The sequence below is a fragment of the Anomaloglossus baeobatrachus genome, chromosome 4 (genome assembly GCF_048569485.1).
Source record: "Anomaloglossus baeobatrachus isolate aAnoBae1 chromosome 4, aAnoBae1.hap1, whole genome shotgun sequence".
Taxonomy (NCBI): Eukaryota; Metazoa; Chordata; class Amphibia; order Anura; family Aromobatidae; genus Anomaloglossus; species Anomaloglossus baeobatrachus.
The window spans coordinates 610,422,196-611,334,695 of NC_134356.1; the positions used below are offsets into that span (position 1 = coordinate 610,422,196).

At 42.6% G+C, this 912,500-nt stretch overlaps 1 protein-coding gene and 900 non-coding genes across 904 annotated transcripts in view; 900 read left to right on the top strand and 1 right to left on the bottom strand.

Annotated features, from left to right (window-relative positions):
- The window catches only part of KANSL3 (KAT8 regulatory NSL complex subunit 3), a 314,370-nt gene extending 43,360 nt beyond the window's left edge, over window positions 1–271,010 (bottom strand). For 2 of the 4 annotated variants that reach the window (XR_012753077.1, XM_075346205.1), the window contains exons 1-20: window positions 270,722–271,010; window positions 190,820–191,077; window positions 150,049–150,312; window positions 147,989–148,159; window positions 140,545–140,635; window positions 140,160–140,345; window positions 139,886–140,017; window positions 133,701–133,817; window positions 115,257–115,358; window positions 114,876–114,947; window positions 114,485–114,559; window positions 105,224–105,381; window positions 104,529–104,592; window positions 96,782–96,982; window positions 42,758–42,908; window positions 42,404–42,481; window positions 40,482–40,655; window positions 33,535–33,610; window positions 31,423–31,571; window positions 30,396–30,517 (exon numbers count right to left, since the gene is read on the bottom strand). Coding sequence is in view for 3 of the 4 variants with exons in the window: in XM_075346205.1 (XP_075202320.1) it covers window positions 30,396–30,517; window positions 31,423–31,571; window positions 33,535–33,610; window positions 40,482–40,655; window positions 42,404–42,481; window positions 42,758–42,908; window positions 96,782–96,982; window positions 104,529–104,592; window positions 105,224–105,381; window positions 114,485–114,559; window positions 114,876–114,947; window positions 115,257–115,358; window positions 133,701–133,817; window positions 139,886–140,017; window positions 140,160–140,345; window positions 140,545–140,635; window positions 147,989–148,159; window positions 150,049–150,263 (2,334 nt within the window). In the remaining variant the exon portion in view is untranslated. Of the gene's footprint in view, window positions 1–30,395; window positions 30,518–31,422; window positions 31,572–33,534; window positions 33,611–40,481; window positions 40,656–42,403; window positions 42,482–42,757; window positions 42,909–96,781; window positions 96,983–104,528; window positions 104,593–105,223; window positions 105,382–114,484; window positions 114,560–114,875; window positions 114,948–115,256; window positions 115,359–133,700; window positions 133,818–139,885; window positions 140,018–140,159; window positions 140,346–140,544; window positions 140,636–147,988; window positions 148,160–150,048; window positions 150,313–168,347; window positions 168,417–190,819; window positions 191,078–270,721 lie in introns of all 4 variants that reach the window. The other 2 variants (XM_075346204.1, XM_075346203.1) reach the window with 2 other exon arrangements.
- TRNAI-UAU (transfer RNA isoleucine (anticodon UAU)) lies at window positions 226,318–226,410 on the top strand. The gene is given in 2 exon segments: window positions 226,318–226,355; window positions 226,375–226,410. It is a non-coding gene; the product is annotated as a tRNA-Ile (tRNA).
- TRNAR-CCU (transfer RNA arginine (anticodon CCU)) lies at window positions 226,870–226,942 on the top strand. The gene has a single exon. It is a non-coding gene; the product is annotated as a tRNA-Arg (tRNA).
- TRNAI-UAU (transfer RNA isoleucine (anticodon UAU)) lies at window positions 241,968–242,060 on the top strand. The gene is given in 2 exon segments: window positions 241,968–242,005; window positions 242,025–242,060. It is a non-coding gene; the product is annotated as a tRNA-Ile (tRNA).
- Window positions 242,520–242,592, top strand: TRNAR-CCU (transfer RNA arginine (anticodon CCU)). The gene has a single exon. It is a non-coding gene; the product is annotated as a tRNA-Arg (tRNA).
- TRNAI-UAU (transfer RNA isoleucine (anticodon UAU)) lies at window positions 243,031–243,123 on the top strand. The gene is given in 2 exon segments: window positions 243,031–243,068; window positions 243,088–243,123. It is a non-coding gene; the product is annotated as a tRNA-Ile (tRNA).
- Window positions 248,643–248,715, top strand: TRNAR-CCU (transfer RNA arginine (anticodon CCU)). The gene has a single exon. It is a non-coding gene; the product is annotated as a tRNA-Arg (tRNA).
- On the top strand, window positions 251,692–251,764 carry TRNAR-CCU (transfer RNA arginine (anticodon CCU)). Its single transcript has one exon. It is a non-coding gene; the product is annotated as a tRNA-Arg (tRNA).
- TRNAI-UAU (transfer RNA isoleucine (anticodon UAU)) lies at window positions 252,207–252,299 on the top strand. Its single transcript is given in 2 exon segments — window positions 252,207–252,244; window positions 252,264–252,299. It is a non-coding gene; the product is annotated as a tRNA-Ile (tRNA).
- TRNAR-CCU (transfer RNA arginine (anticodon CCU)) lies at window positions 256,873–256,945 on the top strand. Its single transcript has one exon. It is a non-coding gene; the product is annotated as a tRNA-Arg (tRNA).
- TRNAI-UAU (transfer RNA isoleucine (anticodon UAU)) lies at window positions 264,137–264,229 on the top strand. Its single transcript is given in 2 exon segments — window positions 264,137–264,174; window positions 264,194–264,229. It is a non-coding gene; the product is annotated as a tRNA-Ile (tRNA).
- Window positions 264,689–264,761, top strand: TRNAR-CCU (transfer RNA arginine (anticodon CCU)). The gene has a single exon. It is a non-coding gene; the product is annotated as a tRNA-Arg (tRNA).
- TRNAI-UAU (transfer RNA isoleucine (anticodon UAU)) lies at window positions 265,201–265,293 on the top strand. Its single transcript is given in 2 exon segments — window positions 265,201–265,238; window positions 265,258–265,293. It is a non-coding gene; the product is annotated as a tRNA-Ile (tRNA).
- Window positions 265,753–265,825, top strand: TRNAR-UCU (transfer RNA arginine (anticodon UCU)). Its single transcript has one exon. It is a non-coding gene; the product is annotated as a tRNA-Arg (tRNA).
- Window positions 266,266–266,358, top strand: TRNAI-UAU (transfer RNA isoleucine (anticodon UAU)). The gene is given in 2 exon segments: window positions 266,266–266,303; window positions 266,323–266,358. It is a non-coding gene; the product is annotated as a tRNA-Ile (tRNA).
- On the top strand, window positions 266,818–266,890 carry TRNAR-UCU (transfer RNA arginine (anticodon UCU)). Its single transcript has one exon. It is a non-coding gene; the product is annotated as a tRNA-Arg (tRNA).
- Window positions 267,331–267,423, top strand: TRNAI-UAU (transfer RNA isoleucine (anticodon UAU)). The gene is given in 2 exon segments: window positions 267,331–267,368; window positions 267,388–267,423. It is a non-coding gene; the product is annotated as a tRNA-Ile (tRNA).
- TRNAR-CCU (transfer RNA arginine (anticodon CCU)) lies at window positions 267,883–267,955 on the top strand. Its single transcript has one exon. It is a non-coding gene; the product is annotated as a tRNA-Arg (tRNA).
- Window positions 268,396–268,488, top strand: TRNAI-UAU (transfer RNA isoleucine (anticodon UAU)). Its single transcript is given in 2 exon segments — window positions 268,396–268,433; window positions 268,453–268,488. It is a non-coding gene; the product is annotated as a tRNA-Ile (tRNA).
- On the top strand, window positions 268,948–269,020 carry TRNAR-CCU (transfer RNA arginine (anticodon CCU)). Its single transcript has one exon. It is a non-coding gene; the product is annotated as a tRNA-Arg (tRNA).
- TRNAI-UAU (transfer RNA isoleucine (anticodon UAU)) lies at window positions 269,458–269,550 on the top strand. Its single transcript is given in 2 exon segments — window positions 269,458–269,495; window positions 269,515–269,550. It is a non-coding gene; the product is annotated as a tRNA-Ile (tRNA).
- A 7,308-nt stretch (window positions 271,011–278,318) lies between the features above and the next one.
- TRNAR-UCU (transfer RNA arginine (anticodon UCU)) lies at window positions 278,319–278,391 on the top strand. Its single transcript has one exon. It is a non-coding gene; the product is annotated as a tRNA-Arg (tRNA).
- A 447-nt stretch (window positions 278,392–278,838) lies between these two features.
- On the top strand, window positions 278,839–278,931 carry TRNAI-UAU (transfer RNA isoleucine (anticodon UAU)). The gene is given in 2 exon segments: window positions 278,839–278,876; window positions 278,896–278,931. It is a non-coding gene; the product is annotated as a tRNA-Ile (tRNA).
- A 459-nt stretch (window positions 278,932–279,390) lies between these two features.
- On the top strand, window positions 279,391–279,463 carry TRNAR-UCG (transfer RNA arginine (anticodon UCG)). Its single transcript has one exon. It is a non-coding gene; the product is annotated as a tRNA-Arg (tRNA).
- A 439-nt stretch (window positions 279,464–279,902) lies between these two features.
- On the top strand, window positions 279,903–279,995 carry TRNAI-UAU (transfer RNA isoleucine (anticodon UAU)). Its single transcript is given in 2 exon segments — window positions 279,903–279,940; window positions 279,960–279,995. It is a non-coding gene; the product is annotated as a tRNA-Ile (tRNA).
- A 971-nt stretch (window positions 279,996–280,966) lies between these two features.
- Window positions 280,967–281,059, top strand: TRNAI-UAU (transfer RNA isoleucine (anticodon UAU)). Its single transcript is given in 2 exon segments — window positions 280,967–281,004; window positions 281,024–281,059. It is a non-coding gene; the product is annotated as a tRNA-Ile (tRNA).
- A 971-nt stretch (window positions 281,060–282,030) lies between these two features.
- TRNAI-UAU (transfer RNA isoleucine (anticodon UAU)) lies at window positions 282,031–282,123 on the top strand. The gene is given in 2 exon segments: window positions 282,031–282,068; window positions 282,088–282,123. It is a non-coding gene; the product is annotated as a tRNA-Ile (tRNA).
- Window positions 282,124–283,093: 970 nt separating this feature from the next.
- Window positions 283,094–283,186, top strand: TRNAI-UAU (transfer RNA isoleucine (anticodon UAU)). Its single transcript is given in 2 exon segments — window positions 283,094–283,131; window positions 283,151–283,186. It is a non-coding gene; the product is annotated as a tRNA-Ile (tRNA).
- A 459-nt stretch (window positions 283,187–283,645) lies between these two features.
- TRNAR-CCG (transfer RNA arginine (anticodon CCG)) lies at window positions 283,646–283,718 on the top strand. Its single transcript has one exon. It is a non-coding gene; the product is annotated as a tRNA-Arg (tRNA).
- Window positions 283,719–284,157: 439 nt separating this feature from the next.
- TRNAI-UAU (transfer RNA isoleucine (anticodon UAU)) lies at window positions 284,158–284,250 on the top strand. The gene is given in 2 exon segments: window positions 284,158–284,195; window positions 284,215–284,250. It is a non-coding gene; the product is annotated as a tRNA-Ile (tRNA).
- A 459-nt stretch (window positions 284,251–284,709) lies between these two features.
- TRNAR-CCU (transfer RNA arginine (anticodon CCU)) lies at window positions 284,710–284,782 on the top strand. The gene has a single exon. It is a non-coding gene; the product is annotated as a tRNA-Arg (tRNA).
- A 439-nt stretch (window positions 284,783–285,221) lies between these two features.
- Window positions 285,222–285,314, top strand: TRNAI-UAU (transfer RNA isoleucine (anticodon UAU)). Its single transcript is given in 2 exon segments — window positions 285,222–285,259; window positions 285,279–285,314. It is a non-coding gene; the product is annotated as a tRNA-Ile (tRNA).
- A 459-nt stretch (window positions 285,315–285,773) lies between these two features.
- Window positions 285,774–285,846, top strand: TRNAR-CCU (transfer RNA arginine (anticodon CCU)). Its single transcript has one exon. It is a non-coding gene; the product is annotated as a tRNA-Arg (tRNA).
- Window positions 285,847–286,285: 439 nt separating this feature from the next.
- On the top strand, window positions 286,286–286,381 carry TRNAI-UAU (transfer RNA isoleucine (anticodon UAU)). The gene is made up of 2 exons: window positions 286,286–286,323; window positions 286,346–286,381. It is a non-coding gene; the product is annotated as a tRNA-Ile (tRNA).
- A 459-nt stretch (window positions 286,382–286,840) lies between these two features.
- TRNAR-CCU (transfer RNA arginine (anticodon CCU)) lies at window positions 286,841–286,913 on the top strand. Its single transcript has one exon. It is a non-coding gene; the product is annotated as a tRNA-Arg (tRNA).
- A 438-nt stretch (window positions 286,914–287,351) lies between these two features.
- TRNAI-UAU (transfer RNA isoleucine (anticodon UAU)) lies at window positions 287,352–287,444 on the top strand. Its single transcript is given in 2 exon segments — window positions 287,352–287,389; window positions 287,409–287,444. It is a non-coding gene; the product is annotated as a tRNA-Ile (tRNA).
- A 459-nt stretch (window positions 287,445–287,903) lies between these two features.
- TRNAR-CCU (transfer RNA arginine (anticodon CCU)) lies at window positions 287,904–287,976 on the top strand. Its single transcript has one exon. It is a non-coding gene; the product is annotated as a tRNA-Arg (tRNA).
- A 439-nt stretch (window positions 287,977–288,415) lies between these two features.
- TRNAI-UAU (transfer RNA isoleucine (anticodon UAU)) lies at window positions 288,416–288,508 on the top strand. The gene is given in 2 exon segments: window positions 288,416–288,453; window positions 288,473–288,508. It is a non-coding gene; the product is annotated as a tRNA-Ile (tRNA).
- A 974-nt stretch (window positions 288,509–289,482) lies between these two features.
- On the top strand, window positions 289,483–289,575 carry TRNAI-UAU (transfer RNA isoleucine (anticodon UAU)). Its single transcript is given in 2 exon segments — window positions 289,483–289,520; window positions 289,540–289,575. It is a non-coding gene; the product is annotated as a tRNA-Ile (tRNA).
- Window positions 289,576–306,568: 16,993 nt separating this feature from the next.
- Window positions 306,569–306,661, top strand: TRNAI-UAU (transfer RNA isoleucine (anticodon UAU)). The gene is given in 2 exon segments: window positions 306,569–306,606; window positions 306,626–306,661. It is a non-coding gene; the product is annotated as a tRNA-Ile (tRNA).
- An 8,831-nt stretch (window positions 306,662–315,492) lies between these two features.
- TRNAI-UAU (transfer RNA isoleucine (anticodon UAU)) lies at window positions 315,493–315,585 on the top strand. The gene is given in 2 exon segments: window positions 315,493–315,530; window positions 315,550–315,585. It is a non-coding gene; the product is annotated as a tRNA-Ile (tRNA).
- Window positions 315,586–316,044: 459 nt separating this feature from the next.
- Window positions 316,045–316,117, top strand: TRNAR-CCU (transfer RNA arginine (anticodon CCU)). The gene has a single exon. It is a non-coding gene; the product is annotated as a tRNA-Arg (tRNA).
- A 991-nt stretch (window positions 316,118–317,108) lies between these two features.
- TRNAR-CCU (transfer RNA arginine (anticodon CCU)) lies at window positions 317,109–317,181 on the top strand. Its single transcript has one exon. It is a non-coding gene; the product is annotated as a tRNA-Arg (tRNA).
- A 439-nt stretch (window positions 317,182–317,620) lies between these two features.
- On the top strand, window positions 317,621–317,713 carry TRNAI-UAU (transfer RNA isoleucine (anticodon UAU)). Its single transcript is given in 2 exon segments — window positions 317,621–317,658; window positions 317,678–317,713. It is a non-coding gene; the product is annotated as a tRNA-Ile (tRNA).
- A 459-nt stretch (window positions 317,714–318,172) lies between these two features.
- On the top strand, window positions 318,173–318,245 carry TRNAR-CCU (transfer RNA arginine (anticodon CCU)). Its single transcript has one exon. It is a non-coding gene; the product is annotated as a tRNA-Arg (tRNA).
- A 439-nt stretch (window positions 318,246–318,684) lies between these two features.
- On the top strand, window positions 318,685–318,777 carry TRNAI-UAU (transfer RNA isoleucine (anticodon UAU)). Its single transcript is given in 2 exon segments — window positions 318,685–318,722; window positions 318,742–318,777. It is a non-coding gene; the product is annotated as a tRNA-Ile (tRNA).
- A 459-nt stretch (window positions 318,778–319,236) lies between these two features.
- Window positions 319,237–319,309, top strand: TRNAR-CCU (transfer RNA arginine (anticodon CCU)). The gene has a single exon. It is a non-coding gene; the product is annotated as a tRNA-Arg (tRNA).
- A 439-nt stretch (window positions 319,310–319,748) lies between these two features.
- Window positions 319,749–319,841, top strand: TRNAI-UAU (transfer RNA isoleucine (anticodon UAU)). Its single transcript is given in 2 exon segments — window positions 319,749–319,786; window positions 319,806–319,841. It is a non-coding gene; the product is annotated as a tRNA-Ile (tRNA).
- Window positions 319,842–320,811: 970 nt separating this feature from the next.
- Window positions 320,812–320,904, top strand: TRNAI-UAU (transfer RNA isoleucine (anticodon UAU)). Its single transcript is given in 2 exon segments — window positions 320,812–320,849; window positions 320,869–320,904. It is a non-coding gene; the product is annotated as a tRNA-Ile (tRNA).
- A 459-nt stretch (window positions 320,905–321,363) lies between these two features.
- Window positions 321,364–321,436, top strand: TRNAR-CCU (transfer RNA arginine (anticodon CCU)). Its single transcript has one exon. It is a non-coding gene; the product is annotated as a tRNA-Arg (tRNA).
- Window positions 321,437–323,999: 2,563 nt separating this feature from the next.
- TRNAI-UAU (transfer RNA isoleucine (anticodon UAU)) lies at window positions 324,000–324,092 on the top strand. Its single transcript is given in 2 exon segments — window positions 324,000–324,037; window positions 324,057–324,092. It is a non-coding gene; the product is annotated as a tRNA-Ile (tRNA).
- A 20,309-nt stretch (window positions 324,093–344,401) lies between these two features.
- TRNAR-CCU (transfer RNA arginine (anticodon CCU)) lies at window positions 344,402–344,475 on the top strand. Its single transcript has one exon. It is a non-coding gene; the product is annotated as a tRNA-Arg (tRNA).
- Window positions 344,476–344,913: 438 nt separating this feature from the next.
- Window positions 344,914–345,006, top strand: TRNAI-UAU (transfer RNA isoleucine (anticodon UAU)). The gene is given in 2 exon segments: window positions 344,914–344,951; window positions 344,971–345,006. It is a non-coding gene; the product is annotated as a tRNA-Ile (tRNA).
- A 459-nt stretch (window positions 345,007–345,465) lies between these two features.
- On the top strand, window positions 345,466–345,538 carry TRNAR-CCU (transfer RNA arginine (anticodon CCU)). The gene has a single exon. It is a non-coding gene; the product is annotated as a tRNA-Arg (tRNA).
- A 2,979-nt stretch (window positions 345,539–348,517) lies between these two features.
- TRNAI-UAU (transfer RNA isoleucine (anticodon UAU)) lies at window positions 348,518–348,610 on the top strand. The gene is given in 2 exon segments: window positions 348,518–348,555; window positions 348,575–348,610. It is a non-coding gene; the product is annotated as a tRNA-Ile (tRNA).
- A 971-nt stretch (window positions 348,611–349,581) lies between these two features.
- On the top strand, window positions 349,582–349,674 carry TRNAI-UAU (transfer RNA isoleucine (anticodon UAU)). Its single transcript is given in 2 exon segments — window positions 349,582–349,619; window positions 349,639–349,674. It is a non-coding gene; the product is annotated as a tRNA-Ile (tRNA).
- Window positions 349,675–350,133: 459 nt separating this feature from the next.
- Window positions 350,134–350,206, top strand: TRNAR-CCU (transfer RNA arginine (anticodon CCU)). Its single transcript has one exon. It is a non-coding gene; the product is annotated as a tRNA-Arg (tRNA).
- A 439-nt stretch (window positions 350,207–350,645) lies between these two features.
- Window positions 350,646–350,738, top strand: TRNAV-UAC (transfer RNA valine (anticodon UAC)). The gene is given in 2 exon segments: window positions 350,646–350,683; window positions 350,703–350,738. It is a non-coding gene; the product is annotated as a tRNA-Val (tRNA).
- Window positions 350,739–351,197: 459 nt separating this feature from the next.
- On the top strand, window positions 351,198–351,270 carry TRNAR-CCU (transfer RNA arginine (anticodon CCU)). Its single transcript has one exon. It is a non-coding gene; the product is annotated as a tRNA-Arg (tRNA).
- A 439-nt stretch (window positions 351,271–351,709) lies between these two features.
- TRNAI-UAU (transfer RNA isoleucine (anticodon UAU)) lies at window positions 351,710–351,802 on the top strand. Its single transcript is given in 2 exon segments — window positions 351,710–351,747; window positions 351,767–351,802. It is a non-coding gene; the product is annotated as a tRNA-Ile (tRNA).
- A 459-nt stretch (window positions 351,803–352,261) lies between these two features.
- Window positions 352,262–352,334, top strand: TRNAR-CCU (transfer RNA arginine (anticodon CCU)). The gene has a single exon. It is a non-coding gene; the product is annotated as a tRNA-Arg (tRNA).
- A 439-nt stretch (window positions 352,335–352,773) lies between these two features.
- TRNAI-UAU (transfer RNA isoleucine (anticodon UAU)) lies at window positions 352,774–352,866 on the top strand. Its single transcript is given in 2 exon segments — window positions 352,774–352,811; window positions 352,831–352,866. It is a non-coding gene; the product is annotated as a tRNA-Ile (tRNA).
- A 459-nt stretch (window positions 352,867–353,325) lies between these two features.
- On the top strand, window positions 353,326–353,398 carry TRNAR-CCU (transfer RNA arginine (anticodon CCU)). Its single transcript has one exon. It is a non-coding gene; the product is annotated as a tRNA-Arg (tRNA).
- A 439-nt stretch (window positions 353,399–353,837) lies between these two features.
- Window positions 353,838–353,930, top strand: TRNAI-UAU (transfer RNA isoleucine (anticodon UAU)). The gene is given in 2 exon segments: window positions 353,838–353,875; window positions 353,895–353,930. It is a non-coding gene; the product is annotated as a tRNA-Ile (tRNA).
- Window positions 353,931–354,389: 459 nt separating this feature from the next.
- Window positions 354,390–354,462, top strand: TRNAR-CCU (transfer RNA arginine (anticodon CCU)). The gene has a single exon. It is a non-coding gene; the product is annotated as a tRNA-Arg (tRNA).
- A 439-nt stretch (window positions 354,463–354,901) lies between these two features.
- Window positions 354,902–354,994, top strand: TRNAI-UAU (transfer RNA isoleucine (anticodon UAU)). Its single transcript is given in 2 exon segments — window positions 354,902–354,939; window positions 354,959–354,994. It is a non-coding gene; the product is annotated as a tRNA-Ile (tRNA).
- Window positions 354,995–355,453: 459 nt separating this feature from the next.
- On the top strand, window positions 355,454–355,526 carry TRNAR-CCU (transfer RNA arginine (anticodon CCU)). The gene has a single exon. It is a non-coding gene; the product is annotated as a tRNA-Arg (tRNA).
- A 439-nt stretch (window positions 355,527–355,965) lies between these two features.
- Window positions 355,966–356,058, top strand: TRNAI-UAU (transfer RNA isoleucine (anticodon UAU)). Its single transcript is given in 2 exon segments — window positions 355,966–356,003; window positions 356,023–356,058. It is a non-coding gene; the product is annotated as a tRNA-Ile (tRNA).
- Window positions 356,059–356,517: 459 nt separating this feature from the next.
- TRNAR-CCU (transfer RNA arginine (anticodon CCU)) lies at window positions 356,518–356,590 on the top strand. The gene has a single exon. It is a non-coding gene; the product is annotated as a tRNA-Arg (tRNA).
- A 439-nt stretch (window positions 356,591–357,029) lies between these two features.
- TRNAI-UAU (transfer RNA isoleucine (anticodon UAU)) lies at window positions 357,030–357,122 on the top strand. The gene is given in 2 exon segments: window positions 357,030–357,067; window positions 357,087–357,122. It is a non-coding gene; the product is annotated as a tRNA-Ile (tRNA).
- A 459-nt stretch (window positions 357,123–357,581) lies between these two features.
- Window positions 357,582–357,654, top strand: TRNAR-CCU (transfer RNA arginine (anticodon CCU)). Its single transcript has one exon. It is a non-coding gene; the product is annotated as a tRNA-Arg (tRNA).
- Window positions 357,655–358,093: 439 nt separating this feature from the next.
- On the top strand, window positions 358,094–358,186 carry TRNAI-UAU (transfer RNA isoleucine (anticodon UAU)). The gene is given in 2 exon segments: window positions 358,094–358,131; window positions 358,151–358,186. It is a non-coding gene; the product is annotated as a tRNA-Ile (tRNA).
- A 459-nt stretch (window positions 358,187–358,645) lies between these two features.
- Window positions 358,646–358,718, top strand: TRNAR-CCU (transfer RNA arginine (anticodon CCU)). The gene has a single exon. It is a non-coding gene; the product is annotated as a tRNA-Arg (tRNA).
- Window positions 358,719–359,157: 439 nt separating this feature from the next.
- On the top strand, window positions 359,158–359,250 carry TRNAI-UAU (transfer RNA isoleucine (anticodon UAU)). The gene is given in 2 exon segments: window positions 359,158–359,195; window positions 359,215–359,250. It is a non-coding gene; the product is annotated as a tRNA-Ile (tRNA).
- A 459-nt stretch (window positions 359,251–359,709) lies between these two features.
- On the top strand, window positions 359,710–359,782 carry TRNAR-CCU (transfer RNA arginine (anticodon CCU)). Its single transcript has one exon. It is a non-coding gene; the product is annotated as a tRNA-Arg (tRNA).
- A 439-nt stretch (window positions 359,783–360,221) lies between these two features.
- On the top strand, window positions 360,222–360,314 carry TRNAI-UAU (transfer RNA isoleucine (anticodon UAU)). The gene is given in 2 exon segments: window positions 360,222–360,259; window positions 360,279–360,314. It is a non-coding gene; the product is annotated as a tRNA-Ile (tRNA).
- Window positions 360,315–360,773: 459 nt separating this feature from the next.
- Window positions 360,774–360,846, top strand: TRNAR-CCU (transfer RNA arginine (anticodon CCU)). The gene has a single exon. It is a non-coding gene; the product is annotated as a tRNA-Arg (tRNA).
- Window positions 360,847–361,285: 439 nt separating this feature from the next.
- On the top strand, window positions 361,286–361,378 carry TRNAI-UAU (transfer RNA isoleucine (anticodon UAU)). Its single transcript is given in 2 exon segments — window positions 361,286–361,323; window positions 361,343–361,378. It is a non-coding gene; the product is annotated as a tRNA-Ile (tRNA).
- A 459-nt stretch (window positions 361,379–361,837) lies between these two features.
- TRNAR-CCU (transfer RNA arginine (anticodon CCU)) lies at window positions 361,838–361,910 on the top strand. Its single transcript has one exon. It is a non-coding gene; the product is annotated as a tRNA-Arg (tRNA).
- Window positions 361,911–362,349: 439 nt separating this feature from the next.
- Window positions 362,350–362,442, top strand: TRNAI-UAU (transfer RNA isoleucine (anticodon UAU)). The gene is given in 2 exon segments: window positions 362,350–362,387; window positions 362,407–362,442. It is a non-coding gene; the product is annotated as a tRNA-Ile (tRNA).
- An 861-nt stretch (window positions 362,443–363,303) lies between these two features.
- On the top strand, window positions 363,304–363,376 carry TRNAR-CCU (transfer RNA arginine (anticodon CCU)). The gene has a single exon. It is a non-coding gene; the product is annotated as a tRNA-Arg (tRNA).
- Window positions 363,377–363,815: 439 nt separating this feature from the next.
- TRNAI-UAU (transfer RNA isoleucine (anticodon UAU)) lies at window positions 363,816–363,908 on the top strand. The gene is given in 2 exon segments: window positions 363,816–363,853; window positions 363,873–363,908. It is a non-coding gene; the product is annotated as a tRNA-Ile (tRNA).
- Window positions 363,909–364,878: 970 nt separating this feature from the next.
- TRNAI-UAU (transfer RNA isoleucine (anticodon UAU)) lies at window positions 364,879–364,971 on the top strand. The gene is given in 2 exon segments: window positions 364,879–364,916; window positions 364,936–364,971. It is a non-coding gene; the product is annotated as a tRNA-Ile (tRNA).
- Window positions 364,972–365,833: 862 nt separating this feature from the next.
- TRNAR-CCU (transfer RNA arginine (anticodon CCU)) lies at window positions 365,834–365,906 on the top strand. The gene has a single exon. It is a non-coding gene; the product is annotated as a tRNA-Arg (tRNA).
- A 439-nt stretch (window positions 365,907–366,345) lies between these two features.
- TRNAI-UAU (transfer RNA isoleucine (anticodon UAU)) lies at window positions 366,346–366,438 on the top strand. The gene is given in 2 exon segments: window positions 366,346–366,383; window positions 366,403–366,438. It is a non-coding gene; the product is annotated as a tRNA-Ile (tRNA).
- Window positions 366,439–367,409: 971 nt separating this feature from the next.
- TRNAI-UAU (transfer RNA isoleucine (anticodon UAU)) lies at window positions 367,410–367,502 on the top strand. Its single transcript is given in 2 exon segments — window positions 367,410–367,447; window positions 367,467–367,502. It is a non-coding gene; the product is annotated as a tRNA-Ile (tRNA).
- Window positions 367,503–367,961: 459 nt separating this feature from the next.
- TRNAR-CCU (transfer RNA arginine (anticodon CCU)) lies at window positions 367,962–368,034 on the top strand. Its single transcript has one exon. It is a non-coding gene; the product is annotated as a tRNA-Arg (tRNA).
- Window positions 368,035–368,473: 439 nt separating this feature from the next.
- On the top strand, window positions 368,474–368,566 carry TRNAI-UAU (transfer RNA isoleucine (anticodon UAU)). Its single transcript is given in 2 exon segments — window positions 368,474–368,511; window positions 368,531–368,566. It is a non-coding gene; the product is annotated as a tRNA-Ile (tRNA).
- A 1,523-nt stretch (window positions 368,567–370,089) lies between these two features.
- TRNAR-CCU (transfer RNA arginine (anticodon CCU)) lies at window positions 370,090–370,162 on the top strand. The gene has a single exon. It is a non-coding gene; the product is annotated as a tRNA-Arg (tRNA).
- Window positions 370,163–371,153: 991 nt separating this feature from the next.
- TRNAR-CCU (transfer RNA arginine (anticodon CCU)) lies at window positions 371,154–371,226 on the top strand. Its single transcript has one exon. It is a non-coding gene; the product is annotated as a tRNA-Arg (tRNA).
- A 439-nt stretch (window positions 371,227–371,665) lies between these two features.
- Window positions 371,666–371,758, top strand: TRNAI-UAU (transfer RNA isoleucine (anticodon UAU)). Its single transcript is given in 2 exon segments — window positions 371,666–371,703; window positions 371,723–371,758. It is a non-coding gene; the product is annotated as a tRNA-Ile (tRNA).
- A 458-nt stretch (window positions 371,759–372,216) lies between these two features.
- TRNAR-UCU (transfer RNA arginine (anticodon UCU)) lies at window positions 372,217–372,289 on the top strand. Its single transcript has one exon. It is a non-coding gene; the product is annotated as a tRNA-Arg (tRNA).
- Window positions 372,290–372,728: 439 nt separating this feature from the next.
- Window positions 372,729–372,821, top strand: TRNAI-UAU (transfer RNA isoleucine (anticodon UAU)). The gene is given in 2 exon segments: window positions 372,729–372,766; window positions 372,786–372,821. It is a non-coding gene; the product is annotated as a tRNA-Ile (tRNA).
- Window positions 372,822–373,280: 459 nt separating this feature from the next.
- Window positions 373,281–373,353, top strand: TRNAR-CCU (transfer RNA arginine (anticodon CCU)). Its single transcript has one exon. It is a non-coding gene; the product is annotated as a tRNA-Arg (tRNA).
- Window positions 373,354–374,312: 959 nt separating this feature from the next.
- Window positions 374,313–374,385, top strand: TRNAR-UCU (transfer RNA arginine (anticodon UCU)). Its single transcript has one exon. It is a non-coding gene; the product is annotated as a tRNA-Arg (tRNA).
- A 439-nt stretch (window positions 374,386–374,824) lies between these two features.
- Window positions 374,825–374,917, top strand: TRNAI-UAU (transfer RNA isoleucine (anticodon UAU)). The gene is given in 2 exon segments: window positions 374,825–374,862; window positions 374,882–374,917. It is a non-coding gene; the product is annotated as a tRNA-Ile (tRNA).
- A 972-nt stretch (window positions 374,918–375,889) lies between these two features.
- TRNAI-UAU (transfer RNA isoleucine (anticodon UAU)) lies at window positions 375,890–375,982 on the top strand. Its single transcript is given in 2 exon segments — window positions 375,890–375,927; window positions 375,947–375,982. It is a non-coding gene; the product is annotated as a tRNA-Ile (tRNA).
- Window positions 375,983–376,441: 459 nt separating this feature from the next.
- Window positions 376,442–376,514, top strand: TRNAR-CCU (transfer RNA arginine (anticodon CCU)). The gene has a single exon. It is a non-coding gene; the product is annotated as a tRNA-Arg (tRNA).
- A 438-nt stretch (window positions 376,515–376,952) lies between these two features.
- TRNAI-UAU (transfer RNA isoleucine (anticodon UAU)) lies at window positions 376,953–377,045 on the top strand. Its single transcript is given in 2 exon segments — window positions 376,953–376,990; window positions 377,010–377,045. It is a non-coding gene; the product is annotated as a tRNA-Ile (tRNA).
- Window positions 377,046–377,504: 459 nt separating this feature from the next.
- On the top strand, window positions 377,505–377,577 carry TRNAR-CCU (transfer RNA arginine (anticodon CCU)). Its single transcript has one exon. It is a non-coding gene; the product is annotated as a tRNA-Arg (tRNA).
- Window positions 377,578–378,568: 991 nt separating this feature from the next.
- TRNAR-CCU (transfer RNA arginine (anticodon CCU)) lies at window positions 378,569–378,641 on the top strand. Its single transcript has one exon. It is a non-coding gene; the product is annotated as a tRNA-Arg (tRNA).
- A 991-nt stretch (window positions 378,642–379,632) lies between these two features.
- Window positions 379,633–379,705, top strand: TRNAR-UCU (transfer RNA arginine (anticodon UCU)). The gene has a single exon. It is a non-coding gene; the product is annotated as a tRNA-Arg (tRNA).
- A 991-nt stretch (window positions 379,706–380,696) lies between these two features.
- TRNAR-CCU (transfer RNA arginine (anticodon CCU)) lies at window positions 380,697–380,769 on the top strand. The gene has a single exon. It is a non-coding gene; the product is annotated as a tRNA-Arg (tRNA).
- Window positions 380,770–381,208: 439 nt separating this feature from the next.
- On the top strand, window positions 381,209–381,301 carry TRNAI-UAU (transfer RNA isoleucine (anticodon UAU)). Its single transcript is given in 2 exon segments — window positions 381,209–381,246; window positions 381,266–381,301. It is a non-coding gene; the product is annotated as a tRNA-Ile (tRNA).
- Window positions 381,302–381,760: 459 nt separating this feature from the next.
- TRNAR-CCU (transfer RNA arginine (anticodon CCU)) lies at window positions 381,761–381,833 on the top strand. The gene has a single exon. It is a non-coding gene; the product is annotated as a tRNA-Arg (tRNA).
- A 439-nt stretch (window positions 381,834–382,272) lies between these two features.
- On the top strand, window positions 382,273–382,365 carry TRNAI-UAU (transfer RNA isoleucine (anticodon UAU)). The gene is given in 2 exon segments: window positions 382,273–382,310; window positions 382,330–382,365. It is a non-coding gene; the product is annotated as a tRNA-Ile (tRNA).
- Window positions 382,366–382,822: 457 nt separating this feature from the next.
- Window positions 382,823–382,895, top strand: TRNAR-UCU (transfer RNA arginine (anticodon UCU)). The gene has a single exon. It is a non-coding gene; the product is annotated as a tRNA-Arg (tRNA).
- Window positions 382,896–383,334: 439 nt separating this feature from the next.
- On the top strand, window positions 383,335–383,427 carry TRNAI-UAU (transfer RNA isoleucine (anticodon UAU)). The gene is given in 2 exon segments: window positions 383,335–383,372; window positions 383,392–383,427. It is a non-coding gene; the product is annotated as a tRNA-Ile (tRNA).
- A 459-nt stretch (window positions 383,428–383,886) lies between these two features.
- Window positions 383,887–383,959, top strand: TRNAR-UCU (transfer RNA arginine (anticodon UCU)). Its single transcript has one exon. It is a non-coding gene; the product is annotated as a tRNA-Arg (tRNA).
- A 439-nt stretch (window positions 383,960–384,398) lies between these two features.
- Window positions 384,399–384,491, top strand: TRNAI-UAU (transfer RNA isoleucine (anticodon UAU)). The gene is given in 2 exon segments: window positions 384,399–384,436; window positions 384,456–384,491. It is a non-coding gene; the product is annotated as a tRNA-Ile (tRNA).
- A 458-nt stretch (window positions 384,492–384,949) lies between these two features.
- Window positions 384,950–385,022, top strand: TRNAR-UCU (transfer RNA arginine (anticodon UCU)). Its single transcript has one exon. It is a non-coding gene; the product is annotated as a tRNA-Arg (tRNA).
- Window positions 385,023–385,462: 440 nt separating this feature from the next.
- On the top strand, window positions 385,463–385,555 carry TRNAI-UAU (transfer RNA isoleucine (anticodon UAU)). The gene is given in 2 exon segments: window positions 385,463–385,500; window positions 385,520–385,555. It is a non-coding gene; the product is annotated as a tRNA-Ile (tRNA).
- Window positions 385,556–386,012: 457 nt separating this feature from the next.
- On the top strand, window positions 386,013–386,085 carry TRNAR-UCU (transfer RNA arginine (anticodon UCU)). Its single transcript has one exon. It is a non-coding gene; the product is annotated as a tRNA-Arg (tRNA).
- Window positions 386,086–386,524: 439 nt separating this feature from the next.
- Window positions 386,525–386,617, top strand: TRNAI-UAU (transfer RNA isoleucine (anticodon UAU)). The gene is given in 2 exon segments: window positions 386,525–386,562; window positions 386,582–386,617. It is a non-coding gene; the product is annotated as a tRNA-Ile (tRNA).
- Window positions 386,618–387,074: 457 nt separating this feature from the next.
- TRNAR-UCU (transfer RNA arginine (anticodon UCU)) lies at window positions 387,075–387,147 on the top strand. Its single transcript has one exon. It is a non-coding gene; the product is annotated as a tRNA-Arg (tRNA).
- A 439-nt stretch (window positions 387,148–387,586) lies between these two features.
- Window positions 387,587–387,679, top strand: TRNAI-UAU (transfer RNA isoleucine (anticodon UAU)). Its single transcript is given in 2 exon segments — window positions 387,587–387,624; window positions 387,644–387,679. It is a non-coding gene; the product is annotated as a tRNA-Ile (tRNA).
- Window positions 387,680–388,138: 459 nt separating this feature from the next.
- TRNAR-CCU (transfer RNA arginine (anticodon CCU)) lies at window positions 388,139–388,211 on the top strand. Its single transcript has one exon. It is a non-coding gene; the product is annotated as a tRNA-Arg (tRNA).
- A 439-nt stretch (window positions 388,212–388,650) lies between these two features.
- Window positions 388,651–388,743, top strand: TRNAI-UAU (transfer RNA isoleucine (anticodon UAU)). Its single transcript is given in 2 exon segments — window positions 388,651–388,688; window positions 388,708–388,743. It is a non-coding gene; the product is annotated as a tRNA-Ile (tRNA).
- A 458-nt stretch (window positions 388,744–389,201) lies between these two features.
- TRNAR-UCU (transfer RNA arginine (anticodon UCU)) lies at window positions 389,202–389,274 on the top strand. The gene has a single exon. It is a non-coding gene; the product is annotated as a tRNA-Arg (tRNA).
- A 439-nt stretch (window positions 389,275–389,713) lies between these two features.
- Window positions 389,714–389,806, top strand: TRNAI-UAU (transfer RNA isoleucine (anticodon UAU)). Its single transcript is given in 2 exon segments — window positions 389,714–389,751; window positions 389,771–389,806. It is a non-coding gene; the product is annotated as a tRNA-Ile (tRNA).
- A 459-nt stretch (window positions 389,807–390,265) lies between these two features.
- TRNAR-UCU (transfer RNA arginine (anticodon UCU)) lies at window positions 390,266–390,338 on the top strand. Its single transcript has one exon. It is a non-coding gene; the product is annotated as a tRNA-Arg (tRNA).
- Window positions 390,339–390,777: 439 nt separating this feature from the next.
- TRNAI-UAU (transfer RNA isoleucine (anticodon UAU)) lies at window positions 390,778–390,870 on the top strand. Its single transcript is given in 2 exon segments — window positions 390,778–390,815; window positions 390,835–390,870. It is a non-coding gene; the product is annotated as a tRNA-Ile (tRNA).
- A 458-nt stretch (window positions 390,871–391,328) lies between these two features.
- TRNAR-UCU (transfer RNA arginine (anticodon UCU)) lies at window positions 391,329–391,401 on the top strand. Its single transcript has one exon. It is a non-coding gene; the product is annotated as a tRNA-Arg (tRNA).
- Window positions 391,402–391,840: 439 nt separating this feature from the next.
- TRNAI-UAU (transfer RNA isoleucine (anticodon UAU)) lies at window positions 391,841–391,933 on the top strand. The gene is given in 2 exon segments: window positions 391,841–391,878; window positions 391,898–391,933. It is a non-coding gene; the product is annotated as a tRNA-Ile (tRNA).
- A 459-nt stretch (window positions 391,934–392,392) lies between these two features.
- Window positions 392,393–392,465, top strand: TRNAR-CCU (transfer RNA arginine (anticodon CCU)). Its single transcript has one exon. It is a non-coding gene; the product is annotated as a tRNA-Arg (tRNA).
- Window positions 392,466–392,904: 439 nt separating this feature from the next.
- Window positions 392,905–392,997, top strand: TRNAI-UAU (transfer RNA isoleucine (anticodon UAU)). The gene is given in 2 exon segments: window positions 392,905–392,942; window positions 392,962–392,997. It is a non-coding gene; the product is annotated as a tRNA-Ile (tRNA).
- Window positions 392,998–393,455: 458 nt separating this feature from the next.
- Window positions 393,456–393,528, top strand: TRNAR-CCU (transfer RNA arginine (anticodon CCU)). The gene has a single exon. It is a non-coding gene; the product is annotated as a tRNA-Arg (tRNA).
- A 538-nt stretch (window positions 393,529–394,066) lies between these two features.
- Window positions 394,067–394,159, top strand: TRNAI-UAU (transfer RNA isoleucine (anticodon UAU)). Its single transcript is given in 2 exon segments — window positions 394,067–394,104; window positions 394,124–394,159. It is a non-coding gene; the product is annotated as a tRNA-Ile (tRNA).
- Window positions 394,160–394,618: 459 nt separating this feature from the next.
- TRNAR-UCU (transfer RNA arginine (anticodon UCU)) lies at window positions 394,619–394,691 on the top strand. Its single transcript has one exon. It is a non-coding gene; the product is annotated as a tRNA-Arg (tRNA).
- A 439-nt stretch (window positions 394,692–395,130) lies between these two features.
- Window positions 395,131–395,223, top strand: TRNAI-UAU (transfer RNA isoleucine (anticodon UAU)). The gene is given in 2 exon segments: window positions 395,131–395,168; window positions 395,188–395,223. It is a non-coding gene; the product is annotated as a tRNA-Ile (tRNA).
- A 458-nt stretch (window positions 395,224–395,681) lies between these two features.
- Window positions 395,682–395,754, top strand: TRNAR-UCU (transfer RNA arginine (anticodon UCU)). The gene has a single exon. It is a non-coding gene; the product is annotated as a tRNA-Arg (tRNA).
- Window positions 395,755–396,193: 439 nt separating this feature from the next.
- TRNAI-UAU (transfer RNA isoleucine (anticodon UAU)) lies at window positions 396,194–396,286 on the top strand. Its single transcript is given in 2 exon segments — window positions 396,194–396,231; window positions 396,251–396,286. It is a non-coding gene; the product is annotated as a tRNA-Ile (tRNA).
- Window positions 396,287–396,745: 459 nt separating this feature from the next.
- Window positions 396,746–396,818, top strand: TRNAR-CCU (transfer RNA arginine (anticodon CCU)). The gene has a single exon. It is a non-coding gene; the product is annotated as a tRNA-Arg (tRNA).
- A 439-nt stretch (window positions 396,819–397,257) lies between these two features.
- TRNAI-UAU (transfer RNA isoleucine (anticodon UAU)) lies at window positions 397,258–397,350 on the top strand. Its single transcript is given in 2 exon segments — window positions 397,258–397,295; window positions 397,315–397,350. It is a non-coding gene; the product is annotated as a tRNA-Ile (tRNA).
- A 459-nt stretch (window positions 397,351–397,809) lies between these two features.
- TRNAR-CCU (transfer RNA arginine (anticodon CCU)) lies at window positions 397,810–397,882 on the top strand. The gene has a single exon. It is a non-coding gene; the product is annotated as a tRNA-Arg (tRNA).
- A 991-nt stretch (window positions 397,883–398,873) lies between these two features.
- On the top strand, window positions 398,874–398,946 carry TRNAR-CCU (transfer RNA arginine (anticodon CCU)). The gene has a single exon. It is a non-coding gene; the product is annotated as a tRNA-Arg (tRNA).
- A 439-nt stretch (window positions 398,947–399,385) lies between these two features.
- Window positions 399,386–399,478, top strand: TRNAI-UAU (transfer RNA isoleucine (anticodon UAU)). Its single transcript is given in 2 exon segments — window positions 399,386–399,423; window positions 399,443–399,478. It is a non-coding gene; the product is annotated as a tRNA-Ile (tRNA).
- Window positions 399,479–399,937: 459 nt separating this feature from the next.
- Window positions 399,938–400,010, top strand: TRNAR-UCU (transfer RNA arginine (anticodon UCU)). The gene has a single exon. It is a non-coding gene; the product is annotated as a tRNA-Arg (tRNA).
- Window positions 400,011–400,449: 439 nt separating this feature from the next.
- On the top strand, window positions 400,450–400,542 carry TRNAI-UAU (transfer RNA isoleucine (anticodon UAU)). Its single transcript is given in 2 exon segments — window positions 400,450–400,487; window positions 400,507–400,542. It is a non-coding gene; the product is annotated as a tRNA-Ile (tRNA).
- Window positions 400,543–401,001: 459 nt separating this feature from the next.
- TRNAR-UCU (transfer RNA arginine (anticodon UCU)) lies at window positions 401,002–401,074 on the top strand. Its single transcript has one exon. It is a non-coding gene; the product is annotated as a tRNA-Arg (tRNA).
- Window positions 401,075–401,513: 439 nt separating this feature from the next.
- On the top strand, window positions 401,514–401,606 carry TRNAI-UAU (transfer RNA isoleucine (anticodon UAU)). The gene is given in 2 exon segments: window positions 401,514–401,551; window positions 401,571–401,606. It is a non-coding gene; the product is annotated as a tRNA-Ile (tRNA).
- Window positions 401,607–402,065: 459 nt separating this feature from the next.
- On the top strand, window positions 402,066–402,138 carry TRNAR-CCU (transfer RNA arginine (anticodon CCU)). Its single transcript has one exon. It is a non-coding gene; the product is annotated as a tRNA-Arg (tRNA).
- Window positions 402,139–402,577: 439 nt separating this feature from the next.
- TRNAI-UAU (transfer RNA isoleucine (anticodon UAU)) lies at window positions 402,578–402,670 on the top strand. The gene is given in 2 exon segments: window positions 402,578–402,615; window positions 402,635–402,670. It is a non-coding gene; the product is annotated as a tRNA-Ile (tRNA).
- Window positions 402,671–403,129: 459 nt separating this feature from the next.
- Window positions 403,130–403,202, top strand: TRNAR-CCU (transfer RNA arginine (anticodon CCU)). The gene has a single exon. It is a non-coding gene; the product is annotated as a tRNA-Arg (tRNA).
- Window positions 403,203–403,641: 439 nt separating this feature from the next.
- TRNAI-UAU (transfer RNA isoleucine (anticodon UAU)) lies at window positions 403,642–403,734 on the top strand. Its single transcript is given in 2 exon segments — window positions 403,642–403,679; window positions 403,699–403,734. It is a non-coding gene; the product is annotated as a tRNA-Ile (tRNA).
- A 459-nt stretch (window positions 403,735–404,193) lies between these two features.
- On the top strand, window positions 404,194–404,266 carry TRNAR-CCU (transfer RNA arginine (anticodon CCU)). The gene has a single exon. It is a non-coding gene; the product is annotated as a tRNA-Arg (tRNA).
- Window positions 404,267–404,705: 439 nt separating this feature from the next.
- Window positions 404,706–404,798, top strand: TRNAI-UAU (transfer RNA isoleucine (anticodon UAU)). Its single transcript is given in 2 exon segments — window positions 404,706–404,743; window positions 404,763–404,798. It is a non-coding gene; the product is annotated as a tRNA-Ile (tRNA).
- A 459-nt stretch (window positions 404,799–405,257) lies between these two features.
- On the top strand, window positions 405,258–405,330 carry TRNAR-UCU (transfer RNA arginine (anticodon UCU)). The gene has a single exon. It is a non-coding gene; the product is annotated as a tRNA-Arg (tRNA).
- Window positions 405,331–405,769: 439 nt separating this feature from the next.
- Window positions 405,770–405,862, top strand: TRNAI-UAU (transfer RNA isoleucine (anticodon UAU)). The gene is given in 2 exon segments: window positions 405,770–405,807; window positions 405,827–405,862. It is a non-coding gene; the product is annotated as a tRNA-Ile (tRNA).
- Window positions 405,863–406,833: 971 nt separating this feature from the next.
- Window positions 406,834–406,926, top strand: TRNAI-UAU (transfer RNA isoleucine (anticodon UAU)). The gene is given in 2 exon segments: window positions 406,834–406,871; window positions 406,891–406,926. It is a non-coding gene; the product is annotated as a tRNA-Ile (tRNA).
- Window positions 406,927–407,385: 459 nt separating this feature from the next.
- TRNAR-CCU (transfer RNA arginine (anticodon CCU)) lies at window positions 407,386–407,458 on the top strand. Its single transcript has one exon. It is a non-coding gene; the product is annotated as a tRNA-Arg (tRNA).
- Window positions 407,459–407,897: 439 nt separating this feature from the next.
- TRNAI-UAU (transfer RNA isoleucine (anticodon UAU)) lies at window positions 407,898–407,990 on the top strand. The gene is given in 2 exon segments: window positions 407,898–407,935; window positions 407,955–407,990. It is a non-coding gene; the product is annotated as a tRNA-Ile (tRNA).
- A 459-nt stretch (window positions 407,991–408,449) lies between these two features.
- TRNAR-UCU (transfer RNA arginine (anticodon UCU)) lies at window positions 408,450–408,522 on the top strand. The gene has a single exon. It is a non-coding gene; the product is annotated as a tRNA-Arg (tRNA).
- A 439-nt stretch (window positions 408,523–408,961) lies between these two features.
- Window positions 408,962–409,054, top strand: TRNAI-UAU (transfer RNA isoleucine (anticodon UAU)). Its single transcript is given in 2 exon segments — window positions 408,962–408,999; window positions 409,019–409,054. It is a non-coding gene; the product is annotated as a tRNA-Ile (tRNA).
- Window positions 409,055–410,025: 971 nt separating this feature from the next.
- Window positions 410,026–410,118, top strand: TRNAI-UAU (transfer RNA isoleucine (anticodon UAU)). The gene is given in 2 exon segments: window positions 410,026–410,063; window positions 410,083–410,118. It is a non-coding gene; the product is annotated as a tRNA-Ile (tRNA).
- A 459-nt stretch (window positions 410,119–410,577) lies between these two features.
- TRNAR-CCU (transfer RNA arginine (anticodon CCU)) lies at window positions 410,578–410,650 on the top strand. The gene has a single exon. It is a non-coding gene; the product is annotated as a tRNA-Arg (tRNA).
- A 438-nt stretch (window positions 410,651–411,088) lies between these two features.
- On the top strand, window positions 411,089–411,181 carry TRNAI-UAU (transfer RNA isoleucine (anticodon UAU)). Its single transcript is given in 2 exon segments — window positions 411,089–411,126; window positions 411,146–411,181. It is a non-coding gene; the product is annotated as a tRNA-Ile (tRNA).
- A 459-nt stretch (window positions 411,182–411,640) lies between these two features.
- On the top strand, window positions 411,641–411,713 carry TRNAR-CCU (transfer RNA arginine (anticodon CCU)). The gene has a single exon. It is a non-coding gene; the product is annotated as a tRNA-Arg (tRNA).
- Window positions 411,714–412,152: 439 nt separating this feature from the next.
- Window positions 412,153–412,245, top strand: TRNAI-UAU (transfer RNA isoleucine (anticodon UAU)). Its single transcript is given in 2 exon segments — window positions 412,153–412,190; window positions 412,210–412,245. It is a non-coding gene; the product is annotated as a tRNA-Ile (tRNA).
- A 459-nt stretch (window positions 412,246–412,704) lies between these two features.
- On the top strand, window positions 412,705–412,777 carry TRNAR-UCU (transfer RNA arginine (anticodon UCU)). Its single transcript has one exon. It is a non-coding gene; the product is annotated as a tRNA-Arg (tRNA).
- A 433-nt stretch (window positions 412,778–413,210) lies between these two features.
- Window positions 413,211–413,303, top strand: TRNAI-UAU (transfer RNA isoleucine (anticodon UAU)). The gene is given in 2 exon segments: window positions 413,211–413,248; window positions 413,268–413,303. It is a non-coding gene; the product is annotated as a tRNA-Ile (tRNA).
- A 458-nt stretch (window positions 413,304–413,761) lies between these two features.
- On the top strand, window positions 413,762–413,834 carry TRNAR-CCU (transfer RNA arginine (anticodon CCU)). Its single transcript has one exon. It is a non-coding gene; the product is annotated as a tRNA-Arg (tRNA).
- Window positions 413,835–414,273: 439 nt separating this feature from the next.
- Window positions 414,274–414,366, top strand: TRNAI-UAU (transfer RNA isoleucine (anticodon UAU)). The gene is given in 2 exon segments: window positions 414,274–414,311; window positions 414,331–414,366. It is a non-coding gene; the product is annotated as a tRNA-Ile (tRNA).
- A 459-nt stretch (window positions 414,367–414,825) lies between these two features.
- Window positions 414,826–414,898, top strand: TRNAR-CCU (transfer RNA arginine (anticodon CCU)). Its single transcript has one exon. It is a non-coding gene; the product is annotated as a tRNA-Arg (tRNA).
- Window positions 414,899–415,337: 439 nt separating this feature from the next.
- TRNAI-UAU (transfer RNA isoleucine (anticodon UAU)) lies at window positions 415,338–415,430 on the top strand. The gene is given in 2 exon segments: window positions 415,338–415,375; window positions 415,395–415,430. It is a non-coding gene; the product is annotated as a tRNA-Ile (tRNA).
- A 459-nt stretch (window positions 415,431–415,889) lies between these two features.
- Window positions 415,890–415,962, top strand: TRNAR-UCU (transfer RNA arginine (anticodon UCU)). Its single transcript has one exon. It is a non-coding gene; the product is annotated as a tRNA-Arg (tRNA).
- A 439-nt stretch (window positions 415,963–416,401) lies between these two features.
- Window positions 416,402–416,494, top strand: TRNAI-UAU (transfer RNA isoleucine (anticodon UAU)). Its single transcript is given in 2 exon segments — window positions 416,402–416,439; window positions 416,459–416,494. It is a non-coding gene; the product is annotated as a tRNA-Ile (tRNA).
- Window positions 416,495–416,953: 459 nt separating this feature from the next.
- Window positions 416,954–417,026, top strand: TRNAR-UCU (transfer RNA arginine (anticodon UCU)). Its single transcript has one exon. It is a non-coding gene; the product is annotated as a tRNA-Arg (tRNA).
- A 439-nt stretch (window positions 417,027–417,465) lies between these two features.
- Window positions 417,466–417,558, top strand: TRNAI-UAU (transfer RNA isoleucine (anticodon UAU)). The gene is given in 2 exon segments: window positions 417,466–417,503; window positions 417,523–417,558. It is a non-coding gene; the product is annotated as a tRNA-Ile (tRNA).
- A 459-nt stretch (window positions 417,559–418,017) lies between these two features.
- TRNAR-UCU (transfer RNA arginine (anticodon UCU)) lies at window positions 418,018–418,090 on the top strand. Its single transcript has one exon. It is a non-coding gene; the product is annotated as a tRNA-Arg (tRNA).
- A 1,502-nt stretch (window positions 418,091–419,592) lies between these two features.
- On the top strand, window positions 419,593–419,685 carry TRNAI-UAU (transfer RNA isoleucine (anticodon UAU)). The gene is given in 2 exon segments: window positions 419,593–419,630; window positions 419,650–419,685. It is a non-coding gene; the product is annotated as a tRNA-Ile (tRNA).
- Window positions 419,686–420,144: 459 nt separating this feature from the next.
- TRNAR-CCU (transfer RNA arginine (anticodon CCU)) lies at window positions 420,145–420,217 on the top strand. The gene has a single exon. It is a non-coding gene; the product is annotated as a tRNA-Arg (tRNA).
- A 439-nt stretch (window positions 420,218–420,656) lies between these two features.
- On the top strand, window positions 420,657–420,749 carry TRNAI-UAU (transfer RNA isoleucine (anticodon UAU)). Its single transcript is given in 2 exon segments — window positions 420,657–420,694; window positions 420,714–420,749. It is a non-coding gene; the product is annotated as a tRNA-Ile (tRNA).
- A 459-nt stretch (window positions 420,750–421,208) lies between these two features.
- Window positions 421,209–421,281, top strand: TRNAR-CCU (transfer RNA arginine (anticodon CCU)). The gene has a single exon. It is a non-coding gene; the product is annotated as a tRNA-Arg (tRNA).
- A 439-nt stretch (window positions 421,282–421,720) lies between these two features.
- TRNAI-UAU (transfer RNA isoleucine (anticodon UAU)) lies at window positions 421,721–421,813 on the top strand. The gene is given in 2 exon segments: window positions 421,721–421,758; window positions 421,778–421,813. It is a non-coding gene; the product is annotated as a tRNA-Ile (tRNA).
- A 459-nt stretch (window positions 421,814–422,272) lies between these two features.
- On the top strand, window positions 422,273–422,345 carry TRNAR-CCU (transfer RNA arginine (anticodon CCU)). The gene has a single exon. It is a non-coding gene; the product is annotated as a tRNA-Arg (tRNA).
- Window positions 422,346–422,783: 438 nt separating this feature from the next.
- Window positions 422,784–422,876, top strand: TRNAI-UAU (transfer RNA isoleucine (anticodon UAU)). The gene is given in 2 exon segments: window positions 422,784–422,821; window positions 422,841–422,876. It is a non-coding gene; the product is annotated as a tRNA-Ile (tRNA).
- Window positions 422,877–423,334: 458 nt separating this feature from the next.
- On the top strand, window positions 423,335–423,407 carry TRNAR-CCU (transfer RNA arginine (anticodon CCU)). Its single transcript has one exon. It is a non-coding gene; the product is annotated as a tRNA-Arg (tRNA).
- A 439-nt stretch (window positions 423,408–423,846) lies between these two features.
- Window positions 423,847–423,939, top strand: TRNAI-UAU (transfer RNA isoleucine (anticodon UAU)). Its single transcript is given in 2 exon segments — window positions 423,847–423,884; window positions 423,904–423,939. It is a non-coding gene; the product is annotated as a tRNA-Ile (tRNA).
- Window positions 423,940–424,398: 459 nt separating this feature from the next.
- On the top strand, window positions 424,399–424,471 carry TRNAR-CCU (transfer RNA arginine (anticodon CCU)). The gene has a single exon. It is a non-coding gene; the product is annotated as a tRNA-Arg (tRNA).
- Window positions 424,472–424,910: 439 nt separating this feature from the next.
- Window positions 424,911–425,003, top strand: TRNAI-UAU (transfer RNA isoleucine (anticodon UAU)). The gene is given in 2 exon segments: window positions 424,911–424,948; window positions 424,968–425,003. It is a non-coding gene; the product is annotated as a tRNA-Ile (tRNA).
- A 459-nt stretch (window positions 425,004–425,462) lies between these two features.
- On the top strand, window positions 425,463–425,535 carry TRNAR-CCU (transfer RNA arginine (anticodon CCU)). The gene has a single exon. It is a non-coding gene; the product is annotated as a tRNA-Arg (tRNA).
- A 439-nt stretch (window positions 425,536–425,974) lies between these two features.
- On the top strand, window positions 425,975–426,067 carry TRNAI-UAU (transfer RNA isoleucine (anticodon UAU)). The gene is given in 2 exon segments: window positions 425,975–426,012; window positions 426,032–426,067. It is a non-coding gene; the product is annotated as a tRNA-Ile (tRNA).
- A 459-nt stretch (window positions 426,068–426,526) lies between these two features.
- TRNAR-CCU (transfer RNA arginine (anticodon CCU)) lies at window positions 426,527–426,599 on the top strand. The gene has a single exon. It is a non-coding gene; the product is annotated as a tRNA-Arg (tRNA).
- Window positions 426,600–427,038: 439 nt separating this feature from the next.
- TRNAI-UAU (transfer RNA isoleucine (anticodon UAU)) lies at window positions 427,039–427,131 on the top strand. Its single transcript is given in 2 exon segments — window positions 427,039–427,076; window positions 427,096–427,131. It is a non-coding gene; the product is annotated as a tRNA-Ile (tRNA).
- A 459-nt stretch (window positions 427,132–427,590) lies between these two features.
- TRNAR-UCU (transfer RNA arginine (anticodon UCU)) lies at window positions 427,591–427,663 on the top strand. The gene has a single exon. It is a non-coding gene; the product is annotated as a tRNA-Arg (tRNA).
- Window positions 427,664–428,099: 436 nt separating this feature from the next.
- On the top strand, window positions 428,100–428,192 carry TRNAI-UAU (transfer RNA isoleucine (anticodon UAU)). The gene is given in 2 exon segments: window positions 428,100–428,137; window positions 428,157–428,192. It is a non-coding gene; the product is annotated as a tRNA-Ile (tRNA).
- A 459-nt stretch (window positions 428,193–428,651) lies between these two features.
- TRNAR-CCU (transfer RNA arginine (anticodon CCU)) lies at window positions 428,652–428,724 on the top strand. Its single transcript has one exon. It is a non-coding gene; the product is annotated as a tRNA-Arg (tRNA).
- Window positions 428,725–429,163: 439 nt separating this feature from the next.
- On the top strand, window positions 429,164–429,256 carry TRNAI-UAU (transfer RNA isoleucine (anticodon UAU)). Its single transcript is given in 2 exon segments — window positions 429,164–429,201; window positions 429,221–429,256. It is a non-coding gene; the product is annotated as a tRNA-Ile (tRNA).
- A 459-nt stretch (window positions 429,257–429,715) lies between these two features.
- Window positions 429,716–429,788, top strand: TRNAR-CCU (transfer RNA arginine (anticodon CCU)). The gene has a single exon. It is a non-coding gene; the product is annotated as a tRNA-Arg (tRNA).
- Window positions 429,789–430,777: 989 nt separating this feature from the next.
- Window positions 430,778–430,850, top strand: TRNAR-CCU (transfer RNA arginine (anticodon CCU)). The gene has a single exon. It is a non-coding gene; the product is annotated as a tRNA-Arg (tRNA).
- A 439-nt stretch (window positions 430,851–431,289) lies between these two features.
- TRNAI-UAU (transfer RNA isoleucine (anticodon UAU)) lies at window positions 431,290–431,382 on the top strand. The gene is given in 2 exon segments: window positions 431,290–431,327; window positions 431,347–431,382. It is a non-coding gene; the product is annotated as a tRNA-Ile (tRNA).
- Window positions 431,383–431,841: 459 nt separating this feature from the next.
- On the top strand, window positions 431,842–431,914 carry TRNAR-CCU (transfer RNA arginine (anticodon CCU)). The gene has a single exon. It is a non-coding gene; the product is annotated as a tRNA-Arg (tRNA).
- Window positions 431,915–432,352: 438 nt separating this feature from the next.
- TRNAI-UAU (transfer RNA isoleucine (anticodon UAU)) lies at window positions 432,353–432,445 on the top strand. The gene is given in 2 exon segments: window positions 432,353–432,390; window positions 432,410–432,445. It is a non-coding gene; the product is annotated as a tRNA-Ile (tRNA).
- A 971-nt stretch (window positions 432,446–433,416) lies between these two features.
- Window positions 433,417–433,509, top strand: TRNAI-UAU (transfer RNA isoleucine (anticodon UAU)). Its single transcript is given in 2 exon segments — window positions 433,417–433,454; window positions 433,474–433,509. It is a non-coding gene; the product is annotated as a tRNA-Ile (tRNA).
- Window positions 433,510–433,968: 459 nt separating this feature from the next.
- TRNAR-UCU (transfer RNA arginine (anticodon UCU)) lies at window positions 433,969–434,041 on the top strand. The gene has a single exon. It is a non-coding gene; the product is annotated as a tRNA-Arg (tRNA).
- Window positions 434,042–434,480: 439 nt separating this feature from the next.
- Window positions 434,481–434,573, top strand: TRNAI-UAU (transfer RNA isoleucine (anticodon UAU)). The gene is given in 2 exon segments: window positions 434,481–434,518; window positions 434,538–434,573. It is a non-coding gene; the product is annotated as a tRNA-Ile (tRNA).
- Window positions 434,574–435,032: 459 nt separating this feature from the next.
- On the top strand, window positions 435,033–435,105 carry TRNAR-UCU (transfer RNA arginine (anticodon UCU)). Its single transcript has one exon. It is a non-coding gene; the product is annotated as a tRNA-Arg (tRNA).
- Window positions 435,106–435,544: 439 nt separating this feature from the next.
- TRNAI-UAU (transfer RNA isoleucine (anticodon UAU)) lies at window positions 435,545–435,637 on the top strand. The gene is given in 2 exon segments: window positions 435,545–435,582; window positions 435,602–435,637. It is a non-coding gene; the product is annotated as a tRNA-Ile (tRNA).
- Window positions 435,638–436,096: 459 nt separating this feature from the next.
- Window positions 436,097–436,169, top strand: TRNAR-CCU (transfer RNA arginine (anticodon CCU)). Its single transcript has one exon. It is a non-coding gene; the product is annotated as a tRNA-Arg (tRNA).
- Window positions 436,170–436,607: 438 nt separating this feature from the next.
- Window positions 436,608–436,700, top strand: TRNAI-UAU (transfer RNA isoleucine (anticodon UAU)). Its single transcript is given in 2 exon segments — window positions 436,608–436,645; window positions 436,665–436,700. It is a non-coding gene; the product is annotated as a tRNA-Ile (tRNA).
- Window positions 436,701–437,159: 459 nt separating this feature from the next.
- Window positions 437,160–437,232, top strand: TRNAR-CCU (transfer RNA arginine (anticodon CCU)). The gene has a single exon. It is a non-coding gene; the product is annotated as a tRNA-Arg (tRNA).
- A 439-nt stretch (window positions 437,233–437,671) lies between these two features.
- TRNAI-UAU (transfer RNA isoleucine (anticodon UAU)) lies at window positions 437,672–437,764 on the top strand. Its single transcript is given in 2 exon segments — window positions 437,672–437,709; window positions 437,729–437,764. It is a non-coding gene; the product is annotated as a tRNA-Ile (tRNA).
- A 459-nt stretch (window positions 437,765–438,223) lies between these two features.
- On the top strand, window positions 438,224–438,296 carry TRNAR-CCU (transfer RNA arginine (anticodon CCU)). The gene has a single exon. It is a non-coding gene; the product is annotated as a tRNA-Arg (tRNA).
- A 439-nt stretch (window positions 438,297–438,735) lies between these two features.
- On the top strand, window positions 438,736–438,828 carry TRNAI-UAU (transfer RNA isoleucine (anticodon UAU)). The gene is given in 2 exon segments: window positions 438,736–438,773; window positions 438,793–438,828. It is a non-coding gene; the product is annotated as a tRNA-Ile (tRNA).
- A 459-nt stretch (window positions 438,829–439,287) lies between these two features.
- On the top strand, window positions 439,288–439,360 carry TRNAR-CCU (transfer RNA arginine (anticodon CCU)). Its single transcript has one exon. It is a non-coding gene; the product is annotated as a tRNA-Arg (tRNA).
- Window positions 439,361–439,799: 439 nt separating this feature from the next.
- TRNAI-UAU (transfer RNA isoleucine (anticodon UAU)) lies at window positions 439,800–439,892 on the top strand. The gene is given in 2 exon segments: window positions 439,800–439,837; window positions 439,857–439,892. It is a non-coding gene; the product is annotated as a tRNA-Ile (tRNA).
- A 459-nt stretch (window positions 439,893–440,351) lies between these two features.
- Window positions 440,352–440,424, top strand: TRNAR-CCU (transfer RNA arginine (anticodon CCU)). Its single transcript has one exon. It is a non-coding gene; the product is annotated as a tRNA-Arg (tRNA).
- A 439-nt stretch (window positions 440,425–440,863) lies between these two features.
- Window positions 440,864–440,956, top strand: TRNAI-UAU (transfer RNA isoleucine (anticodon UAU)). Its single transcript is given in 2 exon segments — window positions 440,864–440,901; window positions 440,921–440,956. It is a non-coding gene; the product is annotated as a tRNA-Ile (tRNA).
- Window positions 440,957–441,415: 459 nt separating this feature from the next.
- Window positions 441,416–441,488, top strand: TRNAR-CCU (transfer RNA arginine (anticodon CCU)). Its single transcript has one exon. It is a non-coding gene; the product is annotated as a tRNA-Arg (tRNA).
- Window positions 441,489–441,927: 439 nt separating this feature from the next.
- On the top strand, window positions 441,928–442,020 carry TRNAI-UAU (transfer RNA isoleucine (anticodon UAU)). Its single transcript is given in 2 exon segments — window positions 441,928–441,965; window positions 441,985–442,020. It is a non-coding gene; the product is annotated as a tRNA-Ile (tRNA).
- Window positions 442,021–442,991: 971 nt separating this feature from the next.
- On the top strand, window positions 442,992–443,084 carry TRNAI-UAU (transfer RNA isoleucine (anticodon UAU)). The gene is given in 2 exon segments: window positions 442,992–443,029; window positions 443,049–443,084. It is a non-coding gene; the product is annotated as a tRNA-Ile (tRNA).
- Window positions 443,085–444,054: 970 nt separating this feature from the next.
- TRNAI-UAU (transfer RNA isoleucine (anticodon UAU)) lies at window positions 444,055–444,147 on the top strand. Its single transcript is given in 2 exon segments — window positions 444,055–444,092; window positions 444,112–444,147. It is a non-coding gene; the product is annotated as a tRNA-Ile (tRNA).
- Window positions 444,148–444,607: 460 nt separating this feature from the next.
- Window positions 444,608–444,680, top strand: TRNAR-UCU (transfer RNA arginine (anticodon UCU)). Its single transcript has one exon. It is a non-coding gene; the product is annotated as a tRNA-Arg (tRNA).
- A 439-nt stretch (window positions 444,681–445,119) lies between these two features.
- Window positions 445,120–445,212, top strand: TRNAI-UAU (transfer RNA isoleucine (anticodon UAU)). Its single transcript is given in 2 exon segments — window positions 445,120–445,157; window positions 445,177–445,212. It is a non-coding gene; the product is annotated as a tRNA-Ile (tRNA).
- Window positions 445,213–445,670: 458 nt separating this feature from the next.
- On the top strand, window positions 445,671–445,743 carry TRNAR-CCU (transfer RNA arginine (anticodon CCU)). The gene has a single exon. It is a non-coding gene; the product is annotated as a tRNA-Arg (tRNA).
- Window positions 445,744–446,182: 439 nt separating this feature from the next.
- On the top strand, window positions 446,183–446,275 carry TRNAI-UAU (transfer RNA isoleucine (anticodon UAU)). Its single transcript is given in 2 exon segments — window positions 446,183–446,220; window positions 446,240–446,275. It is a non-coding gene; the product is annotated as a tRNA-Ile (tRNA).
- A 459-nt stretch (window positions 446,276–446,734) lies between these two features.
- Window positions 446,735–446,807, top strand: TRNAR-UCU (transfer RNA arginine (anticodon UCU)). Its single transcript has one exon. It is a non-coding gene; the product is annotated as a tRNA-Arg (tRNA).
- Window positions 446,808–447,246: 439 nt separating this feature from the next.
- On the top strand, window positions 447,247–447,339 carry TRNAI-UAU (transfer RNA isoleucine (anticodon UAU)). The gene is given in 2 exon segments: window positions 447,247–447,284; window positions 447,304–447,339. It is a non-coding gene; the product is annotated as a tRNA-Ile (tRNA).
- A 459-nt stretch (window positions 447,340–447,798) lies between these two features.
- TRNAR-CCU (transfer RNA arginine (anticodon CCU)) lies at window positions 447,799–447,871 on the top strand. The gene has a single exon. It is a non-coding gene; the product is annotated as a tRNA-Arg (tRNA).
- Window positions 447,872–448,311: 440 nt separating this feature from the next.
- TRNAI-UAU (transfer RNA isoleucine (anticodon UAU)) lies at window positions 448,312–448,404 on the top strand. The gene is given in 2 exon segments: window positions 448,312–448,349; window positions 448,369–448,404. It is a non-coding gene; the product is annotated as a tRNA-Ile (tRNA).
- A 459-nt stretch (window positions 448,405–448,863) lies between these two features.
- Window positions 448,864–448,936, top strand: TRNAR-CCU (transfer RNA arginine (anticodon CCU)). The gene has a single exon. It is a non-coding gene; the product is annotated as a tRNA-Arg (tRNA).
- A 439-nt stretch (window positions 448,937–449,375) lies between these two features.
- On the top strand, window positions 449,376–449,468 carry TRNAI-UAU (transfer RNA isoleucine (anticodon UAU)). The gene is given in 2 exon segments: window positions 449,376–449,413; window positions 449,433–449,468. It is a non-coding gene; the product is annotated as a tRNA-Ile (tRNA).
- Window positions 449,469–449,927: 459 nt separating this feature from the next.
- Window positions 449,928–450,000, top strand: TRNAR-CCU (transfer RNA arginine (anticodon CCU)). Its single transcript has one exon. It is a non-coding gene; the product is annotated as a tRNA-Arg (tRNA).
- A 439-nt stretch (window positions 450,001–450,439) lies between these two features.
- Window positions 450,440–450,532, top strand: TRNAI-UAU (transfer RNA isoleucine (anticodon UAU)). Its single transcript is given in 2 exon segments — window positions 450,440–450,477; window positions 450,497–450,532. It is a non-coding gene; the product is annotated as a tRNA-Ile (tRNA).
- Window positions 450,533–450,991: 459 nt separating this feature from the next.
- On the top strand, window positions 450,992–451,064 carry TRNAR-CCU (transfer RNA arginine (anticodon CCU)). The gene has a single exon. It is a non-coding gene; the product is annotated as a tRNA-Arg (tRNA).
- Window positions 451,065–451,503: 439 nt separating this feature from the next.
- TRNAI-UAU (transfer RNA isoleucine (anticodon UAU)) lies at window positions 451,504–451,596 on the top strand. Its single transcript is given in 2 exon segments — window positions 451,504–451,541; window positions 451,561–451,596. It is a non-coding gene; the product is annotated as a tRNA-Ile (tRNA).
- A 459-nt stretch (window positions 451,597–452,055) lies between these two features.
- Window positions 452,056–452,128, top strand: TRNAR-CCU (transfer RNA arginine (anticodon CCU)). Its single transcript has one exon. It is a non-coding gene; the product is annotated as a tRNA-Arg (tRNA).
- A 439-nt stretch (window positions 452,129–452,567) lies between these two features.
- On the top strand, window positions 452,568–452,660 carry TRNAI-UAU (transfer RNA isoleucine (anticodon UAU)). Its single transcript is given in 2 exon segments — window positions 452,568–452,605; window positions 452,625–452,660. It is a non-coding gene; the product is annotated as a tRNA-Ile (tRNA).
- Window positions 452,661–453,119: 459 nt separating this feature from the next.
- On the top strand, window positions 453,120–453,192 carry TRNAR-CCU (transfer RNA arginine (anticodon CCU)). The gene has a single exon. It is a non-coding gene; the product is annotated as a tRNA-Arg (tRNA).
- A 439-nt stretch (window positions 453,193–453,631) lies between these two features.
- Window positions 453,632–453,724, top strand: TRNAI-UAU (transfer RNA isoleucine (anticodon UAU)). The gene is given in 2 exon segments: window positions 453,632–453,669; window positions 453,689–453,724. It is a non-coding gene; the product is annotated as a tRNA-Ile (tRNA).
- Window positions 453,725–454,183: 459 nt separating this feature from the next.
- Window positions 454,184–454,256, top strand: TRNAR-CCU (transfer RNA arginine (anticodon CCU)). The gene has a single exon. It is a non-coding gene; the product is annotated as a tRNA-Arg (tRNA).
- Window positions 454,257–454,695: 439 nt separating this feature from the next.
- TRNAK-UUU (transfer RNA lysine (anticodon UUU)) lies at window positions 454,696–454,788 on the top strand. Its single transcript is given in 2 exon segments — window positions 454,696–454,733; window positions 454,753–454,788. It is a non-coding gene; the product is annotated as a tRNA-Lys (tRNA).
- Window positions 454,789–455,247: 459 nt separating this feature from the next.
- Window positions 455,248–455,320, top strand: TRNAR-CCU (transfer RNA arginine (anticodon CCU)). The gene has a single exon. It is a non-coding gene; the product is annotated as a tRNA-Arg (tRNA).
- A 439-nt stretch (window positions 455,321–455,759) lies between these two features.
- TRNAI-UAU (transfer RNA isoleucine (anticodon UAU)) lies at window positions 455,760–455,852 on the top strand. The gene is given in 2 exon segments: window positions 455,760–455,797; window positions 455,817–455,852. It is a non-coding gene; the product is annotated as a tRNA-Ile (tRNA).
- Window positions 455,853–456,311: 459 nt separating this feature from the next.
- On the top strand, window positions 456,312–456,384 carry TRNAR-CCU (transfer RNA arginine (anticodon CCU)). The gene has a single exon. It is a non-coding gene; the product is annotated as a tRNA-Arg (tRNA).
- Window positions 456,385–456,823: 439 nt separating this feature from the next.
- On the top strand, window positions 456,824–456,916 carry TRNAI-UAU (transfer RNA isoleucine (anticodon UAU)). Its single transcript is given in 2 exon segments — window positions 456,824–456,861; window positions 456,881–456,916. It is a non-coding gene; the product is annotated as a tRNA-Ile (tRNA).
- Window positions 456,917–457,375: 459 nt separating this feature from the next.
- Window positions 457,376–457,448, top strand: TRNAR-CCU (transfer RNA arginine (anticodon CCU)). The gene has a single exon. It is a non-coding gene; the product is annotated as a tRNA-Arg (tRNA).
- Window positions 457,449–457,887: 439 nt separating this feature from the next.
- Window positions 457,888–457,980, top strand: TRNAI-UAU (transfer RNA isoleucine (anticodon UAU)). The gene is given in 2 exon segments: window positions 457,888–457,925; window positions 457,945–457,980. It is a non-coding gene; the product is annotated as a tRNA-Ile (tRNA).
- A 459-nt stretch (window positions 457,981–458,439) lies between these two features.
- On the top strand, window positions 458,440–458,512 carry TRNAR-CCU (transfer RNA arginine (anticodon CCU)). The gene has a single exon. It is a non-coding gene; the product is annotated as a tRNA-Arg (tRNA).
- A 439-nt stretch (window positions 458,513–458,951) lies between these two features.
- On the top strand, window positions 458,952–459,044 carry TRNAI-UAU (transfer RNA isoleucine (anticodon UAU)). Its single transcript is given in 2 exon segments — window positions 458,952–458,989; window positions 459,009–459,044. It is a non-coding gene; the product is annotated as a tRNA-Ile (tRNA).
- A 459-nt stretch (window positions 459,045–459,503) lies between these two features.
- TRNAR-CCU (transfer RNA arginine (anticodon CCU)) lies at window positions 459,504–459,576 on the top strand. The gene has a single exon. It is a non-coding gene; the product is annotated as a tRNA-Arg (tRNA).
- Window positions 459,577–460,015: 439 nt separating this feature from the next.
- Window positions 460,016–460,108, top strand: TRNAI-UAU (transfer RNA isoleucine (anticodon UAU)). The gene is given in 2 exon segments: window positions 460,016–460,053; window positions 460,073–460,108. It is a non-coding gene; the product is annotated as a tRNA-Ile (tRNA).
- A 459-nt stretch (window positions 460,109–460,567) lies between these two features.
- TRNAR-CCU (transfer RNA arginine (anticodon CCU)) lies at window positions 460,568–460,640 on the top strand. The gene has a single exon. It is a non-coding gene; the product is annotated as a tRNA-Arg (tRNA).
- Window positions 460,641–461,079: 439 nt separating this feature from the next.
- Window positions 461,080–461,172, top strand: TRNAI-UAU (transfer RNA isoleucine (anticodon UAU)). The gene is given in 2 exon segments: window positions 461,080–461,117; window positions 461,137–461,172. It is a non-coding gene; the product is annotated as a tRNA-Ile (tRNA).
- Window positions 461,173–461,631: 459 nt separating this feature from the next.
- TRNAR-CCU (transfer RNA arginine (anticodon CCU)) lies at window positions 461,632–461,704 on the top strand. The gene has a single exon. It is a non-coding gene; the product is annotated as a tRNA-Arg (tRNA).
- A 439-nt stretch (window positions 461,705–462,143) lies between these two features.
- On the top strand, window positions 462,144–462,236 carry TRNAI-UAU (transfer RNA isoleucine (anticodon UAU)). The gene is given in 2 exon segments: window positions 462,144–462,181; window positions 462,201–462,236. It is a non-coding gene; the product is annotated as a tRNA-Ile (tRNA).
- A 459-nt stretch (window positions 462,237–462,695) lies between these two features.
- On the top strand, window positions 462,696–462,768 carry TRNAR-CCU (transfer RNA arginine (anticodon CCU)). Its single transcript has one exon. It is a non-coding gene; the product is annotated as a tRNA-Arg (tRNA).
- Window positions 462,769–463,207: 439 nt separating this feature from the next.
- Window positions 463,208–463,300, top strand: TRNAI-UAU (transfer RNA isoleucine (anticodon UAU)). The gene is given in 2 exon segments: window positions 463,208–463,245; window positions 463,265–463,300. It is a non-coding gene; the product is annotated as a tRNA-Ile (tRNA).
- Window positions 463,301–463,759: 459 nt separating this feature from the next.
- Window positions 463,760–463,832, top strand: TRNAR-CCU (transfer RNA arginine (anticodon CCU)). The gene has a single exon. It is a non-coding gene; the product is annotated as a tRNA-Arg (tRNA).
- A 439-nt stretch (window positions 463,833–464,271) lies between these two features.
- On the top strand, window positions 464,272–464,364 carry TRNAI-UAU (transfer RNA isoleucine (anticodon UAU)). Its single transcript is given in 2 exon segments — window positions 464,272–464,309; window positions 464,329–464,364. It is a non-coding gene; the product is annotated as a tRNA-Ile (tRNA).
- Window positions 464,365–464,823: 459 nt separating this feature from the next.
- TRNAR-CCU (transfer RNA arginine (anticodon CCU)) lies at window positions 464,824–464,896 on the top strand. The gene has a single exon. It is a non-coding gene; the product is annotated as a tRNA-Arg (tRNA).
- Window positions 464,897–465,335: 439 nt separating this feature from the next.
- On the top strand, window positions 465,336–465,428 carry TRNAI-UAU (transfer RNA isoleucine (anticodon UAU)). Its single transcript is given in 2 exon segments — window positions 465,336–465,373; window positions 465,393–465,428. It is a non-coding gene; the product is annotated as a tRNA-Ile (tRNA).
- Window positions 465,429–465,887: 459 nt separating this feature from the next.
- Window positions 465,888–465,960, top strand: TRNAR-CCU (transfer RNA arginine (anticodon CCU)). Its single transcript has one exon. It is a non-coding gene; the product is annotated as a tRNA-Arg (tRNA).
- A 439-nt stretch (window positions 465,961–466,399) lies between these two features.
- Window positions 466,400–466,492, top strand: TRNAI-UAU (transfer RNA isoleucine (anticodon UAU)). The gene is given in 2 exon segments: window positions 466,400–466,437; window positions 466,457–466,492. It is a non-coding gene; the product is annotated as a tRNA-Ile (tRNA).
- A 459-nt stretch (window positions 466,493–466,951) lies between these two features.
- TRNAR-CCU (transfer RNA arginine (anticodon CCU)) lies at window positions 466,952–467,024 on the top strand. The gene has a single exon. It is a non-coding gene; the product is annotated as a tRNA-Arg (tRNA).
- A 439-nt stretch (window positions 467,025–467,463) lies between these two features.
- On the top strand, window positions 467,464–467,556 carry TRNAI-UAU (transfer RNA isoleucine (anticodon UAU)). Its single transcript is given in 2 exon segments — window positions 467,464–467,501; window positions 467,521–467,556. It is a non-coding gene; the product is annotated as a tRNA-Ile (tRNA).
- A 459-nt stretch (window positions 467,557–468,015) lies between these two features.
- Window positions 468,016–468,088, top strand: TRNAR-CCU (transfer RNA arginine (anticodon CCU)). Its single transcript has one exon. It is a non-coding gene; the product is annotated as a tRNA-Arg (tRNA).
- Window positions 468,089–468,527: 439 nt separating this feature from the next.
- Window positions 468,528–468,620, top strand: TRNAI-UAU (transfer RNA isoleucine (anticodon UAU)). Its single transcript is given in 2 exon segments — window positions 468,528–468,565; window positions 468,585–468,620. It is a non-coding gene; the product is annotated as a tRNA-Ile (tRNA).
- A 459-nt stretch (window positions 468,621–469,079) lies between these two features.
- TRNAR-CCU (transfer RNA arginine (anticodon CCU)) lies at window positions 469,080–469,152 on the top strand. The gene has a single exon. It is a non-coding gene; the product is annotated as a tRNA-Arg (tRNA).
- Window positions 469,153–469,591: 439 nt separating this feature from the next.
- Window positions 469,592–469,684, top strand: TRNAI-UAU (transfer RNA isoleucine (anticodon UAU)). The gene is given in 2 exon segments: window positions 469,592–469,629; window positions 469,649–469,684. It is a non-coding gene; the product is annotated as a tRNA-Ile (tRNA).
- A 459-nt stretch (window positions 469,685–470,143) lies between these two features.
- On the top strand, window positions 470,144–470,216 carry TRNAR-CCU (transfer RNA arginine (anticodon CCU)). Its single transcript has one exon. It is a non-coding gene; the product is annotated as a tRNA-Arg (tRNA).
- Window positions 470,217–470,655: 439 nt separating this feature from the next.
- On the top strand, window positions 470,656–470,748 carry TRNAI-UAU (transfer RNA isoleucine (anticodon UAU)). Its single transcript is given in 2 exon segments — window positions 470,656–470,693; window positions 470,713–470,748. It is a non-coding gene; the product is annotated as a tRNA-Ile (tRNA).
- Window positions 470,749–471,207: 459 nt separating this feature from the next.
- On the top strand, window positions 471,208–471,280 carry TRNAR-CCU (transfer RNA arginine (anticodon CCU)). The gene has a single exon. It is a non-coding gene; the product is annotated as a tRNA-Arg (tRNA).
- A 439-nt stretch (window positions 471,281–471,719) lies between these two features.
- On the top strand, window positions 471,720–471,812 carry TRNAI-UAU (transfer RNA isoleucine (anticodon UAU)). The gene is given in 2 exon segments: window positions 471,720–471,757; window positions 471,777–471,812. It is a non-coding gene; the product is annotated as a tRNA-Ile (tRNA).
- A 459-nt stretch (window positions 471,813–472,271) lies between these two features.
- Window positions 472,272–472,344, top strand: TRNAR-CCU (transfer RNA arginine (anticodon CCU)). Its single transcript has one exon. It is a non-coding gene; the product is annotated as a tRNA-Arg (tRNA).
- A 439-nt stretch (window positions 472,345–472,783) lies between these two features.
- Window positions 472,784–472,876, top strand: TRNAI-UAU (transfer RNA isoleucine (anticodon UAU)). Its single transcript is given in 2 exon segments — window positions 472,784–472,821; window positions 472,841–472,876. It is a non-coding gene; the product is annotated as a tRNA-Ile (tRNA).
- A 459-nt stretch (window positions 472,877–473,335) lies between these two features.
- On the top strand, window positions 473,336–473,408 carry TRNAR-CCU (transfer RNA arginine (anticodon CCU)). The gene has a single exon. It is a non-coding gene; the product is annotated as a tRNA-Arg (tRNA).
- Window positions 473,409–473,847: 439 nt separating this feature from the next.
- TRNAI-UAU (transfer RNA isoleucine (anticodon UAU)) lies at window positions 473,848–473,940 on the top strand. Its single transcript is given in 2 exon segments — window positions 473,848–473,885; window positions 473,905–473,940. It is a non-coding gene; the product is annotated as a tRNA-Ile (tRNA).
- Window positions 473,941–474,399: 459 nt separating this feature from the next.
- TRNAR-CCU (transfer RNA arginine (anticodon CCU)) lies at window positions 474,400–474,472 on the top strand. Its single transcript has one exon. It is a non-coding gene; the product is annotated as a tRNA-Arg (tRNA).
- A 439-nt stretch (window positions 474,473–474,911) lies between these two features.
- TRNAI-UAU (transfer RNA isoleucine (anticodon UAU)) lies at window positions 474,912–475,004 on the top strand. The gene is given in 2 exon segments: window positions 474,912–474,949; window positions 474,969–475,004. It is a non-coding gene; the product is annotated as a tRNA-Ile (tRNA).
- A 459-nt stretch (window positions 475,005–475,463) lies between these two features.
- On the top strand, window positions 475,464–475,536 carry TRNAR-CCU (transfer RNA arginine (anticodon CCU)). The gene has a single exon. It is a non-coding gene; the product is annotated as a tRNA-Arg (tRNA).
- A 439-nt stretch (window positions 475,537–475,975) lies between these two features.
- TRNAI-UAU (transfer RNA isoleucine (anticodon UAU)) lies at window positions 475,976–476,068 on the top strand. Its single transcript is given in 2 exon segments — window positions 475,976–476,013; window positions 476,033–476,068. It is a non-coding gene; the product is annotated as a tRNA-Ile (tRNA).
- A 459-nt stretch (window positions 476,069–476,527) lies between these two features.
- Window positions 476,528–476,600, top strand: TRNAR-CCU (transfer RNA arginine (anticodon CCU)). Its single transcript has one exon. It is a non-coding gene; the product is annotated as a tRNA-Arg (tRNA).
- A 439-nt stretch (window positions 476,601–477,039) lies between these two features.
- TRNAI-UAU (transfer RNA isoleucine (anticodon UAU)) lies at window positions 477,040–477,132 on the top strand. The gene is given in 2 exon segments: window positions 477,040–477,077; window positions 477,097–477,132. It is a non-coding gene; the product is annotated as a tRNA-Ile (tRNA).
- A 459-nt stretch (window positions 477,133–477,591) lies between these two features.
- Window positions 477,592–477,664, top strand: TRNAR-CCU (transfer RNA arginine (anticodon CCU)). Its single transcript has one exon. It is a non-coding gene; the product is annotated as a tRNA-Arg (tRNA).
- Window positions 477,665–478,103: 439 nt separating this feature from the next.
- Window positions 478,104–478,196, top strand: TRNAI-UAU (transfer RNA isoleucine (anticodon UAU)). The gene is given in 2 exon segments: window positions 478,104–478,141; window positions 478,161–478,196. It is a non-coding gene; the product is annotated as a tRNA-Ile (tRNA).
- Window positions 478,197–478,655: 459 nt separating this feature from the next.
- Window positions 478,656–478,728, top strand: TRNAR-CCU (transfer RNA arginine (anticodon CCU)). Its single transcript has one exon. It is a non-coding gene; the product is annotated as a tRNA-Arg (tRNA).
- A 439-nt stretch (window positions 478,729–479,167) lies between these two features.
- Window positions 479,168–479,260, top strand: TRNAI-UAU (transfer RNA isoleucine (anticodon UAU)). Its single transcript is given in 2 exon segments — window positions 479,168–479,205; window positions 479,225–479,260. It is a non-coding gene; the product is annotated as a tRNA-Ile (tRNA).
- Window positions 479,261–479,719: 459 nt separating this feature from the next.
- Window positions 479,720–479,792, top strand: TRNAR-CCU (transfer RNA arginine (anticodon CCU)). Its single transcript has one exon. It is a non-coding gene; the product is annotated as a tRNA-Arg (tRNA).
- Window positions 479,793–480,231: 439 nt separating this feature from the next.
- On the top strand, window positions 480,232–480,324 carry TRNAI-UAU (transfer RNA isoleucine (anticodon UAU)). The gene is given in 2 exon segments: window positions 480,232–480,269; window positions 480,289–480,324. It is a non-coding gene; the product is annotated as a tRNA-Ile (tRNA).
- A 459-nt stretch (window positions 480,325–480,783) lies between these two features.
- Window positions 480,784–480,856, top strand: TRNAR-CCU (transfer RNA arginine (anticodon CCU)). The gene has a single exon. It is a non-coding gene; the product is annotated as a tRNA-Arg (tRNA).
- Window positions 480,857–481,295: 439 nt separating this feature from the next.
- Window positions 481,296–481,388, top strand: TRNAI-UAU (transfer RNA isoleucine (anticodon UAU)). Its single transcript is given in 2 exon segments — window positions 481,296–481,333; window positions 481,353–481,388. It is a non-coding gene; the product is annotated as a tRNA-Ile (tRNA).
- A 459-nt stretch (window positions 481,389–481,847) lies between these two features.
- TRNAR-CCU (transfer RNA arginine (anticodon CCU)) lies at window positions 481,848–481,920 on the top strand. Its single transcript has one exon. It is a non-coding gene; the product is annotated as a tRNA-Arg (tRNA).
- Window positions 481,921–482,359: 439 nt separating this feature from the next.
- TRNAI-UAU (transfer RNA isoleucine (anticodon UAU)) lies at window positions 482,360–482,452 on the top strand. The gene is given in 2 exon segments: window positions 482,360–482,397; window positions 482,417–482,452. It is a non-coding gene; the product is annotated as a tRNA-Ile (tRNA).
- A 459-nt stretch (window positions 482,453–482,911) lies between these two features.
- TRNAR-CCU (transfer RNA arginine (anticodon CCU)) lies at window positions 482,912–482,984 on the top strand. The gene has a single exon. It is a non-coding gene; the product is annotated as a tRNA-Arg (tRNA).
- Window positions 482,985–483,423: 439 nt separating this feature from the next.
- Window positions 483,424–483,516, top strand: TRNAI-UAU (transfer RNA isoleucine (anticodon UAU)). Its single transcript is given in 2 exon segments — window positions 483,424–483,461; window positions 483,481–483,516. It is a non-coding gene; the product is annotated as a tRNA-Ile (tRNA).
- A 459-nt stretch (window positions 483,517–483,975) lies between these two features.
- On the top strand, window positions 483,976–484,048 carry TRNAR-CCU (transfer RNA arginine (anticodon CCU)). The gene has a single exon. It is a non-coding gene; the product is annotated as a tRNA-Arg (tRNA).
- A 439-nt stretch (window positions 484,049–484,487) lies between these two features.
- Window positions 484,488–484,580, top strand: TRNAI-UAU (transfer RNA isoleucine (anticodon UAU)). Its single transcript is given in 2 exon segments — window positions 484,488–484,525; window positions 484,545–484,580. It is a non-coding gene; the product is annotated as a tRNA-Ile (tRNA).
- Window positions 484,581–485,039: 459 nt separating this feature from the next.
- TRNAR-CCU (transfer RNA arginine (anticodon CCU)) lies at window positions 485,040–485,112 on the top strand. Its single transcript has one exon. It is a non-coding gene; the product is annotated as a tRNA-Arg (tRNA).
- A 439-nt stretch (window positions 485,113–485,551) lies between these two features.
- On the top strand, window positions 485,552–485,644 carry TRNAI-UAU (transfer RNA isoleucine (anticodon UAU)). Its single transcript is given in 2 exon segments — window positions 485,552–485,589; window positions 485,609–485,644. It is a non-coding gene; the product is annotated as a tRNA-Ile (tRNA).
- A 459-nt stretch (window positions 485,645–486,103) lies between these two features.
- On the top strand, window positions 486,104–486,176 carry TRNAR-CCU (transfer RNA arginine (anticodon CCU)). Its single transcript has one exon. It is a non-coding gene; the product is annotated as a tRNA-Arg (tRNA).
- Window positions 486,177–486,615: 439 nt separating this feature from the next.
- TRNAI-UAU (transfer RNA isoleucine (anticodon UAU)) lies at window positions 486,616–486,708 on the top strand. Its single transcript is given in 2 exon segments — window positions 486,616–486,653; window positions 486,673–486,708. It is a non-coding gene; the product is annotated as a tRNA-Ile (tRNA).
- A 459-nt stretch (window positions 486,709–487,167) lies between these two features.
- On the top strand, window positions 487,168–487,240 carry TRNAR-CCU (transfer RNA arginine (anticodon CCU)). Its single transcript has one exon. It is a non-coding gene; the product is annotated as a tRNA-Arg (tRNA).
- A 439-nt stretch (window positions 487,241–487,679) lies between these two features.
- On the top strand, window positions 487,680–487,772 carry TRNAI-UAU (transfer RNA isoleucine (anticodon UAU)). The gene is given in 2 exon segments: window positions 487,680–487,717; window positions 487,737–487,772. It is a non-coding gene; the product is annotated as a tRNA-Ile (tRNA).
- Window positions 487,773–488,231: 459 nt separating this feature from the next.
- Window positions 488,232–488,304, top strand: TRNAR-CCU (transfer RNA arginine (anticodon CCU)). Its single transcript has one exon. It is a non-coding gene; the product is annotated as a tRNA-Arg (tRNA).
- A 439-nt stretch (window positions 488,305–488,743) lies between these two features.
- TRNAI-UAU (transfer RNA isoleucine (anticodon UAU)) lies at window positions 488,744–488,836 on the top strand. Its single transcript is given in 2 exon segments — window positions 488,744–488,781; window positions 488,801–488,836. It is a non-coding gene; the product is annotated as a tRNA-Ile (tRNA).
- Window positions 488,837–489,295: 459 nt separating this feature from the next.
- Window positions 489,296–489,368, top strand: TRNAR-CCU (transfer RNA arginine (anticodon CCU)). The gene has a single exon. It is a non-coding gene; the product is annotated as a tRNA-Arg (tRNA).
- A 439-nt stretch (window positions 489,369–489,807) lies between these two features.
- Window positions 489,808–489,900, top strand: TRNAI-UAU (transfer RNA isoleucine (anticodon UAU)). Its single transcript is given in 2 exon segments — window positions 489,808–489,845; window positions 489,865–489,900. It is a non-coding gene; the product is annotated as a tRNA-Ile (tRNA).
- Window positions 489,901–490,359: 459 nt separating this feature from the next.
- On the top strand, window positions 490,360–490,432 carry TRNAR-CCU (transfer RNA arginine (anticodon CCU)). Its single transcript has one exon. It is a non-coding gene; the product is annotated as a tRNA-Arg (tRNA).
- A 439-nt stretch (window positions 490,433–490,871) lies between these two features.
- On the top strand, window positions 490,872–490,964 carry TRNAI-UAU (transfer RNA isoleucine (anticodon UAU)). The gene is given in 2 exon segments: window positions 490,872–490,909; window positions 490,929–490,964. It is a non-coding gene; the product is annotated as a tRNA-Ile (tRNA).
- A 459-nt stretch (window positions 490,965–491,423) lies between these two features.
- TRNAR-CCU (transfer RNA arginine (anticodon CCU)) lies at window positions 491,424–491,496 on the top strand. Its single transcript has one exon. It is a non-coding gene; the product is annotated as a tRNA-Arg (tRNA).
- A 439-nt stretch (window positions 491,497–491,935) lies between these two features.
- TRNAI-UAU (transfer RNA isoleucine (anticodon UAU)) lies at window positions 491,936–492,028 on the top strand. The gene is given in 2 exon segments: window positions 491,936–491,973; window positions 491,993–492,028. It is a non-coding gene; the product is annotated as a tRNA-Ile (tRNA).
- Window positions 492,029–492,487: 459 nt separating this feature from the next.
- On the top strand, window positions 492,488–492,560 carry TRNAR-CCU (transfer RNA arginine (anticodon CCU)). The gene has a single exon. It is a non-coding gene; the product is annotated as a tRNA-Arg (tRNA).
- Window positions 492,561–492,999: 439 nt separating this feature from the next.
- TRNAI-UAU (transfer RNA isoleucine (anticodon UAU)) lies at window positions 493,000–493,092 on the top strand. Its single transcript is given in 2 exon segments — window positions 493,000–493,037; window positions 493,057–493,092. It is a non-coding gene; the product is annotated as a tRNA-Ile (tRNA).
- A 459-nt stretch (window positions 493,093–493,551) lies between these two features.
- TRNAS-ACU (transfer RNA serine (anticodon ACU)) lies at window positions 493,552–493,624 on the top strand. Its single transcript has one exon. It is a non-coding gene; the product is annotated as a tRNA-Ser (tRNA).
- A 439-nt stretch (window positions 493,625–494,063) lies between these two features.
- TRNAI-UAU (transfer RNA isoleucine (anticodon UAU)) lies at window positions 494,064–494,156 on the top strand. The gene is given in 2 exon segments: window positions 494,064–494,101; window positions 494,121–494,156. It is a non-coding gene; the product is annotated as a tRNA-Ile (tRNA).
- Window positions 494,157–494,615: 459 nt separating this feature from the next.
- Window positions 494,616–494,688, top strand: TRNAR-CCU (transfer RNA arginine (anticodon CCU)). The gene has a single exon. It is a non-coding gene; the product is annotated as a tRNA-Arg (tRNA).
- A 439-nt stretch (window positions 494,689–495,127) lies between these two features.
- Window positions 495,128–495,220, top strand: TRNAI-UAU (transfer RNA isoleucine (anticodon UAU)). Its single transcript is given in 2 exon segments — window positions 495,128–495,165; window positions 495,185–495,220. It is a non-coding gene; the product is annotated as a tRNA-Ile (tRNA).
- A 459-nt stretch (window positions 495,221–495,679) lies between these two features.
- On the top strand, window positions 495,680–495,752 carry TRNAR-CCU (transfer RNA arginine (anticodon CCU)). Its single transcript has one exon. It is a non-coding gene; the product is annotated as a tRNA-Arg (tRNA).
- A 439-nt stretch (window positions 495,753–496,191) lies between these two features.
- On the top strand, window positions 496,192–496,284 carry TRNAI-UAU (transfer RNA isoleucine (anticodon UAU)). The gene is given in 2 exon segments: window positions 496,192–496,229; window positions 496,249–496,284. It is a non-coding gene; the product is annotated as a tRNA-Ile (tRNA).
- A 459-nt stretch (window positions 496,285–496,743) lies between these two features.
- TRNAR-CCU (transfer RNA arginine (anticodon CCU)) lies at window positions 496,744–496,816 on the top strand. The gene has a single exon. It is a non-coding gene; the product is annotated as a tRNA-Arg (tRNA).
- Window positions 496,817–497,255: 439 nt separating this feature from the next.
- Window positions 497,256–497,348, top strand: TRNAI-UAU (transfer RNA isoleucine (anticodon UAU)). The gene is given in 2 exon segments: window positions 497,256–497,293; window positions 497,313–497,348. It is a non-coding gene; the product is annotated as a tRNA-Ile (tRNA).
- A 459-nt stretch (window positions 497,349–497,807) lies between these two features.
- TRNAR-CCU (transfer RNA arginine (anticodon CCU)) lies at window positions 497,808–497,880 on the top strand. Its single transcript has one exon. It is a non-coding gene; the product is annotated as a tRNA-Arg (tRNA).
- A 439-nt stretch (window positions 497,881–498,319) lies between these two features.
- Window positions 498,320–498,412, top strand: TRNAI-UAU (transfer RNA isoleucine (anticodon UAU)). The gene is given in 2 exon segments: window positions 498,320–498,357; window positions 498,377–498,412. It is a non-coding gene; the product is annotated as a tRNA-Ile (tRNA).
- A 459-nt stretch (window positions 498,413–498,871) lies between these two features.
- On the top strand, window positions 498,872–498,944 carry TRNAR-CCU (transfer RNA arginine (anticodon CCU)). Its single transcript has one exon. It is a non-coding gene; the product is annotated as a tRNA-Arg (tRNA).
- A 439-nt stretch (window positions 498,945–499,383) lies between these two features.
- On the top strand, window positions 499,384–499,476 carry TRNAI-UAU (transfer RNA isoleucine (anticodon UAU)). Its single transcript is given in 2 exon segments — window positions 499,384–499,421; window positions 499,441–499,476. It is a non-coding gene; the product is annotated as a tRNA-Ile (tRNA).
- A 459-nt stretch (window positions 499,477–499,935) lies between these two features.
- TRNAR-CCU (transfer RNA arginine (anticodon CCU)) lies at window positions 499,936–500,008 on the top strand. Its single transcript has one exon. It is a non-coding gene; the product is annotated as a tRNA-Arg (tRNA).
- A 439-nt stretch (window positions 500,009–500,447) lies between these two features.
- On the top strand, window positions 500,448–500,540 carry TRNAI-UAU (transfer RNA isoleucine (anticodon UAU)). The gene is given in 2 exon segments: window positions 500,448–500,485; window positions 500,505–500,540. It is a non-coding gene; the product is annotated as a tRNA-Ile (tRNA).
- Window positions 500,541–500,999: 459 nt separating this feature from the next.
- Window positions 501,000–501,072, top strand: TRNAR-CCU (transfer RNA arginine (anticodon CCU)). Its single transcript has one exon. It is a non-coding gene; the product is annotated as a tRNA-Arg (tRNA).
- Window positions 501,073–501,512: 440 nt separating this feature from the next.
- Window positions 501,513–501,605, top strand: TRNAI-UAU (transfer RNA isoleucine (anticodon UAU)). Its single transcript is given in 2 exon segments — window positions 501,513–501,550; window positions 501,570–501,605. It is a non-coding gene; the product is annotated as a tRNA-Ile (tRNA).
- Window positions 501,606–502,064: 459 nt separating this feature from the next.
- On the top strand, window positions 502,065–502,137 carry TRNAR-CCU (transfer RNA arginine (anticodon CCU)). The gene has a single exon. It is a non-coding gene; the product is annotated as a tRNA-Arg (tRNA).
- A 439-nt stretch (window positions 502,138–502,576) lies between these two features.
- On the top strand, window positions 502,577–502,669 carry TRNAI-UAU (transfer RNA isoleucine (anticodon UAU)). Its single transcript is given in 2 exon segments — window positions 502,577–502,614; window positions 502,634–502,669. It is a non-coding gene; the product is annotated as a tRNA-Ile (tRNA).
- Window positions 502,670–503,128: 459 nt separating this feature from the next.
- On the top strand, window positions 503,129–503,201 carry TRNAR-CCU (transfer RNA arginine (anticodon CCU)). The gene has a single exon. It is a non-coding gene; the product is annotated as a tRNA-Arg (tRNA).
- A 439-nt stretch (window positions 503,202–503,640) lies between these two features.
- Window positions 503,641–503,733, top strand: TRNAI-UAU (transfer RNA isoleucine (anticodon UAU)). The gene is given in 2 exon segments: window positions 503,641–503,678; window positions 503,698–503,733. It is a non-coding gene; the product is annotated as a tRNA-Ile (tRNA).
- Window positions 503,734–504,192: 459 nt separating this feature from the next.
- On the top strand, window positions 504,193–504,265 carry TRNAR-CCU (transfer RNA arginine (anticodon CCU)). Its single transcript has one exon. It is a non-coding gene; the product is annotated as a tRNA-Arg (tRNA).
- Window positions 504,266–504,704: 439 nt separating this feature from the next.
- Window positions 504,705–504,797, top strand: TRNAI-UAU (transfer RNA isoleucine (anticodon UAU)). The gene is given in 2 exon segments: window positions 504,705–504,742; window positions 504,762–504,797. It is a non-coding gene; the product is annotated as a tRNA-Ile (tRNA).
- Window positions 504,798–505,256: 459 nt separating this feature from the next.
- On the top strand, window positions 505,257–505,329 carry TRNAR-CCU (transfer RNA arginine (anticodon CCU)). Its single transcript has one exon. It is a non-coding gene; the product is annotated as a tRNA-Arg (tRNA).
- A 439-nt stretch (window positions 505,330–505,768) lies between these two features.
- On the top strand, window positions 505,769–505,861 carry TRNAI-UAU (transfer RNA isoleucine (anticodon UAU)). Its single transcript is given in 2 exon segments — window positions 505,769–505,806; window positions 505,826–505,861. It is a non-coding gene; the product is annotated as a tRNA-Ile (tRNA).
- Window positions 505,862–506,320: 459 nt separating this feature from the next.
- TRNAR-CCU (transfer RNA arginine (anticodon CCU)) lies at window positions 506,321–506,393 on the top strand. Its single transcript has one exon. It is a non-coding gene; the product is annotated as a tRNA-Arg (tRNA).
- Window positions 506,394–506,832: 439 nt separating this feature from the next.
- On the top strand, window positions 506,833–506,925 carry TRNAI-UAU (transfer RNA isoleucine (anticodon UAU)). The gene is given in 2 exon segments: window positions 506,833–506,870; window positions 506,890–506,925. It is a non-coding gene; the product is annotated as a tRNA-Ile (tRNA).
- Window positions 506,926–507,378: 453 nt separating this feature from the next.
- On the top strand, window positions 507,379–507,451 carry TRNAR-CCU (transfer RNA arginine (anticodon CCU)). Its single transcript has one exon. It is a non-coding gene; the product is annotated as a tRNA-Arg (tRNA).
- Window positions 507,452–507,890: 439 nt separating this feature from the next.
- TRNAI-UAU (transfer RNA isoleucine (anticodon UAU)) lies at window positions 507,891–507,983 on the top strand. The gene is given in 2 exon segments: window positions 507,891–507,928; window positions 507,948–507,983. It is a non-coding gene; the product is annotated as a tRNA-Ile (tRNA).
- A 459-nt stretch (window positions 507,984–508,442) lies between these two features.
- Window positions 508,443–508,515, top strand: TRNAR-CCU (transfer RNA arginine (anticodon CCU)). Its single transcript has one exon. It is a non-coding gene; the product is annotated as a tRNA-Arg (tRNA).
- Window positions 508,516–508,954: 439 nt separating this feature from the next.
- TRNAI-UAU (transfer RNA isoleucine (anticodon UAU)) lies at window positions 508,955–509,047 on the top strand. Its single transcript is given in 2 exon segments — window positions 508,955–508,992; window positions 509,012–509,047. It is a non-coding gene; the product is annotated as a tRNA-Ile (tRNA).
- A 459-nt stretch (window positions 509,048–509,506) lies between these two features.
- Window positions 509,507–509,579, top strand: TRNAR-CCU (transfer RNA arginine (anticodon CCU)). The gene has a single exon. It is a non-coding gene; the product is annotated as a tRNA-Arg (tRNA).
- Window positions 509,580–510,018: 439 nt separating this feature from the next.
- Window positions 510,019–510,111, top strand: TRNAI-UAU (transfer RNA isoleucine (anticodon UAU)). The gene is given in 2 exon segments: window positions 510,019–510,056; window positions 510,076–510,111. It is a non-coding gene; the product is annotated as a tRNA-Ile (tRNA).
- Window positions 510,112–510,570: 459 nt separating this feature from the next.
- Window positions 510,571–510,643, top strand: TRNAR-CCU (transfer RNA arginine (anticodon CCU)). Its single transcript has one exon. It is a non-coding gene; the product is annotated as a tRNA-Arg (tRNA).
- An 11,531-nt stretch (window positions 510,644–522,174) lies between these two features.
- TRNAI-UAU (transfer RNA isoleucine (anticodon UAU)) lies at window positions 522,175–522,267 on the top strand. The gene is given in 2 exon segments: window positions 522,175–522,212; window positions 522,232–522,267. It is a non-coding gene; the product is annotated as a tRNA-Ile (tRNA).
- Window positions 522,268–522,726: 459 nt separating this feature from the next.
- On the top strand, window positions 522,727–522,799 carry TRNAR-CCU (transfer RNA arginine (anticodon CCU)). Its single transcript has one exon. It is a non-coding gene; the product is annotated as a tRNA-Arg (tRNA).
- A 439-nt stretch (window positions 522,800–523,238) lies between these two features.
- Window positions 523,239–523,331, top strand: TRNAI-UAU (transfer RNA isoleucine (anticodon UAU)). Its single transcript is given in 2 exon segments — window positions 523,239–523,276; window positions 523,296–523,331. It is a non-coding gene; the product is annotated as a tRNA-Ile (tRNA).
- Window positions 523,332–523,790: 459 nt separating this feature from the next.
- TRNAR-CCU (transfer RNA arginine (anticodon CCU)) lies at window positions 523,791–523,863 on the top strand. The gene has a single exon. It is a non-coding gene; the product is annotated as a tRNA-Arg (tRNA).
- A 439-nt stretch (window positions 523,864–524,302) lies between these two features.
- TRNAI-UAU (transfer RNA isoleucine (anticodon UAU)) lies at window positions 524,303–524,395 on the top strand. Its single transcript is given in 2 exon segments — window positions 524,303–524,340; window positions 524,360–524,395. It is a non-coding gene; the product is annotated as a tRNA-Ile (tRNA).
- Window positions 524,396–524,854: 459 nt separating this feature from the next.
- Window positions 524,855–524,927, top strand: TRNAR-CCU (transfer RNA arginine (anticodon CCU)). The gene has a single exon. It is a non-coding gene; the product is annotated as a tRNA-Arg (tRNA).
- Window positions 524,928–525,366: 439 nt separating this feature from the next.
- Window positions 525,367–525,459, top strand: TRNAI-UAU (transfer RNA isoleucine (anticodon UAU)). Its single transcript is given in 2 exon segments — window positions 525,367–525,404; window positions 525,424–525,459. It is a non-coding gene; the product is annotated as a tRNA-Ile (tRNA).
- A 459-nt stretch (window positions 525,460–525,918) lies between these two features.
- TRNAR-CCU (transfer RNA arginine (anticodon CCU)) lies at window positions 525,919–525,991 on the top strand. Its single transcript has one exon. It is a non-coding gene; the product is annotated as a tRNA-Arg (tRNA).
- Window positions 525,992–526,430: 439 nt separating this feature from the next.
- Window positions 526,431–526,523, top strand: TRNAI-UAU (transfer RNA isoleucine (anticodon UAU)). Its single transcript is given in 2 exon segments — window positions 526,431–526,468; window positions 526,488–526,523. It is a non-coding gene; the product is annotated as a tRNA-Ile (tRNA).
- Window positions 526,524–526,982: 459 nt separating this feature from the next.
- Window positions 526,983–527,055, top strand: TRNAR-CCU (transfer RNA arginine (anticodon CCU)). Its single transcript has one exon. It is a non-coding gene; the product is annotated as a tRNA-Arg (tRNA).
- Window positions 527,056–527,494: 439 nt separating this feature from the next.
- TRNAI-UAU (transfer RNA isoleucine (anticodon UAU)) lies at window positions 527,495–527,587 on the top strand. The gene is given in 2 exon segments: window positions 527,495–527,532; window positions 527,552–527,587. It is a non-coding gene; the product is annotated as a tRNA-Ile (tRNA).
- Window positions 527,588–528,046: 459 nt separating this feature from the next.
- Window positions 528,047–528,119, top strand: TRNAR-CCU (transfer RNA arginine (anticodon CCU)). The gene has a single exon. It is a non-coding gene; the product is annotated as a tRNA-Arg (tRNA).
- A 439-nt stretch (window positions 528,120–528,558) lies between these two features.
- Window positions 528,559–528,651, top strand: TRNAI-UAU (transfer RNA isoleucine (anticodon UAU)). The gene is given in 2 exon segments: window positions 528,559–528,596; window positions 528,616–528,651. It is a non-coding gene; the product is annotated as a tRNA-Ile (tRNA).
- A 459-nt stretch (window positions 528,652–529,110) lies between these two features.
- On the top strand, window positions 529,111–529,183 carry TRNAR-CCU (transfer RNA arginine (anticodon CCU)). The gene has a single exon. It is a non-coding gene; the product is annotated as a tRNA-Arg (tRNA).
- A 439-nt stretch (window positions 529,184–529,622) lies between these two features.
- TRNAI-UAU (transfer RNA isoleucine (anticodon UAU)) lies at window positions 529,623–529,715 on the top strand. Its single transcript is given in 2 exon segments — window positions 529,623–529,660; window positions 529,680–529,715. It is a non-coding gene; the product is annotated as a tRNA-Ile (tRNA).
- Window positions 529,716–530,174: 459 nt separating this feature from the next.
- On the top strand, window positions 530,175–530,247 carry TRNAR-CCU (transfer RNA arginine (anticodon CCU)). The gene has a single exon. It is a non-coding gene; the product is annotated as a tRNA-Arg (tRNA).
- A 439-nt stretch (window positions 530,248–530,686) lies between these two features.
- On the top strand, window positions 530,687–530,779 carry TRNAI-UAU (transfer RNA isoleucine (anticodon UAU)). The gene is given in 2 exon segments: window positions 530,687–530,724; window positions 530,744–530,779. It is a non-coding gene; the product is annotated as a tRNA-Ile (tRNA).
- A 459-nt stretch (window positions 530,780–531,238) lies between these two features.
- On the top strand, window positions 531,239–531,311 carry TRNAR-CCU (transfer RNA arginine (anticodon CCU)). Its single transcript has one exon. It is a non-coding gene; the product is annotated as a tRNA-Arg (tRNA).
- Window positions 531,312–531,750: 439 nt separating this feature from the next.
- On the top strand, window positions 531,751–531,843 carry TRNAI-UAU (transfer RNA isoleucine (anticodon UAU)). Its single transcript is given in 2 exon segments — window positions 531,751–531,788; window positions 531,808–531,843. It is a non-coding gene; the product is annotated as a tRNA-Ile (tRNA).
- A 459-nt stretch (window positions 531,844–532,302) lies between these two features.
- Window positions 532,303–532,375, top strand: TRNAR-CCU (transfer RNA arginine (anticodon CCU)). The gene has a single exon. It is a non-coding gene; the product is annotated as a tRNA-Arg (tRNA).
- Window positions 532,376–532,814: 439 nt separating this feature from the next.
- On the top strand, window positions 532,815–532,907 carry TRNAI-UAU (transfer RNA isoleucine (anticodon UAU)). Its single transcript is given in 2 exon segments — window positions 532,815–532,852; window positions 532,872–532,907. It is a non-coding gene; the product is annotated as a tRNA-Ile (tRNA).
- A 459-nt stretch (window positions 532,908–533,366) lies between these two features.
- Window positions 533,367–533,439, top strand: TRNAR-CCU (transfer RNA arginine (anticodon CCU)). The gene has a single exon. It is a non-coding gene; the product is annotated as a tRNA-Arg (tRNA).
- A 439-nt stretch (window positions 533,440–533,878) lies between these two features.
- On the top strand, window positions 533,879–533,971 carry TRNAI-UAU (transfer RNA isoleucine (anticodon UAU)). Its single transcript is given in 2 exon segments — window positions 533,879–533,916; window positions 533,936–533,971. It is a non-coding gene; the product is annotated as a tRNA-Ile (tRNA).
- A 459-nt stretch (window positions 533,972–534,430) lies between these two features.
- Window positions 534,431–534,503, top strand: TRNAR-CCU (transfer RNA arginine (anticodon CCU)). The gene has a single exon. It is a non-coding gene; the product is annotated as a tRNA-Arg (tRNA).
- Window positions 534,504–534,942: 439 nt separating this feature from the next.
- On the top strand, window positions 534,943–535,035 carry TRNAI-UAU (transfer RNA isoleucine (anticodon UAU)). Its single transcript is given in 2 exon segments — window positions 534,943–534,980; window positions 535,000–535,035. It is a non-coding gene; the product is annotated as a tRNA-Ile (tRNA).
- A 459-nt stretch (window positions 535,036–535,494) lies between these two features.
- Window positions 535,495–535,567, top strand: TRNAR-CCU (transfer RNA arginine (anticodon CCU)). Its single transcript has one exon. It is a non-coding gene; the product is annotated as a tRNA-Arg (tRNA).
- A 439-nt stretch (window positions 535,568–536,006) lies between these two features.
- Window positions 536,007–536,099, top strand: TRNAI-UAU (transfer RNA isoleucine (anticodon UAU)). Its single transcript is given in 2 exon segments — window positions 536,007–536,044; window positions 536,064–536,099. It is a non-coding gene; the product is annotated as a tRNA-Ile (tRNA).
- Window positions 536,100–536,558: 459 nt separating this feature from the next.
- TRNAR-CCU (transfer RNA arginine (anticodon CCU)) lies at window positions 536,559–536,631 on the top strand. The gene has a single exon. It is a non-coding gene; the product is annotated as a tRNA-Arg (tRNA).
- A 439-nt stretch (window positions 536,632–537,070) lies between these two features.
- Window positions 537,071–537,163, top strand: TRNAI-UAU (transfer RNA isoleucine (anticodon UAU)). Its single transcript is given in 2 exon segments — window positions 537,071–537,108; window positions 537,128–537,163. It is a non-coding gene; the product is annotated as a tRNA-Ile (tRNA).
- A 459-nt stretch (window positions 537,164–537,622) lies between these two features.
- TRNAR-CCU (transfer RNA arginine (anticodon CCU)) lies at window positions 537,623–537,695 on the top strand. The gene has a single exon. It is a non-coding gene; the product is annotated as a tRNA-Arg (tRNA).
- A 439-nt stretch (window positions 537,696–538,134) lies between these two features.
- Window positions 538,135–538,227, top strand: TRNAI-UAU (transfer RNA isoleucine (anticodon UAU)). Its single transcript is given in 2 exon segments — window positions 538,135–538,172; window positions 538,192–538,227. It is a non-coding gene; the product is annotated as a tRNA-Ile (tRNA).
- A 459-nt stretch (window positions 538,228–538,686) lies between these two features.
- Window positions 538,687–538,759, top strand: TRNAR-CCU (transfer RNA arginine (anticodon CCU)). Its single transcript has one exon. It is a non-coding gene; the product is annotated as a tRNA-Arg (tRNA).
- Window positions 538,760–539,198: 439 nt separating this feature from the next.
- Window positions 539,199–539,291, top strand: TRNAI-UAU (transfer RNA isoleucine (anticodon UAU)). Its single transcript is given in 2 exon segments — window positions 539,199–539,236; window positions 539,256–539,291. It is a non-coding gene; the product is annotated as a tRNA-Ile (tRNA).
- A 459-nt stretch (window positions 539,292–539,750) lies between these two features.
- Window positions 539,751–539,823, top strand: TRNAR-CCU (transfer RNA arginine (anticodon CCU)). The gene has a single exon. It is a non-coding gene; the product is annotated as a tRNA-Arg (tRNA).
- Window positions 539,824–540,262: 439 nt separating this feature from the next.
- Window positions 540,263–540,355, top strand: TRNAI-UAU (transfer RNA isoleucine (anticodon UAU)). The gene is given in 2 exon segments: window positions 540,263–540,300; window positions 540,320–540,355. It is a non-coding gene; the product is annotated as a tRNA-Ile (tRNA).
- A 459-nt stretch (window positions 540,356–540,814) lies between these two features.
- Window positions 540,815–540,887, top strand: TRNAR-CCU (transfer RNA arginine (anticodon CCU)). The gene has a single exon. It is a non-coding gene; the product is annotated as a tRNA-Arg (tRNA).
- A 439-nt stretch (window positions 540,888–541,326) lies between these two features.
- Window positions 541,327–541,419, top strand: TRNAI-UAU (transfer RNA isoleucine (anticodon UAU)). Its single transcript is given in 2 exon segments — window positions 541,327–541,364; window positions 541,384–541,419. It is a non-coding gene; the product is annotated as a tRNA-Ile (tRNA).
- Window positions 541,420–541,878: 459 nt separating this feature from the next.
- Window positions 541,879–541,951, top strand: TRNAR-CCU (transfer RNA arginine (anticodon CCU)). The gene has a single exon. It is a non-coding gene; the product is annotated as a tRNA-Arg (tRNA).
- Window positions 541,952–542,390: 439 nt separating this feature from the next.
- TRNAI-UAU (transfer RNA isoleucine (anticodon UAU)) lies at window positions 542,391–542,483 on the top strand. Its single transcript is given in 2 exon segments — window positions 542,391–542,428; window positions 542,448–542,483. It is a non-coding gene; the product is annotated as a tRNA-Ile (tRNA).
- Window positions 542,484–542,942: 459 nt separating this feature from the next.
- On the top strand, window positions 542,943–543,015 carry TRNAR-CCU (transfer RNA arginine (anticodon CCU)). The gene has a single exon. It is a non-coding gene; the product is annotated as a tRNA-Arg (tRNA).
- A 439-nt stretch (window positions 543,016–543,454) lies between these two features.
- TRNAI-UAU (transfer RNA isoleucine (anticodon UAU)) lies at window positions 543,455–543,547 on the top strand. Its single transcript is given in 2 exon segments — window positions 543,455–543,492; window positions 543,512–543,547. It is a non-coding gene; the product is annotated as a tRNA-Ile (tRNA).
- A 459-nt stretch (window positions 543,548–544,006) lies between these two features.
- On the top strand, window positions 544,007–544,079 carry TRNAR-CCU (transfer RNA arginine (anticodon CCU)). Its single transcript has one exon. It is a non-coding gene; the product is annotated as a tRNA-Arg (tRNA).
- Window positions 544,080–544,518: 439 nt separating this feature from the next.
- Window positions 544,519–544,611, top strand: TRNAI-UAU (transfer RNA isoleucine (anticodon UAU)). Its single transcript is given in 2 exon segments — window positions 544,519–544,556; window positions 544,576–544,611. It is a non-coding gene; the product is annotated as a tRNA-Ile (tRNA).
- Window positions 544,612–545,070: 459 nt separating this feature from the next.
- TRNAR-CCU (transfer RNA arginine (anticodon CCU)) lies at window positions 545,071–545,143 on the top strand. The gene has a single exon. It is a non-coding gene; the product is annotated as a tRNA-Arg (tRNA).
- A 439-nt stretch (window positions 545,144–545,582) lies between these two features.
- TRNAI-UAU (transfer RNA isoleucine (anticodon UAU)) lies at window positions 545,583–545,675 on the top strand. Its single transcript is given in 2 exon segments — window positions 545,583–545,620; window positions 545,640–545,675. It is a non-coding gene; the product is annotated as a tRNA-Ile (tRNA).
- A 459-nt stretch (window positions 545,676–546,134) lies between these two features.
- TRNAR-CCU (transfer RNA arginine (anticodon CCU)) lies at window positions 546,135–546,207 on the top strand. The gene has a single exon. It is a non-coding gene; the product is annotated as a tRNA-Arg (tRNA).
- Window positions 546,208–546,646: 439 nt separating this feature from the next.
- Window positions 546,647–546,739, top strand: TRNAI-UAU (transfer RNA isoleucine (anticodon UAU)). Its single transcript is given in 2 exon segments — window positions 546,647–546,684; window positions 546,704–546,739. It is a non-coding gene; the product is annotated as a tRNA-Ile (tRNA).
- Window positions 546,740–547,198: 459 nt separating this feature from the next.
- TRNAR-CCU (transfer RNA arginine (anticodon CCU)) lies at window positions 547,199–547,271 on the top strand. The gene has a single exon. It is a non-coding gene; the product is annotated as a tRNA-Arg (tRNA).
- Window positions 547,272–547,710: 439 nt separating this feature from the next.
- On the top strand, window positions 547,711–547,803 carry TRNAI-UAU (transfer RNA isoleucine (anticodon UAU)). Its single transcript is given in 2 exon segments — window positions 547,711–547,748; window positions 547,768–547,803. It is a non-coding gene; the product is annotated as a tRNA-Ile (tRNA).
- Window positions 547,804–548,262: 459 nt separating this feature from the next.
- On the top strand, window positions 548,263–548,335 carry TRNAR-CCU (transfer RNA arginine (anticodon CCU)). The gene has a single exon. It is a non-coding gene; the product is annotated as a tRNA-Arg (tRNA).
- Window positions 548,336–548,774: 439 nt separating this feature from the next.
- Window positions 548,775–548,867, top strand: TRNAI-UAU (transfer RNA isoleucine (anticodon UAU)). Its single transcript is given in 2 exon segments — window positions 548,775–548,812; window positions 548,832–548,867. It is a non-coding gene; the product is annotated as a tRNA-Ile (tRNA).
- Window positions 548,868–549,326: 459 nt separating this feature from the next.
- Window positions 549,327–549,399, top strand: TRNAR-CCU (transfer RNA arginine (anticodon CCU)). Its single transcript has one exon. It is a non-coding gene; the product is annotated as a tRNA-Arg (tRNA).
- Window positions 549,400–549,838: 439 nt separating this feature from the next.
- TRNAI-UAU (transfer RNA isoleucine (anticodon UAU)) lies at window positions 549,839–549,931 on the top strand. The gene is given in 2 exon segments: window positions 549,839–549,876; window positions 549,896–549,931. It is a non-coding gene; the product is annotated as a tRNA-Ile (tRNA).
- A 459-nt stretch (window positions 549,932–550,390) lies between these two features.
- On the top strand, window positions 550,391–550,463 carry TRNAR-CCU (transfer RNA arginine (anticodon CCU)). Its single transcript has one exon. It is a non-coding gene; the product is annotated as a tRNA-Arg (tRNA).
- Window positions 550,464–550,902: 439 nt separating this feature from the next.
- TRNAI-UAU (transfer RNA isoleucine (anticodon UAU)) lies at window positions 550,903–550,995 on the top strand. Its single transcript is given in 2 exon segments — window positions 550,903–550,940; window positions 550,960–550,995. It is a non-coding gene; the product is annotated as a tRNA-Ile (tRNA).
- A 459-nt stretch (window positions 550,996–551,454) lies between these two features.
- Window positions 551,455–551,527, top strand: TRNAR-CCU (transfer RNA arginine (anticodon CCU)). The gene has a single exon. It is a non-coding gene; the product is annotated as a tRNA-Arg (tRNA).
- A 439-nt stretch (window positions 551,528–551,966) lies between these two features.
- On the top strand, window positions 551,967–552,059 carry TRNAI-UAU (transfer RNA isoleucine (anticodon UAU)). The gene is given in 2 exon segments: window positions 551,967–552,004; window positions 552,024–552,059. It is a non-coding gene; the product is annotated as a tRNA-Ile (tRNA).
- A 459-nt stretch (window positions 552,060–552,518) lies between these two features.
- TRNAR-CCU (transfer RNA arginine (anticodon CCU)) lies at window positions 552,519–552,591 on the top strand. The gene has a single exon. It is a non-coding gene; the product is annotated as a tRNA-Arg (tRNA).
- A 439-nt stretch (window positions 552,592–553,030) lies between these two features.
- Window positions 553,031–553,123, top strand: TRNAI-UAU (transfer RNA isoleucine (anticodon UAU)). Its single transcript is given in 2 exon segments — window positions 553,031–553,068; window positions 553,088–553,123. It is a non-coding gene; the product is annotated as a tRNA-Ile (tRNA).
- Window positions 553,124–553,582: 459 nt separating this feature from the next.
- Window positions 553,583–553,655, top strand: TRNAR-CCU (transfer RNA arginine (anticodon CCU)). The gene has a single exon. It is a non-coding gene; the product is annotated as a tRNA-Arg (tRNA).
- Window positions 553,656–554,094: 439 nt separating this feature from the next.
- TRNAI-UAU (transfer RNA isoleucine (anticodon UAU)) lies at window positions 554,095–554,187 on the top strand. Its single transcript is given in 2 exon segments — window positions 554,095–554,132; window positions 554,152–554,187. It is a non-coding gene; the product is annotated as a tRNA-Ile (tRNA).
- Window positions 554,188–554,646: 459 nt separating this feature from the next.
- TRNAR-CCU (transfer RNA arginine (anticodon CCU)) lies at window positions 554,647–554,719 on the top strand. The gene has a single exon. It is a non-coding gene; the product is annotated as a tRNA-Arg (tRNA).
- A 439-nt stretch (window positions 554,720–555,158) lies between these two features.
- On the top strand, window positions 555,159–555,251 carry TRNAI-UAU (transfer RNA isoleucine (anticodon UAU)). Its single transcript is given in 2 exon segments — window positions 555,159–555,196; window positions 555,216–555,251. It is a non-coding gene; the product is annotated as a tRNA-Ile (tRNA).
- Window positions 555,252–555,710: 459 nt separating this feature from the next.
- On the top strand, window positions 555,711–555,783 carry TRNAR-CCU (transfer RNA arginine (anticodon CCU)). The gene has a single exon. It is a non-coding gene; the product is annotated as a tRNA-Arg (tRNA).
- Window positions 555,784–556,222: 439 nt separating this feature from the next.
- TRNAI-UAU (transfer RNA isoleucine (anticodon UAU)) lies at window positions 556,223–556,315 on the top strand. Its single transcript is given in 2 exon segments — window positions 556,223–556,260; window positions 556,280–556,315. It is a non-coding gene; the product is annotated as a tRNA-Ile (tRNA).
- A 459-nt stretch (window positions 556,316–556,774) lies between these two features.
- TRNAR-CCU (transfer RNA arginine (anticodon CCU)) lies at window positions 556,775–556,847 on the top strand. Its single transcript has one exon. It is a non-coding gene; the product is annotated as a tRNA-Arg (tRNA).
- A 439-nt stretch (window positions 556,848–557,286) lies between these two features.
- TRNAI-UAU (transfer RNA isoleucine (anticodon UAU)) lies at window positions 557,287–557,379 on the top strand. Its single transcript is given in 2 exon segments — window positions 557,287–557,324; window positions 557,344–557,379. It is a non-coding gene; the product is annotated as a tRNA-Ile (tRNA).
- Window positions 557,380–557,838: 459 nt separating this feature from the next.
- On the top strand, window positions 557,839–557,911 carry TRNAR-CCU (transfer RNA arginine (anticodon CCU)). Its single transcript has one exon. It is a non-coding gene; the product is annotated as a tRNA-Arg (tRNA).
- A 439-nt stretch (window positions 557,912–558,350) lies between these two features.
- On the top strand, window positions 558,351–558,443 carry TRNAI-UAU (transfer RNA isoleucine (anticodon UAU)). Its single transcript is given in 2 exon segments — window positions 558,351–558,388; window positions 558,408–558,443. It is a non-coding gene; the product is annotated as a tRNA-Ile (tRNA).
- Window positions 558,444–558,902: 459 nt separating this feature from the next.
- On the top strand, window positions 558,903–558,975 carry TRNAR-CCU (transfer RNA arginine (anticodon CCU)). The gene has a single exon. It is a non-coding gene; the product is annotated as a tRNA-Arg (tRNA).
- A 439-nt stretch (window positions 558,976–559,414) lies between these two features.
- Window positions 559,415–559,507, top strand: TRNAI-UAU (transfer RNA isoleucine (anticodon UAU)). Its single transcript is given in 2 exon segments — window positions 559,415–559,452; window positions 559,472–559,507. It is a non-coding gene; the product is annotated as a tRNA-Ile (tRNA).
- Window positions 559,508–559,966: 459 nt separating this feature from the next.
- On the top strand, window positions 559,967–560,039 carry TRNAR-CCU (transfer RNA arginine (anticodon CCU)). The gene has a single exon. It is a non-coding gene; the product is annotated as a tRNA-Arg (tRNA).
- A 439-nt stretch (window positions 560,040–560,478) lies between these two features.
- TRNAI-UAU (transfer RNA isoleucine (anticodon UAU)) lies at window positions 560,479–560,571 on the top strand. The gene is given in 2 exon segments: window positions 560,479–560,516; window positions 560,536–560,571. It is a non-coding gene; the product is annotated as a tRNA-Ile (tRNA).
- Window positions 560,572–561,030: 459 nt separating this feature from the next.
- TRNAR-CCU (transfer RNA arginine (anticodon CCU)) lies at window positions 561,031–561,103 on the top strand. Its single transcript has one exon. It is a non-coding gene; the product is annotated as a tRNA-Arg (tRNA).
- Window positions 561,104–561,542: 439 nt separating this feature from the next.
- TRNAI-UAU (transfer RNA isoleucine (anticodon UAU)) lies at window positions 561,543–561,635 on the top strand. Its single transcript is given in 2 exon segments — window positions 561,543–561,580; window positions 561,600–561,635. It is a non-coding gene; the product is annotated as a tRNA-Ile (tRNA).
- Window positions 561,636–562,094: 459 nt separating this feature from the next.
- TRNAR-CCU (transfer RNA arginine (anticodon CCU)) lies at window positions 562,095–562,167 on the top strand. The gene has a single exon. It is a non-coding gene; the product is annotated as a tRNA-Arg (tRNA).
- A 439-nt stretch (window positions 562,168–562,606) lies between these two features.
- Window positions 562,607–562,699, top strand: TRNAI-UAU (transfer RNA isoleucine (anticodon UAU)). The gene is given in 2 exon segments: window positions 562,607–562,644; window positions 562,664–562,699. It is a non-coding gene; the product is annotated as a tRNA-Ile (tRNA).
- Window positions 562,700–563,158: 459 nt separating this feature from the next.
- Window positions 563,159–563,231, top strand: TRNAR-CCU (transfer RNA arginine (anticodon CCU)). Its single transcript has one exon. It is a non-coding gene; the product is annotated as a tRNA-Arg (tRNA).
- A 439-nt stretch (window positions 563,232–563,670) lies between these two features.
- Window positions 563,671–563,763, top strand: TRNAI-UAU (transfer RNA isoleucine (anticodon UAU)). Its single transcript is given in 2 exon segments — window positions 563,671–563,708; window positions 563,728–563,763. It is a non-coding gene; the product is annotated as a tRNA-Ile (tRNA).
- Window positions 563,764–564,222: 459 nt separating this feature from the next.
- Window positions 564,223–564,295, top strand: TRNAR-CCU (transfer RNA arginine (anticodon CCU)). Its single transcript has one exon. It is a non-coding gene; the product is annotated as a tRNA-Arg (tRNA).
- A 439-nt stretch (window positions 564,296–564,734) lies between these two features.
- Window positions 564,735–564,827, top strand: TRNAI-UAU (transfer RNA isoleucine (anticodon UAU)). The gene is given in 2 exon segments: window positions 564,735–564,772; window positions 564,792–564,827. It is a non-coding gene; the product is annotated as a tRNA-Ile (tRNA).
- A 459-nt stretch (window positions 564,828–565,286) lies between these two features.
- On the top strand, window positions 565,287–565,359 carry TRNAR-CCU (transfer RNA arginine (anticodon CCU)). The gene has a single exon. It is a non-coding gene; the product is annotated as a tRNA-Arg (tRNA).
- Window positions 565,360–565,798: 439 nt separating this feature from the next.
- TRNAI-UAU (transfer RNA isoleucine (anticodon UAU)) lies at window positions 565,799–565,891 on the top strand. Its single transcript is given in 2 exon segments — window positions 565,799–565,836; window positions 565,856–565,891. It is a non-coding gene; the product is annotated as a tRNA-Ile (tRNA).
- Window positions 565,892–566,350: 459 nt separating this feature from the next.
- TRNAR-CCU (transfer RNA arginine (anticodon CCU)) lies at window positions 566,351–566,423 on the top strand. Its single transcript has one exon. It is a non-coding gene; the product is annotated as a tRNA-Arg (tRNA).
- Window positions 566,424–566,862: 439 nt separating this feature from the next.
- Window positions 566,863–566,955, top strand: TRNAI-UAU (transfer RNA isoleucine (anticodon UAU)). Its single transcript is given in 2 exon segments — window positions 566,863–566,900; window positions 566,920–566,955. It is a non-coding gene; the product is annotated as a tRNA-Ile (tRNA).
- A 459-nt stretch (window positions 566,956–567,414) lies between these two features.
- TRNAR-CCU (transfer RNA arginine (anticodon CCU)) lies at window positions 567,415–567,487 on the top strand. The gene has a single exon. It is a non-coding gene; the product is annotated as a tRNA-Arg (tRNA).
- Window positions 567,488–567,926: 439 nt separating this feature from the next.
- On the top strand, window positions 567,927–568,019 carry TRNAI-UAU (transfer RNA isoleucine (anticodon UAU)). Its single transcript is given in 2 exon segments — window positions 567,927–567,964; window positions 567,984–568,019. It is a non-coding gene; the product is annotated as a tRNA-Ile (tRNA).
- A 459-nt stretch (window positions 568,020–568,478) lies between these two features.
- TRNAR-CCU (transfer RNA arginine (anticodon CCU)) lies at window positions 568,479–568,551 on the top strand. Its single transcript has one exon. It is a non-coding gene; the product is annotated as a tRNA-Arg (tRNA).
- Window positions 568,552–568,990: 439 nt separating this feature from the next.
- On the top strand, window positions 568,991–569,083 carry TRNAI-UAU (transfer RNA isoleucine (anticodon UAU)). The gene is given in 2 exon segments: window positions 568,991–569,028; window positions 569,048–569,083. It is a non-coding gene; the product is annotated as a tRNA-Ile (tRNA).
- A 459-nt stretch (window positions 569,084–569,542) lies between these two features.
- On the top strand, window positions 569,543–569,615 carry TRNAR-CCU (transfer RNA arginine (anticodon CCU)). The gene has a single exon. It is a non-coding gene; the product is annotated as a tRNA-Arg (tRNA).
- Window positions 569,616–570,054: 439 nt separating this feature from the next.
- TRNAI-UAU (transfer RNA isoleucine (anticodon UAU)) lies at window positions 570,055–570,147 on the top strand. The gene is given in 2 exon segments: window positions 570,055–570,092; window positions 570,112–570,147. It is a non-coding gene; the product is annotated as a tRNA-Ile (tRNA).
- Window positions 570,148–570,606: 459 nt separating this feature from the next.
- Window positions 570,607–570,679, top strand: TRNAR-CCU (transfer RNA arginine (anticodon CCU)). The gene has a single exon. It is a non-coding gene; the product is annotated as a tRNA-Arg (tRNA).
- A 439-nt stretch (window positions 570,680–571,118) lies between these two features.
- Window positions 571,119–571,211, top strand: TRNAI-UAU (transfer RNA isoleucine (anticodon UAU)). The gene is given in 2 exon segments: window positions 571,119–571,156; window positions 571,176–571,211. It is a non-coding gene; the product is annotated as a tRNA-Ile (tRNA).
- Window positions 571,212–571,670: 459 nt separating this feature from the next.
- Window positions 571,671–571,743, top strand: TRNAR-CCU (transfer RNA arginine (anticodon CCU)). Its single transcript has one exon. It is a non-coding gene; the product is annotated as a tRNA-Arg (tRNA).
- A 439-nt stretch (window positions 571,744–572,182) lies between these two features.
- On the top strand, window positions 572,183–572,275 carry TRNAI-UAU (transfer RNA isoleucine (anticodon UAU)). Its single transcript is given in 2 exon segments — window positions 572,183–572,220; window positions 572,240–572,275. It is a non-coding gene; the product is annotated as a tRNA-Ile (tRNA).
- Window positions 572,276–572,734: 459 nt separating this feature from the next.
- On the top strand, window positions 572,735–572,807 carry TRNAR-CCU (transfer RNA arginine (anticodon CCU)). Its single transcript has one exon. It is a non-coding gene; the product is annotated as a tRNA-Arg (tRNA).
- Window positions 572,808–573,246: 439 nt separating this feature from the next.
- Window positions 573,247–573,339, top strand: TRNAI-UAU (transfer RNA isoleucine (anticodon UAU)). Its single transcript is given in 2 exon segments — window positions 573,247–573,284; window positions 573,304–573,339. It is a non-coding gene; the product is annotated as a tRNA-Ile (tRNA).
- Window positions 573,340–573,798: 459 nt separating this feature from the next.
- TRNAR-CCU (transfer RNA arginine (anticodon CCU)) lies at window positions 573,799–573,871 on the top strand. Its single transcript has one exon. It is a non-coding gene; the product is annotated as a tRNA-Arg (tRNA).
- A 440-nt stretch (window positions 573,872–574,311) lies between these two features.
- Window positions 574,312–574,404, top strand: TRNAI-UAU (transfer RNA isoleucine (anticodon UAU)). Its single transcript is given in 2 exon segments — window positions 574,312–574,349; window positions 574,369–574,404. It is a non-coding gene; the product is annotated as a tRNA-Ile (tRNA).
- Window positions 574,405–574,863: 459 nt separating this feature from the next.
- Window positions 574,864–574,936, top strand: TRNAR-CCU (transfer RNA arginine (anticodon CCU)). The gene has a single exon. It is a non-coding gene; the product is annotated as a tRNA-Arg (tRNA).
- Window positions 574,937–575,375: 439 nt separating this feature from the next.
- On the top strand, window positions 575,376–575,468 carry TRNAI-UAU (transfer RNA isoleucine (anticodon UAU)). Its single transcript is given in 2 exon segments — window positions 575,376–575,413; window positions 575,433–575,468. It is a non-coding gene; the product is annotated as a tRNA-Ile (tRNA).
- Window positions 575,469–575,927: 459 nt separating this feature from the next.
- Window positions 575,928–576,000, top strand: TRNAR-CCU (transfer RNA arginine (anticodon CCU)). Its single transcript has one exon. It is a non-coding gene; the product is annotated as a tRNA-Arg (tRNA).
- Window positions 576,001–576,439: 439 nt separating this feature from the next.
- On the top strand, window positions 576,440–576,532 carry TRNAI-UAU (transfer RNA isoleucine (anticodon UAU)). The gene is given in 2 exon segments: window positions 576,440–576,477; window positions 576,497–576,532. It is a non-coding gene; the product is annotated as a tRNA-Ile (tRNA).
- A 459-nt stretch (window positions 576,533–576,991) lies between these two features.
- TRNAR-CCU (transfer RNA arginine (anticodon CCU)) lies at window positions 576,992–577,064 on the top strand. Its single transcript has one exon. It is a non-coding gene; the product is annotated as a tRNA-Arg (tRNA).
- Window positions 577,065–577,503: 439 nt separating this feature from the next.
- TRNAI-UAU (transfer RNA isoleucine (anticodon UAU)) lies at window positions 577,504–577,596 on the top strand. Its single transcript is given in 2 exon segments — window positions 577,504–577,541; window positions 577,561–577,596. It is a non-coding gene; the product is annotated as a tRNA-Ile (tRNA).
- A 459-nt stretch (window positions 577,597–578,055) lies between these two features.
- TRNAR-CCU (transfer RNA arginine (anticodon CCU)) lies at window positions 578,056–578,128 on the top strand. Its single transcript has one exon. It is a non-coding gene; the product is annotated as a tRNA-Arg (tRNA).
- Window positions 578,129–578,567: 439 nt separating this feature from the next.
- Window positions 578,568–578,660, top strand: TRNAI-UAU (transfer RNA isoleucine (anticodon UAU)). Its single transcript is given in 2 exon segments — window positions 578,568–578,605; window positions 578,625–578,660. It is a non-coding gene; the product is annotated as a tRNA-Ile (tRNA).
- A 459-nt stretch (window positions 578,661–579,119) lies between these two features.
- On the top strand, window positions 579,120–579,192 carry TRNAR-CCU (transfer RNA arginine (anticodon CCU)). The gene has a single exon. It is a non-coding gene; the product is annotated as a tRNA-Arg (tRNA).
- Window positions 579,193–579,631: 439 nt separating this feature from the next.
- Window positions 579,632–579,724, top strand: TRNAI-UAU (transfer RNA isoleucine (anticodon UAU)). Its single transcript is given in 2 exon segments — window positions 579,632–579,669; window positions 579,689–579,724. It is a non-coding gene; the product is annotated as a tRNA-Ile (tRNA).
- Window positions 579,725–580,183: 459 nt separating this feature from the next.
- TRNAR-CCU (transfer RNA arginine (anticodon CCU)) lies at window positions 580,184–580,256 on the top strand. The gene has a single exon. It is a non-coding gene; the product is annotated as a tRNA-Arg (tRNA).
- A 439-nt stretch (window positions 580,257–580,695) lies between these two features.
- Window positions 580,696–580,788, top strand: TRNAI-UAU (transfer RNA isoleucine (anticodon UAU)). Its single transcript is given in 2 exon segments — window positions 580,696–580,733; window positions 580,753–580,788. It is a non-coding gene; the product is annotated as a tRNA-Ile (tRNA).
- A 459-nt stretch (window positions 580,789–581,247) lies between these two features.
- Window positions 581,248–581,320, top strand: TRNAR-CCU (transfer RNA arginine (anticodon CCU)). Its single transcript has one exon. It is a non-coding gene; the product is annotated as a tRNA-Arg (tRNA).
- Window positions 581,321–581,759: 439 nt separating this feature from the next.
- On the top strand, window positions 581,760–581,852 carry TRNAI-UAU (transfer RNA isoleucine (anticodon UAU)). The gene is given in 2 exon segments: window positions 581,760–581,797; window positions 581,817–581,852. It is a non-coding gene; the product is annotated as a tRNA-Ile (tRNA).
- Window positions 581,853–582,311: 459 nt separating this feature from the next.
- TRNAR-CCU (transfer RNA arginine (anticodon CCU)) lies at window positions 582,312–582,384 on the top strand. The gene has a single exon. It is a non-coding gene; the product is annotated as a tRNA-Arg (tRNA).
- Window positions 582,385–582,823: 439 nt separating this feature from the next.
- TRNAI-UAU (transfer RNA isoleucine (anticodon UAU)) lies at window positions 582,824–582,916 on the top strand. Its single transcript is given in 2 exon segments — window positions 582,824–582,861; window positions 582,881–582,916. It is a non-coding gene; the product is annotated as a tRNA-Ile (tRNA).
- Window positions 582,917–583,375: 459 nt separating this feature from the next.
- Window positions 583,376–583,448, top strand: TRNAR-CCU (transfer RNA arginine (anticodon CCU)). Its single transcript has one exon. It is a non-coding gene; the product is annotated as a tRNA-Arg (tRNA).
- A 439-nt stretch (window positions 583,449–583,887) lies between these two features.
- On the top strand, window positions 583,888–583,980 carry TRNAI-UAU (transfer RNA isoleucine (anticodon UAU)). Its single transcript is given in 2 exon segments — window positions 583,888–583,925; window positions 583,945–583,980. It is a non-coding gene; the product is annotated as a tRNA-Ile (tRNA).
- Window positions 583,981–584,439: 459 nt separating this feature from the next.
- TRNAR-CCU (transfer RNA arginine (anticodon CCU)) lies at window positions 584,440–584,512 on the top strand. Its single transcript has one exon. It is a non-coding gene; the product is annotated as a tRNA-Arg (tRNA).
- A 439-nt stretch (window positions 584,513–584,951) lies between these two features.
- TRNAI-UAU (transfer RNA isoleucine (anticodon UAU)) lies at window positions 584,952–585,044 on the top strand. The gene is given in 2 exon segments: window positions 584,952–584,989; window positions 585,009–585,044. It is a non-coding gene; the product is annotated as a tRNA-Ile (tRNA).
- Window positions 585,045–585,503: 459 nt separating this feature from the next.
- On the top strand, window positions 585,504–585,576 carry TRNAR-CCU (transfer RNA arginine (anticodon CCU)). The gene has a single exon. It is a non-coding gene; the product is annotated as a tRNA-Arg (tRNA).
- Window positions 585,577–586,015: 439 nt separating this feature from the next.
- On the top strand, window positions 586,016–586,108 carry TRNAI-UAU (transfer RNA isoleucine (anticodon UAU)). The gene is given in 2 exon segments: window positions 586,016–586,053; window positions 586,073–586,108. It is a non-coding gene; the product is annotated as a tRNA-Ile (tRNA).
- Window positions 586,109–586,567: 459 nt separating this feature from the next.
- On the top strand, window positions 586,568–586,640 carry TRNAR-CCU (transfer RNA arginine (anticodon CCU)). Its single transcript has one exon. It is a non-coding gene; the product is annotated as a tRNA-Arg (tRNA).
- Window positions 586,641–587,079: 439 nt separating this feature from the next.
- Window positions 587,080–587,172, top strand: TRNAI-UAU (transfer RNA isoleucine (anticodon UAU)). The gene is given in 2 exon segments: window positions 587,080–587,117; window positions 587,137–587,172. It is a non-coding gene; the product is annotated as a tRNA-Ile (tRNA).
- Window positions 587,173–587,631: 459 nt separating this feature from the next.
- Window positions 587,632–587,704, top strand: TRNAR-CCU (transfer RNA arginine (anticodon CCU)). The gene has a single exon. It is a non-coding gene; the product is annotated as a tRNA-Arg (tRNA).
- Window positions 587,705–588,142: 438 nt separating this feature from the next.
- TRNAI-UAU (transfer RNA isoleucine (anticodon UAU)) lies at window positions 588,143–588,235 on the top strand. Its single transcript is given in 2 exon segments — window positions 588,143–588,180; window positions 588,200–588,235. It is a non-coding gene; the product is annotated as a tRNA-Ile (tRNA).
- A 459-nt stretch (window positions 588,236–588,694) lies between these two features.
- On the top strand, window positions 588,695–588,767 carry TRNAR-CCU (transfer RNA arginine (anticodon CCU)). Its single transcript has one exon. It is a non-coding gene; the product is annotated as a tRNA-Arg (tRNA).
- Window positions 588,768–589,206: 439 nt separating this feature from the next.
- TRNAI-UAU (transfer RNA isoleucine (anticodon UAU)) lies at window positions 589,207–589,299 on the top strand. The gene is given in 2 exon segments: window positions 589,207–589,244; window positions 589,264–589,299. It is a non-coding gene; the product is annotated as a tRNA-Ile (tRNA).
- Window positions 589,300–589,758: 459 nt separating this feature from the next.
- TRNAR-CCU (transfer RNA arginine (anticodon CCU)) lies at window positions 589,759–589,831 on the top strand. Its single transcript has one exon. It is a non-coding gene; the product is annotated as a tRNA-Arg (tRNA).
- Window positions 589,832–590,270: 439 nt separating this feature from the next.
- TRNAI-UAU (transfer RNA isoleucine (anticodon UAU)) lies at window positions 590,271–590,363 on the top strand. Its single transcript is given in 2 exon segments — window positions 590,271–590,308; window positions 590,328–590,363. It is a non-coding gene; the product is annotated as a tRNA-Ile (tRNA).
- A 459-nt stretch (window positions 590,364–590,822) lies between these two features.
- Window positions 590,823–590,895, top strand: TRNAR-CCU (transfer RNA arginine (anticodon CCU)). The gene has a single exon. It is a non-coding gene; the product is annotated as a tRNA-Arg (tRNA).
- Window positions 590,896–591,334: 439 nt separating this feature from the next.
- TRNAI-UAU (transfer RNA isoleucine (anticodon UAU)) lies at window positions 591,335–591,427 on the top strand. The gene is given in 2 exon segments: window positions 591,335–591,372; window positions 591,392–591,427. It is a non-coding gene; the product is annotated as a tRNA-Ile (tRNA).
- Window positions 591,428–591,886: 459 nt separating this feature from the next.
- On the top strand, window positions 591,887–591,959 carry TRNAR-CCU (transfer RNA arginine (anticodon CCU)). The gene has a single exon. It is a non-coding gene; the product is annotated as a tRNA-Arg (tRNA).
- A 439-nt stretch (window positions 591,960–592,398) lies between these two features.
- Window positions 592,399–592,491, top strand: TRNAI-UAU (transfer RNA isoleucine (anticodon UAU)). The gene is given in 2 exon segments: window positions 592,399–592,436; window positions 592,456–592,491. It is a non-coding gene; the product is annotated as a tRNA-Ile (tRNA).
- Window positions 592,492–592,950: 459 nt separating this feature from the next.
- Window positions 592,951–593,023, top strand: TRNAR-CCU (transfer RNA arginine (anticodon CCU)). The gene has a single exon. It is a non-coding gene; the product is annotated as a tRNA-Arg (tRNA).
- Window positions 593,024–593,462: 439 nt separating this feature from the next.
- Window positions 593,463–593,555, top strand: TRNAI-UAU (transfer RNA isoleucine (anticodon UAU)). The gene is given in 2 exon segments: window positions 593,463–593,500; window positions 593,520–593,555. It is a non-coding gene; the product is annotated as a tRNA-Ile (tRNA).
- Window positions 593,556–594,014: 459 nt separating this feature from the next.
- On the top strand, window positions 594,015–594,087 carry TRNAR-CCU (transfer RNA arginine (anticodon CCU)). The gene has a single exon. It is a non-coding gene; the product is annotated as a tRNA-Arg (tRNA).
- Window positions 594,088–594,526: 439 nt separating this feature from the next.
- On the top strand, window positions 594,527–594,619 carry TRNAI-UAU (transfer RNA isoleucine (anticodon UAU)). Its single transcript is given in 2 exon segments — window positions 594,527–594,564; window positions 594,584–594,619. It is a non-coding gene; the product is annotated as a tRNA-Ile (tRNA).
- Window positions 594,620–595,078: 459 nt separating this feature from the next.
- TRNAR-CCU (transfer RNA arginine (anticodon CCU)) lies at window positions 595,079–595,151 on the top strand. Its single transcript has one exon. It is a non-coding gene; the product is annotated as a tRNA-Arg (tRNA).
- A 439-nt stretch (window positions 595,152–595,590) lies between these two features.
- Window positions 595,591–595,683, top strand: TRNAI-UAU (transfer RNA isoleucine (anticodon UAU)). Its single transcript is given in 2 exon segments — window positions 595,591–595,628; window positions 595,648–595,683. It is a non-coding gene; the product is annotated as a tRNA-Ile (tRNA).
- Window positions 595,684–596,142: 459 nt separating this feature from the next.
- Window positions 596,143–596,215, top strand: TRNAR-CCU (transfer RNA arginine (anticodon CCU)). The gene has a single exon. It is a non-coding gene; the product is annotated as a tRNA-Arg (tRNA).
- Window positions 596,216–596,654: 439 nt separating this feature from the next.
- On the top strand, window positions 596,655–596,747 carry TRNAI-UAU (transfer RNA isoleucine (anticodon UAU)). Its single transcript is given in 2 exon segments — window positions 596,655–596,692; window positions 596,712–596,747. It is a non-coding gene; the product is annotated as a tRNA-Ile (tRNA).
- A 459-nt stretch (window positions 596,748–597,206) lies between these two features.
- TRNAR-CCU (transfer RNA arginine (anticodon CCU)) lies at window positions 597,207–597,279 on the top strand. The gene has a single exon. It is a non-coding gene; the product is annotated as a tRNA-Arg (tRNA).
- A 439-nt stretch (window positions 597,280–597,718) lies between these two features.
- On the top strand, window positions 597,719–597,811 carry TRNAI-UAU (transfer RNA isoleucine (anticodon UAU)). Its single transcript is given in 2 exon segments — window positions 597,719–597,756; window positions 597,776–597,811. It is a non-coding gene; the product is annotated as a tRNA-Ile (tRNA).
- A 459-nt stretch (window positions 597,812–598,270) lies between these two features.
- Window positions 598,271–598,343, top strand: TRNAR-CCU (transfer RNA arginine (anticodon CCU)). The gene has a single exon. It is a non-coding gene; the product is annotated as a tRNA-Arg (tRNA).
- Window positions 598,344–598,782: 439 nt separating this feature from the next.
- TRNAI-UAU (transfer RNA isoleucine (anticodon UAU)) lies at window positions 598,783–598,875 on the top strand. Its single transcript is given in 2 exon segments — window positions 598,783–598,820; window positions 598,840–598,875. It is a non-coding gene; the product is annotated as a tRNA-Ile (tRNA).
- A 458-nt stretch (window positions 598,876–599,333) lies between these two features.
- Window positions 599,334–599,406, top strand: TRNAR-CCU (transfer RNA arginine (anticodon CCU)). Its single transcript has one exon. It is a non-coding gene; the product is annotated as a tRNA-Arg (tRNA).
- A 439-nt stretch (window positions 599,407–599,845) lies between these two features.
- Window positions 599,846–599,938, top strand: TRNAI-UAU (transfer RNA isoleucine (anticodon UAU)). The gene is given in 2 exon segments: window positions 599,846–599,883; window positions 599,903–599,938. It is a non-coding gene; the product is annotated as a tRNA-Ile (tRNA).
- Window positions 599,939–600,397: 459 nt separating this feature from the next.
- Window positions 600,398–600,470, top strand: TRNAR-CCU (transfer RNA arginine (anticodon CCU)). The gene has a single exon. It is a non-coding gene; the product is annotated as a tRNA-Arg (tRNA).
- A 439-nt stretch (window positions 600,471–600,909) lies between these two features.
- On the top strand, window positions 600,910–601,002 carry TRNAI-UAU (transfer RNA isoleucine (anticodon UAU)). The gene is given in 2 exon segments: window positions 600,910–600,947; window positions 600,967–601,002. It is a non-coding gene; the product is annotated as a tRNA-Ile (tRNA).
- Window positions 601,003–601,461: 459 nt separating this feature from the next.
- On the top strand, window positions 601,462–601,534 carry TRNAR-CCU (transfer RNA arginine (anticodon CCU)). Its single transcript has one exon. It is a non-coding gene; the product is annotated as a tRNA-Arg (tRNA).
- A 439-nt stretch (window positions 601,535–601,973) lies between these two features.
- TRNAI-UAU (transfer RNA isoleucine (anticodon UAU)) lies at window positions 601,974–602,066 on the top strand. The gene is given in 2 exon segments: window positions 601,974–602,011; window positions 602,031–602,066. It is a non-coding gene; the product is annotated as a tRNA-Ile (tRNA).
- Window positions 602,067–602,525: 459 nt separating this feature from the next.
- Window positions 602,526–602,598, top strand: TRNAR-CCU (transfer RNA arginine (anticodon CCU)). The gene has a single exon. It is a non-coding gene; the product is annotated as a tRNA-Arg (tRNA).
- Window positions 602,599–603,037: 439 nt separating this feature from the next.
- TRNAI-UAU (transfer RNA isoleucine (anticodon UAU)) lies at window positions 603,038–603,130 on the top strand. The gene is given in 2 exon segments: window positions 603,038–603,075; window positions 603,095–603,130. It is a non-coding gene; the product is annotated as a tRNA-Ile (tRNA).
- Window positions 603,131–603,589: 459 nt separating this feature from the next.
- Window positions 603,590–603,662, top strand: TRNAR-CCU (transfer RNA arginine (anticodon CCU)). Its single transcript has one exon. It is a non-coding gene; the product is annotated as a tRNA-Arg (tRNA).
- Window positions 603,663–604,101: 439 nt separating this feature from the next.
- TRNAI-UAU (transfer RNA isoleucine (anticodon UAU)) lies at window positions 604,102–604,194 on the top strand. The gene is given in 2 exon segments: window positions 604,102–604,139; window positions 604,159–604,194. It is a non-coding gene; the product is annotated as a tRNA-Ile (tRNA).
- Window positions 604,195–604,653: 459 nt separating this feature from the next.
- Window positions 604,654–604,726, top strand: TRNAR-CCU (transfer RNA arginine (anticodon CCU)). Its single transcript has one exon. It is a non-coding gene; the product is annotated as a tRNA-Arg (tRNA).
- Window positions 604,727–605,165: 439 nt separating this feature from the next.
- Window positions 605,166–605,258, top strand: TRNAI-UAU (transfer RNA isoleucine (anticodon UAU)). Its single transcript is given in 2 exon segments — window positions 605,166–605,203; window positions 605,223–605,258. It is a non-coding gene; the product is annotated as a tRNA-Ile (tRNA).
- Window positions 605,259–605,717: 459 nt separating this feature from the next.
- On the top strand, window positions 605,718–605,790 carry TRNAR-CCU (transfer RNA arginine (anticodon CCU)). The gene has a single exon. It is a non-coding gene; the product is annotated as a tRNA-Arg (tRNA).
- Window positions 605,791–606,229: 439 nt separating this feature from the next.
- Window positions 606,230–606,322, top strand: TRNAI-UAU (transfer RNA isoleucine (anticodon UAU)). Its single transcript is given in 2 exon segments — window positions 606,230–606,267; window positions 606,287–606,322. It is a non-coding gene; the product is annotated as a tRNA-Ile (tRNA).
- A 459-nt stretch (window positions 606,323–606,781) lies between these two features.
- On the top strand, window positions 606,782–606,854 carry TRNAR-CCU (transfer RNA arginine (anticodon CCU)). Its single transcript has one exon. It is a non-coding gene; the product is annotated as a tRNA-Arg (tRNA).
- A 439-nt stretch (window positions 606,855–607,293) lies between these two features.
- On the top strand, window positions 607,294–607,386 carry TRNAI-UAU (transfer RNA isoleucine (anticodon UAU)). Its single transcript is given in 2 exon segments — window positions 607,294–607,331; window positions 607,351–607,386. It is a non-coding gene; the product is annotated as a tRNA-Ile (tRNA).
- A 459-nt stretch (window positions 607,387–607,845) lies between these two features.
- Window positions 607,846–607,918, top strand: TRNAR-CCU (transfer RNA arginine (anticodon CCU)). The gene has a single exon. It is a non-coding gene; the product is annotated as a tRNA-Arg (tRNA).
- Window positions 607,919–608,357: 439 nt separating this feature from the next.
- Window positions 608,358–608,450, top strand: TRNAI-UAU (transfer RNA isoleucine (anticodon UAU)). Its single transcript is given in 2 exon segments — window positions 608,358–608,395; window positions 608,415–608,450. It is a non-coding gene; the product is annotated as a tRNA-Ile (tRNA).
- A 459-nt stretch (window positions 608,451–608,909) lies between these two features.
- Window positions 608,910–608,982, top strand: TRNAR-CCU (transfer RNA arginine (anticodon CCU)). Its single transcript has one exon. It is a non-coding gene; the product is annotated as a tRNA-Arg (tRNA).
- A 439-nt stretch (window positions 608,983–609,421) lies between these two features.
- On the top strand, window positions 609,422–609,514 carry TRNAI-UAU (transfer RNA isoleucine (anticodon UAU)). Its single transcript is given in 2 exon segments — window positions 609,422–609,459; window positions 609,479–609,514. It is a non-coding gene; the product is annotated as a tRNA-Ile (tRNA).
- A 459-nt stretch (window positions 609,515–609,973) lies between these two features.
- TRNAR-CCU (transfer RNA arginine (anticodon CCU)) lies at window positions 609,974–610,046 on the top strand. The gene has a single exon. It is a non-coding gene; the product is annotated as a tRNA-Arg (tRNA).
- Window positions 610,047–610,485: 439 nt separating this feature from the next.
- TRNAI-UAU (transfer RNA isoleucine (anticodon UAU)) lies at window positions 610,486–610,578 on the top strand. The gene is given in 2 exon segments: window positions 610,486–610,523; window positions 610,543–610,578. It is a non-coding gene; the product is annotated as a tRNA-Ile (tRNA).
- Window positions 610,579–611,037: 459 nt separating this feature from the next.
- Window positions 611,038–611,110, top strand: TRNAR-CCU (transfer RNA arginine (anticodon CCU)). The gene has a single exon. It is a non-coding gene; the product is annotated as a tRNA-Arg (tRNA).
- Window positions 611,111–611,549: 439 nt separating this feature from the next.
- Window positions 611,550–611,642, top strand: TRNAI-UAU (transfer RNA isoleucine (anticodon UAU)). Its single transcript is given in 2 exon segments — window positions 611,550–611,587; window positions 611,607–611,642. It is a non-coding gene; the product is annotated as a tRNA-Ile (tRNA).
- A 459-nt stretch (window positions 611,643–612,101) lies between these two features.
- On the top strand, window positions 612,102–612,174 carry TRNAR-CCU (transfer RNA arginine (anticodon CCU)). Its single transcript has one exon. It is a non-coding gene; the product is annotated as a tRNA-Arg (tRNA).
- Window positions 612,175–612,613: 439 nt separating this feature from the next.
- TRNAI-UAU (transfer RNA isoleucine (anticodon UAU)) lies at window positions 612,614–612,706 on the top strand. Its single transcript is given in 2 exon segments — window positions 612,614–612,651; window positions 612,671–612,706. It is a non-coding gene; the product is annotated as a tRNA-Ile (tRNA).
- A 459-nt stretch (window positions 612,707–613,165) lies between these two features.
- Window positions 613,166–613,238, top strand: TRNAR-CCU (transfer RNA arginine (anticodon CCU)). The gene has a single exon. It is a non-coding gene; the product is annotated as a tRNA-Arg (tRNA).
- A 439-nt stretch (window positions 613,239–613,677) lies between these two features.
- Window positions 613,678–613,770, top strand: TRNAI-UAU (transfer RNA isoleucine (anticodon UAU)). Its single transcript is given in 2 exon segments — window positions 613,678–613,715; window positions 613,735–613,770. It is a non-coding gene; the product is annotated as a tRNA-Ile (tRNA).
- A 459-nt stretch (window positions 613,771–614,229) lies between these two features.
- On the top strand, window positions 614,230–614,302 carry TRNAR-CCU (transfer RNA arginine (anticodon CCU)). Its single transcript has one exon. It is a non-coding gene; the product is annotated as a tRNA-Arg (tRNA).
- A 439-nt stretch (window positions 614,303–614,741) lies between these two features.
- Window positions 614,742–614,834, top strand: TRNAI-UAU (transfer RNA isoleucine (anticodon UAU)). The gene is given in 2 exon segments: window positions 614,742–614,779; window positions 614,799–614,834. It is a non-coding gene; the product is annotated as a tRNA-Ile (tRNA).
- Window positions 614,835–615,293: 459 nt separating this feature from the next.
- Window positions 615,294–615,366, top strand: TRNAR-CCU (transfer RNA arginine (anticodon CCU)). The gene has a single exon. It is a non-coding gene; the product is annotated as a tRNA-Arg (tRNA).
- Window positions 615,367–615,805: 439 nt separating this feature from the next.
- On the top strand, window positions 615,806–615,898 carry TRNAI-UAU (transfer RNA isoleucine (anticodon UAU)). Its single transcript is given in 2 exon segments — window positions 615,806–615,843; window positions 615,863–615,898. It is a non-coding gene; the product is annotated as a tRNA-Ile (tRNA).
- Window positions 615,899–616,357: 459 nt separating this feature from the next.
- TRNAR-CCU (transfer RNA arginine (anticodon CCU)) lies at window positions 616,358–616,430 on the top strand. Its single transcript has one exon. It is a non-coding gene; the product is annotated as a tRNA-Arg (tRNA).
- Window positions 616,431–616,869: 439 nt separating this feature from the next.
- On the top strand, window positions 616,870–616,962 carry TRNAI-UAU (transfer RNA isoleucine (anticodon UAU)). The gene is given in 2 exon segments: window positions 616,870–616,907; window positions 616,927–616,962. It is a non-coding gene; the product is annotated as a tRNA-Ile (tRNA).
- A 459-nt stretch (window positions 616,963–617,421) lies between these two features.
- On the top strand, window positions 617,422–617,494 carry TRNAR-CCU (transfer RNA arginine (anticodon CCU)). The gene has a single exon. It is a non-coding gene; the product is annotated as a tRNA-Arg (tRNA).
- A 439-nt stretch (window positions 617,495–617,933) lies between these two features.
- Window positions 617,934–618,026, top strand: TRNAI-UAU (transfer RNA isoleucine (anticodon UAU)). The gene is given in 2 exon segments: window positions 617,934–617,971; window positions 617,991–618,026. It is a non-coding gene; the product is annotated as a tRNA-Ile (tRNA).
- A 459-nt stretch (window positions 618,027–618,485) lies between these two features.
- TRNAR-CCU (transfer RNA arginine (anticodon CCU)) lies at window positions 618,486–618,558 on the top strand. Its single transcript has one exon. It is a non-coding gene; the product is annotated as a tRNA-Arg (tRNA).
- A 439-nt stretch (window positions 618,559–618,997) lies between these two features.
- Window positions 618,998–619,090, top strand: TRNAI-UAU (transfer RNA isoleucine (anticodon UAU)). Its single transcript is given in 2 exon segments — window positions 618,998–619,035; window positions 619,055–619,090. It is a non-coding gene; the product is annotated as a tRNA-Ile (tRNA).
- Window positions 619,091–619,549: 459 nt separating this feature from the next.
- TRNAR-CCU (transfer RNA arginine (anticodon CCU)) lies at window positions 619,550–619,622 on the top strand. Its single transcript has one exon. It is a non-coding gene; the product is annotated as a tRNA-Arg (tRNA).
- A 439-nt stretch (window positions 619,623–620,061) lies between these two features.
- TRNAI-UAU (transfer RNA isoleucine (anticodon UAU)) lies at window positions 620,062–620,154 on the top strand. Its single transcript is given in 2 exon segments — window positions 620,062–620,099; window positions 620,119–620,154. It is a non-coding gene; the product is annotated as a tRNA-Ile (tRNA).
- Window positions 620,155–620,613: 459 nt separating this feature from the next.
- Window positions 620,614–620,686, top strand: TRNAR-CCU (transfer RNA arginine (anticodon CCU)). Its single transcript has one exon. It is a non-coding gene; the product is annotated as a tRNA-Arg (tRNA).
- A 439-nt stretch (window positions 620,687–621,125) lies between these two features.
- Window positions 621,126–621,218, top strand: TRNAI-UAU (transfer RNA isoleucine (anticodon UAU)). The gene is given in 2 exon segments: window positions 621,126–621,163; window positions 621,183–621,218. It is a non-coding gene; the product is annotated as a tRNA-Ile (tRNA).
- Window positions 621,219–621,677: 459 nt separating this feature from the next.
- Window positions 621,678–621,750, top strand: TRNAR-CCU (transfer RNA arginine (anticodon CCU)). Its single transcript has one exon. It is a non-coding gene; the product is annotated as a tRNA-Arg (tRNA).
- Window positions 621,751–622,189: 439 nt separating this feature from the next.
- On the top strand, window positions 622,190–622,282 carry TRNAI-UAU (transfer RNA isoleucine (anticodon UAU)). Its single transcript is given in 2 exon segments — window positions 622,190–622,227; window positions 622,247–622,282. It is a non-coding gene; the product is annotated as a tRNA-Ile (tRNA).
- Window positions 622,283–622,741: 459 nt separating this feature from the next.
- On the top strand, window positions 622,742–622,814 carry TRNAR-CCU (transfer RNA arginine (anticodon CCU)). The gene has a single exon. It is a non-coding gene; the product is annotated as a tRNA-Arg (tRNA).
- A 439-nt stretch (window positions 622,815–623,253) lies between these two features.
- Window positions 623,254–623,346, top strand: TRNAI-UAU (transfer RNA isoleucine (anticodon UAU)). The gene is given in 2 exon segments: window positions 623,254–623,291; window positions 623,311–623,346. It is a non-coding gene; the product is annotated as a tRNA-Ile (tRNA).
- A 459-nt stretch (window positions 623,347–623,805) lies between these two features.
- Window positions 623,806–623,878, top strand: TRNAR-CCU (transfer RNA arginine (anticodon CCU)). Its single transcript has one exon. It is a non-coding gene; the product is annotated as a tRNA-Arg (tRNA).
- Window positions 623,879–624,317: 439 nt separating this feature from the next.
- On the top strand, window positions 624,318–624,410 carry TRNAI-UAU (transfer RNA isoleucine (anticodon UAU)). The gene is given in 2 exon segments: window positions 624,318–624,355; window positions 624,375–624,410. It is a non-coding gene; the product is annotated as a tRNA-Ile (tRNA).
- Window positions 624,411–624,869: 459 nt separating this feature from the next.
- Window positions 624,870–624,942, top strand: TRNAR-CCU (transfer RNA arginine (anticodon CCU)). Its single transcript has one exon. It is a non-coding gene; the product is annotated as a tRNA-Arg (tRNA).
- Window positions 624,943–625,381: 439 nt separating this feature from the next.
- Window positions 625,382–625,474, top strand: TRNAI-UAU (transfer RNA isoleucine (anticodon UAU)). Its single transcript is given in 2 exon segments — window positions 625,382–625,419; window positions 625,439–625,474. It is a non-coding gene; the product is annotated as a tRNA-Ile (tRNA).
- A 459-nt stretch (window positions 625,475–625,933) lies between these two features.
- Window positions 625,934–626,006, top strand: TRNAR-CCU (transfer RNA arginine (anticodon CCU)). The gene has a single exon. It is a non-coding gene; the product is annotated as a tRNA-Arg (tRNA).
- A 439-nt stretch (window positions 626,007–626,445) lies between these two features.
- TRNAI-UAU (transfer RNA isoleucine (anticodon UAU)) lies at window positions 626,446–626,538 on the top strand. The gene is given in 2 exon segments: window positions 626,446–626,483; window positions 626,503–626,538. It is a non-coding gene; the product is annotated as a tRNA-Ile (tRNA).
- Window positions 626,539–626,997: 459 nt separating this feature from the next.
- On the top strand, window positions 626,998–627,070 carry TRNAR-CCU (transfer RNA arginine (anticodon CCU)). Its single transcript has one exon. It is a non-coding gene; the product is annotated as a tRNA-Arg (tRNA).
- Window positions 627,071–627,509: 439 nt separating this feature from the next.
- On the top strand, window positions 627,510–627,602 carry TRNAI-UAU (transfer RNA isoleucine (anticodon UAU)). The gene is given in 2 exon segments: window positions 627,510–627,547; window positions 627,567–627,602. It is a non-coding gene; the product is annotated as a tRNA-Ile (tRNA).
- A 459-nt stretch (window positions 627,603–628,061) lies between these two features.
- On the top strand, window positions 628,062–628,134 carry TRNAR-CCU (transfer RNA arginine (anticodon CCU)). The gene has a single exon. It is a non-coding gene; the product is annotated as a tRNA-Arg (tRNA).
- A 439-nt stretch (window positions 628,135–628,573) lies between these two features.
- TRNAI-UAU (transfer RNA isoleucine (anticodon UAU)) lies at window positions 628,574–628,666 on the top strand. The gene is given in 2 exon segments: window positions 628,574–628,611; window positions 628,631–628,666. It is a non-coding gene; the product is annotated as a tRNA-Ile (tRNA).
- Window positions 628,667–629,125: 459 nt separating this feature from the next.
- On the top strand, window positions 629,126–629,198 carry TRNAR-CCU (transfer RNA arginine (anticodon CCU)). The gene has a single exon. It is a non-coding gene; the product is annotated as a tRNA-Arg (tRNA).
- A 439-nt stretch (window positions 629,199–629,637) lies between these two features.
- Window positions 629,638–629,730, top strand: TRNAI-UAU (transfer RNA isoleucine (anticodon UAU)). Its single transcript is given in 2 exon segments — window positions 629,638–629,675; window positions 629,695–629,730. It is a non-coding gene; the product is annotated as a tRNA-Ile (tRNA).
- A 459-nt stretch (window positions 629,731–630,189) lies between these two features.
- On the top strand, window positions 630,190–630,262 carry TRNAR-CCU (transfer RNA arginine (anticodon CCU)). The gene has a single exon. It is a non-coding gene; the product is annotated as a tRNA-Arg (tRNA).
- A 439-nt stretch (window positions 630,263–630,701) lies between these two features.
- TRNAI-UAU (transfer RNA isoleucine (anticodon UAU)) lies at window positions 630,702–630,794 on the top strand. The gene is given in 2 exon segments: window positions 630,702–630,739; window positions 630,759–630,794. It is a non-coding gene; the product is annotated as a tRNA-Ile (tRNA).
- A 459-nt stretch (window positions 630,795–631,253) lies between these two features.
- Window positions 631,254–631,326, top strand: TRNAR-CCU (transfer RNA arginine (anticodon CCU)). The gene has a single exon. It is a non-coding gene; the product is annotated as a tRNA-Arg (tRNA).
- Window positions 631,327–631,765: 439 nt separating this feature from the next.
- TRNAI-UAU (transfer RNA isoleucine (anticodon UAU)) lies at window positions 631,766–631,858 on the top strand. Its single transcript is given in 2 exon segments — window positions 631,766–631,803; window positions 631,823–631,858. It is a non-coding gene; the product is annotated as a tRNA-Ile (tRNA).
- A 459-nt stretch (window positions 631,859–632,317) lies between these two features.
- On the top strand, window positions 632,318–632,390 carry TRNAR-CCU (transfer RNA arginine (anticodon CCU)). Its single transcript has one exon. It is a non-coding gene; the product is annotated as a tRNA-Arg (tRNA).
- A 439-nt stretch (window positions 632,391–632,829) lies between these two features.
- TRNAI-UAU (transfer RNA isoleucine (anticodon UAU)) lies at window positions 632,830–632,922 on the top strand. The gene is given in 2 exon segments: window positions 632,830–632,867; window positions 632,887–632,922. It is a non-coding gene; the product is annotated as a tRNA-Ile (tRNA).
- Window positions 632,923–633,381: 459 nt separating this feature from the next.
- On the top strand, window positions 633,382–633,454 carry TRNAR-CCU (transfer RNA arginine (anticodon CCU)). The gene has a single exon. It is a non-coding gene; the product is annotated as a tRNA-Arg (tRNA).
- A 439-nt stretch (window positions 633,455–633,893) lies between these two features.
- Window positions 633,894–633,986, top strand: TRNAI-UAU (transfer RNA isoleucine (anticodon UAU)). The gene is given in 2 exon segments: window positions 633,894–633,931; window positions 633,951–633,986. It is a non-coding gene; the product is annotated as a tRNA-Ile (tRNA).
- A 459-nt stretch (window positions 633,987–634,445) lies between these two features.
- On the top strand, window positions 634,446–634,518 carry TRNAR-CCU (transfer RNA arginine (anticodon CCU)). The gene has a single exon. It is a non-coding gene; the product is annotated as a tRNA-Arg (tRNA).
- Window positions 634,519–634,957: 439 nt separating this feature from the next.
- TRNAI-UAU (transfer RNA isoleucine (anticodon UAU)) lies at window positions 634,958–635,050 on the top strand. Its single transcript is given in 2 exon segments — window positions 634,958–634,995; window positions 635,015–635,050. It is a non-coding gene; the product is annotated as a tRNA-Ile (tRNA).
- Window positions 635,051–635,509: 459 nt separating this feature from the next.
- Window positions 635,510–635,582, top strand: TRNAR-CCU (transfer RNA arginine (anticodon CCU)). The gene has a single exon. It is a non-coding gene; the product is annotated as a tRNA-Arg (tRNA).
- Window positions 635,583–636,021: 439 nt separating this feature from the next.
- On the top strand, window positions 636,022–636,114 carry TRNAI-UAU (transfer RNA isoleucine (anticodon UAU)). The gene is given in 2 exon segments: window positions 636,022–636,059; window positions 636,079–636,114. It is a non-coding gene; the product is annotated as a tRNA-Ile (tRNA).
- A 459-nt stretch (window positions 636,115–636,573) lies between these two features.
- Window positions 636,574–636,646, top strand: TRNAR-CCU (transfer RNA arginine (anticodon CCU)). Its single transcript has one exon. It is a non-coding gene; the product is annotated as a tRNA-Arg (tRNA).
- A 439-nt stretch (window positions 636,647–637,085) lies between these two features.
- Window positions 637,086–637,178, top strand: TRNAI-UAU (transfer RNA isoleucine (anticodon UAU)). Its single transcript is given in 2 exon segments — window positions 637,086–637,123; window positions 637,143–637,178. It is a non-coding gene; the product is annotated as a tRNA-Ile (tRNA).
- A 459-nt stretch (window positions 637,179–637,637) lies between these two features.
- Window positions 637,638–637,710, top strand: TRNAR-CCU (transfer RNA arginine (anticodon CCU)). Its single transcript has one exon. It is a non-coding gene; the product is annotated as a tRNA-Arg (tRNA).
- Window positions 637,711–638,701: 991 nt separating this feature from the next.
- TRNAR-CCU (transfer RNA arginine (anticodon CCU)) lies at window positions 638,702–638,774 on the top strand. Its single transcript has one exon. It is a non-coding gene; the product is annotated as a tRNA-Arg (tRNA).
- Window positions 638,775–639,213: 439 nt separating this feature from the next.
- TRNAI-UAU (transfer RNA isoleucine (anticodon UAU)) lies at window positions 639,214–639,306 on the top strand. Its single transcript is given in 2 exon segments — window positions 639,214–639,251; window positions 639,271–639,306. It is a non-coding gene; the product is annotated as a tRNA-Ile (tRNA).
- Window positions 639,307–639,765: 459 nt separating this feature from the next.
- Window positions 639,766–639,838, top strand: TRNAR-CCU (transfer RNA arginine (anticodon CCU)). The gene has a single exon. It is a non-coding gene; the product is annotated as a tRNA-Arg (tRNA).
- Window positions 639,839–640,277: 439 nt separating this feature from the next.
- TRNAI-UAU (transfer RNA isoleucine (anticodon UAU)) lies at window positions 640,278–640,370 on the top strand. The gene is given in 2 exon segments: window positions 640,278–640,315; window positions 640,335–640,370. It is a non-coding gene; the product is annotated as a tRNA-Ile (tRNA).
- A 459-nt stretch (window positions 640,371–640,829) lies between these two features.
- Window positions 640,830–640,902, top strand: TRNAR-CCU (transfer RNA arginine (anticodon CCU)). Its single transcript has one exon. It is a non-coding gene; the product is annotated as a tRNA-Arg (tRNA).
- Window positions 640,903–641,341: 439 nt separating this feature from the next.
- TRNAI-UAU (transfer RNA isoleucine (anticodon UAU)) lies at window positions 641,342–641,434 on the top strand. The gene is given in 2 exon segments: window positions 641,342–641,379; window positions 641,399–641,434. It is a non-coding gene; the product is annotated as a tRNA-Ile (tRNA).
- Window positions 641,435–641,893: 459 nt separating this feature from the next.
- TRNAR-CCU (transfer RNA arginine (anticodon CCU)) lies at window positions 641,894–641,966 on the top strand. The gene has a single exon. It is a non-coding gene; the product is annotated as a tRNA-Arg (tRNA).
- A 439-nt stretch (window positions 641,967–642,405) lies between these two features.
- On the top strand, window positions 642,406–642,498 carry TRNAI-UAU (transfer RNA isoleucine (anticodon UAU)). Its single transcript is given in 2 exon segments — window positions 642,406–642,443; window positions 642,463–642,498. It is a non-coding gene; the product is annotated as a tRNA-Ile (tRNA).
- Window positions 642,499–642,957: 459 nt separating this feature from the next.
- On the top strand, window positions 642,958–643,030 carry TRNAR-CCU (transfer RNA arginine (anticodon CCU)). The gene has a single exon. It is a non-coding gene; the product is annotated as a tRNA-Arg (tRNA).
- Window positions 643,031–643,469: 439 nt separating this feature from the next.
- On the top strand, window positions 643,470–643,562 carry TRNAI-UAU (transfer RNA isoleucine (anticodon UAU)). The gene is given in 2 exon segments: window positions 643,470–643,507; window positions 643,527–643,562. It is a non-coding gene; the product is annotated as a tRNA-Ile (tRNA).
- Window positions 643,563–644,021: 459 nt separating this feature from the next.
- Window positions 644,022–644,094, top strand: TRNAR-CCU (transfer RNA arginine (anticodon CCU)). Its single transcript has one exon. It is a non-coding gene; the product is annotated as a tRNA-Arg (tRNA).
- A 439-nt stretch (window positions 644,095–644,533) lies between these two features.
- Window positions 644,534–644,626, top strand: TRNAI-UAU (transfer RNA isoleucine (anticodon UAU)). The gene is given in 2 exon segments: window positions 644,534–644,571; window positions 644,591–644,626. It is a non-coding gene; the product is annotated as a tRNA-Ile (tRNA).
- Window positions 644,627–645,085: 459 nt separating this feature from the next.
- On the top strand, window positions 645,086–645,158 carry TRNAR-CCU (transfer RNA arginine (anticodon CCU)). Its single transcript has one exon. It is a non-coding gene; the product is annotated as a tRNA-Arg (tRNA).
- Window positions 645,159–645,597: 439 nt separating this feature from the next.
- Window positions 645,598–645,690, top strand: TRNAI-UAU (transfer RNA isoleucine (anticodon UAU)). Its single transcript is given in 2 exon segments — window positions 645,598–645,635; window positions 645,655–645,690. It is a non-coding gene; the product is annotated as a tRNA-Ile (tRNA).
- Window positions 645,691–646,149: 459 nt separating this feature from the next.
- On the top strand, window positions 646,150–646,222 carry TRNAR-CCU (transfer RNA arginine (anticodon CCU)). The gene has a single exon. It is a non-coding gene; the product is annotated as a tRNA-Arg (tRNA).
- Window positions 646,223–646,661: 439 nt separating this feature from the next.
- On the top strand, window positions 646,662–646,754 carry TRNAI-UAU (transfer RNA isoleucine (anticodon UAU)). The gene is given in 2 exon segments: window positions 646,662–646,699; window positions 646,719–646,754. It is a non-coding gene; the product is annotated as a tRNA-Ile (tRNA).
- A 459-nt stretch (window positions 646,755–647,213) lies between these two features.
- TRNAR-CCU (transfer RNA arginine (anticodon CCU)) lies at window positions 647,214–647,286 on the top strand. The gene has a single exon. It is a non-coding gene; the product is annotated as a tRNA-Arg (tRNA).
- Window positions 647,287–647,725: 439 nt separating this feature from the next.
- On the top strand, window positions 647,726–647,818 carry TRNAI-UAU (transfer RNA isoleucine (anticodon UAU)). Its single transcript is given in 2 exon segments — window positions 647,726–647,763; window positions 647,783–647,818. It is a non-coding gene; the product is annotated as a tRNA-Ile (tRNA).
- Window positions 647,819–648,277: 459 nt separating this feature from the next.
- Window positions 648,278–648,350, top strand: TRNAR-CCU (transfer RNA arginine (anticodon CCU)). The gene has a single exon. It is a non-coding gene; the product is annotated as a tRNA-Arg (tRNA).
- A 439-nt stretch (window positions 648,351–648,789) lies between these two features.
- TRNAI-UAU (transfer RNA isoleucine (anticodon UAU)) lies at window positions 648,790–648,882 on the top strand. Its single transcript is given in 2 exon segments — window positions 648,790–648,827; window positions 648,847–648,882. It is a non-coding gene; the product is annotated as a tRNA-Ile (tRNA).
- Window positions 648,883–649,341: 459 nt separating this feature from the next.
- TRNAR-CCU (transfer RNA arginine (anticodon CCU)) lies at window positions 649,342–649,414 on the top strand. The gene has a single exon. It is a non-coding gene; the product is annotated as a tRNA-Arg (tRNA).
- A 439-nt stretch (window positions 649,415–649,853) lies between these two features.
- TRNAI-UAU (transfer RNA isoleucine (anticodon UAU)) lies at window positions 649,854–649,946 on the top strand. The gene is given in 2 exon segments: window positions 649,854–649,891; window positions 649,911–649,946. It is a non-coding gene; the product is annotated as a tRNA-Ile (tRNA).
- Window positions 649,947–650,405: 459 nt separating this feature from the next.
- TRNAR-CCU (transfer RNA arginine (anticodon CCU)) lies at window positions 650,406–650,478 on the top strand. Its single transcript has one exon. It is a non-coding gene; the product is annotated as a tRNA-Arg (tRNA).
- A 439-nt stretch (window positions 650,479–650,917) lies between these two features.
- On the top strand, window positions 650,918–651,010 carry TRNAI-UAU (transfer RNA isoleucine (anticodon UAU)). The gene is given in 2 exon segments: window positions 650,918–650,955; window positions 650,975–651,010. It is a non-coding gene; the product is annotated as a tRNA-Ile (tRNA).
- Window positions 651,011–651,469: 459 nt separating this feature from the next.
- Window positions 651,470–651,542, top strand: TRNAR-CCU (transfer RNA arginine (anticodon CCU)). The gene has a single exon. It is a non-coding gene; the product is annotated as a tRNA-Arg (tRNA).
- Window positions 651,543–651,981: 439 nt separating this feature from the next.
- On the top strand, window positions 651,982–652,074 carry TRNAI-UAU (transfer RNA isoleucine (anticodon UAU)). Its single transcript is given in 2 exon segments — window positions 651,982–652,019; window positions 652,039–652,074. It is a non-coding gene; the product is annotated as a tRNA-Ile (tRNA).
- Window positions 652,075–652,533: 459 nt separating this feature from the next.
- On the top strand, window positions 652,534–652,606 carry TRNAR-CCU (transfer RNA arginine (anticodon CCU)). Its single transcript has one exon. It is a non-coding gene; the product is annotated as a tRNA-Arg (tRNA).
- Window positions 652,607–653,045: 439 nt separating this feature from the next.
- On the top strand, window positions 653,046–653,138 carry TRNAI-UAU (transfer RNA isoleucine (anticodon UAU)). Its single transcript is given in 2 exon segments — window positions 653,046–653,083; window positions 653,103–653,138. It is a non-coding gene; the product is annotated as a tRNA-Ile (tRNA).
- A 459-nt stretch (window positions 653,139–653,597) lies between these two features.
- Window positions 653,598–653,670, top strand: TRNAR-CCU (transfer RNA arginine (anticodon CCU)). The gene has a single exon. It is a non-coding gene; the product is annotated as a tRNA-Arg (tRNA).
- A 991-nt stretch (window positions 653,671–654,661) lies between these two features.
- TRNAR-CCU (transfer RNA arginine (anticodon CCU)) lies at window positions 654,662–654,734 on the top strand. Its single transcript has one exon. It is a non-coding gene; the product is annotated as a tRNA-Arg (tRNA).
- Window positions 654,735–655,173: 439 nt separating this feature from the next.
- TRNAI-UAU (transfer RNA isoleucine (anticodon UAU)) lies at window positions 655,174–655,266 on the top strand. The gene is given in 2 exon segments: window positions 655,174–655,211; window positions 655,231–655,266. It is a non-coding gene; the product is annotated as a tRNA-Ile (tRNA).
- Window positions 655,267–655,725: 459 nt separating this feature from the next.
- On the top strand, window positions 655,726–655,798 carry TRNAR-CCU (transfer RNA arginine (anticodon CCU)). Its single transcript has one exon. It is a non-coding gene; the product is annotated as a tRNA-Arg (tRNA).
- Window positions 655,799–656,237: 439 nt separating this feature from the next.
- TRNAI-UAU (transfer RNA isoleucine (anticodon UAU)) lies at window positions 656,238–656,330 on the top strand. Its single transcript is given in 2 exon segments — window positions 656,238–656,275; window positions 656,295–656,330. It is a non-coding gene; the product is annotated as a tRNA-Ile (tRNA).
- Window positions 656,331–656,789: 459 nt separating this feature from the next.
- Window positions 656,790–656,862, top strand: TRNAR-CCU (transfer RNA arginine (anticodon CCU)). Its single transcript has one exon. It is a non-coding gene; the product is annotated as a tRNA-Arg (tRNA).
- A 439-nt stretch (window positions 656,863–657,301) lies between these two features.
- On the top strand, window positions 657,302–657,394 carry TRNAI-UAU (transfer RNA isoleucine (anticodon UAU)). Its single transcript is given in 2 exon segments — window positions 657,302–657,339; window positions 657,359–657,394. It is a non-coding gene; the product is annotated as a tRNA-Ile (tRNA).
- Window positions 657,395–657,853: 459 nt separating this feature from the next.
- TRNAR-CCU (transfer RNA arginine (anticodon CCU)) lies at window positions 657,854–657,926 on the top strand. The gene has a single exon. It is a non-coding gene; the product is annotated as a tRNA-Arg (tRNA).
- Window positions 657,927–658,365: 439 nt separating this feature from the next.
- On the top strand, window positions 658,366–658,458 carry TRNAI-UAU (transfer RNA isoleucine (anticodon UAU)). The gene is given in 2 exon segments: window positions 658,366–658,403; window positions 658,423–658,458. It is a non-coding gene; the product is annotated as a tRNA-Ile (tRNA).
- Window positions 658,459–658,917: 459 nt separating this feature from the next.
- On the top strand, window positions 658,918–658,990 carry TRNAR-CCU (transfer RNA arginine (anticodon CCU)). The gene has a single exon. It is a non-coding gene; the product is annotated as a tRNA-Arg (tRNA).
- A 439-nt stretch (window positions 658,991–659,429) lies between these two features.
- Window positions 659,430–659,522, top strand: TRNAI-UAU (transfer RNA isoleucine (anticodon UAU)). Its single transcript is given in 2 exon segments — window positions 659,430–659,467; window positions 659,487–659,522. It is a non-coding gene; the product is annotated as a tRNA-Ile (tRNA).
- A 459-nt stretch (window positions 659,523–659,981) lies between these two features.
- On the top strand, window positions 659,982–660,054 carry TRNAR-CCU (transfer RNA arginine (anticodon CCU)). The gene has a single exon. It is a non-coding gene; the product is annotated as a tRNA-Arg (tRNA).
- Window positions 660,055–660,493: 439 nt separating this feature from the next.
- TRNAI-UAU (transfer RNA isoleucine (anticodon UAU)) lies at window positions 660,494–660,586 on the top strand. Its single transcript is given in 2 exon segments — window positions 660,494–660,531; window positions 660,551–660,586. It is a non-coding gene; the product is annotated as a tRNA-Ile (tRNA).
- A 459-nt stretch (window positions 660,587–661,045) lies between these two features.
- On the top strand, window positions 661,046–661,118 carry TRNAR-CCU (transfer RNA arginine (anticodon CCU)). The gene has a single exon. It is a non-coding gene; the product is annotated as a tRNA-Arg (tRNA).
- A 439-nt stretch (window positions 661,119–661,557) lies between these two features.
- On the top strand, window positions 661,558–661,650 carry TRNAI-UAU (transfer RNA isoleucine (anticodon UAU)). Its single transcript is given in 2 exon segments — window positions 661,558–661,595; window positions 661,615–661,650. It is a non-coding gene; the product is annotated as a tRNA-Ile (tRNA).
- Window positions 661,651–662,109: 459 nt separating this feature from the next.
- Window positions 662,110–662,182, top strand: TRNAR-CCU (transfer RNA arginine (anticodon CCU)). The gene has a single exon. It is a non-coding gene; the product is annotated as a tRNA-Arg (tRNA).
- A 439-nt stretch (window positions 662,183–662,621) lies between these two features.
- TRNAI-UAU (transfer RNA isoleucine (anticodon UAU)) lies at window positions 662,622–662,714 on the top strand. Its single transcript is given in 2 exon segments — window positions 662,622–662,659; window positions 662,679–662,714. It is a non-coding gene; the product is annotated as a tRNA-Ile (tRNA).
- Window positions 662,715–663,173: 459 nt separating this feature from the next.
- On the top strand, window positions 663,174–663,246 carry TRNAR-CCU (transfer RNA arginine (anticodon CCU)). The gene has a single exon. It is a non-coding gene; the product is annotated as a tRNA-Arg (tRNA).
- A 439-nt stretch (window positions 663,247–663,685) lies between these two features.
- Window positions 663,686–663,778, top strand: TRNAI-UAU (transfer RNA isoleucine (anticodon UAU)). Its single transcript is given in 2 exon segments — window positions 663,686–663,723; window positions 663,743–663,778. It is a non-coding gene; the product is annotated as a tRNA-Ile (tRNA).
- Window positions 663,779–664,237: 459 nt separating this feature from the next.
- Window positions 664,238–664,310, top strand: TRNAR-CCU (transfer RNA arginine (anticodon CCU)). The gene has a single exon. It is a non-coding gene; the product is annotated as a tRNA-Arg (tRNA).
- Window positions 664,311–664,749: 439 nt separating this feature from the next.
- Window positions 664,750–664,842, top strand: TRNAI-UAU (transfer RNA isoleucine (anticodon UAU)). Its single transcript is given in 2 exon segments — window positions 664,750–664,787; window positions 664,807–664,842. It is a non-coding gene; the product is annotated as a tRNA-Ile (tRNA).
- Window positions 664,843–665,301: 459 nt separating this feature from the next.
- TRNAR-CCU (transfer RNA arginine (anticodon CCU)) lies at window positions 665,302–665,374 on the top strand. The gene has a single exon. It is a non-coding gene; the product is annotated as a tRNA-Arg (tRNA).
- Window positions 665,375–665,813: 439 nt separating this feature from the next.
- TRNAI-UAU (transfer RNA isoleucine (anticodon UAU)) lies at window positions 665,814–665,906 on the top strand. The gene is given in 2 exon segments: window positions 665,814–665,851; window positions 665,871–665,906. It is a non-coding gene; the product is annotated as a tRNA-Ile (tRNA).
- A 459-nt stretch (window positions 665,907–666,365) lies between these two features.
- Window positions 666,366–666,438, top strand: TRNAR-CCU (transfer RNA arginine (anticodon CCU)). Its single transcript has one exon. It is a non-coding gene; the product is annotated as a tRNA-Arg (tRNA).
- Window positions 666,439–666,877: 439 nt separating this feature from the next.
- TRNAI-UAU (transfer RNA isoleucine (anticodon UAU)) lies at window positions 666,878–666,970 on the top strand. The gene is given in 2 exon segments: window positions 666,878–666,915; window positions 666,935–666,970. It is a non-coding gene; the product is annotated as a tRNA-Ile (tRNA).
- Window positions 666,971–667,429: 459 nt separating this feature from the next.
- On the top strand, window positions 667,430–667,502 carry TRNAR-CCU (transfer RNA arginine (anticodon CCU)). Its single transcript has one exon. It is a non-coding gene; the product is annotated as a tRNA-Arg (tRNA).
- A 439-nt stretch (window positions 667,503–667,941) lies between these two features.
- Window positions 667,942–668,034, top strand: TRNAI-UAU (transfer RNA isoleucine (anticodon UAU)). The gene is given in 2 exon segments: window positions 667,942–667,979; window positions 667,999–668,034. It is a non-coding gene; the product is annotated as a tRNA-Ile (tRNA).
- A 459-nt stretch (window positions 668,035–668,493) lies between these two features.
- Window positions 668,494–668,566, top strand: TRNAR-CCU (transfer RNA arginine (anticodon CCU)). The gene has a single exon. It is a non-coding gene; the product is annotated as a tRNA-Arg (tRNA).
- A 439-nt stretch (window positions 668,567–669,005) lies between these two features.
- Window positions 669,006–669,098, top strand: TRNAI-UAU (transfer RNA isoleucine (anticodon UAU)). The gene is given in 2 exon segments: window positions 669,006–669,043; window positions 669,063–669,098. It is a non-coding gene; the product is annotated as a tRNA-Ile (tRNA).
- Window positions 669,099–669,557: 459 nt separating this feature from the next.
- Window positions 669,558–669,630, top strand: TRNAR-CCU (transfer RNA arginine (anticodon CCU)). The gene has a single exon. It is a non-coding gene; the product is annotated as a tRNA-Arg (tRNA).
- Window positions 669,631–670,069: 439 nt separating this feature from the next.
- On the top strand, window positions 670,070–670,162 carry TRNAI-UAU (transfer RNA isoleucine (anticodon UAU)). The gene is given in 2 exon segments: window positions 670,070–670,107; window positions 670,127–670,162. It is a non-coding gene; the product is annotated as a tRNA-Ile (tRNA).
- A 459-nt stretch (window positions 670,163–670,621) lies between these two features.
- TRNAR-CCU (transfer RNA arginine (anticodon CCU)) lies at window positions 670,622–670,694 on the top strand. The gene has a single exon. It is a non-coding gene; the product is annotated as a tRNA-Arg (tRNA).
- A 439-nt stretch (window positions 670,695–671,133) lies between these two features.
- Window positions 671,134–671,226, top strand: TRNAI-UAU (transfer RNA isoleucine (anticodon UAU)). The gene is given in 2 exon segments: window positions 671,134–671,171; window positions 671,191–671,226. It is a non-coding gene; the product is annotated as a tRNA-Ile (tRNA).
- Window positions 671,227–671,685: 459 nt separating this feature from the next.
- TRNAR-CCU (transfer RNA arginine (anticodon CCU)) lies at window positions 671,686–671,758 on the top strand. Its single transcript has one exon. It is a non-coding gene; the product is annotated as a tRNA-Arg (tRNA).
- A 991-nt stretch (window positions 671,759–672,749) lies between these two features.
- TRNAR-CCU (transfer RNA arginine (anticodon CCU)) lies at window positions 672,750–672,822 on the top strand. Its single transcript has one exon. It is a non-coding gene; the product is annotated as a tRNA-Arg (tRNA).
- A 439-nt stretch (window positions 672,823–673,261) lies between these two features.
- TRNAI-UAU (transfer RNA isoleucine (anticodon UAU)) lies at window positions 673,262–673,354 on the top strand. Its single transcript is given in 2 exon segments — window positions 673,262–673,299; window positions 673,319–673,354. It is a non-coding gene; the product is annotated as a tRNA-Ile (tRNA).
- Window positions 673,355–673,813: 459 nt separating this feature from the next.
- Window positions 673,814–673,886, top strand: TRNAR-CCU (transfer RNA arginine (anticodon CCU)). The gene has a single exon. It is a non-coding gene; the product is annotated as a tRNA-Arg (tRNA).
- Window positions 673,887–674,325: 439 nt separating this feature from the next.
- On the top strand, window positions 674,326–674,418 carry TRNAI-UAU (transfer RNA isoleucine (anticodon UAU)). Its single transcript is given in 2 exon segments — window positions 674,326–674,363; window positions 674,383–674,418. It is a non-coding gene; the product is annotated as a tRNA-Ile (tRNA).
- A 459-nt stretch (window positions 674,419–674,877) lies between these two features.
- On the top strand, window positions 674,878–674,950 carry TRNAR-CCU (transfer RNA arginine (anticodon CCU)). Its single transcript has one exon. It is a non-coding gene; the product is annotated as a tRNA-Arg (tRNA).
- Window positions 674,951–675,389: 439 nt separating this feature from the next.
- Window positions 675,390–675,482, top strand: TRNAI-UAU (transfer RNA isoleucine (anticodon UAU)). The gene is given in 2 exon segments: window positions 675,390–675,427; window positions 675,447–675,482. It is a non-coding gene; the product is annotated as a tRNA-Ile (tRNA).
- A 459-nt stretch (window positions 675,483–675,941) lies between these two features.
- TRNAR-CCU (transfer RNA arginine (anticodon CCU)) lies at window positions 675,942–676,014 on the top strand. Its single transcript has one exon. It is a non-coding gene; the product is annotated as a tRNA-Arg (tRNA).
- Window positions 676,015–676,453: 439 nt separating this feature from the next.
- On the top strand, window positions 676,454–676,546 carry TRNAI-UAU (transfer RNA isoleucine (anticodon UAU)). Its single transcript is given in 2 exon segments — window positions 676,454–676,491; window positions 676,511–676,546. It is a non-coding gene; the product is annotated as a tRNA-Ile (tRNA).
- Window positions 676,547–677,005: 459 nt separating this feature from the next.
- TRNAR-CCU (transfer RNA arginine (anticodon CCU)) lies at window positions 677,006–677,078 on the top strand. Its single transcript has one exon. It is a non-coding gene; the product is annotated as a tRNA-Arg (tRNA).
- Window positions 677,079–677,517: 439 nt separating this feature from the next.
- Window positions 677,518–677,610, top strand: TRNAI-UAU (transfer RNA isoleucine (anticodon UAU)). The gene is given in 2 exon segments: window positions 677,518–677,555; window positions 677,575–677,610. It is a non-coding gene; the product is annotated as a tRNA-Ile (tRNA).
- A 459-nt stretch (window positions 677,611–678,069) lies between these two features.
- On the top strand, window positions 678,070–678,142 carry TRNAR-CCU (transfer RNA arginine (anticodon CCU)). Its single transcript has one exon. It is a non-coding gene; the product is annotated as a tRNA-Arg (tRNA).
- A 439-nt stretch (window positions 678,143–678,581) lies between these two features.
- TRNAI-UAU (transfer RNA isoleucine (anticodon UAU)) lies at window positions 678,582–678,674 on the top strand. The gene is given in 2 exon segments: window positions 678,582–678,619; window positions 678,639–678,674. It is a non-coding gene; the product is annotated as a tRNA-Ile (tRNA).
- Window positions 678,675–679,133: 459 nt separating this feature from the next.
- Window positions 679,134–679,206, top strand: TRNAR-CCU (transfer RNA arginine (anticodon CCU)). The gene has a single exon. It is a non-coding gene; the product is annotated as a tRNA-Arg (tRNA).
- A 439-nt stretch (window positions 679,207–679,645) lies between these two features.
- On the top strand, window positions 679,646–679,738 carry TRNAI-UAU (transfer RNA isoleucine (anticodon UAU)). The gene is given in 2 exon segments: window positions 679,646–679,683; window positions 679,703–679,738. It is a non-coding gene; the product is annotated as a tRNA-Ile (tRNA).
- Window positions 679,739–680,707: 969 nt separating this feature from the next.
- TRNAI-UAU (transfer RNA isoleucine (anticodon UAU)) lies at window positions 680,708–680,800 on the top strand. Its single transcript is given in 2 exon segments — window positions 680,708–680,745; window positions 680,765–680,800. It is a non-coding gene; the product is annotated as a tRNA-Ile (tRNA).
- Window positions 680,801–681,259: 459 nt separating this feature from the next.
- On the top strand, window positions 681,260–681,332 carry TRNAR-CCU (transfer RNA arginine (anticodon CCU)). The gene has a single exon. It is a non-coding gene; the product is annotated as a tRNA-Arg (tRNA).
- A 439-nt stretch (window positions 681,333–681,771) lies between these two features.
- On the top strand, window positions 681,772–681,864 carry TRNAI-UAU (transfer RNA isoleucine (anticodon UAU)). The gene is given in 2 exon segments: window positions 681,772–681,809; window positions 681,829–681,864. It is a non-coding gene; the product is annotated as a tRNA-Ile (tRNA).
- Window positions 681,865–682,323: 459 nt separating this feature from the next.
- On the top strand, window positions 682,324–682,396 carry TRNAR-CCU (transfer RNA arginine (anticodon CCU)). Its single transcript has one exon. It is a non-coding gene; the product is annotated as a tRNA-Arg (tRNA).
- A 439-nt stretch (window positions 682,397–682,835) lies between these two features.
- Window positions 682,836–682,928, top strand: TRNAI-UAU (transfer RNA isoleucine (anticodon UAU)). The gene is given in 2 exon segments: window positions 682,836–682,873; window positions 682,893–682,928. It is a non-coding gene; the product is annotated as a tRNA-Ile (tRNA).
- A 459-nt stretch (window positions 682,929–683,387) lies between these two features.
- Window positions 683,388–683,466, top strand: TRNAR-CCU (transfer RNA arginine (anticodon CCU)). The gene has a single exon. It is a non-coding gene; the product is annotated as a tRNA-Arg (tRNA).
- A 433-nt stretch (window positions 683,467–683,899) lies between these two features.
- Window positions 683,900–683,992, top strand: TRNAI-UAU (transfer RNA isoleucine (anticodon UAU)). The gene is given in 2 exon segments: window positions 683,900–683,937; window positions 683,957–683,992. It is a non-coding gene; the product is annotated as a tRNA-Ile (tRNA).
- Window positions 683,993–684,451: 459 nt separating this feature from the next.
- TRNAR-CCU (transfer RNA arginine (anticodon CCU)) lies at window positions 684,452–684,524 on the top strand. The gene has a single exon. It is a non-coding gene; the product is annotated as a tRNA-Arg (tRNA).
- Window positions 684,525–684,963: 439 nt separating this feature from the next.
- Window positions 684,964–685,056, top strand: TRNAI-UAU (transfer RNA isoleucine (anticodon UAU)). The gene is given in 2 exon segments: window positions 684,964–685,001; window positions 685,021–685,056. It is a non-coding gene; the product is annotated as a tRNA-Ile (tRNA).
- A 1,523-nt stretch (window positions 685,057–686,579) lies between these two features.
- TRNAR-CCU (transfer RNA arginine (anticodon CCU)) lies at window positions 686,580–686,652 on the top strand. Its single transcript has one exon. It is a non-coding gene; the product is annotated as a tRNA-Arg (tRNA).
- A 439-nt stretch (window positions 686,653–687,091) lies between these two features.
- Window positions 687,092–687,184, top strand: TRNAI-UAU (transfer RNA isoleucine (anticodon UAU)). The gene is given in 2 exon segments: window positions 687,092–687,129; window positions 687,149–687,184. It is a non-coding gene; the product is annotated as a tRNA-Ile (tRNA).
- A 459-nt stretch (window positions 687,185–687,643) lies between these two features.
- On the top strand, window positions 687,644–687,716 carry TRNAR-CCU (transfer RNA arginine (anticodon CCU)). Its single transcript has one exon. It is a non-coding gene; the product is annotated as a tRNA-Arg (tRNA).
- Window positions 687,717–688,155: 439 nt separating this feature from the next.
- On the top strand, window positions 688,156–688,248 carry TRNAI-UAU (transfer RNA isoleucine (anticodon UAU)). Its single transcript is given in 2 exon segments — window positions 688,156–688,193; window positions 688,213–688,248. It is a non-coding gene; the product is annotated as a tRNA-Ile (tRNA).
- Window positions 688,249–688,707: 459 nt separating this feature from the next.
- Window positions 688,708–688,780, top strand: TRNAR-CCU (transfer RNA arginine (anticodon CCU)). Its single transcript has one exon. It is a non-coding gene; the product is annotated as a tRNA-Arg (tRNA).
- A 439-nt stretch (window positions 688,781–689,219) lies between these two features.
- Window positions 689,220–689,312, top strand: TRNAI-UAU (transfer RNA isoleucine (anticodon UAU)). Its single transcript is given in 2 exon segments — window positions 689,220–689,257; window positions 689,277–689,312. It is a non-coding gene; the product is annotated as a tRNA-Ile (tRNA).
- Window positions 689,313–689,771: 459 nt separating this feature from the next.
- On the top strand, window positions 689,772–689,844 carry TRNAR-CCU (transfer RNA arginine (anticodon CCU)). Its single transcript has one exon. It is a non-coding gene; the product is annotated as a tRNA-Arg (tRNA).
- A 439-nt stretch (window positions 689,845–690,283) lies between these two features.
- On the top strand, window positions 690,284–690,376 carry TRNAI-UAU (transfer RNA isoleucine (anticodon UAU)). Its single transcript is given in 2 exon segments — window positions 690,284–690,321; window positions 690,341–690,376. It is a non-coding gene; the product is annotated as a tRNA-Ile (tRNA).
- A 459-nt stretch (window positions 690,377–690,835) lies between these two features.
- On the top strand, window positions 690,836–690,908 carry TRNAR-CCU (transfer RNA arginine (anticodon CCU)). The gene has a single exon. It is a non-coding gene; the product is annotated as a tRNA-Arg (tRNA).
- A 439-nt stretch (window positions 690,909–691,347) lies between these two features.
- Window positions 691,348–691,440, top strand: TRNAI-UAU (transfer RNA isoleucine (anticodon UAU)). The gene is given in 2 exon segments: window positions 691,348–691,385; window positions 691,405–691,440. It is a non-coding gene; the product is annotated as a tRNA-Ile (tRNA).
- Window positions 691,441–691,899: 459 nt separating this feature from the next.
- Window positions 691,900–691,972, top strand: TRNAR-CCU (transfer RNA arginine (anticodon CCU)). The gene has a single exon. It is a non-coding gene; the product is annotated as a tRNA-Arg (tRNA).
- A 439-nt stretch (window positions 691,973–692,411) lies between these two features.
- On the top strand, window positions 692,412–692,504 carry TRNAI-UAU (transfer RNA isoleucine (anticodon UAU)). Its single transcript is given in 2 exon segments — window positions 692,412–692,449; window positions 692,469–692,504. It is a non-coding gene; the product is annotated as a tRNA-Ile (tRNA).
- A 971-nt stretch (window positions 692,505–693,475) lies between these two features.
- TRNAI-UAU (transfer RNA isoleucine (anticodon UAU)) lies at window positions 693,476–693,568 on the top strand. The gene is given in 2 exon segments: window positions 693,476–693,513; window positions 693,533–693,568. It is a non-coding gene; the product is annotated as a tRNA-Ile (tRNA).
- Window positions 693,569–694,027: 459 nt separating this feature from the next.
- TRNAR-CCU (transfer RNA arginine (anticodon CCU)) lies at window positions 694,028–694,100 on the top strand. The gene has a single exon. It is a non-coding gene; the product is annotated as a tRNA-Arg (tRNA).
- A 439-nt stretch (window positions 694,101–694,539) lies between these two features.
- TRNAI-UAU (transfer RNA isoleucine (anticodon UAU)) lies at window positions 694,540–694,632 on the top strand. Its single transcript is given in 2 exon segments — window positions 694,540–694,577; window positions 694,597–694,632. It is a non-coding gene; the product is annotated as a tRNA-Ile (tRNA).
- Window positions 694,633–695,091: 459 nt separating this feature from the next.
- Window positions 695,092–695,164, top strand: TRNAR-CCU (transfer RNA arginine (anticodon CCU)). Its single transcript has one exon. It is a non-coding gene; the product is annotated as a tRNA-Arg (tRNA).
- A 439-nt stretch (window positions 695,165–695,603) lies between these two features.
- On the top strand, window positions 695,604–695,696 carry TRNAI-UAU (transfer RNA isoleucine (anticodon UAU)). Its single transcript is given in 2 exon segments — window positions 695,604–695,641; window positions 695,661–695,696. It is a non-coding gene; the product is annotated as a tRNA-Ile (tRNA).
- A 459-nt stretch (window positions 695,697–696,155) lies between these two features.
- On the top strand, window positions 696,156–696,228 carry TRNAR-CCU (transfer RNA arginine (anticodon CCU)). Its single transcript has one exon. It is a non-coding gene; the product is annotated as a tRNA-Arg (tRNA).
- A 439-nt stretch (window positions 696,229–696,667) lies between these two features.
- TRNAI-UAU (transfer RNA isoleucine (anticodon UAU)) lies at window positions 696,668–696,760 on the top strand. The gene is given in 2 exon segments: window positions 696,668–696,705; window positions 696,725–696,760. It is a non-coding gene; the product is annotated as a tRNA-Ile (tRNA).
- A 459-nt stretch (window positions 696,761–697,219) lies between these two features.
- TRNAR-CCU (transfer RNA arginine (anticodon CCU)) lies at window positions 697,220–697,292 on the top strand. The gene has a single exon. It is a non-coding gene; the product is annotated as a tRNA-Arg (tRNA).
- Window positions 697,293–697,731: 439 nt separating this feature from the next.
- Window positions 697,732–697,824, top strand: TRNAI-UAU (transfer RNA isoleucine (anticodon UAU)). Its single transcript is given in 2 exon segments — window positions 697,732–697,769; window positions 697,789–697,824. It is a non-coding gene; the product is annotated as a tRNA-Ile (tRNA).
- A 459-nt stretch (window positions 697,825–698,283) lies between these two features.
- Window positions 698,284–698,356, top strand: TRNAR-CCU (transfer RNA arginine (anticodon CCU)). The gene has a single exon. It is a non-coding gene; the product is annotated as a tRNA-Arg (tRNA).
- A 439-nt stretch (window positions 698,357–698,795) lies between these two features.
- On the top strand, window positions 698,796–698,888 carry TRNAI-UAU (transfer RNA isoleucine (anticodon UAU)). Its single transcript is given in 2 exon segments — window positions 698,796–698,833; window positions 698,853–698,888. It is a non-coding gene; the product is annotated as a tRNA-Ile (tRNA).
- A 459-nt stretch (window positions 698,889–699,347) lies between these two features.
- TRNAR-CCU (transfer RNA arginine (anticodon CCU)) lies at window positions 699,348–699,420 on the top strand. Its single transcript has one exon. It is a non-coding gene; the product is annotated as a tRNA-Arg (tRNA).
- A 439-nt stretch (window positions 699,421–699,859) lies between these two features.
- On the top strand, window positions 699,860–699,952 carry TRNAI-UAU (transfer RNA isoleucine (anticodon UAU)). Its single transcript is given in 2 exon segments — window positions 699,860–699,897; window positions 699,917–699,952. It is a non-coding gene; the product is annotated as a tRNA-Ile (tRNA).
- A 459-nt stretch (window positions 699,953–700,411) lies between these two features.
- Window positions 700,412–700,484, top strand: TRNAR-CCU (transfer RNA arginine (anticodon CCU)). The gene has a single exon. It is a non-coding gene; the product is annotated as a tRNA-Arg (tRNA).
- A 439-nt stretch (window positions 700,485–700,923) lies between these two features.
- Window positions 700,924–701,016, top strand: TRNAI-UAU (transfer RNA isoleucine (anticodon UAU)). The gene is given in 2 exon segments: window positions 700,924–700,961; window positions 700,981–701,016. It is a non-coding gene; the product is annotated as a tRNA-Ile (tRNA).
- A 459-nt stretch (window positions 701,017–701,475) lies between these two features.
- TRNAR-CCU (transfer RNA arginine (anticodon CCU)) lies at window positions 701,476–701,548 on the top strand. The gene has a single exon. It is a non-coding gene; the product is annotated as a tRNA-Arg (tRNA).
- Window positions 701,549–701,987: 439 nt separating this feature from the next.
- Window positions 701,988–702,080, top strand: TRNAI-UAU (transfer RNA isoleucine (anticodon UAU)). The gene is given in 2 exon segments: window positions 701,988–702,025; window positions 702,045–702,080. It is a non-coding gene; the product is annotated as a tRNA-Ile (tRNA).
- A 459-nt stretch (window positions 702,081–702,539) lies between these two features.
- On the top strand, window positions 702,540–702,612 carry TRNAR-CCU (transfer RNA arginine (anticodon CCU)). Its single transcript has one exon. It is a non-coding gene; the product is annotated as a tRNA-Arg (tRNA).
- A 439-nt stretch (window positions 702,613–703,051) lies between these two features.
- On the top strand, window positions 703,052–703,144 carry TRNAI-UAU (transfer RNA isoleucine (anticodon UAU)). The gene is given in 2 exon segments: window positions 703,052–703,089; window positions 703,109–703,144. It is a non-coding gene; the product is annotated as a tRNA-Ile (tRNA).
- A 459-nt stretch (window positions 703,145–703,603) lies between these two features.
- On the top strand, window positions 703,604–703,676 carry TRNAR-CCU (transfer RNA arginine (anticodon CCU)). Its single transcript has one exon. It is a non-coding gene; the product is annotated as a tRNA-Arg (tRNA).
- A 439-nt stretch (window positions 703,677–704,115) lies between these two features.
- Window positions 704,116–704,208, top strand: TRNAI-UAU (transfer RNA isoleucine (anticodon UAU)). The gene is given in 2 exon segments: window positions 704,116–704,153; window positions 704,173–704,208. It is a non-coding gene; the product is annotated as a tRNA-Ile (tRNA).
- A 459-nt stretch (window positions 704,209–704,667) lies between these two features.
- Window positions 704,668–704,740, top strand: TRNAR-CCU (transfer RNA arginine (anticodon CCU)). The gene has a single exon. It is a non-coding gene; the product is annotated as a tRNA-Arg (tRNA).
- Window positions 704,741–705,179: 439 nt separating this feature from the next.
- TRNAI-UAU (transfer RNA isoleucine (anticodon UAU)) lies at window positions 705,180–705,272 on the top strand. Its single transcript is given in 2 exon segments — window positions 705,180–705,217; window positions 705,237–705,272. It is a non-coding gene; the product is annotated as a tRNA-Ile (tRNA).
- Window positions 705,273–705,731: 459 nt separating this feature from the next.
- TRNAR-CCU (transfer RNA arginine (anticodon CCU)) lies at window positions 705,732–705,804 on the top strand. Its single transcript has one exon. It is a non-coding gene; the product is annotated as a tRNA-Arg (tRNA).
- A 439-nt stretch (window positions 705,805–706,243) lies between these two features.
- On the top strand, window positions 706,244–706,336 carry TRNAI-UAU (transfer RNA isoleucine (anticodon UAU)). Its single transcript is given in 2 exon segments — window positions 706,244–706,281; window positions 706,301–706,336. It is a non-coding gene; the product is annotated as a tRNA-Ile (tRNA).
- Window positions 706,337–706,795: 459 nt separating this feature from the next.
- On the top strand, window positions 706,796–706,868 carry TRNAR-CCU (transfer RNA arginine (anticodon CCU)). Its single transcript has one exon. It is a non-coding gene; the product is annotated as a tRNA-Arg (tRNA).
- Window positions 706,869–707,307: 439 nt separating this feature from the next.
- On the top strand, window positions 707,308–707,400 carry TRNAI-UAU (transfer RNA isoleucine (anticodon UAU)). The gene is given in 2 exon segments: window positions 707,308–707,345; window positions 707,365–707,400. It is a non-coding gene; the product is annotated as a tRNA-Ile (tRNA).
- A 459-nt stretch (window positions 707,401–707,859) lies between these two features.
- On the top strand, window positions 707,860–707,932 carry TRNAR-CCU (transfer RNA arginine (anticodon CCU)). The gene has a single exon. It is a non-coding gene; the product is annotated as a tRNA-Arg (tRNA).
- Window positions 707,933–708,371: 439 nt separating this feature from the next.
- TRNAI-UAU (transfer RNA isoleucine (anticodon UAU)) lies at window positions 708,372–708,464 on the top strand. Its single transcript is given in 2 exon segments — window positions 708,372–708,409; window positions 708,429–708,464. It is a non-coding gene; the product is annotated as a tRNA-Ile (tRNA).
- A 459-nt stretch (window positions 708,465–708,923) lies between these two features.
- Window positions 708,924–708,996, top strand: TRNAR-CCU (transfer RNA arginine (anticodon CCU)). The gene has a single exon. It is a non-coding gene; the product is annotated as a tRNA-Arg (tRNA).
- A 439-nt stretch (window positions 708,997–709,435) lies between these two features.
- On the top strand, window positions 709,436–709,528 carry TRNAI-UAU (transfer RNA isoleucine (anticodon UAU)). The gene is given in 2 exon segments: window positions 709,436–709,473; window positions 709,493–709,528. It is a non-coding gene; the product is annotated as a tRNA-Ile (tRNA).
- Window positions 709,529–709,987: 459 nt separating this feature from the next.
- Window positions 709,988–710,060, top strand: TRNAR-CCU (transfer RNA arginine (anticodon CCU)). The gene has a single exon. It is a non-coding gene; the product is annotated as a tRNA-Arg (tRNA).
- A 439-nt stretch (window positions 710,061–710,499) lies between these two features.
- TRNAI-UAU (transfer RNA isoleucine (anticodon UAU)) lies at window positions 710,500–710,592 on the top strand. Its single transcript is given in 2 exon segments — window positions 710,500–710,537; window positions 710,557–710,592. It is a non-coding gene; the product is annotated as a tRNA-Ile (tRNA).
- A 459-nt stretch (window positions 710,593–711,051) lies between these two features.
- Window positions 711,052–711,124, top strand: TRNAR-CCU (transfer RNA arginine (anticodon CCU)). Its single transcript has one exon. It is a non-coding gene; the product is annotated as a tRNA-Arg (tRNA).
- Window positions 711,125–711,563: 439 nt separating this feature from the next.
- On the top strand, window positions 711,564–711,656 carry TRNAI-UAU (transfer RNA isoleucine (anticodon UAU)). Its single transcript is given in 2 exon segments — window positions 711,564–711,601; window positions 711,621–711,656. It is a non-coding gene; the product is annotated as a tRNA-Ile (tRNA).
- Window positions 711,657–712,115: 459 nt separating this feature from the next.
- TRNAR-CCU (transfer RNA arginine (anticodon CCU)) lies at window positions 712,116–712,188 on the top strand. Its single transcript has one exon. It is a non-coding gene; the product is annotated as a tRNA-Arg (tRNA).
- Window positions 712,189–712,627: 439 nt separating this feature from the next.
- TRNAI-UAU (transfer RNA isoleucine (anticodon UAU)) lies at window positions 712,628–712,720 on the top strand. The gene is given in 2 exon segments: window positions 712,628–712,665; window positions 712,685–712,720. It is a non-coding gene; the product is annotated as a tRNA-Ile (tRNA).
- A 459-nt stretch (window positions 712,721–713,179) lies between these two features.
- Window positions 713,180–713,252, top strand: TRNAR-CCU (transfer RNA arginine (anticodon CCU)). The gene has a single exon. It is a non-coding gene; the product is annotated as a tRNA-Arg (tRNA).
- Window positions 713,253–713,691: 439 nt separating this feature from the next.
- TRNAI-UAU (transfer RNA isoleucine (anticodon UAU)) lies at window positions 713,692–713,784 on the top strand. Its single transcript is given in 2 exon segments — window positions 713,692–713,729; window positions 713,749–713,784. It is a non-coding gene; the product is annotated as a tRNA-Ile (tRNA).
- A 459-nt stretch (window positions 713,785–714,243) lies between these two features.
- Window positions 714,244–714,316, top strand: TRNAR-CCU (transfer RNA arginine (anticodon CCU)). The gene has a single exon. It is a non-coding gene; the product is annotated as a tRNA-Arg (tRNA).
- A 439-nt stretch (window positions 714,317–714,755) lies between these two features.
- On the top strand, window positions 714,756–714,848 carry TRNAI-UAU (transfer RNA isoleucine (anticodon UAU)). Its single transcript is given in 2 exon segments — window positions 714,756–714,793; window positions 714,813–714,848. It is a non-coding gene; the product is annotated as a tRNA-Ile (tRNA).
- A 459-nt stretch (window positions 714,849–715,307) lies between these two features.
- On the top strand, window positions 715,308–715,380 carry TRNAR-CCU (transfer RNA arginine (anticodon CCU)). The gene has a single exon. It is a non-coding gene; the product is annotated as a tRNA-Arg (tRNA).
- A 439-nt stretch (window positions 715,381–715,819) lies between these two features.
- On the top strand, window positions 715,820–715,912 carry TRNAI-UAU (transfer RNA isoleucine (anticodon UAU)). The gene is given in 2 exon segments: window positions 715,820–715,857; window positions 715,877–715,912. It is a non-coding gene; the product is annotated as a tRNA-Ile (tRNA).
- Window positions 715,913–716,371: 459 nt separating this feature from the next.
- On the top strand, window positions 716,372–716,444 carry TRNAR-CCU (transfer RNA arginine (anticodon CCU)). Its single transcript has one exon. It is a non-coding gene; the product is annotated as a tRNA-Arg (tRNA).
- Window positions 716,445–716,883: 439 nt separating this feature from the next.
- On the top strand, window positions 716,884–716,976 carry TRNAI-UAU (transfer RNA isoleucine (anticodon UAU)). Its single transcript is given in 2 exon segments — window positions 716,884–716,921; window positions 716,941–716,976. It is a non-coding gene; the product is annotated as a tRNA-Ile (tRNA).
- A 459-nt stretch (window positions 716,977–717,435) lies between these two features.
- TRNAR-CCU (transfer RNA arginine (anticodon CCU)) lies at window positions 717,436–717,508 on the top strand. Its single transcript has one exon. It is a non-coding gene; the product is annotated as a tRNA-Arg (tRNA).
- Window positions 717,509–717,947: 439 nt separating this feature from the next.
- Window positions 717,948–718,040, top strand: TRNAI-UAU (transfer RNA isoleucine (anticodon UAU)). The gene is given in 2 exon segments: window positions 717,948–717,985; window positions 718,005–718,040. It is a non-coding gene; the product is annotated as a tRNA-Ile (tRNA).
- A 971-nt stretch (window positions 718,041–719,011) lies between these two features.
- On the top strand, window positions 719,012–719,104 carry TRNAI-UAU (transfer RNA isoleucine (anticodon UAU)). The gene is given in 2 exon segments: window positions 719,012–719,049; window positions 719,069–719,104. It is a non-coding gene; the product is annotated as a tRNA-Ile (tRNA).
- A 459-nt stretch (window positions 719,105–719,563) lies between these two features.
- On the top strand, window positions 719,564–719,636 carry TRNAR-CCU (transfer RNA arginine (anticodon CCU)). Its single transcript has one exon. It is a non-coding gene; the product is annotated as a tRNA-Arg (tRNA).
- A 439-nt stretch (window positions 719,637–720,075) lies between these two features.
- Window positions 720,076–720,168, top strand: TRNAI-UAU (transfer RNA isoleucine (anticodon UAU)). The gene is given in 2 exon segments: window positions 720,076–720,113; window positions 720,133–720,168. It is a non-coding gene; the product is annotated as a tRNA-Ile (tRNA).
- Window positions 720,169–720,627: 459 nt separating this feature from the next.
- TRNAR-CCU (transfer RNA arginine (anticodon CCU)) lies at window positions 720,628–720,700 on the top strand. Its single transcript has one exon. It is a non-coding gene; the product is annotated as a tRNA-Arg (tRNA).
- A 439-nt stretch (window positions 720,701–721,139) lies between these two features.
- On the top strand, window positions 721,140–721,232 carry TRNAI-UAU (transfer RNA isoleucine (anticodon UAU)). Its single transcript is given in 2 exon segments — window positions 721,140–721,177; window positions 721,197–721,232. It is a non-coding gene; the product is annotated as a tRNA-Ile (tRNA).
- A 459-nt stretch (window positions 721,233–721,691) lies between these two features.
- On the top strand, window positions 721,692–721,764 carry TRNAR-CCU (transfer RNA arginine (anticodon CCU)). Its single transcript has one exon. It is a non-coding gene; the product is annotated as a tRNA-Arg (tRNA).
- A 439-nt stretch (window positions 721,765–722,203) lies between these two features.
- On the top strand, window positions 722,204–722,296 carry TRNAI-UAU (transfer RNA isoleucine (anticodon UAU)). Its single transcript is given in 2 exon segments — window positions 722,204–722,241; window positions 722,261–722,296. It is a non-coding gene; the product is annotated as a tRNA-Ile (tRNA).
- Window positions 722,297–722,755: 459 nt separating this feature from the next.
- Window positions 722,756–722,828, top strand: TRNAR-CCU (transfer RNA arginine (anticodon CCU)). Its single transcript has one exon. It is a non-coding gene; the product is annotated as a tRNA-Arg (tRNA).
- A 439-nt stretch (window positions 722,829–723,267) lies between these two features.
- On the top strand, window positions 723,268–723,360 carry TRNAI-UAU (transfer RNA isoleucine (anticodon UAU)). The gene is given in 2 exon segments: window positions 723,268–723,305; window positions 723,325–723,360. It is a non-coding gene; the product is annotated as a tRNA-Ile (tRNA).
- Window positions 723,361–723,819: 459 nt separating this feature from the next.
- TRNAR-CCU (transfer RNA arginine (anticodon CCU)) lies at window positions 723,820–723,892 on the top strand. Its single transcript has one exon. It is a non-coding gene; the product is annotated as a tRNA-Arg (tRNA).
- A 439-nt stretch (window positions 723,893–724,331) lies between these two features.
- Window positions 724,332–724,424, top strand: TRNAI-UAU (transfer RNA isoleucine (anticodon UAU)). Its single transcript is given in 2 exon segments — window positions 724,332–724,369; window positions 724,389–724,424. It is a non-coding gene; the product is annotated as a tRNA-Ile (tRNA).
- A 459-nt stretch (window positions 724,425–724,883) lies between these two features.
- TRNAR-CCU (transfer RNA arginine (anticodon CCU)) lies at window positions 724,884–724,956 on the top strand. Its single transcript has one exon. It is a non-coding gene; the product is annotated as a tRNA-Arg (tRNA).
- Window positions 724,957–725,395: 439 nt separating this feature from the next.
- On the top strand, window positions 725,396–725,488 carry TRNAI-UAU (transfer RNA isoleucine (anticodon UAU)). The gene is given in 2 exon segments: window positions 725,396–725,433; window positions 725,453–725,488. It is a non-coding gene; the product is annotated as a tRNA-Ile (tRNA).
- Window positions 725,489–725,947: 459 nt separating this feature from the next.
- TRNAR-CCU (transfer RNA arginine (anticodon CCU)) lies at window positions 725,948–726,020 on the top strand. Its single transcript has one exon. It is a non-coding gene; the product is annotated as a tRNA-Arg (tRNA).
- Window positions 726,021–726,459: 439 nt separating this feature from the next.
- Window positions 726,460–726,552, top strand: TRNAI-UAU (transfer RNA isoleucine (anticodon UAU)). Its single transcript is given in 2 exon segments — window positions 726,460–726,497; window positions 726,517–726,552. It is a non-coding gene; the product is annotated as a tRNA-Ile (tRNA).
- A 459-nt stretch (window positions 726,553–727,011) lies between these two features.
- TRNAR-CCU (transfer RNA arginine (anticodon CCU)) lies at window positions 727,012–727,084 on the top strand. Its single transcript has one exon. It is a non-coding gene; the product is annotated as a tRNA-Arg (tRNA).
- Window positions 727,085–727,523: 439 nt separating this feature from the next.
- On the top strand, window positions 727,524–727,616 carry TRNAI-UAU (transfer RNA isoleucine (anticodon UAU)). Its single transcript is given in 2 exon segments — window positions 727,524–727,561; window positions 727,581–727,616. It is a non-coding gene; the product is annotated as a tRNA-Ile (tRNA).
- A 459-nt stretch (window positions 727,617–728,075) lies between these two features.
- Window positions 728,076–728,148, top strand: TRNAR-CCU (transfer RNA arginine (anticodon CCU)). Its single transcript has one exon. It is a non-coding gene; the product is annotated as a tRNA-Arg (tRNA).
- Window positions 728,149–728,587: 439 nt separating this feature from the next.
- TRNAI-UAU (transfer RNA isoleucine (anticodon UAU)) lies at window positions 728,588–728,680 on the top strand. Its single transcript is given in 2 exon segments — window positions 728,588–728,625; window positions 728,645–728,680. It is a non-coding gene; the product is annotated as a tRNA-Ile (tRNA).
- A 459-nt stretch (window positions 728,681–729,139) lies between these two features.
- TRNAR-CCU (transfer RNA arginine (anticodon CCU)) lies at window positions 729,140–729,212 on the top strand. Its single transcript has one exon. It is a non-coding gene; the product is annotated as a tRNA-Arg (tRNA).
- A 439-nt stretch (window positions 729,213–729,651) lies between these two features.
- On the top strand, window positions 729,652–729,744 carry TRNAI-UAU (transfer RNA isoleucine (anticodon UAU)). The gene is given in 2 exon segments: window positions 729,652–729,689; window positions 729,709–729,744. It is a non-coding gene; the product is annotated as a tRNA-Ile (tRNA).
- Window positions 729,745–730,203: 459 nt separating this feature from the next.
- TRNAR-CCU (transfer RNA arginine (anticodon CCU)) lies at window positions 730,204–730,276 on the top strand. The gene has a single exon. It is a non-coding gene; the product is annotated as a tRNA-Arg (tRNA).
- A 439-nt stretch (window positions 730,277–730,715) lies between these two features.
- TRNAI-UAU (transfer RNA isoleucine (anticodon UAU)) lies at window positions 730,716–730,808 on the top strand. The gene is given in 2 exon segments: window positions 730,716–730,753; window positions 730,773–730,808. It is a non-coding gene; the product is annotated as a tRNA-Ile (tRNA).
- Window positions 730,809–731,267: 459 nt separating this feature from the next.
- TRNAR-CCU (transfer RNA arginine (anticodon CCU)) lies at window positions 731,268–731,340 on the top strand. The gene has a single exon. It is a non-coding gene; the product is annotated as a tRNA-Arg (tRNA).
- Window positions 731,341–731,779: 439 nt separating this feature from the next.
- Window positions 731,780–731,872, top strand: TRNAI-UAU (transfer RNA isoleucine (anticodon UAU)). The gene is given in 2 exon segments: window positions 731,780–731,817; window positions 731,837–731,872. It is a non-coding gene; the product is annotated as a tRNA-Ile (tRNA).
- Window positions 731,873–732,331: 459 nt separating this feature from the next.
- Window positions 732,332–732,404, top strand: TRNAR-CCU (transfer RNA arginine (anticodon CCU)). The gene has a single exon. It is a non-coding gene; the product is annotated as a tRNA-Arg (tRNA).
- A 439-nt stretch (window positions 732,405–732,843) lies between these two features.
- On the top strand, window positions 732,844–732,936 carry TRNAI-UAU (transfer RNA isoleucine (anticodon UAU)). Its single transcript is given in 2 exon segments — window positions 732,844–732,881; window positions 732,901–732,936. It is a non-coding gene; the product is annotated as a tRNA-Ile (tRNA).
- A 459-nt stretch (window positions 732,937–733,395) lies between these two features.
- TRNAR-CCU (transfer RNA arginine (anticodon CCU)) lies at window positions 733,396–733,468 on the top strand. The gene has a single exon. It is a non-coding gene; the product is annotated as a tRNA-Arg (tRNA).
- A 439-nt stretch (window positions 733,469–733,907) lies between these two features.
- TRNAI-UAU (transfer RNA isoleucine (anticodon UAU)) lies at window positions 733,908–734,000 on the top strand. The gene is given in 2 exon segments: window positions 733,908–733,945; window positions 733,965–734,000. It is a non-coding gene; the product is annotated as a tRNA-Ile (tRNA).
- Window positions 734,001–734,459: 459 nt separating this feature from the next.
- TRNAR-CCU (transfer RNA arginine (anticodon CCU)) lies at window positions 734,460–734,532 on the top strand. The gene has a single exon. It is a non-coding gene; the product is annotated as a tRNA-Arg (tRNA).
- A 439-nt stretch (window positions 734,533–734,971) lies between these two features.
- TRNAI-UAU (transfer RNA isoleucine (anticodon UAU)) lies at window positions 734,972–735,064 on the top strand. Its single transcript is given in 2 exon segments — window positions 734,972–735,009; window positions 735,029–735,064. It is a non-coding gene; the product is annotated as a tRNA-Ile (tRNA).
- A 459-nt stretch (window positions 735,065–735,523) lies between these two features.
- On the top strand, window positions 735,524–735,596 carry TRNAR-CCU (transfer RNA arginine (anticodon CCU)). Its single transcript has one exon. It is a non-coding gene; the product is annotated as a tRNA-Arg (tRNA).
- Window positions 735,597–736,035: 439 nt separating this feature from the next.
- Window positions 736,036–736,128, top strand: TRNAI-UAU (transfer RNA isoleucine (anticodon UAU)). The gene is given in 2 exon segments: window positions 736,036–736,073; window positions 736,093–736,128. It is a non-coding gene; the product is annotated as a tRNA-Ile (tRNA).
- A 459-nt stretch (window positions 736,129–736,587) lies between these two features.
- On the top strand, window positions 736,588–736,660 carry TRNAR-CCU (transfer RNA arginine (anticodon CCU)). The gene has a single exon. It is a non-coding gene; the product is annotated as a tRNA-Arg (tRNA).
- A 439-nt stretch (window positions 736,661–737,099) lies between these two features.
- TRNAI-UAU (transfer RNA isoleucine (anticodon UAU)) lies at window positions 737,100–737,192 on the top strand. The gene is given in 2 exon segments: window positions 737,100–737,137; window positions 737,157–737,192. It is a non-coding gene; the product is annotated as a tRNA-Ile (tRNA).
- Window positions 737,193–737,651: 459 nt separating this feature from the next.
- TRNAR-CCU (transfer RNA arginine (anticodon CCU)) lies at window positions 737,652–737,724 on the top strand. The gene has a single exon. It is a non-coding gene; the product is annotated as a tRNA-Arg (tRNA).
- Window positions 737,725–738,163: 439 nt separating this feature from the next.
- TRNAI-UAU (transfer RNA isoleucine (anticodon UAU)) lies at window positions 738,164–738,256 on the top strand. The gene is given in 2 exon segments: window positions 738,164–738,201; window positions 738,221–738,256. It is a non-coding gene; the product is annotated as a tRNA-Ile (tRNA).
- Window positions 738,257–738,715: 459 nt separating this feature from the next.
- Window positions 738,716–738,788, top strand: TRNAR-CCU (transfer RNA arginine (anticodon CCU)). Its single transcript has one exon. It is a non-coding gene; the product is annotated as a tRNA-Arg (tRNA).
- A 439-nt stretch (window positions 738,789–739,227) lies between these two features.
- Window positions 739,228–739,320, top strand: TRNAI-UAU (transfer RNA isoleucine (anticodon UAU)). The gene is given in 2 exon segments: window positions 739,228–739,265; window positions 739,285–739,320. It is a non-coding gene; the product is annotated as a tRNA-Ile (tRNA).
- Window positions 739,321–739,779: 459 nt separating this feature from the next.
- On the top strand, window positions 739,780–739,852 carry TRNAR-CCU (transfer RNA arginine (anticodon CCU)). The gene has a single exon. It is a non-coding gene; the product is annotated as a tRNA-Arg (tRNA).
- Window positions 739,853–740,291: 439 nt separating this feature from the next.
- TRNAI-UAU (transfer RNA isoleucine (anticodon UAU)) lies at window positions 740,292–740,384 on the top strand. Its single transcript is given in 2 exon segments — window positions 740,292–740,329; window positions 740,349–740,384. It is a non-coding gene; the product is annotated as a tRNA-Ile (tRNA).
- Window positions 740,385–740,843: 459 nt separating this feature from the next.
- TRNAR-CCU (transfer RNA arginine (anticodon CCU)) lies at window positions 740,844–740,916 on the top strand. Its single transcript has one exon. It is a non-coding gene; the product is annotated as a tRNA-Arg (tRNA).
- A 439-nt stretch (window positions 740,917–741,355) lies between these two features.
- Window positions 741,356–741,448, top strand: TRNAI-UAU (transfer RNA isoleucine (anticodon UAU)). Its single transcript is given in 2 exon segments — window positions 741,356–741,393; window positions 741,413–741,448. It is a non-coding gene; the product is annotated as a tRNA-Ile (tRNA).
- Window positions 741,449–741,907: 459 nt separating this feature from the next.
- Window positions 741,908–741,980, top strand: TRNAR-CCU (transfer RNA arginine (anticodon CCU)). Its single transcript has one exon. It is a non-coding gene; the product is annotated as a tRNA-Arg (tRNA).
- Window positions 741,981–742,419: 439 nt separating this feature from the next.
- TRNAI-UAU (transfer RNA isoleucine (anticodon UAU)) lies at window positions 742,420–742,512 on the top strand. Its single transcript is given in 2 exon segments — window positions 742,420–742,457; window positions 742,477–742,512. It is a non-coding gene; the product is annotated as a tRNA-Ile (tRNA).
- A 459-nt stretch (window positions 742,513–742,971) lies between these two features.
- On the top strand, window positions 742,972–743,044 carry TRNAR-CCU (transfer RNA arginine (anticodon CCU)). Its single transcript has one exon. It is a non-coding gene; the product is annotated as a tRNA-Arg (tRNA).
- A 439-nt stretch (window positions 743,045–743,483) lies between these two features.
- On the top strand, window positions 743,484–743,576 carry TRNAI-UAU (transfer RNA isoleucine (anticodon UAU)). Its single transcript is given in 2 exon segments — window positions 743,484–743,521; window positions 743,541–743,576. It is a non-coding gene; the product is annotated as a tRNA-Ile (tRNA).
- A 459-nt stretch (window positions 743,577–744,035) lies between these two features.
- On the top strand, window positions 744,036–744,108 carry TRNAR-CCU (transfer RNA arginine (anticodon CCU)). Its single transcript has one exon. It is a non-coding gene; the product is annotated as a tRNA-Arg (tRNA).
- A 439-nt stretch (window positions 744,109–744,547) lies between these two features.
- TRNAI-UAU (transfer RNA isoleucine (anticodon UAU)) lies at window positions 744,548–744,640 on the top strand. Its single transcript is given in 2 exon segments — window positions 744,548–744,585; window positions 744,605–744,640. It is a non-coding gene; the product is annotated as a tRNA-Ile (tRNA).
- Window positions 744,641–745,099: 459 nt separating this feature from the next.
- On the top strand, window positions 745,100–745,172 carry TRNAR-CCU (transfer RNA arginine (anticodon CCU)). The gene has a single exon. It is a non-coding gene; the product is annotated as a tRNA-Arg (tRNA).
- Window positions 745,173–745,611: 439 nt separating this feature from the next.
- On the top strand, window positions 745,612–745,704 carry TRNAI-UAU (transfer RNA isoleucine (anticodon UAU)). The gene is given in 2 exon segments: window positions 745,612–745,649; window positions 745,669–745,704. It is a non-coding gene; the product is annotated as a tRNA-Ile (tRNA).
- Window positions 745,705–746,163: 459 nt separating this feature from the next.
- TRNAR-CCU (transfer RNA arginine (anticodon CCU)) lies at window positions 746,164–746,236 on the top strand. The gene has a single exon. It is a non-coding gene; the product is annotated as a tRNA-Arg (tRNA).
- A 439-nt stretch (window positions 746,237–746,675) lies between these two features.
- TRNAI-UAU (transfer RNA isoleucine (anticodon UAU)) lies at window positions 746,676–746,768 on the top strand. Its single transcript is given in 2 exon segments — window positions 746,676–746,713; window positions 746,733–746,768. It is a non-coding gene; the product is annotated as a tRNA-Ile (tRNA).
- Window positions 746,769–747,227: 459 nt separating this feature from the next.
- Window positions 747,228–747,300, top strand: TRNAR-CCU (transfer RNA arginine (anticodon CCU)). The gene has a single exon. It is a non-coding gene; the product is annotated as a tRNA-Arg (tRNA).
- Window positions 747,301–747,739: 439 nt separating this feature from the next.
- On the top strand, window positions 747,740–747,832 carry TRNAI-UAU (transfer RNA isoleucine (anticodon UAU)). Its single transcript is given in 2 exon segments — window positions 747,740–747,777; window positions 747,797–747,832. It is a non-coding gene; the product is annotated as a tRNA-Ile (tRNA).
- Window positions 747,833–748,291: 459 nt separating this feature from the next.
- TRNAR-CCU (transfer RNA arginine (anticodon CCU)) lies at window positions 748,292–748,364 on the top strand. The gene has a single exon. It is a non-coding gene; the product is annotated as a tRNA-Arg (tRNA).
- Window positions 748,365–748,803: 439 nt separating this feature from the next.
- On the top strand, window positions 748,804–748,896 carry TRNAI-UAU (transfer RNA isoleucine (anticodon UAU)). Its single transcript is given in 2 exon segments — window positions 748,804–748,841; window positions 748,861–748,896. It is a non-coding gene; the product is annotated as a tRNA-Ile (tRNA).
- A 459-nt stretch (window positions 748,897–749,355) lies between these two features.
- Window positions 749,356–749,428, top strand: TRNAR-CCU (transfer RNA arginine (anticodon CCU)). The gene has a single exon. It is a non-coding gene; the product is annotated as a tRNA-Arg (tRNA).
- A 439-nt stretch (window positions 749,429–749,867) lies between these two features.
- On the top strand, window positions 749,868–749,960 carry TRNAI-UAU (transfer RNA isoleucine (anticodon UAU)). The gene is given in 2 exon segments: window positions 749,868–749,905; window positions 749,925–749,960. It is a non-coding gene; the product is annotated as a tRNA-Ile (tRNA).
- Window positions 749,961–750,419: 459 nt separating this feature from the next.
- Window positions 750,420–750,492, top strand: TRNAR-CCU (transfer RNA arginine (anticodon CCU)). The gene has a single exon. It is a non-coding gene; the product is annotated as a tRNA-Arg (tRNA).
- Window positions 750,493–750,931: 439 nt separating this feature from the next.
- TRNAI-UAU (transfer RNA isoleucine (anticodon UAU)) lies at window positions 750,932–751,024 on the top strand. Its single transcript is given in 2 exon segments — window positions 750,932–750,969; window positions 750,989–751,024. It is a non-coding gene; the product is annotated as a tRNA-Ile (tRNA).
- Window positions 751,025–751,483: 459 nt separating this feature from the next.
- On the top strand, window positions 751,484–751,556 carry TRNAR-CCU (transfer RNA arginine (anticodon CCU)). Its single transcript has one exon. It is a non-coding gene; the product is annotated as a tRNA-Arg (tRNA).
- A 439-nt stretch (window positions 751,557–751,995) lies between these two features.
- On the top strand, window positions 751,996–752,088 carry TRNAI-UAU (transfer RNA isoleucine (anticodon UAU)). The gene is given in 2 exon segments: window positions 751,996–752,033; window positions 752,053–752,088. It is a non-coding gene; the product is annotated as a tRNA-Ile (tRNA).
- Window positions 752,089–752,547: 459 nt separating this feature from the next.
- Window positions 752,548–752,620, top strand: TRNAR-CCU (transfer RNA arginine (anticodon CCU)). The gene has a single exon. It is a non-coding gene; the product is annotated as a tRNA-Arg (tRNA).
- A 439-nt stretch (window positions 752,621–753,059) lies between these two features.
- Window positions 753,060–753,152, top strand: TRNAI-UAU (transfer RNA isoleucine (anticodon UAU)). The gene is given in 2 exon segments: window positions 753,060–753,097; window positions 753,117–753,152. It is a non-coding gene; the product is annotated as a tRNA-Ile (tRNA).
- Window positions 753,153–753,611: 459 nt separating this feature from the next.
- TRNAR-CCU (transfer RNA arginine (anticodon CCU)) lies at window positions 753,612–753,684 on the top strand. The gene has a single exon. It is a non-coding gene; the product is annotated as a tRNA-Arg (tRNA).
- Window positions 753,685–754,123: 439 nt separating this feature from the next.
- TRNAI-UAU (transfer RNA isoleucine (anticodon UAU)) lies at window positions 754,124–754,216 on the top strand. Its single transcript is given in 2 exon segments — window positions 754,124–754,161; window positions 754,181–754,216. It is a non-coding gene; the product is annotated as a tRNA-Ile (tRNA).
- Window positions 754,217–754,675: 459 nt separating this feature from the next.
- Window positions 754,676–754,748, top strand: TRNAR-CCU (transfer RNA arginine (anticodon CCU)). The gene has a single exon. It is a non-coding gene; the product is annotated as a tRNA-Arg (tRNA).
- A 439-nt stretch (window positions 754,749–755,187) lies between these two features.
- Window positions 755,188–755,280, top strand: TRNAI-UAU (transfer RNA isoleucine (anticodon UAU)). The gene is given in 2 exon segments: window positions 755,188–755,225; window positions 755,245–755,280. It is a non-coding gene; the product is annotated as a tRNA-Ile (tRNA).
- A 459-nt stretch (window positions 755,281–755,739) lies between these two features.
- On the top strand, window positions 755,740–755,812 carry TRNAR-CCU (transfer RNA arginine (anticodon CCU)). The gene has a single exon. It is a non-coding gene; the product is annotated as a tRNA-Arg (tRNA).
- Window positions 755,813–756,251: 439 nt separating this feature from the next.
- On the top strand, window positions 756,252–756,344 carry TRNAI-UAU (transfer RNA isoleucine (anticodon UAU)). Its single transcript is given in 2 exon segments — window positions 756,252–756,289; window positions 756,309–756,344. It is a non-coding gene; the product is annotated as a tRNA-Ile (tRNA).
- A 459-nt stretch (window positions 756,345–756,803) lies between these two features.
- Window positions 756,804–756,876, top strand: TRNAR-CCU (transfer RNA arginine (anticodon CCU)). Its single transcript has one exon. It is a non-coding gene; the product is annotated as a tRNA-Arg (tRNA).
- A 439-nt stretch (window positions 756,877–757,315) lies between these two features.
- TRNAI-UAU (transfer RNA isoleucine (anticodon UAU)) lies at window positions 757,316–757,408 on the top strand. The gene is given in 2 exon segments: window positions 757,316–757,353; window positions 757,373–757,408. It is a non-coding gene; the product is annotated as a tRNA-Ile (tRNA).
- A 459-nt stretch (window positions 757,409–757,867) lies between these two features.
- On the top strand, window positions 757,868–757,940 carry TRNAR-CCU (transfer RNA arginine (anticodon CCU)). The gene has a single exon. It is a non-coding gene; the product is annotated as a tRNA-Arg (tRNA).
- Window positions 757,941–758,379: 439 nt separating this feature from the next.
- On the top strand, window positions 758,380–758,472 carry TRNAI-UAU (transfer RNA isoleucine (anticodon UAU)). The gene is given in 2 exon segments: window positions 758,380–758,417; window positions 758,437–758,472. It is a non-coding gene; the product is annotated as a tRNA-Ile (tRNA).
- A 459-nt stretch (window positions 758,473–758,931) lies between these two features.
- TRNAR-CCU (transfer RNA arginine (anticodon CCU)) lies at window positions 758,932–759,004 on the top strand. Its single transcript has one exon. It is a non-coding gene; the product is annotated as a tRNA-Arg (tRNA).
- Window positions 759,005–759,443: 439 nt separating this feature from the next.
- Window positions 759,444–759,536, top strand: TRNAI-UAU (transfer RNA isoleucine (anticodon UAU)). Its single transcript is given in 2 exon segments — window positions 759,444–759,481; window positions 759,501–759,536. It is a non-coding gene; the product is annotated as a tRNA-Ile (tRNA).
- Window positions 759,537–759,995: 459 nt separating this feature from the next.
- On the top strand, window positions 759,996–760,068 carry TRNAR-CCU (transfer RNA arginine (anticodon CCU)). Its single transcript has one exon. It is a non-coding gene; the product is annotated as a tRNA-Arg (tRNA).
- Window positions 760,069–760,507: 439 nt separating this feature from the next.
- TRNAI-UAU (transfer RNA isoleucine (anticodon UAU)) lies at window positions 760,508–760,600 on the top strand. Its single transcript is given in 2 exon segments — window positions 760,508–760,545; window positions 760,565–760,600. It is a non-coding gene; the product is annotated as a tRNA-Ile (tRNA).
- A 459-nt stretch (window positions 760,601–761,059) lies between these two features.
- TRNAR-CCU (transfer RNA arginine (anticodon CCU)) lies at window positions 761,060–761,132 on the top strand. The gene has a single exon. It is a non-coding gene; the product is annotated as a tRNA-Arg (tRNA).
- Window positions 761,133–761,571: 439 nt separating this feature from the next.
- On the top strand, window positions 761,572–761,664 carry TRNAI-UAU (transfer RNA isoleucine (anticodon UAU)). The gene is given in 2 exon segments: window positions 761,572–761,609; window positions 761,629–761,664. It is a non-coding gene; the product is annotated as a tRNA-Ile (tRNA).
- A 459-nt stretch (window positions 761,665–762,123) lies between these two features.
- Window positions 762,124–762,196, top strand: TRNAR-CCU (transfer RNA arginine (anticodon CCU)). The gene has a single exon. It is a non-coding gene; the product is annotated as a tRNA-Arg (tRNA).
- Window positions 762,197–762,635: 439 nt separating this feature from the next.
- On the top strand, window positions 762,636–762,728 carry TRNAI-UAU (transfer RNA isoleucine (anticodon UAU)). The gene is given in 2 exon segments: window positions 762,636–762,673; window positions 762,693–762,728. It is a non-coding gene; the product is annotated as a tRNA-Ile (tRNA).
- A 459-nt stretch (window positions 762,729–763,187) lies between these two features.
- TRNAR-CCU (transfer RNA arginine (anticodon CCU)) lies at window positions 763,188–763,260 on the top strand. The gene has a single exon. It is a non-coding gene; the product is annotated as a tRNA-Arg (tRNA).
- Window positions 763,261–763,699: 439 nt separating this feature from the next.
- Window positions 763,700–763,792, top strand: TRNAI-UAU (transfer RNA isoleucine (anticodon UAU)). Its single transcript is given in 2 exon segments — window positions 763,700–763,737; window positions 763,757–763,792. It is a non-coding gene; the product is annotated as a tRNA-Ile (tRNA).
- A 459-nt stretch (window positions 763,793–764,251) lies between these two features.
- On the top strand, window positions 764,252–764,324 carry TRNAR-CCU (transfer RNA arginine (anticodon CCU)). The gene has a single exon. It is a non-coding gene; the product is annotated as a tRNA-Arg (tRNA).
- Window positions 764,325–764,763: 439 nt separating this feature from the next.
- Window positions 764,764–764,856, top strand: TRNAI-UAU (transfer RNA isoleucine (anticodon UAU)). Its single transcript is given in 2 exon segments — window positions 764,764–764,801; window positions 764,821–764,856. It is a non-coding gene; the product is annotated as a tRNA-Ile (tRNA).
- A 459-nt stretch (window positions 764,857–765,315) lies between these two features.
- Window positions 765,316–765,388, top strand: TRNAR-CCU (transfer RNA arginine (anticodon CCU)). Its single transcript has one exon. It is a non-coding gene; the product is annotated as a tRNA-Arg (tRNA).
- Window positions 765,389–765,827: 439 nt separating this feature from the next.
- Window positions 765,828–765,920, top strand: TRNAL-UAA (transfer RNA leucine (anticodon UAA)). Its single transcript is given in 2 exon segments — window positions 765,828–765,865; window positions 765,885–765,920. It is a non-coding gene; the product is annotated as a tRNA-Leu (tRNA).
- A 459-nt stretch (window positions 765,921–766,379) lies between these two features.
- Window positions 766,380–766,452, top strand: TRNAR-CCU (transfer RNA arginine (anticodon CCU)). The gene has a single exon. It is a non-coding gene; the product is annotated as a tRNA-Arg (tRNA).
- Window positions 766,453–766,891: 439 nt separating this feature from the next.
- TRNAI-UAU (transfer RNA isoleucine (anticodon UAU)) lies at window positions 766,892–766,984 on the top strand. Its single transcript is given in 2 exon segments — window positions 766,892–766,929; window positions 766,949–766,984. It is a non-coding gene; the product is annotated as a tRNA-Ile (tRNA).
- A 459-nt stretch (window positions 766,985–767,443) lies between these two features.
- On the top strand, window positions 767,444–767,516 carry TRNAR-CCU (transfer RNA arginine (anticodon CCU)). The gene has a single exon. It is a non-coding gene; the product is annotated as a tRNA-Arg (tRNA).
- Window positions 767,517–767,955: 439 nt separating this feature from the next.
- TRNAI-UAU (transfer RNA isoleucine (anticodon UAU)) lies at window positions 767,956–768,048 on the top strand. Its single transcript is given in 2 exon segments — window positions 767,956–767,993; window positions 768,013–768,048. It is a non-coding gene; the product is annotated as a tRNA-Ile (tRNA).
- A 459-nt stretch (window positions 768,049–768,507) lies between these two features.
- TRNAR-CCU (transfer RNA arginine (anticodon CCU)) lies at window positions 768,508–768,580 on the top strand. Its single transcript has one exon. It is a non-coding gene; the product is annotated as a tRNA-Arg (tRNA).
- A 439-nt stretch (window positions 768,581–769,019) lies between these two features.
- Window positions 769,020–769,112, top strand: TRNAI-UAU (transfer RNA isoleucine (anticodon UAU)). The gene is given in 2 exon segments: window positions 769,020–769,057; window positions 769,077–769,112. It is a non-coding gene; the product is annotated as a tRNA-Ile (tRNA).
- A 459-nt stretch (window positions 769,113–769,571) lies between these two features.
- On the top strand, window positions 769,572–769,644 carry TRNAR-CCU (transfer RNA arginine (anticodon CCU)). The gene has a single exon. It is a non-coding gene; the product is annotated as a tRNA-Arg (tRNA).
- Window positions 769,645–770,083: 439 nt separating this feature from the next.
- Window positions 770,084–770,176, top strand: TRNAI-UAU (transfer RNA isoleucine (anticodon UAU)). The gene is given in 2 exon segments: window positions 770,084–770,121; window positions 770,141–770,176. It is a non-coding gene; the product is annotated as a tRNA-Ile (tRNA).
- A 459-nt stretch (window positions 770,177–770,635) lies between these two features.
- TRNAR-CCU (transfer RNA arginine (anticodon CCU)) lies at window positions 770,636–770,708 on the top strand. The gene has a single exon. It is a non-coding gene; the product is annotated as a tRNA-Arg (tRNA).
- Window positions 770,709–771,147: 439 nt separating this feature from the next.
- Window positions 771,148–771,240, top strand: TRNAI-UAU (transfer RNA isoleucine (anticodon UAU)). The gene is given in 2 exon segments: window positions 771,148–771,185; window positions 771,205–771,240. It is a non-coding gene; the product is annotated as a tRNA-Ile (tRNA).
- Window positions 771,241–771,699: 459 nt separating this feature from the next.
- On the top strand, window positions 771,700–771,772 carry TRNAR-CCU (transfer RNA arginine (anticodon CCU)). The gene has a single exon. It is a non-coding gene; the product is annotated as a tRNA-Arg (tRNA).
- Window positions 771,773–772,211: 439 nt separating this feature from the next.
- On the top strand, window positions 772,212–772,304 carry TRNAI-UAU (transfer RNA isoleucine (anticodon UAU)). The gene is given in 2 exon segments: window positions 772,212–772,249; window positions 772,269–772,304. It is a non-coding gene; the product is annotated as a tRNA-Ile (tRNA).
- A 459-nt stretch (window positions 772,305–772,763) lies between these two features.
- TRNAR-CCU (transfer RNA arginine (anticodon CCU)) lies at window positions 772,764–772,836 on the top strand. The gene has a single exon. It is a non-coding gene; the product is annotated as a tRNA-Arg (tRNA).
- A 439-nt stretch (window positions 772,837–773,275) lies between these two features.
- TRNAI-UAU (transfer RNA isoleucine (anticodon UAU)) lies at window positions 773,276–773,368 on the top strand. The gene is given in 2 exon segments: window positions 773,276–773,313; window positions 773,333–773,368. It is a non-coding gene; the product is annotated as a tRNA-Ile (tRNA).
- Window positions 773,369–773,827: 459 nt separating this feature from the next.
- TRNAR-CCU (transfer RNA arginine (anticodon CCU)) lies at window positions 773,828–773,900 on the top strand. Its single transcript has one exon. It is a non-coding gene; the product is annotated as a tRNA-Arg (tRNA).
- A 439-nt stretch (window positions 773,901–774,339) lies between these two features.
- Window positions 774,340–774,432, top strand: TRNAI-UAU (transfer RNA isoleucine (anticodon UAU)). The gene is given in 2 exon segments: window positions 774,340–774,377; window positions 774,397–774,432. It is a non-coding gene; the product is annotated as a tRNA-Ile (tRNA).
- A 459-nt stretch (window positions 774,433–774,891) lies between these two features.
- On the top strand, window positions 774,892–774,964 carry TRNAR-CCU (transfer RNA arginine (anticodon CCU)). The gene has a single exon. It is a non-coding gene; the product is annotated as a tRNA-Arg (tRNA).
- Window positions 774,965–775,403: 439 nt separating this feature from the next.
- TRNAI-UAU (transfer RNA isoleucine (anticodon UAU)) lies at window positions 775,404–775,496 on the top strand. The gene is given in 2 exon segments: window positions 775,404–775,441; window positions 775,461–775,496. It is a non-coding gene; the product is annotated as a tRNA-Ile (tRNA).
- Window positions 775,497–775,955: 459 nt separating this feature from the next.
- On the top strand, window positions 775,956–776,028 carry TRNAR-CCU (transfer RNA arginine (anticodon CCU)). The gene has a single exon. It is a non-coding gene; the product is annotated as a tRNA-Arg (tRNA).
- A 439-nt stretch (window positions 776,029–776,467) lies between these two features.
- TRNAI-UAU (transfer RNA isoleucine (anticodon UAU)) lies at window positions 776,468–776,560 on the top strand. Its single transcript is given in 2 exon segments — window positions 776,468–776,505; window positions 776,525–776,560. It is a non-coding gene; the product is annotated as a tRNA-Ile (tRNA).
- A 459-nt stretch (window positions 776,561–777,019) lies between these two features.
- TRNAR-CCU (transfer RNA arginine (anticodon CCU)) lies at window positions 777,020–777,092 on the top strand. The gene has a single exon. It is a non-coding gene; the product is annotated as a tRNA-Arg (tRNA).
- Window positions 777,093–777,531: 439 nt separating this feature from the next.
- Window positions 777,532–777,624, top strand: TRNAI-UAU (transfer RNA isoleucine (anticodon UAU)). Its single transcript is given in 2 exon segments — window positions 777,532–777,569; window positions 777,589–777,624. It is a non-coding gene; the product is annotated as a tRNA-Ile (tRNA).
- Window positions 777,625–778,083: 459 nt separating this feature from the next.
- On the top strand, window positions 778,084–778,156 carry TRNAR-CCU (transfer RNA arginine (anticodon CCU)). The gene has a single exon. It is a non-coding gene; the product is annotated as a tRNA-Arg (tRNA).
- Window positions 778,157–778,595: 439 nt separating this feature from the next.
- On the top strand, window positions 778,596–778,688 carry TRNAI-UAU (transfer RNA isoleucine (anticodon UAU)). The gene is given in 2 exon segments: window positions 778,596–778,633; window positions 778,653–778,688. It is a non-coding gene; the product is annotated as a tRNA-Ile (tRNA).
- Window positions 778,689–779,147: 459 nt separating this feature from the next.
- TRNAR-CCU (transfer RNA arginine (anticodon CCU)) lies at window positions 779,148–779,220 on the top strand. Its single transcript has one exon. It is a non-coding gene; the product is annotated as a tRNA-Arg (tRNA).
- A 439-nt stretch (window positions 779,221–779,659) lies between these two features.
- Window positions 779,660–779,752, top strand: TRNAI-UAU (transfer RNA isoleucine (anticodon UAU)). The gene is given in 2 exon segments: window positions 779,660–779,697; window positions 779,717–779,752. It is a non-coding gene; the product is annotated as a tRNA-Ile (tRNA).
- Window positions 779,753–780,211: 459 nt separating this feature from the next.
- On the top strand, window positions 780,212–780,284 carry TRNAR-CCU (transfer RNA arginine (anticodon CCU)). Its single transcript has one exon. It is a non-coding gene; the product is annotated as a tRNA-Arg (tRNA).
- A 439-nt stretch (window positions 780,285–780,723) lies between these two features.
- Window positions 780,724–780,816, top strand: TRNAI-UAU (transfer RNA isoleucine (anticodon UAU)). Its single transcript is given in 2 exon segments — window positions 780,724–780,761; window positions 780,781–780,816. It is a non-coding gene; the product is annotated as a tRNA-Ile (tRNA).
- A 459-nt stretch (window positions 780,817–781,275) lies between these two features.
- Window positions 781,276–781,348, top strand: TRNAR-CCU (transfer RNA arginine (anticodon CCU)). Its single transcript has one exon. It is a non-coding gene; the product is annotated as a tRNA-Arg (tRNA).
- A 439-nt stretch (window positions 781,349–781,787) lies between these two features.
- Window positions 781,788–781,880, top strand: TRNAI-UAU (transfer RNA isoleucine (anticodon UAU)). The gene is given in 2 exon segments: window positions 781,788–781,825; window positions 781,845–781,880. It is a non-coding gene; the product is annotated as a tRNA-Ile (tRNA).
- A 459-nt stretch (window positions 781,881–782,339) lies between these two features.
- TRNAR-CCU (transfer RNA arginine (anticodon CCU)) lies at window positions 782,340–782,412 on the top strand. The gene has a single exon. It is a non-coding gene; the product is annotated as a tRNA-Arg (tRNA).
- Window positions 782,413–782,851: 439 nt separating this feature from the next.
- Window positions 782,852–782,944, top strand: TRNAI-UAU (transfer RNA isoleucine (anticodon UAU)). The gene is given in 2 exon segments: window positions 782,852–782,889; window positions 782,909–782,944. It is a non-coding gene; the product is annotated as a tRNA-Ile (tRNA).
- A 459-nt stretch (window positions 782,945–783,403) lies between these two features.
- Window positions 783,404–783,476, top strand: TRNAR-CCU (transfer RNA arginine (anticodon CCU)). Its single transcript has one exon. It is a non-coding gene; the product is annotated as a tRNA-Arg (tRNA).
- Window positions 783,477–783,915: 439 nt separating this feature from the next.
- On the top strand, window positions 783,916–784,008 carry TRNAI-UAU (transfer RNA isoleucine (anticodon UAU)). Its single transcript is given in 2 exon segments — window positions 783,916–783,953; window positions 783,973–784,008. It is a non-coding gene; the product is annotated as a tRNA-Ile (tRNA).
- Window positions 784,009–784,467: 459 nt separating this feature from the next.
- On the top strand, window positions 784,468–784,540 carry TRNAR-CCU (transfer RNA arginine (anticodon CCU)). The gene has a single exon. It is a non-coding gene; the product is annotated as a tRNA-Arg (tRNA).
- Window positions 784,541–784,979: 439 nt separating this feature from the next.
- TRNAI-UAU (transfer RNA isoleucine (anticodon UAU)) lies at window positions 784,980–785,072 on the top strand. Its single transcript is given in 2 exon segments — window positions 784,980–785,017; window positions 785,037–785,072. It is a non-coding gene; the product is annotated as a tRNA-Ile (tRNA).
- Window positions 785,073–785,531: 459 nt separating this feature from the next.
- On the top strand, window positions 785,532–785,604 carry TRNAR-CCU (transfer RNA arginine (anticodon CCU)). Its single transcript has one exon. It is a non-coding gene; the product is annotated as a tRNA-Arg (tRNA).
- A 439-nt stretch (window positions 785,605–786,043) lies between these two features.
- Window positions 786,044–786,136, top strand: TRNAI-UAU (transfer RNA isoleucine (anticodon UAU)). Its single transcript is given in 2 exon segments — window positions 786,044–786,081; window positions 786,101–786,136. It is a non-coding gene; the product is annotated as a tRNA-Ile (tRNA).
- A 459-nt stretch (window positions 786,137–786,595) lies between these two features.
- On the top strand, window positions 786,596–786,668 carry TRNAR-CCU (transfer RNA arginine (anticodon CCU)). The gene has a single exon. It is a non-coding gene; the product is annotated as a tRNA-Arg (tRNA).
- Window positions 786,669–787,108: 440 nt separating this feature from the next.
- On the top strand, window positions 787,109–787,201 carry TRNAI-UAU (transfer RNA isoleucine (anticodon UAU)). Its single transcript is given in 2 exon segments — window positions 787,109–787,146; window positions 787,166–787,201. It is a non-coding gene; the product is annotated as a tRNA-Ile (tRNA).
- A 459-nt stretch (window positions 787,202–787,660) lies between these two features.
- On the top strand, window positions 787,661–787,733 carry TRNAR-CCU (transfer RNA arginine (anticodon CCU)). Its single transcript has one exon. It is a non-coding gene; the product is annotated as a tRNA-Arg (tRNA).
- A 439-nt stretch (window positions 787,734–788,172) lies between these two features.
- On the top strand, window positions 788,173–788,265 carry TRNAI-UAU (transfer RNA isoleucine (anticodon UAU)). The gene is given in 2 exon segments: window positions 788,173–788,210; window positions 788,230–788,265. It is a non-coding gene; the product is annotated as a tRNA-Ile (tRNA).
- Window positions 788,266–788,724: 459 nt separating this feature from the next.
- Window positions 788,725–788,797, top strand: TRNAR-CCU (transfer RNA arginine (anticodon CCU)). The gene has a single exon. It is a non-coding gene; the product is annotated as a tRNA-Arg (tRNA).
- A 439-nt stretch (window positions 788,798–789,236) lies between these two features.
- TRNAI-UAU (transfer RNA isoleucine (anticodon UAU)) lies at window positions 789,237–789,329 on the top strand. Its single transcript is given in 2 exon segments — window positions 789,237–789,274; window positions 789,294–789,329. It is a non-coding gene; the product is annotated as a tRNA-Ile (tRNA).
- A 459-nt stretch (window positions 789,330–789,788) lies between these two features.
- Window positions 789,789–789,861, top strand: TRNAR-CCU (transfer RNA arginine (anticodon CCU)). The gene has a single exon. It is a non-coding gene; the product is annotated as a tRNA-Arg (tRNA).
- Window positions 789,862–790,300: 439 nt separating this feature from the next.
- Window positions 790,301–790,393, top strand: TRNAI-UAU (transfer RNA isoleucine (anticodon UAU)). Its single transcript is given in 2 exon segments — window positions 790,301–790,338; window positions 790,358–790,393. It is a non-coding gene; the product is annotated as a tRNA-Ile (tRNA).
- Window positions 790,394–790,852: 459 nt separating this feature from the next.
- TRNAR-CCU (transfer RNA arginine (anticodon CCU)) lies at window positions 790,853–790,925 on the top strand. Its single transcript has one exon. It is a non-coding gene; the product is annotated as a tRNA-Arg (tRNA).
- A 439-nt stretch (window positions 790,926–791,364) lies between these two features.
- On the top strand, window positions 791,365–791,457 carry TRNAI-UAU (transfer RNA isoleucine (anticodon UAU)). The gene is given in 2 exon segments: window positions 791,365–791,402; window positions 791,422–791,457. It is a non-coding gene; the product is annotated as a tRNA-Ile (tRNA).
- Window positions 791,458–791,916: 459 nt separating this feature from the next.
- Window positions 791,917–791,989, top strand: TRNAR-CCU (transfer RNA arginine (anticodon CCU)). Its single transcript has one exon. It is a non-coding gene; the product is annotated as a tRNA-Arg (tRNA).
- A 439-nt stretch (window positions 791,990–792,428) lies between these two features.
- TRNAI-UAU (transfer RNA isoleucine (anticodon UAU)) lies at window positions 792,429–792,521 on the top strand. The gene is given in 2 exon segments: window positions 792,429–792,466; window positions 792,486–792,521. It is a non-coding gene; the product is annotated as a tRNA-Ile (tRNA).
- Window positions 792,522–792,980: 459 nt separating this feature from the next.
- On the top strand, window positions 792,981–793,053 carry TRNAR-CCU (transfer RNA arginine (anticodon CCU)). The gene has a single exon. It is a non-coding gene; the product is annotated as a tRNA-Arg (tRNA).
- A 439-nt stretch (window positions 793,054–793,492) lies between these two features.
- TRNAI-UAU (transfer RNA isoleucine (anticodon UAU)) lies at window positions 793,493–793,585 on the top strand. The gene is given in 2 exon segments: window positions 793,493–793,530; window positions 793,550–793,585. It is a non-coding gene; the product is annotated as a tRNA-Ile (tRNA).
- A 459-nt stretch (window positions 793,586–794,044) lies between these two features.
- Window positions 794,045–794,117, top strand: TRNAR-CCU (transfer RNA arginine (anticodon CCU)). The gene has a single exon. It is a non-coding gene; the product is annotated as a tRNA-Arg (tRNA).
- A 439-nt stretch (window positions 794,118–794,556) lies between these two features.
- Window positions 794,557–794,649, top strand: TRNAI-UAU (transfer RNA isoleucine (anticodon UAU)). Its single transcript is given in 2 exon segments — window positions 794,557–794,594; window positions 794,614–794,649. It is a non-coding gene; the product is annotated as a tRNA-Ile (tRNA).
- A 459-nt stretch (window positions 794,650–795,108) lies between these two features.
- On the top strand, window positions 795,109–795,181 carry TRNAR-CCU (transfer RNA arginine (anticodon CCU)). The gene has a single exon. It is a non-coding gene; the product is annotated as a tRNA-Arg (tRNA).
- A 439-nt stretch (window positions 795,182–795,620) lies between these two features.
- On the top strand, window positions 795,621–795,713 carry TRNAI-UAU (transfer RNA isoleucine (anticodon UAU)). Its single transcript is given in 2 exon segments — window positions 795,621–795,658; window positions 795,678–795,713. It is a non-coding gene; the product is annotated as a tRNA-Ile (tRNA).
- A 459-nt stretch (window positions 795,714–796,172) lies between these two features.
- TRNAR-CCU (transfer RNA arginine (anticodon CCU)) lies at window positions 796,173–796,245 on the top strand. The gene has a single exon. It is a non-coding gene; the product is annotated as a tRNA-Arg (tRNA).
- A 439-nt stretch (window positions 796,246–796,684) lies between these two features.
- Window positions 796,685–796,777, top strand: TRNAI-UAU (transfer RNA isoleucine (anticodon UAU)). Its single transcript is given in 2 exon segments — window positions 796,685–796,722; window positions 796,742–796,777. It is a non-coding gene; the product is annotated as a tRNA-Ile (tRNA).
- A 459-nt stretch (window positions 796,778–797,236) lies between these two features.
- TRNAR-CCU (transfer RNA arginine (anticodon CCU)) lies at window positions 797,237–797,309 on the top strand. Its single transcript has one exon. It is a non-coding gene; the product is annotated as a tRNA-Arg (tRNA).
- Window positions 797,310–797,748: 439 nt separating this feature from the next.
- TRNAI-UAU (transfer RNA isoleucine (anticodon UAU)) lies at window positions 797,749–797,841 on the top strand. The gene is given in 2 exon segments: window positions 797,749–797,786; window positions 797,806–797,841. It is a non-coding gene; the product is annotated as a tRNA-Ile (tRNA).
- Window positions 797,842–798,300: 459 nt separating this feature from the next.
- TRNAR-CCU (transfer RNA arginine (anticodon CCU)) lies at window positions 798,301–798,373 on the top strand. Its single transcript has one exon. It is a non-coding gene; the product is annotated as a tRNA-Arg (tRNA).
- A 439-nt stretch (window positions 798,374–798,812) lies between these two features.
- On the top strand, window positions 798,813–798,905 carry TRNAI-UAU (transfer RNA isoleucine (anticodon UAU)). Its single transcript is given in 2 exon segments — window positions 798,813–798,850; window positions 798,870–798,905. It is a non-coding gene; the product is annotated as a tRNA-Ile (tRNA).
- Window positions 798,906–799,364: 459 nt separating this feature from the next.
- TRNAR-CCU (transfer RNA arginine (anticodon CCU)) lies at window positions 799,365–799,437 on the top strand. The gene has a single exon. It is a non-coding gene; the product is annotated as a tRNA-Arg (tRNA).
- Window positions 799,438–799,876: 439 nt separating this feature from the next.
- On the top strand, window positions 799,877–799,969 carry TRNAI-UAU (transfer RNA isoleucine (anticodon UAU)). Its single transcript is given in 2 exon segments — window positions 799,877–799,914; window positions 799,934–799,969. It is a non-coding gene; the product is annotated as a tRNA-Ile (tRNA).
- Window positions 799,970–800,428: 459 nt separating this feature from the next.
- On the top strand, window positions 800,429–800,501 carry TRNAR-CCU (transfer RNA arginine (anticodon CCU)). Its single transcript has one exon. It is a non-coding gene; the product is annotated as a tRNA-Arg (tRNA).
- Window positions 800,502–800,940: 439 nt separating this feature from the next.
- On the top strand, window positions 800,941–801,033 carry TRNAI-UAU (transfer RNA isoleucine (anticodon UAU)). Its single transcript is given in 2 exon segments — window positions 800,941–800,978; window positions 800,998–801,033. It is a non-coding gene; the product is annotated as a tRNA-Ile (tRNA).
- A 459-nt stretch (window positions 801,034–801,492) lies between these two features.
- TRNAR-CCU (transfer RNA arginine (anticodon CCU)) lies at window positions 801,493–801,565 on the top strand. The gene has a single exon. It is a non-coding gene; the product is annotated as a tRNA-Arg (tRNA).
- A 439-nt stretch (window positions 801,566–802,004) lies between these two features.
- Window positions 802,005–802,097, top strand: TRNAI-UAU (transfer RNA isoleucine (anticodon UAU)). The gene is given in 2 exon segments: window positions 802,005–802,042; window positions 802,062–802,097. It is a non-coding gene; the product is annotated as a tRNA-Ile (tRNA).
- A 459-nt stretch (window positions 802,098–802,556) lies between these two features.
- Window positions 802,557–802,629, top strand: TRNAR-CCU (transfer RNA arginine (anticodon CCU)). Its single transcript has one exon. It is a non-coding gene; the product is annotated as a tRNA-Arg (tRNA).
- A 439-nt stretch (window positions 802,630–803,068) lies between these two features.
- Window positions 803,069–803,161, top strand: TRNAI-UAU (transfer RNA isoleucine (anticodon UAU)). Its single transcript is given in 2 exon segments — window positions 803,069–803,106; window positions 803,126–803,161. It is a non-coding gene; the product is annotated as a tRNA-Ile (tRNA).
- A 459-nt stretch (window positions 803,162–803,620) lies between these two features.
- TRNAR-CCU (transfer RNA arginine (anticodon CCU)) lies at window positions 803,621–803,693 on the top strand. The gene has a single exon. It is a non-coding gene; the product is annotated as a tRNA-Arg (tRNA).
- A 439-nt stretch (window positions 803,694–804,132) lies between these two features.
- TRNAI-UAU (transfer RNA isoleucine (anticodon UAU)) lies at window positions 804,133–804,225 on the top strand. Its single transcript is given in 2 exon segments — window positions 804,133–804,170; window positions 804,190–804,225. It is a non-coding gene; the product is annotated as a tRNA-Ile (tRNA).
- Window positions 804,226–804,684: 459 nt separating this feature from the next.
- TRNAR-CCU (transfer RNA arginine (anticodon CCU)) lies at window positions 804,685–804,757 on the top strand. The gene has a single exon. It is a non-coding gene; the product is annotated as a tRNA-Arg (tRNA).
- A 439-nt stretch (window positions 804,758–805,196) lies between these two features.
- TRNAI-UAU (transfer RNA isoleucine (anticodon UAU)) lies at window positions 805,197–805,289 on the top strand. The gene is given in 2 exon segments: window positions 805,197–805,234; window positions 805,254–805,289. It is a non-coding gene; the product is annotated as a tRNA-Ile (tRNA).
- Window positions 805,290–805,748: 459 nt separating this feature from the next.
- Window positions 805,749–805,821, top strand: TRNAR-CCU (transfer RNA arginine (anticodon CCU)). The gene has a single exon. It is a non-coding gene; the product is annotated as a tRNA-Arg (tRNA).
- Window positions 805,822–806,260: 439 nt separating this feature from the next.
- Window positions 806,261–806,353, top strand: TRNAI-UAU (transfer RNA isoleucine (anticodon UAU)). Its single transcript is given in 2 exon segments — window positions 806,261–806,298; window positions 806,318–806,353. It is a non-coding gene; the product is annotated as a tRNA-Ile (tRNA).
- Window positions 806,354–806,812: 459 nt separating this feature from the next.
- TRNAR-CCU (transfer RNA arginine (anticodon CCU)) lies at window positions 806,813–806,885 on the top strand. Its single transcript has one exon. It is a non-coding gene; the product is annotated as a tRNA-Arg (tRNA).
- Window positions 806,886–807,325: 440 nt separating this feature from the next.
- On the top strand, window positions 807,326–807,418 carry TRNAI-UAU (transfer RNA isoleucine (anticodon UAU)). The gene is given in 2 exon segments: window positions 807,326–807,363; window positions 807,383–807,418. It is a non-coding gene; the product is annotated as a tRNA-Ile (tRNA).
- A 459-nt stretch (window positions 807,419–807,877) lies between these two features.
- TRNAR-CCU (transfer RNA arginine (anticodon CCU)) lies at window positions 807,878–807,950 on the top strand. Its single transcript has one exon. It is a non-coding gene; the product is annotated as a tRNA-Arg (tRNA).
- A 439-nt stretch (window positions 807,951–808,389) lies between these two features.
- Window positions 808,390–808,482, top strand: TRNAI-UAU (transfer RNA isoleucine (anticodon UAU)). The gene is given in 2 exon segments: window positions 808,390–808,427; window positions 808,447–808,482. It is a non-coding gene; the product is annotated as a tRNA-Ile (tRNA).
- Window positions 808,483–808,941: 459 nt separating this feature from the next.
- TRNAR-CCU (transfer RNA arginine (anticodon CCU)) lies at window positions 808,942–809,014 on the top strand. Its single transcript has one exon. It is a non-coding gene; the product is annotated as a tRNA-Arg (tRNA).
- Window positions 809,015–809,453: 439 nt separating this feature from the next.
- Window positions 809,454–809,546, top strand: TRNAI-UAU (transfer RNA isoleucine (anticodon UAU)). The gene is given in 2 exon segments: window positions 809,454–809,491; window positions 809,511–809,546. It is a non-coding gene; the product is annotated as a tRNA-Ile (tRNA).
- Window positions 809,547–810,005: 459 nt separating this feature from the next.
- On the top strand, window positions 810,006–810,078 carry TRNAR-CCU (transfer RNA arginine (anticodon CCU)). The gene has a single exon. It is a non-coding gene; the product is annotated as a tRNA-Arg (tRNA).
- Window positions 810,079–810,517: 439 nt separating this feature from the next.
- Window positions 810,518–810,610, top strand: TRNAI-UAU (transfer RNA isoleucine (anticodon UAU)). The gene is given in 2 exon segments: window positions 810,518–810,555; window positions 810,575–810,610. It is a non-coding gene; the product is annotated as a tRNA-Ile (tRNA).
- A 459-nt stretch (window positions 810,611–811,069) lies between these two features.
- Window positions 811,070–811,142, top strand: TRNAR-CCU (transfer RNA arginine (anticodon CCU)). The gene has a single exon. It is a non-coding gene; the product is annotated as a tRNA-Arg (tRNA).
- Window positions 811,143–811,581: 439 nt separating this feature from the next.
- TRNAI-UAU (transfer RNA isoleucine (anticodon UAU)) lies at window positions 811,582–811,674 on the top strand. Its single transcript is given in 2 exon segments — window positions 811,582–811,619; window positions 811,639–811,674. It is a non-coding gene; the product is annotated as a tRNA-Ile (tRNA).
- A 459-nt stretch (window positions 811,675–812,133) lies between these two features.
- Window positions 812,134–812,206, top strand: TRNAR-CCU (transfer RNA arginine (anticodon CCU)). Its single transcript has one exon. It is a non-coding gene; the product is annotated as a tRNA-Arg (tRNA).
- A 439-nt stretch (window positions 812,207–812,645) lies between these two features.
- TRNAI-UAU (transfer RNA isoleucine (anticodon UAU)) lies at window positions 812,646–812,738 on the top strand. The gene is given in 2 exon segments: window positions 812,646–812,683; window positions 812,703–812,738. It is a non-coding gene; the product is annotated as a tRNA-Ile (tRNA).
- Window positions 812,739–813,197: 459 nt separating this feature from the next.
- Window positions 813,198–813,270, top strand: TRNAR-CCU (transfer RNA arginine (anticodon CCU)). The gene has a single exon. It is a non-coding gene; the product is annotated as a tRNA-Arg (tRNA).
- Window positions 813,271–813,709: 439 nt separating this feature from the next.
- TRNAI-UAU (transfer RNA isoleucine (anticodon UAU)) lies at window positions 813,710–813,802 on the top strand. Its single transcript is given in 2 exon segments — window positions 813,710–813,747; window positions 813,767–813,802. It is a non-coding gene; the product is annotated as a tRNA-Ile (tRNA).
- A 459-nt stretch (window positions 813,803–814,261) lies between these two features.
- Window positions 814,262–814,334, top strand: TRNAR-CCU (transfer RNA arginine (anticodon CCU)). Its single transcript has one exon. It is a non-coding gene; the product is annotated as a tRNA-Arg (tRNA).
- Window positions 814,335–814,773: 439 nt separating this feature from the next.
- On the top strand, window positions 814,774–814,866 carry TRNAI-UAU (transfer RNA isoleucine (anticodon UAU)). The gene is given in 2 exon segments: window positions 814,774–814,811; window positions 814,831–814,866. It is a non-coding gene; the product is annotated as a tRNA-Ile (tRNA).
- A 459-nt stretch (window positions 814,867–815,325) lies between these two features.
- Window positions 815,326–815,398, top strand: TRNAR-CCU (transfer RNA arginine (anticodon CCU)). Its single transcript has one exon. It is a non-coding gene; the product is annotated as a tRNA-Arg (tRNA).
- A 439-nt stretch (window positions 815,399–815,837) lies between these two features.
- Window positions 815,838–815,930, top strand: TRNAI-UAU (transfer RNA isoleucine (anticodon UAU)). Its single transcript is given in 2 exon segments — window positions 815,838–815,875; window positions 815,895–815,930. It is a non-coding gene; the product is annotated as a tRNA-Ile (tRNA).
- A 459-nt stretch (window positions 815,931–816,389) lies between these two features.
- Window positions 816,390–816,462, top strand: TRNAR-CCU (transfer RNA arginine (anticodon CCU)). The gene has a single exon. It is a non-coding gene; the product is annotated as a tRNA-Arg (tRNA).
- Window positions 816,463–816,901: 439 nt separating this feature from the next.
- On the top strand, window positions 816,902–816,994 carry TRNAI-UAU (transfer RNA isoleucine (anticodon UAU)). The gene is given in 2 exon segments: window positions 816,902–816,939; window positions 816,959–816,994. It is a non-coding gene; the product is annotated as a tRNA-Ile (tRNA).
- A 459-nt stretch (window positions 816,995–817,453) lies between these two features.
- TRNAR-CCU (transfer RNA arginine (anticodon CCU)) lies at window positions 817,454–817,526 on the top strand. Its single transcript has one exon. It is a non-coding gene; the product is annotated as a tRNA-Arg (tRNA).
- Window positions 817,527–817,965: 439 nt separating this feature from the next.
- TRNAI-UAU (transfer RNA isoleucine (anticodon UAU)) lies at window positions 817,966–818,058 on the top strand. Its single transcript is given in 2 exon segments — window positions 817,966–818,003; window positions 818,023–818,058. It is a non-coding gene; the product is annotated as a tRNA-Ile (tRNA).
- A 459-nt stretch (window positions 818,059–818,517) lies between these two features.
- Window positions 818,518–818,590, top strand: TRNAR-CCU (transfer RNA arginine (anticodon CCU)). The gene has a single exon. It is a non-coding gene; the product is annotated as a tRNA-Arg (tRNA).
- A 439-nt stretch (window positions 818,591–819,029) lies between these two features.
- On the top strand, window positions 819,030–819,122 carry TRNAI-UAU (transfer RNA isoleucine (anticodon UAU)). The gene is given in 2 exon segments: window positions 819,030–819,067; window positions 819,087–819,122. It is a non-coding gene; the product is annotated as a tRNA-Ile (tRNA).
- A 459-nt stretch (window positions 819,123–819,581) lies between these two features.
- Window positions 819,582–819,654, top strand: TRNAR-CCU (transfer RNA arginine (anticodon CCU)). Its single transcript has one exon. It is a non-coding gene; the product is annotated as a tRNA-Arg (tRNA).
- Window positions 819,655–820,093: 439 nt separating this feature from the next.
- Window positions 820,094–820,186, top strand: TRNAI-UAU (transfer RNA isoleucine (anticodon UAU)). Its single transcript is given in 2 exon segments — window positions 820,094–820,131; window positions 820,151–820,186. It is a non-coding gene; the product is annotated as a tRNA-Ile (tRNA).
- Window positions 820,187–820,645: 459 nt separating this feature from the next.
- On the top strand, window positions 820,646–820,718 carry TRNAR-CCU (transfer RNA arginine (anticodon CCU)). Its single transcript has one exon. It is a non-coding gene; the product is annotated as a tRNA-Arg (tRNA).
- A 439-nt stretch (window positions 820,719–821,157) lies between these two features.
- On the top strand, window positions 821,158–821,250 carry TRNAI-UAU (transfer RNA isoleucine (anticodon UAU)). Its single transcript is given in 2 exon segments — window positions 821,158–821,195; window positions 821,215–821,250. It is a non-coding gene; the product is annotated as a tRNA-Ile (tRNA).
- A 459-nt stretch (window positions 821,251–821,709) lies between these two features.
- Window positions 821,710–821,782, top strand: TRNAR-CCU (transfer RNA arginine (anticodon CCU)). Its single transcript has one exon. It is a non-coding gene; the product is annotated as a tRNA-Arg (tRNA).
- A 439-nt stretch (window positions 821,783–822,221) lies between these two features.
- On the top strand, window positions 822,222–822,314 carry TRNAI-UAU (transfer RNA isoleucine (anticodon UAU)). The gene is given in 2 exon segments: window positions 822,222–822,259; window positions 822,279–822,314. It is a non-coding gene; the product is annotated as a tRNA-Ile (tRNA).
- Window positions 822,315–822,773: 459 nt separating this feature from the next.
- On the top strand, window positions 822,774–822,846 carry TRNAR-CCU (transfer RNA arginine (anticodon CCU)). Its single transcript has one exon. It is a non-coding gene; the product is annotated as a tRNA-Arg (tRNA).
- A 439-nt stretch (window positions 822,847–823,285) lies between these two features.
- Window positions 823,286–823,378, top strand: TRNAI-UAU (transfer RNA isoleucine (anticodon UAU)). Its single transcript is given in 2 exon segments — window positions 823,286–823,323; window positions 823,343–823,378. It is a non-coding gene; the product is annotated as a tRNA-Ile (tRNA).
- Window positions 823,379–823,837: 459 nt separating this feature from the next.
- TRNAR-CCU (transfer RNA arginine (anticodon CCU)) lies at window positions 823,838–823,910 on the top strand. The gene has a single exon. It is a non-coding gene; the product is annotated as a tRNA-Arg (tRNA).
- A 439-nt stretch (window positions 823,911–824,349) lies between these two features.
- TRNAI-UAU (transfer RNA isoleucine (anticodon UAU)) lies at window positions 824,350–824,442 on the top strand. The gene is given in 2 exon segments: window positions 824,350–824,387; window positions 824,407–824,442. It is a non-coding gene; the product is annotated as a tRNA-Ile (tRNA).
- A 459-nt stretch (window positions 824,443–824,901) lies between these two features.
- Window positions 824,902–824,974, top strand: TRNAR-CCU (transfer RNA arginine (anticodon CCU)). The gene has a single exon. It is a non-coding gene; the product is annotated as a tRNA-Arg (tRNA).
- Window positions 824,975–825,413: 439 nt separating this feature from the next.
- On the top strand, window positions 825,414–825,506 carry TRNAI-UAU (transfer RNA isoleucine (anticodon UAU)). The gene is given in 2 exon segments: window positions 825,414–825,451; window positions 825,471–825,506. It is a non-coding gene; the product is annotated as a tRNA-Ile (tRNA).
- The last annotated feature ends 86,994 nt before the right edge of the window (window positions 825,507–912,500 follow it).

The window sequence follows — 912,500 nt, forward strand, 5'->3', positions numbered from 1 at the left end:
CTTGTTGAGCCGTAGCCTGGTGCCTAAAAGCCCAAGAGGCACCGACAGCTTTGGTCGAGTGTGCCTTGATCCCCGGCGGGGGAGGCACCTGAGTACTCTGGTAGGCGTCCGAAATGGTCGATCTAATCCAACGGGCTAAGGTCGGCTTAGAAGCAGGGAGGCCCTTGCGCCGACCTGTGGTTAGCACAAAAAGAGAGGTGCACCGCCTGAGCGCAGCGGTGCGAGACACATAGATCCGGAGAGCACGCACCAGATCTAGAGTATGCAGCGCTTTTTCAAAGCGATGAACAGGGGCCGGACAGAAGGAAGGTAAGGTAATGTCCTGGTTAAGGTGGAAGGGAGAGACCACCTTAGGAAGAAAGTCCGGAGTCGGACGGAGAACCACCTTGTCTTGATGAAAAACTAAAAAAGGTGACTACGAGGAGAGCGCAGCCAAATCAGAGACTCTCCTGAGAGAAGTTATGGCAACCAGAAAGGCCACTTTCTGAGAAAGACTATACAAAGAAACCTCCCTAAGAGGTTCAAAAGGGGGTTTCTGCAATACCGTGAGGACCAAGTTAAGGTCCCAGGGATCCAAGGGCCGCCGATAAGGCGGAATTACGTGAGACGCGCCTTGCATGAAGGTGCAGACCTGAGCCAGCCGAGCGAGACGCCGCTGGAACAGAACTGACAGAGCTGAGACTTGTCCCTTGAGAGAGTTGAGGGACAGTCCTAGCTGCAGACCGGACTGTAGAAAAGACAGAAGGGTCGGCAAAGAGAATGGCCAAGGAGGATGGCCGGTAGAACGACACCAGGACAGGAAAAATTTCCAAGTCCTGTGATAGATCTTAGCGGAGGAAGACTTACAGGCCCGAGTCATAGTGGAGATGACTTCAGGAGGAATACCAGAAGCCGTCAAAATCCAGGACTCAAGAGCCACGCCGTAAATTTGAGGGCCGCAGAATTCGGGCGGAAAAACGGACCTTGCGAGAGTAGGTCTGGACGGTCCGGGAGATGCCACGGCATCTCTACGGACAGTTGGAGCAGGTCCGGATACCAAGCTCGCCTGGGCCAGTCCTGTTTGATTAAGGGCAACTTCACAAGTGCCGGCAAAGTCTCGAACTGCATCCCTAGGTACGTGAGACTCTGGGTCGGAGTCAGAGTGGATTTGGGAAGATTGACAAGCCTCCCGAATTGGGCTAGAGTGGCGAGAGAGAGCGAGACACTCCGCTGACAGTCTGCGCTGGATGGAGCCTTGACTAGAAGGTCGTCCAGGTAAGGGAGCACTGTCAACCCCTGGAGGTGCAGAACCGCAATCACTGCTGCCATGACCTTGGTGAATACCCGAGGGGCCGTGGCTAACCCGAAGGGGAGAGCCACGAATTGGAAATGATCCTCTCCTATTGCAAAACGTAACCAACGCTGGTGTGAAACTGCAATTGGCACATGCAGATAGGCATCTCTGATGTCGATGGACGCCAGGAAATCCCCCTGGGTCATTGAGGCAATGACTGATCGTAGAGACTCCATGCGAAAATGCCGCACCCGAACATGCTTGTTGAGAAGCTTGAGATCCAGGATGGGCCGGAAGGTACCATCCTTTTTGGGAACTAGGAAGAGGTTTGAGTAAAAACCTCTGAACCGTTCCCGGGCGGGAACTGGTACAATTACTCCGTTGGCCTGCAAGGCTGCCACAGCCTGTGAGAAGGCGGCGGTCTTGGAGCAGGGGGGAGTTGAGAGAAAAAATCTGTTTGGCGGGCTGGAAGAGAATTCTATCCTGTAGCCGTGAGATATGATATCTCTCACCCACTGATCGGAGACGTGTTGAAACCAAGCGTCGCCAAAGTGGGAGAGCCTGCCACCGACTAAGGACGTTGTTGGAGCGGGCAGAGAGTCACGAGGAGACTGTCTTAGTGGCAGAACCTCCTGCGGTCTTCTGCGGACGCGCTTTTGGGCGCCAGTTGGATTTCTGGTCCTTAGCTGAGTTAGCGGACGAGGCGGAGGGCTTAGAGGGCGACCAGTTGGAGGAACGAAAGGAACGAAACCTCGACTGATTCCTGCCCTGGGCGGGTTTCCTGGTCTTGGTTTGTGCCATGGAAGTACTCTTCCCGCCAGTAGCTTCCTTAATAATTTCATCCAGCTGTTCACCGAACAGCCGGGAACCAGCAAAAGGGATCCCAGCAAGGTACTTCTTTGAAGAAGAATCTGCCTTCTACTCTCGAAGCCACAAGATCCTGCGGATAACGAGGGAATTAGCCGAAGCCACCGCAGTGCGGTGAGAAGCCTCTAGCATGGCAGACATGGCATAAGATGAAAAAGCTGAAGCTTGAGAAGTTAAGGCAACCATCTCAGGCATAGATTCCTTGCTGAGGGAATGCATCTCCTCTAGAGAAGCAGAGATGGCTTTGAGAGCCCACACTGCTGCAAAAGTCGGGGAAAACGCGGCCCCCGCCGCTTCATACACAGATTTGGCCAGAACACCTCAGGTGGAAAGGGAAAACGGTCATCAGAACCACGCTTTGGGAAGCGTTTGTCAGGACAGGCCCTGGGTTTGGTCACAGCGGTCTGAAAACTGGAGTGGTTAAAGAACACACTCTTTACTCTCTTAGGCGAGGTAAACTGGTGCTTTTCTGCCAGAGAGGGTTGCTCCTCTGATACTGGCGGATTGAGATCCAGCACAGAATTAATAGAAGCAATCAAGTCACTAAGATCTGAGTCACCCTCGGAAAGATCGATGGGGTACATGGAGTTAGCCTCCGAGCCCCCCGTAAGGGCATCCTCCTCATCTTGCGAGTGAGCTCTTGAATCAGAGCCACGGGATGAGGAGGGAGAGGAAACCCTGCGCCTTCTCTTAGGACGACGGGGTCTGGGACCTGATGATAAATCCTCTGTGAGCTCCGATGGACGGAGGTCAGAGGATAGGGATCCTAAAGGACCCTTAGCAAGAGCATTAGAGGCACCCTGTGAGGAGGGCTGATGCATATTCATCAAAGTCCTGGACAAAAGTCCCATGGACTCAGCAAATGACTGGGATATAGACCTAGAGAAGGACTCTACCCAGGCCGGGGGTTCAGCCACAGGTGCAGAGGCAGCCGGAGAGACCACTGGGGGTGAGACTCCAGGCTGTGGCACCGCCAAGTTAGAGCAGACATCACAATGTGGATAGGTGCTCGGCTCAGGCAGCAGGAGCTTACATGCAGCGCATACAGTATAAAGCTTTGGAGCCTTGCTCCTCGTGTGAAACATGCTGCTGGAGTGGGGGCTCTGCAAGAGAATGAACCCCAGGGAGAATATACAGAGGTCCACAACCAGAGACCGGCTGTGGCTTACCAGGCCGCTGGAAGCGGTGTTGTGTGCCCTCCAGATCCCGAAGCCCGGACCCCCAATGCACAGCACGTCAGCAGGGATGCAGAGTGCAGAGAGGCCCAGCGCAGAGTGAACTCTGCCTAAGAAAACGGCCGCCGGAGCGAAGAGAGGGGGCGGGACTTGGGGCGTTCCTGTAGGAGAGCGGGAACTGGAGGGCCATAGAGACCTGCAGGGGAGGAGACACGCCCCAGCAGTGGGGAGTGTCCCTCCCCTGTGCAGGACGGCCGCCGGGAGGAGCCGTGCCTGTCCCTCTGCATGAGTGAAATGCGAGGGTAGTTAACAGAAACTAGGCCTCCGGCAAAGCCGGGGCCTAAATTTAAGCGGCGAGGCCGACGCGCAGGCACCATCGGCGCGGTTCTCGGGCGAAAGCTAGAGAACCCGCCGGAAATGCCAAAATAAATACATTCAGCATACTCTCCCCATACAATAAAGAACAGGGACCCCCAACATATAAACGTCTCAGGTACTTAGCTGCTGAGACGCAGGGCCAGGTCCCTGGGGATGAGTGCTCCGGTCCAGCAGAATCCTCAAGGGGCTGTGGATGGAGACCGGTCTCCTGCCAGGCATGGAGACCGTGCTGGCTCCCACTTCAAGCCAGAGCCCAGGAGGGATGGTGAAGGAGCACGGCATGTAAGGCTCCAGCCTTGGAAATCAACCTTACAACACCGCCGACACAGTGGGGTGAGAAGGGATATGCCGGGGGTCCAGACGTGGACCCGCACTTCTTCAATCTCTTCCAAAAAAAGAAAAAAAATCATGAGAATGCATGTGTGGATGTATGCCTCCTGAACACAAAGCGATAAACTGGCTGGGACTGGCTCACCAGGGGGTGTATAAGCTCAGAGGGAGGAGCTACACTTTTAAGTGTAGTACTTTGTGTGTCCTCCGGAGGCAGAAGCTAAACACCCAAGGTCTGGGTCTCCCAAAGGAACGATAAAGAAAAAGACCTAGGTCCATCTAGTTCAACCTTCCTCCAAAAGAAGGGAATTTTGTTTACTTACCGTAAATTCCTTTTCTTCTAGCTCCTATTGGGAGACCCAGACAATTAGGGTGTATAGCTTCTGCCTCCGGAGGCCACGCAAAGTATTACACTTTAAAAAGTGTAACCCCTCCCCTCTGCCTATACACCCTCCCGTGGACCACGGGCTCCTCAGTTTTGGTGCAAAAGCAGGAAGGAGGAAACTTATAAATTGGTCTAGGGTAAATTCAATCCGAAGGATGTTCAGAGAACTGAAGACCATAACCCAAAAGAACAACCAGCCCAGAGGGCACAGGGGTGGGTGCTGGGTCTCCCAATAGGAGCTAGAAGAAAAGGAATTTACGGTAAGTAAACAAAATTCCCTTCTTTGTCGCTCCATTGGGAGACCCAGACAATTGGGACGTCCAAAAGCAGTCCCTGGGTGGGTAAAAGAATACCTCAATAAAAAGAGCCGAAAATGGCCCCTTCTTACAGGTGGACAACCGCCGTCTGAAGGACTCGCCTACCTAGACTGGCGTCTGCCGAAGCATAGGTATGCACTTGCTAGTGCTTCGTGAAAGTGTGCAGACTAGACCACGTAGCTGCCTGACACACATGCTGAACCGTTGCCCGGTGCCGCAATGCCCAGGACGCACCTACAGCTCTGGTAGAATGGCCTTTCAGCCCTGAAGGGAGCGGAAGCCCAAAAGAACGGTAGGCCTCGAGAATCGGTTCCTTGATCCACCGAGCCAAGGTTGACTTGGAGGCCTGAGAGTCCATACGCTGGCCAGCGACAAGGACAAAAAAACGCATCTGAACGGCGCAGGGGCGCCGTGCGAGACACGTAGAACCGGAGTGCTCTCACTAGATCCAAAGAGTGCAAAACCTTTTCCCACTGGTGAATTGGATTAGGGCAACAGGAAGGCAAGGAGATATCCTGATTTAGATGAAAAGGAGAGAAATTCCGGGACAGGACGAAGAACCACCTTATCCTGGGGGAAAACCAGGAAGGGAGCCTTGCATGACAGCGCTGCCAGCTCAGACACTCTCTGAAGTGATGTGACTGCCACCAGGAAGGCCACCTTCTGCGAAAGACGGGAGAGAGAGACCTCCTGCAGCAGCTCAAAAGGCGGCTTTTGAAGAGCCGTCAGGACTCTGCTAAGATCCCAGGGTTCCAACGGACGTTTGTAAGGTGGGACCATGTGGCAGACCCCCTGCAGGAACGTGCGGACCTGCGGAAGCCTGGCTAGATGCTTTTGAAAGAAAAACACGGAGAGCGTGGATACTTGGCCCTAGAGAGAGAGCCGAGGGACAAACCCTTGTCCATTGCAAATTGTAGGAATGAAAGGAATGTGGGTAAGGCAAACGGCCATGGAGGAAGCCGTTATTAGCGCACCAGGATAGAAAGCCTTGCCAAGACCTGTAATAGATCTTGGCGGACGTTGGCTTCCTGGCTTGTCTCATGGTGGCAATGACATCCTGAGATAACCCTGAAGACTCTAGGAGTCAGGGACCAATGGCCACCTAGTCAAGTTGAGGGCCACCGAATTCAGATGGAAAAAACGGGCCTTGTGACAGCAAGTCTGGGCGGTCTGGAAGTGCCCACGGTTGACCCACCGTGAGATGGCACAGATCCGGATACCAAGACCGTCTCAGCCAGTCTGGAGCGACGAGAATGGCGCGACGGCAGTCAGACCTGATCCTGCGTAGTACCCTGGGCAGCATCGCCAGAGGGGGAAACACATAAGGCAGTCGAAACTGCGACCAATCCTGGACATAAGCGTCCGCTGCCAGAGGTCTGTGATCCTGAGACTGTGCCATGAAAGCCGGGACCTTGAGAGATCGACGTCCTGCGTTCCCCAGCGGCGATGGATCTCTCGAAGCACTTCTGGGTGCAGAGACCATTCCCCCGCGTCCATGCGCTGACGACTGAAAAAATCTGCTTCCCAGTTTTCTACGCCCGGGATGTGAAGTGCGGAGATGGTGGAGCCTGTGGTTTCCACCCACTGCAGAATCCGCCGGACTTCCTGGAAGGCTTGACGACTGCGAGTGCCGCCTTGGTTCGCGAACGGCACTGCCTCCATAGCTGCAGCCATCTTCCCCAGGAAGTAAATGAGGCGCCTTAAGGGGTGTGACTGACTCCGAAGAAGTGATTGCACCCCCGCCTGCAGAGAAAGCTATTTGTCCCTGGAGAGTCGCCAGAGCGACGGCAAGGCTTTGTTGACACGCCACCTGAGAAGGGGCCCAGAGGTTCTGAAGAAACGAGCCGCAGGACGAGAACTGAACTCTATCCTGTAACCATGCGGCTAGGGGAGGCCGAGAGTCATGAGGAGGCCGTTTTGGAGGCAGTGCCCCCTGCGGCCTTTTGGGGTCGTGACGTGGGCCGCCACGCATATGAGTTCCTCTGGCCTTTCTCCGGCCTGTTGGACGAAGAAGAATGTGGCTTGGCGGAGGGACGAAAGGACCGAAACCTCGATTGGACATTTTTCTTTGCTGAGGTCTCTTAGGTTTGGACTGGGGTAAGGAGGAGTCCTTTCCCTTGGATTCCTTAATAATATCATCCAATCGTTCGCCAAATGAACGGTCGCCAGAAAAGGGCAAACCAGTTAAGAACCTTTTTGAAGCCGAGTCTGGTTCCCATTCGCGCAGCCACATGGCCCTGCGAACTGCCACGGAGTTAGTATATGCTACAGCCGTGCGGCTAGTGGAGTCCAGGACGGCGTTCATGGCGTAGGACGAAAAGGCTGATGCCCGAGAGTCGAAGACGGAACATGCGGAGCAAAATTCCATGTGACAGCATTAAACTCCTTCAGACAAGCCGAGATTGCTTGGAGAGCCCACACGGCTGCAAAGGCCGGGGCGAAAGACGCGCCCGTGGCCTCATAGATGGACTTCACCAAGAGCTCTATCTGTCTGTCAGTGGCATCCTTCAGGGATGAGCCATTTGCAACAGACACAACGGACCTAGTAGCCAATTTGGAGACTGGAGGATCCATCTTGGGAGAATGAGCCCAACCCTTAACGACTTCAGATGGAAAGGGGTAACGCGTGTCAGTGTGACGTTTAACCCAGCGCTTGTCCGGGACCGCTTCGGGTTTCTGGACAGCATCCCTGAAGTTAGAGTGATCAAAAAACGTATTGAGTGTACGTTTGGGGAACCGAAACTGGTGTTTCTCCTGCTGAGAAGCCGACTCCTCTACAGGAGGAGGCGGAGGAGAGCGATCCAGCACCTGGTTGATGGACGAGATAAGATCATTTACTAAGGCGTCCCCCTCGGGAGTATCAAGGTTAAGGGTGAAGTCAGGGCCAGAGCCCTGAGCTCCCCCGTCCTCCTCGTCTTCCTGAGAGTCCTCAAGCTGGGATCCCTAGCAGCGTGAGGAAGTCGGGGAAGAGTCCCAGCGAGACCGCTTAGCCGGTCTTGGACTGCGGTCCGGGCAGGAGTCCTCCGCCTGAGACCTAGGGCTTAACCTGGGAGCGCGCTGCGGCGCTAACCAAGCGGGGCCTGGATGAGACAAGCTAACAGGGCCAGGGCCTGTGAAAGGTCTGGTCTGGACTGCAATGCCTCAAGGAGCTTAGAAGACCATTTGTTCATATGAAAATGACTGAGGGCCAACACCGGTGACTCTGTCCCTGCAGCCTGCTCAGGGGGAGCAGGGGGGTCTACATGAGCCGAGGGGCCCACCAGTGCCCGAGGCTCCGGCTGAGCAAGCGAGGCAGGAGTTGAGCATTGCTCACAGTGAGGGTAGGTGGATCCCGCAGGTAACATAGCCCCACAAGAGGTACAGACCGCGAGAAAAACCTGTGCCTCAGTAGCTTAGCTCCTTGGGACGACATGCTGTTGTCTCCTAGGAGAGTGACCACTGAAGGTAAATGTCCGAACAGAAATATATATATAATATATACATGTGTATCCGGCACCCTAGGGGGACCGGCACCGGGTGCTGTGTTCACCCTGAGCTCCCCTGAGAAGCACCCACCGGCAGAATGCCAGAAAATGGCCGCCGGAGCTCTTAGGGGAGGAGTGGGGCCGAGGGCGGCGCCAGCAAAGAGCGGGAGTCTGGGTTTCCCACAGTGGTCAGTGAGGGGGGAGGAAGACATGCAGGATGGTCCAGCCCTCACATCCGACGTCATGTCGGTAATCCCGCCCTTACCCCTGACAGGCAGGCCCAGGGGCGGGATTTTCGCGACTAGGCCGCGGTGAAGTCGGGGACTAAATTTGAGGCCGCGCCCGACCAGCAGGCCCGGTCGGCGCGGAAGTCCACCTGCCTCCTCAGTTTTACAACTACCGCGGCTTCCGGGAAGAAGGTGCGCTCCCTGTACAGTCCCCAATGGGGACACAGAGTACCTTTAAGTAGCAGGGCCCGGTCCCTGGGGTTGAAGAGGCTCCGGCCCGGCAGGTTCCACCAGGGACTGCGGATGGAGCACGGTCCCAGCAAATGGATGACCGCTCAGGATCCCACTTCTCCCAGCCGCATAAGGGATGGTGAAGGAGACGGCCTGTGGCTCCAGCCTCCGTACCCTCAATGGGTACCGTCTGGGGTCTCCACAGTGGTCAGTGAGGGGGGAGGAAGACATGTAGGATGCTCCAGCCGTCACATCCGACATCATGTCGGTAATCCCGTCCTTACCCCTGACAGGCAGGCCCGGGGGCGGGATTTTCGCAACTAGGCCACGGTGAAGCCGGGGACTAAATTTGAGGCCGCGCCCGACCAGCAGGCCCGGTCGGCGCGGAAGTCCACCTGCCTCCTCAGTTTTAAAACTACCGCGGCTTCCGGGAAGAAGGTGCACTCCCTGTACCGTCCCCAATGGGGACACAGAGTACCTTTAAGTAGCAGGGCCCGGTCCCTGGGGTTGAAGAGGCTCCGGTCCGGCAGGTTCAACCAGGGGCTGCGGATGGAGCACGGTCCCAGCAAATGGATGACCGCTCAGGATCCCACTTCTCCCAGAGCCGCTAAGGGATGGTGAAGGAGACGGCATGTGGCTCCAGCCTTTGTACCCGCAATGGGTACCTCAGCCTTAACAACACCGCCGACATAGTGGGGTGAGAAGGGAACATGCCGGGGACCCCGTGGGGGTCCTCTTTTCTTCCAACCGACAACTAAGTTATGAGAATGCATGAGTGGATGTGTGCCTCCTTCCACACAAAGCATAAAACTGAGGAGCCCGTGGTCCACGGGAGGGTGTATAGGCAGAGGGGAGGGGTTACACTTTTTAAAGTGTAATACTTTGTGTGGCCTCCGGAGGCAGAAGCTATACACCCTAATTGTCTGGGTCTCCCAATGGAGCGACAAAGAAATTATACACAATTATAAACAATGAATAGTATATTTTACAGAATGCACAGTAACTTGCTTAAGTACCTATAAATATAAGCATACAATAGCAATGATTCACCGCAGGAATATAGGTTCCATCAGACGGGGATATTAATCTGTACCTATAGGTCTCAGGCCCTGTATTTCAATTCTACCTAGCTGCCGAGTTTTTCACCCTAATGTTAGTGGTGTCCCCTCTCTACGTCGCCTCACCCTATATCCTGTTGACACCATAATAATAAGGGATAGGGTATCATACAGATAGTTTACCATTACTTTATTGCCAACAGATTGCTGCTGGATCCGTTCTACCAGATGATTCCTGGACATGTGAACTCAGCCTTACACAAGTAAAAAACAAACAAACAAAACAAAAAACCCTTTTGGTCTAAATGCATTTAACACATAAGAAAGCAGCACTGAAGAGGTATATAGGTATAACCTATCTACAGGAGACCCAACTGATGAGACCCCCCCCACCAATTACCATAAAGGAGCAATTGTCCCTTATCTGAATGGAGCAGCAGTGAGCATGCTCAACTGGGCTGTGCTAGGATTAGTCCACCAATGTCATACAGAATGGATGGAGAAGTAGTCGAGCATTCGCACAGTCGCACCATTCTGACAGGGGATAGAAGTGGCTATTTATGGCAATCGCCTCGGTGTCGGTAGTTGAACACTCACAGTTCAATCAGTGATCACAGATTGGTTGTAATTTCCTGTAACCGGAATATAAATGTAAACATTTTGCAGTCACTGGAAATGGTTATCCCCTTCACGACCCATGACGGATATATCCGTCATGGATCATGTGAGGTTAATCCCCGCCCCCTGCCGTGGGCAGGTCGCGGCGATCCGCGCACATATCAACTGTTTTTAACAGCTGACATGTTCGCCTGCATGTTACGAGTGGAATCGCTTCCTCCTGCAACTTTTAACCCCTTATATGTCGCTGCCAAAATCTGGCAGCGAGATGTATATGCGCGCGGTCATTACTTTCACTTACCCTCGCCCCCACCGGATGTCACGTGCGTAATCATGTGACTTTTGGTGGTTGCCATGGTAGCACAGGGTCATGTGATGACTCCTGTAGCTGACATGAATTGCTTTCGGTTTCACTCAGCCCGGAACCGAGTGAAGCAGAAAGTGAGCATTATCTGCTGTTTACAGCTGTATAGCTGTGATCAGCAGATAGGGCAGAGTAATCGAATTATTGATCCATATAGCCCCTACGGGGACTAGTAAAATAAAAAAAGTAAAAAAAAAAAAAAGTTTTAAAAAATAAAAAAAAACCTAAAAGTTCAAATCACCCCATTGAAAATTAAAGGGTTAAAAAAATAAAAAATACACATATTTGGTATCGCCGGGTTCAGAATTGCCCGATCTATCAAAATGTAAAAATTAAATCAATCTGATTGGTAAATGGCATAGCGGCAAAAAAAAATTCCAAACGTCAAAATTACGTTTTTTGGTTGCCGCAAGTTTTGCGCAAAATGCAATAACAGGCGATCAAAACGTAGCATCTGCGCAAAAATGGTACCATTAAAAAGATCAGCTCGAGACACAAAAAATAAGCTGTCACTAAGCCATAGATCCAAAAAAAATGAGAACGCTACGGGTTTTGGAAAATGGTACAAAACGTGCGCCACTTTTATTGGACAAGCTTGTGAATTTTTTTAACCCCTTAGATACAAGTAAACCTATACATGTTTGGTGTCTGCAAACTCGCACCGGCCTCAGGCATCACAACAACACATCAGTGTTACCATATAACACGGTGAATAAAATATCACAAAAGAAGGGAATTTTGTTTACTTACCGTAAATTCCTTTTCTTCTAGCTCCAATTGGGAGACCCAGACACTTGGGTGTATAGCTTCTGCCTCCGGAGGCCACACAAAGTATTACACTAAAAGTGTAAAGCCCCTCCCCTTCTGCCTATACACCCCCCGTGCATCACGGGCTCCTCAGTTTTGGTGCAAAAGCAAGAAGGAGGAAAAGTTATAATTGGTTTAAAGTAAATTCAATCCGAAGGAATTTCGGAGAACTGAAACCATTCAACATGAACAACATGTGTACACAAAGAACAACAGCCCGAAGGGAACAGGGGCGGGTGCTGGGTCTCCCAATTGGAGCTAGAAGAAAAGGAATTTACGGTAAGTAAACAAAATTCCCTTCTTCTTTGTCGCTCCATTGGGAGACCCAGACACTTGGGACGTCCAAAAGCAGTCCCTGGGTGGGTAAAATAATACCTCGTAATAGAGCCGTAAAACGGCCCTTTCCTACAGGTGGGCAACCACCGCCTGAAGGACTCGCCTACCTAGGCCGGCATCTGCCGAAGCATAGGTATGCACCTGAAAGTGTTTCGTGAAAGTGTGCAGGCTCGACCAGGTAGCCGCCTGACACACCTGCTGAGCCGTAGCCTGGTGCCGCAAAGCCCAGGACGCACCCACGGCTCTGGTAGAATGGGCTTTCAGCCCTGAGGGAAACGGAAGCCCAGAAGATCGGTAAGCTTCGAGAATTGGTTCCTTGATCCATCGAGCCAGGGTTGATTTGGAAGCTTGTGACCCTTTACGCTGGCCAGCGACAAGGACAAAGAGTGCATCCTAGCGGCGCAGGGGCGCCGTACGGGAAATGTAGAGTCTGAGTGCTCTCACCAGATCTAACAAGTGCAAATCCTTTTCACACTGGTGAACAGGATGAGGACAAAAAGAGGGTAAGGAGATATCCTGATTGAGATGAAAGGGGGATACCACCTTAGGGAGAAATTCCGGGACCGGACGCAGAACCACCTTGTCCTGGTGAAACACCAGGAAAGGGGCTTTGCATGACAGCGCTGCTAGCTCAGACACTCTCCGAAGTGATGTGACTGCTACTAGGAAGACCACTTTCTGTGAAAGGCGTGAGAGAGAAATTTCTTTCATTGGCTCGAAAGGTGGTTTCTGAAGAGCCATCAGCACCCTGTTCAGATCCCAGGGTTCTAACGGCCGCTTGTAAGGAGGGACTATGTGACAAACCCCCTGCAGGAACGTGCGTACCTGTGGAAGTCTGGCCAGGCGCTTCTGAAAGAACACAGAGAGCGCTGAGACTTGTCCCTTAAGCGAGCCGAGCGACAACCCTTTTTCCAATCCGGATTGAAGGAAGGAAAGAAAAGTGGGCAAGGCAAATGGCCAGGGAGAAAACCCCTGATCAGAGCACCAAGATAGGAATATCCTCCACGTCCTGTGGTAGATCTTGGCGGACGTTGGTTTCCTAGCCTGTCTCATAGTGGCAATGACCTCTTGAGATAACCCTGAAGACGCTAGGATCCAGGACTCAATGGCCACACAGTCAGGTTGAGGGCCGCAGAATTCAGATGGAAAAACGGCCCTTGAGACAGCAAGTCTGGTCGGTCTGGTAGTGCCCACGGTTGACCCACCGTGAGATGCCACAGATCTGGGTACCACGACCTCCTCGGCCAGTCTGGAGCGACGAGGATGGCGCGGTGGCAGTCGGACCTGATCTTGCGTAATACTCTGGGCAACAGTGCCAGAGGGGGAAACACATAAGGGAGATGAAACTGCGACCAATCCTGAACTAAGGCGTCTGCCGCCAGAGCTCTGTGATCTTGAGACCGTGCCATGAATGCCGGGACCTTGTTGTTGTGCCGTGACGCCATTAGGTCGACGTCCGGCATCCCCCAGCGGCAACAGATCTCCTGAAACACGTCCGGGTGAAGGGACCATTCCCCTGCGTCCATGCCCTGGCGACTGAGAAAGTCTGCTTCCCAGTTTTCTACGCCCGGGATGTGAACTGCGGAAATGGTGGAGGCCGTGGCTTCCACCCACATCAGAATCCGCCTGACTTCCTGGAAGGCTTGCCGACTGCGTGTTCCTCCTTGGTGGTTGATGTATGCCACCGCTGTGGAGTTGTCCGACTGAATTCGGATCTGCTTGCCTTCCAGCCACGGCTGGAACGCCTTTAGGGCAAGATACACTGCCCTTATCTCCAGAACATTGATCTGAAGGGAGGACTCTGTCGGAGTCCAGGTTCCCTGAGCCCTGTGGTGGAGAAAGACCGCTCCCCAACCTGACAGGCTCGCGTCCGTCGTGACCACAGCCCATGACGGAGGAAGAAAGGATTTCCCCTTTGACAGAGAAGTGGGAAGAAGCCACCACTGCAGGGAGGCCTTGGCTGCCCGTGAAAGGGAGACGTTCCTGTCGAGGGACGTCGACTTCCTGTCCCATTTGCGAAGAATGTCCCATTGAAGTGGACGCAGATGAAACTGCGCAAAAGGAACTGCCTCCATTGCTGCTACCATCTTCCCTAGGAAGTGCATGAGGCGCCTCAGGGGGTGTGACTGGCCTTGAAGGAGAGATTGCACCCCTGTCTGTAGTGAACGCTGTTTGTCCCGAGGAAGCTTCACTATCGCTGAGAGAGTATGAAACTCCATGCCAAGATATGTCAGTGATTGGGCCGGTGTCAGATTTGACTTTGGAAAATTGATGATCCACCCGAAACTCTGGAGAGTCTCCAGAACAATGTTCAGGCTGTGTTGGCATGCCACTTGAGAGAGTGCCTTGACAAGCAGATCGTCTAAGTAAGGGATCACCGAGTGTCCCTGAGAGTGTAGGACTGCTACCACTGCTGCCATGACCTTGGTGAAGACCCGTGGGGCTGTCGCCAGGCCGAAAGGCAGTGCCACGAACTGAAGGTGTTCGTCCCCTATGGCGAAGCGCAGGAAGCGCTGATGCTCTGGTGCAATCGGTACGTGGAGATAAGCATATTTGATGTCGATTGATGCCAGGAAGTCTCCTTGGGACATTGAGGCGATGACGGAGCGGAGCGACTCCATCCGGAACCGCCTGGTTTTTACGTGTTTGTTGAGCAGTTTTAGGTCCAGAACAGGACGGAAGGATCCGTCCTTTATTGGCACCACAAACAGGTTGGAGTAAAAACCGTGACCCTGTTGCTGAAGGGGAACAGGGATCACCACTCCTTCCGCCTTCAGAGTGCACACCGCCTGAAGAAGAGCATCGGCTCTCTCGGGGGGCGGAGATGTTCTGAAAAATCGAGTCGGAGGACGAGAGCTGAACTCTATCCTGTAACCGTGAGACAGAATGTCTCTCACCCAACGGTCTTTTACCTGTGGCAGCCAGGTGTCGCAAAAGCGGGAAAGCCTGCCACCGACCGAGGATGCGGTGTGAGGAGGCCGAAAGTCATGAGGAGGCCGCTTTGGGAGCGGTTCCTCCGGCGGTCTTTTTAGGACGTGACTTAGACCGCCATGAATCGGAGTTCCTCTGATCCTTCTGAGGCCTTTTGGACGAGGAGAACTGAGACCTGCCCGCGGGCCGAAAGGACCGAAACCTCGATTGTACCTTCCGTGGTTGAGGTCTGTTAGGTTTGGACTGGGGTAAGGATGAATCTTTTCCCTTGGATTGTTTAATGATTTCATCCAATCGCTCACCAAACAGTCGATCGCCAGAAAATGGCAAACCGGTTAAGAACTTTTTGGAAGCAGAGTCTGCCTTCCATTCACGTAGCCACATGGCCCTGCGGACTGCCACCGAATTGGCGGATGCTACCGCCGTACGGCTCGCAGAGTCCAGGACAGCATTAATTGCGTAGGATGCAAACGCCGACGCTTGAGAGGTTAGGGACACCACTTGCGGAGCAGATGTACGTGTGAATGCATTAATCTGCGCATGACAAGCTGAGATCGCTTGGAGTGCCCATACGGCTGCAAATGCTGGAGGAAAAGACGCGCCGATAGCCTCATAGATGGATTTCAACCAGAGCTCCATCTGTCTGTCAGTGGCATCTTTGAGTGAAGCCCCATCTTCCACTGCAACTATGGATCTAGCAGCCAGTCTGGAGACAGGAGGATCCACCTTAGGACACTGAGCCCAGCCCTTGACAACGTCAGGGGGGAATGGATAACGTGTATCCTTAAGGCGCTTGGAAAAACGCTTATCTGGACAAGCTCGGTGTTTCTGGACTGCCTCTCTGAAGTCAGAGTGATCTAGAAACATACTCAATGTACGCTTGGGAGACCTGAAACGGAATTTCTCCTGCTGAGAAGCTGACTCCTCAATTGTAGGAGCTGGTGGAGAAAGATCCAACACCTGATTGATGGTCGCTATAAGGTCATTCACTATGGCATCCCCATCAGGTGTATCTAGGTTGAGAGCGGCCTCAGGATCAGAATCCTGATCTGCCACCTCCGCTTCATCCTCCAGAGAGTCCTCCTGCTGAGACCCTGAGCATTGTGATGAAGTCGAGGGAAGCTCCCAGCGAGCCCGCTTAGGCGGCCTGGGACTGCGGTCTGTGTCAGAGACCTCACCCTGGGACCTATGGGTCACTCCAGGAGCACTTTGCTGCTCCAATTGAGGGGGGCCTGGGGTCCATGATTGAACAGTGCCCGGGGCCTGAGTCACCGGTCTGGACTGTAAGGCTTCTAGTATCCTAGCAGACCATTTATCCATACTCTCAGACAGTTTGTCAGCAAATACTGCAAACTCCGTCCCTGTCACCTGGACAGTGGTAGCAGGTGGTTCCACCTGGGCCACCAGTAGCAGAGGCTCCGGCTGAGTAAGTGCCACAGGGGCCGAGCATTGTACACAATGAGGGTCAGTGGAACCTGCCGGTAGTATAGCCGCACATGAGGTACAGGTTGCAAAGTAAGCCTGTGCTTTGGCACCCTTGCTTTTTGCGGACGACATGCTGTTGTCTCCTCTGAGTACAATCCAGGAGGTATATAGCCAAAAATCAACAGTGCGATCGTACAGTGTAAATGTATAGCATATAAGCATATATATATATGTACACTTCGGCACTCAGTGGGGCCAGCACCTCAGGTGCTGCTTACCAACCGCTCAAAGCGGTTGTGTGATCACCAGATTCCCTGCCTGGGCCTCCCAGAGCCTGTTGTCTCTCCTCTCCAGCGTCAGAAGTGCTGACAGGAATGGCTGCCGGCGTTCTGTGGGGAGGAGGGGGCCGTGGGCGTGCCCTAGAAAGTGCGGGAATCTGGAGCCCCACTGTGCTGAATGAGGGGGGAGGAGGATACCAAGTATGCTCCATCCCTCAGCGCTGACGTCCTGTGCAGCGTCCCGCCCTTCCCCTGACTGGCAGGCCTGGGGGCAGGAGTATGCGATACTAGGCCGCAAAAGCCGGGGACTAAAGTTATGAGCGCGGCCGGCATATAAGCGCGGCCAGCGCGGTAGTCCTCGGCGCACTAACACACCCAGCAGCGCTGCAGTGTATATGGCACAAGCGCTCCATGCGCGGTCCCCACGGGGACACAGAGTACCTCTCAGTAGCAGGGCCTTGTCCCTGATGATACCCGGCTCCTGTCCAGCAGATTCCCCAGGGGCTGCGGAGGGAGCACGGTCCCAGTGCCTGGAGACCGATTAGGATCCCACTTCACCCAGAGCCCATTAAGGGATGGGGAAGGAAAGAAGGGAATTTTGTTTACTTACCGTAAATTCCTTTTCTTCTAGCTCCAATTGGGAGACCCAGACAATTGGGTGTATAGCTACTGCCTCCGGAGGCCACACAAAGTATTACACTTAAAAGTGTAAGGCCCCTCCCCTTCTGGCTATACACCCCCCCGTGGGATCACGGGCTCCTCAGTTTTAGTGCAAAAGCAAGAAGGAGGAAAGCCAATAACTGTTTTAAATACAAATTCAACCCGAGAAACAGCCTCGGAGAACTGAACTGTTCAACATGAACAACATGTGCACCCGAAAAAAACAAACTTCCTAAGAAAACAGGGCGGGTGCTGGGTCTCCCAATTGGAGCTAGAAGAAAAGGAATTTACGGTAAGTAAACAAAATTCCCTTCTTCTTTGTCGCTCCTAATTGGGAGACCCAGACAATTGGGACGTCCAAAAGCAGTCCCTGGGTGGGTAAAGAAGGGAATTTTGTTACTTACCGTAAATTCCTTTTCTTCTAGCTCCTATTGGGAGACCCAGACGATTGGGTGTATAGCTACTGCCTCCGGAGGCCACACAAAGCATTACACTAAAAAGTGTAAGGCCCCTCCCCTTCTGGCTATACACCCCCAGTGGGATCACTGGCTCACCAGTTTTAGTGCAAAAGCAAGAAGGAGGAAAGCCAATAACTTGGTTAAACAAATTCACTCCGAGTAACATCGGAGAACTGAAAAACCGTTCAACATGAACAACATGTGTACCCGAAAAAACCCAAAAATCCCGAAGGACAACAGGGCGGGTGCTGGGTCTCCCAATAGGAGCTAGAAGAAAAGGAATTTACGGTAAGTAACAAAATTCCCTTCTTCTTCGGCGCTCCATTGGGAGACCCAGACGATTGGGACGTCCAAAAGCTGTCCCTGGGTGGGTAAAGAAATACCTCATGTTAGAGCTGCGAAGACAGCCCTCCCCTACGGGGAGGCAACTGCCGCCTGCAGGACTCTTCTACCTAGGCTGACGTCCGCCGAAGCATAGGTATGCACCTGATAATGTTTGGTGAAAGTGTGCAGACTCGACCAGGTAGCTGCCTGGCACACCTGTTGAGCCGTAGCCTGGTGTCGCAATGCCCAGGACGCACCCACGGCTCTGGTAGAATGGGCCTTCAGCCCTGATGGAACCGGAAGCCCAGCAGAACGGTAGGCTTCAAGAATTGGTTCTTTGATCCATCGAGCCAGGGTGGCCTTAGAAGCCTGCGACCCTTTGCGCTTACCAGCGACAAGGACAAAGAGTGCATCCGAACGGCGCAGGGGCGCCGTGCGGGAAATGTAGATTCTGAGTGCTCTCACCAGATCTAACAAATGTAAATCCTTCTCATACCGATGAACTGCATGAGGACAAAACGAAGGCAAAGAGATATCCTGATTAAGATGAAAAGAGGATACCACCTTCGGGAGAAACTCCTGAATGGGGCGCAGCACTACCTTGTCCTGGTGGAAGACCAGGAAGGGAGCATTGGAAGACAGCGCTGCTAGCTGAGACACTCTCCGAAGAGATGTGATCGCTACCAGAAAAGCCACTTTCTGTGATAGTCTAGAAATTGAAACCTCCCTCAGAGGCTCGAAGGGCGGCTTCTGGAGGGCAACTAGTACCCTGTTCAGATCCCATGGATCTAACGGCCGCTTGTACGGGGGTGCAATATGACAAACCCCCTGCAGGAACGTGCGCACCTTAGGAAGTCGTGCTAGACGCTTCTGAAAAAAGACGGATAGCGCCGAGACTTGCCCTTTAAGGGAGCCGAGCGACAAACCTTTTTCTAACCCAGATTGCAGGAAAGAAAGAAAGGTAGGCAATGCAAATGGCCAGGGAGACACTCCCTGAGCAGAGCACCAGGATAAGAATATCCTCCACGTTCTGTGGTAGATCTTAGCGGACGTGGGCTTCCTAGCCTGTCTCATGGTGGCAACGACCCCTTGGGATAATCCTGAAGACCCTAGGATCCAGGACTCAATGGCCACACAGTCAGGTTCAGGGCCGCAGAATTCCGATGGAAAAACGGCCCTAGGGACAGTAAGTCTGGTCGGTCTGGTAGTGCCCACGGTTGGCCGACCGTGAGATGCCACAGATCCGGATACCACGCCCTCCTTGGCCAGTCTGGGGCGACGAGTATGACGCGGCTGCAGTCGGATCTGATCTTGCGTAGCACTCTGGGCAAGAGTGCCAGAGGTGGAAAAGCATAAGGGAGCCGGAACTGCGACCAATCTTGCACTAAGGCGTCTGCCGCCAGAGCTCTGTGATCGCGGGACCGTGCTATGAAGGTTGGGACCTTGTTGTTGTGCCTGGACGCCATTAGGTCGACGTCCGGCCTTCCCCAGCGGCTACAGATTTCCTGAAACACGTCCGGGTGAAGGGACCATTCTCCTGCGTCCATGCCCTGGCGGCTGAGGAAGTCTGCTTCCCAGTTTTCTACGCCGGGGATGTGAACTGCGGATACGGTGGAGGCCGTGGCTTCCACCCACATCATAATCCGCCGGACTTCCTGGAAGGCTTGCCGACTGCGTGTCCCCCCTTGGTGATTGATGTATGCCACCGCTGTGGAGTTGTCCGATTGAATTCGGATCTGCTTCCCTTCCAGCCACTGTTGGAAGGCTAGTAGGGCAAGATACACTGCTCTGATTTCCAGAACATTGATCTGAAGGGGTGGACTCCTGCTGAGTCCACGTACCCTGAGCCCTGTGGTGGAGAAACACTGCTCCCCACCCTGACAGACTCGCGTCTGTCGTGACTACCGCCCAAGACGGTGGTAGGAAGGATCTTCCCTGTGATAATGAGGTGGGAAGAAGCCACCATTGCAGAGAGTCCTTGGCCGTCTGTGAAAGGGATACTTTCCTGTTCAGGGATGTTGACTTCCCGTCCCATTGGCGGAGAATGTCCCAATAAAGAGGACGCAGATGAAACTGCGCAAACGGAACCGCCTCCATTGCCGCCACCATCTTCCCAAGGAAGTGCATGAGGCGTCTTAAGGAGTGCGACTGACCGTGACGGAGAGTCTGCACCCCGGTCTGTAGTGACCGCTGCTTGTCCAGCGGAAGCTTCACTAGCGCTGAGAGGGTATGAAACTCCATGCCAAGATACGTTAGTGATTGGGTCGGTGACAGGTTTGACTTTGAGAAGTTGATGATCCACCCGAACGTCTGGAGAGTCTCCAGCGCAACATTCAGGCTGAGTTGGCATGCCTCTTGAGAGGGTGCCTTGACAAGTAGATCGTCCAAGTAAGGGATCACAGAGTGTCCCTGTGAGTGCAAGACTGCTACCACTGCCGCCATGACCTTGGTGAACACCCGTGGGGCTGTCGCCAGACCAAATGGCAGAGCTACGAACTGGAGATGTTCGTCTCCTATCACAAAACGTAGAAAACGTTGGTGCTCTGTAGCAATCGGCACGTGGAGATAAGCATCTTTGATGTCTATTGATGCTAGGAAATTTCCTTGAGACATTGAGGCAATGACGGAGCGGAGGGTTTCATCCGGAACCGCCTGGCCTCCACGTGCTTGTTGAGCAGTTTTGGGTCCAGAACGGAACGGAAAGAGCCGTCCTTTTTTGGCACCACAACCAGATTGGAGGAAAACCGTGTCTTGTTCCTGAAGAGGAACAGGGATTACCACTCCTTCTGCCTGCAGAAGAGCATCGGCTCGGTGGGGAGGTGGGGACGTTCTGAAGAATCGAGTCGGAGGACGAGAACAGAACTCTGTCCTGTGCACGTGGGCACAATGTCCCTCACCCACCGGTCTGTGACCTGTGGCAGCTAAATGTCGCCAAAGGCGAGCGAGTCTGCCATCAACCGCGGATGCGGAGAGATGAGAGAGCTGAGAGTCATGAGGAGACCGCCTTGGTAGCGGTTCCTCCGGCTGCCTTCCTTGGGCGTGATTGAGCCCCCGGAAACTGAGCCCCTCTGAGGCTTTTCAGCTCTTTTGGACGAGGACAATTGGGACCTGCCCGAGCTTGGGAAGGACCGAAACCTCGACTGTCCTTCCAGGACAGCATTAATAGGGTAAGTCGCAATGCAGACATTGCGAGGTTACGAACGCCCCTGCGGCACAAATGTACATATGCTCAAGACCAGCTGTGCAAGAACAGCTGAAAAGCTTAGGGTGCCCATACGGCTGTAAATGCCGGAGCAACCGACACGCCGATAGCCTCATAGACAGATTTCAACCAGAGTCCATCTGTCTAGCATCTTCAAGTGAAGTCCCATCTCCACTGCAACTATGCTCTAGCCGCAAGCCTGGAGATTGGAGAATAATAATAATAATAATAATAATTTTATTCATTTATATAGCGCTATTAATTCCACAGCGCTTTACATACATTGGCAACACTGTCCCCATTGGGGCTCACAATCTAGGTTCCCTATCTGTATGTCTTTGGAGTGTGGGAGGAAACCGGAGTACCCGGAGGAAACCCACGCAAACACGGGGAGAACATACAAACTCCTTGCAGATAGTGTCCTTGGTGGGATTTGAACCCAGGACCCCAGCGCTGCAAGACTGCAGTGCTAACCACTGAGCCACCGTGCCGCCCTCCAGCTTTGGACCCTGGGTCCCGCGCTTGACCACGTCAGGGGGAAAAGGATAACGTGTATCCTTAATACGTTTGGAGAAAACGCTTATCTGGTAAGCGTGGTGTTCCTGGACTGCTTCTCTGAAGTCAGCGTGGCCAGAAAAATACTCAATATACGTTTGAGCTACTGAAATGGGACTTCTCCTGCTGTGAAGCTGACTCCTCCGCTGGGGGAGCTGAGGGAGAAAGATCCAACATTCCATTGATGGACGCTATAGGATCATTCCTTATGGCGTCACCATCCGGTGTATCCGGATTGAGAGCGGTGTCAGGATCAAAGTCCTGATGAGCTACGTCTGCCTCATCATACAGAGAGCCTCCTGGGACCCCCCCGGAGCACCGATTTTATTCCAAATGAGGGTGGCCAGGGAGCAATGATCCAGATTGCCCATGGCCTGTCCGGACTGCAAGTCTCTATCCCATTGCAACTCCATCCCTGTCCTTGGACAGGGTTGACAGGTGGTTCCTTTGGCCACGTCTAATAGAGACCCCGGCTGACCAAGTGCTACAGGGGAGCATTGCACACAATGGGGTTCAGTGCCGTGGAACAGTATCACATGCAGTAAAAACAGCATCGAAAGCCTGTGTTGCATATATGCTGCTGCCGGCTAGCCATCTAGGATATAGAGCCAAGAATGGCGACCGTACAGTGCAATGTATAGCATACAAGCATAAAGTACAAATGAACACCGCAGCACATGCAATACAAGCAGCATAGAAAGCCTGTGCCTTGGCACCCCTGCTTTTCTGCTGCTGTAGACTAGCCATCTAGGGGAATATAGCCCAGAATAGCGACCATACAGTGCAATGTATAGCATACAAGCATAAGTACAAATGAACACTGCAACCCCTGCAATACAAGCAGCATAGAAAAAAACCTGTGCCTCAGCACCCTTGATTTTCTGCTGCTGTAGTCTAGTCATTCTAGGCGAAAATAGCCCAGACTAGCGACCGTACAGTGCAGTGTATAGCATACAAGCATAAATACACATGAACACTTCAGTACATGCAATACAAGCAGCATGGAAAGCCTGTGCCTTAGCACCCCTGCTTTCCTGCTGCTGATGTGTCGCCATCTAAGAGGGCATATAGCCAAAAATAGCGACCTATGCAGTGTAAGCATAAAATACAAATAGACAACTGCGGTATTTAGTGGGGTCAGCACTTCAGGTGCCGCTTACCGCCCGCCTATAAGCGGGTGAGTGGTCGCCCTAGTCCTGTGCCTGGTTGCCCAGAGTCCGATCTCTCAGCTCGGACTGCAGGAATGGCTGCCGGCGTCTTCTCCAGCTCGTGTGGGTAGGGGCGGGCCGTGGGCGTGCCCCCAAGTCAGAGCGGGAAACCGGCGTCCCACAGTGTCCAGTGAGAGGGCTGGAGCATGTAAATAAGGCTCCAGCCCTCGGCGCTGCTGATTGTACAGCGTCTCTCCCCTACCCTGATTGACAGGGTGGGGGCGGGAACGAAGCGGAGCTAGGCCGCAAAAGCCGGGGACTGGATTTATAAGCGCCGCCGCCGTAAAAGCGCGGTCGGCGCTAAGTCCCCGGCGCACTACAAGTCCCAGCCGCGCCGCCGCTCCCGGAGCGTCCGGCGCGGTAGTTCCCCATACATAAAGTCACTCAGCTAGGCTGCAGTGACTGTAACCCTTTACTGTCCCCGGCGCACTAGCACACCCAGCAAGTCTGGAGTGTGCTGTGCCTGTGTGTACGGGGACACAGAGTACCTGAATGGTGCAGGGCCATGTCCCTGAACGGTACCCAGCTCCGTATCCAGCAGGTTCAATGGGTCTGTGGATGGAGCCCGGCCTCAGGGCTTTGGGGCCGGTAAGATCCCTCTTCCTCAGAGCCCCTCAGGGGGATGGGGAAGGAAAAACAGCATGTGGGCTCCAGCCGCCGTACCAGCAATAGGTACCTCAACCTTACAAACCACCAGCGGGGTGAGAAGGGAGCATGCTGGGGGCCCTATATGGGCCCTCTTTTCTTCCATCCGATATAGTCAGCAGCTACTGCTGACTAAACAGTGGAGCTATGCGTGCATGTCTGACCTCCTTCGCACAAAGCAGAAAACTGGTGAGCCAGTGATCCCACTGGGGGTGTATAGCCAGAAGGGGAGGGGCCTTACACTTTTTAGTGTAATGCTTTGTGTGGCCTCCGGAGGCAGTAGCTATACACCCAATCGTCTGGGTCTCCCAATGGAGCGCCGAAGAAAGAATACCTCGTGATAGGGCCGTCAAACAGCCCTTTCCTACAGGTGAGCCACCGCCGCCTGAAGGACTTGTCTACCTAGGCCGGCATCCGCCGAAGCGTAGGTATGCACCTGATAATGCTTGGTAAAAGTGTGCAGACTCGACCAGGTAGCCGCCTGGCACACCTGCTGAGCCGTAGCCTGGTGCCGTAATGCCCAGGACGCACCCACGGCTCTGGTAGAATGGGCCTTCAGCCCTGATGGAATCGGAAGCCCAGCCGAACGGTAGGTGTGAAGAATTGGTTCCTTGATCCACCGCGCAAGGGTGGATTTGGAAGCTTGCGACCCTTTACGCTGACCAGCGACAAGGACAAAGAGTGCATCCGAGCGGCGCAGAGACGCCGTGCGGGAAATGTAGATCCTGAGTGCTCTCACCAGATCCAATAAATGCAAACCCTTTTCAAATTGGTGAACTGGATGCGGACACAAAGACGGTAAAGTGATATCTTGATTGAGATGAAAGGAAGATACCACCTTGGGAAGAAATTCTGGAATTGGACGCAGAACTACCTTGTCCTGGTGAAACACCAGGAATGGAGATCTGCATGATAACGCCGCCAGCTCGGACACTCTCCGAAGAGACGTGACCGCCACTAGAAAGGCCACTTTCTGTGAAAGACGAGAAAGGGAAACCTCCTTCATAGGCTCGAAAGGCGGCTTCTGGAGAGCAATTAGAACCTTGTTCAGGTCCCAGGGCTCCAACGGCCGCTTGTAAGGGGGGACGATATGACAAACCCCTTGCAGGAACGTGCGTACCTGAGGAAGTCGCGCCAGGCGTTTCTGAAAAAATACGGATAGCGCGGAGATTTGACCTTTAAGGGAGCCAAGCGACAAACCTTTTTCCAACCCAGACTGCAGGAAGGAAAGAAAAGTAGGCAATGCAAAAGGCCAGGGAGAAACTCCCTGAGCAGAGCACCAAGATAGGAATATCCTCCACGTCCTGTGGTAGATCTTGGCGGAGGATGGCTTCCTAGCCTGTCTCATGGTGGCAACCACTTCATGAGATAAACCTGAGGCCGCTAGGATCCAGGACTCAATGGCCACACAGTCAGGTTCAGGGCCGCAGAATTCAGATGGAAAAACGGCCCTTGAGACAGCAAGTCTGGACGGTCTGGTAGTGCCCACGGATGGCCTACCGTGAGGTGCCACAGATCCGGGTACCACGACCTCCTTGGCCAGTCTGGAGCGACGAGAATGGCGCGGCGGCAGTCGGACCTGATTTTGCGGAGCACTCTGGGCAACAATGCCAGAGGTGGGAACACATACGGTAGCCGGAACTGCGACCAATCTTGAACTAAGGCGTCTGCCGCCAGAGCTCGGTGATCGTGAGACCGTGCCATGAAAACCGGGACTTTGTTGTTGTGCCGTGACGCCATCAGGTCGACGTCCGGCATCCCCCAGCGGCGACAGATCTCCTGAAACACGTCCGGGTGAAGGGACCATTCCCCTGCGTCCATGCCCTGGCGACTGAGAAAGTCTGCTTCCCAGTTTTCTACGCCTGGGATGTGGACTGCGGATATGGTGGATGCCGTGTCTTCCACCCACGTCAGAATCCGCCGGACTTCCTGGAAGGCTTGCCGACTGCGTGTTCCCCCTTGGTGGTTGATGTATGCCACCGCTGTGGAGTTGTCCGACTGAATTCGGATCTGCTTGCCTTCCAGCCACTGTTGGAAGGCTTGTAGGGCAAGATAGACTGCTCTGATTTCCAGAACATTGATCTGAAGGGTGGACTCTTTCCGAGTCCACGTACCTTGAGCCCTGTGGTGGAGAAACACTGCTCCCCACCCTGATAGACTCGCATCTGTCGTGACCACCGCCCAGGATGGGGGTAGGAACGACTTTCCTTTTGACAATGAGGTGGGAAGAAGCCACCACCGGAGAGATTCCTTGGCTGCCTGAGAGAGGGAGACCTCCCTGTCGAGGGACGTCGACTTCCCGTCCCATTGGCGGAGAATGTCCCATTGTAATGGACGCAGATGAAACTGCGCAAAAGGAACTGCTTCCATTGCTGCTACCATCTTCCCTAGGAAGTGCATGAGGCGCCTCAAGGGGTGCGACTGGCCCTGCAGGAGAGATTGCACCCCTGTCTGTAGCGAGCACTGTTTGTCCAGTGGAAGTTTCACTATCGCTGAGAGAGTATGAAACTCCATGCCAAGATATATTAGTGATTGGGTCGGGGTTAGATTTGACTTTGAAAAGTTGATAATCCACCCGAAACTCTGGAGAGTCTTCAGTGTCACGTTCAGGCTGTGTTGGCATGCCTCTTGAGAGGGTGCCTTGATAAGTAGATCGTCTAAATACGGGATCACAGAGTGACCTTGCGAGTGCAGGACTGCTACTACTGCTGCCATGACCTTGGTGAAGACCCGAGGGGCTGTCGCCAGCCCGAAAGGTAGAGCTACGAACTGCAGGTGTTCGCTTCCTATAACGAAGCGTAGAAAACGCTGATGCTCTGGTGCAATCGGCACGTGGAGATAAGCATCCTTGATGTCTATTGATGCTAGGAAATCTCCTTGAGACATTGAGGCGATAACGGAGCGGAGAGATTCCATCCGGAACCTCCTGGTTTTTACGTGTTTGTTGAGCAGCTTTAGATCCAGGACGGGACGGAACGACCCGTCTTTCTTTGGCACCACAAACAAATTGGAGTAAAAACCGTGGCCTTGTTCCTGAAGAGGAACGGAAGTCACCACTCCTTCCGCCTTTAGAGCGGACACCGCTTGCAGCAGAGCATTGGCTCGGTCGGGCGGTGGAGAAGTTCTGAAGAAACGAGTTGGAGGACGAGAGCTGAACTCTATCCTGTACCCGTGAGACAGAATGTCTCTCACCCAACGGTCTTTGACCTGTGACAGCCAAATGTCGCCAAAGCGGGAGAGCCTGCCACCGACCGAGGATGCGGGGAGAGGAGACTGAAAGTCATGAGGAAGCCGTCTTGGTAACGGTTCTTCCGGCTGGCTTTTTTGGGCGTGATTGAGTCCGCCAAGAATCTGAGCTCCTCTGATCCTTTTGAGTCCTTTTGGACGAGTAGAATTGGGACCTGCCTGAGCCTCGAAAGGACCGAAAACCAGACTGTCCCCTCCTCTGTTGGGGTTTGTTTTGTCTGGGTTGCGGTAAGGCTGAATCCTTACCCTTGGAGTGTTTAATGATTTCATCTAAACGCTCACCAAACAATCGGTCACGAGAAAAAGGCAAACTGGTTAAGCACTTCTTGGAAGAAGAATCTGCCTTCCATTCTCTCAACCACAGGGCTCTGCGTAAAACCACGGAGTTGGCTGACGCCACCGCCGTACGGCTCGTAGAGTCTAGGACAGCATTAATCGCGTAAGACGCGAATGCAGACATTTGAGAGGTCAATGGTGCCACCTGCGGAGCAGATGTACGTGTGACCGTGTCGACCTGTGTAAGGCCAGCTGAAATAGCTTGGAGTGCCCATACGGCTGCGAATGCTGGCGCCAACGACGCTCCAATAGCTTCATAGATGGATTTTAACCAGAGCTCCATCTGTCTGTCAGTGGCATCTTTAAGTGCCGCCCCATCTTCCACTGCAACTAGAGATCTGGCTGCAAGCCTGGAGATTGGAGGGTCCACCTTGGGACACTGTGTCCAGCCCTTGACCACGTCAGGGGGAAAAGGATAGCGCGTATCTTTAAGCCGTTTGGAGAAACGCTTATCTGGATAAGCGTGGTGTTTCTGGATTGCGTCTCTAAAGTCAGAGTGGTCCAGAAAAGTGCTTAATTTACGCTTGGGATACCTGAAATGGAATTTCTCCTGCTGTGAAGCTGCCTCCTCCGCAGGAGGAGCTTGTGGAGAAATATCTAACATCTTATTGATGGACGCTATAAGATCATTCACTATGGCGTCACCATCCGGGGTATCTAGATTGAGAGCGGCCCCAGTATCAGAATCCTGATCAGTTACATCCGCCTCATCACACAGAGAGTCGTCCCGCTGGGACCCTGACCAGTGTGATGAAGTTGAGGGTCGCTCATAGCGAGCCCGCTTAGGTTGTCTGGGACTGTCGTCCGAGTCAGAGCCGTCACCCTGGGGTGCATGTGACCCCCCCGGAGCTAGGAAGTGTTCCAGCTGAGGGGGACCAGGGGGCAATGTACCAACAGTGCCCATGGTCTGAGTTACTGGTCTAGACTGCAATGTTTCAAGAATTTTAGACATAGTCATAGACAATCTGTCAGCAAAAGCTGCAAACTCCGTCCCTGTCACCTGGACAGCATTCACAGGTGGTTCTCCCTGGGTCACCTCTAGCAGAAGCCCCGGCTGAGCAATTGCCACAGGGGCCGAGCACTGCACACAATGGGGGTCAGTGGAACCTGCCGGTAGAGCAGCCCCACATGCGGTACAGGCAGCACATAAAGTCCGTGCCTTGGCACTTTTGCTTTTTGCGGACGACATGCTGTTGTCTCCTTGAGAAATCTAAGGAGGGTATATAGCAGAAAATCACCAGCGACCGTACAGTGTAAAGTATTGCCAGCACAAAATACAAAGTACACTATGGCACAAGTGGGGGAGAGCCCTTGAGGGCTGCTTACCGCCCGCTGAAAAGCGGGTGTGAGGTCGTAGAATCCCTTGTCTGGGTCTCCCAGCCTCCCCTCTGCAGCTCAGCGTGCAGGCAGGAATGGCTGCCGGCGTCCTGTGAAGAGGGGCGGACCGTGGGCGTGCCACAAACAAAAGTGCGGGAAACTGCGTCCCACTGTGCCTAGTGTGAGGGCTGGAGTATGTAAAACAGACTCCAGCTCTTAGCGCTGCTGGTCTGTACAGCGTCCCGCCCTCCTCCTGACTGGCAGGTCTGGGGGCGGGAACGATACGAACTAGGCCGCAAAAGCCGGGGACTGTAGTAATCTAGCGCGGCCGTCATATATGCACGGCCAGCGCGGAAGTCCCCGGCGCACCACAAATCCCAGCCGCGACGCAGTAAACACTGACCCCAGCGGCCGGATCGGCCGATCGTACTAAGTCTCCTCACTCAGCAGAGCTGTAGTGAGTAACGGCACAAGCGCAGCAGCGCTGTTTACCCCGGCGCACTAACACACCCAGCAATGCTGCAGTGTGCGTGCGGTAAGCACGGGGACACGGAGTACCTTAATGAAGCAGGGTCCTGTCCCTGAGGAAACTCCGCTCCGTATCCAGCAGATCCTCCAGGGGCTGTGGATGGAGCATGGTCTCAGTGCCCGGAGACCGGTCAAGTCCCACTTCACCCAGAGCCCTAATGGGGATGGGGAAGGAATCAGCATGTGGGCTCCAGCCTCCGTACCCGCAATGGGTACCTCAACCTTAACAAACACCGCCGACCGCAAGTGGGGTGAGAAGGGAGCATGCTGGGGGCCCCCGTATGGGCCCTCTTTTCTTCCATCCGACATAGTCAGCAGCTGCTGCTGACTAAACAGTGGAGCTATGCGTGCATGTCTGACCTCCTTCGCACAAAGCATAAAACTGAGGAGCCCGTGATCCCACGGGGGGGTGTATAGCCAGAAGGGGAGGGGCCTTACACTTTTAAGTGTAATACTTTGTGTGGCCTCCGGAGGCAGTAGCTATACACCCAATTGTCTGGGTCTCCCAATTAGGAGCGACAAAGAAACAGCATGTGGCTCCTGCCTATGTACCCGCAATGGGTACCTCAACCTTAACAGCACCGCCGACCAGAGTGGGGTGAGAAGGGAGCATGCCGGGGGCCCTGTTATGGGCCCTCTTTTCTTCCATCCGACCTAGTCAGCAGCTGCTGCTGACTAAGATGTGGAGCTATGCGTGGATGTCAGCCTCCTTCGCACAAAGCATGAAAACTGAGGAGCCCGTGATGCACGGGGGGTGTATAGGCAGAAGGGGAGGGGCTTTACACTTTTAGTGTAATACTTTGTGTGGCCTCCGGAGGCAGAAGCTATACACCCAAGTGTCTGGGTCTCCCAATGGAGCGACAAAGAAATTATTGTGCGATCTCACTTTTTTTGCAGTTTTTCCACACTTGGAATTTTTTTTGCTGTTTTTGAGTACACTATATGGTAAAACTAATGGTTTCTTTTAAAAGTATAACTCGTCCCGCAAAAAACAAGCCCTCATGTTGGCAAGATTGGAGGACAAATAAAAAAGTTACGGCTCTCGGAAGAAGGGGAGCAAAAAAACCCCAGAAAAACGGAAAACGCTCCGGGGCTGAAGGGGTTTTAAAGGGACCCTGTCAGCTGGGAATTTCAGTGCAGTAGGAGAGCAGCATGTTATAGGGCAGGAGGAGATGAACAGATTGATATATATTTTTGGGGGGAAAAAACTTTTATTTTATGCAATGAAATCCCAGCTCTTTCTGTGCACTCAGATCTCGTTCAGTTCCTGCTCTATTTAAATGCTACCAAGAGATTATATTTCAAAGCTCCCAGATTCCTATTATATATGACAATATATGACATCACACCAGAATAGGTAGTCACCCCTGCTCTGATCATCTATTTGTACCATGTAGAAAATTAAATACATGATTCATCACTGTATGACAGACAATATTAGGGAATAATTACCTGTGTGGTGGATCCATTGTTGGCGGTAGTACTGGGGAGTGCAGCTGATTTACCTCCTATATCTTGGAGGCTGAAACTCAACCCCTGAAGGAGGCTGCTAGCAGAGGCTCCAGGACTTGTGCCTAAAACACAGGGACCGCTATTCAGTATACAGCCTTAGGAAGATTTGACTAATATGTGTTGAAACCGGATAATGCTAATAATAAGGCAGTCATGTTAATAATGTTTATACAGTGGAACCTTGGATTACGAGCATAATTGGTTCCAGGATTGTGCTCTTAAACCAAGTTACTCTTATATAAAAGCGAATTTTGCCATAGAAACTAACTGAAACGTAGACAATTCGTTCCACAACTCAAAAAAATATTTACTGTATTTATACAAAATTATAGTAATACAAAATAATGTACTGTATTCATATACATTACAGTACACTAATACAAAGTACTGTACAGTAAAATATATAAAACAAATGAAACTGCACTTTAGCTTACAGTAGAATTGTTGGTGTGCGAGAGGTGCACTATAGAGAAAAAAATTACGTATCAATATGACAACCTTTATTCTAGTACAATACACAAGAAAACACACCCCAAATCTGTTCTCCCCCAAATAAGGGGCAGAACTAAGCCAAATGTGGGGTAGGAATACTGCACAGGCAATTAGATTACAGTACAAGTAATGTGCTGTACTAGTTAGCAGAAAGAAAGTACAATACTGTATCCACAAATGCAAATTAATAGACATGCTATATAGTATATACTGTACTGTACTGTACAGTGGTATACTTCATACAGTACATATGTACAGAAAGTTACCTTCAGAACGGGTCAGAGCGCGGTGAAAGGACAGAACCGGAAGTGTGCACGGTGAGTATCTGCTCTTATTGCAAATCATTGCTCTTAAACCAAGTTACACATTTTTAAAAAGCTTTGCTTGTCTTGCAAAACGCTCTTAAACCAAGTTACTTTTAATCCAAGGTTCCACTGTACACTGAACACATGTACAGAAATTTCTTTAGACGTACCTGTTAATGCTCCAGACTGTTGGTGCTGTACGGCGGGAGAAATAGTGGAAGCTAGCCGACTCTGGATGGAGTGAAAAGCGCTAGGGGCGGTTGTACTGGGGATCAGGGCTGAAGAGACTGCGCCTGACGGGGCATTTTCAGATATCAGCCTGCAAGGACAGGAAGAAAATACGGATTGGTAAAATAAAATAATCCCAATACAATGACGATTTGTAGATTATAATGAACAAGTAATGCTCTAAGTGTTTAAGAGAAAAATATCTACATTCCAATCAGAAAAAAAAAGTAAAAAAAAAGGTCCATTTAGAGTGCTCTATAATATAAACACACACACACACACACACACACACACCTCACAAAAATTTAGTAATATTTGGCTTTTGGGTGAAACTTCAAGATGATCCTAAAATGCCCTCTAACCGTTTCAGGTAACTTAATGTGAACTTCTCTAATCTTTTGGATGCACATGTCCAGCTGTCAGCACCAACAAAGGCTTTTGTGCGAAGTAGTAAATAAGTTTCTGTAAGCGTGTTCAATACTTTTTCCCTGTCATTTCTTATTATTACACATCCCTAAATTTATAAACATCTATGGTTTGATTTGTTTGCCTGTGTCTGCCATGTTCAATAACTCATCTGCTCTGTGGTTGTGATTCTTCTCTATGATTAGAAAAGTCAAACAAGTCTTTGAGTAGCTGCTACGGTTAGTATTTTGTTATTGCATGCTATGAGGTTTATGCATGGGCCATGATAGGTATAGCTTTTAAAAAGAGCAGTTGAGGAGCCTCCTTCATTCACAGAATTGATGATATGCCAACTCTTCAACAAACGCTCACCTGTGTTGAGTGCAAGTTGAAAGTGGAGCTGCTGGGATTCTGCTTGCTATCAGGAGGTAATATACCCTGTTTCCCCGAAAATAAGACACGGTCTTATATTTTTTTTTGCCCTGAAAAAAGCGCTGTGTCTTATTTTCAGGGGGTGTCTTATTCTCGAGGAGACATGGTTGGGGGTAAGTTTTTACCCCCCACAAAAAGCAGACCGCCCCCCATCTTAGGATCATCATACTTACCAGCCCCAGAAGTCTGTATGGCTCCCAGATCCTTCTGTGATCTCCCATCAGGTACGCTGCATGCCTCCCCTGCGTCTGGCCGACATCAGATCTCTCATCTCTCACACACACACACACACACACACACACACACACACACAGACACACATCAGATCACACTCACTCCTCACACACAAACACACACCCACCCACCCCACTTCTTCCCACCCACCCCACGATCCCAGCAGCTGTGCTGCACGCCGTGCTCTTCTGCCTCCTGCCGACACTCACAGATCCGATTGCTTACGTTCACACACAGTCACACATCAGACAGTATACATGCACACACCTGATCGCATACACTCACACACACCCCCCACTTCTCCCTGTGCCCTCCGGTGGGCGCTCCCAGCAGCTGTGCTGCACGCCGTGCTCCTCTTCCTGCTGCCGACACTCACAGATCAGATCGCATACACTCACACACGCACACATCCGATCGCATACACTCACACACACTCACGATATCGCACATACGTGCTCACACACTCACAACATCCAAAGATACCACATGCTTCCGGCCATGTGATCCTCCGGCAGGTCCTGGAAGGTCACTGCACGCACAGTATCGCCGCCGAGAAGCAAGTGATATCGCCGGATGTTGTGAGTGTGTAGATGCGATCTGATGTGTGTGTGAGAGTGAGTGAGTGTGATCTGATGTGTGTGTGTCTGTTCTTATGTGTGTGCGTGTGTGTGTGTTCCGCCGCTGCAGGACCTTGATGCGCTCACCTGCCCCCGGTCGGCTTCTGGTAAGTATGATCGGAGGTCTTCTTTCTTCTGTCTTCTCTCTTCTGGGGGTGCCCGCTGCCTATAATGAAGTGTCCTGCAGTATCTTTAACTCTTTCACCGCTGCATCACACTTCATTATTGACCGCAGCTATGTCTTATTTTCAGGGGATGTCTTATATTAAAGCTTCCCTGAAAACTCCTGGGATGTCTTATTTTCGGGGAAACACGGTAAATAGAGGTATACACAACTCATTCTACATTATGACACAAACAACGTACTTGGGTGAGGTTAGTAAACTGGTTATCTCCTTGGAACCCATCGAAGATTGGCCAATCATAGGTGAAGACTTTGAGGCTGCATGAAAGTAATCAAGAGTTAAACACAAGCATGACAATATAAAAAAAAGATCGCTTCTATGTCTAAGCTCCAAAAGTCACAGAATGTCAGGTCCTGTTTGTAACTAAACCATCTTCAATATGTAGCCCCATTAAGATTAAGGCTATGTGCCCACAGGACAACGTACCGGTGGATTTTGCTGCGGAAAACCTGCAAATTTATCTGGATTTTCTAGATAAATCCGCAGGTTTTAACAAGTACAGACACTCCCCATGTTATCCTATGAGATGGGATCAATGGTGCGGAATATGCTGCGGATGTCCCGCAGCCGCACGTAACTGCATGTCAATTATTCATACGGTTCACAGACTAAAAACTCCTTAATTTAAAAATTATTAATTTTATTAACAGAAGCAATTAAAACACACTTCCACATTATATAGAGAATAATCATTGGTGCCATACAACAATTTCAAACATATATCCCCCTTATTTTTATAGTCCTATGTGTTTCCCCAATTTAGAAGCAAGAACAAATGTCAGTAGGGCGCAATACAAAAATATATCCCTAAACAGTCCAATAGTCAAGGGTCCTACAGTCAAGATCCCTAAAGGCAGCACTTTACCCTAAATTAGTTGGTTCTGCACTGAGATATAATTCTGTATATACTGCCACTTCCTATATTAGTGAGGAGGCTGTCAACCTTCTACCCCTAATCGACCCGACGCGTTTCCCCTTCTAATAGAAGGTTCCTCAGGGGTCATCAAAAAGTAGTATAGAAAAATACAAATAATTTATACATTATCCTCCAATCATATAGTGAATACAGACATAGTTTTTGTAATCTCCCCAAACAGAGTACATCAAACAGATGATCTTCAGATTGTAGGACCCTTGACTATTGGACTGTTTAGGGATATATTTTTGTATTGCGCCCTACTGACATTTGTTCTTGCTCCTAAATTGGGGAAACACATAGGACTATAAAAATAAGGGGGATATATGTTTGAAATTGTTGTATGGCACCAATGATTATTTTCTATATAATGTGGAAGTGTGTTCTAATTGCTTCTGTTAATAAAATTAATAATTTTTAAATTAAGGAGTTTTTAGTCTGTGAACCAGTTTTGAGCTCTCCTTGTATTACTTTTTTCGTGATCAATTATTTATACGGCAATATCTGCGGAACTCCCGCTACTCCACTATGGAGATAGAGGCTGGGAATTCCGCAGGTATTTCTGCACTTGTCCCGCAACCAAAATGCTCGAATCCCGCAGCTATGGATTCTGGGCAGCAGCTGCAGTAAACCTGAAGACAAACCTGCGGAAATGTCAGTGGGTACATTGTCCCGTGGGCACATAGCCTAAATGTCACCTATGTGATGTGTGGGAACATCTGTGTTAGGGGCACTTTGCACACTACGGTGGGGTCAAATTGAAAGTGACGCACATCCGGCGTCGCAGGCGATATCGTAGTGTTTAAAGTCTTTTTGATATGATTAACAAGCGCAAAAGCGTTGTAATCGTATCATCGGTGTAGCGTTGGTCATTTCCATAATTTGGAAATGACCGATGTTACGATGTTGTTCCTCGTTCCTGCGGCAGCACACATCGCTGTGTGAGAAGCCGCAGGAGCGAAGAACATCTACCTGCGGCTCACGCCAGCTATGCAGAAGGAAGGAGGTGGGCGGGATGTTTACGTCCCGCTCATCTTCGGCCCTCCGCTGCTATTGGCCGCCTGCCGTGTGACGTCGCAGTGACGCCGCACGACCCGCCCCCTTAATAAGGAGGCGGGTCGCCGGCCAGAGCGCCGTCGCAGGGCAGGTGAGTGCATGTGAAGCTGCCGTAGCGATAATGGTCGCTACGGCAGCTATCAATAGATATCGCAGCTGCGACGGGGGCGGGGACTATCGCGCTCGGCATCGCAAGCATCGGCTTGCGATGTCGTAGTGTGCAAAGTGCCCATTAGGATGTCACGTTGCTACAAACAATGGAGTGTACATAGATCGGTACATCAAATAGCGATTCCTTTTTGTTTTTTCTTTGGATTGGACCCAGGCAATGACTACGATTATGTTACAAAAACACACTGACAGCTCCTATATCATTGAAGACCTTAAACAGTGCTGGACTATCAGGAAATTTTTATGTTAAGGAAATTCAGGATTGGAAAAAAAATTCTCTCCAGACACAGCCATTCCTGGTTTGTTTCTACAATTGCGGCTCAGCTCCACTATAGTGAATGGGGTGAGTTGCAAAACCAAGCACCCCCTATGGATAAGTATGAAATGGTTTTGGTAGAACGCAGCCAAGCCAGGAGTCCGACAGCAGCTTCTTCTCCTTTTCTCACTTGGTCAAGTGTGCAGGTGCATTATTAGGATTTTTAGACAACGGGACGCCAGATAAATAGTTAGATGTACTTCAGTAGAACCATAAGGGGTGAAGTGTCACATTTTTTAAATAGTTAGGCAATAATGGGTAGAATATGTCAGCCGGAATGAGACCTAAAGGCTACTTTACACACTGCGATATCGGTCCCGATATCGCTAGTGTGGGTACCCGCCCCCATCTGTTGCGCGACACGGGCATATCGCTGCCCGTGCCGCACAACATCGCCCAGACCCGTCACACATACTTACCTGTCCGGCGACGTCGCTGTGACCGGCGAACCGCCTCCTTTCTAAGGGGGCGGTCCGTGCGGCGTCACAGCGACGTCACTGAAACGTCACTGAACCGCCGCCCAATAGCAGCGGAGGGGCGGAGAGGAGCGGGACGTAACATCCCGCCCACCTCCTTCCTTCCGCATAGCGGCCGGGAGGCAGGTAAGGGGAGCTTCCTCGTTCCTGCGGCGTCACACGCAGCGATGTGTGCTGCCGCAGGAACGAGGAACAACCTCGTTACTGCTGCAGTAACGAGATTTGAGAATGGACCCCCGTGTCGCCGATTAGCGATTTTGCACGTTTTTGCAACGATGCAAAATCGCTTATCGGTGTCACACGCAACGGCATCGCTAATGCGGCCGGATGTGCGTCACGAATTCCGTGACCCCAACGACTCCGCATTAGCGATGTCGTAGCGTGTAAAGCCCGCTTTACGCAAATCTCTATAAAACTCACGTTTGAAAGGGTTGTTTAACGTTATAAAATAAAAACTCCCTTTGTTTGAGGTGTAGTTCTCAATTGGAAGGAGATTGTCTGTATTATAAAAGGTGGTTACATGTCATATGTGTGCCTTATGATAGTAAGAGAAGAGGTGTTAGTTAGGATGTGGCTTATACTCTTCTCTGTAAGTTGACATGAAGTAATCACGTATTTGAATCTTCTTTTTTTTTTCTTCCTGTAAATTCTCTTGTTTACTTTATTAAAGAAAGATTAAACATAAAATAAAAACTCCGTTCTCAAGTATGAATTTTTTATTTTATGGTTTACTACTTATTTTCTAGGTTACCAGCCACATCTGCAGTCTAGAATCAATAGCCAAACATGGACAGTGCTTATGTTGCGGACAGGGGCCGGGCCGCTGCAAGGGCTGCTCGGATCCAGGTTCGTTACTGCGGCTCGAGTGGTAGTCGGGACCCGGGCTCGTACATCCGTCGGTCCTCACAACCGTAGGAAAGAGGGGTATTTACAGGCGAGAGAGTATTTGTCAGTGACGCCACCCGTGGGTTGCGGTGAGAGTTGGTAGCACCGCCGCTGCCTGGTGATGGGACGCCCGGGGCTGATGGAGCAGGGCAGCAGGATGGAATCCCCTCCACGGCTAGGGGAGGTGTAGTCCTGGGGCCCAGGGATGTACGGGAGCAATGACTGCCGAGAATGACGTGCAGGGTTGGACCGGGGATGAATGGTGTACTCACAGTTCCAAAGAATTGCACACAAAGTCCAGTGGTAAACCAAATTGCAAGTGAACGGTCGCCTCCAGGGGGTGTATTCGGGTTCCACACCCGAATGTAGCAAACAGGGGTCCCTTGCTCCTGCACTCAGTGTTTGTGTCTTCAAATGGGACAATTCCGCTTGGAACGGGGAAGTCCACTCCCGGTACTGTGTATGTTGTGAGCTGTGGCCCGCGAAATCTGACCCTTGGGATCTCTGTGGGTTTTGGCGGACACCCTATCCCCCGCGTTGGGCTTCCGTTTCGCTCTCTGAGCTTCTGTAGAACAAGGCCTGAAACTTCGTCTCCGGCTGCTCAATTGACAAGAGGCTTGCAACCTTCCTCACCCTAGGGTCCAGGTACCCAGTCTGTGCACGGCCTCCGGACCGAATTCCCGCTGTCGGCACCGGCGGGCTACAACCCTGCCCCTGTCCACTTTAGGTCTCCCGCGACCGGATCTCCGTCGCCTGTGGTCCTGCTTGCCGTCTGCCATCTAGTCCGGTAGTCCAGGGGCCCCAACCCCTGACTCCGCTGAAATTTACACTCCTCCACTGTCAACTGTCAGCACTGTTCTCTTGTCTGTCCCAGACTTCACTGTTGTGTTCCCACCCCTGACACCTCAGGACCCCTAGGTGGGCACTCGCATCTGCCTGGTCCTGCCCACTGGTGTGTACCTATTGTCATGGGGGGGTTACTAGGCTTTACTGGCTGGTGTTGTGCATCTGGGTGTGGGTTTTGTGTTGGACTGCCAAGGAGGATGGAGTTTTGTACCTGAGAGATTGTACAACCTCTGTGACTACCTGGTTTAGCCAGGGCGTCACACTTACAGTTCTTTAGATCAGTTTGCAAGCACTGCTCTGATCCTGGTCGGATTACTGTCTCGCAGTATTTGCTCCTGTTAAATACAACTATAGTGCAGTTTCTCTCCCCTGATGCCAGAGATGCTAAGCTACCTTTGCTTGCAGCATCGGCGATTATACAGTTCAGGCCAGTAAGCGATGAGGCTAGTCCAAACTGAGGAACGCACTGCACCCAAACAAGCAGGAAGCCAGTAGTGTGATGCAATGTGATGATGGAGAAGATGATACAACCCCTTCCAGACATATGACATACAGTTACGTCATATGCCAGCTCCCTAACTTTGAAGCAGGATTACACGCAGAGCCCACATCTTTCCCAGGAGATGATGGCTGAAGCCATTCTATACACCCAATAACGTCATGTGTGCGCCGATTGGTTGCCATGACAGCCAGGGTCTGCTGAAGACCCCTGTGGTTCTCTTGAAATAAGCACTTGAAGCTTGTGTCACCCCATTATAGATTGTAAGCTCTTACGAGCAGGATTGTCTTTATTTTTGTATCTTCTATAACGGTTACTTATGATTGTTTTTATAAGAACCTTTGAATTGTAAAGTGCTGCAGAATATGTTGACGCTATAGAAATATAGATTATTATTATTATGGTTCTCCTGTGAAAGCTAGTGTTCAGCTGGAGTTCATAGGAGACTGTGATTTTCGCTATACATATTTGATAGTCCGCTAAGGTCACTTTAACCTGCGAACATTTTATCTCTTGTACTATGTATGGTATAAGCGATCAGATGTTTGCTGGTTAAAGTCACCTAAAAGGACTATCAAATACAGGGAAAAGTGGAAAAGTTGAAAGTAAAAAAATGAATATTTTATATACCATATTCTTTGTTTTATAAGACGCTGGATTATAAGGACGCACCCCAAATTTAGAGGAAAATAGGAAAAAAAAACCTTTTAATGTCAAAATGGGGGTCCATCTTATAATCCTAGTGTGTTTTATAATATCTCACCAGGGGGAAGCGGCAGAGGTGGAACGGCTCAGGAGGGTCACAGGAGGCAGGGTCTGTGATGCTGCGGGCTCAAAGGAGGGGGTGTCGCGGCTCAGAGTCAGTGATACTGTGGGCTCAGGGGTATCACTGCAGCAATGATCTTCCGGTGCACTGTGGGCTCCACTGACCTGCCGGCGGTTCATGCAATGTATTTTAATAAAATGGCCGCGGAGGTGGCGCGTGTGCAGATTGGGCTCTGCAGCCATTTTCTTGAAGTACATTGGGTCAAGCGCTGGCAGTTCAATGGTGCTTGCCGCTGCGATACCCCCAGGTTCGCAGTTATCGCTAACCTTCTGTCCTGTGACCCTCCTACACCGCTCCACTGCAATGACACCCCCTCCACTAAGCCCTCAGTATCGCTGACTCTGTCTCCTGTGACCCGCTCCACCACCGTCGCCCCGGTAAGGCCTATCCGGATTATAAGACGCACCCCTGCTCGGGGCGCAAATATCAAGCCCTCATATGGCTCCATATCTTAAAAGTTGAAACCGTTATGTCTCTCGTGACAAAAATGCAAACTTTTTTTCTTTTTACAAATTTCGTAATTTTTTCTCACCGCTTAAATAAAACAAAAATTATGCAGTAATTGTACTGACCTGGAGAATCATATTGCAAGGTAATTTTTATCATAAAATGAATGAATGCTGTTAAAAACAAACAGGGATTTTTGCTATTTTGACACAATTGGAATTTTTTCCCCACTTTCTCGTACATCACATAAAATGAAAGGTGCCAACTTTTGCCTCAAAAAACAAGCCCTCGCACCGTGACTTCAATGGGAAAAATAAAAAACTTATGGCTCTTGGAATAATGGAAGGAAAAAAACTAAAGCAACAAACAGAAAATTGCCCTATTGAGAAGGGGTTATGCAAAATTTGGTTTTAAAGCTGACCACATCAATGTACTCACTAGACAGTATTCAATTACTGCAAGATTTTCTCAGTGGTAAAGTGACATCTACTAGAAGAGCCGTGATGATAAACCCGGCGTGGACCCACGGACCTGCGCCTCCTTTCGCTAAGTGGTCTGTGGTTTGAAAGGAAAAGCAGTTCTTCCTTTCAGATCGGATCATTTCCTTTACGCTCTTCTAATAGGAAACAGGTGTCTGCAGAAAGCAAGTAAGAAGCATGTCCACACTTGGGATATGCCAACATTACACACCTTCCTGTGAACTGGTGCTCCCTCCTCCTGTGGTGTCTCCATGGGAGACAATAGTCACTTTGATCTTGGCACGCTTGGAAGGCTTCATGCCAGTGGCACTTCCAGGGCTCGGAGGCCTCTTTAGCTGCCCTCTGGCATCATCTTTTTCTTCGGTGGACTCTGAAGTGACAGGAACTGAACAAGGCAAAACATATATTACTGGAGATTATAATCCAATTATTTTTTTATAGCAGTCACTCTATATAATTTAAAAATGTATATAGGGCTCATACTGCATATAGAGGGACTGTGTGTGGACTCATACTGTATATAGGATGGCTATGTGGTGGCTCATACTATATATAGGGGGCTATGTGCGGCCTCAAACTGTATATAGGGGGTTATGTGGGGCTCATACTGTACACAAACTCATACTCTATATAGAAGGGCTATGTGGGGGCTCATACTGTATATAGGGGGCTATGTGGGGGCTCACTATATAGGAAGGTTGTATGGGGGCTTATGCGGTATATCGGAGACATGTATCAGGGCTCATGCTGTATATTGGGGGCCTGTGTCAGAGCTCATATTATATAGGAGGCTTGAGTCAAAACTCATACTGTATATAGGAGGGAAACGTGAGGCCTTATGCTGTATAGAGAGGCTATGTGAGGCCTCATACTGTATATAGGGGGTTATGTGGGGCTCATACTGTATACAGACTCATACTGTATATAGTAGGGCTTTGTGGGGGCTCATACTGTACATAGGGGGCTATGTGAGGCTAATACTGTATATAGGGGGCTATGTGGAGGCTCATACTGTATATAGGAGGACTGTGTGGGGACTCACTATATAGGAAGGTTGTATGGGGGCTTATGCGGTATATCGTAGACATGTGTCAGGGCTCATGCTGTATATTGGGGGCCTATGTCAGAGCTCATTATATAGGGGGCTTGTGTCGGGACTCATAATGTATATAGGAGGGTTACGTGAGGCCTCATGCTGTATATAGGGGTTGTGTGAGGCCTCATACTGTATATGGAAGGGCTATGTGAGGGCTCATCCTGTATATAGAAGAGCTATGTGGGGGCTCATACTGTATATAGAAGGGCTATGTGAGGCTAATACTGTATATAGGGGGATATGTGGTTCTCATACTTTATATAGGAGGGCTATGTGGGGGCTCATACTGTATATAGGGGGACTGTGTGGGGACTCACTATATAGGAAGGTTGTGTGGGGGCTTATGCAGTATATCAGGGACAGGTGTTAGGGCTCATACTGTATAATGGGGGCCTGTGTCAACGCTCATATTATATAGGGGGCTTGTGTCAGGGCTCATACTGTATATATGGGCTCAAACGAAATATAGGTAATGTGTCAGCATACTTAAGTCTGCTCAATATTTGGTAATACAATATTAATATAAAATAATATGCTAATATTGAGAAGAATTAATTTCAGCCTATTGGTTTGACCTTCAACATTAGTCATGGTTTCTTATGTGTCCCTTGGAAAAATTAATTGCCCACCCCTGCACTAGAGATATAAACTTGATAATTATATGGTATAGGATTCGGATGGATCTGCGGCTGTATAAATAAATCCATTCACAGTTAGCGCAATACCATCGCAGAAACTATGGGGAGTTGTAGGTGACTGATCATTTCCCTTAAAGTGAAAATGTATTAAATTGGGGAATATGCTTATACATGTAAGAAGCTTTTGGATCATTCAGTGGACATTTCAAGCAGTGACCCTTTATAAAGGTCCATTACAGGGTTTGCCTGGGTTGACAGGGACCAAGAGACCACCAAACTGTAAAAAAGTAAGGGGAAACAGAAGTATCTGACACTTTCCTGAAAGTAAATGGTATGTTGATGTGTTTGCACGTATGTCTAGTAATTTACATAGGATGAAAGATCTGTAAAAATACTCACCGAACACACACGAGGGAGAGCCTGTCGGGAGAGACTTTCTCACCAGCATATTTTGTTTCAGAAAAGCTGCAAACTGTGCTGGAATACAATAAGAGAACATGTAGAAAAGCCATTATTCCAACCATCGGTGCCATCCTAAAGCAGCTTACAGGAAGTGAAACACGCATTTTGTACAACAGCAATCTTCAAGAAGACCACATCGGTGGAAAACGCTTATCAAGGCAATTTTGGGTGATGGTCTCAGACGCAACTTTTTTTTTTTTAAAGGTATTACAGAAAATGTTCACATTGAACACATCTATACATTGCTGTATTCACACACCATCAATTCTGTCATCTATGGCATAACCTCACCTTGAGCTTGTTTAGGGTTTACGGATGCCCCTGATCTCTGTATCTGATTCTTTAAAGGCACGGTTGTCTGTCCTGGTTTATGAGATGAGGGGATTGCAGTAAATTTGGTTTTAGGACTGGAGGCCGGACTGCTTGACATGCTGGACAGATCCTTAAGAGAATAGAAAAGACAGATTTTAAAAAACGTAAACTAATTTCTGTTCAAAGAACAGAGTAAAGAACAAAAGAGAAAAATCAAATTAAAGAAGCACGTCCATCAAAGTTTTTATACTCATATAATATGAGGACTGCATATATATATATATATATATATATATATATTAAAATACTGTGTACTTACAATTACAATTTTGCCTACTCGTTAACTCTTCTATTTTCCATTAGGTCTATAGCATCATGTGATTAAAACGTACTTGTTGAATCCTTCTAAATTTGTAGTTCTAATGATGACTCGGGCACAGAAAAGATACTTCTGTTTCTACATAGAGCATTGAAGAATTCAACGAGTCTGTTTTTTAATCATGTCTCATAGATCTAATGGAAAATAGAAGAATTAATTGGGTAGAAAGGCAAAATGAGCAATTGTAAATACACAGTGCTATAGAATATGATGACTACAATATATTAAGAGGATAAATATTTTGATGGGAGTGCTTCAAGGAAAGCAACTAACACTCTAGTCGTAAGTAAAATATATAAATATAACTAAGTATAAGGAGCTTTTTTTTTTTTATAAATCTCTTCGAACAGATTACAGTGTTGTTATAAAAAAAAAAAAAAAAGGACAAAAAAAAACCAAATTATTGGTTGATCTCTGAGGATACAACCACTGGGATCATGAGATCAGGGCATCGGAACCTAGAGAATAGTGATCTGCTGCCCTGTCCTGAATGTAACAGAGGTGTGAATGCTCGGCCTCTCCTATCCCTTCATTTTTCCATTGGACTGTCGGAAATAGAGCGCTGTACTCAGAAGTCTGTAGAGACAATTAATGGAGCAGAAATCAAGCACGCACACCTCTGTTATAGTCAGAGCATATGTCTCAGAGTTCCAAAGCTGATGTTGAGATTGGTGGGGTACCCAACTGCAAGACCCCCAAAGATTAGCAAGTTATCACATATTCCTAGATAGGGAATAACTTTTTTTTTTTTTAATTATTCCTTAAATTGATCATGTGGTTAATAATACAAAGCATGAAAAAGTAAAGTGAAATAACAAATTCATCTAATATATAAAGCTCAGTGTACTGTATGTGTGCTTGTATGTCTGCTAAAGAAATCCGCACCGTCGCATTTACAATCACGAAATTTTGCACAGACGCCTCATGTGACCCAGGGAGCGCCGTAGACTATGTTTTGACAAAAAAATTTAACCCCGTGCTTTACAGTTAGTCTCTAAAATCCTGCCGCCATTAAACTGAATGGAGGTGGGAACTATAGGTTATTAATAGCAACTGTCAGTAGTTGCTAAAAGAACAAAATAAACTGTAAGGCTGGAGTCACACTTGCAATTAACTCGCACGAGTGCAATGCGAGAAAATCTCGCATTGCAATCGGACCAATATTAATCAATGAGGCAACTCAGATCTGCTATTTTTTTCTCAGACCAAATCGGACTGAAAAAAAAATTGTAGCATGCTGCGTTTTGGTGAGTTTCTCGCGCAAGTGTCTTCAATACAAGTCTTTGGGTGCGTGAAATAAACGGATGTCACACGGACGGCACATGGACCATCCTAGTGACATCCGTTTTTCTCAATAGATTTCTAGCAAGTAGCAGAGAACACTGTAAATGCTCCTGTACATAACAGTACATGAGTAGCAGCTGCTGAGGAGAAAAAGAGAATTTTGTTACTTACCGTAAATTCTTTTTCTTATAGTTCCGTATTGGGAGACCCAGACCATGGGTGTTTAGCTTCTGCCTCCGGAGGACACACAAAGTACTACACTTAAAAGTGTAGCTCCTCCCTCTGAGCTTATACACCCCCTGGTAGCCAGTCCTAGCCAGTTTAGTGCAAAAGCTGAAGGAGAATAGGCACCCACAAGTAGAACCGAGTAAGAACCGGAACAACCGGAGACTCTGTCCACGACAACAGCCGGTGATAACACACGGAACAAGAAAATTGCCAACAGGCAACAGGGAGGGAGCTGGGTCTCCCAATACGGAACTATAAGAAAAAGAATTTACGGTAAGTAACAAAATTCTCTTTTTCTTTATTGTTCCTTTGGGAGACCCAGACCATGGGAAGTTCCAAAGCTGTCCCTGGGTGGGAATAAACAGAAAAAACTAAGAAGTAGGCGGAGCCTAACTTCACAAGTGGGCGACAGCTGCCTGAAGGATGCGTCTGCCCAAGCTCGCATCTGCCGAAGCATGAGCATGCACTTGGTAGTGCTTCGAAAAGGTATGCAGGCTAGTCCAAGTGGCAGCCTGACAGACTTGTTGAGCCGTAGCCTGGTGCCTAAAAGCCCAAGAGGCACCGACAGCTCTGGTCGAGTGTGCTTTGATCTCCGGCGGGGGAGGCACCTGAGTACTCTGGTAGGCGTCCGAAATGGTCGATCTAATCTAACGGGCCAAGGTCGGCTTAGAAGCAGAGAGAACCTTGCGCCACCCTGTGGTTAGCACAAAAAGAGAGGTGCACCGCCTAAGCGCAGCGGTGCGAGCCACATAAATCCGGAGAGCACGCACCAGATCTAGAGTATGCAGCGCTTTCTCAAAGCGATGAACAGGGGCCGGACAGAAGGAAGGCAAGGAAATATCCTGGTTAAGGTGGAAGGGAGAGACCACCTTAGGAAGAAAGTCCGGGGTCGGACGGAGAACTACCTTGTCTTGGTGAAAACCCAAAAAAGGTGACTCCGAGGAGAGCGCAGCCAAATCAGAGACTCTCCTGAGAGAAGTTATGGCAACTAGAAAGGCCACCTTTTGAGAAAGACGATACAAAGAAACCTCCCTAAGAGGCTCAAAGGGGGGTTCTGCAATACCGTGAGGACCAAGTTAAGGTCCCAGGGATCCAAGGGCCGCCGATAAAACGGAATGATGTGAGACGCACCTTGCATGAAGGTGCGGATCTGAGCCAGCCGGGCGAGACGCCGCTGGAACAGCACTGATAGAGCTGAGACTTGTCCCTTGAGAGAGTTGAGGGACAGCCCTAGCTGCAGACCGGACTGTAGAAAAGACAGAAGGGTCGGCAACGAGAATGGCCAAGGAGAATGGCCGGAAGAGCGACACCAGGACAGGAAAATTTTCCAAGTCCTGTGATAGATCTTGACGGAGGAAGACTTACGGGCCCGAGTCATAGTGGAGATGACTTCAGGAGGAATACCAGAAGCCGTCAAAATCCAGGACTCAAGAGCCACGCCGTCAATTTGAGTGCCGCAGAATTCGGGCGGAAAAACGGACCTTGCGAGAGGAGGTCTGGACGGTCCGGAAGATGCCACGGCATCTCCACGGACAGTTGGAGCAGGTCCGGATACCAAGCTCGCCTGGGCCAGTCCGGTGCAATGAGGATGACTCGACGGCCCTCCATTCTGATCTTGCGCAGGACTCTGGGCAAGAGAGCTAGAGGGGGAAACACGTAGGACAGACGAAACTGGGACCAGTCTTGAACCAGAGCGTCCGCGGCGAAGGCCTGAGGATCGTGGGAGCGAGCCACGTAAACCGGAACCTTGTTGTTGTGACGGGATGCCATTAGGTCCACGTCCGGAGTGCCCCACTTGCGGCAGATTGACTGAAACACTGCCGGGTGCAGGGACCACTCGCCACCGTCCACGGATTGACGGCTGAGATAATCTGCCTCCCAGTTTTCTACGCCAGGGATGTGGACTGCGGATATGGTGGACTTGGAGTCCTCCGCCCATTGAAGAATGCGTTGGACCTCCAACATTGCCAGGCGGCTGCGTGTCCCGCCTTGGTGATTGATGTAGGCAACCGGTGTTGCGTTGTCTGACTGGACTCGAATGTGCCTGCCCGCCAACAGGTGGTGAAAGGCTAGGAGAGCTAGAAGCACAGCTCTGGTTTCCAGCACTTTTCATTGATTGAAAGGGCTGACTCGGACGGAGTCCAAGTGCCCTGAGCTCTGTGGTGGAGATGTACCGCTCCCCAGCCGGATAGGCTGGCATCCGTGGTGAGAATCACCCAGGACGGAGCCAGGAAGGAGCGCCCTTGGGAAAGGGAGAGGGGTCGAAGCCACCACTGAAGAGATCTCCTGGTCCGTGGCGACAGAGCCACTAACCTCTGTAAGGAGGAAGGCCGCTTGTCCCAACAGCGGAGAATGCCCAGCTGCAGAGGACGCAGATGGAACTGGGCAAAGGGAACCGCCTCCATGGAAGCCACCATTTGACCCAGCACCTGCATCAGGCGCCTGAGGGAATAACGGCGGGGCCTCAGGAGAGAGCGCACCGCTAGCCGGAGAGACTGCTGTTTGATTAAGGGCAACTTCACAAGTGCCGGCAAAGTCTCGAACTGCATCCCTAGGTACATGAGACTCTGGGTCGGAGTCAGAGTGGATTTGGGAAGATTGACAATCCACCCGAATTGGGATAGGGTGGCGAGAGTGAGCGAAACACTCCGCTGACAGTCTGTGCTGGATGGACCCTTGACCAGAAGGTCGTCCAGATAAGGAAGCACTGCTAACCCCTGGAGGTGCAGGACCGCAATCACTGCCGCCATGACCTTGGGGAATACCCGAGGGGCCGTGGCTAACCCGAAGGGGAGAGCCACGAATTGGAAATGATCCTCTCCTATCGCAAAACGTAACCAACGCTGATGTGACAATGCGATTGGCACATGTAGATAGGCATCTCTGATGTCGATGGACGCCAGGAACTCCCCTTGGGTCATAGAGGCAATGACTGATCGCAGAGACTCCATGCGAAAATGCCGCACCCGGACATGCTTGTTGAGAAGCTTGAGATCCAGGATGGGCCGGAAGGTACCGTCCTTTTTTGGAACTAGGAAGAGATTTGAGTAAAAACCTCTGAACCGTTCCTGAGCGGGAACTGGGACAATCACTCCGTTTGCCTGCAAGGACGCCACGGTCTGCGAGAAGGCGGCGGCCTTGGAGCAGGGGGGAGTTGAGAGAAAAAATCTGTTTGGAGGGCTGGAAGAGAATTCTATCCTGTAGCCGTGAGATATGATGTCTCTCACCCACTGATCGGAGACTTGCTTTAACCAAGCATCGCCAAAGTGGGAGAGCCTGCCACCGACTAAGGACATGGCTGGAGCGGACGAGGCGGAAGGCTTAGAGGATGACCAGTTGGAGGAACGAAAGGAACGAAACCTCGATTGATTCCTACCCTGGGCGGGTTTCTTTGTCTTGGTTTGTGGCATGGAAGTACTCTTCCCGCCAGTAGCTTCTTTAATGATTTCATCCAGCTGTTCACCAAACAGCCGTGAACCAGCAAAAGGGAGCCCAGCAAGAAACTTCTTGGAAGAAGCATCTGCCTTCCACTCTCGAAGCCACAAAATCCTGCGGAATTAGCTGAAGCCACCGCAGTGCGGTGAGCAGCCTCTAGCATGGCAGACATGGCATAAGATGAAAAGGCTGAAGCCTGAGCAGTTAAGGTAACCATCTCAGGCATAGATTCCTTGGTGAGGGAATGCATCTCCTCTAGAGAAGCAGAGATGGCTTTGAGAGCCCACACTGCTGCAAAAGTCGGGGAAAACGCGGCCCCCGCAGCTTCATACACAGATTTGGCCAGAAGGTCAATCTGACGGTCAGTGGAATCCTTAAGTGAGGTGCCGTCAGCCACCGACACAACGGTCCGGGCTGAGAGCCTAGACACCGGAGGGTCTACCTTTGGGGAGTGAGACCACTCCTTGACCACCTCAGGTGGAAATGGAAACCGGTCATCAGAACCACGCTTTGGAAAGCGTTTGTCAGGGCAGGCCCTGGGTTTCGTCACAGCGGTCTGAAAACTGGAGTGGTTAAAGAACACACTCTTCACTCTCTTAGGCGAGGTAAACTGATGTTTTTCTGTCAAAGAGAGTTGCTCCTCTGACACTGGTGGATTGAGATCCCTCACAGAATTAATAGAAGCAATCAAATCACTAAGATCTGAGTCACCCTCAGAGAAATCGATGGGATACATAGCCTCCGAGCCCCCAGTGAGGGCATCCTCCTCATCTTGAGAGTCAGCTCTTGAGACAGAGCCGTGGGATGGGGAGGGGGAGGAAACCCTGCGCCTTCTCTTAGAAGGACGGGGTCTGGGATCAGATGATGAATCCTCCGTGAGCTCTGATGGACGGAGGTCAGAGGATAGGAGTCCTCTGTCAAGAGTATTAGAGGCACCCTGTGAGGGGGGCTGATGCATATTCATCAAAGTCCTGGACAAAAGTCCCATGGACTCAGCAAATGACTGGGATATGGACCTAGAAAAGGACTCTTCCCAGGCCGGGGGTTCAATCACAGGTGCAGCAGCAGCCTGAGAGACCACTGGGGGTGAGACTCCAGGCTGTGGCACCGCCAAGTTAGAGCAACCATCACAGTGTGGATAAATGCTCGGCTCAGTCTGCAGGAGCTTACATGCAGTGCATGCAGAATAAAGCTTTGGAGCCTTGCTCCTTGTGTGAGACATACTGCTGGAGGTGGGGCTTTGCAGAGAATGAACCCCAGGGAGAATATACAGAGGTCCACAACTGGAGACCGGCTGTGGCTTACCAGACCGCTGAGCGCGGTGTTGTGTGCCCTCCAGATCCCGAAGCCCGGTCCCCCAGAGCGCAGCACCTCAGCAGAGATGCAGAATGCAGGATGTCCCAGAGCAGAGTGAACTCTGCCTGAGAAATGGCCGCCGAAGCGAAGAGAGGGGGCGGGACTAGGGGCGTTCCTATAAAAGAGCGGGAACTGGAGGGCTATAGAGACCTGCCGGGAAGGAGGGACGCCCCAGCAGTGGGGAGTATCCCTCCCCTGTGTAGAACGGCCGCCGGGAGGAGCCGAACCTGTCCCTCTGCATGAGTGACATGCGAGGGCAGGAAAACGACAAGCAGGCACCATCGGCGCGGTTCTCGGGCAAAAGCTGGAGAACCCGCCGGAAAAGTTAAAAACAATCACATACAGCATACTCTCCCCTTACAATAAAGAACCGGGACCCCCAACATAAACGTCTCAGGTACTTAGCTGCTGAGACGCAGGGCCATGTCCCTGGGGATGAGTGCTCCGGTCCAACAGAATCCTCAAGGGGCTGTGGATGGAGACCGGATTCCTGCCAGGCATGGAGACCGCGCTGGCTCCCACTTCAAGCCAGAGCCCAGAAGGGATGGTGAAGGAGCGCGGCATGTAAGGCTTCAGCCTTGTAAATCAACCTTAACAACACCGCCGACACAGTGGGGTGAGAAGGGACATGCCGGGAGTCCAGACATGGACCCGCTTTTCTTCAAACTCTTTCCAAAGGTCAAACAATCAGATGAGAATGCATGTGTGGATGTATGACCTCCTGAACACAAAGCGATAAACTGGCTAGGACTGGCTACCAGGGGGTGTATAAGCTCAGAGGGAGGAGCTACACTTTTAAGTGTAGTACTTTGTGTGTCCTCCGGAGGCAGAAGCTAAACACCCATGGTCTGGGTCTCCCAAAGGAACGATAAAGAAAAACTGATTGCACACTGACAGCATACTGATGAAATGTGAGAAGAAATCGTCCTACTTTCTGGCATGAGAATCAGACCGATTTTACACTTGCAAGTGTGATTCCAGCCTTAGTTGAAGCTTATGCGTGAGGTTATATGATGTCGGTGGAGAGATGGATAGAGAAACAGAAAAAGACAGATTGGGAAAGAGACAGACTGACAGACGGGGAGAGAGACGGCCGGGGGAGAGAGACGGCCGGGGGAGAGAGACGGCCGGGGGAGAGAGACGGAAAAGAGACAGACGGGGAAAGAGACAAACACACACACATAGAGACAGACACAGAGCTAGAGAAAGACAGACAGACACAGAGATGGAGACCGATAGACTGATACAAATACAGAACAGAGATAGAAATAGTCAGACAGAGACATAGACACACTTGATATAGACAAAAAAAAGAGAATTTTGTTTACTTACCGTAGATTCTTTTTCTTATAGTTCCGTCATGGGAGACCCAAACCATGGGTGTATGCTACTGCCCCCGGAGGACACACAAAGTTACTACACTCAAAAACGTGTAGCTCCTCCCTCCTAGCATATACACCCCCTGCTAGCCAGATCTAGCCAGTTTAGTGCAAAAGCTGAAGGAGGACATCCACCCACAAGAAGAGACAGAGTAAAATCCGGAGGAACCGGAACCTCAGTCTACAACAATAACAGCCGGTGAAGACACACGGAACAGGAAACCTGCCAATAGGCAATAGGGAGGGTGCTGGGTCTCCCATGACGGAACTATAAGAAAAAGAATCTACGGTAAGTAAACAAAATTCTCTTTTTCTTTATCGTTCCTTATGGGAGACCCAAACCATGGGACGTTCAAAAGCAGTCCATGGGTGGGAATAAACAGACAATTGAGAAGCAGGCAAACCTAACTTCACAAATGGGCGACAGACGCTGGAAAAATGCGTCTGCCGAGCCCACGTCTGCCAGAGCATGAGCATGCCTTGGGTATGGCTTCGAAAAAGTATGCAGACAAATTCGAGCTGCAGACTGACAGACCTACTGAGCCGTAACCTGGTGCCTGAAGCCCAAGAAAAAAAAAGGCGCCGACAGGTCTGACCAAATGTGCTCTGATCCCCGGTGGGGAAGGCACTTGAGTACACTTGTAAGTCTCAGAAATGGCTGACCTAAGCCAACGATCAGGGTCGGCTTAGATGCCGAGAGACCGCTACGCTGACGAACAGTCAGCACCAGTGAGGTGCACCGCCTAATAACGGCGGTGCGAGACACGTAGATCCGGAGCGCCAGCACCAGATCTAGGATATGCAACGCTTCCTCAAGCGATGAACAGGAGCCGGACAAAAGGAAGGCAGGAAAATTGCCTCGGATAAGGTGGAAGCAGTAACCGCCTTAGGGAAAAAGTCCGGAGTCGGATGAAGACCACCTTGTCTTGATGCAAAAGAGCAAAAAAGGGGGTGACTCCGAGGGAGCGCAGCCAGAACTCTCTGGCGGGAAATTATAGCCACTAGAAAGACTACTTTCTGTGAAAGACACAACAAAGAAACCTCCCGAAGACGGCGCAAAGGGGGGTTTCCGGGAACCGTGAGGACCGGATTAAGGTCCGAGGTCTCCATAGGCCGCCGGAAGGCGGAATGATGTGAGATGCGCCCTTAAAGGAGCGCACCGGAGCCAGCCGGACGATACGCCGCTGGCACATACTGACAGAGCCGAGACCTGTCCCTTAATGAGGGATAGTCCTAGCTGTAGACCGGACTGTGGAAGGGACAGGAGGGTCGGCAAGGCCAAAAAAGGTCAAAGGACACTTTGGAGCTCGAGTCAAAGTGGAGATGACTTCAGGAAGGATATCAGAAGTCGCTAAGATCCAGGACTCAAGAGCTATGCCGTCAATCTGAGAATCCAGAATTCTGACGGGGAAAAAACGGACCTCTTGAGAAAAGGTCTGAACGGTCCGGAAGATGCGAAGGCAACCCAACGGACAGAAGGAGCAGGTCAGAGTACGAAGCCTGCTTAGGTCAGTCTGGAAGAATGACCCGACGGCCCCCTTTACCGATCTTGCGCAGGACTCTGGACAAGAGGTAGAGGGTGAAATTCGTAAAGAGACAAAGCTGGGATCAAACATGAACCAGTGTGTCTACCGCAAAACCTGAGGATTGTGGACCACGGTAGGACAGCTGAAATAGCCTGCCTCGTAGTTTTCACATCTAGGATGTGGACTGCGGATACGGTGGACTAGGAGTCCCTTGTCCACTGAAGGATGTTGAGCCGCTATGATTGTCAGGCGGCTGAGTGTCCCGCCCTGGAAGCTGGTGTAGGAAAACGCTGTCACGTTGTCCGACTGGACTCGAATGCGCCTAGCCGCCCACAGATGGTGAAGGCTTAGAGAGCAAGAAATACAGCCCTGAATTCCAGCACATTGATCCAGAGGGCTGATTCGGACAGAGTCCAAGCGCCCTGCGCTCCACGTGGAGATATACCGCTCCCAAGGCGGATAGGCTATCCTGGTGAGGATCACCCGGAACGGGCCAGAAAAGGAGCGCCCCTGAGACAGAGTGGCCGAAGCCACCACTGAAACGAGCCCCTGGTCAGTGGCGAAGCCACCACCCCGTGGGAGGAGTGAGTTCGCTTGTACAGCGGAAAACATCCAGTCTCAGAGGACGCAGGAAAAACTGGGCAAGGAACCGCTTCCATTGATGCCCTGAGAACCTCTGGTTCGAAGTCAGAGTGGACTTGGACAGAAGACAAGCCACCCGATAGGTCAGAGTGGCGAGAGTGAGCGAAGCACTCTGCTAAGAGTCAGCACTGGATGATACCCCGACAAGAAGGCCGTCCAGGGCTAAAAATCACTGCCAACCCCTTGGGGGCAGGACCCTGATCACAGCTGCCCCAATGAGAATACTCGAGGGGCCTTGGCTAACCCCAAGGGAAGAGCCACGATTGGACCACTCCGATTGTCAAAACGTAGTCAACGCTGGTGTGAAACTGCGATTGACTCCTGCCGATAGGCATCTCTGATGCCGATGGTCGCTAGGGAATCTCCTTGGGGTCTTGATTGATCCGGTGAAAAAAACACACGGAACAAAACCAAGACTCAATGTGAAAACGCCACACCTGGCTATGCTTGAAAAGCTAAAGATCCAGGTCGGAAGGCACCGCCCTCTTCGGGGACTAGGAATAGATTTAAGCAAAAATCTCAGAACCGTTCCCAGACGGGAACCGGTACATTACTCCATTGGCCTGCCAGAAATGCCACGGCCTGTGAGAAGGCGGCGGCCTTGGAGCAGGGAGGAGATGACAGAGAAAATCTGTTTGGCGGGTGGACAGAAGTCCATCCTGTAGCCAAGGGAGATATAATCTCGCCCCCACTGAACGGAGACGTGTTAGAACCCTACGTCGCCACGTGGAGAGAGCCTGCCACCGACCAAGAAGGTTGTTGGCGTGGCTAAATAGCTCGGAGGAAGCTGACTCAGTGACAGCATCTCCTGCGGCCTTCTGAAGACGCAGCTTCGAGCTATTTGGTTCTATGAACCTAGGCTGAGCTAGAGGACGACCAGATGGAGGAACGGAAACCACCGAAACCTCAACTGATTCCGGTCCTGGACAGGTTCCCTGATTTAGGTTTGTGGCAAGGAAGAATACTCCCCGCCAAGAGCTTCCTTAATTTCACTCAGTTGGTTCCGAGGAAACTGGTCCCACCAAGGGGGAGCCCAGCAGGGAACCTCCATAGAGGCATCTGCCTTCCAAATCCGAAGCCACAGGAGCTTGCGGATAGCGAGGAAGGTAGCCCAGATCACCGCCGTGCGGCGTCCAGCATGGCAGATCTGGTATAGGATGAGAGAACTGAGTCTGGAAGTTCAGGCAACCGTTTTGGCATAGTGTCCCTGTGAGAGAATGCATCTCCTCCAGAGAAGCAGAGAAGGTACAAAAAAACCGCACTGCTGTAAGCTGAGGAGAACGAAGCTCCTGCCGTCCCCCTTGGCCCAAAGGACAACCGGGCGGACCGCAGAACCGTAAGTGAGGAGCCATCAGCCAAGAAAAAATGAAAAATCAAAAGAGAATGCATGTGTGTGTGTGATCCTCTTGACACAAAGCAAAAAACTGGCTAGATCTGGCTAGCAGGGGGTGTATATGCTAGGAGGGAGGAGCTACACGTTTTTGAGTGTAGTAACTTTGTGTGTCCTCCGGGGTAGCATTAGCATACACCCATGGTTTGGGTCTCCCATAAGGAACGATAAAGAAAGACTGCCTGCACTCAGCCTCATCGACCTGACGTGTGAACAGGCGCATAACTGAACATGACATAAAATACAAAAAAAGACAGTTTGCGCTCTGATAATGCTAAAGTATGGAAACCATGAATGTGTGAACATGGACCTGCATTACTGCTAAGGAAAATCTAAGAAAAATGAGATATTTAGCATATAGAAATGGCCATTTGTATATCTGCCCAGTTGCCCCTTCACGGCATATCTCGTAACTGGGTACCTAACTCTATTCTGAAGCCTCTCTCTGGGTTAAAAACCTCCTGTGTATGGGCACGTAGTAACCTGCTATATAGAATGAGATTACCTGTGGCAACTGGGGGAGGGGTGCACGGTCAGAAGGTATGACCCTCTTGATATAGACAAAAAAGACTGCCTGCACTCAGCCTCATCGACCCAGAGAGAGGCTTCAGAATAGCGTTAGGTACCCAGTTACGAGATATGCCGTGAATAGGCAACTGGGCAGATATACAAATGGCCATTTCTATATGCTAAATATCTCATTTTTCTTAGATTTTCCTTAGCAGTAATGCAGGTCCATGTTCACATATTCATGGTTTCCATACTTTAGCATTATCAGAGCGCAAACTGTCTTTTTTTGTATTTAGAGACATAGACACAAACAGACAAAGAAAGAGACAGACAGAGAGACAGACAGACAGAGACTGGGAGAGAGACAGAGAGACAGTTACTATCCCGGGCAACGCCCGGGTACTACAGCTAGTATGTTATAAAATGTAACATGCAATTGGTAATCATTTCTTTAAAGCACATACCTACCAGTTATCTAATCTTTTGAGAGGAAAGCGACTTTGATGCTGGTTACTTTGTGGAACTGCAGTCAACTTTTTCAAGTTTGTACCCTTAAAGAGAACCTGTCAGCATGATTTAGCAATATAACGTAAGGGCACATCCACAATGGCGCTGTTATACTGATTAAATTGATAACTTTGTTGTAGGAATCCGCTCTATGGTTCTGGCTTAAACAGTGTCTGAAATTTTCTTACATAGATACATAGGTTGAAAAAAAAGACCTATGTCCATCTAGTTCAAGCTTCGTCCACCAATTATACATTTTTCTTCCAATCATATTTTTGTGCATCAGAGTGGGACCTTGGGTAGGGTCTTCTGCTTCTCCGTTGCACCACTTGACTTGTGTGTTTCTATAATTTACAGTGACCTGTCACCTTTTTGAAATTTTGCGCTACCACCATCCTAGATATGTGCACAGTGTGATTCCACGGATGTTTTTTGGGTCTTCAATAAAATTACTCCAGAAGCCATGTGCAGATCAAGATCTCGGCTTAATGAAAAAGTCAGCGCAATTTTATCGAAGACCAAAAGACAGTTCACAGAATCAAACTGCGCACAAATTGCCAGACAATGCACATTTTCAAAACGAAGGCAGGACACTGAATAATGACCTGTCATGCAAACAGGAGGCAAGCGGTGAGACCCTACCCCTAATCCCGCTCCAATGCACACAAATTTCATTAGAAGTACAGGGCTGATTAAACAAGAACCACAGGTCGGATGCCTTCACCAAAGGTATCAATTTTATCACTAAAACAGCACCATTATGGCTGTGCCTTTACTACAGTATATATTGCTGAATCCTGCTCACAGGTTCTCTTAACTATGTTAGAAGGCTATGCTGACATTTGAATCTATTCCTTTTTAATATATTTAATATAATCCAACTCTACAATAGGTGTTGATGCGTCTATAGCAAGCACACATACAGTCAGGGCCAGAAATATTTGGACAGTGACACAAGTTTTGTTATTTTAGCTGTTTACAAAAACATGTTCAGAAATACAATTATATATATAATATGGGCTGAAAGTGCACACTCCCAGCTGCAATATGAGAGTTTTCACATCCAAATCGGAGAAAGGGTTTAGGAATCATAGCTTTGTAATGCATAGCCTCCTCTTTTTCAAGGGACCAAAAGTAATTGGAAGAGGGACTCTAAGGGCTGCAATTAACTCTGAAGGCGTCTCCCTCGTTAACCTGTAATCAATGAAGTAGTTAAAAGGTCTGGGGTTGATTACAGGTGTGTGGTTTTGCATTTGGAAGCTGTTGCTGTGACCAGACAACATGCGGTCTAAGGAACTCTCAATATAGGTGAAGCAGAACATCCTGAGGCTGAAAAAAAAAGAAAAAATCCATCAGAGAGATAGCAGACATGCTTGGAGTAGCAAAATCAACAGTCGGGTACATTCTGAGAAAAAAGGAATTGACTGGTGAGCTTGGGAACTCAAAAAGGCCTGGGCGTCCACGGATGACAACAGTGGTGGATGATCGCCGCATACTTTCTTTGGTGAAGAAGAACCCGTTCACAACATCAACTGAAGTCCAGAACACTCTCAGTGAAGTAGGTGTATCTGTCTCTAAGTCAACAGTAAAGAGAAGACTCCATGAAAGTAAATACAAAGGGTTCACATCTAGATGCAAACCATTCATCAATTCCAAAAATAGACAGGCCAGAGTTAAATTTGCTGAAAAACACCTCATGAAGCCAGCTCAGTTCTGGAAAAGTATTCTATGGACAGATGAGACAAAGATCAACCTGTACCAGAATAATGGGAAGAAAAAAGTTTGGAGAAGAAAGGGAACGGCACATGATCCAAGGCACACCACATCCTCTGTAAAACATGGTGGAGGCAACGTGATGGCATGGGCATGCATGGCTTTCAATGGCACTGGGTCACTTGTGTTTATTGATGACATAACAGCAGACAAGAGTAGCCGGATGAATTCTGAAGTGTACAGGGATATACTTTCAGCCCAGATTCAGCCAAATGCCGCAAAGTTGATCGGACGGCGCTTCATAGTACAGATGGACAATGACCCCAAGCATACAGCCAAAGCTACCCAGGAGTTCATGAGTGCAAAAAAGAGAATTTTGTTTACTTACCGTAAATTCTTTTTCTTATAGTTCCGTATTGGGAGACCCAGACATTGGGTGTATAGCTTCTGCCTCCGGAGGACACACAAAGTACTACACTAAAAAGTGTAGCTCCTCCCTCTGAGCCTATACACCCCCTGGAGAACCAGATCTAGCCAGTTTAGTGCAAAAGCTGAAGGAGAATAGCCACCCACAAGTAGAACAGAGCAAGAGCCGGAACAACCGGCAGTGACAACAGCCGGTGATAACACGCGGAACAAGAATTTGCCAACAGACAACAGGGAGGGTGCTGGGTCTCCCAATACGGAACTATAAGAAAAAGAATTTACGGTAAGTAAACAAAATTCTCTTTTTCTTTATCGTTCCTTTGGGAGACCCAGACATTGGGACGTCTCAAAGCAGTCCATGGGTGGGAATAAACAGAAAAACTAAGAAGTAGGCGGAGCCTAACTTCACAAATGGGCGACAGCCGCCTGAAGGATGCGTCTGCCCAAGCTCGCATCTGCCGAAGCATGAGCATGCACTTGGTAGTGCTTTGAAAAGGTATGCAGGCTAGTCCAAGTGGCAGCCTGACAGACTTGCTGAGCCGTAGCCTGGTGCCTGAAAGCCCAAGAGGCACCGACAGCTCTGGTCGAGTGTGCCTTGATCCCCGGCGGGGGAGGCACCTGAGAACACTGGTAGGCATCCGAAATGGCCGACCTAATTCAACGGGCTAAGGTCGGCTTAGAAGCAGAGAGGGCCTTACGCTGACCTGTGGTTAGCACAAAAAGAGAGGTGCACCGCCTAAGAGCAGCGGTGCGAGACACATAGATCCGGAGCGCCCGCACTAGATCCAGAGTATGCAACGCTTTTTCAAAGCGATGAACAGGAGCCGGACAAAAGGAAGGTAGGGTAATGTCCTGGTTAAGGTGGAAAGGAGAAACCACCTTAGGGAGAAAGTCCGGAGTCGGACGGAGAACCACCTTGTCTTGATGAAAAACCAAAAAAGGTGACTCCGAAGAGAGCGCAGCCAAATCAGAGACTCTCCTGAGGGAAGTTATGGCCACTAGAAAGACCGCTTTCTGTGAAAGACGAAACAAAGAAACCTCACTAAGAGGCTCAAAGGGGGCTTTCTGCAAAACCGTGAGAACCAAATTGAGGTCCCAGGGATCCAAGGGCCGCCGGTAAGGCGGAATGATGTGAGATGCACCTTGCATGAAGGTACGGACCTGAGCCAGCCGGGCGATACGCCGCTGGAACAGCACTGACAGAGCCGAGACTTGTCCCTTGAGAGAGTTGAGGGACAGTCCCAGCTGCAGACCGGACTGTAGAAAAGACAGAAGGGTCGGCAAGGAAAAAGGCCAAGGAGGATGGCCGGAAGAGCGACACCAGGACAGGAAAATTTTCCAAGTCCTGTGATAGATCTTGGCAGAGGAAGACTTCCGGGCCCGAGTCATAGTGGAGATGACTTCAGGGGGGATACCGGAAGCCGGATCCAGGACTCAAGAGCCACGCCGTCAATCTGAGAGCCGCAGAATTCTGGCGGAAAAACGGACCTTGTGAGAGAAGGTCTGGACGGTCCGGAAGATGCCACGGCACCTCTACGGACAGATGGAGCAGGTCTGGATACCAAGCTGGCCTGGGCCAGTCCGGAGCAATGAGGATGACTCGACGGCCCTCCATTCTGATCTTGCGCAGAAATGTGGGCAAGAGAGCTAGAGGGGGAAACACGTAGGACAGACGAAACTGGGACCAGTCTTTAACCAGAGCGTCCGCGGCGAATGCCTGAGGATCGTGGGAACGAGCCACGTAAACCGGAACCTTGTTGTTGTGACGGGATGCCATTAGGTCCATAATAAAGTACAGGGACCCCCACAATATAAACTTCTCAGGTACTTAGCTTGCTGAGACGCAGGGTTCCAAGTCCCTGGGGATGAGTGCTCCGTCCAGCAGGATCCTGAAGGGCTGCGGATGGAGACCGGTCTCCTGCCAAGCATGGAGAACCGTGCTGGCTCCCACTTCAAACCAGAGCCCAGGAGGGATGGTGAAGGAGCACGGCATGTAAGGCTCCAGCCTTGGAATCAACCTTAACAGCACCGCCGACACAGTGGGGTGAGAAGGGACATGCCGGGGGTTCAGACTTGGACCCGCTTTTCTTCAAACTCTTTCCAAAAATGAAAAATCAGATGAGAATGCATGTGTGGATGTATGCCTCCTGAACACAAAGCGATAAACTGGCTAGATCTGGTTCTCCAGGGGGTGTATAGGCTCAGAGGGAGGAGCTACACTTTTTAGTGTAGTACTTTGTGTGTCCTCCGGAGGCAGAAGCTATACACCCAATGTCTGGGTCTCCCATAGGAACGATAAAGAAAAAGTGGAACATTCTGCAATGGCCAAGTCAATCACCAGATCTTAACCCAATTGAGCATGCATTTCACTTGCTCAAATCCAGACTTAAGACGGAAAGACCCACAAACAAGCAAGACCTGAAGGCTGCGGCTGTAAAGGCCTGGAAAAGCATTAAGAAGGAGGAAACCCAGCGTTTGGTGATGTCCATGGGTTCCAGACTTAAGGCAGTGATTGCCTCCAAAGGATTCGCAACAAAATATTGAAAATAAAAATATTTTGTTTGGGTTTGGTTTATTTGTCCAATTACTTTTGACCGCCTAAAATGTGGAGTGTTTGTAAAGAAATGTGTACAATTCCTACAATTTCTATCAGATATTTTTGTTCAAACCTTCAAATTAAACGTTACAATCTGCACTTGAATTCTGTTGTAGAGGTTTCATTTCAAATCCAATGTGGTGGCATGCAGAGCCCAACTCGCGAAAATTGTGTCACTGTCCAAATATTTCTGGACCTAACTGTACTTTGCTACGGTAAGAAAACAGATGTTGGAGAGTATGATCACAGGATCAAAAAGATATAAAGTAAATAACCAGCTCACTCAAAAAACAACTCAAAAAAATCAATAATAATAGATTTTTATTAAGTAAATAAGGACATAAAAGGAGTAATGACATTGATGGCACACAAGATGGCGCACATCCACAGAAAGGAGAAAACAGGTCAATGAATGACTGTATATCAAACAGGCAAAGCAAATGTGTTTCAAAGTCGCTAAGGAAAGCCTGTAAGGATGAAAATATGTCCACTCAGAAGTTCAAATAATACATAAACAGTGCATCAAAATAAATGAGTCAAGGCAGTGGACAGGCCTGTAGACATAACTCCCTGCTAGGATCCCGTCAACTCCCTACGCGCGTTTCAGCACAGGGCCTTCGTCAGTGTCTCCCCTGCAGACTACATCCACCTGCAGATATTGCACTAAACCAGTTTACCGTGTTATTCCAAAAATAAGACCTCCCCCAAAAAAAGCCCTAGCAGGGATTTTCAGCATTTTCGGAGAAAGGCTTAAAGGGGTTATCCGGCTTCTTTTGACTTTTTTTCATTATTACACTATTGGGCTACATTGGGGCAGGTAAGTAGATAGAGACCACTTACCTGCCCTGCTGTCAGCCCCTCTCCCCCCGGCTCAGAGTGGTCATGTGACCGCTCCTGCCGCGATTTTGCTGCTTCCGGTCATTTCATGTCTACATGGGCAGGGCCATGTTGACATGCAAATCTGGAACAGCATGTCACCTCCCTGCTGGGCTGTATAGTGCGTGGAGTAACCGCCTCCTTCCCTGCACCCTCCCACACATTCCCCTGCACCTCGTACTCTGCCCACAACCTCCCACACACTCCATAGTCTCCCTCCCCCGCCTCCTGTGCCCAGCTACGTGCGCCCTGAATTCCAGCCGATTCAGTGTCCAGTTCAATAAGGCAAGGAACACTTGCTGTCAGATACACTGTCAGCGCTGTGTCCCCAGCGCTTTATCATGTTTACTGCCTGACGCCCTGGGAACTGTCTCCCCCCCCCTCCCCCGTGCGTGCTGTCTGTGTCATCATGGGTCACCTGTGTGTGTGCATCAGTCTGTGTCCCGCGCCAGCCCCGCGGATGCCCGCACTGCAGCGTGTCAGTGTTTGCCCCCCTCTGCTTATAAGCTGCTTCTCACCCTGCAGTGCGTGCAGCCGCGGGGATGACTAGCGCTGCTTGTCATCACTGCCCGTGCAGTCTGTGTCCCGCTCCCTGCCAGCCCCGCAGCTGCCCGCATTGCAATGTCAGTGTCTGCCCGCAGTATCAGCAGCTTCTCACGCCGCGGGGCTGGCAGGGAGCGGGACACTGACTGCTAAAGGTGGTGTCACACACAGCGACAACGACGTCACTGCTACGTTACCATTTTCTGTGACGTCTCGTCGCTGTCGCGGTGTGTGACATCCAGCAACGAGCTGGCCCCTGCTGTGAGGTCGCCGCTCGTTGCTGAATGTCCAGCTTCATTTTTTGGTCGTCGCTCTCCCGCTGTGACGCACAGATCGCTGTGTGTGACAGCGAGAGAGCGACGAAATGAAGCGAGCAGGGAGCAGGAGCCGGCTTCTGGCAGCTGCGGTAAGCTGTAACCAAGATAAACATCGGGTAACCAAGGTGGTTACCCGATATTTACCTTCGTTACCAGCCTCCGCCGCTCTCACGCTGCCAGCGCCGGCTCCTGCTCTGTGCACATGTAGCTGCAGTACACATCGGGTAATTAACCCGATGTGTACTGTAGCTAGGAGAGCAAGGAGCCAGCGCTAAGCAGTGTGCGCGGCTCCCTGCTCTCTGCACTGTGACATGTAGCTGCAGTACACATCGGGTTAATTAACCCGATGTGTACTGTAGCTAGGAGAGCAGGGAGCCAGCGCTCAGTGTGCGCGGCTCCCTGCTCTCTGCACATGTAGCTGCAAATTAGATTAGATGAGATAATTACCTGCTGTGACGATCTCCTGCCGTCACCGCGGTCACTGCCTTCTCTGCCCGTCTCGCGGGCGGCCCGAGACTGTCACTAGCAGTGACGTCACGGGCTCTCGCGATACTGCGTAGAACGCGGCGGGCATAGAAGTCAGTGACAGCGCTGACGTCAGGAGAGCAGGAGATCGTTACTGCAGGTAATGATCTCATCTAACCTCCTGATGGCAGCGCTCGGCATCCCCTGCAGTGACCTGGGCTGACCTATTGATGTTAGCTCAGGTCACTGCACGGCTCTCCCAGCCAATGGGGAACATTTTGTTCTTCATTGACTGGGAGTCTCATTGACTATGGTATGGATCGCCATGCGACCCCCTTATTGGATTACGCCGGACCCGGATTGGATTGTATTGGCAATAAATTGTTGAAAGAGGGAATGTGGGGAGTGTTTTTTCAAATAAAACTTTTTTTGTTGTCTATTTTTTATTTCTTACTGACTGGGTTGGTGATGTCGGGTATCTGATAGACGCCTGACCTCACCAACCCCAGGGCTTGATGCCAGGTGACATTACACATCTGGCATCAACCCCATATAGTACCCCGTTTGCCAACGCACCAGGGCAACGGGATGAGTTGGGGCAAAGCGCCAGGATTGGCACATCCAATGGATGCGCCACTTCTGGGGCAGCTGTAGCCTGCTATTTTTAGGCTGGGGAGTGTCCAATAACGGTGGACCTCCCTAGTCTGAGAATAGCAGACCACAGCTGTCCGCTTTACCTTGGCTGGTGATGCAATTTGGGGGGGACCCCACGTTTTTTGTTTTAAATTATTTATTTAATTTTAAATAGCGTGGGATGCCCTCTGTTTTGGATTACCAGCCAAGGTGAAGCTGCCAGCTGTGGTCTGCAGGCTGCAGCCGTCTGCTTTACCCTAGCTGGCTACAAAAGATAGGGGGGACCTCACGTCGTTTTTTTTTAATTATTTATTTATTTATTGGCTAAATACAAGGCTAAGCACCCTTTAGTGCCACATGAAAGGCATTAAAGGGTGCCAGCTTAGAATATGCGGGGGGGGGGGGGGGGTAGGACATTATATTGGTCTTTCTCATCTATTATCTATCCCTCTATCTATCCCTTGATTCATTCATCCATCCCTCTATCTATCCCTCTAGCTATCTGTTTCTATCTATCCCTCTATCTAGCTGCTTCCATTTTTTTGCAGTATGAAAAAAGAAGGGAATTTTGTTTACTTACCGTAAATTCCTTTTCTTCTAGCTCCTATTGGGAGAGCCAGACAATTGGGTGTATAGCTTCTGCCTCCGGAGGCCACACAAAGTATTACACTTTAAAAAGTGTAACCCCTCCCCTCTGCCTATACACCCTCCCGTGGACCACGGGCTCCTCAGTTTTGGTGCAAAAGCAGGAAGGAGGAAACTTATAAATTGGTCTAGAGTAAATTCAATCCGAAGGATGTTCGGAGAACTGAAGACCATAACCCAAAAGAATAACCAGCCCAAAGGGCACAGGGGTGGGTGCTGGGTCTCCCAATAGGAGCTAGAAGAAAAGGAATTTACGGTAAGTAAACAAAATTTCCTTCTTTGTCGCTCCATTGGGAGACCCAGACAATTGGGACGTCCAAGAGCAGTCCCTGGGTGGGTAAAAGAATACCTTAATAAGAAGAGCCGAAAACGGCCCCCTCTTACAGGTGGACAACCGCCGTCTGAAGGACTCGCCTACCTAGACTGGCGTCTGCCGAAGCATAGGTATGCACTTGATAGTGCTTCGTGAAAGTGTGCAGACTAGACCACGTAGCTGCGTGACACACCTGCTGAACCGTTGCCCGGTGCCGCAAAGCCCAGGACACACCTACAGTTCTGGTAGAATGGCCTTTCAGCCCTGAAGGGAGCGGAAGCCCAGAAGAACGGTAGGCCTCGAGAATCGGTTCCTTGATCCACCGAGCCAAGGTCGACTTGGAGGCCTGAGAGTCCATACGCTGGCCAGCGACAAGGACAAAAAATGCATCTGAACGGCGCAGGGGCGCCGTGCGAGACACGTAGAACCGGAGTGCTCTCACTAGATCCAAAGAGTGCACAACCTTTTCACACTGGTGAATTAGATTAGGGCAACAGGAAGGCCAGGAGATATCCTGATTTAGATGAAAAGGAGATACCACCTTAGAGAGAAATTCCGGGACAGGACGAAGAACCACCTTATCCTGGTGGAAAACCAGGAAGGGAGCCTTGCCTGACAGCGCTGCAAGCTCAGACACTCTCTGAAGAGATGTGACTGTCACCAGGAAGGCCACCTTCTGCGAAAGACGGGAGAGAGAGAGACATCCCGCAGCAGCTCAAAAGGCGGCTTTTGAAGAGCCGTCAGGACCCTGGTAAGATCCCAGGGTTCCAACGGACGGTTGCAAGGTGGGACCATGTGGCAGACCCCCTGCAGGAACGTGCAGACCTGCGGAAGCCTGGCTAGATGCTTTGAAAGAAAAACACGGAGAGCGTGGATACTTGGCCCTAGAGAGAGAGTCTATGGACAAACCCTTGTCCATTCCAGATTGTAGAAATGAAAGGAATGTGGGTAAGGCAAACGGCCATGGAGGAAAGCCGTTATCAGCGCACCAGGATAGAAAGACTTGCCAAGACCTGTCCCTTAAGAGAGCTGAGCGACAAACCCTTTTCCATTCCGGATTGAAGGAAGGACAGAAAAGTGGGTAAGGCAAACGGCCAGGGAGTAAAACCCTGATCAGAGCACCAGGATAAGAAGATCCTCCACGTCCTGTGGTAGATCTTGGCGGACGTTGGCTTCCTGGCTTGTCTCGTGGTGGCAATGACATCCTGAGATAACCCTGAAGACTCTAGGAGTCAGGGACCAATGGCCACCTAGTCAAGTTGAGGGCCACAGAATTCAGATGGAAAAAACGGCCCTTGTGACAGCAAGTCTGGGCGGTCTGGAAGTGCCCACGGTTGACCCAGCGTGAGATGCCACAGATCCGGATACCACGACCGTCTCGGCCAGTCTGGAGCGACGAGAATGGTGCGACGGCAGTCGGACCTGATCCTGCGTAGTACCCTGGGCAGCATCGCCAAAGGGGGAAATACATAAGGCAGTCGAAACTGCGACCAATCCTGGCTAAAGCGTCCGCTGCCAGAGGTCTGTGATCCTGAGACCGTGCCATGAAGGCCGGGACCTTGAGAGATCGACGTCCTGCGTTCCTCAGGGGCGATGGATCTCTCGAAGCACTTCTGGGTGCAGAGACCATTCCCCCGCGTTCATGCCCTGATGACTGAGAAAATCTGCTTCCCAGTTTTCTACGCTCGGGATGTGAACTGCGGAGATGGTGGAGCCTGTGGTTTCCACCCCCTGCAGAATCCGCCGGACTTCCTGGAAGGCTTGACGACTGCAAGTGCCGCCTTGGTTCGCGAACGGCACTGCCTCCATAGCTGCAACCATCTTCCCCAGGAAGTGCATGAGGCGCCTTAAGGGGTGTGACTGACTCCGAAGAAGTGACTGCACCCCCGCTTGCAGAGAAAGCTGTTTGTCCCTGGAGAGTCGCCAGAGCGACGGCAAGGCTTTGTTGACACTCCACCTGAGAAAGGGCAGAAACGAGCCGCAGGACGAGAACTGAACTCTATCCTGTAACCATGAGACAGACTGTCTCTCACCCATCGGTCTTTAACTTGTGGCCACCAGGCGCCGCCAAAGCGGGAGAGCCTGCCACCTACCGGGGATGCGGCTAGGGTAGGCCGAGAGCCATGAGGAGGCCGTTTTGGAGGCAGTGCCCCCTGCGGCCTTTTGGGATAGTGACGTGGGCCGCCTCGCATATGAGTTCCTCTGGCCTTTCTCCGGCCTGTTGGACAAAGAAGGATGTGGCTTGGCGGAGGGACGAAAGGACCGAAACCTCGATTGGATTTTTCTTTGCTAAGGTCTGTTAGGTTTGGACTGGGGTAAGGAGGAGTCCCTTCCCTCGGATTCCTTAATAATATCATCCAATCGTTCGCCAAATAAACGGTCGCCAGAAAAAGGCAAACCAGTTAAGAACCTTTTTGAAGCCGAGTCTGGTTCCCCTTCGCGCAGCCATATGGCCCTGCGAACTGCCACGGAGTTAGCATATGCTACAGCCGTGCGGCTAGTGGAGTCCAGGACGGCGTTCATGGCGCAGGACGAAAAGGCTGATGCCCGAGAGTCAAAGAGGGAACATGCGGAGCAAAATTCCATGTGACAGCATTAAACTCCTTCAGACAAGCCTAGATTGCTTGGAGAGCCCACACGGCTGCAAAGGCCGGGGCGAAAGCTGTGCCCGTGGCCTCATAGATGGACTTCACCAAGAGCTATCTGTCTGTCAGTGGCATCCTTCAGGGATGAGCCATTTGCAACAGACACCACGGACCTAGCAGCCAATATGGAGACTGGAGGATCCATCTTGGGAGAACGAGCCCAACTCTTAACGACTTCAGATGGCAAGGGGTAACGCGTGTCAGTGTGACGTTTAACCCAGCGCTTGTCCGGGACCGCTCCGGGTTTCTGGACAGCATCCCTGAAGTTAGAGTGATCAAAAAACGTATTACGTGTACGTTTGGGGAACCGAAACTGGTGTTTCTCCTGCTGAGAAGCCGACTCCTCTACAGGAGGGGGCGGAGGAGAGAGAACCAGCACCTGGATGATGGAGATCATTTACTAAGGCGTCCCCCTCAGGAGTATCAAGGTTAAGGGTGAAGTCAGGGCCAGAGCCCTGAGCTCCCCCATCCGCGTCGTCTTCCTGAGAGTCCTCAAGCTGGGATCCCTAGCAGCGTGAGGAAGTCGGGGAAGAGTCCCAGCGAGGCCGCTTAGCCGGTCTTGGACTGCGGTCCGGGCAGGAGTCCTCCGCCTGAGACCTAGGGCTCCACCTGGGGGCGCGCTGCGGCGCTAACCAAGCGGGGCCTGGATGAGACAAGCTAACAGGGCCAGGGCCTGTGAAAGGTCCGGTCTGGACTGCAATGCCTCAAGGAGCCTAGAAGACCATTTGATCATATGAAAATGACTGAGGGCCCACACCGGTGACTCTGTCCCTGCAGCCTGCTCAGGGGGAGCAGGGGGGTCTACATGAGCCGAGGGGCCCACCAGTGCCCGAGGCTCCGGCTGACCAAGCGAGGCAGGAGTCGAGCATTGCTCACAGTGAGGGTAGGTGTATCCCGCCGGCAACATAGCCCCACAAGAGGTACAGACCGCGAGAAAAACCCGTGCCTGTTGTCTCCTCGGAGAGTGACCACTGAAGGTTTGTGAACAAAGGGTATACAGTCAGTCCGAACCGAAATATATATAATATATACATATGTATTCGGCACTCTAGGGGGACCAGCACTGGGTGCTGTGTTCACCCTGAGCTCCCCTGAGAAGCACCCACCGGCAGAATGCCAGAAAATGGCCGCCGGAGCTCTCAGGGGAGGAGCGGGACCGAGGGCGGCGCCAGCCAAGAGCGGGAGTCTGGGTTCCCCACAGTGGACAGTGAGGGGGGGGGGAAGACATGCAGGATGTTCCAGCCCTCACATCCGACGTCATGTCGGTAATCCCGCCCTTAGTCCTGACAGGCAGGCCCGGGGGCGGGATTTTCGCGACTAGGCCGCGGTGAAGCCGGGGACTAAATTTGAGTCCGCGCCCGACCAGCAGGCCCGGTCGGCGCGGTAGTCCCCCTGCCTCCTCAGTTTTACAACCAGCACGGCTTCCGGGAAGAAGGTGCGCTCCCTGTACAGTCCCCAATGGGGACACAGAATACCTTCAAGTAGCAGGGCCCGGTCTCTGGGGTTGAAGAGGCTCCGGTCCGGCAGGTTCCACCAGGGGCTGCGGATGGAGCGCGGTCCCAGCAAATGGATGACCGCTCAGGTCCCACTTCTCCCATCCGCATAAGGGATGGTGAAAGAGACGGCCTGTGGCTCCAGCCTCCGTACCCGCAATGGGTACCGTCTGGGGCCTCCACAGTGGCCAGTGAGGGGGGAGGAAGACATGCAGGATGCTCCAGCCGTCACATCCGACATCATGTCGGTTATCCCGCCCTTACCCCTGACAGGCAGGCCCGGGGGCGGGATTTTCACGACTAGGCCGCGGTGAAGCCGGGGACTAAATTTGAGGCCGCGCCCGACCAGCAGGCCCGGTCGGCGCGGAAGTCCACCTGCCTCCTCAGTTTTACAACTACCACGGCTTCCGGGAAGAAGGCGCGCTCCCTGTACAGTCCTCAATGGGGACACAGAGTACCTTTAAGTAGCAGGGCCCGGTCCCTGGGGTTGAAGAGGCTCCGGTCCGGCAGGTTCCACCAGGGGCTGTGGATGGAGCACGGTCCCAGCGAATGGATGACCGCTCAGGTCCCACTTCTCCCAGCCGCATAAGGGATGGTGAAGGAGACGGCCTGTGGCTCCAGCCTCCGTACCCGCAATGGGTACCGTCTGGGGCCTCCACAGTGGCCAGTGAGGGGGGAGGAAGACATGCAGGATGCTCCAGCCGTCACATCCGACATCATGTCGGTAATCCCGCCCTTACCCCTGACAGGCAGGCCCCGGGGCGGGATTTTCGCGACTAGGCCGCGGTGAAGCCGGGGGCTAAAGTTGAGGCCGCGCCCGACAAGCCGGCCCGGTCGGCGCGGAAGTCCATCTGCCTCCTCAGTTACACGACTACCGCGGCTTCCGGGAAGAAGGTGCGCTCCCTGTACAGTCCCCAATGGGGACACAGAGTACCTTTAAGTAGCAGGGCCCGGTCCCTGGGGTTGAAAAGGCTCCGGTCCGGCAGGTTCCACCAGGGGCTGCGGATGGAGCACGGTCCCAGTAAATGGATGACCGTTCAGGATCCCACTTCTCCCAGAGCCGCATAAGGGATGGTGAAGGAGACGGCATGTGGCTCCAGCCTTTGTACCCGCAATGGGTACCTCAACCTTAACAACACCGCCGACATAGTGGGGTGAGAAGGGAGCATGCCGGGGACCCCGTGGGGGTCCTCTTTTCTTCCAACCGACAACTAAGTTATGAGAATGCATGAGTGGATGTGTGCCTCCTTCCACACAAAGCATAAAACTGAGGAGCCCGTGGTCCACGGGAGGGTGTATAGGCAGAGGGGAGGGGTTACACTTTTTAACGTGTAATACTTTGTGTGGCCTCCGGAGGCAGAAGCTATACACCCAATTGTCTGGGTCTCCCAATGGAGCGACAAAGAAATAGGAAGGTACGCAGATGACACACGGACCATATACAGAACGGAACGGATGCCACACAGTTGCATCCGTGAAAAAACATGACCATTTTTTTGCAGACCGCAAAAACGGGCAGTCCTGTGAATGTAGCCTAATCAAGAGGCTTATGAGGGTGATGTATTTAATTACAAAAAACTGTTTTCTCTTGGTGTATGTGTTTATTTACTGTCACTTACAGATTACTTAGGGGGGGGGGTGTCTCATAGACCTTGACGATTAATATCTGGCTTAGAGGCAGCTGTGGGCTGTGATTAACTTCATATTAGCCTGATTGCCACCGCCCCAGAGCAACCAGGAAGAACCAGGTAAAGTGCTGGGATTGTCACATCTAATGGATGTGACAATCCTGAGTGGCTGCAGGCTGCTATTTTTAGGCACGGGGCGGCTCAATAAATAGGGGTCTCCCAAGCCTGACAATACCAGCCCCCAGCTTTTGTGGTTTATCATGCCTGGGTACCAAAATTCGGGGGGACTGAATTTCGTTTATTTTTAAATTATTTTTGCAAATCAAGAAAAAAGCCGCATGCAGTTCCTCTTATTTGGATACACAGCCAAGATAAGCGCACGGCTGGGGGCTGCATACTGTAGCCATATGCTTTTTCTGTTCTTGGTGTCATAATATGGGAGAAAAACACAGTGAAAAATTTTATGAGTTTTATACCACAATAATGATCCGCAGAGTTGAATTGCTTTCCCGCTCATCAACCGTCTTGGCGCCCGTGATTGGTTGTAGGCAGATGCTGTCACATACGCTAAGGGTATGTGAGCAAGGATGGTTGACCTTAGGGAGATCAACATCCACCACTGCGGAGACACCATCACGTGTTTCTCAACGCAGTGATTCTAGAGCAATGCCCCCTGGGAAATATTCAAAGCAAGAAGGCCTGCGGAGACACCATCACATGTTTCTCAACACTGGCAGGAAACTAGCCAGGTCTTTCACCGGGAAGGAACAACCACGGGAAGGGCAGTCTCCAGTCAAGGAGACCACCTATGCCAAACATGGTATCCATCCACAGACAGCCGTTTCAGGGTATTTGCCCCTCATCAGTGTGGAGTACGCTAAGGGTGCGTCTGACTGCAACCAATCACAGGAGACAGGACAGCCGGAGGACGGGGAAAGCAGTGCATATGAATGAGCAGTAATTAGCGGCCCAGCAAGTGAAGGAGAAGCCACGGGAGCAATGTACAGCTGCAACGGAGCCTCGGTCAGTATGAAGCGCTTTCTTCTTTTTTTTTTTTTACTTTACTATTAATTTTTAATTTTATTATTATTATTATTATTATTTATTTATAGAGCACCATTGATTCCATGGTGCTGTACATGAGAAGGGGGTTACATACAAAATACATGTACAAGTTACAGTAGACAGACTAGTACAGAGGGAAGAGGGCCCTGCCCTTGCGGGCTTACATTCTATAGGATTATGGGGAGGAGACAGTAGGTGGGGTGTAGGTGGGGCGGCAGCTCCGCACGGTGGTGGGGCGGCAGCTCCGCACGGTGGTGGGGCGGCAGCTCCGCACGGTGGTGGGGCGGCAGCACATGGTCTCCTTCACACAAACCCCCGCCTTTTCTTTGTTTAAACCATGCATGCCTCGGCCACCATGTGCTTCATCCACCATTTTAAAATCTGCATGCCTCGGCCACCATGTGCTTCATCCACCATTTTAAACCATGCATGCCTCAGCCATGTGCTTCGTCCACCATTTTAAACCATGCATGCCTCAGCCATGTGCTTCGTCCACCATTTTAAAATCTGACCTAAAATGTCTGTCTCCATGACTAGCACATGGTTTATCACAGGATTGCAGCCTAGAGTCCCCCCATCCCAACAAAATCCACTCTCATCCGGATTTTTCCAGCACAACTAGACACAACTTCACCAATTTCTCCATCTTTCTCTCAAGATAAACAACACCAAACAATCTTTCTCTATGCAGACCAAGATAAAAACAACAGACAAACAAAGATGGGGAGATGATTCACAACTGAAACACTAAAGAAAACCTAGGGTTGGCAGCATACACTTCCAAATCCTTCCTTATACTGCCACGTGGTCTCTGTCTGATTTCTGCATTCCGTAATATACAAAAAAATACCTAGTATCACCCCTGACTACAAGGTGTCTATACCGGCCGATTCGCCTCTCTTGGAGGACTTACAACTACACACAACTTGAACACTAAGTAAAGTTTTTAAGTCTGCAGCAGGCGCCTCGTCACGGTGTCCCTGCCCAGTTTCTACATGGTCCATAATTCATAAAGACACCAATGGTGTCACCCCTGGCTACAAGGTGCCCGTACCAGCCGATTCACGTCCAGCGCTTTTTCTAGACCCCAAGACACCTCATACCAATTATATCACCCAAGCTTGCGCTAAGCCCCAATGGTATCCGTACCAGCCATTTCACGTCCAGCGTTAGGCCCCAAGACTACCACGTACCAGCCACAATACGCAACTTAAACGCTATGCCCCAATGGTATCCGTACCAGCCATTCCACGCTACACTGCGCTAGGCCCCAAGATTACCACGTACCAGCAGTCCCACGTATTTCCTTACAGAGCCATAAACTGTACCACAGGCGACAACCGTATACTATACCACAGACAAAATCCTTTACCATATCAACAAATTTGAGAGCCCGTGAAAAACACGTGCCTAACCTGACCAATTAAAACCTGCGCTATATCTCTAGGTCTTGTACCAAACCGTATTAACTACTTAAGTCTCCACTAGAACCACAAACCATATCACAGGCGACAACTAACAGAACTCATAAACCCACATGCTCTCTTCACAAATACACAACAAATTCACAAGTGCCTGATCCTGATCACACATCCGGAATCCAGGTCCTGGTTCTGCCCAACAATAGCCTCTGATACTCTGAAAAGAGGGCTGTTTACCCCTACACTGACTGATAGAACGAGTTTTTTCAGTAGCTACTCTGAAAAGATGACGCAAAGTTTCGTGAACCTCCATTTTCAACAACCCACAAAGTACAGTTTCATCAACACAGTATGATAGCCCCGACACAACCCACCACATTTTATAATGGCTCACACACAGTATAATGCGCTTCACATAGACATCCAAATACTATAATGTCCTTCTCATACAGCCCAGCAAAGTATATTTTGGCCCCTACACAGATCAAAACAGTATAATGGCTGCCCCACCTAATGATTAAAAAGAAGGGAATTTTGTTACTTACCGTAAATTCCTTTTCTTCTAGCTCCTATTGGGAGACCCAGACGATTGGGTGTATAGCACTGCCTCCGGAGGCCACACAAAGCAATTACACTAAAAAGTGTAAGGCCCCTCCCCTTCTGGCTATACACCCCCAGTGGGATCACTGGCTCACCAGTTTTAGTGCAAAAGCAAGAAGGAGGAAAGCCAATAACTGGTTTAAACAAATTCACTCCGAAGATACGTCGGAGAACTGAAAACCATTCAACATGAACAACATGTGTACCCGAAAAACAACCAAAAATCCCGAAGGACAACAGGGCGGGTGCTGGGTCTCCCAATAGGAGCTAGAAGAAAAGGAATTTACGGTAAGTAACAAAATTCCCTTCTTCTTCGGCGCTCCATTGGGAGACCCAGACGATTGGGACGTCCAAAAGCTGTCCCTGGGTGGGTAAAGAAATACCTAATGTTAGAGCTGCAAAGACAGCCCTCCCCTACGGGGAGGCAACTGCCGCCTGCAGGACTCTTCTACCTAGGCTGGCGTCCGCCGAAGCATAGGTATGCACCTGATAATGTTTGGTGAAAGTGTGCAGACTCGACCAGGTGGCTGCCTGGCACACCTGTTGAGCCGTAGCCTGGTGTCGTAATGCCCAGGACGCACCCACGGCTCTGGTAGAATGGGCCTTCAGCCCTGATGGAACCGGAAGCCCAGCAGAACGGTAGGCTTCAAGAATTGGTTCTTTGATCCATCGAGCCAGGGTGGCTTTGGAAGCCTGCGACCCTTTGCGCTTACCAGCGACAAGGACAAAGAGTGCATCCGAGCGGCGCAGGGGCGCCGTGCGGGAAATGTAGATTCTGAGTGCTCTCACCAGATCCAACAAATGTAAATCCTTTTCATACCGATGAACTGCATGCGGATAAAAGGAAGGCAAGGAGATATCCTGATTAAGATGAAAAGAGGATACCACCTTAGGGAGAAACTCCTGAATGGGGCGCAGCACTACCTTGTCCTGGTGGAACACCAGGAAAGGAGCTTTGGATGACAGCGCTGCTAGTTCAGACACTCTCCGAAGAGACGTGACCGCTACCAGAAAGGCCACTTTCTGTGAGAGTCGAGAAAGTGACACATCCCTCAGAGGCTCGAAGGGCGGCTTCTGGAGAGTAACAAGGACCTTGTTTAGATCCCACGGATCTAACGGCCGCCTGTACGGAGGTACGATATGACAAACCCCCTGCAGGAACGTGCGCACCTGAGAAAGGCGTGCTAGACGCTTCTGAAAAAACACGGATAGTGCCGAGACTTGCCCTTTAAGGGAGCCGAGCGACAAGCCCTTTTGCAACCCAGATTGCAGGAAGGAAAGAAAAACAGGTAACGCGAATGGCCAGGGAGATACTCCTTGTGCAGAGCACCAGGATAAGAAAATCTTCCACGTTCTGTGGTAGATCTTAGCAGAAGTGGACTTCCTAGCCTGTCTCATGGTGGCAACGACCCCTTGGGATAATCCTGAGGACGCTAGGATCCAGGACTCAATGGCCACACAGTCAGGTTCAGGGCCGCAGAATTCCGATGGAAAAACGGCCCTTGGGACAGTAAGTCTGGACGGTCTGGTAGTGCCCACGGTTGGCCGACCGTGAGATGCCACAGATCCGGGTACCACGACCTCCTCGGCCAGTCTGGGGCGACGAGTATGACGCGGCCGCAATCGGATCTGATCTTGCGTAACACTCTGGGCAAGAGTGCCAGAGGTGGAAACACATAAGGGAGCCGGAACTGCGACCAATCTTGCACTAAGGCGTCTGCCGCTAGAGCTCTTTGATCGCGAGACCGCGCTATGAAGGTCGGGACTTTGTTGTTGTGCCGAGACGCCATTAGGTCGACGTCCGGCACCCCCCAGCGGCGGCAGATTTCCTGAAACACGTCCGGGTGAAGGGACCATTCCCCTGCGTCCATGCCCTGGCGACTGAGGAAGTCTGCTTCCCAGTTTTCTACGCCCGGGATGTGAACTGCGGATATGGTGGATGCTCTTTCCTCCACCCACATCAGAATCCGCCTGACTTCCTGGAAGGCTTGCCGACTGCGTGTCCCTCCTTGGTGGTTGATGTATGCCACCGCTGTGGAGTTGTCCGACTGAATTCGGATCTGCTTTCCTTCCAGCCACTGCTGGAAGGCTAATAGGGCAAGATACACTGCCCTGATTTCCAGAACATTGATCTGAAGGGTGGACTCCTGCTGAGTCCACGTCCCTTGAGCCCTGTGGTGGAGAAAAACTGCTCCCCACCCTGACAGACTCGCGTCTGTCGTGACCACTGCCCAGGATGGGGGCAGGAATGATCTTCCCTGTGATAATGAGGTGGGAAGAAGCCACCATTGCAGAGAGTCCTTGGTCATCTGAGAAAGGGAGACTGTCCTGTCTAGGGAAGTTGTCTTCCCGTCCCACTGGCGGAGAATGTCCCATTGAAGTGGACGCAGATGAAACTGCGCGAACGGGACTGCCTCCATTGCTGCCACCATCTTCCCTAGGAAGTGCATGAGGCGCCTTAAGGGGTGCGACTGACCCTGAAGGAGAGACTGCACCCCTGTCTGTAGTGACCGCTGCTTGTCCAGCGGAAGCTTCACTATCGCTGAGAGAGTATGAAAACTCCATGCCAAGATACGTTAGTGATTGAGTCGGTGCCAGGTTTGACTTTGAAAAGTTGATGATCCACCCGAAAGTCTGGAGAGTCTCCAGCGCAACATTCAGGCTGTGTTGGCATGCCTCTTGAGAGGGTGCTTTGACAAGTAGATCGTCTAAGTAAGGAATCACCGAATGTCCCTGAGAATGCAAGACTGCTACCACTGCCGCCATGACCTTGGTGAAAACCCGTGGGGCTGTCGCCAGACCAAATGGCAGAGCTACGAACTGGAGATGGTCGTCTCCTATCACGAAACGTAAAAAACGTTGGTGCTCTGTAGCAATCGGCACGTGGAGATAAGCATCTTTGATGTCTATTGATGCAAGGAAATCTCCTTGAGACATTGAGGCAATGACGGAGCGGAGGGATTCCATCCGGAACCGCCTGGCGTTCACATGCTTGTTGAGCAGCTTTAGGTCCAGAACAGGACGGAACGAGCCGTCCTTTTTTGGAACCACGAAGAGATTGGAGTAAAAACCTTGTCCTTGTTCCTGCAGAGGAACAGGGATCACCACTCCTTCTGCTCTTAGTGAGCACACCGCCTGCAGAAGGGCATTTGCTCGGTCGGGATGTGGGGAGGTTCTGAAGAACCGAGTCGGAGGATGAGAACTGAATTCTATCCTGTACCCGTGAGACAAAATGTCTGCTACCCACCGGTCTTTGACCTGTGGCAGCCAAATGTCGCAAAAGCGGGAGAGCCTGCCACCGACCGAGGATGCGGAGGGATGAGGCCGAAAGTCATGAGGCAGCCGCCTTGGAAGCGGTTCCTCCGGTTGCTTTCTTGGGGCGTGAATGAGCCCGCCAGGAATCTGAGCTCCTTTGCTCCTTCTGAGTCCCTTTGGACGAGGAGAATTGGGTCTTGCTGGAGCCTCGAAAGGACCGAAACCTCGACTGCCACTTCCTCTGTTGAGGTTTGCTCGATCTGGGCTGGGGTAAGGAGGAGTCCTTACCCTTGGACTGTTTAATGATCTCAGCCAATTGCTCACCAAACAGTCTGTCTCCAGATAGTGGCAAGCTGGTTAAACATTTCTTGGAAGCAGAATCTGCTTTCCATTCCTTTAACCACAAGGCTCTGCGCAAAACGACAGAGTTGGCAGACGCCATTGAGGTACGGCTCGTAGAGTCTAGGACAGCGTTGATAGCGTAAGTCGCAAACGCAGACATTTGCGAGGTTAGGGACGCTACTCGCGGCACTGCTGGACGTATGATAGAGTCCACCTGTGCCAGGCCAGCTGAAATAGCTTGGAGTGCCCACACGGCCGCGAATGCTGGAGCAAACGACGCGCCGATAGCTTCATAGACAGACTTTAACCAAAGGTCCATCTGTCTGTCATTGGCATCTTTAAGTGAAGCCCCATCTTCCACTGCAACTATGGATCTAGCCGCAAGCCTGGAGATTGGGGGGTCCACCTTTGGACACTGGGTCCAGCGTTTGACCACGTCAGGGGGAAAGGGATAACGTGTATCCTTAAGACGTTTGGAGAAACGCTTATCTGGATAAGCATGATGTTTCTGGACTGATTCTCTGAAGTCAGAGTGGTCCAGAAAAGTACTCAATTTACGCTTAGGATACCGGAAATGGAACTTCTCCTGCTGTGCAGCTGCCTCCTCTGCTGAAGGGGCTGGGGGAGAAATATCCAACAGTCTATTGATGGCCGCTATAAGGTCATTTACCATAGCGTCACCATCAGGGGTATCTAGATTGAGAGCGGTGTCAGGATTAGATTCCTGATCACCCACCTCTGTCTCCTCATACAGAGCCTCGTCTCGCTGAGACCCTGACCAGTGTGATGACGGCGAGGGTCTTTCCCAGCGAGCCCGCTTAGGCTGCCTGGGACTGTCATCCGAGTCAGAGTCTTCAGCCTGTGATGCCTGGGACCCCCTTGAAGTACGGATTAGTTCCAACTGAGGGGGACCGGGGAGCATAGACACAGCAGTGTCCATGGTCTGAGAAACTGGCCTGGACTGCAAGGTTTCCAGGATTTTTGTCATAGTCACAGACATCTTATCAGCAAAAACTGCAAATTCTGTCCCCGTCACCGGGGCAGGGTTCACAGGCGTCTCTGCCTGGGCCACTACTACCATAGACTCTGGCTGCCGAAGTGGCACAGGGATTGAACATTGCACACAATGGGGGTCATTGGAACCTGCCGGTAGATTAGCCCCACATGCGGCACAAGCAGTGCATACCGCCTGTGCCTTGGCACCCTTGCGTTTTGCGGATGACATGTTGTTGTCTCCTCAGAGCAATGTAGGGTATAAGCCAAGAAGCGACTGTACAGTGCAATATAAATATATATATGGTACAGGGAAAAAATGCACCAAATAACACTGTGGCACTAGTGGGGCCAGCACTTATGTGCAGCTTACCGCCCGCATAAACGCGGGTGTGTGGTCGCCAGAGTCCCTTGTCTGAGTCCCCCAGAGCCTGTGTCCGTTCTCCAGCCAGACTGCATGCAGGAATGGCTGCCGGCGTCCTGTGGAGAGGGGCGGGCCCTGGGCGTGTTGAGACCAAGAGCGGGAAACTTGCGTCCCCACTGTGCCCAGTGAGAGGGCTGGAGCATGTAAATAAGGCTCCAGCCCTCGGCGCTGGCTATAGAACAGCGTCTCTCCCTTTCCCTGATTGACAGGGTGGGGGCGGGAACGAAGCAGAGCTAGGCCGCAAAAGCCGGGGACTAGATTTATGAGCGCTGCCGCCGTAAAAGCGCGGGCAGCGCGAGTCCCCGGCGCACTACAAGTCCCAGCGGCGCCGCCGCTCCCGGAGCGGCCGGCGCGGTAGTTCCCAAGACATAAAATCACTCAGCTAAGCTGCAGTGACTCTAACCCGAGCGCGCAGCGCTAGTGCCCCCGGCGCACTAGCACACCCAGCAAGCCTGGAGTGTGCGTGGCCTGTCTGTGCGGGGACACAGAGTACCTGAACGTTGCAGGGCCTTGTCCCTGACTGTACTCAGCTCCTCCAGCAGGGTCTCTGGGTCTGTGGATGGAGCTCGGCCTCAGGGTTTGGGGGCCGGTAAGATCCCACTTCCACAGAGCCCCTCAGGGGGATGGGGAAGGAAAGCAGCATGTGGGCTCCAGCCTCCGTACCCGCAATGGGTACCTCAACCTTACAAACCGCAAGTGGGGTGAGAAGGGAGCATGCTGGGGGCCCTATCTGGGCCCTCTTTTCTTCCATCCGATAGAGTCAGCAGCTACTGCTGACTAAACAGTGGAGCTATGCGTGGATGTCTGACCTCCTTCGCACAAAGCAGAAAACTGGTGAGCCAGTGATCCCACTGGGGGTGTATAGCCAGAAGGGGAGGGGCCTTACACTTTTTAGTGTAATGCTTTGTGTGGCCTCCGGAGGCAGTGCTATACACCCAATCGTCTGGGTCTCCCAATGGAGCGCCGAAGAAATCACTGACGTGTGAGCAGACCCATTGATTATAATGGGTCTGCGTATGTCAGTGATTCTGGTACGTTTAAAAAAAAAGCACAAACGTACCAGAATCACTGACGTGTGAAAGGGGCCTTACACAGTATTCATTTATCTATAAGGGGTGAGGAACATGTAACAACTCTTTCTGTTACCATTGTTGATGGGATGTGAGCTGATTGTTGTGTCACAGATGAAAGAAGCTGGATCTCTGCTCTGTCACATGCTGAGAGGTCAGGTGCTGGGCAGAATACTGACAGCCATTGAATGTGCAGAGGGAGGGCAGGGGGCGTTTCTGGACAGTGAGGCTGGGCGGTGCCAGCTCTGACTGAGGTTTGGCAACCAAGAATACAGGAAATTGTCATGTTTGTTGGAGCTGAATGTAAACAAGGTGCTGCAGAGAATAAAGGGTGAATTCAAGAGGAACAAAAGTTAGAAAACTAAAAATAACAATGTAGGCGTGATTTATATGACAATACAGCACAGATTAGCTTACAATTTTTTTTGGAGTGTATGTCGGATAACTCCTTTAAATATAAGCCCTCCCCCGAAAATAAGCACTAGTCCCGGTTCAATAATGAAGTGTCCATGCAGCTAAAAAAGTTACAGATACTACAGGACACTTCATTATACACAGCGGCACCCGGCAATTACACTCACCCGACACTGAGCAGCAGGACCTGCAGTGATCACACACCCGCACACATCAGCTCTCACACACATACACACACACACACACAAACATCGGATCGCACACACAGTCAGATCGCACACATACTCAGATCGCACACACAAACATCGGATCACACGCAAACATCAAATCACACACACACACACAAACATATCGGATCGCACACACATCGGATCGCATACACACTCACCTCATCCAGTGACACCGATCTCTTCTCACCGGGAGAATCCTGAGAGGCAGTGCGGTGCAGCGCGACGAACAGGACCTGCGGCCGGACACGTGACTTGCTTCATTCCCTGGTGCCGTAAGTGCTGGATGTGATGTGATGTGTGTGTGTGTGTCTGCGATCTGCTGTGTGTGTCTGCAATCGGCTGTGTGTGTGTCTGCAATCGGCTGTGTTTTTCTGTGATCGGCTGTGTGTGTATCTGTGATCGGCTGTGTATATCTGTGATCGGCTGTGTATATCTGTGATCGGCTGTGTGTATCGGTGATCGGCTGTGTGTATCTGTGATCGGCTGTGTGTATCTGTGATCGGCTGTGTGTATCTGTGATCGGCTGTGTGTATCTGTGATCGGCTGTGTGTATCTGTGATCGGCTGTGTGTGCCTGTGATCGGCTGTGTGTGCCTGTGATCGGCTGTGTGTGTATCTGTGATCGGCTGTGTGTGTATCTGCGATCGGCTGTGTGTGCCTGCGATCGGCTGTGTGTGCCTGCGATCGGCTGTGTGTGCCTGCGATCGGCTGTGTGTGTGCCTGCGATCGGCTGTGTGTGCCTGCGATCGGCTGTGTGTGTGCCTGCGATCGGCTGTGTGTGCCTGCGATCGGCTGTGTGTGCCTGCGATCGGCTGTGTGTGCCTGCGATCGGCTGTGTGTGCCTGCGATCGGCTGTGTGTGCCTGCGATCGGCTGTGTGTGCCTGCGATCGGCTGTGTGTGCCTGCGATCGGCTGTGTGTGCCTGCGATCGGCTGTGTGTGCCTGCGATCGGCTGTGTGTGCCTGCGATCGGCTGTGTGTGCCTGCGATCGGCTGTGTGTGCCTGCGATCGGCTGTGTGTGCCTGCGATCGGCTGTGTGTATCTGTGATCGGCTGTGTGCCTGCGATCGGATGTGTGTATCTGTGATCGGCTGTGTGTGCCTGCGATCGGATGTGTGTATCTGTGATGGCTGTGTGTGCCTGCGATCTGCTGTGTGTGATCTGCTGTGTATATCTGTGATCTGCTGTGTGTGTGTGTGTGTGTATGAGAGATCTGCTGTGTGTGCCTGCGATCCGCTGTGTGTGTCATCTAGCAGCAGGGGAGGACGGCGTGCAGCACCGACCGGAGATCACAGGAGGACCTGGGAACCACGCAGACGTCCTGGTCTGGTGAGTATGAGTCTCCTGGGAAGTGGCGGGGTCTGCTTTTTTGGGGGGTAAACTTACCCCCAACCGTGTTTCTCCAAGAATAAGACCTCCTCCAAAAGAAGGGAATTTTGTTACTTACCGTAAATTCCTTTTCTTCTAGCTCTTATTGGGAGACCCAGACGATTGGGTGTATAGCACTGCCTCCGGAGGCCACACAAAGCAATTACACTAAAAAGTGTAAGGCCCCTCCCCTTCTGGCTATACACCCCCAGTGGGATCACTGGCTCACCAGTTTTAGTGCAAAAGCAAGAAGGAGGAAAGCCAATAACTGGTTTAAACAAATTCTCTCCGAGTAACATCGGAGAACTGAAAACCGTTCAACATGAACAACATGTGTACCCGCAAACAAACCAACAATCCCGAAGGACAACAGGGCGGGTGCTGGGTCTCCCAATAAGAGCTAGAAGAAAAGGAATTTACGGTAAGTAACAAAATTCCCTTCTTCTTCGTCGCTCTATTGGGAGACCCAGACGATTGGGACGTCCAAAAGCTGTCCCTGGGTGGGTAAAGAAATACCTCATGTTAGAGCTGCAAGACAGCCCTCCCCTACGGGGAGGCAACTGCCGCCTGCAGGACTCTTCTACCTAGGCTGGCGTCCGCCGAAGCATAGGTATGCACCTGATAATGTTTGGTGAAAGTGTGCAGACTCGACCAGGTAGCTGCCTGGCACACCTGTTGAGCCGTAGCCTGGTGTCGTAATGCCCAGGATGCACCCACGGCTCTGGTAGAATGGGCCTTCAGCCCTGATGGAACCGGAAGCCCAGCAGAACGGTAGGCTTCAAGAATTGGTTCTTTGATCCATCGAGCCAGGGTGGCTTTAGAAGCCTGCGACCCTTTGCACTTACCAGCGACAAGGACAAAGAGTGCATCCGAACGGCGCAAGGGCGCCATGCGGGAAATGTAGATTCTGAGTGCTCTCACCAGATCTAACAAATGTAAATCCTTCTCATACCGATGAACTGCATGAGGACAAAACGAAGGCAAAGAGATCTCCTGATTAAGATGAAAAGAGGATACCACCTTCGGGAGAAACTCCTGAATAGGACGCAGCACAACCTTGTCCTGGTGGAAGACCAGGAAGGGAGCCTTGGATGATAGTGCTGCCAGCTCAGACACTCTCCGAAGAGATGTGATCGCTACCAGAAAAGCCACTTTCTGTGATAGTCTAGAAAGTGAAACCTCCTTCAGAGGCTCGAAAGGCGGCTTCTGGAGGGCAACTAGTACCCTGTTCAGATCCCATGGATCTAACGGCCGCTTGTACGGGGGTACGATATGGCAAACCCCCTGTAGGAACGTGCGCACCTTAGGAAGGCGTGCCAAACGCCTCTGAAAAAAGACGGATAGCGCCGAGACCTGACCTTTAAGGGAGCCGAGCGACAAACCTTTTTCTAACCCAGATTGCAGGAAAGAAAGAAAGGTAGGCAATGCAAATGGCCAGGGAGACACTCCCTGAGCAGAGCACCAGGATAAAAATATCCTCCACGTTCTGTGGTAGATCTTAGCAGACGTGGGCTTCCTAGCCTGTCTCATGGTGGCAACGACCCCTTGGGACAATCCTGAAGACGTTAGGATCCAGGACTCAATGGCCACACAGTCAGGTTCAGGGCCGCAGAATTCCGATGGAAAAACGGCCCTTGGGACAGTAAGTCTGGTCGGTCTGGGAGTGCCCACGGTTGGCCGACCGTGAGCTGCCACAGATCCGGGTACCACGCCCTCCTCGGCCAGTCTGGGGCGACAAGTATGACGCGGCTGCAATCGGATCTGATTTTGCGTAGCACTCTGGGCAGGAGTGCCAGAGGTGGAAACACATAAGGGAGCCGGAACTGCGACCAATCTTGCACTAGGGCGTCTGCCGCCAGCGCTCTTTGATCGCGAGACCGTGCCATGAAGGTTGGGACCTTGTTGTTGTGCCGTGACGCCATTAGGTCGACGTCCGGCACCCCCCAGCGGCGACAGATTTCCTGAAACACGTCTGGGTGAAGGGACCATTCCCCTGCGTCCATGCCCTGGCGACTGAGGAAGTCTGCTTCCCAGTTTTCTACGCCGGGGATGTGAACCGCGGATATGGTGGAGGCTGTGGCTTCCACCCACATCAGAATCCTCCGGACTTCCTGGAAGGCTTGCCGACTGCGTGTCCCCCCTTGGTGGTTGATGTATGCCACCGCTGTGGAGTTGTCCGACTGAATTCGGATCTGCCTTCCTTCCAGCCACTGCTGGAAGGCTAGTAGGGCAAGATACGCTGCTCTGATTTCCAGAACATTGATCTGAAGGGTGGACTCCTGCTGAGACCACGTACCCTGAGCCCTGTGGTGGAGAAAGACTGCTCCCCACCCTGACAGACTCGCATCTGTCGTGACCACCGCCCAAGACGGTGGTAGGAAGGATCTTCCCTGTGATAATGAGGTGGGAAGAAGCCACCACTGCAGAGAGTCTTTGGCTGTCTGGGAAAGGGAGACCTTCCTGTCCAGGGATGTTGACTTCCCGTCCCATTGGCGGAGAATGTCCCATTGAAGTGGACGCAGATGAAACTGCGCAAACGGAACCGCCTCTATTGCCGCCACCATCTTCCCGAGGAAGTGCATGAGGCGTCTTAAGGAGTGCGGCTGACTTTGAAGGAGAGCCTGCACCCCAGTCTGTAGAGACCGCTGCTTGTCCAGCGGAAGTTTCACTATCGCTGAGAGAGTATGAAACTCCATGCCAAGATACGTTAGTGATTGGGCCGGTGACAGATTTGACTTTGGGAAGTTGATGATCCACCCGAACGCCTGGAGAGTCTCCAGTGCAACATTCAGGCTGAGTCGGCATACCTCTTGAGAGGGTGCCTTGACCAGTAGATCGTCCAAGTAAGGGATCACAGAGTGTCCCTGAGAGTGCAAGACTGCTACCACTGCCGCCATGACCTTGGTGAACACCCGAGGGGCTGTCGCCAGACCAAATGGCAGAGCTACGAACTGAAGATGGTCGTCTCCTATCACGAAGCGTAGGAAGCATTGGTGCTCTGTAGCAATCGGCACGTGGAGATAAGCATCCTTGATGTCTATTGATGCTAGGAAATCTCCTTGAGACATAGAGGCAATGACTGAGCGGAGGGATTCCATCCGGAACCGCCTGGCGTTCACATGCTTGTTGAGTAGTTTTAGGTCCAGAACAGGACGGAAGGAGCCGTCCTTTTTTGGAACCACAAAGAGATTGGAGTAAAATCCTCGCCCCCGTTCGAGAGGGGGGACAGGGATCACGACTCCTTCTGCTCTTAGAGAGTCCACCGCCTGCAGCAGGGCATCTGCTCGGTTGGGGTGTGGGGAGGTTCTGAAGAACCGAAGTGGAGGCCGAGAACTGAACTCGATTCTGTACCCGCGAGACAGAATGTCTGTTACCCACCGGTCTTTGACCTGAGACAGCCAAATGTCGCAAAAGCGGGAGAGCCTGCCACCGACCGAGGATGCGGAGGGAGGAGGCCGAAAGTCATGAGGTAGCCGCTTTGGAAGCGGTTCCTCCATTTGCTTTCCTGGGGCGTGAGTGAGCCCGCCAGGAATCTGAGTTCCCTTGTTCTTTCTGAGTCCTTTTGGACGAGGAGAATTGGGCCTTGCCCGAGCCACGAAAGGACCGAAACCTCGACTGCCACTTTTTCTGTTGAGGTTTACTTGCTCTGGGCTGTGGTAAGGAAGAGTCCTTACCCTTAGACTGTTTTATGATTTCAGCCAATGGCTCACCAAACAGTCTGTCTCTAGATAATGGCAAGCTGGTTAAGCATTTTTTGGAACCAGCATCTGCTTTCCAGTCCTTTAACCACAAGGCTCTGCGCAAAACCACAGAATTGGCGGACGCCATAGCGGTACGGCTCGTAGATTCTAGGACAGCATTGATAGCATAGGTCGCAAACGCAGACATTTGCGAAGTTAGGGACGCCACTTGCGGCACTGCTGGATGTATGAAAGCATCCACCTGTGCTAAACCAGCTGAAATAGCTTGGAGTGCCCACACGGCCGCGAATGCTGGAGCAAACGACGCGCCGATAGATTCATAGACAGATTTCAACCAAAGGTCCATCTGTCTGTCGTTGGCATCTTTAAGTGAAGCGCCATCCTCTACTGCGACTATGGATCTAGCCGCAAGCTTGGAAGAAGGGAATTTTGTTTACTTACCGTAAATTCCTTTTCTTCTAGCTCCAATTGGGAGACCCAGACAGTGGGTGTATAGCTACTGCCTCTGGAGGCCGCACAAAGAACTATACTTAAAAGTGTAAGGCCCCTCCCCTTCTGGCTATACACCCTCCCGTAGGAGTACGGATTCCTCAGTTTTAGTACCAAAGCAAGAAGGAGGAAAGCCAATAACAGTTTCAAAACCAAATTCAATCCGATAACTAGATCGGAGAACTTAAGAAACAACGTGAACAACATGTGCACCCGAAAAAACGAAACCCTAAAAACAGATAGGGCGGGTGCTGGGTCTCCCAATTGGAGCTAGAAGAAAAGGAATTTACGGTAAGTAAACAAAATTCCCTTCTTCTTTTTCGCTCCTAATTGGGAGACCCAGACAGTGGGACGTCCAAAAGCAGTCCCTGGGTGGGTAAAAAGATACCACATGAACGGGCTGTCATACAGCCTCTTCCTACAGGTGGGCCACCGCCGCCTGAAGGACCCGTCTACCTAGGCTGGCGTCTGCCGAAGCGTAGGTATGCACTTGATAGTGTTTGGTAAATGTGTGCAGACTCGACCAGGTAGCCGCCTGGCACACTTGCTGAGCCGTAGCCTGATGCCTCAACGCCCAGGACGCACCAACGGCTCTGGTAGAATGGGCCTTCAGTCCAGATGGAATCTGAAGCCCAGCAGAACGGTATGCGTGAAGAATTGGTTCCTTGATCCACCGCGCCAGGGTGGATTTGGAAGCTTGCGATCCCTTATGCTGACCAGCGACTAGGACAAAGAGCGCATCCGAACGGCGTAGAGGCGCCGTGCGAGAAATGTAAATCCTGAGTGCTCTCACCAGGTCCAACAGATGTAAACCCTTTTCAAATTGGTGAACTGGATGCGGACACAAAGATGGCAAAGTGATATCCTGATTGAGATGAAAGGAAGAAACCACCTTGGGAGAAAACTCTGGAATTGGACGCAGTACTACCTTGTCTTGGTGAAACACCAGGAAGGGAGATTTGCAAGATAACGCCGCCAGCTCGGACACTCTTCGAAGAGATGTGACCGCTACAAGAAAAACTACCTTTTGTGAAAGCCGAGAAAGGGGAACCTCTTTCAAGGGCTCGAAAGGCGGCTTTTGAAGAGCAAGGAGAACCTTGTTCAGATCCCAGGGTTCCAATGGCCGTCTGTAAGGAGGAACGATATGACAAACTCCTTGGAGAAACGTGCGTACTTTAGAAAGCTGTGCCAAGCGCTTCTGAAAGAATACGGATAACGCGGAGACTTGACCCTTAAGCGAGCTAAGGGACAAACCTTTTTCCAACCCAGACTGCAGGAAGGAAAGAAAAATTGGCAATGCAAATGGCCAGGGAGAAAACCCTTGAGCCAAGCACCACGCTAAGAATATCTTCCACGTCCTGTGATAGATCTTAGCTGAGGATGGTTTTCTAGCCTGTCTCATTGTGGCAACAACTCCCTGAGATAAACCTGAGGCCGCTAGGATCCAGGACTCAATGGCCACACAGTCAGGTTCAGGGCCGCAGAATTCAGATGGAAAAACGGCCCTTGAGACAGCAGATCTGGACGGTCTGGTAGTGCCCACGGTTGGCCTACCGTGAGATGCCACAGATCCGGGTACCACGACCTTCTTGGCCAATTTGGAGCGACGAGTATGGCTCGCTGGCAGTCGGACTTGATTTTCCGGAGAACTCTGGGTAACAATGCTAGAGGTGGGAACACATAGGGGAGTCGGAATTGCGACCAATCCTGAACCAAGGCGTCTGCCGCCAGCGCTCGGTGATCGTGAGACCGTGCCATGAAAACTGGGACCTTGTTGTTGTGCCGTGACGCCATCAGATCGACGTCCGGCGACCCCCAGCGGTAACAGATCTGTTGAAACACGTCCGGGTGAAGGGACCATTCTCCTGCGTCCATGCCCTGGCGACTGAGAAAGTCCGCTTCCCAGTTTTCCACGCCTGGGATGTGAACTGCAGATATGGTGGACGCTCTGCTTTCCACCCACGTCAAAATCCGCTGGACTTCTTGAAAAGCTTGGCGACTGCGTGTTCCCCCTTGGTGGTTGATGTACGCCACCGCCGTGGAATTGTCCGACTGAATCCGAATCTGCTTGCCTTCCAGCCATTGTTGGAAGGCTCGCAGGGCAAGATAGATTGCTCTGATTTCCAGAACATTGATCTGCAAGGTGGACTCTTCCTGAGTCCACGTCCCCTGAGCCCTGTGGTGGAGAAACACCGCTCCCCACCCTGATAGGCTCGCATCTGTCGTGACCACTGCCCAGGACGGGGGAAGGAACGACTTTCCCTGTGACAATGAGTTGGGGAGAAGCCACCAACGTAGAGAGTCCTTGGCAGTCTGAGAGAGGGAGACAGTCCTGTCGAGGGACGTCGATTTCCCATCCCATTGGCGCAGAATGTCCCATTGGAGAGGGCGCAGATGAAACTGCGCGAACGGGACTGCCTCCATTGCTGCTACCATCTTTCCTAGGAAATGCATGAGGCGCCTCAGTGAGTGCGACTGGCTCTGAAGGAGAGATTGCACTCCAGTCCGTAGCGAGCACTGCTTGTCCAGTGGAAGCCTCACTATCGCTGATAGAGTATGAAACTCCATGCCAAGATAAGTCAGAGATTGGGTCGGGGTTAGATGAGACTTTGGAAAGTTGATAATCCACCCGAAAGTCTGGAGGGTGTCTAGCGCCACCTTCAGACTGTGTTGGCATGCTTCTTGAGAGGATGCCTTTATAAGCAGGTCGTCTAGATACGGGATGACCGAGTGACCCTGCGAGTGCAGAACAGCTACTACTGCTGCCATGACTTTGGTGAAGACCCGGGGGGCTGTTGCCAGACCGAAGGGTAACGCTACGAACTGTAGGTGCTCGTCGTGTATGACGAAACGTAGGAAACGCTGATGCTCTGGTGCAATCGGCACGTGGAGATACGCATCTTTGATGTCTATTGATGCTAGAAAATCTCCCTGAGACATTGAGGCTATGACGGAGCGTAGGGATTCCATCCGGAACCTCCTGACTTTTACGTGTCTGTTGAGCAACTTCAGATCCAGGACGGGACGATACGATCCGTCCTTTTTTGGGACCACAAACAGATTGGAGTAAAAACCGTGACCCTGTTCCTGAAGAGGGACGGAGGTCACCACTCCTTCCGCCTTTAGAGCGGCCACCGCCTGCAACAGAGCATCGGCTCGGTCTGGTGGTGGAGAAGTTCGGAAGAAACGAGTTGGCGGACGAGAACTGAACTCTATCCTGTACCCGTGAGATAGAATATCTCTCACCCAACGGTCCTTGACGCTTGCTAGCCAAATGTCGCCAAAGTGGGACAGCCTCCCACCGACCGCGGGTGTGGGCATCGAAGACCGCAAGTCAGGAGGACGTCGTTTTGGCAACGGTTCCTCCGGCTGGTCTTTTTGGACGTGACTGAGACCTCCAAGAATTTGAACGTCTCTGGTCCTTTTGAGTCTTTTTTGACGAGGCGAATTGGGACCTGCCCTGTCCTCGAAAGGACCGATAACCAGACTGACCCCTCCTCTGTTGGGGCTTGTTTTGTCTGTGTTGTGGCAAGGAAGAGTCCTTACCCTTGGAGTGTTTGATGATTTCATCCAAACGCTCTCCAAACAATCGGTCACGAGAAAAAGGCAAATTGGTTAAGCACTTCTTGGAATGAGAATCTGCTTTCCAATGTCTCAACCACAGAGCCCTACGCAAAACAACTGAGTTGGCTGACGCCACTGCCGTGCGGCTTGTAGCGTCCAGAACAGCATTAATCGCGTACGACGCGAATGCCGCCATTTGCGAGGTCAATGGTGCTACCTGCGGGGCAAATGCACGTGTGACTGAGTCGACTCGCGCAAGCCCGGCCGTGATAGCTTGGAGTGCCCATACGGCCGCAAAAGAAGGCGCTAATGACGCTCCAATCGCTTCATAGATGGATTTCAGCCAGAGCTCCATCTGCCTGTCAGTGGCATCTTTAAGTGCCGCTCCATCTTCAACAGCAACCAAGGATCTAGCTGCAAGCCTGGAAATTGGAGGATCCACTTTTGGACACTGGGTCCAACCCTTGACCACTTCAGAGGGAAAAGGGTAGCGTGTATCTTTAAGTCGTTTAGGAAAACGCCTTTCAGGATAAGCGTGGGGTTTCTGGATTGCGTCTCTGAAGTCAGCGTGGTCCAGAAAAGTGCTTAATGTACGCTTAGGGTATCTGAAATGGATTCTCTCGTGCTGCGAAGCTGACTCCTCTACAGGAGGAGCTGGTGGGGAAATATTCAACATCTTATTGATGTTAAATATAAGATCATTAACTATGGCGTCACCATCTGGTGTATCTAGATTGAGAGCGGTCCCAGGATCAGAATCCTGATCAGTTACGTCCGCCTCATCACCCATAGATTCATCCCGCTGGGATCCAGACCATTGAGATGAATGTGAAGGCCCGTCATAACGAGCCCGCTTAGGCTGCCCGGGGCCATCGTCCGAGTCAGAGTCTTCACCCTGAGGTGTAGATGCCCGTCCCGGAGCTAGGAGCTGAGGGGGACCAGGGGGCAATACATGCACAGTGTCCGTGGTCTGAAGTACAGGCCTAGCTCGCAATGTGTCAAGAATTTGTGACATAGTGAGAGACATTCTGTCAGCAAAAGCTGCAAACTCAGTTCCTGTCACCTGGACAGCATTCACAGGTGGTACACCCTGGGTCACGTCCAGCAGAGGCCCCGGCTGTGCAAGCGCCGCAGGGGCCGAGCACTGCACACAATGGGGGTCCGTGGAGCCTGCCGGTAGAAAAGTCCCACATGCGGTGCAGGAAGCATATAATGTCTGTGCCTTGGCACCCTTGCGTTTTACGGGCGACATGCTGCTGGCTCTCTGCATGTGAGAGAGTCTATAGCCAAAGGGCGACCAGCGCTATGTAATACCAAGTATTTGTAGCAACAAAATACTAAGAATACTACGAGCACAAGAGGGGGTGAGCCCTGAGGGCTGCTTACCGCCCGCTGAACAGCGGGTAAGAGGCTGCAGAATGCCTTGTCTGGGTCTCCCCGGCTCCCCTCTGCAGCTCAGCGTGTCAGCAAGAATGGCTGCCGGCGTCTGTGGAGAGGGGCGGTCCGTGGGAGTTCCCAAACAAAAGTGCGGGAACAGTGTCCCCTCTGTGCTGACTGTGAGGGCTGGAGTATGTAAAAACGACTCCAGCCCTCAGCGCTGATGCACTGGCCAGCGTCCCGCCCCTCTCCTGACTGGCAGGTCTGGGGGCGGGAACGAACGAAAGCAGGCCGCAAAAGCCGGGGACTCGAGTTATCAGCGCGGCCGCCGTAAAAGCGCGGGCCGCGCTGAAGTCCCCGGCGCACTACAAGTGCCAGCCGCGCCGCTGTTCCAGCGGCCGGCGCGACCGAGTCCTAGACGTGGGCAGCGTCCCGCCCCTCTCCTGACTGGCAGGTCTGGGGGCGGGAACGAACGGAAGCAGGCCGCAAAAGCCGGGGACTGTAGTTATCAGCGCGGCCGCCGTAAAAGCGCAGGCCGCGCTGAAGTCCCCGGCGCACTACAAGTGCCAGCCGTGCCGCAGTCCCAGCGGCCGGCGCGGCCGATTCCCATAAGTGTGCCTGCTTCAGCTAAGCTGAATGAGGCCATGGCACAGGCGCCGCAGCGCTGATGTCCCCCGGCGCACTACAACACCCAGCATGCTGCGGTGTGAGCGCCAAATGCACGGGGACACAGAGTACCTTAAGGAAGCAGGGCCATGTCCCTGATGTACTCCGCTCCATCCAGCATCTTCTCCAGGGGCTGTAGATGGAGCACGGTCTCAGTGCCTGGAGACCGGTAAATCCCACTTCACCCAGAGCCCTGTAAAAAGGGATGGGGAAGGAATCAGCATGTGGGCTCCTGCCGCCGTACCCGCAATGGGTACCTCAACCTTACAAACACCTCCGACATAAGTGGGGTGAGAAGGGAGCATGCTGGGAGTCTGTATAGACCCTCTTTTCTTCCATCCGACATAGTCAGCAGCTGCTGCTGACTAAAAACAATGGAGCTATGCGTGCGTGTCTGACCTCCTTGCGCACAAAGCTAAAACTGAGGAATCCGTACTCCTACGGGAGGGTGTATAGCCAGAAGGGGAGGGGCCTTACACTTTTAAGTGTAGTTCTTTGTGCGGCCTCCAGAGGCAGTAGCTATACACCCACTGTCTGGGTCTCCCAATTAGGAGCGAAAAAGAAATTGGGGGATCCACCTTTGGACACTGGGTCCAGCGTTTGGCTACCTCAGAGGGAAAAGGATAACGGGTATCCTTAGAACGTTTAGAGAAACGCTTGTCTGGATGAGCGTCGTGTTTCTGGATCGATTCTCTGAAATCAGAGTGGTCCAAAAAAGCACTTAATTTACGCTTGGGATATAGGAAATGGAACTTCTCCTGCTGTGCAGCTGCCTCCTCTGCAGAAGGGGCTGGGGGAGAAATATCCAACAGCCTATTAATTGCCGATATAAGGTCATTAACCATGGCGTCACCATCAGGGGCATCCAGATTGAGAGGGGCCTCAGGATTAGAATCCTGGTCACCTTCCTCAGTCTCATCACAGAGAGACTCTTGTCGCTGAGACCCTGAACAGTGTGAGGACGTGGAGGGTCTTTCCCAGCGAGCTTGCTTAGGCTGCCTGGGACTGTCATCTGAGTCAGAGACTTCAGCCTGTGATGCTTGAGAGCCCCCTGAAGTACGGATTAGTTCCAACTGAGGGGGACCGGGGAGCATAGACACAGCAGTGTCCATGGCCTGAGCAACTGGCCTGGACTGCAAGGTCTCCAGGATTTTTGCCATAGTCACAGACATTTTATCAGCAAAAACTGCAAAGTCTGTCCCCGTCACCGGGGCAGGGTTCACAGGCGCCTCAGCCTGGGCTACCACCACATTAGGCTCTGGCTGACGAAGTGCCACTGGGATTGAACATTGAACACAATGTGAGTCTTTGGAGCCTGCCAGTAGATCAGCCCCACATGCAGTACAAACAGTGTACACAGCCTGTGCCTTGGCACCCTTGCGTTTTGCGGATGACATGTTGCTGCCTCCTCAGAGCAGTACAGGGTGTCCAGCCAAGAAGCGACCTTACAGTGCACTATATAAATATATATATATATATATATATATATATGGTACCAAGAAAAAAGTACACTAATATAACACTGAGGCACTAGAGGGGCCAGCACTACTGTGCTGCTTACCACCCGCTTAGGAGCGGTGTGTGGACGCCAGAAATCCCTCTAGTCTGGGTCTCCCAGAGCCTGCTGCCTTTCCCCAGCCAGCCGCATGTGTAATGGCTGCCGGCGTCCTTGTGGAGAGGGGGGGCGGGCCCTGGGCGTACACCGACGAAGAGCGGGAAGTCTGCTTCCCCCTGTGCCTAGTGAGAGGGCTGGAGCATGTAAATAAAGCTCCAGCCCTCGGCGCTGTTAATTGAGCAGCGTCTCTCCCCTACCCTGATTGACAGGGTGGGGGCGGGAACGAAGCGGCACTAGGCCGCAGAAGCCGGGGGCTAAAGTTAGAAGCGCCGCCGCCGTAAAAGCGCGGTCGGCGCAAAGTCCCCGGCGCACTACAAGTCGCAGCTGCGCCGCCGCTCCAGGAGCGGTCGGCGCAGTAGTTCCCAACATGAAACGTCACTCAGCAAAGCTGCAGTGACCTAACCCCGGCGCACAGCGCTACTGTCCCCGGCGCACTATAACGCTCAGCAAGCCTGAGAGTGTCCGTGCCTGCCGGGGACACAGAGTACCTGAAAGTTGCAGGGCCTTGTCCCTGAACGGCACTCCCGCTCCAAATCCAGCAGGTTCTATGGGTCTGTGGATGGAGCCCGGCCCCAGGGCTTGGGGGCCGGCAAGATCCCACTTCCACAGAGCCCCAGGGGATGTGGAAGGAAAACAGCATGTGGGCTCCAGCCTCTGTACCAGCAATAGGTACCTCAACCTTACAAGCACCACCGCGGGTGAGAAGGGAGCATGCTGGGGGCCCCATATGGGCCCTCTCTTCTTCCATCCGATATAGCCAGCAGCTACTGCTGACTACAAACAGTGGAGCTATGCGTGGATGTCTGACCTCCTTCGCACAAAGCAGAAAACTGGTGAGCCAGTGATCCCACTGGGGGTGTATAGCCAGAAGGGGAGGGGCCTTACACTTTTTAGTGTAATTGCTTTGTGTGGCCTCCGGAGGCAGTGCTATACACCCAATCGTCTGGGTCTCCCAATAGAGCGACGAAGAAATAAGCCCTAGTGCTTTTTTGGGGGGCAAAAAAAATATAAGACAGTGTCTTATTTTTGGAAAAACACGGTAGTATCACATAGGAGACAGACAGAGACCTGATTCCCAGACCTGTTTCTATGTATTTGTTTGTTTTTTCTACTTTGTTCTAATATTCTTCTATTGTAGCTAAGGAAACACAGTGGAATGGCCTCTCTTTAATCCCAATATAGGTTGAAAAGAAGTTTTTCAGGGGTCAGACTGTTCTCTCGAACATCTGAATGGCAGGACCTTCAAACCTTCATAGAGATGGTGACAATATACCACAGCAGTTGGTTCTTGTCTATTGTCTCCTATGTGGTATGATGGAAGATGCAAAAATGGATTAGAGATCACATAACCAAACTTCTTCAAGACAGGCGAGTATAAACACTCTTTTCCATACCCCTGTGTTTCGCTAACTCCCTCATGGCCCGCATTCCATCTTGTGGCATCCTGCACTCTCCCTTCTTGCAATCGGTTTTCCTCCCTCTGTCGGTGCTTCTCTAGGACCTGTGACTCATGTGCCACTGGTTCTCATAGCACGACCCGTGGATCTCCTAGGTTCCCTTTTGGAGCTGAGGCTTGAATTTATTCTTCTATTGTGGCCTATCTGGCTCCACAAGGCCACATCCACATTTCCACTGCCAACTAGGTCGGTTTCAGACGTCCGTGTTTAATCAGGTACCAGTCACATGCATGGTTATGGTCACACGTGTGTCATACGTGCGTCATACATGTGTTACACGTATGACATCAGTGTTTGCATACGTGTGACACGTACCAGGTAAAACACGTGTCTCTGAAATGAAAAGATGTTCTATATTTACCTGTATCCAGCGATGCTGTCTTCTGCTCTGCTGCCTCCCGCTCCTAACCCCCGCTCATTATTTTCATTGATTATTGACCACCCGAGGATCTGGAAGCCGGAGCATTGCGGAGACAGCGCTGGACAGCACAGCCGAGGACAGCACCGCCGGGGACAGGTTAGTTATACAGCTATATTTGCTTTATACTAACTGTAACCTGTATAACAGTTATACAGGTCACAGTTAGTATACAGCAGTGACATCCAGGGGATCATCGGAGTTCACAATGAACTCTCATGAACCCCTGGAAGTCACCATCGTGACACTCGCTGTAGCGCAGTTATCGCAGTGGTGTCATCGGGAGGTCAGAGTTCATTGGGAAATCCGATGACCTCCTCGACGTCCCTGCACACACACTGCTGGCAGGATACTCACCTGTCACTAGCGATGTTCCCAGCGATGCTGTCCTCGGCGGTGCTGTCTCCAGCACTGTCACCGCGATGCCCCTGCTCCCAGCTGCTCACTGCAGTGAATAATCAATGAAAATAATGAGCGGGGGTCATTGGCAGGAGGCAGCACTGCTGGATACAGGTAAATATAGAAAATCTTTTTATTTAAAAACCCGTGTTTTCTCTGGTCCGTGTTAACACCGATGTCATACGGATCACATCACTGTGCGGTCCGTGTCACACCCGTGCTGCCGGAGAAAAAACGGACAAGTCTCCATGTGAAATAGCGGGGCCACACGGTCCGTGTGAAAACACGGCTGTGTGAGTACACAATAGGGCAACATAGGTACGTGTGACATCTGTGTTAACAACGGATGTCACAGGTACCTAAAACATGGATACGCTCTAGCTTGTGCCCACCTCTCTCTCTCCATCTTAGCGCTAACTTCCCTCCAGCATGATCCATGGACAGAGGAAGCATCCTGTGACCCACGCTCCACATTCCTCAGTAGAAAGCTCAGTGTCTCTGCCTGCTCAGGGATCAAGATGCAGTAGTTGCGGTATCTCAGTTTTCTCTTCTATTTCTGTCATTCATTCTAACATGTCATACCCTCAAGTGGGCAACACACACAAGCCTGCCCAGTGTCTTCGCCCACTCAGTTTGCTTGTGCCTTATGTAGGTAAAAATCTGTGTAGTGCAAACTTATAGAGACCTTCGCTGCTTGCAGTCATCCACGCCAGCACAGGAGTACCCTACAGCCCACGACAAAAGCATGCCCTCCAACCCCCCAGTATGGATCAAAGCTCAATCTCAAATAGCGGCTGTAAGAATAGAAGTGTCCCAGATTTAAGCAGATGTTCAATTATTGTGACCAATCTCCTCTACTGTCCTTGGTACTATGATAACTCCTGTCAGACCCACCAGCAGAGACCTCAGAGTGAGTGAAGTACCGAAAATGAACGTACAAAATCAGATGCCCCTTTGACCACCTCGTAGAGTGAGTCAGTCACTCCAACAGAAACCTCTTTATATTGCAAATCTCACAGTGAATCAGTGTTCTGACCACCTTATAAGAGGAGTCAGTTCCACCAGTTTCCCCACTATAGTGTATTGTGTATGTGGCCCACATGGTACTCTAACCTCTTTCAACAGTGAGTCAGACCAATAAGCAGTGACACCTCACTGTGGTGTAATGAGCAAGTGCTATATATGTACTTTTAAATGGAGGAAAAAGGTGTTTTGTTTTTTTCAAAGATATATATTTTTCCATGTTTTTTTTTGTGTATTTTGTAATCTCCTTTAGGACATCATGAACTGAGGGAACTTGAACCTGCGCTCTTCTGATGTTTTGTGCTATTATACATAACAATCCCACAGTTGTGCTGAGTATAGCAAAAGTCCCGATCTCTTATGAACGACAGTCTTCAGCAGACCCCCACTTGTTAAGACAACTCAGATTGGTGATTAGAACAGTGCGTCCCCAGGCCGCACACTGGAAATGCTGCTGTCACAGATTGATAGAGTCATTTAACAAATTATCATCAGTGGGCAAAGCTCCACTCATCACTATTAGAGGCAGATGACGGCTGAATAACCCAGCCATCATCTGCCGGAAAAGATGCAAATTCAGTTCCTGAGCCTTCATCAAAGTCAGGGAGCAGACATATGACATCAGAAAGTCATAGGTCAGTAAAGGTTTAAGCCACATTTTTCACGGCAAAAACAAGAGACAAAAAATTATTTGACTATCTAAACCAAAAGTTTTAGAGGAAAGCATATGTACGATAAAACCAGAAAATGTGGCTGGTCATAAACAGAGGAAAACTGGACCGGTCTTGAACTGGCTAAACTTCTGATCAGATGGATTACAATAGTCAGAACGGACCTAACATTGATAAGATAAGCTATCAATTTTAGAATACTGGATGACCCCCCCCTTAACACTAGAAGTCCCAGAGAGGGGTCATTTAACATTTCTACCTTTGAAAACCCTGAGACGGGTCGAATGACCAGAAGGATTTTAGCTAACTTCCTATAATCACCGTCTTTTGTTCTGTAATTAAGGCCATTACTGTCGCACCACAGGAGGTTGTTGTTTTCCATTGAGTTTAGCCATTTAGTTTCTAGTTAGTTCTATTCAGTTTATTGTATGTCATTTGACCCTCTTTCGGGACTTCAGGGGGAGAGCTCGAAATTTCTGTGACTTCTAGTGTTAAGATACATTACAAATCTTACCTCAGAGCCAGACGGGGAAGCAGGGAAACGTGCTGCGGGGGAGGCTGGCCTGCTGTTCCTGTCTGACAAATCAAGTGACAAGTCTCTCCTCAGGAACTCTCTTGGTTTTTTTTTCTTCTCTGCGTCAAGGTCACGTGGATCAGAGCCAGAATGTCCGTCTGCTCGTGTTAAAACCCCCGTTAGAAAGTCGGCAATCTCATCCTATTTTGAAAAGTAATCAATGGTTGTTATTTGATTTACACAAGAATGGGGCAAATTTATTAAACATTTAAATACCCTGGTACAGACTGGCACTTCGTAAATGGATGCAATATAGCAATGTGTAGGGGAGTCGTATAGTGACATACTAAGGTGATCAGTGGAGCATCTGTCACCAAAATTCTCTTTTTCTAATCTGTGAAGCAATTCTTTTAGAATCATATGGTTTACATATCATGTGGCCTTAAAGGGAATCTGTGAAAAGGTTTTGGCTACCTTATCTGAGAGCAGCATGATGTAAGCAAAGAGATCCTGAATCCAACAATGTATCACTTAGATTAGTGGCTGCAGCCGTTCCAACACAGGGAAAGATTTGAGATGTTGCATGTAGAAGAGCTCTGAGAGCTGTCCCCGCCCACACCAGGCTTTCAGTGAGAGCTGTCCCCGACCACACCAGGCTTTCAGTGAGAGCTGCCTCCGCCAAAACCAGGCTTTCACTGAGAGCTGCCTCCGCCCACACCAGGCTTTCAGTGAGAGCTGCCTCCGCCCACACCAGGCTTTCAGTGAGAGCTGCCTCCGCCCACACCAGGCTTTCAGTGAGAGCTGCCTCCGCCCACACCAGGCTTACAGTGAGAGCTGCCTCCGCCCACACCAGGCTTTCATTGAGAGCTGCCTCCCCCCACACCAGGCTTTCAGTGAGAGCTGCCTCCGCCCACACCAGGCTTTCAGTGAGAGCTGCCTCCGCCCACACCAGGCTTTCAGTGAGAGCTGCCTCCGCCCACACCAGGCTTTCAGTGAGAGCTGCCTCCGCCCACACCAGGCTTTCAGTGAGAGCTGCCTCCGCCCACACCAGGCTTTCAGTGAGAGCTGCCTCCGCCCACACCAGGCTTTCAGTGAGAGCTGCCTCCGCCCACACCAGGCTTTCAGTGAGAGCTGCCTCCGCCCACACCAGGCTTTCAGTGAGAGCTGCTTCCGCCAACACCAGGCTTTCAGTGAGAGCTGCTTCCGCCAACACCAGGCTTTCAGAGAGCTGCCTCCGCCCACACTAGTCTTTCAGTGAGAGCTGCCTTCGCCCACACCCGGCTTTCAGTGCACATTTTTACAGACAGAAGCTGATAATCACAGCGGAGTCATACTAGAGCTCAGAGCCCCTGAGACCCACTAATGATAAAGATAAAAGGCTTAAGCTAATATTGCAGGTAAACAAAGCAGACTATGAAATATGACCGTCAAGGCTGAAACTTCTGTTTTAACTCTTCCAGAATGCTGTCTTCAGATTACATTGCAGAAACCTGCTGACAGAGTCACTTAAACGTACACTAACTGTAGGTTACGCAAATCCTGATTTATGCAATGATTTAGCTATGGTCACAGGTACAATACCACCTTACCAGGTGTACGTGTAAAAAAAAAAAAAAAAAAAAAGGACAGACTGAGAAAGAAGGGAATTTTGTTACTTACCGTAAATTCCTTTTCTTCTAGCTCTTATTGGGAGACCCAGACGATTGGGGTATAGCTACTGCCCTCCGGAGGCCACACAAAGCACTACACCAAAAGTGCAAGGCCCCTCCCCTTCTGGCTATACCCCCCCGTGGTATCACGGGTACTCCAGTTTTAGTGCCAAAGCAAGAAGGAGGAAGCCAACAACTGGTTTAAACAAATTAACTCCGAGTAACATCGGAGAACTGAAAAACCGTTCAACATGAACAACATGTGTACCCGCAAACAGCAAAAACAATCCCGAAGGACAACAGGGCGGGTGCTGGGTCTCCCAATAAGAGCTAGAAGAAAAGGAATTTACGGTAAGTAACAAAATTCCCTTCTTCTTCAGCGCTCTATTGGGAGACCCAGACGATTGGGACGTCCAAAAGCTGTCCCTGGGTGGGTAAAGAAATACCTCATGTTAGAGCTGCAAAACAGCCCCCCCCTACGGGGATGTCACTGCCGCCTGCAGGACTCTTCTACCTAAGCTGGCATCCGCCGAAGCATAGGTATGCACCTGATAATGCTTGGTGAAAGTGTGCAGACTCGACCAGGTAGCTGCCTGACACACCTGTTGAGCCGAAGCCTGGTGCCGTAATGCCCAGGACGCACCCACGGCTCTGGTTGAGTGGGCTTTTAGCCCTGAAGGAACCGGAAGCCCAGCAGAACGGTAGGCCTCTATAATTGGTTCTTTGATCCATCGAGCCAAGGTGGCTTTAGAAGCCTGCAACCCCTTGCGCGGACCGGCGACAAGGACAAAAAGTGCATCGGAACGGCGCATGGGCGCCGTGCGGGAAATGTAGATCCTGAGTGCTCTCACCAGATCTAGCAAACGCAAGTCCTTTTCATACCGGTGAACCGGATGAGGATAAAAGGAAGGCAAGGATATATCCTGATTAAGATGAAACGAGGATACGACCTTAGGGAGAAACTCCGGAATGGGGCGCAGCACTACCTTGTCCTGGTGGAACACCAAGAAGGGAGCCTTGGATGACAGAGCTGCCAGCTCAGACACTCGCCGAAGCGATGTGATCGCAACAAGAAACGCCACTTTCTGTGACAGGCGAGAAAAAGAAACTTCTTTGAGAGGCTCGAAAGGCGGCTTCTGGAGAGCCACTAGTACTCTGTTCAGATCCCATGGATCCAACGGCCGCTTGTACGGGGGCACAATATGACAGACCCCCTGCAGGAACGTGCGCACCTTAGGAAGACGTGCTAGACGCTTCTGAAAAAACACGGATAGTGCCGAGACTTGCCCTTTAAGGGAGCTGAGCGACAAGCCCTTTTCCAACCCTGATTGCAGGAAAGACAGAAAAGTGGGCAATGCAAATGGCCAGGGAGACACTCCCTGAGCAGAGCACCAGGTTAAGAAAATCTTCCACGTTCTGTGGTAGATCTTAGCAGAAGTTGACTTCCTAGCTTGTCTCATTGTGGCTACCACTCCCTGGGATAAGCCTGTTGACGATAGGATCCAGGACTCAATGGCCACACAGTCAGGTTCAGGGCCGCAGAATTCTGATGGAAAAACGGCCCTTGAGACAGCAGGTCTGGACGGTCTGGAAGTGACCATGGTCGGCCGACCGTGAGATGCCACAGATCCGGATACCACGATCTCCTCGGCCAGTCTGGGGCGACGAGTATGATGCGGCTGCAATCGGATCTGATCTTGCGTAGTACTCTGGGCAAGAGTGCCAGAGGCGGGAATACATATGGGAGGCGGAACTGCGACCAATCTTGCACCAAGGCGTCTGCCGCCAGAGCTCTTTGATCGCGCGACCGCGCCATGAATGCCGGGACCTTGTTGTTGTGCCGAGACGCCATTAGGTCGACGTCCGGCACCCCCCAGCGGCGACAGATTTCTTGAAACACGTCCGGGTGAAGGGACCATTCCCCTGCGTCCATACCCTGGCGACTGAGGAAGTCTGCTTCCCAGTTTTCTACGCCTGGGATGTGAACCGCGGAGATGGTGGATGCTGTGTCCTCCACCCAATTCAGAATGCGCCGGACTTCCTGAAAGGCTTGCCGGCTGCGCGTCCCTCCTTGGTGGTTTATGTATGCCACCGCTGTGGAGTTGTCCGACTGGATTCGGATCTGCTTTCCTTCCAGCCACTGTTGAAAGGCTAGTAGGGCAAGATACACTGCCCTGATTTCCAGAACATTGATCTGAAGGGTGGACTCTTGCGGAGTCCACGTCCCCTGAGCCCTGTGGTGTAGAAACACTGCTCCCCACCCTGACAGACTCGCATCTGTCGTGACCACTGCCCAGGATGGGGGCAGGAAGGATCGTCCCTGAGACAATGAGGTGGGAAGGAGCCACCATTGTAGAGAGTCCTTGGCCGTCTGGGAAAGAGAGACTTTCCTGTCTAGGGAAGTCGTCTTCCCGTCCCATTGGCGGAGAATGTCCCATTGAAGTGGACGCAGATGAAACTGCGCAAAGGGAACTGCTTCCATGGCTGCCACCATCTTCCCTAGGAAGTGCATGAGGCGCCGTAAGGGGTGCGACTGGCCCTGAAGGAGAGATTGCACCCCTGTCTGTAGGGACCGCTGCTTGTTTAGCGGAAGCTTCACTCTCGCTGCTCGAGTATGGAACTCCATGCCAAGATACGTTAGTGACTGTGTCGGTGACAGATTTGACTTTGGAAAGTTGATGATCCATCCAAAAGTCTGGAGAGTCTCCAGCGTAGCCTGTAGACTGAGTTGGCATGCCTCTTGAGAGGGTGCCTTGACAAGTAGATCGTCTAGGTAAGGGATCACCGAGTGTCCCTGAGAGTGCAAGACTGCTACCACCGCCGCCATGACCTTGGTGAAGACCCGGGGGGCTGTCGCCAGACCGAATGGCAGAGCTGCGAACTGAAGATGGTCGTCTCCTATCACAAAACGTAGAAAACGTTGATGTTCTATAGCAATTGGCACGTGGAGATAAGCATCTTTGATGTCTATTGAGGCAAGGAAGTCTCCTTGAGACATTGAGGCAATGACAGAACGGAGGGTTTCCATCCGGAACCGTCTGGCGTGCACATGTTTGTTGAGCAGTTTTAGGTCCAGAACAGGACGGAACGAGCCGTCCTTTTTTGGCACCACAAAGAGATTGGAGTAAAACCCTCTCCCTTGTTCCTGAGACGGTACAGGAACCACTACTCCTTCCGCTCTTAGGGAGTCCACCGCCTGCCGCAGGACATCTACACGGTCTGGATGTGGGGAGGTTCTGAAGAACCGAGCTGGAGGACGAGAACTGAACTCGATTCTGTACCCGCGCGACAAAATGTCTGTCACCCACCGGTCTTTGACCTGTGACATCCAAGTGTCGTAAAAGCGGGAGAGCCTGCCCCCGACCGGAGATGCGGAGGGAGGGGACTGGAAGTCATGAGGTAGCCGCTTTGGAAGCGGTTCCTCCATTTGCTTTCTTGGGGCGTGAATGAGCCCGCCAGGAATCTGAGTTTCTTTGCGTCCTCTGAGTCCCTTTGGACGAGGAGAATTGTGTTTTGCCCGAACCTCGAAAGGACTGAAACTTCTGCTGCCACTTTCTCTGCTGAGGTTTGCTTGATCTGGGCTGGGGTAAAGAGGAGTCTTTACCCTTGGACTGTTTAATGATGTCAGCCAATGGCTCGCCAAACAGTCTTTCTCTAGACAAAGGCAAGCTGGTTAAACATTTTTTGGAACCAGCATCTGCTTTCCAGTCCTTTAACCACAATGCCCTGCGCAAAACTACCGAATTGGCAGACGCCATTGAGGTGCGGCTGGTAGATTCTAGGACCGCATTGATAGCGTAAGACGCAAACGCGGACATCTGCGAGGTAAGGGACGCCACTTGCGGCACCGCTGGATGTAAGATAGCATCCACTTTTGCTAAACCAGCTGAAATAGCTTGGAGTGCCCATACGGCTGCGAATGCTGGAGCAAACGACGCGCCGATAGCTTCATAGACAGATTTTAACCAAAGGTCCATCTGTCTGTCATTGGCATCCTTAAGTGAAGCGCCATCCTCCACTGCAACTATGGATCTAGCTGCAAGCTTGGAAATCGGGGGGTCCACCTTTGGACACTGGGTCCAGCGCTTGACCACATCAGGGGGGAAAGGATAACGTGTATCCTTAGAACGTTTAGAGAAACGCTTTTCTGGATGAGCGTCGTGTTTCTGGATTGATTCTCTGAAGTCAGAGTGATCCAACAGAGCACTTAATTTACGCTTGGGATAGAGGAAACGAAATTTCTCCTGCTCTGCCGCTGCCTCTTCTGCTGAAGGGGCTGGGGGAGAAATATCCAACAGCCTATTGATGGCTGAGATAAGATCGTTTACCATGGCGTCCCCATCCGGGGTATCCAGATTGAGAGGGGTTCCAGGATTAGACTCCTGATCACTCTCTTCAGACACATCACAGGGAGACTGATTGCGCTGAGACCCTGAGCAGTGTGATGACGTTGAGGGTCTTTCCCAGCGAGCCCGCTTGGGGTGGCTGGGGCAATCATCTGAGTCATTATACTCATCCTGAGAAGCCGGGGACCCCCTCGCAGTCTGGATTAAATCCAACTGCGGAGGATTAGAGGACATAGACCTCGCCGTGTCCATAGACTGAGCCCCAGGCATGGATTGCAAAGTTTCCAGGATTTTTGCCATAGTCACAGACATATTAACCGCAAAAACTGCAAAGTCTGTCCCTGACACCGGGGCAGGACTTACAGGCGTCTCAGCCTGGGTCACTACCCCTCCGGACTCCGGCTGGCGAAGCAGCACCGGATCTGAGCATTGCACACAATGGGGGTCCTTGGAGCCTGCTGGTAGAGCAGCCCCACATGCAGCACACGCAGTGCACACAGCCCTAGCCTTGGCAGCTTTGCGTCTTGTGGATGACATGTTGCTGCCTCCTCAGAGCGATCTGGGGTATTCAGCCAGGAAGCGACCTCACAGTGCAAGAAATCAATAAATATCTATGTCCAGTGACACAATACACTAACATACACTGAGGCACTAGAGGGGCCAGCTGAAAAGCCGCTTACCGCCCGCTTAAGAGCGGGTGTGTGGTCTTCCAAAGCCCCTCAGTCTAGGTCTCCCAGAGCCTTGCGTCCTTCCTCCAGCCAGACATGCATGTAATGGCTGCCGGCGTCCTGAGAGAAGAAGGGGGGCGGGCCCTGGGCGTTCCTGACCAAGAGCGGGAAGCCTGCTTCCCTCTGTGCCTAGTGAGAGGGCTGGAGCATGTAAATCAGGCTCCAGCCCTCCTCGCTGCCGTGAAACAGCGTCTCTCCCCTACCCTGATTGACAGGGTGGGGGCGGGAACGATCGGAGCTGCCGGCGTCCTAGGCCCAAAAGCCGGGGACTAGAGTTATAAACGCCGCCGCCGTAAAAGCGCGGTCGGCGTATCCCCGGCGCACCACAAGTCACAGCAGCGCCGCCCGGTCCAGTGAGGGTCGGCGCTGCGTTCCCAGAACACAAAGTCCCCCAGATAACTGTAGGAACACCAGCTCAGTGTACGGTCCCCGGCGCACTACAACACCCAGCCAGCCCGGAGTGTGTCTGTGCCTGCCGGGGACACAGAGTACCTGTATGATGCAGGGCCCGGTCCCTGATGGTACTCCTGCTCCGTATCCATCAGGTTCTAATGGGTCTGTGGATGGAGCCCGGCGTCAGAGCTTTGAGGCCGGCAGGATCCCACTTCCACAGAGCCCCCAAGGGGATGTGGAAGGAAAACAGCATGTGGGGCTCCAGCCCTGTACCAGCAATAGGTACCTCAACCTTACAACACCATCCAGGGGTGAGAAGGGAGCATGCTGGGGACACTATATGTGTCCTCTTTTCTTCCATCCGAACTAGTCAGCAGCTACTGCTGACTAAAATCTGTGGAGCTATGCATGGAATGTCTGACCTCCTTCGCACACAAAGCTAAAACTGGAGTACCCGTGATACCACGGGGGGGTATAGCCAGAAGGGGAGGGGCCTTGCACTTTTGGTGTAGTGCTTTGTGTGGCCTCCGGAGGGCAGTAGCTATACCCCAATCGTCTGGGTCTCCCAATAGAGCGCTGAAGAAACAGATATTTTAGCTTGGCTAAACATATGAATTGGGAAATAATTTACCTGAATGCATCGGTCCACCATACTTTGTGTTAGACTTTCCGTTTTCTTCTTGATTTTGCTAATTCTGTCAGTATAAAAATCATAAATAAAAATTTAACAGGGACAATAAATACAAAAGCAGACTGGTGGATTCTGATGACTGCATGCAACAACATTCTCCCTGCTACTTAGGAGCTATTAAAAGAATAATAGAAATCGTGTTGACTGACCATGAGTCAATGGGATCCATTAGGTTCCATTTAAAAAGTATAATGGTCCCAGATGTGGAAGTAGTGAAAAGTGTAAACCGAGAAATTCAGAGTAAACCATAATTGTATGCATCATGTGACTGCACAGTAAAGGGTAATGTAGTAAAAAAGTTATAATTTTCTCATTTTAACTACTGGATTAATGGGGATCTGACCATTCAGACGCCCAACGATTGCCAAAATGGGGCACAAGGCTTGGCCATTATAAGATCACTTATTACCTGAAACCTTTTTAAGCGGCTTAAGATTTTTTTTTAGTAAAAAAAAATCTGTTTCATTTTATAAGTTCACAGAACTATTTAGTTTTCACAGCAAATATCAGCATACAAAATGCAATGTGCTTATTTATTATAAATGGCCTTCAGTGTGCAGGACACAGTGCCAATCTCTGTCGTCACACGTTTCATTGTTTAGTGATCTTATTTTTTATGTTCTATTAACTCTTACCGAAGATTATCATCAGCCCCTCCAACAATGACCAAACTGTTATCAGCTCGGAGCTTCTCTCGAAAATCCTCCATTGCCTCTGGGTGGCACTGAAGAGAGTTCTGGCCAATCACAAAAAGTACTGGTGTCTTCAAGTCCAGTAGAGGGTCATCAACATCCTAAAACGGCACAGATGCATATTCAAGCACATAAGACATTGTGCGCACAATGGGGCGAATTCATCAAAGCTTTCATGCCAGAAAACTGGTGTAAGGGTCTGTGCGCACTGGGAAAATGTGTTTCTTAAGTAAAGTCCGCAGAATTCCGCACCTGCGGAAAAAAACGCACCCAAAATCCGCATGCGGTTTTACTGCGGTTTGTTGCATTTTTGGTGCGGATTTGCCGTGGTTTTTAATCATTATTCAATAGCAAAACCACAAGTACCTGTGGAAAAGAAGTGACATGCTACTTCTTTTTGCTGTAGAAATTCTGCAGAAAAACCTATAGGGAAAGAAAATGTAGTGTGCCCACAGCATTTTCATTTTCTCATAGACTTTGCTGGGGAAGGAAGGTTATGACCAAAAAACTGCACCTTTTCTGCAGCAAAAACCGCGGCAAAAAAAACCGCAGTGTGTGCACAGGGCCTAAAAGCGTTGAAAAGTTGCAAATTGTTTGCGCGATCACGAGTTCCATAGAAATGTTGTGACTTTTGGAGTCTGCACACTAGTTTGAATCAACTCTGCTAAAATGGGAAGAAGTGGGGAACAGTCAGGGCAGGGAGTGACCACACAAGCCAATTTAAATCACTAAACGTGACGGCATTTTGTATGGCTTCGGTGTCTTGTATTCAAGCAAAACTGAAATAGCATGTGCCAGCCTTAATCGGCCTCAACAGCTAAAAATCAGTCTTCCGATCTTTTCTCTAAAATTGCATTTTAACCCCTTCACCCCCAGGCAATTTTCCGTTATTCGCTTCCCTTCCGCCGAGAGCTGTAACACCTTTTTTTCCGTCAATCTTCCCATATGAGGGCTTTTTTTTTGTAGGATGAGCTGTAATTTTAAATAAACCATGAGTTTTACCATATAGTGTACTGTAAAACGGCAAAAAAAAAATCCAAGTGTGGAAAAATTGCAAAAAAAGTGCATGAATGTTTTTGGGGTATTTTATGCGCCGTGTTCACTAGCTGGTAAAAATGATGTGCTGGTTAGATGCCTCGGGTTGGTATGAGTTTGTAGGTACCAAACATGTATAGGTTTACTTTTTTCTAGGGGGTTACAAAAATTCAGACGTTTGTCCAAAAAAAGTGGCACACTTTTTGCGCCAATTTCTACGACCTGTAGAGTTCCCATTTTTCCGGATATGGGGCTCAGGGATGGCTTATTCTTTGAGTCTCGAGCTGACATTTTTAATTTTTGCGCAGATGCTACGTTTTGATCACCTGTTATTACATTTTGTGTAAAATTTGCGACAACAAAAAAAACTTAATTTCGTGGTTTGTAATTTTTTTGCCGCTATGCCGTTTACCGATCAGATTGATTGATTTTTTTAGATCGGGCATTTCTGAACGCGGCAATACCAAATATGTGTATTTTTTAACCCTTTACATTTCAATAGGGCGAATGGGGGGGAGGTAATTTGAACTTTTAGTTTTTTTGATTTTGTTAATTTTTAATTTTTTTTTTTACATTTTTTATATAGATTTTAGTAGTCCCCCTAGGGAACTATAAGTATCAGCAGTCTGATCGCTGATTAATTTCTGTTGATTATAGCTGCACAGCTCTGATCAGCAGAAATGCTGCATTTCTGTTAGAGCCACTGTTCTGCCGGCTGTAATAGGAAATATGTCATGATAGCGACAGGAGTCATCACGTTAACCCTCACTACCATGGCAACCATCGGCTCCCCATGATCGCGTCACGGGGCCTCCGTTGGCGGCGGGGAAAGCCGATCTCCCTGCCGCAGCAATTTAAATCGCATCACATTTTGACAATCTTCGGGTTAACAGATGCGGATGGATCACAGATAGCTGCACACGTCTGCTGTTCAAATGAGCAGACATGTGCAGGTATCGCCGCCGGCTCACTCATTCATGATTTAGGACATAACGGTTAAAGCTTTGAACAAATGCTTTTTATAAACATTGCAAGTGCAGCTAAGTTTCACTAAAATGAACTAAGAAACTGGGGGGTGGAGGGGGAGAAAAACGGATTTTTGTGTACTCACCGTAAAATAGTTTTCTCTTAGCCATCATTGGGGGACACAGGACCATGGGTGTTATGCTGCTTATCTATAGGACACTAAGTAGATGCAAAGATGTTAGCTCCTCCCCTGCAGTATACACCCCCTGGCCCAGCCAGGCTACTTCAGTTTTAGTACACAAGCAGTAGGAGAACAAGTAACAAAAAACGTGAGTGAATACTCATAACAAAAAAAGTACTGAGACAGAAAAAAGCTAAGGCCCAACAGGGCAAAAGGGAGGGTGCTGTGTCCTCCAATGATGGCTAAGAGAAAACGATTTTACGGTGAGTACACAAAAATCCGTTTTTCTCTGATGCCTCATTGGGGGGGACACAGGACCATGGGACGTCCTAAAGCAGTCCATGGGTGGGTAAACAATAAACAACGCAACCCAAGGACTAGGAACCAGTCCCAGATAGCCAGGAGCGCCTACTGAGATAGGTACTCCACTATCGTTTGCAGAATTTTCCTACCTAGGTTCGCCTCAGCCGAAGCCTCGGTATGGACTCAGTAATGCTTTGAAACAGTATGTAGGCAAGACCAGGTCGCAGCCTTACACCTCTGTTCCACTGAAGCCTGATGCCTAATGGCCCAAGAGGCGCCAACTGCTCGCGTGGAATGAGTCCACAGCCCACTAGGAATGGGCTTGAGTTGCAAGCGGTAGACCTCCTGGATCACAGAGCAAATCCAGCGAGCCAGCGTTGCCTATGAAGCTGCCTCTCCTTTCTTAGGCCTTTCAAGAATGACGAACAAGGAGTCTATGTTCCTAAAGGGGCTGTCCTAGGTACGTAATATCTGAGAGCCCTCACAAGCTCTAGCGAATATAGAACCCTTTCCACCCTATGGACTGGGTGTGGACAAAAGGAAGGCAGAACAATGTCCTTGTTCATATGAAACGGGAAAGTAACCTTCGGAAAAAAATCCGGAAGGGGGCGTAGAACCACCTTGTCCTGATGAAAAACCAGAAAGGGTTCGTGGCAAGAGAGTGCTGCCAGTTCCGAAACTTGTCTGATGGACGTAATCGCCACCAAGAATGTTACCTTTCAGGAGAGAAGAGCAAGAGAAGATTCCTTAAGAGGTTCAAATGGGGACCTCTGGATACCGTCCAAAACGAGATTGAGGTCCCATGGGTCCAGCGACCGTTTATACAGGGAAACTAGATGGGAAACACCCTTGAGGACAGTCTTGACTTGCGGATTGCAAGCTAGGCGGTATTGATAGAATATCGAGAGAGATGAAACCTACCCCTTAAGGGAGCTGAGGGCCAACCCCTTGTGCAACCTGACTGCAAAAAAAAAAAATAAAAAAAAATATCAAGAATTCTGGGGATCGCCAGAGGCATAGGTTGGACATTAGATTCCCTGCACTGGGAAAGTTTTTCACGTACGGTGGTAAAAACGGGATGAAGGCCAGCTTTCGGGCACTGTACATGGTGGAGATGACCGCAGGAGAGAATCTCGCTCTTGTTAAAGTCCAGGTCTCAATGGCCAGGCCGTCAGCTTCAGGGCTCTGGAGTTCTGATGGGAAATGGGCCCTTGGGTCAGCAGGTCTGGGATGCTTACGAGGCGCCGTGAGCAATTGTACTAATTCAGCATACCAGGCGCACCTGGGCTAGTCCGGTGTTATTCGTATCACCGGGACTCCTTCTGGCTTGATCTTCCTGATTTCTCGCGGCAGCAGGGGCAGAGGCGAAAAACATGTAAGGCAGACTGAAACGACTTCAGGAGACTAGAGCATCCGCGCCAATGGACTGTGAATCACGTGACCTGGCTAAGAACGCGGGTACCTTTGCGTTCAACCTTGAGGCCATTAGATCGACGTCTGGTGTACTCCAGTGAGTGCAGATGTGTGGGAACACTTCTGGGTGAAGAAACCACTCTCCAGCAGCCAGGCCTTGGCGACTTAGAAGGTCCGCCGCCCAGTTCTCTACTCCCGGTATGTGTAACGCTGAAAACACAGACCCCTGTCGATTCGGCCCAGGTGAGGATCCTGAGGACCTCGAGATAAGCTGTCATGCTGCTGGTACCTCCCTGCCGATTGACCTACACCACAGCTGTTGCATTGTCCAATTGGACCCGGTTCAAACTACCTGCTAGCAGAAGGGGGAATGACCTGAGCGCGAGAAGATCGCGCTGATTTTCAGGATGATTTCTGGGAAGGGAAGACTCCTGGGGTGTCCAACGTCCCGAAGCAGTGTGGAGCCAGTACGCTGCTCCCCAGACTAAGAGGCTGACGTCCGTGGTCAGGAGTAGCCAGTCCACTTGGGGGAGAAAAACTCCTTCTCGATATGGAAGAGGACTGAAGCCACCAGCAAAGCGGATACCTGACTGAAGGTGTCAGGTGAAAAGTTCGTCCAAGGAAAAGGGGCTCTTGTCCCAGGCAGCTAGAAGCGCAAGCTGCAGTGGGCGGTGGTGTGGCTAAGCGAGCAGCACTGCCTCTATAGCCGCCGCTATCCTACCTAGCACTCTCATACTGAATCGTATGGAGCGAGAGGAGTACGTAGAGGGCAGTGTACCGCTTGTTGTAGAGCAGTCGCCTTGTCTTGAGGGGAAAATATCAAGCCCCGAAGAGTGTCCAGGGACATGGCCAGGGAGGTGACGGATTTTGACGGGACCGGGGATAATTTGACTGGAGTCAGAAGCCGCCCCAAGCGGAATAGGGTTCCCACAGAGATCTGCACGCTGGTTGAGCCCTTGATGAGGTCATCCAAGCAAGGCAAAACAGCCACTCTCCTGGCGTGAAGGGCACTCATGGCAGCCGCCATGACCTTAGTTAAGACCCTTGGTGCTGTGGCAGAGCCGAGGGTAGGGCCACAAATGAAAAAAAAAAAAAAAAAAAAAAGAAGTCCTGAACCGCGAAGCAAAGGAACTTTTGGTGAGCTGGAGCGATGGGTATGTGCAGGTACGCGTCCCTGATAGCTAGGGAGGCAAGGAATTCTCCTTCGACCATAAAAGGTAATAATGGACCCTAGGAAGTCCATTCTGAATCTCCTTACGTGCACATGTTTGCTCAGGTGCTAGAGGTCCAGGATGGAATGAACTGACCCGTCCTTTTTTGAGGACCACAAGAGGTTGGAATAGAAGGCCTTGAACCTCTCGCCGTCCGGAACAGGTACCATCACCTCCGCCGTTTGGAGGGAGTGGATTGCTGAGGAGAAGGCCTCGTGGTGTTTTGGAGCCTTTAGGGGTGGTTTGAGAGAAAAGACTGACCAGGGGATCGGGTCTAGAATTCAATGTAGTAACCGGAAGACACAAGGTATCACACCCATTTGTGGTCTGAGGCGGCGGCCCAGATGGAGGAGGACGAGACTCCTCGGTCTTTGTCTAGACTGCCAGGACGAGGTGGACTCGAGGAGGGCTGAGAAGGTCGGGTCCTGTGTGTCTAGTAAAAAACATCTTGGGCTAGAGTTGGGGGAGGGAGGTACTCTTTTCCTCCCGTGGTGTCAGACAAAAAAAGAGCCTGTCCAGATGATCGGCAAACCATCGGTCTGGAAAGGAGTACTGTGAGAGGCTTCTTAGAGACCGAGTCTGCTCTCCATTATCGGAACCAGAGGGCCTTACGGATGGCTATGGTATTTGAGGCGGCAATAACTGCGCAGGTAGCAGCGCCGAGGGAGGCCTGCATGAGGTACTCTGCTGCCGCTGCAGCAATGTGAACTGTTACATCTGTGAGGGTCTGAGGGAAACTGCTAGTCCTGGTGCCTGTGCGACCCACACGGAAGGGGAGAGGGACCCGCGACCTCAAGGCAGAGCGATCAAGCTGCTCCACTTGTCTGTCTGTCGGGTCCTTGAAGGAGGATCCATCAAGTAAAAGCCAGGAGTGGTCCTTCAGGCAGGTGGAAGCCGGGTGAGGGTCCACCGAGGCCGGATCAGCCCAGCCCTTAGAGACAGCTAAGCCAAAGGAGTACCGGGACTCCATGAGTTACTTTGCGGATACCGAAGCGGCGTTAAAATCCTTTTTTTTTTTTAAGGTTTCTTCACCCTTTTAAAGGAGACCGCTGGGTCAGTAATAGTGGATGGGAGATCTTCCACATGCAGAGTTTTGGTTGATTGCTGCAATAAGTCCATCGCAGCTTGATCGCTCGGGGAGATTGAAACCAAGGAATCATCTCGGTACAAACATCATTCCCCTTCCTCCAGCTCCTCAGAGACCGCGGAACATGTGGGAGAGCCCAATCTGTGTACCCCAGAGGGAGAACCATGGGGGTCATGCCCTTTTTCTGATCTGGTGTCATCAGGCTGCGTTCTGTCCAGGGGCCCCGAGGGGTGTGAGGACGATGTTGCATAGCCAGCACCAGGTTCTGGGAACTGTGCCCATTCCGGGGAACTGGGAGCCGTAGGCCGTAGGCTCTGGGCTGGCAGCGGTTGCTGCGGTGGTGGCGGGGGGGGGGGGGGGTAAGCTACAGGGGCACCGGACTCACAGAAGGAAGAGGTGCTATCATCCCCTAGCAGCGTCTTCTAGTTGTTGCTGTAGTTGTGCAGGGCATAAAACATGTGACTGCAGCCCCTGGCTGATGAGCCACAAACTCTGATTGTAATGAGGGAGCAATGCTCTGCATAGCTAATATGCAAGTGAGGCTATAACTCACCCAGAACACTGAAGGCCCTTCCCCCCCCTCCTCCTGTGCCACAGTTCCTGTGGGAAGGAGGAAGCCAGCTCTGAGAGACGCCCACAGTCTCTGATCACAACAAGAGGGAGCAATGCTATGAAGATCCTGTGTGAGGGGGGCGTGGCTTATCGAGTGTCGGAGGGGACGGGGCTTAGCTCTGACAAGAAGGCATGAGAAAATATAATAAACAAAAAAAACAAAAAATGGTGGGAAGGGACTCCCCTTCCCTCCTCCAGCCCTGCACAACAATGGTGGACAGAAAAACCTCTATAAGTGTACCACAGCTGCGACTGCACTGAGTCCTGGGGGCTCTCCCCTCCCCCCGCCACAGGTGGAATGCTATGCAGGAGTCTGCAATCACAGCCCATGTGCATCCAGTCAGTGTGACCTTTGCTCCAATTTCCTGTCAGGGAGCCAGTGTGCAGATTCTGATGCCTGCTGTGCCCAGTCACAGAACGTGTATCAACTCAGACCCTGCCAGAGGGAGTGAGGAAGTTTTCATCTGCTCTGGGGCTCTGGAAAATCAGTGCTATGAGACCTGTCGTCCAGTGAGTAACAGCCCAGGATCCAGCGTCGCAGGAGGGGGTACGGGGGGGCGATACTCCGCGTTCCAGCCTGTTGATGGTTTTGGGAAATCGGTCCCCGAAGGAACCGTCGCCCTCTAAAAACAAAACATTCTTGCTGCAGTAGTCTGCAGAGATGTGCCTCCTATAGACACTAAGCTAAAACTGGAGTAGCCTGGCCCGGCCAGGGGGTGTATACTGCAGGGGAGGAGCTAACATCTTTGCATCTACTTAGTGTCCTCCTATGGATAAGCAGCATAACACCCATGGTCCTGTGTCCCCCAATGAGGCGTCAGAGAAATATATACCGTATATATAGTAGACCTGTTTCTCTATTCACATCCATCCAACAAATGTATCTCTGACTTACTGATTTTCTTGCCTTTGATATTTTTAATGAATTCTGTCTTTGAATTAAAGGGAAGCTGCCATCCCCAAAAAAACAGTTTTCAACAATTGAAGATTTTTAAAGTATTAATAGTTCAATTTTAAAAATATATTATTTTGTTTTTAATGAACTAATAAAAGAAAAATAATTCAAAAAGTTTTGATATTTTGCATTTTTAAACATTAAGGGGCAGCAGCTGGAATCTGTCATGAGTAAAACTAGTCTGCATTACGCCTGCATAAATGTGGTCTGGATCTGCTCACGTGTGTGTCATCTTTCCATCACAGTACGGAGCCATTTTTTTGGTGGACTGCAAAGTGATATTGATATGTGGAAAGTGTGACCAAGGAAGCTTGGCAGAGTGGATTCTGTTAGTTGGTGCTGCTCGCAGTAGGTGAAGCAGGAAATACAATGGAGGATAACCAAAAATAAATGGTCAAATAAGAATCCAGAGAACCTTAAGTGGGCTTTACACGCTGCGACATCGCTAGCGATAGCACCCGCCCACGCCAGTGGCACGTCACGGGGGTGATCGCTGTCGTAGCGAACAATATCGCTACGGCAGCGTCACATGCAATTACCTGTTCACTGACGTCGCTGTGGCTGCCGAACAATCTCTCCTTTAAGGGGGAGGTTCGTTCGGCGTCACAGCGGCGTCACCAAGCGGCCGCCCTATAGAAGCGGAGGGGCGGAGATGAGCGGTCGGAACATCCCGCTCACCTCCTTCATTTTTCATTGCCGACGCCCACAGGTACGATGTTGTTCCTCGTTCCTGCGGTGTCACATGTAGCGATGTGAGCTGCTGCAGGAACGACAAAGTGCGTTCCAAACGAGGAACGATTTTTTAAAAATGATCGACGTGTACACGACGAACGATTTGACACCTTTTTGCGATTGTTACCGATCGCAAAAAGGTATCACACACAACGACATCGCTAACGAGGCCGAATGTGCGTCACCAACACCATGACTCCGGCGATATCTCGTTAGCGATATCGTTGTGTGTAAATGGGCCTTTAGAGGCGGCGATACCTTGACGAGGATATTCAGGGATGCAAGAGTCTGAAAGTCTGACGGAAGCAGTCACTGACAATTAAGTGACCCCCAGCTCTGACTAAATTCAATTAGTGTAAGGATCGCTACATGATATGAGACAGAGAAGAACAGAACTATCTCCTCATTAAGGTGGAAAGAATAAAACTACCTTTGGAAAAAAGAAAGATAGCGGATGCAAGTGCAGAGTCGGGGGGTACTTATAGCTGCTGGTGTTAGTAAACGTGAGCAATGAAATCACCTGGGTCGGCACACTTGCACATGGCCTAAGATTTCTCAGACCTTTTTTCTAAAGATGATACTATAGACCCAAGAAATATAGTAAGCAGTGGGAATGTAACTCTTATTTTTCCTGAACTTAAGTATATCACATCAAACTAAGTTTTCCAAGGAGTAACTTATTATGCTGTATGACTTCACCATGACTTACCCCCCTGGGTCCATCAATAGTGAGCAGAGGGAATCCCAAACATACCACGGCTGTGACATATTCCATGAGAGAAACCTGAGCAAAACAAAATGGTAAATATATGTAATTCTAAGGTTTATACAGAGAAGGTTTAAAAAAAATAGAAAAATAAATAAAATTGAGAGAAGTACACACCAGGGCAGAATTTTAACAAGTATGGCGTTGAATCAATGTCAGAAGCAGCAGAACAGACAGCTATGCGACAAGTTACACAGACGCTACATCAGAAAGGTATAATTTTTTTCAAATATTTAGAAAGTTACTTAGGTTTTGCTTTATGAAAATTAATGGACAATAAAAACGTCAGTGACTAGGTGTCCACAGCCTAAAAGTGTAAATAATTCATACTCACATGACAGGCAACTAAAGCGCCAGTATTCCACCCAATCAAAATGACAGGCTTGTGAGGAAAATGATTGTGGACCTGTACGGAGACCAGAAAAGTGATAAATATACAACTGCTGCTATAGCCAATAGAAAAAAAAATGAAGCTTAGGTCATAAGTTGTACTATCCTTTTTTTTTCAGAAACAATGACAGATTCTCACTTATTCACAACTTTCATAGTTTAACATCCTGCTGTCACATCTATGCTCGGTCACCAGCCTTCCACATGGAATCCATGGACCCACATTAGAAACCAGTTTAGTAAAAATTCCAAGACAGACTGTCCACAAAGGCATGAAAACGACTTGATGGACAGAGGAGATTTAGTTGTATATGAAATGATATACCTCAATAACCTTTCCTCGTAGTCCAGCAATCATATTTTCGAGGCACTGCAATGAGGTTAGACCTGTACCACTGTTTAACAGTTGGGAGCCAACAGGAATGACCTAAAAAATATAGAAAGAAATCATGTAATCACCGACTCTTGTTATTATATGGTGTGAATAAAAGAAAAGTGAAAAATTCGACCTATTGTACAAGATTACACAAGAACACCTTACATAACAATAGGTGATAATTTGCTTATCTCTGGAGATGCCAGCATTTACCTAGTTCCATAGGTTGAAAAAAAGTCCTCGGCCCATCTAGTTAATCCTTCCTCCACCAATTCTACATTTTGTCACTAAATCATTTATAACCGACAATGTTGTGTGTATTGAGGAAATCATCCAGCCCTTTTTTAAAAGCTGTTATAGTATCTGCCATTACTACCTCTTGTGGTAGTGTATTCCACAGTCTGACTGCTCTAACTGTAAAGAACCCTTTCCTATTTAGCTGCCAGAATAGCTTTTCTTCCATTCACAGTGTATGCCCCCTGGTCCTTAGTGTTGTCTTTGGAAGGAATAAGTCATGTGCCAGTCCTTTATATTGATCACACATGTATTTATAAATATAAATTAGATCTCTTCTGAGACGTCTTTTTTTTCTACGCTAAACATATCTAACTTTTCTAGCCTCTCATCATATCGCAGGCCTTCCTTCCATTCCTTGTAGTAATCTAGTTGCCGCCTTTGAACTGACTAACGTCTGAATGTCCTTTTTAAAATGTGGAGCCCAAAACTGAATCCCATATTCCAGATGTGGCCTTACAAGTGATTTATAGAGGGGTAACAATACGTTGGGATCACGGGATCTAATCTCACTTTTTATTCACCCTAAAATCTTGTTTGCTTTAGCAGCTGCTACTTGACATTGAGTGCTGCTGCTCAGCTTATTTGTAACCAGAATACTCAAATCCTTCTCCTGTTCTGTAGTCCCGAGTTTACTTACATTTAATGTATATGCATAAGAACGAGTGTGAAAAGCCCACAGGTTATATGGAGCAGAGGTACAGTATGGGCCAAGTGTCTGCTAGAGATAGATCACTGGGCACCAGTAAATAGGTGATGACTTGTTACACTGCTCTTTCTATAGACTTGAAATTTCCAAGGGAGTAGTTGAATCTATAATATAATGTATAGCAAAATAGAAGAAAAGTCCAGCACTACCAACTAGTATCCAGTTGACAGCTCCACTTCAAGACCTTGATTTAAGTACGCGAGACCGGGACAATGCTGGTGCTCAACACAAAAAAAGCAAGACTAAAGCGGGCTTTACACGCAGTGATATCGCTAGAGAACCTAGCAAGATGGGGGAATTACACGGCTAGTCTTATACTGGCACTGTGAAATTCCTTACGTTCCCTTTATCCCCTCCGCCTCAGGAGGAGAAATTGAACATTTTCTGTCACGTTCCCACACATACAGCATATCACAAAAGTGAGTACCTGTGGAAAGCATCACAGAGGATAGCTGGCAGCGACAATTCTGTTAGTTGGTGCTGCTCGCTGGGGTTGGATAAACGGACTGTATAATGTGCTGCGATTAGATAAGCGTAGTATAACATAGGCTGTGATTATATATCAGGTTAATTGAAGTGTATCACATAGGAAGGCATTAGATATACTGTACATTAGATACTGTGTACCACAAAAGTGAATACACACTTCACATTTTTGTAAATATTTTATTTTATCTTTTCTTAGGACAACACAACATTTGACACTCTGATACAATGTACAGTAGTCAGTGTACAGCTTGTATAACAGGGTAAATGTGGTGTGCCCTATAAATAACTCCACACACAGCCATTAATGTCTAAACTCCTGCAACAAAAGTGAGTACACCCCTATGTGAAAAAAGAGAATTTTGTTACTTACCGTAAATTCTTTTTCTTATAGTTCTGTATTGGGAGACCCAGACCATGGGTGTTTAGCTTCTGCCTCCGGAGGACACACAAAGTACTACACTTAAAAGTGTAGCTCCTCCCTCTGAGCTTATACACCCCCTGGTAGCCAGTCCTAGCGAGTTTATTGGTTTGTGTCAGGAGGCATACATCCACACATGCATTCTCATCTGATTTGTTTGACTTTTGGAAAGAGTTTGAAGAAAAGCCAGTTTAGTGCAAAAGCTGAAGGAGAATAGCCACCCACAAGTAGAACCGAGTAAGAACCGGAACAACCGGAGACTCTGTCCACGACAACAGCCGGTGATAACACACGGAACAAGAAAATTGGCAACAGGGAGGGAGCTGGGTCCCCCAATACGGAACTATAAGAAAAAGAATTTACAGTAAGTAACAAAATTCTCTTTTTCTTTATCGTTCCTTTGGGAGACCCAGACCATGGGACGTTCCAAAGCTGTCCCTGGGTGGGAATAAACAGAAAAACTAAGAAGTAGGCGGAGCCTAACTTCACAAGTGGGCGACAGCCGCCTGAAGGATGCGTCTGCCCAAGCTCGCATCTGCCGAAGCATGAGCATGCACTTGGTAGTGCTTCGAAAAGGTATGCAGGCTAGTCCAAGTGGCAGCCTGACAGACTTGTTGAGCCATAGCCTGGTGCCTAAAAACCCAAGAGGCACCAACAGCTCTGGTCGAGTGTGCTTTAATCCCCGGCGGGGGAGGCACCTGAGTACTCTTGTAGGCGTCCGAAATGGTCGATCTAATCCAACGGGCCAAGGTCGGCTTAGAAGCAGAGAGACCCTTGCGCCGCCCTGTGGTTAGCACAAAAAAAGAGGTGCATCGCCTAAGCGCAGCGGTGCGAGACACATACATCCGGAGAGCACGCACCAGATCTAGAGTATGCAGCGCTTTCTCAAAGCGATGAACAGGGGCCGGACAGAAGTAAGGCAAGGAAATATCCTGGTTAAGGTGGAAGGGAGAGACCACCTTAGGAAGAAAGTCCGGGGTCGGACGGAGAACTACCTTGTCTTGGTGAAAAACCAAAAAAGGTGACTCCGAGGAGAGCGCAGCCAAATCAGAGACTCTCCTGAGAGAAGTTATGGCAACTAGAAAGGCCACCTTTTGAGAAAGACGATACAAAGAAACCTCCCTAAGGGGCTCGAAAGGGGGTTTCTGCAATACCGTGAGGACCAAGTTAAGGTCCCAGGGATCCAAGGGCCGCCGATAAGGAGGAATGATGTGAGACGCACCTTGCATGAAGGTGCGGACCTGAGCCAGCCGGGCGAGATGCCGCTGGAACAGCACTGATAGAGCTGAGACTTGTCCCTTGAGAGAGTTGAGGGACAGTCCTAGCTGCAGACCGGACTGTAAAAAAGACAGAAGGGTCGGCAACGAGAATGGCCAAGGAGAATGGCCGGAAGAGCAACACCAGGACAGGAAAATTTTCCAAGTCCTGTGATAGATCTTGACGGAGGAAGACTTACGGGCCCGAGTCATAGTGGAGATGACTTCAGGAGGAATACCAGAAGCCGTCAAAATCCAGGACTCAAGAGCCACGCCGTCAATTTGAGTGCCGCAGAATTCGGGCGGAAAAACGGACCTTGCGAGAGGAGGTCTGGACGGTCCGGAAGATGCCACAGCATCTCCACGGACAGTTGGAGCAGGTCCGGATACCAAACTCGCCTGGGCCAGTCCGGTGCAATGAGGATGACTCGACAGCCCTCCATTCTGATCTTGCGCAGGACTCTGGGCAAGAGAGCTAGAGGGGGAAACACGTAGGACAGACGAAACTGGGACCAGTCTTGAACCAGAGCGTCCGCGGCGAAGGCCTGAGGATCGTGGGAGCGAGCCACGTAAACCGGAACCTTGTTGTTGTGACGGGATGCCATTAGGTCCACGTCCGGAGTGCCCCACTTGCGGCAGATTGACTGAAACACTGCCGGGTGCAGGGACCACTCGCCACCGTCCACGGATTGACGGCTGAGATAATCTGCCTCCCAGTTTTCTACGCCAGGGATGTGGACTGCGGATATGGTGGACTTGGAGTCCTCCGCCCATTGAAGAATACGTTGGACCTCCAACATTGCCAGGCGGCTGCGTGTCCCGCCTTGGTGATTGATGTAGGCAACCGCTGTCGCGTTGTCTGACTGGACTCGAATGTGCCTGCCCGCCAACAGGTGGTGAAAGGCTAGGAGAGCTAGAAGCACAGCTCTGGTTTCCAGCACATTGATTGAAAAGGCTGACTCGGACAGAGTCCAAGTGCCCTGTGCTCTGTGGTGGAGATGTACCGCTCCCCAGCCGGATAGGCTAGCATCCGTGGTGAGAATCACCCAGGACGGAGTCAGGAAGGAGCGCCCTTGGGACAGGGAGAGGGGTCGAAGCCACCACTGAAGAGAGCTCCTGGTCCGTGGCGACAGAGCCACTAACCTCTGTAAGGAGGAAGGCCGCTTGTCCCAACAGCGGAGAATGTCCAGCTGCAGAGGACGCAGATGGAACTGGGCAAAGGGAACCGTCTCCATGGAGGCCACCATTTGACCTAGCACCTGCATCAGACGCCTGAGGGTATAACAACGGGGCCTCAGGAGAGAGCGCACCGCCAACCGGAGTGACAGCTGTTTGTCTAAGGGCAACTTCACAAGTGCCGGCAAAGTCTCGAACTGCATCCCTAGGTACGTGAGACTCTGGGTCAGAGTCAGAGTGGATTTGGGAAGATTGACAATCCACCCGAATTGGGCTAGGGTGGCGAGAGTGAGCGAAACACTCCGCTGACAGTCTGCGCTGGATGGACCCTTGACCAGAAGGTCGTCCAGATAAGGAAGCACTGCTAACCCCTGGAGGTGCTGGACCGCAATCACTGCCGCCATGACCTTGGTGAATACCCGAGGGGCCGTGGCTAACCCGAAGGGGAGAGCCACGAATTGGAAATGATCCTCTCCTATCGCAAAACGTAACCAACGCTGATGTGACACTGCGATTGGCACATGTAGATAGGCATCTCTGATGTCGATGGACGCCAGGAACTCCCCTTGGGTCATAGAGGCAATGACTGATCGCAGAGACTCCATGCGAAAATGCCGCACCCGGACATGCTTGTTGAGAAGCTTGAGATCCAGGATGGGCCGGAAGGTACCGTCCTTTTTTGGAACTAGGAAGAGATTTGAGTTAAAACCTCTGAACCGTTCCTGAGCGGGAACTGGGACAATCACTCCGTTTGCCTGCAAGGACGCCACGGCCTGCGAGAAGGCGGCGGCCTTGGAGCAGGGGGTAGTTGAGAGAAAAAATCTGTTTGGAGGGCTGGAAGAGAATTCTATCCTGTAGCCGTGAGATATGATGTCTCTCACCCACTGATCGAAGACTTGCTTTAACCAAGCGTCGCCAAAGTGGGAGAGCCTGCCACCGACTAAGGATGTGGCTGGAGCTAGCCGAGAGTCATGAGGAAGCTGCCTTCGTGGCAGAACCTCCTGCGGTCTTCTGCGGACGCGCTTTTGGGCGCCAGTTGGATTTCTGATCCTTGGCTGAGTTAGCGGACGAGGCGGAAGGCTTAGAGGATGACCAGTTGGAGGAACGAAAGGAACGAAACCTTGATTGATTCCTACTCTGGGCGGGTTTCCTGGTCTTGGTTTGTGGCATGGAAGTACTCTTCTTGCTAGTAGCTAGTAGCTTCTTTAATGATTTCATCCAGCTGTTCACCAAACAGCCGTGAACCAGCAAAAGGGAGCCCAGCAAGAAACTTCTTGGAAGAAGCATCTGCCTTCCACTCTCGAAGCCACATAATCCTGCGGATAACAAGAGAATTAGCTGAAGCCACCGCAGTGCGGTGAGCAGCCTCTAGCATGGCAGACATGGCATAGGATGAAAAAGCTGAAGCCTGAGCAGTTAAGGTAACCATCTCAGGCATAGATTCCTTGGTGAGGGAATGCATCTCCTCCAGAGAAGCAGAGATGGCTTTGAGAGCCCACACTGCTGCAAAAGTCGGGGAAAATGCGGCCCCCGCAGCTTCATACACAGATTTGGCCAGAAGGTCAATCTGACGGTCAGTGGAATCCTTAAGTGAGGTGCCGTCAGCCACCGACACAACGGTCCGGGCTGAGAGCCTAGACACCGGAGGGTCTACCTTTGGGGAGTGAGACCACTCCTTGACCACCTCAGGTGGAAATGGAAACCGGTCATCAGAACCACGCTTTGGAAAGCGTTTGTCAGGGCAGGCCCTGGGTTTCGTCACAGCGGTCTGAAAACTGGAGTGGTTAGAGAACACACTCTTCACTCTCTTAGGCGAGGTAAACTGATGTTTTTCTGCCAAAGAGAGTTGTTCCTCTGACACTGGCGGATTGAGATCCAGCACAGAATTAATAGAAGCAATCAAATCACTAAGATCTGAGTCACCCTCAGAGAAATCGATGGGATACATAGCCTCCGAGCCCCCAGTGAGGGCATCCTCCTCATCTTGAGAGTCAGCTCTTGAGACAGAGCCGTGGGATGGGGAGGGGGAGGAAACCTTGCGCCTTCTCTTAGAAGGACGGGGTCTGGGATCAGATGATGAATCCTCCGTGAGCTCCGATGGACGGAGGTCAGAGGATAGGAGTCCTCTGTCAAGAGTATTAGAGGCACCCTGTGAGGGGGGCTGATGCATATTCATCAAAGTCCTGGACAAAAGCCCCATGGACTCAGCAAATGACTGGGATATGGACCTAGAAAAGGACTCTACCCAGGCCGGGGGTTCAATCACAGGTGCAGCAGCAGCCTGAGAGACCACTGGGGATGAGACTCCAGGCTGTGGCACCGCCAAGTTAGAGCAGACATCACAATGTGGATAGGTGCTCGGCTCAGGCAGCAGGAGCTTACATGCAGTGCATGCAGAATAAAGCTTTGGAGCCTTGCTCCTTGTGTGAGACATGCTGCTGGAGTGGGGGCTTTGCAGAGAATGAACCCCAGGGAGAATATACAGAGGTCCACAACCGGAGACCGGCTGTGGCTTACCAGACCGCTGAGCGCGGTGTTGTGTGCCCTCCAGATCCCGAAGCCCGGTCCCCCAGTCGCAGCACCTCAGCAGAGATGCAGAATGCAGGATGTCCCAGAGCAGAGTGAACTCTGCCTGAGAAGAGGGCGTTCCTATAAAAGAGCGGGAACTGGAGGGCTATAGAGACCTGCAGGGAAGGAGGGACGCCCCAGCAGTGGGGAGTGTCCCTCCCCTGTGTAGAACGTCCGCCGGGAGGAGCCGAACCTGTACCTCTACATGAGTGACATGCGAGGGCAGAAAAATGAAACTAGGCCTCCGGCGAAGCCGGGACCTAAATTTAAGCGGCGAGGCCGACAAGCAGGCACCATCGGCGCGGTTCTCATGCAAAAGCTAGAGAACCCGCCGGAAAGGTTAAAACAATCACATACAGCATACTCTCCCCTTACAATAAAGAACCGGGACCCCCAACATAAACGTCTCAGGTACTTAGCTGCTGAGACGCAGGGCCATGTCCCTGGGGATGAGTGCTCCGGTCCAACAGAATCCTCAAGGGGCTGTGGATGGAGACCGTGCTGGCTCCCACTTCAAGCCAGAGCCCAGAAGGGATGGTGAAGGAGCGCGGCATGTAAGGCTGCAGCCTTGTAAATCAACCTTAACAACACCGCCGACACAGTGGGGTGAGAAGGGACATGCCGGGAGTCCAGACATGGACCCGCTTTTCTTCAAACTCTTTCCAAAAGTCAAACAAATCAGATGAGAATGCATGTGTGGATGTATGCCTCCTGACACAAACCAATAAACTGGCTAGGACTGGCTACCAGGGGGTGTATAAGCTCAGAGGGAGGAGCTACACTTTTAAGTGTAGTACTTTGTGTGTCCTCCGGAGGCAGAAGCTAAACACCCATGGTCTGGGTCTCCCAAAGGAATGATAAAGAAATGGACAAAATGTGCCCAAGTAGCCATTTTCCCTTTCCATAGTCATGACCATGAATCAGTGTTAAAAGGTCTTATGTGTTAAATTTGGTGTTTTTGCTCACACACTCTCTTATTCTAGTCACTGGAAGAATTGTTGCTCTACATAGAGATTGCAAACATCCGGAAACTGAGCTGCAGCACGGTGGCCAAGACCATACAGCAGTTTAACAAGGCATGCTCCACTCAGAACAGGCCTCGCCATGGTCGACCAAAGAAGTTGAGTGCACAGTCTCATTCTCGTCAAATCCAGAGGTTGTCTTTTCAAAATTGTCGTATGAGTGCTATGCTCATTGAAGCAGAGGTTACAAGGTTACTTCAGGGCAGGGCAGTATTCCAACATGATAACGAACCCCACTGCCTTGTGAAAGAAACTGAGGGCAAAGGACCTGGACTGGCCAAGCGGGTCTCTAAACCTAAACCCAATTGAGCATTTGTGAGACATCCTCAAACAGAAGGTGGAGGAGCGCAAGTTCCACCTTAGCATCAACTTTTCATCCAGGAAATCATCTACTAAACATGTAGTTTTAGGTTGAACATACAATTTGGTCTTCATATCAGAGCAAAAAAGCTGAGCAGATTGGTTAGTAGATTTATGGAAAAAAATTCTGCATGACTTGGAGATTTTTTAATTTCTAAATCCCTGTGCATTCTGGGCTTAGGGGTCCAGTCAGCAGTCTCAGTCAACGATTGACAGATTTTCTTAAATAAAGGTTTATGCAGTGTGAGACAGGGGATATACAGTGCTGGCCAAAAGTATGGGCACCCCTGCAATTCTGGCAGATAATACTTAGTTTCGTCTTGAAAATGATTGCAATCACAAATTCTTTGGTATTATTATCTTCATTTATTTTGCTTGCAATGAAAAAACACAAAAGAGAATGAAACAAAAATCAAATCATTGATCATTTCACACAAAACTCCAAAAATGGGACAGACAAAAGTATTGGCACCCTTAGCCTAATACTTGGTTGCACAACCTTTAGCCAAAATAACTGCGAACAACCGCTTCCGGTAACCATCAATGAGTTTCTTACAATGCTCTGCTGGAATTTTAGACCATTCTTCTTTGGCAAACTGCTCCATGTCCCTGAGATTTGAAGGGTGCCTTCTCCAAACTGCCATTTTGAGATCTCTCCACAGGTGTTCTATGGGATTCAGGTCTGGACTCATTGCTGGCCACTGTAGTAATCTCCAGTGCATTCTATCAAACCATTTTCTAGTGCTTTTTGAAGTGTGTTTTGGGTCATTATCCTGCTGGAAGACCCATGACCTCTGAGGAAGACCCAGCTTTCTCACACTGGGCCCTACATTATGCTGCAAAATTTGTTGGTAGTCTTCAGACTTCATAATGCCATGCACATGGTCAAGCGGTCCAGTGCCAGAGTCAGCAAAGCAACCCCAAAACATCAGGGAACCTCCGCCATGTTTGACTGTAGGGACCGTGTTCTTTTCTTTGAATGCCTCTTTTTTTTCCCTGTAAACTCTATGTTGATGGATTTTCCCAAAAAGCTTTACTTTTGTCTCATCTGACCAGAGAACATTCTTCCAAAACGTTTTAGGCTATCTCAGGTGAGTTTTGGCAAACTCCAGCCTGGCTTTTTTATGTCTCGGGGTAAGAAGTGGTGTCTTCCTGGGTATCCTACCATACAGTCCCTTTTCATTCAGACGCCGATGGATAGTACGGGTTGACACTGTTGTACCCCCGGACTGCAGGGCAGCTTGAACTTGTTTGGATGTTAGTCGAGGTTCTTTATCCACCATCCGCACAATCTTGCGTTGAAATCTCTCGTCAATTTTTCTTTTCCTTCCACATCTAGGGAGGTTAGCCACAGTGCCATGGGCTTTAAACTTGAGATTGCTCATGCTTCCTCACAATTTGGATTCTCAAGTCCTCAGACAGTTCTTCGGTCTTCTTTCTTTTCTCCATGTAGTTTTAGCAGGACTTTCAGGCGATTTCCTAGAACCCCAGCAAGGCGAAAGCGTCCCCTGGAGTAGGCTTTCAGAAGCGCTGTAACGCTCGACCATATTCACCAACTGGTCAGCGCTAGTTGGGTCACCCTGTCTGACCCACCTCTGGATCTTAGCCGGTAAGGATCGCAGGTACTTGTCTAGCACAACACGTTCCACCATCTGTGCGGGCGTCAAAGTTTCTGGTTGCAGCCATTTTTCCACCAGATGGATGAGGTCATGCATTTGTGAACGAGCTGGCTGATGTGCCACAAAAGTCCATAGATGTACCCTCTGTGCCTGTACATATGTGTTTACTCCCAGCCTTGCCAGGATTTCGCCTTTTAGTTTAATATAGTCCATAGCATCAGCTCCACTTAGATCATAATATGCCTTTTGCGGATCTCCGATCAGGAATGGAGCGACAACTTCAGCCCATTTGTCCACCGGTAAGAACTCACGTTCTGCAATCCATTCAGACACTGCCAGATATGCTTCCACATCATCATCACCAGTCATTTTAAGTAAAGTCTTTTGTACGGCTTTCTGCACACTGGCAGAGCTTTGTGCACGGTCCTCAGTGTCTCGCGGCTGCCGAACCAAGGCCTCCTTTATTGCATTTAACTGCTCTTGTTGCATTTGGTGATGCTGCTCCAGCGCCTTCTGGAGGTAAGTATTGGTCTGTTGTTGCTGGACATTGGCCTGTTGTTGGTTAATGTTGGCCTACACCAACTGTTTCAGCAGCTCCTCCATATTGCTGGTCTCTTCAGCAGCACAGGAGCTTTCAGCCAGGACATTAACAAGAGACAATGCCCAAAGAACGGTTTATCTGCAGTCACAGTCCAATAGCCACTAATGCCCGCATTCGAGACACCATTTGTGAGACAGGGGATATAGCTCAGCTGGGATCTTTGCTTTGGTCCAAGCGAGTGGCTATGGATTCACAGATGACAACGGCAGACTGGCAGGTTCCACACAGATACGGCCACTGCCGTGTTTATTGTGTACACTTATCTCTCAGTGTTACACATCCAAAAACCAGGAAAAAAGAGAATTTTGTTTACTTACCGTAAATTCTTTTTCTTATAATTCTGTCTTGGGAGACCCAAACCTTGGGTGTATAGCTTCTGCCTCCGGAGGACACACAAAGTACTACACCTAAAAGGTGTAGCTCCTCCCTCTGAGCCTATACACCCCCTGGCCAACCAGTCATAACCAGTTTAGTGCAAAAGCTGAAGGAGAATAGCCACCCAAAAGTAGAACAGAGCAAGAGCCGGAACAACCGGAGACTCTGTTCACGACAACAGCATGTGAAAACACACGGAACAAGGAAATTGCCAACAGGCAACAGGGAGGGTGCTGGGTCTCCTAAGACGGAACTATAAGAAAAAGAATTTACGGTAAGTAAACAAAATTCTCTTTTTCTTTATCGTTCCTTTGGGAGACCCAAACCTTGGGACGTTCCAAAGCTGTCCCTGGGTGGGAAATAAACATAAAACTAAGAAGTAGGCAGGACCTAACTTCACAAATGGGCGACCGCCGCCTGAAGGATGCGTCTGCCCAAGCTCTCATCTGCCGAAGCATGAGCATGCACTTGATAGTGCTTCGAGAAGGTATGCAGGCTAGCAGAAGTGGCAGCCTGACAGACTTGCTGAGCCGTAGCCTGGTGCCGAAAAGCCCAACAGGCACCGACAGCCCTGGTCGAGTGCGCTTTGATCAACGGCGGGAGAGGAGCCTGCGAAATTTGGTAGGCGTCCGAAATGGCCGACCGAATCCAACGGGCTAAGGTCGGCTTAGAAGCAGGGAGGCCCTTGCGCCGACCTGTGGTTAGCACAAAAAGAGAGGTGCACCGCCTAAGCGCAGCGGTGCGAGACACACAGATCCGGAGAGCACGCACCAGATCTAGAGTATGTAGAGCTTTTTCAAAGCGATGAACAGGGGCCGGACAGAAGGAAGGTAAGGTAATGTCCTGGTTAAGGTGGAAGGGGGGGACCACCTTAGGAAGAAAGTCCGGAGTCGGACGGAGAACCACCTTGTCTTGATGAAAGACCAAAAAAGGTGACTCCGAGGAGAGCGCCGCCAAATCAGAAACTCTCCTGAGAGAAGTTATAGCAACCAGAAAGGCCACTTTCTGTGAGAGACGGTACAAAGAAACCTCCCGAAGGGGCTCAAAGGGGGGTTTCTGCAAGACCGTGAGAACCAAGTTAAGGTCCCAGGGGTCCAAGGGCCGCCGGTAAGGCGGGATGATGTGAGACGCGCCCTGCATGAAGGTGCGGACCTGAGCCAGCCGAGCGAGACGCCGAAGTAACAGGACTGACAGGGCCGAGACCTGTCCCTTGAGAGAGTTGAGGGACAGTCCTAGCTGCAGACCGGACTGTAGAAAAGACAGAAGGGTCGGCAAGGAGAACAGCCAAGGAGGATGGCCGGTAGAACGACACCAGGACAGGAAAATTTTCCAAGTCCTGTGGTAGATCTTAGCGGACGAAGACTTACGGGCCAGAGTCATAGTGGAGATGACTTCAGGAGGAATACCAGAAGCCGTCAAAATCCAGGACTCAAGAGCCACGCCGTCAATTTGAGGGCCGCAGAATTCGGGCGGAAGAACGGACCTTGCGAGAGTAGGTCTGGACGGTCCGGGAGAGGCCACGGCATCTCTACGGATAGTTGGAGCAGATCCGGATACCAAGCTCGCCTGGGCCAGTCCGGTGCAATGAGGATGACTTGACGACCCTCCATCCTGATCTTTCGCAGGACTCTGGGCAAGAGGGCTAGAGGGGGAAACACGTAGGACAGACGAAACTGGGACCAGTCCTGAACCAGAGCGTCCGCGGCGAATGCCTGAGGATCGTGGAAGCGAGCCACGTAGACAGGAACTTTGTTGTTGTGACGGGATGCCATTAGGTCCACGTCCGGAGTGCCCCATTTGCGGCAGATTGACTGAAACACTGCCGGGTGCAGGGACCACTCGCCACCGTCCACGCTTTGACGGCTGAGATAATCTGCCTCCCAGTTTTCCACGCCTGGGATGTGGACTGCGGATATGGTGGACTTGGAGTCCTCCGTCCATTGGAGGATGCATTGTACCTCCATCATTGCCAGGCGGCTGCGTGTCCCGCCTTGGTGATTGATGTAGGCAACCGCTGTTGCGTTGTCTGACTGGACTCGAATGTGCCTGCCTGCCAACAAGTGGTGAAATGCTAAGAGAGCCAGAAGTACGGCTCTGATTTCCAACACATTGATTGAAAGGGTTGACTCGGACGGAGTCCAAGTGCCCTGTGCTCTGTGGTGGAGACATACCGCTCCCCAGCCGGATAGACTGGCATCCGTGGTGAGAATCATCCAGGACGGGGCCAGGAAGGAGCGCCCTTGGGACAGGGAGAGGGGCCGAAGCCACCACTGAAGAGAGCTCTTGGTCCGTGGCGACAGAGCCACTGACTTGTTTAAGGAGGAAGGCCGCTTGTCCCAACAGCGGAGAATGTCCAGCTGCAGGGGGCGCAGATGGAACTGGGCAAAGGGAACAGCCTCCATGGACGCCCCCATTTGACCCAGCACCTGCATCAGACGCCTGAGAGTATGACGGCGGAGCCTCAGGAGAGAGCGCACCGCCAACTGGAGTGACAGCTGCTTGTCTAAGGGCAACTTCACAAGTGCCGGCAAATTCTCGAACTGCATCCCTAGGTACGTGAGACTCTGGGTCGGAGTCAGAGTGGACTTGGGAAGATTGACAAGCCACCCAAATTGGGCTAGAGTGCTGAGAGTGAGCGAGACACTCCGCTGACAGTCTGCGCTGGATTGAGCCTTGACTAGAAGGTCGTCCAGGTAAGGGAGCACTGCCAACCCCTGAAGGTGCAGAACCGCAATCACGGCGGCCATGACCTTGGTGAAAACCCGAGGGGCCGTGGCTAACCCGAAGGGGAGAGCCACGAATTGGAAATGATCGTCTCCTATTGCAAAGCGTAGCCAACGCTGGTGAGAAACTGCAATGGGCACATGCAGATAGGCATCTCTGATGTCGATGGACGCCAGGAAATCCCCTTGGGACATCGAGGCAATGACTGAACGCAGGGACTCCATGCGAAAGTGCCGCACCCGAACATGCTTGTTGAGAAGCTTGAGATCCAGGATGGGCCTGAAGGTACCGTTCTTTTTGGGAACTAGGAAGAGGTTTGAGTAAAAACCTCTGAACCGTTCCCGGGCGGGAACTGGCACAATTACTCCGTTGGCCTGCAAGGCTGCCACTGCCTGTGAAAAGGCGGCGGCCCTGGAGCAGGGGGGAGTTGAGAGAAAAAATCTGTTTGGCGGACTGGAAGAAAATTCTATCCTGTAGCCATGGGAGATGATATCTCTCACCCACTGATCGGAGACATGTTGAAACCAAGCGTCACCAAAGTGGGAGAGCCTGCCACCGACTAAGGATGTGGCTGGATCGGACAGAGAGTCACGAGGAGGCTGCCTTAGTTGCAGAACCTCCTGCTGTCTTCTGCGGACGCGCCCTGGAGCGCCAGCTGGATTTCTGGTCCTTGGCTGAGGTAGCGGACGAGGCGGAGGGCTTAGAGGACGACCAGTTGGAGGAACGAACCCTCGACTGAAACCTACCCTGGGCAGGTTTCCTGGTCTTGGTTTTTGGCATGGAAGTACTCTTCCCGCCAGTAGCCTCTTTAATAATTTCATCCAGCTGTTCACCGAACAGCCGGCAACCAGCAAAAGGGAGCCCAGCAAGGTACTTCTTTGAAGAAGCATCCGCCTTCCACTCTCGAAGCCACAAGATCCTGCGGATAACGAGTGAATTAGCCGAAGCCACCGCAGTGCGGTGAGAAGCCTCTAGCATGGCAGACATGGCATAAGAAGAAAAAGCTGAAGCTTGAGAGGTTAAGGCAACCATCTCGGGCATAGAGTCCTTGGTGAGGGAACGCATCTCCTCCAGACTAGCAGAGATTGCTTTGAGGGCCCACACTGCTGCAAAAGCTGGGGAAAACGCGGCCCCCGCCGCTTCATACACGGATTTGGCTAGAAGGTCAATCTGACGATCAGCGGCATCCTTAAGGGAAGTGCCATCAGCCACCGACACAACGGTCCGGGCTGAGAGCCTAGACACCGGGGGGTCTACCTTTGGGGAGTGAGCCCACTCCTTGACCACCTCAGGTGGAAAAGGAAAACGGTCATCAGAACCACGCTTTGGGAAGCGTTTGTCAGGACAGGCCCTGGGTTTGGTCACAGCGGCCTGAAAACTGGAGTGGTTAAAGAACACACTCTTTACTCTCTTCGGCGAGGTAAACTGGTGCTTTTCTGCCAGAGAGGGCTGCTCTTCTGATACTGGCGGATTGAGATCCAGTACAGAATTAATGGAAGCAATCAAGTCACTAATGTCTGAGTCACCCTCGGAAGGGTCAATGGGGCACATGGAGTTAGCCTCCGAGCCCCCTGTATAGGCATCCTCCTCGTCCTGCGAGTCCTCAGCCCTTGAATCAGAGCCACGGGATGAGGAGGGAGAGGGAAACCCACGGCGCCTCTTAGACGGACAGGGTCCGTGCCCTGATGATGAATCCTCTGTGAGCTCCAGTCCTAAAGGCCCCTTATCAAGAGCATTAGAGGCACCCTGTGAAGGGGGCTGATGCATATTCATCAAAGTCCTGGACAAAAGTCCCATGGACTCAGCAAATGACTGGGAGATAGACCTAGAAAAAGACTCTACCCAGGCCGGGGGTTCAGTCACAGGTGCAGGAGCAGCCTGAGAGACCACTGGAGCCGAGACCCCAGGCCGTGGCACCTCCAAGTTAGAGCAAACCTCACAATGTGGATAGGTGCTTGCTTCAGGCAGCGGAAGCTTACATGCAGCACATACAGCATAAAGCTTTGGAGCCTTGCTCCTTGTGTGAGACATGCTGCCTGAGTGGAGGAAAAACGGCTTCTATAAAGGGAGTGATTCCCAGGGAGAACATAGCAGAGGTCCACAACCGGAGACCGGCTGTGGCTTACCAGACCGCTGGAGCGGTGTTGTGTGCCCTCCAGATACTGAAGCCCGGACCCCCAATGCACAGCACCTCGGCAGGGGTGCAGAGTGCCGGACACCAGAACAGAGTGAAGAAAATGGCCGCCAGAGCGAAGAGAGGGGGCGGGACAGAGGCGTCCCTGTATGAAAGGGCGGATCTGGAAAGCTATAGAGGCCTGCAGAGGGGGAGTCGCACCCAAGCAGTGGGGAGAGTCCCTCCCCTGTGCAGGACGGCCGCCGGGAGGGGCCATGCCTGTCCCTCTGCATGAGTGACATGCGAGGGCAGGAAATCGAAACTAGGCCTCCGGCGAAGCCGGGGCCTAAATTTGAGCAGCGCGGCCGACGCGCAGGAACCATCGGCGCGGTTCTCGGGCGAAAAACCAGAGGACCCGCCGGAAATGTCAAAAAGCACAGTAAAGACACAGTAAACACACTCTACCCACACATAAAGAACAGGGACCCCCAAAATATAAACGTCTCAAGGTAAGCTGAGACGCAGGGCCCGGTCCCTGGGGGTGAGTGCTCCGGTCCAACAGGGTCCTCAAGGGGCTGTGGATGGAGACCGGTCTCCTGCCAGGCATGGAGACCGTGCTGGCTCCCACTTCAATCCAGAGCCCAGAGGGGATGGTGAAGGAGCACGGCATGTAAGGCTCCAGCCTTGGATAATCAACCTTACAACACCGCCGACACAGTGGGGTGAGAAGGGACATGCCGGGGGTCCAGACGTGGACCCGCATTTCTTCAATCTTCTTCCAAAAAAAGGGAAAAAAAGAAAAAATCATATGAACGCATGTGTGCATGTATGCCTCCTGAACACAAAGCGAACTGGTTATGACTGGTTGGCCAGGGGGTGTATAGGCTCAGAGGGAGGAGCTACACCTTTTAGGTGTAGTACTTTGTGTATCCTCCGGAGGCAGAAGCTATACACCCAAGGTTTGGGTCTCCCAAAGGAACGATAAAGAAATAAACGGCTAAGGCCGTGTGGCCACTAACTAACAACAGAATGCTAACTACAAAATAAACCTATGTAACAAACAAAACAGTATTCTCTTACTGTGTCGGTTCCTCAGCACAGCAAGCGGAGGTATGGACTCTCAGCACCAGCAGCCATGAGCCTGTACTGCTCTCCTCAGCAGTCTCCTTGTACTGAATGCCTCCTGATTATTTCAGCTGATCCAGTGAGGAATCAAAACCTGGATTGAATGTGGAGAAGGGAGCAACCAGTCCCACTGCCATTCCTACTGATTGCTCCAGGAAAAACCAAGCCCAAAATTACACTGAAATAAATAGGCTTCAGTGACTAACTTATTGCTTGCATGGGCAGACTGCTCCACAGTCAGTACATGGAGGCATATGAAATAACTGAGGGGAAACATACCTGTTCTCTAGTACTTCTGCCCTCGGCATCTCACAGCAGAGATAGCGATCACTCATTGACATAATCTTTCAATTTAAATGCACCTTATTGTGAAAGGGTTTTTAAGCAGGGTTGAAAATCATTGCTCTCTGTTACAAATCAGCCTGCTTAAACAGACTCGCTCTGCTGAGAACAATGGCAGCCTACTATATGTATTACACATCTTTCATTGCCCATTGTTGCCGCCTGTGTAAATAGGCTTTTAAAATGACCACTGATCTGTAAGTAGTACCAATTGTTCACTGTTTAAGCTGGGTTCACACTAAGCGACAGCGACAACGACGTCGCTGTTACGTCACCATTTTCTGTGACGTAACAGCGACCTTGTAAGTCGCTGTTATGATCGCTGCTTAGCTGTCAAACACAGCGACGCAGCAGCGATCATAACGTCACTGTGCTACATGTGCAGAGAGCAGGGAGCCGCGCACACTGCTTAGCGCTGGCTCTTTGCTCTCCTAGGTACAGTACACATCGGGTTAATTAACCCGATGTGTACTGCAGCTACATGTCACAGTGCAGAGAGCACGGAGCCGCGCACACTGCTTAGCGCTGGCTCCTTGCTCTCCTTGCTACAATATACATCGGGTTAATTACCCGATGTGTACTGCAGCCACATGTGCACAGAGCAGGAGCCGGCACTGGCAGCAAGGGCGGAGGCTGGTAACGAAGGTAAATATCGGGTAACCAGGGAAAGGTCTTCCCTTGGTTACCCGATGTTTACGCTGGTTACAGCTTACCGCAGCTGCCAGATGCTGGCTCCTGCTGCCTGCTCGCTTCATTTCGTCGCTCTCTCGCTGTCACACACAGCGATGTGTGTGTCACAGCGGGAGAGTGACGACCAAAAAATGAAGCTGGACATTCAGCAACGACCGGCGACCTCACAGCAGGGGCCAGGTCGTTGCTGGATGTCACACACAGCGACAGCGACGTCGCTGCAACGTCACAGAAAATGGTGACGTAGCAGCGACGTCGTTGTCGTTGTGTGTGACACCAGCTTTAGTGCAACTGGTCGGTTCATTTAAACAGATCAGCTCCCATGACAAAGAAAATAGAGAGCAAAGATTTAAAAAAAAAAAAAAAATGAATAAAACACAAAATCATACATTTTCTTGTTTGTATCATTGGGAAATAAAGCAAAGGGATTTTTGTTGAGTACAAAAATGCAATTATCATTTAAAATTATCCTAAACAAGATAGTGTAGAGCAAAACATTATACAAAACGAACCTTGGCCAGGCAAGAGAGCTGGGACTGCCAGAATCTGTGTCTCCGTGATGTGGGAAATATGGAATTTGTGGGTCCTGATGGAGCAATAAGAATGAGTGGAGAACCTGGAAGCTTGCTCTATGGAGGCAAAAAAAAAGAAGGGAATTTTGTTTACTTACCGTAAATTCCTTTTCTTCTAGCTCCAATTGGGAGACCCAGACAATTGGGTGTATAGCTTCTGCCTCCGGAGGCCACACAAAAGTATTACACTTAAAAGTGTAAAGCCCTCCCCTCTGCCTATACACCCCCCCGTGCATCACGGGCTCCTCAGTTTTGGTGCAAAAGCAGTAAGGAGGAAGCTTATAAATTGGTCTAAGGTAAATTCAATCCGAAGGATGTTCGGAGAACTGAAACCATGAACCAAAAGAACAATTCAACATGAACAACATGTGTACACAAAGAACAACAGCCCGAAGGGAACAGGGGCGGGTGCTGGGTCTCCCAATTGGAGCTAGAAGAAAAGGAATTTTCGGTAAGTAAACAAAATTCCCTTCTTCTTTGTCGCTCCATTGGGAGACCCAGACAATTGGGACGTCCAAAAGCAGTCCCTGGGTGGGTAAAAGAATACCTCGTTAAAAGAGCCGTAAAACGGCCCCATTCCTACAGGTGGGCAACCGCCGCCTGAAGGACTCGCCTACCTAGGCTGGCATCTGCCGAAGCGTAGGTATGCACCTGATAGTGTTTCGTGAAAGTGTGCAGACTCGACCAGGTAGCTGCCTGACACACCTGCTGAGCCGTAGCCTGGTGCCGCAAAGCCCAGGACGCACCCACGGCTCTGGTGGAATGGGCTTTCAGCCCTGAAGGAACCTGAAGCCCAGAAGAGCGATAGGCTTCATGAATTGGTTCCTTGATCCATCGGGCCAAGGTTGACTTGGAAGCCTGCGACCCTTTACGCTGGCCAGCGACAAGGACAAAGAGCGAATCCGAGCGGCGCAGGGGCGCCGTGCGGGAAATGTAGAGCCGGAGTGCTCTCACTAGATCTAACAAGTGCAAATCCTTTTCACATTGGTGAACTGGATGAGGGCAAAAAGAAGGTAAGGAGATATCCTGATTGAGATGAAAAGGGGATACCACCTTAGGGAGAAACTCCGGAACCGGACGCAGAACCACCTTGTCCTGGTGAAACACCAGGAAGGGGGCTTTGCATGACAGAGCAGCTAGCTCAGACACTCTCCGAAGTGATGTGACTGCCACTAGGAAGACCACCTTCTGCGAAAGGCGTGAAAGAGAAATATCTTTCATTGGCTCGAAAGGTGGTTTCTGAAGAGCCGTTAGCACCCTGTTCAGATCCCAGGGTTCTAGCGGACGCTTGTAAGGAGGGACTATGTGGCAAACCCCCTGCAGGAACGTGCGTACCTGCGGAAGCCTGGCTAGACGCTTTTGAAAAAACACAGAGAGCGCCGAGACTTGTCCCTTAAGAGAGCTGAGCGACAAACCCTTTTCCAGTCCAGATTGAAGGAAGGACAGAAAAGTGGGTAAGGCAAACGGCCAGGGAGTAAAACCCTGATCAGAGCACCAGGATAAGAAGATCCTCCACGTCCTGTGGTAGATCTTGGCGGACGTTGGTTTCCTGGCCTGTCTCATAGTGGCAATGACCTCTTGAGATAACCCTGAAGACGCTAGGATCCAGGACTCAATGGCCACACAGTCAGGTTGAGGGCCGCAGAATTCAGATGGAAAAATGGCCCTTGAGACAGCAAGTCTGGTCGGTCTGGTAGTGCCCACGGTTGACCCACCGTGAGATGCCACAGATCCGGGTACCACGACCTCCTCGGCCAGTCTGGGGCGATGAGGATGGCGCGGCGGCAGTCGGACCTGATCTTGCGTAACACTCTGGGCAGCAGTGCCAGAGGAGGAAATACATAAGGCAGTCGAAACTGCGACCAATCCTGGACTAATGCGTCTGCCGCCAGAGCTCTGTGATCTTGAGACCGTGCCATGAATGCCGGGACCTTGTTGTTGTGCCGGGACGCCATGAGGTCGACATCCGGCTTCCCCCAGCGGCAACAGATCTCTTGAAACACGTCCGGGTGAAGAGACCATTCCCCTGCGTCCATGCCCTGACGACTGAGAAAGTCTGCTTCCCAGTTTTCTACGCCCGGGATGTGAACTGCGGAGATGGTGGAGGCTGTGGCTTCCACCCACAGCAGAATCCGCCGAACTTCCTGGAAGGCTTGCCGACTGCGTGTGCCACCTTGGTGGTTGATGTATGCCACCGCCGTGGCGTTGTCCGACTGAATTCGGATCTGCCTGCCCTCCAGCCACGGCTGGAACGCCTTTAGGGCTAGATACACTGCCCTTATCTCCAGAACATTGATCTGAAGGGAGGACTCTGGCTGAGTCCAGGTACCCTGAGCCCTGTGGTGGAGGAAGACCGCTCCCCACCCTGACAGACTCGCGTCCGTCGTGACCACAGCCCAGGATGGGGGCAGGAATGATTTCCCCTTCGACAAGGAAGTGGGAAGAAGCCACCACTGAAGGGAGGCCTTGGTCGCCCGAGAAAGGGAGACGTTCCTGTCGAGGGACCTCGACTTCCTGTCCCACTTGCGGAGAATGTCCCATTGGAGTGGACGCAGATGAAACTGCGCAAATGGAACTGCCTCCATTGCTGCCACCATCTTCCCTAGGAAGTGCATGAGGCGCCTCAAGGGGTGCGACTGGTCTCGAAGGAGAGATTGCACCCCTGTTTGTAGTGAACGCTGTTTGTCCAGCGGAAGTTTCACTATCGCTGAGAGAGTATGAAACTCCATCTCGAGATATGACAGCGATTGAGTCGGTGTCAATGTTGACTTTGGGAAATTGATGATCCACCCAAATCTCTGGAGAGTTTCCAGAGCAATGTTCAGGCTGTGTTGGCATGCCACCCGAGAGGGGGCCTTGACAAGAAGATCGTCTAAGTAAGGGATCACCGAGTGTCCCTGAGAGTGTAGGACTGCTACCACTGTTGCCATGATCTTGGTGAATACCCGTGGGGCTGTCGCCAGGCCGAAAGGCAGTGCCACGAACTGAAGATGTTCGTCCCCAATGGCGAAACGCAGGAAGCGCTGATGCTCTGGTGCAATCGGCACGTGGAGATAAGCATCCCTGATGTCGATTGATGCTAGGAAGTCTCCTTGGGACATCGAGGCGATGACGGAGCGGAGGGATTCCATCCGGAACCGCCTGGTTTTCACGTGTCTGTTGAGCAGTTTGAGGTCCAGAACGGGACGGAATGATCCGTCCTTTTTTGGTACCACAAACAAGTTGGAGTAAAAACCGTGACCCCGTTGCTGAAGGGGAACCGGGATCACCACTCCTTCTGCCTTCAGAGTGCTCACCGCCTGAAGAAGAGCATCGGCTCGCTCGGGGGGCGGAGATGTTCTGAAGAAACGAGTCGGAGGACGAGAGCTGAACTCTATCCTGTAACCGTGAGACAGAATGTCTCTCACCCATCGGTCTTGGACATGTGGCAACCAGGCGTCGCAAAAGCGGGAGAGCCTGCCACCGACCGAGGATGCGGTTTGGGGAGGCCGAAAGTCATGAGGAGGCCGCTTTGGGAGCGGTTCCTCCGGCGGTCTTTTTAGGACGTGACTTAGACCGCCATGAATCAGAGTTCCTCTGACCTTTCTGTGGCCTGTTGGACGAGGAGAATTGAGACCTGGCTGAGGGCCGAAAGGACCGAAACCTCGATTGTACCTTCCGTTGTTGAGGTCTGTTTGGTTTGGACTGGGGTAAGGACGAGTCCTTTCCCTTGGATTGTTTAATGATTTTATCCAATCGCTCGCCAAACAGGCGGTCGCCAGAAAATGGCAAACCGGTTAAGAACTTTTTGGAAGCAGTGTCTGCCTTCGATTCACGTAGCCACATGGCCCTGCGGACTGCCACTGAATTGGCGGATGCTACCGCCGTACGGCTCGCAGAGTCCAGGACAGCATTCATGGCGTAGGACGCAAACGCCGACGCCTGAGAGGTTAGGGACAGAACCTGCGGAGTAGAGGCACGTGTGACTTTATTAATCTCAGACTGACAAGCTGAGATAGCTTGGAGTGCCCAGACGGCTGCGAATGCCGGAGCAAAGGACGCGCCTATAGCTTCATAGATGGATTTCATCCAGAGCTCTATCTGCCTGTCAGTGGCATCCTTGAGAGATGCACCATCTTCCACTGCAACTATGGATCTAGCCGCCAGTCTAGAGACTGGAGGATCCACCTTGGGACACTGAGCCCAACCCTTGACTACGTCAGGGGGGAAGGGGTAACGTGTGTCATTAAGGCGCTTAGTAAAGCGCTTATCCGGAAAAGCTCGGTGTTTCTCGACTGTATCCCTGAAGTCGGAGTGATCAAGAAACGCACTCCGTGTACGTTTGGGAAACCTAAAGCGGAATTTCTCCTGCTGGGAAACTGGCTCCTCAATCGGAAGAGCTGGAGGAGAAAGTTCTAACACCTGATTGATGGACGCTATAAGGTCGTTTACTATGGCGTCCCCCTCAGGCGTATCAAGGTTGAGAGCCGTGTCAGGATCAGAGTCCTGATCTGCCACATCCGCTTCATCCTCTAGAGAGTCCTCATGCTGAGACCCTGAACAGTGAGATGAAGTCGAGGGAAGCTCCCAGCGAGCCCGCTTAGCCGGTCTGGGACTGCGGTCCGTGTCGGAGTCCTCACCGTGGGACCTATGAGTCGCCCCAGGAGCACTTTGCTGCTCCAACCGAGGGGGGCCTGGGGGCAATGATTGAACAGTGCCCGGGGCCGGTGTTACCTGTCTGGACTGCAAAGCTTCTAGTATCTTAGCAGACCATCTATCCATAGACTCAGAAAGTTTGTCAGCAAATACTCCAAACTCTGTCCCTGTCACCTGGACAGTAGCAGCAGGTGGTTCCAACTGGGCTGAGGGTCCCACCAGTGGCTGAGGCTCCTGCTGAGTGTCACCGGGGCCGAGCATTGCACACAGAGGGTAGGTGGAACCTGCAGGTAGCATAGCCGCACATGAGGTACAGGTTGCAAAGTAAGCCTGTGCCTTGGCACCCTTGCTTTTTGCGGACGACATGCTGTTGTCTCCTCAGAGCAATCAGTGAGGGTATATAGCCAAGAGCAATAGTGCGGCCGTACAAAGTAAATGTATACAATATAGCATATAAATATACACTTCGGCACCCAGGGGGGCCAGCACCTTAAGCGGTTGTGTGACCACCAGATTCCCTGCCTGGGTCTCCCAGAGCTGTTGGAGCTCGTCTCTGAAGTTCTCCAGCGTCAGAAGTGCTTATAGGAATGGCTGCCAGCGTTCTGAGAGGAGGAGGGAGCCGTGGGCGTGCCTCAGAAAGTGCGGGAATCTGGTGCCCCACGGTGCTCAGTGAGGGGGGAGGAGGATACTAAGTATGCTCCAGCCCTCAGCGCTGACGTCCAGTGCAGCGTCCCGCCCTTACCCCTGACTGGCAGGCTTGGGGGCGGGAGTATGCGGTACTAGGCCGCAAAAGCCGGGGACTAAAGTTATAAGCGCAGCCGGCAAACAAGCGCGGTCAGCGCGGTAGTCCCGGTGCACCAACACACCCAGCAGCTGCTGCAGCGTCCATTACACAGGCGCTCTATGCGCCGTCCCCAAGGGGACACAGAGTACCTCAGAGTAGCAGGGCCCTGTCCCTGATGATACCCGGCTCCTGTCCAGCAGATTCCCCCAGGGGCTGCGGAGGGAGCACGGTCCCAGTGCCTGGTGACCGGTTAGGATCCCACTTCACCCAGAGCCCCTAAGGGATGGGGAAGGAAAACAGCATGTGGGCTCCAGCCTCTGTACCCGCAATGGGTACCTCAACCTTAACAGCACCGCCGACCAGAGTGGGGTGAGAAGGGAGCATGCCGGGGGCCCTGTTAGGGGCCCTCTTTTCTTCCATCCGATAAAGTCAGCAGCTGCTGCTGACTAAATTGTGGAGCTTGCGTGCATGTGTGCCTCCTTCGCACAAAGCATAAAAACTGAGGAACCCGTGATGTATAGGCAGAGGGGAGGGGTTTACACTTTTAAGTGTAATACTTTGTGTGGCCTCCGGAGGCAGAAGCTATACACCCAATTGTCTGGGTCTCCCAATGGAGCGACAAAGAAAAAAGAAAACACAATATATAAAATACTGATGACACAGGATCCAACAATAGAAGAGGCAAATCCGCAGAAAACAAACTTACAGGTTTGTTATGAGACAATACTCCAACTGCAGGGTCCCATGGTCTCTTCAACAGCAAAGATAATGCTTCTGCGCTAGCGCCTCCAGCCCTTACGGTGGAGGCCAGGAGCATGCGGTCAATAAGTGCAGGAATCTGAAGAGGGTACAGAGGATAAATACAAAGCACATACCCCTAAACCACCATTATTTTACAAATGTCCCACTACATAGGAAAATGTAACAATGGAAAGTTTTTTAATTTACACACAAGTCTAAAGAGCCAACAAATCAGTTACCTTTCCTTTCAATGTCTGCAATGCATCAAGATAAGCAGCTAGTAAGGGCAAGCTAAGAGTTTCCACGAGGGTAGTATGCAGCCACTGAACCAACTTTGTGTCCCAAGCTACTGACGCTAAAGCTTGTCGTACACGGCGAGCACACTTATCTACGGAGATCCTCCGAAGTACTGGCTCATTAACGGCCTGTAAAATGTGAGTACAAGATTATTATTCCATCCTCATTAAAAGGAACGGTTTACAATGTAGTATTATCTGAGGACATGTTTAACACTAGAACTACTGAGGTAGTCATTTTGACTACTTTGCACTATGTATTTCTATATAGGTGTCACAAGTCCAGTAGTTCTAGTGTTAAGGGAACAATAAAAAACATTACACTTACACCATCGTTAGCAAGTCGAGCCAGACGATCAGCTTGTAGAGCTTTCAAAATCTTATTGAAAAGTTTATTCTGAGGAGTGGTCCAGCCAGTTCTAAAAACACAACAAGAGAGAAGGGTATTAAATAAAGTGATTTTCCATGCATTATCCAATTTAATTGCTTAAAATCTCTGTAAGAATGTGATGAATGAAGAATGTGATGAAATGGCCCATGTCACATAAACAAATGGCATTTTGTCCCAGTCAGCATAGAAGGGCTGAGTCTGAAGAAACACAGCTCCTAACTTCCTGTGTCTCAACTGACAGAAGCTGTCTGCGCTCAATCAGCCGAGGATAGAGAAGATAGATTTCTTCTCCTGTCACACACTTCTTAGCTCATAGAGATAAGAATACTTACAATCCTGCTCCTGACAGTTGAGGCACAGATCTGGCGGCTGTGTTTCTTCAGACAGCAGCACGTCCTGACATGTACATAGAATAAGCTGCTGCTTGAATTACATAACGGGGGCAATTTTATTACATTCTTGAAGAACCTCTTTAACCTCTTCCCGACCGCGGACGGTATATAAACGTCGGCGCTTGCTGGGCTTTGTGCAGCGCCAACGTTTATGAACGGTCCGCGGTTTTGCAGCGATCGTGACCGTATGGTACCTGTAAGCGCCGGCATTCCGGTGCAGGACGCTAGCTGCGACCCCTGACCTCACCAGGATCTGATTGGTTCAGGTCCTGGTGACGTCAGCGCCGCGCTAACCAATGAAAACGATCGCTGGGAAAGTTTGTTGTAGTTACAAACTTGCCTGGGCGATCTGCCGGTATAAAACACTGCTTCACCTCAGATCCTCCGTGTGTGACTGATCTGAGGAGAAACAGTGTGACAAGTGCTGCTGACAGGAGCTCTGTCAGTCAGCGATTTTTCACACAGTAAAAAAACCCACATATTACATCTATAGAAATCAATTCCCCCTTTTCCCAGTTAGGCAGCATATAGGGTTAGATAGGGTAGATGTTCAGTATAGTATAGCATAGAATACAGTATAGTGTAGTATAGTATAGAATAGAATACAGTATAGTATAGAATACAGTATAGTGTAGTATAGTATAGAATACAGTATAGTGTAGTATATAATACAGTATATAATACAGTATAGTATAGAATACAGTATAGATTACAGTATAGTATAGAATACAGTATAGTGTAGTATAGAATACAGTATATAATACAGTATAGTATAGAATACATTATAGAATACAGTATAGTATAGTAAGAATACAGTATAGTATAGAATATAGTATAGTGTAGTATATAATACAGTATAGAATACAGTATAGTATAGAATACAGTATAGTGTAGTATAGAATAAAGTATAGTTTAGTATAATATAAGTTGATTAGATAAGTTAGATAAATAATTTAGTAATATATAAAGATTAAAAATTGATCAAAAATAAATTTTTATCAATCAGTAGTGTTAATCTGTCAGTAGCGTCAATCAGTTAGTAGCGTACTGTTGAGTACATTATATATATATAAAAATCTAAAAAGTAATAAAATGGCTCGTCTGTTTTATACTGCAGAGCAGGTGTATGCCCTTTTATGCTCTGACAGTGAGGAAAGTGTTCAGTCAGGTAGTGATGAGGATTTTGAGGGCTTTAGTGGCAGCGCCAGTGATGGCTCAGAAATGAGCAGTCAGTCTGGTCCATCCTCAAAAACGACCAGAACCAGTACAAGAGAGGCAAATAGCGCTACTGGAGAAACGGCTCCAAATCAGGGAACGATGGCCAGTACAAGCGAGGTCCCTAGTACGAGTGAATTGGCGGATGCCAATGTACAAAATGCTTTGCCTTTTGATGTAGCATTTCCCAGATGGGAAGCTCCAGATTCAGCTACCCCTTTCATCCCTGATTTTACTGCTAACCCTGGTATAAATGTGGAGGTGGAAGGTTTTGGGCCAGTTAATTTTTTTAATTTGTTTGTGACAGATAGGTTGCTAGAGCATATTGTCCTGCAAACAAACTTATACGCTTCCCAATTTATCACCAAGAATCCTCAATCCTATTATGCCAGATCAAATTCATGGAGGCCAACAAATTGTGCTGAAATGAGAACATTTTTAGGGCTTACATTTGCCATGGGACTTGTTAAAAAACCAAGTATTCGGTCTTACTGGTCCAACAGCCCTGTTTACGCCACCCCAATGTTTCCTGCCGTTATTCCTAGGAGTCGCTATGAAATTCTGATGAGATTTTGGCATTTTAATGACAATAGTCAATGTCTGCCTAGAAATGCCCCAGAACATGACCGACTATATAAACTCAGACCCATCATCGAAGAGTTCACAGAAACCTTCTTACGGATCTACACCCCAACACAAAACATTTCCATCGATGAGTCCCTTGTAAAATTCAAAGGAAGACTGCACCTCAAACAATTTATTCCATCTAAGAGGGCAAGGTTTGGAATAAAGCTATATAAAATGTGCGAGAGCTCAACTGGATACACATCAGCTTTTCGCATTTATGAGGGGAAAGACAGCCAGCTAAACCCACAAGGATGCCCTACTTATTTGGGGACATCTGGAAAAATTGTTTGGGAACTGATTAGTCCATTTTTACAAAAAGGCTATAATCTATATGTGGACAATTACTACTCCAGCATACCACTATTTAAAAGCCTGGTTGAATGCAACATAGGGGCTTGTGGGACCATTCGTAAAAACCGTCAGGGGTTTCCGCAATCTTTGGTGAACGAAAAGTTCCAAAAGGGGCAGTCAGGAGCTGTTCGCAGTGGAAAGCTGCTTGCCCTCAAGTATAGGGATAAAAAAGATATTTATATCCTCAGCTCAATCCACACAGATGCCACAACGGCTGTTGAAGAATTAAGGTCCACTACTCCAAAGCTAAAGCCAGTGTCAATCATTGAATACAGCAAATACATGGGGGGTGTGGACCTTGCAGACCAGGTTCTACAGCCATACCAGGTATCAAGAAAATCCTACACCTGGTACAAAAAGTTAGTCATTCACTTGTTTCAGGTTGCCACATACAATTCTTTTGTGTTATATAAAAAAGCAGGACATTCAGAAACTTTCATTGATTATCAAGAAAAGGTAATCGAAAATTTACTTTTTGCAAATTTTGGCCCCACTTATCCATTAGAATCTGAAAATGCCAAAAGACTGACTGAGCGACATTTTATAGCACTCATTCCACCATCAGCAACCAAAAGGAATCCCCAGAGAAGATGTCGTGTATGTACCAAGAGAGGAGTGAGACATGATACCCGCTATTATTGCCCACAATGCCCTTCATTACCAGCCTTATGCCTCACTGAATGCTTTAAAATCTTCCACACAGAAGCACGTTTTTAAATAGTATAAAAGTATCCCCTTTTATCATTCAAATACATGGAAATAGTAAATTATACACGGTACAATATATTGAGCACTACTATGGCATATTTGCAAATTTTGCACTAAAAACATCCACTGCGTGCTTGTTTCTGGAAATAATTGATGGAGTGAAACTTGTCATTAAACCTAAATATGAATTTCCAGTGGGGTGTAATTTCCACAAAGGGGTCACTTCAGGGGGGATTCTGCTGTTATTGCAATTAGTAGCTCTGCAAATGGAGTCCTCAAACTAGTCTAGGAATACACATGCTCCAAAAGTCAAATGGCGCTCCTTGCCTTCCGAGCCCTGCCATGCATCCATAGAGTAGTTTTCCAGCACATATAGGGTATCAACGCATTCAGGAGAAATTGTACAACAAACTATATGGTTCAATTTTTCCTTTTACCCTTGTAAAAATTAAAGATTTGTGGCTAAAGTTACATTTTTATGGGAAAATTTCATTTTTTAATTTTCACGGTTTAGTGTTATTACATTCTGTGAAGCACCTGTAGGTTTAAAGTGCTCATTATACATCAATATACATTCCTTAAGGGGTCTAGTTTACAAAATGGGGTGACATGTGGGGGAGCTCCACTGTTTAGGCACATCAGGGGGACTCCAAATGAGACATGGCGTCCGCAATCCATTCCAGACAGTTTTGCATTCCAAAAACCAAATGACGCTCCTTGCCTTCTGAGCCCTGCCATGCATCCATAGAGTAGTTTTCCAGCACATATAGGGTATCAACGAATTCAGGAGAAATTGTACAACAAACTATATGGTTCAATTTTTCCTTTTACCCTTGTAAAAATTAAAGATTTGTGGCTAAAGTTACATTTTTGTGGGAAAAAGTAAAATTTTCATTTTTCCCTTCCATATTGCTTTAGTTCCTGTTAAGAACTGGAAGGGTTAATAAACTTCTTGGATATGATTTTGACCAGTGTGAGGGGTGTAGTTTTCAGAATGGTGTCACTTTTGGGTATTTTCTGTCACTTAGGCCCCTCAAAGTCACTAAAAATAGGGTATGGTCCCTAAAAAAATTATTTGGGAAATTTTGTTGGAAAAATGAGAAATTGCTGATGAACTTTGACCCCTTATAACTTCCTAACAAAAAAAAGTTATGTTTCCAAAATTGCGCGGATGTAAAGTAGGCATGTGGGAAATGTTTTTTATTAACTATTTTGTGGGACATAACCCTCTGGATTAAGGGCATAAAAATAAAAAAATTGAAAATTGCAAAATTTTCTAACTTTTTACCAAATTTTCGATATTGTCACAAAAAAACACAAAATATATCGTCTTAATTTTTCCACTATCTTGAAGTACAATATGTCATAAAAAAACAATCTCAGAATTGACGGGATCCATTGAAGCGTTTTAGAGTTATAACCTGTCAAAGTGACACTGGTCAGAAATAAAAAAATTGGTCCGGTCACGAAGGCAAAAACAGGCTCTGGTGCGAAAAGGTTAAAAAGGAAATCTGTCAGGTGGTTTTTACTACCTCATCTGGGAGCAGCATGATATAGGCAAAGAAACCCTGAATCCAACGATGTATCACTTAGTTTACTGGGTGATACTTTACAATCAGTTTTTCTATGTAGCATTTCTCAGAAAGCTGCCACCGATCACACCAGGCTCTCTATATACAAAGTCTATAAAGTGATCTGCTAATCACACCAAGGGTGTGCCAGACTAGCTGAACGCTAGCAGACTTAGGGGTACTTCTCACATAGCGAGATCGCTGCTGAGTCACATATTTGGTGATGTACCAGAGACCTCATCAGCGATCTCGCTGTGTTGGACACTAAGCAGCGACCTGGCCCCTGTTGAGAAATCGCTGATTGTTACACACTCTTCTGGTTCATTTTTTGCTCGTTGGCTTACCGCTGTGCAGCCCACATCGGCGTGTTTGACGGTGGGAGACCAACGAGCACCAACTCTGTGTAAGCAGCATACGCTGGTAACCAGGATAAATATCGGGTAACTAAGCAAAGCGCTTTGCTTAGTAACCCGATGTGTACCCTAGCTACGTATACAGGGAGCCAGCGCTGGCAGTCTGTAAGCGGTGTACGCTGGTAACCAGGGTAAATATCGGGTAACCAAGCAAAGCGCTTTGCTTAGTCACCCAATATTTACCCTGGTTACCAAGCACAGCATCGTTACACGAGTCGCTGGCGACTGGTCGTTGGGAAGATCTGACTGTTTGACAGCTCACCAGCGACCCTGTAGCGACGTAGCAGCGATCCTGACCAGGTCGTATTGTGGTTGGAATCGCGAGACATAGTGAGACAGTACCCTTAGGGCTGGTTCACAATTAAGCGACAGCGACAACGAGGTCGCTGTTACGTCACCATTTTCTGTGACGTAACAGCGACCTTGTAAGTCGCTGTTATGATCGCTGCTTAGCTGTCAAACACAGCAGCCGAAGCAGCAATCATAACCGCGAGAGCAGGGAGCCGCGCACACTGCTTAGCGCTGGCTCCTTGCTCTCCTAGCTACAGTACACATCGGGTTAATTAACCCGATGTGTACTGCAGCTACATGTGCAGAGAGCAGGGAGCCGCGCACACTGCTTAGCGCTGGCTCCTTGCTCTCCTAGCTACAGTACACATCGGGTTAATTAACCCGATGTGTACTGCAGCTACATGTGCAGAGAGCAGGGAGCCGCGCACACTGCTTAGCGTTGTCTCCTTGCTCTCCTAGCTACAGTACACATAGGGTTAATTAACCCGATGTGTACTGCAGCTACATGTGCAGAGAGCCGGAGCCGGCAGCACAGGCAGCGTGAGAGCTGCGGAGGCTGGTAACTAAGGTAAATATCGGGTAACCCCCTTGGTTACCCGATGTTTACCCTGGTTACAGCTTACCACAGCTGCCAGATGCCGGCTCCTGCTCCCTGCTCGCTTCATTTCGTCGCTCTCTCGCTGTCACACACAGCGATCTGTGTGTCACAGCGGGAGAGCGGCTTTGAAGAAAACGAACCAGGGCTGTGTGTAACGAGCAGCGATCTCGCAGCAGGGGCCAGATCGCTGCTCAGTGTCACACACAGCGAGATCACTAATGAGGTCACTGTTGCGTCACCAAAACCGTGCCGTAGCAGCGATTTCGGTAGCGATCTCGCTATGTGTGAAGCACCCCTTAGTCTGGCAATGATAATCTACTGAAGCTAAAATAAACCTTGCTACTAAGCAACTTCACACAGTGTGATAAGACACAGTGTTGAAATCTCGGTTAATCCCTGCAGCATGCTGTCTTCAGATTACAAAGATAAAACTGCTGACATTCCTTTTAGAGGACCAGGCCTATTTTGGTTAAGACCAAACATTTGCTTTCATTTTTTTCATCCTCACATTCCAGGAGCTGTATGAGGTTTTTCTGTAGGACATCTTGTGTTTGTCAGTGCCATTATTTTAAACACAATCTGGGTATAAGTGCCTGACAATGCATCATATTTTTTATGTTTTATATCTTTTTCTTTGAATTAAACAGTTTGTTAAACTTGCATTTTTTAACACTAACTTTTTTTTCTCTTTTAAATTAAAAAAGATAAAAGGGAATCTGAGTATATCATCATTTGATGGCAATTGATTATCTCAGCCTACCTGTGTTAAACAGACAGGCAACCTTTTACAGTATGTTTCTGAGAGGATAACATGTTTTTGTATATGGTTAGATGGAGGGGCCAAACTATTCTGATCTGTTACACCGACGGATCACAGTACATTTCAGCAAACTCCCAATTCAGAAGACATAGGAACAAATGTGCCCTTGCTATGCCAGGGTTGAATATATTCACGAGGTATTAATCAGGACGTACATTATATATACACGTTTCTTTACGTTAAGGGATTAAATTCAAGACAAAGTGTGCATTTTAAATTTAATGTTTTAATGTTAAACATTTGCATTAAATGGAATTTATTAGCTGCCTGGAATAAAAATAAGTAACGCTTGAAGCAAAGTATCAAAATCTGGAGAATTGTAGCTTTGATAAACACTAAAAGGTATTCTAGTTAGACCCGTTGAATACACTTAATAGATCATGGGAAAATCTTACCTGTTCACATGATCTTCCCAGTCATCAGGCGGTGGAGGAGCTTCAGTGTCCGTTCGTACAAAAATGACATGACGTTCGCATTCATTCATAACACTTCTTGCCTTCTGGTTGTCATACAATGGCATAGGGGATGGCGGGACCGTCTCAATATCAATAGGGACATCTGCCTCACTGGAAATTAATTTATTACTTACATTACAGTTGAAAAAGTATTTGACTAGTGATGTTACATTGCAATATTGAATAAGTACAAAAAGGATTAAAAAGGGGTTGTCTTCTCACAAAAGAGGTGATAACTTGCTGAACTCCATCTGTCAAAATGGATTCCCTACGATCCCAAAAAATGGGGCTATAAAATGTTTCTCTAGAAAGCAGTGGTCACTGTGCTCCAGCGCCATTTCCCCATTTGTTTATGGGACCGCATAGTTTCTTACAGCACTCCGCTGTCTTTACCAGATCCTTAGATGATTTACAAAATGATGGTTCGCACGCACGGTCACAGCTCCATTGCAAAGAGGCATTTTAGAGCCTAGTACTTGACTTGCGACAATCCCCTTACTTTGCATGCACACGATGCAGACTTTTTTTTCTCCCGCAATTGTAAAAAAAAAGAAGCAACGTTTACAGTTGTAAAAACTGTTCAGTTTTACTGTGATTGCCAAAAGAAGGCGTTAAAGCAGCCTAAGGCTATGTGCCCACGGGAGCTTGCATCTGCGGATTTTTCCGCGGAAAACATGCGGATTTATCTGGATTTTCCAGATAAATCCGCAGGTTTTAGCATGTACAGTCACTCCCCATGTTATCCTATGGGACATGGGGAGTGCTGTGTCCACGCTGCGGAAAGTGCGGCTGCTGAACATGCTGCGGATGTCCCGCATCCGCACATATAATTGCATGTCAATTATTCATGCGGAATTACCTGCGGATGTCCCGGCTCTCCGCTATGGAGATAGAGGCCGGGACGTCCGCAGGTGATTCGCATGAATGTCCGCAGGTTTACCGCAGCTATTCCGCTGTAATCTCGCAGCTAAAAATAGCTGCGGACGCCGGCGAGCAGCTGCGGGAAACATGCGCTCGTACCTGCGGATACATTCGCAGGTACGAGCGCCCGTGGGCACATAGCCTTAAAGGTTCTGAGCACATTTCAAGAGAACCAACCATCAGTATTTTCATAATGTATATAAAGTAAAGCCAGTGCTATACTGGCGCTAGGATGCTGAATGTAACCATACTTTTTGTTCTGAATTTCAATGTTTTAGTTCAGAAGTATGTGCAAGTAAAGTTACAGCAATGTGCTGTTATTTGATTGACAGGTGCAATAGGAGCATGGAAATATGGGGGTGGGGCTTTGCGATCTATTCCCACCCCTGTGTCTGCCTGCCTAGCCTTGGTAGATGCTAGACTGTATGGGCTCCTTCCAGGTATGAGTCATTTCTGTGACATGAGAGGGGCATGTTGGAAATTCTGCCCATACAGTTTAGCATCTACCAAGGCCAGGCAGACACGTGGGAATAGGTAGCAAAACCCGACCGACATATTCCCATCCCTGTTAAACCTGTCAATCAAATAGTAGTGCATTGCTGGAACTTTACTTGCACACATTTCGGAGGAAAACATCCAATCTCAGAAAAAAAGGTATGGTTACATTCCGAACCCTAGCACCAGTATAGCACTGGCTTTAATTTATACATGAAAATCCTGATGGTTGGTTCCCTTTAAATGATCATGACCTATACTCTGAAGATATGGACCCTGTATAAAAAAAAAGCTATGCCCATTGGCTTGCATAATAAAAGTAATAAATTGCATGATATGCTTTATTTACTTCTTGCTTTAAAAAAAAAATAAAAAAAAAATAAAAAACCACCAACAAAACCCACGTGTTGGGTTCATTATATTCTTTCCTGATGTATTAATTGGATGTGGAGAAAACTGAAAGGCTCTTTTGTACTATGAAATGTATGGAGAATTGTGTAGAAGTCCAACTTTTATTATTGGCGACTATAACAATTTTCACATAATCAGAAATCCCAGAGCTTGGAAAGGAAATTGTAACTTACACTGCAGTTTCTTGTTGTCTCCGTGGAGTAATGAAAAGTGTTCGAGTGGGGCGGGCATTACTGGCATCTGGGTGGGCCGTCCATGGTTTTGCATAACTGTGGTCAAGAAATACCAAGTCCAACTCTCGCTCGTGTACAGACAACTGAAACAGGAGAGACGTGCCCATTCTTCTAACAGAAGATTGTAAGTCTCGATCACTTGTCCTATGTGTCATCTTTATTGCTCCACAGACCCAGGGTCTGCAGAAAGCAAAATTCTAAATCCTGTTAAAAAAAAAAAAGAAATAAAAAAAAATAAGTTTTAGCTATACAATTTCAAGCAGATTGTCAGATTGCAAATTGCCGGCATTAAAAATACCTTCTAAAAATTCCTAAACGTCACTGATTTTGAAGCTTTTTTTAGTTTCGTACTGGGTCTCTCTGTTGCAGAGATATTTTTGTTGCTTGTGGAGCGCAGTATGTGAAATCTCTGCTTGCACTACAACTGGGGGTTTCTTTACTTTTATTTGGGTGGGGTGCGCTTTCACCCCCTCCCTCCCAGATGCGGCCAATCACAGCTCAGCAACATCAGACAGTGAGATGAGCTGCGATTAGCATCGTCTGGGAAGGAGAAGTAAAGCACAAGCTACCAGACGATAACAATTTAGCTAGCAGATGGGTGCTTTAGAAAGAAAAGAAGTCTTTTAATATATAAGAAGTATACAGTATAAGTATACTTAGTCATAATAATGGCTCCCTGGAAACTTTTTACATATCGCAAATGTGGCTATAATAACAGTGCCAACATATTTCGCAGCGCTTTACAAACATCAGCAACACTGTCCCCATTGGGGCTCACAATCTAAATTCCCTATCTGTATGTCTTTGGAGTGTGGGAGGAAACCGGAGTACCCAGAGGAAATCCACGCAAACACGGGGAGAACATACAAGGTCCTTCCACATTGAAAAAGACCTATTCACAAATGATGTACAGTCATGAGTACATTTTAAAAGTATATCTTTATTACATATATAAACAGAAGTTCCAGGCGGCACACAATCCTTCAAGGTACACGTGTCCAAGGAAGGCATCCACAGTATAATTAATACAAAGGACCGGCACTCCAAATCTTCTGAAATTACGCGTTTCGGCTAATAGTGAGCCTAGATGTGAAAAAGGCTCACTATTAGCCGAAACGCGTAATTTACGCCTGTATATTATGATGGAATAAACTACAAAAATATTTCAGAAGATTTGGAGTGCCGGTCCTTTGTATTAATTTTATTACATGTATCAAATATTAAAAAAGTTAAAAACCAAGAGCACTTCTCTTGCTTTTATCCTTTTGTGATATTTGATACAAGTACTTTTAAAATATATTAATAAGGCTATGTTCACACGTGGCATCTTTTTGCCAGTGCATCAAAAATGCACCAAAAACACAACAAAAACGCACTGAGTTTTTACGTTTTGCCCAATTGCTTTTTTAAGTTAAATCTATTGCATGGAAGGGCTCCAAAACGCTTCAAAAACGCAGAAATAATTGTCATGCTGCATCTTGGATGCACCTTCAAAAATGCACTAAAAACGCAACAAAAACGCACTGCGTTTTTACTGCGTTCTTACCGTGTTTTTCCCAATGCATTTTTAAGTCAAACCTATTGACTGGAAGGGCGCCAAAACGCTGCAAAAACACAGAAATAATTGACATGCTGCATCTTCAAAAAATCAGCCAAGATGCAGCCAACAAAAGATGCCCAGTGTGGACAGCAAAATAGAAATCTCAGACTTTGCTGGGAGGAGGAAATGCATGCATCTTGGTGATGTCAAAAATGCACCAAAGATGCACAAAAGATGCCCTGTGTGAACTTAGTCTAACTGTACATCATTTGTGAATAGGTCTTTTTTAGGCTACGTTCACACAGGGCAACTTTTGATGCATCTTTGGTGCGTATTGGACATCACAAAGATGCATGCATTTCCTTTCACCAGCAAAGTCTATGAGATTTCTATTTTGCTGTTCACACTGCATCTTTTGGAGAGGCATCCATTTATTCTGTTTTTACCATCATCACTAGTAGATATCCATTGCCTGATATTGTCTGTATGTTATACTAACGTATGTGGGATCCTGAGGGGATACGTCAACTATGAGCACTGTCCAATATGGAATATATTATAATAACAAATCATTGCCTTAATTTAAATGTTTTGTATATCCTGAATCCCTAGCGATTTATAAGGCCTGGTCCAGGTACATTTTCTGTGCTTTTAAAGGATATTCACCTAATGTCTTAATAAACTTTTTGTACTATTTTTTTGCACTATAAAAACTCTATGTTCCTTCTTTTCATATACAATTTTTTTCTCATGCAGAATCAGCAGGAGAAAAAGAAAGCTGGTCGGCATGCTCCATAGTATAAGGGTACCGTCACACTTTAGCGACGCTCCAGCGATCCCACCAGCGACCTGACCTGGTCAGGATCACTGGTGCGTCGCTACATGGTCGCTGGTGAGCTGTCAATCAGGCAGATCTCACCAGCGACCAGCCCCAAACCAGCAGCGACATGTGGCAGCGATGCTGTGCTTGGTAACTAAGGTAAGTATCGGGTAACCAAGAGCTTGGTTACCCGATATTTACCTTGGTTACCAGAGCACACCGCTTAGCGCTGGCTCCCTGCACTCTTAGCCAGAGTAAACATCGGGTTAATAAGCAAACCGCTTTGCTTATTTACCCGATGTGTACTCCGGCTACGTGTGCAGGGAGCCGGCACTGGCAGCGTGAGAGCAGCGGACACTAGTAACCAAGGTAAATATCGGGTAACCAAGCAAAGGGCTTCGCTTGGTTACCCGATATTTACCTTGGTTACAGCTTGGCGCAGGCTGCCAGAAGCTGGCTCCCTGCACATTCAGATTGTTGCTCTCTCGCTGTCAAACACAGCAATGCGTGCTTCACAGCGGAGAGCAACGTCCAAAAAATGAACCAGCGCTGTGTGTAACGAGCAGCGATCTCACAGCAGGGGCCAGATCACTGCTCAATGTAACACAGCGAGATCGCTAATGAGGTCACTGGTGTGTCGCAAAAAACGTGACTCAGCAGCGATCTCGCTATGTGAGAAGTACCCCTAAGACTGAGCAGAGTGGCATCTGGTAAAACATCAGATAAAATGCATTTGATTTATACACAAATGTGAACAAGCCCCTTATAAACAGAAACGCTGTTTGTACTCTCAATAAAGAGTTCATTCTTATGTGACTTCATCGGTTAAGGTAGGGAGTGGGAATAGGACTCCTGACTTTACCCGACAGATGATGGTAAAAGGTGGGGAATGGATCTGGAATGTTGAGTTTCCGTGCCTGATCAGGCAGTAGCTTCTTCCTTTCTCCCTTTACAAAATACAGTCCACACCAAGCATGCATATGTATAGGCGCTGGCAGGGATTGCTTGTGCCCAGTGAGCATCCGGATGAAAACCATCTAATACTAATGGCCAGCGCTAGCTGAATCTGCCGTAGGTTTACAGATAAATAAATGAAATATGGAAGATCTGCTGCGTATCAAACGCTATGTGAATATATCCTTAGACCATGTTCATAAGGTGTGTTTTTGCTGTGTTTTTTTAACGCAAATTAAAAGCTGCTTTTTAGGCTGCGTGCCCGCGATCAGGGTAGACAGCGTTTTGAACGCAGCATGTTATCGCTGCATCCAAAACACTGTGATGAACAGTACAAGCACAGTGAATGGGATTTATAGAAATCTCCTGCACCCTGTACTTGTTTAGCCCACAGCGTATAATGATATGCGTTGCGGCTTATCGGGCAGCAGCATGTCAATTATTGCGGTGCCACGAGTCTTCTCCGCAGGGAGAACAGAGAGGAAGACAGCAGTGGCCCAAACCATGATCATGGGCAAGTACAACTACGGTCTCCTGCAGTGAGCACTTGCGGCCCCGAATGAGAGGACATGCTGCGCCTAAGACACGGTATATCCGGATCGTGGGCACTTTGCCTTACAGTACTTGCAAAAGGTTTGAGATTTCAGAAATCTCATGCACACAGCTTTTTTTTTTCCTGACTGAAATGGAAAACTGCTGCATTTTTTAAAGAAACAGCATGTCAATTATTTCATCATTTGAAAGTGCAGTAACGGTACAAAAGAGCAATCGCCACGTTTTTGCTGCTTTTGTGGTATATGAAACTTACTTTATTAAAATGACATATCAAAAACTCTGGTATTAAAAAATGCAACAAAAAACACAGCAAAAACGCAACATGTGAACATAGCCTAAAGCTTGCAAATACACAGTAAGGTGTCCTCCAACAGCCATCTTGAAACTCCCATACATAAGTCCCACTAGGCTGATCTAATGTGTATGGCCAACTTACAAAAGTATGTATACCTAACAAGCAATTGCTTGAGTATGAGGTGCAAAACCTGGTGCAATCACAAAGCAAAGCAGCCTTTGGCTATGTGCGCATGTTGCCTTTTTTTGTGACCATAAAGATTCAGCGTTTTTGGCAGCAAAAAAAAGCACAAAAACGCACCTGCAGTAAAAACGCATCCAAAAATCGCATGTGTTTTGCGCGTTTTTTTGCTGCGTCTTGCTGCGTTTTTTCCTATGCATTGCATGGGTGAAAAAAAATGACATTTTTGTGTACTCACCGTAAAATGTCTTCCTTGGAGCCTTTCATTGGGGGACACAGACAGTGGGTATTATGGTGTCTCCAGGGGAGGCGTGACTAGATTTGCAAAAGTGTTAGCGCCTCCCCCCACAGCATATACCCCAACTAGGCAGGAAACTAGCTCAGTTTGGTGTAAAAGCAGTAGGAGAAAGACAACCAAAACCACAAGGGCGGGAGCTGTGTCCCCCAATGAAAGGCTCCAAGGAAAACATTTTACGGTGAGTACACAAAAATGTAATTTCCTTTCTCGCCTTTTCATTGGGGGACACAGACAGTGGGACTTCCCAAAGTAGTCCCTGGGTGGGAACTGAACTATTAACAGTGTATAACATCAGACTAAGAGCTGACTAACGACTGCAACTGCAGTCAACATATATCAAAACACTGTAAAAAAAACGAGCAGTGGCCACTTATAAATGGGCCACTGCCGCCTGAAGGACTTGTCTTCCAAGAGCAGCATCCGCGGAAGCATGCGTATGCACTCTGTAGAATTTTGAAAACGTGTGCACACTGGACCAGGTAGAGGCCTTGCAAAGTTGGGCCGCCGAAGCCTGATGGCGGATAGCCCAGGAAGCACCCACTGCTCGCGTAGAGTGGTCCCGCACATATTGAGGAGGAATAACACCTCGTGCTTTGTATGCCTCACAGATGGGAGACCTGATCCATCGAGAAATCGTGGATTTAAAAGCCGGATTGCCCTTTTTGTGTCCTTGTGAGAGGACGAAGAGGGCATCGGACTTGCGCAACGGCGCTGTTCTGGAGCTGTAGATCTGCAGAGCCCTGACGAAATCTAGAGTGTGAAGGGCTTTTTCAAAAGAGTGGACCGGGACCGTGCAGAATGACAACAACACAATGTCCTCGTTTAAGTGGAAAGAAGATCCGACCTTCGGGAGAAAAGCGGGGGAAGGCCGAAGGACCACCTTATCATGATGGAAAATCAGGTAAGGTGAGCGACAGGAAAGAGCCGCTAGTTCGGACACTCGACTGATAGAGGTAGTGGCGACTAAAAAGGCAACCTTTCAGGACAGTCGTTGAAGAGAGATTTCTCTCAGAGGTTCGAAGGGAGGAAGCTGAAGAGCTCCGAGAACCAGATTGAGATTCCAGGGATCTAAGGGGTGGCGATAAGGAGGGACCAAATGCGCCACCCCCTGAAGAAAGGTATGGACCTGAGGGCGAGAAGCCAGTCGCTTCTGGAAAAATAGTGACAAGGCAGAAACTTGTCCTTAAAGGGTACTGAGAGCTAGTCCCGAGTCCAGACCGTCTTGCAGAAAGGCAAGAACATTAGGGATTGAAAGGGTAAGGGGCAACCGATTATGACGGTCACACCAGGAAAGATAGGTCTTCCAGGTCCTGTGGTAGATACTGGCGGAGGAGGGCTTCCGAGCATTAAGCATGGTATGAACTACCTTAGAAGAAAGACCTGATTTTGCTAGAATCAAGGATTCAAGCGCCACACCGTCAAATGCAGCTGTGCTGTATTCTGGTGGAATATTGGACCTTGCGACAGAAGATCCGGGCGGTCGGAAAGACGCCAGGGAGTGTCGCCGAGCAGTTGGAGAAGGTCTGGGTACCAGGCTCTCCTGGGCCAGTCCGGGGCCACGAGGATCACCGGGATTCCCTACGCTTTGATTTTCTTGATTACTCTCGGAATGAGAGGAAACGGAGGGAAGATGTAGGGTATGCAGAACTGCGCCCACAGAAAGACTAGGGCGTCTGAGCCGATCGCTAGCGGGTCTCTCGACCGGGATATGAAGGGACGTATTTTGGCATTCATTCGAGACGCCATGAGGTCCACATCCGGGAGTCCCCAACGAAGAGTAATCTGATGGAACACTTCGTTGTGGAGGGACCATTCCCCTGCCGCTAGACCTTGCCTGCTGAGAAAGTCTGCGGCCCAGTTGTCTACCCCTGGGATATGGACAGCTGAAATAATGGAGATGTGCTTCTCTGCCCAAAGAAGAATCCTGGATACTTCCTTCATCGCTGCCTTGCTGCGAGTTCCTCCCTGACGGTTGATGTAAGCCACGGCCGTGGCATTGTCTGACTGGATCCGAACAGGGAGGCCCAATAGTAAGGGTTGAAAATTCTGAAGGGCCATAAATATGGCTCTGATCTCCAGAACATTGATGTGCAGGGAGTGCTCGGAAGGAGACCAGCGTCCGTGAACAGTGTGGTGGAGAAACACCGCCCCCCAGCCTATCAGGCTGGCATCCGTCGTGACTACTTGCCAGTGGACCGGGCGGAAGGACTTCCCTTGAGATAGGGATGAGGCTTGAGTCCACCAGACGAGGGAGCTGAGCGCAGACAGAGATAGGCGGACTGACTGGTCTAGGGAAGCTGGACTCTTGTCCCAGGAGGATAGAAAATCCAGTTGTAGAGGGCGCAGATGGAATTGGGCAAAGGACACGGCTTCTATGACCGCCACCATCTTGCCTAACACTCTCATTCCATTCCGAAGGGATGTGTGACGGCGAGAGCGGAAAGATTGGGCGGCCCGGATCAGGGAAGACCTCTTGTCCTGTGGAAGAAAAACTCGGGACTGAGCCGTGTCTATCAGCATACCTAAAAAGGTGATGCGCTGATGAGGAATGAGGGATGGACTTGTTGAAGTTGATAAGCCATCCTAGCCTTGACAGCATGTCTAGGCAAATCTGCACGCTTTCTGAGCAAACTTGAAGAGAGCTCCCTTTGACAGGAAGGTCGTCCAAATAGGGAACGACCAGGATGCCTCTGGGCGTAAAAGGACATAACGGCTGCCATGACCTTTGTGAAGACCCGAGGCGCAGTGGCCAGCCCAAAGGGGAGGGCCCTGAATTGCAAATGACGGTGTCCTACGGCAAAGCGAAGGAACCGTTGATGAGAGACACATATGGGAATGTGTAAATAAGCATCTTGAACGTCTATGGAAGCTAGGAATTCTCCAGGTTCCATGGCGGCTAGCACTGCTCTCAATGATTCCATTCGGAAAGTTCGAATGCGTACGAATTTGTTCAGCCGTTTGAGGTCCAAGATAGGGAGGACAAGGCATCTTTTTTGGGAACGACAAAAAGGTTTGAATAGAAACCTTTGCCGCGCTGTTCCAGGGGCACTGGAATGATGACGTTTGCTTTCTGTAAAGAGGCTATGGCCTGAAATAAGGCCTGTCTTTGCGTTTTGGACTTTGGAAGAGGAGAACGCAGAAACCTGTTGGCCGTCAGGGAATGGAAATCGATCTTGTAACCTGAGGTGACGATTTCTCGAACCCAAGCATTGTGAGTGTGATCTAGCCAGATATCCCGAAAAAGCAGAAGCCACCCTCCAACAGGAGTCGGATCTGAGGGATACCTGGCGTCATGCTGAGGGGGCCTATACAGAGCGAGGTCCTTTGGGTTTAAGTTGCTTGGAGTGGGAACGCCAAGAAGAGCCCCTTGAGGGACCGGATCCTCGATCTGAGCATTGGGATGATCCTTGGGCTGATGGTTTTTGGGGGGCAGGCCGAAAGGACTGCCTGCGCTAAGGAGATTTTTTTTTTTTTTTTTTTTAAATTCCTGGATACAGGCCGCTTTTGAGGTAGAATGGTACTTTTACCACCCGTCGTCTCAGATATGAGTTTGTCCAGGGATTCTCCAAACAGCCGCAGGCCATGGAAGGGGAGTGTGGACAGGGATTTCTTGGAGGCACTGTCCGCATTCCATATTTTTAGCCAAAGGACTCTGCGGGCAAAGACAGCATTGGCCGCCGATAGGGCTGACAAACTAGCTGCATCTAGGGAGCCATGAAGAAAATAATTAGAGGCTAGAGAGAAGAAATCAAGGATCTCAAAAGCCGCCGGGGGAATATTACAAGAGCGAAGCATCCTGCGTAGGTTCTTGCTCCACCCCCCCATAGCTCTCGCGACCCATGTTAAGGCAAACAGGGGGCGAAAAGAGGAGCCCGAAGCCTGGAAAATAGATTTGACCGCAGCATCAACTGCGCGGTCGGACGAGTCCTTGAGAGACGCGTTGTCTGAAACAGACATGACCGTGTGTTTAGCCAGTCTGGATACTGGCGGATCCACAACGTGGGGTACTGACCAGGGCTTAACCATTTCAGAGGGAAAGGGATAAGCAAATGAAGAGAAGGGTTTTTTATTAAACCTTCTATCAGGGTGATCCCACCGTTTAGATATAATTTGCCGAAAAACTGGATCCTGAGCAAAGGATTTAGGAGGCTTCTTGGCCCGCTTGATTCCCGACTGAGAAGTTGGGTCAGGAGGCTGATCAGAGATCGACAGAGAGTGATTGACAGCCGAAATTAGTGTGTCTTCTATATGCCTAGACTCAGAAAGGACATCTGAATCAGAGTCAGAGTCTTGAGAATCGTGACTACTAAAGATCATGGAACCTCGGTCAGACTGACTACCGTCCGAGTCGGATGAGGTGTAGAGATCGCAATGGCGCCTTTTGGAAACAGCCTTTTTACGTTCTGGAGAAGAGACACCAGACGCAGCAGGCAGGCTTCTCTGAGGGAGCTGAGCCGGGGGAAGGCTGTGGGAGCCGGAGGACGGCTGGGATATCTGAGCGGCAAGGTAATCTAACCTTTTAGACATTAGAAGAGCCCATGCCCCGGCATCGTGGATAGCTTCGGCCATTAGAAAACGAGCGTCCACAGGTGGTACAGGCATAGTACAGGTCCGCAGAGGACGCCCGGGAAGGTTTATCACCCTTCCGGTTACGCATGTCAGCAATAGAGTCCTACAGCCCTATAGGGGTAGAGTTATATGAGTGAGGAGCCACTAGCAGTATTATAAAGTGACTGCTATGCAGAGCCGGTATATACCACAGCAAAATGGCATATACTGTCAACAACCGGCATATACCTGCAGGCAGAGCCAGTATATACCGCTAATAGCTGATATACACCGCTAGCCAGCAGGCACACACCGCTAGAGAGACAGCGATATACCGCTGAGCAGAGCGGTATATAGTGCTGCAGAAGTGCAGAGCCAAGTCTGCTCCCCACATGGAAAATGGCGTCCAGTGTTCCTGGCAGCCTGGAGGAGAGAGACGGGCCCCAGAGGCTGAGTGGTCTCAGGGCTGGGACTAAGTGTGACGGCCAATCGGAAAGGAGCTGCTCCTGAGTGAGGGAGCGGCTTCCAGAGTAGTGAGAGGGGGCGTTGCTAGAATGCAGGCCGAAGCCAGTGGCTAAATTAATGATGCTCCCCGGGATCACGGCCTGCATTGACCCACCGGCGCCATTCCAGGCGGCGGTTTGGATGCAGGGGACAGATGACTCGTCGTTTCCCTACCTGCTCCTGGCTCCGTCTGAAGACGCGTCGGTGATGGATGCGGGGATCTCAGGGACGCATCTTCGGCTCAAGGCTCAAGCAGGTCCTCAGCTCTGCTAGCCCTCTGGAGCTACCTTGGTGTGAGGTGCTTCCAGGGAGCCTGGAGGGGTACGCAGACCCGACCACTTGGGTGCGAGGGAAGACTGACTGCTTGTGCACACCAGGTTTCCTCTGCCCGTACACGGGGGGAACGGGGGTGGCAAGGCACCCTGGTATTGTCCCTATCAAAAATAGAATGAATAAGAAAAAGAAAACAAAATAAAAAGTAAAAATAAAAACAAAATAAGCTGGCCTGAGGCACCTCTGGTGGAGCTCAGTCCAGACATGTCAGCCTCCCTGCTGACACTAGAAAAAAACTGAGCTAGTTTCCTGCCTAGCTGGGGTATATTCTGTGGGGGGAGGAGCTAACACTTTTGCAAATCTAGTGTCACGCCTCCCCTGGAGACACCATAATACCCACTGTCTGTGTCCCCAATGAAAAGGCGAGAAAGGAATGCTGTCAAAAACGCAGAAATAATTGACATGGTTGCTTGCATCTTTGTAGTCACCACAAAAACGCACCTAAAACAAAACTGCACTGTGCGGACAGAAAAAATGAAAAATCAGACTTTGCTGGGGAGGCAAAGTCATGCAGTTTTTAAACCAAAAACGCAGCCGAAAAACGCGCAAAAACGCTGTGAAAAACGCACTGTGCGCACATAGCCTTAATTAATGGCCGGTAAAATGAAATAGTTGTTTCTCCGGAAAATCAAATAACTAACGAGCGATGTGTCAGCCAATCTTTCTGGCTTTACTCTTGATTGTTCCACATAGTGAAATATAAAAAAAACCAAAACGACTCATCTGATCAGACTTTTATCAACATGTGGTCTGAGTGTCATTTGGTTTTCTCTTAAAGGCAGAAATAAAAAATAGTTTCTTCACCTTCTCCATTCTGACAGTCTTTGAAAATTGGTCGCATTCTGTCATTCGAGTGTGGTTCGATTTTTTTTTTCACGGGTCGTTGGCCTTCATTGCTAATTTTGATCAGACTCTAGGATCAAAAATCGGACATGTCTCTGCAATTTTCCAAGCTAGCCTCATAAATTATTACAAGTAGCACTTGTACATGAAAATTGAAATTATGAATGAGTCCTTAGGTGGACTACACACATCCAACATTCACAGTCCGAGCATGGACATGCCATGAATCTCCTGACCTAAGCTCAATAGCCTCATACAGTTGTGCTCAAAGTTTACATACCCCGGCAGATTTTTTGCTTTCTTGGCCTTTTTTCAGAGAATATGAATGGTAACACAAAATCTTTTTTTCCCACTCATAGTTAGTGGTTGGGTGAAGCAATTTATTGTCAAACTACTATGTTTTCTCTTTTTAAATCATAATGACAACCAAAACCATCCAAATGACCCTGTTCAAGTAGGCTGGTTTCACATCAGCGTTTTTCTGCCGGGCGGCACAAAAACGCAAAACGCATGTTGCCGGATCCTGTTGAATTGGACTTGAACGCATGCAAACGCAAGTATAAATTTACTGGATCCTGTGGTAGAGATTCACAGCAACTGTGAAAACCGGATCCGGCGCCCATTGAAATACATTGCAGCTACTGCCGCAATGTACAGGATCCGGTGAGATGCAGTTTTTGAACGGAGGCGAAAAACGCAACATGTTGCGTTTTTGCTACAAGGTAAAAAAACTGCAACTCACCGGATCCTGACATAGCCGCATGCAAACGCATGTTGCCGCAAGTCCGCTGTCATTGCATTGAGCTGACAACAGATCCGGCAACATGCGTTTTTCTGCCGCCCGGCATAAAAACGCTGATGTGAAACCAGCCTTACCCTGCTAATTTTGGCCTCATAACATGCACAGAAGTTGACACAAATGGGTTTGAATGGCTAATAAAGGTAACATGCTCACCTGTGACCTGTTTGCTTGTAAGCAGTGTGTGTGCATAAAAGGTGAGCGAGTTTCTGCAATCAAGACAGACTCTTGCATCTTTCATTCAGCCACTGACGTTTCTGGATTGTGAGTCATGGGAAAAGCAAAAGAATTGTTCTACGGATCTACGGGAAAATATAGTTGAACTGTAAAAACGGGAAAGGGATACAAAAAGATATCCAAGGAATTGATAATGCCAGTCAGCGATGTTCAAACTGTAGCAAATGGAAAATCAGGGGCTCTGTAAGAACCAAACCAAGATCAGATAGTCCAACAAAAATTTTGGCCACAACTGCCAGGAGAATTGTTCAGGATGCAAAGAAAAACCCACAAATAACATCAGCTGAAATACACGACTCACTGAAAACTAGCGGTGTGGCTGTTTCAATATGCACAATAAGAAGGCACTTGAAGAAAAATGGGCTGCATTATCGAGTTGCCAGAAGAAAGCCATTACTGTGCAAATGCCACAAAGTATCTCGCCTACAATATGCCAAATAGCACAGAGACTAGGATCAAAACTTCTGGAACAAGGTACCGTATTTTTCGGAATATAAGATGCACTTTTTTCCCTCAAATGTTGGGGGAAAGTGGAGGGTGCGTCTTATAGTATGAATGTAGGGTTGCAGGCAATGAGGGTGGAGCGGGTCATCGGCGGCACAAGCAGGATGTAGCAGCACTTGACGTGACCACGTGGGCCTGCTCATTTCATATGCACGCCCATCCTCCCACCCATCATCTCTCAGCACTGAAGCCGGCGCTGACAGGTGGGCGGGGGGGGGTGCGTGCATAGTAAACAGCCGTTCCGCATGATCACCCCTGGCAACTACAGCCTGCAGTGATCATGTGCTGCTGTATTCACTGCCACCCACGTATTAGCATCAGCACGGGGGGCAGTGAATATTACGGTATACTCACCGTTCCCTGCAGCATCGCGATGTCCTCCTGTCTGCCGGCCAGCTAATCTGTTTAGAGAGCGGTGAGCACAGCGATGACGTCATCCCTGTGCTCACCGCTCTCCACACACATCAGCGGGCGACAAACCAGAGGACATCGCGATGCTGCAGGGGAACAGCTCCACACAGGTCAGCGGTGCTGACACAGAGAGGAAGATGATCAATGCTGCAGGAAGTGAGGAAAGAAGAGTATAAATGTTTATTTTTTTTCTGTGCCATAGGAAACAGGCCATATAGCAGGATGGGGTATATGGTAGGATGGGGTATATAGCAGGATGGGGATACATATAAGGATGGGGATAGATATAAGAATGGGGGTATTTAGCAGGATGGGGGTATTTAGCAGGATGGGGGTATTTAGCAGGATGGGGGTATTTAGCAGGATGGGGATCATATACAAGGCAGGAGGATCATTACCAGGATGGGTTACCTTAGTAGAAAATTTGGGGACATTACTCCATAACAGTGTCAGCAGCAGATCTTCGCCCCATAACAGTGTGTCATGACCACATTTTTTGCTTAAAATTTTATTTTCCTCCTCTAAAACCAGGGTGCGTCTTATGGTCCGGTGCGTCTTAAAGTCCAAAAAATACGGTAGTTTGGAGTGATGAGACCAAAATCAAACTTTTTGGCCAGAACCATAAACGTTACATTTGGAGAGGTGTCCACAAAGCCTATGATGAAAGGAACATCATTCCAACTGTAAAGCATGGAAGTGGATCGTTGATGATGTGGGGGATGTGTGAGCTACAAAGGCATAGGAAACTTGGTCAAAGTTGAAGAAAAGATGAATGCAGCACGTTATCAGCAAATACTGGTGGCAAATTTACATTCATCAGCCTGGAAGCTGCACATGAGACGTACTTGGATATTTCAACATGACAACGATACAAATTAAAAGGCCAAGTCGACCTGTCATTGGCTACAGCAGAACAAAGTGAAGGTTCTGGAGTGGCCATCTCAGTCTCCTGACCTCAAGATCATTCAGCCACTCTGGGGAGAACTCAAGCATGCAGTTCATGCAAGAAAGGCCAGGAATTTACAGGAACTGGAGGCTTTTTGCCAAGAAGAATAAGCAGCTTTACCATCTCATAAAATAAAGAGCCTCATCTACAACTACCACAAAAGGCTTCAAGCTGTCATTGATGTTAGAGGGGGCAATACACAGTATTAAGAACTGGGGTATATGAACTTTCGATAAGGGTAATTTGGATGGTTTTGGTTGTGATTAAGATATAAACAGAGAAAACATAGTAGTTTGACAATAAAAGGCTTCACCCAACCACTAGCCATGAGTGGAAAAAACGTTTTTGTGTTATCATTCATATTGTCTGAAAAAAGGCCAAGAAAGCAAAAAAATCTGCCAAGGTATGTAAACTTTTGAGCACAACTGTATGTAACTATCAGGCTGTTGAGTTCATGTCATAAGAATTCTTAACCGGGTCTTTGCTTGTCGGCTTTAGACGCGCTCTGCGCATGGTCGGGAGTGCAGGAACCCTAAGATCATGCGCAGTGCGCTTGTGAAGCCGATAAGCATACACCCGACTAGAAGGCTACGCAAATGAGAAGCGCGCAGGATCCCCAGGAGCTGACGGTGACGTCACTCATGTAAATCCATGGTATAACACCCACAGGGGTGTGATACCACGGAAAGAAGGCAAACTAGACGAGGCGAAGCAACACCCTGGGGACTAGTCTCTCTGCTCATTTACATAGGGAACAAGTGAGTTAGGCTGGTTTCACATCCTCGTTTTTTTGAAGGACATAAAAAAAAAAACCGCAAACCGCATGTGACTGGATCCTGTTGATTAACTGTTGTGGCATTGGAGTCATGTGACCAGGAGTCAGTGGAAGTGGACAATGAGAGAGATAGAGAGAGGCTGTACAACTGGCTGCTTTCTGGGCATACTCAGTACAGCAAACAGGATCCTTTCTATTAGGATAACATTGTTCACATGCGTTTCTGTGCAGTTCACTCAGGATCCAGTAACATGCAGTGTTTGGACGCAGGACAAAAACGCTACAAGTAGGCCTCTTTCACACATTTTTTGCATCAGGCACAATACGGCGAAATGCGTATAAATCTGATCTGTCGCCGGATCCGCTTTATTCCCCATTGACTTGTATTGGCGCCGAATGGCCATGCGTTGCATGCGGTGTCCGCCAGATCCGGCAAAATTTCTTCGTCCAGCTGCCGGAAAGGACGCAGCATGGAATGTTTTTGTCTCTGGTGCCGTCAGGCATGTTGTATAATGGAAGCCTATAGGCTGCTTTACACCTTACAATTTCTCGTGCAATCACATTTGCGATCGCACCCGCCCCCATCGTTTGTGCGGCACGGGCAATTTCTTGCCCGTGTCGCACAATGTTTCAACCCCCCGTCACATGTACTTACCTTCCAAACGACCTCGCTGTGGGTGGCGAACATCCACTTCCTGAAGGAGGAGGGACGTTCGGCGTCACAGCGACGTCACACAACGGCCTGCCAATAGAAGCGGAGGGGCGGAGATAAGCGAGACGTAAACAGCCCACCTCCTTCCTTCAGCATTGCCGGCGGCCCCAAGTAAGCTGTGTTCATCATTCCCGGGGTGTCACACGGAGCGATGTGTGCTGCCCCGGGTACGATGAACAACAGGACGTGCGATTTTTAGAAAATGAGCGACGTGTCAGCGATGAACAAGAAGGTGAGTATTTCTGCTCGTTCATAGCTGTCACACGCTACGATATCACTAACGAGGCCGGATGTGCGTCACTTACGACGTGACCCCGCCAACATCTCGTTAGATATATCGTAGTGTGTAAAGCCCACTTATGGGCGACTGATCCGTCGTCATCTGGCATATGACAGAATCCAATGACGGATCCGATTTTTTGAACTGAGAATGCTCAGTATCACAACGGATCCATCATAAAACAGAAGGAACGCATGGAAAAAACTGATGTGACGGATCAGTTTTTCGCCAGATCCGTCGCATCAGTTTTTTCGCCGGATTGTGCCTGACAGCAAAAACCGGATGTGTGAAAGCAGCCGTAGCGTTTTTGAAACAAGGTAAAAAAATGCAAAACAACGGATCCAGTATATGACGCATGTAAATGCATACAAACGCATCTTAATGTGATTCCATTGAAAATGCATTGAAATGACAACGCATTTGTCAAGGATCAAGTCACATGCGTTTTGCGGGTTTTTTTTGCAGTCAGTCAAAAAAACGCTGATGTGAAAGCAGCCCTAGAAAACTTTTTTAATAAATTCATTTTACACAATATTACAACACAGGGATGGGTAGGAAGTGGTTTTTAGGAAACACATCACCCTGCTTGTAGCTTACAAGGCATATGTGACCTGACAGGTTCCCTTTAACCTTTTTTCCAGCAGTGTGTTTTTTACTCAAGACACAATACTGGCAGTCCCCAGGTTATTAACTAGATAGGGTCAGTAGGTTTGGTCAGAATCTGATTTTTTTTATGCAAGTTGGGAAAAGTATTCGCCCCTCATTGCAGACCACTCTGGCTGCCTCGCTACATGGTATTTTTTTTCCATGCTTCGGTGCCTCATCTCCAGACTCTACATTACAGTCCAGGACGTATGGGCAAGTCCTGGCCATGTAGGTCACTGCATGTTGTAAGGTTGCGATGTCAGGACATGTGCTGTGGCTTTATACGTAAATTGACCTCTGAGGCATGTCTAGCGCCTAAAGCCTTGGCTTATATAGCAGCCGGAGATACGAAGTACAACAGTGGAAAGAAGACCAGGACTGAGCTACAGGGCAGCCAGAGAGATACTTTTTACTTATCATTCACCTCTCTGGCAACCTCGCCCTCTTCTTCGCCGTCAAGCACGAAATCTATGGCCTCTTCTCTATAGGTGAGAACTTCTGGCCACATCCAGGCCTTAGAGGTGACTGCGCATTATTTGGTCGTGGCACACATTTTGACATGCTGCAACCTTACAATACACAATGACCTCCGACGACTAATCGCGTCCCAAAGTCCTGGCCTGTAGTGAAGAGGCTAGTGATGAATGATGAGGTATTAATTTTGTCTGCATCTTACAAATATCCGACTTATGGTTACGAATGTAAATCGGTGACTGCCTGTAGTATATAATCTATTGCTCTACTGTGTCTGGCATGAATGAAAGACTGTCAGAAAAAGGTCAAGTTGAGTTCATAGTTTTAAACTTTGAACTCCATTTGCCTCATTGTATTTAAAGGAAACCTGTCATCAGAAATGTAGCTATAAACCTAAAAGTTTCCCCCTCTGCAGCTCCTGGGCTGCATTCTAGCAAGGTTCCTGTACTTTTTGTGGCCCCTTTTAAACCAAATTAAATACTTTATAAACTTGTACCTTTTGCTATGTAAATTTTGTAAATTGTCCATGGGGGCGGGCTCTCTGCTGACCGTTGCTGTTCCTCCAGCACATTGACGCCGTCAACCCACGCTGCATTTCATCCATCAGGACACCGCCCACTGCGCCCGAGGTGCAGGTGTGGCCAAGGGGCCACAAAAAGTACAGGAACCTTGCTAGAATGCAGCCCAGGAGCTGCACAGGGGGAAACTTTTAGGTTTATAGCTAAATTTCTGATGACAGGTTCCCTTTAATGGCTCCTCTGAGGTTTTGGCAGAATACTTTTATTCTCCTCCATGGAATCTAAAATGTATTGTGAAACTCACATAAAAGAATTGGACATTAAAGGGTTAGATATAACCATACTGGCACTATCAGGTTGATTCTATGCATAACTTTAGGTGTCAGCTGGGATGTTTACTTTCTTGGATTTCAAAACCTAAAGTTTATAAAATCATCAGATTTTTGAGTGACAGCAGCTGAGGATCAGATTAACAGCTGGGAAGGTATTCATACTTATCCCCTCCCCCTGTTAGAATTAGCATAATTATTATAAAAATCGATTTAATTTTTCACTTGCAGGACCTGTACTGAGGTCATACCCATGTGACCAGAATGGGCGGGGCCTCAGCCAACAAAGCTTATACCACAAGCCCCATATTTCTGATGGCTGAGGCCCAGCCCCTTCTGGTCACATGGGTATGACTTCACATAGGTCCTGCAAGTGAAAAATTAAATTGATTGTATAATACTTATGCTAATTCTAACAGGGGATAACTCTGAATACCCCCCCCAGATATTATCTGATCTTCAGCTGCTGTCACTCAAGAAGCTGACGATTTAATAAACCTTACTTTCTTGGATTTCAAAACCTTAATATCAAAGCTAACCACTAAAGGTATGTAGAGAATCAGCCTGATAGTGCCAGTACAGCACTTGCTTTAGGTTATATACGAAAATCCTGGTGATTGGTTCCCTTTAAAGTTTTGTACACACATTCTACAAGCAGCCAGGCATGTTTGACTGTGAAATGATGTGGCTTTTCAGAGAAAAACACTCTAAGGCCCTGTGTGCACGCTGCGTTTTTTACCGAGGTTTTGCTGTATCAATTGCCGCAGAAAATGTTCTTAACCTTGATGCAGTCCTTCCCCAGCAAAACCTATGGTGAAAAAAATATGCTGTGAGCACACTGCGTTTTTTTTCACTTACAGTTTTTGCTGCATGTTTTCTGCAGCAAAAGGAATTACCGTATTTTTCGCTTTATAAGACGCACCGGATTATAAGACGCACCCCCAAATTTGGTGAAGGAATAGAGAATTTTTTTTTTTAATAAATGGGGTCCGTCTTATAATGCTAGTGTCCGTCTAACAAATCATATAGGGTATATGTCCCTCATAGCCCCCCATCCTAAAATTAGCCCCCTTCATCTGGATATGGCCATCTTATATTGAATATAGCCCCCTGTGGCTGACACACACGGCCCCCCCTGTGGCTGACACACACGGCCCCCCCTGTGGCTGACACACACGGCCCCCCCTGTGGCTGACACACACGGCCCCCCCTGTGGCTGACACACACGGCCCCCCCTGTGGCTGACACACACGGCCCCCCCCTGTAGCTGACACACATGGGCCCCCCTGTGGCTGACACACACGGGCCCCCCTGTGTTAGATATCGCCCCCAGGCTGCTGCTTTTAGTAAAATAAACTCTTTCCTTACCTTCTCCAGCACTGTGCTCCCTCGTGTCCCCCTCCTCAGGGTTGAGCTCCGGCCTCCTGCCTGCATTTCCTGGTTCAAGGTCTGGTCATGTGATCGGCACAGCAGAGTGAAATCTCTGCGTGCCTGATCACAGCACCAGGAGGGAGACACGCTGGAGGGGGTAAGTAAAGAGTTTTTTTATTTTACTATGGGCAGCAGCATGGGGGCCATAGCTAACACAGGGGTGCATGTGCGATCAAAGGGGCGCAGGCAGGTATAATATGCGCCGCTCCCACAGCCCATCGCCGCGGTGCGATTTCAGCACCACAGCTATGAACAGCGGCTTTGCATATTATATGAGCCGGAGCAGGAGATCAAAGATTCCCTCCCTCAGCTTCACCAGCCCCCCCAGCAGCCCCCAGCACCGCTCCAGAGCGGCCCCCACCTCCCCTGGACCCTGCAGTATATAATCCGTATATTCGGTTTATAAGACGCACCCCCTACTTTCCCCCAAAATTTGGGGGAACAAAAGTGCGTCTTATAAAGCGAAAAATACGGTACATGTCACTTTTCATAGATAATGGTCAAAAACCACAGGGAACAACCCGTGGAAAAGCCGCAGCAAAACCGCGGTAAAACTGCATGCGGTTTTCGGGTGCAATAATCTTTCAGAGGGTATGGAATTTTCTTAAGAAAATTCAATTTTCTAGTGCACGCAGGGACTTAAGGCCCAGTCACACTAACAACTTACCAGCGATCCCAACAACGATACAACCGGATAGGGATCGCTGGTGTGTTGCTAGGAGGTCGCTGGTCAGATGTCACACTAAGCGACGCTCCAGCGATCCCACCAGCAACCTGACCTGGGGATAGGGATCGCTGGAGCGTCGCTACACGTGGAAGCATGCTGCGCTTGGTAACTAAGGTAAATATCGGGTAACCAACCCGATATTTACCTTGGTTACCAGCGCACACCTAGCCACAGTACACATGGGGTTAATTACCCGATGTGTACTGCAGCTACATGTGCAGAGAGCAGGGAGCCGCGCACATTGCTTAGCGCTGGCTCCCTGCTCTCCTAGCTACAGTACACATGGGGTTAATTACCCGATGTGTACTGCAGCTACATGTGCACAGAGCAGGGAGCCGCGCACACTCCTTAGCGCTGGCTCCCTGCTCTCCTAGCTACAGTACACATGGGGTTAATTACCCGATGTGTACTGCAGCTACATGTGCACAGAGCAGGGAGCCACGCACACTGCTTAGCGCTGGCTCCCTGCTCTCCTAGCTACAGTACACATGGGGTTAATTACCCGATGTGTACTGCAGCTACATGTGCACAGAGCAGGGAGCCACGCACACTGCTTAGCACTGGGTCCCTGCTCTCCTAGCTACAGTACACATGGGGTTAATTACCCGATGTGTATTGCAGCTACATGTGCACAGAGCAGGAGCCGGCACTGACAGCTGAGAGCGGCGGAGGCTGGTAACAAAGGTAAATATCGGGTAACCAAGGTAAGAGCTTCTTGGTTACCCGATATTTACATTGGTTACCAGCGTCCTCAGAAGCCGGCTCCTGCTGCCTGCACATTTAGTTGTTGCTCTGTCGCTGTTAAGGCCCCGTCACACTAAGCAACATCGCTAGCAACATCGCTGGTAACGAACAACTTTTGTGACGTTGCTAGCGATGTTGCTGTGTGTGACATCCAGCAACAACCTGGCCCCTGCTGTGAGGTCGTTGGTTGTTGCTGAATGTCCTGGGCCATTTTTTAGTTGTTGCTGTCCTGCTGTGAAGCACAGATCGCTGTGTGTGACAGCGAGACAGCAACAACTAATGTGCAGTGAGCAGGGAGCCAGCTTCTGCTGAGGCTGGTAACCAATGTAAACATCGGGTAACCAAGAAGCCCTGTCCTTGGTTACCCGATATTTACCTTTGATACCAGCCTCCTCCGCTCTCACTGTCAGTGCCGGCTCCTGCTCTGTGCACATGTAGCTGCAGCACACATCAGGTAATTAACCCGATGTGTGCTGTAACTAGGAGAGCAAGGAGCCAGCACTAAGCATTGTGCGCTGCTCCCTGCTCTGTGCACATGTAGCTGCAGCACACATCAGGTAATTAACCCGATGTGTGCTGTAACTAGGAGAGCAAGGAGCCAGCGCTAAGCATTGTGCGCTGCTCCCTGCTCTGTGCACATTTAGTTGCAGCACACATCGGGTTAATTAACCTGATGTGTGCTGTAACTAGGAGACTGGGGGCTGGTCACTGGTTGCTGGTGAGCTCACCAGCAACTCGTGTAGCCACGCTCCAGCGATCCCTGCCAGGTCAGGTTGCTGGTGGGATCGCTGGAGCGTCGCAGTGTGACAGCTCACCAGCAACCTCCTAGCAACTTACCAGCGATCCCTATCGTTGTTGGGATCGCTGGTAAGTTGCTTAGTGTGACTGGACCTTTACACACAGCGATGTGTGCTTCACAGCGGGAGAGCAACAACTAAAAAATGGCCCAGGACATTCAGCAACAACCAACGACCTCACAGCAGGGGCCAGGTTGTTGCTGGATGTCACACTAAGCAACATTGCTAGCAAGTTGTGCATCAGCAGCGATGTTGCTTAGTGTGACGGTACCTTTAGGGGATCCTGTCAGGTGCAATATGCACCCAGAACCACAAGCAGTCCTGGGTGCATATTGCTAATCTGTCTATCTGTCCCTGTATACACTAGCATAGATAAAGAGATCTTTAGAAAAAGTATTTCTAAAGATCATTTATGTGCTAATGAGGCCAGGGATAGTCACAAGGGCATTGAGACCCCTTTAAGCTGGGTTTACACACTGCAACATCGCATGCCAATTTCAGATCGTGCTGGCTCCCCTCTCTCTCGGTTTGGTCGTAGTTATGCTACAAATTCTGGTGGCCGGTCACCACCATGCCATGCACGCCTGATTTTGGTTTGCTTTGTATTCCCCCTGTTGGTAGCTGTTCAGATTCAGTTACCTCACCCCTTTCCACAGGCAATGCTAATTAAGCACCATCTTGGATCTGGTCTGCCTTTATCAATGGTTGCTGTTTGGCACTGGGAGGATCAGTTCTGATATAGTCCTGGTAGGGACATACTAAAAAGAATGATGAAAAGGAATAAATAAAAAGAATGAAGATAATAACATATTAGGTGTATATTATGTAGATGTAGTAAAGGTTTCTTAGGCAAGTTAGACATGGAATGATCATGAAATATCTGTAGATAATAGGAGAATGAATGCATATGGCATATAACCAGATGTATATTATGTTACCTGAGCATTATAGGTGTGGAATGATTATGAAATGTCTGTAGATAATAGGAGAATGAATGCATATGGCATATAACCAGGTGTATATTATGTTACCTGAGCATTATAGGTGTGGAATGATTATGAAATGTCTGTAGATAATAGGAGAATGAATGCATATGGCATATAACCAGATGTATATTATGTTACCTGAGCATTATAGGTGTGGAATGATTATGAAATGTCTGTAGATAATAGGAGAATGAATGCATATGGCATATAACCAGATGTATATTATGTTACCTGAGCATTATAGGTGTGGAATGAACATGAAATATCTGTACATAATAGGAGAATGAACGCATATGGCATATAACCAGGCGTATATTATGTTACCTGAGCATTATAGGTGTGGAATGATTATGAAATGTCTGTAGATAATAGGAGAATGAATGCATATGGCATATAACCAGGTGTATATTATGTTACCTGAGCATTATAGGTGTGGAATGAACATGAAATATCTGTACATAATAGGAGAATGAACGCATATGGCATATAACCAGGTGTATATTATGTTACCTGAGCATTATAGGTGTGGAATGATCATGAAATATCTGTAGATAATAGGAGAATGAACGCATACGGCATATAACCAGGTGTATATTATGTTACCTGAGCATTATAGGTGTGGAATGATCATGAAATATCTGTAGATAATAGGAGAATGAACACATATGCCATATAACCAGGTGTATATTATGTTACCTGAGCATTATAGGTCTGGAATGAACATGAAATATCTGTAGATAATAGGAGAATGAATGCATATGGCATATAACCAGGTGTATATTATGTTACCTGAGCATTATAGGTGTGGAATGAACATGAAATATCTGTAGATAATAGGAGAATGAACGCATATGGCATATAACCAGGTGTATATTATGTTACCTGAGCATTATAGGTGTGGAATGATCATAAAATATCTGTAGATAATAGGAGAATGAACGCATATGGCATATAACCAGGTGTATATTATGTTACCTGAGCATTATAGGTGTGGAATGAACATGAAATATCTGTAGATAATAGGAGAATGAATGCATATGGCATATAACCAGGTGTATATTATGTTACCTGAGCATTATAGGTGTGGAATGATCATAAAATATCTGTAGATAATAGGAGAATGAATGCATATGACATATAACCAGGTGTATATTATGTTACCTGAGCATTATAGCTGTGGAATGATTATGAAATGTCTGTAGATAATAGGAGAATGAATGCATATGGCATATAACCAGGTGTATATTATGTTACCTGAGCATTATAGGTGTGGAATGATCATAAAATATCTGTAGATAATAGGAGAATGAATGCATATGACATATAACCAGGTGTATATTATGTTACCTGAGCATTATAGCTGTGGAATGATTATGAAATGTCTGTAGATAATAGGAGAATGAATGCATATGGCATATAACCAGGTGTATATTATGTTACCTGAGCATTATAGGTGTGGAATGATTATGAAATGTCTGTAGATAATAGGAGAATGAATGCATATGGCATATAACCAGGTGTATATTATGTTACCTGAGCATTATAGGTGTGGAATGAACATGAAATATCTGTACATAATAGGAGAATGAACGCATATGGCATATAACCAGGTGTATATTATGTTACCTGAGCATTATAGGTGTGGAATGAACATGAAATATCTGTAGATAATAGGAGAATGAATGCATATGGCATATAACCAGGTGTATATTATGTTACCTGAGCATTATAGGTGTGGAATGATCATAAAATATCTGTAGATAATAGGAGAATGAATGCATATGACATATAACCAGGTGTATATTATGTTACCTGAGCATTATAGCTGTGGAATGATTATGAAATGTCTGTAGATAATAGGAGAATGAATGCATGTGGCATATAACCAGGTGTATATTATGTTACCTGAGCATTATAGGTGTGGAATGATCATAAAATATCTGTAGATAATAGGAGAATGAATGCATATGGCATATAACCAGGTGTATATTATGTTACCTGAGCATTATAGGTGTGGAATGAACATGAAATATCTGTAGATAATAGGAGAATGAATGCATATGGCATATAACCAGGTGTATATTATGTTACCTGAGCATTATAGGTGTGGAATGATCATAAAATATCTGTAGATAATAGGAGAATGAATGCATATGACATATAACCAGGTGTATATTATGTTACCTGAGCATTATAGCTGTGGAATGATTATGAAATGTCTGTAGATAATAGGAGAATGAATGCATATGGCATATAACCAGGTGTATATTATGTTACCTGAGCATTATAGGTGTGGAATGATCATGAAATGTCTGTAGATAATAGGAGAATGAATGCATATTGCATATAACCAGGTGTATATTATGTTACCTGAGCATTATAGGTGTGGAATGATCATAAAATATCTGTAGATAATAGGAGAATGAATGCATATGGCATATAACCAGGTGTATATTATGTTACCTGAGCATTATAGGTGTGGAATGATCATAAAATATCTGTAGATAATAGCAGAATGAATGCATATGGCATATAACCAGGTGTATATTATGTTACCTGAGCATTATAGGTGTGGAATGATCATAAAATATCTGTAGATAATAGGAGAATGAATGCATATGGCATATAACCAGGTGTATATTATGTTACCTGAGCATTATAGGTGTGGAATGATTATGAAATGTCTGTAGATAATAGGAGAATGAATGCATATGGCATATAACCTGGTGTAAATTATGTTACCTGAGCATTATAGGTGTGGAATGAACATGAAATATCTGTACATAATAGGAGAATGAACGCATATGGCATATAACCAGGTGTATATCATGTTACCTGAGCATTATAGGTGTGGAATGAACATGAAATATCTGTAGATAATAGGAGAATGAACGCATATGGCATATAACCAGGTGTATATTATGTTACCTGAGCATTATAGGTGTGGAATGATCATAAAATATCTGTAGATAATAGGAGAATGAATGCATATGGCATATAACCAGGTGTATATTATGTTACCTGAGCATTATAGGTGTGGAATGATCATAAAATATCTGTAGATAATAGGAGAATGAATGCATATGACATATAACCAGGTGTATATTATGTTACCTGAGCATTATAGCTGTGGAATGATTATGAAATGTCTGTAGATAATAGGAGAATGAATGCATATGGCATATAACCAGGTGTATATTATGTTACCTGAGCATTATAGGTGTGGAATGATCATAAAATATCTGTAGATAATAGGAGAATGAATGCATATGGCATATAACCAGGTGTATATTATGTTACCTGAGAATTATAGGTGTGGAATGAACATGAAATATCTGTAGATAATAGGAGAATGAATGCATATGGCATATAACCAGGTGTATATTATGTTACCTGAGCATTATAGGTGTGGAATGATCATAAAATATCTGTAGATAATAGGAGAATGAATGCATATGGCATATAACCAGGTGTATATTATGTTACCTGAGCATTATAGGTGTGGAATGATCATGAAATGTCTGTAGATAATAGGAGAATGAATGCATATGGCATATAACCTGGTGTAAATTATGTTACCTGAGCATTATAGGTGTGGAATGAACATGAAATATCTGTAGATAATAGGAGAATGAACGCATATGGCATATAACCAGGTGTATATTATGTTACCTGAGCATTATAGGTGTGGAATGATTATGAAATGTCTGTAGATAATAGGAGAATGAATGCATATGGCATATAACCAGGTGTATATTATGTTACCTGAGCATTATAGGTGTGGAATGAACATGAAATATCTGTACATAATAGGAGAATGAACGCATATGGCATATAACCAGGTGTATATTATGTTACCTGAGCATTATAGGTGTGGAATGAACATGAAATATCTGTAGATAATAGGAGAATGAATGCATATGGCATATAACCAGGTGTATATTATGTTACCTGAGCATTATAGGTGTGGAATGATCATAAAATATCTGTAGATAATAGGAGAATGAATGCATATGGCATATAACCAGGTGTATATTATGTTACCTGAGCATTATAGGTGTGGAATGATCATAAAATATCTGTAGATAATAGGAGAATGAATGCATATGGCATATAACCAGGTGTATATTATGTTACCTGAGCATTATAGGTGTGGAATGATCATAAAATATCTGTAGATAATAGGAGAATGAATGCATATGGCATATAACCAGGTGTATATTATGTTACCTGAGCATTATAGGTGTGGAATGATCATAAAATATCTGTAGATAATAGGAGAATGAATGCATATGCCATATAACCAGGTGTATATTATGTTACCTGAGCATTATAGGTGTGGAATGATCATAAAATATCTGTAGATAATAGGAGAATGAATGCATATGACATATAACCAGGTGTATATTATGTTACCTGAGCATTATAGGTGTGGAATGATTATGAAATATCTAAAGATAATAGGAGAATGAATGCATATGGCATATAACCAGGTGTATATTCTGTTACCTGAGCATTATAGGTGTGGAATGATCATAAAATATCTGTAGATAATAGGAGAATGAATGCATATGACATATAACCAGGTGTATATTATGTTACCTGAGCATTATAGGTGTGGAATGATCATGAAATATCTAAAGATAATAGGAGAATGAATGCATATAGCATATAACCAGGTGTATATTATGTTACCTGAGCATTATAGGTGTGGAATGATTATGAAATATATGTAGATAATAGGAGAATGAATGCATATGGCATATAACCAGGTGTATAATATGTCACTTGAGCATTATAGGTGTGGAATGATCATGAAATATCTGTAGATAATAGGAAAATGAATGCATATGGCATATAACCAGGTGTATATTATGTTACCTGAGCATTATAGGTGTGGAATGATCATAAAATATCTGTAGATAATAGGAGAATGAATGCATATGGCATATAACCAGATGTATATTATGTTACGTGAGCATTATAGGTGTGGAATGATTATGAAATATCTGTAGATAATAGGAAAATGAATGCATATGGCATATAACCAGGTGTATATTATGTTACCTGAGCATTATAGGTGTGGAATGATCATGAAATATCTGTAGATAATAGGAGAATGAATGCATATGGCATATAACCATGTGTATATTATGTTACCTGAGCATTATAGGTGTGGAATGATCATGAAATATCTGTAGATAATAATAGAATGAACGCATATGCCATATAACCAGGTGTATATTATGTTACCTGAGCATTATAGGTGTGGAATGATTATGAAATATCTGTAGATAATAGGAAAATGAATGCATATGGCATATAACCAGGTGTATATTATGTTACCTGAGCATTATAGGTGTGGAATGATCATGAAATATCTGTAGATAATAGGAGAATGAACGCATATGGCATATAACCAGGTGTATATTATGTTACCTGAGCATTATAGGTGTGGAATGATCATGAAATATCTGTAGATAATAGGAAAATGAACACATATGGCATATAACCAGGTGTATATTAGGTTACCTGAGCATTATAGGTGTGGAATGATTATGAAATATCTGTAGATAATAGGAAAATGAATGCATATGGCATATAACCAGGTGTATATTATGTTACCTGAGCATTATAGGTGTGGAATGATCATGAAATATCTGTAGATAATAGGAGAATGAACGCATATGGCATATAACCAGGTGTATATTATGTTACCTGAGCATTATAGGTGTGGAATGATCATGAAATATCTGTAGATAATAGGAGAATGAATGCATATGGTATATAACCAGGTGTATATTATGTTACCTGAGCATTATAGGTGTGGAATAATCATGAAATATCTGTAGATAATAGGAAAATGAACACATATGGCATATAACCATGTGTATATTAGGTTACTTGAGCATTAAAAAACTGAAAAGCGATAGTGTTGGCCCCCTTAAAAATAGTCTTGGTGAAATGGTGGAAGGGGATGAGGGTAAAGCCAACCTGCTGAATGACTTTTTTCTACGGTTTTTATACAAGAAAATGCCATGGCAGATGACAAGACCAGTGATACCATAAATTCACCCTTGAATATTACCTGCTTATCCCAGCAGGAAGTACGCCGCCGCCTCGAAATCACTAAGGTTGACAAATCTCCGGGCCCGGATGGCTACACCCCAGAGTACTACAGGAATTGAGTTCTGTGATAGATAGACCATTATTTTTAATCTTCTCAGATTCCTTAATAACAGGGTCGGTACCGCAGGACTGGCACATAGCAAATGTGGTGCCAATATTCAAAAAGGGGACAAAAACTGAGCCGGGAAATTATAGGCCGGTAAGTTTAACCTCTACGGTTGGTAAAATCCTTGAGGGTTTCTTGAGAGATGCTATACTAGAGTATTTCAAGAAAAATACCCTTATGACAGAGTATCAACATGGGTTTATGAGGGATCGATCCTGTCAAACTAATTTGATCGGCTTCTATGAAGAGGTAAGTTCAAGCCTGGACCAGGGAAATGCAGTGGATGTTGTGTATATGGACTTTTCAAAAGCTTTTGATACGGTGCCACACAAAAGGTTGGTACATAAAATGAGAATAATGGGGATAGGGGAAAATATCTGTAACTGGGTTAAAAACTGGCTCAGTGATAGGAAACAAAGGGTGGTTATTAATGGTACGTACTCGGACTGGGTCTCAGTTCATAGTGGGGTACCACAGGGGTCAGTATTGGGCCCACTTCTTTTCAACATACTTATTAATGACCTTGTTGGGGGCATGCGGAGTAGAATCTCAATATTTGCAGGATTCTTTACTGTACGAGCAGTGAGACTATGGAACTCTCTGCCGCATGATGTTGTAATGAGTGATTCACTACTAACATTTAAGCAGAGCCTGGATGCCTTTCTTGAAAAATTTAATATTACCAGTTATGTATATTAGATTTTATGACAGGGTATTGATCCAGGGAACTAGTCTGATTGCCGGATGTGGAGTCAGGAAGGAAATTTTTTCCCCATTGGAACTTGTTTGCCACATTGGGTTTTTTTTTGCCTTCCTCTGGATCAACATGTTAGGCTACGGGTTGAACTAGATGGAGTTAGAGTCTCCCTTCAACCTTAAAAACTATGATACTATGATGATACTATGATACTAAACTCTGCAGGGTAATCAATACAGAGGAGGATAATTTTATATTACAGGGAGATTTATGTAAATTGGAGGATTGGGCTGAGAAGTGGCAATTGAAGTTTAATGTAGATAAATGTAAGGTCATGCACTTGGGTAGAGGAAATATAATTTAGAATTATGTACTTAATTGTAGAACACTGGGTAAAACAGACACAGAAAAAGACTTGTGTGTATGGGTGGATGGTAAACTTCACTTTAGTGGACAGTGTCAGGCAGCTGCTGCCAGGGCTAATAAAGTAATGGGATGTATTAAAAGAGGTAGAAGTGTTCATGAAAAAAATATAGTTCTACCTCTGTACAAGTCACTAGTGCGACCGCACTTATATACTGTGTACAATTCTGGTCACCGATATATAAGAATGACATAGCTGAACTGGAGAGGGTGCAGAGAAGAGCCACCAAGATTATTAGAGGAATGGGGGGGGCTGCAATACCAAGACAGGAAAAACGAAGGCTTAGGGGGGATCTAATCACAATGTATAAACATATGAGGGGACAGTACAGAGACCTTTCCAAAGATCTCTCTACACCTAGGCCTGCGACTGGAACACGGGGGCATCCGCTACGTCTCGAGGAAAGAAGGTTTAATCATAATCACAGACGAGGATTCTTTACTGTACGAGCAGTGAGACTATGGAACTCTCTGCCGCATGATGTTGTAATGAGTGATTCACTACTAACATTTAAGCAGAGCCTGGACGCCTTTCTTGTAATGTAATATTACCAGTTATGTATATTAGATTTTATGACAGGGTATTGATCCAGGGAACTAGTCTGATTGCCGGATGTGGACGAAGGAAGGAATTTGTTTCCCCATTGGAGCTTGTTTGACACATTGGGGTTTTTTTTGCCTTCCTCTGGATCAACATGTTAGGCAACGGGTTGAACTAGATGGACTTAGGGCGGCTTTGCACGTTACGATATCGCAGGTGCGATGTCGATGGGGTCAAATCGAAAGTGACGCACATCCGGCATCGCAGTCGATATCGCAGTGTGCAAATCCTTTTGGATACGATTAACGAGCGCAAAAGCATCGTTATCGTATCATCGGTGCAGTGTCCGACATTTCCATAATGCCGGTGCAGCGACAGGTACGATGCTGTTCCTCGTTCCTGCAGCAGCACACATCGCTGTGTATGACGTCGCAGGAGCGAGGAACATCTCCTACCTGCGTCCCGGCTGCAATGCAGAAGGAAGGAGGTGGGGGGATGTTTACATCCTGCTCATTTCCGCCCCTCCGCTTCTATTGGTCGCCTGCCGTGTGACGTCGCTGTGACGCCGCACGACCCACCCCCTTAGGAAGGAGGCGGGTCGCCGGCCAGAGCGAAGTCGCAGGGCAGGTGAGTACATGTGACGCTGCCGTAGCGATAATATTCACTACGGCAGCTATCACTAGATATCGCACCTGCGATGGGGGCGGGACTATCGCTGCTGCATCGGTAACACATTGCTACCGATGTCACAGCGTGCAAAGCCCGCCTTAGGCGGGCTTTCCACGTTGCGTCATCGCAAGCCGATGCTGCGATGTCTCACGCGATAGTCCCCGCCCCCATCGCAGGTGCGATATCTTGTGATAGCTGGTGTAGCGAACATTATCGCTATGCCAGCTTCACATGCACTCACCTGCCCTGCGACCGTCGCTCTGGCCAGCGATCCGCCTCCTTCCTAATGGGGCGGGTCGTGCAGCGTCATAGCGACGTCACACGGCCAATAGCGGCAGAGGGGCGGAGATGAGCAGGATGTAAACATCCCAACCACCTCCTTCCTTCCGCATAGCCGCCGGCGGCAGGTAAGGAGATGTTCCTCGCTCCTGAGGCTTCACACACAGCGATGTCTGCTGCCACAGGAATGAGGAACTACATCTGTCGCGGCACCGGCATTAAGGAAATATCGGACCCTGCACCGATGATACGATAACAACGCTTTTGCGCTCGTTCATCGTATCATCTAGCATTTACACACTACGATGTCGAAAGTGACGCCGGATGTGCGTCACTTTCGATTTGACCCCACTGACATCGCACCTGCGATATCGCAACGTGCAAAGCCGCCCTTAGAGTCCCCCTTCAACCTTAAAACTATGATACTATGATACTATTATAGGTGTGGAATGATCACAAAATGCGTTCATGTGACCGATCAGCTGATTGGGTAGCCCCGCCAGGTCCTTAAGCTCGGAATAGATGTAGCGCATCGCGGGGCACACGCCGAAGAGGTGAGGATTTCTTTTTTTTATTTTTATCACTTGGTTCACTCCTGCAATGTATGTATATAATGTATGTATATAGTGTATGTATGTACATTGCGGGAGTGAAAGTGCCCCGCTTGCCTGCGCTTTGTAGGCTCGGCCTTTCTGTGTCCCGATCCGAGAAAATCACGGATACAGAAATGGCATCTGGAGGTCACATCTGATGGTGTCCTTTCCTGTCCATGGGGCCCTGCAAAAAATAGCATCCCCACAGACAGGAAAAAATTGTGATGTGAAACCAGCCTTAGGCGGGCTTTGCACACTACGACATCGCAGGTGCGATGTCGGTAGGGTCATGTTGAAAGTGACGCACTTCCTGCGTCGCTCTCGACATCGTAATGTGTAAATCCTAGATGATACGATTAACGAGCGCAAAAGCGTCGTAATCGTATCATCGGTGCAGCGTCGGCGAATTCCATAATTACGGTGACGCGACGGTCCAATGTTGTTCCTCGTTCCTGCGGCAGCACACATTGCTGTGTGTGAAGTCGCAAGAGCGAGGAACATCTCCTACTGGCGTCACCGCGGCTCCCGTCGGCTATGCGGAAGGAAGGAGGTGGGCGGGATGTTTACATCCCGCTCATCTCTGCCCCTCCGCTCCTATTGGCCGCCTGCCGTGTGACGTCGCAGTGACGCCGCACGACCCGCCCCCTAAATAAGGAGGCGGTTTACAGGCCAGAGCGACGTCGCACGGCAGGCGAGTGCATGTGAAGCAGCTGTAGCGATAATAGTCGCTACGGCAGCTATCACAATGATATCGCAGCTACGACGGGGGCAGGGACTATCGCGCTCAGCATCGCAGCATCGGCTTGCGATGTCGTAGTGTGCAAAGTACCCCTTAGGTTGCTTTCACACATCAGTTTTTTGCAATCCAGCACAATCCGGTTTGTGCCTGATGCAATGGATCCGTGTCAGAGTGTGTAAAAAGTGATGCGACGGATCCGGTAAAAAACGGATCCGTTTTTTTTTTAAAGCTGAGAGAGAGGGAGAGACCCCGTCATCACCGCGCACACCCTGGCACTCCCGCACGCATCATCCCCGCACACACCCTGGCACTCCCGCACGCATCATCCCCGCACACACCCCGGCACTCCCGCACGCATCATCCCCGCACACACCCCGGCACTCCCGCACCCATCATCCCCGCACACACCCCGGCACTCCCGCACGCATCATCCCCGCACACACCCCGGCACTCCCGCACCCATCATCCCCGCACACACCCCGGCACTCCCGCACGCATCATCCCCGCACACACCCCGGCACTCCCGCACCCATCATCCCCGCACACACCCCGGCACTCCCGCACGCATCATCCCTGCACACACCCCGGAACTCCCGCACACACCCTGGCACTCCCGCACGCATTATCCCTGCACACACCTTGGCACTCCCGCACGCATCATCCCCGCACACACCGCGGCACTCCCGCACGCATTATCCCCGCACACACCCCGGCACTCCAGCACGCACACATCATCCCCGCACACACCCCGGCACTCCTGCACGCATCATCCCCGTACACACCCCGGCACTACCTCAGTGACGTCACCGGTGACAGCGCGACTCCCTCAGTTGCTGTGTGGAGCTGATAAAGAGCGGCGGTGTCCTACTGCTGCTCCTGTCAGCTTCATGTAGCAGAGCTGAAAGCGGCGCGGGACCTCTGTGGATTACGTCGGACCTGGAGGGGTATTTGGGGATTTTAATAAAATGGTGAAAGAGGGTGTTTTTTTGTCCTTTATTCCAAATAAAGTATTTTCTTGGGTGTATGTGTATATTTACTTTCACTTACAGGTTAATTTTTGGGAGTGTCTCATAGCCGCCTGCCATGATTAACCTCTTATTACCCCGATTGCCACTGCACCAGGGTAATTCGATATGAGCCGGGTAGAGTCCCAGGACTGTCGCATCTAATGGATGCGGCAATTGCGGGCGGCAGCTGGCTGATATTGTTAGGCTGGGGGGCTCCCCATAACGTGGAGCTCCCCATCCTGAGAATACCAGCCTTCAGCCATGTGGCTTTACCCCGGCTGGTATCAAAATTGGTGGGGACCGCATGCAGTTTTTTTTTAATTATTTATTTATTTTACTGCAAGATATAGACCCACCGGCGGCTGTGATTTGGTTGCAGTGAGAAAGCTGTCACTCAGCGTGGGGGCATGTCTGACTGCAACCAATAATAGGCACCGGTGGGCGGGGAAAGCAGGGAATACGAGATTGAATAATGGGCGGCCGGCATTTTCAAATCATGAGAAGCCGCCAGCAATGTGACAGCCGTGCAGCGCAGCGCCGGTGATCGGTGAGTGGGTGAGAGTGAGTGACTGAGTCAGTGAGTGTGAGTGTGAGAGAGAGAGGCTGGAGCCACACGGGGCACTACTGGGATGCTCGCATGACACTCGGCTCGCACTGGCAGCACAGCAGGAGCCGAGTATCATGCTAGTGTGCATGCATCTGAGGTCCGACTGTGCCAGCAGACCACAGCAGACCACAGCTGCAGGGGGCGGGCAGGCTCTCAGGAGGGGCGGGCTGGCAAGGAGGAGGAGAAGGTGGGATTTCTCTCCCCCTCTCCTCCGTAGCCGGTTCATTCTCCTATTATCTACAGATATTTCATGATCATTCCACACCTATAATGCTCAGGTAACATAATATACACCTGGTTATATGCCATATGCATTCATTTTCGTATTATCTACATATATTTCATGATCATTCCACACCTATAATGCTAAGGTAACATAATATACACCTGGTTATATGCCATATGCATTCATTCTCCTATTATCTACAGATATTTTATGATCATTCCACACCTATAATGCTCAGGTAACATAATATACACCTGGTTATATGCCATATGCATTCATTTTCGTATTATCTACATATATTTCATGATCATTCCACACCTATAATGCTCAGGTAACATATTATACACCTGGTTATATGCCATATGCATTCATTCTCCTATTATCTACAGATATTTCCTGATCATTCCACACCTATAATGCTCAGGTAACATAATATACACCTGGTTATATGCCATATGCATTCATTCTCCTATTATCTACAGATATTTCATGATCATTCCACACCTTTAATGCTCAGGTAACATATTATACACCTGGTTATATGCCATATGCATTCATTCTCCTATTATCTACAGATATTTCATGATCATTCCACACCTTTAATGCTCAGGTAACATATTATACACCTGGTTATATGCCATATGCATTCATTCTCCTATTATCTACAGATATTTCATGATCATTCCACACCTATAATGCTCAGGTAACATAATATACACCTGGTTATATGCCATATTCGTTTATTTTCCTATTATCTACATGTATTTCATAATCATTCCACACCTATAATGCTCAGGTAACATAATATACACCTGGTTATATGCCATATGCATTCATTGTCCTATTATCTACAGATATTTCATAATCATTCCACACCTATAATGCTCAGGTAACATAATATACACCTGGTTATATGCCATATGCATTCATTCTCCTATTATCTACAGATATTTTATGATCATTCCACACCTATAATGCTCAGGTAACATAATATACACCTGGTTATATGCCATATGCATTCATTTTCCTATTATCTACATTTATTTTATGATCATTCCACACCTATAATGCTCAGGTAACATAATATACACCTGGTTATATGCCATATGCGTTCATTTTCCTATTATCTACAGATATTTTATGATCATTCCACACCTATAATGCTCAGGTAACATAATATACACCTGGTTATATGCCATATGCATTCATTTTCCTATTATCTACATTTATTTTATGATCATTCCACACTTATAATGCTCAGGTAACATAATATACACCTGGTTATATGCCATATGCATTCATTTTCCTATTATCTACAGATATTTCATAATCATTCCACACCTATAATGCTCAGGTAACATAATATACACCTGGTTATATGCCATATGCATTCATTTTCCTATTATCTACAGATATTTCATAATCATTCCACACCTATAATGCTCACGTAACATAATATACATCTGGTTATATGCCATATGCATTCATTCTCCTATTATCTACAGATATTTTATGATCATTCCACACCTATAATGCTCAGGTAACATAATATACACCTGGTTATATGCCATATGCATTCATTTTCCTATTATCTACAGATATTTCATGATCATTCCACACCTATAATGCTCAAGTGACATATTATACACCTGGTTATATGCCATATGCATTCATTCTCCTATTATCTACATATATTTCATAATCATTCCACACCTATAATGCTCAGGTAACATAATATACACCTGGTTATATGCCATATGCATTCATTTTCCTATTATCTACAGATGATATTTCATGTTCATTCCATGTCTAACTTGCCTAAGAAACCTTTTATACATCTACAAAATATACACCTAACAAGTTATTACCCTCATTCTTTTTATTTATTCCTTTTCATCATTCTTTTTAGTATGTCCCGTCCTGGTATGTGTAGAGCTTGCTCCACATGCTGGGACCTGGGCTGGTCTCTATCCACAAGTGCCTTTTTTGCAACATAGAAGCGGTTATATACAGGTTACAGGTATGTGTGCTCTATTATGGTTCTGCTTTTAACTTTATCTAGGAGGCCGCATGGCACATGAAATACAGAATGTAGAGTAGGACCCCCCTATTGAGATTTGCCGTGACGTTGGCAGGGGTGGCTCAAAAAATTGATCAATTATTTGCTAAAAATCTCACTTTTTTATTGTAGTACAGTTGGAATAAATTTGTGAATTTTCACTTTTTATATGATGCATGCCAATTTCAGATCGTGCTGGCTCCCCTCTCTCCCTGTATACACTAGCATAGATAAAGAGATCTTTAGAAAAAGTATTTCTAAAGATCATTTATGTGCTAATGAGGCCAGGGATAGTCACAAGGGCATTGAGACCCCTTTAAGCTGGGTTTACACACTGCAACATCGCAAACGACATCGCTGTAACGTCACCGGTTTTGTGACGTTACAGCGACCTCCCCAGCGACATTGCAGTGTGTGAAACCTATCAGCGACCTGGCCCCTGCTGTGAAGTTGTGATCGCTACAAATCGTTCAGGACCATTCCTAGGTCCTTTGTTTCCCGCTGTGCAGCATGCATCGCTAGAAAGTTTCAGTGTGTAAAGGGGACTTTACAGCGACTCCGCGGCTCTGTCTGTGTAGCGTCCTGATTAGCGGTCACCGGTGAAGAATTCACCGGTGACCGCTAATCCCCCGAGTGACTGAAGTGTCCCCCCCTCTCTCATACTCACCGATCCCCGATCACCGGCGCTGCACGGCGTTCACTCTGCTCCAGCGGCTTTTCCTTTTTTGAAAAAGCCGGCCGCTCATTAAACAATCTCGTATTCCCTGCTTTTCCCCGCCCACCGGCAAATATGATTGGTTGCAGTGAGACATGCCCACACGCTGAGTGACAGCTGTGTCACTGCACCCAATCACAACCGGGTACAGTCCCAGAACTGTCGCATCTAATGTATGCGGCAATTCTGGGCGGCTGCTGACTGATATTGTTAGGCTGGGGGGCTCCCCATAACGTGGGGCTCCCCATCCTGAGAATACCAGCCTGCAGCCGTATGGCTTTATCTGGCTGGTATTAAAATAGGGGGAACCGCACGCCGGATTTTTTAATTATTTATTTACTTATTTTACTGCACAGTATAGACACGCCCACCGGCTGCTGTGATTGGGTGCAGTGACACAGCTGTCACTCAGCGTGTGGGCGTGTCTCACTGCAACCAATCACATTTGCCGGTGGGTGGGGAAAGCAGGGAATACGAGATTGTTTAATGAGCGGCCGGCTTTTTCAAAAAAGGAAAAGCCGCCGGAGCAGTGTGAACGCCGTGCAGCGCCGGTGATCGGGGATCAGTGAGTATGAGAGAGGGGGGGGAAATCACCAGCAAATGAGGTGAGTAACGCGATCAGCTGAACTGTCACTGAGGTTACCCGCGGCCACCGCTGCATCCACCACTGGATCCAGGTAACCTCAGTGACAGCTCAGCCGATCACACGGCTTTCTTCATTAGCTGCGTGCAGGTGACAGGAGCGGCTGTGTCTTCTGCTGCTCCTGTCACCTGCATGCAGCAGAGCTGGATGCGACGCTGGAGGACCGTGGATTACGGAGGGCTTTGTTGTGGGTAATAAATTGGTAATGAGGGAATTTGTTAGTGTTTTTTATTTCTAATAAAGGATTTTTCGGGTGTGTGTTTTTTAACTGTAATTTACAGATTAATCATGGAAGGTATCTCGGGGTGACGCCTGACATGATTAATCTTGGACTTATTGGCAGCTATGGGCTGCCAATAACTCCTTATTACCCCGATTTGCCAACGCACCAGGGCAAATCGGGAAGAGCCGGGTACAGTCCCAGATCTGTCGCATCTAATGTATGCGGCAATTCTGGGCGTCTGCTGGCTGATATTGTTAGGCTGGGGGGCTCCCCATAACGTGGGGCTCCCCATCCTGAGAATACCAGCCTGCAGCCGTATGGCTTTATCTGGCTGGTATTAAAATAGGGGGGGACCGCACGCCGGATTTTTTAATTATTTATTTACACGGCACACAGAGCCGCGCGGCATTAAATGAAGTCGGGTGAAGTTCACCTGCTTTTTTGACACGTCCCCAACGACCAGCTAGTCGCTCTGCAGGCCCGGATCGCTGTTAGGTCGTTGGCCAGGTCTGCCTGTTTGACAGCTCACCAGAGACTTTGTAGCGATCCCGGCTAGGTTGAGATCGCAGGTTGGATCGCTAGAAAGTCTCAGTGTGTAAACCCAGCTTTACACACTGAGACTTTCTAGCGATCCCGACATAGCCGGGATCACTGGAAAGTCGCTGGTGAGCTGTCAAACAGGCAGATTTGGCCAACGACACAGCAGCGATATGGACCCGCAGAACGTCCTCGCTGGTCGTTGGGGAAATGTCCCACAGCAGCTATTTGACGACTCACACCAATGTTAGGGGGGTGTTTGGCGCTGAAGCCTCCTAGGTGTCCTTTTTACACGCCCACCTCAGCTCCGATTGGTGATCGCTAGTGCGTTCTTATTAGCGACCCCCGAGCTTGGAAAGATTGACAAAAGTCGCGCTTGTATATCCTTTGTCTCTGAGCTTCTGTTGCTTAGCGGATCTTTGTAGAGTTCTCTGTGCGGCGACTCCACACTGGTTTATCTATACAGCAATCAAATAATGCTTACCGTATAGGCTTTATAGTATTGCAGACTGGAGAACTCTCTAATGATCCGCAAACCAGCACGCTCAGGAACAAGGTAGCTTTAAAACAAAGGACGGAAGCGCTAAAGTTGCCTTCTTTTCAGTGAAAGCCGCCCAATCAGAACAACAGCGACCACCAATTGGAGGTAAGGGGGCAGGAAAGGGAATGCTATAGCACGCCTACGTACTGGGTTCTAAGGCGCTAACTATGTCGTTGTAACGGTGTCAAACACAGCGATGCATGCTGCGCAGCGGGAAACAAAGGACCAAAAAATGGTCTTGAAATATTTGTAGCGATCTCACAGTGGGGACCAGGTCGCTGATGCGTGTCACACACTGCAATGTCGCTGGGGAAGTCGCTATTACGTCACAAAACCAGTGATGTTAAAGCGATATCGCTAGCGATGTTGCAGTGTGTAAAGGGGCCTTTAGTTCCTGCGCTCATTCCACCATTTTAGCACGCCCACAGGGACGTGCTAACTTGCTATTCAATGCCCACTGCCTAGCGTCACCAGCGGTGAAGCGTATACCTGTGTACGTTGTCACCGCTTCAGATGCTGGGAAGTGCGCATGATCAGAAGTACCTGGCACTTCCTGTCATACACACTAGATTTTGCTGAAGTAAGACATGTACCCCAGGCTTCATAGTGCGCATGACTAGAAGTGACCAACACTTCTGATCATGCGTGCTGCCCAGCGTCTGAAGCGATGAGACCGGACGCTGATGACGCCGGGCAGTGGGTGTGCGAACAAGCAAAAAGGGTGAAATGAGCGCAGGAACTAACGCCTTTGTGACTAGTCCCTGCGCTCATTAGCATATCATAACGGATCTTTAGAAATAAAAATACAGGGACAGTTAGGCAGGGATTTGAAATATGCACCGAAAACTGCTTGTGGTTCTGGGTGCATATTGCACCTGACAGGATCCCTTTAAATGGCGTCGAGGACAGAGACGCATTGGTACTAGCCATACAAGTGGGTCCCTGGCGGCTTCTCCTCGCCCGATGCCCTGGACTGACAGGTTGGCTGTTTTCAGCTATATTGCTGGCCAGACATAAATACTCAGCGGAGCAGGAACAGCACAGTGCCTCCTGATTGTAGTGGCCACAATGGAGAACTGCAACAAGAGACCCCAGCCATCGGGGGAGGTCACCACTGGTCGGATATTCAAGGCCAATCTGAAGCGTTAGCTTAGGGAGGGTTCAATAGGTTGCCAGACTGACCCCATAATGGGAACCAAACTGCACTAACAAAGTCGACAACTACTCAGTGCACGGAGGCGAGCATAACCGGCCACGGACACCAGGGGATCGGTGGGTGCCGGCTGTGGGATCCTGATCCTACACGGACACCAGGGGATCGGTGGGTGCCGGCTGTGGGATCCTGATCCTACACGGACACCAGGGGATCGGTGGGTGCCGGCTGTGGGATCCTGATCCTACACGGACACCAGGGGATCGGTGGGTGCCGACTGTGGGATCCTGATCCTACACGGACACCAGGGGATCGGTGGGTGCAGGCTGTGGGATCTTGATCCTACACGGACACCAGGGGATCGGTGGGTGCCCGCCGTGGCACCCTAATCCTACACTCAGTGCTGTACAAGGAGAGGTTATAGTGCTTACACACACGTGCCGATCACTGCCGAGATCGCAGCAGCTCAGTGCCGGGTTTTACTCATGCCGGGAGCCCGCACTGTCATGCAAGAGATGCTACATCATTAGGCAAAAAAATGTCCACAGGAGGCCGGTTCACAGCGCTGCGGGGACTGCGGCACACACCAGACACACCGTGCCGTTCACCACCACCTCCTCCGTATCCCTGCGCGCTCACCTGCCGGGATTATTTATTTCTCTGCCTCATTGTGGTTCACGTTAGCTCCGCCTCCTCCGCACAGTCGCGCTTTTCGGTCTCCCGGTGGCTCCGCTTCGGGTGCGTCGCTGGAGCGTGCTCACGTCCACTGGGCGGGCTCGTGCGTCTGACGTCACCCTGGTGGAGGCGGGAAATGTGAGGGGAGGAGCTGCTGTATGACTTATCTCCGTGTGGTGTGGAGCGGCGGCCGGACGGGGGCGGTGACGCGCTGACAAATTCCTGAAGGGAAAAAATCAAAAGAATAGCTATATTTTTTAAGGTACAGGTTTCAGCAACTTGTAAATAATGTATTTTCCCATTGTACTAAGCTTGCAGTGTGTACGGGCTTACCTGGAGAAAAGCGGTGAACACCTCATGTGAACAGCAAAGTGGATTCACATAAAAATGTATGGGAGACAGATTTTGAGGTGAATTTTGACTGTTCACTGCTCAAACAAGGGCATCTCCTTTTGTAAGGCCTTTTTCACACGTCTGTGTGAAACACACGTTTTGCACGGTCTGTGGTGTAGGTGTGTGTGTCTGTGTGTGTTCAGCGTGTGACATCCGCATAGCACGCTAACGGCATGAACACCATATGTGGTGGTTGGCACGGGACAGGTATTAGTGTAGTCGTGGCAATTTGGGGCACCACAGTCTCAGCACACCTTGCGGTTAAGGCCTAAGATAAACGACCTGAAAATTGGAGCGACTAGAATGCGATAAAACATATTAGCCTGTGTGTCAGCACCCATGAGCGATTATTTTCTCAGCCCTAATCGGACCGAGAAAACAAGCGCAGCTTGCTGCGACTGTAATGCGATCATTGTTTCTCTCGCACCCATTCAAATCTATGGGGCGAGAGAAAAAGCGCACTGCACTCGCAGTACATAGGTGTACCGCAAATGCAGGCCGTGAATGGCAATAGCCGGCAACAGAGGAGAGAGGGAGATAAATTACTCCCCTCCGCAGCTCCGGCCCGCTCCTCTTCAGAGCCGGCCCGCAGCTGAGGTCCAATCACATGTTTGGACCTCAGTCGCAGTGACACTTGTGTGTCGCCCTGGGCAAGCCAGGGGACACAGGTCACACACCACTACACCCCACACTCCAGGTAGGCACATCACAGCTAACCTACAAATCCTTGTTGCCTTCCTCCAGGAGTCTGATGATGCACACCAGGGGGTGGGCCAGGCGGTTGGCTCCGCCCACCGAGGAGCTCACAACTCTGGAGGCAGGAAGAAACCAGGCAGATGAGTCCAGGAGGAGGAAGTGGAAGGAGTGGAGGAGTAGTCTAGACAGGGTGAAAGTAGTAAAGGAGGAAAGCAAGTGAAGTGACAGAAAAGAAAGAAAGCCTGAAGGGTCCAGCTTTGTGTAGGGCCAGAACAGCAAGGTCAGCAACAGCGGTGACTGTCTGGAGGGGGACCGTTTGGAAGTTCCTGGAAGGACCCCGTTGGCTGTGTGCCCGGTGGTCTGGAGTAGTGTTCCGAAGGACAGTCAGCACCAGGGCAGGGGCCTCTCGGACCCCGGCAAGGCTAGGAGTCGCCAGATTTGCCAAATCCGTCAGTGACGGGGACGCAGATCCCCCAACAACCAAGTCCCGATTGAAGGCAACAGCCCAACCCGTATTGGAGAGACACCGCCACGGCACCAGTTTCTCAGGGCCAGCGCCTGCGGGCAAAGTGTAGAGCTCCTCCGGCCCAGATTGTAGTCGGGGAGCGGGTAACCGGAGGGAATCCACCGCTACCACAAGTCAAACAAAGGTGCAAGGAAGAGGGACATCACCGTCACCTACCGGGAGTGCAGGTGCAGCCGTCTGTGGGACCGTCCTACCAGCCGTTTGGTTTACCGCACAAACTGTGTCCGTGTCTCAGGCTGAGTGAGTACCACAGTGCCGCAAGGCACAGCGCTGTCCCTGCGCCCATCGGGCCCCGCACCCACTTCTCCATCACCGGGCCCCGGGATCACCACCCCTACCCACGGAGGGGCAACACAACACCTGCCTGCTCCGCATCACCATCCCCGGGAGCCCCGTACAGAGCAGCGGTGGTGAAATCACCACAACCGTGGGTGGCGTCACGAACTATAACAATCCCCACACCCAACAAACACCCCCCTTTCACTCACGGGCGAGGAGTGTCGCTCGAGAAGCCCCGGGATCCGGCCCACAGCTCGAGCCACCAGGAGCAGCTGCCGGACCCGAGCAGAAGGGGTGAGCGCGGTGTGCTGACACCCTCCTCCCCGCCCGCGACAACTTGGCGTCACGAACAGGATCTTACCGCTCTGCCGTCTGGTAGAGGTGCGCCTTGTTACCGCCGGAGGTATCCGGCAGAAAAATTTCAGAAGCCGCCATCTTTGGCGCGAAAAGTTCCCGCTCGAGCGTCTTCTCGAGCAGTAGAGGCGCGAAGGCCAAAACCCCGCCCCGAGAGAGGAGGGGCCGGAAAGAGCTAAGGGGGACGGAAACAAGATGTCTGCGCCCGACGGAGCCGCTGGAGGAGCGGTGGTCGCAGCCGCAGCGGCACCCGCGGATGGGAATGGGCCTGCCCAGGTCCCGGCCGTACTGGCGGGAGGTGCCGCGGCCTCCGCGCTCGCTCAGGTCATGCCGTTTTCCTTGCCCTATGCGCCTGGAGCTGCCTGGCTACCGCGGTACGACGGGAAACCGGATGCCCTACAGGCCTTCCGGAAAAAGCTTAACCCGTTGCTAGAGCTGTACCCCCTGACTGATAAGCAACGTGCAGCGATAGTTCTAGGCCAGTTAACCGGTGCGGCGGAGCAGGAAGCGGAGACCTGGGCCGAGGGGGACCGGCTCTCTGTAGCCACCATCTTCGAGAAGCTACAGACTGCCTTCGAGACCCGGACTGAAGCTGAGCTGAGGATGCAGTTTTACCAGTGCCGGCAACGAGCTGGGGATAGCATTCGGGACTATGCTCTACGTCTGCAGACCGCCCTCCGCACGCTGAAGCGGGTGAACTCTATTAATGAGGCGGATAGCAACAAGATGTTAGTGGAGCAATTTGCGCAGGGGATGAGGTCCCCTGAGGATCGTAAACAACTCCGGCTGTGGGTCCTGGAACACCCTGATGTGGACTTTGCTGTGTTAAAGGAGCGAGCTATCAAGGCACTACAGCCCCCAGCTGCTGAAGTTCTGGAACCCGTCCCGTGGCCCGTCGAGACAGCTCCCGTTGTGGCGGCCCCAGCCAAACCAACCTCCTTAATACCTGCAGCCCCGAGCAGCACAGTGGAAGAACTGGCAGCCCAGGTCCGTCGCATGGACGGAGACCTTGCCAAGATCCTTGCTGCGCTACAACCTCTGACCAGATCTCAGCCTCCAGCGCAGATACAGCTTGCTGACAGTCCCGAAGATGTTCCCTGGATGCAGCGGAGAAGCGCTAACAACCCGCGGAGCAGACCCCCAATCTGCTACAAGTGCCGTAAGCCGGGCCATTATTACCGACAGTGCCCGTTAAACGAGCAACCCCTGGGGCCCCGGGCCAATCCTCAGGAGTAGAACACCGTGGCCCCCCGGACTGGCGAGACCGATATGTCGGGGCCCGCCCTATCATCCCCGTGGCTGTGGACGGCATACCAGTGATGGCTCTCTTGGACACTGGATCACAGGTAACTACCATACCGTACACGTTGTATCGGCAGTATTGGGCCACAGACGAGCTGGCGCCTCCAGACAATAGTATAAATTTGATTGCCGCTAATGGACTTCCATTGACTCAGGTGGGGTATCAACAAGTGGCTATGACAGTGGGGCAAGCTGAACTGCAACACCAGGGTATGATTGTGATCATGAATGAACCCAGTGATCATAACCCGAAAATAGTGCTGGGAACCAATGTGATGGAACACTGCATGGTTGATGTGTTGAACCTATTGCAACACCTAGCCGCCACAGCGGCGGGGAGCCGGCAGAGGGCTGTGCAGCGGGAGATCCGCGCCCTGATGTACCGCCAGCATGTAAGCTCAACCGGAGGGGAGATTGGTGGAGTGAGAGTGATGGATGTTGCTCCATTGACTGTGCCCCCTAGGAGTGAGATGATGATTTGGTGTAGGGCAGCAGTAGGGCCTCAGGGGCGTGATTACCCTGCGATGATGGAGCCCATGCCTTCCGAGCACTGGCCCACTGTAGTAGCCACCCGAGGGCTGGTAGATGTGAAGAAAGGGAGAGTGCCCGTGAGAGTGTTGAACTGTGGGGAGGAAGAAGTCAGGCTCCCCCGGTATGCCACCATTGCCAAGCTGCTCACCCTGGACCCTCACACTATCCATGAAGCCAGCCCATCCACACTCCCACCTACCGTCAGCACTCCCCCACCCCAGGGGGACATAAAGGAGTGGCACCAACAGTTACATGTAGGCACTGATGATACCCCTACACATCACAGGGCAGGGGTATACAGGGTGGTGCAGGAGTACGAGCAGGTTTTCAGTAAGCACCCCCTAGACTTTGGGCAGATCAAGGGGGTCCAACACCACATTCCCACGGGTGAACATCCCCCTATCAAAGAGAGGTATAGACCTATTCCCCCCGCACATTACCAGTGTGCCAAAGATATGTTGAGGAATATGAAGGAGGCAGGGGTTATTCGGGACAGCTGTAGTCCCTGGGCCGCTCCGTTGGTACTGGTCAAGAAGAAGGATGGTACCATGCGGATGTGTGTGGACTACCGGAAAATCAACCAGATAACCCATAAAGATGCCTATCCATTACCTCGTATTGAAGAGTCTTTGGCTGCACTAAGAACTGCAAACTACTTCTCGACCCTTGACCTCACCAGCGGATACTGGCAAGTGGCTGTGGCCCCAGAGGACCGGGAGAAGACCGCCTTCACCACCCCAATGGGGCTCTGCGAATTCAATAGCATGCCGTTTGGGCTGTGCAATGCCCCCGGGACCTTCCAACGGTTGATGGAGTGCTGTCTGGGACATTTAAACTTCGAGACCGTCCTGCTGTATTTGGATGATGTGATTGTTTATTCCCAGACGTATGAAGCCCATCTGGAGCACCTGGCCGAGGTGTTCGCGTCCCTTGCCAAGTATGGGATGAAGTTGAAGCCCTCTCAGTGCAAAAAAAAATTTTTTAAAAATTAACCTTTAATATTTCCACTAAAATGGTCGATGACCATAGACAAACAACACTAATAGATAGGTTTAACCCCTCCTGCCTCTTAGGGGATATATATAAACCGAAGTGAGTTTCAACCTCAGTACTAGATTAGACCCATCTCACCAATTCATGGGTACCTTTAAAGTCCACTAGTAATGATCATAATAAATTGGATTCATCTCACCAAATTAATACAGGTGCCGCTCATCACAGAAAATGGGGTCCAAGTTATTCCATAATGGAGCCCTTAGGAAATTGGATTTATCTCACCAAATTTATAAAGGTGCCACTCTTCATGAGGATATTGGGGTCCAATTCATTCCAAATGGAACCCTTAAGAATGTTTTCTCCCGACGCGTTTCATTCAAAATTCACTCTTCAGGGGAGTCAGAAATCCATCTCAGGTCTCATTCAATATGTACCTGTGAGCAGTCAGCCTAGACCCATCAAGGAGTCATAGATGCAGCGGACCCACTCTTAGTCCCAAGATACATGGACCAGATACCACGTGGCAGGAGCGGCCGTAACTCTCGCTCTGAAGAGTGAATTTTGAATGAAACGCGTCGGGAGAAAACATTCTTAAGGGTTCCATTTGGAATGAATTGGACCCCAATATCCTCATGAAGAGTGGCACCTTTATAAATTTGGTGAGATAAATCCAATTTCCTAAGGGCTCCATTATGGAATAACTTGGACCCCATTTTCTGTGATGAGCGGCACCTGTATTAATTTGGTGAGATGAATCCAATTTATTATGATCATTACTAGTGGACTTTAAAGGTACCCATGAATTGGTGAGATGGGTCTAATCTAGTACTGAGGTTGAAACTCACTTCGGTTTATATATATCCCCTAAGAGGCAGGAGGGGTTAAACCTATCTATTAGTGTTGTTTGTCTATGGTCATCGACCATTTTAGTGGAAATATTAAAGGTTAATTTTTAAATTTTTAAAAAATTTTTTTTTGCACTGAGAGAGTTGCCATCTGTTATTTGCTATAACTGTTGAATATTGAAATTTACCCATTGGCTATTTGCGATGAAGTTGAAGCCCTCAAAATGCCACTTGCTGAAACCCAGGGTGCAATATCTAGGGCATGTGGTGAGTGCGGATGGTGTCGCCCCCGACCCTGAGAAGATTACTGCCATCCAGAGCTGGCCGAGACCAACTACAGTGAGGGAAGTAAGGCAGTTTCTGGGTCTGGTAGGGTACTATCGGCGCTTTATAAAAGGGTACACTAAGATGGCTGCCCCCATGCAAGATCTCCTCGTGGGACAGACCAAAGGTGGTAGACCCATTGGAGCCCCACTGTCGTGGGAGGACAAGCACGAGGAGTCCTTTTGCCAGTTGAAGGCGGCCTTGACCGGAGAAGAGGTCCTGGCGTACCCTGACTATGGGCGCCCGTTTATCCTCCACACGGACGCCAGTAACGTGGGGCTAGGAGCGGTCCTATCCCAGGTCCAAGATGGAAAGGAGAAGGTGATTGCCTATGCTAGCCGAAAACTCCGGCCGACCGAAAGGAACCCCGAGAATTATAGCTCCTTCAAGCTTGAGCTATTAGCGTTGGTATGGGCTATCACGGAGCGGTTCCGCCACTACCTGGCGGCAGCAACCTTCACTGCGTTTACGGACAACAATCCGCTGACCCACCTGAACACGGCCAAGTTGGGCGCGCTGGAGCAGCGGTGGGTAGCTCGGCTAGCCAACTATGATTTCACCATAAAGTACCGAGCTGGTCGTGTCAACATAAATGCTGATGCCCTCTCCCGGATGCCCCATTTGTCGGAAGAGGGGTGCGAGGATGACGACCTCGAGGAGATCGAGTTGCCTGCGTTTCACCAGCCGCCTACTGAGAGGGTACAAGTATGCCAGCAGAGGGTAGATCTGGACCCGCGGCCCAGTCAAGAATGGCAGGACACCCAGGACCAAGCGCCGGCTGTCCGCCTTGTCAAGACTCTGGTGGAACAAGGCGCCATGGGAATAGACCCTGGCGCTCCAGCCGAAGCCCAACGCTTGTGGAAAGAACGAAAACGGCTCTACCTACACCAAGGGAGGCTGTGCCGTGAGCTGATCAACCCAAAGACCCATGAGAAAATATGCCAGTTGATTGTTCCTCAAGCTGAGGTCGCTACTGTCCTGCGGGCATACCATGATGGAGCTGGCCACTTCGGGTGGAAAAAGCTGGAGATGCTGTTGAGGGAGCGGTTCTATTGGAGTGGGATGCGTGAATCGGTGGAAGCCTGGTGCCGAGAGTGCGGTCCTTGTACACTGAGGAGAGAGGACGAGACTAGCCAGAGGGCACCGTTACATCCCATCGTTACCCATCAGCCGCTGGAACTGGTCGCCCTGGACCATGTCAAGCTCACCCCTAGCCGAAGTGGGTACACCTACGCATTGACCATGGTAGACCACTACTCAAGATTTATGGTGGTAGTCCCCGTTAAGGACCTAACTGGTCGAACCGCTGCTCGAGCGTTCCAGGCTTATTTCTGCCGACCCCATGGGTACCCCGAGAAGGTGCTAACTGACCATGGCCCGGCTTTTGAAGCAGAGGTGTTTCACGAATTCTGCCAGTTGTACGGCTGCAAGAAGATCCGGACCACTCCGTACCATGCCCAAACCAACGGCATGTGCGAGAAAATGAACCACTTGGTCCTGGGGCTCCTCAAGACGTTACCGCTGGAAGAACGGAACATGTGGCCGGAAAAGCTACCTGACTTGGTCGACATGTACAATAATATCCCGTCCAGCTCGACGAAATGCACCCCAGCGTATTTGATGAGGGCTCGGCCTGGCCGCCTGCCGGTGGATCTGGAGATGGGGTTGGAAGCTCCGGAAGCACTCCCTTCAACGGCGGAGTGGGAAAGTCGGAGGAGGGCACAGTACCGGCAAATCCAGGAGTATGTGGAGAAAAACCTCAGTCGAAGTCGAGAGCAGCAAGAGCACCGGTTCAACCAGAAGGCGCCCGCAGGTCCTTTCCAGCCAGGAGATGTGGTGCTGAAACGGAAGAGAAAAACCCACAAGCTGGATGATCAGTGGGAGCAAGTCCCTTATGTCATACAACCCACAGAATGGGGAGATGGGAAAACCTACCAGATCAGTCGTGACCAAGGGGGCACCCTAGCCACAGTTTCCCGGGACCATCTAAAAAAATGCCCCCCAGTGCTGAAGGCAGAGGCTGAAGTACCGGTTCCTCCACCAGTGGAGAAGGCAGCAGAGGTAATCCACACTGTAATGGGTGACTTCCCAGCAGACTGGCCTACACAGAACGGCGAGGTGATTCTTCCAGTGATACTGTTCCCACAACCCGTGGATGAAGAAGTAGTGGAAGCGGTTAACCGTGAGCCAGAACCAGTGCCAGTGCCCAGGGATGAACCTGTACCCAGCCCCCCTACACCTCCGCCTGCCCCACACTGTAGCAGGGAGGAGGAACCGATTGTTCCCTCTACCCCACTGTCTAGCACCACTGACACCGGGCCCCGAAGGTCCACCCGTTCCAACCTAGGTAGACCCCCACTTAGGTACAGGGAGACCGTTCTATGAGTAAAAGGGGTCCGCAAATGTGAAAGTGTTGTTGTTTGTTTAAAAGTTTGAAAGTTTAGAAAAATGATAAGGAAAATGAAAATGACAGAGTACATAACCTGATTGTCTGCAGTGATTGAACCGGCAGGAGCCGGCACCGTTGTCCCCGTGGGGACCGTTTAAGTTTATTGGCATGGGAACTATCCATGGACAAGCCCGTGAACTTGCAGGGCACCACAAACGTTAAGTGGCTTGTAAATATGTTGGTTACCGTTACCGTTTCCGCAATGCCGCCTCCGGAGAGGCAGGTTGGAGGGAGGGCCCTGAGCAGAGCAGGCTAGGGCCCAGCCACTAAAGGAACCGGTGGCTACCCTCCTGGAGGGAAGGACAGATCCCGCTCGGGTAACTTGTGCTGGACTGTGGGTCAAGGGGTGCTGCCTGGTTTTAGGGGCAGCATCAGGGCCAGGTTGCTTGGGTGGGAGAGAGCGGAAACCGTAACCGTAAACCGTTGTAACGTTAAAAGAAATGTGCCTCCTGTCTTGGGAAGAATGATTAAAAATGTATATATGTTAATTTCAAATGTTATCTTTTACAGAAAAATAAAACCGGTGTAGGACGGCAGCCCGCGGACGGTCTGCATTTTGCTAAGGGGGAATGTGTCGCCCTGGGCAAGCCAGGGGACACAGGTCACACACCACTACACCCCACACTCCAGGTAGGCACATCACAGCTAACCTACAAATCCTTGTTGCCTTCCTCCAGGAGTCTGATGATGCACACCAGGGGGTGGGCCAGGCGGTTGGCTCCGCCCACCGAGGAGCTCACAACTCTGGAGGCAGGAAGAAACCAGGCAGATGAGTCCAGGAGGAGGAAGTGGAAGGAGTGGAGGAGTAGTCTAGACAGGGTGAAAGTGAAAGTAGTAAAGGAGGAAAGCAAGTGAAGTGACAGAAAAGAAAGAAAGCCTGAAGGGTCCAGCTTTGTGTAGGGCCAGAACAGCAAGGTCAGCAACGGCGGTGACTGTCTGGAGGGGGACCGTTTGGAAGTTCCTGGAAGGACCCCGTTGGCTGTGTGCCCGGTGGTCTGGAGCAGTGTTCCGAAGGACAGTCAGCACCAGGGCAGGGGCCTCTCGGACCCCGGCAAGGCTAGGAGTCGCCAGATTTGCCAAATCCGTCAGTGACGGGGACGCAGATCCCCCAACAACCAAGTCCCGATTGAAGGCAACAGCCCAACCCGTATTGGAGAGCCACCGCCACGGCACCAGTTTCTCAGGGCCAGCGCCTGCGGGCAAAGTGTAGAGCTCCTCCGGCCCAGATTGTAGTCGGGGAGCGGGTAACCGGAGGGAATCCACCGCTACCACAAGTCAAACAAAGGTGCAAGGAAGAGGGACATCACCGTCACGTACCGGGAGTGCAGGTGCAGCCGTCTGTGGGACCGTCCTACCAGCTGTTTGGTTTACCGCACAAACTGTGTCCGTGTCTCAGGCTGAGTGAGTACCACAGTGCCGCAAGGCACAGCGCTGCCCCCGCGTCCCTGCGCCCATCGGGCCCCGCACCCACTTCTCCATCACCGGGCCCCGGGATCACCACCCCTACCCACGGAGGGGCAACACAACACCTGGCTGCTCCGCATCACCATCCCCGGGAGCCCCGTACAGAGCAGCGGTGGTGAAATCACCACAACCGTGGGTGGCGTCACGAACTATAACAATCCCCACACCCAACAAACACCCCCCTTTCACTCACGGGCGAGGAGTGTCGCTCGAGAAGCCCCGGGATCCGGCCCACAGCTCGAGCCACCAGGAGCAGCTGCCGGACCCGAGCAGAAGGGGTGAGCGCGGTGTGCCGACACCCTCCTCCCCGCCCGCGACACTTGCATGACACTCGGCTCGGGCTGTGCTGCCAGCGTGATCCAAGTGTCATGTGAGGATCGCAGTAGATCCCTGTGTGGCCCTGGCCTAACCCCTCACCTCCCCATCACCAGACCACTCACAGGACGGACTCCGTTACAGTTGTTATGCGGCACACAAAGTAAGAAATAGAGTCCATAAACAGTTTCAGCAGTACACCAGCAATCCAAAGTCTATTTTCATCCGTTCCGGTCTCCAATATTTCTTCAGTCTGCTACTCATAGCATAGGTATTCCTCCCATAGGGGTTCTTCACATACTTCAGTTAAACATACAATTTAGCAGCAATCCATCTTCCTGGCACCTGGGTGCTTTACTACCTCTAGGCCTCTATTTCCACGACTGCATCACACTGCAATGACACGAAACCGGGTCATAAAGTCCATTGAGCCCATTCACCCGACCCACAAGAGACATTGAAGGGCCGCAACTGACAGTTTCTCCGTCCGTGTCCAGGTCATCCAGTCATACCCTACACCTGAGTGCACACTGATCTTGCAGCGTGTGTGGGATTTGCAGAGCATTATCCGCCAGGTAAAACAGATGCAGACCCCCGACTGCATGACTATACCCATCTTCTGGGGGACGCAGTTTGTACAATCCGCATCCGGATCTTGCGTATCCCGGTGGAAGGTTTGGCCCAGCGGGCCATATTCATCTCTTAGGCCTTGTCTCTTCTACTCCATGCTCGGGAGGGACTCTCCTCCTGTCTCAAACCTACCCTTCCTATTTATACCTCATCCTGCTTTTACTCCACCCTGCCTAACCAGGTGCCAGGAGAATCAAACTGCAGCCCTGCCACCTGGGGGCGAAACCATACAGAACCAGACGATGCAAGGGACATTGGTGTGCCGGGTACAAATGCAGGGTTGGGCCTAACCCCAACCACTTTACATATACTTACCTGTCCATGGTGCTGCTGTGTCCTGTGCAGCTCTGCCTTCGGTCCAAGGTGCAGTGAATATTCATGAGCATAATGAGCGGGGTCGGAAGCAAGTGACAGTAGTGCTGTAGACAGGTGAGTATAGAAAAGCATTTTATTTTCAAAGACACTTGTTTTCTCTGGTATGTTTCACACAGAGTACACCAGTGTGTGGGCCGTGTGACACCTGTGCTACCGGAGAAAAAAAACTGACATGTCTACGTGTGGAGCACACGGACACACGTATGCTCCACACTGTGTGTGCAAACCCATTGATTTTAATTGGTCTATGTGTGTCCGTGTCTCCAGTACATGCAAAAATGGACGTCACATGTATTGGAAACGGGATCATGGAGAAGAAAGCATAAGCAAAAGACAGCACTCCACCCACAGAAATTATATAAATACAACTTTATTTCTTGTGCAGCCATTAAAACCACTTTAAAAACAATAGAAGGGCCATCAAGCTACTGGGAAAACACCTGATAGACAAAAGTTGTACACAACAAGCAAATATCAAAAAAACAGGTATATACGAATAAAGTGACAATGCAAGTAGTCTGTAATAATCAAATATCAATGTAGCATCAAATATATTCATGGGCATAAAATTACATATAGTTATCAATTAGGTACAGAGATATACATATCAAACCTGGGAGAAGGCCAAAATGGTATATAAAAAACAAAGTAGACATAATAAAGAGGCCCAAAAAAAATCCCCAAAGACTCACAGAGAGTCCATAATAAGGTGTATATAGAAGATAAGGAAGATAAACTGCAGCTAGCAAAATATGCAGCCACAAAGCACGATGGAGAATAAGATCACCCACCTACGGAAACACGGATGTGTGAAGAAAGCCTCGAGTGAAGACACTCTGTTCTTTACAGTACAAGTTAATGCAAAAAACTTAAAAAGACGACCAATTGGTTTTTGGAGTGTTTTGCCATAGTCAATGGAGTGAAGAAACAGCAGTAAAAAGACTTCATAAAAAAACCATGACAAAAAATTCTAAAAAAACTCCAGCTGAAAAAAAACATCTAAAATAAAGTTCAGGAAATGGTCTCCCCCCCCCCCCCCTTCCACACACACACACACACACACACACACACACACACACACACACACACACACACAAGATAGGCTTTGGTATAAAAGAAAAACAGTTTTGTTCAGGCTTCTACTTGAAAAACTTGCCACTTACCAGGTTTGCTTGGGTTTAACCTCTTCACCCCAGGCTATTTTCCATTTTTATTTTCGCTTCTTGCTCCCTTGCGTCCGGGAGCCCTAACTTTTATTTTTCCGTCAATTTTCCCATATGACGGCTTGTTTTTTTGTTGGACTAGTTCTACTTTTGAAAGAAACCACTAGTTTTACCATATAGTTTACTGGAAAGCAGGAAAAAATCTAAGGCGGGCTTTGCACGTTGCGACATCGCAAGCCGATGCTGCGATGTCGCACGCGATAGTCCCCGCCCCCGTCGCAGGTACGATATCATGTGATAGCTGGCGTAGCGAAAATTATCGCTACGCCAGCTTCACATGCACTCACCTGTCCTGCGACTGTCGCTCTGGCCGGCGACCCGCCTCCTTCCTAAGGGGGCGGGTCGTGCGGCGTCATAGCGACGTCACACGGCAGGCGGCCAATAGCGGAGGTGGGGCGGAGATGAGCAGGATGTAAACATCCCGCCCACCTCCGTCCTTCCGCATAGCCACCGGCGGCAGGTAAGGAGATGTTCCTCGCTCCTGCGGCTTCATACACAGCAGGGTGGATAAAAATCAATATTTTTTTTTAAAAAATCGGATTTTTTTTTATTTAAATCGGATTTTTTTCAATAAACTGCTTTTTGAGGAAAATATTTTACCATCCAAAGGTTCTTCCATCATGAGATAAAGCTAAGTTGTTTAACTCAGTAGAATAAAGGCTGTATATGTGTAACATTCACAATGTCATGCTCTTCCAGAGGTTTCTGTAGGATTAGTGGGCAGTTTGTCTCCTATATTATCACAGACGCTTTACTTACGCAGTTCTCAAAACTGAATTTGACTCCGCAGAGGTCCCAGCCTCTTCTTCACGGCAAAAATATTACAACATGAACAGAGTTGAGAAAAAGACCTTAATCCTATTGTTCTACAAACCTATGAATACAGAATCAACCCCTTCAGTGCCAAGTCCAAGAAGTTAGACAATATGTTTCTGATTGTTTGGAGTGGAATAGATCTGCACAACACAAGAAGAATGTGAATCTAAGTGTGAGGAGGAGGAAGGGCAAGCAGACAAGAAAATGAAAGTAAAACTTTGAGCACAATACTGCAGCATAGCCACAGACAGACAAGTCTGGATCTGTTTGTGTGTACGATCTGAGGTTTATTACATTCTTTCCTTATAATGGCAGCAGGACGTAAAAGAGACCCAGTTCGGGAATATTTTAATGAAGCTCCTTCGCCTATCGGTAAGGCAGGCATGAGTGCAAAATGCAAACGATGCAACAAAGAGATGCAAGGCCTGGTGGCGCGAATGAGGCAACATCATGAGAAGTGCGGTGATGAAGATGACCAAAGAAACACTTCTGAACAGGAAGGGATCTTCAGGTTGATAAACATTTTTATTGAATCCTATTTCTAAAGACTGAACTGTCATGTGTGAGAAAAATTATATTTCTTATTATTACTGCATGTTACTGTCATTTGGTACAGTTATGAAGAAAAACAAATATTCCTTTTGGGGCAGGGGCAGTGATGTGTTGTGTACAATAAGCAGAAATTGTATAATAAACAATAAAATAACAGCATTGACTTTTTTTGTTTAGGGGAATTCATGGATTCTGGAAACTATCCACCTCCAAGATCACCATCATCCTGTTCAACAGTTTCAGAGTTATCCATCCAGGATAGTACTTCATTAGCAGCAGCATCATCATCAGACACCCACAGCCACATATCACCATCACCCAAAAGGAAGAAAAAACCTTTACCTCCTGGAACCACCATAGATAGGTTTGTAATAAGAACTTAGCAGATTAGAAAAAGAGTTGATTGATGAAAAAATTGCCCAGTTTATTTATGCAACGAACTCTTCTTTCCGTCTGACTGAGAACCCACATTTCATTAATATGGTTCAGTCACTGAGACCAGGATACAGTCCACCCAGCAGAGCTGATGTTGCAGGGAAACTGCTGGATCAAGTGTATGACAGAGAAATGGAGCAATGTGCAACAGCTCTGGAGGGTAAAATTGTTAACCTAAGTATTGATGGGTGGAGTAATGTCCACAATGATCCTATTGTATGTGCTTGTATAACAACAGAAGTAGGTAAAGTCTTCCTTGCACAAACAACTGATACGTCAGGAAATGCACACACAGCAGAATACTTACAAGAAGTGGCAGTAAAAGCTATAACGACATGTAAACAAAAATTCAAATGTCTAGTACGCAGTTTGGTCACTGACAATGCTGCAAACGTATCCAAGATGAGAAGAGATTTAGAAGAGCAGGGAGGGAATACAAAGCTGCTAATAACATATGGTTGCAGTGCTCATTTGCTGCACCTCTTAGCCAAAGACTTAAGTGTTCCAGAAATAAAGGCTAATGTTGAAATTGCTAAATACTTCCGTAATAATCATTTTGCTGCTGCAGCAGCTCTGAAAAGGATGGGTGGAACCAAGCTAACGCTGCCACAAGATGTTAGATGGAACTCTGTGGTGGACTGTTTTGAGCAGTATATCAAAAACTGGCCTATTCTGATGACACTTTGTGAAGAAAATCGAGATAAAATAGATGGCACTGTCACGGCCAAAATCCTCAACATTGGGCTTGAGAGAAATGTTGAACATATGCTGAGCTTCCTGAAACCCATTTCTCAAGCTTTAAACAAAATACAGAAAAATAGCTGTTTTATTGCGGATGCTGTTGAAATTTGGAAGGAACTGAGTGAACACTTAAAACAGAACTACACATGGACAGAATTAAATTACAAGCAGTAAACAAACAAATGGGACAAGCACTGACTCCAGCTCATTTTTTGGCAAATATTGTCAATATCCAATATCGGGGTCAAAACCTAAGTGCTGAGGAAGAGGCGTTAGCTATGACATGGGTATCCAGCAATCATCCATCTTTAATGCCAACTATAATAAACTTCAGAGCTAAGGGGGAACCATTCAAGAAATATATGTTTGCTGAAGATATTTTAAGGAAGGTCACACCAGTAAACTGGTGGAAGTCACTTAAGCGCTTGGATTTAGAGACTGTTTAAGTAATGATTTCACTTTTAACAGCAGTAGCTTCTTCTGCAGGCGTTGAAAGAATATTCTCTTCCTTTGGACTCATTCATTCTAAATTGAGAAATCGGTTGGGACCCAATTAAGCAGGAAAGCTTGTTTTTCTTTTCCAGATTATGAATAGGAACAAAGAAGAAGATGATGATGAAGATGACAAGTGAGCTGCAGAGGACAGCAGGGACAGTAGTATTTAAGTTTTTCATGTGTCAGCTGGGCTGACAGTCTAAGTTTTTTAAAATATATATATATTTTGTTTAGCCAAATTAGTTAACAAACATGGATGTTTGTTTAAGCAAATAACTTATGCTGTAATGTTGTTATTGTTTCAGTTGAATAAATCTATTTAAATTGTTATTAAGGTCAGGATTATTTTTCTCCTTCCTAAGTACAACAGAACAGTGGTGTCCAAATATGAATGATTAACCCATTAAACTGGGGAGAAAAAAGTAATATAAAAAGTGATTCTAAAAATCTTCATCTACTTGCATGTTAAAGTAGCAAGAACTAGTTTAGGTAGAAACTTTGATTTAAATCACTGATTTAAATCAAGCCTTACTGACTAGTGATTTAAATCGTGATTTAAATCTGTTAGATTTAAATCAAATCCACCCTGATACACAGCGATGTGTGCTGCCGCAGGAACGAGGAACAACATCGTACCTGTCGCGGCACCGGCATTATGGAAATGTCGGTGAATGCAACCATGATACGATAACGACGTTTTTGCGCTCGTTCATCGTATCATCTAGCATTTAAACAGTACAATGTCGAAAGTGACGCCATATGTGCGTCACTTTCGATTTGACCCCACCGACATCGCACGTGCGATGTCGCAACGTGCAAAGCCGCCTTTAAGTGCAGGGAAATTGAAAATAAAAATACAATTGCACGATTAGTTTTGGGATATTTTATTTACCGTGTTCACTATATGGTAAAACTGATGTGTCCATATGATGTCTTACATCATTACAAGTTCGTAGTTACCAAACATGCATAGTTTTTTTTATTTTTTTTTATCTAAGGGGTTAAAAAAAATCAGAAGTTTGTCCAAAAAAGCGTTGTGCTTTTGGCACCATTTTCTGAAATTTGTAGCGTTTTCGTTTTTGAGGATGTGGGGCTAAGTGACGGCTTATTTTTTGCGTCTTGAGCTGACGTTTTTAATTATGTTATTTATTTGCAGATGCTACATTTTAATCGCCCGTTACGGCATTTTTAAAAAAATTTGCGGCAACCAAAAACTGTAATTTTGGCGTTTGGAATTTTTTTTCTTGCTACTCCGTGTATTGATTATACTAATTGATTTTATTTTCTGATAGATTGGGCATTTCTGAACACAGTGATGCCAAATATGTTTTGGCATTTTTTATGTAACTTTTATTTTCAATGGAGTGAAAAGGAGGGATTTAACTTTTTTTAGTTTTTTTGATTTTTTTTCATATTTTTAACAAATTTCTTTTACTTTTTTTTTAAATTTATTTTACTAGTCCCCCTAGGGGACTTTATCACTGCAGTGTATGATCGCTTGTGCATTTATGTTGATCAGACCCGTCACCATCATGACAACCATCGGCTCCCCATGATCGCGTCATGGGGCCTTCGATGGCAGCGAGGAACTGCATGTTCACTGCCGCGACCGTTTAAATCTCGCTGTCACATTTTGACAGCGCGATCTAAGGAGTTAACAGGCGCGGGTGGATCGCAGATCCACTTGGGCCTGTAAGCCATACATTTCTGCTGTTCAAATCAGCAGAACTGTGCAGGGATCACCATCGGCTCACCGCAGCAGCCTATGGTGATTACTCTGACATGACCAAGGACGTACCGGTCGTAAAGGGGTAAGACGTCTGTACAATCAGTTTCTTCTCCAAACATTCAGCAAAAAAGACTCTGTGTGCACAGAGCCTGAGGCCTCCTTAACACCCCTTTGTTTCCTTTACGTGTTGTGTCCATTTTTACACGTACCGGAGACATGTCCACATGCATACTAATTAAAATCAATGGGGATCTTCTCACCTTGTTTTCACATGGACCTTGTGTCTCTGAGATGGTATCTCTGTGACAGTGTTACACCTACTGGATAAAAACCCAGAAAATACTGAAAGTTTTTTTTTAATGTATAAAAGATATGCAAAGATAGATTAAGACTACATAGATAAATGCTAGATAGAAAGTTAGTAGATAGATAGGTAGCTTGTGCAGCTATTTAGCAGAATTATTAAATGAGGGAAAAAAGTGAAGTGGGGTCCCTCCTAATTTTCATAACCAGCACAGGTAAAGCAGCAGCTGCGGGCTGCATCTCTCAACTATCAGCTGTACCTTGTCAGGTTATCAAAAATTGAGGGGATACCACTCTATTTTTTCAAATTATCCATTTTTCATAACCACTCAAGTTATAGCAGACAGCTGGTGACTGGTATTATCAGGCTGGGAAGGCCCTTAGTTATTTGTCCCCTCCCAGTCTAAAATAGCAGCCCACAGCTAACCCAGAAGTGGCAGCTCCATTAAATGTGCCAATTCTGGCTTTGTACTTGTCTTCCCATTGTAATCAGGGTAATGTTTTATGGAGTTGTTGCCCAGCTGTGACTTGACAGCTGGCATCAAGCCCTGGTGTTAGTAATGAGTGGGTGTCTATTAGACGCTCCCATTACTAACCCAGTAGATGTAAATAGAAAAAAAAATTCAGAAAAAAATTATTAAAAAAAAAAAAACACCGACTAGAGCCCTCATTCAATAATGTGAAAAAAAGCCTTGCAATTCCATCGTAATCCACATGGAGGTCCCACAACATTCCACAAAGGTGAACCGGAAAGCCATGAAAAGAGAAAATTAAGGAAATAAAAACTGGCTAAAGTCCCTCATCACCAATTTATTAAAAAAAAAAGTTCCGCGTAATCCACATAGAGGGCCCATGGCGTTCCCTAGCTCAGTGGCCCAGTCTATGAAGAACGTTCAAAGAATGAACCCCATCGGCTGGAACAGCAGCCACTGTCGGCTGTCACGCTGTGCTGTGTGAGAACCCCTGCTAGTAGTGAATTGCGGCGACCTCATGAAGTCACCGCAGTTCACTGCCGCTGATGGTTCTACTAGAAAGTAGCACAAAAGCCGGCTGCAGTGGCTTGTGGTGACGTCACTGGGTCACCTCAGCTCTCTGCTGGATCACTCAGGAAGTAGCACAAGAGCTGTTGGCAGTGAACTGCGGTAAACTCTTGATGTCCCTGCAACCAGCTCTTGTGCTAATTTCTTTGAGAACCACTCTTGGCAGTGAACTACAGTGACCTCATGACATCACCGTATGTCACTGCCTCCGGTGCTTCTCACGCTACTGTGTGACACAGCTGCTGGGAACTGCCGTGCCTCATGAGGTTACCACAGTTCACTGCCAACGGAGAGTGAGCTGGCAGTGTCTACTGTTCCAGCCTTTGGTTTCGTTCACTGAACATTCTTCATAGGCTGGGCCACTGAGCCAGGGAATGTCGTGGGACCTCCATATGGATTACGAAAGAATTTTAAGTTTTTTTTTACAGTTTTTAATAAATTGGTGAATGAGAAATAAAATATTTTTTGCATTTTTTTTTTTAATTTATAGGCGAATAGTAACATATTCGGATTCAAATTATTCTTCACAAATAACAAATCTAATGCAAGTCAATAATGTGCAGTGACTACATGATGAAAAGGACATGACAAAGGAAGCCCTGGCTCTCAGCAGAAAAGAAAGAAGCACGTGGTTACAGTTGTTTTCAAGTTGGAGTACAAACTTACAAGACCATTTTTGAAAATGCAATTTAAACTGATAATTGCCTGCTACAGAAAATAGAACCCACTGCATGAACTACCTTGAGAAGCCCCAGTGGCCTAATGGATAAGGCACTCTCCTCCTAAGCCAGGGATTGTGGGTTCAAGCTCCAACAGGTGTGTTTGCTTATCTCTGAAACAGCGCATTGTCTGTCTAATCTTTCTACCAGTTTGAATTTGATCTTGCAAAATGCTCCAAAAAAGAAAGATTGCTGCTTCTAATTGAAAGAAGTGTGACCATGCTAAATAATAAAATACAATATTACAAATACAGCATATAAAATATAGCAACAGAGCGTGTGTTCATCACAGTCAATGCACATGTGCATTTCCTGAAGCAACAGGATGTTTCAGTTTAAAAATGCCCATTGGCCAGTGTGATAAATGTCTGAATTCATTCTTCATAAAGATTGTGATATGGTTAAAAACGTATTTCTTTGTCGCTCCATTGGGAGACCCAGACAATTGGGTGTATAGGCTATGCCTCCGGAGGCCGCACAAAGTATTACACTAAAAGTGTAAAGCCCCTCCCCTTCTGCCTATACACCCCCCGTGCTCCCACGGGCTCCTCAGTTTTCATGCTTTGTGCGAAGGAGGCAGACATGCACGCACAGCTCCACAGATTAGTCAGCAGCAGCTGCTGACTATGTCGGATGGAAGAAAAGTGGGCCCATATAGGGCCCCCAGCATGCTCCCTTCTCACCCCACTCTTGTCGGCGGTGTTGTTAAGGTTGAGGTATCCATTGCGGGTACAGAGGCTGGAGCCCACATGCTGTTTTCCTTCCCCATCCCCCTTAGGGCTCTGGGTGAAGTGGGATCCCATCGGTCTCCAGGCACTGAGACCGTGCTTCATCCACAACTCCTGAGGAGCCTGCTGGATAGGAGCCGGGTATCGTTCAGGGACATGGCCCTGCTATTTTAAGGTACTCTGTGTCCCCGTGGGGACCGCGCACAGCAACACTCCAGCATTGCTGGGTGTGCTAGTGCACCGGGGACCGCGGCGCTGACCGCGTTTGTGCCATTATACACTGCAGCGTCGCTGAGTGTGTTTGTGTATGGGGACTACCGCGCTGACCGCCGCTGCCATTGTTTTTACTGAGGCGCGGCTGGGACTGTTAGTGCGCCGGGGACTCTGCGCCGGCCGCGCTTATACGGCGGCCGCGCTTATAACTCGAGTCCCCGGCTTTTGGGCCTAGTCTCCTTTTCTTCCCGCCCTCAGCCCTGCCAGTCAGGGGAACGGCGGGACGCTGTACAGCACGGCAGCACTGAGGGCTGGAGCATGCTTTGCATACTCCACCCCCCTCACTGTGCACAGTGAGGCACCAGCTCCCGCACTTTCTGGGTCACGCCCACGGCTCCCTCCTCTCCTCAGGACGCCGGCAGCCATTCCTGTCAGCTCCTAGGACGCTGCAGAGGGGAGACAAACTCTGGGGGACCCAGGCAGGGATTCTGGTGGCCACACAACCGCTTTAAGCGGGCGGTAAGCAGCACCTGAGGTGCTGACCCCACTTGTGCAGAAGTGTGATTATAGTTTATATGTTTACAGGCTATACTTTACACTGTATGGTGCACAGTTGATTTCTGGTTATATACCCTGTTGTGTTACTCAAAGGAGACAACAATATGGCGCCCACAAGAAGCAAGGGTGCCAAAACACAGGCTTACTATGCTGCCTGCGCCGCATGTACAACCTCGCTACCGGCAGGTTCCACTGACCCTCATTGTGTGCACTGTTCGGCCCCTGTGGCACTTACTCAGCCGGAGCCTCTGCTAAGGGGGGCCCAGGGGGAACAACCAGTTAACACTGTCCAGGTGACAGGGACGGAGTTTGCAGTTTTTACTGACAGACTTTCTGAGACTATGGCTACAATACTAGAAGCTTTGCAGTCCAGACCGGTATCTCAGACCATGGGCACTGTGGAATCACTGCCCCCTAGTTCCCCTCAGTTGGAACAACAATGTTCCCCCGGGGTGTCTCATAGATCCCAGGGTGAGGTCTCTGACACGGACCGCAGTCCAAGACCGCCTAAGTGAGCTCGCTTGGAAATCCCCTCGACCTCATCACATTGTTCAGGGTCTCAGAGAGATGACTCTCTGTATGATGAAGCGGAGGTAGCTGATCAGGATTCTGATCCAGAGGCCGCTCTCAACCTTGATACCCCTGATGGGGACGCCATAGTGAATGATCTTATTGCGTCCATAAATAAGATGCTGGATATTTCTCCCTCAGCTCCTCCAGCAGAGGAGTCACCTTCTCAGCAGGAGAAGTTCCGTTTCAGGTTCCCCAAGCGTACAGCGAGTATGTTTCTGGATCACTCCGACTTCAGAGAGGCAGTCCAGAAACACCGAGTTTGTCCAGATAAGCGTTTTTCCAAGCGCCTTAAGGATACACGTTATCCCTTCCCCCCTGACGTGGTCAAGGGCTGGACTCAGTGTCCCAAGGTGGATGCTCCAATCTCCAGACTGGCGGCTAGATCCATAGTTGCAGTTGAAGATGGGGCTTCACTCAAGGATGCCACTGCCAGACAGATGGAGCTCTGGTTCAAATCCATCTATGAGGCTATCTGCGCGTCTTTCGCTCCAGCATTCGCAGCAGTATGGGCACTCCAAGCTATCTCAGCGGGTCAAGCCCAAATTGACGCACTCACACGTACGTCTGCGCCGCAAGTGGCTTCCATAACCTCTCAAACGTCGGCATTTGCGTCCTACACTATTAATGCTATCCTGGACTCTGCAAGCCGTACGGCGGTTGCAGCCGACAATTCGGTGGCATTACGCTGGGCCTTGTGGCCACGGGAACCGCCGGAGGTGCCGCTACCAAGGCGGCTTCCTCATGACATACGGCAGCCTCACACCGCATCCTCGGTCGGTGGCAGGCTCTCCCTCTTCTGCGACACCTGGCTGCCACAGGTAAAAGACCGATGGGTGAGAGACATTCTGTCTCACGGTTACAGGATAGAGTTCAGCTCTCGTCCTCTGACTCGATTCTTCAGAACATCTCCGCCTCCCGAGCGAGCCGATGCTCTTCTGCAGGCGATGGACACTCTGAAGGTAGAAGGAGTGGTGATCCCTGTTCCTCTTCAGCAACAGGGTCACGGTTTTTACTCCAACCTGTTTGTGGTTCCAAAGAATGACGGGTCTTTCCGTCCTGTCCTGGACCTACAACTGCTCAACAAACACGTAAAGACCAGGCGATTCCGGATGGAATCCCTCCGCTCCGTCATCGCCTCAATGTCCCAAGGAGATTTCCTTGCATCGATCAATATCAAAGATGCTTATCTTCACGTTCCGATTGCTCCAGAGCATCAGCGCTTCCTGCGCTTCGCCATAGGAGACGAACACTTCCAGTTCGTGGCACTGCCGTTCGGCCTGGCGACAGCCCCCCGGGTTTTCACCAAGGTCATGGCTACAGTAGTCGCGGTCCTCCACTGCCAGGGTCACTCGGTGATCCCTTACTTAGACGATCTGCTGGTCAAGGCTCCCAAGAGGCATGCCAGCACAGCCTCAACGCTACTCTGGAGACTCTCCAGAGTTTTGGGTGGATCATCAATTTTCCAAAGTCAAATCTGACACCGGCCCAATCGCTGACATATCTTGGCATGGAGTTTCATACCCTCTCAGCGATAGTGAAGCTTCCGCTGAACAAGCAGCGTTCACTACAGACGGGGGTGCAATCTCTCCTTCAAGGTCAGTCACACCCCTTGAGGCGCCTCATGCACTTCCTCGGGAAGATGGTGGCAGCAATGGAGGCAGTCCCTTTCGCGCAGTTTCACCTGCGTCCTCTTCAATGGGACATCCTACGCAAATGGGACAGGAAACCGACGTCCCTCAACAGGAACGTCTCCCTCTCTCAGGCAACCAAAGCTTCCCTTCGGTGGTGGCTTCTTCCCACTTCATTATCGAGGGGGAATTCCTTCCTACCCCCATCCTGGGCGGTGGTCACGACGGACGCGAGTCTGTCAGGGTGGGGAGCAGTTTTTCTCCACCACAGGGCTCAGGGTACGTGGAGTCAGCAAGAGTCCTCGCTTCAGATCAATGTTCTGGAGATCAAGGCAGTGTATCTGGCCCTAAAAGCGTTCCAGCAGTGGCTGGAAGGCAAGCAGATCCGAATTCAGTCGGACAACTCCACAGCGGTGGCATACATCAACCACCAAGGCGGGACACGCAGTCGGCAAGCCTTCCAGGAAGTCCGGCGGATTCTACTGTGGGTGGAAGCCACAGCCTCCACCATATCCGCAGTTCACATCCCAGGCGTAGAAAACTGGGGAGCAGACTTTCTCAGTCGCCAGGGCATGGACGCAGGGGAATGGTCTTCACCAGGACGTGTTTCAGGAGATATGTTGCCGCTGGGGCATGCCGGACGTCGACCTAATGACGTCCCGGCACAACAACAAGGTACCGACGTTCATGGCACGGTCTCAAGATCCCAGAGCTATGGCGGCAGACGCCTTAGTTCAGGATTGGTCGCAGTTTCAGCTCCCTTATGTGTTTCCTCCGTTGGCACTGTTGCCCAGAGTGTTACGCAAGATCAGGGCCGACTGCCGCCGCGTCATCCTCGTCGCTCCAGACTGGCCGAGGAGGTCGTGGTACCCGGATCTGTGGCATCTCACGGTCGGCCAACCGTGGGCACTACCAGACCGACCAGACTTGCTGTCTCAAGGGCCGTTTTTCCATCTGAATTCTGCGGCCCTCAACCTGACTGTGTGGCCATTGAGTCCTGGATCCTAGCGTCTTCAGGATTATCTCAAGAGGTCATTGCCACTATGAGACAGGCTAGGAAACCAACGTCCGCCAAGATCTACCACAGGACGTGGAAAATTTTCCTGTCATGGTGCTCTGCTCAGGGTTTTTCTCCCTGGCCATTTGCCTTGCCCCCTTTTCTGTCCCTCCTTCAATCTGGACTGGAAAAGGGTTTGTCGCTCGGCTCCCTTAAGGGACAAGTCTCAGCGCTCTCTGTGTTTTTCCAGAAGCGCCTAGCCAGACTTCCACAGGTACGCACGTTCCTGCAGGGGGTTTGTCACATCGTTCCTCCTTACAAACGGCCGTTAGAACCCTGGGATCTGAACAGGGTGCTGATGGTTCTTCAGAAACCACCATTCGAGCCTATGAGGGATATTTCTCACGCCTTTCGCAGAAAGTGGTTTTCCTAGTAGCAGTCACTTCACTTCGGAGAGTGTCTGAGCTAGCAGCGCTGTCATGCAAAGCCCCTTTCCTGGTGTCTCACCAGGACAAGGTGGTTCTGCGTCCGGTTCCGGAATTTCTCCTTAAGGTGGTATCCCCCTTTCATCTCAATCAGGATATCTCCTTACCCTCTTTTTGTCCTCATCCAGTTCACCAATGTGAAAAGGATTTGCACTTGTTAGATCTGGTGAGAGCACTCAGACTCTACATTTCTCGTACGGCGCCCCTGCGCCGCTCGGATGCACTCTTTGTCCTTGTCGCTGGCCAGCGTAAAGGGTCACAGGCTTCCAAATCAACCCTGGCTCGGTGGATCAAGGAACCAATTCTCGAAGCTTACCGTTCTGCTGGGCTTCCGGTTCCCTCAGGGCTGAAGGCCCATTCTACCAGAGCCGTGGGTGCGTCCTGGGCTTTGAGGCACCAGGCTACGGCTCAGCAGGGTGTCAGGCGGCTACCTGGTCGAGCCTGCACACTTTCACGAAACACTATCAGGTGCATACCTATGCTTCGGCGGATGCCAGCATAGGTAGACGAGTCCTTCAGGCGGCGGTTGCCCACCTGTAGGAAGGGGCCGTTTTACGGCTCTATTACGAGGTATTATTTTACCCACCCAGGGACTGCTTTTGGACGTCCCAATTGTCTGGGTCTCCCAATGGAGCGACAAAGAAGAAGGGAATTTTGTTTACTTACCGTAAATTTCTTTTCTTCTAGCTCCAATTGGGAGACCCAGCACCCGCCCCTGTTTTTTTGTGTACACATGTTGTTCATGTTGAATGGTTTCAGTTCTCCGATATTCCTTCTGATTGAATTTACTTTAAACCAGTTTATAATTTTTTCCTCCTTCTTGCTTTTGCACCAAAACTGAGGAGCCCGTGGGAGCACGGGGGGTGTATAGGCAGAAGGGGAGGGGCTTTACACTTTTAGTGTAATACTTTGTGCGGCCTCCGGAGGCATAGCCTATACACCCAATTGTCTGGGTCTCCCAATTGGAGCTAGAAGAAAAGGAATTTACGGTAAGTAAACAAAATTCCCTTCTTTCAAACTGTGGAAAAAGCAACAACACAAATCCTGTTTTCTTCGGCGCTCCATTGGGAGACCCAGACGATTGGGTGTATAGCACTGCCTCCGGAGGCCACACAAAGCATTACACTAAAAAGTGTAAGGCCCCTCCCCTTCTGGCTATACACCCCCAGTGGGATCACTGGCTCACCAGTTTTCTGCTTTGTGCGAAGGAGGTCAGACATCCACGCATAGCTCCACTGTTTAGTCAGCAGCAGCTGCTGACTATGTCGGATGGAAGAAAAGAGGGCCCATACTAGGGCCCCCAGCATGCTCCCTTCTCACCCCACTTTATGTCGGCGGTGTTTGTTAAGGTTGAGGTACCCATTGCGGGTACGGAGGCTGGAGCCCACATGCTGTTTTCCTTCCCCATCCCCCTGAGGGGCTCTGAGGAAGTGGGATCTTACAGGTCTCCAGGCACTGAGACCGGGCTCCATCCACAGACCCAGAGAACCTGCTGGATATGGAGCTGAGTATCGTCAGGGACAGGGCCCTGCTACATTAAGGTACTCTGTGTCCCCGTACACATCGCGCACACACACACCAGCATTGCTGGGAGTGCTAGTGCGCCGGGGACAACAGCGCGGAGCGCTTGTGCTATTATTCACGGCAGCTTTGCTGTGTGAATTTATGTATTGGGAACTGCCGCGCCAGGCCGCTGCTGGGTGTTTTTACACTGTGGCGCGGCTGGGACTTGTGGTGCGCCGGGGACTCCGCGCTGGCCGTGCACATAGGACGGCCGCGCTTATTACTCGAGTCCCCGGCTTTGCGGCCTAGTTTCCGTTTCGTTCCCGCCCCCAGCCCTGCCAGTCAGGGGAGAGGCGGGACGCTGTACAGACAGTCAGCGCCGAGGGCTGGAGTCTGCTTTGCATTCTCCAGCCCCCTTCACTGGACACAGTGGGACGCCGGTTTCCCGCTCTTGCCTTGGGCACGCCCACGGCCCACCCCTCGTCACACGAGCTGGAGAAGGACGCCGGCAGCCATTCCTGCAGTCCGAGCTGGAGAACGGAGACAAGCTCTGGGCAACCAGTCACAGGACTCTGGCGACCACACACCCGCCTATAGGCGGGCGGTAAGCAGCACCTGAAGTGCTGACCCCACTATATACCGTTGTGTCCATTTGTATTTTAGCTTACACTGCACTGTAGGTCGCTATTTTTGGCTATATGCCCTCTTAGATGGCGAGACAACAACAGCAAAAAAGCAAGGGTGCTAAGGCACAGGCTTTTTATGCTGCTTGTACTGCATGTGCTGAAGTGTCCATTTGTACTTATGCTTGTATGCTATACATTGCACTGTACGGTCGCTATTCTTGGCTATATTCTCCTAGAATGGCTAGACTACAGCAGCAAAAAAGCTAAGGTGCTAAGGCACAGGCTTTCTATGCTGCTTGTATTGCATGTGCTGAAGTGTTCATTTGTACTTATGCTTGTATGCTATACATTGCACTGTACGGTCGCTATTCTTGGCTATATTCTCCTAGAATGGCTAGACTACAGCAGCAAAAAAGCAAAGGTGCTAAGGCACAGTTTTTCTAGGCTGCTTGTATTGCATGTGCTGAAGTGTTTATTTGTACTTATGCTTGTACGCTTTACATTGCACTGTACGGTCGCTACTCTTGGAGATATTCTCCTGGATGGCTAGTCTACAGCAGCAAAAAAGCAAGGGTGCCAAGGCACAGGCTTTCTAAGCTGCTCATATTGCATGTGCTGAAGGGCTCATTTGTACTTTATGCTTGTATGCTATACATTGCACTGTACGGTCGCTATTCTCGGCTATATGCTCCTAGATGGCTAGACTACAGCAGCAAAAAAGCAACACAGGCTTTCTATGCTGCTTTTACTGCATGTGATACTGTTCCACCGGCAAGTTCCACTGACCCCCGTTGTGTGCAATGCTCCTCTGTAGCACTTGGTCAGCCGGGGTCTCTACTAGAGGTGGCCAAAGGAACCACCTGTGAATCCTGTCCATGGACAGGGACGGTGTTGCAGTTTCGGCTGATAGATTGTCATGGGATAGTGACTTGCAGTCCAGACAGGCCATGGGCAATCTTGCCAGGGTGTAGGCTCTGACACGGACGACAGTCCCAGACAGCCTAAGCGAGCTCGCTGGGAGCGGCACTCGGCCTCGTCACTAGTCAGGGTCACAGCAGAGGACTCTCTGTATGATGAGGCAGACGTAGCTGATCAGGACTTTGATCCTGACACCGCTCTCAATCCGGATACACCGGATGGTGACGCCATGGGGAATGATCTTATAGCGTCCAGCAATGGCATGTTGGATATCTCTCCCCCAGCTCCTTCAGTGGAGGAGTCAGCTTCCCAGCAGGAGAAATCCCATTTCAGTATCTCAAGCGTACATTGAGTACTTTTCTGGCCACGCTGACTTCAGTGAAGCAGTTCAGGATCACCACGCTTACCAGATAAGCGTTTCTCCAAATGTATTAAAGATACATGTTATCCCTTTCCCCCTGACGTGGTCAGGCGCTGGACCCAGGGTCCAAAGGTGGCTCCCCCAATCTCCAGGCTTGCGGCTAGATCCATAGTTGCAGTGGAGATGGGACTTCACTTAAAGATGCCATTGACAGACACATGGACCTCTGGTTGAAATCTGTCTATGAAGCTATCGGCGTGTCGGTTGCTCAGGCATTCGCAGCCGTATGGGCACTCTAAGCTATGTCAGCTGGTCTTGCGCAGCTGGTCTTGAGCACAGGTACATCTGTGCCGCAGGTAGCGTCCTTATCCTCGCAATGTCTGCATTGCGACTTACCCTATTAATGCTGTCCGTGAGAGACAGTCGAGGTTTCGGTCCTTCCCAGGCTCGGGCAGGTTCAAATTGTCCTAGTCCAAAAGGGCTCAAAAGGCTCAGAGGGGCTCAGATTCCAGGCGGGCTCAATCACGCCCAAGGAAGGCAGCCAGAGGAACCGCTTCCAAGGCGGTCTCCTCATGACTTTAAGCTCTCTCTCTCCGCATCCGCGGTTGGTGGCAGACTCTCTCGCCTTGGCGACATTTAGCTGCCACAGGTCACAGACCGGTGGGTGAGAGACATTGTGTCTCACGTGTACAGGATAGAGTTCTGTTCTCGGCCTCCGGCTCGATTCTTCAGAACTTCCCCACCTACCTACCGAGCCGATGCTCTTCTGCAGGCAGAATGAGTGGTAATTCCTGTTCCTCTTCAGGAACCAGACACGGTTTTTCCTCCAATCTGATTGTGGGGGACCTAAAACTGCTCAACAAGCACGTGAAGGCCAGGCGGTTCCGGAGGGCATCCCTCCGCTCCGTCATTGCCTCAATGTCTCAAGGAGATTTCCTAGCATCAATAGACATCAGGATGCTTATCTCCACGTGCCGATTGCTCCAGAGCACCAACGTTTGCTACGTTTCGTTATTGAAGACGAGCATCTTCAGTTCGTAACCCTGCCCTTCGGTCTGGCGACAGCCCTACGGAGTTTCACCAAGTTCAGGGCAGCAGTGGGAGCAGTCCTGCACTCTCAGGGTCACTCGGTGATCCTTCCTTGGACGGTCGACTTGTCAAGGCACCCTCTCAAGAGGCATGCCAACACAGCCTGAGCGTAGCGCTGGAGACTCTCCAGAGTTTCGGGTGGATCATCAACTTCTCAAGGTTATATCTGACACCGACCCAATCGCTGACATATCTGGGCATGGAGTGTCACGCTCCCTCAGCGATAGTGAAGCTTCCGCTGGACAAACAGCGTTCACTACAGACGGGGGTGCAGTCTCTCCTTCACGGCCAGTCACACTCCTTAACACGCCTCATGCAGAGGCAGTCACTTTCGCGCAGTTTCATCTGCGTCCACTCCAATGTGGCATTCTTTGCCAATGGGATGGGAAGTCGACGTCCCTAGAAGGAACGTCCCCCTTCTCAGACGGTCAAGGACTCTCTTCAGAGGAGTCCATCCTTCAAATCAATGTGCTAGAAATCTGGGCAGTGTATCTTGCCCTGCAAGCCTTCCAGCCGTGGCTGGAAAGCACACACATCCGAATTCAGTCGGACAACTCCACAGCGGTGGCATACATCTTCCACCAAGGCGGAACACGCCGTCGGCAAGCCTCCCAGGAAGTCCGGCGGAGTCTGATGGGGGTGGAAGACAGAGCATCCACCATATCCGCAGTTCACATCCCGGGCGCAGATAACTGGGAAGCAGACTTCCTCAGTTGCCAGGGTATGGACGCAGGGGAAGGGTATCTTCACCCGGACGGTTTTCAGGAAATCTGTCAACGCTGGGGGATGCTGAACGTCGACCTAATAGCGTCTCGGCACAACAACAAGGTTCCGATTTTCATGGCGCGGTATCACGATCAAAGAGCTCTGGCGGCAGACGCCTTAGTTCAGGTTTGGTCGCAGTTCCAGCTACCTATGTGTTTCCCCCTCTGACACTGCTGTCCAGAGGGCTACGCAACATCAGGTCCGTTTGCCGCCGCGCCATCCTCATCGCCACAGACTGGCCGAGGAGGTCGTAGTCCCCGGATCTGTGGCATCTCACGGTCTACCAACCGTGGGCACTACCAGCCCGGCCGGACTTACTGTCCCAAGGGCCGTTTTTTCCATCTGAATTCTACGGCCCTGAACCTGACGGTATGGCCTTTGAGTCCTGAATCCTAGCGTCTTCAGGATTATCTCAGGACGTCATTGCCACCATGAGACAGACTAGAAAACCGACGTCTGCCAAGATCTACCACAGGATGTGGAGGATATTCTTCTCTTAGTGCTCTGCTCAGGGAGTGTCTCCCTGCCCATTTGCATTCCCTACTTTTCCTTCCTTCCTGCAATCTGGTTTGGAAAAAGGTTGTCACTCGGCTCCCTTAAAGGACAAGTCTCAGCGCTATCTGTATGCTTCAGAAGCGCCTAGCACCACTTCCTCAGGTACACACGTTCCTGCAGGAGGTTTGTCACATTGTCCCTCCGTACAAACGGCCGTTGGACCCATGGGATCTGAACAGGGTACTAATTGCTCTCCAGAAGCCGCCCTTCGAGCCTCTGAGAGATGGTTCACTCTCTCGACTTTCCCAGAAAGAGGCCTTTCTGGTAGTGGTCACGTCTCTTAGGAGAGTGTCCGAGCTAGCAGCGCTGTCATCCAAAAGCTTCCTTCCTGGTGTTTCACCAAGGCAAGGCAGTGCTGCGCCCGATTCCGGAGATCTCCCTACGGTGGTATCTCCTTACCTTCCTTTTGCCTCATCCTTTTCATCGATATGAAATGGATTTGCATTTGTTGGATCTGGTGGGAGCACTCAGAATCTACATTTCCCGCACGGCGCCTCTGCGCCGCTCGGATGCACTCTCTGTGCTTGTCGCTAATCAGCGTAAAGAGTCGCAGGCTTCCAAATCCACCCTGGCTCGATGGATCAAGGAACCAATTCTTGAAGCCTACTGTTCTGCTGGGCTTCCGGTTCCATCAGGGCTGTAAGCCCATTCTACCAGAGCCGTGGGTGCGCCCTAGGCATTACGGCACCAGGCTACGGCTCAGCAGGTGTGCCAGGCAGCTACCTGGTCGCGTCTGCACACTTTCACCAAACATTATCAGGTGCATACCTATGCTTCGGCGGACGCCAGCCTAGGTAGAAGGGTCCTGCAGGCGGCAGTTGCCTCCCCGTAGGGGAGGGCTGTCTTTGCAGCTCTAACATGAGGTATTTCTTTACCCACCCAGGGACAGCTTTTGGACGTCCCAATCGTCTGGGTCTCCCAATGGAGCGCCGAAGAAGAAGGGAATTTTGTTACTTACCGTAAATTCCTTTTCTTCTAGCTCCTATTGGGAGACCCAGCACCCGCCCTGTTGTCCTTCGGGATTTTTGGTTGTTTTTCGGGTACACATGTTGTTCATGTTGAACGGTTTTCAGTTCTCCGACGTTACTTCGGAGTGAATTTGTTTAAACCAGTTATTGGCTTTCCTCCTTCTTGCTTTTGCACTAAAACTGGTGAGCCAGTGATCCCACTGGGGGTGTATAGCCAGAAGGGGAGGGGCCTTACACTTTTTAGTGTAATGCTTTGTGTGGCCTCCGGAGGCAGTGCTATACACCCAATCGTCTGGGTCTCCCAATAGGAGCTAGAAGAAAAGGAATTTACGGTAAGTAACAAAATTCCCTTCTTATCAAATAGTTACATTTCGGAGCAAATTTTTCATTTTAAATTTCTGATTGTTTTTTTTTTATAAATGAAATGCTGCAGCCCAGCAGCTGCTCCAGTTGCACAATCAGTCAGCGCGCGGTACTTATAAAGCAGTAACTGATGAGCTATGCCGAGGTTGTGAGTTCAAGCCTCACCTGGAGCAGACTTTTCTTGTCTTCCTTTGTTATTTTTCACAACTGCGTTTGCCAAATTTTCTCGAGTTCCATCATGATCTACTTGCACGATTGAGAAGGAAGTTTCCGAGAGATATTTACTTTTTATGGATTCTTGTTTAAATTGCTGTATATTACAAAAGTCTCTCCAGTTTTATCATGATCTAGTACCATATTGTAAAGGGAAATGTAAAAGATAAATTGTTTTTTTAAGGCTTCTGGGAGCCAAATATTATTTTCTTCATTGGCATTAATAATGGGGAGTGACTACATGATGAAAAAGACATGACAAAGGAAGCCCTGGCTCTCAGCAGAAAAGTAAGAAGCACGTGGTTATGGTTGTTTTCAAGTTGGAGTACAAACTTACAAGACCATTTTTTGAAAATGCAATTAAAACTGATAATTGCCTGCTATGGAAAATAGAACCCACTGCATGAACTACCTTGAAAATGGATAAGGCACTGTCCTCCTAAGCCAGGGATTGTGGGTTCAAGTCCCATATGGGGTGTTTGCTTATCTGTGAAACAGCGCATCGTCTGTCTAATCTTTCTACCAGTTTGAATTTGATCTTGCAAAATTCTCCAAAAAAGAAAGATTACTACTTTTAATTGAAAGAAGTGTGACCATACTAAATAATAAAATACGATATTACAAATACAGCATATAAAATATAGCAACAGAGCGTGTGTTCATCACAACCAATGCACATGTGCATTTCCTGAAGCAACAGGATGCTTCAGTTTAAAAATGCCCATTGGCCAGTGTGATCAATGTCTCAATTTATTCTTCATAAAGATTGTGATATGGTTAAAAATGTATTTTCAAACTGTGGAAAAAGCAACAACACAAATCCTGTTTTATTATTATTATTATTTATTATAGCGCCATTTATTCCATGGCGCTTTACAAGTGAAAGGGTATATGTACAACAATCATTAACAGTACATAACAGACTGGTACAGGAGGAGAGAGGACCCTGCCCGCGAGGGCTCACAGTCTACAGGGAATGGGTGATGGTACGATAGGTGAGGACAGAGCTGGTTGCGCAGTGGTCTACTGGACTGAGGGCTATTGTAGGTTGTAGGCTTGTTGAAGAGGTGGGTCTTGAGGTTCCTCTTGAAGCTTTCCACGGTAGGGGAGAGTCTGATGTGCTGAGGTAGAGCGTTCCAGAGTATGGGGGATGCACGGGAGAAATCTTGTACGCGATTGTGGGAAGAGGAGATAAGGGAGGAGAAGGAGGTCTTGTGAGGATCTGAGGTTGCGTGCAGGTAGGTACCGAGAGACTAGGTCACAGATGTAGGGAGGAGACAGGTTGTGCATGGCTTTGTATATCATGGTTAGTGTTTTGAACTGGAGTCGTTGGGTGATGGGAAGCCAGTGAAGGGATTGGCAGAGTGGCGAGGCTGGGGATTAGCGAGGGGAGAGGTGGATTATGCGGGCCGCAGAGTTTAGGATAGATTGGAGGGGTGCAAGAGTGTTGGAAGGGAGGCCAGAGAGCAGGATGTTGCAGTAGTCGAGGCGGGAGATGATGAGGGCATGCACTAATGTTTTTGCTGATTCTTGGTTAAGGAAAGCACGGATCCGTGAGATGTTTTTGAGTTGTAATTGGCATGAGATGAAGAGGGCTTGGATGTGTGGCTTGAAGGATAGAGCAGAGTCGAGGGTCACTCCAAGGCAATGAGCTTCTGAGACTGGGGAGAGTAAGCAACCATCGAGTTTGATGGAAAGGCTTGTTGGAGGAGATGAGTGAGGAGGAGGAAAGACAATGAATTCTGTTTTGTCCATGTTGAGTTTTAGGAATCGCGCAGAGAAGAAGGATGAAATAACAGACAGACATTATGTGATTCTGGTTAGTAGAGAGGTAATGTCAGGTCCAGAGAGGTAGATCTGTGTGTCATCGGCATAGAGATGATACTGGAAGCCGTAGGACTCAATGAGCTGTCCCAGGCCAAAGGTGTAGATGGAGAACAGCATGGGTCCTAGAACTGAGCCTTGGGGGACACCAACAGATAGGGGGCGAGATGAGGAAGTGGTGTGAGAATGGGAGACGCTGAAAGTTCGGTCGGTTAGGTATGAGGATATCCAAGATAGGGCCAAGTCTGTGATGCCCAGAGATGAGAGAATCTGTAGTAGGAGGGAATGGTCTACTGTGTCGAAGGCAGAGGACAGGTCCAGGAGCAGGAGGATAGAGTAGTGTCGCTTGGCTTTGGCGATTAGTAGGTCGTTAGTGACTTTAGGTAGGGCAGTTTCAGTGGAATGATGCGGTCGGAAGCCAGATTGTAGCTGGTCAAAGAGAGAGCAGGAGGAGAGGTATGAGGACAGTTCAAGATGGACATGCTGTTCTAGTAGTTTTGAGGCATAGGGGAGAAGGGATATGGGGCTATAATTTGACACAGAGGATGGGTCAAGGGAGAGCTTTTTGAGGATGGGTGTAATAGAGGCATGTTTAAAGCATGAATGGAATACACCAGTTGTTAGTGATAGGTTGAAGAGATGGGTTAGGGCTGGGATGAGGACTGCGGTGATGTTGGGGATGAGGTGTGATGGGAGCGGGTCCAGTGCACAGGTTCTTAGATGTGATCTTGAGAGTAGAGTGGAAAGATTGTTTTCTGTCATGGTGGAGAAGCTGGATTTGGAGGAAGAAGGCTGAGTAGCTATGATGAGGGGCTGTGGTGATTGTGGGCCAAAGCTTGCTCTGATGTTGTCAACCTTCTGCTTGAAGAAAGAGGCAAAGTCTTCAACTGAGAGGAGAGGAGAGGGAGGTGGTGCTGGAGGATGGAGGAGAGAATTAAGTGTTGAATAGCTGTTTAGGGTTGTGAGAGAGAGAGGATATGAGGGATGAGAAGTAGGTTTGTTTTGCAGCAGTGAGTGTGGACTTGAAAGTGGTGAGGGACTCTTTATATGCAATGAAGTGCTCAGTGGAATGAGACCTCTTCCATCTGCGCTCAGCAATTCTGGAAGCTCGTCTCAGTTCTTTAGTCTGACTGGTGTGCCAGGGTTGCCTGTTGATTGTGTGGGTTTTGGTGTGTGTGAGGGGGGCGGCTGATTCGAGAGCTGCAGAGATTGTAGTGTTGTATAAAGTTGCAGCAGCATCTGCATCGTGTAGAAATGCAATGTCTGCGAGAGGGAGAAGGGACTGAGAAAGGGCGTGTAAATCAATGTGTTTTATATTTCTGCGAGGGTGTGACAGTTTGTGGAGGGGCGGTTGCGTAGTTGGGGAAGAGAATGTGAGTAGGTTGTGGTCAGACAGGGGGAGAGGTGAGTTAGAGAGGTTAGATAGGGAACAGAGGTGAGTGAAGATGAGGTCCAGCGTGTGGCCATCTTTATTTTTATCAAATAGTTACATTTCAGAGCAAAATTTTCATTTTAAATTTCTGATTTTTTTTTTCATATATGCAATGCTGCAGCCCAGCAGCTGCTCCAGTGGCGCAATCGGTCAGCGCGCGGTACTTATAAAGCAGTAACTGATGAGCTATGCCGAGGTTGTGAGTTCAAGCCTCACCTGGCGCAGACTTTTCTTGTCTTCCTTTGTTATTTTTAACAAATGTGTTAGCCAAAGTTTCTCGAGTTCCATCATGATCTACTTGCACGATCGAGAAGGAAGTTTCCGAGAGATATTTACTTTTTATGGTTTCTTGTTTAAATTGCTGTATATTACAAAAGTCTCTCCAGTTTTACCATGATCTAGTACCATATTGTAAAGGGAAATGTAAAAGATAAATTGTTTTTTTAAGGCTTCTGGGAGCCAAATGTTATTTCCTTCATTGGCATTAATAATGTGGAGTTACTACATGATGAAAAGGACATGACAAAGGAAGCCCTGGCTCTCAGCAGAAAAGAAAGAAGCACGTGGTTATAGTTGTTTTCAAGTTGGAGTACAAACTTACAAGACAATTTTTGAAAATGCAATTAAAACCGATAATTGCCTGCTACAGAAAATAGAACCCACTGCATGAACTACCTTGAGAAGTCCCAGTGGCCTAATGGATAAGGCACTGGCCTCCTAAGCCAGGGATTGTGGGTTCAAGTCCCATCTGGGGTGTTTGCTTTACTCTGAAACAGCGCATGGTCTGTCTAATCTTTCTACCAATTTGATCTTGCAAAATTCTCCAAAAAAGAAAGATTGCTACTTTTAATGGAAAGAAGTGTGACCATGCTAAATAATAAAATACGATATTACAAATACAGCATATAAAATATAGCACAGAGCGTGTGTTCATCACAGCCAATGCACATGTGCATTTCCTGAAGCAACAGGATGCTTCAGTTTAAAAATGCCCATTGGCCAGTGTGATAAATGTCTCAATTGATTCTTAATAAAGATTGTGATATGGTTAAAATGTATTTTCAAACTGTGGAAAAAGCAACAACACAAATCCTGTTTTATCAAATAGTTACATTTCGGAGCAAATTTTTCATTTTAAATTTCTGATTGTTTTTATTTCATATATGAAATGCTGCAGCCCAGCAGCTGCTCCACTGGCACAATCGGTCAGCGCGCGGTACTTATAAAGCAATAACTGATGAACTATGCCGAGGTTGTGAGTTCAAGCCTCACCTGGAGCAGACTTTTCTTGTCTTCCTTTGTTATTTTGAACAAATGCGTTAGCCAAAGTTTTTTCGAGTTCCATCATGATTAGAGATGAGCGAACCGGTCGCGGTTCGGCTTGAGGTCGGTTCGCCGAACGGAGGTCCCGTTCGAGTTCGGTTCGTCGAACGTTCGACGAACCGAACTCGAACTGCATAGGAAACAATGGCAGGCAATCACAAACACATAAAAATACCTAGAAAACACCCTCAAAGGTGTCCAAAAGGTGACAAACAACTCACAACACAACACAAACACATGGGAAAGTGACGAGGACATATACTCATGCGAAAACAAAACAGCTGGACAAGGAAAGAGAGGAGGAGACACAGATATATGAGTATATGCAAGGAAACGTCGATGCCATTATTGTGCAACTTGAGCCCTGCTCATTTTAGGCTTCCAATCTGGATAAATTGCCTGAGCTTGCCACGTACGCCTTGGGGATCTTGTCGTGTCCTGCAGCCATCGTTCTCTCGGAACCTGTCTTCAGTGCTGCTGGGGGTCTGCTGGCAGATAAGCACATGTGTCTGTCCACTGACAATGTGGACATGGTTCTCAGAGGACTTTTCTTCCCCTGGGTCATCCAGGGGACGGGAAAGGCACGCGTATTTTTGAGAGTGCTTCATGCAAAGCATCTTTTTCTTTTTTAAAAGGGGGATCAAGTGATGCCAGTCAAGTGCGGTGTGTGTGGCCCAATTAGTGGAAACGAGGGAGACTGTGGTTGGAGTCCCCTCGCTTTTGAAAAAAGAACCAAGATGAACAAGTCATGGCTCTCAGAGGACTTTTCTTCCCCTGGGTCATCCAGGGGACGGGAAAGGCACGCGTATTTTTGAGAGTGCTTCATGCAAAGCATCTGTTTCATTTTGAAAAGGGGGATCAAGTGATGCCAGTCAAGTGGGGTGTGTGTGGACCAATTAGTGGCAACGAGGGAGACTGTGGTTGGAGTCCCCTCGCCGTGTTTCTAAAAGAACCAAGATGAACAAGTCATGGCTCTCAGAGGACTTTTCTTCCCCTGGGTCATCCAGGGGACGGGAAAGGCACGCGTATTTTTGAGAGTGCTTCATGCAAAGCATCTTTTTCTTTTCCAAAAGGGGGGTCATCTGATGCCAGTCAAGTGGGGTGTGTGTGGCCCAATTAGTGGCAACGAGGGAGACTGTGGTTGGAGTCCCCTCGCTGTGTTTTACATGGTTTTCGAAGGGCATGACATGTCTAAGAGGTTGAGTTTCATCATCTGCAACTTGTTGGCAACAGAAAGGCTGCCTTTACACCCTTTTGAGACCGAGGATTTTCGAGACCTTATGCCCATTGCAGTGCCCCAAGAGCCGATGGCCAGTCGTCACTCCTTCTCCAAGAAAGGTGTGCCCGCGCTACCACAGCAGGTCGCACACAACCTCACCGATTCCTCGAGAAACTCTGTGTGTGACAGGGTGCATTTCACCACAGATACTTGGACCAGTAAGCATGGACAGGAGAGTTACATGTTGCTGACTGGGCACTGGGTAACTATGGTGAGAGATGGAAAAGGGTTTGCTGTACAATTCTTGCCGTCCCCACGACTTGTGTGTCAATCCTTCCTCTGTATGTACAAGTTCCTCCACTGCTTCTGCCTCCTTAACCTCGTGTGGGTCCTCCACCTCAGCCCAAACCCTGTGTGGTCAGGCCACCCTTCCTTGTAACTGCGCCCAAGGAATCCCACACACCTCCTTACTATGCTGGCAGCAGAGCTCAAGGCCATCAGGCGGTCAAATGTTTACTTTGAAATGTAGGGGAAATGTGAGACACCGCTGAGGAATTGTGGACGGTTAGCTCTGGAGAGTGAGACCGAGTTTCATCAATGGTTGTTTACACTCAACCAGCAGTCAGGGAAGGTCGGGTGCGACAATGATGCAAACCAGTCTGCGACCCTTCTCCAGGGCAATGTGACACACGTGCCTTGTATGGCTCACGTGTTGAACCTGGTTGTCCAGAAATTTTTAAAACACTATCCCGGCCTACATGGCCTTCTGAAGAGAGGGCACGGTGTAACGCCTGCCTGGATCGACACACTCAGATGGACTGTAAAGGATAGGCTAGAGGCAAGCCACTCACCAAGCTGGACACCCAGAACCCTGAAACCCTTTAACCCCTATACAGTGCTATGGAATTACACAGGGCCCAAGTTGATCAATACCTGTGGAAGGCTGCAGTTCCAGAGAATAGTAGTCATGCAGGGTCAAAAACATTAATTGAGGAAGAGGAACAGAATGGGATGGCCAGGACTTAATCAGAAAACAAGCAGAGGTGAAATGCGGATCGGCCAACGAGGTACATAAACAGCAAGCAGGAAAAGTAGTCAGGTAACAAGCACACAAACTCATAAAACTGAACTGGGGGTAACAGTAACAAGAGGTTCATAGCTTTGTCTGGCAGTGGTCTGCAGACAGGAGGGGCCTAAAAAAGGGTGTGGTGTCTTCCCATTGGTTGTAGCTGAATGATGGTACTTCATCTGTGAGATACCCACCACCTACATTCAGCCTGTGGTTCTGTATCTGTCAAGGTAACGCAACCCAGTGGGTGACCATAACCTGCGTCCACCTGCGCCGCAGGCATCGACTCCTTAGCCATCATCAGCACTATGCACGAAAGGAACACGTCACCTGGCGACCGGAGTACAAATTGATTGAGTGGACTACGTTGGTGACTTAACAACCGTGTGCGGCAATGATGCAAACCTGTCTGCGGCCCTTCGTCAGGGCAATGTGACACACGTGCCTTGTATGGCTCACGTGTTGAATCTGATTCTCCAGCAATTTTTAAAATACCATCCCGGCCTACATGGCCTTGTGCAGCGGGCACGCTGCTATGTGCTCACTTTCATCCTTCGCACCCAGCAGCTCAACAACTTTCATCGCTCCTGAAGTCTTAGGGTCTGGCGGTTAAACGCCTGAAATGCGATGTTCCGACACGCAGGAATTTGAATCTGCACATGTTTCACCGTCTGTGGCAGCACCGCAGAGCCCTGCTGAAATACGGTATGACGTATACCCTGGGCTAACTTGATCCAGAGGTGGTGCAGATCACGCTGCTGGAGTGGTGTCAGATCAAGGACCTATGCACCCTTCTACACAGTTTACAAATATCGACGAAGATCTTTAGCACTGGCGATGCCATTCTCAGCGTGACAATTCTGGTCATCTACAAGATGGAGCACACTGTATGCATTATTCGGAGTCATGTGTTGGTCTAAGAGGAAGGGGAGGAAGTACAGGAGAAGTCATATGCAGAAGGGATAATAAGATCTACAAGGTACAGACGGTGAGCGGCACCTAGGCGGAAGTCAAGGGACGGTGGGGGAGAGGGATTAACAAGGGCGCATAGTATCAGCAAAAATTGTTGAGGAAGGTGCAGGAGCCCATGAAGAAATGGAGGACGAACTGGCGATGGGCATGGAAGACTCAGCAGATGAGTGAGAGCTTGCTCACATTTCGGTTGTGCGAGGTTGGGGGGAGAGGGCAGAGGAAGAGGCACGATTCTCACCTCTCTGCCACCAACACACCAAGGACTTGGTCCTCCTGGATGCACAAGACACATGAGCGCCTTCTTGCTGCACTACCTACAACATGACCCTCGGATTGTACGAATTCGAAGTAATGCTAACTACTGGGTTGCCACACTGTTAGATCCCCGGTACAAGACAAAATTTGGCGAAATAATTCCTGCCATAGAAAGGGACGCACGTATACAGGAGTATCTTCAGAAGGTGGTACGCAATCTTAGATCTGCTTTTCCACTAAACACCAGTGCTGCACAGAGTGAATCTCAACGATTTGTCATGGATAGGAGGAAATGGTCTTTTACTTGTCCACATCTGAGGGACCGAGGGCTGGCTGCTGTGCTGAGATGGCATTGAGTACGGTGTCCCTGCAGAGTTGCACTTTTAGTCATATACAAAATGAGTTGAAAAAGGACAGATGCTGGTGGAAAGGGGAACAGGTGTGTTGGAAAGGGGAAAAAAGTTTTTGTCCGTGGGTTTGTTGGTTAAGCAAAAGTAACATTTGATGAAGAAACACCATCTGTTATGGTGGGACTGGCAGATTTGGATAAGGTGGTATATACTATGTTACCGCTATATAACGAAAATTAATAAGAAAAGAAAGAGAAAGGTATATATCCCCATCAGCAGTCAATGTCCACCGTGCTCCCAGATGGAAAAGGAGAGGTTGGCAACTGGAAGGTTAGGTGGAGGATACAGATCTGTGTGGCTATGAAACTAATAGTTGCCTGAACCGAGTTAGACGCCACTCGGATCTTGAGACTGAGAGCCCTGTTAGCGTCACAGGGTCCACACGCCCACCCAGCCCAGGAACTCCCTGTTAACATCACAGGGGCCATTCAGTACGCTGACCGTGTGCATTGGGGCCACACCTGTGGACAGCAGGCGCATCAGCAGCAGCAGGCCTGTTAATGCCACTGGGCTGCACAAGCAGGACTTGTAGGACAGGAGCTGGTCTTAACCGTTCTGCGTTACCAACTGTGGTGGCGGCCTGCATCGACGCCCTATCCCTGCCTACCTCTGGCCTAAAGCCGCAATGGGTTCAACACATGGAGGTGTGCTCTTTCGGAGCATAATAGAAGACTGCGCACCTTCTTGTTGGCTCCAGCCCGTTTTATAACCTGGGTCCGCCCCAAACCAGGGTGGACCACAATGCACCTCCTGGAGACAAAAGCAGAGTGACACGTCATGAGTGGCATAACTAGCGTCCTATTTGGAACCGCAACTTCAATAATGACCTCATGGCTGCCACGACACAAACACCTCACCATTCATCGTCTGACAATCAATAATGAGGTGACAAGTCATAGGGGCGGGCCTCTGCAAGCCATTTGGGAGTGGCCTGGCCACATCGTCAGGACACCTGATGCCCTGTGGTCTATATGGCCCCCCCCCACATCAGGGGCAGGGCCAAAGAGTTCATTACCGGACCTAGTTTCTGATGCAGTAAGTGCCTGAGCATGGTCAGTTGCATGAAATAGAGTCTCTGAAAAAAGACTATCAGCTTTAGCATGGTGTCTCGGCACAAAACAGGACTTAGACCCGGCACGGAATGCAAGTACCTGTGCAAAGAGGCTTTTCACACTAAGTGTGGGAGCATGCGCTGTATCCCGAAATGAAGACTTAGCCTCAGGAATGGCACAGTCAGGCTGAGCATACTCACTAGGTGAAACACTAGTTAGGCTGCAGCTGGGGTAAATCGGCACATGCATGCGCACTAGCTGCCTCTCCACACTTACACGTGGAGGAGAAATTGCTCTTCGGGTGTGGACTTGGAGATGCTGTCTATGAACAGAAGGAAAAGCTAAAGGAAGCCTCACTTTCTATCCCTCCGAATTATCAAATGCAGCAATGAATTCCCTGAGTTTGCTATAACATTAGCGTAGCAAAATGTGCATGAGGGTGTCATGCAGAGGTGCTAGAAATAGCTTGGCACCAGTGGGACAATAGTGAAATACAACATCCAGTTCTATGATGCCACTAAATGGCAGTATTTTTTGCTATCATTATAGCTTATTAAAAACAGAGCAGGAGGGTGTCCTGCACAGGTACTAGAAATAGCTTGGCACCAGTGGGACAATAATGAAATACAACATCCAGTTCTATGATGCCACTAAATGGCAGTATTTTTTGCTATCATTATAGCTTATTAAAAACAGAGCAGGAGGGTGTCCTGCACAGGTGCTAGAAATAGCTTGGCACCAGTGGGACAATAATGAAATACAACATCCAGTTCTATGATGCCACTAAATGGCAGTATTTTTTGCTATCATTATAGCTTATTAAAAACAGAGCAGGAGGGTGTCCTGCACAGGTGCTAGAAATAGCTTGGCACCAGTGGGACAATAATGAAATACAACATCCAGTTCTATGATGCCACTAAATGGCAGTATTTTTTGCTATCATTATAGCTTATTAAAAACAGAGCAGGAGGGTGTGCTGCACAGGTGCTAGAAATAGCTTGGCACCAGTGGGACAATAATGAAATACAACATCCAGTTCTATGATGCCACTAAATGGCAGTATTTTTTGCTATCATTATAGCTTATTAAAAACAGAGCAGGAGGGTGTGCTGCACAGGTGCTAGAAATAGCTTGGCACCAGTGGGACAATAATGAAATACAACATCCAGTTCTATGATGCCACTAAATGGCAGAATTTTTTGCTATCATTATAGCAGGCAGAGGTGCTGCAAATATCTTATATAACAGATAGGATGCCACTAGGTACACTGAGTGTTTGCTAGTATAATGGCTTAGTAACAATGAGTTTGAGTGTGCAATGCAGGCAGAGGTGCTGCAAATATCTTTGCACTTGTGGGACGATACAGAAGTCCAACAGCCACGTTTAGGATACCACTAAGTTCACTCAGTGTTTGCTAGTATAATGGCTTAGTAACAATGAGTTTGAGTGTGCAATGCAGGCAGAGGTGCTGCAAATATCTTTGCACTTGTGGGACGATACAGAAGTCCAACAGCCACGTTTAGGATGCCACTTAGTTCACTCAGTATTTGCTAGTATAATGGCTTAGTAACAATGAGTTTGAGTGTGCAATGCAGGCAGAGGTGCTGCAAATATCTTTGCACTTGTGGGACGATACAGAAGTCCAACAGCCACGTTAGGATGCCACTAAGTTCACTCAGTGTTTGCTAGTATAATGGCTTAGTAACAATGAGTTTGAGTGTGCAAAGGGCAGGAGGGTACAGTGGCAGAGTTGTGGGTCTCTGGGTAGAGGAAAGGAAGCCTGCCTTTCTATCCCTCCTAATGGGGAAATGCAGCGAGGAAATCCCTGACCTTAGCTACACAGACTCTGTCATCTTGTGTAGCTGTTAAACTTTGTTTTAAACTCTGTCACCTATGACTCTGAACCTGCCGGTATGATCCCTTAAAAGGACTGATAGAAAGTGCTATCCCTAAGCTGTCCAGCGCTGTGTATGGAGCGTATACAGCAGTATCGGCGATAGGAGCTGCGCCAGTGATGTCTGACACCAAGGACGCAGAAGGCAGATAATGGCGTGCTGGAGGAAAATGTCCGGTTTTATAATGCAGGGACATGTGACATGGACATCCTATCACACATGCCATTGCTTCTCTGGCTAAAAGTCCACTTAGCTGTGCGTGTGTCTGGCATTGGCTGATATGCTGGCCTGCCCCACTACGCGCGCGCGCTTAGGGAAGGAAGACAAGGAAAAAAAAAAAAAAAAGGCGATCGCCATTATACATACAGCAGTGATCTGAAGGTGCTGTTCCCGCACACTATACACTGAAATGTCATAATAGTGTGAGTCACAGAGTGACTTACACTATTACAGCGGAAAGCCAGCTAGGAATTAGCTGTTTTTTTTTTGCTGCTAGAACCGTTCTCGAACGCATCTAGAACTATCGAGCTTTAGCAAAAAAGCTTGAGTTCTAGTTCGATCTAGAACAGCCCCCAAAATCACTCGAGCCGCGAACTGGAGAACCTCCAACTGCGAACCACGCTCAACTCTAATCATGATCTACTTGCACGATTGAGAAGGAAGTTTCCGAGAGATATTTACTTTTTATGGTTTCTTGTTTAAATTGCTGTATATTACAAAAGTCTCTCAAGTTTTACCATGATCTAGTACCATATTGTAAAGGGAAATGTAAAAGATAAATTGTTTTTTTAAGGCTTCTGGGAGCCAAATATTATTTCCTTCATTGGCATTAATAATGTGGAGTGACTACATGATGAAAAGGACATGACAAAGGAAGCCCTGGCTCTCAGCAGAAAAGAAAGAAGCACGTGGTTATGGTTGTTTTCAAGTTGGAGTACAAACTTACAAGACCATTTTTGAAAACGCAATTAAAACTGATAATTGCCTGCTACAGAAAATAGAACCCACTGCATGAACATTCTTGAGAAGCCCCAGTGGCATAATGGATAAGGCACTGGCCTCCTAAGCCGGGATTGTGGCTTCTAGTCCCATCTGGGGTGTTTGCTTATCTCTGAAACAGCGTATGGTGTGTCTAATCTTCCTACTAGTTTGAATTTGATCTTGCAAAATTCTCCAACAAAGAAAGATTGCTTTTAATTGAAAGAAGTGTGACCATGCTAAATAATAAAATACGATATTACAAATACAGCATATAAAATATAGCATCAGAGCGTGTTCATCACATCCAATGCACATGTGCATTTCCTGAAGCAACAGGATGTTTCAGTTTAAAAATGCCCATTGGCCAGTGTGGTGATAAATGTCTCAATTTATTCTTCATAAAAATTGTGATATGGTTAAAAATGTATTTCTTTGTCGCTCCATTGGGAGATCCAGACAATTGGGTGTATAGCTTCTGCCTCTGGAGGCCACACAAAGTATTACACTTTTAAAAAAGTGTAACCCCTCCCCTCTGCCTATACACCCTCCCGTGGACCACGGGCTCCTCAGTTTTATGCTTTGTGTGGAAGGAGGCACACATCCACTCATGCATTCTCATACATAGTTATGATGGATGGAAGAAAAGAGGACCCCGATGGGGTCCCCGGCATGTTCCCTTCTCACCCCATTATGTCGGCGGTGTTGTTAAGGTTGAGGTACCCATTGCGGGTACGGAGGCTGGAGCCACATGCCGTCTCCTTCACCATCCCTTATGCGGCTCTGGGAGAAGTGGGATCCTAAGCGGTCATCCATGTGCTGGGACCATGCTCCATCCGCAGCCCCTGGTGGAACCTGCCGGACCGGAGCTTCTTCACCCCCAGGGACCGGGCCCTGCAACTTGAAGGTACTCTGTGTCCCCATGTGGGGACTGTACAGGGAGGGTCGCACCTTCTCCCCGGAAGCCGCGGTAGTTCTGTCCGTTGTTTTTTCGGCGGACTTCCGTGCCGACCGTGCCTGCTTGTCGGGTGCGGCCTTAAATTTAGTCCCCGGCTTCGCCGCGGCCTAGTCGCGAAAAATCCCGCCCCTGAGCCTGCCTGTCAGGGGTAAGGGCGGGATTACCGACATGACGTCAGCTCTGAGGGCTGGAGCATCTTGCATGTCTCCCTCCCCCCTCATTGACCACTTTGGGGACCCCAGATTCCCGCTCTTTGCTAGCGCCGCCCTCGGCTCCACTCCCCCCCTGAGAGCTCCGGCGGCCATTTTTAGCATTCTGCCGGTGGATGCTACTCAGCGGCAAAGCTCTGCAGCTCTGGGGGATCCACGACAGGGAATCTGGAGGACACACTCCGCTCGTTAGCGGTTGGTAAGCCACACCGGTCACCCGGTGCTGGTCCCCCTAGGGTGCCGGGATATATATATATATATAATAGATATATATATCTTTTCGGAAAGGCTGTATACCCTTTTCCCATATACCCTCAGTGGTCACTCTCCTAAGAGACAACAGCATGTCGTCCACAAGGAGCAAAGCTACTAAGGCACAGATTTTTTTCGCGGCCTGTACCTCTTGTGGGGCTATGTTGCCTGCGGGATCCACCTACCTTCACTGTGATCATTGCTCGACTCCTGCCACGCTTGCTCAGCCGGAGCCTCGGGCACTTGGGGGCCCCTCGGCTCATGTAGATCCCCCTGCTCCCCCTGAGCAGTCTGCAGGGACAGAGTCACCGTCGTTGGCCTCTTTCGCTGAGAAACTCTCCCAGTCACTTTCTCAATCCATTGCACAGTCTATGGACAAATGGTCATCTAAGCTCCTTGAGGCATTGCAGTCCAGACTGGGCCCTTCACAGGCCCCGGCCCCTGTTAGTTTGTCTCCTCCAGGCCCTTCTCGGTCTGCGCCGCAGCGCGCTCCCAGGATAGCCCCTAGGTCCCAGGCGGAGGACTCCGGCCCAGATCGCAGCCCCAGACCGGCTAAGCGGCCTCGCTGGGACTCTTCCCCGGCCTCCTCACGCTGCTCTGGATCCCAGCTTGAGGACACTCAGGAAGACGAGGCGGACGTGGGAGCTCAGGGCTCTGACCCTGACTTCACCCTTAACCTTGATACCCCTGAGGGGGACGCCTTAGTAAATGATCTTATCTCGTCCATCAACCAGGTGTTGAATCTCTCACTCCCACCTCCTCCTGCAGAGGAGTCGGCTTCTCAGCAGGAGAAACACCAATTTCGATTCCCCAAACGTACGCGCAATACGTTTTTTGATCACTCTAACTTCAGGGACGCTGTCCAGAAGCCCAGAGCGGTCCCGGACAAGCGCTTTGCTAAACGGCACACTGACACGCGTTATCCCTTTCCACCTGAAGTCGTTAAGGGCTGGGCACACTCTCCCAAGGTGGATCCTCCAGTCTCTAGATTGGTTGCTAGGTCCGTTGTGTCTGTTGCCGATGGCTCATCCCTGAAGGATGCCACTGACAGACAGATAGAGCTCTTGGTGAAGTCTATTTATGAGGCCACGGGCGCGTCTTTCGCCCCGGCCTTTGCGGCCGTGTGGGCTCTCCAAGCAATCTCGGCATGTCTGACTGAGATTAATGCTGTCACGCGGAATTCTGCTCCGCATGTTTCTTCCTTGACCTCTCAGGCATCAGCATTTTCGTCCTACGCCATGAACGCCGTCCTGGACTCCGCTAGCCGTACGGCTGTAGCATCCGCTAACTCCGTGGCAGTCCGCAGGGCCATGTGGCTGCGCGAATGGAAAGCAGACTCTGCTTCCAAAAGGTTCTTAACTGGTTTGCCTTTTTCTGGCGACCGTTTGTTTGGCGAACGGTTGGATGAGATTATTAAGGAATCCTCGGGAAAGGACTCCTCCTTACCCCAGTCCAAACCTAAGAGACCTCAGCAGAGGAAAATCCAATCGAGGTCTCGGTCCTTTCGTCCCTCCGCCAAGACCCAATCCTCTTCGTCCAACCGGCCGGAGAAAGGCCAGAGGAACTCCTATGCGTGGCGGTCCAAGTCACGCCCCCAAAAGGCCGCAGGAGGCACTGCCTCCAAGACGGCCTCCTCATGACTCTCGGCCTCATCTAGCCACATCCTCGGTCGGTGGCAGGCTCTCCCGCTTTGGCGACGCCTGGTGGCCACACGTTCAAGACCGATGGGTGAGAGACATTCTGTCTCATGGTTACAGGATAGAGTTCAGCTCTCGACCTACGGCTCGTTTCTTCAGAACCTCCCCACCCCCTGCACAGGCCGACGCACTTTTTCAGGCAGTGGACACTCTAAAGATAGAAGGAGTTGTGATTCCCGTTCCCCTTCAGGAACGTGGTCGCGGATTTTACTCCAACTTGTTCGTGGTGCCAAAAAAGGACGGGTCATTCCGTCCCGTTCTGGACCTCAAGCTACTCAACAGACATGTGAGAACCAGACGGTTTCGGATGGAATCTCTCCGCTCGGTCATCGCCTTGATGTCACAAGGAGACTTCCTAGCATCGATCGACATCAAGGATGCTTATCTCCATGTGCCGATCGCACCCGAACATCAACGTTTCCTGCGTTTCGCCATCAGGGACGAACACCTCCAGTTCGTCGCATTGCCCTTCGGCCTGGCGCCAGCCCCACGGGTTTTCACCAAAGTCATGGCATCCGTCGTGGCGGTCCTGCACTCTCAGGGTCACTCGGTGATCCCCTACTTGGACGATCTCCTAGTCAGGGCCCCTTCTCGGGTGGCGTGTCAACAAAGTCTTACCGTCACTCTGGCGACTCTCCAGCAGTTCGTGTGGATCATCAATTTCCCGAAATCCAAGTTGACGCGGACCCAATCACTGACTTACCTCGGGATGGAGTTTCATACTCAGCCAGCGTTAGTCAAGCTACCGCGGGACAAACAGCTTTCTCTGCAGGTGGGGGTGCAGTCACTTCTTCGGAGTCAGTCACACCCCTTAAGGCGCCTCATGCACTTTCTGGGGAAGATGGTTGCATCTATGGAAGCAGTGCCGTTCGCGCAATTCCATCTACGGCCACTCCAATGGGACATTCTTCGCAAATGGGACAAGAGTGCTGCTTCCCTCGACAAGAACATCTCTCTTTCCCTCGCAACCAAAACATCACTTAAGTGGTGGCTCCTACCCACATCTCTGGCCCGGGGAAAATCCTTCCTACCCCCAACCTGAGCCGTGGTCACCACGGACGCGAGCCTGTCAGGTTGGGGAGCAGTTTTTCTCCACCACAGGGCTCAAGGAACCTGGACTCCAATAGAATCGTCCCTTCAGATCAATATCCTGGAGATAAGGGCAGTATATCTAGCCCTATTGGCTTTCCATCGGTGGCTGGAGGGCAGGCAGATCCGAATCCAGTCGGACAACGCCACTGCCGTCGCCTACATCAACCACCAAGGCGGCACTCGCAGTCGTCAAGCCTTCCAGGAAGTCCGGCGGATTCTGCAGTGGGTGGAAGTCACAGACTCCACCATCTCCGCAGTTCACATCCCGGGCGTAGAAAACTGGGAAGCGGATTTTCTCAGTCGTCAGGGCATGGACGCGGGGGATTGGTCTCTTCACCCAGACGTGTTTCGAGAGATCTGTCGCCGCTGGGGAACGCCGGACGTCGATCTCATGGCGTCACGACACAACAAGGTCCCGGCCTTCATGGCACGGTCTCAGGATCACAGAGCTCTGGCAGCAGACGCTTTGGTCCAGGACTGGTCGCAGTTTCAACTCCCATATGTGTTTCCCCCTCTGGCGATGCTGCCCAGGGTACTACGCAAGATCCGGTCCGACTGCCGTCGCGCCATTCTCGTCGCTCCAGACTGGCCGAGGCGGTCGTGGTATCCGGATCTGTGGCATCTCACGGTGGGTCAACCGTGGGCACTTCCAGACCGCCCAGACTTGCTATCACAAGGCCCGTTTTTCCATCTGAATTCTGTGGCCCTCAACCTGACTGTGTGGCCATTGAGTCCTGGCTCCTAGCCTCTTCAGGGTTATCTCAGGATGTAATTGCCACCATGAGACAAGCCAGGAAGCCAACGTCCGCCAAGATCTATTACAGGTCTTGGCAAATCTTCTTATCCTGGTGCTCTGATAACGGTTTTCCTCCATGGCCGTTTGCCTTACCCACATTCCTTTCATTCCTACAATCTGGAATGGACAAGGGTTTGTCCCTCGGCTCTCTCAAGGGCCAAGTGTCAGCGCTCTCCGTGTTTTTTCAAAAGCGTCTAGCCAGGCTTCCGCAGGTCCGCACGTTCCTGCAGGGGGTTTGCCACATGGTCCCACCTTACAAACGTCCGTTGGAACCTTGGGATCTTAACAGGGTCCTGACGGCTCTTCAAAAGCCGCCTTTTGAGCCGCTGCGGGATGTCTCTCTCTCCCGTCTTTCTCAGAAGGTGGCCTTCCTCTTGGCAGTCACATCACTTCGGAGAGTGTCTGAGCTTGCAGCGCTGTCATGCAAAGCTCCCTTCCTGGTTTTCCACCAGGATAAGGTGGTTCTGCGTCCTGTCCCGGAATTTCTCCCTAAGGTGGTATCCCCTTTTCATCTAAATCAGGATATCTCCTTGCCTTCCTTTTGCCCTAATCCAATTCACCAGTGTGAAAAGGATTTGCACTCTTTGGATCTAGTGAGAGCACTCCGGTTCTACGTGTCTCGCACGGCGCCCCTGCGCCGTTCAGACGCGCTCTTTGTCCTTGTCGCTGGCCAGCGTAAGGGCTCTCAGGCCTCCAAGTCAACCTTGGCTCGGTGGATCAAGGAACCGATTCTCGAGGCCTACCATACTTCTGTGCTTCCGCTCCCTTCAGGGTTGAAAGCCCATTCTACCAGAGCCGTAGGTGCATCCTGGGCATTGCGGCACCCGGCGACGGCTCAGCAGGTGTGTCAGGCAGCTACGTGGTCTAGTCTGCACACTTTCACGAAGCACTATCAAGTGCATACCTATGCTTCAGCAGACGCCAGTCTTGGTAGGCGAGTCCTCCAGGCGGCGGTTGCCCACCTGTAAAAGGGGGCCGTTTTCGGCTCTTTTTATTGAGGTATTGTTTTACCCACACAGGGACTGCTCTTGGACGTCCCAATTGTCTGGGTCTCCCAATGGAGCGACAAAGAAAAAGGGAATTTTGTTTGCTTACCGTAAATTCCTTTTCTTCTAGCTCCTATTGAGAGACCCAGCACCCACCCCTGTGCCCTTCGGGCTGGTTGTTCTTTTGTGTACACATGTTGTTGATGTTGATTTGTTCTTTTGGTTCATGGTCTTCAGTTCTCCGAACATCCTTCGGATTGAATTTACCCTAGACCAATTTATAAGTTTCCTCCTTCCTGCTTTTGCACCAAAACTGAGGAGCCCGTGGTCCACGGGAGGGTGTATAGGCAGAGGGGAGGGGTTACACTTTTTTAAAAGTGTAATACTTTGTGTGGCCTCCAGAGGCAGAAGCTATACACCCATTTGTCTGGGTCTCCCAATAGGAGCTAGAAGAAAAGGAATTTACGGTAAGTAAACAAAATTCCCTTTTTTCAAACTGTGAAAAAAGCAACAACACAAATCCTGTTTTATCAAATAGTTACATTTCGGAGCAAATTTTTCATTTTAAATTTCTGATTTTTTTTTTTTCCTTTATGCAATGGTGTAGCCCAGCAGCTGCTCCAGTGGCGCAATCGGTCAGTGCGCGGTACTTATAAAGCAGTAACTGATGAGCTATGCCGAGGTTGTGAGTTCAAGCCTCACCTGGAGCAGACTTTTCTTGTCTTCCTTTGTTATTTTGAACAAATGCGTTAGCCAAAGTTTCTCGAGTTCCATCATGATCTACTTGCACGATTGAGAAGGAAGTGTCCGAGAAATATTTACTTTTTATGGTTTCTTGTTTAATTTGCTGTATATTACAAAAGTCTCACCAGTTTTACCATGATCTAGTACCATATTGTAAAGGGAAATGTAAAAGATAAATTGTTTTTTTAAGGCTTCTGGGAGCCAAATATTATTTCCTTCATTGGCATCAATAATGTGGAGTGACTACATGATGAAAAGGACATGACAAAGGAAGCCCTGGCTCTCAGCAGAAAAGAAAGAAGCACGTGGTTATGGTTGTTTTCAAGTTGGAGTACAAACTTACAAGACCATTTTTGAAAATGCAATTAAAACTGATAATTGCCTGCTACAGAAAATAGAACCCACTGCATAAACTACCTTGAGAAGCCCCAGTGGCCTAATGGATAAGGCACTGGCCTCCTAAGCCAGGGATTGTGGGTTCAAGTCCCATCTGGGGTGTTTGCTTATCTCTGAAACAGCACATGGTCTGTCTAATCTTTCTACCAGTTTGAATTTGATCTTGCAAAATTCTCCAAAAAAGAAAGATTGCTACTTTTAATTGAAAGAAGTGTGACCATGCTAAATAATAAAATACGATATTACAAATACAGCATATAAAATATAGCAACAGAGCGTGTGTTCATCACAGCCAATGCACATGTGCACTTCCTGAAGCAACAGGATGTTTCAGTTTAAAAATGCCCATTGGCCAGTGTGATAAATGTCTCAATTGATTCTTCATAAAGATTGTGATCTGGTAAAAAATGTATTTTCAAACTGTGGAAAAAGCAACCACACAAATCCTGTTTTATCCAATAGTTACATTTTGGAGCAAATTTTTCATTTTAAATTTCTGATTGTTTTTTTTCATATATGCAATGCTGCAGCCCAGCAGCTGCTCCAGTGGCGCAATCGGTCAGCGCGCGGTACTTATAAAGCAGTAACTGATGAGCTATGCCGAGGTTGTGAGTTCAAGCCTCACCTGGAGCAGACTTTTCTTGTCTTCCTTTGTTATTTTGAACAAATGCGTTAGCCAAAGTTTCTCGAGTTCCATCATGATCTACTTGCACGATTGAGAAGGAAGTTTCCGAGAGATATTTACTTTTTATGGTTTCTTGTTTAAATTGCTGTATATTACAAAAGTCTCACCAGTTTTACCATGATCTAGTACCATATTGTAAAGGGAAATGTAAAAGATAAATTGTTTTTTTAAGGCTTCTGGGAGCCAAATATTATTTCCTTCATTGGCATTAATAATGTGGAGTGACTACATCAGACCTGGGCAAGGGGCGGCCCGCGGGCCACATCCGGCCCGCCTACTCTCTGTGACCGGCCCGCCTGTCTTCAGCCGCTGCAGTGGAGCCGGGCTGCAGCGTTCCGAGCAGGGAGAGATCCTGCAGGTCTGCACAGTAAGTGCAGGCAGCGGAACGCAGGAGTCTTTCCTCTGTTCACTGCCGGCACTAATTGTCAGTGACACACGCGCGCGCTCTGATGTTGTCAGTACTGTGCTGCATGTGTCATTTCAAAAATTCCCACCGGGCAGGAGAAGAAGCAGCACAGCAGATGGAATAATTCATCTTGCAGGACCTGCGATGATGTCACGCCCATGTGACTGTGTGGGAGGAGACACAGGATGCCGGGCAGAAAGCAAAGATACTGAATCCTGAAGGAGATGTGGACAATGATGACTGGTAATGATAAAAGAGGGGACATGAGGGGGGGGCTGCAGGGTGAGTGGCATATGAGGGAAGATGGCGTTGCAGGATGAGTGGCATATGAGGGAAGATGGAGTTGCAGGGTGAGTGCATATGAGGGAAGATGGAGTTGCAGGGTGAGTGGCATATGAGGTAAGATGGAGTTGCAGGGTGAGTGGCATATGTGGGAAGATGGAGTTGCAGGGTGAGTGGCATATGTGGGAAGATGGAGTTGCAGGGTGAGTGGCATATGAGGGAAGATGGAGTTGCAGGGTGAGTGGCATATGAGGGCTGCAGACTGACAGAAGGATGTGAAGGGGTGCAGAGTGTTTGAGAGGGGTAAGTTGGGGTACAGGCAGGGTGAGATATGTGGGCATGGTGTGTGACATATGGGGGTGTAGTGTGTGATATGGGGGTGCAGGCTGTATGGGGTGTAGTATGTGTGATATGGGGGTGCAGGCTGTATGGGGAGCAGGGTGTGTGACATATGGAGGTGTAGTATATTACAGGTGTACTATATGGAGGTGTAGTATATTACAGGTGTAGTATATGGGGTGTAGTATATTACAGGTGTACTATATGGAGGTGTAGTATATTACAGGTGTAGTATATAGGGGTGTAATGATGTAGTATATCGGAGGTGTGTTATATAGTGGTGTAGTATAATACAGGTGTATATGGGGGTGTAGTATATTACAGGTATATGGAGGGAGTGTAGTATAATACAGGTGTAGTATATGCAGGGCCAGATTAAGGTTGGTGGGGGCCCCTGGGCAGAAAATCTGGTGGGGGCCCCATAACGTTAACATTTTTAGCCATAACAGTAGAGCACGAACCGTAGCATTTAGATATAAATCCAATGAACATTTATCTTATCCTGTTCTGCCACATTCAGATTTACAGCACTACAATACAGATACAGTCCAGGATAAATCACAGCTGTCCACTTACACACAGAAAGTAGAGTTAGGGCTGCTTTACACATTTCGATCTCGTATGCGATCGCACACGCCCCCATCGTATGTGCGGAACAGGCAATTTGTTGCCCGTGTCGCACAAACGATTAACCCCCGTCACACGTACTTACCTTCCAAATGACCTCGCTGTGGGCGGCGAACATCCACTTCCTGAAGTGAAAGGGACGTCACACAGCGGCCGGCCAATAGAAGCGGAGGGGCGGAGATGAGCGGGACGTAAACATCCCGCCCACCTCCTTCCTTCCGCATTGCCGGCGGGACGCAGGTAAGCTGCAGTTCATCGTTCCCGGGGTGTCACATGGAGCGATGTGTGCTGCCTCAAGAACGATGAACAAAGAGACGTTCAATTTTTAGAAAATGAACGACGTGTATGCAATCAATGTTTTAACGCACAATCAGGGTCGCACGTAGCTGTCACACACTACAATATCACTAACGATGCCGGATGTGCGTCACTTACGACGTGACCCCGCCGACACATCGTTAGATATATTGTAGCGTGTAAAGCCCGCTTTTGTCACATTTTTTATTGATCCCAATGTTAAGGCAGCCCGGGCCGGCTCCAGGTTTTTGTGGCCTCCGGGTGAAAGAGTCTCAGTGGACCCCATCCACACACAGACACGCACATACACATACAGGCATGCGTATATACATATTTGAAGACAAATTCAGAAAAATACATATAAACAGACAAATATATGCACAGTCATATACACTGACATACATGCAGACACAGACGCATTAGGGCTCGTGCGCACGTTGCGTAATTACATGCATTTACGCTGCGTATAGCACTGCAGTGTAAATGCATGCGTCCTGCGTCCCCTATACAATCTATGTATATTGTGCATGATACGTGCACCCATTGCTTTTATGAACGCAGCGATTTGGGTGCTAAAATGTTGACCCAAATCCGTGCGTTCATAAAATGAGCATGTCAATTATTCCGTGCGCTATGGATGCAGCTCCCGCGCTGTCTATGGTGGGGGCAGCAGCCAGAGCGCATGAAATCGGATTTTCTGTACAGAATAACTACATCCATTATGCAGTGTTTCTGCAGCGATTTGACGCGCACATGTGCTGTCAAATCGCTGCAGAATATTCAGCAGTTACGTGTGCATGAGCCTTTACAGGTATTAATATGGGGAAATCGCCAGCAGCCTCACTCACCTCTCCCGCTTGTTTCCGTCCAGCTCCTTCAGGACATGTGGCTGTTTCACGATGGCTGTCACTAACACACATGACTGCACACTGGCAGCACTGCTGTATATACATCACAGGAGGGGCTGGGGGCTACGATATATACATTACAGGAGGGGCAGGGGGCATAGACGTTACTGGAGTGGCAAACAGCTCTGGTGGTGTACTCATTACTGGGATGGGTGACATAGCGCTCTGGGGAACCCATATAGTTCGGGGGGGGGGGGGGCGCACAGACTGCTCTAATTCATATATACACACACAGTACTGCTTCTTACACACACACACACATCTCTGACACACACACACACACAATACAATGCACCCCCCATTACCCCTACACACACACACACACAATACAATGCACCCCCATTACCCCTACACAGACACACATAATACAATGCACCCCCCATTACCCCCCCCCACACACACACACACACAATACAATGCACCCCCCATTACCCCTACACACACAATACAATGCACCCCCCATTACCCACACACACACACACACACAATACAATGCACCCCCCATTACCCCTACACACACACAATACAATGCACCCCCCATTACCCCCACACACAATACAATGCACCCCCCATTACCCCTACACACACACACACAATACAATGCACCCCATTACCCCTCCCCCCACACACACACACACACACAATACAATGCACCCCCCATTACCCCTCCCCCCACACACAATACAATGCACCCCCCATTACCCCTCCCCCCACACACACACAATACAATGCACCCCCCATTACCCCTACACACACAATACAATGCACCCCCCATTACCCCTACACACACACACACACAAATACAATGCACCCCCCATTACCCCTACACACACAATACAATGCACCCCCCATTACCCCTCCCCACACACACACACACACACACAATACACCCCCATTACCCCTCCCCACACACACACACACACACACACAATACACCCCCCATTACCCCTCCACACACACACACACACACACACACACACACACACACACAATACAATGCACCCCCATTACCCCTCCCCCCACACACAATACAATGCACCCCCCATTACCCCTCTCCCCACACACAATACAATGCACCCCCCATTACCCCTACACACACACGCACACACAATACAATGCACCCCCCATTACCTCTCCCCACACAATACAATGCACCCCCCATTACCCCTCCCCACACACAAATACAATGCACCCCCCATTACCCCTCCCCACACACACACAATACAATGCACCCCCCCATTACCCATCCCCCCCACACACACACACACACACACACAATAGACCCCCCATTACCCCTCCCCCCACACACACAATAGACCCCCCCCATTACCCCTCCCCCTACACACACACACACACACACACAATACAATGCACCCTCCATTACCCCTCCCCCACACACAATACAGCCCTCATCACCCCCTACACACACAAATTACACTGCTCCATCCCTACACACTCCTGCCTCCCTCGGAATACAGTGCTCCTCCTCTGCCTGTCACAGAGCTGTGTTCCTTCACAAATGTTCCCCGTTGTGTCCTCTGCCCCTCCTCACTCATCCCCATTAATTACACCTGTCTCTTCAGCTCCTTCATGGAGCGCTCGCTTCCTCATGTCCCCAGTGTGGCGCCGGCAGCACTGTGATGATGTCAGCAAGGTGCTGATCTCATCACGTTGCTGCACGTCGGGGGCGGGGCCCAGTCCCGGCGCGCTGTTCAAATGTATTTACATCTGAAAGATGCAAATACATTTGAATAGGAACGGAAACAGGAAGCTGCGGTCATCGGCTCTGCTGCGCTCCTCTGCAGTGTACATGCCGGCAGCAGAGCCGGCACACAGCAGAGCCGGCACACAGCAGAGCCGGCACAGCTCGCTGCCTCCGGCTCCTGCTAGTGTGCCTGGCATGTAAGGAGCGCAGCGGGGACAGCATACAGCGGCCCACCACACCGTGCCCCTGCTTCTAGGTACGGCCGCAGCACATAGCAGGGAGCATTAGCACACCTCTGACCCCGGAAGTTCAAGCGGCCGCTGGTACTTCCGAGATCAATCAGCGTCCTGTGCCCGCAGTTTGTTTTTGCGTCTTAAAGACGCAGATGCAAATAAATAGCGGTGCCACCCCCCCCCCCCCCCCCCGAAAACACAGCTGATTTATTAGACTGTCTTTACGGAGGGGGAGAGGGTGTGAAAAAAAAAATGCTGACAGGTGCCTAGTGCTAAGTATGGTGGGGGCCCCCTTAGAAGCTCTTTTGGTGGGGGCCCCTGGGCTCCAGCCCCGCCTGCCCCGCCTATAATCCGGCCCTGAGTATATGGAGGGGGTGTAGTGATGTAGTATATTGGGTAGAACTGAGGTAATTATATTAGTCCGGCCCTCTAAACCAATCCCAATTTCTCATGCGGCCCCATGGGAAAATTAATTGCCCACCCCTGGACTACATGATGAAAAGGACATGACAAAGGAAGCCCTGGCTCTCAGCAGAAAAGAAAGAAGCACGTGGTTATGGTTGTTTTCAAGTTGGAGTACAAACTTACAAGACCATTTTTGAAAATGCAATTAAAACGGATAATTGCCTGCTACAGAAAAAAGAACCCACGGCATGAACTACCTTGAGAAGCCCCAGTGGCCTAATGGATAAGGCACTGGCCTCCTAAGCCAGGGATGGTGGGTTCAAGTCCCATCTGGGGTGTTTGCTTATCTCTGAAACAGTGCATGGTCTGTCTAATCTTTCTACCAGTTTGAATTTGATCTTGCCAAATTCTCCAAAAAAGAAAGATTGCTACTTTTAATTGAAAGATGTGTTATCATGCTAAATAATAAAATACGATATTACAAATACAGCATATAAAAATATAGCAACAGAGCGTGTGTTCATCCCAGCCAATGCACATGTGCACTTCCTGAAGCAACAGGATGTTTCAGTTTAACATTGGCCAGTGTGATGAATGTCTCAATTGATTCTTCATAAAGATTTTGATATGGTTAAAAATGTATTTTCAAACTGTGGAAAAAGCAACAACACAAATCCTGTTTTATCAAATAGTTACATTTCGGAGCAAATTTTTCATTTTAAATTTCTGATTGTTTTTTTTTCATATATGCAATGCTGCAGCCCAATGTGCAAGAGGAACAAAAAATGAAAAAGAAGCAGGAAAGCCACTGCATGGCACCTGTCTGAGCACACTCTGAACATCAAACAAAGACTGGAGGACAAGGAGTAAAGTGCAAATATGTTTAATAAATAGCAACTGGCACAAAGGAATCAGCGGCAAAAACAGGCCGGCAGATACAATATAGATGTACTAGATGACAATTACATATAGGGCACAAGTAAAAATGAATGAATAACAGACTGGGTCAAAAACATGAACAAGGCATCCTGCACATAAAGAGCATGGTGTACAATTTTGACAATTGTTACACATAGACAGATGGTAAAAACCAGCATTGGATAAGCACAATGATAAAAGTGTATACTCTGAAATAACAGATATATAAAATATATAAAATAGGATCCAAGTCTCACTAATCACTAATAAACAGTGCTTGATACAGATGCTGGTGAAGCAGCAACTTCTGAGGTGACAGAGTCAAATAGTTAAACAGTCAAAAAAGCTATAAACAGATAAACAAGTTTAGCCACCATGAGGTGCTAATTAGATGCCAATGAACAGTCAGATTAAGTACAAAGACATGAATGCATGAATAGAATCCCAGCAGGTTAAATAAACATACCCATAAGTGCACAAAGCCGGCCTGATAAGCAGCAGAGCAGACCCCCCCGGAAAGAGCCCCAACCTATACGTTTCACAATCTCAGCTATAAGATGATTTCATCAGGGGGAGGTGGAACGCTGTGAAGCAACCATGTGATTTTATACATGGTGCTCCCATGCTCCAGCTGCTCCACCCCCACTCTGTGAGCGCAACTGGACCAATCGAAGCTGGTAACCAGCACCGTCAGCAGTCAACGCCCTTTTTTTTTTTTTTTTTTGTGTTAGGTAGCGCGCATGTGCGGAAATCGGGGACGCGTCACCCACGAACCGCACACGCGCATAGGCAATGATGACGCCGATAGAGCTGGGCCAGCAGGTCACTGATGCAGCCGTGCCGACGGGGGGAGGAGAGGCGGGAGCGAGCATAAGAAGACAAGGATAAGTAAATATGCAATGTAACAGTAATAAGAGAACATCAACTGTGACATAAAGTCTTAAATGAATGTAACTTGAAAGGTCCTAGCCATGACCCAAGAGGAAGATACATGATAAATATCAAGGATATACATAGGTAATTATGGACAACGTGCCACTGATAAAAAGACATATTATAACATCAAACCCTCAATATTAATGCAAGTGTCATAGTCGTGGTACAGAGAGGAAGGTAATCAATGCATAATACATGAGTTCCATATCAAAGTTAAACTAAATAAATATGAACAGTATAACACATAAGGAGATCATATACTGTAGCACAAATTGTTCAATATCACAAGAAACATCCCAAGTTGTGGCACAGGAGACGAATGACCAGTGTATAATATACATAAACTTCATGTCACAAGATGTTCAATGTAAATTGAGATCTCCTAGTCGTGGCACAAGAGGGAAATAATCATTATACAATAACTCCATGATAAAAATGAAACTATGAATATAAACACAGTGACACTGGTGAAAAAACATAAGTATAACAGAGAATACAATATTGCTTCAGATGTCCCAGTCGTGGCACAAGAAGGAAGATAATCAATAAATGAAAAAAATCCATGTCGATGTTCAAAATCAGAAATATGGTTCCAGAAGAGTGCCAGCAGAAAAACTCACTGAATCTAAAATAAAAATACAAAAATTGTATAACATTAAAAACAAGGCACAAAAACCAGGAAGGTCAGAGAAGAGAGCAGTCATCGTAAGAAAGGCGCAAAACTCAGATGCTCATTAAGCCCCCTCGGGACAGTGTACCTAAGGTATAAATCCAGCGTGTTTCACGTTGGGCGAGTATTTTGCGTATATTCCCACCCCTCGCCCCCCCATGTATAACATCAATACCCCTGACTTGTCCTTGTCAGGGGTATTGAGGACTCCTTGTCCTCCAATGCTGCAGCCCAGCAGCCGCTCCAGTGGCGCAATTGCTCAGCACGCAGTACTTATAAAGCAGTAACTGATGAGCTATGCCGAGGTTGTGAGTTCAAGCCTCACCTGGAGCAGACGTTTCTTGTCTTCCTTTGTTATTTTTAAAATGCGTTAGCCAAAGTTTCTCGAGTTCCATCATGATCTACTTGCACGATTGAGAAGGAAGTTTCCGAGAGATATTTACTTTTTATGGTTTCTTGTTTAAATTGCTGTATATTACAAAAGTCACACCAGTTTTACCATGATCTAGTACCATATTGTAAAGGGAAATGTAAAAGATAAATTGTTTTTTTAAGGCTTCTGGGAGCCAAATATTATTTCCTTCATTGGCATTAATAATGTGGAGTGACTACATGATGAAAAGGACATGACAAAGGAAGCCCTGGCTCTCAGCAGAAAAGAAAGAAGCACGTGGTTATGGTTGTTTTCAAGTTGGAGTACAAACTTACAAGACCATTTTTGAAAATGCAATTAAAACTGATAATTGCCTGCTACAGAAAATAGAACCCACTGCATGAACTACCTTGAGAAGCCCTAGTGGCCTAATGGATAAGGCACTGGCCTCCTAAGCCAGGGATTGTGGGTTCAAGTCCCATCTGGGGTGTTTGCTTATCTCTGAAACAGTGCATGGTCTGTCTAATCTTTCTACCAGTTTGAGTTTGATCTTGCAAAATTCTCCAAAAAAGAAAGATTGCTACTTTTAATTGAAAGAAGTGTGACCATGCTAAATAATAAAATACGATATTACAAATACAGCATATAAAATATAGCAACAGAGCGTGTGTTCATCACAGCCAATGCACATGTGCATTTCCTGAAGCAACAGGATGCTTCAGTTTAAAAATGACCATTGGCTAGTGTGATAAATGTCTCAATTGATTCTTCATAAAGATTGTGATCTGGTAAAAAATGTGTTTTCAAACTGTGGAAAAAGCAACAACACCATAAATCCTGTTTTATCAAATAGTTACATTTCGGAGCAAATTTTTCATTTTAAATTTCTGATTGTTTTTTTTTCATATATTCAATGCCACAGCCCAGCAGCAGCTCCAGTGGCGCAATCGGTCAGCGCGCGGTACTTATAAAGCAGTAACTGATGAGCTATGCCAAGGTTGTGAGTTCAAGCCTCACCTGGAGCAGACTTTTCTTGTCTTCCTTTGTTATTTTGAACAAATGCGTTAGCCAAAGTTTCTTGAGTTCCATCATGATCTACTTGCACGATTGAGAAGGAAGTTTCCGAGAGATATTTACTTTTTATGGTTTCTTGTTTAAATTGCTGTATATTACCAAAGTCTCTCCAGTTTTACCATGATCTAGTACCATATTGTAAAGGGAAATGTAAAAGATAAATTGTTTTTTTAACCCCTTAACGACCGCCGATACGCCTTTTAACGGCGACAAATTAGGGTACTTCTTCCGATCCGCCGCTTTTTAACGGCGGTCGGAAAAAAGGGTCTAGCACCCCCCAGAGTCAGAAAATTTCCGGGGTCTCAGCTGCCGGGGGTAGCTGAGACCCTGGAGATCATGATTCTGGCCGTTTTTTCCGGTCCCCGCTCACCTGATGACCGGTATACACCGTATACCGATGATCAGGTTACAGTAAATGACCGCGCCGGTAAAAAATGATTTATCTCTCATCTGGCATGGTCAAACATGCCAGATGTGAGATAAATCTTTTTTCCGGTTCCCTCCGGACCCCTCGGTTTCCCCAAAGTGCCCCCCCGACCCCCAACCCCCTCCCGAAAATCCAAGATGGCCGCGCGCATCGGCGAGCACAGCAGCGCGCCGGCCGCATTTACACTTTTCTTATGGTTTGTGTCGTATGTGCCATAACACATGCGACAGAAACCTGCTCCCCAGGCCCTGCCGGGTCCCCCCCCTATCACCCCCGGTGTCCCCCGGTGTCATACATAACTGTCGGAGCGCTGATCCCCCGCGGCCCCCTCCTCCGGCTCCTTCACAGCAGACGCCGGTCACATGTGCAGAGCAGCTGACAGCTTCCTGTGTTCAGGACGCTGGCTGCTGCTGCTGCTCGGCACACTGCAGCTGTGACCCAGGGAGGGTGGGTGCAGATTCATTGCACCCACTCTCCTCAAATGGAGGGTCCTCACACCAAGAAAATGGGGGATACGTTCCCTGAACGTGTCCCCCATATTCTAGAAGGTCCAGAGTCGACGTGGGACGTCCAAATGGATTACAGCGGATTTTTTTTTCTTTTCTTTTCAATAAATTGGTCAATCAGGGAATGTTTTGGGGAGTGTTTTTTCAAATAAATTTTTTTTTGTCAATTTTTTTTTATTACTGTCAATTAGTTATGTCGGGTATCTGATAGACGCCGTGACATAACTAATTGCTGGGCTTGATGCCAGGTGACATTATACACCTGGTATCAACCCCATTTATTACCCCGTTTGCCAACGCACCAGGGCGCGGGATGAGCTGGGGCAAAGCGCCAGAATTGGCGCATCTAATGGATGCGCCACTTCTGGGGCGGCTGCGGCCTGCTATTTTTAGGCTGGGAAGAGTCCAATAACCATGGCTCTTCCCATCCTGAGAATACCAGACCCCAGCTGTCAGCTTCACCTTGGCTGGTGATCTAATTTGGGGGGACCCCACGTTTGTTTTGTTTTTTTTAATTATTTATAAATAATAAAAAAAAAACAGCTTGGGGAGCCCTCCAAATTGATCACCAGCCAAGGTGAAGCTGTCAGCTGTGGTTTGCAGGCTACAGCTGTCTGCTTTACCCTAGCTGGCTATCAAAAATAGGGGGGACCCCACGTCATTTATTTTAATTATTTTTTTTTTCTTTTTGGGCTAAATACAAGGCTAGGCACCCTTTAGTGCCACATGAAAGGCACTAAAGGGCGCCAGCTTAGAATATGCAGGGGGGTGGGACGTTATATATGTTTGACATCTATCCATTCATCCATTGTAGCATTTTAGGCTATGTGCCCACAATCAGGGTTTGCAGCGTTTTGGACGCAGAGTGTTTTCCCTGCGTCCATAACGCTGCGTTGTGCAGTAGAAGCACAGTTGAAGGATTTTTAGAAATCCCGTGCCCACTGTGCTTCTTTTCTCCGCAGCATAAACCGACCTGTGGCGCAGCTTCCCGAGCCTCAGCATGTCAATTTATGCTGCGGAGATGAGTGTGCTCTGCAGGTAGCATAGAGCTCCACAGCAGCCTGAACCCAAATCGTGGGCATGGGCAGCTGCGTTCTCCCGTGGACAACACTCACATCTCTGCAGGAAGGCTGACACTGTGTACTGGACGCCGTGTCGCTGGATCATGGCCACATAGCCTAAAAGAGAAATTTGTTGCTACAGCAACATTTTTGTGAAGTACCTGTGGATTCAAAATGCTTACTATACTTCTGAATAAAATCCTTGAGGGGTCCAGTTTCCAAAATGGAGTCACTTGTGGGGGTTTCTAATGTATAGGTACCCAAGAGGCCCTGCTAATGTGACATGGTGCGCGCAATTTATTTCAACTTTTCCAAAATTCAAATGGTGCTCCTTCCATTCCAAGCCCTCCCATATATCCAAACAGAGGTTTTTGGCCACATATGGGGTATCCCTGCGCTCACAAGAAATTGGATAACAACCTGTGGGGTCTACGTTTTGTTGTTGCCTCTTGAAAAAGTGAGAAATGTGATGCTAAAGAAACATTTTTGTGAAAAAAATGAAAATTTTCAATATGGCAACCTAAGCTTATCAAATTCTGTGAAGTATTCGTGGATTCAAAATGCTCAATATACACCTAGATAAAAGCCTTGAGGTTTCTTGATTCCAGAATGGGGTCACTTGTGGGGGGCCTCCACTGTTTAGGCACTTTAGGGGCTTTCCAAATGCGACATAGCGTCCACTAATTATTCCAGCCAAATGTTCAGTCAAATTGCACTCCTTCCCTTCCAAGACCTGCCGTGTGCCCAAACAGTTGATTTCCACCACATATAAGATATCACCAAACTCAGGAGAAATTGCAGAATACATTTCATGGTGACTTTTTCCTGTTACCCTTGTGAAAAAAAAGCTACCTGGTTGAAGTAACAATTTTGTGGTAAAATTTTATTTTTTTATTTTCATGGCTCAACGTTATAAACTTCTGTGAAGCACCTGGGGGTTCAGGGTACTCACCAAACATCTAGATAAATTCCTTGAGAGGCCTAGTTTCCAATATGGGGTCACTTGTGGTGGTTTTTTGCTGTTTACGTACCTTAGGGGTCCTCCAAATGCAACATGGTGCCCGCAATCTTTTTCAGCCAAATTTCCTTTCAAAATTCAAATATTGCTCCTTTCGTTCCAAGCCCTCCCATTTGTCCAAACAAAGGTTTCAGACCACATGTGAGGCATCACCGCGCTCATAAAAAAGTGGGTAACAAACATTTGGGTCAAATTTTTGGAATTACCTCTTGAAAAAGTGAGAGAATTGATGCTAAAGCAACATTTTTGAGAAAAAAATTACAATTTTCAATATGACAAAGTAACGTTATCAAAATCTGTGAAGTACCTGTGGGTCCAAAATGCTCAGTATACCCCTCGATAGAAGCCTTAAGGGGTCTAGTTTCCAAAATGGGGTCACTTGAGGGGGGTTCCTGCTGTTTAGGTACCTTAGGGGATCTGTAAAAGCAACATGGTGCCCGCAATCTGTTTCAGCCAACTTTGCGTTCCAAAATTCAAATATTGCTCCTTTCATTCCAAGCCCTCCCATTTACCCAAACAAAGGTATCTGACCACATGTGGGGTATCGGCGCGCTCATAAGAAAGTGGGTAACAAAGTGTGAGGTCAAATTTTTGGTGTTACCTCTTGAAAAAGTAAGAAAATTAGTGCTAAAGTAACATTTTTAGGTAAAATGTTAATTTTTATTTTTTTTCATTCCATATTACTTTAGTTCCTGTGAAGCACCTGAAGGGTTAATAAACTTCTTGACTATGGTTTTGAGTACCTTGAGGGGTGCAGGTTTTAGAATGGTGTCACTTTTGGGTATTTTCTGTCACCCAGGCCTCTCAAAGTCACATCAAATGGGATGTGGTCCCTAAAAAAATGGTTTTGTAAATTTTGTTGAAACAAAATGGGAAATTGCTGATGAACTTTGAAGCCTTCTAACTTCCTAACCCCAAAAAATTTTGTTTCAAAAATTGCGCTGATCTAAAGTAGACAAGTGGGAAATGTTATTTATTAACTATTTTGTGTGACATAACTCTCCAGTTTTTTGGGCATAAAAATTAAAAGTTTGAAACTTGCAAAATTTTTAATTTTTTTGTCAAATTTCAGATTTTTTCACAAATAAAATAAAAAAATATCATCCTAAATTTACCTCTAACATGAAGCCCAATATGTCACGAAAAAACAATCTCAGAATCACCGGGATCCATTGAAGCGTTCCAGAGTTATAACCTTATAAAGTGACACTGGTCAACATTGCAAAAAATGGCCTGGGCATTAAGTACAAATCTGGCTTCGTCCTTAAGGGGTTAAGGCTTTTGAGAGCCAAATATTATTTCCTTCATTGGCATTAATAATGTGGAGTGACTACATGATGAAAAGGATATGACAAAGGAAGCCCTGGCTCTCAGCAGAAAAGAGAGAAGCACGTGGTTATGGTTGTTTTCAAGTTGGAGTACAAACTTACAAGACCATTTTTGAAAATGCAATTAAAACTGATAATTGCCTGCTACAGAAAATAGAACCCACTGCATAAACTACCTTGAGAAGCCCCAGTGGCCTAATGGATAAGGCATTGGCCACCTAAGCCAGGGATTGTGGGTTCAAGTCCCATCTGGGGTGTTTGCTTATCTCTGAAACAGCACATGGTCTGTCTAATCTTTCTACCAGTTTGAATTTGATCTTGCAAAATTCTCCAAAAAAGAAAGATTGCTACTTTTAATTGAAAGAAGTGTGACCATGCTAAATAATAAAATACGATATTACAAATACAGCATATAAAATATAGCAACAGAGCGTGTGTTCATCCCAGCCAATGCACATGTGCACTTCCTGAAGCAACAGGATGTTTCAGTTTAAAAATGCCCATTGGCCAGTGTGATAAATGTCTCAATTAGAGATGAGCGAACCGGTCGCGGTTCGGCTCGAGGTGGTTCGCCGAACGGAGGTCTCGTTCGAGTTCAGTTCGTCGAACGTTCGACGAACCGAACTCGAATGTATAGGCTATAATGGGAGGCAATCACAAACACATAAAAATGCATTATAAATGTACACAAACAGTTAATAAACATTGCCATAACACTTACCGGTCCTCGCGATCCCTTCTGCACTCTGTCTCCTGCCGCTATTCCATCCGATGATCGCTGAATCCTCCCGGTGACCTGCACTGCCAGTAGAGATGCAGGACCTATCGTGACGTCAAAATAGCCATGTGACCAGTCATGTGGCTATTATCTCATTGGCTACAGACTGGTCACATGACTATGACACGTCATGTAGGACCTGCGAGTGCATCTCTCCGGTACACGGTGCACATATGTGTATCGCCGTGTACCATCGACATGCTCTAGCACACGGTCGACTCCCCGTTCCGTTAGGGACCGGCTGACACAGCCGGTCATTAACGGAGATCACCGTTGCCATAGCAACGCAGTTAGCGGTGACGTCACCGCTAACCGCGGCTCCGAGAGCACCGTTGCTATGGTAACGCGTCTGTCAGCGTTACCGCTAGCAGCCAGCAGTGATCACTCACGGAGTGAAGGCTGCACGCTGCTGCACGATTGTAGTGAGCATTGTAGTGAGGATGGAGGTTCCCCAGCCCCAAGTGATGAGCTGGTGAATCTCATCCTTCCTCACTACAATCGTCACTACTACTACACTAGAAAGAAAGAAGACAGAAGAGCAGGGTCGTGGAGGGCTGACAGGGGGTAATAAAGATGGAGTCTCTAATGTGTCTGTGTATTTATTTCTATTAAAGTATTTTTCCTCTGTGTGGTGTCTTTTTTTTAACCCTTTATTGGAGATTCTTAATGGCCGGGTCAAACGTGCCTGACATTAAGAATCTCTGGCTTAATACTGGCTAGTAAAACAAAGCCAGTATTAACTCATGATTACCCAACAAGCCACCCGGCTCCAGGGCTGTTGGAAGAGTTGGATACAGCGCCAGATGATGGCGCTTCTATGAGAGCGCCATTTTCTGGGACGGCTGCGGACTGAAATCCGCAGCAGAGGCGCCCACAAACCTCGGGCTAACCTGTGCTGCGGATTCCAATCCCCAGCTGCCTAGTTGTACCCGGCTGGACACAAAAATAGGGCGAAGCCCACGTCATTTGTTTTTTAATTATTTCATGAAATAAGTGAAATAATTAAAAAAAACGGGCTTCCCTATATTTTTGGTTCCCAGCCGGGTACAAATAGGCAACTGGGGGTTGGAGGCAGCCCGTGGCTGCCAGCTGTACCTGGCTAGCATACAAAAATATGGCGAAGCCCACGTCATTTTTTTGGTGGGCAAAAAACTTCTGCATACAGTCCTGGATGGAGTATGCTGAGCCTTGTAGTTCTGCAGCTGCTGTCTGCTCTTCTCCATACAGACAGACAGCAGCTGCAGAACTACAAGGCTCAGCATACTCCATCCAGGACTGTATGCAGAATTTTTTTGCCCCCTGAAAAAATTATGTGGGCTTCGCCATATTTTTGTATGCTAGCCAGGTACAGCAGGCAGGTACGGCTGCCCCCAACCCCCAGTTGCCTATTTGTACCCGTCTGGGAACCAAAAATAAAGGGAAGCCCTTTTTTTTATTATTTCATGAATTTCATGAAATAATTAGAAAACAAATGACGTAGGCTTTGCCCCATTTTTGTGTCCAGCCAGGTACAACTAGGCAGCTGGGGATTGGAATCCGCACCACCGGTTGGCCTGAGCTTTCTGGGCCCCACTGCTGCGAATTGCAGTCTGCAGCCACCTCAGAAAATGGCATTTTCATAGAAGCGCCATCTTCTGGCGCTGTATCCAACTCTTCCAGCACCTGCCTGCTATACCTGGCTAGCATACAAAAATATGGCGAAGCTCACGTCCTTTTTTTGTAGTTTTTTGGCAAAAAAAATAAAAAATGCTTCCCTGGATTTTCCATTGCCAGTGAAGGTAACACCAAGCAGTGGGGGTTAGCAGCCAGTAGCTGCTTGGATTACCCTTAGCTAGCAATACAAAAAATGCAGCGGGAGCCCATATATATTTTTTTTAATTATTTATTTAAATAACTAAAAATAAAATGGGCTTCCCTGTATTTTGATTGCTGGACATCACAGTGCTGTAAAAATAAATCTTTAAAAAAATGACGTAGCGCTCCGCGGTATTTTTGATTCTCAGCGCAGATAAAGCAGACAGCTATGGGTTGCCACCCCCATCTGCCTGCCGTTACCTTGGTTGTCAATCAAAATACAGGGAAGCCCATTAATTTTTTCTATTTAAAAAATAGTTAAAAAAAAAAAATTACGTTGGGTCCCCCCATTTTTGATAGCCAGCTAGGGTAAAGCAGACGGCTGTAGCCTGAAAACCACACCTGGCAGCTTTACCGTGGTTGGGGATCCAATGTGGAGGTCCCCTCAGGCTCTTTTTTATAATTATTTTATAAATATTAATAATTACACAATAAAAGTATAAAAGTAGGGTCCCCCCCAAATTGGATCACCAGCCAAGGTAAAGCGGACAGCTGTGGTCTGGTATTCTCAGGGTGGGAAGGTCCATAGTTATTGGGCCTTCACAGCCTAAAAATAGCAGGCCGCAGGCACCCCAGACGTGGCGCATCCACTAGATGCGCCAATCCTGGCGCTTCACCCCAGCTCATCCCGTGCCCTGGTGCAGTGGCAAACGGGGTAATAAATCGGGTTGATACTAGCTGTAAAGTCACCTGAGATCAAGCCCAGCAGTTTGTGATGTCATGGCGTCTATTAGATACCCAACATCATAAACTGTCAGTACTAACAAAAACAAAAAAATCGACAAAAGAAATTTATTTGAAAAAACAGTCCCCAAAACATTTCCTCTTTCACCAATTTATTGTAAGAAAAAAAATAAAGGGGTCCCACGACGACTCTGGACCGTCTAGAATATGGGGGGGAGACACTCAGGGAACGTATCCCCCATTTTCTAGGAGTGCGGACCCTTCATGTGAGGAGTGTGGGTGCAATGAATCTGCACTCACTCTCCCCGGGTCCACAGCAGCAGAGTCCATGTCGTAATGGTTGCTACCAAAGCTGCAATGCCCTGCTCATGAGGTAAGGGCATGCCTAATCAGGAGAACTACTGTAGAGGAAGCTCTGTTCACTGGTATATAGGTGCTCAGAGGTAATAATAGATAAAATTAGTGAGTAACCTCGGCACTCTAAATCTCCCAGACTAAGTCAGTAAGTCCCAATGGATAGTAATGCAAAATCACTCTTTATTGGTCCGTATTAAGAACATTTTTTTTTCATAAGCATATATGTTTTTGTCCAAAACAAGTTACAAATGACGTTTCGGCCTGAGCCTTCGTCAGATTGGACTTATCTGCATGTAATCATGAAAAATGACAATAATCAGTATCACATAAGAGTGAGAGAACAATAACATAAACTCGAACAATGTAGAGGCACAATTGGGATGCAGCAAAAAAATTGCAACACAGCAAGAAATGAAACACATGATACAAATGTCATAATACAGTACAAGGACAATATAGTAATGACAAATATGGGGTCAGAGTAGGCTTAGACAGCTCTGGTACGAAAGAGATGTCAATCATAAAGTAACATGTGCAGTAGGTGTAGAGCTACAGTATGCATGGCAGAGCTAATGGGTAGACTGACCATAGAAAAAGAACGGAGAAAAAGTGGAGAAAAAGTGGAGCATAAGAGGAGAAAAAGTGGAGAAAAAAGTGGAGAAAAAGTGGAGAAAAAGTGGAGAAAAAGTGGAGCATAAGAGGAGAAAAAGTGGAGAAAAAAGTGGAGAAAAAGTGGAGAAAAAGTGGAGCATAAGAGGAGAAAAAGTGGAGAAAAAAGTGGAGAAAAAGTGGAGCATAAGAGGAGAAAAAGTGGAGAAAAAGTAGAGAAAAAGTGGAGAAAAAGTGGAGATTAAGAGGAGAAAAAGTGGAGAAAAAGTGGAGCATAAGAGGAGAAAAAGTGGAGAAAAAGTGGAGAAAAAGTGGAGAAAAAAATGGAGAAAAAGTGGAGAAAAAGTGGAGAAAAAGTGGAGAAAAAATGGAGAATAAGAGGAGAAAAAGTGGAGAAAAAGTGGAGAATAAGAGGAGAAAAAGTGGAGCATAAGAGGAGAAAAAGTGGAGAAAAAAGTGGAGAAAAAGTGGAGAAAAAGTGGAGCATAAGAGGAGAAAAAGTGGAGAAAAAGTGGAGAAAACGTGGAGAAAAAGAGGAGAAAAAGTGGAGAAAAAGTGGAGCATAAGAGGAGAAAAAGTGGAGAAAAAGTGGAGAAAAAGTGGAGAAAAAGTGGACAAAAAAATGGAGAAAAAGTGGAGAAAAAGTGGAGAAAAAGTGGAGAAAAAGTGGAGAATAAGAGGAGAAAAAGTGGAGAAAAAGTGGAAAATAAGAGGAGAAAAAGTGGAGCATAAGAGGAGAAAAAGTGGAGCATAAGAGGAGAAAAAGTGGAGAAAAAGTGGAGAATAAGAGGAGAAAAAGTGGAGAATAAGAGGAGAAAAAGTGGAGAAAAAGTGGAGCATAAGAGGAGAAAAAGTGGAGAAAAAGTGGAGAAAAAAGTGGAGAATAAGAGGAGAAAAAGTGGAGCATAAGAGGAGAAAAAGTGGAGAAAAAGTGGAGAATAAGAGGGGAAAAAGTGGAGCATAAGAGGAGAATAAGAGGGGAAAAAGTGGAGAAAAAGTGGAGCATAAGAGGAGAAAAAGTGGAGAAAAAGTTGAGAAAAAAGTGGAGAATAAGAGGAGAAAAAGTGGAGAAAAAGTGGAGAAAAAAGTGGAGAATAAGAGGAGAAAAAGTGGAGCATAAGAGGAGAAAAAGTGGAGAAAAAGTGGAGAATAAGAGGAGAAAAAGTGGAGAAAAAGTGGAGCATAAGAGGAGAAAAAGTGGAGCATAAGAGGAGAAAAAGTGGAGAAAAAGTGAAGAATAAGAGGAGAAAAAGTGGAGAAATAGTGGAGCATAAGAGGAGAAAAAGTGGAGAAAAAGTGGAGAAAAAAGTGGAGACAAAGTGGAGAAAAAGTGGAGAAAAAGTGGAGCATAAGAGGAGAAAAAAGTGGAGAAAAAGTGGAGAAAAAGTGGAGAAAAAGTGGAGAAAAAGTGGAGCATAAGAGGAGAAAAAGTGGAGAAAAAAGTGGAGAAAAAGTGGAGAAAAAGTGGAGAAAAAGTGGAGAAAAAGTGGAGCATAAGAGGAGAAAAAGTGGAGAAAAAGTGGAGCATAAGAGGAGAAAAAGTGGAGAAAAAGTGGAGAAAAAGTGGAGAAAAAAATGGAGAAAAAGTGGAGAAAAAGTGGAGAATAAGAGGAGAAAAAGTGGAGAAAAAGTGGAGAATAAGAGGAGAAAAAGTGGAGAATAAGTGGAGAAAAAAATGGAGAAAAAGTGGAGAAAAAAATGGACAAAAAGTGGAACACCCTTTGGTACCTTTCATGTGGCACTAAGGGGTGCTTAGCTTTGTATTTAGCCAAAAAAAGGAAAAAAAAATGACGTAGGGTACCCCCTAGTTTTGTAGCCAGCTAGGGTAAAGCAGACGGCTGCAGCCTGCAGACCACAGCTGGCAACCTCACCTTGGCTGGTAATCCAAAACTGAGGGCACCCCACGCTGTTATTTTAAATTAAATAAATAATTTAAAAAAAAAACACGTAGGGGTCCCCCAAAATTGGATCACCAGCCAAGGTAAAGCAGACAGCTGGGGCCTGATATTCTCAGACTAGGGAGGTCCATGGTTATAGGAATCTCCCCAGCCTAAAAATAGCAGGCCGCAGCCGCCCCAGAAGTGGCGCATCCATTAGATGCGCCAATCCTGGTGCTTCGCCCCAGCTCATCCCGCGCCCTGGTGCGGTGGCAAACGGGGTAATATATGGGGTTAATACCAGATGTGTAATGTCACCTGGCATCAAGCCCTGGGGTTGGTGAGGTCAGGCGTCTATCAGATACCCGACATCACCAACCCAGTCAGTAATAAAAAAAAATAGACGACAAACACATTTTTATTTGAAAAAACACTCCCCAAAACATTCCCTCTTTAACCAATTTATTAGAATGAAAAACAAATCCAGGTCTGGTGTAATCCAAGGGGTTGCCATGACGATCCACACTGTCCCAGTCAATGAAGAGCAGAATGTTCCCCATAGGCTGGGAGAGCAATGCAGTGACCTGAGCTAACATCAATGGGTCAGCCCAGGTCACTGCAGGGCATGACAAGTGCTGCTGTCAGCGAGGTACATTACCTGCGCTGATCTCCATCACTGCCGACATCCCCTGTCACTGAGGTCAATGACCGGCGCCTTCACATCAAGTATCGCGGGTGTGCGTGAGTGAGAGTGTGTGTGTGTGTGGATATGTATGTATACATGCCGCGGGAAGGAGGGGGCGGAGTGAGCTGAGCGGGGAAGTGTGGGCTTCCTGCACGTAACTAAGATAAACATCGGGTTACTAACCAAGCGCTTTGCTTGGATACCCGATGTTTATCTTGGTTACCAGCTTGTGGCAGGCTGCCAGCGATGGCTCCTGCACACTGTAGCTGTAAAAAGCCCTGCTTTTTGCTGCTAGAACCGTTCTCGAACGTTTCTAGAACTATCGAGCTTTTAGCAAAAAGCTCGAGTTCTAGTTCGATCTCGAACAGCCCAAAAATCACTCGAGCCTAGAACTGGAGAACCACGAACCGCGAACCGCGCTCAACTCTAGTCTCAATTGATTCTTCATAAAGATTGTGATCTGGTAAAAAATGTATTTTCAAACTGTGGAAAAAGCAACAACACAAATCCTGTTTTATCAAATAGTTACATTTCGGAGCAAATTTTTCATTTTAAATTTCTGATTGTTTTTTTTTCATATATGCAATGCTGCAGCCCAGCAGCTGCTCCAGTGGCACAATCGGTCAGGGTGCGGTACTTATAAAGCAGTAACTGATGAGCTATGCCGAGGTTGTGAGTTCAAGCCTCACCTGGAGCAGACTTTTCTTGTCTTCCTTTGTTATTTTGAACAAATGCGTTAGCCAATGTTTCTCGAGTTCCATCATGATTTACTTGCACGATTGAGAAGGAAGTTTCCGAGAGATATTTACTTTTTATGGTTTCTTGTTTAATTTGCTGTATATTACAAAAGTCTCACCAGTTTTACCATGATCTAGTACCATATTGTAAAGGGAAATGTAAAAGATAAATTGTTTTTTTAAGGCTTCTGGGAGCCAAATATTATTTCCTTCATTGGCATTAATAATGTAGAGTGACTACATGATGAAAAGGACATGACAAAGGAAGCCCTGGCTCTCAGCAGAAAAGAAAGAAGCACGTGGTTATGGTTGTTTTCAAGTTGGAGTACAAACTTACAAGACCATTTTTGAAAATGCAATTAAAACGGATAATTGCCTGCTACAGAAAATAGAACCCACTGCATGAACTACCTTGAGAAGCCCCAGTGGCCTAATGGATAAGGCACTGGCCTCCTAAGCCAGGGATTTTGGGTTCAAGTCCCATCTGGGGTGTTTGCTTATCTCTGAAACAGCGCATGGTCTGTCTAATCTTTCTACCAGTTTGAATTTGATCTTGCAAAATTCTCCAAAAAAGAAAGATTGCTACTTTTAATTGAAAGAAGTGTGACCATGCTAAATAATAAAATACGATATTACAAATACAGCATATAAAATATAGCAACAGAGCGTGTGTTCATCCCAGCCAATGCACATGTGCACTTCCTGAAGCAACAGGATGTTTCAGTTTAAAAATGCCCATTGGCCAGTGTGATAAATGTCTCAATTGATTCTTCATAAAGATTGTGATCTGGTAAAAAATGTATTTTCAAACTGTGGAAAAAGCAACAACACAAATCCTGTTTTATCAAATAGTTACATTTCGGAGCAAATTTTTCATTTTAAATTTCTGATTGCTTTTTTTTCATATATGCAATGCTGCAGCCCAGCAGCTGCTCCAGTGGTGCAATCGGTCAGCGCACGGTACTTATAAAGCAGTAACTGATGAGCTATGCCGAGGTTGTGAGTTCAAGCCTCACCTGGAGCAGACTTTTCTTGTCTTCCTTTGTTATTTTGAACAAATGCGTTAGCCAAAGTTTCTCGAGTTCCATCATGATCTACTTGCACGATTGAGAAGGAAGTTTCCGAGAGATATTTACTTTTTATGGTTTCTTGTTTAATTTGCTGTATATTACAAAAGTCTCACCAGTTTTACCATGATCTAGTACCATATTGTAAAGGGAAATGTAAAAGATAAATTGTTTTTTTAAGGCTTCTGGGAGCCAAATATTATTTCCTTCATTGGCATTAATAATGTGGAGTGACTACATGATGAAAAGGACATGACAAAGGAAGCCCTGGCTCTCAGCAGAAAAGAAAGAAGCACGTGGTTATGGTTGTTTTCAAGTTGGAGTACAAACTTACAAGACCATTTTTGAAAATGCAATTAAAACGGATAATTGCCTGCTACAGAAAATAGAACCCACTGCATGAACTACCTTGAGAAGCCCCAGTGGCCTAATGGGTAAGGCACTGGCCTTCTAAGCCAGGGATTGTGGGTTCAAGTCCCGTCTGGGGTGTTTGCTTATCTCTGAAACAGCGCATGGTCTGTCTAATCTTTCTACCAGTTTGAATTTGATCTTGCAAAATTCTCCAAAAAAAGAAAGATTGCTACTTTTAATTGAAAGAAGTGTGACCATGCTAAATAATAAAATACGATATTACAAATACAGCATATAAAATATAGCAACAGAGCGTGTGTTCATCCCAGCCAATGCACATGTGCACTTCCTGAAGCAACAGGATGTTTCAGTTTAAAAATGCCCATTGGCCAGTGTGATAAATGTCTCAATTGATTCTTCATAAAGATTGTGTTCTAGTAAAAAATGTATTTTCAAACTGTGGAAAAAGCAACAACACAAATCCTGTTTTAACAAATAGTTACATTTCGGAGCAAATTTTTCATTTCAAATTTCTGATTGTTTTATTTTCATATATGCAATGCTGCAGCCCAGCAGCTGCTCCAGTGGTGCAATCGGTCAGCGCACGGTACTTATAAAGCAGTAACTGATGAGCTATGCCGAGGTTGTGAGTTCAAGCCTCACCTGGAGCAGACTTTTCTTGTCTTCCTTTGTTATTTTGAACAAATGCGTTAGCCAAAGTTTCTCGAGTTCCATCATGATCTACTTGCACGATTGAGAAGGAAGTTTCCGAGAGATATTTACTTTTTATGGTTTCTTGTTTAATTTGCTGTATATTACAAAAGTCTCACCAGTTTTACCATGATCTAGTACCATATTGTAAAGGGAAATGTAAAAGATAAATTGTTTTTTTAAGGCTTCTGGGAGCCAAATATTATTTCCTTCATTGGCATTAATAATGTGGAGTGACTACATGATGAAAAGGACATGACAAAGGAAGCCCTGGCTCTCAGCAGAAAAGAAAGAAGCACGTGGTTATGGTTGTTTTCAAGTTGGAGTACAAACTTACAAGACCATTTTTGAAAATGCAATTAAAACGGATAATTGCCTGCTACAGAAAATAGAACCCACTGCATGAACTACCTTGAGAAGCCCCAGTGGCCTAATGGGTAAGGCACTGGCCTTCTAAGCCAGGGATTGTGGGTTCAAGTCCCGTCTGGGGTGTTTGCTTATCTCTGAAACAGCGCATGGTCTGTCTAATCTTTCTACCAGTTTGAATTTGATCTTGCAAAATTCTCCAAAAAAAGAAAGATTGCTACTTTTAATTGAAAGAAGTGTGACCATGCTAAATAATAAAATACGATATTACAAATACAGCATATAAAATATAGCAACAGAGCGTGTGTTCATCCCAGCCAATGCACATGTGCACTTCCTGAAGCAACAGGATGTTTCAGTTTAAAAATGCCCATTGGCCAGTGTGATAAATGTCTCAATTGATTCTTCATAAAGATTGTGTTCTAGTAAAAAATGTATTTTCAAACTGTGGAAAAAGCAACAACACAAATCCTGTTTTAACAAATAGTTACATTTCGGAGCAAATTTTTCATTTCAAATTTCTGATTGTTTTATTTTCATATATGCAATGCTGCAGCCCAGCAGCTGCTCCAGTGGTGCAATCGGTCAGCGCGCAGTACTTATAAAGCAGTAACTGATGAGCTATGCCGAGGTTGTGAGTTCAAGCCTCACCTGGAGCAGACTTTTCTTGTCTTCCTTTGTTATTTTGAACAAATGCGTTAGCCAAAGTTTCTCGAGTTCCATCATGATCTACTTGCACGATTGAGAAGGAAGTTTCTGAGAGATATTTACTTTTTATGGTTTCTTGTTTAATTTGCTGTATATTACAAAAGTCTCACTAGTTTTACCATGATCTAGTACCATATTGTAAAAGGAAATGTAAAAGATAAATTGTTTTTTTAAGGCTTCTGGGAGCCAAATATTATTTCCTTCATTGGCATTAATAATGTGGAGTGACTATATGATGAAAAGGACATGACAAAGGAAGCCCTGGCTCTCAGCAGAAAAGAAAGAAGCACGTGGTTATGGTTGTTTTCAAGTTGGAGTACAAACTTTCAAGACCATTTTTGAAAATGCAATTAAAACGGATAATTGCCTGCTACAGAAAATAGAACCCACTGCATGAACTACCTTGAGAAGCCCCAGTGGCCTAATGGATAAGGCACTGGCCTCCTAAGCCAGGGATTGTGGGTTCAAGTCCCATCTGGGGTGTTTGCTTATCTCTGAAACAGCGCATGGTCTGTCTATTCTTTCTACCAGTTTGATTTTGATCTTGCAAAATTCTCCAAAAAAGAAAGATTGCTACTTTTAATTGAAAGAAGTGTGACCATGCTAAATAATAAAATACGATATTACAAATACAGCATATAAAATATAGCAACAGAGCGTGTGTTCATCCCAGCCAATGTACATGTGCACTTCCTGAAGCAACAGGATGTTTCAGTTTAAAAATGCCCATTGGCCAGTGTGATAAATGTCTCAATTGATTCTTCATAAAGATTGTGATCTGGTAAAAAATGTATTTTCAAACTGTGGAAAAAGCAACAACACAAATCCTGTTTTATCAAATAGTTACATTTCGGAGCAAATTTTTCATTTTAAATTTCTGATTGGTTTTTTTTTCATATATGCAATGCTGCAGCCCAGCAGCTGCTCCAGTGGCACAATCGGTCAGCGTGCGGTACTTATAAAGCAGTAACTGATGAGCTATGCCGAGGTTGTGAGTTCAAGCCTCACCTGGAGCAGACTTTTCTTGTCTTCCTTTGTTATTTTGAACAAATGCGTTAGCCAATGTTTCTCGAGTTCCATCATGATTTACTTGCACGATTGAGAAGGAAGTTTCCGAGAGATATTTACTTTTTATGGTTTCTTGTTTAATTTGCTGTATATTACAAAAGTCTCACCAGTTTTACCATGATCTAGTACCATATTGTAAAGGGAAATGTAAAAGATAAATTGTTTTTTTAAGGCTTCTGGGAGCCAAATATTATTTCCTTCATTGGCATTAATAATGTGGAGTGACTACATGATGAAAAGGACATGACAAAGGAAGCCCTGGCTCTCAGCAGAAAAGAAAGAAGCACGTGGTTATGGTTGTTTTCAAGTTGGAGTACAAACTTACAAGACCATTTTTGAAAATGCAATTAAAACGGATAATTGCCTGCTACAGAAAATAGAACCCACTGCATGAACCACCTCGAGAAGCCCCAGTGGCCTAATGGATAAGGCACTGGCCTCCTAAGCCAGGGATTGTGGGTTCAAGTCCCGTCTGGGGTGTTTGCTTATCTCTGAAACAGCGCATGGTCTGTCTAATCTTTCTACCAGTTTGAATTTGATCTTGCAAAATTCTCCAAAAAAGAAAGATTGCTACTTTTAATTGAAAGAAGTGTGACCATGCTAAATAATAAAATACGATATTACAAATACAGCATATAAAATATAGCAACAGAGCGTGTTCATCCCAGCCAATGCACATGTGCACTTCCTGAAGCAACAGGATGTTTCAGTTTAAAAATGCCCATTGGCCAGTGTGATAAATGTCTCAATTGATTCTTCATAAAGATTGTGATCTGGTAAAAAATGTATTTTCAAACTGTGGAAAAAGCAACAACACAAATCCTGTTTTATCAAATAGTTACATTTCGGAGCAAATTTTTCATTTTAAATTTCTGATTGTTTTTTTTTCATATATGCAATGCTGCAGCCCAGCAGCTGCTCCAGTGGCGCAATCGGTCAGCGCGCGGTACTTATAAAGCAGTAACTGATGAGCTATGCCGAGGTTGTGAGTTCAAGCCTCACCTGGAGCAGACTTTTCTTGTCTTCCTTTGTTATTTTGAACAAATGCGTTAGCCAAAGTTTCTCGAGTTCCATCATGATCTAACAAATACCAGCAGTATAGAAACAGGTGATGAGAAGCCGTTCCCAAATTACCTCTCAAAATTAAGATAAGTATCAGCAGTGAGAAAGGGAATAATACATAACTTTTATTAGAATTATTAAAAAAATTGCATAGTGCTGCAATTTATAAATTAATTTTTTGTGCAAAAAAATGAAACAATACTCATGTCCAATAGGACCAACAAAGATAGCGTTGGAGCCCCCCCGGTGGTGTCCGTCAATGATAGACCATAATCACCAGATGGACATTGAGGGGCTTCGACGCCAAATCAGTGTCCAAGATTCATAGACACTGTGAATTGATGACTACTATGAGCCGGATAAATGGGGCAACAACCTATAATCCTATTAGTCAGGTTAGGGTCATGGGAGGATATATTCCAGTGGGAACCAAGCCCCCCAATAGGACTCACCAATGTAATATACAGTATGGGGTTACTAAATCCCCCAAAAAACAAGCTTTTCATACATGTAAACACCAATTACCAACCATAACCTAACAGAAATCTAACAAAAATCCATCCAAGATCACAGTGGTGTTTCTTGGATTTAATTCAGAGTATAATCACGGCAGTAAACAAATAGGTATAATTATTGCCTCTTGCTTATAATGACCGGCTCATTTATACATCATGCAATTATAAATAGAGAAATGGAATGGTCTCACCCAGTTGTAGGTGCAGGTCAGTAGTTAGAAGGGGGTCATCAGGATAGATGAATCGGGTGGCTGTCCATGGCCGGGCAGGAGCTCTCTCCCTGGCAGGAACTAGCTGAACCCTCAAGCCCCATTAGCTCCAGCCCTTACAAGGACCGTCCCAAACTGACCCTGATTAAATTAGCCCTAAAGATTCATCACCATGGAACCTCCCGACGCGTTTCCTCCGCCAGGATTCATCAGGGGAGATACTGTAGGTGAAGGGCTCAAGATGCAGGTATAGAGACCCCAACATACAAGTGGTCAGACTCTAGGGTAAGCTGCCACTGCAAGTGTCCACTATTAAATAGACCATTAATTGTTGCTCCAATCAGACAATCAAAAAAACCAACCAATAATACATCAAAACGAGTGTTTAAACTCACCTGCCTGTTGTAACAGGTAACTATAGGTAGCAAAACATCACACAGCGTGGGGCAGTGCTGGGCGCAGCCATCTTGTCCCGCCCACCTGGGCATGTCATCAATCCCAGAATGCTACACACCACACTGACTGACATGCATAGTGCAGGACAGTGCTGAATCACAGCACCGCCCTGCCCCCAAACCCACGTCATCAATCCCACAATGCCATGCTACATGGAGTGGACTGGAGCCGATTTAGACAAAAAGCACAGCATACAGCATCCAGTATAGGATCGTGCTGGGTGTGGGCATCTAGTCCCGCCCAGCTGGGAGCATCATCAAACCCAGAATGCTCCAGGCGATGGTGGCTGTGACGTGCACAGTGTGGGGCAGTGCTGAACACACTGCCCCACCTCCGAGATCACGTCATCGAGCATCTTAGTGTATGAGGGGAAATGGTGCTGATTAAACAAACAGATACAGCCAGACATGCTGCTGTGCGATCGATCGGCATAGATTTTAACCCCTAAGATGCTTAGTCTTAGCATATGAGGGGAACTGGTGCCGACTAAACAAACAGAAGCAGGCAAACATGCTGCTGCGCAATCAGCACAGATTTTAACCCCCAAGATGCTATAGGATAAGTCATGCCTAAATATAATCAAATTGATATTAATCATAACCAAAATTAGACAGACGTTGTAATGGTTAATTGGATATGCCAGATAGTCCCATGACGTACCAAGTCCCAAGGCTTAACTAGGATATAAGTATCAATAGAACAGATAAATGTGATAATTTTGGCGGTATAGATTATATAGAATACGTTCCATTAAATTAATTTACACCATAACTAGAGGGATTAACCCTTTGTTTGATCACATTATGTATTTAAAGACAAATGAAGTGAGCTCACTGAAGGTTCATCAGTTAGCTCACATGAGGTTTCTTGGCCAGTAAAGACCATAACAGGTTCTTTCGAGTACCATTAACACAGATCTGTGCATTATAAATGATAGGTTGAAGGGAGAGAGAGAAAGAGAAAGATGTTCAGAGCCAAGAAAGTCAGAGAAAGCAGCTATAACTGAGCTGTTCATTTAGGCCTTTTGGTGCTATTGTGTCTAGGATAAAGATCCACTTGGATTCTTTCTGTAGGATTTTCTGATCCCAAGGGCCGCCTCTGAGTGGTTTTCTCACTATATCAATGCCCTGGAAACTCATGGCCTTTGTGTCCCCGCCGTGAAAGGCGTTGATATGTCTGGCGATTGGGGTGTCCCTTTTGTGTAGGACATCTCCCAAATGATCGCCAATTCTGCGACGTAATTCACGCTTTGTTTTGCCGATGTATTCTTTGCTACAAGCGCAAGTCATTTTGTAAATTACGCCTTCAGTCTTACAGTTTATGAATTCTCTAATGTCATACTCTTTCCCTGTGATATGGCTGGCAAAGGTCTTGCTTTTAGTGATGAAAGGGCAAGCAATGCAATTGCCACATTTAAAGCAACCTCTGATGTTAGACTTCAGCCAGGTTTCATTAGTAGGTGCCTGAAAGTGGCTATGGACTAGACGATCCTTTAAGGAGCGCCCCCTCCTGTATGTTATACTCGGTTGTTCACAGAGGCCTCCTTTAAGATCACTGTCCATATGCAACACACCCCAGTATTTTTGCAAAATCTCCCTTACTTGTTGGGCTCCATTATCAAAGGTGGTAATGAATCTGAAAGGCTCGTTTTCATTGATGTTAGGACTCTTAATTGGGTTTAGAAGTTGTGTTCTGTTCTTGTTTATTACTTCTCCGTATGCCTTTTTCAAGAGTCCACCTGGGTACCCTCTGTCCAGGAATCGTTGTCTCAGGTCCCTTGCTTGTCTGCTGAATGTTTCCCCATCGGAACAGTTTCTGCGAGCCCGCAGGTATTGTCCTTTTGGTATCCCTCGCTTCAAAGCTACTGGGTGGCTGCTTTCCCAGTGTAAGAGGGAATTGGAGGCTGTCGGTTTACGGTGCATATCCGTACAGATATCCCCTGTTACGCTTTTTTTAATTAAGACGTCTAGAAATGCAATTTCTGTCTCCTTAATTTCAGACGTAAAAGCCAAACCCAGGTTATTAATATTCAGCAGACTGACAAAGGACCGAAACTCCTCTTGTGTTCCTGACCATAGGATGAATATGTCATCCACATAACGGAGCCATAATTCCACCTTAGACAGATAGTTCCCATGGGCCTTCGATGTATCAAATACTACTGTTTCTTCCCACCAACCCAGGTAGATGTTTGCGTACGTGGGGGCACAAGGGCACCCCATTGCCACGCCCCTGAGTTGGTGGAAAAATTTGTGGTCAAATAGGAAGAAATTGCGAGTAAGACAATAATTCAAGAGTTGTCTGATAAACTGGTTATGCTGCTGGAACTGCAGCCCTCTTGTGCCTAGGAAGCTGTCTACTGCCTCCATCCCTCTTGCATGAGGGATGGAGGAGTACAGAGCCTCCACGTCAATGCTGGCCAGTAAGGTTTTGGGATCTACGGAAAGACCATCAAGTTTTAGTAATAGATCTGAGGTATCCCTCACGTGTGATGGTAACGCTGACACAAATGGAGCAAGGATCTCATCCAGGTAGAGCCCACTGTTCTGGCTGATGTTGTTGACACCAGACACAATGGGTCTACCTTTTAGTGGATTGAGAACCTTATGCACCTTTGGCAGGCTGTAAAAAGTCGCCACCACTGGGTTGTCTGGCATCAAGAAATCAAACTCAGTTTTGGTGATTACACCTTCTGCAAGGCCATTATTTAGAATATCTCTTAATTCATCAAGATAATGTATGGTGGGGTTAGATCTCAGAATTTCATACGTATTTTTATCCTTAAGGATTTGTAGGCACATCTCCTTGTATTGTTCCGCATTTAGGATCACCGTATTACCTCCTTTATCTGAGGGTTTTATTACGATTTTGTGATCTTTTTCTAAATTTTGTAGGGCTTGCATTTCCATTTTGTCGCAATTGAAACGGGTAAATGATTTTGTCTGGGCTAGATGCTTCATGTCCCTCGAGACTAGCTCAAGAAAAACATCGATAGCTGATGTTTCCATAGAAATTGGGGGCATCTTTTTGCTCTTAGCACGTACTTTACTAAATGGGCCTTTCCCAAGGGTATTGGGGTCAGGTTCATCCAAACTCGCAAGTAACTCTACCCCTGATAATAACTCAACTGGGATACCCAATTCATTACATTTACGTTTCTCCTGTGCTGCAAAATGCTTATGCCACCTCAATTTACGCACAAATAAATTTAGATCCTTAATAGATCCAAAGAGATCAAAATTGGAGCTAGGCACGAAGGACAGGCCTTTTTCAAGAATGGACAATTCTTTAGAGGTAAGTACTCGGGAAGACAAGTTGATAACTTGAGTCCCCTGTTTTAATTGCGACCCCTCGTTGTGTTGCCTCTGTTTCTCAGGTAGTACCCGTGATCTAAAAAAGAGGGGGAGGGGTTAGTTTGCTGATACTGTCGTGTGTTGGGCCTATTGCCTCCGTAATAACGCCCTCTACCCCGTCCTTGCCCTCTAGTGTTGCGGTTTCCTCCTTCAGTGTCAGATTGCTCTGTGTCTGTAGAGGAGGGTTCAATCTCCGTTTCCGGGATGTGTCTGCCTAGTTGAGAATAGACTTTGTTATTTTTAAAGTCTTGTAAGTCACGTATGAATTGTTTGTGTTTCCTCTCCTTTAATTTATATTGGAATCTATCGATGGTATCACGTAATTTGGTTTCTTTGGTTACAAAGTCAGGTTCATTAGAGAATTTTTTTGTTATTTCGATTTGTTCTTTCAATTTATCATTAAGAGAGGCTAGTGTCTGTTTCTCTTGATCTAACAACAGCTGCATAAATTTTAGGGAGCATGCTGTTGCTTCATTTTCCCATTTGGTGATGAATTCAGAGTTTCTATGTCTAGGGCCTGGAGTGAGCGTGATCCTGAGTCCCCTAGGGACTATGCCGGCCTTCAAATAATTCTCAAGGCTTTGTGTTTCCCACCAAGAGGTGGTCTGATCCTGGTAGGTCTGAGTTAATTCTTTGAAGGCCGTATTAAATGACGGTGTATATTTCCTCTGGCTAAATGCTTGTTCCGAAAATACCTCCTTAGCTTCCTCCAACCATAACTCGGTATTTATACCTGTTGATAAAAAACCGGCCATACCTTCCAAAAAATTAACAAATACCAGCAGTATAGAAACAGGTGATGAGAAGCCGTTCCCAAATTACCTCTCAAAATTAAGATAAGTATCAGCAGTGAGAAAGGGAATAATACATAACTTTTATTAGAATTATTAAAAAAATTGCGTAGTGCTGCAATTTATAAATTAATTTTTTGTGCAAAAAAATGAAACAATACTCATGTCCAAGAGGACCAACAAAGATAGCGTTGGAGCCCCCCCCGGTGGTGTCCGTCAATGATAGACCATAATCACCAGATGGACATTGAGGGGCTTCGACGCCAAATCAGTGTCCAAGATTCATAGACACTGTGAATTGATGACTACTATGAGCCGGATAAATGGGGCAACAACCTATAATCCTATTAGTCAGGTTAGGGTCATGGGAGGATATATTCCAGTGGGAACCAAGCCCCCCAATAGGACTCACCAATGTAATATACAGTATGGGGTTACTAAATCCCCCAAAAAACAAGCTTTTCATACATGTAAACACCAATTACCAACCATAACCTAACAGAAATCTAACAAAAATCCATCCAAGATCACAGTGGTGTTTCTTGGATTTAATTCAGAGTATAATCACGGCAGTAAACATATAGGTATAATTATTGCCTCTTGCTTATAATGACCGGCTCATTTATACATCATGCAATTATAAATAGAGAAATGGAATGGTCTCACCCAGTTGTAGGTGCAGGTCAGTAGTTAGAAGGGGGTCATCAGGATAGATGAATCGGGTGGCTGTCCATGGCCGGGCAGGAGCTCTCTCCCTGGCAGGAACTAGCTGAACCCTCAAGCCCCATTAGCTCCAGCCCTTACAAGGACCGTCCCAAACTGACCCTGATTAAATTAGCCCTAAAGATTCATCACCATGGAACCTCCCGACGCGTTTCCTCCGCCAGGATTCATCAGGGGAGATACTGTAGGTGAAGGGCTCAAGATGCAGGTATAGAGACCCCAACATACAAGTGGTCAGACTCTAGGGTAAGCTGCCACTGCAAGTGTCCACTATTAAATAGACCATTAATTGTTGCTCCAATCAGACAATCAAAAAAACCAACCAATAATACATCAAAACGAGTGTTTAAACTCACCTGCCTGTTGTAACAGGTAACTATAGGTAGCAAAACATCACACAGCGTGGGGCAGTGCTGGGCGCAGCCATCTTGTCCCGCCCACCTGGGCATGTCATCAATCCCAGAATGCTACACACCACACTGACTGACATGCATAGTGCAGGACAGTGCTGAATCACAGCACCGCCCTGCCCCCAAACCCACGTCATCAATCCCACAATGCCATGCTACATGGAGTGGACTGGAGCCGATTTAGACAAAAAGCACAGCATACAGCATCCAGTATAGGATCGTGCTGGGTGTGGGCATCTAGTCCCGCCCAGCTGGGAGCATCATCAAACCCAGAATGCTCCAGGCGATGGTGGCTGTGACGTGCACAGTGTGGGGCAGTGCTGAACACACTGCCCCACCTCCGAGATCACGTCATCGAGCATCTTAGTGTATGAGGGGAAATGGTGCTGATTAAACAAACAGATACAGCCAGACATGCTGCAGTGCGATCGATCGGCACAGATTTTAACCCCTAAGTGCCCCACACTGTGCACGTCACAGCCACCATCGCCTGGAGCATTCTGGGTTTGATGATGCTCCCAGCTGGGCGGGACTAGATGCCCACACCCAGCACGATCCTATACTGGATGCTGTATGCTGTGCTTTTTGTCTAAATCGGCTCCAGTCCACTCCATGTAGCATGGCATTGTGGGATTGATGACGTGGGTTTGGGGGCAGGGCGGTGCTGTGATTCAGCACTGTCCTGCACTATGCATGTCAGTCAGTGTGGTGTGTAGCATTCTGGGATTGATGACATGCACAGGTGGGCGGGACAAGATGGCTGCGCCCAGCACTGCCCCACGCTGTGTGATGTTTTGCTACCTATAGTTACCTGTTACAACAGGCAGGTGAGTTTAAACACTCGTTTTGATGTATTATTGGTTGGTTTTTTTGATTGTCTGATTGGAGCAACAATTAATGGTCTATTTAATAGTGGACACTTGCAGTGGCAGCTTACCCTAGAGTCTGACCACTTGTATGTTGGGGTCTCTATACCTGCATATTGAGCCCTTCACCTACAGTATCTCCCCTGATGAATCCTGGCGGAGGAAACGCGTCGGGAGGTTCCATGGTGATGAATCTTTAGGGCTAATTTAATCAGGGTCAGTTTGGGACGGTCCTTGTAAGGGCTGGAGCTAATGGGGCTTGAGGGTTCAGCTAGTTCCTGCCAGGGAGAGAGCTCCTGCCCGGCCATGGACAGCCACCCGATTCATCTATCCTGATGACCCCCTTCTAACTACTGACCTGCACCTACAACTGGGTGAGACCATTCCATTTCTCTATTTATAATTGCATGATGTATAAATGAGCCGGTCATTATAAGCAAGAGGCAATGATTATACCTATATGTTTACTGCCGTGATTATACTCTGAATTAAATCCAAGAAACACCACTGTGATCTTGGATGGATTTTTGTTAGATTTCTGTTAGGTTATGGTTGGTAATTGGTGTTTACATGTATGAAAAGCTTGTTTTTTGGGGGATTTAGTAACCCCATACTGTATATTACATTGGTGAGTCCTATTGGGGGGCTTGGTTCCCACTGGAATATATCCTCCCATGACCCTAACCTGACTAATAGGATTATAGGTTGTTGCCCCATTTATCCGGCTCATAGTAGTCATCAATTCACAGTGTCTATGAATCTTGGACACTGATTTGGCGTCGAAGCCCCTCAATGTCCATCTGGTGATTATGGTCTATCATTGACGGACACCACCGGGAGGGCTCCAACGCTATCTTTGTTGGTCCTCTTGGACATGAGTATTGTTTCATTTTTTTGCACAAAAAATTAATTTATAAATTGCAGCACTACGCAATTTTTTTAATAATTCTAATAAAAGTTATGTATTATTCCCTTTCTCACTGCTGATACTTATCCATCATGATCTACTTGCACGATTGAGAAGGAAGTTTCCGAGAGATATTTACTTTTTATGGTTTCTTGTTTAATTTGCTGTATATTACAAAAGTCTCACCAGTTTTACCATGATCTAGTACCATATTGTAAAGGGAAATGTAAAAGATAAATTGTTTTTTTAAGGCTTCTGGGAGCCAAATATTATTTCCTTCATTGGCATTAATAATGTGGAGTGACTACATGATGAAAAGGACATGACAAAGAAAGCCCTGGCTCTCAGCAGAAAAGAAAGAAGCACGTGGTTATGGTTGTTTTCCAGTTGGAGTACAAACTTACAAGACCATTTTTGAAAATGCAATTGAAACGGATAATTGCCTGCTACAGAAAATAGAACCCACTGCATGAACTACCTTGAGAAGCCCCAGTGGCCTAATGGATAAGGCACTGGCCTTCTAAGCCAGGGATTGTGGGTTCAAGTCCCATCTGGGGTGTTTGCTTATCTCTGAAACAGCGCATGGTCTGTCTAATCTTTCTACCAGTTTGAATTTGATCTTGCAAAATTCTCCAAAAAAGAAAGATTGCTACTTTTAATTGAAAGAAGTGTGACCATGCTAAATAATAAAATACGATATTACAAATACAGCATATAAAATATAGCAACAGAGCGTGTGTTCATCCCAGCCAATGCACATGTGCACTTCCTGAAGCAACAGGATGTTTCAGTTTAAAAATGCCCATTGGCCAGTGTGATAAATGTCTCAATTGATTCTTCATAAAGATTGTGATCTGGTAAAAAAATTATTTTCAAACTGTGGAAAAAGCAACAACACAAATCCTGTTTTATCAAATAGTTACATTTCGGAGCAAATTTTTCATTTTAAATTTCTGATTGTTTTTTTTTCATATATGCAATGCTGCAATGCTGCAGCCCAGCAGCTGCTCCAGTGGCGCAATCGGTCAGCGCGCGTTACTTATAAAGCAGTAACTGATGAGCTATGCCGAGGTTGTGAGTTCAAGCCTCACCTGGAGCAGACTTTTCTTGTCTTCCTTTGTTATTTTGAACAAATGCGTTAGCCAAAGTTTCTCGAGTTCCATCATGATCTACTTGCACGATTGAGAAGGAAGTTTCCGAGAGATATTTACTTTTTATGGTTTCTTGTTTAATTTGCTGTATATTACAAAAGTCTCACCAGTTTTACCATGATCTAGTACCATATTGTAAAGGGAAATGTAAAAGAAAAATTGTTTTTTTAAGGCTTCTGGGAGCCAAATATTATTTCCTTCATTGGCATTAATAATGTGGAGTGACTACATGATGAAAAGGACATGACAAAGGAAGCCCTGGCTCTCAGCAGAAAAGAAAGAAGCACGTGGTTATGGTTGTTTTCAAGTTGGAGTACAAACTTACAAGACCATTTTTGAAAATGCAATTAAAACGGATAATTGCCTGCTACAGAAAATAGAACCCACTGCATGAACTACCTTGAGAAGCCCCAGTGGCCTAATGGATAAGGCACTGGCCTTCGAAGCCAGGGATTGTGGGTTCAAGTCCCATCTGGGGTGTTTGCTTATCTCTGAAACAGCGCCTGGTCTGTCTAATCTTTCTACCAGTTTGAATTTGATCTTGCAAAATTCTCCAAAAAAGAAAGATTGCTACTTTTAATTGAAAGAAGTGTGACCATGCTAAATAATAAAATACGATATTACAAATACAGCATATAAAATATAGCAACAGAGCGTGTGTTCATCCCAGCCAATGCACATGTGCACTTCCTGAAGCAACAGGATGTTTCAGTTTAAAAATGCCCATTGGCCAGTGTGATAAATGTCTCAATTGATTCTTCATAAAGATTGTGATCTGGTAAAAAATTTATTTTCAAACTGTGGAAAAAGCAACAACACAAATCCTGTTTTATCAAATAGTTACATTTCGGAGCAAATTTTTCATTTTAAATTTCTGATTGTTTTTTTTTCATATATGCAATGCTGCAGCCCAGCAGCTGCTCCAGTGGCGCAATCGGTCAGCGCGCGGTACTTATAAAGCAGTAACTGATGAGCTATGCCGAGGTTGTGAGTTCAAGCCTCACCTGGAGCAGACTTTTCTTGTCTTCCTTTGTTATTTTGAACACATGCGTTAGCCAAAGTTTCTCGAGTTCCATCATGATCTACTTGCACGATTGAGAAGGAAGTTTCCGAGAGATATTTACTTTTTATGGTTTCTTGTTTAATTTGCTGTATATTACAAAAGTCTCACCAGTTTTACCATGATCTAGTACCATATTGTAAAGGGAAATGTAAAAGAAAAATTGTTTTTTTAAGGCTTCTGGGAGCCAAATATTATTTCCTTCATTGGCATTAATAATGTGGAGTGACTACATGATGAAAAGGACATGACAAAGGAAGCCCTGGCTCTCAGCAGAAAAGAAAGAAGCACGTGGTTATGGTTGTTTTCAAGTTGGAGTACAAACTTACAAGACCATTTTTGAAAATGCAATTAAAACGGATAATTGCCTGCTACAGAAAATAGAACCCACTGCATGAACTACCTTGAGAAGCCCCAGTGGCCTAATGGATAAGGCACTGGCCTTCAAAGCCAGGGATTGTGGGTTCAAGTCCCATCTGGGGTGTTTGCTTATCTCTGAAACAGCGCATGGTCTGTCTAATCTTTCTACCAGTTTGAATTTGATCTTGCAAAATTCTCCAAAAAAGAAAGATTGCTACTTTTAATTGAAAGAAGTGTGACCATGCTAAATAATAAAATACGATATTACAAATACAGCATATAAAATATAGCAACAGAGCGTGTGTTCATCCCAGCCAATGCACATGTGCACTTCCTGAAGCAACAGGATGTTTCAGTTTAAAAATGCCCATTGGCCAGTGTGATAAATGTCTCAATTGATTCTTCATAAAGATTGTGATCTGGTAAAAAATTTATTTTCAAACTGTGGAAAAAGCAACAACACAAATCCTGTTTTATCAAATAGTTACATTTCGGAGCAAATTTTTCATTTTAAATTTCTGATTGTTTTTTTTTCATATATGCAATGCTGCAGCCCAGCAGCTGCTCCAGTGGCGCAATCGGTCAGCGCGCGGTACTTATAAAGCAGTAACTGATGAGCTATGCCGAGGTTGTGAGTTCAAGCCTCACCTGGAGCAGACTTTTCTTGTCTTCCTTTGTTATTTTGAACACATGCGTTAGCCAAAGTTTCTCGAGTTCCATCATGATCTACTTGCACGATTGAGAAGGAAGTTTCCGAGAGATATTTACTTTTTATGGTTTCTTGTTTAATTTGCTGTATATTACAAAAGTCTCACCAGTTTTACCATGATCTAGTACCATATTGTAAAGGGAAATGTAAAAGAAAAATTGTTTTTTTAAGGCTTCTGGGAGCCAAATATTATTTCCTTCATTGGCATTAATAATGTGGAGTGACTACATGATGAAAAGGACATGACAAAGGAAGCCCTGGCTCTCAGCAGAAAAGAAAGAAGCACGTGGTTATGGTTGTTTTCAAGTTGGAGTACAAACTTACAAGACCATTTTTGAAAATGCAATTAAAACGGATAATTGCCTGCTACAGAAAATAGAACCCACTGCATGAACTGCCTTGAGAAGCCCCAGTGGCCTAATGGATAAGGCACTGGCCTTCAAAGCCAGGGATTGTGGGTTCAAGTCCCATCTGGGGTGTTTGCTTATCTCTGAAACAGCGCATGGTCTGTCTAATCTTTCTACCAGTTTGAATTTGATCTTGCAAAATTCTCCAAAAAAGAAAGATTGCTACTTTTAATTGAAAGAAGTGTGACCATGCTAAATAATAAAATACGATATTACAAATACAGCATATAAAATATAGCAACAGAGCGTGTGTTCATCCCAGCCAATGCACATGTGCACTTCCTGAAGCAACAGGATGTTTCAGTTTAAAAATTCCCATTGGCCAGTGTGATAAATGTCTCAATTGATTCTTCATAAAGATTGTGATCTGGTAAAAAATGTATTTTCAAACTGTGGAAAAAGCAACAACACAAATCCTGTTTTATCAAATAGTTACATTTCGGAGAAAATTTTTCATTTTAAATTTCTGATTGTTTTTTTTTCATATATGCAATGCTGCAGCCCAGCAGCTGCTCCAGTGGCGCAATCGGTCAGCACGCGGTACTTATAAAGCAGTAACTGATGAGCTATGCCGAGGTTGTGAGTTCAAGCCTCACCTGGAGCAGACTTTTCTTGTCTTCCTTTGTTATTTTGAACAAATGCGTTAGCCAAAGTTTCTCGAGTTCCATCATGATCTACTTGCACGATTGAGAAGGAAGTTTCCGAGAGATATTTACTTTTTATGGTTTCTTGTTTAATTTGCTGTATATTACAAAAGTCTCACCAGTTTTACCATGATCTAGTACCATATTGTAAAGGGAAATGTAAAAGATAAATTGTTTTTTTAAGGCTTCTGGGAGCCAAATATTATTTCCTTCATTGGCATTAATAATGTGGAGTGACTACATGATGAAAAGGACATGACAAAGGAAGCCCTGGCTCTCAGCAGAAAAGAAAGAAGCACGTGGTTATGGTTGTTTTCAAGTTGGAGTACAAACTTACAAGACCATTTTTGAAAATGCAATTAAAACGGATAATTGCCTCTACAGAAAATAGAACCCACTGCATGAACTACCTTGAGAAGCCCCAGTGGCCTAATGGATAAGGCACTGGCCTCCTCAGCCAGGGATTGTGGGTTCAAGTCCCATGTGGGTTGTTTTCTTATCTCTGAAACAGCACATGGTCTGTCTAATCTTTCTACCAGTTTGAATTTGATCTTGCAAAATTCTCCAAAAAAGAAAGATTGCTACTTTTAATTGAAAGAAGTGTGACCATGCTAAATAATAAAATACAATATTACAAATACAGCATATATGATATAGCAACAGAGGGTGTGTTCATCCCAGCCAATGCACATGTGCACTTCCTGAAGCAACAGGATGTTTCAGTTTAAAAATGCCCATTGGCCAGTGTGATAAATGTCTCAATTGACTCTTCAGAAAGATTGTGATCTGGTAAAAAATGTATTTTCAAACTGTGGAAAAAGCAACAACACAAATCCTGTTTTATCAAATAGTTACATTTCGGAGCAAATTTTTCATTTTAAATTTCTGATTGTTTTTTTTTCATATATGCAATGCTGCAGCCCAGCACCTGCTCCAGTGGCGCAATCGGTCAGCGCGCGGTACTTATAAAGCAGTAATTGATGAGCTATGCCGAGGTTGTGAGTTCAAGCCTCACCTGGAGCAGACTTTTCTTGTCTTCCTTTTATATTTTGAACAAATGCGTTAGCCAAAGTTTCTCGAGTTCCATCATGATCTACTTGCACGATTGAGAAGGAAGTTTCCGAGAGATATTTACTTTTTATGGTTTCTTATTTAATTTGCTGTATATTACAAAAGTCTCACCAGTTTTACCATGATCTAGTACCATATTGTAAAGGGAAATGTAAAAGATAAATTGTTTTTTTAAGGCTTCTGGGAGCCAAATATTATTTCCTTCATTGGCATTAATAATGTGGAGTGACTACATGATGAAAAGGACATGACAAAGGAAGCCCTGGCTCTCAGCAGAAAAGAAAGAAGCACGTGGTTATGGTTGTTTTCAAGTTGGAGTACAAACTTACTAGACCATTTTTGAAAATGCAATTAAAACGGATAATTGCCTGCTACAGAAAATAGAACCCACTGCATGAACTACCTTGAGAAGCCCCAGTGGCCTAATGGATAAGGCACTGGCCTCCGAAGCCAGGGATTGTGTGTTCAAGTCCCATCTGGGGTGTTTTCTTATCTCTGAAACAGCGCATGGTCTGTCTAATCTTTCTACCAGTTTGAATTTGATCTTGCAAAATTCTCCAAAAAAGAAAGATTGCTACTTTTAATTGAAAGAAGTGTGACCATGCTAAATAATAAAATACGATATTACAAATACAGCATATAAAATATAGCAACAGAGCGTGTGTTCATCCCAGCCAATGCACATGTGCACTTCCTGAAGCAACAGGATGTTTCAGTTTAAAAATGCCCATTGGCCAGTGTGATAAATGTCTCAATTGATTCTTCATAAAGATTGTGATCTGGTAAAAAATGTATTTTCAAACTGTGGAAAAAGCAACAACACAAATCCTGTTTTATCAAATAGTTACATTTCGGAGCAAATTTTTCATTTTAAATTTCTGATTGTTTTTTTTTCATATATGCAATGCTGCAGCCCAGCAGCTGCTCCAGTAGCGCAATCGGTCAGCGCGCGGTACTTATAAAGCAGTAACTGATGAGCTATGCCGAGGTTGTGAGTTCAAGCCTCACCTGGAGCAGACTTTTCTTGTCTTCCTTTTATATTTTGAACAAATGCGTTAGCCAAAGTTTCTCGAGTTCCATCATGATCTACTTGCACGATTGAGAAGGAAGTTTCCGAGAGATATTCACTTTTTATGGTTTCTTGTTTAATTTGCTGTATATTACAAAAGTCTCACCAGTTTTACCATGATCTAGTACCATATTGTAAAGGGAAATGCAAAAGATAAATTGTTTTTTTAAGGCTTCTGGGAGCCAAATATTATTTCCTTCATTGGCATCAATAATGTGGAGTGACTACATGATGAAAAGGACATGACAAAGGAAGCCCTGGATCTCAGCAGAAAAGAAAGAAGCACGTGGTTATGGTTGTTTTCAAGTTGGAGTACAAACTTACAAGACCATTTTTGAAAATGCAATTAAAACGGATAATTGCCTGCTACAGAAAATAGAACCCACTGCATGAACTACCTTGAGAAGCCCCAGTGGCCTAATGGATAAGGCACTGGCCTCCTAAGCAAGGGATTGTGGGTTCAAGTCCCATCTGGGGTGTTTGCTTATATCTGGAACAGCGCATGGTCTGTCTAATCTTTCTACCAGTTTGAATTTGATCTTGCAAAATTCTCCAAAAAAGAAAGATTGCTACTTTTAATTGAAAGAAGTGTGACCATGCTAAATAATAAAATACGATATTACAAATACAGCATATAAAATATAGCAACAGAGCGTGTGTTCATCCCAGCCAATGCACATGTGCACTTCCTGAAGCAACAGGATGTTTCAGTTTAAAAATGCCCATTGGCCAGTGTGATAAATGTCTCAATTGATTCTTCATAAAGATTGTGATCTGGTAAAAAATGTATTTTCAAACTGTGGAAAAAGCAACAACACAAATCCTGTTTTATCAAATAGTTACATTTCGGAGCAAATTTTTCATTTTAAATTTCTGATTGTTTTTTTTTCATATATGCAATGCTGCAGCCCAGCAGCTGCTCCAGTAGCGCAATCGGTCAGCGCGCGGTACTTATAAAGCAGTAACTGATGAGCTATGCCGAGGTTGTGAGTTCAAGCCTCACCTGGAGCAGACTTTTCTTGTCTTCCTTTTATATTTTGAACAAATGCGTTAGCCAAAGTTTCTCGAGTTCCATCATGATCTACTTGCACGATTGAGAAGGAAGTTTCCGAGAGATATTTACTTTTTATGGTTTCTTGTTTAATTTGCTGTATATTACAAAAGTCTCACCAGTTTTACCATGATCTAGTACCATATTGTAAAGGGAAATGTAAAAGATAAATTGTTTTTTTAAGGCTTCTGGGAGGCAAATATTATTTCCTTCATTGGCATCAATAATGTGGAGTGACTACATGATGAAAAGGACATGACAAAGGAAGCCCTGGATCTCAGCAGAAAAGAAAGAAGCACGTGGTTATGGTTGTTTTCAAGTTGGAGTACAAACTTACAAGACCATTTTTGAAAATGCAATTAAAACGGATAATTGCCTGCTACAGAAAATAGAACCCACTGCATGAACTACCTTGAGAAGCCCCAGTGGCCTAATGGTTAAGGCACTGGCCTCCTCAGCCAGGGATTGTGGGTTCAAGTCCCATCTGGGGTGTTTGCTTATCTCTGAAACAGCGCATGGTCTGTCTAATCTTTCTACCAGTTTGAATTTGATCTTGCAAAATTCTCCAAAAAAGAAAGATTGCTACTTTTAAATGAAAGAAGTGTGACCATGCTAAATAATGAAATACGATATTACAAATACAGCATATAAAATATAGCAACAGAGCGTGTGTTCATCCCAGCCAATGCACATGTGCACTTCCTGAAGCAACAGGATGTTTCAGTTTAAAAATGCCCATTGGCCAGTGTGATAAATGTCTCAATTGATTCTTCAGAAAGATTGTGATCTGGTAAAAAATGTATTTTCAAACTGTGGAAAAAGCAACAACACAAATCCTGTTTTCTCAAATAGTTACATTTCGGAGCAAATTTTTCATTTTAAATTTCTGATTGTTTTTTTTTCATATATGCAATGCTGCAGCCCAGCAGCTGCTCCAGTGGGGCAATCGGTCAGCGCGCGGTACTTATAAAGCAGTAACTGATGATGAGCTATGCCGAGGTTGTGAGTTCAAGCCTCACCTGGAGCAGACTTTTCTTGTCTTCCTTTGTTATTTTGAACAAATGCGTTAGCCAAAGTTTCTCGAGTTCCATCATGATCTACTTGCACGATTGAGAAGGAAGTTTCCGAGAGATATTTACTTTTTATAGTTTCTTGTTTAATTTGCTGTATATTACAAAAGTCTCACCAGTTTTACCATGATCTAGTACCATATTGTAAAGGGAAATGTAAAAGATAAATTGTTTTTTTAAGGCTTCTGGGAGCCAAATATTATTTCCTTCATTGGCATTAATAATGTGGAGTGACTACATGATGAAAAGGACATGACAAAGGAAGCCCTGGCTCTCAGCAGAAAAGAAAGAAGCACGTGGTTATGGTTGTTTTCAAGTTGGAGTACAAACTTACAAGACCATTTTTGAAAATGCAATTAAAACGGATAATTGCCTGCTACAGAAAATAGAACCCACTGCATGAACTACCTTGAGAAGCCCCAGTGGCCTAATGGATAAGGCACTGGCCTCCTAAGCCAGGGATTTTGGGTTCAAGTCCCATCTGGGGTGTTTGCTTATCTCTGAAACAGCGCATGGTCTGTCTAATCTTTCTACCAGTTTGAATTTGATCTTGCAAAATTCTCCAAAAAAGAAAGATTGCTACTTTTAATTGAAAGAAGTGTGACCATGCTAAATAATAAAATACGATATTACAAATACAGCATATAAAATATAGCAACAGAGCGTGTGTTCATCCCAGCCAATGCACATGTGCACTTCCTGAAGCAACAGGATGTTTCAGTTTAAAAATGCCCATTGGCCAGTGTGATAAATGTCTCAATTGATTCTTCATAAAGATTGTGATCTGGTAAAAAATGTATTTTCAAACTGTGGAAAAAGCAACAACACAAATCCTGTTTTATCAAATAGTTACATTTCGGAGCAAATTTTTCATTTTAAATTTCTGATTGTTTTTTTTCATATATGCAATGCTGCAGCCCAGCAGCTGCTCCAGTGGCGCAATCGGTCAGCGCGCGGTACTTATAAAGCAGTAAATGATGAGCTATGCCGAGGTTGTGAGTTCAAGCCTTACCTGGAGCAGACTTTTCTTGTCTTCCTTTGTTATTTTGAACAAATGCGTTAGCCAAAGTTTCTCGAGTTCCATCATGATCTACTTGCACGATTGAGAAGTAAGTTTCCGAGAGATATTTACTTTTTATGGTTTCTTGTTTAATTTGCTGTATATTACAAAAGTCTCACCAGTTTTACCATGATCTAGTACCATATTGTAAAGGGAAATGTAAAAGATAAATTGTTTTTTTAAGGCTTCTGGGAGCCAAATATTATTTCCTTCATTGGCATCAATAATGTGGAGTGACTACATGATGAAAAGGACATGACAAAGGAAGCCCTGGATCTCAGTAGAAAAGAAAGAAGCACGTGGTTATGGTTGTTTTCAAGTTGGAGTACAAACTTACAAGACCATTTTTGAAAATGCAATTAAAACGGATAATTGCCTGCTACAGAAAATAGAACCCACTGCATGAACTACCTTGAGAAGCCCCAGTGGCCTAATGGATAAGGCACTGGCCTCCTAAGCCAGGGATTGTGGGTTCAAGTCCCATCTGGGGTGTTTGCTTATCTCTGAAACAGCGCATGGTCTGTCTAATCTTTCTACCAGTTTGAATTTGATCTTGCAAAATTCTCCAAAAAAGAAAGATTGCTACTTTTAAATGAAAGAAGTGTGACCATGCTAAATAATGAAATACGATATTACAAATACAGCATATAAAATATAGCAACAGAGCGTGTGTTCATCCCAGCCAATGCACATGTGCACTTCCTGAAGCAACAGGATGTTTCAGTTTAAAAATGCCCATTGGCCAGTGTGATAAATGTCTCAATTGATTCTTCAGAAAGATTGTGATCTGGTAAAAAATGTATTTTCAAACTGTGGAAAAAGCAACAACACAAATCCTGTTTTCTCAAATAGTTACATTTCGGAGCAAATTTTTCATTTTAAATTTCTGATTGTTTTTTTTTCATATATGCAATGCTGCAGCCCAGCAGCTGCTCCAGTGGCGCAATCGGTCAGCGCGCGGTACTTATAAAGCAGTAACTGATGAGCTATGCCGAGGTTGTGAGTTCAAGCCTCACCTGGAGCAGACTTTTCTTGTCTTCCTTTGTTGTTTTGAACAAATGCGTTAGCCAAAGTTTCTCGAGTTCCATCATGATCTACTTGCACGATTGAGAAGGAAGTTTCCGAGAGATATTTACTTTTTATGGTTTCTTGTTTAATTTGCTGTATATTACAAAAGTATCACCAGTTTTACCATGATCTAGTACCATATTGTAAAGGGAAATGTAAAAGATAAATTGTTTTTTTAAGGCTTCTGGGAGCCAAATATTATTTCCTTCATTGGCATTAATAATGTGGAGTGACTATATGATGAAAAGGACATGACAAAGGAAGCCCTGGCTCTCAGCAGAAAAGAAAGAAGCATGTGGTTATGGTTGTTTTCAAGTTGGAGTACAAACTTACAAGACCATTTTTGAAAATGCAATTAAAACGGATAATTGCCTGCTACAGAAAATAGAACCCATGGCATGAACTACCTTGAGAAGCCCCAGTGGCCTAATGGATAAGGCACTGGCCTCCTAAGCCAGGTATTGTAGGTTCAAGTCCCATCTGGAGTGTTTGCTTATCTCTGAAACAGCGCATGGTCTGTCTAATCTTTCTACCAGTTTGAATTTGATCTTGCAAAATTCTCCAAAAAAGAAAGATTGCTACTTTTAATTGAAAGAAGTATGACCATGCTAAATAATAAAATACGATATTACAAATACAGCATAAAAAAAATATGGCAACGGAGCGTGTGTTCATCACAGCCAATGCACATGTGCACTTCCTGAAGCAACAGGATGTTTCAGTTTAAAAATGCCCATTGGCCAGTGTGATAAATGTCTCAATTGATTCTTCATAAAGATTGTGATCTGGTAAAAAATGTATTTTCAAACTGTGGAAAAAGCAACAACACAAATCCTGTTTTATCAAATAGTTACATTTCGGAGCAAATTTTTCATTTTAAATTTCTGATTGTTTTTTTTTTCATATATGCAATGCTGCAGCCCAGCAGCTGCTCCAGTGGCGCAATCAGTCAGCGCACGGTACTTATAAAGCAGTAACTGATGAGCTATGCCGAGGTTGTGAGTTCAAGCCTCACCTGGAGCAGACTTTTCTTGTCTTCCTTTGTTATTTTGAACAAATGCGCTAGCCAAAGTTTCACGAGTTCCATCATGATCTACTTGCACGATTGAGAAGGAAGTTTCCGAGAGATATTTACTTTTTATAGTTTCTTGTTTAATTTGCTGTATATTACAAAAGTCTCACCAGTTTTACCATGATCTAGTACCATATTGTAAAGGGAAATGTAAAAGATAAACTGTTTTTTTAAGGCTTCTGGGAGCCAAATATTATTTCCTTCATTGGCATTAATAATGTGGAGTGACTACATGATGAAAAGGACATGACAAAGGAAGCCCTGGCTCTCAGCAGAAAAGAAAGAAGCACGTGGTTATGGTTGTTTTCAAGTTGGAGTACAAACTTACAAGACCATTTTTGAAAATGCAATTAAAACGGATAATTGCCTGCTACAGAAAATAGAACCCATGGCATGAGCTACCTTGAGAAGCCCCAGTGGCCTAATGGATAAGGCACTGGCCTCCTCAGCCAGGGATTGTGGGTTCAAGTCCCATCTGGAGTGTTTGCTTATCTCTGAAACAGCGCATGGTCTGTCTAATCTTTCTACCAGTTTGAATTTGATCTTGCAAAATTCTCCAAAAAAGAAAGATTGCTACTATTAATTGAAAGAAGTGTGACCATGCTAAATAATAAAATTAGAGATGAGCGAACCGGTCGCGGTTCGGCTCGAGGTTGGTTCGCCGAACGGACCTCCCGTTCAAGTTCGGTTCGTCGAACGTTCGACAAACCGAACTCGAACTGCATAGGAAACAATGGCAGGCAATCACAAACACAGAAAAACACCTAGAAAACACCCTCAAAGGTGTCCAAAAGGTCACAAACAACTCACAACACATGGGAAAGTGACAAGGACATATACTCATGCGAAAACAAAAGAGCTGGACAAGGAAAAAGAGGAGGACACACAGATATATGAGTATATGCAAGGAAACATCGATTCCATTAATGTGCAACTTGAGCCCTGCTCATTCTTGGCTTCCAATCTTGATAAATTGCCTGAGCTCGCCACGTACGTCTTGGGGATCTTGTCGTGTCCTGCAGCCAGCGTTCTCTCGGAACCTGTCTTCAGTGCTGCTGTGGGTCTGCTGGCAGATAAGCACACGTGTCTGTCCACTGACAATGTGGACATGGCTCTCAGAGGACTTTTCTTCCCCTGGGTCAGCCAGGGGACAGGAAAGGCACGCGTATTTTTGAGAGTGCTTCATGCAAAGCATCTTTTTCTTTTTCAAAAGGGAGCTCAACCGATGCCAGTCAAGTGGGGTGTGTGTGGCCCAGTGAGTGGCAACCAGGGAGACTGTGGTTGGAGTCCCCTCGCTGTGTCTCTTAAAGAACCAAGATGAACAAGTCATGGCTCTCAGAGGACTTTTCTTCCCCTGGGTCAGCCAGGGGACGGGAAAGGCACGCGTATTTTTGAGAGTGCTTCATGCAAAGCATCTTTTTCTTTTTCAAAAGGGAGCTCAACCGATGCCAGTCAAGTGGGGTGTGTGTGGCCCAGTGAGTGGAAACGAGGGAGACTGTGGTTGGAGTCCCCTCGCTGTGTCTCTAAAAGAACCAAGATGAACAAGTCATGGCTCTCAGAGGACTTTTCTTCCCCTGGGTCAGCCAGGGGACGGGAAAGGCACGCGTATTTTTGAGAGTGCTTCATGCAAAGCATCTTTTTCTTTTTCAAAAGGGAGCTCAACCGATGCCAGTCAAGTGGGGTGTGTGTGGCCCAGTGAGTGGAAACGAGGGAGACTGTGGTTGGAGTCCCCTCGCTGTGTCTCTAAAAGAACCAAGATGAACAAGTCATGGCTCTCAGAGGACTTTTCTTCCCCTGGGTCAGCCAGGGGACGGGAAAGGCACGCGTATTTTTGAGAGTGCTTCATGCAAAGCATCTTTTTCTTTTTCAAAAGGGAGCTCAACCGATGCCAGTCAAGTGGGGTGTGTGTGGCCCAGTGAGTGGCAACGAGGGAGACTGTGGTTGGAGTCCCCTCGCTGTGTCTCTAAAAGAACCAAGATGAACAAGTCATGGCTCTCAGAGGACTTTTCTTCCCCTGGGTCAGCCAGGGGACGGGAAAGGCACGCGTATTTTTGAGAGTGCTTCATGCAAAGCATCTTTTTCTTTTTCAAAAGGGAGCTCAACCGATGCCAGTCAAGTGGGGTGTGTGTGGCCCAGTGAGTGGCAACCAGGGAGACTGTGGTTGGAGTCCCCTCGCTGTGTCTCTAAAAGAACCAAGATGAACAAGTCATGGCTCTCAGAGGACTTTTCTTCCCCTGGGTCAGCCAGGGGACGGGAAAGGCACGCGTATTTTTGAGAGTGCTTCATGCAAAGCATCTTTTTCTTTTTCAAAAGGGAGCTCAACCGATGCCAGTCAAGTGGGGTGTGTGTGGCCCAGTGAGTGGCAACGAAGGAGACTGTGGTTGGAGTCCCCTCGCTGTGTTTCTAAAAGACCCAAAATGAACAAATCATGGCTCTCAGAGGACTTTTCTTCCCCTGGGTCAGCCAGGGGACGGGAAAGGCACGCATATTTTTGAGAGTGCTTCATGCAAAGCATCTTTTTCTTTTTCAAAAGGGAGCTCAACCGATGCCAGTCAAGTGGGGTGTGTGTGGCCCAGTGAGTGGCAACGAGGGAGACTGTGGTTGGAGTCCCCTCGCTGTGTCTCTAAAAGAACCAAGATGAACAAGTCATGGCTCTCAGAGGACTTTTCTTCCCCTGGGTCAGCCAGGGGACGGGAAAGGCACGCGTATTTTTGAGAGTGCTTCATGCAAAGCATCTTTTTCTTTTTCAAAAGGGAGCTCAACCGATGCCAGTCAAGTGGGGTGTGTGTGGCCCAGTGAGTGGCAACGAGGGAGACTGTGGTTGGAGTCCCCTCGCTGTGTCTCTAAAAGAACCAAGATGAACAAGTCATGGCTCTCAGAGGACTTTTCTTCCCCTGGGTCAGCCAGGGGACGGGAAAGGCACGCGTATTTTTGAGAGTGCTTCATGCAAAGCATCTTTTTCTTTTTCAAAAGGGAGCTCAACCGATGCCAGTCAAGTGGGGTGTGTGTGGCCCAGTGAGTGGCAACGAGGGAGACTGTGGTTGGAGTCCCCTCGCTGTGTCTCTAAAAGAACCAAGATGAACAAGTCATGGCTCTCAGAGGACTTTTCTTCCCCTGGGTCAGCCAGGGGACGGGAAAGGCACGCGTATTTTTGAGAGTGCTTCATGCAAAGCATCTTTTTCTTTTTCAAAAGGGAGCTCAACCGATGCCAGTCAAGTGGGGTGTGTGTGGCCCAGTGAGTGGCAACGAAGGAGACTGTGGTTGGAGTCCCCTCGCTGTGTTTCTAAAAGACCCAAAATGAACAAATCATGGCTCTCAGAGGACTTTTCTTCCCCTGGGTCAGCCAGGGGACGGGAATGGCACGCGTATTTTTGAGAGTGCTTCATGCAAAGCATCTTTTTCTTTTTCAAAAGGGAGCTCAACCGATGCCAGTCAAGTGGGGTGTGTGTGGCCCAGTGAGTGGCAACGAGGGAGACTGTGGTTGGAGTCCCCTCGCTGTGTCTCTAAAAGAACCAAGATGAACAAGTCATGGCTCTCAGAGGACTTTTCTTCCCCTGGGTCAGCCAGGGGACGGGAAAGGCACGCGTATTTTTGAGAGTGCTTCATGCAAAGCATCTTTTTCTTTTTCAAAAGGGAGCTCAACCGATGCCAGTCAAGTGGGGTGTGTGTGGCCCAGTGAGTGGCAACGAGGGAGACTGTGGTTGGAGTCCCCTCGCTGTGTCTCTAAAAGAACCAAGATGAACAAGTCATGGCTCTCAGAGGACTTTTCTTCCCCTGGGTCAGCCAGGGGACGGGAAAGGCACGCGTATTTTTGAGAGTGCTTCATGCAAAGCATCTTTTTCTTTTTCAAAAGGGAGCTCAACCGATGCCAGTCAAGTGGGGTGTGTGTGGCCCAGTGAGTGGCAACGAGGGAGACTGTGGTTGGAGTCCCCTCGCTGTGTCTCTAAAAGAACCAAGATGAACAAGTCATGGCTCTCAGAGGACTTTTCTTCCCCTGGGTCAGCCAGGGGACGGGAAAGGCACGCGTATTTTTGAGAGTGCTTCATGCAAAGCATCTTTTTCTTTTTCAAAAGGGAGCTCAACCGATGCCAGTCAAGTGGGGTGTGTGTGGCCCAGTGAGTGGCAACGAAGGAGACTGTGGTTGGAGTCCCCTCGCTGTGTTTCTAAAAGACCCAAAATGAACAAATCATGGCTCTCAGAGGACTTTTCTTCCCCTGGGTCAGCCAGGGGACGGGAAAGGCACGCGTATTTTTGAGAGTGCTTCATGCAAAGCATCTTTTTCTTTTTCAAAAGGGAGCTCAACCGATGCCAGTCAAGTGGGGTGTGTGTGGCCCAGTGAGTGGCAACGAGGGAGACTGTGGTTGGAGTCCCCTCGCTGTGTCTCTAAAAGAACCAAGATGAACAAGTCATGGCTCTCAGAGGACTTTTCTTCCCCTGGGTCAGCCAGGGGACGGGAAAGGCACGCGTATTTTTGAGAGTGCTTCATGCAAAGCATCTTTTTCTTTTTCAAAAGGGAGCTCAACCGATGCCAGTCAAGTGGGGTGTGTGTGGCCCAGTGAGTGGAAACGAGGGAGACTGTGGTTGGAGTCCCCTCGCTGTGTCTCTAAAAGAACCAAGATGAACAAGTCATGGCTCTCAGAGGACTTTTCTTCCCCTGGGTCAGCCAGGGGACGGGAAAGGCACGCGTATTTTTGAGAGTGCTTCATGCAAAGCATCTTTTTCTTTTTCAAAAGGGAGCTCAACCGATGCCAGTCAAGTGGGGTGTGTGTGGCCCAGTGAGTGGCAACGAGGGAGACTGTGGTTGGAGTCCCCTCGCTGTGTCTCTAAAAGAACCAAGATGAACAAGTCATGGCTCTCAGAGGACTTTTCTTCCCCTGGGTCAGCCAGGGGACGGGAAAGGCACGCGTATTTTTGAGAGTGCTTCATGCAAAGCATCTTTTTCTTTTTCAAAAGGGAGCTCAACCGATGCCAGTCAAGTGGGGTGTGTGTGGCCCAGTGAGTGGAAACGAGGGAGACTGTGGTTGGAGTCCCCTCGCTGTGTTATACATGCTTTTAGAAGGGCATGACATGGCTTGGAGGTTGACTTTCATAAAATGCAAACTGTTGGCTACCAAAATGCTGCCTTTCCAACAACTGTGGTTATAGGCAATGAGGAACATACTGATGAAGATGAGACGCAGATACCCGATTGGGATGACAACTTAAATATTCGGTCAGGGCAAGAAGAGGCTCGGTCTGAGGGGGAGGGGAGTGCAAACACAACAATTGATGATGAAGTTCTAGATCCCACCTACTGTTAACCCCCAGTCAGGCACTCGAGGAGGTCAACAGAGGCGGTGGAGGAGGATGCAACCGACGACGAAATTACCTTGCGCCTTCCTGGACAGAGTCGGAGCACTGGTAGCACGTCTACAACTGCATCCTCAGCCACCACTCTGCCTATGAGCATTATTCGGGGTGCATCAACAGGTCGCATGGCCTCTAAGCCTTGCCTAGCCTGTTCCTTTTTTGACATAGAAAAAGATCGCCCAAATCATGTGATATGTAAAATTTGTCATGATTCTCTTAGTAGAGGTCAAAACCTCAGCAGTTTGACAACTTCTTCCATGAATCGTCACATGAATAAATATCATAGGTCCCGGTGGGAAGCTCACTGTGCTGCAATGCGGCCTAGCGGAGCGAACCATCCACCGCCCGCCCCTTCCAGTGCATCCGCGCGCTCTTCATCTTCTAGGACTGTGGGGACAGCTGTCACACCTGTTTTTCCACGCAAAACTTCCACCACTGTAACCGCAACAGGCAGTTTGCTTGGTAGGTCGTCAGTTGGTTTGGAAGGGGAAACAAGTGAGTGTGTACAGCTCTCTCAGACATCGATAGCACCTACGTTGGATGAAGGCAACATCATGTCTCCGCCTGCACTTTCCTCACAAACCTGCATTTTTCCAGGGACACCCTACTCAACACCGTCTACACACAGCAGCCAGATCTCTGTCCCTCAGATGTGGTCAAATAAAAGGCCACTTCCTCCGACCCATGACAAAGCTAAGAGGTTGACTCTATCCCTCTGTAAGCTGTTGGCTACCGAAATGCTGCCTTTCCGCCTAGTGGACACACAGGATTTTAGAGACCTTATGTCTGTCGCTGTGCCCCAGTACCAGATGCCTAGTCGCCACTACTTCTCTAAGAAAGGTGTGCCCGCGCTACACCAGCATGTCGCACACAACATCACCGCTTCCTTGAGAAACTCTGTGTGTGAACGGGTGCATTTCACCACCGATACTTGGACCAGTAAGCATGGACAGGGACGTTACATGTCGCTGACTGGGCACTGGGTAACTATGTTGATAGATGGTGAAGGGTCTGCTGCACAAGTCTTGCCGTCCCCACGACTTGTGTGTCAATCCTCTGTCTGTCCAAGTTCCGCCACTGCTTCTGCATCCTCCACCTCATCTGGGTCCTCCACCTCCGCCCCAAGCCTGCCTGGTCAGGCCACCAGCGTTCTCACTGCGCAGAAGGAATCACGCACCCCTCATTACTATGCTGGCAGCAGAGCGCAACGGCATCAGGCGGTCTTTAGCTTGACATGTCTTGGGAATAAGAGTCACACAGCTGAGGAGTTGTGGTCAGCTCTGCGGTCCGAGTTTAATAAATGGTTGTCTCCACTCAACCTGCAGCCTGGTAAGGCCGTGTGCGACAATGCTGCAAACCTGGGTGCGGCCCTTCGCCTGGGCAAGGTGACACACGTGCCTTGTATGGCTCACGTGTTGAACCTTGTTGTCCAGCAATTTTTAACACACTATCCCGGCCTAGATGGCCTTCTGACCAGGGCACGTAAACTGTCTGCAGTGCTCACTTCCGCCGTTCAACCGCCGCAGCTGAGCGACTTGCATCGCTCCAGAAGTCTTTCGGCCTGCCGGTTCATCGCCTGAAATGCGATGTGGCGACACGCTGGAATTCAACTCTCCACATGTTACAGCGACTGTGGCAGCACCGGCGAGCCCTGGTGCAATACGTCATGATGTATAGCCTGGGCCAACGAGATGCAGAAGTGGGGCAGATCACCCTGATGGAGTGATCTCAGATCAAGGACCTATGCACCGTTCTGCACAGTTTCGACATGGCGACGAATATGTTTAGCGCTGACAATGCCATTATCAGCATGACGATTACAGTCATTTACATGCTGGAGCACACGCTAAACACTATTCGGAGTCAGGGGGTGGGACAACAGGAAGGGGAGGAACTACAGGAGGATTCATATGCGCAAGACACAACAACATCACCAAGGTCCAGACGTTCATCATCACCAACGCGGCAGGCATGGGACCATGGGGGACAGGGATCAACAAGGGCGCATGGTAGCAGGCGAGATGTTGAGGAAGGTGCAGGAGGACATGAAGATATGGAGGACGAACTGTCCATGGACATGGAAGACTCAGCGGATGAGGGAGACCTTGGTCAAAATTCAGTTGAAAGAGGTTGGGGGGAGATGTCAGAGGAAGAAAGAACGGTTAGCACCTCTATGGCACAAACACAGCGTGGACTTGGTCCGCATGGCTGCGCAAGACACATGAGTGCCTTCTTGTTGCACTACCTCCAACATGACCCTCGGATTGTCAAAATTAGAAGTGATGATGACTACTGGCTTGCCACACTATTAGATCCCCGGGACAAGTCCAAATTTTGTGACATAATTCCACCCATAGAAAGGGACGCACGTATGCTGGAGTATCAGCATAAGCTGTTACTCGATCTTAGCTCGGCTTTTACACCAAACAACCGTGCAGGTGAAGGGAGTGATTCTCCCAGTTGTAACTTGACAAACATGGGACGGCATCGTCATCTTCAACAGTCTACCCGTACCAGTAGGACCGTATCTGGTGCTGGTAACAGCAATTTTATGGAATATTTTCATAATTTTTTTAGACCCTCCTTTGCAAGGCCACCAGAGACAACAAGTCTGACACATAGTCAACGGATGGAGAGGATGATACAGGAGTATCTCCAAATGAACATCGATGCAATGACTTTGCAAATGGAGCCTTGCTCCTTTTGGGCTTCAAATCTAGAAAAATTGACAGAGCTCTCCAGTTACGCCTTGGAGATTTTGTCGTGTGCAGCTGCCAGCGTTGTCTCTGAACGTGTCTTCTTCAGTGCTGCTGGGTGTGTGCTGACAGATAAGCGCACGCGTCTGTCCAGTGACAATGTGGACACACTGACGTTCATCAAAATGAACAAGTCATGGATCCAGAAGGAATTTACTACCCCTGTGTCATCCTGGGGAGAGTAAATGCTTGTGGATTTGGAATGTGCTTGATGCAAATCAAAACATCCTGTTTGCAACTAGGGCACAAGTGCTGCCACTGATGGGGTGTCTGTGTGCCCAATGTTGGGAAAAAAGGTAGACTCCGCTTGGAGTAACCCTTGCTTGATGTGTTTTTTAAAAATGATACAAGATGAACAGATCTGAAGGCAAGATGAAGGCAACATCATGTCTCCGCCTGCACTTTTCTCACAAACCTGCATTTTTCCAGGGACACCCTACTCAACACCGTCTACAGACAGCAGCCAGATCTCTTTCCCTCAGATGTGGTCAAATAAAAGGCCACTTACTGCGACCCATGACAAAGCTAAGTGGTTGACTCTATCCCTCTGTAAGCTGTTGGCTACCGAAATGCTGCCTTTACGCGTAGTGGACACACAGGATTTTACAGACCTTATGTCTGTCGCTGTGCCCCAGTACCACATGCCCAATCACCACTGCTTCTCCAAGAAAAGCATGCCCGCGCTACACCAGCATGTCGCACACAACATCACCACTTCCTTGAGAAAATCTGTGTGCGACAGGGTGCATTTCAACACAGATACTTGGACCAGTAAGCATAGACAGGGTCATTACATGTCACTGACTGGGCACTGGCAAACTATGGTGAGAGATGGAGAAGGGTCTGCTGTACAAGTCTTGCCGTCCCCACGAGTTGTTTCAATCCTTGTTCTGTATGTAGACGTTAATACACTGCTTCTGCCTCTTCAACCTCGTGTGGGTCCTCTACCTTGGCGCAAACCCTGTGTGGTCAGGCCACCCTTCCTTGCAACTGCGCACAAGGACTACCACACACCTCCTTACTATGCTGGCAGCAGAGCTCAATGCCATCAGGCGGTCAAAGCTTTACTTTGAAATGTATGGGAAATGTGAGTCACACCGCTATTACAGAGAATAGTAGTCAGGCAGGGTCAAAACATTAATTGAGGAACAGGAACAGAATGGGACGGCCAGGAAAGAATCAGAAAACAAGCAGAGTTGAAATGCGTATCGGCCAACAAGGTACATAAACAGCAAGCAGGAAAAGTAGTCAGGTAACAAGCACACAAAATCATAAAACTGAACTGGGGGTAAAATTAACCAGAGGTTCATAGCTATGTCTGGCAGTGGTCTGCAGACAGGATGGGCATAAAAAAGGGTGTGGTGTCTTCCCATTGGTTGTAGCTGAATGATGGTATTTCATCTGTGAGATACCCACCAGCTACATTCAGCCAGAGATTCTGCATCTGTCAAGGTAATGCAGCCCAGTGGGTGAGCATAACCTGCGTCCACCTGCGCCGCTGGCATCGACTACTCTCACATCATCAGCACTATTCATGAAAGGAACACGTTGTCACCTGGCAACCGGAGTACAAATTGACGGAGCGGACTACGTTGGTGACTTAACAGCCGTGTGCGGCAATGATGCAAACCTGGCTGCGGGCCATCCTCAGGGCAATGTGACACACGTGCCTTTTAGGGCTCACGTGTTGAACCGAATTCGCCAGCAATTTTTAAAACACCATCACGGCCTACATGGCCTTGTGCAGTGGGCACGCTCGCTATGTGCTCACTTCCATCGTGCGCACACAGCAGCTCAACAACTTTCATCACTCCGGAAGTCTTAGGGTCTGGCAGTTAAACGCTTAAATGCGATGTTTCGACATGCAGGAATTGGAATCTGCACATGTTGCAGCGTGTGTGGCAGCACCGCAGAGCCCTGCTGAAATACGGTAAGACATATAGCCTGGGATAACTTGATCCAGAGGTGGTGCAGATCACGCTGCTGGAGTGGTGTCAGATCAAGGACCTATGCACCCTGCTACACAGTTTTGAAATGTCGACGAAGATGTTTAGCACTGGCAATGTCATTCTCAGCGTGACAATTCTGGTCATCTACATGATGGAGCACACTGTAATTATTATTCTGAGTCAGGTGTTGGGACAAGAGGAAGGGGAGGAAGTACAGGAGGAGTCATATGCGGAAGGGATAACAAGATCTACGAGGTCCAGATGGTCAGCGGCACCTATGCGGCATTCATGGTGAGGGAGAGGGATTAACAAGGGCGCATAGTATCAGCAAAAAGTGTTGATGAAAGTGCAGGAGCCCATGAAGAAATGGAGGACGAACTGGCGATGGGCATGGAAGACTCAGCAGATGAGTGAGAGCTTGCTCACATTTCGGTTGTGCGAGGTTGTGGGTAGAGGGCAGAGGAAGGATGCACGATTCTCACCTCTCTGCCACCAACACACCAAGGACTTGGTCCTCCTGGATGCACAAGACACATGAGCGCCTTCTTGCTGCACTACCTACATGACCCTCGGATTGTATGAATTTGAACTAATCCTGAATACTGGGTTGCCACACTGTTAGATCGCCGGTACAAGACAAAATTTGGCGAACTAATTCCTGCCATAGAAATAGACGCACGTATACAGGAGTATCTGCAGAATGTGGTACGCAATCTTAGATCTACTTGTCCACTAAACACCAGTGCTGCACAGAGTGAATCTCAACGCTTTGTCATGGATAGGAGGAAATGGTCTTTTACTTGTCCACATCGGAGGGACCGAGGGATGGCTGCTGTGCTGAGATGGCGTTGAGTACGGTGTCCCTGCACAGTTGCACTTTTGGTCATATCCCAAAATGAGTTGAAAAAGGACAGATGCTGTTGGAAAGGGGAACAGGTGTGTTGGAAAGGGGAAAAAAGTTTTGGTCCGTGGATTTGGTGGTTAAGCAACTGTAACATTTGCTGAAGAAACAACATCTGTTACAGTGGGACTGGCAGATTTGGATAAAGTGGTATATAATCTGTGACCGCTATATAACGAAAATTAATAAGAAAAGAAAGAGAAAGGTATATATCCCCATCAGCAGTCAGTGTCCACCGTGCTCCCAGTTGGAAAAGGAGAGGTTGGCAACTTGAAGGTTTGGTGGAGGATACAGAGCTGTGTGGCTATGAAACTAATAGTAGCCTGAACCGAGTTAGACGCCATTCGGATCTGGAGACTGTGAGCCCTGTTAGCGTCACAGGGTCCACATGCCCACCCAGCCCAGGAACTCCCTGTTAACAACACAGGGGCCATTGAGTACGCTGACCGTGTGCGTAGGGGCCACACCTGTGGACAGCAGGCGCATCAGCAGCAGCAGGCCTGTTAATGCCACTGGGCTGCACAAGCAGGACTGTTAGGACAGGAGCTGGTCTTAACCGTTCTGCGTTACCAACTGTGGTGGTGGCCTGCATCCACCACCCGATCCCTGCCTACCTCTGGCCTAAAGCCGCAATGGGTTCAACACATGGAGGTGTGCTCTTTCGGAGCATAATAGAAGACTGCGCACCTCCTTGTTGGCTCCAGCCCCTTTTATAACCTGGGTCCGCCCCAAACCAGGGTGAACCACAATGCACCTCCTGGAGACAAAAGTAGAGTGACACGTCATGAGTGGCATAACTAGCGTCCTATTTGGAAACGCAACTTCAATGATGACCTCATGGCTGCCATGACCCAAACACCTCACCAGTCATCGTCTGAGCATCAATAATGCGGTGACAAGTCATAGGTGTGGGCCTCTGCAAGCCATTTGGGAGGACACCTGATGCCCTGTGGTCTATATGGGACCCCCACATCAGGGCCAGGGCCAAAGAGTTCATTACCGGACCTAGTCTCTGATGCAGGAAGTGCCTGAGCATGCTCAGTAGCATGAAATACAGTCTCTGAAAAAAGACTATCAGCTTTAGCATGGTGTCTATGCCCAAAACAGGACTTAGACCCGGCACGGAATGCAAGCACCTGTGCAAAGAGGCTTTTCACACTTAGTGTGGGAGCATGCGCTGTATCCCGAAATGAAAACTTAGCGTCAGGAATGGCACAGTCAGGCTGAGCATACTCACTAGGCGAAACACTGTAATTATGCTGCAGCTGGGGTACATCGGCACACGCATGCGCACTAGCTGCCTCTCCACACTTAGACGTGGAGGGGAAATTTGTCTTGGAGATGCTGTCTATGAACAGAAGGAAAAGCTAAAGGAAGCCTGACTTTCTATCCCTCCGAATTATGAAATGCAGCAATGAATTCCATGAGTTTGCTATAACATTAGCGTAGCAAAATGTGCATGAGGGTGTGATGTAGAGGTGCTAGAAATAGCTTGTCACCAGTGGGGCACTAATGGAATACAACAGCCAGTTCTATGATGCCACAAAATGGCAGTATTTTGTGCTATCATTATAGCTTATTAAAAACAGAGCACGAGGTTGTCATGCAGAGGTGCTGCACATAGATTTGCAGTAGTGTGAATTGACAAAAGTACAATAGCCACGTTTAGGATACAACTAGGTACAGTGAGTGTTTGCTAGTAAAATTGCTTAGTTTAAAAAAGTTGTAGTGTGCAATGCAGGCAGACGTGCTATGCAAATGTCTTTGCACTAGTGGGACTATAGCAAAGTCCAATAGCCACGTATAGGATGCCACTAGGTACACTGAGTGTGTGCTAGTATAATGGCTTCGTTATAATTTGTTGGAGTGTGCAACGCAGGCAGATGCGCTCTGCAAATGTCTTGGCACTAGTGGGACTATAGCAAAGTCCAATAGCCACGTATAGGATGCCACTAGGTACACTGTGTGTTTGCTAGTATAATGGATGAGTTTAAAAAAGATAGAGTGTGCAATGCAGGCAGACGTGCTGCAAATAACGTTCCAATACTGTGAATTGACAAAAGTACAATAGCCACGTTTAGGATACAACTAGGTACAGTGAGTGTTTGCTAGTATAATGGCTTCGTTATAATTAGTTGGAGTGTGCAACGCAGGCAGATGCGCTCTGCAAATGTCTTGGCACTAGTGGGACTATAGCAAAGTCCAATAGCCACGTATAGGATGCCACTAGGTACACTGACTGTTTGGTAGTATAATGGCTGAGTTTAAAAAAGTTAGAGTGTGCAATGCAGGCAGACGTGCTGCAAATAACGTTCCAATACTGTGAATTGACAAAAGTACAATAGCCACGTTTAGGATGCCACTAGGTACACTGACTGTTTGCTAGTATAATGGCTGAGTTTAAAAAAGTTAGAGTGTGCAATGCAGGCAGACGTGCTGCAAATAACGTTCCAATACTGTGAATTGACAAAAGTACAATAGCCACGTTTAGGATGCCACTAGGTACACTGACTGTTTGCTAGTATAATGGCTGAGTTTAAAAAAGTTAGAGTGTGCAATGCAGGCAGACGTGCTGCAAATAACGTTCCAATACTGTGAATTGACAAAAGTACAATAGCCACGTATAGGATGCCACTAGGTACACTTACTGTTTGGTAGTATAATGGCTGAGTTTAAAAAAGTTAGAGTGTGCAATGCAGGCAGACGTGCTGCAAATAACGTTCCAATACTGTGAATTGACAAAAGTACAATAGCCACGTTTAGGATGCCACTAGGTACACTGACTGTTTGCTAGTATAATGGCTGAGTTTAAAAAAGTTAGAGTGTGCAATGCAGGCAGACGTGCTGCAAATAACGTTCCAATACTGTGAATTGACAAAAGTACAATAGCCACGTTTAGGATGCCACTAGGTACACTGACTGTTTGCTAGTATAATGGCTGAGTTTAAAAAAGTTAGAGTGTGCAATGCAGGCAGACGTGCTGCAAATAACGTTCCAATACTGTGAATTGACAAAAGTACAATAGCCACGTTTAGGATGCCACTAGGTACACTGACTGTTTGGTAGTATAATGGCTGAGTTTAAAAAAGTTAGAGTGTGCAATGCAGGCAGACGTGCTGCAAATAACGTTCCAATACTGTGAATTGACAAAAGTACAATAGCCACGTTTAGGATGCCACTAGGTACACTGACTGTTTGGTAGTATAATGGCTGAGTTTAAAAAAGTTAGAGTGTGCAATGCAGGCAGACGTGCTGCAAATAACGTTCCAATACTGTGAATTGACAAAAGTACAATAGCCACGTTTAGGATGCCACTAGGTACACTGACTGTTTGGTAGTATAATGGCTGAGTTTAAAAAAGTTAGAGTGTGCAATGCAGGCAGACGTGCTGCAAATAACGTTCCAATACTGTGAATTGACAAAAGTACAATAGCCACGTTTAGGATACAACTAGGTACAGTGAGTGTTTGCTAGTATAATGGCTGAGTTTAAAAAAGTTAGAGTGTGCAATGCAGGCAGACGTGCTGCAAATAACGTTCCAATACTGTGAATTGACAAAAGTACAATAGCCACGTTTAGGATGCCACTAGGTACAGTGAGTGTTTGCTAGTATAATGGCTGAGTTTAAAAAAGTTAGAGTGTGCAATGCAGGCAGACGTGCTGCAAATAACGTTCCAATACTGTGAATTGACAAAAGTACAATAGCCACGTTTAGGATGCCACTAGGTACACTGACTGTTTGCTAGTATAATGGCTGAGTTTAAAAAACTTGGAGTGTGCAATGCAGGCAGATGTGCTCTGCAAATGTCTTGGCACTAGTGGGACTATAGCAAAGTCCAATAGCCACGTATAGGATGCCACTAGGTACACTGAGTGTGTGCTAGTATAATGGCTTCGTTATAATTTGTTGGAGTGTGCAACGCAGGCAGATGCGCTCTGCAAATGTCTTGGCACTAGTGGGACTATAGCAAAGTCCAATAGCCACGTATAGGATGCCACTAGGTACACTGAGTGTTTGCTAGTATAATGGCTTCGTTATAATTAGTTGGAGTGTGCAACGCAGGCAGATGCGCTCTGCAAATGTCTTGGCACTAGTGGGACTATAGCAAAGTCCAATAGCCACGTATAGGATGCCACTAGGTACACTGAGTGTGTGCTAGTATAATGGCTTAGTTATAATTCGTTGGAGTGTGCAACGCAGGCAGACGTGCTGCAAATGTCTTGGCACTAGTGGGACTATAGCAAAGTCCAATAGCCACGTATAGGATGCCACTAGGTACACTGAGTGTGTGCTAGTATAATGGCTTAGTTATAATTCGTTGGAGTGTGCAACGCAGGCAGACGTGCTGCAAATGTCTTGGCACTAGTGGGACTATAGCAAAGTCCAATAGCCACGTATAGGATGCCACTAGGTACACTGAGTGTTTGCTAGTATAATGGCTTCGTTATAATTTGTTGGAGTGTGCAACGCAGGCAGATGCGCTCTGCAAATGTCTTGGCCCTAGTGGGACTATAGCAAAGTCCAATAGCCACGTATAGGATGCCACTAGGTACACTGAGTGTTTGCTAGTATAATGGCTGAGTTTAAAAAACTTGGAGTGTGCAATGCAGGCAGATGTGCTCTGCTAATGTCTTTGCACTAGTGGGACTATAGCAAAGTCCAATAGCCACGTATAGGATGCCACTAGGTACACTGAGTGTTTGCTAGTAAAATTGCTTAGTTTAAAAAACTTGGAGTGTGCAATGCAGGCAGATGTGCTCTGCAAATGTCTTTGCACTAGTGGGACTATAGCAAAGTCCAATAGCCACAGATAGGATGCCACTAGGTACACTGAGTGTTTGCTAGTATAATGGCTTACTTAGAATGAGTTGGAGTGTGCAGAGGACAAGAGGGTACAGTGGCAGGATTGTGGTGCTCTGGGTAGAGGAATGGAAGCCTGCCTTTCTATTCCCTCCTAATGGTGAAATGCAGGGAGGAAATCCCTGACCTGGGCTACACAGACGCTGTTGCTGTTTGCAGGACCTGTCACCTATGGCTCTCTGACCCTGCCGGTACGAGCCCTTAAAAGGACTGCTAGAATGTGCTCTCCCTAAGCTGTCTAACGCTGTGTATGCAGCGCATACAGCTGTATCGGCGATAGGACAAAGGACGGAACTGCGACAGTGATGTCTGACACCAAAGACGCAGAAGGCAGATAATGGCGATCGTGAAGAAAATGTCCGGTTTTATAATGCAGGGACATGTGACATGCAGATCCTATCACACATGCCGTTGCTTCTCTGCCTCAAAGTCCACTTAGGTGTGTGTGTGTCTGTGATTGGCTGACATGCTGGCCAGCCCCACAAGACGCGCGCGCTTAGGGAAGGAAGACAAGAAAAAAAAAAAAAAAAAATGGCGATCGCCATTATAGAAACAGCAGTGATCTGAAGGCGCTGTTCACGCACACTATACACTGAAATGTGATAATAGTTTGATTCACAGAGTGACTTACACTATTACAGCAGAAACCAAGCTAAGATTTAGCTGTTTTTTGGCTGCTAGAACCGTTCTCGAACGTTTCTAGAACTATCGAGCTTTTGCAAAAAGCTCGAGTTCTAGTTCGATCTAGAACATGCCCCAAAATCACTCGAGCCTAGAACTGGAGAACCACGAACCACGAACCGCGCTCAACTCTAAATAAAATACGATATTACAAATACAGCATATAAAATATAGCAACAGAGCGTGTGTTCATCCCAGCCAATGCACATGTGCACCTCCTGAAGCAACAGGATGTTTCAGTTTAAAAATTCCCATTGGCCAGTGTGATAAATGTCTCAATTGATTCTTCATAAAGATTGTGATCTGGTAAAAAATGTATTTTCAAACTGTGGAAAAAGCAATAACACAAATCCTGTTTTATCAAATAGTTACATTTCGGAGCAAATTTATCATTTTAAATTTCTGATTGTTTTTTGTTCATATATGCAATGCTGCAGCCCAGCAGCTGCTCCAGTGGCGCAATCGGTCAGCGCGCGGTACTTATATAGCAGTAACTGATGAGCTATGCCGAGGTTGTGAGTTCAAGCCTCACCTGGAGCAGACTTTTCTTGTCTTCCTTTGTTATTTTGAACAAATGCGTTAGCCAAAGTTTCTCGAGTTCCATCATGATCTACTTGCACGATTGAGAAGGAAGTTTCCGAGAGATATTTACTTTTTATGGTTTCTTGTTTAATTTGCTGTATATTACAAAAGTCTCACCAGTTTTACCATGATCTAGTACCATATTGTAAAGGGAAATGTAAAAGATAAATTGTTTTTTTAAGGCTTCTGGGAGCCAAATATTATTTCCTTCATTGGCATCAATAATGTGGAGTGACTACTAGTGATGAGCGAGCATGCTTGTAACTACTCGGTACTCGCACGAGTATCGCTGTACTCGGGCTGCTCGGCGGGGACCGAGTAATCTCGCTATACTCGTGCTGTACTCGTGGTCTTCATCCCTGCATGTTGGCGCTCTTTTGAGAGCCAGCCCTCATGCAGGGATTGGCTGGCAGACCACTGCAATGCCACAGCCCTGTTAGTTGTGGAATTGCAGTGATTGGCCGGCCTGCACAGCGTGACCGAGCCTTTATACCGGCCGGCACGCTGTGCTCTGCTCACAGCTATCCAGACAGTGAGTGCAGGGAGAGTGTCGCTGATTCAGGGAAAGCTTTGCGGCCCTTTATAGCTTTTTCAGTTGCAGGGCTGCAAACAGTGTGACCAAAAGTCCTTCTCAGGACTATTCTAGTTGTACAGTTAGGTCCAGAAATATTTGGACAGTGACACAATTTTCACGAGTTGGGCTCTGCATGCCACCACATTGGATTTGAAATGAAACCTCTACAACAGAATTCAAGTGCAGATTGTAACGTTTAATATGAAGGTTTGAACAAAAATATCTGATGAAAATTGTAGGAATTGTACACATTTCTTTACAAACACTCCACATTTTAGGAGGTCAAAAGTAATTGGACAAATAAACCAAGCCCAAACAAAATATTTTTATTTTCAATATTTTGTTGCGAATCCTTTGGAGGCAATCACTGCCTTAAGTCTGGAACCCATGGACATCACCAAACGCTGGGTTTCCTCCTTCTTAATGCTTTGCCAGGCCTTTACAGCCGCAGCCTTCAGGTCTTGCTTGTTTGTGGGTCTTTCCGTCTTAAGTCTGGATTTGAGCAAGTGAAATGCATGCTCAATTGGGTTAAGATCTGGTGATTGACTTGGCCATTGCAGAATGTTCGACTTTTTTGCACTCATGAACTCCTGGGTAGCTTTGGCTGTATGCTTGGGGTCATTGTCCATCTGTACTATGAAGCGCCGTCCGATCAACTTTGCGGCATTTGGCTGAATCTGGGCTGAAAGTATATCCCGGTACACTTCAGAATTCATCCGGCTACTCTTGTCTGCTGTTATATCATCAATAAACACAAGTGACCCAGTGCCATTGAAAGCCATGCATGCCCATGCCATCACGTTTCCTCCACCATGTTTTACAGAGGATGTGGTGTGCCTTGGATCATGTGCCGTTCCCTTTCTTCTCCAAACTTTTTTCTTCCCATCATTCTGGTACAGGTTGATCTTGGTCTCATCTGTCCATAGAATACTTTTCCAGAACTGAGCTGGCTTCATGAGGTGTTTTTCAGCAAATTTAACTCTGGCCTGTCTATTTTTGGAATTGATGAATGGTTTACATCTAGATGTGAACCCTTTGTATTTACTTTCATGGAGTCTTCTCTTTACTGTTGACTTAGAGACAGATACACCTACTTCACTGAGAGTGTTCTGGACTTCAGTTGATGTTGTGAACGGGTTCTTCTTCACCAAAGAAAGTATGCGGCGATCATCCACCACTGTTGTCATCCGTGGACGCCCAGGCCTTTTTGAGTTCCCAAGCTCACCAGTCAATTCCTTTTTTCTCAGAATGTAGCCGACTGTTGATTTTGCTACTCCAAGCATGTCTGCTATCTCTCTGATGGATTTTTTCTTTTTTTTCAGCCTCAGGATGTTCTGCTTCATCTCAATTGAGAGTTCCTTAGACCGCATGTTGTCTGGTCACAGCAACAGCTTCCAACTGCAAAACCACACACCTGTAATCAACCACAGACCTTTTAACTACTTCATTGATTACAGGTTAACAAGGGAGACGCCTTCAGAGTTAATTGCAGCCCTTAGAGTCCCTTGTCCAATTACTTTTGGTCCCTTGAAAAAGAGGAGGCTATGCATTACAGAGCTGTGATTCCTAAACCCTTTCTCCGATTTGGATGTGAAAACTCTCATATTGCAGCTGGGAGTGTGCACTTTCAGCCCATATTATATATATAATTGTATTTCTGAACATGTTTTTGTAAACAGCTAAAGTAACAAAACTTGTGTCACTGTCCAAATATTTCTGGACCTAACTGTATACAGGCAGGCAGGGTATAGCCAGGTCGGAGTACAGTAGCAGAGTCCTTCTCAGGACTATTGTTGCTATATACAGGCAGGGTATAGCCCGGTCTGAATACAGGCTAGTGACCAGAAGAGTCCTTGTCAGGACTATTGTACCAGTATACAGGCAGGCAGGCAGGCAGGGTATATATAGCCATTTCTAGTGGTGACCGTATACCAGCCTTCATCATATCTGGGGCTGGTGTACACAGTCTAAAACAGTCCAGATAGTGTCTGACTTGTCTGTAATTGTCGCTCCCCAAAAAAACCTGTTAGGTTCTTATTGCGTCCGTGCTTGGTTTTTAAAACCGCACGTGTGTGCCTGTCGGTGGCAGCGTACAGGTGCACTTGTGTGCAATTTACACAAACTTTGATATAACGCACAAGTAGTGAATATACACGTCAGCACAGCATTGCAAAATGCGCAAGGGCATTGGCAAGGAACAAGGAAGTGGACGTGATGGTGGTGCAGGCAGAGGCCGAGGTCGTGGGCAAGCTCTAATTTCGCCACAACAAAGGGCCACATCTAGTCGCTCGCACGTCCTGTCCCAAATTCTTGGGGACCGCAGCAGTACACCGCTCTTGAACCAAGACCAGTGTCAACAGGTTGTTAGTTGGATAGCAGATAATGCTTCCAGTCAGATTGGCACCACCACAAACACTCTGTCTTCCACACGGTCAAGTGTCAGTAGCCGTGATACTGCACCGCACATTTCTGAACCTGATCCTCCTTCCTACCACCAGGCTGAGTACACGTCCTCCTCGGACATTAATGATCCAACACTTGGACACTCGGAAGAGCTGTTCACGTTTCCATTCACACATTCTGGCCTCTCGCCAGCTCATATGGAAGTGGGTCATGAGGAGATCGTCTGTACAGATGGCCAAATATTTGAGCAGCCACGTTCTCACGAAGTTGGCAACGTGTCTCAACAAGTGGTGGACGATGATGAGACACAATTGTCAGGAAGTCAGGAGGAGGAGCAGGGTGCGGAAGAGGAAGACGACGTGGTGGATGATCCAGTAACTGACCCAACCTGGCAGGAGGATATGCAGAGCGAGGACAGCAGTGCACAGGGGGAGGGAGGCGTAGCAACACAACAGGCAGTAAGAAGCAGGGTGGTGGCCCCAGGCAGAAGTCAGGCAACCGTTCCCCGGAACAACACGACGACACAAGGTGCCTGTACAAATGTTAGGTCTTCCCGAGTCTGGCAGTTTTTTAAGTTGGATCCAGATGATTCAAAAAAGGCCATTTGCAACACCTGCCGTGCCAGCATCAGCAGGGGTACCAAAACTAGCAGCCTGACCACCACCAGCATGATCAGGCACATGTCAGCCAAGCACCCGACTTTGTGGGAAGTACAACAGAGTCGAGGAGCAGTGCTTGCTGATGTCACTGCTACGTCTTCGCTGGTTGTGCATGCGAGCCAATCCCCTGTCCATGCTGCCTGCGAACAAGCCTCCTCCACTCCTGCACCTGCAGTTGCCTACGCAGAAAGAACACCATCATCAAGCACGTCCTTGTCCCAGCGCAGCATTCAGTTATCCATTCAGCAAACCTTTGAACGCAGGCGCAAATACACTGCCAACACCCCACATGCCACAGTTCTAAATGCTAACATTTCGCGACTGCTTGCGCTGGAAATGTTGCCTTTTAGGCTGGTGGAGACAGAAGCATTCTGCGACCTGATGGCGGCAGCTGTCCCACGTTACTCGGTCCCCAGCCGCCACTATTTCTCCCGGTGTGCCGTCCCCGCGTTGCATAACCACGTGTCACAAAACATCACACGTGCCCTGAACAACGCTGTTTCACCCAAGGTCCACCTAACCACAGACACGTGGACAAGTGCTTGTGGGCAAGGCCGCTACATCTCGTTGACGGCACACTGGGTTAATATTGTGGAAGCTGGGACCCAGTCTGAGCGAGGGACGGAACACGTCCTTCCCACACCAAGGTTTGCAGGCCCTACCTCAGTCAGTGTTTCACCCACACTCTACAGCTCCGGAATGTCATGCTCTTCAGCCTCCTCCTCCTCCTGCGCATCCTCATCCACTGTACCCTCCACACCAGTCACAAGCTGGAAGCACTGCAGCACTGCCTCGGCGAAGCGGCAACAGGCTGTGCTGAAGCTAATCTGCATAGGTGACAAACCCCACAATGCAGAAGAGCTGTGGACAGCTCTGAAACAGCAGGCAGATCACTGGCTCACACCTCTGAACCTAAAGCCAGGAAAGGTCGTGTGTGACAATGGCCGGAACCTGGTGGCGGCTTTGAGGCGAGGCCAGCTGACACATGTTCCATGTGTGGCCCATGTGCTCAACCTCGTGGTTCAGCGGTTTCTAAAGTCATACCCAGAGCTGTCTGATCTGCTGGTAAAAGTTCGCCGCCTGTCTGCACATTTTTGAAAGTCACCTACTGCTTCAGCCGGCCTTGCCGGCTTTCAGCGCAGTTTGCATCTTCCGGCTCACAGACTGGTGTGTGATGTCCCCACGCGTTGGAATTCAACTCTGCACATGTTGGTCAGGATATGTGAGCAGAAGAGGGCAGTTGTTGAGTACCTGCATCACCTAAGCCATCGGGAAATGGTTCAAATTCCACACATAACACCTGAGGAGTGGAGATGGATGTCAGACCTATGTACCATCCTCCAAAACTTTGAGGACTCCACCAAGATGGTGAGTGGTGATGACGCCATTATTAGCGTCACCATACCGCTACTCTGCCTTCTAAAACGGTCTCTGCTGAAAAACAAACATGATGCATTGCAGGCGGAGCGCGATGAGTTGCAGCAAGAAACAGTAGTGGGTGTGGGTGATAACACACAGCCCAGCCTCGTCTCATCACAACGTGCAGTGGAGGACTATGACGAGGAGGAGGATGAAGACATGGAGCAACTCTCCGGCCAAATTGAGGATATGACATGCACACCAGTCATATCCTCGGTTCAGCGTGGCTGGCCAGAGGACAGGGTAGATGAGGAGGAGGAGGAGGAGGAGGAGGACAGCATGTTCAGTCATCTTGTTGGTCAGGCTACTGAAGTCCTGGCTGTTAAGAGTCTGGCGCACATGGCTGACTTTATGGTAAGCTGCCTGTCTCGTGACCCTCGCGTTAAGAACATCTTGGCCGACAATCATTACTGGTTGGTAACACTGTTAGACCCACGCTACAAGGAGAACTTTTTGTCTCTTATTCCCGTGGAGTAGAGGTCAACCAAAATGCAGCAGTTCCGGAAGGCCATAGTCACGGAAGTAGGCAAAGCATTCCCCTCACAAAACGCTAGCGGCATAGGTCAGGAATCAGTGGACAACCGAGGCGTACAGCCGAGAGAGGCACAAGTCCAATCCGCCAGAGGTAGGGGAACAGTCTTTAAGATGTGGGACAGTTTTCTCAGCCCCTCACGTACCACAGCCCCTGAGGTGCGGGGTAGTGCCACAAGAAATCCTAAGTTTGCCCAGATGCTGAAGGAGTACCTTGCAGATCGAACAACTGTACTCCGACATTCCTCTGTGCCTTACAATTATTGGGTATCCAAGCTGGACACGTGGCATGAATTGGCTCTCTACGCCTTGGAAGTCCTGGCCTGCCCTGCCGCTAGCGTTTTGTCAGAGCGTGTTTTTAGTGCCGCAGGTGCAATCATTACAGATAAACGCACCCGCCTGTCAACTGAAAATGCTGACAGGCTGACTCTGATCAAGATGAACAAGGGTTGGATTGGGCCAGACTTCACCACACCACCAGCAAATGAGAGCGGAATTTAAAGTTTGCCATGTACCTCCACTCACCCATGGGTACACACTTCTGGACTTTGGATAATCACTGGACTGCTCCTCCTTCTCCTCATGCGCCACCATGATGACCGTTACAAATTGCAATACTTAGGCCTTTGTTTCAGGTATACCCCCAGTGGTAAATTTTTTCGCCCATTCTTTGCAGAATGGACATTACAACGACAGGAGACCCGCTCCTTTGCAATGGGAACAATGTTTTGAGGCCCTCATGCACGTCTCTACCCAGGGACAACGTGGAGCCTCCCAATTTTTGGCTGCCCTGCCTAAGGGCTATACTATAATACACCCACTTCCTGACAATGGACACTTAATGTTTTGAGGCCCTCATGCACGTCTCTACCCAGGGACAACGTGGAGCCTCCCAATTTTTGGCTGCCCTGCCTAAGGGCTATACTATAATACACCCACTTCCTGACAATGGACACTTAATGTTTTGAGGCCCTCATGCACGTCTCTACCCAGGGACAACGTGGAGCCTCCCAATTTTTGGCTGCCCTGCCTAAGGGCTATACTATAATACACCCACTTCCTGACAATGGACACTTAATGTTTTGAGGCCCTCATGCACGTCTCTACCCAGGGACAACGTGGAGCCTCCCAATTTTTGGCTGCCCTGCCTAAGGGCTATACTATAATACACCCACTTCCTGACAATGGACACTTAATGTTTTGAGGCCCTCATGCACGTCTCTACCCAGGGACAACGTGGAGCCTCCCAATTCTTGGCTGCCCTGCCTAAGGGCTATACTATAATACACCCACTTCCTGACAATGGACACTTAATGTTTTGAGGCCCTCATGCACGTCTCTACCCAGGGACAACGTGGAGCCTCCCAATTTTTGGCTGCCCTGCCTAAGGGCTATACTATAATACACCCACTTCCTGACAATGGACACTTAATGTTTTGAGGCCCTCATGCACGTCTCTACCCAGGGACAACGTGGAGCCTCCCAAATTTTGGCTGCCCTGCCTAAGGGCTATACTACAATAGACCCACTTCCTGACAATGGGCACTTCAGGTTTACAGGCCCTCATGCACGTCTCTATCCAGGGACAACGTGGAGCCTCCCAATTTTTGGCTGCCCTGCCTAAGGGCTATACTACAATAGACCCACTTCCTTACAATGGGCACTTCAGGTTTACAGGCCCTCATGCACTTCTCTATCCAGGGACAACGTGGAGCCTCCCAATTTTTGACTGCCCTGCCTAAGGGCTATACTACAATAGACCCACTTCCTTACAATGGGCACTTCAGGTTTACAGGCCCTCATGCACGTCTCTATCCAGGGACAACGTGGAGCCTCCCAATTTTTGGCTGCCCTGCCAAAGGGCTATACTACAATAGACCCACTTCCTTCCAATGGGCACTTCAGGTTTACAGGCCCTCATGCACGTCTGTATGCAGGGGCATTGGTGAACCTCACAATTTTGGACTGCCCTGGCAAAGGAAAATACTACAAAGACTCACTTCCTCAAAATGGGCACATTAGACTCAAGAGGCCTTCATGTACGTCTCTTCTCAGGGACATCGGAGTGCCACACAATGTTTTCACGTAAAATCTTTCATGTATTAATCTCAAAAAGTAACATACACCAGCTCTATCTCACTATTGGGTATGTGCCCTTAACATTTCCGCCATGAAAAATCATTTTGGGGTCATTTTGGAAGGTTTTCTGGTGAGTCCGTAAAAATGGCGTAAAACGCGGACAAAATAGTTCACAGCTGTGACTTTTCAGTGATAAATGCTTCAAGGGGTCTTCCCCATGCTGTTGCCATGTCATTTGAGCACTCTTCTGAGACTTTTGTGACATTTTTAGGGTTTCTCCATGCTGCCGGGGGGTCATTTCACAAAAATACTCGGGTCTCCCATAGGATAACATTGGGCTCGTTGCTCGGGCCGAGTACACGAGTATCTTGGGAGGCTCGGCCCGAGCTTCGAGCACCCGAGCTTTTTAGTACTCGCTCATCACTAGTGACTACATGATGAAAAGGACATGACAAAGGAAGCCCTGGCTCTCAGCAGAAAAGAAAGAAGCACGTGGTTATGGTTGTTTTCAAGTTGGAGTACAAACTTACAAGACCATTTTTGAAAATGCTATTAAAACGGATAATTGCCTGCTACAGAAAATAGAACCCACGGCATGAACTACCTTGAGAAGCCCCAGTGGCCTAATGGATAAGGCACTGACCTCCTAAGCCAGGGATTGTGGGTTCAAGTCCCATCTGGAGTGTTTGCTTATCTCTGACCCAGCGCATGGTCTGTCTAATCTTTCTACCAGTTTGAATTTGATCTTGCAAAATTCTCCAAAAAAGAAAGATTGCTACTTTTAATTGAAAGAAGTGTGACCATGCTAAATAATAAAATACGATATTACAAATACAGCATATAAAATATAGCAACAGAGCGTGTGTTCATCCCAGCCAATGCACATGTGCACCTCCTGAAGCAACAGGATGTTTCAGTTTAAAAATGCCCATTGGCCAGTGTGATAAATGTCTCAATTGATTCTTCATAAAGATTGTGATCTGGTAAAAAATGTATTTTCAAACTGTGGAAAAAGCAACAACACAAATCCTGTTTTATCAAATAGTTACATTTCGGAGCAAATTTTTCATTTTAAATTTCTGATTGTTTTTTTTTCATATATGCAATGCTGCAGCCCAGCAGCTGCTCCAGTGGCGCAATCGGTCAGCGCGTGGTACTTATGAAGCAGTAACTGATGAGTTATGCCGAGGTTGTGAGTTAAAGCCTCACCTGGAGCAGACTTTTCTTGTCTTCCTTTGTAATTTTGAACAAATGCGTTAGCCAAAGTTTCTCGAGTTCCATCATGATCTACTTGCACGATTGAGAAGGAAGTTTCCGAGAGATATTTACTTTTTATGGTTTCTTGTTTAATTTGCTGTATATTACAAAAGTCTCACCAGTTTTACCATGATCTAGTACCATATTGTAAAGGGAAATGTAAAAGATAAATTGTTTTTTTAAGGCTTCTGGGAGCCAAATATTATTTCCTTCATTGGCATCAATAATGTGGAGTGACTACATGATGAAAAGGACATGACAAAGGAATCCCTGGCTCTCAGCAGAAAAGAAAGAAGCACGTGGTTATGGTTGTTTTCAAGTTGGAGTACAAACTTACAAGACCATTTTTGAAAATGCAATTAAAACGGATAATTGCCTGCTACAGAAAATAGAACCCACTGCATGAACTACCTTGAGAAGCCCCAGTGGCCTAATGGATAAGGCACTGGTCTCCTAAGCCAGAGATTGTGGGTTCAAGTCCCATCTGGGGTGTTTGCTTATCTCTGAAACAACGCATGGTCTGTCTAATCTTTCTACCAGTTTGAATTTGATCTTGCAAAATTCTCCAAAAAAGAAAGATTGCTACTTTTAATTGAAAGAAGTGTAACCATGCTAAATAATAAAATACGATATTACAAATACAGCATATAAAATATAGCAACAGAGCGTGTGTTCATCCCAGCCAATGCACATGTGCACTTCCTGAAGCAACAGGATGTTTCAGTTTAAAAATGCCCATTGGCCAGTGTGATAAATGTCTCAATTGATTCTTCATAAAGATTGTGATCTGGTAAAAAATGTATTTTCAAACTGTGGAAAAAGCAACAACACAAATCCTGTTTTATCAAATAGTTACATTTCGGAGCAAATTTTTCATTTTAAATTTCTGATTGTTTTTTTTTCATATATGCAATGCTGCAGCCCAGCAGCTGCTCCAGTGGCGCAATCAGTCAGCGCGCGGTACTTATAAAGCAGTAACTGATGAGCTGTGCCGAGGTTGTGAGTTCAAGCCTCACCTGGAGCAGACTTTTCTTGTCTTCCTTTGTTATTTTGAACAAATGCGTTAGCCAAAGTTTCTCGAGTTCCATCATGATCTTCTTGCACGATTGAGAAGGAAGTTTCCGAGAGAGATTTACTTTTTATGGTTTCTTGTTTAATTTGCTGTATATTACAAAAGTCTCACCAGTTTTACCATTTTCTAGTACCATATTGTAAAGGGAAATGTAAAAGATAAATTGTTTTTTTAAGGCTTCTGGGAGCTAAATATTATTTCCTTCATTGGCATTAATAATGTGGAGTGACTACATGATGAAAAGGACATGACAAAGGAAGCCCTAGCTCTCAGCAGAAAAGAAAGAAGCACGTGGTTATGGTTGTTTTCAAGTTGGAGTACAAACTTACAAGACCATTTTTGAAAATGCAATTAAAACGGATAATTGCCTGCTACAGAAAATAGAACTCACGGCATGAACTACCTTGAGAAGCCCCAGTGGCCTAATGGATAAGGCACTGGTCTCCTAAGCCAGAGATTGTGGGTTCAAGTCCCATCTGGGGTGTTTGCTTATCTCTGAAACAACGCATGGTCTGTCTAATCTTTCTACCAGTTTGAATTTGATCTTGCAAAATTCTCCAAAAAAGAAAGATTGCTACTTTTGATTGAAAGAAGTGTGACCATGCTAAATAATAAAATACGATATTACAAATACAGCATATAAAATATAGCAACAGAGCGTGTGTTCATCCCAGCCAATGCACATGTGCACTTCCTGAAGCAACAGGATGTTTCAGTTTAAAAATGCCCATTGGCCAGTGTGATAAATGTCTCAATTGATTCTTCATAAAGATTGTGATCTGGTAAAAAATGTATTTTCAAACTGTGGAAAAAGCAACAACACAAATCCTGTTTTATCAAATAGTTACATTTCGGAGCAAATTTTTCATTTTAAATTTCTGATTATTTTTTTTTCATATATGCAATGCTGCAGCCCAGCAGCTGCTCCAGTGGCGCAATCGGTCAGCGCGCGGTACTTATAAAGCAGTAACTGATGAGCTGTGCCGAGGTTGTGAGTTCAAGCCTCACCTGGAGCAGACTTTTCTTGTCTTCCTTTGTTATTTTGAACAAATGCGTTAGCCAAAGTTTCTCGAGTTCCATCATGATCTTCTTGCACGATTGAGAAGGAAGTTTCCGAGAGAGATTTACTTTTTATGGTTTCTTGTTTAATTTGCTGTATATTACAAAAGTCTCACCAGTTTTACCATTTTCTAGTACCATATTGTAAAGGGAAATGTAAAAGATAAATTGTTTTTTTAAGGCTTCTGGGAGCTAAATATTATTTCCTTCATTGGCATTAATAATGTGGAGTGACTACATGATGAAAAGGACATGACAAAGGAAGCCCTGGCTCTCAGCAGAAAAGAAAGAAGCACGTGGTTATGGTTGTTTTCAAGTTGGAGTACAAACTTACAAGACCATTTTTGAAAATGCAATTAAAACGGATAATTGCCTGCTACAGAAAATAGAACTCACGGCATGAACTACCTTGAGAAGCCCCAGTGGCCTAATGGATAAGGCACTGGCCTCCTAAGCCAGGGATTGTGGGTTCAAGTCCCATCTGGGGTGTTTGCTTATCTCTGAAACAGAGCTTGGTCTGTCTAATCTCTCAACCAGTTTGAATTTGATCTTGCAAAATTCTCCAAAAAAGAAAGATTGCTACTTTTAATTGAAAGAAGTGTGACCATGCTAAATAATAAAATACGATATTACAAATACAGCATATAAAATATAGCAACAGAGCGTGTGTTCATCCCAGCCAATGCACATGTGCACTTCCTGAAGCAACAGGATGTTTCAGTTTAAAAATGCCCATTGGCCAGTGTGATAAATGTCTCAATTGATTCTTCATAAAGATTGTGATCTGGTAAAAAATGTATTTTCAAACTGTGGAAAAAGCAACAACACAAATCCTGTTTTATCAAATAGTTACATTTCGGAGCAAATTTTTCATTTTAAATTTCTGATTGTTTTTTTTTCATATATGCAATGCTGCAGCCCAGCAGCTGCTCCAGTGGCGCAATCGGTCAGCGCGCGGTACTTATAAAGCAGTAACTGATGAGCTGTGCCGAGGTTGTGAGTTCAAGCCTCACCTGGAGCAGACTTTTCTTGTCTTCCTTTGTTATTTTGAACAAATGCGTTAGCCAAAGTTTCTCGAGTTCCATCATGATCTTCTTGCACGATTGAGAAGGAAGTTTCCGAGAGATATTTACTTTTTATGGTTTCTTGTTTAATTTGCTGTATATTACAAAAGTCTCACCAGTTTTACCATTTTCTAGTACCATATTGTAAAGGGAAATGTAAAAGATAAATTGTTTTTTTAAGGCTTCTGGGAGCTAAATATTATTTCCTTCATTGGCATTAATAATGTGGAGTGACTACATGATGAAAAGGACATGACAAAGGAAGCCCTGGCTCTCAGCAGAAAAGAAAGAAGCACGTGGTTATGGTTGTTTTCAAGTTGGAGTACAAACTTACAAGACCATTTTTGAAAATGCAATTAAAACGGATAATTGCCTGCTACAGAAAATAGAACTCACGGCATGAACTACCTTGAGAAGCCCCAGTGGCCTAATGGATAAGGCACTGGCCTCCTAAGCCAGGGATTGTGGGTTCAAGTCCCATCTGGGGTGTTTGCTTATCTCTGAAACAGAGCTTGGTCTGTCTAATCTCTCAACCAGTTTGAATTTGATCTTGCAAAATTCTCCAAAAAAGAAAGATTGCTACTTTTAATTGAAAGAAGTGTGACCATGCTAAATAATAAAATACGATATTACAAATACAGCATATAAAATATAGCAACAGAGCGTGTGTTCATCCCAGCCAATGCACATGTGCACTTCCTGAAGCAACAGGATGTTTCAGTTTAAAAATGCCCATTGGCCAGTGTGATAAATGTCTCAATTGATTCTTCAGAAAGATTGTGATCTGGTAAAAAATGTATTTTCAAACTGTGGAAAAAGCAACAACACAAATCCTGTTTTCTCACATAGTTACATTTCGGAGCAAATTTTTCATTTTAAATTTCTGATTGTTTTTTTTTCATATATGCAATGCGGCAGCCCAGCAGCTGCTCCAGTGGCGCAATCGGTCAGCGTGCGGTACTTATAAAGCAGTAACTGATGAGCTATGCCGAGGTTGTGAGTTCAAGCCTCACTTGGAGCAGACTTTTCTTGTCTTCCTTTGTTATTTTGAACAAATGCGTTAGCCAAAGTTTCTCGAGTTCCATCATAATCTACTTGCACGATTGAGAAGGAAGTTTCCGAGAGATATTTACTTTTTATGGTTTCTTGTTTAATTTGCTGTATATTACAAAAGTCTCACCAGTTTTTCCATGATCTAGTACCATATTGTAAAGGGAAATGTAAAAGATAAATTTTTTTTTAAGGCTTCTGGGAGCCAAATATTATTTCCTTCATTGGCATTAATAATGTGGAGTGACTACATGATGAAAAGGACATGACAAAGGAAGCCCTGGCTCTCAGCAGAAAAGAAAGAAGCACGTGGTTATGGTTGTTTTCAAGTTGGAGTACAAACTTACAAGACCATTTTTGAAAATGCAATTAAAACGGATAATTGCCTGCTACAGAAAATAGAACCCACTGCATGAACTACCTTGAGAAGCCCCAGTGGCCTAATAGATAAGGCACTGGCCTCCTAAGCCAGGCATTGTGGGTTCAAGTCCCATCTGGAGTGTTTGCTTATCTCTGAAACAGCACATGGTCTGTCTAATCTTTCTACCAGTTTGAATTTGATCTTGCAAAATTCTCCAAAAAAGAAAGATTGTTACTTTTAATTGAAAGAAGTGTGACCATGCTAAATAATAAAATACGATATTACAAATACAGCATATAAAATATAGCAACAGAGCGTGTGTTCATCCCAGCCAATGCACATGTGCACCTCCTGAAGCAACAGGATGTTTCAGTTTAAAAATGCCCATTGGCCAGTGTGATAAATGTCTCAATTGATTCTTCATAAAGATTGTGATCTGGTAAAAAATGTATTTTCAAACTGTGGAAAAAGCAACAACACAAATCCTGTTTTATCAAATAGTTACATTTTGGAGCAAATTTTTCATTTTAAATTTCTGATTGATTTTTTTTCATATATGCAATGCTGCAGCCCAGCAGCTGCTTCAGTGGCGCAATCGGTCAGCGCGCGGTACTTATGAAGCAGTAACTAATGAGCTATGCCGATGTTGTGAGTTCAAGCCTCACCTGGAGCAGACTTTTCATGTCTTCCTTTGTAATTTTGAACAAATGCGTTAGCCAAAGTTTCTCGAGTTCCATCATGATCTACTTGCACGATTGAGAAGGAAGTTTCCGAGAGATATTTACTTTTTATGGTTTCTTGTTTAATTTGCTGTATATTACAAAAGTCTCACCAGTTTTACCATGATCTAGTACCATATTGTAAAGGGAAATGTAAAAGATAAATTGTTTTTTTAAGGCTTCTGGGAGCCAAATATTATTTCCTTCATTGGCATCAATAATGTGGAGTGACTACATGATGAAAAGGACATGACAAAGGAAGCCCTGGCTCTCAGCAGAAAAGAAAGAAGCACGTGGTTATGGTTGTTTTCAAGTTGGAGTACAAACTTACAAGACCATTTTTGAAAATGCAATTAAAACGGATAATTGCCTGCTACAGAAAATAGAACCCACTGCATGAACTACCTTGAGAAGCCCCAGTGGCCTAATGGATAAGGCACTGGCCTCCTAAGCCAGGGATTGTGGGTTCAAGTCCCATCTGGGGTGTTTGCTTATCTCTGAAACAGCGCATGGTCTGTCTAATCTTTCTACCAGTTTGAATTTGATCTTGCAAAATTCTCCAAAAAATAAAGATTGCTACTTTTAATTGAAAGAAGTGTGACCATGCTAAATAATAAAATACGATATTACAAATACAGCATATAAAATATAGCAACAGAGCGTGTCTTCATCCCAGCCAATGCACATGTGCACTTCCTGAAGCAACAGGATGTTTCAGTTTAAAAATGCCCATTGGCCAGTGTGATAAATGTCTCAATTGATTCTTCATAAAGATTGTGATCTGGTAAAAAATGTATTTTCAAACTGTGGAAAAAGCAACAACACAAATCCTGTTTTATCAAATAGTTACATTTCGAAACAAATTTTTCATTTTAAATTTCTGATTGTTTTTTTTTCATATATGCAATGCTGCAGCCCAGAAGCTGCTCCAGTGGCGCAAACAGTCAGCACGCGGTACTTATAAAGCAGTAACTGATGAGCTATGCCGAGGTTGTGAGTTCAAGCCTCACCTGGAGCAGACTTTTCTTGTCTTCCTTTGTTATTTTGAACAAATGCATTAGCCAAAGTTTCTCGAGTTCCATCATGATCTACTTGCACGATTGAGAAGGAAGTTCCCGAGAGATATTTACTTTTTATGGTTTCTTGTTTAATTTGCTGTATATTACAAAAGTCTCACCAGTTTTACCATGATCTAGTACCATATTGTAAAGGGAAATGTAAAAGATAAATTGTTTTTTTAAGGCTTCTGGGAGCCAAATATTATTTCCTTCATTGGCATTAATAATGTGGAGTGACTACATGATGAAAAGGACATGACAAAGGAAGCCCTGGCTCTCAGCAGAAAAGAAAGAAGCACGTGGTTATGGTTGTTTTCAAGTTGGAGTACAAACTTACAAGACCATTTTTGAAAATGCAATTAAAACGGATAATTGCCTGCTACAGAAAATAGAACCCACGGCATGAACTACCTTGAGAAGCCCCAGTGGCCTAATGGATAAGGCACTGGCCTCCTAAGCCAGGGTTTGTGGGCTCAAGTCGCATCTGGGGTGTTTGCTTATCTCTGAAACAGCGCATGGTCTGTCTAATCTTTCTACCAGTTTGAATTTGATCTTGCAAAATTCTCCAAAATAGAAAGATTGCTACTTTTAATTGAAAGAAGTGTGACCATGCTAAATAATAAAATACGATATTACAAATACAGCATATAAAATATAGCAACAGAGCGTGTGTTCATCCCAGCCAATGCACATGTGCACTTCCTGAAGCAACAGGATGTTTCAGTTTAAAAATGCCCATTGGCCAGTGTGATAAATGTCTCAATTGATTCTTCATAAAGATTGTGATCTGGTAAAAAATGTATTTTCAAACTGTGGAAAAAGCAACAACACAAATCCTGTTTTATCAGTTACATTTCGGAGCAAATTTTTCATTTTAAATTTCTGATTGTTTTTTTTTCATATATGCAATGCTGCAGCCCAGCAGCTGCTCCAGTGGCGCAAACGGTCAGCACGCGGTACTTATAAAGCAGTAACTGATGAGCTATGCCGAGGTTGTGAGTTCAAGCCTCACCTGGAGCAGACTTTTCTTGTCTTCCTTTGTTATTTTGAACAAATGCATTAGCCAAAGTTTCTCGAGTTCCATCATGATCTACTTGCACGATTGAGAAGGAAGTTCCCGAGAGATATTTACTTTTTATGGTTTCTTGTTTAATTTGCTGTATATTACAAAAGTCTCACCAGTTTTACCATGATCTAGTACCATATTGTAAAGGGAAATGTAAAAGATAAATTGTTTTTTTAAGGCTTCTGGGAGCCAAATATTATTTCCTTCATTGGCATTAATAATGTGGAGTGACTACATGATGAAAAGGACATGACAAAGGAAGCCCTGGCTCTCAGCAGAAAAGAAAGAAGCACGTGGTTATGGTTGTTTTCAAGTTGGAGTACAAACTTACAAGACCATTTTTGAAAATGCAATTAAAACGGATAATTGCCTGCTACAGAAAATAGAACCCACGGCATGAACTACCTTGAGAAGCCCCAGTGGCCTAATGGATAAGGCACTGGCCTCCTAAGCCAGGGTTTGTGGGCTCAAGTCGCATCTGGGGTGTTTGCTTATCTCTGAAACAGCGCATGGTCTGTCTAATCTTTCTACCAGTTTGAATTTGATCTTGCAAAATTCTCCAAAAAAGAAAGATTGCTACTTTTAATTGAAAGAAGTGTGACCATGCTAAATAATAAAATACGATATTACAAATACAGCATATAAAATATAGCAACAGAGCGTGTGTTCATCCCAGCCAATGCACATGTGCACTTCCTGAAGCAACAGGATGTTTCAGTTTAAAAATGCCCATTGGCCAGTGTGATAAATGTCTCAATTGATTCTTCATAAAGATTGTGATCTGGTAAAAAATGTATTTTCAGACTGTGGAAAAAGCAACAACACAAATCCTGTTTTATCAAATAGTTACATTTCGGAGCAAATTTTTCATTTTAAATTTCTGATTGTTTTTTTTTCATATATGCAATGCTGCAGCCCAGCAGCTGCTCCAGTGGCGCAATCGGTCAGCGCGCGGTACTTATAAAGCAGTAACTGATGAGCTATGCCGAGGTTGTGAGTTCAAGCCTCACCTGGAGCAGACTTTTCTTGTCTTTCTTTGTTATTTTGAACAAATGCGTTAGCCAAAGTTTCTCGAGTTCCATCATGATCTACTTGCACGATTGAGAAGGAAGTTTCCGAGAGATATTTACTTTTTATGGTTTCTTGTTTAATTTGCTGTATATTACAAAAGTCTCACCAGTTTTACCATGATCTAGTACCATATTGTAAAGGGAAATGTAAAAGATAAATTGTTTTTTTAAGGCTTCTGGGAGCCAAATATTATTTCCTTCATTGGCATCAATAATGTGGAGTGACTACATGATGAAAAGGACTAGAGTTGAGCGCGGTTCGTGGTTCGTGGTTCTCCAGTTCTAGGCTCGAGTGATTTTGGGGCATGTTCTAGATCGAACTAGAACTCGAGCTTTTTTGCAAAAGCTCGATAGTTCTAGAAACGTTCGAGAACGGTTCTAGCAGCAAAAAACCAGCTAAATCCTAGCTTGGTTTCTGCTGTAATAGTGTAAGTCACTCTGTGAATCACACTATTATGACATTTCAGTGTATACTGTGCGGGAACAGCGCCTTCAGATCACTGCTGTTTGTATAATGGCGATCGCCATTTTTTTTTTCTTTTCTTGTCTTCCTTCCCTAAGCGCGCGCGTCTTGTGGGGCGGGCCAGCATGTCAGCCAATCCCAGACACACACACAGCTAAGTGGACTTTTAGCCAGAGAAGCAACGGCATGTGTGATAGGATGTCCATGTCACATGTCCCTGCATTATAAAAACGGACATTTTCCTCCAGGACGCCATTATCTCTTCTGTGTCTTTGGTGTCAGACATCACTGTCGCAGCTCCGTCCTCCTGAGTCCTATCGCCGATACAGCTGTATGCGCTGCATACACAGCGCTGGACAGCATAGGGATAGCACTTTCTAAGAGTCCTTTTAAGGGCTCAAACCGGCAGGGTCAGAGTTAAGGTGACAGGTCCTGAAAACAGCACCAGCGTCTGTGTAGCCAAGGTCAGGTATTTCCTCCCTGCATTTCCCTATTAGAAGGGATAGAAAGGCAGGCTTCCATTCCTCTACCCAGAGCCCCAAAATCCTGGCACTGTACCCTCGTGTCCTCTGCATACTCCAACTCATTATAACTAAGCCATTATACTAGCAAACACTCAAGTGTACCTAGTGGCATCCTATCTGTGGCTATTGGACTTTGCTATAGTCCCACTAGTGCAAATTCATTTGCAGAGCGCGTCTGCCTGCATTGCACACTCCAACTCATTATAACTAAGCCATTATACTAGCAAACACTCAGTGTACCTAGTGGCATCCTATCTGTGGCTATTGGACTTTGCTATAGTCCCACTAGTGCAAAGACATTTGCAGAGCGCGTCTGCCTGCATTGCACACTCCAACTCATGATAACTAAGCCATTATACTAGCAAACACTCAGTGTACCTAGTGGCATCCTATCTGTGGCTATTGGAATTTGCTATAGTCCCACTAGTGCAAAGACATTTGCAGAGCGCGTCTGCCTGCATTGCACACTCCAACTTATTATAACTAAGCCATTATACTAGCAAACACTCAGTGTACCTAGTGGCATCCTATACGTGGCTATTGGACTTTGCTATAGTCACACTAGTGCAAAGACATTTGCAGAGTGCGTCTGCCTGCATTGCACACTCCAACTCATTATAACTAAGCCATTATACTAGCAAACACTCAGTGTACCTAGTGGCATCCTATACGTGGCTATTGGACTTTGCTATAGTCCCACTAGTGCAAAGACATTTGCAGAGCGCATCTGCCTGCATTGCACACTCCAACTCATTATAACTAAGCCATTATACTAGCAAACACTCAGTGTACCTAGTGGCATCCTATCTGTGGCTATTGGACTTTGCTATAGTCCCACTAGTGCAAAGACATTTGCAGAGTGCATCTGCCTGCATTGCACACTCCAACTCATTATAACTAAGCCATTATACTAGCAAACACTCAGTGTACCTAGTGGCATCCTATCTGTGGCTATTGGACTTTGCTATAGTCCCACTAGTGCAAAGACATTTGCAGAGCGCGTCTGCCTGCATTGCACACTCCAACTCATTATAACTAAGCCATTATACTAGCAAACACTCAGTGTACCTAGTGGCATCCTATACGTGGCTATTGGACTTTGCTATAGTCCCACTAGTGCAAAGACATTTGCAGAGCGCGTCTGCCTGCATTGCACACTCCAACTCATTATAACTAAGCCATTATACTAGCAAACACTCAGTGTACCTAGTGGCATCCTATACGTGGCTATTGGACTTTGCTATAGTCACACTAGTGCAAAGACATTTGCAGAGCGCGTCTGCCTGCATTGCACACTCCAACTCATTATAACTAAGCCATTATACTAGCAAACACTCAGTGTACCTAGTGGCATCCTATACGTGGCTATTGGACTTTGCTATAGTCCCACTAGTGCAAAGACATTTGCAGAGCGCGTCTGCCTGCATTGCACACTCCAACTCATTATAACTAAGCCATTATACTAGTAAACACTCAGTGTACCTAGTGGCATCCTATCTGTGGCTATTGGACTTTGCTATAGTCCCACTAGTGCAAAGACATTTGCAGAGCGCGTCTGCCTGCATTGCACACTCCAACTCATGATAACTAAGCCATTATACTAGCAAACACTCAGTGTACCTAGTGGCATCCTATACGTGGCTATTGGACTTTGCTATAGTCCCACTAGTGCAAAGACATTTGCAGAGCGCATCTGCCTGCATTGCACACTCCAACTCATTATAACTAAGCCATTATACTAGCAAACACTCAGTGTACCTAGTGGCATCCTATCTGTGGCTATTGGACTTTGCTATAGTCCCACTAGTGCAAAGACATTTGCAGAGCGCGTCTGCCTGCATTGCACACTCCAACTCATTATAACTAAGCCATTATACTAGCAAACACTCAGTGTACCTAGTGGCATCCTATACGTGGCTATTGGACTTTGCTATAGTCCCACTAGTGCAAAGACATTTGCAGAGCGCGTCTGCCTGCATTGCACACTCCAACTCATTATAACTAAGCCATTATACTAGCAAACACTCAGTGTACCTAGTGGCATCCTATACGTGGCTATTGGACTTTGCTATAGTCACACTAGTGCAAAGACATTTGCAGAGCGCGTCTGCCTGCATTGCACACTCCAACTCATTATAACTAAGCCATTATACTAGCAAACACTCAGTGTACCTAGTGGCATCCTATACGTGGCTATTGGACTTTGCTATAGTCCCACTAGTGCAAAGACATTTGCAGAGCGCGTCTGCCTGCATTGCACACTCCAACTCATTATAACTAAGCCATTATACTAGCAAACACTCAGTGTACCTAGTGGCATCATATCTGTGGCTATTGGACTTTGCTATAGTCCCACTAGTGCAAAGACATTTGCAGAGCGCGTCTGCCTGCATTGCACACTCCAACTCATGATAACTAAGCCATTATACTAGCAAACACTCAGTGTACCTAGTGGCATCCTATACGTGGCTATTGGACTTTGCTATAGTCCCACTAGTGCAAAGACATTTGCAGAGCGCATCTGCCTGCATTGCACACTCCAACTCATTATAACTAAGCCATTATACTAGCAAACACTCAGTGTACCTAGTGGCATCCTATCTGTGGCTATTGGACTTTGCTATAGTCCCACTAGTGCAAAGACATTTGCAGAGCGCGTCTGCCTGCATTGCACACTCCAACTCATTATAACTAAGCCATTATACTAGCAAACACTCAGTGTACCTAGTGGCATCCTATACGTGGCTATTGGACTTTGCTATAGTCCCACTAGTGCAAAGATATTTGCAGAGCGCGTCTGCCTGCATTGCACACTCCAACTCATTATAACTAAGCCATTATACTAGCAAACACTCAGTGTACCTAGTGGCATCCTATACGTGGCTATTGGACTTTGCTATAGTCCCACTAGTGCAAAGACATTTGCAGAGCGCGTCTGCCTGCATTGCACACTCCAACTCATTATAACTAAGCCATTATACTAGCAAACACTCAGTGTACCTAGTGGCATCCTATACGTGGCTATTGGACTTTGCTATAGTCACACTAGTGCAAAGACATTTGCAGAGCGCGTCTGCCTGCATTGCACACTCCAACTCATTATAACTAAGCCATTATACTAGCAAACACTCAGTGTACCTAGTGGTATCCTATCTGTGGCTATTGGACTTTGCTATAGTCCCACTAGTGCAAAGACATTTGCAGAGCGCGTCTGCCTGCATTGCACACTCCAACTCATTATAACTAAGCCATTATACTAGCAAACACTCAGTGTACCTAGTGGCATCCTATCTGTGGCTATTGGACTTTGCTATAGTCCCACTAGTGCAAAGACATTTGCAGAGCGCGTCTGCCTGCATTGCACACTCCAACTCATGATAACTAAGCCATTATACTAGCAAACACTCAGTGTACCTAGTGGCATCCTATACGTGGCTATTGGACTTTGCTATAGTCCCACTAGTGCAAAGACATTTGCAGAGCGCGTCTGCCTGCATTGCACACTCCAACTCATTATAACTAAGCCATTATACTAGCAAACACTCAGTGTACCTAGTGGCATCCTATACGTGGCTATTGGACTTTGCTATAGTCACACTAGTGCAAAGACATTTGCAGAGCGCGTCTGCCTGCATTGCACACTCCAACTCATTATAACTAAGCCATTATACTAGCAAACACTCAGTGTACCTAGTGGCATCCTATACGTGGCTATTGGACTTTGCTATAGTCACACTAGTGCAAAGACATTTGCAGAGCGCGTCTGCCTGCATTGCACACTCCAACTCATTATAACTAAGCCATTATACTAGCAAACACTCAGTGTACCTAGTGGCATCCTATCTGTGGCTATTGGACTTTGCTATAGTCCCACTAGTGCAAAGACATTTGCAGAGCGCGTCTGCCTGCATTGCACACTCCAACTCACTATAACTAAGCCATTATACTAGCAAACACTCAGTGTACCTAGTGGCATCCTATCTGTGGCTATTGGACTTTGCTATAGTCCCACTAGTGCAAAGACATTTGCAGAGCACGTCTGCCTGCATTGCACACTCCAACTCATTATAACTAAGCCATTATACTAGCAAACACTCAGTGTACCTAGTGGCATCCCATACGTGGCTATTGGACTTTGCTATAGTCCCACTAGTGAAAAGACATTTGCAGAGCGCATCTGCCTGCATTGCACACTCCAACTCATTATAACTAAGCCATTATACTAGCAAACACTCAGTGTACCTAGTGGCATCCTATCTGTGGCTATTGGACTTTGCTATAGTCCCACTAGTGCAAAGACATTTGCAGAGCGTGTCTGCCTGCATTGCACACTCCAACTCATTATAACTAAGCCATTATACTAGCAAACACTCAGTGTACCTAGTGGCATCCTATACGTGGCTATTGGACTTTGCTATAGTCCCACTAGTGCAAAGACATTTGCAGAGCGCGTCTGCCTGCATTGCACACTCCAACTCATTATAACTAAGCCATTATACTAGCAAACACTCAGTGTACCTAGTGGCATCCTATCTGTGGCTATTGGACTTTGCTATAGTCCCACTAGTGCAAAGACATTTGCAGAGCGCGTCTGCCTGCATTGCACACTCCAACTCATTATAACTAAGCCATTATACTAGCAAACACTCAGTGTACCTAGTGGCATCCTATCTGTGGCTATTGGACTTTGCTATAGTCACACTAGTGCAAAGACATTTGCAGAGTGCGTCTGCCTGCATTGCACACTCCAACTCATTATAACTAAGCCATTATACTAGCAAACACTCAGTGTACCTAGTGGCATCCTATCTGTGGCTATTGGACTTTGCTATAGTTCCACTAGTGCAAAGACATTTGCAGAGCGCGTCTGCCTGCATTGCACACTCCAACTCATTATAACTAAGCCATTATACTAGCAAACACTCAGTGTACCTAGTGGCATCCTATCTGTGGCTATTGGACTTTGCTATAGTCCCACTAGTGCAAAGACATTTGCAGAGCGCGTCTGCCTGCATTGCACACTCCAACTCATTATAACTAAGCCATTATACTAGCAAACACTCAGTGTACCTAGTGGCATCCTATCTGTGGCTATTGGACTTTGCTATAGTCCCACTAGTGCAAAGACATTTGCAGAGCGCGTCTGCCTGCATTGCACAATCCAACTCATTATAACTAAGCCATTATACTAGCAAACACTGAGTGTACCTAGTGGCATCCTATCTGTGGCTATTAGACTTTGCTATAGTCCCACTAGTGCAAAGACATTTGCAGAGCGCGTCTGCCTGCATTGCACACTCCAACTCATTATAACTAAGCCATTATACTAGCAAACACTCAGTGTACCTAGTGGCATCCTATACGTGGCTATTGGACTTTGCTATAGTCCCACTAGTGCAAAGACATTTGCAGAGCGCGTCTGCCTGCATTGCACACTCCAACTCATTATAACTAAGCCATTATACTAGCAAACACTCAGTGTACCTAGTGGCATCCTATACGTGGCTATTGGACTTTGCTATAGTCACACTAGTGCAAAGACATTTGCAGAGCGCGTCTGCCTGCATTGCACACTCCAACTCATTATAACTAAGCCATTATACTAGCAAACACTCAGTGTACCTAGTGGCATCCTATCTGTGGCTATTGGACTTTGCTATAGTCCCACTAGTGCAAAGACATTTGCAGAGCGCGTCTGCCTGCATTGCACACTCCAACTCATTATAACTAAGCCATTATACTAGCAAACACTCAGTGTACCTAGTGGCATCCTATCTGTGGCTATTGGACTTTGCTATAGTCCCACTAGTGCAAAGACATTTGCAGAGCGCGTCTGCCTGCATTGCACACTCCAACTCATTATAACTAAGCCATTATACTAGCAAACACTCAGTGTACCTAGTGGCATCCTATACGTGGCTATTGGACTTTGCTATAGTCACACTAGTGCAAAGACATTTGCAGAGCGCGTCTGCCTGCATTGCACACTCCAACTCATTATAACTAAGCCATTATACTAGCAAACACTCAGTGTACCTAGTGGCATCCTATACGTGGCTATTGGACTTTGCTATAGTCCCACTAGTGCAAAGACATTTGCAGAGCGCGTCTGCCTGCATTGCACACTCCAACTCATTATAACTAAGCCATTATACTAGCAAACACTCAGTGTACCTAGTGGCATCCTATCTGTGGCTATTGGACTTTGCTATAGTCCCACTAGTGCAAAGACATTTGCAGAGCGCGTCTGCCTGCATTGCACACTCCAACTCATGATAACTAAGCCATTATACTAGCAAACACTCAGTGTACCTAGTGGCATCCTATACGTGGCTATTGGACTTTGCTATAGTCCCACTAGTGCAAAGACATTTGCAGAGCGCGTCTGCCTGCATTGCACACTCCAACTCATTTTAACTAAGCCATTATACTAGCAAACACTCAGTGTACCTAGTGGCATCCTATACGTGGCTATTGGACTTTGCTATAGTCCCACTAGTGCAAAGACATTTGCAGAGCGCATCTGCCTGCATTGCACACTCCAACTCATTATAACTAAGCAATTATACTAGCAAACACTCAGTGTACCTAGTGGAATCCTATCTGTGGCTATTGGACTTTGCTATAGTCCCACTAGTGCAAAGACATTTGCAGAGCGCGTCTGCCTGCATTGCACACTCCAACTCATTATAACTAAGCCATTATACTAGCAAACACTCAGTGTACCTAGTGGCATCCTATACGTGGCTATTGGACTTTGCTATAGTCACACTAGTGCAAAGACATTTGCAGAGCGCGTCTGCCTGCATTGCACACTCCAACTCATTATAACTAAGCCATTATACTAGCAAACACTCAGTGTACCTAGTGGCATCCTATACGTGGCTATTGGACTTTGCTATAGTCCCACTAGTGCAAAGACATTTGCAGAGCGCATCTGCCTGCATTGCACACTCCAACTCATTATAACTAAGCCATTATACTAGCAAACACTCAGTGTACCTAGTGGCATCCTATCTGTGGCTATTGGACTTTGCTATAGTCCCACTAGTGCAAAGACATTTGCAGAGCGCGTCTGCCTGCATTGCACACTCCAACTCATTATAACTAAGCCATTATACTAGCAAACACTCAGTGTACCTAGTGGCATCCTATACGTGGCTATTGGACTTTGCTATAGTCCCACTAGTGCAAAGACATTTGCAGAGCGCGTCTGCCTGCATTGCACACTCCAACTCATTATAACTAAGCCATTATACTAGCAAACACTGAGTGTACCTAGTGGCATCCTATCTGTGGCTATTGGACTTTGCTATAGTCCCACTAGTGCAAAGACATTTGCAGAGCGCGTCTGCCTGCATTGCACACTCCAACTCATGATAACTAAGCCATTATACTAGCAAACACTCTGTGTACCTAGTGGCATCCTATACGTGGCTATTGGACTTTGCTATAGTCCCACTAGTGCAAAGACATTTGCAGAGCGCGTCTGCCTGCATTGCACACTCCAACTCATTATAACTAAGCCATTATACTAGCAAACACTCAGTGTACCTAGTGGCATCCTATACGTGGCTATTGGACTTTGCTATAGTCCCACTAGTGCAAAGACATTTGCAGAGCGCATCTGCCTGCATTGCACACTCCAACTCATTATAACTAAGCCATTATACTAGCAAACACTCAGTGTACCTAGTGGCATCCTATACGTGGCTATTGGACTTTGCTATAGTCCCACTAGTGCAAAGACATTTGCAGAGCGCGTCTGCCTGCATTGCACACTCCAACTCATTATAACTAAGCCATTATACTAGCAAACACTCAGTGTACCTAGTGGCATCCTATACGTGGCTATTGGACTTTGCTATAGTCCCACTAGTGCAAAGACATTTGCAGAGCGCGTCTGCCTGCATTGCACACTCCAACTCATTATAACTAAGCCATTATACTAGCAAACACTCAGTGTACCTAGTGGCATCCTATACGTGGCTATTGGACTTTGCTATAGTCCCACTAGTGCAAAGACATTTGCAGAGCGCATCTGCCTGCATTGCACACTCCAACTCATTATAACTAAGCCATTATACTAGCAAACACTCAGTGTACCTAGTGGCATCCTATCTGTGGCTATTGGACTTTGCTATAGTCCCACTAGTGCAAAGACATTTGCAGAGCGCATCTGCCTGCATTGCACACTCCAACTCATTATAACTAAGCCATTATACTAGCAAACACTCAGTGTACCTAGTGGCATCCTATCTGTGGCTATTGGACTTTGCTATAGTCCCACTAGTGCAAAGACATTTGCAGAGCGCGTCTGCCTGCATTGCACACTCCAACTCATTATAACTAAGCCATTATACTAGCAAACACTCAGTGTACCTAGTGGCATCCTATACGTGGCTATTGGACTTTGCTATAGTCCCACTAGTGCAAAGACATTTGCAGAGCGCGTCTGCCTGCATTGCACACTCCAACTCATTATAACTAAGCCATTATACTAGCAAACACTGAGTGTACCTAGTGGCATCCTATCTGTGGCTATTGGACTTTGCTATAGTCCCACTAGTGCAAAGACATTTGCAGAGCGCGTCTGCCTGCATTGCACACTCCAACTCATGATAACTAAGCCATTATACTAGCAAACACTCTGTGTACCTAGTGGCATCCTATACGTGGCTATTGGACTTTGCTATAGTCCCACTAGTGCAAAGACATTTGCAGAGCGCGTCTGCCTGCATTGCACACTCCAACTCATTATAACTAAGCCATTATACTAGCAAACACTCAGTGTACCTAGTGGCATCCTATACGTGGCTATTGGACTTTGCTATAGTCCCACTAGTGCAAAGACATTTGCAGAGCGCATCTGCCTGCATTGCACACTCCAACTCATTATAACTAAGCCATTATACTAGCAAACACTCAGTGTACCTAGTGGCATCCTATCTGTGGCTATTGGACTTTGCTATAGTCCCACTAGTCGAAAGACATTTGCAGAGCGCGTCTGCCTGCATTGCACACTCCAACTCATTATAACTAAGCCATTATACTAGCAAACACTCAGTGTACCTAGTGGCATCCTATACGTGGCTATTGGACTTTGCTATAGTCCCACTAGTGCAAAGACATTTGCAGAGCGCGTCTTCCTGCATTGCACACTCCAACTCATTATAACTAAGCCATTATACTAGCAAACACTCAGTGTACCTAGTGGCATCCTATCTGTGGCTATTGGACTTTGCTATAGTCCCACTAGTGCAAAGACATTTGCAGAGCGCGTCTGCCTGCATTGCACACTCCAACTCATTATAACTAAGCCATTATACTAGCAAACACTCAGTGTACCTAGTGGCATCCTATCTGTGGCTATTGGACTTTGCTATAGTCACACTAGTGCAAAGACATTTGCAGAGCGCGTCTGCCTGCATTGCACACTCCAACTCATTATAACTAAGCCATTATACTAGCAAACACTCAGTGTACCTAGTGGCATCCTATCTGTGGCTATTGGACTTTGCTATAGTCCCACTAGTGCAAAGACATTTGCAGAGCGCGTCTGCCTGCATTGCACACTCCAACTCATTATAACTAAGCCATTATACTAGCAATTTTTGCTGCCAGTTTAAGGGCCGTAGTTGCATTGTCAGGGATATTTATTCTTTATTATTCTGCTGTTAATAAAGCTAGACCACCACTGCAATCTTCACCACCTCTCAATTTTTACTACCACATTTTCAGTCCACAATCTTGTCGCAATCAACATGAGTGGCAAAATGACAGATGCTGGTGGAAAGGGGAAGAGGCGTGGTGGAAAAGGCAAAAAAGGTTTTGTCTGTGGGGAAGGTGGCAAAGCTCCATTATCATCTGCTGAAGATAGACCATCTACCAGCAAAAGTAAGATGTCTACTACTTACCGTGGACAATCCGATGTGCTGCCTTTTTTACGGACACGAACAACAGGAAGAAAGGTAGATGATGGGCAAAAAAGGAAAATGCTTGAATGGATCTCAAGTGGTCCAACATGTGCCCTCTCAGCCACTTCAAGTACCGCATCCAAAAAACACCAGTCCTCTGAGTTGTCATCCCAATCAAACTTGCTTTCTCCCAGCTCTGAAGTCTCCATCAGCCCTGCACAGTATGGTGGAACTGAGATGGCTGAGTCTGCAGAGCTGTTTAGTCACACTATAGCCTGGGAATCAGAGGTCTGCTCCCAAGCTACAGTGAGTACAGAACAGGAAATGGTCTGCAGTGATGCCCAGAACCTTTGTGAGTCTGATTCAGGCCGTGAGGACCAAGTTTCTGAGCATAATGTTGACCCTTTGTCACAAACTGTAACACCTGTGGTTATAGACAATGAGGAACATACTGATGAAGATGAGACGCAGATACCCGATTGGGATGACAACTTAAATATTCGGTCAGGGCAAGAAGAGGCTCGGTCTGAGGGGGAGGGGAGTGCAAACACAACAATTGATGATGAAGTTCTAGATCCCACCTACTGTCAACCCCCAGTCAGGCACTCGAGGAGGTCAACAGAGGCGGTGGAGGAGGATGCAACCGACGACGAAGTTACCTTGCGCCTTCCTGGACAGAGTCGGAGCACTGGTAGCACGTCTACAACTGCATCCTCAGCCACCACTCTGCCTTTGAGCATTATTCGGGGTGGATCAACAGGTCGCATGGCCTCTAAGCCTTGCCTAGCCTGGTCCTTTTTTGACATAGAAAAAGATCGCCCAAATTATGTGATCTGTAAACTTTGTCATGGTTCTCTTAGTAGAGGTCAAAACCTCAGCAGTTTGACAACTTCTTCCATGAATCGTCACATGAATAAATATCATAGGTCCCCGTGGGAAGCTCACTGTGCTGCAATGCGGCCTAGCAGAGCGAACCATCCACCGCCTGCCCCTTCCAGTGCATCCGCGCGCTCTTCATCTTCTAGGACTGTGGGGACAGCTGTCACACCTGTTTTTCCACGCAAAACTTCCACCACTGTAACCGCAACAGGCAGTTTGCTTGGTAGGTCGTCAGTTGGTTTGGAAGGGGAAACAAGTGAGTGTGTACAGCTCTGTCAGACATCGATAGCACCAACGTTGGATGAAGGCAACATCATGTCTCCGCCTGCACTTTCCTCACAAACCTGCATTTTTCCAGGGACACCCTACTCAACACCGTCTACACACAGCAGCCAGATCTCTGTCCCTCGGATGTGGTCAAATAAAAGGCCACTTCCTGCGACCCATGACAAAGCTAAGAGGTTGACTCTATCCCTCTGTAAGCTGTTGGCTACCGAAATGCTGCCTTTCCGCCTAGTGGACACACAGGATTTTAGAGACCTTATGTCTGTCGCTGTGCCCCAGTACCAGATGCCTAGTCGCCACTACTTCTCTAAGAAAGGTGTGCCCGCGCTACACCAGCATGTCGCACACAACATCACCGCTTCCTTGAGAAACTCTGTGAGTGAACGGGTGCATTTCACCACCGATACTTGGACCAGTAAGCATGGACAGGGACGTTACATGTCGCTGACTGGGCACTGGGTAACTATGGTGATAGATGGTGAAGGGTCTGCTGCACAAGTCTTGCCGTCCCCACGACTTGTGTGTCAATCCTCTGTCTGTCCAAGTTCCGCCACTGCTTCTGCATCCTCCACCTCATCTGGGTCCTCCACCTCCGCCCCAAGCCTGCCTGGTCAGGCCACCAGCGTTCTCACTGCGCAGAAGGAATCACGCACCCCTCATTACTATGCTGGCAGCAGAGCGCAACGGCATCAGGCGGTCTTTAGCTTGACATGTCTTGGGAATAAGAGTCACACAGCTGAGGAGTTGTGGTCAGCTCTGCGGTCCGAGTTTAATAAATGGTTGTCTCCACTCAACCTGCAGCCTGGTAAGGCCGTGTGCGACAATGCTGCAAACCTGGGTGCGGCCCTTCGCCTGGGCAAGGTGACACACGTACCTTGTATGGCTCACGTGTTGAACCTTGTCGTCCAGCAATTTTTAACACACTATCCCGGCCTAGATGGCCTTCTGAACAGGGCACGAAAACTGTCTGCTCACTTCCGCCGTTCAAGCGCCGCAGCAGAGCGACTTGCATCGCTCCAGAAGTCTTTCGGCCTGCCGGTTCATCGCCTGAAATGCGATGTGGCGACACGCTGGAATTCAACTCTCCACATGTTACAGCGACTGTGGCAGCACCGCAGAGCCCTGGTGCAATACGTCATGACGTATAGCCTGGGCCAACGAGATGCAGAGGTGGGGCAGATCACCCTGATGGAGTGGTCTCAGATCAAGGACCTATGCACCCTTCTGCACAGTTTCGACATGGCGACGAATATGTTTAGCTCTGACAATGCCATTATCAGCATGACGATTCCAGTCATTTACATGCTGGAGCACACGCTAAACACTATTCGGAGTCAGGGGGTGGGACAACATGAAGGGGAGGAACTACAGGAGGATTAATATGTGCAAGGGACAACAACATCACCAAGGTCCAGACGTTCATCATCACCAACGCAGCAGGCATGGGACCATGGGGGACAGGGATCGACAAGGGCGCATAGTAGCAGGCGAAATGTTGAGCAAGGTGCAGGAGAACATGAAGAAATGGAGGACGAACTGTCCATGGACATGGAAGACTCAGCGGATGAGGGAGACCTTGGTCAAATTTCAGTTGAAAGAGGTTGGGGGGAGATGTCAGAGGAAGAAAGAACGGGTAGCACCTCTATGCCACAAACACAGCGTGGACTTGGTCCGCATGGCTGCGCAAGACACATGAGTGCCTTTTTGTTGCACTACCTCCAACATGACAGTCGTATTGTCAAAATTAGAAGTGATGATGACTACTGGATTGCCACACTATTAGATCCCCGGTACAAGTCCAAATTTTGTGACATAATTCCAGCCATAGAAAGGGACGCACGTATGCAGGAGTATCAGCAGAAGCTGTTACTCGATCTTAGCTCGGCTTTTCCACCAAACAACCGTGCAGGTGCAGGGAGGGAATCTCCCAGTTGTCACTTGACAAACATGGGACGGTCTCGTCATCTTCAACAGTCTACCCGTACCAGTAGGACCGTACCTGGTGCTGGTAACAGCAATTTTATGGAATCTTTTCATAATTTTTTTAGACCCTCTTTTGCAAGGCCACCAGAGACAACAAGTCTGACACATAGTCAACGGCTGGAGAGGATGATACAGGAGTATCTCCAAATGAACATCGATGCCATGACTTTGCAAATGGAGCCTGGCTCCTTTTGGGCTTCAAATCTAGAAAAATGGCCAGAGCTCTCCAGTTACGCCTTGGAGATTTTGTCGTGTCCAGCTGCCAGCGTTGTCTCTGAACGTGTGTTCAGTGCTGCTGGGTGTGTGCTGACAGATAAGCGCACGCGTCTGTCCAGTGACAATGTGGACAGACTGACGTTCATCAAAATGAACAAGTCATGGATCCACAAGGAATTTACTACCCCTGTGTCATCCTAGGGAGAGTAAATGCTTGTGGATTTGGAATGTGCTTGATGCAAATCAAAACATCCTGTTTGCAACTAGGGCACAAGTGCTGCCACTGATGGGGTGTCTGTGTGGCCCAATTTTTGGAAAAAAAGGGAGACTCCACTTGGAGTAACCCTTGCTTGCTGTGTTTTTTAAAAATGATCCAAGAGGAACAGAGCTGGGATCAGGAAAGACTTTGCTACCTACCCCGGTGTCATCCTGGGGACGGATAAGAATGGCTTATTTTTGAATGTGCTTGATGCAAATGTAGCTGTGAAGTGTACAACTGGGGCACAACTGCTGCCACTGAAGGGGTGGGTGTGTGTGGGGCCCAATTTTTGGAAAAAAGGGAGACTCCGCTTGGAGTAACCCTTGCTTACATTGTTTTTAAAAGAAGCCAAGATGAACAAGTCATGGGTCAGCAAAGACTTTATCTACCTACCCCGGTGTCATGCTGGGGACGGTAATTATGGCGTATTTTTGAATGTGCTTGATGCAAATCAAAACATCCTGTTTGCAACTAGGGCCCAAGTGCTGCCACTGATGGGGTGGGTGTCTGTGTGACCCAATTTTTGGAAAAAAGGGAGACTCCGCTTGGAGTAACCCTTGCTTGCTGTGTTTTTAAAAGAAGCCAAGATGAACAGAGCTGGGATCAGGAAAGACTTTGCTACCTACCCCGGTGTCATCCTGGGGACGGATAAGAATGGCGTATTTTTGAATGTGCTTGATGCAAATCTAGCTGTGAAGTGTACAACTGGGGCACAACTGCTGCCACTGAAGGGGTGGGTGTGTGTGGGGCCCAATTTTTGGAAAAAAGGGAGACTCCGCTTAGAGTAACCCTTGCTTACATTGTTTTTAAAAGAAGCCAAGATGAACAAGTCATGGGTCAGCAAAGACTTTATCTACCTACCCCGGTGTCATGCTGGGGACGGTTAATTATGGCGTATTTTTGAATGTGCTTGATGCAAATCAAAACATCCTGTTTGCAACTAGGGCCCAAGTGCTGCCACTGATGGGGTGGGTGTCTGTGTGGCCCAATTTTTGGAAAAAAGGGAGACTCCGCTTGGAGTAACCCTTGCTTGCTGTGTTTTTAAAAGAAGCCAAGATGAACAGAGCTGGGATCAGGAAAGACTTTGCTACCTACCCCGGTGTCATCCTGGGGACGGATAAGAATGGCGTATTTTTGAATGTGCTTGATGCAAATGTAGCTGTGAAGTGTACAACTGGGGCACAACTGCTGCCACTGAAGGGGTGGGTGTCTGTGTGGCCCAATTTTTGGAAAAAAGGGAGACTCCGCTTGGAGTAACCCTTGCTTGCTGTGTTTTTAAAAGAAGCCAAGATGAACAGAGCTGGGATCAGGAAAGACTTTGCTACCTACCCCGGTGTCATCCTGGGGACGGATAAGAATGGCGTATTTTTGAATGTGCTTGATGCAAATGTAGCTGTGAAGTGTACAACTGGGGCACAACTGCTGCCACTGAAGGGGTGGGTGTGTGTGGGGCCCAATTTTTGGAAAAAAGGGAGACTCCGCTTGGAGTAACCCTTGCTTACATTGTTTTTAAAAGAAGCCAAGATGAACAAGTCATGGGTCAGCAAAGACTTTATCTACCTACCCCGGTGTCATGCTGGGGACGGTTAATTATGGCGTATTTTTGAATGTGCTTGATGCAAATCAAAACATCCTGTTTGCAACTAGGGCCCAAGTGCTGCCACTGATGGGGTGGGTGTCTGTGTGGCCCAATTTTTGGAAAAAAGGGAGACTCCGCTTGGAGTAACCCTTGCTTGCTGTGTTTTTAAAAGAAGCCAAGATGAACAGAGCTGGGATCAGGAAAGACTTTGCTAACTACCCCGGTGTCATCCTGGGGACGGATAAGAATAGCGTATTTTTGAATGTGCTTGATGCAAATCTAGCTGTGAAGTGTACAACTGGGGCACAACTGCTGCCACTGAAGGGGTGGGTGTGTGTGGGGCCCAATTTTTGGAAAAAAGGGAGACTCCGCTTGGGGTAACCATTGCTTACATTGTTTTTAAAAGAAGCCAAGATGAACAAGTCATGGATCAGCAAAGACTTTATCTACCTACCCCGGTGTCATGCTGGGGACGGTTAATTATGGCGTATTTTTGAATGTGCTTGATGCAAATCAAAACATCCTGTTTGCAACTAGGGCCCAAGTGCTGCCACTGATGGGGTGGGTGTCTGTGTGGCCCAATTTTTGGAAAAAAGGGAGACTCCGCTTGGAGTAACCCTTGCTTGCTGTGTTTTTAAAAGAAGCCAAGATGAACAGAGCTGGGATCAGGAAAGACTTTGCTACCTACCCCGGTGTCATCCTGGGGACGGATAAGAATGGCGTATTTTTGAATGTGCTTGATGCAAATGTAGCTGTGAAGTGTACAACTGGGGCACAACTGCTGCCACTGAAGGGGTGGGTGTCTGTGTGGCCCAATTTTTGGAAAAAAGGGAGACTCCGCTTGGAGTAACCATTGCTTGCTGTGTTTTTAAAAGAAGCCAGGATGAACAGAGCTGGGATCAGGAAAGACTCTGCTACCTACCCCGGTGTCATCCTGGGGACGGATAAGAATGGCGTATTTTTGAATGTGCTTGATGCAAATGTAGCTGTGAAGTGTACAACTGGGGCACAACTGCTGCCACTGAAGGGGTGGGTGTGTGTGGGGCCCAATTTTTGGAAAAAAGGGAGACTCCGCTTGAAGTAACCCTTGCTTACATTGTTTTTAAAAGAAGCCAAGATGAACAAGTCATGGGTCAGCAAAGACTTTATCTGCCTACCCCGGTGTCATGCTGGGGACGGTTAATTATGGCGTATTTTTGAATGTGCTTGATGCAAATCAAAACATCCTGTTTGCAACTAGGGCCCAAGTGCTGCCACTGATGGGGTGGGTGTCTGTGTGGCCCAATTTTTGGAAAAAAGGGAGACTCCGCTTGGAGTAACCCTTGCTTGCTGTGTTTTTAAAAGAAGCCAAGATGAACAGAGCTGGGATCAGGAAAGACTTTGCTACCTACCCCGGTGTCATCCTGGGGACGGATAAGAATGGCGTATTTTTGAATGTGCTTGATGCAAATGTAGCTGTGAAGTGTACAACTGGGGCACAACTGCTGCCACTGAAGGGGTGGGTGTGTGTGGGGCCCAATTTTTGGAAAAAAGGGAGACTCCGCTTGGAGTAACCCTTGCTTGCTGTGTTTTTAAAAGAAGCCAAGATGAACAGAGCTGGGATCAGGAAAGACTTTGCTACCTACCCCGGTGTCATCCTGGGGACGGATAAGAATGGCGTATTTTTGAATGTGCTTGATGCAAATGTAGCTGTGAAGTGTACAACTGGGGCACAACTGCTGCCACTGAAGGGGTGGGTGTGTGTGGGGCCCAATTTATGGAAAAAAGGGAGACTCCGCTTGGAGTAACCCTTGCTTACATTGTTTTTAAAAGAAGCCAACATGAACAAGTCATGGGTCAGCAAAGACTTTATCTACCTACCCCGGTGTCATGCTGGGGACGGTTAATTATGGCGTATTTTTGAATGTGCTTGATGCAAATCAAAACATCCTGTTTGCAACTAGGGCTCAAGTGCTGCCACTGATGGGGTGGGTGTCTGTGTGGCCCAATTTTTGGAAAAAAGGGAGACTCCGCTTGGAGTAACCCTTGCTTGCTGTGTTTTTAAAAGAAGCCAAGATGAACAGAGCTGGGATCAGGAAAGACTTTGCTACCTACCCCGGTGTCATCCTGGGGATGGATAAGAATGGCGTATTTTTGAATGTGCTTGATGCAAATGTAGCTGTGAAGTGTACAACTGGGGCACAACTGCTGCCACTGAAGGGGTGGGTGTGTGTGGGGCCCAATTTTTGGAAAAAAGGGAGACTCCGCTTGGAGTAACCCTTGCTTGCTGTGTTTTTAAAAGAAGCCAAGATGAACAGAGCTGGGATCAGGAAAGACTTTGCTACCTACCCCGGTGTCATCCTGGGGACGGATAAGAATGGCGTATTTTTGAATGTGCTTGATGCAAATGTAGCTGTAAAGTGTACAACTGGGGCACAACTGCTGCCACTGAAGGGGTGGGTGTGTGTGGGGCCCAATTTATGGAAAAAAGGGAGACTCCGCTTGGAGTAACCCTTGCTTACATTGTTTTTAAAAGAAGCCAACATGAACAAGTCATGGGTCAGCAAAGACTTTATCTACCTACCCCGGTGTCATGCTGGGGACGGTTAATTATGGCGTATTTTTGAATGTGCTTGATGCAAATCAAAACATCCTGTTTGCAACTAGGGCTCAAGTGCTGCCACTGATGGGGTGGGTGTCTGTGTGGCCCAATTTTTGGAAAAAAGGGAGACTCCGCTTGGAGTAACCCTTGCTTGCTGTGTTTTTAAAAGAAGCCAAGATGAACAGAGCTGGGATCAGGAAAGACTTTGCTACCTACCCCGGTGTCATCCTGGGGATGGATAAGAATGGCGTATTTTTGAATGTGCTTGATGCAAATGTAGCTGTGAAGTGTACAACTGGGGCACAACTGCTGCCACTGAAGGGGTGGGTGTGTGTGGGGCCCAATTTTTGGAAAAAAGGGAGACTCCGCTTGGAGTAACCCTTGCTTGCTGTGTTTTTAAAAGAAGCCAAGATGAACAGAGCTGGGATCAGGAAAGACTTTGCTACCTACCCCGGTGTCATCCTGGGGACGGATAAGAATGGCGTATTTTTGAATGTGCTTGATGCAAATGTAGCTGTAAAGTGTACAACTGGGGCACAACTGCTGCCACTGAAGGGGTGGGTGTGTGTGGGGCCCAATTTATGGAAAAAAGGGAGACTCCGCTTGGAGTAACCCTTGCTTACATTGTTTTTAAAATAAGCCAAGATGAACAAGTCATGGGTCAGCAAAGACTTTATCTACCTACCCCGGTGTCATGCTGGGGACGGTTAATTATGGCGTATTTTTGAATGTGCTTGATGCAAATCAAAACATCCTGTTTGCAACTAGGGCCCAAGTGCTGCCACTTATGGGGTGGGTGTCTGTGTGGCCCAATTTTTGGAAAAAAGGGAGACTCCGCTTGGAGTAACCCTTGCTTGCTGTGTTTTTAAAAGAAGCCAAGATGAACAGAGCTGGGATCAGGAAAGACTTTGCTACCTACCCCGGTGTCATCCTGGGGACGGATAAGAATGGCGTATTTTTGAATGTGCTTGATGCAAATCTAGCTGTGAAGTGTACAACTGGGGCACAACTGCTGCCACTGAAGGGGTGGGTGTGTGTGGGGCCCAATTTTTGGAAAAAAGGGAGACTCCGCTTGGAGTCACCTTGCGGTGTTTTACATGACTTTAGAAGGGCGTGCCATGCCTATATCTGTGTGTCCTCCTCTTTTTCCTTGTCCAGCTGTTTTGTTTTCGCATGAGTATATGTCCTTGTCACTTTCCCATGTGTTTGAGTTGTTTGTCACCTTTTGGACACCTTTGAGGGTGTTTTCTAGGTGTTTTTCTGTGTTTGTGATTGCCTGCCATTGTTTCCTATGCAGTTCGAGTTCGGTTCGTTGAACGTTCGACGAGCCGAACTCGAACGGGACCTCTGTTCGGCGAACCGGCCTCTAGCCGAACCGGGACCGGTTCGCTCATCTCTAAAAAGGACATGACAAAGGAAGCCCTGGCTCTCAGCAGAAAAGAAAGAAGCACGTGGTTATGGTTGTTTTCAAGTTGGAGTACAAACTTACAAGACCATTTTTGAAAATGCAATTAAAACGGATAATTGCCTGCTACAGAAAATAGAACCCACTGCTTGAGCTACCTTGAGAAGCCCCAGTGGCCTAATGGATAAGGCACTGGCCTCCTAAGCCAGGTGATTGTGGGTTCAAGTCCCATCTGGGGTGTTTGCTTATTTCTGAAACAGCGCATGGTCTGTCTAATCTTTCTACCAGTTTGAATTTGATCTTGCAAAATTCTCCAAAAAAGAAAGATTGCTACTTTTAATTGAAAGAAGTGTGACCATGCTAAATAATAAAATACGATATTACAAATACAGCATATAAAATGTAGCAACAGAGCGTGTGTTCATCCCAGCCAATGCACATGTGCACTTCCTGAAGCAACAGGATGTTTCAGTTTAAAAATGCCCATTGGCCAGTGTGATAAATGTCTCAATTGATTCTTCATAAAGATTGTGATCTGGTAAAAAATGTATTTTCAAACTGTGGAAAAAGCAACAACACAAATCCTGTTTTATCAAATAGTTACATTTCGGAGCAAATTTTTCATTTTAAATTTCTGATTGTTTTTTTTCATATATGCAATGCTGCAGCCCAGCAGCTGCTCCAGTGGCGCAATCGGTCAGCGCGCGGTACTTATAAAGCAGTAACTGATGAGCTATGCCGAGGTTGTGAGTTCAAGCCTCACCTGGAGCAGACTTTTCTTGTCTTCCTTTGTTATTTTGAACAAATGCGTTAGCCAAAGTTTCTCGAGTTCCATCATGATCTACTTGCACGATTGAGAAGGAAGTTTCCGAGAGATATTTACTTTTTATGGTTTCTTGTTTAATTTGCTGTATATTTCAAAAGTCTCACCAGTTTTACAATGATCTAGTACCATATTGTAAAGGGAAATGTAAAAGATAAATTGTTTTTTTAAGGCTTCTGGGAGCCAAATATTATTTCCTTCATTGGCATTAATAATGTGGAGTGACTACATGATGAAAAGGACATGACAAAGGAAGCCCTGGCTCTCAGCAGAAAAGAAAGAAGCACGTGGTTATGGTTGTTTTCAAGTTGGAGTACAAACTTACAAGACCATTTTTGAAAATGCAATTAAAACGGATTATTGCCTGCTACAGAAAATAGAACCCACGGCATGAACTACCTTGAGAAGCCCCAGTGGCCTAATGGATAAGGCACTGGCCTCCTAAGCCAGGGATTGTGGGTTCAAGTCCCATCTGGGGTGTTTGCTTATCTTTGAAACAGCGCATGGTCTGTTTAATCTTTCTACCAGTTTGAATTTGATCTTGCAAAATTCTCCAAAAAAGAAAGATTCCTACTTTTAATTGAAAGAAGTGTGACCATGCTAAATAATAAAATACGATATTACAAATACAGCATATAAAATATAGCAACAGAGTGTGTGTTCATCCCAGCCAATTTTTCATTTGACGGACAGTATTATTTACAGCGCAGGGGGGTCAGTATGGGAGCTCGCTTCTCCCCCTCGCTGGCAAACATTGTCATGGCGAGATGGGAGGAGCAGTTCTTGTATGGTGATGCCAACCCATTCAGCAGCAGTATCCTGTGGTACGGTAGATACCTGGACGATATGCTGCTGATATGGGTTGGGACACCAGAAGAAATAACATTGTTCTCTGATTATATCAATAATAATCAATTTAATTTAAAATTTACAACAGAAAACCATATGTCCAGAATTAATTTTCTGGATATAACCCTGTCAGTTGATGATACAAAACATTTGACAATAACACCCTACAGGAAAATTACAGCTTGTAACTCCATACTGACTGCTAACTCCTGCCATACTCCACATACCAAACTAAATATACCCATCGGTGAACTTATTCGTACAAAGAGAAACTGTAGTGACCAAAGGCAATATTTGATAGAGGAAAAAAAAGTCTGTGATAGATTGACAAATAGAGGTTATCAAAATTGGAAATTAAATAGGGCCAAAAATATAGTAGCAAAAATGGATAGAAAGGATTTATTATTTAAAGAGAAAAAAAGGAATGATCGATATTCTAATAATGTATCATTTGTAACATCTTACAGCAACCAATTCTCCCTTATTTCCAATATAATAAAGAAATACCTACCTATCCTTAATGAAGACTATAAACTCAAAAATATAATTAAGACTGGAGTAGGATTTATTGCAAAAAAAGCCCCTACATTGGGTAACCTTTTGTCCCCCAGCCTATTTACTAGTGCAGAGAAAAAATCACCACAAAATTGGCTTAATCTAAAAGGTTTTTTTAAATGTGGGGCGACTAAGTGCAAGGCTTGCTCCTATGCACAAAAAAATCGCACATTTAAATCTAATAAAAACCTAAAAGAACACACAATCAATCAATTTATTAATTGTAATACAACCCATGTAGTATACCTCATTTCATGCGATGCATGCAAACTCCAGTACACAGGATGTACAGTGGGGCCGTTGAAGACTAGAATAAGACGCCACCTATTAGATGCGACTAATCCACAAGCTGTCTCTGTATCAGCGGCTTCTCGCCATTTTCAAATGATACATGGAGGTGATTTGCATGATTTTAAATTTACAGGTATCGAAAAGGTATTCAGACCGATCCGGGGTGGGGATCATAGGAGGAAACTCCTTAACAGGGAAACATATTGGATCCTCACCCTGGAGAGTAGAATACCACATGGGATGAATTACCGACAAGATCTTATCTTACACTACTAATTTACATGCTAATCATTCCTTTTCTCCCCTCTCTCCTGGCCAATTTCCTTTCCTCAGCTTCTCAGATGACAAACCATGATGCTAATAAATTATGCTAATATTTAGAACTATAACCAATAATTAGATTACAATGGATATACAGTAATCATTATTATAGTTCCATGATTAATCCATCATAATAAATTTGGTGTAATACTTAGTTCTTTGAGCTTCAAAATATTTAATGGCTGAAGAATTTTTCCACATGCTTTTTATTGACCAACGGACCCAAGGATATATATATATATATATATATATATATAATCTCCCTTTTTTTTCCCTCACAATAAAAAAACAAAAAAAAACAAAAAACCATAAAAATAAAACAAATAAAAAATTTCAACCTTAATGGGATTTATTTATATGATAATTGATACACTATACAACCTTAATTGATAGTATTATGAAAAAAAATTTTCTTCTCAATGATATGTATCCTGTTATCAGCTTCCTAGATAATAACAATTAATAATAAATAATAAAAAATTGGTTGAGGATGAGAGAAAAAAACGATCCTAATGAAAAATATATTGCAATGTGGATCATATAAACAATTAATTAATATTAATATCTGTCAACCAATTAATATTTATCTACACAAGGCTTTACACATTCACCTTACGAACATAGTTTTTGCACTGGTACTGCTACCCGTTATAGATTCTTCGGGACTATAATTATAACTGGACAAGGAGAAATATTTTCTCCCATTCTCTTCCTCTTTTCCTTACGATGCATATTGACAGGGGTCTAATCTACCGATGCTTTCTTATATGGAATACTAATGAGTGATGAAAGATATCCATATGGATTTGATGATTTTTTCTACTACGATTGTTTAATGACTGTTCTATATAATCATGCATCAGTGTATTATATGATTATACTATAATAATTATATGACATGTTTTTTAACCATTTATTTTTAACCCCCTACAATTTCTCACTAGCATTTTTCCATTCACTTTTTCTTTCTTCTTTTTTTTTTTTCTTCTTTTTCTCTTTTTCTTTTCATTCTTCTTTCCTATTCCTCTATTTTTCTGTTTTTTCGTTTTCCTCTTTATTCTTTCTGCATTTTTTCTTTCTTTTTTCCTTTTCACTATGGAAAAACCGCAGTGCATATACCCTTATAATGTGATGTGTTCTATTGTGAAAGTTCCCTTGATGAAAACATGTGTTTTTAATTTGGGAGGGTGTGTGTTATACGATATAGGAAGCCGACATTCCTTCCTCCCCAGAGCATGATTAAGACTCACGTTGAAACGCGTAGCTTTGTGGGGTCTGAATATTATCTATGCTATATCTTGCTGACCGCCTGTAAACCCCTATTTTATGGATTGATCAATAAAGATGACTTTTTATATGAGAACTTGGACCGCGCTGGAAATTTTTCTTCCCAAATTTCTGATTGTTTTTTTTTCATATATGCAATGCAGCATCCCAGCAGCTGCTCCAGTGGCGCAATCGGTCAGCGCGCGGTTCTTATAAAGCAGTAACTGATGAGCTATGCCGAGGTTGTGAGTTCAAGCCTCACCTGGAGCAGACTTTTCTTGTCTTCCTTTGTTATTTTGAACAAATGCGTTAGCCAAAGTTTCTCGAGTTCCATCATGATCTACTTGCACGATTGAGAAGGAAGTTTCCGAGAGATATTTACTTTTTATGGTTTCTTGTTTAATTTGCTGTATATTACAAAAGTCTCACCAGTTTTACCATGATCTAGTACCATATTGTAAAGGGAAATTTAAAAGATAAATTGTTTTTTTAAGGCTTCTGGGAGCCAAATGTTATTTCCTTCATTGGCATTAATAATGTGGAGTGACTACATGATGAAAAGGACATGACAAAGGAAGCCCTGGCTCTCAGAAGAAAAGAAAGAAGCACGTGGTTATGGTTGTTTTCAAGTTGGAGTACAAACTTACAAGACCATTTTTGAAAATGCAATTAAAATGGATAATTGCCTGCTACAGAAAATAGCACCCACGGCATGCACTACCTTGAGAAGCCCCAGTGGCCTAATGGATAAGGCACTTCGCTCCTAAGCCAGGGATTGTGGGTTCAAGTCCCATCTGGGGTGTTCGCTTATCTCTGAAACAGAGCATGGTCTGTCTAATCTCTCTACCAGATTGAATTTGATCTTGCAAAATTCTCCAAAAAAGAAAGATTGCTACTCTTAATTGAAAGAAGTGTGACCATGCTAAATAATAAAATACGATATTACAAATACAGCATATAAAATATAGCAACAGAGCGTGTGTTCATCCCAGCCAATGCACATGTGCACTTCCTGAAGCAACAGGATGTTTCAGTTTAAAAATGCCCATTGGCCAGTGTGATAAATGTCTCAATTGATTCTTCATAAAGATTGTGATCTGGTAAAAAATGTATTTTCAAACTGTGGAAAAAGCAACAACACAAATCCTGTTTTATCAAATAGTTACATTTCGAAACAAATTTTTCATTTTAAATTTCTGATTGTTTTTTTTTCATATATGCAATGCTGCAGCCCAGCAGCTGCTCCAGTGGCGCAAACGGTCAGCGCGCGGTACTTATAAAGCAGTAACTGATGAGCTATGCCAAGGTTGTGAGTTCAAGCCTCACCTGGAGCAGACTTTTCTTGTCTTCCTTTGTTATTTTGAACAAATGCATTAGCCAAAGTTTCTCGAGTTCCATCATGATCTACTTGCACGATTGAGAAGGAAGTTCCCGAGAGATATTTACTTTTTATGGTTTCTTGTTTAATTTGCTGTATATTACAAAAGTCTCACCAGTTTTACCATGATCTAGTACCATATTGTAAAGGGAAATGTAAAAGATAAATTGTTTTTTTAAGGCTTCTGGGAGCCAAATATTATTTCCTTCATTGGCATCAATAATGTGGAGTGACTACATGATGAAAAGGACATGACAAAGGAAGCCCTGGCTCTCAGCAGAAAAGAAAGAAGCACGTGGTTATGGTTGTTTTCAAGTTGGAGTACAAACTTACAAGACCATTTTTGAAAATGCAATTAAAATGGATAATTGCCTGCTACAGAAAATAGAACCCACGGCATGAACTACCTTGAGAAGCCCCAGTGGCCCAATGGATAAGGCACTGGCCTCCTAAGCCAGGGATTGTGGGTTCAAGTCCCATCTGGGGTGTTTGCTTATCTCTGAAACAGCGCATGGTCTGTCCAATTTTTCTACCAGTTTGAATTTGATCTTGCAAAATTCTCCAAAAAAGAAAGATTGCTACTTTTAATTGAAAGAAGTGTGACCATGCTAAATAATAAAATACGATATTACAAATACAGCATATAAAATATAGCAACAGAGCGTGTGTTCATCCCAGCCAATGCACATGTGCACTTCCTGAAGCAACAGGATGTTTCAGTTTAAAAATGCCCATTGGCCAGTGTGATAAATGTCTCAATTGATTCTTCATAAAGATTGTGATCTGGTAAAAAATGTATTTTCAAACTGTGGAAAAAGCAACAACACAAATTCTGTTTTATCAAATAGTTACATTTCGGAGCAAATTTTTCATTTTAAATTTCTGATTGTTTTTTTTTCATATATGCAATGCTGCAGCCCAGCAGCTGCTCCAGTGGCGCAATCGGTCAGCGCGCGGTACTTACAAAGCAGTAACTGATGAGCTATGCCGAGGTTGTGAGTTCAAGCCTCACCTGGAGCAGACTTTTCTTGTCTTCCTTTGTTAGTTTGAACAAATGCGTTAGCCAAAGTTTCTCGAGTTCCATCATGATCTACTTGCACGATTGAGAAGGAAGTTTCCGAGAGATATTTACTTTTTATGGTTTCTTGTTTAATTTGCTGTATATTACAAAAGTCTCACCAGTTTTACCATGATCTAGTACCATATTGTAAAGGGAAATGTAAAAGATAAATTGTTTTTTTAAGGCTTCTGGGAGCCAAATATTATTTTCTTCATTGGCATCAATAATGTGGAGTGACTACATGATGAAAAGGACATGACAAAGGAAGCCCTGGCTCTCAGCAGAAAAGAAAGAAGCACGTGGTTATGGTTGTTTTCAAGTTGGAGTACAAACTTACAAGACCATTTTTGAAAATGCAATTAAAACGGATAATTGCCTGCTACAGAAAATAGAACCCACGGCATGCACTACCTTGAGAAGCCCCAGTGGCCTAATGGATAAGGCACTGGCCTCCTAAGCCAGGGATTGTGAGTTCAAGTCCCATCTGGGGTGTTTGCTTATCTCTGGAAAAGCGCATGGTCTGTCTAATCTTTCTACCAGTTTGAATTTGATCTTGCAAAATTCTCCAAAAAAGAAAGATTGCTACTTTTAATTGAAAGAAGTGTGACCATGCTAAATAATAAAATACGATATTACAAATACAGCATATAAAATATAGCAACAGAGCGTGTGTTCATCCCAGCCAATGCACATGTGCACTTCCTGAAGCAACAGGATGTTTCAGTTTAAAAATGCCCATTGGCCAGTGTGATAAATGTCTCAATTGATTCTTCATAAAGATTGTGATCTGGTAAAAAATGTATTTTCAAACTGGGGAAAAAGCAACAACACAAATCCTGTTTTCTCACATAGTTACATTTCGGAGCAAACTTTTCATTTTAAATTTCTGATTGATTTTTTTTCATATATGCAATGCTGCAGCCCAGCAGCTGCTTCAGTGGCGCAATCGGTCAGCGCGCGGTACTTATGAAGCAGTAACTAATGAGCTATGCCGATGTTGTGAGTTCAAGCCTCACCTGGAGCAGACTTTTCATGTCTTCCTTTGTAATTTTGAACAAATGCGTTAGCCAAAGTTTCTCGAGTTCCATCATGATCTACTTGCACGATTGAGAAGGAAGTTTCCGAGAGATATTTACTTTTTATGGTTTCTTGTTTAATTTGCTGTATATTACAAAAGTCTCACCAGTTTTACCATGATCTAGTACCATATTGTAAAGGGAAATGTAAAAGATAAATTGTTTTTTTAAGGCTTCTGGGAGCCAAATATTATTTCCTTCATTGGCATCAATAATGTGGAGTGACTACATGATGAAAAGGACATGACAAAGGAAGCCCTGGCTCTCAGCAGAAAAGAAAGAAGCATGTGGTTATGGTTGTTTTCAAGTTGGAGTACAAACTTACAAGACCATTTTTGAAAATGCAATTAAAACGGATAATTGCCTGCTACAGAAAATAGAACCCACTGCATGAACTACCTTGAGAAGCCCCAGTGGCCTAATGGATAAGGCACTGGCCTCCTAAGCCAGGGATTGTGGGTTCAAGTCCCATCTGGGGTGTTTGCTTATCTCTGAAACAGCGCATGGTCTGTCTAATCTTTCTACCAGTTTGAATTTGATCTTGCAAAATTCTCCAAAAAATAAAGATTGCTACTTTTAATTGAAAGAAGTGTGACCATGCTAAATAATAAAATACGATATTACAAATACAGCATATAAAATATAGCAACAGAGCGTGTCTTCATCCCAGCCAATGCACATGTGCACTTCCTGAAGCAACAGGATGTTTCAGTTTAAAAATGCCCATTGGCCAGTGTGATAAATGTCTCAATTGATTCTTCATAAAGATTGTGATCTGGTAAAAAATGTATTTTCAAACTGTGGAAAAAGCAACAACACAAATCCTGTTTTATCAAATAGTTACATTTCGAAACAAATTTTTCATTTTAAATTTCTGATTGTTTTTTTTTCATATATGCAATGCTGCAGCCCAGCAGCTGCTCCAGTGGCGCAAACGGTCAGCGCGCGGTACTTATAAAGCAGTAACTGATGAGCTATGCCGAGGTTGTGAGTTCAAGCCTCACCTGGAGCAGACTTTTCTTGTCTTCCTTTGTTAGTTTGAACAAATGCATTAGCCAAAGTTTCTCGAGTTCCATCATGATCTACTTGCACGATTGAGAAGGAAGTTCCCGAGAGATATTTACTTTTTATGGTTTCTTGTTTAATTTGCTGTATATTACAAAAGTCTCACCAGTTTTACCATGATCTAGTACCATATTGTAAAGGGAAATGTAAAAGATAAATTGTTTTTTTAAGGCTTCTGGGAGCCAAATATTATTTCCTTCATTGGCATTAATAATGTGGAGTGACTACATGATGAAAAGGACATGACAAAGGAAGCCCTGGCTCTCAGCAGAAAAGAAAGAAGCACGTGGTTATGGTTGTTTTCAAGTTGGAGTACAAACTTACAAGACCATTTTTGAAAATGCAATTAAAACGGATAATTGCCTGCTACAGAAAATAGAACCCACGGCATGCACTACCTTGAGAAGCCCCAGTGGCCTAATGGATAAGGCACTGGCCTCCTAAGCCAGGGATTGTGAGTTCAAGTCCCATCTGGGGTGTTTGCTTATCTCTGGAAAAGCGCATGGTCTGTCTAATCTTTCTACCAGTTTGAATTTGATCTTGCAAAATTCTCCAAAAAAGAAAGATTGCTACTTTTAATTGAAAGAAGTGTGACCATGCTAAATAATAAAATACGATATTACAAATACAGCATATAAAATATAGCAACAGAGCGTGTGTTCATCCCAGCCAATGCACATGTGCACTTCCTGAAGCAACAGGATGTTTCAGTTTAAAAATGCCCATTGGCCAGTGTGATAAATGTCTCAATTGATTCTTCATAAAGATTGTGATCTGGTAAAAAATGTATTTTCAAACTGTGGAAAAAGCAACAACACAAATCCTGTTTTCTCACATAGTTACATTTCGGAGCAAATTTTTCATTTTAAATTTCTGATTGATTTTTTTTCATATATGCAATGCTGCAGCCCAGCAGCTGCTTCAGTGGCGCAATCGGTCAGCGCGCGGTACTTATGAAGCAGTAACTAATGAGCTATGCCGATGTTGTGAGTTCAAGCCTCACCTGGAGCAGACTTTTCATGTCTTCCTTTGTAATTTTGAACAAATGCGTTAGCCAAAGTTTCTCGAGTTCCATCATGATCTACTTGCACGATTGAGAAGGAAGTTTCCGAGAGATATTTACTTTTTATGGTTTCTTGTTTAATTTGCTGTATATTACAAAAGTCTCACCAGTTTTACCATGATCTAGTACCATATTGTAAAGGGAAATGTAAAAGATAAATTGTTTTTTTAAGGCTTCTGGGAGCCAAATATTATTTCTTTCATTGGCATCAATAATGTGGAGTGACTACATGATGAAAAGGACATGACAAAGGAAGCCCTGGCTCTCAGCAGAAAAGAAAGAAGCATGTGGTTATGGTTGTTTTCAAGTTGGAGTACAAACTTACAAGACCATTTTTGAAAATGCAATTAAAACGGATAATTGCCTGCTACAGAAAATAGAACCCACTGCATGAACTACCTTGAGAAGCCCCAGTGGCCTAATGGATAAGGCACTGGCCTCCTAAGCCAGGGATTGTGGGTTCAAGTCCCATCTGGGGTGTTTGCTTATCTCTGAAACAGCGCATGGTCTGTCTAATCTTTCTACCAGTTTGAATTTGATCTTGCAAAATTCTCCAAAAAATAAAGATTGCTACTTTTAATTGAAAGAAGTGTGACCATGCTAAATAATAAAATACGATATTACAAATACAGCATATAAAATATAGCAACAGAGCGTGTCTTCATCCCAGCCAATGCACATGTGCACTTCCTGAAGCAACAGGATGTTTCAGTTTAAAAATGCCCATTGGCCAGTGTGATAAATGTCTCAATTGATTCTTCATAAAGATTGTGATCTGGTAAAAAATGTATTTTCAAACTGTGGAAAAAGCAACAACACAAATCCTGTTTTATCAAATAGTTACATTTCGAAACAAATTTTTCATTTTAAATTTCTGATTGTTTTTTTTTCATATATGCAATGCTGCAGCCCAGCAGCTGCTCCAGTGGCGCAAACGGTCAGCGCGCGGTACTTATAAAGCAGTAACTGATGAGCTATGCCGAGGTTGTGAGTTCAAGCCTCACCTGGAGCAGACTTTTCTTGTCTTCCTTTGTTATTTTGAACAAATGCATTAGCCAAAGTTTCTCGAGTTCCATCATGATCTACTTGCACGATTGAGAAGGAAGTTCCCGAGAGATATTTACTTTTTATGGTTTCTTGTTTAATTTGCTGTATATTACAAAAGTCTCACCAGTTTTACCATGATCTAGTACCATATTGTAAAGGGAAATGTAAAAGATAAATTGTTTTTTTAAGGCTTCTGGGAGCCAAATATTATTTCCTTCATTGGCATTAATAATGTGGAGTGACTACATGATGAAAAGGACATGACAAAGGAAGCCCTGGCTCTCAGCAGAAAAGAAAGAAGCACATGGTTATGGTTGTTTTCAAGTTGGAGTACAAACTTACAAGACCATTTTTGAAAATGCAATTAAAACGGATAATTGCCTGCTACAGAAAATAGAACCCACTGCATGAACTACCTTGAGAAGCCCCAGTGGCCTAATGGATAAGGCACTGGCCTCCTAAGCCAGGGATTGTGGGTTCAAGTCCCATCTGGGGTGTTTGCTTATCTCTGAAACAGCGCATGGTCTGTCTAATCTTTCTACCAGTTTGAATTTGATCTTGCAAAATTCTCCAAAAAAGAAAGATTGCTACTATTAATTGAAAGAAGTGTGACCATGCTAAATAATAAAATACGATATTACAAATACAGCATATAAAATATAGCAACAGAGCGTGTGTTCATCCCAGCCAATGCACATGTGCACTTCCTGAAGCAACAGGATGTTTCAGTTTAAAAATGCCCATTGGCCAGTGTGATAAATGTCTCAATTGATTCTTCATAAAGATTGTGATCTGGTAAAAAATGTATTTTCAAACTGTGGAAAAAGCAACAACACAAATCCTGTTTTTTCAAATAGTTACATTTCGGAGCAAATTTTTCATTTTAAATTTCTGATTGTTTTTTTTTCATATATGCAATGCTGCAGCCCAGCAGCTGCTCCAGTGGCGCAATCGGTCAGCGCGCGGTACTTATAAAGCAGTAACTGATGAGCTATGCCGAGGTTGTGAGTTCAAGCCTCACCTGGAGCAGACTTTTCTTGTCTTCCTTTGTTATTTTGAACAAATGCGTTAGCCAAAGTTTCTCGAGTTCCATCATGATCTACTTGCACGATTGAGAAGGAAGTTTCCGAGAGATATTTACTTTTTATGGTTTCTTGTTTAATTTGCGGTATATTACAAAAGTCTCACCAGTTTTACCATGATCTAGTACCATATTGTAAAGGGAAATGTAAAAGATAAATTGTTTTTTTAAGGCTTCTGGGAGCTAAATATTATTTCCTTCATTGGCATTAATAATGTGGAGTGACTACATGATGAAAAGGACATGACAAAGGAAGCCCTGGCTCTCAGCAGAAAAGAAAGAAGCACGTGGTTATGGTTGTTTTCAAGTTGGAGTACAAACTTACAAGACCATTTTTGAAAATGCAATTAAAACGGATAATTGCCTGCTACAGAAAATAGAACTCACGGCATGAACTAACTTGAGAAGCCCCAGTGGCCGAATGGATAAAGCACTGGCCTCCTAAGCCAGGGATTGTGGGTTCAAGTCCCATCTGGGGTGTTTGCTTATCTCTGAAACAGAGCTTGGTCTGTCTAATCTCTCAACCAGTTTGAATTTGATCTTGCAAAATTCTCCAAAAAAGAAAGATTGCTACTTTTAATTGAAAGAAGTGTGACCATGCTAAATAATAAAATACGATATTACAAATACAGCATATAAAATATAGCAACAGAGCGTGTGTTCATCCCAGCCAATGCACATGTGCACTTCCTGAAGCAACAGGATGTTTCAGTTTAAAAATGCCCATTGGCCAGTGTGATAAATGTCTCAATTAATTCTTCAGAAAGATTGTGATCTGGTAAAAAATGTATTTTCAAACTGTGGAAAAAGCAACAACACAAATCCTGTTTTCTCACATAGTTACATTTCGGAGCAAATTTTTCATTTTAAATTTCTGATTGATTTTTTTTCATATATGCAATGCTGCAGCCCAGCAGCTGCTTCAGTGGCGCAATCGGTCAGCGCGCGGTACTTATGAAGCAGTAACTAATGAGCTATGCCGATGTTGTGAGTTCAAGCCTCACCTGGAGCAGACTTTTCATGTCTTCCTTTGTAATTTTGAACAAATGCGTTAGCCAAAGTTTCTCGAGTTCCATCATGATCTACTTGCACGATTGAGAAGGAAGTTTCCGAGAGATATTTACTTTTTATGGTTTCTTGTTTAATTTGCTGTATATTACAAAAGTCTCACCAGTTTTACCATGATCTAGTACCATATTGTAAAGGGAAATGTAAAAGATAAATTGTTTTTTTAAGGCTTCTGGGAGCCAAATATTATTTCCTTCATTGGCATCAATAATGTGGAGTGACTACATGATGAAAAGGACATGACAAAGGAAGCCCTGGCTCTCAGCAGAAAAGAAAGAAGCATGTGGTTATGGTTGTTTTCAAGTTGGAGTACAAACTTACAAGACCATTTTTGAAAATGCAATTAAAACGGATAATTGCCTGCTACAGAAAATAGAACCCACTGCATGAACTACCTTGAGAAGCCCCAGTGGCCTAATGGATAAGGCACTGGCCTCCTAAGCCAGGGATTGTGGGTTCAAGTCCCATCTGGGGTGTTTGCTTATCTCTGAAACAGCGCATGGTCTGTCTAATCTTTCTACCAGTTTGAATTTGATCTTGCAAAATTCTCCAAAAAATAAAGATTGCTACTTTTAATTGAAAGAAGTGTGACCATGCTAAATAATAAAATACGATATTACAAATACAGCATATAAAATATAGCAACAGAGCGTGTCTTCATCCCAGCCAATGCACATGTGCACTTCCTGAAGCAACAGGATGTTTCAGTTTAAAAATGCCCATTGGCCAGTGTGATAAATGTCTCAATTGATTCTTCATAAAGATTGTGATCTGGTAAAAAATGTATTTTCAAACTGTGGAAAAAGCAACAACACAAATCCTGTTTTATCAAATAGTTACATTTCGAAACAAATTTTTCATTTTAAATTTCTGATTGTTTTTTTTTCATATATGCAATGCTGCAGCCCAGCAGCTGCTCCAGTGGCGCAAACGGTCAGCGCGCGGTACTTATAAAGCAGTAACTGATGAGCTATGCCGAGGTTGTGAGTTCAAGCCTCACCTGGAGCAGACTTTTCTTGTCTTCCTTTGTTATTTTGAACAAATGCATTAGCCAAAGTTTCTCGAGTTCCATCATGATCTACTTGCACGATTGAGAAGGAAGTTCCCGAGAGATATTTACTTTTTATGGTTTCTTGTTTAATTTGCTGTATATTACAAAAGTCTCACCAGTTTTACCATGATCTAGTACCATATTGTAAAGGGAAATGTAAAAGATAAATTGTTTTTTTAAGGCTTCTGGGAGCCAAATATTATTTCCTTCATTGGCATTAATAATGTGGAGTGACTACATGATGAAAAGGACATGACAAAGGAAGCCCTGGCTCTCAGCAGAAAAGAAAGAAGCACATGGTTATGGTTGTTTTCAAGTTGGAGTACAAACTTACAAGACCATTTTTGAAAATGCAATTAAAACGGATAATTGCCTGCTACAGAAAATAGAACCCACTGCATGAACTACCTTGAGAAGCCCCAGTGGCCTAATGGATAAGGCACTGGCCTCCTAAGCCAGGGATTGTGGGTTCAAGTCCCATCTGGGGTGTTTGCTTATCTCTGAAACAGCGCATGGTCTGTCTAATCTTTCTACCAGTTTGAATTTGATCTTGCAAAATTCTCCAAAAAATAAAGATTGCTACTTTTAATTGAAAGAAGTGTGACCATGCTAAATAATAAAATACGATATTACAAATACAGCATATAAAATATAGCAACAGAGCGTGTGTTCATCCCAGCCAATGCACATGTGCACTTCCTGAAGCAACAGGATGTTTCAGTTTAAAAATGCCCATTGGCCAGTGTGATAAATGTCTCAATTGATTCTTCATAAAGATTGTGATCTGGTAAAAAATGTATTTTCAAACTGTGGAAAAAGCAACAACACAAATCCTGTTTTATCAAATAGTTACATTTCGAAACAAATTTTTCATTTTAAATTTCTGATTGTTTTTTTTTCATATATGCAATGCTGCAGCCCAGCAGCTGCTCCAGTGGCGCAAACGGTCAGCGCGCGGTACTTATAAAGCAGTAACTGATGAGCTATGCCAAGGTTGTGAGTTCAAGCCTCACCTGGAGCAGACTTTTCTTGTCTTCCTTTGTTATTTTGAACAAATGCATTAGCCAAAGTTTCTCGAGTTCCATCATGATCTAGTTGCACGATTGAGAAGGAAGTTCCCGAGAGATATTTACTTTTTATGGTTTCTTGTTTAATTTGCTGTATATTACAAAAGTCTCACCAGTTTTACCATGATCTAGTACCATATTGTAAAGGGAAATGTAAAAGATAAATTGTTTTTTTAAGGCTTCTGGGAGCCAAATATTATTTTCTTCATTGGCATCAATAATGTGGAGTGACTACATGATGAAAAGGACATGACAAAGGAAGCCCTGGCTCTCAGCAGAAAAGAAAGAAGCACGTGGTTATGGTTGTTTTCAAGTTGGAGTACAAACTTACAAGACCATTTTTGAAAATGCAATTAAAACGGATAATTGCCTGCTACAGAAAATAGAACCCACGGCATGCACTACCTTGAGAAGCCCCAGTGGCCTAATGGATAAGGCACTGGCCTCCTAAGCCAGGGATTGTGAGTTCAAGTCCCATCTGGGGTGTTTGCTTATCTCTGGAAAAGCGCATGGTCTGTCTAATCTTTCTACCAGTTTGAATTTGATCTTGCAAAATTCTCCAAAAAAGAAAGATTGCTACTTTTAATTGAAAGAAGTGTGACCATGCTAAATAATAAAATACGATATTACAAATACAGCATATAAAATATAGCAACAGAGCGTGTGTTCATCCCAGCCAATGCACATGTGCACTTCCTGAAGCAACAGGATGTTTCAGTTTAAAAATGCCCATTGGCCAGTGTGATAAATGTCTCAATTGATTCTTCATAAAGATTGTGATCTGGTAAAAAATGTATTTTCAAACTGTGGAAAAAGCAACAACACAAATCCTGTTTTTTCAAATAGTTACATTTCGGAGCAAATTTTTCATTTTAAATTTCTGATTGTTTTTTTTTCATATATGCAATGCTGCAGCCCAGCAGCTGCTCCAGTGGCGCAATCGGTCAGCGCGCGGTACTTATAAAGCAGTAACTGATGAGCTATGCTGAGGTTGTGAGTTCAAGCCTCACCTGGAGCAGACTTTTCTTGTCTTCCTTTGTTATTTTGAACAAATGCGTTAGCCAAAGTTTCTCGAGTTCCATCATGATCTACTTGCACGATTGAGAAGGAAGTTTCCGAGAGATATTTACTTTTTATGGTTTCTTGTTTAATTTGCGGTATATTACAAAAGTCTCACCAGTTTTACCATGATCTAGTACCATATTGTAAAGGGAAATGTAAAAGATAAATTGTTTTTTTAAGGCTTCTGGGCGCCAAATATTATTTCCTTCATTGGCATCAATAATGTGGAGTGACTACATGATGAAAAGGACATGACAAAGGAAGCCCTGGCTCTCAGCAGAAAAGAAAGAAGCACGTGGTTATGGTTGTTTTCAAGTTGGAGTACAAACTTACAAGACCATTTTTGAAAATGCAATTAAAACGGATAATTGCCTGCTACAGAAAAAAGAACCCACGGCATGAACTACCTTGAGAAGCCCCAGTGGCCTAATGGATAAGGCACTGGCCTCCTAAGCCAGGGATTGTGGGTTCAAGTCCCATCTGGGGTGTTTGCTTATCTCTGAAACAGCGCATGGTCTGTCTAATCTTTCTACCAGTTTGAATTTGATCTTGCAAAATTCTCCAAAAAAGAAAGATTGCGACTTTTAATTGAAAGAAGTGTGACCATGCTAAATAATAAAATACGATATTACAAATACAGCATATAAAATATAGCAACAGAGCGTGTGTTCATCCCAGCCAATGCACATGTGCACTTCCTGAAGCAACAGGATGTTTCAGTTTAAAAATGCCCATTGGCCAGTGTGATAAATGTCTCAATTGATTCTTCATAAAGATTGTGATCTGGTAAAAAATGTATTTTCAAACTGTGGAAAAAGCAACAACACAAATCCTGTTTTATCAAATAGTTACATTTCGGAGCAAATTTTTCATTTTAAATTTTTGATTGTTTTTTTTTCATATATGCAATGCTGCAGCTCAGCAGCTGCTCCAGTGGCGCAATCGGTCAGTGCGCGGTACTTATAAAGCAGTAACTGATGAGCTATGCCGAGGTTGTGAGTTCAAGCCTCACCTGGAGCAGACTTTTCTTGTCTTCCTTTGTTATTTTGAACAAATGCGTTAGCCAAAGTTTCTCGAGTTCCATCATGATCTACTTGCACGATTGAGAAGGAAGTTTCCGAGAGATATTTACTTTTTATGGTTTCTTGTTTAATTTGCTGTATATTACAAAAGTCTCACCAGTTTTACCATGATCTAGTACCATATTGTAAAGGGAAATGTAAAAGATAAATTGTTTTGTTAAGGCTTCTGGGAGCCAAATATTATTTTCTTCATTGGCATCAATAATGTGGAGTGACTACATGATGAAAAGGACATGACAAAGGAAGCCCTGGCTCTCAGCAGAAAAGAAAGAAGCACGTGGTTATGGTTGTTTTCAAGTTGGAGTACAAACTTACAAGACCATTTTTGAAAATGCAATTAAAACGGATAATTGCCTGCTACAGAAAAAAGAACCCACGGCATGAACTACCTTGAGAAGCCCCAGTGGCCTAATGGATAAGGCACTGGCCTCCTAAGCCAGGGATTGTGGGTTCAAGTCCCATCTGGGGTGTTTGCTTATCTCTGAAACAGCGCATGGTCTGTCTAATCTTTCTACCAGTTTGAATTTGATCTTGCAAAATTCTCCAAAAAAGAAAGATTGCGACTTTTAATTGAAAGAAGTGTGACCATGCTAAATAATAAAATACGATATTACAAATACAGCATATAAAATATAGCAACAGAGCGTGTGTTCATCCCAGCCAATGCACATGTGCACTTCCTGAAGCAACAGGATGTTTCAGTTTAAAAATGCCCATTGGCCAGTGTGATAAATGTCTCAATTGATTCTTCATAAAGATTGTGATCTGGTAAAAAATGTATTTTCAAACTGTGGAAAAAGCAACAACACAAATCCTGTTTTATCAAATAGTTACATTTCGGAGCAAATTTTTCATTTTAAATTTCTGATTGTTTTTATTTCATATATGCAATGCTGCAGCCCAGCAGCTGCTCCAGTGGCACAATCGGTCAGCGCGCGGTACTTATAAAGCAGTAACTGATGAGCTATGCCGAGGTTGTGAGTTCAAGCCTCACCTGGAGCAGACTTTTCTTGTCTTCCTTTGTTATTTTGAACAAATGCGTTAGCCAAAGTTTCTCGAGTTCCATCATGATCTACTTGCACGATTGAGAAGGAAGTTTCCGAGAGATATTTACTTTTTATGGTTTCTTGTTTAATTTGCTGTATATTACAAAAGTCTCACCAGTTTTACCATGATCTAGTACCATATTGTAAAGGGAAATGTAAAAGATAAATTGTTTTTTTAAGGCTTCTGGGAGCCAAATATTATTTCCTTCATTGGCATCAATAATGTGGAGTGACTACATGATGAAAAGGACATGACAAAGGAAGCCCTGGCTCTCAGCAGAAAAGAAAGAAGCACGTGGTTATGGTTGTTTTCAAGTTGGAGTACAAACTTACAAGACCATTTTTGAAAATGCAATTAAAACGGATAATTGCCTGCTACAGAAAATAGAACAAATGCGTTAGCCAAAGTTTCTCGAGTTCCATCATGATCTACTTGCACGATTGAGAAGGAAGTTTCCGAGAGATATTTACTTTTTATGGTTTCTTGTTTAATTTGCTGTATATTACAAAAGTCTCACCAGTTTTACCATGATCTAGTACCATATTGTAAAGGGAAATGTAAAAGATAAATTGTTTTTTAAGGCTTCTGGGAGCCAAATATTATTTCCTTCATTGGCATCAATAATGTGGAGTGACTACATGATGAAAAGGACATGACAAAGGAAGCCCTGGCTCTCAGCAGAAAAGAAAGAAGCACGTGGTTATGGTTGTTTTCAAGTTGGAGTACAAACTTACAAGACCATTTTTGAAAATGCAATTAAAACGGATAATTGCCTGCTACAGAAAATAGAACCCACGGCATGAACTACCTTGAGAAGCCCCAGTGGCCTAATGGATAAGGCACTGGCCTCCTAAGCCAGGGATTGTGGGTTCAAGTCCCATCTGGGGTGTTTGCTTATCTCTGAAACAGCGCATGGTCTGTCTAATCTTTCTACCAGTTTGAATTTGATCTTGCAAAATTCTCCAAAAAAGAAAGATTGCTACATTTAATTGAAAGAAGTGTAACCATGCTAAATAATAAAATACGATATTACAAATACAGCATATAAAATATAGCAACAGAGCGTGTGTTCATCCCAGCCAATGCACATGTGCACTTCCTGAAGCAACAGGATGTTTCAGTTTAAAAATGCCCATTGGCCAGTGTGATAAATGTCTCAATTGATTCTTCATAAAGATTGTGATCTGGTAAAAAATGTATTTTCAAACTGTGGAAAAAGCAACAACACAAATCCTGTTTTATCAAATAGTTACATTTCGGAGCAAATTTTTCATTTTAAATTTCTGATTGTTTTTTTTTCATATATGCAATGCTGCAGCCCAGCAGCTGCTCCAGTGGCGCAATCGGTCAGCGCGCGGTACTTATAAAGCAGTAACTGATGAGCTATGCCGAGGTTGTGAGTTCAAGCCTCACCTGGAGCAGACTTTTCTTGTCTTCCTTTGTTATTTTGAACAAATGCGTTAGCCAAAGTTTCTCGAGTTCCATCATGATCTACTTGCACGATTGAGAAGGAGGTTTCCGAGAGATATTTACTTTTTATGGTTTCTTGTTTAATTTTCTATATATTACAAAAGTCTCACCAGTTTTACCATGATCTAGTACCATATTGTAAAGGGAAATGTAAAAGATAAATTGTTTTTTAAGGCTTCTGGGAGCCAAATATTATTTTCTTCATTGGCATCAATAATGTGGAGTGACTACATGATGAAAAGGACATGACAAAGGAAGCCCTGGCTCTCAGCAGAAAAGAAAGAAGCACGTGGTTATGGTTGTTTTCAAGTTGGAGTACAAACTTACAAGACCATTTTTGAAAATGCAATTAAAACGGATAATTGCCTGCTACAGAAAATAGAACCCACGGCATGAACTACCTTGAGAAGTTCCAGTGGCCTAATGGATAAGGCACTGGCCTCCTAAGCCAAGGATTGTGGGTTCAAGTCCCATCTGGGGTGTTTGCTTATCTCTGAAACAGCGCATGGTCTGTCTAATCTTTCTAACAGTTTGACTTTGATCTTGCAAAATTCTCCAAAAAAGAAAGATTGCGACTTTTAATTGAAAGAAGTGTGACCATGCTAAATAATAAAATACGATATTACAAATACAGCATATAAAATATAGCAACAGAGCGTGTGTTCATCCCAGCCAATGCACATGTGCACTTCCTGAAGCAACAGGATGTTTCAGTTTAAAAATGCCCATTGGCCAGTGTGATAAATGTCTCAATTGATTCTTCATAAAGATTGTGATCTGGTAAAAAATGTATTTTCAAACTGTGGAAAAAGCAACAACACAAATCCTGTTTTATCAAATAGTTACATTTCGGAGCAAATTTTTCATTTTAAATTTCTGATTGTTTTTTTTTCATATATGCAATGCTGCAGCTCAGCAGCTGCTCCAGTGGCGCAATCGGTCAGCGCACGGTACTTATAAAGCAGTAACTGATGAGCTATGCCGAGGTTGTGAGTTCAAGCCTCACCTGGAGCAGACTTTTCTTGTCTTCCTTTGTTATTTTGAACAAATGCGTTAGCCAAAGTTTCTCGAGTTCCATCATGATCTACTTGCACGATTGAGAAGGAAGTTTCCGAGAGATATTTACTTTTTATGGTTTCTTGTTTAATTTGCTGTATATTACAAAAGTCTCACCAGTTTTACCATGATCTAGTACCATATTGTAAAGGGAAATGTAAAAGATAAATTGTTTTTTTAAGGCTTCTGGGAGCCAAATATTATTTCCTTCATTGGCATCAATAATGTGGAGTGACTACATGATGAAAAGGACATGACAAAGGAAGCCCTGGCTCTCAGCAGAAAAGAAAGAAGCACGTGGTTATGGTTGTTTTCAAGTTGGAGTACAAACTTACAAGACCATTTTTGAAAATGCAATTAAAACGGATAATTGCCTGCTACAGAAAATAGAACAAATGCGTTAGCCAAAGTTTCTCGAGTTCCATCATGATCTACTTGCACGATTGAGAAGGAAGTTTCCGAGAGATATTTACTTTTTATGGTTTCTTGTTTAATTTGCTGTATATTACAAAAGTCTCACCAGTTTTACCATGATCTAGTACCATATTGTAAAGGGAAATGTAAAAGATAAATTGTTTTTTTAAGGCTTCTGGGAGCCAAATATTATTTCCTTCATTGGCATCAATAATGTGGAGTGACTACATGATGAAAAGGACATGACAAAGGAAGCCCTGGCTCTCAGCAGAAAAGAAAGAAGCACGTGGTTATGGTTGTTTTCAAGTTGGAGTACAAACTTACAAGACCATTTTTGAAAATGCAATTAAAACGGATAATTGCCTGCTACAGAAAATAGAACCCACGGCATGAACTACCTTGAGAAGCCCCAGTGGCCTAATGGATAAGGCACTGGCCTCCTAAGCTAGGGATTGTGGGTTCAAGTCCCATCTGGGGTGTTTGCTTATCTCTGAAACAGCGCATGGTCTGTCTAATCTTTCTACCAGTTTGAATTTGATCTTGCAAAATTCTCCAAAAAAGAAAGATTGCTACTTTTAATTGAAAGAAGTGTAACCATGCTAAATAATAAAATACGATATTACAAATACAGCATATAAAATATAGCAACAGAGCGTGTGTTCATCCCAGCCAATGCACATGTGCACTTCCTGAAGCAACAGGATGTTTCAGTTTAAAAATGCCCATTGGCCAGTGTGATAAATGTCTCAATTGATTCTTCATAAAGATTGTGATCTGGTAAAAAATGTATTTTCAAACTGTGGAAAAAGCAACAACACAAATCCTGTTTTATCAAATAGTTACATTTCGGAGCAAATTTTTCATTTTAAATTTCTGATTGTTTTTTTTTCATATATGCAATGCTGCAGCCCAGCAGCTGCTCCAGTGGCGCAATCGGTCAGCGCGCGGTACTTATAAAGCAGTAACTGATGAGCTATGCCGAGGTTGTGAGTTCAAGCCTCACCTGGAGCAGAATTTTCTTGTCTTCCTTTGTTATTTTGAACAAATGCGTTAGCCAAAGTTTCTCGAGTTCCATCATGATCTACTTGCACGATTGAGAAGGAAGTTTCCGAGAGATATTTACTTTTTATGGTTTCTTGTTTAATTTGCTGTATATTACAAAAGTCTCACCAGTTTTACCATGATCTAGTACCATATTGTAAAGGGAAATGTAAAAGATAAATTGTTTTTTTAAGGCTTCTGGGAGCCAAATATTATTTTCTTCATTGGCATCAATAATGTGGAGTGACTACATGATGAAAAGGACATGACAAAGGAAGCCCTGGCTCTCAGCAGAAAAGAAAGAAGCACGTGGTTATGGTTGTTTTCAAGTTGGAGTACAAACTTACAAGACCATTTTTGAAAATGCAATTAAAACGGATAATTGCCTGCTACAGAAAATAGAACCCACGGCATGAACTACCTTGAGAAGTTCCAGTGGCCTAATGGATAAGGCACTGGCCTCCTAAGCCAAGGATTGTGGGTTCAAGTCCCATCTGGGGTGTTTGCTTATCTCTGGAACAGCGCATGGTCTGTCTAATCTTTCTAACAGTTTGAATTTGATCTTGCAAAATTCTCCAAAAAAGAAAGATTGCAACTTTTAATTGAAAGAAGTGTGACCATGCTAAATAATAAAATACGATATTACAAATACAGCATATAAAATATAGCAACAGAGCGTGTGTTCATCCCAGCCAATGCACATGTGCACTTCCTGAAGCAACAGGATGTTTCAGTTTAAAAATGCCCATTGGCCAGTGTGATAAATGTCTCAATTGATTCTTCATAAAGATTGTGATCTGGTAAAAAATGTATTTTCAAACTGTGGAAAAAGCAACAACACAAATCCTGTTTTATCAAATAGTTACATTTCGGAGCAAATTTTTCATTTTAAATTTCTGATTGTTTTTTTTTCATATATGCAATGCTGCAGCTCAGCAGCTGCTCCAGTGGCGCAATCGGTCAGCGCGCGGTACTTATAAAGCAGTAACTGATGAGCTATGCCGAGGTTGTGAGTTCAAGCCTCACCTGGAGCAGACTTTTCTTGTCTTCCTTTGTTATTTTGAACAAATGCGTTAGCCAAAGTTTCTCGAGTTCCATCATGATCTACTTGCACGATTGAGAAGGAAGTTTCCGAGAGATATTTACTTTTTATGGTTTCTTGTTTAATTTGCTGTATATTACAAAAGTCTCACCAGTTTTACCATGATCTAGTACCATATTGTAAAGGGAAATGTAAAAGATAAATTGTTTTTTTAAGGCTTCTGGGAGCCAAATATTATTTCCTTCATTGGCATCAATAATGTGGAGTGACTACATGATGAAAAGGACATGACAAAGGAAGCCCTGGCTCTCAGCAGAAAAGAAAGAAGCACGTGGTTATGGTTGTTATCAAGTTGGAGTACAAACTTACAAGACCATTTTTGAAAATGCAATTAAAACGGATAATTGCCTGCTACAGAAAATAGAACCCACGGCATGAACTACCTTGAGAAGCCCCAGTGGCCTAATGGATAAGGCACTGGCTTCCTAAGCTAGGGATTGTGGGTTCAAGTCCCATCTGGGGTGTTTGCTTATCTCTGAAACAGCGCATGGTCTGTCTAATCTTTCTACCAGTTTGAATTTGATCTTGCAAAATTCTCCAAAAAAGAAAGATTGCTACTTTTAATTGAAAGAAGTGTAACCATGCTAAATAATAAAATACGATATTACAAATACAGCATATAAAATATAGCAACAGAGCGTGTGTTCATCCCAGCCAATGCACATGTGCACTTCCTGAAGCAACAGGATGTTTCAGTTTAAAAATGCCCATTGGCCAGTGTGATAAATGTCTCAATTGATTCTTCATAAAGATTGTGATCTGGTAAAAAATGTATTTTCAAACTGTGGAAAAAGCAACAACACAAATCCTGTTTTATCAAATAGTTACATTTCGGAGCAAATTTTTCATTTTAAATTTCTGATTGTTTTTTTTTCATATATGCAATGCTACAGCCCAGCAGCTGCTCCAGTGGCGCAATCGGTCAGCGCGCGGTACTTATAAAGCAGTAACTGATGAGCTATGCCGAGGTTGTGAGTTCAAGCCTCACCTGGAGCAGAATTTTCTTGTCTTCCTTTGTTATTTTGAACAAATGCGTTAGCCAAAGTTTCTCGAGTTCCATCATGATCTACTTGCACGATTGAGAAGGAAGTTTCCGAGAGATATTTACTTTTTATGGTTTCTTGTTTAATTTGCTGTATATTACAAAAGTCTCACCAGTTTTACCATGATCTAGTACCATATTGTAAAGGGAAATGTAAAAGATAAATTGTTTTTTTAAGGCTTCTGGGAGCCAAATATTATTTTCTTCATTGGCATCAATAATGTGGAGTGACTACATGATGAAAAGGACATGACAAAGGAAGCCCTGGCTCTCAGCAGAAAAGAAAGAAGCACGTGGTTATGGTTGTTTTCAAGTTGGAGTACAAACTTACAAGACCATTTTTGAAAATGCAATTAAAACGGATAATTGCCTGCTACAGAAAATAGAACCCACGGCATGAACTACCTTGAGAAGTTCCAGTGGCCTAATGGATAAGGCACTGGCCTCCTAAGCCAAGGATTGTGGGTTCAAGTCCCATCTGGGGTGATTGCTTATCTCTGGAACAGCGCATGGTCTGTCTAATCTTTCTAACAGTTTGAATTTGATCTTGCAAAATTCTCCAAAAAAGAAAGATTGCAACTTTTAATTGAAAGAAGTGTGACCATGCTAAATAATAAAATACGATATTACAAATACAGCATATAAAATATAGCAACAGAGCGTGTGTTCATTCCAGCCAATGCACATGTGCACTTCCTGAAGCAACAGGATGTTTCAGTTTAAAAATGCCCATTGGCCAGTGTGATAAATGTCTCAATTGATTCTTCATAAAGATTGTGATCTGGTAAAAAATGTATTTTCAAACTGTGGAAAAAGCAACAACACAAATTCTGTTTTATCAAATAGTTACATTTCGGAGCAAATTTTTCATTTTAAATTTCTGATTGTTTTTTTTTCATATATGCAATGCTGCAGCCCAGCAGCTGCTCCAGTGGCGCAATCAGTCAGCGCGCGGTACTTACAAAGCAGTAACTGATGAGCTATGCCGAGGTTGTGAGTTCAAGCCTCACCTGGAGCAGACTTTTCTTGTCTTCCTTTGTTATTTTGAACAAATGCGTTAGCCAAAGTTTCTCGAGTTCCATCATGATCTACTTGCACGATTGAGAAGGAAGTTTCCGAGAGATATTTACTTTTTATGGTTTCTTGTTTAATTTGCTGTATATTACAAAAGTCTCACCAGTTTTACCATGATCTAGTACCATATTGTAAAGGGAAATGTAAAAGATAAATTGTTTTTTTAAGGCTTCTGGGAGCCAAATATTATTTTCTTCATTGGCATCAATAATGTGGAGTGACTACATGATGAAAAGGACATGACAAAGGAAGCCCTGGCTCTCAGCAGAAAAGAAAGAAGCACGTGGTTATGGTTGTTTTCAAGTTGGAGTACAAACTTACAAGACCATTTTTGAAAATGCAATTAAAACGGATAATTGCCTGCTACAGAAAATAGAACCCACGGCATGCACTACCTTGAGAAGCCCCAGTGGCCTAATGGATAAGGCACTGGCCTCCTAAGCCAGGGATTGTGAGTTCAAGTCCCATCTGGGGTGTTTGCTTATCTCTGGAAAAGCGCATGGTCTGTCTAATCTTTCCACCAGTTTGAATTTGATCTTGCAAAATTCTCCAAAAAAGAAAGATTGCTACTTTTAATTGAAAGAAGTGTGACCATGCTAAATAATAAAATACGATATTACAAATACAGCATATAAAATATAGCAACAGAGCGTGTGTTCATCCCAGCCAATGCACATGTGCACTTCCTGAAGCAACAGGATGTTTCAGTTTAAAAATGCCCATTGGCCAGTGTGATAAATGTCTCAATTGATTCTTCATAAAGATTGTGATCTGGTAAAAAATGTATTTTCAAACTGTGGAAAAAGCAACAACACAAATCCTGTTTTTTCAAATAGTTACATTTCGGAGCAAATTTTTCATTTTAAATTTCTGATTGTTTTTTTTTCATATATGCAATGCTGCAGCCCAGCAGCTGCTCCAGTGGCGCAATCGGTCAGCGCGCGGTACTTATAAAGCAGTAACTGATGAGCTATGCCGAGGTTGTGAGTTCAAGCCAAACCTGGAGCAGACTTTTCTTGTCTTCCTTTGTTATTTTGAACAAATGCGTTAGCCAAAGTTTCTCGAGTTCCATCATGATCTACTTGCACGATTGAGAAGGAAGTTTCCGAGAGATATTTACTTTTTATGGTTTCTTGTTTAATTTGCGGTATATTACAAAAGTCTCACCAGTTTTACCATGATCTAGTACCATATTGTAAAGGGAAATGTAAAAGATAAATTGTTTTTTTAAGGCTTCTGGGCGCCAAATATTATTTCCTTCATTGGCATCAATAATGTGGAGTGACTACATGATGAAAAGGACATGACAAAGGAAGCCCTGGCTCTCAGCAGAAAAGAAAGAAGCACGTGGTTATGGTTGTTTTCAAGTTGGAGTACAAACTTACAAGACCATTTTTGAAAATGCAATTAAAACGGATAATTGCCTGCTACAGAAAAAAGAACCCACGGCATGAACTACCTTGAGAAGCCCCAGTGGCCTAATGGATAAGGCACTGGCCTCCTAAGCCAGGGATTGTGGGTTCAAGTCCCATCTGGGGTGTTTGCTTATCTCTGGAACAGCGCATGGTCTGTCTAATCTTTCTACCTGTTTGAATTTGATATTGCAAAATTCTCCAAAAAAGAAAGATTGCTACTTTTAATTGAAAGAAGTGTGACCATGCTAAATAATAAAATACGATATTACAAATACAGCATATAAAATATAGCAACAGAGCGTGTGTTCATCCCAGCCAATGCACATGTGCACTTCCTGAAGCAACAGGATGTTTCAGTTTAAAAATGCCCATTGGCCAGTGTGATAAATGTCTCAATTGATTCTTCATAAAGATTGTGATCTGGTAAAAAATGTATTTTCAAACTGTGGAAAAAGCAACAACACAAATCCTGTTTTATCAAATAGTTACATTTCGGAGCAAATTTTTCATTTTAAATTTCTGATTGTTTTTTTTTCATATATGCAATGCTACAGCCCAGCAGCTGCTCCAGTGGCGCAATCGGTCAGCGCGCGGTACTTATAAAGCAGTAACTGATGAGCTATGCCGAGGTTGTGAGTTCAAGCCTCACCTGGAGCAGACTTTTCTTGTCTTCCTTTGTTATTTTGAACAAATGCGTTAGCCAAAGTTTCTCGAGTTCCATCATGATCTACTTGCACGATTGAGAAGGAAGTTTCCGAGAGATATTTACTTTTTATGGTTTCTTGTTTAATTTGCTGTATATTACAAAAGTCACACCAGTTTTACCATGATCTAGTACCATATTGTAAAGGGAAATGTAAAAGATAAATTGTTTTTTAAGGCTTCTGGGAGCCAAATATTATTTTCTTCATTGGCATCAATAATGTGGAGTGACTACATGATGAAAAGGACATGACAAAGGAAGCCCTGGCTCTCAGCAGAAAAGAAAGAAGCATGTGGTTATGGTTGTTTTCAAGTTGGAGTACAAACTTACAAGACCATTTTTGAAAATGCAATTAAAACGGATAATTGCCTGCTACAGAAAAAAAGAACCCACGGCATAACTACCTTGAGAAGCCTCAGTGGCCTAATGGATAAGGCACTGGCCTTCTAAGCCAGGGATTGTGGGTTCAAGTCCCATCTGGGGTGTTTGCTTATCTCTGAAACAGCGCATGGTCTGTCTAATCTTTCTATCAGTTTGAATTTGATATTGCAAAATTCTCCAAAAAAGAAAGATTGCGACTTTTAATTGAAAGAAGTGTGACCATGCTAAATAATAAAATACGATATTACAAATACAGCATATAAAATATAGCAACAGAGCGTGTGTTCATCCCAGCCAATGCACATGTGCACTTCCTGAAGCAACAGGATGTTTCAGTTTAAAAATGCCCATTGGCCAGTGTGATAAATGTCTCAATTGATTCTTCAGAAAGATTGTGATCTGGTAAAAAATGTATTTTCAAACTGTGGAAAAAGCAACAACACAAATCCTGTTTTATCAAATAGTTACATTTCGGAGCAAATTTTTCATTTTAAATTTCTGATTGTTTTTTTTTCATATATGCAATGCTACAGCCCAGCAGCTGCTCCAGTGGCGCAATCGGTCAGCACGCGGTACTTATAAAGCAGTAACTGATGAGCTATGCCGAGGTTGTGAGTTCAAGCCTCACCTGGAGCAGACTTTTCTTGTCTTCCTTTGTTATTTTGAACAAATGCGTTAGCCAAAGTTTCTCGAGTTCCATCATGATCTACTTGCACGATTGAGAAGGAAGTTTCCGAGAGATATTTACTTTTTATGGTTTCTTGTTTAATTTGCTGTATATTACAAAAGTCTCACCAGTTTTACCATGATCTAGTACCATATTGTAAAGGGAAATATAAAAGATAAATTGTTTTTTTAAGGCTTCTGGGAGCCAAATATTATTTCCTTCATTGGCATCAATAATGTGGAGTGACTACATGATGAAAAGGACATGACAAAGGAAGCCCTGGCTCTCAGCAGAAAAGAAAGAAGCACGTGGTTATGGTTGTTTTCAAGTTGGAGTACAAACTTACAAGACCATTTTTGAAAATGCAATTAAAACGGATAATTGCCTGCTACAGAAAATAGAACCCACGGCATGAACTACCTTGAGAAGCCCCAGTGGCCTAATGGATAAGGCACTGGCCTCCTAAGCCAGGGATTGTGGGTTCAAGTCCCATCTGGGGTGTTTGCTTATCTCTGAAACAGCGCATGGTCTGTCTAATCTTTCTACCAGTTTGAATTTGATCTTGCAAAATTCTCCAAAAAAGAAAGATTGCTACTTTTAATTGAAAGAAGTGTGACCATGCTAAATAATAAAATACGATATTACAAATACAGCATATAAAATATAGCAACAGAGCGTGTGTTCATCCCAGCCAATGCACATGTGCACTTCCTGAAGCAACAGGATGTTTCAGTTTAAAAATGCCCATTGGCCAGTGTGATAAATGTCTCAATTGATTCTTCATAAAGATTGTGATCTGGTAAAAAATGTATTTTCAAACTGTGGAAAAAGCAACAACACAAATCCTGTTTTATCAAATAGTTACATTTCGGAGCAAATTTTTCATTTTAAATTTCTGATTGTTTTTTTTCCAGTGGCGCAATCGGTCAGCGCGCGGTACTTATAAAGCAGTAACTGATGAGCTATGCCGAGGTTGTGAGTTCAAGCCTCACCTGGAGCAGACTTTTCTTGTCTTCCTTTGTTATTTTGAACAAATGCGTTAGCCAAAGTTTCTCGAGTTCCATCATGATCTACTTGCACGATTGAGAAGGAAGTTTCCGAGAGATATTTACTTTTTATGGTTTCTTGTTTAATTTGCTGTATATTACAAAAGTCTCACCAGTTTTACCATGATCTAGTACCATATTGTAAAGGGAAATGTAAAAGATAAATTGTTTTTTTAAGGCTTCTGGGAGCCAAATATTATTTCCTTCATTGGCATCAATAATGTGGAGTGACTACATGATGAAAAGGACATGACAAAGGAAGCCCTGGCTCTCAGCAGAAAAGAAAGAAGCATGTGGTTATGGTTGTTTTCAAGTTGGAGTACAAACTTACAAGACCATTTTTGAAAATGCAATTAAAACGGATAATTGCCTGCTACAGAAAAAAAGAACCCACGGCATGAACTACCTTGAGAAGCCCCAGTGGCCTAATGGATAAGGCACTGGCCTTCTAAGCCAGGGATTGTGGGTTCAAGTCCCATCTGGGGTGTTTGCTTATCTCTGAAACAGCGCATGGTCTGTCTAATCTTTCTATCAGTTTGAATTTGATCTTGCAAAATTCTCCAAAAAAGAAAGATTGCGACTTTTAATTGAAAGAAGTGTGACCATGCTAAATAATAAAATACGATAGTACAAATACAGCATATAAAATATAGCAACAGAGCGTGTGTTCATCCCAGCCAATGCACATGTGCACTTCCTGAAGCAACAGGATGTTTCAGTTTAAAAATGACCATTGGCCAGTGTGATAAATGTCTCAATTGATTCTTCATAAAGATTGTGATCTGGTAAAAAATGTATTTTCAAACTGTGGAAAAAGCAACAACACAAATCCTGTTTTATCAAATAGTTACATTTCGGAGCAAATTTTTCATTTTAAATTTCTGATTGTTTTTTTTTCATATATGCAATGCTGCAGCCCAGCAGCTGCTCCAGTGGCGCAATCGGTCAGCGTGCGGTACTTATAAAGCAGTAACTGATGAGCTATGCCGAGGTTGTGAGTTCAAGCCTCACCTGGAGCAGACTTTTCTTGTCTTCCTTTGTTATTTTGAACAAATGCGTTAGCCAAAGTTTCTCGAGTTCCATCATGATCTACTTGCACGATTGAGAAGGAAGTTTCCGAGAGATATTTACTTTTTATGGTTTCTTGTTTAATTTGCTGTATATTACAAAAGTCTCACCAGTTTTACCATGATCTAGTACCATATTGTAAAGGGAAATGTAAAAGATAAATTGTTTTTTTAAGGCTTCTGGGAGCCAAATATTATTTCCTTCATTGGCATCAAAAATGTGGAGTGACTACATGATGAAAAGGACATGACAAAGGAAGCCCTGGCTCTCAGCAGAAAAGAAAGAAGCACGTGGTTATGGTTGTTTTCAAGTTGGAGTACAAACTTACAAGACCATTTTTGAAAATGCAATTAAAACGGATAATTGCCTGCTACAGAAAATAGAACCCACGGCATGAACTACCTTGAGAAGCCCCAGTGGCCTAATGGATAAGGCACTGGCCTCATAAGCCAGGGATTGTGGGTTCAAGTCCCATCTGGGGTGTTTGCTTATCTCTGAAACAGCGCATGGTCTGTCCAATTTTTCTACCAGTTTGAATTTGATCTTGCAAAATTCTACAAAAAAGAAAGATTGCTACTTTTAATTGAAAGAAGTGTGACCATGCTAAATAATAAAATACGATATTACAAATACAGCATATAAAATATAGCAACAGAGCGTGTGTTCATCCCAGCCAATGCACATGTGCACTTCCTGAAGCAACAGGATGTTTCAGTTTAAAAATGCCCATTGGCCAGTGTGATAAATGTCTCAATTGATTCTTCATAAAGATTGTGATCTGGTAAAAAATGTATTTTCAAACTGTGGAAAAAGCAACAACACAAATCCTGTTTTATCAAATAGTTACATTTCGGAGCAAATTTTTCATTTTAAATTTCTGATTGTTTTTTTTTTCATATATGCAATGCTGCAGCCCAGCAGCTGCTCCAGTGGCGCAATCGGTCAGCGCGCGGTACTTATAAAGCAGTAACTGATGAGCTATGCCGAGGTTGTGAGTTCAAGCCTCACCTGGAGCAGACTTTTCTTGTCTTCCTTTGTTATTTTGAACAAATGCGTTAGCCAAAGTTTCTCGAGTTCCATCATGATCTACTTGCACGATTGAGAAGGAAGTTTCCGAGAGATATTTACTTTTTATGGTTTCTTGTTTAATTTGCTGTATATTACAAAAGTCTCACCAGTTTTACCATGATCTAGTACCATATTGTAAAGGGAAATGTAAAAGATAAATTGTTTTTTTAAGGCTTCTGGGAGCCAAATATTATTTTCTTCATTGGCATCAATAATGTGGAGTGACTACATGATGAAAAGGACATGACAACGGAAGCCCTGGCTCTCAGCAGAAAAGAAAGAAGCACGTGGTTATGGTTGTTTTCAAGTTGGAGTACAAACTTACAAGACCATTTTTGAAAATGCAATTAAAACGGATAATTGCCTGCTACAGAAAATAGAACCCACGGCATGAACTACCTTGAGAAGCCCCAGTGGCCTAATGGATAAGGCACTGGCCTCCTAAGCCAGGGATTGTGGGTTCAAGTCCCATCTAGGGTGTTTGCTTATCTCTGGAACAGCGCATGGTCTGTCTAATCTTTCTACCAGTTTGAATTTGATCTTGCAAAATTCTCCAAAAAAGAAAGATTGCTACTTTTAATTGAAAGAAGTGTGACCATGCTAAATAATAAAATACGATATTACAAATACAGCATATAAAATATAGCAACAGAGCGTGTGTTCATCCCAGCCAATGCACATGTGCACTTCCTGAAGCAACAGGATGTTTCAGTTTAAAAATGCCCATTGGCCAGTGTGATAAATGTCTCAATTGATTCTTCATAAAGATTGTGATCTGGTAAAAAATGTATTTTCAAACTGTGGAAAAAGCAACAACACAAATCCTGTTTTATCAAATAGTTACATTTCGGAGCAAATTTTTCATTTTAAATTTCTGATTGTTTTTTTTCATATATGCAATGCTGCAGCCCAGCAGCTGCTCCAGTGGCGCAATCGGTCAGTGCGCGGTACTTATAAAGCAGTAACTGATGAGCTATGCCGAGGTTGTGAGTTCAAGCCTCACCTGGAGCAGACTTTTCTTGTCTTCCTTTGTTATTTTGAACAAATGAGTTAGCCAAAGTTTCTCGAGTTCCATCATGATCTACTTGCACGATTGAGAAGGAAGTGTCCGAGAAATATTTACTTTTTATGGTTTCTTGTTTAATTTGCTGTATATTACAAAAGTCTCACCAGTTTTACCATGATCTAGTACCATATTGTAAAGGGAAATGTAAAAGATGAATTGTTTTTTTAAGGCTTCTGGGAGCCAAATATTATTTTCTTCATTGGCATCAATAATGTGGAGTGACTACATGATGAAAAGGACATGACAAAGGAAGCCCTGGCTCTCAGCAGAAAAGAAAGAAGCACGTGGTTATGGTTGTTTTCAAGTTGGAGTACAAACTTACAAGACCATTTTTGAAAATGCAATTAAAACGGATAATTGCCTGCTACAGAAAATAGAACCCATGGCATGAACTACTTTGAGAAGCCCCAGTGGCCTAATGGATAAGGCACTGGCCTCCTAAGCCAGGGATTGTGGGTTCAAGTCCCATCTGGGGTGTTTGCTTATCTCTGAAACAGCGCATGGTCTGTCTAATCTTTCTACCAGTTTGAATTTGATCTTGCAAAATTCTCCAAAAAAGAAAGATTGCGACTTTTAATTGAAAGAAGTGTGACCATGCTAAATAATAAAATACGATATTACAAATACAGCATATAAAATATAGCAACAGAGCGTGTGTTCATCCCAGCCAATGCACATGTGCACTTCCTGAAGCAACAGGATGTTTCAGTTTAAAAATGCCCATTGGCCAGTGTGATAAATGTCTCAATTGATTCTTCATAAAGATTGTGATCTGGTAAAAAATGTATTTTCAAACTGTGGAAAAAGCAACAACACAAATCCTGTTTTATCAAATAGTTACATTTCGGAGCAAATTTTTCATTTTAAATTTCTGATTGTTTTTTTTTCATATATGCAATTCTGCAGCCCAGCAGCTGCTCCAGTGGCGCAATCGGTCAGCACGCGGTACTTATAAAGCAGTAACTGATGAGCTATGCAGAGGTTGTGAGTTCAAGCCTCACCTGGAGCAGACTTTTCTTGTCTTCCTTTGTTATTTTGAACAAATGCGTTAGCCAAAGTTTCTCGAGTTCCATCATGATCTACTTGCACGATTGAGAAGGAAGTGTCCGAGAGATATTTACTTTTTATGGTTTCTTGTTTAATTTGCTGTATATTACAAAAGTCTCACCAGTTTTACCATGATCTAGTACCATATTGTAAAGGGAAATGTAAAAGATAAATTGTTTTTTTAAGGCTTCTGGGAGCCAAATATTATTTCCTTCATTGGCATCAATAATGTGGAGTGACTACATGATGAAAAGGACATGACAAAGGAAGCCCTGGCTCTCAGCAGAAAAGAAAGAAGCACGTGGTTATGGTTGTTTTCAAGTTGGAGTACAAACTTACAAGACCATTTTTGAAAATGCAATTAAAACGGATAATTGCCTGCTACAGAAAATAGAACCCACGGCATGAACTACCTTGAGAAGCCCCAGTGGCCTAATGGATAAGGCACTGGCCTCCTAAGCCAGGGATTGTGGGTTCAAGTCCCATCTGGGGTGTTTGCTTATCTCTGGAACAGCGCATGGTCTGTCCAATTTTTCTACCAGTTTGAATTTGATCTTGCAAAATTCTCCAAAAAAGAAAGATTGCTACTTAAAATTGAAAGAAGTGTGACCATGCTAAATAATAAAATACGATATTACAAATACAGCATATAAAATATAGCAACAGAGCGTGTGTTCATCCCAGCCAATGCACATGTGCACTTCCTGAAGCAACAGGATGTTTCAGTTTAAAAATGCCCATTGGCCAGTGTGATAAATGTCTCAATTGATTCTTCATAAAGATTGTGATCTGGTAAAAAATGTATTTTCAAACTGTGGAAAAAGCAACAACACAAATCCTGTTTTATCAAATAGTTACATTTCGGAGCAAATTTTTCATTTTAAATTTCTGATTGTTTTTTTTTCATATATGCAATGCTACAGCTCAGCAGCTGCTCCAGTGGCGCAATCGGTCAGCGCGCGGTACTCATAAAGCAGTAACTGATGAGCTATGCTGAGGTTGTGAGTTCAAGCCTCACCTGGAGCAGACTTTTCTTGTCTTCCTTTGTTATTTTGAACAAATGCGTTAGCCAAAGTTTCTCGAGTTCCATCATGATCTACTTGCACGATTGAGAAGGAAGTTTCCGAGAGATATTTACTTTTTATGGTTTCTTGTTTAATTTGCTGTATATTACAAAAGTCTCACCAGTTTTACTATGATCTAGTACCATATTGTAAAGGGAAATGTAAAAGATAAATTGTTTTTTTAAGGCTTCTGGGAGCCAAATATTATTTCCTTCATTGGCATCAATAATGTGGAGTGACTACATGATGAAAAGGACATGACAAAGGAAGCCCTGGCTCTCAGCAGAAAAGAAAGAAGCACGTGGTTATGGTTGTTTTCAAGTTGGAGTACAAACTTACAAGACCATTTTTGAAAATGCAATTAAAACGGATAATTGCCTGCTACAGAAAAAAGAACCCACGGCATGAACTACCTTGAGAAGCCCCAGTGGCCTAATGGATAAGGCACTGGCCTTCTAAACCAGGGATTGTGGGTTCAAGTCCCATCTGGGGTGTTTGCTTATCTCTGAAACAGCGCATGGTCTGTCTAATCTTTCTATCAGTTTGAATTTGATCTTGCAAAATTCTCCAAAAATGAAAGATTGCGACTTTTAATTGAAAGAAGTGTGACCATGCTAAATAATAAAATACGATATTACAAATACAGCATATAAAATATAGCAACAGAGCGTGTGTTCATCCCAGCCAATGCACATGTGCACTTCCTGAAGCAACAGGATGTTTCAGTTTAAAAATGCCCATTGGCCAGTGTGATAAATGTCTCAATTGATTCTTCATAAAGATTGTGATCTGGTAAAAAATGTATTTTCAAACTGTGGAAAAAGCAACAACACAAATCCTGTTTTATCAAATAGTTACATTTCGGAGCAAATTTTTCATTTTAAATTTCTGATTGTTTTTTTTTCATATATGCAATTCTGCAGCCCAGCAGCTGCTCCAGTGGCGCAATCGGTCAGCACGCGGTACTTATAAAGCAGTAACTGATGAGCTATGCAGAGGTTGTGAGTTCAAGCCTCACCTGGAGCAGACTTTTCTTGTCTTCCTTTGTTATTTTGAACAAATGCGTTAGCCAAAGTTTCTCGAGTTCCATCATGATCTACTTGCACGATTGAGAAGGAAGTGTCCGAGAGATATTTACTTTTTATGGTTTCTTGTTTAATTTGCTGTATATTACAAAAGTCTCACCAGTTTTACCATGATCTAGTACCATATTGTAAAGGGAAATGTAAAAGATAAATTGTTTTTTTAAGGCTTCTGGGAGCCAAATATTATTTCCTTCATTGGCATCAATAATGTGGAGTGACTACATGATGAAAAGGACATGACAAAGGAAGCCCTGGCTCTCAGCAGAAAAGAAAGAAGCACGTGGTTATGGTTGTTTTCAAGTTGGAGTACAAACTTACAAGACCATTTTTGAAAATGCAATTAAAACGGATAATTGCCTGCTACAGAAAATAGAACCCACGGCATGAACTACCTTGAGAAGCCCCAGTGGCCTAATGGATAAGGCACTGGCCTCCTAAGCCAGGGATTGTGGGTTCAAGTCCCATCTGGGGTGTTTGCTTATTTCTGGAACAGCGCATGGTCTGTCCAATTTTTCTATCAGTTTGAATTTGATCTTGCAAAATTCTCCAAAAATGAAAGATTGCGACTTTTAATTGAAAGAAGTGTGACCATGCTAAATAATAAAATACGATATTACAAATACAGCATATAAAATATAGCAACAGAGCGTGTGTTCATCCCAGCCAATGCACATGTGCACTTCCTGAAGCAACAGGATGTTTCAGTTTAAAAATGCCTATTGGCCAGTGTGATAAATGTCTCAATTGATTCTTCATAAAGATTGTGATCTGGTAAAAAATGTATTTTCAAACTGTGGAAAAGGCAACAACACAAATCCTGTTTTATCAAATAGTTACATTTCGGAGCAAATTTTTCATTTTAAATTTCTGATTGTTTTTTTTTCATATATGCAATGCTGCAGCCCAGCAGCTGCTCCAGTGGCGCAATCGGTCAGCACGCGGTACTTATAAAGCAGTAACTGATGAGCTATGCCGAGGTTGTGAGTTCAAGCCTCACCTGGAGCAGACTTTTCTTGTCTTCCTTTGTTATTTTGAACAAATGCGTTAGCCAAAGTTTCTCGAGTTCCATCATGATCTACTTGCACGATTGAGAAGGAAGTGTCCGAGAGATATTTACTTTTTATGGTTTCTTGTTTAATTTGCTGTATATTACAAAAGTCTCACCAGTTTTACCATGATCTAGTACCATATTGTAAAGGGAAATGTAAAAGATAAATTGTTTTTTTAAGGCTTCTGGGAGCCAAATATTATTTCCTTCATTGGCATCAATAATGTGGAGTGACTACATGATGAAAAGGACATGACAAAGGAAGCCCTGGCTCTCAGCAGAAAAGAAAGAAGCACGTGGTTATGGTTGTTTTCAAGTTGGAGTACAAACTTACAAGACCATTTTTGAAAATGCAATTAAAACGGATAATTGCCTGCTACAGAAAATAGAACCCACGGCACGAACTACCTTGAGAAGCCCCAGTGGCCTAATGGATAAGGCACTGGCCTCCTAAGCCAGGGATTGTGGGTTCAAGTCCCATCTGGGGTGTTTGCTTATCTCTGAAACAGCGCATGGTCTGTCTAATCTTTCTACCAGTTTGAATTTGATCTTGCAAAATTCTCCAAAAAAGAAAGATTGCTACTTTTAATTGAAAGAAGTGTGACCATGCTAAATAATAAAATACGATATTACAAATACAGCATATAAAATATAGCAACAGAGCGTGTGTTCATCCCAGCCAATGCACATGTGCACTTCCTGAAGCAACAGGATGTTTCAGTTTAAAAATGCCCATTGGCCAGTGTGATAAATGTCTCAATTGATTCTTCATAAAGATTGTGATCTGGTAAAAAATGTATTTTCAAACTGTGGAAAAAGCAACAACACAAATCCTGTTTTATCAAATAGTTACATTTCGGAGCAAATTTTTCATTTTAAATTTCTGATTGTTTTTTTTTCATATATGCAATGCTGCAGCTCAGCAGCTGCTCCAGTGGCGCAATCGGTCAGCGCGCGGTACTTATAAAGCAGTAACTGATGAGCTATGCCGAGGTTGTGAGTTCAAGCCTCACCTGGAGCAGACTTTTCTTGTCTTCCTTTGTTATTTTGAACAAATGCGTTAGCCAAAGTTTCTCGAGTTCCATCATGATCTACTTGCACGATTGAGAAGGAAGTTTCCGAGAGATATTTACTTTTTATGGTTTCTTGTTTAATTTGCTGTATATTACAAAAGTCTCACCAGTTTTACTATGATCTAGTACCATATTGTAAAGGGAAATGTAAAAGATAAATTGTTTTTTTAAGGCTTCTGGGAGCCAAATATTATTTCCTTCATTGGCATCAATAATGTGGAGTGACTACATGATGAAAAGGACATGACAAAGGAAGCCCTGGCTCTCAGCAGAAAAGAAAGAAGCACGTGGTTATGGTTGTTTTCAAGTTGGAGTACAAACTTACAAGACCATTTTTGAAAATGCAATTAAAACGGATAATTGCCTGCTACAAAAAAGAACCCACGGCATGAACTACCTTGAGAAGCCCCAGTGGCCTAATGGATAAGGCACTGGCCTTCTAAGCCAGGGATTGTGGGTTCAAGTCCCATCTGGGGTGTTTGCTTATCTCTGAAACAGCGCATGGTCTGTCTAATCTTTCTATCAGTTTGAATTTGATCTTGCAAAATTCTCCAAAAATGAAAGATTGCGACTTTTAATTGAAAGAAGTGTGACCATGCTAAATAATAAAATACGATATTACAAATACAGCATATAAAATATAGCAACAGAGCGTGTGTTCATCCCAGCCAATGCACATGTGCACTTCCTGAAGCAACAGGATGTTTCAGTTTAAAAATGCCCATTGGCCAGTGTGATAAATGTCTCAATTGATTCTTCATAAAGATTGTGATCTGGTAAAAAATGTATTTTCAAACTGTGGAAAAAGCAACAACACAAATCCTGTTTTATCAAATAGTTACATTTCGGAGCAAATTTTTCATTTTAAATTTCTGATTGTTTTTTTTTCATATATGCAATGCTACAGCCCAGCAGCTGCTCCAGTGGCGCAATCGGTCAGCGCGCGGTACTTATAAAGCAGTAACTGATGAGCTATGCCGAGGTTGTGAGTTCAAGCCTCACCTGGAGCAGACTTTTCTTGTCTTCCTTTGTTATTTTGAACAAATGCGTTAGCCAAAGTTTCTCGAGTTCCATCATGATCTACTTGCACGATTGAGAAGGAAGTGTCCGAGAGATATTTACTTTTTATGGTTTCTTGTTTAATTTGCTGTATATTACAAAAGTCTCACCAGTTTTACCATGATCTAGTACCATATTGTAAAGGGAAATGTAAAAGATAAATTGTTTTTTTAAGGCTTCTGGGAGCCAAATATTATTTCCTTCATTGGCATCAATAATGTGGAGTGACTACATGATGAAAAGGACATGACAAAGGAAGCCCTGGCTCTCAGCAGAAAAGAAAGAAGCACGTGGTTATGGTTGTTTTAAAGTTGGAGTACAAACTTACAAGACCATTTTTGAAAATGCAATTAAAATGGATAATTGCCTGCTACAGAAAATAGAACCCACGGCATGAACTACCTTGAGAAGCCCCAGTGGCCTAATGGATAAGGCACTGGCCTTCTAAGCCAGGGATTGTGGGTTCAAGTCCCATCTGGGGTGTTTGCTTATCTCTGAAACAGCGCATGGTCTGTCTAATCTTTCTACCAGTTTGAATTTGATCTTGCAAAATTCTCCAAAAAAGAAAGATTGCTACTTTTAATTGAAAGAAGTGTGACCATGCTAAATAATAAAATACGATATTACAAATACAGCATATAAAATATAGCAACAGAGCGTGTGTTCATCCCAGCCAATGCACATGTGCACTTCCTGAAGCAACAGGATGTTTCAGTTTAAAAATGCCCATTGGCCAGTGTGATAAATGTCTCAATTGATTCTTCATAAAGATTGTGATCTGGTAAAAAATGTATTTTCAAACTGTGGAAAAAGCAACAACACAAATCCTGTTTTATCAAATAGTTACATTTCGGAGCAAATTTTTCATTTTAAATTTCTGATTGTTTTTTTTTCATATATGCAATGCTGCAGCTCATCAGCTGCTCCAGTGGCGCAATCGGTCAGCGCGCGGTACTTATAAAGCAGTAACTGATGAGCTATGCCGAGGTTGTGAGTTCAAGCCTCACCTGGAGCAGACTTTTCTTGTCTTCCTTTGTTATTTTGAACAAATGCGTTAGCCAAAGTTTCTCGAGTTCCATCATGATCTACTTGCACGATTGAGAAGGAAGTTTCCGAGAGATATTTACTTTTTATGGTTTCTTGTTTAATTTGCTGTATATTACAAAAGCCTCACCAGTTTTACTATGATCTAGTACCATATTGTAAAGGGAAATGTAAAAGATAAATTGTTTTTTTAAGGCTTCTGGGAGCCAAATATTATTTCCTTCATTGGCATCAATAATGTGGAGTGACTACATGATGAAAAGGACATGACAAAGGAAGCCCTGGCTCTCAGCAGAAAAGAAAGAAGCACGTGGTTATGGTTGTTTTCAAGTTGGAGTACAAACTTACAAGACCATTTTTGAAAATGCAATTAAAACGGATAATTGCCTGCTACAAAAAAAGAACCCACGGCATGAACTACCTTGAGAAGCCCCAGTGGCCTAATGGATAAGGCACTGGCCTTCTAAGCCAGGGATTGTGGGTTCAAGTCCAATCTGGGGTGTTTGCTTATCTCTGAAACAGCGCATGGTCTGTCTAATCTTTCTATCAGTTTGAATTTGATCTTGCAAAATTCTCCAAAAATGAAAGATTGCGACTTTTAATTGAAAGAAGTGTGACCATGCTAAATAATAAAATACGATATTACAAATACAGCATATAAAATATAGCAACAGAGCGTGTGTTCATCCCAGCCAATGCACATGTGCACTTCCTGAAGCAACAGGATGTTTCAGTTTAAAAGTGCCCATTGGCCAGTGTGATAAATGTCTCAATTGATTCTTCATAAAGATTGTGATCTGGTAAAAAATGTATTTTCAAACTGTGGAAAAAGCAACAACACAAATCCTGTTTTATCAAATAGTTACATTTCGGAGCAAATTTTTCATTTTAAATTTCTGATTGTTTTTTTTTTCATATATGCAATGCTACAGCCCAGCAGCTGCTCCAGTGGTGCAATCGGTCAGCGCGCGGTACTTATAAAGCAGTAACTGATGAGTTATGCCGAGGTTGTGAGTTCAAGCCTCACCTGGAGCAGACTTTTCTTGTCTTCCTTTGTTATTTTGAACAAATGCGTTAGCCAAAGTTTCTCGAGTTCCATCATGATCTACTTGCACGATTGAGAAGGAAGTGTCCGAGAGATATTTACTTTTTATGGTTTCTTGTTTAATTTGCTGTATATTACAAAAGTCTCACCAGTTTTACCATGATCTAGTACCATATTGTAAAGGGAAATGTAAAAGATAAATTGTTTTTTAAGGCTTCTGGGAGCCAAATATTATTTCCTTCATTGGCATCAATAATGTGGAGTGACTACATGATGAAAAGGACATGACAAAGGAAGCCCTGGCTCTCAGCAGAAAAGAAAGAAGCACGTGGTTATGGTTGTTTTAAAGTTGGAGTACAAACTTACAAGACCATTTTTGAAAATGCAATTAAAACGGATAATTGCCTGCTACAAAAAAAGAACCCACGGCATGAACTACCTTGAGAAGCCCCAGTGGCCTAATGGATAAGGCACTGGCCTTCTAAGCCAGGGATTGTGGGTTCAAGTCCCATCTGGGGTGTTTGCTTATCTCTGAAACAGCGCATGGTCTGTCTAATCTTTCTATCAGTTTGAATTTGATCTTGCAAAATTCTCCAAAAATGAAAGATTGCGACTTTTAATTGAAAGAAGTGTGACCATGCTAAATAATAAAATACGATATTACAAATACAGCATATAAAATATAGCAACAGAGCGTGTGTTCATCCCAGCCAATGCACATGTGCACTTCCTGAAGCAACAGGATGTTTCAGTTTAAAAATGCCCATTGGCCAGTGTGATAAATGTCTCAATTGATTCTTCATAAAGATTGTGATCTGGTAAAAAATGTATTTTCAAACTGTGGAAAAAGCAACAACACAAATCCTGTTTTATCAAATAGTTACATTTCGGAGCAAATTTTTCATTTTAAATTTCTGATTGTTTTTTTTTCATATATGCAATGCTACAGCCCAGCAGCTGCTCCAGTGGCGCAATCGGTCAGCGCGCGGTACTTATAAAGCAGTAACTGATGAGCTATGCCGAGGTTGTGAGTTCAAGCCTCACCTGGAGCAGACTTTTCTTGTCTTCCTTTGTTATTTTGAACAAATGCGTTAGCCAAAGTTTCTCGAGTTCCATCATGATCTACTTGCACGATTGAGAAGGAAGTGTCCGAGAGATATTTACTTTTTATGGTTTCTTGTTTAATTTGCTGTATATTACAAAAGTCTCACCAGTTTTACCATGATCTAGTACCATATTGTAAAGGGAAATGTAAAAGATAAATTGTTTTTTAAGGCTTCTGGGAGCCAAATATTATTTCCTTCATTGGCATCAATAATGTGGAGTGACTACATGATGAAAAGGACATGACAAAGGAAGCCCTGGCTCTCAGCAGAAAAGAAAGAAGCACGTGGTTATGGTTGTTTTAAAGTTGGAGTACAAACTTACAAGACCATTTTTGAAAATGCAATTAAAACGGATAATTGCCTGCTACAAAAAAAGAACCCACGGCATGAACTACCTTGAGAAGCCCCAGTGGCCTAATGGATAAGGCACTGGCCTTCTAAGCCAGGGATTGTGGGTTCAAGTCCCATCTGGGGTGTTTGCTTATCTCTGAAACAGCGCATGGTCTGTCTAATCTTTCTATCAGTTTGAATTTGATCTTGCAAAATTCTCCAAAAATGAAAGATTGCGACTTTTAATTGAAAGAAGTGTGACCATGCTAAATAATAAAATACGATATTACAAATACAGCATATAAAATATAGCAACAGAGCGTGTGTTCATCCCAGCCAATGCACATGTGCACTTCCTGAAGCAACAGGATGTTTCAGTTTAAAAATGCCTATTGGCCAGTGTGATAAATGTCTCAATTGATTCTTCATAAAGATTGTGATCTGGTAAAAAATGTATTTTCAAACTGTGGAAAAGGCAACAACACAAATCCTGTTTTATCAAATAGTTACATTTCGGAGCAAATTTTTCATTTTAAATTTCTGATTGTTTTTTTTTCATATATGCAATGCTGCAGCCCAGCAGCTGCTCCAGTGGCGCAATCGGTCAGCACGCGGTACTTATAAAGCAGTAACTGATGAGCTATGCCGAGGTTGTGAGTTCAAGCCTCACCTGGAGCAGACTTTTCTTGTCTTCCTTTGTTATTTTGAACAAATGCGTTAGCCAAAGTTTCTCGAGTTCCATCATGATCTACTTGCACGATTGAGAAGGAAGTGTCCGAGAGATATTTACTTTTTATGGTTTCTTGTTTAATTTGCTGTATATTACAAAAGTCTCACCAGTTTTACCATGATCTAGTACCATATTGTAAAGGGAAATGTAAAAGATAAATTGTTTTTTTAAGGCTTCTGGGAGCCAAATATTATTTCCTTCATTGGCATCAATAATGTGGAGTGACTACATGATGAAAAGGACATGACAAAGGAAGCCCTGGCTCTCAGCAGAAAAGAAAGAAGCACGTGGTTATGGTTGTTTTCAAGTTGGAGTACAAACTTACAAGACCATTTTTGAAAATGCAATTAAAACGGATAATTGCCTGCTACAGAAAATAGAACCCACGGCACGAACTACCTTGAGAAGCCCCAGTGGCCTAATGGATAAGGCACTGGCCTCCTAAGCCAGGGATTGTGGGTTCAAGTCCCATCTGGGGTGTTTGCTTATCTCTGAAACAGCGCATGGTCTGTCTAATCTTTCTACCAGTTTGAATTTGATCTTGCAAAATTCTCCAAAAAAGAAAGATTGCTACTTTTAATTGAAAGAAGTGTGACCATGCTAAATAATAAAATACGATATTACAAATACAGCATATAAAATATAGCAACAGAGCGTGTGTTCATCCCAGCCAATGCACATGTGCACTTCCTGAAGCAACAGGATGTTTCAGTTTAAAAATGCCCATTGGCCAGTGTGATAAATGTCTCAATTGATTCTTCATAAAGATTGTGATCTGGTAAAAAATGTATTTTCAAACTGTGGAAAAAGCAACAACACAAATCCTGTTTTATCAAATAGTTACATTTCGGAGCAAATTTTTCATTTTAAATTTCTGATTGTTTTTTTTTCATATATGCAATGCTGCAGCTCAGCAGCTGCTCCAGTGGCGCAATCGGTCAGCGCGCGGTACTTATAAAGCAGTAACTGATGAGCTATGCCGAGGTTGTGAGTTCAAGCCTCACCTGGAGCAGATTTTTCTTGTCTTCCTTTGTTATTTTGAACAAATGCGTTAGCCAAAGTTTCTCGAGTTCCATCATGATCTACTTGCACGATTGAGAAGGAAGTTTCCGAGAGATATTTACTTTTTATGGTTTCTTGTTTAATTTGCTGTATATTACAAAAGTCTCACCAGTTTTACTATGATCTAGTACCATATTGTAAAGGGAAATGTAAAAGATAAATTGTTTTTTTAAGGCTTCTGGGAGCCAAATATTATTTCCTTCATTGGCATCAATAATGTGGAGTGACTACATGATGAAAAGGACATGACAAAGGAAGCCCTGGCTCTCAGCAGAAAAGAAAGAAGCACGTGGTTATGGTTGTTTTCAAGTTGGAGTACAAACTTACAAGACCATTTTTGAAAATGCAATTAAAACGGATAATTGCCTGCTACAAAAAAAGAACCCACGGCATGAACTACCTTGAGAAGCCCCAGTGGCCTAATGGATAAGGCACTGGCCTTCTAAGCCAGGGATTGTGGGTTCAAGTCCCATCTGGGGTGTTTGCTTATCTCTGAAACAGCGCATGGTCTGTCTAATCTTTCTATCAGTTTGAATTTGATCTTGCAAAATTCTCCAAAAATGAAAGATTGCGACTTTTAATTGAAAGAAGTGTGACCATGCTAAATAATAAAATACGATATTACAAATACAGCATATAAAATATAGCAACAGAGCGTGTGTTCATCCCAGCCAATGCACATGTGCACTTCCTGAAGCAACAGGATGTTTCAGTTTAAAAATGCCCATTGGCCAGTGTGATAAATGTCTCAATTGATTCTTCATAAAGATTGTGATCTGGTAAAAAATGTATTTTCAAACTGTGGAAAAAGCAACAACACAAATCCTGTTTTATCAAATAGTTACATTTCGGAGCAAATTTTTCATTTTAAATTTCTGATTGTTTTTTTTTCATATATGCAATGCTACAGCCCAGCAGCTGCTCCAGTGGCGCAATCGGTCAGCGCGCGGTACTTATAAAGCAGTAACTGATGAGCTATGCCGAGGTTGTGAGTTCAAGCCTCACCTGGAGCAGACTTTTCTTGTCTTCCTTTGTTATTTTGAACAAATGCGTTAGCCAAAGTTTCTCGAGTTCCATCATGATCTACTTGCACGATTGAGAAGGAAGTTTCCGAGAGATATTTACTTTTTATGGTTTCTTGTTTAATTTGCTGTATATTACAAAAGTCTCACCAGTTTTACCATGATCTAGTACCATATTGTAAAGGGAAATGTAAAAGATAAATTGTTTTTTTAAGGCTTCTGGGAGCCAAATATTATTTTCTTCATTGGCATCAATAATGTGGAGTGACTACATGATGAAAAGGACATGACAAAGGAAGCCCTGGCTCTCAGCAGAAAAGAAAGAAGCACGTGGTTATGGTTGTTTTCAAGTTGGAGTACAAACTTACAAGACCATTTTTGAAAATGCAATTAAAACGGATAATTGCCTGCTACAGAAAATAGAACCCACGGCGTGAACTACCTTGAGAAGCCCCAGTGGCCTAATGGATAAGGCACTGGCCTTCTAAGCCAGGGATTGTGGGTTCAAGTCCCATCTGGGGTGTTTGCTTATCTCTGAAACAGCGCATGGTCTGTCTAATCTTACTATAAGTTTGAATTTGATTTTGCAAAATTCTCCAAAAATGAAAGATTGCGACTTTTAATTGAAAGAAGTGTGACCATGCTAAATAATAAAATACGATATTACAAATACAGCATATAAAATATAGCAACAGAGCGTGTGTTCATCCCAGCCAATGCACATGTGCACTTCCTGAAGCAACAGGATGTTTCAGTTTAAAAATGCCCATTGGCCAGTGTGATAAATGTCTCAATTGATTCTTCATAAAGATTGTGATCTGGTAAAAAATGTATTTTCAAACTGTGGAAAAAGCAACAACACAAATCCTGTTTTATCAAATAGTTACATTTCGGAGCAAATTTTTCATTTTAAATTTCTGATTGTTTTTTTTTCATATATGCAATGCTACAGCCCAGCAGCTGCTCCAGTGGCGCAATCGGTCAGCGCGCGGTACTTATAAAGCAGTAACTGATGAGTTATGCCGAGGTTGTGAGTTCAAGCCTCACCTGGAGCAGACTTTTCTTGTCTTCCTTTGTTATTTTGAACAAATGCGTTAGCCAAAGTTTCTCGAGTTCCATCATGATCTACTTGCACGATTGAGAAGGAAGTGTCCGAGAGATATTTACTTTTTATGGTTTCTTGTTTAATTTGCTGTATATTACAAAAGTCTCACCAGTTTTACCATGATCTAGTACCATATTGTAAAGGGAAATGTAAAAGATAAATTGTTTTTTTAAGGCTTCTGGGAGCCAAATATTATTTCCTTCATTGGCATCAATAATGTGGAGTGACTACATGATGAAAAGGACATGACAAAGGAAGCCCTGGCTCTCAGCAGAAAAGAAAGAAGCACGTGGTTATGGTTGTTTTAAAGTTGGAGTACAAACTTACAAGACCATTTTTGAAAATGCAATTAAAACGGATAATTGCCTGCTACAAAAAAAGAACCCACGGCATGAACTACCTTGAGAAGCCCCAGTGGCCTAATGGATAAGGCACTGGCCTTCTAAGCCAGGGATTGTGGGTTCAAGTCCCATCTGGGGTGTTTGCTTATCTCTGAAACAGCGCATGGTCTGTCTAATCTTTCTATCAGTTTGAATTTGATCTTGCAAAATTCTCCAAAAATGAAAGATTGCGACTTTTAATTGAAAGAAGTGTGACCATGCTAAATAATAAAATACGATATTACAAATACAGCATATAAAATATAGCAACAGAGCGTGTGTTCATCCCAGCCAATGCACATGTGCACTTCCTGAAGCAACAGGATGTTTCAGTTTAAAAATGCCCATTGGCCAGTGTGATAAATGTCTCAATTGATTCTTCATAAAGATTGTGATCTGGTAAAAAATGTATTTTCAAACTGTGGAAAAAGCAACAACACAAATCCTGTTTTATCAAATAGTTACATTTCGGAGCAAATTTTTCATTTTAAATTTCTGATTGTTTTTTTTTCATATATGCAATGCTGCAGCTCAGCAGCTGCTCCAGTGGCGCAATCGGTCAGCGCGCGGTATTTATAAAGCAGTAACTGATGAGCTATGCCGAGGTTGTGAGTTCAAGCCTCACCTGGAGCAGACTTTTCTTGTCTTCCTTTGTTATTTTGAACAAATGCGTTAGCCAAAGTTTCTCGAGTTCCATCATGATCTACTTGCACGATTGAGAAGGAAGTTTCCGAGAGATATTTACTTTTTATGGTTTCTTGTTTAATTTGCTGTATATTACAAAAGGCTCACCAGTTTTACCATGATCTAGTACCATATTGTAAAGGGAAATGTAAAAGATAAATTGTTTTTTTAAGGCTTCTGGGAGCCAAATATTATTTTCTTCATTGGCATCAATAATGTGGAGTGACTACATGATGAAAAGGACATGACAAAGGAAGCCCTGGCTCTCAGCAGAAAAGAAAGAAGCACGTGGTTATGGTTGTTTTCAAGTTGGAGTACAAACTTACAAGACCATTTTTGAAAATGCAATTAAAACGGATAATTGCCTGCTACAGAAAATAGAACCCACGGCGTGAACTACCTTGAGAAGCCCCAGTGGCCTAATGGATAAGGCACTGGCCTCCTAAGCCAGGGATTGTGGGTTCAAGTCCCATCTGGGGTGTTTGCTTATCTCTGAAACAGCGCATGGTCTGTCTAATCTTTCTACCAGTTTGAATTTGATCTTGCAAAATTCTCCAAAAATGAAAGATTGCGACTTTTAATTGAAAGAAGTGTGACCATGCTAAATAATAAAATACGATATTACAAATACAGCATATAAAATATAGCAACAGAGCGTGTGTTCATCCCAGCCAATGCACATGTGCACTTCCTGAAGCAACAGGATGTTTCAGTTTAAAAATGCCCATTGGCCAGTGTGATAAATGTCTCAATTGATTCTTCATAAAGATTGTGATCTGGTAAAAAATGTATTTTCAAACTGTGGAAAAAGCAACAACACAAATCCTGTTTTATCAAATAGTTACATTTCGGAGCAAATTTTTCATTTTAAATTTCTGATTGTTTTTTTTTCATATATGCAATGTTGCAGCCCAGCAGCTGCTCTAGTGGCACAATCGGTCAGCGCGCGGTACTTATAAAGCAGTAACTGATGAGCTATGCCGAGGTTGTGAGTTCAAGCCTCACCTGGAGCAGACTTTTCTTGTCTTCCTTTGTTATTTTGAACAAATGCGTTAGCCAAAGTTTCTCGAGTTCCATCATGATCTACTTGCACGATTGAGAAGGAAGTGTCCGAGAGATATTTACTTTTTATGGTTTCTTGTTTAATTTGCTGTATATTACAAAAGTCTCACCAGTTTTACCATGATCTAGTACCATATTGTAAAGGGAAATGTAAAAGATAAATTGTTTTTTTAAGGCTTCTGGGAGCCAAATATTATTTCCTTCATTGGCATCAATAATGTGGAGTGACTACATGATGAAAAGGACATGACAAAGGAAGCCCTGGCTCTCAGCAGAAAAGAAAGAAGCACGTGGTTATGGTTGTTTTCAAGTTGGAGTACAAACTTACAAGACCATTTTTGAAAATGCAATTAAAACGGATAATTGCCTGCTACAAAAAAAGAACCCACGGCATGAACTACCTTGAGAAGCCCCAGTGGCCTAATGGATAAGGCACTGGCCTCCTAAGCCAGGGATTGTGGGTTCAAGTCCCATCTGGGGTGTTTGCTTATCTCTGAAACAGCGCATGGTCTGTCTAATCTTTCTACCAGTTTGAATTTGATCTTGCAAAATTCTCCAAAAATGAAAGATTGCGACTTTTAATTGAAAGAAGTGTGACCAGCGCATGGTCTGTCTAATCTTTCTATCAGTTTGAATTTGATCTTGCAAAATTCTCCAAAAATGAAAGATTGCGACTTTTAATTGAAAGAAGTGTGACCATGCTAAATAATAAAATACGATATTACAAATACAGCATATAAAATATAGCAACAGAGCGTGTGTTCATCCCAGCCAATGCACATGTGCACTTCCTGAAGCAACAGGATGTTTCAGTTTAAAAATGCCCATTGGCCAGTGTGATAAATGTCTCAATTGATTCTTCATAAAGATTGTGATCTGGTAAAAAATGTATTTTCAAACTGTGGAAAAAGCAACAACACAAATCCTGTTTTATCAAATAGTTACATTTCGGAGCAAATTTTTCATTTTAAATTTCTGATTGTTTTTTTTTCATATATGCAATGCTACAGCCCAGCAGCTGCTCCAGTGGCGCAATCGGTCAGCGCGCGGTACTTATAAAGCAGTAACTGATGAGCTATGCCAAGGTTGTGAGTTCAAGCCTCACCTGGAGCAGACTTTTCTTGTCTTCCTTTGTTATTTTGAACAAATGCGTTAGCCAAAGTTTCTCGAGTTCCATCATGATCTACTTGCACGATTGAGAAGGAAGTGTCCGAGAGATATTTACTTTTTATGGTTTCTTGTTTAATTTGCTGTATATTACAAAAGTCTCACCAGTTTTACCATGATCTAGTACCATATTGTAAAGGGAAATGTAAAAGATAAATTGTTTTTTTAAGGCTTCTGGGAGCCAAATATTATTTCCTTCATTGGCATCAATAATGTGGAGTGACTACATGATGAAAAGGACATGACAAAGGAAGCCCTGGCTCTCAGCAGAAAAGAAAGAAGCACGTGGTTATGGTTGTTTTAAAGTTGGAGTACAAACTTACAAGACCATTTTTGAAAATGCAATTAAAACGGATAATTGCCTGCTACAGAAAATAGAACCCACGGCATGAACTACCTTGAGAAGCCCCAGTGGCCTAATGGATAAGGCACTGGCCTTCTAAGCCAGGGATTGTGGGTTCAAGTCCCATCTGGGGTGTTTGCTTATCTCTGAAACAGCGCATGGTCTGTCTAATCTTTCTACCAGTTTGAATTTGATCTTGCAAAATTCTCCAAAAAAGAAAGATTGCTACTTTTAATTGAAAGAAGTGTGACCATGCTAAATAATAAAATACGATATTACAAATACAGCATATAAAATATAGCAACAGAGCGTGTGTTCATCCCAGCCAATGCACATGTGCACTTCCTGAAGCAACAGGATGTTTCAGTTTAAAAATGCCCATTGGCCAGTGTGATAAATGTCTCAATTGATTCTTCATAAAGATTGTGATCTGGTAAAAAATGTATTTTCAAACTGTGGAAAAAGCAACAACACAAATCCTGTTTTATCAAATAGTTACATTTCGGAGCAAATTTTTCATTTTAAATTTCTGATTGTTTTTTTTTCATATATGCAATGCTACAGCCCAGCAGCTGCTCCAGTGGCGCAATCGGTCAGCGTGCGGTACTTATAAAGCAGTAACTGATGAGCTATGCCGAGGTTGTGAGTTCAAGCCTCACCTGGAGCAGACTTTTCTTGTCTTCCTTTGTTATTTTGAACAAATGCGTTAGCCAAAGTTTCTCGAGTTCCATCATGATCTACTTGCACGATTGAGAAGGAAGTTTCCGAGAGATATTTACTTTTTATGGTTTCTTGTTTAATTTGCCGTATATTACAAAAGTCTCACCAGTTTTACCATGATCTAGTACCATATTGTAAAGGGAAATGTAAAAGATAAATTGTTTTTTTAAGGCTTCTGGGAGCCAAATATTATTTTCTTCATTGGCATCAATAATGTGGAGTGACTACATGATGAAAAGGACATGACAAAGGAAGCCCTGGCTCTCAGCAGAAAAGAAAGAAGCACGTGGTTATGGTTGTTTTCAAGTTGGAGTACAAACTTACAAGACCATTTTTGAAAATGCAATTAAAATGGATAATTGCCTGCTACAAAAAAAGAACCCACGGCATGAACTACCTTGAGAAGCCCCAGTGGCCTAATGGATAAGGCACTGGCCTTCTAAGCCAGGGATTGTGGGTTCAAGTCCCATCTGTGGTGTTTGCTTATCTCTGGAACAGCGCATGGTCTGTCTAATCTTTCTACTAGTTTGAATTTGATCTTGCAAAATTCTCCAAAAAAGAAAGATTGCTACTTTTAATTGAAAGAAGTGTGACCATGCTAAATAATAAAATACGATATTACAAATACAGCATATAAAATATAGCAACAGAGCGTGTGTTCATCCCAGCCAATGCACATGTGCACTTCCTGAAGCAACAGGATGTTTCAGTTTAAAAATGCCCATTGGCCAGTGTGATAAATGTCTCAATTGATTCTTCATAAAGATTGTGATCTGGTAAAAAATGTATTTTCAAACTGTGGAAAAAGCAACAACACAAATCCTGTTTTATCAAATAGTTACATTTCGGAGCAAATTTTTCATTTTAAATTTCTGATTGTTTTTTTTTCATATATGCAATGCTGCAGCTCAGCAGCTGCTCCAGTGGCGCAATCGGTCAGCGCGCGGTACTTATAAAGCAGTAACTGATGAGCTATGCCGAGGTTGTGAGTTAAAGCCTCACCTGGAGCAGACTTTTCTTGTCTTCCTTTGTTATTTTGAACAAATGCGTTAGCCAAAGTTTCTCGAGTTCCATCATGATCTACTTGCACGATTGAGAAGGAAGTTTCCGAGAGATATTTACTTTTTATGGTTTCTTGTTTAATTTGCTGTATATTACAAAAGTCTCACCAGTTTTACCATGATCTAGTACCATATTGTAAAGGGAAATGTAAAAGATAAATTGTTTTTTTAAGGCTTCTGGGAGCCAAATATTATTTTCTTCATTGGCATCAATAATGTGGAGTGACTACATGATGAAAAGGACATGACAAAGGAAGCCCTGGCTCTCAGCAGAAAAGAAAGAAGCACGTGGTTATGGTTGTTTTCAAGTTGGAGTACAAACTTACAAGACCATTTTTGAAAATGCAATTAAAATGGATAATTGCCTGCTACAGAAAATAGAACCCACGGCATGAACTACCTTGAGAAGCCCCAGTGGCCTAATGGATAAGGCACTGGCCTCCTAAGCCAGGGATTGTGGGTTCAAGTCCCATCTGTGGTGTTTGCTTATCTCTGGAACAGCGCATGGTCTGTCTAATCTTTCTACTAGTTTGAATTTGATCTTGCAAAATTCTCCAAAAAAGAAAGATTGCTACTTTTAATTGAAAGAAGTGTGACCATGCTAAATAATAAAATACGATATTACAAATACAGCATATAAAATATAGCAACAGAGCGTGTGTTCATCCCAGCCAATGCACATGTGCACTTCCTGAAGCAACAGGATGTTTCAGTTTAAAAATGCCCATTGGCCAGTGTGATAAATGTCTCAATTGATTCTTCATAAAGATTGTGATCTGGTAAAAAATGTATTTTCAAACTGTGGAAAAAGCAACAACACAAATCCTGTTTTATCAAATAGTTACATTTCGGAGCAAATTTTTCATTTTAAATTTCTGATTGTTTTTTTTTCATATATGCAATGCTGCAGCTCAGCAGCTGCTCCAGTGGCACAATCGGTCAGCGCGCGGTACTTATAAAGCAGTAACTGATGAGCTATGCCGAGGTTGTGAGTTAAAGCCTCACCTGGAGCAGACTTTTCTTGTCTTCCTTTGTTATTTTGAACAAATGCGTTAGCCAAAGTTTCTCGAGTTCCATCATGATCTACTTGCACGATTGAGAAGGAAGTTTCCGAGAGATATTTACTTTTTATGGTTTCTTGTTTAATTTGCTGTATATTACAAAAGTCTCACCAGTTTTACCATGATCTAGTACCATATTGTAAAGGGAAATGTAAAAGATAAATTGTTTTTTTAAGGCTTCTGGGAGCCAAATATTATTTTCTTCATTGGCATCAATAATGTGGAGTGACTACATGATGAAAAGGACATGACAAAGGAAGCCCTGGCTCTCAGCAGAAAAGAAAGAAGCACGTGGTTATGGTTGTTTTCAAGTTGGAGTACAAACTTACAAGACCATTTTTGAAAATGCAATTAAAACGGATAATTGCCTGCTACAGAAAATAGAACCCACAGCGTGAACTACATTGAGAAGCCCCAGTGGCCTAATGGATAAGGCACTGGCCTCCTAAGCCAGGGATTGTGGGTTCAAGTCCCATCTGTGGTGTTTGCTTATCTCTGGAACAGCGCATGGTCTGTCTAATCTTTCTACTAGTTTGAATTTGATCTTGCAAAATTCTCCAAAAAAGAAAGATTGCTACTTTTAATTGAAAGAAGTGTGACCATGCTAAATAATAAAATACGATATTACAAATACAGCATATAAAATATAGCAACAGAGCGTGTGTTCATCCCAGCCAATGCACATGTGCACTTCCTGAAGCAACAGGATGTTTCAGTTTAAAAATGCCCATTGGCCAGTGTGATAAATGTCTCAATTGATTCTTCATAAAGATTGTGATCTGGTAAAAAATGTATTTTCAAACTGTGGAAAAAGCAACAACACAAATCCTGTTTTATCAAATAGTTACATTTCGGAGCAAATTTTTCATTTTAAATTTCTGATTGTTTTTTTTTCATATATGCAATGCTGCAGCTCAGCAGCTGCTCCAGTGGCGCAATCGGTCAGCGCGCGGTACTTATAAAGCAGTAACTGATGAGCTATGCCGAGGTTGTGAGTTAAAGCATCACCTGGAGCAGACTTTTCTTGTCTTCCTTTGTTATTTTGAACAAATGCGTTAGCCAAAGTTTCTCGAGTTCCATCATGATCTACTTGCACGATTGAGAAGGAAGTTTCCGAGAGATATTTACTTTTTATGGTTTCTTGTTTAATTTGCTGTATATTACAAAAGGCTCACCAGTTTTACCATGATCTAGTACCATATTGTAAAGGGAAATGTAAAAGATAAATTGTTTTTTTAAGGCTTCTGGGAGCCAAATATTATTTTCTTCATTGGCATCAATAATGTGGAGTGACTACATGATGAAAAGGACATGACAAAGGAAGCCCTGGCTCTCAGCAGAAAAGAAAGAAGCACGTGGTTATGGTTGTTTTCAAGTTGGAGTACAAACTTACAAGACCATTTTTGAAAATGCAATTAAAACGGATAATTGCCTGCTACAGAAAATAGAACCCACGGCGTGAACTACCTTGAGAAGCCCCAGTGGCCTAATGGATAAGGCACTGGCCTCCTAAGCCAGGGATTGTGGGTTCAAGTCCCATCTGGGGTGTTTGCTTATCTCTGAAACAGCGCATGGTCTGTCTAATCTTTCTACCAGTTTGAATTTGATCTTGCAAAATTCTCCAAAAATGAAAGATTGCGACTTTTAATTGAAAGAAGTGTGACCATGCTAAATAATAAAATACGATATTACAAATACAGCATATAAAATATAGCAACAGAGCGTGTGTTCATCCCAGCCAATGCACATGTGCACTTCCTGAAGCAACAGGATGTTTCAGTTTAAAAATGCCCATTGGCCAGTGTGATAAATGTCTCAATTGATTCTTCATAAAGATTGTGATCTGGTAAAAAATGTATTTTCAAACTGTGGAAAAAGCAACAACACAAATCCTGTTTTATCAAATAGTTACATTTCGGAGCAAATTTTTCATTTTAAATTTCTGATTGTTTTTTTTTCATATATGCAATGTTGCAGCCCAGCAGCTGCTCTAGTGGCACAATCGGTCAGCGCGCGGTACTTATAAAGCAGTAACTGATGAGCTATGCCGAGGTTGTGAGTTCAAGCCTCACCTGGAGCAGACTTTTCTTGTCTTCCTTTGTTATTTTGAACAAATGCGTTAGCCAAAGTTTCTCGAGTTCCATCATGATCTACTTGCACGATTGAGAAGGAAGTGTCCGAGAGATATTTACTTTTTATGGTTTCTTGTTTAATTTGCTGTATATTACAAAAGTCTCACCAGTTTTACCATGATCTAGTACCATATTGTAAAGGGAAATGTAAAAGATAAATTGTTTTTTTAAGGCTTCTGGGAGCCAAATATTATTTCCTTCATTGGCATCAATAATGTGGAGTGACTACATGATGAAAAGGACATGACAAAGGAAGCCCTGGCTCTCAGCAGAAAAGAAAGAAGCACGTGGTTATGGTTGTTTTAAAGTTGGAGTACAAACTTACAAGACCATTTTTGAAAATGCAATTAAAATGGATAATTGCCTGCTACAGAAAATAGAACCCACGGCATGAACTACCTTGAGAAGCCCCAGTGGCCTAATGGATAAGGCACTGGCCTTCTAAGCCAGGGATTGTGGGTTCAAGTCCCATCTGGGGTGTTTGCTTATCTCTGAAACAGCGCATGGTCTGTCTAATCTTTCTACCAGTTTGAATTTGATCTTGCAAAATTCTCCAAAAAAGAAAGATTGCTACTTTTAATTGAAAGAAGTGTGACCATGCTAAATAATAAAATACGATATTACAAATACAGCATATAAAATATAGCAACAGAGCGTGTGTTCATCCCAGCCAATGCACATGTGCACTTCCTGAAGCAACAGGATGTTTCAGTTTAAAAATGCCCATTGGCCAGTGTGATAAATGTCTCAATTGATTCTTCATAAAGATTGTGATCTGGTAAAAAATGTATTTTCAAACTGTGGAAAAAGCAACAACACAAATCCTGTTTTATCAAATAGTTACATTTCGGAGCAAATTTTTCATTTTAAATTTCTGATTGTTTTTTTTTCATATATGCAATGCTGCAGCCCAGCAGCTGCTCTAGTGGCACAATCGGTCAGCGCGCGGTACTTATAAAGCAGTAACTGATGAGCTATGCCGAGGTTGTGAGTTCAAGCCTCACCTGGAGCAGACTTTTCTTGTCTTCCTTTGTTATTTTGAACAAATGCGTTAGCCAAAGTTTCTCGAGTTCCATCATGATCTACTTGCACGATTGAGAAGGAAGTGTCCGAGAGATATTTACTTTTTATGGTTTCTTGTTTAATTTGCTGTATATTACAAAAGTCTCACCAGTTTTACCATGATCTAGTACCATATTGTAAAGGGAAATGTAAAAGATAAATTGTTTTTTTAAGGCTTCTGGGAGCCAAATATTATTTCCTTCATTGGCATCAATAATGTGGAGTGACTACATGATGAAAAGGACATGACAAAGGAAGCCCTGGCTCTCAGCAGAAAAGAAAGAAGCACGTGGTTATGGTTGTTTTAAAGTTGGAGTACAAACTTACAAGACCATTTTTGAAAATGCAATTAAAATGGATAATTGCCTGCTACAGAAAATAGAACCCACGGCATGAACTACCTTGAGAAGCCCCAGTGGCCTAATGGATAAGGCACTGGCCTTCTAAGCCAGGGATTGTGGGTTCAAGTCCCATCTGGGGTGTTTGCTTATCTCTGAAACAGCGCATGGTCTGTCTAATCTTTCTACCAGTTTGAATTTGATCTTGCAAAATTCTCCAAAAAAGAAAGATTGCTACTTTTAATTGAAAGAAGTGTGACCATGCTAAATAATAAAATACGATATTACAAATACAGCATATAAAATATAGCAACAGAGCGTGTGTTCATCCCAGCCAATGCACATGTGCACTTCCTGAAGCAACAGGATGTTTCAGTTTAAAAATGCCCATTGGCCAGTGTGATAAATGTCTCAATTGATTCTTCATAAAGATTGTGATCTGGTAAAAAATGTATTTTCAAACTGTGGAAAAAGCAACAACACAAATCCTGTTTTATCAAATAGTTACATTTCGGAGCAAATTTTTCATTTTAAATTTCTGATTGTTTTTTTTTCATATATGCAATGCTGCAGCCCAGCAGCTGCTCCAGTGGCGCAATCGGTCAGCGTGCGGTACTTATAAAGCAGTAACTGATGAGCTATGCCGAGGTTGTGAGTTCAAGCCTCACCTGGAGCAGACTTTTCTTGTCTTCCTTTGTTATTTTGAACAAATGCGTTAGCCAAAGTTTCTCGAGTTCCATCATGATCTACTTGCACGATTGAGAAGGAAGTTTCCGAGAGATATTTACTTTTTATGGTTTCTTGTTTAATTTGCCGTATATTACAAAAGTCTCACCAGTTTTACCATGATCTAGTACCATATTGTAAAGGGAAATGTAAAAGATAAATTGTTTTTTTAAGGCTTCTGGGAGCCAAATATTATTTTCTTCATTGGCATCAATAATGTGGAGTGACTACATGATGAAAAGGACATGACAAAGGAAGCCCTGGCTCTCAGCAGAAAAGAAAGAAGCACGTGGTTATGGTTGTTTTCAAGTTGGAGTACAAACTTACAAGACCATTTTTGAAAATGCAATTAAAATGGATAATTGCCTGCTACAGAAAATAGAACCCACGGCATGAACTACCTTGAGAAGCCCCAGTGGCCTAATGGATAAGGCACTGGCCTCCTAAGCCAGGGATTGTGGGTTCAAGTCCCATCTGTGGTGTTTGCTTATCTCTGGAACAGCGCATGGTCTGTCTAATCTTTCTACTAGTTTGAATTTGATCTTGCAAAATTCTCCAAAAAAGAAAGATTGCTACTTTTAATTGAAAGAAGTGTGACCATGCTAAATAATAAAATACGATATTACAAATACAGCATATAAAATATAGCAACAGAGCGTGTGTTCATCCCAGCCAATGCACATGTGCACTTCCTGAAGCAACAGGATGTTTCAGTTTAAAAATGCCCATTGGCCAGTGTGATAAATGTCTCAATTGATTCTTCATAAAGATTGTGATCTGGTAAAAAATGTATTTTCAAACTGTGGAAAAAGCAACAACACAAATCCTGTTTTATCAAATAGTTACATTTCGGAGCAAATTTTTCATTTTAAATTTCTGATTGTTTTTTTTTCATATATGCAATGCTGCAGCTCAGCAGCTGCTCCAGTGGCGCAATCGGTCAGCGCGCGGTACTTATAAAGCAGTAACTGATGAGCTATGCCGAGGTTGTGAGTTAAAGCCTCACCTGGAGCAGACTTTTCTTGTCTTCCTTTGTTATTTTGAACAAATGCGTTAGCCAAAGTTTCTCGAGTTCCATCATGATCTACTTGCACGATTGAGAAGGAAGTTTCCGAGAGATATTTACTTTTTATGGTTTCTTGTTTAATTTGCTGTATATTACAAAAGTCTCACCAGTTTTACCATGATCTAGTACCATATTGTAAAGGGAAATGTAAAAGATAAATTGTTTTTTTAAGGCTTCTGGGAGCCAAATATTATTTTCTTCATTGGCATCAATAATGTGGAGTGACTACATGATGAAAAGGACATGACAAAGGAAGCCCTGGCTCTCAGCAGAAAAGAAAGAAGCACGTGGTTATGGTTGTTTTCAAGTTGGAGTACAAACTTACAAGACCATTTTTGAAAATGCAATTAAAACGGATAATTGCCTGCTACAGAAAATAGAACCCACAGCGTGAACTACATTGAGAAGCCCCAGTGGCCTAATGGATAAGGCACTGGCCTCCTAAGCCAGGGATTGTGGGTTCAAGTCCCATCTGTGGTGTTTGCTTATCTCTGGAACAGCGCATGGTCTGTCTAATCTTTCTACTAGTTTGAATTTGATCTTGCAAAATTCTCCAAAAAAGAAAGATTGCTACTTTTAATTGAAAGAAGTGTGACCATGCTAAATAATAAAATACGATATTACAAATACAGCATATAAAATATAGCAACAGAGCGTGTGTTCATCCCAGCCAATGCACATGTGCACTTCCTGAAGCAACAGGATGTTTCAGTTTAAAAATGCCCATTGGCCAGTGTGATAAATGTCTCAATTGATTCTTCATAAAGATTGTGATCTGGTAAAAAATGTATTTTCAAACTGTGGAAAAAGCAACAACACAAATCCTGTTTTATCAAATAGTTACATTTCGGAGCAAATTTTTCATTTTAAATTTCTGATTGTTTTTTTTTCATATATGCAATGCTGCAGCTCAGCAGCTGCTCCAGTGGCGCAATCGGTCAGCGCGCGGTACTTATAAAGCAGTAACTGATGAGCTATGCCGAGGTTGTGAGTTAAAGCCTCACCTGGAGCAGACTTTTCTTGTCTTCCTTTGTTATTTTGAACAAATGCGTTAGCCAAAGTTTCTCGAGTTCCATCATGATCTACTTGCACGATTGAGAAGGAAGTTTCCGAGAGATATTTACTTTTTATGGTTTCTTGTTTAATTTGCTGTATATTACAAAAGTCTCACCAGTTTTACCATGATCTAGTACCATATTGTAAAGGGAAATGTAAAAGATAAATTGTTTTTTTAAGGCTTCTGGGAGCCAAATATTATTTTCTTCATTGGCATCAATAATGTGGAGTGACTACATGATGAAAAGGACATGACAAAGGAAGCCCTGGCTCTCAGCAGAAAAGAAAGAAGCACGTGGTTATGGTTGTTTTCACGTTGGAGTACAAACTTACAAGACCATTTTTGAAAATGCAATTAAAACGGATAATTGCCTGCTACAGAAAATAGAACCCACGGCGTGAACTACCTTGAGAAGCCCCAGTGGCCTAATGGATAAGGCACTGGCCTCCTAAGCCAGGGATTGTGGGTTCAAGTCCCATCTGGGGTGTTTGCTTATCTCTGAAACAGCGCATGGTCTGTCTAATCTTTCTACCAGTTTGAATTTGATCTTGCAAAATTCTCCAAAAATGAAAGATTGCGACTTTTAATTGAAAGAAGTGTGACCATGCTAAATAATAAAATACGATATTACAAATACAGCATATAAAATATAGCAACAGAGCGTGTGTTCATCCCAGCCAATGCACATGTGCACTTCCTGAAGCAACAGGATGTTTCAGTTTAAAAATGCCCATTGGCCAGTGTGATAAATGTCTCAATTGATTCTTCATAAAGATTGTGATCTGGTAAAAAATGTATTTTCAAACTGTGGAAAAAGCAACAACACAAATCCTGTTTTATCAAATAGTTACATTTCGGAGCAAATTTTTCATTTTAAATTTCTGATTGTTTTTTTTTCATATATGCAATGCTGCAGCCCAGCAGCTGCTCTAGTGGCACAATCGGTCAGCGCGCGGTACTTATAAAGCAGTAACTGATGAGCTATGCCGAGGTTGTGAGTTCAAGCCTCACCTGGAGCAGACTTTTCTTGTCTTCCTTTGTTATTTTGAACAAATGCGTTAGCCAAAGTTTCTCGAGTTCCATCATGATCTACTTGCACGATTGAGAAGGAAGTGTCCGAGAGATATTTACTTTTTATGGTTTCTTGTTTAATTTGCTGTATATTACAAAAGTCTCACCAGTTTTACCATGATCTAGTACCATATTGTAAAGGGAAATGTAAAAGATAAATTGTTTTTTTAAGGCTTCTGGGAGCCAAATATTATTTCCTTCATTGGCATCAATAATGTGGAGTGACTACATGATGAAAAGGACATGACAAAGGAAGCCCTGGCTCTCAGCAGAAAAGAAAGAAGCACGTGGTTATGGTTGTTTTCAAGTTGGAGTACAAACTTACAAGACCATTTTTGAAAATGCAATTAAAACGGATAATTGCCTGCTACAGAAAATAGAACCCACGGCATGAACTACCTTGAGAAGCCCCAGTGGCCTAATGGATAAGGCACTGGCCTTCTAAGCCAGGGATTGTGGGTTCAAGTCCCATCTGGGGTGTTTGCTTATCTCTGAAACAGCGCATGGTCTGTCTAATCTTTCTACCAGTTTGAATTTGATCTTGCAAAATTCTCCAAAAAAGAAAGATTGCTACTTTTAATTGAAAGAAGTGTGACCATGCTAAATAATAAAATACGATATTACAAATACAGCATATAAAATATAGCAACAGAGCGTGTGTTCATCCCAGCCAATGCACATGTGCACTTCCTGAAGCAACAGGATGTTTCAGTTTAAAAATGCCCATTGGCCAGTGTGATAAATGTCTCAATTGATTCTTCATAAAGATTGTGATCTGGTAAAAAATGTATTTTAAAACTGTGGAAAAAGCAACAACACAAATCCTGTTTTATCAAATAGTTACATTTCGGAGCAAATTTTTCATTTTAAATTTCTGATTGTTTTTTTTTCATATATGCAATGCTGCAGCCCAGCAGCTGCTCCAGTGGCGCAATCGGTCAGCGTGCGGTACTTATAAAGCAGTAACTGATGAGCTATGCCGAGGTTGTGAGTTCAAGCCTCACCTGGAGCAGACTTTTCTTGTCTTCCTTTGTTATTTTGAACAAATGCGTTAGCCAAAGTTTCTCGAGTTTCATCATGATCTACTTGCACGATTGAGAAGGAAGTTTCCGAGAGATATTTACTTTTTATGGTTTCTTGTTTAATTTGCCGTATATTACAAAAGTCTCATCAGTTTTACCATGATCTAGTACCATATTGTAAAGGGAAATGTAAAAGATAAATTGTTTTTTTAAGGCTTCTGGGAGCCAAATATTATTTCCTTCATTGGCATCAATAATGTGGAGTGACTACATGATGAAAAGGACATGACAAAGGAAGCCCTGGCTCTCAGCAGAAAAGAAAGAAGCACGTGGTTATGGTTGTTTTCAAGTTGGAGTACAAACTTACAAGACCATTTTTGAAAATGCAATTAAAATGGATAATTGCCTGCTACAGAAAATAGAACCCACGGCATGAACTTCCTTGAGAAGCCCCAGTGGCCTAATGGATAAGGCACTGGTCTCCTAAGCCAGGGATTGTGGGTTCAAGTCCCATCTGTGGTGTTTGCTTATCTCTGGAACAGCGCATGGTCTGTCTAATCTTTCTACTAGTTTGAATTTGATCTTGCAAAATTCTCCAAAAAAGAAAGATTGCTACTTTTAATTGAAAGAAGTGTGACCATGCTAAATAATAAAATACGATATTACAAATACAGCATATAAAATATAGCAACAGAGCGTGTGTTCATCCCAGCCAATGCACATGTGCACTTCCTGAAGCAACAGGATGTTTCAGTTTAAAAATGCCCATTGGCCAGTGTGATAAATGTCTCAATTGATTCTTCATAAAGATTGTGATCTGGTAAAAAATGTATTTTCAAACTGTGGAAAAAGCAACAACACAAATCCTGTTTTATCAAATAGTTACATTTCGGAGCAAATTTTTCATTTTAAATTTCTGATTGTTTTTTTTTCATATATGCAATGCTGCAGCTCAGCAGCTGCTCCAGTGGCGCAATCGGTCAGCGCGCGGTACTTATAAAGCAGTAACTGATGAGCTATGCCGAGGTTGTGAGTTAAAGCCTCACCTGGAGCAGACTTTTCTTGTCTTCCTTTGTTATTTTGAACAAATGCGTTAGCCAAAGTTTCTCGAGTTCCATCATGATCTACTTGCACGATTGAGAAGGAAGTTTCCGAGAGATATTTACTTTTTATGGTTTCTTGTTTAATTTGCTGTATATTACAAAAGTCTCACCAGTTTTACCATGATCTAGTACCATATTGTAAAGGGAAATGTAAAAGATAAATTGTTTTTTTAAGGCTTCTGGGAGCCAAATATTATTTTCTTCATTGGCATCAATAATGTGGAGTGACTACATGATGAAAAGGACATGACAAAGGAAGCCCTGGCTCTCAGCAGAAAAGAAAGAAGCACGTGGTTATGGTTGTTTTCACGTTGGAGTACAAACTTACAAGACCATTTTTGAAAATGCAATTAAAACGGATAATTGCCTGCTACAGAAAATAGAACCCACGGCGTGAACTACCTTGAGAAGCCCCAGTGGCCTAATGGATAAGGCACTGGCCTCCTAAGCCAGGGATTGTGGGTTCAAGTCCCATCTGGGGTGTTTGCTTATCTCTGAAACAGCGCATGGTCTGTCTAATCTTTCTACCAGTTTGAATTTGATCTTGCAAAATTCTCCAAAAATGAAAGATTGCGACTTTTAATTGAAAGAAGTGTGACCATGCTAAATAATAAAATACGATATTACAAATACAGCATATAAAATATAGCAACAGAGCGTGTGTTCATCCCAGCCAATGCACATGTGCACTTCCTGAAGCAACAGGATGTTTCAGTTTAAAAATGCCCATTGGCCAGTGTGATAAATGTCTCAATTGATTCTTCATAAAGATTGTGATCTGGTAAAAAATGTATTTTCAAACTGTGGAAAAAGCAACAACACAAATCCTGTTTTATCAAATAGTTACATTTCGGAGCAAATTTTTCATTTTAAATTTCTGATTGTTTTTTTTTCATATATGCAATGCTGCAGCCCAGCAGCTGCTCTAGTGGCACAATCGGTCAGCGCGCGGTACTTATAAAGCAGTAACTGATGAGCTATGCCGAGGTTGTGAGTTCAAGCCTCACCTGGAGCAGACTTTTCTTGTCTTCCTTTGTTATTTTGAACAAATGCGTTAGCCAAAGTTTCTCGAGTTCCATCATGATCTACTTGCACGATTGAGAAGGAAGTGTCCGAGAGATATTTACTTTTTATGGTTTCTTGTTTAATTTGCTGTATATTACAAAAGTCTCACCAGTTTTACCATGATCTAGTACCATATTGTAAAGGGAAATGTAAAAGATAAATTGTTTTTTTAAGGCTTCTGGGAGCCAAATATTATTTCCTTCATTGGCATCAATAATGTGGAGTGACTACATGATGAAAAGGACATGACAAAGGAAGCCCTGGCTCTCAGCAGAAAAGAAAGAAGCACGTGGTTATGGTTGTTTTCAAGTTGGAGTACAAACTTACAAGACCATTTTTGAAAATGCAATTAAAACGGATAATTGCCTGCTACAGAAAATAGAACCCACGGCATGAACTACCTTGAGAAGCCCCAGTGGCCTAATGGATAAGGCACTGGCCTTCTAAGCCAGGGATTGTGGGTTCAAGTCCCATCTGGGGTGTTTGCTTATCTCTGAAACAGCGCATGGTCTGTCTAATCTTTCTACCAGTTTGAATTTGATCTTGCAAAATTCTCCAAAAAAGAAAGATTGCTACTTTTAATTGAAAGAAGTGTGACCATGCTAAATAATAAAATACGATATTACAAATACAGCATATAAAATATAGCAACAGAGCGTGTGTTCATCCCAGCCAATGCACATGTGCACTTCCTGAAGCAACAGGATGTTTCAGTTTAAAAATGCCCATTGGCCAGTGTGATAAATGTCTCAATTGATTCTTCATAAAGATTGTGATCTGGTAAAAAATGTATTTTAAAACTGTGGAAAAAGCAACAACACAAATCCTGTTTTATCAAATAGTTACATTTCGGAGCAAATTTTTCATTTTAAATTTCTGATTGTTTTTTTTTCATATATGCAATGCTGCAGCCCAGCAGCTGCTCCAGTGGCGCAATCGGTCAGCGTGCGGTACTTATAAAGCAGTAACTGATGAGCTATGCCGAGGTTGTGAGTTCAAGCCTCACCTGGAGCAGACTTTTCTTGTCTTCCTTTGTTATTTTGAACAAATGCGTTAGCCAAAGTTTCTCGAGTTTCATCATGATCTACTTGCACGATTGAGAAGGAAGTTTCCGAGAGATATTTACTTTTTATGGTTTCTTGTTTAATTTGCCGTATATTACAAAAGTCTCATCAGTTTTACCATGATCTAGTACCATATTGTAAAGGGAAATGTAAAAGATAAATTGTTTTTTTAAGGCTTCTGGGAGCCAAATATTATTTCCTTCATTGGCATCAATAATGTGGAGTGACTACATGATGAAAAGGACATGACAAAGGAAGCCCTGGCTCTCAGCAGAAAAGAAAGAAGCACGTGGTTATGGTTGTTTTCAAGTTGGAGTACAAACTTACAAGACCATTTTTGAAAATGCAATTAAAATGGATAATTGCCTGCTACAGAAAATAGAACCCACGGCATGAACTTCCTTGAGAAGCCCCAGTGGCCTAATGGATAAGGCACTGGTCTCCTAAGCCAGGGATTGTGGGTTCAAGTCCCATCTGTGGTGTTTGCTTATCTCTGGAACAGCGCATGGTCTGTCTAATCTTTCTACTAGTTTGAATTTGATCTTGCAAAATTCTCCAAAAAAGAAAGATTGCTACTTTTAATTGAAAGAAGTGTGACCATGCTAAATAATAAAATACGATATTACAAATACAGCATATAAAATATAGCAACAGAGCGTGTGTTCATCCCAGCCAATGCACATGTGCACTTCCTGAAGCAACAGGATGTTTCAGTTTAAAAATGCCCATTGGCCAGTGTGATAAATGTCTCAATTGATTCTTCATAAAGATTGTGATCTGGTAAAAAATGTATTTTCAAACTGTGGAAAAAGCAACAACACAAATCCTGTTTTATCAAATAGTTACATTTCGGAGCAAATTTTTCATTTTAAATTTCTGATTGTTTTTTTTTCATATATGCAATGCTGCAGCATAGCAGCTGCTCCAGTGGCGCAATCGGTCAGCGCGCGGTACTTATAAAGCAGTAACTGATGAGCTATGCCGAGGTTGTGAGTTCAAGCCTCACCTGGAGCAGACTTTTCTTGTCTTCCTTTGTTATTTTGAACAAATGCGTTAGCCAAAGTTTCTCGAGTTCCATCATGATCTACTTAAACGATTGAGAAGGAAGTTTCCGAGAGATATTTACTTTTTATGGTTTCTTGTTTAATTTGCTGTATATTACAAAAGTCTCACCAGTTTTACCATGATCTAGTACCATATTGTAAAGGGAAATGTAAAAGATAAATTGTTTTTTTAAGGCTTCTGGGAGCCAAATATTATTTTCTTCATTGGCATCAATAATGTGGAGTGACTACATGATGAAAAGGACATGACAAAGGAAGCCCTGGCTCTCAGCAGAAAAGAAAGAAGCACGTGGTTATGGTTGTTTTCAAGTTGGAGTACAAACTTACAAGACCATTTTTGAAAATGCAATTAAAACGGATAATTGCCTGCTACAGAAAATAGAACCCACGGCATGAACTACCTTGAGAAGCCCCAGTGGCCTAATGGATAAGGCACTGGCCTCCTAAGCCAGGGATTGTGGGTTCAAGTCCCATCTGGGGTGTTTGCTTATCTCTGAAACAGCGCATGTTCTGTCTAATCTTTCTACCAGTTTGAATTTGATCTTGCAAAATTCTCCAAAAAAGAAAGATTGCTACTTTTAATTGAAAGAAGTGTGACCATGCTAAATAATAAAATACGATATTACAAATACAGCATATAAATATAGCAACAGAGCGTGTGTTCATCCCAGCCAATGCACATGTGCACTTCCTGAAGCAACAGGATGTTTCAATTTAAAAATGCCCATTGGCCAGTGTGATAAATGTCTCAATTGATTCTTCATAAAGATTGTGATCTGGTAAAAAATGTATTTTCAAACTGTGGAAAAAGCAACAACACAAATCCTGTTTTATCAAATAGTTACATTTCGGAGCAAATTTTTCATTTTAAATTTCTGATTGTTTTTTTTTCATATATGCAATGCTGCAGCCCAGCAGCTGCTCCAGTGGCGCAATCGGTCAGCGTGCGGTACTTATAAAGCAGTAACTGATGAGCTATGCCGAGGTTGTGAGTTCAAGCCTCACCTGGAGCAGACTTTTCTTGTCTTCCTTTGTTATTTTGAACAAATGCGTTAGCCAAAGTTTCTCGAGTTCCATCATGATCTACTTGCACGATTGAGAAGGAAGTTTCCGAGAGATATTTACTTTTTATGGTTTCTTGTTTAATTTGCTGTATATTACAAAAGTCTCACCAGTTTTAACATGATCTAGTACCATATTGTAAAGGGAAATGTAAAAGATAAATTGTTTTTTTAAGGCTTCTGGGAGCCAAATATTATTTTCTTCATTGGCATCAATAATGTGGAGTGACTACATGATGAAAAGGACATGACAAAGGAAGCCCTGGCTCTCAGCAGAAAAGAAAGAAGCACGTGGTTATGGTTGTTTTCAAGTTGGAGTACAAACTTACAAGACCATTTTTGAAAATGCAATTAAAACGGATAATTGCCTACTACAGAAAATAGAACCCACGGCATGAACTACCTTGAGAAGCCCCAGTGGCCTAATGGAAAAGGCACTGGCCTCCTAAGCCAGGGATTGTGGGTTCAAGTCCCATCTGGGGTGTTTGCTTATCTCTGAAACAGCGCATGGTCTGTCTAATCTTTCTACCAGTTTGAATTTGATCTTGCAAAATTCTCCAAAAAAGAAAGATTGCTACTTTTAATTGAAAGAAGTGTGACCATGCTAAATAATAAAATACGATATTACAAATACAGCATATAAAATATAGCAACAGAGCGTGTGTTCATCCCAGCCAATGCACATGTGCACTTCCTGAAGCAACAGGATGTTTCAGTTTAAAAATGCCCATTGGCCAGTGTGATAAATGTCTCAATTGATTCTTCATAAAGATTGTGATCTGGTAAAAAATGTATTTTCAAACTGTGGAAAAAGCCACAACACAAATCCTGTTTTATCAAATAGTTACATTTCGGAGCAAATTTTTCATTTTAAATTTCTGATTGTTTTTTTTTCATATATGCAATTCTGCAGCCCAGCAGCTACTCCAGTGGCGCAATCGGTCAGCGCGCGGTACTTATAAAGCAGTAACTGATGAGCTATGCCGAGGTTGTGAGTTCAAGCCTCACCTGGAGCAGACTTTTCTTGTCTTCCTTTGTTATTTTGAACAAATGCGTTAGCCAAAGTTTCTCGAGTTCCATCATGATCTACTTGCACGATTGAGAAGGAAGTTTCCGAGAGATATTTACTTTTTATGGTTTCTTGTTTAATTTGCTGTATATTACAAAAGTCTCACCAGTTTTACCATGATCTAGTACCATATTGTAAAGGGAAATGTAAAAGATAAATTGTTTTTTTAAGGCTTCTGGGAGCCAAATATTATTTCCTTCATTGGCATCAATAATGTGGAGTGACTACATGATGAAAAGGACATGACAAAGGAAGCCCTGGCTCTCAGCAGAAAAGAAAGAAGCACGTGGTTATGGTTGTTTTCAAGTTGGAGTACAAACTTACAAGACCATTTTTGAAAATGCAATTAAAACGGATAATTGACTGCTACAGAAAAAAGAACCCACGGCATGAACTACCTTGAGAAGCCCCAGTGGCCTAATGGATAAGGCACTGGCCTTCTAAGCCAGGGATTGTGGGTTCAAGTCCCATCTGGGGTGTTTGCTTATCTCTGAAACAGCGCTTGGTCTGTCTAATCTTTCTACCAATTTGATCTTGCAAAATTCTCTAAAAAAGAAAGATTGCGACTTTTAATTGAAAGAAGTGTGACCATGCTAAATAATAAAATACGATATTACAAATACAGCATATAAAATATAGCAACAGAGCGTGTGTTCATCCCAGCCAATGCACATGTGCACTTCCTGAAGCAACAGGATGTTTCAGTTTAAAAATGCCCATTGGCCAGTGTGATAAATGTCTCAATTGATCCTTCATAAAGATTGTGATCTGGTAAAAAATGTATTTTCAAACTGTGGAAAAAGCAACAACACAAATCCTGTTTTATCAAATAGTTACATTTCGGAGCAAATTTTTCATTTTAAATTTCTGATTGTTTTTTTTTCATATATGCAATGCTGCAGCCCAGCAGCTGCTCCAGTGGCGCAATCGGTCAGCGCGCGGTACTTATAAAGCAGTAACTGATGAGCTATGCCGAGGTTGTGAGTTCAAGCCTCATCTGGAGCAGACTTTCCTTGTCTTCCTTTGTTATTTTGAACAAATGCGTTAGCCAAAGTTTCTCGAGTTCCATCATGATCTACTTGCACGATTGAGAAGGAAGTTTCCGAGAGATATTTACTTTTTATGGTTTCTTGTTTAATTTGCTGTATATTACAAAAGTCTCATCAGTTTTACCATGATCTAGTACCATATTGTAAAGGGAAATGTAAAAGATAAATTGTTTTTTTAAGGCTTCTGGGAGCCAAATATTATTTCCTTCATTGGCATTAATAATGTGGAGTGACTACATGATGAAAAGGACATGACAAAGGAAGCCCTGGCTCTCAGCAGAAAAGAAAGAAGCACGTGGTTATGGTTGTTTTCAAGTTGGAGTACAAACTTACAAGACCATTTTTGAAAATGCAATTAAAACGGATAATTGCCTCTACAGAAAATAGAACCCACTGCATGAACTACCTTGAGAAGCCCCAGTGGCCTAATGGATAAGGCACTGGCCTCCTAAGCAAGGGATTGTGGGTTCAAGTCCCATCTGGGGTGTTTGCTTATATCTGGAACAGCGCATGGTCTGTCTAATCTTTCTACCAGTTTGAATTTGATCTTGCAAAATTCTCCAAAAAAGAAAGATTGCTACTTTTAATTGAAAGAAGTGTGACCATGCTAAATAATAAAATACGATATTACAAATACAGCATATAAAATATAGCAACAGAGCGTGTGTTCATCCCAGCCAATGCACATGTGCACTTCCTGAAGCAACAGGATGTTTCAGTTTAAAAATGCCCATTGGCCAGTGTGATAAATGTCTCAATTGATTCTTCATAAAGATTGTGATCTGGTAAAAAATGTATTTTCAAACTGTGGAAAAAGCAACAACACAAATCCTGTTTTATCAAATAGTTACATTTCGGAGCAAATTTTTCATTTTAAATTTCTGATTGTTTTTTTTTCATATATGCAATGCTGCAGCCCAGCAGCTGCTCCAGTGGCGCAATCGGTCAGCGCGCGGTACTTATAAAGCAGTAACTGATGAGCTATGCCGAGGTTGTGAGTTCAAGCCTCACCTGGAGCAGACGTTTCTTGTCTTCCTTTGTTATTTTGAACAAATGCGTTAGCCAAAGTTTCTCGAGTTCCATCATGATCTACTTGCACGATTGAGAAGGAAGTTTCCGAGAGATATTTACTTTTTATGGTTTCTTGTTTAATTTGCTGTATATTACAAAAGTCTCACCAGTTTTACCATGATCTAGTACCATATTGTAAAGGGAAATGTAAAAGATAAATTGTTTTTTTAAGGCTTCTGGGAGCCAAATATTATTTTCTTCATTGGCATCAATAATGTGGAGTGACTACATGATGAAAAGGACATGACAAAGGAAGCCCTGGCTCTCAGAAGAAAAGAAAGAAGCACGTGGTTATGGATGTTTTCAAGTTGGAGTACAAACTTACAAGACCATTTTTGAAAATGCAATTAAAACGGATAATTGCCTGCTACAGAAAATAGAACCCACGGCATGAACTACCTTGAGAAGCCCCAGTGGCCTAATGGATAAGGCACTGGCCTCCTAAGCCAGGGATTGTGGGTTCAAGTCCCATCTGGGGTGTTTGCTTATCTCTGAAACAGTGCATGGTCTGTCTAATCTTTCTACCAGTTTGAATTTGATCTTGCAAAATTCTCCAAAAAAGAAAGATTGCTACTTTTAATTGAAAGAAGTGTGACCATGCTAAATAATAAAATACGATATTACAAATACAGCATATAAAATATAGCAACAGAGCGTGTGTTCATCCCAGCCAATGCACATGTGCACTTCCTGAAGCAACAGGATGTTTCAGTTTAAAAATGCCCATTGGCCAGTGTGATAAATGTCTCAATTGATTCTTCATAAAGATTGTGATCTGGTAAAAAATGTATTTTCAAACTGTGGAAAAAGCCACAACACAAATCCTGTTTTATCAAATAGTTACATTTCGGAGCAAATTTTTCATTTTAAATTTCTGATTGTTTTTTTTTCATATATGCAATGCTGCAGCTCAGCAGCTGCTCCAGTGGCGCAATCAGTCAGCGCGCGGTACTTATAAAGCAGTAACTGATGAGCTATGCCGAGGTTGTGAGTTCAAGCCTCACCTGGAGCAGACTTTTCTTGTCTTCCTTTGTTATTTTGAACAAATGCGTTAGCCAAAGTTTCTCGAGTTCCATCATGATCTACTTGCACGATTGAGAAGGAAGTTTCCGAGAGATATTTACTTTTTATGGTTTCTTGTTTAATTTGCTGTATATTACAAAAGTCTCACCAGTTTTACCATGATCTAGTACCATATTGTGAAGGGAAATGTAAAAGATAAATTGTTTTTTTAAGGCTTCTGGGAGCCAAATATTATTTCCTTCATTGGCATCAATAATGTGGAGTGACTACATGATGAAAAGGACATGACAAAGGAAGCCCTGGCTCTCAGCAGAAAAGAAAGAAGCACGTGGTTATGGTTGTTTTCAAGTTGGAGTACAAACTTACAAGACCATTTTTGAAAATGCAATTAAAACGGATAATTGCCTGCTACAGAAAAAAGAACCCACGGCATGAACTACCTTGAGAAGCCCCAGTGGCCTAATGGATAAGGCACTGGCCTTCTAAGCCAGGGATTGTGGGTTCAAGTCCCATCTGGGGTGTTTGCTTATATCTGAAACAGCGCATGGTCTGTCTAATCTTTCTATCAGTTTGAATTTGATCTTGCAAAATTCTCCAAAAAAGAAAGATTGCTACTTTTAATTGAAAGAAGTGTGACCATGCTAAATAATAAAATACGATATTACAAATACAGCATATAAAATATAGCAACAGAGCGTGTGTTCATCCCAGCCAATGCACATGTGCACTTCCTGAAGCAACAGGATGTTTCAGTTTAAAAATGCCCATTGGCCAGTGTGATAAATGTCTCAATTGATTCTTCATAAAGATTGTGATCTGGTAAAAAATGTATTTTCAAACTGTGGAAAAAGCAACAACACAAATCCTGTTTTATCAAATAGTTACATTTCGGAGCAAATTTTTCATTTTAAATTTCTGATTGTTTTTTTTTCATATATGCAATGCTGCAGCCCAGCAGCTGCTCCAGTGGCGCAATCGGTCAGCACGCGGTACTTATAAAGCAGTAACTGATGAGCTATGCCGAGGTTGTGAGTTCAAGCCTCACCTGGAGCAGACTTTTCTTGTCTTCCTTTGTTATTTTGAACAAATGCGTTAGCCAAAGTTTCTCGAGTTCCATCATGATCTACTTGCACGATTGAGAAGGAAGTTTCCGAGAGATATTTACTTTTTATGGTTTCTTGTTTAATTTGCTGTATATTACAAAAGTCTCACCAGTTTTACCATGATCTAGTACCATATTGTAAAGGGAAATGTAAAAGATAAATTGTTTTTTTAAGGCTTCTCGGAGCCAAATATTATTTCCTTCATTGGCATCAATAATGTGGAGTGACTACATGATGAAAAGGACATGACAAAGGAAGCCCTGGCTCTCAGAAGAAAAGAAAGAAGCACGTGGTTATGGTTGTTTTCAAGTTGGAGTACAAACTTACAAGACCATTTTTGAAAATGCAATTAAAACAAATAATTGCCTGCTACAGAAAATAGAACCCACGGCATGAACTACCTTGAGAAGCCCCAGTGGCCTAATGGATAAGTCACTGGCCTTCTAAGCCAGGGATTGTGGGTTCAAGTCCCATCTGGGGTGTTTGCTTATATCTGGAACAGCGCATGGTCTGTCTAATCTTTCTACCAGTTTGAATTTGATCTTGCAAAATTCTCCAAAAAAGAAAGATTGCTACTTTTAATTGAAAGAAGTGTGACCATGCTAAATAATAAAATACGATATTACAAATACAGCATATAAAATATAGCAACAGAGCGTGTGTTCATCCCAGCCAATGCACATGTGCACTTCCTGAAGCAACAGGATGTTTCAGTTTGAAAATGCCCATTGGCCAGTGTGATAAATGTCTCAATTGATTCTTCATAAAGATTGTGATCGGGTAAAAAATGTATTTTCAAACTGTGGAAAAAGCAACAACACAAATCCTGTTTTATCAAATAGTTACATTTCGGAGCAAATTTTTCATTTTAAATTTCTGATTGTTTTTTTTTCATATATGCAATGCTGCAGCCCAGCAGCTGCTCCAGTGGCGCAATCGGTCAGCGCGCGGTACTTATAAAGCAGTAACTGATGAGCTATGCCGAGGTTGTGAGTTCAAGCCTCACCTGGAGCAGACGTTTCTTGTCTTCCTTTGTTATTTTGAACAAATGCGTTAGCCAAAGTTTCTCGAGTTCCATCATGATCTACTTGCACGATTGAGAAGGAAGTTTCCGAGAGATATTTACTTTTTATGGTTTCTTGTTTAATTTGCTGTATATTACAAAAGTCTCACCAGTTTTACCATGATCTAGTACCATATTGTAAAGGGAAATGTAAAAGATAAATTGTTTTTTTAAGGCTTCTGGGAGCCAAATATTATTTTCTTCATTGGCATCAATAATGTGGAGTGACTACATGATGAAAAGGACATGACAAAGGAAGCCCTGGCTCTCAGAAGAAAAGAAAGAAGCACGTGGTTATGGATGTTTTCAAGTTGGAGTACAAACTTACAAGACCATTTTTGAAAATGCAATTAAAACGGATAATTGCCTGCTACAGAAAATAGAACCCACGGCATGAACTACTTTGAGAAGCCCCAGTGGCCTAATGGATAAGGCACTGGCCTTCTAAGTCAGGGATTGTGGGTTCAAGTCCCATCTGGGGTGTTTGCATATCTCTGAAACAGCGCATGGTCTGTCTAATCTTTCTATCAGTTTGAATTTGATCTTGCAAAATTCTCCAAAAAAGAAAGATTGCGACTTTTAATTGAAAGAAGTGTGACCATGCTAAATAATAAAATACGATATTACAAATACAGCATATAAAATATAGCAACAGAGCGTGTGTTCATCCCAGCCAATGCACATGTGCACTTCCTGAAGCAACAGGATGTTTCAGTTTAAAAATGCCCATTGGCCAGTGTGATAAATGTCTCAATTGATTCTTCATAAAGATTGTGATCTGGTAAAAAATGTATTTTCAAACTGTGGAAAAAGCAACAACACAAATCCTGTTTTATCAAATAGTTACATTTTGGAGCAAATTTTTCATTTTAAATTTCTGATTGTTTTTTTTTCATATATGCAATGCTGCAGCATAGCAGCTGCTCCAGTGGCGCAATCGGTCAGCACGCAGTACTTATAAAGCAGTAACTGATGAGCTATGCCGAGGTTGTGAGTTCAAGCCTCACCTGTAGCAGACTTTTCTTGTCTTCCTTTGTTATTTTGAACAAATGCGTTAGCCAAAGTTTCTCGAGTTCCATCATGATCTACTTGCACGATTGAGAAGGAAGTTTCCGAGAGATATTTACTTTTTATGGTTTCTTGTTTAATTTGCTGTATATTACAAAAGTCTCACCAGTTTTACCATGATCTAGTACCATATTGTAAAGGGAAATGTAAAAGATAAATTGTTTTTTTAAGGCTTCTGGGAGCCAAATATTATTTTCTTCATTGGCATCAATAATGTGGAGTGACTACATGATGAAAAGGACATGACAAAGGAAGCCCTGGCTCTCAGCAGAAAAGAAAGAAGCACGTGGTTATGGTTGTTTTCAAGTTGGAGTACAAACTTACAAGACCATTTTTGAAAATGCAATTAAAACGGATAATTGCCTGCTACAGAAAATAGAACCCACGGCATGAACTACCTTGAGAAGCCCCAGTGGCCTAATGGGTAAGGCACTGACCTCCTAAGCAAGGGATTGTGGGTTCAAGTCCCATCTGGGGTGTTTGCTTATCTCTGAAACAGCGCATGTTCTGTCTAATCTTTCTACCAGTTTGAATTTGATCTTGCAAAATTCTCCAAAAAAGAAAGATTGCTACTTTTAATTGAAAGAAGTGTGACCATGCTAAATAATAAAATACGATATTACAAATACAGCATATAAATATAGCAACAGATCGTGTGTTCATCCCAGCCAATGCACATGTGCACTTCCTGAAGCAACAGGATGTTTCAGTTTAAAAATGGCCATTGTCCAGTGTGATAAATGTCTCAATTGATTCTTCATAAAGATTGTGATCTGGTAAAAAATGTATTTTCAAACTGTGGAAAAAGCCACAACACAAATCCTGTTTTATCAAATAGTTACATTTCGGAGCAAATTTTTCATTTTAAATTTCTGATTGTTTTTTTTTCATATATGCAATGCTGCAGCCCAGCAGCTGCTCCAGTGGCGCAATCGGTCAGCACGCGGTACTTATAAAGCAGTAACTGATGAGCTATGCCGAGGTTGTGAGTTCAAGCCTCACCTGGAGCAGACTTTTCTTGTCTTCCTTTGTTATTTTAAACAAATGCGTTAGCCAAAGTTTCTCGAGTTCCATCATGATCTACTTGCACGATTGAGAAGGAAGTTTCCGAGAGATATTTACTTTTTATGGTTTCTTGTTTAATTTGCTGTATATTACAAAAGTCTCACCAGTTTTAACATGATCTAGTACCATATTGTAAAGGGAAATGTAAAAGATAAATTGTTTTTTTAAGGCTTCTGGGAGCCAAATATTATTTTCTTCATTGGCATCAATAATGTGGAGTGACTACATGATGAAAAGGACATGACAAAGGAAGCCCTGGCTCTCAGCAGAAAAGAAAGAAGCACGTGGTTATGGTTGTTTTCAAGTTGGAGTACAAACTTACAAGACCATTTTTGAAAATGCAATTAAAACGGATAATTGCCTGCTACAGAAAAAAGAACCCACGGCATGAACTACCTTGAGAAGCCCCAGTGGCCTAATGGATAAGGCACTGGCCTCCTAAGCAAGGGATTGTGGGTTCAAGTCCCATCTGGGGTGTCTGCTTATATCTGGAACAGTGCATGGTCTGTCTAATCTTTCTACCAGTTTGAATTTGATCTTGCAAAATTCTCCAAAAAAGAAAGATTGCTACTTTTAATTGAAAGAAGTGTGACCATGCTAAATAATAAAATACGATATTACAAATACAGCATATAAAATATAGCAACAGAGCGTGTGTTCATCCCAGCCAATGCACATGTGCACTTCCTGAAGCAACAGGATGTTTCAGTTTAAAAATGCCCATTGGCCAGTGTGATAAATGTCTCAATTGATTCTTCATAAAGATTGTGATCTGGTAAAAAATGTATTTTCAAACTGTGGAAAAAGCAACAACACAAATCCTGTTTTATCAAATAGTTACATTTCGGAGCAAATTTTTCATTTTAAATTTCTGATTGTTTTTTTTTCATATATGCAATGCTGCAGCCCAGCAGCTGCTCCAGTGGCGCAATCGATCAGCGCGCGGTACTTATAAAGCAGTAACTGATGAGCTATGCCGAGGTTGTGAGTTCAAGCCTCACCTGGAGCAGACGTTTCTTGTCTTCCTTTGTTATTTTGAACAAATGCGTTAGCCAAAGTTTCTCGAGTTCCATCATGATCTACTTGCACGATTGAGAAGGAAGTTTCCGAGAGATATTTACTTTTTATGGTTTCTTGTTTAATTTGCTGTATATTACAAAAGTCTCACCAGTTTTACCATGATCTAGTACCATATTGTAAAGGGAAATGTAAAAGATAAATTGTTTTTTTAAGGCTTCTGGGAGCCAAATATTATTTTCTTCATTGGCATCAATAATGTGGAGTGACTACATGATGAAAAGGACATGACAAAGGAATCCCTGGCTCTCAGAAGAAAAGAAAGAAGCACGTGGTTATGGATGTTTTCAAGTTGGAGTACAAACTTACAAGACCATTTTTGAAAATGCAATTAAAACGGATAATTGCCTGCTACAGAAAATAGAACCCACGGCATGAACTACCTTGAGAAGCCCCAGTGGCCTAATGGATAAGGCACTGGCCTCCTAAGCAAGGGATTGTGGGTTCAAGTCCCATCTGGGGTGTTTGCTTATCTCTGAAACAGCGCATGGTCTGTCTAATCTTTCTATCAGTTTGAATTTGATCTTGCAAAATTCTCCAAAAAAGAAAGATTGCGACTTTTAATTGAAAGAAGTGTGACCATGCTAAATAATAAAATACGATATTACAAATACAGCATATAAAATATAGCAACAGAGCGTGTGTTCATCCCAGCCAATGCACATGTGCACTTCCTGAAGCAACAGGATGTTTCAGTTTAAAAATGCCCATTGGCCAGTGTGATAAATGTCTCAATTGATTCTTCATAAAGATTGTGATCTGGTAAAAAATGTATTTTCAAACTGTGGAAAAAGCAACAACACAAATCCTGTTTTATCAAATAGTTACATTTCGGAGCAAATTTTTCATTTTAAATTTCTGATTGTTTTTTTTTCATATATGCAATGCTGCAGCCCAGCAGCTGCTCCAGTGGCGCAATCGGTCAGCACGCGGTACTTATAAAGCAGTAACTGATGAGCTATGCCGAGGTTGTGAGTTCAAGCCTCACCTGGAGCAGACTTTTCTTGTCTTCCTTTGTTATTTTGAACAAATGCGTTAGCCAAAGTTTCTCGAGTTCCATCATGATCTACTTGCACGATTGAGAAGGAAGTTTCCGAGAGATATTTACTTTTTATGGTTTCTTGTTTAATTTGCTGTATATTACAAAAGTCTCATCAGTTTTACCATGATCTAGTACCATATTGTAAAGGGAAATGTAAAAGATAAATTGTTTTTTTAAGGCTTCTCGGAGCCAAATATTATTTCCTTCATTGGCATCAATAATGTGGAGTGACTACATGATGAAAAGCACATGACAAAGGAAGCCCTGGCTCTCAGCAGAAAAGAAAGAAGCACGTGGTTATGGTTGTTTTCAAGTTGGAGTACAAACTTACAAGACCATTTTTGAAAATGCAATTAAAACGGATAATTGCCTGCTACAGAAAATAGAACCCACGGCATGAACTACCTTGAGAAGCCCCAGTGGCCTAATGGATAAGGCACTGGCCTCCTAAGCAAGGGATTGTGGGTTCAAGTCCCATCTGGGGTGTTTGCTTATATCTGGAACAGCGCATGGTCTGTCTAATCTTTCTATCAGTTTGAATTTGATCTTGCAAAATTCTCCAAAAAAGAAAGATTGCTACTTTTAATTGAAAGAAGTGTGACCATGCTAAATAATAAAATACGATATTACAAATACAGCATATAAAATATAGCAACAGAGCGTGTGTTCATCCCAGCCAATGCACATGTGCACTTCCTGAAGCAACAGGATGTTTCAGTTTAAAAATGCCCATTGGCCAGTGTGATAAATGTCTCAATTGATTCTTCATAAAGATTGTGATCTGGTAAAAAATGTATTTTCAAACTGTGGAAAAAGCAACAACACAAATCCTGTTTTATCAAATAGTTACATTTCGGAGCAAATTTTTCATTTTAAATTTCTGATTGTTTTTTTTCATATATGCAATGCTGCAGCCCAGCAGCTGCTCCAGTGGCGCAATCGGTCAGCGCGCGGTACTTATAAAGCAGTAACTGATGAGCTATGCCGAGGTTGTGAGTTCAAGCCTCACCTGGAGCAGACATTTCTTGTCTTCCTTTGTTATTTTGAACAAATGCGTTAGCCAAAGTTTCTCGAGTTCCATCATGATCTACTTGCACGATTGAGAAGGAAGTTTCCGAGAGATATTTACTTTTTATGGTTTCTTGTTTAATTTGCTGTATATTACAAAAGTCTCACCAGTTTTACCATGATCTAGTACCATATTGTAAAGGGAAATGTAAAAGATAAATTGTTTTTTTAAGGCTTCTGGGAGCCAAATATTATTTTCTTCATTGGCATCAATAATGTGGAGTGACTACATGATGAAAAGGACATGACAAAGGAAGCCCTGGCTCTCAGAAGAAAAGAAAGAAGCACGTGGTTATGGATGTTTTCAAGTTGGAGTACAAACTTACAAGACCATTTTTGAAAATGCAATTAAACGGATAATTGCCTGCTACAGAAAATAGAACCCACGGCATGAACTACCTTGAGAAGCCCCAGTGGCCTAATGGATAAGGCACTGGTCTCCTAAGCCAGGGATTGTGGGTTCAAGTCCCATCTGGGGTGTTTGCTTATCTCTGAAACAGTGCATGGTCTGTCTAATCTTTCTACCAGTTTGAATTTGATCTTGCAAAATTCTCCAAAAAAGAAAGATTGCTACTTTTAATTGAAAGAAGTGTGACCATGCTAAATAATAAAATACGATATTACAAATACAGCATATAAAATATAGCAACAGAGCGTGTGTTCATCCCAGCCAATGCACATGTGCACTTCCTGAAGCAACAGGATGTTTCAGTTTAAAAATGCCCATTGGCCAGTGTGATAAATGTCTCAATTGATTCTTCATAAAGATTGTGATCTGGTAAAAAATGTATTTTCAAACTGTGGAAAAAGCAACAACACAAATCCTGTTTTATCAAATAGTTACATTTCGGAGCAAATTTTTCATTTTAAATTTCTGATTGTTTTTTTTTCATATATGCAATGCTGCAGCTCAGCAGCTGCTCCAGTGGCGCAATCGGTCAGCGCGCGGTACTTATAAAGCAGTAACTGATGAGCTATGCCGAGGTTGTGAGTTCAAGCCTCACCTGGAGCAGACTTTTCTTGTCTTCCTTTGTTATTTTGAACAAATGCGTTAGCCAAAGTTTCTCGAGTTCCATCATGATCTACTTGCACGATTGAGAAGGAAGTTTCCGAGAGATATTTACTTTTTATGGTTTCTTGTTTAATTTGCTGTATATTACAAAAGTCTCACCAGTTTTACCATGATCTAGTACCATATTGTAAAGGGAAATGTAAAAGATAAATTGTTTTTTTAAGGCTTCTGGGAGCCAAATATTATTTCCTTCATTGGCATCAATAATGTGGAGTGACTACATGATGAAAAGGACATGACAAAGGAAGCCCTGGCTCTCAGCAGAAAAGAAAGAAGCACGTGGTTATGGTTGTTTTCAAGTTGGAGTACAAACTTACAAGACCATTTTTGAAAATGCAATTAAAACGGATAATTGCCTGCTACAGAAAATAGAACCCACGGCATGAACTACCTTGAGAAGTCCCAGTGGCCTAATGGATAAGGCACTGGCCTCCTAAGCCAGGGATTGTGGGTTCAAGTCCCATCTGGGGTGTTTGCTTATCTTTGAAACAGCGCATGGTCTGTCTAATCTTTCTACCAGTTTGAATTTGATCTTGCAAAATTCTCCAAAAAAGAAAGATTGCTACTTTTAATTGAAAGAAGTGTGACCATGCTAAATAATAAAATACGATATTACAAATACAGCATATAAAATATAGCAACAGAGCGTGTGTTCATCCCAGCCAATGCACATGTGCACTTCCTGAAGCAACAGGATGTTTCAGTTTAAAAATGCCCATTGGCCAGTGTGATAAATGTCTCAATTGATTCTTCATAAAGATTGTGATCTGGTAAAAAATGTATTTTCAAACTGTGGAAAAAGCAACAACACAAATCCTGTTTTATCAAATAGTTACATTTCGGAGCAAATTTTTCATTTTAAATTTCTGATTGTTTTTTTTTCATATATGCAATGCTGCAGCCCAGCAGCTGCTCCAGTGGCGCAATCGGTCAGCGCGCGGTACTTATAAAGCAGTAACTGATGAGCTATGCCGAGGTTGTGAGTTCGAGCCTCACCTGGAGCAGACTTTTCTTGTCTTCCTTTGTTATTTTGAACAAATGCGTTAGCCAAAGTTTCTCGAGTTCCATCATGATCTACTTGCACGATTGAGAAGGAAGTTTCCGAGAGATATTTACTTTTTATGGTTTCTTGTTTAATTTGCTGTATATTACAAAAGTCTCACCAGTTTTACCATGATCTAGTACCATATTGTAAAGGGAAATGTAAAAGATAAATTGTTTTTTTAAGGCTTCTGGGAGCCAAATATTATTTTCTTCATTGGCATCAATAATGTGGAGTGACTACATGATGAAAAGGACATGACAAAGGAAGCCCTGGCTCTCAGCAGAAAAGAAAGAAGCACGTGGTTATGGTTGTTTTCAAGTTGGAGTACAAACTTACAAGACCATTTTTGAAAATGCAATTAAAACGGATAATTGCCTGCTACAGAAAATAGAACCCACGGCATGAACTACCTTGAGAAGCCCCAGTGGCCTAATGGATAAGGCACTGGCCTCCTAAGCCAGGGATTGTGGGTTCAAGTCCCATCTGGGGTGTTTGCTTATCTCTGAAACAGCGCATGGTCTGTCTAATCTTTCTACCAGTTTGAATTTGATCTTGCAAAATTCTCCAAAAAAGAAAGATTGCTACTTTTAATTGAAAGAAGTGTGACCATGCTAAATAATAAAATACGATATTACAAATACAGCATATAAAATATAGCAACAGAGCGTGTGTTCATCCCAGCCAATGCACATGTGCACTTCCTGAAGCAACAGGATGTTTCAGTTTAAAAATGCCCATTGGCCAGTGTGATAAATGTCTCAATTGATTCTTCATAAAGATTGTGATCTGGTAAAAAATGTATTTTCAAACTGTGGAAAAAGCAACAACACAAATCCTGTTTTATCAAATAGTTACATTTCGGAGCAAATTTTTCATTTTAAATTTCTGATTGTTTTTTTTTCATATATGCAATGCTGCAGCCCAGCAGCTGCTCCAGTGGCGCAATCGGTCAGCGCGCGGTACTTATAAAGCAGTAACTGATGAGCTATGCCGAGGTTGTGAGTTCAAGCCTCACCTGGAGCAGACTTTTCTTGTCTTCCTTTGTTATTTTGAACAAATGCGTTAGCCAAAGTTTCTCGAGTTCCATCATGATCTACTTGCACGATTGAGAAGGAAGTTTCCGAGAGATATTTACTTTTTATGGTTTCTTGTTTAATTTGCTGTATATTACAAAAGTCTCACCAGTTTTACCATGATCTAGTACCATATTGTAAAGGGAAATGTAAAAGATAAATTGTTTTTTTAAGGCTTCTGGGAGCCAAATATTATTTTATTCATTGGCATCAATAATGTGGAGTGACTACATGATGAAAAGGACATGACAAAGGAAGCCCTGGCTCTCAGCAGAAAAGAAAGAAGCACGTGGTTATGGTTGTTTTCAAGTTGGAGTACAAACTTACAAGACCATTTTTGAAAATGCAATTAAAACGGATAATTGCCTGCTACAGAAAATAGAACCCACGGCATGAACTACCTTGAGAAGCCCCAGTGGCCTAATGGATAAGGCACTGGCCTCCTAAGCCAGGGATTGTGGGTTCAAGTCCCATCTGGGGTGTTTGCTTATCTCTGAAACAGCGCATGGTCTGTCTAATCTTTCTACCAGTTTGAATTTGATCTTGCAAAATTCTCCAAAAAAGAAAGATAGCTACTTTTAATTGAAAGAAGTGTGACCATGCTAAATAATAAAATACGATATTACAAATACAGCATATAAAATATAGCAACAGAGCGTGTGTTCATCCCAGCCAATGCACATGTGCACTTCCTGAAGCAACAGGATGTTTCAGTTTAAAAATGCCCATTGGCCAGTGTGATAAATGTCTCAATTGATTCTTCATAAAGATTGTGATCTGGTAAAAAATGTATTTTCAAACTGTGGAAAAAGCAACAACACAAATCCTGTTTTATCAAATAGTTACATTTCGGAGCAAATTTTTCATTTTAAATTTCTGATTGTTTTTTTTTCATATATGCAATGCTGCAGCTCAGCAGCTGCTCCAGTAGCGCAATCGGTCAGCGCGCGGTACTTATAAAGCAGTAACTGATGAGCTATGCCGAGGTTGTGAGTTCAAGCCTCACCTGGAGCAGACTTTTCTTGTCTTCCTTTGTTATTTTGAACAAATGCGTTAGCCAAAGTTTCTCGAGTTCCATCATGATCTACTTGCACGATTGAGAAGGAAGTTTCCGAGAGATATTTACTTTTTATGGTTTCTTGTTTAATTTGCTGTATATTACAAAAGTCTCACCAGTTTTACCATGATCTAGTACCATATTGTAAAGGGAAATGTAAAAGATAAATTGTTTTTTTAAGGCTTCTGGGAGCCAAATATTATTTTCTTCATTGGCATCAATAATGTGGAGTGACTACATGATGAAAAGGACATGACAAAGGAAGCCCTGGCTCTCAGCAGAAAAGAAAGAAGCACGTGGTTATGGTTGTTTTCAAGTTGGAGTACAAACTTACAAGACCATTTTTGAAAATGCAATTAAAACGGATAATTGCCTGCTACAGAAAAAAGAACCCACGGCATGAACTACCTCGAGAAGCCCCAGGGGCCTAATGGATAAGGCACTGGCCTTCTAAGCCAGGGATTGTGGGTTCAAGTCCCATCTGGGGTGTTTGCTTATCTCTGAAACAGCGCATGGTCTGTCTAATCTTTCCATCAGTTTGAATTTGATCTTGCAAAATTCTCCAAAAAAGAAAGATTGCGACTTTTAATTGAAAGTGTGACCATGCTAAATAATAAAATACGATATTACAAATACAGCATATAAAATATAGCAACAGAGCGTGTGTTCATCCCAGCCAATGCACATGTGCACTTCCTGAAGCAACAGGATGTTTCAGTTTAAAAATGCCCATTGGCCAGTGTGATAAATGTCTCAATTGATTCTTCATAAAGATTGTGATCTGGTAAAAAATGTATTTTCAAACTGTGGAAAAAGCAATAACACAAATCCTGTTTTATCAAATAGTTACATTTCGGAGCAAATTTTTCATTTTAAATTTCTGATTGTTTTTTTTTCATATATGCAATGCTGCAGCCCAGCAGCTGCTACAGTGGCGCAATCGGTCAGCGCGCGGTACTTATAAAGCAGTAACTGATGAGCTATGCCGAGGTTGTGAGTTCAAGCCTCACCTGGAGCAGACTTTTCTTGTCTTCCTTTGTTATTTTGAACAAATGCGTTAGCCAAAGTTTCTCGAGTTCCATCATGATCTACTTGCATGATTGAGAAGGAAGTTTCCGAGAGATATTTACTTTTTATGGTTTCTTGTTTAATTTGCTGTATATTACAAAAGTCTCACCAGTTTTACCATGATCTAGTACCATATTGTAAAGGGAAATGTAAAAGATAAATTGTTTTTTTAAGGCTTCTGGGAGCCAAATATTATTTCCTTCATTGGCATCAATAATGTGGAGTGACTACATGATGAAAAGGACATGACAAAGGAAGCCCTGGCTCTCAGCAGAAAAGAAAGAAGCACGTGGTTATGGTTGTTTTCAAGTTGGAGTACAAACTTACAAGACCATTTTTGAAAATGCAATTAAAACGGATAATTGCCTGCTACAGAAAATAGAACCAACGGCATGGACTACCTTGAGAAGCCCCAGTGGCCTAATGGATAAGGCAATGGCCTCCTAAGCCAGGGATTGTGGGTTCAAGTCCCATCTGGGGTGTTTGCTTATCTCTGAAACAGCGCATGGTCTGTCTAATCTTTTTACCAGTTTGAATTTGATCTTGCAAAATTCTCCAAAAAAGAAAGATTGCTACTTTTAATTGAAAGAAGTGTGACCATGCTAAATAATAAAATACGATATTACAAATACAGCATATAAAATATAGCAACAGAGCGTGTGTTCATCCCAGCCAATGCACATGTGCACTTCCTGAAGCAACAGGATGTTTCAGTTTAAAAATGCCCATTGGCCAGTGTGATAAATGTCTCAATTGATTCTTCATAAAGATTGTGATCTGGTAAAAAATGTATTTTCAAACTGTGGAAAAAGCAACAACACAAATCCTGTTTTATCAAATAGTTACATTTCGGAGCAAATTTTTCATTTTAAATTTCTGATTGTTTTTTTTTCATATATGCAATGCTGCAGCTCAGCAGCTGCTCCAGTGGCACAATCGGTCAGCACGCGGTACTTATAAAGCAGTAACTGATGAGCTATGCCGAGGTTGTGAGTTCAAGCCTCACCTGGAGCAGAGTTTTCTTGTCTTCCTTTGTTATTTTGAACAAATGCGTTAGCCAAAGTTTCTCGAGTTCCATCATGATCTACTTGCACGATTGAGAAGGAAGTTTCCGAGAGATATTTACTTTTTATGGTTTCTTGTTTAATTTGCTGTATATTACAAAAGTCTCACCAGTTTTACCATGATCTAGTACCATATTGTAAAGGGAAATGTAAAAGATAAATTGTTTTTTTAAGGCTTCTGGGAGCCAAATATTATTTTCTTCATTGGCATCAATAATGTGGAGTGACTACATGATGAAAAGGACATGACAAAGGAAGCCCTGGCTCTCAGCAGAAAAGAAAGAAGCACGTGGTTATGGTTGTTTTCAAGTTGGAGTACAAACTTACAAGACCATTTTTGAAAATGCAATTAAAACGGATAATTGCCTGCTACAGAAAATAGAACCCACGGCATGAACTACCTTGAGAAGCCCCAGTGGCCTAATGGATAAGGCACTGGCCTCCTAAGCCAGGGATTGTGGGTTCAAGTCCCATCTGGGGTGTTTGCTTATCTCTGAAACAGCGCATGGTCTGTCTAATCTTTCTACCAGTTTGAATTTGATCTTGCAAAATTCTCCAAAAAAGAAAGATTGCTACTTTTAATTGAAAGAAGTGTGACCATGCTAAATAATAAAATACGATATTACAAATACAGCATATAAAATATAGCAACAGAGCGTGTGTTCATTCCTGCCAATGCACATGTGCACTTCCTGAAGCAACAGGATGTTTCAGTTTAAAAATGCCCATTGGCCAGTGTGATAAATGTCTCAATTGATTCTTCATAAAGATTGTGATCTGGTAAAAAATGTATTTTCAAACTGTGGAAAAAGCAACAACACAAATCCTGTTTTATCAAATAGTTACATTTCGGAGCAAATTTTTCATTTTAAATTTCTGATTTTTTTTTTCATATATGCAATGCTGCAGCTCAGCAGCTGCTCCAGTGGCGCAATCGGTCTGCGCGCGGTAATTATAAAGCAGTAACTGATGAGCTATGCCGAGGTTGTGAGTTCAAGCCTCACCTGGAGCAGACTTTTCTTGTCTTCCTTTGTTATTTTGAACAAATGCGTTAGCCAAAGTTTCTCGAGTTCCATCATGATCTACTTGCACGATTGAGAAGGAAGTTTCCGAGAGATATTTACTTTTTATGGTTTCTTGTTTAATTTGCTGTATATTACAAAAGTCTCACCAGTTTTACCATGATCTAGTACCATATTGTAAAGGGAAATGTAAAAGATAAATTGTTTTTTTAAGGCTTCTGGGAGCCAAATATTATTTCGTTCATTGGCATCAATAATGTGGAGTGACTACATGATGAAAAGGACATGACAAAGGAAGCCCTGGCTCTCAGCAGAAAAGAAAGAAGCACGTGGTTATGGTTGTTTTCAAGTTGGAGTACAAACTTACAAGACCATTTTTGAAAATGCAATTAAAACGGATAATTGCCTGCTACAGAAAAAAGAACCCACGGCATGAACTACCTTGAGAAGCCCCAGTGGCCTAATGGATAAGGCACTGGCCTCCTAAGCCAGGGATTGTGGGTTCAAGTCCCATCTGGGGTGTTTGCTTATCTCTGAAACAGCGCATGGTCTGTCTAATCTTTCTATCAGTTTGAATTTGATCTTGCAAAATTCTCCAAAAAAGAAAGATTGCGACTTTTAATTGAAAGAAGTGTGACCATGCTAAATAATAAAATACGATATTACAAATACAGCATATAAAATAAAGCAACAGAGCGTGTGTTCATCCCAGCCAATACACATGTGCACTTCCTGAAGCAACAGGATGTTTCAGTTTAAAAATGCCCATTGGCCAGTGTGATAAATGTCTCAATTGATTCTTCATAAAGATTGTGATCTGGTAAAAAATGCATTTTCAAACTGTGGAAAAAGCAACAACACAAATCCTGTTTTATCAAATAGTTACATTTCGGAGCAAATTTTTCATTTTAAATTTCTGATTGTTTTTTTTTCATATATGCAATGCTGAAGCCCAGCAGCTGCTCCAGTGGCGCAATCGGTCAGCGCGCGGTACTTATAAAGCAGTAACTGATGAGCTATGCCGAGGTTGTGAGTTCAAGCCTCACCTGGAGCAGACTTTTCTTGTCTTCCTTTGTTATTTTGAACAAATGTGTTAGCCAAAGTTTCTCGAGTTCCATCATGATCTACTTGCACGATTGAGAAGGAAGTTTCCGAGAGATATTTACTTTTTATGGTTTCTTGTTTAATTTGCTGTATATTACAAAAGTCTCACCAGTTTTACCATGATCTAGTACCATATTGTAAAGGGAAATGTAAAAGATAAATTGTTTTTTTAAGGCTTCTGGGAGCCAAATATTATTTCCTTCATTGGCATCAATAATGTGGAGTGACTACATGATGAAAAGGACATGACAAAGGAAGCCCTGGCTCTCAGCAGAAAAGAAAGAAGCACGTGGTTATGGTTGTTTTCAAGTTGGAGTACAAACTTACAAGACCATTTTTGAAAATGCAATTAAAACGGATAATTGCCTGCTACAGAAAATAGAACCCACGGCATGAACTACCTTGAGAAGCCCCAGTGGCCTAATGGATAAGGCACTGGCCTCCTAAGCCAGGGATTGTGGGTTCAAGTCCCATCTGGGGTGTTTGCTTATCTCTGAAACAGCGCATGGTCTGTCTAATCTTTCTACCAGTTTGAATTTGATCTTGCAAAATTCTCCAAAAAAGAAAGATTGCTACTTTTAATTGAAAGAAGTGTGACCATGCTAAATAATAAAATACGATATTACAAATACAGCATATAAAATATAGCAACAGAGCGTGTGTTCATCCCAGCCAATGCACATGTGCACTTCCTGAAGCAACAGGATGTTTCAGTTTAAAAATGCCCATTGGCCAGTGTGATAAATGTCTCAATTGATTCTTCATAAAGATTGTGATCTGGTAAAAAATGTATTTTCAAACTGTGGAAAAAGCAACAACACAAATCCTGTTTTATCAAATAGTTACATTTCGGAGCAAATTTTTCATTTTAAATTTCTGATTGTTTTTTTTCATATATGCAATGCTGCAGCCCAGCAGCTGCTCCAGTGGCGCAATCGGTCAGCGCACGGTACTTATAAAGCAGTAACTGATGAGCTATGCCGAGGTTGTGAGTTCAAGCCTCACCTGGAGCAGACTTTTCTTGTCTTCCTTTGTTATTTTGAACAAATGCGTTAGCCAAAGTTTCTCGAGTTCCATCATGATCTACTTGCACGATTGAGAAGGAAGTTTCCGAGAGATATTTACTTTTTATGGTTTCTTGTTTAATTTGCTGTATATTACAAAAGTCTCACCAGTTTTACCATGATCTAGTACCACATTGTAAAGGGAAATGTAAAAGATAAATTGTTTTTTTAAGGCTTCTGGGAGCCAAATATTATTTTCTTCATTGGCATCAATAATGTGGAGTGACTACATGATGAAAAGGACATGACAAAGGAAGCCCTGGCTCTCAGCAGAAAAGAAAGAAGCACGTGGTTATGGTTGTTTTCAAGTTGGAGTACAAACTTACAAGACCATTTTTGAAAATGCAATTAAAACGGATAATTGCCTGCTACAGAAAATAGAACCCACGGCATGAACTACCTTGAGAAGCCCCATTGGCCTAATGGATAAGGCACTGGCCTCTTAAGCCAGTGATTGTGGGTTCAAGTCCCATCTGGGGTGTTTGCTTATCTCTGAAACAGCGCATGGTCTGTCTAATCTTTCTACCAGTTTGAATTTGATCTTGCAAAATTCTCCAAAAAAGAAAGATTGCTACTTTTAATTGAAAGAAGTGTGACCATGCTAAATAATAAAATACGATATTACAAATACAGCATATAAAATATAGCAACAGAGCGTGTGTTCATCCCAGCCAATGCACATGTGCACTTCCTGAAGCAACAGGATGTTTCAGTTTAAAAATGCCCATTGGCCAGTGTGATAAATGTCTCAATTGATTCTTCATAAAGATTGTGATCTGGTAAAAAATGTATTTTCAAACTGTGGAAAAAGCAACAACACAAATCCTGTTTTATCAAATAGTTACATTTCGGAGCAAATTTTTCATTTTAAATTTCTGATTGTTTTTTTTTCATATATGCAATGCTGCAGCTCAGCAGCTGCTCCAGTGGCGCAATCGGTCAGCGCGCGGTACTTATAAAGCAGTAACTGATGAGCTATGCCGAGGTTGTGAGTTCAAGCCTCACCTGGAGCAGACTTTTCTTGTCTTCCTTTGTTATTTTGAACAAATGCGTTAGCCAAAGTTTCTCGAGTTCCATCATGATCTACTTGCACGATTGAGAAGGAAGTTTCCGAGAGATATTTACTTTTTATGGTTTCTTGTTTAATTTGCTGTATATTACAAAAGTCTCACCAGTTTTACCATGATCTAGTGCCATATTGTAAAGGGAAATGTAAAAGATAAATTGTTTTTTTAAGGCTTCTGGGAGCCAAATATTATTTCCTTCATTGGCATCAATAATGTGGAGTGACTACATGATGAAAAGGACATGACAAAGGAAGCCCTGGCTCTCAGCAGAAAAGAAAGAAGCACGTGGTTATGGTTGTTTTCAAGTTGGAGTACAAACTTACAAGACCATTTTTGAAAATGCAATTAAAACGGATAATTGCCTGCTACAGAAAAAAGAACCCACGGCATGAACTACCTTGAGAAGCCCCAGTGGCCTAATGGATAAGGCACTGGCCTTCTAAGCCAGGGATTGTGGGTTCAAGTCCCATCTGGGGTGTTTGCTTATCTCTGAAACAGCGCATGGTCTGTCTAATCTTTCTATCAGTTTGAATTTGATCTTGCAAAATTCTCCATAAAAGAAAGATTGCGACTTTTAATTGAAAGAAGTGTGACCATGCTAATTAATAAAATACGATATTACAAATACAGCATATAAAATATAGCAACAGAGCGTGTGTTCATCCCAGCCAATGCACATGTGCACTTCCTGAAGCAACAGGATGTTTCAGTTTAAAAATGCCCATTGGCCAGTGTGATAAATGTCTCAATTGATTCTTCATAAAGATTGTGATCTGGTAAAAAATGTATTTTCAAACTGTGGAAAAAGCAACAACACAAATCCTGTTTTATCAAATAGTTACATTTCGGAGCAAATTTTTCATTTTAAATTTCTGATTGTTTTTTTTTCATATATGCAATGTTGCAGCTCAGCAGCTGCTCCAGTGGCGCAATCGGTCAGCGCGCGGTACTTATAAAGCAGTAACTGATGAGCTATGCCGAGGTTGTGAGTTCAAGCCTCACCTGGAGCAGACTTTTCTTGTCTTCCTTTGTTATTTTGAACAAATGCGTTAGCCAAAGTTTCTCGAGTTCCATCATGATCTACTTGCACGATTGAGAAGGAAGTTTCCGAGAGATATTTACTTTTTATGGTTTCTTGTTTAATTTGCTGTATATTACAAAAGTCTCACCAGTTTTACCATGATCTAGTACCATATTGTAAAGGGAAATGTAAAAGATAAATTGTTTTTTTAAGGCTTCTGGGAGCCAAATATTATTTCCTTCATTGGCATCAATAATGTGGAGTGACTACATGATGAAAAGGACATGACAAAGGAAGCCCTGGCTCTCAGCAGAAAAGAAAGAAGCACGTGGTTATGGTTGTTTTCAAGTTGGAGTACAAACTTACAAGACCATTTTTGAAAATGCAATTAAAACGGATAATTGCCTGCTACAGAAAAAAGAACCCACGGCATGAACTACCTTGAGAAGCCCCAGTGGCCTAATGGATAAGGCACTGGCCTTCTAAGCCAGGGATTGTGGGTTCAAGTCCCATCTGGGGTGTTTGCTTATCTCTGAAACAGCGCATGGTCTGTCTAATCTTTCTATCAGTTTGAATTTGATCTTGCAAAATTCTCCATAAAAGAAAGATTGCGACTTTTAATTGAAAGAAGTGTGACCATGCTAATTAATAAAATACGATATTACAAATACAGCATATAAAATATAGCAACAGAGCGTGTGTTCATCCCAGCCAATGCACATGTGCACTTCCTGAAGCAACAGGATGTTTCAGTTTAAAAATGCCCATTGGCCAGTGTGATAAATGTCTCAATTGATTCTTCATAAAGATTGTGATCTGGTAAAAAATGTATTTTCAAACTGTGGAAAAAGCAACAACACAAATCCTGTTTTATCAAATAGTTACATTTCGGAGCAAATTTTTCATTTTAAATTTCTGATTGTTTTTTTTTCATATATGCAATGTTGCAGCTCAGCAGCTGCTCCAGTGGCGCAATCGGTCAGCGCGCGGTACTTATAAAGCAGTAACTGATGAGCTATGCCGAGGTTGTGAGTTCAAGCCTCACCTGGAGCAGACTTTTCTTGTCTTCCTTTGTTATTTTGAACAAATGCGTTAGCCAAAGTTTCTCGAGTTCCATCATGATCTACTTGCACGATTGAGAAGGAAGTTTCCGAGAGATATTTACTTTTTATGGTTTCTTGTTTAATTTGCTGTATATTACAAAAGTCTCACCAGTTTTACCATGATCTAGTACCATATTGTAAAGGGAAATGTAAAAGATAAATTGTTTTTTTAAGGCTTCTGGGAGCCAAATATTATTTTCTTCATTGGCATCAATAATGTGGAGTGACTACATGATGAAAAGGACATGACAAAGGAAGCCCTGGCTCTCAGCAGAAAAGAAAGAAGCACGTGGTTATGGTTGTTTTCAAGTTGGAGTACAAACTTACAAGACCATTTTTGAAAATGCAATTAAAACGGATAATTGTCTGCTACAGAAAATAGAACCCACGGCATGAACTACCTTGAGAAGCCCCAGTGGCCTAATGGATAAGGCACTGGCCTCCTAAGCCAGGGATTGTGGGTTCAAGTCCCATCTGGGGTGTTTGCTTATCTCTGAAACAGCGCATGGTCTGTCTAATCTTTCTACCAGTTTGAATTTGATCTTGCAAAATTCTCCAAAAAAGAAAGATTGCTACTTTTAATTGAAAGAAGTGTGACCATGCTAAATAATAAAATACGATATTACAAATACAGCATATAAAATATAGCAACAGAGCGTGTGTTCATCCCAGCCAATGCACATGTGCACTTCCTGAAGCAACAGGATGTTTCAGTTTAAAAATGCCCATTGGCCAGTGTGATAAATGTCTCAATTGATTCTTCATAAAGATTGTGATCTGGTAAAAAATGTATTTTCAAACTGTGGAAAAAGCAACAACACAAATCCTGTTTTATCAAATAGTTACATTTCGGAGCAAATTTTTCATTTTAAATTTCTGATTGTTTTTTTTCATATATGCAATGCTGCAGCTCAGCAGCTGCTCCAGTGGCGCAATCGGTCAGCGCGCGGTACTTATAAAGCAGTAACTGATGAGCTATGCCGAGGTTGTGAGTTCAAGCCTCACCTGGAGCAGACTTTTCTTGTCTTCCTTTGTTATTTTGAACAAATGCGTTAGCCAAAGTTTCTCGAGTTCCATCATGATCTACTTGCACGATTGAGAAGGAAGTTTCCGAGAGATATTTACTTTTTATGGTTTCTTGTTTAATTTGCTGTATATTACAAAAGTCTCACCAGTTTTACCATGATCTAGTACCATATTGTAAAGGGAAATGTAAAAGATAAATTGTTTTTTTAAGGCTTCTGGGAGCCAAATATTATTTCCTTCATTGGCATCAATAATGTGGAGTGACTACATGATGAAAAGGACATGACAAAGGAAGCCCTGGCTCTCAGCAGAAAAGAAAGAAGCACGTGGTTATGGTTGTTTTCAAGTTGGAGTACAAACTTACAAGACCATTTTTGAAAATGCAATTAAAACGGATAATTGCCTGCTACAGAAAATAGAACCCACGGCATGAACTACCTTGAGAAGACCCAGTGGCCTAATGGATAAGGCACTGGCCTCCTAAGCCAGGGATTGTGGGTTCAAGTCCCATCTGGGGTGTTTGCTTATCTCTGAAACAGCGCATGGTCTGTCTAATCTTTCTACCAGTTTGAATTTGATCTTGCAAAATTCTCCAAAAAAGAAAGATTGCTACTTTTAATTGAAAGAAGTGTGACCATGCTAAATAATAAAATACGATATTACAAATACAGCATATAAAATATAGCAACAGAGCGTGTGTTCATCCCAGCCAATACACATGTGCACTTCCTGAAGCAACAGGATGTTTCAGTTTAAAAATGCTTATTGGCCAGTGTGATAAATGTCTCAATTGATTCTTCATAAAGATTGTGATCTGGTAAAAAATGTATTTTCAAACTGTGGAAAAAGCAACAACACAAATCCTGTTTTATCAAATAGTTACATTTCGGAGCAAATTTTTCATTTTAAATTTCTGATTGGTTTTTTTTCATATATGCAATGCTGCAGCCCAGCAGCTGCTCCAGTGGCGCAATCGGTCAGCGCGCGGTACTTATAAAGCAGTAACTGATGAGCTATGCCGAGGTTGTGAGTTCAAGCATCACCTGGAGCAGACTTTTCTTGTCTTCCTTTGTTATTTTGAACAAATGCGTTAGCCAAAGTTTCTCGAGTTCCATCATGATCTACTTGCACGATTGAGAAGGAAGTTTCCGAGAGATATTTACTTTTTATGGTTTCTTGTTTAATTTGCTGTATATTACAAAAGTCTCACCAGTTTTACCATGATCTAGTACCATATTGTAAAGGGAAATGTAAAAGATAAATTGTTTTTTTAAGGCTTCTGGGAGCCAAATATTATTTTCTTCATTGGCATCAATAATGTGGAGTGACTACATGATGAAAAGGACATGACAAAGGAAGCCCTGGCTCTCAGCAGAAAAGAAAGAAGCACGTGGTTATGGTTGTTTTCAAGTTGGAGTACAAACTTACAAGACCATTTTTGAAAATGCAATTAAAATGGATAATTGCCTGCTACAGAAAATAGAACCCACGGCATGAACTACCTTGAGAAGCCCCAGTGGCCTAATGGATAAGGCACTGGCCTCCTAAGCCAGGGATTGTGGGTTCAAGTCCCATCTGGGGTGTTTGCTTATCTCTGAAACAGCGCATGGTCTGTCTAATCTTTCTACCAGTTTGAATTTGATCTTGCAAAATTCTCCAAAAAAGAAAGATTGCTACTTTTAATTGAAAGAAGTGTGACCATGCTAAATAATAAAATACGATATTACAAATACAGCATATAAAATATAGCAACAGAGCGTGTGTTCATCCCAGCCAATGCACATGTGCACTTCCTGAAGCAACAGGATGTTTCAGTTTAAAAATGCCCATTGGCCAGTGTGATAAATGTCTCAATTGATTCTTCATAAAGATTGTGATCTGGTAAAAAATGTATTTTCAAACTGTGGAAAAAGCAACAACACAAATCCTGTTTTATCAAATAGTTACATTTCGGAGCAAATTTTTCATTTTAAATTTCTGATTGTTTTTTTTTCATATATGCAATGCTGCAGCTCAGCAGCTGCTCCAGTGGTGCAATCGGTCAGCGTGCGGTACTTATAAAGCAGTAACTGATGAGCTATGCCGAGGTTGTGAGTTCAAGCCTCACCTGGAGCAGACTTTTCTTGTCTTCCTTTGTTATTTTGAACAAATGCGTTAGCCAAAGTTTCTCGAGTTCCATCATGATCTACTTGCACGATTGAGAAGGAAGTTTCCGAGAGATATTTACTTTTTATGGTTTCTTGTTTAATTTGCTGTATATTACAAAAGTCTCACCAGTTTTACCATGATCTAGTACCATATTGTAAAGGGAAATGTAAAAGATAAATTGTTTTTTTAAGGCTTCTGGGAGCCAAATATTATTTTCTTCATTGGCATCAATAATGTGGAGTGACTACATGATGAAAAGGACATGACAAAGGAAGCCCTGGCTCTCAGCAGAAAAGAAAGAAGCACGTGGTTATGGTTGTTTTCAAGTTGGAGTACAAACTTACAAGACCATTTTTGAAAATGCAATTAAAATGGATAATTGCCTGCTACAGAAAATAGAACCCACGGCATGAACTACCTTGAGAAGCCCCAGTGGCCTAATGGATAAGGCACTGGCCTCCTAAGCCAGGGATTGTGGGTTCAAGTCCCATCTGGGGTGTTTGCTTATCTCTGAAACAGCGCATGGTCTGTCTAATCTTTCTACCAGTTTGAATTTGATCTTGAAAAATTCTCCAAAAAAGAAAGATTGCTACTTTTAATTGAAAGAAGTGTGACCATGCTAAATAATAAAATACGATATTACAAATACAGCATATAAAATATAGCAACAGAGCGTGTGTTCATCCCAGCCAATGCACATGTACACTTCCTGAAGCAACAGGATGTTTCAGTTTAAAAATGCCCATTGGCCAGTGTTATAAATGTCTCAATTGATTCTTCATAAAGATTGTGATCTGGTAAAAAATGTATTTTCAAACTGTGGAAAAAGCAACAACACAAATCCTGTTTTATCAAATAGTTACATTTCGGAGCAAATTTTTCATTTTAAATTTCTGATTGTTTTTTTTTCATATATGCAATGCTGCAGCCCAGCAGCTGCTCCAGTGGCGCAATCGGTCAATGCGCGGTACTTATAAAGCAGTAACTGATGAGCTATGCCGAGGTTGTGAGTTCAAGCCTCACCTGGAGCAGACTTTTCTAGTCTTCCTTTGTTATTTTGAACAAATGCGTTAGCCAAAGTTTCTCGAGTTCCATCATGATCTACTTGCACGATTGAGAAGGAAGTTTCCGAGAGATATTTACTTTTTATGGTTTCTTGTTTAATTTGCTGTATATTACAAAAGTCTCACCAGTTTTACCATGATCTAGTACCATATTGTAAAGGGAAATGTAAAAGATAAATTGTTTTTTTAAGGCTTCTGGGAGCCAAATATTATTTCCTTCATTGGCATCAATAATGTGGAGTGACTACATGATGAAAAGGACATGACAAAGGAAGCCCTGGCTCTCAGCAGAAAAGAAAGAAGCACGTGGTTATGGTTGTTTTCAAGTTGGAGTACAAACTTACAAGACCATTTTTGAAAATGCAATTAAAACGGATAATTGCCTGCTACAGAAAATAGAACCCACGGCATGAACTACCTTGAGAAGCCCCAGTGGCCTAATGGATAAGGCGCTGGCCTCCTAAGCCAGGGATTGTGGGTTCAAGTCCCATCTGGGGTGTTTGCTTATCTCTGAAACAGCGCATGGTCTGTCTAATCTTTCTACCAGTTTGAATTTGATCTTGCAAAATTCTCCAAAAAAGAAAGATTGCTACTTTTAATTGAAAGAAGTGTGACCATGCTAAATAATAAAATACGATATTACAAATACAGCATATAAAATATAGCAACAGAGCGTGTGTTCATCCCAGCCAATGCACATGTACACTTCCTGAAGCAACAGGATGTTTCAGTTTTAAAATGCCCATTGGCCAGTGTGATAAATGTCTCAATTGATTCTTCATAAAGATTGTGATCTGGTAAAAAATGTATTTTCAAACTGTGGAAAAAGCAACAACACAAATCCTGTTTTATCAAATAGTTACATTTCGGAGCAAATTTTTCATTTTAAATTTCTGATTGTTTTTTTTTCATATATGCAATGCTGCAGCCCAGCAGCTGCTCTAGTGGCGCAATCGGTCAACGCGCGGTACTTATAAAGCAGTAACTGATGAGCTATGCCGAGGTTGTGAGTTCAAGCCTCACCTGGAGCAGACTTTTCTTGTCTTCCTTTGTTATTTTGAACAAATGCGTTAGCCAAAGTTTCTCGAGTTCCATCATGATCTACTTGCACGATTGAGAAGGAAGATTCCGAGAGATATTTACTTTTTATGGTTTCTTGTTTAATTTGCTGTATATTACAAAAGTCTCACCAGTTTTACCATGATCTAGTACCATATTGTAAAGGGAAATGTAAAAGATAAATTGTTTTTTTAAGGCTTCTGGGAGCCAAATATTATTTCCTTCATTGGCATCAATAATGTGGAGTGACTACATGATGAAAAGGACATGACAAAGGAAGCCCTGGCTCTCAGCAGAAAAGAAAGAAGCACGTGGTTATGGTTGTTTTCAAGTTGGAGTACAAACTTACAAGACCATTTTTGAAAATGCAATTAAAACGGATAATTGCCTGCTACAGAAAATAGAACCAACGGCATGGACTACCTTGAGAAGCCCCAGTGGCCTAATGGATAAGGCACTGGCCTCCTAAGCCAGGGATTGTGGGTTCAAGTCCCATCTGGGGTGTTTGCTTATGTCTGAAACAGCGCATGGTCTGTCTAATCTTTCTACCAGTTTGAATTTGATCTTGCAAAATTCTCCAAAAAAGAAAGATTGTGACTTTTAATTGAAAGAAGTGTGACCATGCTAAATAATAAAATATGATATTACAAATACAGCATATAAAATATAGCAACAGAGCGTGTGTTCATCCCAGCCAATGCACATGTGCACTTCCTGAAGCAACAGGATGTTTCAGTTTAAAAATGCCCATTGGCCAGTGTGATAAATGTCTCAATTGATTCTTCATAAAGATTGTGATCTGGTAAAAAATGTATTTTCAAACTGTGGAAAAAGCAACAACACAAATCCTGTTTTATCAAATAGTTACATTTCGGAGCAAATTTTTCATTTTAAATTTCTGATTGTTTTTTTTTCATATATGCAATGCTGCAGCCCAGCAGCTGCTCCAGTGGCGCAATAGGTCAGCGCGCGGTACTTATAAAGCAGTAACTGATGAGCTATGCCGAGGTTGTGAGTTCAAGCCTCACCTGGAGCAGACTTTTCTTGTCTTCCTTTGTTATTTTGAACAAATGCGTTAGCCAAAGTTTCTCGAGTTCCATCATGATCTACTTGCACGATTGAGAAGGAAGTTTCCGAGAGATATTTACTTTTTATGGTTTCTTGTTTAATTTGCTGTATATTACAAAAGTCTCACCAGTTTTACCATGATCTAGTACCATATTGTAAAGGGAAATGTAAAAGATAAATTGTTTTTTTAAGGCTTCTGGGAGCCAAATATTATTTCCTTCATTGGCATCAATAATGTGGAGTGACTACATGATGAAAAGGACATGACAAAGGAAGCCCTGGCTCTCAGCAGAAAAGAAAGAAGCACGTGGTTATGGTTGTTTTCAAGTTGGAGTACAAACTTACAAGACCATTTTTGAAAATGCAATTAAAACGGATAATTGCCTGCTACAGAAAATAGAACCCACGGCATGAACTACCTTGAGAAGCCCCAGTGGCCTAATGGATAAGGCACTGGCCTCTTAAGCCAGGGATTGTGGGTTCAAGTCCCATCTGGGGTGTTTGCTTATCTCTGAGACAGCGCATGGTCTGGCTAATCTTTCTACCAGTTTGAATTTGATCTTGCAAAATTCTCCAAAAAAGAAAGATTGCTACTTTTAATTGAAAGAAGTGTGACCATGCTAAATAATAAAATACGATATTACAAATACAGCATATAAAATATAGCAACAGAGCGTGTGTTCATCCCAGCCAATGCACATGTGCACTTCCTGAAGCAACAGGATGTTTCAGTTTAAAAATGCCCATTGGCCAGTGTGATAAATGTCTCAATTGATTCTTCATAAAGATTGTGATCTGGTAAAAAATGTATTTTCAAACTGTGGAAAAAGCAACAACACAAATCCTGTTTTATCAAATAGTTACATTTCGGAGCAAATTTTTCATTTTAAATTTCTGATTGTTTTTTTTTCATATATGCAATGCTGCAGCCCAGCAGCTGCTCCAGTGGCGCAATCGGTCAGCGCGCGGTACTTATAAAGCAGTAACTGATGAGCTATGCCGAGGTTGTGAGTTCAAGCCTCACCTGGAGCAGACTTTTCTTCTCTTCCTTTGTTATTTTGAACAAATGCGTTAGCCAAAGTTTCTCGAGTTCTATCATGATCTACTTGCACGATTGAGAAGGAAGTTTCCGAGAGATATTTACTTTTTATGGTTTCTTGTTTAATTTGCTGTATATTACAAAAGTCTCACCAGTTTTACCATGATCTAGTACCATATTGTAAAGGGAAATGTAAAAGATAAATTGTTTTTTAAGGCTTCTGGGAGCCAAATATTATTTTCTTCATTGGCATCAATAATGTGGAGTGACTACATGATGAAAAGGACATGACAAAGGAAGCCCTGGCTCTCAGCAGAAAAGAAAGAAGCACGTGGTTATGGTTGTTTTCAAGTTGGAGTACAAACTTACAAGACCATTTTTGAAAATGCAATTAAAACGGATAATTGCCTGCTACAGAAAATAGAACCCACGGCATGAACTACCTTGAGAAGCCCCAGTGGCCTAATGGATAAGGCACTGGCCTCCTAAGCAAGGGATTGTGGGTTTAAGTCCCATCTGGGGTGTTTGCTTATCTCTGAAACAGCGCATGGTCTGTCTAATCTTTCTACCAGTTTGAATTTGATCTTGCAAAATTCTCCAAAAAAGAAAGATTGCTACTTTTAATTGAAAGAAGTGTGACCATGCTAAATAATAAAATACGATATTACAAATACAGCATATAAAATATAGCAACAGAGCGTGTGTTCATCCCAGCCAATGCACATGTGCACTTCCTGAAGCAACAGGATGTTTCAGTTTAAAAATGCCCATTGGCCAGTGTGATAAATGTCTCAATTGATTCTTCATAAAGATTGTGATCTGGTAAAAAATGTATTTTCAAACTGTGGAAAAAGCAACAACACAAATCCTGTTTTATCAAATAGTTACATTTCGGAGCAAATTTTTCATTTTAAATTTCTGATTGTTTTTTTTTCATATATGCAATGCTGCAGCCCAGCAGCTGCTCCAGTGGCGCAATCGGTCAGCGCGCGGTACTTATAAAGCAGTAACTGATGAGCTATGCCGAGGTTGTGAGTTCAAGCCTCACCTGGAGCAGACTTTTCTTGTCTTCCTTTGTTATTTTGAACAAATGCGTTAGCCAAAGTTTCTCGAGTTCCATCATGATCTACTTGCACGATTGAGAAGGAAGTTTCCGAGAGATATTTACTTTTTATGGTTTCTTGTTTAATTTGCTGTATATTACAAAAGTCTCACCAGTTTTACCATGATCTAGTACCATATTGTAAAGGGAAATGTAAAAGATAAATTGTTTTTTTAAGGCTTCTGGGAGCCAAATATTATTTCCTTCATTGGCATCAATAATGTGGAGTGACTACATGATGAAAAGGACATGACAAAGGAAGCCCTGGCTCTCAGCAGAAAAGAAAGAAGCACGTGGTTATGGTTGTTTTCAAGTTGGAGTACAAACTTACAAGACCATTTTTGAAAATGCAATTAAAACGGATAATTGCCTGCTACAGAAAAAAAGAACCCACGGCATGAACTACCTTGAGAAGCCCCAGTGGCCTAATGGATAAGGCACTGGCCTTCTAAGCCAGGGATTGTGGGTTCAAGTCCCATCTGGGGTGTTTGCTTATCTCTGAAACAGCGCATTGTCTGTCTAATCTTTCTATCAGTTTGAATTTGATCTTGCAAAATTCTCCAAAAAAGAAAGATTGCGACTTTTAATTGAAAGAAGTGTGACCATGCTAAATAATAAAATATGATATTACAAATACAGCATATAAAATATAGCAACAGAGCGTGTGTTCATCCCAGCCAATGCACATGTGCACTTCCTGAAGCAACAGGATGTTTCAGTTTAAAAATGCCCATTGGCCAGTGTGATAAATGTCTCAATTGATTCTTCATAAAGATTGTGATCTGGTAAAAAATGTATTTTCAAACTGTGGAAAAAGCAACAACACAAATCCTGTTTTATCAAATAGTTACATTTCGGAGCAAATTTTTCATTTTAAATTTCTGATTGTTTTTTTTTCATATATGCAATGCTGCAGCTCAGCAGCTGCTCCAGTGGCGCAATCGGTCAGCGCGCGGTACTTATAAAGCAGTAACTGATGAGCTATGCCGAGGTTGTGAGTTCAAGCCTCACCTGGAGCAGACTTTTCTTCTCTTCCTTTGTTATTTTGAACAAATGCGTTAGCCAAAGTTTCTCGAGTTCTATCATGATCTACTTGCACGATTGAGAAGGAAGTTTCCGAGAGATATTTACTTTTTATGGTTTCTTGTTTAATTTGCTGTATATTACAAAAGTCTCACCAGTTTTACCATGATCTAGTACCATATTGTAAAGGGAAATGTAAAAGATAAATTGTTTTTTAAGGCTTCTGGGAGCCAAATATTATTTTCTTCATTGGCATCAATAATGTGGAGTGACTACATGATGAAAAGGACATGACAAAGGAAGCCCTGGCTCTCAGCAGAAAAGAAAGAAGCACGTGGTTATGGTTGTTTTCAAGTTGGAGTACAAACTTACAAGACCATTTTTGAAAATGCAATTAAAACGGATAATTGCCTGCTACAGAAAATAGAACCCACGGCATGAACTACCTTGAGAAGCCCCAGTGGCCTAATGGATAAGGCACTGGCCTCCTAAGCCAGGGATTGTGGGTTTAAGTCCCATCTGGGGTGTTTGCTTATCTCTGAAACAGCGCATGGTCTGTCTAATCTTTCTACCAGTTTGAATTTGATCTTGCAAAATTCTCCAAAAAAGAAAGATTGCTACTTTTAATTGAAAGAAGTGTGACCATGCTAAATAATAAAATACGATATTACAAATACAGCATATAAAATATAGCAACAGAGCGTGTGTTCATTCCAGCCAACGCACATGTGCACTTCCTGAAGCAACAGGATGTTTCAGTTTAAAAATGCCCATTGGCCAGTGTGATAAATGTCTCAATTGATTCTTCATAAAGATTGTGATCTGGTAAAAAATGTATTTTCAAACTGTGGAAAAAGCAACAACACAAATCCTGTTTTATCAAATAGTTACATTTCGGAGCAAATTTTTCATTTTAAATTTCTGATTGTTTTTTTTTCATATATGCAATGCTGCAGCCCAGCAGCTGCTCCAGTGGCGCAATCGGTCAGCGCGCGGTACTTATAAAGCAGTAACTGATGAGCTATGCCGAGGTTGTGAGTTCAAGCCTCACCTGGAGCAGACTTTTCTTGTCTTCCTTTGTTATTTTGAACAAATGCGTTAGCCAAAGTTTCTCGAGTTCCATCATGATCTACTTGCACGATTGAGAAGGAAGTTTCCGAGAGATATTTACTTTTTATGGTTTCTTGTTTAATTTGCTGTATATTACAAAAGTCTCACCAGTTTTACCATGATCTAGTACCATATTGTAAAGGGAAATGTAAAAGATAAATTGTTTTTTTAAGGCTTCTGGGAGCCAAATATTATTTCCTTCATTGGCATCAATAATGTGGAGTGACTACATGATGAAAAGGACATGACAAAGGAAGCCCTGGCTCTCAGCAGAAAAGAAAGAAGCACGTGGTTATGGTTGTTTTCAAGTTGGAGTACAAACTTACAAGACCATTTTTGAAAATGCAATTAAAACGGATAATTGCCTGCTACAAAAAAAAGAACCCACGGCATGAACTACCTTGAGAAGGCCCAGTGGCCTAATGGATAAGGCACTGGCCTTCTAAGCCAGGGATTGTGGGTTCAAGTCCCATCTGGGGTGTTTGCTTATCTCTGAAACAGCGCATGGTCTGTCTAATATTTCTATCAGTTTGAATTTGATCTTGCAAAATTCTCCAAAAAAGAAAGATTGCGACTTTTAATTGAAAGAAGTGTGACCATGCTAAATAATAAAATACGATATTACAAATACAGCATATAAAATATAGCAACAGAGCGTGTGTTCATCCCAGCCAATGCACATGTGCACTTCCTGAAGCAACAGGATGCTTCAGTTTAAAAATGCCCATTGGCCAGTGTGATAAATGTCTCAATTGATTCTTCATAAAGATTGTGATCTGGTAAAAAATGTATTTTCAAACTGTGGAAAAAGCAACAACACAAATCCTGTTTTATCAAATAGTTACATTTCGGAGCAAATTTTTCATTTTAAATTTCTGATTGTTTTTTTTTCATATATGCAATGCTGCAGCCCAGCAGCTGCTCCAGTGGCGCAATCGGTCAGCGCGCGGTGCTTATAAAGCAGTAATTGATGAGCTATGCCGAGGTTGTGAGTTCAAGCCTCACCTGGAGCAGACTTTTCTTGTCTTCCTTTGTTATTTTGAACAAATGCGTTAGCCAAAGTTTCTCGAGTTCCATCATGATCTACTTGCACGATTGAGAAGGAAGTTTCCGAGAGATATTTACTTTTTATGGTTTCTTGTTTAATTTGCTGTATATTACAAAAGTCTCACCAGTTTTACCATGATCTAGTACCATATTGTAAAGGGAAATGTAAAAGATAAATTGTTTTTTTAAGGCTTCTGGGAGCCAAATATTATTTTCTTCATTGGCATCAATAATGTGGAGTGACTACATGATGAAAAGGACATGACAAAGGAAGCCCTGGCTCTCAGCAGAAAAGAAAGAAGCACGTGGTTATGGTTGTTTTCAAGTTGGAGTACAAACTTACAAGACCATTTTTGAAAATGCAATTAAAACGGATAATTGCCTGCTACAGAAAATAGAACCCACGGCATGAACTACCTTGAGAAGCCCCAGTGGCCTAATGGATAAGGCACTGGCCTCCTAAGCCAGGGATTGTGGGTTCAAGTCCCATCTGGGGTGTTTGCTTATCTCTGAAACAGCGCATGGTCTGTCTAATCTTTCTACCAGTTTGAATTTGATCTTGCAAAATTCTCCAAAAAAGAAAGATTGCTACTTTTAATTGAAAGAAGTGTGACCATGCTAAATAATAAAATACGATACTTACAAATACAGCATATAAAAAATAGCAACAGAGCGTGTGTTCATCCCAGCCAATGCACATGTGCACTTCCTGAAGCAACAGGATGTTTCAGTTTAAAAATGCCCATTGGCCAGTGTGATAAATGTCTCAATTGATTCTTCATAAAGATTGTGATCTGGTAAAAAATGTATTTTCAAACTGTGGAAAAAGCAACAACACAAATCCTGTTTTATCAAATAGTTACATTTCGGAGCAAATTTTTCATTTTAAATTTCTGATTGTTTTTTTTTCATATATGCAATGCTGCAGCCCAGCAGCTGCTCCAGTGGCGCAATCGGTCAGCGCGCGGTACTTATAAAGCAGTAACTGATGAGCTATGCCGAGGTTGTGAGTTCAAGCCTCACCTGGAGCAGACTTTTCTTGTCTTCCTTTGTTATTTTGAACAAATGCGTTAGCCAAAGTTTCTCGAGTTCCATCATGATCTACTTGCACGATTGAGAAGGAAGTTTCCGAGAGATATTTACTTTTTATGGTTTCTTGTTTAATTTGCTGTATATTACAAAAGTCTCACCAGTTTTACCATGATCTAGTACCATATTGTAAAGGGAAATGTAAAAGATAAATTGTTTTTTTAAGGCTTCTGGGAGCCAAATATTATTTTCTTCATTGGCATCAATAATGTGGAGTGACTACATGATGAAAAGGACATGACAAAGGAAGCCCTGGCTCTCAGCAGAAAAGAAAGAAGCACGTGGTTATGGTTGTTTTCAAGTTGGAGTACAAACTTACAAGACCATTTTTGAAAATGCAATTAAAACGGATAATTGCCTGCTACAGAAAATAGAACCCACGGCATGAACTACCTTGAGAAGCCCCAGTGGCCTAATGGATAAGGCACTGGCCTCCTAAGCTAGGGATTGTGGGTTCAAGTCCCATCTGGGGTGTTTGCTTATCTCTGAAACAGCGCATGGTCTGTCTAATCTTTCTACCAGTTTGAATTTGATCTTGCAAAATTCTCCAAAAAAGAAAGATTGCTACTTTTAATTGAAAGAAGTGTGACCATGCTAAATAATAAAATACGATATTACAAATACAGCATATAAAATATAGCAACAGAGCGTGTGTTCATCCCAGCCAATGCACATGTGCACTTCCTGAAGCAACAGGATGTTTCAGTTTAAAAATGCCCATTGGCCAGTGTGATAAATGTCTCAATTGATTCTTCATAAAGATTGTGATCTGGTAAAAAATGTATTTTCAAACTGTGGAAAAAGCAACAACACAAATCCTGTTTTATCAAATAGTTACATTTCGGAGCAAATTTTTCATTTTAAATTTCTGATTGTTTTTTTTTCATATATGCAATGCTGCAGCCCAGCAGCTGCTCCAGTGGCGCAATCGGTCAGCGCGCGGTACTTATAAAGCAGTAACTGATGAGCTATGCCGAGGTTGTGAGTTCAAGCCTCACCTGGAGCAGACTTTTCTTGTCTTCCTTTGTTATTTTGAACAAATGCGTTAGCCAAAGTTTCTCGAGTTCCATCATGATCTACTTGCACGATTGAGAAGGAAGTTTCCGAGAGATATTTACTTTTTATGGTTTCTTGTTTAATTTGCTGTATATTACAAAAGTCTCACCAGTTTTACCATGATCTAGTACCATATTGTAAAGGGAAATGTAAAAGATAAATTGTTTTTTTAAGGCTTCTGGGAGCCAAATATTATTTTCTTCATTGGCATCAATAATGTGGAGTGACTACATGATGAAAAGGACATGACAAAGGAAGCCCTGGCTCTCAGCAGAAAAGAAAGAAGCACGTGGTTATGGTTGTTTTCAAGTTGGAGTACAAACTTACAAGACCATTTTTGAAAATGCAATTAAAACGGATAATTGCCTGCTACAGAAAATAGAACCCACGGCATGAACTACCTTGAGAAGCCCCAGTGGCCTAATGGATAAGGCACTGGCCTCCTAAGCCAGGGATTGTGGATTCAAGTCCCATCTGGGGTGTTTGCTTATCTCTGAAACAGCGCATTGTCTGTCTAATCTTTCTACCAGTTTGAATTTGATCTTGCAAAATTCTCCAAAAAAGAAAGATTGCTACTTTTAATTGAAAGAAGTGTGACCATGCTAAATAATAAAATACGATATTACAAATACAGCATATAAAATATAGCAACAGAGCGTGTGTTCATCCCAGCCAATGCACATGTGCACTTCCTGAAGCAACAGGATGTTTCAGTTTAAAAATGCCCATTGGCCAGTGTGATAAATGTCTCAATTGATTCTTCATAAAGATTGTGATCTGGTAAAAAATGTATTTTCAAACTGTGGAAAAAGCAACAACACAAATCCTGTTTTATCAAATAGTTACATTTCGGAGCAAATTTTTCATTTTAAATTTCTGATTGTTTTTTTTTCATATATGCAATGCTGCAGCCCAGCAGCTGCTCCAGTGGCGCAATCGGTCAGCGCGCGGTACTTATAAAGCAGTAACTGATGAGCTATGCCGAGGTTGTGAGTTCAAGCCTCACCTGGAGCAGACTTTTCTTGTCTTCCTTTGTTATTTTGAACAAATGCGTTAGCCAAAGTTTCTCGAGTTCCATCATGATCTACTTGCACGATTGAGAAGGAAGTTTCCGAGAGATATTTACTTTTTATGGTTTCTTGTTTAATTTGCTGTATATTACAAAAGTCTCACCAGTTTTACCATGATCTAGTACCATATTGTAAAGGGAAATGTAAAAGATAAATTGTTTTTTTAAGGCTTCTGGGAGCCAAATATTATTTTCTTCATTGGCATCAATAATGTGGAGTGACTACATGATGAAAAGGACATGACAAAGGAAGCCCTGGCTCTCAGCAGAAAAGAAAGAAGCACGTGGTTATGGTTGTTTTCAAGTTGGAGTACAAACTTACAAGACCATTTTTGAAAATGCAATTAAAACGGATAATTGCCTGCTACAGAAAATAGAACCCACGGCATGAACTACCTTGAGAAGCCCCAGTGGCCTAATGGATAAGGCACTGGCCTCCTAAGCCAGGGATTGTGGATTCAAGTCCCATCTGGGGTGTTTGCTTATCTCTGAAACAGCGCATGGTCTGTCTAATCTTTCTACCAGTTTGAATTTGATCTTGCAAAATTCTCCAAAAAAGAAAGATTGCTACTTTTAATTGAAAGAAGTGTGACCATGCTAAATAATAAAATACGATATTACAAATACAGCATATAAAATATAGCAACAGAGCGTGTGTTCATCCCAGCCAATGCACATGTGCACTTCCTGAAGCAACAGGATGTTTCAGTTTAAAAATGCCCATTGGCCAGTGTGATAAATGTCTCAATTGATTCTTCATAAAGATTGTGATCTGGTAAAAAATGTATTTTCAAACTGTGGAAAAAGCAACAACACAAATCCTGTTTTATCAAATAGTTACATTTCGGAGCAAATTTTTCATTTTAAATTTCTGATTGTTTTTTTTTCATATATGCAATGCTGCAGCCCAGCAGCTGCTCCAGTGGCGCAATCGGTCAGCGCGCGGTACTTATAAAGCAGTAACTGATGAGCTATGCCGAGGTTGTGAGTTCAAGCCTCACCTGGAGCAGACTTTTCTTGTCTTCCTTTGTTATTTTGAACAAATGCGTTAGCCAAAGTTTCTCGAGTTCCATCATGATCTACTTGCACGATTGAGAAGGAAGTTTCCGAGAGATATTTACTTTTTATGGTTTCTTGTTTAATTTGCTGTATATTACAAAAGTCTCACCAGTTTTACCATGATCTAGTACCATATTGTAAAGGGAAATGTAAAAGATAAATTGTTTTTTTAAGGCTTCTGGGAGCCAAATATTATTTTCTTCATTGGCATCAATAATGTGGAGTGACTACATGATGAAAAGGACATGACAAAGGAAGCCCTGGCTCTCAGCAGAAAAGAAAGAAGCACGTGGTTATGGTTGTTTTCAAGTTGGAGTACAAACTTACAAGACCATTTTTGAAAATGCAATTAAAACGGATAATTGCCTGCTACAGAAAATAGAACCCACGGCATGAACTACCTTGAGAAGCCCCAGTGGCCTAATGGATAAGGCACTGGCCTCCTAAGCTAGGGATTGTGGGTTCAAGTCCCATCTGGGGTGTTTGCTTATCTCTGAAACAGCGCATGGTCTGTCTAATCTTTCTACCAGTTTGAATTTGATCTTGCAAAATTCTCCAAAAAAGAAAGATTGCTACTTTTAATTGAAAGAAGTGTGACCATGCTAAATAATAAAATACGATATTACAAATACAGCATATAAAATATAGCAACAGAGCGTGTGTTCATCCCAGCCAATGCACATGTGCACTTCCTGAAGCAACAGGATGTTTCAGTTTAAAAATGCCCATTGGCCAGTGTGATAAATGTCTCAATTGATTCTTCATAAAGATTGTGATCTGGTAAAAAATGTATTTTCAAACTGTGGAAAAAGCAACAACACAAATCCTGTTTTATCAAATAGTTACATTTCGGAGCAAATTTTTCATTTTAAATTTCTGATTGTTTTTTTTTCATATATGCAATGCTGCAGCCCAGCAGCTGCTCCAGTGGCGCAATCGGTCAGCGCGCGGTACTTATAAAGCAGTAACTGATGAGCTATGCCGAGGTTGTGAGTTCAAGCCTCACCTGGAGCAGACTTTTCTTGTCTTCCTTTGTTATTTTGAACAAATGCGTTAGCCAAAGTTTCTCGAGTTCCATCATGATCTACTTGCACGATTGAGAAGGAAGTTTCCGAGAGATATTTACTTTTTATGGTTTCTTGTTTAATTTGCTGTATATTACAAAAGTCTCACCAGTTTTACCATGATCTAGTACCATATTGTAAAGGGAAATGTAAAAGATAAATTGTTTTTTTAAGGCTTCTGGGAGCCAAATATTATTTTCTTCATTGGCATCAATAATGTGGAGTGACTACATGATGAAAAGGACATGACAAAGGAAGCCCTGGCTCTCAGCAGAAAAGAAAGAAGCACGTGGTTATGGTTGTTTTCAAGTTGGAGTACAAACTTACAAGACCATTTTTGAAAATGCAATTAAAACGGATAATTGCCTGCTACAGAAAATAGAACCCACGGCATGAACTACCTTGAGAAGCCCCAGTGGCCTAATGGATAAGGCACTGGCCTCCTAAGCCAGGGATTGTGGATTCAAGTCCCATCTGGGGTGTTTGCTTATCTCTGAAACAGCGCATGGTCTGTCTAATCTTTCTACCAGTTTGAATTTGATCTTGCAAAATTCTCCAAAAAAGAAAGATTGCTACTTTTAATTGAAAGAAGTGTGACCATGCTAAATAATAAAATACGATATTACAAATACAGCATATAAAATATAGCAACAGAGCGTGTGTTCATCCCAGCCAATGCACATGTGCACTTCCTGAAGCAACAGGATGTTTCAGTTTAAAAATGCCCATTGGCCAGTGTGATAAATGTCTCAATTGATTCTTCATAAAGATTGTGATCTGGTAAAAAATGTATTTTCAAACTGTGGAAAAAGCAACAACACAAATCCTGTTTTATCAAATAGTTACATTTCGGAGCAAATTTTTCATTTTAAATTTCTGATTGTTTTTTTTTCATATATGCAATGCTGCAGCCCAGCAGCTGCTCCAGTGGCGCAATCGGTCAGCGCGCGGTACTTATAAAGCAGTAACTGATGAGCTATGCCGAGGTTGTGAGTTCAAGCCTCACCTGGAGCAGACTTTTCTTGTCTTCCTTTGTTATTTTGAACAAATGCGTTAGCCAAAGTTTCTCGAGTTCCATCATGATCTACTTGCACGATTGAGAAGGAAGTTTCCGAGAGATATTTACTTTTTATGGTTTCTTGTTTAATTTGCTGTATATTACAAAAGTCTCACCAGTTTTACCATGATCTAGTACCATATTGTAAAGGGAAATGTAAAAGATAAATTGTTTTTTTAAGGCTTCTGGGAGCCAAATATTATTTTCTTCATTGGCATCATTAATGTGGAGTGACTACGTGATGAAAAGGACATGACAAAGGAAGCCCTGGCTCTCAGCAGAAAAGAAAGAAGCACGTGGTTATGGTTGTTTTCAAGTTGGAGTACAAACTTACAAGACCATTTTTGAAAATGCAATTAAAACGGATAATAGCCTGCTACAGAAAATAGAACCCACGGCATGAACTACCTTGAGAAGCCCCAGTGGCCTAATGGATAAGGCACTGGCCTCCTAAGCCAGGGATTGTGGGTTCAAGTCCCATCTGGGGTGTTTGCTTATCTCTGAAACAGCGCATGGTCTGTCTAATCTTTCTACCAGTTTGAATTTGATCTTGCAAAATTCTCCAAAAAAGAAAGATTGCTACTTTTAATTGAAAGAAGTGTGACCATGCTAAATAATAAAATACGATATTACAAATACAGCATATAAAATATAGCAACAGAGCGTGTGTTCATCCCAGCCAATGCACATGTGCACTTCCTGAAGCAACAGGATGTTTCAGTTTAAAAATGCCCATTGGCCAGTGTGATAAATGTCTCAATTGATTCTTCATAAAGATTGTGATCTGGTAAAAAATGTATTTTCAAACTGTGGAAAAAGCAACAACACAAATCCTGTTTTATCAAATAGTTACATTTCGGAGCAAATTTTTCATTTTAAATTTCTGATTGTTTTTTTTTCATATATGCAATGCTGCAGCTCAGCAGCTGCTCCAGTGGCGCAATCGGTCAGCGCGCGGTACTTTTAAAGCAGTAACTGATGAGCTATGCCGAGGTTGTGAGTTCAAGCCTCACCTGGAGCAGACTTTTCTTGTCTTCCTTTGTTATTTTGAACAAATGCGTTAGCCAAAGTTTCTCGAGTTCCATCATGATCTACTTGCACGATTGAGAAGGAAGTTTCCGAGAGATATTTACTTTTTATGGTTTCTTGTTTAATTTGCTGTATATTACAAAAGTCTCACCAGTTTTACCATGATCTAGTACCATATTGTAAAGGGAAATGTAAAAGATAAATTGTTTTTTTAAGGCTTCTGGGAGCCAAATATTATTTTCTTCATTGGCATCAATAATGTGGAGTGACTACATGATGAAAAGGACATGACAAAGGAAGCCCTGGCTCTCAGCAGAAAAGAAAGAAGCACGTGGTTATGGTTGTTTTCAAGTTGGAGTACAAACTTACAAGACCATTTTTGAAAATGCAATTAAAACGGATAATTGCCTGCTACAGAAAATAGAACCCACGGCATGAACTACCTTGAGAAGCCCCAGTGGCCTAATGGATAAGGTACTGGCCTCCTAAGCCAGGGATTGTGGGTTCAAGTCCCATCTGGGGTGTTTGCTTATCTCTGAAACAGCGCATGGTCTGTCTAATCTTTCTACCAGTTTGAATTTGATCTTGCAAAATTCTCCAAAAAAGAAAGATTGCGACTTTTAATTGAAAGAAGTGTGACCATGCTAAATAATAAAATACGATATTACAAATACAGCATATAAAATATAGCAACAGAGCGTGTGTTCATCCCAGCCAATGCACATGTGCACTTCCTGAAGCAACAGGATGTTTCAGTTTAAAAATGCCCATTGGCCAGTGTGATAAATGTCTCAATTGATTCTTCATAAAGATTGTGATCTGGTAAAAAATGTATTTTCAAACTGTGGAAAAAGCAACAACACAAATCCTGTTTTATCAAATAGTTACATTTCGGAGCAAATTTTTCATTTTAAATTTCTGATTGTTTTTTTTTCATATATGCAATGCTGCAGCCCAGCAGCTGCTCCAGTGGCGCAATCGGTCAGCGTGCGGTACTTATAAAGCAGTAACTGATGAGCTATGCCGAGGTTGTGAGTTCAAGCCTCACCTGGAGCAGACTTTTCTTGTCTTCCTTTGTTATTTTGAACAAATGCGTTAGCCAAAGTTTCTCGAGTTCCATCATGATCTACTTGCACGATTGAGAAGGAAGTTTCCGAGAGATATTTACTTTTTATGGTTTCTTGTTTAATTTGCTGTATATTACAAAAGTCTCACCAGTTTTACCATGATCTAGTACCATATTGTAAAGGGAAATGTAAAAGATAAATTGTTTTTTTAAGGCTTCTGGGAGCCAAATATTATTTCCTTCATTGGCATCAATAATGTGGAGTGACTACATGATGAAAAGGACATGACAAAGGAAGCCCTGGCTCTCAGCAGAAAAGAAAGAAGCACGTGGTTATGGTTGTTTTCAAGTTGGAGTACAAACTTACAAGACCATTTTTGAAAATGCAATTAAAACGGATAATTGCCTGCTACAGAAAATAGAACCCACGGCATGGACTACCTTGAGAAGCCCCAGTGTCCTAATGGATAAGGCACTGGCCTCCTAAGCCAGGGATTGTGGGTTCAAGTCCCATCTGGGGTGTTTGCTTATCTCTGAAACAGCGCATGGTCTGTCTAATCTTTCTACCAGTTTGAATTTGATCTTGCAAAATTCTCCAAAAAAGAAAGATTGCTACTTTTAATTGAAAGAAGTGTGACCATGCTAAATAATAAAATACGATATTACAAATACAGCATATAAAATATAGCAACAGAGCGTGTGTTCATCCCAGCCAATGCACATGTGCACTTCCTGAAGCAACAGGATGTTTCAGTTTAAAAATGCCCATTGGCCAGTGTGATAAATGTCTCAATTGATTCTTCATAACGATTGTGATCTGGTAAAAAATGTATTTTCAAACTGTGGAAAAAGCAACAACACAAATCCTGTTTTATCAAATAGTTACATTTCGGAGCAAATTTTTCATTTTAAATTTCTGATTGTTTTTTTTTCATATATGCAATGCTGCAGCCCAGCAGCTGCTCCAGTGGCGCAATCGGTCAGCGCGCGGTACTTATAAAGCAGTAACTGATGAGCTATGCCGAGGTTGTGAGTTCAAGCCTCACCTGGAGCAGACTTTTCTTGTCTTCCTTTGTTATTTTGAACAAATGCGTTAGCCAAAGTTTCTCGAGTTCCATCATGATCTACTTGCACGATTGAGAAGGAAGTTTCCGAGAGATATTTACTTTTTATGGTTTCTTGTTTAATTTGCTGTATATTACAAAAGTCTCACCAGTTTTACCATGATCTAGTACCATATTGTAAAGGGAAATGTAAAAGATAAATTGTTTTTTTAAGGCTTCTGGGAGCCAAATATTATTTTCTTCATTGGCATCAATAATGTGGAGTGACTACATGATGAAAAGGACATGACAAAGGAAGCCCTGGCTCTCAGCAGAAAAGAAAGAAGCACGTGGTTATGGTTGTTTTCAAGTTGGAGTACAAACTTACAAGACCATTTTTGAAAATGCAATTAAAACGGATAATTGCCTGCTACAGAAAATAGAACCCACGGCATGAACTACCTTGAGAAGCCCCAGTGGCCTAATGGATAAGGCACTGGCCTCCTAAGCCAGGGATTGTGGGTTCAAGTCCCATCTGGGGTGTTTGCTTATCTCTGAAACAGCGCATGGTCTGTCTAATCTTTCTATCAGTTTGAATTTGATCTTGCAAAATTCTCCAAAAAAGAAAGATTGCGACTTTTAATTGAAAGAAGTGTGACCATGCTAAATAATAAAATACGATATTACAAATACAGCATATAAAATATAGCAACAGAGCGTGTGTTCATCCCAGCCAATGCACATGTGCACTTCCTGAAGCAACAGGATGTTTCAGTTTAAAAATGCCCATTGGCCAGTGTGATAAATGTCTCAATTGATTCTTCATAAAGATTGTGATCTGGTAAAAAATGTATTTTCAAACTGTGGAAAAAGCAACAACACAAATCCTGTTTTATCAAATAGTTACATTTCGGAGCAAATTTTTCATTTTAAATTTCTGATTGTTTTTTTTTCATATATGCAATGCTGCAGCCCAGCAGCTGCTCCAGTGGCGCAATCGGTCAGCGCGCGGTACTTATAAAGCAGTAACTGATGAGCTATGCCGAGGTTGTGAGTTCAAGCCTCACCTGGAGCAGACTTTTCTTGTCTTCCTTTGTTATTTTGAACAAATGCATTAGCCAAAGTTTCTCGAGTTCCATCATGATCTACTTGCACGATTGAGAAGGAAGTTTCCGAGAGATATTTACTTTTTATGGTTTCTTGTTTAATTTGCTGTATATTACAAAAGTCTCACCAGTTTTACCATGATCTAGTACCATATTGTAAAGGGAAATGTAAAAGATAAATTGTTTTTTTAAGGCTTCTGGGAGCCAAATATTATTTTCTTCATTGGCATCAATAATGTGGAGTGACTACATGATGAAAAGGACATGACAAAGGAAGCCCTGGCTCTCAGCAGAAAAGAAAGAAGCACGTGGTTATGGTTGTTTTCAAGTTGGAGTACAAACTTACAAGACCATTTTTGAAAATGCAATTAAAACAGATAATTGCCTGCTACAGAAAATAGAACCCACGGCATGAACTACCTTGAGAAGCCCCAGTGGCCTAATGGATAAGGCACTGGCCTCCTAAGCCAAGGATTGTGGGTTCAAGTCCCATCTGGGGTGTTTGCTTATCTCTGAAACAGCGCATGGTCTGTCTAATCTTTCTACCAGTTTGAATTTGATCTTGCAAAATTCTCCAAAAAAGAAAGATTGCTACTTTTAATTGAAAGAAGTGTGACCATGCTAAATAATAAAATACGATATTACAAATACAGCATATAAAATATAGCAACAGAGCGTGTGTTCATCCCAGCCAATGCACATGTGCACTTCCTGAAGCAACAGGATGTTTCAGTTTAAAAATGCCCATTGGCCAGTGTGATAAATGTCTCAATTGATTCTTCATAAAGATTGTGATCTGGTAAAAAATGTATTTTCAAACTGTGGAAAAAGCAACAACACAAATCCTGTTTTATCAAATAGTTACATTTCGGAGCAAATTTTTCATTTTAAATTTCTGATTGTTTTTTTTTCATATATGCAATGCTGCAGCCCAGCAGCTGCTCCAGTGGCGCAATCGGTCAGCGCGCGGTACTTATAAAGCAGTAACTGATGAGCTATGCTGAGGTTGTGAGTTCAAGCCTCACCTGGAGCAGACTTTTCTTGTCTTCCTTTGTTATTTTGAACAAATGCGTTAGCCAAAGTTTCTCGAGTTCCATCATGATCTACTTGCACGATTGAGAAGGAAGTTTCCGAGAGATATTTACTTTTTATGGTTTCTTGTTTAATTTGCTGTATATTACAAAAGTCTCACCAGTTTTACCATGATCTAGTACCATATTGTAAAGGGAAATGTAAAAGATAAATTGTTTTTTTAAGGCTTCTGGGAGCCAAATATTATTTCCTTCATTGGCATCAATAATGTGGAGTGACTACATGATGAAAAGGACATGACAAAGGAAGCCCTGGCTCTCAGCAGAAAAGAAAGAAGCACGTGGTTATGGTTGTTTTCAAGTTGGAGTACAAACTTACAAGACCATTTTTGAAAATGCAATTAAAACGGATAATTGCCTGCTACAGAAAATAGAACCCACGGCATGAACTACTTTGAGAAGCCCCAGTGGCCTAATGGATAAGGCACTGGCCTCCTAAGCCAGGGATTGTGGGTTCAAGTCCCATCTGGGGTGTTTGCTTATCTCTGAAACAGCGCATGGTCTGTCTAATCTTTCTACCAGTTTGAATTTGATCTTGCAAAATTCTCCAAAAAAGAAAGATTGCTACTTTTAATTGAAAGAAGTGTGACCATGCTAAATAATAAAATACGATATTACAAATACAGCATATAAAATATAGCAACAGAGCGTGTGTTCATCCCAGCCAATGCACATGTGCACTTCCTGAAACAACAGGATGTTTCAGTTTAAAAATGCCCATTGGCCAGTGTGATAAATGTCTCAATTGATTCTTCATAAAGATTGTGATCTGGTAAAAAATGTATTTTCAAACTGTGGAAAAAGCAACAACACAAATCCTGTTTTATCAAATAGTTACATTTCGGAGCAAATTTTTCATTTTAAATTTCTGATTGTTTTTTTTTCATATATGCAATGCTGCAGCCCAGCAGCTGCTCCAGTGGCGCAATCGGTCAGCGCGCGGTACTTATAAAGCAGTAACTGATGAGCTATGCCGAGGTTGTGAGTTCAAGCCTCACCTGGAGCAGACTTTTCTTGTCTTCCTTTGTTATTTTGAACAAATGCGTTAGCCAAAGTTTCTCGAGTTCCATCATGATCTACTTGCACGATTGAGAAGGAAGTTTCCGAGAGATATTTACTTTTTATGGTTTCTTGTTTAATTTGCTGTATATTACAAAAGTCTCACCAGTTTTACCATGATCTAGTACCATATTGTAAAGGGAAATGTAAAAGATAAATTGTTTTTTTAAGGCTTCTGGGAGCCAAATATTATTTCCTTCATTGGCATCAATAATGTGGAGTGACTACATGATGAAAAGGACATGACAAAGGAAGCCTTGGCTCTCAGCAGAAAAGAAAGAAGCACGTGGTTATGGTTGTTTTCAAGTTGGAGTACAAACTTACAAGACCATTTTTGAAAATGCAATTAAAACGGATAATTGCCTGCTACAGAAAAAAGAACCCACGGCATGAACTACCTTGAGAAGCCCCAGTGGCCTAATGGATAAGGCACTGGCCTCCTAAGCCAGGGATTGTGGGTTCAAGTCCCATCTGGGGTGTTTGCTTATCTCTGAAACAGCGCATGGTCTGTCTAATCTTTCTACCAGTTTGAATTTGATCTTGCAAAATTCTCCAAAAAAGAAAGATTGCGACTTTTAATTGAAAGAAGTGTGACCATGCTAAATAATAAAATACGATATTACAAATACAGCATATAAAATATAGCAACAGAGCGTGTGTTCATCCCAGCCAATGCACATGTGCACTTCCTGAAGCAACAGGATGTTTCAGTTTAAAAATGCCCATTGGCCAGTGTGATAAATGTCTCAATTGATTCTTCATAAAGATTGTGATCTGGTAAAAAATGTATTTTCAAACTGTGGAAAAAGCAACAACACAAATCCTGTTTTATCAAATAGTTACATTTCGGAGCAAATTTTTCATTTTAAATTTCTGATTGTTTTTTTTTCATATATGCAATGCTGCAGCCCAGCAGCTGCTCCAGTGGCGCAATCGGTCAGCGCGCGGTACTTATAAAGCAGTAACTGATGAGCTATGCCGAGGTTGTGAGATCAAGCCTCACCTGGAGCAGACTTTTCTTGTCTTCCTTTGTTATTTTGAACAAATGCGTTAGCCAAAGTTTCTCGAGTTCCATCATGATCTACTTGCACGATTGAGAAGGAAGTTTCCGAGAGATATTTACTTTTTATGGTTTCTTGTTTAATTTGCTGTATATTACAAAAGTCTCACCAGTTTTACCATGATCTAGTACCATATTGTAAAGGGAAATGTAAAAGATAAATTGTTTTTTTAAGGCTTCTGGGAGCCAAATATTATTTCCTTCATTGGCATCAATAATGTGGAGTGACTACATGATGAAAAGGACATGACAAAGGAAGCCCTGGCTCTCAGCAGAAAAGAAAGAAGCACGTGGTTATGGTTGTTTTCAAGTTGGAGTACAAACTTACAAGACCATTTTTGAAAATGCAATTAAAACGGATAATTGCCTGCTACAGAAAATAGAACCCACGGCATGAACTACCTTGAGAAGCCCCAGTGGCCTAATGGATAAGGCACTGGCCTCCTAAGCCAGGGATTGTGGGTTCAAGTCCCATCTGGGGTGTTTGCTTATCTCTGAAACAGCGCATGGTCTGTCTAATCTTTCTACCAGTTTGAATTTGATCTTGCAAAATTCTCCAAAAAAGAAAGATTGCTACTTTTAATTGAAAGAAGTGTGACCATGCTAAATAATAAAATACGATATTACAAATACAGCATATAAAATATAGCAACAGAGCGTGTGTTCATCCCAGCCAATGCACATGTGCACTTCCTGAAGCAACAGGATGTTTCAGTTTAAATATGCCCATTGGCCAGTGTGATAAATGTCTCAATTGATTCTTCATAAAGATTGTGATCTGGTAAAAAATGTATTTTCAAACTGTGGAAAAAGCAACAACACAAATCCTGTTTTATCAAATAGTTACATTTCGGAGCAAATTTTTCATTTTAAATTTCTGATTGTTTTTTTTTCATATATGCAATGCTGCAGCCCAGCAGCTGCTCCAGTGGCGCAATCGGTCAGCGCGCGGTACTTATAAAGCAGTAACTGATGAGCTATGCCGAGGTTGTGAGTTCAAGCCTCACCTGGAGCAGACTTTTCTTGTCTTCCTTTGTTATTTTGAACAAATGCGTTAGCCAAAGTTTCTCGAGTTCCATCATGATCTACTTGCACGATTGAGAAGGAAGTTTCCGAGAGATATTTACTTTTTATGGTTTCTTGTTTAATTTGCTGTATATTACAAAAGTCTCACCAGTTTTACCATGATCTAGTACCATATTGTAAAGGGAAATGTAAAAGATAAATTGTTTTTTTAAGGCTTCTGGGAGCCAAATATTATTTCCTTCATTGGCATCAATAATGTGGAGTGACTACATGATGAAAAGGACATGACAAAGGAAGCCTTGGCTCTCAGCAGAAAAGAAAGAAGCACGTGGTTATGGTTGTTTTCAAGTTGGAGTACAAACTTACAAGACCATTTTTGAAAATGCAATTAAAACGGATAATTGCCTGCTACAGAAAATAGAACCCACGGCATGAACTACCTTGAGAAGCCCCAGTGGCCTAATGGATAAGGCACTGGCCTCCTAAGCCAGGGATTGTGGGTTCAAGTCCCATCTGGGGTGTTTGCTTATCTCTGAAACAGCGCATGGTCTGTCTAATCTTTCTACCAGTTTGAATTTGATCTTGCAAAATTCTCCAAAAAAGAAAGATTGCTACTTTTAATTGAAAGAAGTGTGACCATGCTAAATAATAAAATACGATATTACAAATACAGCATATAAAATATAGCAACAGAGCGTGTGTTCATCCCAGCCAATGCACATGTGCACTTCCTGAAGCAACAGGATGTTTCAGTTTAAAAATGCCCATTGGCCAGTGTGATAAATGTCTCAATTGATTCTTCATAAAGATTGTGATCTGGTAAAAAATGTATTTTCAAACTGTGGAAAAAGCAACAACACAAATCCTGTTTTATCAAATAGTTACATTTCGGAGCAAATTTTTCATTTTAAATTTCTGATTGTTTTTTTTTCATATATGCAATGCTGCAGCCCAGCAGCTGCTCCAGTGGCGCAATCGGTCAGCGCGCGGTACTTATAAAGCAGTAACTGATGAGCTATGCCGAGGTTGTGAGTTCAAGCCTCACCTGGAGCAGACTTTTCTTGTCTTCCTTTGTTATTTTGAACAAATGCGTTAGCCAAAGTTTCTCGAGTTCCATCATGATCTACTTGCACGATTGAGAAGGAAGTTTCCGAGAGATATTTACTTTTTATGGTTTCTTGTTTAATTTGCTGTATATTACAAAAGTCTCACCAGTTTTACCATGATCTAGTACCATATTGTAAAGGGAAATGTAAAAGATAAATTGTTTTTTTAAGGCTTCTGGGAGCCAAATATTATTTCCTTCATTGGCATCAATAATGTGGAGTGACTACATGATGAAAAGGACATGACAAAGGAAGCCCTGGCTCTCAGCAGAAAAGAAAGAAGCACGTGGTTATGGTTGTTTTCAAGTTGGAGTACAAACTTACAAGACCATTTTTGAAAATGCAATTAAAACGGATAATTGCCTGCTACAGAAAAAAGAACCCACGGCATGAACTACCTTGAGAAGCCCCAGTGGCCTAATGGATAAGGCACTGGCCTCCTAAGCCAGGGATTGTGGGTTCAAGTCCCATCTGGGGTGTTTGCTTATCTCTGAAACAGCGCATGGTCTGTCTAATCTTTCTACCAGTTTGAATTTGATCTTGCAAAATTCTCCAAAAAAGAAAGATTGCGACTTTTAATTGAAAGAAGTGTGACCATGCTAAATAATAAAATACGATATTACAAATACAGCATATAAAATATAGCAACAGAGCGTGTGTTCATCCCAGCCAATGCACATGTGCACTTCCTGAAGCAACAGGATGTTTCAGTTTAAAAATGCCCATTGGCCAGTGTGATAAATGTCTCAATTGATTCTTCATAAAGATTGTGATCTGGTAAAAAATGTATTTTCAAACTGTGGAAAAAGCAACAACACAAATCCTGTTTTATCAAATAGTTACATTTCGGAGCAAATTTTTCATTTTAAATTTCTGATTGTTTTTTTTTCATATATGCAATGCTGCAGCCCAGCAGCTGCTCCAGTGGCGCAATCGGTCAGCGCGCGGTACTTATAAAGCAGTAACTGATGAGCTATGCCGAGGTTGTGAGTTCAAGCCTCACCTGGAGCAGACTTTTCTTGTCTTCCTTTGTTATTTTGAACAAATGCGTTAGCCAAAGTTTCTCGAGTTCCATCATGATCTACTTGCACGATTGAGAAGGAAGTTTCCGAGAGATATTTACTTTTTATGGTTTCTTGTTTAATTTGCTGTATATTACAAAAGTCTCACCAGTTTTACCATGATCTAGTACCATATTGTAAAGGGAAATGTAAAAGATAAATTGTTTTTTTAAGGCTTCTGGGAGCCAAATATTATTTCCTTCATTGGCATCAATAATGTGGAGTGACTACATGATGAAAAGGACATGACAAAGGAAGCCCTGGCTCTCAGCAGAAAAGAAAGAAGCACGTGGTTATGGTTGTTTTCAAGTTGGAGTACAAACTTACAAGACCATTTTTGAAAATGCAATTAAAACGGATAATTGCCTGCTACAGAAAATAGAACCCACGGCATGAACTACCTTGAGAAGCCCCAGTGGCCTAATGGATAAGGCACTGGCCTCCTAAGCCAGGGATTGTGGGTTCAAGTCCCATCTGGGGTGTTTGCTTATCTCTGAAACAGCGCATGGTCTGTCTAATCTTTCTACCAGTTTGAATTTGATCTTGCAAAATTCTCCAAAAAAGAAAGATTGCTACTTTTAATTGAAAGAAGTGTGACCATGCTAAATAATAAAATACGATATTACAAATACAGCATATAAAATATAGCAACAGAGCGTGTGTTCATCCCAGCCAATGCACATGTGCACTTCCTGAAGCAACAGGATGTTTCAGTTTAAATATGCCCATTGGCCAGTGTGATAAATGTCTCAATTGATTCTTCATAAAGATTGTGATCTGGTAAAAAATGTATTTTCAAACTGTGGAAAAAGCAACAACACAAATCCTGTTTTATCAAATAGTTACATTTCGGAGCAAATTTTTCATTTTAAATTTCTGATTGTTTTTTTTTCATATATGCAATGCTGCAGCCCAGCAGCTGCTCCAGTGGCGCAATCGGTCAGCGCGCGGTACTTATAAAGCAGTAACTGATGAGCTATGCTGAGGTTGTGAGTTCAAGCCTCACCTGGAGCAGACTTTTCTTGTCTTCCTTTGTTATTTTGAACAAATGCGTTAGCCAAAGTTTCTCGAGTTCCATCATGATCTACTTGCACGATTGAGAAGGAAGTTTCCGAGAGATATTTACTTTTTATGGTTTCTTGTTTAATTTGCTGTATATTACAAAAGTCTCACCAGTTTTACCATGATCTAGTACCATATTGTAAAGGGAAATGTAAAAGATAAATTGTTTTTTTAAGGCTTCTGGGAGCCAAATATTATTTCCTTCATTGGCATCAATAATGTGGAGTGACTACATGATGAAAAGGACATGACAAAGGAAGCCCTGGCTCTCAGCAGAAAAGAAAGAAGCACGTGGTTATGGTTGTTTTCAAGTTGGAGTACAAACTTACAAGACCATTTTTGAAAATGCAATTAAAACGGATAATTGCCTGCTACAGAAAATAGAACCCACGGCATGAACAACCTTGAGAAGCCCCAGTGGCCTAATGGATAAGGCACTGGCCTCCTAAGCCAGGGATTGTGGGTTCAAGTCCCATCTGGGGTGTTTGCTTATCTCTGAAACAGCGCATGGTCTGTCTAATCTTTCTACCAGTTTGAATTTGATCTTGCAAAATTCTCCAAAAAAGAAAGATTGCTACTTTTAATTGAAAGAAGTGTGACCATGCTAAATAATAAAATACGATATTACAAATACAGCATATAAAATATAGCAACAGAGCGTGTGTTCATCCCAGCCAATGCACATGTGCACTTCCTGAAGCAACAGGATGTTTCAGTTTAAAAATGCCCATTGGCCAGTGTGATAAATGTCTCAATTGATTCTTCATAAAGATTGTGATCTGGTAAAAAATGTATTTTCAAACTGTGGAAAAAGCAACAACACAAATCCTGTTTTATCAAATAGTTACATTTCGGAGCAAATTTTTCATTTTAAATTTCTGATTGTTTTTTTTTCATATATGCAATGCTGCAGCCCAGCAGCTGCTCCAGTGGCGCAATCGGTCAGCGCGCGGTACTTATAAAGCAGTAACTGATGAGCTATGCCGAGGTTGTGAGTTCAAGCCTCACCTGGAGCAGACTTTTCTTGTCTTCCTTTGTTATTTTGAACAAATGCGTTAGCCAAAGTTTCTCGAGTTCCATCATGATCTACTTGCACGATTGAGAAGGAAGTTTCCGAGAGATATTTACTTTTTATGGTTTCTTGTTTAATTTGCTGTATATTACAAAAGTCTCACCAGTTTTACCATGATCTAGTACCATATTGTAAAGGGAAATGTAAAAGATAAATTGTTTTTTTAAGGCTTCTGGGAGCCAAATATTATTTCCTTCATTGGCATCAATAATGTGGAGTGACTACATGATGAAAAGGACATGACAAAGGAAGCCCTGGCTCTCAGCAGAAAAGAAAGAAGCACGTGGTTATGGTTGTTTTCAAGTTGGAGTACAAACTTACAAGACCATTTTTGAAAATGCAATTAAAACGGATAATTGCCTGCTACAGAAAATAGAACCCACGGCATGAACTACCTTGAGAAGCCCCAGTGGCCTAATGGATAAGGCACTGGCCTCCTAAGCCAGGGATTGTGGGTTCAAGTCCCATCTGGGGTGTTTGCTTATCTCTGAAACAGCGCATGGTCTGTCTAATCTTTCTACCAGTTTGAATTTGATCTTGCAAAATTCTCCAAAAAAGAAAGATTGCTACTTTTAATTGAAAGAAGTGTGACCATGCTAAATAATAAAATACGATATTACAAATACAGCATATAAAATATAGCAACAGAGCGTGTGTTCATCCCAGCCAATGCACATGTGCACTTCCTGAAGCAACAGGATGTTTCAGTTTAAAAATGCCCATTGGCCAGTGTGATAAATGTCTCAATTGATTCTTCATAAAGATTGTGATCTGGTAAAAAATGTATTTTCAAACTGTGGAAAAAGCAACAACACAAATCCTGTTTTATCAAATAGTTACATTTCGGAGCAAATTTTTCATTTTAAATTTCTGATTGTTTTTTTTTCATATATGCAATGCTGCAGCCCAGCAGCTGCTCCAGTGGCGCAATCGGTCAGCGCGCGGTACTTATAAAGCAGTAACTGATGAGCTATGCCAAGGTTGTGAGTTCAAGCCTCACCTGGAGCAGACTTTTCTTGTCTTCCTTTGTTATTTTGAACAAATGCGTTAGCCAAAGTTTCTCGAGTTCCATCATGATCTACTTGCACGATTGAGAAGGAAGTTTCCGAGAGATATTTACTTTTTATGGTTTCTTGTTTAATTTGCTGTATATTACAAAAGTCTCACCAGTTTTACCATGATCTAGTACCATATTGTAAAGGGAAATGTAAAAGATAAATTGTTTTTTTAAGGCTTCTGGGAGCCAAATATTATTTCCTTCATTGGCATCAATAATGTGGAGTGACTACATGATGAAAAGGACATGACAAAGGAAGCCCTGGCTCTCAGCAGAAAAGAAAGAAGCACGTGGTTATGGTTGTTTTCAAGTTGGAGTACAAACTTACAAGACCATTTTTGAAAATGCAATTAAAACGGATAATTGCCTGCTACAGAAAATAGAACCCACGGCATGAACTACCTTGAGAAGCCCCAGTGGCCTAATGGATAAGGCACTGGCCTCCTAAGCCAGGGATTGTGGGTTCAAGTCCCATCTGGGGTGTTTGCTTATCTCTGAAACAGCGCATGGTCTGTCTAATCTTTCTACCAGTTTGAATTTGATCTTGCAAAAGTCTCCAAAAAAGAAAGATTGCTACTTTTAATTGAAAGAAGTGTGACCATGCTAAATAATAAAATACGATATTACAAATACAGCATATAAAATATAGCAACAGAGCGTGTGTTCATCCCAGCCAATGCACATGTGCACTTCCTGAAGCAACAGGATGTTTCAGTTTAAAAATGCCCATTGGCCAGTGTGATAAATGTCTCAATTGATTCTTCATAAAGATTGTGATCTGGTAAAAAATGTATTTTCAAACTGTGGAAAAAGCAACAACACAAATCCTGTTTTATCAAATAGTTACATTTCGGAGCAAATTTTTCATTTTAAATTTCTGATTGTTTTTTTTTCATATATGCAATGCTGCAGCTCAGCAGCTGCTCCAGTGGCGCAATCGGTCAGCGCGCAGTACTTATAAAGCAGTAACTGATGAGCTATGCCGAGGTTGTGAGTTCAAGCCTCACCTGGAGCAGACTTTTCTTGTCTTCCTTTGTTATTTTGAACAAATGCGTTAGCCAAAGTTTCTCGAGTTCCATCATGATCTACTTGCACGATTGAGAAGGAAGTTTCCGAGAGATATTTACTTTTTATGGTTTCTTGTTTAATTTGCTGTATATTACAAAAGTCTCACCAGTTTTACCATGATCTAGTACCATATTGTAAAGGGAAATGCAAAAGATAAATTGTTTTTTTAAGGCTTCTGGGAGCCAAATATTATTTCCTTCATTGGCATCAATAATGTGGAGTGACTACATGATGAAAAGGACATGACAAAGGAAGCCCTGGCTCTCAGCAGAAAAGAAAGAAGCACGTGGTTATGGTTGTTTTCAAGTTGGAGTACAAACTTACAAGACCATTTTTGAAAATGCAATTAAAACGGATAATTGCCTGCTACAGAAAATAGAACCCACGGCATGAACTACCTTGAGAAGCCCCAGTGGCCTAATGGATAAGGCACTGGCCTCCTAAGCCAGGGATTGTGGGTTCAAGTCCCATCTGGGGTGTTTGCTTATCTCTGAAACAGCGCATGGTCTGTCTAATCTTTCTACCAGTTTGAATTTGATCTTGCAAAATTCTCCAAAAAAGAAAGATTGCTACTTTTAATTGAAAGAAGTGTGACCATGCTAAATAATAAAATACGATATTACAAATACAGCATATAAAATATAGCAACAGAGCGTGTGTTCATCCCAGCCAATGCACATGTGCACTTCCTGAAGCAACAGGATGTTTCAGTTTAAATATGCCCATTGGCCAGTGTGATAAATGTCTCAATTGATTCTTCATAAAGATTGTGATCTGGTAAAAAATGTATTTTCAAACTGTGGAAAAAGCAACAACACAAATCCTGTTTTATCAAATAGTTACATTTCGGAGCAAATTTTTCATTTTAAATTTCTGATTGTTTTTTTTTCATATATGCAATGCTGCAGCCCAGCAGCTGCTCCAGTGGCGCAATCGGTCAGCGCGCGGTACTTATAAAGCAGTAACTGATGAGCTATGCTGAGGTTGTGAGTTCAAGCCTCACCTGGAGCAGACTTTTCTTGTCTTCCTTTGTTATTTTGAACAAATGCGTTAGCCAAAGTTTCTCGAGTTCCATCATGATCTACTTGCACGATTGAGAAGGAAGTTTCCGAGAGATATTTACTTTTTATGGTTTCTTGTTTAATTTGCTGTATATTACAAAAGTCTCACCAGTTTTACCATGATCTAGTACCATATTGTAAAGGGAAATGTAAAAGATAAATTGTTTTTTTAAGGCTTCTGGGAGCCAAATATTATTTCCTTCATTGGCATCAATAATGTGGAGTGACTACATGATGAAAAGGACATGACAAAGGAAGCCCTGGCTCTCAGCAGAAAAGAAAGAAGCACGTGGTTATGGTTGTTTTCAAGTTGGAGTACAAACTTACAAGACCATTTTTGAAAATGCAATTAAAACGGATAATTGCCTGCTACAGAAAATAGAACCCACGGCATGAACTACCTTGAGAAGCCCCAGTGGCCTAATGGATAAGGCACTGGCCTCCTAAGCCAGGGATTGTGGGTTCAAGTCCCATCTGGGGTGTTTGCTTATCTCTGAAACAGCGCATGGTCTGTCTAATCTTTCTACCAGTTTGAATTTGATCTTGCAAAATTCTCCAAAAAAGAAAGATTGCTACTTTTAATTGAAAGAAGTGTGACCATGCTAAATAATAAAATACGATATTACAAATACAGCATATAAAATATAGCAACAGAGCGTGTGTTCATCCCAGCCAATGCACATGTGCACTTCCTGAAGCAACAGGATGTTTCAGTTTAAAAATGCCCATTGGCCAGTGTGATAAATGTCTCAATTGATTCTTCATAAAGATTGTGATCTGGTAAAAAATGTATTTTCAAACTGTGGAAAAAGCAACAACACAAATCCTGTTTTATCAAATAGTTACATTTCGGAGCAAATTTTTCATTTTAAATTTCTGATTGTTTTTTTTTCATATATGCAATGCTGCAGCCCAGCAGCTGCTCCAGTGGCGCAATCGGTCAGCGCGCGGTACTTATAAAGCAGTAACTGATGAGCTATGCCGAGGTTGTGAGTTCAAGCCTCACCTGGAGCAGACTTTTCTTGTCTTCCTTTGTTATTTTGAACAAATGCGTTAGCCAAAGTTTCTCGAGTTCCATCATGATCTACTTGCACGATTGAGAAGGAAGTTTCCGAGAGATATTTACTTTTTATGGTTTCTTGTTTAATTTGCTGTATATTACAAAAGTCTCACCAGTTTTACCATGATCTAGTACCATATTGTAAAGGGAAATGTAAAAGATAAATTGTTTTTTTAAGGCTTCTGGGAGCCAAATATTATTTCCTTCATTGGCATCAATAATGTGGAGTGACTACATGATGAAAAGGACATGACAAAGGAAGCCCTGGCTCTCAGCAGAAAAGAAAGAAGCACGTGGTTATGGTTGTTTTCAAGTTGGAGTACAAACTTACAAGACCATTTTTGAAAATGCAATTAAAACGGATAATTGCCTGCTACAGAAAATAGAACCCACGGCATGAACTACCTTGAGAAGCCCCAGTGGCCTAATGGATAAGGCACTGGCCTCCTAAGCCAAGGATTGTGGGTTCAAGTCCCATCTGGGGTGTTTGCTTATCTCTGAAACAGCGCATGGTCTGTCTAATCTTTCTACCAGTTTGAATTTGATCTTGCAAAATTCTCCAAAAAAGAAAGATTGCTACTTTTAATTGAAAGAAGTGTGACCATGCTAAATAATAAAATACGATATTACAAATACAGCATATAAAATATAGCAACAGAGCGTGTGTTCATCCCAGCCAATGCACATGTGCACTTCCTGAAGCAACAGGATGTTTCAGTTTAAAAATGCCCATTGGCCAGTGTGATAAATGTCTCAATTGATTCTTCATAAAGATTGTGATCTGGTAAAAAATGTATTTTCAAACTGTGGAAAAAGCAACAACACAAATCCTGTTTTATCAAATAGTTACATTTCGGAGCAAATTTTTCATTTTAAATTTCTGATTGTTTTTTTTTCATATATGCAATGCTGCAGCTCAGCAGCTGCTCCAGTGGCGCAATCGGTCAGCGCGCAGTACTTATAAAGCAGTAACTGATGAGCTATGCCGAGGTTGTGAGTTCAAGCCTCACCTGGAGCAGACTTTTCTTGTCTTCCTTTGTTATTTTGAACAAATGCGTTAGCCAAAGTTTCTCGAGTTCCATCATGATCTACTTGCACGATTGAGAAGGAAGTTTCCGAGAGATATTTACTTTTTATGGTTTCTTGTTTAATTTGCTGTATATTACAAAAGTCTCACCAGTTTTACCATGATCTAGTACCATATTGTAAAGGGAAATGCAAAAGATAAATTGTTTTTTTAAGGCTTCTGGGAGCCAAATATTATTTCCTTCATTGGCATCAATAATGTGGAGTGACTACATGATGAAAAGGACATGACAAAGGAAGCCCTGGCTCTCAGCAGAAAAGAAAGAAGCACGTGGTTATGGTTGTTTTCAAGTTGGAGTACAAACTTACAAGACCATTTTTGAAAATGCAATTAAAACGGATAATTGCCTGCTACAGAAAATAGAACCCACGGCATGAACTACCTTGAGAAGCCCCAGTGGCCTAATGGATAAGGCACTGGCCTCCTAAGCCAGGGATTGTGGGTTCAAGTCCCATCTGGGGTGTTTGCTTATCTCTGAAACAGCGCATGGTCTGTCTAATCTTTCTACCAGTTTGAATTTGATCTTGCAAAATTCTCCAAAAAAGAAAGATTGCTACTTTTAATTGAAAGAAGTGTGACCATGCTAAATAATAAAATACGATATTACAAATACAGCATATAAAATATAGCAACAGAGCGTGTGTTCATCCCAGCCAATGCACATGTGCACTTCCTGAAGCAACAGGATGTTTCAGTTTAAATATGCCCATTGGCCAGTGTGATAAATGTCTCAATTGATTCTTCATAAAGATTGTGATCTGGTAAAAAATGTATTTTCAAACTGTGGAAAAAGCAACAACACAAATCCTGTTTTATCAAATAGTTACATTTCGGAGCAAATTTTTCATTTTAAATTTCTGATTGTTTTTTTTTCATATATGCAATGCTGCAGCCCAGCAGCTGCTCCAGTGGCGCAATCGGTCAGCGCGCGGTACTTATAAAGCAGTAACTGATGAGCTATGCTGAGGTTGTGAGTTCAAGCCTCACCTGGAGCAGACTTTTCTTGTCTTCCTTTGTTATTTTGAACAAATGCGTTAGCCAAAGTTTCTCGAGTTCCATCATGATCTACTTGCACGATTGAGAAGGAAGTTTCCGAGAGATATTTACTTTTTATGGTTTCTTGTTTAATTTGCTGTATATTACAAAAGTCTCACCAGTTTTACCATGATCTAGTACCATATTGTAAAGGGAAATGTAAAAGATAAATTGTTTTTTTAAGGCTTCTGGGAGCCAAATATTATTTCCTTCATTGGCATCAATAATGTGGAGTGACTACATGATGAAAAGGACATGACAAAGGAAGCCCTGGCTCTCAGCAGAAAAGAAAGAAGCACGTGGTTATGGTTGTTTTCAAGTTGGAGTACAAACTTACAAGACCATTTTTGAAAATGCAATTAAAACGGATAATTGCCTGCTACAGAAAATAGAACCCACGGCATGAACTACCTTGAGAAGCCCCAGTGGCCTAATGGATAAGGCACTGGCCTCCTAAGCCAGGGATTGTGGGTTCAAGTCCCATCTGGGGTGTTTGCTTATCTCTGAAACAGCGCATGGTCTGTCTAATCTTTCTACCAGTTTGAATTTGATCTTGCAAAATTCTCCAAAAAAGAAAGATTGCTACTTTTAATTGAAAGAAGTGTGACCATGCTAAATAATAAAATACGATATTACAAATACAGCATATAAAATATAGCAACAGAGCGTGTGTTCATCCCAGCCAATGCACATGTGCACTTCCTGAAGCAACAGGATGTTTCAGTTTAAAAATGCCCATTGGCCAGTGTGATAAATGTCTCAATTGATTCTTCATAAAGATTGTGATCTGGTAAAAAATGTATTTTCAAACTGTGGAAAAAGCAACAACACAAATCCTGTTTTATCAAATAGTTACATTTCGGAGCAAATTTTTCATTTTAAATTTCTGATTGTTTTTTTTTCATATATGCAATGCTGCAGCCCAGCAGCTGCTCCAGTGGCGCAATCGGTCAGCGCGCGGTACTTATAAAGCAGTAACTGATGAGCTATGCCGAGGTTGTGAGTTCAAGCCTCACCTGGAGCAGACTTTTCTTGTCTTCCTTTGTTATTTTGAACAAATGCGTTAGCCAAAGTTTCTCGAGTTCCATCATGATCTACTTGCACGATTGAGAAGGAAGTTTCCGAGAGATATTTACTTTTTATGGTTTCTTGTTTAATTTGCTGTATATTACAAAAGTCTCACCAGTTTTACCATGATCTAGTACCATATTGTAAAGGGAAATGTAAAAGATAAATTGTTTTTTTAAGGCTTCTGGGAGCCAAATATTATTTCCTTCATTGGCATCAATAATGTGGAGTGACTACATGATGAAAAGGACATGACAAAGGAAGCCCTGGCTCTCAGCAGAAAAGAAAGAAGCACGTGGTTATGGTTGTTTTCAAGTTGGAGTACAAACTTACAAGACCATTTTTGAAAATGCAATTAAAACGGATAATTGCCTGCTACAGAAAATAGAACCCACGGCATGAACTACCTTGAGAAGCCCCAGTGGCCTAATGGATAAGGCACTGGCCTCCTAAGCCAAGGATTGTGGGTTCAAGTCCCATCTGGGGTGTTTGCTTATCTCTGAAACAGCGCATGGTCTGTCTAATCTTTCTACCAGTTTGAATTTGATCTTGCAAAATTCTCCAAAAAAGAAAGATTGCTACTTTTAATTGAAAGAAGTGTGACCATGCTAAATAATAAAATACGATATTACAAATACAGCATATAAAATATAGCAACAGAGCGTGTGTTCATCCCAGCCAATGCACATGTGCACTTCCTGAAGCAACAGGATGTTTCAGTTTAAAAATGCCCATTGGCCAGTGTGATAAATGTCTCAATTGATTCTTCATAAAGATTGTGATCTGGTAAAAAATGTATTTTCAAACTGTGGAAAAAGCAACAACACAAATCCTGTTTTATCAAATAGTTACATTTCGGAGCAAATTTTTCATTTTAAATTTCTGATTGTTTTTTTTTCATATATGCAATGCTGCAGCCCAGCAGCTGCTCCAGTGGCGCAATCGGTCAGCGCGCGGTACTTATAAAGCAGTAACTGATGAGCTATGCCGAGGTTGTGAGTTCAAGCCTCACCTGGAGCAGACTTTTCTTGTCTTCCTTTGTTATTTTGAACAAATGCGTTAGCCAAAGTTTCTCGAGTTCCATCATGATCTACTTGCACGATTGAGAAGGAAGTTTCCGAGAGATATTTACTTTTTATGGTTTCTTGTTTAATTTGCTGTATATTACAAAAGTCTCACCAGTTTTACCATGATCTAGTACCATATTGTAAAGGGAAATGTAAAAGATAAATTGTTTTTTTAAGGCTTCTGGGAGCCAAATATTATTTCCTTCATTGGCATCAATAATGTGGAGTGACTACATGATGAAAAGGACATGACAAAGGAAGCCCTGGCTCTCAGCAGAAAAGAAAGAAGCACGTGGTTATGGTTGTTTTCAAGTTGGAGTACAAACTTACAAGACCATTTTTGAAAATGCAATTAAAACGGATAATTGCCTGCTACAGAAAATAGAACCCACGGCATGAACTACCTTGAGAAGCCCCAGTGGCCTAATGGATAAGGCACTGGCCTCCTAAGCCAGGGATTGTGGGTTCAAGTCCCATCTGGGGTGTTTGCTTATCTCTGAAACAGCGCATGGTCTGTCTAATCTTTCTACCAGTTTGAATTTGATCTTGCAAAATTCTCCAAAAAAGAAAGATTGCTACTTTTAATTGAAAGAAGTGTGACCATGCTAAATAATAAAATACGATATTACAAATACAGCATATAAAATATAGCAACAGAGCGTGTGTTCATCCCAGCCAATGCACATGTGCACTTCCTGAAGCAACAGGATGTTTCAGTTTAAAAATGCCCATTGGCCAGTGTGATAAATGTCTCAATTGATTCTTCATAAAGATTGTGATCTGGTAAAAAATGTATTTTCAAACTGTGGAAAAAGCAACAACACAAATCTTGTTTTATCAAATAGTTACATTTCGGAGCAAATTTTTCATTTTAAATTTCTGATTGTTTTTTTTTCATATATGCAATGCTGCAGCCCAGCAGCTGCTCCAGTGGCGCAATCGGTCAGCGCGCGGTACTTATAAAGCAGTAACTGATGAGCTATGCCGAGGTTGTGAGTTCAAGCCTCACCTGGAGCAGACTTTTCTTGTCTTCCTTTGTTATTTTGAACAAATGCGTTAGCCAAAGTTTCTCGAGTTCCATCATGATCTACTTGCACGATTGAGAAGGAAGTTTCCGAGAGATATTTACTTTTTATGGTCTCTTGTTTAATTTGCTGTATATTACAAAAGTCTCACCAGTTTTACCATGATCTAGTACCATATTGTAAAGGGAAATGTAAAAGATAAATTGTTTTTTTAAGGCTTCTGGGAGCCAAATATTATTTCCTTCATTGGCATCAATAATGTGGAGTGACTACATGATGAAAAGGACATGACAAAGGAAGCCTTGGCTCTCAGCAGAAAAGAAAGAAGCACGTGGTTATGGTTGTTTTCAAGTTGGAGTACAAACTTACAAGACCATTTTTGAAAATGCAATTAAAACGGATAATTGCCTGCTACAGAAAATAGAACCCACGGCATGAACTACCTTGAGAAGCCCCAGTGGCCTAATGGATAAGGCACTGGCCTCCTAAGCCAGGGATTGTGGGTTCAAGTCCCATCTGGGGTGTTTGCTTATCTCTGAAACAGCGCATGGTCTGTCTAATCTTTCTACCAGTTTGAATTTGATCTTGCAAAATTCTCCAAAAAAGAAAGATTGCGACTTTTAATTGAAAGAAGTGTGACCATGCTAAATAATAAAATACGATATTACAAATACAGCATATAAAATATAGCAACAGAGCGTGTGTTCATCCCAGCCAATGCACATGTGCACTTCCTGAAGCAACAGGATGTTTCAGTTTAAAAATGCCCATTGGCCAGTGTGATAAATGTCTCAATTGATTCTTCATAAAGATTGTGATCTGGTAAAAAATGTATTTTCAAACTGTGGAAAAAGCAACAACACAAATCCTGTTTTATCAAATAGTTACATTTCGGAGCAAATTTTTCATTTTAAATTTCTGATTGTTTTTTTTTCATATATGCAATGCTGCAGCTCAGCAGCTGCTCCAGTGGCGCAATCGGTCAGCGCGCAGTACTTATAAAGCAGTAACTGATGAGCTATGCCGAGGTTGTGAGTTCAAGCCTCACCTGGAGCAGACTTTTCTTGTCTTCCTTTGTTATTTTGAACAAATGCGTTAGCCAAAGTTTCTCGAGTTCCATCATGATCTACTTGCACGATTGAGAAGGAAGTTTCCGAGAGATATTTACTTTTTATGGTTTCTTGTTTAATTTGCTGTATATTACAAAAGTCTCACCAGTTTTACCATGATCTAGTACCATATTGTAAAGGGAAATGTAAAAGATAAATTGTTTTTTTAAGGCTTCTGGGAGCCAAATATTATTTCCTTCATTGGCATCAATAATGTGGAGTGACTACATGATGAAAAGGACATGACAAAGGAAGCCCTGGCTCTCAGCAGAAAAGAAAGAAGCACGTGGTTATGGTTGTTTTCAAGTTGGAGTACAAACTTACAAGACCATTTTTGAAAATGCAATTAAAACGGATAATTGCCTGCTACAGAAAATAGAACCCACGGCATGAACTACCTTGAGAAGCCCCAGTGGCCTAATGGATAAGGCACTGGCCTCCTAAGCCAGGGATTGTGGGTTCAAGTCCCATCTGGGGTGTTTGCTTATCTCTGAAACAGCGCATGGTCTGTCTAATCTTTCTACCAGTTTGAATTTGATCTTGCAAAATTCTCCAAAAAAGAAAGATTGCTACTTTTAATTGAAAGAAGTGTGACCATGCTAAATAATAAAATACGATATTACAAATACAGCATATAAAATATAGCAACAGAGCGTGTGTTCATCCCAGCCAATGCACATGTGCACTTCCTGAAGCAACAGGATGTTTCAGTTTAAAAATGCCCATTGGCCAGTGTGATAAATGTCTCAATTGATTCTTCATAAAGATTGTGATCTGGTAAAAAATGTATTTTCAAACTGTGGAAAAAGCAACAACACAAATCCTGTTTTATCAAATAGTTACATTTCGGAGCAAATTTTTCATTTTAAATTTCTGATTGTTTTTTTTTCATATATGCAATGCTGCAGCCCAGCAGCTGCTCCAGTGGCGCAATCGGTCAGCGCGCGGTACTTATAAAGCAGTAACTGATGAGCTATGCCGAGGTTGTGAGTTCAAGCCTCACCTGGAGCAGACTTTTCTTGTCTTCCTTTGTTATTTTGAACAAATGCGTTAGCCAAAGTTTCTCGAGTTCCATCATGATCTACTTGCACGATTGAGAAGGAAGTTTCCGAGAGATATTTACTTTTTATGGTTTCTTGTTTAATTTGCTGTATATTACAAAAGTCTCACCAGTTTTACCATGATCTAGTACCATATTGTAAAGGGAAATGTAAAAGATAAATTGTTTTTTTAAGGCTTCTGGGAGCCAAATATTATTTCCTTCATTGGCATCAATAATGTGGAGTGACTACATGATGAAAAGGACATGACAAAGGAAGCCCTGGCTCTCAGCAGAAAAGAAAGAAGCACGTGGTTATGGTTGTTTTCAAGTTGGAGTACAAACTTACAAGACCATTTTTGAAAATGCAATTAAAACGGATAATTGCCTGCTACAGAAAATAGAACCCACGGCATGAACTACCTTGAGAAGCCCCAGTGGCCTAATGGATAAGGCACTGGCCTCCTAAGCCAGGGATTGTGGGTTCAAGTCCCATCTGGGGTGTTTGCTTATCTCTGAAACAGCGCATGGTCTGTCTAATCTTTCTACCAGTTTGAATTTGATCTTGCAAAATTCTCCAAAAAAGAAAGATTGCTACTTTTAATTGAAAGAAGTGTGACCATGCTAAATAATAAAATACGATATTACAAATACAGCATATAAAATATAGCAACAGAGCGTGTGTTCATCCCAGCCAATGCACATGTGCACTTCCTGAAGCAACAGGATGTTTCAGTTTAAAAATGCCCATTGGCCAGTGTGATAAATGTCTCAATTGATTCTTCATAAAGATTGTGATCTGGTAAAAAATGTATTTTCAAACTGTGGAAAAAGCAACAACACAAATCCTGTTTTATCAAATAGTTACATTTCGGAGCAAATTTTTCATTTTAAATTTCTGATTGTTTTTTTTTCATATATGCAATGCTGCAGCCCAGCAGCTGCTCCAGTGGCGCAATCGGTCAGCGCGCGGTACTTATAAAGCAGTAACTGATGAGCTATGCCGAGGTTGTGAGTTCAAGCCTCACCTGGAGCAGACTTTTCTTGTCTTCCTTTGTTATTTTGAACAAATGCGTTAGCCAAAGTTTCTCGAGTTCCATCATGATCTACTTGCACGATTGAGAAGGAAGTTTCTGAGAGATATTTACTTTTTATGGTTTCTTGTTTAATTTGCTGTATATTACAAAAGTCTCACCAGTTTTACCATGATCTAGTACCATATTGTAAAGGGAAATGTAAAAGATAAATTGTTTTTTTAAGGCTTCTGGGAGCCAAATATTATTTCCTTCATTGGCATCAATAATGTGGAGTGACTACATGATGAAAAGGACATGACAAAGGAAGCCCTGGCTCTCAGCAAAAAAGAAAGAAGCACGTGGTTATGGTTGTTTTCAAGTTGGAGTACAAACTTACAAGACCATTTTTGAAAATGCAATTAAAACGGATAATTGCCTGCTACAGAAAATAGAACCCACGGCATGAACTACCTTGAGAAGCCCCAGTGGCCTAATGGATAAGGCACTGGCCTCCTAAGCCAGGGATTGTGGGTTCAAGTCCCATCTGGGGTGTTTGCTTATCTCTGAAACAGCGCATGGTCTGTCTAATCTTTCTACCAGTTTGAATTTGATCTTGCAAAATTCTCCAAAAAAGAAAGATTGCTACTTTTAATTGAAAGAAGTGTGACCATGCTAAATAATAAAATACGATATTACAAATACAGCATATAAAATATAGCAACAGAGCGTGTGTTCATCCCAGCCAATGCACATGTGCACTTCCTGAAGCAACAGGATGTTTCAGTTTAAAAATGCCCATTGGCCAGTGTGATAAATGTCTCAATTGATTCTTCATAAAGATTGTGATCTGGTAAAAAATGTATTTTCAAACTGTGGAAAAAGCAACAACACAAATCTTGTTTTATCAAATAGTTACATTTCGGAGCAAATTTTTCATTTTAAATTTCTGATTGTTTTTTTTTCATATATGCAATGCTGCAGCCCAGCAGCTGCTCCAGTGGCGCAATCGGTCAGCGCGCGGTACTTATAAAGCAGTAACTGATGAGCTATGCCGAGGTTGTGAGTTCAAGCCTCACCTGGAGCAGACTTTTCTTGTCTTCCTTTGTTATTTTGAACAAATGCGTTAGCCAAAGTTTCTCGAGTTCCATCATGATCTACTTGCACGATTGAGAAGGAAGTTTCCGAGAGATATTTACTTTTTATGGTCTCTTGTTTAATTTGCTGTATATTACAAAAGTCTCACCAGTTTTACCATGATCTAGTACCATATTGTAAAGGGAAATGTAAAAGATAAATTGTTTTTTTAAGGCTTCTGGGAGCCAAATATTATTTCCTTCATTGGCATCAATAATGTGGAGTGACTACATGATGAAAAGGACATGACAAAGGAAGCCTTGGCTCTCAGCAGAAAAGAAAGAAGCACGTGGTTATGGTTGTTTTCAAGTTGGAGTACAAACTTACAAGACCATTTTTGAAAATGCAATTAAAACGGATAATTGCCTGCTACAGAAAATAGAACCCACGGCATGAACTACCTTGAGAAGCCCCAGTGGCCTAATGGATAAGGCACTGGCCTCCTAAGCCAGGGATTGTGGGTTCAAGTCCCATCTGGGGTGTTTGCTTATCTCTGAAACAGCGCATGGTCTGTCTAATCTTTCTACCAGTTTGAATTTGATCTTGCAAAAGTCTCCAAAAAAGAAAGATTGCTACTTTTAATTGAAAGAAGTGTGACCATGCTAAATAATAAAATACGATATTACAAATACAGCATATAAAATATAGCAACAGAGCGTGTGTTCATCCCAGCCAATGCACATGTGCACTTCCTGAAGCAACAGGATGTTTCAGTTTAAAAATGCCCATTGGCCAGTGTGATAAATGTCTCAATTGATTCTTCATAAAGATTGTGATCTGGTAAAAAATGTATTTTCAAACTGTGGAAAAAGCAACAACACAAATCCTGTTTTATCAAATAGTTACATTTCGGAGCAAATTTTTCATTTTAAATTTCTGATTGTTTTTTTTTCATATATGCAATGCTGCAGCTCAGCAGCTGCTCCAGTGGCGCAATCGGTCAGCGCGCAGTACTTATAAAGCAGTAACTGATGAGCTATGCCGAGGTTGTGAGTTCAAGCCTCACCTGGAGCAGACTTTTCTTGTCTTCCTTTGTTATTTTGAACAAATGCGTTAGCCAAAGTTTCTCGAGTTCCATCATGATCTACTTGCACGATTGAGAAGGAAGTTTCCGAGAGATATTTACTTTTTATGGTTTCTTGTTTAATTTGCTGTATATTACAAAAGTCTCACCAGTTTTACCATGATCTAGTACCATATTGTAAAGGGAAATGTAAAAGATAAATTGTTTTTTTAAGGCTTCTGGGAGCCAAATATTATTTCCTTCATTGGCATCAATAATGTGGAGTGACTACATGATGAAAAGGACATGACAAAGGAAGCCCTGGCTCTCAGCAGAAAAGAAAGAAGCACGTGGTTATGGTTGTTTTCAAGTTGGAGTACAAACTTACAAGACCATTTTTGAAAATGCAATTAAAACGGATAATTGCCTGCTACAGAAAATAGAACCCACGGCATGAACTACCTTGAGAAGCCCCAGTGGACTAATGGATAAGGCACTGGCCTCCTAAGCCAGGGATTGTGGGTTCAAGTCCCATCTGGGGTGTTTGCTTATCTCTGAAACAGCGCATGGTCTGTCTAATCTTTCTACCAGTTTGAATTTGATCTTGCAAAATTCTCCAAAAAAGAAAGATTGCTACTTTTAATTGAAAGAAGTGTGACCATGCTAAATAATAAAATACGATATTACAAATACAGCATATAAAATATAGCAACAGAGCGTGTGTTCATCCCAGCCAATGCACATGTGCACTTCCTGAAGCAACAGGATGTTTCAGTTTAAAAATGCCCATTGGCCAGTGTGATAAATGTCTCAATTGATTCTTCATAAAGATTGTGATCTGGTAAAAAATGTATTTTCAAACTGTGGAAAAAGCAACAACACAAATCCTGTTTTATCAAATAGTTACATTTCGGAGCAAATTTTTCATTTTAAATTTCTGATTGGTTTTTTTTCATATATGCAATGCTGCAGCCCAGCAGCTGCTCCAGTGGCGCAATCGGTCAGCGCGCGGTACTTATAAAGCAGTAACTGATGAGCTATGCCGAGGTTGTGAGTTCAAGCCTCACCTGGAGCAGACTTTTCTTGTCTTCCTTTGTTATTTTGAACAAATGCGTTAGCCAAAGTTTCTCGAGTTCCATCATGATCTACTTGCACGATTGAGAAGGAAGTTTCCGAGAGATATTTACTTTTTATGGTTTCTTGTTTAATTTGCTGTATATTACAAAAGTCTCACCAGTTTTACCATGATCTAGTACCATATTGTAAAGGGAAATGTAAAAGATAAATTGTTTTTTTAAGGCTTCTGGGAGCCAAATATTATTTCCTTCATTGGCATCAATAATGTGGAGTGACTACATGATGAAAAGGACATGACAAAGGAAGCCCTGGCTCTCAGCAGAAAAGAAAGAAGCACGTGGTTATGGTTGTTTTCAAGTTGGAGTACAAACTTACAAGACCATTTTTGAAAATGCAATTAAAACGGATAATTGCCTGCTACAGAAAATAGAACCCACGGCATGAACTACCTTGAGAAGCCCCAGTGGCCTAATGGATAAGGCACTGGCCTCCTAAGCCAGGGATTGTGGGTTCAAGTCCCATCTGGGGTGTTTGCTTATCTCTGAAACAGCGCATGGTCTGTCTAATCTTTCTACCAGTTTGAATTTGATCTTGCAAAATTCTCCAAAAAAGAAAGATTGCTACTTTTAATTGAAAGAAGTGTGACCATGCTAAATAATAAAATACGATATTACAAATACAGCATATAAAATATAGCAACAGAGCGTGTGTTCATCCCAGCCAATGCACATGTGCACTTCCTGAAGCAACAGGATGTTTCAGTTTAAAAATGCCCATTGGCCAGTGTGATAAATGTCTCAATTGATTCTTCATAAAGATTGTGATCTGGTAAAAAATGTATTTTCAAACTGTGGAAAAAGCAACAACACAAATCCTGTTTTATCAAATAGTTACATTTCGGAGCAAATTTTTCATTTTAAATTTCTGATTGTTTTTTTTTCATATATGCAATGCTGCAGCCCAGCAGCTGCTCCAGTGGCGCAATCGGTCAGCGCGCGGTACTTATAAAGCAGTAACTGATGAGCTATGCCGAGGTTGTGAGTTCAAGCCTCACCTGGAGCAGACTTTTCTTGTCTTCCTTTGTTATTTTGAACAAATGCGTTAGCCAAAGTTTCTCGAGTTCCATCATGATCTACTTGCACGATTGAGAAGGAAGTTTCCGAGAGATATTTACTTTTTATGGTTTCTTGTTTAATTTGCTGTATATTACAAAAGTCTCACCAGTTTTACCATGATCTAGTACCATATTGTAAAGGGAAATGTAAAAGATAAATTGTTTTTTTAAGGCTTCTGGGAGCCAAATATTATTTCCTTCATTGGCATCAATAATGTGGAGTGACTACATGATGAAAAGGACATGACAAAGGAAGCCCTGGCTCTCAGCAGAAAAGAAAGAAGCACGTGGTTATGGTTGTTTTCAAGTTGGAGTACAAACTTACAAGACCATTTTTGAAAATGCAATTAAAACGGATAATTGCCTGCTACAGAAAATAGAACCCACGGCATGAACTACCTTGAGAAGCCCCAGTGGCCTAATGGATAAGGCACTGGCCTCCTAAGCCAGGGATTGTGGGTTCAAGTCCCATCTGGGGTGTTTGCTTATCTCTGAAACAGCGCATGGTCTGTCTAAACTTTCTACCAGTTTGAATTTGATCTTGCAAAATTCTCCAAAAAAGAAAGATTGCTACTTTTAATTGAAAGAAGTGTGACCATGCTAAATAATAAAATACGATATTACAAATACAGCATATAAAATATAGCAACAGAGCGTGTGTTCATCCCAGCCAATGCACATGTGCACTTACTGAAGCAACAGGATGTTTCAGTTTAAAAATGCCCATTGGCCAGTGTGATAAATGTCTCAATTGATTCTTCATAAAGATTGTGATCTGGTAAAAAATGTATTTTCAAACTGTGGAAAAAGCAACAACACAAATCCTGTTTTATCAAATAGTTACATTTCGGAGCAAATTTTTCATTTTAAATTTCTGATTGGTTTTTTTTCATATATGCAATGCTGCAGCCCAGCAGCTGCTCCAGTGGCGCAATCGGTCAGCGCGCGGTACTTATAAAGCAGTAACTGATGAGCTATGCCGAGGTTGTGAGTTCAAGCCTCACCTGGAGCAGACTTTTCTTGTCTTCCTTTGTTATTTTGAACAAATGCGTTAGCCAAAGTTTCTCGAGTTCCATCATGATCTACTTGCACGATTGAGAAGGAAGTTTCCGAGAGATATTTACTTTTTATGGTTTCTTGTTTAATTTGCTGTATATTACAAAAGTCTCACCAGTTTTACCATGATCTAGTACCATATTGTAAAGGGAAATGTAAAAGATAAATTGTTTTTTTAAGGCTTCTGGGAGCCAAATATTATTTCCTTCATTGGCATCAATAATGTGGAGTGACTACATGATGAAAAGGACATGACAAAGGAAGCCTTGGCTCTCAGCAGAAAAGAAAGAAGCACGTGGTTATGGTTGTTTTCAAGTTGGAGTACAAACTTACAAGACCATTTTTGAAAATGCAATTAAAACGGATAATTGCCTGCTACAGAAAATAGAACCCACGGCATGAACTACCTTGAGAAGCCCCAGTGGCCTAATGGATAAGGCACTGGCCTCCTAAGCCAGGGATTGTGGGTTCAAGTCCCATCTGGGGTGTTTGCTTATCTCTGAAACAGCGCATGGTCTGTCTAATCTTTCTACCAGTTTGAATTTGATCTTGCAAAATTCTCCAAAAAAGAAAGATTGCGACTTTTAATTGAAAGAAGTGTGACCATGCTAAATAATAAAATACGATATTACAAATACAGCATATAAAATATAGCAACAGAGCGTGTGTTCATCCCAGCCAATGCACATGTGCACTTCCTGAAGCAACAGGATGTTTCAGTTTAAAAATGCCCATTGGCCAGTGTGATAAATGTCTCAACTGATTCTTCATAAAGATTGTGATCTGGTAAAAAATGTATTTTCAAACTGTGGAAAAAGCAACAACACAAATCCTGTTTTATCAAATAGTTACATTTCGGAGCAAATTTTTCATTTTAAATTTCTGATTGTTTTTTTTTCATATATGCAATGCTGCAGCCCAGCAGCTGCTCCAGTGGCGCAATCGGTCAGCGCGCGGTACTTATAAAGCAGTAACTGATGAGCTATGCCGAGGTTGTGAGTTCAAGCCTCACCTGGAGCAGACTTTTCTTGTCTTCCTTTGTTATTTTGAACAAATGCGTTAGCCAAAGTTTCTCGAGTTCCATCATGATCTACTTGCACGATTGAGAAGGAAGTTTCCGAGAGATATTTACTTTTTATGGTTTCTTGTTTAATTTGCTGTATATTACAAAAGTCTCACCAGTTTTACCATGATCTAGTACCATATTGTAAAGGGAAATGTAAAAGATAAATTGTTTTTTTAAGGCTTCTGGGAGCCAAATATTATTTTCTTCATTGGCATCAATAATGTGGAGTGACTACATGATGAAAAGGACATGACAAAGGAAGCCCTGGCTCTCAGCAGAAAAGAAAGAAGCACGTGGTTATGGTTGTTTTCAAGTTGGAGTACAAACTTACAAGACCATTTTTGAAAATGCAATTAAAACAAATAATTGCCTGCTACAGAAAAAAGAACCCACGGCATGAACTACCTTGAGAAGCCCCAGTGGCCTAATGGATAAGGCACTGGCCTCCTAAGCCAGGGATTGTGGGTTCAAGTCCCATCTGGGGTGTTTGCTTATCTCTGAAACAGCGCATGGTCTGTCTAATCTTTCTACCAGTTTGAATTTGATCTTGCAAAATTCTACAAAAAAGAAAGATTGCTACTTTTAATTGAAAGAAGTGTGACCATGCTAAATAATAAAATACGATATTACAAATACAGCATATAAAATATAGCAACAGAGCGTGTGTTCATCCCAGCCAATGCACATGTGCACTTCCTGAAGCAACAGGATGTTTCAGTTTAAAAATGCCCATTGGCCAGTGTGATAAATGTCTCAATTGATTCTTCATAAAGATTGTGATCTGGTAAAAAATGTATTTTCAAACTGTGGAAAAAGCAACAACACAAATCCTGTTTTATCAAATAGTTACATTTCGGAGCAAATTTTTCATTTTAAATTTCTGATTGTTTTTTTTTCATATATGCAATGCTGCAGCTCAGCAGCTGCTCCAGTGGCGCAATTGGTCAGCGCGCGGTACTTATAAAGCAGTAACTGATGAGCTATGCCGAGGTTGTGAGTTCAAGCCTCACCTGGAGCAGAATTTTTTTGTCTTCCTTTGTTATTTTGAACAAATGCGTTAGCCAAAGTTTCTCGAGTTCCATCATGATCTACTTGCACGATTGAGAAGGAAGTTTCCGAGAGATATTTACTTTTTATGGTTTCTTGTTTAATTTGCTGTATATTACAAAAGTCTCACCAGTTTTACCATGATCTAGTACCATATTGTAAAGGGAAATGTAAAAGATAAATTGTTTTTTTAAGGCTTCTGGGAGCCAAATATTATTTCCTTCATTGGCATCAATAATGTGGAGTGACTACATGATGAAAAGGACATGACAAAGGAAGCCCTGGCTCTCAGCAGAAAAGAAAGAAGCACGTGGTTATGGTTGTTTTCAAGTTGGAGTACAAACTTACAAGACCATTTTTGAAAATGCAATTAAAATGGATAATTGCCTGCTACAGAAAAAAGAACCCACAGCATGAACTACCTTGAGAAGCCCCAGTGGCCTAATGGATAAGGCACTGGCCTCCTAAGCCAGGGATTGTGGGTTCAAGTCCCATCTGGGGTGTTTGCTTATCTCTGAAACAGCGCATGGTCTGTCTAATCTTTCTACCAGTTTGAATTTGATCTTGCAAAATTCTCCAAAAAAGAAAGATTGCGACTTTTAATTGAAAGAAGTGTGACCATGCTAAATAATAAAATACGATATTACAAATACAGCATATAAAATATAGCAACAGAGCGTGTGTTCATCCCAGCCAATGCACATGTGCACTTCCTGAAGCAACAGGATGTTTCAGTTTAAAAATGCCCATTGGCCAGTGTGATAAATGTCTCAATTGATTCTTCATAAAGATTGTGATCTGGTAAAAAATGTATTTTCAAACTGTGGAAAAAGCAACAACACAAATCCTGTTTTATCAAATAGTTACATTTCGGAGCAAATTTTTCATTTTAAATTTCTGATTGTTTTTTTTTCATATATGCAATGCTGCAGCCCAGCAGCTGCTCCAGTGGCGCAATCGGTCAGCGCGCGGTACTTATAAAGCAGTAACTGATGAGCTATGCCGAGGTTGTGAGTTCAAGCCTCACCTGGAGCAGACTTTTCTTGTCTTCCTTTGTTATTTTGAACAAATGCGTTAGCCAAAGTTTCTCGAGTTCCATCATGATCTACTTGCACGATTGAGAAGGAAGTTTCCGAGAGATATTTACTTTTTATGGTTTCTTGTTTAATTTGCTGTATATTACAAAAGTCTCACCAGTTTTACCATGATCTAGTACCATATTGTAAAGGGAAATGTAAAAGATAAATTGTTTTTTTAAGGCTTCTGGGAGCCAAATATTATTTCCTTCATTGGCATCAATAATGTGGAGTGACTACATGATGAAAAGGACATGACAAAGGAAGCCCTGGCTCTCAGCAGAAAAGAAAGAAGCACGTGGTTATGGTTGTTTTCAAGTTGGAGTACAAACTTACAAGACCATTTTTGAAAATGCAATTAAAACGGATAATTGCCTGCTACAGAAAATAGAACCCACGGCATGAACTACCTTGAGAAGCCCCAGTGGCCTAATGGATAAGGCACTGGCCTCCTAAGCCAGGGATTGTGGGTTCAAGTCCCATCTGGGGTGTTTGCTTATCTCTGAAACAGCGCATGGTCTGTCTAATCTTTCTACCAGTTTGAATTTGATCTTGCAAAAGTCTCCAAAAAAGAAAGATTGCTACTTTTAATTGAAAGAAGTGTGACCATGCTAAATAATAAAATACGATATTACAAATACAGCATATAAAATATAGCAACAGAGCGTGTGTTCATCCCAGCCAATGCACATGTGCACTTCCTGAAGCAACAGGATGTTTCAGTTTAAAAATGCCCATTGGCCAGTGTGATAAATGTCTCAATTGATTCTTCATAAAGATTGTGATCTGGTAAAAAATGTATTTTCAAACTGTGGAAAAAGCAACAACACAAATCCTGTTTTATCAAATAGTTACATTTCGGAGCAAATTTTTCATTTTAAATTTCTGATTGGTTTTTTTTCATATATGCAATGCTGCAGCCCAGCAGCTGCTCCAGTGGCGCAATCGGTCAGCGCGCGGTACTTATAAAGCAGTAACTGATGAGCTATGCTGAGGTTGTGAGTTCAAGCCTCACCTGGAGCAGACTTTTCTTGTCTTCCTTTGTTATTTTGAACAAATGCGTTAGCCAAAGTTTCTCGAGTTCCATCATGATCTACTTGCACGATTGAGAAGGAAGTTTCCGAGAGATATTTACTTTTTATGGTTTCTTGTTTAATTTGCTGTATATTACAAAAGTCTCACCAGTTTTACCATGATCTAGTACCATATTGTAAAGGGAAATGTAAAAGATAAATTGTTTTTTTAAGGCTTCTGGGAGCCAAATATTATTTCCTTCATTGGCATCAATAATGTGGAGTGACTACATGATGAAAAGGCCATGACAAAGGAAGCCCTGGCTCTCAGCAGAAAAGAAAGAAGCACGTGGTTATGGTTGTTTTCAAGTTGGAGTACAAACTTACAAGACCATTTTTGAAAATGCAATTAAAACGGATAATTGCCTGCTACAGAAAATAGAACCCACGGCATGAACTACCTTGAGAAGCCCCAGTGGCCTGATGGATAAGGCACTGGCCTCCTAAGCCAGGGATTGTGGGTTCAAGTCCCATCTGGGGTGTTTGCTTATCTCTGAAACAGCGCATGGTCTGTCTAATCTTTCTACCAGTTTGAATTTGATCTTGCAAAATTCTCCAAAAAAGAAAGATTGCTACTTTTAATTGAAAGAAGTGTGACCATGCTAAATAATAAAATACGATATTACAAATACAGCATATAAAATATAGCAACAGAGCGTGTGTTCATCCCAGCCAATGCACATGTGCACTTCCTGAAGCAACAGGATGTTTCAGTTTAAATATGCCCATTGGCCAGTGTGATAAATGTCTCAATTGATTCTTCATAAAGATTGTGATCTGGTAAAAAATGTATTTTCAAACTGTGGAAAAAGCAACAACACAAATCCTGTTTTATCAAATAGTTACATTTCGGAGCAAATTTTTCATTTTAAATTTCTGATTGTTTTTTTTTCATATATGCAATGCTGCAGCCCAGCAGCTGCTCCAGTGGCGCAATCGGTCAGCGCGCGGTACTTATAAAGCAGTAACTGATGAGCTATGCCGAGGTTGTGAGTTCAAGCCTCACCTGGAGCAGACTTTTCTTGTCTTCCTTTGTTATTTTGAACAAATGCGTTAGCCAAAGTTTCTCGAGTTCCATCATGATCTACTTGCACGATTGAGAAGGAAGTTTCCGAGAGATATTTACTTTTTATGGTTTCTTGTTTAATTTGCTGTATATTACAAAAGTCTCACCAGTTTTACCATGATCTAGTACCATATTGTAAAGGGAAATGTAAAAGATAAATTGTTTTTTTAAGGCTTCTGGGAGCCAAATATTATTTCCTTCATTGGCATCAATAATGTGGAGTGACTACATGATGAAAAGGACATGACAAAGGAAGCCTTGGCTCTCAGCAGAAAAGAAAGAAGCACGTGGTTATGGTTGTTTTCAAGTTGGAGTACAAACTTACAAGACCATTTTTGAAAATGCAATTAAAACGGATAATTGCCTGCTACAGAAAAAAGAACCCACGGCATGAACTACCTTGAGAAGCCCCAGTGGCCTAATAGATAAGGCACTGGCCTCCTAAGCCAGGGATTGTGGGTTCAAGTCCCATCTGGGGTGTTTGCTTATCTCTGAAACAGCGCATGGTCTGTCTAATCTTTCTATCAGTTTGAATTTGATCTTGCAAAATTCTCCAAAAAAGAAAGATGGCGACTTTTAATTGAAAGAAGTGTGACCATGCTAAATAATAAAATACGATATTACAAATACAGCATATAAAATATAGCAACAGAGCGTGTGTTCATCCCAGCCAATGCACATCTGCACTTCCTGAAGCAACAGGATGTTTCAGTTTAAAAATGCCCATTGGCCAGTGTGATAAATGTCTCAATTGATTCTTCATAAAGATTGTGATCTGGTAAAAAATGTATTTTCAAACTGTGGAAAAAGCAACAACACAAATCCTGTTTTATCAAATAGTTACATTTCGGAGCAAATTTTTCATTTTAAATTTCTGATTGTTTTTTTTTCATATATGCAATGCTGCAGCCCAGCAGCTGCTCCAGTGGCGCAATCGGTCAGCGCGCGGTACTTATAAAGCAGTAACTGATGAGCTATGCCGAGGTTGTGAGTTCAAGTCTCACCTGGAGCAGACTTTTCTTGTCTTCCTTTGTTATTTTGAACAAATGCGTTAGCCAAAGTTTCTCGAGTTCCATCATGATCTACTTGCACGATTGAGAAGGAAGTTTCCGAGAGATATTTACTTTTTATGGTTTCTTGTTTAATTTGCTGTATATTACAAAAGTCTCACCAGTTTTACCATGATCTAGTACCATATTGTAAAGGGAAATGTAAAAGATAAATTGTTTTTTTAAGGCTTCTGGGAGCCAAATATTATTTCCTTCATTGGCATCAATAATGTGGAGTGACTACATGATGAAAAGGACATGACAAAGGAAGCCCTGGCTCTCAGCAGAAAAGAAAGAAGCACGTGGTTATGGTTGTTTTCAAGTTGGAGTACAAACTTACAAGACCATTTTTGAAAATGCAATTAAAACGGATAATTGCCTGCTACAGAAAATAGAACCCACGGCATGAACTACCTTGAGAAGCCCCAGTGGCCTAATGGATAAGGCACTGGCCTCCTAAGCCAGGGATTGTGGGTTCAAGTCCCATCTGGGGCGTTTGCTTATCTCTGAAACAGCGCATGGTCTGTCTAATCATTCTACCAGTTTGAATTTGATCTTGCAAAATTCTCCAAAAAAGAAAGATTGCTACTTTTAATTGAAAGAAGTGTGACCATGCTAAATAATAAAATACGATATTACAAATACAGCATATAAAATATAGCAACAGAGCGTGTGTTCATCCCAGCCAATGCACATCTGCACTTCCTGAAGCAACAGGATGTTTCAGTTTAAAAATGCCCATTGGCCAGTGTGATAAATGTCTCAATTGATTCTTCATAAAGATTGTGATCTGGTAAAAAATGTATTTTCAAACTGTGGAAAAAGCAACAACACAAATCCTGTTTTATCAAATAGTTACATTTCGGAGCAAATTTTTCATTTTAAATTTCTGATTGGTTTTTTTTCATATATGCAATGCTGCAGCCCAGCAGCTGCTCCAGTGGCGCAATCGGTCAGCGCGCGGTACTTATAAAGCAGTAACTGATGAGCTATGCCGAGGTTGTGAGTTCAAGCCTCACCTGGAGCAGACTTTTCTTGTCTTCCTTTGTTATTTTGAACAAATGCGTTAGCCAAAGTTTCTCGAGTTCCATCATGATCTACTTGCACGATTGAGAAGGAAGTTTCCGAGAGATATTTACTTTTTATGGTTTCTTGTTTAATTTGCTGTATATTACAAAAGTCTCACCAGTTTTACCATGATCTAGTACCATATTGTAAAGGGAAATGTAAAAGATAAATTGTTTTTTTAAGGCTTCTGGGAGCCAAATATTATTTCCTTCATTGGCATCAATAATGTGGAGTGACTACATGATGAAAAGGACATGACAAAGGAAGCCTTGGCTCTCAGCAGAAAAGAAAGAAGCACGTGGTTATGGTTGTTTTCAAGTTGGAGTACAAACTTACAAGACCATTTTTGAAAATGCAATTAAAACGGATAATTGCCTGCTACAGAAAATAGAACCCACGGCATGAACTACCTTGAGAAGCCCCAGTGGCCTAATGGATAAGGCACTGGCCTCCTAAGCCAGGGATTGTGGGTTCAAGTCCCATCTGGGGTGTTTGCTTATCTCTGAAACAGCGCATGGTCTGTCTAATCTTTCTACCAGTTTGAATTTGATCTTGCAAAATTCTCCAAAAAAGAAAGATTGCTACTTTTAATTGAAAGAAGTGTGACCATGCTAAATAATAAAATACGATATTACAAATACAGCATATAAAATATAGCAACAGAGCGTGTGTTCATCCCAGCTAATGCACATGTGCACTTCCTGAAGCAACAGGATGTTTCAGTTTAAAAATGCCCATTGGCCAGTGTGATAAATGTCTCAATTGATTCTTCATAAAGATTGTGATCTGGTAAAAAATGTATTTTCAAACTGTGGAAAAAGCAACAACACAAATCCTGTTTTATCAAATAGTTACATTTCGGAGCAAATTTTTCATTTTAAATTTCTGATTGGTTTTTTTTCATATATGCAATGCTGCAGCCCAGCAGCTGCTCCAGTGGCGCAATCGGTCAGCGCGCGGTACTTATAAAGCAGTAACTGATGAGCTATGCCGAGGTTGTGAGTTCAAGCCTCACCTGGAGCAGACTTTTCTTGTCTTCCTTTGTTATTTTGAACAAATGCGTTAGCCAAAGTTTCTCGAGTTCCATCATGATCTACTTGCACGATTGAGAAGGAAGTTTCCGAGAGATATTTACTTTTTATGGTTTCTTGTTTAATTTGCTGTATATTACAAAAGTCTCACCAGTTTTACCATGATCTAGTACCATATTGTAAAGGGAAATGTAAAAGATAAATTGTTTTTTTAAGGCTTCTGGGAGCCAAATATTATTTCCTTCATTGGCATCAATAATGTGGAGTGACTACATGATGAAAAGGACATGACAAAGGAAGCCCTGGCTCTCAGCAGAAAAGAAAGAAGCACGTGGTTATGGTTGTTTTCAAGTTGGAGTACAAACTTACAAGACCATTTTTGAAAATGCAATTAAAACGGATAATTGCCTGCTACAGAAAAAAGAACCCACGGCATGAACTACCTTGAGAAGCCCCAGTGGCCTAATAGATAAGGCACTGGCCTACTAAGCCAGGGATTGTGGGTTCAAGTCCCATCTGGGGTGTTTGCTTATCTCTGAAACAGCGCATGGTCTGTCTAATCTTTCTATCAGTTTGAATTTGATCTTGCAAAATTCTCCAAAAAAGAAAGATGGCGACTTTTAAATGAAAGAAGTGTGACCATGCTAAATAATAAAATACGATATTACAAATACAGCATATAAAATATAGCAACAGAGCGTGTGTTCATCCCAGCCAATGCACATGTGCACTTCCTGAAGCAACAGGATGTTTCAGTTTAAAAATGCCCATTGGCCAGTGTGATAAATGTCTCAATTGATTCTTCATAAAGATTGTGATCTGGTAAAAAATGTATTTTCAAACTGTGGAAAAAGCAACAACACAAATCCTGTTTTATCAAATAGTTACATTTCGGAGCAAATTTTTCATTTTAAATTTCTGATTGGTTTTTTTTCATATATGCAATGCTGCAGCCCAGCAGCTGCTCCAGTGGCGCAATCGGTCAGCGCGCAGTACTTATAAAGCAGTAACTGATGAGCTATGCCGAGGTTGTGAGTTCAAGCCTCACCTGGAGCAGACTTTTCTTGTCTTCCTTTGTTATTTTGAACAAATGCGTTAGCCAAAGTTTCTCGAGTTCCATCATGATCTACTTGCACGATTGAGAAGGAAGTTTCCGAGAGATATTTACTTTTTATGGTTTCTTGTTTAATTTGCTGTATATTACAAAAGTCTCACCAGTTTTACCATGATCTAGTACCATATTGTAAAGGGAAATGTAAAAGATAAATTGTTTTTTTAAGGCTTCTGGGAGCCAAATATTATTTCCTTCATTGGCATCAATAATGTGGAGTGACTACATGATGAAAAGGACATGACAAAGGAAGCCTTGGCTCTCAGCAGAAAAGAAAGAAGCACGTGGTTATGGTTGTTTTCAAGTTGGAGTACAAACTTACAAGACCATTTTTGAAAATGCAATTAAAACGGATAATTGCCTGCTACAGAAAATAGAACCCACGGCATGAACTACCTTGAGAAGCCCCAGTGGCCTAATGGATAAGGCACTGGCCTCCTAAGCCAGGGATTGTGGGTTCAAGTCCCATCTGGGGTGTTTGCTTATCTCTGAAACAGCGCATGGTCTGTCTAATCTTTCTACCAGTTTGAATTTGATCTTGCAAAATTCTCCAAAAAAGAAAGATGGCGACTTTTAATTGAAAGAAGTGTGACCATGCTAAATAATAAAATACGATATTACAAATACAGCATATAAAATATAGCAACAGAGCGTGTGTTCATCCCAGCCAATGCACATCTGCACTTCCTGAAGCAACAGGATGTTTCAGTTTAAAAATGCCCATTGGCCAGTGTGATAAATGTCTCAATTGATTCTTCATAAAGATTGTGATCTGGTAAAAAATGTATTTTCAAACTGTGGAAAAAGCAACAACACAAATCCTGTTTTATCAAATAGTTACATTTCGGAGCAAATTTTTCATTTTAAATTTCTGATTGTTTTTTTTTCATATATGCAATGCTGCAGCTCAGCAGCTGCTCCAGTGGTGCAATCGGTCAGCGCGCGGTACTTATAAAGCAGTAACTGATGAGCTATGCCAAGGTTGTGAGTTCAAGCCTCACCTGGAGCAGACTTTTCTTGTCTTCCTTTGTTATTTTGAACAAATGCGTTAGCCAAAGTTTCTCGAGTTCCATCATGATCTACTTGCACGATTGAGAAGGAAGTTTCCGAGAGATATTTACTTTTTATGGTTTCTTGTTTAATTTGCTGTATATTACAAAAGTCTCACCAGTTTTACCATGATCTAGTACCATATTGTAAAGGGAAATGTAAAAGATAAATTGTTTTTTTCAGGCTTCTGGGAGCCAAATATTATTTCCTTCATTGGCATCAATAATGTGGAGTGACTACATGATGAAAAGGACATGACAAAGGAAGCCCTGGCTCTCAGCAGAAAAGAAAGAAGCACGTGGTTATGGTTGTTTTCAAGTTGGAGTACAAACTTACAAGACCATTTTTGAAAATGCAATTAAAACGGATAATTGCCTGCTACAGAAAAAAGAACCCACGGCATGAACTACCTTGAGAAGCCCCAGTGGCCTAATGGATAAGGCACTGGCCTCCTAAGCCAGGGATTGTGGGTTCAAGTCCCATCTGGGGTGTTTGCTTATCTCTGAAACAGCGCATGGTCTGTCTAATCTTTCTACCAGTTTGAATTTGATCTTGCAAAATTCTCCAAAAAAGAAAGATTGCTACTTTTAATTGAAAGAAGTGTGACCATGCTAAATAATAAAATACGATATTACAAATACAGCATATAAAATATAGCAACAGAGCGTGTGTTCATCCAAGCCAATGCACATGTGCACTTCCTGAAGCAACAGGATGTTTCAGTTTAAAAATGCCCATTGGCCAGTGTGATAAATGTCTCAATTGATTCTTCATAAAGATTGTGATCTGGTAAAAAATGTATTTTCAAACTGTGGAAAAAGCAACAACACAAATCCTGTTTTATCAAATAGTTACATTTCGGAGCAAATTTTTCATTTTAAATTTCTGATTGTTTTTTTTTCATATATGCAATGCTGCAGCCCAGCAGCTGCTCCAGTGGCGCAATCGGTCAGCGCGCGGTACTTATAAAGCAGTAACTGATGAGCTATGCCGAGGTTGTGAGTTCAAGCCTCACCTGGAGCAGACTTTTCTTGTCTTCCTTTGTTATTTTGAACAAATGCGTTAGCCAAAGTTTCTCGAGTTCCATCATGACCTACTTGCACGATTGAGAAGGAAGTTTCCGAGAGATATTTACTTTTTATGGTTTCTTGTTTAATTTGCTGTATATTACAAAAGTCTCACCAGTTTTACCATGATCTAGTACCATATTGTAAAGGGAAATGTAAAAGATAAATTGTTTTTTTAAGGCTTCTGGGAGCCAAATATTATTTCCTTCATTGGCATCAATAATGTGGAGTGACTACATGATGAAAAGGACATGACAAAGGAAGCCCTGGCTCTCAGCAGAAAAGAAAGAAGCACGTGGTTATGGTTGTTTTCAAGTTGGAGTACAAACTTACAAGACCATTTTTGAAAATGCAATTAAAACGGATAATTGCCTGCTACAGAAAAAAGAACCCACGGCATGAACTACCTTGAGAAGCCCCAGTGGCCTAATAGATAAGGCACTGGCCTCCTAAGCCAGGGATTGTGGGTTCAAGTCCCATCTGGGGTGTTTGCTTATCTCTGAAACAGCGCATGGTCTGTCTAATCTTTCTATCAGTTTGAATTTGATCTTGCAAAATTCTCCAAAAAAGAAAGATGGCGACTTTTAATTGAAAGAAGTGTGACCATGCTAAATAATAAAATACGATATTACAAATACAGCATATAAAATATAGCAACAGAGCGTGTGTTCATCCCAGCCAATGCACATGTGCACTTCCTGAAGCAACAGGATGTTTCAGTTTAAAAATGCCCATTGGCCAGTGTGATAAATGTCTCAATTGATTCTTCATAAAGATTGTGATCTGGTAAAAAATGTATTTTCAAACTGTGGAAAAAGCAACAACACAAATCCTGTTTTATCAAATAGTTACATTTCGGAGCAAATTTTTCATTTTAAATTTCTGATTGTTTTTTTTTCATATATGCAATGCTGCAGCCCAGCAGCTGCTCCAGTGGCGCAATCGGTCAGCGCGCGGTACTTATAAAGCAGTAACTGATGAGCTATGCCGAGGTTGTGAGTTCAAGTCTCACCTGGAGCAGACTTTTCTTGTCTTCCTTTGTTATTTTGAACAAATGCGTTAGCCAAAGTTTCTCGAGTTCCATCATGATCTACTTGCACGATTGAGAAGGAAGTTTCCGAGAGATATTTACTTTTTATGGTTTCTTGTTTAATTTGCTGTATATTACAAAAGTCTCACCAGTTTTACCATGATCTAGTACCATATTGTAAAGGGAAATGTAAAAGATAAATTGTTTTTTTAAGGCTTCTGGGAGCCAAATATTATTTCCTTCATTGGCATCAATAATGTGGAGTGACTACATGATGAAAAGGACATGACAAAGGAAGCCTTGGCTCTCAGCAGAAAAGAAAGAAGCACGTGGTTATGGTTGTTTTCAAGTTGGAGTACAAACTTACAAGACCATTTTTGAAAATGCAATTAAAACGGATAATTGCCTGCTACAGAAAATAGAACCCACGGCATGAACTACCTTGAGAAGCCCCAGTGGCCTAATGGATAAGGCACTGGCCTCCTAAGCCAGGGATTGTGGGTTCAAGTCCCATCTGGGGTGTTTGCTTATCTCTGAAACAGCGCATGGTCTGTCTAATCTTTCTACCAGTTTGAATTTGATCTTGCAAAATTCTCCAAAAAAGAAAGATGGCGACTTTTAATTGAAAGAAGTGTGACCATGCTAAATAATAAAATACGATATTACAAATACAGCATATAAAATATAGCAACAGAGCGTGTGTTCATCCCAGCCAATGCACATCTGCACTTCCTGAAGCAACAGGATGTTTCAGTTTAAAAATGCCCATTGGCCAGTGTGATAAATGTCTCAATTGATTCTTCATAAAGATTGTGATCTGGTAAAAAATGTATTTTCAAACTGTGGAAAAAGCAACAACACAAATCCTGTTTTATCAAATAGTTACATTTCGGAGCAAATTTTTCATTTTAAATTTCTGATTGTTTTTTTTTCATATATGCAATGCTGCAGCTCAGCAGCTGCTCCAGTGGTGCAATCGGTCAGCGCGCGGTACTTATAAAGCAGTAACTGATGAGCTATGCCAAGGTTGTGAGTTCAAGCCTCACCTGGAGCAGACTTTTCTTGTCTTCCTTTGTTATTTTGAACAAATGCGTTAGCCAAAGTTTCTCGAGTTCCATCATGATCTACTTGCACGATTGAGAAGGAAGTTTCCGAGAGATATTTACTTTTTATGGTTTCTTGTTTAATTTGCTGTATATTACAAAAGTCTCACCAGTTTTACCATGATCTAGTACCATATTGTAAAGGGAAATGTAAAAGATAAATTGTTTTTTTCAGGCTTCTGGGAGCCAAATATTATTTCCTTCATTGGCATCAATAATGTGGAGTGACTACATGATGAAAAGGACATGACAAAGGAAGCCCTGGCTCTCAGCAGAAAAGAAAGAAGCACGTGGTTATGGTTGTTTTCAAGTTGGAGTACAAACTTACAAGACCATTTTTGAAAATGCAATTAAAACGGATAATTGCCTGCTACAGAAAAAAGAACCCACGGCATGAACTACCTTGAGAAGCCCCAGTGGCCTAATGGATAAGGCACTGGCCTCCTAAGCCAGGGATTGTGGGTTCAAGTCCCATCTGGGGTGTTTGCTTATCTCTGAAACAGCGCATGGTCTGTCTAATCTTTCTACCAGTTTGAATTTGATCTTGCAAAATTCTCCAAAAAAGAAAGATTGCTACTTTTAATTGAAAGAAGTGTGACCATGCTAAATAATAAAATACGATATTACAAATACAGCATATAAAATATAGCAACAGAGCGTGTGTTCATCCAAGCCAATGCACATGTGCACTTCCTGAAGCAACAGGATGTTTCAGTTTAAAAATGCCCATTGGCCAGTGTGATAAATGTCTCAATTGATTCTTCATAAAGATTGTGATCTGGTAAAAAATGTATTTTCAAACTGTGGAAAAAGCAACAACACAAATCCTGTTTTATCAAATAGTTACATTTCGGAGCAAATTTTTCATTTTAAATTTCTGATTGTTTTTTTTTCATATATGCAATGCTGCAGCCCAGCAGCTGCTCCAGTGGCGCAATCGGTCAGCGCGCGGTACTTATAAAGCAGTAACTGATGAGCTATGCCGAGGTTGTGAGTTCAAGCCTCACCTGGAGCAGACTTTTCTTGTCTTCCTTTGTTATTTTGAACAAATGCGTTAGCCAAAGTTTCTCGAGTTCCATCATGACCTACTTGCACGATTGAGAAGGAAGTTTCCGAGAGATATTTACTTTTTATGGTTTCTTGTTTAATTTGCTGTATATTACAAAAGTCTCACCAGTTTTACCATGATCTAGTACCATATTGTAAAGGGAAATGTAAAAGATAAATTGTTTTTTTAAGGCTTCTGGGAGCCAAATATTATTTCCTTCATTGGCATCAATAATGTGGAGTGACTACATGATGAAAAGGACATGACAAAGGAAGCCCTGGCTCTCAGCAGAAAAGAAAGAAGCACGTGGTTATGGTTGTTTTCAAGTTGGAGTACAAACTTACAAGACCATTTTTGAAAATGCAATTAAAACGGATAATTGCCTGCTACAGAAAAAAGAACCCACGGCATGAACTACCTTGAGAAGCCCCAGTGGCCTAATAGATAAGGCACTGGCCTCCTAAGCCAGGGATTGTGGGTTCAAGTCCCATCTGGGGTGTTTGCTTATCTCTGAAACAGCGCATGGTCTGTCTAATCTTTCTATCAGTTTGAATTTGATCTTGCAAAATTCTCCAAAAAAGAAAGATGGCGACTTTTAATTGAAAGAAGTGTGACCATGCTAAATAATAAAATACGATATTACAAATACAGCATATAAAATATAGCAACAGAGCGTGTGTTCATCCCAGCCAATGCACATGTGCACTTCCTGAAGCAACAGGATGTTTCAGTTTAAAAATGCCCATTGGCCAGTGTGATAAATGTCTCAATTGATTCTTCATAAAGATTGTGATCTGGTAAAAAATGTATTTTCAAACTGTGGAAAAAGCAACAACACAAATCCTGTTTTATCAAATAGTTACATTTCGGAGCAAATTTTTCATTTTAAATTTCTGATTGTTTTTTTTTCATATATGCAATGCTGCAGCCCAGCAGCTGCTCCAGTGGCGCAATCGGTCAGCGCGCGGTACTTATAAAGCAGTAACTGATGAGCTATGCCGAGGTTGTGAGTTCAAGTCTCACCTGGAGCAGACTTTTCTTGTCTTCCTTTGTTATTTTGAACAAATGCGTTAGCCAAAGTTTCTCGAGTTCCATCATGATCTACTTGCACGATTGAGAAGGAAGTTTCCGAGAGATATTTACTTTTTATGGTTTCTTGTTTAATTTGCTGTATATTACAAAAGTCTCACCAGTTTTACCATGATCTAGTACCATATTGTAAAGGGAAATGTAAAAGATAAATTGTTTTTTTAAGGCTTCTGGGAGCCAAATATTATTTTCTTCATTGGCATCAATAATGTGGAGTGACTACATGATGAAAAGGACATGACAAAGGAAGCCCTGGCTCTCAGCAGAAAAGAAAGAAGCACGTGGTTATGGTTGTTTTCAAGTTGGAGTACAAACTTACAAGACCATTTTTGAAAATGCAATTAAAACGGATAATTGCCTGCTACAGAAAATAGAACCCACGGCATGAACTACCTTGAGAAGCCCCAGTGGCCTAATGGATAAGGCACTGGCCTCCTGAGCCAGGGATTGTGGGTTCAAGTCCCATCTGGGGTGTTTGCTTATCTCTGAAACAGCGCATGGTCTGTCTAATCTTTCTACCAGTTTGAATTTGATCTTGCAAAATTCTCCAAAAAAGAAAGATTGCTACTTTTAATTGAAAGAAGTGTGACCATGCTAAATAATAAAATACGATATTACAAATACAGCATATAAAATATAGCAACAGAGCGTGTGTTCATCCCAGCCAATGCACATGTGCACTTCCTGAAGCAACAGGATGTTTCAGTTTAAAAATGCCCATTGGCCAGTGTGATAAATGTCTCAATTGATTCTTCATAAAGATTGTGATCTGGTAAAAAAATGTATTTTCAAACTGTGGAAAAAGCAACAACACAAATCCTGTTTTATCAAATAGTTACATTTCGGAGCAAATTTTTCATTTTAAATTTCTGATTGTTTTTTTTTCATATATGCAATGCTGCAGCTCAGCAGCTGCTCCAGTGGTGCAATCGGTCAGCGCGCGGTACTTATAAAGCAGTAACTGATGAGCTATGCCGAGGTTGTGAGTTCAAGCCTCACCTGGAGCAGACTTTTCTTGTCTTCCTTTGTTATTTTGAACAAATGCGTTAGCCAAAGTTTCTCGAGTTCCATCATGATCTACTTGCACGATTGAGAAGGAAGTTTCCGAGAGATATTTACTTTTTATGGTTTCTTGTTTAATTTGCTGTATATTACAAAAGTCTCACCAGTTTTACCATGATCTAGTACCATATTGTAAAGGGAAATGTAAAAGATAAATTGTTTTTTTCAGGCTTCTGGGAGCCAAATATTATTTCCTTCATTGGCATCAATAATGTGGAGTGACTACATGATGAAAAGGACATGACAAAGGAAGCCCTGGCTCTCAGCAGAAAAGAAAGAAGCACGTGGTTATGGTTGTTTTCAAGTTGGAGTACAAACTTACAAGACCATTTTTGAAAATGCAATTAAAACGGATAATTGCCTGCTACAGAAAAAAGAACCCACGGCATGAACTACCTTGAGAAGCCCCAGTGGCCTAATGGATAAGGCACTGGCCTCCTAAGCCAGGGATTGTGGGTTCAAGTCCCATCTGGGGTGTTTGCTTATCTCTGAAACAGTGCATGGTCTGTCTAATCTTTCTACCAGTTTGAATTTGATCTTGCAAAATTCTCCAAAAAAGAAAGATTGCTACTTTTAATTGAAAGAAGTGTGACCATGCTAAATAATAAAATACGATATTACAAATACAGCATATAAAATATAGCAACAGAGCGTGTGTTCATCCCAGCCAATGCACATGTGCACTTCCTGAAGCAACAGGATGTTTCAGTTTAAAAATGCCCATTGGCCAGTGTGATAAATGTCTCAATTGATTCTTCATAAAGATTGTGATCTGGTAAAAAATGTATTTTCAAACTGTGGAAAAAGCAACAACACAAATCCTGTTTTATCAAATAGTTACATTTCGGAGCAAATTTTTCATTTTAAATTTCTGATTGTTTTTTTTTCATATATGCAATGCTGCAGCTCAGCAGCTGCTCCAGTGGCGCAATCGGTCAGCGCGCGGTACTTATAAAGCAGTAACTGATGAGCTATGCCGAGGTTGTGAGTTCAAGCCTCACCTGGAGCTGAATTTTTTTGTCTTCCTTTGTTATTTTGAACAAATGCGTTAGCCAAAGTTTCTCGAGTTCCATCATGATCTACTTGCACGATTGAGAAGGAAGTTTCCGAGAGATATTTACTTTTTATGGTTTCTTGTTTAATTTGCTGTATATTACAAAAGTCTCACCAGTTTTACCATGATCTAGTACCATATTGTAAAGGGAAATGTAAAAGATAAATTGTTTTTTTAAGGCTTCTGGGAGCCAAATATTATTTCCTTCATTGGCATCAATAATGTGGAGTGACTACATGATGAAAAGGACATGACAAAGGAAGCCCTGGCTCTCAGCAGAAAAGAAAGAAGCACGTGGTTATGGTTGTTTTCAAGTTGGAGTACAAACTTACAAGACCATTTTTGAAAATGCAATTAAAACGGATAATTGCCTGCTACAGAAAAAAGAACCCACAGCATGAACTACCTTGAGAAGCCCCAGTGGCCTAATGGATAAGGCACTGGCCTCCTAAGCCAGGGATTGTGGGTTCAAGTCCCATCTGGGGTGTTTGCTTATCTCTGAAACAGCGCATGGTCTGTCTAATCTTTCTACCAGTTTGAATTTGATCTTGCAAAATTCTCCAAAAAAGAAAGATTGCGACTTTTAATTGAAAGAAGTGTGACCATGCTAAATAATAAAATACGATATTACAAATACAGCATATAAAATATAGCAACAGAGCGTGTGTTCATCCCAGCCAATGCACACGTGCACTTCCTGAAGCAACAGGATGTTTCAGTTTAAAAATGCCCATTGGCCAGTGTAATAAATGTCTCAATTGATTCTTCATAAAGATTGTGATCTGGTAAAAAATGTATTTTCAAACTGTGGAAAAAGCAACAACACAAATCCTGTTTTATCAAATAGTTACATTTCGGAGCAAATTTTTCATTTTAAATTTCTGATTGTTTTTTTTTCATATATGCAATGCTGCAGCTCAGCAGCTGCTCCAGTGGCGCAATCGGTCAGCGCGCAGTACTTATAAAGCAGTAACTGATGAGCTATGCCGAGGTTGTGAGTTCAAGCCTCACCTGGAGCAGACTTTTCTTGTCTTCCTTTGTTATTTTGAACAAATGCGTTAGCCAAAGTTTCTCGAGTTCCATCATGATCTACTTGCACGATTGAGAAGGAAGTTTCCGAGAGATATTTACTTTTTATGGTTTCTTGTTTAATTTGCTGTATATTACAAAAGTCTCACCAGTTTTACCATGATCTAGTACCATATTGTAAAGGGAAATGCAAAAGATAAATTGTTTTTTTAAGGCTTCTGGGAGCCAAATATTATTTCCTTCATTGGCATCAATAATGTGGAGTGACTACATGATGAAAAGGACATGACAAAGGAAGCCCTGGCTCTCAGCAGAAAAGAAAGAAGCACGTGGTTATGGTTGTTTTCAAGTTGGAGTACAAACTTACAAGACCATTTTTGAAAATGCAATTAAAACGGATAATTGCCTGCTACAGAAAATAGAACCCACGGCATGAACTACCTTGAGAAGCCCCAGTGGCCTAATGGATAAGGCACTGGCCTCCTAAGCCAGGGATTGTGGGTTCAAGTCCCATCTGGGGTGTTTGCTTATCTCTGAAACAGCGCATGGTCTGTCTAATCTTTCTACCAGTTTGAATTTGATCTTGCAAAATTCTCCAAAAAAGAAAGATTGCTACTTTTAATTGAAAGAAGTGTGACCATGCTAAATAATAAAATACGATATTACAAATACAGCATATAAAATATAGCAACAGAGCGTGTGTTCATCCCAGCCAATGCACATGTGCACTTCCTGAAGCAACAGGATGTTTCAGTTTAAATATGCCCATTGGCCAGTGTGATAAATGTCTCAATTGATTCTTCATAAAGATTGTGATCTGGTAAAAAATGTATTTTCAAACTGTGGAAAAAGCAACAACACAAATCCTGTTTTATCAAATAGTTACATTTCGGAGCAAATTTTTCATTTTAAATTTCTGATTGTTTTTTTTTCATATATGCAATGCTGCAGCCCAGCAGCTGCTCCAGTGGCGCAATCGGTCAGCGCGCGGTACTTATAAAGCAGTAACTGATGAGCTATGCTGAGGTTGTGAGTTCAAGCCTCACCTGGAGCAGACTTTTCTTGTCTTCCTTTGTTATTTTGAACAAATGCGTTAGCCAAAGTTTCTCGAGTTCCATCATGATCTACTTGCACGATTGAGAAGGAAGTTTCCGAGAGATATTTACTTTTTATGGTTTCTTGTTTAATTTGCTGTATATTACAAAAGTCTCACCAGTTTTACCATGATCTAGTACCATATTGTAAAGGGAAATGCAAAAGATAAATTGTTTTTTTAAGGCTTCTGGGAGCCAAATATTATTTCCTTCATTGGCATCAATAATGTGGAGTGACTACATGATGAAAAGGACATGACAAAGGAAGCCCTGGCTCTCAGCAGAAAAGAAAGAAGCACGTGGTTATGGTTGTTTTCAAGTTGGAGTACAAACTTACAAGACCATTTTTGAAAATGCAATTAAAACGGATAATTGCCTGCTACAGAAAATAGAACCCACGGCATGAACTACCTTGAGAAGCCCCAGTGGCCTAATGGATAAGGCACTGGCCTCCTAAGCCAGGGATTGTGGGTTCAAGTCCCATCTGGGGTGTTTGCTTATCTCTGAAACAGCGCATGGTCTGTCTAATCTTTCTACCAGTTTGAATTTGATCTTGCAAAAGTCTCCAAAAAAGAAAGATTGCTACTTTTAATTGAAAGAAGTGTGACCATGCTAAATAATAAAATACGATATTACAAATACAGCATATAAAATATAGCAACAGAGCGTGTGTTCATCCCAGCCAATGCACATGTGCACTTCCTGAAGCAACAGGATGTTTCAGTTTAAAAATGCCCATTGGCCAGTGTGATAAATGTCTCAATTGATTCTTCATAAAGATTGTGATCTGGTAAAAAATGTATTTTCAAACTGTGGAAAAAGCAACAACACAAATCCTGTTTTATCAAATAGTTACATTTCGGAGCAAATTTTTCATTTTAAATTTCTGATTGTTTTTTTTTCATATATGCAATGCTGCAGCCCAGCAGCTGCTCCAGTGGCGCAATCGGTCAGCGCGCGGTACTTATAAAGCAGTAACTGATGAGCTATGCCGAGGTTGTGAGTTCAAGCCTCACCTGGAGCAGACTTTTCTTGTCTTCCTTTGTTATTTTGAACAAATGCGTTAGCCAAAGTTTCTCGAGTTCCATCATGATCTACTTGCACGATTGAGAAGGAAGTTTCCGAGAGATATTTACTTTTTATGGTTTCTTGTTTAATTTGCTGTATATTACAAAAGTCTCACCAGTTTTACCATGATCTAGTACCATATTGTAAAGGGAAATGTAAAAGATAAATTGTTTTTTTCAGGCTTCTGGGAGCCAAATATTATTTCCTTCATTGGCATCAATAATGTGGAGTGACTACATGATGAAAAGGACATGACAAAGGAAGCCCTGGCTCTCAGCAGAAAAGAAAGAAGCACGTGGTTATGGTTGTTTTCAAGTTGGAGTACAAACTTACAAGACCATTTTTGAAAATGCAATTAAAACGGATAATTGCCTGCTACAGAAAAAAGAACCCACGGCATGAACTACCTTGAGAGGTCCCAGTGGCCTAATGGATAAGGCACTGGCCTCCTAAGCCAGGGATTGTGGGTTCAAGTCCCATCTGGGGTGTTTGCTTATCTCTGAAACAGCGCATTGTCTGTCTAATCTTTCTACCAGTTTGAATTTGATCTTGCAAAATTCTCCAAAAAAGAAAGATTGCTACTTTTAATTGAAAGAAGTGTGACCATGCTAAATAATAAAATACGATATTACAAATACAGCATATAAAATATAGCAACAGAGCGTGTGTTCATCCCAGCCAATGCACATGTGCACTTCCTGAAGCAACAGGATGTTTCAGTTTAAAAATGCCCATTGGCCAGTGTGATAAATGTCTCAATTGATTCTTCATAAAGATTGTGATCTGGTAAAAAATGTATTTTCAAACTGTGGAAAAAGCAACAACACAAATCCTGTTTTATCAAATAGTTACATTTTGGAGCAAATTTTTCATTTTAAATTTCTGATTGTTTTTTTTTCATATATGCAATGCTGCAGCTCAGCAGCTGCTCCAGTGGCGCAATCGGTCAGCGCGCGGTACTTATAAAGCAGTAACTGATGAGCTATGCCGAGGTTGTGAGTTCAAGCCTCACCTGGAGCAGAATTTTTTTGTCTTCCTTTGTTATTTTGAACAAATGCGTTAGCCAAAGTTTCTCGAGTTCCATCATGATCTACTTGCACGATTGAGAAGGAAGTTTCCGAGAGATATTTACTTTTTATGGTTTCTTGTTTAATTTGCTGTATATTACAAAAGTCTCACCAGTTTTACCATGATCTAGTACCATATTGTAAATGTAAAAGATAAATTGTTTTTTTAAGGCTTCTGGGAGCCAAATATTATTTCCTTCATTGGCATCAATAATGTGGAGTGACTACATGATGAAAAGGACATGACAAAGGAAGCCCTGGCTCTCAGCAGAAAAGAAAGAAGCACGTGGTTATGGTTGTTTTCAAGTTGGAGTACAAACTTACAAGACCATTTTTGAAAATGCAATTAAAACGGATAATTGCCTGCTACAGAAAAAAGAACCCACAGCATGAACTACCTTGAGAAGCCCCAGTGGCCTAATGGATAAGGCACTGGCCTCCTAAGCCAGGGATTGTGGGTTCAAGTCCCATCTGGGGTGTTTGCTTATCTCTGAAACAGCGCATGGTCTGTCTAATCTTTCTACCAGTTTGAATTTGATCTTGCAAAATTCTCCAAAAAAGAAAGATTGCGACTTTTAATTGAAAGAAGTGTGACCATGCTAAATAATAAAATACGATATTACAAATACAGCATATAAAATATAGCAACAGAGCGTGTGTTCATCCCAGCCAATGCACACGTGCACTTCCTGAAGCAACAGGATGTTTCAGTTTAAAAATGCCCATTGGCCAGTGTGATAAATGTCTCAATTGATTCTTCATAAAGATTGTGATCTGGTAAAAAATGTATTTTCAAACTGTGGAAAAAGCAACAACACAAATCCTGTTTTATCAAATAGTTACATTTCGGAGCAAATTTTTCATTTTAAATTTCTGATTGTTTTTTTTTCATATATGCAATGCTGCAGCTCAGCAGCTGCTCCAGTGGCGCAATCGGTCAGCGCGCAGTACTTATAAAGCAGTAACTGATGAGCTATGCCGAGGTTGTGAGTTCAAGCCTCACCTGGAGCAGACTTTTCTTGTCTTCCTTTGTTATTTTGAACAAATGCGTTAGCCAAAGTTTCTCGAGTTCCATCATGATCTACTTGCACGATTGAGAAGGAAGTTTCCGAGAGATATTTACTTTTTATGGTTTCTTGTTTAATTTGCTGTATATTACAAAAGTCTCACCAGTTTTACCATGATCTAGTACCATATTGTAAAGGGAAATGCAAAAGATAAATTGTTTTTTTAAGGCTTCTGGGAGCCAAATATTATTTCCTTCATTGGCATCAATAATGTGGAGTGACTACATGATGAAAAGGACATGACAAAGGAAGCCCTGGCTCTCAGCAGAAAAGAAAGAAGCACGTGGTTATGGTTGTTTTCAAGTTGGAGTACAAACTTACAAGACCATTTTTGAAAATGCAATTAAAACGGATAATTGCCTGCTACAGAAAATAGAACCCACGGCATGAACTACCTTGTGAAGCCCCAGTGGCCTAATGGATAAGGCACTGGCCTCCTAAGCCAGGGATTGTGGGTTCAAGTCCCATCTGGGGTGTTTGCTTATCTCTGAAACAGCGCATGGTCTGTCTAATCTTTCTACCAGTTTGAATTTGATCTTGCAAAATTCTCCAAAAAAGAAAGATTGCTACTTTTAATTGAAAGAAGTGTGACCATGCTAAATAATAAAATACGATATTACAAATACAGCATATAAAATATAGCAACAGAGCGTGTGTTCATCCCAGCCAATGCACATGTGCACTTCCTGAAGCAACAGGATGTTTCAGTTTAAATATGCCCATTGGCCAGTGTGATAAATGTCTCAATTGATTCTTCATAAAGATTGTGATCTGGTAAAAAATGTATTTTCAAACTGTGGAAAAAGCAACAACACAAATCCTGTTTTATCAAATAGTTACATTTCGGAGCAAATTTTTCATTTTAAATTTCTGATTGTTTTTTTTTCATATATGCAATGCTGCAGCCCAGCAGCTGCTCCAGTGGCGCAATCGGTCAGCGCGCGGTACTTATAAAGCAGTAACTGATGAGCTATGCTGAGGTTGTGAGTTCAAGCCTCACCTGGAGCAGACTTATCTTGTCTTCCTTTGTTATTTTGAACAAATGCGTTAGCCAAAGTTTCTCGAGTTCCATCATGATCTACTTGCACGATTGAGAAGGAAGTTTCCGAGAGATATTTACTTTTTATGGTTTCTTGTTTAATTTGCTGTATATTACAAAAGTCTCACCAGTTTTACCATGATCTAGTACCATATTGTAAAGGGAAATGTAAAAGATAAATTGTTTTTTTAAGGCTTCTGGGAGCCAAATATTATTTCCTTCATTGGCATCAATAATGTGGAGTGACTACATGATGAAAAGGACATGACAAAGGAAGCCCTGGCTCTCAGCAGAAAAGAAAGAAGCACGTGGTTATGGTTGTTTTCAAGTTGGAGTACAAACTTACAAGACCATTTTTGAAAATGCAATTAAAACGGATAATTGCCTGCTACAGAAAATAGAACCCACGGCATGAACTACCTTGAGAAGCCCCAGTGGCCTAATGGATAAGGCACTGGCCTCCTAAGCCAGGGATTGTGGGTTCAAGTCCCATCTGGGGTGTTTGCTTATCTCTGAAACAGCGCATGGTCTGTCTAATCTTTCTACCAGTTTGAATTTGATCTTGCAAAATTCTCCAAAAAAGAAAGATTGCTACTTTTAATTGAAAGAAGTGTGACCATGCTAAATAATAAAATACGATATTACAAATACAGCATATAAAATATAGCAACAGAGCGTGTGTTCATCCCAGCCAATGCACATGTGCACTTCCTGAAGCAACAGGATGTTTCAGTTTAAAAATGCCCATTGGCCAGTGTGATAAATGTCTCAATTGATTCTTCATAAAGATTGTGATCTGGTAAAAAATGTATTTTCAAACTGTGGAAAAAGCAACAACACAAATCCTGTTTTATCAAATAGTTACATTTCGGAGCAAATTTTTCATTTTAAATTTCTGATTGTTTTTTTTTCATATATGCAATGCTGCAGCCCAGCAGCTGCTCCAGTGGCGCAATCGGTCAGCGCGCGGTACTTATAAAGCAGTAACTGATGAGCTATGCCGAGGTTGTGAGTTCAAGCCTCACCTGGAGCAGACTTTTCTTGTCTTCCTTTGTTATTTTGAACAAATGCGTTAGCCAAAGTTTCTCGAGTTCCATCATGATCTACTTGCACGATTGAGAAGGAAGTTTCCGAGAGATATTTACTTTTTATGGTTTCTTGTTTAATTTGCTGTATATTACAAAAGTCTCACCAGTTTTACCATGATCTAGTACCATATTGTAAAGGGAAATGTAAAAGATAAATTGTTTTTTTAAGGCTTCTGGGAGCCAAATATTATTTCCTTCATTGGCATCAATAATGTGGAGTGACTACATGATGAAAAGGACATGACAAAGGAAGCCTTGGCTCTCAGCAGAAAAGAAAGAAGCACGTGGTTATGGTTGTTTTCAAGTTGGAGTACAAACTTACAAGACCATTTTTGAAAATGCAATTAAAACGGATAATTGCCTGCTACAGAAAATAGAACCCACGGCATGAACTACCTTGAGAAGCCCCAGTGGCCTAATGGATAAGGCACTGGCCTCCTAAGCCAGGGATTGTGGGTTCAAGTCCCATCTGGGGTGTTTGCTTATCTCTGAAACAGCGCATGGTCTGTCTAATCTTTCTACCAGTTTGAATTTGATCTTGCAAAATGCTCCAAAAAAGAAAGATTGCTACTTTTAATTGAAAGAAGTGTGACCATGCTAAATAATAAAATACGATATTACTAGTGATGAGCGAGCATGCTTGTCACTACTCGGTACTCGCACGAGTATCACTGTACTCGGGCTGCTCGGCGGGGACCGAGTAATCTCGCGATACTCGTGCTTTACTCGTGGTCTTCATTTCTGCATGTTGGCGCTCTTTTGAGAGCCAGCCCTCATGCAGGGATTGGCTGGCAGACCACTGCAATGCCACAGCCCTGTTAGTTGTGGAATTGCAGTGATTGGCCGGCCTGCACAGCGTCACCGAGCCTTTATATAGGCCGGCGCGCTGTGCTCTGCTCACAGCTATTCTGACAGTGAGTGTAGGGAGAGTGTCGCTGATTCAGGGAAAGCTTTGCGGCCCTTTATAGTTAGTTCCGGAGCAGGGCTGTAAACAGTGTGACCAGAAGTCCTTCTCAGGACTATTCTAGTTGTATACAGGCAGGCAGGGTATAGCCAGGTCGGAGTACAGTAGCAGAGTCCTTCTCAGGACTATTGTTGCTATATACAGGCAGGGTATAGCCAGGTCGGAATACAGGCTAGTGACCAGAAGAGTCCTTGTCAGGACTATTGTAGCAGTATACAGGCAGGCAGGCAGGGTATATATAGCCATTCCTAGTGGTGACCGTATACCAGCCTTCATCATATCTGGGGCTGGTGTACACAGTGTAAAACAGTCCAGATAGTGTCAGACTTCTCAGTAATTGTCGCTCCTAAAAACCAGTTAGGTTCTTATTGCGTCCGTGCTTGCATTTAAAAACAGCACGTGTGTGGCAGTCGGTGGCAGGGTACAGGTGCGCGTTTTGCACAAACTATTATATAACGCACAAGTCTAGTGTATAATACACGTCAGTCAGCAGTGTCTGATAGTGTCAGACTTCTCAGTAATTGTCGCTCCTAAAAACCAGTTAGGTTCTTATTGCGTCCGTGCTTGCATTTAAAAACAGCACGTGTGTGGCAGTCGGTGGCAGCGTACAGGTGCGCGTTTTGCACAAACTATTATATAACGCACAAGTCTAGTGTATAATACACGTCAGTCAGCAGTGTCTGATAGTGTCAGACTTCTCAGTAATTGTCGCTCCTAAAAACCAGTTAGGTTCTTATTGCGTCCGTGCTTGCATTTAAAAACAGCACGTGTGTGGCAGTCGGTGGCAGCGTACAGGTGCGCGTTTTGCACAAACTATTATATAACGCACAAGTCTAGTGTATAATACACGTCAGTCAGCAGTGTCTGATAGTGTCAGACTTCTCAGTAATTGTCGCTCCTAAAAACCAGTTAGGTTCTTATTGCGTCCGTGCTTGCATTTAAAAACAGCACGTGTGTGGCAGTCGGTGGCAGGGTACAGGTGCGCGTTTTGCACAAACTATTATATAACGCACAAGTCTAGTGTATAATACACGTCAGTCAGCAGTGTCTGATAGTGTCAGACTTCTCAGTAATTGTCGCTCCTAAAAACCAGTTAGGTTCTTATTGCGTCCGTGCTTGCATTTAAAAACAGCACGTGTGTGGCAGTCGGTGGCAGCGTACAGGTGCGCGTTTTGCACAAACTATTATATAACGCACAAGTCTAGTGTATAATACACGTCAGTCAGCAGTGTCTGATAGTGTCAGACTTCTCAGTAATTGTCGCTCCTAAAAACCAGTTAGGTTCTTATTGCGTCCGTGCTTGCATTTAAAAACAGCACGTGTGTGGCAGTCGGTGGCAGCGTACAGGTGCGCGTTTTGCACAAACTATTATATAACGCACAAGTCTAGTGTATAATACACGTCAGTCAGCAGTGTCTGATAGTGTCAGACTTCTCAGTAATTGTCGCTCCTAAAAACCAGTTAGGTTCTTATTGCGTCCGTGCTTGCATTTAAAAACAGCACGTGTGTGGCAGTCGGTGGCAGGGTACAGGTGCGCGTTTTGCACAAACTATTATATAACGCACAAGTCTAGTGTATAATACACGTCAGTCAGCAGTGTCTGATAGTGTCAGACTTCTCAGTAATTGTCGCTCCTAAAAACCAGTTAGGTTCTTATTGCGTCCGTGCTTGCATTTAAAAACAGCACGTGTGTGGCAGTCGGTGGCAGCGTACAGGTGCGCGTTTTGCACAAACTATTATATAACGCACAAGTCTAGTGTATAATACACGTCAGTCAGCAGTGTCTGATAGTGTCAGACTTCTCAGTAATTGTCGCTCCTAAAAACCAGTTAGGTTCTTATTGCGTCCGTGCTTGCATTTAAAAACAGCACGTGTGTGGCAGTCGGTGGCAGCGTACAGGTGCGCGTTTTGCACAAACTATTATATAACGCACAAGTCTAGTGTATAATACACGTCAGTCAGCAGTGTCTGATAGTGTCAGACTTCTCAGTAATTGTCGCTCCTAAAAACCAGTTAGGTTCTTATTGCGTCCGTGCTTGCATTTAAAAACAGCACGTGTGTGGCAGTCGGTGGCAGGGTACAGGTGCGCGTTTTGCACAAACTATTATATAACGCACAAGTCTAGTGTATAATACACGTCAGTCAGCAGTGTCTGATAGTGTCAGACTTCTCAGTAATTGTCGCTCCTAAAAACCAGTTAGGTTCTTATTGCGTCCGTGCTTGCATTTAAAAACAGCACGTGTGTGGCAGTCGGTGGCAGCGTACAGGTGCGCGTTTTGCACAAACTATTATATAACGCACAAGTCTAGTGTATAATACACGTCAGTCAGCAGTGTCTGATAGTGTCAGACTTCTCAGTAATTGTCGCTCCTAAAAACCAGTTAGGTTCTTATTGCGTCCGTGCTTGCATTTAAAAACAGCACGTGTGTGGCAGTCGGTGGCAGGGTACAGGTGCGCGTTTTGCACAAACTATTATATAACGCACAAGTCTAGTGTATAATACACGTCAGTCAGCAGTGTCTGATAGTGTCAGACTTCTCAGTAATTGTCGCTCCTAAAAACCAGTTAGGTTCTTATTGCGTCCGTGCTTGCATTTAAAAACAGCACGTGTGTGGCAGTCGGTGGCAGCGTACAGGTGCGCGTTTTGCACAAACTATTATATAACGCACAAGTCTAGTGTATAATACACGTCAGTCAGCAGTGTCTGATAGTGTCAGACTTCTCAGTAATTGTCGCTCCTAAAAACCAGTTAGGTTCTTATTGCGTCCGTGCTTGCATTTAAAAACAGCACGTGTGTGGCAGTCGGTGGCAGGGTACAGGTGCGCGTTTTGCACAAACTATTATATAACGCACAAGTCTAGTGTATAATACACGTCAGTCAGCAGTGTCTGATAGTGTCAGACTTCTCAGTAATTGTCGCTCCTAAAAACCAGTTAGGTTCTTATTGCGTCCGTGCTTGCATTTAAAAACAGCACGTGTGTGGCAGTCGGTGGCAGGGTACAGGTGCGCGTTTTGCACAAACTATTATATAACGCACAAGTCTAGTGTATAATACACGTCAGTCAGCAGTGTCTGATAGTGTCAGACTTCTCAGTAATTGTCGCTCCTAAAAACCAGTTAGGTTCTTATTGCGTCCGTGCTTGCATTTAAAAACAGCACGTGTGTGGCAGTCGGTGGCAGCGTACAGGTGCGCGTTTTGCACAAACTATTATATAACGCACAAGTCTAGTGTATAATACACGTCAGTCAGCAGTGTCTGATAGTGTCAGACTTCTCAGTAATTGTCGCTCCTAAAAACCAGTTAGGTTCTTATTGCGTCCGTGCTTGCATTTAAAAACAGCACGTGTGTGGCAGTCGGTGGCAGCGTCAGGCTCCACGTTGTCCCTGGATAGAGACGTGCATGAGGGCCTCAAAACATTGTTCCCATTGCAAAGGAGTGGGTCTCCTGTCGTTGTAATGTCCATTCTGCAAAGAATGGGCGAAAAAATTTACCACTGGGGGTATACCTGAAACAAAGGCCTAAGTATTGCAATTTGTAACGGTCATCATCATGGTGGCGCATGAGGAGAAGGAGGAGCAGTCCAGCGATTAGCCAAACTCCAGAAGTGTGTACCCATGGGTGAGTGGAGGTACATGGCAAACTTTAAATTCCGCTCTCATTTGCTGGTGGTGTGGTGAAGTCTGGCCCAATCCAACCCTTGTTCATCTTGATCAGAGTCAGCTTGTCAGCATTTTCAGTTGACAGGCGGGTGCGTTTATCTGTAATGATTCCACCTGCGGCACTAAAAACACGCTCTGACAAAACGCTAGCAGCAGGGCAGGCCAGGCCTTCCAAGGCGTAGAGAGCCAATTCATGCCACGTGTCCAGCTTGGATACCCAATAATTGTAAGGCACAGAGGAATGTCGGAGTACAGTTGTTCGATCTGCAAGGTACTCCTTCAGCATCTGGGCAAACTTAGGATTTCTTGTGGCACTACCCCGCACCTCAGGGGCTGTGGTACGTGAGGGGCTGAGAAAACTGTCACACATCTTAAAGACTGTTCCCCTACCTCTGGCGGATTGGACTTGTGCCTCTCTCGGCTGTACGCCTCGGTTGTCCACTGATTCATGACCTATGCCGCTAGCGTTTTGTGAGGGGAATGCTTTGCCTACTTCCGTGACTATGGCCTTCTGGAACTGCTGCATTTTGCCTGACCTCTCCGCCTCGGGAATAAGAGACATAAAGTTCTCCTTTTAGCGTGGGTCTAACAGTGTTACCAACCAGTAATGATTGTCGGCCAAGATGTTCTTAACGCGAGGGTCACGAGACAGGCAGCTTACCATAAAGTCAGCCATGTGTGCCAGACTCTTAACAGCCATCACTTCAGTATCCTGACCGACACGATGACTGAACATGCTGTCCTCCTCCTCCTCATCATCTACCCTGTCCTCTGGCCAGCCACGCTGAACCGAGGATATGACTGCATGTCATATCCTCAATTTGGCCAGAGAGTTGCTCCATGTCTTCATCCTCCTCCTCGTCATAGTCCTCCACTGCACGTTGTGATGAGACGAGGCTGGGCTGTGTGTTATCATCACCCACACCCACTACTGTTTCTTGCTGAAACTCATCGCGCTCCGCCTGCAATGCATCATGTTTGTTTTCTGAGCAGAGACCATTTTAGAAGGCAGAGAAGCGGTATGGTGACGCTAATAATGTCGTCATCGCCGCTCACCATCTTGTTGTAGTCCTCAAAGTTTTGGCGGATGGTGCATAGGTCGGACATCCATCTCCACTCCTCAGGTGTTATGTGTGGAGTTTGACCCATTTCCCGACGGCTTAGGTGATGCAGGTACTCAACAACTGCCCTCTTCTGCTCACATATCCTGACCAACATGTGCAGAGTTGAATTCCAACGCGTGGGGACATCACACACCAGTCTGTGTGCCGGAAGATGCAAACGGCGTCTTAAGGCGGCAAGGCCGGCTGAAGCAGTAGGTGACTTTCGAAAATGTGCAGACAGGCGGCGAACTTTTACCAGCAGATCAGACAGCTCTGACTATGACTTTAGAAACCGCTGAACCTCGAGGTTGAGCACATGGGCCACGCATGGAACATGTGTCAGCTGGCCTCGCCTCAAAGCCGCCACCAGGTTCCGGCCATTGTCACACACCACCTTTCCTGGCTTTAGGTTCAGAGTTGTGAGCCAGTGATCTGCCTGCTGTTTCAGAGCTGTCCACACCTCTTCTGCATTGTGGGGTTTGTCACCTATGCAGATTAGCTTCAGCACTGCCTGTTGCCGCTTCGCCGAGGCAGTGCTGCAGTGCTTCTGTGTCGCCCTGGACAAGCCAGGGGCCACAGAGCACAACACTTAAACACCCCACACTCCCTGCAGGCATATCATAGTCAAAACACAAAATCCTTGTTGCCTTCCCCAGGGGCTGTTGTCCACACCAGGGTGTGGAGCCAGGCGGTTGGTCTCCACCCACCGAGGAGGAGGGAAAACACAGGCAGTGAGAGTTAAGCTAAGGAAGTGGAAGGAGGAAAGTAGTAGAGAGGAGAAAAGTGACAGCAAAGAGCCTGAAGTTGGTCCGGGTGTGTGGCCTGGACAGGACAGCAAGGTTGGCAGGATGTGGTGACCGTCTGCAGTGGAGGCCGATTGGAGTCTGCCGTAAGGACCGTGGACGGGTGGTGACCCGGCCGTACCGGACCGGTATACAAAGCGAAGCCAGCACCATTGGCAGAGGACTTTCGGATCCCGGCAAGGCTTGGTGTCGCCGTGAATTTGCCAAATCCGTTATTGAAGGGGACCTCAGGGTTTCCAAACAGCCAAGTCCAGATAGAAGGCAACCGTACAACCGTGAAGGGGAGACACAGCCACCGCCAAGGGCAACCGTCTCCCAGGGCCAGCGCCTGTGGGCAAAAGGGGCTCCTCCGGCCCATATCCAGGTCAGGGAGCGGGTTACCGTTGGGAAACCATCACTACCAACACTTAACTTCGGTGCAGGGAGAGACAGTCATCACTAACCTGCAGGGAGGAACAACCGCAGCCGTCCGAGTGACCCGTCCATCCAGCCACTTGTTTTACCCTGAACTGTGTCATCATCATTGGGCTGAGTGAGTACCTCCGTGCCGTGCGGCACAGCGCTGCCCCTGCGACCATGCACTTCATCAGGCCCCGCAACCCGCCTGTCATCCATCTCTACCCCATCACCAGGCCCCGGGACAACCAACCCCCCTACCCACGTAGGGGAGAAATAACAACAAAGCTGCTCCCTGTCACAGGCTCCCGGGATCCCCGTCCAGAGCAGCGGTGGTGTCCACACAATCACCACAACCGTGGGTGGCGTCACGGACAATATCCCCAAAACCCAAACCACCCCTTTTCACTCACGGGCGAGTAGCGCCGCTCGAGTCCCCGGGATCCGGCCATCGCTCGAGCCAACGAGCAGCAGCAGCCGTAGAGCTGCGTCAGCCGGACCCGAGCAGTGGGAGAGCGCACCGTCCCCTCCTCCGCCAGCGACACTTACAGCTTGGGACTGGTGTGGAGGGTAAAGTGGATCAGGATGCGCAGGAGGAGGAGGAGGCTGAGGAGCATGACATTCCGGAGCTGTAGAGTGTGTGTGAAACCCTGACTGAGGTAGGGCCTGCAAAACTTGGTGTGTGAAGGACGTATTCCGTCCCTCGCTCAGACTGGGTCCCAGCTTGCACAATATTAACCCAGTGTGACGTCAACGAGATGTAGCGGCCTTGCCCACATGCACTTGTCCACGTGTCTGTGGTTAGGTGGACTTTGGCTGAAACAGCGTTGTTCCGGGCACGTGTGATGTTTTGTGACACGTGGTTAGTTATGCAATGCGGGGGCGGCACACAGGGAGAAATAGTGGCGGCTGTGGACCGAGTAACGTGGGACAGCTGCCACCATCAGTTCGCGGAATGCTTCTGTCTCAACCAGCCTAAAAGGCAACATTTCCAGCGCAAGCAGTCGCGAAATGTTAGCATTTAGAACTGTGGCATGTGGGGTGTTGGCAGTGTATTTGCGCCTGCGCTCAAAGGTTTGCTGAATGGATAACTGAACGTTGCGCTGGGACAAGGACGTGCTTGATGATGGTGTTCTTTCTGCGTAGGCAACTGCAGGTGCAGGAGTGGAGGAGGCTTGTTCGCAGGCAGCATGGACAGGGGATTGGCTCGCATGCACAACCAGCGAAGACGTAGCAGTGACATCAGCAAGCACTGCTCCTCGACTCTGTTGTACTTCCCACAAAGTCGGGTGCTTGGCTGACATGTGCCTGATCATGCTGGTGGTGGTCAGGCTGCTAGTTTTGGTACCCCTGCTGATGCTGGCATGGCAGGTGTTGCAAATGGCCTTTTTAGAATCATCTGGAGCCAACTTAAAAAACTGCCAGTGTCAGAGTTCCTGGTTTTCCAGTTTTCTTTTGAAAGAGCTTGCCCTTTGTTAACATGGAGTTTTCTGTTATGTTGCCCTACTTCCTGTCCATCTGTTTAAAAGCCGCCCCTAAAGCTTAGTCCAGTGCCTGAGTATACTGCTTCCTGTGTGCTCCTGCCCTGCTGCTTTTGGTTCCTGATTGTTATTCGGATCCTCTTGGAAAACAACCGACACCGACTCTGGACTTCATCTGGTATCATCTAGCTGTACCTGGACTCCGTTTGCCGTCTTTGGTCGGAACTTCTGCCCGGTTCCTTCCGTTTAATACCACTCTGGACTCACATCACGTACAGACATTTTTCGACTTACCTATTGCCCTTTTGTGTCCCGGCTGCTGCGCATTTAGGGCTTCTGGGGTGATTGCCAGACAGTCCCTGTATAGGGGTTTGCTGTTGGTGGTCTCCCTGGGGGAGTCCGGTGCGCGGTACCGGGAATTCCCTTTCGCTCAGTCCCTGGAAGGTATTTCCTGTATTTATGTTCTACTGTGTTTTTGTTCCGTTTATGTACATATTTGCTGGTTGCATATTATAAATGTCTTGCACCAAGAACTCGTCTCTGGTTGTCATTGCCCTAACGCAATCGAAATCCTCAATACATACAATAGTATTACAGCCAGACTCGGGAAGACCTAACATTTGTACAGGCACCTTGTGTCGTGTTGTTCCGGGGAACAGTTGACTGACGTCTGCCTGGGGCCACCACTCTGCTTCTTACTGCCTGTTGTGATGCTACGCCTCCCTCCCCCTGTGCACTGCTGTCCTCGCTCTGCATATCCTCCTGCCAGGTTGGGTCAGTTACTGGATCATCCACCACGTCGTCTTCCTCTTCCGCACCCTGCTCCTCCTCCTGACTTCCTGACAATTGTGTCTCATCATCGTCCACCCCTTGTTGAGACACGTTGCCAACTTCGTGAGAACGTGGCTGCTCAAATATTTGTGCATCTGTACATACAATCTCGTCATGGCCCACTTCAACAGGAGCTGGCGAGAGGCCAGAATTTGTGAATGGAAACGTGAACGAACAGCTATTCCGAGTGTCCAAGTGTGGGATCAGTAATGTCCGTGGACGTGTACTCGGCCTGGTGGTAGGAAGGAGGATCAGGTTCTGAAATGTGCGGTGCAGTATCACGGCTACTGACACTTGACCGTGTGGAAGACAGAGTGTTTGTGGTGGTGCCAATCTGACTGGAAGCATTATCCGCTATCCAACTAACAACCTGTTGACACTGGTCTTGGTTCAAGAGGGGTGTACTGCTGCGGTCCCCAAGAATTTGGGACAGGACGTGCGAGCGACTAGATGTGGCCCTTTGTTGTGGCGAAATTAGAGCTTGCACACAACCTCGGTGTCTGCCTGCACCACCATCACGTCCACTTCCTTGTTCGTTGACAACGCCCTTGCGCATTTTGCAATGCTGTGCTGATGTGTATTCACTAGACTTGTGTGTTATATCCAAGTTTGTGCAAAACTCACACAAATGCAGCGGAAAGCTGCCACCAACAGGCACACACGTGCGGTTTTTAAATGCAAGCACGGAGGCACTAAGAACCTAACAGGTCTCTATCCAGGGACAACGTAGAGCCTCCCAATGTTTGGCTTCCCTGCCTAAGGGCTATACTATAATACACCCACTTCCTTCCAATGGGCACTTCAGGTTTACAGGCCTTCATGCACGTCTCTATCCAGGGACAACGTGGAGCCTCCCAATGTTTGGCTTCCCTGCCTAAGGGCTATACTATAATACACCCACTTCCTTCCAATGGGCACTTCAGGTTTACAGGCCTTCATGCACGTCTCTATCCAGGGACAACGTGGAGCCTCCCAATGTTTGGCTTCCCTGCCTAAGGGCTATACTATAATACACCCACTTCCTTCCAATGGGCACTTCAGGTTTACAGGCCTTCATGCACGTCTCTATCCAGGGACAACGTGGAGCCTCCCAATGTTTGGCTTCCCTGCCTAAGGGCTATACTATAATACACCCACTTCCTTCCAATGGGCACTTCAGGTTTACAGGCCTTCATGCACGTCTCTATCCAGGGACAACGTGGAGCCTCCCAATGTTTGGCTTCCCTGCCTAAGGGCTATACTATAATACACCCACTTCCTTCCAATGGGCACTTCAGGTTTACAGGCCTTCATGCACGTCTCTATCCAGGGACAACGTGGAGCCTCCCAATGTTTGGCTTCCCTGCCTAAGGGCTATACTATAATACACCCACTTCCTTCCAATGGGCACTTCAGGTTTACAGGCCTTCATGCACGTCTCTATCCAGGGACAACGTGGAGCCTCCCAATGTTTGGCTTCCCTGCCTAAGGGCTATACTATAATACACCCACTTCCTTCCAATGGGCACTTCAGGTTTACAGGCCTTCATGCACGTCTCTATCCAGGGACAACGTGGAGCCTCCCAATGTTTGGCTTCCCTGCCTAAGGGCTATACTATAATACACCCACTTCCTTCCAATGGGCACTTCAGGTTTACAGGCCTTCATGCACGTCTCTATCCAGGGACAACGTGGAGCCTCCCAATGTTTGGCTTCCCTGCCTAAGGACTATACTATAATACACCCACTTCCTTCCAATGGGCACTTCAGGTTTACAGGCCTTCATGCACGTCTCTATCCAGGGACAACGTGGAGCCTCCCAATGTTTGGCTTCCCTGCCTAAGGGCTATACTATAATACACCCACTTCCTTCCAATGGGCACTTCAGGTTTACAGGCCCTCATGCACGTCTGTATGCAGGGGCATTGGTGAACCTCACAATTTAGGACTGCCCTGGCTAAGGAAAATACTACAAAGACTCACTTCCTCAAAATGGGCACATTAGACTCAAGAGGCCTTCATGTACGTCTCTTCTCAGGGACATCGGAGTGCCACACAATGTTTTCACGTAAAATCTTTCATGTATTGATCTCAAAAAGTAACATACACCAGCTCTATCTCACTATTGGGTATGTGCCCTTAACATTTCCGCCATGAAAAATCATTTTGGGGTCATTTTGGAAGGTTTTCTGGTGAGTCCGTAAAAATGGCGTAAAACGCGGACAAAATTGTTCACAGCTGTGACTTTTGAGTGATAAATGCTTCAAGGGGTCTTCCCCATGCTGTTGCCATGTCATTTGAGCACTCTTCTGAGACTTTTGTGACATTTTTAGGGTTTCTCCATGCTGCCGGGAGGTCATTTCACAAAAATACTCGGGTCTCCCATAGGATAACATTGGGCTCGTTGCTCGGGCCGAGTACACGAGTATCTTGGGAGGCTCGGCCCGAGCTTCGAGCACCCGAGCTTTTTAGTACTCGCTCATCACTAGATATTACAAATACAGCATATAAAATATAGCAACAGAGCGTGTGTTCATCCCAGCCAATGCACATGTGCACTTCCTGAAGCAACAGGATGTTTCAGTTTAAATATGCCCATTGGCCAGTGTGATAAATGTCTCAATTGATTCTTCATAAAGATTGTGATCTGGTAAAAAATGTATTTTCAAACTGTGGAAAAAGCAACAACACAAATCCTGTTTTATCAAATAGTTACATTTCGGAGCAAATTTTTCATTTTAAATTTCTGATTGTTTTTTTTTCATATATGCAATGCTGCAGCCCAGCAGCTGCTCCAGTGGCGCAATCGGTCAGCGCGCGGTACTTATAAAGCAGTAACTGATGAGCTATGCTGAGGTTGTGAGTTCAAGCCTCACCTGGAGCAGACTTTTCTTGTCTTCCTTTGTTATTTTGAACAAATGCGTTAGCCAAAGTTTCTCGAGTTCCATCATGATCTACTTGCACGATTGAGAAGGAAGTTTCCGAGAGATATTTACTTTTTATGGTTTCTTGTTTAATTTGCTGTATATTACAAAAGTCTCACCAGTTTTACCATGATCTAGTACCATATTGTAAAGGGAAATGTAAAAGATAAATTGTTTTTTTAAGGCTTCTGGGAGCCAAATATTATTTCCTTCATTGGCATCAATAATGTGGAGTGACTACATGATGAAAAGGACATGACAAAGGAAGCCCTGGCTCTCAGCAGAAAAGAAAGAAGCACGTGGTTATGGTTGTTTTCAAGTTGGAGTACAAACTTACAAGACCATTTTTGAAAATGCAATTAAAACGGATAATTGCCTGCTACAGAAAATAGAACCCACGGCATGAACTACCTTGAGAAGCCCCAGTGGCCTAATGGATAAGGCACTGGCCTCCTAAGCCAGGGATTGTGGGTTCAAGTCCCATCTGGGGTGTTTGCTTATCTCTGAAACAGCGCATGGTCTGTCTAATCTTTCTACCAGTTTGAATTTGATCTTGCAAAATTCTCCAAAAAAGAAAGATTGCTACTTTTAATTGAAAGAAGTGTGACCATGCTAAATAATAAAATACGATATTACAAATACAGCATATAAAATATAGCAACAGAGCGTGTGTTCATCCCAGCCAATGCACATGTGCACTTCCTGAAGCAACAGGATGTTTCAGTTTAAAAATGCCCATTGGCCAGTGTGATAAATGTCTCAATTGATTCTTCATAAAGATTGTGATCTGGTAAAAAATGTATTTTCAAACTGTGGAAAAAGCAACAACACAAATCCTGTTTTATCAAATAGTTACATTTCGGAGCAAATTTTTCATTTTAAATTTCTGATTGTTTTTTTTTCATATATGCAATGCTGCAGCCCAGCAGCTGCTCCAGTGGCGCAATCGGTCAGCGCGCGGTACTTATAAAGCAGTAACTGATGAGCTATGCCGAGGTTGTGAGTTCAAGCCTCACCTGGAGCAGACTTTTCTTGTCTTCCTTTGTTATTTTGAACAAATGCGTTAGCCAAAGTTTCTCGAGTTCCATCATGATCTACTTGCACGATTGAGAAGGAAGTTTCCGAGAGATATTTACTTTTTATGGTTTCTTGTTTAATTTGCTGTATATTACAAAAGTCTCACCAGTTTTACCATGATCTAGTACCATATTGTAAAGGGAAATGTAAAAGATAAATTGTTTTTTTAAGGCTTCTGGGAGCCAAATATTATTTCCTTCATTGGCATCAATAATGTGGAGTGACTACATGATGAAAAGGACATGACAAAGGAAGCCTTGGCTCTCAGCAGAAAAGAAAGAAGCACGTGGTTATGGTTGTTTTCAAGTTGGAGTACAAACTTACAAGACCATTTTTGAAAATGCAATTAAAACGGATAATTGCCTGCTACAGAAAATAGAACCCACGGCATGAACTACCTTGAGAAGCCCCAGTGGCCTAATGGATAAGGCACTGGCCTCCTAAGCCAGGGATTGTGGGTTCAAGTCCCATCTGGGGTGTTTGCTTATCTCTGAAACAGCGCATGGTCTGTCTAATCTTTCTACCAGTTTGAATTTGATCTTGCAAAATTCTCCAAAAAAGAAAGATTGCGACTTTTAATTGAAAGAAGTGTGACCATGCTAAATAATAAAATACGATATTACAAATACAGCATATAAAATATAGCAACAGAGCGTGTGTTCATCCCAGCCAATGCACATGTGCACTTCCTGAAGCAACAGGATGTTTCAGTTTAAAAATGCCCATTGGCCAGTGTGATAAATGTCTCAATTGATTCTTCATAAAGATTGTGATCTGGTAAAAAATGTATTTTCAAACTGTGGAAAAAGCAACAACACAAATCCTGTTTTATCAAATAGTTACATTTCGGAGCAAATTTTTCATTTTAAATTTCTGATTGTTTTTTTTTCATATATGCAATGCTGCAGCCCAGCAGCTGCTCCAGTGGCGCAATCGGTCAGCGCGCGGTACTTATAAAGCAGTAACTGATGAGCTATGCCGAGGTTGTGAGTTCAAGCCTCACCTGGAGCAGACTTTTCTTGTCTTCCTTTGTTATTTTGAACAAATGCGTTAGCCAAAGTTTCTCGAGTTCCATCATGATCTACTTGCACGATTGAGAAGGAAGTTTCCGAGAGATATTTACTTTTTATGGTTTCTTGTTTAATTTGCTGTATATTACAAAAGTCTCACCAGTTTTACCATGATCTAGTACCATATTGTAAAGGGAAATGTAAAAGATAAATTGTTTTTTTAAGGCTTCTGGGAGCCAAATATTATTTCCTTCATTGGCATCAATAATGTGGAGTGACTACATGATGAAAAGGACATGACAAAGGAAGCCCTGGCTCTCAGCAGAAAAGAAAGAAGCACGTGGTTATGGTTGTTTTCAAGTTGGAGTACAAACTTACAAGACCATTTTTGAAAATGCAATTAAAACGGATAATTGCCTGCTACAGAAAATAGAACCCACGGCATGAACTACCTTGAGAAGCCCCAGTGGCCTAATGGATAAGGCACTGGCCTCCTAAGCCAGGGATTGTGGGTTCAAGTCCCATCTGGGGTGTTTGCTTATCTCTGAAGCAGCGCATGGTCTGTCTAATCTTTCTACCAGTTTGAACTTGATCTTGCAAAAGTCTCCAAAAAAGAAAGATTGCTACTTTTAATTGAAAGAAGTGTGACCATGCTAAATAATAAAATACGATATTACAAATACAGCATATAAAATATAGCAACAGAGCGTGTGTTCATCCCAGCCAATGCACATGTGCACTTCCTGAAGCAACAGGATGTTTCAGTTTAAAAATGCCCATTGGCCAGTGTGATAAATGTCTCAATTGATTCTTCATAAAGATTGTGATCTGGTAAAAAATGTATTTTCAAACTGTGGAAAAAGCAACAACACAAATCCTGTTTTATCAAATAGTTACATTTCGGAGCAAATTTTTCATTTTAAATTTCTGATTGTTTTTTTTTCATATATGCAATGCTGCAGCTCAGCAGCTGCTCCAGTGGCGCAATCGGTCAGCGCGCAGTATTTATAAAGCAGTAACTGATGAGCTATGCCGAGGTTGTGAGTTCAAGCCTCACCTGGAGCAGACTTTTCTTGTCTTCCTTTGTTATTTTGAACAAATGCGTTAGCCAAAGTTTCTCGAGTTCCATCATGATCTACTTGCACGATTGAGAAGGAAGTTTCCGAGAGATATTTACTTTTTATGGTTTCTTGTTTAATTTGCTGTATATTACAAAAGTCTCACCAGTTTTACCATGATCTAGTACCATATTGTAAAGGGAAATGCAAAAGATAAATTGTTTTTTTAAGGCTTCTGGGAGCCAAATATTATTTCCTTCATTGGCATCAATAATGTGGAGTGACTACATGATGAAAAGGACATGACAAAGGAAGCCCTGGCTCTCAGCAGAAAAGAAAGAAGCACGTGGTTATGGTTGTTTTCAAGTTGGAGTACAAACTTACAAGACCATTTTTGAAAATGCAATTAAAACGGATAATTGCCTGCTACAGAAAATAGAACCCACGGCATGAACTACCTTGAGAAGCCCCAGTGGCCTAATGGATAAGGCACTGGCCTCCTAAGCCAGGGATTGTGGGTTCAAGTCCCATCTGGGGTGTTTGCTTATCTCTGAAACAGCGCATGGTCTGTCTAATCTTTCTACCAGTTTGAATTTGATCTTGCAAAATTCTCCAAAAAAGAAAGATTGCTACTTTTAATTGAAAGAAGTGTGACCATGCTAAATAATAAAATACGATATTACAAATACAGCATATAAAATATAGCAACAGAGCGTGTGTTCATCCCAGCCAATGCACATGTGCACTTCCTGAAGCAACAGGATGTTTCAGTTTAAATATGCCCATTGGCCAGTGTGATAAATGTCTCAATTGATTCTTCATAAAGATTGTGATCTGGTAAAAAATGTATTTTCAAACTGTGGAAAAAGCAACAACACAAATCCTGTTTTATCAAATAGTTACATTTCGGAGCAAATTTTTCATTTTAAATTTCTGATTGTTTTTTTTTCATATATGCAATGCTGCAGCCCAGCAGCTGCTCCAGTGGCGCAATCGGTCAGCGCGCGGTACTTATAAAGCAGTAACTGATGAGCTATGCTGAGGTTGTGAGTTCAAGCCTCACCTGGAGCAGACTTTTCTTGTCTTCCTTTGTTATTTTGAACAAATGCGTTAGCCAAAGTTTCTCGAGTTCCATCATGATCTACTTGCACGATTGAGAAGGAAGTTTCCGAGAGATATTTACTTTTTATGGTTTCTTGTTTAATTTGCTGTATATTACAAAAGTCTCACCAGTTTTACCATGATCTAGTACCATATTGTAAAGGGAAATGTAAAAGATAAATTGTTTTTTTAAGGCTTCTGGGAGCCAAATATTATTTCCTTCATTGGCATCAATAATGTGGAGTGACTACATGATGAAAAGGACATGACAAAGGAAGCCCTGGCTCTCAGCAGAAAAGAAAGAAGCACGTGGTTATGGTTGTTTTCAAGTTGGAGTACAAACTTACAAGACCATTTTTGAAAATGCAATTAAAACGGATAATTGCCTGCTACAGAAAATAGAACCCACGGCATGAACTACCTTGAGAAGCCCCAGTGGCCTAATGGATAAGGCACTGGCCTCCTAAGCCAGGGATTGTGGGTTCAAGTCCCATCTGGGGTGTTTGCTTATCTCTGAAACAGTGCATGGTCTGTCTAATCTTTCTACCAGTTTGAATTTGATCTTGCAAAATTCTCCAAAAAAGAAAGATTGCTACTTTTAATTGAAAGAAGTGTGACCATGCTAAATAATAAAATACGATATTACAAATACAGCATATAAAATATAGCAACAGAGCGTGTGTTCATCCCAGCCAATGCACATGTGCACTTCCTGAAGCAACAGGATGTTTCAGTTTAAAAATGCCCATTGGCCAGTGTGATAAATGTCTCAATTGATTCTTCATAAAGATTGTGATCTGGTAAAAAATGTATTTTCAAACTGTGGAAAAAGCAACAACACAAATCCTGTTTTATCAAATAGTTACATTTCGGAGCAAATTTTTCATTTTAAATTTCTGATTGTTTTTTTTTCATATATGCAATGCTGCAGCCCAGCAGCTGCTCCAGTGGCGCAATCGGTCAGCGCGCGGTACTTATAAAGCAGTAACTGATGAGCTATGCCGAGGTTGTGAGTTCAAGCCTCACCTGGAGCAGACTTTTCTTGTCTTCCTTTGTTATTTTGAACAAATGCGTTAGCCAAAGTTTCTCGAGTTCCATCATGATCTACTTGCACGATTGAGAAGGAAGTTTCCGAGAGATATTTACTTTTTATGGTTTCTTGTTTAATTTGCTGTATATTACAAAAGTCTCACCAGTTTTACCATGATCTAGTACCATATTGTAAAGGGAAATGTAAAAGATAAATTGTTTTTTTAAGGCTTCTGGGAGCCAAATATTATTTCCTTCATTGGCATCAATAATGTGGAGTGACTACATGATGAAAAGGACATGACAAAGGAAGCCTTGGCTCTCAGCAGAAAAGAAAGAAGCACGTGGTTATGGTTGTTTTCAAGTTGGAGTACAAACTTACAAGACCATTTTTGAAAATGCAATTAAAACGGATAATTGCCTGCTACAGAAAATAGAACCCACGGCATGAACTACCTTGAGAAGCCCCAGTGGCCTAATGGATAAGGCACTGGCCTCCTAAGCCAGGGATTGTGGGTTCAAGTCCCATCTGGGGTGTTTGCTTATCTCTGAAACAGCGCATGGTCTGTCTAATCTTTCTACCAGTTTGAATTTGATCTTGCAAAATTCTCCAAAAAAGAAAGATTGCGACTTTTAATTGAAAGAAGTGTGACCATGCTAAATAATAAAATACGATATTACAAATACAGCATATAAAATATAGCAACAGAGCGTGTGTTCATCCCAGCCAATGCACATGTGCACTTCCTGAAGCAACAGGATGTTTCAGTTTAAAAATGCCCATTGGCCAGTGTGATAAATGTCTCAATTGATTCTTCATAAAGATTGTGATCTGGTAAAAAATGTATTTTCAAACTGTGGAAAAAGCAACAACACAAATCCTGTTTTATCAAATAGTTACATTTCGGAGCAAATTTTTCATTTTAAATTTCTGATTGTTTTTTTTTCATATATGCAATGCTGCAGCCCAGCAGCTGCTCCAGTGGCGCAATCGGTCAGCGCGCGGTACTTATAAAGCAGTAACTGATGAGCTATGCCGAGGTTGTGAGTTCAAGCCTCACCTGGAGCAGACTTTTCTTGTCTTCCTTTGTTATTTTGAACAAATGCGTTAGCCAAAGTTTCTCGAGTTCCATCATGATCTACTTGCACGATTGAGAAGGAAGTTTCCGAGAGATATTTACTTTTTATGGTTTCTTGTTTAATTTGCTGTATATTACAAAAGTCTCACCAGTTTTACCATGATCTAGTACCATATTGTAAAGGGAAATGTAAAAGATAAATTGTTTTTTTAAGGCTTCTGGGAGCCAAATATTATTTCCTTCATTGGCATCAATAATGTGGAGTGACTACATGATGAAAAGGACATGACAAAGGAAGCCCTGGCTCTCAGCAGAAAAGAAAGAAGCACGTGGTTATGGTTGTTTTCAAGTTGGAGTACAAACTTACAAGACCATTTTTGAAAATGCAATTAAAACGGATAATTGCCTGCTACAGAAAATAGAACCCACGGCATGAACTACCTTGAGAAGCCCCAGTGGCCTAATGGATAAGGCACTGGCCTCCTAAGCCAGGGATTGTGGGTTCAAGTCCCATCTGGGGTGTTTGCTTATCTCTGAAACAGCGCATGGTCTGTCTAATCTTTCTACCAGTTTGAACTTGATCTTGCAAAAGTCTCCAAAAAAGAAAGATTGCTACTTTTAATTGAAAGAAGTGTGACCATGCTAAATAATAAAATACGATATTACAAATACAGCATATAAAATATAGCAACAGAGCGTGTGTTCATCCCAGCCAATGCACATGTGCACTTCCTGAAGCAACAGGATGTTTCAGTTTAAATATGCCCATTGGCCAGTGTGATAAATGTCTCAATTGATTCTTCATAAAGATTGTGATCTGGTAAAAAATGTATTTTCAAACTGTGGAAAAAGCAACAACACAAATCCTGTTTTATCAAATAGTTACATTTCGGAGCAAATTTTTCATTTTAAATTTCTGATTGTTTTTTTTTCATATATGCAATGCTGCAGCCCAGCAGCTGCTCCAGTGGCGCAATCGGTCAGCGCGCGGTACTTATAAAGCAGTAACTGATGAGCTATGCTGAGGTTGTGAGTTCAAGCCTCACCTGGAGCAGACTTTTCTTGTCTTCCTTTGTTATTTTGAACAAATGCGTTAGCCAAAGTTTCTCGAGTTCCATCATGATCTACTTGCACGATTGAGAAGGAAGTTTCCGAGAGATATTTACTTTTTATGGTTTCTTGTTTAATTTGCTGTATATTACAAAAGTCTCACCAGTTTTACCATGATCTAGTACCATATTGTAAAGGGAAATGTAAAAGATAAATTGTTTTTTTAAGGCTTCTGGGAGCCAAATATTATTTCCTTCATTGGCATCAATAATGTGGAGTGACTACATGATGAAAAGGACATGACAAAGGAAGCCCTGGCTCTCAGCAGAAAAGAAAGAAGCACGTGGTTATGGTTGTTTTCAAGTTGGAGTACAAACTTACAAGACCATTTTTGAAAATGCAATTAAAACGGATAATTGCCTGCTACAGAAAATAGAACCCACGGCATGAACTACCTTGAGAAGCCCCAGTGGCCTAATGGATAAGGCACTGGCCTCCTAAGCCAGGGATTGTGGGTTCAAGTCCCATCTGGGGTGTTTGCTTATCTCTGAAACAGCGCATGGTCTGTCTAATCTTTCTACCAGTTTGAATTTGATCTTGCAAAATTCTCCAAAAAAGAAAGATTGCTACTTTTAATTGAAAGAAGTGTGACCATGCTAAATAATAAAATACGATATTACAAATACAGCATATAAAATATAGCAACAGAGCGTGTGTTCATCCCAGCCAACACACATGTGCACTTCCTGAAGCAACAGGATGTTTCAGTTTAAAAATGCCCATTGGCCAGTGTGATAAATGTCTCAATTGATTCTTCATAAAGATTGTGATCTGGTAAAAAATGTATTTTCAAACTGTGGAAAAAGCAACAACACAAATCCTGTTTTATCAAATAGTTACATTTCGGAGCAAATTTTTCATTTTAAATTTCTGATTGTTTTTTTTTCATATATGCAATGCTGCAGCCCAGCAGCTGCTCCAGTGGCGCAATCGGTCAGCGCGCGGTACTTATAAAGCAGTAACTGATGAGCTATGCCGAGGTTGTGAGTTCAAGCCTCACCTGGAGCAGACTTTTCTTGTCTTCCTTTGTTATTTTGAACAAATGCGTTAGCCAAAGTTTCTCGAGTTCCATCATGATCTACTTGCACGATTGAGAAGGAAGTTTCCGAGAGATATTTACTTTTTATGGTTTCTTGTTTAATTTGCTGTATATTACAAAAGTCTCACCAGTTTTACCATGATCTAGTACCATATTGTAAAGGGAAATGTAAAAGATAAATTGTTTTTTTAAGGCTTCTGGGAGCCAAATATTATTTCCTTCATTGGCATCAATAATGTGGAGTGACTACATGATGAAAAGGACATGACAAAGGAAGCCCTGGCTCTCAGCAGAAAAGAAAGAAGCACGTGGTTATGGTTGTTTTCAAGTTGGAGTACAAACTTACAAGACCATTTTTGAAAATGCAATTAAAACGGATAATTGCCTGCTACAGAAAATAGAACCCACGGCATGAACTACCTTGAGAAGCCCCAGTGGCCTAATGGATAAGGCACTGGCCTCCTAAGCCAGGGATTGTGGGTTCAAGTCCCATCTGGGGTGTTTGCTTATCTCTGAAACAGCGCATGGTCTGTCTAATCTTTCTACCAGTTTGAATTTGATCTTGCAAAATTCTCCAAAAAAGAAAGATTGCTACTTTTAATTGAAAGAAGTGTGACCATGCTTAATAATAAAATACGATATTACAAATACAGCATATAAAATATAGCAACAGAGCGTGTGTTCATCCCAGCCAATACACATGTGCACTTCCTGAAGCAACAGGATGTTTCAGTTTAAAAATGCCCATTGGCCAGTGTGATAAATGTCTCAATTGATTCTTCATAAAGATTGTGATCTGGTAAAAAATGTATTTTCAAACTGTGGAAAAAGCAACAACACAAATCCTGTTTTATCAAATAGTTACATTTCGGAGCAAATTTTTCATTTTAAATTTCTGATTGTTTTTTTTTCATATATGCAATGCTGCAGCCCAGCAGCTGCTCCAGTGGCGCAATCGGTCAGCGCGCGGTACTTATAAAGCAGTAACTGATGAGCTATGCCGAGGTTGTGAGTTCAAGCCTCACCTGGAGCAGACTTTTCTTGTCTTCCTTTGTTATTATGAACAAATGCGTTAGCCAAAGTTTCTCGAGTTCCATCATGATCTACTTGCACGATTGAGAAGGAAGTTTCCGAGAGATATTTACTTTTTATGGTTTCTTGTTTAATTTGCTGTATATTACAAAAGTCTCACCAGTTTTACCATGATCTAGTACCATATTGTAAAGGGAAATGTAAAAGATAAATTGTTTTTTTAAGGCTTCTGGGAGCCAAATTTTATTTCCTTCATTGGCATCAATAATGTGGAGTGACTACATGATGAAAAGGACATGACAAAGGAAGCCTTGGCTCTCAGCAGAAAAGAAAGAAGCACGTGGTTATGGTTGTTTTCAAGTTGGAGTACAAACTTACAAGACCATTTTTGAAAATGCAATTAAAACGGATAATTGCCTGCTACAGAAAATAGAACCCACGGCATGAACTACCTTGAGAAGCCCCAGTGGCCTAATGGATAAGGCACTGGCCTCCTAAGCCAGGGATTGTGGGTTCAAGTCCCATCTGGGGTGTTTGCTTATCTCTGAAACAGCGCATGGTCTGTCTAATCTTTCTACCAGTTTGAATTTGATCTTGCAAAATTCTCCAAAAAAGAAAGATTGCTACTTTTAATTGAAAGAAGTGTGACCATGCTAAATAATAAAATACGATATTACAAATACAGCATATAAAATATAGCAACAGAGCGTGTGTTCATCCCAGCCAATGCACATGTGCACTTCCTGAAGCAACAGGATGTTTCAGTTTAAAAATGCCCATTGGCCAGTGTGATAAATGTCTCAATTGATTCTTCATAAAGATTGTGATCTGGTAAAAAATGTATTTTCAAACTGTGGAAAAAGCAACAACACAAATCCTGTTTTATCAAATAGTTACATTTCGGAGCAAATTTTTCATTTTAAATTTCTGATTGTTTTTTTTTCATATATGCAATGCTGCAGCCCAGCAGCTGCTCCAGTGGCGCAATCGGTCAGCGCGCGGTACTTATAAAGCAGTAACTGATGAGCTATGCCGAGGTTGTGAGTTCAAGCCTCACCTGGAGCAGACTTTTCTTGTCTTCCTTTGTTATTTTGAACAAATGCGTTAGCCAAAGTTTCTCGAGTTCCATCATGATCTACTTGCACGATTGAGAAGGAAGTTTCCGAGAGATATTTACTTTTTATGGTTTCTTGTTTAATTTGCTGTATATTACAAAAGTCTCACCAGTTTTACCATGATCTAGTACCATATTGTAAAGGGAAATGTAAAAGATAAATTGTTTTTTTAAGGCTTCTGGGAGCCAAATATTATTTCCTTCATTGGCATCAATAATGTGGAGTGACTACATGATGAAAAGGACATGACAAAGGAAGCCTTGGCTCTCAGCAGAAAAGAAAGAAGCACGTGGTTATGGTTGTTTTCAAGTTGGAGTACAAACTTACAAGACCATTTTTGAAAATGCAATTAAAACGGATAATTGCCTGCTACAGAAAATAGAACCCACGGCATGAACTACCTTGAGAAGCCCCAGTGGCCTAATGGATAAGGCACTGGCCTCCTAAGCCAGGGATTGTGGGTTCAAGTCCCATCTGGGGTGTTTGCTTATCTCTGAAACAGCGCATGGTCTGTCTAATCTTTCTACCAGTTTGAATTTGATCTTGCAAAATTCTCCAAAAAAGAAAGATTGCTACTTTTAATTGAAAGAAGTGTGACCATGCTAAATAATAAAATACGATATTACAAATACAGCATATAAAATATAGCAACAGAGCGTGTGTTCATCCCAGCCAATGCACATGTGCACTTCCTGAAGCAACAGGATGTTTCAGTTTAAAAATGCCCATTGGCCAGTGTGATAAATGTCTCAATTGATTCTTCATAAAGATTGTGATCTGGTAAAAAATGTATTTTCAAACTGTGGAAAAAGCAACAACACAAATCCTGTTTTATCAAATAGTTACATTTCGGAGCAAATTTTTCATTTTAAATTTCTGATTGTTTTTTTTTCATATATGCAATGCTGCAGCCCAGCAGCTGCTCCAGTGGCGCAATCGGTCAGCGCGCAGTACTTATAAAGCAGTAACTGATGAGCTATGCCGAGGTTGTGAGTTCAAGCCTCACCTGGAGCAGACTTTTCTTGTCTTCCTTTGTTATTTTGAACAAATGCGTTAGCCAAAGTTTCTCGAGTTCCATCATGATCTACTTGCACGATTGAGAAGGAAGTTTCCGAGAGATATTTACTTTTTATGGTTTCTTGTTTAATTTGCTGTATATTACAAAAGTCTCACCAGTTTTACCATGATCTAGTACCATATTGTAAAGGGAAATGTAAAAGATAAATTGTTTTTTTAAGGCTTCTGGGAGCCAAATATTATTTCCTTCATTGGCATCAATATTGTGGAGTGACTACATGATGAAAAGGACATGACAAAGGAAGCCCTGGCTCTCAGCAGAAAAGAAAGAAGCACGTGGTTATGGTTGTTTTCAAGTTGGAGTACAAACTTACAAGACCATTTTTGAAAATGCAATTAAAACGGATAATTGCCTGCTACAGAAAAAAGAACCCACGGCATGAACTACCTTGAGAAGCCCCAGTGGCCTAATAGATAAGGCACTGGCCTCCTAAGCCAGGGATTGTGGGTTCAAGTCCCATCTGGGGTGTTTGCTTATCTCTGAAACAGCGCATGGTCTGTCTAATCTTTCTATCAGTTTGAATTTGATCTTGCAAAATTCTCCAAAAAAGAAAGATGGCGACTTTTAATTGAAAGAAGTGTGACCATGCTAAATAATAAAATACGATATTACAAATACAGCATATAAAATATAGCAACAGAGCGTGTGTTCATCCCAGCCAATGCACATCTGCACTTCCTGAAGCAAAAGGATGTTTCAGTTTAAAAATGCCCATTGGCCAGTGTGATAAATGTCTCAATTGATTCTTCATAAAGATTGTGATCTGGTAAAAAATGTATTTTCAAACTGTGGAAAAAGCAACAACACAAATCCTGTTTTATCAAATAGTTACATTTCGGAGCAAATTTTTCATTTTAAATTTCTGATTGTTTTTTTTTCATATATGCAATGCTGCAGCCCAGCAGCTGCTCCAGTGGCGCAATCGGTCAGCGCGCGGTACTTATAAAGCAGTAACTGATGAGCTATGCCGAGGTTGTGAGTTCAAGTCTCACCTGGAGCAGACTTTTCTTGTCTTCCTTTGTTATTTTGAACAAATGCGTTAGCCAAAGTTTCTCGAGTTCCATCATGATCTACTTGCACGATTGAGAAGGAAGTTTCCGAGAGATATTTACTTTTTATGGTTTCTTGTTTAATTTGCTGTATATTACAAAAGTCTCACCAGTTTTACCATGATCTAGTACCATATTGTAAAGGGAAATGTAAAAGATAAATTGTTTTTTTAAGGCTTCTGGGAGCCAAATATTATTTCCTTCATTGGCATCAATAATGTGGAGTGACTACATGATGAAAAGGACATGACAAAGGAAGCCCTGGCTCTCAGCAGAAAAGAAAGAAGCACGTGGTTATGGTTGTTTTCAAGTTGGAGTACAAACTTACAAGACCATTTTTGAAAATGCAATTAAAACGGATAATTGCCTGCTACAGAAAATAGAACCCACGGCATGAACTACCTTGAGAAGCCCCAGTGGCCTAATGGATAAGGCACTGGCCTCCTAAGCCAGGGATTGTGGGTTCAAGTCCCATCTGGGGTGTTTGCTTATCTCTGAAACAGCGCATGGTCTGTCTAATCTTTCTACCAGTTTGAATTTGATCTTGCAAAATTCTCCAAAAAAGAAAGATTGCTACTTTTAATTGAAAGAAGTGTGACCATGCTAAATAATAAAATACGATATTACAAATACAGCATATAAAATATAGCAACAGAGCGTGTGTTCATCCCAGCCAATGCACATGTGCACTTCCTGAAGCAACAGGATGTTTCAGTTTAAAAATGCCCATTGGCCAGTGTGATAAATGTCTCAATTGATTCTTCATAAAGATTGTGATCTGGTAAAAAATGTATTTTCAAACTGTGGAAAAAGCAACAACACAAATCCTGTTTTATCAAATAGTTACATTTCGGAGCAAATTTTTCATTTTAAATTTCTGATTGTTTTTTTTTCATATATGCAATGCTGCAGCCCAGCAGCTGCTCCAGTGGCGCAATCGGTCAGCGCGCGGTACTTATAAAGCAGTAACTGATGAGCTATGCCGAGGTTGTGAGTTCAAGCCTCACCTGGAGCAGACTTTTCTTGTCTTCCTTTGTTATTTTGAACAAATGCGTTAGCCAAAGTTTCTCGAGTTCCATCATGATCTACTTGCACGATTGAGAAGGAAGTTTCCGAGAGATATTTACTTTTTATGGTTTCTTGTTTAATTTGCTGTATATTACAAAAGTCTCACCAGTTTTACCATGATCTAGTACCATATTGTAAAGGGAAATGTAAAAGATAAATTGTTTTTTTAAGGCTTCTGGGAGCCAAATATTATTTCCTTCATTGGCATCAATAATGTGGAGTGACTACATGATGAAAAGGACATGACAAAGGAAGCCTTGGCTCTCAGCAGAAAAGAAAGAAGCACGTGGTTATGGTTGTTTTCAAGTTGGAGTACAAACTTACAAGACCATTTTTGAAAATGCAATTAAAACGGATAATTGCCTGCTACAGAAAATAGAACCCACGGCATGAACTACCTTGAGAAGCCCCAGTGGCCTAATGGATAAGGCACTGGCCTCCTAAGCCAGGGATTGTGGGTTCAAGTCCCATCTGGGGTGTTTGCTTATCTCTGAAACAGCGCATGGTCTGTCTAATCTTTCTACCAGTTTGAATTTGATCTTGCAAAATTCTCCAAAAAAGAAAGATTGCTACTTTTAATTGAAAGAAGTGTGACCATGCTAAATAATAAAATACGATATTACAAATACAGCATATAAAATATAGCAACAGAGCGTGTGTTCATCCCAGCCAATGCACATGTGCACTTCCTGAAGCAACAGGATGTTTCAGTTTAAAAATGCCCATTGGCCAGTGTGATAAATGTCTCAATTGATTCTTCATAAAGATTGTGATCTGGTAAAAAATGTATTTTCAAACTGTGGAAAAAGCAACAACACAAATCCTGTTTTATCAAATAGTTACATTTCGGAGCAAATTTTTCATTTTAAATTTCTGATTGTTTTTTTTTCATATATGCAATGCTGCAGCTCAGCAGCTGCTCCAGTGGCGCAATCGGTCAGCGCGCGGTACTTATAAAGCAGTAACTGATGAGCTATGCCGAGGTTGTGAGTTCAAGCCTCACCTGGAGCAGACTTTTCTTGTCTTCCTTTGTTATTTTGAACAAATGCGTTAGCCAAAGTTTCTCGAGTTCCATCATGATCTACTTGCACGATTGAGAAGGAAGTTTCCGAGAGATATTTACTTTTTATGGTTTCTTGTTTAATTTGCTGTATATTACAAAAGTCTCACCAGTTTTACCATGATCTAGTACCAGATTGTAAAGGGAAATGTAAAAGATAAATTGTTTTTTTAAGGCTTCTGGGAGCCAAATATTATTTCCTTCATTGGCATCAATAATGTGGAGTGACTACATGATGAAAAGGACATGACAAAGGAAGCCCTGGCTCTCAGCAGAAAAGAAAGAAGCACGTGGTTATGGTTGTTTTCAAGTTGGAGTACAAACTTACAAGACCATTTTTGAAAATGCAATTAAAACGGATAATTGCCTGCTACAGAAAAAAGAACCCACGGCATGAACTACCTTGAGAAGCCCCAGTGGCCTAATAGATAAGGCACTGGCCTCCTAAGCCAGGGATTGTGGGTTCAAGTCCCATCTGGGGTGTTTGCTTATCTCTGAAACAGCGCATGGTCTGTCTAATCTTTCTACCAGTTTGAATTTGATCTTGCAAAATTCTCCAAAAAAGAAAGATGGCGACTTTTAATTGAAAGAAGTGTGACCATGCTAAATAATAAAATACGATATTACAAATACAGCATATAAAATATAGCAACAGAGCGTGTGTTCATCCCAGCCAATGCACATCTGCACTTCCTGAAGCAACAGGATGTTTCAGTTTAAAAATGCCCATTGGCCAGTGTGATAAATGTCTCAATTGATTCTTCATAAAGATTGTGATCTGGTAAAAAATGTATTTTCAAACTGTGGAAAAAGCAACAACACAAATCCTGTTTTATCAAATAGTTACATTTCGGAGCAAATTTTTCATTTTAAATTTCTGATTGTTTTTTTTTCATATATGCAATGCTGCAGCCCAGCAGCTGCTCCAGTGGCGCAATCGGTCAGCGCGCGGTACTTATAAAGCAGTAACTGATGAGCTATGCCGAGGTTGTGAGTTCAAGTCTCACCTGGAGCAGACTTTTCTTGTCTTCCTTTGTTATTTTGAACAAATGCGTTAGCCAAAGTTTCTCGAGTTCCATCATGATCTACTTGCACGATTGAGAAGGAAGTTTCCGAGAGATATTTACTTTTTATGGTTTCTTGTTTAATTTGCTGTATATTACAAAAGTCTCACCAGTTTTACCATGATCTAGTACCATATTGTAAAGGGAAATGTAAAAGATAAATTGTTTTTTTAAGGCTTCTGGGAGCCAAATATTATTTTCTTCATTGGCATCAATAATGTGGAGTGACTACATGATGAAAAGGACATGACAAAGGAAGCCCTGGCTCTCAGCAGAAAAGAAAGAAGCACGTGGTTATGGTTGTTTTCAAGTTGGAGTACAAACTTACAAGACCATTTTTGAAAATGCAATTAAAACGGATAATTGCCTGCTACAGAAAATAGAACCCACGGCATGAACTACCTTGAGAAGCCCCAGTGGCCTAATGGATAAGGCACTGGCCTCCTAAGCCAGGGATTGTGGGTTCAAGTCCCATCTGGGGTGTTTGCTTATCTCTGAAACAGCGCATGGTCTGTCTAATCTTTCTACCAGTTTGAATTTGATCTTGCAAAATTCTCCAAAAAAGAAAGATTGCTACTTTTAATTGAAAGAAGTGTGACCATGCTAAATAATAAAATACGATATTACAAATACAGCATATAAAATATAGCAACAGAGCGTGTGTTCATCCCAGCCAATGCACATGTGCACTTCCTGAAGCAACAGGATGTTTCAGTTTAAAAATGCCCATTGGCCAGTGTGATAAATGTCTCAATTGATTCTTCATAAAGATTGTGATCTGGTAAAAAATGTATTTTCAAACTGTGGAAAAAGCAACAACACAAATCCTGTTTTATCAAATAGTTACATTTCGGAGCAAATTTTTCATTTTAAATTTCTGATTGTTTTTTTTTCATATATGCAATGCTGCAGCTCAGCAGCTGCTCCAGTGGTGCAATCGGTCAGCGCGCGGTACTTATAAAGCAGTAACTGATGAGCTATGCCGAGGTTGTGAGTTCAAGCCTCACCTGGAGCAGACTTTTCTTGTCTTCCTTTGTTATTTTGAACAAATGCGTTAGCCAAAGTTTCTCGAGTTCCATCATGATCTACTTGCACGATTGAGAAGGAAGTTTCCGAGAGATATTTACTTTTTATGGTTTCTTGTTTAATTTGCTGTATATTACAAAAGTCTCACCAGTTTTACCATGATCTAGTACCATATTGTAAAGGGAAATGTAAAAGATAAATTGTTTTTTTCAGGCTTCTGGGAGCCAAATATTATTTCCTTCATTGGCATCAATAATGTGGAGTGACTACATGATGAAAAGGACATGACAAAGGAAGCCCTGGCTCTCAGCAGAAAAGAAAGAAGCACGTGGTTATGGTTGTTTTCAAGTTGGAGTACAAACTTACAAGACCATTTTTGAAAATGCAATTAAAACGGATAATTGCCTGCTACAGAAAATAGAACCCACGGCATGAACTACCTTGAGAAGCCCCAGTGGCCTAATGGATAAGGCACTGGCCTCCTAAGCCAGGGATTGTGGGTTCAAGTCCCATCTGGGGTGTTTGCTTATCTCTGAAACAGCGCATGGTCTGTCTAATCTTTCTACCAGTTTGAATTTGATCTTGCAAAATTCTCCAAAAAAGAAAGATTGCTACTTTTAATTGAAAGAAGTGTGACCATGCTAAATAATAAAATACGATATTACAAATACAGCATATAAAATATAGCAACAGAGCGTGTGTTCATCCCAGCCAATGCACATGTGCACTTCCTGAAGCAACAGGATGTTTCAGTTTAAAAATGCCCATTGGCCAGTGTGATAAATGTCTCAATTGATTCTTCATAAAGATTGTGATCTGGTAAAAAATGTATTTTCAAACTGTGGAAAAAGCAACAACACAAATCCTGTTTTATCAAATAGTTACATTTCGGAGCAAATTTTTCATTTTAAATTTCTGATTGTTTTTTTTTCATATATGCAATGCTGCAGCTCAGCAGCTGCTCCAGTGGTGCAATCGGTCAGCGCGCGGTACTTATAAAGCAGTAACTGATGAGCTATGCCGAGGTTGTGAGTTCAAGCCTCACCTGGAGCAGACTTTTCTTGTCTTCCTTTGTTATTTTGAACAAATGCGTTAGCCAAAGTTTCTCGAGTTCCATCATGATCTACTTGCACGATTGAGAAGGAAGTTTCCGAGAGATATTTACTTTTTATGGTTTCTTGTTTAATTTGCTGTATATTACAAAAGTCTCACCAGTTTTACCATGATCTAGTACCATATTGTAAAGGGAAATGTAAAAGATAAATTGTTTTTTTCAGGCTTCTGGGAGCCAAATATTATTTCCTTCATTGGCATCAATAATGTGGAGTGACTACATGATGAAAAGGACATGACAAAGGAAGCCCTGGCTCTCAGCAGAAAAGAAAGAAGCACGTGGTTATGGTTGTTTTCAAGTTGGAGTACAAACTTACAAGACCATTTTTGAAAATGCAATTAAAACGGATAATTGCCTGCTACAGAAAAAAGAACCCACGGCATGAACTACCTTGAGAAGCCCCAGTGGCCTAATGGATAAGGCACTGGCCTCCTAAGCCAGGGATTGTGGGTTCAAGTCCCATCTGGGGTGTTTGCTTATCTCTGAAACAGCGCATGGTCTGTCTAATCTTTCTACCAGTTTGAATTTGATCTTGCAAAATTCTCCAAAAAAGAAAGATTGCTACTTTTAATTGAAAGAAGTGTGACCATGCTAAATAATAAAATACGATATTACAAATACAGCATATAAAATATAGCAACAGAGCGTGTGTTCATCCCAGCCAATGCACATGTGCACTTCCTGAAGCAACAGGATGTTTCAGTTTAAAAATGCCCATTGGCCAGTGTGATAAATGTCTCAATTGATTCTTCATAAAGATTGTGATCTGGTAAAAAATGTATTTTCAAACTGTGGAAAAAGCAACAACACAAATCCTGTTTTATCAAATAGTTACATTTCGGAGCAAATTTTTCATTTTAAATTTCTGATTGTTTTTTTTTCATATATGCAATGCTGCAGCTCAGCAGCTGCTCCAGTGGCGCAATCGGTCAGCGCGCAGTACTTATAAAGCAGTAACTGATGAGCTATGCCGAGGTTGTGAGTTCAAGCCTCACCTGGAGCAGACTTTTCTTGTCTTCCTTTGTTATTTTGAACAAATGCGTTAGCCAAAGTTTCTCGAGTTCCATCATGATCTACTTGCACGATTGAGAAGGAAGTTTCCGAGAGATATTTACTTTTTATGGTTTCTTGTTTAATTTGCTGTATATTACAAAAGTCTCACCAGTTTTACCATGATCTAGTACCATATTGTAAAGGGAAATGCAAAAGATAAATTGTTTTTTTAAGGCTTCTGGGAGCCAAATATTATTTCCTTCATTGGCATCAATAATGTGGAGTGACTACATGATGAAAAGGACATGACAAAGGAAGCCTTGGCTCTCAGCAGAAAAGAAAGAAGCACGTGGTTATGGTTGTTTTCAAGTTGGAGTACAAACTTACAAGACCATTTTTGAAAATGCAATTAAAACGGATAATTGCCTGCTACAGAAAATAGAACCCACGGCATGAACTACCTTGAGAAGCCCCAGTGGCCTAATGGATAAGGCACTGGCCTCCTAAGCCAGGGATTGTGGGTTCAAGTCCCATCTGGGGTGTTTGCTTATCTCTGAAACAGCGCATGGTCTGTCTAATCTTTCTACCAGTTTGAATTTGATCTTGCAAAATTCTCCAAAAAAGAAAGATTGCTACTTTTAATTGAAAGAAGTGTGACCATGCTAAATAATAAAATACGATATTACAAATACAGCATATAAAATATAGCAACAGAGCGTGTGTTCATCCCAGCCAATGCACATGTGCACTTCCTGAAGCAACAGGATGTTTCAGTTTAAAAATGCCCATTGGCCAGTGTGATAAATGTCTCAATTGATTCTTCATAAAGATTGTGATCTGGTAAAAAATGTATTTTCAAACTGTGGAAAAAGCAACAACACAAATCCTGTTTTATCAAATAGTTACATTTCGGAGCAAATTTTTCATTTTAAATTTCTGATTGTTTTTTTTTCATATATGCAATGCTGCAGCTCAGCAGCTGCTCCAGTGGCGCAATCGGTCAGCGCGCGGTACTTATAAAGCAGTAACTGATGAGCTATGCCGAGGTTGTGAGTTCAAGCCTCACCTGGAGCAGACTTTTCTTGTCTTCCTTTGTTATTTTGAACAAATGCGTTAGCCAAAGTTTCTCGAGTTCCATCATGATCTACTTGCACGATTGAGAAGGAAGTTTCCGAGAGATATTTACTTTTTATGGTTTCTTGTTTAATTTGCTGTATATTACAAAAGTCTCACCAGTTTTACCATGATCTAGTACCATATTGTAAAGGGAAATGTAAAAGATAAATTGTTTTTTTAAGGCTTCTGGGAGCCAAATATTATTTCCTTCATTGGCATCAATAATGTGGAGTGACTACATGATGAAAAGGACATGACAAAGGAAGCCCTGGCTCTCAGCAGAAAAGAAAGAAGCACGTGGTTATGGTTGTTTTCAAGTTGGAGTACAAACTTACAAGACCATTTTTGAAAATGCAATTAAAACGGATAATTGCCTGCTACAGAAAAAAGAACCCACGGCATGAACTACCTTGAGAAGCCCCAGTGGCCTAATAGATAAGGCACTGGCTTCCTAAGCCAGGGATTGTGGGTTCAAGTCCCATCTGGGGTGTTTGCTTATCTCTGAAACAGCGCATGGTCTGTCTAATCTTTCTATCAGTTTGAATTTGATCTTGCAAAATTCTCCAAAAAAGAAAGATGGCGACTTTTAATTGAAAGAAGTGTGACCATGCTAAATAATAAAATACGATATTACAAATACAGCATATAAAATATAGCAACAGAGCGTGTGTTCATCCCAGCCAATGCACATCTGCACTTCCTGAAGCAACAGGATGTTTCAGTTTAAAAATGCCCATTGGCCAGTGTGATAAATGTCTCAATTGATTCTTCATAAAGATTGTGATCTGGTAAAAAATGTATTTTCAAACTGTGGAAAAAGCAACAACACAAATCCTGTTTTATCAAATAGTTACATTTCGGAGCAAATTTTTCATTTTAAATTTCTGATTGTTTTTTTTTCATATATGCAATGCTGCAGCCCAGCAGCTGCTCCAGTGGCGCAATCGGTCAGCGCGCGGTACTTATAAAGCAGTAACTGATGAGCTATGCCGAGGTTGTGAGTTCAAGTCTCACCTGGAGCAGACTTTTCTTGTCTTCCTTTGTTATTTTGAACAAATGCGTTAGCCAAAGTTTCTCGAGTTCCATCATGATCTACTTGCACGATTGAGAAGGAAGTTTCCGAGAGATATTTACTTTTTATGGTTTCTTGTTTAATTTGCTGTATATTACAAAAGTCTCACCAGTTTTACCATGATCTAGTACCATATTGTAAAGGGAAATGTAAAAGATAAATTGTTTTTTTAAGGCTTCTGGGAGCCAAATATTATTTTCTTCATTGGCATCAATAATGTGGAGTGACTACATGATGAAAAGGACATGACAAAGGAAGCCCTGGCTCTCAGCAGAAAAGAAAGAAGCACGTGGTTATGGTTGTTTTCAAGTTGGAGTACAAACTTACAAGACCATTTTTGAAAATGCAATTAAAACGGATAATTGCCTGCTACAGAAAAAAGAACCCACGGCATGAACTACCTTGAGAAGCCCCAGTGGCCTAATGGATAAGGCACTGGCCTCCTAAGCCAGGGATTGTGGGTTCAAGTCCCATCTGGGGTGTTTGCTTATCTCTGAAACAGCGCATGGTCTGTCTAATCTTTCTACCAGTTTGAATTTGATCTTGCAAAATTCTCCAAAAAAGAAAGATTGCTACTTTTAATTGAAAGAAGTGTGACCATGCTAAATAATAAAATACGATATTACAAATACAGCATATAAAATATAGCAACAGAGCGTGTGTTCATCCCAGCCAATGCACATGTGCACTTCCTGAAGCAACAGGATGTTTCAGTTTAAAAATGCCCATTGGCCAGTGTGATAAATGTCTCAATTGATTCTTCATAAAGATTGTGATCTGGTAAAAAATGTATTTTCAAACTGTGGAAAAAGCAACAACACAAATCCTGTTTTATCAAATAGTTACATTTCGGAGCAAATTTTTCATTTTAAATTTCTGATTGTTTTTTTTTCATATATGCAATGCTGCAGCTCAGCAGCTGCTCCAGTGGCGCAATCGGTCAGCGCGCAGTACTTATAAAGCAGTAACTGATGAGCTATGCCGAGGTTGTGAGTTCAAGCCTCACCTGGAGCAGACTTTTCTTGTCTTCCTTTGTTATTTTGAACAAATGCGTTAGCCAAAGTTTCTCGAGTTCCATCATGATCTACTTGCACGATTGAGAAGGAAGTTTCCGAGAGATATTTACTTTTTATGGTTTCTTGTTTAATTTGCTGTATATTACAAAAGTCTCACCAGTTTTACCATGATCTAGTACCATATTGTAAAGGGAAATGCAAAAGATAAATTGTTTTTTTAAGGCTTCTGGGAGCCAAATATTATTTCCTTCATTGGCATCAATAATGTGGAGTGACTACATGATGAAAAGGACATGACAAAGGAAGCCCTGGCTCTCAGCAGAAAAGAAAGAAGCACGTGGTTATGGTTGTTTTCAAGTTGGAGTACAAACTTACAAGACCATTTTTGAAAATGCAATTAAAACGGATAATTGCCTGCTACAGAAAATAGAACCCACGGCATGAACTACCTTGAGAAGCCCCAGTGGCCTAATGGATAAGGCACTGGCCTCCTAAGCCAGGGATTGTGGGTTCAAGTCCCATCTGGGGTGTTTGCTTATCTCTGAAACAGCGCATGGTCTGTCTAATCTTTCTACCAGTTTGAATTTGATCTTGCAAAATTCTCCAAAAAAGAAAGATTGCTACTTTTAATTGAAAGAAGTGTGACCATGCTAAATAATAAAATACGATATTACAAATACAGCATATAAAATATAGCAACAGAGCGTGTGTTCATCCCAGCCAATGCACATGTGCACTTCCTGAAGCAACAGGATGTTTCAGTTTAAATATGCCCATTGGCCAGTGTGATAAATGTCTCAATTGATTCTTCATAAAGATTGTGATCTGGTAAAAAATGTATTTTCAAACTGTGGAAAAAGCAACAACACAAATCCTGTTTTATCAAATAGTTACATTTCGGAGCAAATTTTTCATTTTAAATTTCTGATTGTTTTTTTTTCATATATGCAATGCTGCAGCCCAGCAGCTGCTCCAGTGGCGCAATCGGTCAGCGCGCGGTACTTATAAAGCAGTAACTGATGAGCTATGCTGAGGTTGTGAGTTCAAGCCTCACCTGGAGCAGACTTTTCTTGTCTTCCTTTGTTATTTTGAACAAATGCGTTAGCCAAAGTTTCTCGAGTTCCATCATGATCTACTTGCACGATTGAGAAGGAAGTTTCCGAGAGATATTTACTTTTTATGGTTTCTTGTTTAATTTGCTGTATATTACAAAAGTCTCACCAGTTTTACCATGATCTAGTACCATATTGTAAAGGGAAATGTAAAAGATAAATTGTTTTTTTAAGGCTTCTGGGAGCCAAATATTATTTCCTTCATTGGCATCAATAATGTGGAGTGACTACATGATGAAAAGGACATGACAAAGGAAGCCCTGGCTCTCAGCAGAAAAGAAAGAAGCACGTGGTTATGGTTGTTTTCAAGTTGGAGTACAAACTTACAAGACCATTTTTGAAAATGCAATTAAAACGGATAATTGCCTGCTACAGAAAATAGAACCCACGGCATGAACTACCTTGAGAAGCCCCAGTGGCCTAATGGATAAGGCACTGGCCTCCTAAGCCAGGGATTGTGGGTTCAAGTCCCATCTGGGGTGTTTGCTTATCTCTGAAACAGCGCATGGTCTGTCTAATCTTTCTACCAGTTTGAATTTGATCTTGCAAAATTCTCCAAAAAAGAAAGATTGCTACTTTTAATTGAAAGAAGTGTGACCATGCTAAATAATAAAATACGATATTACAAATACAGCATATAAAATATAGCAACAGAGCGTGTGTTCATCCCAGCCAATGCACATGTGCACTTCCTGAAGCAACAGGATGTTTCAGTTTAAAAATGCCCATTGGCCAGTGTGATAAATGTCTCAATTGATTCTTCATAAAGATTGTGATCTGGTAAAAAATGTATTTTCAAACTGTGGAAAAAGCAACAACACAAATCCTGTTTTATCAAATAGTTACATTTCGGAGCAAATTTTTCATTTTAAATTTCTGATTGTTTTTTTTTCATATATGCAATGCTGCAGCCCAGCAGCTGCTCCAGTGGCGCAATCGGTCAGCGCGCGGTACTTATAAAGCAGTAACTGATGAGCTATGCCGAGGTTGTGAGTTCAAGCCTCACCTGGAGCAGACTTTTCTTGTCTTCCTTTGTTATTTTGAACAAATGCGTTAGCCAAAGTTTCTCGAGTTCCATCATGATCTACTTGCACGATTGAGAAGGAAGTTTCCGAGAGATATTTACTTTTTATGGTTTCTTGTTTAATTTGCTGTATATTACAAAAGTCTCACCAGTTTTACCATGATCTAGTACCATATTGTAAAGGGAAATGTAAAAGATAAATTGTTTTTTTAAGGCTTCTGGGAGCCAAATATTATTTCCTTCATTGGCATCAATAATGTGGAGTGACTACATGATGAAAAGGACATGACAAAGGAAGCCTTGGCTCTCAGCAGAAAAGAAAGAAGCACGTGGTTATGGTTGTTTTCAAGTTGGAGTACAAACTTACAAGACCATTTTTGAAAATGCAATTAAAACGGATAATTGCCTGCTACAGAAAATAGAACCCACGGCATGAACTACCTTGAGAAGCCCCAGTGGCCTAATGGATAAGGCACTGGCCTCCTAAGCCAGGGATTGTGGGTTCAAGTCCCATCTGGGGTGTTTGCTTATCTCTGAAACAGCGCATGGTCTGTCTAATCTTTCTACCAGTTTGAATTTGATCTTGCAAAATTCTCCAAAAAAGAAAGATTGCGACTTTTAATTGAAAGAAGTGTGACCATGCTAAATAATAAAATACGATATTACAAATACAGCATATAAAACATAGCAACAGAGCGTGTGTTCATCCCAGCCAATGCACATGTGCACTTCCTGAAGCAACAGGATGTTTCAGTTTAAAAATGCCCATTGGCCAGTGTGATAAATGTCTCAATTGATTCTTCATAAAGATTGTGATCTGGTAAAAAATGTATTTTCAAACTGTGGAAAAAGCAACAACACAAATCCTGTTTTATCAAATAGTTACATTTCGGAGCAAATTTTTCATTTTAAATTTCTGATTGTTTTTTTTTCATATATGCAATGCTGCAGCCCAGCAGCTGCTCCAGTGGCGCAATCGGTCAGCGCGCGGTACTTATAAAGCAGTAACTGATGAGCTATGCCGAGGTTGTGAGTTCAAGCCTCACCTGGAGCAGACTTTTCTTGTCTTCCTTTGTTATTTTGAACAAATGCGTTAGCCAAAGTTTCTCGAGTTCCATCATGATCTACTTGCACGATTGAGAAGGAAGTTTCCGAGAGATATTTACTTTTTATGGTTGCTTGTTTAATTTGCTGTATATTACAAAAGTCTCACCAGTTTTACCATGATCTAGTACCATATTGTAAAGGGAAATGCAAAAGATAAATTGTTTTTTTAAGGCTTCTGGGAGCCAAATATTATTTCCTTCATTGGCATCAATAATGTGGAGTGACTACATGATGAAAAGGACATGACAAAGGAAGCCCTGGCTCTCAGCAGAAAAGAAAGAAGCACGTGGTTATGGTTGTTTTCAAGTTGGAGTACAAACTTACAAGACCATTTTTGAAAATGCAATTAAAACGGATAATTGCCTGCTACAGAAAATAGAACCCACGGCATGAACTACCTTGAGAAGCCCCAGTGGCCTAATGGATAAGGCACTGGCCTCCTAAGCCAGGGATTGTGGGTTCAAGTCCCATCTGGGGTGTTTGCTTATCTCTGAAACAGCGCATGGTCTGTCTAATCTTTCTACCAGTTTGAATTTGATCTTGCAAAATTCTCCAAAAAAGAAAGATTGCTACTTTTAATTGAAAGAAGTGTGACCATGCTAAATAATAAAATACGATATTACAAATACAGCATATAAAATATAGCAACAGAGCGTGTGTTCATCCCAGCCAATGCACATGTGCACTTCCTGAAGCAACAGGATGTTTCAGTTTAAATATGCCCATTGGCCAGTGTGATAAATGTCTCAATTGATTCTTCATAAAGATTGTGATCTGGTAAAAAATGTATTTTCAAACTGTGGAAAAAGCAACAACACAAATCCTGTTTTATCAAATAGTTACATTTCGGAGCAAATTTTTCATTTTAAATTTCTGATTGTTTTTTTTTCATATATGCAATGCTGCAGCCCAGCAGCTGCTCCAGTGGCGCAATCGGTCAGCGCGCGGTACTTATAAAGCAGTAACTGATGAGCTATGCTGAGGTTGTGAGTTCAAGCCTCACCTGGAGCAGACTTTTCTTGTCTTCCTTTGTTATTTTGAACAAATGCGTTAGCCAAAGTTTCTCGAGTTCCATCATGATCTACTTGCACGATTGAGAAGGAAGTTTCCGAGAGATATTTACTTTTTATGGTTTCTTGTTTAATTTGCTGTATATTACAAAAGTCTCACCAGTTTTACCATGATCTAGTACCATATTGTAAAGGGAAATGTAAAAGATAATTTGTTTTTTTAAGGCTTCTGGGAGCCAAATATTATTTCCTTCATTGGCATCAATAATGTGGAGTGACTACATGATGAAAAGGACATGACAAAGGAAGCCCTGGCTCTCAGCAGAAAAGAAAGAAGCACGTGGTTATGGTTGTTTTCAAGTTGGAGTACAAACTTACAAGACCATTTTTGAAAATGCAATTAAAACGGATAATTGCCTGCTACAGAAAATAGAACCCACGGCATGAACTACCTTGAGAAGCCCCAGTGGCCTAATGGATAAGGCACTGGCCTCCTAAGCCAGGGATTGTGGGTTCAAGTCCCATCTGGGGTGTTTGCTTATCTCTGAAACAGCGCATGGTCTGTCTAATCTTTCTACCAGTTTGAATTTGATCTTGCAAAATTCTCCAAAAAAGAAAGATTGCTACTTTTAATTGAAAGAAGTGTGACCATGCTAAATAATAAAATACGATATTACAAATACAGCATATAAAATATAGCAACAGAGCGTGTGTTCATCCCAGCCAATACACATGTGCACTTCCTGAAGCAACAGGATGTTTCAGTTTAAAAATGCCCATTGGCCAGTGTGATAAATGTCTCAATTGATTCTTCATAAAGATTGTGATCTGGTAAAAAATGTATTTTCAAACTGTGGAAAAAGCAACAACACAAATCCTGTTTTATCAAATAGTTACATTTCGGAGCAAATTTTTCATTTTAAATTTCTGATTGTTTTTTTTTCATATATGCAATGCTGCAGCCCAGCAGCTGCTCCAGTGGCGCAATCGGTCAGCGCGCGGTACTTATAAAGCAGTAACTGATGAGCTATGCCGAGGTTGTGAGTTCAAGCCTCACCTGGAGCAGACTTTTCTTGTCTTCCTTTGTTATTTTGAACAAATGCGTTAGCCAAAGTTTCTCGAGTTCCATCATGATCTACTTGCACGATTGAGAAGGAAGTTTCCGAGAGATATTTACTTTTTATGGTTTCTTGTTTAATTTGCTGTATATTACAAAAGTCTCACCAGTTTTACCATGATCTAGTACCATATTGTAAAGGGAAATGTAAAAGATAAATTGTTTTTTTAAGGCTTCTGGGAGCCAAATATTATTTCCTTCATTGGCATCAATAATGTGGAGTGACTACATGATGAAAAGGACATGACAAAGGAAGCCCTGGCTCTCAGCAGAAAAGAAAGAAGCACGTGGTTATGGTTGTTTTCAAGTTGGAGTACAAACTTACAAGACCATTTTTGAAAATGCAATTAAAACGGATAATTGCCTGCTACAGAAAATAGAACCCACGGCATGAACTACCTTGAGAAGCCCCAGTGGCCTAATGGATAAGGCACTGGCCTCCTAAGCCAGGGATTGTGGGTTCAAGTCCCATCTGGGGTGTTTGCTTATCTCTGAAACAGCGCATGGTCTGTCTAATCTTTCTACCAGTTTGAATTTGATCTTGCAAAATTCTCCAAAAAAGAAAGATTGCTACTTTTAATTGAAAGAAGTGTGACCATGCTAAATAATAAAATACGATATTACAAATACAGCATATAAAATATAGCAACAGAGCGTGTGTTCATCCCAGCCAATACACATGTGCACTTCCTGAAGCAACAGGATGTTTCAGTTTAAAAATGCCCATTGGCCAGTGTGATAAATGTCTCAATTGATTCTTCATAAAGATTGTGATCTGGTAAAAAATGTATTTTCAAACTGTGGAAAAAGCAACAACACAAATCCTGTTTTATCAAATAGTTACATTTCGGAGCAAATTTTTCATTTTAAATTTCTGATTGTTTTTTTTTCATATATGCAATGCTGCAGCCCAGCAGCTGCTCCAGTGGCGCAATCGGTCAGCGCGCGGTACTTATAAAGCAGTAACTGATGAGCTATGCCGAGGTTGTGAGTTCAAGCCTCACCTGGAGCAGACTTTTCTTGTCTTCCTTTGTTATTTTGAACAAATGCGTTAGCCAAAGTTTCTCGAGTTCCATCATGATCTACTTGCACGATTGAGAAGGAAGTTTCCGAGAGATATTTACTTTTTATGGTTTCTTGTTTAATTTGCTGTATATTACAAAAGTCTCACCAGTTTTACCATGATCTAGTACCATATTGTAAAGGGAAATGTAAAAGATAAATTGTTTTTTTAAGGCTTCTGGGAGCCAAATATTATTTCCTTCATTGGCATCAATAATGTGGAGTGACTACATGATGAAAAGGACATGACAAAGGAAGCCCTGGCTCTCAGCAGAAAAGAAAGAAGCACGTGGTTATGGTTGTTTTCAAGTTGGAGTACAAACTTACAAGACCATTTTTGAAAATGCAATTAAAACGGATAATTGCCTGCTACAGAAAATAGAACCCACGGCATGAACTACCTTGAGAAGCCCCAGTGGCCTAATGGATAAGGCACTGGCCTCCTAAGCCAGGGATTGTGGGTTCAAGTCCCATCTGGGGTGTTTGCTTATCTCTGAAACAGCGCATGGTCTGTCTAATCTTTCTACCAGTTTGAATTTGATCTTGCAAAATTCTCCAAAAAAGAAAGATTGCTACTTTTAATTGAAAGAAGTGTGACCATGCTAAATAATAAAATACGATATTACAAATACAGCATATAAAATATAGCAACAGAGCGTGTGTTCATCCCAGCCAATGCACATGTGCACTTCCTGAAGCAACAGGATGTTTCAGTTTAAAAATGCCCATTGGCCAGTGTGATAAATGTCTCAATTGATTCTTCATAAAGATTGTGATCTGGTAAAAAATGTATTTTCAAACTGTGGAAAAAGCAACAACACAAATCCTGTTTTATCAAATAGTTACATTTCGGAGCAAATTTTTCATTTTAAATTTCTGATTGTTTTTTTTTCATATATGCAATGCTGCAGCCCAGCAGCTGCTCCAGTGGCGCAATCGGTCAGCGCGCGGTACTTATAAAGCAGTAACTGATGAGCTATGCCGAGGTTGTGAGTTCAAGCCTCACCTGGAGCAGACTTTTCTTGTCTTCCTTTGTTATTTTGAACAAATGCGTTAGCCAAAGTTTCTCGAGTTCCATCATGATCTACTTGCACGATTGAGAAGGAAGTTTCCGAGAGATATTTACTTTTTATGGTTTCTTGTTTAATTTGCTGTATATTACAAAAGTCTCACCAGTTTTACCATGATCTAGTACCATATTGTAAAGGGAAATGTAAAAGATAAATTGTTTTTTTAAGGCTTCTGGGAGCCAAATATTATTTCCTTCATTGGCATCAATAATGTGGAGTGACTACATGATGAAAAGGACATGACAAAGGAAGCCCTGGCTCTCAGCAGAAAAGAAAGAAGCACGTGGTTATGGTTGTTTTCAAGTTGGAGTACAAACTTACAAGACCATTTTTGAAAATGCAATTAAAACGGATAATTGCCTGCTACAGAAAAAAGAACCCACGGCATGAACTACCTTGAGAAGCCCCAGTGGCCTAATAGATAAGGCACTGGCCTCCTAAGCCAGGGATTGTGGGTTCAAGTCCCATCTGGGGTGTTTGCTTATCTCTGAAACAGCGCATGGTCTGTCTAATCTTTCTACCAGTTTGAATTTGATCTTGCAAAATTCTCCAAAAAAGAAAGATTGCTACTTTTAATTGAAAGAAGTGTGACCATGCTAAATAATAAAATACGATATTACAAATACAGCATATAAAATATAGCAACAGAGCGTGTGTTCATCCCAGCCAATGCACATGTGCACTTCCTGAAGCAACAGGATGTTTCAGTTTAAAAATGCCCATTGGCCAGTGTGATAAATGTCTCAATTGATTCTTCATAAAGATTGTGATCTGGTAAAAAATGTATTTTCAAACTGTGGAAAAAGCAACAACACAAATCCTGTTTTATCAAATAGTTACATTTCGGAGCAAATTTTTCATTTTAAATTTCTGATTGTTTTTTTTTCATATATGCAATGCTGCAGCTCAGCAGCTGCTCCAGTGGTGCAATCGGTCAGCGCGCGGTACTTATAAAGCAGTAACTGATGAGCTATGCCGAGGTTGTGAGTTCAAGCCTCACCTGGAGCAGACTTTTCTTGTCTTCCTTTGTTATTTTGAACAAATGCGTTAGCCAAAGTTTCTCGAGTTCCATCATGATCTACTTGCACGATTGAGAAGGAAGTTTCCGAGAGATATTTACTTTTTATGGTTTCTTGTTTAATTTGCTGTATATTACAAAAGTCTCACCAGTTTTACCATGATCTAGTACCATATTGTAAAGGGAAATGTAAAAGATAAATTGTTTTTTTCAGGCTTCTGGGAGCCAAATATTATTTCCTTCATTGGCATCAATAATGTGGAGTGACTACATGATGAAAAGGACATGACAAAGGAAGCCCTGGCTCTCAGCAGAAAAGAAAGAAGCACGTGGTTATGGTTGTTTTCAAGTTGGAGTACAAACTTACAAGACCATTTTTGAAAATGCAATTAAAACGGATAATTGCCTGCTACAGAAAAAAGAACCCACGGCATGAACTACCTTGAGAAGCCCCAGTGGCCTAATGGATAAGGCACTGGCCTCCTAAGCCAGGGATTGTGGGTTCAAGTCCCATCTGGGGTGTTTGCTTATCTCTGAAACAGCGCATGGTCTGTCTAATCTTTCTACCAGTTTGAATTTGATCTTGCAAAATTCTCCAAAAAAGAAAGATTGCTACTTTTAATTGAAAGAAGTGTGACCATGCTAAATAATAAAATACGATATTACAAATACAGCATATAAAATATAGCAACAGAGCGTGTGTTCATCCCAGCCAATGCACATGTGCACTTCCTGAAGCAACAGGATGTTTCAGTTTAAAAATGCCCATTGGCCAGTGTGATAAATGTCTCAATTGATTCTTCATAAAGATTGTGATCTGGTAAAAAATGTATTTTCAAACTGTGGAAAAAGCAACAACACAAATCCTGTTTTATCAAATAGTTACATTTCGGAGCAAATTTTTCATTTTAAATTTCTGATTGTTTTTTTTTCATATATGCAATGCTGCAGCTCAGCAGCTGCTCCAGTGGCGCAATCGGTCAGCGCGCGGTACTTATAAAGCAGTAACTGATGAGCTATGCCGAGGTTGTGAGTTCAAGCCTCACCTGGAGCAGAATTTTTTTGTCTTCCTTTGTTATTTTGAACAAATGCGTTAGCCAAAGTTTCTCGAGTTCCATCATGATCTACTTGCACGATTGAGAAGGAAGTTTCCGAGAGATATTTACTTTTTATGGTTTCTTGTTTAATTTGCTGTATATTACAAAATTCTCACCAGTTTTACCATGATCTAGTACCATATTGTAAAGGGAAATGTAAAAGATAAATTGTTTTTTTAAGGCTTCTGGGAGCCAAATATTATTTCCTTCATTGGCATCAATAATGTGGAGTGACTACATGATGAAAAGGACATGACAAAGGAAGCCCTGGCTCTCAGCAGAAAAGAAAGAAGCACGTGGTTATGGTTGTTTTCAAGTTGGAGTACAAACTTACAAGACCATTTTTGAAAATGCAATTAAAACGGATAATTGCCTGCTACAGAAAAAAGAACCCACAGCATGAACTACCTTGAGAAGCCCCAGTGGCCTAATGGATAAGGCACTGGCCTCCTAAGCCAGGGATTATGGGTTCAAGTCCCATCTGGGGTGTTTGCTTATCTCTGAAACAGCGCATGGTCTGTCTAATCTTTCTACCAGTTTGAATTTGATCTTGCAAAATTCTCCAAAAAAGAAAGATTGCGACTTTTAATTGAAAGAAGTGTGACCATGCTAAATAATAAAATACGATATTACAAATACAGCATATAAAATATAGCAACAGAGCGTGTGTTCATCCCAGCCAATGCACACGTGCACTTCCTGAAGCAACAGGATGTTTCAGTTTAAAAATGCCCATTGGCCAGTGTGATAAATGTCTCAATTGATTCTTCATAAAGATTGTGATCTGGTAAAAAATGTATTTTCAAACTGTGGAAAAAGCAACAACACAAATCCTGTTTTATCAAATAGTTACATTTCGGAGCAAATTTTTCATTTTAAATTTCTGATTGTTTTTTTTTCATATATGCAATGCTGCAGCTCAGCAGCTGCTCCAGTGGCGCAATCGGTCAGCGCGCAGTACTTATAAAGCAGTAACTGATGAGCTATGCCGAGGTTGTGAGTTCAAGCCTCACCTGGAGCAGACTTTTCTTGTCTTCCTTTGTTATTTTGAACAAATGCGTTAGCCAAAGTTTCTCGAGTTCCATCATGATCTACTTGCACGATTGAGAAGGAAGTTTCCGAGAGATATTTACTTTTTATGGTTTCTTGTTTAATTTGCTGTATATTACAAAAGTCTCACCAGTTTTACCATGATCTAGTACCATATTGTAAAGGGAAATGCAAAAGATAAATTGTTTTTTTAAGGCTTCTGGGAGCCAAATATTATTTCCTTCATTGGCATCAATAATGTGGAGTGACTACATGATGAAAAGGACATGACAAGGGAAGCCCTGGCTCTCAGCAGAAAAGAAAGAAGCACGTGGTTATGGTTGTTTTCAAGTTGGAGTACAAACTTACAAGACCATTTTTGAAAATGCAATTAAAACGGATAATTGCCTGCTACAGAAAATAGAACCCACGGCATGAACTACCTTGAGAAGCCCCAGTGGCCTAATGGATAAGGCACTGGCCTCCTAAGCCAGGGATTGTGGGTTCAAGTCCCATCTGGGGTGTTTGCTTATCTCTGAAACAGCGCATGGTCTGTCTAATCTTTCTACCAGTTTGAATTTGATCTTGCAAAATTCTCCAAAAAAGAAAGATTGCTACTTTTAATTGAAAGAAGTGTGACCATGCTAAATAATAAAATACGATATTACAAATACAGCATATAAAATATAGCAACAGAGCGTGTGTTCATCCCAGCCAATGCACATGTGCACTTCCTGAAGCAACAGGATGTTTCAGTTTAAATATGCCCATTGGCCAGTGTGATAAATGTCTCAATTGATTCTTCATAAAGATTGTGATCTGGTAAAAAATGTATTTTCAAACTGTGGAAAAAGCAACAACACAAATCCTGTTTTATCAAATAGTTACATTTCGGAGCAAATTTTTCATTTTAAATTTCTGATTGTTTTTTTTTCATATATGCAATGCTGCAGCCCAGCAGCTGCTCCAGTGGCGCAATCGGTCAGCGCGCGGTACTTATAAAGCAGTAACTGATGAGCTATGCTGAGGTTGTGAGTTCAAGCCTCACCTGGAGCAGACTTTTCTTGTCTTCCTTTGTTATTTTGAACAAATGCGTTAGCCAAAGTTTCTCGAGTTCCATCATGATCTACTTGCACGATTGAGAAGGAAGTTTCCGAGAGATATTTACTTTTTATGGTTTCTTGTTTAATTTGCTGTATATTACAAAAGTCTCACCAGTTTTACCATGATCTAGTACCATATTGTAAAGGGAAATGTAAAAGATAAATTGTTTTTTTAAGGCTTCTGGGAGCCAAATATTATTTCCTTCATTGGCATCAATAATGTGGAGTGACTACATGATGAAAAGGACATGACAAAGGAAGCCCTGGCTCTCAGCAGAAAAGAAAGAAGCACGTGGTTATGGTTGTTTTCAAGTTGGAGTACAAACTTACAAGACCATTTTTGAAAATGCAATTAAAACGGATAATTGCCTGCTACAGAAAATAGAACCCACGGCATGAACTACCTTGAGAAGCCCCAGTGGCCTAATGGATAAGGCACTGGCCTCCTAAGCCAGGGATTGTGGGTTCAAGTCCCATCTGGGGTGTTTGCTTATCTCTGAAACAGCGCATGGTCTGTCTAATCTTTCTACCAGTTTGAATTTGATCTTGCAAAATTCTCCAAAAAAGAAAGATTGCTACTTTTAATTGAAAGAAGTGTGACCATGCTAAATAATAAAATACGATATTACAAATACAGCATATAAAATATAGCAACAGAGCGTGTGTTCATCCCAGCCAATGCACATGTGCACTTCCTGAAGCAACAGGATGTTTCAGTTTAAAAATGCCCATTGGCCAGTGTGATAAATGTCTCAATTGATTCTTCATAAAGATTGTGATCTGGTAAAAAATGTATTTTCAAACTGTGGAAAAAGCAACAACACAAATCCTGTTTTATCAAATAGTTACATTTCGGAGCAAATTTTTCATTTTAAATTTCTGATTGTTTTTTTTTCATATATGCAATGCTGCAGCCCAGCAGCTGCTCCAGTGGCGCAATCGGTCAGCGCGCGGTACTTATAAAGCAGTAACTGATGAGCTATGCCGAGGTTGTGAGTTCAAGCCTCACCTGGAGCAGACTTTTCTTGTCTTCCTTTGTTATTTTGAACAAATGCGTTAGCCAAAGTTTCTCGAGTTCCATCATGATCTACTTGCACGATTGAGAAGGAAGTTTCCGAGAGATATTTACTTTTTATGGTTTCTTGTTTAATTTGCTGTATATTACAAAAGTCTCACCAGTTTTACCATGATCTAGTACCATATTGTAAAGGGAAATGTAAAAGATAAATTGTTTTTTTAAGGCTTCTGGGAGCCAAATATTATTTCCTTCATTGGCATCAATAATGTGGAGTGACTACATGATGAAAAGGACATGACAAAGGAAGCCTTGGCTCTCAGCAGAAAAGAAAGAAGCACGTGGTTATGGTTGTTTTCAAGTTGGAGTACAAACTTACAAGACCATTTTTGAAAATGCAATTAAAACGGATAATTGCCTGCTACAGAAAATAGAACCCACGGCATGAACTACCTTGAGAAGCCCCAGTGGCCAAATGGATAAGGCACTGGCCTCCTAAGCCAGGGATTGTGGGTTCAAGTCCCATCTGGGGTGTTTGCTTATCTCTGAAACAGCGCATGGTCTGTCTAATCTTTCTACCAGTTTGAATTTGAGCTTGCAAAATTCTCCAAAAAAGAAAGATTGCGACTTTTAATTGAAAGAAGTGTGACCATGCTAAATAATAAAATACGATATTACAAATACAGCATATAAAATATAGCAACAGAGCGTGTGTTCATCCCAGCCAATGCACATGTGCACTTCCTGAAGCAACAGGATGTTTCAGTTTAAAAATGCCCATTGGCCAGTGTGATAAATGTCTCAATTGATTCTTCATAAAGATTGTGATCTGGTAAAAAATGTATTTTCAAACTGTGGAAAAAGCAACAACACAAATCCTGTTTTATCAAATAGTTACATTTCGGAGCAAATTTTTCATTTTAAATTTCTGATTGTTTTTTTTTCATATATGCAATGCTGCAGCCCAGCAGCTGCTCCAGTGGCGCAATCGGTCAGCGCGCGGTACTTATAAAGCAGTAACTGATGAGCTATGCCGAGGTTGTGAGTTCAAGCCTCACCTGGAGCAGACTTTTCTTGTCTTCCTTTGTTATTTTGAACAAATGCGTTAGCCAAAGTTTCTCGAGTTCCATCATGATCTACTTGCACGATTGAGAAGGAAGTTTCCGAGAGATATTTACTTTTTATGGTTTCTTGTTTAATTTGCTGTATATTACAAAAGTCTCACCAGTTTTACCATGATCTAGTACCATATTGTAAAGGGAAATGTAAAAGATAAATTGTTTTTTTAAGGCTTCTGGGAGCCAAATATTATTTCCTTCATTGGCATCAATAATGTGGAGTGACTACATGATGAAAAGGACATGACAAAGGAAGCCCTGGCTCTCAGCAGAAAAGAAAGAAGCACGTGGTTATGGTTGTTTTCAAGTTGGAGTACAAACTTACAAGACCATTTTTGAAAATGCAATTAAAACGGATAATTGCCTGCTACAGAAAATAGAACCCACGGCATGAACTACCTTGAGAAGCCCCAGTGGCCTAATGGATAAGGCACTGGCCTCCTAAGCCAGGGATTGTGGGTTCAAGTCCCATCTGGGGTGTTTGCTTATCTCTGAAACAGCGCATGGTCTGTCTAATCTTTCTACCAGTTTGAATTTGATCTTGCAAAAGTCTCCAAAAAAGAAAGATTGCTACTTTTAATTGAAAGAAGTGTGACCATGCTAAATAATAAAATACGATATTACAAATACAGCATATAAAATATAGCAACAGAGCGTGTGTTCATCCCAGCCAATGCACATGTGCACTTCCTGAAGCAACAGGATGTTTCAGTTTAAAAATGCCCATTGGCCAGTGTGATAAATGTCTCAATTGATTCTTCATAAAGATTGTGATCTGGTAAAAAATGTATTTTCAAACTGTGGAAAAAGCAACAACACAAATCCTGTTTTATCAAATAGTTACATTTCGGAGCAAATTTTTCATTTTAAATTTCTGATTGTTTTTTTTTCATATATGCAATGCTGCAGCTCAGCAGCTGCTCCAGTGGCGCAATCGGTCAGCGCGCAGTACTTATAAAGCAGTAACTGATGAGCTATGCCGAGGTTGTGAGTTCAAGCCTCACCTGGAGCAGACTTTTCTTGTCTTCCTTTGTTATTTTGAACAAATGCGTTAGCCAAAGTTTCTCGAGTTCCATCATGATCTACTTGCACGATTGAGAAGGAAGTTTCCGAGAGATATTTACTTTTTATGGTTGCTTGTTTAATTTGCTGTATATTACAAAAGTCTCACCAGTTTTACCATGATCTAGTACCATATTGTAAAGGGAAATGCAAAAGATAAATTGTTTTTTTAAGGCTTCTGGGAGCCAAATATTATTTCCTTCATTGGCATCAATAATGTGGAGTGACTACATGATGAAAAGGACATGACAAAGGAAGCCCTGGCTCTCAGCAGAAAAGAAAGAAGCACGTGGTTATGGTTGTTTTCAAGTTGGAGTACAAACTTACAAGACCATTTTTGAAAATGCAATTAAAACGGATAATTGCCTGCTACAGAAAATAGAACCCACGGCATGAACTACCTTGAGAAGCCCCAGTGGCCTAATGGATAAGGCACTGGCCTCCTAAGCCAGGGATTGTGGGTTCAAGTCCCATCTGGGGTGTTTGCTTATCTCTGAAACAGCGCATGGTCTGTCTAATCTTTCTACCAGTTTGAATTTGGTCTTGCAAAATTCTCCAAAAAAGAAAGATTGCTACTTTTAATTGAAAGAAGTGTGACCATGCTAAATAATAAAATACGATATTACAAATACAGCATATAAAATATAGCAACAGAGCGTGTGTTCATCCCAGCCAATGCACATGTGCACTTCCTGAAGCAACAGGATGTTTCAGTTTAAATATGCCCATTGGCCAGTGTGATAAATGTCTCAATTGATTCTTCATAAAGATTATGATCTGGTAAAAAATGTATTTTCAAACTGTGGAAAAAGCAACAACACAAATCCTGTTTTATCAAATAGTTACATTTCGGAGCAAATTTTTCATTTTAAATTTCTGATTGTTTTTTTTTCATATATGCAATGCTGCAGCCCAGCAGCTGCTCCAGTGGCGCAATCGGTCAGCGCGCGGTACTTATAAAGCAGTAACTGATGAGCTATGCTGAGGTTGTGAGTTCAAGCCTCACCTGGAGCAGACTTTTCTTGTCTTCCTTTGTTATTTTGAACAAATGCGTTAGCCAAAGTTTCTCGAGTTCCATCATGATCTACTTGCACGATTGAGAAGGAAGTTTCCGAGAGATATTTACTTTTTATGGTTTCTTGTTTAATTTGCTGTATATTACAAAATTCTCACCAGTTTTACCATGATCTAGTACCATATTGTAAAGGGAAATGTAAAAGATAAATTGTTTTTTTAAGGCTTCTGGGAGCCAAATATTATTTCCTTCATTGGCATCAATAATGTGGAGTGACTACATGATGAAAAGGACATGACAAAGGAAGCCCTGGCTCTCAGCAGAAAAGAAAGAAGCACGTGGTTATGGTTGTTTTCAAGTTGGAGTACAAACTTACAAGACCATTTTTGAAAATGCAATTAAAACGGATAATTGCCTGCTACAGAAAATAGAACCCACGGCATGAACTACCTTGAGAAGCCCCAGTGGCCTAATGGATAAGGCACTGGCCTCCTAAGCCAGGGATTGTGGGTTCAAGTCCCATCTGGGGTGTTTGCTTATCTCTGAAACAGCGCATGGTCTGTCTAATCTTTCTACCAGTTTGAATTTGATCTTGCAAAAGTCTCCAAAAAAGAAAGATTGCTACTTTTAATTGAAAGAAGTGTGACCATGCTAAATAATAAAATACGATATTACAAATACAGCATATAAAATATAGCAACAGAGCGTGTGTTCATCCCAGCCAATGCACATGTGCACTTCCTGAAGCAACAGGATGTTTCAGTTTAAAAATGCCCATTGGCCAGTGTGATAAATGTCTCAATTGATTCTTCATAAAGATTGTGATCTGGTAAAAAATGTATTTTCAAACTGTGGAAAAAGCAACAACACAAATCCTGTTTTATCAAATAGTTACATTTCGGAGCAAATTTTTCATTTTAAATTTCTGATTGTTTTTTTTTCATATATGCAATGCTGCAGCCCAGCAGCTGCTCCAGTGGCGCAATCGGTCAGCGCGCAGTACTTATAAAGCAGTAACTGATGAGCTATGCCGAGGTTGTGAGTTCAAGCCTCACCTGGAGCAGACTTTTCTTGTCTTCCTTTGTTATTTTGAACAAATGCGTTAGCCAAAGTTTCTCGAGTTCCATCATGATCTACTTGCACGATTGAGAAGGAAGTTTCCGAGAGATATTTACTTTTTATGGTTGCTTGTTTAATTTGCTGTATATTACAAAAGTCTCACCAGTTTTACCATGATCTAATACCATATTGTAAAGGGAAATGCAAAAGATAAATTGTTTTTTTAAGGCTTCTGGGAGCCAAATATTATTTCCTTCATTGGCATCAATAATGTGGAGTGACTACATGATGAAAAGGACATGACAAAGGAAGCCCTGGCTCTCAGCAGAAAAGAAAGAAGCACGTGGTTATGGTTGTTTTCAAGTTGGAGTACAAACTTACAAGACCATTTTTGAAAATGCAATTAAAACGGATAATTGCCTGCTACAGAAAATAGAACCCACGGCATGAACTACCTTGAGAAGCCCCAGTGGCCTAATGGATAAGGCACTGGCCTCCTAAGCCAGGGATTGTGGGTTCAAGTCCCATCTGGGGTGTTTGCTTATCTCTGAAACAGCGCATGGTCTGTCTAATCTTTCTACCAGTTTGAATTTGGTCTTGCAAAATTCTCCAAAAAAGAAAGATTGCTACTTTTAATTGAAAGAAGTGTGACCATGCTAAATAATAAAATACGATATTACAAATACAGCATATAAAATATAGCAACAGAGCGTGTGTTCATCCCAGCCAATGCACATGTGCACTTCCTGAAGCAACAGGATGTTTCAGTTTAAATATGCCCATTGGCCAGTGTGATAAATGTCTCAATTGATTCTTCATAAAGATTATGATCTGGTAAAAAATGTATTTTCAAACTGTGGAAAAAGCAACAACACAAATCCTGTTTTATCAAATAGTTACATTTCGGAGCAAATTTTTCATTTTAAATTTCTGATTGTTTTTTTTTCATATATGCAATGCTGCAGCCCAGCAGCTGCTCCAGTGGCGCAATCGGTCAGCGCGCGGTACTTATAAAGCAGTAACTGATGAGCTATGCTGAGGTTGTGAGTTCAAGCCTCACCTGGAGCAGACTTTTCTTGTCTTCCTTTGTTATTTTGAACAAATGCGTTAGCCAAAGTTTCTCGAGTTCCATCATGATCTACTTGCACGATTGAGAAGGAAGTTTCCGAGAGATATTTACTTTTTATGGTTTCTTGTTTAATTTGCTGTATATTACAAAATTCTCACCAGTTTTACCATGATCTAGTACCATATTGTAAAGGGAAATGTAAAAGATAAATTGTTTTTTTAAGGCTTCTGGGAGCCAAATATTATTTCCTTCATTGGCATCAATAATGTGGAGTGACTACATGATGAAAAGGACATGACAAAGGAAGCCCTGGCTCTCAGCAGAAAAGAAAGAAGCACGTGGTTATGGTTGTTTTCAAGTTGGAGTACAAACTTACAAGACCATTTTTGAAAATGCAATTAAAACGGATAATTGCCTGCTACAGAAAATAGAACCCACGGCATGAACTACCTTGAGAAGCCCCAGTGGCCTAATGGATAAGGCACTGGCCTCCTAAGCCAGGGATTGTGGGTTCAAGTCCCATCTGGGGTGTTTGCTTATCTCTGAAACAGCGCATGGTCTGTCTAATCTTTCTACCAGTTTGAATTTGATCTTGCAAAAGTCTCCAAAAAAGAAAGATTGCTACTTTTAATTGAAAGAAGTGTGACCATGCTAAATAATAAAATACGATATTACAAATACAGCATATAAAATATAGCAACAGAGCGTGTGTTCATCCCAGCCAATGCACATGTGCACTTCCTGAAGCAACAGGATGTTTCAGTTTAAAAATGCCCATTGGCCAGTGTGATAAATGTCTCAATTGATTCTTCATAAAGATTGTGATCTGGTAAAAAATGTATTTTCAAACTGTGGAAAAAGCAACAACACAAATCCTGTTTTATCAAATAGTTACATTTCGGAGCAAATTTTTCATTTTAAATTTCTGATTGTTTTTTTTTCATATATGCAATGCTGCAGCCCAGCAGCTGCTCCAGTGGCGCAATCGGTCAGCGCGCAGTACTTATAAAGCAGTAACTGATGAGCTATGCCGAGGTTGTGAGTTCAAGCCTCACCTGGAGCAGACTTTTCTTGTCTTCCTTTGTTATTTTGAACAAATGCGTTAGCCAAAGTTTCTCGAGTTCCATCATGATCTACTTGCACGATTGAGAAGGAAGTTTCCGAGAGATATTTACTTTTTATGGTTTCTTGTTTAATTTGCTGTATATTACAAAAGTCTCACCAGTTTTACCATGATCTAGTACCATATTGTAAAGGGAAATGTAAAAGATAAATTGTTTTTTTAAGGCTTCTGGGAGCCAAATATTATTTCCTTCATTGGCATCAATAATGTGGAGTGACTACATGATGAAAAGGACATGACAAAGGAAGCCCTGGCTCTCAGCAGAAAAGAAAGAAGCACGTGGTTATGGTTGTTTTCAAGTTGGAGTACAAACTTACAAGACCATTTTTGAAAATGCAATTAAAACGGATAATTGCCTGCTACAGAAAATAGAACCCACGGCATGAACTACCTTGAGAAGCCCCAGTGGCCTAATGGATAAGGCACTGGCCTCCTAAGCCAGGGATTGTGGGTTCAAGTCCCATCTGGGGTGTTTGCTTATCTCTGAAACAGCGCATGGTCTGTCTAATCTTTCTACCAGTTTGAATTTGATCTTGCAAAATTCTCCAAAAAAGAAAGATTGCTACTTTTAATTGAAAGAAGTGTGACCATGCTAAATAATAAAATACGATATTACAAATACAGCATATAAAATATAGCAACAGAGCGTGTGTTCATCCCAGCCAATACACATGTGCACTTCCTGAAGCAACAGGATGTTTCAGTTTAAAAATGCCCATTGGCCAGTGTGATAAATGTCTCAATTGATTCTTCATAAAGATTGTGATCTGGTAAAAAATGTATTTTCAAACTGTGGAAAAAGCAACAACACAAATCCTGTTTTATCAAATAGTTACATTTCGGAGCAAATTTTTCATTTTAAATTTCTGATTGTTTTTTTTTCATATATGCAATGCTGCAGCCCAGCAGCTGCTCCAGTGGCGCAATCGGTCAGCGCGCGGTACTTATAAAGCAGTAACTGATGAGCTATGCCGAGGTTGTGAGTTCAAGCCTCACTTGGAGCAGACTTTTCTTGTCTTCCTTTGTTATTTTGAACAAATGCGTTAGCCAAAGTTTCTCGAGTTCCATCATGATCTACTTGCACGATTGAGAAGGAAGTTTCCGAGAGATATTTACTTTTTATGGTTTCTTGTTTAATTTGCTGTATATTACAAAAGTCTCACCAGTTTTACCATGATCTAGTACCATATTGTAAAGGGAAATGTAAAAGATAAATTGTTTTTTTAAGGCTTCTGGGAGCCAAATATTATTTCCTTCATTGGCATCAATAATGTGGAGTGACTACATGATGAAAAGGACATGACAAAGGAAGCCTTGGCTCTCAGCAGAAAAGAAAGAAGCACGTGGTTATGGTTGTTTTCAAGTTGGAGTACAAACTTACAAGACCATTTTTGAAAATGCAATTAAAACGGATAATTGCCTGCTACAGAAAATAGAACCCACGGCATGAACTACCTTGAGAAGCCCCAGTGGCCTAATGGATAAGGCACTGGCCTCCTAAGCCAGGGATTGTGGGTTCAAGTCCCATCTGGGGTGTTTGCTTATCTCTGAAACAGCGCATGGTCTGTCTAATCTTTCTACCAGTTTGAATTTGATCTTGCAAAATTCTCCAAAAAAGAAAGATTGCTACTTTTAATTGAAAGAAGTGTGACCATGCTAAATAATAAAATACGATATTACAAATACAGCATATAAAATATAGCAACAGAGCGTGTGTTCATCCCAGCCAATGCACATGTGCACTTCCTGAAGCAACAGGATGTTTCAGTTTAAAAATGCCCATTGGCCAGTGTGATAAATGTCTCAATTGATTCTTCATAAAGATTGTGATCTGGTAAAAAATGTATTTTCAAACTGTGGAAAAAGCAACAACACAAATCCTGTTTTATCAAATAGTTACATTTCGGAGCAAATTTTTCATTTTAAATTTCTGATTGTTTTTTTTTCATATATGCAATGCTGCAGCCCAGCAGCTGCTCCAGTGGCGCAATCGGTCAGCGCACGGTACTTATAAAGCAGTAACTGATGAGCTATGCCGAGGTTGTGAGTTCAAGCCTCACCTGGAGCAGACTTTTCTTGTCTTCCTTTGTTATTTTGAACAAATGCGTTAGCCAAAGTTTCTCGAGTTCCATCATGATCTACTTGCACGATTGAGAAGGAAGTTTCCGAGAGATATTTACTTTTTATGGTTTCTTGTTTAATTTGCTGTATATTACAAAAGTCTCACCAGTTTTACCATGATCTAGTACCATATTGTAAAGGGAAATGTAAAAGATAAATTGTTTTTTTAAGGCTTCTGGGAGCCAAATATTATTTCCTTCATTGGCATCAATAATGTGGAGTGACTACATGATGAAAAGGACATGACAAAGGAAGCCCTGGCTCTCAGCAGAAAAGAAAGAAGCACGTGGTTATGGTTGTTTTCAAGTTGGAGTACAAACTTACAAGACCATTTTTGAAAATGCAATTAAAACGGATAATTGCCTGCTACAGAAAATAGAACCCACGGCATGAACTACCTTGAGAAGCCCCAGTGGCCTAATGGATAAGGCACTGGCCTCCTAAGCCAGGGATTGTGGGTTCAAGTCCCATCTGGGGTGTTTGCTTATCTCTGAAACAGCGCATGGTCTGTCTAATCTTTCTACCAGTTTGAATTTGATCTTGCAAAATTCTCCAAAAAAGAAAGATTGCTACTTTTAATTGAAAGAAGTGTGACCATGCTAAATAATAAAATACGATATTACAAATACAGCATATAAAATATAGCAACAGAGCGTGTGTTCATCCCAGCCAATGCACATGTGCACTTCCTGAAGCAACAGGATGTTTCAGTTTAAAAATGCCCATTGGCCAGTGTGATAAATGTCTCAATTGATTCTTCATAAAGATTGTGATCTGGTAAAAAATGTATTTTCAAACTGTGGAAAAAGCAACAACACAAATCCTGTTTTATCAAATAGTTACATTTCGGAGCAAATTTTTCATTTTAAATTTCTGATTGTTTTTTTTTCATATATGCAATGCTGCAGCCCAGCAGCTGCTCCAGTGGCGCAATCGGTCAGCGCGCGGTACTTATAAAGCAGTAACTGATGAGCTATGCTGAGGTTGTGAGTTCAAGCCTCACCTGGAGCAGACTTTTCTTGTCTTCCTTTGTTATTTTGAACAAATGCGTTAGCCAAAGTTTCTCGAGTTCCATCATGATCTACTTGCACGATTGAGAAGGAAGTTTCCGAGAGATATTTACTTTTTATGGTTTCTTGTTTAATTTGCTGTATATTACAAAAGTCTCACCAGTTTTACCATGATCTAGTACCATATTGTAAAGGGAAATGTAAAAGATAAATTGTTTTTTTAAGGCTTCTGGGAGCCAAATATTATTTCCTTCATTGGCATCAATAATGTGGAGTGACTACATGATGAAAAGGACATGACAAAGGAAGCCCTGGCTCTCAGCAGAAAAGAAAGAAGCACGTGGTTATGGTTGTTTTCAAGTTGGAGTACAAACTTACAAGACCATTTTTGAAAATGCAATTAAAACGGATAATTGCCTGCTACAGAAAATAGAACCCACGGCATGAACTACCTTGAGAAGCCCCAGTGGCCTAATGGATAAGGCACTGGCCTCCTAAGCCAGGGATTGTGGGTTCAAGTCCCATCTGGGGTGTTTGCTTATCTCTGAAACAGCGCATGGTCTGTCTAATCTTTCTACCAGTTTGAATTTGATCTTGCAAAAGTGTCCAAAAAAGAAAGATTGCTACTTTTAATTGAAAGAAGTGTGACCATGCTAAATAATAAAATACGATATTACAAATACAGCATATAAAATATAGCAACAGAGCGTGTGTTCATCCCAGCCAATGCACATGTGCACTTCCTGAAGCAACAAGATGTTTCAGTTTAAAAATGCCCATTGGCCAGTGTGATAAATGTCTCAATTGATTCTTCATAAAGATTGTGATCTGGTAAAAAATGTATTTTCAAACTGTGGAAAAAGCAACAACACAAATCCTGTTTTATCAAATAGTTACATTTCGGAGCAAATTTTTCATTTTAAATTTCTGATTGTTTTTTTTTCATATATGCAATGCTGCAGCCCAGCAGCTGCTCCAGTGGCACAATCGGTCAGCGCGCGGTACTTATAAAGCAGTAACTGATGAGCTATGCCGAGGTTGTGAGTTCAAGCCTCACCTGGAGCAGACTTTTCTTGTCTTCCTTTGTTATTTTGAACAAATGCGTTAGCCAAAGTTTCTCGAGTTCCATCATGATCTACTTGCACGATTGAGAAGGAAGTTTCCGAGAGATATTTACTTTTTATGGTTTCTTGTTTAATTTGCTGTATATTACAAAAGTCTCACCAGTTTTACCATGATCTAGTACCATATTGTAAAGGGAAATGTAAAAGATAAATTGTTTTTTTAAGGCTTCTGGGAGCCAAATATTATTTCCTTCATTGGCATCAATAATGTGGAGTGACTACATGATGAAAAGGACATGACAAAGGAAGCCCTGGCTCTCAGCAGAAAAGAAAGAAGCACGTGGTTATGGTTGTTTTCAAGTTGGAGTACAAACTTACAAGACCATTTTTGAAAATGCAATTAAAACGGATAATTGCCTGCTACAGAAAATAGAACCCACGGCATGAACTACCTTGAGAAGCCCCAGTGGCCTAATGGATAAGGCACTGGCCTCCTAAGCCAGGGATTGTGGGTTCAAGTCCCATCTGGGGTGTTTGCTTATCTCTGAAACAGCGCATGGTCTGTCTAATCTTTCTACCAGTTTGAATTTGATCTTGCAAAATTCTCCAAAAAAGAAAGATTGCTACTTTTAATTGAAAGAAGTGTGACCATGCTAAATAATAAAATACGATATTACAAATACAGCATATAAAATATAGCAACAGAGCGTGTGTTCATCCCAGCCAATACACATGTGCACTTCCTGAAGCAACAGGATGTTTCAGTTTAAAAATGCCCATTGGCCAGTGTGATAAATGTCTCAATTGATTCTTCATAAAGATTGTGATCTGGTAAAAAATGTATTTTCAAACTGTGGAAAAAGCAACAACACAAATCCTGTTTTATCAAATAGTTACATTTCGGAGCAAATTTTTCATTTTAAATTTCTGATTGTTTTTTTTTCATATATGCAATGCTGCAGCCCAGCAGCTGCTCCAGTGGCGCAATCGGTCAGCGCGCGGTACTTATAAAGCAGTAACTGATGAGCTATGCCGAGGTTGTGAGTTCAAGCCTCACCTGGAGCAGACTTTTCTTGTCTTCCTTTGTTATTTTGAACAAATGCGTTAGCCAAAGTTTCTCGAGTTCCATCATGATCTACTTGCACGATTGAGAAGGAAGTTTCCGAGAGATATTTACTTTTTATGGTTTCTTGTTTAATTTGCTGTATATTACAAAAGTCTCACCAGTTTTACCATGATCTAGTACCATATTGTAAAGGGAAATGTAAAAGATAAATTGTTTTTTTAAGGCTTCTGGGAGCCAAATATTATTTCCTTCATTGGCATCAATAATGTGGAGTGACTACATGATGAAAAGGACATGACAAAGGAAGCCTTGGCTCTCAGCAGAAAAGAAAGAAGCACGTGGTTATGGTTGTTTTCAAGTTGGAGTACAAACTTACAAGACCATTTTTGAAAATGCAATTAAAACGGATAATTGCCTGCTACAGAAAATAGAACCCACGGCATGAACTACCTTGAGAAGCCCCAGTGGCCTAATGGATAAGGCACTGGCCTCCTAAGCCAGGGATTGTGGGTTCAAGTCCCATCTGGGGTGTTTGCTTATCTCTGAAACAGCGCATGGTCTGTCTAATCTTTCTACCAGTTTGAATTTGATCTTGCAAAATTCTCCAAAAAAGAAAGATTGCTACTTTTAATTGAAAGAAGTGTGACCATGCTAAATAATAAAATACGATATTACAAATACAGCATATAAAATATAGCAACAGAGCGTGTGTTCATCCCAGCCAATGCACATGTGCACTTCCTGAAGCAACAGGATGTTTCAGTTTAAAAATGCCCATTGGCCAGTGTGATAAATGTCTCAATTGATTCTTCATAAAGATTGTGATCTGGTAAAAAATGTATTTTCAAACTGTGGAAAAAGCAACAACACAAATCCTGTTTTATCAAATAGTTACATTTCGGAGCAAATTTTTCATTTTAAATTTCTGATTGTTTTTTTTTCATATATGCAATGCTGCAGCCCAGCAGCTGCTCCAGTGGCGCAATCGGTCAGCGCGCGGTACTTATAAAGCAGTAACTGATGAGCTATGCCGAGGTTGTGAGTTCAAGCCTCACCTGGAGCAGACTTTTCTTGTCTTCCTTTGTTATTTTGAACAAATGCGTTAGCCAAAGTTTCTCGAGTTCCATCATGATCTACTTGCACGATTGAGAAGGAAGTTTCCGAGAGATATTTACTTTTTATGGTTTCTTGTTTAATTTGCTGTATATTACAAAAGTCTCACCAGTTTTACCATGATCTAGTACCATATTGTAAAGGGAAATGTAAAAGATAAATTGTTTTTTTAAGGCTTCTGGGAGCCAAATATTATTTCCTTCATTGGCATCAATAATGTGGAGTGACTACATGATGAAAAGGACATGACAAAGGAAGCCCTGGCTCTCAGCAGAAAAGAAAGAAGCACGTGGTTATGGTTGTTTTCAAGTTGGAGTACAAACTTACAAGACCATTTTTGAAAATGCAATTAAAACGGATAATTGCCTGCTACAGAAAATAGAACCCACGGCATGAACTACCTTGAGAAGCCCCAGTGGCCTAATGGATAAGGCACTGGCCTCCTAAGCCAGGGATTGTGGGTTCAAGTCCCATCTGGGGTGTTTGCTTATCTCTGAAACAGCGCATGGTCTGTCTAATCTTTCTACCAGTTTGAATTTGATCTTGCAAAATTCTCCAAAAAAGAAAGATTGCTACTTTTAATTGAAAGAAGTGTGACCATGCTAAATAATAAAATACGATATTACAAATACAGCATATAAAATATAGCAACAGAGCGTGTGTTCATCCCAGCCAATACACATGTGCACTTCCTGAAGCAACAGGATGTTTCAGTTTAAAAATGCCCATTGGCCAGTGTGATAAATGTCTCAATTGATTCTTCATAAAGATTGTGATCTGGTAAAAAATGTATTTTCAAACTGTGGAAAAAGCAACAACACAAATCCTGTTTTATCAAATAGTTACATTTCGGAGCAAATTTTTCATTTTAAATTTCTGATTGTTTTTTTTTCATATATGCAATGCTGCAGCCCAGCAGCTGCTCCAGTGGCGCAATCGGTCAGCGCGCGGTACTTATAAAGCAGTAACTGATGAGCTATGCCGAGGTTGTGAGTTCAAGCCTCACCTGGAGCAGACTTTTCTTGTCTTCCTTTGTTATTTTGAACAAATGCGTTAGCCAAAGTTTCTCGAGTTCCATCATGATCTACTTGCACGATTGAGAAGGAAGTTTCCGAGAGATATTTACTTTTTATGGTTTCTTGTTTAATTTGCTGTATATTACAAAAGTCTCACCAGTTTTACCATGATCTAGTACCATATTGTAAAGGGAAATGTAAAAGATAAATTGTTTTTTTAAGGCTTCTGGGAGCCAAATATTATTTCCTTCATTGGCATCAATAATGTGGAGTGACTACATGATGAAAAGGACATGACAAAGGAAGCCTTGGCTCTCAGCAGAAAAGAAAGAAGCACGTGGTTATGGTTGTTTTCAAGTTGGAGTACAAACTTACAAGACCATTTTTGAAAATGCAATTAAAACGGATAATTGCCTGCTACAGAAAATAGAACCCACGGCATGAACTACCTTGAGAAGCCCCAGTGGCCTAATGGATAAGGCACTGGCCTCCTAAGCCAGGGATTGTGGGTTCAAGTCCCATCTGGGGTGTTTGCTTATCTCTGAAACAGCGCATGGTCTGTCTAATCTTTCTACCAGTTTGAATTTGATCTTGCAAAATTCTCCAAAAAAGAAAGATTGCTACTTTTAATTGAAAGAAGTGTGACCATGCTAAATAATAAAATACGATATTACAAATACAGCATATAAAATATAGCAACAGAGCGTGTGTTCATCCCAGCCAATGCACATGTGCACTTCCTGAAGCAACAGGATGTTTCAGTTTAAAAATGCCCATTGGCCAGTGTGATAAATGTCTCAATTGATTCTTCATAAAGATTGTGATCTGGTAAAAAATGTATTTTCAAACTGTGGAAAAAGCAACAACACAAATCCTGTTTTATCAAATAGTTACATTTCGGAGCAAATTTTTCATTTTAAATTTCTGATTGTTTTTTTTTCATATATGCAATGCTGCAGCCCAGCAGCTGCTCCAGTGGCGCAATCGGTCAGCGCGCGGTACTTATAAAGCAGTAACTGATCAGCTATGCCGAGGTTGTGAGTTCAAGCCTCACCTGGAGCAGACTTTTCTTGTCTTCCTTTGTTATTTTGAACAAATGCGTTAGCCAAAGTTTCTCGAGTTCCATCATGATCTACTTGCACGATTGAGAAGGAAGTTTCCGAGAGATATTTACTTTTTATGGTTTCTTGTTTAATTTGCTGTATATTACAAAAGTCTCACCAGTTTTACCATGATCTAGTACCATATTGTAAAGGGAAATGCAAAAGATAAATTGTTTTTTTAAGGCTTCTGGGAGCCAAATATTATTTCCTTCATTGGCATCAATAATGTGGAGTGACTACATGATGAAAAGGACATGACAAAGGAAGCCTTGGCTCTCAGCAGAAAAGAAAGAAGCACGTGGTTATGGTTGTTTTCAAGTTGGAGTACAAACTTACAAGACCATTTTTGAAAATGCAATTAAAACGGATAATTGCCTGCTACAGAAAATAGAACCCACGGCATGAACTACCTTGAGAAGCCCCAGTGGCCTAATGGATAAGGCACTGGCCTCCTAAGCCAGGGATTGTGGGTTCAAGTCCCATCTGGGGTGTTTGCTTATCTCTGAAACAGCGCATGGTCTGTCTAATCTTTCTACCAGTTTGAATTTGATCTTGCAAAATTCTCCAAAAAAGAAAGATTGCTACTTTTAATTGAAAGAAGTGTGACCATGCTAAATAATAAAATACGATATTACAAATACAGCATATAAAATATAGCAACAGAGCGTGTGTTCATCCCAGCCAATGCACATGTGCACTTCCTGAAGCAACAGGATGTTTCAGTTTAAAAATGCCCATTGGCCAGTGTGATAAATGTCTCAATTGATTCTTCATAAAGATTGTGATCTGGTAAAAAATGTATTTTCAAACTGTGGAAAAAGCAACAACACAAATCCTGTTTTATCAAATAGTTACATTTCGGAGCAAATTTTTCATTTTAAATTTCTGATTGTTTTTTTTTCATATATGCAATGCTGCAGCCCAGCAGCTGCTCCAGTGGCGCAATCGGTCAGCGCGCAGTACTTATAAAGCAGTAACTGATGAGCTATGCCGAGGTTGTGAGTTCAAGCCTCACCTGGAGCAGACTTTTCTTGTCTTCCTTTGTTATTTTGAACAAATGCGTTAGCCAAAGTTTCTCGAGTTCCATCATGATCTACTTGCACGATTGAGAAGGAAGTTTCCGAGAGATATTTACTTTTTATGGTTTCTTGTTTAATTTGCTGTATATTACAAAAGTCTCACCAGTTTTACCATGATCTAGTACCATATTGTAAAGGGAAATGCAAAAGATAAATTGTTTTTTTAAGGCTTCTGGGAGCCAAATATTATTTCCTTCATTGGCATCAATAATGTGGAGTGACTACATGATGAAAAGGACATGACAAAGGAAGCCTTGGCTCTCAGCAGAAAAGAAAGAAGCACGTGGTTATGGTTGTTTTCAAGTTGGAGTACAAACTTACAAGACCATTTTTGAAAATGCAATTAAAACGGATAATTGCCTGCTACAGAAAATAGAACCCACGGCATGAACTACCTTGAGAAGCCCCAGTGGCCTAATGGATAAGGCACTGGCCTCCTAAGCCAGGGATTGTGGGTTCAAGTCCCATCTGGGGTGTTTGCTTATCTCTGAAACGGCGCATGGTCTGTCTAATCTTTCTACCAGTTTGAATTTGATCTTGCAAAATTCTCCAAAAAAGAAAGATTGCTACTTTTAATTGAAAGAAGTGTGACCATGCTAAATAATAAAATACGATATTACAAATACAGCATATAAAATATAGCAACAGAGCGTGTGTTCATCCCAGCCAATGCACATGTGCACTTCCTGAAGCAACAGGATGTTTCAGTTTAAAAATGCCCATTGGCCAGTGTGATAAATGTCTCAATTGATTCTTCATAAAGATTGTGATCTGGTAAAAAATGTATTTTCAAACTGTGGAAAAAGCAACAACACAAATCCTGTTTTATCAAATAGTTACATTTCGGAGCAAATTTTTCATTTTAAAATTCTGATTGTTTTTTTTTTCATATATGCAATGCTGCAGCCCAGCAGCTGCTCCAGTGGCGCAATCGGTCAGCGCTCGGTACTTATAAAGCAGTAACTGATGAGCTATGCCGAGGTTGTGAGTTCAAGCCTCACCTGGAGCAGACTTTTCTTGTCTTCCTTTGTTATTTTGAACAAATGCGTTAGCCAAAGTTTCTCGAGTTCCATCATGATCTACTTGCACGATTGAGAAGGAAGTTTCCGAGAGATATTTACTTTTTATGGTTTCTTGTTTAATTTGCTGTATATTACAAAAGTCTCACCAGTTTTACCATGATCTAGTACCATATTGTAAAGGGAAATGCAAAAGATAAATTGTTTTTTTAAGGCTTCTGGGAGCCAAATATTATTTCCTTCATTGGCATCAATAATGTGGAGTGACTACATGATGAAAAGGACATGACAAAGGAAGCCTTGGCTCTCAGCAGAAAAGAAAGAAGCACGTGGTTATGGTTGTTTTCAAGTTGGAGTACAAACTTACAAGACCATTTTTGAAAATGCAATTAAAACGGATAATTGCCTGCTACAGAAAATAGAACCCACGGCATGAACTACCTTGAGAAGCCCCAGTGGCCTAATGGATAAGGCACTGGCCTCCTAAGCCAGGGATTGTGGGTTCAAGTCCCATCTGGGGTGTTTGCTTATCTCTGAAACAGCGCATGGTCTGTCTAATCTTTCTACCAGTTTGAATTTGATCTTGCAAAATTCTCCAAAAAAGAAAGATTGCTACTTTTAATTGAAAGAAGTGTGACCATGCTAAATAATAAAATACGATATTACAAATACAGCATATAAAATATAGCAACAGAGCGTGTGTTCATCCCAGCCAATGCACATGTGCACTTCCTGAAGCAACAGGATGTTTCAGTTTAAAAATGCCCATTGGCCAGTGTGATAAATGTCTCAATTGATTCTTCATAAAGATTGTGATCTGGTAAAAAATGTATTTTCAAACTGTGGAAAAAGCAACAACACAAATCCTGTTTTATCAAATAGTTACATTTCGGAGCAAATTTTTCATTTTAAATTTCTGATTGTTTTTTTTTCATATATGCAATGCTGCAGCCCAGCAGCTGCTCCAGTGGCGCAATCGGTCAGCGCGCGGTACTTATAAAGCAGTAACTGATGAGCTATGCCGAGGTTGTGAGTTCAAGCCTCACCTGGAGCAGACTTTTCTTGTCTTCCTTTGTTATTTTGAACAAATGCGTTAGCCAAAGTTTCTCGAGTTCCATCATGATCTACTTGCACGATTGAGAAGGAAGTTTCCGAGAGATATTTACTTTTTATGGTTTCTTGTTTAATTTGCTGTATATTACAAAAGTCTCACCAGTTTTACCATGATCTAGTACCATATTGTAAAGGGAAATGCAAAAGATAAATTGTTTTTTTAAGGCTTCTGGGAGCCAAATATTATTTCCTTCATTGGCATCAATAATGTGGAGTGACTACATGATGAAAAGGACATGACAAAGGAAGCCTTGGCTCTCAGCAGAAAAGAAAGAAGCACGTGGTTATGGTTGTTTTCAAGTTGGAGTACAAACTTACAAGACCATTTTTGAAAATGCAATTAAAACGGATAATTGCCTGCTACAGAAAATAGAACCCACGGCATGAACTACCTTGAGAAGCCCCAGTGGCCTAATGGATAAGGCACTGGCCTCCTAAGCCAGGGATTGTGGGTTCAAGTCCCATCTGGGGTGTTTGCTTATCTCTGAAACAGCGCATGGTCTGTCTAATCTTTCTACCAGTTTGAATTTGATCTTGCAAAATTCTCCAAAAAAGAAAGATTGCTACTTTTAATTGAAAGAAGTGTGACCATGCTAAATAATAAAATACGATATTACAAATACAGCATATAAAATATAGCAACAGAGCGTGTGTTCATCCCAGCCAATGCACATGTGCACTTCCTGAAGCAACAGGATGTTTCAGTTTAAAAATGCCCATTGGCCAGTGTGATAAATGTCTCAATTGATTCTTCATAAAGATTGTGATCTGGTAAAAAATGTATTTTCAAACTGTGGAAAAAGCAACAACACAAATCCTGTTTTATCAAATAGTTACATTTCGGAGCAAATTTTTCATTTTAAATTTCTGATTGTTTTTTTTTCATATATGCAATGCTGCAGCCCAGCAGCTGCTCCAGTGGCGCAATCGGTCAGCGCGCGGTACTTATAAAGCAGTAACTGATGAGCTATGCCGAGGTTGTGAGTTCAAGCCTCACCTGGAGCAGACTTTTCTTGTCTTCCTTTGTTATTTTGAACAAATGCGTTAGCCAAAGTTTCTCGAGTTCCATCATGATCTACTTGCACGATTGAGAAGGAAGTTTCCGAGAGATATTTACTTTTTATGGTTTCTTGTTTAATTTGCTGTATATTACAAAAGTCTCACCAGTTTTACCATGATCTAGTACCATATTGTAAAGGGAAATGTAAAAGATAAATTGTTTTTTTAAGGCTTCTGGGAGCCAAATATTATTTCCTTCATTGGCATCAATAATGTGGAGTGACTACATGATGAAAAGGACATGACAAAGGAAGCCTTGGCTCTCAGCAGAAAAGAAAGAAGCACGTGGTTATGGTTGTTTTCAAGTTGGAGTACAAACTTACAAGACCATTTTTGAAAATGCAATTAAAACGGATAATTGCCTGCTACAGAAAATAGAACCCACGGCATGAACTACCTTGAGAAGCCCCAGTGGCCTAATGGATAAGGCACTGGCCTCCTAAGCCAGGGATTGTGGGTTCAAGTCCCATCTGGGGTGTTTGCTTATCTCTGAAACAGCGCATGGTCTGTCTAATCTTTCTACCAGTTTGAATTTGATCTTGCAAAATTCTCCAAAAAAGAAAGATTGCTACTTTTAATTGAAAGAAGTGTGACCATGCTAAATAATAAAATACGATATTACAAATACAGCATATAAAATATAGCAACAGAGCGTGTGTTCATCCCAGCCAATGCACATGTGCGCTTCCTGAAGCAACAGGATGTTTCAGTTTAAAAATGCCCATTGGCCAGTGTGATAAATGTCTCAATTGATTCTTCATAAAGATTGTGATCTGGTAAAAAATGTATTTTCAAACTGTGGAAAAAGCAACAACACAAATCCTGTTTTATCAAATAGTTACATTTCGGAGCAAATTTTTCATTTTAAATTTCTGATTGTTTTTTTTTCATATATGCAATGCTGCAGCCCAGCAGCTGCTCCAGTGGCGCAATCGGTCAGCGCGCGGTACTTATAAAGCAGTAACTGATGAGCTATGCCGAGGTTGTGAGTTCAAGCCTCACCTGGAGCAGACTTTTCTTGTCTTCCTTTGTTATTTTGAACAAATGCGTTAGCCAAAGTTTCTCGAGTTCCATCATGATCTACTTGCACGATTGAGAAGGAAGTTTCCGAGAGATATTTACTTTTTATGGTTTCTTGTTTAATTTGCTGTATATTACAAAAGTCTCACCAGTTTTACCATGATCTAGTACCATATTGTAAAGGGAAATGTAAAAGATAAATTGTTTTTTTAAGGCTTCTGGGAGCCAAATATTATTTCCTTCATTGGCATCAATAATGTGGAGTGACTACATGATGAAAAGGACATGACAAAGGAAGCCCTGGCTCTCAGCAGAAAAGAAAGAAGCACGTGGTTATGGTTGTTTTCAAGTTGGAGTACAAACTTACAAGACCATTTTTGAAAATGCAATTAAAACGGATAATTGCCTGCTACAGAAAAAAGAACCCACGGCATGAACTACCTTGAGAAGCCCCAGTGGCCTAATAGATAAGGCACTGGCCTCCTAAGCCAGGGATTGTGGGTTCAAGTCCCATCTGGGGTGTTTGCTTATCTCTGAAACAGCGCATGGTCTGTCTAATCTTTCTATCAGTTTGAATTTGATCTTGCAAAATTCTCCAAAAAAGAAAGATGGCGACTTTTAATTGAAAGAAGTGTGACCATGCTAAATAATAAAATACGATATTACAAATACAGCATATAAAATATAGCAACAGAGCGTGTGTTCATCCCAGCCAATGCACATGTGCACTTCCTGAAGCAACAGGATGTTTCAGTTTAAAAATGCCCATTGGCCAGTGTGATAAATGTCTCAATTGATTCTTCATAAAGATTGTGATCTGGTAAAAAATGTATTTTCAAACTGTGGAAAAAGCAACAACACAAATCCTGTTTTATCAAATAGTTACATTTCGGAGCAAATTTTTCATTTTAAATTTCTGATTGTTTTTTTTTCATATATGCAATGCTGCAGCCCAGCAGCTGCTCCAGTGGCGCAATCGGTCAGCGCGCGGTACTTATAAAGCAGTAACTGATGAGCTATGCCGAGGTTGTGAGTTCAAGCCTCACCTGGAGCAGACTTTTCTTGTCTTCCTTTGTTATTTTGAACAAATGCGTTAGCCAAAGTTTCTCGAGTTCCATCATGATCTACTTGCACGATTGAGAAGGAAGTTTCCGAGAGATATTTACTTTTTATGGTTTCTTGTTTAATTTGCTGTATATTACAAAAGTCTCACCAGTTTTACCATGATCTAGTACCATATTGTAAAGGGAAATGTAAAAGATAAATTGTTTTTTTAAGGCTTCTGGGAGCCAAATATTATTTCCTTCATTGGCATCAATAATGTGGAGTGACTACATGATGAAAAGGACATGACAAAGGAAGCCTTGGCTCTCAGCAGAAAAGAAAGAAGCACGTGGTTATGGTTGTTTTCAAGTTGGAGTACAAACTTACAAGACCATTTTTGAAAATGCAATTAAAACGGATAATTGCCTGCTACAGAAAATAGAACCCACGGCATGAACTACCTTGAGAAGCCCCAGTGGCCTAATGGATAAGGCACTGGCCTCCTAAGCCAGGGATTGTGGGTTCAAGTCCCATCTGGGGTGTTTGCTTATCTCTGAAACAGCGCATGGTCTGTCTAATCTTTCTACCAGTTTGAATTTGATCTTGCAAAATTCTCCAAAAAAGAAAGATTGCTACTTTTAATTGAAAGAAGTGTGACCATGCTAAATAATAAAATACGATATTACAAATACAGCATATAAAATATAGCAACAGAGCGTGTGTTCATCCCAGCCAATGCACATGTGCGCTTCCTGAAGCAACAGGATGTTTCAGTTTAAAAATGCCCATTGGCCAGTGTGATAAATGTCTCAATTGATTCTTCATAAAGATTGTGATCTGGTAAAAAATGTATTTTCAAACTGTGGAAAAAGCAACAACACAAATCCTGTTTTATCAAATAGTTACATTTCGGAGCAAATTTTTCATTTTAAATTTCTGATTGTTTTTTTTTCATATATGCAATGCTGCAGCCCAGCAGCTGCTCCAGTGGCGCAATCGGTCAGCGCGCGGTACTTATAAAGCAGTAACTGATGAGCTATGCCGAGGTTGTGAGTTCAAGCCTCACCTGGAGCAGACTTTTCTTGTCTTCCTTTGTTATTTTGAACAAATGCGTTAGCCAAAGTTTCTCGAGTTCCATCATGATCTACTTGCACGATTGAGAAGGAAGTTTCCGAGAGATATTTACTTTTTATGGTTTCTTGTTTAATTTGCTGTATATTACAAAAGTCTCACCAGTTTTACCATGATCTAGTACCATATTGTAAAGGGAAATGTAAAAGATAAATTGTTTTTTTAAGGCTTCTGGGAGCCAAATATTATTTCCTTCATTGGCATCAATAATGTGGAGTGACTACATGATGAAAAGGACATGACAAAGGAAGCCCTGGCTCTCAGCAGAAAAGAAAGAAGCACGTGGTTATGGTTGTTTTCAAGTTGGAGTACAAACTTACAAGACCATTTTTGAAAATGCAATTAAAACGGATAATTGCCTGCTACAGAAAAAAGAACCCACGGCATGAACTACCTTGAGAAGCCCCAGTGGCCTAATAGATAAGGCACTGGCCTCCTAAGCCAGGGATTGTGGGTTCAAGTCCCATCTGGGGTGTTTGCTTATCTCTGAAACAGCGCATGGTCTGTCTAATCTTTCTATCAGTTTGAATTTGATCTTGCAAAATTCTCCAAAAAAGAAAGATGGCGACTTTTAATTGAAAGAAGTGTGACCATGCTAAATAATAAAATACGATATTACAAATACAGCATATAAAATATAGCAACAGAGCGTGTGTTCATCCCAGCCAATGCACATCTGCACTTCCTGAAGCAACAGGATGTTTCAGTTTAAAAATGCCCATTGGCCAGTGTGATAAATGTCTCAATTGATTCTTCATAAAGATTGTGATCTGGTAAAAAATGTATTTTCAAACTGTGGAAAAAGCAACAACACAAATCCTGTTTTATCAAATAGTTACATTTCGGAGCAAATTTTTCATTTTAAATTTCTGATTGTTTTTTTTTCATATATGCAATGCTGCAGCCCAGCAGCTGCTCCAGTGGCGCAATCGGTCAGCGCGCGGTACTTATAAAGCAGTAACTGATGAGCTATGCCGAGGTTGTGAGTTCAAGTCTCACCTGGAGCAGACTTTTCTTGTCTTCCTTTGTTATTTTGAACAAATGCGTTAGCCAAAGTTTCTCGAGTTCCATCATGATCTACTTGCACGATTGAGAAGGAAGTTTCCGAGAGATATTTACTTTTTATGGTTTCTTGTTTAATTTGCTGTATATTACAAAAGTCTCACCAGTTTTACCATGATCTAGTACCATATTGTAAAGGGAAATGTAAAAGATAAATTGTTTTTTTAAGGCTTCTGGGAGCCAAATATTATTTCCTTCATTGGCATCAATAATGTGGAGTGACTACATGATGAAAAGGACATGACAAAGGAAGCCCTGGCTCTCAGCAGAAAAGAAAGAAGCACGTGGTTATGGTTGTTTTCAAGTTGGAGTACAAACTTACAAGACCATTTTTGAAAATGCAATTAAAACGGATAATTGCCTGCTACAGAAAATAGAACCCACGGCATGAACTACCTTGAGAAGCCCCAGTGGCCTAATGGATAAGGCACTGGCCTCCTTAGCCAGGGATTGTGGGTTCAAGTCCCATCTGGGGTGTTTGCTTATCTCTGAAACAGCGCATGGTCTGTCTAATCTTTCTACCAGTTTGAATTTGATCTTGCAAAATTCTCCAAAAAAGAAAGATTGCTACTTTTAATTGAAAGAAGTGTGACCATGCTAAATAATAAAATACGATATTACAAATACAGCATATAAAATATAGCAACAGAGCGTGTGTTCATCCCAGCCAATGCACATGTGCACTTCCTGAAGCAACAGGATGTTTCAGTTTAAAAATGCCCATTGGCCAGTGTGATAAATGTCTCAATTGATTCTTCATAAAGATTGTGATCTGGTAAAAAATGTATTTTCAAACTGTGGAAAAAGCAACAACACAAATCCTGTTTTATCAAATAGTTACATTTCGGAGCAAATTTTTCATTTTAAATTTCTGATTGTTTTTTTTTCATATATGCAATGCTGCAGCCCAGCAGCTGCTCCAGTGGCGCAATCGGTCAGCGCGCGGTACTTATAAAGCAGTAACTGATGAGCTATGCCGAGGTTGTGAGTTCAAGCCTCACCTGGAGCAGACTTTTCTTGTCTTCCTTTGTTATTTTGAACAAATGCGTTAGCCAAAGTTTCTCGAGTTCCATCATGATCTACTTGCACGATTGAGAAGGAAGTTTCCGAGAGATATTTACTTTTTATGGTTTCTTGTTTAATTTGCTGTATATTACAAAAGTCTCACCAGTTTTACCATGATCTAGTACCATATTGTAAAGGGAAATGTAAAAGATAAATTGTTTTTTTAAGGCTTCTGGGAGCCAAATATTATTTCCTTCATTGGCATCAATAATGTGGAGTGACTACATGATGAAAAGGACATGACAAAGGAAGCCCTGGCTCTCAGCAGAAAAGAAAGAAGCACGTGGTTATGGTTGTTTTCAAGTTGGAGTACAAACTTACAAGACCATTTTTGAAAATGCAATTAAAACGGATAATTGCCTGCTACAGAAAAAAGAACCCACGGCATGAACTACCTTGAGAAGCCCCAGTGGCCTAATAGATAAGGCACTGGCCTCCTAAGCCAGGGATTGTGGGTTCAAGTCCCATCTGGGGTGTTTGCTTATCTCTGAAACAGCGCATGGTCTGTCTAATCTTTCTACCAGTTTGAATTTGATCTTGCAAAATTCTCCAAAAAAGAAAGATTGCTACTTTTAATTGAAAGAAGTGTGACCATGCTAAATAATAAAATACGATATTACAAATACAGCATATAAAATATAGCAACAGAGCGTGTGTTCATCCCAGCCAATGCACATGTGCACTTCCTGAAGCAACAGGATGTTTCAGTTTAAAAATGCCCATTGGCCAGTGTGATAAATGTCTCAATTGATTCTTCATAAAGATTGTGATCTGGTAAAAAATGTATTTTCAAACTGTGGAAAAAGCAACAACACAAATCCTGTTTTATCAAATAGTTACATTTCGGAGCAAATTTTTCATTTTAAATTTCTGATTGTTTTTTTTTCATATATGCAATGCTGCAGCTCAGCAGCTGCTCCAGTGGTGCAATCGGTCAGCGCGCGGTACTTATAAAGCAGTAACTGATGAGCTATGCCGAGGTTGTGAGTTCAAGCCTCACCTGGAGCAGACTTTTCTTGTCTTCCTTTGTTATTTTGAACAAATGCGTTAGCCAAAGTTTCTCGAGTTCCATCATGATCTACTTGCACGATTGAGAAGGAAGTTTCCGAGAGATATTTACTTTTTATGGTTTCTTGTTTAATTTGCTGTATATTACAAAAGTCTCACCAGTTTTACCATGATCTAGTACCATATTGTAAAGGGAAATGTAAAAGATAAATTGTTTTTTTCAGGCTTCTGGGAGCCAAATATTATTTCCTTCATTGGCATCAATAATGTGGAGTGACTACATGATGAAAAGGACATGACAAAGGAAGCCCTGGCTCTCAGCAGAAAAGAAAGAAGCACGTGGTTATGGTTGTTTTCAAGTTGGAGTACAAACTTACAAGACCATTTTTGAAAATGCAATTAAAACGGATAATTGCCTGCTACAGAAAAAAGAACCCACGGCATGAACTACCTTGAGAAGCCCCAGTGGCCTAATGGATAAGGCACTGGCCTCCTAAGCCAGGGATTGTGGGTTCAAGTCCCATCTGGGGTGTTTGCTTATCTCTGAAACAGCGCATGGTCTGTCTAATCTTTCTACCAGTTTGAATTTGATCTTGCAAAATTCTCCAAAAAAGAAAGATTGCTACTTTTAATTGAAAGAAGTGTGACCATGCTAAATAATAAAATACGATATTACAAATACAGCATATAAAATATAGCAACAGAGCGTGTGTTCATCCCAGCCAATGCACATGTGCACTTCCTGAAGCAACAGGATGTTTCAGTTTAAAAATGCCCATTGGCCAGTGTGATAAATGTCTCAATTGATTCTTCATAAAGATTGTGATCTGGTAAAAAATGTATTTTCAAACTGTGGAAAAAGCAACAACACAAATCCTGTTTTATCAAATAGTTACATTTCGGAGCAAATTTTTCATTTTAAATTTCTGATTGTTTTTTTTTCATATATGCAATGCTGCAGCTCAGCAGCTGCTCCAGTGGCGCAATCGGTCAGCGCGCGGTACTTATAAAGCAGTAACTGATGAGCTATGCCGAGGTTGTGAGTTCAAGCCTCACCTGGAGCAGAATTTTTTTGTCTTCCTTTGTTATTTTGAACAAATGCGTTAGCCAAAGTTTCTCGAGTTCCATCATGATCTACTTGCACGATTGAGAAGGAAGTTTCCGAGAGATATTTACTTTTTATGGTTTCTTGTTTAATTTGCTGTATATTACAAAAGTCTCACCAGTTTTACCATGATCTAGTACCATATTGTAAAGGGAAATGTAAAAGATAAATTGTTTTTTTAAGGCTTCTGGGAGCCAAATATTATTTCCTTCATTGGCATCAATAATGTGGAGTGACTACATGATGAAAAGGACATGACAAAGGAAGCCCTGGCTCTCAGCAGAAAAGAAAGAAGCACGTGGTTATGGTTGTTTTCAAGTTGGAGTACAAACTTACAAGACCATTTTTGAAAATGCAATTAAAACGGATAATTGCCTGCTACAGAAAAAAGAACCCACAGCATGAACTACCTTGAGAAGCCCCAGTGGCCTAATGGATAAGGCACTGGCCTCCTAAGCCAGGGATTGTGGGTTCAAGTCCCATCTGGGGTGTTTGCTTATCTCTGAAACAGCGCATGGTCTGTCTAATCTTTCTACCAGTTTGAATTTGATCTTGCAAAATTCTCCAAAAAAGAAAGATTGCGACTTTTAATTGAAAGAAGTGTGACCATGCTAAATAATAAAATACGATATTACAAATACAGCATATAAAATATAGCAACAGAGCGTGTGTTCATCCCAGCCAATGCACACGTGCACTTCCTGAAGCAACAGGATGTTCCAGTTTAAAAATGCCCATTGGCCAGTGTGATAAATGTCTCAATTGATTCTTCATAAAGATTGTGATCTGGTAAAAAATGTATTTTCAAACTGTGGAAAAAGCAACAACACAAATCCTGTTTTATCAAATAGTTACATTTCGGAGCAAATTTTTCATTTTAAATTTCTGATTGTTTTTTTTTCATATATGCAATGCTGCAGCTCAGCAGCTGCTCCAGTGGCGCAATCGGTCAGCGCGCAGTACTTATAAAGCAGTAACTGATGAGCTATGCCGAGGTTGTGAGTTCAAGCCTCACCTGGAGCAGACTTTTCTTGTCTTCCTTTGTTATTTTGAACAAATGCGTTAGCCAAAGTTTCTCGAGTTCCATCATGATCTACTTGCACGATTGAGAAGGAAGTTTCCGAGAGATATTTACTTTTTATGGTTTCTTGTTTAATTTGCTGTATATTACAAAAGTCTCACCAGTTTTACCATGATCTAGTACCATATTGTAAAGGGAAATGCAAAAGATAAATTGTTTTTTTAAGGCTTCTGGGAGCCAAATATTATTTCCTTCATTGGCATCAATAATGTGGAGTGACTACATGATGAAAAGGACATGACAAAGGAAGCCCTGGCTCTCAGCAGAAAAGAAAGAAGCACGTGGTTATGGTTGTTTTCAAGTTGGAGTACAAACTTACAAGACCATTTTTGAAAATGCAATTAAAACGGATAATTGCCTGCTACAGAAAATAGAACCCACGGCATGAACTTCCTTGAGAAGCCCCAGTGGCCTAACGGATAAGGCACTGGCCTCCTAAGCCAGGGATTGTGGGTTCAAGTCCCATCTGGGGTGTTTGCTTATCTCTGAAACAGCGCATGGTCTGTCTAATCTTTCTACAAGTTTGAATTTGATCTTGCAAAATTCTCCAAAAAAGAAAGATTGCTACTTTTAATTGAAAGAAGTGTGACCATGCTAAATAATAAAATACGATATTACAAATACAGCATATAAAATATAGCAACAGAGCGTGTGTTCATCCCAGCCAATGCACATGTGCACTTCCTGAAGCAACAGGATGTTTCAGTTTAAATATGCCCATTGGCCAGTGTGATAAATGTCTCAATTGATTCTTCATAAAGATTGTGATCTGGTAAAAAATGTATTTTCAAACTGTGGAAAAAGCAACAACACAAATCCTGTTTTATCAAATAGTTACATTTCGGAGCAAATTTTTCATTTTAAATTTCTGATTGTTTTTTTTTCATATATGCAATGCTGCAGCCCAGCAGCTGCTCCAGTGGCGCAATCGGTCAGCGCGCGGTACTTATAAAGCAGTAACTGATGAGCTATGCTGAGGTTGTGAGTTCAAGCCTCACCTGGAGCAGACTTTTCTTGTCTTCCTTTGTTATTTTGAACAAATGCGTTAGCCAAAGTTTCTCGAGTTCCATCATGATCTACTTGCACGATTGAGAAGGAAGTTTCCGAGAGATATTTACTTTTTATGGTTTCTTGTTTAATTTGCTGTATATTACAAAAGTCTCACCAGTTTTACCATGATCTAGTACCATATTGTAAAGGGAAATGTAAAAGATAAATTGTTTTTTTAAGGCTTCTGGGAGCCAAATATTATTTCCTTCATTGGCATCAATAATGTGGAGTGACTACATGATGAAAAGGACATGACAAAGGAAGCCCTGGCTCTCAGCAGAAAAGAAAGAAGCACGTGGTTATGGTTGTTTTCAAGTTGGAGTACAAACTTACAAGACCATTTTTGAAAATGCAATTAAAACGGATAATTGCCTGCTACAGAAAATAGAACCCACGGCATGAACTACCTTGAGAAGCCCCAGTGGCCTAATGGATAAGGCACTGGCCTCCTAAGCCAGGGATTGTGGGTTCAAGTCCCATCTGGGGTGTTTGCTTATCTCTGAAACAGCGCATGGTCTGTCTAATCTTTCTACCAGTTTGAATTTGATCTTGCAAAATTCTCCAAAAAAGAAAGATTGCTACTTTTAATTGAAAGAAGTGTGACCATGCTAAATAATAAAATACGATATTACAAATACAGCATATAAAATATAGCAACAGAGCGTGTGTTCATCCCAGCCAATGCACATGTGCACTTCCTGAAGCAACAGGATGTTTCAGTTTAAAAATGCCCATTGGCCAGTGTGATAAATGTCTCAATTGATTCTTCATAAAGATTGTGATCTGGTAAAAAATGTATTTTCAAACTGTGGAAAAAGCAACAACACAAATCCTGTTTTATCAAATAGTTACATTTCGGAGCAAATTTTTCATTTTAAATTTCTGATTGTTTTTTTTTCATATATGCAATGCTTTAGCCCAGCAGCTACTCCAGTGGCGCAATCGGTCAGCGCGCGGTACTTATAAAGCAGTAACTGATGAGCTATGCCGAGGTTGTGAGTTCAAGCCTCACCTGGAGCAGACTTTTCTTGTCTTCCTTTGTTATTTTGAACAAATGCGTTAGCCAAAGTTTCTCGAGTTCCATCATGATCTACTTGCACGATTGAGAAGGAAGTTTCCGAGAGATATTTACTTTTTATGGTTTCTTGTTTAATTTGCTGTATATTACAAAAGTCTCACCAGTTTTACCATGATCTAGTACCATATTGTAAAGGGAAATGTAAAAGATAAATTGTTTTTTTAAGGCTTCTGGGAGCCAAATATTATTTCCTTCATTGGCATCAATAATGTGGAGTGACTACATGATGAAAAGGACATGACAAAGGAAGCCTTGGCTCTCAGCAGAAAAGAAAGAAGCACGTGGTTATGGTTGTTTTCAAGTTGGAGTACAAACTTACAAGACCATTTTTGAAAATGCAATTAAAACGGATAATTGCCTGCTACAGAAAATAGAACCCACGGCATGAACTACCTTGAGAAGCCCCAGTGGCCTAATGGATAAGGCACTGGCCTCCTAAGCCAGGGATTGTGGGTTCAAGTCCCATCTGGGGTGTTTGCTTATCTCTGAAACAGCGCATGGTCTGTCTAATCTTTCTACCAGTTTGAATTTGAGCTTGCAAAATTCTCCAAAAAAGAAAGATTGCGACTTTTAATTGAAAGAAGTGTGACCATGCTAAATAATAAAATACGATATTACAAATACAGCATATAAAATATAGCAACAGAGCGTGTGTTCATCCCAGCCAATGCACATGTGCACTTCCTGAAGCAACAGGATGTTTCAGTTTAAAAATGCCCATTGGCCAGTGTGATAAATGTCTCAATTGATTCTTCATAAAGATTGTGATCTGGTAAAAAATGTATTTTCAAACTGTGGAAAAAGCAACAACACAAATCCTGTTTTATCAAATAGTTACATTTCGGAGCAAATTTTTCATTTTAAATTTCTGATTGTTTTTTTTCATATATGCAATGCTGCAGCCCAGCAGCTGCTCCAGTGGCGCAATCGGTCAGCGCGCGGTACTTATAAAGCAGTAACTGATGAGCTATGCCGAGGTTGTGAGTTCAAGCCTCACCTGGAGCAGACTTTTCTTGTCTTCCTTTGTTATTTTGAACAAATGCGTTAGCCAAAGTTTCTCGAGTTCCATCATGATCTACTTGCACGATTGAGAAGGAAGTTTCCGAGAGATATTTACTTTTTATGGTTTCTTGTTTAATTTGCTGTATATTACAAAAGTCTCACCAGTTTTACCATGATCTAGTACCATATTGTAAAGGGAAATGTAAAAGATAAATTGTTTTTTTAAGGCTTCTGGGAGCCAAATATTATTTCCTTCATTGGCATCAATAATGTGGAGTGACTACATGATGAAAAGGACATGACAAAGGAAGCCCTGGCTCTCAGCAGAAAAGAAAGAAGCACGTGGTTATGGTTGTTTTCAAGTTGGAGTACAAACTTACAAGACCATTTTTGAAAATGCAATTAAAACGGATAATTGCCTGCTACAGAAAATAGAACCCACGGCATGAACTACCTTGAGAAGCCCCAGTGGCCTAATGGATAAGGCACTGGCCTCCTAAGCCAGGGATTGTGGGTTCAAGTCCCATCTGGGGTGTTTGCTTATCTCTGAAACAGCGCATGGTCTGTCTAATCTTTCTACCAGTTTGAATTTGATCTTGCAAAAGTCTCCAAAAAAGAAAGATTGCTACTTTTAATTGAAAGAAGTGTGACCATGCTAAATAATAAAATACGATATTACAAATACAGCATATAAAATATAGCAACAGAGCGTGTGTTCATCCCAGCCAATGCACATGTGCACTTCCTGAAGCAACAGGATGTTTCAGTTTAAAAATGCCCATTGGCCAGTGTGATAAATGTCTCAATTGATTCTTCATAAAGATTGTGATCTGGTAAAAAATGTATTTTCAAACTGTGGAAAAAGCAACAACACAAATCCTGTTTTATCAAATAGTTACATTTCGGAGCAAATTTTTCATTTTAAATTTCTGATTGTTTTTTTTTCATATATGCAATGCTGCAGCTCAGCAGCTGCTCCAGTGGCGCAATCGGTCAGCGCGCAGTACTTATAAAGCAGTAACTGATGAGCTATGCCGAGGTTGTGAGTTCAAGCCTCACCTGGAGCAGACTTTTCTTGTCTTCCTTTGTTATTTTGAACAAATGCGTTAGCCAAAGTTTCTCGAGTTCCATCATGATCTACTTGCACGATTGAGAAGGAAGTTTCCGAGAGATATTTACTTTTTATGGTTGCTTGTTTAATTTGCTGTATATTACAAAAGTCTCACCAGTTTTACCATGATCTAGTACCATATTGTAAAGGGAAATGCAAAAGATAAATTGTTTTTTTAAGGCTTCTGGGAGCCAAATATTATTTCCTTCATTGGCATCAATAATGTGGAGTGACTACATGATGAAAAGGACATGACAAAGGAAGCCCTGGCTCTCAGCAGAAAAGAAAGAAGCACGTGGTTATGGTTGTTTTCAAGTTGGAGTACAAACTTACAAGACCATTTTTGAAAATGCAATTAAAACGGATAATTGCCTGCTACAGAAAATAGAACCCACGGCATGAACTACCTTGAGAAGCCCCAGTGGCCTAATGGATAAGGCACTGGCCTCCTAAGCCAGGGATTGTGGGTTCAAGTCCCATCTGGGGTGTTTGCTTATCTCTGAAACAGCGCATGGTCTGTCTAATCTTTCTACCAGTTTGAATTTGATCTTGCAAAATTCTCCAAAAAAGAAAGATTGCTACTTTTAATTGAAAGAAGTGTGACCATGCTAAATAATAAAATACGATATTACAAATACAGCATATAAAATATAGCAACAGAGCGTGTGTTCATCCCAGCCAATGCACATGTGCACTTCCTGAAGCAACAGGATGTTTCAGTTTAAAAATGCCCATTGGCCAGTGTGATAAATGTCTCAATTGATTCTTCATAAAGATTGTGATCTGGTAAAAAATGTATTTTCAAACTGTGGAAAAAGCAACAACACAAATCCTGTTTTATCAAATAGTTACATTTCGGAGCAAATTTTTCATTTTAAATTTCTGATTGTTTTTTTTTCATATATGCAATGCTGCAGCCCAGCAGCTGCTCCAGTGGCGCAATCGGTCAGCGCGCGGTACTTATAAAGCAGTAACTGATGAGCTATGCCGAGGTTGTGAGTTCAAGCCTCACCTGGAGCAGACTTTTCTTGTCTTCCTTTGTTATTTTGAACAAATGCGTTAGCCAAAGTTTCTCGAGTTCCATCATGATCTACTTGCACGATTGAGAAGGAAGTTTCCGAGAGATATTTACTTTTTATGGTTTCTTGTTTAATTTGCTGTATATTACAAAAGTCTCACCAGTTTTACCATGATCTAGTACCATATTGTAAAGGGAAATGTAAAAGATAAATTGTTTTTTTAAGGCTTCTGGGAGCCAAATATTATTTCCTTCATTGGCATCAATAATGTGGAGTGACTACATGATGAAAAGGACATGACAAAGGAAGCCCTGGCTCTCAGCAGAAAAGAAAGAAGCACGTGGTTATGGTTGTTTTCAAGTTGGAGTACAAACTTACAAGACCATTTTTGAAAATGCAATTAAAACGGATAATTGCCTGCTACAGAAAATAGAACCCACGGCATGAACTACCTTGAGAAGCCCCAGTGGCCTAATGGATAAGGCACTGGCCTCCTAAGCCAGGGATTGTGGGTTCAAGTCCCATCTGGGGTGTTTGCTTATCTCTGAAACAGCGCATGGTCTGTCTAATCTTTCTACCAGTTTGAATTTGATCTTGCAAAATTCTCCAAAAAAGAAAGATTGCTACTTTTAATTGAAAGAAGTGTGACCATGCTAAATAATAAAATACGATATTACAAATACAGCATATAAAATATAGCAACAGAGCGTGTGTTCATCCCAGCCAATACACATGTGCACTTCCTGAAGCAACAGGATGTTTCAGTTTAAAAATGCCCATTGGCCAGTGTGATAAATGTCTCAATTGATTCTTCATAAAGATTGTGATCTGGTAAAAAATGTATTTTCAAACTGTGGAAAAAGCAACAACACAAATCCTGTTTTATCAAATAGTTACATTTCGGAGCAAATTTTTCATTTTAAATTTCTGATTGTTTTTTTTTCATATATGCAATGCTGCAGCCCAGCAGCTGCTCCAGTGGCGCAATCGGTCAGCGCGCGGTACTTATAAAGCAGTAACTGATGAGCTATGCCGAGGTTGTGAGTTCAAGCCTCACCTGGAGCAGACTTTTCTTGTCTTCCTTTGTTATTTTGAACAAATGCGTTAGCCAAAGTTTCTCGAGTTCCATCATGATCTACTTGCACGATTGAGAAGGAAGTTTCCGAGAGATATTTACTTTTTATGGTTTCTTGTTTAATTTGCTGTATATTACAAAAGTCTCACCAGTTTTACCATGATCTAGTACCATATTGTAAAGGGAAATGTAAAAGATAAATTGTTTTTTTAAGGCTTCTGGGAGCCAAATATTATTTCCTTCATTGGCATCAATAATGTGGAGTGACTACATGATGAAAAGGACATGACAAAGGAAGCCTTGGCTCTCAGCAGAAAAGAAAGAAGCACGTGGTTATGGTTGTTTTCAAGTTGGAGTACAAACTTACAAGACCATTTTTGAAAATGCAATTAAAACGGATAATTGCCTGCTACAGAAAATAGAACCCACGGCATGAACTACCTTGAGAAGCCCCAGTGGCCTAATGGATAAGGCACTGGCCTCCTAAGCCAGGGATTGTGGGTTCAAGTCCCATCTGGGGTGTTTGCTTATCTCTGAAACAGCGCATGGTCTGTCTAATCTTTCTACCAGTTTGAATTTGATCTTGCAAAATTCTCCAAAAAATAAAGATTGCTACTTTTAATTGAAAGAAGTGTGACCATGCTAAATAATAAAATACGATATTACAAATACAGCATATAAAATATAGCAACAGAGCGTGTGTTCATCCCAGCCAATGCACATGTGCACTTCCTGAAGCAACAGGATGTTTCAGTTTAAAAATGCCCATTGGCCAGTGTGATAAATGTCTCAATTGATTCTTCATAAAGATTGTGATCTGGTAAAAAATGTATTTTCAAACTGTGGAAAAAGCAACAACACAAATCCTGTTTTATCAAATAGTTACATTTCGGAGCAAATTTTTCATTTTAAATTTCTGATTGTTTTTTTTTCATATATGCAATGCTGCAGCCCAGCAGCTGCTCCAGTGGCGCAATCGGTCAGCGCGCGGTACTTATAAAGCAGTAACTGATGAGCTATGCTGAGGTTGTGAGTTCAAGCCTCACCTGGAGCAGACTTTTCTTGTCTTCCTTTGTTATTTTGAACAAATGCGTTAGCCAAAGTTTCTCGAGTTCCATCATGATCTACTTGCACGATTGAGAAGGAAGTTTCCGAGAGATATTTACTTTTTATGGTTTCTTGTTTAATTTGCTGTATATTACAAAAGTCTCACCAGTTTTACCATGATCTAGTACCATATTGTAAAGGGAAATGTAAAAGATAAATTGTTTTTTTAAGGCTTCTGGGAGCCAAATATTATTTCCTTCATTGGCATCAATAATGTGGAGTGACTACATGATGAAAAGGACATGACAAAGGAAGCCCTGGCTCTCAGCAGAAAAGAAAGAAGCACGTGGTTATGGTTGTTTTCAAGTTGGAGTACAAACTTACAAGACCATTTTTGAAAATGCAATTAAAACGGATAATTGCCTGCTACAGAAAATAGAACCCACGGCATGAACTACCTTGAGAAGCCCCAGTGGCCTAATTGGTAAGGCACTGGCCTCCTAAGCCAGGGATTGTGGGTTCAAGTCCCATCTGGGGTGTTTGCTTATCTCTGAAACAGCGCATGGTCTGTCTAATCTTTCTACCAGTTTGAATTTGATCTTGCAAAATTCTCCAAAAAAGAAAGATTGCTACTTTTAATTGAAAGAAGTGTGACCATGCTAAATAATAAAATACGATATTACAAATACAGCATATAAAATATAGCAACAGAGCGTGTGTTCATCCCAGCCAATACACATGTGCACTTCCTGAAGCAACAGGATGTTTCAGTTTAAAAATGCCCATTGGCCAGTGTGATAAATGTCTCAATTGATTCTTCATAAAGATTGTGATCTGGTAAAAAATGTATTTTCAAACTGTGGAAAAAGCAACAACACAAATCCTGTTTTATCAAATAGTTACATTTCGGAGCAAATTTTTCATTTTAAATTTCTGATTGTTTTTTTTTCATATATGCAATGCTGCAGCCCAGCAGCTGCTCCAGTGGCGCAATCGGTCAGCGCGCGGTACTTATAAAGCAGTAACTGATGAGCTATGCCGAGGTTGTGAGTTCAAGCCTCACCTGGAGCAGACTTTTCTTGTCTTCCTTTGTTATTTTGAACAAATGCGTTAGCCAAAGTTTCTCGAGTTCCATCATGATCTACTTGCACGATTGAGAAGGAAGTTTCCGAGAGATATTTACTTTTTATGGTTTCTTGTTTAATTTGCTGTATATTACAAAAGTCTCACCAGTTTTACCATGATCTAGTACCATATTGTAAAGGGAAATGTAAAAGATAAATTGTTTTTTTAAGGCTTCTGGGAGCCAAATATTATTTCCTTCATTGGCATCAATAATGTGGAGTGACTACATGATGAAAAGGACATGACAAAGGAAGCCCTGGCTCTCAGCAGAAAAGAAAGAAGCACGTGGTTATGGTTGTTTTCAAGTTGGAGTACAAACTTACAAGACCATTTTTGAAAATGCAATTAAAACGGATAATTGCCTGCTACAGAAAATAGAACCCACGGCATGAACTACCTTGAGAAGCCCCAGTGGCCTAATGGATAAGGCACTGGCCTCCTAAGCCAGGGATTGTGGGTTCAAGTCCCATCTGGGGTGTTTGCTTATCTCTGAAACAGCGCATGGTCTGTCTAATCTTTCTACCAGTTTGAATTTGATCTTGCAAAATTCTCCAAAAAAGAAAGATTGCTACTTTTAATTGAAAGAAGTGTGACCATGCTAAATAATAAAATACGATATTACAAATACAGCATATAAAATATAGCAACAGAGCGTGTGTTCATCCCAGCCAATACACATGTGCACTTCCTGAAGCAACAGGATGTTTCAGTTTAAAAATGCCCATTGGCCAGTGTGATAAATGTCTCAATTGATTCTTCATAAAGATTGTGATCTGGTAAAAAATGTATTTTCAAACTGTGGAAAAAGCAACAACACAAATCCTGTTTTATCAAATAGTTACATTTCGGAGCAAATTTTTCATTTTAAATTTCTGATTGTTTTTTTTTCATATATGCAATGCTGCAGCCCAGCAGCTGCTCCAGTGGCGCAATCGGTCAGCGCGCGGTACTTATAAAGCAGTAACTGATGAGCTATGCCGAGGTTGTGAGTTCAAGCCTCACCTGGAGCAGACTTTTCTTGTCTTCCTTTGTTATTTTGAACAAATGCGTTAGCCAAAGTTTCTCGAGTTCCATCATGATCTACTTGCACGATTGAGAAGGAAGTTTCCGAGAGATATTTACTTTTTATGGTTTCTTGTTTAATTTGCTGTATATTACAAAAGTCTCACCAGTTTTACCATGATCTAGTACCATATTGTAAAGGGAAATGTAAAAGATAAATTGTTTTTTTAAGGCTTCTGGGAGCCAAATATTATTTCCTTCATTGGCATCAATAATGTGGAGTGACTACATGATGAAAAGGACATGACAAAGGAAGCCTTGGCTCTCAGCAGAAAAGAAAGAAGCACGTGGTTATGGTTGTTTTCAAGTTGGAGTACAAACTTACAAGACCATTTTTGAAAATGCAATTAAAACGGATAATTGCCTGCTACAGAAAATAGAACCCACGGCATGAACTACCTTGAGAAGCCCCAGTGGCCTAATGGATAAGGCACTGGCCTCCTAAGCCAGGGATTGTGGGTTCAAGTCCCATCTGGGGTGTTTGCTTATCTCTGAAACAGCGCATGGTCTGTCTAATCTTTCTACCAGTTTGAATTTGATCTTGCAAAATTCTCCAAAAAAGAAAGATTGCTACTTTTAATTGAAAGAAGTGTGACCATGCTAAATAATAAAATACGATATTACAAATACAGCATATAAAATATAGCAACAGAGCGTGTGTTCATCCCAGCCAATGCACATGTGCACTTCCTGAAGCAACAGGATGTTTCAGTTTAAAAATGCCCATTGGCCAGTGTGATAAATGTCTCAATTGATTCTTCATAAAGATTGTGATCTGGTAAAAAATGTATTTTCAAACTGTGGAAAAAGCAACAACACAAATCCTGTTTTATCAAATAGTTACATTTCGGAGCAAATTTTTCATTTTAAATTTCTGATTGTTTTTTTTTCATATATGCAATGCTGCAGCCCAGCAGCTGCTCCAGTGGCGCAATCGGTCAGCGCGCGGTACTTATAAAGCAGTAACTGATGAGCTATGCCGAGGTTGTGAGTTCAAGCCTCACCTGGAGCAGACTTTTCTTGTCTTCCTTTGTTATTTTGAACAAATGCGTTAGCCAAAGTTTCTCGAGTTCCATCATGATCTACTTGCACGATTGAGAAGGAAGTTTCCGAGAGATATTTACTTTTTATGGTTTCTTGTTTAATTTGCTGTATATTACAAAAGTCTCACCAGTTTTACCATGATCTAGTACCATATTGTAAAGGGAAATGCAAAAGATAAATTGTTTTTTTAAGGCTTCTGGGAGCCAAATATTATTTCCTTCATTGGCATCAATAATGTGGAGTGACTACATGATGAAAAGGACATGACAAAGGAAGCCTTGGCTCTCAGCAGAAAAGAAAGAAGCACGTGGTTATGGTTGTTTTCAAGTTGGAGTACAAACTTACAAGACCATTTTTGAAAATGCAATTAAAACGGATAATTGCCTGCTACAGAAAATAGAACCCACGGCATGAACTACCTTGAGAAGCCCCAGTGGCCTAATGGATAAGGCACTGGCCTCCTAAGCCAGGGATTGTGGGTTCAAGTCCCATCTGGGGTGTTTGCTTATCTCTGAAACAGCGCATGGTCTGTCTAATCTTTCTACCAGTTTGAATTTGATCTTGCAAAATTCTCCAAAAAAGAAAGATTGCTACTTTTAATTGAAAGAAGTGTGACCATGCTAAATAATAAAATACGATATTACAAATACAGCATATAAAATATAGCAACAGAGCGTGTGTTCATCCCAGCCAATGCACATGTGCACTTCCTGAAGCAACAGGATGTTTCAGTTTAAAAATGCCCATTGGCCAGTGTGATAAATGTCTCAATTGATTCTTCATAAAGATTGTGATCTGGTAAAAAATGTATTTTCAAACTGTGGAAAAAGCAACAACACAAATCCTGTTTTATCAAATAGTTACATTTCGGAGCAAATTTTTCATTTTAAATTTCTGATTGTTTTTTTTTCATATATGCAATGCTGCAGCCCAGCACCTGCTCCAGTGGCGCAATCGGTCAGCGCGCGGTACTTATAAAGCAGTAACTGATGAGCTATGCCGAGGTTGTGAGTTCAAGCCTCACCTGGAGCAGACTTTTCTTGTCTTCCTTTGTTATTTTGAACAAATGCGTTAGCCAAAGTTTCTCGAGTTCCATCATGATCTACTTGCACGATTGAGAAGGAAGTTTCCGAGAGATATTTACTTTTTATGGTTTCTTGTTTAATTTGCTGTATATTACAAAAGTCTCACCAGTTTTACCATGATCTAGTACCATATTGTAAAGGGAAATGCAAAAGATAAATTGTTTTTTTAAGGCTTCTGGGAGCCAAATATTATTTCCTTCATTGGCATCAATAATGTGGAGTGACTACATGATGAAAAGGACATGACAAAGGAAGCCTTGGCTCTCAGCAGAAAAGAAAGAAGCACGTGGTTATGGTTGTTTTCAAGTTGGAGTACAAACTTACAAGACCATTTTTGAAAATGCAATTAAAACGGATAATTGCCTGCTACAGAAAATAGAACCCACGGCATGAACTACCTTGAGAAGCCCCAGTGGCCTAATGGATAAGGCACTGGCCTCCTAAGCCAGGGATTGTGGGTTCAAGTCCCATCTGGGGTGTTTGCTTATCTCTGAAACAGCGCATGGTCTGTCTAATCTTTCTACCAGTTTGAATTTGATCTTGCAAAATTCTCCAAAAAAGAAAGATTGCTACTTTTAATTGAAAGAAGTGTGACCATGCTAAATAATAAAATACGATATTACAAATACAGCATATAAAATATAGCAACAGAGCGTGTGTTCATCCCAGCCAATGCACATGTGCACTTCCTGAAGCAACAGGATGTTTCAGTTTAAAAATGCCCATTGGCCAGTGTGATAAATGTCTCAATTGATTCTTCATAAAGATTGTGATCTGGTAAAAAATGTATTTTCAAACTGTGGAAAAAGCAACAACACAAATCCTGTTTTATCAAATAGTTACATTTCGGAGCAAATTTTTCATTTTAAATTTCTGATTGTTTTTTTTTCATATATGCAATGCTGCAGCCCAGCAGCTGCTCCAGTGGCGCAATCAGTCAGCGCGCGGTACTTATAAAGCAGTAACTGATGAGCTATGCCGAGGTTGTGAGTTCAAGCCTCACCTGGAGCAGACTTTTCTTGTCTTCCTTTGTTATTTTGAACAAATGCGTTAGCCAAAGTTTCTCGAGTTCCATCATGATCTACTTGCACGATTGAGAAGGAAGTTTCCGAGAGATATTTACTTTTTATGGTTTCTTGTTTAATTTGCTGTATATTACAAAAATCTCACCAGTTTTACCATGATCTAGTACCATATTGTAAAGGGAAATGTAAAAGATAAATTGTTTTTTTAAGGCTTCTGGGAGCCAAATATTATTTCCTTCATTGGCATCAATAATGTGGAGTGACTACATGATGAAAAGGACATGACAAAGGAAGCCTTGGCTCTCAGCAGAAAAGAAAGAAGCACGTGGTTATGGTTGTTTTCAAGTTGGAGTACAAACTTACAAGACCATTTTTGAAAATGCAATTAAAACGGATAATTGCCTGCTACAGAAAATAGAACCCACGGCATGAACTACCTTGAGAAGCCCCAGTGGCCTAATGGATAAGGCACTGGCCTCCTAAGCCAGGGATTGTGGGTTCAAGTCCCATCTGGGGTGTTTGCTTATCTCTGAAACAGCGCATGGTCTGTCTAATCTTTCTACCAGTTTGAATTTGATCTTGCAAAATTCTCCAAAAAAGAAAGATTGCTACTTTTAATTGAAAGAAGTGTGACCATGCTAAATAATAAAATACGATATTACAAATACAGCATATAAAATATAGCAACAGAGCGTGTGTTCATCCCAGCCAATGCACATGTGCACTTCCTGAAGCAACAGGATGTTTCAGTTTAAAAATGCCCATTGGCCAGTGTGATAAATGTCTCAATTGATTCTTCATAAAGATTGTGATCTGGTAAAAAATGTATTTTCAAACTGTGGAAAAAGCAACAACACAAATCCTGTTTTATCAAATAGTTACATTTCGGAGCAAATTTTTCATTTTAAATTTCTGATTGTTTTTTTTTCATATATGCAATGCTGCAGCCCAGCAGCTGCTCCAGTGGCGCAATCGGTCAGCGCGCGGTACTTATAAAGCAGTAACTGATGAGCTATGCCGAGGTTGTGAGTTCAAGCCTTACCTGGAGCAGACTTTTCTTGTCTTCCTTTGTTATTTTGAACAAATGCGTTAGCCAAAGTTTCTCGAGTTCCATCATGATCTACTTGCACGATTGAGAAGGAAGTTTCCGAGAGATATTTACTTTTTATGGTTTCTTGTTTAATTTGCTGTATATTACAAAAGTCTCACCAGTTTTACCATGATCTAGTACCATATTGTAAAGGGAAATGCAAAAGATAAATTGTTTTTTAAGGCTTCTGGGAGCCAAATATTATTTCCTTCATTGGCATCAATAATGTGGAGTGACTACATGATGAAAAGGACATGACAAAGGAAGCCTTGGCTCTCAGCAGAAAAGAAAGAAGCACGTGGTTATGGTTGTTTTCAAGTTGGAGTACAAACTTACAAGACCATTTTTGAAAATGCAATTAAAACGGATAATTGCCTGCTACAGAAAATAGAACCCACGGCATGAACTACCTTGAGAAGCCCCAGTGGCCTAATGGATAAGGCACTGGCCTCCTAAGCCAGGGATTGTGGGTTCAAGTCCCATCTGGGGTGTTTGCTTATCTCTGAAACATCGCATGGTCTGTCTAATCTTTCTACCAGTTTGAATTTGATCTTGCAAAATTCTCCAAAAAAGAAAGATTGCTACTTTTAATTGAAAGAAGTGTGACCATGCTAAATAATAAAATACGATATTACAAATACAGCATATAAAATATAGCAACAGAGCGTGTGTTCATCCCAGCCAATGCACATGTGCACTTCCTGAAGCAACAGGATGTTTCAGTTTAAAAATGCCCATTGGCCAGTGTGATAAATGTCTCAATTGATTCTTCATAAAGATTGTGATCTGGTAAAAAATGTATTTTCAAACTGTGGAAAAAGCAACAACACAAATCCTGTTTTATCAAATAGTTACATTTCGGAGCAAATTTTTCATTTTAAATTTCTGATTGTTTTTTTTTCATATATGCAATGCTGCAGCCCAGCAGCTGCTCCAGTGGCGCAATCGGTCAGCGCGCGGTACTTATAAAGCAGTAACTGATGAGCTATGCCGAGGTTGTGAGTTCAAGCCTCACCTGGAGCAGACTTTTCTTGTCTTCCTTTGTTATTTTGAACAAATGCGTTAGCCAAAGTTTCTCGAGTTCCATCATGATCTACTTGCACGATTGAGAAGGAAGTTTCCGAGAGATATTTACTTTTTATGGTTTCTTGTTTAATTTGCTGTATATTACAAAAGTCTCACCAGTTTTACCATGATCTAGTACCATATTGTAAAGGGAAATGCAAAAGATAAATTGTTTTTTTAAGGCTTCTGGGAGCCAAATATTATTTCCTTCATTGGCATCAATAATGTGGAGTGACTACATGATGAAAAGGACATGACAAAGGAAGCCCTGGCTCTCAGCAGAAAAGAAAGAAGCACGTGGTTATGGTTGTTTTCAAGTTGGAGTACAAACTTACAAGACCATTTTTGAAAATGCAATTAAAACGGATAATTGCCTGCTACAGAAAAAAGAACCCACGGCATGAACTACCTTGAGAAGCCCCAGTGGCCTAATAGATAAGGCACTGGCCTCCTAAGCCAGGGATTGTGGGTTCAAGTCCCATCTGGGGTGTTTGCTTATCTCTGAAACAGCGCATGGTCTGTCTAATCTTTCTATCAGTTTGAATTTGATCTTGCAAAATTCTCCAAAAAAGAAAGATGGCGACTTTTAATTGAAAGAAGTGTGACCATGCTAAATAATAAAATACGATATTACAAATACAGCATATAAAATATAGCAACAGAGCGTGTGTTCATCCCAGCCAATGCACATGTGCACTTCCTGAAGCAACAGGATGTTTCAGTTTAAAAATGCCCATTGGCCAGTGTGATAAATGTCTCAATTGATTCTTCATAAAGATTGTGATCTGGTAAAAAATGTATTTTCAAACTGTGGAAAAAGCAACAACACAAATCCTGTTTTATCAAATAGTTACATTTCGGAGCAAATTTTTCATTTTAAATTTCTGATTGTTTTTTTTTCATATATGCAATGCTGCAGCTCAGCAGCTGCTCCAGTGGTGCAATCGGTCAGCGCGCGGTACTTATAAAGCAGTAACTGATGAGCTATGCCGAGGTTGTGAGTTCAAGCCTCACCTGGAGCAGACTTTTCTTGTCTTCCTTTGTTATTTTGAACAAATGCGTTAGCCAAAGCTTCTCGAGTTCCATCATGATCTACTTGCACGATTGAGAAGGAAGTTTCCGAGAGATATTTACTTTTTATGGTTTCTTGTTTAATTTGCTGTATATTACAAAAGTCTCACCAGTTTTACCATGATCTAGTACCATATTGTAAAGGGAAATGTAAAAGATAAATTGTTTTTTTCAGGCTTCTGGGAGCCAAATATTATTTCCTTCATTGGCATCAATAATGTGGAGTGACTACATGATGAAAAGGACATGACAAAGGAAGCCCTGGCTCTCAGCAGAAAAGAAAGAAGCACGTGGTTATGGTTGTTTTCAAGTTGGAGTACAAACTTACAAGACCATTTTTGAAAATGCAATTAAAACGGATAATTGCCTGCTACAGAAAAAAGAACCCACGGCATGAACTACCTTGAGAAGCCCCAGTGGCCTAATGGATAAGGCACTGGCCTCCTAAGCCAGGGATTGTGGGTTCAAGTCCCATCTGGGGTGTTTGCTTATCTCTGAAACAGCGCATGGTCTGTCTAATCTTTCTACCAGTTTGAATTTGATCTTGCAAAATTCTCCAAAAAAGAAAGATTGCTACTTTTAATTGAAAGAAGTGTGACCATGCTAAATAATAAAATACGATATTACAAATACAGCATATAAAATATAGCAACAGAGCGTGTGTTCATCCCAGCCAATGCACATGTGCACTTCCTGAAGCAACAGGATGTTTCAGTTTAAAAATGCCCATTGGCCAGTGTGATAAATGTCTCAATTGATTCTTCATAAAGATTGTGATCTGGTAAAAAATGTATTTTCAAACTGTGGAAAAAGCAACAACACAAATCCTGTTTTATCAAATAGTTACATTTCGGAGCAAATTTTTCATTTTAAATTTCTGATTGTTTTTTTTTCATATATGCAATGCTGCAGCTCAGCAGCTGCTCCAGTGGCGCAATCGGTCAGCGCGCAGTACTTATAAAGCAGTAACTGATGAGCTATGCCGAGGTTGTGAGTTCAAGCCTCACCTGGAGCAGACTTTTCTTGTCTTCCTTTGTTATTTTGAACAAATGCGTTAGCCAAAGTTTCTCGAGTTCCATCATGATCTACTTGCACGATTGAGAAGGAAGTTTCCGAGAGATATTTACTTTTTATGGTTTCTTGTTTAATTTGCTGTATATTACAAAAGTCTCACCAGTTTTACCATGATCTAGTACCATATTGTAAAGGGAAATGCAAAAGATAAATTGTTTTTTTAAGGCTTCTGGGAGCCAAATATTATTTCCTTCATTGGCATCAATAATGTGGAGTGACTACATGATGAAAAGGACATGACAAAGGAAGCCCTGGCTCTCAGCAGAAAAGAAAGAAGCACGTGGTTATGGTTGTTTTCAAGTTGGAGTACAAACTTACAAGACCATTTTTGAAAATGCAATTAAAACGGATAATTGCCTGCTACAGAAAATAGAACCCACGGCATGAACTACCTTGAGAAGCCCCAGTGGCCTAATGGATAAGGCACTGGCCTCCTAAGCCAGGGATTGTGGGTTCAAGTCCCATCTGGGGTGTTTGCTTATCTCTGAAACAGCGCATGGTCTGTCTAATCTTTCTACCAGTTTGAATTTGATCTTGCAAAATTCTCCAAAAAAGAAAGATTGCTACTTTTAATTGAAAGAAGTGTGACCATGCTAAATAATAAAATACGATATTACAAATACAGCATATAAAATATAGCAACAGAGCGTGTGTTCATCCCAGCCAATGCACATGTGCACTTCCTGAAGCAACAGGATGTTTCAGTTTAAATATGCCCATTGGCCAGTGTGATAAATGTCTCAATTGATTCTTCATAAAGATTGTGATCTGGTAAAAAATGTATTTTCAAACTGTGGAAAAAGCAACAACACAAATCCTGTTTTATCAAATAGTTACATTTCGGAGCAAATTTTTCATTTTAAATTTCTGATTGTTTTTTTTTCATATATGCAATGCTGCAGCCCAGCAGCTGCTCCAGTGGCGCAATCGGTCAGCGCGCGGTACTTATAAAGCAGTAACTGATGAGCTATGCTGAGGTTGTGAGTTCAAGCCTCACCTGGAGCAGACTTTTCTTGTCTTCCTTTGTTATTTTGAACAAATGCGTTAGCCAAAGTTTCTCGAGTTCCATCATGATCTACTTGCACGATTGAGAAGGAAGTTTCCGAGAGATATTTACTTTTTATGGTTTCTTGTTTAATTTGCTGTATATTACAAAAGTCTCACCAGTTTTACCATGATCTAGTACCATATTGTAAAGGGAAATGTAAAAGATAAATTGTTTTTTTAAGGCTTCTGGGAGCCAAATATTATTTCCTTCATTGGCATCAATAATGTGGAGTGACTACATGATGAAAAGGACATGACAAAGGAAGCCCTGGCTCTCAGCAGAAAAGAAAGAAGCACGTGGTTATGGTTGTTTTCAAGTTGGAGTACAAACTTACAAGACCATTTTTGAAAATGCAATTAAAACGGATAATTGCCTGCTACAGAAAATAGAACCCACGGCATGAACTACCTTGAGAAGCCCCAGTGGCCTAATGGATAAGGCACTGGCCTCCTAAGCCAGGGATTGTGGGTTCAAGTCCCATCTGGGGTGTTTGCTTATCTCTGAAACAGCGCATGGTCTGTCTAATCTTTCTACCAGTTTGAATTTGATCTTGCAAAATTCTCCAAAAAAGAAAGATTGCTACTTTTAATTGAAAGAAGTGTGACCATGCTAAATAATAAAATACGATATTACAAATACAGCATATAAAATATAGCAACAGAGCGTGTGTTCATCCCAGCCAATGCACATGTGCACTTCCTGAAGCAACAGGATGTTTCAGTTTAAAAATGCCCATTGGCCAGTGTGATAAATGTCTCAATTGATTCTTCATAAAGATTGTGATCTGGTAAAAAATGTATTTTCAAACTGTGGAAAAAGCAACAACACAAATCCTGTTTTATCAAATAGTTACATTTCGGAGCAAATTTTTCATTTTAAATTTCTGATTGTTTTTTTTTCATATATGCAATGCTGCAGCCCAGCAGCTGCTCCAGTGGCGCAATCGGTCAGCGCGCGGTACTTATAAAGCAGTAACTGATGAGCTATGCCGAGGTTGTGAGTTCAAGCCTCACCTGGAGCAGACTTTTCTTGTCTTCCTTTGTTATTTTGAACAAATGCGTTAGCCAAAGTTTCTCGAGTTCCATCATGATCTACTTGCACGATTGAGAAGGAAGTTTCCGAGAGATATTTACTTTTTATGGTTTCTTGTTTAATTTGCTGTATATTACAAAAGTCTCACCAGTTTTACCATGATCTAGTACCATATTGTAAAGGGAAATGTAAAAGATAAATTGTTTTTTTAAGGCTTCTGGGAGCCAAATATTATTTCCTTCATTGGCATCAATAATGTGGAGTGACTACATGATGAAAAGGACATGACAAAGGAAGCCTTGGCTCTCAGCAGAAAAGAAAGAAGCACGTGGTTATGGTTGTTTTCAAGTTGGAGTACAAACTTACAAGACCATTTTTGAAAATGCAATTAAAACGGATAATTGCCTGCTACAGAAAATAGAACCCACGGCATGAACTACCTTGAGAAGCCCCAGTGGCCTAATGGATAAGGCACTGGCCTCCTAAGCCAGGGATTGTGGGTTCAAGTCCCATCTGGGGTGTTTGCTTATCTCTGAAACAGCGCATGGTCTGTCTAATCTTTCTACCAGTTTGAATTTGATCTTGCAAAATTCTCCAAAAAAGAAAGATTGCGACTTTTAATTGAAAGAAGTGTGACCATGCTAAATAATAAAATACGATATTACAAATACAGCATATAAAACATAGCAACAGAGCGTGTGTTCATCCCAGCCAATGCACATGTGCACTTCCTGAAGCAACAGGATGTTTCAGTTTAAAAATGCCCATTGGCCAGTGTGATAAATGTCTCAATTGATTCTTCATAAAGATTGTGATCTGGTAAAAAATGTATTTTCAAACTGTGGAAAAAGCAACAACACAAATCCTGTTTTATCAAATAGTTACATTTCGGAGCAAATTTTTCATTTTAAATTTCTGATTGTTTTTTTTTCATATATGCAATGCTGCAGCCCAGCAGCTGCTCCAGTGGCGCAATCGGTCAGCGCGCGGTACTTATAAAGCAGTAACTGATGAGCTATGCCGAGGTTGTGAGTTCAAGCCTCACCTGGAGCAGACTTTTCTTGTCTTCCTTTGTTATTTTGAACAAATGCGTTAGCCAAAGTTTCTCGAGTTCCATCATGATCTACTTGCACGATTGAGAAGGAAGTTTCCGAGAGATATTTACTTTTTATGGTTTCTTGTTTAATTTGCTGTATATTACAAAAGTCTCACCAGTTTTACCATGATCTAGTACCATATTGTAAAGGGAAATGTAAAAGATAAATTGTTTTTTTAAGGCTTCTGGGAGCCAAATATTATTTCCTTCATTGGCATCAATAATGTGGAGTGACTACATGATGAAAAGGACATGACAAAGGAAGCCCTGGCTCTCAGCAGAAAAGAAAGAAGCACGTGGTTATGGTTGTTTTCAAGTTGGAGTACAAACTTACAAGACCATTTTTGAAAATGCAATTAAAACGGATAATTGCCTGCTACAGAAAATAGAACCCACGGCATGAACTACCTTGAGAAGCCCCAGTGGCCTAATGGATAAGGCACTGGCCTCCTAAGCCAGGGATTGTGGGTTCAAGTCCCATCTGGGGTGTTTGCTTATCTCTGAAACAGCGCTTGGTCTGTCTAATCTTTCTACCAGTTTGAATTTGATCTTGCAAAAGTCTCCAAAAAAGAAAGATTGCTACTTTTAATTGAAAGAAGTGTGACCATGCTAAATAATAAAATACGATATTACAAATACAGCATATAAAATATAGCAACAGAGCGTGTGTTCATCCCAGCCAATGCACATGTGCACTTCCTGAAGCAACAGGATGTTTCAGTTTAAAAATGCCCATTGGCCAGTGTGATAAATGTCTCAATTGATTCTTCATAAAGATTGTGATCTGGTAAAAAATGTATTTTCAAACTGTGGAAAAAGCAACAACACAAATCCTGTTTTATCAAATAGTTACATTTCGGAGCAAATTTTTCATTTTAAATTTCTGATTGTTTTTTTTTCATATATGCAATGCTGCAGCTCAGCAGCTGCTCCAGTGGCGCAATCGGTCAGCGCGCAGTACTTATAAAGCAGTAACTGATGAGCTATGCCGAGGTTGTGAGTTCAAGCCTCACCTGGAGCAGACTTTTCTTGTCTTCCTTTGTTATTTTGAACAAATGCGTTAGCCAAAGTTTCTCGAGTTCCATCATGATCTACTTGCACGATTGAGAAGGAAGTTTCCGAGAGATATTTACTTTTTATGGTTGCTTGTTTAATTTGCTGTATATTACAAAAGTCTCACCAGTTTTACCATGATCTAGTACCATATTGTAAAGGGAAATGCAAAAGATAAATTGTTTTTTTAAGGCTTCTGGGAGCCAAATATTATTTCCTTCATTGGCATCAATAATGTGGAGTGACTACATGATGAAAAGGACATGACAAAGGAAGCCCTGGCTCTCAGCAGAAAAGAAAGAAGCACGTGGTTATGGTTGTTTTCAAGTTGGAGTACAAACTTACAAGACCATTTTTGAAAATGCAATTAAAACGGATAATTGCCTGCTACAGAAAATAGAACCCACGGCATGAACTACCTTGAGAAGCCCCAGTGGCCTAATGGATAAGGCACTGGCCTCCTAAGCCAGGGATTGTGGGTTCAAGTCCCATCTGGGGTGTTTGCTTATCTCTGAAACAGCGCATGGTCTGTCTAATCTTTCTACCAGTTTGAATTTGATCTTGCAAAATTCTCCAAAAAAGAAAGATTGCTACTTTTAATTGAAAGAAGTGTGACCATGCTAAATAATAAAATACGATATTACAAATACAGCATATAAAATATAGCAACAGAGCGTGTGTTCATCCCAGCCAATGCACATGTGCACTTCCTGAAGCAACAGGATGTTTCAGTTTAAATATGCCCATTGGCCAGTGTGATAAATGTCTCAATTGATTCTTCATAAAGATTGTGATCTGGTAAAAAATGTATTTTCAAACTGTGGAAAAAGCAACAACACAAATCCTGTTTTATCAAATAGTTACATTTCGGAGCAAATTTTTCATTTTAAATTTCTGATTGTTTTTTTTTCATATATGCAATGCTGCAGCCCAGCAGCTGCTCCAGTGGCGCAATCGGTCAGCGCGCGGTACTTATAAAGCAGTAACTGATGAGCTATGCTGAGGTTGTGAGTTCAAGCCTCACCTGGAGCAGACTTTTCTTGTCTTCCTTTGTTATTTTGAACAAATGCGTTAGCCAAAGTTTCTCGAGTTCCATCATGATCTACTTGCACGATTGAGAAGGAAGTTTCCGAGAGATATTTACTTTTTATGGTTTCTTGTTTAATTTGCTGTATATTACAAAAGTCTCACCAGTTTTACCATGATCTAGTACCATATTGTAAAGGGAAATGTAAAAGATAAATTGTTTTTTTAAGGCTTCTGGGAGCCAAATATTATTTCCTTCATTGGCATCAATAATGTGGAGTGACTACATGATGAAAAGGACATGACAAAGGAAGCCCTGGCTCTCAGCAGAAAAGAAAGAAGCACGTGGTTATGGTTGTTTTCAAGTTGGAGTACAAACTTACAAGACCATTTTTGAAAATGCAATTAAAACGGATAATTGCCTGCTACAGAAAATAGAACCCACGGCATGAACTACCTTGAGAAGCCCCAGTGGCCTAATGGATAAGGCACTGGCCTCCTAAGCCAGGGATTGTGGGTTCAAGTCCCATCTGGGGTGTTTGCTTATCTCTGAAACAGCGCATGGTCTGTCTAATCTTTCTACCAGTTTGAATTTGATCTTGCAAAATTCTCCAAAAAAGAAAGATTGCTACTTTTAATTGAAAGAAGTGTGACCATGCTAAATAATAAAATACGATATTACAAATACAGCATATAAAATATAGCAACAGAGCGTGTGTTCATCCCAGCCAATACACATGTGCACTTCCTGAAGCAACAGGATGTTTCAGTTTAAAAATGCCCATTGGCCAGTGTGATAAATGTCTCAATTGATTCTTCATAAAGATTGTGATCTGGTAAAAAATGTATTTTCAAACTGTGGAAAAAGCAACAACACAAATCCTGTTTTATCAAATAGTTACATTTCGGAGCAAATTTTTCATTTTAAATTTCTGATTGTTTTTTTTTCATATATGCAATGCTGCAGCCCAGCAGCTGCTCCAGTGGCGCAATCGGTCAGCGCGCGGTACTTATAAAGCAGTAACTGATGAGCTATGCCAAGGTTGTGAGTTCAAGCCTCACCTGGAGCAGACTTTTCTTGTCTTCCTTTGTTATTTTGAACAAATGCGTTAGCCAAAGTTTCTCGAGTTCCATCATGATCTACTTGCACGATTGAGAAGGAAGTTTCCGAGAGATATTTACTTTTTATGGTTTCTTGTTTAATTTGCTGTATATTACAAAAGTCTCACCAGTTTTACCATGATCTAGTACCATATTGTAAAGGGAAATGTAAAAGATAAATTGTTTTTTTAAGGCTTCTGGGAGCCAAATATTATTTCCTTCATTGGCATCAATAATGTGGAGTGACTACATGATGAAAAGGACATGACAAAGGAAGCCTTGGCTCTCAGCAGAAAAGAAAGAAGCACGTGGTTATGGTTGTTTTCAAGTTGGAGTACAAACTTACAAGACCATTTTTGAAAATGCAATTAAAACGGATAATTGCCTGCTACAGAAAATAGAACCCACGGCATGAACTACCTTGAGAAGCCCCAGTGGCCTAATGGATAAGGCACTGGCCTCCTAAGCCAGGGATTGTGGGTTCAAGTCCCATCTGGGGTGTTTGCTTATCTCTGAAACAGCGCATGGTCTGTCTAATCTTTCTACCAGTTTGAATTTGATCTTGCAAAATTCTCCAAAAAAGAAAGATTGCTACTTTTAATTGAAAGAAGTGTGACCATGCTAAATAATAAAATACGATATTACAAATACAGCATATAAAATATAGCAACAGAGCGTGTGTTCATCCCAGCCAATGCACATGTGCACTTCCTGAAGCAACAGGATGTTTCAGTTTAAAAATGCCCATTGGCCAGTGTGATAAATGTCTCAATTGATTCTTCATAAAGATTGTGATCTGGTAAAAAATGTATTTTCAAACTGTGGAAAAAGCAACAACACAAATCCTGTTTTATCAAATAGTTACATTTCGGAGCAAATTTTTCATTTTAAATTTCTGATTGTTTTTTTTTCATATATGCAATGCTGCAGCCCAGCAGCTGCTCCAGTGGCGCAATCGGTCAGCGCGCGGTACTTATAAAGCAGTAACTGATGAGCTATGCCGAGGTTGTGAGTTCAAGCCTCACCTGGAGCAGACTTTTCTTGTCTTCCTTTGTTATTTTGAACAAATGCGTTAGCCAAAGTTTCTCGAGTTCCATCATGATCTACTTGCACGATTGAGAAGGAAGTTTCCGAGAGATATTTACTTTTTATGGTTTCTTGTTTAATTTGCTGTATATTACAAAAGTCTCACCAGTTTTACCATGATCTAGTACCATATTGTAAAGGGAAATGTAAAAGATAATTTGTTTTTTTAAGGCTTCTGGGAGCCAAATATTATTTCCTTCATTGGCATCAATAATGTGGAGTGACTACATGATGAAAAGGACATGACAAAGGAAGCCCTGGCTCTCAGCAGAAAAGAAAGAAGCACGTGGTTATGGTTGTTTTCAAGTTGGAGTACAAACTTACAAGACCATTTTTGAAAATGCAATTAAAACGGATAATTGCCTGCTACAGAAAATAGAACCCACGGCATGAACTACCTTGAGAAGCCCCAGTGGCCTAATGGATAAGGCACTGGCCTCCTAAGCCAGGGATTGTGGGTTCAAGTCCCATCTGGGGTGTTTGCTTATCTCTGAAACAGCACATGGTCTGTCTAATCTTTCTACCAGTTTGAATTTGATCTTGCAAAATTCTCCAAAAAAGAAAGATTGCTACTTTTAATTGAAAGAAGTGTGACCATGCTAAATAATAAAATACGATATTACAAATACAGCATATAAAATATAGCAACAGAGCGTGTGTTCATCCCAGCCAATACACATGTGCACTTCCTGAAGCAACAGGATGTTTCAGTTTAAAAATGCCCATTGGCCAGTGTGATAAATGTCTCAATTGATTCTTCATAAAGATTGTGATCTGGTAAAAAATGTATTTTCAAACTGTGGAAAAAGCAACAACACAAATCCTGTTTTATCAAATAGTTACATTTCGGAGCAAATTTTTCATTTTAAATTTCTGATTGTTTTTTTTTCATATATGCAATGCTGCAGCCCAGCAGCTGCTCCAGTGGCGCAATCGGTCAGCGCGCGGTACTTATAAAGCAGTAACTGATGAGCTATGCCGAGGTTGTGAGTTCAAGCCTCACCTGGAGCAGACTTTTCTTGTCTTCCTTTGTTATTTTGAACAAATGCGTTAGCCAAAGTTTCTCGAGTTCCATCATGATCTACTTGCACGATTGAGAAGGAAGTTTCCGAGAGATATTTACTTTTTATGGTTTCTTGTTTAATTTGCTGTATATTACAAAAGTCTCACCAGTTTTACCATGATCTAGTACCATATTGTAAAGGGAAATGTAAAAGATAAATTGTTTTTTTAAGGCTTCTGGGAGCCAAATATTATTTCCTTCATTGGCATCAATAATGTGGAGTGACTACATGATGAAAAGGACATGACAAAGGAAGCCTTGGCTCTCAGCAGAAAAGAAAGAAGCACGTGGTTATGGTTGTTTTCAAGTTGGAGTACAAACTTACAAGACCATTTTTGAAAATGCAATTAAAACGGATAATTGCCTGCTACAGAAAATAGAACCCACGGCATGAACTACCTTGAGAAGCCCCAGTGGCCTAATGGATAAGGCACTGGCCTCCTAAGCCAGGGATTGTGGGTTCAAGTCCCATCTGGGGTGTTTGCTTATCTCTGAAACAGCGCATGGTCTGTCTAATCTTTCTACCAGTTTGAATTTGATCTTGCAAAATTCTCCAAAAAAGAAAGATTGCTACTTTTAATTGAAAGAAGTGTGACCATGCTAAATAATAAAATACGATATTACAAATACAGCATATAAAATATAGCAACAGAGCGTGTGTTCATCCCAGCCAATGCACATGTGCACTTCCTGAAGCAACAGGATGTTTCAGTTTAAAAATGCCCATTGGCCAGTGTGATAAATGTCTCAATTGATTCTTCATAAAGATTGTGATCTGGTAAAAAATGTATTTTCAAACTGTGGAAAAAGCAACAACACAAATCCTGTTTTATCAAATAGTTACATTTCGGAGCAAATTTTTCATTTTAAATTTCTGATTGTTTTTTTTTCATATATGCAATGCTGCAGCCCAGCAGCTGCTCCAGTGGCGCAATCGGTCAGCACGCGGTACTTATAAAGCAGTAACTGATGAGCTATGCCGAGGTTGTGAGTTCAAGCCTCACCTGGAGCAGACTTTTCTTGTCTTCCTTTGTTATTTTGAACAAATGCGTTAGCCAAAGTTTCTCGAGTTCCATCATGATCTACTTGCACGATTGAGAAGGAAGTTTCCGAGAGATATTTACTTTTTATGGTTTCTTGTTTAATTTGCTGTATATTACAAAAGTCTCACCAGTTTTACCATGATCTAGTACCATATTGTAAAGGGAAATGTAAAAGATAAATTGTTTTTTTAAGGCTTCTGGGAGCCAAATATTATTTCCTTCATTGGCATCAATAATGTGGAGTGACTACATGATGAAAAGGACATGACAAAGGAAGCCTTGGCTCTCAGCAGAAAAGAAAGAAGCACGTGGTTATGGTTGTTTTCAAGTTGGAGTACAAACTTACAAGACCATTTTTGAAAATGCAATTAAAACGGATAATTGCCTGCTACAGAAAATAGAACCCACGGCATGAACTACCTTGAGAAGCCCCAGTGGCCTAATGGATAAGGCACTGGCCTCCTAAGCCAGGGATTGTGGGTTCAAGTCCCATCTGGGGTGTTTGCTTATCTCTGAAACAGCGCATGGTCTGTCTAATCTTTCTACCAGTTTGAATTTGATCTTGCAAAATTCTCCAAAAAAGAAAGATTGCTACTTTTAATTGAAAGAAGTGTGACCATGCTAAATAATAAAATACGATATTACAAATACAGCATATAAAATATAGCAACAGAGCGTGTGTTCATCCCAGCCAATGCACATGTGCACTTCCTGAAGCAACAGGATGTTTCAGTTTAAAAATGCCCATTGGCCAGTGTGATAAATGTCTCAATTGATTCTTCATAAAGATTGTGATCTGGTAAAAAATGTATTTTCAAACTGTGGAAAAAGCAACAACACAAATCCTGTTTTATCAAATAGTTACATTTCGGAGCAAATTTTTCATTTTAAATTTCTGATTGTTTTTTTTTCATATATGCAATGCTGCAGCCCAGCAGCTGCTCCAGTGGCGCAATCGGTCAGCGCGCGGTACTTATAAAGCAGTAACTGATGAGCTATGCCGAGGTTGTGAGTTCAAGCCTCACCTGGAGCAGACTTTTCTTGTCTTCCTTTGTTATTTTGAACAAATGCGTTAGCCAAAGTTTCTCGAGTTCCATCATGATCTACTTGCACGATTGAGAAGGAAGTTTCCGAGAGATATTTACTTTTTATGGTTTCTTGTTTAATTTGCTGTATATTACAAAAGTCTCACCAGTTTTACCATGATCTAGTACCATATTGTAAAGGGAAATGCAAAAGATAAATTGTTTTTTTAAGGCTTCTGGGAGCCAAATATTATTTCCTTCATTGGCATCAATAATGTGGAGTGACTACATGATGAAAAGGACATGACAAAGGAAGCCTTGGCTCTCAGCAGAAAAGAAAGAAGCACGTGGTTATGGTTGTTTTCAAGTTGGAGTACAAACTTACAAGACCATTTTTGAAAATGCAATTAAAACGGATAATTGCCTGCTACAGAAAATAGAACCCACGGCATGAACTACCTTGAGAAGCCCCAGTGGCCTAATGGATAAGGCACTGGCCTCCTAAGCCAGGGATTGTGGGTTCAAGTCCCATCTGGGGTGTTTGCTTATCTCTGAAACAGCGCATGGTCTGTCTAATCTTTCTACCAGTTTGAATTTGATCTTGCAAAATTCTCCAAAAAAGAAAGATTGCTACTTTTAATTGAAAGAAGTGTGACCATGCTAAATAATAAAATACGATATTACAAATACAGCATATAAAATATAGCAACAGAGCGTGTGTTCATCCCAGCCAATGCACATGTGCACTTCCTGAAGCAACAGGATGTTTCAGTTTAAAAATGCCCATTGGCCAGTGTGATAAATGTCTCAATTGATTCTTCATAAAGATTGTGATCTGGTAAAAAATGTATTTTCAAACTGTGGAAAAAGCAACAACACAAATCCTGTTTTATCAAATAGTTACATTTCGGAGCAAATTTTTCATTTTAAATTTCTGATTGTTTTTTTTTCATATATGCAATGCTGCAGCCCAGCAGCTGCTCCAGTGGCGCAATCGGTCAGCGCGCGGTACTTATAAAGCAGTAACTGATGAGCTATGCCGAGGTTGTGAGTTCAAGCCTCACCTGGAGCAGACTTTTCTTGTCTTCCTTTGTTATTTTGAACAAATGCGTTAGCCAAAGTTTCTCGAGTTCCATCATGATCTACTTGCACGATTGAGAAGGAAGTTTCCGAGAGATATTTACTTTTTATGGTTTCTTGTTTAATTTGCTGTATATTACAAAAGTCTCACCAGTTTTACCATGATCTAGTACCATATTGTAAAGGGAAATGTAAAAGATAAATTGTTTTTTTAAGGCTTCTGGGAGCCAAATATTATTTCCTTCATTGGCATCAATAATGTGGAGTGACTACATGATGAAAAGGACATGACAAAGGAAGCCTTGGCTCTCAGCAGAAAAGAAAGAAGCACGTGGTTATGGTTGTTTTCAAGTTGGAGTACAAACTTACAAGACCATTTTTGAAAATGCAATTAAAACGGATAATTGCCTGCTACAGAAAATAGAACCCACGGCATGAACTACCTTGAGAAGCCCCAGTGGCCTAATGGATAAGGCACTGGCCTCCTAAGCCAGGGATTGTGGGTTCAAGTCCCATCTGGGGTGTTTGCTTATCTCTGAAACAGCGCATGGTCTGTCTAATCTTTCTACCAGTTTGAATTTGATCTTGCAAAATTCTCCAAAAAAGAAAGATTGCTACTTTTAATTGAAAGAAGTGTGACCATGCTAAATAATAAAATACGATATTACAAATACAGCATATAAAATATAGCAACAGAGCGTGTGTTCATCCCAGCCAATGCACATGTGCACTTCCTGAAGCAACAGGATGTTTCAGTTTAAAAATGCCCATTGGCCAGTGTGATAAATGTCTCAATTGATTCTTCATAAAGATTGTGATCTGGTAAAAAATGTATTTTCAAACTGTGGAAAAAGCAACAACACAAATCCTGTTTTATCAAATAGTTACATTTCGGAGCAAATTTTTCATTTTAAATTTCTGATTGTTTTTTTTTCATATATGCAATGCTGCAGCCCAGCAGCTGCTCCAGTGGCGCAATCGGTCAGCGCGCGGTACTTATAAAGCAGTAACTGATGAGCTATGCCGAGGTTGTGAGTTCAAGCCTCACCTGGAGCAGACTTTTCTTGTCTTCCTTTGTTATTTTGAACAAATGCGTTAGCCAAAGTTTCTCGAGTTCCATCATGATCTACTTGCACGATTGAGAAGGAAGTTTCCGAGAGATATTTACTTTTTATGGTTTCTTGTTTAATTTGCTGTATATTACAAAAGTCTCACCAGTTTTACCATGATCTAGTACCATATTGTAAAGGGAAATGTAAAAGATAAATTGTTTTTTTAAGGCTTCTGGGAGCCAAATATTATTTCCTTCATTGGCATCAATAATGTGGAGTGACTACATGATGAAAAGGACATGACAAAGGAAGCCTTGGCTCTCAGCAGAAAAGAAAGAAGCACGTGGTTATGGTTGTTTTCAAGTTGGAGTACAAACTTACAAGACCATTTTTGAAAATGCAATTAAAACGGATAATTGCCTGCTACAGAAAATAGAACCCACGGCATGAACTACCTTGAGAAGCCCCAGTGGCCTAATGGATAAGGCACTGGCCTCCTAAGCCAGGGATTGTGGGTTCAAGTCCCATCTGGGGTGTTTGCTTATCTCTGAAACAGCGCATGGTCTGTCTAATCTTTCTACCAGTTTGAATTTGATCTTGCAAAATTCTCCAAAAAAGAAAGATTGCTACTTTTAATTGAAAGAAGTGTGACCATGCTAAATAATAAAATACGATATTACAAATACAGCATATAAAATATAGCAACAGAGCGTGTGTTCATCCCAGCCAATGCACATGTGCACTTCCTGAAGCAACAGGATGTTTCAGTTTAAAAATGCCCATTGGCCAGTGTGATAAATGTCTCAATTGATTCTTCATAAAGATTGTGATCTGGTAAAAAATGTATTTTCAAACTGTGGAAAAAGCAACAACACAAATCCTGTTTTATCAAATAGTTACATTTCGGAGCAAATTTTTCATTTTAAATTTCTGATTGTTTTTTTTTCATATATGCAATGCTGCAGCCCAGCAGCTGCTCCAGTGGCGCAATCGGTCAGCGCGCGGTACTTATAAAGCAGTAACTGATGAGCTATGCCGAGGTTGTGAGTTCAAGCCTCACCTGGAGCAGACTTTTCTTGTCTTCCTTTGTTATTTTGAACAAATGCGTTAGCCAAAGTTTCTCGAGTTCCATCATGATCTACTTGCACGATTGAGAAGGAAGTTTCCGAGAGATATTTACTTTTTATGGTTTCTTGTTTAATTTGCTGTATATTACAAAAGTCTCACCAGTTTTACCATGATCTAGTACCATATTGTAAAGGGAAATGTAAAAGATAAATTGTTTTTTTAAGGCTTCTGGGAGCCAAATATTATTTCCTTCATTGGCATCAATAATGTGGAGTGACTACATGATGAAAAGGACATGACAAAGGAAGCCTTGGCTCTCAGCAGAAAAGAAAGAAGCACGTGGTTATGGTTGTTTTCAAGTTGGAGTACAAACTTACAAGACCATTTTTGAAAATGCAATTAAAACGGATAATTGCCTGCTACAGAAAATAGAACCCACGGCATGAACTACCTTGAGAAGCCCCAGTGGCCTAATGGATAAGGCACTGGCCTCCTAAGCCAGGGATTGTGGGTTCAAGTCCCATCTGGGGTGTTTGCTTATCTCTGAAACAGCGCATGGTCTGTCTAATCTTTCTACCAGTTTGAATTTGATCTTGCAAAATTCTCCAAAAAAGAAAGATTGCTACTTTTAATTGAAAGAAGTGTGACCATGCTAAATAATAAAATACGATATTACAAATACAGCATATAAAATATAGCAACAGAGCGTGTGTTCATCCCAGCCAATGCACATGTGCACTTCCTGAAGCAACAGGATGTTTCAGTTTAAAAATGCCCATTGGCCAGTGTGATAAATGTCTCAATTGATTCTTCATAAAGATTGTGATCTGGTAAAAAATGTATTTTCAAACTGTGGAAAAAGCAACAACACAAATCCTGTTTTATCAAATAGTTACATTTCGGAGCAAATTTTTCATTTTAAATTTCTGATTGTTTTTTTTTCATATATGCAATGCTGCAGCCCAGCAGCTGCTCCAGTGGCGCAATCGGTCAGCGCGCGGTACTTATAAAGCAGTAACTGATGAGCTATGCCGAGGTTGTGAGTTCAAGCCTCACCTGGAGCAGACTTTTCTTGTCTTCCTTTGTTATTTTGAACAAATGCGTTAGCCAAAGTTTCTCGAGTTCCATCATGATCTACTTGCACGATTGAGAAGGAAGTTTCCGAGAGATATTTACTTTTTATGGTTTCTTGTTTAATTTGCTGTATATTACAAAAGTCTCACCAGTTTTACCATGATCTAGTACCATATTGTAAAGGGAAATGTAAAAGATAAATTGTTTTTTTAAGGCTTCTGGGAGCCAAATATTATTTCCTTCATTGGCATCAATAATGTGGAGTGACTACATGATGAAAAGGACATGACAAAGGAAGCCCTGGCTCTCAGCAGAAAAGAAAGAAGCACGTGGTTATGGTTGTTTTCAAGTTGGAGTACAAACTTACAAGACCATTTTTGAAAATGCAATTAAAACGGATAATTGCCTGCTACAGAAAAAAGAACCCACGGCATGAACTACCTTGAGAAGCCCCAGTGGCCTAATAGATAAGGCACTGGCCTCCTAAGCCAGGGATTGTGGGTTCAAGTCCCATCTGGGGTGTTTGCTTATCTCTGAAACAGCGCATGGTCTGTCTATTCTTTCTATCAGTTTGAATTTGATCTTGCAAAATTCTCCAAAAAAGAAAGATGGCGACTTTTAATTGAAAGAAGTGTGACCATGCTAAATAATAAAATACGATATTACAAATACAGCATATAAAATATAGCAACAGAGCGTGTGTTCATCCCAGCCAATGCACATCTGCACTTCCTGAAGCAACAGGATGTTTCAGTTTAAAAATGCCCATTGGCCAGTGTGATAAATGTCTCAATTGATTCTTCATAAAGATTGTGATCTGGTAAAAAATGTATTTTCAAACTGTGGAAAAAGCAACAACACAAATCCTGTTTTATCAAATAGTTACATTTCGGAGCAAATTTTTCATTTTAAATTTCTGATTGTTTTTTTTTCATATATGCAATGCTGCAGCCCAGCAGCTGCTCCAGTGGCGCAATCGGTCAGCGCGCGGTACTTATAAAGCAGTAACTGATGAGCTATGCCGAGGTTGTGAGTTCAAGTCTCACCTGGAGCAGACTTTTCTTGTCTTCCTTTGTTATTTTGAACAAATGCGTTAGCCAAAGTTTCTCGAGTTCCATCATGATCTACTTGCACGATTGAGAAGGAAGTTTCCGAGAGATATTTACTTTTTATGGTTTCTTGTTTAATTTGCTGTATATTACAAAAGTCTCACCAGTTTTACCATGATCTAGTACCATATTGTAAAGGGAAATGTAAAAGATAAATTGTTTTTTTAAGGCTTCTGGGAGCCAAATATTATTTCCTTCATTGGCATCAATAATGTGGAGTGACTACATGATGAAAAGGACATGACAAAGGAAGCCCTGGCTCTCAGCAGAAAAGAAAGAAGCACGTGGTTATGGTTGTTTTCAAGTTGGAGTACAAACTTACAAGACCATTTTTGAAAATGCAATTAAAACGGATAATTGCCTGCTACAGAAAATAGAACCCACGGCATGAACTACCTTGAGAAGCCCCAGTGGCCTAATGGATAAGGCACTGGCCTCCTAAGCCAGGGATTGTGGGTTCAAGTCCCATCTAGGGTGTTTGCTTATCTCTGAAACAGCGCATGGTCTGTCTAATCTTTCTACCAGTTTGAATTTGATCTTGCAAAATTCTCCAAAAAAGAAAGATTGCTACTTTTAATTGAAAGAAGTGTGACCATGCTAAATAATAAAATACGATATTACAAATACAGCATATAAAATATAGCAACAGAGCGTGTGTTCATCCCAGCCAATGCACATGTGCACTTCCTGAAGCAACAGGATGTTTCAGTTTAAAAATGCCCATTGGCCAGTGTGATAAATGTCTCAATTGATTCTTCATAAAGATTGTGATCTGGTAAAAAATGTATTTTCAAACTGTGGAAAAAGCAACAACACAAATCCTGTTTTATCAAATAGTTACATTTCGGAGCAAATTTTTCATTTTAAATTTCTGATTGTTTTTTTTTCATATATGCAATGCTGCAGCCCAGCAGCTGCTCCAGTGGCGCAATCGGTCAGCGCGCGGTACTTATAAAGCAGTAACTGATGAGCTATGCCGAGGTTGTGAGTTCAAGCCTCACCTGGAGCAGACTTTTCTTGTCTTCCTTTGTTATTTTGAACAAATGCGTTAGCCAAAGTTTCTCGAGTTCCATCATGATCTACTTGCACGATTGAGAAGGAAGTTTCCGAGAGATATTTACTTTTTATGGTTTCTTGTTTAATTTGCTGTATATTACAAAAGTCTCACCAGTTTTACCATGATCTAGTACCATATTGTAAAGGGAAATGTAAAAGATAAATTGTTTTTTTAAGGCTTCTGGGAGCCAAATATTATTTCCTTCATTGGCATCAATAATGTGGAGTGACTACATGATGAAAAGGACATGACAAAGGAAGCCTTGGCTCTCAGCAGAAAAGAAAGAAGCACGTGGTTATGGTTGTTTTCAAGTTGGAGTACAAACTTACAAGACCATTTTTGAAAATGCAATTAAAACGGATAATTGCCTGCTACAGAAAATAGAACCCACGGCATGAACTACCTTGAGAAGCCCCAGTGGCCTAATGGATAAGGCACTGGCCTCCTAAGCCAGGGATTGTGGGTTCAAGTCCCATCTGGGGTGTTTGCTTATCTCTGAAACAGCGCATGGTCTGTCTAATCTTTCTACCAGTTTGAATTTGATCTTGCAAAATTCTCCAAAAAAGAAAGATTGCTACTTTTAATTGAAAGAAGTGTGACCATGCTAAATAATAAAATACGATATTACAAATACAGCATATAAAATATAGCAACAGAGCGTGTGTTCATCCCAGCCAATGCACATGTGCACTTCCTGAAGCAACAGGATGTTTCAGTTTAAAAATGCCCATTGGCCAGTGTGATAAATGTCTCAATTGATTCTTCATAAAGATTGTGATCTGGTAAAAAATGTATTTTCAAACTGTGGAAAAAGCAACAACACAAATCCTGTTTTATCAAATAGTTACATTTCGGAGCAAATTTTTCATTTTAAATTTCTGATTGTTTTTTTTTCATATATGCAATGCTGCAGCCCAGCAGCTGCTCCAGTGGCGCAATCGGTCAGCGCGCGGTACTTATAAAGCAGTAACTGATGAGCTATGCCGAGGTTGTGAGTTCAAGCCTCACCTGGAGCAGACTTATCTTGTCTTCCTTTGTTATTTTGAACAAATGCGTTAGCCAAAGTTTCTCGAGTTCCATCATGATCTACTTGCACGATTGAGAAGGAAGTTTCCGAGAGATATTTACTTTTTATGGTTTCTTGTTTAATTTGCTGTATATTACAAAAGTCTCACCAGTTTTACCATGATCTAGTACCATATTGTAAAGGGAAATGTAAAAGATAAATTGTTTTTTTAAGGCTTCTGGGAGCCAAATATTATTTCCTTCATTGGCATCAATAATGTGGAGTGACTACATGATGAAAAGGACATGACAAAGGAAGCCCTGGCTCTCAGCAGAAAAGAAAGAAGCACGTGGTTATGGTTGTTTTCAAGTTGGAGTACAAACTTACAAGACCATTTTTGAAAATGCAATTAAAACGGATAATTGCCTGCTACAGAAAAAAGAACCCACGGCATGAACTACCTTGAGAAGCCCCAGTGGCCTAATAGATAAGGCACTGGCCTCCTAAGCCAGGGATTGTGGGTTCAAGTCCCATCTGGGGTGTTTGCTTATCTCTAAAACAGCGCATGGTCTGTCTAATCTTTCTACCAGTTTGAATTTGATCTTGCAAAATTCTCCAAAAAAGAAAGATTGCTACTTTTAATTGAAAGAAGTGTGACCATGCTAAATAATAAAATACGATATTACAAATACAGCATATAAAATATAGCAACAGAGCGTGTGTTCATCCCAGCCAATGCACATGTGCACTTCCTGAAGCAACAGGATGTTTCAGTTTAAAAATGCCCATTGGCCAGTGTGATAAATGTCTCAATTGATTCTTCATAAAGATTGTGATCTGGTAAAAAATGTATTTTCAAACTGTGGAAAAAGCAACAACACAAATCCTGTTTTATCAAATAGTTACATTTCGGAGCAAATTTTTCATTTTAAATTTCTGATTGTTTTTTTTTCATATATGCAATGCTGCAGCTCAGCAGCTGCTCCAGTGGTGCAATCGGTCAGCGCGCGGTACTTATAAAGCAGTAACTGATGAGCTATGCCGAGGTTGTGAGTTCAAGCCTCACCTGGAGCAGACTTTTCTTGTCTTCCTTTGTTATTTTGAACAAATGCGTTAGCCAAAGTTTCTCGAGTTCCATCATGATCTACTTGCACGATTGAGAAGGAAGTTTCCGAGAGATATTTACTTTTTATGGTTTCTTGTTTAATTTGCTGTATATTACAAAAGTCTCACCAGTTTTACCATGATCTAGTACCATATTGTAAAGGGAAATGTAAAAGATAAATTGTTTTTTTCAGGCTTCTGGGAGCCAAATATTATTTCCTTCATTGGCATCAATAATGTGGAGTGACTACATGATGAAAAGGACATGACAAAGGAAGCCCTGGCTCTCAGCAGAAAAGAAAGAAGCACGTCGTTATGGTTGTTTTCAAGTTGGAGTACAAACTTACAAGACCATTTTTGAAAATGCAATTAAAACGGATAATTGCCTGCTACAGAAAAAAGAACCCACGGCATGAACTACCTTGAGAAGCCCCAGTGGCCTAATGGATAAGGCACTGGCCTCCTAAGCCAGGGATTGTGGGTTCAAGTCCCATCTGGGGTGTTTGCTTATCTCTGAAACAGCGCATGGTCTGTCTAATCTTTCTACCAGTTTGAATTTGATCTTGCAAAATTCTCCAAAAAAGAAAGATTGCTACTTTTAATTGAAAGAAGTGTGACCATGCTAAATAATAAAATACGATATTACAAATACAGCATATAAAATATAGCAACAGAGCGTGTGTTCATCCCAGCCAATGCACATGTGCACTTCCTGAAGCAACAGGATGTTTCAGTTTAAAAATGCCCATTGGCCAGTGTGATAAATGTCTCAATTGATTCTTCATAAAGATTGTGATCTGGTAAAAAATGTATTTTCAAACTGTGGAAAAAGCAACAACACAAATCCTGTTTTATCAAATAGTTACATTTCGGAGCAAATTTTTCATTTTAAATTTCTGATTGTTTTTTTTTCATATATGCAATGCTGCAGCTCAGCAGCTGCTCCAGTGGCGCAATCGGTCAGCGCGCAGTACTTATAAAGCAGTAACTGATGAGCTATGCCGAGGTTGTGAGTTCAAGCCTCACCTGGAGCAGACTTTTCTTGTCTTCCTTTGTTATTTTGAACAAATGCGTTAGCCAAAGTTTCTCGAGTTCCATCATGATCTACTTGCACGATTGAGAAGGAAGTTTCCGAGAGATATTTACTTTTTATGGTTTCTTGTTTAATTTGCTGTATATTACAAAAGTCTCACCAGTTTTACCATGATCTAGTACCATATTGTAAAGGGAAATGCAAAAGATAAATTGTTTTTTTAAGGCTTCTGGGAGCCAAATATTATTTCCTTCATTGGCATCAATAATGTGGAGTGACTACATGATGAAAAGGACATGACAAAGGAAGCCCTGGCTCTCAGCAGAAAAGAAAGAAGCACGTGGTTATGGTTGTTTTCAAGTTGGAGTACAAACTTACAAGACCATTTTTGAAAATGCAATTAAAACGGATAATTGCCTGCTACAGAAAATAGAACCCACGGCATGAACGACCTTGAGAAGCTCCAGTGGCCTAATGGATAAGGCACTGGCCTCCTAAGCCAGGGATTGTGGGTTCAAGTCCCATCTGGGGTGTTTGCTTATCTCTGAAACAGCGCATGGTCTGTCTAATCTTTCTACCAGTTTGAATTTGATCTTGCAAAATTCTCCAAAAAAGAAAGATTGCTACTTTTAATTGAAAGAAGTGTGACCATGCTAAATAATAAAATACGATATTACAAATACAGCATATAAAATATAGCAACAGAGCGTGTGTTCATCCCAGCCAATGCACATGTGCACTTCCTGAAGCAACAGGATGTTTCAGTTTAAATATGCCCATTGGCCAGTGTGATAAATGTCTCAATTGATTCTTCATAAAGATTGTGATCTGGTAAAAAATGTATTTTCAAACTGTGGAAAAAGCAACAACACAAATCCTGTTTTATCAAATAGTTACATTTCGGAGCAAATTTTTCATTTTAAATTTCTGATTGTTTTTTTTTCATATATGCAATGCTGCAGCCCAGCAGCTGCTCCAGTGGCGCAATCGGTCAGCGCGCGGTACTTATAAAGCAGTAACTGATGAGCTATGCTGAGGTTGTGAGTTCAAGCCTCACCTGGAGCAGACTTTTCTTGTCTTCCTTTGTTATTTTGAACAAATGCGTTAGCCAAAGTTTCTCGAGTTCCATCATGATCTACTTGCACGATTGAGAAGGAAGTTTCCGAGAGATATTTACTTTTTATGGTTTCTTGTTTAATTTGCTGTATATTACAAAAGTCTCACCAGTTTTACCATGATCTAGTACCATATTGTAAAGGGAAATGTAAAAGATAAATTGTTTTTTTAAGGCTTCTGGGAGCCAAATATTATTTCCTTCATTGGCATCAATAATGTGGAGTGACTACATGATGAAAAGGACATGACAAAGGAAGCCCTGGCTCTCAGCAGAAAAGAAAGAAGCACGTGGTTATGGTTGTTTTCAAGTTGGAGTACAAACTTACAAGACCATTTTTGAAAATGCAATTAAAACGGATAATTGCCTGCTACAGAAAATAGAACCCACGGCATGAACTACCTTGAGAAGCCCCAGTGGCCTAATGGATAAGGCACTGGCCTCCTAAGCCAGGGATTGTGGGTTCAAGTCCCATCTGGGGTGTTTGCTTATCTCTGAAACAGCGCATGGTCTGTCTAATCTTTCTACCAGTTTGAATTTGATCTTGCAAAATTCTCCAAAAAAGAAAGATTGCTACTTTTAATTGAAAGAAGTGTGACCATGCTAAATAATAAAATACGATATTACAAATACAGCATATAAAATATAGCAACAGAGCGTGTGTTCATCCCAGCCAATGCACATGTGCACTTCCTGAAGCAACAGGATGTTTCAGTTTAAAAATGCCCATTGGCCAGTGTGATAAATGTCTCAATTGATTCTTCATAAAGATTGTGATCTGGTAAAAAATGTATTTTCAAACTGTGGAAAAAGCAACAACACAAATCCTGTTTTATCAAATAGTTACATTTCGGAGCAAATTTTTCATTTTAAATTTCTGATTGTTTTTTTTTCATATATGCAATGCTGCAGCCCAGCAGCTGCTCCAGTGGCGCAATCGGTCAGCGCGCGGTACTTATAAAGCAGTAACTGATGAGCTATGCCGAGGTTGTGAGTTCAAGCCTCACCTGGAGCAGACTTTTCTTGTCTTCCTTTGTTATTTTGAACAAATGCGTTAGCCAAAGTTTCTCGAGTTCCATCATGATCTACTTGCACGATTGAGAAGGAAGTTTCCGAGAGATATTTACTTTTTATGGTTTCTTGTTTAATTTGCTGTATATTACAAAAGTCTCACCAGTTTTACCATGATCTAGTACCATATTGTAAAGGGAAATGTAAAAGATAAATTGTTTTTTTAAGGCTTCTGGGAGCCAAATATTATTTCCTTCATTGGCATCAATAATGTGGAGTGACTACATGATGAAAAGGACATGACAAAGGAAGCCCTGGCTCTCAGCAGAAAAGAAAGAAGCACGTGGTTATGGTTGTTTTCAAGTTGGAGTACAAACTTACAAGACCATTTTTGAAAATGCAATTAAAACGGATAATTGCCTGCTACAGAAAATAGAACCCACGGCATGAACTACCTTGAGAAGCCCCAGTGGCCTAATGGATAAGGCACTGGCCTCCTAAGCCAGGGATTGTGGGTTCAAGTCCCATCTGGGGTGTTTGCTTATCTCTGAAACAGCGCATGGTCTGTCTAATCTTTCTACCAGTTTGAATTTGATCTTGCAAAAGTCTCCAAAAAAGAAAGATTGCTACTTTTAATTGAAAGAAGTGTGACCATGCTAAATAATAAAATACGATATTACAAATACAGCATATAAAATATAGCAACAGAGCGTGTGTTCATCCCAGCCAATGCACATGTGCACTTCCTGAAGCAACAGGATGTTTCAGTTTAAAAATGCCCATTGGCCAGTGTGATAAATGTCTCAATTGATTCTTCATAAAGATTGTGATCTGGTAAAAAATGTATTTTCAAACTGTGGAAAAAGCAACAACACAAATCCTGTTTTATCAAATAGTTACATTTCGGAGCAAATTTTTCATTTTAAATTTCTGATTGTTTTTTTTTCATATATGCAATGCTGCAGCTCAGCAGCTGCTCCAGTGGCGCAATCGGTCAGCGCGCAGTACTTATAAAGCAGTAACTGATGAGCTATGCCGAGGTTGTGAGTTCAAGCCTCACCTGGAGCAGACTTTTCTTGTCTTCCTTTGTTATTTTGAACAAATGCGTTAGCCAAAGTTTCTCGAGTTCCATCATGATCTACTTGCACGATTGAGAAGGAAGTTTCCGAGAGATATTTACTTTTTATGGTTTCTTGTTTAATTTGCTGTATATTACAAAAGTCTCACCAGTTTTACCATGATCTAGTACCATATTGTAAAGGGAAATGTAAAAGATAAATTGTTTTTTTAAGGCTTCTGGGAGCCAAATATTATTTCCTTCATTGGCATCAATAATGTGGAGTGACTACATGATGAAAAGGACATGACAAAGGAAGCCCTGGCTCTCAGCAGAAAAGAAAGAAGCACGTGGTTATGGTTGTTTTCAAGTTGGAGTACAAACTTACAAGACCATTTTTGAAAATGCAATTAAAACGGATAATTGCCTGCTACAGAAAATAGAACCCACGGCATGAACTACCTTGAGAAGCCCCAGTGGCCTAATGGATAAGGCACTGGCCTCCTAAGCCAGGGATTGTGGGTTCAAGTCCCATCTGGGGTGTTTGCTTATCTCTGAAACAGCGCATGGTCTGTCTAATCTTTCTACCAGTTTGAATTTGATCTTGCAAAAGTCTCCAAAAAAGAAAGATTGCTACTTTTAATTGAAAGAAGTGTGACCATGCTAAATAATAAAATACGATATTACAAATACAGCATATAAAATATAGCAACAGAGCGTGTGTTCATCCCAGCCAATGCACATGTGCACTTCCTGAAGCAACAGGATGTTTCAGTTTAAAAATGCCCATTGGCCAGTGTGATAAATGTCTCAATTGATTCTTCATAAAGATTGTGATCTGGTAAAAAATGTATTTTCAAACTGTGGAAAAAGCAACAACACAAATCCTGTTTTATCAAATAGTTACATTTCGGAGCAAATTTTTCATTTTAAATTTCTGATTGTTTTTTTTTCATATATGCAATGCTGCAGCCCAGCAGCTGCTCCAGTGGCGCAATCGGTCAGCGCGCGGTACTTATAAAGCAGTAACTGATGAGCTATGCCGAGGTTGTGAGTTCAAGCCTCACCTGGAGCAGACTTTTCTTGTCTTCCTTTGTTATTTTGAACAAATGCGTTAGCCAAAGTTTCTCGAGTTCCATCATGATCTACTTGCACGATTGAGAAGGAAGTTTCCGAGAGATATTTACTTTTTATGGTTTCTTGTTTAATTTGCTGTATATTACAAAAGTCTCACCAGTTTTACCATGATCTAGTACCATATTGTAAAGGGAAATGTAAAAGATAAATTGTTTTTTTAAGGCTTCTGGGAGCCAAATATTATTTCCTTCATTGGCATCAATAATGTGGAGTGACTACATGATGAAAAGGACATGACAAAGGAAGCCCTGGCTCTCAGCAGAAAAGAAAGAAGCACGTGGTTATGGTTGTTTTCAAGTTGGAGTACAAACTTACAAGACCATTTTTGAAAATGCAATTAAAACGGATAATTGCCTGCTACAGAAAATAGAACCCACGGCATGAACTACCTTGAGAAGCCCCAGTGGCCTAATGGATAAGGCACTGGCCTCCTAAGCCAGGGATTGTGGGTTCAAGTCCCATCTGGGGTGTTTGCTTATCTCTGAAACAGCGCATGGTCTGTCTAATCTTTCTACCAGTTTGAATTTGATCTTGCAAAATTCTCCAAAAAAGAAAGATTGCTACTTTTAATTGAAAGAAGTGTGACCATGCTAAATAATAAAATACGATATTACAAATACAGCATATAAAATATAGCAACAGAGCGTGTGTTCATCCCAGCCAATACACATGTGCACTTCCTGAAGCAACAGGATGTTTCAGTTTAAAAATGCCCATTGGCCAGTGTGATAAATGTCTCAATTGATTCTTCATAAAGATTGTGATCTGGTAAAAAATGTATTTTCAAACTGTGGAAAAAGCAACAACACAAATCCTGTTTTATCAAATAGTTACATTTCGGAGCAAATTTTTCATTTTAAATTTCTGATTGTTTTTTTTTCATATATGCAATGCTGCAGCCCAGCAGCTGCTCCAGTGGCGCAATCGGTCAGCGCGCGGTACTTATAAAGCAGTAACTGATGAGCTATGCCGAGGTTGTGAGTTCAAGCCTCACCTGGAGCAGACTTTTCTTGTCTTCCTTTGTTATTTTGAACAAATGCGTTAGCCAAAGTTTCTCGAGTTCCATCATGATCTACTTGCACGATTGAGAAGGAAGTTTCCGAGAGATATTTACTTTTTATGGTTTCTTGTTTAATTTGCTGTATATTACAAAAGTCTCACCAGTTTTACCATGATCTAGTACCATATTGTAAAGGGAAATGTAAAAGATAAATTGTTTTTTTAAGGCTTCTGGGAGCCAAATATTATTTCCTTCATTGGCATCAATAATGTGGAGTGACTACATGATGAAAAGGACATGACAAAGGAAGCCTTGGCTCTCAGCAGAAAAGAAAGAAGCACGTGGTTATGGTTGTTTTCAAGTTGGAGTACAAACTTACAAGACCATTTTTGAAAATGCAATTAAAACGGATAATTGCCTGCTACAGAAAATAGAACCCACGGCATGAACTACCTTGAGAAGCCCCAGTGGCCTAATGGATAAGGCACTGGCCTCCTAAGCCAGGGATTGTGGGTTCAAGTCCCATCTGGGGTGTTTGCTTATCTCTGAAACAGCACATGGTCTGTCTAATCTTTCTACCAGTTTGAATTTGATCTTGCAAAATTCTCCAAAAAAGAAAGATTGCTACTTTTAATTGAAAGAAGTGTGACCATGCTAAATAATAAAATACGATATTACAAATACAGCATATAAAATATAGCAACAGAGCGTGTGTTCATCCCAGCCAATGCACATGTGCACTTCCTGAAGCAACAGGATGTTTCAGTTTAAAAATGCCCATTGGCCAGTGTGATAAATGTCTCAATTGATTCTTCATAAAGATTGTGATCTGGTAAAAAATGTATTTTCAAACTGTGGAAAAAGCAACAACACAAATCCTGTTTTATCAAATAGTTACATTTCGGAGCAAATTTTTCATTTTAAATTTCTGATTGTTTTTTTTTCATATATGCAATGCTGCAGCCCAGCAGCTGCTCCAGTGGCGCAATCGGTCAGCGCGCGGTACTTATAAAGCAGTAACTGATGAGCTATGCCGAGGTTGTGAGTTCAAGCCTCACCTGGAGCAGACTTTTCTTGTCTTCCTTTGTTGTTTTGAACAAATGCGTTAGCCAAAGTTTCTCGAGTTCCATCATGATCTACTTGCACGATTGAGAAGGAAGTTTCCGAGAGATATTTACTTTTTATGGTTTCTTGTTTAATTTGCTGTATATTACAAAAGTCTCACCAGTTTTACCATGATCTAGTACCATATTGTAAAGGGAAATGTAAAAGATAAATTGTTTTTTTAAGGCTTCTGGGAGCCAAATATTATTTCCTTCATTGGCATCAATAATGTGGAGTGACTACATGATGAAAAGGACATGACAAAGGAAGCCCTGGCTCTCAGCAGAAAAGAAAGAAGCACGTGGTTATGGTTGTTTTCAAGTTGGAGTACAAACTTACAAGACCATTTTTGAAAATGCAATTAAAACGGATAATTGCCTGCTACAGAAAATAGAACCCACGGCATGAACTACCTTGAGAAGCCCCAGTGGCCTAATGGATAAGGCACTGGCCTCCTAAGCCAGGGATTGTGGGTTCAAGTCCCATCTGGGGTGTTTGCTTATCTCTGAAACAGCGCATGGTCTGTCTAATCTTTCTACCAGTTTGAATTTGATCTTGCAAAATTCTCCAAAAAAGAAAGATTGCTACTTTTAATTGAAAGAAGTGTGACCATGCTAAATAATAAAATACGATATTACAAATACAGCATATAAAATATAGCAACAGAGCGTGTGTTCATCCCAGCCAATGCACATGTGCACTTCCTGAAGCAACAGGATGTTTCAGTTTAAAAATGCCCATTGGCCAGTGTGATAAATGTCTCAATTGATTCTTCATAAAGATTGTGATCTGGTAAAAAATGTATTTTCAAACTGTGGAAAAAGCAACAACACAAATCCTGTTTTATCAAATAGTTACATTTCGGAGCAAATTTTTCATTTTAAATTTCTGATTGTTTTTTTTTCATATATGCAATGCTGCAGCCCAGCAGCTGCTCCAGTGGCGCAATCGGTCAGCGCGCGGTACTTATAAAGCAGTAACTGATGAGCTATGCTGAGGTTGTGAGTTCAAGCCTCACCTGGAGCAGACTTTTCTTGTCTTCCTTTGTTATTTTGAACAAATGCGTTAGCCAAAGTTTCTCGAGTTCCATCATGATCTACTTGCACGATTGAGAAGGAAGTTTCCGAGAGATATTTACTTTTTATGGTTTCTTGTTTAATTTGCTGTATATTACAAAAGTCTCACCAGTTTTACCATGATCTAGTACCATATTGTAAAGGGAAATGTAAAAGATAAATTGTTTTTTTAAGGCTTCTGGGAGCCAAATATTATTTCCTTCATTGGCATCAATAATGTGGAGTGACTACATGATGAAAAGGACATGACAAAGGAAGCCCTGGCTCTCAGCAGAAAAGAAAGAAGCACGTGGTTATGGTTGTTTTCAAGTTGGAGTACAAACTTACAAGACCATTTTTGAAAATGCAATTAAAACGGATAATTGCCTGCTACAGAAAATAGAACCCACGGCATGAACTACCTTGAGAAGCCCCAGTGGCCTAATGGATAAGGCACTGGCCTCCTAAGCCAGGGATTGTGGGTTCAAGTCCCATCTGGGGTGTTTGCTTATCTCTGAAACAGCGCATGGTCTGTCTAATCTTTCTACCAGTTTGAATTTGATCTTGCAAAAGTGTCCAAAAAAGAAAGATTGCTACTTTTAATTGAAAGAAGTGTGACCATGCTAAATAATAAAATACGATATTACAAATACAGCATATAAAATATAGCAACAGAGCGTGTGTTCATCCCAGCCAATGCACATGTGCACTTCCTGAAGCAACAGGATGTTTCAGTTTAAAAATGCCCATTGGCCAGTGTGATAAATGTCTCAATTGATTCTTCATAAAGATTGTGATCTGGTAAAAAATGTATTTTCAAACTGTGGAAAAAGCAACAACACAAATCCTGTTTTATCAAATAGTTACATTTCGGAGCAAATTTTTCATTTTAAATTTCTGATTGTTTTTTTTTCATATATGCAATGCTGCAGCCCAGCAGCTGCTCCAGTGGCGCAATCGGTCAGCGCGCGGTACTTATAAAGCAGTAACTGATGAGCTATGCCGAGGTTGTGAGTTCAAGCCTCACCTGGAGCAGACTTTTCTTGTCTTCCTTTGTTATTTTGAACAAATGCGTTAGCCAAAGTTTCTCGAGTTCCATCATGATCTACTTGCACGATTGAGAAGGAAGTTTCCGAGAGATATTTACTTTTTATGGTTTCTTGTTTAATTTGCTGTATATTACAAAAGTCTCACCAGTTTTACCATGATCTAGTACCATATTGTAAAGGGAAATGCAAAAGATAAATTGTTTTTTTAAGGCTTCTGGGAGCCAAATATTATTTCCTTCATTGGCATCAATAATGTGGAGTGACTACATGATGAAAAGGACATGACAAAGGAAGCCTTGGCTCTCAGCAGAAAAGAAAGAAGCACGTGGTTATGGTTGTTTTCAAGTTGGAGTACAAACTTACAAGACCATTTTTGAAAATGCAATTAAAACGGATAATTGCCTGCTACAGAAAATAGAACCCACGGCATGAACTACCTTGAGAAGCCACAGTGGCCTAATGGATAAGGCACTGGCCTCCTAAGCCAGGGATTGTGGGTTCAAGTCCCATCTGGGGTGTTTGCTTATCTCTGAAACAGCACATGGTCTGTCTAATCTTTCTACCAGTTTGAATTTGATCTTGCAAAATTCTCCAAAAAAGAAAGATTGCTACTTTTAATTGAAAGAAGTGTGACCATGCTAAATAATAAAATACGATATTACAAATACAGCATATAAAATATAGCAACAGAGCGTGTGTTCATCCCAGCCAATGCACATGTGCACTTCCTGAAGCAACAGGATGTTTCAGTTTAAAAATGCCCATTGGCCAGTGTGATAAATGTCTCAATTGATTCTTCATAAAGATTGTGATCTGGTAAAAAATGTATTTTCAAACTGTGGAAAAAGCAACAACACAAATCCTGTTTTATCAAATAGTTACATTTCGGAGCAAATTTTTCATTTTAAATTTCTGATTGTTTTTTTTTCATATATGCAATGCTGCAGCCCAGCAGCTGCTCCAGTGGCGCAATCGGTCAGCGCGCGGTACTTATAAAGCAGTAACTGATGAGCTATGCCGAGGTTGTGAGTTCAAGCCTCACCTGGAGCAGACTTTTCTTGTCTTCCTTTGTTATTTTGAACAAATGCGTTAGCCAAAGTTTCTCGAGTTCCATCATGATCTACTTGCACGATTGAGAAGGAAGTTTCCGAGAGATATTTACTTTTTATGGTTTCTTGTTTAATTTGCTGTATATTACAAAAGTCTCACCAGTTTTACCATGATCTAGTACCATATTGTAAAGGGAAATGCAAAAGATAAATTGTTTTTTTAAGGCTTCTGGGAGCCAAATATTATTTCCTTCATTGGCATCAATAATGTGGAGTGACTACATGATGAAAAGGACATGACAAAGGAAGCCTTGGCTCTCAGCAGAAAAGAAAGAAGCACGTGGTTATGGTTGTTTTCAAGTTGGAGTACAAACTTACAAGACCATTTTTGAAAATGCAATTAAAACGGATAATTGCCTGCTACAGAAAATAGAACCCACGGCATGAACTACCTTGAGAAGCCACAGTGGCCTAATGGATAAGGCACTGGCCTCCTAAGCCAGGGATTGTGGGTTCAAGTCCCATCTGGGGTGTTTGCTTATCTCTGAAACAGCGCATGGTCTGTCTAATCTTTCTACCAGTTTGAATTTGATCTTGCAAAATTCTCCAAAAAAGAAAGATTGCTACTTTTAATTGAAAGAAGTGTGACCATGCTAAATAATAAAATACGATATTACAAATACAGCATATAAAATATAGCAACAGAGCGTGTGTTCATCCCAGCCAATGCACATGTGCACTTCCTGAAGCAACAGGATGTTTCAGTTTAAAAATGCCCATTGGCCAGTGTGATAAATGTCTCAATTGATTCTTCATAAAGATTGTGATCTGGTAAAAAATGTATTTTCAAACTGTGGAAAAAGCAACAACACAAATCCTGTTTTATCAAATAGTTACATTTCGGAGCAAATTTTTCATTTTAAATTTCTGATTGTTTTTTTTTCATATATGCAATGCTGCAGCCCAGCAGCTGCTCCAGTGGCGCAATCGGTCAGCGCGCGGTACTTATAAAGCAGTAACTGATGAGCTATGCCGAGGTTGTGAGTTCAAGCCTCACCTGGAGCAGACTTTTCTTGTCTTCCTTTGTTATTTTGAACAAATGCGTTAGCCAAAGTTTCTCGAGTTCCATCATGATCTACTTGCACGATTGAGAAGGAAGTTTCCGAGAGATATTTACTTTTTATGGTTTCTTGTTTAATTTGCTGTATATTACAAAAGTCTCACCAGTTTTACCATGATCTAGTACCATATTGTAAAGGGAAATGCAAAAGATAAATTGTTTTTTTAAGGCTTCTGGGAGCCAAATATTATTTCCTTCATTGGCATCAATAATGTGGAGTGACTACATGATGAAAAGGACATGACAAAGGAAGCCTTGGCTCTCAGCAGAAAAGAAAGAAGCACGTGGTTATGGTTGTTTTCAAGTTGGAGTGCAAACTTACAAGACCATTTTTGAAAATGCAATTAAAACGGATAATTGCCTGCTACAGAAAATAGAACCCACGGCATGAACTACCTTGAGAAGCCACAGTGGCCTAATGGATAAGGCACTGGCCTCCTAAGCCAGGGATTGTGGGTTCAAGTCCCATCTGGGGTGTTTGCTTATCTCTGAAACAGCGCATGGTCTGTCTAATCTTTCTACCAGTTTGAATTTGATCTTGCAAAATTCTCCAAAAAAGAAAGATTGCTACTTTTAATTGAAAGAAGTGTGACCATGCTAAATAATAAAATACGATATTACAAATACAGCATATAAAATATAGCAACAGAGCGTGTGTTCATCCCAGCCAATGCACATGTGCACTTCCTGAAGCAACAGGATGTTTCAGTTTAAAAATGCCCATTGGCCAGTGTGATAAATGTCTCAATTGATTCTTCATAAAGATTGTGATCTGGTAAAAAATGTATTTTCAAACTGTGGAAAAAGCAACAACACAAATCCTGTTTTATCAAATAGTTACATTTCGGAGCAAATTTTTCATTTTAAATTTCTGATTGTTTTTTTTTCATATATGCAATGCTGCAGCCCAGCAGCTGCTCCAGTGGCGCAATCGGTCAGCGCGCGGTACTTATAAAGCAGTAACTGATGAGCTATGCCGAGGTTGTGAGTTCAAGCCTCACCTGGAGCAGACTTTTCTTGTCTTCCTTTGTTATTTTGAACAAATGCGTTAGCCAAAGTTTCTCGAGTTCCATCATGATCTACTTGCACGATTGAGAAGGAAGTTTCCGAGAGATATTTACTTTTTATGGTTTCTTGTTTAATTTGCTGTATATTACAAAAGTCTCACCAGTTTTACCATGATCTAGTACCATATTGTAAAGGGAAATGCAAAAGATAAATTGTTTTTTTAAGGCTTCTGGGAGCCAAATATTATTTCCTTCATTGGCATCAATAATGTGGAGTGACTACATGATGAAAAGGACATGACAAAGGAAGCCTTGGCTCTCAGCAGAAAAGAAAGAAGCACGTGGTTATGGTTGTTTTCAAGTTGGAGTACAAACTTACAAGACCATTTTTGAAAATGCAATTAAAACGGATAATTGCCTGCTACAGAAAATAGAACCCACGGCATGAACTACCTTGAGAAGCCCCAGTGGCCTAATGGATAAGGCACTGGCCTCCTAAGCCAGGGATTGTGGGTTCAAGTCCCATCTGGGGTGTTTGCTTATCTCTGAAACAGCGCATGGTCTGTCTAATCTTTCTACCAGTTTGAATTTGATCTTGCAAAATTCTCCAAAAAAGAAAGATTGCTACTTTTAATTGAAAGAAGTGTGACCATGCTAAATAATAAAATACGATATTACAAATACAGCATATAAAATATAGCAACAGAGCGTGTGTTCATCCCAGCCAATGCACATGTGCACTTCCTGAAGCAACAGGATGTTTCAGTTTAAAAATGCCCATTGGCCAGTGTGATAAATGTCTCAATTGATTCTTCATAAAGATTGTGATCTGGTAAAAAATGTATTTTCAAACTGTGGAAAAAGCAACAACACAAATCCTGTTTTATCAAATAGTTACATTTCGGAGCAAATTTTTCATTTTAAATTTCTGATTGTTTTTTTTTCATATATGCAATGCTGCAGCCCAGCAGCTGCTCCAGTGGCGCAATCGGTCAGCGCTCGGTACTTATAAAGCAGTAACTGATGAGCTATGCCGAGGTTGTGAGTTCAAGCCTCACCTGGAGCAGACTTTTCTTGTCTTCCTTTGTTATTTTGAACAAATGCGTTAGCCAAAGTTTCTCGAGTTCCATCATGATCTACTTGCACGATTGAGAAGGAAGTTTCCGAGAGATATTTACTTTTTATGGTTTCTTGTTTAATTTGCTGTATATTACAAAAGTCTCACCAGTTTTACCATGATCTAGTACCATATTGTAAAGGGAAATGCAAAAGATAAATTGTTTTTTTAAGGCTTCTGGGAGCCAAATATTATTTCCTTCATTGGCATCAATAATGTGGATTGACTACATGATGAAAAGGACATGACAAAGGAAGCCTTGGCTCTCAGCAGAAAAGAAAGAAGCACGTGGTTATGGTTGTTTTCAAGTTGGAGTACAAACTTACAAGACCATTTTTGAAAATGCAATTAAAACGGATAATTGCCTGCTACAGAAAATAGAACCCACGGCATGAACTACCTTGAGAAGCCCCAGTGGCCTAATGGATAAGGCACTGGCCTCCTAAGCCAGGGATTGTGGGTTCAAGTCCCATCTGGGGTGTTTGCTTATCTCTGAAACAGCGCATGGTCTGTCTAATCTTTCTACCAGTTTGAATTTGATCTTGCAAAATTCTCCAAAAAAGAAAGATTGCTACTTTTAATTGAAAGAAGTGTGACCATGCTAAATAATAAAATACGATATTACAAATACAGCATATAAAATATAGCAACAGAGCGTGTGTTCATCCCAGCCAATGCACATGTGCACTTCCTGAAGCAACAGGATGTTTCAGTTTAAAAATGCCCATTGGCCAGTGTGATAAATGTCTCAATTGATTCTTCATAAAGATTGTGATCTGGTAAAAAATGTATTTTCAAACTGTGGAAAAAGCAACAACACAAATCCTGTTTTATCAAATAGTTACATTTCGGAGCAAATTTTTCATTTTAAATTTCTGATTGTTTTTTTTTCATATATGCAATGCTGCAGCCCAGCAGCTGCTCCAGTGGCGCAATCGGTCAGCGCGCGGTACTTATAAAGCAGTAACTGATGAGCTATGCCGAGGTTGTGAGTTCAAGCCTCACCTGGAGCAGACTTTTCTTGTCTTCCTTTGTTATTTTGAACAAATGCGTTAGCCAAAGTTTCTCGAGTTCCATCATGATCTACTTGCACGATTGAGAAGGAAGTTTCCGAGAGATATTTACTTTTTATGGTTTCTTGTTTAATTTGCTGTATATTACAAAAGTCTCACCAGTTTTACCATGATCTAGTACCATATTGTAAAGGGAAATGCAAAAGATAAATTGTTTTTTTAAGGCTTCTGGGAGCCAAATATTATTTCCTTCATTGGCATCAATAATGTGGAGTGACTACATGATGAAAAGGACATGACAAAGGAAGCCTTGGCTCTCAGCAGAAAAGAAAGAAGCACGTGGTTATGGTTGTTTTCAAGTTGGAGTACAAACTTACAAGACCATTTTTGAAAATGCAATTAAAACGGATAATTGCCTGCTACAGAAAATAGAACCCACGGCATGAACTACCTTGAGAAGCCCCAGTGGCCTAATGGATAAGGCACTGGCCTCCTAAGCCAGGGATTGTGGGTTCAAGTCCCATCTGGGGTGTTTGCTTATCTCTGAAACAGCGCATGGTCTGTCTAATCTTTCTACCAGTTTGAATTTGATCTTGCAAAATTCTCCAAAAAAGAAAGATTGCTACTTTTAATTGAAAGAAGTGTGACCATGCTAAATAATAAAATACGATATTACAAATACAGCATATAAAATATAGCAACAGAGCGTGTGTTCATCCCAGCCAATGCACATGTGCACTTCCTGAAGCAACAGGATGTTTCAGTTTAAAAATGCCCATTGGCCAGTGTGATAAATGTCTCAATTGATTCTTCATAAAGATTGTGATCTGGTAAAAAATGTATTTTCAAACTGTGGAAAAAGCAACAACACAAATCCTGTTTTATCAAATAGTTACATTTCGGAGCAAATTTTTCATTTTAAATTTCTGATTGTTTTTTTTTCATATATGCAATGCTGCAGCCCAGCAGCTGCTCCAGTGGCGCAATCGGTCAGCGCGTGGTACTTATAAAGCAGTAACTGATGAGCTATGCCGAGGTTGTGAGTTCAAGCCTCACCTGGAGCAGACTTTTCTTGTCTTCCTTTGTTATTTTGAACAAATGCGTTAGCCAAAGTTTCTCGAGTTCCATCATGATCTACTTGCACGATTGAGAAGGAAGTTTCCGAGAGATATTTACTTTTTATGGTTTCTTGTTTAATTTGCTGTATATTACAAAAGTCTCACCAGTTTTACCATGATCTAGTACCATATTGTAAAGGGAAATGTAAAAGATAAATTGTTTTTTTAAGGCTTCTGGGAGCCAAATATTATTTCCTTCATTGGCATCAATAATGTGGAGTGACTACATGATGAAAAGGACATGACAAAGGAAGCCTTGGCTCTCAGCAGAAAAGAAAGAAGCACGTGGTTATGGTTGTTTTCAAGTTGGAGTACAAACTTACAAGACCATTTTTGAAAATGCAATTAAAACGGATAATTGCCTGCTACAGAAAATAGAACCCACGGCATGAACTACCTTGAGAAGCCCCAGTGGCCTAATGGATAAGGCACTGGCCTCCTAAGCCAGGGATTGTGGGTTCAAGTCCCATCTGGGGTGTTTGCTTATCTCTGAAACAGCGCATGGTCTGTCTAATCTTTCTACCAGTTTGAATTTGATCTTGCAAAATTCTCCAAAAAAGAAAGATTGCTACTTTTAATTGAAAGAAGTGTGACCATGCTAAATAATAAAATACGATATTACAAATACAGCATATAAAATATAGCAACAGAGCGTGTGTTCATCCCAGCCAATGCACATGTGCACTTCCTGAAGCAACAGGATGTTTCAGTTTAAAAATGCCCATTGGCCAGTGTGATAAATGTCTCAATTGATTCTTCATAAAGATTGTGATCTGGTAAAAAATGTATTTTCAAACTGTGGAAAAAGCAACAACACAAATCCTGTTTTATCAAATAGTTACATTTCGGAGCAAATTTTTCATTTTAAATTTCTGATTGTTTTTTTTTCATATATGCAATGCTGCAGCCCAGCAGCTGCTAGAGTGGCGCAATCGGTCAGCGCGCGGTACTTATAAAGCAGTAACTGATGAGCTATGCTGAGGTTGTGAGTTCAAGCCTCACCTGGAGCAGACTTTTCTTGTCTTCCTTTGTTATTTTGAACAAATGCGTTAGCCAAAGTTTCTCGAGTTCCATCATGATCTACTTGCACGATTGAGAAGGAAGTTTCCGAGAGATATTTACTTTTTATGGTTTCTTGTTTAATTTGCTGTATATTACAAAAGTCTCACCAGTTTTACCATGATCTAGTACCATATTGTAAAGGGAAATGTAAAAGATAAATTGTTTTTTTAAGGCTTCTGGGAGCCAAATATTATTTCCTTCATTGGCATCAATAATGTGGAGTGACTACATGATGAAAAGGACATGACAAAGGAAGCCCTGGCTCTCAGCAGAAAAGAAAGAAGCACGTGGTTATGGTTGTTTTCAAGTTGGAGTACAAACTTACAAGACCATTTTTGAAAATGCAATTAAAACGGATAATTGCCTGCTACAGAAAAAAGAACCCACGGCATGAACTACCTTGAGAAGCCCCAGTGGCCTAATAGATAAGGCACTGGCCTCCTAAGCCAGGGATTGTGGGTTCAAGTCCCATCTGGGGTGTTTGCTTATCTCTGAAACAGCGCATGGTCTGTCTAATCTTTCTATCAGTTTGAATTTGATCTTGCAAAATTCTCCAAAAAAGAAAGATGGCGACTTTTAATTGAAAGAAGTGTGACCATGCTAAATAATAAAATACGATATTACAAATACAGCATATAAAATATAGCAACAGAGCGTGTGTTCATCCCAGCCAATGCACATCTGCACTTCCTGAAGCAACAGGATGTTTCAGTTTAAAAATGCCCATTGGCCAGTGTGATAAATGTCTCAATTGATTCTTCATAAAGATTGTGATCTGGTAAAAAATGTATTTTCAAACTGTGGAAAAAGCAACAACACAAATCCTGTTTTATCAAATAGTTACATTTCGGAGCAAATTTTTCATTTTAAATTTCTGATTGTTTTTTTTTCATATATGCAATGCTGCAGCCCAGCAGCTGCTCCAGTGGCGCAATCGGTCAGCGCGCGGTACTTATAAAGCAGTAACTGATGAGCTATGCCGAGGTTGTGAGTTCAAGTCTCACCTGGAGCAGACTTTTCTTGTCTTCCTTTGTTATTTTGAACAAATGCGTTAGCCAAAGTTTCTCGAGTTCCATCATGATCTACTTGCACGATTGAGAAGGAAGTTTCCGAGAGATATTTACTTTTTATGGTTTCTTGTTTAATTTGCTGTATATTACAAAAGTCTCACCAGTTTTACCATGATCTAGTACCATATTGTAAAGGGAAATGTAAAAGATAAATTGTTTTTTTAAGGCTTCTGGGAGCCAAATATTATTTCCTTCATTGGCATCAATAATGTGGAGTGACTACATGATGAAAAGGACATGACAAAGGAAGCCCTGGCTCTCAGCAGAAAAGAAAGAAGCACGTGGTTATGGTTGTTTTCAAGTTGGAGTACAAACTTACAAGACCATTTTTGAAAATGCAATTAAAACGGATAATTGCCTGCTACAGAAAATAGAACCCACGGCATGAACTACCTTGAGAAGCCCCAGTGGCCTAATGGATAAGGCACTGGCCTCCTAAGCCAGGGATTGTGGGTTCAAGTCCCATCTGTGGTGTTTGCTTATCTCTGAAACAGCGCATGGTCTGTCTAATCTTTCTACCAGTTTGAATTTGATCTTGCAAAATTCTCCAAAAAAGAAAGATTGCTACTTTTAATTGAAAGAAGTGTGACCATGCTAAATAATAAAATACGATATTACAAATACAGCATATAAAATATAGCAACAGAGCGTGTGTTCATCCCAGCCAATGCACATGTGCACTTCCTGAAGCAACAGGATGTTTCAGTTTAAAAATGCCCATTGGCCAGTGTGATAAATGTCTCAATTGATTCTTCATAAAGATTGTGATCTGGTAAAAAATGTATTTTCAAACTGTGGAAAAAGCAACAACACAAATCCTGTTTTATCAAATAGTTACATTTCGGAGCAAATTTTTCATTTTAAATTTCTGATTGTTTTTTTTTCATATATGCAATGCTGCAGCTCAGCAGCTGCTCCAGTGGTGCAATCGGTCAGCGCGCGGTACTTATAAAGCAGTAACTGATGAGCTATGCCGAGGTTGTGAGTTCAAGCCTCACCTGGAGCAGACTTTTCTTGTCTTCCTTTGTTATTTTGAACAAATGCGTTAGCCAAAGTTTCTCGAGTTCCATCATGATCTACTTGCACGATTGAGAAGGAAGTTTCCGAGAGATATTTACTTTTTATGGTTTCTTGTTTAATTTGCTGTATTTTACAAAAGTCTCACCAGTTTTACCATGATCTAGTACCATATTGTAAAGGGAAATGTAAAAGATAAATTGTTTTTTTCAGGCTTCTGGGAGCCAAATATTATTTCCTTCATTGGCATCAATAATGTGGAGTGACTACATGATGAAAAGGACATGACAAAGGAAGCCCTGGCTCTCAGCAGAAAAGAAAGAAGCACGTGGTTATGGTTGTTTTCAAGTTGGAGTACAAACTTACAAGACCATTTTTGAAAATGCAATTAAAACGGATAATTGCCTGCTACAGAAAAAAGAACCCACGGCATGAACTACCTTGAGAAGCCCCAGTGGCCTAATGGATAAGGCACTGGCCTCCTAAGCCAGGGATTGTGGGTTCAAGTCCCATCTGGGGTGTTTGCTTATCTCTGAAACAGCGCATGGTCTGTCTAATCTTTCTACCAGTTTGAATTTGATCTTGCAAAATTCTCCAAAAAAGAAAGATTGCTACTTTTAATTGAAAGAAGTGTGACCATGCTAAATAATAAAATACGATATTACAAATACAGCATATAAAATATAGCAACAGAGCGTGTGTTCATCCCAGCCAATGCACATGTGCACTTCCTGAAGCAACAGGATGTTTCAGTTTAAAAATGCCCATTGGCCAGTGTGATAAATGTCTCAATTGATTCTTCATAAAGATTGTGATCTGGTAAAAAATGTATTTTCAAACTGTGGAAAAAGCAACAACACAAATCCTGTTTTATCAAATAGTTACATTTCGGAGCAAATTTTTCATTTTAAATTTCTGATTGTTTTTTTTTCATATATGCAATGCTGCAGCTCAGCAGCTGCTCCAGTGGCGCAATCGGTCAGCGCGCGGTACTTATAAAGCAGTAACTGATGAGCTATGCCGAGGTTGTGAGTTCAAGCCTCACCTGGAGCAGAATTTTTTTGTCTTCCTTTGTTATTTTGAACAAATGCGTTAGCCAAAGTTTCTCGAGTTCCATCATGATCTACTTGCACGATTGAGAAGGAAGTTTCCGAGAGATATTTACTTTTTATGGTTTCTTGTTTAATTTGCTGTATATTACAAAAGTCTCACCAGTTTTACCATGATCTAGTACCATATTGTAAAGGGAAATGTAAAAGATAAATTGTTTTTTTAAGGCTTCTGGGAGCCAAATATTATTTCCTTCATTGGCATCAATAATGTGGAGTGACTACATGATGAAAAGGACATGACAAAGGAAGCCCTGGCTCTCAGCAGAAAAGAAAGAAGCACGTGGTTATGGTTGTTTTCAAGTTGGAGTACAAACTTACAAGACCATTTTTGAAAATGCAATTAAAACGGATAATTGCCTGCTACAGAAAAAAGAACCCACAGCATGAACTACCTTGAGAAGCCCCAGTGGCCTAATGGATAAGGCACTGGCCTCCTAAGCCAGGGATTGTGGGTTCAAGTCCCATCTGGGGTGTTTGCTTATCTCTGAAACAGCGCATGGTCTGTCTAATCTTTCTACCAGTTTGAATTTGATCTTGCAAAATTCTCCAAAAAAGAAAGATTGCGACTTTTAATTGAAAGAAGTGTGACCATGCTAAATAATAAAATACGATATTACAAATACAGCATATAAAATATAGCAACAGAGCGTGTGTTCATCCCAGCCAATGCACACGTGCACTTCCTGAAGCAACAGGATGTTTCAGTTTAAAAATGCCCATTGGCCAGTGTGATAAATGTCTCAATTGATTCTTCATAAAGATTGTGATCTGGTAAAAAATGTATTTTCAAACTGTGGAAAAAGCAACAACACAAATCCTGTTTTATCAAATAGTTACATTTCGGAGCAAATTTTTCATTTTAAATTTCTGATTGTTTTTTTTTCATATATGCAATGCTGCAGCTCAGCAGCTGCTCCAGTGGCGCAATCGGTCAGCGCGCAGTACTTATAAAGCAGTAACTGATGAGCTATGCCGAGGTTGTGAGTTCAAGCCTCACCTGGAGCAGACTTTTCTTGTCTTCCTTTGTTATTTTGAACAAATGCGTTAGCCAAAGTTTCTCGAGTTCCATCATGATCTACTTGCACGATTGAGAAGGAAGTTTCCGAGAGATATTTACTTTTTATGGTTTCTTGTTTAATTTGCTGTATATTACAAAAGTCTCACCAGTTTTACCATGATCTAGTACCATATTGTAAAGGGAAATGCAAAAGATAAATTGTTTTTTTAAGGCTTCTGGGAGCCAAATATTATTTCCTTCATTGGCATCAATAATGTGGAGTGACTACATGATGAAAAGGACATGACAAAGGAAGCCCTGGCTCTCAGCAGAAAAGAAAGAAGCACGTGGTTATGGTTGTTTTCAAGTTGGAGTACAAACTTACAAGACCATTTTTGAAAATGCAATTAAAACGGATAATTGCCTGCTACAGAAAATAGAACCCACGGCATGAACTACCTTGAGAAGCCCCAGTGGCCTAATGGAAAAGGCACTGGCCTCCTAAGCCAGGGATTGTGGGTTCAAGTCCCATCTGGGGTGTTTGCTTATCTCTGAAACAGCGCATGGTCTGTCTAATCTTTCTACCAGTTTGAATTTGATCTTGCAAAATTCTCCAAAAAAGAAAGATTGCTACTTTTAATTGAAAGAAGTGTGACCATGCTAAATAATAAAATACGATATTACAAATACAGCATATAAAATATAGCAACAGAGCGTGTGTTCATCCCAGCCAATGCACATGTGCACTTCCTGAAGCAACAGGATGTTTCAGTTTAAATATGCCCATTGGCCAGTGTGATAAATGTCTCAATTGATTCTTCATAAAGATTGTGATCTGGTAAAAAATGTATTTTCAAACTGTGGAAAAAGCAACAACACAAATCCTGTTTTATCAAATAGTTACATTTCGGAGCAAATTTTTCATTTTAAATTTCTGATTGTTTTTTTTTCATATATGCAATGCTGCAGCCCAGCAGCTGCTCCAGTGGCGCAATCGGTCAGCGCGCGGTACTTATAAAGCAGTAACTGATGAGCTATGCTGAGGTTGTGAGTTCAAGCCTCACCTGGAGCAGACTTTTCTTGTCTTCCTTTGTTATTTTGAACAAATGCGTTAGCCAAAGTTTCTCGAGTTCCATCATGATCTACTTGCACGATTGAGAAGGAAGTTTCCGAGAGATATTTACTTTTTATGGTTTCTTGTTTAATTTGCTGTATATTACAAAAGTCTCACCAGTTTTACCATGATCTAGTACCATATTGTAAAGGGAAATGTAAAAGATAAATTGTTTTTTTAAGGCTTCTGGGAGCCAAATATTATTTCCTTCATTGGCATCAATAATGTGGAGTGACTACATGATGAAAAGGACATGACAAAGGAAGCCCTGGCTCTCAGCAGAAAAGAAAGAAGCACGTGGTTATGGTTGTTTTCAAGTTGGAGTACAAACTTACAAGACCATTTTTGAAAATGCAATTAAAACGGATAATTGCCTGCTACAGAAAATAGAACCCACGGCATGAACTACCTTGAGAAGCCCCAGTGGCCTAATGGATAAGGCACTGGCCTCCTAAGCCAGGGATTGTGGGTTCAAGTCCCATCTGGGGTGTTTGCTTATCTCTGAAACAGCGCATGGTCTGTCTAATCTTTCTACCAGTTTGAATTTGATCTTGCAAAATTCTCCAAAAAAGAAAGATTGCTACTTTTAATTGAAAGAAGTGTGACCATGCTAAATAATAAAATACGATATTACAAATACAGCATATAAAATATAGCAACAGAGCGTGTGTTCATCCCAGCCAATGCACATGTGCACTTCCTGAAGCAACAGGATGTTTCAGTTTAAAAATGCCCATTGGCCAGTGTGATAAATGTCTCAATTGATTCTTCATAAAGATTGTGATCTGGTAAAAAATGTATTTTCAAACTGTGGAAAAAGCAACAACACAAATCCTGTTTTATCAAATAGTTACATTTCGGAGCAAATTTTTCATTTTAAATTTCTGATTGTTTTTTTTTCATATATGCAATGCTGCAGCCCAGCAGCCGCTCCAGTGGCGCAATCGGTCAGCGCGCGGTACTTATAAAGCAGTAACTGATGAGCTATGCCGAGGTTGTGAGTTCAAGCCTCACCTGGAGCAGACTTTTCTTGTCTTCCTTTGTTATTTTGAACAAATGCGTTAGCCAAAGTTTCTCGAGTTCCATCATGATCTACTTGCACGATTGAGAAGGAAGTTTCCGAGAGATATTTACTTTTTATGGTTTCTTGTTTAATTTGCTGTATATTACAAAAGTCTCACCAGTTTTACCATGATCTAGTACCATATTGTAAAGGGAAATGTAAAAGATAAATTGTTTTTTTAAGGCTTCTGGGAGCCAAATATTATTTCCTTCATTGGCATCAATAATGTGGAGTGACTACATGATGAAAAGGACATGACAAAGGAAGCCCTGGCTCTCAGCAGAAAAGAAAGAAGCACGTGGTTATGGTTGTTTTCAAGTTGGAGTACAAACTTACAAGACCATTTTTGAAAATGCAATTAAAACGGATAATTGCCTGCTACAGAAAATAGAACCCACGGCATGAACTACCTTGAGAAGCCCCAGTGGCCTAATGGATAAGGCACTGGCCTCCTAAGCCAGGGATTGTGGGTTCAAGTCCCATCTGGGGTGTTTGCTTATCTGTGAAACAGCGCATGGTCTGTCTAATCTTTCTACCAGTTTGAATTTGATCTTGCAAAAGTCTCCAAAAAAGAAAGATTGCTACTTTTAATTGAAAGAAGTGTGACCATGCTAAATAATAAAATACGATATTACAAATACAGCATATAAAATATAGCAACAGAGCGTGTGTTCATCCCAGCCAATGCACATGTGCACTTCCTGAAGCAACAGGATGTTTCAGTTTAAAAATGCCCATTGGCCAGTGTGATAAATGTCTCAATTGATTCTTCATAAAGATTGTGATCTGGTAAAAAATGTATTTTCAAACTGTGGAAAAAGCAACAACACAAATCCTGTTTTATCAAATAGTTACATTTCGGAGCAAATTTTTCATTTTAAATTTCTGATTGTTTTTTTTTCATATATGCAATGCTGCAGCTCAGCAGCTGCTCCAGTGGCGCAATCGGTCAGCGCGCAGTACTTATAAAGCAGTAACTGATGAGCTATGCCGAGGTTGTGAGTTCAAGCCTCACCTGGAGCAGACTTTTCTTGTCTTCCTTTGTTATTTTGAACAAATGCGTTAGCCAAAGTTTCTCGAGTTCCATCATGATCTACTTGCACGATTGAGAAGGAAGTTTCCGAGAGATATTTACTTTTTATGGTTGCTTGTTTAATTTGCTGTATATTACAAAAGTCTCACCAGTTTTACCATGATCTAGTACCATATTGTAAAGGGAAATGCAAAAGATAAATTGTTTTTTTAAGGCTTCTGGGAGCCAAATATTATTTCCTTCATTGGCATCAATAATGTGGAGTGACTACATGATGAAAAGGACATGACAAAGGAAGCCCTGGCTCTCAGCAGAAAAGAAAGAAGCACGTGGTTATGGTTGTTTTCAAGTTGGAGTACAAACTTACAAGACCATTTTTGAAAATGCAATTAAAACGGATAATTGCCTGCTACAGAAAATAGAACCCACGGCATGAACTACCTTGAGAAGCCCCAGTGGCCTAATGGATAAGGCACTGGCCTCCTAAGCCAGGGATTGTGGGTTCAAGTCCCATCTGGGGTGTTTGCTTATCTCTGAAACAGCGCATGGTCTGTCTAATCTTTCTACCAGTTTGAATTTGATCTTGCAAAATTCTCCAAAAAAGAAAGATTGCTACTTTTAATTGAAAGAAGTGTGACCATGCTAAATAATAAAATACGATATTACAAATACAGCATATAAAATATAGCAACAGAGCGTGTGTTCATCCCAGCCAATGCACATGTGCACTTCCTGAAGCAACAGGATGTTTCAGTTTAAATATGCCCATTGGCCAGTGTGATAAATGTCTCAATTGATTCTTCATAAAGATTATGATCTGGTAAAAAATGTATTTTCAAACTGTGGAAAAAGCAACAACACAAATCCTGTTTTATCAAATAGTTACATTTCGGAGCAAATTTTTCATTTTAAATTTCTGATTGTTTTTTTTTCATATATGCAATGCTGCAGCCCAGCAGCTGCTCCAGTGGCGCAATCGGTCAGCGCGCGGTACTTATAAAGCAGTAACTGATGAGCTATGCTGAGGTTGTGAGTTCAAGCCTCACCTGGAGCAGACTTTTCTTGTCTTCCTTTGTTATTTTGAACAAATGCGTTAGCCAAAGTTTCTCGAGTTCCATCATGATCTACTTGCACGATTGAGAAGGAAGTTTCCGAGAGATATTTACTTTTTATGGTTTCTTGTTTAATTTGCTGTATATTACAAAAGTCTCACCAGTTTTACCATGATCTAGTACCATATTGTAAAGGGAAATGTAAAAGATAAATTGTTTTTTTAAGGCTTCTGGGAGCCAAATATTATTTCCTTCATTGGCATCAATAATGTGGAGTGACTACATGATGAAAAGGACATGACAAAGGAAGCCCTGGCTCTCAGCAGAAAAGAAAGAAGCACGTGGTTATGGTTGTTTTCAAGTTGGAGTACAAACTTACAAGACCATTTTTGAAAATGCAATTAAAACGGATAATTGCCTGCTACAGAAAATAGAACCCACGGCATGAACTACCTTGAGAAGCCCCAGTGGCCTAATGGATAAGGCACTGGCCTCCTAAGCCAGGGATTGTGGGTTCAAGTCCCATCTGGGGTGTTTGCTTATCTCTGAAACAGCGCATGGTCTGTCTAATCTTTCTACCAGTTTGAATTTGATCTTGCAAAAGTCTCCAAAAAAGAAAGATTGCTACTTTTAATTGAAAGAAGTGTGACCATGCTAAATAATAAAATACGATATTACAAATACAGCATATAAAATATAGCAACAGAGCGTGTGTTCATCCCAGCCAATGCACATGTGCACTTCCTGAAGCAACAGGATGTTTCAGTTTAAAAATGCCCATTGGCCAGTGTGATAAATGTCTCAATTGATTCTTCATAAAGATTGTGATCTGGTAAAAAATGTATTTTCAAACTGTGGAAAAAGCAACAACACAAATCCTGTTTTATCAAATAGTTACATTTCGGAGCAAATTTTTCATTTTAAATTTCTGATTGTTTTTTTTTCATATATGCAATGCTGCAGCTCAACAGCTGCTCCAGTGGCGCAATCGGTCAGCGCGCAGTACTTATAAAGCAGTAACTGATGAGCTATGCCGAGGTTGTGAGTTCAAGCCTCACCTGGAGCAGACTTTTCTTGTCTTCCTTTGTTATTTTGAACAAATGCGTTAGCCAAAGTTTCTCGAGTTCCATCATGATCTACTTGCACGATTGAGAAGGAAGTTTCCGAGAGATATTTACTTTTTATGGTTGCTTGTTTAATTTGCTGTATATTACAAAAGTCTCACCAGTTTTACCATGATCTAGTACCATATTGTAAAGGGAAATGCAAAAGATAAATTGTTTTTTTAAGGCTTCTGGGAGCCAAATATTATTTCCTTCATTGGCATCAATAATGTGGAGTGACTACATGATGAAAAGGACATGACAAAGGAAGCCCTGGCTCTCAGCAGAAAAGAAAGAAGCACGTGGTTATGGTTGTTTTCAAGTTGGAGTACAAACTTACAAGACCATTTTTGAAAATGCAATTAAAACGGATAATTGCCTGCTACAGAAAATAGAACCCACGGCATGAACTACCTTGAGAAGCCCCAGTGGCCTAATGGATAAGGCACTGGCCTCCTAAGCCAGGGATTGTGGGTTCAAGTCCCATCTGGGGTGTTTGCTTATCTCTGAAACAGCGCATGGTCTGTCTAATCTTTCTACCAGTTTGAATTTGATCTTGCAAAATTCTCCAAAAAAGAAAGATTGCTACTTTTAATTGAAAGAAGTGTGACCATGCTAAATAATAAAATACGATATTACAAATACAGCATATAAAATATAGCAACAGAGCGTGTGTTCATCCCAGCCAATGCACATGTGCACTTCCTGAAGCAACAGGATGTTTCAGTTTAAATATGCCCATTGGCCAGTGTGATAAATGTCTCAATTGATTCTTCATAAAGATTATGATCTGGTAAAAAATGTATTTTCAAACTGTGGAAAAAGCAACAACACAAATCCTGTTTTATCAAATAGTTACATTTCGGAGCAAATTTTTCATTTTAAATTTCTGATTGTTTTTTTTTCATATATGCAATGCTGCAGCCCAGCAGCTGCTCCAGTGGCGCAATCGGTCAGCGCGCGGTACTTATAAAGCAGTAACTGATGAGCTATGCTGAGGTTGTGAGTTCAAGCCTCACCTGGAGCAGACTTTTCTTGTCTTCCTTTGTTATTTTGAACAAATGCGTTAGCCAAAGTTTCTCGAGTTCCATCATGATCTACTTGCACGATTGAGAAGGAAGTTTCCGAGAGATATTTACTTTTTATGGTTTCTTGTTTAATTTGCTGTATATTACAAAAGTCTCACCAGTTTTACCATGATCTAGTACCATATTGTAAAGGGAAATGTAAAAGATAAATTGTTTTTTTAAGGCTTCTGGGAGCCAAATATTATTTCCTTCATTGGCATCAATAATGTGGAGTGACTACATGATGAAAAGGACATGACAAAGGAAGCCCTGGCTCTCAGCAGAAAAGAAAGAAGCACGTGGTTATGGTTGTTTTCAAGTTGGAGTACAAACTTACAAGACCATTTTTGAAAATGCAATTAAAACGGATAATTGCCTGCTACAGAAAATAGAACCCACGGCATGAACTACCTTGAGAAGCCCCAGTGGCCTAATGGATAAGGCACTGGCCTCCTAAGCCAGGGATTGTGGGTTCAAGTCCCATCTGGGGTGTTTGCTTATCTCTGAAACAGCGCATGGTCTGTCTAATCTTTCTACCAGTTTGAATTTGATCTTGCAAAAGTCTCCAAAAAAGAAAGATTGCTACTTTTAATTGAAAGAAGTGTGACCATGCTAAATAATAAAATACGATATTACAAATACAGCATATAAAATATAGCAACAGAGCGTGTGTTCATCCCAGCCAATGCACATGTGCACTTCCTGAAGCAACAGGATGTTTCAGTTTAAAAATGCCCATTGGCCAGTGTGATAAATGTCTCAATTGATTCTTCATAAAGATTGTGATCTGGTAAAAAATGTATTTTCAAACTGTGGAAAAAGCAACAACACAAATCCTGTTTTATCAAATAGTTACATTTCGGAGCAAATTTTTCATTTTAAATTTCTGATTGTTTTTTTTTCATATATGCAATGCTGCAGCCCAGCAGCTGCTCCAGTGGCGCAATCGGTCAGCGCGCGGTACTTATAAAGCAGTAACTGATGAGCTATGCCGAGGTTGTGAGTTCAAGCCTCACCTGGAGCAGACTTTTCTTGTCTTCCTTTGTTATTTTGAACAAATGCGTTAGCCAAAGTTTCTCGAGTTCCATCATGATCTACTTGCACGATTGAGAAGGAAGTTTCCGAGAGATATTTACTTTTTATGGTTTCTTGTTTAATTTGCTGTATATTACAAAAGTCTCACCAGTTTTACCATGATCTAGTACCATATTGTAAAGGGAAATGTAAAAGATAAATTGTTTTTTTAAGGCTTCTGGGAGCCAAATATTATTTCCTTCATTGGCATCAATAATGTGGAGTGACTACATGATGAAAAGGACATGACAAAGGAAGCCCTGGCTCTCAGCAGAAAAGAAAGAAGCACGTGGTTATGGTTGTTTTCAAGTTGGAGTACAAACTTACAAGACCATTTTTGAAAATGCAATTAAAACGGATAATTGCCTGCTACAGAAAATAGAACCCACGGCATGAACTACCTTGAGAAGCCCCAGTGGCCTAATGGATAAGGCACTGGCCTCCTAAGCCAGGGATTGTGGGTTCAAGTCCCATCTGGGGTGTTTGCTTATCTCTGAAACAGCGCATGGTCTGTCTAATCTTTCTACCAGTTTGAATTTGATCTTGCAAAATTCTCCAAAAAAGAAAGATTGCTACTTTTAATTGAAAGAAGTGTGACCATGCTAAATAATAAAATACGATATTACAAATACAGCATATAAAATATAGCAACAGAGCGTGTGTTCATCCCAGCCAATACACATGTGCACTTCCTGAAGCAACAGGATGTTTCAGTTTAAAAATGCCCATTGGCCAGTGTGATAAATGTCTCAATTGATTCTTCATAAAGATTGTGATCTGGTAAAAAATGTATTTTCAAACTGTGGAAAAAGCAACAACACAAATCCTGTTTTATCAAATAGTTACATTTCGGAGCAAATTTTTCATTTTAAATTTCTGATTGTTTTTTTTTCATATATGCAATGCTGCAGCCCAGCAGCTGCTCCAGTGGCGCAATCGGTCAGCGCGCGGTACTTATAAAGCAGTAACTGATGAGCTATGCCGAGGTTGTGAGTTCAAGCCTCACCTGGAGCAGACTTTTCTTGTCTTCCTTTGTTATTTTGAACAAATGCGTTAGCCAAAGTTTCTCGAGTTCCATCATGATCTACTTGCACGATTGAGAAGGAAGTTTCCGAGAGATATTTACTTTTTATGGTTTCTTGTTTAATTTGCTGTATATTACAAAAGTCTCACCAGTTTTACCATGATCTAGTACCATATTGTAAAGGGAAATGTAAAAGATAAATTGTTTTTTTAAGGCTTCTGGGAGCCAAATATTATTTCCTTCATTGGCATCAATAATGTGGAGTGACTACATGATGAAAAGGACATGACAAAGGAAGCCTTGGCTCTCAGCAGAAAAGAAAGAAGCACGTGGTTATGGTTGTTTTCAAGTTGGAGTACAAACTTACAAGACCATTTTTGAAAATGCAATTAAAACGGATAATTGCCTGCTACAGAAAATAGAACCCACGGCATGAACTACCTTGAGAAGCCCCAGTGGCCTAATGGATAAGGCACTGGCCTCCTAAGCCAGGGATTGTGGGTTCAAGTCCCATCTGGGGTGTTTGCTTATCTCTGAAACAGCGCATGGTCTGTCTAATCTTTCTACCAGTTTGAATTTGATCTTGCAAAATTCTCCAAAAAAGAAAGATTGCTACTTTTAATTGAAAGAAGTGTGACCATGCTAAATAATAAAATACGATATTACAAATACAGCATATAAAATATAGCAACAGAGCGTGTGTTCATCCCAGCCAATGCACATGTGCACTTCCTGAAGCAACAGGATGTTTCAGTTTAAAAATGCCCATTGGCCAGTGTGATAAATGTCTCAATTGATTCTTCATAAAGATTGTGATCTGGTAAAAAATGTATTTTCAAACTGTGGAAAAAGCAACAACACAAATCCTGTTTTATCAAATAGTTACATTTCGGAGCAAATTTTTCATTTTAAATTTCTGATTGTTTTTTTTTCATATATGCAATGCTGCAGCCCAGCAGCTGCTCCAGTGGCGCAATCGGTCAGCGCACGGTACTTATAAAGCAGTAACTGATGAGCTATGCCGAGGTTGTGAGTTCAAGCCTCACCTGGAGCAGACTTTTCTTGTCTTCCTTTGTTATTTTGAACAAATGCGTTAGCCAAAGTTTCTCGAGTTCCATCATGATCTACTTGCACGATTGAGAAGGAAGTTTCCGAGAGATATTTACTTTTTATGGTTTCTTGTTTAATTTGCTGTATATTACAAAAGTCTCACCAGTTTTACCATGATCTAGTACCATATTGTAAAGGGAAATGTAAAAGATAAATTGTTTTTTTAAGGCTTCTGGGAGCCAAATATTATTTCCTTCATTGGCATCAATAATGTGGAGTGACTACATGATGAAAAGGACATGACAAAGGAAGCCCTGGCTCTCAGCAGAAAAGAAAGAAGCACGTGGTTATGGTTGTTTTCAAGTTGGAGTACAAACTTACAAGACCATTTTTGAAAATGCAATTAAAACGGATAATTGCCTGCTACAGAAAATAGAACCCACGGCATGAACTACCTTGAGAAGCCCCAGTGGCCTAATGGATAAGGCACTGGCCTCCTAAGCCAGGGATTGTGGGTTCAAGTCCCATCTGGGGTGTTTGCTTATCTCTGAAACAGCGCATGGTCTGTCTAATCTTTCTACCAGTTTGAATTTGATCTTGCAAAATTCTCCAAAAAAGAAAGATTGCTACTTTTAATTGAAAGAAGTGTGACCATGCTAAATAATAAAATACGATATTACAAATACAGCATAAAAAATATAGCAACAGAGCGTGTGTTCATCCCAGCCAATGCACATGTGCACTTCCTGAAGCAACAGGATGTTTCAGTTTAAAAATGCCCATTGGCCAGTGTGATAAATGTCTCAATTGATTCTTCATAAAGATTGTGATCTGGTAAAAAATGTATTTTCAAACTGTGGAAAAAGCAACAACACAAATCCTGTTTTATCAAATAGTTACATTTCGGAGCAAATTTTTCATTTTAAATTTCTGATTGTTTTTTTTTCATATATGCAATGCTGCAGCCCAGCAGCTGCTCCAGTGGCGCAATCGGTCAGCGCGCGGTACTTATAAAGCAGTAACTGATGAGCTATGCTGAGGTTGTGAGTTCAAGCCTCACCTGGAGCAGACTTTTCTTGTCTTCCTTTGTTATTTTGAACAAATGCGTTAGCCAAAGTTTCTCGAGTTCCATCATGATCTACTTGCACGATTGAGAAGGAAGTTTCCGAGAGATATTTACTTTTTATGGTTTCTTGTTTAATTTGCTGTATATTACAAAAGTCTCACCAGTTTTACCATGATCTAGTACCATATTGTAAAGGGAAATGTAAAAGATAAATTGTTTTTTTAAGGCTTCTGGGAGCCAAATATTATTTCCTTCATTGGCATCAATAATGTGGAGTGACTACATGATGAAAAGGACATGACAAAGGAAGCCCTGGCTCTCAGCAGAAAAGAAAGAAGCACGTGGTTATGGTTGTTTTCAAGTTGGAGTACAAACTTACAAGACCATTTTTGAAAATGCAATTAAAACGGATAATTGCCTGCTACAGAAAATAGAACCCACGGCATGAACTACCTTGAGAAGCCCCAGTGGCCTAATGGATAAGGCACTGGCCTCCTAAGCCAGGGATTGTGGGTTCAAGTCCCATCTGGGGTGTTTGCTTATCTCTGAAACAGCGCATGGTCTGTCTAATCTTTCTACCAGTTTGAATTTGATCTTGCAAAAGTGTCCAAAAAAGAAAGATTGCTACTTTTAATTGAAAGAAGTGTGACCATGCTAAATAATAAAATACGATATTACAAATACAGCATATAAAATATAGCAACAGAGCGTGTGTTCATCCCAGCCAATGCACATGTGCACTTCCTGAAGCAACAGGATGTTTCAGTTTAAAAATGCCCATTGGCCAGTGTGATAAATGTCTCAATTGATTCTTCATAAAGATTGTGATCTGGTAAAAAATGTATTTTCAAACTGTGGAAAAAGCAACAACACAAATCCTGTTTTATCAAATAGTTACATTTCGGAGCAAATTTTTCATTTTAAATTTCTGATTGTTTTTTTTTCATATATGCAATGCTGCAGCCCAGCAGCTGCTCCAGTGGCGCAATCGGTCAGCGCGCGGTACTTATAAAGCAGTAACTGATGAGCTATGCCGAGGTTGTGAAATCAAGCCTCACCTGGAGCAGACTTTTCTTGTCTTCCTTTGTTATTTTGAACAAATGCGTTAGCCAAAGTTTCTCGAGTTCCATCATGATCTACTTGCACGATTGAGAAGGAAGTTTCCGAGAGATATTTACTTTTTATGGTTTCTTGTTTAATTTGCTGTATATTACAAAAGTCTCACCAGTTTTACCATGATCTAGTACCATATTGTAAAGGGAAATGTAAAAGATAAATTGTTTTTTTAAGGCTTCTGGGAGCCAAATATTATTTCCTTCATTGGCATCAATAATGTGGAGTGACTACATGATGAAAAGGACATGACAAAGGAAGCCCTGGCTCTCAGCAGAAAAGAAAGAAGCACGTGGTTATGGTTGTTTTCAAGTTGGAGTACAAACTTACAAGACCATTTTTGAAAATGCAATTAAAACGGATAATTGCCTGCTACAGAAAATAGAACCCACGGCATGAACTACCTTGAGAAGCCCCAGTGGCCTAATGGATAAGGCACTGGCCTCCTAAGCCAGAGATTGTGGGTTCAAGTCCCATCTGGGGTGTTTGCTTATCTCTGAAACAGCGCATGGTCTGTCTAATCTTTCTACCAGTTTGAATTTGATCTTGCAAAATTCTCCAAAAAAGAAAGATTGCTACTTTTAATTGAAAGAAGTGTGACCATGCTAAATAATAAAATACGATATTACAAATACAGCATATAAAATATAGCAACAGAGCGTGTGTTCATCCCAGCCAATACACATGTGCACTTCCTGAAGCAACAGGATGTTTCAGTTTAAAAATGCCCATTGGCCAGTGTGATAAATGTCTCAATTGATTCTTCATAAAGATTGTGATCTGGTAAAAAATGTATTTTCAAACTGTGGAAAAAGCAACAACACAAATCCTGTTTTATCAAATAGTTACATTTCGGAGCAAATTTTTCATTTTAAATTTCTGATTGTTTTTTTTTCATATATGCAATGCTGCAGCCCAGCAGCTGCTCCAGTGGCGCAATCGGTCAGCGCGCGGTACTTATAAAGCAGTAACTGATGAGCTATGCCGAGGTTGTGAGTTCAAGCCTCACCTGGAGCAGACTTTTCTTGTCTTCCTTTGTTATTTTGAACAAATGCGTTAGCCAAAGTTTCTCGAGTTCCATCATGATCTACTTGCACGATTGAGAAGGAAGTTTCCGAGAGATATTTACTTTTTATGGTTTCTTGTTTAATTTGTTGTATATTACAAAAGTCTCACCAGTTTTACCATGATCTAGTACCATATTGTAAAGGGAAATGTAAAAGATAAATTGTTTTTTTAAGGCTTCTGGGAGCCAAATATTATTTCCTTCATTGGCATCAATAATGTGGAGTGACTACATGATGAAAAGGACATGACAAAGGAAGCCTTGGCTCTCAGCAGAAAAGAAAGAAGCACGTGGTTATGGTTGTTTTCAAGTTGGAGTACAAACTTACAAGACCATTTTTGAAAATGCAATTAAAACGGATAATTGCCTGCTACAGAAAATAGAACCCACGGCATGAACTACCTTGAGAAGCCCCAGTGGCCTAATGGATAAGGCACTGGCCTCCTAAGCCAGGGATTGTGGGTTCAAGTCCCATCTGGGGTGTTTGCTTATCTCTGAAACAGCGCATGGTCTGTCTAATCTTTCTACCAGTTTGAATTTGATCTTGCAAAATTCTCCAAAAAAGAAAGATTGCTACTTTTAATTGAAAGAAGTGTGACCATGCTAAATAATAAAATACGATATTACAAATACAGCATATAAAATATAGCAACAGAGCGTGTGTTCATCCCAGCCAATGCACATGTGCACTTCCTGAAGCAACAGGATGTTTCAGTTTAAAAATGCCCATTGGCCAGTGTGATAAATGTCTCAATTGATTCTTCATAAAGATTGTGATCTGGTAAAAAATGTATTTTCAAACTGTGGAAAAAGCAACAACACAAATCCTGTTTTATCAAATAGTTACATTTCGGAGCAAATTTTTCATTTTAAATTTCTGATTGTTTTTTTTTCATATATGCAATGCTGCAGCCCAGCAGCTGCTCCAGTGGCGCAATCGGTCAGCGCGCGGTACTTATAAAGCAGTAACTGATGAGCTATGCCGAGGTTGTGAGTTCAAGCCTCACCTGGAGCAGACTTTTCTTGTCTTCCTTTGTTATTTTGAACAAATGCGTTAGCCAAAGTTTCTCGAGTTCCATCATGATCTACTTGCACGATTGAGAAGGAAGTTTCCGAGAGATATTTACTTTTTATGGTTTCTTGTTTAATTTGCTGTATATTACAAAAGTCTCACCAGTTTTACCATGATCTAGTACCATATTGTAAAGGGAAATGTAAAAGATAAATTGTTTTTTTAAGGCTTCTGGGAGCCAAATATTATTTCCTTCATTGGCATCAATAATGTGGAGTGACTACATGATGAAAAGGACATGACAAAGGAAGCCCTGGCTCTCAGCAGAAAAGAAAGAAGCACGTGGTTATGGTTGTTTTCAAGTTGGAGTACAAACTTACAAGACCATTTTTGAAAATGCAATTAAAACGGATAATTGCCTGCTACAGAAAATAGAACCCACGGCATGAACTACCTTGAGAAGCCCCAGTGGCCTAATGGATAAGGCACTGGCCTCCTAAGCCAGGGATTGTGGGTACAAGTCCCATCTGGGGTGTTTGCTTATCTCTGAAACAGCGCATGGTCTGTCTAATCTTTCTACCAGTTTGAATTTGATCTTGCAAAATTCTCCAAAAAAGAAAGATTGCTACTTTTAATTGAAAGAAGTGTGACCATGCTAAATAATAAAATACGATATTACAAATACAGCATATAAAATATAGCAACAGAGCGTGTGTTCATCCCAGCCAATACACATGTGCACTTCCTGAAGCAACAGGATGTTTCAGTTTAAAAATGCCCATTGGCCAGTGTGATAAATGTCTCAATTGATTCTTCATAAAGATTGTGATCTGGTAAAAAATGTATTTTCAAACTGTGGAAAAAGCAACAACACAAATCCTGTTTTATCAAATAGTTACATTTCGGAGCAAATTTTTCATTTTAAATTTCTGATTGTTTTTTTTTCATATATGCAATGCTGCAGCCCAGCAGCTGCTCCAGTGGCGCAATCGGTCAGCGCGCGGTACTTATAAAGCAGTAACTGATGAGCTATGCCGAGGTTGTGAGTTCAAGCCTCACCTGGAGCAGACTTTTCTTGTCTTCCTTTGTTATTTTGAACAAATGCGTTAGCCAAAGTTTCTCGAGTTCCATCATGATCTACTTGCACGATTGAGAAGGAAGTTTCCGAGAGATATTTACTTTTTATGGTTTCTTGTTTAATTTGCTGTATATTACAAAAGTCTCACCAGTTTTACCATGATCTAGTAACATATTGTAAAGGGAAATGCAAAAGATAAATTGTTTTTTTAAGGCTTCTGGGAGCCAAATATTATTTCCTTCATTGGCATCAATAATGTGGAGTGACTACATGATGAAAAGGACATGACAAAGGAAGCCTTGGCTCTCAGCAGAAAAGAAAGAAGCACGTGGTTATGGTTGTTTTCAAGTTGGAGTACAAACTTACAAGACCATTTTTGAAAATGCAATTAAAACGGATAATTGCCTGCTACAGAAAATAGAACCCACGGCATGAACTACCTTGAGAAGCCCCAGTGGCCTAATGGATAAGGCACTGGCCTCCTAAGCCAGGGATTGTGGGTTCAAGTCCCATCTGGGGTGTTTGCTTATCTCTGAAACAGCGCATGGTCTGTCTAATCGTTCTACCAGTTTGAATTTGATCTTGCAAAATTCTCCAAAAAAGAAAGATTGCTACTTTTAATTGAAAGAAGTGTGACCATGCTAAATAATAAAATACGATATTACAAATACAGCATATAAAATATAGCAACAGAGCGTGTGTTCATCCCAGCCAATGCACATGTGCACTTCCTGAAGCAACAGGATGTTTCAGTTTAAAAATGCCCATTGGCCAGTGTGATAAATGTCTCAATTGATTCTTCATAAAGATTGTGATCTGGTAAAAAATGTATTTTCAAACTGTGGAAAAAGCAACAACACAAATCCTGTTTTATCAAATAGTTACATTTCGGAGCAAATTTTTCATTTTAAATTTCTGATTGTTTTTTTTTCATATATGCAATGCTGCAGCCCAGCAGCTGCTCCAGTGGCGCAATCGGTCAGCGCGCGGTACTTATAAAGCAGTAACTGATGAGCTATGCCGAGGTTGTGAGTTCAAGCCTCACCTGGAGCAGACTTTTCTTGTCTTCCTTTGTTATTTTGAACAAATGCGTTAGCCAAAGTTTCTCGAGTTCCATCATGATCTACTTGCACGATTGAGAAGGAAGTTTCCGAGAGATATTTACTTTTTATGGTTTCTTGTTTAATTTGCTGTATATTACAAAAGTCTCACCAGTTTTACCATGATCTAGTACCATATTGTAAAGGGAAATGCAAAAGATAAATTGTTTTTTTAAGGCTTCTGGGAGCCAAATATTATTTCCTTCATTGGCATCAATAATGTGGAGTGACTACATGATGAAAAGGACATGACAAAGGAAGCCTTGGCTCTCAGCAGAAAAGAAAGAAGCACGTGGTTATGGTTGTTTTCAAGTTGGAGTACAAACTTACAAGACCATTTTTGAAAATGCAATTAAAACGGATAATTGCCTGCTACAGAAAATAGAACCCACGGCATGAACTACCTTGAGAAGCCCCAGTGGCCTAATGGATAAGGCACTGGCCTCCTAAGCCAGGGATTGTGGGTTCAAGTCCCATCTGGGGTGTTTGCTTATCTCTGAAACAGCGCATGGTCTGTCTAATCTTTCTACCAGTTTGAATTTGATCTTGCAAAATTCTCCAAAAAAGAAAGATTGCTACTTTTAATTGAAAGAAGTGTGACCATGCTAAATAATAAAATACGATATTACAAATACAGCATATAAAATATAGCAACAGAGCGTGTGTTCATCCCAGCCAATGCACATGTGCACTTCCTGAAGCAACAGGATGTTTCAGTTTAAAAATGCCCATTGGCCAGTGTGATAAATGTCTCAATTGATTCTTCATAAAGATTGTGATCTGGTAAAAAATGTATTTTCAAACTGTGGAAAAAGCAACAACACAAATCCTGTTTTATCAAATAGTTACATTTCGGAGCAAATTTTTCATTTTAAATTTCTGATTGTTTTTTTTTCATATATGCAATGCTGCAGCCCAGCAGCTGCTCCAGTGGCGCAATCGGTCAGCGCGCGGTACTTATAAAGCAGTAACTGATGAGCTATGCCGAGGTTGTGAGTTCAAGCCTCACCTGGAGCAGACTTTTCTTGTCTTCCTTTGTTATTTTGAACAAATGCGTTAGCCAAAGTTTCTCGAGTTCCATCATGATCTACTTGCACGATTGAGAAGGAAGTTTCCGAGAGATATTTACTTTTTATGGTTTCTTGTTTAATTTGCTGTATATTACAAAAGTCTCACCAGTTTTACCATGATCTAGTACCATATTGTAAAGGGAAATGTAAAAGATAAATTGTTTTTTTAAGGCTTCTGGGAGCCAAATATTATTTCCTTCATTGGCATCAATAATGTGGAGTGACTACATGATGAAAAGGACATGACAAAGGAAGCCCTGGCTCTCAGCAGAAAAGAAAGAAGCACGTGGTTATGGTTGTTTTCAAGTTGGAGTACAAACTTACAAGACCATTTTTGAAAATGCAATTAAAACGGATAATTGCCTGCTACAGAAAATAGAACCCACGGCATGAACTACCTTGAGAAGCCCCAGTGGCCTAATGGATAAGGCACTGGCCTCCTAAGCCAGGGATTGTGGGTTCAAGTCCCATCTGGGGTGTTTGCTTATCTCTGAAACAGCGCATGGTCTGTCTAATCTTTCTACCAGTTTGAATTTGATCTTGCAAAATTCTCCAAAAAAGAAAGATTGCTACTTTTAATTGAAAGAAGTGTGACCATGCTAAATAATAAAATACGATATTACAAATACAGCATATAAAATATAGCAACAGAGCGTGTGTTCATCCCAGCCAATACACATGTGCACTTCCTGAAGCAACAGGATGTTTCAGTTTAAAAATGCCCATTGGCCAGTGTGATAAATGTCTCAATTGATTCTTCATAAAGATTGTGATCTGGTAAAAAATGTATTTTCAAACTGTGGAAAAAGCAACAACACAAATCCTGTTTTATCAAATAGTTACATTTCGGAGCAAATTTTTCATTTTAAATTTCTGATTGTTTTTTTTTCATATATGCAATGCTGCAGCCCAGCAGCTGCTCCAGTGGCGCAATCGGTCAGCGCGCGGTACTTATAAAGCAGTAACTGATGAGCTATGCCGAGGTTGTGAGTTCAAGCCTCACCTGGAGCAGACTTTTCTTGTCTTCCTTTGTTATTTTGAACAAATGCGTTAGCCAAAGTTTCTCGAGTTCCATCATGATCTACTTGCACGATTGAGAAGGAAGTTTCCGAGAGATATTTACTTTTTATGGTTTCTTGTTTAATTTGCTGTATATTACAAAAGTCTCACCAGTTTTACCATGATCTAGTACCATATTGTAAAGGGAAATGCAAAAGATAAATTGTTTTTTTAAGGCTTCTGGGAGCCAAATATTATTTCCTTCATTGGCATCAATAATGTGGAGTGACTACATGATGAAAAGGACATGACAAAGGAAGCCTTGGCTCTCAGCAGAAAAGAAAGAAGCACGTGGTTATGGTTGTTTTCAAGTTGGAGTACAAACTTACAAGACCATTTTTGAAAATGCAATTAAAACGGATAATTGCCTGCTACAGAAAATAGAACCCACGGCATGAACTACCTTGAGAAGCCCCAGTGGCCTAATGGATAAGGCACTGGCCTCCTAAGCCAGGGATTGTGGGTTCAAGTCCCATCTGGGGTGTTTGCTTATCTCTGAAACAGCGCATGGTCTGTCTAATCTTTCTACCAGTTTGAATTTGATCTTGCAAAATTCTCCAAAAAAGAAAGATTGCTACTTTTAATTGAAAGAAGTGTGACCATGCTAAATAATAAAATACGATATTACAAATACAGCATATAAAATATAGCAACAGAGCGTGTGTTCATCCCAGCCAATGCACATGTGCACTTCCTGAAGCAACAGGATGTTTCAGTTTAAAAATGCCCATTGGCCAGTGTGATAAATGTCTCAATTGATTCTTCATAAAGATTGTGATCTGGTAAAAAATGTATTTTCAAACTGTGGAAAAAGCAACAACACAAATCCTGTTTTATCAAATAGTTACATTTCGGAGCAAATTTTTCATTTTAAATTTCTGATTGTTTTTTTTTCATATATGCAATGCTGCAGCCCAGCAGCTGCTCCAGTGGCGCAATCGGTCAGCGCGCGGTACTTATAAAGCAGTAACTGATGAGCTATGCCGAGGTTGTGAGTTCAAGCCTCACCTGGAGCAGACTTTTCTTGTCTTCCTTTGTTATTTTGAACAAATGCGTTAGCCAAAGTTTCTCGAGTTCCATCATGATCTACTTGCACGATTGAGAAGGAAGTTTCCGAGAGATATTTACTTTTTATGGTTTCTTGTTTAATTTGCTGTATATTACAAAAGTCTCACCAGTTTTACCATGATCTAGTACCATATTGTAAAGGGAAATGTAAAAGATAAATTGTTTTTTTAAGGCTTCTGGGAGCCAAATATTATTTCCTTCATTGGCATCAATAATGTGGAGTGACTACATGATGAAAAGGACATGACAAAGGAAGCCCTGGCTCTCAGCAGAAAAGAAAGAAGCACGTGGTTATGGTTGTTTTCAAGTTGGAGTACAAACTTACAAGACCATTTTTGAAAATGCAATTAAAACGGATAATTGCCTGCTACAGAAAATAGAACCCACGGCATGAACTACCTTGAGAAGCCCCAGTGGCCTAATGGATAAGGCACTGGCCTCCTAAGCCAGGGATTGTGGGTTCAAGTCCCATCTGGGGTGTTTGCTTATCTCTGAAACAGCGCATGGTCTGTCTAATCTTTCTACCAGTTTGAATTTGATCTTGCAAAATTCTCCAAAAAAGAAAGATTGCTACTTTTAATTGAAAGAAGTGTGACCATGCTAAATAATAAAATACGATATTACAAATACAGCATATAAAATATAGCAACAGAGCGTGTGTTCATCCCAGCCAATACACATGTGCACTTCCTGAAGCAACAGGATGTTTCAGTTTAAAAATGCCCATTGGCCAGTGTGATAAATGTCTCAATTGATTCTTCATAAAGATTGTGATCTGGTAAAAAATGTATTTTCAAACTGTGGAAAAAGCAACAACACAAATCCTGTTTTATCAAATAGTTACATTTCGGAGCAAATTTTTCATTTTAAATTTCTGATTGTTTTTTTTTCATATATGCAATGCTGCAGCCCAGCAGCTGCTCCAGTGGCGCAATCGGTCAGCGCGCGGTACTTATAAAGCAGTAACTGATGAGCTATGCCGAGGTTGTGAGTTCAAGCCTCACCTGGAGCAGACTTTTCTTGTCTTCCTTTGTTATTTTGAACAAATGCGTTAGCCAAAGTTTCTCGAGTTCCATCATGATCTACTTGCACGATTGAGAAGGAAGTTTCCGAGAGATATTTACTTTTTATGGTTTCTTGTTTAATTTGCTGTATATTACAAAAGTCTCACCAGTTTTACCATGATCTAGTACCATATTGTAAAGGGAAATGTAAAAGATAAATTGTTTTTTTAAGGCTTCTGGGAGCCAAATATTATTTCCTTCATTGGCATCAATAATGTGGAGTGACTACATGATGAAAAGGACATGACAAAGGAAGCCTTGGCTCTCAGCAGAAAAGAAAGAAGCACGTGGTTATGGTTGTTTTCAAGTTGGAGTACAAACTTACAAGACCATTTTTGAAAATGCAATTAAAACGGATAATTGCCTGCTACAGAAAATAGAACCCACGGCATGAACTACCTTGAGAAGCCCCAGTGGCCTAATGGATAAGGCACTGGCCTCCTAAGCCAGGGATTGTGGGTTCAAGTCCCATCTGGGGTGTTTGCTTATCTCTGAAACAGCGCATGGTCTGTCTAATCTTTCTACCAGTTTGAATTTGATCTTGCAAAATTCTCCAAAAAAGAAAGATTGCTACTTTTAATTGAAAGAAGTGTGACCATGCTAAATAATAAAATACGATATTACAAATACAGCATATAAAATATAGCAACAGAGCGTGTGTTCATCCCAGCCAATGCACATGTGCACTTCCTGAAGCAACAGGATGTTTCAGTTTAAAAATGCCCATTGGCCAGTGTGATAAATGTCTCAATTGATTCTTCATAAAGATTGTGATCTGGTAAAAAATGTATTTTCAAACTGTGGAAAAAGCAACAACACAAATCCTGTTTTATCAAATAGTTACATTTCGGAGCAAATTTTTCATTTTAAATTTCTGATTGTTTTTTTTTCATATATGCAATGCTGCAGCCCAGCAGCTGCTCCAGTGGCGCAATCGGTCAGCGCGCGGTACTTATAAAGCAGTAACTGATGAGCTATGCCGAGGTTGTGAGTTCAAGCCTCACCTAGAGCAGACTTTTCTTGTCTTCCTTTGTTATTTTGAACAAATGCGTTAGCCAAAGTTTCTCGAGTTCCATCATGATCTACTTGCACGATTGAGAAGGAAGTTTCCGAGAGATATTTACTTTTTATGGTTTCTTGTTTAATTTGCTGTATATTACAAAAGTCTCACCAGTTTTACCATGATCTAGTACCATATTGTAAAGGGAAATGCAAAAGATAAATTGTTTTTTTAAGGCTTCTGGGAGCCAAATATTATTTCCTTCATTGGCATCAATAATGTGGAGTGACTACATGATGAAAAGGACATGACAAAGGAAGCCTTGGCTCTCAGCAGAAAAGAAAGAAGCACGTGGTTATGGTTGTTTTCAAGTTGGAGTACAAACTTACAAGACCATTTTTGAAAATGCAATTAAAACGGATAATTGCCTGCTACAGAAAATAGAACCCACGGCATGAACTACCTTGAGAAGCCCCAGTGGCCTAATGGATAAGGCACTGGCCTCCTAAGCCAGGGATTGTGGGTTCAAGTCCCATCTGGGGTGTTTGCTTATCTCTGAAACAGCGCATGGTCTGTCTAATCTTTCTACCAGTTTGAATTTGATCTTGCAAAATTCTCCAAAAAAGAAAGATTGCTACTTTTAATTGAAAGAAGTGTGACCATGCTAAATAATAAAATACGATATTACAAATACAGCATATAAAATATAGCAACAGAGCGTGTGTTCATCCCAGCCAATGCACATGTGCACTTCCTGAAGCAACAGGATGTTTCAGTTTAAAAATGCCCATTGGCCAGTGTGATAAATGTCTCAATTGATTCTTCATAAAGATTGTGATCTGGTAAAAAATGTATTTTCAAACTGTGGAAAAAGCAACAACACAAATCCTGTTTTATCAAATAGTTACATTTCGGAGCAAATTTTTCATTTTAAATTTCTGATTGTTTTTTTTTCATATATGCAATGCTGCAGCCCAGCAGCTGCTCCAGTGGCGCAATCGGTCAGCGCGCGGTACTTATAAAGCAGTAACTGATGAGCTATGCCGAGGTTGTGAGTTCAAGCCTCACCTGGAGCAGACTTTTCTTGTCTTCCTTTGTTATTTTGAACAAATGCGTTAGCCAAAGTTTCTCGAGTTCCATCATGATCTACTTGCACGATTGAGAAGGAAGTTTCCGAGAGATATTTACTTTTTATGGTTTCTTGTTTAATTTGCTGTATATTACAAAAGTCTCACCAGTTTTACCATGATCTAGTACCATATTGTAAAGGGAAATGCAAAAGATAAATTGTTTTTTTAAGGCTTCTGGGAGCCAAATATTATTTCCTTCATTGGCATCAATAATGTGGAGTGACTACATGATGAAAAGGACATGACAAAGGAAGCCTTGGCTCTCAGCAGAAAAGAAAGAAGCACGTGGTTATGGTTGTTTTCAAGTTGGAGTACAAACTTACAAGACCATTTTTGAAAATGCAATTAAAACGGATAATTGCCTGCTACAGAAAATAGAACCCACGGCATGAACTACCTTGAGAAGCCCCAGTGGCCTAATGGATAAGGCACTGGCCTCCTAAGCCAGGGATTGTGGGTTCAAGTCCCATCTGGGGTGTTTGCTTATCTCTGAAACAGCGCATGGTCTGTCTAATCTTTCTACCAGTTTGAATTTGATCTTGCAAAATTCTCCAAAAAAGAAAGATTGCTACTTTTAATTGAAAGAAGTGTGACCATGCTAAATAATAAAATACGATATTACAAATACAGCATATAAAATATAGCAACAGAGCGTGTGTTCATCCCAGCCAATGCACATGTGCACTTCCTGAAGCAACAGGATGTTTCAGTTTAAAAATGCCCATTGGCCAGTGTGATAAATGTCTCAATTGATTCTTCATAAAGATTGTGATCTGGTAAAAAATGTATTTTCAAACTGTGGAAAAAGCAACAACACAAATCCTGTTTTATCAAATAGTTACATTTCGGAGCAAATTTTTCATTTTAAATTTCTGATTGTTTTTTTTTCATATATGCAATGCTGCAGCCCAGCAGCTGCTCCAGTGGCGCAATCGGTCAGCGCTCGGTACTTATAAAGCAGTAACTGATGAGCTATGCCGAGGTTGTGAGTTCAAGCCTCACCTGGAGCAGACTTTTCTTGTCTTCCTTTGTTATTTTGAACAAATGCGTTAGCCAAAGTTTCTCGAGTTCCATCATGATCTACTTGCACGATTGAGAAGGAAGTTTCCGAGAGATATTTACTTTTTATGGTTTCTTGTTTAATTTGCTGTATATTACAAAAGTCTCACCAGTTTTACCATGATCTAGTACCATATTGTAAAGGGAAATGCAAAAGATAAATTGTTTTTTTAAGGCTTCTGGGAGCCAAATATTATTTCCTTCATTGGCATCAATAATGTGGAGTGACTACATGATGAAAAGGACATGACAAAGGAAGCCTTGGCTCTCAGCAGAAAAGAAAGAAGCACGTGGTTATGGTTGTTTTCAAGTTGGAGTACAAACTTACAAGACCATTTTTGAAAATGCAATTAAAACGGATAATTGCCTGCTACAGAAAATAGAACCCACGGCATGAACTACCTTGAGAAGCCCCAGTGGCCTAATGGATAAGGCACTGGCCTCCTAAGCCAGGGATTGTGGGTTCAAGTCCCATCTGGGGTGTTTGCTTATCTCTGAAACAGCGCATGGTCTGTCTAATCTTTCTACCAGTTTGAATTTGATCTTGCAAAATTCTCCAAAAAAGAAAGATTGCTACTTTTAATTGAAAGAAGTGTGACCATGCTAAATAATAAAATACGATATTACAAATACAGCATATAAAATATAGCAACAGAGCGTGTGTTCATCCCAGCCAATGCACATGTGCACTTCCTGAAGCAACAGGATGTTTCAGTTTAAAAATGCCCATTGGCCAGTGTGATAAATGTCTCAATTGATTCTTCATAAAGATTGTGATCTGGTAAAAAATGTATTTTCAAACTGTGGAAAAAGCAACAACACAAATCCTGTTTTATCAAATAGTTACATTTCGGAGCAAATTTTTCATTTTAAATTTCTGATTGTTTTTTTTTCATATATGCAATGCTGCAGCCCAGCAGCTGCTCCAGTGGCGCAATCGGTCAGCGCGCGGTACTTATAAAGCAGTAACTGATGAGCTATGCTGAGGTTGTGAGTTCAAGCCTCACCTGGAGCAGACTTTTCTTGTCTTCCTTTGTTATTTTGAACAAATGCGTTAGCCAAAGTTTCTCGAGTTCCATCATGATCTACTTGCACGATTGAGAAGGAAGTTTCCGAGAGATATTTACTTTTTATGGTTTCTTGTTTAATTTGCTGTATATTACAAAAGTCTCACCAGTTTTACCATGATCTAGTACCATATTGTAAAGGGAAATGCAAAAGATAAATTGTTTTTTTAAGGCTTCTGGGAGCCAAATATTATTTCCTTCATTGGCATCAATAATGTGGAGTGACTACATGATGAAAAGGACATGACAAAGGAAGCCTTGGCTCTCAGCAGAAAAGAAAGAAGCACGTGGTTATGGTTGTTTTCAAGTTGGAGTACAAACTTACAAGACCATTTTTGAAAATGCAATTAAAACGGATAATTGCCTGCTACAGAAAATAGAACCCACGGCATGAACTACCTTGAGAAGCCCCAGTGGCCTAATGGATAAGGCACTGGCCTCCTAAGCCAGGGATTGTGGGTTCAAGTCCCATCTGGGGTGTTTGCTTATCTCTGAAACAGCGCATGGTCTGTCTAATCTTTCTACCAGTTTGAATTTGATCTTGCAAAATTCTCCAAAAAAGAAAGAGTGCTACTTTTAATTGAAAGAAGTGTGACCATGCTAAATAATAAAATACGATATTACAAATACAGCATATAAAATATAGCAACAGAGCGTGTGTTCATCCCAGCCAATACACATGTGCACTTCCTGAAGCAACAGGATGTTTCAGTTTAAAAATGCCCATTGGCCAGTGTGATAAATGTCTCAATTGATTCTTCATAAAGATTGTGATCTGGTAAAAAATGTATTTTCAAACTGTGGAAAAAGCAACAACACAAATCCTGTTTTATCAAATAGTTACATTTCGGAGCAAATTTTTCATTTTAAATTTCTGATTGTTTTTTTTTCATATATGCAATGCTGCAGCCCAGCAGCTGCTCCAGTGGCGCAATCGGTCAGCGCGCGGTACTTATAAAGCAGTAACTGATGAGCTATGCCGAGGTTGTGAGTTCAAGCCTCACCTGGAGCAGACTTTTCTTGTCTTCCTTTGTTATTTTGAACAAATGCGTTAGCCAAAGTTTCTCGAGTTCCATCATGATCTACTTGCACGATTGAGAAGGAAGTTTCCGAGAGATATTTACTTTTTATGGTTTCTTGTTTAATTTGCTGTATATTACAAAAGTCTCACCAGTTTTACCATGATCTAGTACCATATTGTAAAGGGAAATGTAAAAGATAAATTGTTTTTTTAAGGCTTCTGGGAGCCAAATATTATTTCCTTCATTGGCATCAATAATGTGGAGTGACTACATGATGAAAAGGACATGACAAAGGAAGCCTTGGCTCTCAGCAGAAAAGAAAGAAGCACGTGGTTATGGTTGTTTTCAAGTTGGAGTACAAACTTACAAGACCATTTTTGAAAATGCAATTAAAACGGATAATTGCCTGCTACAGAAAATAGAACCCACGGCATGAACTACCTTGAGAAGCCCCAGTGGCCTAATGGATAAGGCACTGGCCTCCTAAGCCAGGGATTGTGGGTTCAAGTCCCATCTGGGGTGTTTGCTTATCTCTGAAACAGCGCATGGTCTGTCTAATCTTTCTACCAGTTTGAATTTGATCTTGCAAAATTCTCCAAAAAAGAAAGATTGCTACTTTTAATTGAAAGAAGTGTGACCATGCTAAATAATAAAATACGATATTACAAATACAGCATATAAAATATAGCAACAGAGCGTGTGTTCATCCCAGCCAATACACATGTGCACTTCCTGAAGCAACAGGATGTTTCAGTTTAAAAATGCCCATTGGCCAGTGTGATAAATGTCTCAATTGATTCTTCATAAAGATTGTGATCTGGTAAAAAATGTATTTTCAAACTGTGGAAAAAGCAACAACACAAATCCTGTTTTATCAAATAGTTACATTTCGGAGCAAATTTTTCATTTTAAATTTCTGATTGTTTTTTTTTCATATATGCAATGCTGCAGCCCAGCAGCTGCTCCAGTGGCGCAATCGGTCAGCGCGCGGTACTTATAAAGCAGTAACTGATGAGCTATGCCGAGGTTGTGAGTTCAAGCCTCACCTGGAGCAGACTTTTCTTGTCTTCCTTTGTTATTTTGAACAAATGCGTTAGCCAAAGTTTCTCGAGTTCCATCATGATCTACTTGCACGATTGAGAAGGAAGTTTCCGAGAGATATTTACTTTTTATGGTTTCTTGTTTAATTTGCTGTATATTACAAAAGTCTCACCAGTTTTACCATGATCTAGTACCATATTGTAAAGGGAAATGTAAAAGATAAATTGTTTTTTTAAGGCTTCTGGGAGCCAAATATTATTTCCTTCATTGGCATCAATAATGTGGAGTGACTACATGATGAAAAGGACATGACAAAGGAAGCCTTGGCTCTCAGCAGAAAAGAAAGAAGCACGTGGTTATGGTTGTTTTCAAGTTGGAGTACAAACTTACAAGACCATTTTTGAAAATGCAATTAAAACGGATAATTGCCTGCTACAGAAAATAGAACCCACGGCATGAACTACCTTGAGAAGCCCCAGTGGCCTAATGGATAAGGCACTGGCCTCCTTAGCCAGGGATTGTGGGTTCAAGTCCCATCTGGGGTGTTTGCTTATCTCTGAAACAGCGCATGGTCTGTCTAATCTTTCTACCAGTTTGAATTTGATCTTGCAAAATTCTCCAAAAAAGAAAGATTGCTACTTTTAATTGAAAGAAGTGTGACCATGCTAAATAATAAAATACGATATTACAAATACAGCATATAAAATATAGCAACAGAGCGTGTGTTCATCCCAGCCAATGCACATGTGCACTTCCTGAAGCAACAGGATGTTTCAGTTTAAAAATGCCCATTGGCCAGTGTGATAAATGTCTCAATTGATTCTTCATAAAGATTGTGATCTGGTAAAAAATGTATTTTCAAACTGTGGAAAAAGCAACAACACAAATCCTGTTTTATCAAATAGTTACATTTCGGAGCAAATTTTTCATTTTAAATTTCTGATTGTTTTTTTTTCATATATGCAATGCTGCAGCCCAGCAGCTGCTCCAGTGGCGCAATCGGTCAGCGCGCGGTACTTATAAAGCAGTAACTGATGAGCTATGCCGAGGTTGTGAGTTCAAGCCTCACCTGGAGCAGACTTTTCTTGTCTTCCTTTGTTATTTTGAACAAATGCGTTAGCCAAAGTTTCTCGAGTTCCATCATGATCTACTTGCACGATTGAGAAGGAAGTTTCCGAGAGATATTTACTTTTTATGGTTTCTTGTTTAATTTGCTGTATATTACAAAAGTCTCACCAGTTTTACCATGATCTAGTACCATATTGTAAAGGGAAATGTAAAAGATAAATTGTTTTTTTAAGGCTTCTGGGAGCCAAATATTATTTCCTTCATTGGCATCAATAATGTGGAGTGACTACATGATGAAAAGGACATGACAAAGGAAGCCTTGGCTCTCAGCAGAAAAGAAAGAAGCACGTGGTTATGGTTGTTTTCAAGTTGGAGTACAAACTTACAAGACCATTTTTGAAAATGCAATTAAAACGGATAATTGCCTGCTACAGAAAATAGAACCCACGGCATGAACTACCTTGAGAAGCCCCAGTGGCCTAATGGATAAGGCACTGGCCTCCTAAGCCAGGGATTGTGGGTTCAAGTCCCATCTGGGGTGTTTGCTTATCTCTGAAACAGCGCATGGTCTGTCTAATCTTTCTACCAGTTTGAATTTGATCTTGCAAAATTCTCCAAAAAAGAAAGATTGCTACTTTTAATTGAAAGAAGTGTGACCATGCTAAATAATAAAATACGATATTACAAATACAGCATATAAAATATAGCAACAGAGCGTGTGTTCATCCCAGCCAATGCACATGTGCACTTCCTGAAGCAACAGGATGTTTCAGTTTAAAAATGCCCATTGGCCAGTGTGATAAATGTCTCAATTGATTCTTCATAAAGATTGTGATCTGGTAAAAAATGTATTTTCAAACTGTGGAAAAATCAACAACACAAATCCTGTTTTATCAAATAGTTACATTTCGGAGCAAATTTTTCATTTTAAATTTCTGATTGTTTTTTTTTCATATATGCAATGCTGCAGCCCAGCAGCTGCTCCAGTGGCGCAATCGGTCAGCGCGCGGTACTTATAAAGCAGTAACTGATGAGCTATGCCGAGGTTGTGAGTTCAAGCCTCACCTGGAGCAGACTTTTCTTGTCTTCCTTTGTTATTTTGAACAAATGCGTTAGCCAAAGTTTCTCGAGTTCCATCATGATCTACTTGCACGATTGAGAAGGAAGTTTCCGAGAGATATTTACTTTTTATGGTTTCTTGTTTAATTTGCTGTATATTACAAAAGTCTCACCAGTTTTACCATGATCTAGTACCATATTGTAAAGGGAAATGTAAAAGATAAATTGTTTTTTTAAGGCTTCTGGGAGCCAAATATTATTTCCTTCATTGGCATCAATAATGTGGAGTGACTACATGATGAAAAGGACATGACAAAGGAAGCCTTGGCTCTCAGCAGAAAAGAAAGAAGCACGTGGTTATGGTTGTTTTCAAGTTGGAGTACAAACTTACAAGACCATTTTTGAAAATGCAATTAAAACGGATAATTGCCTGCTACAGAAAATAGAACCCACGGCATGAACTACCTTGAGAAGCCCCAGTGGCCTAATGGATAAGGCACTGGCCTCCTAAGCCAGGGATTGTGGGTTCAAGTCCCATCTGGGGTGTTTGCTTATCTCTGAAACAGCGCATGGTCTGTCTAATCTTTCTACCAGTTTGAATTTGATCTTGCAAAAGTCTCCAAAAAAGAAAGATTGCTACTTTTAATTGAAAGAAGTGTGACCATGCTAAATAATAAAATACGATATTACAAATACAGCATATAAAATATAGCAACAGAGCGTGTGTTCATCCCAGCCAATGCACATGTGCACTTCCTGAAGCAACAGGATGTTTCAGTTTAAAAATGCCCATTGGCCAGTGTGATAAATGTCTCAATTGATTCTTCATAAAGATTGTGATCTGGTAAAAAATGTATTTTCAAACTGTGGAAAAAGCAACAACACAAATCCTGTTTTATCAAATAGTTACATTTCGGAGCAAATTTTTCATTTTAAATTTCTGATTGTTTTTTTTTCATATATGCAATGCTGCAGCTCAGCAGCTGCTCCAGTGGCGCAATCGGTCAGCGCGCAGTACTTATAAAGCAGTAACTGATGAGCTATGCCGAGGTTGTGAGTTTAAGCCTCACCTGGAGCAGACTTTTCTTGTCTTCCTTTGTTATTTTGAACAAATGCGTTAGCCAAAGTTTCTCGAGTTCCATCATGATCTACTTGCACGATTGAGAAGGAAGTTTCCGAGAGATATTTACTTTTTATGGTTGCTTGTTTAATTTGCTGTATATTACAAAAGTCTCACCAGTTTTACCATGATCTAGTACCATATTGTAAAGGGAAATGCAAAAGATAAATTGTTTTTTTAAGGCTTCTGGGAGCCAAATATTATTTCCTTCATTGGCATCAATAATGTGGAGTGACTACATGATGAAAAGGACATGACAAAGGAAGCCCTGGCTCTCAGCAGAAAAGAAAGAAGCACGTGGTTATGGTTGTTTTCAAGTTGGAGTACAAACTTACAAGACCATTTTTGAAAATGCAATTAAAACGGATAATTGCCTGCTACAGAAAATAGAACCCACGGCATGAACTACCTTGAGAAGCCCCAGTGGCCTAATGGATAAGGCACTGGCCTCCTAAGCCAGGGATTGTGGGTTCAAGTCCCATCTGGGGTGTTTGCTTATCTCTGAAACAGCGCATGGTCTGTCTAATCTTTCTACCAGTTTGAATTTGATCTTGCAAAATTCTCCAAAAAAGAAAGATTGCTACTTTTAATTGAAAGAAGTGTGACCATGCTAAATAATAAAATACGATATTACAAATACAGCATATAAAATATAGCAACAGAGCGTGTGTTCATCCCAGCCAATGCACATGTGCACTTCCTGAAGCAACAGGATGTTTCAGTTTAAATATGCCCATTGGCCAGTGTGATAAATGTCTCAATTGATTCTTCATAAAGATTATGATCTGGTAAAAAATGTATTTTCAAACTGTGGAAAAAGCAACAACACAAATCCTGTTTTATCAAATAGTTACATTTCGGAGCAAATTTTTCATTTTAAATTTCTGATTGTTTTTTTTTCATATATGCAATGCTGCAGCCCAGCAGCTGCTCCAGTGGCGCAATCGGTCAGCGCGCGGTACTTATAAAGCAGTAACTGATGAGCTATGCTGAGGTTGTGAGTTCAAGCCTCACCTGGAGCAGACTTTTCTTGTCTTCCTTTGTTATTTTGAACAAATGCGTTAGCCAAAGTTTCTCGAGTTCCATCATGATCTACTTGCACGATTGAGAAGGAAGTTTCCGAGAGATATTTACTTTTTATGGTTTCTTGTTTAATTTGCTGTATATTACAAAAGTCTCACCAGTTTTACCATGATCTAGTACCATATTGTAAAGGGAAATGTAAAAGATAAATTGTTTTTTTAAGGCTTCTGGGAGCCAAATATTATTTCCTTCATTGGCATCAATAATGTGGAGTGACTACATGATGAAAAGGACATGACAAAGGAAGCCCTGGCTCTCAGCAGAAAAGAAAGAAGCACGTGGTTATGGTTGTTTTCAAGTTGGAGTACAAACTTACAAGACCATTTTTGAAAATGCAATTAAAACGGATAATTGCCTGCTACAGAAAATAGAACCCACGGCATGAACTACCTTGAGAAGCCCCAGTGGCCTAATGGATAAGGCACTGGCCTCCTAAGCCAGGGATTGTGGGTTCAAGTCCCATCTGGGGTGTTTGCTTATCTCTGAAACAGCGCATGGTCTGTCTAATCTTTCTACCAGTTTGAATTTGATCTTGCAAAATTCTCCAAAAAAGAAAGATTGCTACTTTTAATTGAAAGAAGTGTGACCATGCTAAATAATAAAATACGATATTACAAATACAGCATATAAAATATAGCAACAGAGCGTGTGTTCATCCCAGCCAATGCACATGTGCACTTCCTGAAGCAACAGGATGTTTCAGTTTAAAAATGCCCATTGGCCAGTGTGATAAATGTCTCAATTGATTCTTCATAAAGATTGTGATCTGGTAAAAAATGTATTTTCAAACTGTGGAAAAAGCAACAACACAAATCCTGTTTTATCAAATAGTTACATTTCGGAGCAAATTTTTCATTTTAAATTTCTGATTGTTTTTTTTTCATATATGCAATGCTGCAGCCCAGCAGCTGCTCCAGTGGCGCAATCGGTCAGCGCGCGGTACTTATAAAGCAGTAACTGATGAGCTATGCCGAGGTTGTGAGTTCAAGCCTCACCTGGAGCAGACTTTTCTTGTCTTCCTTTGTTATTTTGAACAAATGCGTTAGCCAAAGTTTCTCGAGTTCCATCATGATCTACTTGCACGATTGAGAAGGAAGTTTCCGAGAGATATTTACTTTTTATGGTTTCTTGTTTAATTTGCTGTATATTACAAAAGTCTCACCAGTTTTACCATGATCTAGTACCATATTGTAAAGGGAAATGTAAAAGATAAATTGTTTTTTTAAGGCTTCTGGGAGCCAAATATTATTTCCTTCATTGGCATCAATAATGTGGAGTGACTACATGATGAAAAGGACATGACAAAGGAAGCCCTGGCTCTCAGCAGAAAAGAAAGAAGCACGTGGTTATGGTTGTTTTCAAGTTGGAGTACAAACTTACAAGACCATTTTTGAAAATGCAATTAAAACGGATAATTGCCTGCTACAGAAAATAGAACCCACGGCATGAACTACCTTGAGAAGCCCCAGTGGCCTAATGGATAAGGCACTGGCCTCCTAAGCCAGGGATTGTGGGTTCAAGTCCCATCTGGGGTGTTTGCTTATCTCTGAAACAGCGCATGGTCTGTCTAATCTTTCTACCAGTTTGAATTTGATCTTGCAAAATTCTCCAAAAAAGAAAGATTGCTACTTTTAATTGAAAGAAGTGTGACCATGCTAAATAATAAAATACGATATTACAAATACAGCATATAAAATATAGCAACAGAGCGTGTGTTCATCCCAGCCAATACACATGTGCACTTCCTGAAGCAACAGGATGTTTCAGTTTAAAAATGCCCATTGGCCAGTGTGATAAATGTCTCAATTGATTCTTCATAAAGATTGTGATCTGGTAAAAAATGTATTTTCAAACTGTGGAAAAAGCAACAACACAAATCCTGTTTTATCAAATAGTTACATTTCGGAGCAAATTTTTCATTTTAAATTTCTGATTGTTTTTTTTTCATATATGCAATGCTGCAGCCCAGCAGCTGCTCCAGTGGCGCAATCGGTCAGCGCGCGGTACTTATAAAGCAGTAACTGATGAGCTATGCCGAGGTTGTGAGTTCAAGCCTCACCTGGAGCAGACTTTTCTTGTCTTCCTTTGTTATTTTGAACAAATGCGTTAGCCAAAGTTTCTCGAGTTCCATCATGATCTACTTGCACGATTGAGAAGGAAGTTTCCGAGAGATATTTACTTTTTATGGTTTCTTGTTTAATTTGCTGTATATTACAAAAGTCTCACCAGTTTTACCATGATCTAGTACCATATTGTAAAGGGAAATGTAAAAGATAAATTGTTTTTTTAAGGCTTCTGGGAGCCAAATATTATTTCCTTCATTGGCATCAATAATGTGGAGTGACTACATGATGAAAAGGACATGACAAAGGAAGCCCTGGCTCTCAGCAGAAAAGAAAGAAGCACGTGGTTATGGTTGTTTTCAAGTTGGAGTACAAACTTACAAGACCATTTTTGAAAATGCAATTAAAACGGATAATTGCCTGCTACAGAAAATAGAACCCACGGCATGAACTACCTTGAGAAGCCCCAGTGGCCTAATGGATAAGGCACTGGCCTCCTAAGCCAGGGATTGTGGGTTCAAGTCCCATCTGGGGTGTTTGCTTATCTCTGAAACAGCGCATGGTCTGTCTAATCTTTCTACCAGTTTGAATTTGATCTTGCAAAATTCTCCAAAAAAGAAAGATTGCTACTTTTAATTGAAAGAAGTGTGACCATGCTAAATAATAAAATACGATATTACAAATACAGCATATAAAATATAGCAACAGAGCGTGTGTTCATCCCAGCCAATACACATGTGCACTTCCTGAAGCAACAGGATGTTTCAGTTTAAAAATGCCCATTGGCCAGTGTGATAAATGTCTCAATTGATTCTTCATAAAGATTGTGATCTGGTAAAAAATGTATTTTCAAACTGTGGAAAAAGCAACAACACAAATCCTGTTTTATCAAATAGTTACATTTCGGAGCAAATTTTTCATTTTAAATTTCTGATTGTTTTTTTTTCATATATGCAATGCTGCAGCCCAGCAGCTGCTCCAGTGGCGCAATCGGTCAGCGCGCGGTACTTATAAAGCAGTAACTGATGAGCTATGCCGAGGTTGTGAGTTCAAGCCTCACCTGGAGCAGACTTTTCTTGTCTTCCTTTGTTATTTTGAACAAATGCGTTAGCCAAAGTTTCTCGAGTTCCATCATGATCTACTTGCACGATTGAGAAGGAAGTTTCCGAGAGATATTTACTTTTTATGGTTTCTTGTTTAATTTGCTGTATATTACAAAAGTCTCACCAGTTTTACCATGATCTAGTACCATATTGTAAAGGGAAATGTAAAAGATAAATTGTTTTTTTAAGGCTTCTGGGAGCCAAATATTATTTCCTTCATTGGCATCAATAATGTGGAGTGACTACATGATGAAAAGGACATGACAAAGGAAGCCCTGGCTCTCAGCAGAAAAGAAAGAAGCACGTGGTTATGGTTGTTTTCAAGTTGGAGTACAAACTTACAAGACCATTTTTGAAAATGCAATTAAAACGGATAATTGCCTGCTACAGAAAATAGAACCCACGGCATGAACTACCTTGAGAAGCCCCAGTGGCCTAATGGATAAGGCACTGGCCTCCTAAGCCAGGGATTGTGGGTTCAAGTCCCATCTGGGGTGTTTGCTTATCTCTGAAACAGCGCATGGTCTGTCTAATCTTTCTACCAGTTTGAATTTGATCTTGCAAAATTCTCCAAAAAAGAAAGATTGCTACTTTTAATTGAAAGAAGTGTGACCATGCTAAATAATAAAATACGATATTACAAATACAGCATATAAAATATAGCAGCAGAGCGTGTGTTCATCCCAGCCAATACACATGTGCACTTCCTGAAGCAACAGGATGTTTCAGTTTAAAAATGCCCATTGGCCAGTGTGATAAATGTCTCAATTGATTCTTCATAAAGATTGTGATCTGGTAAAAAATGTATTTTCAAACTGTGGAAAAAGCAACAACACAAATCCTGTTTTATCAAATAGTTACATTTCGGAGCAAATTTTTCATTTTAAATTTCTGATTGTTTTTTTTTCATATATGCAATGCTGCAGCCCAGCAGCTGCTCCAGTGGCGCAATCGGTCAGCGCGCGGTACTTATAAAGCAGTAACTGATGAGCTATGCCGAGGTTGTGAGTTCAAGCCTCACCTGGAGCAGACTTTTCTTGTCTTCCTTTGTTATTTTGAACAAATGCGTTAGCCAAAGTTTCTCGAGTTCCATCATGATCTACTTGCACGATTGAGAAGGAAGTTTCCGAGAGATATTTACTTTTTATGGTTTCTTGTTTAATTTGCTGTATATTACAAAAGTCTCACCAGTTTTACCATGATCTAGTACCATATTGTAAAGGGAAATGTAAAAGATAAATTGTTTTTTTAAGGCTTCTGGGAGCCAAATATTATTTCCTTCATTGGCATCAATAATGTGGAGTGACTACATGATGAAAAGGACATGACAAAGGAAGCCTTGGCTCTCAGCAGAAAAGAAAGAAGCACGTGGTTATGGTTGTTTTCAAGTTGGAGTACAAACTTACAAGACCATTTTTGAAAATGCAATTAAAACGGATAATTGCCTGCTACAGAAAATAGAACCCACGGCATGAACTACCTTGAGAAGCCCCAGTGGCCTAATGGATAAGGCACTGGCCTCCTAAGCCAGGGATTGTGGGTTCAAGTCCCATCTGGGGTGTTTGCTTATCTCTGAAACAGCGCATGGTCTGTCTAATCTTTCTACCAGTTTGAATTTCATCTTGCAAAATTCTCCAAAAAAGAAAGATTGCTACTTTTAATTGAAAGAAGTGTGACCATGCTAAATAATAAAATACGATATTACAAATACAGCATATAAAATATAGCAACAGAGCGTGTGTTCATCCCAGCCAATGCACATGTGCACTTCCTGAAGCAACAGGATGTTTCAGTTTAAAAATGCCCATTGGCCAGTGTGATAAATGTCTCAATTGATTCTTCATAAAGATTGTGATCTGGTAAAAAATGTATTTTCAAACTGTGGAAAAAGCAACAACACAAATCCTGTTTTATCAAATAGTTACATTTCGGAGCAAATTTTTCATTTTAAATTTCTGATTGTTTTTTTTTCATATATGCAATGCTGCAGCCCAGCAGCTGCTCCAGTGGCGCAATCGGTCAGCGCGCGGTACTTATAAAGCAGTAACTGATGAGCTATGCCGAGGTTGTGAGTTCAAGCCTCACCTGGAGCAGACTTTTCTTGTCTTCCTTTGTTATTTTGAACAAATGCGTTAGCCAAAGTTTCTCGAGTTCCATCATGATCTACTTGCACGATTGAGAAGGAAGTTTCCGAGAGATATTTACTTTTTATGGTTTCTTGTTTAATTTGCTGTATATTACAAAAGTCTCACCAGTTTTACCATGATCTAGTACCATATTGTAAAGAGAAATGCAAAAGATAAATTGTTTTTTTAAGGCTTCTGGGAGCCAAATATTATTTCCTTCATTGGCATCAATAATGTGGAGTGACTACATGATGAAAAGGACATGACAAAGGAAGCCTTGGCTCTCAGCAGAAAAGAAAGAAGCACGTGGTTATGGTTGTTTTCAAGTTGGAGTACAAACTTACAAGACCATTTTTGAAAATGCAATTAAAACGGATAATTGCCTGCTACAGAAAATAGAACCCACGGCATGAACTACCTTGAGAAGCCCCAGTGGCCTAATGGATAAGGCACTGGCCTCCTAAGCCAGGGATTGTGGGTTCAAGTCCCATCTGGGGTGTTTGCTTATCTCTGAAACAGCGCATGGTCTGTCTAATCTTTCTACCAGTTTGAATTTGATCTTGCAAAATTCTCCAAAAAAGAAAGATTGCTACTTTTAATTGAAAGAAGTGTGACCATGCTAAATAATAAAATACGATATTACAAATACAGCATATAAAATATAGCAACAGAGCGTGTGTTCATCCCAGCCAATGCACATGTGCACTTCCTGAAGCAACAGGATGTTTCAGTTTAAAAATGCCCATTGGCCAGTGTGATAAATGTCTCAATTGATTCTTCATAAAGATTGTGATCTGGTAAAAAATGTATTTTCAAACTGTGGAAAAAGCAACAACACAAATCCTGTTTTATCAAATAGTTACATTTCGGAGCAAATTTTTCATTTTAAATTTCTGATTGTTTTTTTTTCATATATGCAATGCTGCAGCCCAGCAGCAGCTCCAGTGGCGCAATCGGTCAGCGCTCGGTACTTATAAAGCAGTAACTGATGAGCTATGCCGAGGTTGTGAGTTCAAGCCTCACCTGGAGCAGACTTTTCTTGTCTTCCTTTGTTATTTTGAACAAATGCGTTAGCCAAAGTTTCTCGAGTTCCATCATGATCTACTTGCACGATTGAGAAGGAAGTTTCCGAGAGATATTTACTTTTTATGGTTTCTTGTTTAATTTGCTGTATATTACAAAAGTCTCACCAGTTTTACCATGATCTAGTACCATATTGTAAAGGGAAATGCAAAAGATAAATTGTTTTTTTAAGGCTTCTGGGAGCCAAATATTATTTCCTTCATTGGCATCAATAATGTGGAGTGACTACATGATGAAAAGGACATGACAAAGGAAGCCTTGGCTCTCAGCAGAAAAGAAAGAAGCACGTGGTTATGGTTGTTTTCAAGTTGGAGTACAAACTTACAAGACCATTTTTGAAAATGCAATTAAAACGGATAATTGCCTGCTACAGAAAATAGAACCCACGGCATGAACTACCTTGAGAAGCCCCAGTGGCCTAATGGATAAGGCACTTCCTCCTAAGCCAGGGATTGTGGGTTCAAGTCCCATCTGGGGTGTTTGCTTATCTCTGAAACAGCGCATGGTCTGTCTAATCTTTCTACCAGTTTGAATTTGATCTTGCAAAATTCTCCAAAAAAGAAAGATTGCTACTTTTAATTGAAAGAAGTGTGACCATGCTAAATAATAAAATACGATATTACAAATACAGCATATAAAATATAGCAACAGAGCGTGTGTTCATCCCAGCCAATGCACATGTGCACTTCCTGAAGCAACAGGATGTTTCAGTTTAAAAATGCCCATTGGCCAGTGTGATAAATGTCTCAATTGATTCTTCATAAAGATTGTGATCTGGTAAAAAATGTATTTTCAAACTGTGGAAAAAGCAACAACACAAATCCTGTTTTATCAAATAGTTACATTTCGGAGCAAATTTTTCATTTTAAATTTCTGATTGTTTTTTTTCATATATGCAATGCTGCAGCCCAGCAGCTGCTCCAGTGGCGCAATCGGTCAGCGCGCGGTACTTATAAAGCAGTAATTGATGAGCTATGCCGAGGTTGTGAGTTCAAGCCTCACCTGGAGCAGACTTTTCTTGTCTTCCTTTGTTATTTTGAACAAATGCGTTAGCCAAAGTTTCTCGAGTTCCATCATGATCTACTTGCACGATTGAGAAGGAAGTTTCCGAGAGATATTTACTTTTTATGGTTTCTTGTTTAATTTGCTGTATATTACAAAAGTCTCACCAGTTTTACCATGATCTAGTACCATATTGTAAAGGGAAATGTAAAAGATAAATTGTTTTTTTAAGGCTTCTGGGAGCCAAATATTATTTCCTTCATTGGCATCAATAATGTGGAGTGACTACATGATGAAAAGGACATGACAAAGGAAGCCTTGGCTCTCAGCAGAAAAGAAAGAAGCACGTGGTTATGGTTGTTTTCAAGTTGGAGTACAAACTTACAAGACCATTTTTGAAAATGCAATTAAAACGGATAATTGCCTGCTACAGAAAATAGAACCCACGGCATGAACTACCTCGAGAAGCCCCAGTGGCCTAATGGATAAGGCACTGGCCTCCTAAGCCAGGGATTGTGGGTTCAAGTCCCATCTGGGGTGTTTGCTTATCTCTGAAACAGCGCATGGTCTGTCTAATCTTTCTACCAGTTTGAATTTGATCTTGCAAAATTCTCCAAAAAAGAAAGATTGCTACTTTTAATTGAAAGAAGTGTGACCATGCTAAATAATAAAATACGATATTACAAATACAGCATATAAAATATAGCAACAGAACGTGTGTTCATCCCAGCCAATGCACATGTGCACTTCCTGAAGCAACAGGATGTTTCAGTTTAAAAATGCCCATTGGCCAGTGTGATAAATGTCTCAATTGATTCTTCATAAAGATTGTGATCTGGTAAAAAATGTATTTTCAAACTGTGGAAAAAGCAACAACACAAATCCTGTTTTATCAAATAGTTACATTTCGGAGCAAATTTTTCATTTTAAATTTCTGATTGTTTTTTTTTCATATATGCAATGCTGCAGCCCAGCAGCTGCTCCAGTGGCGCAATCGGTCAGCGCTCGGTACTTATAAAGCAGTAACTGATGAGCTATGCCGAGGTTGTGAGTTCAAGCCTCACCTGGAGCAGACTTTTCTTGTCTTCCTTTGTTATTTTGAACAAATGCGTTAGCCAAAGTTTCTCGAGTTCCATCATGATCTACTTGCACGATTGAGAAGGAAGTTTCCGAGAGATATTTACTTTTTATGGTTTCTTGTTTAATTTGCTGTATATTACAAAAGTCTCACCAGTTTTACCATGATCTAGTACCATATTGTAAAGGGAAATGCAAAAGATAAATTGTTTTTTTAAGGCTTCTGGGAGCCAAATATTATTTCCTTCATTGGCATCAATAATGTGGAGTGACTACATGATGAAAAGGACATGACAAAGGAAGCCTTGGCTCTCAGCAGAAAAGAAAGAAGCACGTGGTTATGGTTGTTTTCAAGTTGGAGTACAAACTTACAAGACCATTTTTGAAAATGCAATTAAAACGGATAATTGCCTGCTACAGAAAATAGAACCCACGGCATGAACTACCTTGAGAAGCCCCAGTGGCCTAATGGATAAGGCACTGGCCTCCTAAGCCAGGGATTGTGGGTTCAAGTCCCATCTGGGGTGTTTGCTTATCTCTGAAACAGCGCATGGTCTGTCTAATCTTTCTACCAGTTTGAATTTGATCTTGCAAAATTCTCCAAAAAAGAAAGATTGCTACTTTTAATTGAAAGAAGTGTGACCATGCTAAATAATAAAATACGATATTACAAATACAGCATATAAAATATAGCAACAGAGCGTGTGTTCATCCCAGCCAATGCACATGTGCACTTCCTGAAGCAACAGGATGTTTCAGTTTAAAAATGCCCATTGGCCAGTGTGATAAATGTCTCAATTGATTCTTCATAAAGATTGTGATCTGGTAAAAAATGTATTTTCAAACTGTGGAAAAAGCAACAACACAAATCCTGTTTTATCAAATAGTTACATTTCGGAGCAAATTTTTCATTTTAAATTTCTGATTGTTTTTTTTTCATATATGCAATGCTGCAGCCCAGCAGCTGCTCCAGTGGCGCAATCGGTCAGCGCGCGGTACTTATAAAGCAGTAACTGATGAGCTATGCCGAGGTTGTGAGTTCAAGCCTCACCTGGAGCAGACTTTTCTTGTCTTCCTTTGTTATTTTGAACAAATGCGTTAGCCAAAGTTTCTCGAGTTCCATCATGATCTACTTGCACGATTGAGAAGGAAGTTTCCGAGAGATATTTACTTTTTATGGTTTCTTGTTTAATTTATTAATTATTACAAAAGTCTCACCAGTTTTACCATGATCTAGTACCATATTGTAAAGGGAAATGCAAAAGATAAATTGTTTTTTTAAGGCTTCTGGGAGCCAAATATTATTTCCTTCATTGGCATCAATAATGTGGAGTGACTACATGATGAAAAGGACATGACAAAGGAAGCCTTGGCTCTCAGCAGAAAAGAAAGAAGCACGTGGTTATGGTTGTTTTCAAGTTGGAGTACAAACTTACAAGACCATTTTTGAAAATGCAATTAAAACGGATAATTGCCTGCTACAGAAAATAGAACCCACGGCATGAACTACCTTGAGAAGCCCCAGTGGCCTAATGGATAAGGCACTGGCCTCCTAAGCCAGGGATTGTGGGTTCAAGTCCCATCTGGGTTGTTTGCTTATCTCTGAAACAGCGCATGGTCTGTCTAATCTTTCTACCAGTTTGAATTTGATCTTGCAAAATTCTCCAAAAAAGAAAGATTGCTACTTTTAATTGAAAGAAGTGTGACCATGCTAAATAATAAAATACGATATTACAAATACAGCATATAAAATATAGCAACAGAGCGTGTGTTCATCCCAGCCAATGCACATGTGCACTTCCTGAAGCAACAGGATGTTTCAGTTTAAAAATGCCCATTGGCCAGTGTGATAAATGTCTCAATTGATTCTTCATAAAGATTGTGATCTGGTAAAAAATGTATTTTCAAACTGTGGAAAAAGCAACAACACAAATCCTGTTTTATCAAATAGTTACATTTCGGAGCAAATTTTTCATTTTAAATTTCTGATTGTTTTTTTTTCATATATGCAATGCTGCAGCCCAGCAGCTGCTCCAGTGGCGCAATCGGTCAGCGCGCGGTACTTATAAAGCAGTAACTGATGAGCTATGCCGAGGTTGTGAGTTCAAGCCTCACCTGGAGCAGACTTTTCTTGTCTTCCTTTGTTATTTTGAACAAATGCGTTAGCCAAAGTTTCTCGAGTTCCATCATGATCTACTTGCACGATTGAGAAGGAAGTTTCCGAGAGATATTTACTTTTTATGGTTTCTTGTTTAATTTGCTGTATATTACAAAAGTCTCACCAGTTTTACCATGATCTAGTACCATATTGTAAAGGGAAATGTAAAAGATAAATTGTTTTTTTAAGGCTTCTGGGAGCCAAATATTATTTCCTTCATTGGCATCAATAATGTGGAGTGACTACATGATGAAAAGGACATGACAAAGGAAGCCTTGGCTCTCAGCAGAAAAGAAAGAAGCACGTGGTTATGGTTGTTTTCAAGTTGGAGTACAAACTTACAAGACCATTTTTGAAAATGCAATTAAAACGGATAATTGCCTGCTACAGAAAATAGAACCCACGGCATGAACTACCTTGAGAAGCCCCAGTGGCCTAATGGATAAGGCACTGGCCTCCTAAGCCAGGGATTGTGGGTTCAAGTCCCATCTGGGGTGTTTGCTTATCTCTGAAACAGCGCATGGTCTGTCTAATCTTTCTACCAGTTTGAATTTGATCTTGCAAAATTCTCCAAAAAAGAAAGATTGCTACTTTTAATTGAAAGAAGTGTGACCATGCTAAATAATAAAATACGATATTACAAATACAGCATATAAAATATAGCAACAGAGCGTGTGTTCATCCCAGCCAATGCACATGTGCACTTCCTGAAGCAACAGGATGTTTCAGTTTAAAAATGCCCATTGGCCAGTGTGATAAATGTCTCAATTGATTCTTCATAAAGATTGTGATCTGGTAAAAAATGTATTTTCAAACTGTGGAAAAAGCAACAACACAAATCCTGTTTTATCAAATAGTTACATTTCGGAGCAAATTTTTCATTTTAAATTTCTGATTGTTTTTTTTTCATATATGCAATGCTGCAGCCCAGCAGCTGCTCCAGTGGCGCAATCGGTCAGCGCGCGGTACTTATAAAGCAGTAACTGATGAGCTATGCCGAGGTTGTGAGTTCAAGCCTCACCTGGAGCAGACTTTTCTTGTCTTCCTTTGTTATTTTGAACAAATGCGTTAGCCAAAGTTTCTCGAGTTCCATCATGATCTACTTGCACGATTGAGAAGGAAGTTTCCGAGAGATATTTACTTTTTATGGTTTCTTGTTTAATTTGCTGTATATTACAAAAGTCTCACCAGTTTTACCATGATCTAGTACCATATTGTAAAGGGAAATGTAAAAGATAAATTGTTTTTTTAAGGCTTCTGGGAGCCAAATATTATTTCCTTCATTGGCATCAATAATGTGGAGTGACTACATGATGAAAAGGACATGACAAAGGAAGCCCTGGCTCTCAGCAGAAAAGAAAGAAGCACGTGGTTATGGTTGTTTTCAAGTTGGAGTACAAACTTACAAGACCATTTTTGAAAATGCAATTAAAACGGATAATTGCCTGCTACAGAAAAAAGAACCCACGGCATGAACTACCTTGAGAAGCCCCAGTGGCCTAATAGATAAGGCACTGGCCTCCTAAGCCAGGGATTGTGGGTTCAAGTCACATCTGGGGTGTTTGCTTATCTCTGAAACAGCGCATGGTCTGTCTAATCTTTCTACCAGTTTGAATTTGATCTTGCAAAATTCTCCAAAAAAGAAAGATTGCTACTTTTAATTGAAAGAAGTGTGACCATGCTAAATAATAAAATACGATATTACAAATACAGCATATAAAATATAGCAACAGAGCGTGTGTTCATCCCAGCCAATGCACATGTGCACTTCCTGAAGCAACAGGATGTTTCAGTTTAAAAATGCCCATTGGCCAGTGTGATAAATGTCTCAATTGATTCTTCATAAAGATTGTGATCTGGTAAAAAATGTATTTTCAAACTGTGGAAAAAGCAACAACACAAATCCTGTTTTATCAAATAGTTACATTTCGGAGCAAATTTTTCATTTTAAATTTCTGATTGTTTTTTTTTCATATATGCAATGCTGCAGCTCAGCAGCTGCTCCAGTGGTGCAATCAGTCAGCGCGCGGTACTTATAAAGCAGTAACTGATGAGCTATGCCGAGGTTGTGAGTTCAAGCCTCACCTGGAGAAGACTTTTCTTGTCTTCCTTTGTTATTTTGAACAAATGCGTTAGCCAAAGTTTCTCGAGTTCCATCATGATCTACTTGCACGATTGAGAAGGAAGTTTCCGAGAGATATTTACTTTTTATGGTTTCTTGTTTAATTTGCTGTATATTACAAAAGTCTCACCAGTTTTACCATGATCTAGTACCATATTGTAAAGGGAAATGTAAAAGATAAATTGTTTTTTTCAGGCTTCTGGGAGCCAAATATTATTTCCTTCATTGGCATCAATAATGTGGAGTGACTACATGATGAAAAGGACATGACAAAGGAAGCCCTGGCTCTCAGCAGAAAAGAAAGAAGCACGTGGTTATGGTTGTTTTCAAGTTGGAGTACAAACTTACAAGACCATTTTTGAAAATGCAATTAAAACGGATAATTGCCTGCTACAGAAAAAAGAACCCACGGCATGAACTACCTTGAGAAGCCCCAGTGGCCTAATGGATAAGGCACTGGCCTCCTAAGCCAGGGATTGTGGGTTCAAGTCCCATCTGGGGTGTTTGCTTATCTCTGAAACAGCGCATGGTCTGTCTAATCTTTCTACCAGTTTGAATTTGATCTTGCAAAATTCTCCAAAAAAGAAAGATTGCTACTTTTAATTGAAAGAAGTGTGACCATGCTAAATAATAAAATACGATATTACAAATACAGCATATAAAATATAGCAACAGAGCGTGTGTTCATCCCAGCCAATGCACATGTGCACTTCCTGAAGCAACAGGATGTTTCAGTTTAAAAATGCCCATTGGCCAGTGTGATAAATGTCTCAATTGATTCTTCATAAAGATTGTGATCTGGTAAAAAATGTATTTTCAAACTGTGGAAAAAGCAACAACACAAATCCTGTTTTATCAAATAGTTACATTTCGGAGCAAATTTTTCAATTTAAATTTCTGATTGTTTTTTTTTCATATATGCAATGCTGCAGCTCAGCAGCTGCTCCAGTGGCGCAATCGGTCAGCGCGCGGTACTTATAAAGCAGTAACTGATGAGCTATGCCGAGGTTGTGAGTTCAAGCCTCACCTGGAGCAGAATTTTTTTGTCTTCCTTTGTTATTTTGAACAAATGCGTTAGCCAAAGTTTCTCGAGTTCCATCATGATCTACTTGCACGATTGAGAAGGAAGTTTCCGAGAGATATTTACTTTTTATGGTTTCTTGTTTAATTTGCTGTATATTACAAAAGTCTCACCAGTTTTACCATGATCTAGTACCATATTGTAAAGGGAAATGTAAAAGATAAATTGTTTTTTTAAGGCTTCTGGGAGCCAAATATTATTTCCTTCATTGGCATCAATAATGTGGAGTGACTACATGATGAAAAGGACATGACAAAGGAAGCCCTGGCTCTCAGCAGAAAAGAAAGAAGCACGTGGTTATGGTTGTTTTCAAGTTGGAGTACAAACTTACAAGACCATTTTTGAAAATGCAATTAAAACGGATAATTGCCTGCTACAGAAAAAAGAACCCACGGCATGAACTACCTTGAGAAGCCCCAGTGGCCTAATGGATAAGGCACTGGCCTCCTAAGCCAGGGATTGTGGGTTCAAGTCCCATCTGGGGTGTTTGCTTATCTCTGAAACAGCGCATGGTCTGTCTAATCTTTCTACCAGTTTGAATTTGATCTTGCAAAATTCTCCAAAAAAGAAAGATTGCGACTTTTAATTGAAAGAAGTGTGACCATGCTAAATAATAAAATACGATATTACAAATACAGCATATAAAATATAGCAACAGAGCGTGTGTTCATCCCAGCCAATGCACACGTGCACTTCCTGAAGCAACAGGATGTTTCAGTTTAAAAATGCCCATTGGCCAGTGTGATAAATGTCTCAATTGATTCTTCATAAAGATTGTGATCTGGTAAAAAATGTATTTTCAAACTGTGGAAAAAGCAACAACACAAATCCTGTTTTATCAAATAGTTACATTTCGGAGCAAATTTTTCATTTTAAATTTCTGATTGTTTTTTTTTCATATATGCAATGCTGCAGCTCAGCAGCTGCTCCAGTGGCGCAATCGGTCAGCGCGCAGTACTTATAAAGCAGTAACTGATGAGCTATGCCGAGGTTGTGAGTTCAAGCCTCACCTGGAGCAGACTTTTCTTGTCTTCCTTTGTTATTTTGAACAAATGCGTTAGCCAAAGTTTCTCGAGTTCCATCATGATCTACTTGCACGATTGAGAAGGAAGTTTCCGAGAGATATTTACTTTTTATGGTTTCTTGTTTAATTTGCTGTATATTACAAAAGTCTCACCAGTTTTACCATGATCTAGTACCATATTGTAAAGGGAAATGCAAAAGATAAATTGTTTTTTTAAGGCTTCTGGGAGCCAAATATTATTTCCTTCATTGGCATCAATAATGTGGAGTGACTACATGATGAAAAGGACATGACAAAGGAAGCCCTGGCTCTCAGCAGAAAAGAAAGAAGCACGTGGTTATGGTTGTTTTCAAGTTGGAGTACAAACTTACAAGACCATTTTTGAAAATGCAATTAAAACGGATAATTGCCTGCTACAGAAAATAGAACCCACGGCATGAACTACCTTGAGAAGCCCCAGTGGCCTAATGGATAAGGCACTGGCCTCCTAAGCCAGGGATTGTGGGTTCAAGTCCCATCTGGGGTGTTTGCTTATCTCTGAAACAGCGCATGGTCTGTCTAATCTTTCTACCAGTTTGAATTTGATCTTGCAAAATTCTCAAAAAAAGAAAGATTGCTACTTTTAATTGAAAGAAGTGTGACCATGCTAAATAATAAAATACGATATTACAAATACAGCATATAAAATATAGCAACAGAGCGTGTGTTCATCCCAGCCAATGCACATGTGCACTTCCTGAAGCAACAGGATGTTTCAGTTTAAATATGCCCATTGGCCAGTGTGATAAATGTCTCAATTGATTCTTCATAAAGATTGTGATCTGGTAAAAAATGTATTTTCAAACTGTGGAAAAAGCAACAACACAAATCCTGTTTTATCAAATAGTTACATTTCGGAGCAAATTTTTCATTTTAAATTTCTGATTGTTTTTTTTTCATATATGCAATGCTGCAGCCCAGCAGCTGCTCCAGTGGCGCAATCGGTCAGCGCGCGGTACTTATAAAGCAGTAACTGATGAGCTATGCTGAGGTTGTGAGTTCAAGCCTCACCTGGAGCAGACTTTTCTTGTCTTCCTTTGTTATTTTGAACAAATGCGTTAGCCAAAGTTTCTCGAGTTCCATCATGATCTACTTGCACGATTGAGAAGGAAGTTTCCGAGAGATATTTACTTTTTATGGTTTCTTGTTTAGTTTGCTGTATATTACAAAAGTCTCACCAGTTTTACCATGATCTAGTACCATATTGTAAAGGGAAATGTAAAAGATAAATTGTTTTTTTAAGGCTTCTGGGAGCCAAATATTATTTCCTTCATTGGCATCAATAATGTGGAGTGACTACATGATGAAAAGGACATGACAAAGGAAGCCCTGGCTCTCAGCAGAAAAGAAAGAAGCACGTGGTTATGGTTGTTTTCAAGTTGGAGTACAAACTTACAAGACCATTTTTGAAAATGCAATTAAAACGGATAATTGCCTGCTACAGAAAATAGAACCCACGGCATGAACTACCTTGAGAAGCCCCAGTGGCCTAATGGATAAGGCACTGGCCTCCTAAGCCAGGGATTGTGGGTTCAAGTCCCATCTGGGGTGTTTGCTTATCTCTGAAACAGCGCATGGTCTGTCTAATCTTTCTACCAGTTTGAATTTGATCTTGCAAAATTCTCCAAAAAAGAAAGATTGCTACTTTTAATTGAAAGAAGTGTGACCATGCTAAATAATAAAATACGATATTACAAATACAGCATATAAAATATAGCAACAGAGCGTGTGTTCATCCCAGCCAATGCACATGTGCACTTCCTGAAGCAACAGGATGTTTCAGTTTAAAAATGCCCATTGGCCAGTGTGATAAATGTCTCAATTGATTCTTCATAAAGATTGTGATCTGGTAAAAAATGTATTTTCAAACTGTGGAAAAATCAACAACACAAATCCTGTTTTATCAAATAGTTACATTTCGGAGCAAATTTTTCATTTTAAATTTCTGATTGTTTTTTTTTCATATATGCAATGTTGCAGCCCAGCAGCTGCTCCAGTGGCGCAATCGGTCAGCGCGCGGTACTTATAAAGCAGTAACTGATGAGCTATGCCGAGGTTGTGAGTTCAAGCCTCACCTGGAGCAGACTTTTCTTGTCTTCCTTTGTTATTTTGAACAAATGCGTTAGCCAAAGTTTCTCGAGTTCCATCATGATCTACTTGCACGATTGAGAAGGAAGTTTCCGAGAGATATTTACTTTTTATGGTTTCTTGTTTAATTTGCTGTATATTACAAAAGTCTCACCAGTTTTACCATGATCTAGTACCATATTGTAAAGGGAAATGTAAAAGATAAATTGTTTTTTTAAGGCTTCTGGGAGCCAAATATTATTTCCTTCATTGGCATCAATAATGTGGAGTGACTACATGATGAAAAGGACATGACAAAGGAAGCCTTGGCTCTCAGCAGAAAAGAAAGAAGCACGTGGTTATGGTTGTTTTCAAGTTGGAGTACAAACTTACAAGACCATTTTTGAAAATGCAATTAAAACGGATAATTGCCTGCTACAGAAAATAGAACCCACGGCATGAACTACCTTGAGAAGCCCCAGTGGCCTAATGGATAAGGCACTGGCCTCCTAAGCCAGGGATTGTGGGTTCAAGTCCCATCTGGGGTGTTTGCTTATCTCTGAAACAGCGCATGGTCTGTCTAATCTTTCTACCAGTTTGAATTTGATCTTGCAAAATTCTCAAAAAAAGAAAGATTGCTACTTTTAATTGAAAGAAGTGTGACCATGCTAAATAATAAAATACGATATTACAAATACAGCATATAAAATATAGCAACAGAGCGTGTGTTCATCCCAGCCAATGCACATGTGCACTTCCTGAAGCAACAGGATGTTTCAGTTTAAATATGCCCATTGGCCAGTGTGATAAATGTCTCAATTGATTCTTCATAAAGATTGTGATCTGGTAAAAAATGTATTTTCAAACTGTGGAAAAAGCAACAACACAAATCCTGTTTTATCAAATAGTTACATTTCGGAGCAAATTTTTCATTTTAAATTTCTGATTGTTTTTTTTTCATATATGCAATGCTGCAGCCCAGCAGCTGCTCCAGTGGCGCAATCGGTCAGCGCGCGGTACTTATAAAGCAGTAACTGATGAGCTATGCTGAGGTTGTGAGTTCAAGCCTCACCTGGAGCAGACTTTTCTTGTCTTCCTTTGTTATTTTGAACAAATGCGTTAGCCAAAGTTTCTCGAGTTCCATCATGATCTACTTGCACGATTGAGAAGGAAGTTTCCGAGAGATATTTACTTTTTATGGTTTCTTGTTTAGTTTGCTGTATATTACAAAAGTCTCACCAGTTTTACCATGATCTAGTACCATATTGTAAAGGGAAATGTAAAAGATAAATTGTTTTTTTAAGGCTTCTGGGAGCCAAATATTATTTCCTTCATTGGCATCAATAATGTGGAGTGACTACATGATGAAAAGGACATGACAAAGGAAGCCCTGGCTCTCAGCAGAAAAGAAAGAAGCACGTGGTTATGGTTGTTTTCAAGTTGGAGTACAAACTTACAAGACCATTTTTGAAAATGCAATTAAAACGGATAATTGCCTGCTACAGAAAATAGAACCCACGGCATGAACTACCTTGAGAAGCCCCAGTGGCCTAATGGATAAGGCACTGGCCTCCTAAGCCAGGGATTGTGGGTTCAAGTCCCATCTGGGGTGTTTGCTTATCTCTGAAACAGCGCATGGTCTGTCTAATCTTTCTACCAGTTTGAATTTGATCTTGCAAAATTCTCCAAAAAAGAAAGATTGCTACTTTTAATTGAAAGAAGTGTGACCATGCTAAATAATAAAATACGATATTACAAATACAGCATATAAAATATAGCAACAGAGCGTGTGTTCATCCCAGCCAATGCACATGTGCACTTCCTGAAGCAACAGGATGTTTCAGTTTAAAAATGCCCATTGGCCAGTGTGATAAATGTCTCAATTGATTCTTCATAAAGATTGTGATCTGGTAAAAAATGTATTTTCAAACTGTGGAAAAATCAACAACACAAATCCTGTTTTATCAAATAGTTACATTTCGGAGCAAATTTTTCATTTTAAATTTCTGATTGTTTTTTTTTCATATATGCAATGTTGCAGCCCAGCAGCTGCTCCAGTGGCGCAATCGGTCAGCGCGCGGTACTTATAAAGCAGTAACTGATGAGCTATGCCGAGGTTGTGAGTTCAAGCCTCACCTGGAGCAGACTTTTCTTGTCTTCCTTTGTTATTTTGAACAAATGCGTTAGCCAAAGTTTCTCGAGTTCCATCATGATCTACTTGCACGATTGAGAAGGAAGTTTCCGAGAGATATTTACTTTTTATGGTTTCTTGTTTAATTTGCTGTATATTACAAAAGTCTCACCAGTTTTACCATGATCTAGTACCATATTGTAAAGGGAAATGTAAAAGATAAATTGTTTTTTTAAGGCTTCTGGGAGCCAAATATTATTTCCTTCATTGGCATCAATAATGTGGAGTGACTACATGATGAAAAGGACATGACAAAGGAAGCCTTGGCTCTCAGCAGAAAAGAAAGAAGCACGTGGTTATGGTTGTTTTCAAGTTGGAGTACAAACTTACAAGACCATTTTTGAAAATGCAATTAAAACGGATAATTGCCTGCTACAGAAAATAGAACCCACGGCATGAACTACCTTGAGAAGCTCCAGTGGCCTAATGGATAAGGCACTTCGCTCCTAAGCCAGGGATTGTGGGTTCAAGTCCCATCTGGGGTGTTTGCTTATCTCTGAAACAGCGCATGGTCTGTCTAATCTTTCTACCAGTTTGAATTTGAGCTTGCAAAATTCTCCAAAAAAGAAAGATTGCTACTTTTAATTGAAAGAAGTGTGACCATGCTAAATAATAAAATACGATATTACAAATACAGCATATAAAATATAGCAACAGAGCGTGTGTTCATCCCAGCCAATGCACATGTGCACTTCCTGAAGCAACAGGATGTTTCAGTTTAAAAATGCCCATTGGCCAGTGTGATAAATGTCTCAATTGATTCTTCATAAAGATTGTGATCTGGTAAAAAATGTATTTTCAAACTGTGGAAAAAGCAACAACACAAATCCTGTTTTATCAAATAGTTACATTTCGGAGCAAATTTTTCATTTTAAATTTCTGATTGTTTTTTTTTCATATATGCAATGCTGCAGCCCAGCAGCTGCTCCAGTGGCGCAATCGGTCAGCGCGCGGTACTTATAAAGCAGTAACTGATGAGCTATGCCGAGGTTGTGAGTTCAAGCCTCACCTGGAGCAGACTTTTCTTGTCTTCCTTTGTTATTTTGAACAAATGCGTTAGCCAAAGTTTCTCGAGTTCCATCATGATCTACTTGCACGATTGAGAAGGAAGTTTCCGAGAGATATTTACTTTTTATGGTTTCTTGTTTAATTTGCTGTATATTACAAAAGTCTCACCAGTTTTACCATGATCTAGTACCATATTGTAAAGGGAAATGTAAAAGATAAATTGTTTTTTTAAGGCTTCTGGGAGCCAAATATTATTTCCTTCATTGGCATCAATAATGTGGAGTGACTACATGATGAAAAGGACATGACAAAGGAAGCCCTGGCTCTCAGCAGAAAAGAAAGAAGCACGTGGTTATGGTTGTTTTCAAGTTGGAGTACAAACTTACAAGACCATTTTTGAAAATGCAATTAAAACGGATAATTGCCTGCTACAGAAAATAGAACCCACGGCATGAGCTACCTTGAGAAGCCCCAGTGGCCTAATGGATAAGGCACTGGCCTCCTAAGCCAGGGATTGTGGGTTCAAGTCCCATCTGGGGTGTTTGCTTATCTCTGAAACAGCGCATGGTCTGTCTAATCTTTCTACCAGTTTGAATTTGATCTTGCAAAAGTCTCCAAAAAAGAAAGATTGCTACTTTTAATTGAAAGAAGTGTGACCATGCTAAATAATAAAATACGATATTACAAATACAGCATATAAAATATAGCAACAGAGCGTGTGTTCATCCCAGCCAATGCACATGTGCACTTCCTGAAGCAACAGGATGTTTCAGTTTAAAAATGCCCATTGGCCAGTGTGATAAATGTCTCAATTGATTCTTCATAAAGATTGTGATCTGGTAAAAAATGTATTTTCAAACTGTGGAAAAAGCAACAACACAAATCCTGTTTTATCAAATAGTTACATTTCGGAGCAAATTTTTCATTTTAAATTTCTGATTGTTTTTTTTTCATATATGCAATGCTGCAGCTCAGCAGCTGCTCCAGTGGCGCAATCGGTCAGCGCGCAGTACTTATAAAGCAGTAACTGATGAGCTATGCCGAGGTTGTGAGTTCAAGCCTCACCTGGAGCAGACTTTTCTTGTCTTCCTTTGTTATTTTGAACAAATGCGTTAGCCAAAGTTTCTCGAGTTCCATCATGATCTACTTGCACGATTGAGAAGGAAGTTTCCGAGAGATATTTACTTTTTATGGTTGCTTGTTTAATTTGCTGTATATTACAAAAGTCTCACCAGTTTTACCATGATCTAGTACCATATTGTAAAGGGAAATGCAAAAGATAAATTGTTTTTTTAAGGCTTCTGGGAGCCAAATATTATTTCCTTCATTGGCATCAATAATGTGGAGTGACTACATGATGAAAAGGACATGACAAAGGAAGCCCTGGCTCTCAGCAGAAAAGAAAGAAGCACGTGGTTATGGTTGTTTTCAAGTTGGAGTACAAACTTACAAGACCATTTTTGAAAATGCAATTAAAACGGATAATTGCCTGCTACAGAAAATAGAACCCACGGCATGAACTACCTTGAGAAGCCCCAGTGGCCTAATGGATAAGGCACTGGCCTCCTAAGCCAGGGATTGTGGGTTCAAGTCCCATCTGGGGTGTTTGCTTATCTCTGAAACAGCGCATGGTCTGTCTAATCTTTCTACCAGTTTGAATTTGATCTTGCAAAATTCTCCAAAAAAGAAAGATTGCTACTTTTAATTGAAAGAAGTGTGACCATGCTAAATAATAAAATACGATATTACAAATACAGCATATAAAATATAGCAACAGAGCGTGTGTTCATCCCAGCCAATGCACATGTGCACTTCCTGAAGCAACAGGATGTTTCAGTTTAAATATGCCCATTGGCCAGTGTGATAAATGTCTCAATTGATTCTTCATAAAGATTATGATCTGGTAAAAAATGTATTTTCAAACTGTGGAAAAAGCAACAACACAAATCCTGTTTTATCAAATAGTTACATTTCGGAGCAAATTTTTCATTTTAAATTTCTGATTGTTTTTTTTTCATATATGCAATGCTGCAGCCCAGCAGCTGCTCCAGTGGCGCAATCGGTCAGCGCGCGGTACTTATAAAGCAGTAACTGATGAGCTATGCTGAGGTTGTGAGTTCAAGCCTCACCTGGAGCAGACTTTTCTTGTCTTCCTTTGTTATTTTGAACAAATGCGTTAGCCAAAGTTTCTCGAGTTCCATCATGATCTACTTGCACGATTGAGAAGGAAGTTTCCGAGAGATATTTACTTTTTATGGTTTCTTGTTTAATTTGCTGTTTATTACAAAAGTCTCACCAGTTTTACCATGATCTAGTACCATATTGTAAAGGGAAATGTAAAAGATAAATTGTTTTTTTAAGGCTTCTGGGAGCCAAATATTATTTCCTTCATTGGCATCAATAATGTGGAGTGACTACATGATGAAAAGGACATGACAAAGGAAGCCCTGGCTCTCAGCAGAAAAGAAAGAAGCACGTGGTTATGGTTGTTTTCAAGTTGGAGTACAAACTTACAAGACCATTTTTGAAAATGCAATTAAAACGGATAATTGCCTGCTACAGAAAATAGAACCCACGGCATGAACTACCTTGAGAAGCCCCAGTGGCCTAATGGATAAGGCACTGGCCTCCTAAGCCAGGGATTGTGGGTTCAAGTCCCATCTGGGGTGTTTGCTTATCTCTGAAACAGCGCATGGTCTGTCTAATCTTTCTACCAGTTTGAATTTGATCTTGCAAAATTCTCCAAAAAAGAAAGATTGCTACTTTTAATTGAAAGAAGTGTGACCATGCTAAATAATAAAATACGATATTACAAATACAGCATATAAAATATAGCAACAGAGCGTGTGTTCATCCCAGCCAATGCACATGTGCACTTCCTGAAGCAACAGGATGTTTCAGTTTAAAAATGCCCATTGGCCAGTGTGATAAATGTCTCAATTGATTCTTCATAAAGATTGTGATCTGGTAAAAAATGTATTTTCAAACTGTGGAAAAAGCAACAACACAAATCCTGTTTTATCAAATAGTTACATTTCGGAGCAAATTTTTCATTTTAAATTTCTGATTGTTTTTTTTTCATATATGCAATGCTGCAGCCCAGCAGCTGCTCCAGTGGCGCAATCGGTCAGCGCGCGGTACTTATAAAGCAGTAACTGATGAGCTATGCCGAGGTTGTGAGTTCAAGCCTCACCTGGAGCAGACTTTTCTTGTCTTCCTTTGTTATTTTGAACAAATGCGTTAGCCAAAGTTTCTCGAGTTCCATCATGATCTACTTGCACGATTGAGAAGGAAGTTTCCGAGAGATATTTACTTTTTATGGTTTCTTGTTTAATTTGCTGTATATTACAAAAGTCTCACCAGTTTTACCATGATCTAGTACCATATTGTAAAGGGAAATGTAAAAGATAAATTGTTTTTTTAAGGCTTCTGGGAGCCAAATATTATTTCCTTCATTGGCATCAATAATGTGGAGTGACTACATGATGAAAAGGACATGACAAAGGAAGCCCTGGCTCTCAGCAGAAAAGAAAGAAGCACGTGGTTATGGTTGTTTTCAAGTTGGAGTACAAACTTACAAGACCATTTTTGAAAATGCAATTAAAACGGATAATTGCCTGCTACAGAAAATAGAACCCACGGCATGAACAAACTTGAGAAGCCCCAGTGGCCTAATGGATAAGGCACTGGCCTCCTAAGCCAGGGATTGTGGGTTCAAGTCCCATCTGGGGTGTTTGCTTATCTCTGAAACAGCGCATGGTCTGTCTAATCTTTCTACCAGTTTGAATTTGATCTTGCAAAATTCTCCAAAAAAGAAAGATTGCTACTTTTAATTGAAAGAAGTGTGACCATGCTAAATAATAAAATACGATATTACAAATACAGCATATAAAATATAGCAACAGAGCGTGTGTTCATCCCAGCCAATACACATGTGCACTTCCTGAAGCAACAGGATGTTTCAGTTTAAAAATGCCCATTGGCCAGTGTGATAAATGTCTCAATTGATTCTTCATAAAGATTGTGATCTGGTAAAAAATGTATTTTCAAACTGTGGAAAAAGCAACAACACAAATCCTGTTTTATCAAATAGTTACATTTCGGAGCAAATTTTTCATTTTAAATTTCTGATTGTTTTTTTTTCATATATGCAATGCTGCAGCCCAGCAGCTGCTCCAGTGGCGCAATCGGTCAGCGCGCGGTACTTATAAAGCAGTAACTGATGAGCTATGCCGAGGTTGTGAGTTCAAGCCTCACCTGGAGCAGACTTTTCTTGTCTTCCTTTGTTATTTTGAACAAATGCGTTAGCCAAAGTTTCTCGAGTTCCATCATGATCTACTTGCACGATTGAGAAGGAAGTTTCCGAGAGATATTTACTTTTTATGGTTTCTTGTTTAATTTGCTGTATATTACAAAAGTCTCACCAGTTTTACCATGATCTAGTACCATATTGTAAAGGGAAATGTAAAAGATAAATTGTTTTTTTAAGGCTTCTGGGAGCCAAATATTATTTCCTTCATTGGCATCAATAATGTGGAGTGACTACATGATGAAAAGGACATGACAAAGGAAGCCTTGGCTCTCAGCAGAAAAGAAAGAAGCACGTGGTTATGGTTGTTTTCAAGTTGGAGTACAAACTTACAAGACCATTTTTGAAAATGCAATTAAAACGGATAATTGCCTGCTACAGAAAATAGAACCCACGGCATGAACTACCTTGAGAAGCCCCAGTGGCCTAATGGATAAGGCACTGGCCTCCTAAGCCAGGGATTGTGGGTTCAAGTCCCATCTGGGGTGTTTGCTTATCTCTGAAACAGCGCATGGTCTGTCTAATCTTTCTACCAGTTTGAATTTGATCTTGCAAAATTCTCCAAAAAAGAAAGATTGCTACTTTTAATTGAAAGAAGTGTGACCATGCTAAATAATAAAATACGATATTACAAATACAGCATATAAAATATAGCAACAGAGCGTGTGTTCATCCCAGCCAATACACATGTGCACTTCCTGAAGCAACAGGATGTTTCAGTTTAAAAATGCCCATTGGCCAGTGTGATAAATGTCTCAATTGATTCTTCATAAAGATTGTGATCTGGTAAAAAATGTATTTTCAAACTGTGGAAAAAGCAACAACACAAATCCTGTTTTATCAAATAGTTACATTTCGGAGCAAATTTTTCATTTTAAATTTCTGATTGTTTTTTTTTCATATATGCAATGCTGCAGCCCAGCAGCTGCTCCAGTGGCGCAATCGGTCAGCGCGCGGTACTTATAAAGCAGTAACTGATGAGCTATGCCGAGGTTGTGAGTTCAAGCCTCACCTGGAGCAGACTTTTCTTGTCTTCCTTTGTTATTTTGAACAAATGCGTTAGCCAAAGTTTCTCGAGTTCCATCATGATCTACTTGCACGATTGAGAAGGAAGTTTCCGAGAGATATTTACTTTTTATGGTTTCTTGTTTAATTTGCTGTATATTACAAAAGTCTCACCAGTTTTACCATGATCTAGTACCATATTGTAAAGGGAAATGTAAAAGATAAATTGTTTTTTTAAGGCTTCTGGGAGCCAAATATTATTTCCTTCATTGGCATCAATAATGTGGAGTGACTACATGATGAAAAGGACATGACAAAGGAAGCCTTGGCTCTCAGCAGAAAAGAAAGAAGCACGTGGTTATGGTTGTTTTCAAGTTGGAGTACAAACTTACAAGACCATTTTTGAAAATGCAATTAAAACGGATAATTGCCTGCTACAGAAAATAGAACCCACGGCATGAACTAACTTGAGAAGCCCCAGTGGCCTAATGGATAAGGCACTGGCCTCCTAAGCCAGGGATTGTGGGTTCAAGTCCCATCTGGGGTGTTTGCTTATCTCTGAAACAGCGCATGGTCTGTCTAATCTTTCTACCAGTTTGAATTTGATCTTGCAAAATTCTCCAAAAAAGAAAGATTGCTACTTTTAATTGAAAGAAGTGTGACCATGCTAAATAATAAAATACGATATTACAAATACAGCATATAAAATATAGCAACAGAGCGTGTGTTCATCCCAGCCAATGCACATGTGCACTTCCTGAAGCAACAGGATGTTTCAGTTTAAAAATGCCCATTGGCCAGTGTGATAAATGTCTCAATTGATTCTTCATAAAGATTGTGATCTGGTAAAAAATGTATTTTCAAACTGTGGAAAAAGCAACAACACAAATCCTGTTTTATCAAATAGTTACATTTCGGAGCAAATTTTTCATTTTAAATTTCTGATTGTTTTTTTTTCATATATGCAATGCTGCAGCCCAGCAGCTGCTCCAGTGGCGCAATCGGTCAGCGCGCGGTACTTATAAAGCAGTAACTGATGAGCTATGCCGAGGTTGTGAGTTCAAGCCTCACCTGGAGCAGACTTTTCTTGTCTTCCTTTGTTATTTTGAACAAATGCGTTAGCCAAAGTTTCTCGAGTTCCATCATGATCTACTTGCACGATTGAGAAGGAAGTTTCCGAGAGATATTTACTTTTTATGGTTTCTTGTTTAATTTGCTGTATATTACAAAAGTCTCACCAGTTTTACCATGATCTAGTACCATATTGTAAAGGGAAATGCAAAAGATAAATTGTTTTTTTAAGGCTTCTGGGAGCCAAATATTATTTCCTTCATTGGCATCAATAATGTGGAGTGACTACATGATGAAAAGGACATGACAAAGGAAGCCTTGGCTCTCAGCAGAAAAGAAAGAAGCACGTGGTTATGGTTGTTTTCAAGTTGGAGTACAAACTTACAAGACCATTTTTGAAAATGCAATTAAAACGGATAATTGCCTGCTACAGAAAATAGAACCCACGGCATGAACTACCTTGAGAAGCCCCAGTGGCCTAATGGATAAGGCACTGGCCTCCTAAGCCAGGGATTGTGGGTTCAAGTCCCATCTGGGGTGTTTGCTTATCTCTGAAACAGCGCATGGTCTGTCTAATCTTTCTACCAGTTTGAATTTGATCTTGCAAAATTCTCCAAAAAAGAAAGATTGCTACTTTTAATTGAAAGAAGTGTGACCATGCTAAATAATAAAATACGATATTACAAATACAGCATATAAAATATAGCAACAGAGCGTGTGTTCATCCCAGCCAATGCACATGTGCACTTCCTGAAGCAACAGGATGTTTCAGTTTAAAAATGCCCATTGGCCAGTGTGATAAATGTCTCAATTGATTCTTCATAAAGATTGTGATCTGGTAAAAAATGTATTTTCAAACTGTGGAAAAAGCAACAACACAAATCCTGTTTTATCAAATAGTTACATTTCGGAGCAAATTTTTCATTTTAAATTTCTGATTGTTTTTTTTTCATATATGCAATGCTGCAGCCCAGCAGCTGCTCCAGTGGCGCAATCGGTCAGCGCGCGGTACTTATAAAGCAGTAACTGATGAGCTATGCCGAGGTTGTGAGTTCAAGCCTCACCTGGAGCAGACTTTTCTTGTCTTCCTTTGTTATTTTGAACAAATGCGTTAGCCAAAGTTTCTCGAGTTCCATCATGATCTACTTGCACGATTGAGAAGGAAGTTTCCGAGAGATATTTACTTTTTATGGTTTCTTGTTTAATTTGCTGTATATTACAAAAGTCTCACCAGTTTTACCATGATCTAGTACCATATTGTAAAGGGAAATGTAAAAGATAAATTGTTTTTTTAAGGCTTCTGGGAGCCAAATATTATTTCCTTCATTGGCATCAATAATGTGGAGTGACTACATGATGAAAAGGACATGACAAAGGAAGCCCTGGCTCTCAGCAGAAAAGAAAGAAGCACGTGGTTATGGTTGTTTTCAAGTTGGAGTACAAACTTACAAGACCATTTTTGAAAATGCAATTAAAACGGATAATTGCCTGCTACAGAAAATAGAACCCACGGCATGAACTACCTTGAGAAGCCCCAGTGGCCTAATGGATAAGGCACTGGCCTCCTAAGCCAGGGATTGTGGGTTCAAGTCCCATCTGGGGTGTTTGCTTATCTCTGAAACAGCGCATGGTCTGTCTAATCTTTCTACCAGTTTGAATTTGATCTTGCAAAATTCTCCAAAAAAGAAAGATTGCTACTTTTAATTGAAAGAAGTGTGACCATGCTAAATAATAAAATACGATATTACAAATACAGCATATAAAATATAGCAACAGAGCGTGTGTTCATCCCAGCCAATACACATGTGCACTTCCTGAAGCAACAGGATGTTTCAGTTTAAAAATGCCCATTGGCCAGTGTGATAAATGTCTCAATTGATTCTTCATAAAGATTGTGATCTGGTAAAAAATGTATTTTCAAACTGTGGAAAAAGCAACAACACAAATCCTGTTTTATCAAATAGTTACATTTCGGAGCAAATTTTTCATTTTAAATTTCTGATTGTTTTTTTTTCATATATGCAATGCTGCAGCCCAGCAGCTGCTCCAGTGGCGCAATCGGTCAGCGCGCGGTACTTATAAAGCAGTAACTGATGAGCTATGCCGAGGTTGTGAGTTCAAGCCTCACCTGGAGCAGACTTTTCTTGTCTTCCTTTGTTATTTTGAACAAATGCGTTAGCCAAAGTTTCTCGAGTTCCATCATGATCTACTTGCACGATTGAGAAGGAAGTTTCCGAGAGATATTTACTTTTTATGGTTTCTTGTTTAATTTGCTGTATATTACAAAAGTCTCACCAGTTTTACCATGATCTAGTACCATATTGTAAAGGGAAATGTAAAAGATAAATTGTTTTTTTAAGGCTTCTGGGAGCCAAATATTATTTCCTTCATTGGCATCAATAATGTGGAGTGACTACATGATGAAAAGGACATGACAAAGGAAGCCCTGGCTCTCAGCAGAAAAGAAAGAAGCACGTGGTTATGGTTGTTTTCAAGTTGGAGTACAAACTTACAAGACCATTTTTGAAAATGCAATTAAAACGGATAATTGCCTGCTACAGAAAATAGAACCCACGGCATGAACTACCTTGAGAAGCCCCAGTGGCCTAATGGATAAGGCACTGGCCTCCTAAGCCAGGGATTGTGGGTTCAAGTCCCGTCTGGGGTGTTTGCTTATCTCTGAAACAGCGCATGGTCTGTCTAATCTTTCTACCAGTTTGAATTTGATCTTGCAAAATTCTCCAAAAAAGAAAGATTGCTACTTTTAATTGAAAGAAGTGTGACCATGCTAAATAATAAAATACGATATTACAAATACAGCATATAAAATATAGCAACAGAGCGTGTGTTCATCCCAGCCAATACACATGTGCACTTCCTGAAGCAACAGGATGTTTCAGTTTAAAAATGCCCATTGGCCAGTGTGAGAAATGTCTCAATTGATTCTTCATAAAGATTGTGATCTGGTAAAAAATGTATTTTCAAACTGTGGAAAAAGCAACAACACAAATCCTGTTTTATCAAATAGTTACATTTCGGAGCAAATTTTTCATTTTAAATTTCTGATTGTTTTTTTTTCATATATGCAATGCTGCAGCCCAGCAGCTGCTCCAGTGGCGCAATCGGTCAGCGCGCGGTACTTATAAAGCAGTAACTGATGAGCTATGCCGAGGTTGTGAGTTCAAGCCTCACCTGGAGCAGACTTTTCTTGTCTTCCTTTGTTATTTTGAACAAATGCGTTAGCCAAAGTTTCTCGAGTTCCATCATGATCTACTTGCACGATTGAGAAGGAAGTTTCCGAGAGATATTTACTTTTTATGGTTTCTTGTTTAATTTGCTGTATATTACAAAAGTCTCACCAGTTTTACCATGATCTAGTACCATATTGTAAAGGGAAATGTAAAAGATAAATTGTTTTTTTAAGGCTTCTGGGAGCCAAATATTATTTCCTTCATTGGCATCAATAATGTGGAGTGACTACATGATGAAAAGGACATGACAAAGGAAGCCTTGGCTGTCAGCAGAAAAGAAAGAAGCACGTGGTTATGGTTGTTTTCAAGTTGGAGTACAAACTTACAAGACCATTTTTGAAAATGCAATTAAAACGGATAATTGCCTGCTACAGAAAATAGAACCCACGGCATGAACTACCTTGAGAAGCCCCAGTGGCCTAATGGATAAGGCACTGGCCTCCTAAGCCAGGGATTGTGGGTTCAAGTCCCATCTGGGGTGTTTGCTTATCTCTGAAACAGCGCATGGTCTGTCTAATCTTTCTACCAGTTTGAATTTGATCTTGCAAAATTCTCCAAAAAAGAAAGATTGCTACTTTTAATTGAAAGAAGTGTGACCATGCTAAATAATAAAATACGATATTACAAATACAGCATATAAAATATAGCAACAGAGCGTGTGTTCATCCCAGCCAATGCACATGTGCACTTCCTGAAGCAACAGGATGTTTCAGTTTAAAAATGCCCATTGGCCAGTGTGATAAATGTCTCAATTGATTCTTCATAAAGATTGTGATCTGGTAAAAAATGTATTTTCAAACTGTGGAAAAAGCAACAACACAAATCCTGTTTTATCAAATAGTTACATTTCGGAGCAAATTTTTCATTTTAAATTTCTGATTGTTTTTTTTTCATATATGCAATGCTGCAGCCCAGCAGCTGCTCCAGTGGCGCAATCGGTCAGCGCGCGGTACTTATAAAGCAGTAACTGATGAGCTATGCCGAGGTTGTGAGTTCAAGCCTCACCTGGAGCAGACTTTTCTTGTCTTCCTTTGTTATTTTGAACAAATGCGTTAGCCAAAGTTTCTCGAGTTCCATCATGATCTACTTGCACGATTGAGAAGGAAGTTTCCGAGAGATATTTACTTTTTATGGTTTCTTGTTTAATTTGCTGTATATTACAAAAGTCTCACCAGTTTTACCATGATCTAGTACCATATTGTAAAGGGAAATGCAAAAGATAAATTGTTTTTTTAAGGCTTCTGGGAGCCAAATATTATTTCCTTCATTGGCATCAATAATGTGGAGTGACTACATGATGAAAAGGACATGACAAAGGAAGCCTTGGCTCTCAGCAGAAAAGAAAGAAGCACGTGGTTATGGTTGTTTTCAAGTTGGAGTACAAACTTACAAGACCATTTTTGAAAATGCAATTAAAACGGATAATTGCCTGCTACAGAAAATAGAACCCACGGCATGAACTACCTTGAGAAGCCCCAGTGGCCTAATGGATAAGGCACTGGCCTCCTAAGCCAGGGATTGTGGGTTCAAGTCCCATCTGGGGTGTTTGCTTATCTCTGAAACAGCGCATGGTCTGTCTAATCTTTCTACCAGTTTGAATTTGATCTTGCAAAATTCTCCAAAAAAGAAAGATTGCTACTTTTAATTGAAAGAAGTGTGACCATGCTAAATAATAAAATACGATATTACAAATACAGCATATAAAATATAGCAACAGAGCGTGTGTTCATCCCAGCCAATGCACATGTGCACTTCCTGAAGCAACAGGATGTTTCAGTTTAAAAATGCCCATTGGCCAGTGTGATAAATGTCTCAATTGATTCTTCATAAAGATTGTGATCTGGTAAAAAATGTATTTTCAAACTGTGGAAAAAGCAACAACACAAATCCTGTTTTATCAAATAGTTACATTTCGGAGCAAATTTTTCATTTTAAATTTCTGATTGTTTTTTTTTCATATATGCAATGCTGCAGCCCAGCAGCTGCTCCAGTGGCGCAATCGGTCAGCGCGCGGTACTTATAAAGCAGTAACTGATGAGCTATGCCGAGGTTGTGAGTTCAAGCCTCACCTGGAGCAGACTTTTCTTGTCTTCCTTTGTTATTTTGAACAAATGCGTTAGCCAAAGTTTCTCGAGTTCCATCATGATCTACTTGCACGATTGAGAAGGAAGTTTCCGAGAGATATTTACTTTTTATGGTTTCTTGTTTAATTTGCTGTATATTACAAAAGTCTCACCAGTTTTACCATGATCTAGTACCATATTGTAAAGGGAAATGTAAAAGATAAATTGTTTTTTTAAGGCTTCTGGGAGCCAAATATTATTTCCTTCATTGGCATCAATAATGTGGAGTGACTACATGATGAAAAGGACATGACAAAGGAAGCCCTGGCTCTCAGCAGAAAAGAAAGAAGCACGTGGTTATGGTTGTTTTCAAGTTGGAGTACAAACTTACAAGACCATTTTTGAAAATGCAATTAAAACGGATAATTGCCTGCTACAGAAAATAGAACCCACGGCATGAACAAACTTGAGAAGCCCCAGTGGCCTAATGGATAAGGCACTGGCCTCCTAAGCCAGGGATTGTGGGTTCAAGTCCCATCTGGGGTGTTTGCTTATCTCTGAAACAGCGCATGGTCTGTCTAATCTTTCTACCAGTTTGAATTTGATCTTGCAAAATTCTCCAAAAAAGAAAGATTGCTACTTTTAATTGAAAGAAGTGTGACCATGCTAAATAATAAAATACGATATTACAAATACAGCATATAAAATATAGCAACAGAGCGTGTGTTCATCCCAGCCAATACACATGTGCACTTCCTGAAGCAACAGGATGTTTCAGTTTAAAAATGCCCATTGGCCAGTGTGATAAATGTCTCAATTGATTCTTCATAAAGATTGTGATCTGGTAAAAAATGTATTTTCAAACTGTGGAAAAAGCAACAACACAAATCCTGTTTTATCAAATAGTTACATTTCGGAGCAAATTTTTCATTTTAAATTTCTGATTGTTTTTTTTTCATATATGCAATGCTGCAGCCCAGCAGCTGCTCCAGTGGCGCAATCGGTCAGCGCGCGGTACTTATAAAGCAGTAACTGATGAGCTATGCCGAGGTTGTGAGTTCAAGCCTCACCTGGAGCAGACTTTTCTTGTCTTCCTTTGTTATTTTGAACAAATGCGTTAGCCAAAGTTTCTCGAGTTCCATCATGATCTACTTGCACGATTGAGAAGGAAGTTTCCGAGAGATATTTACTTTTTATGGTTTCTTGTTTAATTTGCTGTATATTACAAAAGTCTCACCAGTTTTACCATGATCTAGTACCATATTGTAAAGGGAAATGTAAAAGATAAATTGTTTTTTTAAGGCTTCTGGGAGCCAAATATTATTTCCTTCATTGGCATCAATAATGTGGAGTGACTACATGATGAAAAGGACATGACAAAGGAAGCCTTGGCTCTCAGCAGAAAAGAAAGAAGCACGTGGTTATGGTTGTTTTCAAGTTGGAGTACAAACTTACAAGACCATTTTTGAAAATGCAATTAAAACGGATAATTGCCTGCTACAGAAAATAGAACCCACGGCATGAACTACCTTGAGAAGCCCCAGTGGCCTAATGGATAAGGCACTGGCCTCCTAAGCCAGGGATTGTGGGTTCAAGTCCCATCTGGGGTGTTTGCTTATCTCTGAAACAGCGCATGGTCTGTCTAATCTTTCTACCAGTTTGAATTTGATCTTGCAAAATTCTCCAAAAAAGAAAGATTGCTACTTTTAATTGAAAGAAGTGTGACCATGCTAAATAATAAAATACGATATTACAAATACAGCATATAAAATATAGCAACAGAGCGTGTGTTCATCCCAGCCAATACACATGTGCACTTCCTGAAGCAACAGGATGTTTCAGTTTAAAAATGCCCATTGGCCAGTGTGATAAATGTCTCAATTGATTCTTCATAAAGATTGTGATCTGGTAAAAAATGTATTTTCAAACTGTGGAAAAAGCAACAACACAAATCCTGTTTTATCAAATAGTTACATTTCGGAGCAAATTTTTCATTTTAAATTTCTGATTGTTTTTTTTTCATATATGCAATGCTGCAGCCCAGCAGCTGCTCCAGTGGCGCAATCGGTCAGCGCGCGGTACTTATAAAGCAGTAACTGATGAGCTATGCCGAGGTTGTGAGTTCAAGCCTCACCTGGAGCAGACTTTTCTTGTCTTCCTTTGTTATTTTGAACAAATGCGTTAGCCAAAGTTTCTCGAGTTCCATCATGATCTACTTGCACGATTGAGAAGGAAGTTTCCGAGAGATATTTACTTTTTATGGTTTCTTGTTTAATTTGCTGTATATTACAAAAGTCTCACCAGTTTTACCATGATCTAGTACCATATTGTAAAGGGAAATGTAAAAGATAAATTGTTTTTTTAAGGCTTCTGGGAGCCAAATATTATTTCCTTCATTGGCATCAATAATGTGGAGTGACTACATGATGAAAAGGACATGACAAAGGAAGCCTTGGCTCTCAGCAGAAAAGAAAGAAGCACGTGGTTATGGTTGTTTTCAAGTTGGAGTACAAACTTACAAGACCATTTTTGAAAATGCAATTAAAACGGATAATTGCCTGCTACAGAAAATAGAACCCACGGCATGAACTAACTTGAGAAGCCCCAGTGGCCTAATGGATAAGGCACTGGCCTCCTAAGCCAGGGATTGTGGGTTCAAGTCCCATCTGGGGTGTTTGCTTATCTCTGAAACAGCGCATGGTCTGTCTAATCTTTCTACCAGTTTGAATTTGATCTTGCAAAATTCTCCAAAAAAGAAAGATTGCTACTTTTAATTGAAAGAAGTGTGACCATGCTAAATAATAAAATACGATATTACAAATACAGCATATAAAATATAGCAACAGAGCGTGTGTTCATCCCAGCCAATGCACATGTGCACTTCCTGAAGCAACAGGATGTTTCAGTTTAAAAATGCCCATTGGCCAGTGTGATAAATGTCTCAATTGATTCTTCATAAAGATTGTGATCTGGTAAAAAATGTATTTTCAAACTGTGGAAAAAGCAACAACACAAATCCTGTTTTATCAAATAGTTACATTTCGGAGCAAATTTTTCATTTTAAATTTCTGATTGTTTTTTTTTCATATATGCAATGCTGCAGCCCAGCAGCTGCTCCAGTGGCGCAATCGGTCAGCGCGCGGTACTTATAAAGCAGTAACTGATGAGCTATGCCGAGGTTGTGAGTTCAAGCCTCACCTGGAGCAGACTTTTCTTGTCTTCCTTTGTTATTTTGAACAAATGCGTTAGCCAAAGTTTCTCGAGTTCCATCATGATCTACTTGCACGATTGAGAAGGAAGTTTCCGAGAGATATTTACTTTTTATGGTTTCTTGTTTAATTTGCTGTATATTACAAAAGTCTCACCAGTTTTACCATGATCTAGTACCATATTGTAAAGGGAAATGCAAAAGATAAATTGTTTTTTTAAGGCTTCTGGGAGCCAAATATTATTTCCTTCATTGGCATCAATAATGTGGAGTGACTACATGATGAAAAGGACATGACAAAGGAAGCCTTGGCTCTCAGCAGAAAAGAAAGAAGCACGTGGTTATGGTTGTTTTCAAGTTGGAGTACAAACTTACAAGACCATTTTTGAAAATGCAATTAAAACGGATAATTGCCTGCTACAGAAAATAGAACCCACGGCATGAACTACCTTGAGAAGCCCCAGTGGCCTAATGGATAAGGCACTGGCCTCCTAAGCCAGGGATTGTGGGTTCAAGTCCCATCTGGGGTGTTTGCTTATCTCTGAAACAGCGCATGGTCTGTCTAATCTTTCTACCAGTTTGAATTTGATCTTGCAAAATTCTCCAAAAAAGAAAGATTGCTACTTTTAATTGAAAGAAGTGTGACCATGCTAAATAATAAAATACGATATTACAAATACAGCATATAAAATATAGCAACAGAGCGTGTGTTCATCCCAGCCAATGCACATGTGCACTTCCTGAAGCAACAGGATGTTTCAGTTTAAAAATGCCCATTGGCCAGTGTGATAAATGTCTCAATTGATTCTTCATAAAGATTGTGATCTGGGAAAAAATGTATTTTCAAACTGTGGAAAAAGCAACAACACAAATCCTGTTTTATCAAATAGTTACATTTCGAAGCAAATTTTTCATTTTAAATTTCTGATTGTTTTTTTTTCATATATGCAATGCTGCAGCCTAGCAGCTGCTCCAGTGGCGCAATCGGTCAGCGCGCGGTACTTATAAAGCAGTAACTGATGAGCTATGCCGAGGTTGTGAGTTCAAGCCTCACCTGGAGCAGACTTTTCTTGTCTTCCTTTGTTATTTTGAACAAATGCGTTAGCCAAAGTTTCTCGAGTTCCATCATGATCTACTTGCACGATTGAGAAGGAAGTTTCCGAGAGATATTTACTTTTTATGGTTTCTTGTTTAATTTGCTGTATATTACAAAAGTCTCACCAGTTTTACCATGATCTAGTACCATATTGTAAAGGGAAATGCAAAAGATAAATTGTTTTTTTAAGGCTTCTGGGAGCCAAATATTATTTCCTTCATTGGCATCAATAATGTGGAGTGACTACATGATGAAAAGGACATGACAAAGGAAGCCTTGGCTCTCAGCAGAAAAGAAAGAAGCACGTGGTTATGGTTGTTTTCAAGTTGGAGTACAAACTTACAAGACCATTTTTGAAAATGCAATTAAAACGGATAATTGCCTGCTACAGAAAATAGAACCCACGGCATGAACTACCTTGAGAAGCCCCAGTGGCCTAATGGATAAGGCACTGGCCTCCTAAGCCAGGGATTGTGGGTTCAAGTCCCATCTGGGGTGTTTGCTTATCTCTGAAACAGCGCATGGTCTGTCTAATCTTTCTACCAGTTTGAATTTGATCTTGCAAAATTCTCCAAAAAAGAAAGATTGCTACTTTTAATTGAAAGAAGTGTGACCATGCTAAATAATAAAATACGATATTACAAATACAGCATATAAAATATAGCAACAGAGCGTGTGTTCATCCCAGCCAATGCACATGTGCACTTCCTGAAGCAACAGGATGTTTCAGTTTAAAAATGCCCATTGGCCAGTGTGATAAATGTCTCAATTGATTCTTCATAAAGATTGTGATCTGGTAAAAAATGTATTTTCAAACTGTGGAAAAAGCAACAACACAAATCCTGTTTTATCAAATAGTTACATTTCGGAGCAAATTTTTCATTTTAAATTTCTGATTGTTTTTTTTTCATATATGCAATGCTGCAGCCCAGCAGCTGCTCCAGTGGCGCAATCGGTCAGCGCTCGGTACTTATAAAGCAGTAACTGATGAGCTATGCCGAGGTTGTGAGTTCAAGCCTCACCTGGAGCAGACTTTTCTTGTCTTCCTTTCTTATTTTGAACAAATGCGTTAGCCAAAGTTTCTCGAGTTCCATCATGATCTACTTGCACGATTGAGAAGGAAGTTTCCGAGAGATATTTACTTTTTATGGTTTCTTGTTTAATTTGCTGTATATTACAAAAGTCTCACCAGTTTTACCATGATCTAGTACCATATTGTAAAGGGAAATGCAAAAGATAAATTGTTTTTTTAAGGCTTCTGGGAGCCAAATATTATTTCCTTCATTGGCATCAATAATGTGGAGTGACTACATGATGAAAAGGACATGACAAAGGAAGCCTTGGCTCTCAGCAGAAAAGAAATAAGCACGTGGTTATGGTTGTTTTCAAGTTGGAGTACAAACTTACAAGACCATTTTTGAAAATGCAATTAAAACGGATAATTGCCTGCTACAGAAAATAGAACCCACGGCATGAACTACCTTGAGAAGCCCCAGTGGCCTAATGGATAAGGCACTGGCCTCCTAAGCCAGGGATTGTGGGTTCAAGTCCCATCTGGGGTGTTTGCTTATCTCTGAAACAGCGCATGGTCTGTCTAATCTTTCTACCAGTTTGAATTTGATCTTGCAAAATTCTCCAAAAAAGAAAGATTGCTACTTTTAATTGAAAGAAGTGTGACCATGCTAAATAATAAAATACGATATTACAAATACAGCATATAAAATATAGCAACAGAGCGTGTGTTCATCCCAGCCAATGCACATGTGCACTTCCTGAAGCAACAGGATGTTTCAGTTTAAAAATGCCCATTGGCCAGTGTGATAAATGTCTCAATTGATTCTTCATAAAGATTGTGATCTGGTAAAAAATGTATTTTCAAACTGTGGAAAAAGCAACAACACAAATCCTGTTTTATCAAATAGTTACATTTCGGAGCAAATTTTTCATTTTAAATTTCTGATTGTTTTTTTTTCATATATGCAATGCTGCAGCCCAGCAGCTGCTCCAGTGGCGCAATCGGTCAGCGCGCGGTACTTATAAAGCAGTAACTGATGAGCTATGCCGAGGTTGTGAGTTCAAGCCTCACCTGGAGCAGACTTTTCTTGTCTTCCTTTGTTATTTTGAACAAATGCGTTAGCCAAAGTTTCTCGAGTTCCATCATGATCTACTTGCACGATTGAGAAGGAAGTTTCCGAGAGATATTTACTTTTTATGGTTTCTTGTTTAATTTGCTGTATATTACAAAAGTCTCACCAGTTTTACCATGATCTAGTACCATATTGTAAAGGGAAATGTAAAAGATAAATTGTTTTTTTAAGGCTTCTGGGAGCCAAATATTATTTCCTTCATTGGCATCAATAATGTGGAGTGACTACATGATGAAAAGGACATGACAAAGGAAGCCCTGGCTCTCAGCAGAAAAGAAAGAAGCACGTGGTTATGGTTGTTTTCAAGTTGGAGTACAAACTTACAAGACCATTTTTGAAAATGCAATTAAAACGGATAATTGCCTGCTACAGAAAATAGAACCCATGGCATGGACTACCTTGAGAAGCCCCAGTGGCCTAATGGATAAGGCACTGGCCTCCTAAGCCAGGGATTGTGGGTTCAAGTCCCATCTGGGGTGTTTGATTATCTCTGAAACAGCGCATGGTCTGTCTAATCTTTCTACCAGTTTGAATTTGATCTTGCAAAATTCTCCAAAAAAGAAAGATTGCTACTTTTAATTGAAAGAAGTGTGACCATGCTAAATAATAAAATACGATATTACAAATACAGCATATAAAATATAGCAACAGAGCGTGTGTTCATCCCAGCCAATGCACATGTGCACTTCCTGAAGCAACAGGATGTTTCAGTTTAAAAATGCCCATTGGCCAGTGTGATAAATGTCTCAATTGATTCTTCATAAAGATTGTGATCTGGTAAAAAATGTATTTTCAAACTGTGGAAAAATCAACAACACAAATCCTGTTTTATCAAATAGTTACATTTCGGAGCAAATTTTTCATTTTAAATTTCTGATTGTTTTTTTTTCATATATGCAATGCTGCAGCCCAGCAGCTGCTCCAGTGGCGCAATCGGTCAGCGCGCGGTACTTATAAAGCAGTAACTGATGAGCTATGCCGAGGTTGTGAGTTCAAGCCTCACCTGGAGCAGACTTTTCTTGTCTTCCTTTGTTATTTTGAACAAATGCGTTAGCCAAAGTTTCTCGAGTTCCATCATGATCTACTTGCACGATTGAGAAGGAAGTTTCCGAGAGATATTTACTTTTTATGGTTTCTTGTTTAATTTGCTGTATATTACAAAAGTCTCACCAGTTTTACCATGATCTAGTACCATATTGTAAAGGGAAATGTAAAAGATAAATTGTTTTTTTAAGGCTTCTGGGAGCCAAATATTATTTCCTTCATTGGCATCAATAATGTGGAGTGACTACATGATGAAAAGGACATGACAAAGGAAGCCTTGGCTCTCAGCAGAAAAGAAAGAAGCACGTGGTTATGGTTGTTTTCAAGTTGGAGTACAAACTTACAAGACCATTTTTGAAAATGCAATTAAAACGGATAATTGCCTGCTACAGAAAATAGAACCCACGGCATGAACTACCTTGAGAAGCCCCAGTGGCCTAATGGATAAGGCACTGGCCTCCTTAGCCAGGGATTGTGGGTTCAAGTCCCATCTGGGGTGTTTGCTTATCTCTGAAACAGCGCATGGTCTGTCTAATCTTTCTACCAGTTTGAATTTGAGCTTGCAAAATTCTCCAAAAAAGAAAGATTGCGACTTTTAATTGAAAGAAGTGTGACCATGCTAAATAATAAAATACGATATTACAAATACAGCATATAAAATATAGCAACAGAGCGTGTGTTCATCCCAGCCAATGCACATGTGCACTTCCTGAAGCAACAGGATGTTTCAGTTTAAAAATGCCCATTGGCCAGTGTGATAAATGTCTCAATTGATTCTTCATAAAGATTGTGATCTGGTAAAAAATGTATTTTCAAACTGTGGAAAAAGCAACAACACAAATCCTGTTTTATCAAATAGTTACATTTCGGAGCAAATTTTTCATTTTAAATTTCTGATTGTTTTTTTTTCATATATGCAATGCTGCAGCCCAGCAGCTGCTCCAGTGGCGCAATCGGTCAGCGCGCGGTACTTATAAAGCAGTAACTGATGAGCTATGCCGAGGTTGTGAGTTCAAGCCTCACCTGGAGCAGACTTTTCTTGTCTTCCTTTGTTATTTTGAACAAATGCGTTAGCCAAAGTTTCTCGAGTTCCATCATGATCTACTTGCACGATTGAGAAGGAAGTTTCCGAGAGATATTTACTTTTTATGGTTTCTTGTTTAATTTGCTGTATATTACAAAAGTCTCACCAGTTTTACCATGATCTAGTACCATATTGTAAAGGGAAATGTAAAAGATAAATTGTTTTTTTAAGGCTTCTGGGAGCCAAATATTATTTCCTTCATTGGCATCAATAATGTGGAGTGACTACATGATGAAAAGGACATGACAAAGGAAGCCCTGGCTCTCAGCAGAAAAGAAAGAAGCACGTGGTTATGGTTGTTTTCAAGTTGGAGTACAAACTTACAAGACCATTTTTGAAAATGCAATTAAAACGGATAATTGCCTGCTACAGAAAATAGAACCCACGGCATGAACTACCTTGAGAAGCCCCAGTGGCCTAATGGATAAGGCACTGGCCTCCTAAGCCAGGGATTGTGGGTTCAAGTCCCATCTGGGGTGTTTGCTTATCTCTGAAACAGCGCATGGTCTGTCTAATCTTTCTACCAGTTTGAATTTGATCTTGCAAAAGTCTCCAAAAAAGAAAGATTGCTACTTTTAATTGAAAGAAGTGTGACCATGCTAAATAATAAAATACGATATTACAAATACAGCATATAAAATATAGCAACAGAGCGTGTGTTCATCCCAGCCAATGCACATGTGCACTTCCTGAAGCAACAGGATGTTTCAGTTTAAAAATGCCCATTGGCCAGTGTGATAAATGTCTCAATTGATTCTTCATAAAGATTGTGATCTGGTAAAAAATGTATTTTCAAACTGTGGAAAAAGCAACAACACAAATCCTGTTTTATCAAATAGTTACATTTCGGAGCAAATTTTTCATTTTAAATTTCTGATTGTTTTTTTTTCATATATGCAATGCTGCAGCTCAGCAGCTGCTCCAGTGGCGCAATCGGTCAGCGCGCAGTACTTATAAAGCAGTAACTGATGAGCTATGCCGAGGTTGTGAGTTCAAGCCTCACCTGGAGCAGACTTTTCTTGTCTTCCTTTGTTATTTTGAACAAATGCGTTAGCCAAAGTTTCTCGAGTTCCATCATGATCTACTTGCACGATTGAGAAGGAAGTTTCCGAGAGATATTTACTTTTTATGGTTGCTTGTTTAATTTGCTGTATATTACAAAAGTCTCACCAGTTTTACCATGATCTAGTACCATATTGTAAAGGGAAATGCAAAAGATAAATTGTTTTTTTAAGGCTTCTGGGAGCCAAATATTATTTCCTTCATTGGCATCAATAATGTGGAGTGACTACATGATGAAAAGGACATGACAAAGGAAGCCCTGGCTCTCAGCAGAAAAGAAAGAAGCACGTGGTTATGGTTGTTTTCAAGTTGGAGTACAAACTTACAAGACCATTTTTGAAAATGCAATTAAAACGGATAATTGCCTGCTACAGAAAATAGAACCCACGGCATGAACTACCTTGAGAAGCCCCAGTGGCCTAATGGATAAGGCACTGGCCTCCTAAGCCAGGGATTGTGGGTTCAAGTCCCATCTGGGGTGTTTGCTTATCTCTGAAACAGCGCATGGTCTGTCTAATCTTTCTACCAGTTTGAATTTGATCTTGCAAAATTCTCCAAAAAAGAAAGATTGCTACTTTTAATTGAAAGAAGTGTGACCATGCTAAATAATAAAATACGATATTACAAATACAGCATATAAAATATAGCAACAGAGCGTGTGTTCATCCCAGCCAATGCACATGTGCACTTCCTGAAGCAACAGGATGTTTCAGTTTAAATATGCCCATTGGCCAGTGTGATAAATGTCTCAATTGATTCTTCATAAAGATTATGATCTGGTAAAAAATGTATTTTCAAACTGTGGAAAAAGCAACAACACAAATCCTGTTTTATCAAATAGTTACATTTCGGAGCAAATTTTTCATTTTAAATTTCTGATTGTTTTTTTTTCATATATGCAATGCTGCAGCCCAGCAGCTGCTCCAGTGGCGCAATCGGTCAGCGCGCGGTACTTATAAAGCAGTAACTGATGAGCTATGCTGAGGTTGTGAGTTCAAGCCTCACCTGGAGCAGACTTTTCTTGTCTTCCTTTGTTATTTTGAACAAATGCGTTAGCCAAAGTTTCTCGAGTTCCATCATGATCTACTTGCACGATTGAGAAGGAAGTTTCCGAGAGATATTTACTTTTTATGGTTTCTTGTTTAATTTGCTGTATATTACAAAAGTCTCACCAGTTTTACCATGATCTAGTACCATATTGTAAAGGGAAATGTAAAAGATAAATTGTTTTTTTAAGGCTTCTGGGAGCCAAATATTATTTCCTTCATTGGCATCAATAATGTGGAGTGACTACATGATGAAAAGGACATGACAAAGGAAGCCCTGGCTCTCAGCAGAAAAGAAAGAAGCACGTGGTTATGGTTGTTTTCAAGTTGGAGTACAAACTTACAAGACCATTTTTGAAAATGCAATTAAAACGGATAATTGCCTGCTACAGAAAATAGAACCCACGGCATGAACTACCTTGAGAAGCCCCAGTGGCCTAATGGATAAGGCACTGGCCTCCTAAGCCAGGGATTGTGGGTTCAAGTCCCATCTGGGGTGTTTGCTTATCTCTGAAACAGCGCATGGTCTGTCTAATCTTTCTACCAGTTTGAATTTGATCTTGCAAAATTCTCCAAAAAAGAAAGATTGCTACTTTTAATTGAAAGAAGTGTGACCATGCTAAATAATAAAATACGATATTACAAATACAGCATATAAAATATAGCAACAGAGCGTGTGTTCATCCCAGCCAATGCACATGTGCACTTCCTGAAGCAACAGGATGTTTCAGTTTAAAAATGCCCATTGGCCAGTGTGATAAATGTCTCAATTGATTCTTCATAAAGATTGTGATCTGGTAAAAAATGTATTTTCAAACTGTGGAAAAAGCAACAACACAAATCCTGTTTTATCAAATAGTTACATTTCGGAGCAAATTTTTCATTTTAAATTTCTGATTGTTTTTTTTTCATATATGCAATGCTGCAGCCCAGCAGCTGCTCCAGTGGCGCAATCGGTCAGCGCGCGGTACTTATAAAGCAGTAACTGATGAGCTATGCCGAGGTTGTGAGTTCAAGCCTCACCTGGAGCAGACTTTTCTTGTCTTCCTTTGTTATTTTGAACAAATGCGTTAGCCAAAGTTTCTCGAGTTCCATCATGATCTACTTGCACGATTGAGAAGGAAGTTTCCGAGAGATATTTACTTTTTATGGTTTCTTGTTTAATTTGCTGTATATTACAAAAGTCTCACCAGTTTTACCATGATCTAGTACCATATTGTAAAGGGAAATGTAAAAGATAAATTGTTTTTTTAAGGCTTCTGGGAGCCAAATATTATTTCCTTCATTGGCATCAATAATGTGGAGTGACTACATGATGAAAAGGACATGACAAAGGAAGCCCTGGCTCTCAGCAGAAAAGAAAGAAGCACGTGGTTATGGTTGTTTTCAAGTTGGAGTACAAACTTACAAGACCATTTTTGAAAATGCAATTAAAACGGATAATTGCCTGCTACAGAAAATAGAACCCACGGCATGAACTACCTTGAGAAGCCCCAGTGGCCTAATGGATAAGGCACTGGCCTCCTAAGCCAGGGATTGTGGGTTCAAGTCCCATCTGGGGTGTTTGCTTATCTCTGAAACAGCGCATGGTCTGTCTAATCTTTCTACCAGTTTGAATTTGATCTTGCAAAATTCTCCAAAAAAGAAAGATTGCTACTTTTAATTGAAAGAAGTGTGACCATGCTAAATAATAAAATACGATATTACAAATACAGCATATAAAATATAGCAACAGAGCGTGTGTTCATCCCAGCCAATACACATGTGCACTTCCTGAAGCAACAGGATGTTTCAGTTTAAAAATGCCCATTGGCCAGTGTGATAAATGTCTCAATTGATTCTTCATAAAGATTGTGATCTGGTAAAAAATGTATTTTCAAACTGTGGAAAAAGCAACAACACAAATCCTGTTTTATCAAATAGTTACATTTCGGAGCAAATTTTTCATTTTAAATTTCTGATTGTTTTTTTTTCATATATGCAATGCTGCAGCCCAGCAGCTGCTCCAGTGGCGCAATCGGTCAGCGCGCGGTACTTATAAAGCAGTAACTGATGAGCTATGCCGAGGTTGTGAGTTCAAGCCTCACCTGGAGCAGACTTTTCTTGTCTTCCTTTGTTATTTTGAACAAATGCGTTAGCCAAAGTTTCTCGAGTTCCATCATGATCTACTTGCACGATTGAGAAGGAAGTTTCCGAGAGATATTTACTTTTTATGGTTTCTTGTTTAATTTGCTGTATATTACAAAAGTCTCACCAGTTTTACCATGATCTAGTACCATATTGTAAAGGGAAATGTAAAAGATAAATTGTTTTTTTAAGGCTTCTGGGAGCCAAATATTATTTCCTTCATTGGCATCAATAATGTGGAGTGACTACATGATGAAAAGGACATGACAAAGGAAGCCTTGGCTCTCAGCAGAAAAGAAAGAAGCACGTGGTTATGGTTGTTTTCAAGTTGGAGTACAAACTTACAAGACCATTTTTGAAAATGCAATTAAAACGGATAATTGCCTGCTACAGAAAATAGAACCCACGGCATGAACTACCTTGAGAATCCCCAGTGGACTAATGGATAAGGCACTGGCCTCCTAAGCCAGGGATTGTGGGTTCAAGTCCCATCTGGGGTGTTTGCTTATCTCTGAAACAGCGCATGGTCTGTCTAATCTTTCTACCAGTTTGAATTTGATCTTGCAAAATTCTCCAAAAAAGAAAGATTGCTACTTTTAATTGAAAGAAGTGTGACCATGCTAAATAATAAAATACGATATTACAAATACAGCATATAAAATATAGCAACAGAGCGTGTGTTCATCCCAGCCAATGCACATGTGCACTTCCTGAAGCAACAGGATGTTTCAGTTTGAAAATGCCCATTGGCCAGTGTGATAAATGTCTCAATTGATTCTTCATAAAGATTGTGATCTGGTAAAAAATGTATTTTCAAACTGTGGAAAAAGCAACAACACAAATCCTGTTTTATCAAATAGTTACATTTCGGAGCAAATTTTTCATTTTAAATTTCTGATTGTTTTTTTTTCATATATGCAATGCTGCAGCCCAGCAGCTGCTCCAGTGGCGCAATCGGTCAGCGCGCGGTACTTATAAAGCAGTAACTGATGAGCTATGCCGAGGTTGTGAGTTCAAGCCTCACCTGGAGCAGACTTTTCTTGTCTTCCTTTGTTATTTTGAACAAATGCGTTAGCCAAAGTTTCTCGAGTTCCATCATGATCTACTTGCACGATTGAGAAGGAAGTTTCCGAGAGATATTTACTTTTTATGGTTTCTTGTTTAATTTGCTGTATATTACAAAAGTCTCACCAGTTTTACCATGATCTAGTACCATATTGTAAAGGGAAATGTAAAAGATAAATTGTTTTTTTAAGGCTTCTGGGAGCCAAATATTATTTCCTTCATTGGCATCAATAATGTGGAGTGACTACATGATGAAAAGGACATGACAAAGGAAGCCCTGGCTCTCAGCAGAAAAGAAAGAAGCACGTGGTTATGGTTGTTTTCAAGTTGGAGTACAAACTTACAAGACCATTTTTGAAAATGCAATTAAAACGGATAATTGCCTGCTACAGAAAATAGAACCCACGGCATGAACTACCTTGAGAAGCCCCAGTGGCCTAATGGATAAGGCACTGGCCTCCTAAGCCAGGGATTGTGGGTTCAAGTCCCATCTGGGGTGTTTGCTTATCTCTGAAACAGCGCATGGTCTGTCTAATCTTTCTACCAGTTTGAATTTGATCTTGCAAAATTCTCCAAAAAAGAAAGATTGCTACTTTTAATTGAAAGAAGTGTGACCATGCTAAATAATAAAATACGATATTACAAATACAGCATATAAAATATAGCAACAGAGCGTGTGTTCATCCCAGCCAATGCACATGTGCACTTCCTGAAGCAACAGGATGTTTCAGTTTAAAAATGCCCATTGGCCAGTGTGATAAATGTCTCAATTGATTCTTCATAAAGATTGTGATCTGGTAAAAAATGTATTTTCAAACTGTGGAAAAAGCAACAACAAAAATCCTGTTTTATCAAATAGTTACATTTCGGAGCAAATTTTTCATTTTAAATTTCTGATTGTTTTTTTTTCATATATGCAATGCTGCAGCCCAGCAGCTGCTCCAGTGGCGCAATCGGTCAGCGCGCGGTACTTATAAAGCAGTAACTGATGAGCTATGCCGAGGTTGTGAGTTCAAGCCTCACCTGGAGCAGACTTTTCTTGTCTTCCTTTGTTATTTTGAACAAATGCGTTAGCCAAAGTTTCTCGAGTTCCATCATGATCTACTTGCACGATTGAGAAGGAAGTTTCCGAGAGATATTTACTTTTTATGGTTTCTTGTTTAATTTGCTGTATATTACAAAAGTCTCACCAGTTTTACCATGATCTAGTACCATATTGTAAAGGGAAATGCAAAAGATAAATTGTTTTTTTAAGGCTTCTGGGAGCCAAATATTATTTCCTTCATTGGCATCAATAATGTGGAGTGACTACATGATGAAAAGGACATGACAAAGGAAGCCTTGGCTCTCAGCAGAAAAGAAAGAAGCACGTGGTTATGGTTGTTTTCAAGTTGGAGTACAAACTTACAAGACCATTTTTGAAAATGCAATTAAAACGGATAATTGCCTGCTACAGAAAATAGAACCCACGGCATGAACTACCTTGAGAAGCCCCAGTGGCCTAATGGATAAGGCACTGGCCTCCTAAGCCAGGGATTGTGGGTTCAAGTCCCATCTGGGGTGTTTGCTTATCTCTGAAACAGCGCATGGTCTGTCTAATCTTTCTACCAGTTTGAATTTGATCTTGCAAAATTCTCCAAAAAAGAAAGATTGCTACTTTTAATTGAAAGAAGTGTGACCATGCTAAATAATAAAATACGATATTACAAATACAGCATATAAAATATAGCAACAGAGCGTGTGTTCATCCCAGCCAATGCACATGTGCACTTCCTGAAGCAACAGGATGTTTCAGTTTAAAAATGCCCATTGGCCAGTGTGATAAATGTCTCAATTGATTCTTCATAAAGATTGTGATCTGGTAAAAAATGTATTTTCAAACTGTGGAAAAAGCAACAACACAAATCCTGTTTTATCAAATAGTTACATTTCGGAGCAAATTTTTCATTTTAAATTTCTGATTGGTTTTTTTTCATATATGCAATGCTGCAGCCCAGCAGCTGCTCCAGTGGCGCAATCGGTCAGCGCGCGGTACTTATAAAGCAGTAACTGATGAGCTATGCCGAGGTTGTGAGTTCAAGCCTCACCTGGAGCAGACTTTTCTTGTCTTCCTTTGTTATTTTGAACAAATGCGTTAGCCAAAGTTTCTCGAGTTCCATCATGATCTACTTGCACGATTGAGAAGGAAGTTTCCGAGAGATATTTACTTTTTATGGTTTCTTGTTTAATTTGCTGTATATTACAAAAGTCTCACCAGTTTTACCATGATCTAGTACCATATTGTAAAGGGAAATGTAAAAGATAAATTGTTTTTTTAAGGCTTCTGGGAGCCAAATATTATTTCCTTCATTGGCATCAATAATGTGGAGTGACTACATGATGAAAAGGACATGACAAAGGAAGCCTTGGCTCTCAGCAGAAAAGAAAGAAGCACGTGGTTATGGTTGTTTTCAAGTTGGAGTACAAACTTACAAGACCATTTTTGAAAATGCAATTAAAACGGATAATTGCCTGCTACAGAAAATAGAACCCACGGCATGAACTACCTTGAGAAGCCCCAGTGGCCTAATGGATAAGGCACTGGCCTCCTAAGCCAGGGATTGTGGGTTCAAGTCCCATCTGGGGTGTTTGCTTATCTCTGAAACAGCGCATGGTCTGTCTAATCTTTCTACCAGTTTGAATTTGATCTTGCAAAAGTGTCCAAAAAAGAAAGATTGCTACTTTTAATTGAAAGAAGTGTGACCATGCTAAATAATAAAATACGATATTACAAATACAGCATATAAAATATAGCAACAGAGCGTGTGTTCATCCCAGCCAATGCACATGTGCACTTCCTGAAGCAACAGGATGTTTCAGTTTAAAAATGCCCATTGGCCAGTGTGATAAATGTCTCAATTGATTCTTCATAAAGATTGTGATCTGGTAAAAAATGTATTTTCAAACTGTGGAAAAAGCAACAACACAAATCCTGTTTTATCAAATAGTTACATTTCGGAGCAAATTTTTCATTTTAAATTTCTGATTGTTTTTTTTTCATATATGCAATGCTGCAGCCCAGCAGCTGCTCCAGTGGCGCAATCGGTCAGCGCGCGGTACTTATAAAGCAGTAACTGATGAGCTATGCCGAGGTTGTGAGTTCAAGCCTCACCTGGAGCAGACTTTTCTTGTCTTCCTTTGTTATTTTGAACAAATGCGTTAGCCAAAGTTTCTCGAGTTCCATCATGATCTACTTGCACGATTGAGAAGGAAGTTTCCGAGAGATATTTACTTTTTATGGTTTCTTGTTTAATTTGCTGTATATTACAAAAGTCTCACCAGTTTTACCATGATCTAGTACCATATTGTAAAGGGAAATGTAAAAGATAAATTGTTTTTTTAAGGCTTCTGGGAGCCAAATATTATTTCCTTCATTGGCATCAATAATGTGGAGTGACTACATGATGAAAAGGACATGACAAAGGAAGCCCTGGCTCTCAGCAGAAAAGAAAGAAGCACGTGGTTATGGTTGTTTTCAAGTTGGAGTACAAACTTACAAGACCATTTTTGAAAATGCAATTAAAACGGATAATTGCCTGCTACAGAAAATAGAACCCACGGCATGAACTACCTTGAGAAGCCCCAGTGGCCTAATGGATAAGGCACTGGCCTCCTAAGCCAGGGATTGTGGGTTCAAGTCCCATCTGGGGTGTTTGCTTATCTCTGAAACAGCGCATGGTCTGTCTAATCTTTCTACCAGTTTGAATTTGATCTTGCAAAATTCTCCAAAAAAGAAAGATTGCTACTTTTAATTGAAAGAAGTGTGACCATGCTAAATAATAAAATACGATATTACAAATACAGCATATAAAATATAGCAACAGAGCGTGTGTTCATCCCAGCCAATACACATGTGCACTTCCTGAAGCAACAGGATGTTTCAGTTTAAAAATGCCCATTGGCCAGTGTGATAAATGTCTCAATTGATTCTTCATAAAGATTGTGATCTGGTAAAAAATGTATTTTCAAACTGTGGAAAAAGCAACAACACAAATCCTGTTTTATCAAATAGTTACATTTCGGAGCAAATTTTTCATTTTAAATTTCTGATTGTTTTTTTTTCATATATGCAATGCTGCAGCCCAGCAGCTGCTCCAGTGGCGCAATCGGTCAGCGCGCGGTACTTATAAAGCAGTAACTGATGAGCTATGCCGAGGTTGTGAGTTCAAGCCTCACCTGGAGCAGACTTTTCTTGTCTTCCTTTGTTATTTTGAACAAATGCGTTAGCCAAAGTTTCTCGAGTTCCATCATGATCTACTTGCACGATTGAGAAGGAAGTTTCCGAGAGATATTTACTTTTTATGGTTTCTTGTTTAATTTGCTGTATATTACAAAAGTCTCACCAGTTTTACCATGATCTAGAACCATATTGTAAAGGGAAATGCAAAAGATAAATTGTTTTTTTAAGGCTTCTGGGAGCCAAATATTATTTCCTTCATTGGCATCAATAATGTGGAGTGACTACATGATGAAAAGGACATGACAAAGGAAGCCTTGGCTCTCAGCAGAAAAGAAAGAAGCACGTGGTTATGGTTGTTTTCAAGTTGGAGTACAAACTTACAAGACCATTTTTGAAAATGCAATTAAAACGGATAATTGCCTGCTACAGAAAATAGAACCCACGGCATGAACTACCTTGAGAAGCCCCAGTGGCCTAATGGATAAGGCACTGGCCTCCTAAGCCAGGGATTGTGGGTTCAAGTCCCATCTGGGGTGTTTGCTTATCTCTGAAACAGCGCATGGTCTGTCTAATCTTTCTACCAGTTTGAATTTGATCTTGCAAAATTCTCCAAAAAAGAAAGATTGCTACTTTTAATTGAAAGAAGTGTGACCATGCTAAATAATAAAATACGATATTACAAATACAGCATATAAAATATAGCAACAGAGCGTGTGTTCATCCCAGCCAATGCACATGTGCACTTCCTGAAGCAACAGGATGTTTCAGTTTAAAAATGCCCATTGGCCAGTGTGATAAATGTCTCAATTGATTCTTCATAAAGATTGTGATCTGGTAAAAAATGTATTTTCAAACTGTGGAAAAAGCAACAACACAAATCCTGTTTTATCAAATAGTTACATTTCGGAGCAAATTTTTCATTTTAAATTTCTGATTGTTTTTTTTTCATATATGCAATGCTGCAGCCCAGCAGCTGCTCCAGTGGCGCAATCGGTCAGCGCGCGGTACTTATAAAGCAGTAACTGATGAGCTATGCCGAGGTTGTGAGTTCAAGCCTCACCTGGAGCAGACTTTTCTTGTCTTCCTTTGTTATTTTGAACAAATGCGTTAGCCAAAGTTTCTCGAGTTCCATCATGATCTACTTGCACGATTGAGAAGGAAGTTTCCGAGAGATATTTACTTTTTATGGTTTCTTGTTTAATTTGCTGTATATTACAAAAGTCTCACCAGTTTTACCATGATCTAGAACCATATTGTAAAGGGAAATGCAAAAGATAAATTGTTTTTTTAAGGCTTCTGGGAGCCAAATATTATTTCCTTCATTGGCATCAATAATGTGGAGTGACTACATGATGAAAAGGACATGACAAAGGAAGCCTTGGCTCTCAGCAGAAAAGAAAGAAGCACGTGGTTATGGTTGTTTTCAAGTTGGAGTACAAACTTACAAGACCATTTTTGAAAATGCAATTAAAACGGATAATTGCCTGCTACAGAAAATAGAACCCACGGCATGAACTACCTTGAGAAGCCCCAGTGGCCTAATGGATAAGGCACTGGCCTCCTAAGCCAGGGATTGTGGGTTCAAGTCCCATCTGGGGTGTTTGCTTATCTCTGAAACAGCGCATGGTCTGTCTAATCTTTCTACCAGTTTGAATTTGATCTTGCAAAATTCTCCAAAAAAGAAAGATTGCTACTTTTAATTGAAAGAAGTGTGACCATGCTAAATAATAAAATACGATATTACAAATACAGCATATAAAATATAGCAACAGAGCGTGTGTTCATCCCAGCCAATGCACATGTGCACTTCCTGAAGCAACAGGATGTTTCAGTTTAAAAATGCCCATTGGCCAGTGTGATAAATGTCTCAATTGATTCTTCATAAAGATTGTGATCTGGTAAAAAATGTATTTTCAAACTGTGGAAAAAGCAACAACACAAATCCTGTTTTATCAAATAGTTACATTTCGGAGCAAATTTTTCATTTTAAATTTCTGATTGTTTTTTTTTCATATATGCAATGCTGCAGCCCAGCAGCTGCTCCAGTGGCGCAATCGGTCAGCGCGCGGTACTTATAAAGCAGTAACTGATGAGCTATGCCGAGGTTGTGAGTTCAAGCCTCACCTGGAGCAGACTTTTCTTGTCTTCCTTTGTTATTTTGAACAAATGCGTTAGCCAAAGTTTCTCGAGTTCCATCATGATCTACTTGCACGATTGAGAAGGAAGTTTCCGAGAGATATTTACTTTTTATGGTTTCTTGTTTAATTTGCTGTATATTACAAAAGTCTCACCAGTTTTACCATGATCTAGTACCATATTGTAAAGGGAAATGTAAAAGATAAATTGTTTTTTTAAGGCTTCTGGGAGCCAAATATTATTTCCTTCATTGGCATCAATAATGTGGAGTGACTACATGATGAAAAGGACATGACAAAGGAAGCCCTGGCTCTCAGCAGAAAAGAAAGAAGCACGTGGTTATGGTTGTTTTCAAGTTGGAGTACAAACTTACAAGACCATTTTTGAAAATGCAATTAAAACGGATAATTGCCTGCTACAGAAAATAGAACCCACGGCATGAACTACCTTGAGAAGCCCCAGTGGCCTAATGGATAAGGCACTGGCCTCCTAAGCCAGGGATTGTGGGTTCAAGTCCCATCTGGGGTGTTTGCTTATCTCTGAAACAGCGCATGGTCTGTCTAATCTTTCTACCAGTTTGAATTTGATCTTGCAAAATTCTCCAAAAAAGAAAGATTGCTACTTTTAATTGAAAGAAGTGTGACCATGCTAAATAATAAAATACGATATTACAAATACAGCATATAAAATATAGCAACAGAGCGTGTGTTCATCCCAGCCAATACACATGTGCACTTCCTGAAGCAACAGGATGTTTCAGTTTAAAAATGCCCATTGGCCAGTGTGATAAATGTCTCAATTGATTCTTCATAAAGATTGTGATCTGGTAAAAAATGTATTTTCAAACTGTGGAAAAAGCAACAACACAAATCCTGTTTTATCAAATAGTTACATTTCGGAGCAAATTTTTCATTTTAAATTTCTGATTGTTTTTTTTTCATATATGCAATGCTGCAGCCCAGCAGCTGCTCCAGTGGCGCAATCGGTCAGCGCGCGGTACTTATAAAGCAGTAACTGATGAGCTATGCCGAGGTTGTGAGTTCAAGCCTCACCTGGAGCAGACTTTTCTTGTCTTCCTTTGTTATTTTGAACAAATGCGTTAGCCAAAGTTTCTCGAGTTCCATCATGATCTACTTGCACGATTGAGAAGGAAGTTTCCGAGAGATATTTACTTTTTATGGTTTCTTGTTTAATTTGCTGTATATTACAAAAGTCTCACCAGTTTTACCATGATCTAGTACCATATTGTAAAGGGAAATGTAAAAGATAAATTGTTTTTTTAAGGCTTCTGGGAGCCAAATATTATTTCCTTCATTGGCATCAATAATGTGGAGTGACTACATGATGAAAAGGACATGACAAAGGAAGCCTTGGCTCTCAGCAGAAAAGAAAGAAGCACGTGGTTATGGTTGTTTTCAAGTTGGAGTACAAACTTACAAGACCATTTTTGAAAATGCAATTAAAACGGATAATTGCCTGCTACAGAAAATAGAACCCACGGCATGAACTACCTTGAGAAGCCCCAGTGGCCTAATGGATAAGGCACTGGCCTCCTAAGCCAGGGATTGTGGGTTCAAGTCCCATCTGGGGTGTTTGCTTATCTCTGAAACAGCGCATGGTCTGTCTAATCTTTCTACCAGTTTGAATTTGATCTTGCAAAATTCTCCAAAAAAGAAAGATTGCTACTTTTAATTGAAAAAAGTGTGACCATGCTAAATAATAAAATACGATATTACAAATACAGCATATAAAATATAGCAACAGAGCGTGTGTTCATCCCAGCCAATGCACATGTGCACTTCCTGAAGCAACAGGATGTTTCAGTTTAAAAATGCCCATTGGCCAGTGTGATAAATGTCTCAATTGATTCTTCATAAAGATTGTGATCTGGTAAAAAATGTATTTTCAAACTGTGGAAAAAGCAACAACACAAATCCTGTTTTATCAAATAGTTACATTTCGGAGCAAATTTTTCATTTTAAATTTCTGATTGTTTTTTTTTCATATATGCAATGCTGCAGCCCAGCAGCTGCTCCAGTGGCGCAATCGGTCAGCGCGCGGTACTTATAAAGCAGTAACTGATGAGCTATGCCGAGGTTGTGAGTTCAAGCCTCACCTGGAGCAGACTTTTCTTGTCTTCCTTTGTTATTTTGAACAAATGCGTTAGCCAAAGTTTCTCGAGTTCCATCATGATCTACTTGCACGATTGAGAAGGAAGTTTCCGAGAGATATTTACTTTTTATGGTTTCTTGTTTAATTTGCTGTATATTACAAAAGTCTCACCAGTTTTACCATGATCTAGTACCATATTGTAAAGGGAAATGCAAAAGATAAATTGTTTTTTTAAGGCTTCTGGGAGCCAAATATTATTTCCTTCATTGGCATCAATAATGTGGAGTGACTACATGATGAAAAGGACATGACAAAGGAAGCCTTGGCTCTCAGCAGAAAAGAAAGAAGCACGTGGTTATGGTTGTTTTCAAGTTGGAGTACAAACTTACAAGACCATTTTTGAAAATGCAATTAAAACGGATAATTGCCTGCTACAGAAAATAGAACCCACGGCATGAACTACCTTGAGAAGCCCCAGTGGCCTAATGGATAGGGCACTGGCCTCCTAAGCCAGGGATTGTGGGTTCAAGTCCCATCTGGGGTGTTTGCTTATCTCTGAAACAGCGCATGGTCTGTCTAATCTTTCTACCAGTTTGAATTTGATCTTGCAAAATTCTCCAAAAAAGAAAGATTGCTACTTTTAATTGAAAGAAGTGTGACCATGCTAAATAATAAAATACGATATTACAAATACAGCATATAAAATATAGCAACAGAGCGTGTGTTCATCCCAGCCAATGCACATGTGCACTTCCTGAAGCAACAGGATGTTTCAGTTTAAAAATGCCCATTGGCCAGTGTGATAAATGTCTCAATTGATTCTTCATAAAGATTGTGATCTGGTAAAAAATGTATTTTCAAACTGTGGAAAAAGCAACAACACAAATCCTGTTTTATCAAATAGTTACATTTCGGAGCAAATTTTTCATTTTAAATTTCTGATTGTTTTTTTTTCATATATGCAATGCTGCAGCCCAGCAGCTGCTCCAGTGGCGCAATCGGTCAGCGCGCGGTACTTATAAAGCAGTAACTGATGAGCTATGCCGAGGTTGTGAGTTCAAGCCTCACCTGGAGCAGACTTTTCTTGTCTTCCTTTGTTATTTTGAACAAATGCGTTAGCCAAAGTTTCTGGAGTTCCATCATGATCTACTTGCACGATTGAGAAGGAAGTTTCCGAGAGATATTTACTTTTTATGGTTTCTTGTTTAATTTGCTGTATATTACAAAAGTCTCACCAGTTTTACCATGATCTAGTACCATATTGTAAAGGGAAATGCAAAAGATAAATTGTTTTTTTAAGGCTTCTGGGAGCCAAATATTATTTCCTTCATTGGCATCAATAATGTGGAGTGACTACATGATGAAAAGGACATGACAAAGGAAGCCTTGGCTCTCAGCAGAAAAGAAAGAAGCACGTGGTTATGGTTGTTTTCAAGTTGGAGTACAAACTTACAAGACCATTTTTGAAAATGCAATTAAAACGGATAATTGCCTGCTACAGAAAATAGAACCCACGGCATGAACTACCTTGAGAAGCCCCAGTGGCCTAATGGATAAGGCACTGGCCTCCTAAGCCAGGGATTGTGGGTTCAAGTCCCATCTGGGGTGTTTGCTTATCTCTGAAACAGCACATGGTCTGTCTAATCTTTCTACCAGTTTGAATTTGATCTTGCAAAATTCTCCAAAAAAGAAAGATTGCTACTTTTAATTGAAAGAAGTGTGACCATGCTAAATAATAAAATACGATATTACAAATACAGCATATAAAATATAGCAACAGAGCGTGTGTTCATCCCAGCCAATGCACATGTGCACTTCCTGAAGCAACAGGATGTTTCAGTTTAAAAATGCCCATTGGCCAGTGTGATAAATGTCTCAATTGATTCTTCATAAAGATTGTGATCTGGTAAAAAATGTATTTTCAAACTGTGGAAAAAGCAACAACACAAATCCTGTTTTATCAAATAGTTACATTTCGGAGCAAATTTTTCATTTTAAATTTCTGATTGTTTTTTTTTCATATATGCAATGCTGCAGCCCAGCAGCTGCTCCAGTGGCGCAATCGGTCAGCGCGCGGTACTTATAAAGCAGTAACTGATGAGCTATGCCGAGGTTGTGAGTTCAAGCCTCACCTGGAGCAGACTTTTCTTGTCTTCCTTTGTTATTTTGAACAAATGCGTTAGCCAAAGTTTCTCGAGTTCCATCATGATCTACTTGCACGATTGAGAAGGAAGTTTCCGAGAGATATTTACTTTTTATGGTTTCTTGTTTAATTTGCTGTATATTACAAAAGTCTCACCAGTTTTACCATGATCTAGTACCATATTGTAAAGGGAAATGTAAAAGATAAATTGTTTTTTTAAGGCTTCTGGGAGCCAAATATTATTTCCTTCATTGGCATCAATAATGTGGAGTGACTACATGATGAAAAGGACATGACAAAGGAAGCCTTGGCTCTCAGCAGAAAAGAAAGAAGCACGTGGTTATGGTTGTTTTCAAGTTGGAGTACAAACTTACAAGACCATTTTTGAAAATGCAATTAAAACGGATAATTGCCTGCTACAGAAAATAGAACCCACGGCATGAACTACCTTGAGAAGCCCCAGTGGCCTAATGGATAAGGCACTGGCCTCCTAAGCCAGGGATTGTGGGTTCAAGTCCCATCTGGGGTGTTTGCTTATCTCTGAAACAGCGCATGGTCTGTCTAATCTTTCTACCAGTTTGAATTTGATCTTGCAAAATTCTCCAAAAAAGAAAGATTGCTACTTTTAATTGAAAGAAGTGTGACCATGCTAAATAATAAAATACGATATTACAAATACAGCATATAAAATATAGCAACAGAGCGTGTGTTCATCCCAGCCAATGCACATGTGCACTTCCTGAAGCAACAGGATGTTTCAGTTTAAAAATGCCCATTGGCCAGTGTGATAAATGTCTCAATTGATTCTTCATAAAGATTGTGATCTGGTAAAAAATGTATTTTCAAACTGTGGAAAAAGCAACAACACAAATCCTGTTTTATCAAATAGTTACATTTCGGAGCAAATTTTTCATTTTAAATTTCTGATTGTTTTTTTTTCATATATGCAATGCTGCAGCCCAGCAGCTGCTCCAGTGGCACAATCGGTCAGCGCTCGGTACCTATAAAGCAGTAACTGATGAGCTATGCCGAGGTTGTGAGTTCAAGCCTCACCTGGAGCAGACTTTTCTTGTCTTCCTTTGTTATTTTGAACAAATGCGTTAGCCAAAGTTTCTCGAGTTCCATCATGATCTACTTGCACGATTGAGAAGGAAGTTTCCGAGAGATATTTACTTTTTATGGTTTCTTGTTTAATTTGCTGTATATTACAAAAGTCTCACCAGTTTTACCATGATCTAGTACCATATTGTAAAGGGAAATGCAAAAGATAAATTGTTTTTTTAAGGCTTCTGGGAGCCAAATATTATTTCCTTCATTGGCATCAATAATGTGGAGTGACTACATGATGAAAAGGACATGACAAAGGAAGCCTTGGCTCTCAGCAGAAAAGAAAGAAGCACGTGGTTATGGTTGTTTTCAAGTTGGAGTACAAACTTACAAGACCATTTTTGAAAATGCAATTAAAACGGATAATTGCCTGCTACAGAAAATAGAACCCACGGCATGAACTACCTTGAGAAGCCCCAGTGGCCTAATGGATAAGGCACTGGCCTCCTAAGCCAGGGATTGTGGGTTCAAGTCCCATCTGGGGTGTTTGCTTATCTCTGAAACAGCGCATGGTCTGTCTAATCTTTCTACCAGTTTGAATTTGATCTTGCAAAATTCTCCAAAAAAGAAAGATTGCTACTTTTAATTGAAAGAAGTGTGACCATGCTAAATAATAAAATACGATATTACAAATACAGCATATAAAATATAGCAACAGAGCGTGTGTTCATCCCAGCCAATGCACATGTGCACTTCCTGAAGCAACAGGATGTTTCAGTTTAAAAATGCCCATTGGCCAGTGTGATAAATGTCTCAATTGATTCTTCATAAAGATTGTGATCTGGTAAAAAATGTATTTTCAAACTGTGGAAAAAGCAACAACACAAATCCTGTTTTATCAAATAGTTACATTTCGGAGCAAATTTTTCATTTTAAATTTCTGATTGTTTTTTTTTCATATATGCAATGCTGCAGCCCAGCAGCTGCTCCAGTGGCGCAATCGGTCAGCGCGCGGTACTTATAAAGCAGTAACTGATGAGCTATGCCGAGGTTGTGAGTTCAAGCCTCACCTGGAGCAGACTTTTCTTGTCTTCCTTTGTTATTTTGAACAAATGCGTTAGCCAAAGTTTCTCGAGTTCCATCATGATCTACTTGCACGATTGAGAAGGAAGTTTCCGAGAGATATTTACTTTTTATGGTTTCTTGTTTAATTTGCTGTATATTACAAAAGTCTCACCAGTTTTACCATGATCTAGTACCATATTGTAAAGGGAAATGTAAAAGATAAATTGTTTTTTTAAGGCTTCTGGGAGCCAAATATTATTTCCTTCATTGGCATCAATAATGTGGAGTGACTACATGATGAAAAGGACATGACAAAGGAAGCCCTGGCTCTCAGCAGAAAAGAAAGAAGCACGTGGTTATGGTTGTTTTCAAGTTGGAGTACAAACTTACAAGACCATTTTTGAAAATGCAATTAAAACGGATAATTGCCTGCTACAGAAAATAGAACCCACGGCATGAACTACCTTGAGAAGCCCCAGTGGCCTAATGGATAAGGCACTGGCCTCCTAAGCCAGGGATTGTGGGTTCAAGTCCCATCTGGGGTGTTTGCTTATCTCTGAAACAGCGCATGGTCTGTCTAATCTTTCTACCAGTTTGAATTTGATCTTGCAAAATTCTCCAAAAAAGAAAGATTGCTACTTTTAATTGAAAGAAGTGTGACCATGCTAAATAATAAAATACGATATTACAAATACAGCATATAAAATATAGCAACAGAGCGTGTGTTCATCCCAGCCAATACACATGTGCACTTCCTGAAGCAACAGGATGTTTCAGTTTAAAAATGCCCATTGGCCAGTGTGATAAATGTCTCAATTGATTCTTCATAAAGATTGTGATCTGGTAAAAAATGTATTTTCAAACTGTGGAAAAAGCAACAACACAAATCCTGTTTTATCAAATAGTTACATTTCGGAGCAAATTTTTCATTTTAAATTTCTGATTGTTTTTTTTTCATATATGCAATGCTGCAGCCCAGCAGCTGCTCCAGTGGCGCAATCGGTCAGCGCGCGGTACTTATAAAGCAGTAACTGATGAGCTATGCCGAGGTTGTGAGTTCAAGCCTCACCTGGAGCAGACTTTTCTTGTCTTCCTTTGTTATTTTGAACAAATGCGTTAGCCAAAGTTTCTCGAGTTCCATCATGATCTACTTGCACGATTGAGAAGGAAGTTTCCGAGAGATATTTACTTTTTATGGTTTCTTGTTTAATTTGCTGTATATTACAAAAGTCTCACCAGTTTTACCATGATCTAGTACCATATTGTAAAGGGAAATGTAAAAGATAAATTGTTTTTTTAAGGCTTCTGGGAGCCAAATATTATTTCCTTCATTGGCATCAATAATGTGGAGTGACTACATGATGAAAAGGACATGACAAAGGAAGCCTTGGCTCTCAGCAGAAAAGAAAGAAGCACGTGGTTATGGTTGTTTTCAAGTTGGAGTACAAACTTACAAGACCATTTTTGAAAATGCAATTAAAACGGATAATTGCCTGCTACAGAAAATAGAACCCACGGCATGAACTACCTTGAGAAGCCCCAGTGGCCTAATGGATAAGGCACTGGCCTCCTAAGCCAGGGATTGTGGGTTCAAGTCCCATCTGGGGTGTTTGCTTATCTCTGAAACAGCGCATGGTCTGTCTAATCTTTCTACCAGTTTGAATTTGATCTTGCAAAATTCTCCAAAAAAGAAAGATTGCTACTTTTAATTGAAAGAAGTGTGACCATGCTAAATAATAAAATACGATATTACAAATACAGCATATAAAATATAGCAACAGAGCGTGTGTTCATCCCAGCCAATGCACATGTGCACTTCCTGAAGCAACAGGATGTTTCAGTTTAAAAATGCCCATTGGCCAGTGTGATAAATGTCTCAATTGATTCTTCATAAAGATTGTGATCTGGTAAAAAATGTATTTTCAAACTGTGGAAAAAGCAACAACACAAATCCTGTTTTATCAAATAGTTACATTTCGGAGCAAATTTTTCATTTTAAATTTCTGATTGTTTTTTTTTCATATATGCAATGCTGCAGCCCAGCAGCTGCTCCAGTGGCGCAATCGGTCAGCGCGCGGTACTTATAAAGCAGTAACTGATGAGCTATGCCGAGGTTGTGAGTTCAAGCCTCACCTGGAGCAGACTTTTCTTGTCTTCCTTTGTTATTTTGAACAAATGCGTTAGCCAAAGTTTCTCGAGTTCCATCATGATCTACTTGCACGATTGAGAAGGAAGTTTCCGAGAGATATTTACTTTTTATGGTTTCTTGTTTAATTTGCTGTATATTACAAAAGTCTCACCAGTTTTACCATGATCTAGTACCATATTGTAAAGGGAAATGCAAAAGATAAATTGTTTTTTTAAGGCTTCTGGGAGCCAAATATTATTTCCTTCATTGGCATCAATAATGTGGAGTGACTACATGATGAAAAGGACATGACAAAGGAAGCCTTGGCTCTCAGCAGAAAAGAAAGAAGCACGTGGTTATGGTTGTTTTCAAGTTGGAGTACAAACTTACAAGACCATTTTTGAAAATGCAATTAAAACGGATAATTGCCTGCTACAGAAAATAGAACCCACGGCATGAACTACCTTGAGAAGCCCCAGTGGCCTAATGGATAGGGCACTGGCCTCCTAAGCCAGGGATTGTGGGTTCAAGTCCCATCTGGGGTGTTTGCTTATCTCTGAAACAGCGCATGGTCTGTCTAATCTTTCTACCAGTTTGAATTTGATCTTGCAAAATTCTCCAAAAAAGAAAGATTGCTACTTTTAATTGAAAGAAGTGTGACCATGCTAAATAATAAAATACGATATTACAAATACAGCATATAAAATATAGCAACAGAGCGTGTGTTCATCCCAGCCAATGCACATGTGCACTTCCTGAAGCAACAGGATGTTTCAGTTTAAAAATGCCCATTGGCCAGTGTGATAAATGTCTCAATTGATTCTTCATAAAGATTGTGATCTGGTAAAAAATGTATTTTCAAACTGTGGAAAAAGCAACAACACAAATCCTGTTTTATCAAATAGTTACATTTCGGAGCAAATTTTTCATTTTAAATTTCTGATTGTTTTTTTTTCATATATGCAATGCTGCAGCCCAGCAGCTGCTCCAGTGGCGCAATCGGTCAGCGCGCGGTACTTATAAAGCAGTAACTGATGAGCTATGCCGAGGTTGTGAGTTCAAGCCTCACCTGGAGCAGACTTTTCTTGTCTTCCTTTGTTATTTTGAACAAATGCGTTAGCCAAAGTTTCTGGAGTTCCATCATGATCTACTTGCACGATTGAGAAGGAAGTTTCCGAGAGATATTTACTTTTTATGGTTTCTTGTTTAATTTGCTGTATATTACAAAAGTCTCACCAGTTTTACCATGATCTAGTACCATATTGTAAAGGGAAATGCAAAAGATAAATTGTTTTTTTAAGGCTTCTGGGAGCCAAATATTATTTCCTTCATTGGCATCAATAATGTGGAGTGACTACATGATGAAAAGGACATGACAAAGGAAGCCTTGGCTCTCAGCAGAAAAGAAAGAAGCACGTGGTTATGGTTGTTTTCAAGTTGGAGTACAAACTTACAAGACCATTTTTGAAAATGCAATTAAAACGGATAATTGCCTGCTACAGAAAATAGAACCCACGGCATGAACTACCTTGAGAAGCCCCAGTGGCCTAATGGATAAGGCACTGGCCTCCTAAGCCAGGGATTGTGGGTTCAAGTCCCATCTGGGGTGTTTGCTTATCTCTGAAACAGCACATGGTCTGTCTAATCTTTCTACCAGTTTGAATTTGATCTTGCAAAATTCTCCAAAAAAGAAAGATTGCTACTTTTAATTGAAAGAAGTGTGACCATGCTAAATAATAAAATACGATATTACAAATACAGCATATAAAATATAGCAACAGAGCGTGTGTTCATCCCAGCCAATGCACATGTGCACTTCCTGAAGCAACAGGATGTTTCAGTTTAAAAATGCCCATTGGCCAGTGTGATAAATGTCTCAATTGATTCTTCATAAAGATTGTGATCTGGTAAAAAATGTATTTTCAAACTGTGGAAAAAGCAACAACACAAATCCTGTTTTATCAAATAGTTACATTTCGGAGCAAATTTTTCATTTTAAATTTCTGATTGTTTTTTTTTCATATATGCAATGCTGCAGCCCAGCAGCTGCTCCAGTGGCGCAATCGGTCAGCGCGCGGTACTTATAAAGCAGTAACTGATGAGCTATGCCGAGGTTGTGAGTTCAAGCCTCACCTGGAGCAGACTTTTCTTGTCTTCCTTTGTTATTTTGAACAAATGCGTTAGCCAAAGTTTCTCGAGTTCCATCATGATCTACTTGCACGATTGAGAAGGAAGTTTCCGAGAGATATTTACTTTTTATGGTTTCTTGTTTAATTTGCTGTATATTACAAAAGTCTCACCAGTTTTACCATGATCTAGTACCATATTGTAAAGGGAAATGTAAAAGATAAATTGTTTTTTTAAGGCTTCTGGGAGCCAAATATTATTTCCTTCATTGGCATCAATAATGTGGAGTGACTACATGATGAAAAGGACATGACAAAGGAAGCCTTGGCTCTCAGCAGAAAAGAAAGAAGCACGTGGTTATGGTTGTTTTCAAGTTGGAGTACAAACTTACAAGACCATTTTTGAAAATGCAATTAAAACGGATAATTGCCTGCTACAGAAAATAGAACCCACGGCATGAACTACCTTGAGAAGCCCCAGTGGCCTAATGGATAAGGCACTGGCCTCCTAAGCTAGGGATTGTGGGTTCAAGTCCCATCTGGGGTGTTTGCTTATCTCTGAAACAGCGCATGGTCTGTCTAATCTTTCTACCAGTTTGAATTTGATCTTGCAAAATTCTCCAAAAAAGAAAGATTGCTACTTTTAATTGAAAGAAGTGTGACCATGCTAAATAATAAAATACGATATTACAAATACAGCATATAAAATATAGCAACAGAGCGTGTGTTCATCCCAGCCAATGCACATGTGCACTTCCTGAAGCAACAGGATGTTTCAGTTTAAAAATGCCCATTGGCCAGTGTGATAAATGTCTCAATTGATTCTTCATAAAGATTGTGATCTGGTAAAAAATGTATTTTCAAACTGTGGAAAAAGCAACAACACAAATCCTGTTTTATCAAATAGTTACATTTCGGAGCAAATTTTTCATTTTAAATTTCTGATTGTTTTTTTTTCATATATGCAATGCTGCAGCCCAGCAGCTGCTCCAGTGGCACAATCGGTCAGCGCTCGGTACCTATAAAGCAGTAACTGATGAGCTATGCCGAGGTTGTGAGTTCAAGCCTCACCTGGAGCAGACTTTTCTTGTCTTCCTTTGTTATTTTGAACAAATGCGTTAGCCAAAGTTTCTCGAGTTCCATCATGATCTACTTGCACGATTGAGAAGGAAGTTTCCGAGAGATATTTACTTTTTATGGTTTCTTGTTTAATTTGCTGTATATTACAAAAGTCTCACCAGTTTTACCATGATCTAGTACCATATTGTAAAGGGAAATGCAAAAGATAAATTGTTTTTTTAAGGCTTCTGGGAGCCAAATATTATTTCCTTCATTGGCATCAATAATGTGGAGTGACTACATGATGAAAAGGACATGACAAAGGAAGCCTTGGCTCTCAGCAGAAAAGAAAGAAGCACGTGGTTATGGTTGTTTTCAAGTTGGAGTACAAACTTACAAGACCATTTTTGAAAATGCAATTAAAACGGATAATTGCCTGCTACAGAAAATAGAACCCACGGCATGAACTACCTTGAGAAGCCCCAGTGGCCTAATGGATAAGGCACTGGCCTCCTAAGCCAGGGATTGTGGGTTCAAGTCCCATCTGGGGTGTTTGCTTATCTCTGAAACAGCGCATGGTCTGTCTAATCTTTCTACCAGTTTGAATTTGATCTTGCAAAATTCTCCAAAAAAGAAAGATTGCTACTTTTAATTGAAAGAAGTGTGACCATGCTAAATAATAAAATACGATATTACAAATACAGCATATAAAATATAGCAACAGAGCGTGTGTTCATCCCAGCCAATGCACATGTGCACTTCCTGAAGCAACAGGATGTTTCAGTTTAAAAATGCCCATTGGCCAGTGTGATAAATGTCTCAATTGATTCTTCATAAAGATTGTGATCTGGTAAAAAATGTATTTTCAAACTGTGGAAAAAGCAACAACACAAATCCTGTTTTATCAAATAGTTACATTTCGGAGCAAATTTTTCATTTTAAATTTCTGATTGTTTTTTTTTCATATATGCAATGCTGCAGCCCAGCAGCTGCTCCAGTGGCGCAATCGGTCAGCGCGCGGTACTTATAAAGCAGTAACTGATGAGCTATGCCGAGGTTGTGAGTTCAAGCCTCACCTGGAGCAGACTTTTCTTGTCTTCCTTTGTTATTTTGAACAAATGCGTTAGCCAAAGTTTCTCGAGTTCCATCATGATCTACTTGCACGATTGAGAAGGAAGTTTCCGAGAGATATTTACTTTTTATGGTTTCTTGTTTAATTTGCTGTATATTACAAAAGTCTCACCAGTTTTACCATGATCTAGTACCATATTGTAAAGGGAAATGCAAAAGATAAATTGTTTTTTTAAGGCTTCTGGGAGCCAAATATTATTTCCTTCATTGGCATCAATAATGTGGAGTGACTACATGATGAAAAGGACATGACAAAGGAAGCCTTGGCTCTCAGCAGAAAAGAAAGAAGCACGTGGTTATGGTTGTTTTCAAGTTGGAGTACAAACTTACAAGACCATTTTTGAAAATGCAATTAAAACGGATAATTGCCTGCTACAGAAAATAGAACCCACGGCATGAACTACCTTGAGAAGCCCCAGTGGCCTAATGGATAAGGCACTGGCCTCCTAAGCCAGGGATTGTGGGTTCAAGTCCCATCTGGGGTGTTTGCTTATCTCTGAAACAGCGCATGGTCTGTCTAATCTTTCTACCAGTTTGAATTTGATCTTGCAAAATTCTCCAAAAAAGAAAGATTGCTACTTTTAATTGAAAGAAGTGTGACCATGCTAAATAATAAAATACGATATTACAAATACAGCATATAAAATATAGCAACAGAGCGTGTGTTCATCCCAGCCAATGCACATGTGCACTTCCTGAAGCAACAGGATGTTTCAGTTTAAAAATGCCCATTGGCCAGTGTGATAAATGTCTCAATTGATTCTTCATAAAGATTGTGATCTGGTAAAAAATGTATTTTCAAACTGTGGAAAAAGCAACAACACAAATCCTGTTTTATCAAATAGTTACATTTCGGAGCAAATTTTTCATTTTAAATTTCTGATTGTTTTTTTTTCATATATGCAATGCTGCAGCCCAGCAGCTGCTCCAGTGGCGCAATCGGTCAGCGCGCGGTACTTATAAAGCAGTAACTGATGAGCTATGCCGAGGTTGTGAGTTCAAGCCTCACCTGGAGCAGACTTTTCTTGTCTTCCTTTGTTATTTTGAACAAATGCGTTAGCCAAAGTTTCTCGAGTTCCATCATGATCTACTTGCACGATTGAGAAGGAAGTTTCCGAGAGATATTTACTTTTTATGGTTTCTTGTTTAATTTGCTGTATATTACAAAAGTCTCACCAGTTTTACCATGATCTAGTACCATATTGTAAAGGGAAATGTAAAAGATAAATTGTTTTTTTAAGGCTTCTGGGAGCCAAATATTATTTCCTTCATTGGCATCAATAATGTGGAGTGACTACATGATGAAAAGGACATGACAAAGGAAGCCTTGGCTCTCAGCAGAAAAGAAAGAAGCACGTGGTTATGGTTGTTTTCAAGTTGGAGTACAAACTTACAAGACCATTTTTGAAAATGCAATTAAAACGGATAATTGCCTGCTACAGAAAATAGAACCCACGGCATGAACTACCTTGAGAAGCCCCAGTGGCCTAATGGATAAGGCACTGGCCTCCTAAGCCAGGGATTGTGGGTTCAAGTCCCATCTGGGGTGTTTGCTTATCTCTGAAACAGCGCATGGTCTGTCTAATCTTTCTACCAGTTTGAATTTGATCTTGCAAAATTCTCCAAAAAAGAAAGATTGCTACTTTTAATTGAAAGAAGTGTGACCATGCTAAATAATAAAATACGATATTACAAATACAGCATATAAAATATAGCAACAGAGCGTGTGTTCATCCCAGCCAATGCACATGTGCACTTCCTGAAGCAACAGGATGTTTCAGTTTAAAAATGCCCATTGGCCAGTGTGATAAATGTCTCAATTGATTCTTCATAAAGATTGTGATCTGGTAAAAAATGTATTTTCAAACTGTGGAAAAAGCAACAACACAAATCCTGTTTTATCAAATAGTTACATTTCGGAGCAAATTTTTCATTTTAAATTTCTGATTGTTTTTTTTTCATATATGCAATGCTGCAGCCCAGCAGCTGCTCCAGTGGCGCAATCGGTCAGCGCTCGGTACTTATAAAGCAGTAACTGATGAACTATGCCGAGGTTGTGAGTTCAAGCCTCACCTGGAGCAGACTTTTCTTGTCTTCCTTTGTTATTTTGAACAAATGCGTTAGCCAAAGTTTCTCGAGTTCCATCATGATCTACTTGCACGATTGAGAAGGAAGTTTCCGAGAGATATTTACTTTTTATGGTTTCTTGTTTAATTTGCTGTATATTACAAAAGTCTCACCAGTTTTACCATGATCTAGTACCATATTGTAAAGGGAAATGCAAAAGATAAATTGTTTTTTTAAGGCTTCTGGGAGCCAAATATTATTTCCTTCATTGGCATCAATAATGTGGAGTGACTACATGATGAAAAGGACATGACAAAGGAAGCCTTGGCTCTCAGCAGAAAAGAAAGAAGCACGTGGTTATGGTTGTTTTCAAGTTGGAGTACAAACTTACAAGACCATTTTTGAAAATGCAATTAAAACGGATAATTGCCTGCTACAGAAAATAGAACCCACGGCATGAACTACCTTGAGAAGCCCCAGTGGCCTAATGGATAAGGCACTGGCCTCCTAAGCCAGGGATTGTGGGTTCAAGTCCCATCTGGGGTGTTTGCTTATCTCTGAAACAGCGCATGGTCTGTCTAATCTTTCTACCAGTTTGAATTTGATCTTGCAAAATTCTCCAAAAAAGAAAGATTGCTACTTTTAATTGAAAGAAGTGTGACCATGCTAAATAATAAAATACGATATTACAAATACAGCATATAAAATATAGCAACAGAGCGTGTGTTCATCCCAGCCAATGCACATGTGCACTTCCTGAAGCAACAGGATGTTTCAGTTTAAAAATGCCCATTGGCCAGTGTGATAAATGTCTCAATTGATTCTTCATAAAGATTGTGATCTGGTAAAAAATGTATTTTCAAACTGTGGAAAAAGCAACAACACAAATCCTGTTTTATCAAATAGTTACATTTCGGAGCAAATTTTTCATTTTAAATTTCTGATTGTTTTTTTTTCATATATGCAATGCTGCAGCCCAGCAGCTGCTCCAGTGGCGCAATCGGTCAGCGCGCGGTACTTATAAAGCAGTAACTGATGAGCTATGCCGAGGTTGTGAGTTCAAGCCTCACCTGGAGCAGACTTTTCTTGTCTTCCTTTGTTATTTTGAACAAATGCGTTAGCCAAAGTTTCTCGAGTTCCATCATGATCTACTTGCACGATTGAGAAGGAAGTTTCCGAGAGATATTTACTTTTTATGGTTTCTTGTTTAATTTGCTGTATATTACAAAAGTCTCACCAGTTTTACCATGATCTAGTACCATATTGTAAAGGGAAATGCAAAAGATAAATTGTTTTTTTAAGGCTTCTGGGAGCCAAATATTATTTCCTTCATTGGCATCAATAATGTGGAGTGACTACATGATGAAAAGGACATGACAAAGGAAGCCTTGGCTCTCAGCAGAAAAGAAAGAAGCACGTGGTTATGGTTGTTTTCAAGTTGGAGTACAAACTTACAAGACCATTTTTGAAAATGCAATTAAAACGGATAATTGCCTGCTACAGAAAATAGAACCCACGGCATGAACTACCTTGAGAAGCCCCAGTGGCCTAATGGATAAGGCACTGGCCTCCTAAGCCAGGGATTGTGGGTTCAAGTCCCATCTGGGGTGTTTGCTTATCTCTGAAACAGCGCATGGTCTGTCTAATCTTTCTACCAGTTTGAATTTGATCTTGCAAAATTCTCCAAAAAAGAAAGATTGCTACTTTTAATTGAAAGAAGTGTGACCATGCTAAATAATAAAATACGATATTACAAATACAGCATATAAAATATAGCAACAGAGCGTGTGTTCATCCCAGCCAATGCACATGTGCACTTCCTGAAGCAACAGGATGTTTCAGTTTAAAAATGCCCATTGGCCAGTGTGATAAATGTCTCAATTGATTCTTCATAAAGATTGTGATCTGGTAAAAAATGTATTTTCAAACTGTGGAAAAAGCAACAACACAAATCCTGTTTTATCAAATAGTTACATTTCGGAGCAAATTTTTCATTTTAAATTTCTGATTGTTTTTTTTTCATATATGCAATGCTGCAGCCCAGCAGCTGCTCCAGTGGCGCAATCGGTCAGCGCGCGGTACTTATAAAGCAGTAACTGATGAGCTATGCCGAGGTTGTGAGTTCAAGCCTCACCTGGAGCAGACTTTTCTTGTCTTCCTTTGTTATTTTGAACAAATGCGTTAGCCAAAGTTTCTCGAGTTCCATCATGATCTACTTGCACGATTGAGAAGGAAGTTTCCGAGAGATATTTACTTTTTATGGTTTCTTGTTTAATTTGCTGTATATTACAAAAGTCTCACCAGTTTTACCATGATCTAGTACCATATTGTAAAGGGAAATGCAAAAGATAAATTGTTTTTTTAAGGCTTCTGGGAGCCAAATATTATTTCCTTCATTGGCATCAATAATGTGGAGTGACTACATGATGAAAAGGACATGACAAAGGAAGCCTTGGCTCTCAGCAGAAAAGAAAGAAGCACGTGGTTATGGTTGTTTTCAAGTTGGAGTACAAACTTACAAGACCATTTTTGAAAATGCAATTAAAACGGATAATTGCCTGCTACAGAAAATAGAACCCACGGCATGAACTACCTTGAGAAGCCCCAGTGGCCTAATGGATAAGGCACTGGCCTCCTAAGCCAGGGATTGTGGGTTCAAGTCCCATCTGGGGTGTTTGCTTATCTCTGAAACAGCGCATGGTCTGTCTAATCTTTCTACCAGTTTGAATTTGATCTTGCAAAATTCTCCAAAAAAGAAAGATTGCTACTTTTAATTGAAAGAAGTGTGACCATGCTAAATAATAAAATACGATATTACAAATACAGCATATAAAATATAGCAACAGAGCGTGTGTTCATCCCAGCCAATGCACATGTGCACTTCCTGAAGCAACAGGATGTTTCAGTTTAAAAATGCCCATTGGCCAGTGTGATAAATGTCTCAATTGATTCTTCATAAAGATTGTGATCTGGTAAAAAATGTATTTTCAAACTGTGGAAAAAGCAACAACACAAATCCTGTTTTATCAAATAGTTACATTTCGGAGCAAATTTTTCATTTTAAATTTCTGATTGTTTTTTTTTCATATATGCAATGCTGCAGCCCAGCAGCTGCTCCAGTGGCGCAATCGGTCAGCGCTCGGTACTTATAAAGCAGTAACTGATGAGCTATGCCGAGGTTGTGAGTTCAAGCCTCACCTGGAGCAGACTTTTCTTGTCTTCCTTTGTTATTTTGAACAAATGCGTTAGCCAAAGTTTCTCGAGTTCCATCATGATCTACTTGCACGATTGAGAAGGAAGTTTCCGAGAGATATTTACTTTTTATGGTTTCTTGTTTAATTTGCTGTATATTACAAAAGTCTCACCAGTTTTACCATGATCTAGTACCATATTGTAAAGGGAAATGCAAAAGATAAATTGTTTTTTTAAGGCTTCTGGGAGCCAAATATTATTTCCTTCATTGGCATCAATAATGTGGAGTGACTACATGATGAAAAGGACATGACAAAGGAAGCCTTGGCTCTCAGCAGAAAAGAAAGAAGCACGTGGTTATGGTTGTTTTCAAGTTGGAGTACAAACTTACAAGACCATTTTTGAAAATGCAATTAAAACGGATAATTGCCTGCTACAGAAAATAGAACCCACGGCATGAACTACCTTGAGAAGCCCCAGTGGCCTAATGGATAAGGCACTGGCCTCCTAAGCCAGGGATTGTGGGTTCAAGTCCCATCTGGGGTGTTTGCTTATCTCTGAAACAGCGCATGGTCTGTCTAATCTTTCTACCAGTTTGAATTTGATCTTGCAAAATTCTCCAAAAAAGAAAGATTGCTACTTTTAATTGAAAGAAGTGTGACCATGCTAAATAATAAAATACGATATTACAAATACAGCATATAAAATATAGCAACAGAGCGTGTGTTCATCCCAGCCAATGCACATGTGCACTTCCTGAAGCAACAGGATGTTTCAGTTTAAAAATGCCCATTGGCCAGTGTGATAAATGTCTCAATTGATTCTTCATAAAGATTGTGATCTGGTAAAAAATGTATTTTCAAACTGTGGAAAAAGCAACAACACAAATCCTGTTTTATCAAATAGTTACATTTCGGAGCAAATTTTTCATTTTAAATTTCTGATTGTTTTTTTTTCATATATGCAATGCTGCAGCCCAGCAGCTGCTCCAGTGGCGCAATCGGTCAGCGCGCGGTACTTATAAAGCAGTAACTGATGAGCTATGCCGAGGTTGTGAGTTCAAGCCTCACCTGGAGCAGACTTTTCTTGTCTTCCTTTGTTATTTTGAACAAATGCGTTAGCCAAAGTTTCTCGAGTTCCATCATGATCTACTTGCACGATTGAGAAGGAAGTTTCCGAGAGATATTTACTTTTTATGGTTTCTTGTTTAATTTGCTGTATATTACAAAAGTCTCACCAGTTTTACCATGATCTAGTACCATATTGTAAAGGGAAATGCAAAAGATAAATTGTTTTTTTAAGGCTTCTGGGAGCCAAATATTATTTCCTTCATTGGCATCAATAATGTGGAGTGACTACATGATGAAAAGGACATGACAAAGGAAGCCTTGGCTCTCAGCAGAAAAGAAAGAAGCACGTGGTTATGGTTGTTTTCAAGTTGGAGTACAAACTTACAAGACCATTTTTGAAAATGCAATTAAAACGGATAATTGCCTGCTACAGAAAATAGAACCCACGGCATGAACTACCTTGAGAAGCCCCAGTGGCCTAATGGATAAGGCACTGGCCTCCTAAGCCAGGGATTGTGGGTTCAAGTCCCATCTGGGGTGTTTGCTTATCTCTGAAACAGCGCATGGTCTGTCTAATCTTTCTACCAGTTTGAATTTGATCTTGCAAAATTCTCCAAAAAAGAAAGATTGCTACTTTTAATTGAAAGAAGTGTGACCATGCTAAATAATAAAATACGATATTACAAATACAGCATATAAAATATAGCAACAGAGCGTGTGTTCATCCCAGCCAATTCACATGTGCACTTCCTGAAGCAACAGGATGTTTCAGTTTAAAAATGCCCATTGGCCAGTGTGATAAATGTCTCAATTGATTCTTCATAAAGATTGTGATCTGGTAAAAAATGTATTTTCAAACTGTGGAAAAAGCAACAACACAAATCCTGTTTTATCAAATAGTTACATTTCGGAGCAAATTTTTCATTTTAAATTTCTGATTGTTTTTTTTTCATATATGCAATGCTGCAGCCCAGCAGCTGCTCCAGTGGCGCAATCGGTCAGCGCGCGGTACTTATAAAGCAGTAACTGATGAGCTATGCCGAGGTTGTGAGTTCAAGCCTCACCTGGAGCAGACTTTTCTTGTCTTCCTTTGTTATTTTGAACAAATGCGTTAGCCAAAGTTTCTCGAGTTCCATCATGATCTACTTGCACGATTGAGAAGGAAGTTTCCGAGAGATATTTACTTTTTATGGTTTCTTGTTTAATTTGCTGTATATTACAAAAGTCTCACCAGTTTTACCATGATCTAGTACCATATTGTAAAGGGAAATGTAAAAGATAAATTGTTTTTTTAAGGCTTCTGGGAGCCAAATATTATTTCCTTCATTGGCATCAATAATGTGGAGTGACTACATGATGAAAAGGACATGACAAAGGAAGCCTTGGCTCTCAGCAGAAAAGAAAGAAGCACGTGGTTATGGTTGTTTTCAAGTTGGAGTACAAACTTACAAGACCATTTTTGAAAATGCAATTAAAACGGATAATTGCCTGCTACAGAAAATAGAACCCACGGCATGAACTACCTTGAGAAGCCCCAGTGGCCTAATGGATAAGGCACTGGCCTCCTAAGCCAGGGATTGTGGGTTCAAGTCCCATCTGGGGTGTTTGCTTATCTCTGAAACAGCGCATGGTCTGTCTAATCTTTCTACCAGTTTGAATTTGATCTTGCAAAATTCTCCAAAAAAGAAAGATTGCTACTTTTAATTGAAAGAAGTGTGACCATGCTAAATAATAAAATACGATATTACAAATACAGCATATAAAATATAGCAACAGAGCGTGTGTTCATCCCAGCCAATGCACATGTGCACTTCCTGAAGCAACAGGATGTTTCAGTTTAAAAATGCCCATTGGCCAGTGTGATAAATGTCTCAATTGATTCTTCATAAAGATTGTGATCTGGTAAAAAATGTATTTTCAAACTGTGGAAAAAGCAACAACACAAATCCTGTTTTATCAAATAGTTACATTTCGGAGCAAATTTTTCATTTTAAATTTCTGATTGTTTTTTTTTCATATATGCAATGCTGCAGCCCAGCAGCTGCTCCAGTGGCACAATCGGTCAGCGCTCGGTACTTATAAAGCAGTAACTGATGAGCTATGCCGAGGTTGTGAGTTCAAGCCTCACCTGGAGCAGACTTTTCTTGTCTTCCTTTGTTATTTTGAACAAATGCGTTAGCCAAAGTTTCTCGAGTTCCATCATGATCTACTTGCACGATTGAGAAGGAAGTTTCCGAGAGATATTTACTTTTTATGGTTTCTTGTTTAATTTGCTGTATATTACAAAAGTCTCACCAGTTTTACCATGATCTAGTACCATATTGTAAAGGGAAATGCAAAAGATAAATTGTTTTTTTAAGGCTTCTGGGAGCCAAATATTATTTCCTTCATTGGCATCAATAATGTGGAGTGACTACATGATGAAAAGGACATGACAAAGGAAGCCTTGGCTCTCAGCAGAAAAGAAAGAAGCACGTGGTTATGGTTGTTTTCAAGTTGGAGTACAAACTTACAAGACCATTTTTGAAAATGCAATTAAAACGGATAATTGCCTGCTACAGAAAATAGAACCCACGGCATGAACTACCTTGAGAAGCCCCAGTGGCCTAATGGATAAGGCACTGGCCTCCTAAGCCAGGGATTGTGGGTTCAAGTCCCATCTGGGGTGTTTGCTTATCTCTGAAACAGCGCATGGTCTGTCTAATCTTTCTACCAGTTTGAATTTGATCTTGCAAAATTCTCCAAAAAAGAAAGATTGCTACTTTTAATTGAAAGAAGTGTGACCATGCTAAATAATAAAATACGATATTACAAATACAGCATATAAAATATAGCAACAGAGCGTGTGTTCATCCCAGCCAATGCACATGTGCACTTCCTGAAGCAACAGGATGTTTCAGTTTAAAAATGCCCATTGGCCAGTGTGATAAATGTCTCAATTGATTCTTCATAAAGATTGTGATCTGGTAAAAAATGTATTTTCAAACTGTGGAAAAAGCAACAACACAAATCCTGTTTTATCAAATAGTTACATTTCGGAGCAAATTTTTCATTTTAAATTTCTGATTGTTTTTTTTTCATATATGCAATGCTGCAGCCCAGCAGCTGCTCCAGTGGCGCAATCGGTCAGCGCGCGGTACTTATAAAGCAGTAACTGATGAGCTATGCCGAGGTTGTGAGTTCAAGCCTCACCTGGAGCAGACTTTTCTTGTCTTCCTTTGTTATTTTGAACAAATGCGTTAGCCAAAGTTTCTCGAGTTCCATCATGATCTACTTGCACGATTGAGAAGGAAGTTTCCGAGAGATATTTACTTTTTATGGTTTCTTGTTTAATTTGCTGTATATTACAAAAGTCTCACCAGTTTTACCATGATCTAGTACCATATTGTAAAGGGAAATGCAAAAGATAAATTGTTTTTTTAAGGCTTCTGGGAGCCAAATATTATTTCCTTCATTGGCATCAATAATGTGGAGTGACTACATGATGAAAAGGACATGACAAAGGAAGCCTTGGCTCTCAGCAGAAAAGAAAGAAGCACGTGGTTATGGTTGTTTTCAAGTTGGAGTACAAACTTACAAGACCATTTTTGAAAATGCAATTAAAACGGATAATTGCCTGCTACAGAAAATAGAACCCACGGCATGAACTACCTTGAGAAGCCCCAGTGGCCTAATGGATAAGGCACTGGCCTCCTAAGCCAGGGATTGTGGGTTCAAGTCCCATCTGGGGTGTTTGCTTATCTCTGAAACAGCGCATGGTCTGTCTAATCTTTCTACCAGTTTGAATTTGATCTTGCAAAATTCTCCAAAAAAGAAAGATTGCTACTTTTAATTGAAAGAAGTGTGACCATGCTAAATAATAAAATACGATATTACAAATACAGCATATAAAATATAGCAACAGAGCGTGTGTTCATCCCAGCCAATGCACATGTGCACTTCCTGAAGCAACAGGATGTTTCAGTTTAAAAATGCCCATTGGCCAGTGTGATAAATGTCTCAATTGATTCTTCATAAAGATTGTGATCTGGTAAAAAATGTATTTTCAAACTGTGGAAAAAGCAACAACACAAATCCTGTTTTATCAAATAGTTACATTTCGGAGCAAATTTTTCATTTTAAATTTCTGATTGTTTTTTTTTCATATATGCAATGCTGCAGCCCAGCAGCTGCTCCAGTGGCGCAATCGGTCAGCGCGCGGTACTTATAAAGCAGTAACTGATGAGCTATGCCGAGGTTGTGAGTTCAAGCCTCACCTGGAGCAGACTTTTCTTGTCTTCCTTTGTTATTTTGAACAAATGCGTTAGCCAAAGTTTCTCGAGTTCCATCATGATCTACTTGCACGATTGAGAAGGAAGTTTCCGAGAGATATTTACTTTTTATGGTTTCTTGTTTAATTTGCTGTATATTACAAAAGTCTCACCAGTTTTACCATGATCTAGTACCATATTGTAAAGGGAAATGTAAAAGATAAATTGTTTTTTTAAGGCTTCTGGGAGCCAAATATTATTTCCTTCATTGGCATCAATAATGTGGAGTGACTACATGATGAAAAGGACATGACAAAGGAAGCCTTGGCTCTCAGCAGAAAAGAAAGAAGCACGTGGTTATGGTTGTTTTCAAGTTGGAGTACAAACTTACAAGACCATTTTTGAAAATGCAATTAAAACGGATAATTGCCTGCTACAGAAAATAGAACCCACGGCATGAACTACCTTGAGAAGCCCCAGTGGCCTAATGGATAAGGCACTGGCCTCCTAAGCCAGGGATTGTGGGTTCAAGTCCCATCTGGGGTGTTTGCTTATCTCTGAAACAGCGCATGGTCTGTCTAATCTTTCTACCAGTTTGAATTTGATCTTGCAAAATTCTCCAAAAAAGAAAGATTGCTACTTTTAATTGAAAGAAGTGTGACCATGCTAAATAATAAAATACGATATTACAAATACAGCATATAAAATATAGCAACAGAGCGTGTGTTCATCCCAGCCAATGCACATGTGCACTTCCTGAAGCAACAGGATGTTTCAGTTTAAAAATGCCCATTGGCCAGTGTGATAAATGTCTCAATTGATTCTTCATAAAGATTGTGATCTGGTAAAAAATGTATTTTCAAACTGTGGAAAAAGCAACAACACAAATCCTGTTTTATCAAATAGTTACATTTCGGAGCAAATTTTTCATTTTAAATTTCTGATTGTTTTTTTTTCATATATGCAATGCTGCAGCCCAGCAGCTGCTCCAGTGGCGCAATCGGTCAGCGCGCGGTACTTATAAAGCAGTAACTGATGAGCTATGCCGAGGTTGTGAGTTCAAGCCTCACCTGGAGCAGACTTTTCTTGTCTTCCTTTGTTATTTTGAACAAATGCGTTAGCCAAAGTTTCTCGAGTTCCATCATGATCTACTTGCACGATTGAGAAGGAAGTTTCCGAGAGATATTTACTTTTTATGGTTTCTTGTTTAATTTGCTGTATATTACAAAAGTCTCACCAGTTTTACCATGATCTAGTACCATATTGTAAAGGGAAATGTAAAAGATAAATTGTTTTTTTAAGGCTTCTGGGAGCCAAATATTATTTCCTTCATTGGCATCAATAATGTGGAGTGACTACATGATGAAAAGGACATGACAAAGGAAGCCTTGGCTCTCAGCAGAAAAGAAAGAAGCACGTGGTTATGGTTGTTTTCAAGTTGGAGTACAAACTTACAAGACCATTTTTGAAAATGCAATTAAAACGGATAATTGCCTGCTACAGAAAATAGAACCCACGGCATGAACTACCTTGAGAAGCCCCAGTGGCCTAATGGATAAGGCACTGGCCTCCTAAGCCAGGGATTGTGGGTTCAAGTCCCATCTGGGGTGTTTGCTTATCTCTGAAACAGCGCATGGTCTGTCTAATCTTTCTACCAGTTTGAATTTGATCTTGCAAAATTCTCCAAAAAAGAAAGATTGCTACTTTTAATTGAAAGAAGTGTGACCATGCTAAATAATAAAATACGATATTACAAATACAGCATATAAAATATAGCAACAGAGCGTGTGTTCATCCCAGCCAATGCACATGTGCACTTCCTGAAGCAACAGGATGTTTCAGTTTAAAAATGCCCATTGGCCAGTGTGATAAATGTCTCAATTGATTCTTCATAAAGATTGTGATCTGGTAAAAAATGTATTTTCAAACTGTGGAAAAAGCAACAACACAAATCCTGTTTTATCAAATAGTTACATTTCGGAGCAAATTTTTCATTTTAAATTTCTGATTGTTTTTTTTTCATATATGCAATGCTGCAGCCCAGCAGCTGCTCCAGTGGCGCAATCGGTCAGCGCTCGGTACTTATAAAGCAGTAACTGATGAGCTATGCCGAGGTTGTGAGTTCAAGCCTCACCTGGAGCAGACTTTTCTTGTCTTCCTTTGTTATTTTGAACAAATGCGTTAGCCAAAGTTTCTCGAGTTCCATCATGATCTACTTGCACGATTGAGAAGGAAGTTTCCGAGAGATATTTACTTTTTATGGTTTCTTGTTTAATTTGCTGTATATTACAAAAGTCTCACCAGTTTTACCATGATCTAGTACCATATTGTAAAGGGAAATGCAAAAGATAAATTGTTTTTTTAAGGCTTCTGGGAGCCAAATATTATTTCCTTCATTGGCATCAATAATGTGGAGTGACTACATGATGAAAAGGACATGACAAAGGAAGCCTTGGCTCTCAGCAGAAAAGAAAGAAGCACGTGGTTATGGTTGTTTTCAAGTTGGAGTACAAACTTACAAGACCATTTTTGAAAATGCAATTAAAACGGATAATTGCCTGCTACAGAAAATAGAACCCACGGCATGAACTACCTTGAGAAGCCCCAGTGGCCTAATGGATAAGGCACTGGCCTCCTAAGCCAGGGATTGTGGGTTCAAGTCCCATCTGGGGTGTTTGCTTATCTCTGAAACAGCGCATGGTCTGTCTAATCTTTCTACCAGTTTGAATTTGATCTTGCAAAATTCTCCAAAAAAGAAAGATTGCTACTTTTAATTGAAAGAAGTGTGACCATGCTAAATAATAAAATACGATATTACAAATACAGCATATAAAATATAGCAACAGAGCGTGTGTTCATCCCAGCCAATGCACATGTGCACTTCCTGAAGCAACAGGATGTTTCAGTTTAAAAATGCCCATTGGCCAGTGTGATAAATGTCTCAATTGATTCTTCATAAAGATTGTGATCTGGTAAAAAATGTATTTTCAAACTGTGGAAAAAGCAACAACACAAATCCTGTTTTATCAAATAGTTACATTTCGGAGCAAATTTTTCATTTTAAATTTCTGATTGTTTTTTTTTCATATATGCAATGCTGCAGCCCAGCAGCTGCTCCAGTGGCGCAATCGGTCAGCGCGCGGTACTTATAAAGCAGTAACTGATGAGCTATGCCGAGGTTGTGAGTTCAAGCCTCACCTGGAGCAGACTTTTCTTGTCTTCCTTTGTTATTTTGAACAAATGCGTTAGCCAAAGTTTCTCGAGTTCCATCATGATCTACTTGCACGATTGAGAAGGAAGTTTCCGAGAGATATTTACTTTTTATGGTTTCTTGTTTAATTTGCTGTATATTACAAAAGTCTCACCAGTTTTACCATGATCTAGTACCATATTGTAAAGGGAAATGCAAAAGATAAATTGTTTTTTTAAGGCTTCTGGGAGCCAAATATTATTTCCTTCATTGGCATCAATAATGTGGAGTGACTACATGATGAAAAGGACATGACAAAGGAAGCCTTGGCTCTCAGCAGAAAAGAAAGAAGCACGTGGTTATGGTTGTTTTCAAGTTGGAGTACAAACTTACAAGACCATTTTTGAAAATGCAATTAAAACGGATAATTGCCTGCTACAGAAAATAGAACCCACGGCATGAACTACCTTGAGAAGCCCCAGTGGCCTAATGGATAAGGCACTGGCCTCCTAAGCCAGGGATTGTGGGTTCAAGTCCCATCTGGGGTGTTTGCTTTTCTCTGAAACAGCGCATGGTCTGTCTAATCTTTCTACCAGTTTGAATTTGATCTTGCAAAATTCTCCAAAAAAGAAAGATTGCTACTTTTAATTGAAAGAAGTGTGACCATGCTAAATAATAAAATACGATATTACAAATACAGCATATAAAATATAGCAACAGAGCGTGTGTTCATCCCAGCCAATTCACATGTGCACTTCCTGAAGCAACAGGATGTTTCAGTTTAAAAATGCCCATTGGCCAGTGTGATAAATGTCTCAATTGATTCTTCATAAAGATTGTGATCTGGTAAAAAATGTATTTTCAAACTGTGGAAAAAGCAACAACACAAATCCTGTTTTATCAAATAGTTACATTTCGGAGCAAATTTTTCATTTTAAATTTCTGATTGTTTTTTTTTCATATATGCAATGCTGCAGCCCAGCAGCTGCTCCAGTGGCGCAATCGGTCAGCGCGCGGTACTTATAAAGCAGTAACTGATGAGCTATGCCGAGGTTGTGAGTTCAAGCCTCACCTGGAGCAGACTTTTCTTGTCTTCCTTTGTTATTTTGAACAAATGCGTTAGCCAAAGTTTCTCGAGTTCCATCATGATCTACTTGCACGATTGAGAAGGAAGTTTCCGAGAGATATTTACTTTTTATGGTTTCTTGTTTAATTTGCTGTATATTACAAAAGTCTCACCAGTTTTACCATGATCTAGTACCATATTGTAAAGGGAAATGTAAAAGATAAATTGTTTTTTTAAGGCTTCTGGGAGCCAAATATTATTTCCTTCATTGGCATCAATAATGTGGAGTGACTACATGATGAAAAGGACATGACAAAGGAAGCCTTGGCTCTCAGCAGAAAAGAAAGAAGCACGTGGTTATGGTTGTTTTCAAGTTGGAGTACAAACTTACAAGACCATTTTTGAAAATGCAATTAAAACGGATAATTGCCTGCTACAGAAAATAGAACCCACGGCATGAACTACCTTGAGAAGCCCCAGTGGCCTAATGGATAAGGCACTGGCCTCCTAAGCCAGGGATTGTGGGTTCAAGTCCCATCTGGGGTGTTTGCTTATCTCTGAAACAGCGCATGGTCTGTCTAATCTTTCTACCAGTTTGAATTTGATCTTGCAAAATTCTCCAAAAAAGAAAGATTGCTACTTTTAATTGAAAGAAGTGTGACCATGCTAAATAATAAAATACGATATTACAAATACAGCATATAAAATATAGCAACAGAGCGTGTGTTCATCCCAGCCAATGCACATGTGCACTTCCTGAAGCAACAGGATGTTTCAGTTTAAAAATGCCCATTGGCCAGTGTGATAAATGTCTCAATTGATTCTTCATAAAGATTGTGATCTGGTAAAAAATGTATTTTCAAACTGTGGAAAAAGCAACAACACAAATCCTGTTTTATCAAATAGTTACATTTCGGAGCAAATTTTTCATTTTAAATTTCTGATTGTTTTTTTTTCATATATGCAATGCTGCAGCCCAGCAGCTGCTCCAGTGGCACAATCGGTCAGCGCTCGGTACTTATAAAGCAGTAACTGATGAGCTATGCCGAGGTTGTGAGTTCAAGCCTCACCTGGAGCAGACTTTTCTTGTCTTCCTTTGTTATTTTGAACAAATGCGTTAGCCAAAGTTTCTCGAGTTCCATCATGATCTACTTGCACGATTGAGAAGGAAGTTTCCGAGAGATATTTACTTTTTATGGTTTCTTGTTTAATTTGCTGTATATTACAAAAGTCTCACCAGTTTTACCATGATCTAGTACCATATTGTAAAGGGAAATGCAAAAGATAAATTGTTTTTTTAAGGCTTCTGGGAGCCAAATATTATTTCCTTCATTGGCATCAATAATGTGGAGTGACTACATGATGAAAAGGACATGACAAAGGAAGCCTTGGCTCTCAGCAGAAAAGAAAGAAGCACGTGGTTATGGTTGTTTTCAAGTTGGAGTACAAACTTACAAGACCATTTTTGAAAATGCAATTAAAACGGATAATTGCCTGCTACAGAAAATAGAACCCACGGCATGAACTACCTTGAGAAGCCCCAGTGGCCTAATGGATAAGGCACTGGCCTCCTAAGCCAGGGATTGTGGGTTCAAGTCCCATCTGGGGTGTTTGCTTATCTCTGAAACAGCGCATGGTCTGTCTAATCTTTCTACCAGTTTGAATTTGATCTTGCAAAATTCTCCAAAAAAGAAAGATTGCTACTTTTAATTGAAAGAAGTGTGACCATGCTAAATAATAAAATACGATATTACAAATACAGCATATAAAATATAGCAACAGAGCGTGTGTTCATCCCAGCCAATGCACATGTGCACTTCCTGAAGCAACAGGATGTTTCAGTTTAAAAATGCCCATTGGCCAGTGTGATAAATGTCTCAATTGATTCTTCATAAAGATTGTGATCTGGTAAAAAATGTATTTTCAAACTGTGGAAAAAGCAACAACACAAATCCTGTTTTATCAAATAGTTACATTTCGGAGCAAATTTTTCATTTTAAATTTCTGATTGTTTTTTTTTCATATATGCAATGCTGCAGCCCAGCAGCTGCTCCAGTGGCGCAATCGGTCAGCGCGCGGTACTTATAAAGCAGTAACTGATGAGCTATGCCGAGGTTGTGAGTTCAAGCCTCACCTGGAGCAGACTTTTCTTGTCTTCCTTTGTTATTTTGAACAAATGCGTTAGCCAAAGTTTCTCGAGTTCCATCATGATCTACTTGCACGATTGAGAAGGAAGTTTCCGAGAGATATTTACTTTTTATGGTTTCTTGTTTAATTTGCTGTATATTACAAAAGTCTCACCAGTTTTACCATGATCTAGTACCATATTGTAAAGGGAAATGCAAAAGATAAATTGTTTTTTTAAGGCTTCTGGGAGCCAAATATTATTTCCTTCATTGGCATCAATAATGTGGAGTGACTACATGATGAAAAGGACATGACAAAGGAAGCCTTGGCTCTCAGCAGAAAAGAAAGAAGCACGTGGTTATGGTTGTTTTCAAGTTGGAGTACAAACTTACAAGACCATTTTTGAAAATGCAATTAAAACGGATAATTGCCTGCTACAGAAAATAGAACCCACGGCATGAACTACCTTGAGAAGCCCCAGTGGCCTAATGGATAAGGCACTGGCCTCCTAAGCCAGGGATTGTGGGTTCAAGTCCCATCTGGGGTGTTTGCTTATCTCTGAAACAGCGCATGGTCTGTCTAATCTTTCTACCAGTTTGAATTTGATCTTGCAAAATTCTCCAAAAAAGAAAGATTGCTACTTTTAATTGAAAGAAGTGTGACCATGCTAAATAATAAAATACGATATTACAAATACAGCATATAAAATATAGCAACAGAGCGTGTGTTCATCCCAGCCAATGCACATGTGCACTTCCTGAAGCAACAGGATGTTTCAGTTTAAAAATGCCCATTGGCCAGTGTGATAAATGTCTCAATTGATTCTTCATAAAGATTGTGATCTGGTAAAAAATGTATTTTCAAACTGTGGAAAAAGCAACAACACAAATCCTGTTTTATCAAATAGTTACATTTCGGAGCAAATTTTTCATTTTAAATTTCTGATTGTTTTTTTTTCATATATGCAATGCTGCAGCCCAGCAGCTGCTCCAGTGGCGCAATCGGTCAGCGCGCGGTACTTATAAAGCAGTAACTGATGAGCTATGCCGAGGTTGTGAGTTCAAGCCTCACCTGGAGCAGACTTTTCTTGTCTTCCTTTGTTATTTTGAACAAATGCGTTAGCCAAAGTTTCTCGAGTTCCATCATGATCTACTTGCACGATTGAGAAGGAAGTTTCCGAGAGATATTTACTTTTTATGGTTTCTTGTTTAATTTGCTGTATATTACAAAAGTCTCACCAGTTTTACCATGATCTAGTACCATATTGTAAAGGGAAATGTAAAAGATAAATTGTTTTTTTAAGGCTTCTGGGAGCCAAATATTATTTCCTTCATTGGCATCAATAATGTGGAGTGACTACATGATGAAAAGGACATGACAAAGGAAGCCTTGGCTCTCAGCAGAAAAGAAAGAAGCACGTGGTTATGGTTGTTTTCAAGTTGGAGTACAAACTTACAAGACCATTTTTGAAAATGCAATTAAAACGGATAATTGCCTGCTACAGAAAATAGAACCCACGGCATGAACTACCTTGAGAAGCCCCAGTGGCCTAATGGATAAGGCACTGGCCTCCTAAGCCAGGGATTGTGGGTTCAAGTCCCATCTGGGGTGTTTGCTTATCTCTGAAACAGCGCATGGTCTGTCTAATCTTTCTACCAGTTTGAATTTGATCTTGCAAAATTCTCCAAAAAAGAAAGATTGCTACTTTTAATTGAAAGAAGTGTGACCATGCTAAATAATAAAATACGATATTACAAATACAGCATATAAAATATAGCAACAGAGCGTGTGTTCATCCCAGCCAATGCACATGTGCACTTCCTGAAGCAACAGGATGTTTCAGTTTAAAAATGCCCATTGGCCAGTGTGATAAATGTCTCAATTGATTCTTCATAAAGATTGTGATCTGGTAAAAAATGTATTTTCAAACTGTGGAAAAAGCAACAACACAAATCCTGTTTTATCAAATAGTTACATTTCGGAGCAAATTTTTCATTTTAAATTTCTGATTGTTTTTTTTTCATATATGCAATGCTGCAGCCCAGCAGCTGCTCCAGTGGCGCAATCGGTCAGCGCTCGGTACTTATAAAGCAGTAACTGATGAGCTATGCCGAGGTTGTGAGTTCAAGCCTCACCTGGAGCAGACTTTTCTTGTCTTCCTTTGTTATTTTGAACAAATGCGTTAGCCAAAGTTTCTCGAGTTCCATCATGATCTACTTGCACGATTGAGAAGGAAGTTTCCGAGAGATATTTACTTTTTATGGTTTCTTGTTTAATTTGCTGTATATTACAAAAGTCTCACCAGTTTTACCATGATCTAGTACCATATTGTAAAGGGAAATGCAAAAGATAAATTGTTTTTTTAAGGCTTCTGGGAGCCAAATATTATTTCCTTCATTGGCATCAATAATGTGGAGTGACTACATGATGAAAAGGACATGACAAAGGAAGCCTTGGCTCTCAGCAGAAAAGAAAGAAGCACGTGGTTATGGTTGTTTTCAAGTTGGAGTACAAACTTACAAGACCATTTTTGAAAATGCAATTAAAACGGATAATTGCCTGCTACAGAAAATAGAACCCACGGCATGAACTACCTTGAGAAGCCCCAGTGGCCTAATGGATAAGGCACTGGCCTCCTAAGCCAGGGATTGTGGGTTCAAGTCCCATCTGGGGTGTTTGCTTATCTCTGAAACAGCGCATGGTCTGTCTAATCTTTCTACCAGTTTGAATTTGATCTTGCAAAATTCTCCAAAAAAGAAAGATTGCTACTTTTAATTGAAAGAAGTGTGACCATGCTAAATAATAAAATACGATATTACAAATACAGCATATAAAATATAGCAACAGAGCGTGTGTTCATCCCAGCCAATGCACATGTGCACTTCCTGAAGCAACAGGATGTTTCAGTTTAAAAATGCCCATTGGCCAGTGTGATAAATGTCTCAATTGATTCTTCATAAAGATTGTGATCTGGTAAAAAATGTATTTTCAAACTGTGGAAAAAGCAACAACACAAATCCTGTTTTATCAAATAGTTACATTTCGGAGCAAATTTTTCATTTTAAATTTCTGATTGTTTTTTTTTCATATATGCAATGCTGCAGCCCAGCAGCTGCTCCAGTGGCGCAATCGGTCAGCGCGCGGTACTTATAAAGCAGTAACTGATGAGCTATGCCGAGGTTGTGAGTTCAAGCCTCACCTGGAGCAGACTTTTCTTGTCTTCCTTTGTTATTTTGAACAAATGCGTTAGCCAAAGTTTCTCGAGTTCCATCATGATCTACTTGCACGATTGAGAAGGAAGTTTCCGAGAGATATTTACTTTTTATGGTTTCTTGTTTAATTTGCTGTATATTACAAAAGTCTCACCAGTTTTACCATGATCTAGTACCATATTGTAAAGGGAAATGCAAAAGATAAATTGTTTTTTTAAGGCTTCTGGGAGCCAAATATTATTTCCTTCATTGGCATCAATAATGTGGAGTGACTACATGATGAAAAGGACATGACAAAGGAAGCCTTGGCTCTCAGCAGAAAAGAAAGAAGCACGTGGTTATGGTTGTTTTCAAGTTGGAGTACAAACTTACAAGACCATTTTTGAAAATGCAATTAAAACGGATAATTGCCTGCTACAGAAAATAGAACCCACGGCATGAACTACCTTGAGAAGCCCCAGTGGCCTAATGGATAAGGCACTGGCCTCCTAAGCCAGGGATTGTGGGTTCAAGTCCCATCTGGGGTGTTTGCTTATCTCTGAAACAGCGCATGGTCTGTCTAATCTTTCTACCAGTTTGAATTTGATCTTGCAAAATTCTCCAAAAAAGAAAGATTGCTACTTTTAATTGAAAGAAGTGTGACCATGCTAAATAATAAAATACGATATTACAAATACAGCATATAAAATATAGCAACAGAGCGTGTGTTCATCCCAGCCAATTCACATGTGCACTTCCTGAAGCAACAGGATGTTTCAGTTTAAAAATGCCCATTGGCCAGTGTGATAAATGTCTCAATTGATTCTTCATAAAGATTGTGATCTGGTAAAAAATGTATTTTCAAACTGTGGAAAAAGCAACAACACAAATCCTGTTTTATCAAATAGTTACATTTCGGAGCAAATTTTTCATTTTAAATTTCTGATTGTTTTTTTTTCATATATGCAATGCTGCAGCCCAGCAGCTGCTCCAGTGGCGCAATCGGTCAGCGCGCGGTACTTATAAAGCAGTAACTGATGAGCTATGCCGAGGTTGTGAGTTCAAGCCTCACCTGGAGCAGACTTTTCTTGTCTTCCTTTGTTATTTTGAACAAATGCGTTAGCCAAAGTTTCTCGAGTTCCATCATGATCTACTTGCACGATTGAGAAGGAAGTTTCCGAGAGATATTTACTTTTTATGGTTTCTTGTTTAATTTGCTGTATATTACAAAAGTCTCACCAGTTTTACCATGATCTAGTACCATATTGTAAAGGGAAATGTAAAAGATAAATTGTTTTTTTAAGGCTTCTGGGAGCCAAATATTATTTCCTTCATTGGCATCAATAATGTGGAGTGACTACATGATGAAAAGGACATGACAAAGGAAGCCTTGGCTCTCAGCAGAAAAGAAAGAAGCACGTGGTTATGGTTGTTTTCAAGTTGGAGTACAAACTTACAAGACCATTTTTGAAAATGCAATTAAAACGGATAATTGCCTGCTACAGAAAATAGAACCCACGGCATGAACTACCTTGAGAAGCCCCAGTGGCCTAATGGATAAGGCACTGGCCTCCTAAGCCAGGGATTGTGGGTTCAAGTCCCATCTGGGGTGTTTGCTTATCTCTGAAACAGCGCATGGTCTGTCTAATCTTTCTACCAGTTTGAATTTGATCTTGCAAAATTCTCCAAAAAAGAAAGATTGCTACTTTTAATTGAAAGAAGTGTGACCATGCTAAATAATAAAATACGATATTACAAATACAGCATATAAAATATAGCAACAGAGCGTGTGTTCATCCCAGCCAATGCACATGTGCACTTCCTGAAGCAACAGGATGTTTCAGTTTAAAAATGCCCATTGGCCAGTGTGATAAATGTCTCAATTGATTCTTCATAAAGATTGTGATCTGGTAAAAAATGTATTTTCAAACTGTGGAAAAAGCAACAACACAAATCCTGTTTTATCAAATAGTTACATTTCGGAGCAAATTTTTCATTTTAAATTTCTGATTGTTTTTTTTTCATATATGCAATGCTGCAGCCCAGCAGCTGCTCCAGTGGCGCAATCGGTCAGCGCGCGGTACTTATAAAGCAGTAACTGATGAGCTATGCCGAGGTTGTGAGTTCAAGCCTCACCTGGAGCAGACTTTTCTTGTCTTCCTTTGTTATTTTGAACAAATGCGTTAGCCAAAGTTTCTCGAGTTCCATCATGATCTACTTGCACGATTGAGAAGGAAGTTTCCGAGAGATATTTACTTTTTATGGTTTCTTGTTTAATTTGCTGTATATTACAAAAGTCTCACCAGTTTTACCATGATCTAGTACCATATTGTAAAGGGAAATGCAAAAGATAAATTGTTTTTTTAAGGCTTCTGGGAGCCAAATATTATTTCCTTCATTGGCATCAATAATGTGGAGTGACTACATGATGAAAAGGACATGACAAAGGAAGCCTTGGCTCTCAGCAGAAAAGAAAGAAGCACGTGGTTATGGTTGTTTTCAAGTTGGAGTACAAACTTACAAGACCATTTTTGAAAATGCAATTAAAACGGATAATTGCCTGCTACAGAAAATAGAACCCACGGCATGAACTACCTTGAGAAGCCCCAGTGGCCTAATGGATAAGGCACTGGCCTCCTAAGCCAGGGATTGTGGGTTCAAGTCCCATCTGGGGTGTTTGCTTATCTCTGAAACAGCGCATGGTCTGTCTAATCTTTCTACCAGTTTGAATTTGATCTTGCAAAATTCTCCAAAAAAGAAAGATTGCTACTTTTAATTGAAAGAAGTGTGACCATGCTAAATAATAAAATACGATATTACAAATACAGCATATAAAATATAGCAACAGAGCGTGTGTTCATCCCAGCCAATGCACATGTGCACTTCCTGAAGCAACAGGATGTTTCAGTTTAAAAATGCCCATTGGCCAGTGTGATAAATGTCTCAATTGATTCTTCATAAAGATTGTGATCTGGTAAAAAATGTATTTTCAAACTGTGGAAAAAGCAACAACACAAATCCTGTTTTATCAAATAGTTACATTTCGGAGCAAATTTTTCATTTTAAATTTCTGATTGTTTTTTTTTCATATATGCAATGCTGCAGCCCAGCAGCTGCTCCAGTGGCGCAATCGGTCAGCGCGCGGTACTTATAAAGCAGTAACTGATGAGCTATGCCGAGGTTGTGAGTTCAAGCCTCACCTGGAGCAGACTTTTCTTGTCTTCCTTTGTTATTTTGAACAAATGCGTTAGCCAAAGTTTCTCGAGTTCCATCATGATCTACTTGCACGATTGAGAAGGAAGTTTCCGAGAGATATTTACTTTTTATGGTTTCTTGTTTAATTTGCTGTATATTACAAAAGTCTCACCAGTTTTACCATGATCTAGTACCATATTGTAAAGGGAAATGTAAAAGATAAATTGTTTTTTTAAGGCTTCTGGGAGCCAAATATTATTTCCTTCATTGGCATCAATAATGTGGAGTGACTACATGATGAAAAGGACATGACAAAGGAAGCCTTGGCTCTCAGCAGAAAAGAAAGAAGCACGTGGTTATGGTTGTTTTCAAGTTGGAGTACAAACTTACAAGACCATTTTTGAAAATGCAATTAAAACGGATAATTGCCTGCTACAGAAAATAGAACCCACGGCATGAACTACCTTGAGAAGCCCCAGTGGCCTAATGGATAAGGCACTGGCCTCCTAAGCCAGGGATTGTGGGTTCAAGTCCCATCTGGGGTGTTTGCTTATCTCTGAAACAGCGCATGGTCTGTCTAATCTTTCTACCAGTTTGAATTTGATCTTGCAAAATTCTCCAAAAAAGAAAGATTGCTACTTTTAATTGAAAGAAGTGTGACCATGCTAAATAATAAAATACGATATTACAAATACAGCATATAAAATATAGCAACAGAGCGTGTGTTCATCCCAGCCAATGCACATGTGCACTTCCTGAAGCAACAGGATGTTTCAGTTTAAAAATGCCCATTGGCCAGTGTGATAAATGTCTCAATTGATTCTTCATAAAGATTGTGATCTGGTAAAAAATGTATTTTCAAACTGTGGAAAAAGCAACAACACAAATCCTGTTTTATCAAATAGTTACATTTCGGAGCAAATTTTTCATTTTAAATTTCTGATTGTTTTTTTTTCATATATGCAATGCTGCAGCCCAGCAGCTGCTCCAGTGGCGCAATCGGTCAGCGCTCGGTACTTATAAAGCAGTAACTGATGAGCTATGCCGAGGTTGTGAGTTCAAGCCTCACCTGGAGCAGACTTTTCTTGTCTTCCTTTGTTATTTTGAACAAATGCGTTAGCCAAAGTTTCTCGAGTTCCATCATGATCTACTTGCACGATTGAGAAGGAAGTTTCCGAGAGATATTTACTTTTTATGGTTTCTTGTTTAATTTGCTGTATATTACAAAAGTCTCACCAGTTTTACCATGATCTAGTACCATATTGTAAAGGGAAATGCAAAAGATAAATTGTTTTTTTAAGGCTTCTGGGAGCCAAATATTATTTCCTTCATTGGCATCAATAATGTGGAGTGACTACATGATGAAAAGGACATGACAAAGGAAGCCTTGGCTCTCAGCAGAAAAGAAAGAAGCACGTGGTTATGGTTGTTTTCAAGTTGGAGTACAAACTTACAAGACCATTTTTGAAAATGCAATTAAAACGGATAATTGCCTGCTACAGAAAATAGAACCCACGGCATGAACTACCTTGAGAAGCCCCAGTGGCCTAATGGATAAGGCACTGGCCTCCTAAGCCAGGGATTGTGGGTTCAAGTCCCATCTGGGGTGTTTGCTTATCTCTGAAACAGCGCATGGTCTGTCTAATCTTTCTACCAGTTTGAATTTGATCTTGCAAAATTCTCCAAAAAAGAAAGATTGCTACTTTTAATTGAAAGAAGTGTGACCATGCTAAATAATAAAATACGATATTACAAATACAGCATATAAAATATAGCAACAGAGCGTGTGTTCATCCCAGCCAATGCACATGTGCACTTCCTGAAGCAACAGGATGTTTCAGTTTAAAAATGCCCATTGGCCAGTGTGATAAATGTCTCAATTGATTCTTCATAAAGATTGTGATCTGGTAAAAAATGTATTTTCAAACTGTGGAAAAAGCAACAACACAAATCCTGTTTTATCAAATAGTTACATTTCGGAGCAAATTTTTCATTTTAAATTTCTGATTGTTTTTTTTTCATATATGCAATGCTGCAGCCCAGCAGCTGCTCCAGTGGCGCAATCGGTCAGCGCGCGGTACTTATAAAGCAGTAACTGATGAGCTATGCCGAGGTTGTGAGTTCAAGCCTCACCTGGAGCAGACTTTTCTTGTCTTCCTTTGTTATTTTGAACAAATGCGTTAGCCAAAGTTTCTGGAGTTCCATCATGATCTACTTGCACGATTGAGAAGGAAGTTTCCGAGAGATATTTACTTTTTATGGTTTCTTGTTTAATTTGCTGTATATTACAAAAGTCTCACCAGTTTTACCATGATCTAGTACCATATTGTAAAGGGAAATGCAAAAGATAAATTGTTTTTTTAAGGCTTCTGGGAGCCAAATATTATTTCCTTCATTGGCATCAATAATGTGGAGTGACTACATGATGAAAAGGACATGACAAAGGAAGCCTTGGCTCTCAGCAGAAAAGAAAGAAGCACGTGGTTATGGTTGTTTTCAAGTTGGAGTACAAACTTACAAGACCATTTTTGAAAATGCAATTAAAACGGATAATTGCCTGCTACAGAAAATAGAACCCACGGCATGAACTACCTTGAGAAGCCCCAGTGGCCTAATGGATAAGGCACTGGCCTCCTAAGCCAGGGATTGTGGGTTCAAGTCCCATCTGGGGTGTTTGCTTATCTCTGAAACAGCACATGGTCTGTCTAATCTTTCTACCAGTTTGAATTTGATCTTGCAAAATTCTCCAAAAAAGAAAGATTGCTACTTTTAATTGAAAGAAGTGTGACCATGCTAAATAATAAAATACGATATTACAAATACAGCATATAAAATATAGCAACAGAGCGTGTGTTCATCCCAGCCAATGCACATGTGCACTTCCTGAAGCAACAGGATGTTTCAGTTTAAAAATGCCCATTGGCCAGTGTGATAAATGTCTCAATTGATTCTTCATAAAGATTGTGATCTGGTAAAAAATGTATTTTCAAACTGTGGAAAAAGCAACAACACAAATCCTGTTTTATCAAATAGTTACATTTCGGAGCAAATTTTTCATTTTAAATTTCTGATTGTTTTTTTTTCATATATGCAATGCTGCAGCCCAGCAGCTGCTCCAGTGGCGCAATCGGTCAGCGCGCGGTACTTATAAAGCAGTAACTGATGAGCTATGCCGAGGTTGTGAGTTCAAGCCTCACCTGGAGCAGACTTTTCTTGTCTTCCTTTGTTATTTTGAACAAATGCGTTAGCCAAAGTTTCTCGAGTTCCATCATGATCTACTTGCACGATTGAGAAGGAAGTTTCCGAGAGATATTTACTTTTTATGGTTTCTTGTTTAATTTGCTGTATATTACAAAAGTCTCACCAGTTTTACCATGATCTAGTACCATATTGTAAAGGGAAATGTAAAAGATAAATTGTTTTTTTAAGGCTTCTGGGAGCCAAATATTATTTCCTTCATTGGCATCAATAATGTGGAGTGACTACATGATGAAAAGGACATGACAAAGGAAGCCTTGGCTCTCAGCAGAAAAGAAAGAAGCACGTGGTTATGGTTGTTTTCAAGTTGGAGTACAAACTTACAAGACCATTTTTGAAAATGCAATTAAAACGGATAATTGCCTGCTACAGAAAATAGAACCCACGGCATGAACTACCTTGAGAAGCCCCAGTGGCCTAATGGATAAGGCACTGGCCTCCTAAGCCAGGGATTGTGGGTTCAAGTCCCATCTGGGGTGTTTGCTTATCTCTGAAACAGCGCATGGTCTGTCTAATCTTTCTACCAGTTTGAATTTGATCTTGCAAAATTCTCCAAAAAAGAAAGATTGCTACTTTTAATTGAAAGAAGTGTGACCATGCTAAATAATAAAATACGATATTACAAATACAGCATATAAAATATAGCAACAGAGCGTGTGTTCATCCCAGCCAATGCACATGTGCACTTCCTGAAGCAACAGGATGTTTCAGTTTAAAAATGCCCATTGGCCAGTGTGATAAATGTCTCAATTGATTCTTCATAAAGATTGTGATCTGGTAAAAAATGTATTTTCAAACTGTGGAAAAAGCAACAACACAAATCCTGTTTTATCAAATAGTTACATTTCGGAGCAAATTTTTCATTTTAAATTTCTGATTGTTTTTTTTTCATATATGCAATGCTGCAGCCCAGCAGCTGCTCCAGTGGCACAATCGGTCAGCGCTCGGTACCTAAAAAGCAGTAACTGATGAGCTATGCCGAGGTTGTGAGTTCAAGCCTCACCTGGAGCAGACTTTTCTTGTCTTCCTTTGTTATTTTGAACAAATGCGTTAGCCAAAGTTTCTCGAGTTCCATCATGATCTACTTGCACGATTGAGAAGGAAGTTTCCGAGAGATATTTACTTTTTATGGTTTCTTGTTTAATTTGCTGTATATTACAAAAGTCTCACCAGTTTTACCATGATCTAGTACCATATTGTAAAGGGAAATGCAAAAGATAAATTGTTTTTTTAAGGCTTCTGGGAGCCAAATATTATTTCCTTCATTGGCATCAATAATGTGGAGTGACTACATGATGAAAAGGACATGACAAAGGAAGCCTTGGCTCTCAGCAGAAAAGAAAGAAGCACGTGGTTATGGTTGTTTTCAAGTTGGAGTACAAACTTACAAGACCATTTTTGAAAATGCAATTAAAACGGATAATTGCCTGCTACAGAAAATAGAACCCACGGCATGAACTACCTTGAGAAGCCCCAGTGGCCTAATGGATAAGGCACTGGCCTCCTAAGCCAGGGATTGTGGGTTCAAGTCCCATCTGGGGTGTTTGCTTATCTCTGAAACAGCGCATGGTCTGTCTAATCTTTCTACCAGTTTGAATTTGATCTTGCAAAATTCTCCAAAAAAGAAAGATTGCTACTTTTAATTGAAAGAAGTGTGACCATGCTAAATAATAAAATACGATATTACAAATACAGCATATAAAATATAGCAACAGAGCGTGTGTTCATCCCAGCCAATGCACATGTGCACTTCCTGAAGCAACAGGATGTTTCAGTTTAAAAATGCCCATTGGCCAGTGTGATAAATGTCTCAATTGATTCTTCATAAAGATTGTGATCTGGTAAAAAATGTATTTTCAAACTGTGGAAAAAGCAACAACACAAATCCTGTTTTATCAAATAGTTACATTTCGGAGCAAATTTTTCATTTTAAATTTCTGATTGTTTTTTTTTCATATATGCAATGCTGCAGCCCAGCAGCTGCTCCAGTGGCGCAATCGGTCAGCGCGCGGTACTTATAAAGCAGTAACTGATGAGCTATGCCGAGGTTGTGAGTTCAAGCCTCACCTGGAGCAGACTTTTCTTGTCTTCCTTTGTTATTTTGAACAAATGCGTTAGCCAAAGTTTCTCGAGTTCCATCATGATCTACTTGCACGATTGAGAAGGAAGTTTCCGAGAGATATTTACTTTTTATGGTTTCTTGTTTAATTTGCTGTATATTACAAAAGTCTCACCAGTTTTACCATGATCTAGTACCATATTGTAAAGGGAAATGTAAAAGATAAATTGTTTTTTTAAGGCTTCTGGGAGCCAAATATTATTTCCTTCATTGGCATCAATAATGTGGAGTGACTACATGATGAAAAGGACATGACAAAGGAAGCCCTGGCTCTCAGCAGAAAAGAAAGAAGCACGTGGTTATGGTTGTTTTCAAGTTGGAGTACAAACTTACAAGACCATTTTTGAAAATGCAATTAAAACGGATAATTGCCTGCTACAGAAAATAGAACCCACGGCATGAACTACCTTGAGAAGCCCCAGTGGCCTAATGGATAAGGCACTGGCCTCCTAAGCCAGGGATTGTGGGTTCAAGTCCCATCTGGGGTGTTTGCTTATCTCTGAAACAGCGCATGGTCTGTCTAATCTTTCTACCAGTTTGAATTTGATCTTGCAAAATTCTCCAAAAAAGAAAGATTGCTACTTTTAATTGAAAGAAGTGTGACCATGCTAAATAATAAAATACGATATTACAAATACAGCATATAAAATATAGCAACAGAGCGTGTGTTCATCCCAGCCAATACACATGTGCACTTCCTGAAGCAACAGGATGTTTCAGTTTAAAAATGCCCATTGGCCAGTGTGATAAATGTCTCAATTGATTCTTCATAAAGATTGTGATCTGGTAAAAAATGTATTTTCAAACTGTGGAAAAAGCAACAACACAAATCCTGTTTTATCAAATAGTTACATTTCGGAGCAAATTTTTCATTTTAAATTTCTGATTGTTTTTTTTTCATATATGCAATGCTGCAGCCCAGCAGCTGCTCCAGTGGCGCAATCGGTCAGCGCGCGGTACTTATAAAGCAGTAACTGATGAGCTATGCCGAGGTTGTGAGTTCAAGCCTCACCTGGAGCAGACTTTTCTTGTCTTCCTTTGTTATTTTGAACAAATGCGTTAGCCAAAGTTTCTCGAGTTCCATCATGATCTACTTGCACGATTGAGAAGGAAGTTTCCGAGAGATATTTACTTTTTATGGTTTCTTGTTTAATTTGCTGTATATTACAAAAGTCTCACCAGTTTTACCATGATCTAGTACCATATTGTAAAGGGAAATGTAAAAGATAAATTGTTTTTTTAAGGCTTCTGGGAGCCAAATATTATTTCCTTCATTGGCATCAATAATGTGGAGTGACTACATGATGAAAAGGACATGACAAAGGAAGCCTTGGCTCTCAGCAGAAAAGAAAGAAGCACGTGGTTATGGTTGTTTTCAAGTTGGAGTACAAACTTACAAGACCATTTTTGAAAATGCAATTAAAACGGATAATTGCCTGCTACAGAAAATAGAACCCACGGCATGAACTACCTTGAGAAGCCCCAGTGGCCTAATGGATAAGGCACTGGCCTCCTAAGCCAGGGATTGTGGGTTCAAGTCCCATCTGGGGTGTTTGCTTATCTCTGAAACAGCGCATGGTCTGTCTAATCTTTCTACCAGTTTGAATTTGATCTTGCAAAATTCTCCAAAAAAGAAAGATTGCTACTTTTAATTGAAAGAAGTGTGACCATGCTAAATAATAAAATACGATATTACAAATACAGCATATAAAATATAGCAACAGAGCGTGTGTTCATCCCAGCCAATGCACATGTGCACTTCCTGAAGCAACAGGATGTTTCAGTTTAAAAATGCCCATTGGCCAGTGTGATAAATGTCTCAATTGATTCTTCATAAAGATTGTGATCTGGTAAAAAATGTATTTTCAAACTGTGGAAAAAGCAACAACACAAATCCTGTTTTATCAAATAGTTACATTTCGGAGCAAATTTTTCATTTTAAATTTCTGATTGTTTTTTTTTCATATATGCAATGCTGCAGCCCAGCAGCTGCTCCAGTGGCGCAATCGGTCAGCGCGCGGTACTTATAAAGCAGTAACTGATGAGCTATGCCGAGGTTGTGAGTTCAAGCCTCACCTGGAGCAGACTTTTCTTGTCTTCCTTTGTTATTTTGAACAAATGCGTTAGCCAAAGTTTCTCGAGTTCCATCATGATCTACTTGCACGATTGAGAAGGAAGTTTCCGAGAGATATTTACTTTTTATGGTTTCTTGTTTAATTTGCTGTATATTACAAAAGTCTCACCAGTTTTACCATGATCTAGTACCATATTGTAAAGGGAAATGCAAAAGATAAATTGTTTTTTTAAGGCTTCTGGGAGCCAAATATTATTTCCTTCATTGGCATCAATAATGTGGAGTGACTACATGATGAAAAGGACATGACAAAGGAAGCCTTGGCTCTCAGCAGAAAAGAAAGAAGCACGTGGTTATGGTTGTTTTCAAGTTGGAGTACAAACTTACAAGACCATTTTTGAAAATGCAATTAAAACGGATAATTGCCTGCTACAGAAAATAGAACCCACGGCATGAACTACCTTGAGAAGCCCCAGTGGCCTAATGGATAGGGCACTGGCCTCCTAAGCCAGGGATTGTGGGTTCAAGTCCCATCTGGGGTGTTTGCTTATCTCTGAAACAGCGCATGGTCTGTCTAATCTTTCTACCAGTTTGAATTTGATCTTGCAAAATTCTCCAAAAAAGAAAGATTGCTACTTTTAATTGAAAGAAGTGTGACCATGCTAAATAATAAAATACGATATTACAAATACAGCATATAAAATATAGCAACAGAGCGTGTGTTCATCCCAGCCAATGCACATGTGCACTTCCTGAAGCAACAGGATGTTTCAGTTTAAAAATGCCCATTGGCCAGTGTGATAAATGTCTCAATTGATTCTTCATAAAGATTGTGATCTGGTAAAAAATGTATTTTCAAACTGTGGAAAAAGCAACAACACAAATCCTGTTTTATCAAATAGTTACATTTCGGAGCAAATTTTTCATTTTAAATTTCTGATTGTTTTTTTTTCATATATGCAATGCTGCAGCCCAGCAGCTGCTCCAGTGGCGCAATCGGTCAGCGCGCGGTACTTATAAAGCAGTAACTGATGAGCTATGCCGAGGTTGTGAGTTCAAGCCTCACCTGGAGCAGACTTTTCTTGTCTTCCTTTGTTATTTTGAACAAATGCGTTAGCCAAAGTTTCTGGAGTTCCATCATGATCTACTTGCACGATTGAGAAGGAAGTTTCCGAGAGATATTTACTTTTTATGGTTTCTTGTTTAATTTGCTGTATATTACAAAAGTCTCACCAGTTTTACCATGATCTAGTACCATATTGTAAAGGGAAATGCAAAAGATAAATTGTTTTTTTAAGGCTTCTGGGAGCCAAATATTATTTCCTTCATTGGCATCAATAATGTGGAGTGACTACATGATGAAAAGGACATGACAAAGGAAGCCTTGGCTCTCAGCAGAAAAGAAAGAAGCACGTGGTTATGGTTGTTTTCAAGTTGGAGTACAAACTTACAAGACCATTTTTGAAAATGCAATTAAAACGGATAATTGCCTGCTACAGAAAATAGAACCCACGGCATGAACTACCTTGAGAAGCCCCAGTGGCCTAATGGATAAGGCACTGGCCTCCTAAGCCAGGGATTGTGGGTTCAAGTCCCATCTGGGGTGTTTGCTTATCTCTGAAACAGCACATGGTCTGTCTAATCTTTCTACCAGTTTGAATTTGATCTTGCAAAATTCTCCAAAAAAGAAAGATTGCTACTTTTAATTGAAAGAAGTGTGACCATGCTAAATAATAAAATACGATATTACAAATACAGCATATAAAATATAGCAACAGAGCGTGTGTTCATCCCAGCCAATGCACATGTGCACTTCCTGAAGCAACAGGATGTTTCAGTTTAAAAATGCCCATTGGCCAGTGTGATAAATGTCTCAATTGATTCTTCATAAAGATTGTGATCTGGTAAAAAATGTATTTTCAAACTGTGGAAAAAGCAACAACACAAATCCTGTTTTATCAAATAGTTACATTTCGGAGCAAATTTTTCATTTTAAATTTCTGATTGTTTTTTTTTCATATATGCAATGCTGCAGCCCAGCAGCTGCTCCAGTGGCGCAATCGGTCAGCGCGCGGTACTTATAAAGCAGTAACTGATGAGCTATGCCGAGGTTGTGAGTTCAAGCCTCACCTGGAGCAGACTTTTCTTGTCTTCCTTTGTTATTTTGAACAAATGCGTTAGCCAAAGTTTCTCGAGTTCCATCATGATCTACTTGCACGATTGAGAAGGAAGTTTCCGAGAGATATTTACTTTTTATGGTTTCTTGTTTAATTTGCTGTATATTACAAAAGTCTCACCAGTTTTACCATGATCTAGTACCATATTGTAAAGGGAAATGTAAAAGATAAATTGTTTTTTTAAGGCTTCTGGGAGCCAAATATTATTTCCTTCATTGGCATCAATAATGTGGAGTGACTACATGATGAAAAGGACATGACAAAGGAAGCCTTGGCTCTCAGCAGAAAAGAAAGAAGCACGTGGTTATGGTTGTTTTCAAGTTGGAGTACAAACTTACAAGACCATTTTTGAAAATGCAATTAAAACGGATAATTGCCTGCTACAGAAAATAGAACCCACGGCATGAACTACCTTGAGAAGCCCCAGTGGCCTAATGGATAAGGCACTGGCCTCCTAAGCCAGGGATTGTGGGTTCAAGTCCCATCTGGGGTGTTTGCTTATCTCTGAAACAGCGCATGGTCTGTCTAATCTTTCTACCAGTTTGAATTTGATCTTGCAAAATTCTCCAAAAAAGAAAGATTGCTACTTTTAATTGAAAGAAGTGTGACCATGCTAAATAATAAAATACGATATTACAAATACAGCATATAAAATATAGCAACAGAGCGTGTGTTCATCCCAGCCAATGCACATGTGCACTTCCTGAAGCAACAGGATGTTTCAGTTTAAAAATGCCCATTGGCCAGTGTGATAAATGTCTCAATTGATTCTTCATAAAGATTGTGATCTGGTAAAAAATGTATTTTCAAACTGTGGAAAAAGCAACAACACAAATCCTGTTTTATCAAATAGTTACATTTCGGAGCAAATTTTTCATTTTAAATTTCTGATTGTTTTTTTTTCATATATGCAATGCTGCAGCCCAGCAGCTGCTCCAGTGGCACAATCGGTCAGCGCTCGGTACCTATAAAGCAGTAACTGATGAGCTATGCCGAGGTTGTGAGTTCAAGCCTCACCTGGAGCAGACTTTTCTTGTCTTCCTTTGTTATTTTGAACAAATGCGTTAGCCAAAGTTTCTCGAGTTCCATCATGATCTACTTGCACGATTGAGAAGGAAGTTTCCGAGAGATATTTACTTTTTATGGTTTCTTGTTTAATTTGCTGTATATTACAAAAGTCTCACCAGTTTTACCATGATCTAGTACCATATTGTAAAGGGAAATGCAAAAGATAAATTGTTTTTTTAAGGCTTCTGGGAGCCAAATATTATTTCCTTCATTGGCATCAATAATGTGGAGTGACTACATGATGAAAAGGACATGACAAAGGAAGCCTTGGCTCTCAGCAGAAAAGAAAGAAGCACGTGGTTATGGTTGTTTTCAAGTTGGAGTACAAACTTACAAGACCATTTTTGAAAATGCAATTAAAACGGATAATTGCCTGCTACAGAAAATAGAACCCACGGCATGAACTACCTTGAGAAGCCCCAGTGGCCTAATGGATAAGGCACTGGCCTCCTAAGCCAGGGATTGTGGGTTCAAGTCCCATCTGGGGTGTTTGCTTATCTCTGAAACAGCGCATGGTCTGTCTAATCTTTCTACCAGTTTGAATTTGATCTTGCAAAATTCTCCAAAAAAGAAAGATTGCTACTTTTAATTGAAAGAAGTGTGACCATGCTAAATAATAAAATACGATATTACAAATACAGCATATAAAATATAGCAACAGAGCGTGTGTTCATCCCAGCCAATGCACATGTGCACTTCCTGAAGCAACAGGATGTTTCAGTTTAAAAATGCCCATTGGCCAGTGTGATAAATGTCTCAATTGATTCTTCATAAAGATTGTGATCTGGTAAAAAATGTATTTTCAAACTGTGGAAAAAGCAACAACACAAATCCTGTTTTATCAAATAGTTACATTTCGGAGCAAATTTTTCATTTTAAATTTCTGATTGTTTTTTTTTCATATATGCAATGCTGCAGCCCAGCAGCTGCTCCAGTGGCGCAATCGGTCAGCGCGCGGTACTTATAAAGCAGTAACTGATGAGCTATGCCGAGGTTGTGAGTTCAAGCCTCACCTGGAGCAGACTTTTCTTGTCTTCCTTTGTTATTTTGAACAAATGCGTTAGCCAAAGTTTCTCGAGTTCCATCATGATCTACTTGCACGATTGAGAAGGAAGTTTCCGAGAGATATTTACTTTTTATGGTTTCTTGTTTAATTTGCTGTATATTACAAAAGTCTCACCAGTTTTACCATGATCTAGTACCATATTGTAAAGGGAAATGCAAAAGATAAATTGTTTTTTTAAGGCTTCTGGGAGCCAAATATTATTTCCTTCATTGGCATCAATAATGTGGAGTGACTACATGATGAAAAGGACATGACAAAGGAAGCCTTGGCTCTCAGCAGAAAAGAAAGAAGCACGTGGTTATGGTTGTTTTCAAGTTGGAGTACAAACTTACAAGACCATTTTTGAAAATGCAATTAAAACGGATAATTGCCTGCTACAGAAAATAGAACCCACGGCATGAACTACCTTGAGAAGCCCCAGTGGCCTAATGGATAAGGCACTGGCCTCCTAAGCCAGGGATTGTGGGTTCAAGTCCCATCTGGGGTGTTTGCTTATCTCTGAAACAGCGCATGGTCTGTCTAATCTTTCTACCAGTTTGAATTTGATCTTGCAAAATTCTCCAAAAAAGAAAGATTGCTACTTTTAATTGAAAGAAGTGTGACCATGCTAAATAATAAAATACGATATTACAAATACAGCATATAAAATATAGCAACAGAGCGTGTGTTCATCCCAGCCAATGCACATGTGCACTTCCTGAAGCAACAGGATGTTTCAGTTTAAAAATGCCCATTGGCCAGTGTGATAAATGTCTCAATTGATTCTTCATAAAGATTGTGATCTGGTAAAAAATGTATTTTCAAACTGTGGAAAAAGCAACAACACAAATCCTGTTTTATCAAATAGTTACATTTCGGAGCAAATTTTTCATTTTAAATTTCTGATTGTTTTTTTTTCATATATGCAATGCTGCAGCCCAGCAGCTGCTCCAGTGGCGCAATCGGTCAGCGCGCGGTACTTATAAAGCAGTAACTGATGAGCTATGCCGAGGTTGTGAGTTCAAGCCTCACCTGGAGCAGACTTTTCTTGTCTTCCTTTGTTATTTTGAACAAATGCGTTAGCCAAAGTTTCTCGAGTTCCATCATGATCTACTTGCACGATTGAGAAGGAAGTTTCCGAGAGATATTTACTTTTTATGGTTTCTTGTTTAATTTGCTGTATATTACAAAAGTCTCACCAGTTTTACCATGATCTAGTACCATATTGTAAAGGGAAATGTAAAAGATAAATTGTTTTTTTAAGGCTTCTGGGAGCCAAATATTATTTCCTTCATTGGCATCAATAATGTGGAGTGACTACATGATGAAAAGGACATGACAAAGGAAGCCTTGGCTCTCAGCAGAAAAGAAAGAAGCACGTGGTTATGGTTGTTTTCAAGTTGGAGTACAAACTTACAAGACCATTTTTGAAAATGCAATTAAAACGGATAATTGCCTGCTACAGAAAATAGAACCCACGGCATGAACTACCTTGAGAAGCCCCAGTGGCCTAATGGATAAGGCACTGGCCTCCTAAGCCAGGGATTGTGGGTTCAAGTCCCATCTGGGGTGTTTGCTTATCTCTGAAACAGCGCATGGTCTGTCTAATCTTTCTACCAGTTTGAATTTGATCTTGCAAAATTCTCCAAAAAAGAAAGATTGCTACTTTTAATTGAAAGAAGTGTGACCATGCTAAATAATAAAATACGATATTACAAATACAGCATATAAAATATAGCAACAGAGCGTGTGTTCATCCCAGCCAATGCACATGTGCACTTCCTGAAGCAACAGGATGTTTCAGTTTAAAAATGCCCATTGGCCAGTGTGATAAATGTCTCAATTGATTCTTCATAAAGATTGTGATCTGGTAAAAAATGTATTTTCAAACTGTGGAAAAAGCAACAACACAAATCCTGTTTTATCAAATAGTTACATTTCGGAGCAAATTTTTCATTTTAAATTTCTGATTGTTTTTTTTTCATATATGCAATGCTGCAGCCCAGCAGCTGCTCCAGTGGCGCAATCGGTCAGCGCTCGGTACTTATAAAGCAGTAACTGATGAACTATGCCGAGGTTGTGAGTTCAAGCCTCACCTGGAGCAGACTTTTCTTGTCTTCCTTTGTTATTTTGAACAAATGCGTTAGCCAAAGTTTCTCGAGTTCCATCATGATCTACTTGCACGATTGAGAAGGAAGTTTCCGAGAGATATTTACTTTTTATGGTTTCTTGTTTAATTTGCTGTATATTACAAAAGTCTCACCAGTTTTACCATGATCTAGTACCATATTGTAAAGGGAAATGCAAAAGATAAATTGTTTTTTTAAGGCTTCTGGGAGCCAAATATTATTTCCTTCATTGGCATCAATAATGTGGAGTGACTACATGATGAAAAGGACATGACAAAGGAAGCCTTGGCTCTCAGCAGAAAAGAAAGAAGCACGTGGTTATGGTTGTTTTCAAGTTGGAGTACAAACTTACAAGACCATTTTTGAAAATGCAATTAAAACGGATAATTGCCTGCTACAGAAAATAGAACCCACGGCATGAACTACCTTGAGAAGCCCCAGTGGCCTAATGGATAAGGCACTGGCCTCCTAAGCCAGGGATTGTGGGTTCAAGTCCCATCTGGGGTGTTTGCTTATCTCTGAAACAGCGCATGGTCTGTCTAATCTTTCTACCAGTTTGAATTTGATCTTGCAAAATTCTCCAAAAAAGAAAGATTGCTACTTTTAATTGAAAGAAGTGTGACCATGCTAAATAATAAAATACGATATTACAAATACAGCATATAAAATATAGCAACAGAGCGTGTGTTCATCCCAGCCAATGCACATGTGCACTTCCTGAAGCAACAGGATGTTTCAGTTTAAAAATGCCCATTGGCCAGTGTGATAAATGTCTCAATTGATTCTTCATAAAGATTGTGATCTGGTAAAAAATGTATTTTCAAACTGTGGAAAAAGCAACAACACAAATCCTGTTTTATCAAATAGTTACATTTCGGAGCAAATTTTTCATTTTAAATTTCTGATTGTTTTTTTTTCATATATGCAATGCTGCAGCCCAGCAGCTGCTCCAGTGGCGCAATCGGTCAGCGCGCGGTACTTATAAAGCAGTAACTGATGAGCTATGCCGAGGTTGTGAGTTCAAGCCTCACCTGGAGCAGACTTTTCTTGTCTTCCTTTGTTATTTTGAACAAATGCGTTAGCCAAAGTTTCTCGAGTTCCATCATGATCTACTTGCACGATTGAGAAGGAAGTTTCCGAGAGATATTTACTTTTTATGGTTTCTTGTTTAATTTGCTGTATATTACAAAAGTCTCACCAGTTTTACCATGATCTAGTACCATATTGTAAAGGGAAATGCAAAAGATAAATTGTTTTTTTAAGGCTTCTGGGAGCCAAATATTATTTCCTTCATTGGCATCAATAATGTGGAGTGACTACATGATGAAAAGGACATGACAAAGGAAGCCTTGGCTCTCAGCAGAAAAGAAAGAAGCACGTGGTTATGGTTGTTTTCAAGTTGGAGTACAAACTTACAAGACCATTTTTGAAAATGCAATTAAAACGGATAATTGCCTGCTACAGAAAATAGAACCCACGGCATGAACTACCTTGAGAAGCCCCAGTGGCCTAATGGATAAGGCACTGGCCTCCTAAGCCAGGGATTGTGGGTTCAAGTCCCATCTGGGGTGTTTGCTTATCTCTGAAACAGCGCATGGTCTGTCTAATCTTTCTACCAGTTTGAATTTGATCTTGCAAAATTCTCCAAAAAAGAAAGATTGCTACTTTTAATTGAAAGAAGTGTGACCATGCTAAATAATAAAATACGATATTACAAATACAGCATATAAAATATAGCAACAGAGCGTGTGTTCATCCCAGCCAATGCACATGTGCACTTCCTGAAGCAACAGGATGTTTCAGTTTAAAAATGCCCATTGGCCAGTGTGATAAATGTCTCAATTGATTCTTCATAAAGATTGTGATCTGGTAAAAAATGTATTTTCAAACTGTGGAAAAAGCAACAACACAAATCCTGTTTTATCAAATAGTTACATTTCGGAGCAAATTTTTCATTTTAAATTTCTGATTGTTTTTTTTTCATATATGCAATGCTGCAGCCCAGCAGCTGCTCCAGTGGCGCAATCGGTCAGCGCGCGGTACTTATAAAGCAGTAACTGATGAGCTATGCCGAGGTTGTGAGTTCAAGCCTCACCTGGAGCAGACTTTTCTTGTCTTCCTTTGTTATTTTGAACAAATGCGTTAGCCAAAGTTTCTCGAGTTCCATCATGATCTACTTGCACGATTGAGAAGGAAGTTTCCGAGAGATATTTACTTTTTATGGTTTCTTGTTTAATTTGCTGTATATTACAAAAGTCTCACCAGTTTTACCATGATCTAGTACCATATTGTAAAGGGAAATGTAAAAGATAAATTGTTTTTTTAAGGCTTCTGGGAGCCAAATATTATTTCCTTCATTGGCATCAATAATGTGGAGTGACTACATGATGAAAAGGACATGACAAAGGAAGCCTTGGCTCTCAGCAGAAAAGAAAGAAGCACGTGGTTATGGTTGTTTTCAAGTTGGAGTACAAACTTACAAGACCATTTTTGAAAATGCAATTAAAACGGATAATTGCCTGCTACAGAAAATAGAACCCACGGCATGAACTACCTTGAGAAGCCCCAGTGGCCTAATGGATAAGGCACTGGCCTCCTAAGCCAGGGATTGTGGGTTCAAGTCCCATCTGGGGTGTTTGCTTATCTCTGAAACAGCGCATGGTCTGTCTAATCTTTCTACCAGTTTGAATTTGATCTTGCAAAATTCTCCAAAAAAGAAAGATTGCTACTTTTAATTGAAAGAAGTGTGACCATGCTAAATAATAAAATACGATATTACAAATACAGCATATAAAATATAGCAACAGAGCGTGTGTTCATCCCAGCCAATGCACATGTGCACTTCCTGAAGCAACAGGATGTTTCAGTTTAAAAATGCCCATTGGCCAGTGTGATAAATGTCTCAATTGATTCTTCATAAAGATTGTGATCTGGTAAAAAATGTATTTTCAAACTGTGGAAAAAGCAACAACACAAATCCTGTTTTATCAAATAGTTACATTTCGGAGCAAATTTTTCATTTTAAATTTCTGATTGTTTTTTTTTCATATATGCAATGCTGCAGCCCAGCAGCTGCTCCAGTGGCGCAATCGGTCAGCGCTCGGTACTTATAAAGCAGTAACTGATGAACTATGCCGAGGTTGTGAGTTCAAGCCTCACCTGGAGCAGACTTTTCTTGTCTTCCTTTGTTATTTTGAACAAATGCGTTAGCCAAAGTTTCTCGAGTTCCATCATGATCTACTTGCACGATTGAGAAGGAAGTTTCCGAGAGATATTTACTTTTTATGGTTTCTTGTTTAATTTGCTGTATATTACAAAAGTCTCACCAGTTTTACCATGATCTAGTACCATATTGTAAAGGGAAATGCAAAAGATAAATTGTTTTTTTAAGGCTTCTGGGAGCCAAATATTATTTCCTTCATTGGCATCAATAATGTGGAGTGACTACATGATGAAAAGGACATGACAAAGGAAGCCTTGGCTCTCAGCAGAAAAGAAAGAAGCACGTGGTTATGGTTGTTTTCAAGTTGGAGTACAAACTTACAAGACCATTTTTGAAAATGCAATTAAAACGGATAATTGCCTGCTACAGAAAATAGAACCCACGGCATGAACTACCTTGAGAAGCCCCAGTGGCCTAATGGATAAGGCACTGGCCTCCTAAGCCAGGGATTGTGGGTTCAAGTCCCATCTGGGGTGTTTGCTTATCTCTGAAACAGCGCATGGTCTGTCTAATCTTTCTACCAGTTTGAATTTGATCTTGCAAAATTCTCCAAAAAAGAAAGATTGCTACTTTTAATTGAAAGAAGTGTGACCATGCTAAATAATAAAATACGATATTACAAATACAGCATATAAAATATAGCAACAGAGCGTGTGTTCATCCCAGCCAATGCACATGTGCACTTCCTGAAGCAACAGGATGTTTCAGTTTAAAAATGCCCATTGGCCAGTGTGATAAATGTCTCAATTGATTCTTCATAAAGATTGTGATCTGGTAAAAAATGTATTTTCAAACTGTGGAAAAAGCAACAACACAAATCCTGTTTTATCAAATAGTTACATTTCGGAGCAAATTTTTCATTTTAAATTTCTGATTGTTTTTTTTTCATATATGCAATGCTGCAGCCCAGCAGCTGCTCCAGTGGCGCAATCGGTCAGCGCGCGGTACTTATAAAGCAGTAACTGATGAGCTATGCCGAGGTTGTGAGTTCAAGCCTCACCTGGAGCAGACTTTTCTTGTCTTCCTTTGTTATTTTGAACAAATGCGTTAGCCAAAGTTTCTCGAGTTCCATCATGATCTACTTGCACGATTGAGAAGGAAGTTTCCGAGAGATATTTACTTTTTATGGTTTCTTGTTTAATTTGCTGTATATTACAAAAGTCTCACCAGTTTTACCATGATCTAGTACCATATTGTAAAGGGAAATGCAAAAGATAAATTGTTTTTTTAAGGCTTCTGGGAGCCAAATATTATTTCCTTCATTGGCATCAATAATGTGGAGTGACTACATGATGAAAAGGACATGACAAAGGAAGCCTTGGCTCTCAGCAGAAAAGAAAGAAGCACGTGGTTATGGTTGTTTTCAAGTTGGAGTACAAACTTACAAGACCATTTTTGAAAATGCAATTAAAACGGATAATTGCCTGCTACAGAAAATAGAACCCACGGCATGAACTACCTTGAGAAGCCCCAGTGGCCTAATGGATAAGGCACTGGCCTCCTAAGCCAGGGATTGTGGGTTCAAGTCCCATCTGGGGTGTTTGCTTATCTCTGAAACAGCGCATGGTCTGTCTAATCTTTCTACCAGTTTGAATTTGATCTTGCAAAATTCTCCAAAAAAGAAAGATTGCTACTTTTAATTGAAAGAAGTGTGACCATGCTAAATAATAAAATACGATATTACAAATACAGCATATAAAATATAGCAACAGAGCGTGTGTTCATCCCAGCCAATGCACATGTGCACTTCCTGAAGCAACAGGATGTTTCAGTTTAAAAATGCCCATTGGCCAGTGTGATAAATGTCTCAATTGATTCTTCATAAAGATTGTGATCTGGTAAAAAATGTATTTTCAAACTGTGGAAAAAGCAACAACACAAATCCTGTTTTATCAAATAGTTACATTTCGGAGCAAATTTTTCATTTTAAATTTCTGATTGTTTTTTTTTCATATATGCAATGCTGCAGCCCAGCAGCTGCTCCAGTGGCGCAATCGGTCAGCGCGCGGTACTTATAAAGCAGTAACTGATGAGCTATGCCGAGGTTGTGAGTTCAAGCCTCACCTGGAGCAGACTTTTCTTGTCTTCCTTTGTTATTTTGAACAAATGCGTTAGCCAAAGTTTCTCGAGTTCCATCATGATCTACTTGCACGATTGAGAAGGAAGTTTCCGAGAGATATTTACTTTTTATGGTTTCTTGTTTAATTTGCTGTATATTACAAAAGTCTCACCAGTTTTACCATGATCTAGTACCATATTGTAAAGGGAAATGCAAAAGATAAATTGTTTTTTTAAGGCTTCTGGGAGCCAAATATTATTTCCTTCATTGGCATCAATAATGTGGAGTGACTACATGATGAAAAGGACATGACAAAGGAAGCCTTGGCTCTCAGCAGAAAAGAAAGAAGCACGTGGTTATGGTTGTTTTCAAGTTGGAGTACAAACTTACAAGACCATTTTTGAAAATGCAATTAAAACGGATAATTGCCTGCTACAGAAAATAGAACCCACGGCATGAACTACCTTGAGAAGCCCCAGTGGCCTAATGGATAAGGCACTGGCCTCCTAAGCCAGGGATTGTGGGTTCAAGTCCCATCTGGGGTGTTTGCTTATCTCTGAAACAGCGCATGGTCTGTCTAATCTTTCTACCAGTTTGAATTTGATCTTGCAAAATTCTCCAAAAAAGAAAGATTGCTACTTTTAATTGAAAGAAGTGTGACCATGCTAAATAATAAAATACGATATTACAAATACAGCATATAAAATATAGCAACAGAGCGTGTGTTCATCCCAGCCAATGCACATGTGCACTTCCTGAAGCAACAGGATGTTTCAGTTTAAAAATGCCCATTGGCCAGTGTGATAAATGTCTCAATTGATTCTTCATAAAGATTGTGATCTGGTAAAAAATGTATTTTCAAACTGTGGAAAAAGCAACAACACAAATCCTGTTTTATCAAATAGTTACATTTCGGAGCAAATTTTTCATTTTAAATTTCTGATTGTTTTTTTTTCATATATGCAATGCTGCAGCCCAGCAGCTGCTCCAGTGGCGCAATCGGTCAGCGCGCGGTACTTATAAAGCAGTAACTGATGAGCTATGCCGAGGTTGTGAGTTCAAGCCTCACCTGGAGCAGACTTTTCTTGTCTTCCTTTGTTATTTTGAACAAATGCGTTAGCCAAAGTTTCTCGAGTTCCATCATGATCTACTTGCACGATTGAGAAGGAAGTTTCCGAGAGATATTTACTTTTTATGGTTTCTTGTTTAATTTGCTGTATATTACAAAAGTCTCACCAGTTTTACCATGATCTAGTACCATATTGTAAAGGGAAATGCAAAAGATAAATTGTTTTTTTAAGGCTTCTGGGAGCCAAATATTATTTCCTTCATTGGCATCAATAATGTGGAGTGACTACATGATGAAAAGGACATGACAAAGGAAGCCTTGGCTCTCAGCAGAAAAGAAAGAAGCACGTGGTTATGGTTGTTTTCAAGTTGGAGTACAAACTTACAAGACCATTTTTGAAAATGCAATTAAAACGGATAATTGCCTGCTACAGAAAATAGAACCCACGGCATGAACTACCTTGAGAAGCCCCAGTGGCCTAATGGATAAGGCACTGGCCTCCTAAGCCAGGGATTGTGGGTTCAAGTCCCATCTGGGGTGTTTGCTTATCTCTGAAACAGCGCATGGTCTGTCTAATCTTTCTACCAGTTTGAATTTGATCTTGCAAAATTCTCCAAAAAAGAAAGATTGCTACTTTTAATTGAAAGAAGTGTGACCATGCTAAATAATAAAATACGATATTACAAATACAGCATATAAAATATAGCAACAGAGCGTGTGTTCATCCCAGCCAATGCACATGTGCACTTCCTGAAGCAACAGGATGTTTCAGTTTAAAAATGCCCATTGGCCAGTGTGATAAATGTCTCAATTGATTCTTCATAAAGATTGTGATCTGGTAAAAAATGTATTTTCAAACTGTGGAAAAAGCAACAACACAAATCCTGTTTTATCAAATAGTTACATTTCGGAGCAAATTTTTCATTTTAAATTTCTGATTGTTTTTTTTTCATATATGCAATGCTGCAGCCCAGCAGCTGCTCCAGTGGCGCAATCGGTCAGCGCGCGGTACTTATAAAGCAGTAACTGATGAGCTATGCCGAGGTTGTGAGTTCAAGCCTCACCTGGAGCAGACTTTTCTTGTCTTCCTTTGTTATTTTGAACAAATGCGTTAGCCAAAGTTTCTCGAGTTCCATCATGATCTACTTGCACGATTGAGAAGGAAGTTTCCGAGAGATATTTACTTTTTATGGTTTCTTGTTTAATTTGCTGTATATTACAAAAGTCTCACCAGTTTTACCATGATCTAGTACCATATTGTAAAGGGAAATGTAAAAGATAAATTGTTTTTTTAAGGCTTCTGGGAGCCAAATATTATTTCCTTCATTGGCATCAATAATGTGGAGTGACTACATGATGAAAAGGACATGACAAAGGAAGCCTTGGCTCTCAGCAGAAAAGAAAGAAGCACGTGGTTATGGTTGTTTTCAAGTTGGAGTACAAACTTACAAGACCATTTTTGAAAATGCAATTAAAACGGATAATTGCCTGCTACAGAAAATAGAACCCACGGCATGAACTACCTTGAGAAGCCCCAGTGGCCTAATGGATAAGGCACTGGCCTCCTAAGCCAGGGATTGTGGGTTCAAGTCCCATCTGGGGTGTTTGCTTATCTCTGAAACAGCGCATGGTCTGTCTAATCTTTCTACCAGTTTGAATTTGATCTTGCAAAATTCTCCAAAAAAGAAAGATTGCTACTTTTAATTGAAAGAAGTGTGACCATGCTAAATAATAAAATACGATATTACAAATACAGCATATAAAATATAGCAACAGAGCGTGTGTTCATCCCAGCCAATGCACATGTGCACTTCCTGAAGCAACAGGATGTTTCAGTTTAAAAATGCCCATTGGCCAGTGTGATAAATGTCTCAATTGATTCTTCATAAAGATTGTGATCTGGTAAAAAATGTATTTTCAAACTGTGGAAAAAGCAACAACACAAATCCTGTTTTATCAAATAGTTACATTTCGGAGCAAATTTTTCATTTTAAATTTCTGATTGTTTTTTTTTCATATATGCAATGCTGCAGCCCAGCAGCTGCTCCAGTGGCACAATCGGTCAGCGCTCGGTACTTATAAAGCAGTAACTGATGAGCTATGCCGAGGTTGTGAGTTCAAGCCTCACCTGGAGCAGACTTTTCTTGTCTTCCTTTGTTATTTTGAACAAATGCGTTAGCCAAAGTTTCTCGAGTTCCATCATGATCTACTTGCACGATTGAGAAGGAAGTTTCCGAGAGATATTTACTTTTTATGGTTTCTTGTTTAATTTGCTGTATATTACAAAAGTCTCACCAGTTTTACCATGATCTAGTACCATATTGTAAAGGGAAATGCAAAAGATAAATTGTTTTTTTAAGGCTTCTGGGAGCCAAATATTATTTCCTTCATTGGCATCAATAATGTGGAGTGACTACATGATGAAAAGGACATGACAAAGGAAGCCTTGGCTCTCAGCAGAAAAGAAAGAAGCACGTGGTTATGGTTGTTTTCAAGTTGGAGTACAAACTTACAAGACCATTTTTGAAAATGCAATTAAAACGGATAATTGCCTGCTACAGAAAATAGAACCCACGGCATGAACTACCTTGAGAAGCCCCAGTGGCCTAATGGATAAGGCACTGGCCTCCTAAGCCAGGGATTGTGGGTTCAAGTCCCATCTGGGGTGTTTGCTTATCTCTGAAACAGCGCATGGTCTGTCTAATCTTTCTACCAGTTTGAATTTGATCTTGCAAAATTCTCCAAAAAAGAAAGATTGCTACTTTTAATTGAAAGAAGTGTGACCATGCTAAATAATAAAATACGATATTACAAATACAGCATATAAAATATAGCAACAGAGCGTGTGTTCATCCCAGCCAATGCACATGTGCACTTCCTGAAGCAACAGGATGTTTCAGTTTAAAAATGCCCATTGGCCAGTGTGATAAATGTCTCAATTGATTCTTCATAAAGATTGTGATCTGGTAAAAAATGTATTTTCAAACTGTGGAAAAAGCAACAACACAAATCCTGTTTTATCAAATAGTTACATTTCGGAGCAAATTTTTCATTTTAAATTTCTGATTGTTTTTTTTTCATATATGCAATGCTGCAGCCCAGCAGCTGCTCCAGTGGCGCAATCGGTCAGCGCGCGGTACTTATAAAGCAGTAACTGATGAGCTATGCCGAGGTTGTGAGTTCAAGCCTCACCTGGAGCAGACTTTTCTTGTCTTCCTTTGTTATTTTGAACAAATGCGTTAGCCAAAGTTTCTCGAGTTCCATCATGATCTACTTGCACGATTGAGAAGGAAGTTTCCGAGAGATATTTACTTTTTATGGTTTCTTGTTTAATTTGCTGTATATTACAAAAGTCTCACCAGTTTTACCATGATCTAGTACCATATTGTAAAGGGAAATGCAAAAGATAAATTGTTTTTTTAAGGCTTCTGGGAGCCAAATATTATTTCCTTCATTGGCATCAATAATGTGGAGTGACTACATGATGAAAAGGACATGACAAAGGAAGCCTTGGCTCTCAGCAGAAAAGAAAGAAGCACGTGGTTATGGTTGTTTTCAAGTTGGAGTACAAACTTACAAGACCATTTTTGAAAATGCAATTAAAACGGATAATTGCCTGCTACAGAAAATAGAACCCACGGCATGAACTACCTTGAGAAGCCCCAGTGGCCTAATGGATAAGGCACTGGCCTCCTAAGCCAGGGATTGTGGGTTCAAGTCCCATCTGGGGTGTTTGCTTATCTCTGAAACAGCGCATGGTCTGTCTAATCTTTCTACCAGTTTGAATTTGATCTTGCAAAATTCTCCAAAAAAGAAAGATTGCTACTTTTAATTGAAAGAAGTGTGACCATGCTAAATAATAAAATACGATATTACAAATACAGCATATAAAATATAGCAACAGAGCGTGTGTTCATCCCAGCCAATGCACATGTGCACTTCCTGAAGCAACAGGATGTTTCAGTTTAAAAATGCCCATTGGCCAGTGTGATAAATGTCTCAATTGATTCTTCATAAAGATTGTGATCTGGTAAAAAATGTATTTTCAAACTGTGGAAAAAGCAACAACACAAATCCTGTTTTATCAAATAGTTACATTTCGGAGCAAATTTTTCATTTTAAATTTCTGATTGTTTTTTTTTCATATATGCAATGCTGCAGCCCAGCAGCTGCTCCAGTGGCGCAATCGGTCAGCGCGCGGTACTTATAAAGCAGTAACTGATGAGCTATGCCGAGGTTGTGAGTTCAAGCCTCACCTGGAGCAGACTTTTCTTGTCTTCCTTTGTTATTTTGAACAAATGCGTTAGCCAAAGTTTCTCGAGTTCCATCATGATCTACTTGCACGATTGAGAAGGAAGTTTCCGAGAGATATTTACTTTTTATGGTTTCTTGTTTAATTTGCTGTATATTACAAAAGTCTCACCAGTTTTACCATGATCTAGTACCATATTGTAAAGGGAAATGTAAAAGATAAATTGTTTTTTTAAGGCTTCTGGGAGCCAAATATTATTTCCTTCATTGGCATCAATAATGTGGAGTGACTACATGATGAAAAGGACATGACAAAGGAAGCCTTGGCTCTCAGCAGAAAAGAAAGAAGCACGTGGTTATGGTTGTTTTCAAGTTGGAGTACAAACTTACAAGACCATTTTTGAAAATGCAATTAAAACGGATAATTGCCTGCTACAGAAAATAGAACCCACGGCATGAACTACCTTGAGAAGCCCCAGTGGCCTAATGGATAAGGCACTGGCCTCCTAAGCCAGGGATTGTGGGTTCAAGTCCCATCTGGGGTGTTTGCTTATCTCTGAAACAGCGCATGGTCTGTCTAATCTTTCTACCAGTTTGAATTTGATCTTGCAAAATTCTCCAAAAAAGAAAGATTGCTACTTTTAATTGAAAGAAGTGTGACCATGCTAAATAATAAAATACGATATTACAAATACAGCATATAAAATATAGCAACAGAGCGTGTGTTCATCCCAGCCAATGCACATGTGCACTTCCTGAAGCAACAGGATGTTTCAGTTTAAAAATGCCCATTGGCCAGTGTGATAAATGTCTCAATTGATTCTTCATAAAGATTGTGATCTGGTAAAAAATGTATTTTCAAACTGTGGAAAAAGCAACAACACAAATCCTGTTTTATCAAATAGTTACATTTCGGAGCAAATTTTTCATTTTAAATTTCTGATTGTTTTTTTTTTCATATATGCAATGCTGCAGCCCAGCAGCTGCTCCAGTGGCGCAATCGGTCAGCGCTCGGTACTTATAAAGCAGTAACTGATGAGCTATGCCGAGGTTGTGAGTTCAAGCCTCACCTGGAGCAGACTTTTCTTGTCTTCCTTTGTTATTTTGAACAAATGCGTTAGCCAAAGTTTCTCGAGTTCCATCATGATCTACTTGCACGATTGAGAAGGAAGTTTCCGAGAGATATTTACTTTTTATGGTTTCTTGTTTAATTTGCTGTATATTACAAAAGTCTCACCAGTTTTACCATGATCTAGTACCATATTGTAAAGGGAAATGCAAAAGATAAATTGTTTTTTTAAGGCTTCTGGGAGCCAAATATTATTTCCTTCATTGGCATCAATAATGTGGAGTGACTACATGATGAAAAGGACATGACAAAGGAAGCCTTGGCTCTCAGCAGAAAAGAAAGAAGCACGTGGTTATGGTTGTTTTCAAGTTGGAGTACAAACTTACAAGACCATTTTTGAAAATGCAATTAAAACGGATAATTGCCTGCTACAGAAAATAGAACCCACGGCATGAACTACCTTGAGAAGCCCCAGTGGCCTAATGGATAAGGCACTGGCCTCCTAAGCCAGGGATTGTGGGTTCAAGTCCCATCTGGGGTGTTTGCTTATCTCTGAAACAGCGCATGGTCTGTCTAATCTTTCTACCAGTTTGAATTTGATCTTGCAAAATTCTCCAAAAAAGAAAGATTGCTACTTTTAATTGAAAGAAGTGTGACCATGCTAAATAATAAAATACGATATTACAAATACAGCATATAAAATATAGCAACAGAGCGTGTGTTCATCCCAGCCAATGCACATGTGCACTTCCTGAAGCAACAGGATGTTTCAGTTTAAAAATGCCCATTGGCCAGTGTGATAAATGTCTCAATTGATTCTTCATAAAGATTGTGATCTGGTAAAAAATGTATTTTCAAACTGTGGAAAAAGCAACAACACAAATCCTGTTTTATCAAATAGTTACATTTCGGAGCAAATTTTTCATTTTAAATTTCTGATTGTTTTTTTTTCATATATGCAATGCTGCAGCCCAGCAGCTGCTCCAGTGGCGCAATCGGTCAGCGCGCGGTACTTATAAAGCAGTAACTGATGAGCTATGCCGAGGTTGTGAGTTCAAGCCTCACCTGGAGCAGACTTTTCTTGTCTTCCTTTGTTATTTTGAACAAATGCGTTAGCCAAAGTTTCTCGAGTTCCATCATGATCTACTTGCACGATTGAGAAGGAAGTTTCCGAGAGATATTTACTTTTTATGGTTTCTTGTTTAATTTGCTGTATATTACAAAAGTCTCACCAGTTTTACCATGATCTAGTACCATATTGTAAAGGGAAATGCAAAAGATAAATTGTTTTTTTAAGGCTTCTGGGAGCCAAATATTATTTCCTTCATTGGCATCAATAATGTGGAGTGACTACATGATGAAAAGGACATGACAAAGGAAGCCTTGGCTCTCAGCAGAAAAGAAAGAAGCACGTGGTTATGGTTGTTTTCAAGTTGGAGTACAAACTTACAAGACCATTTTTGAAAATGCAATTAAAACGGATAATTGCCTGCTACAGAAAATAGAACCCACGGCATGAACTACCTTGAGAAGCCCCAGTGGCCTAATGGATAAGGCACTGGCCTCCTAAGCCAGGGATTGTGGGTTCAAGTCCCATCTGGGGTGTTTGCTTTTCTCTGAAACAGCGCATGGTCTGTCTAATCTTTCTACCAGTTTGAATTTGATCTTGCAAAATTCTCCAAAAAAGAAAGATTGCTACTTTTAATTGAAAGAAGTGTGACCATGCTAAATAATAAAATACGATATTACAAATACAGCATATAAAATATAGCAACAGAGCGTGTGTTCATCCCAGCCAATTCACATGTGCACTTCCTGAAGCAACAGGATGTTTCAGTTTAAAAATGCCCATTGGCCAGTGTGATAAATGTCTCAATTGATTCTTCATAAAGATTGTGATCTGGTAAAAAATGTATTTTCAAACTGTGGAAAAAGCAACAACACAAATCCTGTTTTATCAAATAGTTACATTTCGGAGCAAATTTTTCATTTTAAATTTCTGATTGTTTTTTTTTCATATATGCAATGCTGCAGCCCAGCAGCTGCTCCAGTGGCGCAATCGGTCAGCGCGCGGTACTTATAAAGCAGTAACTGATGAGCTATGCCGAGGTTGTGAGTTCAAGCCTCACCTGGAGCAGACTTTTCTTGTCTTCCTTTGTTATTTTGAACAAATGCGTTAGCCAAAGTTTCTCGAGTTCCATCATGATCTACTTGCACGATTGAGAAGGAAGTTTCCGAGAGATATTTACTTTTTATGGTTTCTTGTTTAATTTGCTGTATATTACAAAAGTCTCACCAGTTTTACCATGATCTAGTACCATATTGTAAAGGGAAATGTAAAAGATAAATTGTTTTTTTAAGGCTTCTGGGAGCCAAATATTATTTCCTTCATTGGCATCAATAATGTGGAGTGACTACATGATGAAAAGGACATGACAAAGGAAGCCTTGGCTCTCAGCAGAAAAGAAAGAAGCACGTGGTTATGGTTGTTTTCAAGTTGGAGTACAAACTTACAAGACCATTTTTGAAAATGCAATTAAAACGGATAATTGCCTGCTACAGAAAATAGAACCCACGGCATGAACTACCTTGAGAAGCCCCAGTGGCCTAATGGATAAGGCACTGGCCTCCTAAGCCAGGGATTGTGGGTTCAAGTCCCATCTGGGGTGTTTGCTTATCTCTGAAACAGCGCATGGTCTGTCTAATCTTTCTACCAGTTTGAATTTGATCTTGCAAAATTCTCCAAAAAAGAAAGATTGCTACTTTTAATTGAAAGAAGTGTGACCATGCTAAATAATAAAATACGATATTACAAATACAGCATATAAAATATAGCAACAGAGCGTGTGTTCATCCCAGCCAATGCACATGTGCACTTCCTGAAGCAACAGGATGTTTCAGTTTAAAAATGCCCATTGGCCAGTGTGATAAATGTCTCAATTGATTCTTCATAAAGATTGTGATCTGGTAAAAAATGTATTTTCAAACTGTGGAAAAAGCAACAACACAAATCCTGTTTTATCAAATAGTTACATTTCGGAGCAAATTTTTCATTTTAAATTTCTGATTGTTTTTTTTTCATATATGCAATGCTGCAGCCCAGCAGCTGCTCCAGTGGCGCAATCGGTCAGCGCGCGGTACTTATAAAGCAGTAACTGATGAGCTATGCCGAGGTTGTGAGTTCAAGCCTCACCTGGAGCAGACTTTTCTTGTCTTCCTTTGTTATTTTGAACAAATGCGTTAGCCAAAGTTTCTCGAGTTCCATCATGATCTACTTGCACGATTGAGAAGGAAGTTTCCGAGAGATATTTACTTTTTATGGTTTCTTGTTTAATTTGCTGTATATTACAAAAGTCTCACCAGTTTTACCATGATCTAGTACCATATTGTAAAGGGAAATGCAAAAGATAAATTGTTTTTTTAAGGCTTCTGGGAGCCAAATATTATTTCCTTCATTGGCATCAATAATGTGGAGTGACTACATGATGAAAAGGACATGACAAAGGAAGCCTTGGCTCTCAGCAGAAAAGAAAGAAGCACGTGGTTATGGTTGTTTTCAAGTTGGAGTACAAACTTACAAGACCATTTTTGAAAATGCAATTAAAACGGATAATTGCCTGCTACAGAAAATAGAACCCACGGCATGAACTACCTTGAGAAGCCCCAGTGGCCTAATGGATAAGGCACTGGCCTCCTAAGCCAGGGATTGTGGGTTCAAGTCCCATCTGGGGTGTTTGCTTATCTCTGAAACAGCGCATGGTCTGTCTAATCTTTCTACCAGTTTGAATTTGATCTTGCAAAATTCTCCAAAAAAGAAAGATTGCTACTTTTAATTGAAAGAAGTGTGACCATGCTAAATAATAAAATACGATATTACAAATACAGCATATAAAATATAGCAACAGAGCGTGTGTTCATCCCAGCCAATGCACATGTGCACTTCCTGAAGCAACAGGATGTTTCAGTTTAAAAATGCCCATTGGCCAGTGTGATAAATGTCTCAATTGATTCTTCATAAAGATTGTGATCTGGTAAAAAATGTATTTTCAAACTGTGGAAAAAGCAACAACACAAATCCTGTTTTATCAAATAGTTACATTTCGGAGCAAATTTTTCATTTTAAATTTCTGATTGTTTTTTTTTCATATATGCAATGCTGCAGCCCAGCAGCTGCTCCAGTGGCACAATCGGTCAGCGCTCGGTACCTATAAAGCAGTAACTGATGAGCTATGCCGAGGTTGTGAGTTCAAGCCTCACCTGGAGCAGACTTTTCTTGTCTTCCTTTGTTATTTTGAACAAATGCGTTAGCCAAAGTTTCTCGAGTTCCATCATGATCTACTTGCACGATTGAGAAGGAAGTTTCCGAGAGATATTTACTTTTTATGGTTTCTTGTTTAATTTGCTGTATATTACAAAAGTCTCACCAGTTTTACCATGATCTAGTACCATATTGTAAAGGGAAATGCAAAAGATAAATTGTTTTTTTAAGGCTTCTGGGAGCCAAATATTATTTCCTTCATTGGCATCAATAATGTGGAGTGACTACATGATGAAAAGGACATGACAAAGGAAGCCTTGGCTCTCAGCAGAAAAGAAAGAAGCACGTGGTTATGGTTGTTTTCAAGTTGGAGTACAAACTTACAAGACCATTTTTGAAAATGCAATTAAAACGGATAATTGCCTGCTACAGAAAATAGAACCCACGGCATGAACTACCTTGAGAAGCCCCAGTGGCCTAATGGATAAGGCACTGGCCTCCTAAGCCAGGGATTGTGGGTTCAAGTCCCATCTGGGGTGTTTGCTTATCTCTGAAACAGCGCATGGTCTGTCTAATCTTTCTACCAGTTTGAATTTGATCTTGCAAAATTCTCCAAAAAAGAAAGATTGCTACTTTTAATTGAAAGAAGTGTGACCATGCTAAATAATAAAATACGATATTACAAATACAGCATATAAAATATAGCAACAGAGCGTGTGTTCATCCCAGCCAATGCACATGTGCACTTCCTGAAGCAACAGGATGTTTCAGTTTAAAAATGCCCATTGGCCAGTGTGATAAATGTCTCAATTGATTCTTCATAAAGATTGTGATCTGGTAAAAAATGTATTTTCAAACTGTGGAAAAAGCAACAACACAAATCCTGTTTTATCAAATAGTTACATTTCGGAGCAAATTTTTCATTTTAAATTTCTGATTGTTTTTTTTTCATATATGCAATGCTGCAGCCCAGCAGCTGCTCCAGTGGCGCAATCGGTCAGCGCGCGGTACTTATAAAGCAGTAACTGATGAGCTATGCCGAGGTTGTGAGTTCAAGCCTCACCTGGAGCAGACTTTTCTTGTCTTCCTTTGTTATTTTGAACAAATGCGTTAGCCAAAGTTTCTCGAGTTCCATCATGATCTACTTGCACGATTGAGAAGGAAGTTTCCGAGAGATATTTACTTTTTATGGTTTCTTGTTTAATTTGCTGTATATTACAAAAGTCTCACCAGTTTTACCATGATCTAGTACCATATTGTAAAGGGAAATGTAAAAGATAAATTGTTTTTTTAAGGCTTCTGGGAGCCAAATATTATTTCCTTCATTGGCATCAATAATGTGGAGTGACTACATGATGAAAAGGACATGACAAAGGAAGCCCTGGCTCTCAGCAGAAAAGAAAGAAGCACGTGGTTATGGTTGTTTTCAAGTTGGAGTACAAACTTACAAGACCATTTTTGAAAATGCAATTAAAACGGATAATTGCCTGCTACAGAAAATAGAACCCACGGCATGAACTACCTTGAGAAGCCCCAGTGGCCTAATGGATAAGGCACTGGCCTCCTAAGCCAGGGATTGTGGGTTCAAGTCCCATCTGGGGTGTTTGCTTATCTCTGAAACAGCGCATGGTCTGTCTAATCTTTCTACCAGTTTGAATTTGATCTTGCAAAATTCTCCAAAAAAGAAAGATTGCTACTTTTAATTGAAAGAAGTGTGACCATGCTAAATAATAAAATACGATATTACAAATACAGCATATAAAATATAGCAACAGAGCGTGTGTTCATCCCAGCCAATACACATGTGCACTTCCTGAAGCAACAGGATGTTTCAGTTTAAAAATGCCCATTGGCCAGTGTGATAAATGTCTCAATTGATTCTTCATAAAGATTGTGATCTGGTAAAAAATGTATTTTCAAACTGTGGAAAAAGCAACAACACAAATCCTGTTTTATCAAATAGTTACATTTCGGAGCAAATTTTTCATTTTAAATTTCTGATTGTTTTTTTTTCATATATGCAATGCTGCAGCCCAGCAGCTGCTCCAGTGGCGCAATCGGTCAGCGCGCGGTACTTATAAAGCAGTAACTGATGAGCTATGCCGAGGTTGTGAGTTCAAGCCTCACCTGGAGCAGACTTTTCTTGTCTTCCTTTGTTATTTTGAACAAATGCGTTAGCCAAAGTTTCTCGAGTTCCATCATGATCTACTTGCACGATTGAGAAGGAAGTTTCCGAGAGATATTTACTTTTTATGGTTTCTTGTTTAATTTGCTGTATATTACAAAAGTCTCACCAGTTTTACCATGATCTAGTACCATATTGTAAAGGGAAATGTAAAAGATAAATTGTTTTTTTAAGGCTTCTGGGAGCCAAATATTATTTCCTTCATTGGCATCAATAATGTGGAGTGACTACATGATGAAAAGGACATGACAAAGGAAGCCTTGGCTCTCAGCAGAAAAGAAAGAAGCACGTGGTTATGGTTGTTTTCAAGTTGGAGTACAAACTTACAAGACCATTTTTGAAAATGCAATTAAAACGGATAATTGCCTGCTACAGAAAATAGAACCCACGGCATGAACTACCTTGAGAAGCCCCAGTGGCCTAATGGATAAGGCACTGGCCTCCTAAGCCAGGGATTGTGGGTTCAAGTCCCATCTGGGGTGTTTGCTTATCTCTGAAACAGCGCATGGTCTGTCTAATCTTTCTACCAGTTTGAATTTGATCTTGCAAAATTCTCCAAAAAAGAAAGATTGCTACTTTTAATTGAAAGAAGTGTGACCATGCTAAATAATAAAATACGATATTACAAATACAGCATATAAAATATAGCAACAGAGCGTGTGTTCATCCCAGCCAATGCACATGTGCACTTCCTGAAGCAACAGGATGTTTCAGTTTAAAAATGCCCATTGGCCAGTGTGATAAATGTCTCAATTGATTCTTCATAAAGATTGTGATCTGGTAAAAAATGTATTTTCAAACTGTGGAAAAAGCAACAACACAAATCCTGTTTTATCAAATAGTTACATTTCGGAGCAAATTTTTCATTTTAAATTTCTGATTGTTTTTTTTTCATATATGCAATGCTGCAGCCCAGCAGCTGCTCCAGTGGCGCAATCGGTCAGCGCGCGGTACTTATAAAGCAGTAACTGATGAGCTATGCCGAGGTTGTGAGTTCAAGCCTCACCTGGAGCAGACTTTTCTTGTCTTCCTTTGTTATTTTGAACAAATGCGTTAGCCAAAGTTTCTCGAGTTCCATCATGATCTACTTGCACGATTGAGAAGGAAGTTTCCGAGAGATATTTACTTTTTATGGTTTCTTGTTTAATTTGCTGTATATTACAAAAGTCTCACCAGTTTTACCATGATCTAGTACCATATTGTAAAGGGAAATGCAAAAGATAAATTGTTTTTTTAAGGCTTCTGGGAGCCAAATATTATTTCCTTCATTGGCATCAATAATGTGGAGTGACTACATGATGAAAAGGACATGACAAAGGAAGCCTTGGCTCTCAGCAGAAAAGAAAGAAGCACGTGGTTATGGTTGTTTTCAAGTTGGAGTACAAACTTACAAGACCATTTTTGAAAATGCAATTAAAACGGATAATTGCCTGCTACAGAAAATAGAACCCACGGCATGAACTACCTTGAGAAGCCCCAGTGGCCTAATGGATAGGGCACTGGCCTCCTAAGCCAGGGATTGTGGGTTCAAGTCCCATCTGGGGTGTTTGCTTATCTCTGAAACAGCGCATGGTCTGTCTAATCTTTCTACCAGTTTGAATTTGATCTTGCAAAATTCTCCAAAAAAGAAAGATTGCTACTTTTAATTGAAAGAAGTGTGACCATGCTAAATAATAAAATACGATATTACAAATACAGCATATAAAATATAGCAACAGAGCGTGTGTTCATCCCAGCCAATGCACATGTGCACTTCCTGAAGCAACAGGATGTTTCAGTTTAAAAATGCCCATTGGCCAGTGTGATAAATGTCTCAATTGATTCTTCATAAAGATTGTGATCTGGTAAAAAATGTATTTTCAAACTGTGGAAAAAGCAACAACACAAATCCTGTTTTATCAAATAGTTACATTTCGGAGCAAATTTTTCATTTTAAATTTCTGATTGTTTTTTTTTCATATATGCAATGCTGCAGCCCAGCAGCTGCTCCAGTGGCGCAATCGGTCAGCGCGCGGTACTTATAAAGCAGTAACTGATGAGCTATGCCGAGGTTGTGAGTTCAAGCCTCACCTGGAGCAGACTTTTCTTGTCTTCCTTTGTTATTTTGAACAAATGCGTTAGCCAAAGTTTCTGGAGTTCCATCATGATCTACTTGCACGATTGAGAAGGAAGTTTCCGAGAGATATTTACTTTTTATGGTTTCTTGTTTAATTTGCTGTATATTACAAAAGTCTCACCAGTTTTACCATGATCTAGTACCATATTGTAAAGGGAAATGCAAAAGATAAATTGTTTTTTTAAGGCTTCTGGGAGCCAAATATTATTTCCTTCATTGGCATCAATAATGTGGAGTGACTACATGATGAAAAGGACATGACAAAGGAAGCCTTGGCTCTCAGCAGAAAAGAAAGAAGCACGTGGTTATGGTTGTTTTCAAGTTGGAGTACAAACTTACAAGACCATTTTTGAAAATGCAATTAAAACGGATAATTGCCTGCTACAGAAAATAGAACCCACGGCATGAACTACCTTGAGAAGCCCCAGTGGCCTAATGGATAAGGCACTGGCCTCCTAAGCCAGGGATTGTGGGTTCAAGTCCCATCTGGGGTGTTTGCTTATCTCTGAAACAGCACATGGTCTGTCTAATCTTTCTACCAGTTTGAATTTGATCTTGCAAAATTCTCCAAAAAAGAAAGATTGCTACTTTTAATTGAAAGAAGTGTGACCATGCTAAATAATAAAATACGATATTACAAATACAGCATATAAAATATAGCAACAGAGCGTGTGTTCATCCCAGCCAATGCACATGTGCACTTCCTGAAGCAACAGGATGTTTCAGTTTAAAAATGCCCATTGGCCAGTGTGATAAATGTCTCAATTGATTCTTCATAAAGATTGTGATCTGGTAAAAAATGTATTTTCAAACTGTGGAAAAAGCAACAACACAAATCCTGTTTTATCAAATAGTTACATTTCGGAGCAAATTTTTCATTTTAAATTTCTGATTGTTTTTTTTTCATATATGCAATGCTGCAGCCCAGCAGCTGCTCCAGTGGCGCAATCGGTCAGCGCGCGGTACTTATAAAGCAGTAACTGATGAGCTATGCCGAGGTTGTGAGTTCAAGCCTCACCTGGAGCAGACTTTTCTTGTCTTCCTTTGTTATTTTGAACAAATGCGTTAGCCAAAGTTTCTCGAGTTCCATCATGATCTACTTGCACGATTGAGAAGGAAGTTTCCGAGAGATATTTACTTTTTATGGTTTCTTGTTTAATTTGCTGTATATTACAAAAGTCTCACCAGTTTTACCATGATCTAGTACCATATTGTAAAGGGAAATGTAAAAGATAAATTGTTTTTTTAAGGCTTCTGGGAGCCAAATATTATTTCCTTCATTGGCATCAATAATGTGGAGTGACTACATGATGAAAAGGACATGACAAAGGAAGCCTTGGCTCTCAGCAGAAAAGAAAGAAGCACGTGGTTATGGTTGTTTTCAAGTTGGAGTACAAACTTACAAGACCATTTTTGAAAATGCAATTAAAACGGATAATTGCCTGCTACAGAAAATAGAACCCACGGCATGAACTACCTTGAGAAGCCCCAGTGGCCTAATGGATAAGGCACTGGCCTCCTAAGCCAGGGATTGTGGGTTCAAGTCCCATCTGGGGTGTTTGCTTATCTCTGAAACAGCGCATGGTCTGTCTAATCTTTCTACCAGTTTGAATTTGATCTTGCAAAATTCTCCAAAAAAGAAAGATTGCTACTTTTAATTGAAAGAAGTGTGACCATGCTAAATAATAAAATACGATATTACAAATACAGCATATAAAATATAGCAACAGAGCGTGTGTTCATCCCAGCCAATGCACATGTGCACTTCCTGAAGCAACAGGATGTTTCAGTTTAAAAATGCCCATTGGCCAGTGTGATAAATGTCTCAATTGATTCTTCATAAAGATTGTGATCTGGTAAAAAATGTATTTTCAAACTGTGGAAAAAGCAACAACACAAATCCTGTTTTATCAAATAGTTACATTTCGGAGCAAATTTTTCATTTTAAATTTCTGATTGTTTTTTTTTCATATATGCAATGCTGCAGCCCAGCAGCTGCTCCAGTGGCGCAATCGGTCAGCGCTCGGTACCTATAAAGCAGTAACTGATGAGCTATGCCGAGGTTGTGAGTTCAAGCCTCACCTGGAGCAGACTTTTCTTGTCTTCCTTTGTTATTTTGAACAAATGCGTTAGCCAAAGTTTCTCGAGTTCCATCATGATCTACTTGCACGATTGAGAAGGAAGTTTCCGAGAGATATTTACTTTTTATGGTTTCTTGTTTAATTTGCTGTATATTACAAAAGTCTCACCAGTTTTACCATGATCTAGTACCATATTGTAAAGGGAAATGCAAAAGATAAATTGTTTTTTTAAGGCTTCTGGGAGCCAAATATTATTTCCTTCATTGGCATCAATAATGTGGAGTGACTACATGATGAAAAGGACATGACAAAGGAAGCCTTGGCTCTCAGCAGAAAAGAAAGAAGCACGTGGTTATGGTTGTTTTCAAGTTGGAGTACAAACTTACAAGACCATTTTTGAAAATGCAATTAAAACGGATAATTGCCTGCTACAGAAAATAGAACCCACGGCATGAACTACCTTGAGAAGCCCCAGTGGCCTAATGGATAAGGCACTGGCTTCCTAAGCCAGGGATTGTGGGTTCAAGTCCCATCTGGGGTGTTTGCTTATCTCTGAAACAGCGCATGGTCTGTCTAATCTTTCTACCAGTTTGAATTTGATCTTGCAAAATTCTCCAAAAAAGAAAGATTGCTACTTTTAATTGAAAGAAGTGTGACCATGCTAAATAATAAAATACGATATTACAAATACAGCATATAAAATATAGCAACAGAGCGTGTGTTCATCCCAGCCAATGCACATGTGCACTTCCTGAAGCAACAGGATGTTTCAGTTTAAAAATGCCCATTGGCCAGTGTGATAAATGTCTCAATTGATTCTTCATAAAGATTGTGATCTGGTAAAAAATGTATTTTCAAACTGTGGAAAAAGCAACAACACAAATCCTGTTTTATCAAATAGTTACATTTCGGAGCAAATTTTTCATTTTAAATTTCTGATTGTTTTTTTTTCATATATGCAATGCTGCAGCCCAGCAGCTGCTCCAGTGGCGCAATCGGTCAGCGCGCGGTACTTATAAAGCAGTAACTGATGAGCTATGCCGAGGTTGTGAGTTCAAGCCTCACCTGGAGCAGACTTTTCTTGTCTTCCTTTGTTATTTTGAACAAATGCGTTAGCCAAAGTTTCTCGAGTTCCATCATGATCTACTTGCACGATTGAGAAGGAAGTTTCCGAGAGATATTTACTTTTTATGGTTTCTTGTTTAATTTGCTGTATATTACAAAAGTCTCACCAGTTTTACCATGATCTAGTACCATATTGTAAAGGGAAATGCAAAAGATAAATTGTTTTTTTAAGGCTTCTGGGAGCCAAATATTATTTCCTTCATTGGCATCAATAATGTGGAGTGACTACATGATGAAAAGGACATGACAAAGGAAGCCTTGGCTCTCAGCAGAAAAGAAAGAAGCACGTGGTTATGGTTGTTTTCAAGTTGGAGTACAAACTTACAAGACCATTTTTGAAAATGCAATTAAAACGGATAATTGCCTGCTACAGAAAATAGAACCCACGGCATGAACTACCTTGAGAAGCCCCAGTGGCCTAATGGATAAGGCACTGGCCTCCTAAGCCAGGGATTGTGGGTTCAAGTCCCATCTGGGGTGTTTGCTTATCTCTGAAACAGCGCATGGTCTGTCTAATCTTTCTACCAGTTTGAATTTGATCTTGCAAAATTCTCCAAAAAAGAAAGATTGCTACTTTTAATTGAAAGAAGTGTGACCATGCTAAATAATAAAATACGATATTACAAATACAGCATATAAAATATAGCAACAGAGCGTGTGTTCATCCCAGCCAATGCACATGTGCACTTCCTGAAGCAACAGGATGTTTCAGTTTAAAAATGCCCATTGGCCAGTGTGATAAATGTCTCAATTGATTCTTCATAAAGATTGTGATCTGGTAAAAAATGTATTTTCAAACTGTGGAAAAAGCAACAACACAAATCCTGTTTTATCAAATAGTTACATTTCGGAGCAAATTTTTCATTTTAAATTTCTGATTGTTTTTTTTTCATATATGCAATGCTGCAGCCCAGCAGCTGCTCCAGTGGCGCAATCGGTCAGCGCGCGGTACTTATAAAGCAGTAACTGATGAGCTATGCCGAGGTTGTGAGTTCAAGCCTCACCTGGAGCAGACTTTTCTTGTCTTCCTTTGTTATTTTGAACAAATGCGTTAGCCAAAGTTTCTCGAGTTCCATCATGATCTACTTGCACGATTGAGAAGGAAGTTTCCGAGAGATATTTACTTTTTATGGTTTCTTGTTTAATTTGCTGTATATTACAAAAGTCTCACCAGTTTTACCATGATCTAGTACCATATTGTAAAGGGAAATGTAAAAGATAAATTGTTTTTTTAAGGCTTCTGGGAGCCAAATATTATTTCCTTCATTGGCATCAATAATGTGGAGTGACTACATGATGAAAAGGACATGACAAAGGAAGCCTTGGCTCTCAGCAGAAAAGAAAGAAGCACGTGGTTATGGTTGTTTTCAAGTTGGAGTACAAACTTACAAGACCATTTTTGAAAATGCAATTAAAACGGATAATTGCCTGCTACAGAAAATAGAACCCACGGCATGAACTACCTTGAGAAGCCCCAGTGGCCTAATGGATAAGGCACTGGCCTCCTAAGCCAGGGATTGTGGGTTCAAGTCCCATCTGGGGTGTTTGCTTATCTCTGAAACAGCGCATGGTCTGTCTAATCTTTCTACCAGTTTGAATTTGATCTTGCAAAATTCTCCAAAAAAGAAAGATTGCTACTTTTAATTGAAAGAAGTGTGACCATGCTAAATAATAAAATACGATATTACAAATACAGCATATAAAATATAGCAACAGAGCGTGTGTTCATCCCAGCCAATGCACATGTGCACTTCCTGAAGCAACAGGATGTTTCAGTTTAAAAATGCCCATTGGCCAGTGTGATAAATGTCTCAATTGATTCTTCATAAAGATTGTGATCTGGTAAAAAATGTATTTTCAAACTGTGGAAAAAGCAACAACACAAATCCTGTTTTATCAAATAGTTACATTTCGGAGCAAATTTTTCATTTTAAATTTCTGATTGTTTTTTTTTCATATATGCAATGCTGCAGCCCAGCAGCTGCTCCAGTGGCGCAATCGGTCAGCGCTCGGTACTTATAAAGCAGTAACTGATGAACTATGCCGAGGTTGTGAGTTCAAGCCTCACCTGGAGCAGACTTTTCTTGTCTTCCTTTGTTATTTTGAACAAATGCCTTAGCCAAAGTTTCTCGAGTTCCATCATGATCTACTTGCACGATTGAGAAGGAAGTTTCCGAGAGATATTTACTTTTTATGGTTTCTTGTTTAATTTGCTGTATATTACAAAAGTCTCACCAGTTTTACCATGATCTAGTACCATATTGTAAAGGGAAATGCAAAAGATAAATTGTTTTTTTAAGGCTTCTGGGAGCCAAATATTATTTCCTTCATTGGCATCAATAATGTGGAGTGACTACATGATGAAAAGGACATGACAAAGGAAGCCTTGGCTCTCAGCAGAAAAGAAAGAAGCACGTGGTTATGGTTGTTTTCAAGTTGGAGTACAAACTTACAAGACCATTTTTGAAAATGCAATTAAAACGGATAATTGCCTGCTACAGAAAATAGAACCCACGGCATGAACTACCTTGAGAAGCCCCAGTGGCCTAATGGATAAGGCACTGGCCTCCTAAGCCAGGGATTGTGGGTTCAAGTCCCATCTGGGGTGTTTGCTTATCTCTGAAACAGCGCATGGTCTGTCTAATCTTTCTACCAGTTTGAATTTGATCTTGCAAAATTCTCCAAAAAAGAAAGATTGCTACTTTTAATTGAAAGAAGTGTGACCATGCTAAATAATAAAATACGATATTACAAATACAGCATATAAAATATAGCAACAGAGCGTGTGTTCATCCCAGCCAATGCACATGTGCACTTCCTGAAGCAACAGGATGTTTCAGTTTAAAAATGCCCATTGGCCAGTGTGATAAATGTCTCAATTGATTCTTCATAAAGATTGTGATCTGGTAAAAAATGTATTTTCAAACTGTGGAAAAAGCAACAACACAAATCCTGTTTTATCAAATAGTTACATTTCGGAGCAAATTTTTCATTTTAAATTTCTGATTGTTTTTTTTTCATATATGCAATGCTGCAGCCCAGCAGCTGCTCCAGTGGCGCAATCGGTCAGCGCGCGGTACTTATAAAGCAGTAACTGATGAGCTATGCCGAGGTTGTGAGTTCAAGCCTCACCTGGAGCAGACTTTTCTTGTCTTCCTTTGTTATTTTGAACAAATGCGTTAGCCAAAGTTTCTCGAGTTCCATCATGATCTACTTGCACGATTGAGAAGGAAGTTTCCGAGAGATATTTACTTTTTATGGTTTCTTGTTTAATTTGCTGTATATTACAAAAGTCTCACCAGTTTTACCATGATCTAGTACCATATTGTAAAGGGAAATGCAAAAGATAAATTGTTTTTTTAAGGCTTCTGGGAGCCAAATATTATTTCCTTCATTGGCATCAATAATGTGGAGTGACTACATGATGAAAAGGACATGACAAAGGAAGCCTTGGCTCTCAGCAGAAAAGAAAGAAGCACGTGGTTATGGTTGTTTTCAAGTTGGAGTACAAACTTACAAGACCATTTTTGAAAATGCAATTAAAACGGATAATTGCCTGCTACAGAAAATAGAACCCACGGCATGAACTACCTTGAGAAGCCCCAGTGGCCTAATGGATAAGGCACTGGCCTCCTAAGCCAGGGATTGTGGGTTCAAGTCCCATCTGGGGTGTTTGCTTATCTCTGAAACAGCGCATGGTCTGTCTAATCTTTCTACCAGTTTGAATTTGATCTTGCAAAATTCTCCAAAAAAGAAAGATTGCTACTTTTAATTGAAAGAAGTGTGACCATGCTAAATAATAAAATACGATATTACAAATACAGCATATAAAATATAGCAACAGAGCGTGTGTTCATCCCAGCCAATGCACATGTGCACTTCCTGAAGCAACAGGATGTTTCAGTTTAAAAATGCCCATTGGCCAGTGTGATAAATGTCTCAATTGATTCTTCATAAAGATTGTGATCTGGTAAAAAATGTATTTTCAAACTGTGGAAAAAGCAACAACACAAATCCTGTTTTATCAAATAGTTACATTTCGGAGCAAATTTTTCATTTTAAATTTCTGATTGTTTTTTTTTCATATATGCAATGCTGCAGCCCAGCAGCTGCTCCAGTGGCGCAATCGGTCAGCGCGCGGTACTTATAAAGCAGTAACTGATGAGCTATGCCGAGGTTGTGAGTTCAAGCCTCACCTGGAGCAGACTTTTCTTGTCTTCCTTTGTTATTTTGAACAAATGCGTTAGCCAAAGTTTCTCGAGTTCCATCATGATCTACTTGCACGATTGAGAAGGAAGTTTCCGAGAGATATTTACTTTTTATGGTTTCTTGTTTAATTTGCTGTATATTACAAAAGTCTCACCAGTTTTACCATGATCTAGTACCATATTGTAAAGGGAAATGCAAAAGATAAATTGTTTTTTTAAGGCTTCTGGGAGCCAAATATTATTTCCTTCATTGGCATCAATAATGTGGAGTGACTACATGATGAAAAGGACATGACAAAGGAAGCCTTGGCTCTCAGCAGAAAAGAAAGAAGCACGTGGTTATGGTTGTTTTCAAGTTGGAGTACAAACTTACAAGACCATTTTTGAAAATGCAATTAAAACGGATAATTGCCTGCTACAGAAAATAGAACCCACGGCATGAACTACCTTGAGAAGCCCCAGTGGCCTAATGGATAAGGCACTGGCCTCCTAAGCCAGGGATTGTGGGTTCAAGTCCCATCTGGGGTGTTTGCTTATCTCTGAAACAGCGCATGGTCTGTCTAATCTTTCTACCAGTTTGAATTTGATCTTGCAAAATTCTCCAAAAAAGAAAGATTGCTACTTTTAATTGAAAGAAGTGTGACCATGCTAAATAATAAAATACAATATTACAAATACAGCATATAAAATATAGCAACAGAGCGTGTGTTCATCCCAGCCAATGCACATGTGCACTTCCTGAAGCAACAGGATGTTTCAGTTTAAAAATGCCCATTGGCCAGTGTGATAAATGTCTCAATTGATTCTTCATAAAGATTGTGATCTGGTAAAAAATGTATTTTCAAACTGTGGAAAAAGCAACAACACAAATCCTGTTTTATCAAATAGTTACATTTCGGAGCAAATTTTTCATTTTAAATTTCTGATTGTTTTTTTTTCATATATGCAATGCTGCAGCCCAGCAGCTGCTCCAGTGGCGCAATCGGTCAGCGCGCGGTACTTATAAAGCAGTAACTGATGAGCTATGCCGAGGTTGTGAGTTCAAGCCTCACCTGGAGCAGACTTTTCTTGTCTTCCTTTGTTATTTTGAACAAATGCGTTAGCCAAAGTTTCTCGAGTTCCATCATGATCTACTTGCACGATTGAGAAGGAAGTTTCTGAGAGATATTTACTTTTTATGGTTTCTTGTTTAATTTGCTGTATATTACAAAAGTCTCACCAGTTTTACCATGATCTAGTACCATATTGTAAAGGGAAATGCAAAAGATAAATTGTTTTTTTAAGGCTTCTGGGAGCCAAATATTATTTCCTTCATTGGCATCAATAATGTGGAGTGACTACATGATGAAAAGGACATGACAAAGGAAGCCTTGGCTCTCAGCAGAAAAGAAAGAAGCACGTGGTTATGGTTGTTTTCAAGTTGGAGTACAAACTTACAAGACCATTTTTGAAAATGCAATTAAAACGGATAATTGCCTGCTACAGAAAATAGAACCCACGGCATGAACTACCTTGAGAAGCCCCAGTGGCCTAATGGATAAGGCACTGGCCTCCTAAGCCAGGGATTGTGGGTTCAAGTCCCATCTGGGGTGTTTGCTTATCTCTGAAACAGCGCATGGTCTGTCTAATCTTTCTACCAGTTTGAATTTGATCTTGCAAAATTCTCCAAAAAAGAAAGATTGCTACTTTTAATTGAAAGAAGTGTGACCATGCTAAATAATAAAATACGATATTACAAATACAGCATATAAAATATAGCAACAGAGCGTGTGTTCATCCCAGCCAATGCACATGTGCACTTCCTGAAGCAACAGGATGTTTCAGTTTAAAAATGCCCATTGGCCAGTGTGATAAATGTCTCAATTGATTCTTCATAAAGATTGTGATCTGGTAAAAAATGTATTTTCAAACTGTGGAAAAAGCAACAACACAAATCCTGTTTTATCAAATAGTTACATTTCGGAGCAAATTTTTCATTTTAAATTTCTGATTGTTTTTTTTTCATATATGCAATGCTGCAGCCCAGCAGCTGCTCCAGTGGCGCAATCGGTCAGCGCGCGGTACTTATAAAGCAGTAACTGATGAGCTATGCCGAGGTTGTGAGTTCAAGCCTCACCTGGAGCAGACTTTTCTTGTCTTCCTTTGTTATTTTGAACAAATGCGTTAGCCAAAGTTTCTCGAGTTCCATCATGATCTACTTGCACGATTGAGAAGGAAGTTTCCGAGAGATATTTACTTTTTATGGTTTCTTGTTTAATTTGCTGTATATTACAAAAGTCTCACCAGTTTTACCATGATCTAGTACCATATTGTAAAGGGAAATGTAAAAGATAAATTGTTTTTTTAAGGCTTCTGGGAGCCAAATATTATTTCCTTCATTGGCATCAATAATGTGGAGTGACTACATGATGAAAAGGACATGACAAAGGAAGCCTTGGCTCTCAGCAGAAAAGAAAGAAGCACGTGGTTATGGTTGTTTTCAAGTTGGAGTACAAACTTACAAGACCATTTTTGAAAATGCAATTAAAACGGATAATTGCCTGCTACAGAAAATAGAACCCACGGCATGAACTACCTTGAGAAGCCCCAGTGGCCTAATGGATAAGGCACTGGCCTCCTAAGCCAGGGATTGTGGGTTCAAGTCCCATCTGGGGTGTTTGCTTATCTCTGAAACAGCGCATGGTCTGTCTAATCTTTCTACCAGTTTGAATTTGATCTTGCAAAATTCTCCAAAAAAGAAAGATTGCTACTTTTAATTGAAAGAAGTGTGACCATGCTAAATAATAAAATACGATATTACAAATACAGCATATAAAATATAGCAACAGAGCGTGTGTTCATCCCAGCCAATGCACATGTGCACTTCCTGAAGCAACAGGATGTTTCAGTTTAAAAATGCCCATTGGCCAGTGTGATAAATGTCTCAATTGATTCTTCATAAAGATTGTGATCTGGTAAAAAATGTATTTTCAAACTGTGGAAAAAGCAACAACACAAATCCTGTTTTATCAAATAGTTACATTTCGGAGCAAATTTTTCATTTTAAATTTCTGATTGTTTTTTTTTCATATATGCAATGCTGCAGCCCAGCAGCTGCTCCAGTGGCGCAATCGGTCAGCGCTCGGTACTTATAAAGCAGTAACTGATGAGCTATGCCGAGGTTGTGAGTTCAAGCCTCACCTGGAGCAGACTTTTCTTGTCTTCCTTTGTTATTTTGAACAAATGCGTTAGCCAAAGTTTCTCGAGTTCCATCATGATCTACTTGCACGATTGAGAAGGAAGTTTCCGAGAGATATTTACTTTTTATGGTTTCTTGTTTAATTTGCTGTATATTACAAAAGTCTCACCAGTTTTACCATGATCTAGTACCATATTGTAAAGGGAAATGCAAAAGATAAATTGTTTTTTTAAGGCTTCTGGGAGCCAAATATTATTTCCTTCATTGGCATCAATAATGTGGAGTGACTACATGATGAAAAGGACATGACAAAGGAAGCCTTGGCTCTCAGCAGAAAAGAAAGAAGCACGTGGTTATGGTTGTTTTCAAGTTGGAGTACAAACTTACAAGACCATTTTTGAAAATGCAATTAAAACGGATAATTGCCTGCTACAGAAAATAGAACCCACGGCATGAACTACCTTGAGAAGCCCCAGTGGCCTAATGGATAAGGCACTGGCCTCCTAAGCCAGGGATTGTGGGTTCAAGTCCCATCTGGGGTGTTTGCTTATCTCTGAAACAGCGCATGGTCTGTCTAATCTTTCTACCAGTTTGAATTTGATCTTGCAAAATTCTCCAAAAAAGAAAGATTGCTACTTTTAATTGAAAGAAGTGTGACCATGCTAAATAATAAAATACGATATTACAAATACAGCATATAAAATATAGCAACAGAGCGTGTGTTCATCCCAGCCAATGCACATGTGCACTTCCTGAAGCAACAGGATGTTTCAGTTTAAAAATGCCCATTGGCCAGTGTGATAAATGTCTCAATTGATTCTTCATAAAGATTGTGATCTGGTAAAAAATGTATTTTCAAACTGTGGAAAAAGCAACAACACAAATCCTGTTTTATCAAATAGTTACATTTCGGAGCAAATTTTTCATTTTAAATTTCTGATTGTTTTTTTTTTCATATATGCAATGCTGCAGCCCAGCAGCTGCTCCAGTGGCGCAATCGGTCAGCGCGCGGTACTTATAAAGCAGTAACTGATGAGCTATGCCGAGGTTGTGAGTTCAAGCCTCACCTGGAGCAGACTTTTCTTGTCTTCCTTTGTTATTTTGAACAAATGCGTTAGCCAAAGTTTCTCGAGTTCCATCATGATCTACTTGCACGATTGAGAAGGAAGTTTCCGAGAGATATTTACTTTTTATGGTTTCTTGTTTAATTTGCTGTATATTACAAAAGTCTCACCAGTTTTACCATGATCTAGTACCATATTGTAAAGGGAAATGCAAAAGATAAATTGTTTTTTTAAGGCTTCTGGGAGCCAAATATTATTTCCTTCATTGGCATCAATAATGTGGAGTGACTACATGATGAAAAGGACATGACAAAGGAAGCCTTGGCTCTCAGCAGAAAAGAAAGAAGCACGTGGTTATGGTTGTTTTCAAGTTGGAGTACAAACTTACAAGACCATTTTTGAAAATGCAATTAAAACGGATAATTGCCTGCTACAGAAAATAGAACCCACGGCATGAACTACCTTGAGAAGCCCCAGTGGCCTAATGGATAAGGCACTGGCCTCCTAAGCCAGGGATTGTGGGTTCAAGTCCCATCTGGGGTGTTTGCTTATCTCTGAAACAGCGCATGGTCTGTCTAATCTTTCTACCAGTTTGAATTTGATCTTGCAAAATTCTCCAAAAAAGAAAGATTGCTACTTTTAATTGAAAGAAGTGTGACCATGCTAAATAATAAAATACGATATTACAAATACAGCATATAAAATATAGCAACAGAGCGTGTGTTCATCCCAGCCAATTCACATGTGCACTTCCTGAAGCAACAGGATGTTTCAGTTTAAAAATGCCCATTGGCCAGTGTGATAAATGTCTCAATTGATTCTTCATAAAGATTGTGATCTGGTAAAAAATGTATTTTCAAACTGTGGAAAAAGCAACAACACAAATCCTGTTTTATCAAATAGTTACATTTCGGAGCAAATTTTTCATTTTAAATTTCTGATTGTTTTTTTTTCATATATGCAATGCTGCAGCCCAGCAGCTGCTCCAGTGGCGCAATCGGTCAGCGCGCGGTACTTATAAAGCAGTAACTGATGAGCTATGCCGAGGTTGTGAGTTCAAGCCTCACCTGGAGCAGACTTTTCTTGTCTTCCTTTGTTATTTTGAACAAATGCGTTAGCCAAAGTTTCTCGAGTTCCATCATGATCTACTTGCACGATTGAGAAGGAAGTTTCCGAGAGATATTTACTTTTTATGGTTTCTTGTTTAATTTGCTGTATATTACAAAAGTCTCACCAGTTTTACCATGATCTAGTACCATATTGTAAAGGGAAATGTAAAAGATAAATTGTTTTTTTAAGGCTTCTGGGAGCCAAATATTATTTCCTTCATTGGCATCAATAATGTGGAGTGACTACATGATGAAAAGGACATGACAAAGGAAGCCTTGGCTCTCAGCAGAAAAGAAAGAAGCACGTGGTTATGGTTGTTTTCAAGTTGGAGTACAAACTTACAAGACCATTTTTGAAAATGCAATTAAAACGGATAATTGCCTGCTACAGAAAATAGAACCCACGGCATGAACTACCTTGAGAAGCCCCAGTGGCCTAATGGATAAGGCACTGGCCTCCTAAGCCAGGGATTGTGGGTTCAAGTCCCATCTGGGGTGTTTGCTTATCTCTGAAACAGCGCATGGTCTGTCTAATCTTTCTACCAGTTTGAATTTGATCTTGCAAAATTCTCCAAAAAAGAAAGATTGCTACTTTTAATTGAAAGAAGTGTGACCATGCTAAATAATAAAATACGATATTACAAATACAGCATATAAAATATAGCAACAGAGCGTGTGTTCATCCCAGCCAATGCACATGTGCACTTCCTGAAGCAACAGGATGTTTCAGTTTAAAAATGCCCATTGGCCAGTGTGATAAATGTCTCAATTGATTCTTCATAAAGATTGTGATCTGGTAAAAAATGTATTTTCAAACTGTGGAAAAAGCAACAACACAAATCCTGTTTTATCAAATAGTTACATTTCGGAGCAAATTTTTCATTTTAAATTTCTGATTGTTTTTTTTTCATATATGCAATGCTGCAGCCCAGCAGCTGCTCCAGTGGCACAATCGGTCAGCGCTCGGTACTTATAAAGCAGTAACTGATGAGCTATGCCGAGGTTGTGAGTTCAAGCCTCACCTGGAGCAGACTTTTCTTGTCTTCCTTTGTTATTTTGAACAAATGCGTTAGCCAAAGTTTCTCGAGTTCCATCATGATCTACTTGCACGATTGAGAAGGAAGTTTCCGAGAGATATTTACTTTTTATGGTTTCTTGTTTAATTTGCTGTATATTACAAAAGTCTCACCAGTTTTACCATGATCTAGTACCATATTGTAAAGGGAAATGCAAAAGATAAATTGTTTTTTTAAGGCTTCTGGGAGCCAAATATTATTTCCTTCATTGGCATCAATAATGTGGAGTGACTACATGATGAAAAGGACATGACAAAGGAAGCCTTGGCTCTCAGCAGAAAAGAAAGAAGCACGTGGTTATGGTTGTTTTCAAGTTGGAGTACAAACTTACAAGACCATTTTTGAAAATGCAATTAAAACGGATAATTGCCTGCTACAGAAAATAGAACCCACGGCATGAACTACCTTGAGAAGCCCCAGTGGCCTAATGGATAAGGCACTGGCCTCCTAAGCCAGGGATTGTGGGTTCAAGTCCCATCTGGGGTGTTTGCTTATCTCTGAAACAGCGCATGGTCTGTCTAATCTTTCTACCAGTTTGAATTTGATCTTGCAAAATTCTCCAAAAAAGAAAGATTGCTACTTTTAATTGAAAGAAGTGTGACCATGCTAAATAATAAAATACGATATTACAAATACAGCATATAAAATATAGCAACAGAGCGTGTGTTCATCCCAGCCAATGCACATGTGCACTTCCTGAAGCAACAGGATGTTTCAGTTTAAAAATGCCCATTGGCCAGTGTGATAAATGTCTCAATTGATTCTTCATAAAGATTGTGATCTGGTAAAAAATGTATTTTCAAACTGTGGAAAAAGCAACAACACAAATCCTGTTTTATCAAATAGTTACATTTCGGAGCAAATTTTTCATTTTAAATTTCTGATTGTTTTTTTTTCATATATGCAATGCTGCAGCCCAGCAGCTGCTCCAGTGGCGCAATCGGTCAGCGCGCGGTACTTATAAAGCAGTAACTGATGAGCTATGCCGAGGTTGTGAGTTCAAGCCTCACCTGGAGCAGACTTTTCTTGTCTTCCTTTGTTATTTTGAACAAATGCGTTAGCCAAAGTTTCTCGAGTTCCATCATGATCTACTTGCACGATTGAGAAGGAAGTTTCCGAGAGATATTTACTTTTTATGGTTTCTTGTTTAATTTGCTGTATATTACAAAAGTCTCACCAGTTTTACCATGATCTAGTACCATATTGTAAAGGGAAATGCAAAAGATAAATTGTTTTTTTAAGGCTTCTGGGAGCCAAATATTATTTCCTTCATTGGCATCAATAATGTGGAGTGACTACATGATGAAAAGGACATGACAAAGGAAGCCTTGGCTCTCAGCAGAAAAGAAAGAAGCACGTGGTTATGGTTGTTTTCAAGTTGGAGTACAAACTTACAAGACCATTTTTGAAAATGCAATTAAAACGGATAATTGCCTGCTACAGAAAATAGAACCCACGGCATGAACTACCTTGAGAAGCCCCAGTGGCCTAATGGATAAGGCACTGGCCTCCTAAGCCAGGGATTGTGGGTTCAAGTCCCATCTGGGGTGTTTGCTTATCTCTGAAACAGCGCATGGTCTGTCTAATCTTTCTACCAGTTTGAATTTGATCTTGCAAAATTCTCCAAAAAAGAAAGATTGCTACTTTTAATTGAAAGAAGTGTGACCATGCTAAATAATAAAATACGATATTACAAATACAGCATATAAAATATAGCAACAGAGCGTGTGTTCATCCCAGCCAATGCACATGTGCACTTCCTGAAGCAACAGGATGTTTCAGTTTAAAAATGCCCATTGGCCAGTGTGATAAATGTCTCAATTGATTCTTCATAAAGATTGTGATCTGGTAAAAAATGTATTTTCAAACTGTGGAAAAAGCAACAACACAAATCCTGTTTTATCAAATAGTTACATTTCGGAGCAAATTTTTCATTTTAAATTTCTGATTGTTTTTTTTTCATATATGCAATGCTGCAGCCCAGCAGCTGCTCCAGTGGCGCAATCGGTCAGCGCGCGGTACTTATAAAGCAGTAACTGATGAGCTATGCCGAGGTTGTGAGTTCAAGCCTCACCTGGAGCAGACTTTTCTTGTCTTCCTTTGTTATTTTGAACAAATGCGTTAGCCAAAGTTTCTCGAGTTCCATCATGATCTACTTGCACGATTGAGAAGGAAGTTTCCGAGAGATATTTACTTTTTATGGTTTCTTGTTTAATTTGCTGTATATTACAAAAGTCTCACCAGTTTTACCATGATCTAGTACCATATTGTAAAGGGAAATGTAAAAGATAAATTGTTTTTTTAAGGCTTCTGGGAGCCAAATATTATTTCCTTCATTGGCATCAATAATGTGGAGTGACTACATGATGAAAAGGACATGACAAAGGAAGCCTTGGCTCTCAGCAGAAAAGAAAGAAGCACGTGGTTATGGTTGTTTTCAAGTTGGAGTACAAACTTACAAGACCATTTTTGAAAATGCAATTAAAACGGATAATTGCCTGCTACAGAAAATAGAACCCACGGCATGAACTACCTTGAGAAGCCCCAGTGGCCTAATGGATAAGGCACTGGCCTCCTAAGCCAGGGATTGTGGGTTCAAGTCCCATCTGGGGTGTTTGCTTATCTCTGAAACAGCGCATGGTCTGTCTAATCTTTCTACCAGTTTGAATTTGATCTTGCAAAATTCTCCAAAAAAGAAAGATTGCTACTTTTAATTGAAAGAAGTGTGACCATGCTAAATAATAAAATACGATATTACAAATACAGCATATAAAATATAGCAACAGAGCGTGTGTTCATCCCAGCCAATGCACATGTGCACTTCCTGAAGCAACAGGATGTTTCAGTTTAAAAATGCCCATTGGCCAGTGTGATAAATGTCTCAATTGATTCTTCATAAAGATTGTGATCTGGTAAAAAATGTATTTTCAAACTGTGGAAAAAGCAACAACACAAATCCTGTTTTATCAAATAGTTACATTTCGGAGCAAATTTTTCATTTTAAATTTCTGATTGTTTTTTTTTCATATATGCAATGCTGCAGCCCAGCAGCTGCTCCAGTGGCGCAATCGGTCAGCGCTCGGTACTTATAAAGCAGTAACTGATGAGCTATGCCGAGGTTGTGAGTTCAAGCCTCACCTGGAGCAGACTTTTCTTGTCTTCCTTTGTTATTTTGAACAAATGCGTTAGCCAAAGTTTCTCGAGTTCCATCATGATCTACTTGCACGATTGAGAAGGAAGTTTCCGAGAGATATTTACTTTTTATGGTTTCTTGTTTAATTTGCTGTATATTACAAAAGTCTCACCAGTTTTACCATGATCTAGTACCATATTGTAAAGGGAAATGCAAAAGATAAATTGTTTTTTTAAGGCTTCTGGGAGCCAAATATTATTTCCTTCATTGGCATCAATAATGTGGAGTGACTACATGATGAAAAGGACATGACAAAGGAAGCCTTGGCTCTCAGCAGAAAAGAAAGAAGCACGTGGTTATGGTTGTTTTCAAGTTGGAGTACAAACTTACAAGACCATTTTTGAAAATGCAATTAAAACGGATAATTGCCTGCTACAGAAAATAGAACCCACGGCATGAACTACCTTGAGAAGCCCCAGTGGCCTAATGGATAAGGCACTGGCCTCCTAAGCCAGGGATTGTGGGTTCAAGTCCCATCTGGGGTGTTTGCTTATCTCTGAAACAGCGCATGGTCTGTCTAATCTTTCTACCAGTTTGAATTTGATCTTGCAAAATTCTCCAAAAAAGAAAGATTGCTACTTTTAATTGAAAGAAGTGTGACCATGCTAAATAATAAAATACGATATTACAAATACAGCATATAAAATATAGCAACAGAGCGTGTGTTCATCCCAGCCAATGCACATGTGCACTTCCTGAAGCAACAGGATGTTTCAGTTTAAAAATGCCCATTGGCCAGTGTGATAAATGTCTCAATTGATTCTTCATAAAGATTGTGATCTGGTAAAAAATGTATTTTCAAACTGTGGAAAAAGCAACAACACAAATCCTGTTTTATCAAATAGTTACATTTCGGAGCAAATTTTTCATTTTAAATTTCTGATTGTTTTTTTTTCATATATGCAATGCTGCAGCCCAGCAGCTGCTCCAGTGGCGCAATCGGTCAGCGCGCGGTACTTATAAAGCAGTAACTGATGAGCTATGCCGAGGTTGTGAGTTCAAGCCTCACCTGGAGCAGACTTTTCTTGTCTTCCTTTGTTATTTTGAACAAATGCGTTAGCCAAAGTTTCTCGAGTTCCATCATGATCTACTTGCACGATTGAGAAGGAAGTTTCCGAGAGATATTTACTTTTTATGGTTTCTTGTTTAATTTGCTGTATATTACAAAAGTCTCACCAGTTTTACCATGATCTAGTACCATATTGTAAAGGGAAATGCAAAAGATAAATTGTTTTTTTAAGGCTTCTGGGAGCCAAATATTATTTCCTTCATTGGCATCAATAATGTGGAGTGACTACATGATGAAAAGGACATGACAAAGGAAGCCTTGGCTCTCAGCAGAAAAGAAAGAAGCACGTGGTTATGGTTGTTTTCAAGTTGGAGTACAAACTTACAAGACCATTTTTGAAAATGCAATTAAAACGGATAATTGCCTGCTACAGAAAATAGAACCCACGGCATGAACTACCTTGAGAAGCCCCAGTGGCCTAATGGATAAGGCACTGGCCTCCTAAGCCAGGGATTGTGGGTTCAAGTCCCATCTGGGGTGTTTGCTTTTCTCTGAAACAGCGCATGGTCTGTCTAATCTTTCTACCAGTTTGAATTTGATCTTGCAAAATTCTCCAAAAAAGAAAGATTGCTACTTTTAATTGAAAGAAGTGTGACCATGCTAAATAATAAAATACGATATTACAAATACAGCATATAAAATATAGCAACAGAGCGTGTGTTCATCCCAGCCAATTCACATGTGCACTTCCTGAAGCAACAGGATGTTTCAGTTTAAAAATGCCCATTGGCCAGTGTGATAAATGTCTCAATTGATTCTTCATAAAGATTGTGATCTGGTAAAAAATGTATTTTCAAACTGTGGAAAAAGCAACAACACAAATCCTGTTTTATCAAATAGTTACATTTCGGAGCAAATTTTTCATTTTAAATTTCTGATTGTTTTTTTTTCATATATGCAATGCTGCAGCCCAGCAGCTGCTCCAGTGGCGCAATCGGTCAGCGCGCGGTACTTATAAAGCAGTAACTGATGAGCTATGCCGAGGTTGTGAGTTCAAGCCTCACCTGGAGCAGACTTTTCTTGTCTTCCTTTGTTATTTTGAACAAATGCGTTAGCCAAAGTTTCTCGAGTTCCATCATGATCTACTTGCACGATTGAGAAGGAAGTTTCCGAGAGATATTTACTTTTTATGGTTTCTTGTTTAATTTGCTGTATATTACAAAAGTCTCACCAGTTTTACCATGATCTAGTACCATATTGTAAAGGGAAATGTAAAAGATAAATTGTTTTTTTAAGGCTTCTGGGAGCCAAATATTATTTCCTTCATTGGCATCAATAATGTGGAGTGACTACATGATGAAAAGGACATGACAAAGGAAGCCTTGGCTCTCAGCAGAAAAGAAAGAAGCACGTGGTTATGGTTGTTTTCAAGTTGGAGTACAAACTTACAAGACCATTTTTGAAAATGCAATTAAAACGGATAATTGCCTGCTACAGAAAATAGAACCCACGGCATGAACTACCTTGAGAAGCCCCAGTGGCCTAATGGATAAGGCACTGGCCTCCTAAGCCAGGGATTGTGGGTTCAAGTCCCATCTGGGGTGTTTGCTTATCTCTGAAACAGCGCATGGTCTGTCTAATCTTTCTACCAGTTTGAATTTGATCTTGCAAAATTCTCCAAAAAAGAAAGATTGCTACTTTTAATTGAAAGAAGTGTGACCATGCTAAATAATAAAATACGATATTACAAATACAGCATATAAAATATAGCAACAGAGCGTGTGTTCATCCCAGCCAATGCACATGTGCACTTCCTGAAGCAACAGGATGTTTCAGTTTAAAAATGCCCATTGGCCAGTGTGATAAATGTCTCAATTGATTCTTCATAAAGATTGTGATCTGGTAAAAAATGTATTTTCAAACTGTGGAAAAAGCAACAACACAAATCCTGTTTTATCAAATAGTTACATTTCGGAGCAAATTTTTCATTTTAAATTTCTGATTGTTTTTTTTTCATATATGCAATGCTGCAGCCCAGCAGCTGCTCCAGTGGCACAATCGGTCAGCGCTCGGTACTTATAAAGCAGTAACTGATGAGCTATGCCGAGGTTGTGAGTTCAAGCCTCACCTGGAGCAGACTTTTCTTGTCTTCCTTTGTTATTTTGAACAAATGCGTTAGCCAAAGTTTCTCGAGTTCCATCATGATCTACTTGCACGATTGAGAAGGAAGTTTCCGAGAGATATTTACTTTTTATGGTTTCTTGTTTAATTTGCTGTATATTACAAAAGTCTCACCAGTTTTACCATGATCTAGTACCATATTGTAAAGGGAAATGCAAAAGATAAATTGTTTTTTTAAGGCTTCTGGGAGCCAAATATTATTTCCTTCATTGGCATCAATAATGTGGAGTGACTACATGATGAAAAGGACATGACAAAGGAAGCCTTGGCTCTCAGCAGAAAAGAAAGAAGCACGTGGTTATGGTTGTTTTCAAGTTGGAGTACAAACTTACAAGACCATTTTTGAAAATGCAATTAAAACGGATAATTGCCTGCTACAGAAAATAGAACCCACGGCATGAACTACCTTGAGAAGCCCCAGTGGCCTAATGGATAAGGCACTGGCCTCCTAAGCCAGGGATTGTGGGTTCAAGTCCCATCTGGGGTGTTTGCTTATCTCTGAAACAGCGCATGGTCTGTCTAATCTTTCTACCAGTTTGAATTTGATCTTGCAAAATTCTCCAAAAAAGAAAGATTGCTACTTTTAATTGAAAGAAGTGTGACCATGCTAAATAATAAAATACGATATTACAAATACAGCATATAAAATATAGCAACAGAGCGTGTGTTCATCCCAGCCAATGCACATGTGCACTTCCTGAAGCAACAGGATGTTTCAGTTTAAAAATGCCCATTGGCCAGTGTGATAAATGTCTCAATTGATTCTTCATAAAGATTGTGATCTGGTAAAAAATGTATTTTCAAACTGTGGAAAAAGCAACAACACAAATCCTGTTTTATCAAATAGTTACATTTCGGAGCAAATTTTTCATTTTAAATTTCTGATTGTTTTTTTTTCATATATGCAATGCTGCAGCCCAGCAGCTGCTCCAGTGGCGCAATCGGTCAGCGCGCGGTACTTATAAAGCAGTAACTGATGAGCTATGCCAAGGTTGTGAGTTCAAGCCTCACCTGGAGCAGACTTTTCTTGTCTTCCTTTGTTATTTTGAACAAATGCGTTAGCCAAAGTTTCTCGAGTTCCATCATGATCTACTTGCACGATTGAGAAGGAAGTTTCCGAGAGATATTTACTTTTTATGGTTTCTTGTTTAATTTGCTGTATATTACAAAAGTCTCACCAGTTTTACCATGATCTAGTACCATATTGTAAAGGGAAATGCAAAAGATAAATTGTTTTTTTAAGGCTTCTGGGAGCCAAATATTATTTCCTTCATTGGCATCAATAATGTGGAGTGACTACATGATGAAAAGGACATGACAAAGGAAGCCTTGGCTCTCAGCAGAAAAGAAAGAAGCACGTGGTTATGGTTGTTTTCAAGTTGGAGTACAAACTTACAAGACCATTTTTGAAAATGCAATTAAAACGGATAATTGCCTGCTACAGAAAATAGAACCCACGGCATGAACTACCTTGAGAAGCCCCAGTGGCCTAATGGATAAGGCACTGGCCTCCTAAGCCAGGGATTGTGGGTTCAAGTCCCATCTGGGGTGTTTGCTTATCTCTGAAACAGCGCATGGTCTGTCTAATCTTTCTACCAGTTTGAATTTGATCTTGCAAAATTCTCCAAAAAAGAAAGATTGCTACTTTTAATTGAAAGAAGTGTGACCATGCTAAATAATAAAATACGATATTACAAATACAGCATATAAAATATAGCAACAGAGCGTGTGTTCATCCCAGCCAATGCACATGTGCACTTCCTGAAGCAACAGGATGTTTCAGTTTAAAAATGCCCATTGGCCAGTGTGATAAATGTCTCAATTGATTCTTCATAAAGATTGTGATCTGGTAAAAAATGTATTTTCAAACTGTGGAAAAAGCAACAACACAAATCCTGTTTTATCAAATAGTTACATTTCGGAGCAAATTTTTCATTTTAAATTTCTGATTGTTTTTTTTTCATATATGCAATGCTGCAGCCCAGCAGCTGCTCCAGTGGCGCAATCGGTCAGCGCGCGGTACTTATAAAGCAGTAACTGATGAGCTATGCCGAGGTTGTGAGTTCAAGCCTCACCTGGAGCAGACTTTTCTTGTCTTCCTTTGTTATTTTGAACAAATGCGTTAGCCAAAGTTTCTCGAGTTCCATCATGATCTACTTGCACGATTGAGAAGGAAGTTTCCGAGAGATATTTACTTTTTATGGTTTCTTGTTTAATTTGCTGTATATTACAAAAGTCTCACCAGTTTTACCATGATCTAGTACCATATTGTAAAGGGAAATGTAAAAGATAAATTGTTTTTTTAAGGCTTCTGGGAGCCAAATATTATTTCCTTCATTGGCATCAATAATGTGGAGTGACTACATGATGAAAAGGACATGACAAAGGAAGCCTTGGCTCTCAGCAGAAAAGAAAGAAGCACGTGGTTATGGTTGTTTTCAAGTTGGAGTACAAACTTACAAGACCATTTTTGAAAATGCAATTAAAACGGATAATTGCCTGCTACAGAAAATAGAACCCACGGCATGAACTACCTTGAGAAGCCCCAGTGGCCTAATGGATAAGGCACTGGCCTCCTAAGCCAGGGATTGTGGGTTCAAGTCCCATCTGGGGTGTTTGCTTATCTCTGAAACAGCGCATGGTCTGTCTAATCTTTCTACCAGTTTGAATTTGATCTTGCAAAATTCTCCAAAAAAGAAAGATTGCTACTTTTAATTGAAAGAAGTGTGACCATGCTAAATAATAAAATACGATATTACAAATACAGCATATAAAATATAGCAACAGAGCGTGTGTTCATCCCAGCCAATGCACATGTGCACTTCCTGAAGCAACAGGATGTTTCAGTTTAAAAATGCCCATTGGCCAGTGTGATAAATGTCTCAATTGATTCTTCATAAAGATTGTGATCTGGTAAAAAATGTATTTTCAAACTGTGGAAAAAGCAACAACACAAATCCTGTTTTATCAAATAGTTACATTTCGGAGCAAATTTTTCATTTTAAATTTCTGATTGTTTTTTTTTCATATATGCAATGCTGCAGCCCAGCAGCTGCTCCAGTGGCGCAATCGGTCAGCGCTCGGTACTTATAAAGCAGTAACTGATGAGCTATGCCGAGGTTGTGAGTTCAAGCCTCACCTGGAGCAGACTTTTCTTGTCTTCCTTTGTTATTTTGAACAAATGCGTTAGCCAAAGTTTCTCGAGTTCCATCATGATCTACTTGCACGATTGAGAAGGAAGTTTCCGAGAGATATTTACTTTTTATGGTTTCTTGTTTAATTTGCTGTATATTACAAAAGTCTCACCAGTTTTACCATGATCTAGTACCATATTGTAAAGGGAAATGCAAAAGATAAATTGTTTTTTTAAGGCTTCTGGGAGCCAAATATTATTTCCTTCATTGGCATCAATAATGTGGAGTGACTACATGATGAAAAGGACATGACAAAGGAAGCCTTGGCTCTCAGCAGAAAAGAAAGAAGCACGTGGTTATGGTTGTTTTCAAGTTGGAGTACAAACTTACAAGACCATTTTTGAAAATGCAATTAAAACGGATAATTGCCTGCTACAGAAAATAGAACCCACGGCATGAACTACCTTGAGAAGCCCCAGTGGCCTAATGGATAAGGCACTGGCCTCCTAAGCCAGGGATTGTGGGTTCAAGTCCCATCTGGGGTGTTTGCTTATCTCTGAAACAGCGCATGGTCTGTCTAATCTTTCTACCAGTTTGAATTTGATCTTGCAAAATTCTCCAAAAAAGAAAGATTGCTACTTTTAATTGAAAGAAGTGTGACCATGCTAAATAATAAAATACGATATTACAAATACAGCATATAAAATATAGCAACAGAGCGTGTGTTCATCCCAGCCAATGCACATGTGCACTTCCTGAAGCAACAGGATGTTTCAGTTTAAAAATGCCCATTGGCCAGTGTGATAAATGTCTCAATTGATTCTTCATAAAGATTGTGATCTGGTAAAAAATGTATTTTCAAACTGTGGAAAAAGCAACAACACAAATCCTGTTTTATCAAATAGTTACATTTCGGAGCAAATTTTTCATTTTAAATTTCTGATTGTTTTTTTTTCATATATGCAATGCTGCAGCCCAGCAGCTGCTCCAGTGGCGCAATCGGTCAGCGCGCGGTACTTATAAAGCAGTAACTGATGAGCTATGCCGAGGTTGTGAGTTCAAGCCTCACCTGGAGCAGACTTTTCTTGTCTTCCTTTGTTATTTTGAACAAATGCGTTAGCCAAAGTTTCTCGAGTTCCATCATGATCTACTTGCACGATTGAGAAGGAAGTTTCCGAGAGATATTTACTTTTTATGGTTTCTTGTTTAATTTGCTGTATATTACAAAAGTCTCACCAGTTTTACCATGATCTAGTACCATATTGTAAAGGGAAATGCAAAAGATAAATTGTTTTTTTAAGGCTTCTGGGAGCCAAATATTATTTCCTTCATTGGCATCAATAATGTGGAGTGACTACATGATGAAAAGGACATGACAAAGGAAGCCTTGGCTCTCAGCAGAAAAGAAAGAAGCACGTGGTTATGGTTGTTTTCAAGTTGGAGTACAAACTTACAAGACCATTTTTGAAAATGCAATTAAAACGGATAATTGCCTGCTACAGAAAATAGAACCCACGGCATGAACTACCTTGAGAAGCCCCAGTGGCCTAATGGATAAGGCACTGGCCTCCTAAGCCAGGGATTGTGGGTTCAAGTCCCATCTGGGGTGTTTGCTTATCTCTGAAACAGCGCATGGTCTGTCTAATCTTTCTACCAGTTTGAATTTGATCTTGCAAAATTCTCCAAAAAAGAAAGATTGCTACTTTTAATTGAAAGAAGTGTGACCATGCTAAATAATAAAATACGATATTACAAATACAGCATATAAAATATAGCAACAGAGCGTGTGTTCATCCCAGCCAATTCACATGTGCACTTCCTGAAGCAACAGGATGTTTCAGTTTAAAAATGCCCATTGGCCAGTGTGATAAATGTCTCAATTGATTCTTCATAAAGATTGTGATCTGGTAAAAAATGTATTTTCAAACTGTGGAAAAAGCAACAACACAAATCCTGTTTTATCAAATAGTTACATTTCGGAGCAAATTTTTCATTTTAAATTTCTGATTGTTTTTTTTTCATATATGCAATGCTGCAGCCCAGCAGCTGCTCCAGTGGCGCAATCGGTCAGCGCGCGGTACTTATAAAGCAGTAACTGATGAGCTATGCCGAGGTTGTGAGTTCAAGCCTCACCTGGAGCAGACTTTTCTTGTCTTCCTTTGTTATTTTGAACAAATGCGTTAGCCAAAGTTTCTCGAGTTCCATCATGATCTACTTGCACGATTGAGAAGGAAGTTTCCGAGAGATATTTACTTTTTATGGTTTCTTGTTTAATTTGCTGTATATTACAAAAGTCTCACCAGTTTTACCATGATCTAGTACCATATTGTAAAGGGAAATGTAAAAGATAAATTGTTTTTTTAAGGCTTCTGGGAGCCAAATATTATTTCCTTCATTGGCATCAATAATGTGGAGTGACTACATGATGAAAAGGACATGACAAAGGAAGCCTTGGCTCTCAGCAGAAAAGAAAGAAGCACGTGGTTATGGTTGTTTTCAAGTTGGAGTACAAACTTACAAGACCATTTTTGAAAATGCAATTAAAACGGATAATTGCCTGCTACAGAAAATAGAACCCACGGCATGAACTACCTTGAGAAGCCCCAGTGGCCTAATGGATAAGGCACTGGCCTCCTAAGCCAGGGATTGTGGGTTCAAGTCCCATCTGGGGTGTTTGCTTATCTCTGAAACAGCGCATGGTCTGTCTAATCTTTCTACCAGTTTGAATTTGATCTTGCAAAATTCTCCAAAAAAGAAAGATTGCTACTTTTAATTGAAAGAAGTGTGACCATGCTAAATAATAAAATACGATATTACAAATACAGCATATAAAATATAGCAACAGAGCGTGTGTTCATCCCAGCCAATGCACATGTGCACTTCCTGAAGCAACAGGATGTTTCAGTTTAAAAATGCCCATTGGCCAGTGTGATAAATGTCTCAATTGATTCTTCATAAAGATTGTGATCTGGTAAAAAATGTATTTTCAAACTGTGGAAAAAGCAACAACACAAATCCTGTTTTATCAAATAGTTACATTTCGGAGCAAATTTTTCATTTTAAATTTCTGATTGTTTTTTTTTCATATATGCAATGCTGCAGCCCAGCAGCTGCTCCAGTGGCGCAATCGGTCAGCGCGCGGTACTTATAAAGCAGTAACTGATGAGCTATGCCGAGGTTGTGAGTTCAAGCCTCACCTGGAGCAGACTTTTCTTGTCTTCCTTTGTTATTTTGAACAAATGCGTTAGCCAAAGTTTCTCGAGTTCCATCATGATCTACTTGCACGATTGAGAAGGAAGTTTCCGAGAGATATTTACTTTTTATGGTTTCTTGTTTAATTTGCTGTATATTACAAAAGTCTCACCAGTTTTACCATGATCTAGTACCATATTGTAAAGGGAAATGCAAAAGATAAATTGTTTTTTTAAGGCTTCTGGGAGCCAAATATTATTTCCTTCATTGGCATCAATAATGTGGAGTGACTACATGATGAAAAGGACATGACAAAGGAAGCCTTGGCTCTCAGCAGAAAAGAAAGAAGCACGTGGTTATGGTTGTTTTCAAGTTGGAGTACAAACTTACAAGACCATTTTTGAAAATGCAATTAAAACGGATAATTGCCTGCTACAGAAAATAGAACCCACGGCATGAACTACCTTGAGAAGCCCCAGTGGCCTAATGGATAAGGCACTGGCCTCCTAAGCGAGGGATTGTGGGTTCAAGTCCCATCTGGGGTGTTTGCTTATCTCTGAAACAGCGCATGGTCTGTCTAATCTTTCTACCAGTTTGAATTTGATCTTGCAAAATTCTCCAAAAAAGAAAGATTGCTACTTTTAATTGAAAGAAGTGTGACCATGCTAAATAATAAAATACGATATTACAAATACAGCATATAAAATATAGCAACAGAGCGTGTGTTCATCCCAGCCAATGCACATGTGCACTTCCTGAAGCAACAGGATGTTTCAGTTTAAAAATGCCCATTGGCCAGTGTGATAAATGTCTCAATTGATTCTTCATAAAGATTGTGATCTGGTAAAAAATGTATTTTCAAACTGTGGAAAAAGCAACAACACAAATCCTGTTTTATCAAATAGTTACATTTCGGAGCAAATTTTTCATTTTAAATTTCTGATTGTTTTTTTTTCATATATGCAATGCTGCAGCCCAGCAGCTGCTCCAGTGGCGCAATCGGTCAGCGCGCGGTACTTATAAAGCAGTAACTGATGAGCTATGCCGAGGTTGTGAGTTCAAGCCTCACCTGGAGCAGACTTTTCTTGTCTTCCTTTGTTATTTTGAACAAATGCGTTAGCCAAAGTTTCTCGAGTTCCATCATGATCTACTTGCACGATTGAGAAGGAAGTTTCCGAGAGATATTTACTTTTTATGGTTTCTTGTTTAATTTGCTGTATATTACAAAAGTCTCACCAGTTTTACCATGATCTAGTACCATATTGTAAAGGGAAATGTAAAAGATAAATTGTTTTTTTAAGGCTTCTGGGAGCCAAATATTATTTCCTTCATTGGCATCAATAATGTGGAGTGACTACATGATGAAAAGGACATGACAAAGGAAGCCTTGGCTCTCAGCAGAAAAGAAAGAAGCACGTGGTTATGGTTGTTTTCAAGTTGGAGTACAAACTTACAAGACCATTTTTGAAAATGCAATTAAAACGGATAATTGCCTGCTACAGAAAATAGAACCCACGGCATGAACTACCTTGAGAAGCCCCAGTGGCCTAATGGATAAGGCACTGGCCTCCTAAGCCAGGGATTGTGGGTTCAAGTCCCATCTGGGGTGTTTGCTTATCTCTGAAACAGCGCATGGTCTGTCTAATCTTTCTACCAGTTTGAATTTGATCTTGCAAAATTCTCCAAAAAAGAAAGATTGCTACTTTTAATTGAAAGAAGTGTGACCATGCTAAATAATAAAATACGATATTACAAATACAGCATATAAAATATAGCAACAGAGCGTGTGTTCATCCCAGCCAATGCACATGTGCACTTCCTGAAGCAACAGGATGTTTCAGTTTAAAAATGCCCATTGGCCAGTGTGATAAATGTCTCAATTGATTCTTCATAAAGATTGTGATCTGGTAAAAAATGTATTTTCAAACTGTGGAAAAAGCAACAACACAAATCCTGTTTTATCAAATAGTTACATTTCGGAGCAAATTTTTCATTTTAAATTTCTGATTGTTTTTTTTTCATATATGCAATGCTGCAGCCCAGCAGCTGCTCCAGTGGCGCAATCGGTCAGCGCTCGGTACTTATAAAGCAGTAACTGATGAGCTATGCCGAGGTTGTGAGTTCAAGCCTCACCTGGAGCAGACTTTTCTTGTCTTCCTTTGTTATTTTGAACAAATGCGTTAGCCAAAGTTTCTCGAGTTCCATCATGATCTACTTGCACGATTGAGAAGGAAGTTTCCGAGAGATATTTACTTTTTATGGTTTCTTGTTTAATTTGCTGTATATTACAAAAGTCTCACCAGTTTTACCATGATCTAGTACCATATTGTAAAGGGAAATGCAAAAGATAAATTGTTTTTTTAAGGCTTCTGGGAGCCAAATATTATTTCCTTCATTGGCATCAATAATGTGGAGTGACTACATGATGAAAAGGACATGACAAAGGAAGCCTTGGCTCTCAGCAGAAAAGAAAGAAGCACGTGGTTATGGTTGTTTTCAAGTTGGAGTACAAACTTACAAGACCATTTTTGAAAATGCAATTAAAACGGATAATTGCCTGCTACAGAAAATAGAACCCACGGCATGAACTACCTTGAGAAGCCCCAGTGGCCTAATGGATAAGGCACTGGCCTCCTAAGCCAGGGATTGTGGGTTCAAGTCCCATCTGGGGTGTTTGCTTATCTCTGAAACAGCGCATGGTCTGTCTAATCTTTCTACCAGTTTGAATTTGATCTTGCAAAATTCTCCAAAAAAGAAAGATTGCTACTTTTAATTGAAAGAAGTGTGACCATGCTAAATAATAAAATACGATATTACAAATACAGCATATAAAATATAGCAACAGAGCGTGTGTTCATCCCAGCCAATGCACATGTGCACTTCCTGAAGCAACAGGATGTTTCAGTTTAAAAATGCCCATTGGCCAGTGTGATAAATGTCTCAATTGATTCTTCATAAAGATTGTGATCTGGTAAAAAATGTATTTTCAAACTGTGGAAAAAGCAACAACACAAATCCTGTTTTATCAAATAGTTACATTTCGGAGCAAATTTTTCATTTTAAATTTCTGATTGTTTTTTTTTCATATATGCAATGCTGCAGCCCAGCAGCTGCTCCAGTGGCGCAATCGGTCAGCGCGCGGTACTTATAAAGCAGTAACTGATGAGCTATGCCGAGGTTGTGAGTTCAAGCCTCACCTGGAGCAGACTTTTCTTGTCTTCCTTTGTTATTTTGAACAAATGCGTTAGCCAAAGTTTCTCGAGTTCCATTATGATCTACTTGCACGATTGAGAAGGAAGTTTCCGAGAGATATTTACTTTTTATGGTTTCTTGTTTAATTTGCTGTATATTACAAAAGTCTCACCAGTTTTACCATGATCTAGTACCATATTGTAAAGGGAAATGTAAAAGATAAATTGTTTTTTAACCCCTTCAGCCCCAAGCCTATTTTGACCCTAAAGACCAGGCCATTTTTTGCAATTCTGACCAGTGTCACTTTATGAGGTTATAACTCTGGAACGCTTCAACGGATCCCGGTGATTCTGAGATAGTTTTTTCGTGACATATTGGGCTTTATGTTAGTGGTAAATTTAGGCCGATATTTTTTGCACTTCTTTGTGAAAAAAACGGAAATTTCGCGAAAATTTTTAAAATTTTTTAATTTTCAAACTTTGAATTTTTATGCTCTAAAACCAACGAGACGTATGACACAAAATAATTAATAAATAACATTTCCCACATGTCCACTTTACATCAGAACAATTTTGGGAAATAAAAATTTAAGGAAGTTATAGCAAAGTTTATGAGCAATTTCTCATTTTTACAACAAAATTTACAAAGTCACTTTTTTTTAGGGACCACATCACATTTGAAGCAATTTTGAAAGGTCTACATGACACAGAACACCCAAAAGTGACACCATTCCAAACACGGCACCCCTCAGGCTACTCAAAACCACATTAAAGAAGGTTATTAACCCTTCAGGTGCTTCACAGTAACTAAAGCAATGTGGAAGGAAAAAATGAACATTTTACTTTTTGCAACAAAAATGTTAATTTAGCCTCAACTATTGCATATTCACAAGGGTATCAGGATTAAATGAACCCCCAAAATGTTTTGGGCAATTTCTACTGAACACGCAGATACCTCATATGTGGCGATAAACCACTGTTTGGGCGCACGGCAGGACTCGGAAGGGAAGGAGCGCCATTTGACTTTTTTGAACAGAAAATTAGCTGGAATCGTTAGCCGCACCATGTTGCGTTTGGAGAGCCCCTGAGGTGCTGAATCAGTGGAGCTCCCCCACATTTGACCCCATTTTGGAAACTAGACCCCTCATGGAATTTATCTAGATGTTTATTGAGCACTTTGAGCCTCTGGGGGCTTCACAAAAGTTAATAGAGTTGAGCTGTGAAAATAAAAAAAAAAAATTTACCACAAAATTGTTACTTCAACCAGGTACATTTTTTTTTCACAAGGGTATCAGGAAAAATCGCACCATAAAATGTATTGTGCAATTTCTCCTGAGTACACAGACACCTCATATGTGGTGGAAATAAAATGTTTGGGCGCACAGCAGGGCTCGGAAGGCAAGGAGCGTCATTTGACGTTTCAAACGCAAAATTGTCTGGGATAATTAGCGTATTCCATGTTGCGTTTGGAGACCCCCTAAGGTGCCGAAACAGTGGAGCTCCCCCACATGTGACCCCATTTTGGAAACTAGACCCCCATGGCATAGAAAAAAAAAACAGCGGCAGATGGGGGGGGCGGCAGATGGGGCGGCAGCAGATGGGGGGGCAGCGGCATATAAAGGGAGCATCTGTGATTGTGAGACGGCGGCTGGGATAGGGTGGGGGCGGATGGGAGAGGGCGCAGTGGATGCAGGAGCGGCAGAGGATGGGGGAAGGGGGGGAATGGGGGGGATGGCTGGGAAGGGGAGTGGGAGGTGAGATTGGGGATAGTTACCCTACAGGATGGATCTAGGCAGCTGGATCACAGGAGATGAAGGAGGCAGCAGATCGGGGAGGTTGAGAGGTGGGGGAGGGAGCGCAGCGCAGATCACGGAGGAGACAGGTGAGCAGAGCACAGATCACGGGGGTGAGAGGTGAGGGAGAGCGGACAGCAGATCACGGGGGTGACAGGTGAGGGAGCACAGATCGTGGGGTGACAGGTGAGGGAGCACAGATCACGGGGTGACAGGTGAGGGAGCACAGATCACGGCGGTGAGGGGACGAGCAGCCGATCACGAGGGAAAGGGGCTGGGCAGCAGATCGGGGGGGATCGGTGGCACTGTGGCAGATGGAGGGCGGCAGCGGCGGATCGGGAGGTGTGGGGGTGAGGGTGCGGGCAGCAGATACAAGGGGTGGGGGTGCGGGTGGCAGATCGCGGAGGGCAGCGGCGGCGGCGGATCGGGAAGCCGGTTTCATACAGTGCAATGGCAGCGCAGCAACTTCCGGGTCCCATGCTCCGGTCTCATAACAGCATGGGACCGGAGCTTGTCGCCCTGCCATTGCACTGTGTACACTCACTGTGCTGGCGTGCTGCAGGGACGATGACGGGGGCGGTCACCGGCAACAGGTCCACTGTGATTGGAGAAATCGGTCACAAGGCCGATCTCTCCAATCAGAGCTACTGGAGCTGGGGGAGGGTGATCCAGTGAGGTCACCCAGCTCCAGCCAATGGCCAGTGCTATAGCTGCACTGGCCAGGGCTGGATTTCAATGTTTCAGTCACTTTAAGTGGCTGGAACATTACAGTGGCTGTGATTGGTTGAGCAACGTTCGTCAGCCAATCACAGCCTTCGTAGGTCCGGGGAGGAGGCACCACCCCTCGTGAGGTCAGGTACAGGTCCCCTCCTCCCCGAATCTGCGGTTTATCCTAACTTTTCGCAGTCACCGGAGGCTCCGGGGCCGCGATTACGCCATGACGGAAAGATCCGTCCTTGGTCGTTAAGGCCCAGGGCACCATGACGGATCTTTCCGTCCATGGTCGTGAAGGGGTTAAGGCTTCTGGGAGCCAAATATTATTTCCTTCATTGGCATTAATAATTAATGTGCAGTGACTACAGAGTGAAAATGTGCTGGGCAGTTATTTCAATAGCAGTGGACTAACATCCATCTTCTCTTTCTTCACACAGGTAAATATCTAACTCTGCTTGTCGAAGTCCCATGTCTGCTGCATTATTCTCATGCTGAATTACAGAGTTGCTTTCTGTGACTTTTGCAATATTATCATTATTTTCTGTTCAATACCAATGTATGACTGTATGCCTCTTATTTAAAATTTTATCTGATGGTTGTAGGTGTAATTTTGTGTAGCCTGGAGTTTGGCTTGATGTTAAATGTGGCCTGTTTCCTTTGAATTTGTATCTATTGCCTTGTGTGATCACCAGTTGTTAATTTCCTTAATAAGCGGAGCTCCCACAATCTCCCAGAGCTAATCCTCTTGTCTGCCCTATATATGTGGGTGCTTTGTAAGGGGTGCACGCGTGTGGGGTGCCTGCATGCGTGCCATCTTTTGCAAAGTGCTATCGTTGCTAAGTGCTGGGCAGTTATTTCAGTGGCAGTTATTCAGGGCAGGAGGCAGGTAAACAACTCCTTGACACCCTCTATTGCATGTACAAAATTTATTTTCATCTCCATCGTCCTATTTGCTTTGACTGTCCACTTTCACTACCTTGTCCCCCCTCCATTACCACTCATTCATATCAGCCTCTCTCTCCTTCCCTCCCCTATGTACAGCTCCCTTGTTCTCTTCACCTTTGTAAAGATCCTCAGTCCTTCACGCTCTAGGGTTTTGCAGAAGAAGCCATGCCACAACTCCAACAACCATCTGATCTGTATTTACTGCTGCTTATTTCTGGCGATGTTTCTCCTAAACCGGGTCTACCCCATGCCAACTTTACTCCGTCCCCCACGTCTCATAGAAACCCTGCTAACCTTATTAACATTAGTTGTATACCCTTACTTCCCTTTTTTAATTTTGCTCTCTGGAATCCACAATCTGTATGTAACAAGCTTCCTTACATTCACAACCTCTTTCTCAATAACTTTCTTAATCTGCTAGCCTTCACTGAAACCTGAATTCAGGATTTGGACACTGCTCCCCCTGCTGCCATCTCTCATAGCGGCCTACACTTTTTGCATTCATCAAGACCTAAAAACAGACATGGTGATGGAGTCGGCTTACTCTTGTCCCCACAGTGCACTTTCCATATCATCCCCCCAGCTCCATCACATTCATTCCCTTCTTTCAAGGTCCACACTATCAGCCTCTTCCATTCCCTCTCCCTCAGATTAGCGGTCATACCATTCCCCAAACTCACCCACTGAGTTCCTTGACCACTTTTCAGCCTGGCTGCCACACTTTATGTCCTCAGAATAATCAACTCTTATCCTGGGAAACTTTAACATCCCCATGAACAGCCCCTCCTCCACATCTGCATCTCAGCTTCTATCACTAACGACCTCCCTTGGCCTCTCACAGCTCTCATCCTCGGAGACACATGAAGACGGTAAAACCCTTGAACTGGTCTTTGCCCGCCTCTGCTCAATCTCTCACCTTGATAACTCACCTCCCCCCTCTCTGACCACAACATCTCCTTCAAACTGACAAACCCTTGTCCACCCCAACACACTCCTACCTATCACACATTTATAAATCTTCGGGCTATTGACCCTTAGACACTTAAATACTTTCTACACTCATAACTCTCTCCCATCTCCTCACTGTCCATTCATCTTCTGGCTGTAGATCACTACAATAACGCACTCAAAAGTACCCTAGACCTAGTAGCGCACCTCACCCTCAGCACCTCCAAACAAAAAGAGTAAAACAGCCATGGCTCACATTGCAAACTCGATTTCTCCAGGGATGTTCTAGAAGTGCCGAACGCCTATGGAGGAAAACTTGAACACCAGAAAACTTCATCCATTACAAATTTATGGTAAGAACCTACAACTCTGCCCTTCACCTCGCCAAACAGACCTACATCCCCATCCTGATCTCCTCACTATCCAACAATCCAAAAAAGCTCTTCGACACCTTTCACTCCCTCCTCAGTCCCAAAGCACAGACCTCCATCATAGACCTTCATGCTAATGATCTGGCCTCATATTTCACAGAGAAAATAGAAAACATCTGCCGAGAGATCAGCTCCCTGCCACCAAGTGTCATGATTCCCATCCCTCCCCACATCACATCCAGCTCACTTTCCACACTCGACCCAGTCACAGAGGAAGAAAACTCCAGGGTCCTTTCTTCTCATACTACCACTTGTACTTCTGATCCCTTACCCTCACACCTACTGCAGTCTCTCTCCCGTCGTCTCTACTCACCTAACTAAAATGTAAAATCTCTCTTTTTCTTCTGGTATCTTCCCCTCCTCCCTCAAATACTCTATCATTACTCCATTAATAAAAAAAAACCTACTCTTGACCCATCTTGCAGAAACAACTACAGACCAGTCTCCAATCTCCTCTTCATTTCCAAACTCTTGAAGCGCCTGGCCTATTCAAGACTCACTCGCTACCTCTCCTCTCACTCTCTTCTAGATTCATTACAGTCTGGCTTCCGCCCCTTACACTCAACAGAAAATGCCCTCGTCAAAATAACCAATGAACAATTGACAGCAAAACGTAATGGTGACCACACTCTGCTTATTCTTCTTGACCTCTCTGCCGCCTTTGACACCGTTGACCACCATCTCCTTCTCTCTATGCTCCATTTAATCAGCCAAAAGCACACTGTGCTCTCCTGGTTCTCTTCCTATCTTTCTGGATGCTCATTCAGCGTATCATTTGCTAGCTCCACATTTTCTCCTCTTCCTCTCACTGTTGGGGTCCCTCAAGGTTAGTCCTTGGCCCTCTTCTTTTCTCCCTCTACACTGCCCCGATTGAACAGACCATTAGTAGCTTTAGCTTCCAGTACATCTTTATGCTGATGACACATAACTATTCACCTCAGCCCTTGAGTTCACCCCCGTTGTACTACAGAACACCAGTGACTATCTGGCCACAGTTTTCAACATCATGTCTGCTCTCTATCTGAAACTTAACATTTCCAAAACTGAACTTCTTCTTTCTCTGTATTCTAAACCTTCCTAAACCCGATATCTCCCTCTCTGTGCGTGACACCACAATAACTGCTAGGCCGCAGGCTGGGTGTTATACTTGACACTGATTTCTCCTTCACCTCCCATATACAATATCTTGCCTACTCCTGTCTCTTGCACCTCAAGAACATCTCTAGGATCCGCCCTTTTCTCACAATGGAAATGACAAAAACCCTCACCATGGCTCTGATCCACTCCCGCCTTGACTACTGTAACTCTCTATTATTTGGTCTCCCGCTAACTAGATTCTCTCCTCTACAGTCCATCCTTAATGCAGCAGCCAAGGTTACCTATCTGGCTAACCGCTATTCAGATGCTTCTGCTCCGTGCCAGTCATTGCACTGGCTGCCCATATATCACAGGATCCAATTCAAATTGCTTGCTCTCAGCCACAAAGCTCTCCACAGTGTGGCACCCACCTACATCTACACCCTCATCCCTGTCTATCACCCTACCCGTTCTCTACACTCTGTAAATGACTTCCGACTAACATCCACACTAATCCAAACCTCCCACCCCCGAATTCAAGACTTCTCCCAAGCAGCATCAATCCTCTGGAATGCTCTACCCCAAGAAACCAGGATGAATCACACGTTACTCAACTTCAGACGCTCCCTAAAAACACATCTTTTAAGGGTAGCCTATCACACTCCCTAGCCGAATTAACTTCACATAGTCCCTCCACGACATCTCTCAACAGAACTCCACGTCAAACTCCACCGCACCCAAATGCAATTCAAGGTTTTGACTGACTGGTAAAGGCATCCATTATCTATCCCCCATTTTAATGAGATGGCTGGATTATCATTTTAAATAAGCACTTGCACCTTGTCCCCACCCCCACCTCATTGTAGATTGTAAGCACTCACAAGCAGGGTTGTCTTTTTTTACTACTCTAATTATTGTATTTTCTATAACTCTTATTTATATATGAACCTGTATATGAATTGAAAAGCACTGCAGAATATGTTGGCACTATAGAAATAAAGATTTTCTATTACTATTTTGTATTATTATTATTATTATTATTATTATTATTAATAATAATAATAATAATAATAATAATAATAATTAAATGACATGACAAGGAAGCCCTGGCTTTCAGCAGATAAAAAGAAGTTGGAGTACAAACTTAGAAGACCATTTTTAAAAACGCAATTAAAACTTATAATTGCTGCCTACGGAAAATAGAACCCACTGCATCAAATATCTTGGGGAACCCCAGTGGACTGATTGGTTAGGCACTGATTTTCTAAGCAAGTGGTTAGGGGTTCAAGTCCTACCTTGGGTGTTTGCTCATCTATTAACCAGCATATGGCCTGTTTAGTCTTTCTACTTGCTTGTGAATTTGATGTTGCAAAATTTTCCAAGAAAGATTATTACTTTTAATGGAGAGAAGTGTGACCATGTTAAATAATAAATACTACCTATATTAAATACATTTTGACAAAAGAGACGTTATTACATTGACTAGTATGAATCAATGAAAGTTAAGTACATTTGAAATTTACAGTATCATCATTGTCAGCTATGTTTAACCACTTAAGGATGAAGACAGTTTTGTACTTTTGTACTTAATGCCCAGGCCATTTTTTTGCAATTCTGACCAGTGTCCCTTTATGAGGTTATAACTCTGGAACGCTTTAACGGATCCAGGTGATTCTGAAACTGTTTTTCCGTGACATATTGTACTTCATGATAGTTATAAATTTAGAACTATATTTTTTGCTTTATTTGTGAAAAAAAATGCAAATTTGATGAAAATTTTGAAATTTTCAAACTTTTAATTGTTATGCCCTTAACCCAGAGAGTTATGTCACACAAAATAGTTAATAAATAACATTTCCCACATGTCTACTCTACATTAGCGCAATTTCTGAAACTACATTTTTTGGGGTTAGGAAGTTAGAAGGGTTCAAAGTTCATCAGCAATTTCCCATTTTTTCAACAAAATTCACAAAACCATTTTTTTTAGCGACCACATCACATTTCAAGTGACTTTGAGAGGCCTAGGTAAACGAAAATACCCAAAAGTGACCCCATTCTAAAACCTGCACCCCTCAAAGTACTCAAAACCACATCCAAGAAGTTTATTAACCCTTCAGGTGCTTCACAGGAACTAAAGCAATGTGGAATGAAAAAAAGCAAAAAATTAAATTTTACCTAAAATGTTGCTCTACCCCAAATTTATTCACTTTTAGAAGAAATAACACAACAAAATGGACCCCAAAACTTGTTACCCACTTTCTTATGAATGCGCCGATACCCCAAATGTGGTCAGAAACCTTTGTTTGGACAAATGGTAGGGCTCGGAACAGAAGGAGCAATATTTGAATTTTGGAAAGCAAATATGCCTGAAATAGATTTCGGGCACCTTGTTGCATTTACATGTCCGCTAAGGTACCTAAACAGCAGAAACCCCTCACAAGTGATGCCATTTTGGAAACTAGACCTCTCAAGGCTTCTATCTAGGGGTATAGTGAGCATTTTGGACCCACAGGTACTTCACAGATTTTGATATTGTTACATTGTCATATTGAAAATTTTCATTTTTTTCCTCAAAAATGTTGCTTTAGCATCAATTTTCTCACTTTTTCAAGAGGTAATTCCAAAAATGTGACCCCAATGTTTGTTACCCACTTTTTTTATGAGCGCAGTGATACATCACTTGTGGTCTGAAACCTTTGTTTGGAGAAATGGGAGGGCTTGGAACGGAAAGAGCAATATTTGTATTTTGGAAAGGAAATTTGGCTGAAAAAGATTGTGGGCACCATGTCGCATTTGGAGGACCCCTAAGGTACGTAAACAGCAAAAAAAAACAGAAGTGACCCCATATTGGAAACTAGGCCCCTCAAGGTATTTATCTAGATGTTTGGTGAGTACCCTGAACCCCCAGGTGCTTCACAGAAATGTATAATGTTGAGCCATGAAAATAAAAAAATAAAATTTTACCACAAGATTGTTACTTCAACCAGGTAGCTTTTTGTTCACAAGGGTAACAGGAAATAAATCACCATGAAATTTATTGTGCAATTTCTCCTGAGTTTGGTGGTATCTTGTATGTGGTGGAAATCAACTGTTTGGGCACACGGCAGGGCTCGGAAGAGGAGTGCCATTTGACTGCAAAATTTGCTGGAATCAATAGCGGACGCCATGTTGCATTAGATGAGCCCCTGAGGTGCCTAAACAGTGGAGGTCCCCCACAAGTGACCCCATTCTGGAAAATAGACCGCTCAAGGAATTCATCTAGATGTTTGGTGAGTACCCTGAACCGCCAGGTGCTTCACAGAAATTTATAATGTTGAGCTGGGAAAATAAAAAAAATACATTTTTACCACAAAATTGTTACTTCAACCAGACAGCTTTTTTTTTATCAAGAGTAAAAGAAAAAAATCAGCATAAAATTTATTGTGCAATTTCTCCTGAGTATGCTGATACCTTATGTGTGGTGGAAATCAACTGTTTGGGTGCACAGCAGGGCTCGGAAGGGAAAGAGCGCTATTTGACTGCACAATTGGCTGGAATCATTAGTGGACGCTATGTCGCATTTAGAAAGCCCCTAAAGTGCCTAAATTTTGGAACTCCCCCACACTGACCCCATTCTGGAAACAAGACACCTCAAGGCTTTTATCTAGGTGTATAGTGAGCATTTTGAATCCACGAGTAGAGATGAGCGAACCGGTCGCGGTTCGGCTCGAGGTCGGTTCGCCAAACGGGGGTCCCGTTCGAGATCGGTTCGTCGAACGTTCGACGAACCGAACTCGAACCTATAGGCTATAATGGGAGGCAATCACAAACACATAAAAATGCATGATAAATGTACACAAACAGTTAATAAACATTGCCATAACACTTACCGGTCCCCGCGATCCCTCCTGCACTCTGTCTCCTGCCGCTATTCCATCCGATGATCGCTGAATCCTCCCGGTGACCGGCACTGCCAGCAGAGAAGCAGGACCTATCGTGACGTCAAAATAGCCATGTGACCAGTCACGTGGCTATTATCTCATTGGCTACAGACTGGTCACATGACTATGACACGTCATGTAGGACCTGCGAGTGCATCTCTCCGGTACACGGTGCACATTTGTGTATCGCCGTGTACCGGCGATATGCTCTAGCACACGGTCGACTCCCCGTTCCGTTAGGGACCGGCTGACACAGCCGGTCATTAACGGAGATCACCGTTGCCATAGCAACGCAGTTAGCGGTGACGTCACCGCTAACCGTGGCTCCGGGAGCACCGTTGCTATGGTAACGCATCTGTCAGCGTTACCGCTGTTACCGCTAGCAGCACTGATCACTCACGGAGTGAAGGCTGCACGCTGCTTCCCGATTGTAGTGAGGATTGTAGTGAGGATGAGGTGCCCCAGCCCATCAAGTGATGGGCTGGTGCACCTCATCCTCACTACAATCGTCACTACTACTACACTAGTGAGGATTGTAGTGAGGATGAGGTGCCCCAGCCCATCAAGTAATGGGCTGGGACACCTCATTCTCACTACAATCCTCACTACAATCCTGAAGTGCAGTTTCTTCAAATTCATTTAAAGGCACTTGGAACGCTGAAATTGCTGCTTATAATTTAAACCTCTATTAAAAACTTCTTATCAGCGCTGGTTTATTGGGGATTTATTGGGCTGACAGGGGGTAATAAAGATGGAGTCTCTAATGTGTCTGTGTATTTATTTCTATTAAAGTATTTTTTCTCTGTGTGGTGTCTTTTTTTAACCCTTTATTGGAGATTCTTAATGGCCGGGTCAAACGTGCCTGACATTAAGAATCTCTGGCTTATTACTGGCTAGTAAAACAAAGCCAGTATTAACTCATGATTACCCAACAAGCCACCCGGCTCCAGGGCTGTTGGAAGAGTTGGATACAGCGCCAGATGATGGCGCTTCTATGAGAGCGCCATTTTCTGGGACGGCTGCGGACTGAAATTCGCAGCAGAGGCACCCAGAAACCTCGGGCTAACCTGTGCTGCGGATTCCAATCCCCAGCTGCCTAGTTGTACCCGGCTTGACACAAAAATGGGGCGAAGCCCACGTCATTCGTTTTTTAATTATTTCATGAAATAAGTGAAATAATTAAAAAAAAAAAGGGCTTCCCTATATTTTTGGTTCACAGCCGGGTACAAATAGGCAACTGGGGGTTGGAGGCAGCCCGTGGCTGCATGCTGTACCTGGCTAGCATACAAAAATATGGCGAAGCCCACGTCATTTTTTTGGTGGGCAAAAAACTTCTGCATACAGTCCTGGATGGAGTATGCTGAGCCTTGTAGTTCTGCAGCTGCTGTCTGCTCTTCTCCATACAGACACACAGCAGCTGCAGAACTACAAGGCTCAGCATACTCAGCATACTCCATCCAGGACTGTATGCAGAATTTTTTGCTGAAAAAATTATGTGGGCTTCGCCATATTTTTGTATGCTAGCCAGGTACAGCAGGCAGGTACGGCTGCCCCCAACCCCCAGTTGCCAATTTGTACCCGGCTGGGAACCAAAAATAAAGGGAAGCCCTTTTTTTATTATTTCATGAATTTCATGAAATAATTAGAAAACAAATGACGTAGGCTTCGCTCCATTTTTGTGTCCAGCCAGGTACATCTAGGCAGCTGGGGATTGGAATACGCAGCACAGGTTGGCCTGAGCTTTCTGGGCCCCACTGCTGCGAATTGCAGTCTGCAGCCGCCTCAGAAAATGGCACTTTCATAGAAGCGCCATCTTCTGGCGCTGTATCCAACTCTTCCAGCACCTGCCTGCTATACCTGGCTAGCATACAAAAATATGGCGAAGCTCACGTCCTTTTTTTGTAGTTTTTTGGCCAAAAAATTAAAAAATGCTTCCCTGGATTTTCCATTGCCAGTGAAGGTAACACCAAGCAGTGGGTGTTAGCAGCCAGTAGCTGCTTGGATTACCCTTAGCTAGCAATACAAAAAATGCAGCGGGAGCCCATATATATTTTTTTTAATTATTTATTTAAATAACTAAAAACAAAATGGGCTTCCCTGTATTTTGATTGCTGGACATCACAGTGCTGTAAAAATAAATCTTTAAAAAAAATGACATAGCGCTCCGCGGTATTTTTGATTCTCAGCGCAGATAAAGCAGACAGCTATGGGTTGCCACCCCCATCTGCCTGCCGTTACCTTGGTTGGCAATCAAAATACAGGGAAGCCCATTAATTTTTTCTATTTAAAAAATAGTTAAAAAAAAATGACGTTGGGTCCCCCCATTTTTGATAGCCAGCTAGGGTAAAGCAGACGTCTGTAGCCTGAAAACCACAGCTGGCAGCTTTACCGTGGTTGGGGATCCAATGTGGAGGTCCCCCCAGGCTCTTTTTTTATAATTATTTTATAAATATTAATAATTACACAAAAAAGTAGGGTCCCCTCCAAATTGGATCACCAGCCAAGGTAAAGCGGACAGCTGTGGTCTGGTATTCTCAGGGTGGGAAGGTCCATAGTTACTGGGCCTTCACAGCCTAAAAATAGCAGGCCGCAGGCACCCCAGACGTGGCGCATCCACTAGATGCGCCAATCCTGGTGCTTCACCCCAACTCATCCCGTGCCCTGGTGCAGTGGCAAACGGGGTAATAAATCGGGTTGATACTAGCTGTAAAGTCACCTGAGATCAAGCCCAGCAGTTTGTGATGTCATGGCGTCTATTAGATACCCAACATCATAAACTGTCAGTACTAACAAACAAAATAAATCGACAAAAGAAATTTATTTGAAAAAACAGTCCCCAAAACATTTCCTCTTTCACCAATTTATTGTAAGAAAAAAAATAATGGGGTCCCACGACGACTCTGGACCGTCTAGAATATGGGGGGGAGACACTCAGGGAACGTATCCTCCATTTTCTAGGAGTGCGGACCCTTCATGTGAGGAGTGTGGGTGCAATGAATCTGCACTCACTCTCCCCGGGTCCACAGCAGCAGAGTCCATGTCGGAATGGTTGCTACCAAAGCTGCAATGCCCTGCTCATGAGGTAAGGGCATGCCTAATCAGGAGAACTACTGTAGAGGAAGCTCTGCTCACTGGTATATAGGTGCTCAGAGGTAATAATAGATAAAATTAGTGAGTAACCTCGGCACTCTAAATCTCCCAGACTAAGTCAGTAAGTCACAACGGATAGTAATGCAAAATCACTCTTTATTGGTCCGTATTAAGAAAAAAAATTTTTTCATAAGCATATATGTTTTTGTCCAAAACAAGTTACAAATGACGTTTCGGCCTGAGCCTTCGTCAGATTGGACTTATCTGCATGTAATCATGAAAAATGACAATAATCAGTATCACATAAGAGTGAGAGAACAATAACATAAACTTGAACAATGTAGAGGTACAATTGGGATGCAGCAAAAAAATTGCAACACAGCAAGAAATGAAACACATGATACAAATGTCATAATACAGTACAAGGACAATATAGTAATGACAAATATGGGGTCAGAGTAGGCTTAGACAGCTCTGGTACGAAAGAGATGTCAATCATAAAGTAACATGTGCAGTAGGTGTAGAGCTACACTATGCATGGCAGAGCTAATGGGTAGACCGACCATAGAAAAAGAACGGAGAAAAAGTGGAGAAAAAATGTAGAAAAAGTGGAGAAAAAGTGGAGAAAAAGTGGAGAAAAAAATGGAGAAAAAGTGGAGAAAAAGTGGAGAAAAAATGGAGAAAAGTGGAGAAAAAGTGGAGAAAAAATGTAGAAAAAGTGGAGAAAAAGTGGAGAAGTGGAGAAGTGGAGAAGAAGTGGAGAAGAAGTGGAGAAGAAGTGGAGAAGTGTTTGTTCATGCCAGATGGGAGATAAATAATTTTTTACCGGCGCTGTCATTTACTGTAACGTGATCATCGGTGTACGGTGTATACCTGTGATCACGTGAGCGGGGACCGGAAAAACCGTCCTGAATCATGATCTCCAGGGTCTCAGCTAGCCCTGAAACCCCGGAGATTTTCTGACGCTGGGGGGCGTTATTCACTTATTTCTGCCTGCTGTTTATAAACGGCAGATCAGAATAAGGCTACATTAACACGACCGATCCATTGTTGTGGTCTGCAAAAAACAGTCCGTTTTTTTTCACGGGTGCATCCGTGTGGCATCCGTTTCCGTTCCGTAGATGGTCCGTATGTCATCTGTTTGTCATCCGTGTACCTTCCGTTTTTTTTGTGTACTGCAAAAAAACTGAATGAGGGTAAATGCATAAATTTACCCAGGATCCATAGCTTCATCCTACATGAGGCTGTCACATGTCCACTCCAGTGCCATTTTCTACTGCTTTTCACAGCGTAGAGCGCTCTGGTGATTATCTTGTGCTTGTGCACTTCATATCAGTCTTTTCTGTCATTATAATGGCAGAAAGACACATAATGTCCCACTCTCCTGTATTTTGTAATTTTGCACCCTTTGGTGCCTTTCATGTGGCACTAAGGGGTGCTTAGCTTTGTATTTAGCCAAAACAATGAAAAAAAAAAAATGACGTAGGGTTCCCTCTATTTTTGTAGCCAGCTAGGGTAAAGCAGACGGCTGCAGCCTGCAGACCACAGCTGGCAACCTCACCTTGGCTGGTAATCCAAAACTGAGGGCACCCCACGCTGTTATTTTAAATTAAATAAATAATTAAAAAAAAAAAACACTTAGGGGTCCCCCCAAAGTTGGATCACCAGCCAAGGTAAAGCAGACAGCTGGGGTCTGATATTCTCAGACTAAGGAGGTCCATGGTTATTGGACTCTCCCCAGCCTAAAAATAGCAGGCCGCAGCCGCCCCAGAAGTGGCGCATCCATTAGATGCGCCAATCCTGGTGCTTCGCCCCAGCTCATTCCGCGCCCTGGTGCGGTGGCAAACGGGGTAATATATGGGGTTAATACCAGATGTGTAATGTCACCTGGCATCAAGCCCTGGGGTTGGTGAGGTCAGGCGTCTATCAGATACCCGACATCACCAACCCAGTCAGTAACAAAAAAAAAATAGACGACAAACACATTTTTATTTGAAAAAACACTCCCCAAAACATTCCCTCTTTAACCAATTTATTAGAAAGAAAAACAAATCCAGGTCTGGTGTAATCCAAGGGGTTGCCATGACGATCCACACTGTCCCAGTCAATGAAGAGCAGGATGTTCCCCATTGGCTGGGAGAGCAGTGAAGTGACCTGAGCTAACATCAATGGGTCAGCCCAGGTCACTGCAGGGGGGTGGCAAGTGCTGCTGTCAGCGAGGTACATTACCTGCGCTGATCTCCAGCACACTGACAGCCCCTGTCACTGAGTTCAATGACCGGCGCCTTCACACCAAGTATCGCGAGAGGCCCGTGACGTCACTGCTAGTCAGTCTCGGGTCGGAAGCGAGAGAAGGTGATGTGACAAGCGACGGCCATGGAGGACAGTGACAGCGCTGAGGTCGGGATGGCGGGACTTCATCACCGCAGGTAAGCCGAGCGGGACCATGTGTGTGTGTGTGTGTGTGTGTGTGTGTGTGTATGTGTACATGCCGCAGGCAGGAGGGGGTGGAGCGAGCTTAGCGGGGAAGCGTGGGCTTCCTGCACGTAACTAGGATAAACATCGGGTTACTAACCAAAGCGCTTTGGTTGGATACCCGATGTTTATCTTGGTTACCAGCTTCTGGCAGGCTGCCAGCGATGGCTCCTGCACACTGTAGCTGTAAAAAGCCCTGCTTTTTGCTGCTAGAACCGTTCTCGAACGTATCTAGAACTATCGAGCTTTTGCAAAAAGCTCGAGTTCTAGTTCGATCTCGAACAGCTCCCAAAATCACTCGAGCCTAGAACTGGAGAACCTCGAACCGCGAACCGCGCTCAACTCTATCTGTACTTCACAGAATTGCATAAGCTTAGGTTGCCAAATGGAAAATTTTAATTTTTTTCACAAAAATGTTGATTTAGCATCAAATTTCTCACTTTTTCAAGAGGCAACAACAAAACGTGGACCCCACAGGTTGTTATCCAATTTCTTGTGAGCGCAGGGATACCCCACATGTGGCCAAAAACCTCTGTTTGGATAAATGGGAGGGCTTGGAATGGAAGGAGCACCATTTGAATTTTGGAAAAGTTGAAATAAATTGCGTGCATCATGTCACATTAGCAGGGCCCCTTGGGTACCTATACATCAGAAACCCCAGACAAGTGACCCCATTTTGGAAACTGGACCCCTCAAGGATTTTATTCAGGAGTATAGTAAGCATTTTGATTCCACAGGTACTTCACAAAAATGTTGCTGTAGCAACAAATTTCTCACTGTTAGGCTACGTGGCCATGATCCAGCGACACGGCGTCTAGTACACAGTGTCAGCCTTCCTGCAGAGATGTGAGTGTTGTCCACGGGAGAACGCAGCTGCCCATGCCCACGATTTGGGTTCAGGCTGCTGTGGACTTTAGCTCTAATCTACCTGCAGAGAACACTCTTATCTCCACAGCATAAATTGACATGCTGAGGCTCGGGAAGCTGCACAACAGGTCGGTTTATGCTGCGGAGAAAAGAACCACAACGGGCACAGGATTTCTAAAAATCCTTCCACTGTGCTTCTACTGCACAACGCAGCGTTATGGATGCAGGGAAAACACTCTGCGCCCAAAACGCTGCAAACGCTTATTGTGGGCACACAGCGTAAAATGCTACAATGGATGAATGGATAGATGTCAAACATATATAACGTCCCACCCCCTGCATATTCTAAGTTGGCGCCCTGTAGTGCCTTTCATGTGGCACTAAAGGGTGCCTAGCCTTGTATTTAGCCCCCAAAAAAATAATTAAAATAAATGACGTGGGGTCCCCCCTATTTTTGATAGCCAGCTAGGGTAAAGCAGACAGCTGTGGCCTGCAAACCACAGCTGACAGCTTTCTCTTGGCTGGTGATCAATTTGGAGGGCTCCCCAAGCTGTTTTTTTTTAATTTTTTATAAATAAATAATTAAAAAACAAACGTGGGGTCCCCCCAAATTAGATCACTAGCCAAGGTGAGGCTGACAGCTGGAGTCTGGAATTCTCAAGGTGGGAAGAGCCATGGTTATTGGACTCTTCCCAGCCTAAAAATAGCAGGCCGCATCCATTAGATGTGCCAATCCTGGCACTTCGCCCCAACTCATCCATTGCCCTGGTGCAGTGGCAAACGGGGTAAACGGGGTAATAAATGGGATTGATACCAGCTGTAATGTCACCTTGCATCAAGCCCAGCAATTATTCTGTCACGGCATCTATTTGATACCAGACATAACTAATTGACAGTAATAAAAAAAAATTGACAACAAAAAAAAAATTATTTGAAAAAACACTCCCCAAAACATTCCCTCTTTCACCAATTTATTGAAAAGAAAAAAAAATCAGGTCGCTGTAATGCATTTTGGAAGTCCCACGACGATTCTGGACCTTCTAGAATATGGGGGCACGTTCAGGGAATGTATCCCCCATTTTCTAGGAGTGCAGACCCTCCATTTGAGGAGAGTGGGTGCAAAGAATCTGCACCCACACTCCCCGGGTCACAGCTGCAGAGTGCGAGCAGCAGCCAGCGTCTCTGAACACAGGAAGCAGGCTGTCATCTGCTCTGCACAAGTCACGTGACCAGCGTGCACTGTGAAGGAGGAGGGATTGCGGTGGATGAAGGCTGTAAAAGGTACGGGGGACACCTGGGAACACCGGGGGAGAATAGGGGGTGACCTGGCAGGGCCCGGGGAGCAGTTTTCTGTCGCATGTGTCATGGCACATGCGACAGAAATCAGAGGAAAAGGATAAATGCGGCCGGTGCGCTGGTGTGCGCGCGGCCATCTTGGATTTCCGGGAGGGGGTCAGGAGAAGGGGGGCACTTTGGCGACATCGGGGGGACCGGGGAGGAGATTTATCTCCCATCTGACATGTTTGTTCCTGACAGATGGGAGATAAATAATTTTTTACTGGCGCTGTCATTTACTATAACGTGATCATCGGTATACGGTGTATACCGGTGATCACGTGAGCGGGAACCGGAAAAAACGGCCTGAATCATGATCTCCAGGGTCTCAGATACCCCCGGTAGCTGAAACCCCGGAGATTTTTTGACGCTGGGAGGCACTATTCACTTGTTTCTGCCTGCCATTTATAAACGGCAGATCAGAATAAGTACCCTATTCTGTCGCCATTTATCTCTGTAAGGCTGTCGTAATGGGGTTAAAGGAATGTGTCTTTATAAAAAAAATCTATGGTTAAAAACAAATTTTTGTATCTCATGAATATGTTAATAAATTACATTTTTTTTATGATATCACAATCTTTATTAAAATTTGTCAGTTTTCACACTACTAGGACTATTTTAAATTAATAATTCCTGTCCTTCTAGGAAGATTCTACAGCACTTTCATTAATATCAGAGGAAAGGTTACAATGACAGTTAACACCTCTGTATTCAGCTGATAACACAGGATACAAGAATCCCAATAGGTGATGCCCCTGAATTTATAAGAATTTTTGCAGACAATCATTAGATACTTCGATTTAAAATATAGCATCAGAGCGTGTTCATCGTGGCGAATGCACATGTGCACTTCCTGAAACAAGAGGATGTTTAAGGTTAAAAATGCCCATTGGCCAGTGTGAAAAATGTCTCATTTTTATTCTTTATAAAGATTGTGATATGCTTAAAAATGTATTTTCAAAATATGAAAAAACAAAAAAAAATCTGTTTTAAAAAATAGTTAATTTTCGTAACAAAGTTTTTCATTTTAAATTTATGATTTTTTAAATTATGCAATACTATAGTCCAATAACTGCTCCAGTGGGGCAATCGGTTAGTGTGCGGTACTTATAAAGCAGTAACTGAATGAAATGAATGAAAATTCTTGGATAACCCGTGTTAGAGTTCGGGTCCAGGGGTTGTAAAAAAAAAGCACATTATTAAAAAACATTATGATTATACTACTTACCCATCCCACGGCATGTCCTGAACACTTGCTATCTCCCAGCTGCTTCTGCTTCCGGGCACGATCATTAACTTCCGGAGGTAGAGTCATATGAAAAAGTTTGGGCACCCCTATTAATGTTAACCTTTTTTCTTTATAACAATTTGGGTTTTTGCAACAGCTATTTTAGTTTCATATATCTAATAACTCATGGACTGAGTAATATTTCTGGATTGAAATGAGGTTTATTGTACTAACAGAAAATGTGCAATCCACATTTAAACAAAATTTGACCGGTGCAAAAGTATGGGCACCTGAACATAAACGTGACATTAATATTTTGTAGATCCTCCTTTTGCAAAAATAACAGACTCTAGTCGCTTCCTGTAACTTTTAATGAGTTCCTGGATCCTGGATGAAGGTATATTTGACCATTCCTGTTTACAAAACAATTCCAGTTCAGTTACGTTTGATGGTCGCCGAGCATGGACAGCCCGCTTCAAATCATCCCACAGATGTTCAATGATATTCAGGTCTGGGGACTGGGATGACCATTCCAGAACATTGTAATTGTTCCTACGCATGAATGCCTGAGTAGATTTGGAGCGGTGTTTTGGATCATTGTCTTGCTGAAATATCCATCCCCTGTGCAACTTCAACTTCGTCACTGATTCTTGCACATTATTGTCAAGAATCTGCAGATATTGAGTTGAATTCATGCAACCCTCAACTTTAACAAGATTCCCGGTGCCGGCATTGGCCACACAGCCCCAAAGCATGATGGAACCTCCACCAAATTTTACTGTGGGTAGCAAGTGCTTTTCTTGGAATGCCGTGTTTTTTTGCCTCCATGCATAACGCCTTTTTGTATGACCAAACAACTCAATCTTGATTTCATCAGTCCACAGGACCTTCTTCCAAAATGTAACTGGCTTGTCCAAATGTGCTTTTGGATACCTCAGGCGACTCTGTTTGTGGCGTGCTTGCAGAAACGGCTTCTTTCGCATCCCTCTCCCATACAGCTTCTTCTTGTACAACGTGCGCTGTATTGTTGACCGATGCACATTGACACCATCTGCAGCAAGATGATGCTGCAGGTCTTTGGAGGTGGTCTGTGAATTGATCTTGACTGTTCTCACCATTCTTATTCTCTGCCTTTCTGATATTTTTCTTGGCCTGCCACTTCTGGGCTTAACAAGAACTGTACCTGTGTTCTTCCATTTCCTTACTATGTTCCTCACAGTGGAAACTGACAGTTTAAATCTCTGAGACAACTTTTTGTATCCTTCCCCTGAACAACTATGTTGAATAATCTTTGTTTTCAGATCATTTGAGAGTTGTTTTGAGGAGCCCATGATGCCACTCTTCATAGGAGATTCAAATAGGAGAACAACTTGCAAGTGGCCACCTTAAATACCTTTTCTCATGATTGGATACACCTGCCTAAGTTCAAAGCTCAATGAGGTTACAAAACCAATTTAGTGCTTTAGTAAGTTAGTAAAAAGTAGTTAAGAGTGTTCAAATCAAGAAATTGATAAGGGTGCCCATACTTTTGTCAAATTTTGTTTAAATGCGGATTGCACATTTTTTGTTAGTACAATAAACCTCATTTCAATCCAGAAATATTACTCAGTCCATCAGTTATTAGATATATGAAACTGAAATAGCTGTTGCAAAAACCCAAATTGTTATAAGGAAAAAAGGTTAACATTAATAGGAGTGCCTAAACTTTTTCATATGACTGTATATACTGCACTGCTCTTCACTCGGCAGACTTCGGCTTTGTTCGCTGTGACGTCAGGGCTCACCCAATGAACTTTGTCTATGTCTATCACTGTCAGCCTGCTTCTCGCTCTGTGTAGATGCTTGTCTGTACTGAACAATGAAGCAGAGCTGACATTGCTCTCCCTGTGGACTACGTCGGACTAAGGATTTTTTTCTGCCTGCTTTTATCTAGCTGGCCATCAAAATATGGCGGGAGCCCATGCAATTTTTAAAAAAAAATATTTATTGAAATAATTAAAAAAATATTGGGCTTCTCTGAATTTTGATTGCCAGCAAAGGTAAAGCCAGGCAGCTGCGGGTGGCAGTCCCTAGCGGTCCACTTTATCTGCGCTGAGAAAGAAAAATACCGTGGAGTGCTATGTCTTTTTTTTAAATTATTTATTTATTTTTCACTACTACTTTTTGTATATAAACAGTATATATAAATATATATACAGTACAGCCCAAAAGTGTGGACACACTTTCTCATTCAAAGAGTTTTCTTTATTTTCATGACTCTGAAAATTGTGGATTCAAATTGAAGGCATCAAAACTATGAGTTTACACATGTGGAATGAAATACTTAACAAAAAAGTGTGAAACAACTGAAAATGTGTCTTATATTCTAGGTTCTTCAAAGTAGCCACCGTTTGCTTTGATTACTGCTTTGTACACTCTTGGCATTCTCTTGATGAGCTTCAAGAGGTAGTCACCGGAAATGGTTTTCCCTTCACAGGTGTGCCCTGTCAGGTTTAATAAGGGGGATTTCTTGCCTTATAAATGTGGTTGGGACCATCAGTTGTGTTGTGCTGAAGTCTGGTGGATACACAGCTGATAGTCCTACTGAATAGACTGTTAGAATTTGTATTATGGCAAGTAAAAAGCAGCTATGTAAAGAAAAACGAGTGGCCATCATTACTTTAAGAAATGAAGGTGTCAGTTCGAAAAATTGGGAAAACTTTGAAAGTGTCCCCATGTGCAGTGGCAAAAACCATCAAATGCTACAAAGAAACTTGCTCACATGAGGACCGCCCCAGGAAAGGAGGACCAAGAGTCACCTCTGCTGCGGAGGATAAGTTTATCCGAGTCACCAGCTTCAGAAATCGCAGGTTAACAGCAGCTCAGATTAGAGACCAGGTCAATGCCACACAGAGTTCTAGCAGCAGACACATCTCTAGAACAACTGTTAAGAGGAGACTTTGTGCAGCAGGCCTTCATGGTAAAATAGGTGCTATGAAACCACTGCTAAGGATAGGCAACATGAGTAGAGAGCTGTGGAAAAGAAGCGCAATAGGGTTTTACCCCAATAACACAGGGGGTAAAGACAGGGAGCAGTAATACTCACCAAATGAAGTTGTGAAAGTCACAACTACTATATAGGCATGGAAAACTGGGATCACGGCAGCAGCAACCCAAACGGCAGATAACAGAGAACAATAGAAGAAAATCGGGTTTTTATCAGCCGCGCCAATGATCACTTCTCAGGTATTCAGATTAATGGATCTTTTATTTTGCGCAGGTCTACGCGTTTCTGGAGTCTCAGCTCCCTTCCTCAGGACCATCAGGCATAAGAACACATCAAATCTCTGAGATTTGATGTGTTCATATGCCTGATGGTCCTGAGGAAGGGAGCTGAGACTCCAGAAACGCGTAGACCTGCGCAAAATAAAAGATCCATTAATCTGAATACCTGAGAAATGATCATTGGTGCGGCTGATAAAAACCCGATTTTCTTCTATTGTTCTCTGTTAAGGATAGGCAACAAGCAGAAGAGACTTGTTTGAGCTAAAGAACACAAGGAATGTACATTAGACCAGTGGAAATCTGTGCTTTGGTCTGATGAGTCCAAATTTGAGATCTTTGGATCCAACCACCGTACCTTTGTGCGACGCAGAAAAGGTGAACGGATGGACTCTACATGCCTGGTTCCCACCATGAAGCATGGAGGAGGAGGTGTGATTGTGTGGTGGCGCTTTGCTGGTTACACTGTTGGGGATTTATTCAAGACTGAAGGCATACTGAACCAGCATGGCTACCACAGCCTCTTGCAGCGGCATGCTGTTCCATCCAGTTTGCGTTTAGTTGGACCATCATTTATGTTTCAACAGGACAATGACCCCAAACACACCTCCAGGCTGTGTAAGGGCTATTTGATTAAGAAGGAGAGTGATGAGGTGCTACGCCAGATGAGCTGGCCTCCACAGTCACCAGACCTGAACCCAATCGAGATGGTTTGGGGTCTGCTGGACCGCAGAGTGAAGGCATAAGGGCCAACAAGTGATAAGCATCTCTGGGAACTCCTTCAAGACTGTTGGAAGACCATTTCCGGTGACTACCTCTTGAAGCTCATCAAGAGAATGCCAAGAGTGTGCAAAGCAGTAATCAAAGTAAAAGGTCGCTACTTTAAAGAACCTAGAATCTAAAACATATTTTCAGTTGTTTCACACTTTTTTGTTAAGTATTTCATTCCACGTGTGTTAATTCATAATTTTGCTGCCTTCAATGTGAATCTACAATTTTCAGATTCATGAAAATAAAGAAAACTCTTTGAATGAGAAGGTGTGTCCAAACTTTTGGTCTGTACTGTATGTGTATATGACTGTATGCTGTGTAGCTGTCTGTGTGTGAATGTGAGTGAATTGTTGTGGGGGCTATTTCAAATTTGGGGACATACCAAAATAACAGTAATATGAATTAAAGTCTAACCATGGCTGTGTGCAGCTGTAATAGTTCTCTAGTCAGCCAAAGGTATCAAAAAGTCCTGTGCGATCCACACCTGATTCATTTTAAGGAAAGTCAGTGTTCCCACATTGGCTGTGGACAGACGTGTGCGCTTGTCTGTTATGACCCGCCCTGCTGTGCTGAACACACGTTCGAATATATGTTGTGAATGTCGTCCGAGTGGGTGCTGGTGTGGAGCTCCTTCTGGTGGCCAGGAATGGTAATGAAGCTGAGTTTGAATCTGAGATTCAAACAGGTGATGGAATTAATTGGGAATCCAGGAAATCCTATTGCAGATCAGCCTAGTCTATTTAGGAGAGCATTTTGTGCTTGGCGGACGTCGGTGATAAATGTTCCCTGCCTGCTTCTGACGATGGCTGGGAGTTTTCCCATCTGTTTCTCCCGTTTATTCGGTGCCCGAATCTACTCCAGATAAATTTACTCTTTTTGTGCCTAATTGCTGATTTTGCACTTAAGAGTGTTTCTGCTTATTCCATTTGGTTCTATCTTTGATTTCTTCTATGTGAGGATCTGTCTTTCTGCTTTTGTGAGCAGGGGAATTCATCCAGCAAGAAATGGAGCTTTTTCCCTGTTCATGTTTGGAGTATTTGCACTTTAGAATATTATTTGTTCTGTGATTTTGTTTTTTCCCATTATATCTGCAGTTCTGTTTAAAGTGTCTTGCACAAGAGTACCTGATATAGTGGGGGAGAAACCCAGTAGTGTCAGATCTTTTTTCCTATCAGGAGATTGGTATTTTTGCAGGGTTTTTTGCTGGCTGCAATTCAGATATCTGTCCTGTTCTATCTAGTAAGTCGGGCCTCACCTTTGCTGATTTTCTGTGTATTGTTTCTTACATCATCGTCTACATGTTGGGGGCTTGCTATTCCTTTGGGGACTACTCAGAGGCAAGTTTAGATTCCTCATTTCTATCTTTGAGGTGAAGCTAGTTTCTCCGGCAGTGACAAGGTGTCTAGATGTGTTAGGAACATCCCACTGCTATTTCTAGTGTTGTCCAATAGATAGGGGATTGCGGTCAGCTTAGTTTCCAACTACTCTTGTGGTTTTGTTTGTTTTCGTGATTGTTCATGGTTACCAGATCATAACAGATATAACATTTGCCAGAGGGCAGGCCAGCACATCTAAGGCATAAAGGGCAAGCTCGGACCAGGTGTCCAATTTCGAGACCCAGAAGTTAAACGGGGCAGACCCATTAGATTGCACATCAAGATCATGTCCCCTCTTCTATAAGCATTATGGCTGTGTGTTGTTCCTGCCACATACGAATATATGGGCTGGTTTCAGGTTACTCCAACAGGCAATCACAGACGCCTATTCTCTGTGCCGGTGTCTGTGATTGCCTGATATCACAGTACTGTAAATATAAATAAACAATTAAAAAAATGGCATAGCGCTTAATAGTATCTTTGATTCTCAGCGCAGATAAAGCAGACAGATAGAGGCACCCCCATCTGCCTGGCTTTACCTTGGCTGGCAATCAAAGTACAGTGAAGCCCATTAATTTTTTTTAGTTATTTAAAAAATTATTTAAAAAAATGCATGGGGACTTCCTGTTCCGACGCTGAGGATGTAGGACGTGTGGTGAGGAGCTCCTGCACCTGCAAGAGATCATACTAAGAATCAGGGACAGATCTGTGCCCATCCAACACCCCAAAGACACAGCTGCTGGGGGATATCTGCCTCTGCAAGAGACTCCCTGAGAAAAAGCTGGGTGAGAGACAGATTGAGGGTCTGGCAGATGCACTGGAGTAGAGACCGGAGGATCCCCTGACCCAGGACTCCTGCTGTGGAGACTGCCGCTGACATCCCTCGCTCTGGCCAGATTACAGTGAGGAAGATAGAACACAACAGTGCTGGGCTGGAGCCTGCCATTAAGAGCTGTGGCCAGGGACAGAGACTGGATCAGGGGTAGGTCAGGGTGGTCCACGCTCCCCACCTTCCCCCTTCAGGTAGCACGGATCACTGAACTGCTGGTTGAGGTCCCCACTGTTGTCCCTCTGCCCCCCTAGACTGTGCTAAGTAGTGCCCTCACCTGTGCTGAGGAGAGAGTCCTGGGGACTGCTGGAGGTCTGGAGGGCAGAGGGAGCTGGATGGTGGGCACTCGCACAGGCAGGGGAGGGTTTTCTGGGCGGGAAACATCCATTTTTTTTTCTCCTTCTTTGAAAACTCGGCCTGCCTGACTGCTGGATCCCCGGGAAGCAGGAAGTGAGACATCTAGTGGGTGAAACAATATAGTGCATCTCACACAGAGCCATTTGCAGGACACTGCCTATCTCTAGTGGCCATCATAGAGAACTGCATCTTGTAAATTGATTGCTGGCTTCTGAATGAGCTGACAGTAAGCCACTCATATACTAAGACCCTCACACTACAATTTATTGTCTCCCCTCATTAAAGGGACGGTGCTTTTGCAACTTACAGACCTGTGCTTTATGGAGCGGTACCTCCTACGTAGTGCACAAAAAATGGACTACTCTCGCGTAAGAGACAGGGCCAGCAGCGAAGGGGAGGAAGAAATGGCACCGAGCCCCCTGGAAGAACAAGTCCCTGTTGATATATCTCAACCGCTTCACAATGCCTTTGTGAGTGAATCTGCCGAACACTCTAATGATAGCAACAAAGAAGTTGACACGCACATGCAAATGGTAGACTTTAAAACAATGGCAACAGAGGTTGCAGCTAATATCATGCCAGAGATCCAGAAAACCATAGAGAAAGCTATCCAGAATGCCCTCCACAACTTTCAGGGGCAATTAAACAAACATAAAGGACAGATAGAGAAGTTGGAACAGAGAGTGTCATCCCTGGAAGAAGATAACAAGCAACTGTTCTCACAGTTAGAGGAAACGGTCGCAGAAACGAAACGCCTAGCGGACAAGGTTGAAGATCTTGAGAATAGGTCCAGGTGGAGCAACCTGAGAATGGTGGGGCTATCTGAAGCAGTTCCCGTAGCCGAACTTCAACGCTTATGTAAAAGAGATCTCCTGGCGGCTCGGGGAATTAATAGAGGCTGTAGAGTCGAAAGGGCTCACAGGGTGGGCCCAGACCTGCGCTCCCATGCCCAAAAATCTGGTGATCAGACAAGACCACGCCAAGTGATCATGACATTTTTGGACTACAACGACAAGTTTGACATAATAAGGGCCTATAGAAAGAGAACCCAACCACTGATCATAGGAGGAATGAAACTTCTTCTGTTAGAGGATTATTCTGCAGATGTGGCCAAGCGAAGAAGAGCTTTCAGCAAAATATGTATGTCTCTGCATCAAGCTAGGAAGAGCTTCACACTTCAGTACCCAGCATTACTGAGGATTTTCCAAAAAGATGGTGTCAACATTGTCTACAACTCGGCAAGGAAAAAATACTGCAAACGGCAAAAACTGCAGAGAGAAGAGGAGACCGAGAGCGGGACAACTGAACGATGTCACCGAAATCCCAGAAGTCAACAGGTCGTAATAGGTGAAGCAACCCAGTGATAACTTGTGAATAGTGATGTAGTATATACCCTTACTCGCTTTCCCTTAAAATGGTCTGGACTCATATCCGAGCTGTTTGTGAGATGATACCAAGATAATGAATAAATGAACTTTTTTGGGAGGAGAGGAAGTGGGGGTTGGTGGGGGAGGGGCCAGAAATGAGTTATGTCATGTGGGGCCTGCCATGCCAGAGGACGCTTGTTCACATCATCTCTATCCCCATCTGGGGATGTGTCCTGTGGTTTGGTGGGGGAGGAGGTGGAGTGGTCTGTTTAGACAAATTGGGAGTGGATAGTTGGGGGATACGGATGTCGTCCTGATTGATATTCCCTACATTTCATGTGGTGCAGGTTGAGTTTCTCTAATATGCTTGTGTAATCAACCACTTTCCCAATCTCAGAAAAAAGTGACGTCCATAGCATTTCTGGTGGTGTGCGCAGTTCGGAACACACCACAGTGCATTTCGAATTTAGAGTTATTGTTGCCCTAGGATATATTTCCTTGTTGTGTATTTCTTGTTCCTTTTTTAACACCTTTCTTCTTTCAGGAGTCACAGACAGACTCTGCATGCTGTTTAACCCTTCCTTCCACAAGTATCAAATATCTGGTAACAGGTAGTAACCAAAACTAACAGGGACTCTTATGATTGTCATTTCCTGGAATGTAAAGGATCTACGATCCCCAAATAAAAGGTCTAAGATACTGAGGCACCTTAAACGATTCTCCCCAGACATTGTCCTACTTCAGGAGACTCACTTAAGGGAAGAGGATTTTTTTCAGGCTTAATAGATTCTGGGTGGGGACAGTAGTGGGATCGGCAGCACAGGGTAGACATGCAAAGGTAGTGATTTTGTTCCACCGAAACTTTGTTTTTAAATTATTGTCTCAGGAGTGTGACGACCAGGGGAGATAGGTACGGGTCACTATAGACCATGGAGGAGAAACCTATTCTATATATAACATTTATGGCCCTAACGGTTCAAACAAATCCTTTTTTGAAGATATAGAGAGAAAAATTGTCCTGGATAATTATCCCTTGATAATTACTGGAGGTGACTTTAATACGGTATATAGGATAGAGGAAGATAGAAGGAGTCAGGGTAAGACCCCCCAGAGAGGAGAACGCACTCACATCTCTACTTAATCAGACTGGGCTGAGGGATGTCTGGCGCTGGCTTCATCCTGATGCTAGAGAATTTACTCACTTTTCCCATGTCCACCAGTCCTGGTCGAGAATTGAGTACCTCCTGACCTCTGAGAGTCTATTAAACAGGTTGAAGTCGGTCGAAATTTTTGATTTGGTTATATCAGATCATGCCCCAGTGGGTATCGAACTGACGGACAGGGTGGTCACCGGAACAGACTTTATATGGAGGTTTCCAGCCTTCCTGACAAAGGGCGAGGGATTCAATGACAAATTGCACAGCTGGTGGGATGAGTTTGTATCTGACAACAGAGAACATGTAGATGAAACTGCTCTGTTTTGGAATATGGCAAAGACGGTGCTGAAAGGCAGAATTTTAATGTATGTCTCTTCCCTCAAGAAAAAAGTGAAGGAGGCGTATTCTGAATTGAGTGCAAAACTCCCACATGCCTATACAGAGTTCCTGCAGAACCCTTCAACTCAAAACAGAGAACATTGGAAACTGACCAAACAAGAGTTTGAGACGTGGATAGACAGGAGGGAGCAGGTGTATAGATCTAGGCAAGGGGTCGAATTACTTAGATACGGCAACAAAGCAGGTAAGCTTCTGGCGAAATTGGCAAAGGGACGTTTACAAGTATCACCCATAGTCAGAATAAAAGATGGACAAGGAAAGGTTACCTCTGATCCCAAAAAATAAATTCCACTCTACAAAACTTTTATAAAGATCTATACAAACTCTCACACACAAATACGACAGAGGGTAGAGCCTTCCTCCAAAGCTTATCTCTCCCTAAACTCTCTCAGGAGCAGCAGGATGTAATTAATGCAGACATAACGGAAGAAGAGGTGAAACAAACTATAAGTCATCTTCAAAATGGAAAGGCACCCGGTCCTGATGGGTATAGTGGGGAATATTACAAAGCACTCAAGGAACAGGTTTCACCCAAAATTGACTGCTTACTACAACGACATTTTGACAACAGGAGATATTCCAGGTAGATCCAAGGAGATGTATATCAAAGTAATTCCAAAGCATGGCAAAGACCCCTTGGAGGCTGGTTCCTATAGACCTATTTCACTTATTGACTTAGACCAAAAGATTTATATCCAAAATAATGGCTGACCGCTTAGCAATGGTGCATCCCCAACTGGTGAAGGCAGCTCAGGTGGGATTTGTTAAGGGAAGAGCTGCAGTTAAAAACATAAGACAAGTCTTGACAGTGCTGGATGAGGTAGGACGACAGCAGCATTTAGGAGACAGACCAGCCCTCCTAACTCTTGATGCAGAGAAAGCATTTGATAACAGCACGTTGGACTCGTTCAATTTAAAAGGCAAATTTAGAACATTTTCGGATGGGGTCTACAATAGTCCTACAGCTAGAGTACACACACCAGGATTCCTCTCTGATTCTTTTCACTTGCACAAGGGGACTAGACAGGGATGTCCAATGTCACCATTGCTGTTCAACCTGGCCATGGACCCCTTTGCTAGATTTATGGAGGAGTCAGATCTATTTGACGGAATCAAAGTAGGCAAAGATAAAGTTAAGATTGCTCTATTTGCGGATGACGTCATACTTTTTTTGTAAGACCACTAGAGCAGCTGAGGAGGATCTTTGACTTTACTCAGAAATTCAGTGAATATTCGGGGTACAGGATTAACATCAACAAATGTGAACTTCTAGAATTAGGAGACAAAATACCTCTGGAGCAATGGGTCAAGCTAGGTCTGGACCTACGTATCTCAAAGTCATACATAACGTATTTGGGGATAAAGATAGGGAGGAGACCAGATCAACTCTATTCACTTAACTACACCCCCCTTATAGGTAAAATATTGGGGGAACTACAACGGTGGCATCACTTACCAATATCTCTTTTCGGTAGATGTCCCCTGGTTAAAATGGTTAGCTTTGCCAGGCTCCTATACCCCTTGCAGACCCTGCCCTTAATTTTAAAACATTTAGACATAAATAGATTGAAGAAGGCCTTTACACATTTTATTTGGACAGGTAAAAGACCCAGAATTGCACTAGAAAAACTGATGCTACTGAGAAGTGAAGGCGGGGTTAATTTTCCAAATATATATGCTTATAATATCGCCTCTTCATTTAGACATGTAGTGGCCTATATACATGACACTAGTTGCTACTCAAACACCCATCTAGAACAACAGTTAGCCGCCCCTTGGGATCTGACTGCTCTTATCCACACTAGACAAGCCAAACTGCCACAGATAGTGAGATCCTCCTTTTTACTAAGGGACACCATAATATGTTGGAAGGTAGTGAGGAAGGCCTTTCAGCTTCTCTTTCTGGTTTCCAAACATATGCCAATATTTGGTTACCCAGAGTTCCCCTAGGGAGCTGAAATTAAGAGTGTCATTGATCAGAGCTGTGATCAGTTGCAAACAGCGGGGTCCATTATGTGCCGGGAGGAAAAACGGTGGATGTCTCCACAAGAAATTATGGACAAAATCAAGATACACGGGAAACATTTCATGCAGGTCCTGCAGCTTCATTCTTTATGTCAGTCCAGACTCAGAAAGTTGGAGAGGGAATCTGTCTCTCATGCCTTAGATGACAGTATAGAACCGCGCACTCAAATAACGAGTATCACCTCATTGTACAGCACCATGAGGCACAAATTTGTTAAATTAAAACAGAGCAAAATGTTCAGAACATGGGAGAGGTGGACAGGAGATGAGGAGATAGCGGAGACAATATTACAAGGGTGGGAACGGGTGAGAAAATCCATCTTGTGTGAGAGATGGAGGGAGACTTATTTCAAGCTTATGCACACAGCGCTGTATGGCTTTAACATCCCGCCTTCCCATAGTTGCCCTGGCCGGATTACAGCGTGACCTAAGGGTGGGCTGCCCTTTACGAATCTGTGGCAAGGGGTGTGGGATTGGAAGTAACAACATATTGGAAGCGAGTAAGGGACCAGATTCAAGCATGTTGGGGAACAAAACTTCCACAAACACCACAGGCTCTGCTCTTCCACCAATTACGCCCCCCCAAATCTGAATCTCAGAGTATGGTAGACAAAGTAAAGATTCCTAGAAACATCCACACATTTTTAGTGTTGGCTCTTCGGGCTTTGTTTAGTGAGTGGCTTAAACCAAACACTCCATCAATGGGAGCAATAATATCTCAAATGAAACTTCTATTGGGACTGGAACTAATAGAAACAGAAAGGAGTAAAGAGAAGTCCGCAGGAAAAGTTTTTCCGCTGTGGAAAAAATTAATTGGTTTTCATTATACAGTAGTCCTCAGGAAATCCTGAAAATAATTAGCCCTTTCCGCCATACAGAATGGTATTGTCTGGAAGACCTGGGAGGGACATTGGGAGTTTTGGGACCATCATTAGACACTTAGCATGTACCATATGGAGATGGCTGTCGACACCATAGCAAGAACATAATTGTGGAAGGGTTCACACTCACATTCTTATTCTTTGATGTGATACAACCTTTTATTTTTACTTCCTTTGCAAGGTTTACAGTTGCAGTGATGAACAAATCAATCTCGTGTATGCTGATGTTTGCTATTTGACCATGGAATTGACTGTTTAATTTTTTTGTTATGTTTAAAAATTTGAATGAAAAAGATGTTTTAATAAAAAAAAATTGCGTGGGCTCCCACCCTATTTTGATCGCCAGTCAGGTAAAACCAGGTTCTCAGCGTGGTAAAGCCCAAGCGTTCTGGGCTCCCCATGCTAAAAACTGCAGGCTGCAGCCACCCCTGGAAATGGTGCATTGTTTCTTAGTGTCATTTGCAGGTGCTTTACCCGGCTCGTCCAGCAGCCCTGATGGCAGTGGCATGCTGGGTAATAATGGGTTAATACCAGCTTTGTATTCTCAGCTGGTACTAAGCCCAAAATTCATGGTGTCATGCCAAATTGGGGGCCTGTGCTGGGGGTGAGCTGCAGAGAAGCAGGAAGTCTAACCAGAACCGTCTGGAATGTGAGTGGAGACAGACCTCCACAGAAATAGCCAGACCAGGGCTAGTAACACATGGAGGAAGGGAACGGGGACAGGTACTGAGGATCATGGAGAATGTCCTGGTAGCGCCCGAAATGCACCTGATTCCATCAGGGGGCCCTACCAGAGTAGGGAGAAAGAAAGACAGAGAGGCGGCGAGTCCCCAAGAAGCTTCATGCCACAGGGACAGAAACTAACGCACATGACAAAGGGACCCTCAGATAACCTTACCGGACCCTGCCTCCGACCTGCCCAGGACCGACCAAAGGCTACAGCGGCGAGGACCAGCACCCGGGTGCGATGTTGGAAAAGACCGGTGAATAAAGAGGAACTGGAACCCACACCCGGTGTCTCTTGTGAGTAAATGCCGCTGCCCTGTGCCCCGGTACTCCCGTGGACTGCTGCCCTTGGTTCTCACCAACCTCCCAGGGTGTCTCCACTCCACCCGTGGGGAGCGATTCCACCTTAGCTGCCCGTAACACCTGCCCCGGAGAGAGACTGTGCAGCAGCGGCTAAACACCTGGCCGCATACCACGGGTGCCGCTGCGTGCAACCCCCGTTCCCACCAATACCGTTCCTGGGGGAGAGAAGTGTTGCAGGGAGAGTCCACAGCAGAGGAGACCAAGACCCCAGTCACCGCTGCAACCAGTGACGTGCTCCCAGGAACCCCGTTACCCTCTTCCCGTTACCCCCTCTTGTGGACTGTCGAACTCTTAATGAAACCCGCCGAGGTCACGGAAGCCAGGTTGGGCCATTCACAGCTCGACCCCGAACACCACTGGCCCGGTAACTGTGCAAACCCTGCAAGCCCCGGCGTTGGCATTTCATTTCTGCCTTTTCCCATCCATTTCAGCCTTTTCCTCAGTCACCACAGGTCACCATTAGGTCCAACATGAAATTATTCGAGTTTCCCATAGACCAACATTGCGCATCGAATATTCGTGAATAGTCGAATAGTGCCGACCTATTCGTCAGATATTCGTCGAAGCGGATATTTTGGTATTCGATCATCCCTAATTGTAACCTTTCCCGTGATATTAATTAAAGTGCTTTAGACTCTTCCTAGAAGGACAGGAAGTATGAATTTAAAATAGTCCCAGTAATGTGAAAACTAATAGCTTTTAATAAAGATTGTTATATGATAAAAAAAAGTTGTACATTTTTATTATTTATTTTTTATTAATTTAATTATTCATGAGATACAAAAAATTGTTTTAAACCATAGATTTTTTTTCTAAACACACTTTTCATTAAAGATAGCCAACAGTAAAGATACTGCGAACAACTCATTGATTCATCCTAGTCAACGTGATAACGTCTCTTATGTTAAAATGAATTTGTAATATTGTATGTTATTTATATAGCATGGTCACACTTCTCTCAATTGAAAAAAGTAATATTTCTTCTTAGAAGAATTTTTTAAAGATCAAACTTACAAGCAAACAAGGCGATAGAACTTTTAAACAGGCCCTCTGATGTTTTAGAGATGAATAAAAACACAACAGATGGGGTTTGAACCCTTAACCACCGGCTTAGGAGACCAGTGCCTTATCCATTAGACCACTGGGGATTCATAAGATTTTTTATGCAGTGGATTTTACTTTTCATAAGCAGAAATTATCATTTGAAATTAAGTTTTCAAAAATGATCTTGTAAGTTTGTACTCCAACTTGAAAACAAAAATAACCATGTGCTTCTCTTTTTCTGCTGAGAGCCAGGGCTACCTTTGTCACGTCATTTTCATCACTTAAACTATATCAGAAAACAGAGCAGTAGCTTCCACAAATGTGAAGAGGCACCAACCGAAAAAAACAACATAACTACAAAAACAAATCCAGTGGCACTCAATGATATAAGGATACAGTGGCATTGCATTACTGCTAAAAGAATCTCATGACCCGGGGCAGCTGGGCTGCTCGGATTTGGAGAGTCCGTGGCTCGAGGGGTTCCGGATCCAGCGGCACCGTCCACCAGTTTTAAATGAAAAAAAAGAAAGTAACAAAAAGTCCGACTACGCCACTCACTGTGTGCAGCCAGGGATGGTAGGGTTCTCACCCGTATTGGCGGGTCTAGTCTGAATCCTGCCGACTACGCCAGTTTTTAAAAGCTGTTGCACCCCGGGGCAGCCGGGCTGCTTGGATCCAGACGGTCTATGGCTCGAGGGGTTCCTGATCTGGGGGCACTGTCGACCAGTTTTAAATGAAAAGAAAAGAAAAATAAAATAACAAAAAGTACGACTACGCCACTTGTGGTGTGCGGCCAGGGATTGTAGGGCTGCCGCTGTGGGTTCCCGCTGGAGATGATGGATAGGGGAAGCATGGATGGAGGAGCCCTCAGGGATCAGAGCTTTTCGGCAGGGGAAGGTGAAGGGTTAACGTGGAGGCGCAGGGCAATAAATCAATCCAGACAGGGAGTGCAGTTTGGTTGTCTTTACTTAATGGGTTCGCACCCTGGAGACGTGCTGGATCCCAGGTGCGCCCGAGTCCTCTATAGCTGTGCCAGCCAACCTGGTACCACTCTCCCACCGATGCACTCTGGTGTATTTGTCAGTCCTCCCTGGCGTGGAGCTCGTGGACGTCCATCTGGTGTCTGGGTCCTGCCGCAGGCAGCTTGGACTATTTAAAGGAATATGCCACCAACCGCCCTTTGCTGCTGTTGCCTTGGACGTTAATGATGGCAGATGAGTCCTGAAAACCCACCCGCCTGGCAGAGTTAACAGATGGCTTGAAGTCCTGGTCGTTTCTGGGATCCGCACCCCGTGCGTGCAAAGTACTGGGAGCCCTGGATGTCCACCCCACAGGATCCCTCTGTCCTTGGACCTTGCTCTTTCGCTCTCCAGCTACTTTCTCCTCTGAGTGGCTGATCTTTCTACTCAGGTCTTTGTGGGGTCTTTGCTACTTTCACTGTGTCTCAAGATTCCGTTGTCTGTTTTGACACCTGTCCTTTTACTACAGCTCACTTCTCACTCCTCTCTTCAACTCTGAACTCCTTTCTCCTTCAACTCCTTTCTCTCTCTCTGTGTTCCACTGACTAGCCACACTTCCCAGGTCCCTCGCTCCTCTCCCAGGTCTGGTCCCCTCCCTCCCAGTTGGCTGCCTGTTAACTCAAAGTGCCCAGCCCTGTCACCTGGCTCCGAGGGGGCCTCCCACCCTGGTTGTGAGTGCAAGTGTCCTGGTGTGCTAATGTGTGTACTGACTGGCACAGTCATGTAGGACCCAAGCTTTTACCTTGTCGTTACCTTGTTTTTGTGACATCTGGATAACGCAGGGGCGTCACAAGAATATTAGAGAAAGGAGAAAAATAAATAGCTAATGTGAAAAATGAGTAAAAAGACATAAGCACTGCATTACTGCTTTGGAAATATTGACATAAAAGAGATTTTTAGCTTATGTATTGGCCAATCCATGTGAGCCCGATAACCAACGGCAAGGTAATCTCATTATATCGGAAACCTAAATGTAAATGCCTCTATGGGCGATTAAAAATCTGCATGTCTGGGCAGATAGATCCCTGGCTAAATAAGATGGTGGACAAACCCTGAATATGGGCAGAGTTAGGTCAGAACAAATGCACTACAACTATATTAGAAAACTGACCAGCAACTTCCACAAACATAAACAGGTGCCAACCGAAAGAACAACAAAACTACAAAAGCATAATCAGTGGCACTCAATAATATAAGGATACATTGGCATTGCATATAATAATAAAATTACCTTGCCATTGGTTATCAGACTCACATGGATTGGCCAATACATAAGCAAAAAATCTCTTTTTGTCAATATTTCCAAAGCAGTAATGCAATGTCTATGTCTTTTTACTCATTTTTCATATTAGCTGTGTATTTTTCACCTTTCTCTAATATTATTATAGCAGTAATACAATGCTAATGTAACCTCATATTATTGAGTGCCACTGGATATGCTTTTGTAGTTATGTTGTTTTTTAGGTTGTCTGGTGCCTGTTCACATTTGTGGAAGCTGCTGGTCAGTTTTTCACCAATTTACAGAATAGGTAAATAAAATCTGTAATATTAAAAATTCATCAAATAGTTATCATCGTAACATAGTCTAAGGCAGGGGTGGGCAATTAATTTTTCCATGGGGCCGCATGAGAAATTGGGATGGTTTTAGAGGGCCGGACTAATGTAATTAGCTCAGTTCTACCCAATACTGTATATAGTATATATACTATCCCTTCATAAACAAACAGTAAGTTAAACAACAATAAGATTCAATGAAAATGTGGGGGGCATACACATTACTGGGGTCAGTGGGGGGCATAGACATTACTTGGGTCAATGGAGGGCATAGACATTACTGGGGTCAGTGGGGAGGCAGTGGAGGGCATAGACATTACTGGGGTCAGTGGGGAGGCAGTGGAGGGCATAGACATTACTGGGGACTGTGAAACAGACATATTGACAGTGGTGGCCTGTGGGGCATGCATACTGACAGTGGTGGCCTGTGGGGCATGCATACTCACAGTGGTGGCCTGTGGGGCATGCATACTCACAGTGGTGGCCAGTGGGGCATGAATACCGACAGTGGTGGCCAGTGGGGCATGCATACTCACAGTGGTGGCCAGTGGGGCATGCATACTCACAGTGGTGGCCAGTGGGGCATGCATACTCACAGTGGTGGCCAGTGGGGCATGCATACTCACAGTGGTGGCCAGTGGGGCATGCATACTCACAGTGGTGGCTAGTGGGGCATGCATACTGACAGTGGTGGCCAGTGGGGCATGAATACCGACAGTGGTGGCCAGTGGGGCATGCATACTGACAGTGGTGGCTAGTGGGGCATGCATACTCACAGTGGTGGCTAGTGGGGCATGCATACTCACAGTGGTGGCCTGTGGGGCATGCATACTCACAGTGGTGGCTAGTGGGGCATGCACTCTCACAGTGGTGGCTAGTGGGGTATGCATACTGACAGTGGTGGCCAGTGGGGCATGCATACTCACAGTGGTGGCTAGTGGGGCATGCATACTCACAGTGGTGGCTAGTGGGGCATGCATACTCACAGTGGTGGCCAGTGGGGCATGCATACTCACAGTGGTGGCCAGTGGGGCATGCATACTCCCAGTGGTGGCCAGTGGGGCATGCATACTCACAGTGGTGGCTAGTGGGGCATGCATACTCACAGTGGTGGCTAGTGGGGCATGCATACTCACAGTGGTGGCCTGTGGGGCATGCATACTCACAGTGGTGGCCTGTGGGGCATGCACTCTCACAGTGGTGGCTAGTGGGGTATGCATACTGACAGTGGTGGCCAGTGGGGCATGCATACTCACAGTGGTGGCTAGTGGGGCATGCATACTCACAATGGTGGCTAGTGGGGCATGCATACTCACAGTGGTGGCTAGTGGGGCATGCATACTCACAGTGGTGGCCAGTGGGGCATGCATACTCACAGTGGTGGCTAGTGGGGCATGCATACTCACAGTGGTGGCCAGTGGGGCATGCATACTCACAGTGGTGGCTAGTGGGGCATGCATACTCACAGTGGTGGCCTGTGGGGCATGCATACTCACAGTGGTGGCTAGTGGGGCATGCATACTCACAGTGGTGGCTAGTGGGGCATGCACTCTCACAGTGGTGGCTAGTGGGGTATGCATACTGACAGTGGTGGCCAGTGGGGCATGCATACTCACAGTGGTGGCTAGTGGGGCATGCATACTCACAGTGGTGGCTAGTGGGGCATGCATACTCACAGTGGTGGCCAGTGGGGCATGCATACTCACAGTGGTGGCTAGTGGGGCATGCATACTCACAGTGGTGGCTAGTGGGGAATGCATACTCACAGTGGTGGCTAGTGGGGCATGCATACTCACAGTGGTGGCTAGTGGGGAATGCATACTCACAGTGGTGGCTAGTGGGGCATGCATACTCACAGTGGTGGCTAGTGGGGCATGCATACTCACAGTGGTGGCCAGTGGGGCATGCATACTGGCCTTGGGGACGCTGAGGGCACAGGCAGGCAGCACAGCAGCAGAGCCTGAGGGCTCCTCTGGCTGCTTTCTCTGAGTCCCCTGTGTGTCTGCTTCCTCTATTGCAGGCACAGGGGGGACCTGAGAAGGCACAAGTGCTGCTCCCCTGCTCCCCCCTTCTGCAGCCACTTTGCCCTCTCACCGGTGCTACTTCTGCACAAGTGCACATTACCTCAGTTTGTAGACCAAACGTTTTTGAAGTGGCCGGTCATGTGAGGATCCCAGGGTAGAAGGGGCAGGCAAAGGGGGCGCGGCCAGCATCGACAGAGCAAGAGGAGGGGACAAGAGAGGCATCCGAGGAGTGTGATCAGCAACCAGAGGAGGCATGACAGGCAGAGTGGGGGCGTGGCAGCTGCTTATCACTGCACTGCGGGACTCATAGCTCCCGGCAGTGAGAGCAAGGCTGAGGCATAGATCAGGCCACGCCTCCAACTCTTAGCAAGACGGGCGGGCCGGTCACAGACAGTAGGCGGGCCGCATCCGGCCCGCGGGCCGCCCCTTGCCCAGGTCTGGTCTAAGGGGTACTTTGCACATTGCGACATCGCTACTGCGATATCGTCGGGGTCAAATCGAAAGTGACGCACATCCGGCGCCAGTAACGACGTCGCAACGTGTAAAGCCTAGATGCACGATAAACGATCGCAAAAGCGTCGTAAATCGGTGATCTGTGCAGTGTCGGACATTTCCATAATGTCGCACCAATAGGAGATACGATGTTGTTCCTCGTTCCTGCGGCAGCACACATCGCTGTGTGTGAAGCCGGAGGAGCGAGGAACATCTCATTCCTGCGTCCACCAGCTATGCAGAAGTAAGGAGGTGGACGGGATGTTTACGTCCCGCTCATCTCCGCTCCTCCGCTTCTATTGGCCGCCTGCCGTCGCTGTGACGCCGCACCACCCACCCCCTTAGGAAGGAGGCAGGTCGCCGGCCAGAGCGACGTCGCAGAGCAGGTAAGTGCGTGTGAAGCTGCCGTAGCGATAATGTTCGCTACGGCAGCTATCACAAGATATCGCATGTGCGACGGGGGCGGGTACTATCGTGCTCGGCATCGCTATCATCGGCTAGCGATGTCGCAGCGTGCAAAGTACCCCTTAGGTTATGTTCACAGCATTTTACTGTCCTATACACATGCTGCTTATTTTCCTTGCATATTTGAAGCGGTTTCAATTCTGCAGCATGTCAATTCAGCTTTTTGCAGCGCTTTTCTAACAAATGAAGGGGAAAGCACATAACAAATGCATGCAAATGAAGGGGGAGGCAGGTGATGGCTGGCTGGGCTCCCCTCTGCTTCTTCAAGCGGGTGTAGTGCATGTGTTCCACCCCGGCTCGGGGATGTGACACTTACTTGCATCTTTGATGGCTTGTCCGGCACTCCGTCACAGGTAGGGATGGGTGAACCCGACCCCGAACACGAGTTTTCTGGGACGTTCGTGTTACAGTTCGTGTTACAGTTCGGGTCCAGGAGCTGTTAAAAAAGCATGTTATTAAAAAATACATTATGATCATACTTACAGGTCCCACGACGCGTCCTGCAGACTCTGCCTCCCAGCGTTTCTGCTAACGAGTCTGTCCGATCATTGCTGTCCCCCGAGGTAAGCACCTCTGGCTAAAAGGACCTGCCATGACCGTGACGTCATACTCATGTGACCAGTCACATGTGAATGCTGTATTACCTCATTGGCTACAGACTGGTCACGTGAGTATCATGTCATCACAGGTCATGGCGCGCCGTGATGTAAGTATCATCGCATCACGGCGCACAATCTCCCGACGGCAGTGGGTCAGCTGCATGTATTTCCACAGCTGAGGCGCTGCTGTCGGGAGAGTGGGGTGATGCAATGCGAGACATAAGTGCAATCATCCCCTCACTGTCAGCGTCTGCTTCATCGCTCTGTGCAGCGTGATGCAGCAGGCTGACATGGCTCTCTGTGCTTCTCATTGTGTATAGACTGTCTAGACGTGCACAGTGATGAAGCTGAGTTGACATTGCACTTTGCTTCTCACTGTATAGACTGTGTCTGTGCACAGTGATGAAGCTTACATGGCTGTCCCTGTGGATTACGTCAGGCTAAGGATTTTTGTTTATAATAAAGATGGAGTCTCTAAATGTTTTTTGTTTTATTTCTAATAAAAAAAAAATTCTCGGTGTTGTGTTTTTTTTACTGTTTCCTAGAAATTCATGGTGGCCATGTCTATTTTGGCATGACACCATGAATTTCAGGCTTAGTACCATCTGAGAATACAAAGCTGGTATTAACCCCTTTTTTACCCAGTGAGCCACCGCCATCATGGCCGCTGGACGACCCGGGTAAAGCACCTGGAAATGACGCTAAGAAACTATGCGCCATTTCCAGGGGCGGCCGCGGGCTGCCGAAAATCCCAGCTCCCAGCTGCCTGGCTTTACTTGACTGGCGATCAAAATACGGCAGGAGCCAACGCAGTTTTTTTTTTTAATTATTTTTTTAAATAAAAAAAATTAATGGGCTTCCTGTATTTTGATTGTCATCCAAGGTAACGCCAGGCAGAAGGGGTTGGCAGCCCATAGCCGTCCGCTTTATCTGCGCTGAAAATCAAAAATACAGCGGAGCGCTACGTCATTTTTTTTAATGATTTATTTATTTTTACAGTACTGTGGTGTCAGGCAATCAAAATACAGGGAAGCCCATTTTTTTTTAATTTCAATAAATAATTTAAAAAAAAATGCGTGGGCTCCTGCTGCATTTTTTGTATTGCTAGCTAAGGGTAATCCAAGCAGCTACTGGCTGCTAACCCCAACTGCTTGGTGTTACCTTCACTGGCAATGAAAAATCCAGGGAAGTATTTTTTTTTTTTTTGCCAAAAAACTAAAAAAAAAAAAAAAATGTCGTGGGCTTCGCCTTATTTTTGTATGCTAGCCAGGTACAGCAGGTAGGTACGGGGAGCTTCCAACCCCCACCTGCCTATTTGCACCCGGCTAGGAACTAAAAATACAGTGAAGCCCTTTTTTTAATTACTTCATGAATTTCATGAAATAATTAAAAAAAAAAACTACATGGGCTTCGCCCAAATTTTTGCATCCAGCCTGGTACAACTAGGCAGCTAGGGATTGGAATCCGCAGCGCAGGTTGGCTCAAGCTTTCTGCCCCCCCCCACTGCTAACTGCAGTCCGCAGCCACCCCAGAAAATGGTGCTTTCATTGAAGTACCATCTTCTGACGCTGTATCCAACTCTTTCAGTGGCCCTGGTGACGGGTGGCACGCTGGGTAATAAGGGCTTAATACTAGCGTTGTTTTACTAGCTAGTATTAAGCCAGAGATTCTTAATGTCAGGCAAGTTTGACCAAGCCATTAAGAATCTCCAAAAAAGAGTTAAAAAAAAAGACACCACACAGAGGCTGCGGGTTGGCAAGCAGTGAAGTCACCGCTGCCACTGTTGCAATAGTAACCTGAGAGGCGAGTTACTATAGCAATGGTGATCTCCGATCACCTGATTCCCGGCACCGCTATTCACCGGCTGCATGTGGGCTGACTCTGTAAAGATCGCCGACATGCAGGGACAGGAAGCAAAGCATGTGACCGAGCATCTTGTCGGTACACAGCACTCGCTGAGTATACTGAGTACGCAGATGCTTGGGCGAGCACCGTGTACTGGCGAAATGCACTGACAGCACTGACAGAACCTAGCATGACGTCATAGCCATGTGACCAGTCTGCAGCCAATGACATAATACATACGTGACTGGTCACATGCTATGACGTCACGGAAGGTCCTATCATCAGTGCTGGTTACCAGGAGGGCACAGCGATGATCCGAAGCAGAAGCGGCAGGAGAAAGAGTGCAGGACGCGTCGTGGGACCTGTAAGTATAATGACAATGTTTATTATTAACTGTATTCTTTATTTTACAGCCCCCCGTCCCATCACATAACTGTAAAGTCCAAGTTCGTGGTTTGGACGCAAGTTCGCGTTATATCAGACCCCGAACTTTACAAAACGTTCGGGCCAGTCTCCCAAACACCGAAAATCGGGGGTTCGCCCATCCCTAGTCACCAGTCACCGTCATAGACATCGTAATTGGGCAATACATCACAGAAACAATTTTCTTTAACTCAAACTTTAACCCCATAGCGACGGCCTAACGTCTCAAGACGTCGGAAAAACAGGGTACTTATTCTGTTCCGACGCTTTGAGACGTCAGGCTGGAAAAAGCTTGTAGCGCCCCCAGTGACGGAAAATCTCGGGGGTTTCAGCTACCGGAGGTAGCTGAGACCCCCAAGATTATGAATCGGGGTGTTTTTTTGGACCTCGATAATGTGATCGCCGGTATACAAATAATACTGATTTCTTTCTCATCTGACATGATCAAACATGTCAGATGAGAAAGAAATATAAGCCCCTAGTGCCCCCAAAGCTCCGGTACCGGAGAAATCAAACCCCACCACCTCCACCCCCTCCGAAACATCCAAAATGGCGCCGACGCAAGGGAAATGTCCTACCCCTGATCCCTCCACCGGTACACCGGAGCTGTCTCTGGTCTCCCGGAGCCCCCTACGGTTCTCCAGAGCCCTCCCTGCGGTCCACCGGGGTCCTATTTGCTATACCCGGTATCTCCCACCCGATCTGGGATCCCCCGTTCCCCCACCGCCCCCGCACAGTACCTCAATAAAGAATCGTTGACCCCCCGGTCCCCGCGGCCCCCTATGGCCCCCCGCGACCCCCCTTCCTCCCTTCTCCGGGAAAATGGCGGGCACATGCGCACTGTGCTTGGCATAATCTGCCTCCTGCACCCGGCAACAAAAAAAAAAAAGCTGATTGGCTGTTGTGATTTGAATACTGTGATAGATCCTATCACAGTAGTCAAATTGCCAATATTTGATAAATATGGCAGCACTTAGGTCTGCCTTTCTCCTCTCTCCCTTGTAGTTGATCTGGGAGAGAAGAGAGAGAGACTACGTGCTGCCATATAGAGAGAAAAAGTTATAAATCTACAAAATTTCTGATAATCAATTCCCAATTTTCTGATCACCTCCCCGTCATGCCCCCCTCAGTCATTCTGTCATCCCTTGCTGCGCCGTTCCCCTAATCAATATTTTTTTTTTATAATCATTATAAATCTTTTTTAGGGTTAGGGTTATAAAAAAAAATACTAGTGTTAGATTAGGTTCAGGTTTATTTTTTATTAGGCAGGGATACATAAAAAAAAACCAAAAAAATGGCCTGCAGAATGTTTACGGCAGAGCAAGCGTACTCACTGCTTGCCTCCAGCAGTTCTGGGTTGGAGACCGAATCAGCCTCAGAAAGAGAGGCGTTTTCGGATAGCGGTGATGATTCAGCTTCCTCCACGGGGTCCCACACCTCGCTAGTCGCCGCTGCTGGAGCGTCAGGAGCAGGACCTAGTTCTGCAGTCCCCCATCCTCCCTGGTATCCCGACCCATCCTTTACCCCACAAATTCCCCCTTTCATAGGAGACCCTGGCATCAAAATAAATGTCACCAATTTTGCCCCACTGGATTTTTTCCAAATTTTTGTTACCCATCATGTGCTTGAGCTCATCACCCACCACACCAACTTGTACGCCTGTCAATATATTGCCCAAAAGCCGACATCTGTCCATTCCCGGTCCTGGATCCCCACAAGTGTCCTGGAAATCAAAACATTTTTAGGCATTACCCTCAACATGGGAATAGTGAAAAACCCAGTTTACGCTCCTATTGGGCAACTAAATCTGTCCATGCCACCCCCGTAATGCCCAGAACCCGATACGAGACCCTATTGAGATTCCTCCATTTTAGTGATAATTCCCAAGTCCCCCCAAGAACTGATTCCAATTATGACCGCCTTAATAAATTGAAACCCCTAATATCCCTCCTGAAAGAGTCCTTCCTAACTTCCTACAGCCCAGAGGAGAATGTTTCAGTTGATGAGTCCCTAATGAATTACAAGGGCCGTTTCTCATTCCGTCAGTTTATTCCCTCCAAAAGAGCCAAGTATGGCATAAAATTATATAAAATGTGCGAAAGCACCAGCGGGTACACGTGTAACTTTATCATTTATGAGGGTAGGGACCGCCAAATAAGCCCACCCAACTGTCCCCAGACAATTAGCATCCCAGGAAAAATTGTCTGGGAGCTAATGACGCCATTTCTTGGTAAAGGTTACCACGTGTACACCGACACCTACTACACCAGTATCCCCCTATACCAATCCCTCCATGCTGCAAATACAGGGGCCTGTGGGACAATAAGGAAAAACCGTGTTGGTTTGCCGGCACAGTTAGTGTCCAGACGTCTAGAGAAGGGGGGCGTCATTCGCACTGGCAAGTGACAAACTGCTTGCCGTAAAGTGGAATGACCGCAAGGACATCTACATGCTCACCACCTTGCATGAGGACACCACTGTGTCGGTCAAAGAGAGGGGAGCCACCAGGGACAAACAAAAACCCTTCTGTGTGACACAATACAACAGGTTTATGGGTAGCATGGACCTTTCTGACCAGGTGCTTCAACCATACCTGGTAAAGCGGAAAACGAGGGCCTGGTACAAAAAGGTAGCAATCTACCTGATACAGATTGCTACCTACAACAGTTTTGTACTGTATAAAAAAATCACAAGGGGCCCTCACATTTCTGCAATACCAGGAAAAAATTATTGAGTCCCTCATGTTTGACTCAGCGGCACCAGAGGCAGCCTTCGAGTCAGAGAATGCCTGGAGACTAACAGAACGGCATTTTATGCGTCTCATGCCTCCTACTCCCACGCAAAACCATCCTAAAAAAAGGTGCCGGGTCTGCAGCAAAAAGGGCAGTAGGAGCAAATCTAGATACTACTGTCCCATGTGCCCATCCCAGCCAGAAATTTGTTACTCCTTGCTTCAAAATCTACCTCACATCTCACAATTATTAGATGTCATAAACTATCCCCAAATTGTGTGGTAGGGTTTTTCTTTCACATTTATATTTTCTATGTAGTGAGCCCCTGTGTTACTTGTCAAATAAAATTTACTATTTTCATCAGTAAAACACATTTTACCCCATTTCACAAATAATTCCAGGACTTGATCACTCACATACCGAAGTGTTATGCAGACAAATTCTCGTTATATGCCCACGTCTGCGTACTCCAGAATGTGGACCCCGCAAATGTTCTTGAAACATATGATCATCTGACAAATAATTCCAAGATTTGATCACTCAAAGTTTTAGCACCAATCATCTTAGTCTGACTGCTATTACAACTATGTCTTGGTGATCCGGGCATGATCATTTTATTGGAGGATCTGAAGCTGTTCTGTAATTTTACACCTTAGGCTTCACTGCATGGTTCTTGCCGAACCTCCTGCACTGGACAATACTTTTATAACCCTTTAGGGGACTGGTTGTTTTGTGCATATAGCGGTTCCGACCTTGGCAGGTAGGAGCCTGTTATGGTGTACCACGTTGGCTGGCACAATTGTCCCTCATATAGGGATTGATGGTGCTAAACAGACGTTGTATGACCAGTCTCTTAAAAATTAACGTATCCTTCAAGCCCTCCTGGTGTTCCTTCATCTTGGGAACAAGCACAAGTCTGCCATATAGTTGGCGGTATTTTCCTCCACATTTTGCCCTTCACTACAAGATAAAATGTACAAAAAATCCATTTATGTGGGTTTTCAGTTGTTCTGATAACACATAGGCTCTGCAAATCAAATAATCCAAAATTTGAAAAGTGCACCTTCCCTTCCAAGTCCTGCCGTTTGCCCAAACAGAAGTTTTTGACTACATGTTGGGTATCGCTGCACTCGTGAGAAAGTGGGTAACAAACTGAGGGGTCCATTTTTTGGTGTTACCTCTTGTAAAAGTGGAAAATTTGGTGCTAAAACATCACTTTTGTGAAAAAGAAGAAAATTTTCAATATGACAACCTATTGTTATAAAATTCTGTGAAGTACCTGTGGGTTCAAAATGCACACTATACCCCTAGATAAAATCCTTGAGGGGCATAGTTTCCATAATGGGGTCAGTTGTGGGGGAGCTCTACTGTTTAGCCACTTCAGGGGGTCTCCAAATGCAACATGGCGTGCGCTAATGATTCCTGCCAATATTGCAGTCAAATGGCGCTCTTTTCATTCCGCGCCCTGCCGTGCACCCAGACAGTTGATTTCCACCACATATGATGTATTGGCAAACTCAGGAGAAATTGCACAATACATTTTATGGTGATTTTTTCCTTTTACCCTTGTGAAAAAAAAGCTACATGGTTGAAGTAACAATTTTGTGTTAAAATTTAATTTTTTTATTTTCATGGCTCAACGTTATAAAATTCTGTGAAGCACCTGGGGGTTCAGGGTACTTACCAAACATCTAAATAAATTTCTTGAGTGGTCTAGTTTCCAAAATGGGGTCAGTTGTGGGGGAGCTCCACTGTTTAGGCACCTCAGGGGGTCTCCAAACACAACATGGCGTTCGCTAATGATTCCTGCCAATATTGCAGTCAAATGGCGCTCTTTTCATTCCGCACCCTGCCGTGCACCCAGACAGTTGATTTCCACCACATATGATGTATCGGCGAACTCAGGAGAAATTGCACAATACATTTTATGGTGATTTTTTTCCTGTTACCCTTGTGAAAAAAAAGCTACATGGTTGCAGTAACAATTTTGTGTTAAAATTTAATTTTATTCTTTTCATGGCTCAACGTTATAAAATTCTGTGAAGCACCTGGGGGGTTCAGGGTACTCACCAAACTTCTAAATAAATTCCTTGAGGGGTCTAGTTTCCAAAATTGGGTCAGTTGTGGGGGCTTTCTGCTGTTTAGGTACCTTAGGGGCCCTACAAATGCAACATGGTGCCTGCAATCTTTTTCAGCCAACTTTGCTTTCCAAAATTCAAATATTGCTCCTTGTCTTCCGAGCCCTCCCATTTGTCAAACAGAGGTTTCTTACCACATGTGGGGTACCACCGCGCTCATAAGAAAGTGGGTAACAAACGTTGGGGTCCAATTTTTGGAATTACCTCTTGAAAAAGTGAGAAAATTAATGCTAAAGCAACATTTTTGAGAAAAAAAAATGAAAATTTTCAATATGACAACGTAACGTTATCAAAATCTGTGAAGTACCTGTGGGTCCAAAATGCTCATTATACCCCTAGATAGAAGCCTTGAGGGGTCTAGTTTCCAGAATGGCATCACTTGTGAGGGGTTTCTGCTGTTTAGGTACCTTAGCGGACCTGTAAATGCAACATGGTGCCCGCAATCTATTTCAGTCAAATTTGCTTTCCAAAATTCAAATATTGCTCCTTCTGTTCCGAGCCCTCCCATTTGTCCAAACAGAGCTTCTGACCACATGTTGGGTATCACCTCGCTCATAAGAAAGTGGGTAACAAGTTTTGGGGTCCATTTTGTTGTGTTATTTCTTCTAAAATTGATTACATTTGGGGTAGAGCAACATTTTAGGTAAAATTTTATTTTTTGCTTTTTTCATTCCACATTGCTTTAGTTCCTGTGAAGCACCTAAAGGGTTAATAAACTTCTTGAATGTGGTTTTGAGTACTTTGAGGGGTGCAGTTTTTAGAATGGTGTCACTTTTGGGTATTTTCTGTCACTTAGGCCTCTCAAAATCACTTCAAATGTGATGTGGTCCCTAAAAAAATGGCTTTGTAAATTTTGATGTAAAAATGAGAAATTGCTGATGAACTTTGAACCCTTCTAACTTCCTAACAAAAAATTTTTTTTTTTCCAAAATTGTGCTGATGTAAAGTAGACAAGTGGAAAATGTTATTTATTAACTATTAGGGTCACAGAACTCTCTGGTTTAACGGTAAAAAAATTCAAAAGTTGAAAATTTTCAAAAATTTTGCCAAAATTCATTTTTTTCACAAATAAACGCAAACAATTTTGTCCAAAATTTGGTACTAAAATGAAGTCCAATATGTCACGAAAAAACAATCTCAAAATCACTGGTATCCGTTGAAGCATTCCAGAGCTATAACCTGATAAAGTGACACTGGTCAGAATTGCAAAATTTGGTCTGGTCATTAAGGTGAAAATTAGCTCCGTCACTAAGAGGTTAACTTCTTTTATTCAGCATTCGTTCTTCGCAAGAGACATCTTCACTAGGGCTGAGCGAATTCGAAGTGTAAAAGTCCGGATCCACGTGGTTTCAAAGATTTCCGGGTGCCAGATCCGGATCCGGAATTCCGGGTGCACAATCTGGATCCGGCACTGGGGAAAATAATTGAATAATAAAGAAAAACAGAAATAAAACAGCGTTTCATACTTACCGAGACTCGGTGTCATGGCGGCTAGCAAATGTGGTATCAATATTCAAAAAGGGGTCTAAAAGGGAACCTGGAAACTATAGGCCGGTAAGCTTAACATCTGTTGTGGGTAAAATGTTTGAAGTGTTTTTAAGTGATGCTATTATGGAATGTCTCAATGTTAATAAATGTTTAACTCCATATCAGCATGGATTTATGAAGGATCGCTCCTGTCAAACTAACCTGATCAGCTTCTATGAGGATGTAAGCTCTCACATGGACCAAGGAGAATCATTGGATGTCATTTATTTCGACTTCGGTAAAGCATTTGACACTGTCCCACATAAAAGATTGATAAGCAAAATGAGAAAGCTTGGGCTAGGGGAAAATGTGTGTAGATGGGTAGGTAGCTGGCTTAGTGATAGAAAACAGAGTGGTTATTAATGGCGCATACTCAGATTGGGCCAGGGTTACTAGTGGGGTTCCACAGGGTTTTGTATTGGGCCCCCTACTTTTTAATATATGGATGGCTTACAGAGTAAAATATCAGTATTGTTACGTCCGGGTGGTGGAAACTCTGGACCGTACACCGGTTTCCCCTGAGGAGGCAGCCAGGCCGGTCACCCCGCCAGAGGGTCTTGATGTACGGCAGCCGAAGCACTATTGGTAGTCTGACAGTCCATAGGGGAGCTGGAAAGGGGGATGTTGCTGAACACACGGAGTTCTGGACGGTAGTCCGGGTGACGAGACTCAGGGTCCAAGGCCGGGTTGAAGGGTCAGGCGGGATCCAGAACCTGCTGAGTGATGGAACGGGTCACCCAACGGAGCCAGGGACTGAAGACTGGCGGAGCTGCAGAGGTGGTGGAACATCCGCCGAAGTCACCGTCAGGGTACCGGAATGGACGTGGTTCGGAGCGGCTGGCATGGCAGGACAGGCTCTACGAGACAGGACAGGGTTAATACAGGGCAAAGCAATATGGGGACCTGAACTCCTAGTCTACCAAACACGTAGAACAGGCCCCGCCCACCAGGAAAGAGAATCTTAATATACCCTGAACCTGTCTATGCAATTTCCTGTTTCTAGGTGCTGGCCCTTTAAGAAAGGGTCAATGACCACGCGCGCGCCCTAATGCACATGCGCGAGGCCCGTGTACCAGAAGCCAGTCCAGGGAGCGGTACAGAGGAAGCAGGAGTGCCCGGCTGGGTGTCCCACGTCGCAGAGGAGCGCCGGGAGCGGGGAGCTGGACGCATGGAGGGCGCAGGCGGGGAAGAGGAGGCCGGGAACGGAATGGTCAGCAGGGGACGCCACCGGGGAGCAGGCCACGGGGACCGGAGAACGGGGCCAGGGGACCGGGAAGCGTGACAAGTATTTGCAGATGATACAAAACTATGTAAGGTAGTTAACACAAAGGAGGATAGTTTGCAACTACAGATGGATTTGAGTAAATTGGAGAATTGGGCTGAAAAATGGCAAATGAGGTTTAACCCCTTCACGACCATGGACGGATATATCCGTCATGGAGCGTGTCCCATTAAGACCCTCCCCCTGGCGGGCAAGCGGCGGTCGGCACACATATCAGCTGTTTTCAACAGCTGACATGTGTGCCTGCATGTTGAGAGTGGAATCGCTTCCACTCGCAACATTTAACCCCTTAAATCTCGCTGCCAAAGTCTGGCAGCAGGATCTATATGCGCACGGCCATGTTTTTTACTTACCGCCGCCCCCACCGGAAGTCACATGCGTGATCACTTGACTTTCGGTGGTTGCCATCGTAGCACAGGGTCATGTGATGACGCCTGCAGCTATGAAGTTTCACTTTCGTTTTCCCTCGGCCGCGAGCAGAGAGAAACAGAAAGTGACTGAATCTGCTGTTTACAGCTGTATAGCTGTGATCAGCAGATAGATAAGAGCGATCGGATTGCTGATCGCTATAGCCCCCTAGGGGGACTAGTAAAATAATAAAAAGAAGTAAAAAAAAAAACAACTAAAAGTTCAAATCACCCCCCTTTTCCCCCATTGAAAATTAAAGGGTTAAAAAATAAATAAATATACACATATTTCCTATCGCCGCGTTCAGAAATGCCCGATCTATCAAAATATAAAATCAATTAATCTGATTAGTAAACGGCGTAGTGGCAAAAAAATTCCAAACGACAAAATTACGTTTTTTGGTCGCCGCAAGTTTTACGCAAAATGCAATAACAGGCGATCAAAACGTAGCATCTGCGCAAAAATGGTACCATTAGAAACAACAGCTCGAGACGCAAAAAATAAGCTGTCACTGAGCCATAGATCCCAAAAAATGAAAACACTAAGTGTTTCGGAAAATGGCGCAAAACGTGCGAAACTTTTATTGGACAAGCTTGTGAATTTTTTTTAACCCCTTAGATACAAGTAAACCTATACATGTTTGGTGTCTACAAACTCGCACTGACCTCAGGCATCATACATCAGTTTTACCATATAGTGAACACCGTGAATAAAACATCCCAAAAACTATCGTGCCATCACCCTTTTTTTGCAGTTTTCCACACTTGGAATTTTTTTGCTGTTTTCCAGTACACCATATGGTAAAACTTATGGTTTCATTTAAAAGTACAACTTGTCCCGCAAAAAACAAGCCCTCACATGGCAAGATTGACAGAAAAATAAAAAAGTTACGGCTCTCGGAAGGGGAGCAAAAAACAAAAATGCAAAAACGGAAAGTGCCTCGGGGCTGAAGGGGTTAACACAGATAAGTGTAAGGTTATGCACATGGGAAGGAGAAACAAATGCTACGATTACTTACTAAATGGAAAACTGCTGGGGAAATCAGACATGGAAAAAGACTTAGGCATCTTAGTCAATAAGAAGCTAAACTGGAGTGCCCAGTGTCAGACAGCTGCCACCAAAGCAAATAGGGTGATGGGATGCATTAGAAGAGGTCTGGAGGCACGAGATGAAAACATCATTCTCCCTCTGTACAAATCACTCGTCAGACCACGTTTGGAGTATTGTGTGCAATTTTGGGCGCCAGTGCTCAAGAAAGACATTACTGAACTTGAAAGGGTTCAGAGGCGGGCAACTAAAATAATAAATGGAGTGGGTGCATTACAATACACGGAAAGGTTATCAAAATTAGGTCTATTTACTCTAGAAAAGAGAAGGGGAGACCTAATAAATATGTACAAGTATATCAGAGGGCTATACAGAGATCTCTCCCATGATCTGTTTGTACCAAGGACTATGACAAGAACAAGGGGGCATTCTCTTCGTTTGGAGGACAGAAAATTTCTGCACCAGCATAGAAGAGGGTTCTTCATGGTAAGAGCAGTAAGGCTCTGGAACTCTCTTTCTGAGGAAGTGGTGATGGCCATCTCACTGAATAAATTTAAGTGACAAATGGATGCTTTTCTTGATATCAAAAGTATAGGTTATAAATAGCATAATATTACAGGTAGATAGTTGACCCAGCTTAGGAGTCGGGAAATAATTTTTTTCCCTATGAAGAAAACTGGCTTCTACTCTGTGGGTTTTTGCCTTCCACAGGTTAAACACTGGAGAACAGCGGCACTAAAATAGCCTGAACTAGATGGACATAAGGTCTTCCTTCAGCCTTAGAAACTATGTTACACTGCTTCGGGGTTGCGCATTCACTTCCTGTACTGTTCATCATATACACACAGCTTTCCGTGTTTTCCCCGCTTACCGGCCGTCCTCTCGTCTGTGATTGGTTGCAGGCACACACACGCCCCCAGCCTGTGACAGTATCTGCCAGCCATGCAATCATCGCAGCTCAGTCATTGTATGCACAGCCTGCAGTCGTGCTCTATGGTCGCTGGCTATGTAGCAGAGCTGAAGCTGTGTGGGACCTCCTGTGGATTACGCCGGACATACAGGGTGTTGGGGGTTAATAAAGAGGTGAAGGAGGGTGCGCGTTTTGTACTTTATGCTACATAAAGGATTTTTCACTGTCTGTGTTTATTTACATTCATTTACAGGTTAGTGTGATGCAGGTATCTCATAGATGTCTATGCCATTACTAACCTAGGGTTTAGTAGCAGCTGTGCGCTGCTCTTAACCCCTTATTACCCCAATTGCCACCGCTCCAGGGCAATCGAGAAGAGCCAGTATTGAACCAGGATTGTCACATCTAATAGATGCTGCTATACCGGAAGGCTGCGGGCTGAGAATACCATGGCTGGGTATCAAAATTAGGGGGGACCGCACGTCATTTTTTTTTAATTATTTATTTAAATAATAAAAAAAAAGTATCACCGGCACAGCTGCACACACGTCTGACAGGAGCGTGCATGTTTTTCTGTGTTCATGCCCGCTCATGTCCAGAGAGCAGCAGGCTGTGCCGGCTGATGTTATGTCAGACTTGTACGAGTCTGACAGCGCAGCACCGGTACAGCTACACACTTCTGACAGGAGCGTGCATGTGTTTCTGTGTACATGCACGCTCATGCTCAGAGAGCGCAGGCTGTGTTGGCTAATGTCATGCCAGACTTGTACGAGTCTGACAGCACATCACCGGCACAGCCGCACACTTCTGACAGGAACATGCATGTGTGTTCTAAAAGACATGCACGTTCACTATATTGACCCACAGACACTTGCACTGCTTTCCCCGCCCACCAGCCGTCCTGCGATTGTTAGCAATCAGCTGACACGCTGCTATTCAGGGTGGGCACGCCTCTAGCTGTAACCAATTACACATGCCGGTGGGTGGGCAAAACAATGAATGTTGAATTGTCGGCTTCGGAAGGGAAAAGCGTGACCCGGAAGGAGTTTGCTGCCATGACACAGCCTCGGGTGAGTACACCGCGCGCGCTCCTACCCCCCTATCCCTTCCACAAACGTTTTTAATCTCCGCATTCTGGTCTCCATAAACTTATATGGGCTTATATGGGCACCGGAATCCTGGATTTTATTTTCAATCCAGCAGGGATCCGCCGGTTCCAGATCTTGGCGGATTCGATCAAACTCTAATATTCACAATAAACTTTTTCAGTCTTCCCAAGGCCCCTTTCACACGTCAGTGATTCTGGGACGTTTGTGCTTTTTTTAAAACGTACCAGAATCACTGACATACGCAGACCCATTATAATGAATTGGTCTGCTCACACGTCAGTGATTTTTCACTGCACGTGTCTCCGTGCGGCGTAACCGCGTGTGCGTGATTGCCGCACGGAGACATGTCCATTTTTTTCTGGCATCACTGATGTTCCACGGACCACGCAGTGGTGTGATCCGTAAAACACGTACCAGAAAAAAACGTGCTTTTAAAATAAAAATCCTTTTTACTCACCCGGCGTCCAGCGATGTCCTCTGCAGCCCGTTCTCCCTGCTGCTTCTGAGCCGGCTCATTATTGTCACGCATATTCATTATGCGCGACACAGCCGACCCGGAAGCAGCTGCTGCGGGGGTCACCGCCGGCCGGATGCTGCACCGCGGGAGCGATCAGCACCATGGAGAGCGGGAGCGCGCACAGGTGAGTTGTTTTCTAAGTGCAATCACGGGCCACGGAGAACGGAGCCCGGATTGCACTTAGACAACCCACGTGTGCCGTGAATCACGGCACACGCAGGGACATGTGCGTGTTTTACACGCCAGTGAAAAACGTCACTGTTTTTCACTGACGTGTGAAACGGGCCTTAGAAACATTTTCACAATAACCTTCCTAGGACAGACATGCCACTTTTCTCTTGCGTTACCGTTCTGCTGCCGCTGCTCAATGGAGTGACCTTCCGTCCAGCCCTCGCCCTGGGTACTATCCTTCCAGCAGCTGAGGCTGATTTCTGTGGACCCCGTCTTTTGCAGACATGTCCATGGGAAAAAATAGAGGATAACTCCTGAGGCCTGGGTAAACCCTGATACAGATCAGGACCTCCTGTGCAGAACTCTACTATCACTCAACTTAATTAAATGAATTAACTGAGTCATATCGTCTGTCTGCATTAACTCACTCTTTACTCCACCCACTGTGCCCTGTCTCCTAGGCTACCACTGTATCAATATCTAACCTGCTGAACCTGCACTTAGCATTTCCTACAACACATTAACTACCACTAAGGCTATGTGCGCACGTTGCGTACAGTCACTGCAGAAATTTCTGCAGCGATCTGAAGAGCACATGTGCGCTTTAAATCGCTGCAGAAATGTCTGTAGTGAGCACCGATTCCATGCGCTCTGCCTGCAGCTCCTCCCATAGACAGAGCAGGAGCTGCCGGCAAAGCGCACGGAAGAAGTGACACGTCACTTCTTTTTACGCAGCGCTTCGGCAGTAGCCGAAGCGCTGCGCTCTAAAACGCCACGTGCGCACGGCCCCTGCACAATCTCCATAGACTGCAGGGGACGCAGGACGCATGCAGTTACGCTGCGCTACAAAGCGCAGCGTAACTGCATGTATTTACGCAACGTGCGCACATAGCCTTAGGCTGCTTTCACACCTCCGGTTTTAGCAAAGCCGGCCAATCCAGCTCTAAAACCCATGCAATGGATGCGGCGACAATACCGCATCCTTTGCATAAGTTTTTGACATGCGGCCCATCCGGTTTTTGCCGCTTGCGGCAGGCTACTGAGCATGCGCAGTGGAAAAAAACGCATGCGGTGGCCAGATTGCAAAATCGGCCGGATGCGGCGCAATGCGTTTTTTTGCCGGACAAAAAAACGTGCCAGGCAACGTTCCATCCAGCCGCCGCATCGGCTAAATCTACCACATGCGGCAAAAAAACGTACCGAACGCAAGCCCGTGCGGCACAATACGGCAATAATGTAAGTCTATGCAAAAAAAAACGCAATAAGCGGCAAAAAAAAACGGTTGCGGTTTTTCTGCAAAGCGCCAGATTGTGCCGCACAGGAAAAAACGGATGTATGAAAGCAGCCTTATCACTCACCTGCACACTTGTCTCTATGTGATTCTAAATCCTATATAAAACATTCTTATAGTTTACACATCATTATTACGTTTCTTGTAATAGAACTACATAAAACACACTAAATTTTTTTATACTAAAATGCTGCAGAGCTGGCATCAGTTCTGTTACTAGGTTTACACCTTAATCACACATGGCCTTCTCTAACTCCACATTCAGTGGAGATAGCAATTTATCAAACTCAGCCTAGATAGTGTTCCACAACTCTGCAGCTGTGTCACTGCATTCTCTGATGCATATTAATCTAAGCACTGCCTAATTGTGTTGACTTACACCATACCTCCCAACTTATGAAGAAAGGAAAAGAGGGACAAAGTATGCAGCGTGCGCAGCGCGCCGCGGCAAATTTTGACTACGCCCATAGCCACACCCATTTGGGAGTAAGGCTATGTCCGCACGTTGCTTTTTACCTGCTTTTTTGCTGCTTTTTCAACTGCAGCGTTTAATGCCAAAATGGTTGTGTTCTGCTTTTCAAGCAAAGTCTATGGGAATTTGGGTTTCTTGTCCGCACTATGCAGTTCAAACTGCAGCCTTTTTGTTGCAGAACTTTGGTCAAAAACTCAGCTTTGCAGTGCAAAACCCAAATGGCAAAAACAATTGACATGTGAATTGTTTTTGCCATTTGGGTTTTGCCCTGCAAAGCTGAGTTTTTGACCAAAGTTCTGCAACAAAAAGGCTGCAGTTTGAACTGCATAGTGCGGACAAGAAACCCAAATTCCCATAGACTTTGCTTGAAAAGCAGAACACAACCATTGTGCCATTAAACGCTGCAGTTGAAAAAGCAGCAAAAAAGCAGGTAAAAAGCAGGTAAAAAGCAACGTGCGGACATAGCCTTAGGGTTATTCAACAAATGCCCCGGACTATTCGTTAATAGTCATAGCAGCCAGAATTTTCTTATATTTATATGTGTCACTTAATGACATGTTGCATATTTGGGCCTATAAGGCCGTGTTCACACGTTGCATAAATTCTGTTTCTTGTTGTTTCTGCCACTGTATGTGTCGCGGGCGGAGGAGGGGACGCCGCGCTCTCCCACTGCTCGGGTCCGGCTGCCGCGGCTGCTGCGGCCTGCTGCTGCTTGGTGGCTCGAGCGATGGGCCGGATCCCGGGGACTCGAGCGCCGCTCCTCGCCCGTGAGTGAAAGGGGATTGGGTTTTGGGATAGTCTATTGTCCGTGACGCAACCCACGGTTGTGGTGATTAAGTGGACACCACCGCTGCTCTGTCTGGGGAGCCCGGGAGTGATGGTACGGAGCAGCCAGTTGTTGATTTGCCCCTCCGTGGGTAGGGGTTTTGGTGATCCCGGGGCCCAGTGATGGGGTTGGTATGGTGTACAGGCGGGTATGGGGCCTGTGGAGGTGCAGGGGCGCAGGGGCAGCGCTGTGCCGCACGGCACGGAGGTACTCACTCAGCCAGTAAACACAACACAGTTCTCGGTAAACAAACGGCTGGTTAGACGGGTCCCTCGGACGGTTACGGTGCTGCGGTTCCCTGCAGTTAGCGTGACGGTCTCTTCCCTGCACCTTTGAAAGTCTCTTTGGTAGCGATGGGTTCCCACCGGTTACCCGCTCCCCGGCTTCAATCTGGGCCGGAGGAGCCCCTCTCTTGCCCGCAGGTGCTGGCCCTGGGAAACTGGTGCCTTGGCGGTGGCGGTGTCTCCCCTTCACGGTCGGGCTGTTGCCTTCAATTGGGACTTGGTTGTTAGGAGACAGAGGTCCCCTTCACTGACGGATTTAGCAAATTATGGCGACTCCTAGCCTTGCCGGGATCCGAAAGGCCCCTGCCCTGGTGCTGACTGTTCTTCGTATACTGCTCCAGTACCGCCGGGTCACCACCCGTTCACGGTCCTTCCAGCAACCTCCAAACAGTCCCCCTGCAGACTAGCACCACCGTCTGCTGACCTTGCTGTCACAGTCCGGGGCACACACCCGGACCAGCTTCAGGCTTGCATAACTGTTCCTTTTCACTTCTTTACTCCTCTTACAAGTTCCTCTCCTTTTCTCCACTACCACTTCACTTCCTTCTACTTTCACTTCCCTCACTTGACTCAAGCTCTGCCTGAGCTCAACTGCCTGGTTTTCCCGCCTCCAGGGCTGTGAACTCCTCGGTGGGTGGAGCCAACCGCCTGGCCCACCCCCTGGTGTGGACATCAGCCCCTGGAGGAAGGCAACAAGGATTTAGGTTAGCTTGGTGTTCCTGCAGGGAATGTGGGGTGCATGTGATGTTGTGACCTGTGACCCCTGGCTTGCCCAAGGCGTCACATTCCCCCTTAGCAAAACGCAGACCGTCCTCGGGCTGCCCGTCCAACACCGGTTTTATTTTCCTTTTGTTTTTTCTGTAAAAGATAAAAACGGTAACATATATACAATTTATGGCATCATCCCACATCGGGAGGTTCGGTTCTTAAACGTTGCAAACATTAAAACGGTTAACGGTTACGGTCTCCGCTCTCTCCCACCCAAGTAACCTGGCCCTGATGTTGCCCCTAAAACCCAGGCAGCACCCCTTGACCCCAGTCCAGCACAAGTTACCCGAGCGGGATCTGTCCTTCCCCTCCAGAGGGTAGCCACCGGTTCCTGTGGTGGCTGGGCCACAGCCTGCTGTGCTGTGGGCCCTCCCTCCAACCTGCCTCTCCGGAGGCGGTAATTGCGGAAACGGTAACGGTAACACAACTTATTTACAAGCCACTAACGTCTGTGGTTGCCCTGCAGTTCACGGGCTTGTCCATAGGAGTTCCTATGCATATCTTTTTAAACGGTCCCCACGGGGACAACGGTGCCGACAACGGCCGGTTTCCAATCACGGTTGACAATCAGGTTACTTTCACGGTAATCAATTCTTCATTTTTCATCATCAGCAGAACTTTCAAACAAACACTCTTAAAACACACCTGTTTTCTTTCCCCTCCCCCTTTTAAAGAACGGTTTCCCTGTACCTAAGTGGGGGCCTACCTAGGTTGGGACGGGTGGACCTCCGGGGTCCGGTGTCAGTGGGGCTAGGCAGTGGGGCAGAGGGAACAATCGGTTCCTCCTCCCGGCTATCGTGTGGGGCAGGCGGAGGCATAGGGGAGCTGGGCACAGGTTCATCCCTGGGCACTGACACTGGTTCTGGCTCATGGTTGACCGCTTCCACCACTTCTTCATCCACAGGTTGTGGGAACAGTATCACTGGAAGAATCACCGCGCCGTTCTGTGTAGGCCAGTCTGCTGGGAAGTCACCCATCACAGTGTGGATCACCTCTTTTGCCTTCTCTGCTGGTGGAGGAACTGGTACTTCAGCCATCGCCCTCAATGCTGGTGGGCACCTTTTCAGATGGTCCCGGGAAACCTTGGCCAAGGTGCCCCCTTGGTCACGACTGATCTGGTAGGCCTTTCCATCTTCCCATCCTGTGGGTTGGATGACGTACGGGATTTGTTCCCATTGATCATCCAGCTTGTGGGTTTTCCTCTTCCGCTTTAACACCACATCTCCAGGCTGGAAAGGGCCCGCAGACGCTTTGATTGAAACGCTGCTTCTGTTGTTCTCGACTCTGATTTAGGTTCTTCTCCACATACTCCTGGATCTGTCGGTACTGCACCCTCCGCCGGGTGTCCCATTCAGCCGTTGAGGGGAGTGTCTCTGGGGCTTCCAGTCCCATTTCCAGGTCCACCGGCAGTCGGCCAGGCCGAGCCCTCATCAGATGCGCTGGGGTGCACTTCGTTGAGCTAGACGGGATATTGTTGTACATATCGACCAAGTCAGGCAGCTTCTCCGGCCACAGGTTCCGCTCCTCCAACGGCAACATTTTGAGGAGGCCAAGGACCAGATGGTTCATCTTCTCACACATACCGTTGGTCTGGGCATGGTAAGGTGTGGTCCGGATCTTCTTGCAGCCGTACAGCTGACAGAACTCATGGAACACCTCCGCCTCAAAGGCTGGACCTTGGTCGGTAAGCACCTTCTCAGGGTATCCATGGGGTCGACAGAAGTAAGCTTGGAACGCTCTAGCGGCGGTACGGCCGGTTAAGTCCTTGACCGGGACAACCGCCATGAACCGGGAGTAATGATCTACTATGGTCAGAGCGTAAGTGTACCCACTTCGGCTGGGGGTGAGCTTTACATGGTCCAAGGCGACCAGCTCCAGCGGTTGGTGCGTAACGATCGGGCGTAGGGGAGCCTTCTGGCTGGCTTCATCCTTCCTCCTCAACGTACAAGGACCGCACTCTCGACACCAGGCCTCCACAGACTCCCGCATCCCACTCCAATAGAACCGCTCTCTCAACAGCATCTCCAGCTTCTTCCACCCGAAGTGGCCGGCACCATCATGGTACGCCTGCAGAACAGTGGGTACATCAGCTTGGGGAATAACCAACTGGCGGATCTTCTCATGGGTCTTCGGGTTGATCAGCTCACGGTACAACCTCCCCTGATGTAGACACAGCCGGGTCCGTTCCTTCCACAAGCGTTGGGCTTCAGCTGGGGCGGCAGGGTCCATCCCAGCAGCGCCTCGCTCCACCAGGGTCTTGACTAGGCAGACAGCGGGCGCCTGATTTTGAGCTTCCTGCCACTCCTGACTGGGCAGCGGATCCAGGTTCACCCGTTGTTGGTGGACATGTACTTTCTCAGTTGGTGGCCGGTGGAATGCAGGCAACTCGATCTCCTCGAGGTCATCATCCTCGCACCCACCTTCTGACAAGTGGGGCATCCGAGAGAGGGCATCAGCATTAATGTTGACACGACCGGCCCTGTATTTGATGGTGAAGTCATAGTTGGCTAGTCTGGCCACCCACCGCTGCTCCAACGCGCCCAGCTTGGCCGTGTCCAGGTGAGTCAACGGATTGTTATCTGTGAAAGCAGTGAATTTTGCTGCGGCCAAGTAGTGGCGGAACCGCTCGGTGATAGCCCACACCAGTGCCAGGAGCTCGAGCTTGAATGAGCTGTAGTTCTCAGGGTTCCTTTCAGTCGGCCGGAGATTTCAACTAGCATAGGCAATCACCTTCTCCTTTCCTTCCTGGACCTGGGACAGGACTGCCCCCAAACCCACATTGCTGGCGTCTGTGTAGAGGATGAATGGGCATCCGTAGTCAGGGTACGCTAGGACCTCTTCTCCAGTCAAGGCCGCTTTCAGCTGACGGAAGGATTCCTCATGCCTGTCCTCCCACACCAGTGGGGCTCCGATGGGTCTACCACCTTTGGTCTGTCCCACGAGGAGGTCTTGCATGGGAGCAGCCATCTTCGTGTACCCCTTGATGAAGCGCCGGTAGTACCCCACCAGACCCAAAAACTGCCTTACTTCCCTCACGGTGGTTGGTCTTGGCCAGTCCTGGATGGCAGTGATCTTCTCAGGGTCGGGGGCAACACCTTCCGCATTCACCACATGCCCCAGGTACTGCACTCTGGGTTTCAGCAGGTGGCACTTGGAGGGCTTCAACTTCATCCCGTATTTGGCAAGGGACGCGAACACCTCGGCTAGGTGCTCCAGATGGGCTTCATACGTCTGAGAGTACACAATCACATCATCCAGGTATAACAGGACGGTCTCGAAGTTTAGATGTCCCAGACAGCACTCCATCAGCCGTTGGAAGGTTCCAGGGGCATTGCACAGCCCAAACGGCATACTATTGAATTCACAGAGCCCCATTGGGGTGGTGAAGGCGGTTTTCTCCCGGTCTTCCGGGGACACGGCCACTTGCCAGTACCCACTGGTGAGGTCAAGGGTAGAGAAGTAATTTGCGGTTCTCAGTGCGGCCAAAGACTCTTCAATACGGGGCAGTGGGTAGGCATCTTTATGGGTTATCTGATTAATCTTCCGGTAGTCCACACACATCCGCATGGTACCATCCTTCTTCTTGACCAGTACCAACGGAGCGGCCCAGGGACTACAGCTGTCCCGAATAACCCCTGCCTCCTTCATATTCCTCAACATATCTTTGGCACACTGGTAATGTGCAGGGGGAATAGGCCTGTGCCTCTCTTTGATAGGGGGGTGTTCACCGGTGGGGATGGGGTGTTGGACCCCTTTGATCTGCCCAAAGTCTAGTGGATGTTTGCTGAAAACCTGTTCATACTCCCGCACCACCCTGTATACCCCTGCTTTGTGATGTGTAGGGGTATCATCAGTGCCCACGTGTAGCTGTTGGTGCCACTCATTTACCTCCCCTTGAGGCGGGGAAGTGCTGGTAGTAGGTGGGGAGACTGAGGGAATGGCTTCGTGGCTGGTGTGGGGATCCAGGGTGAGCAGCTTGGCAATGGTGGCATACCGGGGAAGCCTGACTTCTTCCTCCCCACAGTTCAGCACCCTCACGGGCACTCTCCCCTTCTTTACGTCTACCACCCCTCGGGCGGCCATTACAGTGGGCCAGTGCTCGGAGGGTATGGGCTCCATCATGGCAGGGTAGTCACGCCCCTGAGGCCCTACTGCTGCCCTACACCAAATCATCATCTCACTCCTAGGGGGCACAATCAACGGAGCAACATCCATCACTCTCACTCCACTAATCTCTCCTCCTGTTGAGTTTACATGCTGGCGGTACATCAAGGCTCGGATCTCACGCTGCACAGCTCTCTGTCGGCTCCCCGCCGCCGTGGCGGCCAGCTGTTGCAGTAGGGCCAACACATCACCCATACAGTGCTCCATCACATTGGTTCCTAGCACTATCTTCGGGTTATGATCACTGGGTTCATTCATGATCACAATCATACCCTGGTGTTGCAGTTCAGCTTGCCCCACTGTCATAGCCACCTGTTTATACCCCACTTGGGCCAATGGGAGTCCATTAGCAGCAATTAGCGTTATACTAGTATCTGGGGGTGCCAGCTACTCTGTCCCCCAATACCGTTGGTACAATGTGTATGGTATGGTGGTTACCTGTGATCCAGTGTCCAGGAGAGTCATCACCGGTATGCCGTCCACAGCCACGGGGATGATGGGCCAGGCCCCGATATACCGGTCCCGCCAGTCTGGGGGACCACGGGGTTCTACTCCTGAGGATTGGCCCGGGGCCCCAGGGGTTGCTCGTTTAACGGGCACTGTCGGAAGTAATGCCCAGGCTTACGGCACTTGTAGCAGGTTGGGGGTCTGCTCCGCGGGTTGTTAGCACTTCTCCGCTGCATCCAGGGGACATCCTCAGGGCTGTCGGCAAGCTGTATCTGTGCTGGAGGCTGAGATCTGGTCACAGGTTGGAGTACAGCAAGAATCTTGGCGAGGTCTCCGTCCATGCGACGGACCTGGGCTGCCAGTTCCTCCATCGTGCTGCTTGGGGCTGTAGGTATTGGAGAGGTTGGTAGGGCAGGGGCCACCACAACGGGGGCCGTCTCAATGGGCCACGGGGCTGGCTCCAAGATTTCTGAAGCTGGGGGCTGTAGTGCTTTAATGGCCCGTTCCTTTAACACGGCAAAGTCCACATCAGGGTGTTCTAGGGCCCAGAGCCGGAGTTGTTTGCGATCCTCAGGGGACCTCATCCCCTGCACAAATTGCTCTACTAACATCTTGTTGCTGTCCGCCTCATTGATAGGATTCACCCGCTTTAGCGTGCGGAGGGCGGTTTGCAGACGTAAAGCATAGTCCCGAATGCTATCCACAGACCGTTGCCGTCGCTGGTAAAACTGCATCCTCAGCTCAGCTTCAGTCCGGGTCTCAAAGGCAGTCTGCAGCTTCTCAAAGATGGTGGCTACAGAGAGCCGGTCCCCCTCGGCCCAGGTCTCCGCCTCCTGCTCAGCCGCACCGGTTAACTGGCCCAGCACTACCGCCGCACGTTGCTTATCGGTCAGGGGGTATAGTTCTAGCAACGGGTTAAGCTTTTTCCGGAAGACCTGTAAAGCATCAGGTTTCCCGTCATACTGCGGTAGCCAGGTAGCTCCGGGCGCATAGGGCAAGGAGAACGGCATCACCTGAGCGAGCGCGGGGGCCGCGGCACCTCCCGCCAGCGCGGCCGGGACCTGGGCAGGCCCATTCCCATCCACGGGTGCCACTGCGGCTGCGACCACCGCTCCTCCAGCGGCTCCGTCGGGCGCAGACATCTTGTTTCCGTCCCCCTTAGGCTCTTTCCGGCCCCTCCTCTATCGGGGCGGGGTTTTGGCCTTCGCGCCTCTGCTACTCGAGAAGACGCTCGAGCGGGAACTTTTCGCGCCAAAGATGGCGACTTCTGAAATTTTCCGGCCGGATACCTCCGGCGGTCACAAGGCGCACCTCTACCCAACGGCAGAGCGGTAAGATCCTGTTCGTGACGCCAAGTTGTCGCGGGCAGAAGAGGGGACGTCGCGCTCTCCCACTGCTCGGGTCCGGCTGCTGCGGCCTGCTGCTGCTCGGTGGCTCGAGTGATGGGCCGGATCCCGGGGACTCGAGCGGCGCTCCTCGCCCGTGAGTGAAAGGGGATTGGGTTTTGGGATAGTCTATTGTCCGTGACGCCACCCACGGTTGTGGTGATTAAGTGGACACCACCGCTGCTCTGTCTAGGGAGCCCGGGAGTGATGGTACGGAGCAGCCAGTTGTTGATTTGCCCCTCTGTGGGTAGGGGTTTTGGTGATTCCGGGGCCCAGTGATGGGGTTGGTATGGTGTACAGGCGGGTATGGGGCCTGTGGAGGTGCAGGGGCGCAGGGGCAGCGCTGTGCCGCACGGCACGGAGGTACTCACTCAGCCAGTAAACACGACACAGTTCTCGGTAAACAAACGGCTGGTTGGACGGGTCCCTTGGACGGTTACGGTGCTGCGGTTCCCTGCAGTTAGCGGTGACGGTCTCTTCCCTGCACCTATGAAAAGTCTCTTTGGTAGCGATGGGTTCCCACCGGTTACCCGCTCCCCGGCTTCAATCTGGGCCGGAGGAGCCCCTCTCTTGCCCGCAGGCGCTGGCCCTGGGAAACTGGTGCCTTGGCGGTGGCGGTGTCTCCCCTTCACGGTCGGGCTGTTGCCTTCAATCGGGACTTGGTTGTTAGGAGACAGAGGTCCCCTTCACTTACGGATTTAGCAAATTATTGCGACTCCTAGCCTTGCCGGGATCCGAAAGGCCCCTGCCCTGGTGCTGACTGTTCTTCGTATACTGCTCCAGTACCGCCGGGTCACCACCCGTCCGCGGTCCTTCCAGCAACCTCCAAACAGTCCCCCTGCAGACTATCACCGCCGTCTGCTGACCTTGCTGTCACAGTCCGGGGCACACACCCAGACCAACTTCAGGCTTGCTTAACTGTTCCTTTTCACTTCTTTACTCCTCTTACAAGCTCCTCTCCTTTTCTCCACTACCACTTCACTTCCTTCTACTTTCACTTCCCTCACTTGACTCAAGCTCTGCCTTAGCTCAACTGCCTGGTTTTCCCGCCTCCAGGGCTGTGAACTCCTCGGTGGGTGGAGCCAACCGCCTGGCCCACCCCCTGGTGTGGACATCAGCCCCTGGAGGAAGGCAACAAGGATTTAGGTTAGCTTGGTGTTCCTGCAGGGAATGTGGGGTGCATGTGATGTTGTGACCTGTGACCCCTGGCTTGCCCAGGGCGTCACATCTGCACCATACTACACAATAACAATCTTCTCTGGTTATTCCATTTTGGCTTCATTTTTTCTGCCTTTTCTCCATTATTTAATGCGTTTTTGGTTCAGATGTAAATTTGCGTTTTTAAGTGTTTCTATCGTAGAGAGAAGTTTTTTCCTGCATTTTTTTAAGCTCCACATAGAAACCTCCAGAGAAAAAAAAGCTTCAAAACCGCAGCGTTCAGCGGCGTGTTCTCATGGAATCCACTTTACTTGGACAATTAAACACAGCAGAATAAATGTGCAAAAAAACAGCAGAAAAAAAAATGCAGCATTTACACCACATGTGAACATGGATTAAATGTCCAAGCAAAGTGGATGAGACGTCATGAAATCTCCGCCCCTGGTGTCTAAAGACGCCGCTGAACTGTGCGGATTTGGTGTTTTTTTACTTTACAAGCTTCAGGATTCACATCTGCAAAAACCATGTATCAAATAAGGGGACAATGCATAAAAAATACCGCAAACACGCAATAATCATCATGTTATCGTGCTCGTAGTGCGGACACGTGCAGCAAAAACTCAGCAAAAACGCAGCATTTACACTACGTGTGAACACGGCCTCAGTGATACATTTTTATTACATTTTTTATGGGTTTTAATAAAGAAAAATAATAAATTGCGCCATTTTTTTTCCGCCATTTACCGATCCCCATAAATAATCTCATCGCTAGAGCTGAGCGATGTTCGAAGTTCACCAATTTCATGTTCGAGTGATTTTCGGGGGTGCTCGAGATCGAACTCAAACTCGAGCTTTTTGCTAAAAGCTTGACAGTTCGAGTTACGTTCGATCACCAAAAGCGTGGCTTTTTACAGCTACAGTGTGCAGGGAGCCATCGCTGGCAGCCTGCGTTAAGCTGGTAACCAAGGTAAATATCGTGTATCCAAGCAAAGCGTTTTGCTTAGTAACCTGATATTTACCCTGGCTACGTGTGCAGCGTGTGCAGGGAGCCAACACTTCCCTGCTCAGCTTCGCCCCCTCCTGCACTTGGCATGTACACTCACACTCACACTCACCTGTCCCCAGCCATGCAGTCCCCGGCACTGACGTCCTCAGCGACACATGGCCCCGCTCGGCTCCACCCACCTCGCACTCCGCCGCTCGCACACATTGCCCCGCTCGGCTCCACCCACCTGGCACTCCGCCGCCCGCACACATGGCCCCACTCGGCTCCACCCACCTCGCACTCCACCGCCCGCACACATGGCCTCGCTCGGCTCCACCCACCTCACACTGCGCCGCCCGCACACATGGCCCCGCTTGGCTCCACCCACCTCACACTCCGCCGCCCGCACACATGACCCCGCTCGGCTCCACCCACCTTGCCCTCCGCCACCCGCACACATGGCCCCGCTCGGATCCACCCACCTCGCACTTCGCCATGTGTGCGGGCGGCGGAGTGCGAGGTGGGTGGAGCCCTGCAGTGACAGCTCTGCTATCAGGAGTGCAGCGATCACCGCAGGTAATGTACCTCGCTAACCTCCTGACAGCACCACTTGTCATGCCCTGCAGTGACCTGGGCTGACCTATTGATGTAAGCTCAGGTCAGTGCACTGCTCTCCCAGCCAATATGGAACATTCTGTTCTTCATTGACTGGAACATTGCCTATGGTATGGATCGTCATGGGAACCCCTTGGATTACACCAGACCTGGATTTGTTTTTCTTTCTAATAAATTGGTGAAAGAGGGAATGTTTTTGGTTAGTGTTTTTTCAAATAAAAATGTGTTTTTCTATTTTTTTTTATTACTGACTGGGTTGGTGATGTCGGGTATCTGATAGACGCCTGACATCACGAACCCCAGGGCATGATGCCAGGTGACATTACACATCTGGTATTAACCCCATATATTACCCCGTTTGCCAACGCACTAGGGCAACGGAATGAGCTGGAGTGAAGCACCAGGATTGGCGCATCTAATGGATGCGCCACTTCTGGGGCGGCTGCGGCCTGCTATTTTTAGGCTGGAGAGAGTCCAATAACCATGGACCTCCCTAGTCTGAGAATATCAGACCCCAGCTGTCTGCTTTACCTTGGATGGTGATCCAGAGACACAGAGGCAGAGACACACAGAGACAGACACATAGACAGAGATACACAGACAGACACACACAAAGACCCACAAAGACAGAGACCCACAAAGACAGAGACCCACAAAGACAGAGACACACAGACAGAGACACACAGACAGAGACACACAGACAGAGACACAGAGACACAGATATAGTCACAGAAACAGATACACAGCGACAGAGATACATACAAACACAAGCACAGACACGCAGCGACAGAAACACACAGAGAGAGAGAGGGAGACAGACAGACAGAGAGGGACACAGAGAGTGGAGAGAGGGAGAGGGAGAGAGACAATTACTATCCTGGGCATCGCCAGGTACTACAGCTAGTAAATATATATATGTATCTATTACCCCCTACACATGCTCTGCACCCACTCTGGCCGCAGCTGCAGGGCCCACTGGCATCACGTCCCAGGCTCCCCCTGTCGTTACAACTATCCAGGGCCCACAGCTGCAGAGCAAGGGCGAAACAGAGAGCCAGTGGCCATCCAGTCCTTAATGGTGTTCAACCATGCATCCGAGAAAATAGCGATGGCCACCATCACCGACAGGCCCAGTCATTTTGCCACTGCGTAAATTACACCATATACATGACACATACATAGATACTATGGAAAAGATAGACGGATGCAGGGTCGGACTGGGGTGTCTGGGGTCCACAGGAGGAGTTAACTCTAGAGACCACACAACTATATGCAAATTGCTGCAGGAGCCCCAACACAGCCTCCTATGCACAGCAGGAGCCCCCACACAACCTCCTATACACAGCAGGAGCCCCCACACAGCCTCCTATACACAGCAGGAGCCCCCACACAGCCTCCTATACACAGCAGGAGCCCCCACACAGCCTCCTATACACAGCAGGAGCCCCCACACAGCCTCCTATACACAGCAGGAGCCTCCACACAGCCTCCTATACACAGCAGGAGCCTCCACACAGCCTAAAAAAAAATAGACATAAAAAAAAATTATACTCACCTAATCCTGATTCCCAGCACTGCAGCCTCCATCTTCTCTTCTATGGTGGCCTGCGGAGGCAGTGCGATGCAATGATGTCACTGCTCTGCCCCTGTGGATATATGGTCTCCTAAGACACAGGCCTGCAGCGGTCTGTGGCTTAGGAGACGGGCAGTGATAGAGCATGGAGCTCTTGCTCTGTCACAGGATTGAACTGTATCGGGGTGACGCCGACATAGTTCAGTGCAGTGGTTGCAGAAGATTCGGGGCTCCGGCCAAGAAGTTCTGGGTCGGAGCTCTGGATCTTTGATGCCAGTGGTGCCCCTGCTGCCGGGTCCCTTTTATGTTCAGCTAGAGAGCTTTCTGGGGCATTGACTGGTGTCTGTGTGTCAGACCGACCCTGGATAGACAAATAGATATCAGACAGATAGATAATAGAAAGATAGATAGATAGATAATAAATAGATAGATAATAGATAAAGGATAGATAATTGAGATATATAGACAGAGATATAATAGCAAGATAGGCAGACAGACGGATAATAGACGGACAGACAGATACACAGACAGACATTGCACAGTATACAGGACATACACATGTTATACATAACACACACACACAGCACATAATACATTACAGATGACACACAGCATGTTATACTCACAGTCACTTCCTGGGCTCCAGGAGTTCAGTGGGGCTTTTGTAACAGCATCTACGGCATTTCTGCTGCCCCTCCCCCCTCTCTATGGTAAAAACAGGAGCGAGGACTCAGAGCCGAGAGCAGGTGAGGGCGCCCCCTGCTGGAGCCTGTGCACAGCAGGACGAGACCAGACTCAGGGCACAGAGGATGGGGGAGGGGCGCTCCCTGCTGAGGCTGTGCAGGAAGCAAACAGTGCAGAGCGGAAAGGCGCCCCCTGCTGGAGGCTGTGCAGAGCGGGAGGAGACCAAACGCAGGGCACAGAGTAGGGGGGTGGGGTGCTCCCTGCTGGAGGCTGTGCACCTAAAGAGCAGCAAAGTGAAAGTAAACAGATGCTCCCTGGGCTCCTCCTTTGCTGTCTGCCTGCCGGCGCCCTGTACAACTGCACCACTCGCACAGAGTAGGGGGGAGGGGCGCTCTCTGCTGCAGGCTGTGCAGAGCGGGAGGCGACCAAACGCAGGGCACAGAGGGGGGGGGCGCTCCCTGCTGGAGGCTGTGCAGGGAGCAAACAGTGCAGAGCGGAAAGGCGCCCCCTGCTGGAGGCAGTGCAGAGTGGGAGGAGACCAAACGCAGAGCACAGAGGAGGGGGGAGGGGCTCTCCCTGCTGGAGGCTGTGCAGATCGGGAGGAGACCAAACGCAGGGCACAGAGGAGGGGGAGGGGTGCTCCCTGCTGGAGGCTGTGCACCTAAGGAGCAGCAAAGTGAAAGTAAACAGATGCTCCCTGGGCGCCTCCTCTGCTGTCTGCCTGCCGGCGCCCTGTGCAACTGCACCACTCGCATATGGCTAAAGCCTGCCATGTCTGCAGTAAGCTCGGTTCTGCACCCATAACTGTGTAGTAAGCTTGGTTCTCCTCCCCTATTTCTGTAGTAAGCTTGGTTCTGTTCCCATATCTCTGTAGTAAGCTCCTTGCAGTTGCCATATCTATGTAGCCATCTTGGTTCTGTTGCAGTGTTTTTGCAAGCAGTAAGCGTGGTTCTGTTCCCATATACAGTCATATGAAAAGGTTTGGGCACCCCTATTAATGTTAACCTTTTTTCTTTATAACAATTTGGGTTTTTGCAACAGCTATTTCAGTTTCATATATCTAATAACTGATGGACTGAGTAATATTTCTGGATTGAAATGAGGTTTATTGTAACAGAAAATGTGCAGTCCGCATTTAAACAAAATTTGACCGGTGCAAAAGTATGGGCACCTCAACATAAAAGTGACATTAATATTTTGTAGATCCTCCTTTTGCAAAAATAACAGACTCTAGTCGCTTCCTGTAGCTTTTAATGATTTCCTGGATCCTGGATGAAGGTATATTTGACCATTCCTGTTACAAAACAATTCCAGTTCAGTTAAGTTTGATGGTCGCCGAGCATGGCCAGCACGCTTCAAATCATCCCACAGATTTTCAATGATATTCAGGTCTGGGGACTGGGATGGCCATTCCAGAACATTGTAATTGTTCCTCTGCATGAATGCCTGAGTAGATTTGGAGCGGTGTTTTGGATCATTGTCTTGCTGAAATATCCATCCCCTGCGTAACTTCAACTTCGTCACTGAATCTTGCACATTATTGTCAAGAATCTGCTGATACTGAGTTGAATCCATGCGACCCTCAACTTTAACAAGATTCCCGGTGCCGGCATTGGCCACACAGTCCCAAAGCATGATGGAACCTGCACCAAATTTTACTGTATGTAGCAAGTACTTTTCTTGGAATGCCGTGTTTTTTTACCTCCATGCATAACGCCTTTTTGTATGACCAAACAACTCAATCTTTGTTTCATCAGTCCACAGGACCTTCTTCTAAAATGTAACTGGCTTCTCCAAATGTGATTTTGCATACCTCAGGCGACTCCGTTTGTGGCGTGCTTGCAGAAATGGCTTCTTTCGCATCACTCTCCCATACAGCTTCTCCTTGTGCAACGTTGTGACGGGGTATGCGACAGAGCAGTAAGGGACGCCAGGCCAAGGAACAATCCAAGAAGATTTAATGAGGCAGGGAGCATAAAACATGCAATATTGAAATGGTCCTTTAGAGTCCACACAAAGGAAATAGGTCCGGGGGCGCCAAGGAGAATGCAAAAGTCCTCAAAGTCCAATCGTCCATGTACGGGCGATAAGGAGCTGGCCTTAGCACAGGTCCTCACCCTTCACTCAACAAAGCACAATCCCACGTGGCCGCGGATCTCCAGTCTGTAACAGTCCACACACACAGACCCCAGGATCCAGCCTCAGCTATAGATCCTAGTACGTCTCCAGTCGAGATCCAACTAACTGAACTAACATGTTCTTCTCTCCTGGGATCAGCCCCTTAGGTGGGCACACCTCCCCCTGGCCATTAGATGCATGAATGGACTTTAGACTGCTGGCTCTGTTCTGTTTACCAAGTTGTAGATTGGAGAAGTCCCATGCTGAGAAGAACAATATATATATGCAACCCCCACCAAATCAATGACAATAGCTACTGCTGAAGCCTGATTGCAATATGATACAGGCTGGGGGGAAGGTATGGTCACTTACATCCCAAGACATTTCAAAGTGTTCAGTAAGTACTACCAAAGGAAAGTTACATCACATCCTGACATACTATTACAGCAAATATAGTGAGAAGGTAAAATACATCACATGGCATCTTATACAAAAATATGGGATGGAGAAAACTACATACATCATGACAATTCCTTCCCCTCCCAACTTCTGTACGTACTAGGAACCTCTACAGGTCGCTGGTTAAGTACACGCAGGCATGGCTGACAGGACTCAAGGCTCCTCTTGCCTGGACAGTCCATCTGCATTTTGGGTGTTGGCTCCAGGTTCTTTAGTGTATGATGAAGATGTAGGGTTGAATGTTCGGGTCCAGTTTATATCCTCCTTCACTTAAACTCTGCTTCCTGCACCCACAAATCGGCATTGTATATCTCCCACATCATTGCCTAGGAGTATGTCTGCAGGAAGGCCGCTCATCACACCGATTATGCATTGTGTTGCCCCAAAGCCATAATCCAGGGTCACACTCGCTCTTGGTATGTATCTTTGAGTACCTCCGGCCAATTCAATGGCAATTCCTGGTCCCTTTTGAATTGCTTCTGGTTGAATTACTCGGGGATCTGCGATGGTGAAAAAAGCCCCAGTGTCACGAAAGCCAACAACTGTTTGGCCATCCAGCACGACCTGCTGTAGATGTTTATGCTGAAGATCATAAGAACGCGTGGCTGTGGCTCGCACTCCATAGACTCCTGGTAGGGAAGTCAAGATATCAGGGTCACTTGGCAAATCATCAGGGCCTGAATCCAGCTCTTCTCCTGCTGAAGATGTCTGTAGATAATGGACAGGCAAAGGTGGTCTGCAGCTGTTCTGCCTCTGAACACCTGGACAGTGAGCTTGCAGATGACCAGGCTGCCCACATTGATAACATCTGCGCTGCGTCTCACTCCGTCTAGTTTGCCTTCTGGAGAAGTAGGTAGGAGACCTTGGTGACTGATAGGGAGGTGCAGGTGCTGGAGGTGGTTGTCGATTTGGAGGATGACTCCACTGGATAGATGGGCATGTGGCCCGCAGATGTGCGGGATGCCCACAGCTATATTATCTCCGCTCTTCTACTTTCTCTCCTCGTCGTATTCCAAAAAATGTAGTAGAAACAACTGGAGGCACGTACACACGGGTATCCACATGAGGTGGTGATCTAGGTCGAGGAACATTGGACACTGAAGGACAAGGAACCTCTGGTGTTGGGGAGCTGGTCATTTTGCTAGAGCGGCAGCTTGTTCCATTGTCTCTGGTCTCCTCTCACGCACCCATTCCCGAATCTCAGTAGGGCACTTGGCATAAAACTGTTCTTTTAGGATGACCTGGATGAACGTCTCCCAAGTTAAGGCCCCCTCTCCCTCCAGCCAGCAATGGCATACTTGTTTCAGTCTGTGGGCAAACAGCTTGAAAGACACTTCTCCATCACAGGCTAATGTACGGAACTTAGTCCTATAAGTATCTGGGCTCACGGCATAATGTTCCAGAATGGTCTGTTTTATCTCCCCATACTCACAATTCCACTGAGGGTCCATAGCTCTATAGGCGTCGGCAGCTCCACCCTCCAAGAGGCCCACTAGGTGTCTGACTCGCTCTCTTTCTGGGACTTCCATTAATCGGCACTGATGCTCAAAGTCCTGAAAGAAGCCCTCAATGTCACCTGCAGCTTCATTAAATGGCTTAAAGTCCTTGCGGGACACTCTGGAGAATTCCCTCATAGTTGGTGCTGTGGTTAAAGTTTGTCTGGAGCCTCTAGCTGCTTCCATAGCAAATCTCCTCTCCAGCAATGCTGCCCTCTCTTGAGCTCTGCGAATAGCCTCCCTCTTATCTTCTATGGTGGCCTCATCTCCAAGCAGTGCCATCTCCTCCTCATACCACACAACCCATTGACTTTTTTGGGTATTTACTAGTGATGAGCGAGCATGCTTGTAACTACTCGGTACTCGCACGAGTATCGCTGTACTCGGGCTGCTCGGCGGGGACCGAGTAATCTCGCGATACTCGTGCTGTACTCGTGGTCTTCATTTCTGCATGTTGGCGCTCTTTTGAGAGCCAGCCCTCATGCAGGGATTGGCTGGCAGACCACTGCAATGCCACAGCCCTGTTAGTTGTGGAATTGCAGTGATTGGCCGGCCTGCACAGCATGACCGAGCCTTTATACCGGCCGGCGCGCTGTGCTCTGCTCACAGCTATCCAGACAGTCAGTGCAGGGAGAGTGTCGCTGATTCAGGGAAAGCTTTGGGGCCCTTTATAGCTTTTTCAGTTGCAGGGCTGCAAACAGTGTGACCAAAAGTCCTTCTCAGGACTATTCTAGTTGTATACAGGCAGGCAGGGTATAGCCAGGTCGGAGTACAGTAGCAGAGTCCTTCTCAGGACTATTGTTGCTATATACAGGCAGGGTATAGCCAGGTCTGAATACAGGCTAGTGACCAGAAGAGTCATTGTCAGGACTATTGTACCAGTATACAGGCAGGCAGGCAGGCAGGGTAGTGGTGACCGTATACCAGCCTTCATCATATCTGGGGCTGGTGTACACAGTGTAAAACAGTCCAGATAGTGTCTGACTTGTCTGTAATTGTCGCTCCCCAAAAAAACCTGTTAGGTTCTTATTGCGTCCGTGCTTGGTTTTTAAAACCGCACGTGTGTGCCTGTTGGTGGCAGCGTACAGGTGCACTTGTGTGCAATTTCCACAAACTTTGATATAACGCACAAGTAGTGAATATACACGTCAGCAGTGCACAGCATTGCAAAATGCGCAAGGGCATTGGCAAGGAACAAGGAAGTGGACGTGATGGTGGTGCAGGCAGAGGCCGAGGTCGTGGGCAAGCTCTAATTTCGCCACAACAAAGGGCCACATCTAGTCGCTCGCACGTCCTGTCCCAAATTCTTGGGGACCGCAGCAGTACACCGCTCTTGAACCAAGACCAGTGTCAACAGGTTGTTAGTTGGATAGCAGATAATGCTTCCAGTCAGATTGGCACCACCACAAACACTCTGTCTTCCACACGGTCAAGTGTCAGTAGCCGTGATACTGCACCGCACATTTCTGAACCTGATCCTCCTTCCTACCACCAGGCTGAGTACACGTCCTCCTCGGACATTAATGATCCCACACTTGGACACTCGGAAGAGCTGTTCACGTTTCCATTCACACATTCTGGCCTCTCGCCAGCTCATATTGAAGTGGGTCATGAGGAGATCGTCTGTACAGATGGCCAAATATTTGAGCAGCCACGTTCTCACGAAGTTGGCAACGTGTCTCAACAAGTGGTGGACGATGATGAGACACAATTGTCAGGAAGTCAGGAGGAGGAGCAGGGTGCGGAAGAGGAAGACGACGTGGTGGATGATCCAGTAACTGACCCAACCTGGCAGGAGGATATGCAGAGCGAGGACAGCAGTGCACAGGGGGAGGGAGGCGTAGCATCACAACAGGCAGTAAGAAGCAGGGTGGTGGCCCCAGGCAGAAGTCAGGCAACCGTTCCCCGGAACAACACGACGACACAAGGTGCCTGTACAAATGTTAGGTCTTCCCGAGTCTGGCAGTTTTTTAAGTTGGATCCAGATGATTCAAAAAAGGCCATTTGCAACACCTGCCGTGCCAGCATCAGCAGGGGTACCAAAACTAGCAGCCTGACCACCACCAGCATGATCAGGCACATGTCAGCCAAGCACCCGACTTTGTGGGAAGTACAACAAAATCGAGGAGCAGTGCTTGCTGATGTCACTGCTACGTCTTCGCTGGTTGTGCATGCGAGCCAATCCCCTGTCCATGCTGCCTGCGAACAAGCCTCCTCCACTCCTGCACCTGCAGTTGCCTACGCAGAAAGAACACCATCATCAAGCACGTCCTTGTCCCAGCGCAGCGTTCAGTTATCCATTCAGCAAACCTTTGAACGCAGGCGCAAATACACTGCCAACACCCCACATGCCACAGTTCTAAATGCTAACATTTCGCGACTGCTTGCACTGGAAATGTTGCCTTTTAGGCTGGTGGAGACAGAAGCATTCCGTGACCTGATGGCGGCAGCTGTCCCACGTTACTCGGTCCCCAGCCGCCACTATTTCTCCCGGTGTGCCGTCCCCGCGTTGCATAACCACGTGTCACAAAACATCACACGTGCCCTGAACAACGCTGTTTCACCCAAGGTCCACCTAACCACAGACACGTGGACAAGTGCTTGTGGGCAAGGCCGCTACATCTCGTTGACGGCACACTGGGTTAATATTGTGGAACTGGGACCCAGTCTGAGCGAGGGACGGAACACGTCCTTCCCACACCAAGGTTTGCAGGCCCTACCTCAGTCAGTGTTTCACCCACACTCTACAGCTCCGGAATGTCATGCTCTTCAGCCTCCTCCTCCTCCTGCGCATCCTCATCCACTGTACCCTCCACACCAGTCACAAGCTGGAAGCACTGCAGCACTGCCTCGGCGAAGCGGCAACAGGCTGTGCTGAAGCTAATCTGCATAGGTGACAAACCCCACAATGCAGAAGAGCTGTGGACAGCTCTGAAACAGCAGGCAGATCACTGGCTCACACCTCTGAACCTAAAGCCAGGAAAGGTCGTGTGTGACAATGGCCGGAACCTGGTGGCGGCTTTGAGGCGAGGCCAGCTGACACATGTTCCATGCGTGGCCCATGTGCTCAACCTCGTGGTTCAGCGGTTTCTAAAGTCATACCCAGAGCTGTCTGATCTGCTGGTAAAAGTTCGCCGCCTGTCTGCACATTTTCGAAAGTCACCTACTGCTTCAGCCGGCCTTGCCGGCTTTCAGCGCAGTTTGCATCTTCCGGCTCACAGACTGGTGTGTGATGTCCCCACGCGTTGGAATTCAACTCTGCACATGTTGGTCAGGATATGTGAGCAGAAGAGGGCAGTTGTTGAGTACCTGCATCACCTAAGCCGTCGGGAAATGGGTCAAACTCCACACATAACACCTGAGGAGTGGAGATGGATGTCAGACCTATGTACCATCCTCCAAAACTTTGAGGACTCCACCAAGATGGTGAGTGGTGATGACGCCATTATTAGCGTCACCATACCGCTACTCTGCCTTCTAAAACGGTCTCTGCTGAAAAACAAACATGATGCATTGCAGGCGGAGCGCGATGAGTTGCAACAAGAAACAGTAGTGGGTGTGGGTGATGATAACACACAGCCCAGCCTCGTCTCATCACAACGTGCAGTGGAGGACTATGACGAGGAGGAGGATGAAGACATGGAGCAACTCTCCGGCCAAATTGAGGATATGACATGCACACCAGTCATATCCTCGGTTCAGCGTGGCTGGCCAGAGGACAGGGTAGATGAGGAGGAGGAGGAGGAGGAGGAGGAGGACAGCATGTTCAGTCATCTTGTTGGTCAGGCTACTGAAGTCCTGGCTGTTAAGAGTCTGGCGCACATGGCTGACTTTATGGTAAGCTGCCTGTCTCGTGACCCTCGCGTTAAGAACATCTTGGCCGACAATCATTACTGGTTGGTAACACTGTTAGACCCACGCTACAAGGAGAACTTTTTGTCTCTTATTACCGTGGAGGAGAGGTCAACCAAAATGCAGCAGTTCCGGAAGGCCATAGTCACGGAAGTAGGCAAAGTATTCCCCTCACAAAACGCTAGCGGCATAGGTCATGAATCAGTGGACAACCGAGGCGTACAGCCGAGAGAGGCACAAGTCCAATCAGCCAGAGGTAGGGGAACAGTCTTTAAGATGTGGGACAGTTTTCTCAGCCCCTCACGTACCACAGCCCCTGAGGTGCGGGGTAGTGCCACAAGAAATCCTAAGTTTGCCCAGATGCTGAAGGAGTACCTTGCAGATCGAACAACTGTACTCCGACATTCCTCTGTGCCTTACAATTATTGGGTATCCAAGCTGGACACGTGGCATGAATTGGCTCTCTACGCCTTGGAAGTCCTGGCCTGCCCTGCTGCTAGCGTTTTGTCAGAGCGTGTTTTTAGTGCCGCAGGTGGAATCATTACAGATAAACGCACCCGCCTGTCAACTGAAAATGCTGACAGGCTGACTCTGATCAAGATGAACAAGGGTTGGATTGGGCCAGACTTCACCACACCACCAGCAAATGAGAGCGGAATTTAAAGTTTGCCATGTACCTCCCCTCACCCATGGGTACACACTTCTGGACTTTGGATAATCGCTGGACTGCTCCTCCTTCTCCTCATGCGCCACCATGATGATGACCGTTACAAATTGCAATACTTAGGCCTTTGTTTCAGGTATACCCCCAGTGGTAAATTTTTTCGCCCATTCTTTGCAGAATGGACATTACAACGACAGGAGACCCGCTCCTTTGCAATGGGAACAATGTTTTGAGGCCCTCATGCACGTCTCTACCCAGGGACAACGTGGAGCCTCCCAATTTTTGGCTGCCCTGCCTAAGGGCTATACTATAATACACCCACTTCCTGACAATGGACACTTAATGTTTTGAGGCCCTCATGCACGTCTCTACCCAGGGACAACGTGGAGCCTCCCAATTTTTGCCTGCCCTGCCTAAGGGCTATACTATAATACACCCACTTCCTGACAATGGACACTTAATGTTTTGAGGCCCTCATGCACGTCTCTACCCAGGGACAACGTGGAGCCTCCCAATTTTTGGCTGCCCTGCCTAAGGGCTATACTATAATACACCCACTTCCTGACAATGGACACTTAATGTTTTGAGGCCCTCATGCACGTCTCTACCCAGGGACAACGTGGAGCCTCCCAATTTTTGGCTGCCCTGCCTAAGGGCTATACTACAATAGACCCACTTCCTTCCAATGGGCACTTCAGGTTTACAGGCCCTCATGCACGTCTCTATCCAGGGACAACGTGGAGCCTCCCAATTTTTGGCTGCCCTGCCTAAGGGCTATACTACAATAGACCCACTTCCTTACAATGGGCACTTCAGGTTTACAGGCCATCATGCACGTCTCTATCCAGGGACAATGTGGAGCCTCCCAATTTTTGGCTGCCCTGCCTAAGGGCTATACTATAATACACCCACTTCCTGACAATGGACACTTAATGTTTTGAGGCCCTCATGCACGTCTCTACCCAGGGACAACGTGGAGCCTCCCAATTTTTGGCTGCCCTGCCTAAGGGCTATACTATAATACACCCACTTCCTGACAATGGACACTTAATGTTTTGAGGCCCTCATGCACGTCTCTACCCAGGGACAACGTGGAGCCTCCCAATTTTTGGCTGCCCTGCCTAAGGGCTATACTACAATAGACCCACTTCCTTCCAATGGGCACTTCAGGTTTACAGGCCCTCATGCACGTCTCTATCCAGGGACAACGTGGAGCCTCCCAATTTTTGGCTGCCCTGCCTAAGGGCTATACTACAATAGACCCACTTCCTTACAATGGGCACTTCAGGTTTACAGGCCATCATGCACGTCTCTATCCAGGGACAATGTGGAGCCTCCCAATTTTTGGCTGCCCTGCCTAAGGGCTATACTACAATAGACCCACTTCCTTACAATGGGCACTTCAGGTTTACAGGCCCTCATGCACGTCTGTATGCAGGGGCATTGGTGAACCTCACAATTTTGGACTGCCCTGGCAAAGGAAAATACTACAAAGACTCACTTCCTCAAAATGGGCACATTAGACTCAAGAGGCCTTCATGTACGTCTCTTCTCAGGGACATCAGAGTGCCACACAATGTTTTCACGTAAAATCTTTCATGTATTAATCTCAAAAAGTAACATACACCAGCTCTATCTCACTATTGGGTATGTGCCCTTAACATTTCCGCCATGAAAAATCATTTTGGGGTCATTTTGGAAGGTTTTCTGGTGAGTCCGTAAAAATGGCGTAAAACGCGGACAAAATTGTTCACAGCTGTGACTTTTCAGTGATAAATGCTTCAAGGGGTCTTCCCCATGCTGTTGCCATGTCATTTGAGCACTCTTCTGAGACTTTTGTGACATTTTTAGGGTTTCTCCATGCTGCCGGGGGGTCATTTCACAAAAATACTCGGGTCTCCCATAGGATAACATTGGGCTCGTTGCTCGGGCTGAGTACACGAGTATCTTGGGAGGCTCGGCCCGAGCTTCGAGCACCCGAGCTTTTTAGTACTCGCTCATCACTAGTATTTACCTCCAGCTCCCGTCTTTCCTCCCTTTGCTGTGGAAATTGTTCCTCGGTGCCATCTTACAGGCAAGCGTTTTCCAATGCCTCAATTAGTTGCTCCTTAGAGAGTCCTTTGTAACCGACTCCTAATTCACGGGCCATTGTTTGTAGACTCACCACAGTCCAGTTCCTGTATCCTGAGGTTCTGAATCCAGATGTTAATGGGCCGTTGTCCTCCATTCTTTCTGCTCTAATCCCGCCGCTGCCACCAGTTTGTGACGAGGTATGCGACAGAGCAGTAAGGGACGCCAGGCCAAGGAACAATCCAAGAAGATTTAATGAGGCAGGGAGCATAAAACATGCAATATTAAAATGGTTCTTTAGAGTCCACACAAAGGAAATAGGTCCGGGGGCGCCAAGGAGAATGCAAAAGTCCTCAAAGTCCAATCGTCCATGTACGGGCGATAAGGAGCTGGCCTTAGCACAGGTCCTCACCCTTCACTCAACAAAGCACAATCCCACGTGGCCGCGGATCTCCAGTCTGTAACAGTCCACACACACAGACCCCAGGATCCAGCTTCAGCTATAGATCCTAGTACGTCTCCAGCCGAGATCCAACTAACTGAACTAACATGTTCTTCTCTCCTGGGATCAGCCCCTTAGGTGGGCACACCTCCCCCTGGCCATTAGATGCATGAATGGACTTTAGACTGCTGGCTCTGTTCTGTTTACCAAGTTGTAGATTGGAGAAGTCCCATGCTGAGAAGAACAATATATATATGCAACCCCCACCAAATCAATGACAATAGCTACTGCTGAAGCCTGATTGCAATATGATACAGGCTGGGGGGAAGGTATGGTCACTTACATCCCAAGACATTTCAAAGTGTTCAGTAAGTACAACCAAAGGAAAGTTACATCACATCCTGACATAGTATTACAGCAAATACAGTGAGAAGGTAAAATACATCACATGGCATCTTATACAAAAATATGGGATGGAGAAAACTACATACATCATGACAAACATGCGCTGTATTGTTGACCGATGCACTTTGACACCATCTGCAGCAAGATGAAGCTGCAGGTCTTTGGAGGTGGTCTGTGGATTGTCCTTGACTGTTCTCACCATTCTTCTTCTCTGCCTTTCTGATATTTTTCTTGGCCTGCCACTTCTGGGCTTAACAAGAACTGTACCTGTGTTCTTCCATTTCCTTACTATGTTCCTCACAGTGGAAACTGACAGTTTAAATCTCCGAGACAACTTTTTGTATCCTTCCCCTGAACAACTATGTTGAATAATCTTTGTTTTCAGATCATTTGAGAGTTGTTTTGAGGAGCCCATGATGCCACTCTTCATAGGAGATTCAAATAGGAGAACAACTTGCAAGTGGCCACCTTAAATACCTTTTCTCATGATTGGATACACCTGCCTATGAAGTTCAAAGCTCAATGAGGTTACAAAACCAATTTAGTGCTTTAGTAAGTCAGTAAAAAGTAATTAGGAGTGTTCAAATCAAGAAATTCATAAGGGTGCCCATACTTTTGCACTGGTCAAATTTTGTTTAAATGCGGATTGCACATTTTCTGTTAGTACAATAAACCTCATTTCAATCCAGAAATATTACTCAGTCCATCAGTTATTAGATATATGAAACTGAAATAGCTGTTGCAAAAACCCAAATTGTTATAAAGAAAAAAAGTTAACATTAATAGGGGTGCCCAAACTTTTTCATATGACTGTATATGCAGCAGCCTGTTCATAAAGCATTTTACCACTGCTGCTTTAATGCAGTGGCCAGAGATTAATAGACCAAAGGTGGGCTGCTGCAACTTGACGGCCACTGATTTATGATTGCCCCCCAGGCTAAAATGTGCCAGCCAGCCCCTGCCTGTATCCAGGGCCAGATTAAGGTTGGTGGGGGCCCCTGGGCAGAAAATCTGGTGGGGGCCCAGTAACGTTAACATTTTTAGCCATAACAGTAGAGCACGAACTGTAGCATTTAGATATAAATATAGCACCTCAGTCTCACATTCCCCCTTCTCAGCATACTGTGCCCTCCATACTGTGCCCTCACACTGGCCACCATGCTGCCCCTTCTCTATACTGCCTACCTTCTTCACTATCCAGTCACTACACTTTACCTCCGTCTCACATTACCCCAGCTCAGCATACTGTGCCCTCACACTGGCCACAATGCTGCCCCTTCTCTATACTGCCTACCTCCTTCACTATCTAGTCACTATACTGTACCTCTGTCTCACATTCCCCCAGCTCAGCATACTGTGCCCCCACACTAGCCACCATGCTGCCCCTTCTCTATAATGCCTGTCTCCTTCACTATCCAGTCACTATACTGCACCTCAGTCTTGCATTCCCCTCCTCAGCATACTGTGTCCTCACACTGGCCCCCATGCTGCCCCTTCTCTACACTGCACCTCAGTCTCACATTCCCCCTCCTCAGTATACTGTGCCCTCACACTGGCCACCATGCTGCCCCTTCTCTATACTGCCTACCTGCTTCATTATCCAGTCACTATACTGTACCTCCGTCTCACTTTCCCCCTTCTCAGCATATTGTGCCCTCCATACTGTGACCTCACACTGGCCATCATGCTGCCCCTTCTCTATACTGCTTATCCCCCCTCCACTACCCAGTCTCTATACTATGCCCCTCACACTTTTCTTTCCCAATACTGTCCACTTACAATTTTCTCCCACCATACTGCTGCCTCACACTTTCCAATGGTGCACCCCTGATTGCTGTGCAGGGGCAAATATGCCGCATGACCCACAAAGGTACGCCCCTGTACAGTGTACAGGAGAATACATGACTGGTACACGCAGGGCCGGTTCCAGGTTTTTGTAGGCCCTGGGCGAAAGAGTCTCAGTGGGCCCCATCCACACATAGACATGCACAGATGCATACACATACAGGCATACGTACACATATATATTTAAAGAAAAATCCACAAAAACACATATAAACAGACATAAATCTATACACAGTCATATACACTGACATACATACATACACATCATACATGAACACACAGACAAATTAGAGATATTTCTAATATTGTGAAGTCGGCAACAGCCTCATTCACCTCCCTGCCTGTCTCCATCCAGCTCCTCCTGGGCATGTGTCTGTGCCACACTGATTGGTGGCAGTCACTAACAGACATGGCCGCACATAGAGCACACTTACACTGCTGTATATACATCATAAGAGAGGCTGGGGACATACACATTACTGGCGGGCATACATATTACTGAGGAAAGGGGTATATATCAATGGGGGGCATACAGCTCTAGAGGGGGGCAGTGGCTCTGAGGTGGGGGGACAAACAGCTCTGAGGTGGGGGGGTGACATGCAGCTCTGGGGGTATACAGCTCTGGGGTGGAGGGGACATACAACTCTGGGGGAATAGTAGCATACAGCCCCCATATTCCTCCATATAGTGTTAGGAAGCTCCCATAGTCCTCCATATAGTATTATGTAGCCCCCATGTAGCATTATGCAGCCCCCATATTGCATTATGCAGCCCCCATATAGCACTATACAGCCCCCATATGGCACTATGCAGCCCTCATATGGCACTATGCAGCCCCCATATGGCACTATGCAACCCCCATATTACATTAAGCAGCCCCCATATAGTACAATGCAGACCCATATAGCAGTAGGAACCCTCATGTCGTATACAGCCCCCATATAGCACAATGCAGACCCATATAGCATTAGGCACCCTCATGTAGTACACAGCCCCTATATAGCACACTGCAGACCCAGATAGCATTAGGCATCCTCACGTAGTACACAGCCCCTATATAGCACAGTGCAGAGCCAGATAGCATTAGGCATCCTCACATAGTACATAGCCCCTATACAGCATAGAGCAGACCAGATAATATTAAGCACCTTCACGTAGTACACAGCTCAAAAATAGCACAGTGCAGAGCTAGATAGCATTAGTCACCCTCATATAGTATACAACCAGTATATAGCACAGTGCAGACCTAGATAGTGTTAGGCATCCTCACGTAGTACACAGCCCCTATATAGCACAGTGCAGAGTCAGATTATACTAGGCATCCTCATGTAGTTTACAGCCAGTATATAGCACAGTACAGACACAGATAGTGTTAGGTATCCTCACATAGTACCGGGTTTACTGTGATACAGACACCAGATGTTATACAATATACACATTATTATATACCATCTGATGTGTGTACACAGTATATCACACTACTCTGTACGCTGGATGTGGCATACCATGTACACAGTATATCACACTGCTCTGTACACTGGATGTGGTATACCATGTACACAGTATATCACACTACTCTGTACACTGGATGTAGTATACCATGTACACAGTATATCACACTGCTCTGTACACTGGATGTGGTATACCATGTACACAGTATATCACACTGCTCTATACACTGGATGTGGTATACCATGTACACAGTATATCACACTGCTCTGTACACTGGATGTGGCATACCATGTACACAGTATATCACACTGCTCTGTACACTGGATGTGGTATACCATGTACACAGTATATCACACTGCTCTGTACACTGGATGTGGTATACCATGTACACAGTATATCACACTACTCTGCACACTGGATGTGGTATACCATGTACACAGTATATCACACTACTTTGTACACTGGACGTAGTATACCATGTACACAGTATATCACACTGCTCTATACACTGGATGTGGTATACCATGTACACAGTATATCACACTGCTCCGTATACTGGATGTGGTATACCATGTACACAGTATATCACACGACTCTGTACACTGGATGTAGTATACCATGTACACAGTATATCACACTGCTCTATACACTGGATGTGGTATACCATGTACACAGTATATTACACTACTCTGTACACTGGATGTGGTATACCATGTACACAGTATATGACACTGCTCTGTACACTGGATGTGGTATACCATGTACACAGTATATCACACTACTCTGTACACTGGATGTGGTATACCATGTACACAGTATATCACACTACTCTGTACACTGGATGTAGTATACCATGTACACAGTATATCACACTGCTCTATACACTGGATGTGGTATACCATGTACACAGTATATCACACTGCTCTGTACACTGGATGTGGTATACCATGTACACAGTATATCACACTACTCTGTACACTGGATGTAGTATACCATGTACACAGTATATCACACTGCTCTATACACTGGATGTGGTATACCATGTACACAGTATATCACACTGCTCTGTACACTGGATGTGGTATACCATATACACAGTATATCACACTGCTCTGTACACTGGATGTGGTATACCATGTACACAGTATATCACACTACTCTGCACACTGGATGTGGTATACCATGTACACAGTATATCACACTACTCTGTACACTGGATGTAGTATACCATGTACACAGTATAATACACTGCTCTATACACTGGATGTGGTATACCATGTACACAGTATATCACACTACTCTGCACACTGGATGTGGTATACCATGTACACAGTATATCACACTACTCTGTACACTGGATGTAGTATACCATGTACACAGTATATCACACTGCTCTATACACTGGATGTGGTATACCATGTACACAGTATATCACACTGCTCCGTACACTGGATGTGGTATACCATGTACACAGTATATCACACTACTCTGTACACTGGATGTAGTATACCATGTACACAGTATATCACACTGCTCTATACACTGGATGTGGTATACCATGTACACAGTATATCACACTGCTCTGTACACTGGATGTGGTATACCATGTACACAGTATATCACACTGCTCTGTACACTGGATGTGGTATACCATGTACACAGTATATCACACTACTCTGCACACTGGATGTGGTATACCATGTACACAGTATATCACACTACTCTGTACACTGGATGTAGTATACCATGTACACAGTATATCACACTGCTCTATACACTGGATGTGGTATACCATGTACACAGTATATCACACTACTCTGCACACTGGATGTGGTATACCATGTACACAGTACCGTATTTTTCGGACCATAAGACGCACTTTTTTTCCCTCAAATGTTGGGGGAAAGTTGGGGGTGCGTCTTATGGTCTGACTATAGGGCTGCGGCTGGGAATGAGGGTGCTGCAGGTCATCGGGGGCACGAGCAGGCAGCAGCAGCGCCTGCCGTGACCACGTGTGCCCGCTCATTACATATGCACGCCCATCCTCCCGCCCATCTCTCAGCGCTGAAGTCGGCACTGACAGGTGGGCGGAAGGATGAGCGGGGACGCGCGCATAGTAAAGAGCCGGCCGCATGATCACCCCTGGCAATTACAGCCTGGAGTGATCATGTGCGGCTGTATTCACTGCCCCCCGCGCGTCATTACCAGCGCGGGGTGCAGTGAATCAGTACACTCACCCGTCCCCGTGTGTGGAGCCGTCCCCCTGCTGCACGCGATGTCTTCCTGTCTGTGCCGGTCAGCTGATCTGTGCCGGTCAGCTGATCGGCACAGACAGGAAGACATCGCGATGCAGCAGGGGAACGGCTCCACACACACACACACACACACACACAGGTCAGCGGCGCACAGAGGAAGATGATCAGCTGCAGGGACTGAGGAAAAGGTGAGTATAAACGTTTATTTTTTTCTCTGTGCTATAGGATACAGGCCATATACCAGGATGGTATATGAGCACGATGGGGGCATATAGCAGGATGGGAGTATATGAGCAGGCTGGATGGGGGGGGGTATGTGAACAGGCTGGATGGGGGGGGGGTATGTGAACAGGCTGGATGGGGGGGGGGGTATGTGAACAGGCTGGATGGGGGGGGGGGTATGTGAACAGGCTGGATGGGGGGGGTATGTGAACAGGCTGGATGGGGGGGGGTATGTGAACAGGCTGGATGGGGGGGGTATGTGAACAGGCTGGATGGGGGGGGGGTATGTGAACAGGCTGGATGGGGGGGGTATGTGAACAGGCTGGATGGGGGTTTATAGCAGGATCATATACAAGGCAGGAGGATCATTACCAGGATGGGGTACCTTAGTAGAGAATTTGGGGACATTACCCCCATAACAGTGTCAGCAGCAGATCCTCGCCCCATAACAGTGTGTCATGACCACATTTTTTGCTTAAAGTTTTATTTTCCCATTTTCCTCCTCTAAAACCAGGGTGCGTCTTATAGTCCGGTGCGTCTTATAGTCCGAAAAATACGGTATATCACACTACTCTGTACACTGGATGTAGTATACCATGTACACAGTATATCACACTGCTCTATACACTGGATGTGGTATACCATGTACACAGTATATCACACTGTTCTGTACACCGGATGTGGTATACCATGTACACAGTATATCACACTGCTCTATACACTGGATGTGGTATACCATGTACACAGTATATCACACTGTTCTGTACACTGGATGTGGTATACCATGTACACAGTATATCACACTGTTCTGTACACTGGATGTGGTATACCATGTACACAGTATATCATACTGCTCTGTACACTGGATGTGGTATACCATGTACACAGTATATCACACTACTCTGTACACTAGATGTGGTATACCATGTACGCAAATATACAATATCCTGCACTAATCACACCTGGACCTACAGCACCTCACATATTCTATATGTAATATGGGCCATATAGTATAATGTGTGCTGCAGGCTCAGATGTGATCAGTGCAGGATCTGTGTAGTGATGTTTGAGCTGGAGCTCAGAGTGAGTTATTGCAGGGGAGGGATGAGGCTGATGACCCGACACTGACAGCCCGACCTGATCTGCAGCAGGTCACACTCCTGCAATAACTGACACTGATCCCAGGCAGAGCTGCTGCTGACACTATGGAATCCCGTCCTGCTCCCTCTTCACTGCAACCTCCTGCCCGGCACCATGATGGATGACGTCATCCACTGAGGCCTCTGCTCCGGTCCTCCCACAAGCTCCTCTACGGCACGAAGAAGCAGCAGCAGGCGCGTGGTGACGTCATCCTTGCAGACGCAGCCCACACAGCGTGCAGTGGGCGCGTCTGCAGCACAGTGACGGCCGGGATTGAAAATCTTTAAAGGTACAG